Source organism: Oryctolagus cuniculus, chromosome 3 (genome assembly GCF_051225735.1).
Source record: "Oryctolagus cuniculus isolate XC-2025 breed Fujian yellow rabbit chromosome 3, ASM5122573v1, whole genome shotgun sequence".
Lineage (NCBI taxonomy): Eukaryota > Metazoa > Chordata > Mammalia > Lagomorpha > Leporidae > Oryctolagus > Oryctolagus cuniculus.
In genome coordinates, this window is record NC_142869.1 from 44,181,412 (window position 1) to 45,334,844 (window position 1,153,433).

General features: G+C 38.6%; 2 protein-coding genes, 1 long non-coding RNA gene and 2 other non-coding genes across 11 annotated transcripts; 4 read left to right on the plus strand and 1 right to left on the minus strand.

The window, feature by feature from the left end:
• Window positions 1-33,271: 33,271 nt before the first annotated feature.
• On the plus strand, window positions 33,272-417,826 carry DNAH7 (dynein axonemal heavy chain 7). 2 transcript variants are annotated; one of them, XM_089330144.1, is made up of 65 exons: window positions 33,272-35,906; window positions 55,995-56,057; window positions 60,193-60,255; window positions 63,635-63,743; window positions 64,901-65,048; window positions 74,139-74,226; window positions 75,184-75,364; window positions 77,235-77,310; window positions 79,048-79,173; window positions 88,057-88,176; window positions 118,899-119,082; window positions 119,932-120,111; window positions 123,964-124,236; window positions 124,916-125,043; window positions 126,722-126,800; window positions 147,380-147,604; window positions 150,048-150,194; window positions 155,206-155,891; window positions 158,423-158,609; window positions 170,421-170,614; window positions 172,914-173,112; window positions 176,458-176,598; window positions 180,685-180,897; window positions 182,360-182,469; window positions 191,563-191,731; window positions 194,450-194,552; window positions 194,672-194,799; window positions 198,433-198,645; window positions 203,831-203,929; window positions 208,497-208,745; window positions 220,150-220,299; window positions 222,569-222,751; window positions 223,098-223,274; window positions 229,097-229,228; window positions 231,868-232,092; window positions 235,768-235,965; window positions 239,641-239,796; window positions 240,556-240,724; window positions 241,554-241,680; window positions 242,753-242,972; window positions 263,466-264,338; window positions 266,411-266,640; window positions 270,366-270,696; window positions 275,844-276,190; window positions 279,474-279,654; window positions 281,938-282,123; window positions 300,757-300,920; window positions 314,226-314,380; window positions 321,065-321,255; window positions 330,673-330,806; window positions 331,533-331,868; window positions 354,150-354,276; window positions 355,383-355,577; window positions 356,244-356,336; window positions 365,993-366,169; window positions 368,775-368,936; window positions 371,907-372,107; window positions 376,477-376,638; window positions 384,479-384,664; window positions 387,194-387,331; window positions 390,976-391,206; window positions 405,784-405,936; window positions 409,059-409,236; window positions 414,798-414,901; window positions 416,593-417,826. In XM_089330144.1, exons 1-65 carry the CDS (start codon window positions 35,892-35,894, stop codon window positions 416,797-416,799), a joined length of 12,075 nt encoding a protein of 4,024 aa, XP_089186270.1. In that variant the 5' UTR covers window positions 33,272-35,891; the 3' UTR covers window positions 416,800-417,826. The 2 variants fall into 2 exon arrangements, with proteins under 2 accessions (XP_089186270.1, XP_089186271.1); XM_089330145.1 differs by lacking the exon at window positions 60,193-60,255.
• Window positions 405,275-405,382, plus strand: LOC149127328 (U6 spliceosomal RNA). The gene has a single exon (XR_016232042.1). It is a non-coding gene; the product is annotated as a U6 spliceosomal RNA (small nuclear RNA).
• On the minus strand, window positions 416,995-681,598 carry SLC39A10 (solute carrier family 39 member 10). Of its 6 annotated transcripts, XM_008258853.5 has the most exons (13): window positions 681,471-681,598; window positions 647,963-648,074; window positions 565,200-565,350; window positions 531,056-531,152; window positions 462,574-463,595; window positions 460,176-460,383; window positions 446,832-447,001; window positions 443,801-443,989; window positions 438,710-438,830; window positions 437,046-437,414; window positions 435,549-435,629; window positions 425,185-425,375; window positions 416,995-419,791 (listed from the first exon to the last, which is right to left on the minus strand). In XM_008258853.5, the coding sequence occupies exons 5-13, from the start codon at window positions 463,582-463,584 to the stop codon at window positions 419,633-419,635; spliced, it is 2,499 nt and encodes an 832-aa protein (XP_008257075.1). In that variant the 5' UTR covers window positions 463,585-463,595; window positions 531,056-531,152; window positions 565,200-565,350; window positions 647,963-648,074; window positions 681,471-681,598; the 3' UTR covers window positions 416,995-419,632. The 6 variants fall into 6 exon arrangements, with proteins under 6 accessions (XP_008257075.1, XP_017198483.1, XP_089186272.1 ...); XM_017342994.4 differs by lacking the exons at window positions 565,200-565,350; window positions 647,963-648,074; window positions 681,471-681,598 and adding an exon at window positions 558,087-558,206; XM_089330146.1 differs by lacking the exons at window positions 565,200-565,350; window positions 647,963-648,074; window positions 681,471-681,598 and adding an exon at window positions 535,484-535,609.
• LOC149127329 (U6 spliceosomal RNA) lies at window positions 476,009-476,112 on the plus strand. Its single transcript, XR_016232044.1, has one exon. It is a non-coding gene; the product is annotated as a U6 spliceosomal RNA (small nuclear RNA).
• Window positions 681,599-1,075,319: 393,721 nt separating the features above from the next.
• LOC127491581 (uncharacterized) lies at window positions 1,075,320-1,111,607 on the plus strand. Its single transcript, XR_016231179.1, has 3 exons — window positions 1,075,320-1,075,582; window positions 1,095,040-1,095,153; window positions 1,111,504-1,111,607. It is a non-coding gene; the product is annotated as an uncharacterized LOC127491581 (long non-coding RNA).
• The last annotated feature ends 41,826 nt before the right edge of the window (window positions 1,111,608-1,153,433 follow it).

Sequence of the window (1,153,433 nt, forward strand, 5' to 3'; positions counted from 1 at the left end):
CTGATACAAGACACTCTGGATCTGATGAACCCTCAGTATCTTTCTTAAGAGATTTATTTATTTGTTTACTTGAAAGACAGAACATCAGACAGAGGGGGAGAGACAAAGAGACATAGATCTTCCATCCGCTGGTTCACTCCCTAAATGGCTGTGATAGCCAAGGCTGGGCCAGGTCAAAGCCTGGAGCCAGGAACTCCATCCAGTTCTCTTACATGGGTTGCAAGGGCACAAGCACCTGTGCCATTGTCTGCTGCCTTCTAAGGCACATTAGCAGGAGGCTGGATCAGAAGCAGAGTCATCCAGGCCTGGAACCCGCTTGCCCACATGGGATACTGGTGTTGCAAGCCTCAGCTTAACTTGCTGCAGCACCACACCAGCTTCTCAAACTCTTAGCTGTTTCCTTGATATAATGCAATTCTCATGGTCTTCAACCGGAGACCCTCAGCTCAGCCATTCTTGGGCTTCCAGAACCAGAAAACCGGTCTCACTGCTTCTTTCTCTGTCAACTTACCCCTTTTGTAATATTTTCTAGACCTGAAAGCATAGGCCTTTCCATATCTTCTAACTTTGTTTATCAGAACTTTCCTGTGAGCATAAATAAGTTACATAAATCCCCCATATTATTTTCATACACATAAAAACACACACAACATTTCCTATCTTCTAATATAGAAGTGTAAGTTTCTCCTCCTAGTAAATGAATCCATCTTCCAGCTGATTGAAATACATAAGTCCTTCCCCTGAAAATTACAAAAGAAATAGCTCAATAATGTCTCCAGTGGACAAGGTGGGTGCACGTTTTGTCAGACTCAAGTGAATTATCTCTCACGTTTCGGTCTTATGCCAACCCTTATGCTGTGGTCAATTCTCAGAATAAGCAGAAAAGGGATTATTTTATAATTAGTTGTGAGGATTCCACCCTCTGTGGTTCACCACTGGAATTTAAATTTAGTGATCATAATACCCCTTTGAAAGGCCAAAGAAAAGATATATGCTAATTATACTGATATTTCCAGCCAGACTATGAAACGCAACTGGGTCACCAATTACAGCCACCCTTGTAAGCATACAATCAGTCTAGTTAGGCTGAATAACAAAGAAATGAGTGCAAAATGTACATGGGGAAAATTATGAGATGGCGTTAGTGATGAAATAAACGTAACAAATTTTCATGTCCTCTAATGTGTATCACAGCCCTTGCTTACCCCCTAAATCAATAATCATGGTCTTCCCTGGTTTCAGCCCATATCATTTTATATCTAAATTGTATCATTGAATTAACTATGCATATAGTCATAAAAAGTCAAATTTTATGGATTTAATATTGTAGTTTTTCTTCCTTTGAAATCATTTGTTAACCCAATTTAAAAGAATGTGATTGGATTATAAATTAGGTGTTGTACAAAAAGACCTCTGAAATAAATGAATATTTAATCACAGACTAAGACTATTAAAAACAAGTTTAAAGAAAGAAAAAGAAATTGATCATTTATTTAAAGTCCTTTTTGGCTGCTTTAACCTGTGTGAATATCAAGTACCTCTTTTACAAAACTGCAGTGATCAACAGCTTCTTTGATTAGTTCTAGTCCTAATACACTTAATACTGATGATTAAGCATGGGATACTACAAATATCCCCATCTCCCTTCTTCTCAGAATAGAATAAGTACAATGACTAATGGCTAGGGCCTTTAAAATTACTAAATTTGTTAGATATTTAATTACTTTGAGTTTGCTGCAGTACTTTTGAGCAACATGACAAAAATCCTATTCTATTATTTCTAAGTAGCCAGTTTAATTTTGGTTGCTATGGTATGTATTTCTGTAAAATGGGTATTTGTGTGTCTACCTAAAAAAAAATTGTTTGTGGATATGCCTGTATCCTGAGATATAGAATATATACTTAAAGGAGAAAGCATAAAATTTGCCATGAGTCTACTATAAATTAGGAATTATATTTGATTCTTTAGTTATGCTACTTTTATTTAAACTGCAATAACCCTGCAAATCTGAGTCTCAGAGAGGTGAGGTTAGGTAACATTTCAAAGTTACCTAATTACCATCAGCTAGGATTTGAGCTCAAATTCACCTGATTGCCAATGCCTTTGCACTTCCTAATATACCAAATATGTGTTAAATTATCCAAGATTATTCAAAAACTAGAAGAAAGAAATTGGAATCTGTATCATAAAATTTAGATTAAATGTTTAATTTACTTGGATTTGATTAAAAACTGAAGGTGTATCACAAAATTAATTCAATTTAGAATAGAATACCCTGAATTGCAATATTTGTTGCACTACAGAATGTAGTATTGCTAAACAGAAGAAAGAAACAGGAACAATTCACTAAAATATTTCTTGGTCAACCATTTGTATTATACAAATAGACACTCTACAGATTTCTTACATTGATAAACAACTTGCTATATGAAGACTAGAAATTGGTAAAGATGAGTCTCCCATGATTCTCTATCTATAATGTCTGAAGAACACCTTGCAAACATAGCATTCATTGGAAGGGCTCCTCCAGCCAGAAGAGATAGCATTGGCTCTGAGGCAGGAAGTGCTGACTCCATTTAAGGAACTAAATAGTCTTCAGGAAGAGATGAGACTAGAGGTTGGAGAAACAGACAGGACCATGTTAATAAGATTGGCCCTATACCTTAAGGTCATGGGTGCATTAATAAAGAGTTTTCAGGTAGAGTTCAACATAATCATGTTTTTGTGTTTTAGAAGGATCATGGTTTGGGTGCCATGTGGGGAATGGGTTGAAAGGGGATAAGTCTGAAGGCAAAGGTGCCATTTTTAGGAGGATCATTTCAGTGGTTTTGGCAAGAGGATGGTGGTGTCTGAGGAAGCTGGAAAAATAGATGGATACAAGTGTGATCTGAAAGGTAGAACTTATAGAGTTCCCAATTATTTGGATGTGCAATATGAGGGATCATAGAAAGGATCATTTTCATGATTTTCTTCTTCTTTTTAAGATGTATTTATTTTATTTTAAGGCAAGGTTTTACAGAAAGAGAGAGAGAGAGAGAGATCTTTCATCTTCTGGTTCACTCTCCAGATGGCCACAAATGCCAAAGCTGGACCAGTCATACAAAGCCAGGAGCTAAGATCTTCCAGGTTTCCCACATGTGTGCAGGACTTGGGCTGTCTTCCAGTGTTTTCCCAGGCACATTAGCAGGGAGCCAGATCATAAGTGGAGCAGCTAGGACTCGAACCGGCACCCATATGGGATGCTTGGATCATAGGTGGCGGCTTTACCCATTATGCCACAACACTGGCCCCCATAATGTTCTTTTGGTCAACAATTTCAGTGGTTATCTATATAGTCATTCAGGGGACACTGAAGAAGGAACATATTCATATGGAAGTTGGGTTCCATTACGGTTGTGTTGATTGTGATGCTGGTTTTGTTTATACAGCTTTGAACTCAGAGGTTTGGCTAGCCAAGGAGATATGAATATAGGTGTTGTCATTGCATAGCTGATTGAATGAAGTGACTCTCCAGTTCAGAGTAGAGCAGTGAAATGGGGCAATGTGCTATAATCTCTCCCACTATTCAAGTCTTCATATTAAAGAGTTTTAGTGACTTGCTTGGAAACCAAGTCTTCCTTACAGAAAAGTAAAGTGGTAGATAGGATGGGCTGAGGTGACTGGATGAACTGTAGGGGAAATTCCAAAGCTTTTTTGTTGGAAACCTGGCATTCTTATCAACAGAGAGAAACAATTACTTCAATGGGTAGAAGACTGAGCACTCACATGTTTATGGGTAGTGCAGGAGTAGAGGTAGCTAAAATAGGTCTCTAAGTACCTCATTTCATTCTTTTATTATGCTCTTTCCAATTCCTTTAAAGCTTTGTGTTTTGGTCCTCTACATACCATAAGATTCTCCTCTCAGGGCCAGTGCCACGGCTCACTAGGCTAATCCTCCACCTTGCAGCACCGGCACACTGGGTTCTAATCCCAGTCAGGGCACCGGATTCTGTCCCGGTTGCCCCTCTTCCAGGCCAGCTCTCTGCTATGGCCAGGGAGTGCAGTGGAGGATGGCCCAAGTACTTGGGCCCTGTACCCCCATGGGAGACCAGGATAAGTACCTGGCTCCTGCCATTGGATCAGCGCGGTGCGCTGGCCACAGCGCGCCAGCTACGGCGGCCATTGGAGGGTGAACCAACGGCAAAGGAAGACCTTTATCTCTGTCTCTCTCTCTCACTGTCCACTCTGCCTGTCAGAAAAAGATTCTCCTCTCATGAAGGATCTGAAGTATATTCATATAAAAGAGAAAATGACTAATACAAACTTAGTTTTCTCCAATAGCAGATTATATTTCTAAAAACTGACACAGAAATATGATCACTCCTGCTCTTCCACAACCTTGCACTTCCTCTCTCCATCCCCATTTGACTGAACAAATACTCAAGAGGATATTTGTAGGCTGTCAAAATGCTTGTGAAAAGTTAAACAAAGAATTGCCAGCTAAATCAAATCAGCCAGGCGTCATTTATTTTTAGAAAGGTTAGAAATGGAAATAGCCTCACCCTGTGGGATTTATAGAGTTGTTGTCAAGATTTTTTGTCAAATGTGTGACCTCTACATGTAAACATGAGCATTCCCTATCTAATAAAAGGTGGCAAATTAGATTAATTTTTCTCAAAAGTAACTTTCTAGTTTCACCCAGGAAGCATAGTCTAAACTCTGATCTTAAAACAATAGGCATTTTGATTAAACCAACTGAAAACCTCACAGAAAACTTCAGAAATTTTCTTTTATGAATATAAGATCACATCAAACATGTAATCTCTGGCTAGTTTTTGTCACAGTATGAATTTCCATGCATTTTCTAAGTATCTTCAAATAAAGAAATTTGTTACTAAATAGTGTTTTGCAGTTAGGAAAACTATATTGGCAGAATGTGGTGTGTCAATTTTTGGTATCCTTGAAATTATGGAAAATAAGCCAATGTCTGAACATTTTCCACAGTGTACTAAGACTTCTTAACTTTTTAAGTAATTGCTTCATTGAGATATAACCCATCTGCCATACAATGCATTCATTTATAGATTTATAGTATATAACATAATGATTTTTAGTAGATTCAACAGGTTGTGCAACCAATAGGAATATCTAATTCTGGAAAAATTTGATCTCAAAAAGAGACACTGTATCTGTTTAGCCACTTCTCATTGCCTCTCAATTTTCTATCTCTATGGAATTGCCTATTCTAGATATCTAATATACATCAAATTATAACACTTTCACTTACCATAATGTTTTCAAGGTTCATGCGTGTTGTAGTGTGTGTCAATACTACTTTCCTTTTTCTTACTGAGTAATATTCCATCATATGGATATATCATATTTGCTTATTCATTCATTAGTAGATAGACATTTGGGTTATTTCCACTTTTTGTTGTTAAGAATATTATATCACTATAAACATTCCTGTATAAATTCATGTGTGGATATATAATTTAAAATTTAATTTCTTTGGGGGGTATTTTTGTGAGAGTGGAATTGTTGGGTCATTTGGTTAATATGTTTAACTTTTTCAGGAACCATCACACTATTTTCCAAAGTAGCTGCATCATTTTACATTCTCATTAGCAGTACGTGAGGGCTCCAATTTCTCCACATTCTTCCCCATATGTGTTATTATCTGTTTATGCCATCCTACTAGGTGTGAAGTGGTTTCTTTTTGTGCTTTTGCTTTGCTTTCCCCTGATAACTAGTGATGCTGAATATATTTTCATGTGTTTGTTGGTTATTTGCATACGTTCTTTAGAGAAATTTCAAATCATTTGCCAATTTTAAAATTGGGGGATTTGTCTTTTGATTATTGAACTGCTGGGTTGTTTAAATATTATAGATACAGATGAGTCTCCTTAAGTTTTGAGGAACTGCATCAAAGAAATACTAGATAAAACATCTAGTATCAACACCCAAAATTGACATATGCACACATACACACAGAAAAGTAAGGTAAAATTTCTTCATGTTTTAGTATACAATGTTCCTCATAATTGTGATAAAAAAACATTCAAAGAGTGTAAAATGTGCAAAAGACAGGAAATAGTTAAGTAAACAATGGCATATTCATGGGATGAAACTTTATGCACACTTCAGTGCTAATCTCTCCACTTCCGTACACATACAGTATAATTTCAACTAGGTCTAGCCTGCTGGGCTCTCAGTGGAAAAGTGGACAACCATAGGTGATATTTTTTCCATGCAGTTTCCTTTGTAATGTGGCATTTGGGTGGGCAGGGAGGAGTATAAAACTGTTACCAGCAACACAAAAATTGTAAAACTAAAGTAACAGATTGTCTTCAAGGAAATGTGGTGGTTTGGGGAGTGCATGGTATTTCATGGCACTGTACTTCTATATTTTTGAATAATACCAGAAAGTTAGTCATTTTACCTGCAACATCCCACAGCCATTTATCTTGGGCTAAGTTTTCCAAGTGTCTAAGTTCTTGGAGGGTAACTTGGCATACTGACATATACTTCCTTGTTCAGAAATAACACTTAATGATATTAATTCACCCGTCTCCTATGTAATATCTATGAAATCCTGATCCAGGACAAGTTTTCTTTGCTTCGTTTTAGTGTACTTGCTCACTCCATCTATTATTGAGAGAGAGAGAGGTCATACAGTTTTGAGAAACATATTCCATGCCACAATAACTCTATGCAGTTTGTTTTTCTAAGAGGCCGGGGATATTCCCATGATATAGGCAAGCAGTGGATTTCTGGCCACAGTTCTCGCAACTGCTATCATTTCAAGACAAACCACTAATTGCTGAGGAATTCACTGGGAGCTAAAAGAGAGCTTTTCTTCATAGCATACTCATTGGGATCTCTTGCAGATTGCTCTTGTTTTCTGGAGCAGAGTTCTCATTATCCAGTGGAGCTTTCATTCCCTACTCTCCACATGAATATATTTTAAGGAAAAACTACTTCTGAAAAACAAAATGTTCTGGAGGATTCAGATCCACAGTGATATGGTGATTTGGCACAGAAATGTGGACACACATCCAGAACTGCTGTGTGTCAATGTGATAGCAATTTTACCAAAAATAAAGACTTTCTTTGCAATTTACAGAAGTATGGATACAGGGGAAACTGTACTTGTCCTTTACTCCTCAAACGCCCTTTCATTTCCTGCTGTGTGCTGATGTTTCAAAGCCTCTACAGAAATTAAGGTTCCAATGAGATTTGCCACAGCGGTTTCTTGGGAATGTCCATAAATAATTTTTTTTTTGCTTTGGTTTTTGTTTTCAGCAGAAAGTGTTGTTTGCGGTTATCCGTTTTAAAACTGTATCTTTTTTTAAGATCTGAAAAATGAACTTTTGTATTTTTCAGGAAGCAAACAACTTTTTTTTTTTTTTTTACCTCCTTGCCCTGCACAGAATATGGAATTAGAGTTTTTGATTACTGATTCTACTTGAGGTAACAGTGGATTCACTAACACTTCCTCCTTTTAAATACACTTGTCCTATGCTTTTTTTCTGGGGGTGGACATTGATTTAGCAGGCTAATTTATTGCTAAAGTCGTGACTGTTCCCTGTGTTCTATGCAATGAGTAATTCAGGTCGTTCCTTGTGCTCAGATAACCCATCGTGGGGCTTCAGCAATATTTACCAATTTGTTCAGAGATTTTCATCCATCCAGGGACTTAAACATTTGGTAACATTTGAATAACTTTAAAGGATAAGAAAGAACAGTGCAATTCAAAATGGATCCCCTGAAGCATAATCCCTGCTGGGCTCTCAGTAGAAAAGCAGTAAATATATTTCCCAAGGCTCTGCGTGGACAGTGTCTGTTTCTTCTGCTCTGTTTTTTTTTTTTTTTAAATGAAAAGATTCCACTAAGGCAAGCACACACATGCACACACACAAACACTTACTCATTCACATAATCACATACAGACAAAAATAAAATAGGAATGCAAGAGTATTTCCGAGTTCAACTCCTTTTCGTGGCTTGTATTTTTCTATTTCCTGGACAGTGACAGGAACATGGAGGAACATGGGAGGCTGTTGACCTATCTTAGCATCCCTTCCTCAGGTTTTCTACATAGGACTGAGCAGGTTTCAAATGTATTGGCCATGTGATCAATGTATTGATGGTCATAGCAGCTAAAGTTTATTGAATATTTATTTGCCAGGTACTATAAATTCTAATCTATCACTCCTTTTCTTATTTAAATCTCATAACAAATGGTAAGGTAAATATGATGACCATCTTGGCTTTACTGCACTACAATCAGCCAAGGTTACACAGCTGTCTTAGCCTGAGCTGCTATAACAAAATACAACAAACCAGGCAGCTTAAACAGCAGGCATTTATTTTTCACAATTCTGGAGGTTAGAAATCCAAGATCAAGGTGCAATTCCACTCAGTTCATGATCTGTAGACAATTGTCTTCCTGCTACATTCTTACATGGGGGAGAAATTTCTCTACTATCTTTTCTCAAAAGTGCACGAATTCCATTTTTTAGGGTTCTACCCTGATGATCTAATTATCTACCAAAGGACCTACCTCCAAATGTTATCACACATGTGTTCTGGGAGAGGCACAAATATTGAGTCCATGCCAATAGTCAATGAAGAGCAGAGACAGGAAGTTGATGCTGGCTACCTTGGATGTCAGAGAGTGCTTTCTACCTCTATCATGTTGGACCAACTACAATAGTACTTGCACATGTCAGCACTTCCACTTGCCCCCCATGGACTGGAGTGCAAGTTTGAAATCTTGGCTGTCCTCTGAAACAGTGTACAATCACCTCGTCTATTATAAAAAATTGTCTGGGGCCGGTGCTGTGGCATAGAGTGTAAAGCTACTGCCTGCAGTGCCGGTATCCCATATGGGCGCCAGTTCTAGTCCCAGCTGTTCCACTTCTGATCCAGCTCTCTGCTATGGTCTGGGAAAGCAGTAGAAGATAGCCCAATTCCTTGGGTCCCTGCATGGGAGACCCAGAAGAAGCTCCTGGCTCCTGGCTTCAGATCGGTACAGCTCTGGCCGTTGCGGTCAAGTGGGGAGTGAACCAGCGAATGGAAGACCTCTCTCTCTCTGCCTCTCCTTTTCTCTCTGTAACTCTGATTTCAAGTAAAATAAATATATTTTTAAAAAATTAAGATTTCTTTTTTTTTCCTGGAATCTCCTCCCTTTATTTAGAAACCAAAGCAATAGACTTTTGCAGTTGGAAGATACTTCGATGTCTGACTTCATCTAGACATGCATGGCCTTGGTCAGATTGGTGGACTTTTCTGCTATGAACAAACATGAACATGGTGGGCACTCACTAAATGAACATTTGAAGAAATGTGCGAGTGAATGATTCATATGACCCAAAACAGACCTTTTTTTGACCTTATTCAAAGCTAAGATGCTCAGTCACCAGGTCATTTGTGGCTACAAAAATATTGCTGGCAGGTAATCTGGGGCTATCAAATTCATTTCCATCTGTGATTAAAGTAGAGACCCACATTCTTTTCTCCCAGGAGATTGGTGTACCAAATCCTGCCTTTGACATTGGATAGTATTAAACAGATTTCAGCCAATGAACAAAGTTTCTATTTACGGAAAATGTCAAGGGTGATAAGCATGAAAAATAGTAATATCATATTTTCAATCTAACTAACAATAACTGAACATGAGCAGTGCAAAAATTTCTGCCAAACAAACAACAAATATTCTGAGAAGCTGGAGTAAGGTTCATGGAATCTCCAAAACAAACATTGCAGATATGGGCTATTATAGGTAGAAAGTCCCATAGAAACATGCATCTGTTTCAATCAAAAAGAAAAGACCCATTCCTGAATGGCCAATACAAATGCTAGCTTTTTTCCCCTGTTTGTGGTTAATATATTTTCCAGAATTTGAAAGTTGTCATTTGCAATAGGAATATCTACTTCACCGCTCCTCTCCTATTCCTCTGTGTGTGTATACATGAAATATATAGACACACACACATACACACAACACACACACTCCAATAGCCATTTGCATGTTCATCCACTGTTAGTCACCCGAAGTATGAAAGACTATATATCTAGCCTTCAATATTGAGTCTGTCATGGAGCAGGGATTCAGCAAATGTAAATGTGAATGGTGGAACAGATGTACTACACCAGATTGTACTTACACCAGAGTAAAGCTTCAGGCTGGCGCTGTCGTCCCTGCCTGCTGGATGAGGAGACTGAGGCTGACAGAGTTGATGCTTATTCAAGCTTAGAGTTAGTGACCTAACCAAGACCTGAACTCAAGTCTCCTATTCCTGGAGTTATGCTCTTTCAACCATACAAGATTACTAGTGCATGCATTTTGAATATTCGATATCATAAAAGTAGATTTTAATAATTGTAATTGTATTTTTTTAGTATTTATTTTTCAAAGTCAGAGTTACACAGAGAAAGGGAGAAATAGAGATCTTCCATCCATTGGTTCAGTCCCCAAATGGTCACAATGGCTGGGTCTGGGCCAGGCTGAAAACAGAAACCAGGAGCTTCATTCAGGTCTCCCAGGTGGACGCAGGGGCCCAAGGACTTGGGCCATCTTCTTCTGCTTTTCCAGGTACATTAGCGGGGAGCTGGATCAGAAGTGGAACAGCCGGGACTTGAACCAGTGTCCATATAGTGTCACAGGCAGTGGCGTAACCCATTACTTCACAACGCCAGCCCCGGGTTGTTTTTCAATCTATATTCATTTATAACTTGTTTTACCTGCCAAATAATTCAGAGCCACATATGACTATACAATGAAGTAGAGAAAGGAAGTTCAGGGGATAGAGACTGAGAGAGCGTAAGACCAAGAACTGTGAAGCTGCACACTAAAATTACGATAGCTAACAAATAATGAGCACTATGTGTCAAGCCTTATTCTAAGTGCTTTCTCTAGATGAACTCATTTAAAAGACACAGTGGCTCTGAGGTGGGTTCATAGCCATAGGCACTAAAACAGAGAATGCCAGTTATTTTCCCAGGTCACAAAGCTAATAGCTGGGGAAGCAAGGAAGCAAACCTCAGTGGTTATGGCTCCAGAACTCATACCCAAAGCACATTACTTCTCATATTCTGCCTCCTGGATATCCTTGGAATCAGTACTTCTCCAACTTGTATTCCCAGATCCTCAACCTAGGAAACCACCCCCCAAAAATCACACATGGCTCTAAGAACCAAACCCTAGGCTCCCCTCTCAGATTTACTTCACTTCCACTATGGTGATGGATGTGTTTATTGAGATCAGCATTGGGTAACATTTTTTTGGTTTTTCTTTTCAGGAGATTTTATCCATATTAACAGCCCAAATTTAGAGCTCTCTTATTTACTAATTGAATGATCTAGGGCAGGGCAGGATCTTCTGTGTGCTCCAGTTTTATCCTTTGTCAAATTTCGATAATGTCAGTTTACTGACATTACTGTTTACTATATGCATATATATGTTTACTATGTTTACTATAAGCATTAAATTCCACATGCACAAGGAGTACTTAGCACAGTACCTGACATATAGTAATATTAATTAATTAATTATTAAATCAATATTAGCTATTATACTTACTATGAGAAAATATAATACTTTGTTATTGTTACATTCAGGGTCCAGTATGGTCAGATTCTCAGAGAAGAATCTGAATCATCAAAACTAAGAAAACAAAATCAGTCCCAGATAATGTAACAACAATGTAGTGTTAATTAAACTCTAGTTTTTGGTTCAATTATCTAACCTAATTTAGTAAATCTAACTCATCCAAATCCAGGTATAACATATCTTTGAATATTTAAAATCTTTACATTTTCTAGATCATTTTATTTTATTTTTGTAAAGATTTATTTATTTATTTGAAAGGCAGAGTTGCAGAGAGACTGAGGGAGGAAAGGTGGAACAGAGAGAGAGAGAGAGAGAGAGAGAGAGAAAGAGAAGAGAGCTTCCATCTTCTGCTTTACTTCCCAAATGAACACAATGCGACTACAACTGGAGCTGGGCTAGGCCAAAGCCAGGAACTCCATCTAGGTGTCCCACATAGGTGTCAAGGGCCCAAACACTTGGGCCATCTTCCACTACTTTCCCAGGGATCTGGAATAGAAGTGAAGCATCCAGGACTCAAACTGGTATTCATATAAGATGCTGGTGTTGTGGGCAGCAGCTCAATCCACTGTGCCACAACAATGGCCTCTATTCCACATATTAAAAGTATAATGTTATCATATTAATTTAGAAATCATAGACTTAAAAGGAAAATATCACTGCAAGATTTGTACATTCTGTGAAATTGGTTACCAAATGCCTTTGACAATTTTTTCAAGATTTATTTATTTATCTGAGAGGTAGAGTTACAGAGAGAAGGAGAAACAGAGAAACAAAGGTCCTCCATCTACTTCACTCCCCAAATGGCCACAACGGACAGAGCTCGGCTGATGGGCCAAAGCCAGAAACCAGGAGCTTCTTCCAGGTCTCCGACGTGGGTGCAGGGGCCCAAACACTTGGGCCATCTTCTACTGCCCTCCCAGAACATTAGCAAGGAGCTGGATTAGAAATGGATTGGCAAAGACTTGAACTGGCACCCATATGGGAGTCTGGTGCCACAGGAAGAGGCTTAACTTATTATGCCACAGTGCTGGCCCCTACCTTTGACAAATTAAAACCCCACCAGTGTGTGTCACATAAGTATTAATTTAAAATCCAATTATTCAGTGGAAATTGTACATCCAGAAATGCTTAACAAGAATACAGCAGTCTGGGGAAACTAAATGCAAAAAAAGAAGCACATTGACAATTATCATTGAACTATTTTAATTCATTCCATTTGGGAAATAGTTGAAACAAGAGCAGTTTTGGATACAAAGTTGTGAAAAGAAGAAAATCTGTATCACTACTATTTTCCTTCTGCTGTATCAAATATCTATTTGGAATTATCCAGATAAATGACTAATATTTTTTATTTTCTTTTTTTTATTTTCCTTTATAGATATTTAATCTGTTTAAATAGAGCTAGAATTAAAATAGTATATTGCCATGATGAAAATTGTTTTGATTTAGGGATTTTTGTGTTTTGTGCTTTGTATTTTATCATGAATTAGCTACCTATTTGGGTTTCAGGACTTCGTGTTCTTGAAGGCATTCCTTTGTTTACTTTATTCTTGTAATCTACAATGTTCTGTCTTCAAATAACTATCTGCTCTGAAATCTGTGTCCACACTGATTCAGACGAGGAATGTTAAAAAATTACCTTTGTTCACTTGGTATAGAAACTCCAAATGTTTATAGATTGTTTAGAAACATCTTGCTCTCTCCTGGGGTGCTAAGCAACATAAGCATAATGATGCCAGTATTTTGGTTCCTTCCTCTCTATATTTGTAAGCATTGACAAAACCATTGGTTCTATTATATCTAAATACAATAGCAGTAAGATGGATAAATAGTGATTAAAAAAGTCTAACAGCCAAAACACACTTTAGACCCCTAAGTCTAAAATAATTGTAGCAAAGATTCCATACACATTTTTGAAAGAAGACATTAGTTCAGAGAAAGGTCAAAATACTTCTACAAACATAAAAACCATTAAAAATGTTGGTCCTCAGCTTGGCAAAGTTGAGTGATCTTGATTCCAAATAACTCCTTGAAGTTTCACATTTTTCCTCTAGCTAATGAGTTTTCAACCACAATTTATAAAGTTTAGCTTTATATTGGTTTCTTTCCCACAGACACACTTTTCATTTTGTCCCATATTTTTGTCTACCTTTCAGTTTAGCTTTCAATGCTGCTATGCTGTTTAATTTTACATCAGAAAGAATTTTTTAAAGTATAATGTAAAATCCTTCTGCAGTTTATATCCTACTTCAGGCACTTATTTCCTAAATTCTTTTTCTTCCTTTTAGAACACAGTTAGAGAGATACCCCTTGCTGTTGCTTAACCTTTCCAAGTATGAATTTATGGACTAGTAAAGGTTTTCCTCTCTAGTCTCTATGCTTTAGTTTCTTCATCTATAAAATGTTGATAAAAAATAGTACCAGTTCATACAGCTACAATTAAATGAGTTATGTAAAATCCTTTGTATAATGACTCGCACAAAGATAATGCTACATAGGGGCTAGTATTGTATAAAGATATTTTTAAAAATGTATTTAAAATGGAGAGAAACATGGGGGAGAGGGAGGGAAGGGTAAAGAGAGAGAGAGACTGAGAGAGAGGATGAGAATGAGGATCTTCGTCCCGCGAGTCACTTCCTATCTGCCCACAACAGCCTGGGCTGGACCAGGCCAAGGCTAGAAGCCTAGAACTCAATCTTGGTCTTCTATGTGGGTGACAGGGACACAGATACTTGAACTATCACTTGTTGCCTCTTGGGGTGCACATTCACTGGAACTGAAAGTGGAGCCAGGATTTAAATCCAGGAATAGCTGTATGGAATGCAGGTATCCCGACTGGCATCTTAACCACTGCACCAAACACCTGTCCTGAGCATTAGTATTTTAAATTTTATTCAATATAATATAAATGTCTGTGTCTCATGAAATTTCCAACAGATTCTAAATACCTTCCCAGACTGTTGAGAATTAACCAGTAAGAAAACAATTTGATTAGAGGCAGAAAGTAACAAAGGTCTTACTTTGAAGAAAGAAAAATATGAAAAAAAAAATGCGTTTCCTTCATCAGAATATTTTGAGCAGAGTACCCATTATAGACGTTTGCACACTTCACCTAGTAGACAATCCTACTTTATCTTGGAAGGTTTTCTCTTTGATAAGGTTGACTGACTTTCAAAGGATACTTGAGGACAGTGTGCAGACACTGCTGTTATCACTGTGTATTACATACCATCCTCCTCTCCTAGTTTTCCTTATTAACAAAAACCACGAATTAAGCTACCAAGGCTTCTGTTGCCCCAGGGAGTGTATCTGAATTCCGGTTCCCTCCTTCATGACTGGTTTAGAACTGGCCAAATGTTTCAATCCAACTAGTGAACAAGAGGTAAAGTCCACCTGAGAGATGTCTGGGAACATAGTATTCCCTGTGTTTAAAAAAGGACGCATGATAGAGGTGGTTTTCTCTTGCAACCTTTGGACATTAGTGTATAAAGGTAAAGTTCATGGAACCATGCAGTAAATTTTGACCATGAACCGGCCAGCCAGAGTGCTGAGGATGGCAGAGCAGCAATCTGGAAACAACCCTGATCTCTACGATGTCATCAAGCTGTTTCGTTTACCACCCTCAGGGTTACTCTGCTTTTCGCATGTGAGTAATAGATCTCTTAACTGTGGAAGACCTCCTGAACTGCAGCTTCTGTTACTTGCTGCAGAAATATCCAAATTAACACAGGGAGGCAGGGGGCTTGTCTCACTTGGTGATTCAGGTAGATTAGCTCCTGGTGCCAGTGTGCAAATTACCACAAACTTAGTGATTTAAAACAACACGGATGTGCTCTCTTACAGTTCCGAAGGTCAGAAGTCTGAGGATGACCTGTTGGCAGGGCCATCAACCTTTGGAGGCTGAAGGCAGATTCTGTTTCCTTCCCCTTTTCAGATCCTGGAAACTTCCTGGCTTCTGGCCTATCTCAGTATATCTGGGTGGCTACACCAAAATACTTTAAACCAGGTAATTCCTTTTAAAAAATGTATTTCTCACAGTTCTGGGGGCTGAGAAGTCCAAGATCAAGGTGCCAGCAAGACTCAGTGTCTGGTGAGGACTCTGTTTCGTAGGTGGTGCCTTCTGGATGAGTTCCCACATGGCAAAAGGGGCAAAGAGACCCTCTCAAGCCTCTTATAAGGTCACCGATCCACTCATAAGAGTGAGGCCCCACGACTTAATACTATCCCCAGGGGTGTTAGGTTGTAACGTATGAATTTGGGAGAGAACATCAATATTCAGGCCATAACATGACCCCTTCCTAGCATCACTCCAATCTTTTTTTAAAAAAAGATTTATTTATTCATTTGAAAGTCAGAGTGACAGTGAGAGAGGGAACAACAGGGAGATAGAGATCTTCCATCCACTGGTTCACTCCTTACATGGCAGCAATGGCCAGGGTTGGGGCTGGCCGAAGTCAGTAGCTTCATCTGTGTCTTTCACATGAGTGACAGGGACCCAAATGCTTGGGCCATCTTCTGCTGCCTTTCCCTAGTTGTATTGGAAGTGGAGCAGTAGGAATGTGAACCAGCACTCATAAGAATGCTGATGTCACACACAGCAGCTTTACTCACTAAACCACAACACTGGCCCCACATCACTCCAATCTAATGTGTCTATTACGGAATCTCCCACTCCATACCATGGTCCTTCTACAAGGGCCTTATACACCTACCTTGATAATGCAGGATAATCTCCCTATCTCAAGATCCCCAATGTAATTCCATTTGAAAAATCCTTTTTGTCATGCATGTGAATTGATATTCAGAGGTTGCAAGTATTAAGACATGGGAATCTTTGGGGAGGGTGATCATTATTCAACCCAGCACACCAGGTAAAGGCCACAAACCTGAAGAAAAAAAGGGATGAGAGTTCCGAGATCACCTGTGTGCTCCTGTGGAGGGAGTAAGCAAGGTGAGGAGGCACTGGTACACTTGTTGTCTCCTTGCTTTTGTTTTACTACAAGGTAGCCATGCCACCAGTCTCAGAAATAATCTTTTTCTTTGCAAGTGAGTGCCTTCTTGCCTCCTCTTCTCTATAATTATAACACTTACATTTGAATTGAGTCTTCCCTCTGTGCCCCGTGCTGTATTAAGAACTGTACCTGTACTACATTAATCACCAGGAAATTCTTCTGAAATTATTACTGCTGTTGCATCCAGTTACATTCAATGGCAACTTTCTCAGTTCAAACAATTTACTAAGAATGATTATGTTCTCTACTTATATAGAAGTTGATAACACCGCTGGCGCCGCAGCTCACTAGGCTAATCCTCCGCCTTGCGGTGCCGGCACACCGGGTTCTAGTCCCGGTCAGGGCGCCGGATTCTGTCCCGGTTGCCCCTCTTCCAGGCCAGCTCTCTGCTGTGGCCAGGGAGTGCAGTGGAGGATGGTCCAAGTGCTTGGGCCCTGCATCCCATGGGAGACCAGGAGAAGCACCTGGCTCCTGCCTTCAGATCAGCGCGGTGCGCCGGCCGCAGCGCACCGGCCGCGGCGGCCATTGGAGGGTGAACCAACGGCAAAAAGGAAGATCTGTCTCTCTCTCTCACTGTGCACTCTGTCAAAAAAAAAAAAAAAAAAAAGAAGAAGAAGAAGTTGATAGCATATAGCCTGCATCCTTCTTCAAGAAATATAAATTCAGCTTCCTACCACTGAGAACACTTAGGCTACTTTTAGCTGCAATTTTCACTATATCCAATGGGGTTTAAACCATTAGGAGTTTACTGTCTCTCCAAACAAGAACACCACAGGTTAAGTTATGCAGTGTTAATTCAGCAGCTAAGTCATGTCAAGGACTCATTAGGGAAGAAAGTCTCTTTGCAAAGCCCCTAAGCAGTGTTTCTATTTTGGCTTGAACCATTCACCACTCAAGAGCAAAGGGGAGCAGTCAATCATGACTCTTCTCTGGGCCTAAGTCTAACTTCCCATAAGGCATTTTGTTGCCTTATCCCTGAATAAAGCCAGGGATCTATTAGCAAAGGGATAAGGAAGGGAAAGAGGGAGGCCTGCCTTCTCCAGAACATGTACATCAACAGAATGTAGAACGTAAAATGAAAAAATAACCTTATAACTGATCTCAAGTGTTCCCTGCCATGTGTCACTAATAGGTTCTCTTGACTGCTGCAATGATTCAGAACAGCCTGCACCGTTGCTTCTCAGCCTCGAGTCTGCTGGTGGCATGCGAGGCAGGGTGCTTGCGGTGACTGAGCAGAGTTTTATTGTCATTGGTGTTTGATTCCCTCCCTTTCAGTGCAACTCAAAGGGTCCATGTAGTACAGTTTCAGATAACTTTGAAAACAATTTTTTTCAGAAGCAAAGAAAAATTTCTCATTGCAAGCCAAACGTGCATCTTTTCAGATAAGGACCTTGCATATTCACTGGGATTTTGTTTTAACGTTACCTTCTGTGCCTTTTTCCCAGTATAATCTATTTCACCAAGAATAAAGCACGTGACACCCAATTTATCTTCTGTGAGCAGAGCACAGCTGAGTCATTGACACGGGCCAATTCTCAGAGAGCCCAGTCCTCCCTCCCCTCCCACCACGTAGGTTTATATTGAAATAAAACTCTGAGTATCTGATTCATGTGTCATTCATAGATATGGCACAACAGTTCCTTTAAGAATATTCTTGTTGACATTTTATCATTTCCATGTTTATTTCTTAAGAAAAGTAGGATTGTTTAGCTTGGAGGCTTTGCACATGTTGAAAGCAAGTGTCCCCTCGTACTATCTGACTTTCCAAACAAAGAGCATCCTCCCTGCTCTCAGTCAATAACCATGTAAAGAGCTGCTTGTCCAGGAGGCATTCTCCTGCTTCAGGGACCTAACCCACACCTCTGGCACATCGAGTGAGGATGTGTGGGCAGGAAATAGTTTAGGTGTTAAAAATAATAAAGGACACAAGTTAATGGGCAACACATCTTGTTTTTGACTTAAGTTTGCACCATATTCATCCTTTTCCATTGCTATTTGTATTTTTCCTATGTAGATCAAAGCCTCTGGACTGATTACTCCTTGGTCAGCACCATGGTGCCCTTTGCATAGGTGGTGTCCTCCTTGAGGTTTGAGCCAAATGGTTTCTATGTGCAAATACAATATTGCTTGAGTCCAAGAGGTTTCTGATAACTCCTAAAAATGACCTTGTGGGTTGGCATAGTCAAGGACCAGGTTGAACGGCGAAGACTTAGTTTGTGCACTACTAAGAGCTTTTTACCCATTTAATCCCGCATGTGATATGGAGCAGTGACTGTGGTGTGTGCTGCACAACTTAGACTTGCCTCGGCTCTCTTGTCTCTTTTACTGGTCCCCACCAGGGCTTTCCCAAAACATACAGACACAGCAGCATCTAGGGATGTTCTTCTGCACACTGATCAGCCATGTGCAAAACTGAGAAAGGAGCTGGAGGAGCCAGTGCTGTGGTGCAGCAGGGAAAGCTGTTGCCTGTGGCGCTGGTATCCCACATGAGTGCCAATTTGAGTACTGGCTGCTCCACTTCTGATCCAGCTCCTGCTAGTGTGCCTGGGAAAAACAGCAAAAGATGGCCCAAGTGCTTGGGCCCTGGTACCCACATGGGACACTTGGATGAGATTCCTGGCTCCTAGTTTCAGATCAGCCCAGCTCTAAATGTTGGAACCATTTGGTGAGTGAACCAGTGGATGGAAGATCTCTCTCTCTCTCTCTCTCCCTCTCTCTCTTTCCCCCCTTCCCCCTCTCTGTAACTTTACCTTCAAAATAAATAAATAAATCTTTAAAAAAAAAGAAAAAAAGAAAGGAGTTGCAAATGGCCTATTTTTTTTCTCTTCCATCATGATTCTTGCAAGTATTGCTTTGCAGTTGTCCTCACTGCCATGTAAATCCCACTGACAAGTATAAGATAATTTCTCTAATTGAAAGGTGACTGCATTTGCTTATTTACTGTGAGTCACTCATATGCCTGAGAAATGAAGTCTTATGCTGTTACTGATACTGGAAGCTGCAGGGAAGGAATGAATCTCTGGAGTTTAGAACTCACATCATGAATCTCACACCAGTGGTACTGGGCGTTTTAGAAGGATAGAATAAGACTCAAGTCTCTAAAGTCAAGGCTATTGTGCAAAATTCCAATTTTAATAGAGAGGTATTTTGAATACATAGCATATTAAACTTTGATACTATGGACATGAAGGAAACATATTTTCTTTGTAGTAGGCAGCCTCTATTATGTTTTGGAGGAATTTTCCAGTAAATCATCTAACAGCTGCTTTACTGTACAGGCCTTGAAATTTTATCCTTTCATTGGTTACATACGCTTTTGCTTTGGGAAACTTCACATGCTTCTCTTTACCAGTAATATTTTGTTCCCAAAATATCAGCTCCTGGGGAGGATTTAATAAAGGCTGACCCAACAAGAAATGTTTTGAACAAACCTTCTGGATATCTTTGGCTAGGTACCATTTCCTATGTAAGTATATTTCATGTAAGCATATCACTAAAAAATCCAAAAAGGCAACTGATAGAGATTGTGTGACAAAAAAGAAAATGTTAGTCATCTCTTAACATAACGGCATTTTGTATCTCTGAGCCAGGAAACAGTGGTCATAGTGGGTGGTGGCACGCGGAATGTGTGTGTGTGTGTTGGAGGAGTGGCAAAGTTAAAAGTGGTGATGGGGGCTGGTGCTGTGGCATAGTGGGCTAAACCTCTGCCTGCAGTGCCGGAATCCCATATGGGTGCTGGTTCAAGTCCCAGCTGCTCCCCTTCTGATCCATTTCTCTGCTAATGTGCCTGGGAAAAGAGTAGAAGACAGCCCAAGTGCTTGGGCCCCTGGACCTGCGTGGAAGACCTGAAAGAAGCTCCTGGCTCCTGGCTTCGGATTGGCTAGCCTCTGGCCATTGTGGCCATGTGGGGAATGAACCAGCGGAGAGAAGACCTTCCTCTCTCTTTCTCCCTCTGCCTGTATTGCTACCCCTTAAATAAATAAAATCTTAAAAAAAAAAAAAAAAAAGTGGTGATGGAACCAGGCTTGGCCTATACATGGCTGGAGAAATTCTCTCCTTCAGATTATAGATTGAAGACTCTCTTAGGGAAAGGGCACTGAATTAACATCCTTAAGGGGATAGAAAGAGAATAGCTTGCTCAATGCCATGTTTTTGAAATGAGCCTGCAATTGTCAAAGTATGTTCCATGTGAGGGTTACCAGGAAGGTTCTTATTCTAGAAAGGAGTCATGATGTGTAGATTTCCAGAAAAGGCTCCTAGTCAATGAGGATAGAAAAACAGAAAGAAAATGGGAGTTGTAAACTCACTAACCATGACTTTGGTTCATGAGCAGAATAAAGGAAGGCAGGTGGCTGAAATTGCAGCTGAAGACACCAGCTGTAAGAATGTATGTTTCTGATTGGTGATGAATTCAGGGATTTCTATGACCTCCTTTCAGATTCCATGATTCACTAGAATGACTCAAAGAACTCAGAGAAGTTCTGTAATTATGACCACAGTTTTATTATAAATAATACAACTCAGGAACACCCATGCAATGGGCCAGGTATTAAGTGTAGGTGGGTGGTAGGCACAGAGCTTCCAAACTCTCTATCTGGGATACTGGTTTTGACATACTTTCTTGTGGAGTGAGGTGAATGAGGGAAAGTTCTAGAGGCTTCTAGTTTTCCCTGTTATAATGGTTCTTACTCCACAGACCAAGTACTCAGTGTTGTGTTTTGCTAACTTCTAGGTACGCCAATTCCAATTACACAGTAAGGGAAAATGAATCAGTCCTTAGAAATAGAATAATGGCAATGATAAAGTTAGTTAATGATATTTTAGGGCCACTATCATAAATATATTTAAGTATTTAAAGAAAAACATGAGGTGCTGGCGCTGTGGCGTACGGGGTAAAGCTGCCGCCTACAGTGCTGGCATCCCATATGGGCACTGGCTTGAGTCCTGGCTGCTCCACTTCTGATCCAGTTCCCTCCTGATGGCCTGGGAAAGCAGTAGAAGATGGCTCACGTGCTTGGGCCCCTGCACTCACCTGGGAGACCTGGAAGAAACTCCTGGCTTCTGATGGGCGCAGCTCTGGCCATTGAGGCCATCTGAAGAGATAACAAGCAGATGGACGATCTCTCTCTCTCTCTGCCTCTGCCTCTCTGTAACTCTGCCTTTCAAATAAATAAATAAATCTTTAAAAAAAAAAAAAAGAAAAACATGAACATATTGAGAGAAAAAACAATCTCAACAGAATCTTTAAAGTAGAATCTTTAAAAAAGAATTAAACAGGGCCGGCGCCGTGGCTCAATAGGCTCCACCTTGTAGCGCCGGCACACCGGGTTCTAGTCCCGGTCGGGGTGCCGGTTTCTGTCCTGGTTGCCCCTCTTTCAGGCCAGCTCTCTGCTGTGGCCAGGGAGTGCAGTGGAGGATGGCTCAAGTTCTTGGGCCCTGCACCCCATGGGAGACCAGGAGAAACACCTGGCTCCTGCCTTTGGATCAGCGCGGTGCGCCGGCTGCATCGCGCCAGCTGCGGCGGCGGTCATTGGAGGGTGAACCAACGGCAAAAGGAAGACCTTTCTCTCTGTCTCTCTCTCACTATCCACTCTGCCTGTCAAAAAAAAAAAAAAAAAAGAATTAAACAGAAATTCTAAAATGGAAACATATAACATATAAAACAAAAATACCACATTAGGTTTAACATTGCAGCAGCCAAATCTTGAAGATGGGCCACAAAATCCATCAGAACTAAACTAGAGACAGCAAAGTCTGAAAATAAAGTGAAAAGAGGCTTGGTGACTTTTGGAACACAGCATGCAGTTGGTATATATCATGTTGGATTATCAGGAATAGAATATATTGGAACAGAGATTTGAAAATATATAGATCAAATATTTTTCAATTTGATTGAAAAAATCTAACTCAAGAAAATTGATGAATATGAAGCAAATTAGACAAAAAACCCACATTTATACACTTCTTAACTGGGTAAAAGTGATTGAAAAAGAGAAAATGTTAAAAGCAACTAGAGAAGAGACATATTACACACACTTGAACAGTATTAGGAATAACTACTGCTTTCTCAGGAGCAATATGAGCCAGAATCAATGGGTAGTTTTGTTACAACACATGGATCACTTCCATTCATGTGCATCGATGCGGGGGCTGTGTGATACTACTTGTAACCAACCTCCACCCCCAAAATTGTGACTTAAAAAACCCAAATGATAAATCCAGGGACACGTCATATGTTATAGAAAATATGCATCAGTGTAAATACATTGATTTGTTGGATTATTTTAATAATGTATGCTGCTTTATATTAAAAACTTCTCTTGGCTAATGATGCAATATATTCAGAAAAGAAATGCTAGTGCTCCCCCAAAGAGAGTGAAGAATTTTTATATAGAAAGTCATAAAGTATTGTACATATCTCACTCTAAAATATCCTGAGAAAGAGATATCAATAACTCAGCTGTGAATACCATGAAGAAAATAATGATGTAGATTCAGACAGTAGTAATGAGCTTATTCAGGCTGCAGAAGTTATGACCAAGGGAAAAGTGAAGAATTTTACATTTAGATGGAGATGTTTACATCATGTGATCACTAAATATTTTGTTGTAGCAGAGTATTTACTGACAGGGGATATGAGTATGATACATAGTTAAACACACAAGTCACATCAATAATGGGTATGGTGTCCTCCAGTAATAGAAAGATAGATAAACAAACAGAAATACAAGCAGGTAGATGGAGCAATGGATAGTTTAGAAAGATACTAAAATATTGACAGTGATAGAGCTGTAGGCTTAAAGATAATTTTTATTTTTTCTTTTGCTTTTTTATATGGCATCCTAAATTTCCTATAATATTTAATATTAATAAAATTTCCTAAAATTCCTATAAACGTTACTATAAATTTCCAATAAGTGTTACTTTTTAGGTTTGTAAGTATATTCAAAAATTTTTTATTGAGCTTTATTTTTAGAGTCCTTTTAGGTTCACAGCAAAATTGATCAGAAGGTACAGAGATTTCTCATATAAACCTCCCCTTCACACCTTGCTAATATATGCACAGTCTGTTACATAATCAACATCATCCCCAAAGTGGCACATTTGTAACGGTCAGCATTGTGATGTAGGGGATAAAGCCACTGCCTGTGACACTGACATCCCGTATGGGTACTTGCTAGAGACATGGTTGCTCCACTTCTGATCCAGCTCCCTGCTAATGTACCTGGAAAGCAACAGAGTATGGCCCAAGTGCTTGGGTCCCTGCACCCACATGGGAGATTGGAAGATCTGTAAGATCTGGAAGAAGTCTCTGACTCCTGGCTTTAGTCTGGCCCAGCCTCAGCCTTTGCAGATTTTTGGAGAGCGAACCAGTAGATGGAAGATCTCTCTTTCCCTCTCTCGCTGTCTCTTTTCCTCTCCCTCTGTAACTCTGACTTTCAAATACATAAATAAATCTTTTTTTAAAAAGTGGCACATTTTTTACAACTGGAAAACCTACATAGTCACATAATTATGACCCAAGGTTCATTAAAATGTTATTTTTTTAATTAATATTCTTTATTTTTGAACAGTTTAAGGTTCACAGAAAAATTGAGTGTAAAGTTCAGGGAGTTCTAATATCACCTCAATTTCCTTCATCCAAGTTTCCATCATTAATAATATTAGTATTAGTGTGGAACGTTTGTTACAATAATTAGCAAATATTGATATATTATTATTAAGGTACATGGTTTACTGTACAACACCCTCCATGTTGTACATCCTATAGGTTGGATAACTGTATATTAACAAATACATATACTGCTGCAATAACAGCTCATTATTTTTGTAATTGGAGAAAAGTTTACATAAACAAAAATAATGGTTATTATATAAACTATAATGACAAGTATTTCATGTCTAACATGAAGAGTTATTGTTTAATTCCATTGATACTCTACTAACTCTGAGAGTTCATTCCATTTATTGCATCTACTAATAATACCCATGCCTCAACCTAGAAAAATATCATCTCTCCCTGTTAATTTATGTATTTATCCTTTGGGTCTGAGAAAGCAATTAATTTCATTGAGGTCATTCTTTTTCAAAATATAGAACAACTGGAAGATTTCAGCATCTATTCAATTACATGCATAAAAAACTATGCTAGGTACATCTTGGGGTCACAATTTAATCTTGGATGGTCAGAGAAAACTTTGTAGAGGAAGTGAACTTTGAACTGAGACTTAAAGAATAAATAAATATTGAACAAAATATAGAAGGAAAAGAAGAGAGTAGCATTTATGAAAACTACCGTGGTTAATAAATTGGAAGATGACACTGTGTGAATTGTGATTTAAAAAATATACCATTGTTGGATGTTTGAGCAAAAGCTTATTGATGGAGTCGGGTGAGTTGGGTTGGGATAAATTTAGACAAAAAAAAAAAAAAAAAAAAAAAACAGAGAAAAGTATACTCAGTCAAAATGTGGTAGAGTACACTGGAGCAGATGGGCAATATACAGACTTTGCTTAGAGAAGAGGACTGTGGGAGATATGGCTAGTTTGATAAGGAGGATAGAATTGATGGACAGTTTTCTTAGAGTTTGATGACACCAAATCAAAAATGAATCATTCTGGATCATATGAGTGTTTTCTTCCTTTAAGAATGTACATTGGATAGACTGAGTATAAAAGACAAAGAGAGGGAGAGAGAGAGGGAGAGGGAGAGAGAGAGAGAAAGAAAGAGAGAGAGAGAAAGAGGCAGAGAGAGAGGCAAAGCACCAATACAATTGCTTATCTAGGTATTCAGAACCTAGCTTTAAAAAGTGGTAGTAGTACCAGAAAGGAGGGAGGCTCTATAAGACACATCTCTGAAAAACTAGTAACAAGAATTAGTGACTGGATTTGAATTTGGAGAACATAGAGAAAATCAAGATAATCAAGATATTGAGCTTAGAAGACTGTGAGGCTGAAGGTAAAATGAAAAAAATTAAGAAGTTCAGCTTTTTCTCTGTCCATCTCTCTCTCTCTCTCTCTCTCTCTCAGCTATCCCCACCCCCACCCTCACTCCTATCACTATCTGCTGGGGAAGCAGATGAAACTTTGGCATGAGAACCGAGGGGAATGGGTACCAGCAGATTTTTTAGGAATATCAACAAATGAAAGGACGGAATGGAAGATAAGCCAGGAAAGGGAATGTGAGACAACTGGGGAAATCAGGCAGCCAGTCACCTAGGACAAAATATGAAATAATTTTAAGAAGCAGGTGATAGTGCATAAAATTCTGAATAGTAGTTAAGAAAAACAAGAAGTGTACCAATGTCATTAGTAATATTAAGGCTGTTCCAATGGACTGTGGAACCAGCAGCCAGATAGTAGAGGGTTTCCAAAAAAAGATCAGGTGATGAACAAATAGACTAAGTGGGTAAAGACCATCCATTTCAGGATTTGAGATTAAAAAAGGGAGAAAATGGTATAGAATTTAACAGTAAATGTTAACATTCTATTTTAGCAGCTTAGAAACTCTGAATGACTTTTTTTTTGTTTTTCCTTTAAAAAAAAAGATCTGTAGCCATTATCTGAATATTCTTTTAAAAATATATTACTATGCAATTATTTTGAAAATAACCTATCTTCAATTACTAGTATTTGAAAGTATGTCCATATATATATATATATATTTTGAAGAACATGGAACCTTGCCCAGGTGCTCCTTATAGGAAATGTGGGGCGGCCCTAAATCAGACTCATACTGAAAGTGGGTCACAGAACTGCTAACAGGCAATAAGGATTTAGCATTATTACTTCTTAATGTTATGATTTGACACTTGGGGAACAGATGATTCTTCTCATGTGTAATTCTTTATCCTTCATGACCTTGAAGGACATTCTAATTCCAGCTTCCGCACCCTTTTATTCTGCAGTCTGAATAACAAATAATAATAAGATGTCAGCTTCTGTTTCAGTCCTATTTATTGTAAAGATAGAGTACTATTGTATGTGTCAAGTTCTCATTCACAAGTTTTTTGATTTGACTTGTGTTATTATAAACATTCACATGTTTATAACATGATTTGACTAAGGAGTTTTAAAAAATTTGCTTACTGGTGATGAAAATGTTCATCACGCACTCTCCTTGCTACATTACCTGTGTAGGTGATGGCTGTTATATCATAGTAACTTTAATTCATTCTGATTGAAAGTGAATACTCAGAAAAAACCATGGCAGGAGTACCAGAGTAAACTGCACAAACAGAAGTCTCTTACCATGTATACTTTTTTGGTTCTTTCTTTTTAAGAATCTACAATTTAAAGGAAAAAGACAATTTTTCAAATGTTATCAAAATGATTCAAACTGTATTTGTACCCTTACCCTTGGTGAGTTCTATTACTAAAATGCATGAGACAAAGTAAACTGAAGGAAAACTGACATGAACAGTTATTCGTGAATGTGCAGAATGTCTACTTCATGTACAGCATTGTGATACGTACTAAAGTAATACACTATGTAACAGGGTGTGCTTGAGCCTGATAAGAAACTTCGTGGTTGGGGGAGACTAGTAAATGAAGTGGTTAAATAGGAATGCAAAGTGTGCATTGTCAGACAATTGATTTGGGTAAATGTTATAGGTGTTTGGAGAGGGAGTTCAGTCAGGCTGGGAACATCTCTTGGGGAAAGAAAGATTTGAATTGGACCTTTATAAGGGCTGGAAGTTGTAATTTACATTTGTGAAGGTAAAGGGAAAGCAATTCCTTTCAGGGAAAGCAATCCCTGCCCAACTTTCAGTTGCCTCCCTGTCTTCTCCTCACTCTCAAGCTTATATATAGCAGTGGCTCACCCTAGACCACACGGGACCTTGCTGCAGTGCTGTTTCTGGCCTAGTGGTGTACAGTACAAGGCAATACAACTCTGGTCACATTCTGTACTTCTACAAGCTCATCCTGGAAATTTGGCACAGGACACACTGTGTACTTATCATCAGTACTTGACAAATACTTCAGAGTACATAATTAATGAACTTACGATTTTTAGGGTCATTCTATAAAGCACTGCAGGTGGAATGAAAAACGAAGGTACAGGGAACTTGGAAACCTAATTTGTACTAGGAATTGAGCTAGATGTTTGAATATATTATCTAAATCAATCTAAAATGCTGTGGAACCAATTCAGAGAAGAGAAAATAAGTAGTAGTTTAAATCACAGAGTAACTTGCCCACCCTACCAACCAGTTGAGACAAAATCATGTTTTAAACTAGCTTTGATCCAGAAAATACTTCCTTTTCCTAAACTATATTCCTGCTCTCGATACAGAAAACTTATTCTTTTTTTTTTTTTTTTAGATACCAGAAATATTTCAGTGTTGAAATTACAGAGAAGAGAACTTGCCAAATTAGTTACAAGGTCAAATAAAACATTTGACAGACTAAAAATTTTTGGAGAGGTATTGTATTCAACCTTTGACCAGGAACAGAGAATGTCTTGCTGTATGTCCTTTGGAAAGATTATGAAAGCAAATAAAGAGAAAGTTTTCTAGTTGCCCCAAGCAATCATGAAAACACTACCTATCTACGTGATTACCTAGCAAAGTTGAAAAGCTTTATAGGGCAAATAAAAAGTTCAGAATCAACTCTGTGCCAATGACCTTTAAGCCACTTGTGAAATATGGAATGTCAAGTACAGCACATTTATGAAATCTATAGACAGAAGGTTGAGAGGCAAAGTTCTGACACTTTGGCTTATGAAGGACATATTCCAGAGCTTCCAGGGAATAAGATCTGATGTTTTTCCAAATAAAAATCAGTTTATTTATATATTGTTGCTTCCCCATGCACAAAAAATGACAAAGGTATTACCTGAAATATACTATATCTTTAGCATATATGAAATAATCTTTTGTTAAATCTACCTTAATAAAGAAGTCAGGTTACTTTCCAAACATGTAATTCTTTCCAGCTTTAATACATGACTATATTTCTTGATGGTTGCAAAAGTATAAAAATTTAAAACAGTCTAAGTCTGGTAAAATAGTTTTTCTTTCTGATTTGCAGGTGAATATATCTCCCTCTAGTGTTGAAAGAAACTAATACAAGTAGCTGTGTTTTTCTCCTCTGGTTGTGATTAGTAGAAGGTCAACGTGTGGTAATAAAGCAACATCGTTACCTGTTTTTATGGGAAGTGGTTCATATATAGCTCAATGTTTTCACAAATACCACATGCCTGAATTGTCAACCACATTTTGTAGTGTTCTTTTAGATCTAAGTTATCTATTGTAACTCTTTGTGCTTGCATAAATCTTGTTAAAGGGTTGATAAAATATATAATCTTTAAATTTCCAGTTTCCAGATAGAGAAAACAATAGCCCCAGAGCTTGGTCCTTAAACCTCTTTCTTCTTCCTTCCCTTTCTTTCTTTTCTTTCTCTTTCTTCTCTCCTTTCTTCCTTTCTTCTCTCCTTTCTCTTTTCTTTCCCTCCCCCTTTCTCTCCCCCTTTCTCTTTCCCTCCCTCCCTCCCTCCCTTCCTTCCTCCCTTCCTCCCTCCCTCCCTCCCTTCCTTCCTCCTCCCCTCCCTCCCTCTCATTTGATGACCTTAGCTAATCTTGTGGCTTCAATGACCATCTGGCTCTGGATGAATTCTATTCTAAATCCCAACTATAGCTACACCCAGAGTTGTAGAGCTTCCTGTCTCCTCAACATCTGACTTGGATTTTTTAATGGTTGTCTCATATTTAACATGTTTAAAGCTGAGTTTTTAATTTTCTTTCCCCTTCTAATATGCCCTCTCCTTGGCCTTCCCCTTTAAAAGGCATTACTATCTACCAAGTGTTTCAGCCAAAATAACTTGAAAGTCCTTTTCCCTTATGCTTATCCCTGGCATCAAGTCTACCCACAAGTCCCTTTAGGTTTTCTTCCAAAATGCATGCCTTCTCTCCATCAGCACTTATGCCCCTGGTTTAAATCACCAGTGTTACTCCCCTCACCTACTCCATTAACCTACTAATTGAGCTGCCTGCTTCCACTCTTGCCTCATTTCAGTCTATGGTTTCTAATTAAAACAAGATCTATCCTCACTATGTTCCTTCTCCAGGACAAACAATGAAAACGTGTGAATCTCATTCCCATATTCAGATCTTAGAACTTGCTCTCTTACTTCCTACTTCCTTGCTTCTCTTATTCCCCACACCTTTGAATGGCAGGCTCCTTTTTGTCATGCAGGTCTCAGCTCAAATGTTTCCTTGGAGCGATTTCCCTCCCATCACTGTTGCTCTTTTTCTCCTCATACTTTTTCACCAGCTGGAATTATTTTATTAATATCCTTCTTTCCTTGCTAATATTCCACTTCTTTTTCCTAGAGCAACAGGGAGGATCTTGACCTGTCTCCTATATCTCCTATGCCCAGAACAATGCCTAGCAGATGTTCAATAAATGTGTGACTGAGCAAGATGAACACAATAAGGATGTGTGTAGATTCACAAAGAGAAAAGTATGGGCAGAGACAAAAATACCAGCTCTTGGACTAATTTTTCTTAACCTCATGCATGCCCCCTATAATAATAAATAAAGATCTGTCACCTTACCTCAAAAGGTGAATGTATTACCAACACTTGCACTCCTTGTCCCCTTCCACATATACATTTTCAAATCAGGAGGCCAAAAATTAAGTAGGAACAAATAACTGCATAAGAAGTCAAAACTCAGCAGCTGTATAAGCTTACATAATGTATTTTTAAAGGAAAATGAAGTATCTTCTCATAAAATATTCCATTAGAATTAGCACAAATATGGGCATGAAATTCTTAACCAAGCATTTGGTTCATGTCTAACTGAATAATTTAACAACAACAACAACAACAAAAAACCCCACCCAAACCATGAGAAAAAAAGACAAGATTATAAATACAAGTGAACTTCATGCTCAGGGAACCAAAACATCAGCAAGTCAATTTCTCTTCTCTATTTGGTATTTCCTTTTTGCTTTAATAGGGGGGAAAAAACCAGCTTCTGCTCCCGGATACCTTCTCTTAAAATGGATTTCCACATTTCTAGATTAGTAAGTCAAAAGCATACAGATAGCTGTACTCAAAGTAAACTGGGCAAAGGGAGTATTTCAGGGAGACAAGTAGCGGCAGTCATAAAGTGCATTCCTATAATCTGAAAGATCTGGTGGCCCAATATCTTTAACCTAAAATTCATTACAAACATTTTGAGAAATATGGTGATTTCTGTGAACTGGACTTAACCTTAGCAGTGAGGACAGAGATTACTTTAATTGCTCTCATCTCAGTGCTCAGTCTTACTGTGGTATCACTGATTACTGTGAGAATTAGTATGGGAATTCAGTTCCAGGAGCCATATTCCTTTTGCTTGACAGAGATCATGATACTCAACAAATATAAAAGCATTGTTTCACCAGTTTTTATAAAACCGTTTTCCTTCCATCATTCTGGCAAAGTACTCTACTGAAGACAATTTTTTTTTAACTTTTATTTAATGCATATAAATTTCCAAAGTACAGCTTATGGATTACAATGGCTTCCCCCCCATAACGTCCCTCCCACCCGCAACCCTCCCCTTTCCCACTCCCTCTCCCCTTCCATTCACATCAAGATTCATTTTTGATTCTCTTTATATACAGAAGATCAGTTTAGCATACATAAGACAAATTTAAAGATTCTGCAAACAAGAAGGTGACACCAGGTCAAGCAGCAGCAAAGCAGAAATTCAGCAGAGCCGGATGTTTGTAAATTTCAATTAGACTTTTGAGGGTGGGATGAATGAAGAAAAAAAGTTTGTAGATGGGAAAGAGCAGGCGTTGAATGGCTGAGTCTTTTATGCACGTCTCTGTCCAGTCCTGTTTCTGAGAATCTATCTCTGTCTTGCGGCCCCTTCACGTGGACTATCATCCTCCGTGAAGTAATCCAGTTGAGAGTGGACTTCTGCCAAGGGCCTTAAAGTCCTTTGAAACACCTGGGACTTGATGGCACTGGTTCTGGCAGCCTGTTGGCAGAATACCTCTCTCACAGGTGGCATAAACCCAGAAGTATTTCTTTTTCCTTCTAGGGCTCTCGCATTCCAGGTGCTTTTTGTTCCCACACGGCTGACTCCTGGAGTTTGAGTCTTTTCCCTGTGTCCTCAGGCTGTGAAAAGAAAAACTGACCCTACATCTTCAACTCCTCAGGCTTCTCCCTTGACTAGGCCTTTACTGAAATTTGTCTTTCCCCTAAGCCTCAGTTTCAAAGTGGACTTTTCAATTCTTCCACTTTCCAGGTTTGGGAGATCAGATCTGCAATATTTATGCCATTTTCTAGTACAAATTCTTATAATTTAGGCTCATATCATCCTCCCTCCTTATCACTTGCTTCATCTGTTGAAGACTTTGACTTGCAGGTTTCTTCTCTACTCTCCAACTTCAGCAACCATGGGAACAGCCATGGCCTTATCACCTTAGTTCCTGATGCTCCATGGCCAAAACACTTCAGTCACCCACTTCCATGGCCACCAAAGGGGGACTGTCAACAACTGGAACTTCTCCACTTTGGAAACTGCAGTCTAAACCCTCACTCCTAAGCTTTCTGCTTTTAGAGTTTCTCTCAATCTGTCGCTCTTGATGAGACTCCCGCCCAAGCTGCTTAACACTCCCTTTCTCCCCATTAACAGCCCTCTTTCCTTCTGTATTAATTTCAGTGATTATCTCAACCCCACTACTACAAATTCTCCATTCTTTATTCTCCTGCTGTCCTTCTGTTGTATCAGCCTGGGAAAATCTCCATGTGCTGGTCTTCTCTGAACCTAAGCCTGTTCTGTAGAAGACCTTTGGAGAGTCTCACAGAGTCAGGTGGATTGCCATCACCATGAATTCGTAGGCTTCAACTGAGCCCTCTTCTAGTTCTTTGATCATTTGTATTCTCTCTTCTTTGTGCCAGGTAAATTTTCTGCATTTTCCTGAAATTTTTGACTCTCCTGGCTACCACCTTCCCACTTGTTTCTAGAAGATGATTTTGCTTTCCATATCACAAACAAAATCAAACTCATCTTTTGGGAAGACCCTGACTACCTGCCAGCAAACTTCTAAACACCAGCATCTCCACTCATTCTTCCTCTTCCTTTTACTAGATGTTCTTGCAACGTGAGTCTCACATAGAATTAATCCCCTCTCCTTTCACTTATCCCATTATTGTATCTTTTCCCTTGCTAATTGCATTTAAACACAAAATTCTTCTGTTTGAAAAAATACACTCTGTCTCCAGGAACTACTCCATTCCCCAGTCTCTCTCATTCATAGCCCAAATTTTTTGAAGTTGTGTATACTGGTGGTCTTCCTTAACTTCCTCTTCAGCCTCCGGCATCTGGTCTTACATCCTCTCACCTCATTATACTGAAATGTTTTTGTCACATTCACTAGTGACTTCTGCTTTGCACTATCCAATAACTATATTTAAATCCTTAGATTACCTACTTTCTGTGGGGAGCAACCCGGACTAGACTAAGTTACTGGAATTAAGACTTATTCTATGCATCTGCTCTCCCACAATATGGCGCTGGGAGAGGAGAAAATAGCTTCTACCCAGCTGCCTCCAGTTCAACCAATAAACAGCAGGACTTGCTCCTGATTGGAGGAGAGCAGCGTACTCGGCGTGTGGGCAGCTGAGTTGGGATTGGCAGAGGAGGACTATAAAGGAGGAGAGAGACGGCATGCACCAGGAACATCTAAGGGGAACATCTATCTGAAGGAACACCTGTGCAGCCCCCGAGAAGAGCCGGCCGGCCGGCGGTGTGCCGCTCCCCTGCGGAAGTGGGGAATGTGGCCAGGGGGAACTGCCCTTCCACGGAGGTGGAAGGGATGTAGCCAACCCGGGAAAAACCAGCAGCAAACCCGGGGAGGGCCGAGCAGACAAAAGAACAGCGCAGGGTCCTGTGTCGTTCCTCCACGAAGAGGGGGAGCGACATAATGGTGCCGTGACTCGGATATGAAGCCTAGGCAGGGCTTAGTGTCATTCCTCCACGAAGAGGGGGAGCGACAACTTTCAAAAGCTTTTGATGCTTTTGAATATATGATCCCTGAAATATTGTACCTCTTCCTTTCTGTGATTCTATACTTTGAGTTCCTCTACTCTGCATACTTTTTTTAGTCCCATTTGCTAGATATCCTTCTGTCCAACTCATAAATATTTGCAGTGCTAAGATTTTTAGTTAATATATTTCTTTCTCAATTCCCTTCTGTTCTTGTTCCTCATACTCTGAGCCATTTCATTTTGGCTCATAGATTCAAATATCATTTATACACGAGTCTCAAATCTATGTCTGCAGCTCAGAATTGATTTTTTGAGTTCTAATCAGTATGTATAATACCTACTGGCTATACAAGCACTTACATGTCCTATAGATGTCTCACAATCAACATGCTCCACACTGAATTAATCACTTTCTCTTTAAGAATTGTTTATCTTGTTTTCTCTACCTCAGTGAATGATATCACCACCAGCCAAATATCCAAAGCAGTAAAATGACCCTCAACCTACTTCTTCTCCCTTTTAAGTACCCACATCTTAACAGAACAAATATCCTGTAAATATCTTGTCTTGTCCACTTCAGTCTACTCCCATTGTCATTAGTCCAGGTTTATACACCCTTATCTCTCACTGAAATAAAAGCCTTCTAACAGGATTTATGCCTGCCTTTTCCTATGACTCCATCATACTGAAGGTAGGGTGATTTTTCTAAAATGCAAATATAATCCTGTCATTTCTTCTTTTTGGTTCAGATTTCCTCCTTTTAAGTATATGCAACCCAATTTTTAGTGTTGTAAAATGTTTGCAACATAAAATTTACCATTTTAACCATTGAGAAAACTATTTATTTGTTTAAAAGGGAGAGAGAGACATTGTCCATCCACAGGTTCATTCTACAAATGCCCACAACAGCCAGGGATGGGCCAGGGTGAAGCCAAGAGCCCAGAACTCCAGCTGGGACTCCCATGTGGAAAGCAGGGGCCCAAATACTTGGGCCATCACCTGCTTGCCTCCCAGAGTATATTAGCATGAAGCTGATTTGTAAACAGAGGCAGGACTCAAACCAAAGCACTTCAACAAAGGATACAGGTATCCCAAGAAGCATCTTAACTGCTTGACAAATGCCCAGCCCACATTCTAACCATTTTAAGTGTACAGCTCAACGGCATTTGGCATTAAATCCATTCACTTTGGTATGAATCCAATACCACCATCTATTTCTGAAACTGGTTTTTTGCCATGTTTTATAAGATCTTTAAGATACAATACTTGCTTACCACCTCAGGTCATTTAGACTTTTTTCTAACCCTCTTTATCCATATCTACCCCTCAACCTTTCTGAACCATGCTTGAGTTCTAGCAGTCACGTTCTCTTGTTTTAGTCCTCCATGATGTGCTTTCTGACTGGAACGTTCTCTGCATTGTCTTTCTTCAGACCTCAGCTTCCCCACCCCTTCCATGAGAAAACTGGTGCTTTACACTCTCCCCACTGCATAATGCTTGCTTGAACCTCCTCCTAGCTTCTACTGAGTGATTGTGTCTTGGTCATATGTGAATGTCTAGTTAGTGCCTAGCACAATACTTTTCATGTAGTAAACCATCTGTGAATGTTGGTTTAAACGAGTTTCTGACAGTTTTTTTTGAGTACTCTTCCAAGGCCTAGTTTTCTTGTTTGTGGGAAGTCAACCAGAAGAGTAGGAGTTGGAAGCAGGCAGACAAGAAAAGGTTCTTACTGGCTCCAGCTTTGCATGCATTTTTTTTCCCCTCTTCATTTCCTTCTTCCATAGCACCGTTCAAATTTGCAATCATTTTACTACACTAGTCTTCACAGACCTTCCAGGCGCAGATAAAGCTAACAGAGTTTTAAGGCAAATGGTCGGTTCCTGCACCCAGCTGTTAAGAGGCTGCAGAGTGTGAGTGAAGACAGCTGAAGTGATTACTAATCAAAGGGTATTCATTCCTCCTGGCAGGACACCGTCCTCAGCAGTTCAACGCGCACCTTGCCGCCCCAACACACTGCTGCCGAGACGCTAAGGAGTTCGTGGGAACCCTTCCTGCGTGGACCCACTGACGGCTTCCCGGGCCCAGTTCCGGGAGCAACCGGTGACCGGACGTGGAGCTGGCGCTGGCCTGTTGCCTAGCAACGGACGCTGTGGGGACGTTAGGCAACTCAGCGCCGCGGAGCGGAGGGAGCCGAGAGTGTGGGTCGTCGCCTGAGCGTCTCCTCTCTGGTCAGGAGGAGCGGAGTAGGAGCATCCAGGAGCTGCCGCTGCGGCAGCGCGTCCTCGCCGCCATGAGCAGCGAGCAGGTGAGAGGGCGGCTTCCCGCCAGGCTCGCCTCCGCTGCCGCTGCCGCTTCGGTCTGCCATTCGAAGGGGGTTTGAAGACCCTGAGCTTCCGACCCCTCAGCTGTGACCCGTGGTGCGCGGCTCCCTTATCCCCGGTGGCCACCTGGGTGGGGAGCGCTTTCCGCTAATGCCCTTCAAAGTTCTTTTCCCGGGCTTTTGCCCTTCGTGTCGTCATAACAACCAAGCGCGTCAGCCTCACGGGGGCGCCGCGGCTGAACCTGGCCCGGACGCTGCCCGGCGAGCTAATGGTGGCTCTGCTGGGGTGAGAGAAGCCTCCGCAGGAGTCGCGGTGGGGCTGGGCGCCGGAATGAGAATCCACACCTCTCCTGCACCTGTGACTTGGCCGCGTCGGTCGCTGCGTCTGAGGCTTCGTTCTCCCGCTTTTATGCAGACGGCAGAAGTCACAACACCTTTTCTAAGCTTATTGGGGAAGTCCCTTGCAATAATTATAATGCATGAAAGATCTTTAATCAGTGGCAGATGGCTCTTGTTAAGAAAATAGTCGCGAACGTAGTAAAAATACGTGTTGCAGTATCTACTTTAAAAAAAAAAATCTCTTGAACTTAAGAACACCTGTAACCAAAAGAAATACAGAACAATGATCAATTACCTTTAAAAAAATTTTAATTGTAAGAGGGAGAGAAATCGAGATGAAGATGGAGCTCTCATCCGCTGGTTCACTCCCTCAAATGCCCCTAGCAGCTGAAGCCGGGAATTCAGGGTGGCAGGGATCCAATTACATCAGGCATCCCAGCTGCATCCCAGGGTCTGCCAGGGTCCCTCTTAATGCAGGCGCAGAATGGAAAGGCCTTGCTCTTAATGTAGAGATGGGTTAGAGAAAGGGACATTGAAAACATCCCTCTTGAAAAAGTTGTTTTAAAGCCTGCCAAACTTGCTTGGCTTCTTTGTTTTGATACTGAACTATAATTATTTCTCATTGCTTCATAATGCTTTTTTGGTAGTATTAGAGTTTATTGTGGAAACTATGTTAAAAATAGTCCCCTGTGCATTGGATTGTAGATTACTAACAGAAAATGTCAAAACCCGAATTCATTAATTAATAAAATATGGAATATCTAAATTGTCAAGAAAATGTGGTTTCAGCATTTTCTGAATGAAATATAATAAGCCAAGAACTAAGAAACAGACCCTTCGATCTGTATACCACAGTTTAATAGGTAATAACTAGTAAAAGAACAAATGAGCAAGGAAAAGCAAAAAACAAAAATAAAAAAACATGCTAGAAAATGGAGCATTAGTTTATAGGCTTCACTAGTAATTTTTTCTATGTGATACTGTTGTAATCACATTCTATTAAAAATAACACACGATCACTATCCATATAGGTTAAGAAGCTTCTTTGCTTGATGTCCACTTCAGTCCTGATTGTGAACAGTATTGTGCATTGTTGGAATTTAAAACACACTGTTATCACATTTGTAGTGGCACTTCTGAATAGCTGTTATTTCACAATTCTCATAATTTTCTCATCTTTAACTAAAAAGTATTCACTAAAAACCTGCAAGTTAGTTTCTAAGTTTTCCATAATCATCACAAAAGTGATATTGGCAAATAACACTTGCAGTGTCGTCCTCTCCTTTCAAAAAAGTTTAATGTTTTAGTGAAGAGGCAATGGGACCTTGAATGAATGGATGTTAGCTCATTTAGGATTATTTTCACCTTCTACATACAATTTTTAAACAGCAGAGGGCCCTCTCCCACTGTTTTGTTTGATTGGTAATTTTAAACCTCATCTTGATACTTTAATTTATGCTAATTTAGAGTGCTATTTTCCTTTATCCTAAAGGATAAAAGTTTCTATATTTTAACCTAAAACAAACAGAATGGATTAAACTTTTGGAAGTGGCATTTTCATGTGACATTTACTTATGTATTCATTCAGTTTGAAGAAGTGTGCAGGTGGTAAAATCATATTTACTAAGGAGATTTTTAACAGACTCATCTCATTAGTGGAAGGTTGGGAGTGATGTGACATTTTATAGGAATAGACGACTGGGCTCTTAAGTTACATATTTAAAAGAAATATACAACCCTTTTTGATGTCTAATTTCATTTTTAAATTAATTAAAACTTAAAATAAGGCATTTAGAGTTTCAGTTGAAGAACTTTCAGAGGTTTAAAGGTACAACTATTCAGAGGTTTAAAGGTACAAAGACCAGGCAGCTCCCCACAAATTCACTAAAAATTATGAGCAGAGAAGGGAAAAAAGCTGTCAGCTTTTCCCCAGAACATATTCCCCTCCCCTCCCCTCCCCTCCCCTCTCTTCCCTTCCCTTCTTTTCTTTTCTTTTCTTTTTCCCTCCTTCCCTCCCTCTTGCTTTCTCTCTTTCTCTCTCTTTCTTTCTTTTATAAGATTTATTTATTTATTTGAAAGAGTTACACAGAGAAGGAGAGGCAGAGAGAGAAAGAGAGAGATCTTCCTTCTGCTGGTTCACTCCCCAAGTGGCCACAACGGCTAGAGCTGCACCCATCCAAAGCCAGGAGCAGGAGCTTCTTCCAGGTGCAGGGGTCCAAGGACTTAGGCCATCTTCCACTGCTTTCCCAGGCCATAGCAGAGAGCTGGATTGGAAGTGGAACATCTGGGACTCAAACTGATGCCCATATGGGATGCCGGCACTGCAGAGCAGGGCTTAACCCGCTTGCCACAGCGCTGGCCCCAGCACTTTTTCTAGTTACAAAATAAGTTTGCATTTATTTGATGCTCCTTCTCTGCTTTCCTTCCTCATATCTTTTATTGTCATTATGTTAAATAGAATTGAGAGAAAAAATAGTTATGAGGCCAAAAATATGGTATTGACTTTAACAACCATAACTCAATTTACATTGACCGTATTACATGTAGAAAGGTTATTGGTTATCTAACCAGACTTGTTTGTACATTCTGGTCATTTGATCATAATAGTAACACTTGGTTTATACCAGTGTTAAAATATCCATTCCAATAGACAAAGAGATGAAGGATAAGCAAGGTAAAAACTAAATGCAAAGGCAAGACTAAGGAAACTCTGTTCTCTTGTTTTTTAAAAATCATTTTAATTGGTTTTTAACATTCAATGTACTTTGTAAATATGATTCTAAGAACATAGTGATATCCCCTCCTTTCCTCCCTCCCTCCCCATCTCTTCCTCCCACTCTCCTTCCTTCTCCCTTTCTTTTTTTTTAGTTTTTGAGATACCATATTTTAAATTTACATTACAATAAAAAGGCTTCATACTTCACTGAGTAAGAAGTTTACTGTTGAATAACAGTGTTTTTTTCTTCTTACTATTTGTTGAAATTTTTTACTTAGTTTAGGGTTAATATTATGAGTATTAAAATAACCTGAAAGGGCCAGCGCAGTGGCTCACTAGGCTAATCCTCCGCCTTGCGGCGCCAGCACACCAGGTTCTAGTCCCAGTCGGGGCGCCGGATTCTGTCCCAGTTGCCCCTCTTCCAGGCCAGCTCTCCGCTGTGGCCAGGGAGTGCAGTGGAGGATGGCCCAAGTCCTTCGGCCCTGCACCCCATGGGAGACCAGGAGAAGCACCTGGCTCCTGCCATCGGATCAGCGCGGTGCGCTGGCCGCAGCGTGCCAACTGTGGCGGCCATTGGAGGGTGAACCAACCTTTCTCTCTGTCTCTCTCTCTCACTGTCCACTCTGCCTGTAAAAAAAAAAAAAAAAAAAAAAAAAAAAAAAAAAAAAAACCACCTGAAAGTAGATCATTTAAAAAAAGAAAGCTTGAAAAGTAAAAAGCAAAACTAGTTTAGTTTGAATATAAACAACAGCCATAAATAATAATTGAATGGAAAAATGACCATTTCACCCATATATAGTACAATTTAAAGTAACCACAGATCATTAAAACTATAGTATAAATGGGGCCGGCACAGTGGCACAGCGGGTTAAAGCCCTGGGCTGCAGTGCCGGCATCTCATTTGGGCATCGGTTCAAGCTGCCCCACTTCCAATCTAGCTCTCTGCTATGGCCTAGGAAAGCAGATGGCCCGTCTTTGGACCCCTGCACCTGCATGGGAGACCCGGACAAAGCTCCTGGCTTTGGATCAGCTCAGCTCTGGCTGTTGTGGCCATTTGGAGAGAGAAGCAGCAGGTGGAAGACATCTCTTTCTCTCTGGCTCTACTTCTCTTCAACCCTTTCAAATAAATAAAATAATCTTAAAACAAAACAAAACAAAACAAAACTATAGTATATCATTTTTAACTGTTGCTTTCCTAAAGGTATAAACCAGCATTTTACAAAACTATATTTGCAACAATACTGATACACAGAGACATTTCTTCTTTTCTTTTCCTTCCTTCCTTCCTTCCTTCCTTCCTTCCTTCCTTCCTTCCTTCCTTCCTTCCTTCCTTCCTTCCTTCCTTCCTTCCTTCCTTCTCCTCCTCCTCCTCCTTCTCCTCCTCCTCCTCCTTCTCCTCCTTCTCCTCCTTCTCCTCCTTCTTCTTTTTGAATTTTAGCTTCCACATGTACAAGAGAACACGTGGTATTTGTCTTTCTAGGTCCATTTTATTTCACTCAATACGCTGTCCTCCAGTTGCATCCATTTTGTTGCAAATGGTAGAATTTCATTATTTTTGTAGCTAAATAATATTCCATTGTGTATAAATGTCACATTTTCTGTATCCATTCATTTGATGATGGACACCTTGGTAGTTCGAAATTTTGGCTATTGTGAACAGTGCTGCTATGATCATGGTGGTGCAGGATCTCTTTGATATATTGTGTTTGATTCTTTTGGGTATATGCCTGTTAGTGGAATTCCTGGATAATATGACAAGTCTATTTCTAACTTTCAAAGAAATCTCCACATTGTTTTTTATAGTGGCTGTACTAATTTAAATTCCCACCAACAGTGTATAAGTGTTCCCCTTTCTCCCCTATCCTTGCCAACGTTTGTCATTCTCCATGTTTTGGATTTTAGCCATCTGACAGGGGTGAAGTGATATCTCATTGTGGTTTTCATTAGCATTTCCCTGATGACTAGTGATGTTGAGCATTTTTTTTTCATATATTTGTTGGCCATTAATATTTCTTCTTTGAAGAACTATTAAAGTCCTTTGTCGGGGCTGGTACCATGCGCACTAGGTTAATCCTCTGCCTGTGGCACCAGCATCCCGTATGGGCACTGGTTCTAGTCCTGATTGCTCCTCTTCCAGTCCTGCTTTCTGCTGTGGTCTGGGAAGGCAGTGGAGGATGGCGGAAGTTCTTGGGCCCCTGCACCTGCATGGGAGACCAGGAAGAAGCACCTGGCTCCTGGCTTTGGATCGGCATAGCTCCGGCTGTTGCGGCCATTTGGGAGTGAACCAGCAGAAGGAAGACCTTTCTTTTTGTCTCTCTCACTGCCTGTAACTCTACCTGTCAAATAAATAAAATCTTAAAAAAAAAATAGTCCTTTGTCCATTTCTCAACTGGATTGGTTATTATTTTGTTGAGTTTTTATAAGTTGCTGATATATTTGGGATATCAATCCTTGGTCAGGTGGTTTGCAGATATTTTTTTCCATTCTGTTGGATGCCTTTTCACTATTTCCTTTGTTATGCAAAAGCTTCTGAGTTTGATATAGTATGATTTATGTAATTTTGCTTTTGAACCTGTGCTTGGGTGGTCTTGTCCAAGAAGTCATCTCCTTTATTTATTTTTAAAGATTTTATATATCTGATAGGTAGAGTTACAGACAGAGATAAGGAGAGACAGAGAGAAGGTCCTTCATTTGCTGGTTCACTCCCCAAATGGCTGCAGCTGCTAGAGCTGCGCTGAACTGAAGCCAGGAGCCAGGAGCTTCTTCTGGGTCTCCCACGCGGGTGTAGGGACTGAAATACTTGGCTATCTTCTGCTGCTTTCCCAGGCCATAGGAGAGAGCTAGATCAGAAGGGCAGCAGCCGAGACTCAAATCGGCACCCATATGGGATGCTGGTGCTGCAGGTGGAAGCTTAGCCACAACAATGCACCAGGTCATCTACTACACTGATGTTTTGGAGTGTTTCCCCTATGTTTTCTTCCAGCAACTTCATAGTCTCAGGTTTTAAATTTAAGTTTTTGACCAATCTTGAGCTGATTTTTGTAAATGGTGATAGGTATGGATTAATTTCATTCTTCTACATATATTAGTCTAGTTTTGCAAGCACCATTTGTTGAAGAGACTAACCTTACTTCACTGTATGGTCTGAGCACTTTTGTCAAAATGAGTTAGGTGAATGTATGTGGACTAATTTCTGGGTTATCTATTTCTGTTCCATTGATCTATTTATTGGTTTTTATGCCAGTACTATGCTCCTTTAATTACCATAGCCTTGTAGTATGCTACAAGGAGGAGGGGAGGGGGAGGGGGAAGGAAGGGGAAGGGGAAGGGGAAGGGGAAGGGGAAGGGGAAGGGGAAGGGGAAGGGGAAGGGGAAGGGGAAGGGGAAGGGGAAGGGGAAGGAGTCTTCCATCCACTGGTTCACTCCTCAAATGGCTGCAATGGCTGGAGCTGGGCTGATTGAAGCCAGTAGCTTCCTCTGGGTCTCCCACGTGGGTGCAGGGGCCCAAGAACCTGGGCCATCTTCCACTGCTTTCCCAGGCCACAGCAGAGAGCTGGACAGGAAGTGAAGCAGCCAGGACTTGAACTGGTGCCCACATGGGATGCTGGCACTGCAGGTGGAGGCTCTACCTGCTATGCCACAGTGCTGGCCCCTATAGTATGCTTTGAAGTCAAGTATTGTGATGTTTCAAGCTTGATTTTTCTTGTTCAGGATCATTTTTGCTATTCTAGGTCTTTTGTGATTCTATATGAATTTTAAGATTGCTTTTTCTAGTTTGTTAAAGAATGTCATTGGTGTTTTCATAGAGTTTTCATTGACTCTATAGAATGCTTTAGGTAGTATAAACATTTTAGTGATATCGATTCTTCTGATCCATGAACAAGGAATATCTTCACTTTTTTGTGTCCTTGATGACTTCTTTAATCAATGTTTGATAATTTTTATTGTAGAGATTTTTCACTTCTTTGCTTGAATTTATTCCTAATTTTCTGTGGCTATTGTGAATGAGGATTTCTTTCTTGATTCCTCTTTCTGTGAGCTAATCATCAGTGTACCAAAAAAGGTATTGTTTTTTGTATGTTTATTTTGTAACATGCAACTTTACTGAATTGGTTTATTAGCTCTAATGGCTTTTTGGTGGAATGGTTAGGTTTTTCCATGTACAACATCATATGATCTGCAAACATGGATAATTTGACTTCTTCTTTTCCAATTTTGATGTCCTTTGTTTCTCCTCCATAATTGTTCTAATTGAAACTTCCAGTACTATATCAAATAAGAGTGGTGAAAGTGGACATCCTTGTCTTGTTCCAAGTCTGAGGGCAAATGCTTATAGCTTTTCCCCATTCAATATGATATTGGCTGTTTGTCATATGTAGCCTTCATAATTTTGAGGAATATTCCTTCTATACATAATTTTTGTAGGATTTTTATCATCAAGTTGTGTTGAATCTGATGATATGCTTTCTCTGCCTCTATTAAGATGACCATATGTTTTTTGTTTTTCATTCTATTGATGTAATTTATGATGTTTATTGATTTGCAAATGTTGAACCATACATGCATTTCTGGAATAAATCCCACTTGATCATGATATATGATCTTTTTGATGTGGTTTTGGATTCAATTTGCTAGTATTTTTTTGAGAATATTTGCACCTATGCTTGTTAAGCATATAGGTCTGTAGCTTTCATGTCATGTCTTTGTTTGGTTTTGGTATCAAAGTAATGGTGGCCTCATAAAAAGAGTTTGTCAGAGTTCCACCCTGTTCAATATTTTGGAATAGTTTGAAGAGTATTGGTGTTACTTACTCTTTGAATGTTTTGTAGAATTCAGTAGTAAAGCCATAAAGTCCCATACTTTTTCTTGGTTGAAGACTTTTGATTAATTGGTTCTAAGTGAGCCTAAGAGTATATATATAGTCTCTCAGTGATTTTTCTTTTTTTTTTTTTATTATTTATTTGACAGAGTTAGATAGTGAGAGAGACAGAGAGAGAGAAAGGTCTTCCTTCCGTTGGTTCACCCCTCAAATGGCCACTACCACTGGAGCTATGCCGATCTGAAGTCAGGAGCCAGGTGCTTCCTCCTGGTCTCCCATGTGGGTACAGGGGCCCAAGCACTTGGGTCATCCTCCACTATCTTCCCGGGCCACAACAGAGAGCTGGACTGGAAGAGGAGCAACCGAGACTAGAACCAGAGCCCATATTGGATGCTGGTGTCTCAGGTGGAGGATTAATCAAGTGAGCCACGGCGCCAGCCCAAGTGATTTTTCTTAATCATTATGAGTTTTGTCCATAAGTGACACAGTGGACTAGTCTGCTGCACTTCATAGCGATATAATTGTGGCTTTGTGATGAGTAAGGGTTTCCTTCAGTGTATATCTTTGGTCCACAGAGAGTTTGATGTCAGTCTCCCTGGTGAATGTGACAGTTAGGGCCTTGTTATTGGCACTGAGGGAGACAAAAGTGGCTGCCCCCTTGTCCTGCTGGCAAGACTGAGTGATGCAGGTCTGTGGCAACAACTGCTGTGGCTCTGGGATTGTGTGACATAGTTGGACCCTTCCTCAGGTCCTGCTAGGAGAATCCAACTGGTGCTGTGGCTTTAATACCAATAGCCCTAGGACTACAGGATGTGAAGTGAACCCTGTTCCAGTCCTACAGGGTGTCTACAAGGTATACAGATTTTAATTGTGTAGGGTATGAGTCCAGAGAGAGGGAATTCAGATAAATTCCTTCCTAGATCCACTGGGTAGATTCCAGTGGCACTGAAAAATTTAGAGCAAATTGTTATAGCTCTGGTGTTACAGGGTATAGTGGGGTCATTACCCAGATCTTCCAGAGTGGGAGTGGATTTTTTTTTATAGGCTGCTACTGGTGTAAGCCCCCAGCAGCTTAGGTGAATCCCCCAACTCACATAGAATGCACGAGTGTAGCTCTGGGGCTAATGTCCAGAAACTCCCACAGTTGCAGGATGCAGGGGATCCATCCTTTGCCCTATGTGTTGCCCTGACTCTGACTATAATGCTAGTAGAATAGAAGCACTCTGCATTGCTTTTTGATGCCAATTATGACACTCTGTGCAGGTTGGGGAGGGGAGGAAAGGAAAGCAATGTGGCTTTCCTGCTCCAAGCCTGGCAGTTGCTTAGACCCCAGTCAGTTCCTCAGGCTGAAGTAAAAGTCAGTGGGCTACTATGGAATTCCCTCTCAGCTATAACTGCGAGCAGCAGGGTACACAGCAATTTCTTCCTACCTTGAGGTGGTAAGATGGTGGCTCACAGGTAGAAGCTGGCTGTGCCATGTGGCTGACTGTGCTCTCTGTCTTCTCTTTGCCCACAGAGTCTTTTTTATTTTCTTCTTTGCTGAAAATTTCTGTCAGACTGCTGGAAATGTCATCCTTCCTTTGTTCTTTTCACATCCCAGAGCAGCTGAAGTTAGTGTGGCTACGCCCTATTCAGCCATCTTGGATCTCTCCTTCTATTCTCTTCATTCATTTTACTTGTAGAATGTGAACTTGCATCAGTCAGCATCCCAATAGAAAATAAATGGTATGATGGAAGGGACTTAGTTGAGGAAAATTTATACAAAGATAATTTGCAGAGGTATGGGCAAGATTAAGGGATCCAACAAGAACGGTGAAGCATTTAGGGATTAGTAGCAATTGGATACGATTATCACTCCTAGGCCTGACGGATGCACCATACTGATCAGCATTCTCACAATCTGGTGAGAGCTTGAAGATTAAAATGATAGTTTCCTGAGAGGAACTGAGCTCTCAAGAATTCATCCACTAGCGTAACTATCAAGACTAGGTAGTAAATGTCCTAAGTTCTTTCCTCTTGCTGCTCAGTCTCCTGTTGTTGCTTCTCATTGGTTAATCCCTGGAAGAAACCAGAGGGTAGAGGGCCCAGACGATGCCCATACATAGAATTCAACCTTTAGGGCTAGCACTGTGGCATAGCAGGTAAAGCCACTGCCTGTAGTGCTGGTATCCCATGTGGGTGCTGGTTTGAGTCCTGGCTGCTCCTCTTCTGATCAAGCTCCCTGCTAATGTGCCTGGGAAAACAGTTGAAGATGGCCTACATCCTTGGGCCCCTGAACCCATGTAGGAGGCCCAGATGAAGCTGCAGGCTCCTGGCTTCAGTCTGGCTTAACCATGGCCATTGTGACCATTTGGGAAGTGAACCACCGGATGGAAGATTCTCTGTTTCTGACTCTCTGTCTGTCTCTGCCTCTCCTTCTCTGTAACTGACTTTCAAATAAATAATTAAATCTTAAGAACAAAAGAAGATTCCAACCCTCCAGGTCAGGCATAGAGAAGAAATAAAAGGATAGTGATTTGATTTGGGGCAAACACAGCATAACCACCATAGAGATTACTGTAATTAGAAGCAGTCTTCATTTTCAACCAGTGGATAGGATATCTCTGTCTCTTTGCCTTTCAAATAAAATTTAAAAATTAAAGAATTTGTTTTACAACTGGGTTAGTAAGTACAATTAAAGTTTCCCTTGAAAAATAGGATTGATTATTTGACACGGTGATTAAGACAACACTTACAATGCCCACATCTTTTACCAGAATGCCCAAGTTTATCTCAGCTCTGCTTCCAATCCCAGCTTCCTGCTAATATGCATCTTTGGAGGCAGTGGGATATGGCTCAAATAATTGGGTCTCTGCCACCCATTGGGAGATTTGGATGGTGTTCCAGGCTTCTGGCTTTGGCCTGATCCAGACCTAGCTTTGTGGACATTTGAGGAGTGAACCAGTGGATGGAAGATTTCTGTCTCTCTGCCTTTCAAGTAAATAAATAAAACTTTAAAAAATTAATTCTTTACTTGAATGTTGATGAGGACGTTCCAGTATAAAAGGCATCACTAATTTAGGAGAGAAAAGGAATTACTAGAACACAGTGAAAGGAGATAAAGGAGATCAAGTGATTGGCCTCTGATAAAAGGTAAATTAGTGTCTTTACTGCTTGTAGATGCAGGATAGAAGAACAATATGGGTGCAAGCACATTTATAGGTTTGCTTACAGAAAAATGAAGACATTTTCAACAATTAAATGATGTATAAGAAATTTGGGGGATAATAGTTCAACTCAAAAAGTAGGAAAACAAACTTAAAAATGTTGAGGACATATGAGAGATTAGAAATTGTGAACTTAAGGGGCCGGCGCCGCAGCTCACTAGGCTAATCCTCTACCTGTGGTGCTGGCACTCTGGATTCTAGTCCCGGTTGGGGCACCAGTTCTGTCCCAGTTGCTCCTCTTCCAGTCTAGCTCTCTGCTGTGGACTGGGAAGGCAGTGGAGGATGGCCCAAGTGCTTGGGCCCTGCACCCGCATGGGAGACCAGGAGGAAGCACCTGCTCCTGGCTTTAGATTGGCGCAGTGCGCCAGCCGTAGCAGCCATCTGGGGGGGTGGTGAACCAACAGAAGGAAGACCTTGCTCTCTGTCTTTCGCTCTCACTAACTCTGCTTGTCAAAAAAAAAAAAAAAAAAAAAAAAAAAAAAAAAAAAAAATTGTGAACTTAAAGTGAGTCCAGTGGGGTTTGTGATGTGATTTTTCATCCAACATTATATACCTACTTACTTAGGTATAAGCATGGAGAAGGTGAATAGTTGAATTGCAGTGGGATTGCAGTTTTTGTCAAATGTGTGAGACACAGGAATCTGAGAGTATTTAATATGGTATAGTTATGATCACTGGCCATTGAATATATGCTAGGCAAAGAGGAAAAGGTAAGAGAAAGGGGGTAGATTTAGATTCTGAGTTCTCAATGAAAGCACAGAAATATAGCTTTGAGGAGGGTACCATATGATGCTTGCTGGAAGCAAAGGATATACTGATGACATAATCAAGTTTAAAATCAAGATTTCACAAGTGGTGCCATATCTAATAATCATCGAGAGGGACTGCCATGGGAGGTAGAATTACAGAGAGAGAGAGAGACAGAGATCTTTCATCCATTCCTCAAATGGCTGCAATGGTAAGGGCTGGGCCATTCCAAAGCCAGGAGCCAGGAGCTTCTTCCAGGTCTTCCACATGGGTGCAGGGACCCAAGGACTTGGGCAACCTTCTGCTCCTTTCCCAGGTGCATTAGGAAGGAGCTGGATTGAAGGTAGTCCAGCTGGGACTCAAACTGGTACTTATATGGGTACCCACAACACCACAATGCCAGATCCTCTAGTCCCTTTCTTTCCATCACCTTAGGCCAGGTTTGTAGTTATGATATTGTGAGAAGCCTGATTTCTTTCTTTCTTTCTTTCTTTTTTTTTTTTTTTTTTTTTTGACAGGCAGAGTGGACAGTGAGAGAGAGAGACAGAGAGAAAGGTCTTCCTTTTGCCGTTGGTTCACCCTCCAATGGCCGCCGTGGTCGGCGCACTGTGGCCAGTGCACCGCGCTGATCCGATGGCAGGAGCCAGGTGCTTATCCTGGTCTCCCATGGGATGCAGGGCCCAAGGACTTGGGCCATCCTCCACTGCACTCCCTGGCCACAGCAGAGAGCTGGCCTGGAAGAGGGGCAACCGGGACAGAATCCAGCGCCCTGACCGGGACTAGAACCCGGTGTGCCGGCGCTGCAAGGCGGAGGATTAGCCTAGTGAGCCACGGCGCCGGCGGGAGAAGCCTGATTTCTAAATACAGGTTGTAGGTAGGACTCCAAGGATTTGATGATGGATTAAATGTATGATGTGAGAAAAGTCATGAATAGCAACAGGGATTTTATATTGAACAATAGTGTTAATGTGATACCATTTTCTGAGTTCAGTGAAATATGAGGAAGTTATGGGTATGTAGGTGTTTATTAACCAAGTCATATTTTTAACATGTTAAGTTGGAGGTATCAGATTTCTGAATGGACATAACTAAATAAAAATCAGATCTATGTATCAGGAATTTAGGATAAACATTAATTCTGGAGAGAGAAATTTGGGAGATTTCAGTGTATGGATATTTGAAATATTTGGGCTGAATGGAGTCAATTAGGAAGGAAACATAACTGACAACAGAAGGATGCCTGTCATATGAGGATCAAAAGATGAGAAGGAACAGGAAGAATACATTAAAAAGATCTATTGTACACAATGTGGCTATAGTCAATAACAATGTATTATATATACTGAAAAAGTGTTATGACACAAGAGGACCTGGAATAGAGTCCTTTCTAGCTAAGGGTTATCTAGATCTTGAAAGAGGGGTCATGAGGGACAGTTTCAGGAGCTTGTGGAGCCACTATGGCAAAGGAAGACCAATGCAAGTTCCTAAAGGGAATTTGTTTTCCACAATCTCTTCTGGGTTCTAAAAATACTAACATTTACTGTTTTTATTTTCTTTAGATGAATACATATTTACAGCAGGATATTTCACACATTTAAGCATGCAAAAAAAGAGGATAACATTAACTGTTGCCCAAGAAATGTGTAAGAATGATAAAAACCCAAGAGTTTACATAAGGAAAAGGGGAGCCATGTAATGAGATACACAGGAACATTCAATTCTGTTGTTAACATTTTATTTCTAAGTATTTTGTACCGGTATATTTGTTATACTATTTACTTTAATACCTTATTTAGTATGTCTGAGAGCATTCATAATAAATGTTTTAAAGTGAAAAAAAAATTGATGAGAGTAGATTTTAAGCATTCTCACTACAAAAGAATAAGAAAAGAATTAGCACATGTTATTTAGCTTGACTTAGCATTCTGTATTATACAAATATCAAAATACCATGTGGTACACACATATAAAAATACCATAATTATATATGTATATTTTATTTGAAACTTTAAAAATATTTTTTATAGATTTCCAAAGTACAGCTTATGGATTACAGTGGCTTCCCCCCCCCATAACTCCCTCTCACCTGCACCCCTCCCATCTCCTGCTCCCTCTCCCATTCCATTCACATCAATTTCAATTCTGTTTATATAAGAAGATCAATTTAGTATATATTAAATAAAGATTTCAACAGTTTGCTCCCACACAGAAACATAAAGTGAAAAATACTGTTTGAGTACTAGTTATAGCATTAAATCACAATGTACAGCACATTAAGGACAGAGATCCTACATGAGGAGTTAGTGCACAGTGTCTCCTGTTGTTGACTTAACAAATTGACACTCTTGTTTATGGCGCCAGTAATCACCCTAGGCTCTAGTCATGAGTTGCCAAGGCTATGGAAGCCTTTTGAGTTCACCAACTCTGATCTTATTTAGACAATGTCATAGTCAAAGTGGAGGTTCTCTCCTCCCTTCAGAGAAAGGTACCTCCTTTTTTGATGACCCGTTCTTTCCACTGGGATCTCACTCACAGAGATCTTTCATTTAGGTCTTTTTTTCTTTTTTTTGTCAGAGTGTCTTGGCTTTCCATGCTTAAAATACTCTTATGGGCTCTTCAGCCAGATCCACATGCCTTAAGGGCTGATTCTGAGGCCAGAGTGCTATTTAGAACATCTGCCATTCTATGAGTCTGCTGTGTATCCCACTTCCCATGTTGGACTGTTCTCTTCCTTTTTAATTCTACCAGTTAGTATTAGCAGTCACTATTCTTGTTTATGTGATCCCTTTGACTCTTTTTTTTTTTTATTTTTGACAGGCAGAGTGGACAGTGAGAGAGAGAAAGACAGAGAGAAAGGTCTTCCTTTTTGCCGTTGATTCACCCTCCAATGGCTGCCATGGCCGGTGTGCTGGGGCTGGCACACCTCGCTGATCTGATGGCAGGAGCAAGGTGCTTATCCTGGTCTCCCATGGGGTGCAGGGCCCAAGGACTTGGGCCCCTCCACTGCACTCCCTGGCCACAGCAGAGAGCTGGCCTGGAAGAGGGGCAACTGGGACAGAATCTGGTGCCCCCACCGAGACTAGAACCCGGTGTGCCAGTGCTGCAAGGCGGAGGATTAGCCTAATGAGCTGTGGTACCGGCCCCCTTTGACTCTTAATCCTTTCATTATGATCAATTGTGAACTGAAATTGATCACTTGGACTAGTGAGATGGCATTGGTACATGCCACCTTGATGGGATTGAACTGGAATACCCTGGCACATATCTAACTCTGCCCTTTGGGCAAGTCCGATTGAGCATGTCCCAAATTGTACATCTCCTCCCTCTCTTATTCCTACTCTTATATTTAACAGAGATTGCTTTTCAGTTAAATTTAAACAGAATAATTGTGTGTTGATCACAGAGTTCAACCAATAGTATTAAGTAGAAAAAAAAATACTAAAAGTGATAAAGTATTAAGTTGTTCATCAACAGTCAGGACAAGAGCTGATCAATTCACTGTTTATCATAGTGTCCATTTCACTTCAACAGGTTTCCCCTTTGGTGCTCAGTTAGTTGTCACCAATCAGGGAGAACATATGATATTTGTCCCTTTGGGACTGGATTAATTCACTCAGCATGATGTTTTCCAAATTCCTCTATCTTGTTGCAAATGACCAGCTTTCATTTTTTTTACTGCTGTATAGTATTCTATAGAGTACATGTCCCATAATTTTCTTTATCCAGTCTACTGATGATGGGCATTTGGGTTGGTTCCAGGTCTTAGCTATTGTGAATTGAGGTGCAATAAACATTAATGTGCAGACAGCTTTTTTGTTTGCCAATTTCATTTCCTTTGGGTAAATTCCAAGGAGGGGGATGGCTGGGTTGAATGGTAGGGTTATATTCAGGTTTCTGAGGAATCTCCATACTGACTTCCATAGTGGCTTAACCAGTTTGCATTCCCACCAACAGTGGGTCAGTGTCCCTTTTTCCCCACATCCTCGCCAGCATCTGTTGTTGGTAGATTTCTGCATGTGAGCCATTCTAACCGGGGTGAGGTGAAACCTCATTGTGGTTTTGATTTGCATTTACCTGATGTCTAGTGATCCTGAACATTTTTTTATGTGTCTGTTGGCCATTTGGATTTCCTCTTTTGAAAAATGTCTATTGAGGTCCTTGGCCCATCTCTTAAGTGGGTTGTTTGTTTTGATGTTGTGGAGTTTCTTGATTTTCTTTGTAGATTCTGGTTATCAACCCTTTATCTGTTGCATAGTATGCAAATATTTTTTCCCATTCTGTCGGTTGCCTCTTCACTTTCCTGACTCTTTCTTATGCCATACAAAAACTTCTCAATACAAATAAATTTTAAAAAGAAGGAATTAGCAATGGAAATTTAGAAAAAATGTTCACTGTATTAGGAGTAGCAAAAAAAAATTCTTGAAATTGAGTGATGACAGTGCTCATGGAGATAATGATCAACTATGTCTTAACACTCCTAGGGGATTGAGTAAAATGAGACCCAAGAGTTCACCACCACATGACTTGGCATTATTGGGGTAATCAGAGCCTCCGTTGAGAGTGGTGTATTAGGAACGGAAACCTCATGGGAGAACATTCAGGAAAAACTGGGGCAGAAAAATGGAAATGTAGCTGGAAGGAATGTAGGATTGAGATTGTTTCAGGGGGCCAGCGTTTTGGCACAGCAGGTTAATCCTTGGCCTGCGATGCTGGCATCTCAAATGGGTGCCGGTTCTAGTCCTGGCTGCCCCTAATCCACTCCAGCTCTCTGCTATGGCCTGGGGAAGCAGTTAAGATGGCCCAGATGCTTGGGCCCTTGCTCCTGGCTCCTGGCTCCGGATTGGCACAGCTCCGGCTGTTGTGGCCATCTGGGGGGTGGGCCTACAGACCGAAGACTTTGCTCTCTGTCTTTCCCTCTCACTGTCTGTAACTCTACCTCTCAAATAAATAAATAAAATCTTTAAAAAAAAGATTGTTTCAGATGACAGTTACTGTAGCATACTTGCATGGCAGTGAAAAGAATTCACAGAGTAGGAAAAAATGATGCATGAGAGAAAGTTTCAAGTTGCAGGGGCAAAGACAATGTCCTTTAATAGATAAGTAAGAAGTTCATTAAATCCCAATCAACATAAGGACAGTAAATAGCACCTCAGCACATATGAGGTAAACAGAAAACAGAGAAAAAATACAGAAAAATTTAAAACTAAGAGAAAAGACAGATAAAGTATTAATGAGAGACATACTGAAAATAGCCTTCTCATTATTTTGGAGAAGAAAACTGGGGTGATAATGGAGAGACTGTGAAAAGTATTTATAAATATAGAATACTCTGATGCAAGTAATTTATCTTCATTTAATAGATTTTATTCATTTATTTATTTATTTATTTATTTTTGACAGGCAGAGTGGACAGTGAGAGAGAGAGACAGAGAGAAAGGTCTTCCTTTTTGCCGTTGGTTCACCCTCCAATGGCCACCACGGCCGGCGCGCTGCGGCCAGCGCACCGTGCTGATCCGATGGCAGGAGCAAGGTGCTTTTTCCTGGTCTCCCATGGGGTGCAGGGCCCAAGGACTTGGGCCATCCTCCACTGCACTTCCTGGCCACAGCAGAGAGCTGGCCTGGAAGAGGGGCAACCGGGACAGAATCTGGTGCCCCCACTGAGACTAGAACCCGGTGTGCCGGCGCTGCAAGGTGGAGGATTAGCCTAGTGAGCCATGGCGCCGGCCCATTTAATAGATTTAACATTAACTTGATTATTCTCTGTGTGGGAAAAAACACAACATAAATGAAGTCCTCATCTATATAATTGCACGAAAGTGGCACATCACTATTTCAGAGTTTTTAGGGTTTCACATCTCAACTCAAAACATACTAGTTTTCTTATATCTCAATTTTTTTTTGTTTTCAGATTTTCTATGCTTTTATTTTTCCCCAAAGAAACTGTTTATTTAATGAGTACACATTTCATAAGTACAACTTTAGTAATATTGTGATTCTTAGATGTAAATGTCTTAGAACAATGCTTAGCACACAATGCAATCAAAATGTACTGTACTCAGCATGAAGAATCATGAATGTTATTGGTTTAATTGCATCATCCTCCCTCCAAACTCATAATTTGAAGTCTTAATCCTCAGTGTATCTGAATGTGAATGTATTTGGAGATAGGGTTTCTAAGGGATATGATTCAATTAAACTGAGAAAATCATGGTTGACCATAATCCAGTGTGGCCAGTACCTTTATAACAAGAGGAGATTTGACAAGAGGAAGATGGTAGAAAACCCAGGGGAAAGATTGCCCTTTACAAGTCCAGGAGAAAGTAGAAACCAACCCAGCTAACACCTTGATCTCAAACTGTGAGAAATAGGTTTCTGTTGTTTAAGTCCTTCAGTCTGTAGTACTTGTAATGGCAGCCCTAGCAAACTAATATAATGCATTAATTTATAAGCTTTTTTTGGTTCTAAGTATTCAAAATCTGCTTTTAGACACATCTTACTTTAGATGAGCCACATTCCAAGTGGTCAACATCTGTGGGAGCTAGTGGATTGCTTTGGATAGTGCAGCTCTAAGAATAGAGGAGTAGCAGGTATAAGGAACAGCTACTTTCTGTAGGTATAAGGGAGTGTGCTCAAGGAGAAAACTTGAGAAAGCCATAGCTTGCCGACAGCTTAGTTGAGACCTCAGTGGAGATAGTATTGCTGTGGTCCACTGGGTGGCAGAGAGACTTTCTGGGGTGTTTCAGGCCTGGGCAGGGAGATGAAAACCATGGCCTGGGATGCTGAAAGTTTGAAAAGAAGTCTCCCTCTGTGGTGTCACTGGAACTGGTGGAAAGCTAGTTTCACAGGAATGCCAGTGAAACTTGGAGGGTATCTGCCATTAGGTGAGCCATGTACTATAGTGGGGGAAGGTGCCCATACAAGGATGCTGACTACTGGCAGCCACACCATGGGAGGAATGAAAAATGGCACTATAACCAGAAAGAAAACTGCTTCCTGTCATACTGTTCCTTCAGTATCCTTTGTAACATTATGCCAATTGGCATAGAGGAAATGTTTTAGAGTCTTGTCAAATATCTGAAAGAGGAGCAAAATGCATAGATTCAGAGCTGAGAGACAGTTGTTGGCAACTGCCCAAAAAAACAACTCACATTACGTACTTTGTAGATCAAAACATTGTTATCTTTAACAGAGGTGCTTCTTACCTAGGTGAAATTTCTTCCGAAGAATTATTCTCCACTGCAAAGGGAGTTGCAGTCCTTTTCTCTCAAAGATTCTGCTAAAAAGTACAAATAGTACCTATGGCAACTTAAATGTTAACTGTTAAACATTTTCATCTTAGGAAGTGGGTGATTCTGGGAAAAAATGCAATTTTAGCTATGGGGAAATGAAATGGGCTGAGTAAACTTTGGACACAAGTTAGATTCAAATAAATTCTCAGAAGGTTTAACTCATTCCTCGTTGACTTGTCTTGGCACGCTTGCCAAAGACAAAAAAATCAATTGCCCATAAATTTAGGGCAAAAAATCAATTGCCCTTCCTTTGATCTATATGTTTTTCCTTTTGTTAGTACCAAGAAGTCTTCATTACTTAATTTTTTAGTAACTCGTGAAATCTGAAAATGTGACTCTGCAAACTTTGTTCTTCTTTTGCAATAGTGTTTGGCTGTTTGGGTTCTGTATTTTTCCTTGTGGACTTTCTGGTTGATTTGTTAATTTCTACCAAAAAAAAAAAAGACAGCTGAAATTTTGATAGAAATTTTGGTAAATCCATAGGTAATTTTAGGAGAATATTGCATCTTAACAGTATTCATCTTTCAATCCAGGAACATGGAATGTTTTGTGGTTTTAAGGTATTCTTTGATTTCTTCCAATGATATGTTAAAGCTTTCATCATACAAGTCTTGCACTTAATTTGTTAAATTTATTTCTAAGTATTCCATTCCTTTTCCTGAGATTGTAAGTGGAATTGTTTATTAATTTCAACTTTGGGTTGTCCCTTCCTAGTGTCTAGAAATGCATACGGTTTTTGTGTCTTGATCTTGTATCCTGACACCTTGTTGGACTCATTCATTAGTTCCAATAACTTCTTGGTGAATTACCTAGGATTTTCTATATACAAGACCATATTATATAGAGTGTATGTTTTAGAATACTTTTAGATGATATATGTTTTACTTTACACTGTAGAATTTGTGAATAAATTTTAACATTAACAGGACAAACAGTTTTATCATATTTTTCATGCAGGATAAATCAGCCAGCAAAGAAAAATCCAAGGCACCAGTACGATTTGTACCACAGTCATCTAAGGTAATTTACCAATATGACATATCTTACTGCCTTTTATAATTATGTTGTTGACTGGTTTTAAAATCTTGAAAATGAGTAACTACATTTTTTTATTTTGAATTTTGTGCTCCATTTGATTCTTTTCTAGTGGAGAAAGTCTATGAGGTATGCATATTATGAAAAATTACTATATGGTTAAAAATTACTGTAAACTAGAATTGCCTAATATTTACAGAATATTTGATTATTCTGAATTAGGTAATTGTCAAGATGGCCTAGCAGAAGGAATATCAGTATGGGAGCCAGAAAATGAGTATGGATTTAAGTTTTGACAGATGGCCATGTGACTTTTGGGGAGTCATTTAACTTCTCTTGCCTCAAATTCTGAGTTTGAAAATCAGGAGAGTTAATATGATGATTTCTGAGGAGATGGCCCTTCCAATACTACAATGCCGTGCTATAAAAGATTTCATACATCTTATCATCCCTTTTCATTATTTTGACCATGAATTATTTCTTGTGGCCACAAATAGATATTTTGAGTTGATAAAGTGCTGGACAAGTTTGCATTTACTGTAATAAGATTTTCTCCCTAGTAATTATGTTGAGTTTAATTCCATTCACTGATATTATATCTGGAAGTTGAGTTTAAGCATAATTGCAATGCAAGCATAATTTGCCCTGAAATATATTTTAAAAGCTCAGAGTGAACTCTATAATGGAATTTCATTGCAGCATACTGAGACAATGCTCAATAATTTGAAATCAGAAATTCTGCTTAAAAAACCTGAATAAAATTTTTAGTGAATGTTCTTGAACATTTGAATGTATGTGTTTTAGTGGTGACCATATGGTGTGATAATATCAAGATTATTACATCAAATTCTATAAAATAGAATCACAGAATCATTTTCCGGCTTTTTAAATAACTACCGTAAGTTTTTCTAGTTAATAAATCAAATAAGTGAAATGAAATAGATATTTTTCTAGATTGTCATTTAAAGTATATAAATGTATTTACTGCATAAATATTCAGTGCCTGAGATGAATAATCCATTCCCACCAACAAAGGCATGTAGTTGTCTAAAATACTTTTATTGGCTGATTTAAAAGTATTCACTCAGTTCATATTCTGCTATATATTTCTGATTTTCTTCTGAATCCTTTAACTCTTACGTCTTTTAAGAGAAATCATATTTTAAAGAGATTTAAAAATAATTTATTGATTTAAGCATTTTCCTTTCTAAAAGGATCTATTTGTATATTTGAAAGATTTATTAAGGGAGGGAGGGAAGGAAGAAAGGATGAAGGAGGGATGGAGGGAGGGAGGAAGAGAGAGAGAGAGATCTTCCACTCACTGATTCACTCCCCAAATAGCCACAACAGCCAGGGCTGGGCCAGGCTGAAGCAAGGAGCCAGGAGCCAGGAAAATTATCTGGGTCTCCTATGTAGGCGGCAGGGGCCCAAGCACTTGGGCCCTCTTCCACTGCTTTTCCTGGGCCATTAGCAGGGATCTGGATCCAAAGTGGAGCAGACTGAACATGAACCTGGGTCCATATGGGATGCAGGCATCACATGCAGCAGCTTTACCCACTATGCCACACCAGCCCCTGATTTAAGTATTTTCGTTTGAAGATTAAAGTTTACATTTGGATGAAAGTTCTTTATGAGAAATTAAGACCTAGAGTGATTTTCTTTACAGACCCTTCTAGAGATGAGCCCTGTAGTTGCAATCAAGTTGATCCAGGACTGGTGGCTTCTAACCTCTGTGAGCTGGGGACCTGCTTTTTACCCCTTCTGCAAACCTCACTCAGCACTTCCATGAATCTTAATCCTTTATAGAACTAGATGAGACTGAAATAATGGAATGGCAGGTAGATGGATGGGAGAGCACTGATTTTTCATTTGTCTTAACTTGTTTTCCTGTGAAAAGAGAGCCTGAGAAAAGGATTTGTATATAGCTAGTTTATTTTGAAGGTGACCTGAGGAGACACAGTAAGGGGTTTGGGAGAATAAAGCTATGAAGAAAAACTCATACACGCATGGGCTCTTAAGTTGGTTGTTATAGAAGGTAACTAGGATAATCCTACCATGGCCTTATGAGCATATAGAATGCTACCTGTATTTGCTGCATGAGGCGGATTCAGGAATACCATTTATCATCTTTCATCTTGCATGCTCCTAGGGATTTTAACTCCCACACTCTCTGGCTGCTCATGTGCATGGGCAGAGTGAGCTATTCCTAGAGTCCTGTGCTATGGCAATGGAGGTGCTCCCCCACAGGAAGAAAAATGCATTTCCTTGAGGTATAACACTCATTGCTATATTAGGTGAAGCCAACACATAACTGCTCCTCTCTGTGATGTCTGGAATTAGAGGTGAGGCCAGGAGGATGTGATATGTGGTGAGCCATATAGTTAGCTACATGATATTTTGGTTTATATGTGACTACTCTTTTTGGTTAGTCAGAGAACCACTATTTGTAAAATAATCTACAAAATATAATATATTCTTCACTACTGCATAAGAAGGTAACATTAAGGTCCTTACCACCCTTCTCTACCAAAAGTGCTGATAAGACTGGGGGAAATCGTTCAGCAGGCATAATAGGCATCCTAAGAAGTTGGATAAGTAGGGAGTTTGTGGAGGAGGCTGAAGCTGAGTAGGCATTTTGGATATTTGTAGAGGACCCATTACAATACATCTCATTTGAATTACATCTGTATCTGGTATGAAAATTCTGGGACACTTGTATTGTACCTCCAAGAGCCTTTCCCTTAAGCATTTATAACTGTATTTTTATCAGGCCTTTGCTATACTCTCATTCTCCTCAAATGGAAGCCTTCAACTTTGAGAACACCTGTCCCATCTTTTAGCATGAAAAATGCTCATATTTCCCTGGCAGCAGGTAGTCCACTGGGAATTGTAGAACACAGAGCCATTTGGGCTATGTTATTGGCTATGTAGGAAACATTCACTAATTTGGTTCTGTGTCTTCAGAAGTACTTTGCAAAGTTGAGTTCCTTCCTTCCTTCCCTCACTTCTCTGTCCTCTTTCCCTTTCTCTCTTCCTTCTATCCCTCCCTCTCTGCTTTTCCTCTCTGCCTCCCTCCATCCCTCCAATCCTTCCCATCCTTCCTCCCCTTCCTTCCCCTCTGTGCTCCCCACTCTTCCCCCCTCCCTCCTTTCCTTCATTTTGTTGTATCTTTTTTAGAGATTGGCTCACCTTTTATTAATTCCCTAAGATGAAGTTAAAATTATTTTAATGTAAGTTTATCCAGCTTTGCAAGTCTGGATTAGTACATGGAGGTGAAAGGGGGTGAGGGGTAAGAAGAACAGAATAAGGTAGATGCACACATGGATTATATTTCAGAAAGAATTTAAATGTTAAATACTACATATATTCAAAGGAGATTACCTGCAGTTGGCATTAAGAAAGAAAATCTAAATTTTTTATCTGGCCTTGAAGAAATGCCCAGAAATTAACAGGAAGATAGAGGGGAATATTGTTGTTGACTCTGTTAGTTGAGGTAATTAATATTAGCAAGCATAAGAGACAGACCTCCAAATCTCAGAGATGTAGCCCAGCAAAGGTTACTCTTTGCTCCTGTGAAGTCTGATGTGGTCAGTAGTTCATCTTAGAGCTCTGCCTTTGGGAACACTGTCGACAGTGCTTCCTCTGACCTTGATAAAATTCTTCCTATGGAATTATTCTTTACTGCAAAGGAGGTAGCAGCACTTTTCTGTTAAAGGTGCTACTAAAAACTCTGGCTGTTAATTGAACTTGAGGGTGCATTAATCTGAATGCATTGTCACCTTAGGGAGTGGACCATTGTGATCTGTCAATATGGACAAAAATTATATTTTAGCAGTGGAGAGAAGCAGAGCTCAACGAAGTCCCAGTCACTAACTAGGCTGACATAAATTCTCAGAAGAAAGGGCCATAAATAAAATACTTTGCACACTTTTGAAAGCTTTCTGATAAGTACTTTATTTCCTTACTCTAAAGAAAACAATTTTAATATATGTAAGAATTTAAAAACAGTAGAGGATGAATATGCTTGCATGTGCTTTACTTTATAGTAGAAAATCTAAAATTTGCTGAGTGAATCAATTTTAGCATTAACAGAATAAAAAGGTTTTTACTTTTCATGCAGGGTAAATCATCCAGCAAAGAAAAATCCAAGGCACTAGCAAGAGCTTTACCACAGTTGTCTATGGTAATTTACCTATACATTCTATTGAAGATTTTTGCCTTTTTAAGAATGCTTATTATTAGTTTTCCAACTTGAAAATAAGTAAGTGCATTTCTGATTTTGAATTTTATGCTCTGTTTAATTATTTTCTTAAGGGAGAGTTAGAGAGGGAGAGAGAGAGATTTTCCATTCACTGATTCACTCCCCAAATGCTGCAAGGCTGGAGCTAGAGCAGGCCGAAGCCAGGAGCCAGGAGCTTCTTCCAGGTCTCCCACATGAGGGCAGGAGCCCAAGGATTTGGGCAATCTTTCCCAGGCACATTATTAGGGAGCTGGATCAGAAGTGGTGCAACTAGGACTTGAATCGTAGCCCATATGGGATGCTGCATTGCAGGTGAAGGCTTAACATGTCATGCCACAATGTTGGCTCTTATTGGATTCTTTTCTAATGGAAAAATTCTGTAAAGTGTATATTATGAAGCATGCCTTCTTATTAAAATAACTCCAAGCTATAATTGTTTAATATTTATGGGATATGAGTACTCTGAATGAAATAATTTTCAAGATGGACTAGCGGAAGGAATTTCAGTGTGGGATCCAGGAAATGAGAGTTTGGGTTTACGTTTTGTCACATGGTTCTGCATATGGAGTCATTTACTTCTCTGACCTTCAGATTCTGTGCTTGAAAATCAGAGAGTTAATTTGATGATTTCTGAGGAGATGGCTCTTCCAGTACTACTGTGCTGTGCTACAAAAGACTGGATACATCTTGTTACCCATTTTCAGTATTTTGACCATAACTTATTTTCCTGTGGCCATGAATAGGCATTTTCAGTTGAGGGTGATGGACAAGTTTTCATTTACTGTAATAAGATTTACTGTCTAGCAGTTATGATGAGTTTAATGCCATTGAGTTACACTCATGTGACTTCTGGAAGTTGAGCTTAAGTGGTATTGTAGTGCAAACACTGTGTTTTTTTTTTTTTAAATTGTGATTACCATTTTAAGTATATAGTTCAGTGCCACTTGGTACATTTGCACTGTTGTGTAACCATCATTACCACCCATCTCCAGAATCTTTTCATCTTCCCAAAATGACATTATGTATACATCAAATGGTAACTACTCAATTTTCTTCTCCTGATCCCTGGCCAAAAATAAACAAAATTCTACTTTTTATCTTTATGAAGTTGACTAATCTAGACACCTTCTATAAATGGAATCATAAACAATATTTGTCGTTTTTGTGTCTGGCTTATTTTAATTTTTTAAGGTTCATCTAAAGCATTATTTGTTTTGGAATATAATTTTAAAACTCAGAAAAAATTATATAATTGAAGTTATATAACTTTACACAGAGACAATTCTGATAATTTGAATTTAAGGACATTTTCATTTAGAAACTAGAATTAATATTCTTAGATAAGTTATCTTGAATGTTTAAAAATAAACATTTTAATTGAAAATATAGTTCTGTTATTAATGCCTTATCATATCACGTCTATAGAACTGAGCTGTAACATTTTCCCTAGTACTAAAATCTATGTTAAGCTTTCTAGTTTAGAAGACAAGATTTTGAGGTGGGTGTTGTCATGTAGCAGGTCAAGCTACTGTTTGGGCTGCCTACATCCCTTATAGGAGTAAGCTACCTCTGCTTCTCATCCAGCTTGCTGCTAATGTGTACCCTTTAAGGTGGCAGATAATAGCTCAAGAACTTGGTCCCTGCCACCCACCTGTGAAACCAGGATGAAGTTTCTGGCTTCTGGCTTCCAACTGGTCCAGTTCCAGATGTTGCAAGCATTTGGGGGAAATGACTCAGTGCATGGAAAATTTTTCTTTGAACCAAAACTCTCTTCTTGCTCTTTAAAAGAAATAAAAACAAGCAAATAAACTTTAAAACAAATAAAAGACAAACTCCTAAAATGGAATATTTTACTCTCTCTTTCAGCATTGAAAACATTTTAAATCTGAAAAATTGTCCTTACTTTGTTGTGTCTTATTAGTATGCAGATTTAGAAACATAAACTTAATTTAAATTTACTTATTGAATGTCTGTGGCTGAGATTAATAATAATCTTTTCATGTCAATGAAGCATATAATTGTTTCAAATGCTTTAGTTGGCTAATTTGAACCTTATTTTGTGTTCATATTTGTCCATATTATGCATTTTTTCCTTCAGCATTCTTGAGTTTTATGAATTTTAGCAGAAATTGGTATTTTAGAAAATAATCCATTGATTTTTCTTAAAAAAAAACTATTTTCATTTGAATATTGAGGTTTACAGTTGGAAAAGCATTCTCCAGCAGTAATTATAAGGCCTGGGATGGTTTTCATTTGTAGACCTTCTTGCTTCTAGAGGTGACCTCTGTAGCTGAAATCAAGTTGATAACTAACTGGTAGCTAGCTCCCAGCCTCTGATCTGAAGACCTGGTTCTGCACCTGTTCTGCATGCCTAACTTAGCTCTTTCACAAAGCCTAAATCTTTAATGGCACAAGATGAGAATGGGAAAATGGAAGGGCAAGTAGAACGATGGAAGAGCATTGACTTATAAATTGTCTTGGCCTGTTTTCCTATGAAAGAAGTTAATACTGAAACAAGGACTTACATGCAGGATGTTTATTTGGGAAGCAAGAATAAGGAATTAGAATAAAACCAACAAGAAGAATCCAGTACATACATGGACTATCAGGGTGGTCTGGTTCTCAAAGGAGGAAATAGACTAAATCATAAGAATTTTTAAAAATGCATAGATATTTCTTTTAAATCCACCTGATTGGGATTATTGAAGAACTTTAGACTCTAGCAATAGTGAGTCTGTGTTCTGGTATTGGAGTGATTTGACAGAGCCAATTAGTTGCTGCCCTTTTCTAAGATGTGGGTGCTCTCCTGTCTGCCATAGTTCCCATCACACAGTGTTGTTCCCTCAGCATGTACCCTGAGTATCAGTTACATATCATCAGTAGTCTTCTCAAGATGTATAAGCATTAAGAATCTGTGAATGCTTCCTAAGTGATGGAATCAATTCCAGGGCAGTTCAAAACTGTGAAAACAGGAAAGACCTCTTGGAGCTGGATGCAGAGGGAATTGATTAGCCCTGGAAACCAGTGAAGAGTGCTTCTTGTTAAAATAGAAAGCTTAGAGATAGGTACCAAAATCTGAGGGTGAAAAGATTCTCTGAAATGAATACCCTAGTTTTAGGTTTCTGAAACTAGCATCAAGGCTCTTAGTAATTTCTCCCAAATAGTGAACACCACATCCATTCACAGGTTGAAGAACATTGAGTGGTTTTGCCTTCTTTTCAGTTGTCTTGATTTTAGAAAATGTTTTTATTTATAACTATGTATACATATCATGGAAAAAGTTTTTTCTGACATTTTTTATTCATTTAAAATTATCCTTTAGGTGAGTACAAAGCCCCAGTGGCAGCAGGCAGCTCCATCATTCCATTTGAATGTAAAGCAGGATGAGGAGATTCCAGAACAATTTAGTGTTAAGAATGAGCAATCATATGGTAAGAACTTTAATATTCAATGCTAGGAAATATTAAGGAAAATTTTAAATTAAGGAAATTTTCTACAGAAAAAAGTATAACATGTAGTTCATAGAGTAATAAAATCATATAACCTAAATTACATTTATGTCAAGTAGAAAATTTTCTCCTAAACATTCATTCTCTCTCAGAAAACAATTGTTTCTAGTTCTTAGTTATTTCAGGCTCTTGGAACTGCTGTAAGAATCAAAATTTTAGGAACTGGGATGTTTAGCATAAAACTTTGATTTATTATAGTTTGAATTTACCTCTCACCAAAGACTCAATTTTTTAAAAAGATTTTTATTTATTGGAAAAAATTACAGAGAGCGAGAGATAGAGAGATCACTCTTCTGTCTGCTGGCTTACTCCCTAAATGGCTACAATGGCCAGAGCTGGGCCAGGCTGAAGCCAGGAGCCAGGAGCTTCTTCTGAGTCTCCCACAGGGGTGCAGGGGCCCAAGGACGTGGGCCATCCTCTACTGCTTTTCCAGTCTTATTAGCAGGGAGCTGGATGGGAAGTGGAGCAGCTGGGTCTCGCACTGGCTCCTATAAGGGATGTGGGCACTGCAGGTGGCATCTTTACCTGCTACACCACAGTGCTGGCCCCAAAGACTCAATTTTTTAAACAAGGATTTTAGTAAGTTGTAAGCATTATTTCCAAATTAGTTAATTTAATTTTTTTATTTTGACTTGTTAAAATAAAATTATATATAAATAAAATTAATTATAGTGCTCATCAGGCTGATTACATTAATGTTAACAGTTTTTCATTGTGATAGTTTAAATTATCTAGGATAGTTTTACATTCTATTTTATTATAATTTTTATCTTTTTCATATTAGATTCTGTGTAAATATAATTGACAAATTTATTTGTATATTAAAATGTATTTATTGATATATTAGTCATAATATAAATCAAGTGAATATTGTTGAAATAGAGGTTTCTATCATGATTACATAAAACATGAGAACTTTAATCCTGGTGGCAAAAGAAAGCAAATTATACTTAGGGTTACTTGAGAACTTATAGCATGTATTTTTTGTTGAAAGTTGCTTTAGTATTTTATTGTAAGTACTTAAATGTTCTACCTTGCTTTGTAAATTACTAATTTGTCTTTTCTTAAAAAAATTCAAGCTGAATACATGGAAAACTTTGGGAAAAAAGGCAAATTACTCGACCAAATTGATGATGGTGGTGTTGGACCGTCCATTTCCAAATCAAAAAGCAAATCTCCTCATAAAGAACGAGAAAACTTTAGAAGTACTCTTGTCAATGTCATTATGTAAGTTCCATAAGTTGACCAGTTTGTGTTACCCTAGTTAGAGCCGCATGGGAAAATTTTATCTAAAAATATAAGAATTTGATGCATCTCTAAGGATGCCTCAAAGACTTGTTGGATTGAGGTCAGAGTATAACTGAAAAATGAGAGATAGGGTTTAACCCTATTAAACATGTTCCATTTTTAAACAATCATGAATTGCAAAGGTACGGATGTTAATACTCACACTTAATGTCAACTGAGTCAGCAGAAATTCCGGTGTTCTGTTTGTAGCCGTGATCGCTGGGGGAAGATTTGGGGAGTTTTCCTGTTCTGTATTGTCTGCCTAGGTGATGTAGTAACTCCTCTGACATTTTGGATCTTTTACTGTAGACAAGGACTTGGTATGGAATGCTCAGCATTGGGACCAAGGCCTGGGCTTGGCTGCTCTGAATTTCAGAACTTTGTGGGGAGGGCGATTTAGAAGTGAGTTACTAGTTCCCCTTTGCCTCATTTTTATGCACAGCTTTGTGCCAGTTACTTAGTACCCTCTGAAGTTTCACCCTGACTCTGATCACACACTACCATTTGTGAAACAAATGGAGTTTCATAACCCAAAGGTGTAAGTAACTCATCCATAGCATCCTGTTCTGATTTCTCCATGTGACACTCTGTTCACTGAATGCCTGCATCAAAAAGAGTACAGTGGTATGGAGTGCTTACAAAGGGCAATGGGGAGTTTTGTGGGAATCCTGTGCAGGTGAGTAGAGTTCTGTAGTGGCTTTGAGCTTGTTTTTGCCTGGTGCCACGAAACTATTACCAGCTTGGCCCACTTTTATTGTGGCCTTGGATTAAACACTCTCAGATCACACAACAGTCTAAAACAAGCACTCACATCAACGGGAGGGTATGCCTCCCATTTAAAAATTCTTAGAAGAAATATTTTTTTCTTCTTGGAGCCCTGGCTTTCTTGGCACAACTTCCTGTGCTTATTATACCTGGTCCTCCATTTAAAATTATTTATTTATTTTAACTAATTTTTATTTAAAAATTTTGGCAGTCATGAATTTCACATATTTATGGCATCTATTTGATGTTTTCATACATGTATACATTGTATAATGTCTGTTCAAGATAAATTTACTTATCTCCTCAAATATTTACTTATTTATGATAAAAACACCCCAAATCTGATTTTCTATGCTTTTAATTGAGCACAGCGCTGATCTTGGTTTTAGCTTTATACATGATCTTGATTTGAAGTTCCCATATCACTTAGGCCTAAGGACTCATCTCTTCCTCACCTGGGCATGAAATTCAAGTGTCCTACCCAACAAGGGCAAACATAGCCTCAGGATTTTCCTGCCTTGCCATTTAATTTATTTTCCCCTCTTAAATATACCGTTTCTTTCTGGTGAGCTCAGCTTTGCATTTAAAGTATTTATGACTAGAGTTTTTTCCAGATAATCTTAGCTGCTGTGTTATAAAAAACAGAAGCCTGTTTTTAACCATTTTATGTCATTTTAGTTGCACCTTTCATACGTAGGATATAAATGGGCTTATTGAAATTCAATCTATAGTTTCTGTAGTCTTTTTACCCGAAAAACAGACACACATATATGCACACACAGAAATAGAAGGAGAGGGAGAGAGATCTTCATTCACTAGTTCCCCTCCCCAGTGGCCACAACAGTGGAGCTGGGCCAGGCTGGTGCCAGGAGCTTGGTACTCCATCAGTCTCCCATGTGGGTAGCAGGGGCCCATGGACTTGGACCATCTTCCACTGCTTTTTCCAGTTGCAATAGCAGGGAGATGGATGGGAAATGGAGTAGCCAGGACTTGAATTATAACTCATATGGGATGCTGGGATAACAGACAATGGCTTAACTATTGTGCCACGATGCCAGATCCTGAAATATAATTGTATTGATTTAGAGTTTATCTAGTGCTTTAAGCCACATAGTTTAAGTTATATTTTTTAAAGTTCAAAATTCATTTGGCCTGTCTTCTTCCTGAAGAGCTCACAAGGACCTCAGAATGATTTATGGATAGATAATTTTTTAAAAAAAGATTCACTTTGTTTATTTGAAAGGCAGAGTTACAGAGAGGGAGAGATAGAATGAGGTCTTTATCTGCAGGTTCATTCCGCAAATGGCTGCAACAGCTGGGGCTAAGCTAGGGCAAAGCCAGAAGCCAGGAGCCTCATCCAGGTCTCCCATGTGGGCACAGGGGCCAAAGCACTTCAGCCATCCCCAACTGCTTTCCTAGGCACATTAGCATGGAGCTGGTTCAAAGGTGGAGTAGCTGGGACTGGAACTGGTGCCCATATGGGATGCTGGCACTGTAGGCAACAGCTTAACCTGCTACCCCACAATGCCGGCCCTGGAGAGATAATTTAGACAGAATTAAATTCATCTGTGTTAATTATAAGATTTATAATCCTTTTAAAAATTTGTTTAAGTGAAAGGCAGAGTGACAGGAAAAAAAGAGACAGAGACAAAGAGACAGCACTAGAGCAAGAGAGAGAAGACAGAGATCTTTAGTACACTGGTTCACTCTCTAATCCTCAAAACATCCAGGGCTGGGCCAGGGTGAAGCTAGGAGTCAGGAAATCAGTCCAGGTCTCTCAACTTGGTAGCAGGAACCCAAGTACCTTGGCTGTTACTGTCTATCTTCCTAGATGCATTAGCAGGAAACTGGAGCAGAATAGGAGATGCTGGGACTTGAACCAGCCCTCTGATAGGGGATGTGGGCATCCCAAGAGGTAGCTTAACCTACTGCACCTGCTCCCATTAATTGTAAAAGTTAATGAATTTTAGTGAATTTCTGCAGTGTATAGCCTTCACCAAAATCTAGTTTTAGAATACATACCTACTGTCCTTTCATCATCCATAAAAGTTTCCTTATGCCCAACTCAATTAATCCTGTCTTCACTGGTTGTCCCAGGCAATCACTGGTCTGCTTTCTGTCTCTGTAGCTTTACCTTTTAAAAAATTTCATAGTCAAAATCCTGAAGCATTCCTTCAGAGAATTGGAATAAGAAATGAAACATAGCTTTACCAGCATAAGCCTGAAGACAAAGCACAATATAAACAATGCCTATAAGAGGTGGAAGTGATCCAGTACAAGCAAAAGAGGAAGGACTGAATCTACTAATGTGCACCCTAGAAGGCAGCACATGATGGGCAAAGCACTTGGGTTCTTGCTACCCATGTGGGAGACCCCAGTGGAGTTCCTAGCTCATGGCTTTGGTCTGCCCCAACCCTGTCTGTTGTGGGCATTTGGGGAGTGAACTAGTAGGTGGCAGATTTCTTTATGTCTCTCCCTGTCCCTTTGTCACTCTGCCTGTCAAATCTTTTTTTTTTTTTTTTTTTTGACAGGCAGAGTGGACAGTGAGAGAGAGAGAGACAGAGAGAAAGGTCTTCCTTTTGCCGTTGGTTCACCCTCCAATGGCTGCCGCGGCTGGCGCGCTGCGACTGGCGCACTGCGCTGATCCGAAGACAGGAGCCAGATGCTTTTCCTGGTCTCCCATGTGAGTGCAGGGCCCAAGCACTTGGGCCATCCCCCACTACACTCCCAGGCCATAGCAGAGAGCTGGCCTGGAAGAGGGGCAACCGGGACAGAATCCGGCGCCCTGACCGGGACTAGAACCCGGTGTGCCGGCGTCGCAAGGCGGAGGATTAGCCTATTGAGCCACAGCGCCGGCCCGACCTGTCAAATCTTTTAAAGGTTTTTTTTTTAAAGTACTGATTGAGTGTCAAGGTCATAAAAACTTTTTGGGGTCTGCTAAAAGCATTTTGTTGTTTAACTTTCTGGAGAACCAAAGTGATAATGTCTGCTCATTATAAATGTGTTTTGAGGGGGCAGTGCTGTGGTGTAGTGGGTAAGGCTGCTGTTTGTGGCACTAGCATCCCATATGGGCACTGGTTGGAGTCCTGGCCACCCACATGGAAGACCTGGAAGAAGCTCTTGGCTCCTGGCTTCAGACCAGCTCAGCCCCAGACATTGTGGCCATGTGAGGAGTGAACCAGTGGTTGGAAGATCTCTCTGTCTCTGTCTTTCCCTATTTCTCTCTCTCTGTGTAACTCTGCCTTTTGAGCCAATAAGTAAATCTTTAAAAACAAACAAAAAATGTGTTTTGAGGAAGCTAGCCAAAGCTCTAGCAAAAACAAAAAATGCCCAGGAAACTTCACCAGAGGGTCCTTCTCTACTTTGAGGATGTCCGTCTCATTTTTCTCACAAAAAGGGCAATTTTGGGGCCGGCGCTGTGGTGTAACTGGTAAAGCCGCCGCCTGCAGTGCCAGCATCCTGTATGAGTGCCGATTAGAGACCTGGCAGCTCCACTTCTGATCCAGCTCTCTGCTATGGCCTGGGAAAGCAGCGGAAGATGGCCCAAGTCCTTGGGCCCCTGCACCCATGTGGGAGACCTAGAAGAACCTTCTAGCTCTTGGCTTTGGATCAGCGCAGCTCTGGCTGTTGTGGCCATTTGAGGAATGAACTAGCAGATGGAAGACTCTCTCTGCCTCTCTGTAATTCTGCCTTTCAAGTAAATAAGTCTTTTTTTTTTTTTTTTTTTTTTTAAAAGGGCAGTCTGGTGAGAGTTTGGGTGGGGAAAAAATCAGACATTTATCTTACAATCCTGAGTTGGCTCCGTCTGACTTCTTTTTGTTTTCTAATCTTAAAAAAATCTCTAAAGGGCATCTTTTTTTTGAGATAATTTTGCAAAAAAGGTCTATATTTACATGGTTAAATTCTCAGGGCCCTCAAGTCTTTAGAGATGGATTAAATGTTTGGTATTATTGTTTTCAAAAGTGTGTTGAACTTGATGGAGCTTTCGTTGAGAAATTTACCTTTTTATTTTTATCTTTTAGTCCTATTTTCCTATCAACATTTTTGAATTTCTAATATATAAGGATCCATTTCTGTTTCATTGGTCTGTCTATCTTTATACTAACATCATGCTTGTCTTGATTACTCTAGCTTTATAATCAGTTTTGAAATCAGGTTTTTATATCCTCAAAATTTATTATTCATGTTTAAAATTGTATACTGTCTTCTAAATCTTCTGCATTTCCATGTACATTTTAAGATGATCTTGCCATTTTCTGCAAAAAAAAAAAAAAAAAGGAAAATTCTAGGATTTGGAAGGCATTGTATTGAGTCTTTAGATAATTTTGGGAGAATTATCATTTTAATAATATTGAATCTCCCAGTGCACGAACACATTGTTTCTCTCCATTTATTGATGTACCTTATTATTTAATTGTTCTCAGCATTATTTTGAATTTTTAGTGTACAATTCTTGCAAAGAGTTTAAAATATTTTTTCCTAAGTATTTTCCATTTTGATTTTATTGCACATGAAATTATGTGATTTCATTTTCTGATTGTTCTTTGCCAGTAGATAGAAAAGCCCATTGATTTTTGCTTATTGATCTTACATCTGAGGCCTTGTTAAACTTGCTTGCTTTTCTAGAACATTTCAATTTTCCTTAGAATTTCCTATATGCAAATGTCACAGTGCAAATAAAGATAATTTTACTTTTTTATTTTTCAATCTAGATGCTTTGCTTTTCCTTTCGTTTTTGCACTGGACATTGTTAAAAAGAATTGGTGAGATTAGAATTCCTACTCTTACCAAGAAAGTATTCAGTCTTTCACATTTTTGTACAATGTTAATTGTAAGTTCTAGGGTTTTTTTTTTTTTTTTCCATAAACACAAGTACTTCTTTACTGATGTTATTACTTGAAATGGAGAAGGAGGGAGGGAGAGATATCTTCCATTTGCTGCAACAAGGTCTAGGCCAGGCCAAAGCCATGAACCAGGAACTCCATCCTATTCTCCCAGGTGGTTGGGGCCCAAATACTTTGACCATTTCCTGCTACCTTTCCTGGGTACTTTAGCAGAATAGCCAGGACTGGAATGAGCACTTTGATTTGGGATTCTGGAATTGCAAGTGGCGGCTTAACCCACTGTACCACCATGCCAGCCCCCATCTTCTCTTTTCTGAGTTTGGGTAGAATTGTTATTATTTCTTCCTTCCTTGATAGAATTCATTAGTGAAGCCACCTGGACCTGAACTTTTCTTTGTGGGAAAATTATTAATTACTAATTCAATTAGTCTATTGTAGATTTGTTCAGATTTTCTGTTTCTTCTGAGATTATGTTTGGTGCTTTTATTTTATTTTATTTTGGCCTTGTGGGAATGTGTTCTTTCCACAAGCTAATTTAATGTCATGGAGCTGTTCAGATAACCTCAGCTTTCATGTGCATTCCCTCTTTTTGTAGCTGCTTACTCTGAGACCAGAGTCTTTCCTATGGGTCTCCAGATAGATTGCTTTCTTTGCTGGATGTCATGTGGGCTGTGGTGTTTTTAACAGTTTCCTCTGTCCTTTGTCTTCTTTTCATGTTTCAGAAATTTTTTTGAACTATGTCCTTGGCTGATGACTTTCCTTCTAGTTTCTTTACAATCATGGGTTAAAATTATTTTGTTACCATTTTCACATTTTAAGCAGAACAGCTTAAAAAAGTGATGTTAATGCCTGCATATTGAATCCAAATCCTCTATTAATTTTAGAAAAAGGGGAAATCAATATAATTGTTTTCCATTTCTAGAAACAAAGTACATCATATTTTTTCTTTGACCAGGCCAAGTGTCTCCTATGTTGTTTTGTTTCTGAATGAAATATTGTTCTATTAGAAAGAGCATGGCTGTTTGGAGGCACATGTTGATGAGCAAATCCTCCTTTTTGTACCTAATTAGCTGTCTGACAAAAGGGAATTTATTGTTAATATCTCTGCCATTCATTTTCTTCATCTGTGAAGTGGAGATAATTATGTCATTGTGACTTTTTTAACAATAGATGTGAGTATTAGATAATATCCCTGAAACTATTGAAGACTTTAGTAGGTGAACAATAAAAAGCTCTTGCTATTCTTATTTCCAGTGATCAAAATCTTTGCCCATAGCTCTAGAATTACAAAATATTAGGAGTTTTAGAGCTGAAGGGATCTTCACTATGACTGCAAGACCATCTGTAGCCACTCTGACCACTCCCAATCATCTTCCTCCTTAGCTACCACCCTGCCTTGCCACGTCCTTCTAGGCTGCCATTGTTCACACAGGTGATGAAGTTTATTTAATTCTCATGATTCAACAGGGTCAGCAAAACAAGCATTTATGCCATTAAAAAAAAAAAAAAACAGTTACTAAAGTCATACACTTTATAATGGCAGAACCTCAATCTAGATTTCCTGATTCCTGAAATGTATTACTATTGTGTTTGGTCTTCTTTTCTATGCAGTCAATAACTTGAGATTAAATTTATAGTTCAAATAATCAATCCTTCTCTATCCTACTACTGAATACCTTGAAGATCTCCCACTACTTTTGTTCTTGCATCCCTTCACTTGATAAACATATATTGAACATCTACTATGTATTGAATTAAACTGAAACATTACACAAAGTCTTGACTCTTTTTTCTCATTCATACATATGAAAAAAATAAGGGTGATATTTCCAAAATACTGGATTCCTAGATAAATAAATGTAAGTTAGAAGATCCTTTCAAGGTACCTAATATGATGTGATATCTCAGACAAATATTGTATAAACATCCAGTCTCCAGCCACCAGATAGTGAGAAAGGAATATTTAATTCATAGCACAATTGACCTGTGCTAATCCCAAATGAAGTTGGTGTCTAGAACACAATATTTTCAGTGATAAAGAGGCTGAAACTACTCTAGAAAACTTACTATTTTTTCCTGAAGTTGTGACCTATGCTTTTGCACAGTAGACCCCCAGAATAGGTTGCAAAATGTGACTCATAGATTTTTTAATTGAATTATGGTCACAATCATTACAGCATTGAATGAACATGTCCCTGGTAATAAATACATAGGGACGTATGAGTTTCCATGTCACTGGGTAACTTCATATCTGTAGAAATTGAAGGAAAGTCCTTCTGAAGGCATTTAAGTCCTTTCCATCAGTGTTCCTTTTTTTTTTTTTTTTTACACCTTGTCGCAGGCTTTTTATTTATTTATTTTTGACAGGCAGAGTGGACAGTGAGAGAGAGATACAGAGAGAGAGGTCTTTCTCTACTGTTGGTTCACCCCGCAATGGCCGTTGTGGCCGGCGCACTGCACAGATCCGAAGCCAGGAGCCAGGTACTTCTCCTGGTCTCCCATGGGGTGCAGGGCCCAAGCACTTGGGTCATCCTCCACTGCACTCCTGGGCCATAGCAGAGAGCTGGCCTGGAAGAGGGGCAACCGGGACAGAATCCCAGAATCCGGCGCCCTGACCGGGACTAGAACCCAGGGTGCTGGCACCAAAGGTGGAGGATTAGCCTGTTGAACCATGGCGCTGGCCCATCAGTGTTCCTTCTAAAATTCAAATTTAGGGGCTGGTGCTGTGGCTTAGTGGGTTAGTACCCTGGCCTGAAGCGCTGGCATCCCATATGGGTGCCAGTTGGAGACTTGGCTGCTCCGCTTCCTATCCAGCTCTCTGCTATGGCCTGGGATAACAGTAGAAGATGGCCCAAGTCTTTAGACCCCTACACCCATGTGGGAGACCCAGAAGAAGCTCCTGGCTCCTGGCTTTGGATCGGCACAGCTCCAGCTGTTGCAGCCAATTGGGGAGTGAACCAGCAGATGGAAGACCTCTCTCTCTCTCTCTCTCTCTCTCTGCCTCTCCTCTCTGTGTAACTTTGACTTTCAAGTAAATAAATAAATACATCTTTAAAAAATAAAATCCATATTTATAAATAACGATACATAGTTTAGAAGTAATCCATGAATATTCCTTTAGAAAATCGTGCTGAGAAAGCTTGATTTTGGAGTAATAACAAAGAATGAGTAAAGGCCATCAAGAAAGGTGTAGCCTCTGAATAAGGTATTGCAAATCATTCTAAATTTAACTGTCTCTCCATGGATATAAAGAGAAATTATTTGGGGTAAAATATGATACCAAACAAATGTGTACACTATCAACTGTTTAACAGTATTTTTCTTAGGATTTAGTAAAAAACTAAAACAGCTGGTTTTGTACCAAATTCCCTGTGTTCTTTCTTTTACATACTTTTGAATGGCATGCTTATCATTTTCTTAGGCAACAAGATGCAAGTTTAGATTCTGCTGAACCCGATGAAAGCACATTACCAAAAGCAACAACATCTGCAATAGAGAAAGACATCCTGGTAACAAGCTATTTCTTTTGTCAGTTTAATTGAACATCGAAGAAAGAGCTGAAGCTACTTTTATCCTTTGGGGATTATTCCGTGCTCCAATCCCTTGTGGAACTCTGAGGACATAGGAGTAAATACGGAGTTCCATTGAACTGCTATAGTAGAGCAATGGAAAAAATAATTCTTTGCTTTGCCATCTGAGAACACAATTAAAGAATCTCAAATCTACTTTTTCCCCATGTTAAAGCTATCCTCAGTGATATATAGCTTTTCCATGCCTTGATTATTTTATGAGAAATTGTCTTAATTATATAATGTACATTTTACAAAGCAAATTAACTTCTTTAGAAATAGTCATTCTTCAGTATTCCAATTATGTAAATTTAAAAAATGGAAATAACAAAGACAACATTGCTAATTTGAAAGTAGTTTGATATTAAAATTTTTTATATTGACATGTAAAAGCCTGTGAAATATATTGTAGCTAAATATTCACTTTTATAGAAATAATCCTAAATGAGTAGTTTATGCACATATACATAGCAATTATCAAATTATAGTATGGGATAGAAATCTCTTAACTTCTATTTTATAATATTATTGGGATTAATATATAAGGGCACTGATATGTTTATGCTTCAATATCTACTTTTGATTATCAGTAATACAAGAATAAAAAATAGCACATTTTCAAAAATTTCAAAAATATACTGTTATATACATCATATATTTGGTAAAATAGCATATATTACAGTATACGTATGAACTGAGCTAAGAGTTTAATTTTCATGAAGCATATCTTTAAGAGATCTTAAATAATGCCTACATGAATTATACAAAATGTATTTTTATAATTTTTTAATACTTCGTTCTTCTAAAACTTAAATTTTTCTCAGTATTTTTGATAGACATGCCTCTTTTATTATACTACTAAACCTGTCTACATTTTCCATCTCTTATTCTTTGTAGAGGTATTATTATTATATTCACCATGGAATTGATACAGACCATGTGGCCCCAATGGAAGATTCCTGGCTGAACCATGTACTAGATTTAATTCCACAACATCTGAAAGTCCTCACTGACAGTATAAATGTATTGTCTGATGAAATGAGAGAAGATTATCTTCTTAGTGTAAAGAAATCTATAGGTAAATTGGTATTATTCTTTTCTGAGTATGTGTTTCATTAAATATAGTTTTTTGGTGTTGAAAGCTAATACCTATACTTGGAACTACCTACTACATTAATTATGCCATTTCTTACACTGATGATATATTTGAAAATCTTACACAAATTTTATTAATGAAGTTCAACAAAAATTTTTAAAAATCACCTTAATGAATGGCAACACTGAATAAAATTATCAAGTATTTATTTAAGCCCCTCAAAATATTTGTGTGTTTAATTTATATAAGACATAGGCACTTAGGAGATAGTCTCTCTCTTTGAGATAGACACTTACTTCAGGGAACTTTTACTATAGATGTGAGAGGTAAGACATAAATACTTGAATAATTATCTAACAGTTTAAGTATTAATAATGAATGTTTTTATGATGTCATGAATTAGAATGTGATTAATTATAATTTGTTGCTGCTGACATGAAGTAGGCAAACTATAGGTCACGGGTCATATTTGGCTTCTGCTTGTTTTCATAAGTTTTGTTGGAACATAGCCACACTCATTTATTTGCTTATTGTCTGTGACTGCTTTTTAACTATAGGAACAGAGTTGGGTAGCTGTGACAGAATTCTTATGGCCCACAAAGATGGGTATAGTTACAATGTGACCATTTTTATAAAAAGTTTGTTGACCTATGATACAGAACAAGAGATCCTAAGGTTGACAGATCATAAGAATCATTTATAAAATAAAATACTGATTTCCAGCCCCAAGTGAATTAAAACCCCTGGAATAGGACATTGGATGTGCATATTAAACAAGATTCTCCAATTGGTTTTCTTGGTAAACCTGGTATAAAATGTTCAAAGTTGGGAAAATTAGAATGCTTTTTGAGTAATCTGGGGACCCTTCAAGGAGGAGGGCATTCATAGCATCTAAGACACTTATTGAGTATCCTAGTAAAATGAAAACAAAAAGTCAAATTTCTGACCCCAGACTGTTCATAGTGTAGTGAGAGAGATGGAGAAATTACTAAATTATAAAGCAGGGTGGCAAGTGCAATGAAAAGGGAAATAGAGGATATACTCTAAGGGAGATGAGGTAATCTCATACATCTCATACTTGTAAGGAAAGACCCTGGAGATCCTTGAACTGAGTCTTGAATGATGAACAGTTTACTGGGGAACGTCCTTGGCCTAGGAGATGGTGTGAATGATGGCACATGTACATGAAAGGCTATTCCAGACTTGCAAGCAGTTCTGATGGCAAAAGTGTAAGATGTACTTTGGGGAGTGGACAGAATCTGAAGGGCCCTGTATGCCTTTTATTCTTTTTTAAAAGCATTTGAAGGTAAAGGAGAGTCTCAGGTATTTTAAGAGGAAATTACACATTTACATTTTAGAGCATGTTTGAAATACAAGCAAGATAATTAGAATTAAATATGACAGACCAAAGGTAGCTTTGCTGACTTTGTTACTGACTTTGTAGCAAGATTGTCTTATGCTCTTACATAATTTGAGAGCAACCTGGTAATATGTGCCTTTCCTTAGTGGATGAAACCAATGACTTCTCTGTTTTGTTGACCTTCCATTCAAAATGAACACTTTGGTGGAGTAGCTATAAAAGAAAATATAATATTAAAAGCAATTATCATTTACAAATTAAATAACAGAGTCATATTGTTAAGAAAGGAAACATTCTCAAAGATACTGACATGAAAGATTTTTTCATAAAATTTTATTTTCTTTTTATGTATAAATACACAAGATGCTCATTATTTAAACAGTTTAACATAATTTAGATGCTTGATATTAATAGAATTAGTTTTATAGTTTCCTGGAGATACACTATAATTAATATAAGGTTATTTATCAGAAATTTTCAATTTTCTTTCAGTTGATTTTGTTTTAAAAGATCCTAGGGAAAAAGAAGATGATAAAAAGACAAGTGAACTTTTACCCCATCGTGCTGAGTAAGCAATCAGGTTTCTCTAAGAATACTGATTATGTGACTATTTCTTTATTTTGTTTATATATTTCTATACTGGTCATATTTTCTCATATACATGTTTATAATTTTGTATAAATATATTGATGCAGTATGATGCATTTGTATATGTTTCATATATCCAACTAGTTGTTATGATCTTTATGTACTTAAGCCCTAATAGGCTACATTTACCAGTTGATGGATAGATGAGTAGACAGACACATGGGCAAGTGGACAATTATATGGTTAAAACAGAAGAACTCTGAAGGACAGAAGTTGATGTAGTTCACTGTATTTTCACAACAGCTAGCACAGACTTCAGATATGAGGGGGACATAAAACTTGATGACAGTTTACCCAATGACAGGAGCATTATAGAATTTATGCATAATATATTTCAATTTATTACATGGATTATAATATAGAATAATGGAAAAAATATTTGCTATATATTTTCCCTAAAAATGACATTTAAGAATAAATCTCTTAAATAATTTGAAGAATGGAACTTATATTACTAAGTAACCAAATCAATTTCATTTCGTATGACACCATTTAAAAAAGCTCCAAATTGTTTTCCACTAGACGAAAAAAAGTACTGTTGTCAGTTCCTCTTATTTTCTATGGAAAACAGCTTTTTTTTTTTTTTCCTGGGGAAAGATAAAAATCACCCTTCATACTTGTAACGTTGATTGTAAGGCTACATGTGTGAAATTGAATCAAGCTGACTATGTAATAAAGCAAGATTAGGAGTTTAAAATCATTGAGAATTTAAAAATTATAGCTGTGCAGTGGAAGTGTTTAAATAATGCAGATGATTTTCAACTTAGAGTGAGATTGTCATCCAATAAACTCATTAAGTTGAAAGTATCTTAAGCCAAAACTGCATTTAATTCACCTAATCCACTGCATGTCATAGCTTAACCCCATAGTACACTTTAAAGTGTTAGTTTTTGCTTTCATGATTGTGTGACTGAGATCTGTGTTCACTGCTGCTGCCCAGCATACAAGAAAGTATCATATGCTTATCATTAACACAGGAGAAAATCAAAATTCAAACTTATAGTTTCTACTAAAGGTGAATTGATTTTGTAAAGTTGAGTCATTGTAAGTTGGAGCTCTCTACACTCTGAAAAGCTAAGATGGCATATCTTTCAATATACAAAAGATTATTCAAGTCATAGACATTACAGAATAAATGTATTTTCACAAAAGAACATTAGAGAGTGTTTGTGATTTGATTTGCAAATCACCTTTATACGTTAACAGAGGACAAAGTTCAAGGGTATTTCCACAGGCAGCCTGGATTGTATCCTTAAAGTATTTTTAAAATCAAGTGAAAATTTAAATGTTGTGTGTCCTGAAATAGAGAATCTTTGAGGATAGCTACAATAGATAGCTGGTTGCTGTTTCCGTTTGAGCATTGTAAGGTATTTGTGGAGTCAATAGGATTAGGTATTTAGAGACAAAAATGAGTTAACTTGCATGTTAAAAATCCAATTCTAATTTTACAATCATTTGTTATTATAATTAAATTATTCCAAACCCTGAAGAGTATGGTATTTTTATATTTTAAAACATAATTGCATGTTTTATTACCATGATTGATATATATTTTCTATTAAAATAAAATCATTATTCAAAAAGTACATTTGTCCTAAAGGTATTTTCTTTTGACTTTTTTAAAGAAGAAAATTAAATATTTTCTCTTTGTTTTTAGAATGGAAGTTCTGCCAAAACCATGGAGGAAATCTTTTTTAGCTGCAAAGAGTTATATTAAGGATCACTTGAATGCCATGAACCCTACAATGCTGGCTGTGCTAGCTCTGTGGCACAGCACTTATAAGTGAGTATTTATGGTCTTATTGAGGTTTTTAAAAGACATGAAAGTTATTTAATCAGATCTTAATTATTTCTTTTACAATTTTAACTGCAAATTAAAACACTAATTAAAAATTTAATGTAGGTATTAAAACAAGGTTTTAAATAAATAATGTAGATGAATATAAAATAAAAAGTGAACATTGCCTTTTGTCTCAAACCCAATTATGCCCTTCCTCTTCCCCATCCAGTTATCGCCCATACTCAAGATGATTACAGTTAAGGGGCTGAATTGTTGTACCTTTTTTAAAGTTGCAAGGTACATTAGCTGCTACAATTCTCTAAACAGTTTACACATCTAGTAGATTTTGCCCGAGTGAATGGTATGAAGTGAAATTCCTGCTGGGGGTCATGACCTGCCCTCCTAAGTGTTGTCTTGGGGGACCTTGCAGCCCTGTGTGGGAAGTGCTTGGCAGAGCTAGAGTTGAAGGCAGGTGGTGCTGCTGGAGAAAGAGAGCTTGGTTCCTGGGGTGGAGAAGAGATTGCCATGTGGAATTAGAGCTGTGATTTCATGCACCCTCCTTTGCCAGAGGCATCCTAGTAAAATGCTCACGTGGACTTGTGTTTCCATAAAACTTGCAAAAACTAGTACAGATTTACAGAATTTTTCTTAAAGAAGGTATCCTTTCACCTTTCTCGAAACCTAGAGGGGCCCATGCCCTTGTTAGGAGATGGCACTCTGATTTCCAAAGTTTAGGTTGAGAGGGTTGTTCTGGTCAGCCCTTACTCACTCACCCCAACCACAGCTTCTGCTGGGTCTCTCCAGGGTCTCCTGGTTTTCATTGCAGTTTTCCTGACTGTAGGAGGGCACAGTGAGCGCATGCATTGTTCTGTGTCCCAGACTGGCTAAAGGAAAACTGTTGCCTTTAAGATTGCGCTAAATGCTATGACTGTCTCTGCCCTTAGAACCTCCCAAACATATGCTAGCTTCCAACATCAGATTCCAGAGGACACTGAGTCCTAACCCTAACCCTACTCCTGGGTCCTGCTCCAGGAAATGAAGCCCTCTTGCTTGCCCCAGTTCTGCCACCATCTGTAATTTCTCCCCGGGTCTCAGTTTTCCCACACCAATCCCAATGATTGGTGACTGTGTGGTGTCTAAGGCTCCTTCATTCCTTTGTTCTTTTGTTCCTTTTGTTTAACAAATTTTTGTTAAATTTCTTGATGCATTAAACATGAAATGTTTATATAACTACATAAATGTGATCATACTTTTATGTGATCACACTTTGTTTTTCTTTTCTCTAATTGACTCCCACCCTTATGTTTTCCTCATGGTTATCCTACTTTCCATAAACCCAGCCAAATGACACATGATAACAATCTAGGTGGGTATCTCCCCATATTTTCTTTGTGTTCATATGGCCACATATATTTGTATACCCTCACACATAAATACATTTGTAGCATAAATTTATACATATATAATTTTTGTTCCTTAAAAATGACCATGCATACTATTTTATTTAATTTTCTCAAGAATATTTTGCAATAACCCCCATGAATGAGATATGTGAATGAAATTTATACTTTCTCAAAGGCCTACAATTTTTCACAGTATGGTTGAATCATTTTTTTTTCAGCTATACCTCCATTAAGGACATTCATTTTGCTTTCAGTTTCTGCTATTATGAATAATGTATCAGGGGCCACCGCCATGGCGCAGTAGGTTAATCCTCTGCCTGCAATGCCGGTATCCCATATGGGTGCCAGTTCTAGTCCCGGCTGCTCCTCTTCCAATCCAGCTCTTTGCTTGGCCTGAGAAAGCAGCAGAAGATGACTCAAATGCTTGGGTCTATGCACCTACATGGGAGACCAGGAAGAAGCTCCTGGCTCCTGGCTTCAGATAAGTGCAGCTGCAGCCATTGTGGCCATCTGGGGAGTGAACCAACGGAAGGAAGACCTTTCTCTCTGTCTCTCTCTCTCACTGTCTGTAGCTCTACCTCTCAAATAAATAAATAAATAAAATCTTTAAAAAAAATGAATAATGTATCAGGAAGTAAATGTGTATGTGTGTCCTTATTTCCTGGTGCTTGTGTTTTATTAGGGTAGGATCCCAAAAGTGGGACTCCTGGATCAAAGTATTGCTGTGTTTCATTTTGGTAGATATTACTAGATTTATTTCTAGAAATGTTTGATACTTTACATTTCACTAACAGTGCATGAGAACTTCTCCCAAAACTCTACCTGTATGTGTTATAGCATCTGTCCCATCAATGTGTAAAATGTTATCCTGTCATTACTTGCATTTGCATTTGCTGGACTGCTAGGAAACTTGAGTATCTTTTTTTATATTTGTTGCCTACTTGAATTTGATTTTGAATTCTCTTATGTATTTTGTCTATTTTCCTGTTGAGTTCTTTGTCTTATCAATTTTATGATCTCAGTATAATAGAAGTTTTAATTCTTTGCCTATAATCTAAAATACACAAATCAAGTATCCACAAAAACCCAGGTTTATAATTTTGTCACTGATTGAGTTTATAATCCTCTTAGTTGTACAGAAATTGAAAAATTTTTATATTGTTAATCTCTCTCTCTCTCTCTCATTTCTAATTGAATTCCCAGTCTTCATTAAGAAAGTCTCCTGTTCAGTAAATTGAATGTGGGATCTCCTTGGTTCCTTGAAAAACTTTTAAATTGTCTTTAGTTTTTTTTTTAAAGATTTATTTTATTTATTTGAAAGCTTGTATCTACTGATTCACTCTGCAAATGCCCACAATTCCTGGTCAAGACCCAGTCTGGACCCGAGCCAGGGGTCTGGAGCCAGAAATTCCATCCACGTCTCCCACATGGGTGGCAGGAACCCAACCATTTATTCCATCACTGCTGACCCCTACTCTCAGGTTCTGCATTAGCAGAAAGGTGGAATCAAGAACCAGATCCAGGACCAGAATCAGGAACCAAACTCAGGCAGTCCAGTGCGGACATCTTAACCTCTAGGCTCCTTTTTTTGGCTAGTTTTAAAAAATTTTATGTATGTATTTATTTTTATTTATGAGAGAGGAAGGGAGAGAAGGAGACAGAGAGAGAGAGGGAGAGAGAGAAAAAAGGAGAGGAAGGGGAAGGGGAAGAGGAGGAGGAAGAGGAAGGAAAGAAGGAAGGCAGGCAGGCAGGAAGGGAAAGCATCATGCTTCCATCTGCTGGTTTGCCCCCAGCATGCCCATAACAGTCAGTGTTGGGCCAGGCCAAAGCCAGGAGCCTAAAATTCCATCCAAGTCTCCCCTGTGAGTGGCAGGGATGCAAGTACTTGAGCCATTACCTGTTGCAGGGTGTGCTTTAGTAGGAAGCTGGATTGAAAGAAGAGCAGGACTTGAATTCAGACTCTCATATGGGACATGGGCATCCCAAGTGGTGTCTTAACAGCCATACCAAATGCCTGCTCCCTTTCATTTTTAAATGTTTTTTAAAATGTATTTGAAAGTCAGAGTTACACATAGAGAGAAGGAGAAGCAGAGAGAGAGTGGTCTTCCATCCGCTGGTTCACTCCCCAAATGGTTGCAAGGGCTGGAGCTGTGCCAATCCAAAGTCAGGAGCCAGGAGCTTCTGGGTCTCCCATGAAGGTGCAGGGGCCCAAGGACTTGGGCCATCTTCTACTGCTTTCCCAGGCCATAGCAGAGAGCTGGATCGGAAGAATAGCAGCTGGGGCTAGAACCGGCACCCATATGGGATGCCGGCACTGCAGGTCGTGGCTTTACCCACAATGCCTCAGCGCTGGCCCCTAAACTTTTTTTTTTTTTTTAATTTGAGAGGTATAGGAAGAAAAAAAGAGAGTGCCAGCTTCCACCTTCTGGCTTACTGCTCAGACAGTTGGGATTGGGCCGGGACTGAAGCCAGGTGGTGAGAACTCAATCCAGGTCTCCTCTGTGGGTGGCAGGAACCCAACTACTTTAGCCATCACTGCTGCCTCCCAAGATCTGCATTGGCAGAAAGCTGGTGTGGGGAGTTGGAATGTGAACCCAGACACTCTGATGTGAGACATGTACATCTGAAGCACTAGACCAAATACCCCCTCATTTTTCCTTATTAAATTTAGGGCTATTTTATCTAATTCAAAATATGGAAAGACAGAAAGAAAATATGCTTATATTCTTGTTGTAATATATTAAATTTTCATGTTAAGTTTGGAAAATAAGCATGTTTATTTAGTAAATTAATTAATTTTGATATTTGATCTTATGCTTGTGTTACAGCAAGAGTTTGTGATTTTATTTATATAGGTTTTCTGTTTACAGAATGCGCTGTAACTTCCCTTAGTACAGGATTGCTTTATAAATTTTGAGTGATTCTCTTTTGGGGAGAAGCTTGAGCAGGAAGTTTCATTCCAGTTCATTTTCAGGAAGTTCTACCGTCTATGTGTGAGTTAGCTATTCTAGTTTGTTGCTCCCTTCTATCTTCATTCCCAGTTGCATACCAGGAAGCTCTCTGGAGCCTTGGGGCCAATTTTGCTGGATGAACCATGGCCTGTAGAATGTGGTCATACTACACTGGGTTTCTAAAGCATTCCAGGCTTTTTTTCATACTTCAGATATCTATGGTGACTTCAGAGAAGGGCTAGGATTCTTAGAACTGGCTTGTGGTTGTCATATTGCATACTGCTAGGAAGTTCTTCCAATTTTTTGTTATTTGGTGTGAGTTTCTTGGTTTTAATTTGGCTTATAGTGAATATGAAGAGGCCATCTCATTGCCCCATGTTTTTCTCATTTATTTTGTTTGGGCTTTTGGGGCTCAAATACCTTCTCCTGACAAGGGCCATGCATGCAGTCATGTGTCATACAATATAGTAGGTCACTTTTACAAAGAATGTCTACATACATTAGCACATTTTATTTAAAAATAATTCTACAAGTTGCTTTCTTTTATATACATTAACAGATGGAATGCCCAAACACACTGAACTGGAGGGATGGGGCCCAGTGCAGTCCATAAGGGTATAGCCAATGCCAGGAGACAAGATACAAAAAAGAAAATGAAAGGAGACGGTAGGGGAGTAATAAAGCCAAGATAAGAAGCAGTGAATAGTGGTTGTGTCCAAAATTTAGGTTCTCTAGGGGCCAGCATGTGGTATAGTGAGTAAAGCTGCCCCCTCTGTCACTGGCATCCTATATGGATGCCGGTTGAAGTTTGGGCTGCTCCGTTTCCAATCCAGCTCCTTGCTAATGGCTTGGGAAAAGCAGTGGAATATGGCCCAAGTATTTGGACCCCACCACCCACATGGGAGACCCTGATGGAGCACCAGGCTTCAGCCTGGCCAAGCTCCATTGTTGTGGCCGTATGGGGAGTGATTCAATGGATGGAAGAGTTTTCTTTTTTCTTTTCTTTTCTTTTCTTTTTTTTTTTTTTTGACAGGCAGAGTGGATAGTGAGAGAGAGAGACAGAGAGAAAGGTCTTCCTTTGCCGTTGGTTCACCCTCCAGTGGCCGCCACGGCTGGCACGCTGTGGCCGGCGCACCTCGCTGATACGAAGGCAGGAGCCAGGTGCTTCTCCTGGTTTCCCATGGGGTGCAGGGCCCAAGCACTTGGGCCATCCTCCACTGCCTTCCCGGGCCACAGCAGAGAGCTGGCCTGGAAGAGGGGCAACCGGCACAGAATCTGGTGCCCCAACTGGGATTAGAACCTGGTGTGCCGGCACCGCTAGGTGGAGGATTAGCCTATTGAGCCGCGGCGCCAGCCGAAGAGTTTTCTTTCTCTCTGTCTTACCCTTTCTCTGTGTAGCTCTCACTTTCAAATAAATAAATGAATCTTAAACAAACAAACAATATTCAAGCTTCCTGTTTGTCATGGCAAAGATGTTGTCTTTTTCCAAGGATAATAAAGACAAATGAGAAAGAAGTTTTGGGATCTGTAGGTGAAGAGAGAACCCCACCAACCTTTGAAGGCTTATACTTTTGATACTCTCTATTTGAGTATTAAGAGTAGAGTGGACAGTCAGCAATGAATATGCATGTTATCCATGCCCTGGGTGGCAGTCATTTGCTTTGAATCTCAGCAGAACTTGAAAATATAGGGCATCTCTGTCTCTGTATGTGGTAGTGGATGGGGAAATATTAGTATCCAAAATCATTTGAATGATCTAAAATAAAGGGCATGGAAACTTGATGGGATGTTGTATCAATGCGAATGTGCACATTCCTGTCATTTGGTATTTACATGTACAGAAGTAGCTTAAGAAACAGCACTTGTCATGCAGTCACAATCTACATAGCACAATTTTTACTTTTGCTTGAAAAATACAGGAGGATCCCAACAAAATATAGAAATTTTAGTATAGATTATAATAATTGAATTTAAATGGGAGGTGTCTAAGAAAGGTAAGCTCATTTTAAAAGATAAAGTGGATTTTTAAAAATTCATGATTTGACTATGGTAAACCCAGGAAAATACTGTTAGAATAGAACATATGAATTCATTTATTTTATAAGTACAGCACTCAGGGTACAACTTAAATCAGTCAACACATTAAAAAGATGTTTAGCCTAACTCAACACAATACATGAAAAGAGATTGAAATAAAAACTATAGTGAAAAAATATTACTTCCTTCCTCCTCAGTTTGGTAAAATTTAGGCATTTTGGCATCTCATTTTTTTTGGTGAAACTTGGAAACTGGTTCCCTTTCAAAGGGAACACAGGCATACTAAGACTTTTACAAATTATGCTTGATGCTAGCAATCTCACTTTTGGGAAAGTAACCTACAGATGCACCTGAAAATGTATGAAATGCTATAGGTATCAAATTTTGTATCGTGGCATTTGTTTATCAGCAAAATACTGGAAACAACCAAGTATCTATCTATAGTGGATTGGTTGAATAAGCTATAGTACATTTACATAATGGAATATTATAGCTATAAAATATGGGTGAGAAAAATCTCAATGTGCTATATTTGGAAAGGTCTGCAGGATACATTTTTTATTAAGTAAAAACAGCAGGTGTAGACACTGCCTGTTTAGCGCTACTTTGAAAATAATAGAGTAGAATTGGTAAAAGCAAAACATATCTCCAAGAAAGGGAAAAATTAATGAGACAACTAAGAAATGGGATTGGAATGAGATTGATTAGTTTTGAGAACTGGAGAACAAAGTAATAAACTGACTTGATGTTGAGTCCAAGGTATTGGGCAAGAATTGCTCCTACCTGAAATCAGTGATGGAGCTAAGGATTGAAGTGGATTTCAGACTTAAATGGCAAAGGAGAGAGAATATGACTGACAGAGGATTTTATAGAAATTTACTTCCAATTCAATATGATACATAAAGGATAGGAAGAGTTAAGAGAAGATCCTAAGGTTCACAGTTGGAGAGATTTGGAGCTACATGATTCTACTATAGAAAATTGAAATGAAGATGTGATTTTGGTGGTTAGAAGAGTCATCATCGGCCAGCGCCGCGGCTCACTAGGCTAATCCTCCGCCTTGCGGTGCCGGCACACACCGGGTTCTAGTCCTGGTCAGGGCGCCGGATTCTATCCCGGTTGCCCCTCTTCCAGGCCAGCTCTCTGCTGTGGCCAGGGAGTGCAGTGGAGGATGGCCCAAGTGCTTGGGCCCTGCACCCCACGGGAGACCAGGATAAGTACCTGGTTCCTGCCATCGGATCAGCACGGTGCGCCAGCCGCAGCGCGCTAGCCGCGGCGGCCATTGGAGGGTGAACCAGCGTCAAAAGGAAGACCTTTCTCTCTGTCTCTCTTCTCTCACTGTCCACTCTGCCTGTCAAAAAAAAAAAAAAAAAAAAAAAAAAAGAGTCCTCATCATAAAACCTTTCAACAAGAAAATATTTTCTGTTTACTAACCAAATTCAAGCTAATGTACAGTAATACAAATATTCTTTTCCCAGACCTTTTCTGTTGTCTTAAACAATAGTTTAAATTGTTGCTCCACTGTTAAACCTTTATAGGAACCAACCTGAGAAAGTAAGAACAGTTTCTGATAATATTTCCCACCTTCTTAATAATTCAGCACCTTGACCAAATTGGAAATGCAATAAAAATTACTAAATTACATGGAAATTAAATAGCAGTTTCTCCAGTAGGGGGGAATCTGTAGCTGAATTAAATAACACAGTGATACAAGTGGTAACTAATATTGTTCTTTTAGTTTAGTTAATCTGCCATAGAGAAGTCTTAGATGAGTAAAGATATGTGTATATATATCTTTATAGATATTATCTATATATACATATATGTATATACATGTATATGTATATACACATATATATCTATATATGTGTATATACATATATACATATACATATATATGTATATATACATATATAAAAGATATATATACACATATATAAAGATATATATGTATATATGTGTATATATATGTATATATATATATATATGGAGAGAGACAGAGACAGAGAGAGAGAGAGACAGTCCTAATCTTGTGTTCAGAAAAAGGATAGTAAGTATTGAAAACTGCTAACTCAGATAATCTGTGAAATTGAAATATTTTGATGCATTATAGCTTAGTGTGAAAACTCCTCAATCCATTGTTCTGTTTTATTCAAGACTATTTTCTGAGAGTGTGCAATTTTTGTTTTAGTAGTGGTGAATCCTCCTAAGCATTAAAAAGTATATCTTTTCTCATTTTAAATTATTCCATTTTGAAAGCAATAACCAGTATACGCTATCAATGTCAGTTACTGCAGCCACCTTCTACTTCAGAGTGAAGTTTCATGATATATTTTGTTCCTACTAAATTTCATTAAAAATTATTCTTAAAATTATGCCATCTCATGTTACTAAATATCCAATTTTATGGAACACAGGTTTTTTTTACTAGTTTGCAAAAAATTAAATACCCAAAGTACCTCATATTTATTAATGTTCATTTTTATCTCTTGCAGAAATTTACGTTTAGTTGATATAGAAGACTTTCACAATCGCCAAGAAGCATTAGAGCTATCAGCTTTTCAAAGCATTATCATGAAACACATGGAATCTGCAAAAGAGACTCTACTTAAAACGTAAAATTTTTAAAATTTCATGTAGGAAAACATAAGTTTACAGACGTGATTGGTGGTGTATTGTATTTCCACACCAAAAAATTCCTTTTTGACAAATTTTGAATCATTTCTGTTTGAGAGTTAAATGTAATGTTTTAATTGCTTTGGTTTGTAATGTTTATCCAGATGCTCTACACAGGACAGATTGTGCAGGAATTGAAATAATATCCATGAGTGGTTATTTATTTTCTTTTTTTTTTGATTTTTTTATTTAATGAGCATAAATTTCCAAAGTACAGCTTATGGATTACAATAGCTTCCTCCCCCCCTATTTATTTTCTGTTTGGTTTCTGCCTTTGTTCTGAGAATGGCATTGGATACCATGTGGGAATAATCATAACTAATCATTCTCCAGATAGTTATTTGGTATCAACTATTAACACATGTAAAGCACTATGCCTCTTTATTTTTATTTTGGATGATGGATGCAGGAAAAGTTAAAAAATTATTAGCTGGTGAAAATATATTGTTTAAAAGAGGTTGTAGTCTCATTGGAGGTTAGAATTATCAAAAGATAATTAAGCATCTTCTTGGATTGGCCATTCATGAAGGAATAATCACAGATGATAATTATGTAACAGACAATATACTCTGAAATCATATAGAAAACTGTTTATATCATTAATCATTATTAAGTTGTTAAAATAAAAACATTAAAGTTAGATCAAATTTAAACAAATGGGACATGAATTAACTGGCAGAGCTTTATGATTTCTAAAAGTTACTTAGAAATGTATCTTTTAAAAATATTTATTTAAAAAGTATAGTTACAGATTGAGAGAGGGATAGAAGGAGAGAGAGAGGTTGTCTATCTAGTGGTTCACTCCCCAAATTGCCACAATGGTCGGAGCCAGGCTAAATCGAAGCCAGGAGCCAGGAGCTTCATCTGTATCTCCCTTTGATGCAGGGGCCTAAGCACTTGAGCCATCCTCTGCTTCTTTTCCAGCCATATTAGGGAGCTGGATTTGGAGTGGAGCAGTCAGGAGAGGAACCAGCACACATTTGGGATGCTGGCATTGCAGGTGGCAGCTTTTATCTGCTATACAACAATGCCAGCCACAGAATTCTATCTTTTTAAAAATTTTTTAAAAAAATTTTGTTTAACTTATACAGGTTTCATGTATTTCATATATACAGATTTAGGAACATAATGATACTTCCCACCTTACCTCCCCTCCTACTCATGCTCCAACCCTTCCTCCTCCCTCACCCATTCTCATTCTTAATTTTTACAAAGACCTGCTTTCAGTTTACTTAATGATATAAGATTAACCCTACACCTAATAAAAGAATTCAACAGATAGCATGGAAAAAAAAAGAAGACTGTTCCTCAAAGAAGACACAAGGACTGTAAAAAATCATTGTATCTCAAAATGGCCATTTCACTCCAATACATTACATTTTAGGTACTCCATTAGTTACTTCAGATCAGGAAAAACATATGGTCTCTATCTTTTTTATACTAGCTTATTTCACTAAGTATAATGATTTCCAAGTGGATCATTTTGTTTGAAAACTCAGGATTTCTTTTCTTTTTTGATATTTTTTTTCAACTTTTATTTAATAAATATAAATTTCCAAAGTACACCTTTTGAATTATATCAGCTTTTCCCTCCATAAGCTCCCTCCCACCTGCAAACATCCCATCTCCCACTCCCTCTCCCATCCCATTCCTCATCATGATTCATTTTTAATTATCTTTATATAAAGAAGATCAAAGACATACAAAGTATAGAGTACTGTTTGAGTAGTGGTTTTGCCATTAATTCTTATAGTACAACACATTAAGGGCAGAGGTACTACATGGGGAGCAGGTGCACAGTGACTCCCGTTGTTGATTTAACAATTGACACTCTTATTTATGACGTCAGTAATCACCTGAGGCTCTTGTCATGTGCTGCCTCTTGAATTCACCAACTCCGATCTTATTTAGACAAGGCCATATTCAAAGTGGAAGTTCTCTCCTCTTTAGCAAAAGGTATTGCCTTCTTTGATGGCCCTTTCTTTGGGCTGGGATCTCACTCACAGAGATCTTTCATTTAGATTTTTGTTTTTTTGTTTTTTTGTTTTTGCCACAGTGTCTTGGCTTTCAATGCCTGCGAAACTCTCATGAGCTTTTTAGTCAGATCCGAATGCCTTAAGGGCTGATTCTGAGGCCAGAGTGATTTAGGGCTTTTGCCATTCTATGAGAATGCTGTGTATCCTGCTTCCCATGGAGGATCATTCTCTCCTTTTTAATTCTATCAATTATTTGCAGACACTGGTCTTATTTATGTAATCCCTTTGACAATCCTATCTTTTTGATCAATTATGAACTTAAACTGATCACTTTAACAAGTAAGATGGCATTGGTACATGCCATCTTGATGGGATTGAATTAGAATCCCTGACATGTTTCTAGCTCTACCATTAGGGGTAAGTCTGAGTGAGCATGTGCTGGACTGTACAACTCCTCCCTCTCTTATTCCCACTCTTATATTTAACAGGGATCACTTTTCAGTTAATTTAAACACCTAAGAATAATTGTGTGTTAATTAAACAGTTCAACCAATGGTATTAAGTAGAACAACAACAACAACAAAAAACACTAAAAGGAATAAAATAGTAAGATGTTCCTCGACAGTCAGGACAAGGGCTGATCAAGTCATTGTTTCTCATAGTGTCCATTTCACTTCAATAGGTTTCCTTTTAAGTGCTCAGATAGTTGTCACTGATCAGCGAGAACATAAGATATTTGTCCCTTTGGGACTCGCTTAATTCACTCAGCATGATGTTTTCCAGATTCCTCCATTCTGTTGCAAATGACCGGATTTCATTTTTTTTACTGCTGTATAGTATTCTATAGAGTACATATCCCATAATTTCTTTATCCAGTCTACTGTTGATGGGCATTTAGGTTGATTCCAGGTCTTAGCTATTGTGAATTGAGCTGCAATAAACATTAAGGTGCAGACAGCTTTTTTGTTTGCCAATTTAATTTCCTTTGGGTAAATTCCAAGGAGGGGATGGCTGGGTTGAATGGTAGGGCTATATTCAGGTTTCTGAGCAATCTCCAGACTGACTTCTATTGTGGCTTTACCGGTTTGCATTCCCACCAACAGTAGGTTAGTGTCTCTTTTTCCCCACATCCTCTCTAGCATCTATTGTTGGTAGATTTCTGTATGTGAGCCATTCTAACCGGGGTGAGGTGAAACCTCATTGTGGTTTTGATTTGCATTTCCCCGATGTCTAGTGATCCTGAACATTTTTTTATGTGTCTGTTGGCCATTTGGCTTTCCTCTTTTGAAAAAATGTCTATTGAGGTCCTTGGCCCACCTCTTAAGTGGGTTGTTTGTTTTGTTGTTATGGAATTTCTTGATCTCTTTATAGATTCTGATTGTTAAACCTTTATTGTTTGCATAATTTGCAAATATTTTTCCCATTCTGTCGGTTGCCTCTTCACTTTCCTGACTCTTTCTTTTGCAGTACAGACACTTCTCAATTTGATGCAATCCCAAATGTTAATTTTGGCTTTGACTGCCTGTGCCTCCAGGGTCTTTTCCAAGAAGTCTTTGCCTATGCCTATATCTTGTAGGGTTTCTCCGATATTCTCTAATAATTTGATGTTGTTGGGTTGTAGATTTAGGTCTTTAATCCATGTTGCGCGGATTTTTGTGTGTAAGGTAGGGGTCTTGCTTCATGTTTCTGCATGTGGAGATCCAGTTTTCCCAGTACCATTTATTGAATGGACTGTCCTTGCTCCAGGAATTGGTTTTAAATCCTTGATTGAATATAAGTTGGCTATAGATGTTTGGATGGATTTCTGGTGTTTCTATTCTGTTCCATTGGTCTATCCATCTGTTTCTGTACCAGTCCCATGCTGTTTTGATAACAACTGCCCTGTAGTATGTCCTGAAATCTGATATTGTGATGCCTCAGGCTTTGTTTCTGTTGTACAAGATTGCTTTAGCTATTCGAGGTCTCCTGTGTCTCCATATGAATTTCAGCAATATTTTTTCCAGATCTGAGAAGAATGTCTTTGGTATTTTGATTGGTATCGCATTGAATCTATAAATTGCTTTTGGGGAATGGACATTTTGATGATATTGATTCTTCCAATCCATGAGCATGGAAGATTTTTCCATTTTTTTGGTATCCTCTTCTATTTCTTTAAGATTTTGTAATTCTCATTGTAGACATCTTTGACATCCTTGGTTAAGTTTATTCCAAAGTATTTGATTGTTTTTTGTGGCTATTGTGAATGGGATTGATCTTAGCAGTTCTTTCTCAGCCGTGGCATTCCCTGTGTATACAAAAGCTGTTGATTTTTGTGCATTGATTTTATATCTTGCCACTTTGCCAAACTCTTTATGAGTTCCAATAGTCTCTCAGTACAGTTCTTTGGATTCCCTAAATAAAGAATCATATCATCTGCAAAGAGGGATAGTTTGAATTCTTCCTTCCCAATTTGTATCCCTTTAATTTCTTTTTCTTGCCTAATGGCTCTAGCTAAAACTTCTAGTACTATATTGAATAACAGTGGTGAGAGTGGGCATCCCTGTCTGGTACCAGATCTCAGTGGAAATGCTTCCAACTTTTCTCCATTCAATAGGATATTGGCTGTGGGTTTTTCATAGATTGCTTTGATTGTATTGAGGAATGTTCCTTCCATACCCAATTTGCTTAGAGTTTTCATCATGAAAGGGTGTTGTATTTTATCAAATGCATTCTCTGCATCTATTGAGTTAATCATATGGTTTTTTCTTTTGCAGTTTGTTAATGTGGTTTATCATGTTGATTGATTTGCAAATGTTGAACCATCCCTGCATACCAGGGAAAAATCCCATTTGGTCTGGGTGGATGATCTTTCTGATGTGTTGTTGCATTCTATTGGCCAGAATTCTATTGAGGATTTTTGCATCTATGTTCATCAGGGATATTGGTCTGTAATTGTCTTTCAATGCTGCATCTTTTTCAGGTTTAAGAATTAAGGTGATGCTGGCTTCATAAAAAGAATTTGAGAGTATCCTCTCTCTTTCAATTGTTCTGAACAGTTTGAGAAGAATTGGAACTAGTTCTTTAAATGTCTGGTAGAATTCAGCAATGAATCCATCTGGTCCTGGGCTTTTCTTTGTTGGGAGGCCCTTTATAACTGATTCACTTTCTGACTCGGTTATTGGTCTGTTTAGGCTATCTATGTCTTCCTGGTTCAATTTTGGTAGGTTGCATGTGTCTAGGAATCTATCCATTTCTGATAATTTCCCTGTTTGCTGACATACAACTCTTTGTAGTAATTTCTGATGATTGTTTTTGCTTCTGTGGTATCTGTTGTTACATTCACTTTTTCATCACTGATTCTATTGATTTGGGTCTTTTCTTTTTTTAGTTAGTTGAGCCAGTGTTGTGTCAATTTTGTTTATTTTTTTTTTTCAAAAAAACAGCTCTTCATTTTGCTGATCTTTTATAATGTTCTTTTTTTTATTCAATCCTGTTGATTTCTTCTCTAATTTTAATTATTTCTCTTCTCCTACTAGTTTTGGGTCTGGTTTGCAGCTGTTTTTCTAGATCCTTGAGATGCATTGATAGCTCATTTGTTTGGTGCCTTTCCAATTTCTTGATGTAGGTACCTATTGCTATAAACTTTCTTCTTAATACTACTTTTGCTGTGTCCCATAAGATTTGATATGTTGTGTTGTTATTCTCATTTACTTCCAGAGAGTTTTTGGTATCTCTTTTGATATCTTCTATGATGCAGCATTCATTCAGGAACATGTTGTTCACTCTCTATGTGTTTGCATATGCTCTAGGGATGCCTGAGTTGCCAATTTCCAGCTTCATTCCTCTGTGGTCTGAGAAGCTGCAATGTATGTTTTCAATATTTTTGAATTTGCTGAGATTTGCTTTATGGCCTAGTATGTGGTCAGTGCTAGAGTAGGTTCCATGTACTTCTGAGAAGAATGTGTATTCTTTAAGTGTAGGATGAAAAAGTTCTGTAGATATCTGTTAGATCCATTTGGACTATAGTGTCGATGAAATCTGCTGTTTCCTTGTTGATCTTCTGTCTGGTTGATCTGTCTATTGTTGAAAGTGGTGTATTGAAGTCCCCCAATATTGTATTGGATTCTAAGTCTCCCTTTAAGTTCTTTAACATATCTTTTAAATAAACCGGTGCCCTGTAATTAGGTGCATATACATTTATAATAGTTACATCTTCCTGTTGAATTGATCCTCTTTGTCTCTCTTAACAGTTTTAGTGTTAAAGTTTATTTTGTCTGATATTAAGATGGCTATGCCAGCTCTTTTTTGATTTCTGTCGATATGGAATATCTTTTTCCAGCCTTTTACCTTCAGGCTGCATGCATCTTTGTTGGAAAGATGTATTTGTTGTAAGCAGCAAATAGATGGGTTTTGTTTTTTTATCCATTCAGCCAATCTGTGTCTTTTAACTGGAAAATTGAGGCCATTTATATTCAGTGTGACTATTGATAAGTAGTGACTTTGCCCTGCAATTTTCCCAAAGATATTTCTAATATATGCTTTGAGCTTCCTGTGATCTCTTATTGGGAGGTTTTCTTCCTTTAACTTCTTTCATATTGATGGCTATGTTTCTGTGTGTAACACATCTTTAAGCATCTTTTTCAGGGCTGGACGAGTGGCAACAAATTCTTTCAATTTCTGTTTGCTATGAAAGGTCTTTATTTCACCTTCATTCACAAATGACAGCTTTGCAGGATATGATTTTCTGGGTTGGCAGTTTTTTCCTCTTAGTACTTGGGCTATATCTCACCATTGCCTCCTAGCCTGTAGGGTTTCTGATGAGAAGTCAGCTGTGAGTCTGATTGGAGATCCTCTGAGAGTAATCTGACGTTTCTCTCTTGCACGTTTTAGAATCTTTTCTTTATGTTTCACTGTGGTTAGTTTGATTACAATGTGTTGTGGTGAGGATCTCTTTTGGTCATGTTTATTGGGGGTTCTGTGTGCTTCCTGTACTTGGATGTCTCTTTCCTTCTCCAAAACCTGGGAATTTTTCTGCTAGTATCTCACTAAAAAGGCCTTCTAATCCTTTCTCTCTCTCTACATGTTTTCAGGAACTCCTAGAACCCAAATTTTGGGTTTTTAATAGTATTCTGTAGATTCCCAAGAATATTTTTTAGATTTCTAATTTCCTCTTCTTTTCTTTGGTTTGATTGTATACTTTCCTGTGCTCTGTCTTCTAAGTCTGATATTTTCTCTTCTATCTCACTGATTCTCTTTTTAAGGCTCTCAAATGTGTTTTTCATTTGTTCTATTGAATTCTTCATTTCATTTTGATTTCTCTTCAATATCTCAATTTCATGTTCTACTAAATTCCACATTTCATTTTGATTCCTCCTTAAGATTTCATTTTCATGAGAGAGATTTTCTGTCCTGTCCTGCATGGATTTCAGTAGTTCATGCATTTGTTTTTGATAACTTCTAAATGTTCTTATCATAAATTTTTTGAGATCTGCTTCTTGCATTTCTTCTATCTCATCATCTTCATAATCTTGTATTGGAATGTCATGTTCATTTGGGAGCCTCATCATGTCTTCCTTGTTCTTGTTTCCTTGGTTTCTGCATTTGTTGTTTGGCATTGTGGAAATATTCTTTGGTTTCTTCTTTTTTTCCTCGCTGTGGTGGCTTTTCTCGTTATACTATGACTTTAGATTAAGTGGACTTTGCTTTTGGTGAATCTCTAGAGGCTTGTGGTGGGTGTGGCTAGAGAGCTTTGTTCAATTCTTCAGGGTTAAGGGTGTGCCAAATGACACACCCAGGTTTGGTGTGGTAAATTCTCTCTCTCTCTCTCTCTCTCTCTTTCTTTATTCAGAAGAGAAGTAATTCTGCTCAGCTTAGCTCTTCTCCTCAATGGCAATCAGTGCCTGAGCACTAGCCCCAGTGGGTATAATTTTGTCTGCTCTGTCCCAAGGACCATACAAAGGATCTGTGCAGTCCTCAGTGTAAGCTCAGATTCCCCTGCAATGTCTCTCACTGGGTAGCCAGGGCCACCCAAATTTGTGGCATCTTCCACTGAGACTACTCATATGTCAGCCACACCATGAGTTCTCCCACACACCCTCAGTTTATTTTTTTTCACAGTCCTGGTTCATAAGCTCCACACGTTCACTAGGTCTTAGTCTCCTGTTATTTCTCCCCACCAGAGTCAGAATTTTCTGCTTGGCTGAGGGCAGGCACAGCCCCGAGTTGGCGCAGCTGTTAAGTATATCCAAAATGGCACTTGTTCTATTGTCTCACTCACCTTTGTAAGGAGAGTGGAGAGAATCGTTTCCATACTGGTCCCTTTTATTTTTTTTTTCTCTCCTCTAGTTAGGCTGGTGTACTTTCCCCAATGGGGCTTCAAGTCTCGTTCCCTGTAGGCTCTTCCTTCCACTTTTCTGCCAGTTTCTCAGGCTACTGCAGTTTTGCTTTACCTCCCTTTCCAGCGTGGGAGCAGAGACTCTCTTGGCAGAAGGTCTCCCAAGCCGTGGGCACCTGTGCCCTCCACATAGGTCCACCATGTTCCTCTAATTCCGGAAGAGTTTCCTCTGCAGTTTTTTCCCTAACTCTTCATTGAGACTACAGTATTTCCACACCAGGATTTCCCTTCCCTTCCCTTCCCTTCCCTTCCCCTTCCCCTCCCCTCCCCCTCCCCCTCCCCCTCCCCCTCCCCTCCCCCTCCCCCTCCTCTCCTCTCCTCTCCTCTCCTCTCCTCTCCTCCCCTCCCCTCCCCTCTCCTCTCCTCTCTTCTCCTCTTTACAGCTGAGCAGTACTCCATATTGCATATATACCACAGTCTCCTTATCCAAGCAACTGTTGGTGGACATCTGGGTTGAATCTTAGCTATTGTGAATTGAGCTGCAATGAACATGGGGGTGCAGATAACTCTTTCATACGCTGAAGTCTTTAGATTTGGGTAAATTCCCAGGAGCGTGATGGCTGGATCATATGTTAAATCTGATTTAGATTTCTGAGGTATCTCCATACTGTGTTCCACAGTGGCTGCACCAGATTACATTCCCACCAAGTTTCACTACATTCTTACCAGCATTTGTTGTTTGTTGATTTCTGTAGGAGAGCCATTAGGGGAGAGCCTCATTGTGGCTTCGGTTTGCATTTCCCTGACGGCTAGTGATCCTGAGCATTTTTTTTTTAAGTTTTATTTATTTATTTGAAAGTCAGAGTTACACAGAGAGAGGAGATGCGGCGGGGGGGGGGGGTGTCTTCCATCCACTGGTTCACTCTCCAATTGGCTGCAATGGCTGGAGCTGTGCTGATCCAAAGCCAGGATTCAGAAGCTTTTTCCAGGTCTCCCATGTGGGTGCAGTTGCCCAAGGACTTGGGCCATCTTCTACTGTTTTCCCAGGCTATAGCAGAGACCTGGATTGGAAGTGGAGCAGCCAGGTCTCAAACTGGCACCCATATAGGATGCTGGCACTTCAGGCCAGGGTGTTAACACAGTGCGCCACAGTGCTGGCCCCGATCCTGAGCATTTTTTCAAGTGTCTGTTGGCCATTTGAATTTGCTTTCATGAAAAATGCCTGTTCATGTCCTTTGCCCATTTCTTAACTGGATTGTTTGTTTTGTTGTTGTTGAATTTCTTGAACTCTTTATAGATTTAAGGGAGACAACCCTTTATCAGTTGTGTGGTTTGCAAATATTTTCTCCCATTCTGTTGGTTGTCTCTTCACTTTTCTGAGTATTTCTTTTGCAGTGCAGAATCTTCTCAGCTTAAAATAATCCCATTTGTTAATTTTGACTTTGATTGCCTGTGCTTCTGGGGTCTTTTTTCAAGAAGTCTTTGCCTATAACAATGTCTTGCAGAGTTTCCCTAATGTTCTCTAGTAATTTGATGGTATCAGATCATAGATTTGGGTCTTTGATCCACTTTGAGTGAATTTTTGTGTAAGGTGTAAGGTAGGGGTCTAGTTTTATGCTCTTGCATGTGGAGATCCAGTTTTCCCAGCCCTATTTGATGAAGAGACATTCTTTTCTCCAGGGGTTGATTTTAGCTCCTTTGTCAAAGAAAAGTTGGTTGTACCTGCGAATACTGTTTTCTGGAGTTACTTTTCTGTTCCCTAGGTCTAAATGTATGTTTTTGCAACAGTAATAGGATGTTTTGATTATACCTGCTCTGTCACTGATATTCTGATTGGCATCACATTGAATCTGTAAATTGCTTTTGGTCATATGGACATTTTGATTATACTGATTCTTCAAATCCATGAACAAGGAAGAATTTTCTATTTGTTATGTCTTCTTCTACTTATTTCTTTAATGATTTGTAATTTTAATCATAGAGATATTTTGCTTCCTTGGTTAAAATTATTCCAAGATATTTATTTTTTTTGTAGCTATTGTGAATGGGATTGATCTTAGAAGTTCTTTGTCAGCCATGGCATTGTCTATGTATACAAAAGCTATTGACTTGTGTGTTGATTTTAAATCCTGCCAATTTACCAAACTCTTTTATGAGTTCCAGTAGTCTCTCAGTGGAGTCTTTTGTATCCCCTATTTATAGAGTCATACCATCTGCAAATAGGGATATTTTGAGTTCCTCCTTCCCAATTTATGTCCCTTTGATTTCTTTATTAATGTTTTTTTTTTTTTTTTTTTTTTTTTTTTTTTTTTTGCTTAATGGCTCTGGCTAAAATTTCCAGTATTCTACTAAATAGCAATGGTGAGAGTGGGTATCCTTGCCTAGCTCCTGTTCACAGTGGGCATGCTTCCAGCTCTTCCCTATTCAATAGGATGCTGGCCATGGATTTGTCAGAAATTGCCTTTATTGTGTTGAGGAATGTTCCTTCTATTCCCAGTTTGCTTAAGGTTTTCATCATGAATGAAATGAAAAAGGAAATGTCTAACTCTGCCTGTCAAAAAAAAATAAAAAAGGAAAAGGAAATATAACAACAGGTACCACAGAAATAAAAGGACTCCTCAGGAATTACAACAGAGACTTGTATGCCAACAAATTGGGAAACCTAAAATAAATGGATAGATTCTAGCACACATACAATCATCGAAATGTTTTGTGGTTTACAGTTTGACCACAATATGTTGTGGTGAATATCTTTCCTGGTTATGTCTAATAGGAGTTCTGTGTACTTCCTGTACTTCGATGTCCCTTTCTTCCTCCAAATTGGAGAAATTTTCTGTAATAATTTCACTAAGTAGGCCTTCTAGTCATTCTCTGTTTCCACACCTTCAGGAACTACTACAACTCGTGTTGAATCATTTGATAGTATCCCATTAGTTCTAATACTGTTTTTATATTTCCTAATTTCTTCTTCTTTTTTTTTTTTCTTTTTGGACTAACCTAAAGATTTCCAAAGACTTGTCTTCTAATTCAGATAATCTTTCTTCTGTCTCACCAAATCTGCTGTTAAGGCTTTCTACCACATTTTTATTTGCTCTATTGAATTCTTAATTTCTAATATTTATTTTGTTTTCTCTTTAAAATCAAAATTTCATGGGGAAAATTTTCATTCATGTCATCTATGGCTTTCTTTTATTCATGGACTTGCTTCTGAGTTATCCTATGATTAATCTTTTCAATTCCATTTCTGGCATTTCATCAGTCTCTTCATCTCCACATTCTAATATTGAAATGTTGATCTGTTCCATTGATGGGGGGAGTCATGATGTCTTCCTTCTTCTTGTTTCTTAATTTCTGCTTTCATTTTTAGGTATATGTGGAGTTACTTGTTAGTTTCTTCCTCTGATAGCCTTTATCTTTGAACTATGCCTCTGTGGTTTAATAGAATGCCTGCACTTTCTTTTCTTTTTCTTTTCTTTTCTTTTTTCTTTTCGTTCTTTCTTTTTTTTTTTCTTTGACAGGCAGAGTGGACAGTGAGAGAGAGAGAGACAGAGAGAAAGGTCTTCCTTTGCCGTTGGTTCACCCTCCAATGGCCGCTGCGGCTAGCGCACTGCGGCTGGCGCAGCGCGCTGATCCGATGGCAGGAGCCAGGTACTTATCCTGGTCTCCCATGCGGGTGCAGGGCCCAAGTACTTGGGCCATCCTCCACTGCACTCCCGGGCCATAGCAGAGAGCTGGCCTGGAAGAGGGGCAACCGGGACAGAATCCGGCGTCCCAATCGGGACTAGAACCTGGTGTGCTGGCACTACAAGGCAGAGGATTAGCCTAGTGAGCTGCGGTGCCGGCGGCCTGCACTTTCAATAAACACCAAGAAGTGTGTGATGGGAGTGGACAGAGAGCTCTAGTCAGTGCTCCAGGGGTGGGGTGAGTATTCCGGATAACACACAAATTGGGAGTGGTAGATGTCCTTTTGTTAATATAAGGGAAGGCATGGTCACCTCTGTTGGTTTGATCACTCCCTCACATCCTCTGCTCCAAGCTGAGCAATGTCCAGGTGTTACTCCCAGTGGGTTCAACATTCATCTGTGCCACCATATGAACCACAAAAAGAATCTGCACAGTCCTCACTTTGCCCTTGATTCTTGCTGCAATGACCCTCCCCAGGCAACCAATGAGCTCTGAGCATGTGGAGCCACATCCAGCGATTGCTTATAGACCCAGCTACACCCTGTACCCTCTCATGAAGCCACCAAGTCCCTACAGTTTCAGCACACAAGGCTCCCACAATTGCTTTGTTTGCAGAGGTTCCAGTCTGCCCAGTCAGCCTGTCCCATCCAAAGAGAGGCAGATGTTGCCCAAGCCAGCTCTGCTTAGGTGACATGAACTCACCAGCCTGTGTTATGTTGGGATGCTGGGAGTGCCTCACAATCCCACATGGGTACCCAGTCTCCTTTTAATCTGCCCAGCATGTTCAAAGTCAGTGAGGACTGCAGAATTTTCCCTCCACTAGAAATCTCTGGATCACGAGTATACACAAGAACCACTGGCCAAGTGTTGCCCTCTCCCTGCCACTGCTGCCAGTGCTGCCAAGGAAATGGCATCCTGTCTCAGCCAGTTGTTGTGCAAACACACAAAGGCTTCTGCAGATGCCGCCCAAACCCATAATGGTACCTGCCCTCTCTCAGTCTGGCAGCAGGCACCAGACTACATTGTAGGTAGTATGTGGTGAGAGAAACTTGCCCCTTTTACTTTCAGTTGGTCCACAAGTAACCATTAGTGTCTAGGGTTCCAGGCCTGACTCATGCCACACTCTCCCTTCAGCTGTATAACTGCAGGATGCTGTAGTATGGTCTCACCACCATCTCCAAGCTGCTGCCTGCTCGGTATCTCAGCTGCTGCAGTCAGTTATTGTATCCATGTTTGTGCGATGCATCCGCATCTTCCACACAGGTCCATGGCATTCCTCTCTTCTTTCCATAGAATTTGCACTGTGGTTTTCTCTTCAATTTTCCTCAAGAGTATAGTTCCTACACTTTTGTTTTTTTTACTATTTTCTCTAGCCTAGAGTAGTATGTTGTTCCCTATTCTACCATCTTGGAATCTGAATTATATGTTGATAATTTAAAGTTAAATCTTTCCTTTATATTTTCTTCTTCAGTGTATTAGAAACAAATTCTTCTTTAAAAATATTTATTTATTTGACAGGCAAAATGATGAAGAGAGAGAGAGAGAGAGAGAGAGAGAGAGCAAGCAAGCGCCTCCATCCACTGGTTTACTTCCCAGATGGCTGTTGGGGCTGGGCCAGGCTTAAGTCAGGTGCCTGGAACTCCCTCTAAGTTTCCCATGTATGTGACAGGGCTTGGGCCTTCCTTGCTGGATGGGAAGCATAGCAGCAGGGATTTGAACCAGTGCTCTGATATGGGATGCCAGCTTTTCAAGTGGTGGCTTAACCCACTGTGCCACAATGTCAGCCCTTCAATTTTTTCTGATATTACTTATAAGAACGTTAGATTTTTCTTTAATATATTTGGTTAACTTGAAAATATAGGAGAGGCAAGGAATGAAATCCTATAATTAAGTACAGAGAAGAAAATGACCCCTTAGGGACAGAATATGAATAAATTATCTTTATCTGTAACTTCAGCATTACATACCAGGAATACATTACTAGCTAAATTTTAGTGAAATGAATGTCAAGTACAGATTAGAGTGCAAGCCTTCATGGAATAATTTCTGCAGAGAAATATAGACTGATTAGCTGTATTTCTTGATGCTTTCTGCTTGGTTGTAAGGGAGGAACTCTGACCACACTTTAAGTAGAAAGCTTGAAACTGTTTCCTGTGGCTAAAAGGCAGAACATCAGCTCATATTTGATATGCAATGAACAAAGGATTAATTAAAATATACACATTAACATCAAATATCTTTTCTTTCCTTTATCTTCTATCCTGCTCAGCAGTTACCACGGTTTATCACCTAGTCTTCAGGAAACTTGTCTTTTGTGCTTCTCTGTTCCTTCTGTTCTTTGCTACCTCTCTCTAGTTTTACTTCTGCATACTATCCCCAAAAGTAGGTGCTCTCCAGGGCTGTGCTGGTATCTCTCTTTTTGGATATTCTCTTGATAATTTTGTGGTTTCACTTGTCTCTGTGTCTCAGTATCCTATTTGTATGCTGAACTTTATTATTACAGTATATTGAGTACCTTCAGAGGAACCCGAAGCCAGCATCTGAGTCTCATCATGACCATAACAGTGCTCATTCCCTTTCTTTCAAACCTGCTACCCTGCGTGTTCTGGATCCTTTCTAGGTCAAGTTGAAAACCTGGTGACTTTCTCTCTCTCTCTCTCTCTTTTTAAAGATTTATTTATTTATTTGAAATTCAGAATTACACAGAGAGAGGAGAGGAGGAGAGAGAGAGAAAGAGAGAGAGGTCTTCCATCCGCTGGTTCACTCCCCAATTGGCTGCAATGGCCATTCCAAAGCCAGGAGCCAGGAGATTCTTCCAGGTCTCCCTCACAGGTGCAGGGGCCCAAGGACTTGAACCATCTTCTACTGCTTTCCCAAGCCATAGCAGAGAGCTAGGTTGGAAATGGAGCAGCCAGGACTCAAACTGGTGCCCATATGGGATGCCGGCACTGCAGGTGGTGGCTTTACCCACTACGCCACAGTGCTGGCCGCTTGTCTCTTTAAAATTTTTATTTGAAGGGAAGAGAGAGATGGAGAAAAAGACGGAAAGAGCTCCCTGTGCTTGTTCAATCCACAGATGCCTGCATAGGCCTCTGCATGGCCAATGGCTAAAGCTGGGATTCCGTAGTCCAGTCCAGGTCTCCCACATAGGTAGGATGAACCCCGTTACTTGAGCCATTACTGCTGCCCACCCCCTCCAGGGTCTCATTTGCAGGAAGCTGGAGTCATATGACAGTGCCAGATATTGAATCCAAACACTTTGGTATGTAATGTAAACATTTTAACTGCTTGTCTTCCTTTTTGGCTCTCTTGCTTGTGCACCTTTACCACATCAATCTTTATCAAACCTGTCTGTGTACTGTTATTGGTTTTTCAAAATTGAGATATAATTCATTTATCATGAAAATCTACCACTTTAATGGGTACATTCAGTGGTTTATGCCATATCCACAATGTTATGCAACCATCACCACTTATTCCAAAACATTTTCCTTACCACCAAAAGAAATTCTATACTTGTTAGCAGTTACTTCCCATTCTTCCTCCCATAAGTATCTGAAAACCACTAATACATGTTTGATCCCTATGGATTTCTCTGTTGTAAGCATTTTATTTGAATCCATACAATTTATAGCATGTAGTAACACATCATTCCTTCTCGTTGCCATGCAATATTATATTGTAAGGGTAGAGCCAAGATGGTGGCTATATAAGAAACTCCAGGGACCATCTCCCTGATGAGATACCAATGTGAACAGTTATACACACACCACATCACCTTCCCAAAAGCTTTGGGGGCCAAATAAAAGACCACAATATCTAGTATTATTACCATAAGAAATGGTGCATTGAAGAATACAAGGAAGAAAGAATTGCCTTTGTCACCCTTCCCTCAGCTCCATAGAAAGATGCCTGCTGCTTGAGAGAGGGAGAGTGACCTGAATCCCAGTGCTAGTCCCACTGTGAAAAAAGTCAGCTGGGCTGGGCCTACTTGTCCCATTCCTTAGACCCTGAGCTGTGGAGTGAATATTTGGAGCTTCCACAGTATGCCAGCCTCTGCCACTCCTCCCCCAGCTGTCAGCATGGAGAGTTCATGAGAGGGAGCCTGGGACCATGGCTTGGAGTCTGTGGACAGAGTCTCTGGCAATATCAGGCAGAGAACTGAGCCCCAGTAAGAGAGACTTGTTTGGGAGTGTAGTGCCACCAGTTTCTCTCAGGCCTGGTGTGCACTTCCAAGATTATGCAGGCCTTGGTGACTTTGAGACTCAAGTGTGACCCACCTAGGACTTGCCTGTGTTGTTAAGGTTGCTGTCCCTATTACTCCTCCTACAACCGTGTTCAGACAGCAAGGTTGTTTTCGAATTCAGTGCCAGGCTAACAAAACTGAGCATTGATAAGATGATAATTAATGGTCCCTGTCCCAGACCAATGCCTGTGGACATGCTTCAGTTTCCAGGGGAGTCCATGGTCCTGGTTGAGCAGTCTTATACCCCAGTCAGAATTACTGGTGTCTGATAGGTTCAGCATTAGGCACTGAGTCCACCTCAGCAGCAGATAAACCCTAGCCTACCACAACAACAGAACAGACTGCTTAGGATTTCTGTAACAGCCACAACTAAAGCCAGACTACTATAACCCATTCTTCAATGTACAATGATGTTGTACTCCAACAAATATTAGAAAATACCAGGGAACCATGACCTCACCAAAAGATCAAATTTTTTTATTTTTTTATTTTTTGACAGGCAACGTGGACAGTGAGAGAGAGAGACAGAGAGAAAGGTCTTTCTTTTTGCCGTTGGTTCACCCTCCAATGGCCGCCGCAGCCCGTGCGCTGCGGCCGGCGCACCGCGCTGATCCGATGGCAGGAGCCAGGTACTTATCCTGGTCTCCCATGGGGTGCAGGGCCCAAGTACTTGGGCCATCCTCCTCTGCACTCCCGGGCCATAGCAGAGAGCTGGCCTGGAAGAGGGGCAACTGGGACAGAATCCGGTGCCCCGACCGGGACTAGAACCCAGTGTGCCGGCGCCGCAAGGCGGAGGATTAGCCTAGTGAGCCACAGCGCCGGCTCAAAAGATCAAATTAAGGTCCCAGAAGCCAATATCAAATTTCCAACTGCTTGGATGAATATTTCAAAATAGCTATTTTAAGGAAACTCAATTAAATTTGGGAGAATTCAGAGAAACAATTCAGTTATTCTAACCAAGATTTCATAAAGATATAACAATAATTAAACATAATCAAGCAGAAATATTTGAAAATACTCTCAAATACTAAAAAATACACTAAAGGAAATTTAAAATATGATGGAAGTCATCAGTAGCTGAATAACCAGAAAAAAAAGAATCAGTGAGCTCAAAAACAAAGTACTTGAAAAGACACAGTTGGAAGAGAAAAAAAAGAATAAAAGGACAATGAAATGAAGAGGTACTGGAGCAGTGCAGGTTAAGCTTCCATCTGCAGTGCCAGCATCCCATATGAGAGTCAGTTTTGAGTCCGGGCTGCTCTATTTGTGATCCAGCTACCTGCTAATGCACTTGGGAAAGCAGCAGAAGATGGCCCAAATGCTTGGGTCCCTGTGCCCATATGGGAGACCCGGAAGAAACTTCTGGCTCCTAGCTTCCGTCTGATCAAGCCCTGGCATTTGCAGCCATTTGTGGAGTGAATCAGTGGATGGAAGACTTCTCCCTCTGCCTGTGCCTCTCCCTTTCTGTAAATTTGCTTTTCCAATAAATAAATCTTAATGCTCACTCTCACCACTGCTATTCAATATAGTTCTGGAGGTTCTAGCCAGAGCTATTAGGCAAGAAAAAGAAATTAAAGGGATACAAATTGGGAAGGAAGAACTCAAACTATCCCTCTTTGCAGATGACATGATTCTTTATTTAGGGGACCCAAAGAACTCTACTAAGAGACTATTGGAACTCATAGAAGAGTTTGGCAAAGTAGCAGGGTATAAAATCAATGCACAAAAATCAACAGCCTTTGTATACACAGACAATGCCATGGCTGAGGAAGAACTTCTAAGATCAACCCCATTCACAATAGCTACAAAAACAATCAAATACCTTGGAATAAACTTAACCAAAGACGTTAAAGATCTCTACGATGAAAATTACAAAACCTTAAAGAAAGAAATAGAAGAGGATACCAAGAAATGGAAAAATCTTCCATGCTCATGGATTGGAAGAATCAATATCATCAAAATGTCCATTCTCCCAAAAGCAATTTACAGATTCAATGCAATACCAATCAAGATACCGAAGACCTTCTTCTCAGATCTGGAAAAAATGGTGCTGAAATTTATATGGAGGCACAAGAGACCTCGAATAGCTAAAGCAATCTTGTACAACAAAAACAAAGCCGGAGGCATCACAATACCAGATTTCAGGACATACTACAGGGCACTTGTAATTAAAACAGCATGGTACTGGTACAGAAACAGATGGATAGACCAATGGAACAGAATTGAAACACCAGAAACCAACCCAAACATCTACAGCCAACTTATATTTGATCAAGGATCTAAAACTAATTCCTGGAGCAAGGACAGTCTATTCAATAAATGGTGCTGGGAAAATTGGATTTCCACGTGCAGAATCATGAAGCAAGACCCCTACCTTACACCTTACACAAAAATCCACTCAACATGGATTAAAGACCTAAATCTACGACCTGACACCATCAAGTTACTAGAGAACATTGGAGAAACCCTTCAAGATATTGGCACAGGCAAAGAATTTCTGGGAAAGACCCGGGAGGCACAGGCAGTCAAAGCCAAAATCAACTATTGGGATTGCATCAAATTGAGAAGTTTCTGTACTGCAAAAGAAACAGTGAGGAGAGTGAAAAGACAACCGACAGAATGGGAAAAAATATTTGCAAACTATGCAACAGATAAAGGGTTAATAACCAGAATCTACAAAGAGATCAAGAAACTCCACAAAAACAAAACCAACAACCCACTTAAGTGATGGGCCAAGGACCTCAATAGACATTTTTCAAAAGAGGAAATCCAAATGGCCAACAGGCACATGAAAAAATGTTCAAGGTCACTAGCAATCAGGGAAATGCAAATCAAAACCACAATGAGGTTTCACCTCACCCCGGTTAGAATGGCTCACATGCAGAAATCTACCAACAACAGATGCTGGCGAGGATGTGGGGAAAAAGGGACACTAACCCACTGTTGGTGGGAATGCAAACTGGTCAAGCCACTATGGAAGTCAGTCTGGAGATTCCTCAGAAACCTGAAGATAACCCTACCGTTCGACCCAGCCATCCCACTCCTTGGAATTTACCCAAAGGAATTTAAATTGGCAAATAAAAAAGAGGTCTGCACCCTAATGTTTATTGCAGCTCAATTCACAATAGCTAAGACCTGGAACCAACCTAAATGCCCATCTACGATAGACTGGATAAAGAAATTATGGGATATGTACTCTTTAGAATACTATACTGCAGTAAGAAACAACGAAATCCAGTCATTTGCAACAAAATGGAGGAATCTGGAACACATCATGCTGAGTGAAATAAGCCAGTCCCAAAGGGACAAATACCATATGTTCTCCCTGATCGGTGACGACTGACTGAACACCAAGAGGGAAACCTGTTGGAGTGAGGTGGACACTATGGGAAATGGTGGCTTGATCAGCATAGCCCTGACTGTTAATGAACAACTTAATACATTATCCCTCTTAGTAGTTTTTTTTTATCTGTTCTACTTAATATGACTGGTTTAGATCTGTAATTGATGCACAGTTATTCTTAAGTGTTGAAAATTAACTGAAATGTGATCCCTGTTGAACATGGTGGTGGGAATGGGAGAGGGAAGAGATGTATAATTTGGGACATGCTCAGGCTGACTTGCCCCAAGTGGTGGAGTTGGAAGCATACCAGGGGATTCCAATTCAATCCCATCGAGGTGGCATGTACCAATGCCATCTCACTGTTCCAGGTGATCAATTTCAGTTCACAGTTGGTCATGGTGGAGGGACTGGGAGTCAAAGGGAGCACATAGACAAGTCTAGTACCTGCTAACGCTAACTGATGGAGTAAATAAAGGGGAGAGTGATCCAACATGGGAAGTGAGATACTCAGCAGACTCATAGAATGGCAGATGTCCTAAATAGCACTCTGGCCTCAGAATCAGCCCTAAAGGCATTCGGAGCTGGCTGAAAAGCTCATGAGAGTATTTCAGGCATGGAAAGCCAAGACACTCTGGCAAAAGATCTCTGCGAGTGAGATCCCAGTGGAAAGAACAGGTCATCAAAGAAGGAGGTACCTTTCTCTGAAGGGAGGAGAGAACCTCCACTTTGACTATGACCTTGTCTAAACAAGAGAAGAGTCGGAGAACTCAGAGGGCTTCCATAGCCTTGGAAACTCATGACTGGAGCATAGGGAGATTACTGATGCCATAGACAGGAGTGTCAATTGGTAAAGTCAACAACAGGAGTCACTGTGCACTTACTCCTCATGTAGGATCTCTATCCTTAATGTGCTGTACATTGAGATTTAATGCTATAACGAGTACTCAAACAATATATTTCACCTTGTGTTTCTATGGGGGTGCAAACTGTTGAAATCCTTACTTAATGCATACTAAACTGATCCTCTGTAAAAAAAAAAAAAAAAAGAAAAGAAATTATCAATTCCCAACTTGACTCTCACTGGGATTAAACATGACAATAGGTCTGCTCTGATTTCATCATCATTTAAAAAAAATCATCTATTATTTTTCACTTAATGTTTCTGTGTGGGAGCAAACTGTTGAAATCCATACTTAATGTATACTAAGCTGATCTTCTGTATATTAAGATAATCGAAAATGAATCTTGATGTGAATGGAAGGGGAGAGGGAGTGGGAAAGGGGAGGGTTGTGGGTGGGAGGGACGGTATGGGGGGGAAGCCATTGCAATCCATAAGTCGTACTTTGGAAAATTATATGCATTAAATAAAAGTTTAAAAAAAAAAGATGAAAAAAGTTTATGGAAAATATGGCATAGCATGAAAAGAGTGATATTTGAAGGGGCCCTTGTTATGTGACAGTGGTTAAATACCACCTGCAATGCTGGCATCCCACATGAACACTGGTTCTAGCCCAGGCTGCTCCACTTCTGATACAGCTCCCTGCTAATGCACTTGGTAAAGCATTGGAAGATGGTTTTGGGCAGATGGAAATGCATGGGCTCCTGTCCACAAGGGATACCTGGACAAATCTCTTGGCTCCTTGCTTAGACCTGGCCCAGCCCCAGGCATTGTGACCATTTGTGGAGTGAACCAAGTAGAAGATATGTCTCTCTCTCTCTTTCTCTCTCTCTCTCCATCCCTCTTTGTAACTCTGCCTTTCAAATAAATCCTCTTTTTTTAAAGAGCAAATATTTGAGTTATTGGGATGAAAGAGGGACTTAAGAATGCCAAAGGGATAGAAAGCATATTCAGAGATAATGACAGAAAATTTCCTAAACCTGTAGAAAGATACAATGATCCAAGTACAGGAAGGTCAAAAGTTACTAGTCAGATTCAACATAACCAAGTCTACCCCAAGAAGAATAATAATCAAATTCTCCAAGGTTAAAGATAAAGATAAACTCTCAAAGCTATAAGAGAAAAGCAAATAACACTGCGAGGGTCCCAGTTTGCCTAACTGCAGACTTCTCAACAAAAATCTCACAGATCAGGAGGGAACAGGATAAGACTTAAAATACTGAAGGTGGCCTCCCTCTAGCTGCCATCTTGTGTGCCATCTTGTGTTGCTTCATGTGTGTGTGTGTGCTTAATCTCAGCTGGTCTGCCCGAGACCCCTGAGCGACAACCCTAGTGCCCCGCGTGGCCACATTTCTGCTCAGACAAAATGAAATAAACTATTCTGAACCAGGAAAAACTCACCAAACTGCAGGCACAAGTGAGCATTGGTGGGAAAGCAACTGCTTGCAGAAAGAAGTTGGTTCGCAGAACAGCAATAGCAGATGATAAAAAAACTTCAGTTCTCCTTAAAGAAATAAGGGATAAACAATATCTCTGGTATTGAATACGTTTACAAACCAAAGAACAGTGATCCACTTTGACAACCCTAAAGTTCAGGCTTCTCTGGCAGCAAACACTTTCACTATTACAGGCCTCATTGGGACAAAGCAGCTGTTAGAAATGTTCTGCAGAATCTTGAACCAGCGTGGCACAGGCAGCCTGACTAGTTTAAGGATAACAATCAAAATACAAAGGATATTCATCTGAGATATAGAAAAAATCATGCTGAAATTCATATGGAAACACTGGAGACCCCAAATAGCTAAAGCAGGCTATACAACAAAAACAGAGCTGGAGATATCACAATAACAGATTTTAAGACATACTATAGGGCAGTTATAATCAAAACTACCTAGTTCTGGTACAAAAACAGATAGACCAGTGGAACAGAATAGAAACACCAAAAATCAATCCAAACATTTACAACCAACTTATATTTGACAAAGGAGCTAAAATCAGTCATTGGAGAAAGGACAGTCTCTTCAACAACTGATGCTGGGAAAACTGTATCTCCACATGCAAAAGTATGGAAATCGACCCCTCCCTTACACATTATACAAAAATCCACTGAAAATGGATCAGAGACCCAAATCTATAATCTGATACCATCAAATTACTAGAGAACATTAGGGAAATTCTGCAAGACATTGCCATAGGCAAAGACTTCTTGGAAAAGACCCCAGAAACATAAGAAATCAAAGCCAAAAGTTGACAAATGTGATTACATCAAGCTAAGTATCTTCTGCACTGCAAACGAAATACTCAGAAATGTGAAGAGACAACCAACAAAATGGTAGAGAAAATATTTGCAAACTACACAACTAATAAAGGGTTAATGTCCAGAATCTATAAAGTGCTCAAGAAATTCAATGACAGCAAAACAACTAGTCAAGAAATGGACAAAGGACTTGAACAGGCATTTTTCAAGAGCGCAAATTCAGATGGCCAGCAGACACTTGAAAAAAATGATCAGGTTCACTAGCTGTCAGGGAAATGCAAATCAAAACCAGAATGAGGTTTCATCTCACCCCAGTTATAATAGCTTTCATACAGAAATCAACAAACAACCAATGCTGGTAGGGATGTGGGGAAAAAGGTACCCTAATCCACTGTTGGTGGGAATGTAATCTAGTGCCACCACTGTGGAAGACAGTCTGGAGATATCTTAGAAATCTTAATATAGACCTTCCATATGACCCAGCCACCCTACTTCTTGGAATTTACCCAAGGAAAATTAAATAAGCATGTGAAAGAGTTATCTGCACCCCCATGTTCATTGCAGCTGTACTCACAGTAGCTAAAATATGGAATCAACTGAAATACCCATCGGCTGAAGACTGGATTAAGAAATTATGGGGCCGGCGCCGCGGCTCACTAGGCTAATCCTCCGCCTAGCGGCACCGGCACACCGGGTTCTAGTCCCGGTCGGGGCGCCGGATTCTGTCCCAGTTGCCCCTCTTCCAGGCCAGCTCTCTGCTGTGGCCAGGGAGTGCAGTGGAGGATGGCCCAGGTGCTTGGGCCCTGCACCCCATGGGAGACCAGGAGAAGCACCTGGCTCCTGCCATCGGATCAGCGCGGTGCGCCGGCCGCAGCGCGCCGGCCGCGGCGGCCATTGGAGGGTGAACCAACGGCAAAGGAAGACCTTTCTCTCTCTCTCTCACTGTCCACTCTGCCTGTCAAAAAAAAAAAAAAAAAAAAAAGAAATTATGGGACATGTATACATGGAATACTACACAACGGTAAAAAAAAAGTCCTGTTGTTTTGCAACATAATGGATGAAAGTGGAAAACATCATACTTAATTAAATAAGCCAGTACCTAAAGGAAAAATACCATATATTCTCCCTGATCTTTGAAAACTAATAGAGCACCTAAAACGTAATCTATAGAAGTGAAATTAACACTTCTTTTTTAAAGATTTCTCTCTTTATTTGAAAGTCAGAGTTACACAGAGAGAGGAGAGGGAGGGAGGGAGAGAGAGAGAGAGAGAGAGAGAGAGATCTTCCATCTGCTAGTTCACTCCCCAGATGGCCGCAATATCCCGGAGCTGCACCAATCCAAAGCCAGGAGTCAGGAGCTGCTTGCAGGTCTCCCACATGGGTGCAGGGGCCCAAGGACTTGGGCCATCTTCTAGTGCTATCCCAGGCCATAACAGAGAGCTGGATCAGAAGAGGAGCAGCCGGACTAGAATGGGCACCCATATGGGATGCCGGTGCTTCAGGCCAGGGCTTTAACCCACTGCACCACAGCGCCGGCCTCTGTGAAATAAACACTTCAAGATGCAATGACTTTGAACAGCCTTTGTCTTGGTTGTTGAGGAACAGTTTTTTTTTTTTTTCATACAATTTGTTGAACTCTTTACTTAGTATAGAGTTAATTGTATGTGTATAAAATTAATTGAAAATAGATCTTAGTTAAAAATAAGAATGGGAATAGTAGGGGGATGAGGAAGAGATGTGGGAGGGTGAGTAGAGTGGGAAGAACCACTATATTCCTAAAGTTGTATTTATGAAATGCATGAAGTTTGTATTCCTTAAATAAAAGGTTTCTGGGGATAAAACAAACAAAAACCCAGAGTATATATCCAGGAGAAATCACTCAGACACAATGAAAATTGAAATTTAGGGACTATAATTAAAATATAAAGCAAAATATCAAAATGACAGTAGTAAGTCCTTATCTATCAATAACTACCTTAAATGTTGATGGAATAAATTATCCAATTAAAAGACACAGGGAATGAATGGATTAAAAAACCAGGACCCAACTCTGTGTTGCTTACAAGAAACTCAATTCATACACATAGATAGAACATAAAGTGATAGAGCAGATATCCCATGAAAATGCAACCTGAAAAAAAAAGGAGTAGCCATATTTCTATCAGATAAAATATATTTTAAATCAGATGCAATACAAAGAGACCAGAAAGATCATTATAATGATAGAGTTCACTCCAGCAAGAAGGAATAACACACACAAACATACCCAATATTGGAATACCCAAATACAGAAAGAAAATATTAATACACTTCTTTCTCTATCTAGATATGTGGTCTTTCTATTTCTTGCCTAATTTCCCTTATTAAAGTCTTCAGTACAATGTTAAGCAGAAGTGGCAAGAGTGTGCATCCTTCTTTAGTTCTTTGAGAAGGAAAGCTTTCATTCTTGCACCTTTAAGTTAGCTATGTAGTTTATCAAACTGAGAAAGTTCCTTGAATTCTTAGTTTCTTGAGTGTTTTTTTAAATCATGAAGTAGTGTTAGATTTTGTCAAATTCTTTTTCTATATCTATTAAAATGATCATGTGATTGTCCCCCTTTATTCTATCTTTATGGTGTATTGCATTGATTTTGATTTTCATGTAGAGGCAACCTTCATTTCTGCTGTAAGTCTCACTTAGTCACGGAGTATAATATTTTGTATGTGCTACTGGATTTGGCTTACTAGTATTTTGTTCAGGGTGGTTTTTGTTTTTTGGTCTATACTTATAAGGTATATTATTATTTAGGTTTATTCCCTGTGATGCCTTTATCTGGTATTGGTAACTTGTAGAATGATATAGGAAGTGTTCCCTTTTCTTTTCCATTTTGGTCTGTGAAGAGTTGGTATTAATTTTTCTTTAAATGTATGGTAGGAGTTACCAATGGAGCCTCTGCTACTGGGTCCTGCTCTTTTTTTTTTTTTTTTTTAAGTTTTTTGATTATTATCTCAGTCTGTTTACTTGTTATATATCTGCTTGTATTGTTTCTTCCTGAGTCATTTGATCATTTGATAGTTTATGTCCTTCAAGAACTTGTCCTTTCAGGGCCGGTGCTGTGGCGCAGTGGGTTAAAGCCCTGACCTGAAGCACCAGCATCCCTTATGGGCTCTAGTTCAAGTACTGGCCTCTCTACTTCTGATCCAGATATCTGCTGTGGCCTGCGATAGCAGTAGCAGATGGCTCAAGTCCTTGGGCCCCTGCACCCACGTGGGAGACCTGGAAGAAGCTCCTGACTCCTGGCTTCAGATCGGCGCAGCTCCGGGCTGTTGCGGCCATCTGGGGAGTGAACTAGCAGATGGAAGACTCTCTCTCTCCCTCTACCTCTCTCTGTAACTCTGTCTTTCAAATAAATAAAATCTTTTTTTTTTAAAAAAAGAACTTGTCCTTTCTAGAATTTCAACTGTGTTGGCAGATAGTTTTTCAGGATATTCCCTCATAATTCTATTTATGTAAAGTCAAGTCCCATTTAATTCCTGGTTTTAACAATTTGAGTTTTCTCTCTTTTTTTTGGTCAGTTTAGCTATAGGTTTGTCCATTTGGTTAATTTTTCCGAAGAACCAACTTTGAGAACTGCTGATTTTCTCTATTGTTTTTCTATTCTTATTTATTCATTCCCATGTAAATCGTTATTCTCTCCCTTCTTATTTTGAGTTTAATTTGTTATTCTTTTTCTACCGTGTAGTGGAATTTTGCTTTATTGTTTTGAGATCTTATTTTTTAATGTAGCTGTTTGTGAAGGGCCATCAACACTAGGAGAAACGGTGATCAGCCCTCACCCTGACTGTTGATGAGCAACTTGATATGTTATCCCTCTTAGTATTTTGTTTGTTTGTTCTACTTAATACTTTTGGTTGAATACTGTAATCAATACACAATTCTTCTTAAGTGCTGAAACTTAACTGAAAAGTGATCGCTGTTAAATGTAAGAGTGGGAATAAGAGAGGGAAGAGATGTGCAATTTGGGACATGCTCAAGCTGACTTACCTCAAACGGTAGAGTTAGAAACATACCAGGGGATTCCAATTCAATCCCATCGAGGTGGCATGTACCAATGCCATCTCACTAGTCAAAGTGATCAATTTCTGTTCACAATTGATCGTAATGATAGGACTAAGAGCCAAAGGGATCACATAAACAAGAATAGTGTCTGCAAATACTAGCTGATAGAATCAAAAAGGGAGAGAATGATCCAACGTGGGAAGTGAGATACACAGCAGACCCATAGAATGGCAGATGTCCTAAACAGCACTCTGGCCTCAGAATCAGCCCTTAAGGCATGCGGATCTGGCTGAAATGCCCATGAGAGTATTTCAGGCATGGAAAGCCAAGACACTCTGGGGAAAAAAAAAAACCTAAATGAAAGATCTCTGCGAGTGAGATCCCAGTGGAAAGAATGGGTCATCAAAGAAGGAGGTACCTTTCTCTGAAGGGAGGAGAGAACTTCCACTTGGACCATGGCCTTGTCTAAATATGATCAGAGTCGGTGAACTCAGGGGGCTTCCATAGCCTTGGCAGCTCATGACAAGAGCCTAGGGTGATTACTGATGCCATAAACAAGAGTGTCAATTTGTTAAGTCAACAACAGGAGTCACTGTGCACTTACTCCTCATGTAGGATCTCTGTCCTTAGTGTGCTGTACATTGTGATTTAATGCTATAGCTAGTACTCAAACAGTATTTTTCACTTTATGTTTCTGTGTGGGAGCAAACTGTTGAAATCTTTACTTAATGTATGCTAAACTGATCTTCTGTACATAAAGAGAAACGAAAATGAATCTTGATGTGAATGGAAGGGGAGAGGGAGTGGGAAAGGGGAGGGTTGCGGGTGGGAGGGAAGTTATGAAGGAGGGGAAGCCATTGTAATCCATAAGCTGTACTTTGGAAATTTATATTCATTAAATAAAAGTTTGAAAGCAAAAAAAAAAAAAAAAAAGTTCATAGAAGGGCCAGTATTGTGGTATTGTGGGTAAAGCTGCTGCCTGTACTGTCAGCATCCTGTATGGGTGCAGGTTCGTGTCCTACTTCCTCACTTCTAATCCCAGCTCCATGCTACTTTGCTTGGGAAAAGCAGCAGAAGATAGCCCAAATTTTTGGCCTCCTGCCACCCAACATGGGAGACTGGATGAAACCCTTGGCTCCTGGCTTTGTTCTAGCCTAGCGCTGGCCATTGCAGCCATCTGGGGAATGTACTAGTGGATAGAAGATCTCGCTTTGCGTGTGTGTGTGTGTGTGTGTGTGTAACTTTGCCTTTCAAATAAATTAATTTTTTAAAAAATTCATAGAAAATATACATTATCTTTGAATTTTGTTTTTCCGTAGACTTTTTGAAGCACACTATATGGTTATAAGTTTCTATATGATCACTGATTTTGTTGCATTCTATGAATTTTTGGCACATTTCTCATAATTTTCTTTCTTATAAAATTATTTTCTAATTTTCCTTGTGTTTTTATTTATTTGATTTATTGCCTACGGGAGTGTGTTGTTTGATTTCCATATCTTTGTGATTTTTACAAGTGTTCTTCTGTTTCTGATTTCTAACTTTGTATGATTTGAATCCTTTTACATTTATTAAGACTTATTTTATGAGCACCAGCTACTTTCGACTTCCTCTCATAAGCGTTTTCCATGCTTACCCCTTGTTCCAATTATCTCTGGTACTCCCTTTGGCAGGCCCTTTTGTCCACCCCTGTTGACCATTGCAAAATATGAGTAAATGCTATATCCCTTTGTCTTTGGTATCTTACCCTTTCAAGCTTAGCCAGATGAATTTTAAAGTATTCTCCAATTTAGTGCCTCCATTTTGTTAACAAAATAATCCCATATTTCTTAACCTGCTTTTTACTATCTTCTGCAACATGAACAAAACTGTCATTTGCATCCTCACTTCTGAGATTTTCATCTTGGGCCATGGCTGTGGAAATGGTCCTGATAAATAAAACAGGAAGAACTCTGTGACTCGTTTGTAACCATGCCCTGTCACTGCTAAAAATTCACCTAAGGACCACATCTGATGCTCTTTTTCTCACTTTTAACCACTTATTGATTTTTAAAATAGTTACTTCTTGTATGTTTCTGTGAGATAAGAACTCTAGGAAACTTCAAAAGTTGTCCAATGACTTTTCTCTTAAACTCTGTGACTTTTAGCATTGTCATCTTTGCATAAATAATCATAATGATTCAATCAGAGGTTAAAGAAATAAGGACTTCTTGCACACCATCATCAAAATATTTATGCTTCGCAATATTTACAACGTTTCATGCAACTTGTTACTGGAAAAGCTTCTCTTCTGATCTTCAGTCCTGAGTCTAAATGATTCTTCTGTAAGATCCACACTGTTACATATCAAAAGTGATTTCTTTCTTCTGGTACTTTTTTGTCTTATAACTCCTTCCTTTTATGATAGTTTTCTATGCATGTTCCTTTACTAGTCTAGAAGCAGTTTTTACATGGAACATTCTGTACATAATAGGGAATTGTATAAATATTTTTGAGATAATGAATGAATGAATAATTTAAAAATGCACTTTACTTATCTTTTTTTCAAGTCTTCCAAACCCAAACCTATTTCATCTCTTGCCAGAACTGCTGGAAGAGTCTCCATTCCCTTATTTAAGCTAATACTATCCTTCTCTACCTATACCTGCTACTTGTCCTCTTTGCCTATTGCTATAACAGAGACATCCCAGTGCAGAAGCATCATCCATGACTTCTCCTTAGAGCCTCTGACACAAGTTCTTATTTTCAGCTTCGTGTTCTACACCCTGTTATTTCTTCCTGTTTTCTAGTCTGTCTCTATGATCTATTGTATCTTTTAAAGAGTGAAATGATCAGATGTATTAGCCCTACCTATCTCACTTCTTTTTATCTTACTTCCACTTTAGACCCATCTCTCAGAGTTTTCCTCGTTCTCATTTCTATTGGTCCTTTAGATTAATTGTCATCTTTACTATAAAACTCTTTCCCATTACTTATATGAAAAATTACATCTCTGTCATTTGCTTTAAGATTTGTTTTTCTTCTATACACATTACCTTCATTGTTATGACAGAAGTGATGATCATGATTTTGTATGTCTTCTGTGACACTGTTCCTAGCAGATAGTAGACATTCAATACAGGAATAATTAAATGTATTTAAAATTTAAATGTTCTCTCTTCAACATTCAGGCAACTCCCGATATTATGTTGACTATTTAAAAAATTCATTTCTCTTAGGAAAGAAGGTACCAGTATCCCATAATTCTGTAGTGAGGGGCAGTAGATTTGTAAGCTGAAAATTTCATTTGTTATCATCATGATATATCTATATATGAAACTTCAGTTATATTTTTATTACAAGGACACATACACATTTGAAATTGTGCTTTAGATCAGTTACTCTTTCAGGATTTCATATTAAGGGAAATGAAAAGAAATAAAATACATGATTTTGTATCTTGTTTTCAAATTATTGTGAAAAAGAGTAACATGAAATACCAGGTGCGTTTAACTTGATATAAACTCTCCCCTCATTTAATCTGTTCTTCGTACTTTAGCCTTAAACTAACAAATACATTTCTTGGAGAATATTTAGATCCTGGAGGGAAGTATCTTTGGATATCTATTAAAATTAGTTTTCATATTTCTTCAAAAAGAGTAGGAATCATAGTCCAGAAGTTAGATTTACATCTTTCCCACAGAATCACATCATTGATTCATTTCCTATTGACTGTGATTTTAAGTTTCTTTCCCTAGGAGAAATGAAATATTGTAGCACTTATATTTCAGAGAGTGGATAATGTCACTTAGCATTATACCTCTCTAGGAAGACCTTTGTATGTCCAGAAATTACTGTTAATGGTTAATGTAAAAGGAATAATTCACTGTAAGTATTGACTTTTAAAAGTCTTTTGTTCTTTCAAGGTGGATTCCAGAAGTGCAGAATATTTATTACCAAGGTAATAAAAAAAAGCAATTGCCAACTGGTGACAGCAGTACCAAATTGGAATCTTTTTTCAATTGTGCTGCTACACTTATGACTTTACAACTGCAGGACCTCGCATTAGTCTCCATGCAAGATTTCACAGACTTAATTGCACAACCCCCTGTAAGTACAGTTCAGTTATACCCTTATGTATTTATTATTTTTAAAATTCTTTCAGATAGGGATAAAATACATTTACCAGTGAGAGAACAGAAAGTTTACCATTTTTTTATGTGAAAGGCAGAGTGAGTGGTAGGGTGTTAGTGGTAGGGAGTGGATCTTCCATCTACTAGTTCATTCCCAAATGCCCTCAACAGTAGAGGCTAGGCCAGGCCAAAGCCAGGAACTCTATTCTGGTCTCTTACATGGGTGGTAGGAACCTAAGTACTTGGGCCGTCATCTGCTGTCTTCCAGGTGCATTAGCAGGAAGCTGGATTGGCAGTGGAGGAGTGGAGTTAGGACTTGATCCCAGGCATGCTGATATTGGGTGTGGGTATCCTAAGTAGCAGCTTAATCCACTGTGCAACACTGTCTGCCTCCAGAAAATAATCTTCAGAAATATTACACTTATCCATTAAAAAATGTCTACTTGCATATTAAGAATATATTATCATCACATTAGGTAAATATTAGGGATACTAAGTTAAAATTTCCATAGTTAGGAAACTTGGGTTATGCATGCTGGGGAAATTTTTCACAAGGAGTGTTTTCTCTCTCTAGAAATTGGTCATGGTACAGTGTGAGAAGAGTTTGGCTTTGAAATGTTCTTCTCTTATGCTGTTGCTTGTATGATTCTAAAACTCCACTGTTATTCATGCACATCCTCCTTTTTTTAGATTTTATAGTTGAGCTGTGGGATAAATGGATATTAGATACCAATATGTCTAGCTTGGAATCATTTTTGCATGTTTTAGTACAGTTCCTTGGCATATACAAGTGTATATTACATGTATGAACATTTTCCCCATACAGGATTCTGTTAGAGCTTTTGAACATCCAGGTTTCATCATGAGGCTGATCCTTGAAAATGATACCATTAAGTTTGAACCAGACTTTAATGACTATATAGATATCTTCCTAAATGTTTATAATATCATGATTAAGGCTGTCAGCTTTGTGCCAAGAGTTGAAACAAAATTGTATTCCAAGTGGGTAAGTAACAATGATATTCTGATTGCTTGAATTTACATAATAATAATCACTTCAATAGCTTCTGGAAAGTGTAGATAGGTATTCACTACTTCACAGAATATAAGTGGCCTAGTAATATTGGCATATCAGAAAACATTATTTCAAAAATACCATTTCCCATTAGCTACTCTTAAAATTACCTGCTTTCCTAGTGCAGTCTTCCATTATTGGGCTTCACTGAGAATATTTTGAGGGGAAAAAATGAAAGTTATTATTGGGTTTGAATGAATGTTTGCTGTCACTCTCATACCACTTGCTGTAGCACTAATAGAGCATTGTAGACGTCCATGATACTTTGTAAAACCATGCGTTGCTTGATTGTCCTCCTCATACACCCTCTTCCATTAATAGAGTTCCTGTCTCAGTCTCTTCAACTTATAGATGCTGTCTATGACAGCTGCAGTCTATATTAGAGAAGCATATCTGAAGATTCTTTAGCTTACAAGGTTTGCAAACTTTGTAAGTCCAATCAATAGTTTTTGTTTTCTAGTTTTCAAATAGTTCACTAATACTAAATTGTACGAGATTAATATTGAAAGGTTTAAACACTAATAAAGTTAATACCTGGGTAGCTATAGCCATCTGAGGAAATAAAATATTAGTAATATTCTAAACTCTCTTTACACCTTTCTACTCACACCCCATCCTTATACCTTTCAATAAGAGTCACTATCCTGAATATTGAGGTATTATTCTTAATTTCTAAAATACGGCTTACTACATGACCATATATCCATAACAATTTCTGTTTAGAATTTCCATCTCTTTATATAACTGGAATCATAAGTAATCTGTTACTTGTTTTATTTCATCTAACATTGTAAAATTCTCCATTTTGAGGATATTATTCTCATTCAACTTATGTATGTATTTAAGGGATTGGGGTGTCTCCTTGGAGGGGCTTCCTGAGCAAGGGGATCCCAGAGCATGGGGCCTGGATCCCCCCAAAGCCCCTGCCTGGGCCTCACATGAGTATACACTTTGTAAAAAAAAAAAAAAACCCTGGTTATTGTTGATAATATTTTGTGTTTATTTAGTGTGTCCATTAAACTTTTACCTTTTTAAACAACATATGAATTTTTAATATTATTCTGTGGTAAATAATGCTAATATCTGTAGTCTTTGTCATTATGATTTTGGTTTTGATAACTCCTGCTCCTAGTGGTTTATTTCTCTTGGTATTTTTCTTGATTTAATGGGTTTATGATATATGAGCTTCATACAGGGAAGTCTTTGAGGCCTTGGTTTAAGTTGATTCCTTTGGAAATTGCATATTTTCCTGACAGGTGCTGTGGAGGTCCCTACAGACCAGTGATCATTTTAAAACTAAATTCCTGCTTAACAATTCTGTGGGTAAGACAGGCAGTATGAATACTTACCCAAACCTGTACTAGGATAGGCTGATGGTTACAAATTCTTAAGGCCACCCCTTTTCCCTCCTCTACTGTGAAACAAAGCAAAACCAGGACATTTTCCTTGCATTTCTCCCACTCCCATCATTCAAAGGTTTGGCCACCTTTCATCATTCTGAAGTTTTGTCTCCTCAAATCCTCACTTTGAAGTATGTCATCTTGGAGTGTTCTTGATTTTATATTAGAAGCTTTGCTCAGGATTGAGGCCTTGTTCCCTGACATCCACTCCACTCTCTCAGCCCTGCTTCCGTATACCCACCTTGCTGGAGGCTCAAAAGCAAAACTTAGGCCATAATGATCAACAGAGTCTGCAAATTAGCTGTTCATTTCTGCACATAGCAACCTCTCCAATTTATACTTCCTCTGATTTTGGCCACTTAGACTTTCCCTTATGATTTTGCTCCTTTAGCTATGTACAATAAAAGATAAATGTAGCATTTTCCCCAGCATATTTATGTGTTTTGACCTAGGTATTTGGTTTCTGGATATCTGTTTCTCATATTGCCACAAGTAGAAATCTCTCAAGAGCTTACTGAACACTTTGTCCATTGTGTAATTCCAATTTATCTATTTGTTACTATTCTTTTTACCCAACATTCTTCAATAATAATTTGAGGTAGTTTAAGAGGCAAAAAATATAGCAAGTTATAAGAATTACTAGACAAAGCTCCAAGTGGAGAAAAGTGACTCTTAAAGTTATCTTTATGAAAATAGTTGCTGTGGTTTTATGGTTATAAAATATGTTTCTAAGCTTTCTGGTTTCTAAAGAGGAAAATATGACAAGATTTAATTAGGATTAAAATAATTAATGTAAACCCAGGGAATAGAATAGTTCTCCTGACAAAATTTTGAGAGCTAAGTCTACACAGGGCATTACACATGAGGTAGATTGTGATAACCTTATGTGTTAGAATTAACTGGTAACAGTTTAAATGTACAAATTCCAGGGAACATCAATACCACTCTCTTTTATCCCAAAGGTGCAGGTTCACAATGACAGAGTTGGTACTCAGAAATAAGCACTGATAAAATATGCCTAGATGATTCTGGCAATTGGTCAGTTTTTGAAAAAAATAATAACAGGGTAACTTGAGTAAGATAATTGAACACAATCTCAGTGATCTTTGACAGCAGCTGCAGAAGTGGAATTCACATAGCCATCTATTATATAACCTTTAATAGAAACTGAAAGTAAATCAAAACACACTTTCTTGGGGGAAGGCAAACCAGTAAGAATTGGCTTATTGTGAGTCCAAGCACACCACTATCTAATGATATAATTTATTATGTTTTCAAACATCTCAGGTGTCTCATGCAAAATATCACTCTTAACTTTATAGGAGGTAATTAGAATACATATTAAAATTTTGCTTTCTAATATAGTTCTGTTTAGAAAAATCTGTAGGCTTTAGAGATAAGGGGGCTGTTAATAAATTTTAAAAACATTCTATAATTAATACTAATAGACTTCACATGAGAACTAATAAGTTCACATTGCACCCAGCACATGAAATACACTGTATTAACCTAATATTTCTTTTTCAGAAAAGATTACACCAAACATCTTCTGAGCACAGGGGTGAAATGATGATGGTGTTAGTATTGGTGGTAGTAGGACTCACTAACATTCTCACAAGCATCTAGCTCTAAGCAAGAGGAAGTTTCAACTAGGGAGAATAGCATGCAAATGCCCCCTGAATAAACAAGCCAATTATTCTGTATTCTAAGTAATTCTTTGACATGACCAGCTTGAGTGTTTTAGAATATCCACTATGGACAATGATTTTTGCTGCTTAGAGTTAAAAATCCCTTCTGGATGATGTATGTGTGTGTATATGTGTGTAGAGTAATTTGATTCAGATAATAAATCACATAGAAACATTTTTCTTATTTGGGAAGATGAGACCTATTTGTTTGCTTATTTAAAGTTGTTGTCTGGTCCACTCTTGCCCACCATTATTCTAATTGGAATAGCAAAATACAAACTTAGTAACTAAGGGTTTTTTTAGTCTATTTTAGTTGTTGTTAGAAGAAAAAGTGAATGAGTTAACAATCTTTCTTTGCCCTAGATAGATTTTTCCTGAAGTGGAAAAAGTACAGTGATTAAAGGGTATGATGTATGACATTAAGCTTGGATTATTTTCTTTTAATGATATACAGTGCAAATACTACCTTATAAAGCTAGCATAATACACTTACACAAATGAAATGAGAATTTTTCTGTTTTTATTTTCTAAATCTGATTTTGTATATATATTCAAGAAACCATTCTTTCGGTTATACAGAAAAATGTAGCACGTCTTGGCAGCATTAAGGAAAACAAAAAATATGAAATCTATATTTTAAAACATTACTATGATTTAAAGTAACCTATTGTTTCTCCTCCTACCCCTTTGTTTAGGAAAGTAAGTCTAAACTAACAACCTTGAAGCCCATAATTGTGGATGAAATTGTAGATGCTCACAAAAAAAAGATTAAGGAAGTGATTATGAGAGAGAGCATGGCACCTATAGAGCACCTCAAGCTCTATGACAAGTATGATTTTTTAGTTACCAAAAAGGCTGAGGAAGATGTTGATAATTTCCTTGCAGAAAATCATCATTATGAGAACATAATAGAAGAAATTCGTAAATACCAAAAACTCATGAAAGAAATACAATACACATCTAGAAAGGTAAATCATTCCAGCTTGTACAAATGTTATCTGTGGCTAATGATCTTTTCCAAGTTTATTAGCTTGCATTTTTCAATAAAGTGAAAGACTATTACTATCAATAGGAAAATATTTATTGGTCTAATAATATATGCCAAGCAGTGTGGTAAACCTTGTATATAAGGAGGCAAACAAAACAGAGACAAGTCTTGTGCTCATGTAGTTGAGACTACTGAAATTCTGCCGTTTAAGTATTTTGTGTAATTTTTCTCCTCCACCAAATTTCAATTTTTATGAATTCTTTGGAAAATATGACAATTACACCAAAGTATAGCTACTTCTGTTTAGTAGGATACTAGTGTTAAAATTTTTCCCATTATTTACATTTTTCAGATTTGTGACCATGAATATATAATTTTTATGGAGAACAAATATAATGGTTGAAATAGACATTATGTATTTACTAACTCAATTCTCCCTTTTTAAATCATTATTATTGAATGGAATTGGCTTCTAAGACAATAAACTCTTCAAGGATATTTTCCCAAAAGATACTTGTAAAATTTTGAAGACTCTCCCTGCTTCACATAAGTTTTAAAAGCTAAATCTTGTTAGATCACATACGAAATGAATATTATAAGAATACTAAAATTCTGAGAATTTTTATTTTTATACTTATTAAACTTTTAATATATTACAGACTATTCGTTTAGGAATGTTTGAAATGCACTGTGAGGAATTAATCAGAGCTTTGGTGAAGCGAGCAGATGCACTTTGTGGGAAACTTATAGCTAAGATGTTCAAAGATCATCAGGAACTAAATACAAGGTATTTATGTGAGATTGGTGATATTTCTATCTTTTGGGAGGCTATGTGAAGTAGAATTAACTGTCACTCATTTAAAGTAATGAATTAGGGCATCCCATGTGGGCATTCTGTTATCAGTTACATGGGAAAAAATATATCGGATATCAGAGAAAAGATAGATCATTATAAAATCTTATTTTCAAGCTGTAAATAAGCCTAAAGGAAGCTTTATTCAAATACTATGTGTTGGACCAAGACTAGGCTCTAAATATTAATAAAATTAATGGAGGACATTACAAGGTAGAAGCAGAAATAGACATACAACCAGCACATTACAGTGGAGTGCAGTACATCCTGAGCCATGGGGTAGAATGGAGAAGGACAGGAATAATTTTCCTTTTCTGAAGGAAAATTATCTGAGTGAATGAAGAGTTCTTTAAAGCGAACAATGAGGGTGAAAGAGTTCCAGGTAGAGAAAATAATATGTAGAAGGCAGTGAGGTGTGAAAAATGACATGATGGATTCTAAGAACCAGAAGTGGTTTGTGTTGCTTTCACAGATATGTGAGGAAAGAGAGGTGAGGGGGAAGGCTGAAGATGGAGGCATTGTATGAAAGAGATCTACAATTGAGGAAAAATAATCATATTTTAGCCTAAAGTATCTTTTCCTCTGAAAGTATTGAAAAAATATGAAAATGACTTTTACTTCAACATTTCATTCGGGTGAAATATTTCAAGTTCATTACTACTTTCCCTGCCTCTTATGCCCTCTGAATGCTGCATTTTCTGGATGTACAGAGGGCATCTCAGAATTAGTATGGAACCAGTAGGTTTGAATGATCTCAACATCTTTCCCCTATGTGTCTTGACTCACCACTCCATGAAGCCATTCCTAACTGTTTCCCATACTGCAGAGGCAGGAGTCTGTTGCACTGTTCAGTGTGTGTGTCTCTACCAATGGGCTCAACCCCACTGTTTCCAGTCCCTCTGGCTCCACAGGTTAGCATGCCTGTATCCATTATTTTAACCATCTCCTGTGTTGATTCTGCCTCTGCCATTTACAAGCAAGGGTTTACAACAAGGATTCAAAACTCTTTTCCATCTATAAGTCCCCAACTTCAGTCTAATATCATCACCATGCTACTCCTTCCTCTCATATTACAGCAAGTCTTTCTGAAGGATTTTTCCATATTTTTTTCTGGACTTCCTTAGCTACTGCTACTCTCTTTTTCTACTCTAAGTTCATTATTTACATTGTCCACAACCCAAATTAATACCAGAAGTTTCTGATCACAGAGGCCCATTTTAACTATTCCCTCCAAGTAGAGTTAATCACTCCGTACCTTTGTGCTACTTTGTATCATCTCAACTAACTCTGCTCCAGTCCTTAAAACACCAACATGGAAATGACTGTTGATGGCCTTGTCTCCCATACTGGATTATGAGCTTCTTGGAAGCCATTATTACATTTTTAATTTCTATAACTGTCACTTGATATTGTAGTTGAGAATGTAATAGTCACTGAATATCTATTGAATAAGTAAATTAACACAAACTTGTTTTTAATTATCTAGATGTCATGTAGTCAAGGTACAATTTTTATTTTTCATGCAATGAAATTTTTAAATAATCACAGGAATATATTTGAGAATGAAATGTCCTTGTAAATGTGTTAAGATTGGCTTTGTCTGGTGTTTTAGATTATGTGATGAATTTGAGAAGATAGCTGAAAAAGCTCTGAGTACACCTCCAAATACAGCAGAGTTAATGGAAATGAAGGTATTGTTCATAAACTCTTTTATTTGTTATGTGTGTATCAGCTGACTATTGACACAATAATTCAGAACAAATCCCTGCTAAACTTGAGACAGTGTCTAAAAATGAGTATTAAGGGCCATTTAAATACTTACTGCATTAGTCTTCAGTTTGGTGATTTAGGCTAGACTCTCTTGGACAGTTTTTCTGGCCTCATTGGGGTCACTCAGTTGTGTCACTCAGCTCAGCCACCAGCTCTCAGTTGGGCTGACTAGTGTAATTATCCTCCAGCAATTTGACTCTGCTTCACTTGTCTCTTCAACTCCAGCAGAGGTTCACCTGGGCATGTTCTTCTGATAGAGCAGAGACACACGAGCCCAATTGTATAAGTAGTTTTCACATCTTTGCTTGTGTCACATTAGAAATGACTCATTGACCAAAATAAGTCAGAGTGAGAGTACACCACAAGGCTTGGGTACTGGAGGGGTGAAGTATTAGAGCAATTATGCAGTTGTCTACTGGGAATATTTTTAACAGCAATATTAATAATTATTATCAGATTAACAGGCAAAAATAAACCAGAACTATCCTGAGCAACCTGTTGTGTTTTTATGATCAACAAATATTTAATCCTTAAATATTATTTTTTGTATTCTGTATATTTTGTAATAGACTAAAATTTTCTATGATAATTGCCTGAAAGTATATTATGCTTTGAAAATAGAGTTTATGGCACTGAAAATTAGGCAAGTCATACTTTATTTTTCATATTACTTCTGTATTTGAAGTCTAATAAAATGATACAAATGAATTAATCATCATTTTATTCTCTTAATTCTTATAACTTTTTATAAGAATGAAAGTATTAAGTATTAAGCTTTGACAGAATTCTGTTTTTCATTTTCTAGTATTTACAAAATCCAAAGTATAGCCACTTTAATTTTTATACTTTAAAATATTTGTGAACCCATTAAAACGTGTACAATCACATGTTTTGTGGTACAAATTATAAAAGGAGCTCAAATGATTACATATATAAATTTTAAAAATCATTACTAGGGGTGAGTTTGTAGAGCAGCAGGTTCAGCTGCCACTTTAGATGCCTATATTAGGTGTCCACTTCTCATATCAGGGCACTTGAGATGGAGTCCCAACTTGTTTCCCATCCAGTTTCATGCTAATGCACCTCAGAGGCAGCAGGTGATGGCCCCAGTACTGGGGTTCCTGCTACTCAATTGGAGAGTTGTATGGAGTTCCTGGCTTTGGCCTGACCAGGCCAGGTTGTTGTAAGCATTTGGAGCGTGAATCAGCAGATGAAAGATTTTTCTCTATCCCTTCTTCTGTTTGTCATTCTGATTTTTAAATTAATAAACAAAGCTATTAAAATATAAAATTATTCACTTAAATGCAAGTTTGTTAAAATCTGTAGAGCTTACAACAAAAACAAAGCTGGAGGCATCAAAATACCAGAATTCAGTACATACTACAGGGCAGTTATTATCAAAACAGCATGGTATTGGTACAGAAACAGATGGATAGACCAATGGAACAGAATAGAAACACCAGAAATCAACCCAAACATCTACAGCCAACTTATATTTGATCAAGGATCCAAAACCAATCCCTGGAGTAAGGACAGTCTATTCAATAAATAGTGCAGGGAAAATTGGATTTCCATGTGCAGAAGCATGAAGCAAGACCCCTACCTTTCACCTTACGCAAAAATTCACTCAACATGGATTAAAGACTTAAATCTATGCCCCAACACCATCAAATTATTAGACAGCATTGGAGAAACCCTGCAAGATATAGGTACTGGCCAAGACTTCTTGGAAAATACCCCAGAAGCACAGGCAGTCAAAACCAAAATTAACATTTGGGATTGCATCAAATTGAGAAGTTTCTGTACTTCAAAAGAAACAGTAAGGAAAGTGAAGAGGCAACTGACAGAATGGGAAAAAATATTTGCAAACTATGCAACAGATAAAGGGTTGATAACCAGAATCTACAAAGAAATCAAGAAGCTCCACAGCATCAAAACAAACAACCCACTTAAGAGATGGGCCAAGGACCTCAACAGACATTTTTCAAAAGAGGAAATCCAAATGGCCAACAGACACATGAAAAAATGTTCAAGATCACTAGCAATCAGGTAAATGCAAATCAAAACCACAATGACCTTTCACCTCACCCCAGTTAGAATGGCTCACATTCAGAAATCTACCAACAATAGATGCTAGAGAGGATGTGGGGAAAAGGGGACACTAACCCACTGTTGGTGGGAATGCAAACTGGTTAAGCCACTAAGGAAGTCAGTCTGGAGATTCCTCAGACACCTGAATATAACCCTACCATTCAACCCAGCCATCCCACTCCTTGGAATTACCCAAAGGAAATGAAATTGGCAAACAAAAAAGCTGTCTGCACATTGATGTTTATTGCACCTCAATTCACAATAGCTAAGACCTGGAACCAACCCAAATGCCCATCATCAGTAGACTGGATAAAGAAAATTATGGGACATGTACTCTATAGAATACTATACAGCAGTAAAAAAAATGAAAGCTGGTCATTTGCAACAAGATAGAGGAATTTGGAAAACATCATGCTGAGTGAACTAAGCCAGTCCCAAAGGGACAAATATCATATGTTCTCCCTGATTGGTGACAACTAACTGAGCACCAAAGGGGAAACCTGTTGAAGCGAAATGGACACTATGAGAAACAGTGACTTGGTCTGCCCTTGTCCTGACTGTTGATGTATAATGTAATACTTTATCCATTTTAGTATTTTTTTTTGTTCTAGTACTATTGGTTGAACTCTGTGATTAACACACAATTATTCTTAGGTGTTTAAATTTAACTGAAAAGTGATCCCTGTTAAATATAAAAGTGAGAAAAAGTGAGGGAGGAGATGTACAATTTGGGACATACTCAATCGGACTTGCCCCAAATGGTGCAGTTAGAAACGTGCCAGGGGATTCCAATTCAATCCCATCAAGGTGACATGTACCAATGCCATCTCACTAGTCAAAGTGATCAATTTCTGTTCACAATCGATCACACAAACAAGACTAGTGTCTGATAATACTAACTGATAGAATCTTTAGAAAGAGAACGATCTATCATGGGAAGCGGGATACACAGCAGACTCATAGAATGGCAGATGTCCTAAACAGCACTCTGGCCTCAGAATCAGCCCTTAAGACACGCGGATCTGGCTGAAGAGCCCATAAGAGTATTTTAGGCATGGAAAGCTAAGACACTCTGAAAAAAAAAAAAAAAACTAAATGGAAAATCTCTGCAAGTGAGATCACAGTGGAAAGAATGGGGCCATCAAAGAAGGAGGTACCTTTCTCTGAAGGGAGGAGAGAACTTCCACTTTGACTATGACCCTGTCGGAATAAGATCGAATTCGGCAAACTCAAAAGGCTTCCATAGCCTTGGCAACTCAGGACAAGAGCCTAGAGAGATTACTGACGCCATAAACAAGAGTGTCAAATTGTTAAGTCAACAACAGGAATCACTGTGTACTTACTTCTTATGTGGGATCTGTCCTTAATATGTTGTCCAATGTGAAGTAATGCTATAACTAATACTGAAACAGTATTTTACACTTTGTGTTTCTGTGTGGGTGCTAACTGATGAAATCTTTACTTAATATATACTAAATCGATCTTCTGTATATAAAGCAAATTGAAAATGAATCTTGATGTGAATGGAATGGGAGAGGGAGCGGGAGATGGGAAGGGTGTGAGTGGGAGGGAAGTTATGGGGGGGGAAAGCCATTGTAATCCATAAACTGTACTTTGGAAATTTATATTTACTAAATAAAAGTTAAAAAAAATCTGTAGAGCCAATTTTTACATCTCAGCCTCTAATGAAAAGAGTGTTCCTACCTTCAAAGCATGAGGGTGTCTGGAAAATATGGAAATGAAATAAAAAGATATGTGTATTTTGGTAAAATTTTTTAAGTTCAGATATAGGCTTTTCATAATGCACATTTCTGTGAACTTTTAAAGACTTCTCATATTTTTACTTTCATTGGACTTCTTAATATGTGTTCTTAGTGTCCATGTGTATGTGTACAAAGCACACACATGGGGAAGGCATTGTGGCACAACAGATTAAGCTGCTGCTTGGGATGCCCACGTCTCATATTTGCATTCCGTTTCATGTCCCAACACCTCTGCTTCTTTTTATTTTTAATTTTTTAAACTTTTATTTAATGAATATAAATTTCCAAAGTACAGCTTATGGATTACATATGTCCTCCCTTTGGCTCTTAGTCCTATGGATTGCAATGGCTTCACCCCCATAACTTCCCTCCCACCCACAACCCTCCCATCTCCCACTCCCTCTCCCCTTCCATTCACATCAAGATTCATTTTTCAATTCTCTTGATATATAGAAGATCAGTTTAGCACATATTAAGTAAAGATTTCAACAGTTTGCACCCACATAGAAACACAAAGTGAAAAATACTGTTTGAGTACTAGTTATAGCATTAAATCTCAATGTACAGCACACTAAGGACAGAGATCCTACATGAGGAGTAAGTGCACAGTGACTCCTTGTTGTTGACTTAACAAATTGACACTCTTGTTTATGGCATCAGTAATCTCTCTAGGCTCTTGTCCTGAGTTGCCAAGACTATGGAAGCCTTTTGAATTCACCAACTTTGATCATATTTAGACAAGGTCGTAGTCAAAGTGGAAGTTCTCACTTCCCTTCAGAGAAAGGTACCTCCTTCTTTGATGGCCTGTTCTTTTCACTGGGATCTCACTCGCGGAGATCTTTCATTCAGGGTTTTTTTGTTTGTTTGTTTGTTTGCAAGAGTGTTTTGGCTTTCCATGCCTAAAATACTCTCATGGGCTCTTCAGCAAGATCCGCGTGCCTTAAGGGCTGATTCTGAGGCCAGAGTGCTGTTTAGGACATCTGCCATTCTATGGGTCTGCTGTGTATCTTGCTTCCCATGTTGGATCGTTCTCTCCCTTTTTTATTCTATCAGCTAGTATTTGCAGACACTAGTCTTGTTTATGTGCTCCCTTTGGCTCTTAGTCCTATCATTATGTTCAATTGTGAACAGAAATTGATCACTTTGACTAGTGAGATGGCATTGGTACATGCCACCTTGATGGGATTGAATTGGAATCCCCTGGTATGTTTCTAACTCTACCGTTTGAGGTAAGTCAGCTTGAGCATGTCCCGAATTGCACATCTCTTCCCTCTTTTATTCCCGCTCTTATATTTAACAGCGATCACTTTTCAGTTAAGTTTCAACACTTGAGAATAACTGTGTATTGATTACAGTATTCAACCAAAAGTATTAAGTAGAACAAACAAAAAAAATACTAAGAGGGATAATGTATTAAGTTGTTCATCAATAGTAAGGGCAAGGGCTGACCAAGTCACCATTTCTCATAGTGTTCATTTCACTTTAACAGGTTTCCTTTTTGGTGCTCAGTTAGTTGTCACCGATCAGGGAGAACATATGGTATTTGTCCCTTTGGGACTGGCTTATTTCACTCAGCATAATGCTTTCCAAATTCCTAACAGGGATCACTTTTCAGTTAAAATTTAAACACCTAAGAATAATTGTGTGTTAATCACAGAGTTCAACCAATAGTACTAGAACAAAAAAAAATACTAAAATGGATAAAGTATTACATTATACATCAACAGTCAGGACAAGGGCAGACCAAGTCACTGTTTCTCATAGTGTCCATTTCGCTTCAACAGGTTTCCCCTTTGGTGCTCAGTTAGTTGTCACCAATCAGGGAGAACATATGATATTTGTCCCTTTGGGACTGGCTTAGTTCACTCAGCATGATGTTTTCCAAATTCCTCTATCTTGTTGCAAATGACCAGCTTTCATTTTTTTTACTGCTGTATAGTATTCTATAGAGTACATGTCCCATAATTTTCTTTATCCAGTCTACTGATGATGGGCATTTGGGTTGGTTCCAGGTCTTAGCTATTGTGAATTGAGGTGCAATAAACATCAATGTGCAGACAGCTTTTTTGTTTGCCAATTTCATTTCCTTTGGGTAATTCCAAGGAGTGGGATGGCTGGGTTGAATGGTAGGGTTATATTCAGGTGTCTGAGGAATCTCCAGACTGACTTCCTTAGTGGCTTAACCAGTTTGCATTCCCACCAACAGTGGGTTAGTGTCCCCTTTTCCCCACATCCTCTCTAGCATCTATTGTTGGTAGATTTCTGAATGTGAGCCATTCTAACTGGGGTGAGGTGAAAGGTCATTGTGGTTTTGATTTGCATTTACCTGATTGCTAGTGATCTTGAACATTTTTTCATGTGTCTGTTGGCCATTTGGATTTCCTCTTTTGAAAAATGTCTGTTGAGGTCCTTGGCCCATCTCTTAAGTGGGTTGTTTGTTTTGATGCTGTGGAGCTTCTTGATTTCTTTGTAGATTCTGGTTATCAACCCTTTATCTGTTGCATAGTTTGCAAATATTTTTTCCCATTCTGTCAGTTGCCTCTTCACTTTCCTTACTGTTTCTTTTGAAGTACAGAAACTTCTCAATTTGATGCAATCCCAAATGTTAATTTTGGTTTTGACTGCCTGTGCTTCTGGGGTATTTTCCAAGAAGTCTTGGCCAGTACCTATATCTTGCAGGGTTTTAATTTTTTTTTGACAGATAGAGTTAGACAGTGAGAAAGAGAGACAGAGATAAAAGTCTTCCTTCTGCTGGTTCACCCCCCAAATGGCCGCTATGGTTGGAGCTACGCCAATCCATAGCCAGGAGCCAGGTGCTCTTTCCTGGTCTCCCACATGGGTGCAGGTGCCCAAGCACTTGGGCCATTCTCGAATGCCTTCCCAGGCCACAGCAGAGAGCTAGATTAGAAGAGAAGCAACTAGGACTAGAACCCGGCACCCATATGTGATGCCAGCGCTGCAGGCGGAGGATTAACTGAGTGAGCCACAGTGCCGGCCCCCCACCTTTGCTTCTAATCTGGCTTCCTGTTAATGCATCCTGGGAGGCAGCCAATGATGGCTCAAGTGCTTAGAGCCCTGCCACCCATGTGGGAGACCTGAATGGAGTTTGAGTTTCCTGGCTTTGGCAAAGATGTAAATTGCTAGAGAAAGAGAAATGAAAGAGGCAGACACAAAGATGGAATTAGAGACTAAAAAGAACTTTGCGTTTTTATTTTTAAAAAATATTAGTTTTATTTTTAACTTCATGGACAGGGAGCTGAGTACATAACAGAAGATATTAATATAGTAGTTAGACTTCATTTGCACTTTTCTCATTTCCTTGTGGATAGTAGGATTCTTTCGGAAATTTATGCTACTAAAATTACTAATAAATTCATATGTATTAAAATAGCTTTTGGGAGAGCCATATTTATATGTATGTGTACACAGAATGTATACCTGCATATATATAAATACAACATAAGCATAGATTTTTTTTCTTTTAAAATATCTTTTCCATGAAAAGGATGATTACAATTTACCTAATTTATTAGTTTAATTTTAATTTTTGTAAATTTTTACAATTTACCTAATTTATCAATTTAATTTTATATTTTTCTTATCATGTACATCATGATGTTTTAAAGTATTTATACCATGTGTAATAACTAAATCAAGGTAATTAATATATGAGTTGCTTCACATTCTTCATTTTTTCTAAATGGACTCTCAGCAACTTTCAAGAATATGAGTATAATATGTTGTAATTAACTATGGTTCCCATGTTGTACATGGATTTCTAGAACTTATTTCTCCTGTTTACCTGAAATGCCATGCATAGATTTGTATTCATAGAAACAGAATTATTATTCTTCTATAAACTACTTTATTCATTAAACAATAGACCTTCCATGTATTTCTACAAGTAGGTAATGAGTGTTCTTACTGTTCCTCAAAATCAATAACCATTTTATGCCACCTTATTTATTAAGCAATTTATCATTATAAATTTGCATTTATGTTCTAGAATCTCTCCTTAATGCTTTCCGTTATGTTCTATTCTCTTTTTCTGAAGGCAGCACAAGTATTTAACCTACTGCATCTATAAATTACTACATCTTTGGTGTTTACAGGAGTGGTCTCATAGTTTTCTTTTTCATGATTATCTTTCTTATTCTTGGATAGTTGCTATTTTGGTTTTAGAATTATATAGAGCTGGCATTGTGGTGCAGTAGGTCAAGCCACCACTTGCAACCCCTATCCCTTATGAGCACTGGTTCAAGTCTCAGTTGCTCCACATCCAATCCAGCTCCCTGCTAATGTGCCTGGGAAAGCATCAGAGGATGGCCCAAGTGCTTTGGCCCCTACCACACATGTGGGAGAGCTGTATGAAGCTCCTGGCTCCTGGTTTCAACCTGGCACAGCCATAAAAGTTGCAGCCATTTGGAGAGTGAATCAGTGGATGGAAGATCTGTCTCCCACACCCCACACCCCTGATGACACTGTCTTTCTTTTTTTTGTTTTATGCTTACACAAATATGAATTTTATTTTTCTCACATAAAATTTTCCCACATAACAAGAATGGAATCTATAGAACTGTTCAAAAACAAGGTTGGAAACCCAAGTTCTTTTTATATTTTCTCTTTGCCATTCTAAGCCTCCCTACTTTTGGTCACAAAGTAGCAGTTATTTGTTTTTAATAGAAAACTTTTATTTAATAAATACAAATTTCAAAATACAACTTTTGGATTATAGCGGTTCTTCCCCCATAACTACCCTCCCACCCACACACCATTCCATCTCCTAGTCCCTCTCCCATCCCATTCTTCATTAAGATTCATTTTTCATTATCTTTATACACAGAAGATCAACTCTATACCAAGTAAATATTTCAGCAGTTTGCACCCACACAGACACACAAAGTATAAAGAACTGTTTGAAGACAAGTTTTACCATTAATTCTCATAGTACAACTCATTAAGGACAGAGGTCCTACATGGGGAGCAAGTGCACAATGACTCCTGTTGTTGATTTAGCAATTGACACCCTTATTTATGACATCAGTAATCATAGCTCTTGTCATGAGATGCCAAGGCTATGGAAGCCTCTTAAGTCCACAAACTCTGACCTTATTTAGACAAGGCCATAATCGAACTGGAAGTTCTCCCTTCAGAGAAAGGTACCTCCTTCTTTGATGGCCCCTTCTTTCCTAGGATCTCACTCAACAGAGATATTTCATTTAGGTCATTTTTAAGCCACAGTGTCTTGGTTTTCCATGCCTGAAATACCCTCATGGGCTTTTAGCCAGATCCAAGATCCAAATGCCTGAAGGGCCAGAGTACTGTTTAGGGCATTTGTCATTCTATGAGTCTGATGTGTTTCCTGTGGGAAATGTTCTTTTTTTTTAACTTTTATTTAATATACATAAATTTCCAAAGTACAGCATATGGATTACAGTGGCTTTTTCCCCCCGATAACTCCCCTCCCACCTGCAACCCTCCCATCTCCCACTCCCTCTCCCATTCCATTCACATCGAGATTCATTTTCAATTCTCTTTATATACAGAAGATCAATTTAGTATATATTAAGTAAAGATTTCAACAGTTTACACCCACACAGAAATACAAATTATAAAGTACTGTTTGAGTACTAGTTATAGCATTGATTCACATTGTACAACACATTAAGGACAGATCCCACATGAGAAGTAAGTACACAGTGATTCCTGTTGTTGACTTAACAAATTGACACTCTTGTTTATGGCGTCAGTAATCACCCTAGGCTCTTGTCATGAGTTGCCAAGGCTATGGAAGCCTTTTGAGTTCACCAACTCCAATCTTATTTAGACAAGGTCATAGTCAAAGTGGAAGTTCACTCCTCCCTTCAGAGAAAGGTACCTTCTTCTTTGATGGCCCATTCTTTCCACTGGGATCTCACTCGCAAAGATCTTTCATTTAGATCATTTTTTTTTTTTTGCCAGAGTGTTGGCTTTCCATTCCTAAAATACTCTCATGGGCTCTTTGACAAAGGAGTTAAAATCTTTCAAATAAATGTATAAATCTTTTTTAAAAATTTTATTTGTTATTTGAGTTTCATGTACTTTATACATACAGATTTAGGAACATAGTGATACTTCCCTCCATAGTGATACTTCTATCCTCCATCACCCCCATGCACCAAACTTTCTTCCTCCTCACTCTCCCATTCCAACTCTTAATTGTTACAAAGATCTACTTTCAGTTTATTTAATGATCATAAGTTAATCTGACAATAAGTAAGAGTTTAACAAATAGTATGAAGAAAAAATAAAACACTGTTACTCAAAAGAAGAGACAATGGCTGTAAAAAATCATCAAATCTCAAAATGTCCATTTCAGTATAACACATTATATTTTAAATACTTTTATTATTTACGTCAGATCAAGGAAAACATATGGTATCTGTTTTTTTGGGGCTGGCTTATTTCACTAAGTATAATGGTTTCCAGTTGCTTCTATATTGTTGCAAAAAAAGGATTTCTTTCTTTTTTTTATAGTTGAGTAATACTCCATAGTGTGTGTGTGTGTATATATACCATAGTTTCCTAATCCAGTCAACAGTTGATGGACATCTGGGTTGATTCCATATCTTAGCTATTGTGAATTGAGCCTCAATGAACATAGGGGTACATTGAACACTTTTATGTGAGTATGTCTTTAGATTTGGGTAAATTCCCAGGAGTGGGATGGTTGGATCATATGATAGGTCTATATTCAGATTTCTGAGATACCTCCATACTGTCTTCCATGGTGGCTACACCAGATTACATCCCCACCAGCAGTAGATTAGGGTACATTTTTCTCAACATCCTTGCCAGCTTTTATTTTTTTTCTAATTTCTGTAAGAGAGCTATTCCACTGGATGAGGTGAAACCTCATTGTGTTTTTTTTTTTAAGATTTATTTATTTGAAAGTCAGAGTTAGAGAGAGAGAAGAAGAGACAGAGAGGGAGAAAAAGAGGTCTTCCATCCTTTGGTTCACTCCCCACTTGACCGCAATGGCTGGAGCTGTGCTAATCTGAAGCCAGGAGCCAGGGACCTCTTCCGGGTTTCCCACATACGTGCAGGGGCCCAAGGACTTGGGCCATCTTCTACTGCTATCCCAGGCCATAGCAGAGAGCTGGATTGGAAGTGGAGCAGCTGGGACTAGAACCGGTGGCCATATAGGATGCCGGTGTTTCAGGCCAGGGTGTTAACCTGCTGCAAAACAGTGCTGGCCCCATGCATTTTTTATTTGATCTATTTAATTCTTCATTTCCAATATAGCATTTCATTTGTGTTTCTCTTTAATATCTCAATTTCATGGGAAAAATTTTATTCATTTCATGTATGGATTTCCTTAATTTGTGGATTTGCTTCTGATGACTTCTAAGTAATTCTATGATCCATTTTTTGAATTCTGTCTCTGGCATTTCTTCAGTCTCTTCACCCTCACAGTCTTGTATTGAGGTATTGTGTTCTTTGGGGGCATCTTGTAGTCTTCCTTATTCTTGTTTTTTGAATGCTGCATCTATTTTTAGGTATTTGTAGAGATACTTGTTGGTTTTTTTTCTTCCCTGTGATGGCTTTTATCTTTGAATGATGCCTCTGTGGCTTGGTGGAGTGTCTGCTCTTTCAGTGAATACCCTGAGGCATGTGTGCTGGGTGTGGCTATGTAGCTCTGTTCAGTGCTCCAGAGTAAGGGGAGTATTCAAGGTGACAACCAAATTGAGTATGGTAAATATTTTTTATTTTTTAATTAGAGGAGAGGTTTAATCAGCTCTGTTGGTGTAGTCTCACACTCCCCTCCCCTTTTCAAAGGAGACCAATGCCTGGTCACTAGCCCCAATGTGTACAATATTTGTTTGTGCTGCCATGGGAACCACACAAAGGATTTGTGCAGTCCTTGGTCTGAGCATGGATCCTGCAGCAATGACCCTGAACAAGGATACAGGGAGCTCCGAATATGTGGAGCTGCACACAGTGACTACCCAAAGTCCCAGCCAGACTCTGCACCCTCACATGGAGCCATTGTTTTCACAGTCCCTGCATACAAGGCTCCCACAGTCACGAGCACCCAGCCCCCTGTCAATTCTCCCAGACTCAGGCATTTCGTGTCATCTGGTTGCTGGGCATGCAGCTGTTATATACGTGCAAAATGATGCCCTCCCCCTCTTAGCTAGTTACAGGGCACTGGTGCTGGGTGGTTGGGGAGAGAGAAACCTGCCCTCCTTTTTTTTTTCCTCTCTAGTTTGGCAGGTATACTGTCTTCCACAGGGCTCTAAGCTGGACTCACACCAGCCTCTTCCTGCAGCCTTATTGCCAGTGTCTTGGGCTGCTGCAATCTGGTCTCACCTCACTCTCCAATGCTGGATCTGAGGCTCTCAGCTGCTGGGGTCCTGAGTTGGGCACACTGCACCCTCCACATAGATCCAGTGTCTCTCTAATTTGCATGGAGTTTCCACAGCTATTTTCCCCTTAACTCTTCCCTGAGGTTGCACTCTTTCCATGTTGGAGATGCAGGCACCATTTTGGACATATGTAACAGCTATGCTAGCTCATGTCCACATGCCCAGCAACCAGCTAAGACCAAACACCTGAGTCTGGCTGGAGAATTGACAGAGGGCTGAGTGCTCATGACTGTAGAAGCCTTGTGTGGTGGGATTGTGAAAACACGGACTGTGTGTGAGGTCCCAGCATATGGCAAGGTCTTTGGGCCATCACTGAGGGTGGCTCAATATGCTCAGGGCTCTCTGATTCCTGGTGAATCATTGCTGCAGGGTCCGTGCTCAGACTGAAGACTCCACCTATTCGGCCATATTGGTTTCTCCTGTCTACTTTTTTTAATATTTTGTAATTTTTATCTTAGAGATATTTGACCTCCTTGTGCAGACTTATCCTGCAAGGCCTCACTGACAGGGAGAGCAGGTCAACAGTGTTCTTCCACAAGAAGCACCAGGGACAGGCTTCTGGATGTAACTAACTCAGGGGAACACTAACTCTATAGGACAGAAGTGACACTGGTGCCAATATGCCTCTCCAATCAGCTTGAAAGTCACATAGCTAGGGTAACTTTCCAGGTGGGCCTGGGCCACAACCAGGAGCAGTTTACCTGATTGGCAGAAGGCAAGAGTGGGGAGAAATGTGCCTGGGGCTCCCACCGCTTGCTAGCAGCTAAGCTGTGGGGTCTCTCCCTGGGGTGGGGGGAGCATGGTGCTCCATGCCCCCTCAACCTCCTGCATGGGCAGGACAAGCATCCTCACAGAATCACCCACATTCTTGGTTAAATTTATTCCAAGGTATTTAATTTTGGAGCTGTTGTGAATGGGATTGATCTTTGAAGTTCTTTCTCAGCCATGGCATTGTCTGTGTTTACAAAGGCTATTGATTTTTTGTGTTGATTTTCTATCCCAGAGCTTTAACAAACTCTTGTATGAGTTCCAATAGTCTCTCAGTGGAGTTTTTTCGATTCACTGTATACAGAATCATGCCTTCTGCAAATATAGTTTGACATCCTCCTTTCTAATTTGTATCCCTTTTATTTCTTCCTCTTGCCTAATGGATCTGGCTAGATATTCCAGGACAATATTAAATAGCAGTGGTGAGAGTTGGCATCCATGTCTGGTTACTTTTATAGGGGTAATGCTTTCAGCATTTTCCCATACAACAGGATGCCTGTTATGGGTTTGTCATAAATTGCCTTCACTGTGTTGAAATGTTCCTTCTATACCCAATTTGCTTAAGGTTGAAGGATGTTGTATTTTATCAAGTGATTTCTCTGCATCTATTGAGATAACCAAATGGTTCTTGATCTTTATTTTGTAAATGTGATGTATCACATTGATTAATTTGTGAATGTTGAACCATCCCTGTATTCCAGAGATAAATCCCACTTGTTCCGTGTGAATGATCTTTTTGATGTGTTATCGGATTCAAATAGCTAATATTTTCTTGAGGATTTTTGCATCCTATGTTCATTAGGAATATTGGTTTATAGTTCTACTTTTCTTTGTATCTTTTTCTAGTTTAGGAATTAAGGTGATTCTAGCTTCATAGGAGTCTGGGAGGATTCCCTCCCTTTCAATTGTTTTTTAATAGCTTCAGAAGAATTGGAATTAGTTCTTCTTTAAATGTCTGGTAGAATTCATCAGTGAAGCTATCTGGTTCTGGCCTTTTCTTTGTTGAAAAAGTCTTTATTCCTTATTCAATTTCTGTTTTGGTTATGGTTTTCTATGTCTTCATGACTCAAATTTGGTAGATTGTATGTGTATAGGAATCTATCCATTTCTTCCAGGTTCCCCAGTTTGTTGGCATACCGCTCTTTATAGTAATTCCTGATGATCCTTTTTATTTCAGTAGTATCTATTGTTACATTTCCTTTTCATCTCTGAATTTATTGATTGGGATCTTCTCTCTGGGCTTTTTTTTTTTTTTTTGGTTAGTTGGGCCAATGCTGTATCAATTTTTTTTTTTTCAAAAAAAAAAACAGTTATTCATTTTGCTGATCTTTTTTATTTTTTTTGTTTCAATTTTGTTTATATCTTCTCTAATTTTAATTATTTTTCCCTTCTATTAATTCAGGGTTCAATTTGCGGTTGTATTTCTAGGTCCTGGAGATGTATTGATAGCTCATTTCTTTTGTACCTTTCCCAATTCTTTTTTTTTTTTAATTTTTATTTTTTGACAGGCAGAGTGGACAGTGAGAGAGAGAGACAGAGAGAAAGGTCTTCCTTTGCCGTTGGTTCACCCTCCAATGGCCGCCGCGGCTGGCACGCTGCAGCCGGTGCACCATGCTGATCCGATGGCAGGAGCCAGGAGCCAGGTGCTTTTCCTGGTCTCCCATGGGGCGCAGGGCCCAAGTACTTGGGCCATCCTCCACTGCACTCCCTGGCCACAGCAGAGAGCTGGCCTGGAAGAGGGGCAACCAGGACAGAATCTGGCGCCCCGACCGGGACTAGAACCCGGTGTGCCTGCACCGCTAGGTGGAGGATTAGCCTAGTGAGCCGCGGCGCCGGCCCCCAATTCTTGATTTAGGACCAATTACTATAAACTTCCATCTTAACACTGCTTTTGCTATATCCTATACGTTTTGATATGATGTATTGTCATCTTCATTCATTTCCAGAAATTTTTTATTTCTCTTTTGATTTCTTCTATGACTCATTATTCATTCAGGAACATGTTGTTCAGTCTCTATGTGTTTGCATATGACCTAGAGATTCTTGAGTTGTTGATTTCCACCTTCATTCCACGGTGGTCAGAGAAGATGCATGGTATGTTTTCAATTTTTTTTTAATTTGCCTGTGGTCTATCCTAGAGAAAATTCCATGCACTGATAAGAAGAGTATTCTGCCACCGTAGTGAAAAGTTCTATAGATATCATTTAGGTCCATTTGGTCCATAATGTCAGTTTGCTCTGGTTTTTGTTTTTTTTTGTTTTTGTTAATTTTCTGTCTAGTTCATCTGTCCCTATGAAAGTGGGATATTGAGGTCCCCCATTACTATTGTTTTGGAGCCTGTGTCTCCCTTTAGATCCATTAACATTTCTTTTAAATAGCAAGGGCCCTGTAATTGGATCATATATGTTTATTATAATCACATCTTCTGGTTGATTTGGTCTCTTGATCATTACATAGTGCTCGTATTTGTCTCTTTTAACAATTTTTGTGTTAAAGTCTATTTGATCTGATATTAAGGTGGCAACAACTGCCCTTTTTTGCTTTTCACTAGCGAGGAATATCTTTCCATCTTTTCACATTCAATGCATGAATCTTTGTTGGTAAGATGTGTTTCTTGTAGGCAGAAAATAGATGAGTCTTGTTTTTAATCCATTTGGCCATTCTGTGTCTTTTAACTGGAGAGTTGAGACCATTTACATTTAAGGTAACCTTTGATAATTGATTACTTAGCCCTTCTGTTTTTCCATAAATATTGTTTACTTTGAATTTATTTTGTACTTCACTGGGAGATTTTCTGCCTTTACATTCTTTCATAATGAGGGCTGTCTTTCTGTGTTTCTATATGTGGCACATTCTTAAGCATCATTTGTAAGGCTGGATGAGTGGTGACAAATTTTTCAATTTCTGTTTGTTATGGAAGGTCTTTATTTCACTTTCATTCATAAATGAAAGTATTGCAGGGTACAACATTCTGAGTTGACAGGGTTTTTTTTCTCTTAAGACTTGGAGTGTATCTCAGCATTCTCGTCTAGGCTGTAAGTTTTCTGATTAGAAATCAGTTGTTAGAGAGTGTCAATTTGTTAAGTCAACAACAGTAGTCACTGTGCACTTACTCCTCATGTAGGATCTCTGTCCTTAATGTGCTGTACAGTGTGATTTAATGCTATAACTAGTACTCAAACAGTATTTTTCACTTTGTGTTTCTATGTGGGTGCAAACTGTTGAAATCTTTACTTAATGTATGCTAAACTGATCTTCTGTATATATATATATATATATATGACTTCCTTTTTGACCAATGGATTATTTTGTGCTTTAGTTTTCAATTATTTGAAGACTTTAATGTTATCTTTCTATTATTGATTTCTGGTTTGGTTCCATTGTTGTTGGAAAGCATATTTTGCATGGTTTAAAATATTTTAAATTTATCAGGCTATGTCATAGGCCTAAATATGCTCTATTTTGCTGTATGTCCTCTGGGCAATTGGAAAAGATGCATATTCTGTGGTTGGGCAGAGTGTTATATAAATATAAATTACAGTCTGTTGGTTGATAATGTTGAGCTCTTCTGTGTTCTTGCTAAGTTTCTGCATAGTTTTATATCAGTTGGTTGTCAGAGATGGGTGTTGAAGTGTCCAGTTATAGCTGTGGAATTGTCTATTTCTCATTAAATCTATCAGTTCTTGTGTTTTGCAGCTCTCCAGTTTGGTGCATATGTATTTAAGTTTCCGGTATCTTCTTCACAGATTGATACTTCTGTCATTATTTAATGTCTCTGATAATTTTCTTTGTCCTGTGGTATACTTTGTCTGAAATAAATTAACATTCTGCTACAAAAAAAAAGAAGTCAGTTGTTAGTCTAATTGGAGATCCTCTGAAAGTAATGTGGCATTTCTCTCACGCACATTTTAGAATATTTATGTTTTATTGTTGAGAGTTTGACTACAATGTGCCATTGTGAAAATCTTCCGGACATGTCTATTAAAATTTCTATGTGCTTTCTGTACTTGGATGTTCCTTTCTTTCTCTAAACTGGGGGACTTCTCCATAATTTTTTTACTAAATAGACCTTCTAGTCCATTCTCTCCATTCATACCTTCAGGAATTCCTAAGACCCATATGTTGGGTTATTTAATAATATCCATTATATCTCCAACACTGTTTTTAACTTTTCTAATTTCTTCTTGTATTTTTTTTATCTGATAGAAAGATTTCCAAAGGTTTGTATTCTAGTTTGGATATTCTTTCTTCTGCTTTACCAAATATGTTGTTAAGTGTGTCCACCAAATTTTTTTGATCTATTGAATTCTTCGGTTCTAATATTTCATTTTGATTTCTCTTTAAGTCTCAATTCTTGTGGAAAATTTTCATTCATGTTATGTATAGTTTTTTTTAGTTTGTGGATTAGCTTCTGATTACTTTCAAGTAATCCTTTGATTAATCTTTTGAATTCTGTTTTTGGCGTTTCATCATCTCTTCATCTTCACATTCTAATATTGAAATTCCTTGTCGGCTGGCTCTGTGGCGCAACAGGCTAATCCTCAGCCTTGCAGCGCCAGCACACTGGGTTCTAGTCCCGGTCGGGGCGCCGGATTCTGCCCCGGTTGCCCCTCTTCCAGGCCAGCTCTCTGCTATGGCCCGGGAGTGCAGTGGAGGATGGCCCAAGTGCTTGGGCCCTGCACCCGCATAGGAGACCAGGATAAGCACCTGGCTCCTGGCTTCGGATCAGCGTGGTGCACCGGCTGTGGCGGCCATTGGAGGGTGAACCAACAGCAAAAAGGAAGACCTTTCTCTCTGTCTCTCTCTCTCTCTCTCTCACTGTCCACTCTGCCTGTCAAAAAAAAAAAAAAAAAAGAAAAAGAAAAAGAAAAAGAAAAAGAAAAATTCCTTGTCATAGTGTCTTCTTTATTCATGTTTCTTGAGTTTCTGCATTTATTTTTGGGCATTTATGGAGTTACTTATTGTTTTTTTTTCCCTCTGATTGCTTTTATCTTTGAACTATGCCTCTGTGGTTTAGTGGAATGTCTGCACTTTCAGTGAATACTCAGAAGTGTGTGCTAGGTGTGGCTCTGGACAGTGCTCCAGGGTGGGGTAAGTATCCACAATAACACCCAATTTGGGCATGGTAGTTCTCTTGTTAACAGAAGTGGGGAATGGTCACCTCTGTTGGTGTGATCACCTCCTCCACTCCCCTCCTCCATGGTGAACAATGCCTGGGTACTAGCCCCCATTGGGTACAACACTCATTTGTGCTGCCATATGAACTGCATGAATGATCTGCACAGTCCTTAGCCTGAGGACAGTTCCCACTACCATGACCTTCCCTAGGCAACTCACGAGCTCCCAGCATGTGGAGCCCAACCCAGGGATTGGCCAGAGACCCCACTATATCCTGTACCCTCTTTTGTAGCTACCATGTCCCACAGTCTCAGCACACAAGGCTCCCACAGCTGCTCGGTGCAGAGGTTCTACTTTGCCCTGCCAACCTGTCCAGCCAACAGAGAGGCAGATATTCCCTGAGCCAGCTCTGCCTAGGCATCTTGAGCCCTGGAGCCTGTGGTATGTTGGGAGCTGGGGGTGCCGCACAGACCTATGTGGATGCCCAGCCACCTGTCAATGCCCCCAGCCAGCCTCAAAGTCATGGGGTACTGCAGATTTTTTCCTCCACTAGAATCCCTGGATCACATGTGTATATAAGAACCACTGGCCGTATGTTGCCCTCTCCCCACCACTGCTGCCAATACTACCAAGAAGATGGCTTCCTGTCTCAGCCATTTGCTATGCACATGCACAGTGTTTTTGCAGCTGCTTCCTAATCCCATAGTGGTACCCCCCTCAACCAGGCAGCATACATCATTGTGGCAAGGATAGGGTGAGATAGACATGCTTGTTTTACTTCCAGTGGATCCATGGGTAACCGTTAGTAACCACTCACTCCTAGGGCTCTAGTCCAGACTCATGCCAAGCGCTCCCTCCATTTATATAACTATGGTTTGCTGTAGTCTGGTCTCACCTCCGTCTCCAAGCTGTCGCCTGCTCCAGCTCTCAGCTTCTGCAGCAGTATGTTGTGTCTGTGTTCATGCTGTGCGTCTGCACCTTCCAGGCAGGTCCGAGGTGTTCCTCTTCCTGTTGTAGTATTTCCAGTATGGCTTTCTCTCTAAATCTCCTCTGAGAGTGCACTTCCTACACTTTAAAAAAAAAAAAAAACTATTTATCCCCAGCCTAGTGCAGTACGTCGTTCCCTAATCTATCATCTTGGAATCCCTAAATGAATAAACCGTTAAAAAAAAAATAATTATATCAAACTTAGTTTTTGAAAATTTCATTGAAATTTAGACTAAAATTGCATAGATTTTATAGACTGATTAAAGAATGTATATGTTTGCAATATTATGTCTTATGTTTTTCTATATTCAGATTTTTAAAATGTTCTTCAATAGAATATTATAGTTTTCTTCAAATAGATTTAACACATTTCTTGTTAACTTTGCCTATCATTGTTTTTTTAGTTTTTGATACTGTTAAGAATGATTGATGTTTTCCAATGTGGTTTCTCAAACTGAATAGTACTAATATTTAGGAAAACTATTAATTTTTTTTACATCTATTTTGTATCTGTTGTTCTGGACTCTTCCTACTTCTCTTGAATCTATGCCATGTGATCAGTTGAATGTTTGTTCTGTGCAGTTTTGTTAACCTTGTAGCATATATGCATTTAAAAAAAAAAACTATCTTGTTGACTAGGTCTCACATGACCCAGTGGTGTCTTGTGTGTATTGGAAAGGTCCCATCTCCTGATCTTCTGCTCTGTTTCAACTCTGCTGGCTGCCACATAGGCTCCCTCTTGTCATTAGGCTCATACAATGCCCCCTTCCCTCTCCTTCCATCCATCCCACATGGCTTCTTTTCCTCCACGTAATGTTCCTGCTCCCAGCTTGTGGGCAACTACCCTGTACCTCCAACTGCTTCAGGTCCTTATTATACTTCCAAATCAATGTGCCTTTCCTTTGCATCACCTGTCTCTCTGAGACTTTCAGTTTTACACTTTTTCTAGTGGTTATTTAATTAGTAGCTGCTTCCCTGATGAAACTAAAAACTGCATGAGGGCAAGACCCATATCTGTTTTTATCTTTCTTTTCATGCTGAATTAATAGCACCTGGCAGTGTCAGACATGCAACAGGTGCACCAAAAGTTACTCTAAAATAATAGATGATATCACTCAGACAGTGTATACTTCATATCTCCCAGGAGCCCACAGTGCTGGTTTTCCAAAGATTTTTTTATGTGTTTTAAGCATTTTCTACCTTTCTTCTGCCTTTTAGTGAACTGCTTGGGAGAGATGACAAGTAAACTGCTGCAGTCTCTTCTCTTAACCAAAATACATATCTATATTATGTATTTTCAAAGGTTATTTTTAAAACATAGGCTGCACATTAAAATGACATTTTGTAATTTTTGTTTTCCACCAGGCGTACATTCAGAAAGTGGAGGGAGTTGATATGCTTGAGCTGGAACAGAGATTAGTGGACTCCAAAAACTGCCTTGCCTTCCTCATTGAGCATGCTAACTTTTCTCCGACAGATATTAGGCTAAATAATAATGTTTTCCAGTGGTATGGAAGAATGGGAGAAATCTTTGATGAGCACAGGAAAATCGTTAAAGAAAAAACAGAACAATATCAAGAAGGTCTTAAGGTTAGTGTTACAGATATTTTAAATGATTTTTCACTTTCTGGAAATCTTTAAATTTTAACTTTTTTTTAACATTGTCAATGCCTTTATTTCATGGGATGTTTATGTTAGGTTTCTCATATTAAAATTTAGTAGAACATAGTACACTTATTGGATCTTTTATAATGCTTACTGGATGATTAATGAGTAATATATTGATTGATATAGGATCATTTCTTGATTGTCCAAGGAAATAGGAGGAAACTATTGGAATGTATTGCCCACTAGTGACCATTAGTAAAAATGGTATATATCTTCCCAGTTTACAATACTACTTACATTTTTTCTTTAACTGCATATCACAGCTCCCTTTGTGAAGTGTTCCTTCCTATCTCAAAATGGCTCAGAATCTCCTAAACCCTGTGGCCAGGATCATTGCTCTAACATTCAAGTACTCTAACATTTTTTATTGTTATTCATATAAGATGTTTTGTGACTTGCCCCTGTCTACCTGTTTAGCCTCATCTCCAACCCTTGCTCATGACTTTTTAAATAATGAACAACTTCTAGGTCTCTGCTCTCCTACATCTCTCACCTTTTGCACATTCTCTCCATCTACTCCAAAGCATACCTTGACCACACAGGGCTTGCCTGTCTGCGCTTAATGTGTCTCTTGAGGAGCCCTCTCAGTCAGACATCAGTGCTGCTTTAACATTTTTCAAACCAGGCTAGTGATCTGATCCTTATGCCATTATTGTCAGGTTTATCTCCCTATTAAATGGTCATTTCCTTGTTTATTTTTGTCTTTTGTTCATTTATATCCCTGTAGCTCACACAGCAGCTAAGATACAGAAATCCCATGAACACTTCATTGCTGCTGTCTGAATAAGTAGCTTAGTCTTGTCAGTCTCATTTCATAGAAGAAAAAAACCAAGATTCTCAAAGATTGAGAAACTTGTTTCAGGTCAGAAAGTCAAAATGATTTTTGACATAAAGCCCAGTTCTCCTATTGCACTACAACAAATACTGTTAATTGACAGTATAAGATATTTGGAGAATAATTCATAGACTTGAAAAACAAACCTTTGAATTTAAACTATAGTCTACATTTCCTTTTTTCATTAGGCCATTTCAGAATCCTTAACAACCTGTGGAAAACATAATAAAAAGTAAATATTAGGTGCTTAAGTTATAATATAATAGAAAAATTGCTAGGTCATTACAGTTATATACCCTTTCTTGAAAAGTATGCTATTCCATAAACTACACATTTTATTTTAATTTATTTTATCTTATTTGAAAATCAGCATTACACAGAGAAAGGAGAGGCAGAGAAAGAAAGAGAGAGAGAGAGAGAGAGAGAGAGAGAGAGAGAGAGGTCTTACATCCGATGGTTCATCTCCAGATGGCCGCAACGGCCAGAGCTGTGCTGATCCGAAGCCAAGAGCCAGGAGCCGCCTCCCAGCAGGGGCCCAAGGACTTGGGCCATCTTCCACTGCTTTCCCGGGCCATAGCAGAGAGCTGGACAGGAAGTGGAGCAGCCAGGTCTTGAACCGGCACCTATATGGGATGCCGGCGCTTTAGACCAGGGCATTAACCCCCTGCACCACAGAGCCTAAACTATGCATTTTTGATAAATTGTCTCTCTCATTCTCCTTTTCCCACTGAGCCAAAGCAATAAATTTGCCAGGAATCTAGATAAAAAGGGACAGAAATCAACCTAGATAATCTGTAAAATTGAAAAATCTATTTTTGAATAACCTAGATTTGACTTTTGAATATGTTATTAAGAGCTATTTTTGGAGCCATTTAATTTGGAATACCTTGCCAGTGAAAATAAACCATTCTTATTAACATACTCACATCTGCTTTATATTGGAACACTATAGTTTTCAAGCTTTTAAATCTGGATTTATTTGCCTTACACATTTATTGTGAAGTGAACTCATGGGGCAAGAGAAATTACCCTGAGGTATCTTCTTCTAGAATTGCTAATTGAAGTGATTTCTGATTATCAAAACACAAGGGAAATGCAGATTTTTTCCAGCTGCTTGTAATAATGCCACAGATATCTCTACATCCTTAAAAAATCTTAGTTTTCATTTAGCCCAATTTTTTATTATTATGGGATTTTTCAAATGTTTACAAATCATTTGTTAACATAAGTTCTTGAACATATTAAAGAATACTACCATTTAATGTGTTTTAATTTATCCTGTTAGAGCTTCTGACATAAATAAACACTGGATAAACTTTTCCTAATCTGTGAATTAGAGGAATTTTAACCCATTATTTTTAAATTTAAAAAGTTCGGCATATTTGAGATCTCCATCCTCTTCCCGGTCATGTCTTTCTTTATATTTTGCCAATGACAAAATATAGTAATAATAATTTTGATAATTTCTACAAACACTTAAAATTTCTTTTGATGCCGATGAATGGTAACAATGAATGTTATTTTTATTAGTTACGATGCGAACGATTTGTGGAGGAACTGGAGAGTTATGCTAAGCAAGCAGAAGAATTTTATTCATTTGGAGACCTTCAGGATGTACAGCGGTACCTGAAAAAGGCTCAGACACTGAATGCAAAGTTGGATTTAGCTGCAGACAAGGTATAATTTAGAAATTCATAAAGAGATTAATTTATTCAATTGCAAAATAATTGAATTTGTGTTTAATATTCATCTTTAAGAAATATAAAGGGATGATCATTGTGACTCAGCAGGTTTAAGCTACTCTTAGCACACCCTGATCTCATTGGAATACCTGGAATCAATTTCTGCCTTCACTTATGATCCAGTTTCCTGCTAATGTGCACACTGGGAGACAACTGATGATGACTCAAGGGCTTGTGTGAGATTTCCAGATGTCATTTCTGACTCTGAGCGTCAGTCTGGCTCTGTCCTGGCTATTGAAGAATTTAGGGCATGAGCCATCAGATGGAAGATGTCATTTTGTCTTTCTAACTCTCTTGTCATTCTGCCTTTCAAATAAATAAAAATAATAAACTTAAAAAATAGCCAACTAAAACAGTTTATATTTACTTAGAATATAATAGAAGTAACTCAAATTGATTTTACAGACATGCTTCAAGGAATAATATTGCTGGTTTCTTTTTTTTTAACTTTTATTTAATGAATATAAATTTCCAAAGTACAGCTTATGGATTACAATGGCTTCCTCCCCCATAACTTCCCTCCCACCCGCAGCCCTCCCCTTTCCCTCTCCCTCTCCCCTTCCATTCACATCAAGATTCATTTTCAATTCTCTTTATATACAGAAGATCAGTTTAGCATATATTAAGTAAAGATTTCAACAGTTTGCTCCCACACAGAAACACAAAGTGAAAAATACTGTTTGAGTACTAATTATAGCATTAAATCATACTGCACAGCACATTAAGGACAGAGATCCTACATGAGGAGTAAGTGCACAGTGACTCCTGTTGTTGACTTAACAAATTGACACTCTTGTTTATGGCATCAGTAATCGCCCTAGGCTCTTTAGAAAGCATTATGCTGAGTGAAATAAGCCAGTCCCAAAGGGACAAATACCATATGTTCTCCCTGATCGGTGACAACTAACTGAGCACCAAAAAGGAAACCTGTTAAAGTGAAATGAACACTATGAGAAGTGGTGACTTGGTCAGCCCTTGCCCTGACTGTTGATGAACAACTTAATACGTTATCCCTCTTAGTATTTTTTGTTTGTTTGTTCTACTTAATATTGCTGGTTTCTATTTGTAGTATCACTGTAATCTACCAATAGAAAACAGTGACCTTCATCTTTTATTTTAAAAATACAATTGTGGATTGGTCTGCTTAATTTTTGGCCGGCGCCGCGGCTCACTAGGCTAATCCTCCGCCTAGCGGCGCCGGCACACCGGGTTCTAGTCCCGGTCGGGGCGCCGGATTCTGTCCCGGTTGCCCCTCTTCCAGGCCAGCCCTCTGCTGTGGCCCGGGAGTGCAGTGGAGGATGGCCCAGGTGCTTGGGCCCTGCACCCCATGGGAGACCAGGAAAAGCACCTGGATCCTGGCTCCTGCCATCGGATCGGTGCGGTGCGCCGGCCGCAGCGCGCTGGCCGCGGCGGCCATTGGAGGGTGAACCAATGGCAAAAGGAAGACCTTTCTCTCTGTCTCTCTCTCTCACTGTCCACTCTGCCTGTCAAAAAATAAAAAAAAATAAAAAAAAAAAAATACAATTGTGGATTGGTCTGCTTAATTTTTACTTGGTGTCCTTTAATCAGTTACATCATAGTTCTATGATAGTTGAGAATCCATAGTTTTGAACAGAAGCAGGCAAATATCACCTAATTAGTATCCAGTTTTTCTAATTTATAGAGACCAACTTAGATTTGGCAGCTGTGCTTTAAAACTAAACTCATAATTTTCTCCCACCAAACTACGTTGTTCCCAATGCTGCTGTTTCAGAAATTGGTTTTCTTATTACAAGAAGCTAGAGGAGGGAAAGCCATACATCTTATCAGATAAGAGGTTTGAAAATTTTGATTGTTTATAAAAAGGAGAGATATGAAAACATTAATATTATAATAGCCTCCCATTTTTTCAAGTTAAAAGATTTTAATATTTTATCCATCTAGGTAATTAAATAGTTTATAATAATCCCAAGTTTGTCAATCTAAATTGGGAAAGAAAAGCTAGTTTTTTTTTTCAAACCAAAGGCACAGAAATTTTAAATAAACTGCTAATTGGTGTATCTAACTCACACTTTCCCATACCATAGATTTCTCCTCTGAGCTACTCACATCATAAAGGGAAATGAACTTTCCTTGCCTCTTCTTATCCTTCTTATCTTCAAGACTTAGCTTCAGCCGCATCTTCCCTGCAGAAGCACCTGTGACTATGCTTTCCTTGTACCACAGAGCATTAACATTTTTGACGTATACTGTTCATATTATAGGAAACAGGTACTGCTGTGTTCTCTTGCCGTATGGATTTATCAAATAAGTGCTGTTTATATTTCCACCTATGTATTGTTTGTCTCCAGAGCTGGATTACTAACTCACTGGAGTTGATACTTTGCAATATAATTTTTTTTCAATTTTCACCCATATTTAATAGAAAGCATGTTTATTGAAAGTACTCACATTCTTGTTAATGAATAAAGCTGTGTCCTCAGTATGTCTGGGAGGGCAACAAATTTTTATTTATGCAAATTTATTTGACTTTTAACTAACTTAATCAAGCATGTCTCTCTGAAAATTATAATCAGAAAGAAATAGGGAGATACTCTTCAATTTTAAGGAAAGAAAAGAAAAACCTATCACCTGGGACAACAGATGTTATACTAAGTGAAATAAGCCAGATATATAAGGATAAATATAGCATGATAATACTTACATATAGAAAAAAAATTTTAAAGATTTTAATTTGTTTATTTGAAAGGCGGAACCACAGACACACATACACAATCAGAGAGAGATAAAGAAAGAGACAGACATCTGCCATTCTGTCTCTAAACAGCACTCTGGCCTCAGAATCAGCCCTTAAGGCATGCGGATCCGGCTGAAAAGCCCATTAGAGTATTTAACAGCACTCTGGCCTCAGAATCAGCCCTTAAGGCATGCGAATCCGGCTGAAAAGCCGGAGAGAGTATTTCAGGCATGGAAAGCCAAGACACTCTGGGGAAAAAAAAAAAAAAAAAAAAAAAAAAAAAAAAACCTAAATGAAAGATCTCCGCAAGTGAGATCCCAGTGGAAAGAACGGGTCATCAAAGAAGGAGGTACCTTTCTCTGAAGGGAGGAGAGAACTTCCACTTGGACCATGGCCTTGTCTAAATATGATCAGAGTCAGTGAACTCAGGGGGCTTCCATAGCCTTGGCAGCTCATGACAAGAGCCTAGGGTGAATACTGAGGCCATAAACAAGAGTGTCAATTTGTTAAGTCAACAACAGGAGTCACTGTGCACTTACTCCTCATGTAGGATCTCTGTCCTTAGTGTGCTGTACATTGAGATTTAATGCTATAACTAGTACTCAAACAGTATTTTTCACTTTATGTTTCTATGTGGGAGCAAACTGTTGAAATCTTTACTTAATGTATGCTAAACTGATATTCTGTATATAAAGAGAATTGAAAATGAATCTTGATGTGAATGGAAGGGGAGAGGGAGAGGGAAAGGGGAGGGTTGCGGGTGGGAGGGACGTTATTGGGGGGAAGCCATTGTAATCCATAAGCTGTACTTTGGAAATTTATATTCATTAAATAAAAGTTAAAAAAAAAAAGAAATTCAATAAACATGTTTTGAGTGAAAAAATAAATGATGGACAAATAAAAAAAAAGAAATTGTAAGCAATGATTTTATCTAAATTATCTCCTGCTTATTTGTTGAATATATTGTTTGTATAATATTGTTATATTCATATTGCAACAATTTGTATGATTTTTAAAAATTCTGACCCAGATCTCATTGATTTTTTTGTTTTTGTTCCAATTTTGCTCATTAGTGCTACTCTTAATTAGTTTGAAAGGACCAGGATGTGTGTTGAACACAAATAAATAACTTAACAAATAAGCTTAAAAAAAAAGAAAGAGGCAGACAGACAGACATCTTCTACCAGATGGTTTATATTCCAAATTGCCACAACAAGCCAGATCTGAGCCAGGCCAAAACCAGGAGCCAAGAACTCCATCCAGGTCTCATGCATGGATGACGGGGGGCCCTACTCTGTGGGCCATCTTCTGTTGCCTACCCAGGCACATTAGCATGAAGCCTGATCAGAAGCAGAATAGCTGGGACTGAAACAAATAGTCTGATATCATATGATGTTGTCACATGCAGTGGCTTAACCCATTTTGCTACAATGCTGGCTCCATCATACAGAATCTTAAAACGTCAAGCTTGGGGACGGGGATTTGAAACAGCAGTTAAGATGCTGCTTGGGATGCCTACATCCCAAATCAGTGGACTGTAGGGTTTTGTTTCTGATCCAGCTTCCTGCTCATGTGCATCCTGGGAGGCAGCAGATGGCTCAAGTGCTTGAGTCCTAGCCACCCGTATGGGAGACTCAGGTGGAGTTCTTTGCTTCTGGCTATCGCAGGCATTTGGGAAATGAATACCAGTAGATGGAAGATCTCTTTTCATCTCTCTCCTTTTTTCTCTCCATTTCAAATAAAAATAAATCAAACTAGGCAGAGACTAGAATTACAGTTGCCAGGGACCAGAGGGCTTTTGGTAGGTGTTAACAGGGATTGGGGAAATGTTGGTCAAGGAATATAAAACTTTTGCTTAGGTGGTAGTAATAAGTTCAAGCAATCTATTTTACATCAGCAGAGACTATAATTAATAAATACGTATTATATACTTTAAAATTGCTAACAATTGATTTCAAGTGTTCTAATGACAAAAATGTTTTTGTAATACAAGTGTTGGCTTGATTTAGGCCTTCCCACAGTATATACATATATCAGCCTCATGTTATACATCACAAATGTAAACAATTTTATTTTCAATTAAAAATTGCTAGGGAACAGGTTATAAATGTAACTTTACTGTTTAGTGAGAGTTTTTGGAGTCACATTTGAAATACATACTTTTAAAAAACCTAATTTTCATTATTGTTGCTTTCAAAATAACGAAGATATTTTATGCCTGTATTTTCAGATTGAGCAGTTTAATGCTGAAGAGGAGGCATTTGGTTGGATAACGTCAACATATCCTCAACGTAAAAAAATCCAGGATGGTTTGAACCCTTATCTTCGTCTCTATGAAACTGCTGTCGAGTTTAGCAACAAGCACAGAATGTGGACAGAAGGACCATATCACAAGGTGAATCCAGACCAAGTGGAAACAGATGTTGGAAATTATTGGCGAGGACTATACAAGCTGGAGAAAATCTTCCATGATTCTCCAAATGCATTGGCAATGACAAAAAAAGTAAGAGCAAGGGTAGAAGATTTCAAACAACACATTCCTCTGATTCAAGTGATCTGCAATCCTGGTTTGCGCCCCAGGCATTGGGATGCCATGTCTGCCATTGTTGGCTACCCCCTACAGCCATCCGAGGACTCCACTGTGTTTTCTTTTTTAGAAATGAATTTGGAACCATACTTAGACAGATTTGAAGGCATTAGTGAAGCAGCTAGCAAAGAATACTCTCTTGAAAAGTCCCTGGAGAAGATGATTAATGAGTGGGATGGAATGGAATTTGTCATTCTTCCTTACAGAGAGAGTGGGACATATATTTTATCATCAGTTGATGAAATTCAGATGTTGTTGGATGATCATATTATTAAAACACAAACTATGCGAGGATCTCCTTTCATTAAGCCTTATGAAAAACAAATGAGGTAAAATGATATTTATTTCAGTGTTTTATGCTATATTATCAAAATTGCTTATAATATTTAATGTAAAGTTCTTCTGAGAGTTGATTCTAAATTTCATGCATGATATTTTAAGTAGTATATATATAAGTAGTTCATAACCTTCATTGTCTTTGCTACCATCTTAATAACCTTTTTGTTAATTTCTTTTTTAAAAAAATTATTTATTTGGAAGAGTTACACAGAGAGAGAAGGAGAGGCAGAGAGGTCTTTCATCCACTGGTTCACTCCCCAGTTGGCCACAATGGCTGGAGCTGCACCGATCCAAAGCCAGGAGCCAGGAGCTTTTTCCGGGTCTCCCACATGGGTGCAGGGGCCCAAGTACTTGTGCCATCTTCCACTGCTTTCCCAGGCCATAGCAGAGAGCCAGATCAGAAGTGGAGCAGCCAGGTCTCAAACTGGCACCCATATGGGATGCTGGCACTGCAGTGGTAGCTTAACCCACTATGCCACAGCACTGGCCCCTTTGTTAACTTCTATATTTATAACAAGAGCAGTAGAAATCAATGTTCAGATACTAATTTTTATTTCCCACGATATGATCTTATTTTTGGGCTTTAAAAATAATTTTATGCCTGTGAACATAGTTTAGAGAACATAAAAACTATGAAACTGAAAGTAATAATATCATTTAATAAATATAGTCATCTGTCACATGATGATATTTTGGTCCAAGATGGACTGTATGTATTTCACTTGTCCCATATGATTATATAACCGAGTGACATTGTAGACATCCTAGTTTCTGTGGGTGTTCTCTGTGATGTTTGCAAAACAACATTATTTGCTAACAACATATTTCCCAGGATGTATCCTTGGGGTAAAGCAGTGCATGACTGTATACTAATTAGTTGTCATAGATGATCCTTGTTTATCTATTGGAATTTCTACTCATATGCATGAAGATGGCTAATAAGTGCAAAGAATGAAAATAATGGTTTTAATCTGGAGTTTTAAGTATCAGACACAGCCAAATACATCAAAGTCTTTTCTTGTCTATCAGTGTTTCCAGTGTTTTATAATTTTTGCCAAGTGGTTTATATTTTATCTTAAAAACTAATAGAAACAAATCAGACTATAATTTTAATGTGAATTTGCATGGCAGGGGAAAGCTAAGTGCTTGGTATTATCTACTGCTGGTTACTAGTACATTATCATAAATAGGGGCATGCTCTCATTGGAGTTGGCTCATTCTCTGCTTCTTCTGCCTCCTGCCAGCTTGCTCCAATGTTCAAAATTCAATAGAAGAATTTTTAGCTACTCTAAAAGTCATATCTAGATGCATTTTTAGGGACTATGCATAATGTCATTAGCTAATGGAAAGTTTTCTGTATCAGATGGAGTAATAGGTAAGGAGGGAAGGATGGCAGAAGAAAGGACAGACATGCATGTTTTCTTGTGCATAGAGTTAAGCAAATTCACTTATAAACATTGAAAGTATTTTAAAAACGAATTTGAAAATTCCTGCCTGGTGACTTGGATAGCTCCTATTTACATTTGTTGCTTTTAATAATCTAAAATTATGGATCATCATTTACAAGAGTAATGTGTTAGTATGTACATAAAGTACATAAAGTGATGTCACTCTTATATTCTATTGCTATTGATGAGTCATTCTTTAAGGCTAGGTTATCTCTAATAGCAAAGTGATTCCAGCTGTCAAGGTTCAAATCTTGGCTCTCTTATTTATTAGCTGGGCCAACTTGAGCCTGGCATTTACCCTTGTGTGCTTTAGTATCCCCATCCATAAATAGATATTAAATGGAACCTACCTCAAAGGGTTGTTGTGAAGATGGAGTAAATACACACTGACACCTTAGAACTATGCATGTAATTTCCTGAGGAAATTAAGTCAGTATTTATGTTCTTCATATTTAGAAATAAACTAATAATCTATTAAAAATTGAAATATGTTGTCTTCTCCTGAGTGCCATACTAATATTTAGGAGTATGTAGGTTTTTCTTTGAATGCCAGTTACATCCTAGAAATTGAATTTTTTTTTCTAGAAATAAGTTGTTAAGGGTCTAAATTAAGGGGATTAAAAAGAATGTTAAAGGAAATGTGTTTTGGGTATATGTTACATTGGCTCAAAGTTCTGAGTATTCTTGCCCTGAGAATACCTTTATTATCTTCAAAATCTCATTTCTCAATTGGTACCCTCTAGCCATGGAACTGGGTCTTAGAAAAGTTTATTGTCATGACTTATACAGAAACCAGCCCATTTGTAGATAGGTGGGCTGTTAACATGTACAAGTATATCTGTATAAGCATAAATGTTGATGTTATTATTTTAATATAGATTTTGTAGGATAAATCTTGTGATTTATCATTGAATGAAACTAGATAAAAGGAAACTGGAATAATAACAACATTGTACAAAAGATTGACAATCTAGTTTTGGCTCTGAGTTTTGTCATCAGATGCATTGTTTGGTCTGCTGTTGAGGTGTTGTGTGTTGACTTTTTTTTTTTTTTTTTTTTTTTTTGCTTTTCAGAGAATGGGAGGGTAAGCTCCTGCTGCTTCAGGAGATTCTGGATGAGTGGCTCAAGGTCCAAGCCACGTGGCTGTATTTGGAGCCTATTTTCAGCTCTCCAGACATCATGTCTCAAATGCCTGAGGAAGGCAGACGATTTACAGCTGTGGATAAAACATGGAGAGATATAATGAAAAGTGTTATACAAGTAGGTAAAACTTTTCAAAAATATGATTATTTGGTTGACTTGCAAAAATCTGTATAACCAATTAGTGGTTTTGGTAAGTCATTATCTTTTTTTCTATGTTTTCTTTTCAGCTATTATTTTAGAATACTAGGAACAAGAAATATAATAAACAAAAGTAGATATTTTGTCCTGATTACTCCTTAAGGTCCAAACTGAATGTATGCTATTCAGTGACCTTTGGTTCTATTCGTGGTTCTTAGCAGAAGTACTGGTAGAAAGGTGCTGTACTCAGTGCATGCTGTCTCCATCTTTTTGTGACTTCCTGACTGTGGGCTACAGTGCTTCTGGTATAGTCTGCAGTAGGATTATGTCAGCATGTCAGCTACTCATTCAACAAGTTTCTCTGATAAGGACTTCAAAAAGATGAGTTGTCAAGACAAATAGATCTTTAGAGTCCGACAAATGCAGTGCATTTCAGTAAAGTAGTAAAAAATACATAAACTCTGTGGAGGAGACCTTGCAATTTAGGCTAAGTAGAAAATTTAATAAAACCATAACACTGAAAAACACAGATTTTCTTCAATTCAGAAGGTATTTGTTTACTACCTGTAGCACATAGTTTGTGTTATAAAATTAAGGTTAAAGTAGAAAAATAGGTATTATTTCATTAAATGATTATAATTTCTGCATTGATTTTTGATCAAATACAATAATATAAGATTGGAGTAGTAGTATATTATAATTTTCCTCCCCTAAGTAGAAATATGTAGATATTCATTTTTTAGGCTTTGAAAGTTGCCTAAGTACTGATAATACTGTATTGACATAAGCTATATTATTTGACAGGAAAATATCCAGACAGATAGATATGAATTTATTTAATTAGTTTCTATTTAAATATATACTTAAATCTCTATAAAACAGAGCTTTTATAAAATTACTCACACTTGAATTAATTTCAAATTTAAAGGATCTATTAGTGAGTCATTTTATAATATACTTACTTTTAATTAATTTATTTTCTGTTTGGTCTTTCATATAGTTTTCTTACTACAGTACAAAACAAACACTTATAACATGTACTATATTTGAAAGGGGATGAAGAAATTTTTTGTGGGCTTGAAAAGCAAAAAGTAAATGTTGTGTTTAGTGTCATTACTTTTTTAAACTTTTTTGAGATTTGATAAAAATATTCTTCAAAATTCCATGTAGCTCAAGAATTTTATAGATACTTCAGTGCCTAGAAAGGGGCAGCTATGCTGGGACTGACAAATAAAGGAGGCAGGTTTTTGTTCTTATAAAATTTCTGAGTTAAAAGCAAACAAAACATTATTTGCCCTCATTGCTAAGTAAGCAGAGATTTTTTGGGGGGGTGGCATTTTATTTTAATTTTTTTTTGTTTTTGCTGCAAGACAATTTTCTTCCTCAACTCTTTGCATTTCTCTTTCTCAATATATTAATATTCAAGGCATTTTTTGCTCATGTCCTCCGTAGGTTTGAAAATAAACATGAATCTGTATCCTCTCAGGAAGTCTAATGAGCCAATCTGGGTAGTGGAGGCCACTGGATTAATTGCTCAGTATAAAACGTTATCACTTTCATTCTTAGGGGTTTCTAATGAAGATTGTCTTACTTTGCAAAAAAAAAAAAGCTTCAAAGATTAAAAATAGAATGTAATTTCTATTGTTAATATAACTGGCTTGATTGAGACATCTTGGTTCCTTGAGGTATAAACCTGATATGATTTTCTGTTTTGGTATCTGCTACCAACTATGCTTGACCAAAGCCCCCTTTCTCACTGGAGGAGGCTCCCTTACTAGCCTTCCAGTGTAATCCAAAAATTTATATCACTTTTGCTTATTAATATAGTTTAGTCTGTGAAGACTTACTGTACTTGTTTCAGAATGTCAGTGTTCTATTCTGAGCTCTGCTTCTTCCACAATGCAGAGAAACCTGAGGCTCCAGTGTTGGGGAGACTTGGTTGGGTACTACTCTCCTGCACTCATTCTCTGCATCCTAAGTGCTCATCATTGGTGTTGGAACAAGGATAAGGTGAAGAGAAGGAGGGACAGATGGATGGGGAAGACACAGGAAGAGGGAGAGGAAAGGAAGGAAGGAAGGAAGGAAGGAAGGAAGGAAGGAAGGAAGGAAGGAAGGAAGGAAGGAAGGAAGGAAGGAAGGAAGGAAGGAAGGAAGGAAGGAAGAGAAGGAAGGTAGGAAGGAAGGAAGGAAGATCACAAAAGTGAAAACCCATTTCCTGATGTAACTGATGTTGCAAAATTGGCTGTTCTTCTTTGTAAGAGATCATAAAATGGATACCTTCCTGTTGTGGACATCCAGGCACTGTGCTTTTACTATTGGTCATCATAACTGGTCATGCATTTTGACCAGTTGTGGATAGATAAAAGGCACCCATTGGCTCAGTGTAGACAGGTGAAGAACCCAACAGGGCACCCATGTGGGTTTAGTCATCCTCCGTGAGATTTGGCAGCATCTTCAAACCTGCCTTTTGCCACTTGCTCTGATATATGTGTATTTTTGTTCCATGGTGTATCAGTATTTCACAAATCTGCACCTTAATTTCACCTGCCTTCCTTAGCCCAAAAGTGGAGTCTGAGAAAAGTAGAATTCATTACCTCTTAATAACCCTGAGCACCTGGTCCTCACCTGTGTTCATCTGGCTGTCCCATCACACCACATTCTCCTATGGTTCTTTTTCTGTTCTGGTAGCACTGGAGCTGGTCAGCACACCTGGCAGCTAAGCAGACTTCCAGCTGGGAAAGATGCTCTGTCTGTCTTTTCTGGCAGGTGAAAACTTTATGATGACTCTCAGGTGCCTTTCCCAAGGTTCAGGGGTAGGAATCAGTTAATTACCCACCAGATGGAGGTGAGAGAAATGGATAATCTCTGTTCATGTTTACTGCATTTCACCCCCAACTGTGAATTTTTGCTCAGCCAAATATTTTGTATTCCATCCAAGGCAGAAGACAGTCTTGAATTTCTCCTCAAACCCTTTTCTCTTCTAGTTCAATCCCTTGTCATACTCTGTGCTGCTCAGACAAAAACTTTGGGGTCATTCTTTTTTTTTTTTTTCTTTTTTTGTATAGTAAATATGACCACTTGGCACCAAGCACCTCACCTTTTTCTGATGAGCTGGAAAGCTAGAAATGACATTTCCCTGGCTGTTTAGCGTCTAAATTTCTGGAAATGAATTAGATTTTCCAAGTGGACATGCTCATTTGGGATATGGAAAACATAAGTAAAACCATGGCCCTCTTGCCATTTTAGATATTTCTATCAATCCTGATCATGGACACATAACTTCTTTACTTTTCCAGTAGGATTTCAGTGTCTACTCATCAGTTTTATGGGTATTGAGAGACTGGTGATAGCAGTCTCTTGATCCTACCTTGTGATCCTAAAATCACAGCCCCCCTTATAGTTTCTTGAACTCAGTAGTCCAGTGGTACTATCAGTTTGTCCTGTTGGAGGCAGAGGTAGTAAGCCCTAAAAGGCCAGTTCCATAGTGTTCTTTTTATTTTTATAATATTTATTTATTTATTTGAGAGGTAGAGTTACAGAGGGAGAGACAGAGACAGACAGAGAGAAAGGACTTCCATCTGCTGGTTCACTCCTAAATGGCCACAATGGCTGCAGGTGAGCCTATCCGAAGCCAGGAGACAGGAGCTTCTTCTGGGTCTCCATGTGTGTGCAGGGGCCTAAGCACTTAGGCCACCTTCCTCTGTTTTCCAGGCTACAAGCAGAGAGCTGGATTGGAAAAACAGAAGCCAGGATAAGATCCAGCATTCATATGGGATTCAGGTGCCACAGGCAGAGGCCTAGCCTACAGCGCCACAGCTACCAGCCCTCTATGCTGTTTTTGAAATCCCTCTAGGAAGCCCAGCCTGGAATGTATTCCTTATGGCTGTTCCAAGATTTTGTTATTCATTCCCTGTTAAATTCCTTTTTTTCTTAATATACCTAGAGAGAGTCCCTACTAAACTTGAATAAATTATCAGAACCTCAAGGATGGAAGCTAGAATTACTTAGTTGGGTTTAGGGTAATGATGTCATCCTTTGAAAAAAGGACACTTGTAGTACCTGGCATGCAGTACAAAAATTGATTATGTAAATTGATGCTCCTTGTCTTCTGGAACAGTCTGGTTCATAGGCAAGTCTTTGCTGGACCAAATGGTTAATGAAATACATAAATATGGTAGGAATTTGACATACAAGGGGTATGAGATAGGCTGAATTCATCCAAAAGCATTGATGAAATTAAAGAAATGGCATGATTCAAAGTTTCAAATTCTGTATAAAAGATATGGTCAGATAACTGAGGAACTTCTGTGGTTGTCCTCAAAGAACCTTTTATTTCTCATGGCTATAAGTTTGACATAGGCAAAAAAGAGTGATAGAGTCTAATGTTATGAGTTGCCAAATTGCAATTTAACTTAGTCCTTAACCTTCTTTCCAGATATTTTATGCGAAAGAGAGGTTACTCACTGGGGAAGAGTGTGATGGTGAGAACTGGAAATGGGGACAGTTGAGTGGATTTGATTGACTCTGGGTATGCTGACCCTCAAACTCTGCTTCCTTTGCCGTCTTTGCCAGATGCCTTGGTAGATGTCTGTAGAAATATGGGTGGAAGTGTATTGTGGTGGTGCTTGTTCAGGGAAGAAAGAAAATAAGTTAGATGTGGTCACATTTGTTGATGTGAGTTCACTTACCAGAGTCTGGTTTCAAAGTGCTTCCAAGAGAAGTGAGTTGTTCTGTTTTATTTGCTTTGTTGACTAAACTTGGCTTGTGATGGCCCATCTCAATGAGAGTGAAATGGTTAAAGATACTTGACGAAATTGAAGGAAATTAGAGACTGACTTTAAAATCTTTGTACAGAATAAGATTGTACTATTCAGAATTGGAACTTACAGCCCTATTTTAGAATGGTCTTAAAGAACAAGAGCAAGGAATCCTTCTAGTGGCACAACTTCAATGAGTGTTCTAGGTTTTTTGTTTTTAATCTTTCTTGGATCTACATTGATGATTGTCAGTAAAAAATAGTTCCACTGAATAATTAAGGACTTAAAAGAAACAAAATTGAAAGATCAGAAAAAGAATGTCTAAAGGAGAACAATTAAAGGGTTCACAGAATAGATTATAATGTGAGCATATTGGTGTTCCATGTGAATTCTTGAAAAAAGGTGCCATTGTAAAGGAAGGCATTTAATTATATGGTTGATCAGTTGACCTATTTTGTGAATGTCAACCAGCATATGTCAGTGTGTGTACAGTGAGCTGTGAAATAAGAGTCATGTAATATATTGTCCATACTGGAGAACCTTTGAGAGTTAAAATAAGTAGTAATATAGGAAATGAAGAATAAATCAGAATTCCCCTCATCAAACTAGGATAAATGGCCACTCTAGCTATAAACAGAGAAGTCATGATGGCATGGAGGGGAATTATGGGATTTGATTCATCATCACAAACTACTCCTCATCTACACTACTGCCAGTAACAGAAATTATTAGAAACATAATATTTCTGATACAGAGCCACACCTGGAGGGACCTAGTAACCATTTTTTAGGAGTTGACTTCAATGGTCCTGACTCAGTGGAGATGGGAGCAGTAATTTGTAACAGATGAATTTTTTTCCTCACCCCAAGCTCCAGCCAACACTATTGCTCACTTCCTGAGCGACTTATTCATTTTGTCATATTTCCACACAACATTGCTTCTACCAAGGAACTCAGATGGCAAGGAAGTGAGGCAATTGATTGATACACATGAGATTAATAGGTCCTGCTATGAACATTGAGTTTAGGAAAAGTGAAATGGCTCATATTGAAGACTCATTCACTGTATCTCAGGGAAGATAATAGTTTGTGAGTTTGAAGTGAAGTTCTTTTACATTTTTATTCTTAGTTTTTAACAGATTCAATATAGTTCTTAGATTTAATAATATATTTCTTTCCCTGCCTCCCTCCCTCTTTCTTTCTAAGATAATATATTTTTAATTTACTCTATAGTAGTTTCAACGATCTGAAACTAAAACTAAAAATGATCTGAAATTAAAATTTACTGTATATGGATGAAATGGTAATCTTTATATTCGATTATTTTTTATAGCCCTTGCCTATATTTCCTCTAAACTAGGGTCTTTTTGCTTTTTCCTTTTAAAGTTATTTGGGGTGCAGTTCTAGTATACATGCTGTATGTTCTCCACCAGCTCCAAATATATGATTTCTCCTGTCAGCAGGCTACATGGGTCTGGGAATTAAGGAGTGAAAGTTGGAATGACACTCTCACCAGTTCACTTGATAAGCTACCCGCAACAATTCGCTTCTCAGTATCTTTATTTATTGTTGCTGTTTTTTATTTTGCTTTACAAAGAAACCTTTTATTTAATGAGTATAAATTTCATAAGTACAACTTTAGGAAAATAGTGATTCTTCCCAGAATATCTGCCCTCCCACCCCTACTCCCACTCCACTTCCCTCTCCACTTCCCCTCTCCCAAGAGCTGCTTCTGAGTGGGGATGTTTCACTAGTTTCATTGAATAGGAAGTTCTTGATATGTTCCCTCCATCTTTTAACTTCTCTTTCCTTATAACTTTCCAGTTTGTTTACTCAATTCCAACTACATTGGTTTCCTTCTTCTCTTTCCTTTAATAGCACATACCAAACACACTGAACCCCAGGCCATTACATTGGTTGAATTTGCTGCCTGGAGCACTGTACCTCTGAATATCTGCAGAGTGAATGCTTTGCTGCCTTGAAATCTTTCTCAGATATCACCTTTATAAAGAGGTTCACATCAAGCAATCTATTTAAAATCAACCTGCTTTTGCCTTTCCTGGCACTTCTTATATATTTTCACTTTTTTTTACATCTGTCATTTCCTGACTTATATAATTTATGAATGGTTACACTTGCTATTTATTATCTGTCTCACCCATGGAGCCTGGGATTTTTGTCTGTTTTGACCACTGTTTTCACACAAACACTTAGCATAGTGACTGGCATGTAGCAGGACCTCAAAAATATTTCTTAAAAGAGTAAATTAATAATTGAGATTAATTCTTGAATTAGTAGTTCTGAAGATTCTGCAATTATTCTGAAAAACTTCCTGTGAAAATTTGGCATTAGGTAAGTTGACTTCTAGAAATATTAATCCTAGAATGATTCTAGGTCTTAAACGAAGGATTTCTATTCCTGATGAGGTCAAAGAATCTTTTTTTTTTAACTTTTATTTAATGAATATAAATTTCCAAAGTACAGCTTATGGATTATAATGGCTTCCCCCCCATAACGTCCCTCCCACCTGCAACCCTCCCCTTTCCCACTCCCTCTCCCCTTCCATTCACATCAAGATACATTTTCGATTTTCTTTATATACAGAAGATCAATGGTGGTTTCCGTAGTGTAGTGGTTATCACATTTGCCTAACACGCGAAAGGTTCCCGGTTCGAAACCTGGCAGAAACAAACTTGTTCTTTCTCCAAAAAGAAAACCATAGGACTCACACTTAAATGCTTGCCCCCAGAGGTCAAAGAATCTTAAAATTATAAGGGGGCTTAAAGTTTTACTCAGTTGACCCACATTTCTTTCCTTATTGAAAAGATTTAATAAGGTTCTTATCATTTTTTTCTTTTGTTTATCTTCATTCTATTTTTTAAAAGATTTATTTATTTATTTGAAAAAGTTACAGAGAGAGAAGGAGACACAGAGAAATAGAAAGATCTTACATTCACTAATTTATTCCCCAGATCGTTGCAACGGCTAGTGCTGGGCCCGGCGGAAGCCTGTAGCTTCTAATAGGTCTCCCACATGGATGGCAGGGGCCCAAACACCAGGGCCATTCTCCACTGCTCTTGCAAGCCATAAGTAGGGAGCTGGATCAGAAATGGAGCAGCCAGGACATGAACTGATGCCCATATGGAATGCTAGCTCTCAGGTGGTGACTTTACCTGCTGTGCCACAATGCTAGAACCATCAGTTTTCTTTTGTACAGGGATTTCTGTCCACGAAGTTTCGCTTCCAGAAACTTACTAAACAGACTTGAATTCAATTCCACTGAGTATACAGAACTGTTTTCCATGAACTTCCCTGGCAGCAGTAATTAGAAAGCTCTCTCTATGCACTCAAATGAGGTTTCAAGCCCTTGGTATCAGTCATTTAGTTTAGAAATGTCGACAACTGGCAAACTGTCATTTGAATTGATGAAATTAGTGATGCTTTTGAAGGAGAGAGAGAGAGAGAGAGAGAGAGCTAAAAGTTGTAAAATCTTTTGTTTAACTAGGAAATGTGTTGGGAATTCCTTTCTTCCCTTCTAGGAGACAGAAAGTATCAAGGAAGTCATACTTTTTCAAATTTCTAGTGGCTTCATGTTACAACATCTTATTGTTAAGTCCTTAGATTGTAGCTGAGTACCAGCCCTAGTTCAGCCTGAAGAGCTGTAGGTTCCCTGTGTAGCCACAGGATTGACTCATCCTGCATTCACTCAAGCATTCAACAATATTCATAGAACGCCTACTCTGTACCAGGAGTTTATGGCAAAGGATTTAAAGTTAGTTTTATATTTACTATGATAAATAATCTTGCTTGAAGGATGGTGGGTTATAAAATGTTCATTTTAACTCCATAAAACTGATAGAGTGATATAGATGTCACATTCTCTCCTCCCCCCAGAGTCAGTCAGTCTCTCTCTCTCTTTCTCTCCCTCTCTCTCTCTCCCCCAGATCAAGAGAAGATGAAAAGGGTAGTTTCAAGTGTATGTGTCTGAGGCACTATATCAGTCATTTCAAGTATGTTGTCTACTTTGATCTTCATGCCAGCTTTGAGAGAGGGCTCTTATCTCTGTTTTGAAGATAAGGAAAAGATTAAAAGATTCAGGTTAGGCATATGATCATGCAAAGTCACCAGTTCCCAAGGAGCAGGGTGTGGAATAGAAACTGATTTTAGGCTCTTTCCTTTATCTGAAGCAGTCTCTATTCTCATTTTCTTACTAGGAGAGAATGAATTATTTCATTTGCAGTCTTGATATGATAATTTTAATATATTTAAAGCCCATCTACAAAGGTACATAGATTATTTTTAATAAGATTTATTTATTTACTTGAAAGGCAGAGTTACAGAGAGGCAGAGGCTAAGAGAGAGAGAGAGAGGGCTTCCGTCCACTGGTTCACTCCCCAAATGGCCGCAACGGCTGAAGCTGGGCCAATCCAAAGCCAGGAGGCAGGAGCTTAAGCTTCTTCTGGGTCTCCTACATGGGTACAAGGGCCCAAGGACTTGGGCCATCTTCTACTGCTTTCCCAGGCCATAGCATAGAGCTGGATCTGAAATGAAGCAGCTGGGACTCAAACCTTGCCCATATGGAATAGCAGCACTGCGGGCAGCAGTTTTACCTGCTGTGCCACAGCGTCAGCCCCAGGTACATAGATTAATGCCTGTGTTCATTTAGGAGTAGCTTATTTGGTTCGGAGTCATTGAGCTACCTGGTTAAATGGGTTTGACCTCAGTAACTTAATGGTTGAAAATATTTTACTGGAATGCTATGTATTTCCAGAGGATTTTTTGTTTGTTGTTGTTCTTGTCTTGGTGATTTTAGTATGTGATGAAGGGAATGTGACCTTTTGTTTCAATAACTGTTTTTTAAGCTTTGAATCTTTTATATGGAACAATAACATTGAAATAAATTCTTTGGCTGAGAATAAAACAAATACTGTTAATTTGTGAAAGGAGTTTTTCTCATTTATTAGCAACAATTCAGCTTTTTTTTTTCTCCCAAAGAATAGCCTACTTTTCCAGAAGGTGGCACTCTAAGAACACTCTTTTGATTTTTGAATTTAAGCATGTAGGAGTTCTACTCTATCCTTATTTGGATGAATTGCCCACGTAAATTATGACTTGAGTCCTTGTCCTGCAGTGTGTGTGTTTAATGTCTATTTGAAACATAAAACTGTTAGGGAGGATAATAAAATGCCGTGTAAAATTTTTATACCCTTAAAGTTTATATAATCATACTGCATATTTTATATATTCCTATTTTATTGAGACAACTAGTATTAGTGATAATTATTTTTTATCAAGTTACTGTGTTTCCAAGACAAATTCAAAACAAAGAAGAAAAGTTATATCTTTCCTTTTTAGTCAGATTCCAAAGTACATTAACAAAAATACTTTTGAGACCTCTGCCCTGGAATAAAATTCCTGTGAAACAACTTAAGCTGACATGTATGGTTGAGCTCTCAGGTGTGATTCAATACCAAAAATAAGTTTGAATAGGTAATATAAAAATTCAGTTTAATTTTTAACTAGGAAAAATGCTATTTATTTAATTTCACTTAAATTTTATAAAATATCCTATGTATTAATAAATGTCTGGTTTGTACTCATGACATTTCTTATTTGGTATGATGACTGAAATCTCTGCAGTATTGTGTTTTAGCAACTCTTTTTAACATTTTTATGTTTATTTTGTGAAGAAATTTTCTTACTTTGTCAATGGTGAACATTGAGTTTGGAATTATAAGACCAAAAATAGGCCCAGCTAACAAGAACCACACAGTAAATAAAAAGAAAAATAATTTCATTTCAGCTATAGCTAGATTTTATATATATATATATATATATATACATACATATATATGTATACACATGTATTTTTAAAGATTTATTTATCTATTTATTTGGAAGTCAATTATAGGGAGAGAGAGAGAAAGCTCTTTCATCTGCTGTTTCACTCCACAGATGGCCATAACCCTGGCCCAAACCAGGAGCTTCATTTGGGTCTTCCTTGTGGGTAGAAGGACCTAACCACTTGGATCCTTTTCTACAGTCTTTCCTTGGCCAATAGCAGGGAACTATTAGTATTTCTAATGATTTTTATAAACTCAGTGTTTCCTGTATGGACATTTTATGAAATCAATAAGCTCCTTTTATTTTTTAAATAATATGAGTTCTTAAGCTCAGCTTTCGGTTGCAGTGCTTATTTTTAAATCCTGCAGCATAAAAGAAAGCTATTTTGAAAGTAGTTGATTGTATTTGAACTACTTTAAAGCAAACAGTTCACAGTGACATTTTCAGAATTCTAAACCTTAAAAGTGGAAAGTCTTAGGTTGTAGGGAGTTCAGAAAGAGCACATCTTGAACTATACCATGTATAGTTCCAAGAACAGTTATTTACAAAATAAAATCTTTATAGAAAACTTCTACCCTGGCTTCTTTTTTCATCTATAGTTATAAAACAGATATTATATTTTATTATTATTATTATTGATGAATAACTAGAGTACTCTGTCCTTAAAGAATGAAAGAAAAGGGGTCACATCTCATTCTTTTTGTTTCCCTGTCTTTTCTGTTAGTTTAGACTGTATTCTCTTTTTTTTCCCTTTTGTATGATATTTTTCTACTTCTTATACTTTCCAAGTTAGAAATTATGAATAAGATGTCTAAAGATCAAGGCAACATGACTTTTACATAATTAAAGAGGCCAGGTAGACATAAAATTTGCAAGACTACTTTTTGTTTATTTATTTTTTTTAACTTTTATTTAATGAATATAAATTTCCAAAGTACAGCTTATAGATTATAATGTCTTCCCTCCCTATAACTTCCCTCCCACCCGCAATCCTCTCCTTTCCCACTCCCTCTCCCCTTCCATTCATATTCAAGATTCATTTTCAATTCTCTTTATATACAGAAGATCAGTTTTTAAAAATAAATATTCACCTTAAAATTTGCATAATTCTTGTATGATCAAATGTATAACTCCAACTATAATTTGATATATGTTAATATCTAATAATCTTAAGGTTTTTTTTATTTTAGAATAAACATGTTTTGACAGTTGTAACTATTGAGAGAATTTTGGAAAGGCTGAAAAAATCTAATGAACTATTAGAACTCATTCTTAAAGGACTTAATGAATATTTGGAAAAGAAACGTCTCTTCTTTCCCAGATTCTTTTTCTTGTCAAATGATGAACTTCTTGAGATACTGTCTGAGACTAAAGATCCCACCAGGTAAGTCACTTACATGTGCTGTAACACATGGCTAAATTTATCTGCTTTAAATTTAACTTTTAGAATAAGGTAGAATATAACTACATATATGTAATCACATTTGTATGATAATTTTCTTTAATAATATTCTAAATATTGTCAAAAATTGATTTTGAATAAGTGTTAAAAGCATAACTGGTATTGGCCGGTGCCGCGGCTCACTAGGCTAATCCTCCGCCTAGCGGCGCCGGCACACCGGGTTCTAGTCCCGGTCGGGGTGCCGGATTCTGTCCCGGTTGCCCCTCTTCCAGGCCAGCCCTCTGCTGTGGCCAGGGAGTGCAGTGGAGGATGGCCCAGGTGCTTGGGCCCTGCACCTGCATGGGAGACCAGGAAAAGCACCTGGCTCCTGGCTCCTGCCATTGGATCAGCGCGGTGTGCCGGCCGCAGCGCGCCGGCCACGGCGGCCATTGGAGGGTGAACCAACGGCAAAGGAAGACCTTTCTCTCTGTCTCTCTCTCTCACTGTCCACTCTGCCTGTCAAAAAATAAAAATAAAAAAAAAAAAAAAAAAAAAGCATAACTGGTATCATTGATGGGTATTTTTCCCCAAATGTGATGACCTTAGGGAATGGATTTCTTATCTCCTATTTTATTACAAGATTCTCAAAGCACATCACTCCTTTACATCACAGTCAGAAGCTCTCACGATAGCTTGCAATGATACACACAGATGGTCCTCATTATCCTTTGTGTTCATCTGCTGTTAGTCATCTTCTTGTTCACTCTGTTACACTTCACCAGCTTGCTTCCAATTCCACCATAAAAAGGGCAGCCTCCTCCTTCAGTGTGCTGCGCTCTCTGCCTAGGATGCTCCTAGCCCAAATGCCTGTACGACTGCTTCCTTTACCTCCTGTAGGTCTTTGTGGAAATCTGCTCAAGCATCTGCTATCAAGGGGGCCTTCCTTGGTCATCATATTTAAAGTGGCAATGCCTCTAGCACTTTCTGGCCATCTTTCCTGAACTTGCCTTCCCTGTCTTATTTTCCTTTTGAATACTTGTTAACATCTGGTATACCCTACAATTTAATCAATTTAATTATTTGTTTACTGCTTTTCTTTCTCTAGCAGAAGGTAAGTTCTGTGATGACAAAGACTTTTTACTTTTTCTCCCCATAGCAATGATTCCCCAGTCTTTAGAGGAGCCTCTAATATATAGGAGGCAGTGAATAGATACTTGTTAATTCATTACTTTTGCATCTGTGCCTTCAAAGTAGGAAGCAAGTAATTCAGACAAAAAGATAAATTCACTCTCACATTTCTATTTGAGATTTTATACTCTACTTCTTTTTACCCACTTGAAAGATGAATGGCATTGGTTATTGGTAATGCACCAAAATAAGGGATTTAGTCAGTCCATCTATATTACGTTGAATAGACTAACAGTTGGGTAATGTCAAAGCAGTTGATTTAGTAAACTCTGAAGTACTCAAAGCACTAAACCTACCCCATAATTTTCAAGAAGCCTCTGAAGATCCCAGTTGAAATGACTACATTTCTGCATTCGAAGATTCTTCAGATTAGCATATTTATCTGTTGAAATGGATTTGCTCCTTATTTTACTTTTAGCAACTTTCAGATGATTGTGTTAAAAGTGAAGCCTTATACATGTTTCTTCTGTAACTCTTTTTTATTCTTTATTTTTTTAAAAGATCTATTTATTTGAAAGGCAGAGTCTATGGAGGGGAGGGAGATCCGGTATGAGGGGAGAAACAGAGAGAGAAAATCTTTCATCGACTGGTTCACTCACCAAATGACCACAATGGCCAGAGCTGGCCTTATCTGAAGCCAGGAGACAGGAGCTTCTTCCAGGTCCTCCATGTTGGTGGCAGGGGCCCAAACCTGTGGGCCATCTTTTGCTGGTTTCCCAGGCACATCATTAGGGAGCTGGATCAGAAGTGGAGCAGCCAGGACTCGAACCATATGGGGATGCCGATGTCTCTGGCTGTGGCTTTACCCACTATGCCATGATGCTGGCCCCTGTAGCTATTACTTTGATTGCAATTTTACATGTCCTTTGTAATTATTCAATTAATGCTGACCTTCCATTTGACTATATAATCCATGTAAGAAAGATTGTGTTTTTCTTTTGTATGTGTGTTTTTGGCTTATGCTTGGTACTTCATCCCTAGTAGCATCTAGCATGAGCCTAATACTTAGTACACATATATGAATTTTAAATGAAGATTGGTGCAAAAGAATACTGGCTTTTAGGAAATATTTTAATTTTATTGACTCTCTTAAAAATACTTTTTTTCCTAATAGGGTGCAACCTCACTTGAAGAAATGTTTTGAAGGAATTGCAAAGGTAGAATTTACAGAAACTTTAGACATTACTCACATGAAGAGTAGTGAAGGAGAAGTTGTGGAACTTGTAGAGACCATTTCAACAGCCAAAGCAAGAGGTCAAGTGGAGAAGTGGTTGGTTGAATTAGAAAGAATTATGATTAACTCCATCCACAAGGTAGCTGGTTATATTTGTTACTAATTTAAGAAAAAGATGATATATTTTTAATCTTATTATAAATGAGTCATTGATAAATGTACCGTTATTTAGACAGAAATTGGAATATGAATTACCAACTCAAATATAATAGATAATGTGACAGCAAAGGCATCTTATGATAGTAATTTTGTAGTGACATTTTAAAAGTGGGAAAAATACCATCTGCACCACAGAAAACTTGGTTTTGTAGTGCACATCTCATTTCTTGTGGCTACATGCTAATTCCTTCATCACTGATTAGAAACACTTTGATCTACCAGTCTATTTTTAGTCTTGCTTTAGAATTATCTCTGTACAGATTCACATGAATTTCCTTAACATGTATAAATCTTTTTGTTCTGTATGTATTTAAGATACATACCAAAATGCTATAAAATAATATATACTTCCTACAATTAATGGTTTCCACTTCATATAAAACATACTGTCATTTGAAATTATTTTTGTAATTAGAGAATTAAAAATTATGCTAACAAATACAGATTGAGTATTCAAGTTCATTTATGGAAAGGAAATTACCCTTTTTTCTATTTTAAAATTTACTGAAACTCAAAGAGAGATACAGAGGGACAGAGAGCTCCATCTTCTAGTTCACTTCTCAAACACCCACAATGTCCAGGATTAAGCTACACCAAAGTCCAGAGCTGGATATCCCTTGGATATGTGGAAGGAACTCAAAGATTACTGAGCCAAGTTCTGCATCCACAAGAAGCTGGAGTCAGGAACTGGAACAGGGCACCATGATATGGGGTATGGGCATCTTAATTGGTCTCTTAATTCTAGGCCAAATGTCTGCCTCCCCCACCCCACCCTCCTTTCTTTTTACTGAAATGTGGCCTCATTCATCAAGAATAAGATTCATGATTGAGCCAGGAAGCATGAGAGGAGTTTAATTAATTAGCTAATTACTTTTTTTGATTCTCCTACACATTTTTGGAAAGATTAATTGGAATATAGGTGTTTGATGTTTCTATGTGCCCTTATGTTTCTTTCTCCTCTTAAATATGGTTTTAATGCTTGCCTGCATAATATTTTCCAGTAAATGTAGGATCTTTTGGGCAGTTTTCATTTTCTTCCTTACTATGAATTATATTTAAATGAGTGTACTTATGCATATAGCTTGTTTCATTGATTGAACTATTTTCTTATGATAATTTCTCACGTATAGAAACACTGGGTCAGCAATGTTCAGTTTTCATAGGCCTTGTTACAAATAGTATTTGTGTTGCAAATGGTATTATAATTGATGTGGCAGTTAGCGATGAAATAACTTTCTCTTTGAGCACTAGTTAACAGCGTTGGCTTGAGTATATGGTTTGCTATCTGATGTAGTATACAGTGATAACTCATTATTTTCGGGGACACCTGATACTATTTTAACTATTCTTTTATTGTTTTTATCAACGCTTAAAGAAAATATTTTGGTTGCCATTTCAAAGCATTAAGATGCAGTGGCAAAAATTATGTGAGAAATAAATATCTTTCCAAAATGTTCACATATAAGGTTGTTGTCGGTAAAATATGCAAGCAAATGCAATATGAATATGACAGATAGGAAATATACGTATTTATGTGCTGTTTTGTTTTCTTAAAGAGCTATTGCATATATATGTGGATGTTTATATATAAGATACTACAGGGAGGCCGGCGCCGTGGCTCACTAGGCTAATCCTCCGCCTAGTGGCGCCGGCACACCGGGTTCTAGTTCCGGTTGGGGCGCCGGATTCTGTCCCGGTTGCCCCTCTTCCAGGCCAGCTCTCTGCTGTGGCCAGGGAGTGCAGTGGAGGATGGCCCAAGTGCTTGGGCCCTGCACCCCATGGGAGACCAGGAAAAAGCACCTGGCTCCTGGCTCCTGCCATTGGATCAGCGCGGTGCGCCGGCCGCAGCGCGCCGGCCACAGCGGCCATTGGAGGGTGAACTAACGGCAAAAGGAAGACCTTTCTCTCTGTCTCTCTCTCTCTCACTGTCCACTCTGCCTGTCAAAAAAAAAAAAAAAAAAAAAAAAAAAAAAGAAGAAAAAAAGATACTACAGGGAGATGATAATGGTGGTAGACTTTATATATAATATTGTGAAATCTTATATAATCATATTATTTCTTTCTATCTATCCATATAGAAATCCCTTTTATAATTTAGATTTTGATGTCTTCTTGTTTTTCCACAGTGTCCTTCTAGAACACATATTTACTCCATGTTCTTGACATATCTCTGCTGAGCCTTTCTATTCAGCCCACAGTTGGCTATTTTCACCTGCCCTTTCTGTGACTTCTTTGGCTTTAAAATTTTTCTTTTATTATCAATAGCCAGCACTCTGCCCTTTATCTTTGTCAGTTCTATAAATCTCCCAGGTAGACTCAAAATTTAGAATGGGGGCATCCTTATATATCTGTCAGAAAAATCTAATTTTGACAATCTCTTCTGAAATTCAAACATTGAAGTGTGTATCACCTCCTAGGTGACAGATTATTTTTAGCTGAATCATTTAATAGAGTGTTTCCCACTGATAGATGGTTAAAAAAAAAGTAGATATGTCAACCCACTGAACATATGTGGCAAAGTACATGGGCCAGACTTAAAACATGTAGCAAAGAACAAAAATTAGACTACCTGACTTTGCAGTCCTCCACTCTGTATGAATGAGTTACATATCTATCCCTGTCATCATTGCCTTGGGCATTGCACTATATGACTGAGAGGGAGTGAGTGCAACACACTGTAAGTGCAATACAGAAGGAACTTTGGAGGGATTGTGTAGTTTTCCTAAGTGCACATGTATTCTCATGTACATGTTGAGTGTGCGTATATACTCATGCATGTGGCTGTGTGTGTGTACATATATGCATGTGGCTGAGTGTAGATGTACATGCATGCCTATGGCTGAGTGGAGATCAGATTGAATTAAAAGGAAATCATTATCTATGAGTTATTTGATGTATCTAAGTGCAAAACTATTTGAATTTATGTTTTACCATAAAATTATTTATGCTTGTTTTTAATCCAAATGTATTTCAGGTATCTTTAGCTAAATATGATTAAATAAATAATTGTTATAATGTGATTCACACAAATTGATAATGTATCAGCAAAATAACATGTCATGTGATATATTTGTTTTGCTCCTAAGTATATGAATAAATTTGAATTTAAATATTTTAATCACATGTCTTAAGTGAGTCTTTGTAACTGGCTAAGAATGTTTTAAAATGATGAGTAATATGAATTAATATAGTTTAGGAGTTTAGCTATTTGTTATAGAGCTGATCCAAGAAACTGTTCATCTTTAGCAATTTCTTTTTCTTTTAGGTAATTGGAGAAGCCATTCTTGCCTATACAAAAAATGAACGAATTAACTGGGTAAGAGATTGGCCTGGACAGACTGTGCTCTGTGTATCGCAAACCTTTTGGACACTAGAAGTACAAACAGCGATTCCAGAGGGGCTAGAGGTAAGCTTTTGTTATCAGCTGGTTCACTTTCCCAGTGGCCACAACAGCCAAGTCTGGACCAGGCTGAAATCAGGAGCTGGGATTGTCTTTTCACTTTTAAGCTACCATTCACCACCCTCCCTGCACAGGGCAGTTGCTCCATCATCAAGGTAGTCTACCAGGACATAAATAGTCTCTTGGAATCTCTATTAGTGTTTTCTGGCCCCCAAACCATCACATCAACTTTATCACTTGTTAACATGTAGAGTGTAGACATAGTCTGGAGGAAATACACTGGCAAATTAGACAACTTTTTGTACATTTTCCAGATTCCTTCAGTTTAAACGTGGTATTTGTCAAACCCCTACCCACTCTGTCAAAATCTAGTTTTATACAAAGCAGACTAGAACAGAGAGGTTGAGGCAAAGCATTAAGACATAAATGATAGTCCCTTCCTGCTTTCACTAAACTTCCCAGAATGATTTGCATCTCAGGATACATGCAATGTAGATAATATTCATCTTAATGTGTCCTCTGCTCAAACTATCTACCTATAACTCTTACCACATTGCCTACAACCCCAATTTTTTGTTTTGTTTATGATAATACCCACCAATTTTAGGTTAGAGTGAGTTGCTTAAATCAGGCCTGCACATTTCTATTTTGCCTCCACAATATTAGAATGGTATAGGTGTGTAGACAATCACTGAGATTATCAAAATGAATGCCTGTGCTTTTCCCTTGAGTGGCTGCTACTATAACCTTAATATGGTGCTTTCATAGTTAAGGTTTGTGGCATGAAATACATATTTTTAGTATGTCCTCAAAATCAATTTCTTTCTTTCCATCTGCTTGTGATTTCCCTGTTTTGTTCTGACTTTCTCTACCTTGTTCCTGTTCCTTTTTCATACATATTCAGACCACCCAAATCTATAGTAGCTCAAGGGACTAGTCCCTATCTTAGTATTCTATAGCATTTGGTGAATTTTTTTTTTTTTTGACAGGCAGAGTGGACAGTGAGAGAGAGAGAGAGAGACAGAAAGGTCTTCCTTTGCCGTTGGTTCACCCTCCAATGGCCACTGCGGCTGGCGTGCTGCGGCCGGCGCACCGTGCTGATCCGATGGCAGGAGCCAGGTACTTATCCTGGTGTCCCATGGAGTGCAGGGCCCAAGTACTTGAGCCATCCTCCACTGCACTCCCTGGCCACAGCAGAGGGCTGGCCTGGAAGAGGGGCAACCGGGACAGAATCCGGTGCCCCGACCAGGTCTAGAACCCGGTGTGCCGGTGCCTCAAGGTGGAGGATTAGCCTAGTGAGCCGCGGCGCCGGCGCATTTGGTGAATTTTTAAAAATCCAATGTGTGGTTCTATCAAGGGAAGCTAGCAGATGTTTTAATACTCTATAATTCCCCCCTAATTAAGTAGATGGTTCATATTTGAAACTGATGAGTTTGCTTGAGCAACAGAAGACTCTTAGAGGTCTCACAGAAGACTGGGTGTTTCCAGTCCTTGCAAACCCCAAGCTGTCTTGGAGTTCAAAGCTATGATACCATCATGCTGTAAACTCACACTCCCAGAAGGCCTGTTCGCCTCAGGATCTGTGTTTTCACTTATTTATTCAGTGAGTATTCATTGTGAAACTAGTGTGTGTAAAGCATTATAGGATCTATAAAATAAATAATTACCACTGTTATAGAGGCTAGGATATTATAAAGATTAATGTGATTTTCAGTCAGTGTTTCATGGTGTATGTAGAATATATATATATATATATGCAATATAATACAAATATAATACAAATATTTGATTTCAGATAAGCCTTTTTGGGGGATTGAGTATAATAGTAGTTACTTCCAGATTCACTAGCTCATCATAAGAATGGTTAACAAATGTAACAAAAATGCTATCAATATCATGATTTTTTTTTCCAATTTAGCTCATCAAAATTTCATTGACTCATATAACCTAGTTCCTAAACTAAATCTCAGCTCTAAATCTACTTTTTTCATATAGGAAAATGTTTTTCTAGTATAAGTAGTAATTCTTATGCATAAAATTTGTCATGTCAGGTCCAATTGATAAGTTTTTATTCTGTGTCACTACTATTCTGTGTCAGAATATGAGAATTGGTAAGGTGCTTAGGGATCCTGAGTTTCGATGGTGAGGAAGCTGAGTTTTCCCAACAGGGAAAATTTCTGTTCCTAGGATAAAAACCATTTTACTAGTATATATAATCAGTCTCCAAAAATTCACTAACTGGCTCTAGGAATTAAAATAGTTATGTGATTAAACCTAGGTGAGACAGAGATTTATTTTTTTCCTTCTTGGGAAACAAAGTAATAGCAAATGAACCATGTGAATAATATAAACAAAATAGCATTTAACCATAAAACCATTGAAAAAAGAAAGGACTTTCTTAAGAATAACTAAAGGGCCAGCGCACGGCTCACTTTGCTAATCCTCTGCCTGTGGTGCTGACACCCCAGGTTCTAGTCCCGGTTGGGGCTGCTCCTCTTCCAGTCTGGCTCTCTGCTGTGGTCCAGGAGTGCAGTGGAGGATGGCCCAGGTCCTTGGGCCCTGCACCTGCATGGGAGACCAGGAGGAAGCACCTGGCTCCTGGCTTCAGATTAGTGTAGCGTGCCAGCTGCAGCGGCGCCAGCCGTAGCGGCCATTTTGGGGGGTGACCCAATGGAAAGGAAGACCTTTCTCTCTGTCTCTGTCTCTCTCACTGTCTAACTCTGCCTGTCAAAAAAAAAAAAAAAAAAGAATAACTAAAAAGATAAAATATTTTAAGGAACAAGAAAAATCTCCCTTAGAGAAACAATTTGTAGTCCCCAACTCTGTCTTTTAAATTTTTTCTCATTCTCAGAAATCTTCACCTTCTGTTTCATTGCTACTGCTTAGCAATGGCACTAAAAGAGTAAAATATTCTTTGGTATTTTGGTATACAACATTTATTAAATATTAATTTGGAGATTGCCACCATATTAGCCTCTTGAGCATATTGGTACTTCTCTTCATCACAGTGGTATTCACTGATTCTATTTTTATTTTCATCATCATGAACTGTTTTTCCTTTTTAAGCCTGTTCATTAGATTTATCTACCAGAGAAGAGATGACAAAGCAAGCTTGGCCCTCCAAACTGGCATTAGTTCACCATAAACTTAAATGTTCAATGCTTCGTTAGACTTAGAATCTTTACATTTCAAATGACCCAAATCCCATTCAGAAAGTTTACACATAAGGTGCAGGCATTTGGCATAGTAGTTAGGACACCACTTGGGATGCTTGCATCCTGAAACAGAGGCTTGAGTCTGAGTCTTAGCTCCACTTCCAGTTCCAAATTCCTGCTAATGCACACTGCGGGAGGCAACAGTGATGGCTCACAACTCAGGTTCCTGCCACCCATGTGTAAGACACAGACTGTTTCCAGCTCCAAGCTTTGGCCTAGCCCCAGCTCTGGCTGTTGCAGGCATTTGAGGAGTGGACCAGTGGGTGAAAGATCTCCCTCACCCTAACCCTCTCCCTCTCCTGTCTTTCTCTAATAGCTAAAATAAAATAAAAATTCTTTTAAAATGAAATTTCATGGAAGAGATTCATAGGACTCACTGGTTCAAAAGAAGAGCAGACAGAATCAGGACTCAGGGCTTTATCACTGCTCTCTATCATTGTCCCTTATCTCTACTAGTCCTTGGAAGGATTTATCCTGCAGAGATGGTGATACCTTGCAGAAGCTTCGAGTTGGCGTATTCACATATACCAAAGCCTAGTGAAAAGCACTTTGTTCTCTCAGTCTGTGTACCAGTCCCCAGGAAGAACTTTGATTGGCTGTGGTTGGTCCCATAGTCCTACTTTCATGTTGTCCTGGAGGTGGTCCAACCCAACCACACAGAGACTAGAAAAGGACTGTGAACATGTATTCACTATATCAGGTCAGATTGGGTCAGTTCACCCAACACTTTGTAGTAAGAAAACTTATCTCAAAATATATCATATGGAAAATTGTGATTAAAATGCAGAGAGTATTCTTTAAACTTTAGTTCAAACTATGTTTTTGTTCAAAATGACTGACCACTTTGAGCAAGATATCTTGCTTTATTTTCCTTCAGGTTCTTGAGACATACTTGGAGAAATGTAACAGACAAATTGATGATATTGTCACTTTGGTCCGTGGTAAATTGTCCAAACAGAATCGTGTTACCCTGGGAGCCCTTGTTGTACTGGATGTCCATGCTAGAGATGTCCTTTCAACACTTGTAAAGAAAAAAGTTAGTGATGACTCTGACTTTGAATGGTTGAGTCAGCTTAGGTACTACTGGCAAGTAAGTAATATTGAATGTTATTGCACAGCAATTTCAGCTCATAGCTTTTTAATTTGTGCTTGCTTGCTCACAAGGGAAATATTATCAGTAACAAAGGATTTTTTTTGCTTATAGCTGACTATACACAAGTGAACATTTCTCTAGGCTGAAGAGTGAGGAAGTCAACAGCTATCTCTCTACATCTATATAACCACCTTGCCTGTAGCCAAATGTATTTTTATATATATGTGTATATATAAAATACATATATATACAAAAATTATGACTAATTATCAAAAATTACTCACTTTTAATAAGGCATTATGCTTGTTGAGTATGCAAAAGGTTGGGACTGGCTAGTTAAAATTGTGTTTTTAGATTCTGGAGGCATCTGAGGAAGGTAGAAATAACTTTTTGGTCTGACTTAGTCGTTAAAGTTTCTCCTTGTTGATCAGTTGAAGGAGCTAGAAATGCAGTCTAGAAGGAAGGCGTTTATCAGGTCATCTGGATAGGTGGTGATGGTAATCATGATTGGTAAGTTAGCAGGAGAAGGAACAGTATGGTGGACAAGATTAAGCCTACTGAGTAGGGACAAAGAGAGCTGATGAAGATGAAGATTCAGAAGTTCTCATTGGATAGGATTTCATGAACATTTGCTGGGGAGGAGGAGAGAAGAGATAAGAAATAGCATCTTGGGGCCAGCACCACAGCTCAATAGGCTAATCCTCCGCCTATGGCGCTGGCACACTGTGTTCTAGTCCCAGTCAGGGTGCCAGATTCTGTCCCGGTTGCCCCTCTTCCAGGCCAGCTCTCTGCTGTGGCCCAGGAGTGCAGTGGAGGATGGCTCAAGTGCTTGTGCCCTGTACCCCCATGGGATACCAGGATAATTACCTGGCTCCTGGCTTTGGACCAGCACGGTGCGCCAGCCACAGCGTGCCAGCCGCAGCGGCCATTGGAGGGTGAACCAACAGTAAAGGAAGACCTTTCTCCCTGTCTCTCTCTCACACTGTCCGCTCTGCCTGTTGAAAAAAAAAAAAAAAAAAAAGAAGAAGAAGAAGAAGAAATAACATCTTGGGAAATCATTTGAGGGGCAGTGTGTATATATTGTGGTTAGGAGCTCAGATGATTGAATTAGTTTCTAATGCCAGAATTGTCATTCCTTAGCAGATATGTAACTTGAGCAAGTTACTTATTCCTGTAAGCATCAGTTTTCTTTTCTGTAAACTAATGAAAAATAGAAACTATTGAAAACATGGGAAAGATAAGGGAAAAATGCTAAAATATTTTTTGGAGAAAATTGAAGCCAGTGACTTCAATTACTTATCCATGGAAACTAGAAATTAGATTCTTCTACTGAATCAAATCGTACCTGAAAAATGAATTTTAAAGATACTATCTGTATTATAGTTGTTATTATTAAAGATGTTGAGATTTTATAACATTTAAAATTTTCTTTAACTTCATCTTATCTGACTTATCCTAGAACAATCATTTAGAAACAAAGATGATCAATGCTGGTTTGCGATATGGATATGAGTATCTGGGTAATTCCCCCAGGCTGGTTATTACCCCACTCACTGATCGATGCTACAGGTAAACCCATTAATTTAACGATTTATTGGATACAATGTTCACTCACTCCCCAGATCACTGATTCACTTAAAAATACAAAATCATCTTCCATACTATAAATTTATCTTTTGTTGTTTTTTCTCTCAACTCTCTCTTGTGTTATTATCCATTCAACTCTATTTCTGACTTCTTTTTATCTGACGGCTTCTTCCTCCCAGGCTCTTTGTCTTCTCAAATGTGGTAAAAATAAATACAATTTTATTTTACATTCTATTGTCCTTATGAAGAAAGTGCTTTTTGAAGCAGTTTTAGACTGACAGAAAAATTATGCAGGAAGTACAGGAAATTCTTAAATAATACCCCTTTCTGATGGTTCATTATTATTAATATCTTTCATAACTATAGTACTTTATTACCACTGATGAACTAATATTAACGTATTATTGACTAAAGTCCATAGTTTACAAGGTCCATTATGTTGTATAGCCTTATGGGTTTTGACAAATGCATCATCAAACATCCATCTTTGCAGTGTCACACAGAATAGTTTCACTGCACTATATGTTCATTCCTCCTGCCTTCCCCCTGAGCCCCTGACAGCTATCACTTTTTGTCACTATAGTTTTGTGTCTTCTAGAGTTTTATTACTTGGAATCACAAACTGTCTTCTTCCACCTAGTAATGTTCATTTAAGGTTCTTCCATGTCTTTTTGTAGCTCAATAGCACATTTCATTTTATTACTGAATAATGATGTTTTCTAAGGGCATACCACAGTTTTTCCATTCACCTATTGAAGGACACCTGGGTGGTTTCCAAGTATTGGTGATTATGAATCAAACTGATACATATATTTGTGTGCAGGTTTTTGTGTGGACAAAAGTTTTAACTTGTATAAATGCCCAAGTAACATGATTGCTAGATCATAGAGTAAATCTAACTTTGTGAGGAACTCCTAGCCTGCATCCAAAATTTCTGTAGTATTTTCATTCCTTCCAGCAATGAATGAGATTCCATTGCTCCACATCCTTGCCAGCATTTGGTATTACCAGTGTTTTGGATTTAGCCATTCTGGTAGATGTATAGTTAAATGTAAATTTGCTTTATTTTGGAATTTCCTAATGAATATGACGTTAAGCTTCTTTCCATGCTTGTTTCCCAAATAATATCTTCTTTGTTGAGGTTTTTGCCCATATGTTTTGCCTGATTTGTAATTGGTTTGTTTGTTTTCTTACATTGAGCTTTAAGAGTTCTTTGTATATTTTTGGATATATGCCTTTTATGTATAATATCTTCTTATGATCTATAGATTGCATTTTCAATCTGTTAATAGTGTCTTTCATGGAGTATAAGTTTTTTTATATTAATGAAGTCCAATTTTTAATTTTTATTTCATGGATCTTGCTTTTTGGTGTTGATCTAAAAAGTTTTCATCAAACCAAAATTTGCCTAGATTTTTCTTATGTTGTCTTCTAGAAGTTTTATAGTTTTGTATTTTAACATTTAATTCAGTGATCCATTTTGAGCTAATTTTTTTCCTTTTTTTAAACTTTTATTTAATGAATATAAATTTCCAAAGTACAGAATATGGATTACAATGGCTTCCCCCCCATAATGTCCCTCCCACCCGCAGCCCTCCCCTTTCCTTCTCCCTCTCCCCTTCCATTCACATCAAGATTCATTTTCGATTCTCTATATACAGAAGATCAGTTTAGCATACATTAAGTAAAGATTTCAACACTTTGCTCCCACACAGAAACATAAAGTGAAAAATACTGTTTGAGTACTCGTTATAGCATTAAATCTCAATGTACAGCACACTAAGGACAGAGATCCTACATGAGGAGTAAGTGCACAGTGACTCCTGTTGTTGACTTAACAAATTGACACTCTTGTTTATGGCCTCAGTATTCACCCTAGGCTCTTGTCATGAGCTGCCAAGGCTATGGAAGCCCCCTGAGTTCACTGACTCTGATCATATTTAGACAAGGCCATGGTCAAAGTGGAAGTTCTCTCTTCCCTTCAGAGAAAGGTACCTCCTTTTTTGATGACCCGTTCTTTCCACTGGGATCTCACTCATGGAGATCTGTCATTTAGTTTTTTTTTTTTTTTTCCCCCAGAGTGTCTTGGCTTTCCATGCCTGAAATACTCTCATGGGCATTTCAGCTGGATCCGCATGCTTTAAGGGCTGATTATGAGCCAGAGTGCTGTTAGGACATTTGCCATTCTATGGATCTGCTGTGTATCTCACTTCCCATGTTGGACATTCTCTCCCTTTTTGATTCTATCAGCTAGTATTTGCAGACACTATTCTTGTTTATTGATCCCTTTGGTTCTTAGTCCTATCATTACGATCAATTGTGAACAGAAATTGATCACTGGGACTAGTGAGATGGCATTGGTACATGCCACCTTGATGGGATTGAATTCGAATCCCCTGGTATGTTTCTAACTCTACTGTTTGAGGTAAGTCAGCTTGAGCATGTCCCGAATTGCACATCTCTTCCCTCTCTTATTCCCACTCTTATATTTAACAGTGATCACTTTTCAGTTAAGTTTCAGCACTTAAGAAGAATTGTGTATTGATTACAGTATTCAACCAAAAGTATTAAGTAGAACAAACAAAAAAATACTAACAGGGATAACATATTAAGCTGCTCATCAACAGTCAGGTTGAGGGCTGATTTTTTATGCATGTAGATATACAGTTTTACCAACACCATTTTATTTATATTTTATTAATTTATTTGGGATAGGGAGAGTTACAGACAGAGAGAGGGAGGGATAGAGAGAAAGGTCTTCCATCTACTGGTTCACTCCCCAAATGCCTGCAACGGCTGGAACTGGGCTGATCAGATGCCAGGAGCCAGGAGCTTCTTCCAGGTCTCTCACATGGGTGCAGGGGCCCAAGGAGTTGGGCTATCTTCAATGTACTGCTTTCCCAGGCCGTATCAGAGAGCCAGCTGGGACTTGAACCAGTGCCCATAAGGGATGCTGGTCCTGCAGGCTGCAGCTTTACCCAGTTCACCACAGCACCAGCACCCTAACACCATTTCTTGAAGAGAGTATCCTTCCTCCAGTGAATTGCTTTTGTTTATTTTTTTGCTTTTGTTTCTTTGTCAAAGATCTGATTTTATTTTAGAACTGTTCCTTAAATATGAGTTAGGGGTTTAGAGTTTATGTTTTTCTTCCATCCAGAGTATCCAAAAAGCTTAAGTCAATGGAAAGCAAAGCGTTAGTATATAAATAGGTGAGCAAGTATCTGATTATCAATTTAAAGCTCTTATGTACAATATTTATAGAAGAATATACCTAGCATAAAAACAATTAATTATTTTCTTCTCCTTAATGCTAAGCATACTTTCCATATGGGTGAAGAGCTGAATCCAAGAGAAAGAACAGTCACGTCAACTCACCCAATTTTAGATTAGGAGTGAGAATCATATAGTGACCCTGCTCGCTACTTCACAGGTTTCCGTTCAAGTCTGCATTTGACCTCCTAGGTGTGAGCTGACTGGACAGAAACTTGAAAATTTTGGTGGAAACTTTGTCCACGTGACTGATATATTTAACATGAGTGGAAGAATAGGAAGATTCCACCCAACACTGTTTTCTTCATGTTTGCTTGAATAGCTCTGACCTACTAGTTACTTAATAGCCCTCTACAATTTATTAAAAACAAACATAGCAGGCTAGCGCCGCAGCTCACTAGGCTAATCCTCAGCCTGCGGCACCGGCACTCGGGGTTCTAGTCCCAGTTGGGGCACCGGATTCTGTCCCAGTTGCCCCTCTTTCAGGTCAGCTCTCTGCTGTGGCCCAGGAGGGCAGTGGAGGATGGCCCAAGTGCTTGGGCCCCTGCACCGCATGGGAGACCAGGAGGAAGCACCTAGCTCCTGGCTTTGGATCGGCACAGCGCACCAGCCATAGCAGCCATTTGGGGGTGAACCAACAGAAGGAAGACCTTTCTCTCTGTCTCTTTCTCTCACTGTCTAACTCTGCCTGTCAAAAGAAACAAACAAAAAACCATAGCATATGAGGATGAATATAATCTGTCAATTGACAACTATAGTCCAATAATGCCAAACTCTTCCTTGTACATACCATTTTGCTTCTCAATTGAATTCCTTTGTACACATTATCTCATTTTCCAAGAAAATTCTTCATTTTTTCCTCAAGGAGGTATAATCCTTTAGGACATTACCAATTATTAAATAAGTAGCCTTTTCTGACATTCTCATCTATGTTAGATTTCAATATGACTGCCCTCACACTTGGTGTCTCCCTCTTGTTCTATTGTTCACCACAATGGATTATAAATATGTTTATTTTATATTTTTGTTTTGTTTGAAAGGTATACAGAGAGAAAAAAGAAAGATCCTATCTCCTAGTTCACTTCCCAAAATGTTTGATATATTTGATTGCAATCTTTTCCTGGACAAGGATTATATCTTATTTTTCTTGTAACCCAATATAACACATTTCCTGACATAAAGTAGGCATTTATTAAAATATATTTAATTCCCATAAACTGAACAGCAATTTTAAATTATATTGGTTCCTAGAAAGTGATTAGAATTGTAAATGGTTTTAGTGAATTGTAAGGCTATTCATGTGTTTTATTTAAAATGCTGATGTCTTTCTGATAGAAGATGGTGATTAATGCCTGTGTCTTCCTCATAGTCCTGGCAGGACTATTATTTATAGAATATGAAATGAATCGGGGAAAGTAGTTCAGGATTAAAGCTAAGAGCAGTGCAGTAGTACTGGAATATGTTTTGATATTCTGCCAGTTACATGACACAGGGACAGGCCCAGTCATTTGAAGAATCTACCTGAAATCTGACATTAGTACTATTGCTTATATACCCCATTCCCAGCTGTAGCCATTATTGGTTTTATAATATAGAAATTCTTTTACATTTAACATATATATATATGTGTCCACCATTTAGGTGTGATGGAAAAAAATTCTTAAATTTTACTTACTCATTTAAGAAGCATTAGCAATTAGCTATTATATACCATATGCTCTGGTAGTACTCTTAACAGAGAACAATAGAGTCTTTGTACTCAGATGTTTCTCAGTTAGATGGGAAAGGCAAATTAGAAAATGATTACTAAAGAGTGTACTGAGTGAAACAGTAGATGATACAGGTACATGTAACCCAGATGGGAATGAAAATTACTCGAGATATGGGTGGCAATTTTATATCAAAGGAGAAGGGGATTGAGCCACATGAAAATGCTAAGGGGTAATGTATCTTTTGACTAGAGAATTTAATCCATTTACATTTAATGTGATTAGTTGACTATTTGGACTTACCTAAATCATTGTATTTTGTGCTTTCTATTCTCAAAGCTTTCATTTTTATTTTCTATTGCTTTGTTTTCCTTCTGTCTTATCTTCTGTTAAGTGATATAATTATCTTTATTCATTTCTCTGATCTCAGATGGACGCAATATGGAATATGGCATGGGATTCTTTCTATTCTCTTGAGGTTACCTTACTCTTTTTTAAAGGTTTATTTGTTTATTTGAAATGTAGAGTTACAGAGAAAGAGAGGGAGAAAAAGAGATCTTCCGTCTGCTGGTTTACTCCCCAAATAGCTGCATTGCCAGAGCTGGGCCAATCCAAAGCCAGGAGCCAGGGGCTTCTTCTGGTCTCCCACATGAGTGCAGGGGTCCAAGCACTTGGGCCATCCTCTGCTGCTTTCCCAGGCACATTAGCAGGGAGCTGGATTGGAAGTGGAACAGCCAGGACTCAAACTGGCTCCAATACAGGATGCTAACATCTCAGGCAGGCTTTACCTCTTAAGCCACAATGCTGGCCCCCAAAGGTTACCTTACTCTTTAAAATTGCTTATTTCATTATGAAGTCTATAACCAATAAGTACCTCTGTCTTCTTTCTAAATAATGAAAGGACTTTCACTACTTTAACTCAAATTTCCTTTCTTCCATATTCCAAATTATTGTCAAATACTGAATTTAACTTTGTTTTTTAATTAATTTCTAAAAAAATTAAATAATTTATTGAACATACTTGTTTCAGGGCTCATGCAGAAAGCCATTTTGTTTTTTTATGTTAAAATTGTTCTATCAAATATTTTCCCATTTCCTAGACAAAATCTAGGATAGATTCCCTAGCTTTTCTTATCACTCTAAGATATTAATTTATAAGTCACATTTTTCAGATACTAAAAGTCCACTTAGGTTTAATACCAAAGTTAACATCTCTCATCCATCAAAACTTCCCTTTTCCCTCTGTTCAAGCCTGACTCAGGCTCAAAGCCTACATTTGAGCAGACATGATCAATCGTTTGTCCTTTTTCCCCTGTCTTTGGCATTCATTCCTCCCCAGCTCATGTTTTGGTGCCCCCAGGATTGGGGAATAAGGAGGGGAGAGAGAAGGGAAGAAAATGTACTTGTATATGTGACAACTATTTCTTACAAGTTTAGTGCTATAAGTGTTGGCATAAACCCAGATCTGCCAGATCTTATAAGGAGTGTTTGGGACATTGAGAGCCCCCCAGACACTGGGTTCTCCCACTTGTAGAATTATGCGTCTCTGGCTGGTTGCTGGTGACTTCACTTTAGCCTCTGGCTGACGTCGGTTACACAGGCCCTTTGTTTGGGGTCTTCTCATTCCAGCTGGACTTCCTGTATAGTATCTTATCCAGTGTGGCTAAATCTAGCTCCATTCTAGAGGAATATGGATCTGCCCAAATGATACGCATTTGCTTTGCTAGCAATAGGTGTACATCCATCATATTGTCCTCTTGTATCCCACTGTATTATTAGCATTTCCAAAAATTCTTTCTACTTTAAATATTTTAAGTTGTGAGTCAGCTCTCAGCTCTTGTGTTCCAAAAAATCCCCTGGGGTGTGCATGGCAAGCCAAACCTCTTCAAGTAATTGTCTAATGGCCCCTCAATTAGCTTAGGAAAGGAAGGAGTGCTGCTCTCTCTCTATCACTGAGATGCAAAATAGGTAACACTCCAATAGCTATTTCTAAAGAAATCCTCTCTTCTGGACTCTCATTTACAGTTTTTCTATTGACCATAAGATAGGATGATCTGACATTTCTTGTGCTCAGGACTTTAGTCAGAATTTTGAGACAGAAAATAAAGATTTGGTATAGTCCTACATATTTTTACAGCTAATATATATATATATATATATATATATATATATATATATTGGTTTGCCCTAGATTTTATCATCTTCTTTACTCCTTGTTGCTTCTTGTTTTATATTACTTCTGGTTTAATTTTCTCCTTACTAGGCAACTTCTTTTACTAATTCTCTCTGTGAGGCTCTGAAAATAATCAATTCTATCAGTCTTCATCTATATTATCTTTTTTTATTGGCCTAAGCTCAATTATTAAATGATAGATTAGCTAGGAATAGAATTGTAGATGAATAATAGTTTTCCCTCAGTCTTCCAAAGATAATACTCTCCTGGTATTCATTGCTATTACTATTTTTTTAAAAAAAATTATTTATTTATTTGAGAGGCATAATTACAGAGAGGTCTTCTGTCTGCTGATTCACCTCCCAAATAGCCACAAAGGCTGGAGCTGAGCCAATCCAAAGGCAGGAGTTAGGAACTTCCCCTGGGTCTCCCACGTGGCTGCAGGGGGCCCAAGACTTGGGCCATCCTCCACTGCTTTCCCAGGCCATCAGCAGGGAGCTGGATCAGAAGTGGAGCAGCCAGGACTTGAACCAGAACCCACATGGAATTACTGTGCTGCAGGCAGACACTTAACCTACTATGCTACAGCACCAGCTCCTCCACTTTCTTCTTTTTACTTTGTCTTTTCTTATATACAGTCCCTGCATCTATGAAACATTGTTTACCTTCCACTGTACAATATTGTTTCCTAATGTTTTCCTAATATGTACCCTATTCATTGAGTTTTCAGAAGTACTATGATTATATTTTTGTTACTAGCATTTCAAGTTGTCTCTTATAAAACTGACATCTCTCTCTCTCTCTCTCTCTCTCTCTCACACACACACACACACACACACACACATAATTTGCTGGTGTCATTTTTTTTTTCAGTTTAAAATCTCATTTAATAGACTACCAGGATCCAAAGAGGGCAGGATGCCATTTATGTTATAACACCTCCAGACTTTGTCCATCTGTTTTTGGCATTGCTAGTCTGACTCAACCTTTACCTCTGCCTGGTTTTAGCTTTGAAATTGTTTTAGTAGTGGTTGTTTACCCATGTAATCTTGTATGTTCCTAGTTGTTAAGGTGTCCTTTAGTAGGGAGTAGTTTCACTATTATCTCTGAAGAGAGCTATGTGATTGTCTCTGGTCCAGAAAAAAATTAATGCTAATTTGTTAGTCTGGGATCTTATGCTATGCTAATGGAAGTTTGAATCCCCTCCCTTAAATTAATTATGTAGCATCCCACCGGGTCCTGCATGAAGGATACACTGCCATGTCTCTTCTGTGATTGGAATTCTTCTTTGTCTACCTCCTTTAGGTTGCAGGAATAAATTTAGTTTCTATTTTGTGCCAAGGCAGCATTTTGTGGATTCTAGATTTATACAGATGGAGCCATTCCAGCTCCACACCTTGCTCAGTTCTGAGAACTTGTTTTCTGTTTCTATGAGGGCATAAATCCACTTCTGTTTATGTGTGGATACTAAAACAATATGGGTCTCTGCAGCCTGAGTATCTCATTACCTTGCAACTTTGCATTCCCTTCTTGTTGGTGATTTTCCTTTCATGCTTTAAGAAAAAATGGCTGTGTATTTTAAAGTTACTGTTTTGTTTTTGTTCATGCAACATTTCATGTGCTTGCAGTAAGGGGGGTTAGGTGGCTCAGGATCAGCTGAATTCTCCATATTTACCAGAAATCATCATTGAATTTCAAAAATGAATTTGTGCTAAATTTGTCATATAAACAGCTATTCAGAAGCAAAATACAACATCAAAGTAATATACTGTTGAAGATTTCCCAAAGTTAGTGGGAAGGAAGAAATTATTAAGGAGGAAGTGCAAAATTTTGGCTCTCAGTCTGAATGTTTGCTTTTCTTTGATATATATATATATTAAAAGCATACTATTATATAAAGACTATCTGTCTTTTCTATTTTAGAACCTTATTTGGAGCTCTTCACCTGCACCTTGGAGGAGCACCTGAGGGTCCAGCTGGCACTGGAAAGACTGAAACAACTAAGGACTTGGCAAAAGCTGTGGCCAAACAATGTGTTGTTTTCAACTGCTCTGATGGATTAGATTATTTGGCTTTAGGAAAATTCTTTAAGGTTTGAATTTATTCCTCATTTCCTTATACTAGAGTAATTGATCATAGAGGAAGATTATTTATAAAGAGAAACTGACTGCAAATTAAAAACTCTGTGGCTTAAATAGAGGTTAAAAACTAAAACCTTGTCTCAGTAATTCTCAAGGGAAGTGATGTTACATGAAAAACTTGTTTGGGGTGCAGCTCTAACTATCTCTCTAGTTCCTGCCATGATTGGTCATTATTACTGCTTAGAGTGAAGGGTGTCTTTAAAATACACTGGGACAGATAAAAGTTTCAGGACTTCTGCCTTACATAAAGGTTATAGGAATCTAAAGACATCTTTAACTTATAGATCTTAGTTTTCAAAAACGTATTATGTCCCAGTGATTCACTTTCTCTTAAAGACTTATTAATTTATTTGTTTGAAAGAGTGACAGAGAGGGAGAGATGAAAAGGGAAGAGGGGCGTTATCTTCCATTCTCTGGCGCACCCTCCAGATTCTCACAACAGGTGGGACTGGGCCAAGTCAAAGCCTTACTCCATCTTGGTCTCCCATGTGGGTTGCAGGGACTCAACCACTTGGGACTCAATCTCCTGCTGCCTCCCAGGCACATTAGCAGGAATCTGTATCAGAATTGGAGGTGAGACTTAATCTTGGGGACTCTGATATAGGATCTGGGCATGCTAAGTGGTAGCTTAATCCACTGCAACACAGTGCCCACCCCATGAGTAACTTACTTTTATAGACATATTCTAATTAATAATTTTCAGTGAACTTTAAATCTTGGTCTTGTTTTATGGGATTCTTTTTTCCTTATACTGAGTCAGATTTGCACTTTTATGGTTCTATAGGATTCCAAAAGTTGGCATGAAATCAGCAAAGTGCCTGCCTGTAAACCTATAAACATGTGGTCATTTTAGCAGCTTGTTTGCTAAAACCTGTTATTCCTGAAAATGTTAAGTGCTACAATTGAATGCAAAATGATCTATTTGAGATTAACTTTTTCTTTTTATTTATGTAATTTTTCTGTACTTTTCAAGATACATTTTAAATATTCTTAAATATGTTCTTTCCCAAATTTTCTTTGGAAAGGTTGGCATTTTAAAAAAACAAACACACTAACAAAAGGAACATATGACTCCTCCCCAATACAGTGAAATGTTTCCTGGTTGAATATAGCTTGGCCATTTTGTAGTAAATTTGGAGTTGTAGAAGACTATGTATTCATGATGTTTAAACAATTAGAGTGGGTTCAAAAGCCAAGTTGAAATGATAATGAATAAACTAGGAAGAAACATGTAAATGGCCAATTAACATTTTAATTTATCCTCTGAAATGACATACAGTCTTACTGTGGTGATTATTTAAGAAATAAATAGCAAATTTAAAAGAATCAACACATAGCTTAAATAGGTGCTATATTACTAAGTGTCTAAAGACGCATGAGGATGCAAAATTTAAAAATACATGATTATTCCTATCAAGAACCTCACAATCTCTACAGCTGTTTGAATATGTGACTTCATAAGCATTCTCTTCTCTGTGACTTCTATTCTTTGATTACATTGTTGATTAGAAGTTGAAGTCATGGACAGAATTTCTAAATATTGAGAAGGTACTGTTTCTTATGACATCATGAGCAGTACAGCCTGATTCAGTAGAATGAACTGTGTAAAAATCTAAAGTCAGCCACTATTTACTGTGTGGCAACACTTGTTCTAGCCTTTTTTTCTTGCAGAAAAGATATATACAGGGATGCATGTTTGGCTTAGCACTTGAAATGCCAGTTAGGATCCTGCATCCCACTTTGGAGTATTTGGGTGCAACACCTGCCTCTCCTTCCTGACTCCAGCTTCCTGCTAATGTAGACCCTGGGAGGCAATGATGATGGCTCAAATAATTAAATTCCTGCCACCTGCATTGGGGATCTATACTGAGTTGCTGAATCTGGACTTTGGCCTAGGCCCAGTCCTGGCCTTCATGCACATTTCGGGGAGTGAATCAATGGATGAGCACTTGCCCTTTCAGCCTCTTAAATAGGTAGATAGATACATACACTTGTATAGATATACATACATTTATACATGCATGCATATGTATATAGTGCCCAGCATCATGCCAGGCACATACCAAAATCTCACATACCAAAATCTATAAAACATGTTTTTAATAAATACTTGTTTAATTGTTGTACATTCTTAAAAAGTAAACCTGAATTTGGACAGAGCTTCTACTCCTGCTTGATTTTAAAGTTTTTCCTTATCGCCAGATGTCACAATGTTGCTGGGTAGCTGTGAGTTAGGATTGCAAATGGGGCCTTAAATTATATTAGTTGGCTGTTAAGCTGCTCAGACCACAAAGCAGTCTTGGTGGCAGCAAAAGTCGTCTTATATAGAGAACTTCTCTAACCCATTCTATTGAACTAATGTGAAAGAAGCAAGTATAATCAACTTGTAAATAAAAAATAAAAAGGTTTTCAAATTACACATGTACACCCAAATGCCAAGATATATAAGGAATGTAAAAAGTCAATGGGAAAAATTTTCAATTGAACAAACTCTTTACTCATAGAGAATAATGAATCAGTAATGAAAAATAAGCTGTCTTTAAAGATAAAGGTGAATAAGCAATTTCCTTGATAGGATATTAAATCCTTGAAAAAGATCAGGTGAAAATGCAACATTTCAATGAAATAATCAGATAAAGTTGAAAAATTTCATTACTCTTTTCTCACAGGGACTGTTATCTTGTGGAGCCTGGGCTTGCTTTGATGAGTTTAACAGAATTGATTTAGAAGTACTTTCTGTGGTTGCTCAACAAATCCTTACTATCCAAAGAGGTAATGAACTAGTCTGTCTTTGCGTTATGTGAAAATAGAAGAAATATGTGAGGCAATGAATGGTACAAGTCACATTTATATGTGTATTACTGAGTCATTTCATTCCTGACTACCCACAGGTATTAATGCAGGTGCTGAAATACTAGTATTTGAAGGAACTGAACTGAAACTTGACCCTACATGTGCTGTGTTCATAACCATGAACCCTGGGTATGCTGGGCGATCAGAACTGCCAGATAATCTGAAGGTATGAGGGAAATGATGATATCCTCTACTTCCTTTCTGTGATATACAAAGTTAATACATAAAAAGAAAGAATATGCTACCCTGGAATTTTGTGAAAATAGATGTCCTTAAGTATTATAATAATTTAGAAAATTATCCTAAGAGAGAATTTTTAAAACGAAGACAGCTGTGCTCATCACTTTTACACCAATGCCTCCCGTCAAAACTTTAAGTACCTGTAGAAAACAGACATGCACACCAGGTACAGTTTCCAAAATTTCTGGCTTTAAAATAATGCTAATTACAGAAAATTTTAAAATATGGAAAAATACTAAAATGGTACTCCATTGATTACTATATTGTAGTTTTCTTTCCTCCAATTTTAAAATAAATACTTAAAAATACAGTTGAAATAAGAAAATTGTGTTTACTTAGTTTTTTTTTTGTTTGTTTGTTTGTTTTTTTGTTTTTTTGTTTTTTTTTTTTTTTGGACAGGCAGAGTGGACAGTGAGAGAGAGAGACAGAGAGAAAGGTCTTCCTTTTCCATTGGTTCACCCCTCAATGGCCACTGCAGCCGGCGCACCTCGCTGATCTGCGCTGATCCGAAGCCCGGAGCCAGGTGCTTCTCCTGGTATCCCATGAGGGTGCAGGTCCCAAGTACTTGGGCCATCCTCCACTGTACTCCCGGGCCACAGCAGAGAGCTGGCCTGGAAGAGAGGCAACCAGGACAGAATCTGGTGCCCCGACGGGGACTAGAACCTGGTGTGCCGGCGCCACAGGAGGAGGATTAGCCTATTGAGCCGTGGTGCCGGCTTTTTTTCAAGTTAATATGGTAACATGAGCATTTCTCCATCATTATAAACATAATTTAAACTGTAAATAAATTTACATAACTCTCATTGTTGAACATTTAGGTGGTTTGTAGTTTTTCTGCATTGTAAATAATATCAAAATAGGCAGTTTTTTACTTGAGGTTTTTCTCTACTTTAAGATATTTCCTTAAGTAGAGTCATAGGACCAAGAATCATGTGGCTAACTTGCCCTCTAACACAGGTTGAAAGAATTTACATCATATATCAATTCTCATCAAGTCAGCACTAATTTTTTATTATAAGAAACTGAAACACTTTCATAGTTGAATATAGCATTTTCTCCATGTCTTTGTCAGCCACATTATGTCTTTTCTACTGAATTGCATTTATTTATTGCCTCTGCATGGAAAACCATGTTGAAGTTTAATGCAGTAATAACTGAAGATGAAAAAAAACCAATATTCTGAATAAATCCTATCTTCTTTCCACCATTCAATTCTTAGACTGACAGCTTCTCGGAGTAAATGAGCAGTTTTTCTTTCCTCCCAAGACTTTTCATATGACTAATTGTTGCCAAGTGCTTTTATATTTCCACACTATGCCCTTTTTGGTGATGGAACAGAGATTTTAGCACTTGTACCTTAGTGAAGACAGTTATGGCTAAAAAGTGAAAACTGGTAAATACTTTACCTAATAAGCATTTTGTGACTTTTTAATGCAGATTTAGTTTGGAAAGCTTTTTTTTGCAGCAATTTCTTTTACATTCACTTATGTTATTCAGTAGGATCAACCTTCGAATGCATAAATATTTATAAAGCAGGAAAAGCAAAATTCTCTGTGTAGCTAGGCATAGAAATCTGGGAGTCATTGGTTGAATCTGTTAATGCTGTCTGCAGACTTTTCCACAGTGTATATGTTGAAAAAAAATGTCAAAGCAAACATCTTGTGGTTCTTGGGGTAACATAGTTTCATTTTGCATTAAGTCAAAAGCTGTTCACAAATTCAGATAGCTTTGTTGTTGTTCTTTCTATTGCACAGTGTTCTTGATTAGAGTTTCTATGGAACATCTATTTTTTTTTTTTTTTAGTATATATGGAAATACCTAAAAGTCTGAAATACCGAGGAGTTTGTTTCATTGTATTCCCCAACCAATGAAACATTGCTAATGGTGTTGAAACAATGTGAATGGAAATTTACCTTAGGTGGTCAGAGGGAAACCTACAGCAATGTACAGATGTTGGCTCTAAACTGTTGTAATTTGTGCTATTGTAGAAAGACTGTATCACCCTAACCTTGAGGTTAACAACTGATTTGTTAATTCAGTCCTTACTTCTTCTATTCATTAAGAAAAAAGTAGTTGTTGGGAGCCTACACTGTAAAAGAGGTACCATGTGTATGGCAATTTTCTTGTATTCTTTGTTCTCATGGATGAAGTGATTGAGAATGCTTGTTTAAGCTTCTCTTCCAAGTTATTTGTGTAAGCTGTATTTTAAAACGTTATTCTTTCCATTCTTTAATGGTAACCTCATTAACAAGATTTCAGGGACTGGTGTTGTGTTGCAAGATTAAGCTGCTGCTTGAAATGCTGCCATCCCATATCAGACTGCCTGTTAGAGATTCCTAGCTACTCTGGTTCCAGTCCAATTCCCTGCTAACACTCTTGAGAAAGACTCAGAGGATGGCCCAAGTTCTTGAGCCCCTGCCACCCATGTGGCCTAACAGAAGGAGTTTCTGCCTCCTGGCTTGGGCCTGGCCAAGCCCTGGCCATTGAGGCCGTTTGGAGAGTGAATCGCAGATGAAGATCTCTTTCTCTCTGTGTCACTCTGCCTTTCAAATAAATAAAAGTAAATATTTAAAATAAATGAAAGACAAAACTGCAGGACCAAGGTCTGAGCTGAAAATTAATACATTGTAAAGGTCTTGCTTGATGCAAAATTTTATTTTTTCTCAGTGTGGAGAAAATATGTTGACTTAAGCAAGATGTTCTTATTTTCTATCTACCTATGTTTCTGGTAATTCAAGTAATTCCCAGAAGGCACTTACAAACTATCTGAATATGATTGTAATTCATCTGAGGTGATCCTTTGGTCCCCTACAATATTGTTAATTTTTCTCTTTAGTACAAGAATTTGATATTTTAATGCATGAGCATACTAATATTCCAAATTTAAATTTTCTTATTCTTTTTTAGTCTTCTCAGTTTTATGTTTACTTCTCATCACATGACATTTACTTGTCTAATGGTATTTAAAATACTATGAGAAAAAATTATCTTCACAACTTTGAAAATTCATTTGACTCCAGTAGCAATCATCCGTTATTTGTTCCCAGCTTTCTTTATTATACTTGAAGAAAGACTGAGATAATGGCTACAGACAAAAAAGTTTTAAGCAAATCTCAAAATATATCATTTATCTAATATAGTCTTTGTTATTATGGGTTATCTTTTTATCCCCAGATTATAAAATTAAATAGACCACTAGAAAGCCTTGCTTGAAGCCCAGTTGCCCCAAAACAGGCAGATGCTTTGTCAGCAGCCTAGATGAGAGGCTGGTGGAAATCCTGGCATAGTCTGAGGTTCATTTCCCTGTATTGTGTTGCTTCCCCAAAGAACGTAACCTAATTGGTACTTAACATTTAGATGGGAAAAAAGTGATGCAAAAGTTTAATGATATATTTTATATAACCATAGTAGGAACCTAATTTTTGAGTGTTTTTATCTGTATTACTTCAGCATTACAATTTGATGCTGCATTACAAAAAGCTATAACATGTTATGAAACAAAGTATAGGATTTTATTTATTATCATCTTTTTAACAGGACCTTTTCTTTGTACCCATAGGCTCTCTTTCGTACAGTAGCAATGATGGTGCCTGACTATGCCATGATTGCTGAAATAGTCCTGTACTCCTGTGGGTTTGTTACTGCTCGGCCACTGTCAGTGAAAATTGTGGCTACTTATCGGTTGTGTTCAGAGCAGTTATCATCTCAGCATCACTACGACTATGGAATGAGAGCTGTGAAGTCAGTGCTTACTGCTGCTGGGAATTTAAAGGTAGAGAACTAGAGGGTTTCTGATTCATAAACTGCTCATTTGTAAAGCCCAATACCTGGGCCAGCATTGTGGTGTTACAGGTTAAGCTGTAACTGGCAATGCCAGCATCCCATAGGAGTGCTGATTCAAGTCCTGGCTGCTCCACTTCTGATCCATCTCCCTGTTAATGTACCTAGAACAGCAGTGAAAGATGGCCCATAAGTCCTTGGGTCCTTGCACTCATGTGGAAGATCCAGATGAAGATCCTGGCTCCTGACTCCAGCCTGGCCCAGCCTCAGCCATTGTGACCACTTGGGGAGTGAACCAACAGTTCACTGGAAGTCTCAGTCTCTCTCTCTCTCTCTCTCCCTCCCTCCCTTCCTCCATCTCCCCCTTCCCTCCTTCCCTTCCTCCCTCTCTTTCTTTCTCTGTAACATTGCCTTTTAAATAAATAAAATAGATTTTTTAAAAAATAAAATAAAGCTCAATACTGTAGATCTTTACAAAATTTCAATTAGAAGTTGGCTTCATTAACTAAGTGAAAAAATAAGTTACTGTATAAAACAATTTATTATTTTGCACACCTGAAAAAAGAAATTTCATGATGATTTCTAAAACCTTATGCATGTAATTCTTGGTGATTTAAGTTCTGTCTCATAATTTTCAAAATATAAAACAATATTACTAAGCAACAAAATTGCTTGTTTCTGAAAAATATTTTGAAGGCTTTGATCCTATATAACTTGAATTAATTTAAAATAAATAATGTATAATTAATAAACATGCTCAAAAAGCCATAAACAACATCACTTAATATGATTAAATATAACTATAATGCAATTGCAGTTAGTTGTGGACTAGCAGTAAGTGATTTGCTGTGTATAATGTTTGCATTTAAAATGATCTAGGGATGGGTGTTTGGCAAAGTGGTTAAGATGCCAGTTAGGATACCTGCATTCCATATTAAAGTACTGGGCTCTGATGTCTAGCTCAGGTTCCTGACTCTAGCTTCCTGCTGATAAAGACACTGGGAGACAGTAGAGATGGCTCAAGTAATTAGGTTTCTGCCACCTACACGAGAGACCCAGATTGAATTCCCAGCTCCTGATTTGGGCCTGCTGTTGCAGGCATCTGGAGAGTGAACCAGTATATGGGAGTATGTGTTTATTTTCTCTTTCTATCTCTCTCCATTTCAAATAAATAAGTAAATAAATAAATTTTAAATTAAAAGATGAGTGAGTATTTGGTTTAGTGATTAGGATACTGCTTGAGATACCCACACCCCATTTCAGAGTGCTTAGGTTCAAGTCCTGGCACCACTACTGATTGTAGCTTCCTACCCTGGGAGGCAGCAAGTGATGGCTCAAGTACTTGATTACTACCACCCATATGGGAGACCCAGATTGAGTTCCTGGCTTTCAACTTCAGCCTGGCCCTCTAGCTTCAGCCTGGAGGGGTAAACCAGAAGATAGGAACCAATTTTCTCTCTCTCTCTTTCTCTCTTTCTCTCTTTCTCTTTCTCTCTCTCCCTTCCAAATAAATATTATTTTAAAAATGAAAAAAATTAAATGATCTAGATATTAAGTATATAAGAAGGATCTTCAGTTTGTAGAACTGCATATAATGAAAAAATTACATGAATCTCATTTTTTTGTACCAAAATAAACTTTTAAATCTTTTTTCCACAAACTTTTTTTTTGGGACAGGCAGAGTGGACAGTGAGAGAAAGAGACAGAGAGAAAGGTCTTCCTTTACCGTTGGTTCACCCTCCAATGGCCGCTGCGGTGGGCGAGCTGCGGCCAGCACACCGTGCTGATCTGAAGCCCAGAGCCAGGTGCTTCTCCTGGTCTCCCATGCGGGTGCAGGGCCCAAGCGCTTGGGTCATCCTCCACTGCCTTCCCGGGCCACAGCAGAGAGCTGGCCTGGAAGAGGGGCAACCGGGATAGAATCCGACGCCCCGACCGGGACTAGAAACCGGTGTGCCGGCGCCACAGGTGAGGATTAGCCTATTGAGCTGCAGCGCCGGCCTCCACAAACTTTTAGAAGCCCTCTCATATATGAAGAACTCAAATACTTTTAAGACATGGTTGGCTTTCCATTGGAAATATTCTGTGGAACCGTGAAATGTAACTACATTAGTCAGCTTCTTATGAAAGCAAGATAGGTGATACCTAACAGCAAAATCTAAAATATGACCTTGCAGAATGCAAAATTTTCACATTCATTATTTGTAGAAGATACAGGTTTTAAAATGTATCTACATGATTAAGAACAGTGACATACATTTTTATCTTCAGTACTAATGTTATCAAGAATTCTGATATATAGCAGTAATGTTCTATTTCACATTAGCCTAACATAGCTTCAAGTCATTGTATTTTGTAATAAACAAAAGTTAATAGAGGCAACAATTTGTATTAAACTGGCATGTCAGGATTCCAGTGTGGTCAGATAATGGGAAAGATAATACATTGTCCTAGTGTATGTCATCACTGAAATCTTCACCATGGAATTGAGCTATTAAAGTTACTGAGCAAATGAATCCTGCAAATGAATTCTATCATTCTTTGTCAAAAGCTAATTCAGAATTGTTGAATGTGTTGGCCTGAATATTTGAAAGTTTGTTTCTTTTAGGTCAAGAAATAATTTGCACATTTGCTTCAAAATAACAGCCTCTCAAATAACAAAGCTGACTTGTGACATTTTGTAATTTATGTGTAGTCAGATTGATCAAATAAAAAGTCCAGAGGAACAGGGCTCACTGGCACTGGGATATGGCTAAACCTGATAGCCAGCATTGTGCAATTATTGCAAGGCTAATCCAGTTAGGTGGAACATGGCGTTTATCAGGCAGAAATATTCTATAGAAAAGGGAGAGGGCTCTGGAAAATAAATGTGTGATAGTATGAGAAACTGGAGTGAGGTGGTGATAAAGTATTAAAGCTGGGAGAAGTAATTCTATACTTAAATTTCTCTTAATTTTATGTGAACACTCTTATGGACATGAGTAATGGGTTTAAAATTCAACCAGATTTCTAGTAAACTTCATTTATACCTCAGATGTTTTGGAAGTGAATATAGAGTTTTCTTTAACACCCCTTTAACATCTACTCAACTGACTTAGCTTGTAAGCCAGCCTATTCCATTCTCTGTTGTGCTCACTGACACACAGAATCTAGTGAGCACACAGCCAGTAGGCAGCACACTGCTCTGCTGTCCCACTCTGGCTTCCCTCAGGTGAGCAGATTCCTTACCAAAAACTAGTATGCTCATTCATGAATCATTTTAAAGCTGGCTGGATGTGGTACTGTTATTATGTCATCCAGTTACATGATGGGGAAACCAATGGTACTTAAACAAGAAAAGAAGGGTTTTGTTTCCATGAAAACTGAGTTCATTATTTAAGAAAAATTTAGTAAAGATGAAATGCTAAAATACTGACTTTGAATTAGATGTAGATGAGAAAAATATATAAAATGAAAAAAAATTTAAATTTATAAAACAATACATTTATGTCTTGATACCATCAAATTATTAGAAAATGTTAAAACTCTGCAAAACATTGGCATAGGAAAAGACTTCTTGGAAAAGACCCCAAAAGCACAGGCAATCAAAGCAAAAATAGACAAATGGGATCATACCAAGCTGAGAAGCTACTCTTCTGCAAAAGAAACACTCAGCAAAGTGAAGAGGCAACTGACAGAATGGGAGAAAATATTTGCAAACTATGCAACTGATAAAGGATTAATATCCAGAATCAATAAGGAGCTCAAGAAACTCAAAAACAACAAAACAACCAATCCAGTTAAGAAATGAGCAAATGACTTGAACAGGTATTTTTCAAGAAAGGAATTCCAAATTGCCAACAGACGCATGAAAAAATACTCAGGATCACTGCCATCAGGGAAATGCAAATCAAAACCACAATGAGATTTCACTTCACCCCAGTTAGAATGGCTCTCATATAGAAATCAATAAACAACAAAGGCTGGTGATGATGTGGGGAACAAGGTACCCTAATTCACCATTGATGGGAATGTAAACTGGTGCAGCCACCAGAAGACTATATGGAGATACCTCAGAAATCTGAATATAGACCTACCCTATGACCCAGCATTCCCCCTTCTGGGAATTTATCCAAATCTAAAGATATTAGCATATGAAAGAGTGATCTGTACCCCCATTTTTATTGCAGCTCAGTTCACAATAGCTAAAATATGGAATCAACCCCAATGTCCATCAACTGTTGACAGATAAAAAAAAAACATTATATTTGAAATAAGTCAGGCCCCAAAAGACAAATACCGTATGTTCTCCCTGTTCTCCCTGATCTGTGGTAACTAATAGAGTACCTAAAAGGTAATCTATAGGTGAAAAATGACACTTTGAGAGGTGATGATTTTGAACAGCCCTTGTTTCTTCTGTTGAGGAACAGAGTTTTTTGTTTCTTCATACTTTTTGTTGAACTCTTAGTGTAGGGTTACATAGTGTAGGGTTAAGCTTATGAGTATAAAATAAACTGAAAATAGATCTTTGTATAAAATAAGAATGGGAATAGGAGAGGGAGGAAGAAGAAGGGTGGGAGTGTCAGTTGGAGGAAGGCTAGAGTGGAAAGTATCACTGTGTCCCTGAATCTGTATATATGAATTACATTAAATTTACATGCTGTAATTAAATTAAAAAAATACACTTAAATTTCCTTAAAATTATCTTTTAAGAGGATAGATCCATTATTGATATAGTTTTTATGAGGAGAGAGAAAGGACGAAGAAACTTACACTCAGAGAGGAAGTCTTGACATCAACATAAGGAAATAAATGAATGTTTATATGTGTTACATGTAAATGTGTCTTTTCAAGATGATTGACCACTTGTAATGATTTCACTTACTCAACCCACTGCTGGTCTTGAATACATAGGACAAGCAAGTTTTATTCCAAGATATAAGCAATGGTAAACCATAATGAATTCATGGCCAAAAATGGCTTTTTTTTTTTTTCAGTGTAACAGTGAAAGGGTAATTAGTTGAACCTAGGTTTTTATTATAGACTAGTAAAAAAATTCAAAATGTCAGTGTTGGTGTCCAAAACTAATAGCAATCTAATAAAATGAAAATAAGAGCAACATTTTGTACACAAGTGTGTACACACTTGAGGTTGGTGCAGTCAGCAGTTACAGATAACATAATGAATATGTTTTCTTTTAGCTGAAATATCCAAATGAAAATGAAGAAATTTTGCTGTTTAGATCTATTATTGATGTAAATCTGCCAAAATTTTTATCCCATGATTTGCCACTCTTTGAGGTAAGGACATTTATTATTCCAGCGTTATCAAAACTCTTATGATGTATTTATCAAATTGTCCAAGTTTGCAAATTTATGAGGAACTTCCACTATAGAAAAAATGAAAAGGTTCCAAGCAACATGGATCATTCCATGTTTTATTTGAAGTGTAGTTAGCTGGCTTTTTTGCTTCAGATGATTTTAAACAGCTTGGGGTTTTTAAATAGTACATGTTTTTCCCTGCAGAATATAATCAATACACAAAATTATAAAGTGTTTCACTTATAAATTCTATCTGAATATAGACTCCATGAAGAAAAATAATTTGTCTAGTATACTATGACTGCAGGAATAAAATAAGGTTAATTTCCTTAAATGAATTTTATGAAATTATATAATTTAACATAAGAACCAGACTTAATCTTATTATATTTCAGATAGGATTATGAGTCCTTGCAAGCAAGTGTTAATATTAATTTCCCAGAGTATCATTTGATATCACTGTTGTCCTTTTCCCCAATACCAGGTAGATGACATCAGGAACTCAGTGGACTCCTCCTAGTCATTAGATGTTGTAGTAGTTGACACTGCCTTGTAGTACAGGCATTAGCTTTCAGCATGTAAAGACTGGACAGGTTGTGGCGGAGAAGGGGGAGAAGACAGAGCCATTAGTTTAGCCCAGTGTGATTAGCTATCCATAGCAGTCGTGTTTCATCATTCTGAAGGGAGCTTTCCTTATGATTTAGAGTGGGAAGTACAAATGTTTTATGGAATAAATCAACAACGGAAGAGTTCAGATTTTCTTTCTAAAGTTTTTCTCTGAGTTTCCTAGTGCACTGTACAGATATTCTAGGAGAAAAAGCTGGGTTGTTTTTTTTTTTTTTTTTGGAAAGGGGAAATGTACCTCACTAAATGTATTCTCATGCAGTTGTGTATTCATTTGGTGAACATTGATTGAACAGTGTTTCTCAAGTGGAACATGATTAGTTTTACAATTGGGACAATCTCTTTTTTTTTAACTTTTATTTAATGAATATAAATTTCCAAAGTATGGCTTATGGATTACAATGGCTTCCCCCCCATAACGTCCCTCCCACCCACAACCTTCCCCTTTCCCACTCCCTCTCCCCTTCCATTCACATGAGGATTCATTTTTGATTCTCTTTATATACAGAAGATCAGTTTAGCATACATTAAGTAAAGATTTCAACAGTTTGCTACCACACAGAAACATAAAGTGAAAAATAATAAATGATTTTATAAATGATGATGAAATCAGATCAGACCTATTGTCATGTTTAATCCCAGTGAGAGTCAAGTTGGGAATTGATAATTTCTTCTTCTTCTTCTTCTTTTTTTTTTTTTTTTTTACAGAAGATCAGTTTAGTATACATTAAGTAAAGCTTTCAACAGTTTGCACCCCCATAGAAACACAAAGTGAAATATACTGTTTGAGTACTCGTTATAGCATTAAGTCTCAATGTACAGCACATTAAGGACAGAGATCCTACATGAGGAGTAAGTGCACAGTGACTCCTGTTGTTGACTTTACAAATTAACACTCTTGTTTATGGCATCAGTAATCTCCCTATGCTCCAGTCATGAGTTTCCAAGGCTATGGAAGCCCCTTGAGTTCTCCGACTCTTATCTTGTTCAGACAAGGTCATAGTCAAAGTGGAGGTTCTCTCCTCCCTTCAGAGAAAGGTACCTCAATTGGGACAATCTCTTGTTATACATGGCTGTCTTATGGACAGCAGACCATTAAGCATTCTATGTTGCCCCTCCCTGCTGCCCTAGACCTTTCCCTTAACGACAGGCACATTTCACAATATGACAGATTTCAAACTTTCCACCTGGCAGGAGAGTGAGGGAATAAGGGATGGTAGTCTTGGGTGAGAACCTTTTTTTTTTTTTTTTTTTTTTTTTGACAGGTAGAGTTAGCCAGTGAGAGAGACAGAGAGAAAGGTCTTCCTTCTGTTGGTTCACCCCCCAGATGGCCACTATGGCCAGCGCACTGCACCGATCCAAAGCCAGGAGCCAGGTGCTTCCTCCTGGTCTCCCATGGGGTGCAGGTCCCAAGCACTTGGGCCATCCTCCACTGCACTTCCAGGCCACAGCAGAGAGCTGGACTGGAAGAGGAGCAACTGGGACAGAATCCAGCGCCCCAACCGGTATTAGAATCAGGGGTGCCAGCACCGCAGGCGGAGGATTAGCTTAGTGAGCTGTGGTGCCGGCCAGGGTGAGAACCTTGAATGACAGATATGTTTGGAGTTATCTGTTTCTTTCAGAGGTTTGCATAAGCAATTTGAATGATCTGAAAAGACGATGTTTATTTAGCAAACATTATGTCCCTAATGTGGAGCAGGTACTAATCTAAGTTTTATGTGAATAATAATTTATGTAATATTTGAAATGACCCAACTGAATAGGTGCTTTCATTATCCCTCTTTTACATATGGTGTAACTGAGCCACAGATATAAGTAACTTGTGTTTATGATCAGTACATGAAGGGACAGGGATTCTCACCACCCACGCAAGCTACCAAGTCCTCTTAGCCATACTGTATTTTTTCCTTTCTTTTGCCTCAAGAAAAATTATCACTTGGGTGAATTGGATGTCTTTTTCATAACAGCACTTAAAGGATTAAATGTCAGGATGGTTAAACCAATAACTCATAAATTCTAATGTATAGTTGAGTATGTCTTTTCACATTAAACACTTCTGAAATTTCTCTTTTGCCTTTAGAGTAAAAAAAGTAATCATATTTCTCACATAAGTTGTAGTAATACTGATAAGATAGCCTTACTGGTTTATAAAGGTAACTTTCTTAGAACTTGCAATTAACTTTATGAAATCATATACACTAAATATGAAGTTATAATTCTTTCTAAACACATATTCTATGATTGTATTGATTTTGGGGTTGCCATAACTAAGCACCACAAACTTTAGACTTAAAATAGCATGTATTCTCTTGCAATTCTAGAGGCTATCTCACAATCAAGTTTTGAGAAGTCATATGCCCTTTAAAGACTCTCAATCTTGTCTCATCCTAGCTTCTGAAATACTTAGTGTTCCCTGGCTTGTAACTGATTCACTTCAGTTTGTGCCTCCAGCATCACGTGGGCTTTTCCCCTGTGTCTCTCTGCATCTGCACCTGAATCTCTCTCTTTCCTTTTGCTTAAACAGACAGCAGTCATTGGATTTAGGGCCTACCTGAATCCAGTATGATGCCATCTTAACTAATTACATCTGGAAATGCCCTATTTCCCATAAACTCACATTCTGAGGTCCTTGGTAGACATGTAATGTGGGGGGACACAACTCAATCCACGACAATGTATCCATTGAAATATTTTGGCATAGCCAGTTGTCCTAGCACCATTTATTAAGAAGACTTTCAGTGAGTTGCCCTTGCATCCATGTTGGCAATCAGTTTTTTATATACTCATTATGTGTGGGCTTATTTATAGACTATTTATTCTGTTCCATTGATTACATATGTTATATTAATACCAATATGATGGTCTTTATAATAAGACTTGAAATGAGATAGTATTAGTTTTCTAACTTTTAACTTAAAAATATCATAAAATTAAATGTAAACCCAAGCTGTAATATTTCTAGTGGAAAACAGGAGAAAGCCTGTATAACTTTGAGTTAGGCAAAAATTGATTAATTAAAATACCAAAAGCATAAAGAACTTACACAATTATATTTAAAATATGTAAACAGCTGTCCAAGCTTACCAATAAATACATAGACTAAAAATGGGCAAAAGATTTGAAGAAGCTTCACCAAAGATAAATATATCACAAATAAACACAAAGAAATTAGTCATTGGGAAATATAGATTGAAACCTCAATAAAATATCACTACACAACATGGCTAAAATTTTTAAAAAATCATAAAATATTGGAACTCACACACACTGCTAGATGTAATATAAACAGTACAAGCATTTAGAAAACAGCTAGGAAGTTTCTTAAAATATTCAACACCCACTCATGCTATCCAGTTATTATATTCCTCAGTATTCACTCAAGGAAATGAAAGCATTTGTTCAAAGTCTTTACATAAACATTCCTGCAGCTTTATTTTTAATAGCTAAAAACTAGAAACAAATAATATGTCTATCAACAGGTGAGCGGATTTAGAACTGATGTACTTCAATGCAGTGGAATAAAAGCAATAAAAAGCAATGAACTACTGATACACACCAAAGAAAAAGTAGTACCCATACTGGACAATTTCATTGATACTGAATTGTGCAAAATGTAAATAAAAATAGTAACAAAAAGCAGACCAGTGGTCCTCTGAGGAAAAGCGTAGACAGCAGCAGGCAGAGGGGGAAAGGAGGATTAGCAAAGGTCAAAAGGAAATTTTGGGGCTGCTAGATGTTACCTTGGTTGTAACCTTGTGTTGTTGATCAAATCATACACTTTAAATATATGCAGTTTTGTGTATGTAAATGATAATTTATAAAGCTGTTAGAATGCTGTTGAATTAATGACTCCATCAGTATTAAATATATGTATTTAATGTAAATATATAAAATGTGAATCCTCCACTTCATTTCTCACCAGGGAATTACATCAGATTTGTTTCCTGGAGTAAAATTACCAAAACCAGATTACAATGATTTGCTGGCAGCTATCAAAGACAATTGTGTCTCCATGAATTTGCAAATGACTAAATTCTTTACTGAGAAGATTCTTCAAATATATGAAATGATGATTGTGCGTCATGGTTTTATGATTGTTGGAGAACCATTTGGAGGAAAAACAAGTGCATATCGTGTCTTAGCTGGAGCATTAAATGATATATGTGAAAAGGTAGGTATCTTCTTAATGGGTTTATTTATTTGTAGTCAATTTTGTGCAAAATAGAATGTAACAGTCATAATAAAATATATTTTGAAAGGGACAACAAAGATCATGAGAAAAATAGTCAAAGAGAAAATAAAATTTGTGAAGTAAAATGAAACAGGAAGTTAGTGTATAAAGGTTAGCCACAACTTTGCTTTTATATTAAATTAACCTTTTTTCACTTTTTAACTATTAATGTAATACATGTTAATTTAGAAAAAAAGTCTGAAACAAAAATCTCCAGGTTTTTCCTTTAATACTTCTAGGAGAATTTTTTTAAAATTTTCTGTGTAGTTAGATTTGTAATGCAAGCTTCTCATATTGTCTGCCAGTGATATTGAATTAGATTGTGTGTGTCTGCATGGATACACACATGTATGTGACTGCAATGACTATTATATTACTCAGAATTCTAATGCATATTACATTTTGATCTGCTTTGACATGCTGAAGGAATAGGACTGTTTTAAATTCTCCAACTCTGCATATCTGTTTACCTCTCCTTGGATTTTGAAATTTTTTCTTCATGTCTTTCAATGTGGATATCCTATATGAGATTTATGATCATTGTATATCTCCATTGTGGTGTATCATCTTCAATCAATATGAAATTATTTATTCTGTGTGCTTTGTGTTCCCATGGTCTAATTTCAGTATTGCTGCCTCTACTTGGCAGATATATTTGCCAATATCTTTAATTGTATCTTTGGATGACAGTGTGATTTACCTTTATAGAAAGTAAATAGTTTTGTCTCTTCTGTTGGGAAACAGTGTTTTTTTTTTTTTTTTCTTCATACTGTTTGTTGAACTCTTTTACTTACTATAGGGTTAACTATACAGTCATTAAATAAACTGGAAATAGATTTTTGTAAAATTAAGACTGGGAATGTGAGAGGGAGGAGCAAGAAGGGTTGGAGCTTGGGTGGGAGGGAGGATGGGGCTAGGAAGTATTGCTATGTTCTTAAATCTGTATATATGAAATACATGAAACTTGCATAGCTTAAATAATGTTTTAAAATATCTCCCCCAAATAAAGTAAATAGTTTGATTGATTTCTATTTTCTCCAGGCTCTATAGCCTTAATTCTTTCATAGGGGAACTTGAGTTTTTTTATATTTATTGTCATACAAACTGGTAAGCTACTTTTTCTGTCATCTGTTTCTTTTGCTCTTATCCTTCCATGTTACTTCCTTGCTTTTCTTCCTTTTCCCGTCTCTTTATGTCTTCACTTTTTCACCCTTCCAATTTGCTGCCTTTTTTCTTGTTTTGTTATATGTGTTTTTCCTGTTCTTTTTTGTTTTATTGTAAGATAGAGCAATTATCTTTGTTATAAAAATAGTCTCTAAAAAACTAAACATGGTGCTGCTCTGAATAAAATATGATGAAGATATGAAAATGTTTTACGTTTCACTTGTAAAATCCAAATTTTTCATTACTAGGAAATTCTAAGAGTGACATTGTGTGAAGGTGGCAGACTTCTTTAGCCACCACATATAACCTAGAGACTCACACTAGCCTTGCTGAATTTGGGATAAAAACTTTTCTTTTGTGGCAACAACTTTATCTTTTATAAGGAGATGATAAAGTTTTCTCATGTTTCCGAATTTATGATGGTCTGTTATTATCCTCTTCCTGGGCACAGAGAGAAAGAAATCAAAGACCTTAAACTTGTTTCATTGTTGAAGGGTATTTCCACATATTTTCATTAGTTTGGCAGGTTGTATCTAAGCTCTGGAAATGGCAGATGAAAAGGCAGTTTTGGAAGAGCTGAACGTACATTATTATACATAAAATTCAATGTATGAATAAGTAGAGCACAGGCGATTTTTAGGGCAGTGCACTATTCTGTTTGATGCTATACTGGTGGATACATGACACTATACGCTTGACAAAATTCATACAGCTGTATAATATGGAGTCAACTCTAAAAGGTAGATTTTAGAGAATTATAATGTATCATTTCAATTCACTAATCACAACACCATATCACACCAATACTGGATGTTAATAATAGGAGAAACTGTTGGGGGATCCATGGGAATATTTGAAAATTTCTGTATTTTCTCCTCAAGTTTTCTGTAAACTGAAATTACTCTAAAAATATAAAGTATAATAATTGTTTAAAAACCAACCTTATCCCCTAAAGGCATTAACCTCTATTCTAATAATGTCATAGACTAACATTTAGGGCTTTACCAAAATTAATAGTTACCAATATTTATTTGAAAGGCAGAGCAACAAAGAGAAGGGAGATATTTCTCCTGATAGTTCACCCTCCAAATACTCCAAGCTGAAGCCAGGAGCCAGGAATTTCATCTGGGTCTCCCATGTGGGTGGCAGGGGCTCAAGTACTTGGGCCATCTTCAGCTCCCTTCCCAGGTGCATTAGCAGGAAGCTGGATCAGAAGCAGAACTGCTGGTACTCAAACTGGCACTCTCATGGGAAAATATGGGATGCTGGTATTGCAAGTGTTAGCTTAACTCACTACTCCACAACGCTGGTCTCTATCAGTATTAACTTTTTCATTCCATGAAAAATACATATTTCTCTATATTTACATTTTTTTTTACTTTCTCTCTAATATAGATTACAAACCACGGGCCAAATTCAGTCCAAAGTCTATTTTAATAATGCCAATGAACTTGGAATGGTGATAACATTTATTTTTCCTTTTTTTTTCTTTAGTAAATATAAATTTCCAAAGTACAGTTTATGGATTACAATGGCTTCCCCCCCCCCCATAATATACCTCCCACTCACACCCCTCCCATCTCCTGCTCCTTCTCCCATTCCATTCACATCAAGATTCATTTTCAATTTTCTCTATATACAGAGGATCGATTTAGTATATATTAAGTAAAGATTTCATCAGTTTGCACCCACACAGAAACACAAAGTGTAAAATACTGTTTCAGTACTAGTTATAGCATTACTTCACATTAGACAACACATTAAGTACAGATCCTGTGAGAAGTAAGTACACAGTGACTCCTGTTGTTGACTTAACAATTTAACAGTCTTGTTTATGACATCAGTAAACTCCCTAGGCTCTAGTCATGAGTTGCTAAGGATATGGAAGCCATTTCAGTGTGCTGACTTCGATCTTATTCCGACAGGGTCATAGTCAAAGTGGAAGTTCTCTCCTCCCTTCATAGAAAGGTACCTCCTTCTTTGATGACCCCATTCTTTCCACTGGGATCTCACTCACAGAGATCTTTCATTTAGGTCCTCTTTTTTTTTTCCAATAGTGTCTTGGCTTTCCATGCCTAAAATACTCTCATGGGCTCTTCAGCCAGATATGAATGCGTTAAGGGCTGATTCTGAGGCCAGAGAGCTATTTAGGACATCTGCCATTCTATAAGTCTGCTGTGTATCCTGCTTCCCATGATGGATCATTCTCTCCCTTTTGGATTCTATCAGTTAGTCTTAGCAGACACTAGTCTTGTTTGTGTGATCCCTTTGATTCTTAGAACTATTATTGTGGTCAATTGTGAACAGAAATTGATCACTTGGACTAGTGAGATGGCATTGATACATGCCACCTTGATGGGATTGAATTGGAATCCCCTGGCATATTTCTAACTCCACCATTTGGGGCAAGTCCGATTGAGCATGTCCCAAACTGTACATCTCCTCCCTCTCTCTCTTATATTTAACAAGGTTCACTTTTCAGTTAAAATTTAAACACCTAAGAATAATTCTATGTTAATTATAGAGTTCAACCAATAGTACTAGAACAAAAAAATACTAAAAGGGATAAAATATTACATTGTACATCAACAGGACAAGGGCTGATCAAGTCACTGTTTCTCATAGTGTCCATTTCACTTCAACAGGTTTCCCCTTTGGTGCTCAGTTAATTGTTGCTGATCAGGGAGAACATGTGATATTTGTCCCTTTGGAACTGGCTTTATTCACTCAGCATAATGTTTTCCAGATTCCTCCATTTTGTTGCAAATGACCGGGTTTCATTATTTTTGACTGCTGTATAGTATTCTATAGAGTACATGTCCCATAATTTCTTTATCCAGTCTACTGTTGATGGGCATTTGGGTTGGTTCCAGGTCTTAGCTATTGTGAATTGAGCACAATCAACATTAATGTGCAGACAGCTTGTTTGTTTGCCAATTTCATTTCCTTTGGGTAAATTCCAAAGAGTGGGATGGCTGGGTTGTATGGTAGGGTTATATTGAGGTTTCTGAGGAATCTCCAGACTGACTTCCATAGTGGCTTAACCAATTTGAATTATCATCAACAGTGGGTTAGTGTCCCTTTTTCCCCACATCCTCACCAGCATCTATTGTTGGTAGATTTCTGAATGTGAGCTATTCTTACCGGGTTGAGGTGAAACCTCATTGTGGTTTTGATTTGCATTTCCCTGATTGCTAGTGATCTTGAACATTTTTTCATGTGTCTGTTGGCCATTTGGATTTCCTCTTTTGAAAAATGTCTGTTGAGGTCCTTGGCCCATCTCTTAAGTGGGTTGTTTGTTTTGATGATGTGGAGTTTCTTGATTTCTTTGTAGATTCTGGTTATCAACCCTTTATCTATTGCATAGTTTGCGAATATTTTTTCCCATTCTGTCAGTTGCCTCTTCACTTTCCTGGCTGTTTCTTTTGCAGTACAGAAACTTCTCAATTTGATGCAATCCCAAATGTTAATTTTGGCTTTGACTGCCTGTGCTTCTGGGGTCTTTTCCCAGAAGTCTTTGCCAGTACCTATATCTTGCAGGGTTTCTCCAATATTCTCTAATAATTTGATGGTGTCGGGTCGTAGATTTAAGTCTTTAATCCATGTTGAGTGAATTTTTGTGTAAGGTGAAAGGTAGGGGTCTTGCTTCATGGTTCTGCACATGGAAATCCAATTTTCCCAGCACCATTTATTGAATAGACTGTTCTTACTCCAGGGATTGGTTTTGGACCCTTGATCAAATATAAGTTGGCTGTAGATGTTTGATTTCTGGTGTTTCTATTCTGTTCCATTGGTCTATCCATCTGTTTCTGTACCAATACCATGCTGTTTTGATAATAACTGCCTTGTAGTATGTCCTGAAATCTGGTATTGTGATGCCTCCGGCTTTGTTTTTGTTGTACAAGATTGCTTTAGCTATTCGAGGTCTCCTGGGCCTCCATATGAATTTCAGCATCATTTTTTCTAGATCTGAGAAGAATGTCTTTGGTATTTTGATTGGTATCGCATTGAATCTATAAATTGCTTTTGGGGAATGGACATTTTGATGATATTGATTCTTCCAATCCATGAGCATGGAAGATTTTTCCATTTTTTGGTATCCTCTTCTATTTCTTTCTTTAAGGTTTTGTAATTTTCATCGTAGAGATCTTTAACGCCCTTGGTTGAGCTTATTCCAAGGTATTTGATTGTTTTGGTAGCTATTGTGAATGGGATTGATCTTAGAAGTTCTTCCTCAGCTGTGGCATTGCCTGTGTATACAAAGGCTGTTGATTCTTGTGCATTGATTTTATATCCTGCTACTTTGCCAAACTCTTCTATGAGTTCCAATAGTCTCTTAGTAGAGTTCTTTGGGTCCCCTAAATACAGAATCATATCGTCTGCAAAGAGGGATAGTTTGACTTCTTCCTTCTCAATTTGTATTCCTTTGATTTCTTTTTCTTGTCTGATGGCTCTGGCTAAAACTTCCAGAACTATGTTAAATAGAAATGGTGAGACTGGGCATCCCTGTCTGGTGCCAGATCTCAGTGGAAATGCTTCCAGCTTTTCCCCATTCAATAGGATGCTGGCTGTGGGTTTTTCATAGATTGCTTTGATTGTATTGAGGAATGTTCCTTCCATACCCAATTTGCTTAGAGTTTTCATCATGAAAGGGTGTTGAATCTTATCAAATGCTTTCTCTGCATCTATTGAGATAATCATATGGTTTTTCTTCTGCAGTCTGTTAATGTGGTGTATCACATTGATTGATTTGTGAATGTTGACACATCCCTGCATACCAGGGATAAATCCCACTTGGTCTGGGTGGATGATTTTCTTGATGTGTTGTTGTATTCTATTGGTGAGAATTTTATTGAGGATTTTTGCGTCTATGAATTTGGGAAGACTCCCTCTTTTTCAGTTGTTCTGAATAGGTTGAGAAGAATTGGAGTTAGTTCTTCTTTAAATGTCTGGTAAAATTCAGCAGTGAATCCATCTGGTCCTGGGCTTTTCTTTGTTGGGAGGGCCTTTATTACTGTTTCAATTTCTGTTTCAGTTATGGGTCTATTTAGGTTTTCGATGTCTTCATGGTTCAATTTAGGTAGGTTGCATGTGTCCAGGAATCTATCCATTTCTGATAGATATCCCTGTTTGCTGGCATACAAGTCCTTGTAGTAATTTCTGATGACTATTTTATTTCTGTGGTGTCTGTTGTTATGTTTCCTTTTTCATCTCTGATTTTATTGATTTGGGTCTTTTCTCTTCTTTTTTTAGTTAGTTGGGCCAATGGGGTGTCAATTTTGTTTATTTTTTCAAAAAACCAGCTCCTCATTTGGATGATTTTTTGTAATGTTTTTCTTGATTCAATCCTGTTGATTTCTTCTCTGATTTTAATTATTTCTCTTCTCCTACTAAATTTGGGTCTGGTGTGCTGCAGATTTTCTAGATCCTTGAGATGCATTGAAAGCTCATCTATTTGGTGCCTTTCCAATTTCTTGATGTAGGCACCTATTGATATAAACTTTCCTCTTAACACTGCTTTTGCTGTATCCCATAAGTTTTGGTATGTTGTGCTGTTATCCTCATTTACTTCCAGAAAGTTTTTGATTTCTCTTTTGATTTCTTCTATGACCCAGTGTTCACTCAGGAGCATGTTGTTCAATCTCCATGCGTTTGCATATGCTCTAGGGATTCCTGAGTTGCTAATTTCCAACTTTATTCTTTTATGGTCTGAGAAGCTGCATGGTATGATTCTAATTCTTTTTAATTTGATGAGACTTGCTTTATGGCCTAGTATGTGGTCAATCCTAGAGAAGGTTCCATGTAATGCTGAGAAGAATGTAAATGCTTTCTGTGTAGGATGAAAAGTTCTGTAGATATCTGTTAGATCCATTTGGGCTATAGTGTCATTTAAATCTACTATCTCCTTGTTGATCTTCTGTCCTGTTGATCTGTCTATTTCTATTTTTTTTTTTTGACAGAGTGGACAGTGAGAGAGAGAGAGAGAGACAGAGAGAAAGGTCTTGCTTTGCCATTGGTTCACCCTCCAATGGCCGCCGCGGCCATTGTGCTGCGGCCGGTGCACTGCGGCCGGCACACTGCCCTGATCTGATGGCAGCAGCCAGGTGCTTCTCCTGGTCTCCCATGGGGTGCAAGGCCCAAGGACTTGGGCCATCCTCCACTGCATTCCCGGGCCATAGCAGAGAGCTGGCCTGGAAGAGGGGCAACCGGGACAGAATCTGGCGCCCCGACTGGGACTAGAACCTGGTGTGCTGTCGCCGCTAGGCGGAGGATTAGCCTGTTGAGCCGCGGCACCGGCGATCTATTTCTGAGAGTGGAGTATTGAAGTCCCCCAGTACTATTGTATTGGGGTCTAAGTCTCCCTTTAAGTCCCTTAACAAATCTTTTAAATAAACCGGTGCCCTGTAATTAGGTCCATATACATTGATAATTGTTTTATCTTCCTGTTGAATTGATCCCTTAATCATTATATAGTGCCCCTCTTTGTCTCTCTTAACAGTTTTTGTGGTAAAGTTTATGTTGTCCGATATTAAGGTGGCTACGCCCACTCTTTTTTTTCATTTCTGTTGGCATGGTTTATCTTCTTCCAGCCTTTCACTTTCAGTCTGTATGGATCTTTGTTGGAAAGATGTGTTTCTTGTAAGCAGCAAATAGATGGGTTTTGTTCCTTAACCCAATCAGCCAATCGGTGTCTTTTAACTGGACAGTTCAGGCCATTAACGTTCAATGTGACTATTGATAAGTAGTAACGTTGCCCTGCCATTTGCCAAAGATATTTTCTAATATATGCTTTGAATTCCCTGTGATCTTTTGCTGTGAGGTTTCCTTCCTTTACCTTCTTTCATATTGATGACCGTGTTTCTGTGTTTCTGTGTGTAACACATCTTTAAGCATCTTTTGCAGGGCCGGACGAGTGGTGACAAATTCTTTCAATTTCTGTTTGCTATGAAAGGTCTTTATTTCACCTTCATTCACAAATGATAGCTTTGCAGGATATAATATTCTGGGCTGGCAGTTTTTCTCTCTTAATACCTGGGCTATATCTCGCCATTCCCTTCTAGCCTGTAGGGTTTCTGATGAGAAGTCTGCTGTGAGTCTAATTGGAGATCCTCTGAGAGTAATCTGACATTTCTCTCTTGCACATTTTAGGATCTTTTCTTTATGTTTCACTGTGGTGAGTTTGATTACAACATGTCGTGGTGAGGATCTCTTTTGGTCATGTTTATTGGGGGTTCTATGAGCTTCCTGTACTAGGATGTCTCTGTCCTTCTCCAAACCTGGGGAGTTCTCTGCTAGTATCTCACTAAAAAAGGCCTTCTAATCCTTTCTCTCTCTCCATGCCTTCAGGAACTCCTAGAACCCGAATGTTGGGTTTTTTAATAGTATCCTGTAGATTCCCAACAATATTTTTTAGATTTCTAATTTCCTCTTTTCTTTGGTTTGACTGTATACTTTCCTGTGCTCTGTCTTCTAAGTCCAATATTCTCTCTTCTGTTTCACTGACTCTGTTTTTAAGGCTCTCTAATGTGTTTGTCATTTGATCTATTGAGTTCTTCATTTCATTTTGATTTCTCTTCACTATCACACTTTCCTGTTCTACTAGTTTCTGTGTTTCATTTTGATTCCTCCTTAAGATTTCATTTTCTCAAAGGAGATTTTCTATCCTGTCCAGTAAGGAATTCTGTACATCAAGCATTTGTTTTTGAAAACTTCTAATTGTTCTTAGCATAAAGTTTTTGGAATCCATATCTTGCATTTCTTCCATCTCATCATTTTTATAATCTTGGCTTGGGGTGTCTTGTTCATTTGGGGGTATCATAATGTCTTCCTTGTTCTTGTGTCCTCAGTTTCTGCGTTTGTTGCTTGGCATCGTGGAGATATTCTTTGGATTCTTCTTCCCTCGCTGTGGTGTTTTTTCTTGTTATACTATTGAAGAACCAAAGTGACTCCATTTTTAAACAATAAAAAAAGCAGCCTCCATTTCCCATGGCAGATCCAGGTCCTTGTAAAAGCAGGCATTCAGGCATTCCAGAGATATCATAGCTTACCAGGGACAGCTAGTTCGGTAGACCAAGGACAGCACAGTAGAGATTGCTGAACAAAATAACTCCCTGCGCCCAAAGCTTCCGTGCTGTAAGCCCCCGCTGTAACTCACTGTACCCAAAGCTTCCATGCTGTATGTAACTCTTTTTTCCTGCTTATGTAGCCCTTTTTTCCTTTAAAAGTCTCCCAAACAAAGACCAGGTCTCACTCCTTCCTCTGCTGTGCCGGTTGGTTGGATGGGGTCCCTGTCGCGGCTTGTACTCCCAAATAAACCTTGCTTTTGCAGTTTGGTGTGATCTACTCTCTGAGGGTCTCTGCAGGGATCTAACTATCTGGGCACAACATATTTTTTGGTGCCCAACACTATGACTGTATTAAGTGGACTGTCTGCTTTGGATGGAGCCTTAGAGGCTTGAGATGGGTGTGGCCTGAGAGCTCTGCTTGGTTCCTCAGGGTTAAGGGTGTGCCAAAGGTGACACTCCCAGGTTAGACGTGGTAAATCTCTCTCTCTCTTTCTTTTTTTGATTCAAAAGGGAAGTAATTCCACACAGCTGAGCCAAATTGGAGGTAGTTAGCAGGCGAATGATATACCCACAGGAGCCAGAGATCGGAAGCTCTTTCCCAAGGACCACACAGGGAATCTGTTCTGCCCTCAGTGTGGGCTCAAATTCTCCTGCAGTCTCCCACTGGGTTTCCAAGGTTACCGAATTGTAGCATCTCTGGAGAGTACTCAGGTGAATTTTGTGAGTTCTCTCCCCCACCGTCTCTTTTTTCACATTCTCAGTTCATTAGCACCACACATTTACTAGGTCCTAATCTCCTATTATTTCACCCCCCACCCCCAGACTCAGGTTTTTCTGCTAGGCTGAGGGCTGGTGGAGACCTGAGGTCGCCCTGCTTATGACATATGTCCAAAATGGCACCTGCTCTTTGTCTTGCTCACCTTTGAGAGGTGAGTGGAGAGAAACTCCTGTCCGTATCGGTCGCTTTTTTTTCCTCTCTCTTCTACTTAGCCTGGTGAACTTTTCCCCATGGGGTTTCAAGCCTCGTTCCCTCTACTCTCCTCTTTCCACTTGCCCGCCAGTGTCTTGGGCTATTGAGGTTCGGCTCACCTCACGTTCCAGCACTGGTGTGTTCATTCTGCAGCTGGTGTCCCGAACTGTGGGCTCCCACGCTCTCCATGCAGGTCCACTGTGAATCACTCGTTCTGGAAGAGTTTCCTCTGCTGTTTCTTCCCCTACTCTTCCTTGAACCTGCAGTATCTCCACTTTTATTAAACTGTGTCTTCCCGGACTATCAGTGTGCTCCCTTCCTATTCTGCCATCTTGCTGCTCCCTGGTGATAACATTTTAAAAGATTTGTTAACAACAGGAGTCACTGTGCACTTGCTCCCCATGTAGGACCTCTGTCCTTAATGAGTTGTACGATGAGAGTTAACAGTAAAACTTGTCTTCAAACAGTGCTTTATACTTTGTGTGTCTGTGTGGGTGCAAACTGTTGAAATCTTTACTTAGTATAGAGTTGATCTTCTGTATATAAAAATAATTAAAAATGAATCAAATCTTAATGAAGAATGAGAGGGAGAGAGAGTTGGAGGTGGGATGCTTTAAGGGTGTGAGGGCAGGTTTGGGGGAATAACCACTATAATCCAAAAGTTGTACTTATGAAATTTACATTTATTAAATAAAAGCTTTCTAAAAAAATAAAGGATTTGTTAAAAAAGAAAGGAAGGAAGGAAGTTGGATATACTTAAAAAAGAGAAACAAAGAACATCAGTATGTAAGAGACAGTAGGAAACCTGTAAAGTCTGTAATATTTGTTGTATACCCCTAAAGAAAGTCAAATTCGATTTTTTAGTTTTAGATTCATAGATCTTGGATGATATTTGCTAATTTCTTCCTAAGTCTTTTGCTAGCTTTGAAATATAAATAATATTTAAAAACTCTAGTTTTGTTCATTGGTATTATATATGAAATACCATTTATTTTTATATATTGACATTGTATGCTGGCTCCTTATAAAATTCACTTTTTACTTCTGGTAGTTTGTAGAATCCTTGGGATTTTCAGTGTACACATGTTTTCTATGAACAAAGATAATATTCTTCAAAATAAATTATCTTTTTATTTTCATTAAGGGCCTAATGGAGGAAAACAAGGTTCAAATAACTGTTTTAAATCCTAAGTCTGTCACCATGGGTCAGCTGTATGGACAGTTTGATTTAGTGTCTCATGAGTGGTCTGATGGGATCCTTGCCGTCAGTTTTAGAGCATTTGCCTCTTCAGCGGTAAGAACTAATATTTTTATATGCATATTTTTAAATGTTATTGCCTTGTGATCAATTTCTGACTTTTTCAGACATTTTAAACAAACACTTATAGTGTATGAATATTACTTAGAAGACATAACTGGATAGTGTGGTAGCATTTCTGTGAAGGACAGTCTTAGCACTTACAGAAATGCCAAGGACCATGGCAGAAAGCACCTTTGGCCTGGGGCTCTACGAAAAGGGAGCAGGAAGCCAAAGGACAGGGCAGAATATTTCTGATTGCCTTCTCTCAAGCTAGATGGTTCAGGAGGGAGATTATCCAGGTAACTTGGCCCTTTTGCCTTTTCAGAGGTGTTCTTCCTTTTCCCACACTTTGAGCCACTACTGTTGTCATCCACACTGAGTGTTATATAACAATGCTTAGAGAAGAAATTGCACACCTTTATAAAATGCTATCTTGAAAATTCTGATCCTTGCCTTCCATTGTGCTAGGGAAAGAATGGCTGCCCTGTGGAAAGCCACAAAGTAAAGAATGTGTGAGCTGCTGGCTATTCTGAATGGGAGAAGAGGGGAGCACTTAACTACTGCTGGTTTATTCTGCAAGGTGGTTGTTGTCTCCTCTCACAGTAGAAAGGTTCTCAGGCCATTAGGTGTTAATTCAGTTGCCCTATTTCAATAAGTTCTCTGTAGTGTTACTACATGGGAGACAGTTTCCTAAGACTGGTAGTGTAGGAAGAGGGTGCATGCTAGAGGCATTTAGCTTATAACTATTAAGTCATTCTTTATATAGATGTCTTTTTTTAAAGATTTATTTATTTATTTGAAAGGCAGAGTTACAGAGAAGCAGAGGCAGAGAGAGAAAGAAAGGCCTTCCATCTGCTGGTTCACTACCCAGATGGCTGCAATAGCCAGTGCTGTGGTGATCCAAAGCCAGGAGTCAGGAGCTTCTTCTGGGCCTCCCATGGGGTGCAGGGGCCCAGGGACTTGAGCCTTATTCTACTGCTGTCCCAGGGCATAGCAGAGAGCTGGATTGGAAATCGAGCAGCCAGGACTTGAACCAGCACCCATATGGGATGCCAGCACTGAAGGTGTTGGCTTTACCCGCTATGCCACAGCACCATCCCCTATAGGTCTTTTCTTTATTCTGATTACTGTAATTCTAAATTTGGTGCTTTTTACCCAATTAAGACCCAGTAGACCATGACTTATGAGTCAATGGTGTAATAGAAATTTCAGCTCTGAACTTATGAGAAGACCTTGGACAATGAGTAACATAAGGATTGAATTTTATGGGTCAAACATCTTGCCCAGTATCAAGGTTTTCTGATAATTTTGAGGATAAAAATAATCATGAGGCAAAAATGAAGCTCTAGTACTATTGATGTTGTATCTTTTGTTCTCTCTTGCCACAATGGACACCTTCTAGCTCAGGATAACACGTGAAGTCTCTTACACAGAAGTAATTATGAGATATCTCTATAATCAATTATATAGCATGTATTAGATTTTCCAGGAAGTTATGTCCCATAAATACTTGATCAAAGGGAGATTAGTTTATCCAAAGTCACATAGCTTAGAATTAGTAAAGCAAAATGAAAAGGCAAGGTCCTTCAGACAGTGAAGTTCAGTATTATTTACTTAGCAGTGTTGCCTAAAGAGATGGTGAACAGGCATGGGGAAGTCCACAGCCCAGGGGCAAATTGGTCTTGAGGTAATTACCAAGGCGTAGGTTGACTTGAGCTAGAGACAGACCAACTGTCCCATAAATTAATGAGTCGGCTTTAACTATGACTTTCAAATTAATTAATTAATTAACCTTTTTAAAAAAGGATGATATTGTATTTCTGCCTCGTCCATGGCATAAATAGGCTTTTTCAAATTAAAAATACATGCACACAAACTGTTGAAAGCTTTACTTAGTATATGCTAAATTGATCTTCTGTATATAAAGATAATTGAAAATGAATCTTGATGTGAATAGAAGAGGGAGAGGGAGCGGGAGAGGGGAAGGTTGTGGGTGGGAGGGAAGTTACGGGGGGGGAGGGGGAAGCCATTTTAATCCATAAACTGTGCTTTGGAAATTTATATTCATTAAATAAAAGTTAAAAAAAGAAAAAAAAACACATGCACACACACACACACTCTTTATTCAAAGAGTGCCTTTACATTTTTATGGTGAAATCAATTATAGGGATATAGTTTCAAATTTTGAAATAGTATTATTGAACTGCTTTCTTAGATTATCATTATTACTTTTTGCCTTTTATTCACTATATGCATAAAATAGACTCCAGATAGGAAATGGTTAATTTTTGATGGGCCAGTTGATGCAGTATGGATTGAGAATATGAACACTGTGCTTGATGACAACAAAAAGCTATGTCTGATGAGTGGGGAGATTATTCAAATGTCACCACAAATGAATCTTATTTTTGAACCAATGGATTTAGAAGTTGCTTCTCCTGCCACTGTAAGTTCTCAAATTTGACATCTGCCTAAAAACTGCAAAATGTTTTAAATGTACTTACTCACTTAGTAGCTTTGACTCTGAAAAATATTAGTAGAATTCACTTTAAGAGCAATCTGTAATTCTCAAATAACAGATGTATCTGTTTGCTCAGTTAAATGGTTGGGGTATTTTCTTCTTTATCTGAGACCATTTGGTAAAGTCATACATGAAAATAGTGATCGTGAAATTATAGAAAATTGAGACTTTTCTCCCCAAGACTTTTCTGAAGGTTATTAAAAACAGATGTGCCCAGTTACATTATCCTTGTAAGCATCACCTTGATGGTATGGAACTGCTGTGTTTCCAGGTCTCCAGATGTGGTATGATTTACATGGAGCCTCACATGCTCGGCTGGAGACCACTGATGTTGTCTTGGATAAATCTTTTACCTTCTTCAGTCAGTGACATTCAGAAGGAATTTATAATAGGCTTATTTGACAGAATGGTCCCCATTTCTGTTGAATTTATTAGAAAGCATACAAAGGTAAGAGGAATGGGGATTTTTAACTTTAAAAAATGGGAAGCTCAAATTAACCAAATATAGCAATTTTAATGTATATTTTATTATCAACTAACAGATATTAAAGTATTTTGACTGCTTTGAGTTAAAACTACCGTCTGATTAAAATGAAAGGACTTTAATTCATATAATTATTCTCTAAAAAAATTTTAAATGTATCACTTTAGTGTTTGTGAAAATGTTATTGGTGCTAATCATTATTTTCTTACAGTAAAATCTCAAATGCCTACATAAACATGCCTTAGTAAACCTGCCCAAAAATATTATCTCTTATTTCTGATGGGATGTTGTATTTTAAATAATTTCCATCTTCATAGTTTGCTTTCTTTTCCAAAGTTCCTAAAATAAGCCAATTCATGGTGGAAGGATTACAAAGAAGTCCTAAAATAGGCACATCTGTCTTTCTTTCACTACACCTGGGGCATATTGGGGGAAAAACTAAAAGGGATAAAAGTGACTGCAGAAATCTCCTGCCTCTGATAGTTAGAGAGCACCAGTGAGGCTCTTTAGCCTGCCCCAGCTGGAAATGATAGGAAGAGTATGCTTAATTTCAGTTTTGTCAGATGTTGGCCAAAGGTCTTCTAGATGCATTTTGGCTTGGAAAAGTTATATATATAAAACAGAAGAACTTGGGGCAGAAGTTTGACTCAAGGTACAGTTTTGGAAAATGCAATTTAAAGTCATGTAAATGTAGATGACCTAAAAGGAAACCTCATAGAAATAAGGAAGAGAGCCAAGGATAGAATCTCAGGTGCACTTGTGGCTAGACAAGAGGGAAGGGAGAAGAACATTTTAAGGAAGTAGTCAGTATTAACAAGTACGAGTAGGAGCCTGGGTCAAGACAAGAAAGCACTGATACATGTCCCCAAGATGTGGCAATTGAGAAGATCATGAGGAACCTTGGCCTAAGCACTTCAGAGGGGAGAGATAAGTCACTGCTAGGAAGTTGGTTGTGGAATATTAGAGACACTAACAGGACAGTGGGTGTAGATTTCTCTTTCAAGAAACTTGGCTGATAGCTGAAATATGTTGTAGATATGAATGAATTGGGTTTTAAAAAACACTTTGGGGCCAGCACTGTGGCATAGAGGGTAAATCCACTGCCTGCAGTGCTGGCATCCCATTTGGGTACCAGTTCCAATCCCAGCTGCTCCACTTCTGATCCAGTTCTCTGCTGTGCCCTGAGAAAGCAGTAAAGGATGGCCTATATCCTTGACCCTCTGCACCCATGTGGGAGACCTGGAAGAAGCTCCTGGCTCCTGGATCCTGGCTCCGGATCGGCACAGTTCCGGCTGTTGCGGCCATCTGGGAAGTGAACCAGTGGATGGAAGACCTCTCTCTTTTTTTTTAACTTTTATTTAATGAATATAAATTTCCAAAGTACAGTTTATGGATTACAATGGCTTCCCCGCCCCATAACTTCCCTCCCACCCACAACCCTCCCATCTCCCGCTCCCTCCCCATTCCATTTGTATCAAAATTCATTTTCAATTATCTTTATATACAGAAGATCAATTTAGTATAAATTAAGTAAAGAATTCAACAGTTTACACCCACACTGAAACACAAAGTGTAAAATACTGTTTCAGTACTAGTTATAGCATTACTTCACATTAGACAACACATTAAGAACAGAGATCCCACATGAGGAGTAAGTGCATAGTGACTCCTGTTGTTGACTTAACAAATTGACACTCTTGTTTATGGCATCAGTAATCACCCTAGGCTCTTGTCATGAGCTGCCAAGGCTATGGAAGCATTTTGAGTTTGCTGACTCCGATCTTATTCCGACAGGGTCATAGTCAAAGTGGAAGTTCTCTTCTCCCTTCAGAGAAAGGTACCTCCTTCTTTGATGGCCCCGTTCTTTCCACTGGGATCTCACTCGCAGAGATCTTCCATTTAGGTTTTTTTTTTTTTTTTTTTTTGGTCAGAGTGTCTTGGCTTTCCATGCCTAAAATACTCTCATGGGCTTTTCAGCTGGATCCGAATCCCTTAAGGGCTGATTCTGAGGCCAGAGTGCTGTTTAGGACATCTGCCATTCTATGAGTCTGCTATGAATCCTGCTTTACATGTTGGATTGTTCTCTCCTTTTTTATTCTATCAGTTAGTTTTAGCAGACACTATTCTTGCTTATGTGATCCCTTTGACTCTTAGACCTATCTGTATGATCAATTGTGAACTGAAATTCATCACTTGGACTAGTGAGATGGCATTGGTACATGCCACCTTGATGGGATAGAATTGGAATCCCCTGGCACATTTCTAACTCCATCATTTGGGGCAAGTCCGATTGAGCATGTGCCGAACTGTACATCTCCTCCCTCGCTTATTCCCACTCTTATATAATTACTTTTCATTTAAATTTAAACACCTAAGAATAATAGTGTGTTAATTACAGAGTTCAACCAATAGTATTAAGTAGGACAAAAAAAATACTAAAAGGGATAAAGTATTAAGTTGTTCATCAACAGTCAGGACAAGGGCTGGTCAAGTCACTGTTTCTCGTAGTGTCCATTTCACTTCAACAGGTTTCCTTTTTGGTGCTCGGTCAGTTGTCACCGATAGGGAGAACATATGATATCTCTCTCTCTCCCTCTTTCTCTTTCAAATCTGCCTCTCTAAATGTAACTCTGCATTTCAAATAAATAAATAAATCTTTTAAAAAAACAGTTTATATAAACTGAGAGTCAAAAGAAAATGCACTATGAGATTTTAACCTCAATTCTCAAAGAATTTAGGTATAACAAATAATTGAATTTTCCATATAACTAGAACTTATCCTTTTTATAGCAAAACATAAAACTTGTTGTTCAAAGTTTCTAAAATATACACTTCTGTCCTCTCTTGAGGAAATTATGAATGCTTGCTACTATGTAACAGTAAATATCTGTATTATTTGTAGTAATAGCCATTTTTTTGACAGGCAGAGTTAGACAGTTGAGAGAGAGAGAGACAGAGAGAAAGGTCTTCCTTTTCCGTTGGTTCACCCCCCAATGGCACCACGCTGATCTGAAGCCAGGAGCCAGGTGCTTCTCCTGGTCTGCCATGTGGGTGCAGGGCCCAAGGACTTGGGCCATCCTCCACTGCACTCCTGGGCCACAGCAGAGAGCTGGACAGGAAGAGGACCGACCGGGACAGAATCTGGTGCCCTGACCGGTACTAGAATCCAGTGTGCCGGTGCCGCAGGTGGAGGATTAGCCTATTGAGCCGTGGTGCCGGCCATAGCAGCCATTTTTATTTTAGCATTGCATCAGTAAGAGTGCCATCCTTAGTCAGATACTCAGCTGTCATTTCAGTTATCTTCTGCTGGGGTAACTGCTCATCTCCAGAGTTAATCTTTACATATTAACCATGGAGCAGTGTGAATCACTTTTTTAAGAATTTATTTATTGAGACGTAGAGTTACATATAGAGAGGTCTTCCATCTGCTGGTTCACTCCACAAATGGCCTCAACAGTCAGGGCTTGGACATTCTGAAGCCAGTTGCCAGGAGCTTCTTCCAGGGTGCATATATGGGTGCAGGGGCCCAAGCACTTGGGCCATCTTCTGCTGCTTTCCCAGGTCATAAGAACAGAGTTGCATCGGAAGAAGAGCGTAAGGGACACAAACTGGCACCCGTGGGGGTTGCCAACTATACAAGCTGAGGCTTAGCTTACCATGCCACAGCACCAGCCCAGCAGCATGAATCTTAAGTGTTGGGAACATGCTATGTGCTGCAAGGTGCTAGGAGCTGTAAATGTTTCCTCATTTATTTTATGCATTGTCATGGTGAGATGCCAAAAAATAATATATCTATGATACGGCACTCTAACATTTCATTAAAAATGCCAACAGCAATTGCTATCCAAGTTTGACTTTCAAATTAAAAAAATAAACATATCTCACAAGTTTCAGAATCTACTACAGCACTTTTCATGCTGCATAAATGAAAGGTCATGCTGGTCACTACAGAAATCATAGTTGTGGTCCTTCAGAAAGGGTTGGGGAGGTCTGAAAAGAGACAGCTGGTATTTTGCATGTTGCTCTCTTCCTTCATGCAAGATTCAGAACAGTAACTGCCAGGACTGATATTCATTGTATCATTTTAAACATTCTTTGAGATAACGTTTTTAATTTCAATTGTAGTCAAAGACCTAATGTTCCACTGAATAGAGTTCAACAAAAAAAACTTCTGCAGAAATATAGCTATAAATAGTAAATAAAAAGATGTCAGTTAAACTCATATATACAACGAATTTTAAAAATAATCACAGATCATTAAAACCATTGTAGTGGGGCCAGTGCTGTAGCATAATGGGCTAAGCCTCTGCCTGTGGCACTGGTATTCTAATAGGCGCTGGAGCAAGTCCAGCTGCTCCACTTCCAATCCAGCTCTTTGCTATGGCCTGGGAAAGCAATAGAAGATGGTCCAAGTGCTTGGGCCCCTGCACCTGCATGGGGGACCCGGAAGAAGCTCCTCGCTCCTGGCTTCAGATTGGCTCAGCTCTGGCCATTGCAAACATTTGGGGAGTGAACTAGAAGGTAGAAAACTCTCTCTGCCTCTGCCTCTGCCTCTCTGTAGCTCTGCCTTTGAAACAAATAAATCATTGTAGTATGGCACTTTTTTTCAAAAAAAGATTTATTTATTTGGAAGTCAGTGTTACACAAAGAGAGGATAGGCAGCGGCGGGGGGAAGGGGGGACTTCCCTCCATTGGTTCACTCCCCAGTTGGCCACAACGGCCAGAGCTGTGCCAATCCGAAGCCAGGAGCCAGGAACTTCTTCTGGGTCTCCCACATGCATGCAGGGGCCCAAGGACTTGGTCCATCTTCTTCTACTTTCCCAGACCATAGCAGAGAGCTGGATCAGAAGTGGAGCAGCTGGGACTGGAACTGGCATCATATGGGACACCAGCACTGCAGGCGGAGGCTTTATGTGCTGCGCCACAGCACCGGCCCTGTAGTATGGTGTTTTTAACGAAGCTTGATACAAGTATATATGTAGCAGTACTGATACACAGAGGTATTTCCTTCTTTTTTCTTTTTGTTTTTGATTTTGATTTTTCTTTAAATGATAGATCCCATGTATAAGGGAGAACTTGTAATGTTTGTCTTTCTATGTCCAGCTTATTTCACTCAACATTGTGTCCCCCAGTTTCAACCATTTTGATGGCAAGGAAAATATTTCATTTTTTATAGCTGAATAATATTCCACTGTATGTATGTGTGTGTGTGTGTGTAGATGCATATATTTGCACTCCATTTTCTTTATCCATTCATCTGATTATAGACACCTGGCTTGATTCCAGATTCTGGCTCTTGTGAACCACAGCACTCCAACATTTTTATGAGCTCCTTGGAACTGCATCCCACAGAATTATGAGTAATTCCGTGGCTTAAAAATATGTCCTGAAATGGATTTTATTTATGAAGCGTTATAGTTGTGCAAATTAACTACATTCTCTTAAGACTTTTTTAATGGTTTGATTTATAAAATCAGCATAACATAGATCTATATCTTTGATTAAATTAACTGACAGTACATTTTTGGGAAATATGAGATTGGACATGAGAATTTGAAGTGTACACACTACTTAAATGTGAAGGCCGGCCCTGTGCTGCCATACTCTAGGAATGGAGTTCATGTGTGTTTCAGTAAACCAACTCCTCCATAAGATTAAAATTCCAGTGGTACCTTTTCATAGATATTATGACTGTTAATATTAACTGTGTTCAATAAAGATGAATTGACGCTATTTTAACCATTGCATAATTTAATTTGTTTTGTAAATGCTTTCTAACTTTTCAGGAATTATGTCCTACTTCAGATACAAACTTGGTCCGATCCTTAATGAATCTAATAGACTGTTTTATGGATGATTTTGCTGACGAAGGCAAAGTAAGAGAGAGAAATGATCGAGAAGCTTACTCTTTGCTTGAGGTAAGGTAATAGCCTTTTCTGTCTTGCAGTAGAAAGGCAGACATCTACTATGAAACTCATTTTACCTCTGAAAGTGGAGACTGGGGATCTGGAACTAGAGACTGGGAGTAAGCTGAAGAGCGAGGAAAGAGCCAGGCACAAAATACCCAGTGCTGGCGGCAAAGTATTTCAGCTGACACTTCTGCTGCATCATGAGATTGGATGGAGCCCAGTGATTACCTCAAATATGCTACTGAAATCTTGTGTGATTTCATAAGCATCAGATGTGAGCCATTCTCAAAATGCCTGTGAATGACTTTGTGATGATTTATCTCCTGTCCACACCATGACAATGTATTGCTGTTTTACCTTGCATTTTCTTTTTTATGAAATAGAAATTTAAAATACAAATACACACAATGGTACTTCAAAAAGTTCAGAGAAAAATGGCATTAAAATGTAAGTTTGTACCCTCAGAGAGGGTTAGGAAAGCATGAAACATAAAACTGTGATACTTTCCTCCACACCACAAGAAAATGTTCTTAGATTTTCTTAAAATTTTATTTAAGGTATATAAATTTAATGTATTTCATCCATACAGATTTAGGAACATAGTGATACTTCTCACTCAACCCTCCTTCTCACCCATGATCCCACCCTTCTTCCTCCTCCCTCTCCTATTCCCATTCTTAATTTTTACAAAGATCTATTTTCAGCTTACTTTATGCTCATAAGATTAAACCTACCCACTAAGTAAATAGTTCAACAAATATTATGAAAAAAAAAAAGCACTGTTCCTTAACAGTAGAGAAATTGCTATAAACAATAATCAGATCTCAGAATCTCAGCTCCACTCCTATACATTACCTTTTAGGTACTCTGGTAGTTACCACAGATCAGGGAGACCATATGGTATTTGTCTTTTTGGGACTGGTTTATTTCAATAAGTATAATGCTTTCTAGTTGCATATATTTTGTTAAAAAGAAAGGATTTCTTTTTTTATTTTCCACTGAGTAGTATTCCATAGTGTATATATACCATAATTATTTCTTTATGCAGTCGTCAGTGGATAGACATCTAGGTTGATTCCATATCTTAGCTATTATGAATTGAGCTGCAATAAATGTGGGGGTACAGATCACTTTTTGATATGTTGATGTCATTTTGTTTGGGTAAATTCCCAGGAGTGGGAGGGTTGAGAAATTTGGCAGATCTATTTTCAGCTTTCTGAGGTATCTCCCTACTGTCTTCCACAGTTGCTTCAAAAACATACATTCCCACCTACAGTAGATTCTGGAAACTTTTTCCCCACATCCTAGCCAGCAGCCCCCTGTCAGTCCTCCTCGCCACTATCAAAGTCAGTGGGGAACATGGATTTTTCCTTCCAGTAAAATCCTTGGGTCATATGCGTGCACCAGAGCTGCTGGCTGCAGCCTCTACTCATTTCACGTGGCACCTTCTCCCTGCCAATTGCAGGTGGTCACAAGAGCCTCTGCAGCTGGTACTGACATCAGAATGGCTCCTTCTCCCCATCCATTTCTGCCTTTGTGTACCTGAGCTGCTGCCACCACGACTGTTTTCAACATAGTGTCTTGTCCCCGCCAGCTGCTGGGTGCATGCACAAGGGCTGCCAGAGCTGCTGCTTATTTCCAAAATGGCATCCACCTTCTCTCGGCCAGCTGCCTGGTGCAGTTGTGGTGGGGATTGGGAGAGAGAAACGTGCCCCGCCTTTTTCCCACTAAATTAGCATGTACCATGTCCCCTTTAAGGCTCCAGACCAGACTCAAAGACAGTGTAGTTCACAGGCTCTTGCTCTTGCTCTGACTATAAAACCAGTGGCATGAGCTGCTGCATCTTGATCTCACCTTGCTCTCACAGCTCACTCTTTCTCTGGCTTTTGGATGCTGGGGTTGTTGTGTTGTGTGTTGTGTCTGTTCTCGTTGCTACGTGTCTGCACCTTCCACACAAATCCACAGTGTCCCTCTTCCTTCCATACAATTCCCACTGCTGCTTTCTCTAATTCTCCCCTGAGAATGTACTTCTACAAGTATAAGTGAGACTTTGTTGACTTTACATTTTAAAATGGATTTGATTTTAAAACAAGCAAGATGATTTTCTTCACTAATCTGTTGGCCTTGTCTTCTACCCTGTTCCCTCTGCCCTAGTCAGGTGAGAAGGAAGTTAGTATCTTTTGCTTGGATGACAATTCTCATTTATACAGTTGAAGCTCAGATATTGTTATAAATCAAAGATTTTAATTTATGCTGCTTAAAATAAACCTGACATATCAAGATTTAAACCTCAAAAGTATATAATGTAGGTTGTTTGCCTTATTATGGTGTGCTTAATACCTTAATAAAAAGTTGTATCAATTTTTTTAATACCAGTTTTCTGCTATGTATTTCAAATATTACATGATTTACTAGGTTAATCATTCTAAAGTTTCATTATGGCTAGAATTTATACTTTGTATTGTGTTATCATCTTTAAGATTTTATAGGACATTCAATTTGGTTTTAAGAAACTAATTATTATGAAATCATATTATCAGCTTATATATTTCCTTTCAGATATTAATCTGGCTGATCTGATTCAAGCTTCAAAGATAGATTAAAGTTATTCTTTAATTATACTTTATCTTCTTATCTCTCCAATGTAGGGCATTTTTCTGTTTTCATTGATCTGGTCCGTCGGTGCTTCTTGTACAGATGATGATCGTTTGAAATTTAATAAGATTCTTCGAGAACTAATGGAAGGTCCAATTTCAGATCTAACTCGAAACAGGTTTAAATTACAGAGTGGTACTGAACAAACCACCTCAAAGATACTAACTGTGGCATTTCCTGAGAAAGGAACAATTTATGATTATCAATTTGTCACTGAGGTAAGAGTTCTGAAGTAAGATTTGCAACTGCCACCCAGGCAAATTTCCCTCTGAGACACACAGCATGTAATGGCTTTTTGGCCTTTTATCCATCACTTTTTTTACTTTAAGAGACAGCATGGGCTAAAGAGAGGTACATCAGCTTTAAAGCCAAGACTCATCTGGTTTTAAGTCCCAGTAAAAGTCACTTTCTTTTTGTGTAGCCTTGGACTAGTTAATTTCCCTGAACATAGTTTTGGTGATTAAATGTGATAATAAAATACCTGATGGGCCAAATGTACTCATTAAATAGAATTACACTTTATGATATCTCGTCCAGCACCAGGCACATACTGTTCAAGGTTATTTCTTAGAGATTCATGATGCATGTTAGTACACCTTCAGGTGCTAATAGGTCCTGTAGGAACACAGCTGCTTTAAATTTAATTTAGTACTTCCCAAAAGGATGACAATAATTGGATGATGTTTGCTTGTTTATTTTTATGTAACAATTCTCACAAATATTATACCAAAAACAAAGTTCAAGAATAAATGTTTAAATACATTCAGAGTTAAATACAACTGGGATCACACTATATCTACAATGGAGAGTTTTGTGTTCTTTTTTACTTAATAAAGAGAACTCCTTTCTATTTCAATAGTGCTTCTTCAGTAAACTTAGGTCTTTTACACCTTCCTGTAGTCTACAATATGGATGAACCATGATCTATTCAGTTTCCTGCCCTTGGTCATTGGGCTATATTTGTAGTTTTCAGCTTTTCAATTTAATAAGTACTGCTTGGTGAATATTCTTGGGCACAAGTTTATGGTACATGAACCTGATTTCTCCTAAGATAGATTTCTTGGTAAGGCATTACTGTATTGATTTTTGAATTTTGTTGGCATTGGAGATGCATTGCCAAGCTCACCCCAACAGGGAATTTCCTCCTTACCCAACACAGATAATATCCTTCTATCTTTGCTAATTTTATTTCATTTCAAATTACTAATGACAAACCTAATTTTCAGAGTACTTCACAATTTATTAAACTTTCCAACGTTATTTCTGTTTTGTTTTCCAACACCTTGGTAAAATAGGGACAAAAGAATTATTTTGCAAATTTTATGATTTAGGGAATAGAGCTCAGAGAGCTTGGGTGATTGTCCCAGGATTACATGACTTCTGGATTTTCTTTATGAGTTCTAGCGATATTTCTTTGCAGTACAACTTTCATATTATGCAAAGTTAATGCCCTCAGAAAATATATTACCATTTGCATATATCTGTGTTGAAAGATACAGAAGTGAAAAAATTAAGAAAAAACATACAGTTCTATCTTCAGTGAGTTTATAATCTCTTTAGAAGACAGTCCTGTCACATCTGGGCCAAAGTAAGTCTTTGGGTCAAAGTCAAGGGGTCCTGGGAATGTGTGGAGCTGGTAGGCCTATCAGTGAAGCCTAGCAGTGGAATACATGAAGGAAAGAAATGTCTTAATTCTGATGAGTTTCTTTTTTTTAATTTTTAAATTTTATTTACTTATTTATTTTTTTATAGGCAGAGTGGACAGTGAGAGAGAGAGACAGAGAGAAAGGTCTTCCTTTTCTGTTGGTTCACCCCCCAGTGGCCGCGACGGCTGGTGCGCTGTGGCCTGTGCACTGCAGCCGGCGCACCGTGCCAATCTGAAGCCAGGAGCCAGCCCCCCCCCTCTGGTCTCCCATGTGGGCGCAGGGCCCAAGCACTTGGGCTATCCTCCACTGCACTCCTGAACCACAACAGAGAGCTGGACAGGAAGAGGAACAACCGGGACAGAATCTCGCGCCCCGACAGGGACTAGAACCCAGTGTGCCGGCACCACAGGCGGAGGATTAGCCTATTGAGCTGAGGCTCTGGCCCTGATGTGCTTCTAATGACCAGGAGTTTAAATTCTATTCTATAAGAGTGGAGACAGTAGTAGCATTTTTCCAAGGAGAGAGAGTTAACATGATATTTTTGAAATTTTTTGTATAAACACTTTCATAGTAAATTAAAATTTTAGTTCACAAACTATTTAGATGAAAAGATATAATGTTATGCTAATTAATAATAACAATTATTTAAAAAAATCTTACCCATTCTAGAACTGTTACAGAGCAGTGAGACTGTAGTTAAAACTACTTAATGGTACTCAATGGTTTCTAGGACAAACTGTATGTTTTCTTAAAAGAAATTTTTCCTGAAATGATGAGCTGATATTACAAAATAACATTGTAAAAGTCAAACAGTATGCAACTGATATAGGGAGAACAAAATTCTTTATTGGTTAGCATTATTGAATAGAATTCTTTATTCTTAACCCATTGATTAGTAGTTTTCTCAAAGCTGTTACAGAATCTAATGTTTGACTACAAAAATTAATTCTTGGAGTAGCATAAACTGTGGCTTCATGGCAGCACAAATGTCACAGTATTGTCATTGTATTTTTCTTCATCTAAAAACAGTTTCTCTTTTATTTCCTCATGAAATTTAATTTTCTTTTTTTTTTAAATATTTATTTATTTGTGAAGGCAGAATTACAGAGAACAGGGTGAGGAGAGACAGAGAGAGAGAGAGAGAGAGATGAGAGAGAGAGAGAGAATGAAAGAGAGAGATCTTCCATCCCCTGGTCCATTTTCCAAATGGCTGCAACAGCCAGGTCTGGGCCAGGCCAAAGCCAGGAGCCAGGAGCTTCTTCTGGGTCTACCACATGAGTGCAGAGGCCCAAGAACTTGGACCATCTTCTACCACTTTCCCAGGTATTTTAGCAGGGAGCTGGATCAGGAGTGGAGCAGCTGGTACATATAGGATGCTGGCACCACAGACAGCAGCTTTACCTACTACACCATAGCACTGGCCCTGAAATTTAATTTTCAAATTGTTAAATGTTTTAAAAGATAATACAAATATATAAATATTGGGGTTTGCTGATCTTGATCTTTTCTTTTTAAAATTTTTAATATAAAGACTACAGATTTCATGTATTTTATAGATACAGTTCTAAGCATATAACTGTACTTCCCGTCCTAAGTCTCCCCCTCCTTTAATTTTTTTCCTTTAACTTTGGCAATAATGTACTTTCAATTTACTATGTAATCACAGGCTTAGTTCACCATTAACCATAATGTTCAACAAGTAAATAGTAGAAATATCACTGTTCCACAGGAATATAAAGGGATATAAACAATAATCAAATCATGATGTCAGTTTCATTCTTATACATTGTGTTTTTTTGTATTCTATATTAACTATACTGCATATCATAAAAACATATTTATCTTTTTGAGATTGGTTCATTTTACTAACCATAATGGTGTCTAGTTGTATCCATTTTATCACAAAAGACAGGATTTTATTGTTTTTTATGGTTGAGTAGTATTCCTTCATGTGTTTATACCACATTTTCTTTCTGCAGTCATCAGTTGATAGACATCTGGGTTGATTTCATGTTACCTATTGTGAATTGAGTTGCTATAAGCATGGGGGGCAAATAACACTTTCATATGCTGATTTCATTTCCTTTGAGTAAGTTCTAGAAGTGGGATGGCTGGGTAGTAGATCTATTTGCAGATTTCTGAGGAATCTGCATACCTTTGTCTTGGTCTTTCTATTATGGCATGGCCTTATAGTTTGCAAATATTTTACCTTGTAACATTCATTATTGAATTTTTTGTTATAAACAGGGAATTGGCAGATGGGAACAATGGATAAAAAAATTGGAAAGAGCTCCTCCAATTCCTAGGGATATGCTGTTTAATGAAATCATTGTACCAACTTTGGACACAATTCGATACTCTGCATTAATGGAATTGCTGACCACCCATCAAAAACCTTCAATATTTGTAGGACCAACAGGAACTGGAAAGAGTGTTTATATTATTGTAAGTATTATAAAAATCTATGTATTAGAATGAGCATAATATTCCTGAAATATTATTTGTTTAAATAGTAGGCTTAAATAATATTTAATGTTCAAGTTTTGATATTTGAGCCACAGAAAGTTTTTTAGTAATTGTCTATTTTAGAAAAATTCACATATATCACATAATTATTATCCCATTTTTCTGATATTTTAATAAAAATAGTGTGTATAGGATGATAATTTCATATCCTTTGAATAGTATGTTAATTACACTTAATACTTGATTTTCTACATTAATTTATATCTGAAGAATGATTACTATGTAGTAATAAAACTGATTTTCCTTAATGATTTCTGAAGTCATACCCCATTATATGTTGGTTAAGATGATGCTAGCTGCTATAGTAGATAATATCCCAAATGGTAGGTTTATACAGGCTACAGAGGATAGTGAAGGACTTATCAGATGGCCTCTCCTCCATGTGGATTCTAAGTTAATTCATTAGAACTCATTTTGAAAGTCAAATTTTACGTATAAATGGGGCAGTGCTGTGCCACAGGGGATTCAGCTACTGCCTGCAGTGCTGGCATCCCATATGGGTACTGGCTTGAGTTCTGGCTAGTCTCATGTCTGATCGACGTCCCTGCTAATTTGCCTAGGAGGGCAGTGGAGGGTGTCTGCACTAACATCGGGGATCCCGATGAAGCTCCTGGCTCCATATTTCAGCCTGGCCTAGCCCTAGTCATTGTGGCCATTTAGGGAATGAACCAACAGATGGAAGATCGAACTTACCCCCTCCCCTGGCACCTGTAATTCTGACTTTCAAATAAATAAGTCAATCTTTAAAAAAAATTGTATGTGTAAATGACCCATTAACTTTGTTCCCTTCCCCAGTTACCAAGAAAGAGTGGGAAATTACTGCTTTATTCCTTATTCTGTTTCAGCACTTTCTGAGAAGATTGAGATTTTTTAAATCTCTATTTATTATTGTTAAATTATTTTTAATACTGTGCATCAAATTTTTCAGTTTTATATTGATTACACGTGGATTTTGTTTTTATAACTATGTTTGTGATAGATTTCATTATGCTTTTAAATGGTCTCAATATTCACTGCCAAACTTTTCATGCCAAAATTTATATGTGTGTTAAAAATTTATTTTTATTTTTGTTCCATTTAGTGTGCTCATTTATCTGTCTGGCCATGTATCCATCCATCCATCCAAAATGTATTGATTACTTGCTATATGACAGTTGTGTTCTTACCCTCATTTCTTAGTTTTCTCTCTGTCTTTACTGGAATATTATAGTTTCTCTCTCTCTCTTTTTTTTTTTTTTTTTTTTTTTTTGGACAGGCAGACTTAGGCAGTGAGAGAGAGAGACAGAGAGAAAGATCTTCCTTCCGTTAGTTCACCCCCCAAATGGCCATTATGGCCAGTGCACTGTGCCGATCCGAAGCCAGGAGCCAGGCACCTCCCCCCTGTCTCCCATGAGGGTGCGGGGCCCAAGCACTTGGGCCATCCTCCACTGCCCTCCCAGGCCACAGCAGAGAGCTGGACTGGAAGAGGAACAACCAGGACAGAACTGGCACCCTAACTGGGACTAGAACCCAGGGTACTGGTGCCACAGGCAGAGGACTAGCCAAGTGAGCCATGGTGCTGGCCTATAGTTTCTTTTTAAAATGTAGGCATTGCCTTGATAAATAAGTTAACATTTCAACATATACTTTCCAAATCTTTATTTACTTAATTATGGTAACATTATGTCATGAAAAAGGGACTATCTTCAGCTCTTTTGTCAATTTCATATTTTAGGTTAACAATCTATAACTTGGGGCAAACATTTAGTGCAATGGTTAAGACATTGTTTGGGATGTTCACATCCCATATCAGAGTGTCCAGATACAAGTCCCAGCGCCTTCACTTCTAACGCAACCTGGGAGGCAGTAGATGATTGACTTGAGTAGTTGTGTCACTGCCATCCATGTGGGAGACCTAAATTGAGTTCCTAGTTCTTGGCTTTGGTCTGGACCAGTCATGGCTGTTTCAGGCATTTGGGCAGTGAACCAGCAGATGGAAGGTCTCTCTGGCACACACTCTCTCATGCTCTCTCTTTCTTCCCTCCCCTCTTTCTGTCAGCCTTTCAGACATACTGAAAATTTTAAAATTAAAAAAATAATCTGGTATCTTATACACAATAAAGCTGAATGCACTTAATGCAAGTAAATGCACTTAATGCAAGTAAAGTTTGGAACAGGAAAACCAAAACCTCATCATTTGCGTGCCACTACCTATGTGATAGATTGTAGTGTTCACTAAGAAGATGTGACTTACTTAAGATTTTCTAACAAATGGAGTCTTACCTGAGGAGGGATTATACCTTATACAGGGCTCTTAAGAGGAATGAGGAGGCTGGCGCCGCATCTCAATAGGCTAATCCTCCGCCTTCGGTGCTGGCACACTGGGTTCTAGTCCTGGTTGGGGTACCAGATTCTGTCCTGGTTGCTCCTCTTCCAGTCCAGCTCTCTGCTATGACCCGAGAGTGCAGTGCAGGATGGCCCAAGTCCTTGGGCCCTGCACTCACATGGGAGACCAGGAAAAGCACCTGGCTCCTGGCTTCAGATCAGCACGGTGCACCGGCCACAGCGTGCTGGCCACAGCGGCCACTGGGGGGTGAACCAATGGAAAAGGAAGAGCTTTCTCTCTTTCTCTCTCTCTCTCTCTCACTGTCTAACTCTGCCTGTCAAAAAAAGAATGAGGAAAAGGAAAAGGATGGAGGAGGAGAGTTAAACTTGAAGAGCTCAGGAAATTCTGATATGCCCATTCCCGTAACAGATAAAGACTAAAAACAATTGCAATTCCAATTGATTTCTGGTGAATTCCATGCACAAAATACAATTATATTGTTTAAATTATTAGTAATAATAAAAAAGAACATTGTTCTAGAAATAAACAAATGGCAGCCTGAATTCTAGCCTATTTCTGAAATTGCAGGCAAGTCTCATAACCTCTGAGTCCCTGTGACTTTAATAAGAAGGAATGTGTGATGGGCCTGGCACTGTGGTGTAGTGGGTACAGCCTCTGCCTGCTGCACTGGCATCCCATATTGGTGCCGGTTCAAGCCCTGGTTGCCCCACTTACAATCCAGCTCTCTGCTAATACACCTGCAAAAGCAGTGGAAGATGGCTCAAGTCCACGAGCCACTGCACCATGAAGGAGACCCAGAAGAAGCTCCTGTCTCCTGGCATCAGACCAGCCCAGCTCTGGCCATTGCAGCCATTTGGGTTGTGAACCAGCGGGTGGAAGATCTCTCTTTCTCTGTGTCTCTTTTTCTCTCTCTCTCCCACCCCTCTCTCTCTCTCTCTCTCTCTCTCTCTCTCTCTCTCTATATATATATATATATATATATATATATTTAACTCTTTTGAATAAATCTTTAAAAAAGAAAAGGAGGAGAAGGAGAAGGAGGAGGAGGAATGTGTGCTCTTGATGGTTGTTTTTGAAAATCAGGGCCTGGATGGACAGACACACTCTATTGTCATAGCAACTGCTAACCTGTTGAGTTCATCTCTTTTTACATTGGTATGACACAGGAGGTTAAATTTAAGTATGTCAACAATGCTGCTCCGTGTTTATTTTGATATATCAAAACATAGTTCTAACTATGGTTTATTTTTTTATTTTCTTTTATATAGAATTTTCTTTTAAATCAACTTAGTAAAGATGTCTACAAACCTCTGCTGATTAACTTCTCTGCACAAACTACAGCAGCTCAAACTCAGAATATTATCATGTCAAAATTGGACAAAAGAAGAAAGGGAGTTTTTGGCCCTCCTTTGGGCAAGAGAATGGTAATGGCTTTGTCCTAACTCAGTCTAGTCCCAGTCTCATGCATGTCTACTATTGCAGTCAGAACAATGAAACCAGATTTATCTAGGATTGACATAGTCTTTTGATAGTTGTTTTCATAATCACATATTCTGTTTAAAAAGTTTTCCTAAAAGTGTCTTTCTACTTGTATGTACCCTAAACAACTTGAAGTTAAAAACCAGAATCTCTCTTTGAATTGAAAGTACAATATTTATTTGGAAAATTATCTACCTTAATTATTTCACTAACATTTTACTCAGCAGAGACTTTGCTGCTTACTTTCCTGAACCTTTAACAACAAAGGTATCAGTTGACTTATATATGTCTCTCTGCAAAAAACACCTTTTTCACCCTCTCACCAATCAAAAGTTAATAAAATCATCTAAAAATCACACCTTTATGATTTATTTTAATGAATTAGGTGTTGAAGAAGAAAACAGACCAGCTATATTGAGAACCAAATTCTCTAAGGGGATGACTAATTTTAGGTGATTAACCTATAAAGATTAGTGATGATAATGTCTCTGTATTTCTAGTCAAACAAGGAATACAGAAAATGTCTCACTATTCCTTAAAGGCTAGAAAACTAAGAATATTATTCTTGTCTGGAAAAGAAACCATCTCTTCCTACATATGTACTCTACAAGAAGATAATCTTAGCTATTATGCCTCAACATTGTTCACACAATTGGACATTATGTTAAGGTATTTTCTAATGCCTCTTCTCTTCTTATTCTCAGGTTGTCTTTGTAGATGATGTGAATATGCCTGCTCGGGAGGTTTATGGAGCTCAACCTCCCATTGAGTTACTTAGACAGTGGTTAGATCACTGGAATTGGTATGACCTAAAAGACTGTTCTATGATTAAACTTGTGGACATTCAGATCATGTGTGCTATGGGACCTCCAGGTACATTTGCTGAATTTGGAATTATTAAGATGGAAAGTCACTCTAGCTATATTTAAAGAGATAAATAAGTGAAGAAAGAAAAACCCAGTTGAACAATTTAAATTAACAGTGCTGTGTATATATTCTGTGTGTTTCTATCATGACCTAAAGTAGTATACATCACAGAGACTAGCCATTTCTTCACCAACTCTTCCAAATCTTTTTCTTCCCCTCTCACCCTCTGGGACTTTGTTGCCCATTTCCTGTCCTTGCATTCTGAGAACCCAGATCTCCCTGGATCATCTCCTTTCCCTTTGTTTACTTTCTTAATACTTCAACTGTATAGATTATTCTTTCTTCAGAGATAATCTTTCTTCTACCCCAACTAAGCCCTATTCAGTCTCTGGTTGTAGAGAGGCCACTAGGAAGAATTTAAGTAGGAAATTACAGAAAGAATGAACTCTTAAAGATCTTTTATATTTTCCAAAAGAAATTAGTAAACTCAAAAGAGCCAACCGTGCAACTCACATAGTAAGGATGGTAGCAGTTTTCTGCTTTGAGCTGTGAACTGTGGAGAACATATCTAGTGACTCTGTCTGGCCTTGGGTGACGTAGACTTAACCCAAGTTTATGTCTACATAATTTAACTCAGTGAGATAATTTAACTATAAAGGCAGTACCTTGAATTTGAGAAGGAAATGGTTTGATGTCAGAGTTATCCAAACAGTTGGTTACTGTCAGCTTCTTTTGGTGCTATGAATTTGTCCATCTCTTAAGTTATTTTAAATTGTAAAATATTGGAGAAAATATTGTAGTTGCATTATTAAGAGTTACCCTTTTAAATATTTAGGTGGTGGTCGAAATCCAATAACTCCTCGATACATGCGACATTTCAATATTGTAACAATCAATGAGTTCAGTGATAAATCCATGTTTACAATCTTCTCTAGAATTTTAACCTGGCATTTTAAAATATGGTAAGTTAATATTTGTTTTTTTCTTAAGAAGTATAAAATCTATTAGAAGTGTAATATAGGTAGTACTTATCAAACATTTCCATGAAAGCAATTCTAGGCAAGGAAAAGGTAACATGTACCTTGCCCCTACTGTTCCTCTTACCTTCCAGCACAAAAGAAAGGGGTTAGAGCATTCTACTGTATCATTTATCCATGTTTCAATGATTTGAATTCCTACCGCTAAATACAACTGATGCTGGAAAGAAATGCCAGGTAGATCCTGTGACTGTGATACTCTCTAGTAGAACTCTTGACTTCTACAAAGGTTATCCATATCCAAGTACGAGTATAGGTTTGGAACCTCTTCCCTGGGAACTGATAATCCTTGTTGAGGATTCTGTGCTCCTGCACAAGATGCATAGATATCCAAGAACCAAGGTGACTGAGCAGTAGAAGTCTTAGCTCCCTGAGATCCATTCTCAGGAAATTGTTACTCCTTGCCCTAAGTAGTGGTGTTGGAGGGGATACCTGCCTCCTATTAACAAGGATGATCTTTCCAAATGAATATTCTTGCTCCTTCTTCTTTCTACACTAATCACTCACTTTTCCCTTTTAATTCTGGTTCATTATTTGATTTTTATTCCCTCTGTATTCCTTATTTTTCATATATTTGTTATTTTTCATGTATTTTTATTTCTTTATTCTCTTATTATGAAAAATCTGTTTCACCAATTTTCATTATGGGTTTTATTTATATGTAGTTGAGAATGCTAAAGTTTGAAAGAGGTTAGAAAGCATTTGTCTGGTAGCAACTGGATTTAGGGTAACATTTGCATTTCTTGGCTGGCTCTTTTCTTTGCCTATTTGAATAGTTTTAAATACATTAAACTATTCCTGTTTATGTCATGGAGTTCTCTTGGATGGAATGGAAATCAGACTTAAAGAAATAAAATCTATTTTATTTTTATTATTATTATAAGATATGATAATTTATGGATGAAATTGATCAACTTAATTCATGCTATAGATCACTTATGTGTAATAGTTCTGTATTTTCTAATATTTTTCTTTGTTTTGTTTAAAATATGTAAAGCTATAAATTTCCAGAAGAATTTCTAGACCTGACTACACAGATTGTAAATGGCACTATGACTCTGTATAAAGAGGCAATGAAGAATCTCCTGCCTACTCCAGCTAAATCTCACTACTTATTCAACCTCCGTGATTTTTCACGTGTCATTCAAGGTATTTGTCTTTCAAGACCAGAAACAGCAGAAACTAAAGAAGTAATTAAACGCCTTTGGGTTCATGAGGTAAATCTCCATATTACTTAAATGTGCTTATGCAAGAAACATTTAACATGGCAACAACTGAATAAAAAATAAATATTCATTTATATTTCTGAAATTCATGCAGCTGATTGGTATTATAAAGGCCAGTGACCAAGATAATTTCTAAAAACATTTAACACTATGATATTTTATAACTTTACAATGCTTTATTTCACATATTTAAGGCACAGCTGTTGATTTATAGGATATTTCAAAGTAAGCATCTCTTTGAGTCTATGTCCTTTAAATAACTTAATTCTTGTTAGCTTGACTTCAAATGATTTTGAAATAAAACACTTTTACGATATTTTTATAAAAAGTGGATATATTTATTGACATTATTTATTTGTAATTTTTTAAAAGATTTATTCATTTATCTGAGAGGTAGAATTACAAAGAGGGAGAGACAAAGAAAGAGGTCTTCTATCCATTGGTTCACCCCAAATGGCAGCAATGACTGGAGCTGAGCTAATCCAAAGCTAGGAGCCAGGAGCTCCCTTGTAGGTGCAGGGGCCCAAGCATTTGGGCAAATCTTCCACTCCTTTCTCATGCCATAAGCAGAGAACTGGATTGGAAGAGGAGCAACCAAGACATGAACCAGTGCCCATATGGGCAAAGGCTTAGCCCACTATGCCACAGCGGCAGCCCCCTTATTTGTAATTAATAGATGCTCCTTCCCCCCAAAGAAAGAAAGTATGAAGCAAACTAGTTTGAGAATTCATAGGTTGAGAACATAGAAACTGTATAAAAATGTATTAATTATTTTGAGAATAGATATGTGCATGAATATTTTCTTCTAAAAACTGATGGAGGGAAGGAAAAGAGAGAGAGAGAAAGAATAAATACAAAAAAGTAATGCATCAGAAATAATAGGTCAGGGGCAGATGTTTAGTGCAGGACCACTTGAACTGCCCACATCACATATCAGAGTGTCTGGGTTCAAGTCCTGGCTCCATTCTTTATTCTAGCTTTCTTCTAATACACACCCTGGGAGGCAACTGATGGTTGCTCAAGTACTTGAGTCCCTGCCACCCACATGGGAGACCCAGATAGAGTTCCTGGCTTTGGCCTTGGACTGGCTCAGCCCCAGCTTTTGGCATTTTGGAGTAAACCAGCAGATGGAAGATCTGTCAGTCTGTTTCTTTTCTCAGTCTCTTTCAAATAAACAAAATTAACATTAAAAAATCTTTATAAACAATAGTTCAATATTTTCAAATGGACAAAGATTATGGGAAAATGGAAGGAAAGTGTTTTCCATTTTTCATTTTAAAAAAGTTTTAATGTAATTAAGAAAGCTAGAAAATGAAAATGGCTGTTAAGTTAAAATCATGGGCTATATATGTATAAATTTCAAAATTGTCTTTGAAAATCCAGTTTTGGGGGCTGGCATTGGGGCACAGTAATTTAAGCTACTGTCTGCAATATCAGCATCCCATGTGGGTGCTGGTTCAAGTCCCAGCTGCACTACTTTCCACCCAGCTCCCTGCTAATGTTCCTGGGAAAGCAGCAGAAGATGACCCAAGTGCTTGGGCCCCTGTACCCACATGGGAGACCAAGAAGAAGCTCCTGGAATCTGATTTTGGCATGGCCTTGCCCTGGCTGTTATAGCCATTTGAGGAGTAAACCAGCAGATGGAAGATTTCTCTCTGTCTTTCTCTTTCTTTTTCTTTCTGTAACTCTGTCTTTCAAATAAATAAATATTTTTTAAAAATCCAGTTTTAGTTTTTTATAAACATTTTATTGAAACACAGCATATGTATCAAAAAGTGTACTTAAGTATCCAGATAAATGAGTTTTTGTCCTCTGATCACACTAATAACCAACACCCAAATTAAGAACAAAACATTTTTAGCACCCCAAGAGTCCTCACTGTTCTCCCCTCTCCTTTCCTTTTTTTAAATATGAGAATGAACAGTATATTGGCAACTGCATGATATGATCCAGTGAAGAAATATTTATAACCATATACCAAATGATATGACATTCACATGATTTTTATATTCTCTCTATATACTAACTACTACAAATAAGAGAATACATGTGATATTTGTCTTTTTAGGCCTGGCTTGTTTATCTTTGCCTAATGATCTCCAGTTTTTTTTTTTTTTTTGAAAATGTCAGTATTTCATTCTTTTTTATGACTAGTATTCCATCCTATATAGAGAGATCACATTTTCTTTCTCAGATCATCAGTTATGGACATCTAGCTTGATTCAATATCTTAGCTGTTATAAATTGAGTTGCTCTAAACAGGAAAGTTCAGGTATTTCTTTCATATGTTGGTTTAATTTTCTTTGAATATATCCTTTGGAATGGGATATCTGGGCTGTATGGTAGATCTATTTTTGGTTTTCGGAAGAATCTCCATTCTGTTTTCCTTAATGGTTATGTCAGTTTGTGTTCCCACCAACAGTGTATTAGGGTTCCTTTTCTCCATAACCTCTGCAGCATTTGTTATGTTTTGATTTTTGGGTAATAGCCATGTAACTGGGGTTAGGTGATACTTCATTGCAGTTTTTATTTGCATTTTCCTGATGGCTATATGTCTGATGGCCACTTGTATTTCACCCTTTGAAAAATTCTTGTTCATATTCCTTTTCTTAACTGAAGTGTTTGTTTTGTTATTGTTGAATTTCTTGACCTCCTTATATATTCTATACAGCAAGTGTGTATAAATATGTATATATATATATTCATATCATTTGTAGGTATTCTCTCCCATTCTGTTAGTTGCCTCTTCACTTGTTAATTGTCTCCTTTGTTGTTCAGAAGCTTCTTAGCTTGATGGAATCCAATTTGTCTATTTTTGCTTTTATTGTCTGTGCTTCTGGAGTCTAACCTAAGAAGTCTTTGCTTAGATCAATGTCATGAAGCATTTTCCCTATGTTTTTCTTTAGTAATTTTGTGGTTTTGGGTCTTAAAGTTAGATCCTTGATGCAATTTGAGTTGATTTTTGTATAATTTTTAAGGTAGGGATCTTGTTTCAAGCTTCTGCCTGTGGAAAATCCAATTTTCCCAGCACCATTTATTGAAAAGACCATCCGTTGTCCAGGGAATGATTTTAGCTCATTTGTCAAAGACTAGTTGGTTGTAATTATGTGGATTAATCTTTTTTTTAAACTTTTATTTAATGAATATAAATTTCCAAAGTACGACTTATGGATTACAATGGCTTCCCCCCCATACCGTCCCTCCCACCCACAACCCTCCCCTTTCCCACTCCCTCTCCCCTTCCATTCACATCAAGATTCATTTTCGATTATCTTAATATACAGAAGATCAGCTTAGTATACATTAAGTAAGGATTTCAACAGTTTGCTCCCACACAGAAACATAAAGTGAAAAATAATAGACGATTTTTTTAAATGATGATGAAATCAGAGCAGACCTATTGTCATGTTTAATCCCAGTGAGAGTCAAGTTGGGAGTTGATAGTTTCTTTTTTTTTTTTTTTTTTACAGAGGATCAGTTTAGTATGCATTAAGTAAAGATTTCAACAGTTTGCACCCCCTTAGAAACACAAAGTGAATTATATTGTTTGAGTACTCATTATAGCATTAAATCTCAATGCACAGCACATTAAGGACAGAGATCCTACATGAGGAGTAAGTGCATGTGACTCCTGTTGTTGACTTTACCAATTGACACTCCTGTCTATGGCATCAGTAGTCTCCCTATGCTCCAGTCATGAGTTTCCAAGGCTATGGAAGCCCTCTGAGTTCTCCGACTCTTATCTTGTTTAGACAAGGTCATAGTCAAAGTGGAGGTTCTCGCCTCCCTTCAAAGAAAGGTACCTCATTCTTTGATGACCTGTTCTTTCCACTGGGATCTCACTCGCAGAGATCTTTTGCCAGAGTGTCTTGGCTTTCCATGCCTGAAATACTCTCATGGGCTTTTCAGCCAGATCCGAATGCCTTTAGGGCTGATTCTGAGGCCAGAGTGCTATTTAGGACATCTGCCATTCTATGAGTCTGCTGAGTATCTCACTTCCCATGTTGGATCACTCTCCCCTTTATTTATTCTCTCGGTTAGAGTTAGCAGGTACTAGACTTGTTTATGTGCTCCCTTTGACTCTTAGTCCTTTCATTATGATCAATTGTGAACTGAAATTGATCACTTGGACTAGTAAGATGGCATTGGCACATGCCACCTTGATGGGATTGAATTGGAGTCCCCTGGTATGTTTCTAACTCTAGCATTTGGGGCAAGTCAGCCTGAGCATGTCCCAAATTGTACATCTCTTCCCTCTCTTATTCCCACTCTTATGTTTAACAGGGATCACATTTCAGTTAAATTTCAACACTTAAGAATAACTGTGTATTAATTACAAAATTAAACCAGTCATATTAAGTAGAACAGACAAAAAAACTACTAAGAGGGATAATGTATTAAGTTGTTCATTAACAGTCAGGGCTATGCTGATCAAGTCACCGTTTCTCATAGTGTCCATTTCACTTCAACAGGTTTCCTTTTTGGTGTCAGTCAGTTGTCACCAATCAGGGAGAACATATGGTATTTGTCCCTTTGGGACTGGCTTATTTCACTCAGCATGATGTGTTCCAGATTCCTCCATTTTGTTGCAAATGACTGGATTTCGTTGTTTCTTACTGCGGTATAGTATTCTAAAGAGTACATATCCCATAATTTCTTTATCCAGTCTACCGTTGATGGGCATTTAGGTTGGTTCCAGGTCTTAGCTATTGTGAATTGTGCTGCAATAAACATTAGGGTGCAGACCTCTTTTTTGTTTGCCAATTTAAATTCCTTTGGGTAAATTCCAAGGAGTGGGATGGCTGGGTCGAACGGTAGGGTTATCTTCAGGTTTCTGAGGAATCTCCAGACTGACTTCCATAGTGGCTTGACCAGTTTGCATTCCCACCAACAGTGGGTTAGTGTCCCTTTTTCCCCACATCCTCGCCAGCATCTGTGGTTGGTAGATTTCTGCATGTGAGCCATTCTAACTGGGGTGAGGTGAAACCTCATTGTGGTTTTGATTTGCATTTCCCTGATTGCTAGTGACCTTGAACATTTTTTCATGTGCCTGTTGGCCATTTGGATTTCCTCTTTTGAAAAATGTCTATTGAGGTCCTTGGCCCATCTCTTAAGTGGGTTGTTGGTTTTGTTGTTGTGGAGTTTCTTGATCTCTTTGTAGATTCTGGTTATTAACCCTTTTTCTGTTGCATAGTTTGCAAATATTTTTTCCCATTCTGTCGGTTGCCTCTTCACTCTCCTGACTGTTTCTTTTGCAGAACAGAAACTTCTCAATTTGATGCAATCCCAATAGTTGATTTTGGCTTTGACTGCCTGTGCCTCCCGGGTCTTTTCCAGAAATTCTTTACCTGTGCCAATATCTTGAAGGGTTTCTCCAATGTTCTCTAATAACTTGATGGTGTCAGGTCGTAGATTTAGGTCTTTAATCCACGTTGAGTGGATTTTTGTGTAAGGTGTAAGGTAGGGGTCTTGCTTCATGCTTCTGCACGTGGAAATCCAGTTTTCCCAGCACCATTTATTGAATAGACTGTCCTTGCTCCAGGAATTGGTTTTAGATCCTTGATCAAATATAAGTTGGCTGTAGATGTTTGGGTTGATTTCTGGTGTTTCAATTCTGTTCCATTGGTCTATCCATCTGTTTCTGTACCAGTACCATGCTGTTTTGATTACAACTGCCCTGTAGTATGTCCTGAAATCTGGTATTGTGATGCCTCCGGCTTTGTTTTTGTTGTACAAGATTGCTTTAGCTATTCGAGGTCTCTTGTGCCTCCATATGAATTTCAGCACCATTTTTTCCAGATCTGAGAAGAAGGTCTTCGGTATCTTGATTGGTATTGCATTGAATCTATAAATTGCTTTTGGGAGAATGGACATTTTGATGATGTTGATTCTTCCAATCCATGGGCATGGAAGATTTTTCCATTTTTTGGTATCCTCTTCTATTTCTTTCTTTAAGATTTTGTAATTTTCATTGTAGAGATCTTTAACGTCCTTGGTGAAGTTTATTCCAAGGTATTTGATTGTTTTTGTAGCTATTGTGAATGGGATTGATCTTAGAAGTTCTTTCTCAGTCGTGGCATTGCTTGTGTATACAAAGGCTGTTGATTTTTGTGCATTGATTTTATATCCTGCCACTTTGCCAAACTCCTCTATGAGTTCCAATAGTCTCTTAGTAGAGTTCTTTGGATCCTCTAAGTAAAGAATCATATCGTCTGCAAAGAGGGATAGTTTGACTTCTTCCTTCTCAATTTGTATTCCTTTGATTTCTTTTTCTTGTCTGATGGCTCTGGCTAAAACTTCCAGAACTATGTTAAATAGAAGTGGTGAGACTGGGCATCCCTGTCTGGTGCCAGATCTCAGTGGAAATGCTTCCAACTTTTCCCCATTCAATAGGATGCTGGCTGTGGGCTTTTCATAAATTGCTTTGATTATATTGAGGAATGTTCCTTCCAAACCCAGTTTGCTTAGAGTTTTCATCATGAAAGGGTGTTGAATCTTATCGAATGCTTTCTCTGCATCTATTGAGATAATCATATGGTTTTTCTTCTGCAGTCTGTTAATGTGGTGAATCACCTTGATTGATTTGTGAATGTTGACACATCCCTGCATACCAGGGATAAATCCCACTTGGTCTGGGTGGAATATTTTCCTGATGTGTTGTTGTTTTCTATTGGCGAGAATTTTATTGAGGATTTTTGTGTCTATGTTCATCAGGGATATTGGTCTATAATTTTCTTTCAGTGCTGCATCTTTCTCTGGCTTAGGGATTAAGGTGATGCTGGCTTCATAGAAAGAATTTGGGAGGATTCCATCTTTTTCGATTGTTCTGAATAGTTTGAGAAGAAATGGAGTTAGTTCTTCTTTAAATGTCTGGTAGAATTCAGCAGTGAATCCATCTGGTCCTGGGCTTTTCTTTGTTGGGAGGGCCTTTATTACTGTTTCAATTTCTGTTTCAGTTATGGGTCTATTTAGGTTTTCTATGTCTTCATGTTTCAATTTAGGTAGATTAAATGTGTCCAGGAATCTATCCATTTCTGATAGATTTTCTTGTTTGCTGGCATACAAGTCCTTGCAGTAATTTCTGATGATTCTTTTTATTTCTGTGGTGTCTGTTGTCATGTTTCCTTTTTCATCTCTGATTTTATTGATTTGGGTCTTTTCTCTTCTTTTTTTAGTTAGTTGGGCCAATGGGGTGTCAATTTTTTCAAAAAACCAGCTCTTCGTTTGGATGATTTTTTGTAATTTTTTTTGGATTCAATCCTGTTGATTTCTTCTCTGATTTTAATTATTTCTCTTCTCCTACTAGATTTGGGTCTAGTTTGCTGCAAATTTTCTAGGTCCTTGAGATGCACTGAAAGCTCATTTATTTGGTGCCTTTCCAATTTCTTGATATAGGCCCCTATTGCTATAAACTTGCCTCTCAATACTGCTTTTGCCGTATCCCATAAGTTTTGGTATGTTGTGTTGTTATCCTCATTTACTTCCAGAAAGTTTCTGATTTCTCTTTTGATTTCTTGATGACCCAGTGTTCATTCAGGAGCATGTTGTTCAGTCTCCATGTGTTTGCATACTTTCTGGGGTTTCCTGAGTTGCTAATTTCCAGCTTCATTCCACTGTGGTCTGAGAAGCTGCATGGTATGATTCTAATTCTTTTAAATTTGCTCAGACTTGCTTTATGACCTAGTATGTGATCAATCCTAGAGAAGGTTCCATGCACTGCTGAGAAGAATGTGAAGTCTGTAGATGTAGGGTTGAAAGTTCTGTAGATATCTGTTAGATCCATTTGGGCAATAGTGTCGATTAAATCTGCTGTTTCCTTGTTGATCTTCTGTCTGGATGATCTATCCAATTCTAAGAGTGGAGTACTGAAGTCCCCCAGTACTATTGTATTGGAATCTAAGTCTCCCTTTAAGTCCCTTAACATATCTTTTAAATAGACCGGTGCCCTGTAATTAGGTGCATATACATTTATAATAGTTACATCTTCCTGTTGAATTGAACCCTTTATCATTATATAGTGTCCCTCTTTGTCTCTCTTAACAGTTTTTGTATTAAAGTTTATTTTGTCTGATATTAATATGGCTACACCTGCTTTTTTTTTGTTTTTGTTGGCATGGAATATCTTTTTCCAACCTTTCACTTTCAGTCTGCATGCATCTTTGTTAGAGAGATGTGTTTCTTGTAGGCAACAGATAGTTGGGTGCTGTTCCTTAAGCCAGTCAGCCAGTCTGTGTCTTTTAACTGGACAGTTCAGGCCATTCACGTTTAATGTGACTATTGATACATAGTGACTTTGCCCTGCCATTTTCCCGGAGATATTTTCTAGTATATGCTTTGAGCTTCCCATGCTCTTTTACTGGTGGGTGTTCTTCCTTTCCCTTCTTTCATATTGATGGCCGTGTTTCTGTGTTTCTGAGTGTAGCATATCTTTAAGTATCTTTTGCAGGGCCGGACGAGTGGCCACAAAGTCTTTCAATTTCTGTTTGCTATGAAAGGTCTTTATTTCACCTTCATTCACAAATGAGAGCTTAGCAGGATATAATATTCTGGGCTGGCAGTTTTTATCTCTTAGCACCTGTGCTATGTCTCGCCATTCCCTCCTAGCCTGTAGTGTTTCTGATGAGAAGTCTGCTGTGAGTCTGATTGGAGATCCTCTGAGAGTAATCTGACGTTTCTCTATTGCACATTTTAGGATCTTTTCTTTATGTTTCACTGTGGTGAGTTTAATTACAACGTGTCATGGTGAGGATCTATTTTGGTCATGTTTACTGGGGGTTCTGTGAGCTTCCTGTACTAGGATGTCTCTGTCCTTCTCCAAACCTGGGGAGTTCTCTGCTAGTATCTCACTAAAAAGGCCTTCCAATCCTTTCTCTCTCTCCATGCCTTCAGGAACTCCTAGAACCCGAATGTTGGTTTTTTTAATAGTATCCTGTAGATTCCCAACAATATTTTTTAGATTTCTAATTTCCTCTTCTTTTCTTTGGTTTGACTGTATCCTTTCCTGTTCTCTGTCTTCTAAGTCCGATATCCTCTCTTCTGCTTCACCCATTCTGTTTGTAAGGCTCTCTAATGTGTTTGTCATTTGATCTATTGAGCTCTTCATTTCATTTTGATTTCTCTTCACTATCACACTTTCCTGCTCTACTAGTTTCTGCGTTTCATTTTGATTCTTCCTTAAAATTTCATTTTCACGAGAGAGATTTTCAATCCTGTCCAATAAGGATTTCTGTAGTTCAAGGATTTGCTTTTGAAAACTTCTAAATGTTCTTATCATAAATTTTTTGAAATCCGTATCTTGCATTTCTTCTATCTCATCATCTTCATAATCTTGGCTTGGGGTGTTTTGTTTATTTGGAGGCATCATAATGTCATCGTTGGTCTTGTTCCCTCGATTTCTGTGTTTATTGCTTGGCATGGTTAATTCTGTTTCCCTCACTGTGAGGTTTTTTTATTATTATTATACTATGTCCGTGTTAAGTGGACTGCCTGCTGTTGGAGGAGCCTTGGAGGCTTGAGATGGGTGTGGCCTGAGAGCTCTGCTTGGTTCTTCAGTGTTACAGGTGTGCAAAGGTGACACCCTCAGGTTATGCGTGGTAAATCTCTCTATATTTATTTATTCATTGATTTATTTTATTTTATTTTTTGTTCAGGAGGTAAGTAATACTGCAAGGCTGAGCAGAATGGATGGTATTTAGGTTCCGCTGGCTTCTACCCAAAGAGTCTGTGCAGGCTCCGTTTCTCCTGCGGACTCCCACCGGGTTGCCTAGCCTACTGAATTGTAGGCTTAACTCTCCCCTTTTATTATGTATATCCCAGCTCTTTGTCTCTTGCTCCCCTTTGCAAGGTTGGTGGAGAGTGGAACTTGTCTGTACCAGTATGCCCCCACCTTTTTATTTATTTATTTATTTATTTTTCCTTCTCTCCTGTAGTCTGTTGGACTTTCCCGCTTCAAAACCCGCATCCCTCTAAAATTCTGTCTGCCGTTTCCCCGCCAATGTCTCCGGTTACTGAGCTCACCTCCACTTCCAGCGCCGATGTGTGGACTCGGAGCCCTTAGCGTCCCTCCTCTCCCCGCTGGTGTCTTTGTCACATAGACTCCCCTTCCCGCACTGGCGCTCAGACTCTGCGGCTCCCGCGGTTCGGCTCCGCGTGGTGGGCGACCCTGCTGTCCCAGTAGGTCCTTTGGGTCACAGCAAATAGCTCCGGAAGAGTTTCCTCTGCAATTTTTTCCTGATCCTTTCTCTGAGGCTACCGTAACTCCGCTTTTATTAAACTAAATTTTCCTGGACTATCGGTGCGCGCCCTCACTATTCCGCCATCTTGGCTCCGTGCCCAAAATCTGCCTCATTATAGAGATCTTTCTAATCCTTGGTTAAATTTATCCTAAGGTATTTAATTGTTTTTGTACCTATTGTGAATGGGACTGCTCTTTTGTTTGTTTGTTTGTTTGTTTTGACAAGCAGAGTGGACAGTGAGAGAGAGAGAGAGAGAAAGGTCTTCCTTTACCATTGGTTCACTCTCCAATGGCTGCTGTGGCCAGCGCACTGCGCTGATCTGAAGCCAGGAGCCAGGTGCTTCTCCTGGTCTCCCATGCAGGTGCAGGGCCCAAGGACCTGAGCCATCCTCCACTGCACTCCCGGGCCACAGCAGAGAGCTGGCCTGGAAGAGGGGCAACCAGGACAGAATCTGGCACCCCAACTGGGACTAGAACCCGGTGTGCCGGCACTGCAGGCGGAGGATTAGCTTATTGAGCCATGGCTCTGGCCGGAACTGCTCTTTCAAGTTCTTTCTTGGCAGAGCATTGTTGGTGTATACAAATGTTATTGATTTTTGTGTGTTGATTTTATACCCTGCAACTTTACTGAACTACCTTATGAGTTCTAATAGTCTCTTAGTAGAATCTTTTGGTTCTGCTACATAAAGGATCATGCTGTCTGCAAACAGGAAAAATTTGATGTTCTCCTTTCTCATTTGTATGCTTTTGATACCTTTTTCTTACCTAATACCTGGAGCTAAAACTTCCCGAAATATATTGAATAATTGTGGAGAGAGTGGGCATCTTTACCTGATTGTTCATCTTAGTAGAAGATTCAATATAATGCTGGCTATGTTTGTCATTTATTGCCTTAATTCTGTTGATGTATGTTCATTCTATACCCAGTTTGCTTAAGATTTTTTTATCATGAAAAGATGTTATATTTTATCAAATGCTTTCTCTGCATCTATTGAGATAATCAAATGTTTTTTAGCCTTCATTTTGTTGATGTGATATATCACATTAATTGATTTGCATATGTTAAACCATCTCTGCTTCCTTGGAATAAATATTACTTTCTGGATGAGTTTTTTTTTTATATTTATTCATTTGAAAGTCAGAGTTGCATAGAGAGAAGGAGAGGCAAAGAGTTAGAAAGAGAGAGAGAGAGAGAGAGAGAGAGAGAGATTGATTGATTGATTCCATGTGCTGGTTCACTTCCCCAAATGGCTGCAACAGCCAATGCTGGGCCAGGCCAAAGCCAGGAGCCAAGAGCTTTATCTGGGTCTCCCACAGGAGTGCAGGGGCCCAAGCACTTGGACCATTTTTCACTGCTTTCCCAGGCACAGTAACAGGAAGCTGGATCAGAAGTAGAGCAGCCAGGACTTAAACTTGTGCCCATGCGGGATGCCAGTGTTTCAGGTAGCAGCTTTACCTGCTATGCCATAACACCGCCCCTGGGTGGGATCTTTTGGATGTGTTGTTGGATTCAATTGCTGGTATTTTGTTGACAATTTTTGGATTTATGTTCATCAGGGATATTGGTCTGTGGTTCTCCTTTTTTGATTGGATTTTTCTCTGGTTTTGGAATTAAGTTATAGCTGCTCTCATAGAATAAGTTTGGGAAAGTTCCTTCCATTTCAATTTTTTGAATATTTTAAGAGGAATTGGTATTAGGTCTTCTTTATATGTCTGTTAGCATTCAGCAGTGATGCCAGCCAATCTTGGATATTTCTTTTTTTGGGAAGCTCTTTATTACTGATTCAATCTCAGCCTTGGTTATTGGTCTATTTCTTCATGCCTCAAATTTGGTAAATTAAATATGTGTCCAGAAATCTATCCATTTCTTCAAGATTTTCCAATTTATTGGCACATAGCTGTTTGTAATAATCCTAATGATTCTTTGTATTTCTTTTGTATTAGTTATAGCATCTCCTTTTTTCATCTCTGATTTTATTAATTTGGGTCTTTTTTTGGTTAGTTGGGCCAATTGTGTATCAATTTTATTTTTTTTTTTCAAAAAAAACACCAGCTTTTCATTTCATTGATCTTTTGTGTGTGTGTGTGTGTGTATGTGTGATTTATTTGTTTGAAAGTCAGACTAACAGAGAGAGAGGGAGAGACAGAGAGAGAAATCTTTCATCTGCTGGTTCACTTCTCAAATGGCTGCAATGGCCTGGGGCCGGGCCAGGCTGAAGCCAAGAGCCTGGAACTTCATTTGGGTCTCCTATGTAGGTGAAGGTACCCAAGTGCGTGGGCCATCTTCCGTTGCTTCTACAGGCACATCAGCAGGGAGCTAATCAGAAGTAGAGCAGCCAGGACTCAAATCAGTGGTTATATGGGATTTGGCTTTGCAGGCGGTAGTTTAACTCACTGTTCCACAATTCTGGCCTGTATTTTTTGATTTCTGATTTTTTGATTCTCTAATTTGTATTATTCCTTTACTTCTACTAATTTGGGATTTGGTTTGTTCTTATTTTTCTGGTATATGTTGTCAGACCATTTATTTGATACCTTTCCAATTTTTATGTAGGCAGTTATTGCCATAAACTTTCATCTTAACATTATTTTCTATATCCCATAAGTTTTCCATATTGTGTTTTAATTTTAATTGATTTCAAGGAATTTTTTATTTACCTTCCGATTTCCCCTATTCCCACTATTGGTTCAGGAGTATGTTTTTCAAACTACTTGTGTTTGTATATTATCTAGAGTTTCTTTTGTTGTTAATTTCCAGCTTCATTCCATTGTAGTCAGAAAGGATACATAGTATGATTTCAAATTTTTGAATTTATTGACTTGATTTATGGCCTAGTATGTGGTCTATCCTAGAAAATCTCCCATGCACTCAAGTATATTCTGCAGCTCTGGGATGAAATGTTCTGTAGATACCTATTAGTTTCTTTGGTCAGTAATGTAGATTAGCTCTGTTGTTTGTTGATTTTGTTTGGTTGATTTGTCCATTGAACACAGTAGCAATTTGAAGTCCCCCATTGTTATTATACTAGAGTTTATGTCTCCCTTTAGATCCATTAACGTGTTTAATAAAACCTGGTGCCCCCAGATTGGAAGCCTATGTATTTATGGTAGTTCCATCTTGTTGTTGAATTAAACCCTTAATCATTTCATATGACTTTCTTTGTGTCTTGTAATAGTTTTGTCAGATATGATCATAACTATTCCTGCTCACTTTTGATTTCCATTTACATGGAATGTCTTTTTCCAACTTCTGCCTCCCCATGCCTGTTAAGGCTTTCTGCTGTGATCTCCCTTCATGGAGCAATGTGGTCACCCAAACCCCAGTCTACTCCCCAAGCCAGACTCAAAGCCACTGGGGAGCATGGAATTCTCCTTCAGTCAAAGTTGCCAGTGATAGTGGCTACAGCAGCTTCCTCTCACCTTACCCTCACAAGATAGTGCTTCCCACTGGGTACCAGCCATGCAGATGCAGGAGTGGCTGCAACATGGCTGATGGCAGTGTGTCTGTCTGTATTGGCCAGAGAGTCTCTGTTCTGTTCTGTCTGTTCTTCACTGAAAATTTCTCTTAATCAGTGTCCAGGAAACATGGGCCTTCTTTTGTTTTTCTGATATCTTTCTTTGGCTGAAATCAGTGCAGCTTCTCACTTAGTTCAGCCTTTAATTAAGTCTTTTAGATAACAATTTGAATTTCTACACCTCCACATATTCCAGTATGTCCAAATGAAGATTCACTCCACTTAGAAATTTTCTTTCTTTCTCTCTTTCTCTCTTTCTCTCTCTCTTTCTCTCTCTCTTTCTCTCTCTCTTTCTCTCTCTCTCTCTTTCTCTCTCTCTCTTTCTCTCTCTCTCTCTTTCTCTCTCTTTCTCTCTCTTTCTCTCTCTCTCTCTCTCTTTCTCTCTCTCTTTCTTTCTTTCTTTCTTTCTTTCTTTCTTTCTTTCTTTCTTTCTTTCTTTCTTTCTTTCTTCAGGCAGAGTTAGATAGTGAGAGAGAGAGACATAGAGAAAGGTCTTCCTTTTTCCGTTTGTTCACCTCTCAAGTGGCTGCTATGGCCAGCATGGCACTGCGCCAATCCAAAGCCAGGAGCCAGGTGCTTCCTCCTGGTATCCCATGCGGGTGCAGGGCCCAAGCACTTGGGCCATCCTCCACTTCCTTCCCGGGCCACAGCAGAGAGCTGGACTGGAAGAGGAGCAACTGGGACAGAATCCAGCACCCCAACTGGGACTAGAACCCCGGGGTGCCGGTGCCACAGGTGGAGGATTAGCCTAGTGAGCCATGGCACTGGCCAGAAATTTTCACCATAGAAATTTCCCTAAAGGGGATTGTTTGGAAAAACATAATCTCTGGGATTCCTCTGGGACTCTAGTGCCTGAGTGGGACCCACATCTTGGTAGCCACATGGGTAGTAGAAATATACTGAGAGCCAGAGAGGAGGATGGCTATAGGGGAAGATGGCACTGAATTCATTGGGAAGTGTTCCCTGGTCTGCTCAAGCTGCTTTAACAAAGTAATACGTTGGATGACTTATTAACAGCAGCAGTTTATTTCTCACAGTCCTGAAGCCTGGAAAGTCCAAGTTAAAGGTATTGACAGACTTGGTGCCTGGGGATGGTATGCTTCACAGACTTCTCTCTGTCCACTCACATGGTAGATAGGATGAGAGAATCTAAGATCTCTTTATACTAATTCCATTCATGAGGGCTCTACCCCATGACCTAATCACCTCCCAAAGCTATACCTTCACCTTGGGCATGAGGATTACAGCATGGCAGTTAAGGGTGGGGGGCATAAACGTTCAGAAAATAGCAGAGCACATTGCCTAAGGCAGAATTTTGTCATGGGTCAATCTGGCTCCAGTGGCATCCTCCACCTCAGACACTTTGTGCCTGAGAAAACTTCTGTTTGGAAAACAGTTTCCCATTTTCCAGAATTCTTACTACCTACCTCGTTAAGATCCTTGCTAAAATAGACTCTTATCATGGAAGCTTGCCTTGGACCATCCCTATACCATGCCAGATCTTTTTGCCTTACCTTGCTTTATTCTTTTTCATAATGCTAAACATTCCGTGGCACTTTGTAAATTCTTGCTTACTACCTATTATCTTTACTCCACCAGAAGCTTTATGAGAGCATTAGTTTTTACTTAGCAACTGCTTTCCCCAGTACATGGAACATGGAAGCACTCAATAAATACTGGTGAATACATGTATAAAAGAAATCAGGCAGGCTTACTTGTCATAGAATGTGTTGTCACTTGAGGTTATTCCTGTCATTGCTTTCTTACAGTTATGGGAGTGGTTCACATGTGTTGTATATTTGTGGTATATATATTATAAAGTTTTTCAGATTCTGTACTGCTTGAGATGTCAAATTACTGAATTTCTTTTTTAAATATTTATTTATTTATTTATTTAGAAGGCAAAGTTATAGAGAGAGTGGCAGGGAGATCTTCCATCTACTGGTTTACTTCCCTTTGTCACAATGGACAAGGCTGGGCCAGACCAAAGCTAACAGCCTAGAAGTCCTTCTGGGTCTCTCACATGAGTAGCAGGGTTCCAAGCTCTTGGGCCATCATTTGCTGCTTTTTCAGGTGCCCTAGCAGGCAGCTGGATCAAAGGTAGAGCAGTCAGGACTTGAATCAGCACTCATATGAAATGCCAGCTTCTCAGGCAGTGGTGTAACCAACTGTGCCAAAATGCCATTCCCAAATGACTGAACTTTTGATAAAGAATGCTGAGTTCTTTGGGTACCCAATCAGGTTTGTAACCGTAGCTTACAATGTTTAATGGTTACTTCATATATGTATACACACACATGAGGAAACTTGAAAAAGATCATGTGAAAATGAAATTTATCAGTTTGGGTACAAAAACTTTGAAATTTATAAATCATTTATTTCACATTACACATTTCCCTTCACTTTAAAAAAAAGAGTTGTTTATTTGAAAAGCAGAGTTACAGAGAGGCAGAGGCAGAGAGAGAGAGGTCTTCCAACTTCTGATTCACTACCCAGATGGCCACCATGGCTGGAGCCACACCAATCTGAAGCCAGGAGCCAGCAGCTTCCTCCAGGTCTCCCACATAGGAGCAGGGGCCCAAGGACTTAGGCCATCTTCTGCTGCTTTCCCAGGCTATAACAGAGAGCTGGATTGGAAGTGGAGCAGCTTATACTCGAACTGGTGCCCTCATGGGATGCCGGTGCTGCAGGCGCTGGCTTTACCCACTGTGCCACAGTGCCAGCCCCTGCTTCACTTTTGAGGGTCCCTCACATATAATGAAAGCCTTGCACTTTACTTCATTCAGAGGAATTCAGAATAAAAAAAAGATGCAATGATTGGTAGGACATGATATGTGTACCTCCTCCCTCTTCTCCTTAGCTGTCTGCTGCTCTTACCATTTATCTACTGCTTATCAGCAGTGAAGGCCCTTGGGGACTGGAATGCTTCCTACAGATACTGATCCTTTGAGCCCGCTCCATCCCTATCTTTCATCAAATCTTGCCCTGCATTGACCACCCTATTTAGTAGAGCCCGGTACCTCCCTACTGTTGTAGCAGTTCCAGTCTTTCTTATTCTGTTCTCTTTTCTGCCTTTCCATTATTATCAAGTTGTAACATACTATGTAATTTATTTATTGCTTATTGTCTATATTCCTCAAATGGCATGTAAGCTCCATGAAGAATAGGTTTTTCCCTCCACTGATTTATCTGCAGTGTTGAGAACAGTATTTGGCACATCATTGTCAACATTTCAAAAAATATGGAGTGATTGAACTGAGCACTCTAATTTGTGCTTTATTTCTCTGTTTGCTCAAAAAAGTTTTCTTCAGGAACTCATATGTCAGAGACTACATTAGGTATCTTTTTCCTTCCTAGACATTGTTACCACTCTAGAGGACCTCATATAATTTCACTAGATGGTTTTCAAGGCATAAAACTTACTGTTTATAATTCCTTTTGACTTCTACATGGCTCTCAAACTTTAGTGAGCATATCACTTGGTTTTCTTGTTAAATATAGATATTCTGCAAAAACAACCTGAGAAAAATAGAAAATCATTCATGTTTCAGACGACATTGTCAAGAAAGTGAAAAGAGAATCCATAGGAGAAAATACTTGCGTATCTGGTATCCAGAATACATAAAGAACTATTAAATAAAGCAATAAGAAAACACCCCAACTAAAAAGTGGGCAAAGTAGTTGAATAGATATTTCTCCAAAGAAGATATCACAGTGGCCAATAAGCCATTTGGATGAGAATGTGGAAAAACTGGAACCCTGGTGGGCATTTAGCTTGACATTCAACAAAACATTAAACATAGTTGCCACACAACCTAGCAATTCTAATCTTAGATATATGACCCAAAGAATTCATGTATAGCCACATAAAAACTTATCCATGAATGTTCCTAGCAATATTATTCAAAATAACCAAAAAATGCAAACAACCCAAATATCCAACATTTGATAACTGGATAAAATATATATTCATACAATGGAGTTCTATTCAGATAAACCTATTCAGTTCTTTTTTTTCTTTTTTCTTTTATTTTATTTTTTGACAGGCAGAGTGGACAGTGAGAGAGAGAGAGACAGAGAGAAAGGTCTTCCTTTGCCGTTGGTTCACCCTCCAATGCCCGCCGCGGCTGGCGCACCACGCTGATCCGATGGCAGGAGCCAGGTGCTTCTCCTGGTCTCCCATAGGGTGCAGGGCCCAAGCACTTGGGCCATCCTCTACTGCACTCCCAGGCCACAGCAGAGAGGTGGACTGGAAGAGGAGCAACCGGGACAGAATCTGGCACCCCGACCAGGACTAGAACCCAGTGTGCCGGCGCCACAGGCGGAGGATTAGCCTATTGAACTGTGGCGCTGGCCAAACCTATTCAGTTCTATACACATAAACCTAAACAACATTATGCTAAGTAAAAGAAGGCAGACATATGATTTTATCTATAAGAGATGTCCAGAATAATAAAATTCATAGTGACTAGAAGTACGAATAGATTTGTGGTTGCCAGAGGATGGTGGGAAGAGGTAAAAAGCTGCTGCTAATGGTTACCAGGTTCCTTTTAGAGAAAATGAGAAAGTTCTAAAAGTAGATAGTGGTAGTTGTACAACTTTGCAAATGTTGTAAAAGAACATGAATGTATACATTAAAAGTACATTTTTATAGTATGTGAATTGTATCTTAATTTTTAAAATTTGCAATCAAGACTTTGATATAAATAAATTCAAAGCACAAATTACAATATAAGTAAATCAGAAATTGGATTTTTTGCAACTATTTGGATTAATAAGAAAGTTTTCCATGCCAGGTTTATAAAATGTGAAGAGTGGTGATAGAAAAATGGCTGTCTATAGGGATAGGGATTAGAGGGCAGGCTATTAGTGAGTATGAGGAAGCCTGCTAAGGTACAAGAAATGTTGTGTATCTTGATCTCAGTGGTATATAAATGCAAAAATATCTTTGGCTTTATGATTTTTGTTCCTTATATAAAGAAAATTAAAAATAAATGTGAGGGAGGAGGATGTTTCCAGATGCCATTGTCAAAGTTTTAAGTCAGCAGATCTAGTACGGGGCTCTGAAATCTGCATTTTAGCAAGTACATCAGATAATTGCAATATAGGTGTGTAGACCTTTGAGAACAGTGTCCTAGGTTTGAAATAAACTGCCAGATAGATATAATATACTTGATTCATGCTTAGGCATTTATCCTATATGTGAGGCTGGCTTAATTTAGTTCAATCCTCCCATGGGGATATTGTCAGAGGTCTTTAGGAACTCAATCCAAGGCAGTGATCATTGACACACATTGGGAAGTTACATTTTCCCATAAGGAAATAGCTTTTGAACTGCTTGGAGTATGTGCCTGTGCAGCCACTAGGATGTTATTAAATCATCAATTTGAAAATAGTGAAAACACTAAAACCATGATACACCATAAATTCCATTAGCCTAATGCCAAGGAATAATAATAATTAATATATTTCAATACTATTGTGTTTTCATATATGTTGCTATTTTGGTTTTTGACACAAATCTGTAAGATTTTGCAAGGTAAGTGTTACTCTTTCCATTTTAAAGAAGCTGATTTGGAGAGTTTAATTGATTTACCCAAAATGGCAGAGCAGTTAAGGACTCAAAGTTCTGCTGACGACATACATGTGACATATATCGTTTGTATATTAATTTGTAGGGCTTCTATATGAGAATACAACAGACTGAGAGGCTTAACAATTTGTTTTCTCAGTGTTCTCGAGGCCAACAGTCTAAGATCAAGGTGCCATCAGTGCTGGTTTCTAGTGAGGGCTTTCTTTCTGGCTTGTTGAAGACCACCTTCTCTCCAAGTCCCCACCTGGCCTACCCTCTATAAGTGTGTCAGGCTGGGGGAAGTGAGGGTCAGGGGAGGGCAGGGGAAAAGAAAGAGACAGAGAACAGAGGGGCATGCTTTGGTATTCTTTGCTATTTTTATAAGAACACTAGTCCTGTGGGATTATGGCTCTATCGTTACAACTTCATTTTACTTTAATTACCTACTTAAAGGCCATATCTCCAAATACAGTGACATAAGGGTTAGGGCTTTAACATATAAATTTGGGGAGGACATAACCCAATCCCCAGTCATGCCACTTTGAAGAAGCAGCTGTTTTGTATGGCAAACCTGATTATTTCTGGATTATTTCTGGAATTTCTATAGCATGGGTATATAAACAGAGATTTATGTCAGTAGAGTTCCCTCTGTAATGACTTAAAAATAATTAATAAATTTGTGAAACAGCTCCTCTAAGTACCCAAGACATTTCCTTTTCCTCTAGAAAAATGTGCTTTGAAAAGTATATTGATTTGCCTGTGAGTTCCAAAATGTTATCAATCCTTAAAGGGAGGGAGCAATCCTGGATACCGGGTACCAGCTCTGTTTTCCACCTGTGAGTGACAAGCAAAAGTAGTGCCTCACCTTCTCAAGACTTTCATTCTATTTGCCTCTCTACAATCTAAAATTACCTTTCATTTACTGAAAATTAAATGAAAATGTTTATTATTCTAGATACATGTGTTCAAAATTAGTATTTAAAATAGCATTATTGTGAATTGGTCTTGAGTATTTGGATGTGCTTTTAACAAAACCCACAGAAATTTTCCGAGAGTATTTTTTATATTACTTGTTTATTCTATGATATTTTGTATAACAGAATTAAAATGGAAAAAATGAACAGTCAGTGACTAAAGCTGCTTTTGCAAAACTTATCTTACAGGTCCTCAGAGTATATTATGATCGCCTTCTGGATAATGCAGACAGAAGTTGGCTTGTCAACTACATTCAAGAAACTTTGAGAAAATGTATGGGAGAAGATTTTCACGAGCTTTTTAAAAGTTTGGATTTTGATAATGATGGAGTAGTAGAAGAAGATGACTTACGCAGCTTAATGTTTTGTGATTTCCATGATCTTAAGAGAGAGGATACCAACTACAGGGAAGTCGCAGATGTGGATAACCTTCGAGTTATAGTAGAAGCTCACCTGGAAGAATACAACAATATGAGCAAAAAAACTATGAACTTGGTATTATTCCGATTTGCCATAGAACACATCAGCAGAATTTCCAGGATCCTGAAACAGCCTCGCAGTCATGCTCTCCTGGTTGGTGTTGGAGGGAGTGGAAGGCAGTCTGTTACCAAACTAGCTGCCCACATGGCTGATTTTTCAGTTTTTCAGGTTGAAATCTCCAAGGGCTATGGCACTACTGAGTGGCGTGAAGATTTAAAAGTGATCTTAAGGAAATGTGGTGAAAGTGAAGTGCAAGGTGTCTTCCTGTTTACAGATACTCAAATTAAAAGAGAGTCATTTCTTGAAGATGTCAACAATCTGCTCAATGCAGGGGAGGTTCCAAATCTCTTTGCACTAGATGAGAAGCAGGAGATATGTGAAAAGATGCGGCAGTTAGATCGCCAGCGTGATAAAACAAAACAAACAGATGGAAGCCCTATAGCTCTTTTCAACATGTTTATTGATCGATGTCGCAACCAACTGCATGTGGTCCTTGCCATGAGTCCCATTGGAGATGCGTTTCGGATTCGTCTTAGAAAGTTCCCTGCTCTTGTTAACTGCTGTACCATTGACTGGTTTCAGGTATTGTCATCTAAATTTTAAACAGACTTTTAAAAATATTGAATCTTTTAAGAATATTGACTTATTTTTATGGACTCCCCACAAAAAATGTTCTGCAGAATTTTGTGATCAATCATAGTGTATTTGTGAAAATATAAATGTGTGCATTGAGAGTATATGTAGTCATTAACCTCAATATGGTATGAAATGTGTTAGGATAAATGAGTGTCACTTAAAAACATAGGGCATACTTGAAGCTTTCATTGAGGAAAGCTTAATGAAGAGGGTTTTCTTGAAGGTGTAAGCAGGGTCAATGGAGCCAAAAAGGAATGTTGGAGCAACAGGAAGTGGTGGAGCAATAGCAGGAAGTTGTTGCTGCACCTGGGTATATAAGGGAAGATGGAGGAAAGAGTGTCACTGTAGCTCAGAGAGCTTGAGATCATGGAAGTAGGACTGCTTGACAGGAACACAGGAACAGAAACTAGAAACCTAGAACTCAGCTACAGTTAGACGTCAGGGAGGATATAAATACCTCCACCTATCTCTACTTCCACTCTGTAATCTCTCTATTAGCCAAACCCAGCAGAAGTCAAAGGAAAGGAAGTCAGAGTGATGTTTTTTGTGGTAAACTTCAATGTTAGGAAGCCCAGAGCTGAATGGACAAAGGTAGAGACGGGATGATGGTAGGGGAGGGAGAAGAGGTAGTAAAGTAAGAGTAGCTCAGTTCGAAAAGTGAGTTAATTCCCCCTTCTGACTTTCACAGTGTATCCTAATGCGCTCTCCATGTGTGTAGTAGGAAAACTGTAGGTCATGACTGGGGTCTATCCTGTGAGTAGAATCTTACACATAGACATTTATGACTTTGGAAAATGTATATAGCCACTCTGTACCACCAGTTCCTGGTAAAATTAATTATTTCATGCAAACCATATTTATTGAACCTTCTGGGGCTTTGTAGCAGATCTTATTCCTAAAGCTGGAGGTAAAGAAGTAATTGAAACAGATAAGACCTCTTCTTTCCTTGAGCTTACGTTTTAGAGACAAATTAGAAAGGAAAAAAAAATTCTATCATGTAGGGTAGCATGCAGAGAGCAGAAGGCTTCTTGAATAGGTGACCTTTAAGAGAAGCCTTGAAAGAAAAAAGTACCAGTCCTGAGAAGACATGGGCAGAGAGTAAAAACTTGTGAAGGCAAGGGGCTGGATGGAAGGAATGAGAGGGGTGAGAGAAAGTCGAGATGACATGAGCAAAGTAACTGAGGGTGAAGTGATAAAATTAAGGTCAGAAAGATCCAAATCAGTTAGACATTTGCAAGTTGGTTTGAATTTTATTTTAAGTATATTGGGAAATTTCACAAAAGCATATGTTGAGGAGTGTGATATGAGCTGGTTCACATTTTGAAAAGGTCACTCTTAACAACCATATAGAGAATGAAAGCAATTAATGAACTATTGGAAAATTCCAGGGAGATGATGACAGAGACTTCAGTGGGGATAGCTGAGGTATATATGAAAAGAAGGAAAAGTCATAGTGATGGCTACATGGATTGCTTGTGAGATGGATGTGGGGTTGAGGAAATGCAGAGAGATCAAGGATGTGTCTTACATTTTGGCTCAGGCACCTGGATGAATGGTGATGATGTTAATTTGGTTAGGCAAGACTGCACCTATGATAAGGGACATAGGAATCATGTTTTGGGCTTGTTGAGTTTGAGATGCCTGTAAACTATCCAAGAGAAATCAAGGAGGTAGTTATTTATGTGATTCTGGAGTTTGGAAGGAAAGGGTAATAGGATTAAAAATTAATACTAATGAAATGCACGTAAAAATAGATATTTCATGTTAGGTTCCTCTCCCCTTTCTTGCCTGTGCAATACTCACGAAGAATTTCTCTAATCCCAGGACAAGCCATAAAGAGTTAACACTCTAAGAATGCAAGCAATTGAGGGAAGCTCCTCATGAAAATGTTTCTCCCACCCCATCCCTTATCCTGTTCCTCTCCATCTCCAACATCCATAAATTTCAAAGGGCTTCGGTAGCAACAGAGTCATATTAATAACTTTGACAAAGTGCTAAAGCATTTATCTTAAATTTAGTCATGGCCTGAAGATGCACTGCAGGCAGTTGCCTCACGATTCTTGGAAGAAATTGAAATGTCAGAGGAAATACGAGATGGCTGTATCGACATGTGTAAAAGCTTCCACACATCTACTATCAATTTATCAACATCCTTCTACGTTGAACTCCAGAGATACAATTATGTGACACCTACCTCTTATCTTGAATTAATCTCTACCTTCAAATTGTTGTTAGAAAAGAAAAGAAGGTAAAAATGAAGCTTTACATTTCTAAGTTAGCAGTGATGGCTTAAAAATATTTGTGTATACAAAAATGACAGCAATGTTGGAATAGAGATTTTTCTTCATATACTGTGAGCTTTGTTAAATCTTTAAAGAATTTAATCCATAAACATTTTGAGGCCAGGGAGTAGGCTTTAATCTTTCACATAGATGCATTGCCTTCTACATGGTAAATTCATAATCATATTTGTTAAAAGAGCACAGGTATGCTATTCAGAACTATGGTAAAATTTCAGGGTAATTGAACAATGATACTAAATAAACACCACTAGAGAGTCGTTTCTTTTTTGGTGAGTAATTAGATGATAGATAAGCCCTCTTTTCAGATATTCAAAAGTTGAGACCCCTGAGATAGCCATTTAGTATTCATAGCCAACTTTCCTTCTCCAAGAAACTCTCATTTGAAAGTATCCATATAAATAATAACATACTGTAGAATGTGTCAGTGTGAGTTTCTATGATGTTCTTGTGGATGACTTTAACATGCAGAAAATTTTATTAAGAATTTTCTGTGTTTCTAAAATTTAAAACCCAGTATATATTTGTATTATAAAATATGAAAATGTTATTAAGCTAGAAAGATAGAAGTTTAGAAAATGTTAGTAGTCCCCTTTAAAGTTAGGTCTTCAGTTATGCTCAGTCACATTCAAAAGGTGTTTAAACAAAATTTTAATATTGCATTTATAATTTTAATGTTTATATTTATAAACAAATATATAAACTTAAAGTTATATATGTATATAATTCAGAATTACAAATTTATCAGCCTTAAGTTCCTTTAACTGTTTGAATATTATCTATAAAATTGTGAAATTTTTACTTAAAAATACAAATCTAATTCTAGTGCTCAATAAAATGATTTATATTTAAAGCTCAAGTGCAATCCTTAATCTAATAGACTAAATTCTTGTAAGTGGGGCCAGTGTTGTGGTGCAGCGGGTTAATCCTTTGCCTGAGACACAGGCATTTCATATCAGAGCAGTGTTTCAAGTTCTAGCTGCTTTGCTTCTGGCCAGCTCCTAGAAAATGCGCTTGGGAAGACAGTGTAAAATGGCCCAAGTGTTTGGGCCCAGATGGACTTTGGCTCCTGGCTTCAGCCTGGACAAGCCCTGGCCATTGTGGCTATTTGGGGAGTGAACCCAGCAGATGGAACATCTTTCTCTTATTGTCTCTTCTTCTCTCTATCACTCTGCCTTTCAAAAGAAATTTTTTTAGATATATTAATATATTACTATTAATATATGGTTATATAGCAAATTATGAATCTTCCTGTGGCTAGCTCACTGTGTCAGGTATTTTTATTATTATTATTTTTTTTTTTTTGACAGGCAGAGTGGATAGTGAGAGAGAGAGACAGAGAGAAAGGCCTTCCTTTTGCCGTTGGTTCACCCTCCAATGGCCGCCACGGCTGGCACACTGCGGCCGGCGCACCACGCTGATCCGAAGGCAGGAGCCAGGTGCTTCTCCTGGTCTCCCATGGGGTGCAGGGCCCAAGCACTTGGGCCATCCTCCACTGCACTCCTGGGCCACAGCAGAGAGCTGGCCTGGAAGAGGGGCAACCGGGACAGAATCCGGCGCCCCAACCGGGACTAGAACCCCGTGTGCCAGCGCTGCAAGGCAGAGGATTAGCCTATTGAGCTGTGGCGCCAGCCTTGTGTCAGGGATTTTGAAGTACCTTTGCCCATACCAGCTGACATGCTACCCATGGACACTGCTCTTTTTATAGTGACTGCTGCTCTGTCCTCCCGAGCTGGAGTGACCTGTTCACTGTAATCTACACCCCTATGTTTGAATCATACCATTAGTATTTTCTCCATAAACCTAGTGAAATCTGCAATTCCCACCCAAGACTGTTACATGATTGGCCTGGGTTTTATTATTTATTTGACTCTCAAGATAATTGTGCTTTTCAAGTAGATCTTATGACCTTTAATATAATGGAATCTTGCTTTGGAGAGTCTGATTAAATTTTGTGTATCAGTCATGGACTAAGCTTTGTGCTCTCACAATATTTAAGAACATCCTAAAGGAAAGAAAGCTTAAAATAATGAGATACCAACTTACAGGAAGATGAAAAGAGTCACTGTTTTCTTGGCTTTTTCAAATATTCTCATATTTCAAATTTTCCTCTTTCAATTTTTTTCTTCCAAATTTTCTTATAAATAATTTTTTAAAAAATTCTCCTTTACCTCAATAAAATTCCTTCCCTATGATTACTTTTCCCTTGCTAAAGCCCTCAGCTCTCTTAATAGGCAGATAGTACTGTAACCTGGCAGCAAGTTCTCAGGTCACCTGCCAGGAAATCAATGGTTAAACTAACAAAGAGTCACATGGGATGAGCCACAATACTGAAGCTGGCTCATGCTGGCAGGTACGAGACCTTTCCTGTGCTTGCTGCACAAGGTTTTGACTGAAACCAAACTCCCAGATAAAACGGTATTGTATGCCTAGTCCTCTCAGTTCCCATTACTGTCGGGAATTTGGCTCACCTAGAGGGAATTCAACATGTGACAAAATGTGGCATGCCCTCACTTCTAAGTGTATTTTTTTGATTTGTTTTTGTGACACAGCTGCCAGTATCCTCATAATTTCCTTTTCTAGATTGAACCAGTTTCCTCCCCAGCCTATTTTTTGAACACAATTTCTAAACTATGTCACCTTTTTTTTTACTTTGAAACATTATGGGATACCAAGTATTTTTAAACAAAACAAATGATGAAGTATTTTCTCTCTATGAAGAGGATATATATGAATGCAGATTAAAATTTGAAAGTACATTACGATATTAAATTTTAAAGTACATTAAAATATTACATTTTCTGATCAATTTGCTTTATAATTGCTTTGCATACAAAAAGTATTGAGCTTTATAATTTATATTATTTGTCCTTTTACCCTTAATGAAAAAGTCTCACTTTAAAGAGCCTAATACATCTTAAAAGTGTTTTTAACTTTTGAAAACATTCAAAATAAGATATTTGGGGCACTGAAATTGTGTTTAAAATATGTGATGAAGGGGCAGGTGTGATGGCACAGCAGATAAAGCCACCACTTGGGATATCTGCATCACATAATCAGAGTGCCTGGGATCTGGTCCTGCCTCTGCTTCTGATCCAGCTTCTTGCTGATGCACACCATTGGAGGCAGCACATGACGGCCCAAGTATTTCAGTATCTACCACCTACATGGGAGACCCAGTTGAGTTCCAGGCTCCTGGCTTCAGCCTGACACCAGCCCAAGCTGTTTTGCATATTTGGGTAGTACAGCAATGACTGGAAAATGTCTCTTTTTTTTTCTCTTTCTCCTTTATAAATAAATAAACTTAAAAAATTGATCATAAAAGGTTTTAAGAAACAATAGTGTTGTTGGAATCAGCTTAGCCAAGTACTAATTTTAGAAGTACGACATTCATTTTGATAGAGGAGTCTCCTTGCCTTATGTCAACAACGTACTCTTTGGAATTTATATTATTTGTCTAGATATTATCTGGTACTGAAAATACAAAAACAAGTAAGACATACTACCTGTTCTTAAGAGTGCATAATCCAGTGTTCTAGGGTTCATATTTTTACAAATTGTTAATATTATGGAAATCACTTAGATCACTGAAAAGGTCAACAATACTCAGCTTTTTCCTTGATATAGGATTCAGGTCCTCAGGACTAACCTTGTTTTACCTATTTGTTTTCAGTGAAGTAATGAAAATGAAAAAGAGATATGAAGTGGGTTTGGATAAACTGGATTCTGCTGCGTCTCAAGTAGCCACAATGCAAACTGAATTGGGGGCACTGCATCCTCAATTAAAAGTTGCTAGCAAAGAAGTTGATGAAATGATGGTAATGATTGAAAAGGAGTCTGTAGAGGTTGCTAAAACTGAAAAAATTGTGAAAGCTGATGAAACAATTGCAAATGAACAAGCCATGGCTGCTAAAGCCATCAAAGATGAATGTGATGCTGACCTGGCGGAGGCCTTGCCAATACTGGAGTCGGCGTTAACTGCACTTGATACTCTTACTGCACAGGTAAGAGCTTAGCCAAGCACTTTCTAGGAAATAAATAATCACAGTTAAAGAAAGTAGTTAGTATTGTGTGCTACAATCTAGTCTGTCTCTTCATGTTAGTGTTTACATGTAATGAAATTGAAAACATTTTGAAAGTAGCAAAAAGATCTCCAACTCCCCTGAAAAATAAAATGCATGTATATGATGAACAATTTTGGTAAGGAAAAAAGCCACTAGACATTACAACATACAGTAGTAAAATGACACTTATTTGAAGAACTTTGCCATTGTAACAGTGGCATGAGACCTAAACAGTTAATTTTATTTTAAAGTACACATTTTTCATATTTAGGCATTTTTTGTAATTCAGATAAGCTTTATAGTAGATATGGCTGTGTCAGTGTTGAACAGTGATTTTTTTAATGAAACATACAATAATAATGTGTTTTAAATGATTTACTTTATACTAGTGGTCAGATTTGGTGAAATGTGTCATTAAAATTGAGATGTGAAAGGGGACTTTTGAGTTTAGAAAGATAAAGCTGGATTTATAAAAATAAATACTCTGGGCCGGCGCCGTGACTCAATAGGCTAATCTTCCACCTAGCGGCGCCGGCACACCAGGTTCTAGTCTGGTTGGGTCGCCGGATTCTTTCCCGGTTGCCCCTCTTCCAGGCCAGCTCTCTGCTGTGGCCCAGGAGTGCAGTGGAGGATGGCCCAAGTGCTTGGGCCCTGCACCCCATGGGAGACCAGGATAAGCACCTGGCTCCTGCCTTCAGATCAGCGCAGTGTGCCAGCTGCAGCGCACCAGCTGTGGCGGCCATTGGAGGGTGAACCAACGGCAAAAGGAAGGCCTTTCTCTCTGTCTCTCTCTCTCACTGTCCACTCTGCCTATCAATAAATAAATAAATAAATAAATACTCTGTCAATCTTGACTAAGCAACCTCCTAAGTACGGTGATAGAGAAGGATGTGTGATCCTGTCTTTGCACCTTACTCTAAATAGGTTTCAAGTTGAAATTTGAATATACATAGATACATTATTATGAAAGAGCAGGAAGTATTGGTCAGATTTTTATAATTGTAGGATGGAGTAGGCCTTAGGATTTGCTAGGCATGAGAGATATTGTAGGGTTAAAAACCATTAAGCATACCTGTTTATAAAGTAGGAAGACTTCAGAAACTTTGTAGAAAATGGAATCCAAAAAGAAGTTTGTCTTGGTGCAAAAAATTTGGAAGTCCATGCATACTTTTTCCCATGGAAAAATCTTTGTAGACATATTCTGGAAAGTCTTGCATTTTCCATAAATGATAAGCATTTTTACATAATGGAGTTTTCTTTTTTGTTTGTTTTTTTGTGGTGTTGTTTTTTTTTTTTTTTTTTTTTTTTTTTTTGCCAGGCAGAGTTAGACAGTGAGAGAGAGAGACAGAGAGAGAGAGTTATAGACAGTGAGAGAGAGACATAGAGAAAGGTCTTCCTTCCGTTGGTTCACTCCCCTAATGGCCACCATGGCCAGTGCTGTGCAGATCCAAAGCCAGGAGCCAGGTGCTTCCTCCCGGCCTCCCATGCAGGTGCAGGAACCCAAGCACTTGGGCCATCCTCTGCTGCCCTCCCGGGCCACAGCAGAGAGCTGGCCTGGAAGAGGAGCAACCAGAACAGAACCCGGCGCCCCAACCAGGACTAGAATCCAGGGTGCTGGCGCTGCAGGCAGAGGATTAGCCTAGTGAGCCATGGCGCTGGCCCATAATGGAGTTTAATACCTAAAAATCAACACATTTTGTTTAACATAGACACTATGGACAGAATTTTAGAAAAGCTTGAGAAAAAAATGTTTGTGACACATGGCAAACAGAGGATCAATTTGCCTCTGTGTAAAAAAAAAGGTCTTGCAAAGTAAGAAAACTGGTAGCTCTAAGATAGAATGGTAATTATAGAAAGAGGTAATTTATAAGAGGAAATACAGTCAATAATATATAAAATATATCCTACTTCAAGCATATTTATAGATATACAGATTAAAATAGATTTTTTTGTCCACTAAAATACCTACCACATCTTCTAAGGATGTATTTAGGAAAACAGATACACTTACATTCTTTCTATAAGGTGGTTTGTCAAAAGCTTTAAAAACAAATGCTATAAAGCCTTTAATTCAATATGTCATTGTAATATTAAAGTCAAAATGGAAGGGGAAAAGCATTGGTAGAGTATTAGAATTATGATGCATATCCATACCTTGAATGCTACATAGGCATTACAAATTATGATAAAGGAGCAGGTGTTTGACCTACTAATTAAATACACTGGTTGGAATGCCTGCCTTCCATATTGGAGTGGCTGGGTTTGAGTGCTAGCTCCACTCCCTATTTCCTCTTCCATCTGATGTGTACCCTGGGAAATGATGGCTAAAGAAGTTGGGGCTTGACACCCATAGGGGAGACTAGGATTGAGTCCCCTGCTCTCAACTTTGGCCTGCCCAGCCTTAGTCATTGTGGCCATTTGGTGAGTGAATAGACAAGTGGGAACTCCCTGTCTCTCAAATAAACACAAATTAAAAAATAAAGAAATTGTTCACATCCCTCTGTTTAAAACTAAGGTGGTATAAATGTTTACTAGCATGGAAGAATGTCCACTATGTATATTGATATTGGAACAGAGAACTTTCAAAATAGCATGTCAGTGTTGTGACTTAGCAGGTTAAGCTGCTGCCTGTAATGCTAGCATTCATTATGGGCATGGGCTCAAGTCCTGACTGTTCCACTTCAGATCCAGCTCCCGGCTAATGGCCTGGAAAGCAGCACAAGATAGCCCAAGTTCTTGGGCCCCTGCACCCGCCTGGGAGATCTGGAAGAAGCTCCTGGCTCCTGGCTTCGACCTGGCTTAGTCACAGTTGTTGCAGCCATTTGAGGAGTAAACCAGTAGATGAAAGATCTTTCTTTCTCTCTCTCTAATTCTGATTTTCAAGTAAATAAATAAATATTTTTTTTAAAAAAATAGTATATGTGAGGGCCGGCACCGTGGCTCACTAGGCTAATCCTCCGCCTTGCAGCGCCGGCACACCAGGTTCTAGTCCCAGTCAGGGTGCCGGATTCTGTCCCGGTTGCCCCTCTTCCAGGCCAGCTCTCTGCTGTGGCCGGGAATGCAGTGGAGGATGGCCCAAGTACTTGGGCCCTGCACCCCATAAGTACCTGGCTCCTGCCATCGGATCAGCGTGGTGCGCTGGTCACAGCGCGCAGGCCGTGGCGGCCATTGGAGGGTGAACCAATGGCAAAGGAAGACCTTTCTCTCTGTCTCTCTCTCTCACTGTCCACTCTGCCTGTCAAAAAAAAAAAAAAAAATAGTATATGTGGGGCCGGCACAGGTAAAGCCACCACCTGCAGTGTCAGTATCCCATATGGGCCCAGGTTAGAGTCCCGGCTGCTCCACTTTCCATACCGCTCTCTGCTATGGCGTGGGAAAGCAGCAGAAGATGGCCCAAGTCCTTGGGCCCCTGCCCCTATGTGGGAGACCCAGAAGAAGCTCCTGGCTCCTGGCTTTGGATTGGCGCAGCTCTGGTGGTTGCGGTCAATTAGGGAGTGAACCAGCAGATGGAAGACCTTTCTTTCTCTGTATGCCTCTCCTTCTCTCTCTGTGTAACTCTGACTTTCAAATAAATAAAGAAATCTAAAAAAATAGCATATGTGTTATATATGCTATGATTCCATTAGCTATTCTATGGCATATTCACTACTTTGTAGCATATGCAAATGGAAGAAAGATATAAAAAAAAAGCAAAAGTATTTATAGAACTATATTTAGGCTGGCGCCACGGCTCACTAGGCTAATCCTCCGCCTAGCGGCGCCGGCACACCGGGTTCTAGTCCCGGTCGGGGCGCCGGATTCTGTCCCAGTTGCCCCTCTTCCAGGCCAGCTCTCTACTGTGGCCCGGGAGTGCAGTGGAGGATGGCCCAAGTGCTTGGGCCCTGCACCCTATGGGAGACCAGGATAAGTACCTGGCTCCTGCCATCGGATCAGCACGGTAAGCCGGCTACAGCGCGCCGGCCGCGGCGGCCATTGGAGGGTGAACCAACAGCAAAGGAAGACCTTTCTCTCTCTCTCTCTCTCTCTCTCTCACTGTCCACTCTGCCTGTCAAAAAAAAAAAAAAAAAAAAAACTATATTTAGTAGGATTATAGGAGACTATTTATAATCCTACTATATAGTTTCTCTGTATAATCCTACTATATATAGTATATACGTACATATATACTGTCGCTCCCCCTCTTTGTGGAGGAACGACACTAAACCCTGACTAGGCTTCATATCCGAGTCATGACACCATTATGTCGCTCCCCCTCTTCGTGGAGGAACGACACAGGACCCTGCGCTGTTCTTTTGTCTGCTCGGCCCTCCCCGGGTTTGCTGCTGGTTCTTCCGGGTTGGCTACCGACCCTTCCACCTCCGTGGAAGGGCGGTTCCCCCTGCCACTTTCCCCACACTGCCGGCCGGCTCTCTCGGGGGCTGCACAGGTGTTCCTCTTAGATGTTCCTTGTGCATGTTGTCTCTCTCCTCCTTTATAGTCCTCTTCCACCAATCCCAACTCTGCTACCCACACGCCGAGTACGCTGCTCTCCTCCAATCAGGAGCAGGTCCCACAGTTTATTGGTTGAACTGGAGGCAGCTGTGTAGAAGCTGTTTCTCCCTTCTCAGCGCCATATTGTGGGAGAGCAGATGCATAGAATAAGTCTTAATTCCAGTAACTCAGTCCAGTCCGGGTTGCTCCCCACAATATACTATACATACTATATATACTATATACTACTAAATATAAGCCTACTATGATTTCTCTGTATTTTCTAATATTTGCAACATGTATGTAGTATTTTTATAGATTTTAAGAAGCTAAAAAATTCTACTTTCTGACACTCAATTATCTCTTCGTGTGTTTTTGAAGTCGATTTCATGTCCTAAGTTTCTTTTATAGGGTATCTTCCAACTGTTCCTTTTTGACTTTTCCTTAAGACAAACTCCTCAGCATTTTGTGATACAGTTCTATTGTTGCCATCATTTCTACTCAGTGCACAAAGTAGGTTTCTGTATATTCAGGCTTAGTTTGAAAACAGGAACCAGGTATAATTAATTTATAAACAAACATTTCTTTTAAAAATAATTACATGTTGTTATTTCAAGGATATTACAGTGGTGAAATCTATGAAGAGCCCTCCTGCTGGTGTCAAGCTTGTTATGGAAGCCATATGCATCTTGAAAGGCATCAAAGCTGACAAAATCCCTGACCCAACAGGTTCAGGGAAAAAAATCGAGGATTTCTGGGGCCCAGCTAAGAGACTTCTTGGTGATATTAGGTTTCTACAGTCACTTCATGAATATGACAAGGACAATATTCCTGCAGCTTATATGAATATTATAAGGAAAAATTATATTCCAAATCCAGATTTTGTTCCAGAAAAAATCAGGAATGCTTCTACAGCTGCTGAAGGTCTGTGCAAATGGGTCATAGCAATGGATTCATATGATAAGTAAGTCCTGATCAAAAGAAAGCTAATTAGCATGCCGTGTTTTTATATTTGTTCATTTAAACAATATTAAACTTAGAAGCTACATGAAAGCCTTCTTGGAAAAGAATGTACGAATCTACTTATGGTTGCATGTTTATTAGAAGCAGGATTACATTAATCAAATAGTGTAATACAGTGGTTCTTAAACTTTTGAGACTCAGGAGTCCTTTATACATTTAAACATTATTGAAGACATACAGAGCGTTCACTTACCATGTTAAAAACTATAATGGGAAAATTTTAAAACTTATTAGTTCATTTAAATATCAATTAAAACATCATGTTAATAAAAATAACATTTTATTAGTTCATGTAAAATATCAATTAAAACATCATGTTAATAAAAATAACATTTTTAAAAGAAATCAGCATTTTTTCCCAAAGAAAAAGGTGAGCATTTGTGAGAAGAGTGGTGTTTTATTAGATTTTTTTCAAGTGTCTTTAATGTGAGACAACTGGACTCCCAAATTTGTTTCTTCACTCAGTCTGTTGCAATATGTTGCTTTGATCAAAGTGTGTAAAGAAAATTTAGCCTCCCAGAGATGCTTGGTTGGACAAGGGAGAGCATCATAAACTTCCCAAAGATGGCAGAGGTCTTCAGAATTCACAAGGGGTCCTCAGACTATGCCCTGAAAACGATTGGCATAGTATATATTCTTGTGAGATGAGGAGCCTTTTTTTAAAAAAATTATTTGTTTGAAAGGCAGAATTACAGAGAGAGACAGACAGACAGACAGAAATCTTCTACCTACTGGTTCACTCTCCAAACAATGGCTGGAACTGGATCAATACAAAGCCAGGAGCTAAGAGTTTCATCCAGGTTGCCCATGTGGGTTGCAGGGTTTCAAACACCCTGGGCCATCTTCTGCTATTTTTCTGGGCCATTAGCAGTGAGAAGGGTTGGAAGTGGAGCAGCCTGGACTTGAACTGGTGCCCATATGGGATGCCAGTGCCATAGGCAGCAGCTTTACCCATTTTGCCACAACTCTGGCTTCAAGAGGAGCCATTTTTGATGACTGTATGAGAACCATTTATATCACACTCAAAACAGAATAGGAGTTCTGAAAGCAACTCCTCAGGGTATCCTTCAAATTCATACCCAATTTGAATGATTATGCATTTATATTAATGCTATACAGGTTTCAGATTGTGATATACTAGGTTAATGAAAAAATTTAATGTTTGGTCATTTAGTTGGAAACACAACATGACTGATCCCGTTTTCCAGATACTGAGAGGAGTGTTTAGATCCATTTTCCCTATATAATCCCTTTTATTACTGAATATGTATTTTTATATAAAAGTAAAATCTTTATTTTGTTTGAGATGAAATTCATACAATCTACATTTTAAACATTTAAATTTTATAATTCAGTTGTTTTTGGTGCATTCATAATGTTGTATGACCTATACTTATTAACTTCCATGTTTTTTCATCATCCCATGTGTTGATTAATCTTAGATTTCAGATTAGATGGGCCACTACACCCAAATATTTGATTAAAAATTATTCTAGAGGCTAGCATCATGGCCTAGAGAAGTTAAACTGCCATCTGCAGTGCTGGTAACCCATATGGGTACAGGTTTAAGTCCTGGCCACTCCACTTCTAATCCCACTCCCTCCTAACAGCCTGGGAAAGCAGCACAAAATTGCCCAAGTTCTTGGGCCGTTATACCCATATGGAAGACCTGGAAGAAGCTCCTGGGTGCTGGCTTTGGTCTGGCTCAGCATGGGTGTTGCAGCCAACTGGGGAGTGAACCAATGGATGGATGATTCTCTCTCTCTCTCTCTCTCTCTCTGTCTGTGTGTGTGTATGTGTGTGTGTATGTGTCTACCTCTCTGTGTAACTCTGATTTTCAAAAAATAAATAAATCATAAATTTATTTTGGACCCTTCTGTGTGTGGGTTTTGGGTAATGTTAACATTTAATTGAGAAAGCAGATTGTCCTTCATAATGCAGGTGGATTTCATCTAATCAATTGAAAGCCTTAAAAGTACAAAAGACCCCTCCCCCCAAACAGGAGGGCATTCTAATAGTAGATAGCCTTTGGACCTGAGTTGGACATTAACCTTTCCCTACCTTTCAAACCTGCTGATTGACCCTGTGGATTTTGATTTCTGGCCCCCATAATTACTTGAGCCAGTTCTTTAAAATCAATGCCTTTCCCTGTGGCTACACATCCTATTTGTGGCAGAATAATTAATAATAATTAAGATTTATTTATTAATTTGAAAGAGTTAGAGACAGAAAGACAGAGACAGGTCTTCCATCTGCTAGTTCACTGCCCAAATGACCGTGAAGACCAGGGTTAGGCCAAGTAGAAGCCAGGAACCTCATCAGGGACCTCATGTGGCTGGCAAGGGCCCAAGAATTTGGGCCATCTTCCACTGCTTTCCCATGCCATTAGCAGGGAACTGGGCCAGAAGTGCAGCAGCCAGGACACGAACTGTTGCCCGTATGGGATGCCGGCATGGGAGTCTGGGGCTTAACCGGCTGTGCCACAGCGCGAGCCCACATGGTTGCTAGTTCAAATTCAAGTCCCGGCTGTTCACTGCACCTGGTAAAGCAATAGGGGATGTTCCAGATGCTTGGGCCCTGGCACACACGTGGAAGATCTGGAAGAAGCTCCTGGCCCCCAGACAAGCTTAGCTACCATTGCGGCCATTTGGGGAGTGAGCCAGTGGATGGAAGATCTCTCTCTCTCTCTTCCTCCCCCCATCCCGCCCCGTGTGTGTGTGTGTGTGTGTGTACCTCTGTGTAAACAAATAAATAAATAAATCTTTTTTAAAAAAAATGCTGGCCCCTTGCATACATATTTTATTATAACTGTTTTGCTTGGGGGTACTGTTCAGAATTTTTATAAAAAATAAAATGGCAAAGTTAAAATACTTTTTCCTCATCAGAATTAAACTCTAGCCAATTAAAGTACTTTTTTCTCACATTATACATTCTACATGAATATCCTATTCTCCTTTTGAAAAGTCACCAGAATTCATACCAGCAATATTTTATTTGGGATTAAAAATTATATATTTGAAAACTATACATAATTGACATGTGTTTTAATAGTATTTTCTTATGTGTGGGATCAAGTTTCATTCTTAGAAAAAATATGTAGTGCAGAAATAAGTAAAAATTGCATAAAGAAGTGTTTTGTGTCAAAGTAAGGATATTAAAAATAAACTTGGTAGTAGAAAATACATTGTTCTATTAAATGGATATTTAATTTTCCAACTTTGCAGAGTGGCAAAAATAGTAGCTCCCAAAAAGATAAAACTTGCTTCAGCTGAAGGGGAGCTTAAAATTGCCATGGATGGTCTTAGAAAAAAGCAGAGAGCCCTTCAGGAAGTTCAGGATAAGCTGAACAAGCTTCAAGACACACTTGAATCAAATAAACAGAAGAAGGCTGACTTGGAAAATCAAGTAGGTTCTGATACAGACAAACATGAGCAAGTTCTCAAGTACGGTAAATAAGAGTGATGTTTATACTAGCATATAACGTTCCAGTCCTGTATTCTTCATGGTTAGAAATTGGCAGGCTATAGCCCATAGGCCAAATATGCTCATTACCTGTTTTTGTATGGTCCATGAGCTCATAACAGTTTTGAAATTTTTAATGATTACATTTTAAATGTTTCTAAAAGTACATACTTGCAACATATCCTCGGTTTTGCCTCTTGATCCACAATGCTGAAAATATTTTCTTTTTGACTCTTTCAAAAATAATTTGCTGGGGCCAGCATTGTGCCATAGCAGGTTAAGCCTCTGCCCGTGACACTGGCATCCCATGTGTATGCCAGTTCATGTCCCAGCTACTCCATTTTTGATCCAACTGGGAAAAGCAGTGGAAGATGGTCCAAGTGTTTGGGCCTTTGCCACCCATGTGAGAGATCTGGATGAAGCTCCTGGCTCCAGGCTTCAGCCTGGCCCAGCCTTGGCAGTTGTGGCCATTGGAGGTATGAACCAGCACATGAAAGATCTCTCTCTCTCTCTCTCTCTCACTCTCTCTGATTCTCCCTCTCTCTATGTAACTCTTTAAATATAAATAAATAAATCTTCTTTTAAAAATTGCCAGGCTCTGCCTTACATTACTAGAATACTGAGCTAGATTATTTAAATCCTATCTCCTCTTAAAAAGAAGGAAATAGAGAATTAAAGTTTTAAGTGACTTAGGTTTGTGTGACAGTTAATGGCAGAGCTGAGGTTAGAACTCAATATGCAGAACTATCACAGTGTCCACTGAAGATGTTAAGACTAAAAAGTTTCCTTAATTTATATAGTGATATCATTTGTTAAAGTTAACTGCCGAAGTCTGATTATGTTCTAGAAAAAAAGCATCAAGTTATTTTATAAGAGTCAACATTTACTGAGTGTTTATTATGTACAAGGCACTGTTTCTCTAAGAACAGTATGTTTCATCTCATTTATTCTCAGAACATCCTACAGCGGGAGATCATTTTTTTGTACCATTTTGAGGAAATTAAAGCACAAAAAGATTAAGCAACTTGCCAATGGTCAATTCCACTCATGGTACTAGCTTTGCCTCCCTCTATAGGATTTATATTTGAGTGAATATAGGACATTGTGCTTACCTTTAGAAATGTGATTTATTATCCGACATGGTATTGGAATGGTCCGTTTTAGTTTAAATAGTATAACCAATATATTACTCTAACCATTTTCAACTCTGCTCTATGTTTGAAATGTTTTCCCAAAATAAAATGTTAGAAAATTATGATAAATGATATACATATATATATGGATGTATATGTACCAAAAAGCTCCTTATGAAGAAAAAGTTTTGGATTAAATATTTTATTTAGTAATTTCTTAAGCCAACTTTATCATACTCTAGTACAGGTCTTAGACTCAGTTTATTGTAAGCTTTGTTGATTGAAGTGTGGATGAGAAAAGAAACTTATAATATAGAAGATATTTTATGAGGGAAATTAAAAGAAAAAGTGTTTAAATACAGGAAGTATCAAAAATATTACCAGTTACATTCTCTTTCCTTTTCCAAAGGTATATTTAGATAAACTGATACAGTATTTTCTTTCTTTTAATCCAAAAAGCTTACTTAAAATAAATGTTAATATCTTTAGGAAAAAGTACGAGACAAAAATCTTATTCCAAAATATTGATTTTATTATTGAATTTCTCTTTTCATATAAATATTTTAATTTGAACCTCGAGATATACTTAATCTTATCTTCTTCCAATACTGATGTATATTTAATCTTATCTTCTTCCAATACGGATGAGGCTAAGTTACTTTAAAGTGAAAATAATTTAGGTATCTGTTGGAATATTGCTGCCTCCTCAAAAGAAATGGGTTTTTCTTAAATCTGCCACATTCATAATTATCCCCCTTTTCATCACATTATTTAATTACATATAATCAAATTTGGTTGACAGTCAAATGTATAAAATGTGCTCTCAGCTGTTGATTGATGTCCTTCCTAAATTAAGCTTAATTACAAGTGTTCTAAGTAGGTTTACACAATTTAACAACTTGAAAATTGTGGTTTGTAAATAAGCATTGACTTTTAAACATTTAACCTCTAAGAGCATTGTTAAATCAGCCATAAATTAAATGAGGGAAATATGTTCATAGACTATTTAAAAATAAGTGCATCTGGATTATTTTGCAGAGTTTTAAAATCATTCTTTTGTGGATGTTGATAAAATCCTGCTTTCATTTTTGAGGTTGACTTGTGCAGCAAAAAACTAGAACGAGCTGAGCAGTTGATTGGAGGTCTTGGAGGTGAAAAAACTCGATGGAGCCATTCAGCTCTGGAGCTGGGACAGCTGTATATCAACTTGACAGGTGATATCCTCATTTCTTCAGGAGTTGTTGCTTACCTGGGAGCCTTTACATCTAGCTATAGACAGGTGAGGAATGCTGTTTGATCTCTTTCTGACCCTACTTCCATCATAGCCAACATTAACCTCAAGGGTTTGTGTTTTGCTTTGCTTTTTTTTTTTTTCATGAATACAAGGAACAAAATATGTTTAAATGATTTCTAGTTGTGTATTTCAGTTAATTTATAAATTAGGTTGGTAGCCAAAGCATGCTATGCAAAATACTCTTCTAAAATCTAATCTATCTATGAGCAGGAAAAAATCTACTTTAAAATGTAATATAAATAAATGTAAGTATTATGTAGTATGAAATCACAGGCTCTAATGTTAAAATTTCAGTTCCTAAGCAAGTATAAAAAGTACTAGGCCTTTGTGATAAATGTGCTTAATCAACTACTCCCTGTGAGTCTCAATAATAAATCATTTCAAAATAACTTTAGAGACTGACAGTTGGGGGAGGAAAAGATGAGCCTGTCTGAAATTCTGTTGACAAGTGGCTTCTCTTTAAAAAACAAACCTGAAATCCCCTTCTTTACGTTCCCATTCCTTTGATTCTGCCTCAGTCTTCTCCCTGGCTCAACGACTAACTCTAGGGATTAATCCTAATTCTACTCCCTGTTGTTCTCTCTTTTAAATTCCTCCCCACGTGAAACCCAACCTACTCTTCAGCTTTGTTTAGAAAAATTGAACTGCAGGCCAGTGCTGTGGTATAGTAGGTTAAGCATCCACCTGCAGTGCTGGCATCCCATATGGGCACCAGTTTGTGTCCCTGCAGCTCCTCTTCTGATTCAGCCCTCTGCTAATGGCCTGGGAAAGCAGTGGAGGATGGCCCAAGTGCTTGTGCCCCTGCATCCACATAGACTCTGAAGAAGCTTGTAGCTTCCAGCTTTGGATCAGCCCAGCTCTGGCTGTCTGTAACTGCCTCTCAAATGAATCTATCATTCTTCTTGGGGCCAGCGCCATGGCTCACTTGGTTAATCCTCCGCCTGTTGTGCTGGCATCCCATATGGGCACTGGGTTCTAGTCCCGGTTGCTCCTCTTCCAGTCCAGCTCTCGCTGTGGCCTGGGAAGGCAGTGGAGGATGGCCCAAGTGCTTGGGCACCTGTACCCACATGGGAGACCAGGAGGAAATACCTGACTCCTGGCTTCGGATCGGCACAGCGCTGGCTGTAGCGGCCATTTAGGGGGTGAACCAGCAGAAGGAAGACTTTTCTGTCTCTCTCTCTCCCACTGTCTAACTCTCTCAAATAAATAAATAAATAATTTTAAAAATCTATCATTCTTAACAACAACAACAACAAAACGAACTTGAATCCAACATAGGACATGGGCCTATCAAAGCTGGAAGAAAACTGATCTTCTGTATATAAAGAGAAACGAAAATGAATCTTGATGTGACTGGAAGGGGAGAGGGAGTGGGAAAGGGGAGGGTTGCGGGTGGGAGGGACGTTATGGGGGGGGGGGAAGCCATTGTAATCCATAAGCTGTACTTTGGAAATTTATATTCATTGAATAAAAGTTTAAAAAAAAAGAAGAAAAAAAAAAGAAAAAAGATTCAGAGAGATTGAAAGGGAAAAAATAAAAATAAAGAGAAGAGAGAAATATAAAATATTTGGCAATAACTTACTGGTGTTAAGCAAATAAATTACATCATAGCTAACCGTTATGTAGGCTTTTTGGTTTTATGAAGCATTTACTTGCACTTAGCCTCAATAGAGCCTCACTTAGTTACATAACTTTCTCCTAAGCAAGGTTCATTCTACTATTATGATTTATTTGTTTTTTTTTTTTTAACAAAACTGATTTAAAGTGGTTCTCTGTGGTTAGTATTTTGAGTTCTGTTAGCCTTTGTACTGGTGCATGGCATTTATGTTCTTAGATTGGCCTATTTATTTCTATCTTTGAATGATTTATCCAGGGTTATGGCATTAATATCTTGCAGCACAAATGGTTAACATTTTTTGAGATTTAAAAGCAAGATTTGTTAAGAGTCAGAGACCTCCAGCCAAAGCAGAATGGAGGGGATCTCCAAGAGAGGCAAAACCCAAAGGGGCTGTTGGAAGTGGAGGAGCTTTTAAGTGCAATTTTGGAGAAAAAACTTGACAACCAGCTTGACATTCAGTTCCAAGGCAGGGACAAAATCCATCAAAAGAACTGATTTGCAATCTTTTACCCTGTCTGGCTTGATCATAAAAAAAAAAAAAGAAAAAAAAGGGGGGTAGGATACCTAATTTACTTTGCAATAAGCTGGGCACTCAGAAGGACTCTCCACTCCCTTGCTATTCTCCTGATAAGATTGGAAGCTTTCAAGGAGTGGGCAGGCAGTTTTCATCTTGCTATAGATAACCCTTGGAGGAAAGCAAGCACTCTGAACCCAAAATTTCCATTGGGACCACCCTGACTGCCTGTTAATCCATCTGACTCCTCACATTTCCTACCCCAGAAGAATAGACCCTAACTTCTGTTAGTGAAACTGGGTGATGACCTCTCTGGCTGCTTCATGCTGAAAAGGGGCATCATTGGGAACAGCAGTCAAGACAGGGTTCCAGCAGAAGGTGTCTTCTCAGCAGAAGGTGGCTTCTCCAGGGGACACTGTGCCAGCTTGCAGAAATTGTTTCCATCAAGGTTTCATGTGCATGGCCATCTAGAATTTCACTGGTTTAAGTCTGGAGAAAATGAATCTAATAAGCAGATTAAACTCTCAGGGTCTAAAACAAAGGACAGAGTCATTAGTAGAGGACCTAAGAAAGGAGCTGTCTAAACCATGAAGTTTTCCCATTGAGAGGTAAACAGAAACTGACAGGAGGGACCTGATAATAATCATGTGGGCTAAGACCTGGCCAGCGGTATATGAGGTCCAGACCTATCTCTTCACATGGGGTGCTGGAAGAGACAACATAAGGGAGGTGTGAACTTCCTTAGGGAAGACACCTGTTGACTTCCATTACCTAGCTGTCCTGGAAGGAGAGCTGGCCTAAATAGAAGTTATGTGGCATCTCTAAAAGGAAATTTTAGTTCTGCCTGCAATATTACTGACCCTACGTGGCCATCCTCTCAACAGTGGTAGTTACTTTGGAAGCTGGGTCGAGTGAAGAGCTTTTCAGCTTAGAGCCAACAAGGTCTGCAGCTCTGACCTGGAAGCCCTTCAACCCACAGAGCAGTTCCATTTCCAGAGACCCAACTCATGACTGGCAGAGCTACCGGGGTTCTCCAAAAACTGACTTCTGTGTCCCTCTGAAGCCCTGGCTTTCCACATTGAAAACCGTTGCCATTTGCAGTGGACTGTCCTATTGGGTCTCCTTGATGGCATATCATTATGTAAAGCATCCATTAATTGGTCTGCCACCTATCTTTACATTGCTACGTCTGCTGTTTTTTTTTTTTTTTAACAATCACAACAGATACATTAAGGAGCACAATAGATTACTTCAACAGATTACAAAATCTGTGTCTCTTTGGTCATCTCAGGGATCAGAAATAAAACCTTAAATATAAGAGTTAGCACATGCAATCATTCCATAACTTGGAACAATTTTAACAGAACTAGGGAAGAGAAAATAGCTTACTGGAGCTGGCTAGAAACTGACAGAGAGTCACCAATCAAAAACTATTAAAAGGAGATGCTGAAGTTTTTAAACAGATTTTTGAAAAAACAAAATAAGACAAAACTTATGACTTTAACAGAAGATCAGATTCTAATTCTACTGTCAAGTGGTATTGAACTATTTTCCTATGGACAATTTATGAAAACATACTTTAGCAAACACAAATAGTTTTGCCATAGAATATAAGATGCTAAGAGTACCAAAGTTTACATTTAGACACATTTATCTCATTTGCCTTTACCCAATTTGCATTTAGCAGTTACACCAGGATGACTGAGGATGCTGATATTATATCATACCTCTGTCTGAATTAAGGTCAAAATTACATTTATATGGAATTCCACTCCTTTTTAAAGAACTCTAGCTATAAATCAGTGACATTAAACCAGAGATTGCAAAATCCACCTTAGGGGACTATAATAAGCATTGATTATCCATTGCTATTTCATCAGAAACCTGTTGCAAACAAGTTCAGCAAGTTACAAAGCAATGTTTTTAAAGGCATTGATCTTCCTAGATTCAAGAGAGAAATTCCTTTAAACCCAATGTACAGTTACAGTTGAACCAAATTCTCATGTATGAGATTGCTATTTACCAAAGACATCTCTTTAGATTCTAATTGAATTTGAGTCTAGTTTTCCTTTTACTACTCTGCCTTCCCCACCCCCCCAAAATACCTTAGGCCAGCAATGCCTAGTCAGTAGTCAGCTACTTGGGACTGCCTCTGAAACAAAAGGTTCAGGCAGCTTCCATATGGGTGCCAAGGGTGATTGTGGGCTAGGAGCTGAAGAGCAGGGACAAGAAGTGCACTGAAGATTGTTCACCATTGTGCTAGGTTTAATGGGAGAGGGCATCCATCAGAGCAGATGGGCACCTCTCCAGAGATTCCTAAGGAGAATCTGATAGGAGGCAGAATAAAGGGCCATGGCCTACAAGGAGGCTTCTATAAGAGCTTACAAAGATGCAGAGTAGAGAGAAAACTGGAAGCCGTGCAAAGATACAATAACCTTATGCCCCAGACCAAAAACCAATACTGGAAGTGTCTAATTTTGGGGCTGTCAGTCAAACCAGGCTCAGGGATGAGGAGTCAGGTCAGGGGGTATCTCAAGTCCAAGACGTCATCATCTGGATTAATCCATATATATTCAATAGCATCTGAATTTGTTGGGCCTAGATTCTTGCCTAGAAACCCCTGGGCAAAAGTACAACAATGGGGGCAATGGTCACCTCATAACAACTCTCCTCCACTGGGGAGTAAAGGCCTCAACAATAATAAAATGTGATAACAGGGGAACCCTGATGGCTCACTAAATAGACCCAAGGACCCTGTGACACTCCGGAAAAGAAGTTAATGCATACGGGAGCATATGCAGGGAAACAGAGCCAAGAGGCAATTTAGGAGGCAGAGTTCTGAGATGAGGAGTCAGAGTAGAAGGGTTGGCACTTTTCACAACTCACTTAGGCTAACTTCTCTATCCTCTAGCTTGTAAGCAGACCAGATGGTGGTACAGAAAAAGATGAAGCATTTTTCTTTAAGCACAGGAGTCAAAGAAATCTCAAAGTAGATGGTTTGCCCCCTGGCTGGAATGAGAGGATAAAAATGGAAGCACACTTCAGGTCTTATCTTTCCTGGGTTTGAGACGTCTCTCAAAACTCTCTCACTGCCTGTGGCATCCAGATGTGCACTGAAGCCCACAGGGAAGGGAGGAAGGTGAGGTTGTGATTAGCACATATTACCCACACTTGCTCAACCTTCCACTCCTGTGGCCTAGGGTATATATTTGTCAGACTAGCACATGTAGGGAGTGATCAATTACTTTAATGGTGGTGTGCTAGAATGGGCCTCTGCCTGGTCAAATATATACTAATGCTTGGTTCTTATACATAATAGTTGTTCTATGCCTCTTAAACTTGAGTCTTTCTAATGGGCCTTATTTTGACAATGAGACTTCATGGTGAGAGCATTAGCAAACAATGCTGTTTTTAGCTAGAGTTTGGTGAGAGAGTGCCAGTCCTGGTTACCACATAGGTTGGTGACTAGGCAGGTAAAATCACAAAAAAAGCATTGTGAGGAAATAAAATTCTCCTAGTAAACCTTCTCTGAGGTATATACTACATAGAAAGGACCAGAAAGAAGTGGCCCAAAAGAGGAGACTCGAGAAAGAAAAAATAGGGGATACCACAGATATGCTGAGACTTTACACACAAGTTCAGGCCACATGGGGACTTAATGGGAGTCTAGATCCAAAAACTGCCTGTCTGCAAAAGGGATAATTAAACTTTAACCCGGAGCTAACAAGTGAAATTTCTAGGAAATACCTGCTAATGACAATTCGAGTTTATAGGAATTGAGGAGACCTGGTAAGTTATGGAAAGCATTTGAAGGACAGAGAGAGACATGATCTTTTTGGAACGTGGGGTAATGGAAAAGTTCATTCAGGCATGGAGCCTGGAGCCCATAGCCTCGCTCCAAGCTGCCCCAGTCTCTCCGACAAATTAATCTCCGAGGAAGGAAGAACAAAATGCAGTTTTTGGCTGACACTGTAACATGCTATTGGGGTCTGTTGACTGGTCAGGGAATCCTTGAAAAATGCCACAGTGGCCCTGGCCCATCTTCCAGTCCCACATAGTGGGCTAATCCCTGTGAAAGGAAGCTGAATTGTACCAAACCAACATTCCCAGAGCTGAGACAAGAAGTAAGAAGAGTGGAGCTTCTGACTTTATAGCTTGTGAGAACTTCAAAACAGCAGGGGGCTTTCTCCCTAAAGGAAACTGTGTTTCCTGGCACAAGCTATCAGGGTCCAGCTATCGGGGTCTGCTGCCCGGGCATGAGACTTTTTGGAAGCACTGGAGTGTTGCCCCAGCCAGGATCCATCAAGACCTTGTTTCAAGGTCTTCTTCCAGTCCCACACAAAGGGACAGTCCACACAAAAGGGAGGGGAAGTGTACCACAGCCCAGTGCCCACATAGGATTGTCAGGGACTGGATTCCGGCCAAGAGATTTTCAGAACACACCAGGGAGTGCCCCGGCTAAAGTCCTTCATTCATCTCAAGCCCCTTTCCCAGTTCTTTCAGGAAGGACTGATCCATACCAGAGAAGAGAGAGGTTAGAATAGGGTCTCAGCTCCAGGGGATTGCTCTGGCCTCAATCAGCAAGCCTTGCCCCTGAGTCTTAAGACTGGCAGCCACACTAATCGCTTTTAACTGGCTGACAGGGAACTGGTGTTTTTGAGAAAATGAGAATTGCTATGGATAGAGTGAAATTCCCAAAAAAAAAAAAGTGAAAGCTGTCCTCATGCTCATGAGTCCAGCAGGATGATCTGATGTTGGCTGGAGTTGAACTTGAGTGGGATCCATGCAATGGCACCAAAATGCTACAGGTGAAACAGCAATGGAGAAAATATTATTACCTTGTTTCTTTGTCTCACATGAAAGAATAATTTCAAAGTGGACAAGCAGAGTGATTTAAAAGCATGCTTTATAAGAGTCGGAGACCTCTAACTAGAGTGGCATGGAGGGAGGCTCCGAGAGATACAAACCCCCAAATAGTTAACATTTGATATAGCACTATTCATTTAGTGATGAGTTTACTTGACAGTTTAAGGGAATTGTTCAAACTGCAAAGCTGGTTAATAATAGAGTAGGAATGATACCCATGGTTTCCTGAAACCTAATTTAGCACTCTTCGTTACCTCCTACAGAGGTATTCTTACCCTTCTCTGATGGTTCAAAGCATACCACTGGGTGTCTATACTGGCCCCCAGTTTAGCATTATCTGCCATTCCTTGTAAGCCAACCCTCTCTAACAGACTCAGTCCAGGGAACTTCATCTTGTTTACTCTTCCATCATACTGCCTATGTCAGAATCGTGGACTCTCAGTCATACTACCACGCAAAGGAAGCATGAGCTCCAGAACAGAAACTAGAAATTTATGACAGTAGCAGAGTTACCCTTGAGCTAGACACCAGATAGAACCAAAACCCCGAACTTCTGTGAACTTTTGATCTCTATCTTAAACATTGATATGTTCATCCTGCCTAGTCTCATCTTTGTGAAATCTTTAATTATGCTTTCCTTGCTTCATTGGATCAACCTAGGATTTTATTTTGCTTAATGATTCTCTGAAGTCATGGTTTCTTCTTGTGATTTCATTCACTGAGTCCTACTGCATGATCTTTACTCTTTTATCTTTTTTTCTCAGGCCAAGACTGCTGGCAATTTGTACTCCATCAAAGCTTCTCATTCAATTCTGAGGTTGTAGTGGCAACTTAAGTACTCTGCCCAGACCCCCCTTGCCTTCTGTGTGCCTTCACATCTAATACCCAGCACCTGTGCTCCATGGAGTTCTCAGAACCCACTTTACCCAATGTTTGGAGAGGTGAAAGTACCTGGGAATTCACTTCCTTCTAGGCATCATTTTTTTTTTAAACTTTTATTTAATGCATATAATTTTCCAAAGTACAACTTATGGATTACAATGGCTTCCCCCCCATACCGTCCCTCCCACCCACAACCCTCCCCTTTCCCACTCCCTCTCCCCTTCCATTCACATCAAGATTCATTTTCGATTATCTTAATATACAGAAGATCAGCTTAGTATACATTAAGTATGGATTTCAACAGTTTGCTCCCACACAGAAACATAAAGTGAAAAATAATAGACGATTTTTTTAAATGATGATGAAATCAGAGCAGACCTATTGTCATGTTTAATCCCAGTGAGAGTCAAGTTGGGAATTGATAATTTCTTTTTTTTTTTTTCTTTTTTTTTTTTTTACAGAGGATCAGTTTAGTATGCATTAAGTAAGGATTTCAACAGTTTGCACCCCCATAGAAACACAAAGTGAAATATATTGTTTGAGTACTCGTTATAGCATTAAATCTCAATGTACAGCACATTAAGGATAGAGATCCTACATGAGGAGTAAGTGCACAGTGACTCCTGTTGTTGACTTTACCAATTGACACTCCTGTCTATGGCATCAGTAATCTCCCTATGCTCCAGTCATGAGTTTCCAAGGCTATGGAAGCCCTCTGAGTTCTCCGACTCTTATCTTGTTTAGACAAGGTCATAGTCAAAGTGGAGGTTCTCTCCTCCCTTCAGAGAAAGGTACCTCCTTCTTTGATGACCTGTTCTTTCCACTGGGATCTCACTCGCAGAGATCTTTTGCCAGAGTGTCTTGGCTTTCCATGCCTGAAATACTCTCATGAGCTTTTCAGCCAGCTCCGAATGCCGTTAGGGCTGATTCTGAGGCCAGAGTGCTATTTAGGACATCTGCCATTCTATGAGTCTGCTGAGTATCTCACTTCCCATGTTGGATCACTCTCCCCTTTATTTACTCCATCGGTTAGCGTTAGCAGGTACTAGACTTGTCTATGTGTTCCCTTTGACTCCCAGTCCCTTCACCATGACCAACTGTGAACTGAAACTGATCACCTGGAACAGTGAGATGGCATTGGTACATGCCACCTCGATGGGATTGAATTGGAATCCCCTGGTATGCTTCCAACTCCACCACTTGGGGCAAGTCAGCCTGAGCATGTCCCAAATTATACATCTCTTCCCTCTCCCATTCCCACCACCATGTTCAACAGGGATCACATTTCAGTTAATTTTCAACACTTAAGAATAACTGTGCATCAATTACAGATCTAAACCAGTCATATTAAGTAGAACAGATAAAAAAAACTACTAAGAGGGATAATGTATTAAGTTGTTCATTAACAGTCAGGGCTATGCTGATCAAGCCACCATTTCCCATAGTGTCCACCTCACTCCAACAGGTTTCCCTCTTGGTGTTCAGTCAGTCGTCACCGATCAGGGAGAACATATGGTATTTGTCCCTTTGGGACTGGCTTATTTCACTCAGCATGATGTGTTCCAGATTCCTCCATTTTGTTGCAAATGACTGGATTTCGTTGTTTCTTACTGCGGTATAGTATTCTAAAGAGTACATATCCCATAATTTCTTTATCCAGTCTACCGTTGATGGGCATTTAGGTTGGTTCCAGGTCTTAGCTATTGTGAATTGAGCTGCAATAAACATTAGGGTGCAGACCGCTTTTTTGTTTGCCAATTTAAATTCCTTTGGGTAAATTCCAAGGAGTGGGATGGCTGGGTCGAACGGTAGGGTTATCTTCAGGTTTCTGAGGAATCTCCAGACTAACTTCCATAGTGGCTTGACCAGCTTGCATTCCCACCAACAGTGGGTTAGTGTCCCTTTTTCCCCACATCCTCGCCAGCATCTGTTGTTGGTAGATTTCTGCATGTGAGCCATTCTAACCGGGGTGAGGTGAAACCTCATTGTGCTTTTGATTTGCATTTCCCTGATTGCTAATGACCTTGAACATTTTTTCATGTGCCTGTTGGCCATTTGGATTTCCTCTTTTGAAAAATGTCTATTGAGGTCCTTGGCCCATCTCTTAAGTGGGTTGTTGGTTTTGTTTTTGTGGAGTTTCTTGATCTCTTTGTAGATTCTGGTTATTAACCCTTTATCTGTTGCATAGTTTGCAAATATTTTTTCCCATTCTGTCGGTTGTCTCTTCACTCTCCTGACTGTTTCTTTTGCAGCACAGAAACTTCTCAATTTGATGCAATCCCAATAGTTGATTTTGGCTTTGACTGCCTGTGCCTCCCGGGTCTTTTCCAGAAATTCTTTGCCTGTGCCAATATCTTGAAGGGTTTCTCCAATGTTCTCTAGTAACTTGATGGTGTCAGGTCGTAGATTTAGGTCTTTAATCCATGTTGAGTGGATTTTTGTGTAAGGTGTAAGGTAGGGGTCTTGCTTCATGCTTCTGCACGTGGAAATCCAGTTTTCCCAGCACCATTTATTGAATAGACTGTCCTTGCTCCAGGAATTAGTTTTAGATCCTTGATCAAATATAAGTTGGCTGTATATGTTTGGGTTGGTTTCTGGTGTTTCAATTCTGTTCCATTGGTCTATCCATCTGTTTCTGTACCAGTACCATGCTGTTTTAATTACAACTGCCCTGTAGTATGTCCTGAAATCTGGTATTGTGATGCCTCCGGCTTTGTTTTTGTTGTACAAGATTGCTTTAGCTATTCAAGGTCTCTTGTGCCTCCATATAAATTTCAGCACCATTTTTCCAGATCTGAGAAGAAGGTCTTCGGTATCTTGATTGGTATTGCATTGAATCTGTAAATTGCTTTTGGGAGAATGGACATTTTGATGATATTGATTCTTCCAATCCATGAGCATGGAAGATTTTTCCATTTCTTGGTATCCTCTTCTATTTCTTTCTTTAAGGTTTTGTAATTTTCATCGTAGAGATCTTTAACGTCTTTGGTTAAGTTTATTCCAAGGTATTTGATTGTTTTTGTAGCTATTGTGAATGGGATTGATCTTAGAAGTTCTTCCTCAGCCATGGCATTGTCTGTGTATACAAAGGCTGTTGATTTTTGTGCATTGATTTTATACCCTGCTACTTTTCCAAACTCTTCTATGAGTTCCAATAGTCTCTTAGTAGAGTTCTTTGGGTCCCCTAAATACAGAATCATGTCATCTGCAAAGAGGGATAGTTTGAGTTCTTCCTTCCCAATTTGTATCCCTTTAATTACTTTTTCTTGCCTAATAGCTCTGGCTAGAACTTCCAGAACTATATTGAATAGCAGTGGTGAGAGTGGGCATCCCTGTCTGGTTCCAGATTTCAGTGGAAATGCTTCCAACTTTTCCCCATTCAATAGGATGTTGGCTGTGGGTTTTTCATAGATTGCTTTGATTGTATTGAGGAATGTTCCTTCCAAACCCAGTTTGCTTAGAGTTTTCATCATGAACGGGTGTTGTATTTTATCAAATGCTTTCTCGGCATCTATTGAGAGAATCATATGGTTTTTCTTCTGCAGTCTGTTAATGTGGTGTATCACATTGATTGTCTTGCGCACATTAAACCATCCCTGCATACCAGGGATAAATCCCACTTGGTCTGGGTGGATGATCTTTCTGATGTGTTGTTGCATTCTATTGGCCAGAATTTTATTGAGGATTTTTGCATCTATGTTCATCAGGGATATTGGTCTGTAATTCTCTTTCAGTGCTGCATCTTTCTCTGGCTTAGGAATTAAGGTGATGCTGGCTTCATAGAAAGAATTTGGGAGGATTCCCTCTTCTTCGATTGTTCTGAATAGTTTGAGAAGAATTGGAGTTAGTTCTTCTTTAAACGTCTGGTAGAATTCAGCAGTGAATCCATCTGGTCCTGGGCTTTTCTTTGTTGGGAGGGCCTTTATTACTGTTTCAATTTCTGTCTCAGTTATGGGTCTGTTTAGGTTTTCGATGTCTTCCTGGTTCAATTTAGGCAGGTTGCATGAGTCCAGGAATCTATCCATTTCTGATAGGTTTCCCTGTTTGCTGGCATACAAGTCCTTGTAGTAATTTCTGATGATTCTTTTTATTTCTGTGGTGTCTGTTGTTACATTTCCTTTTTCATCTCTGATTTTATTGATTTGGGTCTTTTCTCTTCTTTTTTTAGTTAGTTGGGCCAATGGGGTGTCAATTTTGTTTATTTTTTCAAAAAACCAGCTCTTCGTTTGGCTGATTTTTTGTAATGTTTTTCTTGATTCAATCCTGTTGATTTCTTCTCTGATTTTAATTATTTCTCTTCTCCTACTAGATTTGGGTCTGATTTGCTGTAGGTTTTCTAGATCCTTGAGGTGAATTGAAAGCTCATCTATTTGGTGTCTTTCCAATTTCTTGATGTAGGCACCTATTGATATAAACTTTCCTCTTAACACTGCTTTTGCTGTGTCCCATAAGTTTTGGTATGTTGTGCTGTTATCCTCATTTACTTCCAGAAAGTTTTTGATTTCTCTCTTGATTTCTTCTATGACCCATTGTTCATTCAGGAGCATGTTGTTCAATCTCCATGTGTTTGCGTATGCTCTAGGGATTCCTGAGTTACTAATTTCCAACTTCATTCCTTTATGGTCTGAGAAGCTGCATGGTATGATTCTAATTCTTTTGAATTTGCTCAGACTTGCTTTATGGCCTAGTATGTGGTCAATCCTAGAGAAGCTTCCATGTACTGCTGAGAAGAATGTAAAATCTTTAGCTGTAGGATTGAAAGTTCTGTATATATCTGTTAGATCCATTTGGGCTATAGTGTCGTTTAAATCTACTGTATCCTTGTTGATCTTCTGACCGGATGATCTGTCTATTTCTGAGAGTGGAGTATTGAAGTCCCCCAGTACTACTGTATTGGGGTCTAAGTCTCCCTTTAAGTCCGTTAATAAATCTTTTAGATAAACTGGTGCCCTGTAGTTAGGTGCATATACATTGATAATTGTTATATCTTCCTGTTGAATTGATCCCTTAATCATGATATAGTGTCCCTCTTTGTCTCTCTTAACAGTTTTTGTGGTAAAGTTTATGTTGTCCGATATTAAGATGGCTACGCCCGCTCTTTTTTCATTTCTGTTGGCATGGTATATCTTTTTCCAGCCTTTCACTTTCAGTCTGTATGGATCTTTGTTGGAAAGATGTGTTTCTTGTAAGCAGCATATAGATGGGTTTTGTTCCTTAACCCAATCAGCCAATTGGTGTCTTTTAACTGGACAGTTCAGGCCATTCACGTTCAAAGTGACTAATGATAAGTGGTAACTTTGCCCTGCCATTTGCCAAAGATAAGTTCTAATATATGCTTTGAATTCCCTGTGATCTTTTGCTGTGAGGTTTCCTTCCTTGGTTTCCTTCCTTTACCTTCTTTCATATTGATGACCGTGTTTCTGTGTTTCTGTGTGTAACACATCTTTAAGCATCTTTTGCAGGGCTGGACGAGTGGCAACAAATTCTTTCAATTTCTGTTTGCAATGAAAAGTCTTTATTTCACCTTCATTCACAAATGATAGCTTTGCAGGATATAATATTCTGGGCTGGCAGTTGTTCTCTCTTAGTACCTGGGCTATATCTCGCCATTCCCTCCTAGCTTTTAGAGTTTCTGATGAGAAGTCAGCTGTGAGTCTGATTGGAGATCCTCTGAGAGTAATCTGACGTTTCTCTCTTGCACATTTTAGGATCTTTTCTTTATGTTTCACTGTGGAGAGTTTAATTACAACGTGTCGTGGTGAGGATCTCTTTTGGTCGTGTTTATTAGGGGTTCTGTGGGCTTCCTGTACTAGGATTTCTCTGTCCTTCTCCAAACCTGGGAAATTTTCTGCTAATATCTCACTAAAAAGGCCTTCTAATCCTTTCTCCCTCTCCATGCCTTCAGGAACTCCTAGAACCCGAATGTTGGTTTTTTTAATAGTATCCTGAAGATTCCCGACAATATGTTTCAGATTTCTAATTTCCTCTTCTTTTCTTTGGTCTGACTGTATCCTTTCCTGTTCTCTGTCTTCTAAGTCCGATATTCTCTCTTCTGCTTCACCCATTCTGTTTGTAAGGCTCTCTATTGTGTTTTTCATTTGATCTATTGAATTCTTCACTTCAGTCACTATCACAGTTTCCTGTTGTACTAGTTGTTTCGTTTCATTTTGATTCCTCCTTAATATTTCATTTTCACGAGAGAGATTTTCTATCTTGTCCATTAAGGATTTCTGTAGTTCCAGAATTTGTTTTTGAGAACTTCTTAATGTTCTTATCAATTTTTTGAGATCTGCTTCTTGCATTTCTTCTATGTCATCATCTTCATAATCTTGAATTGGGGTGTCTTTTTCATTTGAGGGCGTCATGGTGACTTCCTTGTTTTTATTACCTCGGTTTTTGCGTTTGTTATTTGGCATATTGGAGATATTTGGTTTCTTCACTGTGGTGCTTTTTCTTGTTATACTATGACTCTAGATTAAGTGGACTATCTGTTTTTGATGGAGCCTTAGGGCTTGAGATGGGTGTGGCCTGAGAGCTCTGTTTGGTGTGCCAAAGGTGACACTCCCAGGTTAGGCGTGGTGAACCTCTCTCTCTCTCTCTCTTTCTTTTTTTTTTTTTTGATTCAAAAGGGAAGTTATTCTGCACAGCTGAACGAAGTTGGAGGTAGTTAGCAGGCAAATGATATACCCACAGGAGCCAGAGATCGGAAGCTCTTTCCCAAGATCCCCACAGGGAATCTGTTCGGCCCTCAGAGTGGGCTCAAATTCTCCTTCAGCCTCCCACTGGGTTGCCAAAGTTACGGAATTGTAGCGTCTCTGGAGAGTGCTCACGTGAATTCCGTGAGTTCTCTCCCCCACCGTCTCTTTTTTCACAGTCTCAGTTCAGTAGCACCACAAATTTACTAGCTCCTAATCTCCTGTTAATTCGCCCCGCCCAGAGTCGGGTTTTTCTGCTAGGCTCAGGGCCGGTGCAGACCTGAGGTCGCTCTGCTTATGACGTATGTCCAAGATGGCGCCTGCTCTTTGTCTTGCTCGCCCTTGAGAGGTGAGCGGAGAGAGAGAAACCCGTGTCCGTACTAGTCACCCTTTTTTTTTTTTCTCTCTCTCTCTCTCTCTTCCAGTTAGCCTTGTGAACTTCCCCCCCCCCCGGGGGGTCGTTCCCTCTAGTCTCCTCTCTCCGCTTGCCTGCCGGTGTCTCGGGCTATTGAGGTTCGGCTCACCTCGCGTTCCAGCGCTGGTGTGTTGAGTCTGCCGCTGATGTCCCAAACTGTGGGCTCCCACGCTGTCCACGCAGGTCCGCTGTGAGTCACACGTTCCGGAAGAGTTTCTTCTGCTGTTTCCTCCCCTACTCTTCCTTGAACCTGCAGTATCTCCACTTTTATTAAACTATCTCTCCCCAGACTATCAGTGTGCTCCCTTCCTATTCCGCCATCTTGCCGGGAGTCCCTTCCTTCTAGGCATCATTTAATGAATGATTGACAGAGGCAGAAGAATGATAGTCTGCTTCCCTTCGCTCCCATTGGGACAACTTGAGGAATAAGTGAAATTCCCAGGATTCCTTGTAGGATTACACTGGAGCGATCCCCTGCAGAACTGAGGCTTATTCCTCACCCTATGTTGATTCCACTCCTGCCTTATCCTGCTTTCCTTGATATTTCTTCCTTGATAAATCACCTCACATAAATCTTCATCTCACAGTCTGCTTCTGGAGAATCCAAACTCAGATGGAGGTCTTTCAACATTTGGTCCTTGTCTTACATCAAAGCATCCTGAATCTCTGCATACCAAAGGTTCTGAACAGACAGTTAGATTCCCCCCTCCCCCACAAGCTTGCATCTCAGTAGTTGTCAATCATGCTTCTTTGAAGTATCTCCAGGGCTTTTCATAAATAAAAAATAGAACACTCCAATACTCCCAGGATAATTATACTCTTAGTATTTCTATTTTCTATCTTACCACCTGATTATCAGCCAAAGCCCTTGGTTTGTGTTTTGAGATGCTTGTTTGAAGTCCCCAATGTTAGTTTCAGTTTTTCTCTGGGACTCCAACCGTATAGATATAAAACATTTTGTTTTGAGAATTGGCTTGAGTATTTCAGTTGAAATACCATGAGTATGGTTATCCTGGGAGAATTGGAGTGGCATTTAAATTGCTAATCCAACATACTAGACCTGTCAACTGTAAATAGCATTCCACAGCAGCTATTGCTTTTATACCCACAAGATCATTAAAAATACCCAATCCCCAGAAAGCCCATCACACATAGCTAAACCTAATCTGCCTACCATAATTAAGTGGCCTCTTTTTTTTTTTTTTTTTTTTTTTTTTTTTGACCGGCAGAGTTAGACAGTGAGAGAAAGAGAGAGAAAGGTCTTCCTTCTGTTGGTTCACCCGCCAAATGGCCACTATGGCTGGCGCGCTACGCCAATCAAAAGCCAGGAGCCAGGTACTTCCTCCTGGTCTCCCAGGCGGGTGTAGGGCCCAAGCACTTGGGCCATCCTCCACTGCCTTCCTGGGCCACAGCAGACAGCTAGACTGGAAGAGGAGCAACTGGGACAGAATCCGGCACCCCAACCGAGACTAGAACCTGGGGTGCTGGTGCCACAGGCAGAGTATTAGCCAAGTGAGCTGCGGTGCCGGCCTTACGTGACTTCTTATAGCTGAACTTTGCTGTTAGTCTGTCTCTGGCTCAACACCCCATGTAGCCCTAGGTGGCAGCCTTCTTTCATATGAAGCCACAAGTAACAGAGTTCTGCCTTTCATCCATGCAAATAACCAAAATCACACATAAGATCATATTATGAGACAGAAGCCTGGCAGGAAACACTTTACTCAAGTGATAAAAATCAGTGTAATCACAAACAAGACTAGTGTCTGCTAATACTAACTGACAGAATAAAAAAAGGAGAGAACGATCCAACATGGGAAGTGGGATACACAGCAGACTCATAGAATGGCAGATGTCCTAAACAGCACTCTGGCCTCAGAATCAGCCCTTAAGGCATTCAGATCTGGCTGAAGAGCCCATGAGAGTATTTTAGGCATGGAAAGACAAGATACTCTGACAAAAAAAAAAAAAAAAAAACAACTAAATTAAAGATCTCTGCAAGTGAGATCCCAGTAGAAAGAATGGGGCCATCAAAGAAGGAGGTACTTTTCTCTGAAGGGAGGAGAGAACTTCCACTTTGACTATGACCTTGTCTGAATAAGATCGAAGTCGGCAAACTCAAAAGGCTTCCATAGCCTTGGAAACTCATGACTAGAGCCTAGGGAGATTACTGATGCCATAAACAAGAGTGTCAAATTGTTAAGTCAACAACAGGAGTCACTGTGTACTTACTCCTCATGTGGGATCTCTGTCCTTAATGTGTTGTTCAATGTGAAGTAATGCTATAACTAGTACTGAAACAGTATTTTACACTTTATGTTCTGTGTGGGTGCAAACTGATGAAATCTTTACTTAATATATACTAAATTGATCTTCTGTATATAAAGATAATTGAAAATGAATCTTGATGTGAATGGAATGGGAGAGGGAGCGGGAGATGGGAGGGTTGCAGGTGGGAGGGAAGTTATGGGGGGGAAGCCATTATAATCCATAAACTGTACTTTTGAAATTTATATTTACTAAATAAAAGTTAAAAAAATAAAAAAAGAGAATAAGAAATGAAAAAAAAAACTAGTGTAATCAGTAAATGAACCATTTTGAAATTGTGTACCATCTAATGGGATGCAATGAGGAGAGCTCAATTCCATTTCTATGATATTCCTGTAAAAGGCACATAAATTGAATCATGAGGGAATGTCATACAGAACCAACTGTGGGGCATTCAACATAATATTAATCGGCTTATCAAGGTCATGAAAATGAAGTCTTTCCAAAATTATCAGGCCCTTTCATGTGCAAAACTAAAGGAATGTTGATCTAGTCAATTCAGCAAGAACTTGAGAGAGGTGGTTGTCTCCATCATGCTCTCTTAGCCAGTCCCACCTACATTCATACACAGTGTAGTCATCAACCCAAAGGCAGGAATCAATGTAACGTTTATCTACCTTCTCCTTTTGCTTCTTTCCCTTGGCTGTTATTGTAATCTTTTCTCTCTTCAGTCATGTCTTTCATTATTTCTGAAGCTTTTGATCTGTAATCTCAACTTGAATATTGACTTCTGACTTTCTGAGGGTGAACCTTGGCTGTTGTGGTACCTTCCTGATTCATAAGTACCCTAACAGGTTGTGCTCCAGGAGCGATAGCCAACACTCCAGTATGTACCCTAATCCTGGTTGGCATCTAATAGCCCTAACATGGTGCCTCCCCCAGGGAATATGGGAGCAGGAAATAAATGTTTTCTCTGTCCCCTACTGTTTCAAAATGTATTCACTTTGATACCATAACATTGTATTATGTTTTGCTGGATATTTGTAATTTAAAGAAGAATGTAGATAATGTGGTAGTCTGACTACTTTGTACAATGAAGCCATAAAATAATAATTGCTTATTATTTTTCCACATATAAAATTCTGACATATTAAGTGATTGCCTCATACTTTATGTTAGCATTGATATAATTTTCATAGCTGAGCCTCAAAATTATAATTTTATTTGAAAAATTTGATGAACACAAACCTTTTTTGAGATAGAGTTTCAACATGTTGGAATCAATGTAAAGTATAATCAAGGAGTTTACATAGTATTTATTTGGTAATCTCAAGCCTCTTTTCTATGTCTTTGTGTTTTAAAGAATCAAACCAAGGAGTGGACAGATTTGTGCAAAGAAAGAGATATCCCCTGCTCAGATGATTATTCTCTTATGAGTACCCTAGGAGAAGCTGTGACAATTCGAGCTTGGAATATTGCTGGATTACCTTCTGACTCATTTTCCATTGATAATGGGATCATCATAATGTAAGGAAAATATTCTTCTCACAAATGATCTTTATTGAGTTATTTTAATGTTATTTATCAGATCTATTAATTGGCTCACTTTTGAACAATTTAAGGTAGTAAACTTTTACAGGATTGGAAAAATTTACTTAATAATTCACTAAATTAAATGAATAATCTTTTCCTTTTCCTGTTAACATTGGAGTTGTTTAGTTTTAGAGATGATAATCAACAATTTGAATAACTCTACACTGGAGAATGTAGATTAAGTGGCAAGTGTGTGGGTTAGCTTGCTGCTGAAATAACAGATTTTTTGGTGCCTATTAAACACAGGATGGAAACTAGCTCACTGTTGAATTACTTACCATGTATCATGAAGACAATTTGTGTTGATTTTAAATAGTAAAATATACCTTACAGTGGCATATCTGGGAAATTTCTGAGATTCTAGAAGTCGCACTTTTGTCCCGCTAGATTAATCAACTTTAGCCTTTTCTGCTCGTGTTTTTGTTGTTGCTGTTGTATTCCTCTCAGAAGAGCTTTGACACTTATCAAACACTTATAAATGTAGCTGGTTATCCTGAGAGTAGCAGTTAGGACTTGTTTTGATTTACAGTTTATCTACTTTTGTTCCACTTAGCAGGGTGTCTGTAACCGTTATATCCACCAAAGCCAGACTGCATGTAGTTCTCTAGGAAATAAATATGACTTTTCTTTTGAGTCTAGTCAATTTCAACAAAAATAGAACTCAAATGAACATTTTTATTTTTAAGATTCTAAACCTGGGGCCAGCATTGTAGCATAGCAGGTAAAGCTGCTGTCTGCAGAGCTGGCATCCCATATGGGCACCAGTTCAAATCCCAGCTGCTGCACTTCCTATCCATTTCCCTGGTAACGTACCTGGGAAAGCAGTGGAAGATGGCCCAAGCTTCTTGTTTCCACCAGGCCCAGTCCCTACCATCGTGGCCATTTGGGGAGCGAACTAGTAGATGGTAGACATTTCTCTCTCTCTCTCTCTTTCCCTTCTTTCCTCCTTCCCTCCCCCCTTCTCCTTCTCTTTCTCTGTAACTGTGCCTTTCAAATAAAATAAAATAAAATAAATCTTTAAAAGAAGATTCCAAAGCTTTTAGTGATTATTATTCACGATGACACATGCACATCTTGGAGGTGATGAAGGTAGAAAATTATATAACCCAGGGACTGGCACCGTGGCTCACTTGGCTAATCCTCTGCCTGTGGTGCCAGCACCCCATATTGGCGCCGGGTTCTAGTCCCAGTTGCTCCTCTTCCAGTCCAGCTCTGCTGTGGCCTGGGAAGGCAGTGGAGGATGGCCCAAGTGCTTGGGCACCTACACCCACATGGGACACCAGGAGGAGGCACCTGGCTCCTGGCTTCAGATCAGCGTAGCTCTGGCCGTAGCAGCCATTTGGGGGATGAACCAACAGAAGGAAGACTTTTCTCTCTGTCTCTTTCTCTCATTGTCTAACTCTGTCAAAATTAAAGAAAATTATATAACCCCTAAATCTTTGCTGTTCCTTTGTAAAAATGATGGAATATTAGCAAAAAATTATGGTCACAACTAAGAAAAAAGTATTAACATTGTTCATTCCTGGTTTCTTTCACCAATGTATCTTGTCAATCTTAGAGCTTTCAGTAAATAAATTTAAGGTAATCACTTTGAAGTATCAGGTACATTTCATGTGTACTTTCATGATGCCTTCTTCCATTTCGCAAAGATCCTTGTTTGATGACACCTACTAATGAACACTTACCGAGGACCTAATCCTGTTCTAAGTTCTTGTCTTAGCTAAGTGAAGGATTGATTATTTAGGAAATCTGTAAGCACTGATAAAATTTGAACAAGTAAGAGTACAATTCACTTCTGGAGTTTATTGACACCTATGTTCTTGGCTAATAAGAATTTTTCAAGTTAGTAATAACTTTAAATGCAACTGGGTTGTATGTTACCATTTTACAACTTAAAGGATTGGGATTGTTCAACTGCCTAGTAAGAAGATCACATGTATATCAAATATAACTGATTGTTTTTTAAAAGGAAGTTCTCATTTTATAGGAGAGACACATTTTAGGTTAGTTTCAATATCATGCTTCCTTAGTTTTTATATATGTGTATAACTAGAGTTTATAAGTAGGAAAATAGCAAAACTCTGAAATGCATCACTATTATATATTCAAATTCTGTGTCTTTCTGTGAAGACTTCTGTGAACATGAATTATCAGTTAGAAAGTGTGTTTTTTTTTTTCCAAAAAACCCAAAGAGCACCAAATAACAGTCATCTCTAAATAGTAACAAAAGAAAAACACTGTAAAAACTTGGAAATTGAGTGCTATAAAAGTTCAATTTTGATTTGAGAACTACTGGTTTTAATGTGCCTGTGGATTCAAGAATGTTTGATGAAGGAAGAGAGAAAACTGTGTAGTGAGAAATAATTTCTTGTCAAAAATAATGTAAAATAATGGTATAGAAGAAGGAAGTGCATAGAGTGCTTGTTCATTTTGAATTCAGGATTTACATTTCTTGGGAATGAAGTTATTTAAACTAGTGTTTGTTATACATAGCTTGCCACATAATTGTTCATAAATATTTTTCCAAAAGCTAGTATTACCTTTTCCAACTTTCCTGAAGCATTAGCTCCTTTGAAATTTTATTCACCTAAGACATTATTCTATGAAAGCCTTCATTTAAAAATAAATAAATTTTATAAACTGAAGTCACAAACATTTTAATATCTTTGAATCAAAAAGACTGCTATATTGAGAGTATTGCATGGGGAAAATTAACTTGATACATTGTTAAGTGGATATAGAACAACATCTGTTTTGTTTCTGTACAGAGAAAGAGAGGGAGAGAGGGGGGAGAGGAAGAAGGAGGGCAGAAGAAAAGGAGAGAGTGAGAGAATGAATATGTCTATGTCCAATTTTCCAGTGTAATTTGTTGAAGATATTATCCTTTTTCAATAAAATTGCCTCTGCATCATTCTGAATATCAGTTGTCCATATACATGTGGGACTGTTTTTGAATTCTGTATTCTGTCCCTTTCATATTTTAAAAAAATGTTTATTTCTTTCATCTACATGAAAAGCAGAACAACAGAGAGAGAAGAGAGAAACATCTGGGTCTCCCATGTGGGTGGCCTGGGCCCAAGAACTTGAGCCATTGTCTGCTGCCTCCCAGGATCGCATTAACAGGAACTGAATTAGAAGTAGAGGTGCCAGAAATCCCCAAATTCTAAGATGGTGGAATTAGGGAGGGAGCTTGCTGCTCTAAGCTATGTGGAGATAGCTTAAAAAAATTGTAGTCTCAGGGAGGAGTTGGAAAGAAAGCTGCAGTGGAAACTACACAGAAGGAAGAGGGATGCTGTGACTCTACGTGGAGGATATGGATGTGCAGCATCTATACAACACAGGACCCCAGCAGCCAAGAGCACCAGTGCCAGCTTTGGAGAGTGAGGTAACACCAGACTGCAGCAGCTTAAGTTGCTGGTGATATAGCTGCAGGTAGAGTCCAGCATGAGTCTACCTGGAGTCCTATGAGGAACAGTATAACTGCCAACCTAGAAGAAAAAAAAATGGCACACTTCTCTCTCTCTCTCTCTGTGCCCCACCCCCTGACAACAGCACCCTACAACTGGCTGAGAGAGGGCAGGTACCATTTTGGACATAGATAACAGCTACACCAGCTTGTGTCCACGCACCCAGCAACCAGCCAAGAGGAGGTGCTTGAATCCAGCTGGGATGATTGACAGGGGACTAGGCACCCATATAGGACTGTGAGGTGCCCCGAGAATCCCAGTGCATCATAGGCTCTGGGACTGTGGCTGTTTTCTTGGAGTACCCACAGGCAGCTGGCTCTGGGAATGTCTCCACCTCTCTGAGGATGGGACAGACTGGCAGGGTGCACTGGATCCATGGCACCCTGAGACTGTGGGAGCCTTGTGTGCTGGGACTGTGAAACACTGTGGCTGCATTGAAGGGTGCAGGGTTTGGCTGGGTCTTTGTGCTGTCTGAACAACATGCTCCTGAATGAACAGTGGTTCATAGAAGAAATCAAAAAATTTCTGGAAATGAATGGAGAAAATACAACATATCAAAACTTATGAGATACAGAAAGGCAGTGTCAAGAGGGAAGTTTATAGCAATTGGTGCCTACATCAAGAACTTGGAAAGCCGCCAAATAAATAAGCTATGAGCATTTCAAGGACCAAGAAAAACAACAACAACCAAATCCAAAATTAGTAGGAGAAAAGAAATAATTAAAATTAGAGAAGAAATAAACAAAATTGAAACCAAAAAACAATAAAAAAGATCAATGAAATGAAGAGCTGGTTTGTTGAAAAAAATAGACAAAACTGGTACACCATTGGCCCAACCACTAAAAAAAAGAGGTGGGTGGAGAGCCAAATCAATAAAATCAGAGATGAAAAAGGAAATATAGCAACAGATACCACAGAAATAAAAAAAGGAATCAGCAGGAATTACTACAAAGAGCTGTATGCCAACAAATTGAGAAACCAAGAAGACATTGATAGTTTCCTAGACACATACAATCTACCATAATTGAGTCATGAAGATATGGAAAACCTAAACAGCACCATAATCAACACATAAATTTAATTATAAAGAGAGACCCTCCCAACAACAACAAAAAAGCCCAGGACAGCTTCACAGTTGAAATCTACCAGACATTTAAAGAAGAAATAATTCCAATTTTTCTAAAGATATTCAAAACAATTGAAAGGGAGGGAATCCTCCAAAATTCTTTCTATGAAGCCTGAATGTTATTCTTAAGCCAGAAAAATATACAACAGAGAAGGAGAACTATAGGCTGATTTCCCTGATGAACATAAATACAAAAATCCTAAACAAAATATTAGCTAATCAAATCCAACAACACTTCAGAAAGATCATTCACCCAAACAAAGTGGGATTTGTCCTTGATATGCAGGGATGGTTCAACATTTGCAAATCAATAAATGTAATATATCACATTAACAAAATGAAAAACAAAAACCATATGGTTATCTCAATAGATGCAGAGAAAGCATTTGATAAAGTATAGCATCCTTTCATGATGAAAATGCTAAGCAAATTGGGTATAGAAGGAACATCCCTCAACACAATCAAGGTAATTTATGACAATGCCACAGCCAGCATCCTATTGAATGGGGAAAGGCTGAAAGGTTTCCCCTAAGATCTGGAACCAAACAAGGGTGTCCACTCTCACTGTTGCTATTTACTAGGGTCCTGGAAGTTTTAGCCAATGCTATTAGGCAAGGAAAAGAAATCAAAGGGATACAAATTTGGAAGAAGGAAGTCAAACTATCCCTAATTGCAGATGACCTGATTCTATATATAGGGGATCCAAAAGACTCCACTAAGAGACTATTGGAACTCATAAAAGAGTTCGATAAAGTGTCAGGATATAAAATTAACATGGAAAAATCCATAGTCTTTGTATATACAAATAGTAACATGGCTAAGAAAGAACTTTTAAGATCAGTCCCATTCACAATAGCTCCAAAAAGTATTAAATACCTTTGAATAAATTTAACCAAGGATGTCAAAGATCTCTACTATGCAAATTATAAAACACTAAAGAAAGAAATTGAAAAAGACATTAAAAAATGGAAAAATCTTCCATGTTCATGGACTGGAAGAATCAACATCATCAAAATGTCCATACTACCAAAAGCAGTTATAGATTCAATGTGATCCCAATCAAAATACCAGTGACATTCTTCTCAGATCTAGAAAAAATGATGCTAAAATTCATATGGAAACACAAGAGGCCCCGAATAGCCAAAGCAATTTTATACAACAAAAACAAAGCCAGAGGCTTCATGATACCTGATTTCAAGATTACTACAGAGCAGGTATAATCAAACTGCCTGGGACTGGCACAAAAACAGACTTGTAGACCAATGGGACAAAATAGGAACTCCAGAAATAAAGCCACATATATACAACCAACTTAACTTTGACAAAGAAGCTAAAATCAATCCCTGGGGTAAGGACAGTCTCTTTAACAAATAGTGCTGGGGAAACTGGATTTCCACATGCAAAAGTATGAAACTAGATCCAAACCTTACCCCTGATACAAAAATCCACTCAAAATGGATCAAAGACCTAAATCTATGACCTGATACCATGAAATTACTAGAGAACACTGGGAAAACTCTGCAAGACATTTCCATAGGCAAAGATTTCTTGGAAAAGACCCCAGAAGCACAGGCAATCAAAGCCACCATGTAAACCAAATGGGTTTACATCAAACTGAGAAGCTTATGCACTGCAAAAGAGACACTCAGCCAAATGAAGAGGCAACTGACAGAATGGGAGAAAATATTTGCAAAATAACACAACTGATAAAAGGTTAATACCCAGAATCTATAAATAGCTCAAGAAATTCAAAAACAACAAAACAATCCAGTTAAGAAATGAGCAAAGGACTTAAAGGCATTTTTCAAGAGAGGAAATCCAAATGGCCAACAGACACTTGAGAAAATGCTCAGGATCACTAGCTGTTAGGGAAATGCAAGTCAAAACAACAATGAGGTTTCACCTTACTTCAGATAGAAGGGGTGTCATACAGAAATCAACAAATGACAAATGCTGGTGAGAATGTGGACCCCCGTCCACTGTTGGAGGGAATGTAAACTGGTACAACCACTGTGGAAGACAGTATGCGGATACCTCAGAAATCTGAATATAGACCTACCATATGATACAGCCATCCCACTCCTGGGAATTTACACAAATCAAAAGAAATCAATATATTAAAGAATTATCTCTTCTCCCATGTTCATTGCAGCACAATTCACAATAGCTAAGATACGAAATCAACTGAAATGTCCATCAACTATAGACTTGATAAAGAAACTATGATATATATACCGTATGGAGTACCACTCAGGTGTAAAAAAAAAGAAGCGAAATCCTGTCTTTTGCAACAAGATGAATGCCACTGGAAACAATCATACTTAGAGAAATCAACAGTCCCAAAAAGACAGATATATGTTTTTCCTGATCTGAGGTAACTAATAGAGTACCTGAACAGTAATGTATTGGAGTGAAGTAGACACTAGACACTTTGAGATTTGATGATTGTTCACCACCCCTTGTCTCTTCTTGTGAGGAACAGTGTTCTTTTTTTTCTCTTCATACTATCTGTTGAACTCTTTTACTTAGTATAGGGTTTACTATGAGATCATTAAGTAAACTAAAAATAGATATTTGCAAAGATTAAGAGTGGGAATATGAGAGGGAGGAGGAGGAAGTGTTGGAGCATGGGTGGGAGGCATGTCACTATGTTTCTAAATCTGTGTATATGAAATACATGAAACTTGTATAACTTAAATAAAATTTTAAAATATAAAAGATAAGAACTTTTGTATTTAATTTTTTAAATTTAGTTTCAGAAGTTTGGTTATGATGTGTCTGTGTGTGGATTTTTTTGTTTCTACTTTTTGAGGTTTTCTGAACTTCATGAAACTAAATATCTGTGTCCCAGTGAATTCCTAATTAACCATCTTTATTAAAATATGTTTTCTGTATCAATTGCTTTCTCTCTCCTACTGGAACCTCAGTGACATGAAAATTAAACATTTTCATATTGTCACATAGGTCCTGAGACTCTATTCATTTTTCCTCCAATGTTTATTCCCCATCATTGTTCCAATTGGACAATTTATTTTCATCTGTTTATGGATTCTTTCCTCTGCTACTGAGCCCATACAGTGAAATTTTTATATATATTACAGTTTTTTCAATGCTAAAATTTCCATTTAATTATTTACCTTTTCTGTTTCTCTACTGAGAATATTCCTATTTCCATTTGTTACCAAAATTTACCTTTATCTCATGGAGGATGGTTGTATCTATTTCAAAGATTTTTTTCTGGAAATTTCAACATCTTCCTTTTTCTTTGAGAATGATTCACATTTTTGTTCTTAATATTTCAAATTGGATCATATACTGAAAATTTTGTGGCTTTTTAAAGGTTATTTATGTATTTATTTGAAAGCAGAAATACAGAGAGAGAGGGAGAGACATAAATAAAGATCATTCATCTGCTGGTTCATTCTCCAAATGGCCACAGCTGCCAGGGCTAGGCCAGGTTGAAGCCAGGAGCCAAGAACTCCATCTGAGTTTCCTATGTGGGTGACGGGGCCCAAGCACTTTGGCCATCTCCCTTTGCTTTCCCAGATTTATTAGCATAGAGTTGGATCAGAAGTGGAGCAGCTAGGACCTGAACTGGCACTCATATGGGATGTCTATGTCACAGGTGACATCTTAACCTACTATGCCACAATACCAATCCCTGAAAATTTTGAATAACGGACTTTGTCCTGTTAAAGTCCTCTAGCTAAGATTGATTTTTGTTTTTACAGAAGATAGACCCAATTAAGTTTAGACCCCAATTTCTGAATTTCCTTCTTTGAGTGGTGTTCCGATCCATGTCAGTCCAGATTTGAAAGCCTTTGCTATACTGTTTGAATTTTCTAATCAGTACACATTGCTCTAGGGTTAGTCTGGGACTTGAGTTCATAGTTCAAAGCCTATGGTATGTTTCTTCAGATGTATTCCATGTGTGTACACAACTTAGATAGAGAGCCAAGGTTGGTGTCTGTTTATTCACCAAACTAGTGACTCCTGCCTTCAAGTCTTGTCTTTCCAGGATTTTCTCCACAATTTCCTTTTAGGCCCCTTTCCCTATACTTTTTTGGGCAAATGATGTTCTCTCAGTTTTATCTTCCCGGTAGGACAATTCCATGCTGTTACTTAGGGCAAACTGGCAAGGGAGAGAGAAATACCCCTCACCTTCTGTGCACAACAGAGTCTTCCTTTCTTGCTTTGTTCTGCTCAAGACAATGGAGTTTTGGTCAGTGATTTATGTAACTGCTTCACTACCACTTCTATTTTGGTAATACAGTCCTGTGACTAGATTCAACTTTGGGGTATGGAGTGAGAGAAAAAAGAGAGACATGGAAAAACACAAACTATGAGTTGTCCAAACACTGCCTGGCTCACATATGATCATGTTGATCAGTTCTCCAGTTTGAGTTTTTACAACCTGTGTGTGCTGCACAGTTCCCCCAGTAAGCCAAAAGATCAAAAATGACAACATGAAACTCATCACCTGCTTATTGGTCATTCCTCAAAGTTTTACTCCACAATCATTATTATTTACTATTATTTATTATTGCTTTTTATACTTTGTCTGAAATTTTTAGGTTAATCAATGGAAGAGATAGGCTGTAATAGGCTTAGCTCATCTTGGTCAGCCTCAGAAATCCTCTCCTCTGTGAAATAGTATTTTTATGCAAGGATAATCTTTTAGAGAATTTGAATTTTAAAGTGATTTATTGTTTGGTTTTTGCAAAGTTTTTGGTTTTTGTGAAATTATCAATGTACTCATTCAATCAAGGAAAAAAGAAGAAAGACAAATGAGCATGTACCTTTTCCAAAAGGGAATATAGAATTTAGCTGGGTGGTGCAGTTAAGGAATTATAGAATTACCATAATAGGATATTATCATTATATGAAAGTTCCATAAATTTAATAGGGACAAATTGCTAAAGAAGTTCAGAGACAAAGAGATCAGTGGAGGCTTTGTGGACTATACAGCTTTGAGCTGACCTTGAAACACGAGTAGGACTTCAAGATGAAAAGATGAAGAAGTATATTTTGGTCAAAGAAACAGCATGAACACAAGTATTGTGACTAAAAAATGTGGAAGCAACAGAAGAATGAGTCATTTGATTTCTTTAGGGAAGCATAAATGTTATTTAGCACTCCCACATAATTCTCCAAAATTAAAAGTATTTATTATGTGACAGAATGAGAAGTTGTACATATTTATAAATTTTTATTCCTTTCTAACTTACCTTCTCACCCTCTCCTTTTGTAGGCATACAATTCTTTTTTCATTAGTTGATTATATCTAATACCTTATACCAATGTTTTGGTCTGTTTTCCTCCTAAATATAATTAACAGAGTAGACTGGATTCTACCCTCCACTTGTATGTTAACCCCCAATTTGACTGTGTTTGAAAAGGGCCTTTGAAAGGTCATTAAGGCTAAATGAGGCCATACAGGTGCAGCCTCATCTGGCAGTAGTGTTCTTACAGGATGTGAGAGAGACACAAGGGGCTCTCAGACAGAGAAAAGGGTATTGAGGACACATGGAGAGGTTGCCTGTCTGCAAGACAAGGAGCGAGGCCTCTGTAGAAACTAAACCTGCTGACCTGGCAAGCTTGGATGTTCAAGCTCCAGAACTGTGAGAAAGTAAATTCCTATTATTGAACTCATGCTGTTTGTTCATATAAGGCTGATACTGGAAGAGAAGACTAATTTCTTTGCCATGTAAGCTACATGTTCTGTGTCAGGCTCTAACTTATGTGCTAAAAGAAATGATTACTTAAATTTGGGGACCAAATGATCCAATTACATTCTGAATTCATGCTATGGTAACAGTAAATGGGATATATTATCCTTTCCATCCCCACCTTTTTTTTTTTTTTTTTTTTTTTTTTTTTTTGCCTCAGTTGCCTCATATTTTTTCCTGTTTCCCTTCTGGTGTTATTCATGACTGCTCTTCTAGTTTTTGAAAATCATGACAGTTCATTTAAAAACTGGCCAGGACTGTGGTTTGTGCTCATCAAAACTTCTAAGAAAAAAGAAAATGGGATATATATATATATATATATATATACACACACAAAAGGAATCTTAGCTATAAAAAAGAATGAAGTCCTGTCATTTGCAGCAAAATGATTGGAACTGGTGAACATAATGTTGAGTGAAATAAGCAGGACACAGAAAGAAAAGAAGACAAATACTGTATGTTCCCCCTTATATGTGGGAACTAAAGAAAAAAAAACAGAAAGAAAAGGAAAGAAAGGAAGGAAAGGGAGAGGAAGGGAAGGGAAGGGAGAGGAAGGGAAGGGAAGGGAAGGGGAAGGGAGGGGAAGGGGAGGGGAGGGGAGAGAAGGGGAGGGGAGGGGAAGCAAGGGAAGGGCCCATACATATCAATCTTGCTGAAAAGAAGGGGAAGGGGAAGGGAAGGAAAGGGAAAGGGAAGGGGAAGGGGAAGGGGAAGGGAAGGGGAAGGGAAGGGAAGGGAGGAGAAGGGAGGGGAAGGGGAGGGGAGGGGAGGGAAGGGAAGGGAAGGGCCCATACATATCAATCTTGCTGAAAAGACAGGGTATTATCAAACTTTGTCTTAAATCTTTGTCCAACAATGATTATATATTATATACAACCTATTATATATATTATATACTACTATAGTATTAATGATTTTGTGACTATATTAAAATTTATATAAGTTGAACATCTTTTCATTTTATTATTTTTTTATATCCCTTGCCTATTTTCATGCTGGACTACTGTCTTTTTAGTTTATATTTGTTTATTTGTTGAACTCTTTATTTGGTAGAGCCGTTAAGCATTTGAATGTAATATATAAGATATGTTATCTCAAAAAATAGTGATCAACAAAAAAAAGAAAAAGAAAATGTAAAGTGGGGCTGGTGTTACAACACAGCATGTTAAGCTGCGGCTTTCAATGCCAACATCCTATGTTGGAGTGCTGACACAGTGTCCTGGCTGTGATGCTTCTGATCCAGCTTCCTGCTAATGTGTCAGAGAAGGCAGCAGAAGATAGGCCAAGGGCTTGGATCCTTGTCACCCACATGAGAGACCCTGATGGAGTTCCTGGCTCCTGGCTTCAGCCTGGTCCAGGCCTGGCTCTTGGAGCCCCAAGGAGGATAGCCAACAAATGGAAGATCTCCCTCTCCCTCCCCATTTCCCTCTCCCACCCAGTCTCTCTCTCACTCTGCCTTCAAAGTAAATACATCTTTGAAAAAGAAAAAGAAAAGGAATCTTAATTCTGATTACATTTCACACAATGCGGAAAGTGGTAGGGGTAGATATCATATGGTGATCAAAAATACTGGTTAAGCCTTCTGTAACTCCACAACAGCCTGGAAACTTGTTTCTTTGTGAGTTATTGCTCTTGTTTTTATCACCAAAGGAGGGATCTGAGTGAGAATAAAACATTAAGAATGAGAGTAAATTGGCCGGTGCCGTGGCTCACTACGCTAATCCTCTGCCTGCAGCTGTTCTAGTCCCAGTCGGGGCGCCGGATTCTGTCCCAGTTGCCCCTCTTCCAGTGCAGCTCTCTGCTGTGGCCCAGGAGAGCAGTAGATTATGTATTTCTGTTCACAAGTTCACAGTCGTTAGGCAGATATGGAACAAACTACATATATGACACAAAATTTATACATAGAAGTGCTTACAACCAATATTGGGTCAATAGATTGGTTTACACTCAAGTGTTTATAGCTACTTGCAAGGTTAGATTACACAAAATTGTGCTTTTTGCCTTTTATTTAGACAACTGTATCTTTAATGGTCCAGATTTAAAAGAGAAGATGATGTTCCAATCCTTTCTCTTTCCTTGCCTTATAAATGATAACTGGTAGAAGCTGAAGAGGTGAAGTGTCTTGATCAAGGTCACATGTTTAATGACCAGGCCTAGTGAAGAACTGGAGTTTTCCTGATTTCCAACCCATTCCTCTTAATGTTTCTTATTGTGACATAATTAGCAAAAGCAGCAAGTATTTTCAAAGGTGTAATTTAGCATTTAGGTTTTGTAATTTTCCAAAAAGGAATAAAAGGACCTGTGTTACTTTGTAAAAATGTATTTTTCTCTCTGTCTCTCTCTCTCATTGTCTGTAACTCTATCAAATTAAAAAAAATGGATTTTTGTACTTGCTTTTCTAAGTGTCTCACTCAATCTAAATGTATTTGTTGTAAGAACATAATTTCTCATAGTAGATTAAAAATTAAAATGTAACCCTAAAAGATAAAGTTTAAGAAAATCATATGAGGGACCAATGGTGTGGTGTGATGGGTTAAGCTGCCACCTGAAATGCTGGCATCCCATATGGGTGCAGGTTCAACTTCTGGCTTCTGATCCAGCTCCCTGCCAATGTGCCAGTGAAGGCAGCAGAAGATGGCCCAAGACCTTGGGCCCCTGCACCCACATGGGAAATCCAGATAAACTCCAGGCTCTTGGCTTCAGCCTGGCACAGCAGCAGTCATTGCATCCATTTGGGGGGTGACCCACTGGATGGAAGATCTGTCTGTCTCTTTGTCTCTGTAACTCTGTCTTTCAAATAAATAAATAAATAAAATCTTGAAAAAAAAAAAAAAGAAAGAAAGTGATGTGGACATACTTAAATAGTGTTAGAAACAAATCATGGCTTAACCAGCACTGTATTTTCCATCTTTTTCAGGAACGCAAGAAGGTGGCCTCTGATGATAGACCCCCAAGGTCAGGCTAATAAGTGGATCAAGAACATGGAAAAAGCCAATAGTCTTCATCTAATTAAATTAAGTGATCCTGACTATGTTAGGACTCTGGAAAACTGCATTCAGTTCGGTACTCCCGGTATGTAGTTCGGTAACAGCTGTATATTACAGAAAAAACTAGAGTGGGCACAAATATCTCAAAACTATGTAGATCATTTCTTTGTTAAAAAAAAGGTATCTGGGTCAGACTCATCATAAATGGTGACTTTGTTCAAGTCTTTGTTGATAATCCAATAAGATCTTCAGAGATTATAAACTTTGTAGAAGTTTAGGAGGTTTTCTTTGTCACCAGGATTCATTTGTTATGCTTCCTCTAATTTAGCTGTTTTAAGGTTTATTTGTTGTTTCCCTTTTTTTTTAGTTCTCATTACAATTCTACAATTTACATTTTAAAGGACCACTTAATATGCCAGTAGTATTTTAACACATTAGTCCGATTTTCTATTTATTCTACTCTCAACTTGTCCTACAAGTGGCAGAGGAGAGAGTACAGATTTTATACATGTGCCTATTGTCTATCCTTTCCAGTGGAGTGATTAGAAGCATGAAAGGGAGTGTTCAATAAAGTGCTTATGCAGATATCACATTTGTCAAAACAAAAACAGAATACTTGTGATTTTAGTAAATTAGAATTATTAGTACTGTTTTAAGTCATGTATGTAGCTATTTATATAACTATAAATGTAAACACTTATGAAGCTACAGCATATGTGTGGTTAGTCCCAGAAAAAGTACAAGTCTCACTACTATTAGGGCTAGTACAATATGGAAGAACCATAATAAATATACCTGGTAGTGTTACAGATATGTTATTTGTACATATTAATAATGAATTAGCCTTCACATATTAATTGCTATGTTAGGTTCTTGTTAGGGTAAACATGAAATGAAAAAAAAATCCAAGTCTACCTACAAAATTTTATGTTTATATACACACATGCATATAAGAGGGTTCTTCAAAAAGTTCATTGAGGATATCTGTCAAGTGTTTTTCAAATGGGTCACAGCTATCAGAGAGAATGCCAGGGTACTCGGTCATGACCAACATTGTGTTAATGAAATGCAGCAGGAAGGACTGGAACGTATTAAACTGCACGGTACAGAGTAAGAACAAGTATTATTTCAGGGAATTTTTGTTTAAGTTTTGTATTTATATGTGTGTACTAAGTCAAGATTTAAAATGTATTTCTTTGAATTGTAGCCACAAAATAAAAATTCCAATCAATTCCAGCCAGTTCATCTTATTAACAAGGCAAGTAAAGCATTAGAGAATGATAATTCTAATGGCTTAACCAAGACTGTATAGCCAATTAATGGGAGTGCTAAAAGTAGTCCACAAGCCTCAGTCCGGTGCTTACTGTGTCACATGACAAAACTTGCTTTCAGTTGATTTAATCTAATTTTTGGAATAAAATGCGAGTGTGCTTTTAAAATGTTTAATGACTATTTATAAATACTTTCTAACATTAATCATCAGAGAAGTGAAAAATTGTGTTCTCTTATAGAAAGAGAAAAGATGGAAGATTTTATAGCTATTTTTGTATTTTACCATCAAGTAAATGAACTGCTTGCCATTATAGCTGTAAAACATAGGCGGTTGAAGACTCTCCACTGAAGAGGTTATCTTTAGATACTGGCCTATTCAGGGACAGTGGCTTTTGATCTGTTGTCCTTCACAGGCAGCCTGGGTTGCAGAGGCAGAGGTTGTCACCTATATCACCTACCTGCCTCTACTTCAACAGGTCAGGCCTCCGTTTTTTATTTTTATTTTATTTTTTTTGTATTGAGTTTTAAAGTAAGATCCTCAGGGAGAAAAAAGTATCCTGCTTTAAAAAGAAAGGTTTGAAAGCCAGTATTCTAGAAAACAAAGATATAGGGGTGGGCATGTGACTGCTCAGGACACCAGCACCCTGTACTAGAATACCTGAGTTCAAGTCCTTGCCCCGCTCCCAGTCCACCTTCCTACATGCACACCCTGGGAGATAGCAGATTGATGGCTCAAGAACCTGGGTCCCTGCCACCAATGTGGTAGAACCAGATTGAGTTCCAGGCTTTTGACTTTGGCCAAGCTCAGCTCTGAGTGTTGTAGGCATTTGGGGAGTGAAACAGCAGATGAAAGATCTCTGTTGGTGGGTCTGTCTGTCTCACTCTGCATTTCAATAAATAAAATAAAATTTTAAAAAATAAAATAAAGGTACATCTATGAAAAAAAGATACTAGCTATACCAATGCATAAGGTATATATAGAATATTAGTCACATAAATTTTGCCAACAATTTGTAAACATCTTTGAATGACTCACCACTTAATCTGTGAAAACATCTGCACATCAATGCAGCATCTTTCGTATCTGCACCTTCTTTATTTATCTCCAAAAACTTTACTTTGTCTTCCCATTGTATATAACAAATCAAGAATATACAACTATTTCTAGCTTAATGTTTCTTGTATTTGCTTATTTATTTGTTCATTTATCTAAAGGACAACTCCTTTATACCTACCGTGTATCAGGTACTATTATAGACACAGAAAACACAGTACAAACAAGACGTACTTGGTCTCTGCTTTCATGGAGCTTATCCATTTGAAGAGGCCAACTGAGATTACAAGTGTAATCTAGATTAGAGATGGGAGTGCAGGGTATTTGGGAGCGGGCAACACTTACAACAACCTAGTTTTGTTTTACAAGTCTTAGTCTCTGGCTGCTCTCTTCTTTCCTTCTTGTGAATGCCTTTAAATTTCATCTTTTAAGATACAACACAAATACCTCTTTTTCTGTGACATCTTGACCACTCCAATGAAGTATCAACATAAGCTTTTACAAATGTCAACTAATGCCATTATTATTATGTAAGTGACTGCTTGTTTCCTACCTACAACCACTTAATAGATGCTCAGAAATTGTTGAGTATACTTTAAATATAATATGCTACAGTTGAACATAATAAGCAGAGAATTTTTTTATTAATTTGAAGTCTCACCTAGGGTAATAAAAATAATTCATAGCTAGAAACCTAAGAAAACTCTAGATGAATTAAAGAATAAAATATGAAATAAGAGAAGTTGTAAGTACCAAATAAAAAGTCCTTTGATGTGAAAGGATTTTCTAAGAATTTTCTAGCAGTTAAGATGCCTGCATCCACATTGGAGTACCTAGGTTTGACTGCTGATTCTGGCTCCTAACTCCAGCTTCTTGATAACACAGATCCTGGAACACGGTGGTGATAGCTGAAGAAACTGGGTTCCTGCTACTCACATGAGAGACTTGGATCTCATGTCTAGCTCTTGGCTTTGGCTCTGGCTCAGTGCTACCTGTTGCCAGTGTTAAACCATCACCTATGATGTGGGAATCCCATATTGGAGCCCTAGCTAAAGTCCTGGCTGCTCCACTACCAAGCTCTACTAATGTGCTTGGAAAAGCAGCAGAAGATGGTCTGAGTACTTGGGCCCCTGCCGCCCATGTGGGAAACCAGGATGGAGTTCTGGGCTCCTGGCTTCCTCCTGGTCCCACCCTGGCTGTTGCAGCCATTTGGTGAGTGAAATAGTAGATGGAAGATCCCTTTCTTTCTCTGTCACTCTGCCTTTCCATTAGCGTTCCCCAGGAACATTAGCAGGGACTGGATCAGAAATGGAGCAGCCAGGACTTGAAATGGTGCTCTGATATGAGATGCTACCATCACAGGCATGGCTTCACCACAATGCCAGCTCCTGCAAATGAAGTTTTATGATGTCTAGGATTTGTTTGTGAATACTACATGATGAGATGACTGTTTAATTTTTCAGGAGTTAAAGCCAAATAATTGGTACAGTAGGTTCATTGCAGTGTTTGTTTTTGAAAAAGGTTTGGAAATATCTATAACAAATGTTAAACCACATGAAGAAATGTAACAAAATTTTTCAAATAAACCCAAAACTGGAGGAAATATTTGCTACAATTTTAAAAATTAAAGTTCATAAACCTTATGAGTCTAAACTTGTTTTAGCAATGAGTTCTGATTTTCCCCTGACATCTGCTCACCATTTCATTAGCACCCTGTATAATGTGGGTACACTGCACTCAGAGTCCAGATCTGTATTTCTTAACCTCTGCTATGACTGTGTATAGTCACCTGATGATGGTTGAGTTTGGTCAGATGCCTGTATTATGTAAGTAGAAGTGCCATTTGTAACTACCATGAAATATACTTAAAAGACATTTCTGCTTTTTTTCTGTTTCTTCCTTCTTTCTGATGGCTAGAATATGAATGTGATTGAAAAGGCCATGTTGGTCAGTCAAAATCATATGTAGAGAATAGTAAAGTAGCAAGATGGTTTGTAACCTAGATCACTCACATATTGTCCTTAAAGGATTCCATCTTTACATGAGAAATAAATTCTGTGTTGACATCACTATTATTTGGGGGGTTCTTACACTTGCAACTGAGCCTAACATCCCCTATGATGTAAAAATGGGCAAATATATTAATATACAGTGTCTAGAAGAAAAAATAATTAATCAAAGAGCAGCTAAGCACCATAAGAACACCCTACTGTTAATAATAGCATTATTAACAACAGTGGAAAGAAATGGAAGCCAACTACATAATAGATAATGAGCATATTTAAAACATTGCGATATACTCAAATTTAACTGTGAAAAATAATCATTTTATACAAGCAGATACTGAAAATGAGTTAGTATTTGTGAAAATTAAAAGCATAGTATTTAAGGCTAACAACATCATATAAAAAATCATGTAAGGAGCCAAATGCCTAGTTCATGTCTTTTTTTTATTTACTAGCTGATTTAACTATAATTTTTATTTCTCTTGCCTCTGTATATTTGATCTGCAAAACTAGGGTAATAATAGTCCATGGTTTTTAAAGTTGTAGGAAGATGAGTAAATATAATGCTAGTATGATATCCAGCATTTGTAAGTACAGTGTTATTATGAGAAAATAAGATTAAAAGCAAACAACAAAATGAGTGTTCAATGTAACACTAGCTCTCTACAACTTGGAGGGAAAGTAATTAGGCAACATAAGTAGTTTATAAAATGTCCGTTACTGTTGACCATTAATTCTACTTCTAGGAATCCTGCCTGGTTATGTAATCAAAACTGACCACAAAGGTTTATTCAAAAAGATATTCACTGTATCATTACTAATAAGAGTGGGGAAATGGAGGCAACTTAAATAGTAGATTAGCATATTTAATGCTTTGTGTTACACTTATATTATTTAAACATGAAAAATAATTATGCAAGCAGAAAATAAAAATGAGTTTAAAAATCATCTGACATGACTTCTTTGGCTAAGATCTCCTCAGTGGAGGAAATTGGCCAGAAAACAATTTTAGGAATTCAGTCAGCCAAGAGTAACCTGTAGTAAGGAGGAATATGTTTGCACTTTCACTGCAATAGAGATCCAAATACCTGCCATCTCAGTGTCCTGCGGTCCTTCCTTCCCATCCAGATGGCACCTCCATATCCTCAAGGAACTCCTGCAAAGTACCCTGATCTAGGTTTGGCTACAATAGTACCTCAAACACCAAGATACAAAAATTTAACATTACAAATGTATTACGAGCCCTCACAATGTCACTCATCTTTAATCCAGGAATACCCCCTGTAGAATGCTGTCAGAAGAAAATATTCTAAAATTCAGAGTTTTATATATAGTGCTTGTATTCAAAACAGTAAATGTTCTATAATCTAATAATAAATCATTGGTTTAAAAAATGAGAAGCCGGCGCCGTGGTGCACTAGGCTAATCCTCCGCCTGCGGCGCCGACACACCGGGTTCTAGTCCCAGTTGGGGTGCCGGTTCTGTCCTGGTTGCTCCTCTTCCAGTCCAGCTCTCTGCTGTGGCCCAGGAAGGCAGTGGAGGATGGCCCAAGTGCTTGGGCCCTGCACCCGCATGGGAGACCAGGAGGAAGCACCTGGCTCCTGGCTTCAGAATGGCACAGCGCGCCGGCCGTAGCGGCCATTTGGGGGGTGAACCAATGGAAGGAAGACATTTCTCTCTGTCTCTCTCTCTCTCTAAAAAAAAAAAAAAAAAAAAAAGAGAGAGAGAACATTAATATGATAGTGTATTTTACAATAACTAAAAGCATTTATATTAAAGTTTTTAATAACATGGAAGAATATTTATGCTATAATGTCAACCAGAATAATAAAGATTCCAATTTTGATATATTGTTTAGATTCAACCACGTATGGGAAAAGATGAGTTAAACAATACTGAAGAGAAAAAAAATTATCATACCATACATAGTTTTCTGTCAACCTATACATAGCATGAGTCAATCATGTAAAATACTTAGAGGAGGGAAAGATTAAGAACATCTAATTAGAGGTAATTTTCTACTTTTAGATATTTTCCTGTATCTCCCACGTGTTGTACAATAATTATGTTTATAATTAAATGAAGTGTAATTTCATTTAGTAACCATTTGAATAACTACAAATGGAAATGCTTTTTCTCTGGTGAAGTGGATTAATTGATTCACTGCCATCATTGTGTAGTGAATCCCAGCCATGCAAGGAACACTGAACAGAACTATAGCTAAGGGATTTGGAAGCAGACAAGATGTGCATGTAGACCCACCTTCCCACAGGCATGCAATTATTTTTGAGGAAACATTTCTCTATACTTAGAAGATAAAAGTGATCTGATAGGTATCTGGTAACAAAAGCAATTTATGCAGTTGAAAGAACTTAGAAGGTTAAATGTTTGTAGTAGAATCTAAAATAACATTAAGTCTTTCTGGTTTTACCCCTAGTGTTGCTAGAAAATGTTGGAGAAGAACTAGATCCTATTTTGGAACCTCTTCTACTAAAACAAACCTTTAAGCAGGGTGGCAGCACATGTATTCGGCTTGGGGATTCCACAATTGAATATGCTCCTGACTTCCGCTTCTATATTACCACCAAGCTAAGAAATCCTCATTATCTTCCTGAAACATCAGTAAAGGCCAGTATCTAAATGAATTTTCCTTTATCAAATTTTATAATTATTTTATAATTAGTGACTGTATTTTCCTCCTGAATAGTAAAAACAAATCTTCCTAGGAAAAGTTGATTTTTTTCCTTTTTTAGCCATTTTCTGAAACTGCTGTAATAATTCCTATATGTTGCTATTGTGTGTGTATGTAAGTAATAAATGAACCTTCAATAGACAGTGAACAAAGACCATAAGAATTTAATTTTTATTTGATATTATACCTGGTTTTCATTGTTAAAAAGAGGTGACATATTCACTTACTTTCTTTGTCATAAATGATAATATGCTAATTATTACAACTGGAATTCAGAAACAGAGCTCCATTCTTCTTTCTCAAACAAAGGATACTGCTATCTGATTTTATGTAATTAAAGAACTGATTTTCAATCACCATTCTTTTAATTTACTAAGATTTCCTTTAAAGAGTAAAGTTTCAGTCAGTCACTAAAATTACTTTATACATTGATCTGCAACTGAACTCCTGGAAGTTTAGGGATCACACTGCCCCGTATTTTTATCCCTAGTTTTTAGACTTTGTTAACATTTAAAAATGTGGAATGAATAAATCACTAATTCAGGAAGGATCACTTTTTTCCCCAAAGAAACCTTTTGTTTAAGGAATACAAATTTCATAAGTACAACTTTAGGAATATCATTATTCTTCCCACCATATCTGCCCTCCCACACATACTCCCAACACCCCTCCTCCACATTCTTCCTTTCCCAGTCATATTCTCCATTAAGATTCATTTTCAATTAATTTTATACACAGAATCCCAACTCTATACCAAGTAAAGATTTCAAAAATTTTCATAACTCACACACACAAAACTATTTGAGAACAAGTTTTGCAGTTAACTTTGATAATACAACAGAGGTCTTGCATGGGAAGTTAGTGCTCAGTGACTCCTGTTGTTAATTTAACAATTAACACTCTTATGTATGACATCAGTGACCACTAAGGCTCTTGACACAATCTGACTAGGCTATGGAAGCCTTTTGAATCCAAAAACTCTGTCATTGTTTAGACAAGGCCATAAGCAAAGTGGAAGTTCTCTCCTCCCTTCAGCGAAAATACATCCTTCTTTGATGGCCCCTTCTCTACACTGGAGTATCTCTCACAGAGATCCTTCATATAGAACACTTTTTGTTACAGTGTCTTGGCTTTCCATACCTGAAACGCTCTCATGGGTTGTTCAGCCAGACCAGAATGCCTTCAGGGCTGATTCTGAGGTCAGAGTGCTACTTAAAGCAATTGTCATTCTATGAATGTGCTGTGTGGACTCCTTGCCATGTTGGAACATTCTCTCCTTTTTAATTCTATCTATTACTATTACCAGACACTTGATCCTATTTATATTATCACTTTAAAACTTAATCCCATCTATATGTTCACTTTAACACTTAAGATGATCACTTTAACGATTAAGATGTCATTTTTACCACCCAGCTTAAGGGGATAAGGGGTCCCATGGCAAGTTTTGAAAATGTATCCTTAAAAGTAAGTCCATAGGAATGTATGCAGAATTATACAGCTTTATAGTTACATTCTTCCTCCTCCTTCTCTTATGCCACTCTTATTTTTTACTAAGATCCACCGTCAATTGACTTTCTACACATATGGTTAACTCTAGGTTAAGTAAAGAGTTCAACAAATATTCTGAAGAAAAAAAAAGAAAAAAAAATTGTCCCTTGACAGTCAAGATAAGAGCTGTTCTAGTTATTATTTCTCCAAGTGTCAATTTCACTTCCACAGATTTCCTTTTAAGTGCTCTATTATCACAGATCAAGGAGAATAAATGGTATTTGTCCTTTGGAACTGGCTTATTTCACTAAGTATGATGTTTTCCAGATTCCTCCATTTTGTTAGAAATGACTGGATTTCATTTTTTTAAATTACTTTGTAGTATTCCATAGTGTACATATCCCATTATTTTTTATCCAGTCTTCAACTGATAGGCATTTAGGTTGATTCCATCTCTTAGCTATTGTGAATTGAGCTGCAATAAACATGGGATTAATCCCACTTTGTCTGGGCTGATGATCTTTCTGATTTTCACATCTACATTCATTAGGGAAGTTGATCTGTAGTTCTCTTAAGTGCATCATGTTCAGGTTTAGGAATTAAGGTGATGCTGGCCATTCTCTCCTAGCCTGTAGGGTTTCTGATGAGATGTCCACTGTTAGTCTATTAGGAGATCTTCTGAAGGTCATCTGGTGTTTTCTTGTGCACATTTTTTAGAATATTTTCTTTATGTTTTACTGTGAAGAGTTTGATTACAATGTGTCATGGTAAAGATCTTTTCTGGACATGTCTGTTAGGAGTTCTATGTGCTTCTTATACTTGTATATCCCTTTCTTTCTCCAATTTAGGGAAATGTTCCATTATTATTTCACTAAAAAGTCTTTCTAATCCTTCTGTCTTTCCATTTCTTCAGGAATTCCTAGAACCCGTATGTTGGGTCATTTGATAGTATCCTGTGGATTCCCAACAGTGTTTTTTGTTTTCTAATTTCTTCTTCTTATTTTTAGTCTGATTGTACAATTTCCTGTGCTTTGTCTTTAATTCAGATATTCTTCCTCTGCTTCATGGATTCTGTTGTTAAGGCTTTCCACTGCATTTTTATTTATTCTATTGAACTCTTCATTTCATTTTGATTTCTCTTTAAGATCTCAATTTCAAGGGAGAAATTTTCTTTCATGTCATGTATGGATTTCATTAGTTCAAGGATTTGCTTCTGATTACTTATGTAATTTTATGATCATTTTTTGAATTCCATTTCTGGCATTTCTTCAATCTCATCATGTTCACAATCTAATATTGAAGTGTTGTGTTCTTTTGGGGATGTCATGTTGTCTTCTTTATTCTTGTTTCTTGAATATGTGCATTTGTTATTTGGCATTTGTGGAGATACTCCTTGGTTCCTTCTTTGTTTTTTTCACTGTGGAAGCTTTTATTTTGGACAGTGTTTGTGATTGTTAGTGGAATGTCTACTTTTGGTCAGTACCTAGAGGTGTGTGGTGGATGTGGCCAGGGAGCTATGTTGAGTTCTCCAAGGTAAAGGGCATGTCTAAGGTGACACACAGGTTTGGCGTGGTAAATATCCTCTTTTTTTTAATAAGAGGGTAGGTTTATTCTATTCAGCTGAGCTCCTCTCCTCAAAGGAGACCAGTGCCTCAGCACTAGCCCCAGTGGGTCTAATATTCATCCATTCTGCTCCAAATTCCCCAGCAATGTCCCTCACCAGGTAACCAGGTAGCCCTGAGCATGTGGCGCCTTCCACGGTGACTGCCCAAAGTCCCAACCACACCCTGAGCCCTCCCACACATCCTCAGTTTTTTCACAGCCCCAGAACACAAACCTCCCACAGTCACAAGCTCAGCCCCCCTGTTAGTTCTCCCTACTAGAGTCAGGAGTCTCCATTCAGCGGGTTGCTGGGTGCGGACATGAGCTGGCACAGCTGTTATGTAAATCCAAAATGATGCCCGCTTTCTATCCACTTGTTACAGGATGCTGTTGCAGGATGATAGGGGAGAGAGAAATGTGCCCCTCCTTTTTTTCCTCCTCTAGTTTGGCAGGTACACTATCCTCCAGAGAGCTCCAAGCCAGATTCCCTCTGGGCTCTTCCTGCAGCTTTATCACCAGTGGCTTGGGCTGCTGCAGTCTGGTCTCACCTCACTCTCCAATGTGGGTACAGATGCTCTTGGCTGAAGGGTCCTGAGTTGTGGGCATCCACGCCCTTCAAGTAGGTCTACTCTGTCCCTCTAATTTGTGTAGACTTGTAGTTTCCTCTGCCATTTTCTCCCTATTGCTTCCCTGAGACTACACTCTCTCCACTGTTTTTAAACTGTCTTCTCCTAGACAAGAGCAGTAAGCTCCCTTCCTACTCTGCCATCTTGGAAGCTCCCCATCAATAATTGTAAGGATCACTTTCACTTACAGAAGCACACAGGGAAGAGCATTCAGAAATACTTATTCACACTTGGAAAGTTACGTGGAGAGAAAACATTGATCCTATGAATTCATATGCTTTCCTTTTTTAATTAACATAGGCATTTCTCTGCAGAGAGGTAGAGGAAGAATTAAAGTGGCATAATTCATAGCCTCCAAGATGAATAATCATGATCTCTGCTCTCATTATGTTGGCATTGTAACTATAGTAATGTGTGAGCAAAGTGAATAGGAAGATGTAGCAGAGCTACAATGCATACTGAAAGCTTAGAGTTAAGGACACATGGAGAAAAGGCATTCAGAATGCCAGGAAGATGGGTGGAAAGTTGGATTTACACTAGAATTTAATTTTCAAAATAGAATGTTAAAATATGTAAATTATTGGCCTTTGTTGTTAATGAATTAAAATACAATATGTTTTCTAAACACCTAAAAATATATTTATTGTTCTTACCTATTGGAAAAGGAAACATTCAGTAGTAGTTAACAGCATAGATTCAGGTGCCAGTGATTGGTTTGACTCCCAGCTGTATCATTTGCCAGATGTATGATTCTTAAGATATCATTTAACCATTCTGTGACTCAATTACTTCATTTGTAGAACAGGAATAATGAAAGTCTGTATGTCATAGAATGATGTGAAGACTAATCAAGTTAATCTATGTAAAATACTTGGAATCAGTTTCAGTGGATAGTGCCATATGAAATTGACTATTAGCATTATTATTTGACTTTTAAATGTTAGTCGAAAAGAATGGAAGCATAAGGGGAAATGGTAAAATTTCAAAGCTGTGATAGAAAAGAATTTAAATGACATGGAAAACCTTTTTTACTTTTCAGTAAAATATGTAAAAAAATCACAAATAACATAGGTGATTCTTATTTTACTAATAACTGGTTATAGTAGAACTCATAAAACGCTGTAGGGAGGAAACTGATCTATGATTCAGTATTGAAATCCTTAAGATCCCTAGAGTGTCTTATTGCTTCATTATTTTTAATTGCTGGGAGTGATTAAACAGGGATTAGAAAACATGGTGAGGCAATTCCTGGCTTTCATTTACAATTTAGAATACTTCCTCTTGAGCTTATTTTTAGGATCTTTTATGTACCTTTTTCTTTCAAATCACCCAATGGATGGTTTCATGCTGCTAATAATCCTTTTGAGTCTAAATGAAAATAAAATTATGAGACCATATTCACATGATTTTTAGTGTTTATTTGTGAATAAATAGCTAGATTTCCAAAGTCTTGATTTTGAAAGATCCAACATTAATGGAATTTGAGTAAGTACCTTCTGGTGGCTGAACACAATGAAGTGTAAATTATAAAACATGCAATTTGCTAACATTGAGCCTATGGGTTTTGGATTAAAAGAAATGTATACTTGATTTCTAATGCCAACAGAAAAAAAATGTCTTAAAACTTAAATTATAATTTTCCATGGATAAATGCCAACTGAGAATTATTCAATGGTTTTTGAGTTTTCTAAATTTCTCAATTTCAAGAATTGCCTATCATCTCATCTAAATTTATGATTATGTCCATCACTTCATTATTAGTGATTTCCAGGGTCCACCATGGAAAGTCTGCCTGGGTTTGTGGGGGAGAAAGGAACCATCTTCCTAATTGTACTTTGGTGATCTTTTGTATTTACCAAATTACAGATAGGAAATTTTCTTACAAACAACAAAACTACTCTGTCCATATAGAGGAAGTATTCTTTTACAAGGAAAGGCAGGGAAACATGATGTCTCTCACTCAATAACCAGGAAAAGAATACATACAGGAGAAGACCAAGACTGAAAATAGAGAAGAGCAGCAAAAGTAACTGATCATTACCTATTCCAGTTTGGAGCAAAGAAAATCTTTGTGTGTGCAATGCAAGCAATCTACAAATCCAACACAATCACCAAAGATGCAGAAGAATTCCTTGAGATCAGAAAAATATTATTTTTTGTCCTTCCTTTTTTTACCCTATTGTCCCTCCTTAGGATGAAGCATAGTGGCTACTTCCATGGCTGTGCAGTTTATACCTGCACAGAGATGGAGTTGAAAAAGGCTCAAATCTAATCCTGAGCTCTTTTGTAGGCATTGAGTCTGCAACTGGACAACATGTTTCTCTAATCCACACAAAGTGCTCTTCAGCTTTTTAGACCAGCTGTACGTTGTGAGAAATAAAACATAAAAAACAAGGACACTTGTGCTATGTAAACAATCCTTATCAATAACCTGTGTGTTATGTTTGTTGATTATAACCTGCTACATGTGGGTGGTTTGCCTATTGAACTTTTTGGTTTCTTCTCTACTAATTCTCCTGTTTCAAAGTTCTGGTTTAAAAAATGTCAGATGTAGGGATGGCAATTTTATAGCAATCTAGATAAACTGTGACATAAAAATATTTTAAACTTTTGAACACAATAGTCACTCACATATAGAGTTCAGTGCTATTACTTGGGTTTACAAGGGAGCTCTCCATTAAGGATTCTCCTTTCATTAAGGAAACAATGGAAATTGGAGCAAATAATATCACCTCTGATAGATTATGGTAGTAGCAGAAATTTTTGCAGTATTTTCAAGGTTAAGAAACTAGCATCTCTAATCTTGTTGCCAGTGAATATTGAGTTTTCAAATACACATGACAAAACATTCTCATCTACTATTGCCCATTATACATGAAGAATCCTCTTTGGGTTCTGCCTGCAAACTTTTCACTGATCTGCTAGAACCATGAATTTCCCATGTTGCCCTGAAGTGCCTTGCCTTTATCTTATTCTTTGTTGTTGTCTGCCCTGTTTCCTTCACCAGAAGTAATCATTCCCAACCCTGGCTACACATTAAAATCACCTGGAGAGACTTTAGACCTCCCCAATTCCCAGGCAACATTATAAATTGATTAAATAGATTCTTTGGAGATGGAACCCAGACACCACTGGCTTTTAGATTCCATAGGAGACTCCAGCAAGCCTCCAAAGTTGAAACCTTCCAGTTTATAATGTTGCCTTTTCTTTCTCATCAGTAACTACTAATCACCCTGTAAGTTTTAAGTCCTTCACTAGGAGGAATCCTCCTTGACCCTAGACCTGAGTTAGGAGCCTTCCTCTACACTTCTTCAGCACGTTATGCTTACCAGTGTCAGCCTAAATAACAAGACAGACAAGGAGAGAGCTTCATTCTGTAAAGAATAATGATTCTACTTGGGAATGGCAGAGCATTGCAATCGGAATATGCATGCATTAGCAAACCATGTGCAGCATATTCAAGGAGGTTGAGGTAAGGCAGGTTATTTAAAGGCAAAAATGAGGATTACATCAGATATTTTGAAACAGTACTCTTTACCCACAATACTATAACCAGGGTGATGCTAGTCTGGGGTTGAACAAGATAGTTGCTGGGCAGATGTTCTTGTAGAAAAGCTTTTTGTAAAAGGTTGTGGTGGCCTCTATATAATGCTGTGGTTCTGGCAGAGTTTTGTGATAGTTACTATCAGGTAATTTTACAAAAGAACCCTTTCCTCATAACCTGCTGGTTTTATTTATTTATTTTTGTTAGGGTTGACACAGGCAAGCCCATTTTGATTCTGACAACTTTCACATTCCTTTCACACTAATCAGAAACCTCCCATTGAATGCTGTTTGTACTGATTGCTCAATTAGACTAACATTCCATTCAGGCAGGGGTCAAACTGTATCCTATTCCTCTTTATTGCCTAGAGCAGGATTCATTGGTGCTGTTTATCCCCCCCCACCCCCCATATGCAATGCCTTAGGGAATAATCACAAAATGCCTGAAGTTTTAGGAAATAAAAAGCAGAAAGCATCTCCATGAGAAGAGAAAGAACACTGACATCCTGATTGTTCATTCAATAAGTGTGCAGGGAGCATTACTCTGTGCCAGTCAATAGAGCTAGCTGTGAGATCAAATAGAAACCAGTCCTGTGCAAAAGTTATTCTCACTCTAGATTATAAGTGAGATAAATAAACCCATGATTACTTACAATGTAATGTGTGCTGTGAGCAGTTAAGAAGTATAGGAAGTAGTAGCCTGGGTAGAGGTGGGGACAGAATACATTGTCTGGAAGTGACCAAGAGGTGGTAACACTTGATCTGCACGTTGATGACTGGATGGATTTAGTGGGTAGGAAGAGGAAGGATGTCCAAGTATAATAAACGTTCAGTCATGGAGAGGCATTTCATATGAGTTGCTGCCTATGAGATTCCTTGATCAGTTTCAAGTAGCTAAAAGGAAAGGCACATCAGGCAGGGCACTACAGGTTAAGTTGCAACCTGGGACTCTCTCAGGGCATTTGAGTCCCAATCTCCCAGCTTTGACTTCACCCAGACTTGGCTGTTGTGGGCATATGGGGAGTGTAACAGCAGCATAGGTGGAAGATCTCTCTCCCCCTTTCAAGTAAACAAAAATAAACATTAAAAAAACTACAATGGAAGGCAAATGAAGGGGAGCAGTGGGAGGTGTTGCTTAAGACATACATGAAGAAAATAGCTCAAGAAATAAGAGCAGGCAAACTGCAAAAGATTGAAAAACAGACAATCTAGTATTGCAAGTGAAACCCAGGACAAATACATATTTATTGGCTTCATTGATGACCAGAGCCAGAAAGTTTCTATGATTTACCATTGTGCGTATTGATAGGTACACAGAGGCAAGCAGTGGAGCAGAGGGTGGATGCAGAAAGCATATATAAGTAAATTTTCAATAAATGTAGTTTCAGTGCACAGAAAGAGATCATTCCATAGCTAGAAACTATTATGACAGCAATAGAATGATATATTTGTTTGTTTGTTGCTTTTTAATGAGAGACCCGAGTTTGTTTACATATTTATGAGAAAGAACAAAGAGAGGGGGAATTTTAAAATATGGGCAACAGAGAGGTCTGACCTGAAAGAAGCAGGCATTAGCAGACAACCTCTTGATGGACATCGTTAAAATGTAAATTCCTTAGTGCACAATAGTGGCTAATTATCATATTATAAAAATCCTTTACATCCATGACAACTAATTACAGTGTACTTATTCCTCTTAACCCATTTTGTAAGGCTTCCTTTGCCTTTGACATCCCTGGGATCCTTACAATGTAAATCAAGTAATCCAGCCAATGTGAAGGATGGCTTCCAAGCCTATTCTAATTGGTTTTGATATAACAGTTGTCTAAAATCAAGCCATATTGAAATGAGAATGTATTTATGACAAAACAAATCCTCTGAAGTATTACACTTCTGATTATGACAAACTTTAATACGTTTTTATCTGACAATCATGGTTGCCTGTGTCTTTGATGGTCATCTCTCCAGATTCCACTTTGACACATACTATAGTAAGTAGAATCTATTTTTATGGTCAGAACTTGAGGTATATAGTGAAAGGCTTCCCCAATAAAAATAATGATGCAGTTTTATATATTCTTTCACCTATAGGTAACATTATTAAACTTCATGATAACTTCAGAGGGAATGCAAGATCAGCTTCTGGGAATTGTGGTGGCACGAGAAAGGCCAGACCTTGAAGAAGAAAAGCAAGCTTTGATATTACAAGGAGCTGAAAACAAAAGGTTTCAAACATCATAAAACATAAAATTATTCTTATTTGTTCTGAGATGACTTAGAATAGATTTAATTACATTTTAATGATTTAGTTAGATTTAATAGGTACACTGAATGAGAAAATTTAAGAAGTCAATGTAAGAAATCATGATGCTTCTATGTTAATTTAGAAAATTAGATTACTGAGTAAATATTTAGATACAAGTTCACAGGCACTGGAGAAATAGAAGACCTGTCACAAATCAGTGCAATGTATTCTCAATTCTTCAGCAAGTTTTAGTGCAAAAGTTTCAGTATTCATTACGTAGCTGAAGCTACCTCTTTTCACTGGAGCATATTATGAAAGAATATGTTGTGTCCCACTCTGCTCATAATATCTGCATCATATGCAGAAAGGGTAAAGCTCTCTAAGTCATATAAAATTTCTGAAAGTAAATGGAGTGATACTGTCTGTTCACTCTAAGCTAAGATACTTGATGGTGTAGATTGGTTTGCCATATTTCTCTTTAGCTACCACATAAATGATTGTTAGAAAGGGAATTGGAGCAGAAAGGCCTGTCTTTGTGACATTTTGCAAGATAAGAAATTAATTATACAACATCACCATTATGGATATTTGTCACAATGTAATGCATTTTTTAAGGTTACAAGCTCTTTGTTTCCTGCAAAAGAACATATACATGAAGTGATTTTAAATTATTTCTTTTCTTCTGGGAAAATGTGTTTTATTCCAGGCAGTTAAAAGAAATAGAAGACAAAATTTTAGAAGTTCTTTCATCTTCAGAAGGCAATATATTAGAAGATGAAACTGCTATTAAGATATTATCTTCCTCCAAGGCTTTAGCTAATGAGATTTCTCAAAAGCAGGAAGTAGCTGAAGAGACAGAGAAGAAAATCGATGCCACCCGCATGGGCTATCGCCCTATTGCCGTCCATTCCTCCATCCTGTTTTTTTCTATTGCTGATTTAGCTAACATTGAACCCATGTACCAATATTCACTGACCTGGTTTATTAACCTCTTCATCCTGTCTATTGAAAATTCAGAAAAATCAGAAAATTTACCAAAAAGGTATGTAAAGAAAATACTAATTAATACTAAATATTGCCATTTGTGGATTTCATTGATGCTTCACAATGTTGTGAGCATTTTAGTCACTTATCTAACATAAGCTTGATTAATCATTATACCAGAAATAAACTTGAGAGTTACAGATTGAACTGATGTGTTCAAAATTTAGTCTGCTGAGAAATTATTTACAGAGATATAGGATTATGATTAATTCTAGAAAGAGGAAACATTTGCCTCCATTTATCATTTGTAAAATATATTAGTATTTGGAAGTATGGAAAGAGTATTTAATACCCCCCAAAAGATATGACTGCTACTTTTTATAAATCTGTATTCCAAAAGTTGCAAATTCACATTTCAGAACACACACACACACACACACGCACTCACACACATGAAATTTCTCTCAAGTATCAAAGTAAGAAACCCAAATTTGATCATGATTATTTGTGGTAAACAGATCTTTCTTGTGTGTTATTTACATAAAATACCTTATTTTACTGATGGTTTTTATAATAAGCAATGGAATTAAAACTTAATGGTAAACTGTGAGAGAATATTAATTTGATTTATTATCAGTGAGATAATTTTAGTTTGGTATTTAAATAAGTTTTTAATAGAGTCGAACATAAAATTAGTTTTCAAACAAAGATAATAGTTACAACCTTCAGCCTTTATAACCTTTTGATCAATACAAACCTAGATATGTCAGTCTCTTGACTGTTCATACCCAGTAAGGAAACTGAGTTTAAAACTTGTCACTCACAGTTAGGAATTATTTATTAGAAATCCAATATGCTCATTTCTCCTAAATGTGAACTGAATTCCTTTCATATATTTCAGTAAATTTCTAAAGTTTTAAATATGCTTAGGCATAACAATTTTGGGGGTTAATACTATTCATTACTTTACAGGCTTGATTATGAGACTAATACAGATTTAAAGCTATCACTTTGGGCTTGGTAAAAAATTTCAGGTATCTGCTCATGAGAGGGGGAAAAGAAGGGCTGTTCCTCAGGAAGAAATGCATGATGATAGAGTTTAAAGCTTTTTTCTGTATGATGAATTTCTTAAGAGATCATTATATCTTTCCCCTTATTTTCACATACAATAAAAATGCCAATAACAAAACATTGATTTCAAATTATCCTCCTTGAGAAATTGTTATCTTATATGATGGGAACATGGGTTTCTACTGTAAAATTCCTCCACAGTTTTACATAATTGAACATCAACATGATAAAATGTTTAAAGAAAAATCACTACCATTATATCACTACTATGTAAATTTTTTGCTCCTATTTCTGGGCATCTGCATGTTAGAGAAAAATAACCAGTATGAGCTCAAATCACTAGGTCAGGGGGCCCTCAGTAACCCTTTTTTGTTCCTGAGTACACCTTACTTTCCTGAGTGGTTATTCTTTGTTTCTCACAAAGAAACCTTTTATTTAATGAGTATAAATTTGTAAGTACAATTTTAGGAATATAGTGATTCTTCCCACCATACCTGCCTTCCCACAGCCACTTCCACTCCACCTCCTATTCTGTCTCCCATTCCCAGTCCCATTCTCAATTTACATTCATTTTCAATTAAATCTTTACACAGAAGCCCAACTCTATACCAAGTAAAGATTTCCGCAATTTGCACACACACACACACACACACACATGCATACAGATACAAATGAGAACAAGTTTTATAGTTAGTTCTCATTATAAAACTCATTAAAGACAGAAGTCCTGCATGGGAAATATACAGTTAGTCCTGTTGTTAATTTAATAATTAATACTCTTATATATGACATCAGTAATCATTCAAGGCACTTGACATGAGTAGAATAGGCTTTGGAAGCCTTTTGAATCCAAAAACTCTGTCATTGTTTAGACAAGGCCATAAGCAAAGTGGAAGTGCTCTCCTCCCTTCAGAGAAAAGTACATCCTTCTTTGATGTCCCATTCTCTACACTGGGGTATATCTCACAGAGACCCTTCATGTAGGATATTTTTTGTCACAGTGTCTTGATTTTCCATGCCTGAAATGCTCTCATGGGCTTTTCAGCCAGACCAGAATGCCTTAAGGGCTGATTCTGAGGTCAGAGTATGTCCTGAAATCTGGTATTATGATGCCTCTGGCTTTGTTTTTGTTGTACAAGATTGCTTTAGCTATTCGAGGTCTCTTGTGCCTCCATGTAAATTTCAGCACCATTTTTTCCAGATCTGAGAAGAAGGTCTTAGGTATCTTGATTGGAATTGCATTGAATCTATAAATTGCTTTTGGGAGAATGGACATTTTGATGATGTTGATTCTTCCAATCCATGAGCATGGAAGATTTTTCCATTTTTTGGTATCCTCTTCTATTTCTTTCTTTAAGATTTTGTAATTCTCATCGTAGAGATCTTTATCGTCCTTGGTTAAGTTTATTCCAAGGTATTTGATTGTTTTTGTAGCTATTGTGAATGGGATTGATCTTAGCAGTTCTTTCTCAGCCATGGCATTGCCTGTGTATACAAAGGCTGTTGATTTTTGTGCATTGATTTTATATCCTTCCACTTTGCCAAACTCCTCTATGAGTTCCAATAGTCTCTTAGTAGAGTTCTTTGGATCCTCTAAGTAAAGAATCATATCGTCTGCAAAGAGGGATAGTTTGACTTCTTCCTTCTCAATTTGTATCCCTTTAATTTCTTTTTCTTGCCAAATAGCTCTGGCTAGAACCTCCAGAACTATATTGAATAGCAGTGGTGAGAGTGGACATCCCTGTCTGGTACCAGATCTCAGTGGAAATGCTTCCAACTTTTCCCCATTCAATAGGATGCTGGCCGTGGGTTTTTCATAAATTGCTTTGATTATATTGAGGAATGGAACATTCTTTCCTTTTTAATTCTATCTATTACTATTACCAGACACTTGATCCTATTTATATGATCTCTTTAACACTTAATCCCATCTATATGTTCACTTTAACACTTAAGATGACCACTTTAATGATTAAGATGGCATTTTTACCATCCAGCTTAAGAGGATTAAGGATCCCATGGCAAGTTTTAAAAACTGTATCCTTAGAAGGGGCTGGCACTGTGGCATAGTAGGTTAATCCTCTGTCTGCAGTGCCAGCATCCCATATGGGCCCCGGCTCCAGTCCCAGCTGCTCCTCTTCCAATCCAGCTATCTGCTCTGGCCTGGGAAAGCAGTAGAGGATGGCCCAAGTCCTTGCCCTCTGCACCCGCATGGGAGACCAGAAAGAAGCCCCTGGCTCCTGGCTTTGGATTGACACAGCTCAGACCGTTGCGGTCACTGGGGAGTAAACCAACAGACAGAAGACCCTTCTCTGTTTCTCCCTCTCACTGTCTGTAACTCTTCTCAAATAAATAAATAAATAAATAAATCTTTTTTTTTAAAAAAAGAAGTAAGTCCATAGGAATGTATGCAGAATTATACAGCTTTACAGTTACAAACTTCCTCCCCCTTTCTTATTCCCACTCTTATTTTTTACTGACATCCATTCTCAATTGACTTTCTACACATATGATTAACTCTAGGTTAAGTAAAGAGTTCAACAAATAGTATGAAGGAAAAAAAGAAACCAAAAATGTTCCTTGAAAGTCAAGACAAAGGCTGTTCACATCATTGCTTCTCAAAGTGTCATTTTCACTTCTACAGATTTCCTTTTAGGTGCTCTATTAGTTATTAGTCATCACAGATCAGGGAGAACCTATGCTATTTGTCCCTTTGGAAATGGATTATTTACCAGATTCATCCATTTGTTTCCAATGACCAGATTTCATTTTTTTACCACCATGTAGTATTCCATAGTGTACATTTCCCATAATTTCTTTATCCAGTCTTTGGTTTACAGGCATTTAGGTTGATTCTATGTCTTAGCTATTGTGAATTGAGCTGCAGTAAACATGGGGGTGCAGATAACCCTTTTACTTGCTGATTTAATTTCCCTTGGGTAAATTCCCAGGAGTGCAACCGCTGAGTCATATGCTGGGTCTATATTCAGATTTCTGAGGCATCTCCAAACTGTCTTCCATAGTGGTTTTACCAGTTTACATTACCACTAACAGTGGATTAGGGTACCATTTTCACCACGACCTCACCAGCATTTGTTGTTGATTTCTGCATGAATGCCGTTCTAACTGGGGTGAGGTGAAACCTCATTGTGGTTTTGAATTGCAATTCACTGATGACTGGTGATCCTGAACATTTTTTCATGTGTCTATTAACCATTGGATTTCCTCTTTTGGAAAATATCTGTTTAAGTCCTCTGCCAATTTCCTAACTAGATTGTTTGTTTTGTTGTTGCAGAGTTTCTTGAGCTCTTATATATTCTGGTTATTATCTTTTATCAGTTACATACTTTGCAAATCATTTCTCCAAATCTGTCGGTTGCCTTTTCACTTTCTTGAATGTTTCTTTTGCAATACAGAAAGTTCTCAATTTGATGTAATCCCATTTCTTACTTTTGGCTTTGATTACCTGTGCCTCTGGTGTCTTTCCAAGAATACTTTGCCTATGTCAATGTCTTGCAGGGTTTCTCCAATGTTCTCTAATAATTTGATGGTATAGGGTCATAAACTTAGGTCTTTAATCCATTTTGAGTGGATTTTTGTATAAGGTGTAAGGTAGGGGACCTGCTTCATAGTTTTACATGTGGAAATCCAATTTTCCCACCACCATTTCTTTGTTTTATTTTTATAGAACTTTTTCTAAAATTTATTTGATAGACAGAGTTAGAAAGTGAGAGAGACAGAGAGAAAGGTCTTCCTTCTGTTGGTTCACCCCCCAAATGGCTGCTATGGCTGGAACTATGCCAATCTGAAGCCAGGAGCCAGGTGCTTCCTCCTGGTCTCCCATGCGGGTGCAGGGCCCAAGGACTTGGGCCATCCTCCACTGCCTTTCTGGGCCACAGCAGAGAGCTGGACTGGAAGAGAAGCAACCAGGACTAGAACCCGTGCCCATATGGGATGTTGGCGCCACAGGTGGAAGATTAACCAAGTGAGCTATGGTGCTGGCCCTGACAGCACCATTTCTTGAAGAGACTTAGTTTTAGCTCCTTGGTCAAATATAAGTTGATTGTGGATGCTTGTATTTATTTCTGTTGTTTCTATTCTGTTCCATTGTTCTATCCATCTGTTTTTGTACCAGTACCAGATGTTTTGATTATAACTGCCTTGTAGTGTGTCTTGAAATCTGGTATTTTTATGCCTCCTGCTTTAGTTTTGTTGTATAAGATTGCTTTAGAAATTGGAAGTCTCCTGTGTTTCCATTAAATTTAATTTTTCTATATCTGAGAAGAATGTCTTTGAGCCATCCCTGAATACCAAGGATAAATCTCACTTGGCCCTGATGATGATCTTTCTGATGTGTTGTTGGATTCAATTGGTGAGAATTTTGTTAAGAATTTTATGTCTAAGTTCATCTTGGAAATCAGTCTATAGTTCTCTTTTTTTGGTGCATCTTTTGCAGGTTTATGAAAGGTGATGCTGGCTTCATAGAATTTGGGAGAATTCTCTTCCTTCCAATTGTTGTGAATAACTTGAGAATAATTGGAGTTAGTTCTTCTTTAAATGTCTGGTAGAATTCGGCAGTGAAGCCATCTGGTCCTGGGCTTTTCTATTTTGGGAGGGTCTTTATTCCTGATTCAATTTCCATCTTGGTGATTGGTCTGTTTAGGTTTTCTATGTCTACATGGATCAATTTAGGTAATTTTTAATTCTCCAGGAATTTAACCATTTCTTCTAAGTTTTCAGTTTTTAGCTTATAGCTCTTTGTAGTAATTTGTGATGATTCTTTTTATTTCTGTGGTTTCTGAGTTACATTTACTTTTCATCTTTAATTTTATTGATTGGGTCTACTCTTTCCTGTTTTTGGTTAGCTGGGCCAATAGTATGTCAATTTTATTTATTTTATCAAAAAAACAGCTCTTCATTTTGCTGATCTATCACATTTTTGGTGTCAATTTTGTTGATTTCTTCACTAATTTTACTTATTTCTTTTCTCCTATTAGTTTTTTTTTTTTTAACTTTTATTTAATGAATATACGTTTCCAAAGTACGAATAATGGATTACTATGGCTTCCCCCCCATACTGTCCCTCCCACCCACAACCCTCCCCTTTCCCACTCCCTCTCCCCTTCCATTCACATCAAGATTCATTTTCGATTATCTTAATATACAGAAGATCAGCTTAGTATACATTAAGTAAGGATTTCAACAGTTTGCTCCCACACAGAAACATAAAGTGAAAAATAATAGATGATTTTTTTAAATGATGATGAAATCAGATCAGACCTATTGTCATGTTTAATCCCAGTGAGAGTCAAGTTGGGAGTTGATAGTTTCTTTTCTTTTCTTTTCTTTTCTTTTTTTTTTTTTTTTTTTACAGAGGATCAGTTTAGTATGCATTAAGTAAAGATTTCAACAGTTTGCACCCCCATAGAAACACAAAGTGAAATATATTGTTTGAGTACTCGTTATAACATTAAATCTCAATGCACAGCACATTAAGGACAGAGATCCTACATGAGGAGTAAGTGCACAGTGACTCCTGTTGTTGACTTTACCAATTGACACTCCTGTCTATGGCATCAGTAATCTCCCTATGCTCCAGTCATGAGTTTCCAAGGCTATGGAAGCCCCTTGAGTTCTCCGACTCTTATCTTGTTTAGACAAGGTCATAGTCAAAGTGGAGGTTCTCTCCTCCCTTCAGAGAAAGGTACCTCCTTCTTTGAAGACCTGTTCTTTCCACTGAGATCTCACTCACAGAGATCTTTTGCCAGAGTGTCTTGGCTTTCCATGCCTGAAATACTCTCATGGGCTTTTCAGCCAGATCCGAGTGCCTTTAGGGCTGATTCTGAGGCCAGAGTGCTATTTAGGGCATCTGCCATTCTATGAGTCTGCTGAGTATCTCACTTCCCATGTTGGATCACTCTCCCCTTTATTTATTCTATCGGTTAGTGTTAGCAGGTACTAGACTTGCTTATGTGCTCCCTTTGACTCTTAGTCCTTTCATTATGATCAATTGCGAACTGAAATTGATCACTTGGACTAGTGAGATGGCATTGGTACATGCCACCTTGATGGGATTAAATTGGAGTCCCCTGGTATGTTTCTAACTCTACCATTTGGGGCAAGTCAGCTTGAGCATGTCCCAAATTATATATCTCTTCCCTCTCTTATTCCTACTCTTATGTTTAACAGGGATCACATTTCAGTTAAATTTCAACACTTAAGAATAACTGTGTATTAATTACAGAATTAAATCAGTCATATTAAGTAGAACAGACAAAAAAACTACTAAGAGGGATAATGTATTAAGTTGTTCATTAACAGTCAGGGCTATGCTGATCAAGTCACCGTTTCCCATAGTGTCCCTTTCACTTCAACAAGTTTCCTTTTTGGTGTTCAGTCAGTTGTCACCGATCAGGGAGAACATATGGTATTTGTCCCTTTGGGACTGGCTTATTTCACTCAGCATGATGTGTTCCAGATTCCTCCATTTTGTTGCAAATGACTGGATTTCGTTGTTTCTTACTGCAGTATAGTATTCTAAAGAGTACATATCCCATAATTTCTTTATCCAGTCTACCGTTGATGGGCATTTAGGTTGGTTCCAGGTCTTAGCTATTGTGAATTGTGCTGCAATAAACATTAGGGTGCAGACCGCTTTTTTGTTTGCCAATTTAAATTCCTTTGGGTAAATTCCAAGGAGTGGGATGGCTGGGTCGAATGGTAGGGTTATCTTCAGGTTTCTGAGGAATCTCCAGACTGATTTCCATAGTGGCTTGACCAGTTTGCATTCCCACCAACAGTGGGTTAGTGTCCCTTTTTCCCCACATCCTCGCCAGCATCTGTTGTTGGTAGATTTCTGAATGTGAGCCATTCTAACCGGGGTGAGGTGGAACCTCATTGTGGTTTTGATTTGCATTTCTCTGATTGCTAATGACCTTGAACATTTTTTCATGTGCCTGTTGGCCATTTGGATTTCCTCTTTTGAAAAATGTCTATTGAGGTCCTTGGCCCATCTCTTAATTGGGTTTTTGGTTTTGTTTTTGTGGAGTTTCTTGATCTCTTTGTAGATTCTGGTTATTAACCCTTTATCTGTTGCATAGTTTGCAAATATTTTTTCCCATTCTGACGGTTGTCTCTTCACTCTCCTGACTGTTTCTTTTGCAGTACAGAAACTTCTCAATTTGATGCAATCCCAATAGTTAATTTTGGCTTTGACTGCCTGTGCCTCCCGGGTCTTTTCCAGAAACTCTTTGCCTGTGCCAATATCTTGAAGGGTTTCTCCAATGTTCTCTAGTAACTTGATGGTGTCAGGTCGTAGATTTAGGTCTTTAATCCACGTTGAGTGGATTTTTGTGTAAGGTGTAAGGTAGGGGTCTTGCTTCATGCTTCTGCACGTGGAAATCCAATTTTCCCAGCACCATTTATTGAATAGACTGTCCTTGCTCAAGGAATTAGTTTTAGATCCTTGATCAAATATAAGTTGGCTGTAGATGTTTGGGTTGATTTCTGGTATTTCAATTCTGTTCCATTGGTCTATCCTTCTGTTTCTGTACCAGTACCAAGCTGTTTTGATTACAACTGCCCTGTAGTATGTCCTGAAATCTGGTATTGTGATGCCTCCGGCTTTGTTTTTGTTGTACAAGATTGCTTTAGCTATTCGAGGTCTCTTGTGCCTCCATATAAATTTCAGCACCAATTTTTCCAGATCTGAGAAGAAGGTCTTCGGTATCTTGATTGGTATTGCATTGAATCTATAAATTGCTTTTGGGAGAATGGACATTTTGATGATATTGATTCTTCCAATCCATGAGCATGGAAGATTTTTCCATTTCTTGGTATCCTCTTCTATTTCTTTCTTTAAGGTTTTGTAATTTTCATCGTAGAGATCTTTAACGTCCTTGGTTAAGTTTATTCCAAGGTATTTGATTGTTTTTGTAGCTATTGTGAATGGGATTGATCTTAGAATTTCTTCCTCAGCCATGGCATTGTCTGTGTATACAAAGGCTGTTGATTTTTGTGCATTGATTTTATACCCTGCTACTTTGCCAAACTCTTCTATGAGTTCCAATAGTCTCTTGGTAGAGTTCTTTGGGTCCCCTAAATAAAGAATCATGTCATCTGCAAAGAGGGATAGTTTGAGTTCTTCCTTCCCAATTTGTATCCCTTTAATTTCTTTTTCTTGCCTAATAGCTCTGGCTAGAACCTCCAGAACTATATTGAATAGCAGTGGTGAGAGTGGGCATCCCTGTCTGGTCCCAGATCTCAGTGGAAATGCTTCCAACTTTTCCCCATTCAATAGGATGTTGGCTGTGGGTTTTTCATAGATTGCTTTGATTGTATTGAGGAATGTTCCTTCCAAACCCAGTTTGCTTAGAGTTTTCATCATGAACGGGTGTTGTATTTTATCAAATGCTTTCTCGGCATCTATTGAGAGAATCATATGGTTTTTCTTCTGCAGTCTGTTAATGTGGTGTATCACATTGATTGTCTTGCGCACATTAAACCATCCCTGCATACCAGGGATAAATCCCACTTGGTCTGGGTGGATGATCTTTCTGATGTGTTGTTGCATTCTATTGGCGAGAATTTTATTGAGGATTTTTGCATCTATGTTCATCAGGGATATTGGTCTGTAATTCTCTTTCAGTGCTGCATCTTTTCCCGGCTTAGGAATTAAGGTGATGCTGGCTTCATAGAAAGAATTTGGGAGGATTCCCTCTTCTTCGATTGTTCTGAATAGTTTGAGAAGAATTGGAGTTAGTTCTTCTTTAAATGTCTGGTAGAATTCAGCAGTGAATCCATCTGGTCCTGGGCTTTTCTTTGTTGGGAGGGCCTTTATTACTGTTTCAATTTCTGTCTCAGTTATGGGTCTGTTTAGGTTTTCAATGTCTTCCTGGTTCAATTTAGGTAGGTTGCATGTGTCCAGGAATCTATCCATTTCTGATAGGTTTCCCTGTTTGCTGGCATACAAGTCCTTGTAGTAATTTCTGATGATTCTTTTTATTTCTGTGGTGTCTGTTGTTACATTTCCTTTTTCATCTCTGATTTTATTGATTTGGGTCTTTTCTCTTCTTTTTTTAGTTAGTTGGGCCAATGGGGTGTCAATTTTGTTTATTTTTTCAAAAAACCAGCTCCTCGTTTCGCTGATTTTTTGTAATGTTTTTCTTGATTCAATCCTGTTGATTTCTTCTCTGATTTTAATTATTTCTCTTCTCCTACTAGATTTGGGTCTGGTTTGCTGTAGGTTTTCCAGATCCTTGAGGTGAATAGAAAGCTCATCTATTTGGTGCCTTTCCAATTTCTTGATGTAGGCACCTATTGATATAAACTTTCCTCTTAACACTGCTTTTGCTGTGTCCCATAAGTTTTGGTATGTTGTGCTGTTATCCTCATTTACTTCCAGAAAGTTTTTGATTTCTCTTTTGATTTCTTCTATGACCCATTGTTCATTCAGGAGCATGTTGTTCAATCTCCATGTGTTTGCGTATGCTCTAGGGATTCCTGAGTTACTAATTTCCAACTTCATTCCTTTATGGTCTGAGAAGCTGCATGGTATGATTCTAATTCTTTTGAATTTGCTGAGACTTGCTTTATGGCCTAGTATGTGGTCAATCCTAGAGAAGGTTCCATGTACTGCTGAGAAGAATGTATAATCTTTAGCTGTAGGATTGAAAGTTCTGTATATATCTGTTAGATCCATTTGGGCTATAGTGTCGTTTAAATCTACTGTATCCTTGTTGATCTTCTGTCCTATTGATCTGTCTATTTCTGAGAGTGGAGTATTGAAGTCCCCCAGTACTACTGTATTGGGGTCTAAGTCTCCCTTTAAGTCCGTTAACAAATCTTTTAGATAAACCGGTGCCCTGTAGTTAGGTGCATATACATTGATAATTGTTATATCTTCCTGTTGAATTGATCCCTTAATCATTATGTAGTGTCCCTCTTTGTCTCTCTTAATGGTTTTTGTGGTAAAGTTTATGGTGTCTGATATTAAGATGGCTACGCCTGCTCTTTTTTCATTTCTGTTGGCATGGTATATCTTTTTCCAGCCTTTCACTTTCAGTCTGTGTGGATCTTTGTTGGAAAGATGTGTTTCTTGTAAGCAGCAAATAGATGGGTTTTGTTTTTTAACCCAATCAGCCAAACGGTGTCTTTTAACTGGACAGTTCAGGCCATTCACGTTCAATGTGACTAATGATAAGTGGTAACTTTGCCCTGCCATTTGCCAAAGATAAGTTCTAATATATGCTTTGAATTCCCTGTGATCTTTTGCTGTGAGGTTTCCTTCCTTGGTTTCCTTCCTTTACCTTCTTTCATATTGATGACCGTGTTTCTTTGTTTCTGTGTGTAACACATCTTTAAGCATCTTTTGCAGGGCTGGACGAGTGGCAACAAATTCTTTCAATTTCTGTTTGTTATGAAAAGTCTTTATTTCACCTTCATTCACAAATGATAGCTTTGCAGGATATAATATTCTGGGCTGGCAGTTGTTCTCTCTTAGTACCTGGGCTATATCTTGCCATTCCCTCCTAGCTTGTAGAGTTTCTGATGAGAAGTCAGCTGTGAGTCTGATTGGAGATCCTCTGAGAGTAATCTGACGTTTCTCTCTTGCACATTTTAGGATTTTTTCTTTATGTTTCACTGTGGAGAGTTTAATTACAACGTGCCATGGTGAGGGTCTCTTTTGGTCGTGTTTATTAGGGGTTCTGTGAGCTTCCTGTACTAGGATTTCTCTGTCCTTCTCCAAACCTGGGAAATTTTCTGCTAATATCTCACTAAAAAGGCCTTCTAATCCTTTCTCCCTCTCCATGCCTTCAGGAACTCCTAGAACCCGAATGTTGGGTTTTTTAATAGTATCCTGAAGATTCCCGACAATATGTTTTAGATTCCTAATTTCCTCTTCTTTTCTTTGGTCTGACTGTATCCTTTCCTGTTCTCTGTCTTCTAAGTCCGATATTCTCTCTTCTGCTTCTCCCATTCTGTTTGTAAGGCTCTCTATTGTGTTTTTCATTTGATCTATTGAATTCTTCACTTCAGTCACTATCCCAGTTTCCTGTTGTACTAGTTGTTTCGTTTCATTTTGATTCCTCCTTAATATTTCATTTTCACGAGAGAGATTTTCTATCTTGTCCATTAAGGATTTCTGTAGTTCAAGAATTTGTTTTTGAGAACTTCTTAATGTTCTTATCAATTTTTTGAGATCTGCTTCTTGCATTTCTTCTATGTCATCATCCTCATAATCTTGAATTGGGGTGTCTTTTTCATTTGAGGGCTTCATGGTGACTTCCTTGTTTTTATTACCTTGGTTTTTGCGTTTGTTATTTGTCATATTGGAGATATTTGGTTTCTTCACTGTGGTGCTTTTTCTTGTTATACTATGACTCTAGATTAAGTGGACTATCTGTTTTTGATGGAGCCTTAGGGCTTGAGATGGGTGTGGCCTGAGAGCTCTGTTTGGTGTGCCAAAGGTGACACTCCCAGGTTAGGCGTGGTAAACCTCTCTCTCTCTCTCTCTCTCTCTCTTTTTTTTTGATTCAACAGGGAAGTTATTCTGCACAGCTGAACAAAGTTGGAGGTAGTTAGCAGGCAAATGATATACCCACAGGAGCCAGAGATCAGAAGCTCTTTCCCAAGGACCACACAGGGAATCTGTTCGGCCCTTAGAGTGGGCTCAAATTCTCCTTCAGTCTCCCACTGGGTTGCCAAAGTTACGGAATTGTAGCGTCTCTGGAGAGTGCTCACGTGAATTCCGTGAGTTCTCTCCCCCACCGTCTCTTTTTTCACAGTCTCAGTTCAGTAGCACCATAAATTTACTAAGTCCTAATCTCCTGTTAATTCGCCCCACCCAGAGTCAGGTTTTACTGCTAGGCTCAGGGCCGGTGCAGACCTGAGGTCGCTCTGCTTATGACGTATGTCCAAGATGGCGCCTGCTCTTTGTCTTGCTCGCCCTTGAGAGGTGAGCGGAGAGAGAGAAACCCGTGTCCATACCAGTCACCTTTTTTTTTTTTTTTTCCCTCTCTCTCTCTTCCAGTTAGCTTGGTGAAGTCCCCCCCGCCCCGGGGGTCGTTCCCTCTAGTCTCCTCTCTCCGCTTGCCTGCCGGTGTCTCGGGTTATTGAGGTTCGGCTCACCTCGCGTTCCAGCGCTGGTGTGTTGAGTCTGCCGCTGATGTCCCAAACTGTGGGCTCCCACGCTCTCCACGCAGGTCTGCTCCCCTTCCAGCGCCGATGTGTGGACTCGGAGCCCTGGACTTCCCAAGTCTCCCCGCTGTTGCACTCCCCTTCGAGCACTTGCGTGCAGACCCTGCAGCTTGCGCAGCTCAGTCCCGCGGCTCGGCTTCCGCGGCTCAGTCCCGCGGCTCGGTCCTGCGGTTCGGCTTTCGCGCGCGGTGGGCGACCTTGTTCTCCCAGTAGGTCCTCCGATTCACGCCCACTGGATCCAGAAGAGTTTTGTCTGCAATATTTTCCTGGTTCTTTTTTCTGAGGCTACCGTAACTCCCCTTTTATTAAACTAAATTTTCCCGGACTATCGGTGCGCGCCCTCACTATTCCGCCATCTTGGCTCCGCCCCCTCTCTCACATACCTTTTTTTTTTTTTTAACAGGCAGAGTGGACAGTGAGAGAGAGAGACAGAGAGAAAGGTCTTCCTTTGCCGTTGGTTCACCCTCCAATGGCCGCCGCGGCCGGCGCGCTGCGGCCGGCGCACCGTGCTGATCCAATGGCAGGAGCCAGGAGCCAGGTGCTTTTCCTGGTCTCCCATGGGGTGCAGGGCCCAAGCACCTGGGCCATCCTCCACTGCACTCCCTGGCCACAGCAGAGAGCTGGCCTGGAAGAGGGGCAACTGGGACAGAATCCGGCGCCCCGACCGGGACTAGAACCCGGTGTGCCGGCGCCGCTAGGTGGAGGATTAGCCTAGTGAGCCGCGGCGCCGGCCTCTCCTATTAGTTTTGATTTGCTTTGCTATTGTTTTCCTAGATCATTGAGATGCATTGATAGCTGATTTATTTGGTGCCTTTCCAATTTCTTGATGTAGTCTCCAATTGCTATGAACTTTTCTCTTAATATAGCTTTTGCTAAATCCTATAAGTTTTGATATGTTTTATTGTTGTCTTCATTTGTTTCCAGAAATTTTTTGATTTTTCTTTTGATTTCCTCTATGTCCACTGTTTTTCCAAGAGCATGTTGTTCAGTCTCCATGTGTTTGCATATGTTCTAGAGATTGCTGAGTTACTAATTTCCAGCTTCATTCCATTGTGGTCTACAAAGATGCAAGGTGTGATTTCAGTTTTTTTTTAATTTGCTGAGACTTGTTTTATGTGATCATTCCAAACAAAGTTCCATGCACTGGTGAGAACAATGTATATTCTGTAACTGTAAAATGAAAAGTTCTGTAGATATCTGTTAGGTCCATTTGGTTTATAGTGTTGATTAACTCTTCTGTTTCCTTGCTGATTTTCTGTCTGTTGATCTTCCATTGCTGAAAGTTTGGTATTGAAATCACCCATTACCAAAGTATTTGAGTCTATGTCTCCCTTTAGATCCCTTAACATTTCTTTTCAATAGCCTGGTACCCTGTAATTAGATGTACATTTGTTTATAATAGTTACATCTTCCTGTTGAATTGATCCCTTAATCATTGCATAGTGCCCTTCTGTGTCTTTTAACAGTTTTTGTATTAAATTCTATTTTGTCTGATATTAGGATGGCTACACCAGGTCTTTTTTGGTTTCTGTTAGCATGGACTATCTTTTTCCAACCTTTTCCTCTTTCAGTCTGCAAGCATCTTTGTTGGTGAGATGTGTTTCTTGTAGGCAGCAAATGATGGGTTTTGTTTTTAAACCATTCAGCCATTTTTTTTCAAAATGCCCTGCCATTTTTTCAAAAATATTCCTATTTTTTACTTTGGATTTCCTTTGTACTCTTACTGGGAGATTTCTTTTCTTTTTCCAACTTTCTAGTGATGGCCATATTGTTTCAGTGTTTCTGTGTGTAGCACATCCTAAGCATCTTTTGCAGAGATGGACAGGTGATAAAATTCAGGGTTTTTTTGTCATGGAAAATATCTATTTTACCTTCATTCATAAATGAGAGCTTTTCAGGGTGTAGTATTCTGGGTTTACAATTCTTTTCTCTTAAGACTTGGCCTATATCTCACTTTTGTCTCCTAGCCTGTAAGGTTTCTGATGAGAAGTCCGCTGTGAGTCTAACAGGAAATCCTCTGAAAAGCAACTGGCATTCCTCTTGTGCACATTTTAGAATCTTTATGTTTTACTGTGGAGAGTTTGATTACAATATGTCATGGTGAAGATCTTTTCTGGTCATGTCTACTAGGAGTTCCATGTGCTCCCTGTACTTGGATATTCCTTTCTTTATCCAACTTAAGGAAGTTTTCTGTTATTATTTTACTGAAAAGGCCTTCTAATACTTTATCTCTTTCCACTTTTTCAGGAACTCCTAGAACCCGTATGTTGGGTTGTTTGGTAGTATCCTATAGATTCTCAATAGTGTTTCAGTTTTCTTCTTCTTGTTTTTGTCTGACTGTATAATTTCCTGTGCTTTTCTTCTAAGTTGGATATTATTTTTTCTGCTTCACTGATTCTGTTGTAAAGACCTTCTATTGCATTTTTTCATTTATTCTATTTAATTCTTCATTTCCAAGATTTCACTTTGATCTCAACTTCATGGGAGAAGTTTTCTTTCATGTCATGTATGGATTTCATTAATTCATCATTTGCTTCTAATCAATTCTAAGTAATCCTATGATCATTTTTCTGAATTCTGTTTCTGGTATTTCTTCAATCTCATCATCTTCCAATCTAGCAATGAAGAGTTTTGTTCTTTTTGGGGATGTCATGTTGTCTTCCTTATTCTTGTTCCTTGAATATGTGCATTCGTTAATTGGCATTTGTGGAGATACTGGTTTGTTTCTTTGTGTTTTGTGTTTTTACTATGACATATTTTATCTTTGGACTATGTCTGTTGGATTAGTGGAATGTCTGTTTTCAAGGAATACCTAGAGGTGTGTAGTGTGTATGGCCTAGGAGCTCTCTTCAGTGCTCCAGGTTGAAGGTTGTGTCTGAGGTGACACACCCAGGTTTGCTGTGGTAAATCAATCTCTCTCTCACTCTCTCTCTCTCTCTCTCTTTAATCAGTTGAGAGGTTTGTTCTTGTCTGTTGGCATAGACTCACCTGAGCTCCTCTCCTCAAAGATGACCAGTGCCTGGACGCTAGCCCCAGTGGGTATAATATTTGTCTGTTCTGCCACAAGGACCACACAAAGGATCTGTGCAGTCCCCAGTGTAAGCTCAGATTCCCCAGCAGTGTCCCTCTCCAGGTAACCAGGGAGCCCTGATCATATAGAGCCTTCCACAGTGACTGCCCAATGTCCCACTATACCCTGAGTCTTCCAATGCAGCCTCAGTGTTTTCACAGTCCTGGCACACAAGCCTCACACAGTCACAAGCACCCAGCCCCCTGTCTGTTCTCCCCACCAGACTCAGGAGTCTCTTCTTGGCTGGTTGCTGGGAGCAAATAGGAGCTGGCTCAGCTGTTAACATATGCCTACAATGGTGCCCATTTTCTATCGGCTTGTTACAGGATGCTGCGGCAGGGTGATGAGAGAGACAGGAATGTGCCCCCTCTTTGTTTTCTCTCTTCTAGTTTGGCAGGTATACTATCCCCCACAGGGCTCCAGGCTGGATTCCCTCTAAGCTCTTCCTGCAGCTTTTTCTCCAGTGGCTTTGGCTGCTGCAATCTGGTCTCACCTTGCTTTCCAACGCTGTTGGTGCTGGGATCCTGAGTTGTGCATGTCCTCACCCTCCACCTAGGTCCTCTGTGTCCCTCCAATTTGCATAGAGTTTCCTCTGCTGCTTTCTCTCTAACTCATTCCTGAGACTGCACGCTTTTCAATTTTTTAAAACTATCTTTTCCTAGACTAGATAAGCAAGCTCCCTCCCTACTCTGCCATATTAATCCCCTCTGTATGATGATTTTTTTAAATGTCTGAGTTATTCCTGTGTTTTCTGAAATCTTCAGGATGATTACTGACATTTTAAAAAACAAAATTTTAAATGATCTTAGAAAGGTTCTAAGTCATTTGTATTTTAAGTTATTTAGTTAAACATTCATGTCTGGTTTTCTACACTAGGTTCCTTCCCTGAGGCAAGGACTTATAATCCAAATTTCTAGCACATATTACAGTTCTTATCACATTATATCCACACAATAAATAATGATCTCCTTTACTGCAGTTCTTAATTTCTACCTTGGTTAAAACAATAGCCGCAAGATTGATATTCTCTTAAGCAGTTAAAATCAAAGTACTTTCTGGAGTCTAGAGAAGAAAATTTCTTTAGTCTACCATTTAAAGAAATTTTTTGGATAAGATTTAAAAACTAGAGCCATTCTGTGCTTTAAAAATAATGATCTGTGCTTTATTTTCTTTCATTATATGCAATAGAACTCATCCAAGTTATGGTAGCTTTTTCTTCATAACTATGATTATAGCCCCTTACAATTTTTTAAAACTTGAATCCTTTTCATAGAAAATAAAATGTGACTTTTTCTTTTAGTTAAAACCCTTTACTTTAGTAAGCATAATAGTCATATAATGAAAATAGTAACCTTAAAAGTATAATTCTGGAACCAAAGAGTAAAATAGAAAAAATATATTTTAAACTTTTTATTGAAATTATTAATGTGCATATAGCAGTTTGAAGAACTCAGAAGTATTTTCCCAGTGAATTTTCTTAAGTGACTGCACCTATGTGGCTAGCACCTAACTCATGACACATATAGTATCAACAGCCCAGAAGCCTGGTGTCTCCATCTATTCACTAACTTCCCTCACCCAAGGTAACCACAGTCCAATCGTCCAACACCACAGATTAGTTGTGCCTGTTTTATAGTTTCCAATAAATGGAATCACACAGTGTGTGTTCTTTTTTTCTAGCATCTTGCACTAAACATTATGGTTGTGAAATTCCAGTATACCATCTTGTAGATGGCAGCATTTTGTTTACTTTCATTGTTAGTTTTCTATCTGTAGGGGAGGTATAATTAAGAACTAAATCTTTCTCTAACTCCAACCCCTAAATTCTCTCTTAAAGGTAATTGAGAAAACAGTTTTGTTATTGAATAAACATTAAACCAGAATGTGATGTGTATCACAGGCCTTCCTCACAGATGGAGAGGAATCTCCTCCCCTATAAAGTTGAATGAATACAACCCATTAAATCATGCTTAGTTTAGCCTAACTTTACCTGGCAATGGAGATGACCGTCTGCATTAGCAAACTAGCTTTATCAAGAGAAAAAACAAACGTTTCATATCCATACAACAGGAGGCGGTTTTGCACATTGTACCAAGGTGCTCTTGAAAGTTAGGTTCCTAACTGCACAGAAACTTGGAAATAAGGGTGGTATCTCCCTTGGTTTTTACATTTCAAAGAAAATACTCCTGGGTCTTTGAGAAAGACATTTGTGAGTCCTAAGGCAGAGAAAGGCCTGACAGGTTTGACAAAGTGTCTGAATACATTCCAAAGATAGGAGAAAGTACTTACAGTTTTAAGTTTTCCAAAGTAAATTACCTAAGAAAAAGGAGAGGAGTGGAATCTCTCCTTTTATTTTCCACAGAGAGAATTAAACTTTTTTTGGTTTTTATTTGTCACAACACTATACCACAACTTATCCATTCTGCTTTTGAGGGTGTTTATTTCCAGTTTGGGACTATTGTGAATTTTTGCAGCCTTGAACATTCCTGTACATGGCATTTGGTGCAGATGTGTTCACATCTCTGGTAGGTATATGGGAAGTATTCCAAAGTATTCCAAGTATTCATGGAAAATGTGGATTATGAAAAAACTACTCATGGATTTCAAAAAAATCTTTGCACCAAAATATATTTATCTTTTAATTCTACTTTTCCATGAACTATTGGAAGAACCTGCACATAACCAGGAATGGAATTGATGATCACAGAGCATGCATACTTGCCTCTTCATGAATAGAACCAAATAGCATTCCAAAGAGGCTACACCAAGAAAGGAACTTTTCTGAACTTAGAATAATGATTATGAGGGACTAGGAAAGGGGGTGGGGTATTGAGGAAGGTTAGGTGATAGATACCAAAACATAAAGAGAAGTAACAATTTCTGATGTTTCACAGTAGAGCTGGCTGACTTGTTGATACACCATCTTAAAGAACTGGAGGAGAGGAGCTGGTATGCTCTAACCATAAAGATAAGGAAATTAAAGCCTATCCCCAAAAATGCTCTGTAGTTTAAAAACAGCTTACTGCAGCCAGCACTATGATATAGCAGGTAAAGCTGCTTCCTGCAGTGCCTGTATCCCCTAGGGCGCCCATTCGAGTCCCGGCTGCTCCACTTCTGATCCAGCTCTCTGCTATGGCCTAGGAAAGCAGTAGAAGATGGGCCCCTGCACTCAATGTAGGAGACCCGGAAGAAGCTCCTGGCTTGTGGCTTTGGATAGGCCCAGTTCTGGCCATTGTGGCCAATAGGTGAATGAACCAGTAGATAGAAGGCTTCTCTCTCTCTCCTTGCCTCTCTGTAACTCTGCCTTTCAAATAAATAAGTTTAAAAAAAGGGGGCAGGGGGTCAGAAGAATTTTTTTTAAAAAAGCCCACCAACCTCTTAGTATGGTAGATTAATATACCATGCACTGACCTTTTAAAGGAAAAAACCTTTTAAAGCTCAGTCAACAGTAAAATGCATTTTTACTGGGGACTGGTGTTGCTAGGTAGTGGGTAAAGTCACCACCTACAGTGCTGCCAGCATACCATATGGGTGCCAGTTCAAGTCCCGGCTCCTCCACTTCCTGTCCATCTCCCTAGCAAAGGCCTGTGAAAGCAGAGATGATGGCCCAAGAGTTTGAGCCCATACCACCTACACATGGGAGACCTGGATGGAGCTTCTGCTCCTGGCTTTGGCCTGGCCCGAACCTGGCCGTTGAGGCCGTTTGGTGAATGAACCAGCAGATGGAATATCTGTTCTCCCTCTCTCTCTCAATAACTCTGCCTTTCAAATAAATAGATAAATCTTTTAAAAAATTATTTCCCCTGTGCTTTCTGAACATTATTTTAGTAGCTGCACAATATACCATTTTATGAACATACCATATGTTTTATATCATAGGATTTACAAGTAGTCTCTAGCTTTTGTGTTATAAATGATACTGCAGTGAGTATAAATGTTCACATTATTGATTCTTTCTTTAGACTAGAAGATGAAAATTAGGACAAAGGTATTCTTTTTCCAAGCTTCTCATGTAAATTTCTTTTCTAAAATGTTAATCAAATATACAACTCCATCATAGAAACTTGAATGATCATGTATCACTCAACTGCATTGAGAATAATTTTTATCGTATTTTAACTGTAATAAATGGTTAAAATATCATATTTCCTGAATTTTGTTGTTAGTGAGGTTGAACTTGTACTTCTAATATGATTGACCCTTATTACTATTCTTAGTATTCTCCCTTCAATCTTCCTATCTAAAAGTGGAAACGATGTAAAAATGTAGAAATTTTAATTTATTTTCAGAAAAAACAAATCTCAGTCACTTTGTATGAATTCTTCTCTTTGTGAGAAGACTTAAATGCCATGATGAAAAGACAGCTTATTAAAATTACAATAGAGCAGAAATTATATGATTATTTTAAGTCTTCTAAGCATTCAGTTGTATTCAACAACTATTTTCAAGGCCTTCTCTAAGAAACCTTTTTTCAGTGTTCTCAGCTAGAAATAAGATGTATCAATTTGTGAAAATTCTCTTCATGTGAATGATGTGTAATAAACTATTTAAAGGACTAGACAAGCGATGAAAAAGGGGGAAATAAAAATAGAGCAAGGGTGATTGACAGCCCAAGATATCAGTCTGAAAATGGCCAAGGTCTGCTCTTACTGGTGAATATTTTTTCAGACACATTAAAAAAAACTCCAGTATGATGTTTTTTAATCTTAATAAAATAGCTGCTTTTTCATTTGGATAAATCTATCTGCTTAGAATGTTTGGGCCACTAATCCATATCACACACATTAGTGCTCTACAGACATTTTCAGTCAACTGTTCACTTCTGTCATAACTATTATATTCTATGTAATAAAAGTATTTTTAACATTTTATTTCAATGATAATTTATTTCCTTATGTGATAATTAAGGGAAATACTTAAAGAAATATATTGATTTTAAGAATTATTATGAATACAGATCACATATATTAACATTTTACTAGAAAGTTAAATAGGTAGAAATATTGTAATTATTCATATTTCTATTTTTCCTCTGTGGCAAATAAACATATAGTTTATCAAGATTTCTCCAGGTCTTTCTGCCATCTTGGAGCCTCTGGAGACCTGCTGAGAACAGGACTTCTAGAAGGCAACTATGTCTGGAAGACTGTGGTGCAAGGCCATTTTTGCTGGCTATACGCAAGGTTTCCAGAAGCAAGGGGAGAATACGGTGCTTCTTAAAATTAAAAGTGTTTATGCTCAAGATGAAACAGTTCTGCTTGGGCAAGAGGTGTGCTTATGTATACAAAGCAAAGTACAACACAATGATTCCTGGTGGCAAACCAAACAAAACCAGAGTAATCTGGGGAAGGTAACTCGTGCTCATGGAAACAGTGGCTTAGTTCATGCAAAATTCTGAAGCAACCTTCCTGTGAAGGCCTATGGATGCACAATCCAAGTGATGCCATAGCCTTCAAAGATTTAAACTGTTGAAAAGTAAATAAAGAAAAATGGGAAAAAGAGTATCCAGAAAAATAAAACATTTATCTAGCTTTTTTTGGCTTTGTGAAGAGAGTAGCACAATACTAAATGTAATTTTTATTAAAGGAGTTATTAATTCCAGTCTGCTCATTTAACACATAGTGTAGAATATTTAGAAGTATTTATATTGTTAGGAAGTCTCATTTTATCCCCAGAAATGCTCTGTTAAAAAACAGCCCACCAATCTCTTAATGTAGTAGATTTATATACCATGCACCGACTTTTTTCCAAAAGGAAGATAAAGGTTTGAAAAGTTCAGTCAACAGTAAAATCCATTTCTACTGAAGTGTTTCTACATTGTACAGATCTCAAATTGCTGCACCCAGTTAATGAAGATCCTGGATTGTTTTGAGAGCAATTGACCAGAAAGTTTATTAGAAAACATATATCTAAATGGTTTCTAATGGGTTTTCTTAAGGCCTTTCCTTTAAAATACAAAACATTTTTTATTTATCTACTTTTCTCTCTGTCAATCCTTAGGCTTCAGATCCTCAGGGATCACTTTACATACTCTCTGTATGTCAATGTCTGCCGGTCACTATTTGAAAAGGATAAGCTGCTCTTCTCCTTCTGTCTCACTGTCAATCTACTGATACACGAGCGTGCGGTCAGTATTGTTTTCATTTGTAAGAAAAAAACACCGTAAAATTCACACTGACTCATTAATTTACCAGTTCTATAAAAATATATATGAAGGTTGTAAATAGTTCAAAATAATACTGATTGTTATTGTAGTTAACATGAGAAATTAGGAGACTGAATTTCACAGAAGATATATATACAGTAAGCACTGAGTTCCTAATGGTACTATTAATTAAACTTTTATCTGTTTCAGCTTAAAGTAAATCTGTTTTTATTATCATATAAACATGCATATAAATTTAGTAAATATATTTATATATTTGTACTAAGTAACAAAGTAAATGACAGCGTTTTTAAAAGCTTCTGCAAGTTAGTCAAATCTAATCTTTCCACTGAATGATATCCTCCATAAATTTTTACTATCTTTGAAATTTTTTCATTTAAAATGTTGAAAGCACTTTAAGAATGGAAGGGATATATCATGTAAAGTCATTATTTTATACATATATTTCCTTAATATTAATTTTGCATGGTGAATTCTGAAAGAGTAAAGGCCTTATTCTTACATTTCTTTTTTAATGGTAACATTTTAGTTTATGTAAAATAATTGAAAACATGACAGATTGATGACTTTCTCTCTGCAATTTCCAGGACCAACAGGACTCTAAACAATCATTTTGGAGAACATATGTTCAAGTAGAATGTATTCACATTTTATATGTTGACAGTGAAAATTCTGGGGGAAAATTATCAAAAGTGTCTATTTAAAATGGAACCATTTTATGTGAATGGAAGGGGAGAGGGAGTGGGAAAGGGGAGGGTTGCGGGTGGGAGGGACGTTATGGGGGGGGAAGCCATTGTAATCCATAAGCCGTACTTTGGAAATTTATATTCATTAAATAAAAGTTAAAAAAAAATAAAAATAAATAAAATGGAACCATTTTGAAAGCTGTTTACAACAGATACTTTGATTCTGTAGGAATAAATGCTTAGTTGTATCAGTAGCTATAAAGTCTCATAGGGACTATATCTTATATTTACAAATTAACACTCAGCTCCAAAAATGCTTGTAAATTTACTAATGTAAAATGAATTCATGTCTTATTCTCCATGCTACCTTGTTTTCCAAAGGTTAATAAAGCTGAGTGGAGGTTTCTGCTAACTGGCGGCATTGGACTGGATAACCCTCATGCCAACCCTTGTACATGGCTTCCTCAGAAGTCCTGGGATGAAATATGTCGATTAGATGATTTGCCAGCCTTCAAATCCATTCGTAAAGAGTTTATGCACTTAAAGGATGGATGGAAAAAGGTTTACGATAGTTTGGTATGTTCTAACCCATTTGCTTATTTCAGTTTTTTCAATGGAGAACATAATGTTAAATATCTTACTTTGCTTAAAAGCAAGATTTAAGTAAGTTTTAAACAATTAGCCAGGGCTGGCACTATGTCATGATGGGTAAAGCTACCACCTGTGACACTGGCATCCCGTATGAGTCTCGGCTGCTCTGCTTCTGATCCAGATCCCTGCTAATGTGCCTGGGAAAGCAGCAGAGGATGACCCAAGTGCTTGAGACCCTGCACCCATGTGGGAGACCAGGGAGAGACTCCTGGTTCCTGGCTTCAGATCAGCCCAATTCCGGCTGTTGTGGCCATTTGAGGAGTCAAGCAGTGGATGAAACATCTCTCTCTCTCTCTCTATCTCTCTCCCCCCCTCCCTCCCTCCCTCTCTGTAACTCTGCTTTTCAAATAAAATAAATAAATCTGAGAGAGAGAGAGAGAGAGAGAGAGAGAGAGAGAAATTCAAAGAAACTAGTCAAATGTTAAAACATGAGTTTATATTATCCCTCTTTCTGATTGAGTGCTTCTTTTTTGCATAAGGGGAGTGAACCAGCTGATGGGAGATCTCTCTCTGTTTCTCTGCCTTATCTCTTATGCCTTTTAAATAAATAAAAATTTATTATTTATAGAATTTTATGCATTGCAATTCTAGGAACCACACCATGAGGTTTTCCCTGAAGAGTGGGAAGAAAAAACAAATGAGTTTCAAAGGATGCTTGTCATTCGTTGCTTGAGGCCAGACAAGGTAAACGTGGGCTTTGACAGCAGCTCCACAATGCCAGTCCTTCCTCCCTGCACAGTTCAGCCGAACACGGGGGAGGAGCCCTGGAAAATAATCCTGCTTCCTTCTGATAAAACTATTTTTCAAAAAGTTTTATTAATCTATTAAAACCACTCTTAAACTAGTTATCAACCAGGTTCTATTTTAATTTTATGATTCTTTTAAATTTATGATTCCCCATTCTTCACAGTTGACTCCCTTTACATGCTGTGGTCTGGTTTTTATTTCAGTACTTTGGTGAAATTAATCAATGACATTTATATCATGCTTATACACTAAAATGCATGGATCATTAAAATGCTATCCTTATTTGTAGTTCTTTGTTGGCTTTTGGAAGGCAAGTGAAATATTGTTTTTTAAGGCATTCATCATTCTTGACAACAAGGAAATATCAATATTGCTACTTTTAGCTCCTTTAGTAATGAATTATATAACCAATGAACCCAGTGGACTTGTCATGACTGCAGATTTCAATATTCGTTGTCATCCCCATCTGTATTATATCCTATAGAAATCATCAGCACCAGTTCAGCTCTGGGATGGGTGTACACACGACGGATGGCAGCATTAGGGCAGGAGTGTATGAAGAGGGATAGACCACATCCCCAGGGAGGAAGCCAGAGATGCAGGAAGGGGTCAGGCTTGCTTCGCTCATAACAACTCTCATGAGACTCAGAGGGCCCTCAGTACCTGGCCTAGGGTAAACAGGGTTCACTAATTCACAACTATCATTTTACAGTTATCGCTATTGTTATTGCTATTAATTCGCACCACCAAAGTAGAAAGAGAAAAGAGGGGAAGAGGCCTTCTCCACAGCAAAACAGATCACTGAGCAGCTCAGGTATCTGTCTTCCCTACCAGCACCTCATTGCTAGGTGCAGGACAGTCCTTGCAGGATACTGAACCAAGCCTATGCTGGGGCAGGGGGAGGGGCTTCAGAGCGAGGGCCACACCCAGTTAGAGTAGGCTGCCTTGTGAGCCTTTCTCAGACATTTTTGGGGATTTCTGGAAATAAGCAGATTAAAATGTGATGCTAGAGGCACAGGGCCATCTGTGGGGACACAGATCTGGTGAAATTTCTGACTTTGTTGCCATATCTCCATTCAGAATGTAGGCTCGTGGAGCCTGAAAAGCCTTTCTCTATAAATAAAATTAAAGCACAAAAAATATATTCTATATAATATAGAAATTAGACATGCTGGGAAAAATTGAAAAAGTACCCTGTCTATAGTTACTACTCAAATACAAGTTTATGTATTTGTTTCAAAACGTACTGTAGTCACAGTTTAAGTTGTGAAGGAGTATAAGACAGTACCTCCATCGTAACAACAGAATATAAATGATGAAACAATGTATTAAAAAACTATTTTTAGGGGCGAGCACTGTGACATAGTGCATAAAGCAGCTGCTTGCAGTGCTGGTATCTCATATGGGCACCAGTTGGAGTCCCAGCTGCTCTACTTCTCATCCAGCTCTCTGCTGTGGCCTGGGAAAGCAGTGGAGTATGGCCCAAGTCTTTGGGCCCCTGCACCTGCAAGGGAGATCTGGAGGACGCTCCTAGCTCCTGGCTCCAGATCCATGCAGCTCCAGCCATTGCAGCCTTTTGGGAGGTGAACCAGCAGATGGAAGATCTCTCTCTCTCTCTCTCTCTCTCTCTCTAGCTCCCCCCCCCCTCTGCTTCTGCCTCTCTGTAACTCTACCTTTCAAATAAATAAATGAACAAATCTATAAAAAAAATACCAAACCCTACTTTTTTTTTTGACAGGCAGAGTTAGACAGTGAGAGAGAGAGAGAGAGAGAGAGAGAGAAAGGTCTTCCTTTTCCGTTGGTTCACCCCCCAGATGGCTGCTATGGCTGGCGCGCTGCACTGATCCAAAGCCAGGAGCCAGGTGCTTCCTCCTGGTCTCCCATGCAGGTGCAGGGCACAAGCACTTGGGCCATCCTCCACTGCCTTCCTGGGTCACAGCAGAGAGCTGGAGTGGAAGAGGAGCGACCAGGACAGAATCTGACACCCCAACCAGGACTAGAACCCGGGGTGCCTGTGCCACAGGCGGAGGATTAGCCTAGTGAGCCTCAGCGCCAGCCAACAAACCCTACTTTCAAAAACATCAATGATGATATAGGGTAAGACATTTTTTCTTCTCTAAGCCATAGTTCAGTGAGCACATGGAATTCTTGCTTGATGCAGTGGTGTGTTCTTAGCAGAGGCCCAGGTATCCTTTAGGCACAGCAATGCCAAAGGCCCATGATAGTTTTAGGGTTCCATGAATATATTTTAATTCCTTTAAAATTCAGAAGATAATCCAGCTGCATTGTATTTGTTTTATACCAAAACAACTGTAGAATATAATATTTAATATTTCTTATGGAGGAAGAGGTTCACAAAGGGCCTTGAGCTCCCCAAAGCCATGTTGCTTCTCTGCTGTGGGGTGCTGGAAGCACCTACAGTTGTTAACATTCTTTATGAACTGGGTGAAATATCCTCCCACTCGGTAGCTTTTTAAAAAAAATGAGCCTTCACTGAAATGTCTGTATTGAGCCTCAGAAATTTTCACTTCAGGTAAAATGGGAGAGACACATGCATGCAGCGCAGTGCTTAAGTCACTGCCTGGAACATTCATGACCCATAATGGAGTGCTTAGTTCAAGCCCCAGCTACTCTGCTCTTCAGATCCAGCTTCCTGAGATGTGCACCTTGGGGGGGGGGGGGCAGCAGACAATGACTCAAGTACGGGGTTCCCTGCCACCCACACAGGAGACCTGAACTGAGTTACAGGCACCTAGCTTTGACCTGGCCCAGCCCTGGCTGTTGTGTGTATTTGGGGAATAAACCAGTGGATGGAAGAGTCTCTCTCTCTCTCTCTCCCCGCCCCCAGCTTCTTTTCTCTCTATCTCTTTCTGCCTATCAAACAAAATGAAAATAAATGAAATTTTAAAAAATATACGAGAAACTGACACACTTCAAACTCTTGCTTAATATGGCTTCCTCCTTTAAAACCTTTTATTAAACTTTTCAGTTTGTTTTTCTAAGCTAGATAAAGATGGCTCTGCATGTGCCACTGAGTCCCATTATTTGAAAAACAGTCTTCTGTTTATATTAACTTTAATTTAAAATGATTAGTAAATCATTTCCTAATTTCAGCCATTTAATCTGCAAGTGTCTATGCCCCAGTTTTATGTTCTAAAAATTTTGACATTTTAATCTGAAAGTACATTGATCTATCAAACAGATCAAGTGCCACATTCCACACTCATTCTGTCTTTAAATTTTGTTTGAGGGATATGGGGGTCTACATTTCAAATTGAAAGGTTTTTGTTGTTGTTTGGGATGCTTTTTGGAGGGTATTGATTTGTATAGTTAAACTGATGATTTTGTACTTCTCTTGGCTACTCTGCCCAGTTCATTAGCAATTTCATATATTTTCATAAATACCCCTTAATGTTTTCCCATTTCCCATAGATAGGTGGACATGTGTGGAGACTGTGCTACTCAGCAGTATTTCTGGTTTTGCTCTCCTTCTGTGCACACTTGAAGAGTTGGGGTGGGGGAGGGGAATTGTGGTCATAGACCTTGCTTTGGCCAGTAAAGTGTGAGCAAAAGTGTCAGGACAGAAGCATTTACTTACTTCCCCATGTAAAATTCTCTAAGATACTTCCATCAAAGTTGTAGAATCTCGCGTTGATTCCTAAATGACATAGGCAGGCTGAGCTGCTGAGCCAACACATGGAGTTAGTTGCCTGCACACCCACAAGACTTGGTGGAGACAAGAAGTAAATTTTCACTGTGTTAAGCAACTGCCATTAGGAAGTTGTTCACTACTGCAGCTAAGCTGAATGTATCCCAAGTGACGCAGTAATAACTGGTTACCATTATCTATACCATCACATCCATATCCTTAGAGTAAAAGTAAGTTTTAGTATGCTGCTGTATTATCTGATAATTTCAAACCCTTTAATCTTACCAAGTCTTCTAATTTGTTGAAGTAAATTGATGATTTTGGAGTCTATATATTATAAAATGATATGTGGCTATTATGCTTTTGAAAGAATAATAATTTTCCAAAGTAGAATTGTATTAGCATACAGAGAAAAGATAAACATTACATATGGCTGATATTTTTTGGCCAACTTCAGATGAAGAGAAAAATCAGTAAATCTGCCAGGCAAATCAGCAATTGATTCATCTCTAGTTTATAGTAAATTTTGTCAGCATAATTTGTGAGCAGGGTCTCTTACACCTCTCTCCCCTTAAACCAATCTGGTGATAAGAGGCTATAAGTGCCAGGCTTTCCAATGCACTAGTTTGGAAAAATTTATAAGATTTTCATTAAATCTCCAGTAGATAAAATTAAATGGGCTTGCACTTTGCTTTATAATTAAATAGTTTATGTGTTTTATTGACAGAAGAAATGTACCAAATGGATAAATACTGAGGTGGGGAAATTTTTGAGTTCATTTACAAAATGAAGAGCTTCTGGCCATAGTTCTATCCTTCTGAACTGTAAACAAAAAGCAAAACTAATCAGCTTATAATAAGAAACATGTCACATATAAGTTAATATGTTTCTCTGACCTCCAATAAATCCTGTAAGAACTTGCAATAAATGGAAAAACACGTATAGAAAACAACAAACATCTTTCCTGCCTTTGGGAGAATGGTTGCCTAGATCCCTTCATAATTTTTGTTACTGACACATTTCATTTTATAAACATAATGCTAGCATAATCAGATTGCAGAAGTAAACTCAATTCTATTGCCTTGCAAACTGAATAGCTAGTGTGGCTTCTTTTACCTTGGGAGTCAACAGTTCAGTCTTGAGAGCAAGAACGTTTGTTCCATTTTAACATTAAAAGTGAAACACCAATTTGTCTCTGCTCAGGTTCAGATAAGTATCCCTAACTTCTCCCACATCACCAACAGGCAGAAGCATCATTTCAACACACCAACCCCCCTTGCCTGTGCACAGTAACTGACATCAGCATGAATCACTCACAAACTGGAGCCATTAATAACTCAAACTTAATACAAGTAAAAACATGTACAGTTCCATGTGCTTTTCATTTTGTTTGTAAAACTGTCATTTATTAAAATACTTAACCTTGGGCAGAAAGAGGTTATGATAAAAATGACTTTTTGTTGTTTATTTAATGTAGCAAGAAAAGACAAGCTATAGGAAAACAAAAATAGAGGGAAGGCCAAGGACAAGGTCTGGAACAGGTGATAATCCTTAGTTTTCCTGTGAATATCTCAATATCTGTGACCCTCCAAAATATTTGAAACATGAAATAACATACCTAGAAATTACACTTTATGTATATGGATGAATTTATTATTCTTTATTTTTGTTTAGAATTTCTGCAGATACAGATCTACTCTCACAAATGTTGGCATCCTGACTTTTTAAAAAATCCATTTGTTCATTCAGTGGATATTTATTGTGTGTGAACAATACCTAAGTTATCTTGTTAAGTAGATCCTTGGTATCTTGGAGCTTATAAATATGTTGTTACTCTTCTATATCTTTTCCATATTTGAATGAATCTAGAGGAGAATTAGAGAAGGATTCTTCCAGTAGTTCTCAGCTCCACACCATAACACCCTCAGTTACCACCCTCCAACAGACACACATACTTCAGGACTGACACTTGCTGAAAGGCATGGCATGCCAATGATTTGTTCTTACAAACCTGTGGAAATAGATGTTCCAGAGAGCACAGAAATGAAATGTGGAAACACTCAGAATTTTTGTCCAGAGAGGACTTTCTTTATGAGCTGCATGGCAGCTTAATTGCAGTTTGCTATCAGTTGAGAAAAGATTCCAGTTGGTGGAAATGCCAGCCTAATTTGGAGTGGGTTATATACAGTGTGCTATATACACACACAGTTCTCCTTCTGTGTCCAAGCCAGGGATGCAGATGCAGTGACTCTGAGGCCTTCAAAATATTCCATTACCATTTTTCCTGTTATATTATGTATCCTTCTAATACAGGTATGCTTTGATAGCCTTTTATCTATAGGATGTTTATTTTAAACTTGAAGATAGTACCACATTCTGTGAAGGAGGATCAGTTAACTTATAAGATCAAGAAATGGATAGCAAGTATATATAACTCAAACTATTATGCAAGTATATTTCAGGGAAGGAAAAAATAAATACATGTAGTAGTTACTACTTAGGAAACAAATTGAAGTAAGACAATTAAACGAATTATGTTCATAAGGTTGTCTACATACACATTTATAGCTGCTGTTTATTATCAAAGCAAATGTAAATTCCAATAAAGGCAAATGGATATGAGGAGAAAGATATTTATTACACTAAAGTAGCCATCTTAAAGAAGTTAATTTGATGCTTTAATACATTAATGTGATATTATTAATTCAGCTTGGTTGTTTTGTATGCAGAGAAGAAAATTCAATATACAGCAGAGCAAGAAAGGTTTAGAAATGCTTTCAGGAGATCAAGCGCCATATTAGTCAGATGCAGGAACTCTCTTCCAACTTTACTTTCCAAGGCTGCATCTACAATCCTTCTTATGAATTCAAGCCAGAGACAATGTTCATTCACTCCCATGTCCATTCTTCACTAACAGCAAGCAACTGTGTTTATGCCTTCACGAACTGTGGCAAAAAAATCTAAACAATGTTAGATAATTTACTCAGGAGCCAGCATTGTGATGTAGCAAGTTAAACCACCTCCTGAGACACTGACATCCAGCTCCCTGCTAATGTGCCTGGGAAAGCAGCAGAAGATGGCCCAAGTGCTTGGACCCTGCACTCATGTAGGAGACCTGGATGAAGCTTCTGGCTCTTGGCTTAAGCCTGGGCCAGCCTTGTTTGTTGCAGTCATTTGGGGAGTGAAGATGGAAGATCAATGAGGATTTATTAAATTTGATAATATTAAATAATATTATAAATTGAACAATATAAATTAAATAATATTAAAGGCAAAGATTTGTCTTTCAAATAAATAGGCATATCTTTAAAAAAAAAAAAACAGATAATTTAGGCTGGTGCTACGGCTCAATAGGCTAATCCTCCACCTAGCGGCGCTGGCACACCGGGTTCTAGTCCCGGTCGGGACGCTGGATTCTGTCCCGGTTGCCCCTCTTCCAGGCCAGCTCTCTGCTGTGGCCCGGGAAGGCAGTGGAGGATGACCCAAGTCCTTGGGCCCTGCACCCCATGGGAGACCAGGAGAAGCTCCTGGCTCCTGCCTTCGGATCAGCGCAGTGCGCCGGCCACAGCACGCCAGCCCCAGCGGCCATTGGAGGGTGAACCAACGGCAAAGGAAGACCTTTCCCTCTGTCTCTCTCTCTGTCCACTCTGCCTGAAAAAAAACCAGATAATTTATATGGCACAAGATTTAACTATTTTACTTTACCAGAAAAAGATCAGTCAGTACAATCAGTATCTCTGTTGTTTTCACCTATTAAAAATCAGTCTCAGTGAAAACTTCAGGTAAGCCTAGGGACAAGACCCAGGACAAAATATCAGGGAGAAGAATGATTTATGTCTTACTTAATTTTTTCTTCTTTTCTTTCTTCAAATCTATGCTTCCTTTTGCTGTTTTCTTTTTCCACATACAACAACTTTTTGTGCTGTCAGATAAATCTAGTGCTGAGCATATTTCAGTGTACTAAGCTCCTTTAGGAGGGAAATGGTAAAACAAAGCAAGAACCAGCAGAGCCATGACTAAGCTGTAGGAGGAAGGAGTTCGTATAGTTGGAGGGAGAAATGGCTGCATACTTTCTTAAGCCAGATTCAGGGACACCGGTTTATTAAACCTATCACTTGGTTGGGTCACTCCTGAGTCATGATTAGCTGAAACTATCACCCAGAGATATTGGGAGTGAACCTTCATCACAGACAAGGAATGATGTGTCTGAGGCTGTCTGTCAGTGATGCTGACAAATGGTTTGACTCCTGCATTAATGCGTAGAAGGGAACAATTAGCAGAGATCTCAAGCCACAGGGTTCAGCTTCCAGAAATTTCTCAGGCAAGCTACCAGAATTTCCATCCAACATGATTTTGCCTGTTTGTCAGATATGAGGCTTGTTTCTCCGTCATAGAGCTTTTCCTTCGCCTCCTCCTCCCCTTCTTCCCCTCTCTTCTAATTTTATTCTTTTTCCAGAGAAGTCAGTTCTTTCTTTGTGATGTGAGAAACTTTGCATAACACACACTGATATTTTTACTTTTGAGGTGTGAAATTTTATAATATAATTAGTATTTTACAATGTAAGTAAAATATTAAGGTTTCTTCTTCATCTACTATGTCCTGAGTAATCATTAAAAGAAAGAAAAAATTTCTTTGAATTCTGGTGTTAATTACCACACATCTTTTGTTATTTAAATAATCTACAGTTGTTTTCTAATAAACAGTAGTGTCTTTGACTTAGTACCATTAATGAATATCTAAGCCAACATAGCCAGAGTCATTGGTTTTGCAACAACTTTCATCTGAACTTTAAATTTTACAGTTTTAGTTCGATTGTGAATACCTTTCTTTTTTAACTTTTATTTAGTAAATATAAATTTCAAAAGTACAGTTTATGGATTACAATGGCTTCCCCCCCCATAACTTCCCTCCCACCTGCAACCCTCCCATCTCCTGCTCCCTCTCCCATTCCATTCACATCAAAATTCATTTTCAATTATCTGTATATACAGAAGATCGATTTAGTATATATTAAGTAAATATTTCATCAGTTTGCACCCACACAGAACATAAAGTGTAAAATACTGTTTCAGTACTAGTTATAGCATTAATTCACATTGAACAACACATTAAGAACAGAGATCCTACATGAGGAGTAAGTACACAGTGACTCTTGTTGTTGACTTGACAAATTGACACTCTTGGTTATGGTATCAGTAATCACCCTAGGCTCTTGTCATGAGTTGCCAAGGCTATGGAAGCCTTTTGAGTTCACCAACTCTGATCTTATTTAGACAGGGTCATAGTCCAAGTGGAAGTTCTCTCCTCCCTTCAGAGTAAGGTACCTCCTTCTTTGATGGCCCATTCTTTCTACTGGGTTCTCACTCACAGAGAGTTTTTTTTTTTTGCCAGAGTGTCTTGGCTTTCCATGCCTAAACTACTCTCGTGGGCTCTTCAGCCAGATCCGAAGATCCGAATGCCTTAAGGGCTGATTCTGAGGCCAGAGTGCTGTTTAGGACATCTGCCCTTCTATGAGTCTGCTGTGTATCCTGCTTCCCATGTTGGATCATTCTACTTAATACTATTGGTTGAACTCTGTAATTAACACACAATCATTCTTAGGTGTTTAAATTTAACTGAAAAGTGATCTCTGTTAAATATAAGAGTGGAAATAAGAGAGGGAGGAGATGTACAATTTGGGACATGCTCAAGCTGACTTGCCCCAAATGGTTGAGTTAGAAACATACCAGGGGATTCCAATACAATCCCAGCAAGGTGGCATGTACTAATGCCATCTCACTAGTCTAAGTGATCAATTTCAGTTCACAATTGATCATGCTGATAGGTCTAAGAGTCAAAGGGAGCACATAAACAAGACTAGTGTCTGCTAATACTAACTGATAGAATAAAAAAGGGAGAGAACGATTGTGAATACCTTTCAAATATATTCTTGTCTCTTTCTAGGTTATTCCAATGGTACAGGAATTTATAATCAATAAATTGGGACGTGCATTCATTGAGCCACCCCCCTTTGATTTATCCAAGGCATTTGGAGACAGTCATTGCTGTGCACCACTGATTTTTGTACTCTCACCTGGAGCAGATCCCATGGCTGCCCTTTTAAAATTTGCCGATGACCAGGTACCTTACAACAGATGAAGCTATTTGGAAAAAATGACTTGCTTATAACTGAAATCTTAAGGGGAGAGGGCAAGTTGCAAATGTGTCACTCAGCCCTCGAAAGCTTTGGGGGTCCAGAGGTTGACAGCTCCAAGAACATAACACTTAATGGCAGCACTGGCATTAAAAATATTTCCTTGTCCAAATTATAAAATCAGAATTTGTATTAGAGAAACATTTGCTTTTCTTTTGGGAGGACAGGAACTCTGTGACATCATTTGACCAATATATTATCTTGGATTGATGAAATGAATTCCAGTCTGGACAATGACCCTGGGACAAATCTCTAATTCTATCTTTTTCCCAGTCTGTAAATGGAGCTTTTATGTTCCCAAAAGAATTAGTCACTTTACCATTTAGAATATGTTCTACTATTACATTCTTGGACTTTAAACGTTATTCAAATTAATTTAATATAAATGTTCTTCCATCATACAGACTAGAACAAGAAAGTAACAATGAACAAGGGATTGGGCATGTCTAAAGTTTTTTCCCCCTTTTGGTATAATCAAAATAACTTTTTATGGTGATATTGCTGATATCTACAAAATCTTCATTCTCACTTTTATTGAGTGCTTAAATGTTGTTAACTTTGCTAGACTTTGTAAGATACATTTTCTCTTTTTAATTTTACAGCAGTTCTGTGAAATAGATGATAGCATATCCATTTTACAGATTGGGATACTAAAACAGAAAGAGGTTGTAGCTTCTCAAAGGCCACATAGCTAATAAGCTAAAATATTTGCTTTATAAGCCAGTTTATGTTTTAATAACCCCTGTTTCTTTGTTTCATTTTGTTTTTCATGGGTATAATTCTTATGTCCCAGAGGACTGATTGTTCAGCATGGCCCCTAGTAGTGGTTAGAGACATGTTGGGACATGGCCACCATGATTGGAGGAGGTGAGGTTTTAGGTTTGAGAGGGACCAGATCATGTAGTGTCTTTGTGAGCTACATTAAGGATTTTCAGTAAGTTGGAAGATATGGTAGGGTTTCAAGCCACAGAATGATAGGATCTTATATGTAATCTATAATGCTCATATTAGCAGTAGTGTGGAGGATTGTCTTCAGTGGAGCCAAGTGAAAGCAGACCACTAGTAAGGTGGACCATTGAGAGATCAGGAAGGGGAACCATGGGTAGGAGGAGAGGAGAGAGGTAAAGGTGGCTGAAAATATCTATTTTATGTGGGACTTACCTCTCCAGGACAACATGACCTTGATCTTTTAAGCTGTTGCTTTATGTCCCTCCCCCAGTGTTACGCAGCATGATTATTTCAGACCCCTGTGTGAGTCCTACTTGGTATTTTGTCTTCACTTGCTACTTCCACTTCTTCCAGTGATTCTTGTTTCTAGATCTATTTTGTTTTCTTCTGCTGCTATTTGCTAGTGATATGAGCATTAAGAGAAGGCCTGGACCCTACTGTTCAACTACTCTCATCACATCACCCAAGTTCTCTTCCAGAGAAGCAATGTGGTGGTAATTACCCCAGAAAGAAAAAATCCAGAAGCCACAGATGAATCAGGACACAATATCCTGCATTCCACGAAAACATTCCCATAGAATTTCTTTTTTTTAGTGTTGTCTTTTTTAAATTTTATTTAAGGAATACAAATTTTGTATATTTCATATGTACAGATTCAGGAACACGGTGACACATCCTAACCTCCCTCCTGCCCTAGCCGCCACCCTTCTTCCTCCTCTCCCTTCTATTCCCATTCTTAATTTTTACAAAGATCTATTTTCAGCTTATACTCATAAGATTAAACCTACACCAAGTAAAGAATTCAGCAAATAGTATGAAGAAAAAAACACTAATCCTCAACAGGCTAGACAAGGGCTGTAAACAATCATCAAACCTCAGAATGTCAATTTCATGCCTATATTTACCTTTTAGGTACTCTGTTAGTTACCACAGATTGGGGAAAAGATATGGTATTTGTCTTTTGGGGGCTGGCTTATTTAACTGATACAATGGTTTCCAGGTGCATTCATTTTGTTGCAAAAGATAGGATTTCATTTTTTTTTTTTACTGCTGAATAGTGTACCATAGTGTGTGTGATAATTTGTTTATCTAGTCGTCATTTTATGTACATCCCACAGAATTTCTTAATGAAACTTTTTTTATTCTCTTAATTTTTAATTTGCAGTAGCCAAATGAATGAAAATACAGTTATTCAAAGATCTGGAGAATATAGGACATATCCATTTGTCTAGTCATAGTTTTCTTTTCAGCTTTGGATTTTCAGAATTGCTATAGGACAACCAGTTCCTTTCATCTCCTTATGTTAAAAGCCCTCCTAAATTTTTTCTATCCTTTGTATTAACAACCAAAGAGCCTACAGATATTTGTTACCATGACTGTTTCCTATATTAATTGACTTGCTTTTATATGTTTATGGGACCCTTAGTCAATAAGTGTTTTTAGAATCATGTATGTTTAGACTTTTGAGGGGTGCTAACATATGTAAATCTTAATCTAGTTAATGTTATCTGTTCTTGAAATAACAATATTGATTTCTCTAGAAAAATATGACTTTTTAACTAACATCTTTGTTGTTGTACACAGGGGTATGGGGGATCCAAACTTAGCTCCTTATCCCTTGGTCAAGGCCAAGGGCCCATTGCTATGAAGATGTTAGAAAAAGCCATCAAGGAAGGGACATGGGTTGTTCTTCAGAACTGTCACCTTGCCACCTCTTGGATGCCAACCCTCGAGAAAGTGTGTGAGGTAAAAATGCAAGTTTCTGTTTACCAGATGGTATTCCCCCATCTCATGAGCGGTTCTTGTGTCAAGTAAGTAACTCCATTCCTGTCTTCCAGTTTGGGAGGTTTGCAGATTAGTGGCATGACTGGATTACAGGAGAGGTGGGCTCACACCGAGAACTCAGGAGAAACAGAGGAGAGCACACAGTCAGGCCATGGCAAATCCCTCTCAACAGGCCCAAGGGCTCATCCTGTGAGCTGGAAATGTCCTCAATCCAGAGAAGCAGACTCAAAGATGACAGTGAACCACAGAGGAGAAATAAATCAATTTGTCTTTTACAGCAATAGATCAAAAGCAATAAAAGAAACTATTCAAGGTGAAATCCAAGTGACCACGCTAAAACAAAGGGCTTCAGAATATAACTTTTCTTTAACTCATTTTTCACCCACTTGGCCAATTACCCTGACCCAGAAAATCAATCTGAAATGTAAAGAGTACTGCACTCATTCTCCTTGGGTTGGCTCAGAGAACTTTCCAATTTTGGTGTGTAGAAATTCCAGGAAGAAAACTCCATGTACCTCAACAGAGTACACAGAAAACCGAGCACTGGATTTCAGCACACAGTGAGAAAATGTGCCCACTGCTATTTCCTGTGATTCTACTGCACTCCTAACTCCCCTCTCAGAGTCCCCCAGGCTACTAAATAAGCAGTGAAAGAACATACATTGTCTGACCACGTAAGGAAACTTACAGGGAAGAGTTTTTTTTTTTTTTTTAATGACATGAATTACTACTTTGTTTTGCCTGCATCTCCCACTAGAATGTGAGTGCCGTTAAGACAACTACTTTATCTTTTTTTATTTTTTATGTTTTAATTTATGGTAAACAAATTTCATATATACAGATTTAAGAACATGGTGATACTTCCCACTCTAGTCTCCCTCCCACCCATGCTCCCACCCTTCCTGCTCCTTCTTCTTATTCCCTCAATTTTTACAATAATCTACTTTTAGTTTACTTTATATTCATAAGATTAACCCTACACTAAGTGAAGAGTTAAACAAATAAAGGAAAAAAAACACTGTGACTTTGTCTTTACCTGTTTTGTTCTCTGCCTATCTCTGGCACTTTGAATAATATTTGGCCATAGAAGATAACCTAGAAGTATTTATTGAATTAGTGAATAAATATTGCTTCACTGCTTAAAACCATTGCATGCAAGACAAAGTTAAAATGCTCAGTATGACTTCCAGCACCCTTTGCTTGCCTGATCAAGTCTCATCTCTTATCACATTCCATCTTGACATCTATGCCTCAGCCATTTGATCTTCATTCAGTTTCATTGGTAGAGCACACTTTCTCAAGAACATAGGCCATCAAAATAGGTATGATTAAACTATTCTTTCTATTTTTTCCCTTGCCAACATATCCTTATATTTCAGGCTTTACCTGAGAGGTTTTATAGCTGTGTCTGTCTCCTTATAGTTCCTCTGTCTCAAAGCCATTTTCACAACTTGTTGAAATGTGTCATACATAACCGTCTCAGACCTTTGTAACAGAGGAAAGCTAATGAACAGTGAACTTGGCTCAAAAATCTCATTAAATACGTTACCTAAGTCACTAGACAAAGGAAAGGTGGTAGGAGGAAAAAACCTGCTTCTCCCCACTATTGTTGTTGAGAAAGAGACATCTATGCATGCCTCCTGACTTACTCCCACCCTTCACCATATGAGTGCTCCAATTGTTGTTTTCTGATAAAGATTTATAATTTAAAGACAAATAGCCACCACTGACATGGTCAATTGTGGGAGGTAGCAATAGACAGAGGGACTGAAGAAGAGGAGGGAGAAAAGTCCATGATAATTGTTCCTAGCTCCTAAACAGCCTTATAAAATACTCATCAGGAGATCTAATACCCTCCATAGTCCAAACCTAGCTATCCCTTAAACAAACATATAAAACTCAGGATACATCAGTGAGATTATATCTATATCCATATCTATATCAATATCCATATCTATATCTGTATCTATCTATCTATATATATATATATATCACTCAGGATATACTGGTTCTCCTCATCCTTTAAAACAAACTCTCTCTCTCTCTCTCTCTCTCTCTCTTTCCCTCTCCCCTCCCCCAACCTTGGTCAGGATTTGCAGTGTAGTGGGTAAACCCACCAACTGTGATACTGGCATTTTTTAAATAAAAAATAAATCTGTTTTAAAACTCTCTCTTTTTCAATCCCTGTCTAGTTTAATACTTTTTTTTAAATTTATTTTGAAAGAGTTACAGAGAGAGGGAGAGACAGAGAGCTGCCATCTAGGAGTTCACTCCCTAGATGGCTACAACAGCCAATGTTGGGCCAGGCCAAAGCCAGGAGCCAGGAGATTCATCCGGGTCTCCCACATGGGTAGCAGGGGCCCAAATAGTTCAGCTGTCTTCTATTGCTTTTCCCAGGCCATTAGCAGGGAGCAATGAGGACAAAAACTGTGATCATATAGGATACCAGTGTTACAGGTGGCAGCTTTACCCATCTGCCAAATGCTGTCCCCAAGTTTAATATTTATTTATGTGAGTGTATTGCCTATTCTTATAGCTGATCTAAAGAGAGAAGAAAGAATTGGCCTTGATCTAGCTCTGGGGCACAGCATTATCTCTAAATGTTTCAGCAACATCAATGCAGATAGGAGAGTTTCTGAATGTCTTAGCATTTACTTTGGCCAACTCTGAATTATATAACATCTTTGTAAATTTTATAGTCCTATGTGTTTATTTTATCAAGGAGAATGACAACACTCTGAATTGTCTGAGCGAGGCATATTGTTTTAGGGGCAGAATCATATTTTAAGGCTTTTACTGAAATTGCAACAATTACATCTTCATTTTATAAAAGTTCTTCCTCCCCCTCCTAGCCCATCCCTTGCATATATGAATGTGAGATTTCTCTTTGGATATTATTTACCTTTCTTTATCTGACTTATTTTCTTGCAGGAGTTAAGCCCAGAATCAACACACCCAGACTTCCGACTTTGGCTGACAAGTTACCCATCTCCAAATTTCCCTGTGTCAGTACTGCAAAATGGAGTGAAAATGACCAATGAAGCGCCAAAAGGTTTACGGGCTAATATCATTCGATCATACCTCATGGACCCGATCTCTGACCCTGAGTTCTTTGGCAGCTGCAAAAAGCCTGTTAGTAATGGCTAAGTCTTGTTACCTCAGCCCTGTAAAGCAGTTCAAGTGGCCCCTGGTGATCACGGATATGTGCGTGGTGTAAAACTACAAATTAAATAGGCCTCCTACACTGCAGTGCAGTTGGTTTTGATTACTGATTATTGACTGTGCCGAAGTCAATTGTATTAATATTTTATTTTAATTTCACCACCAGCCTCATTCCTGCTCAGCTGAGATCTTATGGGGTGTCATTAATAATGTAGCTTTCTATTTAGAAAGTCAGCTGTAAGCCATTCTTGGCACAAATCTGCAAGGCTGGAGAATCTTGTTTCAGGATATTAACTGAGCCCTTTGCTATTTGGAACCATATCTCTAAATTAAAACATAAAAATATTTCCTCCATATAACTATAATGAGAGTGCAAATGATTTTCCTCCTTGATTGATGGGACTCATAGGGTCTTTTTTAGTGTCACCAGGCAAGCAGGGAAAACACCCACTGCTTTCATGATTAGAATTCTGTGTGTGAATGTCTGTGACCTAAAAATGCTTCACAGTGTTTTACCATAATTAAAAATGGAAGAGTTTCCTTTTAAGAGGGGTTATGAACCTTAGTATGTTTCTGCCATTAAAAAGCTCACACCCTTGATGTCTGAAAATGTTTTAAGTGCACATCAAAAGGAAACATTTAAAATAAAGAAGTACTTTCATTAAATAAAAGTTTAGCTGCTAAAAAAAAAAGTGCCTATATTTAAAACTAAGCTAAACCTTATCCTATGCTTCTAAAATTTGCTATATTATGTAGCTTTTGTGTCGATTAGGTCCAGAGAGAGTAGGTTACTCTCAAACAGGTGGTGAGGGCATTTCTGTGTATTGCAGACTAGCTAGAGCCCCTTTGCAAAAGTTGACTCTACCATCCCTTTCTTCAAGATCAGGTCTCTCCATTAGTTGTCACATATATTAGTAGTTCAGGCATTTATGAAACAGTCCAGGGGGCCGGCGCCGTGGCTCACTTGACTAATCCTCCGCCTGCGGCACCGGAATCCCATATGGGCTCCGGGTTCTAGTCCTGGTTGCTCCTCTTCCAGTCCAGCTCTCTGCTGTAGCCCAGGAGGACAGTGGAGGATGGCCCAAGTGCTTGGGTGCCTGCACCCCCCTGGGAGACCAGGAAGAAGCACCTGGTTTTGGATTGGCGTGGCTCCGGCCATAGCAGCCATTTGGGGGGTGAACCAACAGAAGCAAGACCTTTCTCTCTGTCTCTCCCTCTCACTGTCTGTAACTCTACCTGTCAAATAAATAAATAATAAATCTTAAAAAAAAAAAAAAAGAAAGAAACAGTCCAGTCCAAAAGCAAAATCTCATTAAGTGCCCAGGAACACATCATAATGTCTGTTTTATCTTTTTGCTTGGAAATAATTTTAAAACTCAGGAAAGTTTCAAGTGTAAAACTAGTATAAGAAATGGCCATAATGGTAGAGGGAGTAGGAGGTGGGATGGAAGTGGGGGTGGGAGGGCAGATATGGGGGGGGAATAACCACTACATTCCTAAACAATTTATTAAATAAAAGCTTGCTAAAAATAAATAAGTAAATAACTGAGGCAAAAAAAAAAAAAGAAAAGAAAAAGGAATGGCCTATACCCTTTGCCTATAGTCACCTCCTATTAATATTTTATTCCATTTGCTTTATCATTTATATTTCTTTTCTGTATCTCTTTGTCTTTCAATATATACCCAATATCAAGTTTATACACACACACACATACATACACACATTCACATGTATACATACATACATAATAGTCCTTTATCCTTAAATATTTTGGTGCATATTTCCTAAGAATAGGAACATTATCTCATCCTAGTCCAATTATTACTTTTAGTGAATTTAGCAAGGACACACTATTGTATGAAATCTACAATTTGTGCTCCTGTGTTGCCAGTTTGTGCAGTAATATCCTTCAGGTGTTTTCCTTGCCCATGACAGGGTTGGGCTCATGTTTAGTACTGTATTTTTTTCTGTGTCTCTTTTGCCTCATTTGGTATGGAACATTTCCCCAATCTTCCTCTGTTTCTTACGACACTGACATCTCTGAAGGATTCATATCCCTCCCTTGTTAAAAAGAAAGTACTTCTCATTTGGGGTTTGTTTTCTTGTGATTATATTTCTACTCATTCTCAAACTACTACATAATCAAAACAAACATAGATATTTTATAACCATGTAAATAAACTATTCCTCATCCACATCTATTATCCTTTGAGGATTCTTGCCTGATCTAGTTACCAAATCCAGCACTTTCTACATTTGATACTTGGTGCTCTCCAATAAACAACAATTCTGTCTTTTACCTTATTTGGGCATCCATTATTGGTATGAAATAAGGAGTTTCTGGGTTTTTCCTCCAATGACTTACAGTTCGTACTATGTTTAAGTTTTTTGGTGCTCAATTTGCTCCAGAATAGGAATTCCTTTGATCTAGTTCCTCTGCACTTATTATAGTTCCCATCTTTTAAAATTTTTGGTATTTCAGGTTCATTTTGTACCTGCCCCAGTCCTGAATGCAGCCATTTTTCTGAAAAGTCCTATTTCTTTTTAATGGAGAATGGTATTAGAGAGCATGATGTGGATGTTGGATGAGCTCATTGCTACTGCATTGTCTTTGGTTCTTGACCCTTTTCAGTGGAGATAACTCAGAAATAACACACACACACACACACACACACACACACACACACGTACAGCCAAGTTTATGTGTGCATATGCATTCAGAGCATAGCTCCAACTTCAGCTCCTCTCCTCAGGCTTCTCGCTTGCTTGCTTTTCCTCATGACATATTTGTCTCTTCTACAGTGAGAAACCTGGCCTCCAACAACATCAATGCATTCACTGATTTGTTTGATTCTCTAATAAATCCGGTTTAGTTCCAGAATTAGCCCAGCATTTTTACCTTTAATTTCTCCCATCTCTGTGGTTGAATTTATGTTACTTTTCTTTTGTCTTCCACTCACCCTTTCAAGTTTATTCTATGAGGGAAACCTTTCCTGTGCTCCTGGGAAAAACTTGGAGCATTCCCATGACTTTTCTAGTCACTGTTAGGTAATAAAATGTCCTAAACTGTCATTTAAAATTGCAAAGCCAGCCTGGATTCAGGAATTAGAAAGTCTAAAGCAATTTATTAATCATTATTTCAATTTTCATTCAAAATCTATGCTTCAACGTCCCAGTATCTCACTTCAGGTCTATAGTCAGTGAGCTTCATACGCTCAGGGGAAGAGGCTGGAGTTGGCATCTTTCTTCTTCTCACTCTTCCTGCACTTGATAGATGCTGATACTGACCCCTCAGTTCAGAGTGTGTGTAGGAAGGAGGCCGGGAGGAGCAGAAATTCCTCTTTGGAACTGGTATTGCTTGGAGCTCTCTGGACTTGAGAGTGGTTTCACCCTGACTTTCTCTTTTTAGTTTTTGATGGTTTCTCCTTATGTTCCCCTACTAGACTCCTCTAACTATAATCCTTTTCACTTGGCGTCACCTCACCTTCAGAAGGTGCTCCTGTTTCCCTCTCAGCTTCTATTTTCCTTTCACACTGGCTCTTAACTGTTGGGATTTCCTTAGTCCATGGCAGAAGCCTTCTTGACCATGGCACCTTCAAAACGACCCGTAGCTTCCATTCCTCGCCCAAGTTCCCTATCGGCTCCTTGAGAATCCCACCAGCTCGGCCTGTCATCAGAGAGGATGAGGGAAATGATTCCCTTTCATAGTTCTCTACTCTGCAGCTATAGACTCCTCTACTTTTCAGGCCTGAGTTTTGCACTTTTCCACCCTGTCCAGCTGCAGGAAATGTGTCAACTCTTAGAATAGCCCCATTAACTTCTTCTTGTGAACTGGAAATTAGAAGGTAAGTCCCATGCAATTTTCTCCCTTGAAGATGAAGAAGGCTCCAAGCTACTACCTCCAAGGAAATCCCAAATCCTCTCTCAAACTCCATTTTGACTATGTTTTCCTTTCCTTGTGAGTTTTAGAGCTGTCTAATTGGTTTGAATTATCTCCTTGGAACTATCTCCATTATAATCTAGGATCACACATTGGAGTTATGAATTCTGGTGAATTATGAATTTAGTCAAAATCTTAACAATCCTGTAAGGTCACATTGAATTAGATGATTTACTATACTTCCTAAAAGCCTGATGTTTATGGACAGCTATATGTGTTAATTGAACAGGCATATAAATAGGTGTGTTTTTACCTAAAGAGCGTATAGAAATGTATTTAATTCTGTTTCAGTTATACCTTGAGATGAATATATCCCTAAGTATTTATTTACATAAAACATGGTAAATATAATGTTAGGAGGGAAAATAATTATGTGTAATCATTTCTTCTCATTACAGGATGAATTCAAGAAGTTACTTTATGGTCTCTGTTTCTTTCATGCTTTGGTACAAGAAAGAAGGAAATTTGGACCTTTGGGATGGAATATTCCTTATGAGTTCAATGAGACAGATTTAAGAATCAGTGTACAGCAACTCCACATGTTCCTGAACCAGTATGAGGTATTGTAAAAATCACAGTGAAGACATTACCTATTTTGCTCTTTATTATGTGTTTTACAGGGAGCCGAGGCTTCTGATTAATTTATATTCCTATAAAATGAATGGCAGGGTAGTTCTCAATGGCTTACTAAGTAGTACTTTATTATAACTGCTATAGCATATAGTTGAGATGTCAGTTTCCCCATCAGGAAACTAAATTTTATCATTTATTTTGACATATAAACAATTATAGAGACCTGAACAGTGATCACATTGGACTTATTTGAATAAGACTTGAGAAGATCAAAAATCAACCAGTTTCCAAAATAGAACTAACAAATAAATATTCTTCTTTTCTGTAACATGTCTTTATTTTTAGAAAAATGTCATTATGCTTTTATTCCATTGTTTGGATCACTTGTCAGGAAAACCAAACCATTTATACCAGTGGTGTTAAGCTGGAGTATAGATCTTGAAAAAAGCCAAATAGCCTAATGTCACATACACATTTCAACCTCTGCAATCCTGTTGTACACACACACACACACACACACATACACACACACACAACACAGCAGTACCCTTTTTTCTTTTTAAAGATTTATTTTATTTGAAAGAGTTAGAGAGGGAAGGAAGGGGGGTGAATCTTCCATCTGCTGGTTTACTCCCAAAATGGTCACAGTGGCAGGGCTGGGACAGGCCTAAGCCAGGAGCCCATTGCTCCATCCTGGTCTCCCATGTGGGTGCAGGGATCTGAGCACTTGGGCTATCTTCCACTGCTTTCCCAGGTGCTGGATTGTAAGTGGAGCAGCTGGGACTTGAAGTGGCATCCATATGGGATGCCAATGTTGCAGGCAGAGGCTTAACACACTGTGCCACAGTGCTGGCTCCTACTCTTTTTCTATTTTTCTTTTTAAGATTTATTTATTTATTGGAAGGCAGATTACAGAGGCAGATAGAGAGAGACAGAAAGAAAGATCTTCAGTCTACTAGTTCACTCTCCAGATGGCCACAATGTCCAGAGCTTGGCCAATCTGAAGCCAGAAGCCAAGAGCTTCTTCCAGGTCTCCCATGTGGGTGCAGGAGCCTAAGGAGTTGGGTCATCTTTTACTGCTTTCCCAGGCCATAGCATAGAGCTGGACTGGTACTGGAGCAGACGGGACTCGAACTGGCACCCATTTGGGATGCCAACACTGCAGGCTGGGGTTTTAACTCACTCTGCCACAGTGCCAGCCCCACCTACCCTTTTTCTTATTGTTACTTGTTTACCAGTTCTATTTTTAACATGTGTGCAGCTTTGAAGAATGATTTGGAATCAACCCATGTGCTATAATGATGTGGAGCTTTTTGGAAAGTGAATCTTCTGAATTTTAGTAGAATTTTATTCAAATGTATTTGGAAATCTTTAATTCACTTAGTCATTGGAATATGAAAAACTTTGATTTGGGGTTGGGCACTTGTCACAGTGTTAAGCCACCACTCAGGATACCTACATCCCATATTGGAGTGCCTTGGTTTAAGTCTCAGCTCTGCTTCCAATTCCAGCTGCCTGCTAATGAGCACTTTTGGAGGCTGCAGGTGATAGCTCAAGTGTTTGTGTCCCTTCCATACATCTGGGAGACCTGGACTGAGTTCCAGGATCCTGGCTTTGACCTGGTATAATCTGAGCTATCGCAAACATCTGAGTGAACCACTACTACATGGAGCTTACTCTCTCTCTCTCTCTCTCAAACAAAAAATTTTGGACTTTGAAACTTTTAGTGCATTATATTTCTTTTTTAAAAGATTTGCAGGAGCCAATGTTGTGCCAATAGCAGGTGAGTCCCTGCCTACAATGCAGGCATCCCATATAGGCACCAATTCAAGCCCCCGCTGCTCTGCTTCCCATCCAACTCCTTGCTAATGTGCCTGGGAAAACCAGCAGAGGATGACTCAAGTCCTTGGGCCCCTGCGCTCATGTAGGACACCCTGATGAAGCTCCTGGCTCCTGGCTTTGGCCTGGTCCAGCTCTGGCCTTTGTGGCCATTTGGGGAGTGAACCTGCTGATGGTAGCTCTCTCTGTGTCTTTCTCTCTCTCTTTAACTCTGCCTTTCAAATAAATAAATAAATCTTTAAAAAAAAATTCACAAACAGGAAGACATTGAATTCTATTTCTATAAAAACAAAGAAATCATCAAAATAAATATTGAGAGCTCAAATGCCGTTATCTAAACTTATATGAAGAACCTTCCATTTGAATTTCTGTGTTTCATTAGACAGAGTCTTACTCTGTATTACATTTAATGAATTAAAAACGCTTTTAACTCTGCAGCATGTAGATTTGGCAAAACATTCAAAAGGATCATAAATTTAATGGGTTATTTCTTGTAAGTAACATTTGTCCAAAAAAGATAGTAACAGGACAGGAGAGAAACAATGATACAGTGCTCAAGAAAATAAATTTTTTTAATTTTTTTTAACTTTTATTTAATGAATATAAATTTCCAAAGTACGACTTATGGATTACAATGGCTTCCCCCCCATACCATCCCTCCCACCCACAACCCTCCCCTTTCCCACTCCCTCTCCCCTTCCATTCACATCAAGATTCATTTTCGATTATCTTAATATACAGAAGATCAGCTTAGTATACATTAAGTAAGGATTTCAACAGTTTGCTCCCACACAGAAACATAAAGTGAAAAATAATAGATGATTTTTTTAAATGATGATGAAATCAGATCAGACCTATTGTCATGTTTAATCTCAGTGAGAGTCAAGTTGGGAATTGATACTTTCTTTTTTTTTTTTTTACAGAAGATCAGTTTAGTATGCATTAAGTAAAGATTTCAACAGTTTGCACCCCCATAGAAACACAAAGTGAAATATATTGTTTGAGTACTCGTTATAGCATTAAATCTCAATGCACAGCACATTAAGGACAGAGATCCTAGCAGACTCATAGAATGGCAGATGTCCTAAATAGCACTCTGGCCTCAGAATCAGCCCTAAAGGCATTTGGATCTGGCTGAAAAGCCCATGAGAGTATTTCAGGCATGGAAAGCCAAGACACTCTGGGAAAAGATCTCTGTGAGTGAGATCCCAGTGGAAAGAACAGGTCATCAAAGAAGGAGGTACCTTTCTCTGAAGGGAGGAGAGAACCTCCACTTTGACTATGACCTTGTCTAAACAAGATAAGAGTCGGAGAACTCAGAGGGCTTCCATAGCCTTGGAAACTCATGACTGGAGCATAGGGAGATTACTGATGCCATAGACAGGAGTGTCAATTGGTAAAGTCAACAACAGGAGTCACTGTGCACTTACTCCTCAAGAAAATAATTTAGCTAACATAATTACATTTTTCAGCACCAAAAAATTGAAAAGCATGAAACTTCTTTCATTTATCAATATTTTTCTGGATGAATAATATTCTAATTTAAATTATTATAGTCTATACTGAAGAGTCAATTAAAAGTATGCAATTGTGCATGGTTGTTCAAGATTCAAAAATCAGTTAATATAATACATCACATCAATGGGCTAAAAAAGAAAAAATTAACATGATCATTATCAATAAATGCAGGAAAAGTATTTGCCAAATTGCAACAGCCAGGACAAGCATTATGGCGCAGTGGGTTAATCTACCACCTGTAATATGCCAGCAACCTGTATGAGTGTCAGTTTGAGTCTCATCTGCTCTGCTTCTGATCCAGCTCCCTGCTAATACACTTGGGAAAGCAGCAAAAAATGACCAAAGTACAGGGGCCCCTGCAACCCATGTGGGAGACCTGGAGGGAGTTCCTGGTTCCTGGTTTCAGCCTGGCCAACACCAGCTGTTGGGGCCTTTTAGGGAGTGAACCAGCTGATAGAAGACCTCTCTCTCTCTCCCTCTCTGTCTCTCCTTTCAACATCTATAATTCTGCAATTCAAATAAATAAAATCTAAAAAAAAAACTCAGCCATTCATGATTTTTAAGAAAAGTCAACCAGTAATTAAAGGAAACTTCCTCAACTTGATAAAGAATATGTACAAAAACTTACAGTTAACATCATACTTAAATAGTGAGAATCTAAAAGTTTTCCTAGGAAGGTCAGAAACAAATCAAGGATGTCTTGCATCACCATTTCTTTTCTTTTTTTCTTTTCAACTTTTATTTAGTAAACATTAATTTCCAAAGTACAGTTTATGGATTACAATGGCTTTTCCCCCATAACTTCCCTCTCACCTGCACCCCTCCCATCTCCCGCTCACTCTCCCATTCCATTCACATCAAGATTCATTTTCAATTATCTTTATATACAGAAGATCGATTTAGTATATATTAAGTAAAGATTTCATCAGTTTGTACCCACACAGAAACCCAAAGTGTAAAATACTGTTTCAGTACTAGTTATAGCATTACTTCACATTGGACAACACATTAGGGAAAGATCCCACATTAGAAGTACATACACAGTGACTCCTGTTGTTGACTTAACAATTTGACACTCTTGTTTATGGCGTCAGTAATCTCCCTAGACTCTAGTCATGAGTTGCCAAGGCTATGGAAGCCTTTTGAATTTGCCTCCAAGCAGCACCTGGCAGTCACTAATGCTCCGTAATTCTTTCCCTCTCCAGCTGTGTCTTACTTTCTACCACTCCCCACATCCCCTCTGTTTCATGCTTTGAACTGTACTACTACAATCTATTTGCTTATCTCTCAGTCTGATGTATTATTTCACATATCTGCTTTAGCATATATTTTCCTGCTATTCTGATGGCTCTTTCCAGTACTCAATCCTTGTCTACTTTTGGGACTCTTTTTTTTTTTACAGGCAGAGAGAGAGAGACAGAGAGAAAGGTCTTTCTTTTCTATTGGTTCACCCCCCAAATGGTTCACCCCCCAAATGGCTGCTACAGCCGGCATGCTGTGCCAATCCGAAGCCAGGAGCCAGGTGCCCAAGCACTTGGGCTATCTTCCACTGCCTTCCTGGGCCACAGCAGAGAGCTGGACTGGAAGAGGAGCAACCAGGACAGAATCTGGCGCCCCGACCAGGACTAGAACCCGGGGTGCTGGCACCGCAGGCAGAGGATTAGCCTAGTGAGCCGTGGCGCCGTGAGCCACAGCGCCGGCTGGGACTCTTTCTTGAATAATAGACTAGAAGCCAAATTTATCCTCCCTTTGCAGATTTCTTTTTTTTTTTATAAAGATATATTTATTTATTTGAAAGGCAGAGAGAGAGAGAGAGAGAGAGGTCTTCCATCTACTGGCTCACTCCCCAAATAGCTGCGACAGCTACAGCTGGGCCAATCCAAAGCCAGGAGCAAGCAGCTTCTTCCAGGTGTCCCACACGGGTGCAGGGGCCCAAGGAGTTGGGCCATTTTCCACCAATTTCCCAGGCCTTAGCAGAGAGCTAGATTGGAATTCGAGCAGCTAGGACTTGAACTGGCACCCATATGAGATGCCTACACTGCAGGCAGCGGCTTTACCTGCCACAGCGCTGGCCCGTGTTGTGTTGTTTTAAAAGAGCTGAGACCATGGGCAGGGAGACCCTGCCATTGCGCAGCTTGGGCCATTGCGACCAACTGTGGAGTGAACCAGCAGATGGAAGACCCCTCTCTCTCTCTCTCTCTGCCTCTCCTTCTCTCTCTGTGTAACTCTTTCAAATAAATAAATAAATCAAAAAAAAAAAAAAAAAAAAAAAAAAAAAAAAAAAACCAGGAAGCCACTACGTTTCTGTGAGATCTGCCAATTTACATGTCTTTTCCAGCCCCTGGAAAAAACACTCCCCAATGTGATAAACCCTGGTCCTGAGTGCACTGCTGAAATAACAGGTAGCATGTTGGCTAAGTTAAACCCTTTGACACCTAAATAAAACTCTCTCCCTTCCAGGTCTCATCCATGTGTCACAAAGCTCTCCCAGAGACTAGCTGCCCCAAGTGTTCCCTCAATCACATATACTGAATGTTAAATTAGCAAATGAGTTTTCTTATTATAGTTCATTTTTGGTATGGTGGGAGCCCAAGAAAGCAAGCCCAAGAAGTGTATACATCTAATCAAACTCAAACATTTGATTTGAAAGGACATAATTGTTTATGGGTCCTCCTTCCTGATTTTGTTTTCCACAAGTTCTTGGTCAATGACACATGTTCTCCTAAACTCACAGCCTTAAGTTATTCTACCAAATAAATGAATTTCATAATTTTCATCCCCTAATTCAATAAATTTCCCTTTTTAATTTCTAGTACCTACTCTTCCCTAGTGCTATGATTTCTGTAGAAGAAATCTCTCAAAGTAAGGAGGGAAAGTAAAGCAAAAAATGATGAAAAAAAATCCTCTAGTAAAAGATTACTCTGTATTAGTATCAAACATTTTTAAACATTGCTCTACACAAGATCCTCAAAAAGTTCATGGAAATGTGTATAACAAAAAACTGCATAGATTGCAAAAAGGTTTTCAGCAAAATACTCGCATATTACTTTTTAAAAATTGTTTCCTTGGGAAAAAAGTTAGTTTTCTTTTCAGGAACTTAGGTGAAAGGATCATTCAAAATTCTAAGAAATATAAAATTTAATAGAATATAACATTTTAGTTCACAATTGACCACACTGATAGGTCTAAGAGTCAAAGGGATCACACAAACAAGACTAGTGTCTGCTAATACTAACTGATAGAATCAAAAAGGAAGAGAATGATCCAACATGGGAAGCAGGATACACAGCAGACTCATAGAATGACAGATGTCCTAAATAGCACTCTGGCCTCAGAATCAGCCCTTAAGGGATTCGGATCTGGCTGAAGAGCCCATGAGAGTATTTTAGGCATGGAAAGCCAAGACACTCTGGCAAAAAAAAAAAAAAAAAAAACCTAAATGAAAGATCTCTATGAGTGAGATCCCAGTGGAGAGAATGGGGCCATCAAAGAAGGAGGTACCTTTCTCTGAAGGGAGGAGAGAACTTCCACTTTGACTATGACCCTGCCAGAATAAGATCGAAGTCGGCGAACTCAAAAGGCTTCCATAGCCTTGGCAACTCATGACTAGAGCCTAGGGAGATTACTGACGCCATAAACAAGAGTGTCAAATTGTTAAGTCAACAACAGGAGTCACTGTGTATGTACTTCTAATGTGGAATCTTTCCCTAATGTGTTGTCCAATGTGAAGTAATGCTATAACTAGTACTGAAACAGTATTTTACACTTTGGGTTTCTGTGTGGGTACAAACTGATGAAATCTTTACTTAATATATACTAAATCGATCTTCTGTATATAAAGATAATTGAAAATGAATCTTGATGTGAATGGAATGGGAGAGTGAGCGGGAGATGGGAGGGGTGCGAGTGGGAGGGAAGTTATGGGGGGGGAGCCATTGTAATCCATAAACTTTACTTTGGAAATTTATATTTACTAAATAAAAGTTAAAAAAAAAACTTAGGAGCAACTTAAATGCTCAATATTACATGATATTTATTAAAATAGTGTTTTCAAAGAATGAATATCTGTCTCTGTTGCTCTGCCTTTCAAATAAATAATAAAATAAAATTTCAGAAATCAAGAATACAATGCTATTAAACATACTAAGAGTATATTTAAAGAAAAGTATGATTATCTCTGAATTATATTGGATTTGATTTGGCACAAAGTGGGTGCTCAAATAATGTTGGTTGAATAGTTGTATGGTTGTATTCTCAGCACTTGATTGAATGAAATGAAAACCCACAAAAGGAAAGAAAGACCCTGGGAAAAAATTGCAACAATTAGCAGGGACATATATAAAGGGAAATTTTATTCAGGCAAACTTTTTGTAAAATGTTTAATAATAGGAGCCAACAAAAAACATGATTCCTTATAATGTGCTACTGGAAACACTTAATTAGCTGAGTGACTTGATCTCCCCATTTTAGGAACTGCCCTATGATGCTTTGCGATATATGACTGGCGAATGCAATTATGGAGGCAGGGTGACTGATGACTGGGACCGGCGCACACTGCGCAGCATTCTAAACAAATTCTTCAATGAAGAATTAGTTCAAAATCCAGACTATAAATTCGACTCGAGTGGCATCTATTTTGTCCCTCCTGCTGGTGATGTAAGTATGCCATTCAAGAAAACCAAAAACAGTAAACATGAATTTCCTCTGGTAGTGATGATATATTTAAAAAATAGTGATTTCCTCCTAGGCTCTGTTTTCTGTTCACATTTATCTGTGCTTTCTTTAGTCATATAGGAACAGAGCATACCCCATACTGAGATGGGTTACTGGTTGCCTGTTTGTTGTAATGTGAGAGTATTAGAAATGTTGCTCACCCAAGAATAGATTCCTCCATGACCTGAATTTCTCACTAATCCAGTCCTTTGAGTAAAAAGATACTGGTTTATAAATTATTAACATAATATTTATTTCACAGTTATTTGCAAGTCAGTTACAAGTGGTTATCTCACTATAGCTCCATGTTAACATTGATATTATTATTTAATCGCTTTTACAAATGAGAAAACAGGTTCATTAAGGCTAAATGACTGGAGTCAGCATTTAGCCTGGCAATTAAGATTCTCATGTCCTGTACTATAATGTGTGGGTTTGATTACCCAACTCCAGCTCCTGACTCCAGCTTCCTGCTTACACAGACCCTAAAATACAGAAGTGATGACTCAAGTAATTGGATTTCTGCCACTGCCACTAATGTGGGAGTCCTGGATTAGATTACCAGCTCTCATGTTTAGCACTGGCCCAGCCTCAACTGTCGAGGGCATTTGAGGAGTAAATTGGCAGTTGGAAGCTCTATCTCTTTCTGTCTCTCTCTCTCTCTCTCCCTCTCTCCTTCCCTCCCAAGTTAATGGATTATCTAATTAACCTTTTAAAATTATGTTGAGTGACTTGCTCAAAGTCATATAGGCAGAAAGTAGCAAAAAGACACAGAACACTTGGTCTCTTGCACAAGGACAAGGTTCTCTTTTGCTTTTGCGTTTCCTCTAGTCCTATCCACTGATTTCAGATTTTTTTAAGATTTATTTATTTATCTGAAAGTTAAAGTTGCACAGAGAGAGAAGGAGAAGCAGAGAGAGAGAGACAGAGGTCTTCCATCTGCTGGTTCACTCCCCAAACGGCTGCAAAGGCTGGAGCTGTGCTGACCTGAAGCCAGGAGCCAGGAGCTTCTTCCTGGTCTCCCACATGCATGCAGGGGCCCATCTTGGACCATCTTGTACTGCTTTCCCAGGTCATAACAGAGAGTTGTATCAGAAATGGAGCAGCTGGGACTCAAACTGGTGCCCATATGGAATACATGCACTGCACGTGGCATCTTTACCCACTACGCCACAGTGCCAACCCCTGATTTCAGATTTTTACACAATTGATTTCTAGGGACTTCCAGGACAACCAAATTGGTTTTCATTTTATCTCTAGAAGTCAAATTGAAAGTTAAGCCCATGACCACATGCAAAAGAGACACATACCATAACCCCTGACCCTAACCCCATCATCCACTAGGATTAATGCTAGATGAGGACAAGTGTTGATGTAGCTGAAAGGAAAAGTCAGTCCCAGAGCTTAAGTCACTGATTGGGTGGAGCAAGTGAACATGCAGAGCTGAGATAACAAGATCTCTAACAATGAATTGTCAAGTGAGGAGAGGGCAAGGTGAAGTAGGTGCATGTAATGATGTAGCTTGACCCATGAAGGAAAACCATCAATGGTTTATATGTAACCATAGGTGCCATATATGTATATGTGTGTCTGCATAGGGTTACATAAGTGTCAAGAAAGTTGTGGCATTTTGGTAAAAGTCTTGGAGATAAAATATATGTACATATGGATTAAAAGATGCCTGGTGTTAATGGTGGTTATCTCAAGATAATAAGATTTCAGATAGGGAGCCAGCACTGTGGCATAGCGGGTTAACCTGCCCTCTGTAGTACCGGCAACCCATATGGGCACTGGTTCCAGCTCCACTTGTGATCCAGTTCCCTGCTAATGTGCCTGGGAAAGCAGCAGATGATAGCCAAAGTCCTTGGGCCCCTGCACCCATGTGTGAGACCCAGAGGAAGCTCATGGCTCCTGGCTTCAGTCTGGCCCAGCCCTGACCATTGTGGCCCTTTGGGGAGTAAACCAACGGCTGGAAGCTCTCTCTCTCTCTCTCTCTCTCTCTCTCTGTCTCTCTCTGTCTCTCCCCCTCTCTCTGTAACTCTGACTTTCAAGTGAATAAGTAAAGCTTAAAAAAATATTTCAGATAACATTTACTTATTTGAATTGGTGAATTTTTTACACAATGAAAGTAAACCATAAACAGAGTAAGTAAAAATATTATTTTTTATTGTAAAAAATTAAGAATAGTCATCAGCAAGATGTGACACAGAAAGATTTCTCTGGAAGACTTTTCTAAATGAAGTTAGAATTTCCTTTCCTTCATTTAAAACTCATTTCAATTGAATGACACATTTTACTTTTTCTCTCAAAGTGTGTCAACATTGTTTTGTAAAATTTGGCTCAGGCTGAAAGACAGTGAAAGCATTCAACATCCATTCTTACAGGCTCCTCTCCTCAATAGCCGTGTATTGAAAATTACCTACAGTATAACTGATTTCTAACCTCCTGGCTTCTCACCCTTCACCTTTGCAGCACAAAAGCTACATCGAATACACAAAGGCTCTGCCACTGACCCCGGCACCGGAAATCTTTGGGATGAATGCCAATGCAGATATCACCAAAGATCAGTCAGAAACGCAACTGCTGTTCGATAACATTCTTCTTACACAGGTGAGTGGGCTGCGCAGGAACCAGCTTCTGAGACCTGTGGTGAATGTGCCAGAACAGTCGAAGCTTCCTTACATGGTTCTGTCAAAGTGGAGAAGCAGTTGAAGGAAAAGGGGAAATGCACATTTTTCCTAAATATGGACTTAAATGTGCAATGCAGAAACACGGAAACATATAGGTTTTCCCCTTCACAGTCTTCTGTTTCGGAAGCTAGATCTTTTCTTTGACTACAGTTCTGCTTCTAGGAGTAGCACTTGGGCTTTCTTGCAGAAGTCATGCCCGAATACATTATATATTATGCCCTTTCAATTTCTTAAAGCAAAAGAATTTCAAAGATATTTGGGAAGCAGTTTGATAACAGAATCTGTTGAGAATTTTAACTTTTCTTTTTCCACTCTCAGTCTCAGTCTCAGTCTCAGTTCAGCAGGAATTTTAGTGACTCATCTGTATAAACTATTCCAGAACATTTAGCCTGTTTTACATAGAAACAGTTTCTTTCACACTACCATTGTATTAGATTACATATTATTTAAATTGTATGACTGCAGTAGTAAGTATAGAGTGAATAAGTAGGTTTAAAGAAAGAATACAGCTGAATTTGGGTAAGCGTGAAGCACTTGGGAGCATTAGTGCACTGCCATGTAGCAGAGAAATCTTTTAAGGCATCAGAGGGAACTCAGCATGCCACGGACAGTCAGTACACTTGAATAAGAACATTTGTTGATCTTGCTTGTCCATTAAGAGATCTTCTCTAGAATTATTCTTTGTCTAGAAAATGTGCTCAGTTATTTGTTTCTTTTTTTAATTTTTGAAAGCAAATGAATTTAAATGGCAAGAATTCCCATGGTGATGAAATGAAATTTTAAAAATGAAGGGTGAATATCAGCCCAGCAAATTGTCTGACTAAATGAATTGTAACTGATATTTTTATTTTTATGGAATCATTGAGTAAAAATGATCATCATTAATATTGAAAGAGTGCTTATTGGGTGTCAGCACTGTTTTGAGGACTTTTTATATAATAATGTAATACTCATGACAATCCTGTGAGGTAGATGTTATTATTATTCCCATTTCATAGCTGCAAAACTGAGATGCAGAAAGACTTACAAGTTTGCCCAAAGTCACATCGGACAATTTCAAGCTGGGAATCAAAGCCAAGCAGTCCAGCTCCCAGTAGTTTGGCTGCAGAATCTGTGCCCTCAATTTTTATCCTATATTTTTTCTATATTCTAAAAATGAGACCAGCTCAGGAAGGTAGGTAACCAGAAATGCTGAAAAAGCTAAAACTTCAGAGAATAATATGGTATGCTATCCTTAACAGAAGAGTCCATGGTACTCTCATCTCTGGTCTATTCTATGCTAACATTTTTTGGATAAGGCAAAAGGAAAATGGATGTTTTTATGTCCATTTTGCACATTGATAGCGTTAAAATAAAACAGCTATTTCCTGGGCATAAAAGTATATGTGCAACATTAGTAAGTAGACCTTTAGGAGCATTTGATATGTGCAGTACACAATGGTCTGACAATAGGATGTTTTTTAGCTTTATTTAAACTTGATGGTGTGTGCCACATTACAGAATATATAAAACAGTGAATTCATTCCAATAGAAAATGACTCAGAACCAAACGAATAAGCTTAAATACACAAGGGGTATTTTCTCAGTATGTAATTAAACAACCTCTTTCAATATTCTTGAACTCAGATTGGTAAGTACTATTATAGATAATGGGTAAGCAGTAGTTCAGTGATTCTAGATTGAGTTTATCACCCTTCAGAGGTAAAGAGACCAGAACCATAGAAGTTGGAGAGCAAGTTAATGATGACAAAACTTTTACATTGTGTGTTTAATTAATACAACTTGGGAAAAATAAGAGAGGGTAATATTGGAGAAGAGATCATTTTCTTCAGCTTAACTTTTGAATAAGAAATTGTTTCAGCTTAAGATATTATAAAGCTAGATATGGTCTAGGATCCTTGAAAAGGTTAAGTTCTGTCTCATAAAAAGTGAATTTTATTTGTCTTGATTTGCTTAATTAAAGGATGATAGCTATTAATCAGAGGGCACTTCAAATATATCATGAGAAAATGAAATTATTCATTTTGGTGCAAAAATTTGTTGAAATCTAGTTTTTCATGATACATATTCTATATGAACTTTTGGAAGATCCTTTGTAGATTCCAAATGGCATTTATGAAAGCTCTAAGGAAGAGTATAAGAAGGAAAATGCTAAGATGAAAAATTGCAAATAAATAGCACCCAATAGCTCTTACTTTTCTATCAGTTGAATGTGACTTTTTCAACCTATCACCCCAATTATGCAAATCTGGTGTGTGAGAGATAAAGGGACTGTGTTATTAAAATGTTGTTGATGGGTCATAGACCTGGGATTTGAGCTTTTTAATTGCCTTTTTATTTTTTTTGTGTACAGGAGAATATAGCTCTAGTTAGAAAATATGAGTTTTAGTGCCTTCTGTATAGTCAAATAGAAATTGTATGCAAAAGACAAGTAGAAATCAGTGTGCAATTCTTCAATTGTATTGAACTTATCTATTTTGCTACTTTTAGCTAAATACTTACTATATTTTTGTTCACTATTATTTGTTTTATATATGTAGTTATAAGCCGAGTACTTTGGGATCATAATAAAGGATTATTGTATGGACATATATAATTTTTACTAGCACATAATTGAGGCTTGACAATATTTAATTATTTTATTGTTCGACTTGCAGGATCTTATGGTGGTATGTTATAGGTAGCATTAAAAAATCACAAGAGAAACCTAGGTAAAAAATCCTAGATAATATTTATAGAATATTAAATGTTACAGAATATAAATCAGGAAACAAAATCTGAGTGAAGAGTCAACACAATTTCATCATGCTCTTGGGAAAATATGAGATAAATTTGTTTATATTCTAATAATGCTATTCTCTCTCCATACTCACACACACACACACACACACACACACTCATTTGTTCTGAGGATTAAAGAGTTTTTCCTGAAAATATAGATTCATTTGCACAGTGCCACTAGAACATAAAAAACAAAAATTGAATTGAAATTCTCCTTCCTTGCTTCCAAGGTGAACCATGAAAGACTGCCTTTTCTCCATAACTCTTCCAACTGCTTAGAGTAGATGAGCTTATTTTCTTTGCCCTCCTGGTTCAAGGAGAAAACTATATCTCTGCTTTTGGCAACCAGTGGCACCAGAGTTATTAGCAAATATATTTTGAGGCCAGCTTTCTCAAAGCAAGATCAGATGTCCTGCGTCTAGGTGTTAATCCCCATCAGCACTGGCCTTTCCTCGAATGTAAAGGCATTTTCTCCTGTCGGTAGCATCTCTTCTTCCCACTCTATCCAGGCAACAAAGTGAACAACTGATTTGCTTTCTCCAAGATCCTCCCTTTTACCTCTAACACAACACACATCCTTCTTTCTCTTTCTCTTAGCAGTTGTTTTCTCTCAAAAATCCACCCTATGCCTGTTGTCTCTTTAATAACTTTTGTGTGGAGAAGATTATGAATGAAATAGCAGGGTGGTATTCACTCTTATAAAGATTTACCTTGGGATTTTTCCTATTCGGCTATTATTAGAACTTTATAAGGGTTTTTGAGTTATGGTTGGAATCTTGATAGTCTCGTTCAGCAGGTGCTGGTGCAAAATCATCAGATGAAGTAGTAAATGAGGTCGCCGGTGACATCTTGGGTAAACTTCCAAACAACTTTGACATTGAGGCTGCAATGAGGAGATTCCCAACAACTTACACTCAGAGCATGAACACTGTACTTGTCCAAGAGATGGGACGGTTTAATAAGTTATTGCAGACCATAAGAGAATCATGCATTAATATTCAAAAAGCAATCAAGGTAAGAAAAATACTATAAAAATCACTGAATTAAGCATAGTACCCATTTCTTAGTTCTTTTGACCTTGAGGAGCTTATAGAATTCAGGGAGTAATTGATAATAAGTAGGTAAATAAGTATAGAAGATACTAGATTGTGATAGTGTTTTAGAGATGATGTATGCCAAGGACACAAAGTGTTAAGAATCAAAATGATAAAAAGTCTCTATCTTTGAGGAGCTTACATTTTAGTGAGAGAGACAGTTAAAACACAAGCACATACGTACTTAAATTTTATAAATGATAAGTTTCAAGTAAAATATGATATAGAATAAGAGGGTAGAAAATGGTTGCGTGAGACACACTTGTAGCCAGGGTGGATCAGACCCCTCATTGGAGTTGACACTTGGACATCAGGGAGGCAAGCCATGGCATTTTTAAGGAAATAGCATTTCAGCTAGAGGGCGTAACAATTGAACAGCCATGAGAAAAGCAGGCTTTGTGGGCTGGTGCTGTAGTGCAGCAGGTTAAGCCCCTGTCTAAGTCCTAGCTGCTTCACTTAAGCAGCGGAGGATGGCCTGAGTCCTTGAGTCCCTGTACCCATGTGGAAGACCTGTGTGAAACTCTTGGCTCTGGCCTGCCCCAGCCCTGGCCATTGCAGCCATTTGGCAGGGTGAGCCAGCGGATGGAAGATCTCTCTCACTCTCTTTCTCTCTCTCTTCCTTCTTTTTGTAATTCTGAGTTTCACATAAATAAGTAAATCTTAAAAAAAAAAAAAAAAGGGGCGGGGGAGAGGAGCCCAAGATGGCAGTATAGCAACGGGAAGATCCAAGTCACACAGGGCAAAATAGATAGTTAAAAAGGAGAGAGGATACACGCCAGACATAGAGCCATGGGAAATTCACAATGGGAAGCCCAGGAGTCCAACAGACTGGCAGGTCTATGCTGAAGGAGCAAATAAGAAAAGGAAGTGGCGGAGGCACAGAGGAGGTGCTGCAGAATGGGGGGCTGGTGCCAGCCCCCAGCAGACCATGTTGGACAGGAAATAGATCCACAGAGCTGCAGACAGCAGTGGGAGGTGGATCATGGTGAACTGCATTTAAAGTTCTACGTGGGGAAAGAGAGACGGTATAGCGGAACAAACATAGAGGTCAGGCACTCTCCTGCCCATCTAAGTCTCCCCTCTCCCCAACCAGACATGCAGCTGTCTGCAAGAAGTCATATTGATAGTTTACATTTTTGAAGGTAAGCAGGGGCTACTGTCTTTCCTTGTATGCACACACCCATCAATTGCGGGGGCCACCTCACCATCTCCCCACCCAGGAACGAGAATTACAACATTTCAGATTAATTTCTTCCTCACCATGCAAGCTGTACAAGAAGTCCTGAATATTGAAAACTCTAGCTTGCTCCATGTACCAGTGAGAAGTGAGCCAGGCCCCAGTAGGTGGAGCTCAGTGCACCAGAGCTCATACCGCCCCCACCACAGTTGAGAAGTGAGCTGGGATCCAGGAGGTGGGAGTGCATGCTTCCAATTCCAACACACAGACACATAGCAGCTCATAGCAGAGGGAAACCTGTGGGGAGCAACTCGGACTAGACTGTTACTGGAATTAAGACTTATTCTATGCATCTGCTCTCCCACAATATGGTGCTGAGAAGGGAGTAACAACTTCTACGCAGCTGCCTCTCACCAACTTGAGTGATGACCTGCAGGAGCTGATCCTGCTCCTGATTGGAGGAGAGCAGCATACTCGGCATGTGGGTAGCAGAGTTGGGATTGGTGGAAGAGGACTATAAAGGAGGAGAGAGACAACATGCACCAGGAACATCTATCTGAAGGAACACCTGTGCAGCCCCCGAGAGAGCCGGCCGGCGGTGTGCCGCTCCCCCGCGGAAGTGGGGAAAGTGGCAGGGGGAACCGCCCTTCCACGGAGGTGGAAGGGACGGTAGCCAACCCGGAAAGAACCAGCAGCAAACCCAGGAAGGGCCGCGCAGACAAAAGAACAACGCAGGGTCCTGTGTCGTTCCTCCACGAAGAGGGGGAGTGACAAAACCTCACCACAAGCACAAAGACCCAAATTAAAGAGAAAAGCAAACAGACAAAAAAAAAAAGAAGAAGAAAAGAAAAATACACAAATTCCAAAAAAAAAAAAAAAAAAAGGAAAAATGCTACATAAGAATAAGTAAGATACTGTGAACCCCCCAAAGGAACACTGCAATTCTTCAGTAATAGGTGAAGAGATTGAAGATATGCCAGAAATGGAATACAGAAAATTAATCATCAGATTACTTAGAAGCAATAAGAAGCATATTCACAATCTAATTGAAAAGCCCTCTCAAGAAATTGAGAAATTAAAGAGAAGTCAGAATGAAATACTAGAAATGAAAAATTCAGTAGATCAAATTAAAAAATGCAATGGAAAGCCTTATCACAGAATAGGTGAGACAGAACAAAGAATATCAGAACTAGAAGAAAAATTTCTGGAAAATTAGAGTCAGACCAAATAAAAGAAGAAGAAATTAGAAAACTAAAAAACGTGATTGGAGATCTACAAGATTCTATCAAATGACCCAACATGTGGATCCTAGGAATTCCACAAAGTGTGGAAAGAGAGAAAGGATTAGAAGGCCTTCTTAATGAAATAATAACAGAAAACATCCCCAGTCTGCGGAAAGAAAGAGACAGCCAAGTATAGAAGTACACAGAACTCCCAGTAGATATGACCAGAAAAGATCTTCACAATGACACACTGTAGTAAAACTCTCCACAGTAAAACATAAAGAAAATGTTTTCAAATGTGCATGAGATAAATGCCAAATCACATTCAGAGGAAACTCAATTAGATTCACTGCAGACTTCTCATCAGAAACTCTACATGCAACAAGGGAATGGCAAATATATTTCAAGTCCTAAGGAAAAAGAAACTGTCAATCCAGAATGTTGTAACTGCAAAACTCTCATTTATGAATGAAGGAGAAATAAGGATCTTCCACAATGAACAGAAATTGAAAGAATTTTTATACTCACCCATCCCTACAAAAGATGCTCAAAGATTTGCTACACACAGAAACAAGAACATCACTACAAAAGAAGATGAAAGCAGCAAATGACCCAGGAAAAGTACAAAGGAAATCCAAAATATAAAAACAGGACTATTTGGGGAAACATGACAGGGCAAAGTTGGTACTTAACAATAGTCACCCTGAATGTAAATAGTCTCAACTCTCCAGTTAAAAATCACAGACTGGCTGAATGGATTAAAAAAAAAAAAAAAAAAAAACTAAACTCATCTATTTGCTGCCTACAAGACACATCTTATCAACATCTTATCAGCATGCAGACTGAAAGTGAAAGTTTAGAAAAAGATAATCCCTGGGGCTAGCACTGTGGTGCAGAGGGTTAATCCTCCACCTGCGATGCCAGCATACCATATGGGCACCGGTTCTAGCTCCTGAATGAAGAGTGAGACATAGAAGAAATCAAAAGAGAAATCAAAAAAATTATGGAAGCAAATGAAGAGGACAATTCACATACCAAAACTTATGAGATACAGCAAAAGCAGTGTTAGGAAAGTTTATAGCAGTTGGTACCTACATCAAGAAATTAAAAAGGCACCAAATAAATGAGCTATCAGTGCATCTCAAGGATCTAGAAAAACTGCAGCAAACCAAACCCAAAACTAGTATGAGAAAGAAATAATTAAAATTAGAGAGAAAATCAACAAAATTGAAACAAAAAAATACGAAAGCTCAGAAAACGAAAACGAAGAGCTTTTTTTTGAAAAAATTAATAAAATTGACACACCATTGGCACAACTAACCAAAAAAAGAGAAATAAGACTCAAATCAACAAAATTGGAGATGAAAAAGGAAATGTAAGGAGAGACACCACAGAAATAAAAAGAATAATCAGAAATTACTACAAAGAGTAGTGAAGAGCAACCTGGGAAACCTAGAAGAAATGGATGTATTCCTAGACACATACAACCTACCTAAATTGAGCCATGAAAACATACAACGTCTAAACAGATACATAACCAAGATGGAAATTGAGTCAGTAATAAAGACCCTCCCAACAAAGAAAAGCCCAGAACCAGATGGCTTCACTACTGAATTCTCCCAGACATTTAAAGAAGTAACTCCAATTCTTCTCAAGCTAGTCACAACATTTGAAAGGGAGGGAATCTTCTCAAATTCTTTTTATGAAGCTAGCATTATCTTAATGCCTAAACATGGAAAAGATACAACAGAGAAAGAGAACTAGAGACCAATTTCCCTGAACATAGACACAAAAATCCTCAACAAAATTCTTGCCAATTGAATCCAACAACACATCAGAAAGATCATTCACCTAAACCAAGTGGGATTTATCCCTGGTATGCAGGGATGGTTCAACATTTGCAAATCAATGAATGTGATACATCCTATCTATTAACAAACTGAAGAACAAAAGCTATATGATCAACTCAGTAGATCCAGAGAAAGCATTTGAGAAAATACAACACACTTTCATGATGAATACTCTAAGCAAATTGGGCTTAGAAGAAGCATTCCTCAACACAATCAAGGAAAATTATGACAAATTCATGCCAGCGGCCTTTGAATGGTACAAGGAAAACTGGATTTCCACTTGCAGAAGTATGAAGCAAGACCATTACCTTACATAAACACAAAAATCCATTCAAAATGAATTAAAGACCTAAATCTGTGACCCAATACTATCAAATTATTAGCATTGGGGATACCCTGCAAGACACTGACACAGGAAAGACTTCCTGGAAAAAACCCTAGAGGCACAGGCAATAAAAGCCAAAATTAAGAAATGGGATTACATGAAATTAAGAAGCTTCTGTATTGCCAAAAAAAAAAAAAAAAAACAACAACAACAACAACAACAACAACAAAAAAAAACTCAGGAAAGTGAATAGGCAACCAACAAATTGAGAGAAATTATTTGTAAACCATGCAACTAATAGAGGATTAATAACCAGAATGTATAAAGAGATCAAGAAACTCCATAACAACAAAACAAACAACTCAGTTAAAAAATAGGCAAACGACTTCCACATATTTCAAAAGCAGATCAGACGCATGAAAATATGAATATGAATATAACCCTACCATACAACCCAGCCATCCCACTCCTTGAATTTACCCAAAGGAAATTAATTTGGCAAATAAAAAAGCTGTCTGCACCTTAATGTTTATTGCAGCTCAATTGACAATAGCTAATACATGGAATCAACCTAAATGCCAATCAACAGTAGACTGGATAAAGAAATTATGGGATATGTACTCTATAGAAAACTATACAGCAATCAAAACACACACACACACACACACACACACACACACAGAATGAAATCTGGTCATTTGCAACAAAATGGAGGAATCTGGAAAACATCATGCTGAATGAAATAAGCCAGTCCAAGAGGGACAAATATCATATGTTCTCCCTGATGGGTGACAATTAACTGAGCACCAAAAAGGAAATCTGTTGAAGTGAAATGGACACTATGAGAAACAGTGACTTGATAAGCCCTTGTTCTGACTGTCGATGAACAACTTAATACTTTATTCCTTTTAGTATTTTTTTGTTCTACTTAATACTATTGGTTGAACTCTTTAATTTTTTTTCTTTTCTTTTTTTTTTTTTTTTTTTTTGGACAGACAGAGTTAGACAGTGAGAGAGAGAGAGACAGAGAGAAAGGTCTTCCTTTTTCTGTTGGTTCACCCCTCAGTGGCCGCTGTGGCCAGCGTGTTGTGGCCGGCACACTGCGCCGATCCAAAGCCAGGAGCCAGGTGCTTCCTCCTGGTCTCCCATGTGGATGCAGGGCCAAAGTACTGGGGCCATCCTCCACTGCCTTCCCGGGCTACAGCAGAGAGCTGGACTGGAAGAGGAGCAACTGGGACAGAATCTGGTGCCCCAACTGGGACTAGAACCCAGGGTACCAGCACTGCAGGCAGAGAATTAGCCTAGTGAGCCAAGACACCGGCCGAACTATTTCATTAATACACAACTATTCTTAGATGTTTAAATTTAACTGAAAAGCGATCCCTGTTAAATATAAGAGTGGGAATAAGAGAGGGAAGAGATGTGCAATTCGGGACATGCTCAATCGGACTTGCCCCAAATGGTAGAGTTAGAAACATGCCAGGGGTTTCCAATTCAATCCCATCAAGGTGGCATGTACCAATGCCATCTTACTAGTCCAAGTGATCAGTTTCAGTTCACAATTGATCCTAATGAAAGGATTAAGAGTCAAAGGGATCACATAAACAAGACTAGTGTCTGCTAATACTAACTGATAGAATTAAAAAGGAAAGAATGATCCAACATGGGAAGCGGGATACACAGCAGACTCATAGAATGGCAGATGTCCTAAACAGCACTCTGGCCTCAGAATCAGCCCTTAAGCATTCGGATCTGGCTGAAGAGCCCATGAGAGTATTTTAAGCGTAGAAAGCCAAGACACTCTGGCAAAACAAAACAAAAAAAAAAAAAAAAAAAGAAAAAGAAAAACCCTAAATGAAAGATCTCTGTGAGTGAGATCCCAGTGGAAATGAATGGGCCATCAAAGAAGGAGGTACCTTTCTCTGAAGGGAGGAGAGAACTTCCACTTTGACTATGGCCTTGTCTAAATAAGATTGGAGTTGGCAAACTCAAAAAGCTTCCATAGCCTTGGCAACTCATGACAAGAGCCTCGGGTGATTACTGATGCCATAAACAAGAGTGTCAGTTGTTAAGTCAACAACAGGAGTCACTGTGCACTTACTCCTCATGTAGGATCTCTGTCCTTAATGTGTTGTACAATGTAAATTAATGCTGTAACTAGTATTCAAACAGTACTTTATACTTTGTGTTTCTGTGTGGGTGCAAACTGTTGAAATCTCTACTTAATATATACTAAATTGATCTTCTGTATATAATAATTGAAAATGAATATTGATGTGAATTGAATGGGAGAGGGAGCGGGAGATGGGAGGTTGCGGGTGGGGAGAAGTTATGAGGGGGAAAAGCCACTGTAATCCAAAAGCTGCACTTTGGAAATTTATATTTATTAAATAAAAGTTTAAAAAAATGCTCAGGATCACTAGACATCAGGGAAATGCAAATCAAGACTACAATGAGGCCAGCGCCGCGGCTCAATAGGCTAATCCTCCGCCCTGTGGCGCCGGCACACTGGGTTCTAGTCCCGGTTAGGGCGCCGGATTCTGTCCCAGTTGCCCCTCTTCCAGGCCAGCTCTCTGCTGTGGCCAGGGAGTGCCTTGGAGGATGGCCCAAGTGCTTGGGCCCTGCACCCCATGGGAGACCAGGAGAAGCACCTGGCTCCTGCCTTCAGATCGGTGCGGTGTGCAGGCTGCAGTGCGCAGGCCACAGCGGCCATTGAATGGTGAACCAATGGCAAAAGGAAGATCTTTCTTTCTGTCTCTCTCTTTCACTGTCCACTCTGCCTGTTTAAAAACAAAAACAAACAAACAAACAAAAAGACCACAATGAGGCCGACACTGTGCTCAATAGGCTAATCCTCCGCCTGCGGCGCCGGCACCCTGGGTTCTAGTCCCGGTCGGGGCACTGGATTCTGTCCCGGTTGCCCCTCTTCCAGGCCAGCTCTCTGCTGTGGCCCAGGAAGGCAGTGGAGGATGGCCCAAGTGCTTGGGCCCTGCACCCTCATGGGAGACCAGGAGAAGCACCTGGCTCCTAGCTTCAGATCAGTGCGGTGCACCGGCCGCAGTGCACAGGCCACAGCAGCCATTGAGGGGTGAACCAATGGCAAAAGGAAGATCTTTCTCTCTGTCTCTCTCTTTCACTGTCCACTCTGCCTGTCAAAAAAAAAAAAAAAAAAAAAAAAAAAAAAAAAAGACCACAATGAGGTTTCACCTCACCCAAGTTAGAATGGCTTTCATACAGAAATCAACAAACAACAAATGCTGGTTAGCATGTTGGGAAAACCACTATGGAAGACAGTACCTCAGAAATCTGAATATAGTCCTACCATATGGCCCAGTCATCCCACTCCGTGGAATTTACACAAGAGAAATGAAACCAGTAAATGAAAGTGTTATCTGCACCCCCATGTTTATTGCAGCTCAATTCACAATAGCTAAGACATGGAATCACCTAAATGCCCATCAAGCAAAGACTGGATAAAGAAATTATGGGATATATTCATCTTGGAATACTACACAGCACTAAAAAATGAAATCTGGGTATTTGCAACAAAATGGATGAATCTGGAAAACATCGTATTTAGTGAAATAAGCCAGCCCCAAAGGGACAAATACCATATGTTCTTCCTGATCTGTGATAACTAACAGATCACCTAAAAGGAAACTTGTAGCAGTGAAAAATTTTTTAGATCTTATTTATTTATTTATTTATTTGAGAGGTAGAGTTACAGACAGTGAGAGGGAGAGACAGAGAGAAAGGTCTTCCTTCCGTTGGTTCACTCTCCAAATGGCCGCAATGGCTGGAGCTGCACTGATCCAAAGCCAGGAGCTAGGTGCTTCTTTCTGGTCTCCCATGCGGGTTCAGGGGCCCAAGGACTTGGGCCATCCTCTGCTGCTTTCCCAGGCCACAGCAGAGAGCTGGATTGGAAGAGAAGCAACTGGGACTAGAACCAGTGCCATTATGGGATGCTGGCAACACAGGTGAAGGATTAGCTTATTGCATCACAGCTGGCCCAAGGAGTGAAATTGACACTGTGAGAAGCAATGACTTGAACAGCCCTAGCTTGACTATCGAGGAACAGGTGTTTTTTTTTCCTTCTTAATACCATTGGTTGAACTCTTTACTTAACATAGAATTAATCACATTTGTATAAAGTCAATAAAATATAGATCCCAGTAAAAAAATAAGAGTGGGAATAAGTGAGGGAGGAGTTGTATAGTTCTGCATACATTGCTATGGATGTATTTCTAAGGGTAAAGCTATGAACTGGCCATGGGACTCCAAATGCCATTAAACTGGGTGATAGTGATGCCATCTTAAGTGTTAAAAATGATCATATTAGTGTTTAATTGATCATAGAGATAGGATTAAGTCTTAAAGGGGTCATATAAATAAGATCAAGTGTCTGGTAATAACAATAGATAGAATTAAAAAGGAGAGAATGTTCCAACATGGGAAGCAGTCCACACAGCAGACTCATAGAATGACAAATGCTTTAAACAGCACTCTGACCTCAAAATCGGCCCTGAAGGCATTCTGGTCTGGCTGAAAAGCCCATAAGAGCATTTCAGGTATGAAAAGCCAAGACACTATGGGGAAACAAAAAAAATATCCTACATGAAGGATCTCTGTGAATGAGACTAGGAAAAGAAGGGTTTATCAAAGAAGGAGGTACTTTTCTCTGAAGGGAAGAGAGAACTTCCACTTTTCTTATGGCCTTGTCTAAATACTGATGGAGTTTGTGGACTCAAAAGGCTTCCATAGCCTAGGCAGCTCATGTCAGGAGCCTTGGGTGATCACTAACATCATACATAAGAGTGTTAATTGTTAAATCAACAACAGGAGTCACTGTGCACTTACTCTGCATGTAGAACTTCTGTCCTTAATGAGTTGTACTATGAGAATTAACTGTAACACTTGTTCTCAGTTTTTTAATATTTTTTGTGTGAGGGTGAGTACATATTGTTGAAATCTTTACTTAGTATAGAGTTGATCTTCTATGTATAAAGTTAATTAAAAACAAATCTTAATTGAGTCGGGATGGGAGGGAGGAGGTGGTGAGATGGGAATGAGGGTGGCAGGGCAGGTATAGGGTCAAGAACCACTATATTTCTAAAGTTGTACTTATGAAATTTGTACTCATTAAATAAAATATTTCTTTGGAAAAAAAGGAGCAAGCTTTGGCATAGTGCAGGAACTCAAGAGAGAAAGCAATTGTGGTTAAAGTGGAGTGAGCATAATAGAGAAGGGAGGTCCAGAGGGAAGAAGCCAAAAACTAGATCCTGACGGCATTGTCATCCATGGTTAAGATCTTGAATTTTTTAAAGTACAAAGGTAAAGGGAAGCCTCCAGTGAGGTTTAAGCATGAAGTGAAGTGATCCGTTTCACATTTCTAAGAAAAGATGTACTTATTTGAATGACAGAGTTTATAAAGAGAGGGAGAGAGAGTCAGAGACAGGGAGAGAGAGAGCGAAGATGGAGAGAGACAGACACACACAGAAGAGAGAGAGAGATGCATTAGCTAGAAGCTGGATCAGGAGCAGAGCAGCCAAGACTCGAACTGACACTTCCTTAGCTTAATCCACTGTACCATAGTGCTGTCCCATCTACTTCACATTTTTTGAAGTTCATTCACACTACTGCAGAAAGGGTTGTAGAGGAACATGAGTGCAGACAGAAACCAATTACACAATTGAAATAGTCCAGCTAAGTTGGTCTCTTGCAGTCTCACTGGAGGTGAAAAGAAGTGGCTGCTTTTGAATGCTTACTGAAGGAGGAGTCTTATCTGGATGGCTGAAAATTAATCAGGGTTTGAGCAAGTAAGGAGTCAAGAACTCTTGAATGTTTTGCCCATGAAAGGAGAAGGTCTGGGGAAAGGAGCAGATTTTGAGACAGAAAATTAAGAATTTTGTTTTGGTCAGTTAATTTTTCAATGCCTGGTAGATGCAGAGAAGAGGTTGAGTTGCTTTTAGATAGGTGCACTAGGATTTCAGAGGGAAGTAAAAGCTAAAGTTAATTTCAGAGTTTGTAACCTATTGATGTTTAGAAATTAAATATGTAAATTATCTCAACTATGTTGTTGGCACAGATGAGCATAGATTACATTGAAACATCAAGTTCTCCCACCTAACTGCCCCAATTCATATGAACTACTTATAATTTCTTTCTCACAACATTTTTAAAATCATTCTCTTAAAATTTCTCTGCTTTGGAAAGAAAATGATTTAGATTTGAAAGACCTAACTTGAGATAAACTCTGACCATTGTAGTGAGGGAAGTCTATATGGTAGGCTCATCCCTTTTTCTCAGTACCTCGGTGAAATGATCCATCCATCTAACAGGTAAGTTTCTGAGTCACACTTTCTATATGATGTACTTTTTAAAATTATAACCATAAAATAGCAAACAGTTTGCAAACTATATAGAAGAAAACCTATTTCCTAGAGTACATAAACATTAAATTCCTACAATAAATTTAATGAAGAAAACAAGTTGAATCTACATTTTTTTTTAAATAGAAATTCTAAGAATCCTAAAAAAGAGGTAGATGAATGGGGATATCTTATTCTTGGAATGCCAAAGGTTGAATATTAGAAAAATATTAATTAAAGACATGCAAGTATAAAAGGACTCAAGTTTAATATCCTAGCAATAAATACCTAATAGTATTTTTTCTTTGTAACAGGATCACTCATCAGGATTTCTCATATATGTTAATGGGAATGTAAATTAGTTCAACTCTTTGGAGTACAATTTGGTGAATTCAGTCAAAAAGTGAAACCTCCTTTATCCTAAATATATATTTATTACATGCACATCTAGGCAAAGTTATGGGCTCAGGAATTGTTACCAGTGAATAATTTTAATATCAAGTTATTAAAATAAATCTAAATATTTACTATTAAATGGTTATTGTACCATACAAAATGAAATAAAGAGAATAAAGTAGATTTATAGATGCTGATGTGGAAAGATGCCAAGAAGGGTTGATAAATTTAAAAAGCTGTATAGTTTTATGTATTTTATGACTCAATTTATGATGTTTTAAAAATATGTACATGTTTAGTAAAGTTATATTCTCTTAAAGTTGCCACATTTACTTTATCATTCTCTATATATACCTCTATGTGTATATATGCATAACTATATATAATTTTTCTGAATTATTTGAGAAAAGTGCTTGCATTATACTGATTTGCCTCTTAATACTTCAAGATATACTTCTAAAGAACAATAATAACACCACAGTACAATTATCAAATTTAATAATAATATCCCCTACATAATATTTTATCTAATTAGTAATCAAAATCCCAATTTTTCAGTTGTTCTTATTATGTCATTTACAGCAACTTTTTTTTTCTGGGACAGCTTCCAGGCCAGGATCAAATGTTGCATTCAGTTGCCATGCCTTCTTAGTCGTTTTTACTCTGGAATAATTTCTCAGTTGTTCTTTATCTTCCATAACATTTTTAAAAGCAAATAATAAAAAAATGCTGTTACTTTTAAAATGAAAATTTTAGTTTACAGATTTTAAAATAAAATTTTACTTATTTGAGAAACCAAGAGGCCGGCGCCGTGGCTCAATAGACTAATCCTCTGCCTGCAGCGCCGGCACACCGGATTCTAGTCCCGGTCGGGGTGCCGGATTCTGTCCCGGTTGCCCCTCTTCCAGTCCAGCTCTCTGCTGTGGCCAGGGAGTGCAGTGGAGGATGGCCCAAGTGCTTGGGCCCTGCACCCCATGGGAGATCAGAATAAGTATCTGGCTTCTGCCTTCGGATCAGTGCAGTGTGCCGGCCGCAGCGCACTGGCCGCAGCAGCCATTGGGGGGTGAACCAACAGAAAAAGGAAGACCTTTCTCTCTCTCTCTCTCACTGTCTAACTCTGCCTGTCAAAAGGAAGGAAGGAAGGAAGGAAGGAAGGAAGGAAGGAAGGAAGGGAAGGGAAGGGAAGGGAAGGGAAGGGAAGGGAAGGGAAGGGAAGGGAAGGGAAGGGAAGGGAAGGGAAGGGAAGGGAAGGGAAGGGAAGGGAAGGGAAGGGAAGGGAAGGGAAGGGAAGGGAAGGGAAGGGAAGGGAAGGGAAGGGAAGGGAAGGGAAGGGAAGGGAAGGGAAGGGAAGGGAAGGGAAGGGAAGGGAAGGGAAGGGAAGGGAAGGGAAGGGAAGGGAAGGGAAGGGAAGGGAAGGGAAGGGAAGGGAAGGGAAGGGAAGGAAGGAAGGAAGGAAGGAAGGAAGGAAGGAAGGAAGGAAGGAAGGAAGGAAGGAAGGAAGGAAGGAAGAAGAGAGAGATCTCATCTGCTGCTTCACTGTTCAATGGGCCAGGCTAAAACCAGGATCTGGAAACTCAATCTGAGTCTCCCGTATAGATACCAGGAACCCAAGCATTTGAGCTGCTTCCCAGGGTACACTTCAGCGGGAAGTTGGATTTTAGAAGGTGAATAGAAGTGACCAAGAAATAGTGCCCACACCGAGGTGTAGCAGGTAAGACTGCCGTCTGCAACATCAGCATCCCATATGGGTGTTCTCCCAGCTACTCCACTTCTGATCCAGCTTCCTGCTAATGGCATGGGAAAGCAGCAGATGGCCCAAGTGCTCAGGCCCTTGCTACCCAAGTGGGAGACCTGGAGAAGGTCCTGACTCCTGGCTTAACCTTGGCCCAACTCTGGCCAGTGCAGCCATTTGGTGAATGAACCAGAGGGTGGAAGGAAGATCTCTCTCTGTGTCTCTCTCTTTTTCTCTGTAACTCTCATTTTCAGAAGAATAGATAACCACCCCCCAATAAAAGGGAAAAAAAAAAAAAACAAAAAATGAATATCAATAATAGAAAGGAGTTGATCATAATAAACATGATCTGAGGGGTCTGAAAATGATACTATGAAAAATTTATGCCAATAAACTTAAAAATGTAAATGAAATGGATAATTCTGGGAAACCGTGTTACTAAGTTAACACGAGAAAAAATTGAAAATCTAAGTAGTCTGTGTTTGAAATGGAATGCAATATTGAAAAATTCCTTATTAGCGTTAGAAACCTTTCTCAAGTGTCTGCTTCTATTTAACAATGGGGCATCATCGTGTGAGTGGACACCATAAGAAACCAGAGACTGATGGCTGACCGTGGTCTTCACTGTAGTGTAATCTGACTGGGTTTGACTAAAAAACATTACCATCATGTGTCTCTTTTTGACCTGGATTTTCTTATCTCCTTTCTGGCAGATAATGGACTGGAGTCTAGCATTTTGGGAGCTAAAAAGGAAACATGGCCTTAAGGATTTCAGTGTCTAATATCCACGCAGTCACTTTAACCCCCTGATTTCAGTGTGGTAACCCCCACTCTAGAGATTCCTACATGTTCCTTTCCAGATTACATTCAAGATTGGTGATGGGCAGTTTTGGTGAAGACTTAGAAATCTGTCTTCAGTGCTCGCTTCGGCAGCACATATGCTAAAACTGGTACGATACAGACAAAGATCAGCGTGGCCCCTGCACAAGGATAACATGCAAATTCGTAAAGTGTTCTATATTTAAAAAAAAAAAAATAAAGAAATCTTTCTTTAAACCAGGTTTCAGCAATCCCTTCCTTTTAACACCACTGTATTATTCCCACTTTAAGAAGTACTTAGAGTCGTTAATTCTCAGGATTTGAAGGTACTATGCAGTGCATAACTGATTGATTCTCCATTTTCCCCTCTGACTGTTTAGGATTTCTCTTAACTAGTCATCAACTACCAGCAATCCATATCCCCATGACATGCTTGTGGAAAAGAAAAACAAGTGTATTTACTTTCTTTTTTTTTTTTTTTTTTTGCTATATGACTCAACCTTAACTAATTGCAATTATAAATAAAAAATAATCATGAAGAAAGTATTTTAAAGGGGGTTGTTCATAATCTATACTATTATGTTAATCAAGGTAAAATATGTTTCAGGGGCTTGTAGTGATGTCTACAGAACTTGAAGAAGTAGTTAGCAGCATTTTGAATGTCAAAATTCCAGGAATGTGGATGGGTAAATCCTACCCGAGCCTTAAACCACTTGGCAGCTATGTGAATGACTTTCTTACAAGACTCAAATTCTTGCAGGTGAGTTCATACAAATAGTTGCATATTAAATTTCTTCCGATTTCATTTTCTTTACCAAGATGCATAATGTAATGAATATCATTCTCTGGTGTTTATGTGCATCCTGGGCACAGAAAATTACTACTTAATATTTTATATAATATATGTAACTATTACACTGACCTGTCTAAATACTAGTGTTGTGGGACTAGGACGGGGTGGGTGGCTGGGTTTGTTGCAGGTTCTCTCCTCCATAAGCGAGGGCACTCAAAGGTGGAGGCATAGAGATGTTCAGGAGAGCAAGTTTTATTTGGAGCAAAACAAAAGTACAAAGAACCAAGTTGTACATGCACCAAACAGCCCAAAATGCAGAAAGTCCCCAAAGAAAAGCCTCTCTTCAAGGAAGAACTTTCAGCACTGAAAAAGCCCTCTTCAAAGTAGAAAAACCCTAACAAACAAAAATGTCCCAAAGTGAGAAAAGCCCCATCAAGGTTAGACCTCCTTTATACCCTCCAGAGGCACTGGAGGTGATGCCAGAGCAGAACGCACTTGAATATTGAAAAGGGTGCAGTAATGGGTGGGGCTCAAATGCCACCCACTTCAGGAAATAGTGGAATGTCATGGTGTTAGGTGCATGATGGGAGTGAGTGTGCCAACCATGGTAATGTTAACTTTAGTGTAGTAACATTATAAAGACCTAAATGTCATGGGGGGTTACACATCATGCAGCCATGTTATTTCCAGCTGGCGGTGCAAGTCCTCAATGTTGGGAACTTGCAGTTTCCACTACTTGGAAAGTGATGGGGACTTGCTGGTGAACAAAAAGGGAGGCCTGGCCTGTGCAGAATAAGGTAAGGGAACCTAGATGGTGCACAGAAGGAGGACCTCTCTTGTGGGCTAGGCTAGGCTGTCACATGGGTTGGCTGCAGTTGTCCCATGGAGGGTCAGCTGTGGCTGTCAAAAATGTGAATCACATGGAGCTGTCAATCAAGGACCTCTGCAGATCCACAAGGAGGGCTGTCCACAGCAGCTTGGCTGGAGATGTCAGTTACAGACACCATGTGGTAGTTCTGCTGGAGCCATCAGATCCCAGGTCAGGCCCCTGTCAAACTCCAGTTCAGCTGGAGCTGTCAGTTATGGCACCCATACTGTCGGCTGCATCTGCAACTGTCACACCTTAGCTCCTTCCCCTAACTATCCAGATTCCCACAACACAAGTACTGAAAATAGAACCTCTTGAGAGTGTCTTTAGGTGTAGGTGTCCATGTTCAGCGATGTCATACATTCAAGTCAACGAAATTGAAAGGGAGAAAACTTATGGCATGTTGATTTTTTCCCTTAAATATTTAGCAATAAAATAGATCCCTATGTCCGGCTAAAAAGCCCATGAGAGTATTTCAGGCATGGAAAGCCAAGACACTCTGGCAAAAAAAAAAAAAAAAAAAAAAAAAACCTAAATGAAAGATCTCTGTAAGTGAGATCCCAGTGGAAAGAAAGGGCCATCAGAGAAGGAGGTACCTTTCTCTGAAGGGAGGAGAGAACTTCCACTTTGACTATGGCCTTGTCTAAATAAGATTGGAGTTGGCAAACTCAAAAGGCTTCCATAGCTTTGGCAACCCATGACAAGAGCCTCAGGTGATTACTGATGCCGTAAATAAGAGTGTCAATTGTTAAATCAACAACCGTAGTCACTGTGCACTTACTCCCCATGTAGGATCTCTGTCCTTAATGTGTTGTACAATGTAAATTAATGCTATAACTAGTACTCAAACAGTACTTAACACTTCGTGTTTCAGAGTGGGTGCAAACTGTTGAAATCTTTACTTAATATATATTAAATTGATCTTCTGTATATAAAGATAATTGAAAATGAATCTTCATGTGAATGAGATGGGAGAGGGAGCAGGAGATGGGATGGTTGCGGGTAGGAGGGAGGTTATGGGGGGGGAAAGCCACTGTAATCCAAAAGCTGTACTTTGGAAATTTATATTTATTAAATAAAAGTTAAAAAAGAAATTATAAATAAATCTAAAATGAATTTGAAAAAAATAGATCTGTATGGCAGAGCAAAACAGGCAAGCTACTAGTGAACAGTATTTCTTCATTGCTCAGTGGTCTTCTAGGTCAAATAATCACTAGATTGATGGTTCAGCCCCAAATATTGGTGATCTCAATGGCTAGTTATCTTGGAAGTTCTGAGTAGGCAGAAGTCTACCTCCTAATAGTCTGGTAATGTTGGCTTTTAACTATGTTCTTATTAACAATTATATCTATTAGGGGTATCAATTCATTTCCTAGATGCTATGAATAATGCATAGTAAACCTGAGGCCATTTCTACAGGGATACAATGAGAAAACTCCCTTTTCATAAAACAGATACTTTATTGTACTAGAATAGATACTCAATACCAAGCAATTAATATTGTACTTGAAAAATGAGGATGTATTTTGGTTTCTTATAGGGAGAAGATTTTCCAATTAATTTCCTTAGACTGGCTTCTATAATTTACTATTAAATTACTATGAAAGTCAGTATCCAACTAGCTCACCATTATAACCTATGATATGAACAAGAATTAAGGTGTCTTGATATTTCTGAACTTAAGGTGTCATTTACCCTCCTTCTCACAAGAGTTCCTTGTACAATGTTGTATTCCCATATGTTGTATTTCACTGGATTTTAGTGCGATAGGAAGAAAGACTTCCAAAATGAATGTTTTCCTGAGTACCAGTGACTAATTAGAGAGAAAAAAGTGAGAAACCATTATGTCTGACCAGCTAGTACAGGGATCTCTTCTATTCAATTATATAACATTATATATTATGCAAAATGTATATGAGGTATAACTATGGTAATATTTTCTTGACGAAACCACTGGACATGTATAAAAAGGTCATTTATATCTGTACCCATGAACATTTGTGATTCTCAAGCAGGCATGATGGACATTAAATCAAATTCAGAATAAATACTCAATATGCTACCTATTTTTTAAAATCTTGAGTATGGTTTTTCATTCTTCAGAGTTCATTTATTTACCTGAGAGCTGATGATAGTATCTTTGGGCAAATTTTGTTAAGAAGTGTTGTATTCAAAGGTTGAAAGGCTCTGTTGTCAGGCCTCTTGTGTTTTGACACCATAGCAATGGTACGAGGTCGGCCCTCCTCCAGTCTTCTGGCTTTCTGGTTTCTTCTTCACACAAGCCTTCCTGACCGGTGCCCAGCAGAACTATGCACGGAAATACACAATTCCCATTGATTTGCTTGGGTTTGACTATGAAGTGATGGAAGACAAAGAATATAAGCATGCGCCCGAAGATGGTAAGTGCAGTGATAGAATGTATTGGCTCGTATCTGGGCATGGAAGAAAAAATATAACATTCTTGCTTACCGTCCTAAGCTGTTTCAAAAGAATTCTGTACACAATTTAAACTCAAATGGTTGAGAGAAAATTTAGATGACATTCCAATAGAGGATGCAGATGGACCAAGTAGGGGCTTAACCTGCTGTGCCACAATGTCTCTTTGTTTTATAACCAATTTTTGTTTTTTCAATACTTTCTGGCTACTCTGATATTTTAAATTCAATGGACAGGACTACTAATTTAAGCAAGTATTCTTTTTTAAAAAACGCTATGCATTCCTAAATTTTACCAAAATGGTGCTTTCAGTAAATGACACTAATCTCTAAATGACTGTTAGTGTGTATTGCTTTAAGTAACATGCCAAAGACAGCTCTACTTTCTTATTCATTACTGAATGCTGTATTTTTAGTTGACTCTGTTATGCATCGGAGATGCCAATATTGAACAATTTAGAATCTTGTTTTCTCAACTAATTCATAGTCTAGTGGGAGATACTAACAAGTAGAAATTAATTACCATCAAGTATGATAGTCACATTACTATGCCAGGTGGTTTTACTTAAAGTTTATTGTCACAAATCACAGGGGGAGTTGTAATACTATGGAGTAATACAACCAGTATTCCCTGGGAAACTTGCTTGCTCACTCCCAAACTATCGTTTTTGGACTTTTTGCCCTCTCCTCTGTCCCATTTCACTTCATCCTTTATTAAAAAAGAAAACAAGCCATCAGAAGAAAGCTTTAATAACCACCAAATCCATAAATAAATTTACTGATATCTGATCCCTCTGGGAATCCAGATCCCGCTTTCCTCCTCCTTCTCAGGGGCTTTACTCCTTTAATTGTACAAACTTTCCCCAGAATCAGCAGTCACTTCCTGAGCACCTGATCATTCCAACCAGCGTACGTATTCTAGAATCCTTCACCTTAAAACAAATCACAAACAATCCAGTTGACTTAAGATCCAGATGTCGGAGTCAGCATTGTAACATAGGAAGTAAAAGCTGCCACCTGCTACTCTGGCATCCCATGTGAGCACTGGTTCAAGTCCCGACTGCACTACTTTTCTCCAGCTTCCTGCTAATGGCCTAACAAAAGCATTGGTAGATGGCCCAAGTGTTTGGGGTCTCGCTGCCAATGTGGGAGACCCAGATGAAGCTCCTGGCTCCCGGCTTCAGTATGGCTCAGCTCTGGCCATTTTGGCCACTTGAGAAGTAAACCAGCAGATGGAAAATTCTCTCTCTCGCTCTCGCTCTCATGCTGACTTTCAAATAAATAAATAGATCTTTAAAAAAACAACAATCTAGATGTCCTCAGCTACTGTCCCTAAACCTCTGCCCCCCTTTATAACAACATTTCTCAGAAGAATTGTCTTTACATGCTATCTCCAGGTTCTCTTTTCCTATTTCCTACTTACCTTTCATTGTCTTCAATCAACTATTGCTGTTCTTTTCAGAGTCACTAATGACTTCCATGCTAACAACTTCCATGAATTCTCTTCTGTCGTCAACTCAGACTCTTAATAGCTTCTATCATCTTTCTAGACATTCTTTTCTCATTTGTTTCCTTTTTTCACTAACTACACTCATGCCTCTTTGCTGGTTTGCGCTCCTATGTTGGAGATTCTAAGAACTCATTCCTGGGAATTTCTCTCTTCTAACTGCATCCTCCTCCCAATTGAACTCACCCATTTTTGTTGCTAATGCCCTCCAAACGTAAATATCCAATGTAGGTCTTTCTTCTAGGACCCAGACCTCGCCATTCAATTGCCAGCCTGACATATCCACTTTACTTACTACCTCCCGGATATGTGAAACTGATAATTAACTTCGGTATTCCCATCTAGCCTATACAAATTCATGAAATCTAGCCCAATCTCCCAGCTACATTTTATCCTAACCTTTAATACTTAAACAGTTTTATTGCAGAAACACACTTATGCACAATAAATGTGAGAAGAAGGTATTGGGACATCTGATATATCTTAGAACTAATCTTTTTTAGAAGATATATTTATTGATTTGCAGTGCAGATTTACAGAGGGAGGGAGGGAGGAAGGGAAAGAGAGAGAGCTTCCATCAACTGGTTCACTCCCCAAATGGCTGCAATGGTTGGAGCTCGACCAAGCCAAAGCCCTGAGCCTGGAACTCCACTCAGGTCTCCTACATGGGTGGTGGTGGGGGTGCAGGCACTTGGACCATCTTCCGTTGCTTTCCCAGGTGCATTACCAAAGAGCTGAATCAGAAGTTGAGCAGCTGAGACCTGAACCAGCACTCATATGGGATGCTAGTGTCACAGGAGGTGGCTTAGCATACTGTGCCACAAAGCTGGCCCCAGAACTAATCATTTTTAGTGTTTATTTAATTTCATCCACTTGTAAGGCAGAGTAGCAAGGTTGTGGGGAGAAGTCTTCCATCTGTTAGCTCATGCCCCAAATACCTGCTGCAGCCACGCTGAAGCCAGGAGCCTGGAATTCCATCTATGTCTCCCAAGTACTTGAGCCATCATCTGCTGCTTCCCAGGGCGCCCATTAGCAGAAAGTTGGATGGGAAACAAGAGTAGCTGGGATTCTAACTGGTTTCCGATATGGGATGTGGGCATCCGAGGCGGCAGCATAACCTGCTGTGCCACAGCTCCCAGCCCAGAACTAACCATTTTTTCCCCAGCCAGAGACACCTGGCTCATCATTAATCTGGCCATTTGTTCAGAATCCTTTTTTTTTTTTTTTTTTTTTACAGGCAGAGTGGACAGTGAGATAGTGAGAGAGAGAGAAAGGTCTTCTTTTTGCCGTTGGTTCACCCTCCAATGGCCGCCACGGCTGGCGCGATGTGGCCAGCGCACTGCTCTGATCCGAAGGCAGGAGCCAGGTGCTTATCCTGGTCTCCCATGGGGTGCAGGGCCCAAGCACCTGGGCCATCCTCCACTGCACTCCCTGGCCACAGCAGAGAGCTGGCCTGGAAGGGGGGCAACCAGGACAGAATCCGGCACCCCGACTGGGACTAGAACCCGGTGTGCCGGCGCCGCAAGGCAGAGGATTAGCCTATTGAGCCGCGGCGCCGGCCCAGAATCCCATTATTCTTAACACACTCATAACGGACACTTCTGAAGGAAATTTAACAACCCTCTACTGAGTCATTTAGTTATCTCCTTAATTCTGTGAGCTTTTTAAAAATTCTCTCTGTACCATATTAAATGTTGCAAAGATACTAATGAACAAAGTTTGAGTCCTTGCCCTCATCAAATTCAAAATATAGTTAGGTTTAGCAGCATACCAAGAAAGATGGCTAATTTGGTTACAGCTATTTAGAAAAGGGGAAAGGAGTGCCAACCCTGGGTCAAGGCAAATCAAAGGAAAAGTGTTTACACTGCCCATGGAGTTGCTCTGTGCCACGGCTGGGTCCCAGATGCTGCCCAGCCCTTTATTCTGAATCCTCCTTACATCCCTTACTGACCTTGAGAAAGAAAATGTATTTGAATAGGGGCCTGCGTTGTGGCACAGTAGGTTAAGCTGCCTCCCGCATCACGGGCATCCCATATGGGCACTGGTTCATGTCCAGGCTGCTCCACTTCCAAGCCAGCTCCCTGCTGATGTGCCTGGGATAGCCGCAGAGGATGGTCCAAATGCTCTAGGGCCCCTGTATCCACGTGGGAGACCTGGATGAAGCTCCTGGCTCCTGGCTTTGGCCTGGCCTAGCACTGGTCATTGCAGCCATCTGGGGGATGCACCAGCAGATGGAAGATTCTCTCTCTCCCCCTCTCTCCCTCTCTCTTTCCCTCCCTCTCTCTGTAACTCTGCCTTTCAAATAAATAAATAAACTTAAGAACACAAAAAGAAAGAAAATATACTTGAACATCCCCATGATGTTTGCTGTCAAATTGTTAGGAGGAAGGACCTGTTACCCCTATTGTGACATTTCTATGTGTTGAAGCCTTCTGTTTACAGTCTGATATTATCAGTCATTGCATGTGGGGAATATCATGCCAACTTAGAGGCAGAGATTTACTGGGCTCTGCTTACAATACAGTGAGACCATGGTAAACAGCCTGTGTAGGCTCTCCTTTTCTCCTGTTTCCACATAGTATTACGAAGCTCTCTACTTCCCCTGTTCCCAACTTTTTCTTTCCATCAGCTAAAACCCAGAGGGGAGAAATGGTATGTCTCCCCTCCAGCATCCATTTCTAAACTATTTATATGTGGTCATTTAAATGTAACTATAATTAAAAATGAGATAAAACTTAAAATTCAGTCCCTTGGTTATACTAGCCATATCCGTGTTTGATAGACATCCATAGCTAGTGGCTGCAATATTGGACAGCACAGAAACACATTTGCATCACTTCAGAAACTCCTACCTAACAGTACCACTCCTATGGATTTTCATATAATTCTCTAGAAAGCACATTCACCTCTGTGAGCCGATTTCACTACTCAAGCATTACTGCTTCCCGAATGTTTTTCCTTTTGTTCTCTAGATGACAAAACAGGTTCTGGAGTTAAATGGATTGCCTCAGTCTTTGTTTTCCTTTTCCATTGCCATCTGGGCAACAATTACAATGAATATTTTTATGTGCAGATACTTGCATTCAATTCATGAGGATTTACAGATATGGATAGCAATAGGTGACCTGGGTTTGATTTCTTAATTTTTGCTCTTCTTATTAGTTTATAAAATTACATTTTAGAGAAAGTTCCTCCATGTATCCATTCATCACACAACTAAGGGGAGAGGTCTTGGCAGTGAATGTAAGTTCTAAAAGGGGAGAAGAAATTTAACTCTCACAACTCTAGGGAACTATGGAAGGGAATTTTGTTCATATGCTGCTTAGGTTTTGGATCCTGTACTCACATAAATTGTTTCTTTCCTCTGGATATCATAGCTTCTGACAACACTTTATGATCACTGGCCAATTAAAAATACCCATCTGATAATGTTTAACACAGAGGATTTCCCATTGACTAGTTTAAAATTCCTTGCCCCCCCCCCCCTTTTAAAAAGGTTTATTTATTTCAGAGGCAGAGTTACAGACAGGGAGAGACAGAGAGAGGGGTCTTCCACCTGCTGGTTCACTCCCCAAATGGCTGGTACAGCCAGAGTTGGGCAGATCTGAAGCCAGGAGCCATGTGGGTGCAGGGGCACAAGCACTTGGGGAATCTTCCACTCCTTTCCCAGGCCATTAGCAGGGAGCTGGATTGAAGTGCAGCAGCTGGGACTTGAACCAGCGTCCATGTGGGATGCCGGCACTGTGGGCAGCAGCTTTACCTACTACACCACACCATCGGCCTCTTCTCTGCCTTTTTTGTCTTCCATACCTGATTTCACTGGTGCATAACTGTACTAGGCATATTCCTGAAATAATTAATGTTAAAACATTCAGGAGATTGCTTTCATTTTAGAACAAGCCTTAGACTGCTTGCTAATGTTGTATCACTTGTATAGTATTCACATGTAGTAACTGCAGGTTCAGAACTCAAATTGATATGCGTATTTATAGTGTTAACATATTCCCCTTATATATAGGTGTTTTCATTCATGGATTATTTCTGGATGGAGCTTCCTGGAATAGAAAGATTAAGAAACTTGCAGAATCACATCCCAAAATTCTTTATGATACATTGCCTGTGGTAAGTATATATATACATGGAGGGGTACTATCTTTATATGTATTTATATAAAAATGATTGTTTTATAAAACATTGAATATGTTTAATAGCTTCCACTCATATGAAGTTAATTCTTGCCATTCATGTTAATTATTGAATCAGTGAATTAGTGAATTGTGAACCACAGCTCCTAGGGTAAACACAGGCTTGACCTTCTGTAATCACAGCATTTTTGTTAGCGTATCCACACTCTATCTTGTTTTGTTTCCATTCAGAGAGAACTTATTTAATATTCTTGACTTCATTCAGTAACTCATGCCTGAAGGAGGCTCATGGCACTTTTCCCTCAAGGCTCATCACAGCATTCCTGCCTGTAGGAACACCCTAGACAGCACTGCCACACTGCACGAGGGAGTCATTTTTAACACTGAAATCACCAATACAGAGACCTAAAAATGTGAAAAACTTGGCACTGCATAGAACATGAAATGGAATGAAACCAGAAAGCCTTAGCTTTCTGTTAATACCCGTTAAGCCTTAGCTGGGGACATGTATGTCAAATGCAGATCAACTGAAATCTTTGTTGCTTGGCACCTATCTGCTGGTGACCACAAAAGTGGTGCCAGTGTTGATTTTAGAAACTGGACTAATAAGTTAAATTTACTGGAAATAAGTTTTGTGAGAAATTTGCAGATATGGACTTCATGAATAAGAAAAATGAACTGTATACATGCACACACGCACACATACAGATGCAGCATTTAAAAGCTTGTGGAAAACAGAATTAAAAGGTTAAGTTTATTTTGGTGAAAAGACTTCTGAAATCCAATTTTTTCATAATACATTTTCCATGAACTTTTTTCTTACATATACTTCTACCTAAAATGTGAAACTTGCAGATTAAAAGATTACTATATGAAAACCACCCTCATGCAAATCTAAGTTTTCTAGGCACTGATCTTCAGTATGAGCAAATTAAGCTATACAAATATAATTAAAGTTCTCATCTGCTACAGCATTAGAAGAAAATGGTTAGATTTCCACACAGTTTGAAGGGTAGGTCTGGCATGATATATTGAAATACAGGATGCATTGTTGGGACTCTGGGAGCAGCACAAAGATAGGCAGTCCTCAGAGCAGCTGCAACAGGTACTGTGAGGGGACAGCTAAAATGAACAGGTAATCTAGTTATACAGCCATTGATTTTTTTGTTGTTGTTTTCTTAATGGAGCATGGGACTGGGGATGGGAAGAGGAGGTGGTGGGGTGGGAGGGCCGGTATGATGGGAAGAATCACTATATTCCTAAAGTTGTTCTTAAGAAATTTGTACTCACTAAATGGTTTAAAAAAATCCCTTCAGAATGTTTTGAGACTGGCTTTCAATTACTAAGGCACATGATCCTGAGTATCAGTTGTGGCAATTCTCTCCTTAAGCACAAGTCACACCCAGGTAAGTATGGTGAAGAGGTGACTAATGTACTTTTTGATAGAGTAGGCAGAAAAATATTTTTTCTCATAGTTTCTAAAGTAGTTCTGAAGTTAATTATGAAAGTTCTAAAAAAAATGTCTTTAGCAATCACAACACTGCTAACAAAAATGAAATCTATTTAGGCCATAGATATTGGCAGACATAACTAACTTACTCTGAGACTAGAATTTTAAGCTCAGATATAAAATGTAACAATCTTGACTTTAGGTGTCATTTCTTCCAGATGTGGCTTAAACCTTGTAAGAGGGCAGAAATACCCAAACGACCAAGTTACGTTGCTCCATTGTATAAGACGAGTGAGCGGAGAGGAACCTTGTCCACCACTGGCCATTCTACAAATTTTGTGATTGCCATGACTCTTCCTTCAGACCAACCCAAGGAGCACTGGATTGGACGTGGTGTAGCACTGTTATGCCAACTTAATTCATAACCCAGAGATGTCATTTCCTAGCTTCTCTTTCTTGTTAGATGATTAGATGTCTAAACAACCTTATTTTGGCTTAAATAAATTTGACTAATACTTCATTAGGAATTTACTTATGTGCAAATGTAGTCTACATTTAAAATAATTCATACTTCAGTGGAAAAAATTCTGAAATTAAGACTAAAGAAAACACATTAGTGGTTTTGCTCTTTTTGAATAACTTTATTTTGGGAGAGTTCCGTAAGCATTAGGAACATACATAAAATGACACACCACTGTTGACAAAAGAAAAAAAACAGCATTTGATCATTTCCAGCTTTATAAATTTTTAAAAAATGATTCAGTTACAACAACAAAAAAGTTTAGATATTTTAGCAAGTATCACCTTGCAGGACCATAATCACATTTAAGCCACTGACTTACTGTTAATGGAAAAAATTCACACTGCATCTAGTTACTATAGTATTTCTAAGCATAATCACAGCTGATTGAATGCAATGTGATATACACCAAAATTCATACGGATGTCACACAGTGACAGCATTGTACAAGTAACATTAATGACCTCCAACAAACACTTGTTAAATTAGACTGGTCAAGCTAAATGGAATGTTGGAGCCAAACAGAAATGTAGTGGAATTCAGATTGTCGAGTAAGACTTGAAACTACACATTAGAATGATGTAAAACTAAATACTGGTGGAACCCTAACAAAATACTAGCAGCAACTATTACAGCCCTCTTAAAAGGTTAAAAAAATCTAGCAAATAAAGATAATACCACTTTCGAGAGGATATAAAAGTTTATATACTTCAGCATAACCCATTTGCTATAAATCAGGCATTTATTTTAAGACTGGGAGTATATTCCAGCTGTTGCTTTTCATAAAAGTTTTTAAATGAAGCAAATTTAATGCTGGAATGCAGAATCCTCCACAGGTATAAAAACCAAAAAAATGAACTATAAATATATCTTGGTTCAGAAAGCAAGTTGAATCACTTGAAGTTGGCAGTATGAAATAAAATATCAGCACCTTTTAGCTAGGTTGCTTGAAGGGCCCAGCAATGAGATGAGGACTGTCCTAATTCAGTGCCCAGTGCTGAAAGTAATCTATAAAACTCCTACTATTACAAGGAGGCCAGAGAGAGAGAGCCAGGAAAAAAAGTTTGCTTTTTTTTTTTTTTTCAAATTCAAGCACAAGTTAAGGAAATAACAACACACCTAAGCTCCCCTGCTCACTGCGTGAAGAAACGCTGACAACAACCTATGAATACATGGGTGCATGTGCTGCTCTGAACATTTCGCTTTTGTTTTAAAAAGTTCATAGAGTAAGAGGAATGGAATTGGGGAAAGGAAGAGGACTACACAAAAACATTTAAAATGGAATGGAAGGAGTTTGGCTCTCACATATTTGAACAATTATGATTTTTAAAGCAGCTACACTGGTTGCCAAGCAGATTAAAACAAAGCTAGCTGCACAGTTCCAATACAGTTTACCTGGCATAAATGAAGACCGTGTGGCACTGGCGTAAAAAGAAAGCTACATGCAGCCAACTACTACTATAAATTATTAAGCCAGAATTCAGGATAAACATGGCTTGCACTTCTCACAAATCAGTCACAATTAAGGTAGGAGAACATGGCACCTAAAAAAGAGACTGATCCCTATCAGGCACCGACAGCTTGTCTTGGCACAAAATGATCAAGTGATTTTAGCTGAACTGTTTTCCAAGTCACTTGGTACCATGACAGCCTCCATATCAATGGAGTATATCCTGGTAGCTGCTTTAATTGACACTTGGTGCAGACGTGGTCAACTCGGATTTTCTGCCTTTCAACTTTACCACCAGCCACAGCATGTGCTCATGGTTCCAATGGCAAACTGGTAATGTGAACATTCAGTACTTTTAATTTCCCAACTAACAAGTGAGTACTGTTAAAGTTGGAAAACTGAGTATTTCGACTATGTTTGGGTTCATTTCTTTTATATTTTCTAGAGGGATACAATTTTAAGGAATAAACATTTGACCACATGCTCTGAACCCCCTCCCCGCAAAGCCTAAAATAAAAAACAAAATTAAAAAACAAAAACAAACAAAAAAACAGAAAAATACCCCCAAACACCAAGTATTATAATACAAAGAACCATTATGAATCTTTTCATTAAACTGAAGCTCACACAAACATACAATCACAAATTTCAGTAGTTTAGGCTGCAAGTTTAAACACTATGCAAATATATACAAAAATAGTAACTCTAGATTCAAGAATAAGGGCTTTTCCCAATGCTAAATTCATACTCTAATGCAGCCTGAGCTTTCCTCTAGTTTCTATAGTCTACTTTATGCAGTTTCAAAGTTGTGTCAAGTTGATCCCTATTACCATATGAATATATGCAGTTGAATTAAAGGACACTACTATCCATTCTTAGCACACACAAAAACATTACCCAAAGTCCATTTAAAATATTTTTAAAGTTTAAATGATTTTTTGGTTCAATTCCTATTTCTGCATAGCCACAGAAGTTTCTACTAATAAAGAGACTACTTTAGTGTTTTATATGATTTTTTTTTTTAAGTCTTAATCAAACCTGTATCAACACTGGTTCATGGAGTCCCATTTTCTCCTCTCTTTATCACAAGCTTTATATTTTTAAAAGACCCCTTCACACAGGGGAAACAGTACTGAGCACCAGTCTTTTGTGGTTAGGCTCAAATCTAGGGAACTTGTAAGTAGTGCAAGCCACTGACTTTCCTTTGAGCAATGTGCATACAGTACAAGGGACAGATGCAAAGCTGCATGGTAACATTCTCGTAATCAATAGAGATGACTGGGAATGATCAAAACTGGATGTCAAACACAATTTTGTCTTCATAGAGGGCAATCACTAGCATGATGGCAAATCCAAATAGCAATCCCAGATTCTGAAGAATGAATTGCCCTACTGGACAAAAGCCATGTTCTTCATTGTCACCATCACCATGCAACATTTCTGGAAGCTGAAAAACAAACAGATTTTTTTAAAAAGCAATTATGACCTTTCTCTGTCTCTATCTCACTGTCTATAACTCTACCTGTCAAATAAATAAAAAAAGAAAGCAATTATGTATGATACTCCTGCTCAAAAAATTTTTGTCTGTAAGTAGAAATACCACTGTTCCTCAGGAATATAGACAAGGGCTATACTAAACAATAATCAAATCTCAGGATATCAATTTCACTCATACTTTTTTTTGTACTCTATATATTAGCTACAATAAGACGTAATTATAATACAACTCTTAAAGGTTAGAGGTTCTGCATGGGAAGTTAGTGCAGTGACTCCTGTTGTTAATTTAACAATTAACACTTTTAGGTATGTCAGTGATCACCTGAGGCCCTTGACATGAGCTGCCTAGGCCATGGAAGCCTTTTGAATTCACTCATTGTTGTATCTTTTTCTGGTTTTGGAATTAAGGTGATGCTGACCTCAAATTAAGAGTTTGGGAGGATTCTCTTTCAAATGTTTGGAACAGTTTAATAGTTAACTGTGATTAGCTGTTCTATAGAAGTTTGGCAGAATTCAGCAGTGAAGTCATCGATCCTGGGCTTTTCTTTGTTGATAGGGTCTTTATTACTGAATAAATCTGTGTCTTGGTTATTTTTCTATTTATTTCTCTATGTCTTTGTGCCTCAGTTTTGGTAAATTTTGTGTGTCCAGAAATCTATCCATTTCTTTTAGATTTTCCGATTCATTGGCATATAGCTGTCTGTAGTAATTTCTGATGGTTCTTTTTAATTCTGTGATATCCATTAAAAATCCCATTGTCATCTCTGATTTTATGATTTTGTTCGTTTAGTCGAGCCAATGATGTATCAATTTTGTTTATTTTCTTCAAAACATCAACTCTTTGTATAACTGACCTTTTGAATAGTTTATTTCAATTTTGTTTATTCTCTGATTTTTATTATTTCTTTCCTCCTACTAAAGTTGGGTTTTATGTGTTCTTGTTTTTCTAGGTCCTATAGATGCATTGTTAGGTATTTATTTGATGCCTTTCTGATTTCTTGATGCAGGCTCTAACTGCTATAAACTTTCTTTTTAACACCACTTTTGTTGTATCCCCTACGTTTTGATATGTTGTGTTGTTCTCTTCATTTGTTTCTAGGAATTTTTTTATTTCCTTTTGGATTTCTTCTATGACCCATTGTTCACTAAGGAGCATGTTGTCCAGTTTCCATATTTTCTAGACTTTCTTATGTTGTTAATTTCCAGCTTCACACCATTGTGGTCAGAATACACATGGCTAACAGACGCATGAAAAAAATGATCAGGATCACCAGCCATTAGGGAAAGGCAAATAAAAAACACAATGATGTTTCACATTTGTGGATTTTTTAAACTCATGTATCTGCTTCTCTATATTTTTGAGTAATCTTATGATCATTCTTTCGACTTCCTTTTCAGGCATATTGTCAACCTCCTCATCTTTACAATCTAACACTAAAGTACTGTTGTGTTCCATTTGGGGTAACATTGTCTTCCTTGTTCATGTGTCTTGTATTTTTACATTTGGTTTTATGCACCTGGGTAAACACTAATTGATATTTCCACCGAAGGCTCTTTTCTTTGAAATGTGCCTCTGTGGCTTCGTAGAACACCTTCTCCTTCAGCAGGTATCTAGAGGTGGGTGCCCAGTGGGGCCGGGGAGCTCCAGCCAGGGCTCAAGGGGACAACACTTGTGCTCAAAATGTCTTTTAAAACATTTTCTTACATAAGAAAGCTAATGACCAAAGTATAACTACCAACAATTGTTTTTTTTGAAGACAGTTACCCACATGATGTATTTTAGTCAAATACTGAAAAAAAAAAAATTCTATGCTTTGGCTATTTATCAGGCAAATACTGTGTTCCTTCTTTATTCCCCTCTCCTCCAGCCTACAATTACACTCTCAAAATGTATGCATTAGTTATCTTTGAAACAATTACTCTCTACTGACTTCATCAATCCTGACATTTTACTTGAGGTTAAAATGTAAAACAACGTATTATTGCCAAAAAAAACCTCTCAGAAAAGATCACCAAAATTCCCACAGGTAATGTACTGATGTATTTTAAGCCCACAGGGCTTCTTGGGGAAAAATTTGCTAAAAGAGGGAAGGAAAGCAGTGGGTTGAGTGATGAAGAGGAGATTCCATTCTGTCACTTGTGAAAAAGGCTCTTTCTTGTCTTGAAAAGCTGGGAGAAGGAGAGAGGAAAGAAGAGGAGAGAGGGAAAGAGAGAGAGAGGGGAGAGAGAAAGAGAGAAAGAGAGAAAGAGAGAGAGAGAGAGAGAGAGAGAGAGGATGAATACATCTCCCACCTATTGGATCATTCTCCAAATGCCTGCAACCGTAAGCCTGGACCAGGCCAAGGCTAAAGCTGAGAGCTGAGAACCCAATGCAGATCTCCCACATGGGTGGCAGGGACCAAACTATTTGAGCTGTTATCAGTGCCTCCCAGGATGAACGTTACTGGCCGGTGCTGGAATCGGCAGTGGAGCCAGGATGGGAACCCAGGCACCGTGATATGGACATGGATATCTCAAGTAATGTTTTAACCACAGGCCAAAGATTGCTCTTCCACCTTTTTAGGAAGGGAAAGTAATATAAGGTTTATATGCACATGGGAGAGATCCAGAAGAAGGGAAAATGATGCAAGAAAAAGAGGAAGGAATTTTGGAGAGTCGGCAAGAGGGGCTGAGTTCTAGGAAAGAGTTTGAAGGGGCTGGCCTAAGATAGGAACATGCACACTTCTTTGTGGTAACAGGACAGACAGTGAATGATCACAGATGCCACAAGGTGAGCAGAGGTGGTATTGAACTTGGGGGAAAGTATCTTTTTTTTTTTTTTTTTTTTGACAGGCAGAGTTGACAGTGAGAGAGAGAGACAGACAGAAAGGTCTTCCTTTGCCGTTGGTTCACCCTCCAATGGCCGCCACGGCCGGTGCGCTGCGGCCGGCGCACCGTGCTGATCCGATGGCAGGAGCCAGGAGCCAGGTGCTTTTCCTGGTCTCCCATGGGGTGCAGGGCCCAAGCACCTGGGCCATCCTCCACTGCACTCCCTGGCCACAGCAGAGAGCTGGCCTGGAAGAGGGGCAACTGGGACAGAATCCGGCGCCCTGACCGGGACTAGAACCCGGTGTGCCGGCGCCACTAGGCGGAGGATTAGCCTAGTGAGCCGCAGCGCCGGCCCGGGGGAAAGTATCTTGAAGGCTTTAGTGTTCCCCATGGAATAGAAGGCAAGGTTATCAGCTGAGGGTAAAGATAGGAAATGAGGGACGAGAGGTCTGAGAAGAGAGGAAGGAAATGGTTACCTCTCAGTAACAGAAAATAATCATTTCTTCTTTTTGTTTATATTTTTTAAACTTTACCAAATAAGGTATTAGTTCTGTGATTAAAAATTCAGGCTATGGGGCTGACTCGGTGGTCCTGGCATCCCATATCGACACTGGTTCAAGTCCCAGCTGCTCCTCTTCTGATCCAGCTCTCTGCTAACACCCTGAGAAAGCAACTGAAGATGGCCCAAGTGTTTGGGCCCCTGCACCCATGTGGGAGACCTAGAAGAAGCAGCTCCTGGCTCCTGGCTTTGGATCAGCTCAGCTCTGGCCATTGCAACTTTTTAGGGAGTGAACCAGCAGAGGGAAGACCTTTCTCTCTGCAACTCTATTCCTCAGATAAGTAAATAAAAATCTTTTAAAAAAATGCTATTAAAAAAAAAAGTTAGGCTATATAATTTAAAATGAGACTATGTGATAGGTCTTACCAGGCAGAAAAATAAATGTCATTACTGACTTTAAGAAGTATAAGAACTAACCAAATTGGTAGTTCTTGTTTCTTTTTTTTTTTTTAAGATTTTATTTATTTATTTGAGAGGTAGAGTTATAGGCAGTGAGAAAGACAGAGAGAAAGGTCTTCCATTCACTGGTTCACTTCCCAAATGGCTTCAACAGCGGAGCTGGGCCAATCTGTAGCCAGGAGCCAGGAGCTTCTTCCAGGGCTCCCATGCAGGTGCAGGGACCCAAGTGCTTGGGCCATCCTCTATGCTTTCCCAGGCCATAGCAGGCAGCTGGATCAGAAGAGCAGCCGGGACTAGAACCAGCACCCATATGGGATACTGGCACTGCAGGAAGAGGATTAACCTACTGCACCACAGCACTGGCCCCCAAATTGCTAGTTCTGTAAAAGCTCTATTAGGGAAATTAAAGTAAAATTGTTCATGTTTAGATCAATCTTAAGCTAAGTTAAAAATAAGAGAAATTACATAAATCTGTGGAATATGAAGGGTTTTCAGAAATGTCAAGGAAGGACCATCATTGGCACAGCTGGTTAAAATACCTCTCACGACACTGGCATCCCACATCACAGTTGGTTTGAGTCCTGGCTTTTCCATTTCCAATTCAGCTTCCTGGGAATACACCAGAAAAGGCAGCCAAATTGGCCCAAATGCCTCAGCCCCTGCCACCCATGTAGGCCTGCATGGAGTTCCCTACTCCTGGCTTCAGCCTAGCTCAGTCCTAGCCATTGTGGTCATTTGAGGATCGAACGAGTGGAAGGAAAATCTGTCTGTCTCTCCCTCTCTATCACTCTGCCTTTCAAATAAAGAAATAAATAAATAATGGAAAAAAGTATACAATGAGGGGCTGGTGCTGTGGGGTAGCAAGTAAAGCCGCTGCCTGCAGTGCAGGCATCCCATATAGGTACCGGTTCAAGTCCCGGCTGCTCCACTTCTGATCCAGCTCTCTGCTATGGCCTGGGAAAGCAGCAGAAGATGGACCAAATCTTTGGGCCCCTGCACCCACATGGGAGACACAAAAGAAGCTCCTGGCTCCTGCCTTCAGATGGGCTCAGATCCGGCCACTGCGGCCCTTTGGGGAGTGAACCAGGGGATGGAAGACTTCTCTCTCTCTCTCTCTCCTCTCTTTCTCTCTGTAACACTGCCTTTCAAATAAATTCTTAAAATAAAAAGGGTATAATGAAAATACCTTGCATAAATATCCTCTTGCATATACCATTTCCTGCAAAAGACTGGCTTACCTAATAGCTATATTATTTCTTTCTTGTTGGTCATAAAGCAAGCTGAAAAAAATCATTTTGTAACGATGATAAAACACTTTCACATCAAAATTACAAGGTGTTCAAAATACTACAGTAGCTCTGTAATTACACCCCTAAACCGTACTGATGATTACTTCAACAGTAAATCATTTGGTCAGACACTGTCAGTATGTCAACTGGTTTCTAAAAAAAGAATCTTCCTACTTAAATACCTTTTCCTAATATATTATTTGGTATATCACATGTTTTTACAATGAGTTATATCTTTAAAAATAGTCCATTTGCAGGTTTAGTACAACACAAAATAAAGCATCTTACCATGTCCACCAAGGCTACATAGAGGAACATGCCTGCAGTGATTGCAAAGATCCAAAGTGTGATGTTATTGGCGTACTGGCCGACAGCTGTGCCTATGAGCATGCCTATGTAAGCCATCATGGCAGAGAGGAGGTTGTATACAATTGCTTGCTTTACAGTCATGCCTGCTTTAAGAAGAACTGCAAAATCACCTACAATTAAAACATAACGGGAGAGCTTTAAAATAATAGAATTTCAGTGAAAAAATCAAAAATGAATAATATAAAAAGATATACTATTAGTACCTGATATTATATAAAATTTAATTTTGCTTACTAAAAGCTTATTTATTTAAAAATTTTTTAATATAAATAGAACATATTTCACATATTTGATAGGAACAGTTCTAAGAAGATACCATACTTCCCTCACTCCCTCTCCCTCCCGCAACCCCCCTCCTTCTTTCCTTTTTCTTTAATTTTTCAATACAGTCTATAATCACAAGCTTAATTCATCACTAAACATAATATCCAATGTGTAAAAAGTAGGAAGACTACAGTTCCACAGGAAGATAAACAAGAGCTAAAAACAATCATATCACAATATATCCATTTCATTCCTATTTTTTTTTTCCTGTACATTAATTGCCACATAACAGAGAAAACATGATATTTGTCTTCTAATGACTGGCTAATTTCACTAAGCATAATGGTTTCCAGTTGCATCCATTTTGTTGCAAAAGACAGGGCTTTATTCTTTTTTTTAACGGCTGAGTAGTATTCCATAGTGCATATACACCACATTTTCTTTATCCAGTCATCAGCTGATAGACATCTGAGTTGATCCTGTATCTTTACTACTGGGAATTAAGCTGCAATAAACATGAGGGTACAGATGATTCTTTTATATGCTCATTACATTTCCTTTGGGTGAATTCCCAGGAGTGGGATGGGTGGGTCATGTGGTAGATCTATTTTCAGATTTCTGAGACATCCCTACATTTATCTCCCATAATGGTTGTACTAGTTTACATTCCAACCATCAGTGTATTAGGGTAAGTTTTTCTCCACACTGTTGCCAGAATTTTTTTTTTTTTTTATTTGACAGGTAGAGTTATAGACAGTGAGAGAAACAAACAGAGAGAAAGGTCTTCCTTCCGTTGGTTCACCCCCCAAATGGCTGCTACGGCCGGCGCTGCGCCGATCTGAAGCCAGGAGCCAGGTGCTTCTTCCTGGCCTCCCATGCGGGTGCAGGGCCCAAACACTTGAGACATCCTCCACTGCCCTCCTGGGCCACAGCAGAGAGCTGGACTGGAAGAGGGGCAGCCAGGACTAGAACCCGGCGCCCATAAGGGATGCCGGCACCGCAGGTGGAGGATTAACCAAGTGAGCCAGGGTGCCGGCCCTTTTTTCTTTTCCTTGTTTAATATTAGCCATTCTAATTGGGGTGAGGTGAAACCTCATTGTGGTTTTTATTTGTATTTCCCTGAGAGTGATCCTGAGCACTTTTTTCAAGTGTCTGCTGGCCATCTGAATTTCATCCTTTGAAAAATGCCTGTTTATGTCCTTCGCACATTTTTTATCTGGATTGTTTGTTTTGTTGTTGTTGAGTTTCTTGAGCTCTTTATAGATCCTGGATTTTTTTATTTTTATTTTTTGACAGAGTTAGACATTGAGAGAGAGACAGAGAGAAAGGTCTTCCTTCCGTTGGCTCACTCCCCCAACTTCTGCCATGGCGAGCGCTGTGCCGATCCAAAGCCAGGAGCCAGGTGCTTCTCCTGGTCTCCCAGGCAGGTGCAGGGGCCCAAGCACTTGGGCCATCCTCCAGTGCCCTCCCGAGCCACAGCAGAGAGCTAGACTGGAAGAGGAGCAACCGGTACTAGTACCTGGTGCCCCAACCGGGACTAGAACCCAGGGTGCTGGCGCCGCAGGTGGAGGATTAGCCAAGTGAGCCATGGTGCCGGCCTAGATCAATCTTACATGACTTCAAATGAAAGAATCAAGAAAAACACAAGAACCAGTCACTGTTCTGCCTTTTTTTTTTTTAAAAAAAGATTTATTTATTTATTTGAAAGTCAAAGTTACACTAAGAGAGGTAGAGGGGGAGAGAGAGAGAGAGAGAGAGAGAGAGAGAGAGAGAGGTCTTCCATCCACTGGTTCACTCCCCAGATGGCTGCAACGGCTGGAGCTTCTCAGATCCGAAGCCAGGAGCCAGGAGTCTCCCCGGGGTCTCCCATGTCGGTGCAGGGGCCCAAGGACCTGGGCCATCCTCCACTGATCTCCCAGGCCACAGCAGAGAGCTGGATTGGAAGAGGAGCAGCCGGGTCTCAAACCAGTGCCCATATGGGATGCCAGCGCCTCAGACCAGGGCATTTACCTGCTGCGCCACAGCACCGGCCCCTGTTCTGCTTTCTTTGAAGGGAAACAGCCTAAAAAAAGAAGAGGTAGTGCCTGCATTGTGGCACAGCAGCAATGCCAGCATCCCATATGAATACTAGCTGGAGTCCCAGTTGTTCCACTTCTGATCCAGCTCCTTGCTAATGCATCCAGGAAAGTGCTTGGGATCATGCCACCCACTTGGAAGACCTGGATGGAGTTCCAGGCTCCTGGCTTTTGCCTGGCCCAGTCCTAGTCGCTGCAGCCTTTTGAGGAATGAACCAGTGGGTGGAAGATCTTTTTCTCTCTCTGTCTCTGCCCTTCTCTGTACTTTGCCTTTCAAATAAATAAATCTTTAGAGGTAAAAATAAAAATAAGGAAAGAAAATGAGAGGTAACAGCCAGCTTCTTTCAATCTATTTTATATTATGTTTACATTTATTTTCCCATGGAAAAAATTAAACCTGAATTCTGCAAATGCTAAAAATGTTAGGAGAGAGCTCTCTCCACAGTCTCCCTGTGCTGCTGTAACGGTGCCCAAGAATGCTTTGCTGTGCTTCGAAGAGCATCAGCGATGCTGAGAAGGGAGCAACCACCAGATTCTTTATGGGCTGTGCTCCAAACGAACATCCCATTTCTAACCGTGATGATGAAGCACAGTTGCACTGGCAACTCTGGAACAACCCATGGTCACTGAGCTGAGGAAAGACAAAATCACACAGGAGGGGAAAATCTTGCAGTTCTTTTCCTAGGGGCACGACACATACACACAAATCAAATGCCTCAATGGACAAAAAAGACGAAGGAGCAGGAGACTTTTCCATTCCAAAGTTTGAATATTAGGGATAGAAAAAAATTATTGCTCAGAAAGTGTCGCTCCCCATCTTCGTGGAGGAACGACACAGGACCCTGCGCTGTTCTTTTGTCTGCTCGGCCCTCCCCGGGTTTGCTGCTGGTTCTTCCCGGGTTGGCTACCGACCCTTCCACCTCCATGGAAGGGCGGTTCCCCCTGCCACTTTCCCCACTTCCGCGGGGGAGCGGCACACCACTGGCCGGCTCTCTCGGGGGCTCCTCAGATGTTCCTCAGGTGTTCCTGGTACATGTTGTCTCTCTCCTCCTTTATAGTCCTCTTCCACCAATCCCAACTCTGCTACCCACACGCCGAGTACGCTGCTCTCCTCCAATCAGGAGCAGGTCCTACAGTTTATTGGTTGAACTGGAGGCAGCTGTGTAGAAGCTGTTTCTCCCTTCTCAGCGCCATATTGTGGGAGAGCAGATGCATAGAATAAGTCTTAATTCCAGTAACTTAGTCTAGTCCGAGTTGCTCCCCACAAGAAAGATATAGAAGAGCAAAATTCTACTAACAGCTGAAAAGCAACAACTTTGGGGCCAGAGTTGTGGCACAGCAGGTTAAGTTGCCACCTGTGGTGCTGGAATCCTATATGAATGCTGGTTTGAGTCCCTGCTGCTCCACTTCTGATCCAGTTCCCTGCTAATGCACCTGGGAAAGCAACAGAAAATGGTCCAACTGCTTGGGCACCTGCACTCAACATGGGAGAGGCAGATGGAGTTCCAGGCTCCTGGAACTGGGCACAGCCCAGCAGTTGTGGCCATTTGGGGAGTGAATCAGTGGATTGAAGATATCTCTCTTTCTCTCCCCCTCTCTGTATAACTTGGCCTTTCAAATAAATAAAAATCTTTTTTGAAAAGTAAAATAACATTGACATTGTTAAAAAAGAGAGAGAGGAAGAAAACATGTATTTAGAGTGCTAGCAGAACACAGAATGGGTTTGTTTCTTTCCCTTACAAAAGAATCCTAAAATGTACATATTGAAACCTCATAATCTGCTTTCTAATAACTCTCATGGTTACAGGGTCCTAGTCTGTAACAAGTCAGTAGAAGGTATTAATAATAATAATAATTATTAAGTCTGACAAACTGTTACAAACTACATTATTTTGAAAGTTAAGATAAAGTAGCAAGATCATCTCTCAGTGACTTCTTCTAAATTGCCATTTTCCAGTTTCTATCTAACACTTGTTCCCCACATCATTTTGCTTCTGATCCTAAATACCTTAATTCTCCAGCTGAGACTTGGAATTCTCACTCCTGTGGTTTTGTTTAACTTCTTCTGGTCTTTCTTTCGCACCTTCTCTAAGGAAAGAACTCACTAACTTCTTCCTCCACATGTTTCCCTTCTGTTTTCCATAATTCTCCCACCAACAATGCAAAGGGGGCTATTCACTTGGCAGGATGTTAAGTAACACAAAATGAGACTATGGAAGTATCTTTTAGGGTATGAAATGCACTGCTTCCTTTTATAATTTCATAATGCAGTTTAAAAAGGAGCACTATTTAACACTGAATGAATAACAGTGTCATTGTCACAAAGTATATCAATCTGGTTGTCTTCCTTGATATTTCTGGATAGCAAGATGATTTATTTCACTCCTAAAAACCAAACAGCACAAATTCACTCATCAAGATTCAAAATGCTGTACATTTTAAAAGATTTATTTTTATTTATTTGAAAGATATTGTGACGCAGAGAGAGAGGGACAGATAGAGAGACAGAGATATTCCAAATCTGCTGGTTCACTTTCCAAATGCCTGCAACAGCCAGAGCTAGGCCAGGCTGAAGCCGGGTGCCCAAAACTTCAGTGGGACTCGTGTGGGTGGCAGGAATTCAAGACTTTGATCATCAAACACTGCTTCTTGGGGACATTAGCAAGAAGCTGGATAGTAAGCATGGAGTAGCAGGGATTCAAAACACAGTCCAATATGGGATGCTGGTGTCCCAAGCAGTGGCTTAACCCACTACAGCACAAGGCCCACTGCCCAACTACTTTCTAAAACTGAAATATAACTTACATACACAATTCTCTTTTTAGGGATACAGAGTTCTGTGAATTTAGACAAACACATGCCATATAACCATTACCAACTCTAGAACTGTTCCACTCGCCCCCTAAAATGAGGCCCCATATCCAAGGCAATCAATGAACTGCTTTCTGTTCCCAGCATTTTGTCTTCCCCAGAATGTCACATACACTCTGTATTCCTCTGAGTATAATGCATGTAAGAGTCATCTGTGTTACTATGAATTTAAGAAACTTTGGCCGGTGCCACAGCTCAATAGGCTAATCCTCCTCCTGCAGCACTGGCACCCCGGGTTCTAGTCCCGGTTGGGGCGCCGGATTCTGCCCCGGTCACGCCTCTTCCAGTCCAGCTCTCTGCTCTAGTGCAGAGGAGGATGGTCCAAGTCCTTAGGCCCTGCACCCGCATGGGAGACCAGGAGAAGTACCTGGCTCCTGTCTTCAGATCAGCACGGTGCACCGGCCACAGCGACCATTGGGGGGGTGAACCAACGGAAAAGGAAGACCTTTCTCTCTCTCTCTCACTGTCCACTCTGCCTGTAAAAAAAAAAGAAACTTGCTTTTTTATTGTTCAGTAGTTTTCCATGAAGGTACCATAATATATTCACCAGCTGAGGGACATCTAGGTTGCCTTCAGTTCTGGGAAAATTATGACACACTCATAAGCAGGCTTTTGTGTCAACATGAATTTTCAATTCTCTTGGTTATATATCTACGAATGGGATTGCTGGGCCATATAGTAAATGTATTTCTAACCTTTTCCTTTCTGATTGGCAATGTATCAGAGTTCTAATTATTCCACATCCTTGCCAATCCATAATGACAAATCCAACGCCTGAAAATATGTGGATGTCACCCGTATAACTTTTTTTTTATGTTTTTAAAGATTTATTTTATTTATATGAAAGGCAGAGTTACAGAGACAGAGAGGGAGAGACAGAGAGATCTTCCATGTGGTGGTTTACTCCCCAAATGGCTGCAATAGCCAGAGCTGGGCCAGGCTGGAGCCAGTAGCCAGGAGCTTCATTAGGGTCTCCCACATGGGTGACAGGGCCCCAAAGACTGGGGTCATCCTCTGCTGCTTTTCCAGCAGCACTAGCAGCGAGCTGAATTGAAGTGGGGCAGCCAGGACTCAAACAAGCACCCATATGGGATGCCAGCATCGCAGGCAGATTGATTTACCCGCTAAGCCACAATGCCAGCCCCTTGTATAACTTCTTTAGTGAAATGTCTATTCAAATCTTTTGCTCATATTAAAAAAATTTTTATTGGGTTGCTTCCCAATCAGCATATTAAATATAATATACTAAATATATATTATATAAATATTATATTAAATATTCTGGTCCTAGAAAGTCCTTCATATGTATTTTCTAAATTTTTTTTCCAGGTCATGGCTTGTCTTTTTATTCCCTTAACAGTGTCTTTTGTGAAAAGTTTTAATTTGGATGATGTCAGTTTACTACTTTTTCCCTTAATACATCATAGATTTAGTACATCTCAGAACAATTCACCTAATCCAAGGACACAAATCTTTATATTTTCTTCTACAAGTTTAATATTTTTAGATTCTCCATTCAAATCTAAAGACCTATTTTGAGTTAATGTTTGTGGTACAAGAAGTCAAAGGTTTTTTTTCTTTCTTTTTCCTTTTTGGCAGGTGGATGTCCAGTTGTTACAGTATCATTTGTTGAAAATACTACCCCTCCTACACAGAATTTTCTTCGTACTTTCTTTTGGAAAGCAAATAGCCATATATCTAAGGATACTAAGCTCTGTTCCACTGATTAATGTGTCTATTCTTTCACCAATTCCAACCATTTGATTACTGTGGCTTTATAGTATGTCTTGAAATCAACCTTGTCTCTTTCCAAAATTCTTCTGGCCATTCTAGATCCTTTCCCTTTCCATATAAACACTGGTAATCTCTGCCAAACGCCTGCTGGGTTTTTGCCTGGGAATGCACTGAATCTCTAGGAAGAACTTTAACATCTTAGCAGTATTGAGTCTTTTGGTCCCTGGGCCTGGTAAATCCCTGCATATAAGTCTCCTCTGATAACTTCTGTTGGTGATCTGTAGTTTCCCCCATACAATTCTATGCAGATATTGTTACAGTTAAGCTAATCAGTTCATATTTTTGGTATAATTTTAACAGTACTTTTCAAAAACTCCAATTTCCCATTGTTGATCACTGGCATATAGCAATACTAATGATTTTTGTATAGGGATCTTTGTCTTAAGTAAACTGTCATTTACAATGCATTTTGCTTTAATCTTATCTCAGGTTATACACTGTCAAAGGTATCTGCATATTATCTTCACCTCCCTTCTCAGTAAGAACCTGTATAAGCATTTAAAAATAAGTCAAAAGAATCTCTACAGCTGGGATTTATACTGAACATACAAATCTATTCTTTTGGTAAATCAATATTTTCCACTGACACAAGCTATCATTAGACAACAAATAAGGTATGTCTTCAACACTGTTCAATTAATACGACCCAAAGCTTTATTACATTAACATGTTAAATCAACTTTTAAGATTTTTAGGGAGGGGCCAGCACTGTGGCACAGCGGATAAAAGCTCTATCCTGCAGTGCCGGCATCCCATATGGGTGCTGGTTCAAATCCCAGCTGCTCCTCTTCCGATCCAGCTCTCTGCTGTGGCCTGGGAAAGCAGTAGAGGATGGCCCAAGTCCTTGGGTCCCTACACCTGTGTGGGAGACCCAGAGGAAGCTCCTGTCTCCTGGCTTTGAATCAGCTCAGCTCTGGCTGTTGCAGTCATTTGGGGAGTGAGCCAACGGAGTTGAAGACCTCTCTCTCTCTAGCTCAACCTCTCTGTAACTCTGTCTTTCATATAAATAAAATAAATTTTAAAAAAATAAAAGATTTTAAGGGAGACAGCACTGGGGCATAGTAGGCTAAGCCTCTGCCTTCAGCACTAGCATCTTGTGCAGGCACTGGTTTGGGTCCCGGCTGCTCCTCTTCCGAACCAGCTCTCTGCTATGGCCTGGGAAGGCAGTAGAAGATGGCCCAAGTACTTGGGCCCCTGTACCCATGTGGGAGACCAGGTGGAAGCTCCTGGCTCCTGGCTTCAGATCAACTCAACTCCAACCATTGTGGCTTTCGGGGAGTGAATCAGCAATGGAAGACTTCTCTGTCTCTCCCTCCCTCTGTTTTAACTTTACCTCTCAAATAAATAAAATCTTTTTTAAAATAAGATTTTTAAAAAACAAGTATATATTTTAAGGTTCTTTATTACTTTAAATGCCTGTATGTATGTTAAAAGTCTATAGAAATCTGTACAATGAGTATTCAATCTTCTGTGGATGATTTAGCACAGTATGAAAAATTATTTTTGGCGCAGCTGGTTAACAGCCTGGCTTGAAGCGCCAGCATTCCATAAGGGCACCAGTTCTAGTCCCAGCTGCTCCACTTCTGATCCAGCTCTCTGCTGTGGCCTGGGAAAGCAGTGGAAGAAGGCCCAAGTTCTTGGGCCCCTGCAACCACGTGGGAGACCTAGAGGAAGCTCCTGGCTCCTGGCTTCGGATAGGCGCAGCTCTGGCCGTTGTGGCCATCTGGGGAGTGAACCATCGGATGAAAGACCTCTCTCTTCTCTGCCTCTCCTCTCTCTGCTTAACTCCGACTTTCAAATAAAAATAAATAAATCTTAAAAAAAAAAGAAAGAAAAATTATTTTCAATTTCTATTTAACCCTTAATGCACCTGAGGGGAAAGGAAAGATGTACAACATTACACCTTCTCTTAGCTAATTCTTTTTTAAAATGTAATTTATTTTTAATTATTTGAAAGGCAGAGAAATAGAGACGAACAGACAGAAAGAGATCTTTCATCTGCTGCTTCACTCCCCAAATGTCTACGAACAGTCAGGGCTGGGCCAGGCTGAATCCAGGATCCAGGAACTCAATCCTAGTCTCCACACAGGTGGCAGGGACTCAATTTCTCAAGCAGTCACTTACTGTCTCCCAGGGTTTGCAATGGCAGGAGTTAGGGGAAGTGGAGCCAACAGCTAAGCCAAGCAGTTTGATATGGGATACAGGGAACCCAAGAGGTACCCTAACTGCTGTGCCGAACACCTGCTTCTATGCTGATTCTTAATAATATGGCTGCACTTATTTATCAAATTTTTATTTTGCTGTAGTTAAAACAAATTACTACGGGGCCGGCACTGTGGCGTAGTAGGTTAAGCATCCGCCTGCAGTGCCGACATCCCATATGAGCACAAATTTGAGTCCTGGCTACTCCACTTCTGATCCAGCTCCCTGCTGATGGCCTGGGAAAGCAGTGGAGGATGGCCCAAATCCTTGGGCCCCTGCCCTCATGTGGGAGATCTGGAAGAAGCTCCTGGCTTTGATCAGCTCAGCTCCGGCCGTTGTGGCCATTTGGGGAGTGATGGAACCAGTGACGGAAGACCTCTGACTCCACCTCTCTCTCTGTAATTCTTTCAGTTAAATATGGGCAGCAGGGACCAAGCCACTTAAGCCATCACCACTGCTTCCCAGGCTGTGCACTGGCAGAAAGCTAGAATCAGCAGTGGAGATAGGAACTGAAGCTAAGCATTCCGATGTCCTATGTGGGCATCCCAATTGATGGCTTAACTGCTGAGTCAAACACCCACTCCTAATTTCTTTAATAGCCATCAGTTTACTGTTTTGGACATCAATATTATCTTTCCACCAAAGAAAATACCACTTTCGGTACCTCCAGGACAATGTTCAATTATGTAGTCTGCAAACTTTACCAGTATTCTTTAAGAAACGTAGTTTACATGGTATAGGAAATAAAATCAAAGTGGGTTAACAGCAAAATCTGTTTTTTAAATTAAGAAATGAAATTCCTTTTTCAAAATTATATTCAGTGAACTGGTCATAATCAGTGACCCTTCATCATAATTATGTTACAGAATGTAAAGAAAAGCACACAGAAATTACCATTTCATCTAAGAAGCACACTTTTTTCATATTGTAAGATCAAGATATGTCTTACTACTAATGACTCTTTACATTTGCCATAAGCCATTCTTTATGTTCTAACACTTCTGAAACCAGGATGCATTTACAACTGAAAAAGTCTTAGATCTGCTGAAATCTGGTAAAATTGTTAAGGTTTATTACCTAATTCATGTGGCAGTTCATGACAGAAGACGGCTATAGAGGTACTGATTCCTCCTGTCAGTCCAGCACTGAAAGCTGCTCCTGAGAAGAATAAGAAAAAAAATGACACTTACTAAAATTCTGCTTTCCATTTTCATTAATGATGACAGATGTAGCCCCTTCTGCCTGTCTTCATAATATATTAGTGATTCATCTATCTTACACACTACTGGTTTTTTTTTTTTAACATCTAGTAGGGTAAAATATATGTGTGACAACCAGACAAAGCACTAGTCAATAAAAGCAATATTCTCTATTGAATTAAATTCTCTTTGCCTATAGCTTTCTAACTCATTAACAGCTCAGGTGGGGATAACAGTTTTTAGTGCCTGAATCTCTAAGTAGTAGTTTGATGCTCAATTTTAAGTCTTATAAGTGCATGGTTATACTTGCTCTTTCACATTTACATTTATAGATGTTTAAATGGCTACACCCTTAACCAAATTTTTCTGCACCATGAATAGAAATGGTACAAATAAGTGTTTGTTTTTCATCTGGAGGACTATGATCAGAGATGTAAATTCATGAATCTACTAGCAAATTCTTTTGTATTGACAGGTAGTGTGAATTCAAAAATACAGTCCTTGGTTTCTGAAAGAAACCAAACCCTGCTTCAGGTTCATTAACAGAGTCTATCTCGAAGGAAATCACATATTGATCATGTTTAATATTCATCTAAATAGGTAATATTGGTTTATATAATCAAGATTCTAATGTATCTTAGTTTGGAGCAATGTATTTTTAAAGTCGTTTTCCAGGTAATAAATAAATAAAATTTTTTATTTATTTGCCTGAGAAGTAGATAGACATTAAGAGAGAGACTGCTCCGTTCCACTGATTTACTCCCAAAATGCCCATAACAATTGTGATCGGAGAACAGGGAGAAGCCAGGAGCCAGGAACTGAATCCAGGTCTCCCATGTGGGTGGCAGGAACCCAATTACTTGAGTCACCATCATTGCCTTTCAGGGTCTGCATTAACTGGTAGCTGGAGTCAGAGCTGGAGCCAGGCATCAAACCCAGGAGTGGGACGTGGGCTTCTCAACTGGCATCTTAACCACTAGGCTAAACCCTGACTCCAGTGTAATGGATTTTAGTGTTGTATTTCTTCACCTTTTCAAACAAGTGAAAAATGTATTAAACCCAAGACTGAAATTAAAGTATTCTCTTTCAGGGATGTGTAAATGTATATGTAAGTATAATGTTAAGGTAGTTTTTCCAACATGATAAAAAAAAAAAAAACGCAGATATCATACCTTTATACCCCCAACACACCTATTAAACAAAGCCACAGCCTTTGTAGAAACCAAATTACAGGGGTATATCAGCACCTGTGCTAAGCTCCACACACATTTCAATCTTATAGATTATAGCTCCTAAGACTAATACAGAAATAGTGAAAAAAGAAGAACAGTCTTACAGGACTACAACTCACAATCTGAGTTCCAAGCCCACTTACCAATTGCCAGCCCGTCACTGAAGTTGTGGATGCCATCCCCCATGATTACCATCCACGCTATATTAGCTATTCCTGTTTCTTTCAGATCTGATCCCGAGTGGCAGGGACCGTGTGAATGATGAGAATGTTTGTGGTGCCACTGATGATTGTATTTCCTCAGCACAGTTTTATTCTCCTCGTGGTGGTTATGTGCAGTAGCATGGAGATCATGCTCATGAATGGTATGTAAGCCATCGCTGTGAGAATGGTCCATGATTTTCTCCTCTTCTACACACAGATAATTTTTAGGAGGGGATTCTTGTTGGCCTTCTAAATCTGTCAGTTCAGTTTCATTAAGTCGATCTTCAGAAACAACTGAGTCATCAGTTCCTACATTTATAGCAAAGGATATGTCTTACTATCAAGTAAAATACACGCATATTTCCTCATTTAAAACCAGGCACAATGGCAGTGTAATGAACATTTCTTATGTGACTGTCTTAATTAAACATATCTCTCTAAAATTATTTAGAAGCCATCCAGAACAATATTTTCCGGAGTCCATTAAAAAGTTAAAAATAAATAAAATAAAGCAAATGCACACAAGCGCACACAAAACAAACTACAGTTTGGGGGTTCTAAAGGTGTCGCAGATGAACAGATGAGAAGAAACTGAAATAGACAGCAGGTTAAGTGAGGAAATAAAAAGTGTGAAACTCGAGGAAAAGAGCATGGGAACAGCTGATGAAAATCAAAGGCTGGGATGTTATCACAGCATTTACAGAATGACAAAATGCAACCCCAAATTCCTCATTTACCTTCTCTAGGCTTCTCTTATTTAAGAAAACAAAAACAAAGAAAATTTAAACAACACCAAGCCATACCGTTAGTTAATGCCAAGTTTTTTACACTGCTCAATGTGCCATCTATTTGACAATACTACTCAGAAATCACTGCTAGAATGAATTGCAGGAATCCGTGATAATAACATCTGTTAAACATTTATTAAAAATCTGAGTTTTGTCTTTTACCTACTTTTCTGAAGCTATTTATCTCATGACGAAGATTCTAATGCCTCAAATTTTTATTTCAGGGCAGAGTGCTCCAATTAGAGCCTAGGCTGCCCCTTTCCTGCAGGAAATCATAGGTACATTCAGGGAAACATAGAATCAAACAGAAACTGAGAAAAATTTGGTTGCAAAATTATTTTTTTGATTCCCTGAAAATTGTAGGCTACCTCATTACATATATCAAGCAACAGAATAAATGGATGGATAAGCAGATATTTTCAATACAAATTCTCCTCCAAGTACTGAGGGCAATTCCCCTTTTCCCATATGAAACCAATAGCTTATAGAGAACGTAGAAATGTGGCCCCATCAACAACAACAAAAATACCAGCCACTAGAACACCACCTAAAAATTTTTTTGTTTCACTCATATTTTTTCCTATAAAATAGAAATGCAAAATGTTCCTTGCCTCCAAATATATTTGGTCCTTTATTCCAAAATACAAACTTTAAAAAATTAGAATTAAGACACACTCACATTTAAATAAAAATTCATTAGAAAATAGCATTAGCAAAGTCACAAATAAGAAATTTCAAACAATACAGACACAATTTAGAAACAATATTTCAATTTTTATGTTTTAAAGTTCCCTTGTAGTTAGAAGTGTTGTCTACCAGCAAGAGGCTTGAGTTGAAGCCAGTCGGCATCTGGTGTATTGTTTAACTTATGATCTGAAAGCTTCCTTCCAATGGTTGATTCTTCTGTGCTCTGCTTCATAAACCATTTCTGTTTTCCCTGCCGGGGTGGGGGGTAAGAAACATTTTATATTACCATAAAATCTGCAGCTACAATTAGCAATAATTCACTGAACCCAAGATTGAGCTGACTTATTTATTTTTTTAAAAGGTTTTTTTATTTTACTTACTTGAAAGGCAGAGTTACACCAGGGGGAAGGGGACACAAAGAGAGAGAGAGACAGAGAGAGAGAGAGAGAGAGAGGAGAGAGATCTTCCATCCACTAGTTCACTCCTGCAATGTCTGCAACTGCCAGGGCTGAGCTAGGCCAAAGCCCGGAGCCTAGAACTTCATCTAGTTTCTCATGTGGGTGGCAAGGGCCCAAATAATTGGGCCATCCTCCACTGCTTTCCCAGGAGCATTAGCAGGGAACTGGATTGGAAGTGAATCAGCCAGGACTCAAACTGGCACCTATATGGGATGCAGGTAAGGAATGCAGGCATTGCAGGCAGCACCTTAATCCACTGTACCATAATGGGGGCCCCAAGATGGACCTATGCTAACACTGACAAAAAAAAAAGTACAACTGCTGTTAAATGTACACATGAAGTTAAATCAAGGGTCAGATAAAAATCCGACTAAAATTTTTTAAAACACTTATGAGGTTCAATTCATCTACTTTTTTTCCTTATTTTATTACCTTAAGGGACAGAATACACATACTAATATGCAACCCAAATGAAAATAGTGAAATATATGTAATATCTCTTTTATTTAATACGGTAAGCTAACAGAGTTTCAAAAAAGGTAAAGCTTATTCCCTTGAATTTCTTTTTTTTTTTAAAAAAAAGACCAATTGATTGATTTGAAAGCAGAGTTACACAGACAGAAAAAGAGAGGCAGAGATTCCATCCACTGGTTCACTACCCAATTGGCCACAATAGCCAGAGCTGCGCTGATCCAAAGTCAGGAGCCAGGAACTTCTTCCAAGTCTCCCACATGAGTGCAGGGTTCCAAGGACTTGGGTCATCTTCTACTCTTCCCCAGGACATGGCAGAGAGCTGGATCGGAAGTGGAGCAGCCAGGATTTGAACTGGTGCCTATCTGAGCTTTACCCGCTACGCCACAGTGCTGGCCCCATCCCTTGAATTTCAATGCATATTTTAAGGCACTCTCTCATCTCCCTGAATATGACATAATGGAGAGAGTCAACCTTGAGTTACAATCCTAAATTTGTACTTTACTTCTGAGATCTGGGCAAGTTTGTTAAGTTTGAACCTAAGAATATTCTTCTATAAAATGAAAATAAGATTCTTACAAAGATTAAATGAGGTGACGGATGAAAAGGATCCCCCACAGGGGCCGGCGCTGTGGCTTAGTAGGCGAAGACTCCACCTGTGCCACCAGCATCCCATATGGACCCCAGTTCAAGTCCTGGCTGCTCCACTTCCAATCCAGCTCTCTGCTATCGCTTGGGAAAGCAGTGGAAGATGACCCAAGTCTTTGGGTCCCTGTACCAACATGGGAGACCTGGAAGAAGCTCTGGACCTCTTTCTCTGTCTCTCCCTTTCTCTGTCTGAAACTCTGCCTCTCAAATAAATAAATCTTAAAAAAAAAAAAAAAAAAAAAAAAAAAAAAAAAAAAAAAAGGATCTCCCGCAGCAACTAATTCTTAATAGCTTTGGAATAAACAAACATTCTTCCATTCTTCTTACCAGTTAGTAATCAGGCAGTGAACATAATTTAACCTGTCTTCAGTTACTTATAAATTCTCATTGTTGTATTTCATTGTTTAGGTTTTAATTTTCCCTATATAACATCTTACAAGGTCTTTTAACTGCTTTTCTTTTTTAATCAATCTCAATGGCATTAACAATTGTTACAACTTAAATTCCACTTTTAATCTGTTAATCTAAGAAAACTATTGATTGGCATGACACTTTCTTGTGGGTTTCACATGTCTAAGTCACCTAGCCACTGTGTAAATAAGCTTGAATGGCTAGCTGAGCACAGGTGGTCTTCAAAGCCAGCCACCAGCCATTTCCTTCCTCCCTGGTGAACTACACCCACAAGGAGGTGGAGTCGGTTCCATGCCCTAGAATTTAGCTGGCCCTCTGATTTATTTTGACCAGTAGAATGCAGCAAAAGCATTCCAAGACTGGTTTGAAAAGGACCTGGCAGCTTTTGTCCTTGCTCTGGGAAGCCAGACACTAACTTGGGAAGCAGCTTTGACTATGCAGAGACCATGCGGAGGTGCACCAAGATGCTGAAGTGGAGTAGAGCACTCCTGACTGTCCAGCCTGTCCCACCCAGGTCAGCCTGGCCCAGCAGCCGGCTAAATCTGAATACAGCAGAGGGAGTGAATCTAAGGAATGTCAAACAGCAGAAGCACTGCCTACACCTCCTGACACAGAATTGGAAGCAGTAGTACATTGTTGTTCACGTACATCATCAAGTTTTAGGCTGTGTTGTTTCATAATAATAGCTAAGAGGAACTGGGGAAATATAGAATATTTAAAATAAAATAATAACACAGAGATATTCTAAAGAAAGGAAAAGAAACAGCAGTATGAGTTAAAACAGTGGGGGGCTTGGACAACAAGAAGGATATAGAAATTAAAGAAAATGCAAGCATGAGCTGGGATTTTAATTTCTCTAGTTCTGATTCTCCATTTTCTGAGCAACTTGCTAGGTCATTATGCTCTAGGCTCTTAACTTCCTCCAACAACTTGGCATCTGCGGTATTATTTACCTTATGATCTGAAAGCTCCCTTCCAAAGGATAATGGATTCATCTGTGCAGACTGTCAGTGTCAGAATGTCTGTTCAATTCAAGCACCACTAATTCTATCTTCAAAAAAATGCCATACGCCTTTCACCTTAACTTACTTACTGTCCTATTTGTCATAAAGGAGATACACTGATTCATCTAGTCAGATCCCTTTCGTTGACAAACTTCAAGAATTCCTTACCACCAAATTTAGAGTACCCCCACCAAAGGTGTTCCTTTCAGTTCTTACTTCCCACATTCCAATTTACAAAAAAAAAAAAAAAAAAAAAAACTGCCATGTTGGGGTCCATTTTCTTACATAAATGTTATTACCTTCACCACTAAGTTTAGGTTCAAATGAGATACAAAAGATTAAAAACATTTACTTTAAACTATCCCTTGAAGGACCACATTTTATAGTTGTCTGTAAACTACACAATTCCTAATGTTTTATACCTAATGAATGCTTCAGTAATTGCTACTTCAGTAACAGCAGATGCACACAACTGAAGAAAACTAGGACTTCACAGTAATTCCAAAACTTCTTTATACACACTGGAAAATGTGATTTATTGTGGAATAATTTAATGTAGTAGACAAATACCAAAATCTATTTCTTTTATAAAAAATATTTATTTATTTATTATTTGAAAGAGAGAGTTAGAGAGAGGCAGAGACAGAGAGAGAGAGAGAGGTCTTCCATCTACTGGTTCACTCGCCAAATGGCTACACTGGTCGGAGCTGGGCCAATCCAAAGCCAGGGGCCAGGAGCTGCTTCTGAGTCTCCCACACAGGAGCAGGGGGCCCATGGACCCTTCACTACTGCCTTTCCAGGCCACAGTGAAGAGCTGGATCAAAAGTGGAGCAGCTGGGACCTGAACTGGCACTCATATGGGATCCCAGCACTGCAGGTGGGAGGCTTTACCCACTACGCCACAGCACCAGCCCCAAATATATATGACTTACATCTAATCAACTATCAGGTCCTCTTATTAATTCTCTCATCTAAATAATTCTCTTTCTTCTTTCCCAATCCTCATGTCATTTTGAAATCTATGTGGGGCCAACACTGTGGTATAATGGGTAAAGCCACTTTCTGCAGTGCTGGCATCCCCTACTGGCACCGGTTCAAGACCCGTCTGCTCCACTTCTCATTTAGCTCTCTGCTACGGCCTGGGAAAGCAGTAGGAGATGGCCCAAGTCCTTTAGCACCTGCACCCAAGTGGGAGATCCTAAAAAAGCTCCAGGCTCCTGGCTTTAGATCAGCTGAGCTCTGGCCATTGTGGTCATTTGGGGAGTGAACCAGCGGATGGAAGATATCTCTCTCTCTGCCTCTGCCTCTCTGTATCCACCATTCAAATAAATAAATAAATCTTTAAAAAAATGACATTTTTGTGTTTTAGTAATACATATTTTCCATAAACTTTTTGAATAATCCTCATATGCACAGATTTCAAAAACTTTTTATACCCAAGTAAGCTTATCTTTTAATTTCATTTTGCATAAACTTTCTGAAGATATTTAGTGTTAGTATCACAAACAGGTTAGTGATACACATTTAGGACAGGCAGATGTAAAACAACAGGAACAGGAGGGGTGTAAACTAAAACACAGTGAACTGCAGCAGGTTTGAACTTACTTTCTTGGAGATAAATTTCTTTATAGAGATTTGTCTTATTCTCATAAATGTATCATGGGACAAAGACAGTGACAATCCAGGTATTTAATCAGTAGTCCGAGCAGCATCTCCCAAGTGATATTTAACACTCTTGAAAAGAATCATAATTTCCATCTTTCCATTATATTTTTTCCTACAAAGACCCCTGACTTCTTACCATTACTACTTCTACCACTGGCAAGGTATTTCTGATAAAGAAATGTAGTGTGTAATAACATTTTCATTAAAATATATTACAATGAATGCAACTTATATTGAAAATGTTACCTAAGAAGACTGATGAGCCTAGCTTCTATTTACACATTTTAATATTACCTAACTGGCCAATAGCTTTTTCTTTGAGTCAATTAGGCATGATACAACACAAATTAATTGAAACTGAGATTGCTGTATTTTGATTATAAATGCCAAAATAAATATATTAACAAACATAGAAAAGATCAAAGTCAGCTTCTCCTCTGAAGATCAGCTATTAAAACATACAGATTTAATATATACCAACATCACAATTAAGAAAAGAAGATGGCCAAAAAAAATATTTGTTCTGTCTTATATTCCAGAAAATTAAACAACTAAACACTCACTCTTTGTTGCTTGTAGTGCTTAAACATTCTGATGCAGTGTTCAATGATAAATAGCAAGTAAATGCCTCCTAGAGCGACAAGTCCTTTCAATACAGCATCATATTCTTCCAAAAACTTCTTGGATTCATGTCCATGAGAATGTCCATGGCCATGTGCATGCTCATGACTGTGATCATGTCCACCCTGAGACTACGAATAAGAATAAAGAGAATTTCTAAACAAATTATTGAAATACTATCTCAAATTTTGAGATTATAATCTCCCAGAAGACAGAAAAAAATACCTTCTAATTTTTCAAGTGTTCCCTTAGATATTATCTGACTTAAAGATAACTGGACTTCCTCTTAATTTGCATTACTTAGTTGCCCAGAAAAGATTACATTTCCTGGAAGGTATTACATTTCATAAAACTCTAAATCAACTCTCATACAATTGAAATGCCCATTCATACTGTAATTAGAGAATCAAGCTATTAATAGTAATAAGAGTAATGGGTCCTTTATAAACTGAACTGAGTATGATCCACTTAAATGCCAAATTTTAGTAAAAATTAAAAGAACACACACAAACTAATTGGCCAGTGGGTTATCATTTGTGATTCCCTGTAATATAATGAATTTAAATATTAACTCCTTTTTTTAAAAGATTTATTTATTTATTTGAAAGGCAGAATTACAGAGTGGCAGAGGCTGAGAGAGAGAGAGAGGTCTTCCATCCCCTGGTTCACTCCCCAGATGGCCACAAACAGCTGGAGCTAGGCCGATCCAAAGCCAGGAGCCAGGAGCTTCTTTCAGGTCTCCTATGTGGATGCAGGGGCCCAAGGACTTGGGCCATCTTCTACTGCTTTCCCGGGCCACAGCAGGGAGTTGGATCGGAAGTGGAGCAGCCGAGACTCAAACCTGTGCCCATATGGGATGCTGGCACTTCTGGCCAGGGTGTTAACCTGCTGCACCACAGTGCCAGCCCCTTAACTCCTTCAACGCATTATATTTTTAGAAGATCTTCTCTTAAAAATTATTTCAAAGAATTAATAAAACTGCTACCTCTGCATATACTATGAAATATTATCAAAAGTGTATACTTGGCCGGCGCCGCGGCTCAATAGGCTAATCCTCCGCCTTGCGGTGCCGGCACACCGGGTTCTAGTCCCGGTCGGGGCGCCGGATTCTGTCCTGGTTGCCCCTCTTCCAGGCCAGCTCTCTGCTGTGGCCCAGGGGTGCAGGGGAGGATGGCCCAAGTGCTTGGGCCCTGCACCCCATGGGAGACCAGGAGAAGTACCTGGCTCCTGCCATCGGATCAGCGCGGTGCACCAGCCGCAGCGCGCTGGCCGCGGCTGCCATTGGAGGGTGAACCAACGGCAAAAGGAAGACCTTTCTCTCTGTCTCTCTCTCTCACTATCCACTCTGCCTGTCAAAAAAAAAAAAAAAAAAGTGTATACTTAACTATACATGTAATTTTCTGTATTTTAAAGCTTTAGCAAAGACAAATGTATGGGGGCTGGTGCTTTGGTGTAGCGGCTAAAGCTACTGTCTGCAACGCCATATTGCATGAGTGCCGGTTTGAGTCCTAGGTGCTCCACTTCCAATTCAGCTCCCTGCTAACATGCCTGGGAAAGTAGCAGAAAATGGCCCAAGTACTAAGGCCCCTGCAATTGCATGGGGGACCCAGAGGAAGCTCCTGGCTCCTGGCTTTGGATAGGCCCAGCTCCAGTCATGGTGGCCATTTAGGGAGTGAACCAACAAATGCAAGATCTCTATCTGTGTCTCTGTCTCTGTCTCTCTCTCTGTAACTCTTTCAACTAAATAAATCAATCTTAAAAAAAGTATGTACACTAAATTTATATTTCAATACTGTGAAATGTACAAGAAATACAATATTAACCTTAGATAAATAGACTTAACTATTTTATTTCATGTAATATTTATTTGTATTCTTTCCCTGTTAACTAGTGGTCAAAAGTTTTCCAAATGTCTCAAAGAAAGACCAATCAAAAAGGTAATAGCTGTCCTTACTTAACCCTTCCTGAGGAAAAAAAAACCAGCTAGACAGCACTTGAGTACTTTTCAATTGCTCTCATTATGCCCATTTTGAAATGGGCATTTTGTTTCTTGATGGCTGGGAGACCGGACAAGCTAGGATTGGGAACAAAGGGGGAAATAATGTATAATATATACTATAATAATTCATATTCATTGATTCATATATTAAAAAACATACAAAAAAAGGCAATGCATTATAATGTTCTAGACGTCAGATCTGGAATTCAACAGAGAATACAGAAGCGGAGAAGTACATACACAAAGAAAATTCTCTCAAACAACCCAGAAGGGAAATATTCAACATTGCAATTTTACATTTGGAAAAGAAAAATCCCCATTGTTCTCAGATTATGACGTAAAAACAGTTACACTGAAACACTCACAGCTGGTGACAGCCAGCTATCTATTTATTGATAGGTTACAGATAGCAAGCTTTACAGAGGTTGATAAGCACAACGCTAAGAGTATGTAATTGTGGCCAAATCATTAAAAGTATCCCCAAAAGGAAGAAAATAAATGGCATCCTGGGTGAAAAGGTTAAGTGTCCCCATGTATAAAGAGCTAAAAAACTAAAACAGTTAACAGAGTATGAATGTCTACTTCTGCTAAAATAAAGGTACCAGGAGCAAACTGGTCATATGTGCAATCATTCAACACCCCCTATACATTACTCCTAAAGCCTAAACTGATATACCAAACTTTATTTTCAGATGCTAACATGGAAAATTTTACCCAATGAGTATTTTTAAAAACTGAAGAAAGTAAAACTGACATTACTAGTATTTGTTGTTACTTAAAAAAAAAAAAAAAAAACTAATAGTTTGATTTATTTTAAAAATATTGCTATTAAAATTGGGGAAATAAAAAAAAGTTATCCCATAAGCAGACATAAAAGAAGACAAATACCAGTTTAGTATGCTATGGAGCCTGCCAATGAAGGAAATTTTTAACTTAAATAATTTCAATTTTTTAAGATTAGAATGGTTTCTTACGTGGGGCAGTAGATGAAGAAGGGCGTCTCCACTCATGGTTCCTACAGCTAGTGCAACAAGGAATGTGAGAAGGAATTTGAAGCATCCTTGGTTAATGATGGGAACCAAAATCACGCCTAGCAAGGAAAGCAGGCTAATGACAGTGATAGAAATGATACCACAAATCCATGCTGTAGGAAAGAAATTAACAGTCAATATTAGTGTGACAATATAAACTAAAAAAGCTCTAAAGAAGAATAAGCATAAGATAAACGAGTCATGGAAGATAGATTATCTTACCCAGACTATGCTTTTTAAGAAGCTTTATGGCACTGCTGTGCTTAAAAACAAAACAAAAACATGACATATAACCAACTTGAACAACACTTAAAGAATTAAGAAACTCAGATCAAGTTATAAATAGTCCCTTCAATGGCCCAGGACATTACAACAGTCATTTAAAATGACTTAAGGCTGTGATTCATCTTAATATCTAGACTGGAAATAAAAATCTTCTAAAGTTTAAAGGGAGAGACACAGTAATAAGACTTTATTTAAAGAATATAATTATGAAACTCTTCTATGACCATTGAAAGAACATCTACCTACTATATCTAAATCTTTATGAATCTTTCTAATGCCAAGTTTAAGAAACTTAACATATCAGCCCAGATGGAAATACATTCACATTAGAAGGTAACAAAAAAGTCTTATTACCAATAGTTGGTTTGTATTTTTATTGGGACAGAGGATAATTCAGTCCTATTTCCCAGGATTTTTTCTTCTCTTCTCTATACCTGGTTCCAAATTCCCTTTCCTTCAATTTTGCTTTCTGCATCATTTACTACATAAATGCCACTTCAAGGCATTACAAGGCAAAAATCCTATTCTAAAGAAAACTATATAGTCAAGTAAGGTTTAAAGATTGGCTCACTAATGATAACCAAGTTACTCTGTTCAGTGTTCAAAGAAAGGAAAAAAAAAAAACACATTAGTGAGAGATCCTGACAAAATAAGTGAGACAGGGGCCACAGGTGCAAGATCTTTAGACATGAAGTTTTGAAGCCAAGTTATTGAGCAACTATACCAACATGGGTTTGTCAAAACAACCACAGCCTTCTAGCGCCAATCATTTTAGTGGGGGGAAAAAAAGCAGATAAAAGGGACAGGGTACTTATAATACCCAAATGGGACAAACTGAGGATGATAGAAATTTAATTTCTATCATAAATATCTTAACAAAAACATTAACTTGAAGATCAAATATATCTCATTCAGTAATACATAACTCTCCCTTCCAAATATATTTTTCTTTAGTTTGGCAATAATCCAACCTGGAAGCAGTTATCTTCCAGCAACAACCTAAAAACAACTTCAAATAAGAAGTTAAAGGAAAAAAATGCACTTAAGTACTTGGAAAACCAATAATATATAGTCCAAAATACTCTGAAAGAAGAAAAAACACAAGGGGATCTTCAATAAGTTCTTGGAAAATGTGTATTATGAAAAGACTGATTTTTTTTTGCACCAAAGAAACATTTTAAAATTTTTTCCCATAAGCTTTTTGAAGTACTACAGTGTAACATAAATTGTTGGTCAACTTGAATATACTGCATCAGACTAATGGTGTTCTGTATGTATTAACATTTAGAAATTTATTTATTTATTTTTTTTTTTGACAGAGTGGACAGTGAGAGAGAGAGACAGAGAGAAAGGTCTTCCTTTGCCATTGGTTCACCCTCCAATGGCCGCCACGGCTGGCACGCTGCGTCCAGCGCACCGCGCTGATCCGATGGCAGGAGCCAGGTACTTCTCCTGGTCTCCCATGGGGTGCAGGGCCCAAGCACTTGGGCCATCCTCCACTGCACTCCCTGGCCACAGCAGAGAGCTGGCCTGGAAGAGGGGCAACCGGGACAGAATCCGGCACCCCGACCAGGACTAGAACTCGGTGTGCCGGCACCGCAAGGCGGAGGATTAGCCTAGTGAGCCGCGGCGCCGGCTTTAGAAATTTAATTTCTATCATAAATATCTTAATAGGTAAGTCCAGAAACAAATATCTATTTATCAGTGTGCAACGTAATATAACCCTAGAAAAAAGAATAAATTTTATTAACAAGATTTATTCAACCTGATTTTTACAAATTCAGGTTTTAAGTTAGTACCTTGAACTGGTTACATGAATTTCCTTGGGTACTGAGGCACAGGAATAAAACAAGAAAAACTTTCATTACATAATTTCAGAGGCTAATTCTAGTGTATTTTTATCCACCATAATTCTGACTAATAAACACTTCTAATAATTTTGAAGTTAACAACTTTGCTTATTTTGTAAAAACTGCTTTCAAAGGAATGTAAAGCTTATGGACAGACAGAATTAAAAGTATCAGTTTATTTTGGTGCAAAAATTTTTTTCCTGGTATGTGAAAAATACATATTATGAAAAACCTATGTATGGATGTTCAGAGATTTTGTACCAAAATAAACACTCAAATGCTTTTTGAAGTCTCCTTGTAAAACTACAAGTATATTTTAAAACATGAGCTTTTTACACTTTTAAACTTAAGACCATATTAAAAAATATTCTTATAATCATTTTTATAAAAATAAACTAAGTAAAGGCTTGAGAGAAGATGTGATTTTATTGCCTAATCATAAAACCAATATATGGAAATAAGACTTATTCTAACCAAGTATTTCCTTTCTAAAAATTCTCATAATATTAACTCCTGGTTAGGGGTACCCTGAATGTAAAAAAAAAAAGTACAAAAAAGATTTTATGAAGACAAAAACATTTTGCAGTATTCCAAGAAACTGATTCACAATCTCAAAAGTCATTTGGTCAATTATGCAAAAATCAATTTAAAAATTAACCGAAATTTAATTCAAGAAAAATCAATGTCAATACATCAGTGGATAAGTTTAACACAAATACATCATAAATGAAGGCCAATCACTGGCAGATTAACCTAGTCAACCAGTTCTACATGTATTTGGGGGAGGGGTGTCTGTATGAGTTCATGAGTGCACAAATCAGTGCATATGTACATATGTTATCAGTTGTGATAACTGATTCTTTCTCATCCACTTGAGAAAAGAAAATATGTGGAATAAGAAATGCCTTAAAAGAGAAAATCTCACTTTATGATTAAAAATCTTTTTCATTTGTGATTTTTTAACCTTAGAAATTTAGGAAATACAAGAAAATAGCAGAACTCACAAAGGAGAAGGTGTTACATAAATCAATCTAGGGTTGTAACAGCACCATCTTCAAGGGCACCATTTTCATTCTATCTGTTTGGAAATGCCACTTACTTAGAACACAATGTGAATGATACACCATGTAGGTATTTGATAAAATGGTGCTATACTGAATTTCTAAAGCTGCCCCTCCAAAATGACTTGATACAAACATGCATGCATACACACACGCATACATTTTTTACTAAAAAGTTTTTTTGAAAAGCAGGGAGAGAGAAACACAGAGTTCGCATTTGCTGATTCACTCCTCAAACGCCCACAACAGCTGGGGCTGGGCCAGGCTGAAGCTGGGAGACAGGAACTCCCATGCAGGTGGCAGGAACCCAACTACTTGCACCATGACTGCTGTCTCCAATGGTTCAGTTCTGGAGTCTGGATTTGGATCCAGGTATTAAGCTTAAGCACTCTGATATGTGACAAGGGTATCTTAAATGCTAGGCTAAACACTCTCCCATTCCCTCCCACAACATGTATTTGTTAAATAATAAATAAATAATAAAGATTTTTGGTTTCTTATTTATTTGGTAAAATGCTTGTCAACAAGTTGGTTACTGAGCAAAAACAAAATGCTAAAGATCAGAACACTGTTGTTAAAATCAAAATTAAAAATCTCTACATGTCTTTGAATGTTTACTCCTTAAAAGAAGTTTCCTATTTCCTCAACTAGGAAAAAAATACCTATAGTTTGCTTGCTATTTAAAATATTTCAAAGACTAGTGTCAGGAGATTTTTTATTTTATTTTTTTATTTTTGACAGGCAGAGTGGACAGTGAGAGAGAGAGAGACAGAGAGAAAGGTCTTCCTTTTGCCGTTGGTTCACCCCCCAATGGCCGCCACAGCAGGCGTACTACGGACGGCACATCGCGCTGATCCGAAGGCAGGAGCCAGGTGCTTTTCCTGGTCTCCCATGCAGGTGCAGGGCCCAAGCACTTGGGCCATCCTCCACTGCACTCCCAGGCCATAGCAGAGAGCTGGCCTGGAAGAGGGGCAACCGGGACAGAACCCGGCGCCCTGACCGGGACTAGAACCCGGTGTGCCAGCGCCGCAAGGCGGAGGATTAGCCTATTGAGCCACGGCACCGGCCAGTGTCAAGAGATTTTTAAATGATTAGAAGTCATATATTAAACACAGTCCAAGCAATCTTGAGCAAAATGAAGAAAACGCTAAGCAGTAGGCATTGTACTACCCAACTTCAAAATATACAACATTCTAAGCAAATTAGAATAGTACCATCATAAAACCAGAAACATAGATCAACAGAACAGAATACAGACTCTAGAAGTAAACCCACACAATCTATAACCAAATTCTCTTTGATGAAGGTGGTAAGAACATTTGCTAAGGAAATGAGTCTCTGCTGGGAAAATGGGACATCCACATGCAGAAGAATGAAACTAGAGCTCTCTCACCATATATTTAAAAAAAAAAAAAAAAAAACTCAAAATGTGTTAAAGACCTAAATTTAAAATCTGAAACCGCTAGAAGTAAACATAAGGGATGCATCAGGACCTTAGAATTGGAAAGGATTATTTCTGGATCACACTCCAAAAAAATAGGGAAACAAACATTAATAGACAAATGAGAGACTACATCAAACTAAAAATATTGCATAGCAAAGTAAGCAATTAAAAGTGAAGAAACAAACTACAGAATAGGACAAAACATTTGCTATAGAAGGGGTTAATATCCAGAATATATAAGAAACTAAATAAGTAATAGCAAAAACAGCAACAATAACTCACATAAAAAGAATTAAAATGGGCAGCAGATCAAAACAGATGTTTCTGAAAAGACAAACAAATGGCTAACAGGTATCTGAAAAAATGTTCAACTTCCCTAATCATCAGGGAAATAGCAATCAAAACTACAATGAGAACCTTACTCCACTTAGATCAGTTATCATCGAAAGATAAAACAGTGCTGGCACGAATGTGGAAAAATGAAAAGGACTCTTACACACTGTTGGTGGGAATGGGAATTAGCACAACCATTGTGGAAGCCAGTAGCTATATTTCTAAACAAACCACCATGTGATCCAGCAATCCCACTCCTGGGTATATATGCCAAGGAAAAGAAATGCTTGTCAAAAAGACATCTGCACCCTCATGTTTATTGCAGCAGTAATCACAAGGGCCAGTAAACGGGAACAACCTCTGTGTCCATCAATTGCTGAGCAGATAAAAAAATGTGGTATATACCACTGTTCAGTCAAAAAATGATGAAAACCTGTCATTTCTGATAACATGGGTGAAACTGAAGTAAAGACAAATACTACAAGAAGTCACTCATATGTAGAATGTAAAAAAGTTGCCTCACTGAAATTGAAAGTAGAGTTGTAGTTACCAGAAGCTGGAGAGGGCAACAGCAAGCGAGGTGTGGGGAAAGATGAGTTAATGGGTACTGTGTTACAATGACATAGGAGAAAGCTCCTGGCGTTCTCCACACTGAAGACGACTATTGATAAAAATAACGTACATTTCAAAGCGCTAAAAGGATTTTGAATGTTTTATAACAAGTGTGGAGACAGACATGCTTATACTCTCCCAATGGCCACAATGCCCAGGGGTGGGCAAGGCCGAAGCCAGGAGCCAGGAGCGTCTTTTGAGTCTCCCACATGAGAACAGGGGCCCCAGCATTTGGGCCATCTTCTGCTGCTTTACCAAGCACATTAGCAAGGAGCCAGATGGGAAGCAGAGCAGCTGAGTCTAACCATCGTCTATATGGAATGTTGGTGTCACAGGCAGTGGCTTTACCTGCTTTGCCCCAATGCCAGCCGCAATATGCTTATGCTGATTTCAACATTAGACAATGTATATACATGCCAAACATTACATGGTACCCCATAAACATGTACAATTTTTATGTGTCATTTTCAAAATATTTTTAACATTTAAAAAATAAATCCTAGTTGCTTTATAAATGATTTGTACCTAAAACATAAGGGCACAACTGGAATCATCATAACATAATTTACTCCTTCACATTTATACTGCCTTAATTCAAACTTGAAAATTATCAAAACATTTTCAAAGATGCTAATTATTCTGCCCCTTTAAAAGGAGAGTTTTTCTTAATTCCTTGCTTACCAGTAGCTACTTGAATTGGCAACATACTAGCTGTTGTCATACAGGAAGAAAGGACTTTATGCAGTATTTCTCTTGACTTACATGATCATGGAACCTATTATTGTATCTCAATGAGCCTGTATCCTACAGAAGGTGATTTGAAAATGCTAATGTTGGAGCCAGCATTGTGGTACAGTGGGTTAAACCACCACCTGCGATGCCAGCATCCCATATGAGAAAAGTGAAGTATAATTAAACATGAAAGTAAGAAGGAATACTAATTTTATTTATTCAAATAGCAATGTTTCAAATTTTGAGCAAACTAGGACACATAAAGAGTTCTACAAAACAAACAAGCAATCAACATAAAATTATCAGAAAGTGCTTATTGTTATTTCAATGTCACCAACATACACACAAGCAGTAAAGTTAACTATTTACTTCCTATCTAATGTAAACTGTCACTTATTCCCACTAGTTCCAAGGAGAAAGGAGTGAAAAGTAAAATGTCTTTTCAGATAAATAAGAAAATTTCCACACATTTTCCATAGATTGGAACTATTCCATAAGTGATTCATTAGCAAAACAGCCCAACTATTTCCTTAAGTATTCATTACTATAAACGTGTTATTCTCAATTATTTACTGTTAACATTTTTTGAAAGTTTCAGCTTTCTATCACTACAAGTGTGATGGTCCATGCTTCTAACAATTTACGTATCTTCTTCAAGGAAAATAACAATCCTTTTGGCCTATAAGAAAAAATGTGGGGGCTGGCATTGTGATATAGGGGGTTAAGTGCCACTTCAGATGTCAGCATCACATACTGAAGTGCCAGTTTGAGTCCTGCCTGCTCCACGTTGAATCCAATTTCCTCTGGGACGGCAGTGGAAGAGGGCCCAAGTGCTTAGGACCTTGTCACTCCTGCGTTAGCCCTGAATGGAATTCTGGACTCCTGGCTTCAGCCTGGCCCAGCCCTCGCTGTTGCAGCCATTTAGGAAGTGAACCAGAGACGGAACATTTCTCTCTCTCTCTCTCTCTCTCTCTCTCTCCCCCCCTCTCGTCTGTGTGTGTGTGTATGTGTCTGTCTCTCCTCTCCCTCTCAGTCACTCTGCCTTTCAAATAAATAAATCTTTTAAAAAGGGAAGCTGTTTTGCATGTACTAAATCTGAAATTCTTTTTGTTATCCATTTATTGAATTTACAACATTTACATTTAAGCTTACACAAACTCTATCCTAATTTTCTAGAAATAGAAAAAAGCAATGCAGGGAATAAACTGTTTTGACTTCTAACCAAATTGTGTGTTTTCAACCCGTTTATTTGGTATACAATAAAACAAAAAACAATACAAAGCATCTTTTAAAAAACTTCTGCCAAACTAACAATATGCAAGCTATTAAATACAACTAGCAAATGCCTTCTTTATTTGTACTCTAGACACCATATGCAATAAAAAGCGCTAAATGTCTGAAACAAGCTTCACTTATTCTGCAAATTAGGTCACTTAAAACGTTAAAGGTCTTCAAGCTTAGTTATCCACCAACTCCCTTTCTCATTATCTAAAGAGAAAATGCATTCTTTTAAAAAGAAGCGCTCATCTGTGGAAACTTTCTAATTAACTTGGTTTAAAGCATGTGCAAGATGGCAGTTTTCAACACTGTTTCAGCATTTTAATTGGCAGAAAATGCTTAGCAGCCTATTCACTACCCTCCTTGGTAATTAAGCTAGGGTCAACTCTACGACTAACTGAGCCAATCTTGTGAAACAAATGATTTCTACCATACACAGTATATAGCATATTTGGTTTACAGCAGTCTTTGGACAAAGTTAATGAGGTAGGAGCTATGTCACTATGGGAAGATTTATATAGAACAAGTTAACCTTTCTTAATGGTGCAGCAGTCATTAAAAATAATTACTAGCAGGGCATTCTCTCTAACAATTATTAACATCTATCAGGACATAATTAATTCAAGCTGTATTTCTGACAATGCTAATAACCACCTGCAAACAACTAATCAATATTCACTATTAGTAACGTATTTGTTTTCAAAGCAAGTACAATTTACTCTAAGGCTTTTCAGATGGAATAAGCTGTAACTTTCCATATTACTACAGTCAAACATCTGTCAACAGCTTTATTACAATATATGGATTATGGCAATATTACAACATAGACAACTCTAATTAATTAAAGTCATAATCCACAGTTGACATGAAAACAAAGAACTAGAAGTTTTAGAAGCCTTCAAAATAAAAAAGCTATTAGTTTTAACTTTAGATGAGACAATCTTGTCAGTCTGTTTTTCTCTATAAGGAATAAATATATTTAATCTCAGCTCCCTTTTTTCTGTTGCCATAGTGAAAATGCTTTGGCACCTGAGAGGGACTGTAACAAGCCTGAAGCCAAGAAAGAGGACAGATTGTATCAACTCCAAAATGAAAAAATCAAATCTAGTTCATAGACTCATTTTTTTCTACATCTTTTGATTTTATAAGACTGACCTCAGCTTATCCACTGAGAAGACCACACTTAGGGATTGTTTCTACCGTACTTAGAAATTCACACCGATACTTGCTCTCCATCACTCCCCTGTCTATGTTTACATTATCTACCAAAATGCCTCTAAATTAACTGTATGTAATTCTCATTTCTCTGCCACTTCCGTTCTATCAAAGCACTATCAAAAAGCCTTTCAGCAGGAAGCAGCAAAGCAGGAAGCACAGCAGTAGAGCACAGCGGTTACAAGTAGAAGCTTAGGCAGAGGGCGGCACTGTGGCATAGCAGGAAAAGCTGCCACCTGTGGTGTCAACATCCCATAAGGTTACCAGTTTGAGTCCCAGCTGCTCCACTTCTGATCTAGCTTCCTGCTAATGTGCCTGGGAAAGCAACAGAAGACGGCCCAAGTGCTTGGACCCCTGCACCTACAATGGGAGACCCAGAAGTTGTTCCTGGCTCCTGGCTACGGCCATTTGGGGACTGAACCAGTGGATGCAAGGTTGATTCTCTCCCTCTCTCTCTCTCTCTCTCTCTGTAACTCTGTCTTTCAAATAAATAAATAAATCTTAAAAAAAAAAAAAAAGGCAGCTTATGTGGAGAATACTATATAATCACATCATGAAATCTACCTGGCAGCTGTGTAACCTGGGACAACTTACTTAACTTCTTAAATTTTCCCTTTCCTCTAAAAGTGCCCATCTCACAGGTTTAACAAATTAAATGAAATACCTTGTAAAAGTGTTTAGTATAGCATATGGTAAAGCCCCAATACATACAGGCTATTATGATTAATTTATCTATTCTATTCCCTACTGTAAAGAAATTGGCCAGGAATACAAATATAGGCACCCAAGAAACTTACCTTGTTAAGTAATTTATTTGTACTCTTCCAAGCTTTATCTCAAATAAATTTTTATGTACTAGAACCTGACATTTTAAAACATGTCCTCTTTATTCCCACACTGTGGAATTTTACAAATTTCTATCCTTTTAATTCTTCATCATACCAAAAATAATTTTAGTCTGTATCTGTACCATTTTAGTTTTTCAATAACTCCCTCTAAGGTAATTGGGCATTTCAACTGGAACTACATTCGTTATTCTAAGTTCACAGTAATTCCATCACAGTTTTACACGTGTTAAAGAAGTTTATGAAATTTCACTCATTTTGAGAACGTTTACAATCAAAGTATACTGGGCTAACTGATGTATTCATATAAATATCTTCCAAAGATGCATTTTCAGTTAAGCGTTTTTTCTGGATTATAACTGAAAGCATACAGAATACTGTCAAACAATATACTACCCAAATCAACATGAATGCTTCCTTTTATACAAAGTTCTCTTTAATTAGGCATTAGGGATAAAGAGATGAAACAACAAAAAATAAGTTGATCCAACTATTAAAGACCTTCAGATCTGGACTTCGATGGTGATACCTGAGGTGTCAAGGAAGGGAACTTTGTCAAGCCTAGGATGGTCAGCAGGTTAGCCAGAGGAAAGCTTGAGAGGAATCTTCGAGGAGTTATAATAGATTTAGAACGTAAAAGAGAGAAATGAGAGAACAAAGGCATAACCTGTTTTCAGCAGTTCATGGCCAGAGCTGAGAAAAGCAGAGATTCAAATAATGGCGGGGCATAAAGTTGGAAAGGTAGGCAGGCAGGTGACATATCTGCAAAGCCTGTGGGCCACATAAAGGATGTTGATCTTTGAGACAATATAGCATAATGCAGTTCCCTACGATGTATGAGAAAAAGTAAAGCCAGCACATCACATCAAATCCATGCTCCCAGGGACATAAAGAAAATATTAGGGAAACAATGAAAATTATTAAATAGTATAAAGACACATGCCAAAATATGTAATCAATCAACCAAGGCACCCATCATCAGATGAACAGATACAGAAAATGTGGTAATGCATATACAATGGAATATTACTCAGCTATATAAAAAAAAAAGGATGAAATTCTATCATTTGCACCAAAATGGTTGGAACTGGACGACACCATATTGAGCAAAATAAACCAGAAACAAAAAGACAAATACTGCATGGTCTCTCTTTTATGTGGGAGCTAAAATTAAAAAAAAAGAAAAAAAAAAAAAGCTTGGATGTATCAGTTTTGTTGCAAATACACATTTTTGTCAACTTTGTTTCAAATTTTCACCAAACTTATAGAAATTATAAATAACTATAGTTTTAAACATTTTGTGAATATTTTATCTTTTCATTTGATTGTTGTTTATAGCCCTTATCTATTTTCCTGCTAGACTATTGTCTTTCCACTTATTATTTGTTGAACTCTTTATTTAGTAGAGCCATTAACCCTTTGACTAAAATGTAAACTTAAAAATTTTACCTCAAAAATAAATAAAATATTAAGTTGAAAACAAATTTTAAATGCATGCACATGTTTTTCATAGTAAACATTTTTCACATAAAAAAAGTGATACCAGAATTAACTAAATTTGGAAGCATATGGATTAGTTGCCCCAAGGTTTTATGAGACTCATCTTGGAGTTTGTGGGCTCTGTCATTATTAAGCCTGGGAATTGTGGGTAAGTTACTTTTCCATGCCTCAATTTCTTTATATATAAAAACAAAAATCATTCAAGGAAACTTCAAAGAGTTCATAGATGGGGTCAATGCTGTAGCATAGTAGGTTAAACCTCTGCCTGTGGTACTAGCATCTCATATGGGTGCCAGTTCATGTCCTGGCTGCTCCTCTTCTGATTCAGCTCTCTACTTGTGGCCTAGGAAAGCAGTGGAGACTGGCTTAGGCCCCTGAACCCACGTGGGAGACCGGGAAGAAGCTCCTGGCTCCTGATTTCAGATCGGCTCTGTTCTGATCATTGTGGCCATTTGGGGAGTGAACCAACAAATGGAACACTTCTCTCTGTAACTCTACCTCTCAAATAAATAAGTAAAATCTTAAAAAAAAAAAAAAACAGTTTATAGAAAAATGGAATTAAAAAGACTGTTTTGGTACAAAAATTTTGAAATCCTCACATAGTTATTTGACAATGTACATTTTCCATGAACTTTCTGAAGACTACCCACATGCCTCCCTTATTGGCCTATTGGTAATATTTGGTAAAAAGAACATAAACTATTAACACACAGATAACAAAATGGTTAAACTTGCTAGGCTTGAATTACAGCACTACCATGTACTAGCTCTGAGATCTTAGCAATGTTACCTGGAAGAGTAACATTACCCTTCTCATAAGACTGTTGTAAGGCCGGCGCCGCGGCTCAATAGGCTAATCCTCCACCTAGCAGTGCCAGCACACCGGGTTCTAGTCCCGGTCAGGGCGCTGGATTCTGTCCTGGTTGCCCCCGCTTCCAGGCCAGCTCTCTGCTATGGCCCGGGAGTGCAGTGGAGGATGGCCCAAGTGCTTGGGCCCTGCACCTGCATGGGAGACCAGGAGAAGCACCTGGCTCCTGGCTTCAGATCAGTGCGGTGCGCCGGCCACAGCGGCCATTGGAAGGTGAACCAACAGCAAAAAGGAAGACCTTTCTCTCTGTCTCTCTCTCACTGTTCACTCTGCCTGTCCAAAAAAAAAAAAAAAGACTGTTTTAAGGAGTAAATGAATTGAGTTTATATCAGTTGTTGCAATAATGTGTCTGTTAAGTGAGATAAAAATTATATGATAATTAAATCTTAGCTGTTACTATAAAGAAAAAACTTTTGGAGAATATCACTTTTATTTTAGAAAGGTAAATGAAAATATCTTTCTTGCAAGGGGCACAAGAACGCAAGCAAGGACCTAAGGATATGATGACACACTGTGTCTGGCGTTGGAAGACAGGTAAGTGTCGACTCAACTGGACTTCACAACAGATTACACAAAGAAAAAGGAGGAAAGTAATATAGCTCCAGATTTTATCAAAAGAATGAATTGTAATATCATTTGGGATTCAATAAAAGGACAAACTTTGTGTGGAGTAGACATTTTGAAATATTAAGTGAGAGATACCGGTGAACAAAGGTGAATATGGAGAAAAAAGAGCCTGGGAGGTTTAGAAATAATTTGTTTTATCTGACTTGAAGCTAAGGACCTAATGATGAAGTTCAAGTCCCAACCATTCAGCATTCCTGAGGCATTCCTAGAATTTAACCACTCTCGCTTCCCTTCTTACTTTGAAATTTTAATCATCTTTGCTTCTCACCAGAACCCCACAACCCCCTAAATTAAATCTTAAGTAATTATAACACCAAGTAACTTTAATTAGGGGTCCCCTGATTTATATGTGCTCATAAAAGAGGGTCCATTTATCACAAACTACCCTTTTAATCTCATTTTCCATAGCAAAACATTCCCCTGTAGACATTTCCCAGAAGAAATAAATAATACATATTGTATTTCCTGTCTTCACTGAATATTTTGTAACATGCATAGCTAAATTTCATTAATACATTTTTAAAGTCTGACATTAAAAGGAAGTCAACAATTTTGGAAGTACTTTCTAATTGAATTTTTTTTTTAAAAAGTACAGGCATACTATTTTAAAGAGAAAAAACTTAAATTTCTTTCTTACCTGATGCCCCAATATTTGCCTTATCTTCAGGAACCAGATTTTTATCCTTATTTAAATCTTCAACTAAAAGTTTGTCAAAATGCTCAATACAAAGTCTGCTGTCGATTTGATACAACAGTGCAGGGCAAAGATATGTAAAGAGATCAGGTGAGATGGGAGAGTTGGCACCATGACCATAGTATTTTAACAACTGAGTGACGTTCAAACACTGCAAGAAAATTGATAAAACAAATTAAGTAAGAGTATCTCTAAGAATATTATTCAGAAAAATAAATTAACCTATAATAAAAATATTCTAAATATTACTGGAAAATAATCTGTTAATACACAGGTATCTATTACAAATAAAATTTCATATAGGAATTTATGATAGAGACACATTCAACTAGATTACCTAATACTGTTTATGGATTTTAGTCATTTTCCCACTCTGTAAAAGATAATGACTCACAACTGTATCCTCAAGATTCTTAGGGGATAAGAAAAATCACTCTCTAACAAACTGCAATCATCAGTGACTCAAGTCTTGAGAAAATATTAACTATAGAGTACAACAGAAATTTTTACTGCTAAAAGAATATTACATTGGAAAATCCTGGAAAATGAATAAAGGGTAGCTTCATCCACCAGTACTTTAAAAACAAAACAGAATAGAAAATAAGTTTAGATCAATAAACCAGAAAAAATAATTATACAAATCTAAGGCAAGGGAGATGGCACAGTCCCTTTTCTCACATATAACCCCCCTGGATGCATACTCATTTACTGACTTGCTATTTCATTACAAGGTTTTGTCTATTGCACTCACAAAAAAATCTAAATCTACATACACACACAAATGATTCTGCTCAAATCCCAAATACCATGAGATACTATTCAATATGAAGAGCATTTTCAGAAATCCTGAGAAAATTTCCTGGATACATCAGACCTGTAAGAATACTGCTAACAAAGGCTGATTATGCAGACCTCATAGGTCTGATACAAAGAAGAAACATCAATAATAATAAGATCTATTTATTATCAACAAAAGATTCAAAGATATCTGTAGTAATAAAAGAATACTTTAAAAGCACACCAAATTTTAACATATATTCTTTCAAAACCACTGTTTATAACTGCTAAAAACCAAATACCTAATGATTTATGTTAAGAAACATAAATATACTTAATTACATACAAATACGTATCTCAATGATAGTAGCAGAAATAGCAAAAGGTAAAGTCATTTTTCATATTTGATGATGCTACTTTCTAAACATGAACAAACAAATTCAACAAATTTTTCTAAACATTAATTTGGGCTAAAAATCAGGATAAGCAGAGTGTTGGCTATACCTTTACTAAAACAAAAATAAATGTGCTTGCTTAAAGGGAACAGTTAAAAGTAATCAAGGGGCCTGCATTGTAGCATAGTAGTTAGAGCCACTGCCTGAGTGAGATGCCAGCATCCCATATGGCCACCAGTTTGAGTCCCAGCTGCTCCATAACCAAGCCAACTCCCTGCTATTGGCCTGGGAAAAGCAGTGGAACTGGCCAAAGTGTTTAGGTTCACCACCCACGTGGGATACCTGAAAGAAGATCCTGGCTTTGGCCTGATCATTCCAAACTATTGCAGCCATCTGGGGAGTGAACCAGCAGATGGGAATATTCTCTGTCTCTGTCTCTGTCTCTCTCTCAGTCTCTCTCCCTGTAACTCTGACTTTCAAGTAAATAAATAATAAATCTCTATTGAAAAAGTAATCAAAAAGAACCAGTCAAAGTCAAATGTGAAGGTATTAACAGCACAGAAATCAAGAAGGAAAAGAGAACTATCTCACTACTGTTGGAGTTTCTTACTATTACGCCTTTCTGCATTTTCTCCAAGTTTGTTAAAGGCCTGAGAAACAATCAATATCACAAGAAAACTTTACCAGAAAGTTAGCAAATATCTGACTTTAGAATTAGATCAATGACTTAATTGCTAATTGAATTATGAAAAAGTAATTGAACATTGCTTCCCGAGAGGATGGGGTTGAACATAAAAAGGTTTTCACCTTCAAAATATCTGGAAACCAACCAATGGTAACATAAAAAAGAAAATAACGTGGGAAGTCAAATAATTTATAATGAAGAATGAAATACAGATAATACCTTCTAACAACATTTAACAGTGAGATTTGAGGGATTCAAATTATAGAATATAAGAACAAACAATACAATGTGAAAACTCAGATTTTAAAAATATTTATATGGAATCTGATTCCTTGAAGTATTTTTTTTCAGGAATGTTAGCTGATATCTGACATGGAAATACGTTTAAATATATCTGTTAACCACGATTAATTTTACCTTCATCTAAAACATTCCACAATTATCTGAGTTATGATGCAACCACAGGACATCTTTTAATACTCACTTCATGTGGACGGTCATCTTCATTATGATCTTTGTGACTAGCAGCTGAATAAATTGCACTTTTTTTAACATGCGGTGCTTCTCGCTTTCGAGTATGCCGAGGCTCCCCTTCATTATCAGCATCAACATCTTGGTGTCCATGACCAGAATCATGACCACCATGCTCTGGAAGGTGTACGTGAGAATGACCCAAGTTTTGTACACGATCGGGTTTGTGGACCCGATTATGCTCTGACTGTTCACCCTGATCATGGATAGGGGGAAAACCTGGGGTAATCACTTCAGAATTTTCAGTATTTTTCTCTTTGTTCTTCTTCCTTCCTTTCAGCGGCCTAACATCAGACTGCGTCTGTGTTTTATTGGTCTCTGTTGAAGGTTCATGTCTAGGACCCCCACGCTCTCTGTGGGTAATGGAATCATTGTGAAAATGGCGGGTAATGTTATGGTCAAGGTGATGATGCAAACGATGGCGATGATGTAAGCGATGATTATGCTCACGCATGTGTTTGTCATCAGATTTTACAGATACTTCAATTGTCTCTTTCTCTGGGCCACATTTATGGTTTCTTTTTGTTGATACACTGGTCACAGTTTGATTTTCTGAATTTAAATGATTATGGGAATGCTGGTGGTTATGTGAGTGAAAATGCTTTCCCTCTTGAACTGCCAAAATATCTAAGTGAGAAACATGATCGTGGCCAAGATCCTCATGATTAATCTCAACTACTTTTATCTCCCCAAGGCCCAAGTTTGTTAAAAGTTTCTCCAGACCGAAAAAGGATAATCTTCCATTTTCACCATAACGGTCAAAAAGTTTTTCAATATAGTATTTTTTTTCATTTTCCGCATCCTGCACTGAAAATTTGCTTGGCTCCAATTCTGTCATCCCACGGTGGTGTCTGTGAAGCTCTTCAGGGCCATGGTCATGTTCTTCATGGCAATGGTTGCAATGATGGAAAATAAACGTCAGCAAACAAATGAGGCAAAATTTTGTGTGCATATGTACCTTCATTTCTATTTTCCCTAAATAGATTAAAAAAAGAGACAAGTATTAGAGCTAAGCAATACACCTAGGCATATTCAAAATAATTATGAATTCTCTAACCGTTGACCAATCCACTAAGAAAATGTTTTACCTCATTTCTTTCATTGCTATGAATCATTCTTCCCCTCTCCAATTTCCTATAAAAATGATCCCTTTTATTTAACCAAAACAGTGTAAAGCCCTTCAAGTTAATACACATGGCTTAAGATTCATTCTCAATAGTATTCTGAATCCCTTAAGCAAACCACTAAGGAGTCTATACATATATAGATGAATTGTTGGTTTCTTTCCTAGCTGATCCTTTACAAAAAGTTTGTTGAGCCCTGTCCTAGAGGTTCTGATCAATATAGTGAGAAAATAAGAAATAAAATGGTAAAATGTTTAAGAATCAGAAAAAAAAATTTAACATTATTCATGAATGGTAGAATTGAATATGCAGAAAATCAAATAGAGACTACTAGAATTAATATTAATTTAGTATAGCTGCTTAATATAAGGGAAATAACCAAAAATCAACTGTATTTTTATATGTCAACAATAACCAGAAAATGACTACAAAACAATACTACTTATAACAGATCAGAGCTATGACATACAAGACCCTTAAGTAGGAGCCACCAATGTAGCACAGCGGGTTAAGCCACAGCTTGTGATGCCAGCACCCCCTACAGATATTGATTGGTTCAAGTCCCCAGATGCTCCACTTCAGATCCAGCTCCATGTTAACATGCCTGGGAAGGCAGCGAATGGTGGAACAAGCACGTACTTGGGCTCCTGCCACCCATATGGGAGACTGGATGGAGTTCCAAGCTCCTGGCTTAGGCCTGGCTCATCCCCGAGTCTCTTAGCCATTTGGGGAGTGAACCAGCTGATGATCTTTGAAGATCTCTTTCTCTCTCTGTCTCTCCCTTTCTCTGCCTCTCTGCTTTCCAAGTAAGTAAATAAATCTTAAAAAAAAAAAAAAAAAAGACCTTTATTTAGAAAAGGATCACATTATTAGAAAAAATTAAAACCTAAAAAAAAAAAGAATGTATCATGTTTAAAACTCAATGGGCTATAGAACAATAAAATCACAATAAGAACTCCAGAAGTTATTATGTAAGAACTAATGAATTGGGGCTGGTGTTGTGGCGTAGTGGGTAAAGCCATCAACTGCAGTGCCGGCATCTCACATGGGCGCCAGTTCGCATCCCGGCTGCTCCACTTCTGATCCAGCTTTCTGCTATGGCCTAGCAGCTCCTGGCTCCTGGCTTCAGATTGGCCCAGCTCTAGCCATTGTGGCCATTTGAGGAGTGAACCAGTGGATGGAAGATTCCCCGCTCTTTCTTCCTGTCTCTGCCTCTCTGTAACTCTGCTTTTCAAATAGGTAAATAATTTTTTTTTTAAAATTTGATGAGTCATTTTTAATATTCATGAGAATAAAGCAAGCCAAGCATAGCCAAGACACTCTTAAGGAAAAAATAGAAGCACTTGCTCTACCAAGATATTAGACACATGGTATTTCATGTCAGAACAAACAAATAAACCATAGAAACAAAACAGAGTCTAAAAACAGAAGAGAACTTTTTTTTCTTGGTACTTGGTCAGTTAGAGTTCCATGTAGAAGAAAAAAACATGGGCCAGCATTGCGACACAGGTTAAGCCACTACCTGCAGTGCCAGCATCCCATAAGGGCACCAGTTCAAGTCCTAGCTGCTCCACTTCCAATCCAGCTCCATGCTAATGCACCTGGGAAAGCAGTGGAAGATGACCTGAGTACTTGGGTCCTTGCCACCTACATGGGAGACCCAGATGGAGTTCCTTGCTCTTGGCTTTGGCCTTCCCTAACCCCAGCCACTTTGGCCATCTGGGGAGTGAACCAGTGGACAGAAGATCTCTCTCTAGGTCTACCTTCCAAATAAATAAAATAAATCTAAAAGAATGAAAGAGAGATAGAGAGAGAGAAGGAAGGAAGGAAGGAAATGAAACTTGACCCCTACCTCACATCATACATAGGAACCAATTATAGGTGAATTATGAACCTAAATTGAGACAGAAAATGTTAAAACAATAAACTGTTCAGAACTGTGCTCTCCAATGGTAGCCACTAGCCATACATGAGCATTTAAATTCAAATTATTTAAAATTAAATTTAAAACTGAGCTTCTCAGTTACCTGAGTTACATTCTAAATGCTCAATAACTGCATGTAACTAATGGCTACCATCTTGTACAGCACAGATACAGAACATATCCATCATTAAAGAAAGCTCTACTGGACAATTTGTTTCTAGAATTTAGAAACAATCTGAGCCTATTACATGATTTTAAAATTTTCTAGAATAAACTGGTGAAACTAATTTCATACTATCTTCTAGTTATCTCATTAAATCCAAAAATGTAAATAATATAAAAATTATTAACTATTTTATACTCCATTTTATCGATAGCTTTGAAATCTGGAATGAAATTTAAATTTACAATACATCTTAATTCAGACTAACTGTATTTCAAGTGCTCAACAGCCACATGTAGCTACTGTATTGAAAAGTGCAGATCTAGGTTTACTTGGGAAACTAAAACTTTCAAGACAGGATATAAAAAAGTATTGATAATATAAAGTTAAGAAGATCTGGGAGGCTGGTATTATGGCGCAGCCGGTTATACTTCAGTTGGCAATGTGAGCATCCCAAATCAGAGCTCTGGTTGGAATCCCAGCTGCTCTGCCTTCCACCCAGCTCCCTGCCAATGCACTGGGGAAAGCAGCAAAAGATGATCCAAGTACTTGGGTCCCTGCACCCCCATGGAAGACTTGGGTGCAGTTCTGGGCTCCTGGCTTTGGACAGACCAGACCCACACAGTGAAGCAGAGGATAGAAGATCCTTCTCTCTGTTTTTTTTTCTCTCCTCTGTAACTTTGCCTTTCAAAAAAATAAAACAAATCTTTAAAAACTAATAAAATAAAATAAAGATCCGTTCATCAAGAAACATCATAAAGAACCCAAGGTAAGGCACAGGTTGAGAGAGGTCTACCACAATTAATAGTTAAGAATATATAAGGAACTCCTACAAATCAATACGAAAATTATGAAACAACCTAATGGAAAAATGTGTGGAAAACTTGAATACACACTTTAGAATAGCCAAATTTCTAAGAGGTGTCTGAAATGACCACATGCACTGAAAAAATATCAATGTAGGAGGGTAGTGTTGTGTTTTAGTGGATTAAGATGCTACATCGGATGCTGGTATCCAATACAGTAATTCCTGGTTCAAGTCGGGGCTACTGGGTGCTTGTGATCCAGCTTCCTGTTAAGTACTAGGGAAGCAGCAAATGATAGCCTCAGTTCTTGGGTCCCTGCTGACCACAGAGGAGACTGGATGGTGTTCCTGGCTTTGGTCTGGCCCAGTGACAGCTGTTGTGGGCATTTGGGGAGTGAACTAACAGATGGGAGACTTCTCTCTTTCAATCCTTTTCTCTGCATATAAATAAATAAATCTTAAAAAAAAAAAAAAAAAAAAAAAGATCAAGGTAGGGAAGGGTGTTTGGCACAGTACTTAAGACGCTGCTTGGGAGACCTGCAAGAGGTCTGCTTCCAATTCCAGCTAAACCAATGAACTGAAGATTCAATCTCTCGCTTGCTCTCTTTTTCTTTCAGTGTATTTATCTGTCCTTCTCCGTGTGTCTATCTGCCTTTCAAATACACACAAAAGTTTTTTTTTAAAAAAAGGTACCAAGGGGCCAGCATTGTAGTGAAGCAGATAAAGCCGCAGCCTGCAGCGCGAGTTCGAGCACTAGCTGCTCCACTTCTAACTAGCCTGGAAAAGCAGCAGAGAATGGCCCAAGTCCTTGGGTCCCTGCACCCACATGAGACCCAGAAGAAGCTCCTGGCTCCTGACTTCAGATTGGCCCAGCTCTGACCACTGCAGCCATTTGGGGAGTGAACCAGCAAATGGAAGTTCTGTCTCCTCTCTGGAACCCTGCCTTTCAAATAAGTAAATAAATAAATCTTTTTAAAAATATATTAAAAAGATGGGGCTGGTGCTGTGGCTCACTTGGTTAATCCTCCGCCTGTGGCGCTGGCATCCCATATGGGCACCGGGTTCTAGTCTGGGTTGTTCTTCTTCCAGTCCAGCTCTCTGCTGTGGCCCAGGAAGGCAGTGGAGGATGGCCCAACTACTTGGGCGCCCACACCTGTGTCAGAGATCAGGAAGAAGCACCTGGCTCCTGGCTTTGGATCAGCATAGCTCTGGCCATAGCGGCCATTTGGGGGGTGAACCAATGGAAGGAAGACCTTTCTTTCTGTTTCTCTCTCTCACTGTCTAACTCTATCTGTCAAATAAATAAAAAAAATAAATAAAAAGGTATCAATGTGAATATATCTTTACTCATCACAGCTCAAAAATGAAAAAAAAAAAGCCCAAATGTTTGTCAACATTAGGATGTATACACAAAAGAGAATAAGCTTACAATGGAATACCACAAAACTTCACTCACTAACACAGATAAATTTCACAAATACTAAGCAGAAGATGACAAACATCAAAGAAAACTGTACTATATAATTTTATTTAAAGTTTAAAATGAGTAAATTCAAACCATGATAATAATTAATTTTTGAAAGGAAATCAAGAATAGTAATTGGAAGATGACCAGAGTGGAGAGACTTCGAATAGGTAAAATTCTCTTTCCTGACCTGAGCAGATACATAAGCAAGCTTACCTTATAATAAGTTACAGCAATCACACTATGTACTCTCTTCACACATAATCTATTTCAATTAGATTGTTTAAATAACAAATTTTCTCCAGTGAAAACCAATTGGAAAAATGTAATCAAAACAAAAATTCTAGAAATAAGTAGAACAGACAAAAAAATGGGAGCCAGTGTTGTGGCACAGTGTTTATTAAGCCACTGCTTGGATGCCTACATCCTTTATCAATGTGTTGATTCAAGTCCTGGGCACTTTGCTTTCAGCTGATGTGTCTGGGAAGGCAGTGAATTATGGCCCAAACACTTGGGCCCCTGCCACTCAGCTGGGAGACCATGATGGAGTTCCTGGCTCCTGACTTCAGGCTGGCACAACCTAACCAATGTGACCATTTGGGAATGAAACAGAGCATGGAAAATCTCTGTCTCTCTACCTCCCACTCTGTTACTCTGCTTTTCAAATAAACCTTGAAAAAATGTACAACATTACTGAAAGAAAATAACTGCAAAAATGAGTGAGAAATACCATCTACATGAATGGCTAGATATACTACATAAAATATATAAAATTTTCCAAGTAGTTATACAAATTTAATTCAATTCCACTCAAAACCCTGGTAGCTGTTTTTGGTGAGACTTCACAACCACATCCAAAAATGCATTTGGAAGAGTAGAAATCCAGGAACAACCCAAAACAACTCAGAATACTAGCAAGGTAATAAAGAAGTCTTTTTATGAAGTTCCACTAACTAAAATAACACCAAACTGGCACAGGGACAGACAAATATGCCAGTGGAGCAGAACAGAGTTCAGAAAGAGAATCAATAATATTGATTGTGAAAATACTTCCTTCTCACACTTTACCTGAAAGTCAATTCCAAGAGGATTAAAGATCTCTATGTGATAAGAAAAATCCTTAACAACTTTTAGAATATAGGATATCTTTCTGACCAAGGTTAGAAAAAGATTTTCTAAAGTAGAAACAACACATATCACCAAGGAAATTTTTGATTAATTAAATTCTTTAAAAAGTATTCTAAGCTGCCCAAAAAAAAAAAAAAAAAAAAAGTATTCTAAGCTGCTACCTGCAATGCCAGCATCCCATATGGGCATCCACAGCTGCTCCACTTCTGATCCAGCTCTCTGCTAACGTGCCTGGGAAATCAGCGGAGGATGGCCCAAATGCTCCTGCCCCTAAATCCCATGGGAGACCTGGATGAAGCTCCTGGCTTCAGCCTGGCTATTGTGGCCATTTGGGGAGAAACAAACAGACAGGAAATCTTTCTCACTGTCTCTCTCTCTAACTCTGCATTGCAAGTAAAATAAAAGATATTTTTAAAAGTATCCTTGGGGAGGTGGCATGTGCCAATGCCATCTCACTATTCCAAGTGATCAATTTCAGTTCACAATTGATCATAATGAAAGGACTAAGAGTCAAAGGGAGCACATAAACAAGTCTAGTATCTGCTAACACTAACCGATAGAATAAATAAAGGGGAGAGTGATCCAACATGGGAAGTGAGATACTCAGCAGACTCATAGAATGGCGGATGTCCTAAATAGCACTCTGGCCTCAGAATCAGCCCTAAAGGCACTCGGATCTGGCTGAAAAGCCCATGAGAGTATTTCAGGCATGGAAAGCCAAGACACTCTGGCAAAAAGATCTCTGTGAGTGAGATCCCAGTGGAAAGAACAGGTCTTCAAAGAGGGAGGTGCCTTTCTCTGAAGGGAGGAGAGAACCTCCACTTTGACTAGGACCTTGTCTAAACAAGATAAGAATCGGAGAACTCAGAGGGCTTCCATAGCCTTGGAAACTCATGACTGGAGCATAGGGAGACTACTGATGCCATAGACAGGAGTGTCAATTGGTAAAGTCAACAAGAGGGTCACTGTGTACTTACTCCTCATGTGGGATCTCTGTCCTTAATGTGCTGTACACTGAGGCTTAATGCTATAACGAGTACTCAAACAGTATATTTCACTTTGTGTTTCTATGGGGGTGCAAACGATTGAAATCTTTACTTAATGTACACTAAACTGATCTTCTGTAAAAAAAAAAAAAAAGAGAGAAGAAATTATCAATTCCCAACTTGACTCTCACTGGGATTAAACATGACAATAGGTCTGATCTGATTTCATCATCATTTAAAAAAAATCATCTATTATTTTTCACTTTATGTTTCTGTGTGGGAGCAAACTGTTGAAATCCTTACTTAAGGTATACTAAGCTGATCTTCTGTATATTAAGATAATCGAAAATGAATCTTGATGTGAATGGAAGGGGAGAGGGAGTGGGAAAGGGGAGGGTTGTGGGTGGGAGGGACGGTATGGGGGGAAGCCATTGTAACCCATGAGTCGTACTTTGGAAATTTATATTCATTAAATAAAAGATAAAAAAAAAAAAAGAGAGAGTAGATCTCATGGGTTCTACCAATAATAATAATAATAATAATAATAAAAGGTCACAGTCTTTGGAAAAAAAAAAAAAGTATCCTTGGGGGCCAGTGCTATGGTGTAGTAGGATAAGCGTCCACCCAAAGTGCCAGCATCTCATATGGGCACCGGGCACCGGTTTGTGCCCAGCTGCTCCACTTCTTTTTTTTTTTTTAAGATTTATTTGTTTATTTGAAAGGTAGAGTTACAGAGAGGCAGAGGCAGAGGCAGAGAGGCAGAGAGGGAGAGAGGGAGAGAGGCAGAGAGGCAGAGAGACAGAGAGGGAGAGAGGGAGAGAGGGAGAGAGGGAGGGAGGGAGAAAGGGAGGGAGAGAGAGAGAGAAATCTTCCATCTGCTGGTTTACTCCCCAAATGGCCACAAAGGTTGGAGCTGGGTCGTGCTCCACTTCTGATCCAGCTCTCTGCCTATGGCCTGGTAAAGCAGTGGAAGACGGCCTAAGTGCTTGGGCCCCTGAACCCATATGGGAGACCTAGAAGAATCTCCTGCCACTTGGTTTTAGATGGGCCTGGTTCCCACCATTGTGGCCATTTGGGGAGTGACATTTCTCTCTGTCTCTCCCTCTCTCTGTCTGTAGCTCTACCTCTCAAATAAAAAAACAAATCTTTCTTAAAAAGTTATTCTTGCCATTAAGATTTATGACAAATAAAATCTTTAACAAGCTACACACTAAAGATATTTGCAATGTGTATACAAAAACAATGTAAATAAAAGATCAGTATTAGAATACATAAAATGTGTGTCAATAATGAAATAATTCCATGTTGCACAAATATGTAAATGACATAAAAGGAAAGTTAGTTGATATGATTATTAATAATCTAGACAATGCAAATCTGGATAATGCTCTAAAACATCAACTAAAAATTAGTATCTGACCATAGTAAATGTTAAGCAAAGATCTGATGTTGAGAAATAGAAATTATCTTATACTAGTAGTAGTGGAAGCACATGTCAGTGCAATCATTTTGGGAAGCAGTTTGACATATAATAAGGTTGAAAATGAACACACTCCGTAGCCCTCAAATTCCAATTCTATTTATCTACTCTTGAACTAGATACAAAAAGACAAATTCAAGAACTGTTAATATTATATTTTAGAATTTTTAAAGAATGTGAACTACCTTGTAATAAGCAGCTTTGTTTGCAAATAACAGAATACTCAATTCAAAGTGGCTAAAACAGAGGAAAGCTTTCAGATAAAAAGTAACGAGAAATGGGTGATTCCAGGCAAAGTCCCAAGATTGCTATTGCTACTGCTCAACCTGCCATTGCTACAATCATTCTATACTTCCAAAATCATATCCAAAGCTGGAAAATTTATCTTCACATCTCTTCTCAACCAGGCAGAAAAAACCTTCCCTCAAATCCCTTCCAGATTTTCCCTTACTCATCCTAGATGAGTACACCATGCCCATGCCAAAGCCAATCACGGGTAAAAGAACAACTGTTATGACTGGCTTAGATCACTCAGCATTCATTCCTCAGAGTAAGAAGCTACTTTTCCTAAATATGTAAATGGAAGAGGGGATATTCACAGAAGATGGGAGTGCTCAAGGAAAAAGGAGGTAATGAAGGAAGCAGTCAATTATATAACCATTAGTTTGCCTGTCACAACATAAATGCCTATCACTAGAATAACAGACAAAACAAATGCGGTAAACTTACATAATTAAAGATTGTACAATTGTTATCAATGACTGATAAACATATTAACATGCAAAAATCTAAAGAGCAAACTGCAAAAAGATGCATGTTATATCATGCATGGATAATTTTAAAGCATGTAAAATGCCTTTTTGTGTACACACACAAACCCACATACAAAGCAAGGGTATAACATGGGGATGATTACATTTCAGAAAGTGGTTATTTTCTCAGGAAGAGAATCAGTTGATGGAGGAGGTATACATATTTAACTGCATTTGCAGTATTTTCTCTCTTTTAAAAAGGGAAGGCAATCTGAAGCAACATGACAAAACATTTAATATTTGTTAAAGCATGAAAATGGAATGCAGGTGTTTGCTATTTTTTTCTGTAACTGTGAAGAGACATCGTATCACCTATGCCACTGATCAAAGTGTAGACATGGGGCAACAGCATCAGCATAATCTGGCAAATCTAACAAATTCTCACACCCTGCCCATACCTACTAATAAGGAACTCTTGGGAGTAGGGTCCAGCAGTGTTTTACCCAGCTTTCCTAGTGAGTCTGACACAAGTTAACTAAAAACTGAGACTCACTATTCTATCAGTTAAGTTACAAAAAACCTTCTACTCACTTAAAATAGTTTAATCAACTGAATGTTACGATTACCTGAATAAATACATGTTATGATTATCTGAATTATCATATGTGGCACATATGGGTAAGAATTCTTTACAAAGTAGTCTACACGGGACCGGCACTGTGGCACAGCAGGTTAAAGCCACGGCCTACAATGCGGGCATCCCATATGGCAACAGTTTCAGTCCCGACTGCCCCATTTCCAATCCATCTCTCTGTTAATGTGCCTAGGAAAGCAGCAGAGGATGGCCCAAGTCTTTGGGCCCCTGCACCCACGCAGAAGACCTGGAGAAGTTCCTGGCTCTAGCCTTTCCCAACCCTGGCTGTGCGGCCATTTGGGGAGTGAGCCACCAGATGGAATCTTTCTGTCTCCTTTTCTCTGTAACTCTGCCTTCCAAATAAATAAATATTTTTTTTAAAAAAGTCTACAAAATATATTCAATTCTAAAGCATTAAGTTTGAAATTTTTAACCCAAACTTTCATTCATATATAATTTCATGAACAAAGCCATCATTTAAGATACAGCAATTTTATTTGGACAATGATGAAGATGAAGATGAGTAAGGCCAGTCACTATTAAGCAAAGGAAGATACTATTTCTTCAGCTCCCTAGATGTTAAACTACCTACAATCACCTTGGTTTTTCACTATAAGATGGCATTCAAGGTGAGATTCTGAGTATTATCTATTCACCTGGTAGGTAAAAGCTCTAAGGTACATTATCTCACTGTCAGAATGAATCGGTACCAGTGGTGAAAATTACACATACATATGTATTGATCAAACAACATCAAGGGGCTGGCATTGTGGTGAAGCGGGTAAAGCCACTGTCTGCGGTGCTGGCATCCCATATAGACCCCAGTTCAAGTCCCAGCTGCTCCATTTCCAATCCAATTCCCAGCTAATGTGCCTGGGAAAGCAACAGAAGACAGCCCAAAAACTTAGGTCCCGGTACCCTAATGGGAGACCCAAAAGAAGTTCCTGGCTCCTGGCTTCAGACCTGCCCAGCTCCTGCCATGGGCCATTTGGAGAATAAATCAATGAATGGAAGATCTCTCCCTCTCCCCCTCTATGTAACTCTGCCTTTCAAATAAATAAATAAATAAAACGAATGACCATGAAATAGATGGTCTATATGAAATTTAAATTGTCATGTCTCTTTTTTCATTAATATATGGTATTTTATTTACTGTAAGGATTCTACATATCTTGAGTCCCCCTAGTCACTCACTCAAATAGAACACCATGGGAATGCAAGGACACAAGAAACAATACAAGGTTATTGTAAGTGGTTTATTTTGAAGAAAATTATTCATAAACTTAGCAACTTCAGCTTACAACTACTAGGAGGGTACCCCCCAAAAATGGAATTAAAAGGTAAGTTTATTTGTAAAAAGTTTTTAAGGTCCTTGCAGTTTTTTCATAATATACACTTTCTATGAACTGTCTGAAGTTCCCTTGTGCAGCAGTGTGTGCTTAATTAACAATCATCTGGATGAGGCACGCATTTGTTAGCACAGGCTACGCAGCTGTAGCAAAGAGTTGCTCCCAAAAAAGGCAGTGATTTAAGAATTGGAGCAAGTTTTGTTCCTGTCAAAGACAGTCCTGGGTGACTGCCCCAGGTCTGGGGACAGCTCCATTCCTTTGATTCAGACATGAATTTTGCTTGCACGGGTGCTACTCCACACAGTGGGGAAAAGATTCAGAAATGTCTTCTTCAGCAGCAAGGCAAGCAGAAGTTGCTTGTGTAATTTACTCTCACACTCCACTGGTAAGAAGTTAGATGGCCTGAGTTAGCTGGCAGGCTTAGGAAATACAATCTCACCTATAATTTACAAAGCTTTCCAGCATTTCATGGAAGTTCAGAATCCTCTTCCATCCACAGCACAAAGAGGTTCTTTTGGGTGGAGACAAGAATGGGGAAAAGTTGCCCAAGTCACATATCACTAAACCATAAATATTGGCCTTTATAGGAAAGCTTTGCTCTGGCCGAAACAGTGTCTCTTTCTTGTGTTTTGGAGTTTTCCAGGTTTTGTGCATCAAGAATGTTCCTTTATAACTAAGGATATTTTTTAAATTTGGTAAATGAGTCAGTAGGTGCTGTAGACATCATTGTATGATTATATTTATAAAATATGGGAGAATGGATTGTGGTAACTAATAATAGCCACCACAATGTATTTTCATCTTTTGCTGTTGATTCCCAGAACACCATCAAGGTTAAAAATTTAAGTATTCTATCACTGTATAATTTCTACATTACAGTGGGGTTAATTTACCATTAGGCAATTCAATCACTGTGTTAATTATAATAATTTTGAAGCAGATATTCTCTATCTTCACATGCAAAGAAAAAATGAAAATGAAGTTCCTTAATCTTTTCCTATATAAGTTAGTCCCAGAAATAAATATTTAGTAAGTAATTAAACTTTGTTCTCAGGAGCGACTGGGAGGAATCACTGCGTTGCTTAATGCCCTTCACCTGGGTGCTGGTTACACACATGCATTTCACTTCAGGAAAGCAACGGAGTTTTACACTTAACATCTGGGCACTTTTCTGTAGGTCTGTTATATTCCAGCCAAAATGTAACTTAATTCACGAAGAATATTTCAAGTTTCAAATAGTAAGATCAATAATATGAAACTTTTAGAAACATACCCAACACATACTTAATAATCCCCAAAGATGAATTTATTATTGTAACTTTTTATTTTTGAAATAATTTTTCAGAAGAAATTATAAAAGTGGCTCAGTATCCATGTATCCTTTGCCCAACTTTCTCCAACAACATTTTACAAAGTCATAGCACATCTTCAAAACCAATACAATAGTATTAAATAAACTAGAGATCTCATTCAAATTTCAGCAGCTTTTTACAGGCTCTCTTCAAAAATACCATAATATATTTTTTTACCCAAAAGATCTTGTGTAACAAAATAAATGGGCCTACAAACTAGATTCTTTTGCTCACTTCAGCAGCACATACACTACAGTTGAAATGATACGGAGATTAATATGATTCTTGTGCAAGGACAACAAACGAATCTGCAAAGTATTTCATATTTTTAAGTCTTCTCACCACAAAAAAAGGTATGTAAGATAATCCATATGTTTATTAGCTTGACTTAGTCATTCCACAATATCCATGTATTTCAAATTCCATGATTTATATAATATACACAATTTTTATTCATCAATCAAAAGTATAGAAAATTAGGGTTGATATTCTCCATTAGCTAGTTCTTCTATAAAGATTTATAATTTAATTACAGTCCTTTCATTGTAGTTTTTTGGTTTTTTTGTTTTTTTTGTTTTTTTTGTTTTTTTTGACAGGCAGAGTGGATAGTGAGAGAGACAGAGAGAAAGGTCTTCCTTTTGCCATTGGTTCAATGGCCTCCAATGGCCGCCACAGTTGGCGCACTGCAGCCGGCACACTGCAGCCGGCGCACCGCGCTAATCCGATGGCAGGAGCCAGGTGCTTCTCTTGGTCTCCCATGGGGTGCAGGGCCCAAGCACTTGGGCCATCCTCCACTGCCTTCCCAGGCCACAGCAGAGAGCTGGCCTGGAAGAGGGGCAACCGGGAAAGAATCCAGCGCCCAGACCAGGACTAGAACCCAGTGTGCCGGCGCCGCTAGGGTGGAGGATTAGCCTATTGAGCCGCGGCGCCGGCCTCATTGTAGTTTTACTGTATAAAATGCTGTTACAATTTTCAAATAAATAAAATCAAACATCTTAAGAACAAATTCAAGAATACACATTGTTAACATTATAAATACTCTTAAAAGGGTATATACCTAAAAGTCTTGGACACAATGAAATCAGAGATACCTGCACAATCATGCTTACAGCAGCACTGTTCACAATAGCCAAAAACTGGAATCAACCAAGGTGTCCTCCTCAGATGAACAGATAAAGAAAATGTGATATTAAAAAAAGAAAAAACTGTGCTATATATACACAATGGAATACTATTCAGCTATAAAAAAAGAATAAAATTCTACCATTTGCAGTAAAATGGACACAACTGGAGGACATCATCTTGAGTGAAATAAGCCAGTCCCAGAAAGACAAATACCACATGTTCTCCCTTATATGTGGAAACTAAAATTCAAAAACAAAAAAAGAAAAAAAGAAATATCTGTGTGTATCAGTACTGCTGCAAATATAGTTTTCTAAAACTGTTTTATACCTTTGTCAAACTAATGGTTAAGAATTCTATACTGCAATAGTTTGGAGGATCTGTTATTACTTTAAAATTTACTATATATGGGTGAAATAGTCATGTTTCCACTCAGTTATTGTGTAACAGCCATTATTTGATAACAAATTAAATACTGTTTAATAGCCACTGTCTATTCCCACTGATCTAAGGTTCTTTTGCTTTTTACTTATTAAACTTCTTATTCTGTGGGGTGGGGAAGAAATCCTCTTACAGATATTTCATTTCAAAGAGAGAGTTGTTATTTCACACAGATGAACAAAATGAATGTAAAAAGTTTTAAATGAAAATATCTTTATGTAATTTTAGGTAAATACTAGATTTTTACTAAGAAAGAAATCTAAGACTAGCCCAAAGGATACAACATGATTAAGGTGAGAGTTCAAGATTGTGCCATTCCCCCTTTTTTTTTTAATTAATTAATTAGTTTTTTTGACAGAGTTAGACACAGAAAGAGAGACAGAGAGAAAGGTTTTCCTTCTGTTGGGTCACCCCCCAAATGGCTGCTACGGCCGGCGCACTGCGACGATCCGAAGCCAGGAGCCAGGTGCCTCCTCCTGGTCTCCCATGCAGGTGCAGGGCCCAAGCACTTAGGCCATCCTCCACTGACTTCCCAGGCCACAGCAGAGAGCTGGCCTGGAAGAGGAGCAACCGTGACAGAATCCGGCGCCGCAACTGGGACTAGAACCTGGGGTGCCAGTACCACAGGTGGAGGATTAGCCAAGTGAGCTACAGCGCCGGCCCATTCCTCTATCTTTCAATTCAAGGGCTCTACTATACCATCTTTCTTGCATTACACTAAAACCAGAACACTGGTTTTAGTAACTTATTAATAATAAATAACTTATTAGGAAAAGACTTACTATAAAGAGGATATACTACAAAGACTTATTATAAAGAGAAAAGAAATTGTCTCCTACTGACTTAATTTAAAAAACAGATATTGTGCATACTACTAAATTATATGAAAAAATGATTGCCATAAAAAGGAAAAGAGCTGTAGTTACTAAAATAATCCTATTACCAACACTGAGTTCCTGTTACTGGAAAAATCAATCATCTCAGAACATACTTTCTGTGTATCTACTCATTTCATTAAAAAAAAAAAAAAGTTTTCACTCTAAAGTTGTTTTTGAAGGAAAATGAGCAAATAAAGCAACCTCCAGTTTATAAAAACCAAATAAAATAACAGATTTTTTAAAGTGGTAGAAGTTTGATATGGTGGTGTTTTACTATTTTTTTAATATTTAAATGCTATTTAAGTGCAAATTATTAATAGTAATATAACTTGGATTCCATCAATTCTGATACACTCACTAAATATGTTTTTTTTTATAAAGTCTTAGTGACCCAGATTCAGAAACTTTTGTAACTATTTCATCCCATCACTGCCAGCTTACTCCTTCTCTGCAAAACAGGGGCAACAGCACCTACATTTATCCACCAACTGAACTACCATACATAAAATCACTTTATAAAGCAATTATTTCAACCTATTATCATCACTAGATGTGGCATTATGTATCTTTCATTTAAATTATAGAAACTATAGAAGCAAGAAAAAAACTCCCTTTGTTGTGACTCCTTTAGGAGGATGTGGTCAAAATATTCCAAGAGCAAATGCAGCATTAATTAACACATCCAAGACCAGCTCTAGATTACAGGAGGCATCAAATTCACTAGTATTTGCATAAACGTTGGAAGACTCACCACAACAAACTAGCTTCATAATATTATAAAATTCTTCAACAGATGAAAGTATTGTATTAATGAGCTACAAGCAGGAACCACGAAATCCTCTTACAGTTTCATGGTTTGCTTTTTCATCCCTCAATTTCACCCAGTACCTAATCTACTAGAGCCATATTCACAGTTTGGAGTACCAACGCAACTCTTAAAAAAAAAAAAAGATTTTGTGATTTCTAATCTTCCCACTGAGATTCATTCATATAAAAACAGTACATGCATGCTAATTGATCTTGGGCATAATTTACTGCTTGTCCTGTTTTGCTAACTTTAAAAAAAGAGAATGTAAAAGTCTGTGCCTTGATTTTAAATACCAAATCAATCAACAATATATCAGGCCCATCTGTACTGTACATCAGGCATTCACGTGCAAACCTCATTATATGTCAAAACTGCCAGCCTTTCTGCATTTTTAACCTGGAACTACACTGTGAAAAGCTACCTATGATACTGCTGTCTGCTCTGCTACTTGTGACTACAAAGAACATCTGAGATAAGTAAATGCACTAGCTGGGATGCCTTTCTCAGCCAGTAAATAACAAGGTGCCTTTGGAAGCTATTAAAATGTTTCCAACTTTAGTCACTATTTCTGGAAATAGGCCTCAATCTCTTCATTCTATATGTATAATATGCAGACATGAAGAGAGTATGAAGAGTGCTAATCTGCTAATCCTAGAACCTGAGCCAGACACACATGCCATCTCCCTTCAATCTGCAGAGCTGGGTTCTCTTTTCACTCATCATCACTGGCAGTTCCTTTCATTCTAAGAACACCTACTGCCACTGCATCAAATCTTTATCACACCACCCACCTTCACTATTCCTTTCACGTCTTCCTTTTTCAGCACCATGGCACTCTTACACACTCCTGATTTTGCACCAGCTTGCCATTCCTAAGAACTGACAGTTAAAAGAATCTTTATGAGGTTGGGGGGAGAGGTCAAAAACAACATGATCACAGAATCTCCAGGGTAATCTTTTTATAACATTGACATTTTTTAATGCAGCTAATGATAGAGAGGCTACTTCTTCCTCAACAGGGAAGCTTTATGTCCGATTAGATTTAGCTGTCCTTAGAATTATTTTAAGCCACTAAGTTCTCTTAATTGTTGAACAAAGTGAGATGATTCAGTTCAGCCAACTTAGGAAGGCTCTTCCAAAAATACAATCCAAATGTCAAAGCTACTTAATTTTTACTAACAAACTACTAATTTCACTCTTTTTGATTACCCATCCAGTAACAGCTTTATTCTCAACAATGTCAAATATATAAATAAACAAAATAAATCCTTGAACATAAAATTCTGATCATATTCTCTTTCCTTATACAGTAAGACTCAAAAAACACAGAACTAGGGTATATTTAGATATATAGATACATAGAAAAAGAAGTAAGAAAATTACTAATGCCAGAAATTTTAATTGACGAATCAGTAAAGTCACATTATGTCACATGGGGTAGAAAATGAACTACTGTTGGTTTCAAGACTTTCACAAGTATTTATAGAATTTTAGTCACAATATGCAAACATTTTGATTCCAACTCATGCTTTACTTTTGGTTACTTGCCTGTAATTAATTCCAAGATGTGGAATTAATAACAATAACACTCCTTTCGGCTGGCTCTATGGCACAGCGGGTAAAGCTGCCGCCTTCAGCACTGGCATCCCATATGGGCACCAGTTCATTTCCTGACTGCTCTACTTCCAGTCCAGCTCCAAGCTCCCGTCCTTGGACCCCTAGACCCATGTGGGAGACTGCTCCTGGCTTCAGTCTGGCCCAGCCCTAGCAATTGCAGCCATGTGGGGGAATAAACTAGTGGATGGAAGATCGCTCTCTCTGTCTCTTCCTCTCTCTCTGTAACTCTGTCTTATAAATAAATCATTTTAGAAATAATGTTAACACTTCTCAGGTCTTGCTATTCATATGTACTTATTTCCAAATTGTCTCTAGAGAAATTAAGCTGGATTATGCTGCCACCAGCAGTTACGATCATGGCACTCTCATCAGCAATCTGTATTATTACTAGAATAGAAGATCTTGCCTTATTTTTATTTTGATTTATATTTTAAATGTTGATTATTAAATTATTTCTGAAGTTCCCTTTTTATTAAATTATATATTTTTATGTATATACAATGAAATCTATGAACTTTTGCAATTTCTTCTATGGGTTTCTACATTTAAAATTTTTCTTCCCATACTTGATATTGTCTTTCTTTCTAAAAAGAGCTATAATTAAAAATAACACAAGTCCTAAAAACTAAGGCCTGCAAAACTCATTTGCTATCTAGGAAAAATAAAAGCATCTATGGAATTAACATTTCCAAACTCTCCCATATTTATCAAGTAACTAAGAAACTTTTATGTTTTAAGTCTCAATGATATTTTCAAATACTTATGTTTAGGCAAAAATCTTCATAGGAAAAGCTTTAACAAATGATTTTATAACATATATTATATAAAATTATATTTATAGTTAATTTAAGAACATTTTTCTTAACATTCCTTGCAGTGATTTAATTTTAGCGTATCTTCCTTATTTTCAAATTTTTATAACTGCTAAGATTTTCTTAGAATAAACTTTGTATTTACACTGGTTACACATTTTCATTTTATTTGAAAAAGCTAGACTACTGTAAAACTAAAAGTGTATATTCCAAACACTGAAAAGTAATGAAGTTGGGTGAAATTCTACACTAAAAAAGTTCCATGAGAATAGATAACATCTCACTACTTTACATACTACATTTAATAGATAAACATTACTGATATAACTCAATACCAGCTCACAACTTACATGAGATGTATTTTCTAATTAGGACACTGTTTTATTAATCTTATTTATTTATTTATTTGAAAGGTAGAGAGACATAAAGAGCTTTCCCATCTACTTCTTCACTCCTCAAGGGATCACAACAACCAGGGCTGGGACATGCAGAAGCCCCTGCAGGTCTCCCACCTGGGTGGCAAAGACTCAAGTAGTTGAACTATTATTGCTCTCTCCCAGGAAGCTGAACTGGCTTAACCACTGTGTCCCAATCTCTATTTACAATGTATGTGGGGGACGCTGAATCAGGAGAGGCCTAGAGGAACTTCCTGAGCCTGCCTCGAATTTGAAAACCTGACTTTAAGTTTCAAATCCCTGGTAGCAAACACCCCAGTCCCAGGGCACTTCTGCCTAAGGATCATTAAGGTGGTATAATAGGAGTGGCTAAGACCCTTGTGCATCACAACACCCCTCCCCTCGCCCACATCCGCGCAACCGCTCTGTACCATAGGCTCTGGACCTCAGCTATATATACACCTCCCTTTTACAATAAAGTGAGACCCTGCTTCGACTGGGCTCCACACCACGCCTGACTGTCCCCCGGGTTTGGGGAAGGCTGAGTGGCGGGTGGCGCACTTTCCACTCCTTGGTCAAGGCAAGCTGCGGGCAGCCTGCCTAATTCTCCGGCAGTGGCGAGGAACAGTCACCGCAAATGTACTAATAGCAAATCATGTATTATTCCACTTACAGTGACAAGGTTTATATCTATCAGTCTTTCCATAGCTGCCTTCATCAAGAGGCTGTGTTTTTTTATGTACGAAGTATACTTTATCATATAAAGAGAATAATGCAAGGATTCTGTTCGGTAGAGCTGCACTGAGAGGTAATACACAAAGCATTTGCTCACAGGGCTATGAGCATGCAACCATGAATTGCTTTACAAAAGGAATGGGAGGAGAGGAGGAAATGAGAGGGAAAGGGAACAGAGGCAGTGAGATGACATTTTCTGCTCTGAAAGAATTACAAGACAGACATAACCAGCTTTTCAATTACAGAAGGTAAACTGTAGGAGATGCTACATAAACAGTTTGACAAAGTTAGGTGGAGGCTTAAGGTGAAGGCCAAGAGCTTCATATTCTTTTTCCAACTTCAAGAACAATAAAGGTGCTATTTCTCCTGTAGAGGGAAAATGGAAAAGTGAATAGATGAAAAGCTTCTACACCATTAAGGCGAAAAAAACCTCAGAACTCCTATTACCTGAAACAACTGTCTGAATGCTTCTCTACTACAGTATCTTACTCCTGTAGGTTCTGGGAGAGTATTAACTATTCTACATAAAAGCAACATACTGAATAATGCTGAAACATTAAGAACTAGATCTAGGGGTTTGCTGACTTCAAAGGGCCAGAAAGTAAACACGTTAGGGTTTGTGAGCTTTCAGTTACTATCACAACTGCTCTACTCTGCCATTATAGCACAGAAGCAGCTCCAGACAACACATAAACAAACAGGAAAACAATCTTCCAGGAATACTTTACAAAAGGAGTGGATTTAGCCCACAAGCCAGTTTGCAGATCCCTGACTTATTCTTTTTTTGGACAGGCAGAGTGGATAGTGAGAGAGACAGAGAGAAAGGTCTTCCTTTTGCCATTGGTTCACCCTCCAATGGCCGCCACAGCTGGCGTGCTGCAGCCGGCGCACCCTGCTGATCTGAAGGCAGGAGCCAGGTGCTTCCCCTGGACTCCCAGGCGGGTGCAGGGCCCAAGCACTTGGGCCATCCTCCACTGCACTCCCGGGCCACAGAAGAGAGCTGGCCTGGAAGAGGGGCAACCGGGACAGAATCCGGCACCCCGAGCGGGACTAGAACCCGGTGTGCCGGCGCCGCTAGGTGGAGGATTAGCCTCGTGAGCCGCCGCGCTGGCCAGATCCCTGACTTATTCTACATATTAAATAAAAAAAAAAATCATTTCAGCAGGCAACTGTATGGAAAAACACTATTTTCAAATTCAGAAATGTATACCTGCTGTGGAATAGCAGGTAAAGCCACTGCCTGCATCTCATATGACCACAGGTTCGAGTCCCAGCTGCTTCACTTCCAATCCAGCTCTCTGCTATGGCCTGGGAAAGCAGTAGAAAATGGCCCAAGAGCTTGGGCCCCTGCACCTGCATGGGAGACCTGGAAGAACCTCCTGGCTCCTGCCTTCATACCGGCAACAGCTCCGGCCAATGTAGCTGTCTTGGGAGTGAACCAGCAGATGGAAGACATATCTCTCTGTCTCTCTCTCTCTCTGCCTCTCTGTAATTCTGCCTTTCAAATAAATAAATAGAAATAAGTCTAAAAAGAAAAAAGAAATACAATAGGATCTATATCTTTGTGACCTTCTGACTATACTGAATGGATTCTGATTTTCTACTTCTCATAATGAATGAAAATAAATCTAAAACTTAGTGATCTCAAGACGATGAAAACTAATTTCTTCCATACTTCACAGTTCTTACAATATTACTTCTGGTGCTATGCAAGCACACAATTTTATCAGTAAGATAAGGTCACTCCCTACAACATTCTGATGCACTTTTCTGAATAGGATGTGTGGTCTCCAAAAGTAGAGAATATACTAAGGGTAAAAGTATACCCATCAGAAATGTTAATACAGCCATAAGTATCATCTGATACTTCCCTTTCTATCAATGAGTAATTTTAAAAGTAGATAATTATAAAATCATTTGTCACTTAGATTGCTTGAATACTGTTTAAACAAGGTCACAGATTTTATCCTATGCTTGTATAACCTGTAACCATCACAGTACCCAATTCTAATGACTTTTAAAAAATTATTTGAGAGGCAGAGAGGCCCCCATCTACTGGCTTACTCACTAAATGCCTGAGGCTGGGAGCCAAATTAAGTGAGCTATCACTGCAGCCTCCCAAGTTCTGTTGTTAGCTGGAAGCTGGAGGCTGGTATGAAACTCAGGTACTCTGATATGGGACAGGGGCATCCTACCAGGATCAGCTAAATACCTACCCTCTAACAACTTTCAAATATGAAAAACCTAACATTAAAAATCTGCTAGGGGCTGGCGCTGTGGCACAGCGGGTTAAAGCCTTGGCTTGAAGTGCTGGCATCCCATATGGGCACCGGTTCTAGTCCCAGCTGCTCTTCTTCCAATCCAGTTCTCTGTTATGGCCTGGGAAAGCAGTAGAAGATGACCCAAGTCCTTTGGCCCCCTGCACCCATGTGGGAGACTTGGAAGAAGCTCCTGGCTCCTGGCTTCGGATTGGCACAGCTCCAGCCGTTGTGGCCATCTGGGGAGTGAACCAGTGGATGGAAGACCTCCCTCTCTGTCTCTACCTCTCTAACTCTTTTAAAATAAATCTTTAAAAAAAAAATCTACTAGATCCTTGTATCTGGCTGTTTAGAAGATAGCATTTAACACTGATAGGACAATAAATTATTGGGTTCTGTTTTAACATGTCAGAACATTATGTGTGATGTCTTAAGTAGTCAATTTGAAAACAATTTCAAAAATGCCATTGTTATCTAAAACTTTACAATTTCAGTTCTCAACTGCAGTATTGCTATTGGAACACACATTTTAAATGTTCCAGCAAATTTCTGTTGAGGATATATTTGATTACTTTAGGAAAAACTTAGAAGTAAATGTTTGCTTCACCCACAGAAACTACAGATTAAAAAAAAATAGTCTGGAACACAGATAATTGGTTAATCTGAAATCTTACCTTAATGCTTACATTTTCAAACTTTATTTTCAGTACAGTCAAAACTACTAAATTCAGCCAGCAGGCAGAATTTTATATCGCTTTTCAAGACAAAGTTCAGATTAAATGAAATTGCTGTTATTCATACAAAAAGCTAACGACAAAGATTCACCTTTAATGTATTTCCTTCTTCCCATTCTGAAAAATATTCCATTATACCTTGGCTCGGGGATTTGATCACATTATTCTGTTCTTTCTCCACCCAAAATCCACTCCCTTTACTTGGAAAACTGGGGTCTAATAGCAATCAAAATTAACCAACTCAAAAGGACTATGTCCATCTTAATTAGTACCATTAGCTAGTTGGAGGATGTCTCAAGGAAGCCAGATGTATAACTTTAAGATGCTAACTGCAACAAACAGTACATTTCTTTAGCAAAATGTGGAAGTGAAGCTGCGTTTAAGAGCACTTAAACACTAGAGGGCAGCATCAAACTGTTGAGGCTTAGATTGGGCAGTCTTGTCTTCTACAGTATCCACACATTTTTAATGAGAAATACACTTATGAGATGATTTAAGATTTTAAAACATCCGTTATAAAGGGAAAAACTACCCTTCTGTTTTAATTATCTTAATTCCTCTTCCATTTCCTTCTGTGTGTTTACATCGTTGACTTGTGAGTTACCTGTTGAAAATAGACTTGTGCTAATATCTCTGATATAAAACAAAACTTATGTCATTTCCATTCCTGAGGTAGGCAGGGTCTGACGTTTCTCTCTCAAATACTTCCTTAAGTTAATGCTAAATTTAAATTTGTGTCACTCAACATTTTAAATTGTCATGAAGCACTATGCAACAAAATGCTGTGGAGTATGTTCCCAGCAAAGAATTTATTTTGGCAGAAAAAAAAAAACAAAATTTACATACGTAACTATAAATTAGAAAATGCAAGAGAGGCAGAAAAAATCCTATGGGTATTATATACAAATAACAGAAGAAAAACAATACAGTAACTGTAATCCCATGAAGGCCCAATAGAGGCCATCAAACCCAACTCTAGGGTAATCAAATATGAATGGAAAAGAAAGGTTAGTCCTTGTTTCTTTGATAAAAGAACTCAATGGACTGACTGTATGTAAAGAATGGTAGAATTAATTAAGTACCTGAAGCCTCTTGGTTCATTCTCATTTAATTGTCATGGTGAATTCCTGAGATAGCTTCTTTAGTATTTCAAGTTCACAGACAAAAGACTAAGATAAAGCAACCTGCTCAAGGTGACCAAACTAATTAACAGTAGATCAAGTTTTTGAACCTTTAATCTCATTCCAAAACCCTAAATTCTTTCCAATACACCAATACTGAGGGTGGAGGAGGGATAGAATATCATCAAGCTAAATTCTCTTTAATGAAAAGCAAATGATCACTCTGGCCACTGGATGACTATTCTTGCTATAATGCTTAAACAGGTATCTTATATAGCCCATAAATCACTTAAAAGAAAACAAACACACACTTTAGAGTACTTTCATACCAAACTTGAAACCTTCTCAAAGAACTTCAAATCAGATTCTCCAAAAAGGGGAAGAACTGTTAGCTGTTACCGGAAGATGAACTGCTAACAGGAAGACCCGTACAGGTTGCTCATCCCTAATCTAAAAGCATGAAACACTACAAAATCTTGAGTACTGACATGACAAATGGACAATTTCTCCCCGGACCTCATGTGACAGGCTACAGTCCAAACACAGGTGCACTATAACTGCTGTATAAAATTACCTTCAGGCCACGTGTGTATGGTGTGTATGAAACACAAAAGAATTTTATTTTTAGATTTGACTTCCATCTCCATATTTCATTATATATATAAGCAAATATTCCAAAATCCAAAACACTCTGGTCCCAAGCATTTTGAATATGGGATACTTCAACCTGTACAGATTATCCAACAACACATTATTGATGTCACTTCACAAGAGATCTTCCCTAATCACAGTGGCAGCAAAGTCAGTCTTGCAGAGAGGTTTTGAACCACGGGTCTGTGGATAGAATTCAGAAGGTTTGTGCATTTGGACAGGGGAAAAATAAAAACACATCTTAATTTTAACTTCTGAATTTAGGATCTCTTCAGTTATGAAATAATTTAATGATTAGAGCAATATGAAGTACTTGATAGAAATAATTTAAAATCTTAAAAGATCATTTGTAGTCCTCATTAGTTGCGAATTAGTCATTGTCAACCAGCCACTACCCTTGATATTTAGTGCTTTACTAAAGCATGGATTACTTCATCATAAATATTTAGTGTCTTGATAAACATTTCAATAAAATGGCTTTCTGTTGTAATTCTACACATTTTATATATTTAAAACCATCGTTCTGAGGCTCGTCACACAAAAAACTGGCAATAATTCCCTGCCAACACACCACTGTTTTATTTTCTTCTAACCCCTTATCACTGATATATATTGCTTCTCTCTCTCCCTACTGGAATATTCAGTGTACACAGGATGTGGGTTGTCTGGCATGCATCCCCAAGGTCTAGGAAAAAAAAAAAATGACTCATAGTAAGGTACTCAAGTATTTGCAGAATAGAGTCCTAAAATAAAACAGTACACAGGAATCTCGAGTTAAGGCTTTCGATCACATTACTAAAATTAAACTTTGTCTCCAGCTTTTACAATATATTACTGCTTGTTCTTAATTATATAGACTTTGGCTACGTCACCAAAAAGAACACACAAATGAAATGTAAAAGTCACATGCTAGTTTTGTTCCAAGAATGACTCAGTTCCAAATTAAAGCTACAGGACTTAACAGTGGGGGGGTGGGGGGAGAATGAAAGTAAAAGAAAAAAAAAAGGCAAAGCCTACCGCCTTTTTCTCCCCCCAAACTTATGTTTTATGTCACTTTATTAAAACGGGTACTTGGAGGCAACCATCCTGTACTAACGGCTGCTGGCTCTGCCACGGGAGCTTTTCCGTGTGCCCAGCTCCCTAAAGCCAACCCATGTGCACAGGTCCCACGTGAACGTTTCTTCCCTGAAGCCACAGGAAGACCTTCAACGTCATGTCCTCGTTAAGGCCCCCTTCTTCGCCGGGGCGTTCCGGGGGCTCCCAAGGGAGGGGCAAGGAGTTCAGCAGATTCCCAGGCCGGGAGGGGGGGGCTCCAAGAGTCCTCCACGCGGCCCCCCAGCCACACCCCACAGCGTTCGCCACCGGGGGGCTCTCAGAAACAAAGCCCGGGCGACCGCGCCACCGCCGGGGGCCACCTGGCCGCCCCCACCGACCCGGGCCAGGCTCCAGTGTTAACTCCCCCGCGCCCCGCCTCGGCTTTTCGGTTGGCCGGGGGAGGAAACAGGCCCCCCACGAGCCCGCCCGCGCTGAGAGTCCCGGCGCCGCCGTCCGTTAGCCTGCCGGGGCCGGAACAGCGGCGCCGACGCAGCATCCCGGGCTTTGCTCGGCCGACCCCATGATAGACCGGAGGGGGAGACGGGAGAGAGAGGAAGGATCTGGGACGTCCGTCGCCAAGTTCCCCCCACCGACGACCTGCCTCCAGATCCTCCCACCCTCGGGCCACAGGTCCCCATCTCCGACAGCGACGGCACCCTCGGTCCCCGGGCGGCCCGCGCGTGCAGCCCCCTAACCGCCGCCGCCCGCCCAGCGGTCACTCCCCCCACCTCCGGCGCGGCCCACGAGGCTCCCCCAGCCTCAGCCGGGGGCTGAGCGGGGCGCCGGGGTCCCGCACGCGGGACGGACGCTGCCGCGCAACCGACCCCGCGGCCCGCAGCAGCCTGGAGCGCACACGAGGAGCCGCGACACCCCACGCGCAGCCCACCGCGCGCTCCGCTGCGGCTCGCCGCCGCCGCCTGCAGCAGCTGCGGGAACCCCAGCACCCGGCTCCCGGGGGACCCAGCCCTGGTGCCCCGGTTCTGTTCTCCTTTTCTACCCCCACGCCGTCCCGGGACTCGCAGCCTCCGCCGCGCATGGGGCCGGTTCTGGGGGAGGGAATGTAAACAAATCGGGGTTTTATAGTTACCTCACACTCGAGTGCCGTGTGCATCTCCTCTCCGCTCGGTACCAAACCCCGGCTGCACCAAATCGTGTATTCACCAAAGCCGCCTGCGCTAACTGCGTCGCGGAGGCCCGCGCGTCAGACTCCTCGCTACGCCAGCGGCGTATAGGGCCCACTCAGGTCCCTGCGCAGCCGCACCCCGTCCGCCTATGGGTGCTACGCTCTGGGCGTACACGCACTACCCGGCCATTAACTTCGGGTAACGCCGGTTGCGTAGGAAATTGCACCACTGGCGGGTTCCTCGCGGGTTCCACACGGATAGTCGGAGCAATAGGAAATTCGAGTCTACGCAAATTGCGGAACTTCGGCTCCACGTTAGTTTTGTTCCAAGAAAGGACGCGGCGGGGGAGTTGGGGCGGCTTCTAACGCATGCGTGAAGCGCCCGTCGCTGCTCCCCTTTTCTCTGGGCTTTGCGCCGTGGTTGCAGCGGCCTTGGGCGGGCGGACGAGCTATGGGAGCCGAGCGGGAGGACGTTAGCCGGCCGGTTTCGCTGAGATAAATGAGGATGGTGAGCTGTACACGAGGGAAAGCGCTAGGTTGAATGAATCCCACCCCCTCTGTTAATCTTTTCAGCCTCTCAGGGCAACAAGAAACTTAACGTTTGGGGCTAAGTGCGAGGTGTTTCTCGCAGAGCTCCCTCTACACCTTCCTCTCCCGGAATTATTCCTGAGAGACTTCTGTGGGCCTTCTAACAAAAAGTTAGGTCCTGAGACGTGATCACGCATTTAGAGTAATTCTCGAGGCTTGTCAGCAACTTTCCATGGTCTTTCAACACCTCCTGTGTCTTAGTCAATCGATTATTTCTTAACACCCAAAGGCAGCAACTCCTGATCACGCCAAGCAATTCTGTGCCTAAGTCGTGCTCATTCTTGCTCCCATTCCGGGGCTCGCACCGCACCTCTCATCCAAATGGCCGCCTCCCCTCTCGTTAAGCAACCTACAAGCCTACGTTAAAGGACGCTTTCCCTTTGCTTCCTTACTCTGCTCCTTGGCCCTTAATCCACATGTCGAGGCTTATCTGAATTCTGCCAGGGGTGCACGGATTTATATCCAAACACCAGAATCTAGTTAGGAGTGAGAATTCTGTGGTGCAATATCGGTGTCTGAAGTGTGTCAGCTATTTTAAAAGTGCTTTTCACCTATATATTTAATATTCACAACACGACGATGTAGGAGCTAGTGTCCAGTAAACTGAGGCACAATAAGTGAAATAATCTGCCTAAGATGGCAGAGCAGCAGGGGAGGAGAGATGGGATCCAAAACCGTTCAGTGTAACTATAGTCTGACTATGTAGCAGTTATCAGCATCCTTAGAAAATACATAATATCATGAAAATATTAAGAAGGTGTAGTACCTGCATTCCTTATATTTAGAGCAACTCCACTGCTTTTTCATATCTGCATGGGAAATGTTCGAGTACACAAAGGTACACCTGAACCACTTCATCAAATATTGCAATACTTGCAGGCAAGTTGGTCAACAGCTGCAGTTCCTAGTGGGGTCCACCCCATCCTAGTCCTTAAAGATTCTTCAGACCTTCTCATATTTTTTTAAGATTTATTTTTATTTGTTGAAAGAGTTACAGAGAGAGAGAGAGAGAAAAGGGGGGGGGGGTGTCTTCCATCAGCTGGTTCACTTCCCAGATGACAATGGTCAGAGCTGATAGGATCTGAAGCTAGGAGCCAGGAACTTCTTCCAGGTCTCCCATGCAGGTGCAGGTGCAGGGGCTGAAGGACCTGGGCCATCTTCTACTGCTTTTCCAGGCCGTAACAGAGAGCTGGATCGGAATGGAGCAGTTGGGACTTAACCTGGCGCCCATAACGGATTGCTGGCACTGCAGGCTGGGGCTTTAACCTGCTACGCCACAGTGTTGGCCGGTAGACCTTCTCATTTTAAAAGGTTAATACCTGATTAAGATAGAGGCCTTAAGATCCAGGTGTTATTAGGGATTCCCATTCTAATTGGTTGCAGCCTATTCTTCACAATTGTTATATAATTTATCATCTCTACATAAAACTATATGATAAGCTACTTGAGAATAAAGACTAAGAGGAGGGCTTTAGGTTCAGCGGCATCCCACGCTGCTGGCAGTTTGTGTCCTGGCTGCTCCACTTCTGATGCAGCTCCCTGCTAATGGCCTGGGAAAGCAGTGGAATATGGCACAAGTTTGTGGGGCTCTGCACTCACAGGGGAGACCCAGAAGAAGCTCCTGGTTCCTGGCTTTGGCCTGGCCCAGCCTCAACTGTTGTGACCTTTGGGGGAGTACACCAACAGATGGAAGACCTCTCTCTCTCTTTCTCTCTCTTCTTCTCTATCTCTGCCTTTCAAATAAATATTTTTTAAAAAGAAAGAAAGAAAAAGAAAATGAGTCTAGTGCTGTGGTGCAGTGGGTTAAGCCTCTGTTTACAGTGCTGGCATCCCATATGGGCACAAGTTTCAGTCTAGTCCCAGCTGCTCCAATTCCAGTCCAGCTCACTGTTAATGTGCTTGAGAAAGCAGTGGAAGATGGTAAAAGTGCTTGGGCCCCTGCACCTATGTGGGAGACCTGGAAGAAGCTCCAGGCTCCTGGCCATAGCAGCCATTTGAGGAGTGAACCAGTAGATGGAAAATTTCTCTCTGTATATCTATATATAGATATAAATATAGAGAGAAATATATAGATATAGATAGAACAGATACAGATATCTTCCAAATAAATAAATATCTTCCAAATAAATAAATAAATCTTAAAAAAAGAAAAAGGAATCTCAAAAAATGACTTGCAGGCCTAAACGAAGTCTGACCTGTTGAGTTAAATAATTGGTAGTACAGCAAAGATACAACTATAATATGTTTCAAAAATTTTTTTTACCAGTTTTATATATCAGTAATATGTTAGGGTCAGAGATTTCTACTATGTTGGAATCATACTATTTTCTGAAAGGTTAAGACATTTTTTCCTAGCCATCTCCTTTGATTCATAAAGAAGTTCACATGAACTGTAAAAGCAGTAAATAATTTCCAGAATGGGAGGAAAGAGGGAGTATTGAATTATGTGTAAGTGCCTTACTGTCATTATCTTGTTTATTCCCACTGCTTCAGTCACAGTCTTATTTCACATATCAAATACTTTAAATGTGGAGTGGGCATTTGGCACAGTGGTTAGCAGTCCACTTGGGACACCTATATCCCACGTTGGAGTGTCTGGCTTTGAGTCCCAGCTCCAATGCCAGCTGGCTGCCAGTGCAGATTCTGGGAGGCAATATGTGAAACTGACATAGTTGGTCCCTGCCACACTCATGGGAGACCCAAGATCCCAGCCTGAATTTGTGGATGGGAGATCTCTCTCCCTCTTTATCTTTCTCTGCCTTTCACATAAGTAAATATAAATTTTAAAGTTTAAGTGTGAATACCCTGTCTTTGTGATACATGATGCAATAAATCTGATGACCTTTTTGCTCCTCAGAGAAAGGAAGGCATCAGGAATATGTAGAAAAAATAATCTCAACCTGGGCCTCAGAATTAGTAACCGCCTCTTCATTTTTAGAGACTATATCTTTCAGCATGGGCCTTGAAGCTCCAGCTCTGGTCCTGAAGCCAAAGAGAAGTAAAAGATACACCCCATTTCCATTCTTTAGGACCTGTGACACTGTATAACAAGTAAGAAGGTGGGGCTGGCACTATGGTGTAGTGGGTAAGGGCATCACCTGCAGTGCCGGCATCCCACATGGGCACCGGTTGGAGACCTGGCTGCTCCCCTTCCAATCCAGCTCTCCGCTATGGCCTGGGAAAGCAGTAGAAGGTGGCCCAAGTGCTTGGGCCCCTGCCCTCATGTGGGAGACCCAGAAGAAGCTCCTGGCTCCTGGTTCCTGGCTCCTAGCTTCTGGTCGGCACAACTCCAGCCATTGAGGCCATCTGGGGAGTCAACCAGCAGATGGAACACTCTCTCTCTCTCTCTGCCTTTCCTTCTCTCTGTGTGTAACTGACTTTCAAATAAATAAATCTCAAAAAAAAAAAAAGAAAAGAAAAGCCTACACCTAACTATTGCAGATAATACTAAAGGAAGAAAACTTTAAAAAAAAAGTAAGAAGGCAAGCCCATTGTCAAGATGGGAAGCAGGGTCCATGGGCAGTCTCTCTGATTCCTTGACAAAGTGTGGCTCTATCATCATCTACTTTTTTGCAGTCTCTGAAAACCTGCCATTCCTAAAATCAAGATAAGTGGGACTCTGAGAGGACAGCTGCCCTTATACCCTTTCCTAAAGGGCAAGACTTGGGATCAGAGAAGATTGTCCTCTTCCACCCACCCACCACTTTGATTTTTGTACACAAAGGCAGGAGAATCAAACTAATACAACCCTAGTGAGACACAGATTTGATTGATGTTCCTGTTAAGTAAGATCTTTCCGAACTGATAGGGTTATGCAATAAAGCTGAGTTTCGAGCTATCTGGAAAGACAAAAATAGATTGGAGAAATGAAACAACACAAAAATTTAAGCAACTCCTCACCAAGGGGAGAAAAATTTCACCGTATTGGTAATTTGCCTAGATGATGCTAACATTAGATCTCTCAGTTTTAAGCCATCGCACTATAAACAAAAGGCCTTTCAGCAGTAGGCGTCTCTACTGGAACAGAGACAACAGAAAGGCTTAAAGCTTCTGGTTCTCCATGGCAAGCTTTTCGTAAATAAACATGAGACCTGGCTCAAGAGAAAGAGAATGACCTGCTCAGAAGAATGAACAAAAGCAAAAAAAAAGCTCCAAGTGAGACTAACAGGCAGACCACGCATTTGTCCACGTGATGAGGACAGGAAGCCTTGTCTCCCCAACCTACTCTTACTGTGACTCACCCTTCTCTGAAATCCCACAGTTAACACTTCATTTGTGGGTCTTAGAACCCAAAGGACTTTGAGAGAAGTTACTACCATTTGATTACTTTTTTACACTGCTGTGGATGACTATTTTTTCAGGTCTTTTCTGAAGAGGAAGTTCTAAGAAAGGAGAAAGCATGCTTATCTAGATTCCTGAGGGTTTTGTGATAAAAACAGATAGAAGGAAAACTGTAGACAAATTGCAGACTTCTCAGCTCACTTCCAGCCGGTGCTGTACACTCATAGAATACTAAGAAGAAGAATCTAGGGGACCTGGATGCCAACAGCTTGCTATTGTACAGCTTCTGGAACTTGACTGGCAGAAATCAACTTTCCAAACCTTGATTCCTCGTACAAAGGAATTAGAAAAAGTGGCAGAAATATCCACATGAATGTAGCAAATTTAACAGCAAGAGTATTTAAAATGGCCATACTACACTTTAATTTTCAATATGGAAATAAATTAGCAATAAATTATGAAAATCTTTTTTTAAAAAGGGGTTTTTTGTTACACTGATTGAAATTAATAATCTATTTTTAGAGGTCTTCACAAAAGAACAAGTTTTCAAATCTTGCCTAGGGCTTCCAAGATCATTGATAAGAAGATCCATTTCACAACTAACGTTTGTGAAAACAACCAATTATATCTTTGAAAATCGAGACACACTTTAAGCAAATATTGCTTACCTTTGCTTATTTAAAAAATTTGACAGCAAGAAGGCAGCAAAATTCTAAATATTAGGGAAGGCAATAAATGAATTGTCAAAACAAGAGAGTCTTGCAGGATTTCTGAATATTTCTTGTAAGTAATATTTGAATCATATTTTATTTTTCATAGAATAAGCCACTTTTCTGATCTTCATGGAATTCCACAAATCTTATCTTCTCCCTAGCACACATCTTTGGAGAACTTTTAAAACTAATGTTCGTGAGGAATGCTGCTAACTAGCAATGCCCAGTAGGTAGGTGCTTACCACCTTTGCCTCGCTTTCTTTCTGGCTGATGATGTCACCCACAGCCTCAGATGAATTCACACCCAGGTTTCATTCTAATTACAATGACAGAGACTTTCTCTAGGCAGTGATATTTCACATTCTGTCTTCCTACCTGAAACAGTTGAAACTATATGCTTTAAAATGTGTCAGGCATCATTAAAATGCTTTAAATATAGTAACTCATTTAATTCCTACAACAACCCCGTGAGGTACAAATTATGTCCACTTCACAAGAAAACTAAGGTGGATACACGGCACACAGCAGAGCTGGGATCCCAACCCAGGCAGTCTGGCTCTGAAGGTCATGCTCTTGATCCTCAACATTCCCTTGCTTCCTAGACCAAGACTGTGTACAGGCCCTTATTTTTGTGAGGTTATCTACACCATTTTCTCTGAAAATGTTGGAAAAAAATTTTAAAGGAAAAAAAAAAGTAGGAGAACCAGAAAACAGTGGTTTCCTAATCTGTAAATGCTGCAGGCCAATGGGAGTTTTAAATGCAATGTTAAATGAGATAAAGAATAAACTAAAAACTCAACATATTTAGATATTTGCATTGTGAACATTTGTTCTTTTTTTGCTTTATCTTTCAGCTTGACTGGTTTAAATCAATTCCAAGGGCAATGTTTATTCCAGTCCTTTAAATTAGAATGTTAATTAGCCAATCTGGTTATATATTCATTTGAAATCTTTCTGCCTTTTTTGGTGGTTTTAATGTAGTTGTTCAAGTATTTATTTATACCAGTAAAGTTATATTAAAAATTAGACAGAATCAGGTGTATATTAACGACTTCCAGCCTAGTAATGTAAATATACATTACATCTTAATAATATAAATATGAGATAATTATGTGCAAATCAATGAAGAATTGTTTGGGTGAAGGAAAATATATCCCAGCAGAATTCAAGCAAAATTCATTTAGGGGATTAAAGGTACATTTCAGTCCTTGCTTTTATATGAAATTACATCCTCTACAAGTCCACCCTGGCAAAAATATTAAAGGAGGGGCATGTTTTCAAGCAAAAGCTTGTGCTTCTATTATATGTAAGCCATGATGTTAAGAAGCTGAGATATGACCAAGCCATTAAATGGCTTATAGTCTGGTTGCGAAGCTAATGATATAGATAATTATAGGACAGAGTGGCAAGTGCTGTTAGAGATATATATGGGTTGATATATCAGCAAAGGCCAAAAACTGAGATACACTCAGGTTCCAACAGGAAATGACATCTGAAGTAGAACTTAAGGCTGAATAGGAGAGTGCCAGGTGAAAGTGGACAGGGTGGAGAGTAGGGAGTGGCATGGGGTGCAGCAATGCAAGCAGATGAATGGCTTGAGTGCAGGCCTGATTTTCAATTTTGGAAATGCAAACAACACAGTCTTGTATTTTGGGCATGGGGGATTGAAAAAGATGAGACAGGATGGATAAGCAGGGCCAAAGCACACAACCTTCAGGAGTCTGCATGCTACTAGGAGGGCAGTCTGAGGCACCAGAGAATGTTAAGTAGGCCAGTGGCATGATCATAGGCAAGATAGAAAAATAACTAATAGGATTATCATGGTAGGCAGGATAATGCTTCTCCCGCCCCCAAAGACGTCTTAATCCTTGGAACCTGTGAATATGTTGGTTTACACAGGAAAGGGGAATAAAGGCTGCGGATAGAATTAAGGTTGCTAATCATCTGGCCTTGAGATGGATACATTAGCATAAATTATTCAGGTGGATCCCTGAAAAAAAGAAAGGGAAAGCAGAGAGTCAGAGGGTGATATATCTAGGAAGAAGGAATAATTGAGGGATGCAATATTGCTGGGGGAAAGGGAGTTACCAACAAATGTGGGCACCCTATAAATGTTGGGAAAGAAGGAAGTAGAGCCCCCAGAATCAAAAATCCAGCCTTGCTGATGTCTTGGTTTTGGCTTTATGAGATTCATGTTTGACCTCTGACCTACAGAAATGTAAAATAATAAATCTGTATTGTGGTAGTGTGTTACAGGAGCAATAGAAAACTAAAACAATTAGGAAACTGTTACAGAAGTAACTCATGGAGGAAATAATGGTAGATAAACATAAATGATTGAATTTGAGAGTTATCAAGGAGACAGAATCAATTTTGATCACCATCTTTACTAGCAACTTCCTGTGTTCTTAACTTCATCATTCAGCTCCATTTGTAACACTTGGAGGGGAAATATTTTGCAGGGTTTTATTTCTTTTAATCTTTTTTTTTCTAGCAAACTAAAAAATTAACATTAACTTTAAAATTTAAATTGGGACCAGGGTTGAGGCTTAATGGGTTAAGCCACCTAAGACACCAGGCATCCACTTCTAATCCAGCTCCCTGCTAAAGCAGTGTCTGGTAATTAGATAGAATGAAAAAGGAGTGAATGCTTCAAAATGGGAAGCAGCCCACACAGCTAACTCATAGAATGACAATTGCTTTAAGTAGCATTTGGACCTCAGAATCAGCCCTTAAGGCATTCTGGTCTGGCTGAAAAGTTCGCAAGAACATTTCAGGCACAGAAAGCCAAGATACTGTGGCAAAAAATGTTCTGCATAAAGGAATTGAGTGGGTGAGTCCCCAGTGAAAAGAAGTGGTCATCAAAGAAGGATGTACTTTTCTCTGACAGGAGGAGAGAACTTCCACTTTGCTTATGGCCTAGTCTAAATACTGACAGAGTTTGTGGATACAAAGGCTTCTGTAGCCTAGGCACCTCATGTCAAGAGCCTTGGGTGATCACTGACATTATATGTAAGAGTGTTAATTGTTAAATTAACAAGAGTCTCTGTGCACTAACTTCCCATGCAGGACCTCTGTCCTCAAAAAGTTGTATTATAATTATGTCTAAGTGCTTGCAAAAGATGTATCATTCTTGGTTGCTTCTTTTAAAATTAATTAAGTTTATAACAGAAAAGAAGTGAAATTAAAAAGAAAATAAAATGTTAAAAAAAAAAAAGTATAAGATGGTTGAAGTGCCTGGGCCCCTGAACCTGCCTGGGAGACCCAGAAGTTCCTGGCTGTGGCCTGGCACAGCCCCTGCTATTGCAGCCATGAGGGGAGTGAACCTGAAGATGGAAGATATCTCTCTGTCTCTGAAACTCGGCCTTTCAAATAAATTAAATAAATCTTAAAAAATTCAAAATGAGGGGTTGGCTTTTGGCCTAATGCTTACATTCCACATCAGAGTGCTTTGATTTGAGTCCCAGCTCCTTTCCTGGTTTCAACTTTCTGCTGGGGCCAGTGCTGTGGTGTAGCCAGTTGAGCTGACACCTGTGGTACTGGCATCCTATATGGGCACCGGTTTGAGTCCCGGGTGCTCCACTTCCTATCCAACTCTCTGCTGTGGTCTGAGATAGCAGTGGAGGATGGCCAGAGTTCTTGGGCTCCTGCATCCACATGGGAGACCCAGAAGAAGCTCCTGGCTCCTGGCTCCTGGCTCCTGGCTCCTGGCTCCTAGCTTCTGGTCGGCACAACTCCAGCCATTGAGGCCATCTGGGGAGTGAACCAACAGATGGATGACTTCTGTCTCACTCTGCCTCTGCCTCTCTGTAACTCTGCCTTTCAAATAAATAAATAAATTTGTAAAACAAACAGACCTCCTGGTAATTTGCACACTGGGAAGCAACAGTGATGTCTCAAGTGGTTGGGTTCCTGCTTCCCGCGTGGGAGACCTTGATTGAGTTTTTGGCTCCTGGCTTCAGCCTCGGCCCAGTCTTGCATATTGTGGCCCTTTAGGAGAATGAACCAGTGGGTGGAGGTTCTGCCTGTCTCTCTACCTTTCAAAAACAAATTAAGGGCCGGTGCCCCGGCTCAATAGGCTAACCCTCCACCTAGCGGCGCCGGCACACCGCGTTCTAGTCCCAGTCGGGGCTCCGGATTCTGTCCCGGTTGCCCCTCTTCCAGGCCAGCTCTCTGCTATGGCCCGGGTGTGCAGTGGAGGATGGCCCAGGTGCTTGGGCCCTGCACCCCATGGAAGACTAGGAGGAAGCACCTGGCTCCTGGCTTCGGATCAGTGCGGTGCGCCAGCCGCAGCACGCCGGCCGCGGTGGCCATTGGAGGGTGAACCAACGGCAAAAGGAAGACCTTTCTCTCTGTCTCTCTCTCTCACTGTCCACTCTGCCTGTCAAAAAAAAAAAGAAAAATTAAAATACATGTTACATCATGAATGAACCTTAGCAACAGTACACTAAGCAAAATGAGCCATACAAATATTGTATGACTTCACTTCTATGAGGTACCTAGAATAGGCAAATCCATAGAGACAGAAAGTGGAATAGTGGTTACCAGAGGCTGAGTGTTGAGGGTGGAAATAGAGAGGGTATGGAGAGTTAATATTTAATGGTAAAGAGTTTTTGTTTAGAGTGATGAAATATAATAAAAGTAAAAATAAAGCATAGCAATAAATGCAAATTAAATAAATATACTGCCTACTGTTTGTAATATTCAAATAATTAGACTATAATATATTAAAATAATTATAATTTTTTTATTGATCTAGAGTTTTGAAACATGATTTTGGAAATAAGGTTTCAGAAGTAGCTTGTAATTTTATTCCTATGTTCTAAATATGACTTTCAAATATAAATCAGTAGCTTTGTAGCAAGAACAGTTCTGACACAATCAAAATGTATAAGTGGTGAAATTAGCATGCTATTATTCTTATACACTTATTTTTTTTTTAAAGTAGTTATATTGGTCATGGTGTGGTAACTGTGCACACCTTAAATGTGAGGCAACTATGATTTTAAAATTGATTGTTCTAGGGGCCAGTGCTGTGGCACACTAGGTTAAAGCCCCGGCCTGCAATGCCAGTATCCCATATGGGTGCTGGTTCAAGTCCCAGCTGCTCCAGCCATTGCAGCCAACTGGGGAGTGAACCAGTGGATGGAAGACCTCTCTCTCTCTCTCTGTCTCTATCTCTGCCTCTGCCTCTCTGTAACTCTGCCTTTCAAATTAAAAAAAAAAAAAATCTTTCTAAAAAACAAAAAAAGATTTCAGTTTCTTCTTTCCCATCTCCCTCATTCAAGTTCAAACTACTGCACTTCTTTCAAAAAATCAGTAGTCATCCAGCTTTATCTACCCCAATAGTTAATAGAAGGGACATCATGAGTTTGAATGTACAAACATATTATTATTTTATAGGTATATTTTGTGAAACACAGTGAGAGATTCTATGGTTTACATTACTGAATCAACCCACACAATAAAATAAGCTGGGCAAACTCAGAAAAAGGGCATGCATCTCTTAGTATTTCCTAACTGAACATTCCTGTATGTATGCACTCTGCCTTCTCCTTCCTGCTTTTCATAGTCAAGATACTGAACAAGACTTTTCTAAACATTGACTTGACAGCCTTTGAAAACTCATCCATTGAAGTTGGGCTTCCACCCCTACGAACTCACTCAAATTGCCACCAATAACTTAGTTACTAAATCCAGTTGTCACTTTCAGCTGGCATTCTATTTGATGTCTCTGCTACTTTTGATTCAGTTAACTACTTCCTCCCTGAAATCCTCAGGGAATTTACGAGTTTGTTGGTGTAGTAAGAAGACACACCCAGGACAGGCACCTTGAACAGTAGCCAAAAGGGTAGTGCCATTTTCCCACGCTGACTATTCCACCAAGTAAGGTATCTGCTTAACTGTTGCACCTACAACTCTGATTCCCTTTTAGTAAGAACCTGGTACCCTCTCTATTTTAAGAGCAAACAACATTCTACTGGCTTCTCATGAACTTCTCCAGGCGTTCATTTCTTAGCTTCTTCAAGTTTTTGTTCTCTATACACAAAGGCAATCTCTTTTGAGTCCTCTTTGTTTGTTTGTTTTAAAGATGTGTTCATCTATTTTGAAAGTCAGAGAGAGATAGACAAAGAGAGAAAGAGATCTTCCATCCACTGGTTCATTCTCCAGAGTTGAAACCAGGAGCCCGGAGCTTCATCTGAGTCTCCCAGTGAGTGCAGGGGCCCAAGCACTTGGGCCATATTCCATTGCTACCCAAGGTGCATTATCAGGAAGCTGGATAGGAAGTGGAGCACCCAGGCTGGAACCAGGGCCTATATGAGATACTGTGAGAGGCCAGAGCCACGCCATGACAGGCTTCTCACAAGACAAAGGAACTGGCCAGGCCCAGGAGGCTTCCACTGTGATGAAACCTGACACCGGACAGTCCTTGGTCCGGTCTGGCAGGGCCAGGTGGGGGCAACCAATAAGGTGAGCCGGCCTTGGTCCAGCAGGGCCAGGGGAAAGAAGGAATATGAATATAATGCTTGTTTGCCCAGGGACTATAAAAACCCCAGAAACAAAGAGAAGGGGATCTTGGTCTCCCAGTACTGCGCTATACGTGAGGCCAGGCCCCAGCATGCTGGACCTACAAATAAAGTCCCTTTGTTCTTTGCATTTCGGTGAGTCTTGCTGGTTCTTTCTATCTGGGCACAACAATACCGGTGCTATAGGTGGCAGCTTTACCTGCTGTGCCACAAAGCCAACTCCTGTTTTGAGTCCTCTTACTTATCATTGTACACCAGTGTTCATAAATAAATGTCTTAAGGGCCACTTGCATTACAGTTTCTAGAGGTTTCCTCAAAAAGTGCAATTTCCAGCCTTCCCCCCAAACCCACTGAAGCTATACCTTAGAGATAAAAACCAAAAATCTACATTCTGAATCAACTCGTAGAAAATTCTAAAAATTCAATTTGCATAATTACCGTTTAACACATTCTTCCTGGGTAATGTGATCCAATCCCCTGGCTTCAGATATTGACTGTGATTTCTAATCTTGCTGTGTCAGATGAGAACATTGCATCTGAATGCTTCACAGACAACTCATCATTTAAAACATCCAAAACTGGATGTATTACATCTGAATCCTGTCAACTTTTTCTCTTATCCCCCCAGTTCTCAAAATGGTTATTCCCCAGGGGCATGAGTGGGGAAAGGGAAGTAGAAGTGCTCCTCAGTCGTTCTCACTTCCTCTCTCAGCACACAGTGAATCCCCGTAGGTCCTCTCTGCTCATGACTCGACTCCTACCAATCGCCACCACCAAGTCACTCCACCGAAGTTATTAACTATTGTCTAGAACTTCTTGGCCCCTGAACATCCCACACCCAATCCACTCTCCACTGTGGAAGTCAGATTCAACACGGATGTATCAGTTACTTGAATGTATAAGTCTTTCAAAACTTCCCAGTCCCTGACAAATCCTACCTGATGTAATCTGCGCCCATATTATCTCTGCAAATTCACCAGATCTTCATGTTAGTACTGTACTGTCCAATATGACAGCCCCGAGTCTCAGGTGACTACTGAGTGCTTGATACATGGGTCGACTAATTGACATGTGATGTACTTGTGTAAAACACACACTGGATTTCCAAACCCCAGTACAAAAATGTAAAAACATCTAATTAACAGCTTTCCATATTGACTGCATTCTGAGATACGGCTTTAAATATATTGAGTTAGACAAAAAATATATAAATGTCACTTGATTTCTTTTTGCTGTCTTAATATAAGTAGTATAATATTAAATATTGTAACAGTTCACATTGAAATCCTGTTAGGCGATGCACTCCAGCATTCTATGATCCAGCCACACTGAAGCATCTGTCACTTCCTCAGAAGTTGGGCTTTCCTTGCTTCCGTGTAAACTTCCTCCTTTCCTGTGCACCCTCTTCCCTTCCTGCTGCTTGTCCTTCAGGGACCACCAGGAGCTTCCTGACCCTTTCCTGCCCAGTCCAGCTCTGGGTAAGTGTCCTGCTGTACACTCGCACATGTCCGTCCTACCTAGTACACGCACTCCTGGTTTACTTATCTACTTTCCCCGAACCAGGACACCTGCTACATTCAGTATCCTCAGCATCTAGCACCTTCCTACTCAGCAGGTACTAAGTAAATGTTACTAGAATGGCGTCCCAGGACTCGAAGCATAAAATGTGGCTGGTAATAGTATATGTGGGAAGAATTATGAATTAATATTTTCTCTTCATTCTTAATCCTTCTATATACTGTCCAACAACACTCCCATCTCTCATTTTCTTTGCTCCCAGTAAAAATTTCAAAGTTCATTGGTTGATTTGATGGAGGAAATGATCACAGAACAAAATAAACATATTTCTCTTCTAGGCATTTTTAAATTGCTTTATGTTAGAAGAGATTCACTGTGAGAAAAATCACTTATTCATCGAAAAACATTTTTATAGCATTTCTGAAGATCAAGTCTTTGCAGGAATTTAATATCAAATAATTTTCTTTATAATCCTGTGTTGGCATTCACAGAAAAGTTTTGAGTACATAAAACAATCTGGCATACTCACATTATAATTAACACTTACCACACTATTCGCTGTTTAAAAAAATTATGTACACCCAATACTGAAGCACAAAGAACAGACAGTAACTATTTTCTTTCCTCTGTCTCATCAGGTATAAATTATCAGTGGCATTCCAGGTGTTCATCCAATTTGATTACTCTAGGGTTTTTAGTTGTGTGTGTGTGTATATATGTGTGTGTGTATGTGTGTGTGTGTGTGTGTATTTGAAAGGCAGAGTTATAGAGAGGCAAAGAGAGAGAGAGAGAGAGAGATCTTCCATCTGTTGGTTCACTTCCCAAAAAGTCACAGTGGCCAGGGTGGCCCAGTCCAAATCCAGGAGCCAGGAGCTTCTTCCAAGTCTCCCACATGGTATAGGGACCCAAGCACTTGGGCCATCTTCCACTGCTTTCCCAGGCACACCAACAGGGATGTGAATCAGAAGTGTAGCAGATGAGGCTCGAACTGGCATCCATATGGGACTCTGACATTCCAAAGCACTGGCCCCGCCTTTAGGGTTTGTTTTATTTATTTATTCATTCATTCATTCATTCATTCATTTATTGTTAATGGTTTGGGACTTTTCATGGCATAGCCAGAGTTTTCATATATTTGTGGTTTTTTTGAGATTAAAATGCATGAGAATTTATAAAGACAACCATAAAAAAAATCACTTTTTTTTTTTTTTTTTTGACAGGCAGAGTGGACAGTGAGAGAGAGAGACAGAGATAAAGGTCTTCCTTTTTCCGTTGGTTCACCCCCCCAAAGTGGCCACTACGACCGGCAAGGTGCGGCCAGCGCGCTGCGCTGATCCGAAGCCAGGAGCCAAGTGCTTCCTCCTGGTCTCCCATGCGGGTGCAAGGCCCAAGGACCTGGGCCATCCTCCACTGCACTCCTGGGCCACAAAAAAAAAATAATAATAATAAAATAAAATAAAAAATAATCACCTTTTTAAAGAAAGATGTATTCATTTATTTGAAAGGCAGAGTGACAAGGAGAGAAGGAGACACAGAAAGAAGTGAGAGATATCTTCTATGTACTTGCTCACTTCCAAATGGTTGCAACAGCTGGAGTTGGGCCAGGCTGAAGCCAGGAACCAAGAATTTCATCTGAGTCTCCTACATGGGTGGTAGGGAATCAAATAGTTGAGTCACCATCTGCTGCTTCCCAGGCACATTAAGCTAGATCAGAACCACAGTATCTGGGACTCAAACTGGTACTCCAATACAGAATATGGGAGTCCCAAGCAAGGGCTTAACCCCTCGGGGCCACAATGACCACCTCAAGCCTCACCTTGATATGGGTGCTACTTAATTATCTTTCTGCTTCCACTGTTCACCATTTATTTACTTCTCACCACACTGCCGTGTCTGTGTTCACCATTCTGTTGAAATAACTGGCTCAAAAATCATCACTGAGGCAAGCATTTAGCCTAGCACTTGAGATGGTTAAGATTCCCACATCCCATATTGGAGTCTCCAGGTCCAGTTTCCAGCTCTAGCTCCTAATTCCAGCTTCCTGTTACACAGACTCTGGGTGGCAGTGGTGACGGCTCTAGTAATTAGGTTTCTGTCACTCACGTGGGAGACCTGGATTGAGTTTTCTGGTTCCCTACTCCAGGCCCATAGGGAGTGAAACAGAGAATGGGAGCCCTGTCTATCTGTCCATCTCCCTTTCCTTTTTGCTTTTAAATAAAAACATTAAATTGATGAAAGAAATTGAAGACTTAAGTGGAAAGTAGAGCCTGTGTTATGGATCAGACAGATTAATATTTTTTTTTAAAAGTCAGTGTTAAGGGCTGGCACTGTGGTGTAGCAGGTAAAGTTGCTGCCTGCAGTGCCAGCATCCCATATGGGCGCCAGTTTGACACCTGGCTGCTCCACTTCTGATCCAGCTCTCTGCTATGGCCTGGGAAAGCAGTGGAAAATGCTCCAAGTCCTTGGGCCCCTGCATCTGCATGGGAGACCTGGAAGAATCTCCTGGCTTCGGATTGGCACAGCTCCAGCCGTTGTGGCCAATTGGGGAGTGAACCAGCAGATGGAAGACCTCTCTCCCTGCCTCTCCTTCTCTCTCTATGTAATTCTGATTTTCAAATAAATAAATAATATTTTGAGAAAATGAATAAGCTTTGAGCTTTAGTTAATAAAAGTATATCAGTATTGGCTCATAAGTGTAACAAATATCTCATGTAATATGGTGATAATGGAAACTGGATGTGAAGATATATAGGAACTCACTTTACTAACTGCAATTTTTCTATAAATCTTATTTATTATAAAGTTTTTTTAGTCATCACTAAGTTCATCATTACCAAATCTTACTGAATTTTCACCATCTCCTTCCGACACTGTCCTGCACTTCCAACACTGGGGAACACTTCCTACACTGCTCTCCTTTTGGCATCACCTTCTCTTTCTGTCTACTACTCCTGTCCAGTCTACAATACCAAATTTCATTTCTTCCCATCTCTTAAGTGATATTTTCTTACTTTCTAACTTTGAATTCTTTATCGTACCTCTTACATTATTGAGGGGAAGAAATCTCACTAACTCCTACAGTTTCAACTATGACCCTATGTTCAACATTCCAAATCTGTACTCTAAGCCCAATCTCTTTTTTAAGGGTCATATCATATTTCCAACTACCTAATGTACATCTCTACCTACATAGACATACCATCCAGGATAATAAATTCAACTGGCCAAAGGAGAAACCCCTAATCCTGTGGCTCTTATTATCGCCTCCTTCATGGACAACAGTGAGCACTACAATTTCCCCAGTCGCCCAATAGGATCCTTGCATAAACTCATGACTGCTTCCTTTACCACCATCATTCTCTCTGACCTGCTGTTCCCTTGATTGTACTGAATTGTCTTAAGTAATTACCAGTCCATTATTTGAAATAGTCTTGGTTGGCTTGTGGAGCCTGGAGATGAGCTCAAGTACAGCTGCAACCTACAGTCCTGACACAGGACACAGACATGGGAAGGCATCATTTTACATTCCCTGGGAAAGAAACAAAATAGCCTCAGCTCGGCGCAAAGACCACCTTTGCTGTTGGGGGCCAGACCAGAGACTTCAGCTCACAACTCAAACAACTGCACAAAGGATGCTGTGATTAAGATAAATAATTAAAGCACCTCCCCATGCACCACAAAAATGCTCAAAACAAAGGCTGGCATTATGGTGTAGCAGGTAAAGCCACTGCACGTGACACCAGCATCCCTGATGGGTGCCAGTTCAATTCCTGGTTGATGCAGCTCCCTGTTAATGGCATGGAAAAAGCAACAGAAGATGGCCCAAGAGTTTGGACCCCTACACCCACATGGGAGATCAGGATGAAGCTTCTGGCTCCTGGCTATGGCCTGCTCTGGCCCTGGCCATTGTGACCATCTAGGGAGTGAACCAGTAGATGGAAAATATCCCTCCCTTTCTTTCTCTCTCTCTGCCTCTCTCCCTCTCTTCTTCTCTCCCTCTCTTCCTTTCTCTCTAACTCTGACTTCAAATGTATAAATAAATCTTCAAAAAAAAAAAAAAAACACCCAGTCAAAACATGAAGCATCATATGAATGGCTGGCAGCGAAGAACACACAGATCATTCGCGCGTTTTAGTGCCATGGCTTTCATTTATGCTAAACCACTTGCAGAGCTATCGCCATTGCTGCTTCTGCACAGTTATAAGATGAAATGATGCTAATCCTACGTGAAAACTCCCTGAAAGGATCTCAGGAATCCCAAGTTCCATAAACCACTGCTGACTCCAATCAATGTGGTGTTCCAGTTAGTTCTGGAACAGAAAACCTGGCCAATAGGCCAAAGGGGCCTCTAGGAAAGGCTCTTTCTTTTAACAAGATCCGTGGAAGCAGAACGGTCTTTGTTCTGCCTCTGGACTTTCTTATCTCCAGGGGAAGCCTAGAAATAACCAGCCCAAGAAGACACACAGCACACTGAATTTCAGGAAATCTTAAGATGGAAAACATCTGAACAGACTGATGCCAGTGTTGAATCCCTGAGTTACTCAACCCTGCAACAGCTCTATCTCTTTCTCTAGAATTCTTGTTATGGAGGTAATTTTCCCCCTTGTTAAGTGATTTTCAGATGAGTTTCTGTTTCTTAAAGTTAAAAGCATCTTTACTTTTAGATATTCTTACACTTTCCTCAATCTATCACTATTCACAATATCCTAGGTGTCTTACCAGAGTTTGGTACAATCCAAGCTCCCTAAAATGAGCAGGAAAGATAAAAGGATAACGAGCCATTTAACAAGGTGCAATGCCCAGAAGGTGGAACACCGAGTTGAATAACTAGAACAGGTGGCTTACATGGAGGCAAATCTAATAAAAGAGACAAAATTAAATTTTAATAAAATTATAATGAGAACGCTTAAGGGATGAGAATATAACACCAAAAATTGGGGAACTAAAAATGTTATTCCTCAGTTATAGAGTAATCAGGATCAGAAAGTAACCAGGTGTTCAGGGGCAAAAGCCTTGGAATATATCTAAGTGTCAAGAAATCAAAGCCCAGATTATATTGTAGAGCAACAGAAAAGGATTCATTAGTCTGCACTAAGACAACTAATGGAGATGTGATCTCATCAGTAGGAGCAGTAACAAAGCATTTGTGAGTTGTCTGGTTACAGAAAGAGTAAAACAGGCCTTTTTATACTTACATGTGGGTTTGATGATGTCTAATGCAATTGTTTTTTAACCTTTAAATATGCTGTGAGATTCAGAAGAGAATATGCCTACTTCAAAGAAGTAGAAGAGAAAAAACTTGACTAGCAGATAGAAATTATGTTTTTTTTAAGGCCTCCTATGCACTTCCTCTCTGTGTATCTGTGGAGAAGCAGAAGTGGGTCACAGCTATTTGTGCTTTTTAAGATTCTGGTGCCTGTCTCTCGAAGGAGAATCCAGTTCTCTGTAGAGAGAACGGTTTTAGGGACATAACAATCTCTATCTGTAAAAGTCAACTTTCAGCTCCTCTAACCAATAATGATTCTAAAACTGAATGACAAAGACATGTTTTAAGCTCACACATCATCACTGGATCACTTACATATTTATGCTGTCCACGGACACAGCAGGAGAACATAAACAACCTTCTTGATAGTCTAATAGGTTTGAAGTGGAGTTGCAGGCTTTGGGTGCTGGCAGCCATTATGGGAGAAAAGAGAGTTATGAAAAGCAGAGAAAGTATGGGAGATTATGCCTGTGAGGAGCCTTTTCAGAGCTCTGGAATGAGCAAATGTTACCACATCAAAATTTATTGCTGTACAGGTTTCGAAATACAGAAGAGCTGTCTCTTTATCACAAGATGAAGAGATCAACTTCTCAGTTAGAAATGGGTCTAGATTGTAAGAGGAATGAGTGAAACCCTGAAGCTTAATTCATGTTTAGCAGATAGAGTACTACAATTATTTAAACGAAAGTGGAATGAGGGCTGGGGACCCACCATTCTTTGTGTGAGTATTTGATATTACTGCTCAAAATTCAAGTTCATGGAAAAAGCTTTGACAGAACTACAAAGCTGTAAACTTCTTTGGGAGTAGCTTCTCTCAGTTAAAAAATGTGATGAAATTCCTCTCCTTTAATATCAAAACAAATATAGATCTCGGAAAACTTTGAACAGAGAGCCTTGGCAATGAAGATTATGTTACCCAAATTAAGACTTACAGCCATGATATAATGGAGCAGCTCCAGTAATTGTGCTTTATAAAGATAAATAAATCATCTTTTATTAGTAGTAATGGTGCATTTATTGAAGTTTTCCATCCTGTGTCATAAATATAATCTAGTTGTTTTGTCCTTTATAGTTTTGTAACAATGATTGCTATAGCCATAAATGTTTATAATGCTTTCTGCCTTAGAATAGAGTCAAATTCATCTTGTGGTGATGGCAATACTTTCCCCACATCTCTGTTGCAAATGGACATAGATATTACACACTGGTAAATACTCTTAATCACAAATTGAGATTGCTGTCAGGGTCATTTTCTGGAAATAACTTCAAAGCCCCATCAAGAATTAATATACTTCCATTCAATAATGTGTTCTTTGAAATATTGTAAACAGAAAATAAGGTAGGTTATCACAAATTTAAGTAAATTGTGGTTAAATAAAATTTCATTTAATAATTTGGACTCATTTTTTAAAGCATTCTTTAAACCTTGAAGTAATGTATTTCAAATGTACTGGAAAACTTAAGGTTTTTCTTATTTATTTATTTATTTGAAAGGCAGAGTAACACTCTTCAAATGGCCCTAACTGCAATAGATGGTCAGGTCAATGCCAGAAGACATGAACTCCATGCAGGTCTCCTATGTGATTATAAGAACTCCCTCCGGTACTTGAGTTATCAGCTACTGCAGCCTCCTAGGGGCATTAGCAGGAAGTTGGAACTCAAACCAGACACTGTGGTATACCACAATGCTCACCCTGGGATACTTTTCTTTTTTTAAGTAGATACACAGCTTGGAGCTAAGGTATCTTTGGTGTTTTTAAATTAGCGAGTCAATCTGACTTTTTAAAAACAAAATTGCTCCTCCCTTATCATATTTTATTTATTTTTTATTTATTTGAGAGACAGAACTACAGTGAGAGAGAGAAAGAAAGACAAAACCAGAGAGTTACTATCTGCTTGTTCACTCACCAAATTCCTGTATTAGCCAGGCTGGGTGAGGCCAAAGCTCAAAGCAAGGAACCCAATCCAGCTCTATCACACGGGTGCCAGGAATCCAATTACATGAGTCATCACTGGCTACCTCCAAGAGTTCACATCAACAGGAACCTGGGCACTCTGGTATGAGACGTGGGCATCAAAGCAGTGTCTCATTTTCCCAGCCTAGATTTGACACTTTAAATATAAATAACAAGTGAATTGACTACTTCAATTCTTCCTGCAATATCATGGACATTTTTCTTCTTCAAATTATCTCTTATGCTTTGGTGCCAAAGGGAAAAATGAGCTTTGAGTTACTGATAGCCTTAATAGCCATTAGAAAAGGGATTTGTACAATTTGGGACATGCTCAATCGGACTTGCCCCAAATGGTGGAGTTAGAAATGTGCCAGGGGATTCCAACACAATCCCATCAAGGTTGCATGTACTCATGCCATCTCACTAGTCCAAGTGATCAATTTCAGTTCACAATTGATCACACTGATAGGTCTAACAGTCAAGGGGATCACACAAACAAGACTAGTGTCTGCTAATACTAACTGATAGAATCAAAAAGAGAGAGAACGATCCAACATGGGAAGCAGGATACACAGCAGACTCAGAATGGCAGATGTCCTAAACAGCACTCTGGCCTCAGAATCAGCCCTTAAGGCATTCAGATCTGGCTGAAGAGCCCATGAGAGTATTTTAGGCATGGAAAGCCAAGACACTCTGGCAAAAAAAAAAAAAAAAAAAAAAAAAAAAAGAAGAAGAAGAAGAAGAAGAAAGAAAAAAGAAAAAAAAGAAAAAAAACACCCTAAATGAAAGATCTCTGCGAGTGAGATCCCAGTAGAAAGAACGGGGCCATCAAAGAAGGAGGTACCTTTCTCTGAAGGGAGGAGAGAACTTCCACTTTGACTATGACCTTGTCTGAATAAGATCGGAGTCAGAGAACTCAAAAGGCTTCCATAGCCTTGGCAACTCATGACTAGAGCCTAGGGAGATTTCTGACGCCATAAACAAGAGTGTCAATTTGTTAAGTCAACAAGAGGGTCACTGTGTACTTACTCCTCATGTGGGATCTCTGTCCTTAATGTGTTGTCCAATGTGAATTAATGCTATAACTAGTACTGAAACAGTATTTTACACTTTATGTTCGGTGTGGGTGCAAACTGTTGAAATCTTTACTTAATATATGCTAAATCGATCTTCTGTATATAAAGATAATTGAAAATGAATCTTGATGTGAATGGAATGGGAGAGGGAGCAGGAGATGGAAAGGGTGCAGGTGGGAGGGAAGTTATGGGGGGGGAAAGCCATTGTAATCCATAAACTGTACTTTGGAAATTATATTTACTAAATAAAAGTTTTTAAAAAAGGGGGGATTTTACTGAGTCATTTGTAGTAGTGCAATAAACTTGCCATGGTACACATTGGGGTATGTTCAGTCTGTGGCTTGTAACTCTGGTTGTATTCATAGTTAATGAGTTTTTATTCTCTGGTGCTATTGCAGTAATCTTAGGGAAAGATGCTAGTGTAAAAGCAGTATTGAGCAGAACAGAAAAACTTGAAATATATTTTGAAGGTAGAATTGACAAGATGTGGCTAGAGGCTATATAAGAATGTTGTTTTAGATTATATGGATTGGGGGCCAGTGCTGTGACGCAGTGGGTTAAAGCCCTGGCCTGAAGCGCTGGCAACCCATATGGGTGCCAGTTCTAATCCTGGCTGCTCCTTTTCTGATTCAGCTCTCTGCTATGGCCTGGGATAGCAGTAGAAGATGGCCCAAGTGCTTGGGCCCCTGCACCCATATGGGAGACCCGGAAGAAGCTCCTGGCTCCTGGCTTCAGATCGGCGCAGCTCCAACCATGGCAGCCATCTGGGAAGTGAACCAGCAGATGGAAGACCTCTCTCTCTGTCTCTACCTCTTTCTCTGTAACTCTGTCTTTCAAATAAAATAAAAAAAAAAAAAAAGATTATATGGATGAGGTTTTACTAAAAGGGAGAACACTGGAGAAGGGGCACATCTTGAGATGGAGCTGGAAGATTAGATGGAATAGTTTGAAGAATTTCGAGTTTTAATTGCATAAGACACCTCAGTGGAGAGGCCAAGTAGGTAATGAAATATCCAGGTCAGGCACCCCAAAAAAGTTTGAGTTAGATAATAAATATTGAGGCTGTCAGCATAATATTTGAAATCACAGAACCAGATAAAATTGTCTAAGAATAATTGCATAGGAAGTACAGAAGGACCAGGGTCTCTGTCTAGAAACTTAATGATTTTTCTTACTTGGTTTTCACTAGGGTAATTGCTCTTACGTTTAGGTCTCTGCTTAATTTTTACTTTTGTCAAAAGAATTTTCCTGACCTCTTAATTTGAGTCCAGGAGTAGTTCCCACACTTCAAATTCTCATTCTTTTTCTTCAACATGCTTTTTCACAGTTTGCAATTAATTATTTGTGGTCATTTGTTTTATATTTGTCTTTCCACTAGAATTTCATGAGGGCAGAGACCTTTTATTACAATCTGTATCCTCAGTGCCAGCACAGTGCTAGGCACATAATAAATACCGAGTATTGAGTGATAAATTAAGTGTATGTGTACACTGGTTGATGTAACATGAGCCTACTAGGGTGATTACAGCAATTTAACAATTATTAATAAGTGTAACAGTTTAACATGTCAACCAGTTATCATTACACGGGAATTATATATAGCACAGGACTCAAGCATTTTAGTTTACCTTTTCACTCCATGGAGAGTCTGTGATGTATGAATGTCTGTGGAGAATTGTATTTGTTCAAAGTACAGACAATTCATTAACCTTACAAGTGTTCTGTGATGGGTGGAAGGGAGGGAAGGAGAGGGAGGGAAAGAGAAAGGGATTATCATTATTTTCTTAGAATTGTAACTATGATAAAAATTTTTAAAAATCAAAATTTTAAAAAACCAAATGCAAATTGAAATGACACTGAGGTAACATTTCACTCCCATCATGTTGCTAAATAAAAAAATTCAGCCTTATGAAACCAGAAAAAAAAAGTATTTTCTCATAAGCTCCCAATATCTCCTTCATGGTTCTCTTATGTACTATGAATAGTGCTGAATGTTTACTACTTCAATGTATTCTTTAATTATAATATTAAAACATTTACTTAGATGTTTCAATTTCAATTTTGACAAACCAGGTAGAAATGATATTGATTTTGATGAGCCTACTCAAAGTGCCTATCTGTATAAATGTATTCTAATGTCTCTTTGTAGAGATAATTGTTCCACAAAGGACTTCATAAATTATTCACACAGAAGTGTGAACCTGTTTGATATCAACAGAGATAAGCTCCCATATTTGGAACTCCTATGCTTTTCCAGTGGTTTTTTGTTGGCTATCAAATATTTAGAGATTCTCCAAGTGGCATCTGACCACTCAGTATACTATGTACATACATATATCTTCATCCCCTAAGATTCATCTGTCTTGTGTCCAGTTCCTCCCTAGTCTCATTTCCTTTTGTATAAGGAAATATCTAGCTGTGGGTTAACAAGAAATTATTCTAAGAAATATGCATAGCATGTTAGAACCAGTAGGTCATTAAAAGTTTCTCTTCTTCATTTTTCAGTTATTCAGCTAATTATATTATCATTTTGGTTATGTTAATTTGGGTCATATAATTGTCTTCATGGTGTATTGTTAATGGTGAGAAGCTGGTGCTGCTCAAATCACCTCATCAGCCCTCTGGTAGGCAGAGTGGTATAAATTTGACACTTAAATGAGCGTCTGTCTTCATAGTTTACTCTGTTTCAAAATGAAAAATGGGCAGCTATTAAGGTTGTAGTTGTTTCGCTTAAACAACTAAGGTATGAGTGAGTCACTGAAGGGGGTTGTTTTGTTTGAATCCAGATTTCTAGATCTACCGTTTCAAAATGTTTTGAGAGATGGTGCAGGACTAAACTTTTCAGACCAATCATGAAAAAATGGAATTTATACATGTCACTGGCTAAAAATTCTTGATCTAGATCATTTCTTGGGTAATAGTGATCCCTTCATTTAATAGAGAAAAGTTATGTATGATGAAAAGTAGTATTATAAAATATAACATTAAGGCAAATCTTTGAGCTATTGAAAATTTACTGGTGCATCACCATGAATATATTTTCTCCAAGAGTCACAGATTAATGCTTTGAGATTAAAAACAGCCAAGGGATATAGGAAGACATTTATGTGAAAGGAAAGAAACTGTTATCTCCAGGCTATGACTATTTATCAATTTTCTTGCTAATAAAACTTGCCAGCCAGTTTGTGGGTCTGGGACACATATAAGTAACTCTAGAAAAATCATATCTTTTGGGGAAATTTGCACAGGGAAATTATTAGCCATGGGTAATATTTTACCTGACATCCTCATCACTCTTGCCTGCACCTTGCAGAGTTTCTCCATTGGGCTCTAAGTATAGTCCATGCTCTGCCACAGGAATTCCTAAAGTCTCTCCTAAAATCTAGGGTTCCGGTTTGCTTTTTCAAAGAGAGCTTTTCTATTTTCATTTCCACAGAACTGTAGAAGTCCTGTTTGCTTGACTTTTAAAAACCATAGTATAGAGCCGGCGCCGTGGCTCAATAGGCTAATCCTCCACCTTGCGGCGCCAGCACACCGGGTTCTAGTCCCGGTTGGGGCGCCGGATTCTGTCCCGGTTGCCCCTCTTCCAGGCCAGCTCTCTGCTATGGCCAGGGAGTGCAGTGGAGGATGGCCCAGGTGCTTGGGCCCTGCACCCCATGGGAGACAAGGAAAAGCACCTGGCTCCTGGCTCCTGCCAGGATCAGCGCGGTGCGCCGGCTGCAGCGGCGGCCATTGGAGAGTGAACCAACGGCAAAAGGAAGACCTTTCTCTCTGTCTCTCTCTCTCACTGTCCACTCTGCCTGTCAAAAAAAAAAAAAAAAAAAAAAACCATAGTATATAGATTAATAATGCATATATTGCAACCATGAAAAAAAGTACCTGTATATTTTTCTTTTATTCTCTTATTTTGTAGATGAATATGGGGCATTACTCAAAGCTTTGAGAACAAAGCCATCAGGAAAGAAGAGGTAAATCAAAAAGTAGTCCCACCATACTGCTATAGTCACCACATCAAAATAGAATTGGGGCGGGGGAAGTAGTGCTGTGGCATAGCAGGCTATGCTTCCGCCTGTTCCACCAGCACCCCGTATGAGCACTGGTCTATTTCCTGGCTGCTTCTCTTCTGATCCAGCTCTCTGTGAATGGCCTGGGAATACAGTGGAAGATGGCCCAAGTGCTTGGGCCCCTGCACCCGTACGGAAAACCTTGAAAAAGCTCCTGGCTACTGGTTTTGGATCGGTCCAGCTCCGGCTGTAGCAGCCACTTGGAGAATGAACCAGTGGATGGAAGACCTCTCTCTCTCTCTCTCTCTCTCTCTCTCTCTCTCTCTCTCTCTCTCTGTCTCTCCCTCTCTCTCTGTAACTTTGACTCTCAAATAAATTAATTAATTAAAAGAAAAGAGAAAAGAATTGAGTTCATTGCTTCTGGGGCCCTGAACCTGAGTAAGACCTTATCTCAAGGGGAGTCTCACCAATTTGAAGGTTTCTGAGAGAGAGGACAGAACAGAAGAAAATCTTGAGCCTTTTAGTTTCTTCCAGATTAGGAAGGCAAGGGAGGACCTCATTTAGAAGGTCCTCAGGGGGCAGATGTTTGGAATAGCACTTGACACTGCTGGGGGGCTGGTGTTGTGGTGTAGTAGCTAAAGCCACTGCCTCCCATTTGGGTGCCAGTTCATGTCCTGGCTGTTCCGCTTTTGATCCTGCTCCCTGCTAATGTGCCTGAGAGGCAGATGATGGCCGAAGTACTTGGATTCCTGGCACCCTTGATAGAAACCTGAATGGAGTTCCTGACTCCTGGCTTCAGCTTGGCCCAGCCCTTGCTGTTGTGGGCATTTGGGGATTGAACCCGGAGGGTGGGAGGTCTCTCTTTCTGTCTCTTTTCTCTCTTTGTCACTCTGACTTTCAAATTAACAAACACAAATAAATATATACTAAAACTAAGGGGCCAGCACTATAGCATAGCCATTAAAACCACCGCCTGCAGCATCGGCATCCCATGTGGGGGCTGCAGCGAGTGCCGACTGCTCCACTTCTGATCCAGCTTTCTGCTATGGCCTGGGAAAGCAGTAGAAGACTGCACAAGCACCTGGGTGGGAGACCCCAAAGAAATCCCTGGCTCTTGGCTTTGGATTGGCCCAGCTCTGGCTGTTGTGGCCATTTGGGGAGTGAACCAGTGGATGGAAAGCCATCTCTCTCTATCTCTCTCTCTCTCTCTCTCTCTGCTTCTCTGAAACTCTGCCTTTCAAATAAATAAATAATTAAAAAAAACAACTAAATAAACAAATACAAGGTCATTAATGCAATTCTAAATTTGACCCTTAAAATGGAAGTATTAATATTTAAATATTATAAATTACACTTGGGAAATCATATTATTGACAGAATAACACTCAAATCAATCATTTTCTAATGATCAACCTAGGAAATATGCAAGGCGCTTTATGAATATTTACCTGTTAACTCTTCATAAATACCCTGTAAGTTAAGGAGAACTTCACAAATTAAAAATTGCTTTTCAAATAGTTAAGTAATTCCTCTACTTAGTAAATGCTGCTGCTGAGATTCAAACTCGATTTATCTGGTTGCAAATGTATTCCCTTTTCACTATAACCCATTCCTTCTTGCTATTGTGATCATCATTTACCTTGTTAGGAAATGAGTGATTTTTTAGAATTTACCCTTTTCGGTTCAAACATCCCTATATTCCCAGAAGTGTTTCTGGTGAAGCAGACCCACTGAAGTAAACATTTTTGGTCCGAGGCCAAGGATTACTAGCAGTTAAATGACAACACCAGCACTGTTAGTAGTCAGCCCTGCCTTCTAGGTGTAAGTAAAGGTATTTTTTTAAGGGCAGAGAGTTTCAAGAGAACTCAAGTAAATGTTCATAAAGCACTTAGCATATTTCCTAGGTTAATCATTGAAATTTTGATTTTAGCTGATTATTCAATTGGGGGAAAAAAAAAAAAAACACAGACTGGTGTTGTGGCACCTCTTCCGCTCTCCAAATCTCATCAATTCAGCCTTTAACATCTGTCTTTCCAGGAAAGAGACAGGTTTTCCAGAAGGTGGGCTATACTGCACTGAGCACGGTTGCTTGGTACCTGATTCAGAGCAATACTCAACACACTTTAATGGGATCAAGTCCTTTCTTCTGTTTTGCTAACCCCATATCCCTGGCACCTAAAATAATGTCTCAAACACAGTGTTTGAAAAGTATTTATTGAATTAATGAGTGGTTCTGGAATCGACAGTCACAGTGGAGATGATCTGTTAGAACAGGGATTCTGGGGCTGGCGCTGTGGCGCAGCGGGTTAACGCCCTGGCCTGAAGTGCTGGCATCCCATGTGAGCATCGGTTCGAGACCAGGCTGCTCCACTTCCTGTCCAGCTCTCTGCTAAGGCCTGGGAAAGCAGTAGAAGATGGCCCAAGTCCTTGGGCCCCTGCACCCATGTGGGAGACCTGGAAGAAGCTCCTGCCTCCTGGCTCCTGGCTTCGGATCGGCGCAGCTCTGGCCATTGAGGCCATCTGGGGAGTGAAGCATCAGATATGGAAGACCTCTCCCTCTCTCTCTCTGCCTCTCTTCTCTATGTGTTAACTCTGACTTTCAAATAAATAAATAAATCTTAAAAAAAAAAAAGGGGGATCTTAAAGCAGTGAGCAGTGTAAGATTTGTGGTGAGTTTTCGCTGCCATGGATCAGGAACTTCAATCTATAAGCAGAGAGCCGGCTGATGAGAAGGTTTTCTGTGTAGCTCTCCATACTTTAAAGATTCATAGACAGAAGGTTTCATAACCTCAGATACCCCACAGAATACCTGAACCCTGGCATTCTGGTAGAGGGTGTGGGCATCCCTAGCAGCCAGCATTTTAACTGCTGTGCCAAATGCCTGCCTCTCTCCAGGATTTTAATATCTAAAGCTGGAGTCCAAACTGGGACATAACAATGCTAGGACTGGCAGGTGGAGACTAATGGTAAATTATTATTGTAAGATGATCTCATGCTTCCTATGCCAGTTTTTGTAGACTTGCGTGAGCTTTTTTTTTCTTTTCTTTTTTTTAATTGCATGCTTTATATGTAAGTTCCTACTTTCCCACATGGCTTAAGCAGTCATCCTTTATATTAGGAATTCATGATTCCACTTGTCATTCTCTAGTTTCTGTATATAAAATTCTTTTTTATTAAGTACAGCATTCTGTGGACCAACACTAAATCTTCTCTTTATTTCTAAACACATCATAGTGTCATAGTAGTGCTAAGTAAATGATGCAATCCAAATATGGAATTGAGATCCAAAATCTAAAACCAAATTCATTCTCTCCATTGTCATCTCCTCATTTCCAAATTTGTTTCTATAGTAACCCATATCAAAATTATATTTATAATATATAAGAAACAATACAAATAAGAAAATTACCAACAATTTAATATTAAGAATGAGCAAAGAATTTGAAAACATTTTACATAGCACTTAAACATAATAAGAGATGTTTAATTTCACTTGTAGTAAAAGAAATCCAAATTAAAACTATAAGATATCTTTTCTTTTACCTAATAGATCTGAAGAACATTCAAAATGTTAATAACATGCTATTGAGCCTATAGGAAAAAAGGGCTCATATTTCTGGCAGTACTGTGCAATGATGCAATATTAGTGGAAGGCAATTTAGTAATATCTCTCAAAATTACAAATGGATATACTCATGACTTAGCAATTTATCTTCTGAAAAATTATCTTGCAGACAAATTTTCATATGTGGCAAATGTCTAAAGTATAAGATAACTCACTGTGGTATTGCTTGCAATATCAAAATATTGGAAGCACCCTAACTACTGGGGACATACCACCAGTGAACACATCCATATAGGAAAATAATTTGCAGCAAGCTTTAAAACAAAAATATTAATGAAAAATAAGGAAGGTCTTCAATGAATGACAAGAAATAAAACATGAATGGTTAAGGAGGAAAGTGCAGTTCAAAGGTGTTTAGTATGTATTTGCTTGAACGTGTTTAAGAAGACTCTGAAAGGGTATACGAGAAACTTAAAATTAACGTTGACACTTTTCTGGGGATCTGGATAGACTGAGGTTAGGAAATTTTTGAGTGAAAAAAATTTGTTTTAAAAATCATGCAAATGCAGTCCTAATTAAAAATTTTAGACAAGAAATAAGAAAATATTTTTAGTTTGTGTTTCCAAGGATTATAATATTTTCTAAGATTAATGCATAATTTTCAAAGTCAAATTGTAACCAGTCAATGCAATCAAATCTGCCAGTCTTAATTCCAAATGCTCTGACATATCAACCCTGCAGCTCCGGCTTCAATCGAATTTACTGGTATCACTATTTGATTTTGGAGTAAGGGGGTTCAGTCAGTGTCATTACTATTAACTGAGTTTATTCTACTTTCCAAGGTACTCTGAAACATCTTTCAACCTAAATCCCCTTGATTAAGCTCAGTCACAACACCCTTCCACTTCAGTGCCTGGCTCCTTCCCAACGCCGGCTTGTGCATTTAGCTTTCTCCCCCTGGGCTGACTCTCATCCTCCTTTCCCACATCCACCTAGAGCCAAGTGCATCAGATCTCAATCATTTCCTGAAAGAGATTCTCCTTCCCATCTGGAAAAGTTCAGGCGTCCTAATGTCATGGTCGAAACCTTCCACTCATTTTTGTGAACCCCTTGTGGATCCTGGGCTCCCTTGTCTGAACGTGAAGCCCCTCCAGGCAGGAAGAGAAGGCTGCCCCGCCTGACACAGGTACTCAACGGGAACCTCTCTGAATGCATGCAAAAGGCACTGAAGTGGGAAACCACCCGGGGAAGATGAAAGAGGTGACACAATCTTTGCCGTTAGGTACTTTATTCACCCCGGAGAGGATAGGATAAACACACATAATTATAAAGCAGAAGGTGGTCACTGCCCTAGGAGTTGCAAATGAAGTTGTTTAGGATTCAGAGCAAGGTGACTGCTAGGAGTTTATGCAAATATAAAATGTATTCTCTATCTGCAAATGCAACAGTAGTTGCAAAGGGGTTGTGGAAGACTACTGTGATCTCCTCAAGGAAGGGCAGGGGACTTACTTTAGAAAATCGCATAGGCAAGTGATGCATCTAACTGAAGGGACTGCTGCATAGAAACAGGTAAATGAGATCTAGAGGTTCTTAAACTTGACTGCACATGCTCCGTGGAGACTGGGAAATCCCCTGTGCTCGGCCAGTTCAAACAGAATCCTGGGAGGTGGACCAGAGTGGGGGTGGAACCTAAGCATCTGAACGTTTTACAAACTGCTCAGTTGATTCTGATGTGAACCCTCAGCATCCTTCTCTCCCAGAGACTTGTGAAGAACTCTGAGTTCCAGGCCCCTCTGGACCTGCCACGTTGCCGTGTCTCCAGTGATTCTTGCGTCTGCCACAAAGTTTGAGAAGTCCTTCTCTGGACAACATTATCTTCCTCATTACCCAGTGTCCAGTGTTTCCACAAGGGGATGCAGACCCTATGGTTGTGGATATCCTACTTTTTACATTGATACCACTGGCAACAACACGAACCACAGGAGACTGGTGCACGTCTTCCAAAGACTGAGGTCTGCCACTTTGATAGAGAAGGAGTGGTGAATTAGCTTAGATTGTTCCAACACACTTTTTTTTTTAACATGGATTTTTTTTTATATTTACTTAATAATTTCTTTTGTCAGTTAAAGCGTCCCTACTGACAATATTTTGTTTCAAAGTGCAGTACAGCCCACTGTCTCATTGAAGTTGGTAGGGATTGGAGCACTACTAGCTCAGCAACTGTTCCCCACAACTCTCTTACACAAAATTTACAGGGTATATTAGCCACAAAGCTATAAAGGTTTGGAAAGCTTGGTGTGCGAGCATAAAGTTGATGCTTAATTTTGGCAACATTAGATCACTCAATATTTTTCAAGCCACAGTTATCATTGCAATACAAACAAAAAAGAAAAAGTTGCTTCCTCATGATCTGATTGGAGATATAATTAGCATGAAGGAAACCACTGCAGACTCTTATCCAACAAATACTTATCAAGCTCCTACCATGTCTCAGACGCTATTCCAAGTCCTTTAACGTCATGTCTTGTGTTGTCGTGGACTTTATCTTTATCCCTGGCCTGCCAGCCTCCAGGAAAATTGATGTCATTGCTCACAGAATGAATGATCTCACAAGACAAAAGTGTGGATGACTCAGAGCATCATTCCCTCCAACTAGAGACACTCAGCAGAGAAGTAGCTTTGTGTTTGCATACAAGCACTGAGGTTGGGAACAGAACAAAGTAGGGAAGAAACAAGTGAAAACAGACCACACAACGGTCTACTTTCTCCCTCTCTCTTCTGCTAAGTTGGCAGATAGTTACAAAATTTAAAATGACAACACCAGGATGTGACTTTCAAGGCGTAATAAATACTAGCAATCATTTACTCTTGCATCCATAACCCCTTTATGATCATTTTTTTAAACTTATGCCCTTGTTTTGTTCTTTAAATTTCTGTACTAGGTAATAATTTTATCTACTCTTGCTGAAATATTATAAAATCACATCTGTGGATAAATACCACTTATTAATTGCAAATAAAAAAGTAATCTAAATATTTAATCTGTTGAATTTCCAAATCATTAAAGTATGCATAACTATTTATGAAAAACACCACATTTTTTTTAACAATCTATAACAGCAAAAACCAAAAACTTCACAAAAGGTGTTTCTTTAAGAAATTTGATGGTAGTTCTAAAAAGAAAATTCCAAACACTTTCAAAACTTTACATGATCTAGGACTATAACCCCAGAGAATAGCAATACAATTCCTTTGTGATTTTATAATCATGCACTTATTTGTTTTGCTACAAAGCTTACAGTTTTTTAAAGCATAGTAACAAAAGAAAAGAGAAATAATGTAGTGTATTTGACAGACAAGGTCCACAAACATGACAAAAAGAACAAGAATCCTTGTGAGTTAAACAGAAAGAAAAAATATCACTATCATCAAGGAGGAAGACAGGCACCCCTGAGCGCCGTGAGTTAGGGAGAAACGCGGGTGGGAGAAGAGGGTACCAGAGGGGACAATATTGCTTACGGCCCCAAGAAACAGAACTTCGATTTATAGAACAGATCAATCCACTTACAGGACGTGCTTAACTTCACCTGTTGGGAGGTAAGTTCAGTCTCTCTCCCCTTCTTTGAATGAATGGGAAGCCTTGAGGCTCACCCTCGGCCTCCCACCATAGGAATGTGTGCTATCTAGAGAGTTGTTTTGAAACCCACAGTACTTAAAGGAGCTGTATCAACAGGTTTTTCCTTCTCTCAACACAGAGCCAATTGTAAATGTTGAATGAGAACCTTGAACAAGTTAAACACCATCATGGGAATTCAAAACCAGCTCTAGCAAGGGTTGGTCTTTTTTTTCACCCCCAATAGAATCCCAACTTACATTTTTATCACCTTAACCTCTTTTGGGGCACAGGATCAAAGAGCTATTTCCTGAGAGTGTAATACAAAGTATGTGTTAGGGAAACCCTGCAAGTTGGCCTTGGGATTCCATCAGGATGGAGAACTCACATTTTTCCTAGATGGAGCCGCTAAAGTTTGTCAAAACCACTCAGGAGATAAAAAAAGGGGACCCGGCATTGTGGCATAGCCATATGGGCTTGGATTCAAGTCCTGGCTGCTCCACTTCTATTCCAGCTCCCTGCTAATATGCCTGGGAAAGCAGCAGAGGACAGCCCAAATGCTTGGGTTCCTGCACCCACATAGAAGACCTAGAAGAAGCTCCTGACTCTTGGCTTTAGGCTGGTCCAGCCCTGGCTGTTGTGGCCATTTTGGGAGTCAATCAGCAAATGCAAGACCTCCCTCTGTCTCTCCCTGTCTCTCTGTAACTTTGCCTATCAAATACATAAAATAATTCTGAAAAAAAAAAAGGAGACAAAAAATGTAATTTAAGCAATGTAATAAGCTCCAACCGACATATGTATATATATATATATATATATATATGTATATATATGTATATATATGTATGTATGTCGGTTGGAGTTTATTACATTATTTGAATATATATGTATATATATGTGCATTTCTATGGCCACCACCCTTCAACACAAATATTTATCTTTTGTTTCTCAACTTCAGAGTTTCCATTGTATTTCCCAGCATGCGGTTGATGAAGCAAAATACTCACCATAGAAACTTCACTCATCCAGCCCTAACTGCTGATGGAAAAGTCACAGACAAATTCTAATTATATTTTAATTCTAATTATATTTTAAACTTCTACTTTTAACTTCAAAAAGCTGGAAATTGAGAAGTAATTTCTATTTTTTTCTTAGATGAATTTTTCTTGGTTGAAGAGTTCATGTCCACAACACGGCTTGCCATGTTTGCACAGTGATTTCTCACTACTTTTATACCATTTGCAAATGGCTGCTTTTAAGAGGTTCTCTGGCTAGGGGCTGGCGCTGTGGCATAGTGGGTAAAGCTACTGCCTGCATTGCTGGCATCTCATATGGGTGCCAGTTCGAGTCCTGGCTGTTCCACTTCCGGATCCAGCTCTCTGCTATGGCCTGGGAAAGCAGTAGAAGATGGTTCAAGTCCTTGGGCCCCTGCACTCACTTGGGAGACCTGGAAAAAGCTCCTGGCTTCAGATTAGCACAGTTCCAGCCATTGTGGCCATCTGGGGAGTGAACCAGTGCATGGAAGACCTCTCTTTCTCTGTCTCTCTCTGTCTAAGCTTCTGCCTCTGTGTAACTCTGCCTTTCAAATAAATAAGTAAATCTTAAAAAAAAAAAAAAAAAGAGGTTCTCTGGCTTGACATAAATAAGACTAAAATAAAAATAAGCCAATGAACACAATAATCTTCATAATAGAAATTAAATTTCTATAATAAAAAATAAACTGTTGTGAGCAAATAACTTGCTAGTTATTATCACTGATAGTGTTCCAATTTACTTATGTATTTATTCAAGAAGGAGAGCACGAGAGAAGGAGAGAGAGAAAGAGAGAGCAAGCATGCTGGCTCACTCCCTAAATGGCTGCTGGTTCTCTCCTCAAATGCCAGCAATTCCCCAGGCCAGAAAGCAGGAACTCACCAAGGTTGGAGACAGGAACTCAATCCAGATCTCCCACATGAGTGGCAGTAACCATCACTACTGCCTCCCAGGGTCTGCATTAGCAGGCAGTGGAAACTAGGAGTGGGAGTCCAGTAATCAACACAAGCACTGTGATATGGGCCGAGTCTTAACTGCTAGGCCAGACAACTGCTCCACAATCATCAATTATTTTAATGAACCAGTTTCCTAGATGATCCATACATGAACACCATAAAAGTATAGGCATAAGTAAAAATTAATTTACTAATGTGGAAGATTTTAGAGTTTAGAGAAACAAACTTGAATGCCTAATGACTTTCTACATTTGAGAAAGCAAAATAAAGTAACAACAAAAAGCAAAAAAAGTTAGGGGAAGTGGAATAAGGAATCAACAACTAACAGTAACGGCAATGGTTTGTAACAGTGCATAAACCACAGCAAAAACTTAAAGATACCTTTTATTATTTTCCTCAGCCTCCCCCAGGAATTGTTCTTTAAAAAAAAAAGAAAGAAAACCCTTTTTTAGGAACACTTAGAGTTGACCAAACTGCCTTGTGAACTTGGCCCGGCACTTGACACTGTGATTTTACTCTTTCTTAAAGGAATATTACAAAGCTCTGTGAATAATTTCCAAAGGGCATGGAGTGCTTCCAAAAATGAAGTAAAGAAGTCTGTAATTATGTAAGCATTACTTATTTTGCCATTGCAAATTAAGATGATCAGATATCTCTATAAAATGGGAATTATAAGTTTAAGATTTTATGCTAACATGCCTATACATTTTCTTTCCCACCTTCCCTCCCTTTCCTTCTTCTTCTTTTTTTTTTTTTTAATGTTCCGTGTGACAAAGGGTTTTAATCTTTCTTTGAATTCTGGTGCCAAAATAATCAGGAGAACCAACATAGAGCAAAATGAGCTGTATATAAAACATTTGAGAATTCTATCCATCAGGAAGTCTACAAGGGGAGGGTGTGAAAAAAATTAAGAATCCATAGGGGAGATGTTAAAGACAGCTTTACTTAGAATAGTCAAATAGAGAACACAGCACAAACCTTTGTAAACAGAAGGAAATGTGGTGTATTCATGCCATAGAATGTGGCATGAATGTGGACTTAATTTTGATCAAAATACATCAAACATGAAAAAGAACATCATCTATGGCTCCACTTATTGAAGTTCAAAGTCAGGCAAAGCATTGACCAGGGTGGGGTTATTGATTGGGAAGGGGCATCAGAGATCGTCTGTGGGCTGCAAAGATCCTAGATCTGGATGTGAGTTATCAATTTGCAAAAATTCACTGACCTATTTGCTTAAGATCTGTGCACTTAACTGCATGCTTGTTATTCTGGAATTAAAATGGTTGATAATGCCGGCGCCATGACTCAATAGGCTAATCCTCCGCCTTGCGGAGCCGGCACACCTGGTTCTAGTCCCAGTCGGGGCGCCAGATTCTGTCCCGGTTGCCCCTCTTCCAGGCCAGCTCTCTGCTATGGCCCGGGAGTGCAGTGGAGGATGGCCCAAGTGCCTGGGCCCTGCACCCGCATGGGAGACCAGGAAAAGCACCTGGCTCCTGGCTTTGGATCAGCGCGATGCGCCAGCCGCAGCGGCCATTGGAGAGTGAACCAATGGCAAAAAGGAAGACCTTTCTCTCTGTCTCTCTCTTTCACTGTCCACTCTGCCTGTCAAAAAAAAAAAAAAAAAAAAAAAAGGTTGATAATGGATTTAAAAGGACATTCACACCTGAGGGGGGAAATGAGAATTAGAAAGTCACCACCAAAATGCCAATGGGTTCAATAAAATTGAAAAAATAGAAAAATAACCCCTTACTCTGATGCTCAAAGAATGACTAACCTGCTTTTGTTTCCTCTCTCATTAGGCATGGAACATGAGGAGAGGGGAGTAAAGAACTATAAAGACCTCCAAAAACTCTAGCTGGTTTGTAGGGACGCAGTTACATTGTGACTCTCTTAGAGATACCCTTTTGTCTCCTCCAAGGTTGCAGGGATTACTCTGATTCTGTTTTGAGGGAGATTATTTCAAACAGAATTCAAGTGTGGCCTCAGGTTTACTTTCCATATTGTTCAACAGGATGGGAAAGGAGGGAAGCCAGGGAGTAGAAGTACTGTCCAGGACTTTCCTGTGTTCTCTCTGGGAAAAACCAATGAATGGATCAGCTAGAATGGCAACAGAGGATGAGGAATCTCAGTATTTATTTCTAGTGAAACTCTTTTGATATAATTTATGTGTCTTTTTTCAAGACGTCTAGCAAAACAAATCTCAATCTTCTTAGCCACTCTTCTTTCTTTCCAGGCTTCTTAGGGACTCCATGAACTCCTTCCTCCTGTTCTCTCTCTGCATAGGCCCCAGATCCTGAGTGCTCCTGGGAGGTCATTTCCAACAACAACAGAGGCTGAGACTGTGATGAACATTTTGCAGAAGTTCGGTTTGGCCCTTGACATTCATGCTGTGGTATTCCCCCTACTTTGTGTCTGAATTTTAAGCCACTATTGCTGCCCCCTCACCATACTAAGTATGGCCAATCACAATCTGGCTGCATTTATGAAATAGATTTAGAAATCCTAGACCAAAATCAATGGATACAATTATGGAAAATCCTAAACCTGAGCATTTTATCTAAATAATGCATTAGGGGCCTGCGTTTTGCCACAACAGATTAAGCCATCCTTAACATTAGTATTCTATGCTGGAGTTCCAGTTAGAGTCTTGGCTTCTTTGCTTCCAATATAGTTTCTGTTAATGTGTGTGGGAAGGCAGCAGAATATGGCCCAGGTGCTTGGGTCCAGCCACCCATGTGGGAGACCAAGATGGAGTTCCTGGTTCCTAGCTTAGGCCTGGCCCATCCCAGCTGTTGCAGGCATTTGGGGAGTGAACCAACAGATGGAAGATTCTCTCTTCTCTCTCTGTCTCTCATTGTCACTCTGCCTTTCAAATAAATAGCTAAATCCTTAAAAAATAAAATAATGTATATGGGGCAAGAGCACTAAACATTTAGGATCTATCTGTTAGGTGTTTCATTTATGTCACCACACTTAACCCTCATAACATCTCTATGAGTTAGTTATAAATGAAAACTTAGCATCTTCAATTTATAACTGAAAATCTCAAATTTCAAGAAGCAAAAGTATTAAGTGTGCACCAAAAAGGTCCAAACTCAGGTCTATCTAAAACTCCAAAAACATTTTTCTCACTGTTGCTCAGGTGAAATGCTTACTCAACCCCTTCAGAGTTAAATTGCTTTTTGTCATAAGCAGAATATAAATGGTAAATTATATTAGCTAAAATAGATGGTGATCTCTTAAAGGACAAAAGCCAACACTCTACTTTTTGTGTGACATAGACTATGTTATGTGCATATATTGTATCTTAAGTGCACACTTTAAATAGATTGTGTAACTGGGAGGCATTTAGTGCAGTTGTTAAGGCACTGATGGGGTTTCGGGCTGCTTTCGATCAAGCTTTCTGCTAATGAGTGTAACCTAGGAGGTAGTAGATGATAGCTCAAGTACTTGGGCCACTGCCCGCTCTGGGAGACCCAGATTGGCTTCCTGGCTGTTGCAGGCATTTGGAGAGTGAACCAGCAGATGGAAGAATCCCTTCCTTCCTCCCTTCCTTCCTTCATTCTTTCCTTCCTCTTCTTCTTCTTTTTTAAAGATTTATTTATTTATTTGAGAGGCAGTTACAGAGAGAGGGAGAGGCAGAGAAGTCTTCCATCCACTTGGTTCACTTCCCAAATGGCCACAATGGCCAGAGCTGGGCTGATCTGAAGCCAGGAGCCAGGAGCTTCATCCTGGTCTCCCACATATGTTCAGTGGGCCATCTTCCACATCTTTCCTAGGATACCAGCAGGGAGCTGGATCAGAAGTATAGCAGCTGGGACTCGAACCTGCATTCATATGAGATGCTGGCACTGCAGGCAGAAGCTTAATTTACTATGCCACAGTGCCAGTCCCTCTCTGTCTTTCAAATACAATGAAAAGAAATAAATACAAAAAATGAATTTTTAAAAGAAAAATAGATGCACATGAGGTAAATGTTCATATTTTAATAAATTACACACAGCACAAAGTATGTGAGCATCTACTTATTACTGCAGAAAAAATTTAATCCTTCAATATAATATGGTAAAATGAAATGAGTGAAAAGGATGGTTAAAATGGCAAATGGTGATATAACTAAAAGAAAAAAAATGCTAGGTACCGATTTATATTTGGTTGTCTCTTTTTTTTTAAGATTTGTTTATTTATTTGAAAGGCAGAGTTACAGAGAGGCAGAGGCACACACACACACACACACACACAGAGAAAGAGAGAGAGAGAGAGAGAGAGAGAGAGGTCTTCCATCTGCTGGTTCACTCCCCAAATGGCACAACTGGCAGAGCTGGGCTGATCCAAAGCCAGGAGCCAGGAGCTTCTTCTGGTTCTCCCATGCAGATGCAGGGGCCCAAGGACTGGGGCCATCTTCTACTGCTTTCTCAGGCCATAGCAGAGAGCTGGATCAGAAGAGGAGCACCTGGGACTCAAACAGGCGCCCGGGATGTCAGCACTGGAGGCAGTTGCTTCACTAACTACGCCACAGTATCGGCCCTAGTATATTTGGTTATCTTTAACTTATAGACAAATTGGCCAGTATTTCTGTTATTCCATAAATAACAACAGCAATAGCAACAAGTATAAAGTCTTTCATGGCACAACTGACCCTAAATATGGAATCCCTTCAAAGAAAAGAACATGCAAATACAAGATGCTTTGCTTATACAAAGTGAAACCTAAATGAGCAGACTAAAATCCAACTAGGAGGGGCAGGCACTGTGCTGTAGCAGATAAAGCCACCACCTGCAGTGCTGGCATCCCTTATGGGCACCGGTTCTAGTCCCAGCTGCTCCTCTTCCAATCCAGCTCTCTGCTGTGGCCTGGGAAAGCAGTAGAAGATGGCCCAAGTGCTTGGGCCCCTGCACCAGCATGGGAGACCCAGAAAAAGCTCCAGGCTCATGGCTTCAAATCGGCTCAGCTCTGGCCATTGTGACCATTTGGGGAGTGAACCAGTGGATAGAATATCTCTCTGTCTTTATAACTCTGCCTTTCTAAATAAATAAGTAAATAAATCTTTAAAAAAAAAATCCAACTATGATAGTTGGATTACACTCTGATGATTAGTTATTTATACCAAAAGAATCCAAAAGCTGACTGAAGCTTTCCTGGGCTTCCTTCCTGTTTCAATCTAGCTTCTCTGTGGAAGAAAAGCTCAGAGAAAGATTTAAATTCTTAATGCCTTATTTTGTGATGTAAATGATAGCTTAATACTAGTTTATATACTTTTAAATGAAGCTGGAATTTGTTACTGAAAGAGTTGTATCTGGGCCTTGAGTTTCTGTATCACTAAGGCTTCTTCGCAGTTAAGCCAAGCAGAATTATGCTATTTTCTTCTTATTTTAAGATTGTGAATTTGCATCGCATTGGGTAATTCAGAATTTAAAGTTTTATCATTGAATAAAAGGGTGTCTGTCAATAGAAACTCATCAGCTTTCAGACAGAATTATTCAGGTTTTCAGGTTTGTAGTTGTATTTCTGCTTCAGAATTATCTAGGAAGAGTTTGCTTGTAACTCTAACCCCACTCCTAAGTAATCAGCTAATGCCCATTGACTATAATCATATCTAGTTATGTTCAAGTTTGAGGTTATGATAAAAAAAAATAGCATTTTTTTCTTACAATTTTTGTCTCCCTTTTTTTGTCCATGGCAGTTTGTACAGTAGGCAATCTTGAAATTTTATTAATGTGTACCTACTCACTGTACATTTTTTCCTTCATTATTCCAAAATGTTTACTCTTACTGTTTAGTTTTGTGATTCTCATTTCAAAATCTGTTAGAATGGCTATTTCCTACGTTGAAATGCCCACAATGGCTCATTTTGTGGAGGGCAAACATTTCTCCAATCACTTTGAGTCATTCTTTAGAACAATCTCCAGTTGACTCCCATACACAATCCCTGGTTCACGTCATAGGTTTTAACCAATCTGTTTTAGCACAAACATTTCCTTCCTGTTCCTGCTTCTCCACTATTAATGCTTCCCATGGTCTCAGCATTCCTTCAATTTTAATTCACCTTTTTTCATTCCTTTGTAGGAACTGACATTATGTCTTCTTTTTTGGTATCCACTTCATTCTAATTTAAGGTCTCTAAAGTTGTCACTTTGAATCCCCTAGTGATGCCAATTCATTAATACAAAAAAAAAAAAAAAAGGTTTTGAATGGCACACTCCCCAATGTGATATTTTGGGGAAGGGGTGTGTAGGGGGGCTCATTTCTAGCTTTCATTGCACTGATCCCTGTGTGATTGAAGAAACTGTTCTCCAAAAGTGAAATAGTAAAAGATCTTTGAGAAACAGCATATACTTAGCTAAGCAACTCTACCATTTACCAAATGTTAAATAAACAAAACTTACCCTTTAAAGAAGATTTCAGTAGATGATTTGGAAGTTTTACCTCTTTACTTCAGTTCAAACTCAGGTAACAAAGATTGAAGCTTCTTGGGTCCAGGGGCTGTGGAGACCAAGAGCAGAAGGATAAGGCAAGTCCCTACTACTAAATTTGCATTCCTTTAGGTCAGCTGAAGTGCTGGGCTTACAAACAGCCAGCTTTATATAAGGTGTTTTCTTTGAAGGGAGTGTAGTAACTGTTTTCCCCAGCCAGTGAGGATCTATGTCCCCTCCAACTCCCCACCCTCCCTTAAACCTTCAGGCTGTTCTCCAACTCTTCTTTTTGTTGGATAACCCTTGGGGGGTTTATATCCGACTTCCATATTTAATGCATTTTAATTCAGCCTTGTAATGATCTCCATATATGCATTCATGAGCTCATCTTCCCCTTAGGACTAACACAGGTAGCAGAGATTAAACTGGCATACTTTACTACTTCCTGGCAATTGCAAATCTGACTTCATGAATACCTTTATTTCTGCACTTGCATCCAGGAGTTTCAGACAATGTGATTACTTGATTAAATAAATAAAGCAAGGTCTTTTGGATTCACTAGCACACACGTATTCTGGCTTTTCTGCTTCTTTACATGGCCTACCTCCAGAAAATTTTTTTTCTTGTTGTGAGTGAGTCCTCTGAAATCTTGCAAGGTTTGCATCATTTCAGATAGCATGCACTATACCCCTACCCTGAGTACAGTATTTTCTGTATAGTTTGTCTACCTTATTGGTAGACATTTTGCATTCAAATAGAAAATAAAGTATTTTCCCATCCATTACTTTCTTTTGGCAAGAAAAGTGGGATGGGAGGGCAGGAGTTGTAATAGTTTAAGCCACTGTCTACAATGCTGACATCGCATATGAGTGCTGGTTCCCATCCCACCTGCTCCACTTCTGATCTAGCTCCCTGCTAATGAGCCTGGGAAAGCAACAGAAGATGGCTCAAATATTTGGGCACTTGCCACTCACGCAGGAGATCTAGATGAAGCTCCTGGCTCCTTGCTTCAGTCTGGGCCAGCCTGGGCTTTTGTGGCCATATGGGGAGTAAACCAGTGGACTGATGATTGAATTATCTCACTGCCTCTCCCTCTCTCTAGCTCTGCTTTTTAAATAAATAAAATACATCTTAAAAAAAAAAAAAGTGGGATAGAAGAGAATGAGTGGGAGAGAAGTAATGACCCAAACAGAAATCAGTAAAACCTGATGCCAACTTGTGCTGCCTTCAAGGTCTGGAGAGATTGTTCATTGAAATGTTAGTGGAGCCAGTGCTGTGGCAAAGCTGGTAAATCCGCCACCTACAATGCCAGTATCCTGTATGGGTGCTGGTTCGTGTCCTGGCTGCTCCACTTCTGATCCAGCTCTCTGCTATGGCCTGGGATAGCAGTAGAAGATGGCCCAAGTCCTTGGATCTCTGCATCCGCATGGGAGACCCAGAAAAAGCTCTTGGCTTCTGGCTTCTGATCTGCCCAGCTCCCGCCATTGCAGCCATTTGGGGAGTGAACCAGCAGATGGAATCTCTCTCTCTCTCTCTCTCTCTCTGACTCAGCCTCTCTATAACTCAGCCCTTCAAATAAATAAATAAATATTTTTTAAAAATAAATTTAATTCAATAGCAAGAAAACAAATAACCCAATGGAAAAAAATGGGCCAATGACATAAATAGACATTTCTCAAAGGAAGGCATACAAATGACCAACAGGTGCATGAAGCAATACTCATCATCACTAATTCTCAGGGAATTAAATGAAAACCACAATGATATTATCTGTTCATACCTGTTAGAAAGGCTATTATCAAAAAGACAAAAGATAAAAAGGGGCTGGGGCTGTGGCATAGCGGGTTAAGCTGCCGCCTGCAGTGCAGGCATACCATACAGGTGCCAGTCCCAGCGGCTGAATTTCCAATCCAGCTCTCTGCTATGGCCTGGGAAAGCAATAGAAAAAAAAAAAGGGTCCAAGTGCTTGGGCCCCTGCACCCATGTGGGAGACCTGGAAGAAGCTCCTGGCTCCTGGCTTCGGATCAGTGCAGCTCCGCCCATTGTGTCATTAGGGGAGTGAACCAATGGATGGAAGACTCTCTCTCTCTCTCTCCCCCCCTTCCCTCTCCCTCTTTGTAACTCTGCCTTTCAAATAAATAAATAAATCTTAGGAAAAAAAAAGATAGTGCGTGTTGGCCAGAGTATAGAATAAAGGGAACCCTCATACACTGATGACCAAAATATAAATTAGTATTGCCATTGAGAAAAAGAGTATAGACGTTGTTTCAACATCTAAAAATAGAACTACCATGATCCAGCAATTGCACTTCTGGGTACACATCCAGAGAAATTCAATCAGTCTGCTGAAGAGATGTTTGCCTCCTCATTTCACCATGCACGCAGCACAATAGCCAAGATATGCAATCAGCCTAAGTGTTCATCACCAGGTAAATGGATTCACAAAACATGGCGTATACTCATATATGCAATGGAATACCAGTCAGTCTTAAAAAGGAAACACTGTTAGTTATGAAAACATCAACGAGACTTGAGAACATTTTGCTAGGTGAAATAAGCCAGGCACAAAATGTCAAATACAGCATAATCTCACTCAAGAATGTCAAATTCATATGAAGTAGAAAAGTGGTTGCCAGGAGCTGAAGGAAAAAAAAAGTCTAGGGAAGGGGGGGGGGGACACCTAGCAAAGGGCTAAAGTTTCAGATGCTCCAGAGGAATAAACTGTAGTCATTTACTGCATGGAATAGTGGCTGACTATAATAAATAACAACACACTGTATACTTCAAAATTCATAAAATGATAGATTTTTAAATATTTTCACCACAAAAACCTAAGCATATGAGGTGATAGATTTGTTAACAGAATTTAATCATTTTACAATACACACAAAAATTAAAACATCACATTTTACTCCATAAATACATGTCAGTTAAAAATAAAGAAAAAAATGTTTTAAAAGATTCATTTATTTTTTTTGAGAGGAAGAGTTACCGACTGAGAGAGGGAGAGACAGAGAGAGAAAAAGAGAGGATATCATCCACTGGATCACTCCCCAAATGGCCACAATGGCTGGAGCTGAGCCCTTCTGAAGCCAGGAGCCAGGAGCCAGGAGCCTGGTCTCTCACGTAGGTACAGGGGCCCAGGGACCTCTTTGTCTCTCAATAAATACATATTTAAATATTTAAAATAAAAGAAAAAGCTATAATCCATTTTGGATAAATTGGAATGCTATATAATTACCATGATATTCTACCTACCAACTAATTAAATAGCCTAGATGTGTATGTAATTGGTTGTGAAAAAGCTTTTTTGATCATTTGGGATGAGAAAATTTAGTAAATATTTCTAATTGTATGTTCACAATGATTATCCTTTTTTTCTGGGACTTATCGACATTCCCAAACTGCCAATTGAGCCACCCCTACAGTAGTTTCAAAACCTAAAGGTCGAGGCTGGCACCGTGGGCTCACTTGGTTAATCCTCCACCTGCGGCGCCGGCATCCCATGTGGGCGCCGGGTTCTAGTCCAGTTTGCTCTTCTTCCAGTCCAGCTCTCTGCTGTGGCCCAGGAAGGCAGTGGTGGATAGCCCAAATGCTTGGGCCCTGCACCCACATGGGAGACCAGGAGGAGGCACCTGGCTCCTGGCTTTGGATCGGCGTAGCTCCAGCCATAGCGGCCATTTGGGGGGTGACCCAACAGAAGAAGTAAGATCTTTCTCTCTGTCTCTCACTGTCTAGCTCTATCTGTCAAATAAAAAACAAAAACAAACAAACAAAAAACCTAAAGGTAAAGAAAGTTGCCATTATAAGAGGTCATTAAAATCGGGGGGGGGTGGGTGGGGTGGGGTGTCACACCAGAGCTATCCTTGAGTTAAACTCTGAATTATAAAAAGCTCCCCTACTTGAAAGATTAATCTTTGTTCCTTTTGAGCTATTGAACCAGACCACCACATATACCTTGCTAAGAGTATGGAACAGCCTACATCTGGCCCAGGGCTGTGGTCACTATGCATTAAATTGCTCTCCGCCCTTTATGTGGGAGAGAGCACCACTAAAGGAAGCAAAATGAGATCATGGATATGGAAGCCAGAATTTACTGGATTAGGACATAGGTGGAGCTGCCAGTCCTCCACGGTTCAGGAAGAGCCGGTGTAGCTTGGACCATCAGAGCCAGGCTCAGCAAGTTTGTAATGGGCATTTGCATTTTGCATCTCTTGCCCCCTATCACTGTGTGGAAGGTGAAGGCAATATATCTTGGTTGAGAAAGCATTAATTGTGATCAGGCAGATCTGGCTTGAGTCCTAGCATTGCCATTTATTATGTCAGTTTACCTAACTACATACACCCCCATACCCTCCAAGTCTCAGTTTCCTTATTTGTAAAATAGGATGATAATTATACCTGTTTCATAGGTGCCTGTTGTGCAGGTTGGATGACATAATGGATGTCAACAAAGCACTTAGTACAGGTCCTGGCATTCTCAGTGGATGTGAGCTGAACTCAATGAAACATCACTGCACAGCCTCAACTGTCTGGAAAAAAGTGAGAGAGCTAAGGATGCCCATGTAGTCTGGAGCCCTCTGAAGTTGGGTTGCTGTGCTCTTCTGTCTTCTTGTGATTTCAGATCCCCATTCTATGATTCATCCTTGTCATGGCCAGAGGATGCCAAAGACATTTCTTCATTCAACAAGTGTTTAATAAGTGCCAACTCCACCAAGTAGTTAGCTGTGTTAGCACACAGCACACTTGGTATCACACAGAGAGAGTCGAAAAGATAGTCAATCAATAATCAACATACAAATACAGTAATTATAACTTGTCAGAATGAAAAAAACTGCAGTATTCCTGTCTAGATGAGTTGTGAGGGGGAAACATCTATGAGAAGGGGAAGCTTAAAATCAGACATCAAAGATAAGAAAGAGCAGATTCTCCCTCTAGTAATCACCAGCCTCATCTGCCCTGTGACCTCCCTGTCATTAGGGCTATCACTCTCCTGAGGGCCCATCAGGAGACATCCAGGATGGACTATTTCCTTGCATTGAGTGACCCAAGGGCCATGGTCATAGATGTAGTCATGAGGCAGCCCCATGTGCACTTGTGAAGGCTGTTACTACTTTAGTACCCCAGAAAAAGCAGGTGCCCTGGTGGGAGGCTGTACTGGGACCCTTCAAAGAGTCCAAGGAGGATGTAATTAAAAGATATGTTAGGGGCTGGTGCTGTGGCGTAGTTGTGCTAATCCTACACCTGTGGTGCCAGCATCCCATATGGACACTGGTTCATGTCCTGGCTGCTCCTCTTCCAATCTAGCTCTCTGCTATGGCCTAGGAAAGCAGTAGGAGATGGTCCAAGTGCTTGGGCCCCTGCACCCGAGTGGGAGATCTGGAAGAAGTTCCTGGCTCCTGGCTTCGGATCTGCCCATCTCTGGCCATTGTGGTCATTTAGAAAGTGAACCAGCGGATAGAAGACCTTTCTCTCTGTCTCTCCCTCTCTGTGTCTGTAGTTGTACCTCTTAAATAAGTAAACTTTAAAAATCTTTTAAAAAAATATATGTTAACACTTTTGGTGCAAAAAATGTTGAAATCCATGCATATATGGTGTCTTCAACAAGTTCATGAAAAATGTGTCTTATGAATCCATTATGCATGGATTTAAAAAAATTTTTTTGCAACAAAATAAACTCATAATTTTGGTGCGGGCATTTGGACCAGCACTTAAAACACCACTTGGGATGCCCACATCCCTTATGTGAGTGCTTGGTTTCAAGTTCTGGCTTGGCTGTTGATTCCAGCTTCTTTGTTAATGGGCACCCTGGAAGGCAGCCAGTGATGGCTCAAGTACTTGGGTCCCTGCCACCTACTTGGGAGACCTGGAGTTTCCAGCTCATGGCTCTGGCCAGACCCAGCTCTGACTGTTGTAAGCATCTGGGGTATGAACCAGCAGATGGGAGATCTTTCCCTCTGTGTCTCCCTAATAAATAAAATAAATAAGTGAAATTTTTTTTAAAAAACAAACTCATGTTTTTAATAGAATTTTCCATGAGCCTTTTAAACAAGGTACTCTATTTGATAGAAAGGGTGGGGAGGGGGGAGGGAGAGAGAAAGTACTCCTATCTGCTGGTTCATTCCCCAAATGCTGACAACGGCTGGTACTGGGCAAAGTAGAAACTGGGAGCCTGAAACTTAATCCAAGTCTCATGAATAGGTAGCAGGAAACCAACTACTTGTGTCATTACTGTTATCTCTTGTAGTCTGCATTAGCAGGAGGCTGGAATCAGGATCCAGAGCTGGGATTTGAACTCAGATATGCCAATGTAGGACATAGGCATCCTAACTGACATCTTCACCAGATAGCCCAAATGCTGGTCTTTCCCATGAACTTTTAAAAGCACCTTTGTATCCACCTTTTTGTGAGAATGTGGGCCTTTTTCTACTTCACATACATAGAATTGGACAGTAGCCCTGGGTCCTTCACAATCAAATCACACTCAGAAGCCAGTAAAATTGACCCCCCCTCCTTTATTTACTTTAACTAATTTACTTTCACTTTCATTGGAAGACATAAAGATTGAATGAAACAGAGACGGAACAAGATCTTCCATCCTCTGACTCATTCCCTAAAAGCCTGCAACAAGCAGAACTGGGCTAGGCCGAAGCCAGAAGCCTGGAACTCAATCCAGGTCTCCCACCCATGAAGACATCAGGGACCCAAGTACCTGAGACATCATTTTAGAATTGGAAGCAGAGCCCAGATTGAAACCATGTTGTCTGTGGGTGTCCCCAGCGGTGACTTAGATGCTGCACCAAACACTAGCCCCAGAGAAAGGCTTTCAAAAGGAGGCTGGAAGTCGGGACTCAATCAAGGTGGATTCCCAGAGCAGCCCAACTTAATTCCCAAGTATAAGCAATTTAAAGAACCTATAGTACGGTAAATCTGCCCCATGACTCACAACCCTCTTGGCATCTGAGCTGGCTGTCTAGCTGAGTGGAGCTGTGGGGGCCATCCCAGGCAAAGGAAGGCTAGCCTGGGTCCCAGTGGCCTAAGTCCTCACTTCTTCCAGCAAGTGGTCCTGTCTACCAGTCTCTGTCTGGCAGAAGTGGGCCCCTAAACTGTGACTAATGGTCCATTTCTCATATTCTCAAAACTAAACAGTTGTGGTTGGAGGCGGAATGATTTTCCTTCAGACCAGAGCAGAATTATTCTTTCTGATAATCTAAAACAAGGGTTAGGGGTGGACATTGTGGTGCAGTGAGTTCAGCCACTTCTTGGAGTGCCTGCATCCATATCTGAGTGCTTCCCTTCCTCCAATCCACCCTCCTGCTGATGCTCCTGGGAAGACAGTGGATGAAGGCCCAGAGATTTGTGTCTCTGCCACTCACATGAGAAACCTAGATGGAGTTCCTGGCTCCTGGCTTTCGCCTGGCCCATCCTGACTTTTTTTTTTTTTTTTTTTTTTTTTTTTTTTTTTTTAAGAGGAGAGAAGAAAGGCGTGTGAATCAGCAGGTGGAAAATCAGTCTCTCCCTCTCCCTCTTCATGTCATTTTGCCTTTCAAATAAGAAAATAAAAAAAGATTAAAAAACAGGGCACAAAAATCCATTTTGGGTTGCAATGACTTCTGGAGGTAATAAAAAAAGAAATATTCAGGGAAGAGATGTAGGAGACCATGAGCTAAGGACAAGAGAATGTCAAGTTAATGTTTGCATTCTTGGGGCAGTAACTAATTAAACTATTTCAGGGGGAGAGGAAAAGTTTTCATAGAGAATTGCATTGTTAGTTTCAGTCAGTTTAACCCAAGAAATCTCCACATAATTCTCTGTTGGTTAGCTTTCTTACATATTATAACCTAGAATTATGTAGATAAATTCTCAGGCTAAGACATGCTGGCCTAATTAAGAACAGCTCAGACTAGCAAGCAGGCCTCTATGATTTTAAAGATAGCACCTATACTTAGGGCAAGAACTAGCAAAACTGGCCAGACTTGATTTCTATCAAAGTTTTCTTGGAGGGAATTAAAAAACTAAAAGCAAAAGGTATTGGTCTCTTCAGAGAATTAAAATGGCATAAAGCTGAGCTTTATATCAGTAGCATGGAAATTTGATATGATTTCATTTCGATGCATTAAGAAAGAAAAACACACCCCCCTCCACATTTGGAGATTGCATAAATTTTAATTCTAATTCATAAATTGCACAAATCCAAATCAGTCACAGTTCCAATCCAGAAATCCTGGTTTTCCAGTATGTCAGTATGTCTATAGTAATTTCAAGGAGTGTTGTGGAAATCTCAAAATAAAATTTATATTGATTTGCCTGAATTTTAAAAAGAAATAAACATGAAATGTAAATTTCTGGGGTAACAGTGAGGCTGCTCTAAGAAAACTGATAATCTCTATTGCAAATACTACCATTTTTATTCCTGGTCTACCAACATGACTGATATCTCTTTTAAAAAAGAGTCATGCAAAGAAACAAAAGCTTTGTAAAGAGACCATAATAAAAATTTGCAATCAGTAAAGAATGCATTTATGACATAAAATTTTCACTGCTATAATCTTTCTTACTTCTGCTCCTACCCCCATTCTGAGCAGTCAACCATAAAACCAAATTTGTCTGATTCTTCATATATATTTAAGGTCTGTTTCTCTGAATATTTTTCTTTGGCTGTTTTCTTTCAGAACATTATTGAAAGGGAGCTATCTTTTGAACTTTAAACAAGTGGAACATAGGAACATGCAATAAACCATGCAAGGACAGATTTAGAAATGCAACCTACATGCCTTTCAATTTAATGCTCACATATGATTGTCTGGAAGCTAAGCTAGATTTGAGATTATCCATCCAACCAGCCCAATACCTAGAATTCTGGGTGAGGCTGAAAATGCATAGTTCATGTATTCATTCATTCATAGCATAGTTCATGTATTCATTCATTCACGCAAAAAATGTTTGTGAAGAACCAGCGGTACTCAGTACGTGGGATGCCAAGGTGAACATAAAATATCAAAGTGACCTGATTGACATACAGAGTACTCTATCTAGAAAGAGTAGAATTTCAGTGTACATGCAACATTCAAGAGGACACATCAGATTTTTGTACTGAAAATAAATCTCAATACATTTAAAATGATTGAAAATAAAATATGTCCTTGGCCATAGTGGAAGAAAATGATGGGCATCAGGGCATAACTCCAGATATGGCACCTTGGCATTTAAGGAAAGTGGAGAAACAGAAGATTTCTCTCGTTTCCTCTCACTCTTTCCCTGAAGCAAGTCTAAAGTGGGTCATAAGACCCTCATTCTAAGTAACTTTTCTTGCTAAGTTTCTTCCAGTTAGTAATTCTATCTCCAATTCTACTTCCTCAAGACTGTACACTGTTCACCAGATGAAGCATAAAAATATGCAGGGTTGGGACAGACATTCGGCCTGGCAGTTAAGATGCCTACATCCCATTTTGGAGTGCCTTGGTTCCATACTGTCCTCTGGGTCCTGACTCCAATTTCCTGCTAATGTCTACCCTGGGAGGAACAGATGATGGCTCAGGTAGTTGGATCCCTGACACTCGTAGGATTGTTTCCACCTCCTGGCTTAGGCCTAGTCCCACCCCTGGCTGTCAAGGGCAACTGGGGAGAGAAACAGAGGATGTGAGCTCTCTTTCTATCTGCCTACCTCTCTCTTTCTGTCTCCCTGCCTCTCGGATAAATAAAATAAAAAATTTTGAAAAATACACATATTTCTTTGAGTCTTTGTTTTCTTATAAAGTCTCTTGTATCATGAAAAATTTATATTTAATAAATTGTATGCTTTACTCTTGTTATTTTGTTTTTTGTTACAGGAGTCTCAGTCATGAATGTAACCATGGGTGAGGATAAGAAGTCTTCTGTCCCCTTTAGAAAAAAAAGTCAATAATTTTCTAAATACACAAAAAAGCCTGAACTATTTAGAATAAGCAGAATAAGCAGTATGCTTCTAAATAGCATATAATAAAAAGAAAAAAAATATTTTGAAATGAAAAGCAACTAGAAAAGTAAGTTAAACCCAAGGTAAATGAAATGAAGAAAAAAGGTAAATAGTAGAAATCAATGAAGAAGAAAATGAACAATACTAAAAGCTGAGGGACCAGCATTGTGGTAGAGCAGCTTAAGCCGCTTCCTGTGATGCTGCATTCCAAATGGACATCTGCTCACGACCTGGCTGCTCCACTTCTGATCCAGCTCCCTACTAATGTGTCTGGGAAAGCAGTGGAAGATGGCCTTAGCACTTGGGTCTCTGCACTCACGTGGAAAATTCGGGTGAAGCTCCTGGCTTCTGGCTTCAGCTTGGCCCTGCCCTGGCCAGTGTGGCCATTTGGAGAGTGAATCAGAGGATGGCAATCTCTTGCTCTCTCTCTCTCTCTCACTCGCTCTCTCTGTCTCTCTCTCCCCCTCTCTCTGTAACTCTGCCTTTCAAATAAATACAATAAATCTTTAAAAAAGGATAAAAGCTGAAATAAAATAAATGATAAACGAATGACAAAATATCCAGTCTAATCAAAGGTAAATTTTTTTCCTGACGTTGCCAAATTCTGATTGGTAAGGAAACCAATCAAATCCTAACCTTTCTTTTGGAAGAAGATGTTTGAAAGCATCGGCATACTCATATTTAGTTATTAAAGCATATTTAGTGACTACAGGAAATAAAACTGGAAAATCAAAGAAAAAAAGTGAAAAAATGTAATGGTTTTTTGATTAGCATTAAACATTTAAGGCAATAAGAAGAAAAAAATAAACCAAGAAAAAGGATGTTGTTCAAAAGTAAAAAAGGGAGACTTGTATAAATCAACAACAATAAAAATCTTTATTTCCTGACTAGGAAGCAAAAATAAAGAAAAACGATCCAACCAGATGGACAAAACTCCAGGGGCAGCCTTAGTGTTGGATTTGTGGTTGCCAAGTGGTTTCCAGAAATTAGGTTCCATTAAATGAATTGATTATTTAGAGATCTGACATTCACTACATCTTCGTTTTGTGCAACAAGCCTAACATTTAGAGCAAGCTCCTTAGCTGCTGGAGGAGCTGCCCTGCCGCCACCTTCACATTCCAGGGGCCTCTCCTCTGCTTCAGGATGACAGCTGCATTCCTCTTTCTGGCAGTTAGACCTTCAGCTCTGGGGAGTGAAGATACCCTGCAGATTTGCAACAATTATCCTAACTCACTTTGCACTACATTATTGCTGTCTGGCACTCCCCCGCTGATCCGCTGGCCAGTGCTGCCACTCAGGTCTGATGAAGCTATTACAAAAGACAGAAGAAATTTAAAAACCCAGTGTGCTGACTTAGGACATCTCACATTCTCCTTAAAAGCAGGTATCCTTTTAACCTAGATACTGTACCACAACTTCTTCTTCTGTTTCCTTAACTTGCTAAAAGAAGGTGCTACATACCAAATGTTTCACAGACCTAGTGATTTTGATGGATGCTTGTCCCTGAAGCACCTGCTGTCTTCAGTACTGAAGAGCAAAAGACTCTGAGAAGCCGTTCAAGGCTAATGAAAATGAGCACATTCTTAAAAATGCTGCAGAGTTTTATAGAGAAATAAATCACCCTGATGCAATGAAATCCTTTGCCCAGCAGGCTGTAAGGGCAGTGAGGTTTCTGAGAAACCTTGGCAGCTGGTGGGGAATTGCCTGTCAGGGAGTCCGATGAGACTGAACAGCCCACTGCACTGCTGGGCAATGGGTTCGAATGCAGTGATATGCACTAGAAATGGAGCCAAGTGTGGGGCAGTAAGAGATGATTGAAACTCAACCTCCTGAAGCCTCATGTCACAGAAATACCATGACACTGATGCTGATGCCATCAACTAACTCCACTGTTGCCAAGATTGCTGCCTGAAAAATGACTTACAGAGACAAAGGGCCAGGCTGCTCGATGCTTTGGCTGTTGCCTAACTGAAACGCATTCTAAGGCCATGGTACTCATTCACCAGAGGTGATGTGACTATGTATAAGAGAATGTACTGAATTCTCATGACTTAACAATGCCTCAGCATCTATTTTCAATGTAATTAGGGAGTTCTCAACCCAGAAGTAGTGCCTAGTCACCTTAGTCACCCATGGGTTCCACTTCTCTACCAATTTCTAATGCTTCAATGTGGCTGATCCAGTTAGCTATCATCCACAACAGCCTTTGGTGACCACAGAGACAGCTAGAGACAACCTACTTGACTCACTCTACTTATCCCTACACCCTGGAGGGACTGCACAGATATGCCCTAGGGACCACTTTTTAGTCACAGTGTTGTGTTTACTTGCTCCAAATACACTAATTAGATTCCCCCATGGGAGACTTCTTATGTAATACTCTGGACCCCAATACAGGCTTTGATCCTCGGTTCTCTGTTCTTTTTCTCTCTCTTCTTCTTTTTTTTTTTTTTTAAATTTATTTTGCCTTTTTTTTGGTGAATTAAAATTTTTTTATTATTTATAAAAAGGGAACAAATTTTATATATACAGTTGTAAGAGCATAATGATACTTCCCACCATTCCCTCTCTCCCCTAATCCACTGTTGGAATGAAAACTGGTAAAGCCACTGTGGAAGACAGTATGGAGATACCTCAGAAATCTGAATATAGACCTACCATATGAGCCAGCCATCCCATTCCTGGGAATTTACCCAAAGGAAATGAAATCAGCATATTAAAGCTGCAATACAGATAACCCTATGTGTATTGCAACTCAAATCACAATAGCTAAGACATGGAATCAACCCAAATGCCTGTCAAGTGAAGAATAAAGAAATTATGGTATATGTACACCATGGAATACTACAGAGCAGTAAAAAAAAATAAAGAAATCTGATCACTTGCAACAAAATGGATGAGTCTAGGAAACATCATAATTAATGAAATAAGCCAGTCCCAAAGGGACAAATACCATATGTTCTCCCTGACCTGTGATAACTAATAAAGCACCTAAAAGGCAACTGTAGATGTGAAATTGACATTTTGAGAAGCAATGACTTGAGGAACAGTTTTATTTTTTTCATACTATTTGTTGAACTCTTTCCTTACCATAACGTTAGTCATATATGTATAAACTCAGTTGAAAATAGATCTTTTTTTTTCTTTTTTTTCTTTTCTTTTTTTTTTTTTTTTTTTTTTTTTTTTGACAGGCAGAGTGGACAGTGAGAGAGAGAGAGAGAGAGAGAGAGAGAAAGGTTTTCCTTTTGCCGTTGGTTCACCCTCCAACGGCCGCCGTGCCCGGCGCGCTGCGGCCGGCGCACCGCACTGATCCGATGGCAGGAGCCAGGTGCTTATCCTGGTCTCCCATGGGGTGCAGGGCCCAAGCACTTGGGCCATCCTCCACTGCACTCCCTGGCCATAGCAGAGAGCTGGCCTGGAAGAGGGGCAACCGGGACAGAATCCAGTGCCCTGACCGGGACTAGAACCCGGTGTGCCGGCGCCTCAAGGCGGAGGATTAGCCTAGTGAGCCGCAGCGCCGGCCTGAAAATAGATCTTAGTAAAAAATAAGAGTGTGAATAAAAGAGAGAGTAGGAAAAGTGGTGGGAGTATGAGTGGGAGGGTGGGCACAGTTGGAAAAATCACCATGTTCCTAAAGTTGTAATTATGAAGTATATGAAGTTGGTAACTGTAAAGCAGTATAGCTCTGTATACAGTCCTATGGACTTACTTCCAAGAGTACAGTTTAAAAACTTGCCATGGGACCCTAAATCCCCTTAAGCTGGGTAGTAAAAATACCATTTTAACAGTTAAAGTGGTCATATGGATAGGATTAAGGGTCTGGTAATAATAATAATAGATAGAATTAAAAAGGAGTGAATGCTCCAACATGGGAAGCAGTCCACACAGCAGACTCATAGATGACAATTGCTTCAAGTAGCACTCTGACCTCAGAATCAGCCCTTAAGGCATTCTAGTCTAGCTGAAAAGCCCACGAGAGCATTTCAGGCATGAAAAGCCAAGATACTGTGGCAAAAAATGTCCTACATTAAGGACCTTGGTGAGGGAGATCCCAGTGGAAAGAAGTGGTCATCAAAGATGGAGGTACTTTTCTCTGAAGGAGAGAACTTCCACTTTGCTTACGGCCTTGTCTAAATACTGATGGATTTTGTGGATTCAAAAGGTTTCCACAGCGTAGCAGCTCATGTCAAGAGCCCTGGGTTATCACCAAGGTCAAACATAAGGATGTTAATTGTTAACAACAGGAGTCATTGTGCACTACCTATGTAGGATCACTTGGAAAAGATGTATCATTCTTGGGTGATTCTTTAAAGTTAATTAAGTTTCTAAAAGAAAAAAAAAAAGTGAAATTAAGTTCAAGATGCAATGACTGAACAACCCTTGTCTTGACTGTTGAGGAACAGGTTTTTGTTGTTGTTGTTGTTGTTTTGTTCAAATTATTGAACTCTTTATTTAGTATAGAGTTTGCTTTCTATGTACAAAGTTAATTGAAAATGGATCTTAGTGGAGAATAGGACTGGGAATGGGAGAGGGAAGTGGAAGTGGGGTGGGAGTCTGGGTAGGAGGGTGGATATGATGGGAAGAATCACTATATTGTTTTTGTGGTTTTTTTTTGTCTGATTTGCCTTTTTTTTAACTTTTATTTAATGAATATAAATTTCCAAAGTACAACTTATGGATTACAATGGCTCCCCCACCCCATAACTTCCCTCCTACCCGCAACCCTCCCCTTTCCCTCTACCTCTCCCCTTCCATTCACATCAAGATTCATTTTCAATTATCTTTATATACAGAAGATCAGTTTAGCATATATTAAGAAAAGATTTCAACAGTTTGCACCCACATAGAAACACAAAGTGAAAAATATTGTTTGAGTAACAGTTATAGCATTAAATCACAATGTACAGCACATTAAGAACAGAGATCCTACATGAGGAATAAGTGCACAGTGACTCTTGTTGTTGACTTAACAAATTGACACTCTTGTTTATGGCATCAGTAATCACCCTAGGCTCTAGTCATGAGTTGCCAAGGCTATGGAAGCCTTTTGAGTTCACCGACTCTGATCATATTTAGACAAGGTTGTAGTCAAAGTGGAAGTTCTCTCCTCCCTTCAGAGAAAGGTACCTCCTTCTTTGATGACCTATTCTTTCCACTGGGATCTCACTTGCGGAGATCTTTCATTTAGGGTGGTTTGTTTTTGTTTTTGTTTTTGTTTTTTTCCCCAGAGTGTCTTGGCTTTCCATGCCTGAAATACTCTCATGGGCTTTTCAGCTGGATCCGCATGCCTTAAGGGCTGATTCTGAGGCCAGAGTGCTGTTTAGGATATCCACCATTCTATGAGTCTGCTGAGAATCACTATATTCTTAAAGTTGTACTTATGAAATGCACGAAGTTTATATTCCTTAAATAAAAGTTTTCTTTGGGAAAAAAAGTGAATGATGATTCCCACTAAGGAATAATTGTACCTTCTATTTTTAATAAATTTCAAGGTTTACACAGGAAAAAAAGATTTTTTTTTGGTGAATTTTAAGTTTTTTTTTTAATTTATTAAAAAGGGAACAAATTTCACATACACAGTTGTAAGAGCATAATGCTACTTCCCACCATTCCCTCTCTCCTCATTCTTTTCTTATTTTCCTTTTAATTTGTATATTTTGTCTATTTGAAAGGCAGAGTTAGAGATAAGGGGAGACAGAGAAAGAGAGGGATATCTTTCATCTGCTGATTCACTCCCCAGATGACTGCAGTTCACTATCCAAATGGCCCAGTTAGAGCTGGGCCATACTGAAGCTAGGAGCCTGGAGCTTCTTCTAGGCCTCCTACGTGGGTACAGGGGACCCAGGACTTAGTCCATCTTTTGCTGCTTTCCCAGGTACATTAGCAGGGAGCTGGATGTTAAGTGCAGCAAGTGTTGTGCATATGGGATTCCAGCTTCACAGGTGGTGGCTTTACCTGCTAAGCCACAGCACCAGCCCCTGTTCTTTTCTCTTGCTCTCCACCTGCTAATTGAAGATGCATGTCCCCATGATTCACACTTTTTTTTCAGCTGTGTGAAGCATGCTGTGCCCCTCTCTGGCAGCTGTAAGTAATAAAGTGTCATTTAAAGTATTTCGTTGGTCCGGTGCTGTGGTGCAGTAGATTAAAGCCCCGACCTGCCATGCTGCCATCCCATATGGAATCCAGTTTGAGTCCTGGCTGCCCCACTTCTGATCCAGCTCTCTGCTATGGCCTGGGAAAGCAGTAGAAGATGGTCCAAGTCCCTGGGCCCCTGCACCCGTGTGGGAGACCCGGAAGAAGCTCCGGGCTCCTGGCTTCGAATAGGCACAGCTCTGGCTATTGCGGCCATTTGAGGAGTGAACCAGTGGATGGAAGACCTCTCTCTCTCTCTGTTTTTCCATCTGTCTGTAACTCTGTCATTTAAATAAATAAAATAAATCTTTTTAAAAAAAGTAAAGTATTCTGTTAGTACCCACTCCATATTTCACCTGACTGATACACCTGAACCTGATTTCTTTCCTTGCCAGGACTCTCTGAGAGAGCGGCTGTGGTTGAAGGAATAACAGGACACAGGTCAGACAAGATCCATAAAGGTGTCTGCCAGGATAAATGAGTTTCCTGTGAGAGGGAATCTTGGGCATTAGGGCAATGGTCAGGATAAAGTAGGTGTTTTGCACAGCGGGTTAAGCTGCTGTTTGGGACACCACATCCCATATAGGAGGAGTGCCTGGTTTAAGTGTTGGTTACTCTACACTTCAGATCCAGATTCCTGTTGGGAGGCAGTGGATGATGGCACAAATACTTGAGTTTCTCCACCTAACTGAGAGACCCAGATAGAATTTCTGACTCCTGGTTTCTGCCAAGCCTAGCTGAATGTTGTGGATGTCCAGAGAGTGAACCAGCAGATGGAAGATCTTTCTCTGCCTCTCCCTCTGTCACTCTGCTTTCAAACAAATCAATCTTTAGCACCAAAGAGCTCCATGAAAAGGATAGTGTAAATATCCACAACCATCTTCCCTGGAGCTCTATCAGGACTGAGGCTAGAATTTAAAGCCCTTCTCCTGAGACACATCAAAACCAAATGAGAGAAAAACACATCAGAGACATGCCAATTAATTTCTTGGTCACAAGTCCAAAAAAGTAGCATAAATGCACTGAATTTACTTAGGATATACATGAATGGATTCACTTTTCCCTGTATTCACTTGTGTTTACAAGCCTGTGTGTGAAAAAGAATGGTTTCATTGTAGCCAGGGGCCTTGGAATACTGCATAATCGTAGGCACACCCAAGCAGGAATTTACTCAATGTGAACATCACCTGGTATGTGCATCTCTAGAAAAACTGAGAAGCGCTCAGTGGTGCAATTGTAAATGCAATCTCTCTGTTTAAAATACATTTCCCTGGAACACAAGAAAAAAAAATACTGTACTAACTAGGCTTTAATAGGTCAGGAACTTGGCTAAATTAAAACCACAACTGGATTTTTAATTTAAAGGAAGACCTTTCCACTGCTTAAAGGAAGCTGGTTATCATTTGCCCAGAAGGACATTCTCATAGCTTTTTCACTTAATCCAAGATGAATGAAGTCTCAGGAGACACAGTTCTAAATGCTTCCTTCATTTTGTCATTTTCCCAGCACATTCAACCTCAGACAGTTTGACAAATAAGGTCAGAACTTGAACTTGTACGCACTGATCATTAATTCCTCTGAAAGAAAATAGCTAATTAAGTGGCATTGTCTTCACAGTTTCCACATGGTTGAAAATAGGCCATTTTGGTTTCTGATAAGGAAAGTGAAACCTAAGAGTATATATCTTTGAAAAGTTTTTCATTTTTTTTGCAAGGGATTACTTAGAACTCTCATAACATCTTTTTTGTTTTTTCTACTTTTAAAAAAAAAGTTTATTTTATTTATTTTAAAGGCAGAGTTACAAGGGGGGAGGGTTAGATGGAGAGAGAGAGAGAGAACAAGAGAGATTTTCCTTCTGCTGGTTCACTCCCCAAATGGCTGTAATGACCAGGACTGGGCCAGGCCAAAGCCAAGAGCCAGAAGCTTCATCTGAGTCTCTTCAAGTACTTGGGCCATTTCTGGCTGCTTTCCCAGGCACATTAGCAAGGAGTTGCATTGGAACTGGAACATACAAGATTCAAAATGGCACCCATTTGGCATACCAGCATTGCTGCTGTAGGTTTAACTCACTATGCCACAATGCTGGCCCCCATTTTCTCTGTTTTTCTAAAGGTTTATTTACTTGACAGTCCAAGCAACAGAGAGGGAGAGAAAAAGAGAGAAGGGAAAGAGAGTGAAAGATCTTCCATCTGTTGCTTCATTCTTTTTCCCTAACGGCCAGAATAGCCAGGCCTGGGCCAGGCTAAAGCCAGGAGCCAAGAACTCCGTCAGTCTCTCACATGGGTGGTAGGGGCCAAGTCCTTGGGACATCAACTGCTTTCCCAGGTATATGAGCAGGGGACTGTTTGGAAAGCATAGCAGCCTGGAGGTGAATTGCTGCAGTTGTTGGTATTGTGAGCAGTGACTTAACCAGCTGTACCACCACACTGACCCTTTGTTTTCTTTTTGTATCTTCTGTTCCTTTCTTGTTAATTCTGTCAAATTTGTTTCCTGTATTTTCAGGGTGCTATATTAGGACAAAGAACTAACATCAGAACAGCTTTCATTAGCGGATTACTAACAAAATTTGATTAATGTCTTCTTTTTGGGTAACTCAGGCTGTAACATGGCAATACTGGCAATCAGGATTTAGATCAGAGATCAGATAGCTTTTTCTGTAAAGGGCTTTTGCAGCTGGCCAAATGGTCTTTGTGGTATCTACTCAACTCTGCTCTCGTGGCTCTAAAGCAGTTTAAATGAATGAATGTAGCTGTGTCCCAATAAATATCTATGGTTAAATTCAAATATTGTATAATTTTCACATGTTGCCAAATATTCTTCCTTTGATTTTTTTTCCCAACCATTGAGAAGTTTAAAAAATATTCTGAGCTTGCAAGCTGTAGGAAAACAGGTACTGGACCAGATTTGGCAAGCAGGAAGTAATTCCTTGATCTTTGACCTAAGGGTTACACTCACCCAAGCTCTACTTCAAAATTGCTGTAGAAGAAAAGTCACAATGCCTTGGGGCTGGCGCTGTGGCGCAGTGGGTTAACGCCCTGGCCTGAAGCGCCCGGCATCCCATATGGGTGACGGTTGGAGACCCTGGCTGCTCCACTTCCTGTCCAGCCCTCTGCTATGGGCTGAGAAAGCAATAGAAGATGGCCCAACTCCTTGGGCCCCTGCACCCATGTGGGAGACCTGGAAGAAGCTCCTGGCTCCTGGCTTCTGATCGGCACAGCTCCAGCCATTGCCGCCATCTGGGGAGTGAACCATCGGATGGAAGACCTCTCTCTCTCTCTCTCCCCCTCTCTCTCTGCCTCTCCTCTCTATGTAACTCTTTCAAATACATAAATCTTAAAAAAAAAAAAAAAGTCACAATACCCTACACAATGCCCTAAATTAAGTAGTAGTTTGAGGCTACTTGCATATTGGATTGATTGGACTCAGGAATGCCTAACGTGTTGCTTTCATGGCTTTTCAAAGGTTTCCATAGAGTACTCATAATGAGAATCTCACGGAGGTCGGAAAGGGCCTAAGTGACATAGACTGCCCTGAAGGAAACAAAATTTCCTTCAAGTTCTGGATTTTGTGTTAGATGTTGTTGGGAATTTGACATGCTGATCCATAATGCTTCCCCGCAAACATTCTTGTAAAGCTGAAGCTCCCAGAAGGCATGCCTGTTTGTATATAATAAGCCTGTTCCTAAAAATATATGGTGCCCCAATCTGAAAAGCCAAATAGGCAAGCCTAAAAGATACCACCACACTCATAAAAAGTGAGAAAGAAATTTAGTTGCAGAATCCTATATAATTGACCTCTATGAAGAATAATTGTTCTGAAAGTAAACTGCTACAATCAGACCTTTAACATTGACGTTTTTCTTCCAAACATTAATGAAGTTATTAACACAGAGAAGCAATGACTTCAGAATAAAAGGACATTGGAAAACAGCAGAAATCCACTGAAATGAAATCTTCTGTAAGTAATAACTAGAAGGGGTGGGCATTTGGCATAGCTATTAAAATTCTGTGAGGGATAGGCCCTGCGCTGTGGCGCAGTGGGTTAATGCCCTGGCCTGAAGCGCCGGCATCCCATATGCACGCCGGTTATAGTTCCGGCTGCTCCTCTTCCAATCCAGCTCTCTGCTGTGGTCTGGGAAGGCAGTGGAGGACGGCCCAGGTCCTTGGGCCTCTGCACTCATGTTGGAGACCTGGAAGAAGCTCCTAGTTCCTGGCTTTGGATTGGCGCAACTCCAGCCATTGCAGCCAATTGGGGAGTGAACCATCGGATGGAAGACCTTTCTCTCTCTCTCTCTGCCTCTCCTCTCTCTCTGTAACTCTTTCAAATAAATAAATCTTAAAAAAATAATTCTGTGAGGGATTCCTGTATCCCATGTCAGAGTCTCTGGGCTTGAGTCTCCACTTGGCTTCTGATTTAGATTCCAGTTTTCTGTTAATGCACACCTTGAGTGACAGCTCAAGTCCTTGATTCCTTGCCACTCACTTGGGAGACTCAGAGGGACTCATTGGGTTCGAGGCTCCTAGCTTTGGCTTGGCCCAGCTCAGGCTGATGTGGGCATTTGGGGAGTGATTAGTGGATAGAAGATCTCCACCTCTCTGTCTCTGTCTCTCCGCCTTTCTAATAATAGTAATAATTTTAAAAAGTGATAACAAGTGGACAACAAAGAAACTAGTAACAGACAGCAATTTCTGTTAGTTTCAATTCTTACAAAAATGTCTGTATTTAAATGATAAAAAGCTCCACTTTTTTGACTTTCATTCTCTCTTTCAGCCTTGTTATCTGGTTAAGAGTCTGCCTGCAGGTTTAGCAAGATTTACCAGTTGACATATATCTGTTGTTTTTCTCCCAAGAAACCTACTCCTTCAAAAGTTCAAACTAAAATCTTAAATCAGTTTCGATTCATTTCCAAAAAATTCCTTTCATACTCTTTTAACGCAGGCACTTGATATCCTCTTTTAAGAATGTAACCCACAATTGAACCCTGAAGCTCACAACAGTCTTCTACCCTGGTGAGTTACCATAGCAACCCTCAGATTAGCTTCTGGAAAACAGTAACTAGGGTTTCTATCCTATCTCCATTGGGGTGTTACACAGACCCCTCATGCACACTGAGTCCTAACATGAGGACCATCAGTAATAATTTCTCTGCTTCAGTTTGCTTCTTGTCTCTGAAGAGGTGAGACTGCAGAAAGAAGTCACGCTCCCTCTCCTTGACGTGATTGCAATCAACGAAAGGAAGCCAAATCTTAAGTCAGCATTTTGCTTTACCGAGTAGTTTGATTTGGCCTTTGAATTTTCTGTACTTTTTCTTTTTAACGTGATGGATGGGAATGTTAAATCTAGAGTCAATATTGGGTGCCCTGTCTTCTCAGCACCAATGAAACAGCAGCTTATTTTGAAGGTTTGCTGTTTTAACTTGAGATGACTTTGGAGTCTGACTGGATGTGAGGCTTTCCCACATGCCTGTGGGGGCTAACGCAAGCCAGGCAAGGTGCAGCAGAAACAGGATAAAGACGGACCCTGCACAGCCAGAGAGCTGGTGGCTCTTTAGGTTCTGAATGCCGGCGCTTCCTGATTTAATCTTTCCACCCTCTTCAAGTGAAAGGTCCTTTCCTCAGAACAACTGTCTGGAAGACCCCGCCCAGCTTGAGTGTCTAGCAGGGGTGGGGAAAGACCCCAGAAAGCATTTGGTTTAGCCCTGTCAAGGCAACTGCAGGCGTGGCTCCAAATCACAAAATGCGTAGCAGGTTAATTTTCAGCCTGACAGTTTTGTATGACCCGTGAATGATGTTACAAACATCCAAATGCCCGACGGCAGAAAAAGGTTCCCCACTCCTGTTACACCCAGGAAGAACATGGAGAAAGAAAAAGAAAGGTTTGGCATGTGCCCGTGCCTCCTTTCACTCCCAACCTCTGCTCTTTCTGCACAACCTTGCCACCCAGGCTTCTGTCCCGGGCCTTCCCTGATACTTGAGAGGTCTTCCTTTACCTACATAACTTCAGAACATGTATAGATCTACTGGTTTCTTTTGATTCTATATGCACACAAGCAGATTTCTTGACAAAAGTAAAACACTGCCCTTCTCCCTTTCCCCCCACGTTAAATTCTTTGGTTAGTACACCTTGAAATATCTTTTTACAAATATTTTTTACGGTGCTATGGCATAGTAGGTTAAGCCTCCACCTGCGGCACCTGCATCTTACATGGGATCTGATTCCAACCTGGCTGCTCCACTTCCAATTCGGCTCCCTGCTAATGTGCCTGGGAGAGCAGTGAAGATGGCCCCAAAGCTTGGGCTCCTGCACATGCGTGGGAGACCTGGAAGAAGCTCCTGGCTCTTGGCTTTGGCCTGGCCCAGCTCCGGCTGTTGCCGTGATTTGGGGAGTGAACCAGCAGATGGAAGATCTCTGTCTCTCCTCGTTCTCTCTGTAAGTCTGCCTTTCAAATAAATAAAATAAAAATCTTTAAAATATATTTATTAAAAATTGGCTTGAAAGCCAGAGTGACACACAGAGAGGCAGAGACAGAAAGAAAGAGATCTTCTATCCACTGGTTCACTCCCCAGATGGCCACAATGGCCAGGGCTTGGTCAGGTCGAAGCTAGGATCTTAGAACTCCATCCTGGTAACAGGGGCCCAAGCACTTGGTCCATTTTTTTCTGCCCTCACAAGCACATTAGTAGGGAGCTGGATAAGAAGAGGAGCAGCTGGGCACAAACAGACACTCATATGGGCATCATGAGAGGTGGCTTAACCCAGTGTACCACAATGCCAGGTACCCTTAAAAATGTTTAAGTGGTCAATGCATTGGGCCAAAAGATGGTAAGTCAGAAATAGTTCAACCTCAATTTATTATTACCAGAAGAAAACTAAACTGGAATGAAATGTTAATTTTGGTTTTTTAGAAGGCTTTCAGAATCAACTACTAAATGCGATAAGGTCTGAGTGGCCTGTAGATATTCCACTTTAGAATTGTGTGGAGTAGTTGTTTAAAATTTAGGGACTCAAACTGCAGACTACCTCTTGGTCAGCAAGCACTGCAACTGCAATCAGGGACCTACTGACAGGAACCTGCGTGTTGCAGTCCATTGTTGTCTGTGGGTCACCTCTCACACTCCTACCTTTAGTCCTTGAAATCTCAATTGTTTCCCAGCACACAATGGGCTATTCACTTACAGCAAAATAATATGTCTACCCTAGGAATGCTCATGCACAGCTTTATCTCTAGATACAATTTCCTAAACTATGAATATCGCAGTGTTGGCCAAGAGAAGTGCTGCTGTTCACAGTAAATTACAAACAGGGAAATACGGGTTAGGAAGAGAAAAGTGTAACAAGCGGATGACACAAAAGTAAAGGAAGCTGAAAAGTAGAAATTCCAGGCCACTGAGGTGCATTTGCATGGGGCCCTAAGGAAACAGGTACCTAAGATTTGAGTGAAATAGACTAATGGCCTCAGTAGAGACATGCGGTTATCAAGAGGTTTAAACTACATCAGTATGGGTTTGGAAGAGGTTCAAGAAGTATTTTATTGGCTTTAGGGACTAAATAATGATAATCCAGAAAAACTTAATTTAAAAGAATTATTAAAATCATTGAACAACAAAACAGCTTGAGGATTGGGATCAAAGTTATGAAAGCAAACCATGACCACCCGTGTCAGTAGAGGAAAAACAAAACTCTTCAACATTCACATTATCTGGTGCAAGACAATCTCATTCTAGCACTGTAGAAATGAGACCTTTTTTTTTTTTTTTTGACAGGCAGAGTGGACAGTGAGAGAGGGAGAGACAGAGAGAAAGGTCTTCCTTTACTGTTAGTTCACCCTCCAATGGCCGTTGTGGCCAGTGCACTGTGGCTGGCGCACCGCACTGATCCGAAGCCAGGAGCCAGGTGCTTCTCCTGGTCTCCCATGTGGGTTCAGGGCCCAAGGACCTGGGTGATCCTCCACTGTACTCCCAGGCCACAGCTGAGAGCTGGCCTGGAAGAGGGGCAACCGGGACAGAATCCGGCACCCCAACCGGGACTAGAGCCCCATGTGCCAGCACCGCAGGTGGAGGATTAGCCTAGTGAGCTGCGGCGCCGGCCCGAAATGAGACCTTGAGTAGTTAGGAACACACAGTGCAGTACAGTAAGGAAAATTAGCCCTAAAAGCATTCATGACTATTGATGTAATTTGACTTAGTGTACTCACTTCATTGCTTCGTTCTGCTGAACAACAAAGTCATCATAACGTTTTCTAGAAGGCTATTCTGACCTTACTTCTTGGACACTGTTCCTTCTGAAGGTTTTAACCTTCTCAGTTGTACACTTTTAAAGAACGAAATTTTCAGAAATGTGAATTTGCAATGGCCCTCCCTCATCAGAAGCGGAGAGTGTTTCAAGTTGGATGAAGGTTGCAGGAAGAGTTAATTCACACTTCAGCCCTTCCTGGAGTTGGAGCTGCTTCTTCTAGATTCATTCATTTATTTCAAAGGCAGAGTTACAGAGAGGCAAAGGCAGAGAGAAAAATCCTCTACCCACTGGTTCACTCCCCAAATGGCTGTACTGGCTAGGGTGGGGCCAATCTGAAGCCAGGAGCCAGAAGTTTCTTCCGGTCTCTCACCTGGATGCAGAAGCCAAGGACTTGGGCCATCTTCCACTGCTTTCCCAGGCCATAGCTGAGAGCTAGATGGGAAGTAGAGCAGCCGAGACTAGAACCAGGGCCCATAGGGGATGCTGGCACTGAAGGTAGTGGCTTTACTATAGCTACACCCTGGTGGGTGCAAGGGCCCAAAGATTTGGGCCATCTTCTACTGCCTTCCCAGGCCTTAGCAGAGAGCTGGATAGGAAGTGGAGCGGCTGGACTCAAACGGGGGCCCTTATGGGATGCCGGCACTGCAGGCAGTGGCTTTACACAGTAGGCCACAGTGCTGGCCCCAATTTGGAGCTTCTTTCCCAGGGAGTGGACACCCTCTGCTCTACTTCACAGTTGGCATTGACTTGAAATACTTACTGATCTGTCTGGGCCTGTAAGTAATTTTCTTTTGTCTAAAATTGCACCCCTGCCACAGCAAATCTCAAGGTGCAACATACTAAAAAAACTTTAACAGCACAAAACAATTTCAGCAGAGAATACATAATATAAACCAGGTTTTGAGAAACTTTTGTCCATTTTCTGGGTTTAATATTGGTTCTCCAGGAAATATTAAATACTATTTAGTGACCATAGCTTTGTCTTTGTACTATACATTAACTTGTATTATCTTTGATTCTTCAACATGAAAATTGTACATGCTTTTATAGTATTTTAATATGCACACTTTTTCTTATGTAAAAGTTTATCATTACTTTCCTTTTACATTTACTTAGTATGTTATACATTTCAGCATTTGATAAAAGTTTTGCAATTCACATCAGTCCATCTAAATGATTCCATTAGAGTAAGACAAATTTTTGTGCCGTTTGTCCTTTGGTTTTTCTAAGTATATCCCCCCACTACATAATTCAAAATATTTAGAAAAACCAAAGGATTAATGATGAATTCCAAAAGATAAAGTCATGTATGTTTTTGTTATGATTTTATACATTTTACTGATTTAATAATTTACTCACTCAATTTCCTGACCAGCCTGAAAATCTTTGCTGATCATATAGCTTGTTTTCCAGCCAAATTATGCATAAGCCTCAGTTTATTGATCAAGCTGTTAACTTGAGAACTCTAGTGGATCTACTATGCAAATTGCTGTGATAGAAGCAATTAGTATACATGTGCACCACTCTCTGAACCTACAAAATTATGTATTGCACACATAGAAGTGAAACTCTTTTGTTTCTTTTCATCTGGATTGAAAAGTTTACCATGAAAATGAAAACATACACTTCTCAAGTTTTGCCTACTTCCTTATATAATGTTGCCAGAGAACTTTGTCATATATCCAACTTTTGATACCATCCTAGAGTCTATATTCTCACAACTGAAAAACCATTGGGAAGATAAAATCAAACCTGTGATCTCTGTCTTAGGTGATTCCTCATAATAATAATTACGTGAACTACTCTATTAGCTCCTAAAATGTTGGGTGAAAATTTAGGATTGCTTAGCGAGATGGCAAAGACCCGATCACCTCAGCTGGTTCTTCTTATATTGAATTGTTTTTAAAAACAGATAAAACGACTGGAATCTTCAAATGAACGATTTCCTGTGTAAGCAACAAACACCAACTATTCAATTGTCTATATGCTGAAACTCACATACTTCGCTAGATTTGGTAGTTCCTAGATTTGTTACTCTGCTAAAACCATGAGAAAGTGGCGGAGGTGGGGAGAGAAGAGGTCAAAGTACAAGAACCTCATGTCTGCAGAATTTCTGTTTGCAGAGCCAGTTTCTGTTCTGTAAAAAGTTTACATCTTCAACGTAATATCCCACAAATTCCCCAGAAGCATTTGGGCTTCCTTGACTCTTGGTCCCGTGCTACCACAAATGCCGAAATACGAGGCCGGCACTGTGGGTAAAGCCGCCGCCTACAGTGCCGACATTCCATACGGGTGTTGGTTTGAGTCCTGGCTGGTCCACCTCTGATCCAGCTCTCTGCTTCAGCCTGGGAAAGCAGTAGAAGAAGGCCCAAGTCCCTGGGCTCCAACACTTGCATGGGAGACCTGGAAGAAGCTCCTGGTTCCTGGTTTCAGATTGGCCCAGCTCTGACCATTGCGGCCATTTGGGGAGTGAACCAGTGGATGCCCCCCCCCCCGTAACTCCACCTTTTAAATCAATCAATCAATCTTAAAAAAAAAAAAAAAAGAAAAAAGAAAGAAAGAAAGAAAGAATAGGAAATACAAATCCACTCAAACAGGCAACTAATTCCCTTTACTTGGTCCCAGTAAGGGTGCGTGTTCTACATCTTAAGCCCTGGGTGTGTTGCATGTAAGAAGACTTACCCTAGTGGAAGCTTGTCAAGGTGCTCTGTGTCCAGAGGAAAAAGGTACAACTGTTTCCCTTAAATGAATTTCCTTCTGTCTTGGTAGGGAGAGAGACAGAGAGGGGCCAGAATGGTCCCAGTCTGCAGCCATTTAAAGTAATCCTGTGATAGTCTTTTGGGAGGGGTTTGCTGATCCTGATTAGCATCACAATTCAATTAGGATTGTCTATCGAATTCTAACTTACTGCATATTTCTGGCTTTTGTGATTTTTAGAGTCTATTAATTCTCTTTGTTTTCCTTCACACAGATAATTTGTTCCTGAACTTCCGCGCTTCACTTTATAATTTTGTCAAATTCTATAGGACTATAATTGATATAAACAACCTTATTAATTTACACCTTTGAAGTGATGATTCTCAGGACTTTGCTGTGTAGTTTCATTGGAAGCGAAAGAATGCCAGAGAAAACAGCTGACTTCGTGCGTTCTCTCTCTCTTTGGAGGTGGCTCCCATATTCAGGAATGGCATTTACTTGTTTCAAGTGTTCACAACTCCTTACTAAGAGCTACAGAGATGTGAAGATGTCAGCAACAGAGAGCAGAATTCTAATCTTTGACTTTGTGTAAATACCAAGTTCTCGGAGCAGGAAAGGTCAGGGGCTTACTTTTTAGTCACAGGTAAAAGTAGAACTTTCAAGAAATTTGGAACCATTGTGATTTGGGCATCAACTTCACTACCAGCATTATTGCTTGGACCAACATTACTGCAACTGGGACTTTATGGCATGCCTACTCTGTCCTAGAAGTTGCACTAAGCACTTCACATGCACTATCTTATTTAATTTTCGAAACAATAATGTGAAGGAGGGACTATTATTGTCTCCACTTAACAAAATAGAAAACTAACTTAATGGAGATGTTAATGAGATACTATCCTTGAATAACAATATCTGCCCCTCTAGTCCCTGCCCTTACCATCTAAAACTGGACTTTCTGAGCAACTGAACTTAGAAATATAAGTGATCTTAGATACTGAGTATGTCCTTGAATTTAGTGGATTATCATGGCCACATTATATTTCTTATTTATAAAACGTTTGTTAAAAAGTATTTTTTCTGTAATCACCTAAACCTGACTGATATTGATGAAACAATTATTTACTTGTGGGAAATACATATAAAAACAGAAATTAAGAGTTTGTGGCCAGCATTGTCGCACACTGTTTTAAATTTGCGTCCCGCATGGGAAGACCAGTTCCAGCTGCTCAGCTGCCAATCCAATTCCCTGCTAATGCAGCCTGGAAAGCAGTAAATGATCACTTGAGTACTTGAGTCTGCTGCCTACCGGATTGAGTTACTGGCCTGTGGCTTTGGACAAACCCAGCCTGGCTATTGCAGCCAGTTAAACAACAGATAGAAGGTCTCTCTCTCTCTACTCCACCCGCCTTTCTCTCTCTCTCTCTCTATCTCTCTCTCGACAAATAAATAAATAAGTCTAAAAAAAGAATTAAGGAAAGCACACATTAGTGGCCATTTTTAGAACAAAATTATTTTTAAAAAGTGTTTATTGTTTATGGAAAAAGGAGAAAAGATTAGTTTTTGACAATTACCCATTGTTTCAATTTTATAAATTTATAGAAATGTGTCACCAAAACTTAATCACTTTAGTTATTGAAAGCTTTTTACAATTAAAACTTATTTTTGCCGTAGAACTCATTCTGTTAAAAATTTATTTTTTGAATTATCTTTGGTTAGCTCAGCTCTCCCACTAATATCTTCTTTGTATCTGCTCGTGAAGTTGCAAAGATTTCCACAAAGGATTAGTGATTTTAACAACTTTGCTATTAGCTACACCAATAACATCCTTTGTGGATGTTTTTCTTATTTTCTACTCTAGAAATGGTTTATTGTTTTTTTATCCCTTGTTATAGGAAACAATCTAGACACTGCACCTAAAACATGTATTTTTTTATCTTTTGCAAAAGCCATACATAATCCATTAATAATAATAATAACTCCCTAAAGGATTTTACTTTCACTGTATTTATGCCAATTACTGAAATATTTTAGAGGAAACAACCATTTAAATCTTCCTCAAAGATTTATATTGACACACATAATTTAACTTATATACATACATATTTAATAGTATATGCATTTATATGTATTTTTATTTACTTGAAAGGTAAAGCAGCAGAGAGAGAGGAAGAGGCTGAGAGAAGGTCTTCCAACTGCTGGCTCATTCCCCAAACGCCTTCCATAGCTGAGGCTGGACCGGCTGAAATTAGAAGCCAAGAACTCCACCTGGTTCTTGCCTTCCAAGTGCATTAGCAACAAGTTGAATCAGCAGCAAACTCGCACACATTCCAACACTGGATGCAGGCATACCAAGCAGCAGCTTAACCCACTATGCCACAATACCAATCCCTGCATTTACATTTAAAGAAGATTTTATAAAATTTGGGAAACAAAGTCAACAAATTACTCTTCTATGGCATAGAAACACTACATAATTAACTTCAAGAATTGAAGGATAAATTCCAAGATAAGGTTTGTCTTTTCTTAAGACATTACATTGTGATTCTCACAATAGTAAAGAAAATAATTCTCAGAAAGTTGCTGAGTTTTTACCCCATGTTAAAATAATGTCCTCTTTCACATGTAGTACTTTTTATTTTTAAAGATTTATTTATTTGTTATTTGTTTGAAAGGCAGAAGTAGGGAGAAAGCAGGAGAGAAAGAGAGAGAGGGATCTTCCATCTGCTGGTTCACTCCCAAAATGGCTGCATCTGTTGGGGGTGGGCCAGGCTGAAACCAGGAGCCAGGATCTTCATCTGGGTCTCCCAGGTGGGTGCAGGCACCCAGCTATCTAGAATATCTCTGGTACTTTCCCAGGCTGTTAGCAGGGAGCTGGATCAGAAGTGGAGTAGCCAGGACTCGGTGGGATGCTGGCGCTTGTAGCAGCAGTTTAACCTACCATGGTCCTGACTTTTTTTTTTTTTTTTTTTAAATAAAAGTTGTGCTATAGAAGATTTTGATATGGCCTTCTAAAGTGTTTTTGTTACCTGTTTGGATATCATATTTCTTTCTTTAGCATTCCATTAATATGAATTTATTCTATAAAAACAATGATTATACTTTTTAAATATAGGTGGTATTGGATTTGCCTTGATAATAGATTTTGCTGATTTTCTGAAGCAACAGGTAGACTAATGATTAAATCTAGCAAGCAATTTCTTTCTCACTTTGAAGTAAAGATCTTCTCATTCTACTGTAATTTTTCCTGTCTTCCATCCTCTCTCCCTTCCTGCCTTCTTTCCCTGACTATTCTCTTTCTCTCCTTTTGGAAAAAACAGAAGCTTAGAAGAAGGCAGTCTCTGAATTCTAATCTGTTAAATTATGAGTTACTTTCAGTAACACATCGGAGACATTTAGAGAAAACATAGCTTTACATATAGGAGAGCACATAAAAAGTTCATAGAAAAATGGAGCTAAAAGATGTTTATTTTGGTGCAGATTTTTCTGAAATCCACCTACCATTTTTTTACAATGTATATTTTACTGGAATGTTTTAAGACTCCTTGTATGCGTGTATCTCAAATTTTTTTGCACCACAATAAACCTTTCTTTTATTTGAAAGGTAGAGAGAGAGAGAGAGAGAGAGAGCGCGCGCTGCCCCTGAGGGTGTGCATTAGCAGGGAGTTGGAATGGAGTTGGAGCTCAAACCCAGACACTCTGATGTAGGATGTGAGCACCCTAAGTCGTGTCGTTGCTACTGCACAAAATGCCTGCTTCAAACTTTTCTTTAATTTCCATTTTCTCAGGCTTTTTGAGTTACTCCTGTATTTGAGACTAGAACATTCAATACCAGGCTCACAACTAGGTAATTGTAAATTATCGAATATTTCAATCTCAGTTGGTTGACCACAGATCAATTTGTAGGACCTCAGGAGAACTAAGGGGTGGCAATAATCACTTTGAACACTGCACACATGGTAAGAGGGAATGTAACTACTTCTCACTGTGCAAAAAGGAGAAGTTTTTCTTGATAGCTTCACTATAGTTAGAGGTCAAAACAGGAAGTGCCATTGTTAATAGGCAGAAACATAAAAGTTTAGTTCTTAAAAACACCTTGAACTTTCTTCCCCATGACGATATTTTGCATGCAGGAACTTTGGGTGGGACCCCAATGGCTTCCTGCATTTTCTTCAAAGTGGTAAAATTTGTTTTTGTTTTAAAATACAGTTTAGCCATTTCAGAAAGAGAACAAACAGCTTTTAGGTTTTTATGAGCATCTGCGATTATCTGTCATATGTGGCTAAAAAGATGACCAGTACTGATGAAATGCCACTTTATATTTAGAGAAAAGTCTCAGTACATGTCCTCAAAATAATTCTTTTAAAAATATCTCCTTTCTGGGAAAGTTTAGTCCATGGCTAAATGTGGGTATATACACTTTCATGACAAAGACTGTCTTTTCACCCACATACACTGATGGTAAAAAGCCCAAGTGCTATGGTCTTGGAAACTGGTAAAGCAGAATTCTATAGCCCTGGTTCTTTGTGCGTAAACCCCAATAGGTCATTCTAATGACACGTGTTGGCTTGACTTAATATTTTAGACACAGAGAAAATGTCATAAATCTAGAAGACCAAGGGAAGGTTAGGAAAGAAATAATAATTTAGTTATTGACATAGCTTAAATGGGTATCTTGGTTTTGAAACTTTCATCTCCAACATTCCTAGTTTTCCAACAGCCTATGCATGATGGTAGACAAATAGTCTAGAAGGAAAGTATTTATTCAAACTAAAGATAGGCATATATTAGCTACAGATAGAATGAATCCAAGATACTTTTCCTCTTTTCTTAGTAAGAATATTTCATAAAGGGATATACTAATATATTGAGAGAACATTTTCAGACCAAATGATTAACTTGAATTTAATTTTTACTGGTAACAACATAAAAGACTAATTCTTCACATACAGGACCAGTAAACTAAGATAAAATACCTGTCTACACACAGCTAGATACAGTCAAGGACACCTGTTCATGTATCTTTCTTTGTGGCCTTAAATATACTTGAGTTTGTTGTTCTTTACAGAATGATTTCTTTATAGAATTTGTGGAAAAACAAAGTCATGTGACTTAAGAATTGTGTGTGACTATCTCTAATGAAAAATAAAAGGCATTTTGCAGAACTATTAAGCTGGTTAAAAATAGATAGTATTGTACTTAATCTCCTAATCTAGTAATCAACCAGAACCTTCTTTTGCCCTAATATCAGTGTGTAGAAGAGATGAAGTTCTGGAGCCAGAATGAAATGAAGCTCACTAGGGGTCTTTTCATCTCTTATGTGTTATTGGAGCAAAATTTCTTGAATTTACGTTTTTCATCTGTAGAAAGCAAAAAAAGAGGGTAGAACTAGCAGAGAAGTGGAGAGGATACTCACAGAGTGTTAACGTTTTAAAATTTGGTGTATTATGATAGCAGGGCATTGAGTTTAGCCTCTCATCTTTTCTCTCAAGATCTTGGTGCTTTTGTTCACTTTTTGTTTTTAAGGTGAATTGGAAACTTAATGCTTTTTAATAATGCAGTTGGAGTTTTGAAACAGAAGGGAAAATTTAAAAGGAGGATACACTTGATTGTAAGATCACAGTTCTATTAAAAATTGCTGGATTCTTAAAGGAAAACATTACTTAACAAAACTTATATTAAAAAAATTTTTTTGCAAAGCACTTTCATAGAAAATTATTTCTTTTGAACATAAAGTGAAGAATGTCCAGGATTACAGCACAGTTACTGGCAGAGCAAGACCATAAATCATGCATCTTGTTTCCTACCCTAAGAGTCTTTGCATTACATCCCTGTCTCTTTCCTTTTCCTTTCTGCTTCTCCCATGAGTGATTCCGATGTTTATTTTTGTGGATGCTTAACAATATAACAATATAGAAGACTAAAAGCTTTTTCAGGGCCAATTTGTGCCCTATTTATATTTATATCTCTAGTAGCAAATCCGAAGGAGGCATTTGGTTAATAGTTGTTGAACCATACATGAATGAAATAAATATCAAAAGATAAATTAAAACACAAACGTATTTCAGATATTAAATAAATAAATGAAAATAGATCAGAATTATAATTTTTAGATAATTATCCAGAGTATTGACTGAATTAGATGCTATCTATTTATCTCCCTAAATATCAATCAACTTACTTATCCATCTCTCTACATATCTGTTTATCTGCCATCTATTTTGTTAATATCATTCTAAATAATACAGTTTGTCATCCATTACTGTTTATAAATTTTCAGTCATTAGTCATAATTATAATTTAGAAAGACTTAATTCTATTTTATTGAAAACATAAAAATTAGAATTCATTCTTTAGAAGCCTAAGGTTTATTGAAATACAATTAAGAAAAATGGTCATAATTATCTGTCATGTTTAGCAGAATACAAGACTATGACCCCTACCTCTTATTCACATCAGTTTTGCTAATTTATGGCTATTATAGTTTGTTTACAAATGTACAGGTTATAAAAGCATTAGCTGACCATTTTTTATATTATTCCACCCACATAGCTTATCCATGACTAGATTTCAACTGGCCCTGCAAACTCTACAAGTAAACATTTGAATATGTCACTCAGGAGAAAATTTAGAGGAAGAACTAATTTACCGTTCTTTTAAGACTAAGAATTACTGGGTTCATGCACTAGGAAGATACACTGAGGAAAAACAAGCTCAAAGAATATACAAGTTTTGCAAAGCCAAACTCTTAAAACATCAAGATGGACTATCTAAGATCAGATTTAGATTCTTGAGGTCCTTACCAAAGAAGAAAGTACTGAAAAGTGGCCCAAGCTGTGACTTTGCCTAGTAAGTTACTGCTGTCAAAAAATGCGGCACAATGCCATCTAGTGACAAGGGGGTCAACACAAGATTAATCACAACAATGACAGGGTGAGGACAGAAACAATCCCTAGAATTTTATGCATCATGGGGGAAACTCCTTCTGAGAGAATTGAAATTGATAGAGATCAGTTTTATTTCTCCAGGTACACTTAGCCAGGACTACTTAGCCACAGCCTGGGGCTTTCAATTTTGAAACACTTTGTTGCCACCTACCTCCCAATCTGCACCACTACCTCCTTCTGTGGAGGCCCTTCACCATCCAGTCCGCAGTTCAACTCAGAACTGATGCGTGCTCTCCAAGCCAGGGCCCCAGTCTAATGACAGGTGGTGGAGGTGGAGCACTGTAGAAAACAGTCTCAACAAACTAAAAAAAAAAAAAAAACAACTTCAAAAAAGGGAACCAAGATGATCCTTGAAACAATCTGTGCCAAATAAAAAATAATAACAACAACAATAAATAAACTGTTGGAAGTTCAAAGAGTAAAACTAAAATAGGGACCAGAGGAAATCATCTTTGTTTTTCTCAACCAATGACTGAGCAGGTCTGATGCTTTCTTGTTCCTTGTGCCAAATCGTCATTAGAAATGCCAGAGACCTCCCTCTGATGGGCCATAGCAGTATGCCCTAAGAGAAACAATTTTCTTCAACATTTCTCATCCTTTGTAAACAGATGGCATAGATTTTTTTTAAAGACCAACAATCTGTCAACTGTGGAATTCATATATTCCAATAGTTTCCTTTTGGTTAATTTTTCACAGCTAGATTAGCCAGTGTTGCTGCTGTAGAGACTTTTAAGAAAATGAGACACTGGGCTGCATTCATATGTATCTGTTTCAACTCAGTAGGAACATTTTAGTTGTCTTAGAAAAATACCAAGTTAAAAAACTTTGTGAAGTGAAAAGAAAACCTTATCAAAATCTCCAGCTTCAAGTACGTTTAGTTGTTTTCTTTTTGTTGTTGCCTACATGCTGTGATAGGAGCACAATGTGTGGAAATTGCATAACCATTATTTCCATAAATCAAAGCTATTGAGACATGAGAAGGCCATGCAGAGTTGCTGTGTGAAATGTGGATTAAAAAAAAATTCCACCATGCCTTTCCATCTAAAGGCCTCCTTTCTTTAAAATATCAATCGTTTCTTCATTCTTCACCACTACTGGGATATACCTTGTTGTTAAACTAAAATCAGAATTAGCCGTAGATCAAGTAACTTTGAAAAGTGTTTTCTCTCTTTTTTAAAAAAACATTTTTGCTTATTTTGACTTTCTTGTTTTTAATATTTTTGGTTAGTGAGGCAAAAGGCTTTTAAATTCAAGTATTACAATTCAGTGGAGCTTCTATGCCACAGGAGCCTGCAGCCCCTTCCGTTCTCAGGTTCTTAGGGATGAAGGAGGGTCTTTTTGCTACTTACTTCACATTTAAAGTCATGCCCAGTCAGATGGGTATTTAGGTCAAAGACAGCCTGAAGGCATCGCAGGAGAGTTAAAGAATTATCCCAGGTTTCCTGGTTCCTCTTTTGGTGGGCCCAGCTTGGTTCCTTAGCACCACAGCTGCTGCTGAGTGTTCACCTTCCCCCTCTCCAGTGAACATATCTAGGGTGGCTGGGGATGGCATGACGACCTCTAACTTGGACATCAGAAGGTGAAAATAGGTAAAATGAAGCTTTCTTTTGAGAACGTCTACTGCAGTATTCTGTCAGTCGGTTTAATAGTTTAGAGTCATCCTGAGGAAGTGAAAGACTGCAAAAAAGTCGAAAAAAATGAGCTGTGCTTTGATGTTTTTCATCGCTTGGGTTGTGAGTGTAATAAGCATGATAAATGTCTTTTTAAGTTTCTAGATTTGTGATCAAAGATTGTTTTTTTTTTTCCTATAAAGTTTCTTCTCAAACAAATGGTTCAGTGTTGTATAAATTTCAGTGCTTATAAGGCTTACATAGCAATTACAGCATGAGTCTATGAAACAGACTAATTACATAGTCTAATTTTGAATCATGGTGGGAGCTTTTTTTTTTAATCTTTAAATTTGATGCCATTTTTTTTCTATCATTTTTCACCCGTGGGATTTTTCTGGTTAGAGATGTGTATAATGATCTTCCTGCCTACATTCCCTTCTAAAATAATCTGTTTCCCTGCTGACCAGATGGGCCTAGTGGTCCAAGATTATACATGTGACCCTACTCTTCTGGCTACTATGATTGTACCAGTATATGGAGATGGGCTCCCAGAACAACTTTAGAGGGTAGGCTAATCCAATTGGATGATACTGTTTGAGAATTTTTCATTAAGGCACAGGTGGACGATAATTGCAGGGTCACAGGTATTTGATGTGAGACCAAACAATCCCGAATGAGAGCTGTTCCATGGGAAAGCTCAGCTTAGTGTAAACCAAATTATGCAGAAACCCAAAGTAAATGCCTTGAATATGGTGCTAGCCTAAAAGAGTGACACCAATAGAGACGCAGAGGGAAGCGGTAACGTAATTTCTAGTTGACATTTGTGAAATCCCGTCTCACCATCCAGAATTCTTTTTCAAGTCTTCAAATAAATATTATGTTTTCCAGCATTGATTGGGTTGGACTGCCCGCCTCTAGAAATAATCACTGATTGTCTTAAATTAATCAGCAGTGTTGCATCATCTGTCCATGTGACTGGTTCAGGGTAGGTGTTTGAACCAATTGTGAACAATGAAGTTCAGGAGACAGTCGCTAGGATTTCTGGAAAAGAATCTCCTCTCCAATCCAGAGGAGTTGCTTTAAAGTCGTGCTTGGCTTTTGTAGATATGAACTGGGTGTCATGTAGTTCTGGAGGTAACTGAAGGTGAAAATAGCATCATGGAAGACAGAGTGCAGCCATGGAAGGAAAGTAGGTCTGTCGACACTATGGAGCCTGTGGGTTTTTTAAACTTGCTTTGTTTTTGGATTCTGGGTCATCTAGGCCAAAAATTCCTTAAACAAATTGCTTAAACTGCTTGGTTGAATTTTCTCTTACTTGTAACTGAAATCTTGAATTTAAGGGAGACTAATACTCTTCTAGGTCTCAGAGGAGTCCATGGAATCCCTAAGTAGAAATTGTGTTTGCCTGGTCCTGTATGAGCCCAGTGCCTGCACATACTGGTTGCATTATCATTATTCATAAAATAATAAATTCCTTCCTGACTCGCAATAATATCACCTGCATGCAATCTTATAAACAGTGGCTCTCAGGGAGGCATCTGATTTTCAGGTTGTATGAAGTGGCCTTGGAGAAGATTACAGGCAACTGTAAAATGGTTAAGGAAGAAACCAATCAACTTCATCAGGCCTGGGAAAAATCAAGTGAATGCTACATGAATAGACAGCATAACACACACTTCCTTATTACGTATTTTTTACAGTCACCTTTATTCCTATCTTGATAAGGCTTTGGCTTCTGCATTTGCAATGGAAGTAGACAGAAAAAAATGTTGTTTTCCCATAGTCAAAACTAAGGGTTGCATCTGGAACTCTGGAACATTGCCTCTCTTAACCCTGACAATCCTGTCTGGTGAGTATCATTGGTACCATCATAGAATGGAGACATTGAGGAAGAAAGTTATCCGAGTTACTAAGTGAACTGAGATCGGAATTGAAAGGACCACTATTACTTTATGATAATTAGCAAGTGTGATTAATTTATGACCTCTCTGGTTTTGCCAGATCTGAAATTCTTGCTTTAAGGGCATTAAAGCATACAGAGAATGTCTCTGGAAAAATTACAAGAAGTAACGATTCTCTCCAGGTTGTCGCTCCCCCTCTTCGTGGAGGAACGACACAGGACCCTGTGCTGTTCTTTTGTCTGCTCGACCCTCCCCGGGTTTGCTGCTGGTTCTTCCCGGGTTGGCTACTGTCCCTTCCACCTCCGTGGAAGGGCGGTTCCCCCTGCCACTTTTCCCCACTTCCGCAGGGGAGCTGCACACCGCTGGCCGGCTCTCTCGGGGGCTGCACAGGTGTCCCTTCAGATGTTCCCCTTAGATGTTCCTTGTGCATGCCGTCTCTCTCCTCCTTTATAGTCCTCCTCCGCCAATCCCAACTCGGCTGCGCACACGCCGAGTACGCTGCTCTCCTCCAATCAGGAGCAGGATCAGCTCCTGGAGGTCATCACTCAAGTTGGCAAGAGGCAGCTGGGTAGAAGCTGTTTTCTCCTCTCCCAGCGCCATATTGTGGGAGAGCAGATGCATAGAATAAGTCTTAATTCCAGTAACTCAGTCCAGTCCGAGTTGCTCCCCACACAGGTGGTGACTACGAGTGAGATACATTTATTTTTCACCATCCAGTGTTTTGTGGTGACTACGAGTGAGATACATTTATTTTTCACCATCCAGTGTTTTGTGCTTTTTGAAATTTGAATCATATTGTTACATTATTTTATAAAAAAGTGACACATTTAGGAAAAAAATCCTATCACGGAAATCCTTTTCTGATAAAATGATAGGCCTGTAATATATGTCTCAGAGATTCCATTTAGCTCTAAAATTATTTTATTGTGTGATTTAATGAAAGGCTTCCAGTTTTACAGAAGATAAAGAATTCTGTACTATGTGTTCTCCAAAGCCACTGAAATGGAATAAAAGGAATCTTAAAAAGGGGCACTTACGTATTTGGCAGTATCAATTGTCTTCTAAAACATCAGATGAATTAAATTACATTTTGGAAGTTAACCTTCAGACTCAGATCAGGCCAAATGTCTCTGGGGTCCAATCAAAACCTAAAGGGACCTGCCAGTATTTTCACTTGAAAGGATAACTCTGTTGTGATTAACATCAAACTACCTAAGGAGTGGAGAGAGCAGCAGAGAGAGCGCAGCAATTAATCACTCCAGATGTCTCCCATGGGTGTGGACAAGCTGAAGGGAAGCATGCTTTGCACATTTTATTTTCTCAGGGACACAGCAGGCATGTTGTAAAATCACTAGGATAGGCCCCATGACCCAAACAAAGGAGGATAAAGAAAATTCATGTACATAGGCATTGGCAATTTGCCTTCATTCTCTAATGACAAACCAACCCTACAGGAGACAGGAACCCCTTGGAGTCTGACCTTGCTGCTTCTTACTAAGACAGCTTCGCATATGCATGTGTGTGTTTAACTGCTTCACACTGATGAAACCTCTCATGTCAGAGACACCAATCATGTGTTACTGTGAGCTTTCTGGTCAAACATGGCACAGCTTTTCAGTACACTAACTCATGTTTTTGAGCAGGATGAAAAACTAAAAGTCAATAAAAGGACCTTTTAATTCACTGGCATTAACATGAATATATGGCATCTGTAAAGCTCTACTGTAGCATTGAAAGAGTCACATCAAATTTTACTGCTACAGAAAGTACATCAGTTCTGCTAACGAAAGCTCTGAGTACTTCGCACATTATTTTCCTGAATTCTTTCCTTCTATTTCAGTGTCTGTGAAATGGTAACAAGTTCTGTCCCAGCATTCTTTCTGGAAAGGTCTGGGAACTGTCTTTTGATCTCTGCCTGTAGCTTCCAAGTAACTCTTGGCTGAAGTTTTAAAGTAAGAGAAATGATTTTCTTTATGAAATTTTGTATTTTTTCTTTCTATTCACCATCCTGCGTTTCCTCCTCTGAGGCCGCAGAATTCTGTTACAAATTCTAACAGGAAGAGGCAGTGACCTTCTTTGCTGAGACTCAGAACTGCAGGAAGAGGATCCTGGAGTGGGATCCCTGCGTGAAAGGCACTTCTGCCTCTTGTGAAACCCCCGAAACTTAACTTTAATGAGAGAATAATAGAGATGCGACAGTGGAAAAATCCATTGTGTTGTTCTGTAAGGTGGCTATTTGATAAGCCTGTAGGAAATGTCACAGAGCTGTGTCTCTGTCTCTCTTTGACCACTTGGGCTTCTGTAGATAAGCTTCGCATCCATCTAAGAATTCCATTTTACCTGCACTAGATTTCACAACGGTGAAGCTGAAAGGAATGCGTAACTTGGTGTATCGTCAGATGTGGTCCTGCCAGTGTTTATCAGTGTTCACAAGGCAAGGTAACCTGGCCAGTCAAGCAGATTTTCTCCTATATCTTCCTTCTTGTCTATCAAATCTGACATAACATTTAGTTTATTCTTGTTTCCCATTCCAATTTGATCAAAAGTTGTGGGTATCTTATAGAGTTCTGTAGATTGGTTGTTTCATTTATATCACCATTGTGAAAGTCCCCTGAATCTTAAAAGTAATGTAAACCTTAATCTACAATGCTTTTTCTTCCTGATGTGTGGACTGACTTCTATTTCATTTATAATTGTTTAATGGAAGAAGGTAAAATCCTTTGAGAAAAATGGTTCACAACCTTCTTGTCTCACATGGAAATCTCTACCCCAGTTTACTTGTTCTACTTTTATAAAAGCATTGAGACTTTCTTTAATGAAGGGATTTCAGAAAGCCTTTGTCATGAACTTTGCTGAACTCACATCAGAAGGCCAGAATACATGAAACCTATTAATTCATGAACACTCTTAAGGGAGATCCTTAAAGTCTGTTTCTCAAGCTCAATGTTATTTTGAAATACAGAAGAAAATGCCTCTCTTAAAGCGATGCTTTATGATTAATGAGATAATATGTTAAATGTGTTTGAGTTCCTGGAGTGAAAGTCCCATATAAGGAAGCTATTATTATTTATTATTACCATCCAGATGCCAAGACTATATATTTCCTTAGGATAAAATGAAATATAGGACAGATGCAAAAATTCTAGATTATCAGCAAGCCCTAGGGAAGCTTGCATATGGTGGGCATCCTTTGATAAATATGCTAAATACATATTTATATGATAAACTGACTAGTGAAATTATAGAGAGCTGCCTCTGCGAGCTATCACTTGGAGTCAGTGAGTTCCCTGGTGTATTGATAAGTAGAGGAAAATTCTACAGGGGGTAGATGGGTTCTTGCCAGTATTCGGAATAGGCCCTTTCCTTTACTGTATTCTGCAAGCAATGATTAAGAAAGAAATCAGTGCTACTGAGGCTCTTTTATTCACTGTTAGTGGTAATGAAACATGGCAATGTAGTGGGAGGGTAATTTGGCCATATTTATCAAAATTGCAAATTCATTTACTCTTTGGTTTTCCCTATGGATGTACCTACATTGTATATAATAGCAACAATTAGAAACCACCAAAATATTTGTTAATAAGAGAATGATTACTTAATTTATACATATATTCAATTGTATATTGTGTAATTAAAAAATGAGGAAGATGTGTGTCTGCATATGTGGAAAGATCTCCAAGATGTGTTTTTCAACAGGGTACAAAGCAATGTGTATGGTATGACTGCATTTGTGTAAATAAGACACAGGGAAATGTGTATGAACCAGATACACATGTTTTCATATGTGTAGGCACCGAACAACTATTAATTGTATTTAGGAGAAGGGAAAGAGTATTATAATGAGAAGGAGAAATCATTTATTTTTTAATTTCATACTTAAAAGTTATTGCTTTAATTTAAAAAATTTTTTAAAGAAAGAAGAAATCCTCTTTTCTACTGCAAGTTAGAAGAGGTCACCTTAAAAGGCTGCTGCTTGGGGCCAACATTGTGTAGTAGCAGGTTAAATCGCGCCCTGCAATGCCTGCATCCCAAATGGGCACTGGTTGGAATCTTAGCTGCTCCACTTCTGATCCAGTTTTCTGTTAATGTGCCTGGGAAAACAGCAGAGGACAGCCCAAGTGCTTGGGCCCCAATACTCACTGGGAGACCCGAAAGAAGCTCCTGGCTCCTGGCTTCAGCCTGTCTTAGCCCTGGCTGTTGTGGCCATTTGGAGAGTGAATCAGTGGTTGGATGATCTCTCTGTCTCTCCATTTCTCTATAACTGAATTTCAAATAAATAAATCTTAAAAAAAAAAAAAAAGCTGTTGCTTTTAGGGAACTCACGCTGTGGTCAGTATTTCCTACACAGAAGCATCTCTGGACACCTAAAAGACTCTAGAAAAAAAAAATTTTTTTTTTGACAGGCAGAGTGGACAGTGAGAGAGAGAGACAGAGAGAAAGGTCTTCCTTTGCCGTTGGTTCACCCTCCAATGGCTGCCGCGGCAGCCGGTGCACCGCGCTGATCCGATGGCAGGAGCCAGGTACTTATCCTGGTCTCCCATGAGGTGCAGAGCCCAAGGACTTGGGCCATCCTCCACTGCACTCCCGGCCCACAGCAGAGAGCTGGCCTGAAAGAGGGGCAAGCGGGACAGAATCCGGCGCCCTGACCAGAACTAGAAACTGGTGTGCCGGCAAAGCAAGGGCAAGGCGGAGGATTAACCTATTGAGCCACGGCGCCCGCCTGGCTCTAGAAATTTTATTTTCATCCCAGAGTGACTGTATCAAAGCCACCAAATTTGCATCTAAAACACCTGTAAGTCCAAACCTCTTTTCTTCTCTAATCCAAGGTGAGGGTGTAAGGATGGAATGGTGTTTTTTTCCCCCAATCTCACTGCCTGCAATTTTGTTAAAAAAAAAAAAAAAAAAGTATTTGCCTGACACTTACCTAAATACACCTGTGACTATGTCAATGATGATCAGAATTCTTCATTTATAATTGTCATGAATTTATTATAGCCCATAAATGTTGTTACTCTCATAAAACACCTATTTTCATAAATCATTTTAGCATGAGAGTGTACATAAAAATCTAACAAGTGTCTCCTGTGAGAGACTTTCTTATCTGAAAATTGGCAAGCAATAGATATTTGTGTAAAACTGCTTAGCATATAAAAATTAGTGAAATATTCAATTATAGAAGAATCTCACACTTCAACTTGTTATCATAAATACATCACTCAAACGTTATTTCAGGTTTCTCATGTTGAAAGAATTTAAACTAGTTGCTAAGAAATCACAGCATAGTCATGTTGGACATACAATATGCAAGTATGTAATTATGAATAATAAAAGATAGATTATTTGTGAGCAGAATAAGTTGGTCTTTATCATTAACAATTATTTATCTATTTATTTTTATTTTTTTGACAGGCAGAGTTAGACAGAGAGAGAGACAGAGTGAAAAGTCTTCCTTTTTCCATTGGTTCACCCTGGAAGTGGCTGCCACGGCTGGTGCGTTGCGGCTGGCGTGCTGTGCCGATCTGAAGCCAGGAGCCAGGTGCTTCCTCCTGATCTCCCATGTGGGTGCAGGGCCCAAGGACCTGGACCATCCTCCACTGACACCCCCCCCCCCCCCCGGGCCACAGCAGAGAGCTGGCCTGGAAGAGGAGCAACCAGCACAGAATCTGGCACCCCGACTGGGACTAGAACCCGGGGTGCCGGCACCGCAGGCGGAGGATTAGCCTAGTGAGCCTCAGCGCCAGCCAACAATCTTAATTTTGAATTCTTACACAGTGACTCAAAGTTAGGGAGGAGATACAAATTTGAAATTATTTCTTATACATTCAAATTGAAACAACATACTTTGATATGGGCTGAACTTAGTATTGTTGCATTGTTATTTATTTTTAAAAAGTTTTATTTATTTGAAAGGTAGATTGACAGATGAAGAAGGCAAAGACACACACACACACACACACACACAGATCTTTCATCTGCTGGTTCACTCCCCAAATGCCTGCAATAGTTGGGGCTGGGCTGAAGCCTAGAGCCAGAAACTGCATCCTGGTCTCCTGCACAGGGGACAGGAAACTAAGCACTTGGGCCATCATCTGATGCATTAGCAGGAAGCTGGATCAGAAGCACAAGGGCCAGGACTTAGTCCCAGGAACTTTATATGGGATGTGGTCATCCTAAGTGGGGGCTCAACATCCACCCCACATGCGCTATTTAAAACCTCTCAGAGAAGTTTTAGAATAGATGTGTAAAATCACTGTGATATAACTGCAGTAACAAAAGATTTCTGGTCTCTACCTTGATCTACCTGGGCTAGCCTTGAGATCACACAGTGCAATTCCTGTCTAGTATCATTCTGTTACATGTAAAGCGGTGTGACACTTGTCACAGTTGATCACAATTGACTTTCATTTCTTTTTTATGGCTTTATAGATATATAATGAGTTTGACTATTTTTGACTATTTTCATGTTCCTGTGACAGGAGAGAAAAGTATTTTAATTGTGTGAAGCAGAAGAGCAATAGTTTTCAGCATGTGGTCCCTGAATCAGCAAAATTAGCATCACTTGGGAGCTTGTTAGAACTGATTCTCAGACTTCACTCCAAACCTACTGAGTCAGAAGCTGAGTGTGGGATGCAGTAATGCATATTTTAACCATCATTAAAGCTTGAGAACCATTTCTGTATAGGAAAACTTTTAGTGTGGGGCAAGTACCACAAAACATTTATTTACTTATTTATTCATTTGCATTTTATTTGAAGCTCACAGAGAGAGGGAGGTATGGAGGGAGAGAAGGAGTAGGAGAGCATGTGCAAGAAAGATCTTTCATTCAGTGGTTCACTCTCCAAATGCCTGCAACAGGTGAGATAGGGCCAGGCCCAAGCCAGTAGCCCAATCAATCCAGGTCTCCCACATGGGTGGCAGGGACCCAAGTACTTGACACATCACCTATCTGACGTCTCCTAGGGTGTACATTAGCATAAATCAGACACGGAGACTTCTTAAATGTTACACCAAATGCCTCCCACCTCCCACTCTGTGCAAACATATTACCCTTCTTTGTGATGTCGCAGACCCTGTAATGAAAGAATATCTACTTTCAATTTTTCTGTGTACTTCTTAGTGGTTATATTGGAAGGTCAGACACTCAGATGGCACGCATCAGAATCATAAAGATGATGTGATAAAACTCAGACTCCTGGACCTTTATAAACTTTGCTGGGCACTTGGAGCCTGAATCAGTGTATGGAAGGTCTCAGGCTGCCTATCTCTCCTTTTCTCTGTCTCTGCCTTTCGAATAAAAAATGAAAATAAATAAATAAGAAATCAAAATATCCGTGTGTGTGTGGACACATCTGTTCCTTGCTAATGTTTTCTCACCTTGCTTACTGGACACACATGTATACTTTCCACATCTCAATTCAGGATTATTTTATTCTCAAAATTATTTATGACAACTATCCTATGCAACCTCCACATGACACATAGATATTTACATTTTAGCAGCAATTGCTCTTATTTGCCTAAATGTTTTTGTCCCTTCCATAGTGTAATCTCTGAGATCAGGCGTTGTATGTTCTTATCTTTCTGGTCTCAGTGGCTTCAAATGGGATCCACAGTGAGCAGTGATTCTATAAATAAGTTAACCTTATTGAGCAAGTACCTGGTGACAATAAACTGGTCAAAGTTCAATGACATCCTATTAAAGCCCACATATACCCCTCCTTTATTATGGAGATGTTGGTAATTTAGTAATCCCCTTTAATCATTTTTAAAGCCCTGTTTCTCCGTCATAGTAAAAGAAAAACCTCACAAACAAGTACGTGCTACATTCTGGTTCCAAGAAGGGGAGAAGTTGGGGCAAACCACATCCTGCTCTCAGAGCAATCAGCAAAAACCGTGACTGCAGCATGAAGTAGGGAGCTGAGGCTGCTCACGTGGATCTGCACTGTGACAGTTCATCAGCAGTGAGCTGCTCCTGAAAAGGAGAAATTATCTGTATTTTTACACAACCAACTCAGGCAATTCTAGGCTCCCTTGTGGGAAAGGGACACAATAGAGCAGGAAATTGCTTTGATACTCCCAGTTTTAATTTCCTGGGGCTGCCATACCAAGGTCCTACATACCAGTGGCTTAAAAACAGCAATTTTTTTATTTCACAGTTCTGGAGGCTGGAGTCTGAAATCAGGGATGGGGGTGGGGTTGGTTTTGCTTGTGTGTGTGTGCGTGTGTGTGCGTGCGCGCGTGGTGTTGGGTGGGTGGGTAGGGGGCCCTGAGGGAGAAACACCTGTGCCTTTCTCCCAGCTTCTGGTGGTTGCTGGCAACCTTGGCTGATAGTTGTATACTTGTAATCTGCTTCCATCACCAAATGGCCTGCTTTCTGAAGCTGGATTTGCCTCTTTTCATAAGGATACCCAAATCCAGTATAACCTCGTATTAACCTTTTCCAAATAAGATCTCATTCATAGTTTCTAAAGGTTAAGATTTGAGCATTTCTTTTGAGGGGACACAATTCAATCTGCAACAGCCCCTCAAATCCCATTGGACCACAGTCCTAGCATCCAGGCTTTTCTATTTCTTTGTTGGGTGGGGTGGGGAGTATGTAAATAGGACCTGAGAATTCTGAGTTTTGATGGGACATGATGGCCCCATCTTCCCCCTTTAGGATGGATGAGGTCAAGAAGTATCATTTACTTACTTCTATAGTTTAAAAGTTTCTGAAATTGCATTTGAAGTAAACACATATTTTAAATTTCATAGTTAAAATATTCTAAAACATGTTTTTTTCTAAAGATTTGTTTTATTTATTTGAAATACAGAGTTATAGAGAGAGGTAGAGACAGAGAGAGAGGTCTCCCATCCGCTGGTTCACTCCCCAGATGGCCTCAACTGCCAGAGCTGCGCTGATCCGAAGCCAGGAGCCAGGAGTTCCTTCCGGTCTCCCACGTGGGTGCAGGGGCCCAAGGACTTGGGCCATCCTCTACTGCTACCCCAGGCCAGTGCAGAGAGCTGGATTGGAAGAGGAGCAGCCGGGACTAGAACCGGTACCCATATGGTATGCCGGTGCTTCTGGCCAGGGCGTTAACCCACTGCGCCACAGCGCCGGCCCCTAAAATATATGTTTTCTATAAAGTGTTAGAGTCAAGAGTTTCTTTTTCAGATTTTTGAAAAAGTTTTGTTTCATTTGTTTGGAAAGACAGAGTGAGAGAGAGAGAGGGAAAGGGGTCTCTCATCTGCCGGTTTACTCCTTAAGTGCCTGCAATGGCTGGGGGTGGGCCAGGCCGAAGCTAGGAGCTAAGAACTCCATCCTAGCTTCCTACGTGGTGACAGGGACCAAGTACTTAGGCCATGATCTGCTGCCTTCCCAGGTACTTTAGCAGGAAGCTGGATCAGAAGAGGAAAAGCTGAGACTTGAATTGGTGCCTCTTGTGGGATCCTGACATTGCAGGCAGCTGCCTAACTCGCCGCGCCAGGACATCGGTCCCTCTTTTTCAGACCTTTAAAGAACTGAAATGATCTCTGAAACGATTTAACCATTAGAAAATTAATGGGTCAAACAAGTTTCAACAAATAAGAAAGATAAAGAAGAACGTACAATAGATAAACTGAATAATTACATAATCACAGGGCTGGAAAGGCTTTTGAAACATTTTCTAGTTAGGTCAATTAATCCTGCCTTCTTCAATGATTAAACTGAGGCCTATTTAAATATATTTTTTTCCAAAGACTCAATTAGTTAATGAGCACAATTTAGACTATATTCACGTTTGTTAACATCTAGTTCATGTTTCTTCTGGTCTTCATTGTTAGATATTATGATGAATTATTTCAGGATCTAGTTTTAGCTTAGGGAAAATCAGTTTAAAAAAGAATCTAGGTTATGAATTTCCTAGTATGTGGTGTGGTCCATAGGTAGAGTTCAGAATATTTTTTTTCTCCCAAGCAAAACTTTTTGATAATAAAAGAGGGTGTTAATAATTATCAGGTCAACAAGTATAAATTGGAAAGGCTTTGGTTAAATGTTCATAGTGACAACCTATTCATAGGTGCTACCCTACATAAAGATGGTTCTGGGTTGTTCATATACTGTTTATTTCTAAATATTTTCAGTGCATATATTACTTTGATTATATTACAGAAGTTGATAATCCATAAAAAACTGTTTTCCTCTAGCTTTTGAAAATCTGTAGGTCATTTGAGAATGAACAGAGAGAGGGCCCCAAATCCCTAATTGAGAGTAGTTGATTAGTTTACTAAACAGATACTTACTGATTATTATGCACCAGGCATTGTTCTAAGAGCTGATTTATGGTAATGAAAGTATGCAAAAACCTCAGTGTTCTTGAGGTTTGCATTTAGTAATGAAACAAAGGACTTACTGACTGCAATTTTCGAGACTTGGGATTTACCTTGCCTTTTTCAGGAGTGGTGGTTAGAGGCATTATTTTGAAGCATCCCTATTCTTAGGCCACGTTCCTTGATGGTCTATGTGATCTATCATCAACCAGTGCATTGAGATGTGCTCAGAGATTTAACAGAGGTCAAAGGCAGTTTATTTATTTGAGAGAGAGAGAGAGAGAAAGCACTCACATTTATTAGTTTATTCTCTAAATGCCTGCAGTGGATCCAGGCTGGGGGCGGAAGCCAGTAGTCAGAAATTCAGTGCAGATATCCCAGTGGGTCACAAGAACCCTATTACATACATCACTGCTATCTCCCAGGGTCTGCATCAGCAGGAAGGTGGAGTCAGAAGGAGGGCCAGGCATCAAACCCAGCCATGTGATGTGGGATGTGGTATCTTAGCTGCTAGGCCAAATGCCTTCCCTGTAGCTTGGTTTTTGTGTGTGAAAGTATTTGGGGAATATAGAAACTCCTCTTGTGACCTTGAACTCTCTTGTCCTGTAGACTGATCCAGTAAACTCATTTGTCTAGCCCAAGGGAAACATTTTGCCAATTTTACAGTTGGATAGTTCCTTTTAAAGAAAATGCACAAGCAGTTATTTCAGTATTAAGATTTCCATAAATTAAATCTGTGTAGATTTCCAGCTGAGTTAGACTTTTACCAAAATGATAGAGCCCTACTAATTATTATGTTAAGTAAATCCTCATCCTCTCTGTAAATAAGGTAGTTGGTAATTTACCCTTCTGTAGATGTATAAATTAAGCCACTAGGAGGCTAAGTAATATGCTCACGGTCACAGTGTGTGGCAGGGTGGAAATCAAATCTAGCAGCTTTGATTCCTAAATTTTTATATCAAATCATCTCCCCACAATTAGTTGTATATAATAGCTAGTAGCTAGTCATAAAACCTTGATCTAGCAACTAAAGTCAATGTAAATAATTTACCTAACATTTCAGCTAGTTATCATGTCATCAGTATCAGTGTGGTATAAAGAGTGCTGTGGTTTATCCCAGAAGGAACTATTGAATAATTATTTTATCCTAATGATCTTCAAGAGCAGAAGACCTAAGGGAGATGGAAGAGTTTTAGGTCAAGAAACACTAACATTCCAAAATTTGTTCAGGCATCGGCAGTAGAGTGTCGGAAAAGATTTAATTGAATTTTTCTTATTAGGTTTTATTCTCCTCCTAGGCCTACTTTGGGCAAGAGAGGCCTGTGAGTAGCTTCTTAGTTGTAGAGAATGCCTTGTACTTTCTCACATTTGATGAGTTTCCAGAATTTCAGAGTTAGATATATAGGACAAGTTTTTACTTGTATATGTTTTATAGGATATGATCACTCCTGCTATGCTTTGGATATCAAATGTCCCCAAAACGACCATGTATTAAAGGCTTAGTCCCCAGTGTGGTGCTATTGAGAGGTGGTTGAACCTTTTGGGAGGTGAGGCCTAGTGAAAAGTCCTTAGGTCACTGGGTATGCCCTCATCTAATACCATATTACCATGACTTAAATATCATCCACATGTTGGTAGTTCCAAATTTATATCATCCACACAAACCTTTCATCTGAACTCTAAACTTCTATATCCCACTGGCAGCTCCATTTTGGTGCCAATTAACATGTCTTGGTATCCCCCACAGCTCACAATCTGCTCCACTTATAGTTCTTCTGACCTATGTAAAATACAATTGTCCTTCTAATTGCTTGAGTCATAAACTGTGGTTTCATTCTTGATTATTCTCTCACAGTCCACATTTAACCCATCAATAAATTCTGTGGGCTCTACTATCAACATATATCGAGAGTCTAGCCATTTTTCCCCTTTATCTCTTCCACCAGATACAAACAGCCATTCATTCTCTCCTGAATTAATGTAGTAGTTTTCCACTTGTCTCTGTGTCTTAGTGCTATTCTACCAAAGGCTCTTCTCAATATAGTACATAGAGTGATTTTTAAATTTTTTAAAATATTTTTTTGAAATGTAGAGTAAGAAAGAGAGAGTGAGAGAAAGAGAGAGATTTCCATTGGTTCACTCCCCAAATGGCTGTGATAACCAATACTAGGCTAATATGATGAAGCCCAGGATTAGGAACTCCATTGCTCTCTCCCACATGGGTGGCAGGAATCCAAGTACTTGGACCATTATCTGCTGTCAGGCACATTAGCAGGAAGCTGGGTTGGAAACAGAGAACTGAGACTCAAACTGGCATTCTGATATGCAATGTGGAAGTTCTAAGGCGAGACTTAACATTCTGCTCCAAAATGTTTACACTTGGTAGAACAATTCTTTTAAATGAAATGAAGATTGATCACGACACACTTTTGTTTTAAAGTCTTCAATGACTTCTATTTCACTGAGAGTAAAAGTAAAAATTCTGACAATGAGCTCCATATGCAACATTTGTCACCCAGTCCCTTCTCTGTCATAATGTACTTATTAAAACCTTCTTCACTGGGGCCTGCATTGTGGCATAACCAGTTAATCTGTCACCTGTAATGCTGGCATCCCATATGAATGACAGTTCAAGTCCTGTCTGGTCCACTTCTGATCTGGCTCCCTGTTAACGGCCTGGGAAAGGAGTAGAAGATGGCCCAAGTGCTTGGGCACCTGTCACCCATATGGGTGACCTGGAAGAAGCTCTTGGTTCTGGCCCTTGTGGCCGTCTGAGGAGTGAACCAGTGGATGGAAGATCTCTTTCTCTCTACCTCTGCCTCTCCCTCTTTGTATCTCTGCCTTTCAAATAAATAAATAAGTCTTTAAAAATAAAAACCTCTCTCTGTTTCTTCCTTTTTCTCTGTAACACTGACTGTAAAAAAATAAAATTTTCTTAAAAGATAAAACCCCCTTCACTTCTGCCTTATTGAATTCACTCCTGCCATATTGGTTTCTTTCTTTCTTCTTCTAGAATTTATTTATTTACTTATATGCTTATTTTTTTTTTACAGAATCCAGCAATATACCTGCCTCAGAGCTTTATCAATGGCTGTCCTTCCTTTACTTATGTGATACTATGTCTGTGAGTGCTCAACTTTCTTTATGCCCTTGTACATTATTTTTATGCTGCTATATTTTTTTCTTAGTGTTTAGTACCATCTGAACAATTATATATTTAAACTGAAAACTAGTTATTATCTGTCTCTCTCACTTGAATATAAATTCTCAAAGAAGAATCACAATTTTGTTTCTCCCATATTCTTAGCTCTTAGACTAGTGCTTGGATTATAGTTGACTTTCAATGAAAACTTAATGGAGAGGCTGGAGTTGTGATGCAGTGTGTTAAGCTACAACTTGCAATGCCAGCATCCCAGATTAGAGTGCAGTGAGTTCTGGCTGCCCTACTTCTGATCTGCTTCCTTGCTTTGTGCCCAAGAAAACAGCAAGTGATGGCCCCTACTACCTATGTTGGAAATCTAGATGTTCCAAGCTCCTGGCTTCAGCCTGACCCAGCCCTGTCTGTTGTGGTCACTTGGAGTGAATCTATGGATGGAAGATCTCTATTCTCCCTCTCTCTGTGTCACTCTGTCTTTCAAATAAATAAATATTTAAAAAATTTAATGGAAAATTGGATGGAAGTATGAATGCCTGAGTAAATGAATAAATATAATTGTGTTAATCAGAATTAGTTGCTGATAAATAATTACTCATTACTTCAAAAGTCAATTATGGGAAATAGGAATTGCTTTTCCTTCTACAGAGTTAAAAAATATGGATGTGATTTGAATCATAATGATTTATTCAGGGAATAAAAGAGTATAGCTTTCTGTTTGTTGAATTTATAGACTGTTCACTCTAGGAAAGAAAACTAGCAGCACTGGACAAGAAAAATGCTTCTACATTAAAACTTACAGAAATTATTTTACTGGTTGACGTCATCATCTTCTGATAATTACCTAATATGCTTGCAATTTGGGTAGTTGCTAAGATTTGAACAATTTCAGGTTTGATTACATTGGCTTAATAGCTTGACTTTCACAGGTGCAGAGATAAAAGGTAAGTAAAATAAAGCTCATAAGTAATTTTTAAAACTATTAGGAAAAATAAAGCAGAACGCAGTTATTTATCTACTAATTTATTACCATCATTTGCATGCTTCAAATCAAGTTTAGAAACCTAAATAAAAAGGTATAAAAACCCCTAAGCTTCAGTTTTTGTTTTTAAAGCTAATTTAAAAAAAAATTTTTTTTTGACAGGCAGAGTGGACAGTGAGAGAGAGAGACAGAGAGAAAGGTCTTCCTTTGCCATTGGTTCACCCTCCAATGGCTGCTGCGGCCAGCATGCTGCGGCTGGCGCACTGCGCTGGTCTGATGGCAGGAGCCAGGTACTTATCCTGGTCTCCCATGGGGTGCAGGGCCCAAGTTCTTGGGCCATCCTCCACTGCACTCCCTGGCCACAGCAGAGAGCTGGCCTGGAAGAGGGGCAACTGGGACAGAATCCGGCGCCCTGACCAGGACTAGAACCTGGTGTGCCGGCGCTGCAAGGCGGAGGATTAGCCTAGTGAGCCGTGGTGCCGGCAGCTTCAATTTTATGTACTGTCTCTCGTACTCATTTTTGGCTACATTTAGTCTTATTTTGTTGTTCTTCCAGTTAATGTATAATTTAGAGTTATTTTCTTTCCTTTGAGAGTGAAAGTTTTCAGAATATGAATCATTTCCTTCTTTGTACACCCTAAATTTATATGTTTACTGATTTTACTACCTTTTTTTGTCTTTAAAAATTGATCTGTTCTGAATTGTGACCTCTTTGGCAATATCTGAATCTAAACCTTTTTTTAAATCCCTAGTGCCCAGTATAGTGCTTTGTGCATGGTCGACACTACAAATGTTTGTTAAAATAAATCAGTTTGGCCTATTTATAACAGTAATAGCAGAAGTATAAACACATGCTCTTTTTCTTTGTTTCTAGCATGATATACATTAATCAGCTGTTGAATTGAGTTTTTCTAGGTAAATAGTTTCCCATGTAAAATAAGCATAGTAATAGTTCCTTACCTACAGAAGGATGATAAAGAATAAGTGGACATAAACCCTGTTGGCTCTAAGCTAAAAAAAGCCCTTCACTTGGCTCAGCTTCCAAAGTAGCCACTGTTGTTCAGGAGATGACTAGGGTCAGTAACATTGCAGGCAGAACTGTAAATTTCCTTTTAGAGATGCCACCTGCCTTCTATTCAGGCCAGCTCTTCTTCCAGGCCAGCTAGGTAATGGAAGTCAATGGGGTGCCTTCCCTAGGGAGGTTCACACTTCCCTTTTGATATCTCTTCCAGCACCCCATGTAAAGAGATGGATGGTCTGGGCCTCGCAACTGGCCAGGCCTTCAAGCCCACCTGATTATTATCAGGCCCCTTCTGCCAGTTTCTATTTGCTCCTTAATGAGAAAACTTCCTCATGGTTTAGACAGCTCCTTTGTTAGGTCCTCTAATAATGATTCTGTCCTTTGTTTCAGACCCTGTGGATTTGATCTGCTTGTAAGACTCATTTTCTCCAGCCTTGAAAAAGTGAATTTCTAGATGGCCATGGTCATAAGATCTTCAATGGAAGCAGTTTTTGCAATTGACACTGCATCCCCATTGAGAAATCACCTGCTGGAACCTGGTCTTGACTGCTGTTCCCTACTCTACCCCTTTTCAGCATGAAGCAGTCATCACCCAGTTCCCCTAACAGAAGTTAGTGTCTGTTCTTCTGGAGGAGGGAATCTGAGTAGTCAGATAGGTTAATAGGCACTCAGGGCCGTCACAATGGAAATTTAGGGTGCAAAATACTTGTTTTCCACAAAAGTTACCTTTAGCAAGATTAAAGTGCCTGTCCCATTCTTGAGGAGCTTCTAATATTATCATGAGAATAGCAACAGTGGTGACTCCTTCCTTCTGAGCTCCCAGTTTACTATAAAACAAATTAGGTATACCACCTTTCTGATAGCTCTTTTGTTTTATCATGAACAATCCAGATAGGATAAAAAGATTGCAAATCAAGTATTTGATTCACTTTGTCTCTGCCTTGTAAGTTTTATTTTATTTAAGCTTGTAAGTTTTATTCTTCCCCAAAATTGTGCTTAAAAGTTTCAGTACCATGAGTTCCTTTGGGTTTTGCCTCTATTTTTTTTTTATTTGACAGGCAGTTAGACAGTGTGAGAGAGAGAGAGACAGAGAGAAAGGTCTTCCTTTTTCCATTGGTTCACCCCCCAAATGGCCACCATGGCTGGCGTGCTGCGGCTGGCACGCTGCACCGATCCGAAGCCAGGAGCCAGGTGCTTGCTCTTGGTCTCCCATGCGGGTGCAGGGCCCAAGCACTTGGGCCATCCTCCACTACCTTCCTGGGCCACAGCAGAGAGCCAGACTGGAAGAGGAGCAACCGAGACAGAATCTGGTGCCCCAACTGGGACTAGAATCCGGGGTGCCAGCGCCACAGGCGGGGGATTAGCCAAGTGAGCCATGGTGCCGGCTGGGGTTTTGCCCCCTCCATGTCACTCTGGCTAGAAGTCTCTGAGTTAAATAAATCTTGCTTTTAAATCTTAAAAAAAAAAAAAAAAAAAAAAAAAAAGAGAATAAGTGGAATAACATACATAAAGTATTTTCTATAGAACATAGTAAACATTCAGTTTCTGGTTTGCTACTTTTGGTGTTGCAACTTTTTTTTATTATTGTTGTTATTAATTTTGGTTTGCATTAGATCAAATGCATAATTTATAATTAATTATTAATCCTTTTTTAATAAAATATTTATTTTTATTTATTTGAAAGAGTTGCAGAGACAGGTAGAGAGAGAGAAAGAGAGAGAGGTCTTCTATCCACTGATTCACTCCCCCGACAACGGCCAAAGCTGAGCCAATCTGTAGCCAGGAGCCAGGAGTTTCTTCCAGGTCTTCCACATGGGTGCAAGGGTCCAAGCACTTGGGCTATCTTCTGCTGCCTTCCCAGGTGCGTTAGCAGGGAGCTGATTTGGAAGTTGAGCAGCTGGGACTCAAACCAGCACCCAAATGGGATGCTGGTGCTGCAGGCTGGGGCTTTAACCCACTGTGCTTGTCCCCAGATTTAATTATTAATCTTTTTGAGTCCTAACTTCCTATGTTTTAATAGTAGGAGATGGGATCTTTGGGAATTCAGTCATGAGAGTGGAGTCCTCAAGAATGGGCTAAGTGCCCCTATAAGATGAAACGTGAGAGAGGTAACTTCTTACTTGAGTATGGAACAAGAAAATGGCACCCTAAAATTCAGAGTACAAGCCTTTCCCAGACATTGAATCTGCCAGCACGTTGATCTTGGATTTTCCAGCATCTAGAACTGTTTATTGTATAAGAACATGTTTACCATGTAAATTCATCTAGTTCATCTATTCTGTGATGCTTGAACTAAGCATCACTGGTTCATATTGGCTAATGGATATTATTATCAGTTATTGGTTTGAATTTTTTAGACTGAAGTCACTGGAATCAATTGTAAAATGATTTTGTGTTTGTATATCTTTCCTTTTTATTTTCAAAAATAGAAGTTACTCTTCTGCAAACCAGTCTTGGGATATGTAAATGTGTGTGTTTTGGATTTCCCTCTCTGTTCTGGCAAGACAGTGTTGGAAAACTGAGGGCAAAGATGGTGGCTAAGTAAGAAAATCTAATGACCACTTCCCCACAGAGACACTAATGTCAAACTAAGTCACCTTCACAAGGGCTATGGATGTCAGATTACCTTATACTCTAACAAGCATCAAGAACTTCCAGGGAACCATGACCTCATCTAAGGGACAAAATAACTTGCCAGAAACCAACAATTTAGAAATTGAAATTTCCAACTACCTAGAAGTTGAAATTAGATTAAGATGTCAAATTGGTTTATTTGAAGAAATTCAATGAAGTTCAAGAAAACACAGAGAAATTATTCAATATTCTCATGGAGAAATTTGATAAGTAAATGAAAGTGATTAAACAAAAATCAAGCAAAAATCCTTCAACTGAAAAAGACACCAAATGGAATTAAATAGAAGACATCAATAATAGAGTCAATCAAACTGAAGAAAGAATCTGGTTATTTGAAAATACACTGTTGAAGAAGAAAAAGGAAAAAAATCAAAAGGAATGAAGAAAGCTTATGGGAAATATGGGGTAGCATGAAAAGAGAAAATATTCAAGTTACTGGGATTCAAGAGAGACTTGAGAATGCCAAAGGGATAGAAAGCATATTCAAAAAGATAATTACAGAAAACTTCCCAAACTTACAAAAAATATACAATTATGCATGTATAGAAGGCTTAAAGATCACCTGTCTAATTCAACTCAACCAAGTCTACCCCAAGACATATTATAGTCAAACTCTTCAAGATTAATGACAGATTAATGACAGGATTCTCAAAGCTGCCAGAGAAAATAAACAAATAACACATAAAGGGACCCCAAGTCACCTGACTACATACGTCTCAACAAAAACCTTACAGGCCAGGAGGGAGTGAGATGAGACAATTGCCAGCCAAGAATTTTGTATCCAGCAAAGCTTTCCTTCAAATCTGTGGGAGAGCTAAACACATTCCCAGACAAATGAGAGTTGAGAGAAGTTAAAAGCAATATTAAGAGAAACTCTTCCAACTGAAAAAAAGGGATGCCAGCAAGTAAAAGAGAGTATCACAAAGTAGAAAACTTGCAGGTAAGAGGAGCTATACCAACTTATTCAGAATGCTCTGATATCATCAGCATGGTGTGTAAATCATTTACATCTTTACTGTGAAAATTAAAAATATGATCACTACACTAAAATATTGAGAGATAAGAATTATGGAAAGAGATCAAATTATGAAATCAGGAATTCAAGCCTTGGGGAGGAAGGAAGCAAAAATATAGAGTACTTCATTGGGAATTCTTATCTCTCTGGTTTTGTTTGTCCTATGTTGATAATAAATGTTAAGTTGTTATCACTTCAAGAAGGTTTAGTATAGTCAGGACTAATAGACCTAAAGGGAGAGAGGCTCCAACACAACAATTTCAGAAATGGGCAGATCATCTAGGCAGAAAATTAATAAAGAAACAGAAGAGTTAAATCACACCCTAAATCAATTGGACCTAACAGACATCTACAGAACATTTCATCTAATAGTTGCAGAATACATGATCTTTACAACAGCATATGAAACTCTTTCCAGGATAGATCATATGGTAGGTCACAAAAAAAGTCCTTAACAAATTTAAAAGAATAGAAAAATATGTTTAGTATCTTTTCTCACCACAGTGCAATAAAACTAGAAATCAACTAGAGAAAATTTTGTAAAGTACACAAATAGATAGAAATTAAACAACTTACTGCTGAACCATCAAAGAAGAAACCAACAAGGAAATTATTTTTATAAAATTTCTTGACATGAAAGAAAATGGAAGCACAATATACAAAAGCCTATGGGACAGAATAAAAGCACTACTCAGAGGGAAGTTTTTAGCCAACAATGAGTGCATCCAAAAAACAGATTTCAAATAAACAACTTATGACTGTATCTCAAGGAACTAGAAAAACAAGAACAAATAAAATCCAAAATTGGCAACAAATTCAATAATGTAGGAGAAATGGACAAGTTCTTGGACACTTAGATCAGTAATGGACATTAAGATCGAATCAATAATAAAAAAAATCTGGGGCCAGTGTTGTGGTTAAGACCCTGCCTGCAAGGCCAGTACATAATGTAGGCACCAGTTTGTGTCTTGGCTTCTCCACTTCCAATCCAGCTCCCTGTTAATGTGCTTGGGAAAGCAGCAGATGGCCCAAGTATCTGGGCCACTGCCACCCACAAGGGAGATTTGGTTGAAGTTCTAGGCTCCTGGCTTTGACCTGGCCTAGCCCTGGCTGTTGCAACACTTTGGGGATTGAACCAGCTTGTGGAAGATTCTCTCTCTCTCTTTCTCTCTCTCTCTTTGTTACTCTTTCAAATAAATAAATAAATCTTAAAATAATAATATAATAATAATAAACAACTCTCCCATCAAAGAAAAGCCCAGTATCAGATGGCTTCACTGCTAAATTATATCAAATATTTTAAAAAGAATTAACACCAACCCAAGTACTTGAGCCATCACCAGGTACCTCTCAAGATGTGTATTTGCAGGAAGCTGAATCAGAAGCAGAAGAGCAGGGACTTAAATCCCTGGTTGTGGGATATGGGCTTCCCAGTTGGTGACTGTATTACTGTCCCCTCATTGTAGTAAAATATGCATAACACAAATTATACCATCTTAAAATGTATGATTCAGTACCATTATATATATTCACTATGTTGTGCAACTACCATCACTGTCAATTTCCAGAACTTTTTCATCACCCCTAACAGAAAATTTATCCATCAAACAGTAACTTCTGTCTCTCTTCTCTCAGACCTTGGTAAGCTCTATTTTGTTTTCTCTTTGTCTATTTTATATGTCTCTATAAGTGGAAACATATAATGTTTTTGTTTTCATCTCTGGCTTATCTCACTTGGGATATTGTTTTAAGGTTCACTTATATAGCATGCATCAGAATTTCATTCCTTTCTAAGTCTGAATAGTATTCCATTGTGTGTATGAAGGCACTTCAAAGAGTTGTGGGAAGTGGAATTCTAAGTTTATTGTGATGGAAGAGTTCGAAATCCATACAGCAGATGAGAGGACTTCAAAACATTCAAGTGTTTTGAAAATGTGTATGAAAGAGCTATGTATAGATGTTAACTTTTTTTAAACATTTTTTTTAATGTGTTTGAAATGCTGAGTTACAGAGGGAGAGAGGGAGAGATAGACAGAGAGGTCTTCCATTCGCTGGTTCACTTACCAAATGGCTGCAACCAGGATTGGGCAAGGCCAGCAGCTTCATCTGGGTCTCCCACGTGAGTGCAGGGGCCCAAGGACTTGTGTTATCCTCTGCTGCTTTGCCACTAGCAGGGAGCTGGATTGGAAGTGGAGCAGCTGGGATTCAAACCGTCCCCCTCATGGGATACTGGCGCTGCAGGTGGTGGTGTAACCCATTATGCCACAACACCAGCTCCAGATGTTAACTTTTTTTTTTACATCAACAATAGACTTATCTTTTAATTCTATTTTCCATGAACTTTTTGAAGTTCCCTTAGATATACCATATTTTGTTTATCCTTTCATCTGTTAATGGACATTTGGACTATTTCTACCTTTTGGCTATTGTGAATAATTCTCCTACAAACAATGGCATACAAGTATTACAGTACCCTGTAATCTTCTTCTTTTTTTTTGTTATTTTATCTATACCTTGTTTGCTATTTTAGTGTTTACAATAGATTTGTAAACTTCTGTTTCTTTACCTTGTTGGAGTTTACCTTCCAGTGATCTTATACTACTTCAGGTATAGCATAAAAAACTTAGGACAGTGTTCTTGCTTTGCATTACCAGTCTTTATGCTATTTTCATTTTATATTTACATATGTTATAAACTCCATGGTATATTGCTATTGCTAATTAAACAGTCGAGTATTCTCTAGGAGGATAACCTTAACAACTAACAAAAGTATCTTATGTACTTATGCATGTGTATTATTTGGGGTTCTCCAAAGAACTAGACCCAGTAGGATATATTCAAATATATATTAGGAGGAATTGGCTCACCTGATTATGGACTGAGGAGTACCACAGTCTGCCCTGACCAAGTTGTAGACCCAGGAAAGCCAGCGGTATAATTCAGCCCAAGACAAAAGGCCTGAGAACAGGGGAGCTGATGATGTGAACCCTGCTCAAAGAGCAGAGAAGATAGGATGAGATGTCCTAGAATGGACTGGCAGGAAACACAACAGGTGATTTCCTCCTTCCTCCACGTTTTGTTTTGTTCAGGCCCTCAATAGATTGCCTGATGCTGATCCCATGGAGAAGGGCAATGTACTTCCTTAGTACAATGATTGAAACATTCACCTGATCCAGAAACACCCTCCCAGACTCACCCAGCAATGATGTTCAGTCTGGGAACCCCCGTTAGTCCAGTTGACACAAAAAGTGAATAATCACACCATGCTTTCCCATTGTTGGTGCTCCTCATTACTTGTGCAGATTAATATTTCCACCTGGGTCATTTTCTTTCAGCCTGAATGACTTGATCATTTCTTGTAGTGTGGTTTTGCTAGGGAGGAATTCTTCCTCTTGTTTATCTATAAATACCCTTATTTCACCTTCTTGAAAGACATTTTTGCTGGGTGTAGAATTCCAAATTGACAGATTTTTTTTTCTTTCAGTAGTTTAAAAATATTATTCCATTCTCTTCTGGATTGTATTATCACTGAAGAGAAATCTGGTGTCATTCTTGCTCTTGTTTTTTCATATGTAATTTATCCTTGCTCTTCCAGCTGACTTCTAGACTTTCTCTTTGTCACTAGTTTTCAGAAATTTGATTATGATGTGCCTTGGTGCAGTTTTTTTTTTGTGTGTGTGTGTTTCTTTGCAGTTTCTTTGCATTTGTTGTTTCATCAAATTAGAACCAATCAGCCATTGTTTTCTCTAATATTGTTTTCCTACACTCTTCTTTCAAGATATTAATTTTATATATATTGCGCTGGTTGAAGTCACACAGTTCATTGATTCTATTTTCATTTTTAAATATTCCTTTTTCTTTGTATGTTACATTTTAATAGTTTTGCTATACTTTCAAGTTCACTAATATTTTTGCTTGCAATATCTATTTTTTTAAAAAAGATTTATTTCTTTGAAAGGCAAAATGGCAGAGGGAAATAGACAGAGAGAGATAGAGAGAGATAGAGAGAGAGAAAGAGAGAGAGAGAAATACAGTCCATCTACTAGTTCACTCCCCAAATGGCTGGGCCAGGCTGAAGCACCCTGATATGTGTCGTTGTGTTGCAAGTGGCAGTTTAACTCTCTGTACCACAAAACCAGCCTCTCTTTTACAATGTCTACTCTGTCCTTAACCTCCTGTGTTTTTTCTTTTTTTAATTTCTGACTGAGTAGATTTTTTTCGAGAAACATTTGATTGGTTCCTCCCTTTTATATTGATTTATTTATTTGACAGAGGGGGGAGAGAGAGAGAGAGAGAGAGAGAGAATCTTTGATCCACTGGCTTATCTCCCAGTTGGCCACAATGACCAATGCTGGACCAGGCCAAAGCCAGGAACTTCATCCAAATCTCCCACTTGGATGCCCAAGCACTTGGACCATCTTCTGTTGGTTTCCTTGGCCATTAGCTGGGAGGTGGATGGGCAGTGGAGTAGCTGGTACTTAAACTGGCACTCTTATGGGATGCTGGCATCACAGGCAGCAACTTTACCTATCATAATACAACACTGGCCCACTTACCAAACATCTGCTCTTGAATGGCTCTTTTTTATATCTTCCATGCTTTTTAGTCAACTTTTTTAACATCTGGAAGAAAGTTATGTTAGTTCCAAGTTGGTGTTAATTTGTTGAATTTCTACTTATAGATTGCTCTTTCCTACTGTTTTGCTTGTCTGTTGCTCTGGATAATTGGATGTGGAACATCGTGAATTTTACCTTGTTGAATGCTGTGTATCTTGGTATTCCTTTAAATATTCTGTGCTTTGTTCTGGGAGGTTGTTAAATTACCTGGAAACAATTTCACTGCTTTAACTCTATTTTTAAAGGTTTGTTTGGTGATAACAGTACAGTTTTCATTTTAGGTTCAATTATTCCTAAGAGAAAGGTCTTCCATCTGCTGGTTCACTTCCCAAATGGCCACAATGGCCTGAGTTGGGCTGATCCGAAGCCAAGAGCCAGGAGCTTTCTCTAGGGATCTCACGTGAGTGCAGGAACCCAAGCACAGGGACCATTTCCTACTTCTTTCACAGGCCATATAAGAGAGCTAGATTGGAAGAGGAGCAGCTGGGACTAGAACCGGTGCCCATATAGAATGCTGGCACTGCAGGCAGAGGCTTAGCCCACAGTGCCACAGTGCTGGCTACCCACATTCATTCCTTTAATCCTCTTGGATGGTCCATTCTTGGCCACAGGTAATTTTCTCAAATGTCTCCTTTGAACAGTATTCTGAAAAATAGTTAAGGGGGAGCCCACACAAACCTGAGAGTTCTCTTTCTGCTCTGCTCTTTCCTTTCTGGCATTCTGCTTGGCAAATCCTAGCTGCCATTGGTCTCCTGGACTCTAAGCTCTGTAACCGTAACTCTGGTCTTTCTCTGTTTTCTGCCTGGATACTGTCTCTTTGTGCCACGGTCCAGAAACTTTCCCAAAGCAGTTAACTTGCAGCAACCATAGGACTCATATCGTTTGTTTATCTTCTCTCAGAGAGCACTTTAGTTTGTAGCCTGATGCTCAATGTCTTGAGAACTGTTGTTTTAAGATGTTTTAACTGTGTCTCTTGTTGCTTCAGCCAGGAGAGTGAGTTTGTTCCCTGTAAGTTTTTTCTCTATCTTTGCTGGAAGCAGAAGTCCCAAACTAGAACCTTACAAGTGTATTAAAGGGGGGCTGGTGTGTAAGCTCTCTACTTATGGCCGGGGAAAGCAGTAGAATATAGCCCAAATCCTTGGGCTCCTGCATTGATGTGGGCGACCTGGAAGAAACTCCTGGCTCCTGGCTTCTGCCTGGCTCAGCCCCGGCCATTGCAGCCATTTGAGGAGTGAACCAGCAGATGGAAGACCTCTCTCTCTGTGTCTCTCCCCTTCTCTCTCTGTGTCTCTCCCTCTCTCTCTCTGTAATGCTACCTTTCAAATAAATAAATCTAAAAAAAAATATTAATGGAAGAAGAGGCAGTAGTACTGACGGCTCTAGGATAACAGCTGCTTGTTGCTAGAATATAGTTGAATTATGACAGTATTTTTATCTACAGTACACAGACTCACAATGCAAAGTGAATATGAGCATTATAGTTGGTGGTTTGAATTCCAACTGTCAGAGACTAGCTACCTGACTCTGAACAACTTACTTATTTGGCACATTGTAGCTGCTAAACGGAAGTTTATTCCTTTCTTTGTTAGCCTCTCTCATTCCCCATTCGCCCTAATGCTTCTGCAAAATAATTGTGCCTGTTTTTTTTTTTTTTTTTTTTTGCCATGGTTTTACATAATCTATGAGAAGAGCAAAAGTCCTCATTATAAATTTTTTCAGGATATAGGGGATGGAGTTTTTGTTCCCTTTTTTAAAAATTTTTCTTCTGACATCAAACACCCACTATATAAAAGGGAATATGCTGCAAACTATGGAATAAAAATATGCATGATAGGATCCCTGCTCTCCAAGAGCTCACGGACCAACAAGTGAGATGGACAAGTAACCCACAATGTGATAAGATAGCAGCATAGAAACACCATGTCTGAAAAGGCAGAGTTGGAGGCTTGCTGGCTGACAGATAAAAGCACCATGTCTGTATCCAATCTGTCTTCAGCTTCTTTTGTTGTTTACTTCTTCAATATCTGATTTATTTCAAGGCTCAGGCTCTGATCCAGCTGACCCTGCTGCTGCAGAAACTATTTGATTCTTCCTACTTAGTGTGTTCAAAAGTCACTTTGTGGTAGACCGTATCCTTAATGAGCTGACAAAGCTGGGGCCAGAGTTCCTCGAGTCACCGAACCTCATCTGGGGGATTCGTTGCCTCTGGACACGAAGTGATTACCTAAGGCACTGACTTTAGGAAAAGATGAAAGGCATCTCTTTATAAGCCTTCCTTGATCCTGACACTGAGGGCCTAGATGGCATTCTCATCAAGCTTTTACTAACACATCACCAAGCAATCAATAGGAATTTGTCAGAGAGGAAGAAAGAAGGACATGATTCCTCTCCTAGAGGCAGAGAATTAAAACCAGCATTGTTAAAGAAGGGCATTCTATAGTGGAGAGAGCACGGGGCTGTGAGTGAGGACACCAAGCTTTCACTCTAATCCTTTTACATGAAATAGCACTAGACACTGGAGTTTTTAAATTCTAGGCTCTAACTATCCAAGCAATTAAACACTGTATTGCTATGCATATCAGTAAGAAAACCCAATCAAGATTTATTGTAATTTATATTATTTTAAAAGGTTTTAATTTTTGTGCTATAGTTTGAAATTTGCTTAATTCTGGCCTAAAAATGCACTTTTCATTTTGACCGAAGGACAGTATAAATAGTTTTTTTTTCATTTAAATATTGCTTTAGTAGAAATATAGGGGAAAGTGCTTATAAACCTGAGAGGATGTTATACCACATGGCCAGATGGATTGCCTTAGAGCAGCCTCATTTGAGTGACTTCTATTATGGATATGTCTTTTTTGGTCTCACATCTTACCAGAGGAAGTTATTGTACTGGCTGAAAACTCAGTGTTCATTTAACTCTTCTAGGGTGGATACAATGCTATTTAACCCTGTACATCTCTAAACAATGACTTTGGATCTGCAAGAACAAGAACTAGTGCATTGAATATATACATCTTTTTTAAAAAATATTTAATTGAAAGAGAGGAAGAAAGAGAGAGAGAGGAGAGAGAGAGAGAATTTGGGGTGGCCATGTGGTCAGATCTCCACTTGGGATACCTGGATCCTATACTGGAGTACTGGTTTAAGTAGTTCTGGCTGTTCTGCTTCCTTCTTCCTGCTAGTGTATCCTGGGAGGCAGCAGATGATGACTCAGGTGACTGGCTCCTGCCACCCACGTAGGAGACCTGGATTGAGTTCCAGGCTCCTGGCTTTGGCCTGTTGTGGGCATTGGGAGAATGAATCAGCAGAAGGAAAGAAGGAAGATTCTCTCTCTCTCTCTCTGTTCTGCTTTTCAAGTAGGTGAAAATAAACATTAAAAAAAGAGAAAGTCAATTTCCAGGGAGACATAGGTTATTACCTCGATTTTATGATATTTTTTCAAGATTACACAATTTGTAAGAGAGACAGTACTTGAACTAAGACTTCTTTAAAATAGTTTCTCTTTGAGTCTGTGACAACGCTTTGCATCTAAGAAGTAAACCAACAAACAGATACTTCATTTGATTTAATTCATCAAAATTCAACTGAAAATTGCTTATTGAGATGTTTCCTATGCACAGTCCTGTGCTAAAGTTCTAAGCAACTTAAAACATTCTTTAAATGGAGAATTAATACCTCTAAATTTTACATTGTGTTGTTTTAGGGAAAATTATAATTTACATTGCCCAAAGCTACTCTCTGGCAAATATCTGAAACTTAATAATTATTTTGTGGAGGTGGGAGATGGAAAGATAAAAACCAATTTATGCCCAAGAAAGACCTCCATGCACAAGATCACTGACTCTGTGTAGATAGCACAAAAAAGAACGTGAGATGTCTTGCATTTTATTAGGATAACACACTTAAGATGTAATATCAAATTCTGAGCCAAAACCAGATAGTGCAACTTTTAGAAATTCTTCTATCACTATGAAGTAATTCAGGACTAGAGCAGGGGTGGCTAAATACAGCCTGCAGGCCAGATTAAACCCACAGGGATATTTTGTCTGCACTCAGCTCCCACTGAGAACAAGCAGCAACACTCAGCTGTAGGTGGATGCTGACTCACAGACTCCACTGGTAATCAGAGCCCTGCCAGCATCAGTGCCAATGGCTGCAGAGAGGGGATAGACCAGGGCAAAGCTGGCCTCCGAGGCCTCTCTGGCTCTTATCCCCAGGAATGTGTGATTCAGTCCTGCCACAGAGGCTGGGTTGGTTAAGCACACCCATGGAGAGCCAGGGAAGGATGGAAAGGCAGCCATAGCAGAGAAGACAGAGTGGCAAGGGTGCCATAGAATATGCCTCCTACATGTTTTTGTAGGACTTCAATCCCTCTAGAATGACCCTTCAGTGTGTCCATAAGTCTCCAGAGAGGGATTCATGAGTGCTTGGCACCAGCTGATATCTACTGACTGCTGCCCTTTCAGTCACTCCCTGGGAGCTACTGTACTCCCTTGTAGCCAAGTCTGGTGCCAGCAACAGGCTACAGCTGTAAGTTGCTTTGTTACATGGTGGAGGAGAAGGTCTCTCTTCTATTTTGAGTTTCACTTAATTTTTTGCTTGTGGACTCTTTCCCCCCAAGTCTTAAACACAAAACCTTGGGAAGCTGGCCGTGATGCTAGACCCAGAAGCTTTGTGCCTGGTTCCCTGTTAGGATGAGCTCTTTCCTAAGGGGCTTGCGCTGCCTCAGGCAAATAGAGCTCTGGAGGACCTGGCTACCAGCTTGTCAGATGCATGTGTGTCTGTTTGAGCCTCAGTGATAGGTACAATTGGGTCACAAGGGAACCCTCATACACAGTCATTAATGAAATGTCAAATTCATCCTTTATGGTTCTTGAGTCAATGCAATACAAAAAATTAGAATTCTAAGACCTGCCCATAATCAGAGGACATTATTTTAGGGAAATCTCAAAACTCTTTGAATATTGCATGATATGGAGTCAAGAAAAGCCAAGGAAGAGAAAAAGATGGCATGGATAATCTGGAAAGAGTAGTAAACAGGAAGGAAAATATTGAAGGAATAGTAATTTTAATTCCATTTAAGGCTTAACAGAGGAGTTATATTTTTGTGGAATAGTCACAACTTGATGCACTTACATTTTGTAAATAAACTGTAACTTTAAATTTAGTTTTAGAAAGATTGCTGTGGACAATGAAGAACGTTGACATGTTAAACTAAAAAGAAAACCAACTGTGATATAGAATGGCAACTATACACTTAATTGTATCAGTCTCTTTTAACTTTCATTTTCAAGGTTATCACCCTTCAGTGAAGATAAACACTACTAAAAGCTTGTCAGCTGTTTTTGAGACAGGAAAAAGGATTTGTTTCTCTGCCTGTCTCAAGGAGATAGATGTGGACATCAGTGTCCTTCTACAAAGTAGTCGATGAGCCTAAACAAGATGAAGTGGCGGCATGTTGATGGAGTATATTCAGAGGTGACAAGCAGACTTGCAGACAGCGATGTTTTCTTCATTATTCTGCAAACAAGAATTTAGAGAGCTCTTACAAAAGGAAAAAGAAAAAAGAAGTGCCTGGCCAAGGTTAGAAGTTAGGAATGTATTGAGCCTTGAAGAGGACCAGCCAACAGATGAGGAAAAGGAGTTTTCTTTTGCCTGAAGGGCACTTTCTTTAAAAAGAAAATATGGAATAGCTTAAACATTTAGATCACTTAGAGAATGAGACAGACTTTACTTTTATTTAAGGTGAGAATCAGAGCATTCCTTCATAAGAAATGTTATAATTCTCTTGACAAAGGGTGACCTAGGAAGCCCTTTGAACATCTGAGATAGAGCTGTGGGGGTTTAAAATTTTTATCTAGCCCAATTGTATCTTTCGAAAGAAGAGGAAGTTGACACCCAGAGTGTATTAATGAACTTACTTGGAGTAATTGGGGTGCAGTATGGGCAGGACAAAGACTAGCACTAGCAATCTAGTTGTCTAAGTTTTATCTTATGCTATACTGAATATACTCTGTATCATGCAAAATTAAAGAACGTGTGTGTGTGTGTGTGTGTGTGTGTGTGTGACAGAAAGAGAGAGAAAGAGGCAGAGAGAGAGACAGAGACAGAGAAACTAATGATCAAGTCCCATAGACGACCCTGTCTTGGCTGCCATTTTTTTCCTTCTGCTCAGGCTCCCCCTGCTAGATAATACTTAGTTGGGGCATTCTCTGCTGAAAACACACTGCCACCACGAGTACTGCATTTCAGCCCTCATGCATGCAGGCCATGCAGTTCTTGGCTGAGGTGGGGGAAATTACCTCTACCTTGCTCCTACTTTTTGTCTTAAACTCTGAATGCTTAGTGGACAGACTGAAAACTTTTTTTAAAAAAATGTAAACTTTTTGGCCTAGGCTGTCATGAAGCATGAGACTGATTTCTATTCCTTTTACTTGTCTCTTACTATTATTTCCACTGCTCAGTGGCCTCTGGCATCTGAATATTGGACAATTGGCAAGAATTTGAGTGACATGTGGAATTGTTTGTTGCTTCCTGCTTGAATAACTTTTATTATTTCCAGTGGGCACAAAAGGAATCAAAGGGCTATAGCTGTACATCTTTTTTTTTTTTTTCTTGAGGAAACGTGAGCCTCTAGGGGCATCAAGAGTCTTGGCAAGAAATCTGTCTTGAATGGCCAGCAATCAATAGAGGAGTGTGTCGGGGAAAATCCCTTGCTATACTCTTCACTTCTTGGCTCCACTGCTTACTTGCCTTGTGATCCTGGGCAAACTACTTAATCCCTCAAAAATGCACTTTCCTCATTTGTGATATGGGGATAATAAGAGTACCTACTTCCAAAGTTTGTTTTGAATTAACAAAATAAGATACTTCCTTAAGACACAAATACTTTTTTTTCCAAAAGAAACCTTTTATTTAAGGAATAGAAACTTCATGCGTTTCATAAGTACAACTTTAGGAATATAGTGATTCTTCTCACCATACCTGCCCTCCTACTCACACTCTCACACCTCCTACTCTGCCTTCTCCCATTCCCAGTCCCATTCTCCACTAAGATCCATTTTCAATTAACTTTATACACAGAAAACCAACTCTATACCTAGTAAACAGTTCAACAATTTTCACGAAAAAACAAACAGAAAACAACTGTTCTTCAACAGTTGAGACAAAGGCTGTGTAAGGTCATTGCATCTTGAAGTTAATTTCACTTTTTTTTTTTAAACTTAACTTTAAAGAAGCACCCAAGAATGATACCTCTTTTGCAAACACTTAGACATATTTGTAATACAACTCTTTGAGGACAGAGGTCCTGCATGGGAAGTTAGTGCCCAGTGACTCCTGTTGTTAATTTAACATTCTTATATATGACATCAGTGATCACTCGAGGCTCTTGACATGAGCTACTTAGGCTATGGAAGCCTTTTGAATCCACAAAATCCATCAGTATTTAGACAAGGCCATGAGTAAAGTGGAAGTTCTCTCCTTCTTTCAGAGAAAAGTACCTCCTTTGATAATCACTTCTGTCTACTGGAGTCTCACTCACTCAGGTCCTTCATGTAGGACATTTTTTGCCACAGTGTCTTGGCTTTTAATGCCTAAAATGCTCTCGGGGTCAGCGCTGTTGAACAGTAGGTTAATCCTCCACCTGCATCCCATATAGATGCCTGTTCTAGTCCCAGCTGCTCCTCTTCCAATCCAGCTCTCTGTTGTGGCCTGGGAAAGCAGTAGAAGATGGCCCAAGTGCTTGAGCTCTTGCAAAAGCATGGGAGACCAGGAAGAAGCACCTGGCTCTTGGCTTTGGATTGACACAGCTCCAGCCGTTGTGGCCACTTGGGGAGTGAATCAATGGACAGAAGACCTTTCTCTCTGTTTCTCCCTCTCACTGTATGTAACTCTACATCTCAAATAAATAAATAAATTCTTAAAAAAATATAATGCTCTCATGGGCTTTTCAGCCAGACCAGAATGTCTTAAGGGCTGATTCTGAGGTCAGCGTGCTAGTTAAAGTGATTGAAATTCTGTAAGTCTGCTGTATGGACTGCTTTCCATGTTAGAGCATTCACTCCTCTTTAATTCTATCTATTATTACAAATACTTCTTTAAGATACCTAATATCACTCTGACTCAACAAACATTGCTATTAGTATTCTCTACTATTCCTTTCAGCAGGTGACAATAATTTGGGCATAAAGACTGGCAATGATTATGAATTGCAGGGAAAATATTTAAAAATAACACACATAAAGAACTGTTTACAGAATATAGAAATAACTTTCATAATTCAAAAATAGAGCAGATGTTGTGGTGCAGTTGGTTAAGCCACCACATGGAATGCCCAAGTCCCATCCTGGCATGCCTGAATTGAGTCTTCTCTTTCTGATAGAGCTTTCTGCTAAAGTACCTGGGAGGCAACAGATAGTGGTGTAAATACTTGGACCTCGCCAGCCATTTGGGAGACCTGACTGGAGTTTCTGGCTCTCGTTTTGGCCTGGCCTAGCGCTAGGTATGGTCGGCATTTGGGGAGAATAAACCAGTGAATAGATCTCTTTCTGTCTGATTGTCACTCTGCCTTTCAAGCAAATAAATAAATCTTCTAAAAAATGACCCAATTAAAAAAATGGACAAAGATGTCATCAAAGAAGGCATATAAAATCTTACAATGAAGTTAACTCTTTAATTAACACACAATTATTCTTAGGTGTTTAAATTTAACTGAAAAGTAATTCCCATTAAATATAAGAGTGGGAATAAGAGAAGGAGAAGATGTGCAGTTCGGCACATGCTCAATTGGACTTACCCCTAATGGTAGAGTTAGAAACGTGCCAGGGGACTCCAAATCAATCCCATCAAGGTGGCATGTACCAACGCCATCTCACTAGTCAAAGTGATCAGTTTCAGTTCACAATTGATCATAATGATAGGATTAAGAGTCAAAGGGATCACATAAACAAGACTAGTGTCTGCTAATACTGATAGAATTAAAAAGGAGAGAATGATCCAACATGGGAAGTGGGATACACAGCAGACTCACAGAATGGCAGATGTCCTGAACAGCTTTCTGGCCTCAGAATCAGTCCTTGAGACATTCGAATCTGCCTGAAAAGCCCATGAGAATATTTCAGTCATGGAAAGCCAAGACACTCTGGCGAACAACAACAACAACAACAACAACAAACCCTAAATGAAAGATCTCTGTGAGTGAGATCCCAGTGGAAAGAACGGGCATCAAAGAAGGAGGTGCCTTTCTCTGAAGGGAGGAGAGAACTTCCACTTTGACTATGGCCTTGTCTAAGTAAGTTCAGAGCTTGTGGACTCAAGAGGCTTCCATAGCCTTGGCAACTCATGACAAGAGCCTTGGGTGACTACTGATGCCATAAATAGGAATGTCAATTGTTAAATCAACAACAGGAATCACTGTGCACTTACTCCCCATGTAGAATCTCTGCCCTTAATGTGTTGTACGATGTGAATTATTGGTATAACTAGTGCTCAAACAGTACTTTATATTTTGTGTTTCTGTGTGGGTGCAAACTGTTGAAATCTTTACTTAGTATGTACTAAATTGATCTTCTGTATATAATGATAATTGAAAATTAATCTTGATGTGAATGGGATAGGAAAGGGAGTGGGAGATGGGAGGGTTGTGGGTGAGAGGGAGGTTATGGGGGGAAAAAGCCACTATAATCCAAAAGTTGTACTTTGGAAATTTATATTTATTAAATAAAAGTTAAAAAAATAAAATATATTCTAAAAAAAGGAAAAAAAGATGCTTATCAATCATTATGTTATGGCCTAGTTATCTGAATCTTTATTCCAGGTTCTTACATCCACAGAGATAACAATTCAAAGCAGAGGCAGATGTATAGTGCAAAAATGAGGAGAGGATTTATTTAAAAGAGAGAGCATGAACATACATGCACATTTAAGTGTGGGCCACCCTATGTGTGTCTGGGGAGATGTCTATCATCACTGGGCTGGAGAATTGCCTATGAAGAAAGAGAGGGGAAGGAGGAGACCCAAGAAGGATCCACAAGCATGACCAAGGGAAAACAAGGGCTCCTACCACATTATCAGTCTCTTTTATGAGACAGAGGATGAAGCCCTGCAGAATTTACTATACTTGAGGCTTCCTCCTTTTATTTTCTCTTCTTTTCTTTTTTCTTTCTTTAAGATTTATTTTTAAAAATTTGTTTAATTATGCAAGTTTCATATAGTTCATATATACAGATTCAAGAACATAGTGATACTTCCTAACCCATGTTCCAATCCTTCTTCATCCTCCCTCTCCTATTCCCACTCTTAATTTTTACAAAGATCTTTCTTCAGTTTAATTAATATTCATAAGGTTAACCCTACACTAAGTGAAGAGTTCAACAAATAGTATGAAGAAAAAACCCAATGTTCCTCAACAGAAGAGACAAGAACTGTAAATAATCATGAATCTCAAAATGTCCATTTCAGTCCAATACATTACATTTTAGATACTCTACTAGTTACCCTAGATCAGGGAAAGGATATGTTATCTCTCTTTTTGGATCTGGCTTATTTCGCTATGCATGAAACTGTCTGGGGTTTTTATAGCACCTCTCTGTGGAGTTTAAGTTTGACATGACCATCACGGTATCTCCTCTTTCCCAGGTAAGACACAGGTGCATCCTGGGAAAGTGGGTGTGCTGGACTGACAGGGATAGAGTTACAATGCAGGACTTTCAGAAATTCCAGCTCAATTATTTCCACCTAATCTTCCTGCCTGGCTCCCTATATCAATTGAGGAAATGCATATTTAAACATCGGGAGAACACATCACATACCAACCAGAGAGACAATAATGAAAAAGACATAACACTAAGTATTGCCAAGGATGCGGAAAAACTTGAAGTTTCATACGACACTGAATGAATGTAATACATAAGTTGGAAGACAGTTTGGGGAATAAAGAAAATCTCACTGACCCACTGGTCTACCATAGGTCCTATGCTTTTCCTTGAACCAATCACTATTTCTGGGGAAAAATGCCCCAAATTATTGGCCAGAGTAAATAATATGCCACATTGGCAAATTTACCAGAAATTGACCAACTTAGGTTTTCTTTCTTTGTGAGAATGATCAATCCTTTGTCATTTTGCCTGAAATAGTCACAAAGTATTGGATGTGGACATTTTAGACCTATGAGGACATTGGTAAGTCAAGGGGCTGGATTATAGTGAACACAGTCTTTGTTTCCAAATGTCTAACATCCATTCCAACTTTTGGTTCTGTCAAATTTTGTTTGAGGAATACCTTCTCTCCATTTTGAAAAATGGGAGGAGGGGATCATATGATTGTAATTAAGTTCATCAGATGCTTTGTTCTGTGAACCTGAAATGAGTAGAATACAGACAAGACTGAAGGTGGTTTGAACAAATTTATTTCATGACTCCTCAAGTTCCTTTAAGTCTAACTATTCAGACTTTATACCAATTATGTGAGCTATTGTAAATATTTCTTACAAATTATCTTTTTGCCTAAACAAGGCAGATTTAATGAACTAACAACAAACATTGTTAAAATAAGCTAGCAATTCTCTTATCAAAATATAAACAAAAAATAGATAACTGAGCTTTGGTTTTTGATTATCTACCACAATTGTGTTTGTTATTCATAAGCATATATGAGAACGTGTATCTGCCCGAGAATGCATTTATTATGGGTCAGGAGTATGAATTTGAAGATAGGAAAGGGTGACAGAATATCAGCAGGCAGTGTGAACATTTTATATGCTCTATATTCTGTGAGCCTAGAAATATGACTTAGAAAGTGAAGTTTGCAAGAATATGATTTGTAGAGCTGTGGGAACACAATAATAAAAATTCTTTCTTTGAAGAAAGAAAGAAGTTAGTCATGTGAGTCTTGATTTAAATAGAAAATCAGTTTTAATGATAGAGGAAATGTGAGGCAAATTGAATCTAAAAGTACTCTTTTGATTCAAGTACTATGTTGCTAATGTTTTTTTTTTTTTTTTTTCTTTCTGATGAGAAAGAAAACTACCACAAACAGAATATGAAAACCCATGGATCTAAAAAAAACTTGCCTTCTTACAGATCAGATTGAGAAAATCTCTCAAGTATAAGACTGCAACTTGGTTCTGTTCAACAGTAATTGGCAGATTCTTGGGATGTGTTTCACAGTCATTCATTGTCAAAAGAAACAGATTCTCTTGCTCTCATAATGTTTTGTTAGCCAACAAGGATATCAACCCTTCAGTTGTCAAAATTATGAAACATATTTGGATAATTATGAGAGGACAGAAAGCAAGACTGGCATAAAAGAGAAATGATAGTTCAGAAGTGGAACTTAGCTTTCTTTCAACATAATGAAACTTAAAATTAATTTAATCTAACTTTTTGGTTTTAGCATGGATAAAATTTGGAATGTATTTTCTAAAGATTATTCCTTTATTTCACTGTCTCCCTTTTGCTCAAGATGAAAACCAAACATAATTAAAACTGCCTCTGACTTTTACTAAATCTAAAATTGATTTGGGACTTTGTTTATACTTTTATAATGTACAATACCTATTCCTTTGTGGCAGAGGATGAGGCTATCTGGTAATTTTCTTCTTACCTGATGACAGGAGTTTGAAAATGGTCCTGAAACTGGGTTAGAAGGTGTACAGAAATAAAAAACTCATGATAGGCCAGTGTTCCTTAATAATAAAGCTCATTAATTTTTTTCTTATAAGGCAGATTAATTATAAAGTCATTTCTATCCTGTCAGTATTATTGGGGTTTTGAGTATAACAAATTTGCATGTGGAACTGCAAAAATCAGTGCAATACTGTAGCTGAAAGAGTAGGCTCATTTCCTATGACAGTTCTTAGTTAATAACCTATTGTTTGGAATGCCTATCATGTGATTATTTAAGGATGTTTAAAGACGTATCTGGAAGATTTGACTAGAATTGTATAATTATCAGTATCAGTACCTTAACTACTTTGTTTTCTAGACTAGCTTACTCCAATTACAAACAAAAAGAACCTGAAATAATTAAGTTCCCTTATTAAAATAGAGAGGTGAATAATTCTCATATGTGTTTCGTGATGAGGTGATATTCCTACTTGATTTGTGCCATCAATGTTAAGACAAGGGATAAATCTCTACAAAGCATAAAATCACTGGCTCCAAATCAAATTTCATCAAGAAGTTCCCATGTAATCAGCTGTCGTCCTTAGTAACAAGTAGGAGACAAAGCCTGGCTTTCACTTTATTCCAGCTTCAGAGTCTGGATAAGGCTCAAGGACATAATAGGGAGTCTAAGCTACATAAAATAAAGAGAATAAATTCCTGCTTTGTTTCCTCCCTCCTTCACCCACCACATCATTTAGCCCCCTTTCCTCTCTCATGGCTTCCCTTAGTGCGATATTCTACCTCATTCAGCCTTATTATCAGTCCATCATCATTAAATGAGTCATTCAGATTTATTATCTTAGAGAGAGAAATGAGTCTACATAGGCAGCTGTTGGGAATTTGGTTTAACCCATTATGGTTTTTAAAAAATTATGAGAGAGGCTGGCGCCGTGGCTCAATAGGCTAATCCTCTGTCTGCGGCACTGGCACTCTGGGTTCTAGTCCTGGTCGGGGCGCCGGATTCTGTCCCGGTTGCTCCTCTTCCAGTCCAGCTCTCTGCTGTGGCCCGGGAGTGCAGTGGAGAATGGCCCAAGTGCTTGGGCCCTGCACCCCATGGGAGACCAGGATAAGTACCTGGCTCCTGGCTTCGGATCAGCACAGCGGCCACTGGGGGGTGAACCAATGGAAAAAGGAAGACCTTTCTCTCTGTCTCTCTCTCACTGTCCACTCTGCTTGTCAAAAAAATAAATAAATAAATAAAATCATGAGAGAGAGAGAGAAAGAGAGAGAGAAAATAAAGAAAAAGAAAAAAAGAAAGAAAGAGGAAGGAAGGAAAGAAGGAAGGAAGGAAAAAAGGAATCTTTGCTGATTCACAGACAGAAGCCAGGAGCCTAGTAATCAATCCAAGTCTTCCATGTGTGTAGCAGGGACCCAAGTACTTCAACTATCACTTGCTGCCTACCAGGGTGAACATTAACGGGAAGCTGGGACCAAGAGCAGAGCTGGGACTTGAACCCAGGTATTCTGTGAAAGAGATTAATAATAGTGTACTATGGGTGGGAGAATGACCATGTTATATCTATAGATTAAATGGTCCTAATACATCATACATATTATGTACATATATGGATATTTTATAAAATAAGATTATATTTAAACTCACTAAATACCACTCTTATGAACATTTGAGATACTTAATTTAATTGAATTTTAGACATGTATTTCTTGAGTAGAGTTGAAAGAGACAGAAAAAGAAAGTTTCCATGTGTTGGTTCGTTCCATTGGCTGGTCACAACAAATGAATATTAGTCACTATCTCTGCAACTACAATGCTATGTAAATGATTATTTTTTTGTTTTTATATCATTGTTAGACAAGTTAACTTTTTCTTAATCATAATCTTGAGCAGGTAAATTAGTTTATCCTTTAAAAAACTGTGACACAAAAAAAGTTAGTAAATTTGGGTAAGACATATGAGGGGAGCATAGCATAAACATATATTTGGCATAAGCAAAATGCAAGCCATTATTCAAGGAGCCTTAAGGGCTGATTCTTTTTTTTTTTTTTTTTGAAAGGCAGAGTTAGTGAGAGAGAGAGACAGAGAGAAAGGTCTTCCTTTGCAGTTGGTTCACCCTCCAATGGCTGCTGCAGCCGGCGTAGCACACTGATCCGAAGGCAGGAGCCAGGTGCTTCTCCTTGTCTCCCATGGGTGCAGGGCCCAAGCACTTGGGCCATCCTCCACTGCACTCCCTGGCCATAGCAGAGAGCTGGCCTGGAAGAGGGGCAACCGGGACTAGAACCCAGTGTGCCGGTGCCGCTAGGTGGAGGATTAGCCTATTGAGCCGCGGTGCTGGCCAAGGGCTGATTCTTAGGTCAGAGTGTTATTTAAAGTGATTGTCATTATATTTAAGTCTTTTGTGTGGACTGCTTCTCATGTTAGAACTTTCTCTCCTTTTTAATTCTATCTATTATTATTACCAGACACTTGATCCTATTTATATGATCACTTTAATATTTAATCTTATCTATATGTTCAATTTAACACTTAATATGGTCACTTTAACAATTAAGATGGCATTTTTACCACCCAGCTTAATGGGATTTTGGGTCCATGACAAAATTTTAAATTGTACCCTTAGAAGTAAGTCCATAGGAATGTATGCAGAATTAAATAGCTTTACAGTTACAAACTTCCTCCTCCCTTTCTTATTTCCACTCTTATTTTTTTTGTTGATATCCATCCTCAATTCTGATTACTTATAAGTAACCCTATGATCAATTTTTTAAATTCCATTTCTGACATTTCTTCAATCTCTTCATCTTCACATTCTAATATTGAAACATTGCTGTTTTCTTTTGGGGGCATCATGTTGTTTTCCTTATTCTTGTTCTTGAATTGCTGCTTTATTATTAGACATTTGAGGAGATACTTGTTTTTGTTGTTGTTGTTTCCCCTGTGATGATTTTCATCTTTGAAGAATTCCTCTGTGGCTTAGTGGAGCATCTGCTTTTTCAGTGAATACCTATAGGCAAGTGATGGCTATATCCAGGGAGCTCTGGTTAGTGCTCCAGGGTGAGGGGAGTGTCCAAAGTGACATCCAAGTTAGGTGTGGTAATTTTTTTTTAATCAGAGAGGACGTTTGTTCAGCTCTGTTGGTGTAGTCTCATGCTCACCTCCTCTCCTCTAAATAGACCAGTGCCTAAATGCTAGCCCCAGTGGGTACAATGTTCATCCATGCTGCCTCAAGAACCACACAAGGGATCCATGCAGTCCTTGGCTTGGTCTGAGCACAGATCCCACAGCAATGACCCTCACCAGGGAAACAGGGAGCCCCATGAGTGTAGAGCTGCCCAGAGTGACTTCCCAAAGTCACAGCCACACCATTTGCCTTCCCATGCAGCCACAGTATGTTCACAGTCCTGGCACACAAGTCTCCTACAGTCACAAGCACCTAGTCTCCTGTCAATTCTCTCAGACTCAGGCATCTCTTCTCTGCTGGTTGTTGGGCATGCAGTCTCACCTCACTCCGGAGCTGGTGCTGAGGCTCTCAGCTACTGAGGTCTTGAGTTGTGCATGTCCACACCCTCCATATATGTCCACAGTGTCTTTCTAATTTGTGTAGAGTTTCCTCTGCAGTTTTCTCCCTAACTCTTTCCCGAGACTGCACTCTTTTCACTTTAACTATCTTTCCCTGGACTAGAGCAGTAAGCTCCCTGCCTATTCCACCATCTTGGAAACCTCTGTATCTTAAACTTCTGTGCCACAACATTGGTCCCTGGGAGGCTTACTTTCCATTCCCTGTATCTATCATTTCCTCTTAAACAAACAGAAACACAAGATCACAGTTTCTAGAAAGTGTACTCTAATAGAAATAAAATCAATATCTTATATTTAGATACACATTCATTATATAAACTCTGATCACGATAATTGTTTTTTTGTTTATGAAGAGAACAATATTCTTTGACATTATCTTCACTGAAGATTTAAAATAAATAAATAAGAACAGGAGATGTGGGCATAGTGGTTAACACATTTTTTGGGACACTTGCATCCTATATTCAAATGCTTGGGTTCGAATCCTGGCCATGCCACTTTCCTGATGATATGAACTCTAGGAGTCAGCAAGTGGTGGCTTAGGTGGTTGGGTCTCTGCTACTCACGTGGGAGACACAGATTAAGTTCCAGAATTCTGGCTTTGGCCTGGTCCGGCCCTGATTGTTGCAGGATTGAACCAGTACAAGAGATAACTCTCTTTCTTTTTACTTGTCTCTCTTTCTAAATCAGCAATGAAACACTTCAAAGAGATACCAATCAGAATACAGACTCATTTGATGGTTTTAACATAGTATGTTCTCAATGCATGTAACCAATTAGATAACTAGTCAACGTCCTTTTCATCTTTACAATGACATGAAAGATGTTATTTTCTGAATTTTTTTGTTTTTATTTTCTGAACTTAAACAAGAAAGAAAGGCATCCCACCCACCAAGCACTGCTTCAAAGAAGGGTTTCATCTGATTTTATCAGTCTCAGATAATTTAATTGTTCTGGTAGCTTAAAGTTTCAATCATGGAAACATCAAGGAGATAATTCCCTATATATTATTAAAAGACATTTGAGAAGTTGATAGGATAATAGAGGCCAAGAACTAATAGAAGGACAAAAAGTAAATGAAAAAGATACTGCAGGGAAAAAAGAGGCGGGTGGGGATTTACATGATATTTCCAGTTGACAGACACTGTGGTTTCAGAGATGTTTGTATTTCTCTAACATGGGCTTTTTGAGTCCTTATGAGTTCAGTGCAGGGGAATTTTTCTGATGACTATAGGTAAAATATAAGCATTGTTGTTATTCTGTCATTTTGGAGAGGAGGACAAATTTTCAATTACTCCATTTGTTAATGAATATCACACTTTGATTTAACATACAAACTTGAAAATTTTTTCTATCTTGCATGCCTCCTTTGGCAGTTACCATATTCTTCTCATTACTTGCTTGTTCTCATTCTTTCAAAACTTTACATCTTTCCTTATTATCTGTTGATTGCATTTTTGGAGTAAAATAAGATTTGTCTGAAGCAATTTAACTTCATGTTTAACTTTTGTGAGAATCTGGTGCTGAGTTTAACATTTAGATACATTTGGAAGAATCTTCCGGATGTCATTTTAAGAAGTATTAGTTACAGCTGGTTCCTCCTAAACCTCCTTCAGTGCCAAGACATTTTGCCTTGATTCGATTGCTGATGCCTGAAATTTTATCTTTGAATTTCTTTCCTTTGATATCAGAGTACAGATACTGCTGGGAAGACAGTCACTCGCATTTTATTGTAATGGTGGCTCATGATTGGTTTTTAAAATGTTTTCTAAAAAAGTATGTATTTATTTTCATCTACTTGGAAGGCAGACTGACAGAGAGAAAAAGAGAGGGAGGGGAAGTGAGAGAGGGAGAGGGAGAGGAAGAGGGAGAGGGAGACGAAGAGGGGGAGGGAAAGGGAGAGGGGAGAGAGGGAGAGAGAGAGAAAGAGAGAGAGAGAGAGAGAGAATGTCTCGCATTTGCTGGTTCACTTCCCAATTGCCCACAATAGCCCAAGCTGATCCAGGCCAAAAACAGGAGTCTAGAACTCCATCCAGGTCTCCCAGTTGGGTGGCAGGGACTCAAGTGCTTGAGCCATCACCAGCATGCATTAGCAGGAAGCTGGGCTGCAAGCAGAGCAGTCAGGACTTGAACAGCACTCTAACATGGGATGTAGCATCACAAGTGGCAGCTTAAGCTGCTATACCCTGATGCCTGCCCCAGGGCCCGGGTTTTGTTTGGGGGTAAGGATTAAGTGCAGGAGCATTTTAGCAACTGGTACAGATATTGCCATGGTGCAGGTGGAAACACTGCTGAATATATACTCTTGCTTACTACTCACCTGTAAGCTTGGAGTCACTTAACATCCTTGATGTATCATATATAAGATTTGGGTAAATAATGCTTGCTTGATTTATCTAATAGATATGACTAAAAACTGTGACATGCTATGCAAAGTAAAGATACTAGGGGGTGGGTGCCGCGGCTCACTAGGCTAATCCTCCACCTAGCGGCACCGGCACACCGGGTTCTGGTCCCGGTCGGGGTGCCGGATTCTGTCCCGGTTGCCCCTCTTCCAGGCCAGCTCTCTGCTGTGGCCCGGGAAGGCAGTGGAGGATGGCCCAAGTGCTTGGGCCCTGCACCCATGTGGGAGACCAGGAGAAGCACCTGGCTCCTGCCTTTGGATCAGCGCGGTGCGCCGGCCTTGGCGGCCATTGGATGATGAACCAACGGCAAAGGAAGACCTTTCTCTCTGTCTCTCTCTCTCACTGTCCACTCTGCCTGTCAAAAAAAAAAAAAAAAAAAAAAAATACTAGGGGAACAAACAAAGGGAAAGGAAATGTGGCCAGACCAACATCTACCTATGACATAAGGTGGATCCTGGACTCATTCCATCATCGTACTTAGGATTCTGACAATTGGGATGCCCATGATTCATATATTTCCTTCTATGTAAAATTGGGATAAAGTAAACAGATTTTCTTTTATGGCTCATGCTTTTCCCTCCCCTCCCCTCCCTCCTCCCCTCCCCTTCCCCCTCCCCTCCCCTCCCCTCCCTTCCCCTCCCTTCCCCTCCCCTCCCTTCCCTTCCCTTCCATTCCCCTCCCCTCCCCTCCCTTCCCTTCCTTTCCATTCCCCTCCCCTCCCCCCTCCCCTCCCCCCTCCCCTCCCCCCTCCCCTCCCCTCCTCTCCCCTCCCCTCCCCTCCCTTCCCTTCCCTTCAATTCCCCCCCTCCCCTCCCCTCCCCCCTCCCCTTCCCTCCCCTCCCCCCTCCCTTCCCCTCCCTTCCCCTCCCCTCCCCTCCCCTTTGTTTCCCTTCCCTTCCCATGTTAGTACATGCTAGTCTAGTTTCTACTCCTGAGTGGTAGCACAGAGATTGGCAGAGGCAGGAGCTGTATAAAGATTGGGCAGTATGGCTAAGCACAATTCAACACTGCAGGCTTACATTTGTCAAGGACCTAGTCTTCAGTAGCAGAGAATTATTTTGTTTTGTGGGAAGCAGTTATTTTCTAGGAATAATCTTTAAGATCAAAATAGGACTAGAAGTGGTCAAGTAATACAGTACAAGGAAAGTTGTTATATTTCAAATGGAGCTGTCCCTGTGTAGTAGGCGGAATAATGGACCCTAAACAGTGGACCTTGATTCTTGCAAATTGTGAACGTACTAGGTCATGTGGCAAAAAGGATTTTGTAAACATAGTTAGGATAGGAGATTATACCTGCGATCCTACTCTAATCATATGGCCCTTAAATGAAGAGATCTTCTTTGGCTGAAGGCAGAGAGATGATGTGGCAGGAGAAATCAGGGAGATTTTCAGTGTGAGAAGAACTTGATGTGTCACTGCTGGCTCAGAGATGCAAGAGAACCATCATTGAGGAAGAGTTATCAGCCTTTCAGAGCGGAAGGTTGCTCCTTGCTGACAGACAGCAAGGAAAAAGGAGCCTACAACCACGGGACCTGGATTCCACCAATAATTTGAAATATCTGGAAATGATGTCTTCCTAGAGCCTCTGAATAAAAAGCCCAGTTGGTTGACACCTTGATTGTGAACGAGAAACAGGCTGAGCTACCTAGGTCTGCTCAATAGAAGCAGAGAGAAGATATTTTTGTTGTTTAAAGCCACTATGTGTGTGGTAAGTTGTTATGATGGCAATAAAATATTAATAATACACTGTATGAGAGGCAGCTGGACAGCAAATCAATGTCTGTTGCCTCAAATAGCCACTCATAGTTTTCTATTTGGTTTTCATACTGGAATCACTCTTTCTGATTACGTCACATGAACAGGTAGCATACTCTTTACATCAGCAGGTACCTCAGTTTCAGGTGCTCTGCACTGGAGTGTGACTGCCTGTAAGTTATTGCCCTTGAGACTCCTCTAGGGGAATTTTGTGCACAGCTCTCTCTCTTTGCATATCTATAGATACATCTGTCTTTAAAAAATTAAGGTATAACATACATTCAGTGAAGTGGACTATTGTTAAATATGTAGCTTGGCCAAGCTTTCATATGTCAATACCTGTAATCACTGTTTAGATGAAAATACAAATGTTTTTAATCACTTCAGAGGGTGATACTACATTGCCAGTGCTCTTTAGAGAGAGAGAGGGAGGGGGAGTGGGAGAGGTACAAGAAGAGAGAGAGGGAAAAGGAGAGGGAGAGGGAGAGGGAGATAATCTTCCATAAGTGGGTTTACTTCCCAAATGCCTACAACAACAGGTGTCTGGTACTCAGTCTGGGTATCCTATATGGGTGGCAGGGACCCAAGCACTTGAGCCATCATCTGCTGTCCCCCAGGGTGTCTCTCAGCTGGAAACCGGAATTGGAAGCAGAGCTGGGATTCGAACCCAGAACTATGATACAAGATGGGGGAATCCCAAGTGGTACCTTATTTTTAAAATTATGCCTATTGCACAGTTCAGAACCTTTCAAAAATATTTTTAATTTATTTTTTAATTGAGAGAGAGAGAGAGAGAGAGAGAGAGAATCTCTTTCATCTGCTGCTTACTTCCCATATACGTGTGACAGCTAGGGCTGGGCCAGGTCAAAGCAAGGAGCTTAGAACTCCATCTGGGTCTACTATGTGAGTTACAGAAACCCAAGTACTTGAACTTTTACCCACTGTCTTCCCAGGTGCTTCAGCAGGGAGCTGGATCAGAAGCAAAGCCAAGACTGGACCCAGGTACACTAGTATGCTATTTTGCAGCGTTTTCTGCTCTACCCGACTTACTTAAGACCTATATTTCCCATCTCATGACTTTTCTTTCCCACAGAACATCGTTGTCAGCATGAGGAAGCACGGCAGGAGCATTCATGATTTCACCAATGCAGTCACTTTCTCTTCCTTGTCTCTGAGGGCTGAAGAATATTTATTTGTTTTGAAAGAGTTTTATAAGTGCTCTGGCCATAGAAAACAGGCAGGTCGCTTTTACATTCTGCAGTGTCAGCAGATCTCTGAATAGTCTCAGAGCACACTTCGTGGAAAACACCCGGGCAGCTGCTGGTAGGCACTGTGCAGTCACAGGACTGGTCGGCGGTTCTCCGTCCTGGTGATTGATGTAAGCTGCTCCCTGCAGGCCCTGAATTGCCTCCCAGGCCTAACCCCTACTGGGCTCTGGATCCTCCTTTCCCAGCATTCTTTGTGCCGCAAGAATTGGCTCTGTTCCTTTCTATGTGAGTCCAAGGTCCAGGTCACATCCTCTTGCTTCACACCTCTCAGCTAGCCTACTTATCGATAATTCTTCCATGATTGTAGATGGTCTGGACAATACTTCCATTAAACTTCCTATTGATTCTTTGGCAGCATCCAAGAATTAAAACACTGACTGTGCTTATGTTTCTCACGGCCATGTGAATGACTCTGCTGACTTAGGACATTGTGTGTGTGTGTGTGTGTGTGTGTGTGTGTGTGTGTGTAAGGGAAGGAAAACATAAAGATCGTTATTGCAATTCTGTCATGTGTCACAGTTCTTCAGTGAAGACTAACTCACAGTGTAAGAAGGGGCTTACGAGATTATCGAGGCTGGCGTGTCCGAAATCTGCACTGTGGGGCAGCAGGCTTGAGGCCTGAGAGAGCTGAGGTGCCATTCTGGGTACAAGACAGTCTGCTGGGATTGCCCTCTTGACTGTGGGGAATCATCTTTTTGTGTTCTTAGGTCTTCAGCTGATTGAATGAAGCCTGCCCACATTATGGAGGACAATTTGCTTTACTTAGAGTTTACCGATTTAAAAGATAACCTCTCCCAAAATAGCCTTTTAGCATAAAATGAACCAACACATGTCATTATACTCAAGATCTCCAGGACCACATCATGGCTAAATTGGTATCAACGTAGTGCGAGATTCCTCATGTTAGGGGAAAGACAACATGGATCTCAGTGATCCTTTCTTAACGCAGTGCCGTTTGGAAAGAGCATCAGCTTCAGTTGTCACAGAGTAGCACGTGTCAACTGGGGCCTGTTTGCTACCCCTCACCCCAACACCTCTCTCCTCCAACAACTGCCAGAAGACACTTGATAATTTCTGAAAACATTTTTGGTTGTTATGACCAGGGAGGGGTGGGAGGAGGTGCTGCTGGTATTTCTGTTGAGGAAAGCCCTGGAATACTGTTAACACTCCACCTTACACAGAGCAGCCCCTGTCCTGTCACTATGGAGAATCATCAGGCCCAAGATGCCACTAGTATTGAGGGTGTGAATCCTTGTAATTAGCGGCAAGAGTGCTAGGATACAATGAAGTTGGAGGGGAGTGGCAGATGGGAAAGTTAGGAGGCAAGATAACCCATAAAATTATGTTTACATTTCAGAAGTAAATTTGTGAGCACCTGATTTTGCAGTTTTTGCGAATTCTGAAATAAGATATTGCAAAGGTGACATTTTCAGTTGAGAAAGCATTATGGAAGGCTAACCTATGCTGGAAGGCAAGGAGAGCAGAGTCCAGGTTGGTAAGAACATGAACAGATACATAGATGTTTACTGACTTCACTAAAGTTTGAAGCCCTAGGATGGGATAGTGAAGGCGACATCACTGTGAGCACATGTCGCAGGTTAAATGGTGGTGGTGGAGGTTAAGAAACCCAAAAGAATCTTTTCATAAGAAGATGTAAAATGATAACTACAATATGACTTACCAAATGCCTTAAAGTAATAGATTACTATTTTGTTAGTTCATAATTTATTCTGGCAGTCTGTTTAACCATATGCACAGTCTCCTGAATACAATTTAAATGTTAAGTCCTAATTATGAAACTCTAATTCAAAACAATTTTAGGAAAGCCTGTTGCGAATTAATATAAATGCAAATCATAAAGTCATTCTTATTAAGGAAATGCATGTTAATTTTAATTTTAGTCCAGGTGTAAGCTTCTCTGAATCAATATCAAGCAGATCAACATTAAAAATAAAAACTAAAAAAGGCCAACAATTTAAAAAATTATATTCTGGCAACTTGAGTTCTCTAGGAATATGTAACAGCTATATAACTCTTGTTATAAATAATTTTGAGATAATTTAAAAATATACAGATTATTACTGCCTTCTAAACTTTTAGGACTGATTTTGCTGGCTTCATTAGCTCCTGTCTTGTTTCAACAGGCTTTCTTTGGACATATTGAATTATTGGAGTCAACCTACTTGGTCAGTGCTCTATGAGGGTCATCACACATGCCCTTTTGTTTAAATTAATCAGTCTCTGAAAAGAAGAAAGGCAATCCAATTCTACCAATTGAATCAAGGAGAAAAATGAATACATCATAGAAAGTGTGAAATTCTTTCCAGTTGGCATACACAGTGAATGTAGCTAATAATAGCCTCTTACAATTTCTGTAGAGCAGATCAATATATCTTTTTATCCATTATAGTCTATATTGTAACATTCATTCATTCATTCATTATTCATCCTCTTACCATCTATTGAAACCTTAGATTTGTGTTCGGTCACTGCACTGTGAATGGGAATTAAGAGACAACTATGAGCCTGCTCACAGTTTAGTAGGAAAGATGGACATAAATTATGATGCATTTTTATCTTGTATTCTGTGAGAAACATTCATGGAGGACAGTTGGAGGATATGAGCCCAGACAGGCAAATTGGGGTAAGAAGAGTAGGCCTGTTGACCTCTAAGGACCTTGAGATTTATGTAAACAGGTAACAGTTTCTTAGCTAGGGTGGCAGAAAGGTGGTGATGGGAAGTGGCCTTATTCTAGATATATTATAAAGTTAGGGCTAACAGACTTTGTGGCAAAGAATCAACGAGAACAATTCAAATTTACTAAAGTCTTAGAGCAACTAGGTTGGCATTGCTATTAACTAAGATTGAAGAGATTAGAGAAGGAGCAGGTATTGTCAGGAATTATGTTTTGTTTTGGACATGGTATGTGTGACATGACAATTAGATATCCATTAGATTGAAATGGTTAGCTGGGATAAATAAGCTCAGGGCAATTGTCTGAACTGGGAATTTACATTTGGGAATCTCAAGCATGCAGATGCTATCTAAAATCATAAAACTGGAATAATCCCCTAGACAGAAAGAGATGAACCTTTCAGCAAAGTACTGTGCAGAGAATGAGAAGATGAAGGGGAGCCAACAAGGAAGACTGAGACTGTGTTTTAACAAGGGAGTTGATGGACTTTGGCAAGTGTATCTGAAAAGTTTGGTAATATAAAGACTAAGAATCAACCACTGGGGCTGCTGTTGTGGTGCAGCAGGTTAAACCACAGTTTGTGTTGCTGGCATCCTGTATCAGAGTGCGGGTTCAAGTCCCTGCTATATTTATTATTATTGCTGGAATGCTCAGCTTCTTGCGGAGTGCTTTCTGATAACAGAAATATTGACATTGTGAAGCAGCTATAAATTTTATGTATTTAATTTATTTGAAAGGCAGAGAGACTGACAGGGAGACAGACACACATACATGTACTCATGCACAGAGATCTCACTCAGAGATCTCCAACCCCCAAATGCCTACAGCAGCCAAGGCTGGGCCAGGCTGAAACTGCGAGCTAGGAACTCAGGGTAGGCCTCCCATGTGGGTGTCAGAGACCCACAAATTTTAGCCATCACCTGCTGCCTCCCTGGGTGCACATTAATAAGAAATTGGAATTGGGATTAGAGCCAGTACCTGAACTCCAATGTAAGGTACAGGCATCCCAAGCAGTATCTTAATCTTAATTGCTATGCCAAATACATGCCCCATGCAGAAGTTTTAGATGATTTTTTTTCTTCATGTAAGTCAACCTACATTTTAAAAGCATAAAAATTTAAAATTATAAAGACAACTGGGAACATGGATCAGTGGACAAAAATAGAACGTTTGAAGCCTCTGTAAACATTCATGTTAATGAGCAAATTTTGAACAAGTTGACCCTTTGTACTGACACCAGCAGCAAGATGAGAACACCATGACAACCACAGCTAGAAAAACGCATAGAGAAACCAGATTCAAAGAGAGAAGGGTATGCTTAGGTGTTTCTTTAAAGCATGGAGCTTGTGATCAGGGAGATGTGAAAAGGTCTAAAGTGTGATGTCTTGCAGATTTACTGTTGCAATGACATTAAAAAAATATGCACATTTTAAAGGAAAAATCACAAGCAATCTTGCAGGTAAATAGACAATATAGCTAGAAGCAATGCCATGAAAAGCATAGTTCCCAAGCAAAGGAAGCCTTGACTGATGGTCCCTTGAATATCAGGTAAACTAGAGGCCCTATACAGTCTTCATCCTAGAAGAAAGGAGGAGGGAGGAAAAAGGCCTCATAGGAAGATATATTTCAAATTGACTGAATATTTACTTGAAAATGAACGTTTTAGGGGCTGCTGTTGTGGTACAGAGGGTTAAGCTGCTGCTTGCAATGCCAGCTGCTCTGTTTCTGATCCAGCTCCCTACTAATGCACTTAGGAAGTCAACAAAAGATGACTCAAGCATTTGGGCCCCTGTACCCACGTGAGAAACCAATATGGAGTTTGTCGCTCCTGTAGCTTTAGCCTGGCCCAGATGTGGCTGTTGTGGCCATTTGGAGAGTAAACCAGTAGATAGAATATCTCTCTCTATTACTCTTTCGAATAAATAAATAAACAAACACACAATTAAATATTTTAAGTGTATTTTAAGTAAGAGGGTGAGAATTAGCTTTAATTGGTAAATTTAAATGTACTGTTCTCTCTCCCCATGGTGGGGTGGGAGTCTTTCTCATAAGCTGGATTAATTCAATTATTGAAAACAAAGGAGCCGGTGCCGCGGCTCACTAGGCTAATCCTCCACCTAGCAGCACCGGCACCCTGGGTTCTAGTCCCGGTCAGGGCACCGGATTCTGTCCCAGTTGTCCCTCTTCCAGGCCAGCTCTCTGCTGTGGCCAGGGAGTGCAGTGGAGGATGGCCCAAGTGCTTGGGCCCTGCGCCCCATGGGAGACCAGGATAAGTACCTGGCTCCTGCCATCGGATCAGCGCGGTGCGCCGGCCGCGGTGGCCAATGGAGGGTGAACCAACAGCAAAGGAAGACCTTTCTCTCTGTCTCTCTCTCTCACTGTCCACTCTGCCTGTCAAAACAAAACAAAACAAAACAAAACAAAACAAAAAAAAAAGAAAGAAAACAAAGGAACCTGCCTTGTTTTATATTCTTCTGTGACTACTGTCTTTTTGTATTAAAATATTTTATTCAAAAACTAATTTTCAAAGTGAGTTTGGTGCATATTTTTTATTTGCTGAAAGTGACAATATTTCTGAAAATCAAGAATAGCAGCAGCCTTCTTTGTACACTGGAAAAGTGACTTAAGAAGCCTTTCTCTTGAAAGTAAGAGATATCATATCATTGACCATATAACATCAGAGATTTTACTTCCCAACAAATTGGTACCATGACCAAAATATCTGCCAAAGAGTACCTAAAATTATTTTTCACTCACCACCATCACTTTTGGCAATATTCTTCCAAGTCTTATTCTGACAGAGCTCATGAAGTATTGAAAAAAAGAAAAACTGTTGCCATTTGTACCCATATACTGATGTGAGTCTCAGTTCTCAAAATATTGTGACACTCAAACTCAGACGAGAAATCGACTGGGTGTCAAATCTGAAATGTGTGTCAGCAGTGTGGTGGCAGTCTCCTTCCACTGGATTTTCTCAAATTGCTGACAATTAATTTCTTTAGTGCTATCATGAATGCAATAGTTTCTAGTCTGTTAATCAATGAGGGAGGTAGGAAACTTTCTTAAAAATTTTTATTAAATTTTCTTAGTAGATACATAAAGTAATTTGTATTTGTGGCATACCATGTCTTGTTTTGATACATGTATAGATTGTGTATTGTCCAATGAAGTAAATATATTTACCCTTCAAACGTGTAGTATTTTTTTATAGTGAAAATATTCAAAATCTTATCTTCCAGGTTTTTAAAATACACAAATAGAAATAGGATACATTTGCTTTTTTATCTGTTGGCAAGACATCTAAAACTTTTATATATTAATAAATCTTTGGTTATATCACGTTGAAGATGGCATATTTCACATATATTTTGAAGATAAAAATGACACTGCAAATTAATTGCCAACTTCTCTAGCTTTAGGTCAAACTGTTGGATTTAGGAAATGCTCTCCAACCTTCACTGGGAGAGAACTTAGAGAAACGCTGATGTGGTGTATGGAAACCATATTTTCATCTTTACTCTAGTTGAGTTTTTGGCTGTGTCTAAGAATTAAATTGATCTAAAACAGATTAATAATAGGAAAAAATACAAATTTACATTAGGTTTACATGATGTGGGAGTCCTTACAAGGAGATGAGAACGCAAGAAATAACTTAATTGTTTATTTTATAGGTTGAAAAAAAAGAGAGGCAATTGTAGGAAAGGAACTGAATCATGTGGGAAGGCTAAAGAAAGATAAGAAATCTTTTAGCAAGTCTGTGTGTACAGTATCCTCTATGTCTCAATTTCTTGTCCTTGGTAAGAATGTTTGCTTTCCTTCTGCATGGGAATTGCATTTCCTGTTTGGAAGAGGAAGAAGGAAAGTCAGTGTGGTTTTCTTGCATTTGCTCTTCCTGAAGTGTCTTTAGCTCAAAATATTCCTTATGCCAAAGTGGCCTATTTTGGGATGGCGTATTCTGCCACCCTTAAATTTGCAAATGGATTCCAGGAGAAATTTTTAAACAGAGGAACAGTTATTTTTAGGAGTGTTACCTTGATGATCATATAGGCTGTGCTGTCAAATATAGTAGCCACTACTACATGTGGCTATTTAAATTAAAATTATTTAAGATAAAATGTAATTAAAAGTTATATTACTTAGTAGCTTAATAGCTGCATGTGGTTGCTTCTTTGGACAATACAGAGCACTTATCAGCTTAGGAATTCTATTGGGCGACAGTAACACAAAGGGTGAATTGGAGAAGGGAAAAGCTGTTAGCAGAAAAAACAGCTAAGAATTTATTAGGTAATGGAGTATTGACTCAGAAAATGAGTCAAATATTTATATGCCATAGATGATTTTGTGTGTAATAACTTTATCATTTTTTCTTTTAAATAATCCTCATTTGTGAAGAAAGAGAAAGATAAGAAAGCAATTTATTGAAATAAACTATGATCTAGAGTAAAAAATTTTTTTGTTAAAATCACAGGACTCCCATGTTAGGAATGACTTTTTGTTTTCTTATGTAACCATTCACTTGACTGAATCCATGTTACTTGGTCTTTCAGTTTGTGTGTGAACACCTCGGGGCTGCGAGCACTTCGGTAGACTGTCCTCCTGGAGCCTGTTCTGACATAGCCTTCTGGAAAGCTCAGGGCAAGTGGCTGGTATCAGTCAGTGTAGGGACTGAGCCTGCGTCCAAAGTCCACAGGATGCTAACATTTTGGTCTAAGCTCCATCTCTGAGAACACAAGCAATTTCTTTTCCTCTCTCTTTTTCTTCTTTTTATTTCTTTCAAATTGTATATTTATTTATTGAGAGACAGGGAGAGGGAGCGAGATTTCCTATTTGCTGGTTCACTCCCCAAATGCTGGCAACAGCTGGGTCTGGGCCAATCCGAAACCAGGAGCCAGGATCTCAATCCAGGTATCTCGTCTCCCGTGTGGGTGGCAGGGACCCAGACACTCAAACCATCACCTGCTGCCTCCCAGGGTGTGCTTTCACAGGAAGCTGAATTGGAAGTGGAGCTGGAACTAGACCCCAGGTACTCTGATACGGAATGTAGGCATCTTAACTTTTGTGCTGTACGGCCATCCAGACAAAAAAAAAAAAAAAAAAAAATTAGTTTTTGCTGGGAGTCACAGGATAAAATTATGTGGGTTAACAGACTTTGGGAAATCTAAGCGCTGTGCATGTAGAAGTTTCTGTTATTCCAGAGCCCTGGGGAATGTGGTGTCACGGAGTCCATGGAAGTTGGTTTTCTGGCAGAGAAACCCTCAGGGGTATTGTTTCAGCAGGTCTAGCTTACAAAAGAAACTCGCCCAAGAGTAAGATGTGGAACGCTATCAGAACATGCATAAATAAAGATGAGTATATTTCTGGTACAGGGACTCAGGAGAAGCCATCTTCTTAAATGTAATTCTATTATTGGCTCAGGTAAGAATTTAGAGATTCAGGTTTCTAAAGCAGTATGAAAAGTCTTCAGACAGGTAGCCTGAGAGAAATAAAGCACTGTTTAAAACAGAATCCTAGGGTTTTTATTCAGAGTGGCTTTATAGAAATAGAATAAGAATATAAAATGTCCTGATATTCCCCAAGAAAAATGTGTCAGTTTTAACATCTGGTCAGCTTCCATAAAGGGAAAACATCAGAAAGTTTATTTTCTGAAGTAAAGACCATGAAGAAATTGACACATTTTGGATTAACATTTTTTAGTTTATTAGTTTTTGTTTTATCTGAAAGGGTAGATTAGAGGGAAAGATCTTCCATCTGTTGGTTCACTCCCAATGTGCCCACAACAACTGAGATTGGATCAAGACAAAGCCAGGAGCCTGGAACTCAATCCAGGTCTCCCACCTGGGTGGCAGGGATCCAAGTGCTTGAGCCATCACCGCTGGCTTTCAGAGTGAACAGGAAGCTGCACGCAGAAGCAGAGCTGAGACTCAAACCCAGGCACTCACATATGGGATGTGGCCATCCCAAGTGGCATCTTAACTACTGTGCCAAAGCTCATACACAGAATATAATTTTAATTAATTAAAAACAGAGGTGTTGGGACTGGCACTGTGACGTAGTGGTTAGAGCCAATGCCTGCAGTGCCAGCATCCCATATGGGCTCTGATTCAAGTCCTGGCTGCTCCATTTCCGATCCAGCTCTGGGAAAGCAGTAGAAGATAGCCCAGGTCCTTGGGCCCTGTACCCAGTGGGAGACCTGGAAGAAGCTCCAGGACTCTGGCTGTTGTGGCCATTTGGGGAGTGAACCAGGGGATGGAAGACTTCTTACTCTTTCTCTCTGACTCTTCCTGTGTAACCTGTCTTTCAAATAAATAAATAAATCTTTTAAAAATTAAAAAAAAAAAACAGAGGTGCACAAAGAAACCACCACATAAGAAAATAAGGAAGCAAATGTCTCCACCTTCTGAACATTGCTCTCCTTTTGTTAAGTTGGTGGGAAGAAAGCTTTGGTGATTTTATAGCTGGGACTAAGGATGTGATACGAAAAATGTATGACGAAAAAATATGTTGTTAGAATTTGCCTATGTAGGCCGGCACAGTGGCTCACTTGGCTGGTTGTCCGCCTGCAGCGCCGGCACCCCAGGTTCTATTCCTGGTTGGGGTGCCAGATTCTGTCCCGGATCCGTGCAGCGCCGGCCGTGGCGGCCATTGGGGGAGTGAACCAATGGAAGGAAGACCTTTCTCTCTGTCTCTCTGTCTCTCTCTCTCTCACTAACTCTGCCTGGCAAAAAAAAAAAAAAAAAAAAAAAAAAAAAAAAAAAAAATTGCCTATGTAGTTTTCTCTGGTAATTGAATCAGTCCTCATTCATGAAAATACTGTATTGTGTGTAGTATTTCTTTTTTTTTTCTTTTTTCTTTTTTCTTTTCTTTCTTTTTTTTTTTTTTTTTTGACAGGCAGAGTGGACAGTGAGAGAGTGGACAGTGAGAGAGAGAGAGACAGAGAGAAAGGTCTTCCTTTGCCATTGGTTCACCCTCCAATGGCCGCTGCGGCCGGCGCACTGAATTGATCAGGAGCCAGGTGCTTCTCCTGGTCTCCAATGCGGCTGCAGGGCCCAAGCACTTGGGTCATCCTCCACTGCACTCCCTGGCCACAGCAGAGGGCTGGCCTGGAAGAGGGGCAGCCGGGATAGAATCCAGCTCCCTGACCGGGACTAGAACCTGGTGCCGGCGCCGAGAGGCGGAGGATTAACGGCGCCGGCCTGTGTGTAGTATTTCCTGAGTGCAGAGAAGAGATTAAAAAGAAGCAGGATAAGGGGTGATTCCTTCAAATGCTTAAAATCTTTCAATTGAGACAAATGAGATTGGCATTCCAGAGCATTTGCTCCTTATTGATGGGCTCCTCTCTGTCTACTCTTTCACTTTCCTTGACCTCAGATTTCTTAGCTATAAAATCCAGGAGTTGGCAGGTAAGCCCTGAAGTGTCATCGTGGCTTTATTTCACTTGAAGAGCAATAATTGTTCAATCCTTTTATAAGGCCCGTTGCTTACATATTTTATCACATTTAATTTTTACAAAATTCTGTCAGATATTATTACTACCGCATTTTACAGCCCTGAGAGGTGATGTCCCGTATCCTGTTTCATGGCTCCTGCAGGAGACACATCTGGAATTTGATTTTATAACACGAGGAACCACGTGCTTTACACAGTCTGAATCACTTCTGTGGCAGAACCTGTGATGAATCCTGTCTGTCCTGTTAGCCACCGCAGGAACATAACTGGAGGAAATACCATTGTTAGCGGCTTCCATTTCTTAAAGGGCAAAATGAGGTGAAATAAAGGAAATTCTCCGACTTCTGTGAATAATAGTAAAGATGTGACTAGCTCAGCGAGGCTTGTCTAAAAATCATTTGATCATTCAACTTTGTGTTCCATTAATCTACCTTCACTAAACAATGTTCTGGGGGTGAGTGTTTGGCCTAGCAGTAAAGATGCTGCTTGGGATGTTAGCCTCCCGTATCTGAGTGCCTGGGTTCAAGTCCTGTGCTCTGGGAAGCAGCGGATGGCTCATGTGTTTAGGTCCTTGCCACTCTGGCTTCAGCCTGGCCCCATCTGGGCTATGGCAGGCATTTGGGAAGTGAACCAACAGACAAGAGATCTCTGTTTGTCTGTCTGATCATCTCTCTGCCTCTCAAATAAGTAAAACACCTTTTAATTTTAAAGTAATTCTGAAGACACGTCTAGTTGTCAGCGATAATGCAGAGAAATCCCATTTACTTTTCACCCAGTGGTCCCCATAGAAATTCCTGCATTACTCTATTAAAATAGCATGACAGCACAAACCAGAGATTGGCATGGATACAATCTGTCAACCTGACTCAGATTTCATGCGTGTATTTTGTCCTATGCAGTTTTTCACATGAGGGGTTTCATATGACCACCATGATAATCAAGCACAGAAAAATTCTGTCACCAGGATCCCTTATGCTGTCCTTGCATGGCCAGAACAACCTGCATTCTCCGTCAATTTGCCCTATCAAGAATATCACACAAATGGAATCATATAGTTTGCAAATATTCGGGTTGGACTATTCTTCACTTAGTATAACTTTCTCAAAAGTTACTCAATTGCTGAGTAATATTTATTGTACGATAGACCAGTTTTTAAACTGCTCATAATGGAAAGTTTGTCTCCGGTTTTTTGTCTTATTGTGAATGAAGTTGCTCTGAACATTCATGTAGCAGTTTTTGTAGGAACATAAATTTTAATTTCTCTGTGATAAGTAGATGAGAATGCAATTTTTGGGTCATATGGAAGGCATGTGATTAGTGTTGTAAGAAACTGCCATATTCTTTTGCAGAGTGACCATACCACCTTTTTTTTTTTTTTTTTTTTTTTACAGGCAGAGTTAGACAGTGAGAGAGAGAGAGAGAAAGGTCTTCCTTCCGTTGGTTCACCCCCCGATTGGCTGCTATGGCTGGTGCCGATCCAAAGCCAGGAGCCAGGTGCTTCCTCCTGGTCTCCCGTCTCCCATGTGGGTGCAGGGCCCAAGCACTTGGGCCATCCTCCACTGCATTCCCGGGCCACAGCAGAGAGCTGGACTGGAAGAGGAGCAACCAGGACAGAATCCGGTGCCCCAACCGGGACTAGAACCTGGTGTGCCGGCACTGCAGGCAGTGGATTAGCCTAGTGAGCCGCAGCACTGGCCAATGGAAGCCTCTTGAGTCCACAAGCTCCGACCTTACTTAGATAAGGCCATAGTCAAAGTGGAAGTTCTCTCCTCCCTTCAGAGAAAGATACCTCCTTCGTTGATGGCTTGTTCTTTCCACTGGGATCTCACTCACAGAGATCTTTCATTTAGGTGATTTTTTGCCACAGTGCTTTGGCTTTCCATGCCTGAAATGCTCTCATGGGCTTTTTAGCCAGATCTGAGTGCCTTAAAGGCTGATTCTAAGGCCAGAGTGCTGTTTAGGGCATTTATCATTCTATGAGTCTGCTGTGTGGCCTGCTTTCCATAGTAACAGTGTTTCTTTGGGAATAGGTCTGCAGAGACCCCCCAAGCCAGGATTCTGATAGTAGAATCTACTACTCCTGAGTTTTAAGAATTCTTTATGTATTCTGTATTACAAATCTTTTGTCAGAGATATAGTTTCAAGTATTTTCTCCCAGTGTGTGGCTTGTCTTTTCATATTTTTCACAGAATGTGGGGTCCAATTTATTGTGTGTGTGTGTGTTTTTTTTTTTTCTTTTATAGACTGTGCTTTCACTGGCCAGTCTAAGAATTCCTTTTTTAGCCTGTGATCCTGATGATTTTTTTCTTGCTTTTTCCTAAGAGCTTTATAGCTTTACAGCTTTTTGAAAGGTCCAACTTCCTTGCTCAAGTTGGGACAATTCTATCTAATTATTTTTTAAGATTTATTTATCTGTTTGAAAGAATTACAGAGAAGGAGAGGCAAAGGAGGAGAAAGAAAGAGAGAGAGAAAGATATCTTCCACCCACTAGTTCACTCCCCAAATAGCCATTGTAGTCAGAGCTAGGCCAGGCTGAAGCCAGGAGCCAGGAGCTTCACCTGGGTCTCCCACGTGGGTGCAAGGGCCCAAGTGCTTGGGCCACCCTCTGCTATTTTCCCAGGCATGTTATCAGGGAGCTGGATCATAAGTAGAACAGCCAAGATTCCAACTGGCACCCATTTGGGATTCTGACACTGCAGGTGGTGGTTTTACCTGATAAGTCACAGAGCCAGCCCCTTAGCTTTATATTTAACATTTAAGTCTGTGATCGTCTGGAACTGATTTTTGTGTAAGGTTTGAGCATAGGGGTGAGGTTTTCTTTTTGCCTATGGATGTCTAATTGCTCTGGCACTCTTTGTTTAAAGAGCTCTCTTCCTCTACTGAATTGCTTTTGCACCTTTGACAAAAGTCAGTCAAACATACTGGCATGAATCTACTTCTGGGTTTTCTGTCCTGTTCTGCTGATCTGTCTCTATTCCTCCACTAACATCTCATTGTCTTGATTGCTGTTAACTATGGTATGCCTTCACATTGGGTATTGTGATTCCTTCCACTTTATTCTTTTGCAGAATTGTTTTAGTCATTATAATTCCTGCTTGTTTGAGTATAAATTTTAGAATAAGCTTGCCTATATCTAAAAAACACCTTGTTGGGGGGCCGGCGCCATGGCTCACTTGGTTAATCCTCCACCTGCGGTGCCAGCATCCCATATGGTCGTCATGTTCTAGTCCCGGTTGCTCCTCTTCCAGTCCAGCTCTCTGCTGTGGAGGGCAGTGGAGGATGGCCCAAGTGCTTGGGCCCCTGCACCTGCATGGGAGACCAGGAGGAAGCACCTGTCTCCTGGCTTCAGATCGGCGCAGCACTGGCTGTGGCGGCCATTTGGGGGGGTGTAAGGAAAACCTCTCTCTCACTGTCTAACTCTCTCTGTCAAATAAAACAAACAAACAAACAAACAAAACACCTTGTCGGGATTTTGTTAGGAATCACATTAAAGCAATAGATTAATTTGGGGAGAATGTACATCTTTACTATGTCAATCCACTTTTGAATTAGAGACACTCAATTCATTTCTGTTCCTTTTACAAATGTAAGTAAAGAACTGAAGCATTTTCTGTCTAATTTACATTAAAAACAAATGCATGTGAATTTACTCACCATTAAGTGAGAGTACACGTTTTCTCCTAACTTTGCGGATTGATTTGATTTTCTACACTATTGTTTATAAGCACAACTTTTGTTTCTATGCAGACAGAACCATGTATAACCACAGCAATTGGGACTCTACCTCCAGTCAAATTACAAATAAATGTTTAAGTTGTTGAGGAAAAGCAGAGTAGTTAGCCAAATGACTCATGGATTGTAGCCCCCCAGAGAGAACTGAGTGCACATTCAACCTTCCAGAGCTCATCAGGATGGGATAATGTGTTGCTAAAATAGGATTTTTACTATTCCCCCCTACCCCTTTAAATAAGGTTGAAATTGGAAAATGCTTATCTCAGTGTAGCTTTTCCATTTTGTCTTACTGGTTGTTATTACAGCTGGCTCTACTAGGTGAGTGACCCCACACAGAGAGAAGGGAAAATTGAGCTCCTCTGGCTGGCACTGTTATTTCCCACAGCTGAAAGCTGGGATGCACAACAGCATCTTTTCTGTAGTCACATTTGGGGGTCACAGGAACTGTGAGTAGTTATGTATGCAGTTGTCACAGTTATCAATTTTTTTGCCTGAAGAATAAAATCAAATCTTCAAATTGATCTTAATTTTTGCAGCTGCAGTTTTTTATTACAGTGTCTTTTTATATTAAAAACTTTTTAATAAGCCAGTAAAAATAGAAATTTTATTCATAAGGTTTTTTTTTTGTCTTTCCAGAACAATTTATGAACACTTATTTCTGCTGGAAATTGGAATAGAAGAAAAAGTGCAGATGATTAAAACTCAGACAGTAGACCCCTTGCTTTAAACTAGAGCCAAGAAGCTCGTTAACCATGTCTTTGTACTGCTTCCAGATTCAGAGTGGTGGTCGGTCCTCTTTACTGAAGGCAAATGAATGTGAAGAGTTCTATTCTTGTGTATTCAAATAACCATCTATATCATATCTCTGTGTTTGCTTTTCTTTTGCCATCATTTCTTAGCTGGTATACTTTGGCGGCATATAACAGATAATCCTGCTCAGTGTCCTGACTCAAGTACATGAATAATCAGAGAACAGACATACTGAATCAGGCCTAGCAATGTCGTTGGATCTCAGTTTCTTTGCATCTCTTTTTTCTGCCTTCAACTGTGCTGGCTAACTTTGTGGGTAGGCTTTCTCTCTGTGACTGACTGAATTTTCTTTTTCTGTTTAACTCTGTAACTAAGACTTCTCAGTCCTGTGATTAGTGCTAATTGTGTCCTGAGCTCATCCGAGAATCGATGACTGTGGGCAGGGCTAATTCATGCTCCAGTTAACCAACTGAGGGTCAGAGACCAGCTTCCTAAGCCAAGAGGAGTTTCAGCTCTGGATGAGGTAACATTCAGTGCTGTGCATATCTGGGGAGGACCTGAGGGTAACCAGGCAGGCAAAAGTCAGCAACTGACCACTATTCCGCATTGTGCATTAAAGAAACAATAGGCTCATTCAAAACAAATTTATGCCTATTAATTAACAATAAGGGGGGAGAGATGGTAAATAATGCCTTCTAAACAAAACCTGGTTTTTGAAGTTATTTTATAAAATCATAAGGGTTCATCACCAACTTCTCTCTAGGTCTTGATTTGCTCAAATATAAATTCAGGTGTTGATTAAGTAATTTCCTTGGTGTCTCAACTCTAATATTCTGCTATTGCGTGTTTGGCAATACTCACCCCTGCTGAGTGTAACATATCTCTCTAAGACTGAAAGGCTGAAAGGGCTGAAGGTGAAGGTGCTACACTCATGAATTCCAGCGGACATAATATTTCCCATTTGAGTCTTGTGCTTTAGAAGGCTACATAGATATGTAGTATTTGGAAAATATACAGAAGCAGGAAGAGTGCCACTATGGATAACATTTAGGGTTTCTGATTATAATCATGGCACAGGGTGATAAGAGGAAAGTTTTTATAAGTTGATTTTTAAAAATTTCTGGTTGTTAGTCTTGGGGACATCACAAATATTTCCAAGTTGAGGCTGACATTGTGGCACAGTGGGTTAAGCCTCCATTGGCAACATCAGTACCCTATATCTCAGTGTCAGTTCAAGTCCCAGCTATGCTGTTTCTGATCTAGTTCCCAGCTAATGCACCTGGGAAAGCAGCAGAAGATGGACCAAATACTGGGTCTTTGTCACCCACGTGTGAGACTGGGTTGAGACTCCTGGCTTCTGGCTTTGGTCTGGCTCATTCCTGGCTCTTAAACCCATTGGGGAAGTGAACCCATGGATGAAAGATCTCTCTCTAACTCACCCTCTGTCTCTGTCACTCCAGCTTTCAAATAAATAAATAAATACATAAATAAATCTTTAAAATGTTTTTTCGAAGTTGAAATCTACCAACTTTAGAATGTTTTGTACACTGAGTTAAAAGTTGTTGGAGACTTGGGGCCAGGGCTGTGGCTCACTTGGTTAATCTTCTGCCTGCAGGGCCGGCATCCCATATGGGTGCCGGGTTCTAGTTCTGGTTGCTCCTCTTCCAGTCCAGCTCTCTGCTGTGGCCCGGGGTGGGGGGGGCTGTGGGGGATGGCCCAAGTGCTTGGGCCCCTGTACTCGCATGGGAGACCAAGAAGAGGCACCTGGCTCCTGGATTCGGATCGGTGCAGCTCTGCCTGTGGCAGCCATTTGGGGGGTGAACCAACGGAAGGAAGACTTTTCTCTCTGTCTCTCTCTCTCTCACTGTCTATAACTCTACCTGTCAAATACAAAAAATTTAAAAAAATTGTTGGAAATCAACGCTGTACCCCTAATCCAGACCTGGGAACATTTTCCTGAGGAAAGTCATGAAAATATTAGGGATTAATAACACCTAATGAGTGATAAGATTAATTAAGGATTAAATAAGTTAATTAAGTGTGATTTGTTTTTAGACTAGAAACTCCAGCAATCAATCCATGTATCTACAACCAATCTTTGACAAAGGAGCTAAAATCAATCCATGGAGAAGTCAGTCTTTTCAAAAAATGGTGCTGGGAAAATTGGATATCTGCATGCAGAAATATGAAACAAGAACCCTACCTTACACCCTATACAAGAATCAACTCAAAATTGATCAAGGATATAAATCTATGACCTGATACCATCAAACTACTAGAGGAGAATATTGGGAAAACTCTGCAAGATATTGGCATAGGCAGACTTCATGGAAAAGACTCCCCAGAAGCACAGGCAATCAAAGCCAAAATAGACAAATGGGATTACATCAAGTTGAGAAGCTTCTGCACTCAGTAAAATGAAGAGGCAACCAACAGAATGGGGGAAAATATTTGCCAGCTATGAAGCCAATAAAGGATTAACATCCAGAATCTATGAAGGTGCAAGAAACTCAGTGACAGCAAAACAAAAACTGAGTTAAGAAATGGACAAAAGCATTTTCAAAAGAGGATATTCAACTGGCCAACGGACACATGAAAAAATGCACAGGATCACTTGCTGTCAGGGAAATGCAAATCAAAACCACAATGAGGTTTCACCTCACTTCAGAATGGCTTTCATACAAAATCAACAAGCAACAAATACTGACAAGGATGTGGGAAAAAGTTGCCCTAATCCACTGTTGATGGGAATGTAAACTAGTATAGCCAATGTGGAAGACAGTATAGAGATACCTCAGAAAGCTGAAAATACATCTACCATATGACCCAGCAATCCTACTCATGGGAATTTACCCAAGTGAAATGAAATCAGCATATGAAAGAATTATCTGCACCTCCATGTTTATTGCAGCTCAATTCACAATAGCCAAGAGATAGAATCAACTCAGATGTCTATCAACCAATGACTGGATAAAGAAATTATACTATATATAGATTATGAATACTACTCAGCTGTAAAAAAAGAATAAAATCCTTTTGAAAACAAATAGATGTAATTGGAAACCATTATACTTAGTGAAATAAGTGAATCCCCAAATGATAAATACCATGTGTTTTCCCTTATCTGTGGTAACTAATAGAGTACCAAAAATGTAATGTATAGAGGTGAAACTGACATTTTGAGATTCTTCCTTTACTGTTGAGGAATGGTGTTTTTCTCTCTTTACTATTTGTTGAACTCTTTTCTTAGTGTAGGGTTAATCTTATGAGTATAAAGCAAACTGAAAGTAGATCATTGTAAAAATTAAGAGAGGGAATAAGAAAGGAAGGAGGAGGGTGGGAGCTTGGGCAGGAGGGAAGGTAAGATGGGAAGTATCACTATGTCCCTAAATCTATACATACAAAATACATGAAATTTGTTGACCTTAAATAAAATATAAAAAAAGGATGCTTTGTTTTTGACAGAGAAAGCTGTAAGAATGACTCAACATTTAAGTTAAATCAAATTGATGTCTAAAAAAGTCTTCTTTCTTGAACTAAGTAATAGTTTACAAAAGTCAATTTAACATGGGAAATCATTTTATTAACCTTATGATTAAATATAAAGGCTTTATTTAGAGTATTAGTTTTCCATTGCTGTTACAACATACTGGAGGTTGGGTAATTAAAGTTTATTTAGCTCACAGTTTTGAGTTTAAGGGAATGTTGCTGGTATTGGCTTTGCTCTGGTGAAGACCTTATGGTGGATGACATCATGAAATAGGAGCATGTGTGAGAGAGATCACATGGCCAGATTGGAATCCAGAGAGAGAGAGAGAGAGAGATAGGAGTCACATAATACCCCTTCTGAGAGCATGTCTCCCAGAGGCCTACAGATCTCCCGGTAGGTTCCAAGTCTTGAAGTTCCTGCTACCTCTTAACTTTACTTCACTGAGGACCAACCTCCCAACCCATGAACATTCAAACTATATCCACACCACAGCTGTCAGTCTTTTTGATAATCTTTGTTGTCCTCAACTCGTGCAAGTAAATGAATATTGTATGATGCTACATTTGTTCAAAATTGAACATCATTCTATTGAGGGCTGTGTGAGCATATGTTCTCCAGTGTTCAATGCTTTTTAGCAATTTTACTTAGTCTCCCAAATGCTGTTTAGGTGATATCTGTTATGTTCTTGCAGTGCAATGCTTGTTATAGTAAATGTGTTGAATAGTTATATTTAAATGTGTTTCATTTGGGATAATAATTCAGTGGTAGGTTATGTCCTGTCATTTATCATCAGAGCTTTTTTTCTGGGAATAAATCTATTTATTAAAGCTAATTTATTTATTTTTTATTTAGTTGAAAGGCAGAGTGACAAGCGTGCATGAGAGAGAGAGAGAGAGAGAGAGAGAGAGAGAGAGAGAAAGAAGAGGGAGACCCTCCATCTTCTGATTCACTTCTCAAATACCTGCATCACGAATGGAATGGGAGAGGGAGCGGGAGATGGGAGGGTTGCGGGTGGGAGGGAAGTTATGGGGGGAAAAGCCATTGTAATCCATAAACTGTACTTTAGAAATTTATATTTATTAAATAAAAGTTAAAAAAAAAGTACAAAAAAATACCTGCATCAGGTAGGGCGGGGCCAAGCCAAAGCCAGGATCCAGGAACTCCATCCAGGTCCCCTATGTGGGTGGCGGGAATCCAAGTATTTAAGCAATCATGCGTTGCATCCCACAGTGCACATTAGCAGGAAGCTGGATTGAGAGTAGAGGCAGGACTGATCCCAGGTATTGTCATCTGGGATTGTAGGTATCCCAAGCTGTGACTTAACTCCCTGCACCACAAAGCCCACCCCTGGACAAAATCTTTCAAAATAACTCATGAGATTGTGATGCAACACTGAATCAAAACCTTGCTAAACACTCTACAATCTAAAAGATTTATCACTGTGATATGGAAAAAGAAATTCCTCAGTGGTACATAATAACATACTTTCAATTAAATCTTGGAGGTTGCTTAACCTTATGGTTCCTATAGGGATAAAAGTAGGCAGATGATATCAGTGTCTCCCCAGCTATAAAACAGTACAGTTGCTTGCTAAGTCTCCCAGGGAGATCCTGTCTTCCTCTTCAAAGCCAGTGAGGGGACTTCAAAATCCTATTTTACCCTTTTTCCTACATAAAGATCCACGTTAAGCAGGGACTGAGTGATATGTTTATTTTCGTGATTACCTGAGGGGAGAAAATGACTGGAGCTGGGTTTCAGACAACGAAACGCGAAAGCCTGGTGCCTTGACACACTGAGAGGCTTAGTTCCTTAGACAGAATCCAGGCCTCTTGCACCTTCCTTTGTTTCTCCCAGACCTTGCACAGGGAGAGGCTTTCTGCAGCTTGCTTATCCACCTGGCCAGATGCACCAAAAGAGGCACCCGGTTGCCTTCAGTTTTCTCCAGGACAATACCTTAGCTAGAGAAGACAAAACTCCTATTGCAGGCAGAGACCAAAGTGTGCCAACGTACTTGGACAGACTTTTGTCCCACACTGTTGTCCTCTATTTGGGTCTCACAGGGAATCATTTACAATCCCTGTTCTTTTCCTGTGGGCCCAGCTGACTTTGTCCCAGGCCATGGTAGGTTCCCAGCCCACTGAGTTCCACTAAATGTTCTTATTGACAGCCCCCATTCTTTCTGTTCCCCATGTAGAGAAAAGGGCATATGCGTTTCTCAATCACGTTGGTCTAGTGGGTAATCACACGCCTGTCATGTCCCTGGGCCATGATTTCCCCCTTTTGCACATTAATCAATTTGTATGTCTTTTCTCCTGCTTAATGTGTCTTTGTCAGTTTGTTCCAGTGAACCCTTAGAGAGTGGAGGGGATATTTCATTTTGCCCCTGTACTGGTGAAAAGAAAATAAGAGAATAAAATTCTAACCTTCAGTTTGGAGTTAGAATGTCTGTAAGTGTGACTGCACACTTTTCCTCTCTTACTCCTCTTTTTGTATCAGAAAACAGTGATTTTTGATTGTCAAATTTCTCTAATTAAAAAAAAATCCCATAAGGATGGACATAAGTAACCTAAAGTTAAAGGAGAAATATTGATATGAGGTCTAAAGTCTTCTGTCACTGAGAGAGGACAGAAATACTGTTCCCACATAAATGCCACTCCTTTACTTAGTTTCCCAGAAGAACATTTACAGAGACAGAGGAATTCTTTGATCTGTGCAGGGGACCTATCCTGTCTGCTTGTTTACTTATTTTGTAAGAACTGGTCTGGGCCAGGTATCAGAAGACTGACCTGTTGTGGAAATCATCCTGTGCAGTACACCAACCTAAAGAAAATTATTGGCTCACGTGTTTATGCACTATATAATGAAGAGGAAGATAACAGTCTCATTCCAGGGTTAAACCCAATTTGAACTTGACTTTTTCAGCTGCTTTATTGTTTGCATGTATTTATACTTCTTTTGCTTATTTTTACTTGTATAGTGTTTGAACAAAAGTTTAGTAACTCGAAAAATAGAACCAAATGTTCCAGACTCTTACAATCTATGTCATCATGGGAAAGGCATTCTTGTTTTGAAAATGAGTCTTGGTTTTGCCACTGCTTTCTGAGATGGACATAACATTAATCACCTGGGTTGGGTGTTTTGTAGTCTCTTTTCTCCCCTAATTTTAGTTTTTTTTTTTAATTTACAATTTTAGTTTTAAATAAAAAAATTCATTTATTTTCATTTTAGTTGAAAGGTGGAGACAGAAGGAAATGGGGGGTGTGGAAGAGAAAGAGAGAGAGAGAGAGAGAGACAGAGACAGAGAATCTTCCATTCATTCTTCAAATGCCTGCAGCAGTCAGGCGCTGGGCCAGGCTGTAGCCAGGAGCCTGGAATTCAATCTGGATCTCCTTAATGAGTGGCAGGGACCCAACTACTTGAGCCATTACCTGCTGCCTCCCAGAATGTGCGCAGCAGGAACTGGATCAGAAAGAGAAGGTGGAACTTTAAGCAGGCACTCTCAGAAGGGATGTGGGTGTCCCAAGTGATGTTTTATCTCTGTGCCACCCCTCAAGTTCAGTTTTTAAAAAGCTGATTGCAGAAAAATTTTTGCTGTACCTAATCTGTCCAAACTCTTTTCCTGGTAGTGTTAATTATGTTAAGTGCATTTAAAAAACCCAAACTTGTGCCTGGTGTTGTGGCACAGTATGTTAAGGCATTGCCTTGTGATGCTGACATCCCATATCAGAGCTGCCAATCGAGCCCTGGCTGTTCCACTCTCAATCCAGCTCCCTGCTAATGTGCTTGAGAAAGCAGCTGAAGACAGCCTAATCACTTGGGCCTTTGCCACCCATATGGGAGACCACAATGTAGTTCATGGCTCCTGACTCCTGGTCCTAGATCCAGTCTGGCCCAGTCTCGACCATTGCAACCATTTGGTGAATGACCAGGAGAGGGAAGATGTTTTTCCGTCTAAGTCACTCTGTATTCCAAGTAAATAAAATAAATATTTAAAAAACATATGAAAAGCTAGGGGTCGGCGCCATGGCTCACTTGGTTAATCCTCCGCCTGCGGTGCCGGTATCCCATATGGGCGCCGGGTTCTAGTCCTGGTTGCTCCTCTTCCAGTCCAGCTCTCTGCTGTGGCCTGGGGGGACTGTGGGGGATGGCCCAAGTGCTTGGGCACCTGCACCTGCATGGGAGGCCAGGAGAAGGCACCTGGCTCCTGGCTTCGGATCGGCGCAGTGCTGGCTGTGGTGGCCATTTAGGGAGTGAACCAACGGAAGGAAGACCTTTCTCTCTGTCTCTCTCTCTTACTGTCTGTAACTCTACCTCAAATAAAAAAATTTAAAAAAAGCATATAAAAAGCTCAAACTTATCCTTGCTTTTGTATTTTAGTACAACCTGGAATCTATTTTGAGAATGAGCAAGGAGAGGAAGAAGTCAAGACTTAGATGTCGTTAGAAGTAATATGATACCTTCATAATAGGAAGATTTTAAGTTACATAAGCCTGTGAGTATCAGAGAAAATTTTAGGATTGGAATATGTAGTTACTTTTACCCTAAAGGGGTCCTGTAACATAGTGTGTAGGGGCATGAATTTTAAAGACAGATCACCCTAGAATCCTTACTCCATTGCTTACCAACACTGTGAATACAGACAAGTTACTTAAACTCTCTAAAACTAGGCTAAACTAATAACAACCATGTAGTATTTTTGTAAGAATTAAAGAGTTTATGTACATACATAATTTACTGTTATCTCTGGAACATGGAATGTATTTGATAAATTATTTATTTCTAGCAACATGACAGTTTGGAATGATCCAATTATAGACAACCTCTAAAAAATCTTGCCCATAATATAGTTTTAAAATAATGTTGTATTTAAAATAATGTTGTATTCAGATTTTGTTCACTTGTGAAAATAAGTATTTATTCTTTCTTTGTTTTTAATATTATTAATGTGGTTACCAGCAATGTTTACGTTTTTAACATTAAATTTCAGATGATTTGTTATAATCTTGGTCTTAATTACTTGCTGTTTTATTTAGGAGAAACAAATATAAACTATATTACATAAAAGGCTTTATCTCTACTAATTTTATTTTTCCTACATTCCATTATATACCAAAAATGAGAAAAATCTAATAATAGATATATGGCATATTTCTATCTGAGCCTCATGAAGAACCATGTAAAACAAACATGCTTAAGAAACATTTATGGGGAGCAGGCATTGTAGCACAGTGGGACACCTGTGTTCTATAGCTAAGTGCTTCTGAGAGTCCTGGCTCCTCTTATACCAATCCAGCTTCCTATTAATGCATCCTGGGAGGCTGTCAAAGATGGATCAAGTGCGTGGACCCTGCCACACACATGGGAAACCTGGAAGGAATTCTGGGCTCCTGGATTTGACTTGGCTAGCCCTGACTGTTGGGAGTGAACCAGTAGGTGGAAGATCTCTTTCTCTTGCTGTTGCCTTGCCTTTAAAGTAAAACAAATAAACACTAAAAAGGAAGCATTTATGATAGAATTTCCATAATGTGAACTGTAAAGAAATAGGAATCACCCAGTGAAAATAAAACTTGGGTATTCCACCATTCTTACTGAAAGAAGCGCCTCCTGGTGGACTGATCACAGTTCATAGACTTACCTTCTCTCGCAGTTTCTCTTGGTTGTCTACTGCTGCCATTGTCCTGATCTCATGGTGCTGGGAGTTTGTGCTTCTCCTAAAACTCTAGCTCTATAACAAGTCTTCCCTTACTTGATTTCATAGCTGAGATGAAATTGGGTCACTCACGTAAAGTCTATAGAAGCATCATCATACTAAAACTTACGACATAAAAATGGGAAAGAAACAGTGTCACGAAACTTGTTGACCAGGCTTACAAATTAGGTGGATTTTAAGGACTCTTCAGCTCTCCTGAGATGGTGGGAAAACATCATCCCTTCTATGTTGCACGTTTTGCCATTGGCTCCTACCAGTGTGGATCCTTACATGGTTCTGCTCAGGCTAATGTGTGTACCTGTTGACGCAGACATACTAATTCCTGGTTGAAAGCTTGGAATTTTATTCACAGGGTTGGGCTGAGACTTTGAACACGAGGCTCAGAAAGTATGAATTTCATGCCCAAGATCATATAATAAGTAGTCAGTCAGATGTAAAGTGGATTTTTCTAATCTGCAGACCATGCTTCAGCTTGCAGTTTAGTTATAGAAAAGCATTTGGGAATAAACTTTGGTTCCCATAATCTAAAATTATATTGAAAGCAATTTCTATTTCTCTGTAAGCTCTCCTGACTTGATATTTTTTTTTTCTTTCCCCACTGTCTTGGAAATGACATCTAGAAGGCAAACTTTATAGAGACTTCAATGTTTTTATGATAAAGCACCCACTCATTTGCAGTATTACAGGATGTTACCAATACTTCTTCCTATTCAATGTACTATTTGTTTCATCCCCTTTCAGTTTAAAATAGAAACATGCATTCAAATATTTCTAATAAGAAGACATGGCAGTGTCTAAGCGTCTATAGATCTAAGATTCACATTATGCCAAAACATTGATAATGTGTTGCCTTGTGATAGGGCAGGTGCTTACATTTAGGGGAATCATTATATCCTTTTGCTGTTTAACAGTTTGGGTTACAATTTACTTAACTATCCCTAAAAATCTGTTTTCTCTCTGTTTTAGAATGCTACAGAATTCTTTAAAAATGAGATGAATTTTTCTCCTTTCAGTAACCACCATTATTTTGAACAAGTACCTTTGTGATGAACTTACTGTCTATCATGTGCTTAGCAAACTGACCTTTATATGATCTTTGTGCTCTTATTATTGTAGCTGTTGGCATCGAATTTTATATGGAAAATGTGAAAAGGGAATCTAAAAGAGGAATTTTTATTGAGGCACATACAGCTTCTGCAGCTGTTGTTACAAGGGTGTCATCGAATACCAACATTGACAAAAAGCCCATGGGGTCTATTTTCTAATTCAGTCTCAAAGGAAATTTACAATACAGAATGTCTATGGCAGTTGAGCTTGGCTAAGATTTAGACGACCCACTTCCCTTATCTAATGAATTCAGGCCCTGCAAACTTTGCAAAAGCTTTAAACTGACAGAGTACCAGGAGAGTTGGTGTGAAATTGAAAGACAGCTGGCATGGACAGAAAGCCTCCTGAGTTTAGCCCAAGAAGCTGCAAACTTGCACAGCTGCGAGACTGTCAAAATGAAGAGTCCAGTTTAAAGACAGTCATAATATTGTTTTTAGATGGAGAACTTAATGCCTGAAGCCTTGACTCTACAGAGATCTTCATTTTAAATAAAGAAAGCACACAACGTTTTATATTTATCTCCATTTTGCTAAGATAAAAGAAGTGAGAACGTTCCCATTTTCATCAACTTTGGTTTAAAGAGATCCAATTAAGTTTGAAGAGTATTTAAAACTTTTTAAAATAATCAAATTTTATTTCTGGAAATAAAACCAATTTGATGTAAAATTTCTTTTTCAAACTATATCTTTCTCAAGCTTTCTTGAGAAGACTTAAGGATAATTTAACACCTTGTTTTATTAGTGATGAGAAACTGCCAGGATTTTTTTGGACAAGAGCATGCCCAACAAATTATTAGATAGAGAAACAAAGCTTGTTAGGATTGATGTTTTCAGGCAATAAATGGTATCACCAATTATAATTTTTATGTCCCTCTTTAATTTTTTTGGTGTTACTTTTTTTTTTTTTTTAAATCTACTTGAAAGGCAGAGTGATGAGGAGAGGGGAAAGATACGGAGAGAGATGAGAAAGCTAGAGCCAGAGAAAAATCTTTCATCTGCTAGGTATTGTATTCTCAAATACCTTCAAAAACCAAAGCCGAACCAGACTGAAGTCAGGATCCAGGAAGTCTACACTGGTCTCCCGCCTGGGTGGTGGGGATCCAAGAATGTGAGATATATCCACTACTTTCCCAGGTGCATCAGGAAGAAGCTGGATTGGCAGTGGTGGACCAGGACTTGAACAGGCACTCTGATATGGGATGTGGATAGCCAAACTAGCTTCACCATAACACCTACCCTGACAACTCTCTTTTAAGCAAAGCAAAATCCAATTCAAATGGCATTTTTGGAACAGGTGGAGTTTTATTGATGGGAAAATACCTATTAAAAATATGGTTTGCTGAACAGTAATTACAAGGCTTTTCATATTGATTAGAACTTAAAATTTTGGGCACTTTTTCAGAATTTCCTAACCATGACCTTCCATATTGCCAACAAACAAAGCCATTTTTAGACCATTTAAATTGTATCATGGATTGGCTACTGTATTTGATAAATGGCATTAACTGCATGCTGATATAAAGTGAAATCCCATTGAACAGAATGATATGCGTAAAATGGAATATAAATGCAAAACTGAGAAACAAGGAATTAAAGTAATTTAAGATGTTACAATGGCAGTATGTTTGAAATGAAGAAAAATAAGTGTGCATAATTAAATCTTTTATTTTATTCTAGGGGTTGTAGATCTTATCAGACTATTACATTTTTTAAAGATTTATTTATGTATTTGAAAAGCAGAGTTATAGAGAAGAAGAGAAGCAGAGAGACAGAGAGAGAAAGAGGTCTTCCATTCATTGGTTCACTCCCCAAATGGCTACAACGGTCAGAGCTGGGCCAGTTTGGAGCCAGGAGCCAGGAGCATCTTCTGGATCTCCCATGTGGGTGCAGTGGCCCAAGCCCTTGGGCAATTTTCATCTGCTTTCTCAAGCACATTAGCAGGGAGCTGGATCAGAAGTGGAGCAGCAGGGACATGAACTGGTGCCCACATGGGATGCCAACATTGCAGGTGGTACCTTTACTGCTACGTCACAGCACCAGCCCCCAGATTATTAAATTTTTAAAAAGTCCCATTAAATCTTACTATGCTTAATGAGACTAAATTATAAACTATATTTAATTAATTTTAATTTACATCTAACTACTTGTCAGTACCTTCATTTAAAACAATTTTATTTTTCCTAATTTTATGAAGTTTTTGCTGTAATATAAAATGTCAAGTAAACCAATACATAAAAACAAAATCATTTGTAGACGGTGGACTCCTGCACATCAGTGAAGACTCAGGCCAAGAGCACATAATGCTTTCTGTGCATTGCCTGCCTGAACCAATCTCTTCTTTGTTTCTTTGAAGTACACTGAAATTTTGTGTATGTGCCTTCTTCCCTGTGAGGTAATGTGCCCCTCGGCTTCATGAACCAGGTCTCATTCTTCTCTTCAGCACTGGTTGATCCAGTAATTCAATGATGTCACCAAGGATTCTGGTTCTTTCCATGTTTTGCTCTGCCCTCCACTCTGTTGACCTCATTGTAAGTGTGATTCTTCTTGGAGTGATAGGATCATCACCCATTGCCTGTAGCATGAAAGCTGCATTTATTCTCACTGAAGCCCTCTGGCACAAAAGGGGAGAGTGCTTTCCTCCACTCAAACAGTGCTACTTCTCTTGGCCTGCTATAGTTGTTTAAACCACTAACTGTCACTAGCAGAATTCAAAGTGCTAACTGGCTGAGGTTAGGGTTCCTTAACCAATCTTGGGCAAAACAGACTAGATACTGTAATTGTTTATAATAATCAATGTTCTCCTTTGGAGAGGGAATTTGTTTCTCAAACTGTTATGAGATTTTAGTGGGGAGTTGGTAAAATAGAGGTCATTCAGTCACCTTGATGTCACGACACAGGTTTTTAGTGGATGGCATTTCTTAAGCTTATTTGACGAGGAGCTCTTTGTTCGTAGGACAAATAGTTTAGAAAACACTGATCCATAAGATCTCAAATTCCTTACAGCATGATCAGCTTTTAGGCTGTGACCCCTGGCTCTAGCTACTAGTTCTGTAGTCATGTCAAAGTTATGTTTTGCCATAAAAAATTTATTGCCTTTCCCGTGTGTCTCCATGTTTCTTAGTATTTCAAGGTCTTTATTATTTGTGTTCTCAGTTATCAAGTTTTCCCCAATCTGATTGCCTTCTCATCCTTCAAAGTTCAGATCAAGCTCCCATCTCCTCTGCAGTTTTCTCCCCTCTAGATTATTTCACATCTTACACATAATTCTTTTATTGCCTCTCCACATAACATTTTCATTATTTATAGCCAGATGTCTCAATTTGAGTGATTTGAAGGGAATGTCTATGTCCCATTCATCTTTGTGGCCTCAGAATTTGGCAGAAAATTGGTGTTAACTGCCTGTTCAATTGATTTGTTCACTTACTATATTTTTGAAAATGTAAGATCAATACTACATTTCCATAATTTTTTATGCTCAGAAGTACTAAATGTTTCAGTGGCTAATGGCCAAATCTTTATCTTACAGCTTTAATAGTAGTCCCTGAATCAATCTCGCAAGCTGAGCTGTAAAATTCTTCAAATTTATTTTTCTGATTCATGTTGTTTAACTTCAAAGTTTAAAATATTAACATTACATGTGGGTATTATTTTCAAATGATTAGCTAACAAACAGGCAGGATAGAGAATGAATTTTTATGAGGAATGTCTGCATTCTTAGAGTATACAAATATAAGTTTCCTTAGATAAAAAAATTTTCTAAGGAACAACTTAATATATTCATGCTAACTTGTAAATATAGAAGAACGTAAAGCTAACTTTTTTTTTTAGTGTGTCAAAAGCTTAAAATTACTTAGGTTAATTGCTGATGTAGTAAACATTTTTAAAATGTCACTAGGTTTTTAACATGAAAATTTTTTTTGCAAGCTAACCAATTTTAATGGGATCAATGACTGTACAATAAACTTTTATGTATGTTCACAAAGAAACACCTTGTAACCCTTCTGGGAATTATAGAAAGGAAGCAGTGGGGAACAGATCTTTGTGGAGATTCTCCAGCTGGAAATGGAGATCAGTATTTTTCTCTTAATTTCAACCCCACCAGCTTCCCTCTTCTTTCTCTCCTCAGTGATCGCATTGATTTCTTCCACTGGTTCCCAATTCCAGCTTTCTGCTCATATATTCCCTGGAAGGCAGCTGGTGATGCCTCAAGTAGTTGGGTCCCTGCCTTCTATGTGGGAGATCTGGACTGAATTCCCAGCTCCTAACTTCACCCTTACCTAGTGCCTGTTGTGGAGTGAATCGATGAAGGAAACTGTTTCTCTTTCTTTTTCTCTCTTCCACACTCTTTCATCTCTCTGCTTCTCAATAAAATAAGTAAATAAAAATATATTTTAAAAAATTGCCTGTTCCTTCTTGCTACCCAGCTTGCTGGAGATAGTCAGCCGTCTTTCAGGTTGCTTTATTACTTGAGTGTGCCATATTTTTCCTGTAAGTTCTCTTTCAGCTTATGTTCAGCAGGGTCAGTTTCTGTTGGTTATCAACAAAAAAGCCCCACTAACATGGTAGGGATTTATTTTCATCCATAGTTTCAAAATACATTTTGGTTATCTTTATACTCTTTTTACTTTGGATTTTACAATTTCTCATATAGGAAAAATGTCATGAATTAACTAAATGCAATTCTTTTCATTAGTTGCCAAATGAAGTCAGTTTTTAAAAGCTAAGTCTTGTCATGTTGAATCACTTTTCTTTAGCCTTCTCCACCTACAACAAACACAAGCTGCCTGTTAAGATGTGCTTCAGCCTTCTCTTTGCCAACCATGTAAATATTTTTGAAAAGGGAGTTTCATTCCTCATTGTTGAGATAATTTTTTCACAGTTTAGAGATGCTTTTGTAAGAATCAGATTTCCAGAAGTAGGTATCTATTTCTTGTGTTTCAGAAGAGCAACACAATAAAAGAAATATGCTTGCCTGATACATGCTCATTCTCTGAGAGATTTGCAATATTTCCTTACTGGTTTCTTCTAGAAAAACTTGTATCTGAAGAAAACATGAAGCTTCATTTTATTTCAGAGGTATAGACAAAGGTTTAAAACCCAAGAACAAAGAAAAAGAAGTACAATTTTCTATCTCCTACAACTTTCACAGTGTATTGCAAGGGCTTGAACTCTATCACAGTGAAAGATAAATGAACATTATTTAGATGAAGGTTAAAAGGTAGAAATGCTATTCTGAGTGAAATGTCTATAATAATTGAACCTTTGAGCCATGGGGGCAAGTCAGTACTTCACTGGGTACTCTCCAAAAGTCTTTTTGTAGGTTTTAAAATACGAATACCTTTAGAATGTCAAACTCTGTGCTTCTTCAAAGGAAAGAAAACCCTTCTAGAATATTAAATGGGCTTATAAAAGGAAGATTTTGGGCTAAAGGGAGATCAAATATTTTCTTTTATCAAAAGTCTGCAAGTGAAAAGATCATGGAATAGCTGCTTAAGATTACAAAAGAACTGTGATAGCTTTAGTTAATGATAGTGCACAGCCAATTTTGTCTTCTACCTTTGTGTTTGATTTATAAGAGGTCTCAGCATTGGTTTTCTATTGTACTTCTTTTTTTAGTAATTATAGAACTTAATTATTGTGGGTTTGAAAATTGTAGAGGTTTTTCCTGAGGTCTATCTAATTTTGTGAGGTAAGATAATCCATCAATGTTAAAAGGAGACAAACAAAACTTGCAAGATGATTTTTTTCCTTCTTGGGAAATGTTGAAAGAATAGGGAGAGGTCTGGGGGAAAATTTTTAGATAGAATGTATTAGTTCTCTGGAACTGCTATAACAAAACACTGCAATGAATGTCTTAAAAAAGACATTTTGTATCTCACAGTTCTGTAAGCTGCAGTTCTGAAGAGGTGTAGGCAGGGTTGGCTTCTTCTGAGAGCCCTGATGGGAGGATTATTCCAGCCCATCCCCGTGGCTTTTACATAGCCAAATTTTTCCCTTGTCTTCCCATCGGATTCTCCTGGTGTGTGTGACTGTCTCCAAATTTCTCCTTTTCATTAGGACATCAACCATATTGGATCAGAGCCATCCTGTTGACTTCATTTTAACTTGATTATTTCTGTAAAGACCCTGTCACCAAGTAAAGTCAGATTCTCCAATACTGGGGGTTGTGATTTCGACATTTGAATTTGGGGGCAACATGATTTAATCTATAACAAAGGGCAGATGGATGCTTGAAGGAAAGAACACATATACGATTTTAACTAGAGCAGAAAAGAAGGTGGTTTGGTTCTGCCTGCAAATTTTTATGAATACTGGCATTATGGGGCTTGTGGCTGAAATTTTTTTGTGTGTGGACCTTTAGAAAATGTGGGCCTATTTAAAATTAGGAAATTCCTCTCATCTGATGTCTGTAGCTGCTGCATTTACAGTAGGAAATGGACAGTGACTGACTAAGGAACGCTGAATTCACTGCAACGGCTGCTGGAAGAACAGGATGTTGACCCTGCCCCCACTCCTACTCCACTGCTCTGTGGCTGATAGTTCCCAGGTGATTGTGCACTGCTCCAGGGACACTGCTTTTGGTTTTATTTCAATCGCACAGGTCACCTGCTACAGTTCTAGCCAGCTAGAATCTTGACTAGATCACTGGCTTAATTTGTAGCCCTTAGGTTATTTGCATAATAAATAGTCCTTTTAAAAATTATTACATGGGGCCCACTTATTTTTAGGGTTATTTTTTAAATTATTTTTTAAATGTATTTATTTTTTGAAAGAATTACAAAGAGGGAGAAGCAGAGACAGAGAGAGAAAGAGAGAGAGAATTCTTCCAACAGCTATTTCACTCCACAAATTGCCCTAATGGCCAGGGCTGAGCCAGATCGAAGCCAGGATCCAGGAGCTTCATCTGGGTCTCCTATGTGGGTGCATGGGCCCAGGCACTTGGGTCGGGTCATCCTTTGTTGCTTTCCCCGGCGTGTTAGCAGGGAGCAGCTGCGATTGGAACTGTTGTCCATAGGGGATGCTAGTGCTGTAGGTGGCAGCTTTACACAGTGCCAGCCCCTTTAGGGTCGTTTTAATGCCCACAATTTCTGAGTATGTGCTGCATGCTAGACACGGTGGTAATAATGAACCGCATTGAAACACTGGATCTGTCTTTCAAGAAGCTCAGTTTACTGGGTGAGACAAATGCAAACACAGACAATCGTAGTAAAGTGTGATAAGGGATTTTTTTTTTTTTTTTTTTTTTTTAGAAAGACATGTACTGGAGTCCAAAGAGCAGAGTCCCCCATAAAGCCTTAATTGACAAGTTCTAAATTATGAATTCTTGTTTGAAGTGGGAGGAGCTTAAATGAGGGAAAGGCTTTCAAATGGTGAGATCAGAGTAGTCAAGGTCTAAAAACATGAAGACAAGCATGCTGCAGGAGGACAAGGACAGCAAGGCTGGGTACAGGAGCACACCACAGAAAGTGCAAGTCCGAGGGATTAGTCATGAAGAGCTCCCTATGTGCTGTCAGGTTTAGAGACGGAACACTTGAGTCACTACCCAGACTCTGCTTCTTAGTGGTGTAACCTTTGCTAAGCCACTGAAAGTCACCTGGTAATTAGTATTTTTTTTGTCACATATCTGCCTTTCCTCAGGTTGCTGCTCCTGACGTGAATGTATTTTTTTGCTCCTCTTTTTCAGTTGTCAGTCTTTTGCCTGATCTTTACCTAAGACATGATGCTCCCCAAAACACCATCACTGAGAGCTCAGGCCCGATTAGGCTGGCCTCTTCCTCTGGAGAACCATCTGATAGAGCATGAGCAGCAGTGGGGCAAGATTATGTTATTGATCGTTGTATTCTCAGTTGACTACAGCAATGCCTTGCTCATAGAAAGCATTTGATAAATGAATGTTGAAGTGAACTGACTGGGAGACCATGGGCACAGAAGGGACATCAGCACATGCACTTCCTTGAAAGGTTAGCACATCGTAGACGTGACATTGGGTCTGCCCTGAAGAGCTTCCAAGCATGGCTCTCCTTGTCACTTGAACAAGAACTTCAGAAGAGGTTTGCAGGGAAGCTGCACTGACCTGCAGGGACTGAAGAAACATTTCCAAAGCACAGAGTTAGGAAAGAGAGTGGAGGGCTACTCTACAGAGAGACGAGGGGGTAGCACTGCAGCTTGAAAAAGTAAGATAGAGTGTTTGTTCTGGAGTTTGCATTGGCTTTGCTTTGCTCTGCACACTTCTCTTGCTCCCCTAAACCTCATCTTGTCTTAGCCAAACCTAGGTCTACTGCATGCAGAAGGAACCATTTTTTGCAAAGGACCAGTTTTGACTATCATTCTTCTTCCAGAATAGTATTTACTCAAAGCATGGCCAGGGAAAAGATGTCAAGGGGCAACTTTATGTTTAGAGTATGATTTTTTAAATTAACCTGTATTTCATTACTGTATTCCTCCTCCCACCCTTTTCTTTTCCTGTAATTAAGCTCATAGTTTCCAGGTACCCATTATCTCAGGGGAGGGATGTGACAGGGCAAGTTGTGGAAATTACTGGGGAGTCTTTCTTGATGTCGTTTCAAAGAAACTAAGCTTTCCAGTGGGGGAGAAGATTCTCAGAATAAGCAAATTTTCTGAAGAGGTCTTATGTTTGCTTGAAGCACAGTGCTTCCCAGAGTGGAAAAAAATTCTGATGGAACTGGGGACAGAGAGCAAAGGAAAACAGGGATCGTACGGGGACTGAGATATAGGACCTTCACTCTGTCCTCCTGCCATGAGGCTAGGGAAGGGGAGTCAGCTAAGCAGGGATGCGGGTTCTGTGGTGGATAGGGCCAAAGGTAGCCAGCACAGAACTGAGTGTCCACACATGGCACAGAGGAGCAGAGGGATGCTACCCTGGATACTGTGTAGGCAAGGACAATCAGCAGCACAGTGACACCTCTCTGCACTAACAACTGAGAAAGTAGTGGATAGCTTCCGATACTTGGAATGGCCTCATAACCGGGTGACACAAGTTATGGAGAAGAGATACAAAGACAATATGAGATGAAATTTCCTCTTTTCTATGGCAGTCTCACAGAATAAAGGGTCCCACTGTCAAAAACTACATTTCATTATTAAAAAAAAAAGATCTATAACCCACCTCAGTGTCTCATGTTCTCCTGGAGAAGGTTGAAATTCCAGCGATGATGGACTTGAGCTGGCTCACATGGGCTCAGGAGAACTGACTGTTCAGTTTGCAGGTATTTTGTTAGCTGGTTGTAAAACATGACATTTATAAAAAATTAAGTATCAATTTATCATTTAGTACATTATAATAAAAGTAAACTAATAAACACTCCAAACAAATTTCTGTTTATTTCTCTACATTTAACTGCAATCTATACAGTTCACATGTCTATTGTGTATGATCAGTATGATGAAATCTTATTAAATGGTGTTTTACTACACATCTTCCCAAGTTTGTTTTCATTGATGTCACAGAAGTGACTTGAATTTGTCATGGCTGAAGTATTTACACTATGGAATTGGCAAATGCCACAAGAACTTTCTTTTTTTCTTCTTTTCCTTCTCTTCCTTGTCTTTCCTCTTTTCCTCCTCCACTCCCCTTCTTTCTCACTTTGAAGAGATTTTTTTTCAAACATTTTGTAGCATACCAATGAGCACAAGGAAAGAATAACAATAAAAAAGAGAACGATAAAGTATTGAGAGGTTGACAACAAGAAGAGAATAGGTTCAAGGAAATGATTGAGTCCAAAGACCCCAGCTTTCAGCCTGTGAATATCTTCTCCACATGATAGTGAGAGGATTTTGTGAAGGCAGAACTGCTGAATGGGACCATTGACATCCACCTACCTTCTCAAGTATTTATTTCAGACAATCCACAACATTAGAAACACATTTACTATGCAGATCAATTAAACAAGAATGATTTAATAGACTGTGAGGAAAGTCAGAGAACCCAGAAATGCATCCTGTGTCCAATGAGCATGTGTGCTTGTGGTCCTGTCCCCATGTCACCTTTCTGGTCTGAAGTTTTGCTGCCTCCTTAGCTTCCTTTCTTGTCTTGCCTTTTGTGCTGTGTCTCAATAGTTTCTTGCTGGGAGTTCACTATTGCTGCTACAAATTCTTACACTTTTGCTTTTGTGTTCTTCTCTTTCTTTGTTGTACTAGTTTTCTTGTTTCTGGTTGTTCTTTGACCATTCTCTGTACATATTCATCTAATACTCTCTACATTGGCACTCCATCTGTATTTACCATCTGTTGTCTTTACATACTTTGGATCCCTGCTCATAGGACTGTGTCCTTAGGTCTACTTCTTGGAGCTTCATTGTTCTCTTTTGAAAAATGGAAAGATTAGCTTCCTTCACAGACTTTTTGAAAGATTTCAATTATGTGATATATATAAAATACTTGGCACCCTCAGTGATCAGTAAATTCTTGGCATCCCCAATGATCAGTAGATGGTTCCTACTGTTCTAATAATATTAGTACAGACTGAATTTGTTACCTTTTTAGCATCTGCACTGAACATTTGGTTATAAACTCAAATGCATGTACTCATAGAGCCTACGCAGAGTACAATGTAGGAAACAGGCTAGGTTAGAAGTAGCAGACGTGTTATTAAATGGAAAAGTTTATAACACATCTGACTAATTATTATCATGTGGAAATATAAGTTCAAAACTGCCAGTTCTTTAAATTTGGATGAAAGAGTGAATATTGGTATTTTTATAAGCAGTTTAGTGATGTAAAACGAAGTGATATTCAATATTGGAAAACAGCATTTCAAAGAAAACAGGTCTTTTGGCTGTGTTTGACCTGTTGTCCACCAGTTTGAAACCTCTGCAGGAAATATCGAACTGTTTTTGAGTAGTTGGTTCCTTATTTACCATCAGGAAATCCTGTCTTTCACACATGATGTAGAGGATTTTCTAGTAAGAATGTATTTGGAAGAAATTCCTTTTTTCTTTGTATCATTGCCCCCAATAAATAATTAAAATCAGCTATGATGTGGTGGGGACCACACATAGAATATTAAGGGTAACACATGAACCTAACTGCTGCAAATGAATAACATAATCACAGTGAAGAAAGGAAAGATTAAAATTACCTAAGGAACTACCTAATTGACTTTGGCATATACTCTGACATCTGACAGAAGGAATTGTGTATAAATAATATAACACTATTGGTACATTTATTTCTCAGAAGATATGGAGGTCAGCAATTCTGAAACTATTTTATGTAAATACTAGGAGTGAACAAGTAAATAAATCATAGATAATGACAGTCAAATTTCTAATTGCCAGAGAAAGAAATTTCAAGTAGGGAAAGGGGGAAAACTTGAATGAACACTGGGTGTTAGATAAAAATCAAAGGCATACATACTGTGGCAGGCAGAATAATGCCCCTTCAAAGTTCATGGAAATGTACATTACTTGTTAATTCTATTTTCCATGAAATTTTAGGTTATGATTTTATACATATATGAATTTTCAGAACCAACAAATGTGTTTTGTGACTGTTACATGAATGGCAAGGAAATTAGGCTGCCAACTAGCTGATCTTAAAATAGGGGGACTGGGGAGTGTATTGTGATGCAACAGTTTAAGCTGCCTTTCGGGATGCCCATATTTCATATCAGAGTGCTGGTTTGAGTCCTAGTTACCTTGCTGCTATCCAGCTTCTTGATTATGTGCCTGGGAAGGCAGCAAATGACAACAAAGTACTTGGGTCCCTGTTACCTCTGTGGGAGACTTGTTCCTGGCTCCACGCTTCATCCTGGCCCAGCTCTGGCTGTTGTGAGCATTTAGGGGAATGAACCAGTGGATGAAAGATCTCTGTCTCTCTACCTTTCAAATACTAATGCTTTCAAATAATAATATACGTAATTTCAAATACAAATGCTTTCAAATGCTAATATACATAAACAAACTTTTTAAAAGTAGGGATTTTATCTTGGATTATCTCTGTGGTCCTAACACAATCATAAGTGAAAGGAGAGAAAGGAGAGCTGGATTCAGAGTGCTGCAAGATGATAAGGACTTAGCCAGCCATTGCTGGTTTTGAAGCCAGAAAGGGATTACAAACCAACATTTAGAAGATCCGAAATTGAAAGCCAGAGATAAAACAATGTTAGCAATAATGCAAATAATGACACTGATGAATTATAACTTATGAAATACTCATGACTCTATACTAATTTAAATAAATAAATGAAGGAGAATGACCAGCCCTTCTTATAGAAGAAACTCAGTTTATTAATGTGAAATAAGTGAGAGAAATAGAGCAACTATCATTGCGTAAACCCTACAGTGATAGTTGTTGCATCAACAGATGTTAAAATTCATGGAAAAAAGTATGCATGATAAGAAATAATATTCACATAATTTAAACTATTTTGAGTTATTTAATAATTATAAGATGAAAATAACAACTTTACCCTAAAGAAACTTTTCAGACACCACCTTAGCCAGGTATCCAGATTAATGTCACTCAAAATAAGATATTGGCATTAGGTTTGCTGGTCACTATTATCATGATGCACTAAGAAAGGTCTGACCTCACTTCTGTGGTCTTCAGGTCAAGAATGCATGACCTCAGTTGAATTGTGAGAAAAAGTCAGATAAACCCTAGTTGAGGGACATTCTACGATACAACCATTCAATACATTAAATAATTTAACACTTTAAAATAGCCAAGATATGGAATAATCAAAATGTCCATTATTAGATGAATGAATAAAGAAAATGCAGTATGTATGTATAATGGAATAGTATTCTTCCAAAAAAGAATGACATCCTGTCATTTGCAGCAAAATAGATGGAACAGGAGGACATGTTAAGTGAAACAAGCCAGACACAGAAAGACAAACATTGTGTGTTCTCTACATTTATGGGAGCTATAAAAGAAACTCAACATGAATACAGAACGTTGGTTGCTACAGGTTGAAAGAAGTGGGAATAATAGAAGAATTTTGGCTTAAAAAATAGGGAAAGCTGGGTGTGGTTCCTTAACTGTGACAAATATATCATACTATATAAAATGTTAATAATAGGGGAAGCTGGGTGCCAGGTACATTGGAACTCTTTGTATCACATAATTTTTGTCTCATAAATTTAGAAAAATTCTGAAATAAAAAGTTTATTTTAACTCCTCCCAACCGCCCAAATGTGTAAAGATCATGAGAAGTGATAAAAGGCTGAAGAAATATCATAAATTGGAGGCGTCTAAGGAGGTAGGGCCACTAGCAGCACTGTGCAATTCTGTATTGCCCTGGACCGGGACATGGACATTAGAGAAAAGCTGGTGAAATGAGGTTGCAAGTTTCTAATATGGTACCAATGTACATTTTCTTCTTATATCAGTATAAGATGTTAACAATAGGGAAAGGCTGGGCGAAGGGTATTCAAGAACTCTCTGTACTATTTTTGCAACATTTTTATAATTCTAAAATTATTTCAAATCAAAAAGTAAAGAGAAAAGTACAGGTTGAACATTTCTAATCTGAAAATCCAAAATGCTCTGAAATCTGAAATGGTCCATTATCTAATATTGTTTGGAGGCTGACATTTTGCCATAAGTGGAAAATTCTACTCCTGACCTCATGTGACAGGTCACAGTCAAAATGTAGCTGTATTTACTCATGTAAAATTACTTTCTGGTGATATGTATAAGATGTATATAAAACATGAGTGAAATCCATATTTCCACTTGAGTTCTAGCCCCAAGATATCTCATACATGTGTGCAAATAGTCCAAAATAAAAAATTTTGAAACACTGCTAGTTCTAAGCATTTGGGGCAAGGGATCCTAAGCCTGTACCATGACAGCAATGTAGGGGAAAGTGTTAGAGGGGTCCACAGAGGGGAGAATGCATTCAGCCAGACAGGCTGTATTAGTCTCCTTGGTCAGCCACAACAAAAAGCCATAGACTGAGTGGCTTAAATAACAGAAATTTATTTTTCACAATTCTGGAAGCTGAAAGTCCAAAGATCAAGATTGTAGCAGGTTTGGTTTCTTCTAAGGCTGCTGCCTTCTTGCTGTGCCCTCACGTGGCCTTTCCTCTTTGAACTCACACTCCTGGTGTCTCTTCCTTTTCTAATAAGGACGGTAGTTGTATTGGATTAGGGTACCACCCTTATAACCTGTCTCAGCCTTAACTGCCTCTTTCAAAGCTCTATCTTCTATTGCTGTCACATTGAGGGTCGGCTCTTCAACATACACGTTTGGGGAGAATAAAATTCAGTCCATAATAGAAGGCAGTGGTGAAGGCTTGTGAAGGATAGACATCAGCAACGTGAGATTGGGCCACATGTGGCAATGACTTAGGAGCTTACAAGAGGCTTGGTCTCACAGGCGTGTTGAGGGTCTGGGGAGGAGCCATGTTCCATAGGGAAAGTGGACCCCTCTTCCCAGGGTTTCAGATCCATCAGGCCGGTATAATAAGTTACTGAGACAGGGTAGGAGACTACAGTAATAGGTTAGGTGAAAAACAATGCAGACAGGAATGAAGGCAGTGATGCACAGCAAGAATAGTGAGAATGAGAAGGAGAGATTTGATTACAACAAGCACTACACAAAGACCTAACACTGAGTTTAGGAAATAGAGGGTTACTGGATAGTTCCTTTGTAGGATGTTTAGAGACATACTGAGTTGATGAGTTCCATCAGTGAAAGCTTTAGTAATGTAAATTTAGAGCCTGAGATGTTTATAATGTAAATTTAAAGATTGGAGAGAGATTGGAGTTAGACGGGTAGTGATGAGAGTCTTCAACATAGAAGTGCTAGTAGAAACAAAATATAGACAGTCAAGAGTGACTAAAGAGAAGGTTGGCTCCTTGGCATAGCAGGTGAAGCTGCTGCCTGTGGCGCCAACATCATATGTGGGTGCTGATTCCAGTTCTGGCTTCTTCACTTCCAAACCAGCTCTCTGCTAATGCACCTGCAAAAGCAATGGAGGGCTGGTGCTGTGGCACAGTAGGTTAATCCTACACCTGCTGGCATGGGTGCTGGCATCCCATATGGGCAACAGTTCTAGTCCTGGCTGCTCCTCTTCCAGTCCAGCTTTCTGCTATGGCCAGGGAAAGTAGTGGAAAATGGCCCAAGTGCACCCACATGGGAGACCTGAAAGAAGCTCCTGGCTCCTGGCTCCTGCCTCCTGCCTCCTGGCTTTGGATGGGTGCAGCTCTGGCCACTGTGGCCCTCTGGTGACTGAACCAATGGAAAGAAGACCTTTCTGACTCTCCCTCTCACTGTCTTTAACTCTACCTCTCAAATAAATAAATAAAATCTTAAAAAAAGAACAAAAACCAAAATTATAAAAAAAAAAAAACCAAAAGGAAAGCAATGGAAGATGGCCCAAGTGCTTGGCCCCTGCCACCAACGTGGGAGATTTGGATGCAGCTCCTGGCTCCTGGCTTCAGCCTGGCTGTTTATGGGCCATTTGGGAAGTGAACCAGCAGATGGAAGACCTCTTTCTCTCTCTCTCTCTTTGTAACTTTGACTTTCAAATAAAATAAAAAAAAATCTTAAAAAAAATAGTGACTAAAGAAATGTAGAAAAAGGCAGAAAGAGCCATCTAGGCATACCTGGTCAAATGCTTGAGTTATTTTAGGATAGGAAGCCATTTATGCTACAGAGATATTAAAGTAGATTGAGCGAAGATCACTGCATGCGGCGAATTTGCAGTTAGCAGTCATGAGTGACACTTGAACACGTTTTAAAAATAAGCATGGTTTAAAAAATGAAGAAAGCAAAGGTGTATCATGCTAACCCCAGCCTCCTCCACTCACAGCACACACACACACACACACACACAGGCGATGAATAACAAAGCAGAGTCCTGGATCCGTGTTAAATGCTGGCAGCATTCACAATGCGACTCTTCACTTGACGACGTTCAGCTATTTCATTTGAAACATAGGCACTGGCATTTTACAGTGGCCTATAGCAGCCCCTGAATACATCTGGGTCCTGTAGCTCATAAGATAATTGCCGAGAGAAATTGCTTTGAGCCACTCAGTTGTGGAAGAGCAGCATGTTTTATGACTTTTTCATCTCATGAAACAAGGCTATTTTTTTCCTTACATTTGAAAAAAGCTTTAGATGGGGGTAAACCTAACCTAAGGCTCCAAGTTTATAGGCCCAATTTATTCCTTCTGTAAATCCATGGGGCAGTTCTATGTGAATTCTCCCACAGGGTGTGAAATCTTATTTTAGTCAGATGTTCACGACTTTTCATGTAATTAAGCAATTATTTTCAAATGGATTAAAATTTTCAGAAGGCTTTGAAAAATGTAAGTAAAAATAGCACACTACTGTACTTATGCGGAATGTTAATCCCCATTGTTCAAAGAGTGTTTATCAGCTGAAGAGATGGCAAATATTAGCATTTCTACTTTGTAGGAAGAGAAATGATGTGATGTATTTGAAGTGGTACTAAAAGTAGAAATTGGCAGACTCTGGATTAGAGTTTCTATTAATTCTGCTTTCTTCCTTTTCCATTAACAGCATTTTTCTCTTTTTCATCTCTTCTACACAAATAAATCCATGTAAGTATTTTGGAGACGTAGTATTGAAAAAGTGGTGATTAAGCTCTTAATTATTTTTGAAAGTGCTGTTTGAGAGTAGCGATTGTTGCCATGGGTTACCAACTTGCTCTGTTATCAGCCAATTGCTAACTCTTTCTGTAATACATGCTGCATCTTGCAGCCACATTCTACCAACCATCTTAAAACTCTACCAAGCAGAAACATAATCTAAGTTAAAACTGTATTTTTGTGGCTCAGATAAAGCTGAAAGACAAGTCCAATCTCCCCTTACAAGGAGCCTCATATGTATTCTGCAGTCTCTACCAAGGGGACAGATTGCTCCTGGATGGCCCAAGTCACCAGGTGAAAACATAAAGGAGAACTCAAGTCATCCAGGAGCCTCCTAAGATTCACTGTCAAAGTCCAAGATAGATCCTGTGAGCATCTAAGTTTTTTTTAGTGCGGAGGCCATGGATCCCTTTCTTGTTGTTAAAATAGATTGAAATAGATGGGATGCACAAATTGGTTGTACAATGATGCTACAACCCCACTGTCAATAGAGAACAGTGTCCACAAATTTGTAAGGCATTTGACCAGGATGAGAGAGTCCATAGATTCAGAGCAGCGTGATTACTCCCATCTGAGAAACAATCTCATAGTCTTGGGCTCATATGAAGGAACTCAGATTGCATACGATAATCCACGAGTTCAATGCACAGAGAAAGGGAGATTTCTGGTGAGACAGGAAGAATTGCTTCAAAAAGAGCTAAACTGTAGATGGTGGTGGGACAGGCTAAACCTCGGGCACCCTTTGCCCCAACTCCAGCTATTGGTCACATATAAAAAGGAAAAAACTAGAAGGATATATAGCCTTGTCAAGATGAAATACACATGACCATGGCTCAGAAAGCAAACACAATTGCCAAGTGTTGAGCAATGTGGGGCTCGCAGGAGTTTCTGTCTGTTGAGTACAGGAAACCAGAACTGCACACAAGATGCAGTACTAGAGCCAGGGGTATCATTTGAAATCAGGGGCTGTTTGGCTCTGTCTTGTCAAGGAAGCTGTAAAGAGGGGCTAATGACAGTTGCCTAGGGCTATAGGAAACTTGGTGCTCAGAGAGGCAGGAAGATCTGGATTAGCCTAAAGGCAGGATCTGAGGAAAGCTGTGCATTCATTATCACCACAGGGCCAGAGCCCTAGCCTCTAATCAAAATTTCAAACTGTTTTCCCTAGGAGGCTGTGCAGTTGAATTCACTAAACTGTCAGATTGGAAAGACTGGGTAGATTAGAAAGGGAATTCTTCTTATTAAAAATGAATCTGTAAGCCAAAATTATAAAACATATCAAGACTCTACACGGAGCATGATTTGAAGAGGGGATTAATAAATTGGAAGATGATGAAGAATTTACCCAGAATGCTATATAGAAAAAAGAGAGATAAATAATTAAAAGCGTGGAAGAACAGTTTAGAGCAAGGAAGATTGGTTTGATATAATCTATTTTATGCCTAAAAGTTATCTAGGAGAATTGTAAAAAATTGGATTTGAAGAGGCAATTGATGAAAATTTTCTAGAATTAGGGAAAACTGCCCAAGCTGTTCTCACACTGTTCTAGCAGTGGAGCAGAGTGCTATTAATATAGTTAGACAGGAAAGAGCTGAGCTCTTAGAATAAAAATACATTTGTGGGGGTGGGCGTTAGGGTACAGCAGTTAAGCTGCCTCTTGCAATGCCTACATTTCATGCTAGATTGCCAGTTTGTGTCTTGGCTGTGCCACTTCCAATCCAGCTTCCTGCTAATGCATCCTGGCTAGGGTGGCTCAGGGGCTTGAGCCACCCACATGGGAGACCCAGGTGGAGTTCCAGGCTCCTGGCATTGGCCTGGATCAGCCCTGGATATGGAGGACACTTCAGAAGTGAATCAGCAGCTGTAAGATCTTCTCTCTTTCTCCCTTTCAAATAGATAAAAAAGTTTAAAAATTAGAGTTGTGTTATATTATACAAGTGAGTTTTCTTTAGGATTGGTTATTATTTAGGTACAATCATAAATTAACTATCAAAGAAAGCTCCCCACTATCTGCTAAATCAGAATATTTTTCAAAAAACTCCCAGAGCCTCCAATAGTGCCTCTTCCAACTCCAATAACTTCCTAATCTTGTAATGAATTGAGAAGATCCATTTAAAAGCAGCTTGTTTATAGATTATTGCTGCTATTGTATTCCAAGATTGTATGTTATGGATGTTAAATTAGCATTGAAATAGCTGAAAAATTAGACATAATTCAATTTTGGTGATCTCTATGAGTAGTTTATGGCTCTCAGTATTGAAAATAATTAAATTTGGCTTGAAAGTAAAAACACAAATGCACATACAACGTAACAGTGAAGGAGAGTGCAATTTCAAGAAAGAGCTGAAGTGTATTTCAAGTCTGGCGAAGTCTGCCAAGGTAGAGAAGTAGCAATTGATTGAGAGTTAAGTTAGGTCTATTGTACGAAGATCCAAACCAGCTTTAGGAGAATGGAAAAAAGGCATCAGCTCCAGGAAACGTGCTGTCAAGATATCAAAGCCTTCAGACAGCGAAGCTTCAGGATCAGACTGAAAGCAGCAAACATTTATTGAGCTCTTCCTATGGTCCATCACATGTATTAGGTATTGATGAAGAATTCAGAAACAAGTAAGGTAAAAATCCTTGGTCTATTGGGCCGGCACTGTGGCATAGCAGGTAAAGCCGCCGCCTGCAGTGCTGGCATCCCTTATAGGTGTTGGTTTGAGACCTGGTTGCTCCACTTCTGATCCAGCTCTGTGCTATGGCCTGGGAAAGTAGTAGAAGATAGTCTAATTCCTTGGGTCCCTGCACCTGCGTGGGAGACCCAGAAGAAGCTCCTGGCTCCTGGCTTCAGAACAGCCCAGCTCTGGCTGTTGTGGCCATCTGGGTAGCGAACCAGCGGATGGAAGACTTTCTCTGTCTCCCTTCTCTGTGTAACTCTGTGTTTCAAATAAATAAATAAATCTTAAAAAAAAAAAAAAAAACCATGGTCTCTAGAGACAGTCAAGTTAGCGGGGAGGCATATACAAATAATTTTACAAGATATGTTGACATTGTAGTTGAGAGAGGTACTAAGAGAATAGGAGAAAGGAGAATGAGATTCCAGTTAAGGTCAGTTAAGAACATTTTAGGTGCTTGGTTTAAATTGAATCTTGAAGAATGGATAAGCATTTTATATCAGGTGATTTTGGTGAGCAAAAACCCAAGTGACAGTTTTCCCAGATAGTCTTTCCTATTTACCTCTTTCCCAAGGCAAGAACTCCTGTTTGTGAAATCTTTACCATGTCTTTACTAAAGAACAAGTAGGTGCATCTACACAGAGGAGGAAGCGAAGTGACAAGTGGATTGAAGTTTCTGCAAGAAGGAACACAAGCAGAGAAACACACACACACACGTACATATATACTTGCATACATGTGCAAATAGTCATTAAATGACATCATGTTATGTATAAGCAACTTGCAACTTGTTTTTTCACTAAGCTTTATTTTTGTGAACTATACGGCTCCATATAGATCTAGTTCATTTACTTTTCTGCTTAGCTATGTTTCTATTGGTGGATCTTTGGATTCTATTCAATTTTTTCAACATTATAAATAAAAGAACTATAACAATCGTCCTGCTTGTCTCCTTCTGAACATGTGCAAAATCTCTCTAGAGAATACATATACAAAAGGAATGGCCAAATCATGATGTATTTGTGTTTGCAACTTACTAGGCATTCATCTCTACCTCTTTATTCTGCCTTCACCCAATGATATCTCTGCTGCCACTCACACAGTGGATACTTCAGAAATACTGATTACTTTTCAAAGTAGAGGGAAGAACAAAATGTGTTGGAAGATGAGGGTAATGATGGCCAAAGCCAACACAAGGAGAAAATGAAGAAGAAATTATACCTGGTTTCAGAGTTAATTCATAGTCATTTGGCAACTTGGAATGCTTGGTCTATCAGGAGGTGTTAGGAATGGAGAACTTTTCCTGGGGGCAGAGAGCTCTGCTTAGACTGCAGCAACACTCAGTGGAGCACGTATGCTAACATCCAAGAGCCCAAGTCAAGTGTGGCCTGTCCTCTCCTGAGTGTCACTGTGTCTCAACCTTATGAAATGATAAAAACAGCAATAATCGTAGTAATAATTATCCCTAGAGACTGTGAAGGTTAAACAGGGAAAATTAGTTGAAAGCATTCCAGGCATGTACTTATAGCTCCGTAAACACTTTCTTGCTCCTACTGTGTTCATTCCTTTTTCCAGCTGTTCAGTTTCAGTTCCTAAAAATGTCTCAGGGGTCTGGCTATCAGTCTTCTAAATAGAGTGCTTGCATTCCTCTGAGTACATTTTAAGTGTGGAACACAGACTGATCAATATACTCCAGGACTTGACTAACTGTGCAGAGTGGGTCAAAACCCCATTTTCCTGGTTTGGGACACTACACAGTAATTTTGCATTTTAATATCAGGCTATTTTGGCAGCCACTCCCAGCATTGATTTAGATTAGATTTTGCAAAATCATCTAAAATCCCCATGACTTTGATGCATCCTGTTATTAAGCTATACTGTAGATAGGTAATTTTATTTCCGAACCTCAATTCCACTCCTCTTCGTTTATCTCCATTAAACATCTTTTCTTAAAGATTAATTTTATTTATTTGAAAGGCAGAGTTATAAAGAGAGAGAGAGAGAGAGGTACTGAGAGATCTTCCATCTGCTGATTCATTCTCCAAATGGCCGTGACACCCACGCCTGGGCAGGCCAGGAGCCAGAGCTTCATCTGGGTCTCCTATGTGGATGCAGGGGCCTGAGCACTTGGGCCATCTTTTACTGGTTCCCAGGCCATTAGCAGGAAGCTGGATCTGAAGTGGAGCATGTGGGTCACAAGCTGGTGCTCATTTGGGATGCTGGCACTGCAGGTGGTGCCTTAATCTGCTTTACCACAGCACAGAGCCCTCCATTAAATATCTTACTCAGTTGGCCTTTCTTGAAATGTGATTCTGACTCTTCCCCTCAACAGGCACATTATTCTTCTTTTCTCAAACAAATTCCTTTGGTTCACTCTATTTTTTTTTTTTTTCCACTTAGAGACCAGCATTGGAGGAGATAATGGAAATACCTTCTTTCTTTGTAGCCACCTTAGAGCTTCCTTTTAACTCTTTCCTCTACTTGGGATGTTCCTCCCTCAATGTCTGCATAGCTAAGTCCCCACTGCTTTCAGCTGTCTGATCCTTGGTCATAGGCTGCTTCTCAATGATGAGGACTTGCCTGACCACCTTGTTTAACACTGCAACCCCCGTTCTCGGCCATCATTTCTCCCCACACCCCCAAGTTTATTCCAGGGCACTTAACAACATCTAACACACTGCATATTTTATTTTATGTGTTAATTATAATGACTATCTCTCTGCTACCATGTTCCAGATGGACAGGGGTTTTTCTTTTGTTTGCTGATAGATTCCAGGTTCCTAAAACAGTGCATTTTAGGCAATCAATAAGTATTAATTGAACAGAATTAATATGTTCCAGGCTGGTATTGATCATGATACATTAATGTAGAAATTTCTTAAGTCGCATTGATAGGCAGTTGCTTCTTGAATCCCACAATTGATTGATCACCAGTTTCAGTTTTTGATAATTCTTGTAATGTTCTTTTTTTTCTTTTTAAACAGACATTTTAATGAGAAGCAGAGAAAGGCTGAATGAGAGAATGTTAAGTGCCATTTTATATCAGATGTCTCAAGTAGCCCTTAAATGTGATAAATGTCCAAACAAGTCACTGATAATGATATTGATCAGAAGATGCTAAAGATAGATCCCTGAAGTGCAAATCCTGAAAACTCCCTCTGGTCATTTCTCACCTCTCTCATACATTCACTTACCTAGCTGGTATTCTGATGGAACCATCATTCATCCTATATTTATTTCTCTGTGTGAACCACAAAAATATCATGACTAAACCTGGAAAATATCCTACTGGATTCCAGACCAATAATAATAAGCAGCACTAATGTACACTGAGTGCTTCCTATTATTATACTGAATTTTATGTGATGGGTTTAGAACACTATTCTTCATTTTTATAAAGACTGAGATAATAAAGCTAGTAAGTGATCGAGTGAGAATTTGACCTTAGACAATCTGCCTCCAGAGTTTAATCACTGACTGTTTTATTGGCTTGCTGAGTGATATATTGTGTTGTGGATATCCCTGGCTTACCAACCTGATGATTGTGACATCAAATTTTTTTTGGAAAGTATGTTATATGCCAGGACATGTGCTAGGAATGAGGGAAAGAAATATGAATGTTATCTGAATTTTGCCTCTAAGGGCTGAAAAAGGAAATTTAGAGTCATAAAAAGCTCTACATGAATCAGACACCTATACTGCACAGTTATTTAAAACTTTTTCTTTGGGTGGGGGATCCAGGGATGTCTTTCACTGTATGCCAATGATACTTGGTTCCAAAAACCTGTTGGTGGCCGAGATCAGGATAAATAGAACTCTCTCCAGCCGTTTCTAAAGAGTAGAAACTGGGGACACTTTCTTGACCGAGCCTGCTTATTTATAGCTCCACATAAACGCCAATTGTTTGAACCTTGAGAGAAACTGTGCTTAAACAGATACCCCTGACCTGCTGCCAATGTGCTGTCTTTGATCTCCTGAGTCTTTTACTAAGTTCTCATGTGATCTCATCTCACTGCCCCTTAACTGAAAGCAATTTTCATGTTTTATATTTAATCCTTTTGAGGCACTAAGCCAGGTGGTGAATTAATTACTTTTGTAGGTTAAGAAAAATTCCCAACTTAGCTGTTACATTCAGCTAAAGTTAGAAAATTGTTTTGAAGCCTATGTGGCTACCATTTAAGTTTTTATTTCATTAAAAATATGCTTAAAAAGCAGAGCAGCAAGGTTTCATGGCTGATTCCTTTTAATTTTTTTGTTTATTTGAGAGAGAGGGTGAACTCCCTTCTATTGGTTCATTTCCCCAAATACCTGCAGTGGCTGGTTGGGCAATGCTTAAAGCTAGGAACTGGGAACTCAACTCAGGTCTCCTATGTGGGTGGGAGAAACCCAATTACTTGAGCTCTTACTGCTGACTTCCAGGGTCTGAAGTGATTGGGAGCTGGAATCTGGAACATTCAGATGCGGGACCACTAGGTTAAATATCTACCCCCTGATTTTTTTTTTTTTTTTAATTTTTGACAGGCAGACTGGACACTGAGAGAGAGAGACAGAGAGAAAGGTCTTCCTTTTGCCATTGGTTCACCCTCCAATGGCCGCCGCGGCTGGCGCACTGCGGCCGGCGCATTGCGCTGATCCGATGGCAGGAGCCAGGTACTTATCCTGGTCTCCCATGGGGTGCAGGGCCCAAGGACTTGGGCCATCCTCCACTGCACTCCCTGGCCACAGCAGAGAGCTGGCCTGGAAGAGGGGCAACCGGGACAGAATCCGGCACCCCGACCGGGACTAGAACTCGGTGTGCCGGCACCGCAAGGCGGAGGATTAGCCTATTGAGCCACGGCACCGGCTTACCCCCTGATTTTTAAATACTTCCGGATAAGGGCTGCATTTATCACTTCTAAAACAATGAAGAGTTATTTTTGTTTGGAAATTGATTTCTTTTTGAGTGAATGACAAACTTCCTTGGAGGTGACACGATTTTGAGGTCTTTGTGATAAGATGTAGAAGGGGAAAGTTTTTGACCTGTACCTCATTATTTGTAAAGAGACAGAGAACCCTGCCTTGTGAAAAATACCCTCCCTATGAATTCCTCTTCAATAGCAAGCAATACACTAATAAAAGGAAAGGCTTCTCTTAAATCAAGTTAAATACATCTTCTTACAATGACTGAATGCAAACCTTGACTATGTAAGCATTTTCAGAAGAAGGTTATAGTCCATGGAATTAATTTTCATTCTTGGCTCAACAATGCCTATTGGCAGTCAGAACTGGGTGAAAATCTCATCTATTTATTTAGGAACTGACCTGATTGATGGAGTAGGACTGATAGGAGTTAGAGGAGAAATCCATGTAGCTAGGAATAAATTATTTAACTGTCCTTTAGCCTTAGGAAGAAACAAAGCCTCTGTCTACATATGTAATACAAAGTAGAAAGTAAAACTTTTATATGACTACATAATAGATACTCAGTGAACTCAGTTAATTTTGTTAATTAGAAAAAACTCATTTTCTGTCTTGAATTATTGAGTTTTTTCTCACCTAATTCATATAGGTCCAGTGTACATTAGCTATTAAAATTGTTTTCTTACTCATCTGTTTTTTTACTCCATGTTCAATATTTACACTAGCCAAGAAGCTTTAGCCAAGACATGTTTTGTACATTTTTATTCTATAAATAGAATATGTATGCCATGAAGTTCAAATTTACATTTCCACACTATCTGTATTCTGGCCTGTGAGACTACTCCCTGTTATCTCAAGCCTACTCTCTCAGAATTGCTCGAGTGTATTTTGAATTTATTACTAGTCCACAGATAAATGTATTTTTTATTTTACGCTGCCAATATATTTAAAATATCTTTTATAAATTACTGTTAGAAAGTGATTCCAGGATGAAGAGCCTGTACTGAGAGAAAATTATGATGTGTAAATCCAGAAAAGCCTGGGTTTAGCTAAATCTGGAATGAAGGGAACCCATATTTTAAATAATAAACATTCCAAAATTTAAAAATAACCAAAAATTAAAACTATTAAAAATGTATAAAAATCTTGATTTGAAAGAAATCTACAATATATAAGATTGAAAATTTGAGTTTCATTGCCACTAAAATCTATGCGGCCACTGGAGTAAACTGCTGCATTTGGTCTTTTTTTTTTTTTTTTTTGTATCACATCTGTTTGATAAATTCTTTTTTTTTTTTTTATCTTTTATTTAATGAATATAAATTTCCAAAGTACGACTCATGTGTTACAATGGCTTCCCCCCCCATACCGTCCCTCCCACCCACAACCCTCCCCTTTCCCACTCCCTCTCCCCTTCCATTCACATCAAGATTCATTTTCGATTATCTTTGCATTTGGTCTTTTCCCTAAAATGTTTCAACATGATGTACTGAAAAATAATTGATAGAGGGGCCGGTACTTGGTGTAGCAGGTAAAGCTGCTGCCTGCAGTTTTGGCTCCCATATGGGCACCAGTTGGAGTCTCAGCTGTTCCACTTCCCATCCAGCTATCTGCTAATGTGCTTGGGAAAGCAGTGGAGGATGGCTCAAGTGCTTGGGACCCTGCACCCATGTGGGAGACCTGAAAGAAGCTCCTGGCTCCTGTTGCTGCCATTTGGGGAGTGAACCAGTGGATGGAAGAGATCTCTCTCTCTCTCTCTCTCTGTCTGTCTCTGACTCTTTGTAACTCTGCCTTTCAAATAAATAAATAAATCTTAAAAAAAGAAATAGAATTGATAGATACAGTAAGTATTTGATTAATAAATATATATTTGGGTCTTGTAAAAGTAAAGAATCATGCAAAGTATTTTGGAGAAAAATTAATGACAAAGGTTCTGTCTTGACAGGGGCTATCAGTTTAATAGAGATTAGATATGGAGATAACCTAAATAGGACGTAAAATGAGATAAGTATTCAAGTAAAGTGCTATTGATGATCATGGAGATGTGACATTTTTTTTTGTTATTATGGGGGAAAGGGAAGATTCAAGAACTTGATAGAAAAGTTGCTATTTTATGCTGATGCAAAAAATTAAGCAGTAGAGGAAAGTGATCATGTCTTATTGCCCAGTGTACTGTTCCCCTCCCCACCATGGATCATCACAATGAACTTTGCTCCTTTCCCTTGGAGGCCAAGCTTTCTTGTATTTCTCCAAACCTGCCATGCTCTACCATGGCCTGTGCCCTGGTTTCTTCTTTCTCTCTGTTGTTTCTTGTGAACTCCCGCTTCCTTCAAAACTATCTGAAAACTCAGTCTGCCTCCTCCTTCTGTAGTCCCTCAAAGTTGGTCACTCTTCCTCTATGCCTTTATACATCTGTGTATTTCTATTGTAATAGCCATTGGTCTCACACCAACCCATCCAAGTCTTTGGGCATCTCAAGAAGCATTTACATAAGCATTGCTTATCATAATACCTTGTTACTGAGAAAATAATACATGTAAGTTGAGCAAATGAATGAGAGAGTGAAGTGTCTTATGTGTATTATCTCATTGGATTGACTTTTTTAAAAAGATTTATTTATTTTTTACTTGAGAGTCAGAGTTACACAGAGAGAGGAGACACACACACACACACACACACACAGAGAGAGAGAGAGAGAGAGAGAGAGAGAGAGAGAAAGAGATAAGTCTTCCATCCACTGGTTCACTCCCCAGTTGGCTGCAATGGTCGGAGTTGCACCCATCTGAAGCCAGAAGCCAGGAGCTTCTTCTGGGTCTCCCATGGGGGTGCAGGGGCCCAAGGACTTGGACCATCTTCTACTGCTTTCCCATGCCATAGCAGAGAGCTGTTTCGGAAGTGGAGCAGCCGGGACTAGAACAGGCACCCATATGGAATGCCGGCGCTTCAGGCCAGGCGCCGGCCCCTGGATTGACTTTAAATATAGTAATTATATATATTTTAGGGACACAATGTGATGTGTCTATAGATGTATTAATTTGCATTTCCCTGATGACAAATGGCATTGAGATCTTTACATGTACTTATTTACATAACTTTTTTTAATGTGTCCATTATAACTTTCCCTATTTAAAAATGTTTAATTGAGTTGTATGGATTACTTTTATTTTATGATTTCTTGAGATTTTGATTTAGTTTTTATGATTGATTAGATTGCATTCATGTTCACTTCCTTACTTCCCATGGCAATGCATTTTAAAATCTGGCCAAAATTTTGTGCCATCCTGGGAGGTGACACTGTCATTCATTTAATCCAGAGAGAGATAGTATCTATTTCTCCACATTCTTGGATTTCAGTGGCCTTGTAATTTACTTTGGCCAGTGGAATGCAGTAAAAGTGACACTGCGTTAGGTTCCAGCTGAAGCATTCATAGACTGCTCATCTATAATTGCACTTTTTAAAAAAGTTTTTTATTTAATGAATGCATTTTTTCATAGATACAACTTTAGGAATATATTGGTTCTTTTTTTTTTTTTTTTTTGAACGGCAGAGTTAGTGAGAGACAGAGAGAAAGGTCTTCCTTTGCCATTGGTTCACCCCCCAAAAGGCCGTCGCTGCCAGCGCACTGCCTGGATCTGAAGCCAGGAGCCAGGTGCTTCCTCCTGGTCTCCTATGTGGGTGCAGGGCCCAAGCACTTAGGCCATCCTCCACTGCCTTCCCAGGCCACAGCAGAGAGCTGGACTGGAAGAGAAGCAACAGGGACAGAATCCAGCGCCCCAACCGGGACTAGAACTGGGGGTGCTGGCGCCGCAGGTGAAGGATTGGCCAAGTGAGCCGTGGCACCAGCCCATTGTGGTTCATTTTTATTTTGATTTTATACACAGAGGACCAACTCCATGTTAAGCACAGATTTCAACAGTTTGCACCCACACGTACACACAAGATATAGAGTCCAATTTGAGAAGAGGATTTACAGTCGATTCTCATATTACAACTCATTAAGGACAGAGGTCCTACATGGGGATTAAGTGTAACTGGACACTTTTGAATCCGGTTGCTATGTGAAGAAGTCAGCCCTGTGAGGAGACACAGCTCTGCTTCCCAGGAGGTTCAGAGAACATACACCCCACTGTAGCTGGGACCACCAGGGGACCCCCTCAGGCAACCCAGATTGGTGAGCAATTATAAGTGGTGGTTTTCAAAGTCACTGCAATTTTAGGTGGTTTGCCATACAGCTATGGATTATTGATATACAAGAACTGAAATATACTCAATTTTGTGTTTGCTGGACTGAGGTTGGGAAAAACTGCACTAAAACATCTGACTGTGGCATTGCACTTTTAAGTTCTCTGCTACATTAGTGAATTCACAGCTTGCACCATGTATAAACTGGTACAAAGAATGTAGTACTCATTGAAAAAGTCCCAAATTAGACTAAAACACAAAAAAGTGCTCATACTGATGTTAAATAAGTAAGAATTTTAAAGCTTGGAGTGTTCTGACATGTGTCAATCCACTTATGTGCAATCTAGAAAATTTAGTAGGTAGATTTGTTAAAACAGTATGCTATCCATGGGAGAAAAAAGTTTTGAGAGTGCTGTAGACACAGTAGACACCCAAACATTTCTATATTGAGTGAGCTGTTCCTTTCCTCTACCATCCCCCGTCATCTGAACTCCTTCACAGTTAAAATTGCATACATTAAAAAAAGAGAAATATTATTAAGAACATTTTTTGGCAAATATGCAGAATTCACAACCACTATATATTTAAAGTCTTTATCCAGGCAAATGGCCCCTTGTGAATTAGTGTCCAGATCATATAAATACTCCAAATAGCAGATGCAGAAATTCGTTTAGTACAAAATTATATTTTTCACCCACTAGACAATTGAACATAGTGCACGCAGGGAGGAGGAAGGTGGAAATTATCTATCAAGACTATCTCAAGGCAGTTGGCAAATGTCCAGGTTTTGGATGAACTTAGCAGCCTGTTCTAAGCATTGAAAAGTAATTTTCTTTCTGAAATTGAAAATTAATGTAACGTTCCTGAAGGGAAACATTTAATAATAATCAAATCAAGGCATAAGGCATTTGATTCCCTTCTGTGACCTCAGTCCTAATATATTGGTAACCCTGCAGCTCTGCTCTTAACTAAATTCTGGTTCAGAGACTGCATCACTAAACCACGAAGTTCTGATGCCCTACCTGCTCCCTTTACATACAACAATCAAGGCTGAGCTGATGAACATTGCTAACAAAGTATAATAAAACTTTTTGTTTCAAAATTTAAACCTAAGGTGTGATCTAATATTACTTCATACTAAAAGAAATTACTTTAATGAGTTATGTTAAGATGAAATTCTGGCTAATACAGTTCTGTATATTTAGTAGGTCACAGTTAAATATTTAAGACTAAGAGAATATATGTTAACATTTGATCAGAATATTATATTGATAGCAAAGGAAATATTCATAAATAAAAATATTAGATACCTACAAAATTAAATTCAATTATTCTAAAATCATTAAACACAACACTTAATAGCATATCATTACAAACTTCACAATTTTCTACTGTGAAAAAAACTCTACAGTCATCCCAAATGACCGTATAATATTTTGTAAAATTCTACCAAGAAATGAATATGTTTATGCAGGAGATACATCAACAAGTGTAGTTCTTTTCTTTTCTTTTCTTTTCTTTTCTTTTTTTGACAGGCAGAATTAGACAGTGAGAGAGACAGAGAGAAAGGTCTTCCTTTCGTTGGTTCTGCCCCCAAATGGCTGCTATGGCCGGTGCGCTGTGCCGATCTGAAGCCAGGAGCCAGGTGCTTCCTCCTGGTCTCCCATGGGGTGCAGGGGCCCAAGGACCTGGGCCATCCTCCACTGCACTCCCGGGCCACAGCAGAGAGCTGGACTGGAAAAGGAGCAACCGGGACAGAATCCGGCGCCCCGACCAGGACTAGAACCTGGTGTGCCAGCGCTGCAGGCGGAGGATTAGCCTAGTGAGCTGCGGCGCCGGCCTGTAGTTCTTTTCTTGAATTCATTTTATTTTGAGTTCTGGCTGTATGGAATTCCACACACTTAGCACAATTTTCCAAACTTCTACTTATGAAAGAGTCTCTTCCACAGCATTTCTGACAAGAAGTCTCCCAGCTGGAAATTATTTTCATAGAGAACCAAAAGAGGAATTAATTCTTTATAAGACAAGATCCTTCACTGTTTGGCAATTCAGATTTGTATCAAGTTTTCTCTAGATTTTCATTTATGTATTTATTGTATTTATTTAAAAGTCATTGGCCGGTGCTGCGGCTCACTAGGCTAATCCTCCGCCTGCGGAGCCGGCACCCCGGGTTCTAGTTCCGGTTGGGGCGCCGGATTCTGTCCCGGTTGCTCCTCTTCCAGTCCAGCTCTCTGCTGTGGCCCAGGAAGGCAGTGGAGGATGGCCCAAGTCCTTGGGCCCTGCACCCGCATGGGAGACCAGGAAGAAGCACCTGGCTCCTGGCTTCAGATCTGCGCAGTGCGCTGGCAGCAACGGCCTTTTAGGGGGTGAACCAATGGCAAAGGAAGACCTTTCTCTCTGTCTCTCTCTGTCTAACTCTGCCTATTAAAAAAAAAAAAAAAAAGTCATTGACCCAGAGAGAAAGAGAGAGAGAGAGAGAGAGAGAGAGAGAGAATGAATCATCTCCCTGCAGGTTCACTGCTCAAACGCCTCAACAGTTGGGACTGGGCCAGATTAAAGTCAAGAGCCAGAAACTCAAAGGGGTCTCCCATGTGGGTGGCAGGGACCCCAACTTCTGAGCCATCACTTGCTGTACCTCAAGGTGTATGTTAGCTGAAAGCTGGAATTGGGAATGAAGTGTTACTGGAATCTAGGCACTGTGATACAGGATATAAGCATCTCAAGCTTCAGCAAAATTCTGCCCCTGTACCATATATACCATATATATATCATATATATATAATATGTGCATAGTTTTAAAGATTTATTTATTTATTTGAAAGGCAGAGATAGACAGAGAAGGACAGAGAGAATCTTCCATGCACTGGTTCACTCCCCAAATAGCCACAAAGGCTGGGGCAGGGCCAGACAAAAGCCAGGAGCCAGGAGCTTCTTCTGGGCCTCCCACGTGCATGTAGGGACCCGAACACTGCTTTCCCAGGTGCAGTAGTAAGGAGCTGGACTGGAAGTAGAGCAGCTGGGACTCAAACAGGCGTACCTATGTACGGGATGCCAGCACTGCAGGCAGAGGCATCTACACCACAGCACCATCCCCAGTACCACATATTTTTGTTAAAACTTGGAATTCTGGTACTGCCTGACAGTAGATTCCTTTTCTCCAACATAGTCCTTGAAATATTTGTCAGTAATTGTGTGGCATGAGCAGATTTGCCTTTTAGAAAGATCACATTGGCTTCATGGTGGATTAAGTAGAAAGAGGAAAAAAGCTGAAGGGAGGTAGGAAAGGACTAGACAGATAAAATGTACAAAGAGGAAAAATAGCAACTTCTGACTTTGCATACTAGGATGTCCAGTTTATATGTGATTTAGATGATATTAAATTGGCTATTTGGGAATTAGTTTTAAAATTACATTCCTACTATATACAAAATACACTAAAATAAACTATGATGAATTAAAGATTCAAGAATAAATTTGAAGCCATTAAACAACTAGAAAAATCAACAGATAATTTTTCTTTCTTAGAGGGGGAGCTTTACATAAAAATAAAAAACCTAAGAAGATTGTTAAAGTTAATCATTTAGCACTTATGTTTGCAAACTCAAGTATAGAGGCAGTAAGACTTTATTTTCTTTAAATTAATCTAATTACAACCTTATTACAATTGATACTCTTTTCTGCCCCAAGATGGCAGTGCCGCTAGAGATGCTATTGTCGTAGCAGGAAGGTTAGGTGGGTTTGAGGGTGGAGCAGGGAAGGATGAGGCAAATGTCAGTGGCTTTGATTCTGGGGGATTTTCTCACATGGCCATTCTCAGTATCCGGTGCATAGAAGGTCCTGTGAGTGGGCAGCTCTCCTGTGGCTTCAGTGCCTCTTGGAGACAGAGTCTCTTCTGCCTGCAGGAATGATTGAAACCCACACCCCATCCTCTCTGGGATTGTGCCGTCTCCCCAGTGCCCTCCCAGAGGCAGCTCTGAAAGTGTCTTCTCTGTAGAGCTCTTTGCCATGACGGGGGAGACTCCGCACTACCTTCTGATTCTCTACTTCGTTTCTCTCCTATCTGTGCTTCCACTTTTCCTATTAAAAGGGGCGTTGGTAATGTATTTGAAAATACTCAAACTATTAAATATTTTTAAGATTTATTTATTTATTTGAAAGGCAGAGTTACAGAGAGGCAGAAGTAGAGGTGGGGGGGAGAGAGAGAGAGAGAGGTCTTCTATCCACTGGTTCACTCCCCAGTTGGCCGCCACAGCTGGAGCTGGACCAATCTGAAGCCAGGAACAGGAGCTTCTTCCGGTCTCCTATGTGGGTGCAGAGGCCCAAGGATTTGGACCATCTTCTACTGCTTTCTCAGGCCATAGCAGAAAGTTGGAGAGGCCAGGAATTGGACCGGTGTCCATATGGGATCCCAGAACTGCAGGTGGCGGCTTTACTCTCTAAACCACAGTGTCAGCCCCTCAAACTATTAAAGGTTGAAAAAATAGTTAACATTTTCTCAAGAGCAAGGAATCCTTGGTCTTTCAGCTCTCTTAGGAAAGAATATTTGAAGAATGAAGGAGAGCTAAAAGGTTAATTTTTTGTAATAATCAGTCTTGGCATTCAAATCATAACTACAAAAAATTTTCAAACTTCTATGTAGAAAAGAATCATGCCAAAAACATCTTGAAGGTTTAAAAAAAAACAGGTTGGGAAATTACTACAAACTGTATGATGAGTATAAAAAGAGTTTCTACAATTCAAAAAGCAGAAGACAGCATCCTATAGAAAGCTGGCAATGAGAGGTAGGTGGTTGGTGTAGCTGCTTGGGATGTCTGCATCCTTTAACCCATATTTGAGTTCTGGCTCTGTTTCTGATCCAGCTACCTGCTAATGCAAACCCCAGGAGGCAGCAGGTGATGGTGCAAGTACTTAGCTCCTTGCCATACCCACATGGGATTCTCAGATTATGTTCTGAGTTGCTGTTTTTCAATCTGCCTCAGTCCCTGCTTATTGTGGGCATGTGGGGAGTGAACCAGCAGATGACAGATATCTCTCAGTTTGCCTTTCTCAATAACTAAAGAAAAGTTGAGATAACACAAACAATTTAGAGGAGGGAATAGAAATTATCATTAAATGTGAAAAGTTGATCACCCTCATTAAAAATTAAAAAAATATGTGAAAGTAATCATTAACTATTATCATATCAGTCACATTGGCTTTTTCTTTGTTTTTGTTTTTTAGGGGTGTGGTCCAATATTCAGGGTTGAGACTAAGGGTGAGACAAATTACTTGCCTAAGGCATCAAATTTAATAAGGTCACTAAAACTCAGTAATAATGTTTTGATGCAAATTAATACAAGAAAGTCTATAGTGATCAAGCTATCAAAATTTCAAGCAGACAGGATCCAGCCCTGCATTTAAATGATATTAATCTTGCCCCTGCACATGTTGGTAAATTATCAAGAGAAATAAGCAGTCACATACACTGTGAATGGGTGCATAGCTTGGCAATATACAGTTACAGTCAAAATATACATAACCTTTACATAAAATTCCATTTTTGGTATTTAATGAAAATAATATGATAAATAAATAAGGGATTGCATATTAATGTTCATTTAAACATTATTTAAAGGAGTAAGACATTGAAAAGAATGGTAAACAATTGTTGAAATAAATTGTCATAGCCATTCACCAGAATGATATTGAGAAATTAAAAAAATAAAATAGCTATGTGTGCTTTACTTAGAAACTTAGAAGAGCTCAAATATAGTAACAAAAAAGTTTGTGTATTTTATTTCTCTTTCTCTCTCTCTGAAACCTACACACGAATCCCAAAATATAAACTGAAGGACTGGAATTCTGGGTCATGCTTTCTTTGTAACTTTCTGTATTGACATTTTTGTGATCCCTAAATTTACTTTCATCAAGTTAGGGGGAGAGTAAGAATTCAGTTGAGTGACCTCATCAAAGAAATAATTTTCATACCTAAGTCCTCAATCATGAATAAAAATGTAAAAGCTGTTCACTCATTTATTTCTTCCCTTAGAAAATGGCTTACTGGGGCCGGTGCTGTGGCATAGTGGGTAAGGCTGCCACCTGCAGTGCTGGCATCCCATAGGGATACCTGTTTGAGTCCCGGCTGCTCCACTTCTGATCCAGCTCTCTGCTATGGCCTGAGAAAGCACTAGAAGATGGCCCAACTCCTTGGAACCCTGCACCCATGTGGGAGACCCGGAAGAATCTCCTGGCTTCTAGCTTTCGATCAGCACAGCTTTGGCTGTTGTGGTCATCTAGGGAGTGAACCAGCAGATGGAAGACCTCTCTCTCTCTTTCTGCCTCTGCCTCTCTGTAACTCTGCCTTTCAGGAAATAATAAATCGAAAGAAAGAAAGAAAGAAAGAAAGAAAGAAAGAAAGAAAGAAAGAAAGAAAGAAAGAAAGGAAGGAAGAAAGAAAGAAAATGACATACAAAACAAAAGTCGAATGGGGACCTGTACCACTTGTAGTCTCTAAAATTTTTACTTTAAGACTCCTTCTTCCCTTTTGTTTTGAAAAAATCTGGATTTTACTTTCATTTACCCTAGAATTGTACAATTATGGGAGCCCAATTATTTAATCACACTTGTGATTAAAGTGTCTCATGTTTATAGTGATGCAGGCTCTCATCTGCTAATCCTTCAGTGGTATTTGAGATCAGGAAAAAAAAAAGACTGATACTGTGCCTTAGCCTTGGACAGAGTCCAGTGTCATGAAAGCCAGCGCAGAAAGTTTCAGGAAAATGCTGAGCAGTGCCAAATTCCACAAAGACGTAAAATATTGGGAGTCATCATGAAAGGTGCAAAGGCAAACAAAGCAATTAGGTAAGGATATCTTAAGAAATCTTGCAAAATATAATTTAAGTGAGTAGTGGTAGGAAGAGAAGGATTTATAAGATAGAAAAAGCTGTAAGCACTTAAAAAGCCAACAGAGAGGAGGGAATTGACATAGTGTGATGAAAGTCATGATAAAAAGAAAAATAGCTCTAGAGGATGTAGACTGAGTAGGACCGAAAATGAAATACGAATCTGTGTCCAAATCACCTTGGGATCTTCCAGATATCTAGATTTTGATTCTTACCTCAAGCAAGCATTTTGAGATTTTGCACTTGGAACAAACCCCCCCCCCCCCACCCCATGATGCTGTTTCTGCAATTTTGGGCCGTAATTGGAGAAGGGAAGGGCCCAGACAGTGAGAACTGAGCTCAGAAAGTAAAGGAAACACCTCTTTCCTTGAAACTAAATTAGGCAAAGAGATGTGATAGGTGTATAAACCCAGACTGGAAGAGAACAGATGAAGAAATGAGTGCTAACTGACTTTGAGCTCCTTCATAAAACAGGAGTGAGCTCATGTGTTGAGAATGAATGTGGAGAGCTGAGAGCCTGCAAACAGTGGGGAAGTTTTGGATGAACTGTTGTGGGACGCTTATTAGGAGATTAAGAAGAGATGAACTGCTTTTTTGGTGAGGTGCATTAATAACATAATTAAACGGTGGAATGAAGTGTAGGCTTTAGGAAAAGGAAGTAAAGATGACTTACTTTCTCCAATTAAAATTAATGAGATAAATTTCATCTTCTGTAGCCACAATGTACTTGCTAATGACTACCTTAAAAGGCTCAAGAATGCAGCTCACCCCAAATCCTACATATTTGAAGCAGTGTACCCCAAATTTAATTCAATTATCTAAACCTTTTCTAGTTACCCAATGTTCTACAAGGAATAACATAAAATATACAGCCTGTAGCTGTAATCAGGCTGCCCAGAAACAAAAACCATATGGAAAAACAAGAGATTCCAGATTGTTTAATAGATGAGCAAAAAGCAGTTTTCAATTTACCCAAGTTAATTTTTCCCCAAGCAATTATCCTAGTTGGCATCCACCCAGGACCTGAGGTTGCCATTAGTCCTTCTGCAGCAAATGGCCTGGGAATCCCTAGTGACCTGAAGTTCTCGCGGTGTCAGCTTGGCTCAGCTGTGCCTCATCTAAAAACCACTTCCCCTCTCATCACCGGCACAGCCCCTCCAATGCTAAATTGCAGGCTCTCAGATGTTGCCTTGGAGTTTGGTGTGAAAAGAACATTGTTAGAAAATGAACCTCCCCTATGTGTTATTCTGTTCATTAAAATAGGATAGTAAAAGGAGAAAATAAATTGCAGAAATTCATCAAAAGGAGTCCCCTAGCTGCCTTCAATCTTCATAACATTCATAGGGTTGCCTTTTGAAATGTGAAAGGCAAATGTGGAAGAGCTGAAAATGAGCAGACCTGAGCACAGGCTGAGAGCAGACTCAGAACCTCCAGATCTCTCCTGCCCTGATCCAGCCTGGCTGCAGCTTCTTGAGTCTGGCAATTTAGTATTACAATCACTCCCTCATTATCAGCAGTTTTAGCTTCATGAACTTCCTGCCTTCTTTATCTTCTGATTGTTTCTACTGGATTTATTCCCAAAACTCATCTGCTGTTTTCCTCACCAGGCTTTCTCTGAAGTTATTTTCCTCTTTACTCTTGGCCATTCATTTATTTTATGAGGTTATTTATTTATTTAAGTCATTCATTTATTTGAAAAGCAGAGTTAGAGAGAGAGCGAGAGCGAGAGCGAGAGAGATCTTTTATCTGCTGTTTAACTCCCCAAATGGCCATAACTACTGGGCCAGACTGAAGACAGCTTCTTCTGGGTCTCACATGTGAGTGCAGGGGTCCAAGCACTTGGGCTATCTTCTGCTGTTCTTCCAGGTGCATTAGCAGGGAGCTGGATCAGAAGTGGAGCAGCTGGGACACGAACTGTGCCCTTATGGGATGCTGGCATCGCAGGCAATGGCTTATCCCATTACCCCATAACTCCAGCAACACTGACTCCTCAGCCATTCATTTTTAAGTCACCTTTCATCTCTCTTTTATGGTGATCTTTAGCTGCTTGGGGCAGACATGTGCCATAGTGGTTAAGATGCCACATGGGCTGCATCCCATATTCGAATGTCTGCTTTTGAGTCTCTGATCTGCTCCTAATTCCAGCTTTCTGCTAAAGCACATGCTGGGAGGCAGCGGTAATGGTTCAAGTACTTGCATTCCAGTCACCTGCATGGGAGCAGACTGAATTCCTAGGTCCTTGCTTCAGCCTGGCCCAGCCAGGCAGTAGTCAGCAGATGGGAGTTTGCTTTCTGTCTGTCTGTGTCTGCCTCTCTGTATCTCTACTTTTTTTTTTTTTTTTTTAAGATTTTTAAAATTTATTTGAAAGAGTTACAGAGAGAGGTAGAGACAAAGAGAGAGAGAGAGGTCTTCCATCCGCTGGTTCACTCCCCAGATGGCCGCAATGGCTGGAGCTGTGCCCATCCGAAGTCAGGAGCCAAGAGCTAGGTGCTTCTTTCCAGTCTCCCACATGCGTGCAGGGGCCAAGGACTTGGGCCATCTTCTACTGCTTTCCCATGACACAGCAGAGAGCTGGATCAGAAGAGGAGCGGCTGGGACTAGAACCGGCGCCCATATGGGATGCCAGTGCTTCAGGCCAGGGCTGTTAACCCGCTGTGCCGGCCCCATCTCTGCCTTTCAAATAAATAAATTAAAAAAACCTCACAGTTCCTCAAAGCCAAAATTCATAACTTGTTCTGTGTCCTCCATAGCACATAATTTTATTTTTATGTTTTTATCTGTATGGTTGTTGTTTATAAAAAGAAATACAAGAAGAGATTGACATGGAGCTAAAATAAATGGTAATTATGAAAACATTTCCATTTCAATTCTGGAGCTCAGCAAGCACAATCAAAGACATCAAGTCCGTTTTCCCTGTATTCATCCACATCTTTGCTTCTAATTGCATGCAAAGTATGTGATATGATTCCAAAAGATCTTTGCAAGAAGGCTAATCAAGCCTTCACTTCACATAATACACTTTTGATGAGTTAGACTTCGTACCCATAAACCACAATGGAATGCATTAAACTTTCTAGCAACAATTTTCCCTATGTTTTCCAATTACAGAGACCAGAAAGAAGGTAAAAGTTATAAATTTAAGGATAATAAGAACATGTAAAAAGAACAATCGAGGGTTTTAAAGTACTTTCACTATTCAGCAAAAATATTCGATGCATTTCAACAAAAGTGATGAATATTATTTCGAATTTTACATTTATCATATGGAAAATTACTTTTTAAATGCAGAATTGACAGGACAATTTGGGGTTAGATAATACTAAATTAATTTTCCAAGAACTTTTAGAATAATTGATAATATGTTATCGGCAGGTTTCTGGTTTGGTGGATGCACTAAAGTTTTCCAAACAATTTCAGGCTTTTATCTCCTGTAAAGTATCACCTTACCACTCTCAGATGACAGGAGTGGTGTGTCATTCTTTCATCACAGTGCATACAACACTGGTGTTTAATCTCAAAAAATTTGCCTTATGCTTTATAAATTATTTATAACTTCTTGACAACAACCATGGTGTTTTATTCAGTGCACTAAGTTAAACTGAAATATAGAAGTTTAAAAAATATAATTGGACTGACATTTTCAAATTAGAACACACTAAAGAAAGTTTACAACACACATTTTTTAATATATGACATATTTCTCCTAAAATGTTCTTAAAATCACTTCTTTGGGAGATATAAAGGACGCCTTTGATAATTATTTGCTAAATGCTACAAATTAGGAAATTTGTGTTACACTATATGGAGAATAAAATCAGGTATGAATTACTTGTGAGATAGTAAATGCTGGCAACTGTAAAGTAACTTAAAAATATGTCTGTTTTCAACCAGAAAGACCAAAAGAATATTTACTGCTTTCTGATTCTTATGTGAAATTCTTTTGTAGTGTAAAAAATTTCTAAATTCAAATCAGGATATGTTCTTTGATTCATTGAAAGGTATAAAACACCTGAGGGGAGGAAAAAACTCAAATTATTCTAATTGCTGTAGTCACTACCTTCCTGTATTGTTTCTAATTGTTTAGTCAGTTAACTTGGTATGACAAGGGAAATTAGTTTAAGATTGTGATAGCAAAAATAAAAAAAAATCACTGAGTAAAATCTAATATCCTAATTATTACTTTAATAAAATCAACACATAAGTTTTTGAAAGTAATCTGGAATGGTAACCTGTATCAGAAGACACTGAGGGAATAGAATTTGTCCTTTTCAAGTTAGGTTCTGATCTGTAGTCTTGGAAACTTTGAAGTAAGCAGAAAGTAATGGAATCTGTCTTCATTAAAGGCATTGCATCAATCTTCCTCTATCTACATAGAGGAATCTTATGTTTGGGGACATTAAGAACACTATCAATAGGATCATTGTCTTGAAACAATGGGCAAACCTGATTTCCTCTGTAGCAACTGTAAACATCAACTTAAAATGCTATAAAACGGATCTAGATTTATTTTTCTTCCTTCAACCTCAACAATATCCGGGAATATTTTGAAATGGAAATCTTTCTATTTTTGTTTGCACAGCCTGCACAGGCATTTGCTACTATAGATGTTCTGTATTCATACAGGGAAAACAGAATGTCTGAAACCCAACCCACCATTTCAAAGTGATGATGATGTGAAACAAATTTCTCTTCTTCTCATAGGAGTTTTATTATATGGTTCCGGATATTCACCCTCTGTGGCCATTGGGAATATCTGTTCTAGAAGTTTCTTGTGTGGGTTGCCTCAAAAATTCTTTCACTCTCTTCCCCTCTTGCATAATGGTGGACTGCTTGGTGTCAGAAAAGTGCTAGCTATGTGAAATTAGTTTTCTGGCTAATCATTAAAGGAGCCTTGCTAATGATGATCTTAAAGAGGCTTAAGCATCAATTAAAAGGTAAATGTAATTATTTTACTCAGAGCTTGTATATCCAAAAATGATTGCTTCTTATGAAACAGGAATGTTCAGCCATGACAAAACTATTTATAACTACATATTTACTTCATTATTTATCACTTGTGGAGGAAAAAAGTTAATTGAAACACAAAAAATATTCAGTAAGGAGTTATAGTATACCAAATATTGTTGACTTCAGTTGCTTTTATAACCAGAATTTGCTGAAACACCTAGCAATAATTTATACATAGTAAAAAACTGTTGTGTTGGCTAATCAATAAAACATTACTTCTTCTAGAAGCATTTTTAAAATGCGAAGCAAAAACAAAAGTACTTGAACACAACTGCACTGAATTTTATTTTTCCTGATTATACAAATCCTATCAAGCATTTAACTTTAAGCTCCTATTGACTCTAACATTGTCATCAGAATCAACATAAACTCGGTGTTTCCTACATATGTGCTCTACAGAAGGGAAGACCCTTTTTCTTTGCCTGATGGTATTTGCCTGTCTTAAATAAACAGCTCAAACTGTACCTTGTTCATGAACACACTTACCAACTGAGCTGTAACTAAACAATGAATTTAAACTTTACTCTATAAACAACAACATGTAAGAGCACCTAAAGAGCAATTTAAATGCATGTTTCTGTAAAATGAATTTTTGAAAATTTGGTTTATTTTCTACATTGTGTTCACCTGATCCCCCATGTCCCCATTATCAAGATTTTATTTACTGCTACTTTCATGATTTGTGTTTCTCTAGTCTATCATTTTGTAAGAGGGAAAAAAACAGCATAAATGTTATTTTCCATTATGAAGATCACTATAAGAACTTTATAGACATGAATAAGATCGACAAAGAGAAAAATTCTCTACATGTCTGAATAGGATAGCTATAGTCTGTAAGAATAAAAAAAGCATGATAAAGGAACTCTATAAGATAATTGAAAAAAGCTTTGAAAAAATCAGGAGAGCAAAATTGTGGAAAGGGGAGTATGGGCTGGCTCTACATGAAGGAATGGAACTGGACTATCTGTAGAGTAATAAGTGTGCGGGGAAGGTGGAAAGGGGAAAGGGAGGAGGCAGATGTGAGAAGACAGCAGGGGGAGAAGAATAAAGACAATGTTTCCAGAGAGGACCCTCCCTTTCTAAAACTAGTGTAGAGGCAAGCAGGGCAGAAGCCCTTGCCCAAGCCATGAGGTCAGCGTTGGCCAAACAACCCATGCTGGTAAAAATGCATGTGCTTTGAAAGAGTCACAGATTTTCTGAGAATTTTAAGTCTATTTCTTACCCTTTTTCTCACTTTAACGATATCTATTTTAGGTTCCGAGTTTTTCAATGACAAGAAGTACATCTGTTATGCTTTCTTGGCATAAAATATAGCTCAGTAAATTAAGATGTTAAATAAATATTATTAGAAGAAGAGAAATTGTAAAAACAGTAAAGACTGGTTAATCTCATCTTTTGGTCTATTTGCTGATTCTGCTAAACCTCTCTTTTATGAGACTAAGTATAAAATACACCTTTATCTTATACAAATTCCTGAAACTCATTCGATATATAGGAAATATATAGGAATATTCTGCTTTTCTTTCTCCCTAAGTAGTGAGTGTTGTAATTGAAGGACAAATATTTTAAGTGAATTCCTTACCTTGTAGTTAATTAAAATTCCGAGTGACTTTGACAAGCTGAAAAAATAAATATACTGAAACTAACTCAGGATAAAAGAAGGATAATTTGCTTTGTAAAGGAAAAAGCTCTTTGAAAGAGAATGCAACAAAAGATAGCTGTACAGATACTCATTAACAATTATTGTTTCACAGATGAATAAAAAAAACCGTCTTGAGAAAACAAATGCTTTTAGTCCACTAACTACTATCAACAAAAAGCAAACCAAGATGAAGATAAGCTAGATAACTTATCTAACACAGAACAGCTGGTAAGTTGGAAAGTAGGGAGTAGGTACTAAGTCTCCTGATTCCAAAACCAGTATTTGCAAGAGATATGACAAAAATATTTTAACAGCGAATTATGGAACATGTCCAATTTGGATTTTACCAATCTTAAAAGAAATGAAAAAATGAAGAGAACTTGGCAAAAATCAGTCAGAGTAGCTGAATAAAGGTTTGGAAAATGGAATTTAAAAAGGGCATTTCAAGAATCACAGTTAGTAAACCTTCAGGGGAAATTTAATTCCTAACTTCAGTTATATATGATGTTATTATTCAGAGAATGATACCTAGATGCATTCTCTTCACCAGTCAAAAGTAGAGAAAAGAAAATTGGTGATACCTGCTATTTAAGTACGGAGTAGATACTTCCCTGTTTAATCGTTTGCAAATGAGATCATTTTGAGGATATAAAATTCTATGAAAATGTTGAACAAGAAAAAACCTAAAAATTGATGAAATGAGATCATTGGTAGAATCAAATTTTTTGAATTATTAATATTTGCCTGATGCTATTTTAAAAATAATTTAGATTAACATACCTGTGGTTTAATGTGAAATATGTTTCATCTTTGTCCCTGGTTTCTGACACAGAGATCCTAAATCCACCTAGGAGTGGCTTTTGTTTCAAGCCCTTTTGGTCACACCTGGGTTTATGCTAATGAGGCGACATAAGGTGGGGCCCCAAGAAAGCTTCTGGAAGGGACCAGTCATCAGAAAGACCACATTATCAAGGATTAGGTGGTTGGATCTTCCAGCTCCACCCACCAGCCTTCAGGAAGGGAAGCGTGGTTGGAGGTCAAGCTCCATAATTCTTGGACAAGATTTGAGGAGCTTCTGGAGAGCTGAACATGCGGAAGTCCCTGGGGGGCGCTGTTCCCAGGTGGGGCATGGGAGCTCCCCATGGCACCTTTTCCATCTGGCTGTCCATCCGTATTTTCTGGTAACACCATTTCTCGTAGACCAGTGCAACAGCAACAGTGAGTGTTGCTCTGTATTCTGTGAACTCGAAGGTGAGGATCTTGAGAACCATGGTTCACAGCCAGTCGGTCGGAACACAGACCACAGCTTTGCAATTGACAGCTGAAGACTAGGGTATTGCTGTGGGACTGAGTCTTCAATCTGTGGGCTTTGACACTGTCTCCAAGGCAGAACTGGGTTAAATTAGCTATTGTCTAACTGGAGAATCCATTACAGAATTGCTTGCTGCATATGTGTGTGTGTGAGGGAGGAGGAAGCAGAAATTTTATGTTGAAAAAAGAAGGAAAAGATGAAGAAAAAAATCATTCCATTAAGTGTATGAGTAGTGAGCAGAGGGTAGAAAAAAGCATCTCTGGTTTTTCTTCTATTTCTGTAATATCTAAAAATTACAGCAACTGAATGGTAGCATGTGTGGCTACTCCAAAATCTGCATAGGAAATGTATATTATGAAAAAAACTATGAATGGATTTCAAAAAATTTTTTACAACAAAATGAACTTATATTTTAAAATATTATTTTTATTAACATGTAATATTTATGCAGTTTCTGGTACACAGGCAATATTTCCACACATGCATATGGTATAAGCTGATATCTTTTTTGAATTTTGAGTATTTATTACCTCTTATAAAATTGTTGATTAGCAACAAGTAATACTTGTAAATTTAATCTGGTATAGTGTGATATTTCAACATATATATTCCACACAAACCAATTAAACCAGGCAACTAGCCTCTCCATTTCCTTATTTTTGTGACTGGAGCCCATGAGTTCTCCTCTTCAGTTCTTTCTACAATATATAATACACTGCTGTGAGCTATTGTCTCTCCACTCTGCTATGAAACTGGAACTTGTTACTTCCATCTGATCTTTTTTTGGTACCCATTATTCAATCTTCCTATATACCTTCCCAGTTATTTCCAAACTGTAGCAGTCACTATTCTCTCCTTTTTTATTTACTTCTTTTTTTATTTAATAAATGTAAATTTACAAAGTGCAACTTTTGCATTGTTGTGGCTTTTTCCCCCATAACCTCCCTCCCACCCGCAGCCCTCCCATCTCCCACTCCCTCTCCCATCCCACTCTTCATCAAGATTCGTTTTCAATTATCTTTATATACAAAAGATCAACCTGGTATATACTAAACAAAGATTTCAACAGACTGCACCCACACAACTGCACAAGATACAGAGTACTGTTCGACTAGTAGTTTTACCGTTAATTCTCATAGTAAAACACATTAAGGACAGAGAGCCTACGTGGGGAACAGGTGCACAGTGACTCCCATTGTTGATTTAACAATTGACACTTTTATTTATGACATCAGTAATCACCTGAGGCTCTTGCCATGAGCTGTCAAGGCTATGGAAGCCTCTTGAGTTCACCATGGAGCAGTGTGTTGAGCCACTGCCTGCAATACCAGCATCCCTTTTGGGTGCCAGTTTCGGACTGACAGCTCTACTTCTGATCCAGTTCCCTGCTGATGTGCCTGGGAAAGTAGCAGAGGATGTCACATGTCCTTGGGCTCCTGCCATTCATGTGGGAGATTTTAATGGAGTTCCAGTCTCCTGGTTTCAATATGGCCCAGTCCTGGGGGAATGAACCAGTACATGGAGGATCTCATATTCTCTCTCTCTCTCTAACTCTGCCATTCAAGTAAATAAATCTTCAAAAAAATTTTTATAAGCTTAGGTTTTAGCTTTAAACTGAAAAATGTTTAATGCTTTTCCACATTCACTTCATATGTAGACATTCTATGCATTCACACACATATGTACTATTTTTCCTTGGAAACAGAACCACAAAGTGAGGAATTCATGATGATAATCTTATACTAATTCTATGAGAACCCAGAATTGACTCATTACAATTGGCTGATGGTTGGGGTTGGCATTGTGGCATAGTGGGAAAAGCCGCCCTCTGCAATTCTGGCATTCTGTAAGGGCACCAGTTTGTGTACCAGCTGCTCCACTTTTGATCCAGCTCCCTACTAGTGGCCTGGGAAAAGCAGCAGAAGATGGCTTAATTGCTTGAGCCCCTGCCACCCACGTGGGAGACCCTGATGAAGCTTCTGGCTCCTGGCCTAGCCTAGCCTGTTGGTGCCATCTGAGGAGTGAACCAGTGGATGGAAGATCTCTCTCTGTGTCCCTCCCTCTATCTCTGTAACTATAACTTTCAGATAAATAGACTTAAAAAAGAATTGGTTGATGGTCAAGTATACAGTGGTCAAGGTGGTCTTTCCAAAAGCCAGCAGTCAAGATCCTATTTTTATTTTATTGCCTGGATACATGGAAGAATGAAATAGTGGGAAATGGGAACATTTCTTTTAAATTCTAACCCAAAGAAGAGGGGATTCAAGCAAATCAGATTTTCAGAATGTAGTGAGTATCCACTTTCAGGAGCAGTTTTTCCCATTTCCCATTTAACTCCCAAGAATGGACCTGTATATTTGGAGGATGAAAATGTGGAATATTAGGAAAATAATTAAAGTAAATGGCCTGGCCGGCACTGTGGCATAGCAGGTAAAGCCGCTGCCTGTATTGCCGGCATCCCATATGGGCACTGGTTCTAGTCTCAGCTACTCCACTTCCAATCCAGCTCTTTGCCATAGCCTGTGAAAGCAGTAGAAGATGGCCCAGGTCCTTGGGCCCCGGCACCCATGTGGGAGACTTGGAGGAAGCTCCTGGCTCCTGGCTTTGGATTGTCTCAGCTCTGGCCATTACAGCCATCTGGGGAGTGAACCAGCAGATGGAAGACCTCTCTCTCTCTGCCTCTCCTCTTTCTGTGTAACTCTGACTTTCAAATAAATAAATAAATCTTTTAATAAATAAATAAATAAATAAATAAGTAGCCTTAGTAATTTTTGAACTCTAAGCTAAGCCACAAGGCAGGTCTTCAGAAACCTTTTCAGAATTTAGTTTTACAAAGGGTGTCCTTTTACAACAATGAAGCATCTATAGCATCCAATTGCAGCTAATACAAGTGGTCTTCAAAAAGTTCATGACAAATATGTAATATGAAAAACCATCCATAGATTTCATTTTTTGGACCAAAGTACTTATTTTTAAATTCCATTTTCCATGAACTTTTTGATGTTTTCTTGTAAAAAGTCTACTGAGATACATACTTCAGTCTGATAAGCCCCTCCTCACTCACTTTCTTACTTACTTTTTTCTCCCATTTTTCTTCCCCAGTTAGTCTGTCTTTTTCTGAATCTTGCTGGTGTTGTACCACAGGAATTCTTCTCAGTATTTAGAATGTACTGTGAGATATGAGATTATACAGGGAATAGCTGTGATGGCTGATTTTATGTGTCAAGCTTACTGGGCCACAGGGTGTCCAAACAACTGTCTGAACCTTTCTCTTGGTATGTCTTTGAAGGTATTTTTGGATGACTAAGTAAAGTAGATTACTCTCCCCATTATGGGTGGGCCTCTCTCAATCAGCTGAAGTACTGCATAGATGGAAAGGGTTAAGTGAGTGAGAACTACTGCTGACCACCTGCTTGAGTTTGTGGTATTGGTCTTTTTTAGCTTTTGGACTTGGACAGAAACATTGGTCAAGTCTGTTGACATCTTCTTTTTAAATATATTTATTTATTTGAAAGACAGAGTCACAGAGAGATTGAGAGAGAGAGAGAGAGAGAGAGAGAGGTCTTCAATCCACTGGTTCACTATGCAGATGGCTGCAACGTCCAGGCTTAGGCCAGTCCAAAGCCAGGAGCTTGGAACTACGCCTGGGTCTCCCACATGTGTTCAGGGACTCAAGCACTTGGGTCATCTTCTGCTACTTCCTCAGCTGCATTAACAGGGAGCTAGATTGGAAGTGGAACATCTTGGATTTATGGGATGATAGCATCATAGGTGGTGGCTTACAATGCTGGCCCCTCCTGGTTTCTTGATTGGAGCTACACATCAAGTGTTTGGGTCTTTAGTGTGCCAACTGCAGATCTTGGGACTTCTCAGCAACTATATCGTGTGAGCCAATCCCTTATAAGTCTGTTTCTCTCTCCTTCTCTCTCTGCTACACTATATAAAGGTATATCTATTGATATCGATATAGATATCGATATATACACAGATAAGGTATCTTCAAAAATTTCATGGAAAATATGAGTCATGAAAAACTATGAATGAATTTCAAAAACTTTTTACAACAAAATAAACATCTTTTAATTTCATTTTCACGAACTTTTCAAAGTATCCTCATATCTCTGTAATACCCTATCATATGTATACTCTATGTATACATTTATATACTGTTAACACATACAATAAACATGTACAATATTTGTAAGTGTATATATATTTTTCCTATTATTTCTGTTTCTTTGGATAACTGTGACTAATACAAAACCCAAAACTAAAAAGACAAAATATTAAGTAATGGTAAGGATGTATAGCCAAGAATGTTAAACAATTTACACATGATTCAGCAACATGAATCTTTGGTATTTTACTCAAGTTAAATGAATATACATATCTATAAACATGTATAGACAAATATTTAAAGCAGATTTATTCATAAGAGCTGAAAATTAGAAACAACTCAAATATTTATCAACACATGGGTAAATGAACAAATTGTGATATATTTCTGTAAAGTAATACTACTTAGCAGTAAAAAGAAGCAAATTACACAGAAAAAAACCCAAATTTCCATCATATTGGCCAGGCACAGAGTACATAAATATGGGTTAAGAAGGATTGACTGAAAAGGGTGGTAGTTAAAAGGATGCATATATAGACAGCAGACTTTATGCTTAAAGATGTGTGGCATTTTCTTTTATGTATATTATATCTGAACACAGCTGTGTGAAGAAGAAAAATTCTCTAAAGGAAAAGTTGGATTTTGTAATATTATATCCATTTTCATCTTTGGTTTTTATTTTAGGAAAGGTTCATATTATCAATGCTGGAAATTAAATCCGAATTGTTACTTCTGCCTTTAGTAATGAGAAATTGTGCAGACTTGGTGTGTGGAAAAAGTCTTTTTTTTTTTTTTTTTTTTTTGACAGGCAGAGTGGACAGTGAGAGAGAGAGAAAGAGACAGAGAGAAAGGTCTTCCTTTACTGTTGGTTCACCCTCCAATGGCTGCTGCGGCCAGTGCACCACGCTGATCCGAAGCCAGGAGCCAGGTGCTTCTCCTGGTCTCCCATGTGGGTGCAGGGCCCAAGGACTTGGGCCATCCTCCACTGCACTCCCGGGCCACAGCAGAGAGCTGGACTGGAAGACGGGCAGCCAGGACAGAATCTGGTGCCCCGACCGGGACTAGAACCTGGTGTGCCGGCGCTGCAGGCGGAGGATTAGCCTATTGAGCCATGGTGCTGGCCTGGAAAAAATCTTAAATGCCTTTTTGTTTTACATGTCAAAGCAATGATATTTATTGTACCATAATTGAGGCTTTGATTATACCATATACGGAAATTCTTAGCTATATCAGCAATTCTGATAACAATTTAAATGTTTGTTGATACATAAAGACATTGTGAGCTATTCTCGTTGATGTAAATGCTAAACAGCAGTCAGGCCATGAATCATACATCAAATGTTTTAAATTAGTCTCATTTTCAAAGAATCACAATTTTAGGTTTATATAATTTAGTAAAAAAAGTCTCTAAGAAAATGTTTTGAGTTTTTCCAGAGCAAGACTGGACAATCAAAAGGAGTATAATTGTGTGAATAACAGCAATACTAAATTTTTAATTCTTGAAGAGGAGAAATGTGATAAAAATATTCAATTATAGAAGGAATAAAATTCTTGGTATCATAATGGACACATACTTTTCAGTCATTGTTTTTTTGAAAGGCAGAGTTACACACACACACACACACACACACACACACACACGGAGAAAGAGAGAGAGAGAGAGAGAGGGAGAGAGAGAGATCTTCCAGCTGCTGGTTCCCTCCCCAAACGGCCGCAGTGGCCAGAACTGGGCTGATCTGAAGCCAAGAGCCAGAAGCTTCCTCAGGGTCCCCCACATGGGTGCAGAAGCCCAAGCACTTGGGCCATCCTCTGCTGCTTTCCCAGGTGTATTAGCAGGGAGCTGGATCAAAATGGAGAAGCCAAGACTTGAACTGGTGCCCATATGGGGTGCTGGCGCTGCAAATGGTAGCTTAACCTGCTACACCAGAATGATTTTCCAAACCATATACTTAGCAAAAAATAGATCAATCTTGACACACTTGTAGTTGTTTGTGTAAATAAATATCCAGTTCATATATATGAACATATGTATAACTGAAACAAGCACCATGAATCAACATTTCTCTTTATTTAACACATTCTAACATTTCCAATTTCCCTACAGTGAAAATATTGGTTGGACTGAAGCTTGATAAACACTGCTCTAGTTTGTGAAAGATCATTTGAAATTTTTTCAGGAGGTGAATCAGATGAAATAGCAAAGAACTCAGGGAAAGAGGTGAGGATATTCTAGAACATAATAATAAATGGTGGACCCTGGAACTGATGGTCATGGAATGCTCCAAGCATGTTTAGAAGAATTATTGACAACTGTTTGCTGAAGATAGCTTTTGATTGTAGACTTATCAACAAACAGTAAATGGACCAGATAATCTGAGTTGCTTGAAGTTTCATAAATATTCTAGAACTTCTATTTACTTAGTGATTCATGATAGCTCTGCTTTTAAACTATTTCCTAATGATTGTATTGAAGTTGGTTTTGTTGTTGTTCCAGAATCTTATCTGCCTTTGAATTAGTTTTATCTTTGATGATATACTTAAAAGAAATTATCATTGTATAAATAGTCATGTTTAAAATAAAAGTTTTAAAACATACTCAGAGATTCCATTAAAGCATAAGGTCATTAATGTTAAAATTGAAAGGTTAAAAGAACATGGGATTCTTATTTGTATTATTAAATAGAATATTTTGTCCAATAAATGAAAATGTATTAAAAGATAGAATCTTTTAGATAAATTATTGACATTTAAGGATATTTTGACTGTATCTGACATTTGAGTCTCTTTACTTTCTTTTCTTTTTTTATGTTACAACAGTTAGTGTCCTTATTACCTTTGCCTATAAATCTATTAAAACTGTTTTAGAACATTGACAACCAATTTCATATTCTAAACCATACTTATGCCAAAACATTGTTTAATGAACGATTTATGACTTTTCCCAATAGTACATATTGTCCTTTGATATACAAAGTTTCAGAAGATAAATGTCCCTGACTTGCTACCTGTTTGGACATGAATTAGATATTAAAAAGTAATAGTCTTCTTGGTCCAATGCTAATAGTTGTTCAAATAATTTCATGAACCAGAGTGTGTGTAGTAAATTTGGCCTCTGTTTCACTTGGCCATAACATTGATCAAGATTAAATACAAGGACATTCAAAACAAGTGAGGATTCCTTTCATAAAACTAAAGTGACAAGCCAAAGAATAGCCTAGACCTTCAAATTAATCATGCAGAGTGAGATGGTGCTAATCATTGTGCCCTGTGAATGTTTCAGAGATGAAATTGGGACAATGGAAGGCACGTGGCAAATGTTCTAGGGCAGCCTGACAATGTGCACCATTGTTGCCCGGGCTCCTCTGCGAAAAATGTCAGTTCTATTTTCTCCTGCATGTTTAAAGGAAAGATTCATGTTCTAGTACATAGTTACTGACAGCTAACTTTATTTTCTAGAATAACCAAACTTTCACAATGAGAGAGAGGAAAGAATCTTTTCAAATAAAGGTAGGTTTGAGTTTATTGTGGTCTATTTAGAAATAACCCAGTGTATTTTATTTAACAGTCCATTAAAAGAGCAAATTTTGTTTCAGGGCTATTATTCTGCTCTTTGCAGGCATCTCTTCCATGAAGGATGCTCAGCAAGACCCCACTGTGGAGGGCCAGGAATGAGGACTGGCTCGTGTGCTGTTCTTAGTGCCCTCCCTCTTGATTTCTCTGTGGAGACACTTGGGTGCTGTGAGTTCGTGTCTTCTTAGGTGTTACTTGGCATTTTTTAAAATCCTATGGTAAGCTGCTGCTGACAGCCCTGACTGCTGCTACTAAGAGGACTCTGGTCTTGGAATTTCTGTTGCTGAAGTCCCCTTCTTCTGATCCCTAGTCTCAGATGGTCTGCTGTTCTCTCTGTGCCTCCTAGTCCTCATGGGCCTCCTCCATGGTATTTTCATGCAATGTGAACTCAAGGAAACAATTTTTTGCATGTTGACTGCATTCCTCTGAGTTTCTCCAGGAAGAATCAAGGGAAAAAGTGCATATTTAAAGAAAGAAAAAGAAAGAAAGGAAGAACAAAAGAAAGAGAAAGAAAAAGAGAGATAAAGAAAGATTCATTTTTAAGGAATTGTCTCAAGTGATGTGGGGGCTGGCAAGTCGGAAATCTTCAAGGCATGTTGGGAGGATAGACATTCAGGGAAGAGTTGATGAGGCTATTGCATGTCTAAGGGCTGTCTGAAGGCAGAATTCCTTCTCCTGCAAGAGATCCCATTCTTTCTTCCTAAGGCCTTCAACTGCTTGGATGGTGCCCACCCATATTATTATGGAAGGCAAGTTGCTCTCCTCAATCTAGTGGTTCAGAGGTTAATCACATCTGAAAAATACTTCCACAGAAATTTCTATACTGATATTTAACCAGACAACTGGGCACCATAGGTTGGCCAACTTGACACATAATATTAGCCATTCTATCTAGAATAGATATTTCCAACAGACCTTGTGGCCCTACCTCTGCCTTGCTGGGCTCTACAAGGTGAGTGAATACAGTTTAAGTAGGAGGCTGTATATACTGAAATGTTTATACTCTTCTATACTTTAGTTGTGGTCTTGGAGTGGACAGATTCCTCCAAGAATAGGATGAGGATATCCTTGACACTATTGCATCATCTCCAAGTCCTTTTCACTCCTACCACTTCAGAATGTTTCCTGTTTTCTTTTCATGGTGTAAATTTCCTTTAACTATATTTTTCATTAGTTCTACACCTTAACTTTTTGATCTGAGTCAGCCATGCTTGGCTCTTTTGAAATGTAGAAACTCTCTTTCTTTCTTAAAGTAATGGGAAGAGAATATTAGGCTTCGCTTTTTTTAAAAAAAATATTAACATAAAGAGAACAGAGTTCATGTCTTTCATAGATACAGACCTACATAATAACTATACTTCCCTACCTCCTCCTCCCTCAATTCCCCTCCTTCCTTTTGTTCTTTTTATCTTTAATTTGTGAAAAGACATAATTTCAATCCCTTCTATAATCACAGGCTTAATTCACCACTAATCATAATATTCAACAAGTAAAAGGTAAGAAGACCACAGTTCCACAGGAGTATAAACAAGGGCTAAAAACAACAATCATACCACAAGATATCCTTTTTTGTATTCCATATTTATTACCACATACCAGAGAAAACATATTATATTTGCCTTTTATGGATTGGCTTGTTTCACTAAGAATAATGGCTTCATTTTTTTACTTTGAGAGTCAAAAGCAGAGTTTTATTTATGTTATAAATGTTATGTTATAAAAATCTCAATTCTTCTTTGGACTTGGATTAAAAAAGAGAAGGATCATGTACGATGAAGTGAGAAAACATCCACATTCTGATCATTTTCCCTGCTATACACAATCATTTTCCCTGCTATACAAGAATTAGCATACTAGGTTCTAGAAGATTCCAAGAGACTTTTAGAATAGAAGAGTTGGTGAAATATTGTAAAAGGATATTCTCAGCAAAAAGAAATATAAACGGTAGTTCAGAGGAGGAAGCAATTAAAAACACATGCTATGTCCTGTCCTGTTAAAATGTGATATGAAACCGTGAGTGCTTTTTACTTCAGCTCTTTTCAATGAAGGAGGTTCAAGTGCATCTCCAAGATCTTCAGCTTTATTCAACTCCCCCATGACTTCCCTTTCACTATGTATGGGCTTACCTTGACCTGAAGGCTCATTTTTCCCACACAGTTTCCAGTTAATTTGCAGTTTGTCAGCACTGTTTTGTCTTGAGGTTCATCTTGCTTAGTTAGTCAATAGGAAAAAACTTCTTCCCTAGACTTACCAAAATGACCCTTTCACTTTGCCGTTAGGCTTCTGCATGCTGATCTTCTATGGACTGAGCCCTAAATACACAGCCTTTGGAAATTGACAGCCTTTGAAAGTCCAACAATGTGACATTGTACATCCATTTTAAACTAGAATAGTGACGCCGCGGCTCACTAGGCTAATCCTCTGCCTTGTGGCGCCAGCACACCGGGTTCTAGTCCTGCTCGGGGTGCCGGATTCTGTCTCGGTTACCCCTCTTCCAGGCCAGCTCTCTGCTGTGGCCAGGGAGTGCAGTGGAGGATGGCCCAAGTGCTTGGGCCCTGCACCCCATGGGAGACCAGGATAAGTACCTGGCTCCTGCCATCGGATCAGCGCGGTGCGCCGGCCGCGGCAGCCATTGGAGGGTGAACCAACGGCAAAAGGAAGACCTTTCTCTCTGTCTCTCTCTCTCTCACTGTCCACTCTTCCTGTCAAAAACAAACAAACAAAACAAAACAAGAATAGTAATTCTCTTAGGAGCCATTATTATTATTATTTTAAGATTTATTTATTTATTTGAGAAACAGAGTTACAGAGAGAGGGAGAGACAGAGAGAAAGATCTTCCATCTGCTGGTTCATTTCCCACATGGCCACATTGGCCAGAGCTGGGCCTTTTTGAAGCCAGGAGCCAGGAGCTTCTCCTGGGTCTCCTATGTGATTCAGGGGCCTAAGCACTTGAATTATCTTCCCTGCTTTCCAAGACCACCAGCAGGGAGCTGGATCAGAAGTGGAGCAGCCAGCATTTGAACTGGCACACATATGCGATGCCAGTGTCACAGACGGCTGCTGGTATGCCACAATGCTAGCCTCTCAAGACAACGCTCTGACATGAGCTGCTGGTGTTGCAGCTGGCAGCTTAGCTCACTGCACCACAAAACCAGTCTCAGTTTCACATTTATTTTCCTACTTCAATAATGTAAAAAAGGAAAGCAACCCAAATAATAAAATAATTAAATAAAAATTTTATATTGTTTCTCATTCTAATTCATGGTGTATAGCATGATATACATGTTATATTGACCTAATCATGATTTTTTTAAACTTAATTTTTAAAAAAAGATTTAATTGTTTACTTGAAAGAGCAAAAGAAAGAGAGGGAGAGAGAGAGGATGGAGAAGGAGATCTTCCATCTGGTTCACTCTGCAAGTGGTCACAACAGCCAGGTCTGGGCCAGGCCAACACCAGGTGTTAGGTACACCATCCTGGTCTCCCACACAGGGGTAGGAGACCAAGTACTAAATCTGTCACTTGGTGCCTTCCCAGGTGTATTAGCTGGAATGCTGGATTGAAATGGAGCAACTGGTACTTGGAACTTGCATTCTGCTATGAGATGTTGGCATTGCAAGTTTGGTTAACCCATTGTGCTACAATACTGGTCCCTGATTTCATGAATTATTAACTTGTAATCATGATTATGACATAATTTATTTACTTATAATTTATTAACTTATTGTTTATTAACAGAATCATGAATGCACTTTTTATAATGTAGGTATTATTATTCCTTCCTATGAATATATATACATATATATATATGTAAATATATATATATATATGTAAATAAGCCTGAAGATTCTATTGCTATTTTTCTTTGTCTTTCCCATAGTTTTGAGAATAGGTAGTCATGCAGTAGGTGTTCAATGAATCCTTTTTGGAAAGTATTGTCTAGGAAAAATATGTTACTTGGTATTGTGAGAAGGCTACATCTTCCTTTTTTGCCAGTGTTAAATCCTCTCAACATTGTTTATCCAGATGGACTAGTTTGTCAGGAATATGGATCGGGGGAGGGAGACTGTGAAAGCTGGAGTTTATAACAATTTCTGTGAAATAGGTGACAAAGTCTTTTTTTCATTTTTAAAAGTTGTGGATTAGGAATGGGTCATATGACCAGCAAATTGGGAGGACAATAAAATAAAATAATAGAAATAAAATTTAGTGTTGAAAAAAATAAATATATGAAACTTATCTAACATTTGTCTAATTTAAAGTAGCACTGAACTACTGAGATACACATTAACCAACTGTAAATAGTTAAAACTACTGCAGTGATATTTAAATAGCCAAGTTAAGCATTTCTGGGGCAAAGGGTAGAAAAAAGACCTGGAGGGAGGTGAGAGTGCCCTTTTGTCTTCTGTCTTGTACATTAAAAAAATTATTAATTTGAAAGAATGAGAGAAGAGAGAGAGAGAGATGGAGAGAGGCAGAGTTATCTTCTATCTGCTGGTTCACTACCCAAGTGGTGACAGCAGTAAGGGCTGGGCCAGGCTGAAGCCAGGGAGCAAGAACTCCATCCTGGTGGTCCTCCATGTGGATGGCAAGAACTCAAGTACTTGAGCCATCATTCACTGAATTCCAGGCACATCTGGAGGAAGCTAGATTGGAAGTGGAGCAGCCAGGACTTGAAGCAACACTCCAACTTGGGATACTGGTCTACTGCACCACAATGCTGGTCCCTGTCTTCTCCCCTGCTCTATCCAGGGACTTGATTATCTGTTAGCTCACTAGGTACTCAGATGAGTTCATGGTTTTCAGGATGTGAAGAGTAGCTCTCTTTCCACAAGGCCAGTGGCTTCCCTTCAATGAGTCTGTTAAAGTGTGGCCATTTCACGCATTCAGGAGGACCATAACCTTAGTCTGACTATTTAGATTCTTTCTTGCTATAGGAAATAGCATTTACCACCATATGAGTAATAAAGCTATAATAGTTGCACAACAAACTACATATTAGTGGAGATTACGCTGTTGGTTTCCTAATAATCTTTCAGTATGAATACTGCTGGGCTCCTCTCTGTGTCATGTTGATGTTGTGCTTGACCCGAAGCCTATCAATCATTCCATTGCTTGCTTTCTTTACTGAGGAATCCCATCGCTTGTTCTTATCACTGCATTTATATAAGACTTTTCTGAGAAATTATAAGGAAAGGGAGCTGCTGAAATTTATATCTTGATAGTATGAATTTCTTCCCCCTTCCGTGGTCATGTCAGGAAATATTGTGCATGTGGCCCATCCTAAGTAACTGCTCAGACACGGTGTGATTTCCGGGGAAATCATCCTCATCATCAACACCACCACCTGCCTTGTTGCTAAGCCCACAAAAGCAGAAAATGATGTTCTGGGGAAGCACGCCTCCATTCGGCTGATTTCTTGACGTCTGAACACTCTTTCAATTTCCAGAAGATCCTCTTTCATTAGAAGGGAGGATGATCAAAGATGCCACTCAGAAAATACAATTAATAATTTTCCTGCCTCAGCAGCTTTAAGGTAACACATTAGCCTGAACCTGTTTCCTCAGCATATCTTACATGCTTGCTGGCTATTCTTAACCAATCCATAATTTTACAGTGTTGGAATCTATACAATAGGCTAATCTTAAGTGGGTTTACTTAAGACAATCAGATTTTGTTTCTGATGCCTTCCTGGGGTGATCTCCTTATGGATACACATCTATCTTTTTTTTTTTTTTTTTATACTGTTAAACTTTCGTTGAAATTACAGCTTTCAGCTCAGAGCTTGAGGTTGGTTCTTATCAGAGCATTAAACTCCAAGAAAGAAAAGTGGAAAAAAAAAAAAAAGCCTAGAGCTCACAGATTTCCTTTCATATAAACATAATAGGACAAAATTACCTGCAGGGCCATTTTTATTCTGTGTTCTCCTACTGTGTCAAATGCACCTGTATTGGATATGGAAGGCTAAAGGTATGAAATGGTGACTATTTTTCTAAAAGCCATTTCTCTGGGCATCTCAGTGGTAGTCTCCAAGGCATACAGTAATCCTTTTCTGTTGAAAGGTCATTTCTCTTCCTTTTTTCATCTATTATTCTAACTGGCCGTTCATTTGACAATTGTAGAAGGCAGGGCTGCAAGTTCCATGTGCTCAGTTATATTAAGTGAAGAATACAGTCTTATTCTATATTTTATGTATATGTGCATATGCAAATACACAGATACACTTAAAATACCTGCATATATTAAAAACTTCAAAAATTCCTTTGCTTATATAATAATTTTTATATAATACACCAAAAAGGGGTAGGTATTGCAGACATTTTACACTTGCTTAAATTGAGGATCAATTTACTCAGAGTTGCAAAACTAGATTTTTTGGTATCTTGTTTAGTATATTTTTTCTTCAAAGAATTACTCCAATTTTCAGTATTAAGATAAATTTACCATTTTAAAAATAGAAGCTCTAAATGATAATTATGAATATTTATAATTGTACTTGGCATTGAGCTTACTACTAAAAATGAATATATTTTGAATATATTTGTCAATTATTCATGATCAGAGGAGAAAAGAATACGGAATACATTTTTTTTGGTAATTTCTAAAAAGATATTTATCTGAAAAGTGAGGGAGGAAGGCAGGCAGAGAGAGAGAGAGAGAGAGAGAGATCTTCTGTTTGTTATTCACTCTGAAAATTTTCACAGTGGCTAGGGTGGTGCCAAGGCCAAAGTCAGGAGCTAGGAACTCAATCCACATTCCCTGTGTGGGTGGCAGAAGCCCAGTCACTTGTGTCATCACCACTGGCTCCTATAATCTGCATTAGCAGGAAGTTGGAATTAGAGCTGGACCAGGAATTGAACCCAGGTACTCTGTAAGGGAAACACATGCCATGCCTTAGTTGGCATCTTATCTCCATTTTATTTTCATGATCACCTCCTTCAGTGAGAAGTAAGCCTTTAGAACAAGAAAATAGCAATGCTCATATTTACCTTTTACGAAATTGGAGGAGTACAAAAATCATTACATCAGATAAAACAAGAAACACATTTGGAATAAAAGTGGAGTATCTCTTAAAAAGGAAGACAAATATCCTTGGGTAGGCAAAAATATCCAAGTTAATTTAAAGAGTTTAAAATACATTTTCTAAGGCTGACATAGTGCTGCTGTAATTAGAAACAGGTGCATATAAATTGCAGGAGAGAGAAAACTAATTGTTACTAATGAACCTTTTAAAATAAAAAACGTACTTAATGAAATGCATAATTAAGCATTAATGACCAAAAGATGGGCAATCTTCTTTCATTTCACTTGAGGTAGATTTTGGCTTAAAGTAAGGCCTAATTTGTTACTAGTGCTAAAACTGTCACCACTTCTGTTTATAAAAGCAAGCAAAGCAACTGGCATGGTTTTAAAATGCTGATTTTAATATACATCCAGAAAAGTGGCAATTTTCTGATTTGACAGTTGTAAAGGAAAACATTGCAAGCACTACACTCAAGACACATGTTGGACAGGAATTGTGGGGATCCTATGAGCAAAGAAGACACCGCTATGTCCTACAGTGAAACAGATCTATTATTGCAAGACTCAAATCTTTTTGGGCAGGTCAAACATCAGCCATTGCAGGGATTTTTAACCTTGATTTCACATTAAATTACTTGGGAGATTTAAAAATTCTCATCTCAGGTTTTACCCCAGATTAATTACTCCAAGTGTGCATTGGTGGGAGTGAGGTAGTGCCCAGATTTGGGTAATTTTTAAGCCCCTTGGGGGAACTGAGTCCTAGGACAGGCCATATATAGTTTTCTAATGGTAATAGAGTATTCTTTTGCCCATCCTCCCCTTCAAAATATTTATCCTTCACAGCCCAACCAGCTGCCATTTAGTTAGGGAGCTTTCCCAAATATTAATCACTTGAACTCCTCCCCTGGACTGCCTCAACTTAGTTTATAAATATTTATTGTTGCCCCTAGCATGTTCTTTCAGAATTTGTAAATTATATATGCATTTTGTAAAGTCTTTAAAGATTTGTACATAAGTGGAAAAGTTAAATTCAGTGTTGTGTTCCTGTGGTCTGATATTCCCTAAGGGTGGCCCACAATAGATGCCCAATATATTTTGCTTAGTTGTTTGATGGGGCATCTTTGATGAATCACTTCTCAGTGGTAAGCTCATTTGCTATGTTCTTTTTTTTTTTTTTTTTTGACAGGCAGAGTTAGACAGTGAGAGAGAGAGAGACAGAGAGAAAAGTCTTCCTTCCGTTGGTTCACCCCCCAAATGGCTGCTACAGCCAGCGCTGCGCCAATCCGAAGCCAGGAGCCAGGTGCTTCCTCCTGGTCTCCCATGTGGGTGCAGGGCCCGAGCACCTGGACCATCTTCCACTGCACTCCCGGGCCACAGCAGAGAGCTGGACTGGAAGAAGAGTAACTGGGACAGAATCCGGCACCCCAACCAGGACTAGAACCCGGGGTGCCAGCACCACAGACAGAGGATTAGCCTAGTGAGCCACAGTGCTGGCCCCTCATTTGCTATGTTCTTGTGATACGCACACACATACACTTATACATAAAGTAAAATGAGAAAACTTAAGTTTTTCAAATCTGCAAAATGAAAAAAAAAAAACAAAAAACAAAACTCTTCTATACACAGGAAAAAATTCCCTCCCGCAGTGCAGCTTCTTCCAAACTCCCCCTTTCCAAAAAAAAAAAAAAAAAAAAAAAAAAAAAAAAAAAAAAAAAGTAAGTCAGATAGCAGCCCCCAAGATTTGGAAATTTTGTAGTATAAATTTTTTTTTTTCCGTGTAGTAGGCTGAATAGTGCATATGGCTTCATTCTGTTGATGACTCCTTATGTAAATGGCAGAAATGTTTTAAGAGGCAGTTATTGATGATCCAAGGAACTGTTGAATCAGTATGTGTTGCTAATCAATGGGTTTAGCACACCCTGATGACCCAGAAAGAGATAATATTACCTAAAAGGTTTTTGTGGCAGTGCAAGCATAGTAGTCCCCCTGCAGTTGGCTCCTTAGCTCCAGTGCTCCACTTCACCATGTCTAATTTATTTTGGAGGAGCATGGCTGAAATCAGCAGAAGGCCACAACTGTCTCGTATTTGTAGGAATGCCCACGCTATGGACATGCTGGTCTATTACCTTATTAGTAGTGGCTGCCTAGAGTTCATTTTTGAGAATTCATATTTATATTCAGTAAACATGATTTTTACTCTGAGTATAAAATGGTGTCAGTACATGTGATGTATTTTGCCTTCCATGGTTTATAGCTCTTTCTCTGCTTCCAGGTTCCTTCAGTAATTTCATGATCTCAGGAAAGCACATGAGATGTGTGACCGTGGATCTGTAGGCTGGATTTGCAAAGAGAAATGAAGACATAAATATAAAGAATTTAAAATGCCAATTCCAACATTGCCTTATTTACACTTTTTGTCCTCATGCTCCGTTAACCACTACACTTTTCAGAAGTTGTTTTGGTAGTGACTTGAAATTCTCTTTCATCTTAATTCTGTTTTCTTTCCTATATGTAAAATACTGATGCTGTTCATGCATACAACTTGTCATGGGAGAAGGAGTTGGGGGAGAATAAAACCAAATGGAAATCATAGGAATCAAAGAGGTCATTTTGGACTCACTGCAGTTGAGGCTTAATCTGATCTAAACCAAATAATGTTTATATGCACTCCTGAATGTGTGTAACGATTCTGTTATACAATTACCAAAGCTTGAAGGATGGATAACTCACACATAATCTTTAAAACAATCTGGTAAGAAGGATATCAGTACTCCTGCTTTCTACTTTACATGAGCAGAAATGGGGATTTGAGAGATTAAATGATTTTCTGAAGATTATACAGTTAACAAGGAGAGTTCCACTTTATCCCTGATTCCATGATTCTTCAACTATATCAACCTACTTGCATGACCACAGACACTGTGGGTTCTACTTTTTCCCTGGCAAATACTTACTATCTCTCTCCCTCATTTCAGTTTTCTAAGTAAATTAGTTTTTTAGATCCTTCAAAGATCTCTTATATAAGGTACTTTGTGAAATCTGTACTCAGCTAAAGATATTTTTTTTGATTGGCAGGTATTTTTCATGGACTATGAGTTTTCAGTAGCCCCAGCTTAAAAATTTGAGAGAGAGAAAGAGAGAGAGAGAGGGAGAAAGAGAGAGAAACACGAGTGTACTCCTATCCACTGATTCACCTCCCCAATGCCCACAATTACAGGGCTGGGCCAGGATGAAACTGGGAGCTGAGAGTATAATTCAGGTCTCTCACATGGGTGGTAGGGAGCCAGTTACCTGAAACATCATCATTGTCTCCCAGAGTCTGCATTAGCTGGAAACTATAGTAAGGAATTAGAGGTGGGTATTGAACCTGAACATTCACACGTGGGACCTGGGCACCCTAACCACTAGGTCAAATGTCCACCCCTCTCAATTTTAATTATGGGCGGGGTTTCTTTCTCAATTTAGATTCATTAATTTGATTTAAACTAAATCTTTTTTAAAAAACAAATAGGTTGGTACTTAAGTTTACACATTGTACCACGTAACTCAGAAATTCTATGTTTAAACACAGACTATTCAATATTTGTTCATCATTCTGCTGCTTCATAAAATTCATAATTTACATCATCTAGTATTTTAATTTTTTTAAGTATTAAAGGTGATTTTCCAAGTAACTTAAAATGTCAAGTGCAACACACTGGGGGAGGTGTTTGGTCTAATGGTTAAAACCCTGGCTAAGAAGCCCACAATTAAATTGCTGGCTCCTGGCTTTGCCCTTAACACAGGGCCATTGTGGGCATTTGTGGAGTGACCAGGGGATGGAGATTTCTACATGTATCTGTCTCTCTTTCCTCTCTCTGTTTTTGTGCTTCTCAAGTAAAAAGAAAAGTAATTTATTGACAGTTTTTCTTCCACCCTCCACTCTAGAAACAACACAGTTCTTTTCAGTTTATAGTTGAAATTATTTTGTAGGCGATAACTACTAGTTTACTTAATGAGAACAAAGTAATGAATTAGGAGGCAATAAAGAATGACTTTTTAAGTGATTGGCTCCCTTATAAACTTCCAACTCCCTTATAGCATAGGGCAGACAAATAAACTTCAATTTCTGAGTAAGCACTGCTTTGATCCAAGTGATTGTCCAAACCACTTGAAAAAGGCAGAAAGAAGTCAAGTGATTTCCTGGGGATACTTCATAAATAATGTAGTATCTAGATTGATATCTCAAAGTATAGACTACTAGGGCATTTGCAATTCATTTATAAAGTTAATCATAGTTGATTAAAGGGAAAAACAATAACATTAATGCCTTTTCAGAATTAGAAATGTCTGATATTTATTGTAGCTTGGTTTTAATATCCTTCTTAGGAGTGAGGTTATGAAGAAATTTGCCTAGGATTCAAGAAATCCAGCAAGGTGGGTTCTAAATATCCAATGATCTGCTTACTCACTAATTTGAATTTCCCTGATACCTAGATAATTTTTGTGGCTTCAAAAATTCTATTGCTTTATGACTAACTGTTTAGAAACCACAAGGCTCATTAATTTCATTTCTACTCTCAATTCTGTCACCTTATCTGCCATTTATTTTCTCCTGTGCTTGTAATTTTGCACTGCCCCGCCTTTCCTTTCCTGGTGAAGCCTCTTCCCACTGACTCCTTTTTAATCCTTTCCATGGCGACCTGCAGAACTCTATATCCTACTAAACAAATTTTTCTTGAATCTTGCTTATACATTTAAAAGGAATAAAATAATTTTTAAACCTTCTAAATCTTTTTAGGATCAGGCTTACAATAATAAGTTAGCCCAATAACTGTGATGATTCATTTCCTTTGCTTCTAGTAAATATTAAATATAAAATTTAACCTTTTAATGGCCTTTCATTAATAAAATAACTTCCTGTATTCAAAGTCTCAATGGGCTACATGGTAATTTCAACATTCCAAAATTCTCCCACTCTACAGGCACTGCACAGTAAAACCATTTCAGAGCAGTTGCTCTTCTGCAAAAAAGCCCTTTTCCAACATTGTGTTGGCTGCTTCTGTTCTCTTGCACTGGAGTGTCTACACCTTTTCTTACTTTTGAAATCCTAGCATTATTTAAGATACAGTGAACATTTCGCCTTCTACAAGAAGACTTTCCAGATGTGACCGATTTGAATCAGGCAGTCTTTCCATCGTTCTTTCATTGAACTTTGGGCTCTTGGGCACAGTCTCTCTTGTATTGTGTTTGAAATGTGCCTGTATTTATTTTCCACCTGGTTGAAAGGTTTTTGAGAGCAGGACTCTCCCTAAGTTGTCTTTGAACTCTGGGAATGATAGGTCACAGCTTGTATACCAGCAGGTGTCTTAGGCAAGGATATTTCCCTGGCAGGGAAGAGAGAAGCACTGAAAAGCACTCAACAAGAAGGTTATTGTAAGGACAGCCAGTGAAATGAACCAGAAATCTAAATACCGGCGCTGGAGTATGTATAAGACTCTTGGGAACTAGATCTGGGAAGACATTTGAAACAGAGAATGAGGTTTTTTATCTCTTTCTCTCCCTCAGGGGATACATGGCCTTTCTCATTTCTGTCTCATGTTTTCTCTGTCCGACGAATTTCCTCTAAATTTGATGGCACAATGCCCACACTGTTCTAGCACGGACTGTTCGTGACCTTTGGTTTTTCAGCTTTCATCACTTACCTATCAGCTTTCTCTGTAGTCACTTAGCTCAAAGTTTTCAAAAGGGAATCTTGTAGTGCTTATTTTTGAGCCAGGCCATAATTTAATGTAGGTGTTGGGAAAACTAAGAATCGGTTACCCTTGAACTGGGTGTATACCTGAGTCTAAACAATTATGCAAGGTCAGGAAAGGGGCCAGCACATGAGACAAAAACCACAACTATTAGTGTCGTAGGAACTGTTGAAGGGGCTAATTCTTCCAAAAACTCCAGAAAATGCTTATCATAGTAGGTCTTTTGTGAATATATTTCAAATTGCATTGATTTTAAACATAATGTGAGTAAAATTTGGCTCAACTCTCACCACAATAATTAGGATTCTTGTTTTCCTCAAAGAGTGTGCTTAGGATAAGATACTTGATTAAGTACTTATCCATCCAAAACTAATTGTACTATTTCATCATTTTCTATTTATAAAACCTGATTATTCACACACACTTTTGCAATCACATGTTAAATACATCCAGATTTGTGAAAAACAGTCCTTTAAAATGGGGCATAATTTGACATTTTATACTCCAAATTTTAAAAACATGTTAATTTTTATCTAGAATTTCTGGAAATCATTGTCAGGTTTTAAAAATCTGAACACAAAATGTCTTTCTAATGGTTCCTGTTATCTAAGTATTAAGGATTTCATTATTCTATGTGTAGATATAGAAAAATACCATGTAATTTCTACATCCAAGAAAGATTTGATGTCAAAACAATAGAATTAATAATCATGACAATAATAATAATAATAATAACTGTATTTCCAAAGCTGCTGGGAAATTTGAGACGTTTGCCTAGAACATAAGAAGCAGTCAACAAATGGAATTATTTCCAAACATATAACTATTAGATCATTTCCATGAACGATCACTGTCTTTGTTTCCCTCCTTTGAAGTCCTTTTCCTAATCTCATATTCTCTAATTGATCTCTAGCTAAATTCTCTGCTTAAGTTGCACCACCCTGTTTATTGGATCCTTCCAAGACATTTCAGTCTACTTGTGTGCCTTTTCTGATTGTTTCCTTCTCCTTTTTGGGATGCATTGTACTCTTCTCTTGATTTTGATAAATTCTATACTGATTTAAAATCCAGTTTAAATTCTATCATTTTCAGAAGAGATAGTCCAGCATAATGGAGTGAGTCTAGATTCTTACATCAGAGAACTTGGGTTTGAATCCTTACATATGGGTTATATGACAATCTCACTTTACTCATCTCTGAAGTGAGAATAAGAAACATGTTATTATAAAATATTTCACCTGTACTCTAGCTCACTGAGAACATTTTCCTGTCTTATTTTTTCCCCTTAGTACATATAATAGTATGTTACATTATATTTTTCTTTTTTAAATTAATGCTGGTCCTATCTCTTATGAAAGCTACAACTCTATATTTACATATACATATATATTTTTATTAACAATAATAATATTTTTGGGTCACAATGTGACATTTCAATATATATGTACAACTGTACCACATGTACTGGTCAAACCAGCATAATCGACATTTCCTCTTCCTTGTTACTGCTTTATGCTTTATGAATGGAACCCTGGAGCTTCTCTCTTCTACTTGCACATAAAATACATGAGAGATTATTGTGAACTATAGTCACCCACTATGTTGTGTAACACCAGGAACTTATTCTTTCAATCTAACTCTGATTTGCTGACTGTTGTACAAAGAAATAATTTTTAAAAGGAAAAAAGTCGCCTGTGTTCCATTAAGTCATAGTTTTGAGGGCTAACCATGTTCATAATGCATTAAGGAGGACAGAATTTTTAAAGAATCATTTATAGCTCTATATTTTTAAAGAACATTGGGATAAAGCTATTCTATTCTTTTAGGAGACTAGATTTTAAAAGTTGTAGTTATCCACAACTGGTGACTGTTGTTTAGCGGTTTGTGAGGCTTTATTATACTGCAGGACTTAAGAAATTGTTCCTACTCTGTGATCAAGTATCTTTAAGGTAGCCATGGTCTCCCCAGAGAGACATTATTCTGTTTCATGGTAGGTACACTTTGGATAACTGCCATGGTCTCTCTGAGTTCAGTTAGAAGAAAACACTGGGAGGAATGAGCAAAAGGACCTTTGCTCACACAGTTGTAGCATGAATTATTTGCCTGGATAATTAGGGACTAAGTGCTGTTATTATAAAGATTAAAGGCTGCTATAACTCTCCTAGTTTAGGCATCAGCTACCTCCAAGTGTTGTGAAGCAAGCTACTGAAGATAATGGTGTTGCAGGCTTCTAAGTGGTTTCCAAAAGAGGATAGGATAAGACTGATTTAAGTAACAGCAACTGAAATAAGAGACTATTTAGACTACAGGGAATGTCATAAAAGTGCATGTATTATTGTGGGTATAAAATCTTTATCGCAGTTGTGATTATTCTGTTACAGTTAATGGTTCTTTCATTGGGATAAACTTTTTTTTTTTCTATTTCTTATAGTTGACTTTGAGTAGGCTATTGATTTGAGTAGGCTATTGACTGCTCTGTATCTCATTTCCTTAGGAGATTCTAGCTTTTGATATAAGTGTTCATAAAGAGTTTGCCATCTACTAGTGACTTACTTATATTATAACCAGTTGTCTGAAAGGTCTGACTAAGCATTTATTATGTCACTTGCCTCCGGCTATGGTTCTTCTTTTGTTAACATTTATGAATGACAGAAGAGCACCATGATTAAGGGTATGAGCTCTTAGGTTAGCTCTCAACTGCGCCATATAGTATGTGCCTTGAACCTAATACATAAACTGTCTGTTTCTCAGTTTTCTATGCTGTAGTACTTCACAGTCTTACTAAGAGAATTAAGCATATTAATACATGAAGACTACATAGCAAAGTATCTATTAAATACAAACACTCAATCAATGTTTGCCTTTATATTATCATTACTATTGAATGCATATGACATCTGACTTTTAATACATATGAGAACTCACTGGGAAGTAGGCTGATCATAATTGAATAGATAAAGAATTTTTGTTTAGCAAGATTAAAAAGACACAAAGGAAAAGCAATAAATGGTAAAGGGAGAATTCAAATGCTAATCTGTGAAAAATGGTTTTTGAAGCACTGTGCTCTATTGTCTATGGTGTATTGACAAATATTTCTTGTTTATGTACTAGTGTTATATTTAGCTTTTATTAGTTACCACTATCACACTCACCCCAGCTAAGATGTAAGAAGTTCAATCTTCTGCATCTGTTTTTCACTGCATGTTTGTAGTAGTGCTGAGCATAAACTTGGCATTTGCTGATTCTTTTTTTTTTTAATTTTTTGACAGGCAGAGTGGACAGTGAGAGAGAGAGAGACAGAGAGAAAGGTCTTCCTTTGCCGTTGGTTCACCCTCCAATGGCCACCACGGCCAGCGCGCTGCGGCCCGCACACCCTGCTGATCCGATGGCAGGAGCCAGGTGCTTCTCCTGGTCTCCCATGGGGTGCAGGGCCCAAGCACTTGGGCCATCCTCCACTGCACTCCCGGGCCACAGCAGAGAGCTGGCCTAGAAGAGGGGCAACCAGGACAGAATCTGGCGCCTGGACCGGGACTAGAACCCGGTGTGCCGGCACCGCAAGGCGGAGGATTAGCCTAGTGAGCCGCGGCGCCGGCCTGCTGATTCTTTTTGATACACCTAAAGCCTTGGTGGCAGAGAGGTCACATCATACAGTCGCTGAATTCTTTGCCGATTTCTATCTATGTGTTTCCTTGATGATGGACAATGAGTAAAAGGGAAGAAAAACTGGCTCAGCAAGAAGTCAGGAACTTCTCTTGACCCTCTCTGTCATTGTGATTCTATGTCCAGATGTTATTTGGAGTACTTTCTTTCTTTCTTTCTCTCTCTCTCTCTTTCTCTCTCTCTTTCTTTCTTTCTTTCTTTCTTTCTTTCTTTCTTTCTTTCTTTCTTTCTTTCTTTCTTTCTTTCTTTCTTTCTTTCTTTCTTTCTTTCTTTTCCTTCCTTCCTTCCTTCCTTCCTTCCTTCCTTCCTTCTTTCTTTCTTTCTTTCTTTCTTTCTTTCTTTCTTTCTTTCTTTCTTTCTTTCTTTTCTTGCTTCCTCCCTCCATCTTCCTTCCTTCCTTCTTTCTTTCCTTCCATCTTCCTGATTTTTTTAAGTACTTGAAAGGCAGAGTTACAAAGAGAGAGAGAGAGAGAGAGAGAGAGAGATCTTCCTTCCATTAGTTCACTCCCAAAATGGCTGCAATGGCCAGAGGTGGGCTGATCTGAAGCTAGGAGCCAGGAGCTTCTTCCTGGTATACCATAGGGGAGCAGGGACCCAAGCACTTGGATCATCTTCTGCTACTTTCCGAGGAGCATTAGCAAGGCTCTGGATCAGAAGTGGAGCAGCCCATGCTCGAACAGGTACCCATACGGGATGGTGGTGCTGCAGATGGCTGTTTAATCCATTAAGCCACAGTGCAGGCCCTCAATTTCTTGTTTCTACCATCTCCTCACTCATCCCTCTGCATAGACTGCCAGAGCTGGTGGATAAAATGTAGAAAAGTCTATGTAATTATTCACACTTAAGATTTAGTTGAGTAGATGTGTAATCTCTCTATAGACTAGCATCTCTACATTTTGAACTCTAGACCATATAAAAACAGGAGGAAAACTGCAGATAAGTTAGTGTTATAGCCCTAGTGCACAACTAGGTATGAATACCCTTCATGCTGTGGCAGAAACACCAACATGTGCCACTGACCTTTAGAACAGTTGGGTGGCCAAGGCTGCTGTAGCTTTGGAGTTACTATCATATTTATGTACTGTAGGTCCACACCACTGAAAACCACTAAAAATGAAAATGAGGCAATATTTTACCTTTGTAAATATGGATTCCTAGATATCTTTTGAATGATAGACTCTTAGCTAAAAATTTTAAATGCTAATGATTTCATATTATCAGAGATGTATTATAAACAATAAATGAGAGAGAAAACTTAGAAAAATAAATTTCATAAAATTATGACAAATGATCTAGGCCAGAAAAGAATGTTTGGACTTTATAACTGACATATACATTTAAATGACTGGGACACATATTTTTTCCTGGTTTTAATTCATAAGTACATAGTCAAAATAACATCTGTTTGTGAGACAATCTTTGAATTTAAAATATAGAAGCCTTATCTTCTTTTCCTCCAAATTATAAAAAAAGTATAGAAAGTAGTTCAAATTTTAAGTGGTTAAAAATAAGACTTCAAATTAAAACAAAAGATGAAAAGGAAAACAAAAGGGGAGTTTGTTTCAAAGACACATTCTTCTATTTTGATACCTCTATTTTGATTCAGCAGTTCTATTGTTATGTAGGGTGATTCTGATACAGGTGGTTTGGGATTAATCTTTGAAACAACTGGATTGAGAGAACATATATGATTTAAAGTTACTTAATGATTATTTGGTTCATATTCTGAGTATTTATAGAGATATAATCTCTTACCTTAGTTACAATAAATGACATTAATAAATGATAATATTGAGGACCTCGTGTTTTCCAGGTCTTAGGGATATAGAAGTGAAGAAAATGACAAGTCCTTGCCCTCAAGGAATTTACATCCTAGACGAGAATGAGGGACAATAAAGAAGCAAATCAATATATAATATGCCAGAGGCTGATAGGGCTGTGTAGAAAAGTAAAGTGAATGTAAAAGGGACATTGTTTTATGATAATAAAGGGGAGTAGGGAGGAAAATTATATTTGTTGCATATATTTGTCAGGTGCTTTGGTTATTTTTCTTAATAATCCTCAAAACCAAGAGATGCAGTATCTTGCTCTCACAGAAGTCCAAACTAAGATCCCTAAAGGTTAAACAATTTGCCCATGGTCTCAGTGACAGAAATTTTTGAAGTCCGAATCAAATCCAGATTGTATTGACTAAGCTCTACCATGCAGTTCATGCCTTCCCTCTGACTAAGGTTTCTCGTGTATGACATTTTTATTAGCACTTTTCTATATACAAACTGCATTTCCTAGCACACTGCTATTTAGTCTTTATAATAATACAAATAGGTAGTATTGTCAAGCTGATTTCACAAAGGAGAAAACTCAAGGCTCAGAGATTTACCCAAATGAGAAAGGAGAATGTGCATAAGTGTCTGACTCCAAAGTCTTTGCCCTTTCTACAAACTGAGCTCAGCTTGAGGTGATACAATTTGGTGTTTGCAAGAATGGCCTGTCAAATTGAAAGGCTGACATTTGAATCCCAGTTTCCACCACTTAGCAGGTATTTGACTTTGAGATTTTAAATACTCTAAACCTTATTTTCCTCCTCTATAAAATGAGGGATAATAATAATATTTAACTTAATTATGAGGATTAAATGAGTCAACACATCTAAAGCTCTATGAACAGTTCCTGGTATATAGGCAATGCTATACAAAAGTTACATGTTAATATAACGTTGGGAAGGTGAAAGAAACCTGAAATTAAAAGCCATATGTGCTTCCATCTAATTAAATGTTAAATGATGTGGTTTTCACAATAATTACAGCAGAAGCTCAGAGAATAGAGATGACCTGAACACATGCATGATCTTTTAACTCCAAGAAATATATTGGAACTTTTCAAACCACCTATGGACATTTTCTTCCTCAGATTTTCCTTTTTGGGTAGCCTACTGCTTGTTCCATGTCAAGTTTTAAAAATGATTTTTTGATTTGACTAATACAAATTGTATGTATATGTGGAAAATAACATGATGATTTGAAATATATATATATACGTGTGTGTGTGTGTGTTGTGGCATGCTTAAATCAAATTATTATGTATATTATCTTACACACTTAAGTATGACAATACTTAAAATATACTCTCTTAATACTTTATTCCTTTTAGTATTTTTTTTGTTGTACTTAATACTATTGGTTGAACTCTGTAATTAACACACAATTATTCTTAGGTGTTTAAATTTAACTGAAAAGTGATCTCTGTTAAATATAAGAGTAGGAATAAGAGAGGGAGAAGATGTATAATTTGGGACAAGCTCAAGCTGACTTGCCCCCAATGGTAGAGTTAGAAACGTGCCTGGGGATTCCAATTCAATCCCATCAAGGTGGCATGTACCAATGCTATCTCACTAGCCCAAGTGATCAATTTCAGTTCACAATTGATCATAATGATAAGTCTAAGAGTCAAAGGGATCACATAAACAAGACTAGTGTCTGCTAGTACTCACTGATAGAATAAAAATGGGAGAGAACATATGGTATTTGTCCCTTTGGGACTGGCCTCTTTCACTCAGCATGATGTGTTCCAGATTCTTCCATTTTGTGGCAAATGACTGGATTTCGTTGTTTCTTACTGCGGTATAGTATTCTAAAGAGTACATGTCCCATAATTTCTTTATCCAGTCTACCGTTGATGGGCATTTAGGTTGGTTCCAGATCTTGGCTATTGTGAATTGTGCTGCAATAAACATTGGGGTGCAGACTGCTTTTTTGTTTGCCAGTTTAAATTCCTCTGGGTAAATTCCAAGGAGTGGGATGGCTGGGTCGAACGGTAGGGTTATCTTCAGGTTTCTGAGGAATCTCCAGACTGACTTCCATAGTGGCTTAACCAGTTTGCATTCCCACCAACAGTGGGTTAGTGTCCCTTTTTCCCCACATCCTCGCCAGCATCTGTTGTTGGTAGATTTCTGCATGTGAGCCATTCTAACCGGGGTGAGGTGAAACCTCATTGTGGTTTTGATTTGCATTTCCCTGATTGCTAGTGACCTTGAACATTTTTTCATGTGCCTGTTGGCCATTTGGATTTCCTCTTTTGAAAAATGTCTATTGAGGTCCTTGGCCCATCTCTTAAGTGGGTTGTTTGTTTTGTTTTTGTGGAGTTTCTTGATCTCTTTGTAGATTCTGGTTATTAACCCTTTGTCTGTTGCATAGTTTGCAAATATTTTTTCCCATTCTGTCGGTTGTCTCTTCACTCTCCTGACTGTTTCTTTTGCAGTACAGAAACTTCTCAATTTGATGCAATCCCAATAGTTGATTTTGGCTTTGACTGCCTGTGCCTCCTGGGTCTTTTCCAGAAATTCTTTGCCTGTGCCAATATCTTGAAGGGTTTCTCCAATGTTCTCTAGTAACTTGATGGTGTCAGGTCGTAGATTTAGGTCTTTAATCCATGTTGAGTGGATTTTTGTGTAAGGTGTAAGGTAGGAGTCTTGCTTCATGCTTCTGCACGTGGAAATCCAGTTTTCCCAGCACCATTTATTGAATAGACTGTCCTTGCTCCAGGAATTAGTTTTAAATCCTTGATCAAATATAAGTTGGCTGTAGATGTTTGGGTTGGTTTCTGGTGTTTCAATTCTGTTCCCAGTGGAAAGAACAGGTCTTCAAAGAAGGAGGTACCTTTCTCTGAAGGGAGGAGAGAACCTCTACTTTGATTATGACCTTGTCTAAACAAGATAAGAGTCGGAGAACTCAGAGGGCTTCCATAGCCTTGGAAACTCATGACTGGAGCATAGGGAGATTACTGATGCCATAGACAGGAGTGTCAATTGGTAAAGTCAGCAACAGGAGTCACGGTGCACTTACTCCTCATGTAGGATCTCTGTCCTTGGTGTGCTGTGCATTGAGATTTAATGCTATAACGAGTACTCAAACAATATATTTCACTTTGTGTTTCTGTGGGGGTGCAAACTGTTGAAATCTTTACTTAATGCATACTAAACTGATCTTCTGTAAAAAAAAAAAAAGAAATTATCAATTCCCAACTTGACTCTCACTGGGATTAAACATGACAATAGGTCTGATCTGATTTCATCATCATTTTAAAAAGATCATTTATTATTTTTCACTTCATGTTTCTGTGTGGGAGCAAACTGTTGAAATCCTTACTTAATGTATACTAAGCTGATCTTCTGTATATTAAGATAATCTAAAATGAATCTTGATGTGAATGGAAGGGGAGAGGGAGTGGGAAAGGGGAGGGTTGTGGGTGGGAGGGACGGTATGGGGGGGAAGCCATTGTAACCCATAAGTCGTACTTTGGAAATTTATATTCATTAAATAAAAGGTAAAAAAAAAAAGGGAGAGAACGATCCAACATGGAAAGAGGGATACACAGTAGACTCATAGAATGGCAGATGTCCTAAACAGCACTCTGGCCTCAGAATCAGCCCTTAAGGCATTTGGATCTGGCTGAAGAGCCCATGAGAGTAGTATAGGCATGGAAACTCTGGCAAAAAAAAAAAAAAAAAAGGCAAAAAGCTAAATGAAAGATCTCTGCAAGTGAGATTCCAGTGGAAAGAACAGGCCATCAAAGAAGGAGGTACCTTTCTCTGAAGGGAGGAGAGAACTTCCACTTTGACTATGGCCTTGTCTAAATATGATCAGAGTCAGTGAACTCAGGGGGTTTCCATAGCCTTGGCAACTCATGACAAGAGCCTAGGGAGATTACTGACACCATAAACAAGAATGTCAATTTGTTAAGTGAACAGGAGTCACTGTGCACTTACTCCTCATGTAGGATCTCTGTCCTTAATGTGTTGTTCAATGTGAATTAATGCTATAAGTAGTACTCAAATAGTACTTTACACTTTGTGCTTCTATGTGGGTGCAAACTGTTGAAATCTCTGCTTAATATATACTAAATTGATTTTCTATATATAAAGTAATTGAAAATGAATCTTGATGTGAATGGAATGTGAGAGGGAGCAGGAGATGGGAGGGTTGTGGGTGGGAGGGAAGTTATTGGGGGGGGAAGCCATTGTAATCCATAAGCTGTTCTTTGGAAATTTATATTTATTAAATAAAAGTGAAAAAATATACTCTCTTAGTAGTGTCAAGGTATAAAATACTATGGTTATTAATTTGTATAATAGATTCTTGAAGTTATTCCTCCTGACTCACTGAAATTCTATATTCTTTGACTGATATTTCTCCAATATTTACTCCACTCAAAGTCACCCATGGCCCCTAGTAACCACTATTAAACTCTCTGGTTCTATGAATTCATCTCTTAATGTTGCAAATTTATGTGAAAACATTTGTCATCCTCTGCCTGGCTTATTTCACTTAACATAATGTCTACCATGATAATCTATGTTGTTAAAAATGACATGATTTTTTCTTTTGTTGTGGCTTAATAGTATTCCTTTGTATGTATATGCTACATTTTTTTTATCTTTTATTTAATGAATATAAATTTCCAAAGTACGACTCATGGGTTACAATGGCTTCCCCCCCCATACCGTCCCTCCCACCCACAACCCTCCCCTTTCCCACTCCCTCTCCCCTTCCATTCACATAAAGATTCATTTTTGATTATCTTAATGTATATGCTACATTTTAAGGTACCCATGAGTTGATACATACACTGGCTAATTCCATCTCTGAGCTATTTTGTGTAATTCTACAATGAACATGGGAGTGCAGGTATCTCTTTGGCATACTAATATAATTTCCTTTAGATATATACTCTATAGTATGATTGCTGGAACATATGGTGGTTTCAGTTTTTTGAGGAACCAACATACACTTTTCCATAATGCGTATACTACTTTGCATTATCCCTGACAATGTTCATGGGTCCCTTTTTTTCTACGTGCTCTCTAAAACTTTTCTTCCTTTCTTCCTTCATTTTTGATAATAGCCATTGTAATATACAAGAGGTGATATCTCATTGTGTTGTTAAGGTTGGTCCTGACTTATCCAAGTGGGCCCTGGTTCCAGGCTTAACCCTGCCAGAACCAGGTGCCTGATCTTCCCATCTACAAGTCCAGAAAGATTTATGAATTGCCTGACAGAATTCAGAATAATCCTCTTAAAGAAGCTCAGTAAGCTACAAAAAAATAAATATAGACAACTGAACAAAATCAGGAAATCAATACATGAGCAAGAACAAGAAAACTACATAAGCAAAATGAGAATTTCAATAGAAAAGCACCAAACAGAAATCTTGGACCTAAAGAACACAATGACTGAAATGAAAATTTACATAGAGGTTTTCAACAGAGGACTTGATCTAGCCCAAGAATCAGTGATTTTGAAGACAATCCATTTAAAATTAGTCAGTCAGAGATACACAAATATGGAAGAATGCAAAAGGATGAAGAAAACCTAGGGGAATTATGGAACCCAATCAAGCCCCACTTCTTATCCAATAGTTCAGACAGTTGTGATGCTTCTGATTTTTCCAAATGTTTATTTATTTATTTCAAATTCAGTGTTACAGGAGGGAGGGAGAGAGAGAGAGAGAGAGAGAGAGATTGAAAAGATAGAGAACTGGTTCATTTCCCATATGGCCATAACAGCTGGGGTGGTCCAAACAGGAGCTAGGAGCCTGAAACTCCATCAGGTTTCCACATAAGTGGCAGATACCATCTCATTCTGCTTTCCCAGATGCATTAGCAGAGAGCTGGATTGGAATTAGAGCAGCCAGGACTTGAACCAGAGCTCATATGGGATGCTGACATTGCAGGTGATGGCTTATCTTGGTGTGCCACAAGGATGGCTTCAGCTTCCAACCAAGATGGTAGAATAGCAAGGGAGCTTACTGCTGTAGTCTAGGAGAAGACAGTTAAAAAATGTGGAGAGAGTCAAATCTCAGGGAAGAGTTAGGGAGAAAATGGCAGAGGAACTCCACACAAATTAGAGGGTCACTGTGGATCTACATGGAGGGTGTGGATGAGTACAACTTAACACCCTAGCAGCTGAGAGCCTCAGCACCAGGTTTGGAGAGTGAGGTGAGACCAGACTGCAGCAGTGCAAGCCACTGACAATAAAGCTGTGGGAAGACCCTGGCATGAGTATGGCTTAGAGCCCTGTGAGGGACAGTGTAACTGCCAACCTAGAGGAAAACAAAAAGGGTCACGTTTCTCTCTCCCCAACCACCTGGCACTGGTGTAACTAGCAGAGGGAGAGCAGGCAATATTTTGGAGTATATGTAATGGCTGCAAGAGCTTATCTGCATGCCCAGCAACCATTGGAGTGGAGACACTTGAGTCTGGCTGGGAGAATTAACAGGAGACTGGGTTCTTGTGACTGTGGGAGTCTTGTATGCTGGTACTGTGAAAACACTGTGACTGCATGCCAGAGGCAGGGGGTGGTTGAGTCTTTAGGTAGTCACTGTGGGCAGCTTCACATGTCTGGGGCTCCCTGATTCTCTGGTGAAAGTCATTGCTGTGGGATCCATGCTCAGATCAAGGACTGCAAAGATTCTGTGGTTCTTGTGGCAGTGCGAACACATATTATACCCACTGGGGCTAGCTCCCAAGCATTGGTCTCCTTGGAGGAGAGGGGGTAAGCATAAGACTATGCCAATAGAGTAGATAAATCTTCACCTCTGATAAAAAAACAAAAAGATTTACTATGCCCAATTTGGGTGTCACCTGGGACTGCCTCACCTTGGAGCACTGAACAGAGCTCCCTGGCCACACCTAGGACACGCCTCAAGGTGTTCACTGAAAGAGCAGACACCCCACTAATCCACAGAGGCATAGTCCAAAGATAGAAGGCATCATAAAGGAAAAAAACAAATATCTCCACAAATGCCCAAAAATAAATGCAGTAACTCAAGAAACAAGAATAAGGAAGACAACATGATGCCTCCAAAGGAACACAACAAACCTTTAATATTAGAATGTGAAAATGAAGAGATAGAAGAAATGCTAGAAATGGAATTAAAAAAATTATGGTATGATTACTTAGAAATAATCAAATACATATCCACGAATTAAAGAAATCCATGACATGAATGAACATTTTTTCCCATGAATTGGAGATTTTTAAAGAGAAAACAAAATGAAATACTGGAAATGAAGAATTCAATAGATCAAATACAAAATGCAGTGGAAAGACTCTGTGAGGAAGAAGAAAGAATATCCAAGTTAGAAGACAAATGTCTGGAAATTTTACAATCAGACCAAAAGAAATTTTACAATCAGACCAAAAGAAATTAGAAAACTAAAAAACAGTGTTGGAGATTTATGAGATACTATCAAACAACCCAACATATGGGTCTTCTGAGATCCTGAAGGCATGGAAAGAGAATGGATTAGAAGGCATTTTTAGTGAAATGATTACAGAAAACTTCCCTAATTTGGAGAAAGAAAGAGACATCCATGTACAGAATGTACATAGAACTAATAGACATGACCAGAAAAGATCATCACAACACATTGTAGTCAAACTCCCTACAGTAAAACATAAAGAAAAGATTCCTAAATGTGCATGGGAGACATGCCAGATTACTTTCAGAGGATCTCCAGACTCACAATTGACTTTTCATCAGAAACCCAATAGGCTGGGAGAGAATAGTGAGATATATTCAAGTTTAAGAGAAAAAAAACTGTCAACACAGAATAACATATCCTACAAAGCTCTCATTTATGAATGAAGGTGAAACAAAGACCTTCCATAACAAACAGAAATTGAATTTGTCACCACTCTTCCAGCCTTACAAAAGATACTTAAGGATGTGCTACACACAGAAACATGGTCATCACAATGAAAAATGGTGAAGGTAGAAAATCTCCCAACAATAGGAACATTTATGGAAAAATGTCAGGGAAATTGAACTTACTCTCATTGTTTTTCCTGCAATTCCTTAGATTTCAGAATATCCTGTTACTGGGAATTTAGTCACATATTAAGGCAATCTGTTTTTGAATCTTTTTAGAAGAATACATTGATTATATTGGACCATCTTTTTTTTTTTTTTCCCTTCTTTTACTGCATACCATTTGTGTGATTACAGTGTTAAGTCTTAATTCATATGTCTTTGGGCAGAAGAGTGTATCAGTTATTTTTAACAGAATTTTCCCTATCTTTAAGCTCAATACATAAGTGTGTTGTTGCCATAAAGCAAAATACTTCAGTTTGCATTGCTTGAATACTTTAAAACTGAAATTAATATGACATATTATGTAATGAAGTAGGTTTTTAGTTCTGCATAAAATTAGAAATGAAATAGATTTGAACTACTTAAAGGATGAAAATAATGATAGTGCTTTTAAGCACTGTGAGCTCTTTTGTGTTTGAGACATCCAAAATTCAAGTGCTTCTGATTATTTTTGACAAATGTACCTGGGGAAAGATTGTTTGCATAGATGAGCTGAGTCAGGTCAAATAAAGTCTGTAAGTGAGATCTTCCAGACCACCACTAGATGGCTAAATAATGCTCAATCTTTAAGTATAGGACTTTTTTTGTTTGTTTGTTTGTTTTTGTTTTAAGGATTGTATTCAGTGAGAGAAATGCACAGGAGAGTGAGGGCTTTATTTAGGGGAGAAAGAAAAGTCTAGAGGCTAAGTTGGGGTCCATACCAAGCAGAGAGCAGGCCAAGAACAAGCTATGTGTACCAAGTGTGCAGGCAGGAGAGCAGGGAGTGGGCAGCCTGAAGGCCATGTGTCCTGAAGGCACAGGCAGCAAGGACAGCAAAAAGGAGGGGGCACCATGTTCCAGGCCTTTTATCCACTTCCAAAGGGGAGTGGTTACATAGCCTGATTGGCAGGTGGTCATACAGGTGGGATCAGGTAGGGGCATGAGATCACACAGGTTGAGGGAATGGTCTTCCAGATCACATCTAATCGAATTTATCCTATCTGCCTCCCTACATCATTCCCCCTGCAGAGAGATTCCAGCCCTTAATCCTAAGGGCTGTTGAAGTGCATGGAATCATCACATCTTCTATAGCTGCTTCCTGCTTATGAGGAGTATAAGCAGGCCCTGCCTATCCTGGTTCTGGAAGTCTCTGCCTATCTCATTTAACAAATTTGCTTTATCAGCTGGAGCAATTTCAGTCACTGCCAATGGCTGTGTCTCTTGCATGGTCAGTTTCCAAAAAGTTGTTGAGTTCTGAAACATATAAGTTTGGTAATTAGCATAAGCAAAACTGGAACAAAGTCTTTCATGTTGTAGCATATGAAATTAATTACTATACATTGTTGACGAGTATCCCATTGTATGGGTATGATATATGGTACCTATCAAGACTCTCTTTGATGGATTTTTATGTTGTTTGTAGTTTTGGGCTGCTATGAATAACACTACTATGAACATTCATGTGCAAGTCTTTGAATGGGTGACGGTTGTTCTACTAGGTTGTTCAATAGAATTAACTTTCCTCAATGAATTGCCTTGACACCTTTTCTCAAAAAGAAATTGATCATATATAAATTCTGGACTCCTAATTTTGTCCCATTTATTTACATATGTCTATCCTATGTCTGTATTACACTGTCTTGATGACTGTAACTTTATAGTAAGTTTTGAAATTGAAAAATAAAATATTTTCAAATTTCTTCTTTTTCAAAATTGTACTAGCCTAGTTTTGTATTCTCATATAAATTTCAGGATCTTATTGTTAATTACTCTTAAAAGGACTGCTGATATTTTTATAGAGATATGACAAAATTCTATTAAATCTATAATCCATGTAGGGAGATTTTTAATCTTATTGGTAGTGAGGCTTCTAATCCACAAACATATTTATCTTTCTCAGAAAAGTTTTACAACTTTCTGTGTATAAGCATGTACTTCTATTGCCAAATTTATTCCAAAGTCCTTTATTCTTTTTGAACTATTGTGAATGAAATTGTATTCTTAATTGCACCTTCATATTGTTTACTGCTCATATATAGAGCTCAATAGATCTCATCTATTTTATGCCCACCAAAGAAATTTATTTGATGGCAAAGGCCTGGGTGATTTAAAGTGCAGCTATAAATTCTTCATGCTATTATAAATTGTCATGGATAATATAATATCTTTTCACCAATGTATATCTGAAACCCTTAGTATCGGTTTTATATGTGATGGGCACTCATCATATTATAATTGAATAAACACATGAATTTGGGAATATTATTTTTTCAATTTAAAACAGTAATCCATGTTAGTCAGTTGCCTTGATATAATGTTGATCTTTGCAAGTAATGTGAGTTAATAATTCACTGTGAGCTCTTATCAAGTAGGAGCTGAAGGTTTTCTTATTGATGAGAACAAAAGTTTAATGAAATTAAATTATGTATTATCATTGGGGATTTTGTGATAAATTTGCTTGTTTTAATGAAATAAACTTATAACTTTGATAGATGAGAATTGTTTGAGTATCTTTTCTAGTATAATAAATGTAAAAGTATTGCTTGAAGAAAATTTGATGTGCCAATTAGCACACCTAGGTAGTTATTTCCTAAGTACCTGCTACTGTCTTCACTTTTGTCTACTTCTATAATAAACAGAGGAATATTTATAAAATTTCAGAGTACTTATAAACTTCCAAGGGTGGTCTTGGAAGTTCAAAGTATATGGCCTCTGCATGTTTCTTTCTGTGTACAAAAGAGAGAAACATTATAACGTGGAGATTTAACAACATATATAGGATGCAAGAGGAAACTTTTCCTGTGGATTGAATATCACATACAATAGGGCCCATGTAAGAAAAGTGCCAGTCCCAGATTACATATGTAGTGCTAGTGTCCAGATTTTAAACTATTGCATTATAAGCATATGTATGTAAATAAGCTGGGATGGGTTTGTCCATTCTGTTTTATATTTTATCTTTTACCATAATGCTATGTATATATTTTTCTGTTGACCTGCATTCTCACCAATATGTATTGTAGTTAAACCTGAAATATAAGCAGTAATAGCTTGTCCCTTTTTGGATGTAGTGTATCTGACTTCTACCAGTTGAGGATAGCAGAGAGGGCCCTTGTTGATAAAATGGAATGCATCAAGATATGAAACAGGGACAGCACAATATTTTTAAAAATATTTTATTTATTTATTTGAAGGGCAGAGCTAAAGAGAAGCAGAGAGAGAGAGAGAGTGAGAAAGAGAGAGAGAGAGAGAGAGAATCTTCAGTCCGCTGGTTCACTCCCCAAATGGCTGCAACAGCTGGAGCTGAGCTGATTCAAATCCAGGAGTCAGGAGCTTCTTCTGGGTCTCCCACTCACGTGCAAGAGCTCAAGGACTTCTACTGCTTTCCCAGGCCACAGCAGAGAGCTAGATCAGAAGTGGAGCAGCCAGGTCTTGAACTGGTACCCATATGGGATGCTAGTGCCCATATGGGATGCTGGCACTGCATGTGGGGGCTTTACCCACTACGCCACAGTGCCAGCACCAGCACAATATTTTTTTTTATTTGACAGACAGAGTTAGACAGTGAGAGAGAGAGACAGAGAGAAAGGTCTTCCTTCCGTTGGTTCACCCCCGAATTGGCTGCTGCGCCATTTCGCTATTGGCACGCTGCGCCAATCTGAAGCCAGGAGCCAGGTGCTTCCTTCTGGTCTCCCATGCGGGTGCAAGGCCCAAGCACTTGGGCCATCCTCCACTGCACTCCTGGGCCACAGCAGAGAGCTGGACTGGAAGAGGAGCAGCTGGGACAGAACTGGCGCCCCAACCGGGACTAGAACCCAGGGTACCGGCGCCGCAGGCAGAGGATTAGCCTATTGAGCCGTGGCGCCGGCCAGTATTTTTGATCTCAAGTGGTGGTGGGAGGCAGAATCTCGAAGTATCAGGCAGTTGCACAATGGCCCATGTCACAGCTTATGAAAATCATGAAGTCATTACCACTCATTAGGGTCAGAGGGAATGGGGATTTTAACTAAGTTGTATTTGAAAAAAATGTATGCAGAATAGAGGTTCAACTGCCCTACCCTTGAAAATACTACAGAGATTGCTCTCCCTACAATGTCATTTACAGTATGTCACAAATCCAGACCTATTCTTATATTTTTGTATTTGATAAAGGTCTTTAATTTTTAATAACTTTCAAAAATCAAAAGTACAGTAAAAAGAAACTAAATGGTGACCTTCTGTTCCCAAGGGTAACTCTTACAAGATATGGACACAAGATATGAGAAGGCACTTTCAGTGTGATGTGAAAATCTGAAAGCAAAAAACTGAAGAAAAATGAGCAGATACCTCAAAATACAGCAATTCTTTGAGAAGATTATGTCTGAAAACCACATTTTAACAGGTGAGTCTACATAAAGTGTCTTCACATAACACTCTAGAAAGCATGACATTTTATTTGTATCAAAACCCTATTCTAAATTAGTTTTGCTCCATTTGATTCCATTTTCTCTTACAAGCTCTGCTAGCAGAATTTTGCAATCACTAAATGATGTCAATACTTTAATATCATGCCATCAGATAGAAAATTATTTATTTCTATAATGGCTTGATATTTTCACCCAACTCATGAAAGTTAAAAAAAAAACCTGAAAATTTGTTCTGTCAAAGCTGAGCCAACTGAGAGTACTATGAATGCTAATGTAAATTCAGTTGAAACATTCAACATTGTTGATAAAATATACCTAGTTTGCGTGGTAATACACATGCATATTTGGTGGAGCATTCAGTCATGATAAAAGCAATGTTCTTATTAAATTAAAACTCATATTCTGGAATGGTTGTTATGGAGTAATGTACACAAGAGAAAGTGTTATTCTACCAATCAAAGCAGAAGTTGTAGTAATGGAATTTACAAATATTTTAAATCATAAGCAGGGAACTATCAATTTTTGTCCTGAAACTAAATTCAAAATTAAAAAAAAATACTGTAGCCAGAAAGTTTTTATAATTATATTTTATTTTTATTGTTCATTATCATGCAGATTTTTGAATATTTAATTCTTTGGAGATTTTCTTTGTAAATCAACTTGAGTTTAAATCTAATAATAAAGGAATTTTACCTAAACGTGTACTAAATTATCATTGCATTTTTGCCAAAATAGGTTGACAATTTTAAACAATGTGCTTAATGAACATAATTTCTCCAACACAGCATGTCAAACTTTAAAAAAATTATGATTATTGCAAAATTTTATAGCATTGAAATTTTTCCAGTGACAGAACTTAACAGGCCGGCGCCGTGGCTCAATAGGCTAATCCTCCGCCTTGTGGCGCCGGCACACCGGGTTCTAGTCCTGGTCAGGGCGCCAGATTCTGTCCCGGTTGCCCCTCTTCTAGGCCAGCTCTCTGCTGTGGCCGGGAGTGCAGTGGAGGATGGCCCAAGTGCTTGGGCCCTGCACCCGCACGGGAGACCAGGAAAAGCACCTGGCTCTTGGCTTTGGATCAGCGTGGTGCACCGGCCGCAGCGGCCATTGGAGGGTGAACCAACGGCAAAAGGAAGACCTTTCTCTCTGTCTTTCTCTCTCTCACTGTCCACTCTGCCTGTCAAAAAAAATTAATTTATGATCTAAAACATAGTATAAAATTTAAATTTCAAATTATATCATTTCATATTTAAATAATGACTTGTTGGAAGAATATTTTGATGGAGCTTCTATTTTTAAACAAATAAATTTATGTTTTATGCCAGAATGGAATAAAACTGAGAGGTATTATGACTGTGCAGCATCCAAGTTAGGAAAAGTGTTAAGAAGAATCATGAAGAAAGATGATTTGTTTGATTTGTCTTATAAATATGTTTGTTAAAGAGAAGTACTTTGAAAAACATTTTTGAGGCAAAATGCAATACTTGTTAAAGTATTTGGGTTGAAATAATCACCCATTTCAGTACAAAACTTATTGATGATAATATCCCCTATTTATTAGGAATTATGCCCAGTTTAACAAATTAAAAATATGATGGTGTACAGAGAAGTATCTATTGTAGATGTTAATTATTTCATAATATCTCAGAATAATGCAGTCAGTTTTATGAAAACAATAAAAATAATATTATATAGAAAAATAAACTTTTCAGAAAAGTACCAAGACATGGTATTAGAGAGAAATACTGTTTTAAAAACTGATTACAGATTATTTTTCTGTTTTGATATTTATTAATATTCAGAATTCAATATAATTTTTAAACGTTTCACTTAGTGTATATAGATATATGTTATTTTTAGTTTCTTAGAAAGTTGTATTTTCAAAAATATTATTTGAGTGGCTGGCATGGTGGTGTAGCAGAGTAAGCCACCATTTGCAATATCAATATCCCGTATCTGGAGTGCCATTTGGTGTCCTAGCTATGATGCTTACAATATAGGTTCCTGCTGATGCACCTGGGAAAGCAGGGGAACATGGTTCAAGTACTTGGGCCCCTGCCACTCATGTGGGCTTCCCAGATAGAGTTCTGGGCTTCTGGTTTTGGTTTGGACCAGCCAGAGATATTATAGCCATTTAGGGAGTGAATCAAGTGATGGAAGAACCCTTTCTCTCCCTCTTTCTGTTACTCTGTTTTTCAAATAAATAAAATAAACCTTTTAGAAAAAGACTTCTTGAAAAATTGTATTTAAATGGTTCTATTTGAATGACTTAAAGAACTATTTAAATAGTTCAATAACATGATATGAATAATTTTTTGGCTAATAATATCTCAGAAAACTATGGAACTTTAATCAATTTTAATGCTTTGTTTTTCTTAAAGGGATTCTAGCTTGGATAATTAAATGTATGGTTGTTATACCAAATATAACCAAAAATAGCCAAAAATCTTCATTCTAAGATTTATTCTGGACAAACTGCTCCACAATCAAGGGCTTCTACAATTCCATCCCCTACCTGATGCATTTAGCTTGTTTGTGACTTGTTCCCGCCCTTCCTACCTTCCTTCATTTTTTTTTTTTTAAGATTTATGTATTTATTTGAAAGAGAGAAGGAGGGACACACAGAGAGATTTTCAATCCTCTGGTTCACTCTTCAGATGGTGGCAACAGCCAAGGCTAGGCAAGGCCAAAGCCAAGAGGAACCAGGATCCAGGAGCTTCTTCTGGGTCTCCCAGTGGGTAGCAAGGGTCCAAACATTTGGGCCATCTTCTGCTGCTTTTCTCAGACCATCAGTAGAGAGTTGGATGGAAATGGAGCAACCTGGAAATGAACTGGTGCCCAAGTGAGACACCAGCGTTGCAAGTGGTGGCTTTTCCTGCTAAGTCACAGTGCCGGCCACCCTTCCTTCATTCTGGACTTAGTCTTAGTAGTTCTAATTACTGCGGTCTCTCTTGGTTAATGGCTAGAAAAAGTAAGTAGTAAGAGTGCTTTGTTTTAATTTCATAATTCATTCTTGATAATTTATCCCTCAAAAGTCTCATTTAGTGCAGGGATTAGGATGCCACTTCAGACACTTGCATACCATACTGGAGTGCTTGGATTAGAGTCCTGCTTCTGCTTCTGATCCTGCTTCCTGCTAAAGAGCCCATAGGAGACAACAGTTGATGACTAAAGAACTTGGGTCCCTCCCACCCACGTGGGATACCTGCATTGAGTTCAAGTCTCCTGGCTTCCTGCTGGTCCACCCTGGTTGTTTCTGGCATTTGGGAAGTGAACCAGAACATAGAGGATATTTCTTAGTCAGTCTGTCTGTCTGTCTCTTTCCCCATGTCTCTCTGCCTTTCAAATAAAATGAAAAAAAAAAAAAAAAGTTCCATTGGCTTGGTCTGATGTTGAAGAGTACTTTCTGCATGGGTCTCGATTCTAGCTCTTTTAAGTTCTGTATTGGGTAGTGTTATTGGTTGTCTGTCTTTAGGTTTCATCATTATCACTGTTTACATTTGTTCATGTGCTGTTCTTTCCTCCAAGAGAATAGATTAGATATTTCAAAGATTTTCCCTTTAGTGACAACATTTAATTCACTGATTTCCCTTTTAATAATCTAAAATGGATCACCTCATATCTATATCAATGCCTACAAATGAGGCTACTTGTTTGTATTTTATTAATTATTTTAATCATGAAATTTCTCTTATTATTTGGCCATTCTAATCTCAGGAATAACTCTTTATATAAGCAATTATTTGTTGCATTCAGGCAGACCACAGTTGCACTAGGAAATCTAATTAAATAGAATTTGTCATCCTTGTGGAATAACAGGGAGGTTTCTGTCTATTAGGGCATTCTGCTAAAAATATTGCCTGCTGCAACTATGATAAGAATTATCCATGAAAATTAATTTATGTTTATGATTATTCCACAATTAATAACCTTATCTGTAAAATTTGTATTTTTCATGTTGATAATATTCAACTACTATATTTGTCAAAAAACAAGACAAAGTACAATGGCCAAAAATGTAAGATATATTCTTAGTGTTTTATCCACATGAATATAGTATTAATACTTTCTATAAAGATAATCTCTCTTCTATAATTCATGTAATGTAAAATACTGATGATGACATTATATCACAGAAAATCACAGCACTTTTTATCTTAATAAATTTACAAAGGAAAGTTTTTTTCACACTGCCTGATTAACTGTATTCTTTTCTGTTGTAACTTAAGATATGAAGAAATATACTGATAGAATTTAGAAAATTTTCAGTTGTGTCCGTGTCACTTGGTATATTCATACCATGGTAATGTTCCCTCACTTTGAAGGTCTTGGAGAGAGGACGGAGTGTACTATATGGGGAGTGTCTGTAGGCCATGTAGGGTTTTCATATTTCTGTAATGGTAATGTCTAAGATAAATTACTCTTCTCTCAGCTAGATGTTTGTTGACAAGCAAACCTCTCGGGAGAGGTTAAAGATGCTATTTTTGCTGCATAGAGCACAGGTTTAACCCTTGGTTTGAAGTTCCTGGACATAGCATTTGAAACTACCCTTACAATGGCACAAACAAAAAATGAAGCTATTCACTATATCAACACAACAAGGAAGCTTTGATGTGCAAAGGTGTTGGACAATATTATCATATTAGGTATTTTACTCACAAACTAAGTAACATTTATGAACTAGTTCACAAATCCTATTGCATTTGTATCCTGTGTGTAACTCAAGAACAAGTTGGATGTTTAAAGCAGCAAAACCCAGCCCATTGGATTTTGCACTTGTTTAGGGCTTGTCCAAATAAAAGATTGTAGATGCTCTGGAGACGTTTGTTATGTTGTGTCTAATTGTTGTCAAATGTATTATTTGTAAAAATGCTTATTTTTATTTATTTGAAAGGCAAAATGACAGAAAGAGATTAATCTTCCATCCTCCCAAATGTCCACAATAGCACAACAGACAGGGCTGTGCCAGGCCAAAGCCACGGGCTAGGAACTCCATAGGAGATCAAGAACTTCAGCCATCAGTTGCTGCCTCCCAGGGTGCACATTACCAGGAAACTGGACCAGAAACGGAGGCCCTCTGCTATGGAATGACTATTGCTCCGCAACACCCACCATAAATGTATTGTTGTTAATAGGGCCTTAAGTGCTCTTTAGCATTCATTATCCTGGAGGTTCATCTATTATAAAATTCTACATCAACAGGAAACTCAATTAACTGTAATAAGTACAGTAGAATTTTGTGAGAATGACAAACAAAAAATATAGTAGACTCTAAAAGCTGATAATTTTCTTATCTTTTGTTGGCTCATCTTTTTGCCTCAGGGTGAAGGGGCACCAAGAAGAGCTACCAGAAAGAAAATGTTTTATTCAGCTTACTGCAACACTTTTAAATTTTTTAAAAAGATTTACCTTATTTATTTGAAAATCAGAATTAAAGAGAGAGGGAGAGACAGAGATCTTCTATCTGCTGGTTTGTTTCCCAAATGGCCTCAATGGACAGGGCTGGGCCAGATGGAAACCAGGAGCTAAGAACTTCTTCCGTGTCTCCCATGTGGGTACTGGGGCCCACACACCTGGGCCATCTTCTACTGCTTTCCCAGGTGCATTAGCAGGGAGCTGGATTGGAAGTGGAGCAGCTGGGACTTGCTCAGCACGCATAAGGGGTACCAGTCACAGTTGGTGACTTTATCTGCTATGCCCCAACATTGACCCCAAGCAATAATTTTTTTTAAAGACAGAGTTATGAAAGCTGAATGTAAGGCTCTGTCACAGTTGATTCCAATTTATTGAAGCTGATAAATAACCAGAAACTTTGACTTTCCCCAGCACACCAGAACTCTCGCATATCTAAATAAAGATTATTTCCTGATGAATAAACAATGGAACTTTTCCTCCTCTACTAAAAATTTCATTTTGTTTGCAAAATGAGAACATAACATATCATAAAATTATCTTTGTGTGTACAAGGATATATCCATTTAAGAGTTTTAACTTTTCTGTAGATTTATGTAATCATCCCAATCAGAACACGGAACAATTCATCACTCCTCAAACTTTTGTCCCACTGGCCTTTTGTAGTGAAATACTTCCCTTACCCTTATCCTTTGGTGACCACTGATCTATTCTCTGTGTTTTGGCTTTCTCTAGGATGTTACACACTTGGAATCATTTGATCTATATATAGCCTTCAAAACTGGCTTCTTTCACTTAACACAACGTCTTTGAGATTCATTCATGTTGTTGTGCATGTCATAGTTTATATCTTAATTGCTCTAAAGTGAGTGGTTCATTGTACAACTGTAACATATTTGTTACATATTCATCTATTGAAAGAAATTTTTCTTCCCTCCTCTGCTTTTGAAGGTTATGAGTAAAACTGCTATAAATATTATTATGTCAAGTTTTTGTATGAAATAAGATTTTATTTCTTGTATTTATGAAATAAGTGAGATTATTGGATCATACAGTAGGTATATATTTAATTTGATAAGAAGCAGCTGAGCTGTTTTCCAAAAATATCTCTACTGTGTTACATCCTTGTGTTCCAGAAATGTCTAAAACTTCCATTTGGTATTCATTCTTGCTAGCACTCGTATTGTTAGTTTTTGCATTTTGGTTATGCTAATAGGTTTTCAGTGATATCCCAAAGTGGTTTCAATTTAAACACTAATGATTTTGAGCATATTATCAAGTGTTTATTTACCATCTATACATTTTCTTTAGTAAATTAGTAGTTTAAATCTTTTGTCTAATATCTAAAAATAGGGTTACTTTTTATTATTGATTTTTTGAGATTTTTTTTAACTTTTATTTAATGAATATAAATTTCCAAAGTACGATTTATGGATTACAATGGCTTCCCCCCCATACCGTCCCTCCCACCCACTACCCTCCCCTTTCCCACTCCCTCTCCCCTTCCATTCACATCCAGATTAATTTTCAATTATCTTAATATACAGAAGATCAGCTTAGTATACATTAAGTAAGGATTTCAACAGTTTGCTCCCACACAGAAACATAAAGTGAAAAATAATAGATAATTTTTTAAATGATGATGAAATCAGATCAGACCTATTGTCATGTTTAATCCCAGTGAGAGTCAAGTTGGGAGTTGATAATTTCTTTTTTTTTTTTTTTACAGAGGATCAGTTTAGTATGCATTAAGTAAAGATTTCAATAGTTTGCACCCCCATAGAAACACAAAGTGAAATATATTGTTTGAGTACTCATTATAGCATTAAATCTCAATGCACAGCACATTAAGGACAGAGATCCTACATGAGGAGTAAGTGCACAGTGACTCCTGTTGTTGACTTTACCAATTGACACTCCTGTCTATGGCATCAGTAATCTCCCTATGCTCCAGGCATGAGTTTCGAAGGCTATGGAAGCCCTCTGAGTTCTCCGACTCTTATCTTGTTTAGACAAGGTCATGGTCAAAGTGGAGGTTCTCTCCTCCCTTCAGAGAAAGGTACCTCCTTCTTTGAGGACCTGTTCTTTCCACTGGGATCTCACTCGCAGAGATCTTTTGCCAGAGTGTCTTGGCTTTCCATGCCTGAAATACTCTCATGGGCTTTTCAGCCAGATCCGAATGCCTTTAGGGCTGATTCTGAGGCCAGAGTGTTATTTAGGACATCTGCCATTCTATGAGTCTGCTGAGTATCTCGCTTCTCATGTTGGATCACTCTCCCCTTTATTTATTCCATCAGTTAGTGTTAGCAGGTACTAGACTTGTTTATGTGCTCCCTTTGACTCTTAGTCCTTTCATTATGATCAATTGTGAACTGAAATTGATCACTTGGAATAGTGAGATGGCATTGGTACATGCCACCCTGATGGGATTGAATTGGAATCCCCTGGTATGTTTTTAACTCTACCATTTGGGGCAAGTCAGCTTGAGCATGTCCCAAATTATACATCTCTTCCCTCTCTTATTCCCACTCTTATGTTTAACAGGGATCACATTTCAGTTAATTTTTAACACTTAAGAATAACTGTGTATTAATTACAGAATTAAACCAGTCATATTAAGTAGAACAGACAAAAAAACTACTAAGAGGGATAATGTATTAAGTTGTTCATTAACAGTCAGGGCTATGCTGATCAAGTCACCGTTTCCCATAGTGTCCATTTCACTTCAGGAGGTTTCCTTTTTGGTGTTCAGTCAGTTGTCACCGATCAGGGAGAACATATGGTATTTGTCCCTTTGGGACTGGCTTATTTCACTCAGCATGATGTGTTCCAGATTCCTCCATTTTGTTGCAAATGACTGGATTTCGTTGTTTCTTACTGTGGTATAGTATTCTAAAGAGTACATATCCCATAATTTCTTTATCCAGTCTACCGTTGATGGGCATTTAGGTTGGTTCCAGGTCTTAGCTATTATGAATTGAGCTGCAATGAACATTAGGGTGCAGACCGCTTTTTTGTTTGCCAATTTAAATTCCTTTGGGTAAATTCCAAGGAGTGGGATGGCTGGGTCGAACAGTAGGGTTATCTTCAGGTTTCTGAGGAATCTCCAGACTGACTTCCATATGGCTTGACCAGTTTGCATTCCCACCAACAGTGGGTTAGTGTCCCTTTTTCCCCACATCCTCGCCAGCATCTGTTGTTGGTAGATTTCTGAATGTGAGCCATTCTAACTGGGGTGAGGTGAAACCTCATTGTGGTTTTGATTTGCATTTCCCTGATTGCTAGTGACCTTGAACATTTTTTCATGTGTCTGTTGGCCATTTGGATTTCCTCTTTTGAAAAATGTCTATTGAGGTCCTTGGCCCATCTCTTAAGTGGGTTGTTGGTTTTGTTTTTGTGGAGTTTCTTGATCTCTTTGTAGATTCTGGTTATTAACCCTTTATCTGTTGCATAGTTTGCAAATATTTTTTCCCATTCTGTCGGTTGCCTCTTCACTCTCCTGACTGTTTCTTTTGCAGTACAGAAACTTCTCAATTTGATGCAATCCCAATAGTTGATTTTGGCTTTGACTGCCTGTGCCTCCCGGGCCTTTTCCAGAAACTCTTTGCCTGTGCCAATATCTTGAAGGGTTTCTCCAATGTTCTCTAGTAACTTGATGGTGTCAGGTCGTAGATTTAGGTCTTTAATCCATGTTGAGTGGATTTTTGTGTAAGGTGTAAGGTAGGGGTCTTGCTTCATGATTCTGCATGTGGAAATCCAGTTTTCCCAGCACCATTTATTGAATAGACTGTCCTTGCTCCAGGAATTGGTTTTAGATCCTTGATCAAATATAAGTTGGCTGTAGATGTTTGGGTTGAATTGTGGTGTTTCAATTCTGTTCCATTGGTCTATCCATCTGTTTCTGTACCAGTACCATGCTGTTTTGATTACAACTGCCCTGTAGTATGTCCTGAAATCTGGGATTGTGATGCCTCCGGCTTTGTTTTTGTTGTACAAGATTGCTTTAGCTATTCGAGGTCTCTTGTGCCTCCATATAAATTTCAGCACCATTTTTTCCAGATCCGAGAAGAAGGTCTTCGGTATCTTGATTGGTATTGCATTGAATTTATAAATTGCTTTTGGGAGAATGGACATTTTGATGATATTGATTCTTCCAATCCATGAGCATGGAAGATTTTTCCATTTCTTGGTATCCTCTTCTATTTCTTTCTTTAAGGTTTTGTAATTTTCATCATAGAGATCTTTAACGTCCTTGGTTAAGTTTATTCCAAGGTATTTGATTGTTTTTGTAGCTATTGTGAATGGGATTGATCTTAGAAGTTCTTCCTCAGCCATTGCATTGTCTGTGTATACAAAGGCTGTTGATTTTTGTGCATTGATTTTATACCCTGCTACTTTGCCAAACTCTTCTATGAGTTCCAATAGTCTCTTAGTAGAGTTCTTTGGGTCCCCTAAATATGAATCATGTCATCTGCAAAGAGGGATAGTTTGAGTTCTTCCTTCCCAATTTGTATCCCTTTAATTTCTTTTTCTTGCCTAATAGCTCTGGCTAGAACTTCCAGAACTATATGGAATAGCAGTGGTGAGAGTGGACATCCCTGTCTGGTCCCAGATCTCAGTGGAAATGCTTCCAACTTTTCCCCATTCAATAGGATGTTGGCTGTGGGTTTTTCATAGATTGCTTTGATTATATTGAGGAATGTTCCTTCCAAACCCAGTTTGCTTAGAGTTTTCATCATGAACGGGTGTTGTATTTTATTGAATGCTTTCTCTGCATCTATTGAGATAATCATAAGATTTTTCTTCTGCAGTCTGTTAATGTGGTGTATCACATTGATTGTCTTGCGCACATTAAACCATCCCTGCATACCAGGGATAAATCCCACTTGGTCTGGGTGGATGATCTTTCTGATGTGTTGTTGCATTCTATTGGCGAGAATTTTATTGAGGATTTTTGCATCTATGTTCATCAGGGATATTGGTCTGTAATTCTCTTTCAGTGCTGCATCTTTTTCCGGCTTAGGAATTAAGGTGATGCTGGCTTCATGGAAAGAATTTGGGAGGATTCCCTCTTCTTTGATTGTTCTGAATAGTTTGAGAAGAATTGGAGTTAGTTCTTCTTTAAATGTCTGGTAGAATTCAGCAGTGAATCCATCTGGTCCTGGGCTTTTCTTTGTTGGGAGGGCCTTTATTACTGTTTCAATTTCTGTCTCAGTTATGGGTCTGTTTAGGTTTTCTATGTCTTCCTGGTTCAATTTAGGTAGGTTGCATGTGTCCAGGAATCTATCCATTTTTGATAGGTTTCCCTGTTTGCTGGCATACAAGTCCTTGTAGTAATTTCTGATGATTCTTTTTATTTCTGTGGTGTCTGTTGTTACGTTTCCTTTTTCATCTCTGATTTTATTGATTTGGGTCTTTTCTCTTCTTTTTTTAGTTAGTTGGGCCAATGGGGTGTCAATTTTGTTTATTTTTTCAAAAAACCAGCTCCTCGTTTGGCTGATTTTTTGTAATGTTTTTCTTGATTCAATCCTGTTGATTTCTTCTCTGATTTTAATTATTTCTCTTCTCCTACTAGATTTGGGTCTGGTTTGCTGTAGGTTTTCTAGATCCTTGAGGTGAATTGAAAGCTCATCTCTTTGGTGCCTTTCCAATTTCTTGATGTAGGCACCTATTGATATAAACTTCCCTCTTAACACTGCTTTTGCTGCGTCCCATAAGTTTTGGTATGTTGTGCTGTTATCCTCATTTACTTCCAGAAAGTTTTTGATTTCTCTTTTGATTTCTTCTATGACCCATTGTTCATTCAGGAGCATGCTGTTCAATCTCCATGTGTTTGCGTATGCTCTAGGGATTCCTGAGTTGCTAATTTCCAACTTCATTCCTTTATGGTCTGAGAAGCTGCATGGTATGATTCTAATTCTTTTGAATTTGCTGAGACTTGCTTTATGGCCTAGTATGTGGTCAATCCTAGAGAAGGTTCCATGTACTGCTGAGAAGAATGTAAAATCTTTGGCTGTAGGGTTGAATGTTCTGTATATATCTGTTAGATCCATTTGGGCTATAGTGTCGTTTAAATCTACTGTATCCTTGTTGATCTTCTGTCCTATTGATCTGTCTATTTCTGAGAGTGGAGTATTGAAGTCCCCCAGTACTATTGTATTGGGGTCTAAGTCTCCCTTTAAGTCCGTTAACAAATCTTTTAGATAAACCGGTGCCCTGTAGTTGGGTGCATATACATTGATAATTGTTATATCTTCCTGTTGAATTGATCCCTTAATCATTATGTAGTGTCCCTCTTTGTCTCTCTTAACGGTTTTTGTGGTAAAGTTTATGGTGTCTGATATTAAGATGGCTATGCCCGCTCTTTTTTCATTTCTGTTGGCATGGTATATCTTTTTCCAGCCTTTCACTTTCAGTCTGTATGGATCTTTGTTGGAAAGATGTGTTTCTTGTAGGCAACAAATAGTTGGGTGTTGTTCCTTAGCCCAATCAGCCAGTCGGTGTCTTTTAACTGGACAGTTCAGGCCATTCACGTTCAATGTGACTAATGAAAAGTGGTAACTTTGCCCTGCCATTTGCCAAAGATAAGTTCTAATATATGCTTTGAATTCCCTGTGATCTTTTGCTGTGAGCTTTCCTTCCTTGGTTTCCTTCCTTTACCTTCTTTCATATTGATGACCGTGTTTCTGTGTTTCTGTGTGTAACACATCTTTAAGCATCTTTTGCAGGGCTGGACAAGTGGTGACAAATTCTTTCAATTTCTGTTTGCTATGAAAAGTCTTTATTTCACCTTCATTCACAAATGATAGCTTTGCAGGATATAATATTCTGGGCTGGCAGTTGTTCTCTCTTAGTACCTGGGCTATATCTCGCCATTCCCTCCTAGCTTGTAGAGTTTCTGATGAGAAGTCAGCTGTGAGTCTGATTGGAGATACTCTGAGAGTAATCTGACATTTCTCTCTTGCACATTTTAGGATCTTTTCTTTATGTTTCACTGTGGAGAGTTTAATTACAACGTGTCGTGGTGAGGGTCTCTTTTGGTCGTGTTCATTAGGGGTTCTGTGAGCTTCCTGTACTAGGATTTCTCTGTCCTTCTCCAAACCTGGGAAATTTTCTGCTAATATCTCACTAAAAAGGCCTTCTAATCCTTTCTCCCTCTCCATGCCTTCAGGAACTCCTAGAACCCGAATGTTGGGTTTTTTAATAGTATCCTGAAGATTCCCGACAATATGTTTTAGATTCCTAATTTCCTCTTCTTTTCTTTGGTCTGACTGTATCCTTTCCTGTTCTCTGTCTTCTAAGTCCGAAATTCTCTCTTCTGCTTCTCCCATTCTGTTTGTAAGGCTCTCTATTGTGTTTTTCATTTGATCTATTGAATTCTTCACTTCAGTCACTATCCCAGTTTCCTGTTGTACTAGTTGTTTCGTTTCATTTTGATTCCTCCTTAATATTTCATTTTCATGAGAGAGATTTTCTATCTTGTCCATTAAGGATTTCTGTAGTTCAAGAATTTGTTTTTGAGAACTTCTTAATGTTCTTATCAATTTTTTGAGATCTGCTTCTTGCATTTCTTCTATGTCATCATCCTCATAATCTTGAATTGGGGTGTCTTTTTCATTTGAGGGCGTCATGGTGACTTCCTTGTTTTTATTACCTTGGTTTTTGCATTTGTTATTTGGCATATTGGAGATATTTGGTTTCTTCACTGTGGTGCTTTTTCTTGTTATACTATGACTCTAGATTAAGTGGACTATCTGTTTTTGATGGAGCCTTAGGGCTTGAGATGGGTGTGGCCTGAGAGCTCTGTTTGGTGTGCCAAAGGTGACACACCCAGGTTAGGCGTGGTAAACCTCTCTCTCTCTCTTTCTTTTTTTTTTTGATTCAAAAGGGAAGTTATTCTGCACAGCTGAACGAGGTTGGAGGTAGTTAGCAGGCAAATGATATACCCACAGGAGCCAGAGATCAGAAGCTCTTTCCCAAGGACCCCACAGGGAATCTGTTCGGCCCTCAGAGTGGGCTCAAATTCTCCTTCAGTCTCCCACTGGGTTGCCAAAGTTACGGAATTGTAGCGTCTCTGGAGAGTGCTCACGTGAATTCCGTGAGTTCTGTCCCCCACCGTCTCTTTTTTCACAGTCTCAGTTAAGTAGCACCACAAATTTACTAGGTCCTAATCTCCTGTTAATTCGCCCCGCCCAGAATCAGGTTTTTCTGCTAGGCTCAGGGCTGGTGCAGACCTGAGGTCGCTCTGCTTACGACGTATGTCCAAGATGGCGCCTGCTCTTTGTCTTGCTCGCCCTTGAGAGGTGAGCGGAGAGAGAGAAACCCGTGTCCGTACCAGTCACCTTTTTTTTTTTTTCCTCTCTCTCTCTTCCAGTTAGCCTGGTGAAGTTCCCCCCCCCCCCGGGGTCGTTCCCTCTAGTCTCCTCTCTCCGCTTGCCTGCCGGTGTCTCGGGCTATTGAGGTTTGGCTCACCTCGCGTTCCTGCGCTGGTGTGTTGAGTCTGCCGCTGGTGTCCCGAACTGTGGGCTCCCACGCTCTCCACGCAGGTCCGTTCCCCTTCCAGCGCCGATGTGTGGACTCAGAGCCCTGGACGTCCCAAGTCTCCCCGCTGTTGTCTGTGTGGCACGCACTCCCCTTCGAGCACTGGTGCGCAGACCCTGCGGCTTCCGTGGCTCGGTCCCGCGGCTCGGGTTCCGCGTGGTGGGCGACCTTGTTCTCCCAGTAGGTCCTCCGATTCACGGCCACTCGATCCAGAAGAGTTTCCTCTGCAATATTTTCCTGGTTCTTTTTTCTGAGGCTACCGTAACTCCCCTTTTATTAAACTAAATTTTCCCAGACTATCGGTGCGCGCCCTCACTATTCCGCCATCTTGGCTCCGCCCCCTGAGATGTTTTAAAAATGTAAATTCTAAAAACAATTTTTGAGAATTGAGATTTAACAAACTATTTACAGATGATAAGTACTTATCTGATTCTATCTTGAAGGCTAATTTTTAACATTTGACTAGCATAAATTAAAATTTCTAACTTTTTCTATCAGTAAACTTAGTGAATTTCTTCTTCGTGTGTGTTCCCTTGTTTGGAAAGTCAATAGATTTTTGTTTAACAACAACGAAGAACCTACTGGTTTTTCTTTTTTATTCCTTGACAGTATAAAACCTGACCCGGTTACCGCCCAACTAAGTTCTGTTGAGTACACTATTTAATCTTTCAGTCTCAATATACCTTACTGTAAAATAAAGATGAATCTTAGAATTTTGTAAAGATTAAATAAGGCAATGTATGTAAAATCTCAACTAGTCTGGTACCTATTGGAAGTTCAATAAATCTCCCTCTCATATCAATAATATCAGCATTGCCCTTTTTCATATAATTTAAGTACATATTTAATCTCGAAAGTTAATGAATACATAGGAAAATTTTAGATAATTGACTAATCTGATAGTAAAATAATATTTTAACAGTGAAGGCATTTTAGACTTCTGGTATTCTCTGCCAGATGTTTTAGCTCTATGATTAGCTATTTAGGAAGTCAGGAAATTGGCCTGTCAATCTATGATGGACAACTGCATAATGTACTTCCTTAGTAAACTCAATTAGAGCTACAGCTATGCTTGGGAAGAGGCTAAAAAAGTGATTAGTGTTCAGAAAGGCATTAGCAGTCCAATAATTGTGTAATGAAGAGCAAGCAAGTGCTTCCACAAAACAGAAGAAATGCAAAGTGCTTAAATAATTTTTTGGTGTTAATCAAAGAGTATTTTTCTGGCAGGAGATTATTAGTCATGATTTTATTTATCTTCAGTAACTAAGTTACCATAGATTTTTTCTAATGTAACTACAAAGACTTTTAAGTGATAAATATTTATCCTTTAAAAGTATTATTTTTTAAATTTTTATTTATTTATTTATTTATTTTGATAGCCAGAGTTAGACAGTGAGAGAGAGAGACAGAGACAGAGAGAAAGGTCTTCCTTTTTCCGTTGGTTCACCCCCCAAGTGGCCTCTACGGCTGGTGCGTTGCGGCCGGTGCGCTGCGCTAATCCAAAGTCAGAAGCCAGGTGCTTCCTCCTGGTCTCCCATGCGTGTGCGAGGCTCAAGCACTTGGGCCATCCTCCACTGCCCTCCCAGGCCACAGCAGAGAGCTGGACTGGAAGAGGGGCAACCGGGACAGAATCTGGCACTCTGACCGGGACTAGAACCCGGTGTGCCAGCGCCGCAGGTGGAAGATTAGCCTATTGATCTGCGGCGCCAGGCTAAAAGTATTATTTTTAAAAATATCTTGCATATCACTTTGGAAGATAATGCACAGAAGGATAAACTTTAGAAAAATAGCTAATCCATGCAAGGAAAAAGTCTCCAGTAGGCCAATGATTTATTGGTGGAGGAAGGCATTTGAGACAAAGAGAGAGCAAGAGAGTGAGAGAGCAGGCATCAGGGAAACAGTTTATTTATTTATTTTTTAGTTTTTTGACAGGCAGAATGGACAGTGAGAGAGAGAGAGAGAGACAGAGATAAAGGTCTTCCTTTTACATTGATTCACCCCCAGATGGCTGCTGCAGCCGGCCCACCGCGCTGATCCGAAGCCAGGAGCCAGGTACTTCTCCTGTTCTCCCATGCGGGTGCAGGGCCCAAGGACTTGGGCCATCCTCCACTGCACTCCCGGGCCATAGCAGAGAGCTGGCCTGGAAGAGGAGTAGCCGGGTCAGAATCCGGCACCCCGACTGGGAATAGAACCTGGTGTGCCGGCGCTGCAGGTGGAGGATTAGCCTCTTGAGCCGTGGTGCCTGCCAAAGTTTATTGTTGATACAATAGCGATCTTCAATTTTACTGAACATTGGGGTTATCTGGGGGTTGGTGGGGGGAGAGATATTTAAAAGATGTTTGATACTGATGCCTGATTTCTGTCCACATACATTCAGATTTAATTGGCTTGAGGTTTGAGCTAGATTTTGGGAATTTAAAAGCCTCTCCTGGTGATTCTAATGTGCAGTAAAATTGGGATACTCTGGATTAGATATAAACGAAAAAAAAAAAAAGAAGTCTGGTTAAAGGTCACTTTTGACTGACAGCTCTGTGGAAAGAAAATATTGTCCCATAACAAGATTTTAATTAAAGTTCATGATATATTTGCTTAAGCATTTTGCCAGAAATGTTAATTTCTTCTACAAAGGGAGAAAAGGTTGGCTTCCATACCAGGTTTGAGACAGTTTTTCTTCTACAGGGAATTGTGTTGGAGTAGGAATTAAGAAATTTCATTCTTGACCTGTCTCTGGTTTTTACTACATTACTCACTAGCTGAGTTATATTGGAAACTTTTTAACTTCACCAGTCTTCAGTTTAGGAACTAGATAAATTTTATAATAGCTTTAATCTATAAAATTCTGCTTCTATAAAGTAATATGTTATCAGTATTACTATATTTATAGGACAAAAAGTAGAAATACCATAAAATTGTAAATTGTTTAAAAAATTTACCTTTCTATATGGAACCTGCATAAGCTGAATCACACTGGTGCTGGTAGGAGCATGGAGTTCTCTTTTAAATGCACATACCCACAATAATCTCATACATACATCACCAGTTTGCTGCTTAAATGCTGATCTTTTTTGTTTTAAATTTATTTTATTTATTATTTGAAAGACAAAGTAAGAGAGAGAGGTAGAGCCAGACAGAGAGAGAGAGAGAGAGAGGTCTTCCATCCACTGGTTCACTGCCCACATGACCACAACAGTCAGAACAGAGTTGATCCGAGACCAGGAGCCAAGAGCTTCTTTCAGGTCTCCCATGTGGGTACAGGAACCCAGAACTTTGGCCATCTTCTGCTTTCCCAGGCCATAGCAGAGAGCTGGATTGAAAGTGGAGATGCTGGAACTTGATCTAGCACCCATATGGGATGCTTGCACTGCAGGCCAGGGTTTTAACCCGCTGTACCACAGTGCTGGCCCCAAAAGCTTATCTTTATACCTAATATTTTATTTTGGTTGTTTAATTTCCTTTAATATACTTCCAGAACCATGTTGAAAAGAGATAATGAGAGATGTAAGCCTTGTCCATGCGTACTCGCAGGGAAAATTCTTTCAGTGTTCTTTGTCAATTGTGCTACTTGCTATTGGTTCATTGTAGACAATCAATCATAATAAGGGAAATGCTATCTTTTACTAACCAAATACACACCCAGACAATTATGCACACAGTCATTCATGCATACAATCACCTATACACAATCACGCACACCAACAGAACTCCAACTCTAGAACTCTATCGGTTCTGAGAAGACCAATGATGGACTCCCCTTCCTCCATAACATGCAGAGAGAGAGAGGTCTTCCATCTGCTGGTTCACTCTCCGATTGGTTGCAATGGCCGGAGCTATGCCAATCTGAAGCCAGGAGCAAGGAGCTTTTTCTGGGTCTCCCATGCGAGGACCCAAGGACTTTGGCCATCGTCTACTGCTTTCCCAGGCCATTGCAGAGAGCTGGATCGGGAGTGGAGCAGCTGGGACCTGAATCGGCACCCATAGTGGATGCCAGTACTGCATGCAGCAACCTCACCTGCTACGCCACAGCGCCAGGCCCAGGACTGTTTTCTTCTAAGATTGGCTCAGTTAAGCTTTTTCTGTCTAGTTTACTGGTACTAAATCTAGGTTCCAGGTTTGTAGGAGTCCCAAAAATCAATCAGAATTTCATTTCTGCTCACCTAGAAGGACAAGTTTATGGCAGAGAAGGTATATTGTGTTCATTGACTGTTTCTCTTCCTGGCTGCCTTGGGTCCACAGAGTTTTCCATATCATGGTCAAAATAAGTGAATATATTTCTACCCTTCCAAAGTTCTGGGCAGTCATGGACTGTTATGGATTTTGTCCCACAGCACAATGCATCCCGAAGAACCAGAAAATTAGTGCCTAGCTGGTAATTCTGTTTGTGAATCTTGCTATGTTAGAAGCAGATTAGTGTAACCTCTTAAGGTCCTACTAAGACTCAAGTTCTAAGCTGGCTTCAAGAAGGTCCCCTGAGAAGAAGCAATCACTTATTTCTATTCACTGGAATTATGATGTTTGGGAATCTGATATCAAGAGAGAGAATCACACCTATGTAGGATACTTTGGTTCCCCAGGGTCACCCTGCTGACTATTATGAAATAAAAATTGATCATCATTCTAAAGGATTGCCATGGTGGCTGCTTTCTCTTCTAACTCTTTCTTGTTATCATGGCTAAGAAACTATGATAATTCAAGTCAATGGCAATTCTGACCATTGATTCCTTTGACACTGATATCATTCAGTCGCTTGTTCTGTAGACTATCCAACACTATAATTGTACTGTTTGTTGCCTCATTATATGAACTTCTGACTAGGAAGATGCATCATTTGTTTGCTTCTAAGATGATTAGCATTGAGCAGCATATTAGCAAAACAGAGTCTATTTTTAGCTTCTCTAATTGGTACTAAAACAACAGTACCCCAAAAGTTGAGTATTGTAGAGAATGAGTTTTTAAAATTCTTTTTTAAAAGATTTATTTATTTATTTATTTGAAAGTCAGAGTTACACAGAGAGAGGAGAGGTAGAGAGAGAGAGAGAGGTCTTTCATCCATTGGTTCACTCCCCAATTGGCCTCAATGGACGGAGCTGTGCCGACCAAAGTCAGGAGCCAGGAGCTTCTTCTAGGACTCCCACATGGGTGCAAGGACCCAAGGACTTGGGCCATCTTCTACTGCTATCCCAGCCATAGCAGAGAGCTGGATTGGAAGTGGAGTGGCCAGGTCTCTAACCGGTACCCATGTGGGATGCTGGCGCTTCAGGCCAGGGTGTTAACCCGCTGAGCCACACTGCTGGCCCCGAGTTTTTAAAATTCTTTAAACTTCTATTAATATATTAAGAATGAGATCTGATGGGCTTCTATAAGCCAGAAATAAAGGGAATTTTCTGCTGTCTAAGAAGGAAGGATGGTCTTCCCCTTAAAAGCCTGATGAAATGAAGAGAGGGAAGGTAAGTAAAAGGTAGAGTGAGATGTTAGATTTTGGAGGAGAATGGATGTGACTAATAGCATCTGGGGCAAACTCCTTGGCAGACTTAGAGTTATGTGCAACATTGTGACGAAGGACTAGTGTCTCTTTCATGAGGAGTGGTGGGTATTTACTCGGGCCTATCAGGGCTCCTATCTTCCATGGCCTGTTGTGGTACGCTAGGTATCTTGCACCTATGTATCTTGGTGGGTGATGGAGAGAGAGTGGGATTTTCTGATGCTGAAAGAACTTTCGTGGGCCCATGGATGGACATAAGGATATGAATGGAGACAGGTGGCTGAGTCCATAAACCTCAGGCTGGAATCGACAGGTAGACCAGAGACATTTGACTGGTAATTGTGTAGTAGAGATCACTGGCAGATCAGAGGATGGGTTAGATCTGTTCTCAACATCACAAGGCCTCCATCAGCTTGAAGTCAAATAATCCTTAACCACAAAGCCAGATGCCATGCTGGGCAGAAGAGGGAAAAGGGGAGAGTTTCTGAAACACTGAGTATTTACTTACGTGTTGGATTGCTCCTAAAGAAATCAAAATCTGTTAGAGCCTGAAACATTGCACATTGGCATGATGTCCCTTCATGCCCTTTTCAGCTTTCCAGTCCTCAGTGGGAGCTTGTGAGAAGATCAAATCAATTTTGGAAAAATAACACAGCTATATTTACTTTGCTTGTTTAGTATTATGTGTACATTTTCATCCCTTTACATGAAATACTCTTTCTGTGCAACTAGATGATTGGCATGAAAACAAGGGTCTTTGTGTCTATAGTTCCTTACATAAGTCCTCATTTTTGGACCTTGAAATTTTCACTTAGACTCAAGCAATGTCAGTGATAAGAGTCTGTCATCGTAGTGTTTTGGTGGCATACGTTAAGTATTCAAACACAATCACTCATCAAATATTTTTTGATTATCAACAAGGTGTCAAAATATATCTCTGTTCTCAGGGAGCTTACTTTATAGGAATGAGAGACCCACAACCAATCAGAAAAAAAAAGGTTGTGATTATAATGTGTGTTAGACCTGTGTTTCTGACTTGTGGCAGTGTCTGGAGATAAGTAGCCTTTCTGGTTCCAGACATCCTGGGAAGCAACTTAGCCTCCAAGAGACCCAGTCCTAAATGGAGCAAGGGCTCTGAATCCATCCATTCTTCTGTATCATTGCTTTCCTCTTTTCTTTCAGAAAGGATTCTAAAACCGTAAGAAATTGAATGTCTGTGCAAATTGACTCTCAGCCTGGACTGTCACATGGGGATTTCGCCGACTTCTTCAATTTAGTGAACTCACGGAATGCCTGTAACCACATAAATCAGCAGCTCTGCAGCCCAGCTTCCTAGCATGGCTCAGTCCCAGGTGGCGATCTGCTTAAGCAGCAAATGATCTTTTCCACTTGGAAGGCAGGAACACAAAGACAGGCGTGTGCTTAGTTATTTCAGTATTTTGTCCCTGTTGTATATTAATATACTTACTTTTAACAGTTAAAAACAAATCTTTCTGTAATCTCAGTTTAGTCAGTCAAATCTTCATCTCTGGACAAGCACATTTTATCCCTCATATACTTGTATATGTGTTTATATGCATGTATGCAAAATAAGTGTACATTATATATGAGTATTTATATTAATTTAATTTACTTAACAAATTTGGAATGAAATCAGGTAGATACAATGAAATAAGGTCAGGTATATAAATTATTAAGAAAACAAAAAAAGCCTTATAATCTTAGCTAGGGAAGAACTGTTATTCTAATTCTGATAGAAGCAAATCCATCTAACACAAAGATTTCTTACTGCCTATAGATGTAGTTTTTTGAGCCCCTTTTTTTCCTACAGCACAATGTGGACACTTCCCTGTGCTTTTCTGAATGTTGGGATACTATAAATTATTAAAAATTTTTTCAAGGGGAAAAAGTATTTTTCCTAAAATTGGACTTTGAACTTGCAAGTCAAATGCCAAATTCCAAATGCCTACCACCAGCACTAGCCTTTTTTTTTAAAGATTTATTTATTTATTGAAAATCAAAAACAGAGAGAGAGGGAAAGAGAGCCTGCAACAGATTTTTAAAGAAGCAAAACATGCAATATATAGCCATGCATCAATATTTATGTGTTTGTCCTCAAATTAATTCTCCTTCTGAATCTTTTCTAAGTTATTCTCTATACCTAAATCATGTTTATAGTACTGTATGTGTTTTTGTACTTTTATTATACAGGTATGTAAATAAAAATAACACAAATGTAGTCTTGCAAATGAGAATTTATACAAATATTATCATATTATGGAATATTTTGCAAACCGCTCTTTTTTCCACTTATATTTTGGAATGTATCCACATTGATAAGTGTGCTTTTTCATATTCATAATTGTTATACAGTATTCCTATGAATGGCTGTATGATGAATTATTCATATATTATCTCAGTGATGAACATTTAAAATGTAGCTACAGGTGGATGTTTGATCTAGTGGTTATATGGTGCTTGGGATATGCACATCCCATTTGGAATATGCACATCCCATTTGGAATGCCTGGGTTTTAGTCCTGCTTCTGCTGTTAATTCCAGCTGTCTGCTAATATACACTCTGGAAGGCAGCAGATGATGGCGTAAGTACGAGGGTCTCTACCACCCACAAGGGAAACTTTGATTGAGTTCTTGGCTCCCAGTTTTGCCCTGGTCCAGCACTGGCTGGGGTAGGCATTTGGAGAAAGAACCAGCATATGTGAATTCTGTCTGTGTCCTTCTCATTCTTCTCTCAAATAAATAAAAATAAATAAATGTACCCTCTTTCTTATTTTGCACTTACAAATAGTGGGGCAGAGAACATTCTTGTGCATGTCTGTGTTATGTACATACATCTTCAGGTATTCCTCAAGCAAAAGTCTCTTGAAATAAGTTCTCTACCTACTTCTTGCCTGGACTCCAATATTCTCTCTTCCTTTATTACTTCCTGCTAGGGGGGATACTATCTCTGCCACCATCAGGACTAGGGTATTTTTGTCCCTTAGAGTTCCTTTATCTCCATAACTGTAAATAGTCTTTTTGAAAAAGGGGCTGAAATGGGGGAGACAGCCAAGATATAACCCCAGGCAAATAGGGATGCAAAGGGCCCAGGAGACACAAACCTGATGTGCAGGACACACCTGGAACAAAACACCTCCACTACTCAAAGACAAGATAGAGAAATTGAAAACAAAACAGGATGTGGTTACAGCTGGATCCATCCAGCTCCAGATATCGACTCCACATTAATGAGAAGGCCATCAGTGACTAAATGACAGGCTTACAAAACCCTGAATAAGTTTCTCATAGCCCAAAGAATATGAACCCCTAGACAACTTCCCTTTAGTGGCATCCCTGCTCTGGGACCCCTCCTACTGTAGGAGCATTCCCTTGCTTCAATAAATTGTGTTTTTTTTTTTTTGCTTGCTCTTCTTTATACATGCTCCTTATTCTTTGTGGCCATGGGGCATGAACCCAAATGTCTAGAACTACTAACTCCTGTATCATTTCTTGGGGTCTTGTCCAGGATCATCAGAAAGGTTAATGGAAAATGGATGACTTTTGCCTCTTTTCTGGAGATCTTGGCTCTCGTTGTAGTCCTCTATTGTTTAAAATCACTGGGCCTCTGTCAGCTAGTTAAAGGCAGCTAGCATAGCTGCTGATCTTGAAGACTCAGAGGTTAGATTTGCAGGGCAGACCTGATTAATTCTCCTCTGCCTTCTGGCACTGGGAGTGTTGATGTTGTTCTGGTCAGTTTCCTCTTGTAGAGATCTATCTGACGCATGAAAGTGGGGTAAAGTCTAGAAGCAACTGATGTTTTCAGGCTGGGGTGACACTCTGGCATTTCCTGAAGGCCCCTGGAGCTGACCCAGACTCTGAGTGCCCACCAGGGTTTTGGGATGGAGTCTGCATTCTATTCTGTGTTCATTCTTCCTGGCCCACCGTCTCAAGTTTTCTTTTCATCTCCACACCTTACTATTTTTATGCCTTTTAGCTGCTCTTTTCACCCTGTGACCTCTCCACTCTTCTCTGTCAAGTTCCCTTGACCCAGGTTCCTTCTCCTCTTAATCAGGCTCTCCTGGAGTTCCTTACTTACCCTAGCTGACCCTTAGGTGCCCACTCTGGAAGCTCAGATGACTGGTTCCTTCTAGTTGTCTCCTTAGACACCAGTCACCTGACTCCTCATTCCTACCCCTATCTGAGCAAGCATTCCTGTGGTCTCTCGTTTTGAGCGATGGTTAGTCAATGACGGGTAAGATCCCCTGGGGGACAATCTAAGACAGGCACAGCTGCATACGGAGACCACATGGAAATGGGGTCAACAATGGTATGGCCAAGAATCATGCCTCCCATTGCTCAAAAATAAACGAAAAGGGGGAAATGTGGTGGAATGAGAAGGCCATGCCAAGATGGCCGCTGGCAAGCGAGCGTCAATTACTCAGGAACGGCTTTGAAACCCACCTGGCAACGGAGCCTGCCTGGCAACAGGCTGTGATTGGATGGCTTCGGATACTGCCTGGCAACAGGCTGTGATTGGTTAGGGCATAAACCGCCCCTTGACTGGATTGGCTGTCTTGGCTATATAAGCTGAAATAAGGAGTCTGTGGGATGCTCGCCTCTGGCCTGCCGTCACCTGACTCCCGGGGTCTGTGTGGTGACTCTGCACCTCTTGCCCCACCACGCTCCTCCTCTCAGAAAGAAATCCACCACAACACTTACTTACCCTAGCTCATCCTTAGGTACCCACTCTGGAAGCTCAGATGACTGGTTCCTTCTAGTTGTCTCCTTAGACACCAGTCACCTGACCCCTCAGAGGTTTGGTGGACTGCACTTGCTCATACTCTTTATTGCCAGCTGCAAGGTGGCACTTGTCTGAGGACCTCTGATAGTGGACGCACTTCAGGCAGGATCTCTTTGTAGCTCACCTTCCAGGGGTGGTCTGTTGGGGCAAGTTTTTTTCTTTCCTGAGTCCCTCTTTCCACTAGTATCCTTGTCAAATGAACCTGGCACCAAGGAAGCTCTTTGCTGTCGGGGTCCTTGTTGAGAGGCTTTTTCAGGAGGCCAAGTTTCAGATCCCATATTTCCAGTCATGACAAACCATGAGGTGACCTAAGAAGGATGTTCACATCCCAGGGAACCAATGGAAGGCGCAGAGGCACGGGTTAGAGTGTCTACTTCTGCTCTTTGACCTCCCCCTGCAGTAGGCTTTATGATGGTATGCTCCCACAGTCAGCGACTTAAGGGATGCCTCAAGTGGGGAGTGGCAAATAATTAGAAAATAAGGGACACATTTGTTCCTTGTCTTCTCATTTTAGAAGGGCAACAGGCTATCTTCAGCAGGCACCCCTTTGGTGTATATCATCAGGAACTGGAATTATTCTGATCCTGAAACCTTGAAGAAAAATACCTTGTCTTTTTCTGCACCTCAATGTGACCAGGATACAAACTGGAGGCTGGAGAGACTTGGCCCCTAGGGGGAAGTATTAGCTATAACACTATTCACCATCTAGACCTCTTCAACTGCAAGGCAGGAGAATGGTTTGAGAACTCTTCTGTCCAAGCATTCTTTCCCCTGTGGGATAAGCCAGACCTTCACCAACTCTGTAAACTAGCCAAGCGCTTTTAGTAGGAACTACCCTCAGTATCTTAACTACCTCCCCTTCTCTGTCTGCTTTCCCTCCAGTTCTCCTGTCCCCCTCTATCTGGAAGTAGCTGTTAGCAAGCAGGACATCTGATGGCCAACTTCTATTTTATCCTTCCAGGAGATTTCCAGAGGTCTTGGTGTTTCCACATAGGTCCAGGTTCCTTTATTTTCTCTGCAGGACAGATAAAAGGAGACTTGGGCAGACTTTTAAGATGACCTTGATAAGCATATAGAGGCTTTCCAGTCTTTAAATGAAATGTATGGACTCTTCTCAAAAGATGTAATGTTCTCCTAAATCACGACTTAAAAGGGAATGGAAACAGACCCCCCTACAAGTTGCAGAAATATTTTTGAACTTTATATGGCCTTTACATTCTCAACTGCTCAGGGAGGCCCAGGGCTGCTATACGGAACAGGAAAATAGTTCCCCCTCAGGTGTACCTTTACCCTAAATGGAAACAAGCTAATCCTACAGATGACTGAAAGTGAAAGCATTTCATAGCTCGTATCCTGGAGGGATGGAGGAGAACCAAGACCAAGTCTTAAATTACTCCAAGCTATCTATGATAGAGCATGGATAATACAGAAACTTAGACCTAAATAAAATATTTTGGCCTTCTTAGAGAGATTGAGAGAGGATTTGGTCAAATGTACCTCCATATCTCCTGACTCAGTAGAAGGACAGGCAACCCTAAAGGGTATGTTTATTACTCAGTGAGTCTCAGATATTACAAGATAGCTTCAAAACCAGGCTACTGACCTGACAATACATTAGAAAATCTCCCACAGGTCACCACTTCAGTCTTTTATGGTCAGGACTAGGAGGAGACCTAACAAAGAAGGAGAAGGCATAAGGAAACAGTCACAACTTTGGTAGCAATCTTACAGCAACAGTGTTGTGAGGGTCCCCATGGGTCTCTAAAGTGCTATGGTTGTGGTCAGATGGGACACTTCTAGAAGGAGAATCCACATCACCATCCAGAAAATACCACCCCTCCTATCCTGTCCTATTTGCAATAAGGATTGTTGCAGGGATAACTGTCCCAGGAGACTAAGATCTCTGGGACTGGGCTCCCACCTTGAATGACCCAACAGGACTGAAGGGACCCAGGACTTCTCCTGTAGCCTCCTGCCATTCAGCTGATCAGCACTTAAGAGCCCTGTGTGTTCCTAACCATCAAAGGGAAGAAAGTTGATTTCCTCCTGGATAGTGGAGCCTCCTTTTCTGACCTTCCCTCAAATCTAGGCCAACTTTTTCCCTTATCCTGACTGTGAGAGTCAGGAGGAAAAAGAAAAGGAGAGGAAAGCCACTAGTTAGATATTTCACACAGCCCCTAGGATGTAACTAGGGGAGCTTGGTTTTCATGCATACCTTCTTGAGCATACAGGACAACCCAATTCCACTTCTAGGGAGACATGTCTTATCCTGAATGGAAACCCCCATCTTCACGGACACAGAGCAATCTTTATGCCTTCTCCTAATTGAGGCAGATATTAATCCAGGGGTTTGGGAAATTCAAGGAACAATTGGCCAAGCAATAACTGACCAAGTGTGGATTGATCTTAAAGATCCTCCCTTTTCCCTCATCAACAACAACACCCCTTAAATCCAGAGACCCAAAGAGTGTTGAAAACAATAATAGAAGCATGGATTCTTTTTCCTCAAAGAAACATTTTATTTAAGGAATACAAATTTCATACCTTTTATAAGTACAACTTTAAGAATATAGTGATTCTTTGCACCATACCCACCCTCCCACTCAGACTCCCACCTCTCCTTCTCACATTACCAGTACCATTCTCCACTAAGATCCATTTTCAATTAACTTTATACACAGAAAATAAACTGTACACTAAGTAAAGGGTTCAATAATTTGCACAAAAAACCCCCCTAAACAAAAAACCCTTCCTCAACAGTCAAGACAAGGACTGTCAAAGTCATTGCATATTGAAGATAATTTCACTTCTTCTTCTTTTTTTCTTTTAGAAACTTAATTAACTTTGAGAAGTGCCCAAGAATGATACATTTTTTGTGGAAACTTAGATATAACTATCTTATGAGACATAAGAATATCCTCTACTTAATGCATTAAAAGAAAGTAAGTCCTTGATAATGAGTTTTATCATTAATTAAGGAAGCAACGGAGTTGGACATTTAGGCATAATAAAACTTATGAGACATAAGAATATCCTCCACTTAATGCACTAAAACAAAATAAATCTTTGAGTACAAGTTTTACTGTTAACTCTCATAACACAACTCTTTGAGGACAGAGGTCCTGCATGGGAAGTGAATAGTGGCTCCTATTGTTAATCTAACAATTAATACTCTTATGTATGACATCAGTGATCACCAAAGGCTCTTGACATGAGCTGTCAAGGCTATGGGAGCCTTTTGAACCCACAAATTCCATCAGTATTTAGACAAAGCCATGAGAAAAGTGTAAGTTCTATTCTCCCTTCAGAGATAAATACCTCCTTCTTTGATGACCACTTCTTTCCAATTAGATCTCAGCCACAGAGATCCTTCATGTAGGACATTTTTTGCCTCAGTATCTTGGTTTTCTATGCCTGAATTGCTCTCTTGGGCTTTTCAGCCAGACCAGAATGCCTTAAGGGCTGATTCTAAGGTGAGAGTGTTATTTAAAGTGATTGTCATTCTATGAGTCTGCTGTGTGGACAGCTTCCCATGTTGGAGCATTAACTCCTTTTCAATTCTATCTATTATTATTACCAGACCCTTAATCCTATCCATATGATCACTCTAACACATGATGGTATTGTTACCACCCAGCTTAACGGGATTTGGGGCCCCTTGGCAAGTTTTAAAACTGTATCATTAGAAGTAAGTCCATAGGAATGTATACAGAAAAATACAGCTTTACAGTTACAAACTTCATACACTTCATAATTACAGCTTTAGGAACATGGTGATTCTTTCCACTATGCCCACCCTTCCACCCATACTCCTAATCTCTTTTCCTCCTTCCTCTCTATTTCCCACTCTTATTTTTTACTGAGATTTATTTTCAATTGACTTTATACATATATGATTTGCTCTATGTTAATTAAAGAGTTCAACAAGTAGTATAAAAAAACTATTCCTCAACAGTCAAGACAAGGGCTGTTCAAGTCATTGCTTCTCAAAGTTTCAATTTCATGTTTACAAATTGCCTTTTAGGCACTCTATTAGTTATCACAGGTCAGGGAAAGCATATGGTATTTGTCCCTCTGGGACTTTCTTATTTCACTAAGTATGATTTTTCCAGATTCATCCATTTTGTTGCAAATGACTGGATTGTTTTTTACTGCTGTGGGGTATCCCATGGTGCACATAGCCCATGATTTCTTTATCCAATCTACTGTTGACAGGGATTTGGGTTGATTCCATGACTTAGCTATTGTGAATTGAGCTGCAATAAACATGGGAGTACTGATAACTCTTTCATATGCTGATTTCATTTCTCCTGGGTAAATTCCCAGGAGTGGGATGTCTGGATCATATGGTAGGTCTATGTTAGGATTTCTGAATTAACTCCAAACTGTCTTCCATAGTGGCTTTACCAGTTTACATTCCCATCAACAGTGGGTTAGTGTCCCTTTTCCCCCACATCCTTGCCAGCATCTGTTGTTGGTTGATTTCTGTATGTGAGCCATTCTAACTGTGGTGAGGTGAAACCTCATTGTGGTTTTGATTTGCATTTCCCTGACGTCTAGTGATCCTGAACATTTTTTCATGTGTCTGTTGGCCATTTGGATTTCCTCTTTTGAAAAATGTCTATTGAGGTCCTTGGCCCATCTGTTAAGTGAGTTGTTTTTTTTGTTGTTGTGGAGTTTCTTGATCTCTTTGTAGATTCTGGTTATTAACCCTTTATCTGTTGCATAGTTTGCAAATATTTTTTCCCATTCTGTTAGTTGCCTCTTCACTTTCCTGACTGTTTCTTTTGCAGTACAGAAGCTTCTCAATTTGATGTAATCCCATTTGTTAATTTTAGCTTTGATTGCCTGTGTCTCTGAGATCTTTTCCAAGAATTCTTTGCCCATGCCTATGTCTTGCAGGGTTTCCCCAATGTTCTCTAATAATTTTATGGTATCAGGTCATAGATTTAGGTCTTTAATCCATTTTGAATGGATTTTTGTGTAAGGTGTAAGGTAGAGATCCTGCTTCATACTTATGCAAGCAGAAATCCAATTTTCCCAGCACCATATGTTGAAGAGACTATACTTGCCCTAGGGATTGATTTTAGCTCTTTTGTTGAAGATAAGTTCATTGTAGATGCTTGAATTTATTTCTTGTTTTTCTATTCTGTTCCATTGGTCTATCCATCTGTTTTTGTACCAGTACCAGGCTGTTTTGATTATGACTTCCCTATAGTATGTCTTGAAATTTGTTATTGTGATGTCTCCAGCTTTGTTTTTGTTGTATAGTATTGCTTTAGATATTTGGGGTCTCCTATGTTTCCATATGAATTTATGCATAATTTTTTTATATTTGAGAAGAATAGTGTTGTTATTTTGATTGGCATCTCATTGAGTCTGTAACATTTTTTATTATTTGAAAGGGAGGGAGGGAGGGAGAGAGGGAGGGAGGGAGGGGAGAGACGGGGTGGAGAGAGAGAGAGAGAGAGAGAGAGAGTTCTTCCATCCACTGGTTCACTTCTAAGTTTCTGCTACAGCCAGGGCTGGGCCATGCCAAGCCATAAGCCAGGAGGTTCATCTGGGTCTCCAAATTGGGTGCAGGGGTTCAAATACTTGGGCTATCTTCTGCTGTTTTAACAGTGCATTATTAGGGAATAGGATAGGAATTGGAGCAGCCATGACTTGTACTGGCACCCACATGGGATGTCAGCTCACAAGCAGTGACTCAACATGCAATGCCACAATGCTGGTTCCCACAAGAACTTTTTAAAGCCATGCAACTTTGTAATCCTGGGAGTCTGAAAGCCAAATGAAAGCAGATTAGTACAGGATCTTTATCTTATTGATGAAGCCATTATCCCCATTTACCTGGTGTTCCCTCCCATTCTTTGCTGTCCAAAATTCCTGAACTTTGACACCTCCAAGGAAGACATATACTCTTGTCAAGACACTAAAGAGCTTACACTTCTCTTTAAAAAAGATAAATGATTTTTGTTACAGACACTCTCAACCTCCTCCCTGCACCCCAACCTTTTATACTGCAATCCCATGATTAAGCTGCAGTCATTCTAGGAGTAGGTCTACTTGGTGTGCTAATTCTTTTTATCTTCTTGTTCAATTACTTACCTCTACTAACGGTACTGTGCCATGACTAGACTTTATTCTGCCTTAGTCTCTAATAACCCTCAGATGGCTCTTATCCTCTTACACTAGTTATCCATGCTTGCTCTCCATGTCACAGGAGACTCCCTCCTGGAGATCTAACTTCCTGGTTAAAACTCTCAGGGATAGCCTCGGGACAAAACTTTTCTAAGTGCTGGGTCTGTTTTCCCCAAATAACATCTTCCTCCCATGATCAAAACTAAAAACTATTCTAAAGTAACTATGAGTTAAAAGATGTTTTTCTCTTAATTCAGATGTGTTAGAGGACTATTCCAGGATATGAATTAAAGGACCCCGTATAGTGGGGAAAAACTGTGGAGAAAGCTGTAAGCATGAGAATGGATTTCCGATGAGAAAGATTAAGAAAAATAAAATGAGGAAAATGCATGTTGTTGAAAATTTGTGTAAGTTAAGAGCTCTGGGAGGTGAGCATGGATGAGAGTAGAAGGAAATTATTTTAAAGTTCAGCTCCTCTATCTAAAAAGTCCAGGAAAGAGGATTGCCTGGTTTCGCATGATTTTTTTTAAACTTTTATTTAATGAATATAAATTTCCAAAGTACAGCTTATGGATTACAATGGCTCCCTCCCCCCCCCAATAATGTCCCTCCCACCCGCAACCCTCCCCTTTCCCACTCCCTCTCCCCTTCCATTCACATCAAGATTCATTTTCGATTCTCTTTATATACAGAAGATCAGTTTAGTATACATTAAGTAAAGATTTCAACAGTTTGCTCCCACATAGAAACATAAAGTGAAAAATACTGTTTGAGTACTAGTTATAGCATTAAATCTCAATGTACAGCACACTAAGGACAGAGATCCTACATGAGGAGTAAGTGCACAGTGACTCCTGTTGTTGACTTAACAAATTGACACTCTTGTTTATGGCCTCAGTAATCACCCTAGGCTCTTGTCATGAGTTGCCAAGGCTATGGAAGCCCCCTGAGTTCACTGACTCTGATCATATTTAGACAAGGCCATGGTCAAAGTGGAAGTTCTCTCCTCCCTTCAGAGAAAGGTACCTCCTTCTTTGATGACCTGTTCTTTCCACTGGGATCTCACTCGTGGAGATCTTTCATTTAGGTTTTTTTTTTTTTTTTTTTTTTTTTTTTTTTTTTTTTTTTGACTGTCCTATGTTTTGTGCTCTGGAGTCAATGGGACAGGACTTCAGAGCGGACCCATCTCCATGGTTTTGTGTATGCCTTTAGAGCCACAGGCAGCTAAAGAAACAAAAAAGGCAATCTGTTACAAATTATACTTCCCCTTGACCCACAGGGAACAGTTTCTTTGACTGAGGGCCCTTAAAGACACCACTCTTCACTGCTCCTTGCCAGCATGAAGCAGCTAGAGCAGTCATCAGCCCTGTTTCCTAGTGACAGAGTAACCTTTTCAGAGGCAGGGTTGATAGAGACAGGAGACAGCCAAGATGTAACTCTAGCCAGACAGTCAGCGACACAGAGGGCCCAGGATACTCAAGGATGATGTACAAAGATGCCCAGAACAAAACACCCCCATTAATCAAAAACAAGATAGAGAAACTGAAAACAAAACAGGATGCAGTTACAGCTGGACCTGTTCAGCTCCAGATATGAAGTGTTTGGTTGTGAGAAGGTCACTGGTGACTAAATGGCATGTTTACAAAACCTTATATAATCTTCCTCATAGCCCCAGAAACATAAACCCCTAGACAACTTTGCCTTAATGGCATCCTACTCAGGGATCCCTCCTGCTGTGCTTCAATAAACTTTGCTTCTCTGCTTGCCCTTACTTATCCATGCCCCTCATTCTTTGTGGCCACAGGACATGAACACGAACTGTTGTGGGGCACACAGATTAAAAACACAGCGAGACCTTTTTTTACCTGTAATTTTTTTATTTAATAAATGTAAATTTACAAAGTGCAACTTTTGCGTTGCTGTGGCTCCCCCCCACCCCGCAACCTCCCTCCCACCCACAGCGATCCCATCTCCCGCTCCCTCTCCCATCCCACTCTTCATCAAGATTCATTTTCAATTATTTTTATATACAGAAGATCAACTTAGTATATACTAAGCAAAGATTTCAACAGACTGCACCCACACAACCGCACAAGATACAGAGTACTGTTCGACTAGTAGTTTTACTGTTAACTCTCATAGTAAAACACATTAAGGACAGAGATCCTACCTTGGGAGCACGTGCACAGTGACTCCCATTGTTGATTTAACAATTGACACTCTTGTTTATGACGTCAGTAATCACCCAAGGCTTTTGCCATGAGCTGTCAAGGCTATGGAAGCCCCTTGAGTTCACCAACTCTTAACTTATTTAGTCAAGGCACAGCGAGGCTTTTGAGATCAAATTTGGAGTCTTTATTAGCCAGCTGGCGACTGCCCTCTCACAGAGCAAGTCCGGAGAAGACAGTCCTAAGTTGCAGTGGCAGGGTGGGGGCGGGTTTTTAAAGGCAGAAACTACATTTTGGTGGCCTTGGCCATTATCAAGCAAGCAAGCAGAGGTAAAGAAGCCAGAAATATGCTGGTTACAGCAGCAGGAGCAGACTGACATCTATAACTTGTTTCTCTCAAAGGAACAGTCCCTGCTCTGAAGCAACCAAGATAACCTATAACCACTTGGGCAGGCTGTGTCCTGTGGGAAAACATTAAACTTAAAGCCATCCTTTCACACAATGGCTAGAATTACTGACTCCTGCCTCCCATACTGGATGTTGCTTCCAGGAAGATTTGCTTTTATTTCTGCCATGTGTTCAGCCTGGACAACTTTAGTTTATTTCTTCAATCAAGTGTTCTCTGGCCAGGTGGTAATGTGCATTTCAATTGCAAACTTAGGCCTAGCACAGACTTGGTATTATAAATTTTCAAAGGAGAAAATTTTCTACTCACAGCCTGTAAAAAACAAATTATATATAATATATACATATTGCTCAATGTTGATGGGTGGGTCTATTTTTATTCCAATCTTTCACTGAAAGTATAAGTTTCTAACTTGCAAGCACCAAATGACTCTGTATGCATGGGTGTGGGTGTGTGTGAAGGTGTTGACCAGTCATTGCGGTGTGTGGCAGTTTGGAGGGGGGTATGAATATTTCATTTCTGACTTGCAACTGTTCTACTCCTCTGTGTTCATGGAGATTCAAATCATTTTTTACAGGAATAACAGAACTTCCACACTCTTGAATGACAGCTTGTATAAAACAAATCTATTTTTCAGTTCTCTTTTTCTTTTTGCCCCCAAGAGATTTGCTTTATTTGCTTATGAATGTGTTTATGCTTTTCAAAAGATATTTGTTATGCCATAGTGAGTGTTTCTAGCTGTTTTTAAAGCTATTTTTCTGGTTATTGTATATGTGCATATTGAATTTTACTAAGTATTGCCAAAATTCTTCTCCAAATATAAGTAGCAATCTGTACTCCGATTACCACTACCTGTTGTTTTATGTCTTCACCAACATTTATTTAGTAATGAACAAGTAGAATTAATAAACACAACCATAAAATATTGTGAAATATAAAAAACTTTGTTAAATTAATTAGTATTACAATAAATAATGTCTCATTGCTTGTTTTTTTTTTTTATTTATTTTTTGACAGGCAGAGTGGGCATTGAGAAAGAGAGACAGAGAGAAAGGTCTTCCTTTGCCGTTGGTTCACCCTCCAATGGCCGCTGTGGCCGGCGCGCTGCGGCCGGTGCACCACGCTGATCCAATGGCAGGAGCCAGGTACTTATCCTGGTCTCCCATGGGGTGCAGGGCCCAAGCACTTGGGCCATCCTCCACTGCCTTCCCGGGCCACAGCAGAGAGCTGGCCTGGAAGAGGGGCAACCGGGACAGAGTCTGGCGCCCGACCGGGACTAGAACCTGGTGTGCCGGCGCCGCAAGGCGGAGGATTAGCCTAGTGAGCCGTGGCACTGGCCTTCATTGCATGTTAATACTAATATCTCTGATTATATGTGATCGTGACAATGCTTATATATATTTTAGTGTCATATTGATTGAATTATTTCTCATATTCTCTATTCCTGCTCCCTCCCTATTGAGTTTTAGTGTCTTCATTTGATGATTTTTGTATTTTGTTCATCCTTTTTTTCTTCAGACGTCTTAAACTCCTCATGATTAAGTACTTAAAAAGCACTTTTAAATTTGCCCAGAAATTTTTGCCCTGATTTTTATTATTAAGATATGATATTAACCAGGATTTTGTACTGATAATAATCCTAAACAATACAATCTTAGATGCTAAACTCCCCCAACATAAAAATTTTTAAAGTTGGAAATTTTGATAGTCACAACCCAGGAAGAATTAAAATCTGAATTTTGAACTCTTGAGAGGTAAAATCCAGAAAACTGCAAGAGTTGGCTTTACCCACTACGCCACAGAACCAACCCCTTTGAATATTTATTTATGAATGTAGTTTATGTGCTCAGAACTGATACATCTGCCTTATTGTCATTACCATACCTAAATGTTTATGCTTGAAAAATTGCTACCAATTCTTATTTTACTGTGTAAAGTAGCCTAAGAAATGTTTTGTCATATTTATCAAAAAAATTTCTCCTTACACCATAAATAAAAAAATTTAAAGATATCTATATATTTATACATATTTATGATGATTTAAAGAGTTGATTCTATGGTATTGTTATTAGTTCTTTTTAGTCTTTGAAAATGCATTTCATCTCAATTATATAGTAGGTTTGACAGATACTGATAGCTGCTTTCAAAATTCCTTTTTACACAGTATTGGACTCTTAATCCATAGCTGATCAAAGGGCTGTGTGAGATAAAGACTCATTTTCCAGGTCCTTTGCACTTAGTGATGTGACAAAAAATTATTTGGATATAAATGCAATGTATTTGTGCCAGTTTTATGGGATGTACTTAAAGTGAGGGAGGCTAAATTACTTGTCCCATTCTCCTTTCTATGAGATTGTTCAGAAACAGTGACTGGAACTGGAGTTGTTTTCTTGGGCTGTAGGATGCCACTATATGTTGAGGATGACATAGAAGAAGAAAAGGAAAATCCCAGGTCCTTAAGTACTATGAAGCTATTTTATTTTTTTAAATTTAAGGTATACATATTTCATGCATTTCACATACACAGATTCAGGAATATAGTGATATTTTCCACCCTACACTCCCTTCCACCCACATTTCCACCTTTCTTCTTCCTCCCTCTCCTATTCCTGTTCTTATTTTTAAAAAAGATATATTTTTAGTTAACTTAATACTTAATAAATATATGTCAAAAACTCTCAACAAGTTAAGACAGAAGAATTGTACCTCAACACAATAAAGAACTTGTATGACAAACCAATAGCTAACATCATTTTTAAAGGTGAGAAAAGTTGAGAGCTTTTCCCCTAAGAGCATGTAGAAGACAAGGTTGTCTCCTCTCACCACTTTTGTTCAATACAATACTAGAGATAACTGCTAGAGAAGCTTAGAGAAAGAACTAAAAGGTATACAGATATGGAAGAAAGTATGGAAGTCATCACTGTTTGCTGACAACACAATCATACATATACACAAACTTCAAAGATTTCCCCAAAAAACAGTTAGAACTAATATATTAACTCAGTAAAGTTGTACGATATAAAAATGAACACACAAAACCAGAAGCATACTAACACACTAACAGCCAAATCTAAAAAAGGAAGAAATCAAATCCCATTAAGTTGGCAGGTACTAATGCCATTTAGAATGGCTATTATGAAAAGGACAAAGAATAAAAAATATTGATGGTAGAACAGATAAAAAAACTACTAAGAGGGATAATGTATTAAGTTGTTCATTAACAGTCAGGGCTATGCTGATCAAGCCACTGTTTCCCATAGTGTCCACCTCACTCCAACAGGTTTCCCTCTTGGTGTTCAGTCAGTTGTCACCGATCAGGGAGAACATATGGTATTTGTCCCTTTGGGACTGGCTTATTTCACTCAGCATGATGTGTTCCAGATTCCTCCATTTTGTTGCAAATGACTGGATTTCGTTGTTTCTTACTGCGGTATAGTATTCTAAAGAGTACATATCCCATAATTTCTTTATCCAGTCTATCGTTGATGGGCATTTAGGTTGGTTCCAGGTCTTAGCTATTGTGAATTGAGCTGCAATAAACATTAGGGTGCAGACCTCTTTTTTGTTTGCCAATTTAAATTCCTTTGGGTAAATTCCAAGGAGTGGGATGGCTGGGTCGAACGGTAGGGTTATCTTCAGGTTTCTGAGGAATCTCCAGACTGACTTCCATAGTGGCTTGACCAGTTTGCATTCCCACCAACAGAGGGTTAGTGTCCCTTTTTCCCCACATCCTCGCCAGCATCTGTTGTTGGTAGATTTCTGCATGTGAGCCATTCTAACCGGGGTGAGGTGAAACCTCATTGTGGTTTTGATTTGCATTTCCCTGATTGCTAATGACCTTGAACATTTTTTCATGTGCCTGTTGGCCATTTGGATTTCCTCTTTTGAAAAATGTCTATTGAGGTCCTTGGCCCATCTCTTAAGTGGGTTGTTGGTTTTGTTTTTGTGGAGTTTCTTGATCTCTTTGTAGATTCTGGTTATTAACCCTTTATCTGTTGCATAGTTTGCAAATATCTTTTCCCATTTTGTCGGTTGCCTCTTCACTCTCCTGACTGTTTCTTTTGCAGTACAGAAACTTCTCAATTTGATGCAATCCCAATAGTTGATTTTGGCTTTGACTGCCTGTGCCTCCCGGGTCTTTTCCAGAAATTCTTTGCCTGTGCCAATATCTTGAAGGGTTTCTCCAATGTTCTCTAGTAACTTGATGGTGTCAGGTCGTAGATTTAGGTCTTTAATCCATGTTGAGTGGATTTTTGTATAAGGTGTAAGGTAGGGGTCTTGCTTCATGATTCTGCACGTGGAAATCCAATTTTCCCAGCACCATTTATTGAATAGGCTGTCCTTGCTCCAGGAATTAGTTTTAGATCCTTGATCAAATATAAGTTGGCTGTAGATGTTTGGGTTGAATTCTGGTGTTTCAATTCTGTTCCATTGGTCTATCCATCTGTTTCTGTACCAGTACCATGCTGTTTTGATTACAACTGCCCTGTAGTATCTCCTGAAATCTGGTATTGTGATGCCTCTGGCTTTGTTTTTGTTGTACAAGATTGCTTTAGCTATTCGAGGTCTCTTGTGCCTCCATATAAATTTCAGCACCATTTTTTCCAGATCTGAGAAGAAGGTCTTCGGTATCTTGATTGGTATTGCATTGAATCTGTAAATTGCTTTTGGGAGAATGGACATTTTGATGATATTGATTCTTCCAATCCATGAGCATGGAAGATTTTATATGACTGGTTTAGTTCTGTAATTGATGCACAGTTATTCTTAAGTGTTGAAAATTAACTGAAATGTGATCCCTGTTGAACATGGGAGTGGGAATGGGAGAGGGAAGAGATGTATAATTTGGGACATGCTCAGGCTGACTTGCCCCAAGTGGTGGAGTTGGAAGCATACCAGGGGATTCCAATTCAATCCCATCGAGGTGGCATGTACCAATGCCATCTCACTGTTCCAGGTGATCAATTTCAGTTCACAGTTGGTCATGGTGGAGGGACTGGGAGTCAAAGGGAGAACATAGACAAGTCTAGTACCTGCTAACGCTAACCGATGGAGTAAATAAAGGGGAGAGTGATCCAACATGGGAAGTGAGATACTCAGCAGACTCATAGAATGGCAGATGTCCTAAATAGCACTCTGGCCTCAGAATCAGCCCTAAAGGCATTTGGATCTGGCTGAAAAGCCCATGAGAGTATTTCAGGCATGGAAAGCCAAGACACTCTGGCAAAAAGATCTCTGTGAGTGAGATCCCAGTGGAAAGAACAGGTCTTCAAAGAAGGAGGTACCTTTCTCTGAAGGGAGGAGAGAACCTCCACTTTGACTATGACCTTGTCTAAACAAGATAAGAGTCGGAGAACTCAGAGGGCTTCCATAGCCTTGGAAACTCATGACTGGAGCATAGGGAGATTACTGATGCCATAGACAGGAGTGTCAATTGGTAAAGTCAACAACAGGAGTCACTGTGCACTTACTCCTCATGTAGGATCTCTGTCCTTAATGTGCTGTACATTGAGATTTAATGCTATAACGAGTACTCAAACAATATATTTCACTTTGTGTTTCTATGGGGGTGCAAACTGTTGAAATCCTTACTTAATGCATACTAAACTGATCCTCTGTAAAAAAAAAAAAGAAATTATCAATTCCCAACTTGACTCTCACTGGGATTAAACATGACAATAGGTCTGATCTGATTTCATCATCATTTAAAAAAAATCATCGATTATTTTTCACTTTATGTTTCTGTATGGGAGCAAACTGTTGAAATACTTACTTAAGGTATACTAAGCTGATCTTCTGTATATTAAGATAATCGAAAATGAATCTTGATGTGAATGGAAGGGGAGAGGGAGTGGGAAAGGGGAGGGTTGTGGGTGGGAGGGACGGTATGGGGGGGGAAGCCATTGTAATCCATATTCTGTACTTTGGAAATTTATATTCATTAAATAAAAGATAAAAAAATAAAAACTAAACAGCAAAAAAAAAAAGAATAAATCAATGGCTTCTCAGGTTGGTTATAGTCATGAAAATACAATCAATCACTAGAAGGCACGTCATAGAATTATTTAACCTTGGAGTTACAAGAAGTCTTACAGGAGAGCTTGTCAGAAACCCATTCAATTTAGGAATACCTTCCACAACCAAAAAGACCTAGTCATCCACATCTCACTTCAAAACTCTCCATGTGCAGGAAATGAAATCAGTATATAAGAGTTCTCTACTCCTTCATGTTTATTGCAGCTCAATTCACAACAGCTAAGACATGGAATAAAACCAGATGTCCACCAATTTAAGACTAGATAAAGAAATCAGTATATGTATATACACACACACACACACACTGTGGAATACTGCACAGTGTTAAGAAAAAAAATGAAGTCCTGTCTTTTGCAACAAGATAGGTTCAACTGAAAACCATTATATTTAGGCCGGCGCCGCGGCTCACTAGGCTAATCCTCCACCTTGCGGCGCCGGCACACCGGGTTCTAGTCCTGGTCGGGGCGCCGGATTCTGTCCCAGTTGCCCCTCTTCCAGGCCAGCTTTCTGCTGTGGCCAGGGAGTGCAGTGGAGGATGGCCTAAGTCCTTGGGCCCTGCACCCCATGGGAGACTAGGATAAGTACCTGGCTCCTGCCATCGGATCAGCGCCGTGCGCTGGCCGCGGCGGCCATTGGAGGGTGAACCAACGGCAAAAGGAAGACCTTTCTCTCTGTCTCTCTCTGTCGCTATCCACTCTGCCTGTCAAAAAATAAAAAATAAATTAAAAAAAAAGAAAACCATTATATTTAGTGAAATAAGCCAGTCCCAAAAAGACAAATATTGTATGTTCTCCCTTATCTTTGGTAACTAATGGAGTACTTAAAAGGTAATCTTTAGAAGTGAAACTGACACTCTGAGATGTGATGATTTTGAAGAGCCCTTTCTCGACAGTGGAGGAAAAGTTATATATATATATATATATATATATATATATATAATTTGTTGAATTCTTAAGTGCAGTTAATCTTATGTGTATAAAGTTAATTGAAATGAAATCTTTATGGAAAGAATGGGACTAGGAGAGGGTACAGGAAGGAGGGTGGGAGAGGAGGCAGGAGGGAGTTAGGGTGGGAAGAATTACTATGCTCCTAAATTTGTGTATATTAAATACATGAAATTTGTATATCTTAAATAAAAGGTTTCTAGGTAAAAAAAAAAAAAGAAATCCATACTTAATGTATACTAAGCTGATCTTCTGTATATTAAGATAATCGAAAATGAATCTTGATGTGAATGGAAGGGGAGAGGGAGTGGGAAAGTGGAGGGTTGTGGGTGGGAGGGACGGTATGTGGGGGAAGCCATTGTAATCATAAATTGTACTTTGGAAATTTATATTCATTAAATAAAAGTTTAAAAAAATATTGATGGTGATTTGGATAGAAATGAACACTTGCATGCCATTGGCAGTAATATAAAGTAGTGTAGACATTGAGGAAAAGTGTATGGAGTTCCCTCAAAAAATTTAAGATGGAACTAGCAGCAATCCCACTACTGGGTAAATAATCCAAAACAAATTAAATCAGTATGACAAAGAGTTGCCTTTATTCCTGTGTTCATTGCAGCATTATTTACAATAGCCAGGTTATGATACAACATAAGGATCTTTTAATTGTTAATTAAGTAAAGAAAATACTACATTTAAAATATATTTATATAAAAATACAATTGAGTCATATTAAAGCTTTTAAAAAGAACAAATTCTGTTGTTTGTGTCAATATGGATAAATCAGAAGACATTATACTAGGTGGAATAAACCAGGCACAGAAAGGAAAAATGTACTCACTTCTATGTAGAATCCAAAACAATAAAATTCCCAAGAGTAGACAGTAAAATGGTGGTTACCAGAGGCCATGGGGTGGGGTTGGGGGATTAGGAAGATGTTGGTTAAGGGTAGAAAGTTGTAGGTAGGAGAATGAATGGTAAGTCATTAAGGTGGCAGATATGTTATTTATCTTGCTTCAATAATTCCATAATGTATACATATATCATAGCATCAATATGCATTATAATTTATTATAAAAAGAGAAAGAAACAAGAATTCTGTTTAGTGAAGCCTGCTCAGTCCTTTTTGAGGAGTCTGGGAACCTCTTCATACCTCCCGTACCATATGAACCAGTAGAAAACAGATTTCATAGACTGCAGCTTGCCAAGCAGGGCATGTTCCTGACATATTGATGTATGATGTTCTTGATGTATGTTTTTGAGCAGGGTATGTGTGTCTCAGATATGGTCTTGCAGGGAAAATGAAGTAAGCATCCCTTAGCAGGCAACTTTAGAGACCACCAGGGACAGTGCATAAGGAAGCAGGAATATTTTCTCAGAGAACAGAACCAAGTACTTTCAGGTGGGGTAATCAATGAACTTGTTACATTGCCAGATAAGTGATAGAAGCTTTTCAAGTTCTTGCTTTTGGTTAAGAGTTTGTGGCATTAGATGGGGAATAAACTTAGAAACCTCTGAGTTGAGTACTTTCAGTTGGGAAAACATCTGACACTAAATCCATTACTGAAATGTATTCCATGCTCTGCAAAGGATGCGGTTACATAGCTGCATGTTTAAAATGATGAAATTCAGACTACCATGACACTATTTTGCTTCCTTACTTCTATCTTTCAGGTTTTTTGGTGATTGAGATAGCTATTGATAAGTCTCTTTCAGCTTCATCCTATCTAAATTTATTTGTAAATATTGCCTATTTAAATCTCAATATATAGTTTACTGCCTTTACTTAAAAGTATGCATGTACCACTTTCTCTGTTTCATGCAATCCTTTCTGCAGAATAAAATATATTTCATGCACTCTGTAAATTCTAGTGTGTGTATTCATTTTATCCCAACACAAGACTCTAAGCTCTTGGAGCACAGAGATGTTTGCATTGGTGATTTGATCAATAGCTTTAAGATAAAAAAGCAGACACATCTTCAAACATTGAAAGTCTGTTGGGGAGCTCCAAGATGGTGGAATAGGGAGGGAGTGCACTGATAGTCTGGGAAAAGATAGTTTAATAAAAGTGGAGCTACTGTAGTCTCAGGGAAGAATAAGGGAAAAAACTGTAAAGGAACTCTTCTGGAACTAGTGGGACATGGTGGACTTATGTGGAGAGCACGGGCGCCCACGGCTTGGGATGCCAGCTGCCGAGTCTTCACACCAGTGCTGGAAAGGGAGGTGAGGTGAAACTGCAGTAGCCTGAGACACTGGCAGAAAGAGCCTAGAGGGAAAGAGGCTTGAAGCTCTGTGGGGGAAAGTACACCAGCATAACTAGAGGAGAAAAAAAAAAATAAAAGGAACCAGTATGGACACGATTCTCTCTCTCCACTCACCATACAAAGGCGAGCAAGACAAAGAGCAGGTGCCATTTTGGACATACGTAACAGCTGCGCCAGCTCAAGGCTGTGCCCGTGCTCAGCCAAACAGAAAAAACAGACTCTGGTGGGGAGAAATAACAGGAGGTTAAGAACTAGTGAATGTGTGGAGCTTATGAATTGGGACTGTGAAAAAAAAATGAGGGTGTGTGAGAGAGCTCACAGAGTGCCTGAGACATGAGTACTCTCAGTAGATGCCACAAACTCGGTAACCTTGGCAACCTGGTGGGAGACATTGCAAGGGAATCTGAGCTTATACTGAGGACTGCACAGATCCTTTGTGTGGTCCTTGGGACAGAGCAGATGAATATTATACCCACTGGGGCTAGCACTCAGGCACTGATAGCCTTCAAGGATAATAGCTCAGCTGTGCGGAATTACTTCCCTTCTGAAGAGAGAGAGAGAGAGAGAGAGAGAGAGAGAGAGATATTTACCATGACAAACCTGGGTGTGTCACCTTTGGCACACCCTTAACCCTGAAGAACTGAACAGAGCTCTCTGACCAAACCTACCACAAGCATCTAGAGGGTCACCAAAAGCAGACAGTCCACTTAATCTAGAGTCATAGTATAATGAGAAAAGCCACCACAGCAAGGAAAAAAAAAAAAAGAAGAAACCAAAGAATATCTCCACAATGCCAAACAACAAACGCAGAAACCAAGAACAAGGAAGACATTATGACACCCCCAATTGAACATGACACTCCTATTCAAGATTATGAAGATGATGAGATAGAAGAAATGCAAGATATGGATTTCAAAAAATTTATGATAAGAACATTTAGAAGTTTTTAAAAACAAATTCTTACTGGACAAGACAGAAAATCTCTCTTGTGAAAATGAAATCTTAAGGAGGAATCAAAATGAAATGAGGAATCTAGAAGAACATGAAATTGTGATATTGAAGAGAAGTCAAAATGAAATGAAGAATTCAATGGAACAAATGACAAGCACATTTGAGAGCCTTAAAAACAGAATCAATGAGATAGAAGAGAGAATATTGGACTTAGAAGACCGAGCACAGGAAAGTATACAGTCAAACCAAAGAAAAGAAGAGGAAATTATAAATCTAAAAAATGTTGTCGGGAATCTACAGGATACTATTAAAAAACCCAACATTCGGGTTCTAAGAGCTCCTGAAGGCATGGAGAGGCAGAAAGGATTAGAAGGCCTTTTTAGTGAGATACTAGCAGAAAATTTCCCGGGTTTGGAGAAGGACAGAGACATCCAAGTACAGGAAGCTCATAGAACCCCTAGTAAACATGACCTAAAGAGATCCTCACCACGACACGTTGTAATAAAACTCCCCACAGTGAAACATAAAGAAAAGATTCTAAAATGGGCAAGAGAGAAACGTCAGATTACTCTCAGAGGATCTCCAATTAGACTCACAGCGGACTTCTCATCAGAAACCCTACAGGCTAGAAGGGAATGGTGAGAACTAGCCCAGGTACTAAGAGAGAAAAACTGCCAGCCTGGAAAATTATATCCTGCAAAGCTCTCATTTGTGAATGAAGGTGAAAAAAAGAACTTTCACAGCAAACAGAAATTGAAAGAATTTGTCACCACTCATCCAGCCCTGCAAAAGATGCTTAAAGATATGTTATACACAGAAACATGGGCATCAATATGAAAGACGGTAAAGGAAGAAAACTTCCCAGTAAAAGATCACAGGAAGTTCAAAGCATATATTAGAAAATATCTTTGGAAAAATGGCAGGGCAAAGTTACTACTTATCAATAGTCACATTGAATGTTAATGCCCTCAACTCTCCAGTTAAAAGACATAGACTGGCTGAATGGATTAGAAAAGCCCATCTATTTGCTGCTTACAAGAAACACATCTTTCCAACAAAGATTCATGAAGACTGAAAGTGAAAGGTTGGAAAAAGATATTCCATGTCAACAGAAAGCAAGAATGAGCTTGCATAGCCATCTTAATATCAGACAAAATAAACTTTAACACAAAAACTGTTAAGAGAGACAAAGAGGGGCACTATATAACGATTAAGGGATCAATTCAACTGGAAGATGTTAACTATTATAAATGTATATGCACCTAATTACAGGGCACTGGTTTATTTAAAAGATATGGTAAGGGACTTAAAGAGAGACTTAGACTCCAATACAATAGTATTGGGGGACTTCAATATCCACTTTCAGCAATAGGCAGATCAACCAGACAGAAGATCAACAAGGATACAGTAGAGTTAAACGACACTATAGCCCAAATGGATCTAACAGATATATACAGAACTTTCAATCCTACAGCTAAAGATTTTACATTCTTCTCAGCAGTACATGGAACCTTCTCTAGGATTGACCACATACTAGGCCATAAAGCAAGTCTCAGCAAATTCAAAGGAATTTGAATCATACCATCAGATTCTCAGACCACAGGGGATTGAAGCTGGAAATTAGCAACTCAAAATCCTTAGAGCATATGAAAACACATGGAGACTGAACCACATGCTCCTGAATGAACAATGGGTCATAGAAGAAATCAAAAGAGAAATCAAAAACTTTCTGGAAGTAAATGAGGATAACAATACAACATATCAAAACTTATGGGATACAGCAAAAGCAGTGTTAAGAGGAAAGTTTATATCAATAGGAGCCTACATCAAGAAATTGGAAAGGCACCAAATAAATGAGCTTTCAATGAAGCTCAAGGGTCTAGAAAAACTGCAGCAAACCAGACACAATACTAGTAGAGAAGAGAAATAATTAAAATCAGAGAAGAAATCAACAGAATTGAATATAAAAGAATTACAAAAGATCAGCCAAACGAGGAGCTGGTTTTTTGAAAAAATAAACAAAATTGACACACTATTGGCCCAACTAATTAAAAAAGGATGAGAAAAGACCTAAATCAATAAAATTAGAGATGAAAAAGGGAATGTAACAACCGACTCCACAGAAATAAAAAGATTCATCAGAAATTACTACAAAGAGTTGTATGCCAGCAAATGGGGAAATGTCTCAGAAATAGATTCCCAGACACATGCAACCTACCTAAATTGAACCATTAAGACATAGAAAACCTAAACTGAGACAGAAATAGAATCAGTAATAAAGTCCCTCCCAACAAAGAAAATCCCAGGGCCAGATGGATTCACTAATGAATTCTACCAGACATTTAAAGAAGAACTAACTCCAATTCTTCTCAAACTATTCAGAACAATTGAAAAAGAGGGAATCCTCCCATATTCTTTCAATGAAGCCAGCATCACCTTAATCCCTAATCTGGAAAAAGATGCAGCATTGAAAGAAAATTACAGACCAATATCCCTGATGAACATAGATGCAAAAATCCTCAATAAAATTCTGGCCAGTAGAATGGAACAACACCTCAGAAAAATCATCCACCAGACCAAGTGGGATTTATCCCTGGTATGCAGGGATGGTTCAACATTCACAAATCAATCAATGTGATACACCACATTAACAGACTACAGAAGAAAAACCATATGATTATCTCAATAGAGGCAGAGAAAGCATTCAATAAAATACAACACCCTGTCATGATGAAAACTCTAGGCAAACGGGATATAGAAGGAACATTACTCACTACAATCAAAACAATTTATGAAAAACCCATGGCCAGCATCCTATTGAATGGGGGAAAAGTTGACAGCATTTCCACTGAGATCTGGTACCAGACAGGAATGCCCACTCTCACCACTGCTATTCAATATAGTTCTGGAAGTTTTAGCTACAGCCATTAGGCAAGAAAAAGGAAATTTAAGGGATACAAATTGGGAAGGAAGAGGTCAAACTATCCCTCTTTGCAGAAAATAAGACTCTTCATTTAGGGGATCCAAAGAACTCTACTAAGAGACTATTGGAACTCAGAAGAGTTGGGCAAAGTAGCAGGGTATAAAATCAATGCACAAAAATCAACAGCTTTTAATGCCACAGCTGAGAAAGAACTTCTAAGATCAAGAACTGCTAAGATCAATCCCATTCACAATAGCCACAAAAACAAACATCTTGGAATAAACTTAACCAAGGATATTAAAGATCTCTTAGATGAGAATTACAAAATCTTAAAGAAAGAAATAGAAGAGGACACCAAAAAATGGAAAAATCTTCCATGTTCATGGATTGGAAGAATCAATATCATCAAAATGTCCATTCTCCCAAAAGCAATTTATAGATTCAATGCAATACCAATCAAAATACCAAAGACATTTTTCTCAGATCTGGAAAAAATTATGCTGAAATTCATATGGAGACAGAGAAGACCTTGAATAGCTAAAGCAATCTTTTACAACAAAAACAAAGCTGGAGGCATCACAATACCAGATTTCAGGACATACTACAAGGCAGTTGTAATCAAAACAACATGGTACTGGTACAGAAACAGATGGATAGACCTTCCTTTACCTTCTTTCATATTGATAACCATGTTTCTGTGTTTCTGTGTGTAACACATCTTTTTTTTAACATCTATTTAACAAATATAATTTTCCAAAGTACAGTTTATGGATTACAATGGCTTTTCCCCCCCCTATAACTTCCCTCCCACCTGTAACCCTCCCATCTCCCACTCCCTCTCCCATTCCATTCACATCAAAATTCATTTTCAATTATCTTTATATAGATATAGAGAGGATAGATCTAGTATATATTAAGTAAAAATTTCATCAGTTTGCACTCATACAGAACATAAAGTGTAAAATACTGTTTAAGTACTAGTTATAGCATTAATTCACATTGGACAACACATTAAGGACAGAGATCCCACATGAGGAGTAAGTACACAGTGACTCCTGTTGTTGACTTAACAACTGGACACTCTTGTTTATGGCATCAGAAATCTCCCTAGGCTCTAGTCATGAGTTTCCAAGGCTATGGAAGCCTCTTGAATTCACTGACTTCAATCTTATTTAGACAAGGTCATAGTCAAAGTGGAAGTTCTCTCCTCCCTTCAGAGAAAGATAACTCCTTCTTTGATGGCCTGTTCTTTCTACTGGGATCTCACTCGCAGAGACCTTTCATTTAGGTCCTCTTTTTTTTTTGGCAAGAATGTCTTGGCTTTCCATGCCTGAAATACTCTCATGGGCTTTTCAGCCAGAACCGAGATCCTTAAGGGCTGATTCTGAGGCCAGAGTGCTGTTTAGGACATCTGCCATTCTATGAGTCTGCTGTGTATCCCACTTCCCATGTTGGATCGTTCTCTCCCTTTTTGATTCTATCAGTTAGTATTAGCAGACACTAGTCTTGTTTGTGTGATCCCTTTGACTCTTAGACCTATCAGTGTGATCAATTGTGAATTGAAATTGATCACTTGGACTAGTGAGATGGCGTTGGTACATGCAATCTTGATGAGATTGTATTGGAATCCCCTGGCACATTTCTAACTCCACCTGTTGGGGCAAGTATCTTTGCAGGGCTGGATGAGTGGTGACAAATTCTTTCAATTTCTGTTTGCTGTGAAAGTTCTTTTTTTCACCTTCATTCACAAATGAGAGCTTTGCAGGATATAATTTTCCAGGCTGGCAGTTTTTCTCTCTTAGTACCTGGGCTAGTTCTCACCATTCCCTTCTAGCCTGTAGGGTTTCTGATGAGAAGTCCGCTGTGAGTCTAATTGGAGATCCTCTGAGAGTAATCTGACGTTTCTCTCTTGCCCATTTTAGAATCTTTTCTTTATGTTTCACTGTGGGGAGTTTTATTACAACGTGTCGTGGTGAGGATCTCTTTAGGTCATGTTTACTAGGGGTTCTATGAGCTTCCTGTACTTGGATGTCTCTGTCCTTCTCCAAACCCGGGAAATTTTCTGCTAGTATCTCACTAAAAAGGCCTTCTAATCCTTTCTGCCTCTCCATGCCTTCAGGAGCTCTTAGAACCCGAATGTTGGGTTTTTTAATAGTATCCTGTAGATTCCCGACAACATTTTTTAGATTTATAATTTCCTCTTCTTTTCTTTGGGTTGATTGTATATTTTCTGTGCTCTGTCTTCCACGTCTGATATTCTCTCTTTTGCTTCACCCATTTTGTTTTTAAGGCTCTCAAATGTGCTTGTCATTTGTTCCATTGAGTTCTTCATTTTATTTTGCTTTCTCTTCACTATCACACTTTCCTGTTCTTCTAGTTTCTGCATTTCATTTGATTGCTTCTTAAGATTTCTTTTTCATGAGAGAGATTTTCTATCCTGTCCAGTAAGGATTTCTGTTGCTCAAGCATTTTTTTTATGGATTTTTTTTAATCTTTAATATATATTTTTTTAACTTTTATTTAATGAATATAAATTTCCAAAGTACTATTTATGGATTACAATGGCTTCCCCCACATACCGTCCCTCCCACCCACAACCCTCCCCTTTCCCACTCCCTCTCCCCTTCCATTCACATCAAGATTCATTTTAGATTATCTTAATATACAGAAGATCAGCTTAGTATACATTAAGTAAGGATTTCAACAGTTTGCTCTCACACAGAAACATAAAGTGAAAAATAATAGATGATTTTTTTTAAGTGATGATGAAATCAGATCAGACCTATTGTCATGTTTAATCCCAGTGAGAGTCAAGTTGGGAGTTGATAATTTCTCTTTTTTTTTTTTTTACAGAGGATCAGTTTAGTATACATTAAGTAAAGATTTCAACAGTTTGCACCCCCATAGAAACACAAAGTGAAATATATTGTTTGAGTACTCGTTATAGCATTAAATCTCAATACACAGCACATTAAGGACAGAGATCCTACATGAGGAGTAAGTGCACAGTGACTCCTGTTGTTGACTTTACCAATTGACACTCCTGTCTATGGCATCAGTAATCTCCCTATGCTCCAGTCATGAGTTTCCAAGGCTATGGAAGCCCTCTGAGTTCTCCGATTCTTATCTTGTTTAGACAAGGTCATAGTCAAAGTGGAGGTTCTCTCCTCCCTTCAGAGAAAGGTACCTCCTTCTTTGAAGACCTGTTCTTTCCACTGGGATCTCACTCACAGAGATCTTTTTGCCAGAGTGTCTTGGCTTTCCATGCCTGAAATACTCTCATGGGCTTTTCAGCCAGATCCAAATGCCTTTAGGGCTGATTCTGAGGCCAGAGTGCTAGTTAGGACATCTGCCATTCTATGAGTCTGCTGAGTATCTCACTTCCCATGTTGGATCACTCTCCCCTTTATTTATTCCATCGGTTAGTGTTAGCAGGTACTAGACTTGTTTATGTGCTCCCTTTGACTCTTAGTCCTTTCATTATGATCAATTGTGAACTGAAATTTAAAAAAAAAAAAACTTTTAAATGTTCTTATAAATTTTTTGAAATCCGTTTCTTGCATTTCTTCTATCTCATCATCTTCATAATCTTGGCTTGGGGTGTCTTGTTCACTTGGAGCCCTCATAATGTCTTCCTTGTTCTTGTTTTCTCGGTTTCTGCAGTTGTTGTTTGGCATTGTGTAGATATTCTTTGGATTCTTCTTCCCTCGTTGTGGTATTTTTTTCTTGTTATACTATGACTATATTAAGTGGACTGTCTGCTTTTGATGGAACCTTAGAGGCTTGAGATGGGTGTGGCCAGAGAACTCAGTTTGGTTCCTCAGAGTTAAGGGTGTGCCATAGGTGACACTCCCAGGTTCGGCACGGTAAATCTCCCTTCCTCTCTCTCTCTCTCTCTCTCTCTCTCTTTTTTTTTTTTTTTTTTGATTCAGAAGGAAAGTAATTCTGCACAGCTGAGCGGAATTGAATGAAGGTAGTGAGCTTCTGATCTCTGGCTCCTGTGGGTATATCATTTGCCTGCTCTCCCAAGGACCACACAGGGAATCTGTGCTGCCCTCCGTGTGGGCTCAAATTCTCCTGCAGTCTCCCACTGGGTTGCCAAGGTTACTGAATTGTAGCATCTTTGGAGAGTACTCACATGAACTCCGTGAGTTCTCTCACCCACAGTCTCTTTTTTCACAGTCTCAGTTCATTAGTACCACACATTCTCTAGGTCCTAATCTCCTGTTATTTCACCCTCCCAGAGTCAAGTTTTTCTGCTTGGCTGAGGGTGGGTGCAGCCCTGAGGTAGCGCCGCTTTTACCTATGTCCAAAATGGTGCCTGCTCTTTGTCTTGCTTGCCTTTGAGAGGTTATTGGAGAGAGAGAAACTCATGTCCATACTGGTCACTTTTTTTTTTCCCTCTCTCTTCTAGTTATCTTGGTGAACTTTCCCCAACGAGGCTTCAAGCCTCGTTCCCTCTAGTCTCTTCCTTCCACTTTCCCGCTGGTGTCTCGGGCTATTGAGGTTCGGCTTACCTGGTGTTCCAGCGATGGTGTGTTGATTCTGCTGCTGGTGTCCTGAGCAGTGGGCTCCCATGTCCTCCACGCATTTCCACCATGAATCACCCCTTCTAATCAAAATATCTTAACATGAAGGTGTTCAATTTTTTCCAGCAACTTAATCTGAATAAATAAGGACATATTAATGCATGCTCAATGAGTCCTAAATACATTTGACTTCATATTGAATCCTATTCAAGAGGTGGATCATTTTCTATAGAAAACCTTGAGTTCCTAGGCTTTGTATAATGATTCAATTGGGCACTAGAATAAAGTGAAATAATGTTCTTGAAAATTTTATTAAGAAATTAATTTAAAATTTTAAAATGTTTTCATAACTGAGAGTACTGGAATTTGTAGAATGTCTTTCTCAATTCAGTATTTAATAGTTTTTTTTAAAGTTTTATTTATTTATTTGAAAGTCAGAGTTACACAGAGGGAGGAGAAGCAGAGAGAGAGAGAGAGGTCTTCCATCTGCTGGTTCACTCCCCACTTGGCTGCAATGGCTGAGGCTGCACCAATCCAAAGCCAGGAGCCAGGAGTTTCTTCCGGGTCTCCCATGCAGGTGCAGGGGCCCAAGGACTTGGGGCATTTTCTACTTCTTTCCCAGGCCATAGCAGAGAGCTGGATTGGAACTAGAACAGTAGGGACTGGAACCGGTGCCCATTTGGGATGCTGGCACTGTAGGTGGCGGCTTTACCCATTATGCTACAGCACCAGCCCCAATGGTTATTTTTAATAACTCTAAACTACACCTGAAAAAGATTTCTCTGGGCCTTAGAGATATTTTCCAAAAATTCCACTTAGCTCCAGTAACATTTGGAAATGTAAAACTTCTACTCCTTTTAATATTGACATTGGAAAATTGCCTCCTTATCATTAAAAAAAGACCGTCTTGTAATTTTGTACAGGCAAACAGTGTTAGGTTCATATACTACAACATCTTCCTTTGTTATGAGAAGGTGTACTCACAATTTTGGGGTTATCTCCCTGGTAGAGACTGGATAAGGCCAGTACAGAATTCTCTCATTTCCAAAAGACAGTACTAGACATGGATCTTATTTGTTAGATGCAGATAAGCTGTAGAAACTCAAACATATTGTCATAAAAGCTTTCACAGCTCCATGTATTCCCTAGAGATACAAGAAGGGTTGACAACAAACTGTAACACTCAAATTCTATAATAAAAAATAGCTTTGGGGTCGGCGTTGTGACGTGGTGGGTTAATGCCCTGGCCTGAAGCACCAGCATCCTATATGGGTGCCGGTTCTAGTCCCAGCTGCTCTTCTTCCAATCCAGCTCTCTGCTGTGGCCTGGAAAAGAAGTAGAAAATGGCCCAAGTCCTTGGGCCCCTGCACCTGCACCTGTCAAATAAATAAATAAAAATCTTAAAAAAATAAAAAACCACTATCTACAGGTATTAGGTGAAGCAGAATGTATGTTGTTCTTTTACTTAATTCTCAAAATTGGAAGCAATTCTGATTCGTTCTCTGGGTAAGAACTTTATCACATTTATCAGGAAGAATCTGGCAATGCATTTTTCAGGTTATTATTGATTCTCCTATCCCCACAAAGTACCACCAGTAGAAAACATAATGCCATTGAATGAATGAACCAGTACTTGAAGCACTATTTTTAAAGCTATCAGCATGATGATTGGGGGATTCTACCTTGCCTTGACTAAGTTATCTTACTGAAGGCTCCATATGCCTTTTTTTTTGATTTATTTATTTATTTGAAAGGCAGAGCTACAGAGAGGCAGAGGCAAAGAGAGAGAGAAGAGAGAGGTTTTTCATCCACTGTTTCACTCCCCAAGTGGCCACAACCGCCAGAGCTACGCCGATCTGAAGCCAGGAGCCAGGCGATTCCTCCTGGGTGCAGGGGCCCAAGCACTGCATAGGACCTGATGCATTTTAGGTATATAACTAATGTTTGATGAAATAGAATGGCCAGAGCTTAGCTGACCAAAGCCAGGGGCCAAGAGCTTCTTCTGGGTTTCCTACACAGGTGCAGGGGCCCGAGGACTTGGGCCATCTTTAACTCTTTCCCAGGCCACAGCAGAGAGCGGGATCAGAAGTAGAGCTGCCAAGACTCGAACTGGCACCCATCTGGGATGCCAGCACTGCAGGCCGTGGCTTTACTTGCTACACCACAGTGCCAGCCACCCATATGCTTTTTTTATGTGACTTATTCTCTAAGAGCTTTAGGTTATATTGACCTTGTCTAATGTTTGTGACCCAGAAAAACATTTCTGAAGAAAGTTCTTGAGCACATATCTTCATCATTCCAATGTAAATACTGAGTGCTCTTTGTGATACAAAAGGAGACCATGCTACTATTTGCATAGAAATTCTACAATAGTCCTCTGACTTCATATTACATGTACTGCAAAGCCCATTCATTGCATAGCCCTGCTTATCTTTGATGCCACCATTCTTACCCGCCCCCCCCCCCAGCTTTCCTTCACACATGCAAGGCTGAAATGGAGAAAATAAGTGATCACTTTCTAAAATGCTATAAATACTTTATCAGAATATCTGAAAAGTACTCAGTGCAGTGCCTAGAATGTAGTAAGAACAGACTATAAAATTAGAACACACACATATACACACAAATATAATAACAATAAAAATCTATTCTTGTTGTCATATGTAGTTATCCACTCCTTCCTTTACATTCTAGTAGCACCATTGCATACCTCTATCTTAAGGCTTACTTAATTGCATTGCTATTGATGGTTTGTGAATCTACTTAACAACATAGGACCTGATACATTTTAAGCATATAACTAATGTTTGATGAAATACAAAACCACTGATTCAGAATTTTCAAGAAGGATAAGTTTTTGCCCAGATATGTATTTTCTCTCACAAGTTTAGACCCTCAAATATTTTTTCAGTTACTGACTGCCTGAATGCTTCCCTTGTTAGCGGCTCCAAGAATGGGTGAGAATTATGAATGCAGTTCACAGAGTTGCCAAGTGGCTCATAGATGATTCAAAACTGAAACTTAACTTTCTATGATCCCCTCCATGGAATTAATCTCTAATTCTATCCCACACTACCATAGAAAACTTTAAAGACTAGAAAGGCATTATAATAGTTCTTCCTTAGAACTGTAGTGAAATTCAGTTGCTGGAACCTATTTCATGGAAAAGGGATAAACTATCAAGGGAAATCTGTTTCGATTTTTCTCTTTTAACGGGGCCAATAGTAAAAGTAGGTCAGCACTGAATGTGGTTTCCAGGGGCTGATATTAGAAGTTTCTGTGGCATAACTATTAGTTTTACCTCTATGAAAATAGTCCTGTCAGAGGATGATTAGTTATTTACACTGAATTTTTGAAGCACGGCCTAGCAAATAATAATAATGTATTGTCTTCAGCTCAGTTGGCTACGAGCAAATTTGTGAGTGTCCATCTGACTGATCCCTCTGGGAGCCTGGTGCTTCCATGGTGTTCTAGAACAAATTTCTAAATACACTTGCATTATATCCAATTTTTTTTTTTCAATCTGGTGAAAGGCTGGGGCTCAAGAGTTCATGTTATAACATTCATTCATTATTCAGTGTGTATTGAATTCCGTCTACATGCTGGGCAATTCAATCGGTAAAGCCAAAAATTTAGAGTGGGACTTTCAGGTGTTGTGACAAAGGGAAAGGTGAACTCTGGGGGACAAAGTGGCTTTAGCTGGTACACCTTACATTTCAGCACAGGACCACAGCTCACACCATTCACTGAGAGCAGCACAAGCCCTGCTGTTCCTCAGTTCCTTCCCTCCCTCCCTCCCTCTCTATCTTCAGCCCTTCCTCCCTTCCTTCCTCCCTCCCTCCCTCCCTCCCTCCCTTCCTTCCTTCCTTCCTCCCTCCCTCTCTCCCTCCCTCCCCCTCTCTCTCCCTCCCTACTCCCCTTCATTTCCCCTCTTCTTCCTTTCCTTCCTTCACACCTTCCCTCTCTCCTGCCTTTGCTTCTTTCCTCTTCATTTTATCCTTGCTAGGCAGAAATTGCATATTAATGTTATCCCCCCAAAAAAGATGCTCTGGTCCTAGAGGTACAGCTAGAAGCAGGTTGTTTTTTTTTCTTCCAGCTGAATGTGTTTTTACATTAAGGCACAGACCTGTAACAAAGATAAGAATCAGTCCAACAAAAATGGGAGTTAGTGGATGGCTAAAGTTGACTATTCAGGCTTTGCTTGGCACATGCTGATGATGCGTAGGGGAAGATGAGCATGTTCTAAGAAGCCACAGATCCTCAAAAATATGAGGGTGCTTCAGAAAGTCTTGGAAAATGAATTAAAACCCAATTTACTTTGGTTCAAAATATTTTCAAAACCCAGTCACAATTTTTTTTATAATAAGCATTTTCCATAAACTTTTTGAAGACTCTCATACTGGTTAACCTTGTTTTGTTAGAAGAAAAATAAACCAGATGGGTCCATGGTTGTTCCATGGACCTGGCTGGGTATAATCCTGGCATTTATTGTGAATTGTCAGGCAGTTAAGTGCCAGGACATCTGGGCTACCACAGCTGAGAATCTGAGCTGTGTGATCACAGTGAAGGTCTTCCAGAGGCCAGTCTGCTCAGTAAAAGAAGACCGTTAATTTTTAAAAATACTAAGTTTAAATCTAAACACATCCTGGAATGTCAAATATGGCATTGGCATCTGAATGTACTCTGCTGTCATAATCAAAGTTGCAGCAGTCTGTTTTGTTTTGTTTACATAAAATGTAGCCAGCAACCATTTGAAGGGAAGAGCCTGACAAAAGCATGTCTTATTTGAAAGGGGGCATTTCCTTTGGTAGTTTTTAGACTTCTCAAAGGAGAGTATATTAAGGACCCTCCTATCAAGACAAAATTTACTAAGTAGCTACTGAAGGCATGTGTGCATGCATGAGTGAATGTAGTTATGCATAGGGATTGATTTAAAAGTCAGAGAACTGCTTCTAGTCCTACAGTCACCCCAATTAGCTGTGTGATATCTGTCAGTTTCATAAACTGTAAGATATAGCAATAACTTCTGCCACATAAGCTTCATTTTTAAAGGGAATACATAAAGTTCTGATGATGACATTTAAAACTTATGAGTTGATATAGGGGAAAAAATCGAAGAAACTTTTGAAATAGTCCTTTCCTTTAATTAAGAGATTATTTTTACTTGTTGGTTTATTGTTTGAGGGAGAGGGAAGAGAAGAATCCCTGGAAAGAACTGTTAGCTAATTATTTATGCTGGACCTCTCATAAAGTTAATCAAATGTTTATTTCTATATTTTCCTCATATATTATGATGCAAAAATAGATAAAATGCCTCTTAAAAGCATATAATAAGATAAATTTCTAGAAAAGATTCAAACACTTCATAATTCCTTATGGTTTTTCTAGATATGATTAGATAGCTATGAAAATTTGTTTACAAAAAGCTATGATGAAAATGGAAAGATAGGGATCCAAACTCTTTTCATAAATCTATTGCAGGGGATGCATTGCTAGAAATTGCATTAGAAATTAGAAGTTAGTCATCTTCTAATCTCCATATGCATCTTTTTTAAATTAATTTTTTGGTGGGCATATGGACACATGGGCACATGGAATAAAGATCACATTTCTTGGCATTCCTTCAAGTGATATCCAGAATGCAGATGTGATTGTTACCACTGGAACAGCCCTGTACTGAGATCCTGAGTGCCCGCCATGGCGTCTTATACTAGGCTTGGACAAGAGAAATAAATTTTATTTTGCATTTCTGACATTCATAACAAAATTCAGTTTTAAAAGATACTTCTCATATTGTGCATGTTAATGTATAATGAAAAACAATGCTTTGTAACCAGTAGGGAAATACAAAGACTTTACTGTCATTTCTATGACATTGCTACCTTAATGAAACAAATAGGTATACTTGTATTGTAGAGGACCAGTGTTTTGAATAGACAATCCAGAATTAAACAAAATATTTTAATTTAAGTAGTTCCCAAACTCTCTTTCTAGCCATGCCTTCTCTTGAGTGCTGGGCTTTAGCTAGATCTGCAGGGTCTAATCTGGATGTTGGACTTGTGTTGGTTTGGTCCTCAGATGGTAATGAGTGGGGGGAACTGAAAGCTGTCAGTGAGCGAGTGAGAAGGTGGAATTAAAATGGAAAATCAGGTGGATTGGCAGAAGAGACAAGATGAAGATTTAAGCAGGCAGATAAAATCCAATTACAAGGCAATCAGTGGGAATAGGGAAGAACAGCTCAAAGCATAAAGAGTTTGAGGGAGATGGGAGAAGGAGCCTATAGCCTGACTCTGACCACTGGAATGCAGTCAGCACAGCTTTGTTAATACAACCATGCTTACAATCAATCATAAACTAGTTTGGACTGGAGAATAGGCTGGGGTCTTTTGAAGAGACACTGAAGAAATAAGATTGCCATTTTATGATGATCAAAGGAACATCATTGGTTATTGATTAAATCTTCTCAGAGCTGAATCTGTGGAGAAGCAATCTGTGATGCTTGATATAGACAGTGTGGGACTCAATGATCAGGGATGACGGGAGAGCAGACTGATGTAATCCCGAAGGGGATGCATTTACAATAAAAATTATGCACTGCTTAAGCACTGATCAGATCAATGCTTCAGAGGGGAAAGAAGGTAAAAGAAAGTGGGGTGTCGGACCTTACCCGGCTGGCTCAAGATCAGGATGGCATTCCAGTTCCAGAAAGCAACTGAGATACTAGGAAGGGATGATGAACAGCTTTACAATGTCTTGGAGATGAGCAACCTTTATATCAGGATGAATCTAGGGAGGCTCAACTAAAGGTTCTACTCTCAAGTGGAGCCAGGGCTACAGAATCTTAGTCCACCTCAGGCTGGAACCTAGCCTGGCACAGAAGGGGCCCACTGTGTCTGCTGTGATGGCTGGAGGACGAGGATGGCAGGACTCTCAGAGCAGGGAGCAGAGTCTGCACTCATATACTTTCTCACGCAAGGGTGACCATTACTGGGTCAGAGGCAGAATGGCAGTAGTCGGACGACAACACACCGTATAGACTGTCTGTTGGGATGCAGAAATGATTTTCTAAAATGGTGCTTAGTTTGTGAAAAAAATTATCTGCATTTCAAATATGCCAAATAATTTACTTTGGATTATCTAAGACAAAGAAATACAATTAGACTTTTATTACAAATTTGTCCACAGGCTGTGAAGAAGCTGCCACCCACGACTGTAAGCAATGATGATTCATTCCCCAAACATTAGTCACACACATTTGATGGTTTCTACAAACAGAAGCTTGCTTTATTATTTTTTTAATCTTACTTTCTTGGAATGCTTAAGGCTTTCTCCAGCAATTAAAAATAAAGCATAAAAGCAATCTTAACCTAACAATTTTTATAAAAGAAAAATGAGCTAAGAGGCTCAACTATATTATACAAAGGATAATAGTAGCAAATATTCATCTGAAGTGCAGTGGAAAAAACACATTCAGAATTTTCATTAAGTCATGTGTACTTGACAATAACTTTAACTTTTGTCTTCAGAGATTAAAAAAGAATCAGAAAAAATATCAGTCCTTTTTGTCCTGTGCCAAAACATATCTTGGAATCTCAGGAGGCCAAACTAGTTAAATAAAATGAAAAGATCAAAGGCAAGGTTTAGAATTTTGGAAAGAAACACACAGAGGAAATTTAAATAATATCCAAAATAAACAAGCAGGAATTATTGTATAGGACATAACAGCATAGTCAGTAACTATCAAACACGGCTGGAGCTTTGTGTAACCAAATATTCAAGGATAAATGACCCAATTTTTTTTTTTTTTTTGAACAGGCAGAGTTAGACAGTGAGAGAGAGAGAGAGAGACAGAGAGAAAGGTCTTCCTTTCATTGGTTCACCCCTGAAATGGCTGCCAAGGCTGGTGCGCTGAGCCGATCTGAAGCCAGGAACCAGGTACTTCCTCCTGGTCTCCCATGCGGTTGCAGGGCCCAAGCACTTGGACCATCCTCCACTGCCTTCCCGGGCCACAGCAGAGAGCTGGACTGGAAGAGGAGCAACCGGGACAGAATCCAGTGCCCCAACCGGGACTAGAACCCGGAGTGCTGGCACCACAGAAGGAGGATTAGCCAAGTGAGCTGTGGCGTTGGTCAAAATGATCTAATTTATACTCAAACATTCATGTGGTTAAGTGTGATCATTTATACTTGAATATACACACTACTGGGACTATGTGTAGCCCAAAACTCAAGGATAAGTGACATCAGAAATATTCCCATGGGTATGTCTGTATCTATGAGCATCTGCAACAATTGTTTTTTCTGTTTTCACAGGGACTTCAATGAAAAATGTCAATATGTTGGAATACTTGGAGTCAAGTACTTGGCTAGAAATTCAAGTGACACTGTACCATGCCACCCATGCCACCACTGACATAGGAAAACGAGATTGGGGACAGTGGGAGCTATCAGTCATGTTCAGACATGTTCAGTCCAAGGATACCATTTTTCTCTAGTGCTCAATAGCATACTTCTATCTTCTTTTGGGTTAGGTGCATATCCTGACTGAACAAGGTACCTATTGATTGAGGTTTAATTATTATATATAATAGTTATCTGTCAACATTAAATCATTTTCTAAGAATGTTGGGCATGTTTGGTAAGTTGTTTATCTGAACTCTCAAAAATTACCAGTAGTGAATGTGTATTTCTGTCATAGCAATCCTTATTATTAAATGTATGACATTCCATTGTTCATGTATACTGCATCTTAAACCAGATACAAAACTAATTGGAGATGACAGATACATAATTCATATTTCTGTTCTCCGTGGTTGGCAGCATCATTTCTTCAGCTTTCCCAGGCCCCCAAAGTGGGAGCTGCATAGGTCGGCTTTCAAGTAGGGGTTACAGAGGTTGGGCTGGGTACAAGAAGTGAAGAAACCTATTGTCTGGAATAAGAGAAGAGATGTAGCCTGGGAGAAAAATGAGGATCATATCCAAGAAAAGGACCTAAATCTTTTCCTATCTGTCATCAGATTTAAACGCAATGAATGTGAGACCACAGTCAAGAGCTGAAGCAAGAGCTTTGGGGCTGATGATAAGGTCAAGAACACCATGTGAGTGGGCCAAGGCTGATGATTAATATTGAGATCAAAGCAATGATACCAGGACTCATAATTATCAAATGTGGAGGGAAAGGAGCCAACGTATCAACTTAAAGGTGCGGGGTTACACCAGCCAAGGACAGTTAGTTTCTTATGGTAGATATCTAATGAAATAAAGCAGTTCATTGTGTATTCCACCAAGAGTAGTGACACAGAATGGTCCAATGGAAGTTTATGTGTGCTTCTCATTAGAAGGGGAACTTTTTTGAATAGCATTCAACCTAGACATTATTCACAACATATTCAAAATCAAATTAATAGAAATTCTCCATGCAGAAAAAAAGTGTTTGGCAAGAGCAGCTTTGCTGAAAGTATTTAATGAAAGATGTATGGCCTAGAAGCCACCTCTTCTGAAATTATCCATATTTGCACATATGAAGGACTATTTTTTCCAAGGATGGCCTCTGCAATATATTTTTTCGCCAAGGCAATTTCCATGCTGTGAGATTGACAATTCTCTCAGCAATTTGAAGCGTCTATATTCCCTCCCTTCGAACTGAGAAGTCCTTACTAGTGGATAGATCTAGAATATAGCATAGCTGAGGGATGCTTATGTGGCTGTACAGGCCAGTTGCAGGAATGACTTGCACATTCATGTTGTACTTCTGGCACATTCATGCTCAGAAGTCCACCATCAAGCTATTAGGAAGTTAAGCGTCCACATAAAGGACCACATTTAGGTGCCCTGGCCATTAGCTACAATTATAGTTCTATCTATCCAACAGCCTTAATCAACTTCTGGATGTTGAGTGAGCAAGCCTTCAGATGATTCCAGCTCTGATCAAGTCATTCCCATGCTCTTGCACCAACATAAATGTAGCTACTGATTCCTGATCCCATTTCCTAGTTGAGAGCAAAACACACTACTTCTGTTGTTTTAGGTTACCAAATTTGAAGTGGCTTGTTACTCAGTAATAGACTGTGAGAAGAAATCACAAATCAAAACAGGCATGATTTACATTACAGAAATATCTACTGATAAAGACATTTTTGCCCAAGGCCACTTTCATGAACCTGCTCTAATTTTTTATCTATACTCTTGTAAAGGGGAAAATTGACCACATGAGTGTAATACTTTTTCATATCTGGTAAATGTTGTTTTCAAAATTTAGAAAAATGATTAGCAATATGCTTATTCGTATAATGCCACATGCATTTTTAAATTAATTACTAAGTATTAAAAAGTTTTATCTTCTGAAGATCATGGAACATATTGTATTGGTGATAGAACAAACAAACAAAATCTTAGGTAGATTTTTTAAAATATTTTACATGGACAATAACAAAATGCCTTCCCAAGACACTGCTTTTTCTCAGAAATACAATTTGCTAAAATAGAAATGTCAGAACCAAATGATTATTAGAAATGACAGCTTATAATTCAATGTGGCACTAATATGAATATGTTTTAAAACTTAATTTACTCATTCAAAGGAAGGCTCTAGTTTCCTGTGAATGTCTTCTATATCAAGGAAAGTGCACATTTTCATGATACTATCTGGGTTAAGAGAAGCAAGCATTTAACATTTATGTTTTAATTAGGTTAAGTGCCTGAACCTTCAGTGATATTGCTTGCAATTTTACAGGGAAAATATAAATACCTCAAATGAAAGACATGCTAATAAGATTTGCTTGAAATATTACTGAAAGAATTATATGTTGTTGTGCAATTGAAAAATTATTCTTTAAAAATATAAAAGATCATCCATTTCAATTTTACTAAAATGGCAACTGAAAATGATTGTAAGTTTCTGAAAAGGCACATTATAATCAAAACGACACTTGAGTAAGATGATTAATGGTACTGTATGTCTGAAACAGAGGAGCTGTGATTTCCAAGAGAGTAGGGTTATAAGGGATGGGTGCAGGACATTCATAGACTTATTGCTCCTGGGAGAATTAGAAGCACTTTTCCCACTGGCTCCTTTGGTAATTCCCTAACCTCCAAAGGAGAATCAATGGAACAGTGGGAAATGCTGGGAACTCTGAATAGGGATGGGCCAGGTTGTGGGAAGAGAAACTGAAAGACAGAACAAAGAAATATGTATTATGAAAAAAGGTTTGGCAGAATGTATTTCTTATTTGGATGTGATGAATAGAATGAGGATTTAGGTTAAGAGCTCTAAAGAGATAGTGATACAAAGAAAATGGGCTATAAAAAAGAGAGAAGAAGAAAAAATATGAGCCACTTATGTTAAAAAGATAACCTTTTGTTTTTTTCAAAAGAGGAAATCCAAATGGCCAACAGACACATGAAAAAAAATGTTCAGGATCACTAGGAATCAGGGAAATGCAAATCAAAACCACAATGAGGTTTCACCTTACTCCGGTTAGAATGGCTCACATTCAGAAATCCACCAACAATAGATGCTGGGAAGAATGTGGAGAAAAAGGGACACTAACCCACTGATGGTGGGAATGCAAACTGGTCAAGCCACTATGGAAGTCAGTCTGGAGATTCCTCAGAAACCTGAATATAACCCTACCATACAACCCAGCCATCCTACTCCTTGGAATTTACCCAAAGGAAATTAATTTGGCAAATAAAAGAGCTGTCTGCACCTCAATGTTTATTGCAGCTCAATTCACAATAGCTAAGACCTGGAATTAACCTAAATGACCATCAACTGTAGACTGGATAAAGAAATTATGGGACATGTACTGTATAGAGTTCTATACAGCAGTAAAAAAAAAAAATGAAATCCGTTCATTTGCAATAAAATGGAGGAATCTGGAAAACATCATGCTGATTGAAATAAGCCAGTTCCAAAGGGACAAATATCATATGTTCTCCCTGCTCAGTGACAACTAACTGAGCACCAAAAAGGAAACCTGTTGAAGTGAAATGGACACTATGAGAAACAATGACTTGAGCAGCCCTTGTCCTGACAGTTGAGGAACAGTTTAATACTTTATCCCTTTTAGTATTGTTTTGTTATTGTTCTACTTAATACTATTGGTTGAACTCTTTAATTAGCACACAATTATTCTTAGGTGTTTAAAGTTAACTGAAAAGTGATCCCTGTTAAATATAAGAGTGGGAATAAGAGAGGGAGGAGATGTAAAGTTCGGAACATGCTCATTTGGACTTATTCCTAGTGGTAGAGTTAGAAACGTGCCAGGGGATTCCAATTCATTCCCATCAAGGTGGCACTTACTCCCCATGTAAGATCTCTGTCCTTAATGTGTTGTACAATGTAAATTAATCTATAACTAGTACTCAAGCAGTGCTTTATACTTTGTGTTTCTGTGTGGGTGCAAACTGTTGATATCTTTACTTAGTATATACTAAATTGAACTTCTGTATATAAAGATAATTGAAAATGAATCTTGATGAAGAATGGGATGGGAGAGGGAGTGGGAGATGGGATGGTTGTGGGTGGGAGGGTGGTTATGGGGGGAAAAAGCCGCTATAATCCAAAAGTTGTACTTTGGAAATTTATATTTATTAAATAAAAGTTTAAAAAATTAAAAAAGATAACCTTTTGTATTTGAGCAATGAATTGTGTAGGTTTCAAGGATTGATTCTGTGAATAGCAGTTGACATTTTTGTGTTGATGAAACCTGATTCATCATCATACACTATGAAGTTCAATATAATTTCCACACAATTTTTATGTTAAGTATAAGTTCAATATAATTTCTACACTATTTTTATGCTATTTAAATGTGGTCAAAATGAATCACATTCCATTGAAATAAAAATGTTAGTATGGAACACAAGAAATAATATTTTGAATGTTGCTAATATATTCATGGGCATGTTCTTTTTACATCAGTATGTTCATCAGTTTTTTTAAAAATAGAAATGCTAATAGCTTCTAGATGGTGCTATGAACTTCTTTTGATAAGATATTTTTCTGAGGAATATAACTATTATATATTTTTCTATCTATCTATCTATCTACATTGATTTGCTCTAGGACCTCTTTTGCTACCCTTCCTGTCTTAGACTTCTCAGCTTGTAGCAGGATCCGTATATTGATAAAAGACATCAATGCCTGTTAACAGGAAGTAGTCTTTTATTATGTCGGAATAAAGCCAAGGTGGAATTTCTTATCCGAAATCCTGAGCCCTGAGCAAAGAAGGGTTTTCCCTTATGCATGGTTTTAGTCTTTGTCTCCCTTATGTGGTTACTTGCATATATTTTATTGGATATTCTAATGTTACATGGCAGCCACAGGATTGATATATACTGTGCATGTGAATGTAGTCCCCCCCCCCCCCACATACTGAAGTATAAACTGTCTGCCAAGGGTTAACATCATTGCTCTGTACTAACAAGCAGAACCTGAAATGGTTACATATGGGCAGATAGGGACTACAGTTGAAGGATTCATAGGCAAGCAGATAACAACCACATTTCATTTCCAGGACAGATGCCTCCCTTTTTCTTCTTCTAACCTTGGGAAGGCCTCTACCACAACTTTAATCATTCATGTCAATTAGAAGCAAGTTCAATTATAAGACAGAGGCCCCTGCCACAGGGTCTTCCGGATTTTTATCCCTTCACTCATAAGTGATCTGGCATATCCCCTCATCTTTCTCTTTACCTTTTCAATCGATACTTGTATAGACAAAATCCCTGTAACTGACCAAACCACACCAAGAAACCTTGGGTAAATGTTGTAGGTAATACTGCTGGTATGAAATCTCCTTCTGTTAACTGCTGTTGGAAATGTTTCTAATTCAAAACCAAGATTGAAGTTGATAATTACCCTTCACAGCCTGGATAAAGTGGGCATGTTTGGGACACTGCAACAGGTCACAGACTGCTTTATGCAGCTCAGTTGGATCCCCGCTTTACGGCATGGAGTGTTTTACAACCCAATATTCACAGAGGGGTACTATATGGTTAGACTCTATCTCTACCAATCAATGTTTCAGACTTAGGAAGTCTATCCCCTAAAGAAGTGCTGAGTCTCTAAATGTCAAAACATTCTCCTTTTTGAAAGCACAGTTTCTTTTGTGTGCAAAAGGTCTTCCTCCGACTCACTCAGTGTGTTCTCCTTAGCATTAAAAAATAAACAGAAGCGACACATCCCTAAAATAACTATGTGAACTCGAGTCACCTGTGCTTCGCTGAAGCTCTCTAAATGAATGAACTGTCAAACATCACACAGAGGTGGGAATTAAAACTGCTGAACTTCAGGTGTGAGAGACAGTCCAGGGCTTCTTCAGGGCAGCATGCCTGCCAGAGTTCACGCAGCTGCTGCGTGGCCACGTTTCTCTCGGTGTATTAAAACATTCCCTTTGAATAACACAGGCTCTATGCTACATTACTTAACCTCCAGGAAATTCAAAACCTCCAAACCATTTTCCAATTAGAGCTGACACTCTTCTACTTAGCTACTGTATGTAGAGGAAGAATCAGTACAAAGAGGAATTTAAGAAAAAGACATATTGCTTCTATTGGACAAATAAACAAAGATTAATCATGACTTTGTGGGATTGTGAGCATTTACAAATGGAGTGTTTTAGCTCAATGCAGTGTTCATTTATTAACTGCTTAAAGTTTGTTTCCAACTATTTATTTAACTTACTTTAGTAGAGATTTGATGTCCCCCATTCCTACCCCATTTCCTTCAAATTACAACCTTTAATAAACCCTGGTGGCAATTAAAAACTTACTCTTGCTTTCTTCTTATAAATATCTCTTTCATGAACTCCAGGGTTACAACCAGTAATGACTATCCTCACTGAATCTCTTCTTTCCTGCCAGTCTCAGAACCAATGCCGTGAACACCCATCCTTCTATCCCTTCTTCACACCAATATTCTAGGTCTAGAGTTTACCTCTGAAGGACTTGACAATAGCAGTTGATTATTTAACTCATTTGGACTTTTCTTTTACACTGAGTCGTCAAGAGATTCTGCACAAATCTGTCTCTTGAGAATCCTTTGTCTTATCACAGAAATAGGACTTCAGTTTTAAGTAAGACATTGAATGAAAGCTGATGGCCATCTCTTTGCCGTCTCACAGGCTCCAGGGACACAATGGGCTTCATTTCATCAAAAAGATGGAGGTGGCTTATTTACTCCCTGTGTACACTTCCTATATCCCTATTAGTGTCCACGTTTGGTGATTTAATTAAATAAGCACACCTCTACAAAGGTAGCTTTTTGCTTGTTCATTTGTCTATTTTTGGGCAATGTAGCCTGTCTAAAATACAGCTAAATTTCCCCTCCTCTAGCTGTAGGGTCTGTTAGGGACAATGGGCCCATTTCACTGGTCTCTGGGCTCTTTCTGGCTCTAATACATGGGGATAACGCATGACAGTAAAACACTTTTAATGAATGTCATCTTCATTGCCCAGAGAAGGTCTCCTGGGCTGACTAAATTCTTCTGGTTGAGAATCTTGTGGGGAGCAACTGGGAGCAACTCGGACTAGACTATGTTACTCGAATTAGGACTTATTCTATGCATCTGCTCTCCCACAATATGGCACTGGGAGAGGAGTAAAAACAGCTTGTACCCAGCTGCCTCTCACCAACTTGACAAGCTGCAGGACCTGCTCCTGATTGGAGGAGAGCAGCGTACTCGGCGTGTGGGTAGCAGAGTTGGGATTGGTGGAAGAGGACTATAAAGGAGGAGAGAGACAGCATGCACCAGGAACATCTAAGAGGAACACCTGAGGAACATCTGAGCAGCCCCCGAGAGAGCCGGCCGGCGGTGTGCTGCTCCCCTGCGGAAGTGGGGAAAGTGGCTAGGGGGAACCACCCTTCCACGGAGGTGGAAGGGTCGGTAGCCAACCCGGGAAGAACCAGCAGCAAACCCGGGAAGGGCCGAGCAGACGAAAGAACAACGCAGGGTCCTGTGTCGTTCCTCCACGAAGAGGGGGAGCGACATAATGGTGCCGTGACTCGGATATGAAGCCTAGGCAGGATCCTGTGTCGTTCCTCCATGAAGAGGGGGAGCGACAAATCTGACAAGAGAGAAAAGGAAATGTTTCATTATTTCATTTGCTGCAATCATCTCCTATGTTACTTGAATTCTCGGTTTCTACTCTGATGATGGATATTTGGATACTTTGGATGATAAATACTCATTGTCTCTGGAACATACCCAGTTTCCATCTTTAAAATCTGCACTCACTTTTACCACTAGCCAGTTTTCTATATCCGTATCAGTCACAGATAGGTTTGCTCCTCTTTAGAGCTCTCTTCCCCTTCATTCTTATCATGGTCTCATTCTCCTGTTGATTACAACTCAGGCAAGTTGTCTAACTAGCACTATATTGTGCTAATTTTGTGGCATTCACTTTCTGTTAGTCTTCTCGGAATATTGCAGAATATGTGGCTTAAACAGTAGAGATGCGTTGGACCAAAACTCATTAGTGTTGAGGTTCTAGTGAGTCTGCTTTTTCTGTTTTGCAGGCCTTCTTGTTGTGTCCTCCACAGCCCTTTCTCTGAGTACGCACAGAAAGGTGGAGAGAGACAGCCTCAAGTCTTTGCTGACTCTTCTTGTAAGAACACTACTCTTATGGGATAAGAGTTCCATCTTTATGAGCTCTGGTAAACATTAATTGCTTCCTTAAAGACCCCATCTCCAAATCAGCCACATTAGGGTAACAGCTTCAACACATGGATTTTGGAAGGACTCACACATTCAGTTCATAACACATTTCATTTACTTTTTTATTTAAACTCTGTGTGAGTGTATTTTTTTTTTTTTGACAGGCAGAGTGGACAGTGAGAGAGAGAGACAGAGAGAGAAAGGTCTTCCTTTGCCGTTGGTTCACCCTCCAATGGCCGCCGCTGCAGCCGGCGCACCGCGCTGATCCGATGGCAGGAGCCAGGAGCCAGGTGCTTTTCCTGGTCTCCCATGGGGTGCAGGGCCCAAGCACCTGGGCCATCCTCCACTGCACTCCCTGGCCATAGCAGAGAGCTGGCCTGGAAGAGGGGCAACCGGGACAGAATCCGGCGCCCCAACCGGGACTAGAACCCGGTGTGCCGGCGCCGCAAGGTGGAGGATTAGCCTATTGAGCCACGGGGCCGGCCCGTGAGTGTATTTTTTTATTGTAAGCTTTTGAAAATGTGTCTGACACATTTTTATATTTGTCATTTGTTGGTACTAAATCCATGTTCCCTGATTGACAAAATATATTCAGATATCTACTTTCAATTTCTAGTTTACATTATTCAATGAAAAAATTCACTTTCAAGTCTGTCTTAAAATCCTAGAAGATTTATTTAGAAAAAATTGTTGGACAGTCTGTCTAACAGTGAGGACCATATAAACATAATGTAAATTCTCGGTTTAATCTTTCATACTGCAAAGCTTTTGGAACTTCTGGTTAAGTTCTCAAATGTGTGACTGATCATTTAAAAGGCTTGGAAATATCAAGAGTCTACTCTTTTTCAAAGAAAATCTTTTTGTTCACATTCCTTATTTGAGCAACTTAAAGACATGATCATTTCTGTTAGCTTTTACTATTATTTTTCTTTAAAATTCCTTGTTTCAGCATCTTTAGCAGAAAAATACTTATCTAATATTTTGTTGTCATTTTTTTAACAAAGATTTATTTACTTACCCGAAAGTCAGAGTTACACAGAAAGGAGAGGCAGAGAGAGAGAGAGAGAGAGGTCTTCCATCCCCTGGTTCACTCCCCAATTGGCCACAATGGCTGGAACTGCGTTGATCTGAAGCCAGGAGCCAGGAGCTTCTTCTGGGTCTCCCACGTGGGTGCAGGGGCCCAACGACTTGGGCCACCTTCTAATGCTTTCTCAGGCCATAGCAGAGAGCTGGACCAGAAGTGGAGCAGCTGGGACTCAAACCAGCGCCCATATGGGATGCCGGTGCTTCAGGCCAGGGCATTAACCTGCTGCGCTGCAGTGCTGACCCCAGTGTTGTCATTATTATACACTAGATCATATGCTTAATTTTTATTTTATTCTACATCTTGTAATTGTTTTTGTAGTTTGAGAGGGAGAGCAAGAGTGAGAGCGAGAGAGAGTGAGAGTGAGAGTGAGTGTGTGTGTGTGTGGGGGGGGGGAGGGGCAGACCCCTCCCATTCATTGGCTTTCTATCCAAATGCCTGCAGTGCTCTTCCCTGGGGCTAAAGCTGAGAGCCAGGAACCCAGGTCTCCCATGTGGGAGAAAGGAACACAGCCACAGGAACCATCACTGCTGCCTCCCAGGGTCTGCATTAACAGGAAGCTGGAATCAGGAACAGAGTCGGGTATTGAACCATGTCACTCCGATTTGGGACAATTCAGGTATCTAAACTGCCAGGCCAAAAGCCTACTCTAACATCTCATAATCTTTGAATCTGTCAATACAACAGATTTTGGAAGAGTGAAAACATATTTAATGGAAGATATAATACAGTGTTTATATTTGCACGAGAACACATAAGTGCATTAAATTCATATCATAGACCATGTCAAAAGACATTGTTCTAAGATACTTTTCAAATGCTTCTCGTTTTTTAGTCATGAATTTTACTCCCGAATTTTCATGTAGCATCTAGTTCTTCTGAAAGCAGTTTCTCTTGAATTCACATAAGTTTTCTTGCAATATAAGTAAATATATTTCATCTAAAATTTTTATTTTGAAAAGAAAAATCATTAAAATAACCTGGACATTTCATATAAATACACCATCTGTAAATACTACTGAAAATTATGTAAGCAAAAGAATAATAGATGTAGATAATTGCTGTTTAAACTGTTTTAAAAATATTTTATTTGTTTAATTTTTTGAAATAGAGTGCCAGAGAAAAAGATAGACAGAGAAAGATCTTCATTCTCCAGATACCTGTGATAGCTGGAGCTGTTCCAGGCCCAACCCATAAGAAACTGCATCTGGGCCTCCCATAGAGTTGTCCAGAACCCAAGTACTTGGGGCACCATCTGCTGCCTCCCAGGTGCATTAGCAAGAAGCTGGATTTGAAATGGAGCAGAGCTGGATCCCAGGCACTTCCGGAGGGGATTTGGGCATCCCAAGCTGTGGCTTAACACACTGCACCACAATACCTGCTGTTATTTACTCTTATTTCAGTTTAAGTCTAGATTAGGGAAATATTTAATATATTTTAATATAGTTAAACATATTAAGCCAAGCCTAAATTGATGGAATTATTTAGCTAAAAGAATTCTTAGCTTAAGCAATGTTTCCATGACTCCTTTTCATTTTTTTTTTTTAAATTTGTGTTGTGTCTCTGTGGGAAAAAAAACTCTGTGGAATTTCTAGAATGTAGCTGAACAGACTAAATTGTTTGCCATTATACATTTTTGGGTTCCTAACCTTTTAGAGGAACTACATTTCAGAAGAATGCATGAATCTACTGGGGGAATTAACATTAACAATTCAGTGAATCCCTGTTTGTTTCAAGAGAGATGCAATTGTGTAATTGCTATTTCTATCTGTCAAGAACCATTAACATTGAATTTATATTTCGCTATATGAAGAAAGTTGAGAGTCAATGGACATATATATTTATGACAGAAATGTCAGGATATGAGGATTAGTTTTTCATTAGTGGATATGTCTTTAATATATTTTGTGGTTTTGTGCATGTTATTGATAGTGATTTTTTTTGAAAAATAGCTACAATTATGAACTATTCAGTGTTTAAAGAGTCAGGATAAAAAAGACTGATGTAAATGTAATGATGACTATGAGATATTAAGTATGGAGTTCCAATTACTAGATCTGATGGAAGAAAACTGATGGAGTAAAAATGTAATTACTATAAAACTGTTGCTAGTGTAGGTAAATGACGTGTCCTTAAAATGAAAAAGTCAAACCTAGTTAATTATAACTTAGCTAATAAAAACTGAAGTGATAAGGTTTATAGATTGGTGAAAAATTAATGAAGTCTTTAATGAATTTTCTGGTAAATTATAGAAATGAGTAGTAATTTAATAAGGAGTCTGAAAATGTTTAGAAGAGATTAGATTTACTGAGATATAAAATAATGAAAATCCATTTTCTGTTTAAGAGAACTTTAAAATTAAATCTGTCTTGTTGGGTTGTAACTTATTGTCTAAAATAGTCTAGCATAAGATAGCATTTAATAAATACTTGTTGTATAAATTAATATTAAATTTAGAAACTGTATAATAGCAAAGATTGTTTATATGTTTGTGCTAACTCTGAAGTTACCAACTATATTGGTGACATTTCAAAGTGGCCAAATATTACTTTCTATACCTTTGTAGTTATTTTTCTTTGTCTTTAATCAAGACATTGATGCTGCCATTTAGCAGCTCAAAGCACAAATCTTCAAAGTGTTCACACTTAAGCACCTCTAAAGGTTCAGTTTTTTCCTTCTAGAAATATCTCAATTCCAACTTAAATTTCTGTTCTTCTTTTCTACCCCCTTTAAAATATGTATCACTGAAGCTGAATTCCCCAACTAGGTGGTTTTCTGGCTATAATTCACAATAAGATCTATTTTAACTCCTCTAGTATGTTTCCATATTTGGGGACTGAATATGGGAGAGGATGGTTACCTTAATTCGTGTTTAGCACCTGAAGTTTTCCCAGCACCTAGATATGCTCATGGTGTAGGAATTTAATCAGCAAACTTCTTCTCACTATCTAGTTGTCATCCTTTGTTCTCCTTTTATTGAAATAAAATTGTTAGGAAAATGAAAGTGTCAGCTGAACTTATTTATTCTTATGTATTAGAGGCTATGCTTTTTTCAGTCATTGTGTTTATTGGTGATTATAGGGACGTACAAACATTTAGTTTTTGCAAATGAAACTTTAACATATTTCATTGTGCAATCATAAATACTGAACCCACCTCTGAAGGCTGTGGAAAGTGGTATTATAAGTGAGGTTCTGGCAGAGTTAAACAAGTAAAGAGTAGGAGTGAAAAGCGGCAATCACAGGGAGTGGGCCAGTTCTTCAAAAGAGAATGATTTGAATATCAAAGAATTAAGAGAGGCCCTTTGGGAAAATGGATGAATCCTTGAGTAGTTCTGCAAGAAAACAATCTTCTTGTACAATCCTGCTGTGCAAGTGAAGTTTGAGGTAAAAACACATCATATAATTTTGTTTGAAAAATTTAAAAAATCCCAATTAAGGTAACTTCATTTTCTCTGTAAATTCTGAATATTGGTAAGGGGTTACCAATATTAACTCTATTTCTTCACATTGAAGATTAATTTACAATTTTAGTTTTATTTTTCAAAGTAAAGCCCAATTTTACATTTTGTTTAACTAAATAAAAATTCTGCACTGGTTCTAAGTAGCCTACATTAAGTGTTTTTCCCGGGATTAATGAATAATGAGAATCTCATTTATTCATTTTTAAATGTTTATTTGAAAGAGCAACAGAGAGAGAGAGAGAGAGAGCGGTATCTTAAATCTGCTGGTTTACTCCCAAAGTGCCTGTAATAGCTGGGGCTGGGCTGGGCTGGGCTGAAGCCAGGAATTGGAACTCTATCTGGGTCTCCCTTGGGTGGCAGGAACAGAAGTACTTGAATCTGCTGCTTCACAGGTTTATCAGGAAGATGAATTGGAAGCAGAGGGGTGGGTATTCAAACTGGTACTGAGATACTGGATATGAGTTTCCCAAGCGCCAACATAACCTGTTGGGCCACAATGCTCACCCACGAATCTATCTATCTATCTATCTATCTATCTATCTATCTATCTATCTATCTATTTATCTATCTATTTATCTATCTATCTAAATGTGTATGGTGTGTGCATGTGCATGCATTAATTAAAATGCTTAGAGACTATTTTTGATTTAGAATATTATGAAAAAAATAAAAGAATGCTAAACATGAGTAATACAGCTTCAATAATCTAAACAATATATATTTAAAAGCTGTATAGATTCTAGAGGATACACAATAAATTTGGAAACTTACTTGCAATTTGTCTCAATATTTGGTCCAGTTTTTCTAATGTGAATTGAGTATCTTTCTTTTTCTAGAAATTTTGCTCTGATTTCAGTTTAACTGTGTCAAAAATATTTTTTATATTATTAAAAATTATTTCTCTATTTACTATGTGTTTTGAGTGGTTAGAAAATGTAGCCTAGGCTGGCGCCGTGGCTCACTAGGCTAATCCTCCACCTAGCGGTGCCAGCACACCGGGTTCTAGTCCCGGTCGGGGCGCCGGGTTCTGTCCCGGTTGCCCTCTTCCAGGCCAGCTCTCTGCTGTGGCCCGGGAAGGCAGTGGAGGATGGCCCAAGTGCTTGGGCCCTGCACCCCATGGGAGACCAGGAGAAGCACCTGGCTCCTACCATCGGATCAGCGCGGTGTGCCGGCTGCAGCGCGCTGGCCGCAGCGGCCATTGGAGGGTGAACCAACAGCAAAGGAAGACCTTTCTCTCTGTCTCTCTCTCTCTCACTATCCACTCTGCCTGTCAAAAAAAAAAAAAAAAAAAAAAAAAAAAAGTAGCCTAAACTCACAGGGGAGAGGAGTAATTTCTTCACCTTGTTTTTTGTTACTAAAGAACAAGAAAATCAATCTCAGACTCTAATTCTGAGTTGACCTTGGAAGAAGATGGGAGTGTGTGTGTGTGTGTGTGTGTGTGCATGTCTTCCTAGCTTCCCCAGTATCTTTCATGCTGCCATATTTAAATAAAATGATTTATTTGCTTAAAGTAAAAAGAACTAAATGTAATTTTAATAAGTGATGTGGTCTGTTTTATACTTGTGCCATATTATTTTTTAATTAATTCTTTATTCTCCCTCAGTTTTACTGTTTTAAATAGAACTCTGTATGAACATCAATGTGTAGAAACATCTTCATCTGGGCTAGACTACTAGAAATTGCAACTAGAAGAGGTAGGATATATCTACTATCAGAAAATTTGATATGGAGGAAAATTAAGACAACAAAAATCATGTTAAATAGGTTCAGCTACACAAAGGCATTATTATTGTTTTTTACGCTACATATTGGTAAAACGAGACCATGATGTACAAATATTTTGTCTTACATCTCTCTAACAGATATAATGAGGGTTTTCTGATATTTCTTGAAAATTTGATTATAAAGGTTAAGTAATATTTTACTGAATTGATTTGTAAAAATTTAGTTTCCAGTGCCAGTGCTGTGGCACAATCGGTTAAAGTTCTGGCCAGCAACAACAGCATCTTATGTGGGTGTTGGTTCCAGTTCTGGATGCTCCACTTTCGATCCAGCTCCCTGTTAAGGAACCTAGGAAAGCTGAGGAGGATGGCCCAAGTCCTTAGGCCTAGGTACCCATGTGGGAGACCTGGAAGAAACTCCTGGCTCCTGGCCTCGGATTGGCTCAGCTCAAGCTGTTGCGGCCACGTGTGGAGTGAACCAGTGGATAAAAGACCTCTTTGTCTGTCTCTAACTCTGTAATTCTGTCCTTCAAATAAGTAAAACAAATCTTTTTAAAAATTTTAGTTTTCGATTATTGTAAATATTCAGATTATTTAAATATTTCTGGAATTATTATGCTGCATTGAACATCCATGAAGATACACTTTTCACGTTTATATCTGAATCCTTTTCTTTAAGTTGAATTTCAAGAAATGTATTTCTTGAGTCAAAGTTACTAGCAATTTGCTAAATTGTTTTCTGAAAGTTTGTGCCAATTTTTCAGTTTTAGCAGCAATTATAAGATGTTCTTTATATCCCGCTGTTCTTTATATCCCACTCATCACTGAGAATTAACATAAAAAATTTGTTGTTTTATAAGGAAAACTGCTATAATTTTAATTTTAATTTCTTTGATTATTAATGAGGTTGAACTTTTCATTTAATGTTTACTAGACATTTGTATTTCCCCTTGTGTGCTCTCTGTTCTTCCTTTTTTGCTCAATTAGGTATCTGATGTATTTGCATTTTAAAAGAGGAACTCGTTTACCCAAATCTCTGATGAATCTCTTTAGGATATATTTCTAAGCAGAGTAGAAATCTTCCTATTCTTTGTAATAATGTTTCATAAAAAGTGTTGAGCATTGACTGTATAAGGAACTGTCCACTACAGGAAACAAAATTTTAAAAAAGTGTCTGACTTTCAAGGAGGAAGCTATTGTGTAGCTTGTGTAAAATAATAGAACTTACAGCTTCTAAAGGTTCACTGATTTCTGATTAAACAATTTTAAAAGCTAATTGAAGTATGTTATAGAAACATTGACAATAGCAAAAACAAGGGAATAACTATTCATAATTTTGTTACTTTAATTTATCAGCTTTATAAATACATGCCTTTCATTTTCTATGCATTTGAACATAGTTGTAATTTCACCCTACATACTACTTTGCAACTTGTAATTTTTTTTTTTTGACAGGCAGAGTGGACAGTGAGAGAGAGACAGAAAGGTCTTCCTTTACCGTTGGTTCATCCCCCAATGGCCACTGCGGCCAGCGCGCTGAGGCTGGCGCACCTCGATGATCTGAAGCCAGGAGCCAGGTGCTTCCTCCTGGTCTCCCATGTGGGTGCAGGCCCAAGCACTTGGGCCATTCTCCACTGCACTCCTGGGCCACAGCAGAGAGCTGGACTGGAAGAGGAGCCACCAGGACAGAATTTGGCGCCCTGACTGGGACCACAGGTGGAGGACTAGCCTATTGAGCCGCTGCGCCGGCCGCAACTTGTAGTTTTTGTGTAAGGTATAGGTTAACTTAGTTTTTTGTTAGCAGAAATAGTTATGTTAGTGGCTGAATCTCCCTACAAACTATTTAATCATACTTGTATTTTGGGGCATTGAAAACATTTTTTTTCAGTTGGTTCTGTATTTCTTGGTAACTTTTTTTTTTTTTAATTTGGCAGCTTATTGTTGCATTTGAAATATACAAGCTAATTAGAAAAAGCTAATTGGAAGAATTTAAGAAGCGATAATGAGTGATTTGGGGAAACTATGTCATTTTTGTGAGTAGTAATTTTAGGGGTGGTTTCCTGTACACTCCAGATCAGAGCACATTAGTTCCCATTTGTTCTTCATTGGAAAGAGCACTTGACTCAAAACAGAAGTCCTGTCTCATATTTCTCTGTTTTATCTTGTGCAAATTACACTTTTAGAATTTCTGTATCTCATTTATAAAGTATGACTTTTGAAAATTACATCATATGATATTGCATTGAAGATTAAATAAAATAGGATACAATGCCCACTGAAGTCTAGTCTCTAGATTGGTTCAAGCTAATGTTAGTCTTCTCTCTTCCCTTAATTTCTAGCTTTCCTCCTGGCTATAGGGAGGAAACTTGTTTGAGTTGATTTGAGGACTGGACTTCTCATTTTTTCTCCTTCACATTCTTGTAGGGATAGGTTCTAAATCATGGTTGTACCTAAAGCATTCTTGAATTCTTTAAAAATACAATCACTGATTGTTCTGTGAGGTTACTCTAAAACAGTATATGAATATAATTTTTAAAGATTTATTTACTTATTTATTTGAAAGGCAGAGTTACAAAGATGCAGAAGCAGAGAGAGAGAGAGAGGTCTTCCATCTGCTGGCCCACTCCCCAGATGGCTGTAATGGTCATAGCTGTGCCGATCCAGGAGCCAGGAGCTTCCTCCAGGTCTCCCACATGGGTGCAGGGGCCCAAGGATTTGGGCCATCTCCTACTGCTTTCCCAGGTGATAGCAGAGAGCTGGATCGGAAGTAGAGCAGCCAGGCCTTGAACTGGTGCCCATATGGGATGCAGGCACTGCAGGAGGCGGCTTTACCTGCTACACCACAGTGCCAGGCCCATAAATATAATTGTGATGCAGAGGAATTTTCTTGTGCACCTTCATGTTGGACATCCGGAGCACGGTATTAGTATAGCAGCCAAATTGATTAAGACAGAGTGGAAAATGAGATTCTAAAAATGTATCTGCCTACCATGCCTTTAAATTCTCATGAAAGAAATGACACCTGTGCCTTTCTTATCAAATTCCTACAGGCAGTGATGACATATGATGGGAATTCACTGTTCTGAAAGAACTACTTTTTGTTTTAGCACCCAAAGTTAAAGGGAAACAGCATTTTTCTTTTAACTGTTGTTCCTGTACCCTTTGCTCTGTAACATGCACTTTACTGGCACAAACTGTATCACAATGCCCACAGTCTGCCCATGAGCAGAATGAGGCATTATCATACACTCACACTGAAAAAGAAAAGTCATGGCTCTGAGACTGCTTTGTATAAGTAGAAAATGCAAACTGTATGTGTTATCTGGTAGTTATATTGTTATATATATGTTATATTGTTATATATGTTAGAATGTGTTGGTATTATATGACATTGGACAAAGAAGTAAATTAGCAAATTTACTGCTGTATTGTCCAGATTGAAGATAAGGGTAAAGGAATCGGAACAGAGCAAAGCCTGGATTGCGCTCCAGAGTTGGGCCTACCTCACTTCAAATCCTATCTCTAGCCTCATCTACTTGTTTAATATTGGGTAAACTGCATACATTCTGTAAGTCTCAGCCTCCTTAGCTGGGGATAATGGTAGTATCTTCTATATGAAATACTGTTTTGTTTTGTTTTGTTTTGTTTTGACTGGCAGAGTGGACAGTGAGAGAGAGAGAGATAGAAAGAAAGGTCTTCCTTTTGCGTTGGTTCACCCCCTAATTGTCGCTGCGACTGGTGCTTCTTCTGGTCTCCCATGCGGGTGCAGGGCCCAAGGACTTGGGCCATCCTCCACTGCACTCCTGGGCCACAGCAGAGAGCTGGCCTGGAAGAGGAGCAACCAGGACAGGACCGGCGCCCCAGCCTGGACTAGAACACGGGTTGCCGGCGCCACAGGCAGAGGATTAGCCTATTGAGCCGCGGCGCCGGCTTGAAATACTGTTATTGTGAAGATGAAATTACTTTGGTAGGGTGACATGCTGTGTATGTTCTTGTAGTGTAAAATTGTATGATTTATTAAGAAATTCTAAAATCTCAAATTTCACCAGAAAGAAATTTCATTAAGACTTGGGATGGCTTGTTGCTTGATAGTTCTGGAACTTTAAAACAATAGTGAATTTCTGGGATATATTAAAAAGTTTGTCCCAAATTATCCATTGTATTCATGTTACAGGGTGGGACAAAGTACATTAAATAATCTAGCTACTGCATATGAAAGCAGTGACAGTAGCAAAAAATTCTGAAAAAAAGTTGTTTATATGCTCTGTAGAGTTTCCATATTTTTCAGTGCCTGCTATTTTAAAGTGCCAGTTTTCAGAGAAGAATACTGAATGCTTTGTTACTGAGGACATTAGTACAAATTACGTTTACCAGTTCCATTTTCTTCTTCAGCAGAAAAGGACCTCATGAAGCCATTTAGGGGAAGAAATGAATAAAATGAAGGCAAGGAGAAGTTGGAAAAGAAGGCAGAAATTAATGAAGTAAGATTTGTTATGTAAGCTACATAGTTCCTAATTTTACTGAGATTAGCCATGTGCAAAATAAACATTTTATTTGTTATCTGTCTATGATTTCTTGAAAAATATCAAATAAATTGCTTGGGCAAACTTTAAAAATTATACATTCAAAACCATCATGCAATGATAAATAAAAATTATTCTTGGGCATAGTATGTGCATGAATTAGCTATCCAAACTCACTTTTTTCATAGGTAAGCTTTTTATTTTAGAATAAAGTTATTTATTGCCTTTCTTTAAATATTTCAAATAACACAGAAGAGTATAAAGATGACTTCAGACATAGATTTAACAGTTTTCTCATTTTGCCATATTTGCTTCACACGTAAATATTATATGTACAAAAATACATAGTATTTTAAAAATTCAGTAATGGACATGCAGCAAGTCATAATGTGGTATTCAATGCAAAGATTATTAACTGAGATTAACTGAGGGAAAAAGTATATATTATAATGCAAGGGATACAATAGAATAAATTTAATTTAGAGAAATGTTGTAAAGACACTAGACACTACATAATTTTTGCTCACCTCCCCCTAATGTTAACATCTTACTTAACCATGGTACACTTGTCAAAACTAAGGAATTAGCATTGGTCTGATACTGCTAACTAAATTCTAGACCTTATTTTAATTTCAACAGGCTTTTTAGTAATGTCTTTTTTTAGTTCCAAGATTCAATCCAGTACGTCAGATTGCATTTAGTCTTCTCTGTTCTGTGATAGTTTGATAGTCTTTAGTAGTGGCTTAAAACAGTGAAAATTTATTACTTTATTGTTCTGGATGTCAGAAGTCAGAAAATGGAGCTCAGTGGGCTAAAATCAAAGTGTCTTCAGGGCTGTGTTCCTTTCTTGTGTCTGTTGGGAATAATCCATTTTCTTTCTCTTTCCAAGTTCCAGAGACTGTTGGCAGTGCTTTGACTTTTGTCTCTTTTATCTTCAAAGTCAGCAGCAACTGGCCAAGTCCTCACAATGCCATCTCTCTGATTCTGACCCTTCTGCTTTCCTTTTTTTTTTTTTTTCTATTTAAAGATCCATGTGATTATGTTTCAATTATCATGATAATCCAGGATAATCTCCTTATTTTAAAGTCACCTGAACGGCAAGTTTAATTCCATCTGTAAACTTGTCTAGCCATTGCATTGTGATGTAGTACATTTATAGGTTTAAGAGATTAAGATATGGATGTATTTGGAGGGCTATTATTCTGCCTACTATAGTCCTCCCTCTGACTCTCAAAGATTCATATCTGTTCCACATGCAACATAAATTCACCCACTCTCTAGATCCTTAAAAGTTCAAGAAAAAAAATCTCATTAAAATCTCAGTAGGGGAAGCAGAGCAAGATGGCAGCTCAGTAAGACACTAGGACAAACATCTCCCCACAGAGACACCAATTTGAATAGGTATGCACCCAGTCACCTCCACAGGAGGCTTGAGTACCAGGTTCTTGGTCCCAGTCTTGGTTTTAGTATAACAGTAAGAAAAAAATGCATTTAAAAGAAAAGCAGGAAGGAAAGAGTTGCCCATGTTACCACTTCCCTATCTCCAAGCAGCATAATGTGGAGAGAGAAATTTCACCTCTTGCTTGGGAAAGGAAGAGTAAATTAATTCCACACCTTATTCTAGAAATCCAGTGCCAGGCTCAGGATGATAAAAACTAGTGCTCCTCAGGGCCCTGTAGCCCCTGCCTTTAGGCCAATAACTGCAGATTGAGACTTTATATCTTCTTAAGCCAGGTGGCCAAGATACTGCCTCCACCACCCTTCCCCTAACTTTTGGCAGACTACAGAGCTAGACTTAAGCTACTGAGAAGTAGTGCAAGAAAGAGAACATAAATCCCTGCTTGAAATTCAGTGCTGGTCCACTCCTGTGAGACCCAATGCTTTATAAAAAGCAAAGGCCACTGCCTCCAATCCAGTGCTTGTAGACAGTTGCCCCAGCATCAGAGATCTGTGCCCCACTGAGATAGATGTGTTATGACCTGTAGTACTGCAGCCTCACATGAGCCTGGCATGGACCTCTGAGATTACACAGGGTCTGGTTACTGTGAGACTCAGATATGATCCTGCTTAGTGTCAGCCTAAGTGGACAAACGTGGCTGTATCTCCCTAGGATTCTGTTTTGGGACTCAGCAAGGAACCAAAGGATTCTCTGTTGTAAGTTATTGCCAGGTTGGTAAAATCTAACATTGGGAAGATCTGAGCGAGCAGTCCATGTCCCCAGGCCAGTACCTGTGAGGGAAATTTCTAAACCTGTTCCAATGCCAAGTGGAGTCCTGTGGCTTTAGTTGAATGGACTTAAATTCCAGGCAACATTATGTGTGGCTGGTTGCAGTAACCTTGGTCTGTAAGTGGATCTCAACAGGAGACAGCAGTGTGAGTTTGGTGTTTATCTCCATGTTGTACTGTCCTCAGTAGGTTGTGGGCTCTACATGCGATTTAACATTGTAGTGTTGGTGACCACAGAATTGGGTGCCTGGGTCTGCTCTGGTGCCATGATGAGGCTTTAAAGATGGTACACTTCAGTAGTTCATTCTGAACAGCTGCAAATTTGGAACAAATATAAGCTCAGGGCATCCTCTGGGATGGAGGCAATAATGGAACATTTTCAGTGGATTTGCAGAAAACCTCAGTTTAGGGCCACATCTAATGCTGAAGTTATGTAAGTGTTCACAGGTTCAGAGAAAATAAATGGACTGCTTAGAATTTCTAAGGGATAGCATAAACAAAGACAGATACTGAAGACTGGAAAAAATAAGTAATCCTTCAATATGCAGAGGATGATGCACCAAATCATGTGTCAAGAACTCTGAGAGAACCATGATCTCAACTAATAAACAAAATCAGGTGCCAGAAACAAATCATCCTAGAGGCAGACATTTTAAAATGCTCAGGTGAAGAACTTAAAATGGTTGTTTTAAGGAAACACAACGAATTTTAAGAGAAATATAAGAGATACAATATAGAAATCTAGAGATATAATTTAATACTCCAACAGAGGGCTTGTCAGAGAAATGCAAGTAACTTTCAATCAAATAGACATCTTCCAACTGAAAAGTACACTAAATGAAATGAAAAATGGAATAGAAGAATATTAGAATAAATCTAACAGGAGAATCAATGAGTTCAATGACAGCTTATTTGAAAATACACAGTCAGTGGAGAAAAAAAAGAATCAAGAAGAATGAAGAAAGCTTGTAAGAACATTGTGACAGCATGAAAAGAGCAAATCTGCAAAGAACTGAGGTTCAAGAGGAACTTGAGGAAGACAAATGGGTGGAAAGTACATTCAAAGAGATAATAGTAGAAAATTTCTCAAGCCTAGAAAAGAACATAACTGTCCAGGTGCAGAAAGGTAGGAAGTTACCAGTCACATTCAACTCAGCTAAATCCATGACAGGACATATTATAAATATGTTCTCTAAGGTTAAAGACAAAACTTCATGACCTCAATGCCATAAAAATAGAAATTGTTAACAAAAAACACTGGAAACCATATGAATGCACGTAAATTAAATAATTCACCCTTGAATAACTCATGGATCAAGGAAGAAATTAACAAAGAAGTTAAATTTCTGTAAATGAATGAAAAGGGAAACATGGTACTAAGAAGGAAGTTTTTTTTTTATTATTTTTTGACAGGCAGAGTGGACAGTGAGAGAGAGAGAGACAGAGAGAAAAGTCTTCCTTTTGCTGTTGGTTCACCCTCCAATGGCCGCCGTGGCCGGCGTGCTGTGGCCGGCGCATTGTGCTGATCTGAAGGCAGGAGCCAGGTGCTTTTCCTGGTCTCCCATGCTGTTGCAGGGCCCAAGTACTTGGGCCATCCTCCACTGTACTCCTGGGCCATAGCAGAGAGCTGGCCTGAAAGAGGGGTAACCGGGACAGAATCTGGCGCCCCGACCGGGACTAGAACCTGGTGTGCCAGTGCCGCAAGGTAGAGGATTAGCCTATTGAGCTGTGGCACTGGCCCTAAGAAGGAAGTTTCTAACAATCAATGCCTACATCAAATAGCAGACAGGTATATCAAATAAACAACTCATTTTTGTATCCCAAGAAACTAGAATACAAGAACCCCACTCAAAATTAATAGAAGGAAAGAAATAATAAAATTCAGGAAATAAATAAATGAAATAGAGACTAAAAAAGTACAAAAACCTTAGTCAAACTGAGGAAAGAGTGTCGCTCCCCCTCTTCATGGGGGAACGACACTGAACCCTGCCTAGGCTTCCTATCCGAGTCACGGCACCATTATGTCGCTCCCCCTCTTCATGGAGGAACGACACAGGACCCTGCGCTGTTCTTTTATCTGCTCGGCCCTTCCCGGGTTTGCTGCTGGTTCTTCCCGGGTTGGCTACCATCCCTTCCACCTCCGTGGAAGGGCGGTTCCCCCTGCTACTTTCCCCACTTCCGTGGGGGAGCGGCACACCGCCGGCCGGCTCTCTCGGGGGCTGCTCAGGTGTTCCCCTTAGATGTTCCCGGTGCATGTTGTCTCTCTCCTCCTTTATAGTCCTCTTCCACCAATCCCAACTCTGCTACCCACACGCTGAGTATGCTGCTCTCCTCCAATCAGGAGTAGGTCCTATAGTTTATTGGTTGAACTGGAGGCAGCTGTGTAGAAGCTGTTTCCTCCTCTCCCAGCGCCATATTGTGGGAGAGCAGATGCATAGAATAAGTCTTAACTCCAGTAACTTAGTCTAGTCCGAGTTGCTCCCAGTTGCTCCCCACAAAAGAGAATATTCAAATACTTAAAATCAAAGATCAAAATCAAGACATGAATAATAACACATAAACACAAAGGATAATTAAAGTTTACTACGAACAGTTCTATGGTGACAAATTTGATACCAACCCAGAAGAAGCAGAAAAATTCCTGGCCACATATAATTGATTAAGATTGCCTCATGAATAAATAGAAAACTTAAAACAAGGAACAAAGTTGAATCAATAATAAAAAATTTCCCACCAAAGAAAAGCCCAGTTCCAGGAATTCATTGCTGAATTCTACCCAACATATAAAGAAGGATTAACACCAATTATTATTATTTCACAAAAGAGGAGGGAATTCTTTCAAACTCATTCTGTGAGGCAGCATTACATTTATACCAAAACAAGACAAAAACACAACAATAACAAAAACAAAAACATAGCTACATTATAATATCCTTGATGAAAAAGATGCGAAACTCTCAACAAAATACTAAAAATTAGAATTCATCAGGAGCTGAAAAGATAATTCAGTATATCAACCGAGATTCATGCGAGGGATACAAAGATGATGCAACATATGCAAAGTTCAGCACATGCAAATCCATTTTTGGGAATACTTTCCTCTTTCCTAAAGGTAGAATATCTTTGCAGCTAAGTAGTTTTTTCCAGTGTTTATTGCCTATAGAATTTTAGGGGGTCTGAGTTTTATTTCATTTTGTCTCCCATCTTTTAGTACAAACTTGTAGTATTTCTGTGGATAGAAAATTCTCATGAATCGAGCGACATCTTGATTTTGGCTCAATGAGACCTAAGTAAGATATATAATCTATAGGGCTGTAAGAACACATTTGTGTTGTAAGTAATTTATTATAGCAGCAACAGAAAACTATTGGAATTGTAATTAAAACAGATGCCATTGGGATTAATGGTAAAAGCTATTTCAGGAAAATGACAAAAAAAATGATATAAAAGTGATTGAAGGAAGAAGGGACAAGAACAATAGGAGAACATACGTGAAGCACACGAGTTTTAAACACACATTTGTCCTTTATCTCTTGACCTGAGCTCATTGCCTTTCTTGACTAGCTGTCCTTTCTGCTATCCCAATGCCACTCTATTCTTTTGGTTAATTCTCGTCTTTAACTAGTCCCTGATTGTTAACCAGTATTGTCTCTTTCTCATTTGGGTTACTATCACTTGAATATTTATTACATTGTACGATGTAAAGCTTTCTCCTCCATTAAACTCCCTTGTATGCTCAGTACTTGGCACAGGGCTTAACCATAATAAGTCCCAATAAATGTTTATTGAGTTGACAATTATTTGGGAGGTCCTTGTACAGTGGCAAATTAAGTTATTATGAAGTTTGTATATACCCTATTATGCTATGAAGTTTAATTACTCCTATTCTTTAGGTAATGTTCAGTAGTCAGACATCTATTCAAATATTTGGTAAGATAAGCAGAAAGATTAACCAACAAAACAAATATCCATCAAATTTCAGTCAAATTAGAGCTTCAGCACATGAAATGTATTTACTTAGGTGAAGCTCTTTCTCAGGGAAATATTTGTAGATCATTATCTTAAGTTTCAAAAGTAAATTTCCAAGTAAGTCCTAAGTTACACCTTTCTATGAAAAGACTAAAAACATATTTATAAGATCAAATATAAAACTATTTGAATTTCAGGAGAGAGGATGCTCGGAAATGCTATAAACATTTGAGAGCTTAAATGCACCTGCACTGAAAGCTTAAACACACAGACATAGGAACTAGAAATTTAAACCCATTATGACAAATAGGAAGCAAAACTTAACAAAGTAAACACAACGAATGATTTAAGTATTAAGGTGGCATGGAATTTTACTTTCTTGAGTGTGATTTAAACTTTCTTATTCTCCATCGATTTCCTCAGCTTCTTCTCAGCAATCCACTACCTCAATAGACAAAATTGCCTGTGGCTTCAGAAATCACACTGTTCAGTTAATTTTTTTTTTTGTCTCTCACCATGTACCAATTCCCAACCTTTGTTTTTCCTTTTATTATCTGATAGGCACTGAAATTTACTCTGAGGAAGCAGCACTGTCTTACATAACTTGATGTCTTTCATCTTGCAACTACACCCACCTGAAAAATCTGGAACCAGGAAGAAAACAACTGTTTCTAAGCAGCCAGGAGATTCAAAAAGACTACACTCTGCAACTCCCAGGATTTCCTCTTGAGAGTTCCTTAGGTGCTCACTCAAAGTCTGCTTACTTAGACACCACCCAGTACCTCCTGAGGACTCCAATTTTGATTCACATAATAATAACTAATGTCCACAATAAGTTGATCTCAAGTAAAAATACAAGTTCACTAATTTTCTGTAAATTAGAATAAATTAGAACAAGAAGAGGACAGTTCATTGCTGCATGAGTTCCATCCAAATCAGATGAACTTTTTAAAAGTTTGGACAGATAATAAGTGAACCTAATTAATTTATACAATACATTTCTGTTGAGTATGTCATTTCCTATTAATGAAGAACGTATTTTTTAATTTACCTCCCAGTGGCATCTTGTGGTTTTAAGTTTACTTTACTTTAAAATTTAAAAGTGTTTGTAAAATAGCTTGGAGATGATTACAGAAGCCCCAGGATATCCCAAAACCTCTGGGGAACCACTTGCCTCAAGACCTATAGGAAGTCTGGCTGATGAATCACAGCTCACTGGCTCTGAATGTGAAAGCCCAGGTTCAAATCATTTCTTGGCAACTGATGAGTTGTGTGCTCTTTGTCACACTCTGTAACAATTCTCTACCCCAGTTTCCTCATTTGTGAAAAAGAGATAATAAACCTAGTCACTTTTTAGAGTGAGGTAGAGGAAAGCACAGAGAAACTTACTTGCAGCCGTCTCTGTGTATTCAGTTTTATCAATGACAAAAACATTTCTTCCATGGACGGAGAGAAATCAGACAGAATTACAAATCTTAGCATTGGAAGGAAACTTAAAAAATGTGATGTGAACTTAGAAACCACCTCATCCAACTACCACCGAATTCCCTGATAGTCGTTTAGTGTCTCCCTGGGAAATTCTTGGGGAGGAGAGTGGGGAGCAGGGCCCATCTCCCGCAACATGGCGGGGCGCCCGGGAGGCAAATAAGTACTGAGACTATGGACAAATAAGTACTGAAACTACTGAGACTGGATTAGACCACTGAGATGATTGAGACTAACTCTATGCACCTGATCTCCCATCATATGGTGCTGAGAGAGAGTAAACAAATCTTACACAGCTGCTTTGTTAATTAGCTGATTCCTGGCCCAACCCCTTAAAAGGGGGAGAGAGACAACATGCGGGGGGCGCCCCCCTGAGAGAGATGGTCAGAGAGCTCGCAGGTGCCGCTGCTCCGTGGAGGCGGGGGAGCGGCAGCAAACCCGGGAAGGGCGGGGGAAAGAGAACAGCGCAGGGTCCGGTGTCGTTCCTCCACGAGTGGGGGAGCGACAGAGGAGTTAACTATTTTAGGAGTCTCTGACTACTTATACATTATCATAGGTTCTGCCTAATTCATCTTTTCATCCTAAATGTACATGTGACGCTAGTAATAATTTTAATAATCTGTAGAATTGATATGCCACCAGCCTTTTATTTATATAAGCTTCATGCATTTCATAAATACAACTTTAGGAAAATAGTGATTCTTCCCATCTGCACTCCTACCCTTCTTCTTCCTCCTTTTCCTATTCCCATTCTTATTTTTCACTAAGATCTACTTTCAATTACCTTTATTTACATAAGATTAACTCCATACTAAGAGTTCAAAAAATAATATGAAAAAAAAACTTTTCTTCAACAGTTGAGACAAGCTCTATTTTAGAAAAAAAAAATTGAGGCCAGAAGGCCAAAGATCTCTGAAGCCACACAGTTAATATGACTAAATATAATGAAGTATTCTTATCTGTAAAGGCAGCTTATAATATTTTAAAATGTCTTAATATTCTGTAGGCTCTCTTAAATGATACAAAGACTTTCTTATATGTCACTGTTTCATGAATATTTAAAAATTTTGAAATATTGCTCTCAGTATGGCACCCAGGGATGAATACTCTCTCAGATAACTATTGTTAACTCTGATTGATATATTACTTGTAATACAGCTTTTTTTTTTTTTTTTTTTTTTTTTTTGCAGCTGTATTACAATGTTGGCTAATGCTCAACTAGAGATAGACTAAAGCCTATAGTTACTCCTCCCACCCCATTAAGAATGCTATCATGCCTGGTCTACCCACCTTGTATAGATACAGGGTATGTGTTTGTGCATTTGTTGCCGTTTTAACCATAGCATGACTTTTGATTTAATTTTACGGGTTTCACCTCAGTGTTCTGCCTTGTCAAGATCATTTTGAATCTTAATCTTGTCAGCCAACATATTAGCTCTGCCTTTCAACTTAGCATTATTTGTAAATCTGATAACCAAGATTTCTGTGCCTTCATCCAGGCTGCTTTTGAAAATATGAAAAGGAAAGGGCAAAGACACAATCTAGCAGCCAGCTACCAAAGACATTTTAGTTAATAATGCTCTGCCTGAATAATGGCTCAGCAATAAAAAGAAGGCATCTTTGTTTGTATAATATTTAATAGTTTCAAAGCTTTATCTTTATCATTTAATACATGATAGTCCCACCAAATCCTGTTTCTGGGTAGGTGGAGAAATTAGATTCCAAGGGGAGCAGTGAGTGCCCGCTGTGTTCTGCAATTATGAAAGCTCTATAAAGACTATGTCCTCCTTCCCACATTCTTCCTCACTTAATTCATTGTCATGATGGATGTAAAGAAACTTCCCCTGACTTAAGATAGTTTTGTGTACTTTAAAAACAATGTACAGTTTGTTTCACATACATTTTTTACTTATTATCAAGTTGATGGTCTGTATTACTAGAATGTGAGCTCCGTAAGACTTTTTTTTTTCTATTATGTTCACTGTTATTACCTAGCACTGGTACACACAGGTCCACAAACCTGTGTAAATAAATGAAAAACTTTAAGGCTTATACCTCTGTCAAATTTTGTGTTGAGAATGCATTTAAATTTCTGCAGGGCAAGTTTTGATAAATTCAATTTCCTCAAGGCAGTGAATGATTTGAGCCAAAATAACCAGTAGCTATCTGTTCCTGTCCTTTCCCTAACTCTTTCTCTTCTATGTCACCCCCTCATTAATCAGATCTAGGAGGTAGAGGGGTGTGCTTCCCACCATGTTCTCCAAGTTTCCAATAATTTCCCCATGTGGCTCAGGTTTGAGGGCGGTGCTTCACTCCAGACCCAATTCAAGTTTTTATTCCTATGATCATTCTATTCATATAACTTTGCTCACATGAAAACACCTTGCCTTGTGGCAGAAGTAACAGATGCTGAATGTCCACCTTCAGTTCCTGTTAAAGCTAATTTGATTGTTTGTTGCTTAGAGTCCTTATTAGGGACTCACACCTTTCACTTACTTCTTGCCTAAAGCTTTGTTGCAGATGCTCTAAGTTCTCAGGTCAAAATAAAGTGCCTGGGTCAGCTGGGTCTTGTCCACCTCATTATCAGCCTTATCCTATATTCTTCTGTGCTAACCCAAAGGCAATACAGACAGAGAAAGAGGGGGAAGGAATATGAGATTACTGAGAGCTGGAAGATGAGATACCTAAGAAGAAACCAGTTGCTAATCAATTTTGCACAGAAGGCTCTGACTTATATTTTTACTGACAGAGTTTATATGTATATCTCATCATACATAGTTAGATAAGATTAGGGAATAAAATACATGCAAAACACTGAAGGAAGTTTTTTCTGTTTTATGCTGCTAAAGGGGTGACCTAATTATTGTTTTTATCTACATGACGGATGTGTCCATCTGTTTTTCCTTCTCTACCAGGAATAGAACTAGAGGAAACAGGCTTAATCTGTAGCCTGAGCTTTGTAGTCTAAACATAAAGGAGAATTTCCTGACAGTGAGTAGTGGATTACGGAATTTGTTTCTTATGAGATTTAGATTTCCATCTGGCTGGGGTATGTTTGGTGTAGTTGTCTCTGAAGGTGGTGGAAGTGGGTGTGTGTATGTAGGTTAAACAACTTCCTAAAGATTCTGATTCCTAAGAAATTATTGTTCACTTTCTTAAAAAAAGAATTACAGTGGCTTCATGAATGTATGATAACACAGAATTTTAATTTATTGGAGGAGTACACTCAAAAATAATTCCAAAAATGAGTATTTAGCCACAGCTGTAATGTGGGAGGACAGATATTTCACTTTGGGAAAGATTGGATAAAGCTTACTGAAATGTTTTTTTGGGCTTGCCCTAGATGAAGCAATTTAGTTAGTTATGTTTTATACTTCTAAAATTGAGTTTGGATTTGGAAAAGTTTGTTGTGTGAATCAATTTGGGGTTAGACAATATTAATGATAACAAACTTTTGCCCATCATCTTTGCCCACCTGTAGAAAGAAAAGCTTTATACACTTAGTAATTACTGTTCCTCAACCAGTCGAATAAAAGATAATGGCAATTGAAGTAAAACAACCCAGTACCTAAAGCTTATAATTATATAAAACACATGATAGATAATAATTGAAGTAGAAACAATTAAGAAAGTGCCAAGGCACTCTGGCAAAAAACAAAACAAAACAAAAACAAAACAAAACAAAACAAAAAAAACCCTAAATGAAAGATCTCTGTGAGTGAGATCCCAGTGGAAAGAACAGGTCTTCAAAGAGGGAGGTACCTTTCTCTGAAGGGAGGAGAGAACCTCCACTTTGAATATGACCTTGTCTAAACAAGATAAGAGTCAGTGAACTCAAAAGGCTTCCATAGCCTTGGAAACTCATGACTGGTGCATAGGGAGATTACTGATGCCATAGACAGGAGTGTCAATTTGTAAAGTCAACAACAGGAGTCACTGTGCACTTACTCCTCATGTAGGATCTCTGTCCTTAATGTGCTGTACATTGAGATTTAATGCTATAACTTGTACTCAAACAGTATATTTCACTTTGTGTTTCTATGGGGGTGCAAACTGTTGAAATCTTTACTTAATGTATACTAAACTGATCTTCTGTTAAAAAAAAAAAAGAAGAAGAAATTATCAATTCCCAACTTGACTCTCACTGGGATTAAACATGACAATAGGTCTGATCTGATTTCATCATCATTTAAAAAATCATCTATTATTTTTCACTTTATGTTTCTGTGTGGGAGCAAACTGTTGAAATCTTTACTTAATGTATGCTAAACTGATCTTCTGTATATAAAGAGAATCGAAAATGAATCCTCATGTGAATGGAAGGGGAGAGGGAGTAGGAAAGGGGAGGGTTGCGGGTGGGAGAGACGATATGGGGGAGAAGCCATTGTAATCCACAAGCCGTACTTTGGAAATTTATATTCATTAAATAAAAGTTAAAAAAAAGTAAAAAAAAAAAAAGAAAACCATGTAAAAACATGAAAGTATTGATTCTGTTAAACCCATATGTGGCACCTGCATGGAAATACTTCTCAAAAACAAGTGAAAAGTGTTAAGTTTGTGAACTTCTGAAACTTGAAATGTTAAATGCTAAAGACTGATAATTAAATAAGACTTTTTGATAGTAGATTGAATACTAATGACCACATTAAAATTGCAAGTATTCTGTGTGTCTTTCAAGACAGAAGGTGCTGTTATATTTACTTTCTTGATTCTATTTGAAATCGATTTGTACAAATGTAAAAAGAGTGATTTAATTGTAGCAGCAACAGGTTTCATGATTTAATTAAAATAATTTGAATGCTAAAATTATACTGAAAGTGCTATATTAAGTGCTGATATCTATACCATAATTAAACATATGAATTAATCTTCAAGTTATAAAGTTCTTTCCTAAATATACAAATGGAAACAGGTTCTTTAGACATATCCAAAACTGGTACAAAGTTAGATATTTTACTGGAGTGATATTTCTTCTTGTTGCTAGCTCTGTTTTAGAAACTGAAATGACTCAGGAATTTCCTTTGGGGCATGTAAAATAAACCAGTGTCTTCCTTAAAAGTAAAAGTTAAAACTTGAGGAATCACTACGTATCATATGGTATAAAAATCATTCTGTAGGACTTTCCTAAATCCAGGCAGCATTGGAGAGTTGCAGGTAGAATTCACAATTCATATTTGTCTGAAATTCATGTCACTATGCAAAATTTTCTTCTCTTTTTCTTATAATCTTCCACTCATTTATGGAGTCTCCCTCTCAGTCATTCCTTAGGTCCAAATGTAATTGTATCTAGCCTTTCTATACAACAGGGCTTTACTCCATAACTTGGGTCAGTTTAAACATCCCCACTATACCTCTAATTTTCAGTACAAATTGAGAGGATGAGGCATATATGAGTGCATTTCCAAAAGTCCATGGAAAATGTGTATAATATATATATATATTATATATAAAATACAAGGAGTCTCTGCCTATACAACACCAGCAATAGGCACTCAATGATTCTCAAGAATCCTTACCATCATTACTATAAAATTAATGTCTTTATCCACCAAAATAAAATTAGCTTTTGATACCACTTCCCCACAAACATTTAGAAATTCCTTTGTACTTTTAAATGAGAAAAATTCTGGATTTTTGTGAGATTAGAATGTTTTAGGGATAAAATTGTAGAGGATATTATCTCCTGTATTTAAGAAGGTCACTATAAAGTAATATTTAAATATGCTAACAAACGTAGACTTTAGCAAAAAATGAAACCTCTTAATAAGGAAGGATTTTTGAGAATGAATGTACTTGTTTATTTTTTTAAGCTGTGGAAGAAAATGAATGGATTGAAATATAAACCCACGTCCTCTCTTCTATTAAACTCCTGCATCACAGCTTAGGGTTGAACTAGAGGCTTTGCAATTAGAGAAATCCAGCTGAAAATCCAGTCTTGTGCTTTCTTCTTTCCTTTCCATTTCCACATCTGTAAATGACCAAGACAACGCCTCACTAGGGGATGTTGGGAGGATGAAATGAGATCATCTGACAGGTTGATGCATTCGAAATTCCCAGTGCTCTACTCTTTTTGACCAATTCTTGGAAGAGGAAGGTAGCTGTCCTCAGTGGAAGTAGGCTCCTTGTAGCTGGGCAAACCATGCAGATGCTGGAAGGCTGCTGGCATGAGGAGCTCACAGACTGTGCGGACTCTTGTAGGTGATGCAGGTAAGGACTGGGAGCAGTCTCTGGTTGCACTCTTGTGTTGCTGCTGCTGTCTCCCTTGGGCCCGTGCTCATTCCTCCAGCTGTGATGTGATACTGGCCACACTTCCAAATGGGAGCTGTGCTGGGTCACCGTGGCATGGTGGTTTCCAAGGGTCGCCATCTTTGTGCTCTCAGACTAAATGTCCTTCTTAGAATCTTGGAGGCCTGAGACCACAGAGCTAGCACCGTTGGTTTTTTGCAGCAAGCTCTCTTCCTGGCTTGCAGATGGCTACCATTCAAAGTGGTCATTATCTAAACTCTTTCTTTTTTTTTTTTTTTTTTTTTTTTTTTTTGACAGGCAGAGTTAGATAGTGAGAGAGAGAGAGAGAGACAGAGAGAAAGGTCTTCCTTTTTCCGTTGGTTCATCCCCCAAGTGGCCGCTACAGTCGGCGCACTGTGGCCGGCGCACTGTGCCGAACTGAAGCCAGGAGCCAGGTGCTTCTCCTGGTCTCCCATGGGGTGCAGGGCCCAAGGACTTGGGCCATCCTCCACTGCACTCCCGGGCCACAGCAGAGAGCTGGACTGGAAGAGGAGCAGCCGGGACAGAATCCGGTGCCCCAACCGGAACTAGAACCCTGGAGCCGGCACCGCAGGCGGAGGATTAGCCTAGTGAGCCTCGGTGCTGGCTATCGGCCCTATCTAAACTCTTAAAGCTAACAAAAGCTGTGGAATTTTAATACTTATTGGCATACGGCTAGTTGTCCACCTTCCAAAATCTCATTTCCTGGATACATGGTCACACCAACTAGAGATCACATTGCCCAGCCTCCTTTGCTCCAAGTGCCGTGTGACAAAGTCCTTAGCCAGGAAAGGAGTGGGACAAGTGAAGTGTGCAATTTTGTCTTCACCTACTTCTGGGCTTATCCTCTTTCCACAGCTTGGGAACTGTAACCTGGGACATACTGACGATCCAGTCTTACCATAGAATGAGAACTATGCCCTAGAGTATAGTAGAGCATCAGGGTATAACTCTTGATTAACTGAAGGATATGGAGCCACCCTACCAAGGGGGCCACGCTTCCTGGACGGGGTGAGCGATACATGCCTACTTTTTTTTTTTTTTTAACCCATTATATTTAAGAGTTCCTTTAAAAAAGTTTACCTGTATTATAACCTATCATGCCTTATATAAAATATTTCAAATCAAGAAAAAATATTAGGGGGAGATATTAATTTTGATAATTTGACAATAACAATGGATCTAAGTTATACTCATGCTTCTGTTTTTATCTCTCTACCCTTTATCTTTTTGGATCCACTCTTCTCTCTCTGTTTACTCAATCTAGGGAAACTGGACAATATGCACTATGGAAAGACACTATTGCCTTCTGGTTTATGGTTGGGTTTGGCCAAGAAAGACTCATAATAAATGAATCAAAGTGTTTACTTTCCTGGCTTCCTCCATGTAAGGAAGCTTTAGACTATTTTTATTACTCTAATGGAAGATAACTTTTTTCAAAGTAGCCGCCCATGCATGATTTTCTCCTTTATACAGTAACTGCTCCCTACCCTTATTCCTTTGATGTTAATAAATTGGGTTAGAGCACCATCCTTTGTGATTCTTCTTACTCTGTTGGCACCTTTCTAAATAAACCTTTGTAATTTTCTTGAATGTTAAGAAAACTCTCCCTTAATGATCTTGAGCGATCCTTCTGTTCTCTGTGGGAACCTGACTGAAACATTATTTGTGTATCATTCTTTTTTTTTTTGACAGGCAGAGTGGACAGTGAGAGAGAGAGACAGACAGAAAGGTCTTCCTTTGCTGTTGGTTCACCCTCCAATGGCCGCCGCGGCTGGCGCGCTGCGGCCAGCGCACCGCGCTGATCCGATGGCAGGAGCCAGGAGCCAGGTGCTTTTCCTGGTCTCCCATGGGGTGCAGGGCCCAAGCACCTGGGCCATCCTCCACTGTACTCCCTGGCCACAGCAGAGGGCTGGCCTGGAAGAGGGGCAACCGGGACAGAATCCGGCGCCCCGACCGGGACTAGAACCCGGTGTGCCGGCGCCGCTAGGCGGAGGATTAGCCTAGTGAGCCGTGGCGCCGGCCTGTGTATCATTCTTTTAAGCATAGTGTTATTTGAATGGTAGAAAATTTATATGGGTGGAATTGTGGTGTAGCTTATTAATGGGATGTGCACATTTCCATATCAGAGTGTTGGTTCAAGTCCTGGCTACTCTATTTCCTATTCAGCTTCCTAATTTGCTACCCACATGGGAGACCTGGGTGGAGTTCTGGGCTTCTGACTCATGGCTGCTGTGGTTATTTGGGGAGTGAACCAGCATATGGAAAGTCTCTCCTTTTCTCTCTTGCTTGCCTTTCAGGTAGATGAAAGTTAACTTTTAAAAATATTTATGGTCTGAGCTGGCGCTGTGGCACAGTGGGTTAACGCCCTGGCATCCTGTATGGGATGTTCTAGTCCTGGCTGCTCCACTTCCAATCCAGTTCTCTGCTATGACCTGCGTAAGCAATAGAAGATGGCCCAAGTCCTTGTGCCCCTGCTTATGTAACTAAGAAGTCTAGGGCATCATGGGCGAGATCCCCTCAATATAATGACATTCGTTTGTTCTGTACATTGACTTTATTCTCAGGCTTTCCCCCTCTATATTAGGATAGAAACCTGCCAAATGTACTAAATGTACATTTATAGCATGATCATATGGGACTAGAAGCCTTATAAAAATTTGAGATTCAGGTGAAGGAGTGATATTGATAATTAAAAAGATAAGAGTCTGAAAATTCGCAAGCTAAGTAGCTCTTTCAGAATTAGGAATAGAATAGTAAGAATGACTAAGACAGGCAAAATAACAGAAATTGATAAAATAGAAACCAAATGTAAGTTGATTCCTTACAAACATTAATAAAAGTGATGTAATAATCTTTTGTCTGCAAATGACACTCATGTTCTTCCTCCTCAGAAAACTTGTATTTTTAAGTTAACTTTTTTGTCACTTTTAGTATTGTTCCCATAAAAAATCACAACTCCTTTTAAGTGTTGTGGAGATTCTGCTTCAACTACAAAGGTGCTAATTCTGAACTCAGACTTACTATATAGCTATGAAATTAAATTCATTATATATTTGAAATCATTTAAATATATACAAAAATGCATACTCATGCAAATGTGAATGTACTGCACAGATTAATAATGGATGATTCACACAAAGTAAAAGCAGGTTACTATTACAAGTGTTTCATGCATTGCAAAACCTATCAAAGTCTCCTGCACAGATCTCTTGTTTTGTACTGACCAAAGGATAAGATGAAGATCAAAAGCTGTAATATAGAGTAAATGTTTTAAAAAATGAATATTGCATCAGGTGCTTTCTAGAATGCTACTCCTGAGAACAGTGATGAGGAAGGGCATTTTAGAAAAATTGCCTTCACATGTTCCTTTGTTATTTGACAAAGGAAAGGATTCAAGATGATCCATACTCCAAATTCCACTTAATAGAAAATTATGCCACAGAAAAAGACTGCTGTAGGATGTTAGGACTTGCAAGTTTTTCACTAAACCAGTCTAGCTATTGAGGTTTTAAAAACTGATTTATTTCATGGCCCCAACAGGGTACTTACAGTAATTATAATTTTGTATGCTTAAGGTAAAGGAAGGGTGGAACAAATTAAAAACTGAAACCTTTGGCTCTCCTCTGTAGTTACTATTGAAAGCACAGGTGAACTTTTAAAGGAACACCTCTTTCCTAGTTTCGAATTCAGTGAAATCAAAAAATTAATTTACCTTATTAATTTTGTAATCTTAAAAAATTATGTCATTGGTTTCCTCCCATCCTCCAATATGCAGAATTCCACTAAATAAGAATCTAAAATTTCAAAAAAGTAAGAAGCTTTGTGCCAAAGACAAACTGCTTAAATTTGCCTTTCTTTGATTTTTCGAACATCAACAAATTTGGCATAAGATGTCTCATCACACCAAACACCCGGTGGTTTACTTGTTAAGAATAGGTTTAAGAATCTTGAACTTACTGATTAGTTATCTGTTTCAACGAGAATTAAAAAAGGAGTTAAACTATTTTTTAACTTTTATTTAATGAATATAAATTTCCAAAGTACAGAATATGGATTACAATGGCTTCCCCCCCATAACGTCCCTCCCACCCGCAACCTTCCCCTTGCCCACTCCCTCTCCCCTTCCATTCACATCAAGATTCATTTTCTATTCTCTTTATAAAATTGTATTTTCTACTTGAACTGTCTGAAAAACACTATTTCAAACTTTTCTGCAGTTTAAATTAAGGGGGTGGCTTAGCATTTCTGATCTATGGGGACAATCACACGTGTGGGCATATTTCTAGCACATTTCTGGAGGAAAAGCTGTGGAACATAAATGAGTCTGACGGATAACCCAGAAATAAAGCAGAAGATGTGAAAATGGAACTGTGTACAAACTCCTATTTTTACTGAATATGAAAACTAGGCACATCTGGAAACTACTTTTAAAGAGATTAATAGAATAGAGCAGCTAACTTTGAGTTGCCCAGAGACGGACAGGGAGAGATGGTTACTGTTTTAATCAAAGAAAACAGATTCATAAGCAACATATTAAGTGTAATTGAAAATAAAGTGGATGATTAAAAATATTAGCTGGTGGAATTTTTTTTTTTTTTGGGGAATGTTTGGCAAATATCTAAAAAGTCTTCTCCAAGCTTGTATAAATTTGAAGAGAGAGAAAAAGACAGTGGTGAGAGTAGTTGCGCTGGCAGGGGAGGAAAAAAATGCAGGGTTTGACCCTGTGAGCACCCAAAGTTTAGGTAACTGCCATGAATTATTTTGGAGATTTCCTGTTAGGAAACAAATTCAAGAAGCATCAGTGACCATTATTTCACAATTGTTTTGGCTCTCTGGGGGAGGCAGATCAGGAGTTCTGATAAATCGTTTTAAATAAATTGGGAGAACTTTGAAATTTCCACTGCTTTACATGTTTCCTGGCTTAATTGATCTCATTTTATTTCTTGGATTCAAAAAGGAAAAAACATGATTAGCACAAGAATAGATGGCCATTTTTCTATTTGGAAGTTATTTGTTCATAGAAATAAAGAGAAAAGGAGTCTTTAAAAAATCTCTAATGAAAAATTCAGATGATGTTTTTTCAAGAAAAGGTCATGTCTTACTATGTTACACAAATATTATAATGATTTCCTCACAGGATGACCCCAGGATTTAACAACAAGTATGCCTCTTTGACACATAAATTTACTTTGTGTACTGCTTGAGTAATAAGAACTGTGTGGAAGGTCATTTGAAGAACCCTACCTAGGGTTGTTATTTGAGTTATTTTTACTTCATTCCCTCAAGTTTCAGAGTGTGGATGAGGAGTGGAGAATTCCTCAAATTGAATGAAGGTGCCTTTTCTTAAATAGTTAAAATTGGTAAATTATTTATAAAAATTAAATGAAGCTTTGTGTCCCTATACTTAGAAATATTTAGGCGTAGGATTTAAGAAGGTCTAATACATTCATTCTGTCATTATATTCTCTTCTGAGGAACAGTCTTATACTGACTATAGAGTTATGTGGAATTTATCAAGTCCTAAAGCCTAACTTTTCTTTTGAAAAAAGAGTGTGTTTCACACCAGAACAGAGTTCAGTTTGGATGCTAAGAACTTGTGTTTGAATAAATGAAATCAAATTATTCATAATGTCTCTGCTCAGTTGAACATCACACATTATAACTTCAGTTTCTTTTTCCCCCATTTCTGGTGTAGTTGTGTATTTTATCACATTAAATAAATTGAAAAGAAGTAAAACTATACATCTTCTTCATTCCCTGACTCTGTCCTTGATAGTTAAGGCTTCCCATGGTTAAATATTGATTAGGGATTAGGGAATAGAATTAATGTAGGCAGGTTTTATTCTCCAACCAGCTTTACCATAAATCACAGAAGATGAATGCCCAGCCATCAGCAACTAAAAATGTTACTTTACACAGGAGTTTTTGCCCCTGTTTTTTTTTCACATATATTGCCAAGGATCACCTTTTCCTCTTCCGTATCCACGTTAGCTCCATCTCTTAACCCCAACCCTGGCGTGAAGAGTTTTTATTGTAGTCTTCCATGCCAGCTTGGGAGCGCCTCTTGGTAGATGGTTCTGCTGACTACTAAGAAGGGCTAGGAACTGAGGAAAGGATCACAAAGATTGACTTTCTGTTCTTCAGTAGATCATTGACAGTGATCGTTACTCATGTGCTGACTTTATTTACCTGAGCTAATCAGAGTTTCACTGGTGGTGGTTTTGTGGAGTGGGATCTTATTCTTCCATCCCTTTTGAATCTTTTTTTTTTTGACAGGCAGAGTGTCAAACCCAGTTCCACACTTCCATAGACAAGGATATTCTTTAACAGCATTTCTGAAGGTTCTTCATATCTCCTCAGACTTTTATCTTTAAAATGTCTTAATATTTTTACAGTCCAATCAAGATATTGGTAAATAATTGACAAATCAAAATGGTAATGTTTTATAAAATAAAACAGCTTATATTTTGATCTAAAGGGGATGACAGTTTGTGAATTTGAGGTTTGGGTCAGACTCGTTTGACATTTTTGAATGAAATTATAGGTAATCAGGTCATATTCATTTCCTTCCTTCCTTCCTTCCTTCCTTCCTTCCTTCCTTCCTTCCTTCCTTCCTTCCTTCCTTCCTTCCTTCCTTCCTTCCTTTCAGGAAGAGTGGACAGTGAGAGAGAGACAGAGAGAAAGGTCTTCCTTTTTCCATGGTTCACTCTCCAATGGTTGCCGCGGCTGGCGTGCTGCAGCCGTGCACCGCGCTGATCCGAAGCCAGGAGCCAGGTGCTTCTCCTGGTCTCCCATGGGGTGCAGGGCCCAAGGACCTGGGCCATCCTCCACTGCACTCCCGGGCCACAGCAGAGAGCTGTCCTGGAAGGGGGGCAACCGAGGCAGAATCTGGCGCCCTGACTGGGACTAGAACCCAGTGTGCTGGCGCTGCAGGTGGAGGATTAGCTTATTGAGCCATGGCACCGGCCATATTCATTTTCAAATGAATAAATGGACATAAATGTCCCAAGAATCACTCACGAAGTACCTGAAGTGCTTTACCCCTTTGTTTTCCATAAAATATGAAAAATGTGACTAAAAGAAGTTTATTCTGGCACATAAATTTTTGAAATTCATGCATAGATTTTTTCCATAACAAGCATTTTTTCATGAACTTTTGAGACCATTCATGTGCATAAACTCCAATTTTTTTACACAAAATAAACATATTTTTAATTCCATTTCTTCAAGCTTTTTGAAATCCCATCATATTTGAGCCTTCAAAACCTTTGCATGTTGTGATTAGTGTTTTGGGTGGCGTTCCTTGGAAAAAATTTTCCTTGCATTTTGAATGTGTCAATGATATTGAACAATTATCTTGAGGGCTTAAATGTAATATTTCATAGTTAAAACTTAATTTTGGAACTAAACCAGATTATGATGAGTAGCTTTTTATTTTATTTTATTTTATTAAAATTTTGATTAACATGTAACATACATTTTTATGGGGGTATCATAAAATATGCTAACACAAATATGCAACATAAGCTGCTCAAATTGGGCAATTGGCATTTACATTTTTTTTTACCTGTTCTTTATACTTTCAAGCCTATTAACTCTTCTCTTCCAGTTCTTTACACAGAATAAAACACATACTTGTGAACTCATTGCCACACTGTGTTGTGGAACACTACAGCATATCATTATTTTTTTAATCTGAGTTTTGGTGCCCCTTATCCTTCCTGCTATATCCTTCGCTTCCCACCATTCCCAGTTTCTAGTTATCACTATTTTAGTTCATACTGATTTTAAAAAAAACTTCTACATATGTGAGAGGATATGCAGTATTTGTGTTTCTATGTGTGGCTTATTCACTTAGCACAAATGATCTCAGGTCCCATCTGTTTTGCTACAAGTGTCAGAATTTCATTCATTTTTCATGTCTGAACTATATTCCATTGTGTACGGATCACATTTTCTTCATCCATTCATCAGCTGGTGGGTACTTAGATTGAGTCCATCTATTGGCTATTGTGAGTGGTACTGCAATGAACATGGGAATGCAGGAATATCTTTGATCTGCTGAATTCATTGTCTGCAGATACATACCCAGAAGTAAGATAGCTAGGTCCCATGGTAGATATAATTTTCTATAGTGTCTCCACTAATTTACATTCCCACCAACAATTTAAAAGTGTTTGCTTTTCTCCACATTCCTGGCAAGACTTGTTATCTTTTGTCTTTTTGTTAGCAGCTGTTTAAACTAGGATGAGTTGATATTTTATTGCAGTTTTCACCTGAATTTCTAGGGAATAGTGTTAGTCAAATAGTTTTTAGTTCTTCAGTTGTAACTTTAGATAGGTTTTTCCTACTTAAGACTATGAATAGTCAGAAATTTAAATTTACTTAACTTGGCAATCCTTGTCATGTTTAAGAGGCACTTAAAGCATATTACTTGAGCGAGAGACTAATTTCTGAGCCTAGTTTTTAGCTTGCAGTTTAAAGAACAATTGTAGCTACTATGAGAATAATCTAGAGCTTCACAATGATTTCATCATTGTGAGCACTATTAACTTGAAAGTTACTTTATTATCCTTTTTGACCTTAGAACTACATCTAGATTCACAATAGAGCAAGAGTTAAGTGATTTTTAACCTTTAGGAATACAAATAAGTAAAATTATTTTATTAGCATAAACTTTACGTTGTATTAATTTCCCACATGGGCACTCATAATACACAAAGGTATTTCTGACGTCAAAGGGATTGTGTTTGCAATGCTCCACACATGAAAAAGGAAACTCTGAACACTGTTACTCACATGCTTTGTGATTTAATTTTTTTTGCCATAATGCAGTGAATGAAATTCAGCTGTCACTTATGGGAGTCCGTAGCCTGAGGCGGAGGACATTCCTGATATTTAGGAAGCAGAAAAACTACACTAAAAACATGGTGTATGAATAATGAAACAGATCTCCCTGTGGTGAAATAGAAATAAATACTGAACACCTTTCCAAATATTTGTTTATTTGTCCATTTTACTCATTTCTGTCCAGAGGATTAAGCTTATTTCCCCTCTCTTTTTAAATGGAAATGAGTAGAAAGTGTTCCCAGTTGAGAAAAATATTTTTAGAAATACTAAGTTTTTTTAATTCCACTTGTAAGGAATATTGCTGTTTATGTATATCTTATAAATAAGAAATAAATAATACATGGTAAAGATTACTGATGATGATCAAACATCTGAATTCAGGAACATTCTAAGTTGAATCTTCCATTCCTATTCAGAAAGTGACCTAGAAATGGCTGTCAGTGCCTTAGGGTATTTGGCCTTGCCTGCCTTAGGGAGGGTTGAGTGGAGCAAGTTGTCTCTGAAGTTTGTCTTTATGTTCTATTAACAAGTCCCAACCTGGAGGCTGTCTGATTTATGGGCTTGACTTGGTTCCACCTCTCACAGAGGTATACTGGGGAAGCAAAAGCAGCAGCTAAGCCATTAGATACCCAAAAGTTCACAGTAACCAACTGATCGAGACTCCTTTCCTTGCTGTGTTTCCTGAATTGTCTTCTATTACTATGACTCTGGTGGCCACATTATCTGAAAAGGCAAACTACCTGATATTCTTTCTATTTCATTTTCAGCTTGCACTGCACCTTGTAGGATGGTTAGCATGTCTGGTAATGTTTAATTTCAAATTCAGCTTATTTTGTAATTCTGTGATTTGTCTATATGAATATGCTAGGAATAAAAGCTTTTGGAACAGTTTTCTTAAAATTGAGGATAGGGGATGAAATCAGATACTGAATTTCTCTTTCAGGTTTATTTATTATTCTTGACAAATAGGTAGCTACTTGAGAATGGCTTTAAGCCAGAGCACTTAATGCTTTTCTTACCTTTTTGAAGCTGGAATCCAAAGCCTTTGAAAGGGTCAGTTGAAAGGCTGATGCTACACATTCTATCACTGGACAGTGGAGGAAATGGTTTCTAACTAGTCTGGGCTTAATAGTTTAGTATCATTTCATTTATAATTCCTGCAGCTTAGCCACACTCAAATATATGGTACTATTGCGTATGTGCCAAGTGAGTAATGAGTGCATTACTTTATTTAACTGTAAGAAATTCCTATTGTTCCTCTTTTTATGTGTGGGAGTTCTTCAGTTCATAAAGGTTTATTGACCTATCCAAAGGTCACATAACTTGTAAGAAGTACAGCTCATAATTGATCTCAAGTTCACTGACTCTACAGTGGTTGTTTTAACTACCGTGGCAATTAATGACAGCACTCAAAGATGGAAGTAAATGAATGAAACCATTGTTATAAATTTTTCCTTAATTCGTCCTAGCTTTATCACACAATGACTAATTTAGAATCTTCGCAGGAAATACGAGCGTTCTAAAATGCCCTTTTCACAGATTAAGACCTCTTAATTAGAATGCATATAGTAATCATTGCTGTTTTACAATTATTAACCACCAGACTGCAACTGTGTCATGTTCATCATTGTCTTAACCAATTTATTTTGGTATTTCCTTCTAACGTATGTAACAGAGTTACATATTTAAGGAAATTCATGTTGAAATAAGATTAAAAGAGATTAAACATAAAAAGGTTTTAAATGATGGGAAAGCTGACTTGTCACACAATTTGTCCTTGTCTTACAAGGCATCAAACAATGTATTTAACAGCTGTTCAGATCTGGTAAAGTGTAATATGTATTATGTCCAGTGACTGGAAAACTTACTGATATTAAAAAAGAAGCACCGGTACTACCAGTACTACTGCTCTCTTTGTGCCTACTAAGGCATAGATTTCTTGCAAATTGTACCATCTTTGTACCTTGACATCATCCAGTGTTGTACTATTCAAGTGACTGATGCTGAATAAGTCTATGTTGGATTGAATGTGTAATGAGACTGGCTTTCATATATAGTTCCTGTAAAGCTAGAGTTCCAGAAATATTTTGACCAATGTCAGCGTCACTCTAATTCTTGTCAAACCTCCTGTGATGGTGACCTTCCTGGAATTAGCATAGTAACTTTAATGTATTTACCAGAGGGAGCATTGGCCTCCTAGAAAGAGTACAGTTTGGAAATCAGGAGATTCTAATTTTAATTTTAATCTTGCCACAGCCATCTTTCTGACATCTTAGATAAGTTATTTAACCAGGCCATGAGCCATATATAAAAATAATAACAAACAATTCTTACAGCTATTGTTCATGGTCAGAGTCATTGTAATTCTAAATGACATGATAAATGCAAAATTATCAGAAAAGTTTCTTAGAAAAATCACAAATATAGTATTATAAAAAATAAAATTTCATAAATTTAAGGAGTTTGAGGTTTTCAGCAGAGCCCACCAGAACCAGGGACATCTGCTTGTGATGAACATTAGAACAGGCACTGTCCTACTCATTTTCTTCTCAGCACTGTTTGTGGCAGGGTAGATGCTCAGTGTTTAATGAACACAGAAGGAAAGCTGATACTACCAAAGATTTAGGGGACCATCCTTGGATTTTATTCTCAAAATTTCCCACAATCCTTTGAAAAGGGAGATTGAGTAATAGGAGTACCTAATTTCTCAATGTGGAGCTAGAGAACAAAATTGTTAGGATTGATTACATAGTACCTAAAAACCTTGATGCTTTGCCCTTGATTTGATATGCATCATGTATCTGGACAGAAATAACATTTTACCTAAGAAAACCTTCTTCCTGTGACTTTTAAAATGTCTATACCAATAGTCACCATCAGCCAGTAAGTTTTGGAAACTGGATTCTTACTAATATTTCTTTTTACAAATGTCATTAGCTGCAGATAGAATTTTCATGTTTAAAAATTTATTATGGTAAATTTGCTGAATAATCTAACAAGGTGTATTTTTTAAAGTGAGATAAACTCACAAACTGGAAACATGTTTAAGTCATATAAAGAAGCCTGGCTCTCTTTTAAAGAATGTTACTTACTTTCATTAATTTGAAAGGTGGGCTGGGGGTGAGAGAGAGGGAGAGGGAGAGAGGGAGTGGGAGATTTCCCATCTGCTGCTTCACCCTCCAAATGCTGACAGTAACCAGGGCAGACAGTCGATGTGGGTCTCTTACGTAGGTGGCAGACTCAAGCACTTGAGTCATCATTGCTGCCTTCCTGGATGTGCATCAGCAGTAAGCTGGTGTTGGAAGTGGAGCAGAGACTTGAACCTAGGCACTCAAGAATGGGGTGCAGGCATCCCAAGAGGTGTCATAACCACTGCACTAAATGCCCACCCCAAGCTGGTGTCTTTTAAGAGTGTGAGTACAATTAACAAATTGACAAAAATAAAGTAGATTTTTTTTTAAAAGGAAAATAGATCTCGGAATATGATATCCAACCACTTGGTGGCACTCTTTACTTATTTAAAGCAGCCCCGATGCCAAGAGACAAAACGTGTTTGTAATAAAGGAAAGTGACAGTCCGGGGAGAATTTCAATAGTCTAATTTTAGACGCAGCGTTCAGGTGTTTTGGTATTCTGATAGCCTGGATCAGGTGATTTCTGTAGCTTGCTAGTGCACTGGAGGGCTAAGGAATGGCACTCAGGATATGAAATGCACCAGGTTTGCATATAATGACAATTTTACTCTGCAAAATTTGGAATATTATATCTAACTCTTTGATTTTCTTTTGTATCCATTCTGGAGGACCTTATTTTTAAACCTTGCCCTGCATATATGCAGTAAATATATAATGAATGATATTCCAAATGAATACTGCCCTCTGAAAAAGTCACTTGGATCTGGAAAATTCAGCAAATTAATCTATGACAACCTTTTGGTTATTGGATAGCTGCGACTTGGTGACAAATAAGATTTGGAGAAAGACCATCGGGCAATAGCTGTCACGATCCAGTTCATGCATTAAAGAACACCTCTTTTTAGGAAGTACAAATTGGGGTAAACTCACACTTGTATAGCAGAATGGAATGCAGTAGATTAGGCCTTCAGAATGCAAACTGTTAATAATGGCATCCTGGCCAACTGTCACTCTTTCACATGATCAGCCACCATTCTAAAGGTTTAATTTGACATCAATCATTTTAATAGAACATTAGAAAGGAAATTTTATTAGAATATTGTCCCTGGGATATATGAGGGTAGAATTTCCTGCTCAGTCAATCTTGTTCTTGCTATGTATAAAAATACCCAGTGCTAACCATTTTTCAGATTTTGGAGTGGGGGATGGAAAACACTAAAGACCCATGCCTATCTTCATTACAATCACAGTGTCTGGGCAGCATTCCCAGCCTCCAGCATAAAGAACCTCCCAGAGCGCGGCACATTAGTGAGTACAGTTCAGCTTTATCGGCTGTGCCATCAATCACATTCACAATAGTTACATCAGGTCCCCACCCAAGCCACTCAATCATGATGGGCTGTCCAATGCAGAGCTAGTGTGCCACTGCACTTGAAATCCACTCAAAAAGTGTCACTGATGCTCAGACACCATGTTTCCTATTTTCATCAATGAAGTTCTTTGTGAAGCAGCCACGTATTGTGGGACATGGTTTCTCCAAGTATAGCCCGAGAATTCATGTGTTTTCAAAACACCCAGCTGAGGGTAAAGATGCAAGTAAGTGTTCGTATAAAATATCAATATTAGAAACTCTCTGAATGATTCTTAGGCTCACTAAAGTTTGAAAAGTTCTGTTTTGTGATGAACAACTCCTGTAACTATTTGAACATCAAACATAATTTCTGTGGTTTGTAGTACATATTTGCCACTGTTCATCTTAATAGCAAGCAACTTTTTTACTTTCAATTATTCTCTAGAGTATTTTGGAACTAAGGGCTGGGATTTAGAAATATGACATACATAAAAAAAACCCCACAGAACCATAATAGCTTACAACCAAAATATAGAGAACATTCTGCTTAAATTTTTGATCTGTGAGAAATATACTGTTTTTACAAATATTCCTTATTTTTTGTCTATATAATATCCAAGGACAATATTTAGACATGGTTACTTTCCCAGGGCAGCTAATGTCGCTCCCCCTCTTCATGGAGGAACGACACTAAGCCCTGCCTAGGCTTCATATCCGAGTCACGGCACCATTATGTCGCTCCCCCTCTTCGTGGAGGAACGACACAGGACCCTGCGCTGTTCTTTCGTCTGCTCGGCCCTCCCCGGGTTTGCTGCTGGTTCTTCCCGGGTTGGCTACTATCCCTTCCACCTCCGTGGAAGGGCAGTTCCCCCTGGCCACATTCCCCACTTCCGCAGGGGAGCGGCACACCGCCGGCCGGCTTTCTCGGGGGCTGCACGGGTTCCCTTAGATGTTCCCCATAGATGTTCCCCATAGATGTTCCCGGTGAATGCCGTCTCTCTCCTCCTTTATAGTCCTCCTCCGCCAATCCTAACTCGGCTGCCCACACGCCGAGCACGCCGCTCTCCTCCAATCAGGAGCAGCTCCTGCAGCTTGTCAAGTTGGTGAGAGGCAGCTGGGTAGAAGCTGTTTACTTCTCTCCCAGCGCCATATTGTGGGAGAGCAGATGCATAGAATAAGTCTTAATTCCAGTAACTTAGTCCAGTCCGGATTGCTCCCCACAGCTAACTTTTATTAGCCATCTACTTTGCATTGGTTAGTTTATATTGTATTATATGATTAATCCAATATTGTCATATTCAATCCCTTACTCCTCTATGATATCGAATGATATGAACACATCATCACTGGAGTCTGATAAAGATTGATAGGGATGTTTTGTTCACTGTTATTTGGGTTCTCTCAGAAACATTTGAAATATTTTTGTTAAGATACACTTTGAAGACTGGTAAGAATCTTTGCATGATTTTTAATTATCTTCTCTGATTTTGAAAATCTTGGGTATTTTTAGACACTTTCACAGGCTGTGTTCTTATCTTTCATATTGTGAGCTCACAACACACGGCCTTGATGCAAAAAGTTTAATCACAGACTTCTCCTTTAGTTTCCAATATATTTCTTTAGTTAGTGCAGAAGTTCTGTCACTTAATAGGCATGCTTTGTGTGCTAAATATGCTCAAATTGTCAAAAGAGACACATTATTAGGATTAACAGAACCCAATTTGAATATTTTTAATCCAATATTCTAGGAGGATAACCTATTGTGATGTGGAATTTAACAAGAATAATTATCACTTCAACTTCTTGATTGCCATGAGAGTCCATGGTAATGCTCCTGGTTCCCCAAAAGACAGCCAGAAAGTCTTGAATTGACTTAAAAGCTCTGTTTCCTTTCTAATGCCATGAGCACCACTGTGGAATGTGAGTGGAGAGAGCATTTCCAGGGTCATCAGCATTCTGTTGTGTACTCTCAGTCTACTGATATGGAAATCGTACATCTAATGATTGAGGCTGTTTGCTTCTATCATCTTCCTTTAAGGCTTGCATACTGATGGTAGTTGGGAAAATACAGTTTCTGTTATTTCAACTCTTGTTTGCTAATGAGTGTCTAAAAGTGGTTTGAGAGTTATTTGAATAACATACCTCAAAATTGTGCACTCTCATGGCTATTGCAAATAGTAAATATAGCTGATTAATTGTTGAAGTTTAGAATTGAAATGTGCTGTAGAAATATTGTTGCTCTAACCCCTCATTTTACAGGAAAGGAAAGAGATTTAAGGAAACCCATTTTATTTTCATTGTAAAACCAAATTTACAGCTTTGCATAATAAAACGCTAATAATATAAAGCACATAGGAATGAATAAAACTTGAATATTCTGGTTTTCACATGATGATTGAAAACTCTTAAGCTGCTTTTCATTTTCTTTTATTGCCTTTTGACTTCTTTCTATAATTATTTATACTTAATCTACATTTATCAAAGTGAAATGTTGGTAAAAGTCCTACTTTTCTTCAGCTGTTTTTATGTCAGGAATTTTTTTTGACAATATACATTTATTTTGACAATCATAAAGGGAATTACTGAATGGTATCTACCACACTTCATAATCATGATACAGATTTTCTTCTGATCTATCCTTTTTCTTCCTTTGGACTAGGAGAATGTGACTTTGAAGAGGGGGTTGTATATGCAGTTACCTGTTCATGGAAATCTGGCCGCGCTCTTGGTGCTTCTGACAGCCTCTGAGAGATAAGGCAGAGAATTTAACTCATAAAGAGCGACTCTGCAGTGATTCCTACTATGGCTGCTATGGGTCACACCCTCCAAGTGATGAGCTGGGTGGGTGATAAAATAGGACACATGGGATGTGTGGTGGGTACTTGGCAGGTTGGAATTCTTCTACTTTACCCTAAGATGTGTGACATACTATGTCAAGCTAAAAATCCATTTTTCTCCTTTGTCTTATCACATCTGGTCTTTCACATGCCATTCTTTGTTCACTATTTCTTTTGCATTTGTGTCTGTTCAATAACTATTTTACTTTGACAAAATATTAGAGATCATCCTGCTGAATCACATATCCAAGAATTGTTTCAAAATCATTGTTGATAGGTGTTCCTTCAATTTATCCTTGAATGGTTCTAGTATCCCAAAACACATTAATTTTCCATGAATTTTATTTGATTATTGAACAACTTTGATTGTTTCTTTCATAGTACAAGGAAATTGTTTCCTCTGCAATTTTTAGCCTTTTGGCTTAATTTTCAGAAATTATTCACTATAAGTATAATCCCTGTTTCACACAGTATTTCATCATCAAACATTTAGTCAGCTGATATATTGCAACAAACGCCCTATTCCAAACTGACACTACACACATGTTTCTCTTCTTCAGGCCAGCCATTCCCAAACTATTCAGGTGACACCGTGTTTTACAGACTACTAGACAACCTGTTTACTTCTTATGCCTGTATCACAATATATCACAATATAAAACCAATATATGCAGAACTGAACATAGTAATTTTTGGTTTTCCTGGATTCAGAGATTCTATTTCAGTTGAAATCCTGGACTAAGATTGCCTTTGTTTGCTTGTTTCAGTGGCAGAGGCATGCTCTTAGCTCATTTTGGTCTTAGAGTCAACCACATCTCTACCTATACCCTCTTCATATAACTTCTGAATCCACATTTCTTGGTTGTACAGTTTTGCAATTAACTTACTGTCGCTCCCCGTCTTCGTGGAGGAACGACACAGGACCCTGCGCTGTTCTTTTCTCTGCTCGGCCCTCCCCGGGTTTGCTGCTGGTTCTTCCCGGGTTGGCTACCGACCCTTCCACCTCCGTGGAAGGGCGGTTCCCCCTGGCCACTTTCCCCACTTCCGCAGGGGAGCGGCACACTGCCGGCCGGCTCTCTCAGGGGCTGCACAGGTGTTCCTTCAGATAGATATTCCCCTTAGATGTTCCTGGTGCATGTTGTCTCTCTCCTCCTTTATAGTCCTCCTCCGCCAATCCCAACTTGGCTGCCCACACGCCGAGCACGCTGCTCTCCTCCAATCAGGAGCAGGATAAGCTCCTGGAGGTCATCACTCAAGTTGGCAAGAGGCAGCTGCGTAGAAGCTGTTTTCTCCTCTCCCAGCGCCATATTGTGGGAGAGCAGATGCATAGAATAAGTCTTAATTCCAGTAACTTAGTCCAGTCCGGGTTGCTCCCCACAACTTACTGAATGTTATATTCATAATTTTTAAAATTTTATTGTTTTTGGTCTTTCACTTTTTGAAAAAAAATCTGAATTGATTTTGATGATGAGAATAGTCATTTATCCCAGCTTTGTACAATGTGAAATGCTAAAGCAGAACTAGGGAAGGAAAACCTGTGCTACAACACAGTGAACTCAGTCTAGGTTGACCAACCACCAAGTCACACAGCTGTATTGCCAACAGATCCATAAGTAATGTCACAAAGACTTGTCAAATCTCATATTATAACACTCTACTCGTGTTGGGAAGTTAGACTAATGTAAACACCCCTGGGTCCCTTATTAGAATATCTGGATTTTATGTCTGACTCTGCTCCTGACTCCAACTTTCCACTAATGCAAGTCGTGAGAGGCTGTGGTGATATTTCAAGTGATTGGATTCCTGCCATCCACATGGGAGACCTGGTTGGTGTTCCCAGCACCTGACTATTGTCTGATCCAGTCCTGGCCATTGCAGACATTTGGGGAGTGAACCAGTGGATGAGAGCTCTCTTTCAAATAAATGAATAAAAGTTTAAAAATGTTTCACCTTTTTATTTAATTAAGAATTCATTGTGGTTGTTAGTAATTAATGCAAATTGCACCATGGCAGCTTCATCATTTAATAACTGAGGAAGCTTTCTTCATTATTTTAAAATATTTTAATCTTTGTCGGATTCACACATAGAGTAAAAGGTCAGAGAAAAAAATTTTAAATGTTGAAGGTTATAGACAAGAAAACATTTTACCCATAAACTTATATATAATGTACATATATATATAATAAAGATTTAATTATTTATTTATTTGAAAGGCAGAGGTACGGAGAGAGAGGGAGAGACACATGCACAGAGAGAAAGAAGATTTCCATCCTCTGGGTCACTCCTCAGATGGCTGCAATGGCCAGAGTTGAGCCAAGCTGAAGCCAGGAGCCAGGAGTTAGAAGCTTCATCTGGGTTTTCCATGTGGTTGGTAGGTGCTCAAGCACTTAGAACATCTTCCACTTCATTTTCCACACCATTAGCAGGGAGCTGTAACAAAAGTGGAGCAGCCAGGACACAAACTATTGCCCATATGGGATGCTGGTACCGCAGGCAGTGGCTTTATTCACTACGCAACATTGGCCCAACTTGTTCTTTTCTTCCTGCCTTCCTGCCTTCCTGCCTTCCTGCCTTCCTTCCTTTCTTTTTTTTTTTTTTTAGTAAAATTAAAGTGATTTTGCTATACTCCTTTTCCCCCTAGCCTTTTCACTTAGCATAATACTGAAAACATTAGCTCATGTTATTAATTATGTTTCTTTCCTGAATATACTATTGTTTATTTAGTCTATCATCTGTTTTGGGTACAATTAAGTTGATTTTAAATTTTAGGAGGTTACGCTTAGGTTTGTTTCTTTTGCATTTGTTATTCTTTAATTGCTATTGAAAAATTCAGGAGTTTGACAGGTGGTGGTAAACAGGAAGTCTGATAAATGTGATAATCAACATCTGCATCAAAACTCCCGGATTTTTTTTGGGTAGACTTTTAAAATTGGAATGTTTTGGGGCCAGAGCCTTGGTGCAGTAGGTTAATTCTCCGCCTGTGGTGCTGGCATCCCATATAGGCACTGGTTCTAGTCCTGGCTGCTCCTCTTCCGATCCAGCTCTCTGCTGTGGCCTGGAGAAGCAGTAGAAGAATGCCCAAGTGCTTGGGCCCCTGCACCTGCATGGGGGACCAGGAAGAAGCACCTGGCTCCTGGCTTCAGATCAGTGCAGCTCTGGCCCTTGCGGCCATTTGGGGAGTGAACCAGCAGATGGAAGACCTTTCTCTGTCTCTCCCTCTCACTGTCTGTAACTCTACCTCTCAAATAAATAAATAAAATCTTTAACAAAAAAAATTGGAATGTTTTACCTTGAATTAAAGAAATATGATATGAAGACAAGTGAAAACTAGAATGAATTGTTTCAAAAAGTAAACATTTTATACGCTTAAATCTTTAAAAATATTATAATAGTATTTTGTCAGTGAAAGTCTCATCTGCTCAAAATGAATGAGCTGGCTAGTCAAAATGATCCTAGTTTTTCCTTGTAGTTTCAGTATTGCAGAGCTGTTTATTTTATTTTTTGTATGTATGTGCTTTATTTAGTAAATGCTGCTTGAGAAACCAAAGGAAAAAAGAACAAACAAAATTACAAGATACATCAGGGATTGGAAGTGCATTGTGAGAAATTTTTCTGGTAGGCATTGTCTGTTTTGAAGAAAGACATATTGATAAAAGCTATTAAAAGCTGGAATTAATGCATATTTTATGAACTCTACAGCATTGGGGGGAAGATTAAACTTAGAGGTGGACATTTCAGGCTTTACACTGCACTTTGTAATTTTATTTTCATACCTTCATGTAACGTGGGTGTAATGCCAGCAGACCAATTATGTTCCAAAGATGAAATAACCATCTTCAGCAGCTTGGCAATCAAAGATGTATTGTCTAAAACTCTTCCTGATGTTTATAATGTAAAAGCATTGAGGAATCTTCTCTTTAATTCTGGCAGAATTCAGATGGTTCACAATGTCCACAGGCCCACATATCATCTCTGACCTTCCCTCTAAGTGCTCAAAAGACTTTTTATACTGACTTGCAGTGTGCTGTTTCCCATAAAGGAAGTTATGGCCATGAATAAAGGTAAAGGAACTGTGAATATAATTATATGAGTGAATTAATCTGTGCACTGATTTATACTACAGGAAAATAAAAATGGCAATGTTTCCCCACATAATGTGAACATAATTTTGTTTCTTTTTAATGCATTTAGACACCAGTCACATCTTTCAGCATTTATAGGATGCAATTCTTGGAAAATAACTTCTTGTACTTATAAATCACTCTTGCAAAAACTTTCTTCAAGGATGCAACCTAGTAAGAAATTGTACAAAATAGAGGATTGGAGATCAAAGAACAAAGACAAAATAGGGTAATTTGGCTATGAAGAATAATGAAATTGTATATTTTGGATTTTGTTTGTAATCTCAGTTCAAGAGGCTGTTTTAATAAAGTGGCCATCATGACACCAAGAACATACACAGTAGATACAATTGGGAATGAACTGGATAGGCACTTCAGAGGTGGATTGAGGTGGGTTTTAGTGAATAGTCATCTGATAAGTTAATGAAATATTTCATTCGATTTGTGCTACTCAATTTAAAAAAGATACAGATAATGGTAATTGCAACTTACCAAAACTTTCATATCATATCTGATCACATATTTGATATCACATCTTTTCAAAAAGGGTGCAATGTGCTATTATTGTTAAAAAATAAAACAAACTAAAAACTGAGGCTTGCAGCGGAAATGGGTGGGGGCGCTAAGTGGTTGCTGCTATCTGAACAGGCATCTTTAGTTCTGAAGACTGTGTTCCACCCAGCACACTAAGTAATGATTGGGCAAATACATTTCCACTACTGCTGGGACTGGAGGGGCTCTGCAGGCTGTAGTCTACATCTGATAGCTACTATTTTTTTGGATTGACTTTCCATCTGTAGTGTAAGCTCTTAATCAACCACAACACATTCTACTCTCTCCTGATTAACTTGGCATGCTTGATTATGAAAGGTTCTTCCTAGTGTACAGCTTTGGCATTGTTCATTGGATGTCAAAACTCTGGCAAACAGCAAAGGATGCCCAGGGGGTAATCTGTGGTTTGTGAAACACCCTGTAGTAAAAATTCTGCAGACTACATCTTAGAGAGAATAGTCATTTTGGTAGGGTCTCTTTTATATTGTATATTCTAGGATTCTCCCTAGAACTATAAGTCATCATTAAATACGTGGCTTCCTACTATCAGAACATGCTTTGTGGACTTGTCTCTATAAGAAACAAGTTCAATACAATCAATGCTTATAAAATTATATATGGAAAAGGATAGAGATATAGAGAGTTGAGGAGAGAGATAGAGAGACTGACTTCAGATTTGGAGGTCATTTTCAGTCACTGTTTGTCCCTCCTGAATGCAATTATGTAAGCCTTTTAAGCCCCAGCTAGACTTTCTCCAGAAGATTTCAGTCAGCTGTCTGGATGGGCCTCCCTGGGGTCTTCTAATGTGAATTTTATATATTATCCAGTGTGAACATTTCAGGTCTGACTCTCCCAAATATTTTCTCTGAATTTGGTAAAATTCCCCTGAGCCATTGTCATGTGGTGTGTAAAAAATATTAAATTTGATTTTTATTTTATTTAAGCAGATCCTAACTCTTGTTAAATTGGTTCCTTTTTACCCGTGGCATCCTAATCTAGGAAATGGGAAAAATAATAGAATACATCTCACTAGAATATTTGAGGATGAAAGTATATAATATGATTCATACAGATGCTTTTCTAATTCTTAGCCATATTGAATACTCATTATTAATGTTAGCTAATTTTAGTCCATGGAAACATGAGGTCCATCTACTCCCTTTATCATTTAATTAGGTATAGATTATGTCACAGTACAGTGCTAGTAAGGAAAAGAGGAAGTCTGAGGGTAAAGGCTAAACTAGAAAGGGAAAAAGGCAGTTTAGTACAAGAAGAGTGTCTTAGCCCATTTTTTGTTGCTGTAACAAAATACTTGAGGCTGAGTACTTTATAAAGATAAGAGATTATTTGGCTCATAGTTATAGAAACAGAAAGTCCGGGATCTGAAAGCTATATTTGTTTGGTCTCTATTGAGGGTCCCTGGCTAGGCCACAACATGACAGGGAAATGGAAATGGAAATAGCCACACACAGGGAGAGGATTCATGGGCAGTGCCAGGCTCCCACATAACCCGTTCTTGCCCAAACTAGCCTGGACCAGCAAGAATAGACTAATCTTTTCCAAAACACGATACTCCCAATGATCTAGTCCCCTCTGAAAGTTCTTTTGTCTCTTAAAATTGCCACACTGGAGACCAAGCTTTCAACACATGAACCTTAGGCAGACAAGTTCAAACCATATTTAAACCATAGAAAAGAACAAGGATAGATAGAACTGAGGGAGAGAGAGCAGAGGAGAGGCGAGAAAAGGAAGACAGGAAAGAGCTAAGTAGAAGGGAGAGGAGGAATGGGTGCACCTGGGATAGAGAAAGAGATGGATGCAAGTTTCAAGCTTTGTGATCAAGCAGATGGGAAGGTAGGAACTTTGGTTCCTTTTAATTTCTCATCTCTGTGGGTCAAAGATATGCTAATGACTCTAGAAGTTCAGTGCACACAACTTGTCCCCTGTCTAACCCTACTCATATTCTATTCACTTCTCCAGTCCAAGTTATTTTTTAATTTTTAGAGGTAGAAAGTTATAATATTTGATTTTAGGAAAATTAGGATATTTTCTGTGGGTCAGTAAAATAGCGAAATCATTGACTTGTGATTTAGCAAGTGAGAAGATTTCTGAAAAAAGAAACATCTTTGATTGGTTTTTAAAATTAAAGATAAAGATTATATCATGGGTAGAGCTTAAAGAAATTATTTATTGTGCTGACTTATGAAAAAATTGGTTGAAACTAAACCATAAAAGTCCTATAATTATAGGTTGTCTGCCAGAATCCAGAGATCTTCAAAATCCAGAACTTTATCTGTCCTGAACTGTTGCTGGGAAGATTTGATATTTTTACAACCTATACTGATCTATTTATTTTAACTGATTACACTGGACTACTTAAGTCCCAGTGGATTACATCCCATAAAATGGTATATAATCAGTTTGATGAGGCATAACCAGCATGTCACTGTATAATAGGTTACATCTTACATATTGAAAGCTGGACCACTAAAAATAAATTTCAGGCTTGCAGGCTTCTATAGTCATCTCTTTTTGTGAGTCAACATGCTGCAAAAATCCCTGTATACTCTGTTAAATCCTTATGTAACTCTGCAAATCTATAGTTAGATCTTTGTCAGTTTAGTAAACATTTAATCTGTTTTTACAATAAAAGCACTTATTTAGGAGATAAGAGTTACCAGTTAAGAAAATTGTTTGCTTTGTTTTTTATTTTTAATTTAAGGTTCTAAGGTTATATTTGCAATTTCTTAAATTCAAATATAGGACACCTCCGAGTTCGTCTATCTAGTCATCTGATCAAAGGCCGATTTGTGGTGACCTTGCCATGTGGGATTTTTTTTTCTTGAATCCAGATTTATCCTTTGTTTCCAGGATCTCTGCAAAATGACATTTACATGCAATTAAGTCTCATCATCTGCAAAATGTTGTCACAGTAGCTCCAGTTGAGGCTGACTAGAACAAACTGCTTTACAATATTACATGTGATCCTATGCCAAGAAGCCAGCTTAGAACATGACGCATAGAATTCCTCTCCACAAAAATTTTATTGCCAGTTCCAATAGTAATTGGTACACATGAAATTACAATTGGATAGTTACTATTCAATTTGAACTTCTATGTGCTCTCAAAAAAGTTGCTCATAAAAGCACAAAAATAGATAAATGTACCTTTTAGCTTGTGAGACAAGAAAAAATAATAAGAAATCAATTAATATCTGTAGTAGGCAAAGCCAGATTATGTTTAAAATCAGAGGCACAAGCACCCTTATTGATAATAGCTCATACAGTAGCTTTATTGTTTCCTGTCTTTGTATTTATAATTTTCCCCATGATTCTGAGAATGAGCTCAGCAGTGTTAGACTGTGCACACAATGCAATTAACAAACTTTACCCACATACTGAACATATATCAACATTGTGATTGTATTAATTGCATACTCATAAAGTGGTTTAATGCACAAATGTACAGCTTCTTACAGTCATCTTAGAACTTCCATTAAAGTCAATGGAGTTGTGATCTCATGTCAAATTTTCTTTTCTTTAAGCAGAATTACACAGTAAGAAGGTGAGACAGTGAGAGAGAGAGAGAGAGAGAGAGAGAGAGAGAGAATCTTCTATCTACTGATTCACTCCCCAAATGGCTGCAACAGCCAGAGCTGGTCCAGGTCAAAGCCAGGAGCCTGGAACTTCATTTTGGTCTCCCAACAGGGGTGGCAGGGGCCCAACTACTTGGGCCATCCTCAGCTGCTTTCCCAGGCTCATTAGCAGGGAGCTGGGTTGGAGGTAGAGCAGCAGGGACTTGAATCCTTCTCTTTTCTTTCTTTCCTTCTCTCCCCCCTTCCCCGTCCCCTCCCCTCCCCTCCCCTTCCTTCTGTGTTTGAGGGAAAGAGAGAACAAATGCAGGACAAGATAGGACAAGGGCCTAGGTCAGCAAGAGACAGACAAGGATTACCACACTATGTTGACAATGACAATGCAGAAGAGCAAAAGAAATTAGTTTTAAATACATAAGCATTAGTAGATGCAGAACATTAAATTTTGATTTCCCAGTGGTTTCTTAATAGGCCTAAGCTATGTGAACCACTGTGGAAATTTAATCTCTATGTAGAAATGATGGGAGTTAAAGAATCAATGGTAATAATAGCAGTTAACATTGTTTAGGGGTTAATCCAGAGACCAAAAAAAAAAAAAAACCAAAAAAAACAAAATAAACAAACAAAAAAACCTCTTGCATGTGTCTCTGAGTTTAATCTGCATAATAACACTAGGTGCTAAATTATTTTGTGCCAGTTTTACTGAGGAAAAAGCTGAGGCACCAGGAGGATCAATAACTTAGCTAACATCAAGCAAGCACTTCAGGTCAGACCTTGGTTTTCATCCCAGAAAGTCTGACTGCAAAACTCAGGTGGCTGACATTGCATTGACTGACTTTGTTCCTAGAAGACAGAGAGCAGAGCAGCATGTCTACTTTTCTCAGGCATTTTAAAGGTTAATCCCCGTACAGGTGCCAAGGCCAGGACTTTGCCAAATGACTACATCAGAGAAAGGATCCGTGTTGTCCATGTTCACCTTAGCATTGCCCTCTGTAAAGATTTTCACATTTATATCCTTGTCCATTTTAATCTTTTTACCTAGTTATTTATTCATTCATTTCACATATACAAATTTAGGAACACACTTTTCTTCCCACTTTACTCTCTCTCCTGCCTGCACTCTCACCCTTCTTCCTCCTTCCTCTCTTATTTCCATCCTTATTTTTTACAAAGAACTATATTTTCAATTAACTTTATACACACAAAGTTAACCCTATACTCAATAAAGAGTTCAAATTTTGTTTTTTAATCAAAAACTTGTTTTCTGGAATATGCATCTTATATGCTACCTAATTGGTCTCCCCTTGTACATTAATATTGATAATTGTAGTCAAAGAGAAGTAGAAAATTCTGGCAATGCTGTGAAATTTTTCAAGGGGGAAATTTCAAGAAGGATTAGATCTATTATTCAGGTAATTGCTTAAAAATTTAATGTTTCACTGGTTGAACTGAACTTTTTTAAACTTTTATTATGTATATGAAGTAGTCAGAATTACTGTAACTCTCAACATAACTCAGCCTATTGCTTTCTTTGTACTTATTTTTTATGCCCCTTGTCTGTATTCCTGCTGAACCATGGTCTTTCTACTTGTTACTTTTTAAACTCTTTATTTTGTGGAACATAAAGCCTGTGATTATAAAATAAATTAAAAATATGTTATCACAAAAATTAAAAAAAGAAAAAAGAAAGGAAAAAGGAGAGAATAAGGGAGGGAAATATCATATTCTCAAAACTGTATCTATGAGGTACTTGAAATCTGTTCTCTTTATATTAATAAAAATTAATAGAAGTCCTGCAGACACATGTCTCACTGGTTGTGACTGTTTTCTCATCTCAACTTTTTCACCTCATATTATTCATTCACTGACCTTTCTTGAGATTTATTCCTAAATACATTTATTCATTGTATAGAAAGAAACAATTATATATGCAGTCTGATAGAAAATCATTCATGCTTCCTATTTTATTTTTGAGGTGACTAATTGGTGATTATAGTCAAATTGGTAGCATCTTTTATAGATTTTAAGTAAAAGCCTTAGGTTTTTTATACAAAAACAACAGGGAAAATTTATTCACTAATAAATACTTAGGGTAGAAAGCATTAATGAGTTGGGGCCACTGAAGATAGAATTGTAGGGTTGAATTAAAATTCAAAGACAGAAGATACTTTTATCTTTAAAATCTTTAAAGAATTTTTATTATATAACATTTGTTTCAGAGATACAGACAATTTGAAATGCTAGGATAATGAACTTTTGAGAAATTCATAAGAGCACAGAGGAGAAAACAAGTCTTATGTGCTTCTCAATCTCAACATTAAAAAAAAAAAACACTGATATATTTTTGATGAATATTGTCCCAGCCTTTTATACGTATGTGTGTGTGTATTTGTAAAATCAGAAAAAAACTGTAAAAACAGATATTTTTCTTATTTTTTCTTATTTGAATATGTTAAAGTATTTTCCTATGTTGGCTATTCTATAGTAGGATTCTCAGCTTCAAACTGCTGCTGCAGCAGTTTGTTGAAGCCTGTTGTTACAGAGTTACGTCCTACTGTTGAAAAAGATATGTTGGAATTGTAACCCAGAGTACTTCTGCATGTGGTCTTATTTGGAGATAGAGACCTTCTAGTAATAATCAAGTTAAAATGAAGTAATTAGTGTTGATCCTAACCTCGAGGACCAGTGTCCTTATAAAAAGGAGGAAATTTGGAGACAGATATACTCCCAAAGATGCCATGTGAAAGTGCAAACAAATATTGGAGTAATGCTTCTGCAAGTCACAGAATGCAAAAGACTGCCAGGAAAACTGCCAGAAAGCCTCCTTGAGAATCCAGGGGAGAGGCATAGAACAGTTTTTCTTTCAGCATTCAGATAAAACCAACCTTGTGAAAACTTCACCTTGAACTTCATACCTCCAAAACCTTGATTTGAACTAACCTCTAGAATGGAGAGACAATAAATTTCTGGTGTTTAAGCCAGTTGGTGGTACTTTGTTTTGGTACTCTAGCAACCTATTCATTCATTGGGTAATCTTTTTTTCTTTTTTAAAGATTTATTTATTTATTTTAAAGACAGAGTTACACAGAGAGAGGAGAGGCAGAGAGAGAAAAGTGTCCTCCATCTGATGGTTCACTCCACAATTGGTTGCAACGGCCGGAGCTGTGCCGATCCGAAGCCAGGAGCCTCTTCCAGTCTCCCATGAGGGTGCAGCGGCCCAAGGACTTGGGCCATCTTCCACTGCTATCCCAGGCCATAGCAGAGAGCAGGATTGGAAGTGGAGCAGACGGGTCCCTATCCGGCGCCCGTATTGGATGCCGGTGCTTCAGGCTAGGGTGTTAACCCTCTGTACCACAGCACCGGCCCCTGGGTAATTTTTTAAACCTACAATAAATAACTAGTATTGAAAAATAAATGAACTACATTAAATATTATTATTAAAATACCATCAATATTTATTTTAAATATTTTGTGATACCCAAAAATTAGCATATTAACTATGACATATATCCAAGCAAGTCTAATAACTATCGTAATTTAATCAGTAGTGGCTTTATAACTTATCTTTGAAGGCTATAATGTAATATGAAAATACCTGTGATTTCTTATACTGACAATGTCACAAAGTGCAGCTAATTTTACTGTGGATTGCTTTTCCCATTTATAATTGAAATTTCAGTTAGGGTTTAGTGAAAATAAAGATATCAGGTTTTTTTTCATACAAACTAATTGCACCAAAGTAAAGAACCCCTGTTCTATGATATGATTTTTAAATGCTCCTATACTGTAACATAATTGATTGTTTTATCTATGGCCAGGAAATAATAGACACTCAGTGAAAAATAACATATTTCTTAATTTCAAATCTAAAATAATGGGTCAAAGGAATCAAATCCTGCATACTGTAAGACTTTTCACTGTAAAATGCATTAACTCAATCCAGATATACAAACCTTTAGATTGCTATATCTGCTTATTTGCTGAAAAATTTATCTTGGATGTTCCGGAGAAGCCTCAAACTCAACATGTAATCATCTTGTTATTTTATTTTCCAGTACTTGTGTTAGCCCATTTTTCCTAGTAAAAAGACTCCGAGGCATCAGTTCGCATGCTAACACTACACTGTGGGATGCAAGCCCAAAGCAGCCTTGGAGAGGAGAAGAAGGAAGCAAGTCAGGGAAAGACAGGGGATATGTACATGAGGATATTTTACCACGCTAACCTCAGGTTCACAAGCTCCAGACACTGCCCAATTTCACATGACATCTTTCAGGAGAAAGTATGAACCTCTTGGGGGGAAGGCAAAGAAGACTTCTCTTTTATATCTTGAATTTGGCATTTCTTCTAAGCTGTGTTACCAAGCTCCTGCAGGAAAACGTGCTCCACAGTGGCAGCAGTGATAGCACTTGTACCATAAAGTACTACATGAAAGGTCAGCCCCAGGGCACTGCCGCTCTCTTGCAGCCTGTAGCCCCGCAGATCCAGGTGGGTAAAGCTGTGCTGATCTTTGGAGCTGAGTGGGTGTGCGCTTCAGCCCCAGTGGTGAGAGAGAATCCCCTGGAGAGGAGGCGGAAAATATGTGTCGTGAGGCATGAGATGGAGTAAATTGGGTTGTGCCCCAGGGAGCTTGGGGACAAGAAGCAACTACTGCCTGGAACCTAAGTGGGTCTAGTAGGTTGAATACCTCAATGATCTATTTGGCCTTGATTACAAAGGCAGAGGTAAAGCCCAAAGAACTTTGTCCATTGATAATTAAAAGTTACCTTCTACTAAAATGTGATTGGGATAGGTAGTACTCTTTTTTTTTTTTCTGATGAAAGATTTCTATATTTTACATGACACAGAACAGAATTAACAATAGTTAACTGGTAGTAAGTTAGAAAGTAGTACTCTTGGAAGATCACAGTGGCACTGGGCAGGACCTAAGGGTGAGCAAATCTAGGGAAGTACATAAACTGAGTTGGGAGCACTATTACTTTCTACTTCATTGTTTTACACTTGTATTTTCTTTCAGATTCCTAATGTATCTGAGCTACGAAATACCTGAGGGACTACATAGTTCCTAAGCATATTCTTAATTATATCAGATGATTTGGTCAGATCAAGCACTCTTAACACAAAATACTTTGAAAAGGGAAAAATACTGTAAATGACAAAGGATCTGGCAGTAACTTCCCTTCACTCTTATCTCTCCTTTCTGCTTCCAAGGAAAGCTAACTTCTTGGAGCAATTTTTCTCTTGGGATAGATGAAGTAGTATGTTCTAGAACACACTGGATTGTCCTGCTCAATCTGTCCCACATTTTGGTTTATTTTTTATTTTTTTATTTTTGACAGATAGAGTTAGACAGTGAGAGAGAGAGAGAGAGAGAGAAAAGTCTTCTTTCCGTTGGTTCACCCCCCGCCCCCAACATCCGAAGACAAGAGCCAGGTGCTTCCTCCTAGTCTCCCACATGGGTGCAGGAGCCCAAGCACTAGGGCCATCCTCCACTGCCTTCCCGGGCCACAGCAGAGAGCGGGACTGGAAGAGGAGCAACCGGGACTAGAACCCGGCGCCCATATGAGATGCTGGCGCCACAGGCAGAGGACTAACCAAGTAAGCCACAGCACGGGCCCCACGTTTTGGTTTAGAAATAGTGTCAGAAAAAGCTGGAATGAGAAATCCTACCTTGATAGTTAACAATTGGCGAACTTCAGTAATTCATTTCCAGAGACCTAGATCCCCCTAGGGCTGTGGCATTGTTCATCTTTGAAGGACGAAAGATCCAAGGAAATGTCTGGGGCAGACTGAACCATTGTACATTGTATCAAAGGACAGAATTTTCCTCTTTCTAGTTCCATTTGAGCTTTCTTCTCTACTGTATTTGGTAAAAGTCTAAAAGCAAGATCAGAGGTTTTGTGCGCATGTTCCCACCTACATGCACACCATACAAATTACCTCAGAAACAATAAAAGGCTTAATACATATTTTAAAGTATTCTTTGATGTTTTCTGATATCTCATTCTCTACAATATATCAATGATTATTTTTAAAGGGCATTAAATATAAACAATATGAAATACACCTTTGAAAGAAAACCTTTCTTTTTGACATTTGGCAGATTCCTGGAACACTAGAAGCTGCCTTCAAAATCAATGGGATGTCCTGAATACCAGAGAAATTTGCACAAGATTGAAGAAGAATTTGTGTTAAAAGAGAAATGTTCACTAAAATCTCAAAAGTTATTTTTTGAGATAGATTTGCCTATAGTCTATTAAATGCTGCAGACGTCAAAACAATCAAAGATCTAATGACCATTTTCAATAGTTTCATAAGTTAATTTGATTTACAGAACTTTATATCTCAGCTGACAAACTGAGTAGGAACCACAAATGAGGTAAATATTGTTGATATTGTTGATCCTGATTCCTCATTAGTAATTGTGGGGGAGTTTAGTTTTAAAAAGGTGAAGATTTATATATATATATGTATATATATATCTATACATATGAAACTTTAAACGAATCCTGTCACGTTAGAATTACTTAATCATCCTTGCATAAAACTTTTTGGTTGAGTAGTAGATCTGTTCATAGAGAATGTATTTCCTGATTTTATTATTGGACTATGTATTTTCTTGTCTGCATATTGTGGGCAACCTTAGTCATTTTTATGTGCTTTCTTGAGAAAATCGTCAACACATATAAAGAGTGACTCCATGTTCTATTTTTGCCCTCAGGAATGTATATATTCTCTTATCTGGTCTAATGTCTGTGTGGTTAATGTCTACAATGTACTGAAACATAAATTTTATAATCTCTTGGACAATTGAGTGTTTTATCTTCCGATATACCAGGATTAAACTCTGTGTGTTATCTTATCCAGTAAAAAGCCCTCTTGCTATTCTGTGATACAAACATGAAGCAAGTATATTGATCTTACCTGACAAGTTTAGATGTTGGCTCAGATACTAACAGATGTGAATATAATCCTTTTCTACAAGGGCTTACTCTTTCTACATATAAAACAATGTGTTCACTAGAATATTATGGAGGTGTTGTTTAGTTTTTAAAACACTGCTTCACTTTGCTGTGCGGTAATAATTTGTGGCAGACTATGGTTGATAACCAGGAATAAAAATCTGTGCTTGTGTATGTTTAATTCATGGAATTTTAAGTCATTGATTCTGTATATTTTAGTCAGAATTAAGCCATATTTTTTGTAGGAGGAATCATAAAGTGGTATCTAAGGTGGATTAAAATACTTCCACATTATCATACAGTTTAATTTCTGCCTTGTTTTCAGGGTAAGAGTGGCAGGACACACAGCACAGGAACAATTTTATTAGTGTTAGGGAACATGGAATATGGAATACAATGTTTGCTGTATTAGGTGAGGAGAGTTGTTCAGTGTCTGTAGACAAATGAGGTAATGCTGGTTTAATACTTAGAACATCATAACTTCATAGAGATTTATGAGTCAATCAAGTCTGGACTCATGACATCATGTGAACCTAGTGAATATGTGCATGCATGAATGGTGAAATTTTCACATTAAGAGAATATTTCTTCTGCAACCAAAATGCTCTCACCTCAGGAGTAGAATGATGTGACGAGTGCCTTCCTAGCTCCAGCAAGACAGCACAGCAGTGTGTAGCAGGAACCAAAGGGTATAATAAACAAATAATGCAAATTATCACAAACCAAATAAATTCTTCCGTTGCCCATGATTAGTAAAGGATTCAGTTCAGTTTGCAGAAGGCTCTGTAGATTAAATCCAACTCAGAAATGTAGAGCTTGATCAGTAAAGTTTGTAAATGACTTTACAGATGAGGAATGCGATTCAATAGTGAAGATGCACTTCAATTGCTGGAGCATTTAAAAAACTCCACAGCTGAGATGTGCTGCAGCCCAGAAGCAGGTGCCAGGATCTGTTTCAAGTTAAATGGAATCAGCAGGGTATTCATATTCACCAAGAATATAGTCTAAAAGAGTAGTAAATTTTATATAGTGAATGTCTTAATTATTAAATTCTGCAAGTAAACTAGCAAAATAGGCAATTAACTATCTAACAGGTATGATGTGCGTCTTAATGGAGAAGTTTTAGCTTTGTCAGAAGTAATGATGACTTGGGACATCCAGTGTACTTAGAATTTGCCATAGACCACAGTCACTCTTTCATGGGGATGTATTCACAAGGAAAAGGACATACAGGAAGAAAGCAGCACTTTATTGTTGGTTGGTCTTTGGTTTTCACCCATAGCACAGAGAACAAGTGAATGACCTAGGGCTACGTTTTTCTTCAGTAGGGTAGGTTTTACAGCTAAAAATGGAAACAGGCTGTGGGTGGGTAAGACCTGCTTTCTTAAAAATCCTTCAAAACAAATTTTCAAATTTCTTCCCTAAGCTGTGTATAGAATAAAATACAATGGATAGTGGTGGAGGTGAGGAAACTGGGTCATCAAGAGGCAGGAGGCAGGGAAAGGGAGAGAACGTAATGAAAACAGAGGAGGAAGAAGGAAGATGTAGAGGGGGAGGAAATGAAGAGGAGAACCAAAAGTGGGGGAGGCAGGCAAGGTGGGGAGAGAAAGAGGGTGGGAGATGGAGGTTGTCACGGCTCCAGGTTTTCCCAATTCAGTTCAGCTTCTCCTTTATGGCTCTAATTTTCACTGAACAAAGGGCAGAAGGAAGCTGCTGGAATAGTCAGCATACTTATTCAGTTGCAGAAAGTCACCCACAAGTGCAACCTTTCCAATTCACAGCCTCCCCACTCTGTCACAAACTTTTTTCAGTGTGTGTCTGGAGAGACACAAGTAGATGTTGACTACCAGTGTTAGCCACTCCTCTGAACTGCTGATCTGCATCTCAGAATCTATCTACCAGTATCTGCACTTGGGGATGTCGTCAGTTCTTAAATATAACAATTGCCTTTTGTTTTGGCATTTCCCTCTAACTGTATGTTCATCCCTTTCACACGATACTCAGCCCCAAAGTTCTTCTTTTGGTAGTTTATCCCCATCATCTCAGTTATGTAAGTGAGACATAGAAGTACCATCGTTGCTTTCTATCTTGCCTACAGACCTCAATTCCAATCTAACAATTCAGCGTACCAATTCTTCCTCCAGTGTGGCATTCTTTTTTTTATTAAGCTTTCTTATTATCTCTTTGTGTCTTATCCATTTGGACCATTATAGCTAAAGTATCATAGATTGTATAGGTTAAAACAACAGAACTTTAATTCTTGCAGTTCTTGAGGCTGGGCAGTACAAGGTCAAGGCACCATGTTGTGTGGTGTCTCATGAGAACTCTCTCTGGTATTCTGCCAGGCTGAGAATTACATCAACTCCATGTGGCAAACTCCTGCTTACCTTGCTCTTTTTCCATCTTGCTCACTGTGCTCCTGATCCGAGGATCAGAAACTTTGCCTTCCTTTCTTCCTTCCCACTCTTCCCCTTGCATCTCCCATGATGTATTCAGCTGAATGTTTCTGGTCTTGGTTGACGCATTACCTTTTCAGAGAAGTCAATCATGACTACTCTATGTGAAGTAGGTCATCAACTCTCATTCTCACTTTATTTTCTTAGCAACTTATTTGTTTTCCTTTTCATAGCACAACTAATAATTTTTTAATTTACTATTAAAAATTATTTTCTGGGCTGGTGCCGCAGCTCACTTGGCTAATCCTCCACCTGCGGCGCTGGCACCCCGGGTTCTAGTCCCGGTTGGGGTGCTGGATTCTGTCCTGGTTGCTCCTCTTCCAGTCATGCTCTCTGCTGTGGCCCAGGAGTGCAGTGGAGGATGGCCAGGTGCTTGGGCCCTGCACCCACATGGAATACCAGGAGGAAGCACCTGGCTCCTGGCTTTGGATCAGCACAGTGCGTGGGCCATAGCGGCCATTTGAGGGGAGGGTGAACCAACGGAAGGAAGATCTTTCTCTCTGTCTCTCTCTCTCTCACTGTCTAACTCTGCTTGTCAAAAAAAATATTTTTTCTGGTAATAAATCATATTGAGTTATTTGTGTGACTTGAACTCAGTTAAAGGAATGATGTCCTCTTAATGCTGATGCTTTCCTCAACAACTTTGTAGAAATCATACAGTAAGTCTATCTTTTGATAGTCCATTTTTGTGGGATTGTCCAGTATCAATCTCTCCATTTTCCATCTACCAACACAGATTCTAAACTGTCCGTCTGAATATTAAATAAGGTGATAAAGTTTTGTTATTTAATAATCTAGTTTAAAAGGAATGTGATTAGAGAATCAGTGTCAATTAGAAGCCTTCTTGTCATACAAGTGAATGGTTTATGTTGCCATTGGAAGTAAATAAAGTAAATAAATAAAGTAAATAAAGATTAAATGACTAAGAAACCTATTATGAATTAAAGTATATTTTGTACATGTTGAGGAATAATGTTTCTTATCTAAGATTTTCCTGGAAAGCAATCTATTATTGTGTTCAATGTATTAGAGTAGCTGGATTTTCCATAAGTAGTTATTACTACCTCCGTGTATAACAACACACACTGAAAGACTGAAGTCACTGACTGTTTTCACACAAAGAATTTTAAGACGAGATAATATAACTGAAGACAATAGATACAACCAGAGTAAAAATATGGGAATCTTAAAATCACACATCTATTTTGAAAGTTCATGTGATTTTCCCTCCTTTCCTTCCCACATTCCTCGTTCTTTTCCTTCTTTCCTCTTTTTTTTTTTTTTTTTGGTTTTGGAGCAATCATAGTTTTTGAAATGGTTTTCAATGTTCTTTTTTGCTGTTGTTTTGATGTATGTGTTGATATTTATCATGACTAAAGTTATGATATTTTGTAGATTTTGGTATTGATATATTACCTTATTGGAGTTGTAAGTATAATAAAAATCTGTAGTAAAAAGCAATTAATTATAGGTGACTTGAAGCCTCATGATAAAACAGTTTGAGGCAAATTTAATTCCAAAAACCAGATATGAAAGTCAATATCTGTGTTTAATTCAAAATAAATAAATTCCATATTAGAGTTCTAGGTCTGATTTTTGGGATCCAGTTTCTAGCTCCATCTTCCTGTTAAAGCATGTCTTGGGAGCAGTGATGATGTCTCAAGTTGTTGGGTTTCCTCTGCCTATGTGGATTTCTAGATTGAATTCCCAGTTCCTGATTACAGCCTCTTCCAACTCTGTTGGAATTGAACTGGAGGGTGAGAGTGAGCTCTTTCTTTCTCTGCCTTTCAAATAAATAAATATTTTATTCATGTTTTTCTTTCTTTGTTTATGCAAAAATAATTATTAAACAACTTCAGAGTGCCAGACACTGCATTGAAATGCAGTGGAGGATGGCCCAAGTCCTTGGGCCCTGCACCCCATGGGAGACCAGGATAAGCACCTGGCTCCTGCCTTCGGATTGGCGTGGTGCGCCGGCCATGGCAGCCATTGGAGGGTGAACCAACGGCAAAAGGAAGACCTTTCTCTCTGTCTCTCTCTCACTGTCCACTCTGCCTGTCAAAAATAAAAAAAAAAGAAAATATGTAAGACAAAGAGTTTTGATATAACTACAATATATGAGAAATCACTGAAAGTTTTGAGGACAATTATTACATTTTATATATTAAATGATCTACCCATAAGAATTCTGTGCATATACATATATTTTCCATTATAGATAGGGACATTACTACAAATTTGCTAGAGCCAAAAATTTTAAACATATGCCTTAAAAAAACTTCAGAAGAATTCAATCAATGGTACATTATTATAAGTTACAAGGAGTGAGTTTTGGCGCTCTATGGCACAGTGGTGTGAGTACAATTAATAATAATGTATTTTACACCTCAAAATAGCTAAGAAAATGGATTTTGAATATACTAATTATAAAGAAGTAAAAAAAGTTTTAGGTTATAGATATACTAACTCGTCTCAGTTGATCATTAACCAATATATATGTGAGCAAAACAATCATATTTTATCTCATAGATATCTATAAGTATTTTGTATCAATAAAAATAAAAAGGTAAACTAAATCAACTTTAAATAGACAGTTTATTATTTATTAGTGATCAATTTTCCTAAAACTTTCAGATCATATGTGTTATTTGATAACTTATGTGTACATTGTACATGTGCCAAAACAGAGGAAGAAGATATTCAAATGACCATTCTCTTAAGATGGTCTTTATTTTTATTATAATGATAGAATTGATTTTCTGATTCAAGTAGAATGAGATTTAGAAAAATATTCTGGTAAGTAGATTTTTTAAAAGATTTATTTATTTGGCTGGTGCCACAGCTCAATAGGCTAATCCTCTGCCTGCGGCGCCAGCACACCAGGTTCTAGTCCTGGTTGGGGCAACGGATTCTGCCCCGGTTGCCCCTCTTCCAGGCCAGCTCTCTGCTATGGCCCGGGAGTGCAGTGGAGGATGGCCCAAGTGCTTGGGCCCTGCACCCCATGGGAGACCAGGAGAAGCACCTGGCTCCTGGCTTTGGATCAGTGCGGTGCGCTGGCCGCAGCGCGCCAGCTGCAGTGGCCATTGGAGGATGAAACAACAGAAAAGGAAGACCTTTCTCTCTGTCTCTCTTTCTCTCACTGTCCACTCTGTCTGTCAAAAAAAAAAAAAGGAAAAAAAAGAAAAAAAAGATTTATTTATTTATTTGAAAGTCAGAGTTACACAGAGAGAGGAGAGGCAGCTTCCTCTACTGCTATCCCAAGCCATAGCAGAGAGCTGGATAGGAAGTGGAGCAGCCGGGACTTGAACTAGCACCCATATGGGATGCCAGTGCTTCAGGTCAGGGCGTTAACCCTCTGCACCACAGTGCTGGCCCCTGGTAAGTAGATTAATTTGTGGATGAACTGAATATAAAAACTTTTTTTTATACTTTAGAAGGTATATAAGATATTATTGGTGAAATATATTTTTGACCAGAATGGCTTTAATTTTTTCATCATGCACCTCCTTTTCATTTTTTTTTTGACAGGCAGAGTGGACAGTGAGAGAGAGAGAGACAGAGAAAAAGGTCTTCTTTTGCCGTTGGTTCACCCTCCAATGGCTGCCGCAGCCGGCATGCTGCGGCCGGCACACCATGCTGTTCCGATGGCAGGAGCCAGGTGCTTATCCTGGTCTCCCATGCGGTGCAGGGCCCAAGCACTTGGGCCATCCTCCACTGTACTCCCTGGCCACAGTAGAGAGCTGGCCTGGAAGAGGGGCAACCGGGACAGAATCTGGCGCCCCGACCGGGACTAGAACCTGGTGTGCCGGTGCCGCTAGGCGGAGGATTAGCCTAGTGAGCTGCAGCGTCGGCCCCATAATGCACCTCTTAGGTATTTGACAAAATGGTCAAAACTGAAAATTACTTTACATTGCACATTAAAAACTGTAAGGTTTATTGAACTTACATCCTTGATTGTTGACCATTGTCAATGATTCTTTATTCTGAAAGCATTTCTTTTTATTATTTTTAAATGATGTGTTTCCCCTACAAAAATCATTTCTTATTTATTTGTGAAAAGAATTCCACTTTAGCTGGGACCTTATGTTAATCCACAACTGACTTAGCAATAGGAGAAAACGGTAAGGGAAGTCAAGGTAGTTTTGATGGTTTTGCCTTTGAAATACTGTAATAAATTCAAGACTTAGGATTGGAAGTGGCAAACAGAAAATATGTGGATTCTTTTAAGCAGATTTATATTATGCATACATACTCCAAAGACTAGGAAGTAGAGAAAATTCACAATGACTAATTTCTGCTGCACCAGTTTTTAATATCCACACTATTTTGAGAACTTGATATATCCCAGCTCTCAAGGGTATACCCATAATTATGCTTTTGAGGTGTTCAAGTGTTTTATCACCAAGAGACACTTGAACTCCAATGAGAGAAGGTTAATTATCTAGAATATCCTTGAAAAACATTCTGTGGTATGAGTGGATTACATGAAGATACCTTGAAGTAACTACTGAAGTCCCAAGAAAGATAAATGTAAAAATCAATGATTTGTCTATGCAGAGTCTCAGAGGACTGCTTTAGAATATTAATGATATTAAGTACTAATCCTGTGTTCAGAAACTCTTTAAAAATGTTATTTCTGCCTCTAACAATATAACCCTCTAGAGGATAGTGCTTAAATTGAGTTAAGATTTTGAATTTCCTGACCTTTATTATAGGATTAATCCATAAAAATTAATTTAGTTATGAATAAACAAGGTATGCTTAAAATATGTGTCTCTCTGTGGTCCTTAATGAATGATTCCATAATGATAAGCCTTTAAAATAATTATAAGGAGGCATTATTATTCTTTTTTTAAAAGATTTATTTATTTATTTGAAAGTCAGAGTTACACAGAGAGAAAAGGAGAGGCAGAGAGAGAGAGAGAGGTTCTCCATCCACTGGTTCACTCCCCAATTGGCCGCAATGGTCGGAGCTGGGCTGATCCGAGTCCAGGAGCCAGGAGCCTCCTCCGGGTCTCCCACATGGGTGCAGTAGCCCAAGGACCTGGGCCATCTTCTACTGCTTTCCCATGCCATAGCAGAGAGCTGGATCAGAAGTGGAGCAGCCAGGTTTCGAATGGGCGCCCATATGGGATGCTGGAACTGCAAGGGGCAGCGTTACCTGCTACACCACAGCACTGAACCCGGCATTGTTATTTTGAAATAGAATCATTCTTGGATGTGGACTATCATCCACATTTGCAAGTATAATAAGAGAAAAAAATTAGATAATTTTACAACCATAAACTGGGAGGAAGAAATTTTAAGTTTTCATATTCTGCTTCCTTGCTCACATCTTAGATGTACAACAAATATTTATGGTTGTTCTAAGGCTGTAGAAATTCATTATTAAATATTTATTTACATTTTCCTCCTTAATTGGAAGATTTCTTTCTCCATTAGATATGAAAAATTTCCCCTAAACTACAAAATTAGCATTTGCTTTAATTGAAGACTGTTATTCTCCCTTCATTTACCTAGGTTTGAATTCTTTGTCTTCAATATTATAAATGGTCCAAACAACAGTGTTCCACTCTTACTTCTCAGCTGCCTTCTCCAGTGATTCCTGGTTCTTCCTAGGGTCATCAGTTTGGCAGCACTTGCAACTCACAATGGAACTTGACTCAGCATAGCTAGCAGATTGCATGACCCACCTTAGTCGTTTAGTACTTTACATATTATATTAAATTTTTGAGCTCTGATAGGTTAAAAAGGGAAAATTTATTAGAAAAATACTGACATATCTCACAGAATCTTGAGACTATTTGAGCAACCAGGTGTCGGGGAACGGGACAGCCTGGCCAGCTGTGCCCCTCCCGACATGTACAAGCACAAGAAGTTCAGTGCTGGGCTTTTTCCACCCTGCCCGTTGCTAATTGCAAGATCCTGTTTTGACTTTAAGCATCCTGTTATTGCATGTTTCCCACACTTACTCTTGCTGAGTTGGTAACATGTTTTCCGTGAATCATATATAAATAGGTGGACGGTGGGCGGGAGTTATGAATGAACGCTGGTAAAAGGCGGAGTTGTGAATGAACGCCGGTAACAGGCGGGAGCTGTGAATGAACGCCAGTAATAAGCGGGAGTGGTGAATGAAGGAGTTGTGAATGAATGCCGGTAACAGGGCGGGATATATAAGAGGGTTGGAGGAGGCGAAGACGGCGGGCATTCGCGACATGTAACGCGAGTCTGCTGAAAAATAAAGTGGAAGCTGAAAAGCCGATAAACGCGTCTGGTGTCTCCGAGGTCTCGCCGGCGTTAACCTATCCGGATGGTGTACGCCTGCAACCAGGGAGGCTTTGGGGATCTCTGCAATAGAATTTGTGGATCTTCCATTTACTGTATTGATATTAATATGATCTTGTTGGTAAAAACTACATATCACTGGGAAACAGAATTTGATTGGCTGGCTTAGAGTCTTTTGGTCATCCTTAGTCAATTATCTGTGACTACACATGAATACTTTAATAGACAGTAAGAGACTCACCTTGGCAGAGCAGGTACATTTTCTTGAGAAAGGGAAATGATACTCAATCAGGCAGAGAGCTTTGGAGAGTCTCCTACATCCTCTCATAAGTCACCTCTGCCCTTGATAAAAAGTGTACAACATCTCAGCCATGAAGTCTCTTTCTTTCTTTTTTTTTTTTTTTTTTTTTTTGACAGGCAGAGTGGATAGTGAGAGAGAGATAGAAAGAAAGGTCTTCCTTTTGCTGTTGGTTCACCCTCCAATGGCCGCCACAGCTGGCGCGCTGCGGCTAGCGCACTGTGCTGATCCGAAGGCAGGAGCCAAGTGCTTCTCCTGGTCTCCCATGGGGTGCAGGGCCCAAGCACTTGGGCCATCCTCCACTGCCTTCCCGGGCCACAGCAGAGAGCAGCCGTGAATTTTCATTCATGGTAGGGGCATCCAGTGTATTTCACAGTGGATGCTATCCTAAAGTAGATAGATGCCTTACTATCCTTTTTAGTAATCAATCAAGAGTCAGATCAGGGAGTCAAATCTGGGCGCTCTGTGGGACATGCCACAATTTTGTTGATTTAATATTTCTTCTTTATGGATCTTTACAAGGGATATCAAAGGCTAATTAATTGCAAGTAGTACTTTCCATTTTACCCAGGTTTAATGTATATTATCTTACCTATTGCTTTGAAATATATAGACTGCATATTGTTATTCTTATGTAGAAAAATAAACTGAATCTCTGGGTAGTTAAAGTGCTGTATTTGGGTTTTCACTCATAGTAAGTGGCAGACCAGAACTCAAGTACCTGACAATGGATCCAGTAATAATTTCATGTTGCAGGTTATGACTTTTGCTATTATATCCCTCTACCATTGAAATCTCCTCTAGCTTTAGCTACTTTTATGATACAGGAATATAAAATGAAAGATGACAGTACATTTTTACTAAGTGTATTTTACACCTACAAGTCTAAAAACCCATCTCAAAACAATTTAGAAAATAGATAACAGGGGATCAATCATTTGGATGTATAATATTGTCTTAGCCTAACAAAAAACCTTTAGGTTTAACTTTGCCAAATATGAAGAAAAAAAGTAATTGAATGCTTTCAAATTTCATTCTAAATTTTCTGACTGTTGAATAGTCTCTAAACTTGTTTAGAGTTGCATTAATAGATATAAAACCACTTTTCTGTGAAACCAAAGACAATTTTTACAATGCAAATTTATGCAAAATGATTTTTTACAATGTAAACCATTAATTACACCAATTAACATGTTATTATTACATCATTGGATTCCATGAATAGTTGTACCAAGTAACAAGATATTACATCATTGGATTCCACAAAATATTTAGGCTCTAAGCATGATTATTGAATCATATGCTATTTAGTTTAAAGAAGACTGTACCTGTAAACATAAAAAGTAATTTTTTTCCACCAAACTATTAAGATGGTTATTATTATGAAGGATGACAGAAAGTTTACAAATAACATCCAATTCTGTCCCTCTGTAAATGTTAGCAAATGTTACTTGATTCAGCAATATTCATTAAATATCTGCTATGTGACTTACATGATATCACATAATTGGATTTTACAAAAAAATATAAGTTAAGCAAGAATAAAATGTCATAAAGTTCCCTTTAAGAACTTTGGTAATTTGATATGATGGACAGTGAATTGAAAGGCTTATCTATGTTTTTAAGAATTTTGTTAGAAAATTCTGCCTGTGATGTGAAATACATCAGCCACTTTTATAATTTAAGAATAGTTGTGCAGGAATTCAAGATGGCTTAACACTAACCTCAGCCACAAGGAGACACCAGAAAAAAAAAAGGAAAGACCACATTGCCAGAGGACTGATTGAAAAAAATTCTTAGTGGCGTATGGACAGAATCAAACAGATTTCATGGAGGAGTGAGGACAGAAGACAGACATGTTGCTGTCAGGCACTCCTATATCTATATGGCCAGCTACTGGTTGGGAAGCACCATCTTCCCTGGGAAAGGTGAAAAGAGGCTGTCAAAGCCCCAACCACTAGAGACTTAGACTGACGGAAAATTCCAGTCTCTGCTGGCTTTGAGTCTCTCCTGGAGAGCTTGTGGGGTGGTGATAAGTCACTACTTTGCTCCATGAAGAAGGTCACGTTGCCTCCCTCCGGCCACCAAAGCTCCAGACTCAATTTGCTGAAGTGGAACTGAAGCTGGACTTTTTCCTCACTCAGGGAACAGAAGATGGATTCTGCCAGGCTCTGGGTATCTCACAAAGGCAGAGAGCAGATCTCCTGTTCCCTGTAACTGAGGGATTTCTGGGCACAGGCTGTGGAGCTGGGAGATCATACATGACAAATTCATTCCTGTGCACTCACCCAGTTTGGCTACAGAAACTGGATACAGATCTAGTGGAGGACTTGGGGGACACAATGCAGAGTGGGTCACTGCTCTGTATGGTATGTGTCCTGAGTGAGTGGGGTTCATAGGCACTATGAACTCACTTAAGGATGCAAATCGGTTAGCTTACCCTGACACAAAGTAGGACTGAAATTCCACACATTAGCCAGCTCCAACATTACCTCCTCCTATTGACTGGAGCCAGAGGTGTCACACTGGACCCTTGCCCCCCAAACAACAAGTGGCCAGAGGTCCATGGCCCCACAAAGCACATACTGGTAGAACTTAAGAGTAGCCATGGACACTCCACCAAGCCACAGAGGCACATTACCAGGAATAAAGTCTGCAATCAAAAATTAAAAAACTCATCCCTCAGGGGAGATAGAAACAAGTGATCCCCCAGATACATAAAAAGCAATCTAAAAGCATAAGGAACTTGAAAAAAGGAGGGTAATATGAATTCTCCAAACAAACACAATATGCATTAACACTGGAATGTGAGGAGGGGGTGTTGACTAAATGTGTGAAAAGGAATTCAAAAAAATTATTCTAAGATTACTAAAAAAACCAAAAAAACCTGACAAACAGTCAGATGAAATAAAGAAATCCATACAAGTCATGGATGAGAATTTGGTAAAAAGATAGAGATATCGAAGAAAAACTAAATAGAAATATTAGAAATGAAGTATCAATAAGTCAAATAAAAAGAGTGGAAGGCCTTAACACAGACTTGGTGAGGTGGAAAAAAAGACTTGTTGATCTGCAAGACAAGTCTTTTGAAATATCTCTGCCAGATAAAAGAGGAAGAAGGAGAAGAAGAAATTACAAAGACAGTGTTTGAAGTCTAAGGGATACCATAAAGTGAGCAAATATGTGAGTCTTAGGAGTTCCTGAAGGAATGGAAAAAGCAATGGCTTAGAAAACCTACTCAATGAAATAATGGCAAAAAATGTCCCCAATTTGGAGAAGGATGTGGACATCTGATACAAGAAACACATAGAGCTCTGAATTGGCCTGGTTAGAAAAGCTCTCCATGGCACATTCTAGTCAAACATACAAAAGTAAAAGCTAAGGAAAATATTCCATATGTCAGGTCACCTTTAAAGGACCTCCCAACAGATCAACAGATTTCTCACCACAAATCCTACAGTCCAAGAGAGAATGGAGATTGTCAGTTCAAGTCCTAAAAGAAAACACTGCCAATCCAGAATATTTTACTATGTGAAGTTGTCACTTGTAAATGAGGGTGAAATAAGGATCATTCAAGACAAGTAAAAATTGGAAGATTTTGTCACTACCCCACCAGCATTACAAATGATACTTAAGGATGTAATACATACAGAATCAGAGAAAGATAATCAGCACCATTAAAAGATATGCAGGGAGACAACTTCCTAGTAAAAGAACAAAGGAGGAGGCCGGCGCTGTGGCACACTAGGTTAATCCTCCGCCTGCCTAGCTGGCATCCCATATGGGCACTGGTTCTAGTCCTGGTTGTTCTTCTTCCAATCCAGCTCTCTGCTATGGCCTGGGAAAGCAGTAGAAGATGGCCCAAGTGCTTGGGCCCCTGCACCTGCATAGGAGACTAGGAAGAAGCACCTGGATCCTGGCTTCCGATCGGCTCAGCTCCGGCCGATGTGGCCAATTGGGGAGTGAACCAACAGAAGGAAGACCTTTTTCTCTGTCTCTCTCTCTTTCACTGTCTGTAATTCTACCTGCCAAATAAATAAATAAAATCTTAAAAAAAAAAAAAACAAAAACAAAGGAGGGCCGGCGCCGTGGCTCACTAGGCTAATCCTCCGCCTAGCGGCGCCGGCACACCAGGTTCTAGTCCCGGTCAGGGCGCCGGATTCTGTCCCGGTTGCCCCTCTTCCAGGCCAGCTCTCTGCTGTGGCCAGGGAGTGCAGTGGAGGATGGCCCAAGTGTTTGGGCCCTGCACCCCATGGGAGACCAGGAAAAGCACCTGGCTCCTGGCTCCTGCCATCGGATCAGTGCGGTGCGCCGGCCGCAGCGCGCTGGCCGCGGCGGCCATTGGAGGGTGAACCAACGGCAAAGGAAGACCTTTCTCTCTGTCTCTCTCTCTCACTGTCCACTCTGCCTGTCTAAAAACAAACAAACAAACAAACAAACAAAAAAAAGGAGAACAATAGGAGAATTTATGGAAAATGGCAAAACCAAGTCATTATTTACCAATAATAATCTTTATTGTAAGTGGATTAAACTATCTGATTAAAAGATAAAGACTGACTGAATGGATATAAAACAAGAGCCATCTGCATCCTCCTATAAGAAACACACTTTACCAATAAAGATATACACAGGCTGAATGTGAAAGGATAGTCTATGCAAGTGGGAATCTAAAGCTTGCAGTAGTAGCTATTATATCAGACAAAATACACAATAAGAAAAAAACTGTTAAAAAAGACAAAGAAGGCCATCAGATAATGATTAAGGAACCATTTCAATAAGAAGATGTGGGTATAATAAATATATATGAACCTAATGCTAGGTTATCCAGTTTTGTAAAACTAATGTTAGTGGATCTAAAGGGAGAGATAAGGTTCAATACAATAATAATGGGGGAACCTCAACACCCAACTTTCATCAATGGACAGATTAATCACTGAAGCACATGAAATTAAAGCAAAAATAAACAAATGGCATTACATCAAATTAAGAAACTATTGCACATATCAATAGTTCATATATCAGAAAATATTTGCAAACTATGGATCTGTATAAAGGATTTATATCCAGAGTATATAAGTAACTCAAAAACTCAACAACAACAACCAAACAATTAAGAAATGGGCAATGGACGTGAACAGCATCGTTCAAAGGATGAAATTACAATGCCTAGCACAACAACTACTCAGCATCAGTAGCCATCAGGTAAATGGAAATCAAAACCACACTATGGTGTCATTTCACTCCAGTTAAAATGTCTATCAACAAAAAATAAAAAAATACTAGGTGCGGTTGAGGATGCAGAGAAAAGTGTACCTCATATACTGTTGGTGATGATGTAACTTGGTACAATCACTATGGAAGACAGTTTGGAATTTCCTTGGGAAACTAGAAAGAGATCTACTATATGACCCAGTCATCACATCCCTGGGAATATATGCAAAAGAGATGAAAGCAACATATGGAAGGGTTACTTGTACTCGTACAAGTAACTTGTACTCCCATATTTATAATAGCTCAATTCACAATAGCTAAGATATGAAATTAACATAGATGTCCATCAACTGATACTAAATAAAGTGTAAATACACATGAGGGAATATTACTCATCATAAAAAAGAATGAAATCCTAAAATCTGCAGCAAATGGATGCAACTGGAGACCATTATTCTTAGTAAAGTAAACAAGATACCAAAAGACAAATATCATTTTTCTCTTATTTGTGGTAGTTAACATATAAAGAGAATATAAACAATTGTGTAGATATCCTATCATTGAATATTTAGTTGTAAATATTACTTCATTGAATCAACCATGAAGCTAACAACATACTCTTAGTTCATATGGAAAGAAAAAGGAATCAGAGGAGAATAGAGAGGATTCAGGGTACTAATAATGCTTTTTTCTTAATTTGGGTGTTGGCTATGAGTGTGATCAGATGACAAAAAAACTCATTTATCTGTTCATGCCCCAAATGGTAGAATTAGAAACATACCAGGGAACTCCAATTTAATCCCATCAAGGTGGCATGTACCAATGCCATCTCACTATTCCAAGTGATCAATTTCAGTTCACAATGGATCATAATGAAAGGACTAAGAGTCAAAGGGAGCACATAAACAAGTCTAGTACCTGCTAATACTAACCGATAGAATAAATAAAGGGGAGAGTGATCCAACATGGGAAGCGAGATACTCAGCAGACTCATAGAATGGCAGATGTCCTAAACAGCACTCTGGCCTCAGAATGAGCCCTAAAAGGCATTCCGATCTGGCTGAAAAGCCCATGAGAGTATTTCAGGCATGGAAAGCCAAGACACTCTGGCAAAAAAACAAAACAAAACAAAACAAAACAAAAAAAACCTAAATGAAAGATCTCTGTGAGTGAGATCCCAGTGGAAAGAACAGGTCTTCAAAGAAGGAGGTACCTTTCTCTGAAGGGAGGAGAGAACCTCCACTTTGAATATGACCTTGTCTAAACAAGATAAGAGTCGGTGAACTCAAAAGGCTTCCATAGCCTTGGAAACTCATGACTGGAGCATAGTGAGATTACTGATGCCATAAACAGGAGTGTCAATTTGTAAAGTCAACAACAGGAGTCACTGTGCACTTACTCCTCATGTAGGATCTCTGTCCTTAATGTGCTGTACATTGAGGCTTAATGCTATAACGAGTACTCAAACAGTATATTTCACTTTGTGTTTCTATGTGGGTGCAAACTGTTGAAATCTTTACTTAATGTATACTAAACTGATCTTCTGTTAAAAAAAAAAAAAGAAGAAATTAGCAATTCCCAACTTGACTCTCACTGGGATTAAACATGACAATAGGTCTGATCTGATTTCATCATCATTTAAAAAATCATCTATTATTTTTCACTTTATGTTTCTGTGTGGGAGCAAACTGTTGAAATCCTTACTTAATGTATGCTAATCTGATCTTCTGTATATAAAGAGAATCGAAAATGAATCCTCATGTGAATGGAAGGGGAGAGGGAATGGGAAAGGGGAGGGTTACGGGTTGGAGGGACGTTATGGGGGGGAAGCCATTGTAATCCATAAGCCGTACTTTGGAAATTTATATTCATTAAATAAAAGTTAAAAAAAAAAACAAAAAAACCCAAAAAACTCATTTATCTGTTCATATATGTGCATTTGTTTGTATGTATACTATGTTTTAACAAATGTTATAAAAAGAACTGTGGAAAACATCCCTGGATTATCTCTCAAAAACTTATTGTTGACTCTACAATGTGAAAACATCAAGGACTTTCTGGAAACTATAAAACGTAACACCAAATATCTCCATGCCACGGACTTTCTCTTCTTTCCCTGCTCTTCCCATAAGCTTCTGCCCTGCATAGCCACTTTCAGTCCTCATCTGTATTTCTACATTTCAGGAATTAGCAACTTGGAGACAATCAAAATACATTAATTAATTAATTCATTCAAACTCATATTTTGTTTTTGATATTTAAAACATCTATTTTTAACTCTTCCATTTGGGGCAAGTCAACTTGAGCATGTCCCAAATTGTACATATCCTCCCTCTCTTATTGCCACTCTTATATTTAACAGAATATGCTCAAGCTGACTTGCACCAAATGGTATAGTTAGAAATGTGCCAGGGGATTCCAATACAATCCCATCAAGGTGGCATGTACCAATGCCATCTCACTAGTCCCAGTGATCAATTTCTGTTCACAATTGAGCATAATGAAAGGACTAAGAACCAAAGGGATCACATAAATAAGACTAGTGGCTGTGAATACTAACTTATAGAATAAAAAAGGGAGAGAATGATCCAACATGGGAAGTGGGATACACAGCAGACCCATAGAATGGCAAATGTCCTAAACAGCACTCTGGCCTCAGAATTCGCCCTTAAGGCACTTGGATCTGGCTGAAAAGCCCATGAGACTATTTCAGGCATGGAAAGCCAAGACACTCTGGAAAAAAAAAAAAAATCTCTGCGAATGAGATCCCAGTAGAAAGAATGGGCCATCAAAGAAGGAGGTACCTTTCTCTGAAGGGAGGCGTGAACTTGCACTTTGACTATGACCTTGTCTAAATAAGATCAAAGTTGGCGAACTCAAAAGGCTTCCATAGCCTTGGCAACTCATGACTAGCGCCTAGGGAGATCTCTGATGCCATAAACAAGAGTGTCCAATTGTTAATTCAACAACAGGAGTCACTGTGTACTTTTTAAAATTTTTTTTTATTTTTTTTATTTTTTGACAGGCAGAGTGGACAGTGAGAGAGAGAGACAGAGAGAGAGGTCTTCCTTGCCATTGGTTCACCCTCCAATGGCTGCCACAGCTGGCGTGCTGCGGCTGGCGCACAGCCCTGATCCGATGGCAGGAACCAGGTACTTATCCTGGTCTCCCATGGGGTGAAGGGCCCAAGCACTTGGGCCATCCTCCACTGCACTCCTGGGCCACAGAAGAGAGCTGGCCTGGAAGAAGGGCAACTGGGACAGAATCCGGTGTGCTGGTGCCGCAAGGTGGAGCATTAGCCTGGTGAGCCGCGATGCCAGCCTCACTGTGTACTTCCTCCTCATGTGGGATCTCTGTCCTTAATGTGTTGTCCAATGTGAATTAATGCTATAACTAGTACTCAAACAGTATTTTATACTTTATGTTCTGTGTGAGTGCAAACTGTTGAAATATTTACTTAATATATACTAAATCAATCTTCTGTATATAAAGAGAATTGAAAATGAATCTTGATGTGAATGGAATGGGAGAGGGAGTGGGAGATGGGAGGGTTGCGGGTTGGAGGGAAGTTATGGAGGGGAAAGCCATTGTAATCCATAAACTATATTTTGGAAATTTATATTTACTAAATGAAAGTTTAAAAAAATAAAAATACAAATATACACTAAATTTTCATTATCTATAATTCCCCTACTGTGCAACAAACACAAGAACCTGCTCCTATCTTACTGCAATTTAATTCCCATCAATCTACATTTCCCCACCCATTCTTCTCCTCTACTCTTCTAGTCTGATAACCATTATCTTACTGTTAATTTCTATGAGATCCACTTTTTTAGATTTCTCATTTGAATGAGATCACGTTGATCATGTCTGGTTGTGTTTGGATTATTTCCTTTAATACAGTTAACTCTACTTTCATCAGTATTGCTGTGAATTGTAAGATTTCACTCTTTCTTTTTGTGGCTGAACTGTTTGTCACTGTGCATTTGTAAACTAATATTATTAAGAATCCACTGTGTTCCAGACATCGTCTTCAGTGAGGGTGTGGTAGTCGTAAAAGGTAGAGAAGCTCATGAGATTTTATAAGCTCCTGGCAGTAAGAATGGGGAAAAGTGGAAGGCACTGAGCTATTTGGGAGACATAAATATGCTTTCTTAGTGATTGATGTGATATCTTTCTTTCAGTGCTTGGTCAGTGAACTGAATGTATTAGCTCCTTACTCCACGTTTAATGAAAGCATTAAAAAATTGTGTTAGTATTTGTGTTCCAATCTGCCTTACAAAGGTAAACATTTCTGAGATGCAGTCAGTTTTCCTGGTGTTTATTTTTGCATCATTATGAGATTTATACAAAATATATTCAACATAAATCTTTAAAACACACTTACAAGAAGGCAAAACAGATTTGTCAACACCTAAATAGACTGCCAAAATGAATCTGTACAATGTCAGATAAAAGTAACAAGTGTTGAATAAAAAATTGAAGTGTGTGTTTCAAGGTTTTACTTTCAAAAAACCTGAAACAAATGTCTTCTCAAAATGTTTTTCTACCAATATATGAGATTACCAAGGAATTATGATAATTGCACTACTCTCTAGTTTAGTAAAGTCCTCAGCACCACAGATGTTCCCCAGACAAAATGATGTGGACATGTCATGGATGATTTTCCCTCTTCCAAGGAGCAAGTGTCAATCTGGAGATTTGAAATTCTGACATTTAGCAACAGGTAAAACACTTGATTTGAATCTCAATTCCAGTGGCTATTAGAGCATTCACTATAAGACAAGATGATGTTTCATAGTACTGTAGATAGAAGTATGTACACTTGTCTCATTTTATCCTTTCCCATAAAAAGGCTGCATCTTTGACTTGTATGTGTGTGTGCATGCATATTTGAAATATCAAAGTGTCTAGAGAAGTACTATTATTGTCACAGTAAGTTAAGTTGCCAAATGGATGCCAGCATACCACATTGGATCACCAGTTTGAGTCCAAGCTTCTCGGCCCCCAATCTATCTTCTTGCTAATGTGTTTGGGAAGGCAGTGGAAGATGGCCCAGGTACTTGGGTCCTTCCCATCCATCACTAGATGCGGTCCTGTTTGCTGGCCTTATCTGTCCGAGCCCTGGCCATTGTGGTCATTTGGGTAGCGAACCAGCAGATGGAATCTCTCTCTCTCACTCTCTCTCTCTCTCTCCCTCTCCTTTTCTCTCTCCCTGCATCCCTCCCACAATGACAATGAAGGAATCCTTAAGAAAGCAGCATCTTCATTAAGAAAACTGGCTACACATGGTACTGGTACAGAAACAGATGGATAGACCAATGGAATAGAATTGAAACACCAGAAATCAATCCAAACATCTACAGCCAACTCATATTTTATCAAGGGTCCAAAACCAATCCCTGGAGTAAGGACAGTCTATTCAATAAATGGTGCTGGGAAAATTGGATTTCCACGTGCAGAATCATGAAGCAAGATCCCTACCTTTCACCTTACACAAAAATTCACTCAACATGGATTAAAGACTTAAATCTACGACCTGACACCATCAAATTATTAGAGAGCATTGGAAAAACCCTGCAAGATATAGGTACCGGCAATGACTTCTTGGAAAACACCCCAGAAGCACAGGCAGTCAAAGCCAAAATTAACTATTGGGATTGCATCAAATTGAGAAGTTTCTGTACTGCAAAAGAAACAGTCAGGAAAGTGAAGAGACAACTGACAGAATGGGAAAACATATTTGCAAACTATGCACCTGATAAAGGGTTGATAACCAGAATCCACAAAGAAATCAAGAAACTTCACAACATCAAAACAAACAACCCACTTAAGAGATGGGCCAAGGACCTCAATAGACATTTTACAAAAGAGGAAATCCAAATGGCCAACAGACACATGAAAAAATGTTCAAGATCACTAGCAATCAGGGAAATGCAAATCAAAACCACAATGAGGTTTCACCTCACCCCAGTTAGAATGGCTCACATTCAGAAATCTACCAACAATAGATGCTGAGAAGGATGTGGGGGAAAAGGGACACTAACCCACTGTTGGTGGGAATGCAAACTGGTTAAGCCACTATGGAAGTCAGTCTGGAGATTCCTCAGAAACCTGAATATAACCCTACCATTCAACCCAGTTAAACCAAAGGAAATTAAATTGGCAAACAAACAAGCTGTCTGCACATTAACGTTTATTGCAGCTCAATTCACAATAGCTAAGACCTGGAACCAACCTAAATGATCATCAACAGTAGACTGGATAAAGAAATTATGGGACATGTACTCTATATAATACTATAAAGCAGTCAAAAACAATGAAATCCGGTCATTTGCAACAAGATGGAGAAATTTGGAAAACCTCATGCTGAGTGAATTAAGCCAGTCCCAAAGGGACAAATATCATATGTTCTCCCTGATCGGTGACAACTAACTGAGCACCAAAGGGGAAACTTGTTGAAATGAAATGGACACTCTGAGAAACAGTGACTTGATCAGCTCTTGTCCTGACGGTTGATGTACAATGTAATACTTTATCCATTTTAGTACTTTTTTTTGTTCTAGTACCGTTGGTTGAACTCTGTAATTAACACTCAATTATTCTTAGGTGTTTAAAATTTTTTTTAACTTTTATTTAATGAATATAAATTTCCAAAGTACGATTTATGGATTACAATGGCTTCCCCCCCCATAACGTCCCTCCCACCCACTACCCTCCCCTTTCCCACTCCCTCTCCCCTTCCATTCACATCAAGATTCATTTTCGATTATCTTAATATACAGAAGATCAGCTTAGTATACATTAAGTAAGGATTTCAACAGTTTGCTCCCACACAGAAACATAAAGTGAAAAATAATAGATGATTTTTTAAATGATGATGAAATCAGATCAGACCTATTGTCATGTTTAATCCCAGTGAGAGTCAAGTTGGGAGTTGATAATTTATTTTTTTTTTTTCTTTTACAGAGGATCAGTTTAGTATACATTAAGTAAAGATTTCAACAGTTTGCACCCACATAGAAACACAAAGTGAAATATACTGTTTGAGTACTCGTTATAGCATTAAGCCTCAATGTACAGCACATTAAGGACAGAGATCCTACATGAGGAGTAAGTGCACAGTGACTCCTGTTGTTGACTTTACCAATTGACACTCCTGTCTATGGCATCAGTAGTCTCCCTATGCTCCAGTCATGAGTTTCCAAGGCTATGGAAGCCCTCTGAGTTCTCCGACTCTTATCTTGTTTAGACAAGGTCATAGTCAAAGTGGAGGTTCTCTCCTCCCTTCAGAGAAAGGTACCTCCTTCTTTGAAGACCTGTTCTTTCCACTGGGATCTCACTCGCAGAGATCTTTTGCCAGAGTGTCTTGGGTTTCCATGCCTGAAATACTCTCATGGGTGACTTGATCAGCATAGCCCTGACTGTTAATGAACAACTTAATACATTATCCCTCTTAGTAGTTTTTTTGTCTGTTCTACTTAATATGACTGGTTTAATTCTGTAATTAATACACAGTTATTCTTAAGTGTTAAAAATTAACTGAAATGTGATCCCTGTTAAACATAAGAGAGGGAATAAGAGAGGGAAGAGATGTATAATTTGGGACATGCTCAAGCTGACTTGCCCCAAATGGTAGAGTTAAAAACATACCAGGGGATTCCAATTCAATCCCATCAAGGTGGCATGTACCAATGCCATCTCACTATTCCAAGTGATCAATTTCAGTTCACAATTGATCATAATGAAAGGACTAAGAGTCAAAGGGAGCACATAAAAAGTCTAGTACCTGCTAACACTAACCGATGGAATAAACAAAGGGGAGAGTGATCCAACATGGGAAGTGAGATACTCAGCAGACTCATAGAATGGCAGATGTCCTAAATAGCACTCTGGCCTCAGAATCAGCCCTAAAGGTGTTTAAATTTTAACTGAAAAGTGATCCCTGTTAGGAATTTGGAAAACATTATGCTGAGTGAAATAAGCCAATCCCAAAGGGACAAATACCACTTGTTCTCATTGATAGGTGACCACTAACTGAGCACCAAAAAGGAAACCTGTGAAAGTGAAATGAACACTATGAGAAACCGTGACTTGATCAGCCCTCACCCTCACCTCAGCTCATCAACTGACTGTTGATGAGCAACTTAATATGTTATCCCTCTTAGTATTTTTTTTGTTTGTTCTACTTAATACTTTTGGTTGAATACTGTAATCAATACACAAATTCTTCTTAAGTGCTGAAACTTAACTGAAAAGTGATCTCTGTTAAATATAAGAGTGGGAATAAGAGAGGGAAGAGATGTGCAATTTGGGACATGCTCAAGCTGACTTACCTCAAACGGTAGAGTTAGAAACATACCAGGGGATTCCAATTCAATCCCATCAAGGTGGCATGTACCAATGCCATCTCACTAGTCCCAGTGATCAATTTCAGTTCACAATTGATCATAATGATAGGACTAAGAACCAAAGGGATCACAGAAACAAGAATAGTGTCTGCAAATACTAGCTGATAGAATAAAAAAGGGAGAGAATGATCCAACATGGGAAGTGAGATACACAGCAGACCCATAGAATGGCAGATGTTCTAAACAGCACTCTGGCCTCAGAATCAGCCCTTAAGGCACGCAGATCCGGCTGAAAAGCCCATGGGAGTATTTCAGGCATGGAAAGCCAAGACACTCTGGGGAAAAAAAAAAAAAACACCGAAATGAAAGATCTCCATGAGTGAGATCCCAGTGCAAAGAACGGGTCATCAAAGAAGGAGGTACCTTTCTCTGAAGGGAGGAGAGAACTTCCACTTTGACCATGGCCTTGTCTAAATATGATCAGAGTCAGTGAACTCAGGGGGCTTCCATAGCCTTGGCAGCTCATGACAAGAGCCTAGGGTGATTACTGAGGCCATAAACAAGAATGTCAATTTGTTAAGTCAACAGCAGGAGTCACTGTGCACTTACTCTTCATGTAGGATTTCTGTCCTTAGTGTGCTGTACATTGAGATTTAATGCTATAACTAGTACTCAAACAGTATTTTTCACTTTATGTTTCTGTGTGGGAGCAAACTGTTGAAATCCTTACTTAATGTATGCTAATCTGATCTTCTGTATATAAAGAGAAACGAAAATGAATCTTGATGTGAATGGAAGGGGAGAGGGAGTGGGAAAGGGGAGGGTTTCGGGTGGGAGGGACGTTATGGGGGGGAAGCCATTGTAATCCATAAGCTGTACTTTGGAAATTTATATTCATTAAATAAAAGTTTAAAAAAAAAAGAAAGAAAACTGGCTACAACCCTGACATGTTAACATTCAGTTGGAGTGGTGACAAGGAACTGGATTGGAATTGGAGCAGCTGTGACCAGAGCCCATATGGCATGCCCACACTGTAGGTGGTGGCTTTACCTGGTATCCCACAGGGCCAGCCCCCAAATTAATACTGTTAATGGAAATAACTTGACCAAAAATCTGTCACAGAAATTTGAGATCCACTAAATCAAGTTAATAAGAAAAGAAAAATATTATCTTCTATACACACAAGCCAAGAAATATTTTAAAGAGATCTATTATACTACTTACTGTTATTCTAAAATTGTGATATATATGCTTAACAAAGTTTTTAAAATATTATATGTTTATATAATCAGTAATTTTGTATATATATACAAAATATATTTGTGTGTGATACATAAAAGGCCAACATCCCTAATATATAAAACACGGGAGTATATTTGAATTAGTAGTTATAGAATCAGAATGTTTCATTATTTTGTTGGTTATTAATTCTCAAATAATATTTTAATTAAAATAGAAAATTGAAGCATTATTATTAGTCATAAAATTGGCCCTTGCATAGGTTCTCAAATTATTCCGAGATATCTTAATATATATTCTAAAATCCTATGTCTGTTCTTTTTTTTGTGTATCCAATATACAGCTGAATGCTGTTGTTTTTCTTTCATTACAGTTATTGGAATTTCCTCATTATTTCTTTTTCTTACTGCTATTATGTTAACTACAACTATGCTCCTTTCTGGTTTGGACAATAACCATTCCTCTAGCATCCCATTTCTTTCCAATTCTTCTTTTCCCTGGCTCCAAACTAATCTTCTCAGTCAATTGGTTTTATCTTCATAGTTGCCATGTTTAAATCCAGGTTACTGAAAATTGTATCATTTTCCTTGTCTAGGTTTTTTGTTTTTGCTTTTGTTTTGTTTTGTTTTGCTATACTAGATTCAAGACATATTTTCTGAATAAGATTAAAATAATAATTAGATGCAATTAATTAGAGTTTTGAATTGTTATATAAGTTAACTACATTTATGTCCTTTCCAATTAAAAAGAGAAATTCTTCAAGGTCCATAGGATCCTGAACCTGTTTAGTTGAAGCTGAAGTGTGTCTAAGTTAAAGGAACTACACAGTCTCGCTATACTTTCAACATGTAAATTACTCCATTAGACTAAAACTAGGCCTAACATGGTTGAACAGATTGGGAGCCAAAAGACCAATACTAATTTGCTGAAAAGTTGTCCTTCTTTAATTTCATATATATTTTAAAGAGCTAGTTTTTCAATAAACAATTGAAAAGAGAGACATAATTTACAAGTTAGATATGGCTTTTGATATATGTTAAAGGCAATAAAAGTAGGATAAATTAAAAATTACTTCTTCCTTTTTGCTGCAATGTTCTTCAAATGCTTAGTTGACATATTTTACCATAATTTCTGACCATCCACTCACTCTTTTCTTCTAAAAACTGATTTTTCTCTTTTGTTATCCTCATGAAGTTTCTCTGTTGTCACCAATGAAAAAAACTGGCACATTTAAATTTTTCCCTTTTGTTTGTATCTGTCTTGACTTTCTGGAAAAAAATAAACATTGTGAAAATGTGCACCTTTTTTACTCTGACTACAGCTCTACGTGCACCTTTTTGAGTACACACACACATACACACCCACATACACACAAAAGTGAATATATTTTATAACTTCCTTACTCCTTTCACCCTTAAATGTAAGCACTAAACAAGATGAATCTCAGTCTATTGACCTTTTTATACTTGCTTTTCTTCAACGTCGTCCCTCATCCTCACATCTTCCATTTGCCTCCATCCTCTGTCCTTAACTTTAGGGTATCTTGGGCTGTGTTAGAACTAGTGGTCTGGCTGAAAAGCCCATGAGAGTATTTCAGGCATGGAAAGCCAAGACACTCTGGCAAAAGATCTCTGTGAGTGAGATCCCAGTGGAAAGAACAGGTCTTCAAAGAAGGAGGTACCTTTCTCTGAAGGGAGGAGAGAACCTCCACTTTGACTATGACCTTGTCTAAACAAGATAAGAGTCGGAGAACTCAGAGGGCTTCCATAGCCTTGGAAACTCATGACTGGAGCATAGGGAGATTACTGATGCCATAAACAGGAGTGTCAATTGGTAAAGTCAACAACAGGAGTCACTGTGCACTTACTCCTCATGTAGGATCTCTGTCCTTAATGTGCTGTGTATTGAGATTTAATGCTATAACTTGTACTCAAACAATATATTTCACTTTGTGCTTCTATGTGGGTGCAAACTGTTGAAATCTTTACTTAATGCATACTAAACTGATCTTCTGTTAAAAAAAAAAAAAGAAATTATCAATTCCCAACTTGACTCTCACTGGGATTAAACATGACAATAGGTCTGATCTGATTTCATCATCATTTAAAAAATCATCTATTATTTTTCACTTTATGTTTCTGTGTGGGAGCAAACTGTTGAAATCCTTACTTAATGTATACTAAGCTGATCTTCTGTATATTAAGATAATCGAAAATGAATCTTGATGTGATTGGAAGGGGAGAGGGAGTGGGAAAGGGGAGGGTAGTGGGTGGGAGGGACGGTATGGGGGGAAGCCATTGTAATCCATAAGCTGTACTTTGGAAATTTATATTCATTAAATAAAAGTTAAAAAAAAATATTTTGCTACCAAAATAAATTTATCTTTTAATTCGGCAAAAAAAAAAAAAAGGAAGTAGTGGACTGAATATTGCCTACAGCTGTTGAGATCTGTCTATTTGTAGATTTTTAAATGTTCCATTACAGGAAAACCTAAGAAAATTGCTAGGTAGACAATTTTCTGGAATATAGCAGCAAGAACTCGCAAGGGTGGATGAAATGAAGCTGTAGACTTCATGCAGTCTCAGTACAGGAGCCTCTTAATTTTCTGCAAGTTCTTCAACTTTGCATGATGACCAGTGAGGAAAAGTGATTTGCATAAAAGTCTGAAAAATCCCCTGAGTGAATCTAGACGTACCAAATGAAAGTAATTACCTTTTTTTTTCTGTATTTCTTTTTTATTTTGACTCTCTCAGCAGTTTTTCTTTACTTTTTTCTCCCAGCTCTCTTCAAGTACCAACTGTGGATAGCTTTGCTTGATCTTGTTGCTACAGTAGGCTTTTAGAAGACAGTGAATAGTTTTGTTTTGAAGCCTCAGGCTCTAAGAATAATATCTTGGAATGCTGTCTCTTCATTCTTTCATCATGTGTCTAAACTGAGAAAGCAACAAAAAGAAAACGTGGGGGTGGATAATTAGGCTGTAAAGTAAGTGAGTCACATAATTGTTTAAGCTTAGGATTTTTGTTTAGTGAAACTATTGTGTTTGTGTAGAAGCTCAAGGATCTGTGGCCAAATTTAACTACCAACATTAAGTACAATTGGAGAGAAGAAATTTGGGGAAAGAAACTACAACCAAGAATGCAGTTGAGTGACTAACAGAGCAGACTTGTAATCTACTGGTTGGGTTGGATGTGTATGTGTCACTGTTAGAAAGAAAGCAGGCAGATGACCTAATCTAATCTCCTTATGACAACTCTATAGACAGACAGACATCCTGGCAACTAAGCTGATAGTTACCCAATTAGTAACTACCATATTAGTAACTATCCAATTAGTAACTTCACAAGACAGAAAAGCTAGTAGGAACTCCTTATCTGTGAAATGCTTTATCTGAATATAGCTAATTGCCTCGGATTATTTATAGTAAATAAACCTTTAGATTTATTTAAATAATTTCCTCAAACTGTCATGCAAATTATGTAACTATCTGATACAATTTGTTGTGCATGAGGCTTCCATTATTTTGTATGCTCTTCATTAAAACAACAATTTTTTTTCAAAATTGAAACTAACATAACTTTTCAGATAGGGCTGATGTTTTAATGTCTTTTTTTGTTCTTAAGTGAAAATGATTTTCTTTTCTATTTTTTTCACTGTAAAAGGGATGATTTAATTGTTTAGAATAAATTTCATTTTTAAAACATTCTAAATACAGGATCTGTTGTTAATATATTGTATTTACATAATCTTTTAGAACTAGAAGGCTCTACATAAGCCTTATAATCTTGGGTATACCAGAAAAAATCACACCCATCAGAGAAAAACGATGGCATCCTCAACAGAGCACATTACAGTTACTCAGTCTATAATACACAGAATTATAATCATTATGTGACTTGAAAGGCAACTAATGACGGAGATTTCTTTCTAAATTTCACCTGCCAGGTTGGTTGTTACTATGGTGTTCTGCTTATTTATTATTTATTTATTTATTTATTACTAGTTTTAAATCAGTGCAGATGTAAGATTTTGATCAGTTGAGTAATATTGAAAATGATGGTGTTTGTTGGAGCAAAGGTCAAAGTAACTTGGCAATTTTTATATTCTTTACACCTAAAATTTTCTGTGTATTCTAACTTTTGCTTCTTTTAGAATAATTACACACACACACACTCTCTCTCTCTCTCTCTCTTTTTTTTTTTGACAGGCAGAGTTAGCCAGTGAGAGAGAGAGAGAGACAGAGAGAAAGGTCTTCCTTTCTGTTGGTTCACTCCCCAGATGGCTGCTATGGCCCGTGCACTGCGCTGATCCTAAGCCAGGAGCCCAGGTGCTTCTTCCTGGTCTCCCAAGTGGGTGCAGGGCCCAAGCACTTGGGCCATCCTCCACTGACCTCCCGGGCCACAGCAGAGAGTTAGACTGGAAGAGGAGCAATTGGGACAGAATCCAGCGCCCCAACTGGGACTAGAACCTGGGGTGCTGGCGCCGCAGATGGAGGATTAGCCAAGTGAGCCGTGGCGCTGGCCTCTCTCTTTATTAAAGTGCTAGAAATCCTAAACTTCACAACCCAGAAATAATTATTGTGTTAAACTTAAGTAATTATAATTTCAGATCCTCTGTGCATTACAATGAAAGGCTAGATAGAAATATTATTTCATAAAAATAAGCTAATGTGCAAATGCCATTTAAAAATAAAATGCATTCATTTTAATTTCATTTAAATTTAGAAGAAGAGAAAAACATGTAAGCTGAAAGAAGCAATTTCTCAATGAGTTTTTAAAATTAAGGAAGTATGTAGTTTTAAGACTGTAATATTATATTCGCAAGTTTTACATTATTGATAAGCTTTTGAAATATAATTCACTTGCTTGTTTAGTTTAAGTACTATATTCATATACATTCAATGTTAATTTCTTGAATTCCTTTTTTTAAGATTTATTTATTTATTTGAAAGCAGAGTTACAGAGAGATAGAAGCAGAGAGAGAGAGAGGTCTTCCATCTACTGGTTCACTCCCCAGATGGCTGCAATGGCCAGAGCTGTGCATATCTGAAGCCAGGAGCCAGGAGCTTCTTCCAGGTCTCCCACTCAGATGCAGGGGTCCAAGTACTTGGGCCATCTTCCACTGCTTTCCCAGGCCATAGCAGAGAGCTGGATCTCAGACATTGGTAAACATTGTTGCATTACATTTTAGCATTGCTATTATTTATAGTATTTTTAACTCAGTTTAATATTTATTGTCTTTTAAGTCAATACTTTTTCTGCTATCTCAATATATCAGGAAATATTTCTGGTCCTGCATATTTAGTGTAACTTGAAAAAAATAACTACCAATTTCTCTGTATTAATTTTCCCTAAAATGTGCTGCTATACATTTCTATAATCAGATTCAAATTTTCTTTATTTAAGCAAATTTTTCTTTTAGTATATACAGAATTCCTTATTATGCTTCAGTTGGGGTCAATATTGCAGGAAGGCTAAATACTTTTTATTGTGGCATCATCACTGGTTCATCCTACCTAGCTGATGATCTTTTCTCTAGCTGCTCTCACCTAGGTGGTTTTCTTCTGCATTGTGAATAAAGAATCTCAATTTTACTTTATGTTACTTTTTTTGACAGGCAGAGTGGACAGTGAGAGAGAGAGAGACAGAGAGAAAGGTCTTCCTTTGCCGTTGGTTTACCCTCCAATGGCCGCCGTGGCTGGCGTGCTGCAGCTGGTGCACCGCGCTGATCCGAAGCCAGGAACCAGGTGCTTCTCCTGGTCTCCCATGGGGTGCAGGGCCCAAGCACTTGGGCCATCCTCCACTGCCTTCCTGGGCCACAGCAGAGAGCTGGCCTGGAAGAGGGGCAACCGGGACAGAATCCGGCGCCCCGACCAGGACTAGAACCTGGTGTGCCGGCGCCGCAAGGCGGAGGATTAGCCTAGTGAGCCGTGGCGCCGGCTTACTTTATGTTACTTTCTTAACTGAATTCTATTCAAACAACCTGCCAGATTACCTGCTATATTATATATATTTGGTTTGCTTATCAGTTGTTTTGAAGTAGTTGCTTCTCATTTGGAATTATCAATGATGACAATAATCCTGAGTATATAATCTGTAGACTCACACTAGAAAAAATAACAATGAGCCTACATCAATATTCTGGCAAGTAAAGGTACATTTGTATGATTTAAACAAAGACATTTTAATAAGTGTATATAATAAGCTCTTTCTGCTCTCTTGAACAACACAGGATTCACTTGCCTGTATTCTTAATGCATTTATTTTTTAGTTCAATTTATGTTGATGAAATTCCTCCATGTTCCTGAATGCAAGTAGTGTTTTTTTGTTTGTTTTATAGAATAACACAAACTCACATTTTATTTGTGCACTAGCTTCTTGTTTTCTCGCCATGTTTGCTTTCTGTATTCCTTTCAGTTCCCCTAAGCCACAGTTTATTGCTGCTGTAGTGATGATGTCATTTCTCTCTCCCCATCTGCTGTCCATCTAGCCTGGAGATACCAAAGTGAAGGTGTTTAACTGTTTATCTTGCTGTACTGAGAAAATGTGGTGGGCTTTCTTCATAGTAAAACCTCATCTTTAATTTGCTTTTTTCCAATGGATATAAAGAAGAGGGGGTATAATTCTCAAGATTTTGTTGGTTCATGTGATTGTTTTTAATCATTGCAAATCATATTTATTATTATGTTTTTAAATGTTGAATGTAAGAGGCAGTGGCCATATTTACTTTTTTACTTATTGATTTTTATATTTCATAATTAAAGCTTTAGGAACATGGTTACTCTTCCCACCATACCCACCTTCCCACCCACACTCCCAACCCTCTTCCTCCTCCCTCTGATATTCTCATTCTTAATTTTTACTAAGATCTATTTTCAATTAACTTTATACAAATATGATTAACTCTATGTTAAGTAATGAGTTCAACAAATAGTAAGAAAAAAAAAAAACTGTTCCTCAACAGTTGAGACAAGAGCTGTTCAAAGTAATTGCTTCTTAAATTTTCAATTTCAGTTCTGTAGATTGCCTTTCCTTACTAAAATGCTTTAGGATTGTAGGATGAAAGAAGATTAAGAGTGGATGAAGTATATCACCAATATTCAAATCTGTATAATGCAGTTTGTCCATATTTTTGATTTGTTGCTGCTGGTACCTTATATTTGTTGAATTTTCACTTTATTTGACAGGTAGAGTTAGATAGTGAGAGAGAGAGAGACAGAAAGAAAGGTCTTCTTTTTTCCATTGGTTCACCCCCCAAAATGGCCACCATGGCTGGAGCTATGCCTATTCGAAGCCAGGAGCCAGATGCTTCCTCCCGGTCTCCCATGCGGGTTCAGGGGCCAAGCACTTGGGCCATCCTCCACTGCCCTGCCGGGCCACGGCAGAGAGCTGGACTGGAAGAGGAGCAACCGGGACTAGAACCGGTGCCCACATGGGATGCCGGTGCTGCGGGCAGAGGATTAACCAAGTGAGCCATGGCGCTGGCCCCTGAATATTCACTTCTTTTTTTTTTTTTTTGAAAACTTTTATTTAATGAATATAAATTTCCAAAGTACAGCTTATGGATTACAATGGCTTCCCCCCCATAACGTCCCTCCCACCCGAAACCCTCCCCTTTCCCACTCCCTCTCCCCTTCCATTCACATCAAGATTCATTTTCGTTTCTCTTTATATACAGAAGATCAGTTTAGCATACATTAAGTAAAGATTTCAACAGTTTGCTCCCACACAGAAACATAAAGTGAAAAATACTGTTTGAGTACTAGTTATAGCATTAAATCTCAATGTACAGCACACTAAGGACAAAGATCCTACATAAGGAGTAAGTGCACAGTGACTCCTGTTGTTGACTTAACAAATTGACATTCTTGTTTATGGCCTCAGCAATCACCCTAGGCTCTTGTCATGAGCTGCCAAGGCTACGGAAGCCCCTTGAGTTCACTGACTCTGATCATATTTAGACAAGGCCATGGTCAAAGTGGAAGTTCTCTCCTCCCTTCAGAGAAAGGTACCTCCTTCTTTGATGACCCATTCTTTCCACTGGGATCTCACTCACAGAGATCTTTCATTTAGTTTTTTTTTGCCAGAGTGTCTTGGCTTTCCATGCCTGAAATAGTCTCATGGGCTTTTCAGCCAGATCCGCATGCCTTAAGGGCTGATTCTGAGGCCAGAGTGCTGTTTAGGACATCTGCCATTCTATGGGTCTGCTGTGTATCTCACTTCCCATGTTGGATCATTCTCTCCCTTTTTTATTCTATCAGCTAGTATTTGCAGACACTATTCTTGTTTCTGTGATCCCTTTGGTTCTTAGTCCTATCATTATGATCAATTGTGAACAGAAATTGATCACTGGGACTAGTGAGATGGCATTGGTACATGCCACCTTGATGGGATTGAATTGGAATCCCCTGGTATGTTTCTAACTCTACCGTTTGAGGTAAGTCAACTTGAGCATGTCCCGAATTGCACATCTCTTCCCTCTCTTATTCCCACTCTTACATTTAACAGCAATCACTTTTCAGAAACTTAACTGAATTTTCACTTTTTTAAGTGAATAATAAGCTTTATTAAATTTTGAGATAAAGATATTGTGAAGCCAGTTTTATTTTGCCTGTTTAAGAAAATATTTTCCCTTGAGTGTCTTTTTATGAGACAAATCTCTGATTATCCTTGTTGCTTTTTATATATTTGTAATTCATATCTTTTTTATATAATGAAAACATTACTGTAAATATCAAATAATTAGCCATAGCATAAAAGAGCTATGATTATATAATCTTTTAATTAAGTAAATATCCTTGAAACTTCAAGTGAAAATTTTCAGCATATCTATTAACCTTAATTTAGGATTCATGCTCCATGTAAATGCTTTGTGATTAGAACTCATAACAGTAATCACCCAGTGCTTGCTAAGTGTCTGAAAATATCCTTTGTAGTTTATATTACTCATGTTATTTAATTCATGTACAAACTCAAAGAGATAGCCTGTAACATAAAGCTTAGAAAACTGAAATTTGAAGAGGAGAGAAGTAACCCCCCGAATTCATACCTTGCTTGAAATTGGGTCTGACTCTTTAATCTGGGTTCCTAATGACTCTTTTGGCTTTAACCTATTAAGTCCCAAGTTTTCAATTATGCAAATTTTTCAATGACATAGTATTTTTTCAGTGTTACTATAAATGATGTATTTATTGTTCCAATCATGATACATGTTTTATAAAAAGGAAGATGGCAAAGAATGGAAACTTCAATGGTTATTGACCTTTCTTCATACAGTATGCTTCATAAAACCCTGGAGAAAGAGCAAATAAGTATGATTCTTGTACAAGTCAAGTAGTAAAACTCTAGTATTTTAGAGTTAAGAAGTTTCATCCTTACTTGAGATTTTCTTCATGCTATATTAAGAAGTAAATGGCCCAGATTGTGCCTTCGCTGATGCATATACAATAGTCATTTCCTAAGATGTGGAGATGTTGAGTCACTTTCCTTGGCTGAGATCCAGCTCTGTATCTGATCCTGGCTTTCCCTCTGTCTTTTCAAATCAGCAGAGACTATTCTCTAAGTGTTTTCTTCTGCTAAGTGTCCTCTACTTTACTTCTGTTTCTATTTTCCAAAGGCTCCATTCTCTAAATGGTCGGTCTTTAAGTCAATTCAGTTTGTGACCATATAGAGAAATTTTCTTTCTTAGAAAATGTATGTTTCCTTTTCTCTCTACTTCCAGATCAGTAATGACCTTTAACCAGTTTCTTGTTTTGTGCCATATTGATCTTCTCTAAGAACAGATGTGTCATAACATTTACATTTCTTGCTATCTCTTTCTCTGTTTTTATTGCCATCACTGGGACTGTTTGAATCTTAGATCTGATTCTTAAAGATTAGGCAAAATTGACTCAATTGTATCATGATTGTATAGTAAGATTCACCCATGTCTTTGCTTGAATTCCATGGTGCATACTTAATTTTCCCATATGTTATATATTCATCTATTTCCACACTTTAGAATTCAGTATTTAATAGCCTCCTACTTTGATTTCTAGTATTTGTTGATTGATTTATTTGAGAGACAGAGATGAGAGAGACTGAGAATGAGAGAAAACACCCTCATTCACTGGTTCAATTCCCAGATGACCAACAATCCCTGCTGGGGCCAAACCTGGGAGCCTAGAACTGAATCTGGATCTCCCACATGGGTGGCAGAAACACAGTCACTTGAGCCATGCCACTGCCTCTTAGACTACATTAGCAGGAGGCTGGAGCTCCGAACAGAGCTGGGGATCTAATTCAGTCACTTGGACATGGGGCATGAGCATGCTAACCAGCATCTTAACTGTTAGACCAAATACTGGCACAAATCTCCTACTTTTAAATACATAGCTTGGTGAATTTAGATAGTAAAACTCTGACTAAATTAAGAAAAAATGAGTTGATTGAAGACTGTGTAACTCACAGAATCTCCAGATGGGCTTGATTCACATTATACTGATCTCACAAAGACACTACTGCTGCCACATCCACAGGATAGCCGTGTTCTCTCTGGAAACTGGATCTGGTTACCCAACCTCTTTTGCTCCCATTAACAGAATAAATTCTGAATGCTCTTAGCTTTTGCAGGCTAGACAAAATTACAATTCGGGTGTTCTAATGGGTTTTGTCCCTACCCTCTGATTGATTGTTAGCTATTATTATGCTCCCCCAAATTGTGTTCAAAAGATCATATTCTGGCAAGTTTTTCGGGGCTTCTTTTCTTGGATCCCTCCCTCCTGATGTTGCAGCAGGAGGTTTCTGACTTGAATAAATTTTGCGCTGCTCACTCAAACACATATACAAAGGCTAGGGTGACTATATTTGGAAAGCAAATGTTCTAACATGCTACTTCTCAAAACAGGTCTGTTCTCCTTAATACATATATCTTATTAAAGTGAGAACCAAAAGACAAAACTACATTAGCGTTATTTCAGGTATTGGTCTATAAGGTGTCATTAGCATTAAGAAGATGCAGCAAACAGATGACTTCAAAATGCTTGCTTTTTAAATCCCCTGCTACCATCAATATTTCTTCTCACCATGTTGTGGCAATAAGCATGAAAATTAAAACTTTCCCATAGGAGCAGAGGTATGTGTACTGGAGTCCATTTAACATGAATACAAATTCGATTTTCTTTCAAAATGGAAGCCTAAAAGGAAGCATTAGTCAAATTGAACATTAGAATACCAATCATTTTTTGCTTGTTGCACAACTTGAATATTTAGCACCACTTTAGGAATGGATGATGCTATTCAACTTCTTTTTATTCAGTTCCCTCAAGTCCCAATTTATCTTCCAGGATCCACAGCTTCCATCAAATGCTATACTTGACTATTAAACCAGGAATTTGTGCATGCTAATTTATCTGTATCTGTCACATCTTTAATCAAAACTGAAATTTCTAGTTCCCTACTCTCCCTTATCCCTTCCCAGATACCCTATGTTGTTTTACACTAATCACTTAAGTGGCTTTAGATAGCTCCAAAGGCTACCATCTAGTAACATTTCCAGTTAAAAGAAAATGAAAAGCAGATTTGATGACATCCTTGCTCCTAATGGTTTGGATAAGCCAGAATCCTTCATTCATGTGTCGTAATCATTTTAGTAACACATTTCATAGGGGGTCACACAACAAATCTATGTAGCTTCACTAATTTGTACTTTGAGTCATGCTTTTAGTTTTGAATATTTTATATTATTGAATATATTTGAATAACTTAGCCATATTGTTCTTCACTTTTTTTTTAGTGAGTCCAGGTATACTAGTATACCTGTGTCTAAAAACTGTACACCAGTCTGTAAAAATTAGGAGAAATTACTTTATTACCCTTCTAGTTTTTTACATACTGATGCAAATTATCCAGGCTTCTGTTTTGGACTGAATGGTTGTGTTCTCCCTGAACCCATGTGTTGAAATCCTTCCCTCTAGTGTGATAATACTTAGAGGTGTGGGCCTTTGGGAAAAAATTAAATTTAGATCAAGTCATGGGAATGGGGGCCCCCACATATTGAATTAATATCTTTTTAGGAAGAAGGAAAAAGGCAAGAGTGTTTTTTTCTGCCTTTCTCTCTCCCAAGTGAGGACAGCAAGAAGGCAGTCATGTGCAGGACGAGAGTTCACACGAGGGATCTGACTGGATCAGCACCCCGATCTTGGTCTTCTGGCTTCCAGAGCTGTGGGAAATAAATGTCTAGGTTACCTGGTCGGTGGCATTTTTGTTTTAGGTAAACTGAGCTAAGATAAACTTTGGTATGAAGAATTGGGTTGCTACTCTGAGAAGTAGCTACAAATGTGGAAGTAGCTTTAGAACCTGGTAATGGTTAGTAGTAATGGTTTCAGGTGCACTGACGCAAAAACAAAAAACAAAAGCCCAAGACTGTGGTGATGGACTATTACAGCTATTTCTGGTGAGGGCTCCAAAAGAAAAGCAGAGAGCTATATAGAAAACTTCCATCCACTCAGAGAATACATAAATGATCATGAATAGAAAGTTGGTTAAAATATGGATAGTAAGGGCTGTTTTGGTGAGATTTCAAGTGGAGGTTGAAACATGTTATTGGAATGTGCTTTTCTTTCTTTTTTTTTTAAGATTTATTTGTTAATTTGAAAGTCAGAGTTACACAGAGCAAGAAGGAGACAGACAAAGAGAGAGGTCTTCCTTTGGCTGGTTCACTTCCCAGTTGGCTTTAATGGCTGGAGCTGTGCTGATCTGAAGCCAGGAGCCAGGAGCCTCCTCAGGGTCTCCCACTTAGGTGCAGGGCCCAAGGCCTTGGGCCATCTTCTACTGCTTTCCCAGGCCATAGCAGAGAGCTGGATTGGAAGTAGAGTAGCCAGGACTTGAACCAGCATAAATATGGGATGCTGGCACTGTAGGCGACAGCTTTACGTGCCATGCCACAGCGCCAGCCCCCAAATGTACTTCTTATAAAGTGGAATAGTACTTGACTGAATTTTGTTTGTGTTCTGCTGTTTTGTAAAAGGGTTGCACATGATGAAATTGGGTATTTAACTGAAGACATTTTTAAGAAAAGTGTTGGAGTGGCTTGATTCCTCCTCCTGATTGCTTACAGTAAAATATGAGAAAACAGAGATGAATTGAAGAAGAGACTCTTAAGCCAAAATAAACTAGAAATGAAAGATTTGAAAGATTCTAAACCTGTCCATGTTGCAAAAAACAAGAAAACATTTTTCAGAGAAGAACAACAGTGTTACTATCACTAGTGGAGAGATTATGAAATTGTATGAATGTAAACTTGGTCAGCTTGAATTGAAGGGAACAGGAGGGTTGAAATGAAGGAAGGCTGTCGTATTATTTAGATTCTGCAAGACTGGACAATAAGGTATTTGATTGTGAATATGCATTGTCTTTCAAGAGAAGGAGGGTTGACCCTGATGATGATTCAGAGATCAGTAGGACAACTTTCTCAATTTCAACAGGCCAGGTAGTGTATGACTAGTACCATGGAGTGGTGCCCCTTGGAGCAAAGGGATTTTACCACCTGGAAGAGCCTTCAAGGTGGGGGCCTTTTCCTGGCAAAACCCTGGGTCTTAATAGACCTGTGGAATATGACCATAATCCCAGTGGGTCAGCAGAGCATCAAACCAAAGATTATTACTCTTGAGCCTTGGGATCAAATGATATTTAGTTTGCTGGGCTTTGGACTTTTGTAGTACCCATCATCCCTTTTGCTTTCTGACTTCTCCCTTTTGGCATGAGAATGCCTATCTTATGCCTGTCCCTTCATTGTGTTTTGGGAGCATATAACTAATCTGGTTTCAGAGTTCACAGGTGAAGAATTTCGTCTCAGGATGAATCATACTTCATCTCACTCAGATATATCTGAGTTAGATGACATTTAGATGAGTACTTTAGAGTTTAGAATTGATGCTGGAATTAGTTAAGACTTTGAGGGTTATTGAGATAGGTTGAGTGTATTTTGTGTATGACAATGACTTGAATTTTGGGAAACCATAAGTAGAATATTATTGATTGAATGTTTGTACTCCCCAAATACATATATTGAAGCATATATATATATATATATATATGAGGCTTTTGGGAGATAATTAGGTAGAGATGAGGTTGTGAGAGTAGAGACTCTGTGATTGGGTTATTAATACCATTATAAGGAAAGAAACAGAGACCAGAACATTTCTCTCTCTCTCCCTCCCTCCCTCCCTCCCTCCCCTTCCTCCTTCCCTCCCTTCCCCTCTCCCTCTCCCCCTTTCTCTCTCCCCAGAGAATCATATTTTCCAGCACTTTCATTTTGTTTTTCTAGCCTCCATAACTGTGAGAAATAAATGTGCATTGAGTCACCTAGTCTATGGTATTTTGTTATTGCAGCCTGCGCTGACTATGGTTGTTTGCCTGCTGGGAATTGCATCAATGTCTCTGGATATTTTACCATTCAGAATAATCCTCTTTTTCTAACTCTTGCTCTTTTAAACACACTGCTTTGGGAGACACTGCAGATTCTGCTTTTATGTCATCATTAGATTTTAAAAACTCATCAAGAGCAGGATAAATGGAGGGGTTAGTAAAGCAGTCTGATCACATAATCTCTTATAGTAATGGATTAAAATTTTAGTAGCTACTTCATCTATCTTCTCCCTTTCTGTACCCTTTTAGAGTAATCATGTGAATACATTCCACCCAGCTTAAATGTCTTGAATGGTTTGGGTTTTTTCAGCTGTTCATTCCTTTCTTTTGAGTAATCCTAATCTTTTCTATCATTCAACCCTTGTCATGGCATTTGAGCCAGGAAGTCAATAGCAGCTTCCCCTACATAATTCTTCTTTGTCAGTGGAGTAACCTGGTAGCCCAACATTTGGAAACTAAATTACAACATCATCACTTGAGTCAAAGGCATAAAAATAGTGGAGTTAATTAAGACTTTACATATAACCAATCCAAAACTGCTGGTATTTTCAACATTTCTTGAGCTTCAGAAGGGTTAATTCAGGAATGGTTTATATACCTTGCTCTTAACCACCTCTGTAGTTTGGGAGATAGATAGACCTTCTAACCATATCTGTAAAAAAATCGCAGCAAACTTAGGATTTTCCCAAAAAAGCTCAATAAATGCTTGCAATTTGCATATCTAATGTAAGGAGAATGCTTCCTTGGATTCGAATGCATAAAATAATTTTTAAAAGTTTTACCAATAAGCTGTTTATATCATTCCACAAATGACTGAACTCTTTGAGTAATAGTTTTGTGTTTCGTCAATCTCTGATTCCCTTCTCCTACAACCTATATCATCTATTTAGTGATCCTCATTCAGCATTTTAATTAAAAAATGCTTAAAATATTTTTATTTTATTTATTTAAAAGGGAAAGAGGGAGAGGGGTAGAGAGAGAGAGAGAGAGAGAGAGAGAGAGAAAGAAACTCCCATTGACTTGTTTACTGACTCAAATGCCTACAGTAGCTGGGAACTGGACACTCAGTCCAGTATCCCAAATAGTTGGCAGGCATCCAGCTACTTGAACATCACCTGATGCCTTCCAGGGTGCACATTTGCAGGAAGCTGGGATGAGAAACAGAGTTGGGACTTGAATTCAGGCTCTCTGAAATGTAATGTGCATGTTCCAAGCAGTGTCTTAACTGCTAAATCAAGTGCTGGCTCCTCATTTTTCAAAAATAGTCAGCACACCAGGTTCTAGTCCTGGTCGGGGCGCTGGATTCTGTCCCGGTTGCCCCTCTTCCAGGCCAGCTCTCTGCTGTGGCCCGGGAGTGCAGTGGAGGATGGCCCAAGTGCTTGGGCCCTGCACCCCATGGGAAACCAGGATAAGTACCTGGCTCCTGCCATCGGATCAGCTCGGTGCGCTGGCCGCAGCGCACCAGCCGCGGCGGCCATTGGAGGGTGAACCAATGGCAAAGGAAGACCTTTCTCTTGTCTCTCTCTCTCTCTCACTGTCCACTCTGCCTGTCAAAAAAAAAAAAATAGTCATATGATTCTTGTCATACTTCTCTTCTGTCAGAATTTCTTTTCCAATTCTTCTACCTATTTCCCTTGTTCAGAATATACTATCTTTAAGTTCCATTGATAAGGTTTTTCTGCCATAAGTGGTTGCAACACTTGCCTGATCTCAAAGCTGGAAACAAACCATATTTTTTTCCCTCAAAGTCTTAGCCATCCTTTAAAATTATAGAAGTCAAGGTCATTTTAATACTCTACTCATTGTGTCAGCTGCATCAATCACACAGATTGAGACAATTGAAATGACTCCACAGGGTATATTCAAATAAGGCTTTGATAAAAATAAAGGATTTGGTACAACTGGATAAAGAAAATATGGGTAAACGTTAGAGAGATTTGAGACTCTTAGACACAACCTCTGTGGTTCTTTCTCAACTTCACACTATGTGCTTGTCTTTGGACTGTGACTCACCAAGATATGTGTGAGGTACCTTGGTCTCAGGGCAACCAATCACAAGTTTCCTGAGGAATCTTTTATATACTACTGGTAACTAGCTAAAACTGGTCTGTCTGTGCAACTTATTAAACCATATGCAAATCAAAAACTTCCACTCTCAAAAAATAATGTAGATAGCTTCTTTTTCCCATTAATGTACTTCTGTTTATTTACTTTTTTGTTTTTTTAATTTTATTTAAGTTATACAATTTCATATATTGCATGTATATAGATTAGGAACATAGTGGGATAGAGGCAGCTTCTTATTGGATGTCACTAGGGAAGATTCAGAATTCATACTGTATATTTTCAATCTTTGGGTATTAGATTTAATTTCAGTTCTTGTGAAGAGTCAACATTATGGTTCTGGGAATCCCCAGAGATAAAGCACAGAGCTATAGTTGCTGAAACCAGCTGCAACTTCATCCTGTTTGTACACAATATTCCTTTGTTGTGGAAATTATAGCTTTCCATGGAGTTATTTGATCCTTTAAACTTTTTGTTGATTTCCTGTTACATCACTATGAATCCTCCTTTCATTATTCATTATTCTCTATTCCTCCTTCTCTTGCTCTCATATTCATTCAGTAGTTAAATATTGAGTTCATGCAAAATATTTAATCCTGTGTTTGGCCTAAAGATGTTAAGGTCAATTAAGAAAGATTAATATGAAAATAGATTGAGATTGAAAGTTGTCAGTGATATGAGAGAATGGTCTACATTGGAACACAAATATGAGGGTTTTCAATTAAACTGCTGATTTAGGAAAAATAAGAATTGATGCTTGAAGAGTTGGGATAGTCACAATGTATAGTAAATAGTAAGCACTGGAATGCTTTTAGTTGATAATAAAGTAGTCATATTTAGAAGAAAACTCTGAAAATGATGGGGTAATGGATTGGAGCTGGGTAAGATTGGAAACTAGGACCTGTATTGTGGTGCAGCTGGTTAAGATGATGCTCATGCTGTTGGAACGCCATATAAGGGCACTGGTTCCTGTCTCATCTGCTCTACCCCCAGTTCAGCTCCTTGCTATTGAACCTGGGAATGCCGTGGATGATTGTTCAAGTATTAACATGGGACACTGCGATGGATATGCAGACTCCTAGCTTCAGCCCTGCCCAAACCTGGTTGTGCTCATGAGGGGACTGAAGTAGCAGATGGAAGATCTCTCCTTTTCTAAATTTTTTCTTCTCTCTTTGTCACATGGTTATTTCAAGTAAACAAGCAAATAAATAAATATGCTTTTCAAAAACTGGAAGCAGCTGGGCCCAGCATTGTGACGTAGCAGGTAAAGCTGCTGCCTGGGAAGCTGGCATCCCATATGGGCACTGGTTTGAGTCTTGGCTGCTCCACTTCCGATCCAGCTCCCTATTTATGTGGCTGGGAAAGCAGAAAAATGTGGGCCAAGTCCTTGGGCCCCTGCACTCATGTGGGAGAACTGGAGGAAGCTCAGGTCTTCTGGATTCAGCCTGGCCCAGCCCTAGCCATTGCAATCATTTGGGGAGTGAACCAGTGGATGAAAGATCTGTCACTCTCTGTCGCCTCTCTCTGTAAACTCTGCCTTTCAAATAAATAAATATTTTTTAAACCAGAAAAAAAAAAAAACAAAAGCAGTAAGTTTGTTACAGTCCTTACCTCGACTTCTGCACCTTGTATGCACTCCATGCTTACTCTCAAATCATTAAATTACATCCATAAAGTCTCCTGATTCTCCTTGGCTGAAAACTCAGTGGTCTCTTTTCAGGACTCATCCTCTTTGACACAATAATACTATTTGCTCTTCGCTCTCTTTTGAAACTGTCTTATTTTGGATGATAGAATCCCATTTGCAGAGAGAAATATTTTCTGGATTCCTGGAGAGTTGGAAGCAGAAATAATGAGCAGGCATCTTTCAGCATTGACCACTTTCTTCAGTTCATGTTGATATGGCTTTTTCTGATGATGAATTTGGATCAAGACCCAGAAGTATCTGATGTTGAAAGTATTCTTTAAAAAAGAAGTGCAATTATATATGTAGTTTTTCCCTGGAAGTAACACAGCCAAAAATATCTCTAAATATTTCTAAAGTTTAATGTCAGGACACATAAAGAGGGTAAGGCAAGTAGCATTGGAGTGTGTTTATGGCATGTCTCGCAGATCTTAGTATTCTTGTTTAAATAAACCTGAAAAGTGCACATTTAGGTTTAGATCTTGGTGGAAATGGGGAATGGGTGGAAGTGGAGTTCTGAAATTGTTTCAAGATAATCTGTAACTCACCTGAAGAATGTCTGTCTCTCCTAGGTCTCCTCTTATTTGCCCATTTAGTGTGTCCTTTATGGCTGTGACTACTGTTGTAGACTCCACATCCAAGCGTTGCTCCAACACTTTCTTTTGAAACAGAAGTCTTGAACTCTCAACCACTTTTCTTTGACACATGTTATCATATCTTTCTCCCCTGAATAAAACCGTCTAATGATCTACTCCATTTATTTTTTAACAGGATCCATTTTTCTACTTTCTTTTTGGGGTAATGAAGCTACACTGGGAAGACCTGTTAAAGGCAGATCCAGAATACTAGTTTCTTATTCTGAAGGTCTGGTCAATTAATCCCCAAAATGATGTCAATTGATGCTGATTAACAGTTTGCCAATTACTTTATCTTTTGGGGTCCGTTCTTTACATTAGGGGCAATGATTTAGTGGGTCTCAAAGGGCTTCTCTGCTTGGATACAACTATTTTATTCAGCAAGAATATGTACAGAGTCTGAAATAAATTAAAGAAATAGTTGAGAAAAAAAATATATATTGGTAAACTTGAAATTACCATTACCCATCCTTTCTTAAAGGAAAGTGAAAACAACCTGCTAGGCAAAACCAACAGTTGACTTTCTTGTGAGATCCTTGCTGATATTAAGCTACATTCACTCTGCAGGAAAGTGTTTATGACCCATTATTCATTTAAGGCTTTGAAAATCGTGCACATCTAAGAAGAATCCTTAGTTTTTCTTTTTAGAATAGATGATTGTGATGATGATGACGACAATTGTTCAGATAATCACACAATACATGTATTGGCAATGGAAGATAAGGTGTTAGAAATACTGGTAATTTGGATTCAGAAATTAGCCACATATTCAAGAATGTCTCAAAGGTATCTTTACAGAAATCAAATAAATCTATGGCTCTTGAGATTAGAATCTAGTCATAGAGAAAGAGTTCTACCTTTTGAAATTATATTAGGATTCTGAACTTATATTTGGTAGGCTTCTAATAGAATATTGTAGCAATCTGATTGAATAAAATGGATGTTTATATATCATGGAGGGAGAATATGTACACAGGATTTATGGAAGCAATCAGAGTGCTAGAATTGGAAAGTACTAGGCCCTTTTTTGCTGAAGAGTTTTTTCTCAAGCTCATACTAGTTCATAGAGGACAGTTAATAACATTAAGAAAAACAGCAGTAACAACAAATAATTCAACAAAATATACAAGGGCATATGCTTTAAAAGGGTCTATATTATTTTGAAGATAGCCTATCTTATAAAGCCAGGAATTTAAGCTTTTGCTTCAATGCTTATTTGTATAAGGCCTTGAAAAATTAACTCTCAGACTCTGATTATTATAACTTTAAAATGGGTTATAATAATTACTATACCAACTTTCTGTAAGGGTTGATTGAAATTAGATGTATGTCAAAGCATTTTTTGAAACTGTTAAGCATGACATTAATTCTACTTTTTAATGCTGCTTTTAAATTTAGCATTAAGTATGGCATCATACTTACTATCATATCTAAACTTAACTACTGTAGTGATGAGAAGGAACTTTCTTAAACTGGTTAAAATGAAAAAGATCTGGGTTCTCAAGTTTTTCTCATTTCTCAGTTCTTTTCTTTGTGTTGATTTTATTCTTTGGAAGCTTTATTCTATTGTCAAGGATGAACTTAACAGCCTCAAAGAAAAAAGTAAAAGCTTCTCTTTTGTAATAGTTCTAGCCAGACTTCGGATCAACTTTTACTTTAGATTATGAAAGCAAGTAAAAACACAGCACTGTTGATTGCTCCCAGAATGGTCTTGTTGGGGCTGGTGCCAGTGACTTACTTGGTCAATCCCCCGCCTGCAGCGCCGGCATCATATGGGCACTTGGTTCTAGTCCCGGTTGCTCCTCTTCCAGTCCAGCTCTCTACTGTGGCCCTGGAGGGCAGTGGAGGATGGCCCAAGTGCCTGGGCCCCTGCAGCCACATGAGAGACCAGGAAGAAGCACCTGGCTCCCGGCTTCGGATGTGCGCAGTGCCGGGTGGCAGCCATCTGGGGAGTGAACCAACCGAAGGAAGACCTTTCTCTCTGTCTCTCTCTCTCACTGTCTAAAACTTTACCTGTCAAATTCAAAAAAAAAAAAAAAAAAAGAAAGAAAGAAAAGAAAGAAAAGTCTTGTTGAGTGGATCTTGGTCAAGTGCTCATCCTACAATTTGGGGGAAGAGTCTGTCCTATTTGCTCTATAAAGAAAAATTTAGCTGGGGCTGGCGCTGTGGCATACGGAGTAAAGCCTTTGCCTGCAGTGCTGGTATCCCAAATGGGCACTGGTTTGAGTCTCGGCTGCTCCACTTCCCATCCAGCTCTCTGCTGTGGCCTGGGAAAGCAGTAGAAGATGGCCCAAGTACTTGGGCCCCTGAACACATGTGGGAGATCCAGAAGAAGCTCCTGGCTCCTGGCTTTGGTTCAGCCCAGCTCTGGTCATTGCAGCCATCTAGGGAGTGAACCAGCAGATGGAAGACATCTCTCTCTCTCTCTGCCTCTCTGTAACTCTACCTTTAAAATAAATAAATAAATTTGTTTTAAAAAAGAAAAATTTAACAAGGGTAGGAGAACAGTGACTTATGTCATATCTGTATCGTATTCACCTCCCTAAAATAGTCACATTCAAATAGCAAAATAAACAAAGTTTTTCTCCCCAGGTTTTAGTGCTTTCTTGGATAATTTTCCCTAATAATTAACTAATTAATATTATTGAGGTTAATAATACTGTATTGTTTACTCAAAATTTTCTGAGAGGTTACACTTCCTGTTAAGTGTTTGGGGAGTGGACTAGTGGATGAAAGACAACCCCCCAACCCCTGTTGCTCTGTCTTTAAATAAATGAAAATAAAGAAGCATTTAAAAATAATAGATGTTTAGAATTCCTTTTTAGAAAAGAAATGAAGTAGGCAGGAGGAAACTTTTAGTATAATTTATAACAATGATCTCATGTGTATATACTTATTTCTAAACTCATCAATATATATATATGTATATATGTAGTTCCTTATATGTCAATCATTGCTCATTACTTTAAAGTGTTATTTGGGTTTACATGGGTCTTAAACACCAACGCCTACTTTCAAGTTCTGCTCTGATTCCAGTAGTTGAATACAGTTAATCCAGCACAGTAGATATTGGGGCAATGTTCTGCATCACAGTTCTGGAAATTTCTTTACATAATTCACAATTAGGGGAAAGAACTTTTTAACTTTAGTTTTTGGGTTTGAAATAAAATTTATAGTATGGAATGTATAGAACTTGAGTATAAAATTTGATGAGTGCTAGCCATTGTATGCACACTTATAACCAACATCCCAATAGACAATATCCAAACACAGTAAGTTTCCTCATAGTGCTCTTTAGTCAGTTCCACAGCCCTCCCCTATAGGCACCATTATTTTTGCTTCTATCACCATTAATATCATTCCTTATTACTGATATTTCTATAAATGCAATCATATAGTATGTTATTTGCTTTATTTCCTCAACAGAATGCCTTGAGATTAACATTTACATCAGTTGTTCATTGTATTACATTGCTGAAGAGTATTTCATTATATAATTGTATGATTTTACCTATTCTTTGTGGACATTTAGCTTGTTTCTAGTTTGGGGTGCTTATAAACAAAGCTATTGTAATTATTCATAATTCTTTTCTTTGCACTTTTTAATTTGTCTTGGATAAATGTTAGTGGTAGAGCCTGCATGAATTGGATTGGTGTCTTTACAAAAGAGATCACAGAGAGTGCTCTAGTTTCTCCTTGCCGTATGAGGTTACAGTGAGAATATAGTAGTCTGTAATCTAGAACAGGACTCTCACCAGAACCTGACCATGCCCTGTCTTGGACTTCCTACAACAGAACTATGAGAAATAAATTTTTCTTTTTTATAAATCAAAAAATTTATGGTACTTAATTACAGCAGCCTGGACTTATTAATACAGAAATTGTCTCTTGATGATCTGGCTTTGTGTTTTCCTGGCAGAATTGAGCTGATATCATGAATTTACTGTGATACATGCCAATTTCTATGCCTTGTAAACTGAATTATTTTGATTTTTGCTTCATGTGCTGAGGATTTTATTTCCTTAATCATTGGTGTATAAAGCCCCAAACCCCTATTACATGAGAATATATATTATCCTGAGCACGTCAGATGTATATTGATTACATTGGTGTATACTGTGTTGTTTACTATATATATAATGTGTTTAAAATAATCCATCCTTATTTCAATTCAGGGTTCAAATTTCTTTTAACCATGAATGTTTCAAAATGAGTCATTTTTTGCTTTAAAGATGATTAAAAATTGGCAAGCCCTACTTTGACAATCAGCCATAAAAAAGCTGCATCAGAGGGAACACATGTATACACACACACACATGCACACACTTATGTCTTACATATATACATTTGCAATTTGAGATGAAGCCATTTCAAAGAAAAAAAGAATTAAAATAATTTATCTATGCATTACTCTTTTGTAGACATGAGGAGACTCTGGGGTAAAAAATATATAGTTACATTTGTGAAAACTTACCAAAAATGAATAAAACCTAAATGACAGTTTAATTTGTTATTAGCAGACTTAACAATTTTAAACATTTTTAATATTGGGAAGAAAATTTTGGATGGCACAGGTGAAAGTACTAGATTGTATTTGTGACAACACCTTCAAATAACTGTGAACATGTATTATGGCAGAAGATAACAGGATGTCGCTCTGATTTAGTATTTTATGAGAAAATCAATTTGTTAACTGAGAGTCACAGCACCTCTTGCTTTAAAATGTTCATAATAAAATCTTGCAAGTAGAAAATTATAGCAAATATTGGGAATTTAAAGAGAGGGATCATGAACTTACAAAGCATGATGTTCTTCAGAATGGACTTTTGGAACATGGAACAAGACCCATAGCATTTTCACTGCTGAGAGAGCTTGAGATTACCCAGAAGGAGCCAATATAGAGTTTCCATAATGTAATCAGGGCCAGTCATATATAGTATTTGGGAGTTTCATTGAAATCCATACACTTAGTAGTCTTTTAAGAGCTATTTGTTGAATAAATGAATGGGGATTGTGGTGATAACAGGATGTGACTTCATAGAGGTGATTAAGATCAAGAAAATTATCAAAGGAAGCATAGGACTCAGGACCAAAGAGAATAGCGGCATGAGAAATGAGACACCAATGATGGCCATTTGTTAGAAAGGTCTCAAAGCCAGGATATCACACCAGCATAGAACAAGGATCAGGACTTACATATTTAGAGAATCTCCAGGAACAAAACAAGACCCCAGATGGAAAGATACAGCTCTACCAGTACAAAGTACCAGTACAAAGGCAGGCACCCCAGGGAATAAGAAGACTTAAACAAGGTTTATCTGATGGGGAATCTCTTACAACTGAAATGAGATGAAGTTTTCCCTATAGCCAGAATTACATTTGAACTTTCCAGATGGGCGGAATTACTGTTTCTGGTTGTAAGGAGAAATCATTATAGTACATGTATTAAATTCATATGTTTCATGGCAATTTGACTTTATACTCCCATGTAAGAAAACCACATGGAGAGGATAGCAGAAAGAAATTGAATTCCAAGTAAAAATGTTTTCAACTAAGAAATGCAGCTAAGTAAAACATGAGGCAGATTATTAATTTAACAACCCAACTCACAAAGCAACAAGCATCAGAAAAATGAAGCAGGCTTTCTTTATGCTGTGTTCTCTTTGCCCTTCCTTATTTATATTTCTCTTCTATATTGCTAGTGTCTCCTAGCCATTCAGAATTCTCCCATTTTCCCCCCTTGATCTCCTTTTTTTAATTTTTAATTTTTTTAAAGAGTTGCTCAAGTCTATTGCTATTAATAAATCTTTTTTTTTTTTTTTTTTTTGACAGGCAGAGTTAGACAGTGAGAGAGAGAGAGAGAGAGAGAGAGAAAGGTCTTCTTTTTTCTGTTGGTTCATCCCCCAAGTGGCTGCTATGGATGGTGCATTGCGGCCGGCGCGCTGTGCCGATCCGAAGCCAGGAGCCAGATGCCTCCTCCTGGTCTCCCATGTGGGTGCAGGGCCCAAGCACTTGGGCCATCCTCCACTGCACTCCCGGGCCACAGCAGAGAGCTGGACTGGAAGAGGGGCAACCGGGACAGAATCCGGCACCCCAACCGGGACTAGAACCCAGGGTGCAGGCCACACAGGCGGAGGATTAGCCTAGTGAGCTGCCGCGCAGGCCCGATCTCCTTTTAACCACCTCTCCCCCATTTTTTTTTCCTCCTGACTTTTTTGTCTTCTCCTTTCTCTGTTCCATTATCTCATCTACTGTTTCATCTACTGTTCCATCATCTCTGCTACTAATTTATTTCACTGACTCATTTTCTTAGATGAGTAGCTCAAGCCATGCTATGTATTCACAATCTTTTCTTTCGTCACTCAGAGAAGTGCTTCCTTCTATTAAAAGTTGTTCAAACTTCAGTAGCAGCAGCAGCAGCAGCAGTAGTAATAGCAGGAAATCGTGGCAGAAGATGGCAAAATAATCCTTAAAATGTTGTTATGATCTCACAAATTAACAACTATTTAAGGACTGCATAAAATGAGTGTCACAAACCTTAGGAAAAGGAAGTCTGTAGAAATGTGATAATCTTGAAAGGAGAAGGAAATGATCACTTGGCAAAGTTTGCTTTTGTTGAATTGTAGATATACTGGTTTCTGAAGAAGTAAACTAGAATTATTTTGAGTGCAAGACAATACAGCATCAAAGTGTTAGTCGGAGTTACAAGATGCTAGTCATTTTCAGTGCCTCCTGTCAGTCAAAATTGTTCCAGTGTGTATGTGTGTGTGTGTGCATGTGTGTGTGTATGTGTGTATGGTGGTAGTGGGGTTTTTTGACATGGTTGGGAGCTGCCAGTGAAAATGGAGAAAATGGGGAGAAAGGGTCTTGATTTCTTTTAGATTAGATTTTTTCTCATGTTTCCTTATGGATGAGAAGAAGTACAACTTAGGCATTTCGTATATTAATCTGGTTCCAATTTAGGGAGACTTCTTATGAACTCCACTTTGGAAATACTGAAATGAATAAAATGGAGCTCTCTTGCCATCAGACATGTGAGACTTCTTTTTTCTAACAAATCCCAAGAAGTGTCTATATATTTACTGGAGAATTCCCCTTCCTCTGTTTGACAAGCATAGAATGATGCAATTGGAATTTTGAGAAGAGTTCAAAGAAGTTTTGGTGCTAAATTGATGGCAATAATGAGCAACAGTTTCTTAGCAGCAAGCTGTAATAAGACACATTTGGTGAAACTAAAAGCATTAGTGATATGTAACTAGAAACCATTTTGGAAAAACTATTTTTACTCTGATTTCCAACCTCTTTCTAATCCAAGCCCATGGCATCCTGGGTATATTCAGTCTTTCACCCCTTCGTTTCCAGCCTTGGTCTTGAAGCCTGCAGTCAGGATGCTGTTGATGTCCAGAATGAACAAGATCACCCTTTTGTGAACATCTTTTTAAGAAGGGAATTATGGCAGCCAAGAAGGAAATCTATAAACCTAAGCACCTGGCCCTGCAGACAAGATGGAAAGCTATGTAATTTCTTGTCTCAAGGCTTGGAGAAGTGAAGGAATAGTTTGCTTGTAACCATTTCTTTTTTTTTTTTTTTTTTTTTTTTTTTGACAGGCAGAGTGGACAGTGAGAGAGAGACAGAGAGAGAAAGGTCTTCCTTTGCCGTTGGTTCACTCTCCAATGGCCGCCGCTGCAGCCGGCGCACCGCGCTGATCCGATAGCAGGAGCCAGGATCCAGGTGCTTTTCCTGGTCTCCCATGGGGTGCAGGGCCCAAGCACCTGGGCCATCCTCCACTGCACTCCTGGCCATAGCAGAGAGCTGGCCTGGAAGAGGGGCAACCGGGACAGAATCCGGCGCCCCAACCGGGACTAGAACCCGGTGTGCCGGCGCCGCAAGGTGGAGGATTAGCCTATTGAGCCATGGCGCCGGCTTGCTTGTAACCATTTCTATTGGTAGCTAACCAAGGAGGAGGTTCAGGATCTCTATGACGACCTCCACCTGTCCCCTGAGATCATGCTTGCCATCTTACATCCTCTCAAGATTAGCAGGGCTTGGCTCAAAGATCTAGAAGGCCAGTGACTTGCAAGACTTACAAGAGGGACCTTCCACAGAGAAACTCCCAGACAGGATGCCACTGCATATTAGTGTAGAGGCAGATTTTGTTGTCATGGTCAACCACTTCAGAAAAGGTAGAAGGGATTGTTTTGTGCCAACTAAACTTGTAGCCAGAAAAAAAAAACTCACAAAAACAAAAACAAAAAAAAAACACAAAAAACCAAAGCAAAGCCAAGAAAACAATCTTTCTCTCCTTTCCCTCATCTAAATACCAATGCACCTTTAAAAGAAGCACAAATTCCACCTCATCTACAAAGATTTTCTAAAGTGATTCGAAAGGCGTCTTTGGTCTCTGAATTCTAACTGTAGTTCCAATTTGCACTATATTCATGTGACAGTTATATAATAATAGTCTTGTGATTCCTCTTTCATTTGCTGTATTAACATGCCATTTGAAGTAAAATTATTTTTAAAAATGAGTTCACGTCTTGTCTCTAAGATTAGAATGTAAACTGTTTGAGGGGAAAAGAAGTTTTATAATTTTTGTTTTTTTCACAGCATACAATGCAATGCTTTGAAAATTGTGTGTTCCTTAAATCTTAATACATATGGATTCAAGTGAAGAGCTTAGAATGATAAGAGCAAATAATTACATTGTGTGACTTTGTAGACTGTACTGTTTAATCTGAATGCTTATTTCCATGCTGAGTTCTCAAAGACACCGATTTAATGAGGTAATTCTAATTGATTTAAAGTAAAATGAAAGTATTTGGAACGGAAAACTGTTGGCACTTTATAATAGCATGTAATAAGTTTATAGACTTTGAAGCAGTATTTTTAATCTTGGCATTTGTTTTAGAATGTGTTTTATTTCACACTACTTTTTTTTAACTACGTGTGAATATTGGATTATTGAACTGAAGAGTTCATAATACTCTCATCATTTGTCAGTAAAGTGTTTGGAAACCCTGGTATTAGATAGGACAAGTTGTGATTCATATTGCTGCTATTTAATCTTTCTTGCAACAGTCATCTGGAGACAGTGAAATGTAAGCAATAGCTCAAAATTAAGGCAAAGTGTGACACTTTATCCAGACAAATGAGCTAGATGGCACGCTATTAAACACTGTGCCTTGGGAGGCAAGCGTTTGGGTTAGGGATTAGTATGTCCAAATCCTACCTGGGTTCCATTTCCAGCTGTCTCCTGAACCAGTTTCCTGCTAAAGCTGACCTTGGGAGAAAGAAGTGGTAGCTCAAATAGTTCCTGTTGCTCATGTAGGAGACATGGGTTTAGTTCTCAAGCGACTCCTGGTTTTAGCCCCAGGCAGTGGCCTTTTGAACATTTGTGGAATTAACCGGCAGATTGGAGCTCTCTATCTCTCAAATAAATCAATTTTAAAAATACCGACTCTTGCTTTATTTCCATCTGTATGCATGACTATGTTCCTCACTATTCCAAATAAAAATTAAGATAATTACACTTTAGAAATGAATGTTAGGAGGCCGACGCCGCGGCTCACTAGGCTAATCCTCCGTCTAGCGGCGCCGGCACACCGGGTTCTAGTCCCGGTCGGGCGCCGGATTCTGTCCCGGTTGCCCCTCTTCCAGGCCAGCTCTCTGCTGTGGCCCGGGAGTGCAGTGGAGGATGGCCCAAGTGCTTGGGCCCTGCACCCCATGGGAGACCAGGAGAAGCACCTGGCTCCTGCCTTCGGATCAGCGTGGTGTGCCGGCCACAGCGCGCTGGCCGCGGAGGCCATTGAGGGGTGAACCAAGGGCAAAAGGAAGACCTTTCTCTCTGTCTCTCTCTCTCACTGTCCACTCTGCCTGTAAAAAAAAAATGAATATTAGGTAGAACTATATGAAATTGCCAATGTTATATATTTTTGACTTAACAAAATGTTAATATTGTATGTTTCAATCCACATAATTTTAGCTGTGTGTACACTCCTTGAAAAAAAAAAGGTCCTACGAATATCTTTTCGCTCTTATGAATCCATATTTAATTTTATTTAAAATGTGTATCTATGGTTGACTCTGGGCTAAGTGCTGAGTTTCATTTTTATTTTTTTCTCTTATAGTTGGAGTGATACAGGGAAGAATATTCACAAGAGATTTATAATGCTTTCCTTAAAGCATCTAATGTTCACATTTGGAATTTAGCATTTTTTAGCTTTCAGTTCTTTTAGCATCTGTCCTTACCACACTGCTAAGAAAACTCCCCAGTCTAGAACCAGGGACGTCAGAAATATTTTTTCTTTGCTTGGTTAGCCCAACGGAAGCAGCAACATCTATGATGTGAAAATGTGAGGGAAGAAGTCATTTGAATAAAGAAAGTTATGATTAAAGGATATCACAAAAAACATATTTATTTGATTAAAGATGAAATGAAATGATAATGTTGAGGGCTGATTTTAAGGTGTTTCATAAGGATCAGATGGCAGAGATTCAAATGACAGAAGTCTGGTGGAAACTTTTAGCTAAAAGCACAAGTAACAACATAATAGGAAATGTGACAGGTCTTAAGCAGTTTGCTGGAACAGTGAAGAATTTGCCCCAGACACTGTGCATATGAAGATTTAAAACAAAGAACTTTATCACATTCTCTGTGTACAAAGTGTGTGCATGGACCTATAACATCTGAGGTGGCCTGTGAAACCCATATGTTTGTTGGGTATTCTATCTGCAAGACTAAATTTACACCAGTGAGTGATTTTTTTATTATGTAAAGATATTTGCATTGGACAAAGTTAATATAAAGTGACTAAGTTAAAACAGCCAAACTGAGCTTCTGTTTCCAATTTGTCTCTGTGAGGAGATTAAAGTCTCTATTAAAGATTAAGAAACTACTACAGGCTATGCATACTACATTCTTAAATATCACCAATGTCTGACAATTCTAAATAAAAATTATTTCCCACAGATTTTGCAGGATATTTAATCAGTTGCTCAAATAAGCAAATATTTTCCATTTATTTCTGAGAAGTTAAAATTAATAGTAATACGTAATTTAAAATCTTAATTCACACCCCATGAGAGTAAATACTTCCATCAGACGTACATGCAGTTATTGCCCATTGTTTGACATCTAAAGAAACATGTTTTTTCAGATTTACTTTGATGCATATATAAAATGCATTGAGTTATGAAAGTAAAAGTATAAATATTCCAGTAAATGTGATACATATAGATATAAAACATTCTTTAGCTTAAAAACTTTTTTCTGTAGGCAAGAGTACTACATTTACCTTCTCCAATTATTATTTAGATCTACAAACTTAAAGAAGGACAAGGTAACCGCTACCTAATGTTGGAATAACAAGGGAATAGTCTAGATATACAGGAGGGAGAGTATGTACTGGAATCAGGCACTATGGCTTCAACACCTGACTCCTTTGGTTGAGTGCTTCTGCATCCTTGTACAGTTATTTAGTTTCTGCAAGAATCAGTGTTTTCTTTTGTAAAATGTAAATAACTTTGCCTCTCTCCTAGAATTTTTATGAAGATTAAATGAATTTAATAGATGAAAGCTCTTAAAAGAGTGCCTGTGTTGTCCACACCATTAGAAATTGTCAATAAATGCTAGCTGTTCTTATTACAGCCTACAATTCTCAGGAAAATGTACTTTTAAAGCTTAAGAATTTTGCTTAAAAGTTCAATAATTTAAAAACACTATTTTGTTGTCTTCAAATACAGACAGAAAAATAAGGACTAAAGAGATTTTTGAATTAGAAAAGAAGTGGTAGAATTATACCCATACCACTTACAAATACTTTGGGAGTGCTAAGTGACTGTGTTTGCAGATGGAAGCTTTGGGAAGTAGAGTTCTTTGGGGTATTGAGGGTGGGACCTCATAAGTGTCTTTGGAAGAAGAAGCCCTTATTGCTTTCTGTCTCTCTCTGCCGTGTAAGGACATAATGATAAGGTTGACATAAGGTGGAGAGAGACCCCACACCAGGAAGTGAATCAGCTGACACCTTGATCTTCTATTGCCCAGCCTCTAGAACTGGGACATGTAAATGTCTGTTCTGTAAACCACCTGGTCTATGGTCTTTTGTTAGAGCAATCTGAGCAGACTAATACAGGAGACAACCAGAACTTTAACCAGGATCATTTCATTTTATGCATGTTAATATAAAAGGAACAGATTTCATGTAGTCTTATACAATTTTTATAATTTCAAGAATCTAATTTTTCTCTCTCTCTTCTTTCTTCTTCCTTCCTTCCTTAATTTCTATTTTGAGATATTATATTTTTAATTTACATATAGTCAAAGGCTTAATGCTCCACTAAATAAACAGTTCAACAAGTGAAAAGTAAAAAGACCCTAGTTCAGTGAAAGTATAGATAAGGGCGATAAGCAATAATAAAATGAAAAGGTGTCAATTTTATTCATATACAGTAAATGTTAAAGTAATCACAGATCATTAAAGTTATAGTAGTAGATCATTCCTATAAAATAAAATAAAAATAATTTAAAAGAGAATGTTATGATTTCCTGCTTAATTCTCTCCATTATAATTGAATAAACTCATGTAATTGCAATTGTATTCTTTATTTCTTTTTTTTTATTTTTATTTTTATTTATTTATTTTTTTATTTTTTGACAGGCAGAGTGGACAGTAAGAGAGAGAGACAGAGAGAAAGGTCTTCCTTTGCCGTTGGTTCACTCTCCAATGGCCGCCGCGGCCGGCGCGCTGCGGCCGGCGCGCCGCACTGATCCGATGGCAGGAGCCAGGAGCCAGATGCTTTTTCCTGGTCTCCCATGGGGTGCAGGGCCCAAGCACCTGGGCCATCCTCCACTGCACTCCCTGGCCACAGCAGAGAGCTGGCCTGGAAGAGGGGCAACCGGGACAGAATCCGGCGCCCCAACCGGGACTAGAACCCGGTGTGCCGGCGCCGCTAGACGGAGGATTAGCCTAGTGAGCCGCGGCGCCGGCCATGTATTCTTTATTTCGAAACTACCATTGTCCTATGCTAATCATTTGTAAAACTTAAAGAACAAAACTCCAAAAACAAAAAAAAAAATGGTAACCACACACTTCAAAGTAATAAATTAGTGAGAATTCCAATGTTAATAGTATATCATTCTTAACAATTTGTTTGACAAAGATATAAAAATTCGATGAAACTATACTTGCAGCAATACTGATGTACACAGACATTTGTTTTTTGTTGTTTTTGGTTTTTGATTTTTTAAAAAAATTTAGCTCTAACATATATGGGAGAAATGCAGAATTTGTCTTTTTGTGTCTGGCTTACAGGCCTAACATTTTAAGTACTCTTGATAGTTACAGCGAAATTTTTTAATACTTTATTTTGATGGGGCTGGCACTGTGGTGCAGCAGTGAAAGCCCCAGCCTGCAGCACCAGCATCCTTTATGGGCGACAGTTCAAGTCCTTGTGGGGTTTTCAAATGAGAAGACAGAACATGGGCGCGTCCATTCTAAGAGTGCGTCTCTGGAGAAATATGTACTCCCACCTTTATTTAGAGGGTACCACCAAGTCTACAAGCCAGCAGGCATGTAGGCAAGGTTACACATCAACTTAAGGATCTGTGAAAAGGGATTCAGTCTGGGGGTCTAAGCTAGGGATTAGAGCTGTGTTGTAAATCTTCAGAGACAGGCCCATTTAGATGCTCTTACAAATTTACACATCCCCGAAAATATTACTGCTACCAATTCATGTCCATTAGTCCCTTGCTGCTCCCACTGCCACATTCCTTTGGGGTGGGTGTGCCCACGCCGGCCTGTTTTGGTGTGAGCAGAAACTGTGACTGTTTGTTTAATTTTGGGGCGGGGGTGTGCCCCGCTGAGAAGCACTTATGCAGCATCTCTACAAGTCCTGGCTGCTCCTCTTCTGAACCAGCTCTCTGCCATGGCCTGGGAAAGCAGTGGAAGATGGTTGAAATCCTTAGGGCCCTGCACCTGCATGGGAGACCTGGAAGAGGCTCCTGGCTCCCAGCTTTGGATCAGCCCAGTTCTGGCAGGTGCGGTCATTTGGGAGTGAACCAATAGAATGCAAGACTGACTGTTGCATAGGGAGATTACTGATGCCATAAACAGGAGTGTCAATTTGTAAAGTCAACAACAGGAGTCACTGTGCACTTACTCCTCATGTAGGATCTCTGTCCTTAATGTGCTGTACAATGAGGCTTAATGCTATAACGAGTACTCAAACAGTATATTTCACTTTGTGTTTCTATGGGGGTGCAAACGATTGAAATCTTTACTTAATGTACACTAAACTGATCTTCTGTAAAAAAAAAAAAAAAAAGAAATTATCAATTCCCAACTTGACTCTCACTGGGATTAAACATGACAAGAGGTCTGATCTGATTTCATCATCATTTAAAAAAAAATCATCTATTATTTTTCACTTTATGTTTCTGTGTGGGAGCAAACTGTTGAAATCCTTACTTAAGGTATACTAAGCTGATCTTCTGTATATTAAGATAATCGAAAATGAATCTTGATGTGAATGGAAGGGGAGAGGGAGTGGGAAAGGGGAGGGTTGTGGGTGGGAGGGACGGTATGGGGGGGGGAAGCCATTGTAACCCATGAGTCGTACTTTGGAAATTTATATTCATTAAATAAAAGATAAAAAAAAAAAAAGACTGACTGACTTCTGTCTCTGGCTCTACCTATCTCTGCAGCTGTTTCAAATAAATAAAATAAGTCTAAAAAAAAGTAAATTCCTTACCAAAAGATTGGCTTCATAGAAATGGTTTTTAAGGGGCAGGCATAGTGGCATAGAGAGGAAAGCTGCTGCAGCCCCGGCATCCCATTTGGACATTGGTTTGATCCGTGGCTGCTCCATGTCCAATCCAGCTCCCAGCTAATGTGCCTGAGAAAGCAGTGGATGATGGCCCAAGTGCTTGAGCCCCTCACCCATTTGGGAGACAGGCAGAAGCTACTGGCTCTTGGCTTCAGATCTGCCCAGCTCTGGCCATTGTGCCCATTTGCTGAGTGAACCAGAGGATGAACGATCTCTCTCTGTGTCTCTCCTTCTCTCTGTTTACTCTGTCTTTCAAATAAATAAATGAATCATTACAAAGAAACAAATGGTTTTTAAGATGAATTGGGGAGGATCAATAAAGGTAAAAAATTTGCTGATTCTGACTGCAAAAAGGCTATGCTAAATGTAGAGAAAATTTAGGTGATTACAAAAAGAAATATAGTAAATTATAAAAGTGAGGTAGAATGAAAAGTTAAGGACAAAGTTACACTAGTTAGCAGAACATCCTGAAATGCAATTAAAAATAAATGAGGGTCCGGCGCCGCAGCTCAATAGGCTAATGCTCCGCCTGCAGCGCTGGCACCCCAGGTTCTAGTCCTGGTCGGGGCGCCAGATTCTGTCCTGGTTGCTCCTCTTCCAGTCCAGCTCTCTGCTGTGGTCTGGGAGTGCAGTGGAGGATGGCCCAAGTGCTTGGGCCCTGCACCCCATGGGAGACCAGGAGAAGCACCTGGCTCTTGGCTTTGGATCAGAGCTGTGCGCTGGTCACAGCGGCCATGGGGGGGGGGGTGAACCAACGGCAAAGGAAGACCTTTCTCTCTGTCTCTCTCTCTCACTATCCACTCTGCTTGTCAAAAAAATGTTTAAAAAAATAAATGAGGAAGAAAATAATTGACACTATCAAATTGACTAAGAAAAAAAAAGCATGTGATAAAAGGAAAGAGGATTTTTGTTTTACCCAAAAATTTTTTATTTAAATATACAAACTTCATGCATTTCATAAATACAACTTTAGGAATATAGTGATTCTTTGCACACAGCCCACCCTCCCACTCACACTCCCACCCTTCTTCTTCCTCACTCTCCTATTTCCATTCTTAATTTTTTTTTTGACAGGCAGAGTGGATAGTGAGAGAGAGAGACAGAGAGAAAGGTCTTCCTTTTGCTGTTGGTTCACCCTCCAATGGCCACCGCGGCCGGCGCACCACGCTGATCCGAAGGCAGGAACCAGGTACTTCTCCTGGTTTCCCATGGGGTGCAGGGCCCAAGCACTTGGGCCATCCTCCACTGCACTCCCTGGCCACAGCAGAGAGCTGGCCTGGAAGAGGGGCAACCGGGACAGAATCTGGTGCCCCGACTGGGACTAGAACCCGGTGTGCCAGCGCCGCAAGGTGGAGGATTAGCCTATTGAGCCATGGCGCCAGCCATCCATTCTTAATTTTTACTAAGATCTGTTTTCAATTAACTTTATTTACAAAAGATTAACTCTATACTAAGTAAAGAGTTCAACAAATTCTATGGAAAAAAAAAACTCTTCCTTAACAGTAGAGACAAAGGCTGTTCAAAGCCATCACATCTCAAAGTGTCAATTTCATTTCTATAGATCACCTTTGAAATACTCTATGAGTTAGCACAGATCATAGAGAACATGTGATATTTGTCCTTTTGGGACTGGCTTACTTCACTAAGTATGATATTTTCTAGTTGCATCTATTTTGTTGCAAACAACAGGATTTCATTTTTTAATTGCTGTGTAGGATTTCATGGTGTACATATGCTATAATTTCTTTATCCAGTCTTCAGTTGACAGACATTTGGGTTAATTTCATATCATAGTTATTGTGAATTGAGCTGCAATAAACATGGGGTTACAGATAATTCTTTTATATGTTGATTCATTTCACTTGGGTAAAATCCCAAGCGTGAGATGGCTGGGTCATATGGTAGGTCTATATTCAGATTCCTGAGGTATCTTGATACTGTCTTCCACAGTGCCTGTACCAGTTTACATTCCCACCAACAGTGGATTAGGATAGTTTTTTCATACATCCTCACCAGCATTTGTTGTTTATTGATTCCTGTATGAGAGGCATTACAGCTGGGGGAGGAGGTGGAACCTCAGTTTGGTTTTGATTTGCATTTCCCACAGATAGTGATTCAGAACATTTTTTCATGTGTCTGAGCATTTTTTAATTGGTCATTCAGATATCTTTTAAAAAATGCCCATCAATTCCTTTGCCCATTTCTTAACTGGGTTTGTTTTGTTGTTGAGTTTCTTGAGATTCTAGATACTAATCTTTTATCAGTTGCATAGCTTGCAAATATTTTCTCCCATTCAGTCAGTCACCTCTTCACTATGCTGAGTGTTTCTTTTGCAGTGCAGAAGCCTTTCAATTTGATGCAATGCCATTTCTCAGTTTTGGCTTTGATTTCCTGTGCCTTTTCAGTCTTTATCAAGAACTCTTTGCTTATGCCAATGTCTTGCAGAGTTTCCCAAATGTTCACTATTAATTTGATGGTATTAGATAATAGATTTAAGTCTTTGATCAATTTTGAGTGGATTTTCGTGTAAGGAGTATTGGATTTGCTTCATACTTCTGCATGCAGTGATGCAGTTTTCCCAGCACCATGTGTTGAAGAGGCCGTCCTTGCTTTAAGGATTTATTTTAGCTCCTTTGTCAAAAGTAAGTTGGTTGTAGGTGCAGGGATTCTTTTCTGGAGTTTCTATTCTGTTTCATTGTTCCAAACTCTTTCATGAGTTCCAATAGCCTCTTAGTGTTGTCTTTGCATCTTCTCTATATAGGATCATGTCATCTGCAAATAGGGATAGTTTGCTACCTCCTTCCCAATTTGGATCCCTTTGATTTCTTTTTCTTGCCTAATGGCTCTGGCTAAAACTTCCACGACTATATTGAATAGCAATAGTGAGAATGGACATACTTGTCTGGTTCCAGATCTCAGTGGGAATGCTTCCAACTTTTCCCCATTCATTAAGATGCTGGCTGTAAACTTGTCATAAAGTATCTTGATTGTGTTGAGGAATGTTCCTTCTACACCCAATTTGCTTGGAGTTTTCATCCTGAAAGTATGTTGTATTTTATCAAATGATTTCTCTGTATCTATTGAAATAATCATATGGTTTTTGTTCTTCAATTTGTTAATGTGATACATCACATTGATTGATCTGTGAATGTTGTACCATCCCTGCATATGAGGAATAAATCCCATTTGTTCTAGGTGAATAATCTTTATGATGTTTTGTTGTGTTCAAATGGCTAATATTTTGTTGAGAATTTTTGCATCTGTGTTCATCAGGGAAATTGGTCTGTAGTTCTCTTTCTTTGCGGTATATTTTTCTGGTTTAGGAATTTCTGTGATGGTGGCTTCATAGAAAGAATTTGGGTGGATTCCCTCCCTTTCAAGTGTTTTTAATAGCTTGAGAAGAATTGCAGTTAATTCTTCCTTAATTGTCTGGTAGAATTCAGCAGAGAAGTCATCCAGTCTTGGGCTTTTGTTTGTTGAGAGATTTTTATTATTGATTCAATTTCCATCACGGTTATTTGTCTGTTTAAGTTTTCTATGTCTTTATGGCTCAATTTAGGTAGGTTGTATGTGTCTGGGAATCTATTTCTTCTAGGCTTCTCGATGTATTGGCATATTGCTCTTTATAGTAATTTCTGATGATTCTTTTATTTCTCAGGTGTCTATTGTTACATTTTCTTTTCCATGTCTAATTTTATTGATTTGGCTCTTACCCCTCCTTTTTTGGTTAGTTGGGTCAATGATGTGTCAATTTTATGTATTTTTTCAGAAAATCAGCTTTTTGTTTCACTGATTTTTTTGTATGCTTCTTTTTTTGGTTTCCATTTTGTTTATTTCTTCTCTAATTTTTATTATCTTTTCTCCTATGACTTTTGGGTTTGTTTTTCTGTTTTTCTTCTAGGTCCTTGAGATGCATTGACAGCTTATTTATTTGGTGCCTTTCAAATTTCTTGATGTATACACCAATTGGTATAAACTTTTTCTTAACATTGTTTTTGCTGTATCCCACAAGTTTTGATATATTGCATTGTCATCTTCATTCATTTCCAGAAATTTTTTTATTTCTCTTTTGGATTTCTTCTATGACCGACTTTATTTAGGAGCATGTTTTTCACTCTCCATATGTTTTCATATTCCTGAGTTTCTGATTTCCAGCTTCAGCTCATTGTGGTAAGAGAAGATGCATTACCATGCATTTTGATTTGTTGAATTTGCTGAGACTTGTTCTATGGCCTAGCATGTGGTCAATTCTAGAGAAAATTCAGTACACTGATGAGAAGAAGGTATATTCTGCAACTATAGGAATAAAAGTTCTGTAGATATTCATTAGGTTCATTTGGTCTATAGAGTCAATTAACTTGTTTTCTTGCTGATTTTCTGTCTTTTTGAGCTGTCTATTGCTGAAATTGGGATATTGAAATTTCCTGTTACTATTGTATTGGAGTTTATGTCTCCCTTTAGATCCATTAACAGTTCTTTTAAATAGCCAGCTTCCCTGTAATTAGGTGAATATTTGTTTATTATAGTCACATATGCCTGTCGAATTAATCCCTTAATCATTACACAGTGCCTTTCTTGTCTCTTAACAGTTTTTGTGTTAAAGTCTATTTTGTCTGATACTAAGATGTCTACACTGGCCATTTTTTGGTTTATGTTAACATGGAATATCTTTTTCTACCCTTTCATGTTCAGTCTGCATGTATATTTTTTGGTGTGATATTCTTCTCATAGGCTGCAAATGGGTGGGTGTTGATTTTTAATCCATTAGGCCAGTCTGTATCGTTGGAGAGTTGAGGCCATTTACATTCAAGGTGACTATTGATAAGTAACAACTTGGTTCTTCCATTGTTCCATAAATATTCCTATTGTTTACTTTGGATTTTTTTGTACTTTTACTGGATAATTTTGCACCCTCACCTTATTTTGTAGTGATGACCATGTTTCTGTGTTTCTGTGTATAGCTCATTCTTAAGCATCTTTTATAAGGTTGGACAAGTGTTGACAAATTTTCTCAATTTCTCTTTGTTATGGAAGGTCTTTATTTCACTGTCATTTGTAAATGAGAGCTTTGTAGGGAGCAGTGTTCTGGGCTGACAGTTTTTTTTTCTCTTAAGCCTTGGACTATGTCTAGCCATTCTCTCCTAGCCTGGAGACTTTCTGATGAGAAGTTGGCTGTGAGTCTAATTGGAGATAGGTCCTCTGACAATGATCTGGCATTTCTTTCATGCACATTTTAGAATCTTTTCTTTATGTTTCACTGTGGTGAGTTTAACTACAATGTGTCATGGTGAAAATTTTTCCTTGTTCTATGTGCTTCCTGTACTTCTTTCTCCTTGTTCTATGTGCTTCCTGTACTTCTTTCTCCAAATTGGGGAATTATTTCACTACAAAGGCCTTTTAATCCATTCTCTCTTTCCATGCCTTCAGCAACTGCTAGGACACATATATTAGGTTGTTTGATAGTACTCCTTGAATCCCCAACAGTAGTTTTTAGCATTCTAATTTCTTATTTTATTTCATCTTGAAATAACTGAACCTTTCTCTGTAACTTGTTACCTTATTTAGTAATGTACTTCTCATCAAGAACTTTGTGTTTATTATATCCAAGCTAAATCTCTCTTGCAATAGTTTAGGCTCATGTTTCTTATTTTTGTTCTTGGTAGAGTGTAACAACAACTATTAACAATTTACATAATATCCTAATATGTATTATTCTTCATACTCTACCATCTGCAAACTAGGATAGAACTATGATTTTTTAATTTTTATCTCATAAACCATCAGGGAAAAATTAAAACAACAATGTATTATATTCACATATCTCTTAGAAAATCCAGAGCAATGACAGCATAAATGCTGCAAGGATGTAGCACAACAGTCATTGCTGGTGGAAATGCAAAATAATGCAGCCACTTTCACAGATAGTTTGACCATTCTTATGAAACTAAGTAAACTCTTACCATTTGATCTAACAATTGTACTCCTTGATATTTGCCCAAAGGAGTTTAAAACTTAACATCCAAACTAAAATCTACACATGGATGCTTATAACAGTTTTATTTATCTATAATTTTCAAAACTTGGAAGCAACCAAGAAGTCCTATAGTAGATGGATAGGTAAATAACCTGTAATACATTCAGACAATGGAATATTAATCAGTGCCAAAAGGAATACATTATCAAGCCATGAAAAGCATTGAGGAAACTTAAATGTATATTACTAGATGAAACAAATCAATCTAAAAAGTCTGTGATACCAAGTATATGATGTCTGGAAAAATTAAAACCATGGAGCTAGTAAAAAGGAGTAGTGATTACTAGGAGTTGGGGGAGAGGGAAGAATGTGTAAGCAGGGCACAAGAATGTAAAGGGCAGTTCAGCTACTCTGTATGCTGCCACAGTGGTGGCTGTGTGTCCTTGTACATTTGTCCAGACCTACAGAATGTACAACATCAGAATAGAACACTAATGAGGGATAATGATGTATCATTGTATGCTGATCAGTCGTAACAAATGACCACTCTGGGGTTGGGGGCATTGATAATGCTTGAGGCTATGTGTTTGTGGGGACAGGGCCCACATGGGGAAATCTTTGTACCTTTCTTTCAATTTTGCTGTGAATCTAAAATTACTCTAAAAATAAAGCTTTAATAAAAAGATCCTTAATAAATGAAAGTTTGACTACTGGGAAAACTAACAACAAACATTGATGTTGAATTTACATTGGATAAAGATCCATCTTCAGTGTGAAAATCAAAATAGTTTATTTTGTGAAAAAAGATCACTTCAACAGCTTTGTAAAATTACTTTTTAAATAATATTTTTGTAATGTCATTTATGAAAAGTTATTAGAGATACATAGACAGTATTCAAATGTAATTATTTTCATTTATGTAAATGACACCTTAATGTTACTTTCAGAAAGGTGAAGGTTAAGTGCAGTAAATATCAGTTAGAGCAATATAGTTTGCAAGTGAAATTAGCAAGATTTTAATAAGTCTCTGAAGTGTGAACTAAAGATAAGAATAAAAATGTTCCAAACAAAAATTTCCTTAAAAGGTCAAGGTTTTAAAGTCATAGTACTGACAATCGTTTCTGCATGCAAGATGAGTACATATACATGTAAGAATAAAAGACATTAAAACACAGAGCACAGGATGTGGTAAAGTACTTTGATTGTGACAAATTCAGGTACCATTTCAAACTTTTTCACTCTGTACAAATATGCCATTGGTATGATTTGGGGAGAATCAAGCCCAATAACAAGTCTTAGAGAGTATGTTGTTGCCAGTGCCGTGGCTCAATAGGCTAATCCTCCGCCTTGGGGCACCGGCACACCGGGTTCTAGTCCCGGTCGGGGCACCGGATTCTGACCTGGTTGCTCCTCTTCCAGGCCAGCTCTCTGCTGTGGCCAGGGAGTGCAGTGGAGGATGGCCCAGGTCCTTGGGCCCTGCACCCCATGGGAGACCAGGAGAAGTACCTGGCTCCTGCCTTCAGATTGGCACGGTGCACAGGCCACAGCGTGCCGGCTGCGGAGGCCATTGGAGGGTGAACCAACGGAAAAGGAAGACCTTTCTCTCTGTCTCTCTCTCTCACTGTCCACTCTGCCTGTCAAAAAAAAAAAAAAAGTATGTTGTTTGGATTTAAGATTTGAAAGCTGCAAAACAGCACATGCAGTGTGATGACATTTATGTAAAAACACAAAGAATTCAGATTTTCCTGGAGCATGAGTGGAGATGATGTGGTTAACTCTGGAGAAGGCGAGAAGATACAGAATGGTGCATTTGTTGTGTTTTTAACTTGAAAAACAATATTCTGAATAAAAAATGATAAAATATTCACATCATTTAATCCTGTTGTATTAGTTTCCAAACCAGTCTGTGTGTTTGAACATTTTATTTTAAAGATTAAGTTTCAGGGGCCGGCACTGTGGCGCAATGGGTTAAAGCCCTGGCCTGAAGCGCCGGCATCCCATATGGGCGCTGGTTCTTGTCCCGACTACTCATCTTCTAATCCAGCTCTCTGCTATGGCCTGGGAAAGCAGTAGAAGATGGCCCAAGTCCTTGGGCCCCTGCACCTGCATGGGAGACCTGGAAGAAGCTCCTGGCTCCTGGCTTCAGATCGGCACAGCTCCAGCCATTGCGGCCATCTGGGGAGTGAACCATTGGATGAAGACCTCTCTCTCTGTCTCTACCTCTCTCTGTAACTCTGTTTTTCAAATAAATAAACAACTCTTTACAAAAAAGATTAAGTTTTAAATATGGAGTAAAAATTGCAAACCATAAACAGTGTGTACCATTGCTAATAATTTTACTAAACATTTTACTTATATTATTCATTAAATTTTCTCAACTACCATATGAGGAAGGCACTATTATAGGCAATGTTTTATGATGAAAATTTGGAAAGTTAGAGACATTCTCCATATTGTTAGTTACTATATTATTGAAATCTAGGAAAGTGTCCAGTTGCTGGGACACTGTTATGATTGAAATGAAATAAATATAAGACAAATATATATTTATATATGTATATATTTCTCTGTATATAGCAGTGGATGAAACAAATTGTGCTTTCTCAGAGCTTATTCTGGTTATAGAAACAGACAACAAAAAACATAAAATAGATTAATTGAGAGAAAGTTGGGGCAGGCATTTGTTGTAGCAGTTGAGATACTTATTCTGCTTTATTTCCACATTCTAATGTTGATGGACATTTGGGGTCTTTTCAGTTTTGAGCTATGATGAGTAATGATACATTCACATTAATATCTTTCCGAAAAACTTAATTTGTTTATCTGAGAGGTAGATAGATGCACGCACAAAAACAGATACAAGAAAGAGAGAGAGAGAGAGGGAGAGAGAGATCGTCTATCCATTGGTGTAGATGGAATTTAAAGCGGAGATTGGACTCTTGTAGGCTTCCCAAGTGGCATCTGAACTACTTTGGGTTTCTTCCCTCTTAGGTATCTTGTTGGATATGCCAACCTTCAAACTCCCAACGGCTAAATTATGTTTTAGGCTTCTTTCTCAAGCTGACTGATGAAGTAATGTCTCTCCTCTCCTTTTGAAAAAAGCAGACTGGCTTGCTTACTTATTGCTGTAAAAAGCAGTGGATCTGCCAAACACAGTTTTCCTGACTTGCAACACAAATCTATTGCTTGTATTGCACCCAGTGGGGTCTGGTGCATTGGCCTGGGGGACCTAGGGGCACGGAGAACCAATACAAATATGCTGATGCATAGTGCTGATGCTTAGGATGTTTTCTGGGCTGTGAGTAATAATGACATTTGTCACTGACCCAGGAATCTCATCTCTGTAACAGATTAATCAATCTGCTTCTAAGTAGGATAAAAATATTCCTGATGTGATAGTGTCAGTGAGGTGGGTACTTTGAATTCAAATCCAGGTCCTTCTGGTTACAGATCCTAGCTTTTAAACACTTTGAGCATTGTGCCTTATTCATATGCAATTAATTGTATTTAAATGCCAACTAATTTTAAAGATCCTTAACATTTCTATGCATTGTCAATGAATGATTTATTTAATTTATTTTAGATAAATTATTTCTTCTGTCATGGTATCATTGGCTATCAGATTTCTCAGGTATATTAATATTATTACTTTTTATTTGACAGGTGGAGTTATAGACAGTGAGAGAGAGATACAGAGAGAAAGGTCTTCCTTCTGCTGGTTCACTCCCCAAATGGCCGCTATGGCCGGTGCTGTGCCGATCCACAGCCAGCAGCCAGATGCTTCTCACTGGTATCCCATGTGGGTGCAGGAGCCCAAGCACTTGGGCCATCCTCCACTGCCTTCCCAGGCCACAGCAGAGAGCTGGACTGGAAGAGGAACAACCGGGACTAGAACCCGGTGCCATATGGGATGCTGGTGCCGCAGGCGGAGGATTAACCAAGTGAGCCACGGTGCTGCCCCTCAGGTATATTATTTTATATCTCATAAACAAGTCATAAATTTGGTGAGTATTCCCCATTATTGATACTCAATAACATCATATTTAAATTATAATAAAGTAAAAGCAAACTGTATTTCTCATTTTCATTCATTTATTCTTTCATATTTATATTACCCATTTGTTATATTCTTATTCTATATGATACTGGCAAGATTACAAATATTATGACACAATCTCTGTTGTTGAAATGCTTAATGTGATTTCTTCTTTTCTGTTCCTGGGTTTATTGGCTCATGAGCATGAAAAATATGCTCAGAACTGATGCTGATGGCCAAACTGTGACTTCATTGGCATTCATTTCCAAGTTTATTAGGGAGTTCTATTACCCAATAATGTGCAACAAAAGCAAGAATACATTATCAATGGGTCTTATCTGTATTGGTCTCTTATACTTTGTTGAGCTATAGTTTGAAACTTATGAACAGTTCCATTATAAGGCAAAGCAAATAATCTGTTTTCTTTTAAATATAAATCAGATTCATTCATTTTGCCTCAGATTTTCCTCTCTTTGTGGTACTGCCTACTCTTGTTTTATCTGTATTTTAGCTCAGTTATAGTTTCTGAACTGATCCTGATATAGTTGAAGTGGAAGTATGTTAATGGTCTTACTCCCCAGCTTAAAATAACCCATTAAATATGGGACGTGATGGCAGTCAGTATTAAAACTCAAGTTGATTTCCCTGAATCCTCTCTGAAACAAATAAAATCTGAGAATAAGATTTAGGAACCTAAAATTTCCTTGGAGTTACCTTAAACATTTCACCCTTTACATGCACAAATTGGCTTGTCTGCAGAATTGAACTTAAACTTTGGTCTTCTTAGTTCCACTTGGTTAATTCAGTCCCTTTAAAACCAGAGCTCATCCCTGAACCTTGATTTTAAGGAAGGAAGGGGATCTAACTTCTTGATGTCTATGGTTTACAAATATATTTAATTTTAAAACTTTTTTGTTAAAAACACAGAAGCTACTCATATTAACATGTTTCCAAATTGTTTTGAGGTAAAAAATCTTGAAATATACTTTGTATTTGTTTTTGTTTAAAGGTACATGTTATCATGCTCTAGTTTATCAGTTACACTATTACCTCTGATCCAAGGTATAAGGTTTTTTTTTTTTTTTTTTTTTTTGACAGGCAGAGTGGACAGTGAGAGAGAGAGAGAGAGACAGAGAGAAAGGTCTTCCTTTTCCGTTGGTTCACCCTCCAATGGCCTCCGCGGCCGGCACGCTGCGGCTGGTGCACCACGCTGATCCGAAGCCAGGAGCCAGGTGCTTCTCCTGGTCTCCCATGGGGTGCAGGGCCCAAGGACTTGGGCCATCCTCCACTGCTCTCCCAGGCCATAGCAGAGAGCTGGCCTGGAAGAGGGGCAACCTGGACAGAATCCGGTGCCCTGACCGGGACTAGAACCGGGGTGTGCCGGCGCCACTAGGCGGAGGATTAGCCTATTGAGCTGCTGCGTGGGTCCCAAGGTATAAGTTTTAAAAACACTGTTCGTTGTTAATTTGAATGGCAAGCAAGGTTTTACTTTATTTTCCAAACTAATATGACCATCTGTTTATCTATTTCCCATCTGTCTATCTACCTTCATATTTTGACGTTGTCTGTATTTGTGTTGGGCAAATCCATTTTAATTATTATCTTCTAAGTCCATGCATACAGAACCAAGAGGAAAGGGCAACAAATACTTTAATTACTCTCCTTATGTATTTTATATTAAGATGCAAAATTAGTTTATCTGAAATATGTATGCAATGTCAATCCCAAGTTATTTCAATTTAGAGTTAGCATTGGCATTCATAAAATAATCATATGTGTCTGTTGAGATTTATAGATTTATTTTGAACTATGTCTGACATTTAGCTTAGCTTGGGAAAAGTAAATAAAATAGTGTCTTATTAACAGAGGAAATCATGTTTTATGTAGCTTATAATTGTAAATGTTCACTAAAAGAGCTATAGTAATAAAATATTCAAAACTGAAAAATTAAACTTAGTGTTTAAGTAGAATGGCATATGTGATTAAAATATAACTATTTATAAAAAAGCCAACATAAAATCTATTTTTTACCACAGTGAAATTGAAGTAGTGTTGAATTAGAGAAAATTCACCTTGCATTTTCAATCCTTATAGATAAAAGTTGCACCCCTGCTTCATTCTGGGCTCCCAGGTTGAATAGAGTCTGTCCTCAAAACAGTGTCCTTATGGCTTTCAATGCTTTTACCCATTTCATTTTCTTCTATTCTCACTCATATGAATCCAACCATCTACTTCCTCCATGCCACTCCTTTACTTCACACAAATTGTGCATCACTATGGCCATAAACTTTGGAGTTTTCATACTCTCCTGCATCTCAGAACTGCTGGGAGGGGCTGGTGCTGTGGTGTAGCAGGTAAGGCTGCTGCCTGTAGTGCCGGCATCCCTTATGGGCACTGGTTGAGTCCTGGCTGCTCCACTTCCAATCCAGCTCTCTGCTATGGCCTGGGAAAACAGTAGAAGATGGCCCAAGTCCTTGGACCCCTGAACCCTCATGGGAGACCCAGAAGAAGTTCCTGGTTCCTGGCTTCAGATCAGTGCAGCTCCAGCCCTTGTGGCCATCTGGGGAATGAACCAGATAATGGAATACCTCTCTGTCTCTCTGCCTTTCTGTAACTCTGCCTTTCAAATAAATAAAATAAATCTTAAAAAAGAACTATTGGGAAATAATTTTTCTTTGACAATTTCCATAATAATCTATATACAACATTTTATTCTGATTCCTATTGTACTTTCAGCATCATCACATTCAACAGATTTTCATTTCACAGAGAGATTGATAGATTGATTATCAGGTGGGATTTCTTTTACTTTGCAGTCCTTCTTAAGACTTCTATAGTACTATTCATTCTTTCCTTATGTAGAGGTACCTTTATTTATTTATTTATTTATTTATTTATTTATTTTATCTCCAAAGGTATTTATTTCAGCTGCAACAGAAAGACTATATCCTGTTATCTCTCTGAAACCATGCTAGTGTTTTTCTCCAGGAATCTCTCCCCTCTACCCTGTAAATAAACTGAAATATTATTATCAACCTATATCTTCCTTTCCTTCAAGGCCCACCTCTGGCCTTCAATTTCTTCAATTTATCACCAAAAATCTATGACAATGAGGTCTGGGCTTACTTTTTCAAATTAATTCCCATCTATTCATGAGTTTCCCTTAACAAGCAATGGATGGTTAGTGCCTGAGGAAATGTCCTTTCTGCAGTCACCTTTTAATTGCCAATAAACTACTCTTTCAAATCTCATTTCACTGGTCCTTGTGTAGCACTTGACATTGTTAACCACCTTTTCCTTGAAGAATTTCTGCCATTCATTTCCAAATTATTCTTAAAATTTCTATCCACATCTGAAAGTTGCTTTTAAGTGTCCTTTAGTAGCTGATTCTCCTTTGCTTGTCCTTTAGATTTTTGGGTGTGCCAGGGCTTGATTCTTTAATTTTCTTTTTTGTTGCTCTAACATAATCACTGGCTAGCCTCAATCTTCCATGTCTTTAATTGCTGTCAAATTGCTGAGGTAGGCAATTGCAATTGCATTATCTTTAGCTTTATTTTTATATTATATTTTCTATTTCCATGCCAACCTATATGTCCTTAAACTAACTTCAAATAGATTATTTTAAAACAAATATATTATTTCCCTTCTTAGAGCTGATTACTTTTCTGGTATTTTCCATTTGAATGGATGTATCACAATCTACCTCATCTCTTGATCTGAAATCTTGGGGACATGACAGTATTATTTCTCCCTCTAGTTTTCTCCCTTCTTTCCTAACCTAGTTTAATGAGTCCTTAAATTCTAGCGATACCAGTTCTGAAAAGACACTGAATTTAGTTCCTCTTTCTCCTTTATGACACTGCCTTTGAGCTTTCATCATCTTTCCTTTGGTAAATTATAATAGTCAAATTATTTGGTTTCTCTGCATTTGATAAAATCCTCATTTAAATAATTCTTTACTCTGTTTCCGAAGCTACCAACTCTTTTTTTTAAAGGATTTCTATTTCTTATTTGAAAAACAGAATCACAGAGGAGAGAGAGAGAGAGAGAGAGAGAGAGAGAGAGAATCTTCCATCTCCTTGTTCGCTCCCCTAATGACTGCAATGGCCAGAGTTGGGCCAGTCCAAAGACAGGAGTCTGGAGCTCTATCTGGTCTCCCATGTGGGTGTCAGGAGCCCAGAAATTTAGACTATCTTCTGCTGCTTTCCCAGGAATATTAGCAGGGAGCTGGATTGGAAAAAAAGTGGAATAGAGAGAGGGGTGACAGAGAGTGCTCCTATCTGCTGATACACTCCCAAATGCCTGATGCACACAGTGGGCTGGGTTGAAGCCAGGAGTCTGGAAATCAATCTGAGTCTCTCACATGGGTGGCGGGGACCCAATTACTTTGTTCCATTACCTGTTATCTCCAGGGTGCAAATCAGCAGACACTGGAATCAGGAGCTGGAGATGGCCACCAATTGTATACTCCAAATGGGAGGCAAGTTTCTTAGCCACTTAACTGTTAGAATAAATGCCTAAATATTACATAGTAGTCACATAATGATCTATAATTACTTAATCTATTAGAAGTGAATGAGTAAATAATGTTATAAAGAGGGGAACAAGAGAATATGTTGATGTTATACTATGCTATGCCAAATATGTTGTAGTTTTGGGTTATCCCTTAGATTTCAGACATCATAAAGTTATAGAGCAATAACAAGACACATAAACCAAATTACAGAGTTTAATAACGTTTTGACTTTATTAGTAAATTGTAAGAATTGGAAAAGATTAAGAATATATTAGACAACTATTTTAATGGAAATTAAAAATATACTAAATACATCTTCAATTTGAAAGAAGTGAATTTAAAATATCACAGCTTCAGAAAGTCAAGGAAAAGAATGTCAGTTTACTATTAAAAATAATATAGATAGAGCTGCTAAATAATTTTGAGGACTCCTCTCTAGCAGATATGTGGAAATTGTCTGCACTGACTGGTTGCAGTTGATATTGTCAATTTGTTTATGGTATGGCTTCCAAGTACTGAGTACCTGAAACTCATGCTCAGCTGACAGAGAGGTATGCTTCCCCGAAGTGACACTGGAATACAAATAAATTGGATCCCACTTAGAGACCTGAAATGCCACTGTGAGATGAAAGACAAACCCCACTGAAAGTGACAGCAATATTTTCTTTTCTAGCTAGGGAAAATATATAGGAAGAAGATGAGAGACCCTTTTAATGGAATAAAGAAAAATGATAGTGCCTCTGTAACCCAAGCACCATGGTTCTTAATGTGATTCAGTAAATGCCTCAAAATAGAAGTACATTAAACTTCCAGGTCATCAGAACACAACTACTGGATATTTACCGTGTAGTTAAAGAAATGATATCCAAAGCAAGCAAAGGTACCTCTAGGAAATAAGAAACATCAAATATTTTAGACTCAAACAGTATCTATAAAGGTGTATATTGGGTGAAACCTGTTGTTATCCACTCTGAATGCTTTTTGGTGTGTTTCAAAATATACCTAATGATACATTTCTTTTGTTATTAAGTTTTAAATTAATTGATCCCAAGACACCGTTGTTCCATCAAATTTAAGAATCCTGACATTTAACATACATAAGTCACAGCCTGCTAAATAATCTCATAGAAATGCACACTTCACTTCTAAGCTAATCAAGCATGTCTTGCTCATTTCTCTACACATGTTGGCATATTAACTATCTGAAGGTTTAGTCATTATGTTTTTGAGACGTAAGAAGTAGAATAAATTTCATTTGAATTAATGAGAATGTGTGATTATAATTGTAAACATCAAATTATCACTTGGTTATTTCTATACATCCATTGTTTTGTTTTACATGAAGCTTATGTTTACTTATACACACAAGGCATACGTAATATGTATTATGCATAAATATTTTCATGTTTTTTAAATAAAATATATGCCATATTAATGTCTGTAGAATAATATCAAAATAATATTCATGTTTGACTATCTCCCCAATATTGGAAAAAGACTTCTGAAAATTTTCATGAGCATTTTTCAGAATGTGTTGTGTACTGATAATCAGCCAGGTTTTACAATTGCTAATGATACATCTGTTTTTCAATCATATTTTAAGCACTTTATCGTGATGTAGACACAAGAACGTGTTGAGTGAGTCTAACTCAGTGTATAAAATGTAATTTTTATAACTATAACAACATTTAAAATTTGTAAGCATAATTCTACCTACTAATGGCCAAACGAAGATGGACTACTATAAACAAATAGGTTTTTTTCAATGTAAAATTATAAGTAATACATTGACTATAGTTGACTAATTTCTTTGGGATGATATGTGCTTCTGGCAGTGTCTCAAACCCTTGTCTGGTAGCAAGGGAGTTTCCTAGACTTTTCAGATCACGGCCACTAGGCCAGCAGCTCATCACTGCATCTGCACCAGAGATCAGGTAACCATACTATATTCCTTAGCAAAAGGGCTAATATTCAGATTACTTCTTAGAAGTGTTTCAAAGCAATTTTTTTGCATTATTTTTCTTCAACCTCATTTCATTCTTCATTATAGCATATGAACAAAGAGCTCTGTAAAATATTAAGATCTTAGTCTTGAGATGACCACTGAATAGGGATTTGGTCTTGATAACTTCAAATTCCCAAATTTCATTATTTGCAAAGTAAGACCAGACTAGTCATCAATAAAACTTGCATAGTGTAGATTCATTGATTATATTAGGGTTTCCAGTAGAGAATAGTGCATTTATTTATAAATCTAACACAGAGTCTATGGAACAGAGAAGTGTAATGTGGAATACTCCCTACTCCTCTGTGTCTATTTCTTTGTTTATGCACATTTTCTCTCTCACACACATTCATAACAAACACACATTACAGAGGAAAACAGGAAATGCATATAGGTGTACGGGTGATGGTACTGTTTCATGCAAAGCTGGATTTTTATCATGCTTCCTCCTAACTACTACATGTAATTTATAATGAAACATGAACAAATGCTAAGTTAAATTTCGGAGCCCATGCAATTTTTATACTGTTTAATACGTCCTATCACATTTTATTCCAATTTGGATGAGCACACATGGGAAAAGTATTTGACATTTTAATACTGGATGTTTGATATTTGGAGAAAATCTAAATTATACTATAATTCCTTCCCTCTGTTTCCTATGTCTTGTCCCTGCCATACATTTGTCATTTTTTTTCAATTTTAGGATTTCTTCTACCTGTTCCATGCTTCCCCTTATTGTCTTTATTCAATTTCCTCTTGTGGAGATGGTGGGTGAAGGTGAGAAGAAAGAAACAAAGAGATAGAAGGAAAGCCAGTTTCAGAATGGGAGTAGAAATAGCCATGGGCTTCTCTCTCCAGTAAGGAAGAAAATAAATGAGTGAGTGCTCCTCTATGAGCTCTTACTAAGCTAAAGATGTCGATCTTCAGGATTGTGTCGCAGTAACACTAGGCTAGGAAGACTATATATGTTGGAAATGACAGCAACTAATTTCCATTGCAGTTGAAGACTCATACTATCTTGCAAAAATTGCCAAAATACCATGTTATATCATGTGATTCCTCCATCCAGGCTTTTAAGAGTTAGCTATTTGATAATGGTTCTATAGTGGACTCATCTTAGAATCTCCTTCACGATGTTTTTTAAAGAAGTAATTAGGATCCACCTCAGATCAGTGAAATAAGAATCTCCAGGGAGATGGCATTGTGGTATAGCAGGTTAAGCTACCGCCTGCAATGCCAGTATCCCATGAGAGCACTGATTAGAGTCCCAGTTGCTCCACTTCTGGTGCAGTTCCCTGTTAATGGGCCTAGAAAAGCAGTGGAGGATGGCTCAAATACTAGGGCCCCTGCTACCACATGAAAGATCTTGATGAAACTCCTGGATCCTGGCAATGGCCCAGCCCTTGCCCCAGCCATTGCAGCCATTTGGAGAGTGAACCAATAATGGTAGACCTCTCTGTCTCCTCCAATTCCATAACTCTGCCTTTCAAATAAATAAATAAATCTTTAAAAAAAATCTCCAGAAGGCATGGCTAATTTCTTCAGGTTTCATGATTTCCACAAGTGATTTTATATTGCAGCTGAGCTTGAAAACTACTGAACTACAAGAATAAGAAGAGAGAGGAAGAATCTCATTATAAACCTCTGCCAAATGTGTGGAACTAATTTTGTACACCACAGTACATTCTTAAAAATGAACGAATGCTATTGCATTGGAGTCTGATGGTTAGAACCTGATTTCCATCAACAGAAATCTGGGTACATTGTAATTTATTAACATCAAATCTTAGACTATTAGTTTTCCTAAACACATAAGGAAATACTTGATCCAGTGTACTTACTACACAGCAGAAGGAAGGAGACTCAAGAGAGCAAAAGGAAAACCAGAACACCTAACAAAATTTTCATACAGGGAGTTTTTTCTGGATACTGTGTTGTGTTGGAATGATGGTTCTTGCCAATTCTCTCAACCAGGTCAGTCACACTCCTCAGGTTGTGAAGATAATGGATGCAGTGGAGAGAGGAGGAAGTTTATTAGTTGAATACTGTTCACTCCTGGAATTTCAAATGGAAGTCCTTCAAATAAGGATGAGAATGAGGAAATGAAGTCTACATATTACCACATGCATTGGATTTTGACCAAAAATTACTATGCTGTGTCTCAACAGGCAGAATTAGATCTGACTGTCACATTCAATACCTTACAGCTTAAAATTTAATTTTAATTACATTACAACATTTTTCCAATTTTGCTTAGTAATTGTAAAATTTTCACAATATTTTTTAAGTACCAAGAAGGTTAAACTGCACACACACACACATATATATATATATATATATATATGTGCTGTGTGTATATATACACAGAAGAAGATGGTAAATTTATGTAAAATTGTATGTCTACACATAATACACATATATGCACAAACACATATAACATGTGTAACACATATAACATTAATAGTGGATGACTGAATTTTACTGATATTGTTGTCTTCTTAACATTCTCTATTATCCAGATTTTTCCAGAATAAACACAATCTAAAAAATTAATAAATGTTATTTTTAGTGCAAGCCCCTATATTATATTTGTTTCTATTTCACTAGATATTACTGAAACAAATATAATCCATCAAAGTTTATAACTTGGGCATTTAGAAAGTAATTTATTTTTAAAAGCTGGTGATGCACTGAGCAAGTATCACATGCTTAGAGGCTTAGGAAAGAGGCCAACCAGGAGAGACGATCTGGCCTTCGCAGACATTGATTTCTGCACAATCAATTGACTCGGATCATGCAGTTAATCCAACTCAGTAGTTAAGAAAATTGAAAAGACCAGCTGTGTGGTTTTAGGTCCAGTATTTTTTTTAACAAGAGACATTGAGAGTAATGTTATTTTGTTAGACTGGAGATTCTGAAAGGTGGAAAACAAAAAATAGCATGAGGTGCTTTTCCTCTTTCACTGCAAAATAATACAATCTAGAGGCAATAATAAAATATATATCACTAATTCTCAGGGGATTCTATGAAAGCAGACAGCAAAGCCAAATTAATAATATTAACTATGACCCATACTTATTAAAGTTTTATGAATATTTAGCAGAAAGAAAATAAATTTAAGTCAAATAGAGCAACCTCATTGGGTGAAGTATTTAAAAATCACTTTGTATATCTGAAATGAAAAATTAAGTTCTTCCTTAAATAAGAACAAACATAAACAAATTATACATTGAGTGTGAGTAAGTGCTATGATAATAAATCAAGTTTGTATGTCATTGATAACTATTACTTTATGAAGAACTACATTCAATAACAATACAGAAAAGAAAAAAATTAAACAATCACTTGTTCTGTTGGTCTTGTAAAACAGAAAATGACTTTATTAGGTTCTGTGCTATAGAGTACATACTAAATCCTTTCAGAGTTATAACTAGCTTCTTCTTTGTGAAATTAATCCTTTTTAAACCAGAAAATGAGACCTTTACTTCTTTCCACATTCTTATTAATTGCACAGTACTTCATAGGCTCTTGTTGAATTGGAGAAGGAAAATTAGTCAAGAAAAGGTCACTTTCTTTCCTTACCAGTTGCATGCTAATTAGTCAGGAACACAAGGAACAGCTTGTGAGGTGATAGAACATTTGAACTGTGGTAGGTATGAAATGATAAACACATATATGAAATGAGAAACATGGCAAGAACACGAGGCCCCATTATCACAGCTGAGAAGGCTTAGCTTCCCGTTGAAGTCTTGGCTTTCTCCTAATATATGTGGTAATTTGTGGTTCCAAAGCACCTCTCCTCTGTCCAGAGATATCTGTTACTTTGTTGTATTTCTTAAATTTATTCTCTCTGAGCTTTCTAAATTGTCCATTCTGGGGATGGGCATTTGGCCTAGTGGTAACGATGCCACTTGGTATGCACAGATCCAAGTGTTGTCCATGGGTTGGATACTTGATTCTGCTCCTGATCCTAGGCTCCTGCTAATATGCATCCTGACAGGCAGCAGGTGACGACTCGAATAGTTGGGTCCCTGAACCTGTGTGGGAGACCTGGATTGGGTTTCACTCTCTCTCTCTCTCTCTCTCTCTCTCTCTCTGATTCACTCTCTTGTCTCTTTCAAATAAATAAATTAAAAATAAATGCACAGTCCATTTATGATCATGCATTCCATGTATGGTCACTCAGTCTCTTTGCTTCTTAGGAGGGAACATCACTTCACTTTTTTTTTAAAGAATTATTTTATTTATTTGAAAGAGTGACAGAGAGAGGTAGAGACATTCCATTCCTCTGGTTCACTTCCAAAAGATCACAACGGCCAGAACTGAGCTGATCTGAAGCCAGGAGCCAGGAGCCAGGAGCCAGGAGCCAGGAGCCAGGAGCCAGGAGCCAGGAGCCAGGAGCCAGGAGCTTCTTCCAGGTCTCCCACGTGGGTGCAGGGGCCCAAGGACTTTGGCCATCCTCTACTGCTTTCCCAGGCCTTAGCAGAGAGCTGGATCAGAAGAGGAGCAGCCGGGACTCGAATCGATGCCCACTGGGATGCCAGCACTCCAGGTCAGGGCTTTAACCCACTGCACCACAGCGCCGGCCCAAGATCACTTCACTTTTATAAGACTAATCTTTCTACTTGGATTATTTCCCCTTTGATGTCATTAAAAACTTGAGTCTACAAAATATACCTTAGCTTTAGGATGACTGTATAATATATCTTTTCGGCTATAGCACTTTGGAGTTGTACTGCTCTGTTTGGTGCCCAGTATGTGACTAATTGAGTTTAAATTTAGTTTAAATAGAAATAATTGGTTAGGGCTGGCACTGTGGCGTAGCAGGTGAAGCTGCTGCCTGCAGTGCTGGCATCCCATGTGGGCACTGGTTCGGGTCCTGGCTGCTTCACTGCTGATCCAGCTCTCTGCCATGGCCCAAGAAAGCAGTGGAAAATGGACCAAGTCCTTGGGGCCCTGCACTCATGGGGAGACTCAGAAGCTCTAGGTTCCTGGCTTCAGATGTGTGCAGCTCCGGTCACTGCAGCCAATTAGGGAGTGAACCAAAGGATGGAAGACCTCTCTCTCTCTCTCTCTCTCTCTCTCTCTCTCTCTTTCTCTCTCTCTCTCTCTCTCTCTGTATGTGTAACTCTGACTTTCAAATAAATAAATAAATCTTAAAAAAATTGGTTACAAAAGCCACATTGACCAGTAGCTACCAACCATATTGGATATACTGGATAGATGCCATTTCCATTATTAAGGGAAATTCAGTTGTATAATGTCATGATGTAGAGCAAAACTGAGTATTATCAATACTAACAGCAGAGGAATAAGTATCAACTGGTGCTGTCACCAACAAATGGACATGCTGATCCTACTTTATCTTTAATAATTTTCTCTACCAACTTCTTTTCTATGTATTGACACAAACATTGTTCCTATATCAAAACATAATGAACATAACAACAACCACTACAGTATCACCTCTACACCAATCTTATTTGTGACACTAAATATTTATTAAATTAAATGAAAATAAACTTAGTGAAACTACTTTTTAGCAACTTAAAGAAAGCAATAACTTGTTTCAGTTTGTTTATATTTTATAACTTGCTGTTGTATGGCATTATATCTAACAATAGTCACCCTAACAGTATTTTTGATGTGATTTACATGGTGGCAAATTGTTCATATTTATTAACATATTATATTATTTTGTTTTCATAATAAGCAATAGGTGGATGTGTTTGGGCCAGTAATGGAGTTCTGAGGCATCAGGATGGAGGATTCTATTATGATTGCCTGGAGTGAGTGAGCAATTGGAATGTTTTTTGCCCAAGACAAAGATAAAACTTGAGCAATGACAGGGACTATGAGAAGCTAGGGGAACTCAATGCTGAAGCTAATATCAAAAAGAAGGAGCTGGATTTATAAACTAATAAGAGAGATGAAATCAAGGATCTGGTGGAGGATAAGCATGGGCTTAGGCAGGGAAAGTAGGAAAGATTATGAATAATTACTATGAAGACAGTTTCATACCTCTGACATTTATGGATCAGTGAGCATGGGACATGTGGATGTATCAGACTGTCATAGAAACATAGTATAGACAGGGGCAGAACCCATAAGATGACACCTGAATAACTGTATGGCCAATGCCTTTCAGCTCCTTGGATATTACTAAATCTGAACTGAACTCAAGTCTCCATTTATTTCTTGATATTGTCATTGGATTTTTTAGTTCACTTTACTTCAGTCTAGCCCAACTCTCCTTCACAGCTACAATTATGCACATAAATATGAGGCTGCTATTTCCTTCAGTGAATCAAAGCAAGCCTTTTGAAATTCATTCTTATCTTTATCATTTTAAGTAGTATCTCTGTCACACGTGGGATGTAATAAGACATTTCAAGTTTCCTTGAGAAGTTGGAATGTGATATATAAGCAAATGAAGATTAACATGTGAAAATCTATACCACATAATTGCATTTCAGAAAGTATCTGGCTTAGAAAACTTAAAAACCATATGTAAAATTCCTGGCAATGATGAAGTGTTTAAATGTTGAGTTCTGGATCAGACTGAAAATATAGGAAAAAAGAAACAACTCTAGATTATTTCCTTCCTTTAGATAAAAAAAGAAAAGAGTGTGATTTGATAGTTTAAAAGAATGGACTAATTATGCACAAGTGCTGTAGCATGAATCATTTGGTTTTGTACAATGAAATGTTTATGATTAAAGAAAATTGCAAAATCATACTTATTACAAAGCATGACAAATCTTTGAAGTTTTGTTTGTTAAAAAGGGCAAGAAATTGGACTTACCTTAAGGGCATAGTTAAAGATAAAGAAGAAAATAATGATTCTTTCTTTTCTTCATTATGCACTTAGGGCATTTCTTATATTCAACACACTGTATTTCAAAAACTTACATTAACTCTAATAAATATAGACCTGACATCTTACCATATATTAAAGATTTTTCAAATTTGAATGTGACATTATTCTCAGTTCATCTTAAGGCAAAGAAATGTGGGAGAGTTACCTGGATAATTTTGAAAAATAAGAGCAATGAGGGCAGACTCTCCTTATTTGATAGTAAAGCATATCATACATGCGCAATAGGAACAAGGTTAGGCAGACACATGGAACAAAATATCAAGTCCAGATGTAGACCCAAATAAACTAAGGCTAAGTGTGGCATCTCAATTAGCAGATAAAATTGAATTATCTAGGGTAGGCAATTTGGTGCAGTGGTTAAGATACCACTTGAGACACCTGCATCCTGTATTGGACTGACAGGCTTTGGGCTCAGCCCTGTTTCCAATCCCAGTTTCCTGTTAATGCACACTCTGGGAAGTACTGTGTGATGGTTCAAGTGGCTGAGTCCCTGCCACCCAAGAACTTGTGGGAAACCTAGACTGAGTTTTGGGCTTCTTTCTTTGGCCTTGTCCAGTTGCAGCTGTTGCAGGCATTTGAGGAGTCAATCAGTGTATGGATGATCTCTTTCTCCCTCTGTCTGTGTTTACTTCCCTGTCTTTCTGCCTTTCAGATAAATAAAAATTTAAATAGAGATCAATTACCTAATTGATGGTGTTGGAATAACTGGAAAGCCACTAGGGAGGAGAAAGTTCATTCTATATTCATTATATTCACATCTTACTTACAAATCAATTCCAGATATATTATGAGCATAAAAAGGAAATCATAGATGCAATGGAAAAGTAGATATATCCAAAAAATTTTGTAGGTAGATAATTACTCTGTAAATTTATTGTCAAAAAAGATTGATTCATTTAATTTCATAAAATTAAATAGCCATACATTTAAAAACAGGGTGAACCAAATTATATGATAAACCATAAACAGGGAAAATAATTTTGCTTTTACATATGACAAAGAACTGTAACTTAAATTTCAGGGAAATACTCTTTAAAATGAGAATCCAAGCTGAAAATCAATGGGTCAAACTTAATACTTTACCCTAACATTCACACCCAATCCATGAACAACTTCTACCAAGCTGTTTTGATTACAACTACCCTGTAGTAAGTCTGGAAAACTGGTATTGTGATGCCTCAGGCTTTGTTTTTGTTATACAGTATTGCTTTAGCTATTTGAGGTCTCCTGTGCATCCATATAAATTTCAGCAACAATTTTCCAGATCTAAGAAGAATGTCTTTGGTATTTTGATTGGTATCACATTGAATCTATAAATTGCTTTTGGGAGAATGGACTTTTTTTAAACTTTTATTTAATGAATATAAATTTCCAAAGTACAGCTTATGGATTACAATGGCTTCCCCCCCCATAACGTCCCTCCCACCCACAACCCTCCCCTTTCCCACTCCCTCTCCCCTTCCATTCACATCATGATTCATTTTCGATTCTCTTTATATACAGAAGATCAGTTTAGCATACATTAAGTAAAGATTTCAACAGTTTGCTCCCACACAGAAACATAAAGTGAAAAATACTATTTGAGTACTAGTTATAGCATTAAATCTCAATGTACAGCACACTAAGGACAGAGATCCTACATGAGGAGTAAGTGCACAGTGACTCCTGTTGTTGACTTAACAAATTGACACTCTTGTTTATGGCCTCAGTAATCACCCTAGGCTCTTGTCATGAGCTGCCAAGGCTATGGAAGCCCCCTGAGTTCACCGACTCTGATCATATTTAGACAAGGCCATGGTCAAAGTGGAAGTTCTCTCCTCCCTTCAGAGAAAGGTACCTCCTTCTTTGATGACCCGTTCTTTGAGAATGGACATTTTGATGATATTGATTCTTCCAATCTATGAGCATGGGAGATTTTTCCATTTTTTTGGTATCCTCTTCTATTTCTTTCTTTAAGGTTTTGTAATTCTCATCATAGAGATTTTGTCATCCTTGATTAAGTTTATTCCAAGGTTTTTGTAGCTATTGTGAATGGGATTGATCTTAGCAGTTCTTTTTCAGCCGTGGCATTGCCTGTGTATACAAAGGCTGTTGATTTTTGTGCATTGATTTTATATCCTGCTACTTTGCCAAAATCTTCTATGAGTTCCAACAGTCTCTTAGTAGAGTTCTTTGGATCCCCTAAATAAAAAAATCATGTCATCTGCAAAGAGGGATAGTTTGACTTCTTCCTTCCCAATTTGTATCCCTTTAATTTCTTTTTCTTGCCTAATGGCTCTGGCTAAAACTTCGAGTACTATGTTGAATAGCAGTGGTGTGAGTGGGCATCGCTGTCTGGTACCAGATCTCAGTGGAAATGCTTCCAACTTTCCCCATTCAATAGGATGCTGGTCGCGGGTTTTTCATAAATTGCCTTGATTTTGTTGAGGAATGTTCCTTCTATACCCAATTTGCTTAGAGTTTTCATCCTGAAAGTATATTGATTTTCTCAAATGCTTTTTCTACATCTATTGAGATAATCATATGGTTTTTCTTCTGGAGTTTGTTAATGTGGTGTATCACATTGATTATTTTGTGAACATTGATCCATCCCAGCTTACCAGGAATAAATCCCACTTGGTCTGGGTGGATGATCTTTCTGATGTGTTGTTGCATTCTATTGGCCAGAATTTTACTGAGGTTTTTTGTGTCTATGTTCATCAGGGAAATTGGTCTGTAATTCTCTTTCTCTGCTACATGTTTTTCAGGTTTATGAATAAAAGTGATACTGGCTTCATAGAAAATTTGGTAAGATTCCCTCTCTTTCAATTGTTCTGAATAGTTTGAGAAGAATTGGAGTTAGTTCTTCTTTAAACGTCTGGTAGAATTCAGCAGTGAATCCATTCGGTCCTGGGCTTTTCTTTGTTGGGAGGAACTTTATTACTGATTTAATTTCTGACTGGTTATGGGTCTGTTTAGATTTTCTGTCTTCCTGGTTCAATTTAGGTAGGTTGTATGTGTCCAGGAATCTATCCATTTCTGATAGATTTACCATGTTGCTGGCATATAACTGTTTGTAGTAATTTCTGATGATTCTTTTTATTTCTGTGGTGTCTGTTGTTACATTTCCTTTTTCATCTCTGGTTTTATTGATTTGGGTCTTTTCCCTCTTTTTTTTTTTAGTTAGTTGGGCCAATGGGGTATCAATTTTGTTTATTTTTTCAAAAAACCAGCTCTTCATTTTGCTGCTCTTTTGTAATTTTTTTATTCAATCCTGTTGATTTCTTCTCTAATTTTAATTATTTATCTTCTCCTACTAGTTTTGGGTCTGGTTTGCTGCAGTTTTTCTAGATCGTTGAGATGCATTGATAGCTCATTCATTAGGTCCCTTTACAACTTCTTGATGTAGGTACCTGTTGCTATAAAATTTCCCCTTAACACTGCTTTTGCTGTATCCCATAAGTTTTGATATGTTTTGTTGTTATCCTCATTTACTTCCAGAGAGTTTTTGATTTCTCTTTTGATTTCTTCTATGACCCAGTGTTCATTCAGGAGCATGTGGTTCAGTCTCCATGTGTTTGCATATGCTCTAGAGATTCCTGAGTTGCTACTTTCCAGGTTCATTCCACTGTGGTCAGAGAAGATGCCTGGTATGATTTTGATTCTTTTGAATTGCTGAGACTTACATTATGGCTTGTATGATGGTCAGTCCTAGAGAAGGTTCCATGCACTGCTTAGAAGAATGTCTGTTCTTCACGTGTAGGATTGAAAGTTCTGTAGTTATCTGTCAGATACATTTGGTCTATAGTGTCAATTAAATCTGCTGTTTCCTTGTTGATTTTCTGTCTGATTGATCTGTTTATTATAGGAAGTAGAGTACTGAAGTCCCCCAATACTATTGTATTGGAGTCTAAGTCTCCCTTTAAGTCTCTTAACATATTTTTTAAATAAACCAGTGCCCTGTAATTAGGTGCATATATGTTCATAATAGTAGTTAATTCTTCCTGTTGAATTGATGCGTTAATCATTATATCTTGCCCCTCTTTGTCTCTCTTAACAGTTTTTGTGTTAAAGTTTATTTTTTTGTCTGATATTAAGATGGCTACATCAGCTTTTTTTTTTGTTTTTGGTGGCATGGAATATCTTTTTCCAACCTTTCACTTTCAGTCTGCATGCATCTGTTGAAATTTGTGTTCCTTGTAAGCAGCAAATAGATAGGCTTTTTAAAAATCCATTCAGCCAGTCTGTGTCTTTTAACTGGAGAGTTGATGCCATTAACATTCAATGTGACTATTGATAAGTAGTAATTTTGCCCTGCCATTTTCCCAAAGATATTTCTAATATATGCTTTGAACTTCCTGTCATCTTTTACTGGGAAGTTTTCTTCCTTTACCTTCTTTGGTGTTGATGGCCGTGTTTTTGTGTGTAACACATCTTTAAGCATGTTTTGCAGGGCTGGACGAGTAGTGACAAATTCTTTCACATTCTGTTTGCTGTGAAAGGTCTTTATTTCTCCTTCATTCACAAATGAGAGCTTTTCAGGATATAATATTCTGGGCTGGCAGTTTTTTTCTCTTAGTACTTGGGCTATATCTTGCCATTCCCTCCTAGCCTGTAGGGTTTCTGATGAGAAGTCTGCTGTGAGTCTAATTGGAGATCCTCTGAGAGTAATCTGACGTTTCTCTCTTGCACATTTTAGGATCTTTTCTTTATGTTTCACTGTGGAGAGTTTGATTACAATGTGTCATGATTAGGATCTCTTCTGGTCATATTTATTGGGAGTTCTGTGTGCTTCCTGTACTTGGATGTCTGTTTCTTTCTCCAAACCTGGGATGTTTTCTGCTAATATCTCATTACAAAGGTCTTCTAATCTTTTCTCTCTCCATGCCTTCAGGAACTCCTAAAACCTGAATATTTTGTTTTTAATAGTATTCTGTAGATTCCCAGCAATATTTTTTAGATTTCTAATTTCCTCTTCTTTTCTTTGGTTTGACTGTATACTTTCCTGTGCTTTGTCTCCTAAGTCTGATTTTTATCTCTTATTCTCTCTTCTGCCTCACTAATTATGTTTTTAAGGCTCTCAACTCATTTTTTATTTGTTCTATTAAATTCTTCATTTCATTTTGATTTCTCTTCAATATCTCAATTTCATGTTTTATTAAATTCCTAATTTCATTTTGATTCCTCCTTAAAATTTCATTTTCAGAAGAGAGATTTTCTGTCATGTCCTGCATGGATTTCAATAGTTCATGCATTTGTTTTTGGTTACTTCTAAATATTCTTATCATAAATTTTTTGAGTTCCATTTCTTGCATTTCTCTTGTTTCATCATCTTCATAATCTTGTATTGATGTGTCACGTTCTTTTGGGAGCTTCATGTTGTCTTTCTTGTTCTTGTTTCCTCGGTTGTTGCATTTGTTGTTTGGCATTTGTAATTGGACTGTCTACTTTCAGTGACTCTCTAGAGGCTTGTGGTGGGTGTGGCCAGAGAGCTCTGTTCAGTTCTTCAGGATTAAGGGTGACACACCCAGGTCTGGTATGGTAAATCTCTCTCTCTGTCTCTCTCTTTTATAATCAGAGGGGAAGTAATTCTGCTCAGCTGAGCTCTTCTCCTCAATGGTGGTCAGTGCCTGAGCACTAGCCCCAGTGGATATAATATTTGTCTGCACTGTCCCAAGGACCACACAAAGGATCTGCGCAGTCCTCAGTGTAAGCTCAGATTCCCCTGCAGTGTCTCTCACCGGGTGGCCAGGGCCACCCTAGCTGGTGCCATCTCCCACCAAGACTACTCAAGTCTCAGCCACCCTGTGATCTCTCCCACACACCCTGTTTTTTTTTTTTTTTTCCTGTCTCAGTTTATAAGCTCCACACTTTCACTAGGTCTTGGTCTCCTGTTTTTACTCCCCACCAGAGGCAGGTTTCTCTGGCTGGTTTCTGGGTGCAGCCCTAAGCTGGTGCAGCTGTTACATATGTCCAAAATGGCACCTACTCTATCAGCCCCTGGCTTTTGTTAGGTGATTGGAGGGAGAGAATCATGTCAGTACTGTTCCTTTTATTTTTTTCTCCTCTAGTTAGGCTCGTGCACTTTTCCCCACGGGACTTCAAGCCTCGCTCTCTCTAGGCTCTTCCTGCCGCTTTTTCACCAGTGTCTCTTGCTACTGCGCTTTCGTCTCACCTCACCTTCCATCGCTGGTGTGGAGACTCTCTCGGCAGCTGGGGTCCTGAGCCGTGGGTGCCTGTGCCCTCTACGTAGATCCACAGTGTCCCTCTAATTACGGGAGAGTTTCCTCTGCCATTTTCTCCCTAATTCTTCCCTGGGACTACTATCTTCAGTTTTATTAATCTATCTTCTCCTAGACTATCAGTAAGCTCCCTCCCTATTCTGCTATCTTGGCTCCTCCCTCCCTTCTACTTAAATTCTTGGAATGGACTGCCCACCTAGTGTTTCCTTTCTGAAATTGATACCCTTTCACATTCAGAGTGACATTTTCAAAGTTTAACCCATTGTTCTCTAATTTAGAAATCTCAAAAGGTTTATCTTGCCTAATGAATAAAATACCAAACCCTTGCATATAGCTACCAGGCTTTACAGCCTAAGTTCTATGCAATGATTATTGCTGCTGCTTAGGATTCTCTCCCTCCAGACCTTCCCTTGATACCCCATTTTCATCATTCATATCTCAACCCACACACTTCCTCCTTGGGATCTTCAGTTGCCCTCTGAGCTAAAGCAGTTCATCCTCCAACTCTATAACATCAGGTACTTTACCATAGTAATTTTTATAGGAAGCCTTTATTAAATGAACACAAATTTTTAAGTAGAACTTTTGTATTCAGCAGTTCTTCCCTCCACACCCCCCTCCTACTTCCGAACTGTCCCAACCTCTACTCCCTCTCCCATCTCATTCTTCATTAAGCTTTATTTTTAATCATCTTTATATACAGAAAATCAACTCTATACTAAGTAAAGATTTCAACAGTTTGCACCCACACAGACACACAAAGGATAAAGTACTGTTTGAAGACAAGTTTTACAGTTAATTCTCATAGCACAACACATTAAGGAAAGAGGTCCTACATGGGGAGCAAGTGCACAGTGACTCCTATTGTTGATTTAACAGTTGACATTATATTTTATTTTATTTTATTATTTATTTGACAGGTAGAGTTATAGATGGTGAGAGAGAGAGACAGAGAGAAAGGTCTTCCTTCCATTGGTTCACTCCCCAAATGGCCACCATGGCTGGGACTGCACCGATCCGAAGCCAGGAGCCAGGTGCTTCCTCCTAGTCTCCCACATGGGTACAGGGGCACAAGCACTTGGGCCATCCTCCACTGTCCTCCCAGGCCACAGCAGAGAGCTGGACTGGAAGAGGAGCAACTGGGCCTAGAACATGACACCCATATGGAGGATTAACCAAGTGAGCCACGGCACTGGCCCCTGACACTCTTATTTATGATGTCAGTGATCACCTAAGGCTCTTTTCATGCACTGCTAAGGCTATGGAAGCCTCTTGAGTCCACAAATTCTGAAATTATTTAGACTAGGTCATAATCAAAATGTCAATTCTCTCCTCCCTTCAGAGAAAGGTACCTCCTTCTTTGATGGCCCCTTCTTTCCACCAGGATCTCCCTCACAGAGATCTTTCATGTAGGTCATTTGTTGCCACAGTGTCTTGGCTTTCCATTGCCTGAAATGCTCTCATGGGCTTTTTAGCCAGATATGAATACTTTAAGGGCTGATTCTGAGGCTAGAGTGCTGCTTAGGGCATTTGTCATTTGATGAGTCTGCTGTGTGTCCTGCTTCCCATGTTGGATCACTCTCATTTTTAATTCTATCAGTTATTATTAGCAGACACTTGATCTTATTTATGTAATCCCTTTAACATTTCATCCTATCCTTACTATCAGTTATGAACGTAAACTGATCACTTTAACTAGTAAGATGGCATTGGTACCTGCCAACTTAATGGGATTTGGGGTCCAATGGCAAATTTTTAGTAATGTTTACTTCTTATCACTGCCTAATTTCTTTACTTTTCTTTTCCTTTTTCCCAACAGAATGTTGCCTCTTGAGAGTTGGATTACTCTAGACCCATCTTACCAACAACAGTGTCTGGCATTACAAATTGATACTTGCCCAAAATATACTACAAAACATTATACATATAGCAATATGTTTAATAAGAGAAGGGTTATCAATAAATCAAGAAAGCATGATTTTGCTTGTAAAGGAAATAATCAATTGTACATGTGTATGAAACAAAGTTCTGAAATATTCACACTGAAGAGTTAAAATGGCAATCTTAGGATGATTAAAATGCTAATTTTTTTATTCCTTCTCTATTTTATTGAATTATTTTGACTAGAAACCAAATAGTGTTTAAAACAGTTTTGCTGCAGAAAGTGTAGCTTGTTATAAAAAGTAGAAAACAGGTCTTTGCTATCTACTTTTGAGCACTAGGCCATATGTCAAGAGAATGATTTTGAACTCTTAATGATTAAAAAATATGTATCTCTAGGGCCGGCTCCGTGGTGCACTAGATTGATCCTCTGCCTGCGGCGCTAGCATCCCATATGGGCGCTGGTTCTAGTCCTGGTTGCTCCTCTTCCAGTCCGGCTCTCTGCTGTGGCCTGGGATAGCAGTGGAAGATGGCCCAGGTGCTTGGGCCCCTGCACCCGCATGGGAGACAAGGGGGAGGCACCTGGCTCCTGTCTTAGGATTGGCGCAGCACCGGCCGTTGCGGCCATTTGGGGAGTGAGCCAACGGAAGGAAGACCTTTCTCTCTGTCTCTCTCACTGTCTATACCTCTGTCAGATAAATAAATAAAATCTTTAAAAGAAATGTATCTCCCAATGACACAATGTGGTACAGCCTAGAGTCCGAAAGAAAGTAAAACATTGTAGATTATTTGCCTCAAAAATAAAAAAAAAGATCTAATGTTATTCTCTGTATTATTCTATTTTTTCCCATGGGAGGCTATATAGAAAAGATTTCACACAGCTGGTCTGAGACTGCTTACAGCCTGGCCCTTGACAGTCATTTGGGAACCTGAATTTCCCACCGTTAACTGATAAGTGTGGATCATTCTGCCTGAATTGTTCTGCCTAACCCCAAACCAATGGCTTTTGTTAGGCAGCTTATTTCTTCGTGAGTGTCTGAAATTTTAGTATGTGTTAGTCTGAGGCTGCCCACATGCCCAATCTCTAGTAAACACCTGTGCCCTGGGTCTCTAATGAGCTTTCGTGGTTGGTGATATTTCATGTATATTGTACCAGCTCTGGGGATTAAAGGCATCCTATATTACTCCAATGGGAAAAAACACTTGGAAGCTTGTGACTTGTTTCCCCATAGACCTCACTTCATGTGCATATATTTGCTCATTCTGCTTTGTCTCCTTTGGTTGAAATAAATCATAGCCCAGAGAACTATATGCTAATTCCTGTGAGTCCTCTTAGTAAATCATGAAACCTGTGAGTGGTCTTGAGGACTTTCAGAGTAGAATTTCCAGCCTGTTTTAGATATAATTATTTTAGCTATATTATGATTAACATAGATGATATCTTGTCTAAAATACAATATAATGAATTTGCCACACATCTTCCTTCGTGATGCTGTTGTGGGCAACTGACTCATAGAAATGTTCTCCAAGTGTAATGTAACTCTAAATAAAATGCAGATTTCATTGAGTCTGACTGGGCTGAATTCCATCTTGGATTAAGAAAATAGATTCTGGTTTGGACAATTTAGGTATTAGGACAGCCTATGGGAAACTGTGCCTTCTATTTCCCTACATGGAATTTGTAGTTTCTTCTACCAAGTAGGAAGTGGACTAGGAACTGAGAATCATTATATGGAACACAATTGGGTGAATTATGATATCTGATTCACAAATCTCATCAGAAGATATTTTTCCCTTTTTGAAAATATTGCTTAGCTGAGTCATTCCAATGAATGCCTTTCTTTTCTTCTTAAAACTTTTTATGCCCCTTCTTTGAGATTTTCTACTAGTAGAAAACAAATTATTCTTTTTGTTTATTGAATCAAATACCTGATAGCTTGGCATGAATCCCTTAAGAATTTGTTGTTGCTCCGACCATATTATGTTTGGAGTAGCAAGCACAGAGAACTTGCTCATGGGCTTATGGCTTTGCTCTCTCACTAACTAGCAGTGTAATTCTGGCTAAGCTACTTAACTTATAAGACTCTATATCATTATTGAAAAAAACCATAATAACATTACCATGACTGTTGATAAGTTGATAATAAGTATAAAACAATTATGTGGCCATTACTAATGATTCCTTTTCCACACGAAGTGTACCTACAACTGAGATAGATATAATGAGGCATAAGGAAATAAGATGTCAGCTGCATTAGTGAGAAAGTTAATTGGAGACCATGACCTTAGATCCTTCGCCAAGAGCGTTTACAAATACTTTACCTTGGAATTAGACTTACAAACCCAGCCCCTGGCAAAACCAGATAACTACCTGCCTCCCCCAAAGGGGCTCTGCAGAGCACAGTGAAGTCCAAAAAGCACCCATTTGCTTTTCAAACTTACTCCCAGATCAGCCTCCATGGACTTCACCTGTTGAAAAAGACATTTCTATTCTTTGGCATGAGTTAATAATGCAAATAGCAATCAGAAAAAATGCACTACTCTGAAGTTCTTCCAGAGGAAAGGAAATTTTTCAAGAAACAGAGCTCTGTATTACACATGACAGAGGAGGTTTCTGCTGAGTGTTCACTCTTATTTTTAACCAAGATTGTTCTATGAAAGGCTAAAGACTTAGAGGTCATGGTTTTGCTTAGTTTACTTCTTACCTAAAATGGTATCTTGGCAATAAGTGAGAATACTAACCAGAACACTCCTAATTTGAGACTTTGTTCTGTAGTTTGAATACATACTGTGGTAAGAATAAGGAGACATGCTCTGGGAAAACCGCAATTCTATGTTTGACTCTAAGTATTTGAACTTGGGCAAGTCTTTTAACTTTCACTAAACTACGGTGCTAATAATACCCTTGTTACATGTTTTACCGGAATAAAACAAGTGAATGGATGTGAAAGTGTCTTGAAAAAAAAAAAAACCACACAACATAAACATAAGAAATGCATAGGTCTATATTTGCATTCAAAGGAAAAAAGAAAATCACAGCATATTTATATTCTTCGCAATGATTTTTGACTCCCCATAGAATATTTTCAAAATCTGAGCATGATTCATTTATACCTCTGCTAATCCATTATTTCCATGAACAAGAATATTCAAGCGGCCAGGTGGTAAACATAAGTTGCACTCAATTTTTCTTTCACATGGTTTTAAAACAGATTTATTTACTTATTCACGTGACAGGAAAAATGATGTAGGGCGAGAGAAACACCTTCCATCCGTCTTTTCACCTCCCTCAAATGGCCTTAACGGCCTAGGCTATCCTCGGCCAAACCCAGAAGCCTAGAACATCATCAGGGCCTTCCACGTGCATGGCAATAATTTGCTGCTTTCCCTGGTGCATTAGCTGGGAGCTGGATCAGAAGGAGAGCCCTGGGACTCAAACCTGCACTCTGGTATGTTATGCAGTCATCAAAAGCAGAGGCCTAATCCCAGGGACCAAACCCTTAGTGCCATAATGCTGGGCCCCCATCCTTCACAATCTTATCTCCTCTTATTCTTTTTATGGGTACCTAGCTTACTAAAAAATCAGTCCTCTTTTGTGTTGTTCAAATAAAAACAATTGAACAATGTTTACTTCTGTGTTTCTGTTTATCCTATTTCTTCCTTGGATGCTATTTCACTGTCTGGCTCATAGTATCTTATTCTCCAAGTTTTCTATTGAATCAATATTTTCACTATATTCTCTGATATACTCAACCATAGAATCCATCTTTTTCCATGGGCTGTCTATTTTTCTTTTTGTATGTGTCTTATTTTGCTCATTTCAGTTGTTATTGTGTTTGTTTTCATCACAGTGCCTAGTAATGTGCCTTCCTCTTAGTACTCATTTTCTAAAATGTTAATTGGGTTGAAAAAACTACAATAAAATAAATCACCCAATGATGCCTCTTTCCCAGGGTTTTATCCTAAAGCACCAAACTATTCCCTCAGGATAGCATAATCTAGAAAGATGAAAGCACCATACATTAGCCCAATAGTTTTTAAACCTTTAAAAACCAAGAAAATCTAATAATGAATGCATCAAAAAATTTGTTTTTCTATTTCATTATTTCTCTGTTCTTTGTATTACTGATTAACATGTAATCACCATGCTAATGAGGTCCCTTGTGGACTACTTCACATCTTTAATCTATGCCCATAAGGTGAGTTACAAATATACTCCTTAATCACAATTAGAATCTAATGATATACTTTAAATGTAGCAACCTGTTATTGCCCTCATTTCTGAAAAAAAAAAGTAAAACATCAAAATGGGAAAACACATTATTATATTTGCAAGAAAAAATACTGATTCGTGTAGGTTATTTGTGTGTTTAATAGGCATTAGATGACTCACCTGAATAGAATTATTGTCTATCTTGTAAATATGATTTGATATATAGCTAATATGAAAAGATTCTAAGGGCATAGGGGCCGGCACTGTGGCATAGTGGGTAAAGCTACCGCCTGCAGTGCTGGCATCCTATATGGGTGCCTGTTTGGGTCCCGGCCGCTCCACTTCTGATCCAGCTCTTTGCCACGGTCTGGGAAAGCAGCAGAGCATGGCCCAAGTCCTTGGGCCCCTGCACCTGCATGGAATACCCGGAAGAAGCTCCTGGCTCCTGGCTTCAGATCAGCCCAGCTCTGGCTATTGCAGCCATCTTAGGAGTGAACCAGCGGATAGGAGACCTCATTCTCTCTCTCTCTCTCTGCCTCTGCCTTTCTGTAACTCTGCCTTTCAAATAAATAAATAAATCTTTACAAAAAAGAAGAAAATGTATTATATACCTTTATTATTATTAAATAATTATTATTTTAAAATAATGAATAAAAAATCTTCAACAATGACTAATAGCCACATCTCACACACACATACACACACACACACACAGGAGAACAAATAATGATGCTTTGTATATAGTGGCAGGGTTAGGTTATTATCTAAGTGTGGGAATATTCAAATAATAAAACAATTCTCATCATGGTAAAACAACTGTACAAAAATCCTTTAAAATATCAAGCAGCTCTTTTCCTGTTTTTATATAACCCTTAAAATGAAAATTCTTCCCTAGTCAAAATTTCTCTTCAAGTGTATCTTTGCCATATTAAATTAGGTGGCACAGAAAAATATTCTCATAGCTATCTCCAGTCAGGCTGACTTAAGTTACCCCTGCCACCCATGTGGGAGACCCTGATGAAGCTCCTGGCTCCTGGCTTCAGCCTGGCCCAGCTATGGTCATTGCAATAATTTGGGGGAGTGAACCAACAAATGGAAGATCTCTTTCTTTCTCTCTAACTCTGCCTTTCAAATAATAAATAAATCTTTAAAAAAAAAAAAGCTTCAAAGGCAGTAAACACAAACGATCTAATTTGATGGGCTGATGATTGTCTTGTGGACTCAATGACATTAAGAATGTGAATAAGGTGCTAAGCATGATCAGACCTAAATCTTGACCACATCTGAGATTTTAGCGATGACCAGGTTCTGTTCTTTTTTTGAACCATTGTTAACACATCTCTTTCAAGAATGTGCCTTGATGTTACCTGGATACATATAATAAATATAATATAAATACATAAATATAATGAGCCTACTCTGTTCAGTCTTCTTTCAAAATCCTTGAAAATATTTGTATGGCCTGATTCCAAGAAATCTTATTTAAAAATAATGTAACACAGGGATTGACATATCTTTCTTTCAAAACTATAGTTGAGATGATGTAAAATATGTTTGTATTTTTTAAAGATTTATTTATTTATTTGAGAGGCACAGTTACAGAGAGAGAGAGAGAGAGAGAAAGAGAGAAAAAGAGAGAGAGAGAGGTCTTCCATCCAGTGGTTTACTCCCCAAATGGCCACAATTTCTGGAGCTGGGCCGATCTGAAGCCAGGAGCCAGGAGCCTTTTCTGGGTCTCCCACATGGGTACAGAGGCTCAAGCACTTGGGCCATCTTCTACTGCTTCCCCAGGCCATCAGCAGGAAGCTAGATTTGAAGTGGAACAGCTGGGACTCAAACTGGCATCCATATTAGATGCGGAGCTGCAGGCATAGGCTTAACCTACTAAGCCACATTGAGGTCTCACATGTTTGTATTTTTATTAATTTTAAAGAGTAGGGCTGGAGCTGTGGTGCAGTAGGTTAATCCTACACCTGCGATGCTGGCATCCCATATGGTGCCAGTTCGAGTCCCCTGGCTGCTCCTCTTCTGATCCCAGCTCTCTGCTGTGGCCTGGGAAAGCAGTAGAAGATGGCCCAAGTGCTTGGGTCCCTGCACCCCTGTGGGAGACCCAGAAGAAACTCCTGGCTTCTGACTTTGGATTGGCTCATCGCTGGCCATTGTGGCCATTTGGGGAGTGAACCAGAAAATGGAAGACCTTTGTCTCTGTCTCTCCCTCTCACTGTCTGTTAATCTACATTTCAAATAAAAAGTAAAATCTTTAAGAAAAAACATTAATATAAAATGACAATATAAAATTTAAAAGTTCTCATAGAAAATGATCATGGAACTTCAAAGAAAATGAAACCCAGTCCCTAGCAACTTCTGATACGCTTTCTGTCTCTATTGATTTCATATTCTGGATGTTTCATATAAGTGCGGCCCTTTGTGTCTGTGTTCTGTCACTTTGCATAATCCTTCTGAAGTTCATCTTTGTTGTAGATGCATCTATATTTGATTCCTTTTTATGGTTGGGTGATATTAAAATTTCTCCACATCACCAACAATTACTATTTTCTGTAAAGCTGGTATCACAGGATGTTTTGATTTGCATTTCCCTAAATGGTTGATGATTAATGATTTTGAACATATTTTCATGTGCTTCTTGGATATTTATATACCTTCTTTTTTAAAAAAAATGTTTATTTATTTGAAAGGCAGAGCATAAGGGGAGAAAGAGGGAGAGACACAGAGATTTTCCATCCATTGGTTCACTCCCTACATTGTTGAAATAGTAGGAGCTGGGCCTTTCTGAAGCCAGGAGCCAGGAGTTGCTTCCAGGTCTCCCATCTGGGTGTGGGGCCGAAGGACTTGGGCCATCTTCCACTGCTTTCCCGGACATATTAGCAGGGAGCTGGATGAGAACTGGATCAGCCAGAACTTGATTCACCACCCACGTGGGATGCCAGCGTTGCAGGTGGCAGCTTTACTGACTACATCAGAATGCCAGCCTCAAATTATATACCTTCTTTGGAGACATGTAAAACACAGTCCTTTGCTCATTTCTAATTGGGCTGCTTGTCCTTTTGTTATTGAGTTATAAGTAGATTTTTTTTTTAGAATTCTTGATACTACTTTGTTTTCAGATATATGGTTTGCAAATATTTTCTCCTATTCTGTGGATTGTCTTTTTGCATTGTTGATGATAATGTCCTTTGTTGCACACTTTTAAATTTTCTTGAAGTCCAATTCCTTTTCTTTTCTTTTCTTGCTTGTGTTTTTGGTGTTAAATACAAGAACCTACTGACAGGTCAAGGTAATGAAGATTTGCTCTTTATTGTTTTTTTAAGAGTTTTATAGTTTTAGCTCTTATGTTTAATTTTTGTGCATAATATTATTTAGGTATGCAACTTTACTCTTTTGCATGAGAAAGGGAGAGGGGGAGGGAAGGGGAGGAAGAAGGAGAGGGGAAGAGAGAGGGAGTTTGAGAGGAAGAGGGAAATTGTCATTGGTTCAGTCCTCAAATGACTGTGATGGCTGGGGTTGAGATGAGCCAAGGGCCAAAGCTAGAAGCTGGGAACTTAATCTGGGCACCCACATGGGTGGTAGAAGCCCTGTAACTTGAGTCAGTATGTGCATTAGTAGTCAGAGATTATACATGGTCATCGACCCTAGGAACTCCAGTGTGGGAAATGGACATCTCAACTGACATCTTTCTACAGACATTAATTAATTATTTGGTTAATTAGTTTACTTGAAAGACAAACTGAGAGAAAGTGACGAGAGAGAGAAAGAGAGAGAGAGAGAGAGAGAGAGAGAATCTTTCATTTACTGTTTCATTCTCTAAAGGGCTACAACAGCCAGGGCTGGGCCAGGTTGATGCCAGGAGTTTAGAACTCCATCTAGATTGACCACATAGGTGGAGGGTTCTAATATGTCAGCACTATCCTCTGTCTTCCCAGATACATTTGTGGGAAGCTAGATCAGAAGCAGAGGAGCTGAGACTTGAATCAGCACTCTGATATTGGATGCAGGCATCCCAAGTTGTAGCCTTATTTGCTGTGACTCAATGCCTGCCTGTTACCCGACATCATAACAGCCAGGCTAAGCACCTGCCCCAGACTTCTGTAGCATGTACTGCATACTTCTGTAGTGTGTAATAAATTTTAAAATTGGTATGCTCAACTCTGTTGTTCCTTTTCAGTATTTTGTTTATTCATGTTTCAGAAAATTTCATCCCACCAGATTTTCATTATTTCATTTTTAATGGTTAGACAACATTTTACATAGGATGGGGGGAAAGGGAAATAAGGATAAGAAGGGACTCAGCAAGAAAACAGAAAGAGGGCAGGTGGTAGGCAATACAATCCCCAAATGATTTTGTAAATATTCCTAGAGAAATAGAAAATAATAAAACAATAGTAGCTAATATAAAAAAGAGATTATTTTTAGAATCAGAAAGAACTCTTATATGTTAAAAATAGAGAACTGAGTTTAAAAAATTTAATAGATTGATACAAAGCTGAAATTGGCTCTATCAATTGGAGAAAAATAAAAGGACATGGAGATGGAAAATTTTCTAAAATATAACAAAATGAGAAGATTAAACTAAAGGGCCACATCTTTCAAATGAGAATTCTATAATGGAAAAACCATGAAAAAGTAGGCAAGCAAATTATGAACAAATGATGCAAGAATGTTTCCTACAACTTACAATGATTTTAGACCTTAAGAAGGTCTACCAAAAAAAAAAAAAAAAAAAACAAAACCCACAATAAACAACAAAAAAGAAATTCTACCAAATGCCTACCATAATGAATGGAAAATCCACACAAAGGTGTAACATTTTGGAATATCATTATAGGATTGATAAAGAAGATATCCTAAGTTTCCATAGTATTGAGAATCAGAGTATATTGGAAATCTGTATGTCACTGGACCTTGTTCTTGCACAGACTTCTGTAGCATGTACTCCATACTTCTGTAGTGTGTAATAAATTTTAAAACTGGTATGCTCAACTATGCTGTTTCTTTTCAGTATCTTGTTTATTCATGTTTCAGAAAATTTCACATATATGAAATTCTTCTATATATATGAGTATATATAGAAGCCAGAATACAAGAAAGTAAATGTATTCAAATATCTCAGTAAAATCAATTTTTATCCTAAAATTCTATACTCACTGCAGCTCACAAGCAAGTATGAAGGTGGAATAAAAATGGATTACTTGCTGCAGTTGGTATTGTTGATAAGACACATATTTCTGTGTGAAATTGTTACTAGATAAATAAAACCTGCAGAAAAAAGTGACTCGATTAGCTAAAAATTTAATACAAGGACTTGATCTGCCAAAAGCAGTAATTGTAATATAGTCAATAATACTTTTAATGAAAATAATAAGGACAGGGAAAATCTTGTTGTGAGTTTGGTGCTTGCTTTTGTAATATTTGTGATGGTTGTTGAGTGCAGAAAGTTTGGGAGTAGATTTTGAGGAAATGTTGAGGTTGAATAATTTTTTTTTTTTTTTTGACAGGCAGAGTGGACAGTGAGAGAGAGAGAGAGACAGAGAGAAAGGTCTTCCTTTGCCGTTGGTTCACCCTCCAATGGCCGCCGCGGCCGGCGCGCTGCGGCCGGCGCACCGCGCTGATCCGATGGCAGGAGCCAGGAGCCAGGTGCTTTTCCTGGTCTCCCATGGGGTGCAGGGCCCAAGCACCTGGGCCATCCTCCACTGCACTCCCTGGCCACAGCAGAGAGCTGGCCTGGAAGAGGGGCAACCAGGACAGAATCCGGTGCCCCAACCGGGACTAGAACCCAGTGTGCCGGCGCTGCTAGGCGGAGGATTAGCCTAGTGAGCCGCAGCGCGGGCCCGGAGGTTGAATAATTTTAAGGATGTACTTAAATATGAGTGGTTGGTTAAGGGGTTTCCTTTAATTTTGCTCAGCATGCAAACAGTTCTCTTTGGGTATATAAAAAATTAGACTTCCATTGTTAAAGTAATAGTAAGCTTATAGTTAACTATCACTGAAAGCAAGTTCAAGATTTTGGACTTGACTAAGAAACAAATTTTAAAACACTATGTAAAATCTTATTTAAAAACAAACAACTGCTTATGTCATACACTATTGTTAGGATTAGGGGTAAGTTGAGTCAAATATAAGCAAAATGGATGAAAGTAGATCAATCAATTGGTGTTTAGAGTTGAATACTGGGGAATCTTAACCATCTAGTCACCAGTGATGCTCGTTTTCTATTCTACAAGTGCTTAAGTCAGTCTTTTTTAAATTAAAGGAAGAGTTTGAAGATATGAAAAATTTATTTGTTTATTTATTTTGAGAATTCACAGGAGACAGGTAAGCAGAATTGATCCCAGAGAAACACTACATATTGGTGACTATATCACACCTATTTTCTAAAGAACAAACTCAATGAAACCTAAATAACTGTTCCTTTATTAATTCAGTTAGAATAAAAAAACTTGGATGACTCATTTTTTTCTTGTTAAAGGAAAATTAGAGAATCTTTAAAATATGGTTTACATTGATTTTATATTGAAAACATCATTTCTTTTAAATATATATGAATAATTAGTATTTTATGTTCTGCATACTTTGGAGGTGACTGAAAGGTGAATATATATGTATTTCTGTATTTATATATATACATATATAAATATATAAAAATTTTTAACAAAAAGGAGGTGATAACAAGGTGGGGGATAATTATCTGCTTTTTATTGCCAATATGAAATACACATATTTAATCTAGCAATAATTTTGAGACATGGAACAAAGGAGAAAAGTTCATTACACAAATAATTATAATTGAAGATAGTGTTAGAGAGGCACCACTGCCATACCTCAGTGAGCATACAGGTTCTGGGTCCCACTCACAGTTTTTCATTAAGTAAATCTTAAGGTGCAGCCCTAAAATTTGCATTGCCAACAAGATCTCCAAAGATGATGATGTTGCTGATTCAGGGACCATACTTTGAAACTGGGTGAAAGGTCAAATTTGCTTTCAGGGTCATACATATTTTTACTGAAGAGCTAATACTTGAGAAAGGCCTAATATCATTTAATGGTTAGTTTCTTGGGTTCAAGCTAGTGATCATGTTTCAGTTAATTTTCTAAAAAGTATTTATTTTACTGAAATAGGATAAAGTACAGAAATGAAGGAAATGTTGAAAAATCAACTTTCAAAAGGACAGGAATCAGAGTAATTTCCACATCCCTAAGAATCAGGAACTGATGACTCATGTCTTCATGGAGCGCTGATGTCCAGCAGATATTATTCCTGGTATAATTCTAGAAAGAGAATACTTCTCCAGCCTACCTTGGAACATGTATGTTTCCCCCAGCCACAACAAGGCAAGACAGAGATAATCAGTGCCATTAAGGCTCTGTCTAGGATGCCTGATGTAGTTCCTCAAAGTGCAGCTGGAGTACCAAAAGTGGACAGAAGTATAATGTATGCCAAATAGGCAAAAATGATGGATGTCATGAAAAACAGATTAGAGTTTAAGAGGCAAACCAGTGGAGAACATGCTATTTCCTTATATAGATAACTGCAAGCCTGAAGATGAATGAGAATAGAATGTTTGCCAAATATGACTAATCTATTATTTTGGATTATAAAGTAAAATCATATGAGTAGTGGAAGATAAGGTCAGAAAAGTTGGGTTGGAAATATTCATGAAGGATGTTGGATTCCAGGAAGAGAAAACTGTCCTATAAATAGAGCTGCATCTCTGAGAAAGTAAGTGATATGTTCAGAAAGCAACCCTGTAATTATTGCAGGCAGGAAATGGAAACCATGAACCAACTTGGAGAGTATTCTAATATTCAGAAATCAGGTGAAAGATCTTAATTTAGAGCACTGACAATTGAAAGGGGGGAAAAGGAACATATACACATTTAGGATAAAATCTAAGTGATAGATTGACTGTGGGGCTGAACAAAGAGGAGCAATTAAACCTAAAGTTTGCTTTAGAGAAAGGCATGTGTTTGAATCCTGAATAAGTGGTTTAGGGGCTTTTAAGTAATTTTTAACCCTGTCATTCTTCAGGCTGCTGTTTGTCATGTCTATGAGTGGAAATGCTGTTAATTATGGAGTTATTAAGAGGAAATACGAAGATACTTCAAAAATCAGTGGAAAATAACATAAAATACAATTTCCATTTTTTTCAAAAAGTTTTTAACATAATATGTGTCGCTCCCCCTCTTCGCGGAGGTACGACACAGGACCCTGCGCTGTTCTTTTTGTCTGCTTGGCCCTCCCCGGGTTTGCTGCTGGTTCTTCCCGGGTTGGCTACTGTCCCTTCCACCTCCGTGGAAGGGCGGTTCCCCCTGCCACTTTCCCCACACCGCCGGCCGGCTCTCTCGGGGGCTGCACAGGTGTTCCTTCAGATAGATGTTCCTGGTGCATGTTGTCTCTCTCCTCCTTTATAGTCCTCTTCCACCAATCCCAACTCTGCTACCCACACGCCGAGTATGCTGCTCTCCTCCAATCAGGAGCAGGTCCTGCTGTTTATTGGTTGAACTGGAGGCAGCTGTGTAGAAGCTGCTTCTCTCTTCTCAGCGCCATATTGTGGGAGAGCAGATGCATAGAATAAGTCTTAATTCCAGTAACTTAGTCTAGTCCGAGTTGCTCCCCACAATATGCATTTACCTTTGAAGTTCATGGAATTTCTTTGTGGACATATTTGAACTCAGACTATACCTAACATCTTGGCTAGTTTGCCAGAGGACAAATTTTGAGGTCAAAATGAAGACAAATTAAACAGACATTCCCAACTCTCTCTCAGATTCACCTGCAGGTCTGAAACTCAGGCACAACAACTACTATTTCTAGCACAGAAATGTCCAGGCTAGTAATATTTTATGTTCAACTATTTCATCACATCTCTTAACATTGATGTACTGATTTTGTTATTTGTAAACTAGTAATGAAAGTCTCCATAATTCTTGAAGAAATCAAAACAAAGACATAAGACATTTGTTAGTAATGAGATAGTATTTATTCATAATAACACAATAATTGAGGCCAAATCCTCTATCACAAGACCAGTCTCTGTGACACCAAATGTCAATTTAAAAAGTATTTAGCAGAATACTGCTATTGACATGCTTTATTTTTCCAGGAAAAACGACAAACAAATGAATGTTTTTGGAGTAGCCAGTTCTCATTTCTCAGTTACAAATGAAGGGCAATCTGTGCAGGGATGTGCAAAAATCCCAAGACGTTGGCACATAGAGTTCAACCAAGTCTTTGATGCTGTTTTTCTTTAAATCCCTGCAAAAGCCGTTTCATCTCATTATGATATTCTTTTAATTAATGCTAAATTGTGGTAAGTTTAGTTTACATTGGCTGTCCTACCTGCTCTCCACTGGGTTGTATTAAGCAAGGTGCCGGGAATGTTGTGGTTTGGACAAAAGCCTCGAGCAGACTGCCCGGATTCAAATCCCAGCTTGCCATTAACCAGCTGCTGTCTCTGCAAAGGATCCTTCACCTCTCGGTGCTTCAGTCTGGCTACTTATATTATGAGGATTATTTGTTTCATGGCTTGGTTGTGAAAAAAAGTAAAGAATTTATTATTACAGTGCTTAGAAAATAGTAATCAGTACATAAGAGTTTTGCACATAGAAATTGAAACCACCGGAAATGCACTCAAAATGTCTATATTCCAACTTTCTAATTCCTTGATTCATCCTACCATAATCCATAATAATAACTATACAGTGGCAATACTATACATTCATTATATAATTTAATTCTCAAACCAACCCTAGGGAGTACATATACATATCTCTTTTTCATAAACAAGTAACTGAAAAATGGAGAGACACTAAATATTTGCCCAAATTCTCCAAGCTAAATCATGATATTGGGTTTCAAATGTACATATCTAGAAATCGATCACTCAACTATTTTGCCAAGCAACCTCCCAACATAAGAAAAAGTACCAGGAAAATGAGTTGAGTTCTGCAGCAAAAGGCAATAGGCAAAATCAGTGAACAAATGGCAGGAACAGTTTCTGGGTGCTGCTATATTCTAAGTCTGTGCTCTTGGTCTCAAATCATTTTCTTTAACAGCTTCCAGAGGTAACAATACCTCTAATAGGAGGTGGTTATGAAATTACACTTGTAAGCATGAAATTATTTTAAAAATCCTTAATTTTCATTATCAGATGTAAAAAATTCAACCTGTCGAAATAACCACATAAAACCATTGGCTGCGAATAAGAAGGGAATGTACCAGTTCATTTTGATTCCACTGAAAAACGATATGATTTTCCCCAAAAGAATGGATTACATGTTACCTGAAAAATAGCTTAATTTCCCCTGCCCTAATGTCATTATTGGAATCTTATCTTTGGCTGCAACTTCAGGATCATGAGAAGACTTTGTGAAAGGGACTTCTATAAGTATGCTAGGAACAATAAATGAACTGCTTTTATCACCTTCAGCAGGGAACTAAATTAGACTTACACTAATGATCATTTCTATTCTAGGAAAAGTCTAAATGCCTACCTTACACTACTGTTTCTCAGAAATACAGCAAATTAAAACAATGAATTCAACACATTTGTGGAGCACAGAAAAGCAATTATGGAAAACCATTTCAAACTTTTCATTCTTTGAAATTTTAACCTAATTTCTCTCAATTTCTAGCCACCAATTTAATTTTTATTTATATCTCAAGAGTATTGTTTTATCTATTTCACCTTTTTAATTACATGGAATATATGTTGTTACATGCAATCAATTGGAAGTGGGAGGAAGTGGAAGGGATTAGACATGGTGGTAAATCTAAGGAAGGAATTGGAACTGGTAATTAGGAGATTGTCCTAAGTCAATTTATTCTGTATTTAGTTTTTGTGAACCAATCATGTAACAGAGGCAGGTGTTAGGGAAAAAAAGGTGAAAATGTGGTACCTGTTCTGGCAACAATAAACACAGCTATAAATAATTGAGTATAATGCAAATTGATAAGGTTCTTTTTTGGGGGAGGGGACTGAAATGAAGGATGAGAATACTTGCTTTGTGCCATTTAATGCTAGTCACTGGGCTAGGTTCTAATATACGTTATTCAGTTTATGAAGTTAGTCATGTCGTTAGTGATACCAGCTGTGATTAAAACTCTGATATCTCATCTTTCAAAGTATTTGCTTTTTATTTTAAAGGAGTGTTTACTATGATTGCGACAAATTAGCTGGGGAGTTTTTAAAAATACCTATGCATGGGGCAGGGGTTGGAGAATCTGGGTTTTTTACACATATCTATTAATTTTTTTCATTTTTTTATTAAACAAGCTGTAGAAGCTCTGAATATCAGTATGCTGTGTTCTGTGCTTACTATGAAGGGCAAAGAGATTATGCCTGGGTAGAGGAGGGAGGAATGTAAATGAGTGCTTTGTGGGAAAATATTTTTATATTTCCCTAAGTAGGAGTTTGGTAAGGGATGAAAGGAGAGTTTTGGACAACATCTTTATTCAGAGAAGTCTTTTATAGATTTTTAATGGTTAAGATAAATTAGATTTCCTGTCTTCCTATGTTGTCTGAACTCTAACTCACCATGATAACCATTGATGATAGATAGGTAGATAGATAGATAACTAGATAGACAGGTGATTGGTATTTATTTACACACACAAATACAGCATCATCTCTCATGATTAGCAGTGTGTCCACAGAGAAAGAGAGGCAGATTTTTCAAAGTCGTATCTGAAAATCCTATGCAATTCAGTGGTGTCTGCTTATCTATGGTTTCTTTTTCTGCAGTTTCAGTTATCCACAGTCAAGTGTGTTTCAAAAATATTAAAGGGAATATTCCAGAAATAAACAATTCATAAGTTTTAAGTAGCATTTCTTATATTTATGCCATCATAATTATTGCACTTTAATATTAATTATTGCTGAAACTCTTACTGTGGCAAATTTAAAATTCAAACTTTATGAAATGTATGTGCTCAGCACTATTCAAGGTTTCAGAGGGTCTTGGAAAGCGTTTCTAATGGATAAGGCGGAACTACTGTAGAACTTTAATAAAGTACTAAAAGGACATCTCACAGATGAATTAATATATGTATAGAAGTTTATTATGTTTTTGAGTTAAAATGATAAATGATTTTATAAAATACTTAAACATTGAGTATTCATATATGCATATTTGATCTATATTCCTACATATATATCTAACTCTATTCTCACCACCTTGATAGAACAATGGAATTTGAAGTATCTGTTATCATTCATATATGTACACATTTGCATAGTTTTTTGGTGTCTTCTTTAAAGGTGATTACTTTTATCTTTGTCAATTAAGAAACACAGAATCAAAGCAATCAAATAATGTGGTATCTTTGGTGTGAGAAACAGCCATTCTCTTTCACCAGTTTTCACATCATAAAGCCCGCTTCTCAGAGGCAAATGCTTTCAGATCTCTTAACATATTTTAACTTAAGATTTCCAAACCATATGCTCACGCTGTTGTGTTGGGTGCTAGGCTGTGCTGTGCAGACAGTCTTTCATTATGAAAGGGCTGATTTTCCAGAGAATGCGCTGACCTCCTTCAGTGTCATGAATTCTCTTACCACCACAATTGTGTCAAAGTAAAAATCAGCTAAAGAGCTTGAGAGGCTCTTCATTGGAGAGCTAGCTTTGAAATAACTGATGGGAGTCTGAGGAACAATTCTGAGGATTTGGGAAACACTCATAGTCAATGTGGTAATGAGAGATTCAAACACCAAGCACTCCAGGGGTTTAGGGTTTGTCAATTATGCCACAGTGGAGGTGATAGATGAAGCCATGAATGCAAGGTAACTCAAAGTGGATGTAAGAGTTGTGGAACCAAAGAGAACTATTTCAAGAGAATATTCTCAAAGCCAGCATGCCCATCTGATTGTGAAAATGGTCTGTCTTGGTGGCATTAAAGAAGACACTGAAGAATATCCCCTCATAAATAAGTTTGAACAGTAGAAGAAAATTGCAGTGATTGAGATAATGATGGATTGAGGCAGTGGCAAGAAGAGGGGCTTTGGTTTGTGAACTTTGATGACCATAACTCTGGATATGATTGTCATTCAGAAATTCCATACTGTGAATTGTCACAACTTGGGAGAAAGGGAGGCTTTGTTGAAGCAGGAGAGGGCTGGTACTTCATCCACCCCAAGATACTGACATGGTTCTGGAAACTTCCTTGTGGTCATCGAGGTGGTTTTGACGGCACTGACAGCTTGGGTTGTGGAAGAAATTTCAGTGGTCATGACAACCTTGATGGCGGCTGAGATTGTGGTTGATATGGTGTCCATGGGGTGGTTACAACGGATTTGGTAGTGATAGGAAATTTGGAAGCAACAGATTTGGCAATTACAACCATCTTCTAATTTTGGAGCTGTAAAGGAAGGAAACCTTGGAAACAGAAGCTCTGGCTCTTATGGTGGTGGTGGCCAATATTTTGCGAAACCACGAAATCAAGGTGACTACTGTTTCTGCAGTAGTAGTACCTATGGCAGTGTTAGAAGGTTTTATTAACTGCCAAGAAACAAATCTTACCAGGAGAGCCAGAGAAAGGACAGGGAAGCTGCAGGTTACAACAGATTTGTCAACTCAGCCAAGCACAATGGTGGCAGGGCCAACCACTACAAAGATATGTTTTAGACAATACTTATGTGTGTGGCAAAAAACCTTGAGGGTTGTATTTGTGACGAATTATATAACAGGTTATTTTAGTTTCTGTTTTGTGGAAAGTGTAAAGCATTCGAACAAAGGGGTTTAACATAGCTTTTTCTTTTCTGTCTTTCTTTTTTGCACCCCTGCTGTTCATTGCTAAATTTAGTAGTTTGGTCATGACGCTGAATAAATGTGTCATTAAAACAATTATACTGGCTTCACAGAATAACTTGGTAATATTTGTTTTTATTTTGAAGATTTTACATTAAATTAGTATTTTTCAGTTATTAAACAAAATTTTCCATTGAAATAATCTGAAACTAAAGTGCTTTTGTGGAAGTATTGATCATATTTGATTCCCTAATAGATACAGCACTATCAGATGTTTTTACTTTTTTGAAAAAAATATTTTATTTATTTAACTGAGAGAGTTACAGACAGAGAGAAGGAGAGACAGAGAGAAAGGTCTTCCATCCACTGTTTCACTCCCCAGATGATCACAATGGCTAGAGCTGAGACCATCCAAAGCTAGGAACCAGGAGCTTCTTCCAGGTCTCTCATGTGAGTGTAGGACCAAGCACTTGGGCCATCTTCCACTGCTTTCCCAGGCCATCACCAGGAAGCTGGATCAGAAGAGTAGCAGCTGAGACATGAACTTGTGCCCATATGAAATGGATGGGTGGAGGCTTAGCCTACTATGCCACAGTACTGGCCCCCAGATGTTTTTACTTTGTCTTTGGTTGGTTTTGGAAGGTTTTGTGTTTTCCGTAATTTTGTTTTATTTATCTACATTTTCTAATTTTTAGCTATTAACTTTAGTCTGTTAAATGATTTATTATGATTTTTTTTTATTGTTTCTTGGCCCTCATTCCTGCTATTCCTGCTTTCTCCCTTTTTTTCAGTTTTACTAGACGCTAATCACATTTATTATTCCTGTCAAATAACCACCTTTTGGCTTTTTATTTTTTCAATTGTGTTTGTTTCCTACTTTATTAAATTCTATTTTTATACTATACTATTTCTCTGCTTTAAATTTCTTAGCATCCAAATTTTTTTTTATTAAAGATTTTATTTATTTATTTGACAGATAGAGTTAGACAGTGTGAGAGAGAAACAGAGAGAAAGGACTTCCTTCCGTTGGTTCACCCCCCTAAATGGCTGCTACGGCTGGAGCTGTGCTGATCTGAAGCCAGGAGCCAGGTGCTTTCTCCCTGTCTCCCACGTGGGTGCAGGGGCCCAAGCACTTGGGCCATCCTCCACTGTACTCCCAGGCCACAGCAGAGAGCTGGACTGGAAGAGGAGCAGCTGGGACTAGAACCAGCGCCCATATGGGATGCTGGTGCAGCAGGTGGAGGATTAACCTAGTGTGCCACAGTGCCATCCCCAGCATCCAAATTTTTGAAAATTTAAACATATGAGAGTTCCTTCAACTTCAGGTTGGGTTGTCAAGAGTCGCAAGATTCTGTCACTCTAAGAATTTAATAAGCTAAACAATAAAATTATTTTTGAAATGTATTAGAGAGTTGAGAACTCAAACTTAACTGAATAGAATTCTGTAAAATGATCAGGACTGCATAGGAGAAGAGATCCACACTGCCCCCATTCCAAGTCCAATGACAGCTGGAGCAGAAATCTGCTATAGATAGGGCTAAAGGGTAACCAGCAACATTTTAAGATCATTGTTAAAGATGATGTGGTGCAGTGCACTAAGCTACAGCTTAGGGCTCCCATATTCCATATCAGAAGATCTGGGATTAAGTCTACCCTCTGTTTCTGATCCAGCTTTCTACTATGATAACCTTGGGAAGCAGCAGATGATGGTTGAATTATTTGATTTCTCACATGGTTAGATACAGATTGAGTTTCATGCTCCACACTTCTGTCTTCAGCCTGGCCTAGCCAAGGTTGTTGCAGACATTTGGGGAACGAATCAGTGGATGGAAAATCTCTCACTCCCTTCCTCCCTCCCTCTTCCTCTTGCTCTCCTGCGCTCCTGTTCTCTCTCTTTCTCCATTTCAAATTAAAACAAACAACAACAACAAAAAAAACTTTAATGGCCAAGGCAGGGGTCGGCGCTGTGGTGCAATAGATTAATCCCCCACCTGCAGCACAGGCTTCCTATATGGGCGCTGGTTCTAGTCCCAGCTGTTCCTCTTCCAGTCCAGCTCTCTGCTGTGGCCTGGGAAAACAGTAGAAGATGGCTCAAGTCCTTGGGCCCCTGCACTCATGTGGGAGACCAGAAGAAGTTCCTCGCTCCTTTGGATAGGCCCAGCTCCGGCCATTGCGGTCATTTGGGGAGTGAACCAGCAGTTACGCTGTCTGTAACTCTACCTCTCAAATAAATGATTTTTTTTTTTTTTAAAAAAAGGCCAAGGCATGTCCTATTATAACCTTATCTTTGGCATGTTCTACCATTGGTCTCATCTGCACATTAATTCTTACTGTCCCATAAGCCCACTCAAAACCCAAGAACAAAGTGCTCTTTGTTTTCAGTCATGCAGAGTTTCCCTGAGATCCAAGGTAGTTTTCCTCTCTGATGGAGGTCAAGAGAAATCTTGTGGCTGGCGCCGCAACTCACTAGGCTAATCCTCTGTCTGCAGCGCCGGCATCCCGGGTTCTAGTCCCGGCTGGGGCATTGGATTCTGTCCCAGTTGCTCCTCTTCCAGGCCAGCTCTCTGCTGTGGCCCAGGAAGGCAGTAGAGGATGGCCCAAGTGCTTGGGCCCTGCACCCACATGGGAGACCAGGAGGAAGCAGCTGGCTCCTGGCTTTGGATTGGCGCAGAGCGCCGGCCTTAGCGGCCATTTGGGGAGTGAACCAGCGGAAAAGGAAGACCTTTCTCTCTGTCTCTCTCTCGCTCACTGTCTAACTCTGCCTGTCAAAAAATAAATAAATAAAAAGAGAAATCTTGTGAAGTGTTCCAGAATTTCAGCTATAAGAGGCTGAAATTGAGAAAAGAGAAATGAGAGAATTCACACATGCATTTTTGGCTTTGATTGGAGGTACACCATTTACATTCATAAGGCTAGGAGCCGGCACCATTACAGAGCTGAAAAGTTTTAAGTCAAAGCATTGTAAGTCAGGGATCATACAGCCTAGTGTTTATGTGCAATTCCTTTGGCTTTCTTCTCAACAGACTCCTCCACTCATTTCCAAAGTTACTTAGATCGGCAGCTTTTCTCTCTTATCTCCTTCAGGGAATTCATATTTGTAATACTTTAAGTCTTCTGCCATAGTTTTGATTATTTTTGTGATAAGGCAAAATAAAGCTATTTAGAGAGTATATTTTTGCAAAGAGTAGTCAAATTTTGAACAGCTTCACATGAACCACTTAAAACGAAATGAGGGTTATTGTGTCCATTTCCTGTTTACTCTATATTTTGTGTCATTGATGTTCATTTAATGTGTTTATTGTCATTTGTGCTATTTTAGTACTAAAATACTGAATCAAGCAAGCAAACATTCAAAAGCATTAAATAAAAAATATATAAATTGTATCTTCTAAATTTGTCCTTTAATACAATATGATGATTCAGCAATACTAAAGTTTAAGCTTGCTAGCAAGAAGACAGCATGTGATAGAAAAAAAAAAATCCTTGGAAATTGACCCTGTAAAATTAACCTTTAATTCTCCCAGGTTTACAGTAACCATGAGATATGTCCTGGCAGTGCTCCCCTCTGAGTTGTCTCTGCAACAGTGAGGAGAACTGGATTCTCAGTATCTGAGTGCTTTGATGGAGGATTTTTAAAAAAGTATCTCATTTTTTTAAACAAAATTTTGATTGACTGTGATAGTTGCACAGTTTTATGGGATACACTGCAATATTTTAACACGTATCCACAGTGTAAATCAATCAAACCAGAAAACTAGCTTTTCAGTTCCTCATCCTTTGTATGTGGAGCCTACCAGTTCCTCTCTTCTAGTTCTCTGTACAGTATATGATACTTTGTTGTGAATTACACTTACTCCACTGTGTTATAGAATACTGGAACTTGCTACTTCCATCTGATTTGTGTTTTGTAATCATCATCCAATTTCTCTCTGTCCCCCGAGTGGGCTCTTGAGAGTGAGGAAGCTTATTGTTGTACCTGGCAGTGCTACTGAGTATCCAGCTTTGGTGACTTTCTGTGTATTGTAGACTTATCTTTCACTGGCATTAATAACTCATTTCTTTCTTTACTTTGTCTGATATTATTTCTCTTAATCTCATCACTGTCAGGTTCTAATAACAGCCACAGATTTTATTATGTGGTTTCAATTGTAACCTTTCATTTTTTAAAAAACATTTCTCCTATGTTTTCAGAGTTACTCTTTAGACTTTTTATATTTCAGTCATAGCTTATTTTCATCTGTAATCTCACTCTTTCTATGCATGTAACCATGGAAACCATCACAAAATGCCTGTGTTTTACAAATCGTGGTATAAATTACAGGTCATTACAGTTGTTACATTCCTGTTCTCATAAGGGGCTGCATTTTTACCTATGACAAGGGTTATGGCTGCTTTTAATTCCAAGAGGATGGGTGGTAGCTTGTTGTAGTAGGTCAGTAATGCTCTGGTCTTCTGGTGTCATGAGGAGATAAGTTATTACTGAATGGCTTTTTTTTTTTTTTTTTTTTTTTTTTTTTTTGACAGGCAGAGTGGACAGTGAGAGAGAGAGACAGAGAGAAAGGTCTTCCTTTGCCGTTGGTTCACCCTCCAATGGCCGCCGCTGCAGCCGGCGCACCGCACTGATCTGATGGCAGGAGCCAGGATCCAGGTGCTTTTCCTGGTCTCCCATGGGGTGCAGGGCCCAAGCACCTGGGCCATCCTCCACTGCACTCCCTGGCCATAGCAGAGAGCTGGCCTGGAAGAGGGGCAACCGGGACAGAATCCGGCGCCCTGACCGGGACTAGAACCCGGTGTGCCAGCGCCGCAAGGTGGAGGATTAGCCTAGTGAGCCACAGCGCCGGCCCCTGAATGGCTTTTAATAGCTGTTTGTAAATTTACTGTGAATGACTACATTCCTAATTTAGGTTCTTGATTTTGATCTAATTTTTATTAAATATTAAACTTCAAAAAAACATCAGAAATGGCATTCCACATATTTGTGAAACACTAACTTTGTGGTCAGCATTGTTTCAGGTGATCTAGGCAATACTCTCAAAAACTAATGGAGAAAATAAATTAAGTATACATATCAGTATAACAGAGAAGATCATAGAGGGCTCCTTAGTCAAGAAGCAATGAGGAAAACAAAGTACTCAATATGTCTAAGACAGAGGGAATTTAATGCATAGAACTGATTATAATCAATACTCAGAAGCTACCCAGGGCACAATGAAGCAATTCAGAGATCAACAAGAACAAAAAACTATTACCAGTTCTTGGGAGGAGGGACAGATCCAAGAGACAGTGTTACTGCAGCATATGGTGCAAGTCCGTCACTGGGTCATTGGAAGAAAGATGGCGCTGTGGAGATGCCATTACACTTTGGATTTTGTTTTTAGTTTTTGTGACTATTCTTTAGTTTCTGGACACAGCTTTAGATGCACTCCATGCAATTATCCTGGAAGAAAATAGTAGCTTCTATGAAATCACTATTGTTTGCTAGCGCAGCTGTATATTTTAATATTTTATCTGTTTAAACCAGAAAACATTAAGTAATCAACATGAATTTATATTAACTCACATATTTAGCATCTTTAACGTGCTGCTTTTCTCTTCTGGGTTCAATCTTGAATTATTTTCCTTATAGCTGAGGAAGATCCTTTAACAATCCTTATCTGGGAAGTTTACTAGAGATGAATTCTTCCGGTCTTTGTTTGCCTGAATTTTTAAAAATTTATTTTAAAATCTTATCTTCATCCTTGAATGATATTTTCATTGGTTTTCTATTTCTTGGCTAAAGATTTTGCTCCAACATTTTGAAAATACTATTTTATTTCCTTCAGTTTTTGTTGGGAAGCAGCTGTCAATCAAGTTGTTGATCTTTGGTAGCCATCTTTTGTCTCTGGCTGCTTATTTCCTATTTCTGTTTACATTGGAGGCACTCATATGCAAACTCAATTGCTTATTTCAGCTGATTTTTGTTAAGTGAATTTAGAATCTTTGTATAACTAGCAATTACTCAATTTGGGGTATTAAATTGCGTGCACTTATAAAGATAAAATGAATGACATTATTTAAAGATTTTTGAGTTCAAATTATTTCATTAGCATACTTGAATAATATTTACATTAAAGGATGTGGTGATAACCATTGAAACACTGATTTATTTACACCTATCATGTTAGTATTCATTTTCTACTCATATTTTTTGTTTGTTCCATTTCATGTATACACTTATTCTTTGTCTACCACTCTCAAGTATCAGGAGTCCTGCCAGTCCTTGCATATCAGGAGATTCTTTCCCTCCAAGTGATGAAAATTCCAAAGCAGTCGTCTGCCATTTCACTGCTGAGGTGGACAATCTGGTTTTTCAGAAGTGATATTTGTGTGGTAACTTCCAACGGTACCTGTCTGGTATCACCAGCATAGACAATCAAATCAAACACAGCCTTACTTGTTCCTTTGACGAACGATTCCTGTTTCCTAATAATAGGAAAATGAAAAGTCTGGGAAGATTATATCATATGAGAGTCAAGAAAATCAGTTGGACACAGGTGGTAGGATAACGATACTGAATAGATAGATGCAAGACAATCAAAGGATGCCTGTGAATTAAAGGATCAGTCAGGGTTACAGAAGTGATGCAGAGGATCAGAAGACATGGGAATTGTGAATCTTTTCACAGGCAACAGTGTGAGAACAGACAAAATTGGGGCAGAGCTGGCAATCAGTATCAGCAGATTAAAAAAAAAGTGATCTGAATGTAGCAACTTATATAGCTCCTGATACACCATAGATTATAATTATAGAACTGTTTGTTCTAAACAACTATTTGTATTCTTGGTACTTGAAATGTGTGGTTCTTCAATCTTCTCTGTAACTTGAATTGTGATCGACAGTTTTTTTAAGTCTCTCTTGCGCTCTAAAACTTTACCATTCCTTAGAACTCTACTTAATTCTTGATTTTTAAATTTTCTGTTATGAAAATATTTCTCTATAGTTCACATACACAGAAACACACATTGCATATTCTCAGCTGGGAACTTCTTATCTTGACATTATCTTGTTATATTTTACTTCTTTCTATTCTCTAGAATAAGAGATAGCCTTCAGGCCGGTGCTGCGGCTCACCAGGCTAATCCTCCACCTTGCGGCGCCGGCACACCCGGTTCTAGTCCCTGCCGGGGCGCCGGATTCTGTGCCGGTTGCCCCTCTTCCAGGCCAGCTCTCTGCTGTGGCCAGGGAGTGCAGTGGAGGATGGCCCAAGTGCTTGGGCCCTGCACCCCATGGGAGACCAGGATAAGTACCTGGCTCCTACCATCTTATCGGATCAGAGCAGTGCGCCGGCCACAGCGGCCATTGGAGGGTGAACCAACGGCAAAGAAAGGCCTTTCTCTCTGTTTCTCTCTCTCACTGTCCACTCTGCAAAAGAGATAGCGTTCATTGTATATATCCCATTCTCATTTTTTTTTTCAAGAAAAACTGTATTTATTTGACAGGAAGAGAGAGATAGAGATAGAGAGAGAGAGAGAGAGAGTTTCTATCTGCTGGTTCACTCTCCAAATGGCCCTGTTTGCTGGTGCTGGGCCAAGCCAAGGCCAGGAGCCAGAAAGTCCATCTGAGTCTCCCATGTAGGTGGCAGAGGCCCAAGTACTTGGGCCACCCTTTGTTGCTTTCCCAGGTACATTATGAAGGAGCTGGATCAGATGCAGAGCAGCTGGGACCCAAACAGATGCTCTGATATGGGATGCTGGCATCACAAGCAGAAGCTTAACCCATTTTTCTTCAGCAATGATTCCCCTATTCTCATGTTTAACATCCTTCTCTAACAGAGTGATCCACTAATTGACTATTTCTTCTCTCCTTTATTGTCCGCAGTTCTCTTTACATTTACTTCTCATTGTTCTATAAATATGGTCAAATATCACTCATACTAAAAAATGAGAAATTCTTCAACCTAATCTAGGATTTTAGTTATCATGTTTTCTTTCATTTCTTCTTCTGCCAATCTGCTTGAAAAGATATACTTTGTTTTTCGTCATCTATATGTCAGCTTACATCTATGTATTCATCTAATTTGTCACTAATTGCTCCACTGAATCATGTTCTGTCAAAAGTGAGTTAAATCTTGTCTGTGACTTTAACCAGCACATCAATTTCATGGCAATACAATCAAGATCTTGAATGAAGCATCAACTGTCTTGCACACCTCTTCATTCTAGCCTATTTTCTTTCATTATACAATATTTTTGGTACCAAAAATTCACATGATTTTGGGGTTTTCCTATAACAGTGCTTAGGTATATGGCTATTGGATTGGTAAAAAAAAAAAAAGTTGATCTCTAGAGAAGACACAAGGAAAGTTAAGGCACTTATGAAAAATTAGTTAACCTCATCAGCCATGAGATTAAAATTGCTGGGGAGTGGGAGGCACTGAACAAATTGAAGAAAATAGTTTGTGTGGAGAGAGATGGAATAGTAACTAATATAGACATGTTCAACAAATGTCCATAAGTGGAAATGGATTAACATAGATTATAGTAAAGATGCAGGATGGTATAACTTTTATGTTCACCATGAAGCACTTTTGGGTAAAGAAAAATTATAGACTTAAGTCATTAGGGGTTCTCCTGAAGAAGATTAGGTGATGAGTCTGAAATATTTAGAAATGTGAGACTGGCTGGCGCCGCGGCTCACTAGGCTAATCCTCTGCCTGCAGCGCTGGCACACTGGGTTCTAGTCCCGGTCGGGGCGCCGGATTCTGTCCAGGTTGCCCCTCTTCCAGGCCAGCTCTCTGCTATGGCCCGGGAGTGCAGTGGAGGATGGCCCAAGTGCTTGGGCCCTGCACCCCATGGGAGACCAGGAGGAAGCACCTGGCTCCTGCCATTGGATCAGCGCTGTGCGCCGGTCACAGCGCGCAGGCCGTGGCGGCCATTGGAGGGTGAACCAATGGCAAAAGGAAGACCTTTCTCTCTGTCTCTTTCCCTCACTGTTCACTCTGCCTGTCAAAAAAAAAAAAAAAAAAAAGTGAGACTATATGCTTGTGTGTTGAGTGGAGAGAATATGAAAGCTTTAACAATCTCGGGAACTCCATGGTCTTTGGTGATAAGAGAAACAAGGGTAAGAGGAATTGATCAACCTTAAAGCCTGTCAACACTAGACAAGAGGAAAATTTGACAAGAGTTGAAGGATTCATTATGAACCTTTTTATTTTCACCAACTCACGATAATCTCTCCATTCCTAGATTCCTTCTTTACTTACTATTATGACTATCTGATTCTTTTATACAGTCCAGCTAGCAGCTGTGCACGGCACTCTTAGTTGCTCTTTCTTTCCTGCATGCTTTATTATTTCATCTAAAAGATGGAAATGAATATTTCCTGTGGGTGGGAATTTTGTAAAATCTAAGTATGTGCCCAGAGTAGTATCTTGGTCACTGTGTCTCTCTTTAAGTATTTGTTGATAGTTGAAGGGCATATTATAAACATTTAATACACCAGAGAAGCTTAAATTGGCCTTTTCTCTGAGTAATACTTTCTTTACTATTTTTTTTTTTTTTTTTGACAGGCAGAGTGGACAGTGAGAGAGAGAGAGACAGAGAGAAAGGTCTTCCTTCTATTGGTTCAACCCCGCAATGGCCGCTGAGGCCTGCGCACTGCGGCCGGCACAAGGTGCTGATCCGAAGCCAGGAGCCAGGTGCTTCTCCTGGTCTCCCATGGGGTGCAGGGCCCAAGCACTTGGGCCATCCTCCACTGCCTGCCCGGGCCACAGCAGAGAGCTGGCCTGGAAGAGGAGCAACCGGGACAGAATCCAGCGCCTGACTGGGATTAGAACCCGGTGTGCCGGCGCTGCAGGCAGAGGATTAGCCTATTGAGCCATAGCTCCGACCACTTTCTTGACTATTTAGAAAATATATTTGTGATGAAGTGCTTTACTTAAGAGTGTTGATACCTCTTCTGTCTAGCAAATTTGAATGACTTTTAACAGTAGTGCAAATTAAACAAATCATTAATTGATGCATATTGAAGAATTAAAATAATTGAGAAAAAGTATTAAGTCTCACAATCATAAATTTTATTGGAATTGCTATGGAAAGTTTTAAATGTATAATATGTAAAATATAAAAAATTTCCAAATATTAAAAGAATAATATTGGAGGAGGGCTATGATAATCATGGACTTTTGAGACACCTGGAAAAGTTTAAAATATGGAGAGTTTAAGAGGCTATTCTGTTTCTCTCTTAGACAAAAGAGAGAGAATTCTGTGAGTTCAGCAGGAGGAAGTTGTTTGGCAACTTGATAATAGGCTTTGATTTTCTTATTTATTTGGTTTGTTTTTATTTGGGAAGCCACTGAAAGGCTACACTAGAGGAAACTGTAGAACCAAGGAAAGTTATGTTAGTACCAGGTGCAAGGACATTGCCAATCGAGCAAAATATACACATACACAGGAAATTCTAGCTACTTGGGTTCTCCTTGGATTTTTCATTGTAGGAAGCTCTGGAAAGAAAACAAATCATACTCTTATAACATATTCCATTTAACCCTGAACAAAAAATCAATCAAGCTTAGAAAGAAAAATTTTAAGTCTATATACAGTATTCTTTTTCTATTCAGCAATTAAATATATAAATTGCGCAAGTATAGACTTCTATAAGCCCACTTTCTGTACTAGCTATATTTCCATTTCATTTTTAAGTGCTTTGTTTTGAGTATGTGAAAAATCAAGACTGATTTTTAAATTCTTAGGGAGAAAATTGTTTCAGAAAGCCCATTCCATTCTTCAAGCCCATTATTACAGACCAAAACATTAAAATGCCAGAGAGCTGGAGGAACAATAAGGTAAAGGTCAACCGGCATGATACTAACTTAGTCAAAGAAAGTACTTTCTAGGTAAAAGCGTTTCTGCTTTTTCTAACAAATGAAAATGGTAAGAAAACAATTTATTCACATGAGGTTCTTTTGATTTTTCTCTGGAAAATGTATTTTACCTTTGCTGCCTGGGCTAAGAAGCCTGGAAAAAATCACTCTGAACTGCTATTTGCATTTCACAGGCTGACTGATTGATTCACTAATAGCTATGTTTTACACTGTAGGGGGGAGAAGAAGGGAAAAAAAGGAAAATGTAAATGTGCCTCTATGTGTGTATGTGTGTGTGTGTTTGCATGTTTGTGTATGTGCAGGCATGTGAATACGTAATCTGTAGCCTTCATTATTAAAAGATTAAAATAAATAGCTTTGCCAAAGCAAAAAAATAGACTCTGTTAATGAGAGATTATGAGCTTATCTATGACATTTTCCTACTGCTTTTTAAATTATTTAACAATAAAATATTTTTGTGTGTGTCTGGAGCACAAAATTGCAGTTGTTATACACAAGACATGATTTTTTAGGAATTCAGTCCCAAGGCGAGGAAAATTTCTCAAAATTATTTGACTATGTCAAGATGAGTAAATACTGCATCTTAATGAAAACATGACGTAACTTTTCACATAATCATGCTACACATACTCATTAAGCAACAGTTCTGTGCTTTGTAAGATACTTAGTGCAGAAGACAGATAGGGAGAAGCCAGCTAAGGTGGTGGGGGTGGCTGGAGGGTGTGGTAGGGCTAGGAAGATGAACAGAGAGAACATGGGGGATTCTTGGATATATGGGAAGAGATTTGCTGGCCAAAGCAGGAATTCATATAACCTTCATTTCTGCCCCCTTTTCAAAACCTCTTTGCCTTTGCTTCTCTCCAAACAGTACATTTATTTGTAACGTTCAACCACATGACATCTAACAACAGAAATGTGAAGTACAAAAAATTCCAATTAAGAGGTTTGCAATTGAATCTGACAGTATCAAAATAATACATTAAATACATATGCTTCAGAAACACATTTTAAATTGGCTATTTCTTTTGGTGTCTGAGGACTGTCTGCAGTTCAGTTGTTTGTTTTGTGAGATGAAATTACCTTGGAATTCATACAGTTTAAGAGGCAGACATATTTGATTCATGCCTTATCAAAACAGTACTGCTCCATGTTCATTGCTCATCTCTTTAGACAGTATGTATTTACTTATTTATATGTATTATTTTATTTGCATATTTTACACTTATTGCCATATGATTGCACTTTGATAAAAACTTTGTAAACAAATGTATTACTTGTCTTTAGCTTTTGAGCTTCTAGCAGGCTATGCCTAATCATAGTTCATGCTCCTCTCAGGAATTTTCTTGTGTTGGAGTGCATGTGTGAATGTACACATATGTGTTTTGTTTTTCACTTTCATTTTTCCTCCAAATTCTTTTTTCCCCTTGAAAAACTCTGTCTGAAAGCCATACTAATAGAGAAATTTTAAAAATCAAGCATTAAGTTATATTGCTGGATAGTGGGGCATATTTTTTTCTGTACTTCACGGCTTGATTTCCCAAGCAGTATAACTGTAGGGAAATCGGAAAGAAAACACCCAGATTCAATATAGTGAATGATCTATGTCTCTGCAGATGATGTTCATATCATCTTTCTTCTCATCTCTTTCTGAGAGAAAAAAGAGAAAGAAAACATCACCATGCCTGCTGCATTGCCAGCAGTAGTGCTAGGAGCAAGTAGGCTCTCAACATATGTTTGCTGAATTAAACTGCATTTTAAACCTTACTAAATCTGCATGATAGATAGATCTAGAGGTTGGCACATGGCAAAGTGGACACCTTTTTTCCTGAGATGCCTCATCTCATAGCAAAGTATCTGGGATCGAGTCTGACCTTTGCTTTCTATCCAGCTTTCTGGTTATGCTCACCTTGGGAGGCAGCAGGTGATGGCTAAAGTTCTTGGGTCTTTGACACCCACTTAAGAGTTACTGGCTTCTGGCTTTGCCTGACACAGCTATTGTGGGCCTCTTGGGGGAATGAGGCAGTAGATGGAAGTCTCCCTTCCTCTATTCCTCTGCCTTTCAAATTAATTAATTAATTAAAAGAGACCTAACATTAAAAACATTTCCCTTTGAATAGAGGCAAGTACATGGTTTGTGACCATATAATGATGATTTTGATATTGCTGATAGATCTTTTCCATGACTTGTGGCAATGTATTGTCCATGAAATGAATGCCAGATGACTTTATATACTGATGTTGCTTTTCTTTTGTCAGAGATAAAATGAGCCTATATAAAAATATCAGTGGACTTATTTGCTATATTAATATTTATACCCCAGACTACATACATAATGCTGCTGTACACAAATTACATTTGAAATAAAATGGCTTTATTCTTTTTTTTTTTTTTAGCAACAATTGAAGAAGAAAACTACAAGTTAAATCAGTGAAAACAAATACTGGATGTCCATTTACTATATGTTAGACTCCGCTGAACACCGTGGACCCAATATTTGGAGATGACAAGTAGGCAGCTAGATGAACAAGCCCAGGGATTGGTTCCTTGAGAGGTTCTGGTTAGAGACAAAAATTTTGGAGATATTACTTATAGTGATGTTTAAAACCTTGAGACCTGATGGACTCACCAAAGGAGAAAGCCAGACCAAAGTCTAGGCCTGGGCTCTGGAGGGCTGCAGCCTCCAGATGTCAGTATTCAAGTATCTGTAGTGGTTTACCGGATGAAAGTTCCTGCTGATGTCCGTGTGAAATCTCAAGGTGCTCTAATTAATTTGGAAGTACATGTCTTTAAGTTAATTTAAAGTGCTGTGGCAGAAACAAAGTAAATATGCATCTGTCATATAGTTTTGATCTAACAGTATGGCAGTTAGCTGCTCTTGATCAATCGTGGTCAGGAATGTACACTTTAGGTGTACCCTATGGCTTATGATGTGCCCTATGGCTTTCTGACAAACCAGAGTGATTTTTTTAATGAAATAAAGATTTGTGAATTTTGTAGAAAAATACAAACATTTTTAGTATTCACAAGTTGGATGAAATAGTCTAATGAGTCCAATAGCCTATATCTTTCAATGTACCCTAGGTGTGACATTTTTCATCTGACCTGTGCCATGGCTTTTGTTATCTGACACTTGGTTATTAATATAGTTGGATCTTGCTGCTAGAGTTGCTGCTAGAACTATTTTAAATAAAATTTCATGTTGATATTTTTCAGCGCACTTTAAAGAACAGGGAGCTGAGACTTCATCCAGTTATAAATAGGTTGTATAATATTTTGTGTTTACTTGGTCAGAAATATTTGTAAAATGACACAAGTAACATATTGGCTTCCATAAGGTACTGGCTTTCATTATGGTGTATTACCTGGTTGCAAGGTATATGTGTGTGTATGCCCTCAACTACTTTTAGGCATCAGAAACTAATTGGTAACTATCAACAGACCTAATAATTACAATAACAATAGAAATATATGATGGTGGTAGGTTAGTTTGTAACATTATATTACTTGAATATGGAATAGGATAGAGTGATTCAAAGTGAAAAGGATATAATACATCCAAAATATAGATGGTAAATGTTTTTTGGGAAATATAATTGAAAATGAAATTTCCTTAACCCCATATGCTCCCTCTCAAAGTTAGTGGAGAAAGAAAATGCATTAAAAAATAATGAGGGCTGGCACTGTGGCACAACAGCTTAAGCTGCTGTGTGCAACGCTGGTGTCCCATATAGGTGCCAGTCTGAGTCCTGGGTGCTCTGCTTCCGATCCACCTCTTGGCTAATGGCCTGGGAAAGCAGTGGAAGATGTTCCTTGGGTCCCTGTACACACATAGGAGGCCTGAGAAAAGCTCCTAGCTCCTGACTCTGGCTTGGCCCAGCCTGGCCATTGCAGCCATTTGGGGAGTGAATCAGCAGATGGAAGTTCTCACTCTGTTTCTCCTCTCTCTCTGTAACTCTGACTTTCAAATTAATAAACCTTAAAAAAATGAAACTTCACTAAGAAAGACACACTTTGTTATTACATAACTAGTAACGCAAAAATGTGATGTGTCATGGATGATGGGCTATACTGCAAAGATGGAAACGAATCCTATCTTTTCATTCAGTTCAAGCAGATGCAATGTTTTATGGATCTCTTTTCAAGATAATTAGTAGCCGGTCTTCAAACAGGAGAATTTCATAGCGGTTTGTCACTCATGGTTATCCTAACCTAACCTGGTAACTGGGGGTAATCACCTATGTTAGCAAATTTGGCTCTATTAAGAGGAAATGCAGACTTAAGTCCTTCGGACAGGAGGTGATATCGCTACTTGGAGGAAAGTGCCCACTTCAGTTAGGCTCCTATGCGTCTACAGAAACTGGAAGGCAGAGGCGCTATCTCCCTTGATGTTTACGTTTCAAAGAGATAGCTCCCAGGCCCTAGAGATCCAGGTCACAAAGCTGCCAAAAACCATTTAGCCCTAAAGAGGATTTATATGCATATCAAAGAGAAGAGGAAAGTACTTAAAATTACAAGTTTTCCAATTTAGACCCCCCCACACACCAAAAAAAAAAAAAAAAAAAAAAAAAAAGAGAGAGAGAGAGAGAGAGAAATTCTTCCCTCTTTTTCAATAGAGGGAATTAAACCTCTTATTTTAAATTTGTATTTGTCCTTACAACAGCAAGAGATAAGCTTTATGAAAAGAAGTTAAATACTACGTATTTCACAATAAGGCCAATGGGAGTAGATGAATGTGAAGAAATAAAATATGGTTAGGATTTAGAAGTGTGTACATTAGAGTAAGGCCTTTCAGGGATAATGACAATAATTGATCTTGTTTTCCTACTGATAGAAGCTGATGCGTTTGGACCAGGTGGCTCAGGTTTCTTTGTTCTTACATGATGCTGGGCCACCTGAGTGAAGAGATTCATTTCAGTCCTAAAACTTTGGGGAAGTGTTAGGAAGTTAAGTTAGAAAAATCTTAGAGCAGAAAACCTCAGCAAAGCATCAGAAGCTAAGCAGGTATGGAGCTATGTGAAAGATAGCAGCAGAGAGCTGAATGTGGGGCTACATAAACAACAGCTAAGGACTTAGAGGCAGGTTTGTTTGAAGATGCGGAGATGGGGGTGGGTCTAGGCTTGGATTAATGGTTAAGTTGTTTGGGTGACCCACATGCCATATCAGAGTTCCTGGATTACAGTCCTGTCTCCACTCTGATTCCAGCTCCCCTCTGCTGTGCATCCTGGGAGGCAGCAGGGGATTGTAGGTGGATCCATGTAGGTGGGTCCATGTTACTCAAGTGATACACCTGTATTGAATTCCTGGAAAAAGTGTCAGCCTGGCCTAGTCTTAGCTGTCACTGGTGTTTGGGAACCACTAATTGAGTGATCCGTATCTGCCTCTGTCCTTCAAATAAATAACAAAAAATAAATAAGGAAGTAAAAATGTAAAAAATTTTTTCGAAGATGCTGAGACAGGACAGGTACCAAGCGTGCTTGTAATCAAAACATAACCATGAATTTTATGAGACCAACAAAATAAGTTGAGTTGGAATGTGATATTATGTGGGGCTTATGAAAAGAGAAACTTGTTTGCCCTGACTCACTCTAGAAATACTTTTAAAAATGGTTACAAGAAGTGAACAAATAAAAATTAAAGATAATAAAGGGCACAATAGAAAAATAAATGGAAATGGGAAAAATGACAAGAAAAAAGAATATAAATATCTATAGCATAGAGAAAATTGTAATCAATATTACTCAGCCACAGGTTGTCTAAACTACATGGCAGCCATAGAAATAATCAAGGATAATCAATTGTATAATTCTTCTATTAAAAACAAGGAAAACTTACCAGATGAACTCATACTTTAACACAAATACTTAAACAATTGTTTACATATACTTTGTAAAAACGATTTAATTATTTATTTGAAAGTCAGAGTTACACAGAAAGAAAAAGAGAGAGAGAGAGAGAGAGCAAGGTCTTCCATCTGCTGGTTCACTCCTCAGATGGCTGCAATGGCTGGAGCTGAGCTAATTTAAAGCCAGGAGCTAGGAGCTTCTTCTGGGTCTTCCACGTGGGTACAGGGACCCAAGGACTTAGGCCATCTTCAGCTGCTTTCCCAGGCCATAACAGAGAGCTGGATCAGAAGTGGAGCAGCCAGGACTCGAACTGGTGCCCATATGGGATGCTGCCACTGCAGGGGTGGCTTTACCTGCAATGCCACAGCGCTGACCCCTACTTATACTGTTATGAATGAGGGGCTCTTCAAAGAGTTCACCAGAGATGCATATTATGAAAACTTTGCATAGGCTTAAACATATTTTGCACCAAAATAAGCCTGCCTTTTAGTTCCATTTCCATGAACTTTTTGAATTATCCTCATAAGAGAGCTGAATAATGTCCTCAACAATATTCAGAAGCTAAGTCAGTGAAAAGCAGTTCAGTAACTACTGTTGGTAGTTTGAGATGAAGTGTGCATAAACTGAAGAGATTGGAAAGATAGATTATGGTTTGATCACAGAGGGCTATGATTAACAGGCTAAGTAAGGTATTTGAACCTTAGTTAATTGACAATAGGAATCTATAAAAAGTCTTTGAGTAGAGCAAATGAGTTGACTTCATGGCTAGGAAGATAGATGAGGCAATTGTGTTCAAGACAGATTAGAAAGAGAAAGAGACTGACGGCAAGGCCTACTTAAGGATGTTGCTATAATCCTGATGCGATATAATAAGATTCTAAGAGTGTATATTGGGGGTTATAAATGGGGGAGATAAGGGAACATACGTAAGATAAATTGTTGAGGAAGAATCTGTAGAACTTGACTGTATCTCCAATATAGTGAACAAGTAGTTATAAAATAAACCCATTTTTTAATAAGGAGGGTAAATAATCATTCAAATAACAGAAGTGAGGACCACAGGAGTAGCACTGGTTTCGTGGAGGAAATCATAGGACATAACTGAGATGTCCATTGGTGACACTTAGATAGGGATATTCAGTGAGGACTTGAGGATGCAGAATTGAAGCTCAGGAGAGTTGGACGGACACACAACTGTACATGTAGTTGTCTAGGTGGACTTTAAATGGAAATCATCACTTTAGACTTAAGATATTATGTATGATTATCTGGAAATTTAAGGAGTATCAAGTTTAATAAGGAGGACATAAATTTGGTATATGGATAACACATTTGTCTTTCCTACAGAGGTCTCTATATAATTTATGATAAAACACAGCAGAAATAAATATAAGTATTTTTTTTAACTTTTATTTAATGAATATAAATTTCCAAAGTACGACTTATGGATTACAATGGCTTCCCCCCAATACCGTCCCTCCTACCCACAACCCTCCCCTTTCCCACTCACTCTCTCCTTCCATTCACATCGATTCATTTTCAATTATCTTAATATACAGAAGATCAGCTTAGTATACATTAAGTAAGGATTTCAACAGTTTGCTCCCACACAGAAACATAAAGTGAAAAATAATAGATGATTTTTTTAAATGATGATGAAATCAGATCAGACCTATTGTCATGTTTAATCCCAGTGAGAGTCAAGTTGGGAATTGATAATTTCTTTCTTTTTTTTTTTTTTTTTACAGAAGATCAGTTTAGTATGCATTAAGTAAAGATTTCAACAGTTTGCACCCCCATAGAAACACAAAGTGAAATATATTGTTTGAGTACTCGTTATAGCATTAAATCTCAATGCACAGCACATTAAGGATAGAGATCCTACATGAGGAGTAAGTGCACAGTGACTCCTGTTGTTGACTTTACCAATTGACACTCCTGTCTATGGCATCAGTAGTCTCCCTATGCTCCGGTCATGAGTTTCCAAGGCTATGGAAGCCCTCTGAGTTCTCCGACTCTTATCTTGTTTAGACAAGGTCATAGTCAAAGTGGAGGTTCTCTCCTCCCTTCAGAGAAAGGTACCTCCTTCTTTGAAGACCTGTTCTTTCCACTGGGATCTCACTCACAGAGATCTTTTGCCAGAGTGTCTTGGCTTTCCATGCCTGAAATACTCTCATGGGCTTTTCAGCCAGCTCCGAATGCCTTTAGGGCTGATTCTGAGGCCAGAGTGCTATTTAGGACATCTGCCATTCTATGAGTCTGCTGAGTATCTCACTTCCCATGTTGGATCACTCTCCCCTTTATTTATTCTATTGGTTAGTGTTAGCAGGTACTAGACTTGTTTATGTGCTCCCTTTGACTCTTAGTCCTTTCATTATGATCAATTGTGAACTGAAATTGATCACTTGGACTAGTGAGATGGCATTGGTACATGCCACCTTGATGGGATTGAATTGGAATCCCCTGCTATGTTTCTAACTCTACCATTTGGGGCAAGTCAGCTTGAGCATGTCCCAAATTATACATCTCTTCCCTCTCTTATTCCCACTCTTATGTTTAACAGGAATCACATTTCAGTTAATTTTCAACACTTAAGAATAACTGTGTATTAATTACAGAATTAAACCAGTCATATTAAGTAGAACAGACAAAAAAACTACTAAGAGGGATAATGTATTAAATTTTTCATTAACAGTCAGGGCTATGCTGGAACACATCATGCTGAGTGAAATAAGACAGTCCCAAAGGGACAAATACCATATGTTCTCCCTGATCGGTGACAACTGACTGAACACCAAAAAGGAAACCTGTTGAAGTGAAATGGACACTATGGGAAACGGTGACTTGATCAGCATAGCCCTGACTGTTAATATAAGTATTTTTGAAATTAGAAGTATGTATTGTCTTTTTAGTGGGAGGAAAAGTACTCATCATCTAGAAGTATAGAATATTCATATTTTTCTGGGCTGGTGCTGTGGCGTAGTGGGTAAAGCTGCTGCCTGCTATGCTGGCATCCCATAATGCATGCCAGTTTGAGTCCTGGCAGCTCCACTAACAATCCAGCTCTCTGCCATGGCCTGGGAAGCAGTAGAAAATAGCCCAAGTCCTTGGGTCCCTGCACCTGCATGGAAGACCCGAAAGAAGCTCCTGGCTCCTGGCTTCAAGTTGGTGCAGCTCCAGCTGTTGCAGCCAATTAGGAAGTAAACCATCAGATGGAAGACCTCTCTCTCTCTCTCTGTCTCTGCCTCTCCTTCTCTGTGTAAATCTGACTTTCAAACAAATAAATAAAACTTTATAATAAAGGAATATTCATATTTTTCTATGAAAACATGCTGACCCTTCTATGTGTCTCTAAAGTCTTTTCTCTATTGGTTTTGAGTATTAAAACAGGGGTACCTTCACAGGAGCTAATATTTAATGTTGTTATCAAGTAATACTATGACAAAAATATTTCTGTCCAATTGTGAATATATTTTTTGTTTGTATTCCAGATTGATAGTGATTCTTTCAGAAAAACATAGAATAAACATGACCATTCAAATCACTTAATTGTGTCAGAGAGATACTGATGCTGCAGAATAAAGCAAGTCATTATCAATTTGGACAGAGTTCAGAAGAATATGAACAGCTATTAATTTTAAGAGTTTATAGAAGGGAAAGGTTTTACTTAGTTGCTGAAGCCAAGATTTAAATCAAATTGTCTTATTAGTTACTCAGAGCAGAGCCTCAGAAGTCTTAAAGAGCTTTTCTTATGTGAAGGGAAGTCTCATGGAATCACTCATCTCTAAGTTGCCATTCTTGGTATCAGAGTGTTTGCCTGGGGCAAAGCTTTCTTTCTTGTTTTTGGCCTGGATTTTGGTCCTGCATATTTCCTTCAGACCAACTTCGTTCTCATCTTGCTTTCTCGTGTGTCTATTATCTTGATCCCACTTTCCTGATGCCCATTCTCCTTGCAGCAGTAGATACTCATTCATAGACTGATTTCTGGGTTATCCATTTGACCAAGATGGGTGCCTTTTCAAAACTGCAGTTTTATATACATTGCAACAATGGAAATGAAACCATCTTCATAAGGACTTGATAGATGTGGGACTGGGGAAGAAAGTTCCTGGAGGAGAAACTGTAGATGAAGAATGTGTTCAGAAAAGAAAGAGTCTTTATATATGTATGGATTATTATTTTTTAAATTATTTGACAGATAGAGTTAGACAGTGAGAGAGAGAGACAGAGAGAAAGGTCTTCCTTCTGTTGGTTCACCCCCCTCCCCAAAATGGCCGCTATGGCCAGGAGCCAGGTGTCTTCTCCTGGTCTTCCATGTGGGTCCAGGGGCCCAAGCACTTGGGCCATCCTCCACTGCACTCCCGGGCCACAGCAGAGAACTGGACTGGAAGAGGAGCAACCGGGACTAGAACCCAGTGCCCATATGGGATGCCAGCGCTGCAGCAAAGGATTAACAAAGTGAGCCACGGCGCTGGCCCCTATATGTATGTATTATACAACACACATTGCCCCATTTGTCTTAGTCTGGGCCAGACTACAACTTGTTGCTGAACCTCATGTAATATGAGTTCTCAAGTAAAAGGGAGTAACAGGAACAGATGGTAGCTGTCTCCAACTTCCTACTGGAAAGAGGAGTGGCTTTATGTGGGGAGACTGGGAAACAGATCTGTTTTGATATTATTTGTAGTCAGAGATCATGGCCTCTGTTAAACTATACATTAACTCAAGATAGTTGGGTGGTACTCAAGTCAGAGGCTAAACGAAGTTGTTATGGTACTTTCTGTATTTTTAATCATTTAAAAAAATGCTACCATGAGTATACAATAATGTGTGAAAATTTCTCATTAATTTATTATTTCATGATTCTTGAAAATAAAAACCTTCATCTTTTTAAAAACACATCATTGGAAACCATTTTAGATCTGAAAGTGCAGTAATATTTGGATTTGGTGGATATCTGACAATTATATTCAATACTGGAATTCCAGGAGTGGATGCAATCAGAGAAACTGGAGCACTTAGAAAACTCTCATAAATAAGTTATTCTGTTAGTGTGCACTTCAGGTTGTTATACTCACACACATTCAAATTCTCTTAATTGGTCTACTATTTTTGACTTTTCAGCTTTTTTTTTTTACTATTTTTATTAGGAATTCAGTAACTGGGTAAACTGTATTTGTCTCAAAAAATGATAGATATTGGGTATTTTCTACAAAAGGAAATTTAATTTTAACATCTGTTTAAGATACTTGCATTGGCTTCATTTTAATGATGAAGAAACTGAAGCTAAATGAGCACAACTCCCTCAAGTTAGGAAGTGGTACAAACTCAAGTCTTAGTCTGACTAATTTTTCCCTATGTTGCTTGCTAAAACTGAGGGTGATTTTTATGGCTTACATCCCTTAGCCTTGTATTCAGAATAGAGTGTTAGCTATTACTTTTATCTTGAACACTCAATAAATGTATTTTGCTACGCATTTAATCTTTGTTGTCATCTGATCTTGTTTCTGTCTAGCTTCATATCTGTTAAGATTTGAGTTTTTCAATTTGTCTGGTTTCAATTTCCAATTGTTCGACCATGTTAGTGGATATTAGCATATAAACCATCCTGACATCAAGTATACTTACATGTTTAATATGATGATATGAAAAGATATTTCATTATCTCTTCGTTTATTTTCCAGTGTTTTCCACCTGGGTAAGATGGCAGTGAAGAGTTCCTCAGGAATGCCAGAAAGATAGTTCAACCATACTTGCATGAATCCTGTGCCAAAGCAATTAATTAAAAAGCAAAAACGTCAATCATGCCTTTCTCTTTTCCTCAAAACCAGGTCCCCAAAGTAATTGGAATAACTTTTTAAATTAATCTATTTGTTGATTTTTCTTTGTATTGTAGTTCAATAGTCAAATATTATTTTCCTTTTCATATCACTTATTAATTAAAAATGATTTTCTTTTTGAAGCTAATATGTAGTTTGCTAGAAGCTGCATTCTTTCATTTTTCTAGATTCATAATTACCATGAAAAACAAAGCTGGCAGATGCAAATTACATTAATCCCTTGGAGTCTTAACAAGCACATCAGCATTTTTCATGTAAGGAAAAGCTTAGACTTAGAAAGAAGCCACAAAGATTTTGACTCACGTACTTAGGCAAATGTCTCACACGTTAAGGATTTTAGAAAGTAACAGAACTGCTTTTCTTTTAATTCTCATTAAGATAAATACTATTAATTCTATTTCTATCATATTTTTATTTTTCTTTTGGGTGAGGCCAAAAGAAAAATTGATTAAGTCTCAAGGAGGCACTTAACTTTGGTGGAACCTAATGCATGCTAGCATTTAACAACTAACAGTCCAATAAATATTTCTTCCAAAGACCTTTTAAATTAACTGGTATATGTGTTTATGTGTTTGCATGTGTGTGTGTGTGTATATTTAGTTTTGGTGTGGAAAATTTTTTAACCAAATCATAGAAAGAATAATTAATTCATATTTTCTTGCATTTTTTGGCCCTTTTGTTTGTCAACAGGTCACAGGCAAATGATGCTAGACATCAGGCTGATTTGAAATGAAATTTATACCTCTCTGATCTGGTATATGTTATTGTAAGTTTACCTTTTAATTTGATTAAGCCAGAGTAATATCAAGAGAATTTCAGAATTTTGAATTTTAAACTTATACATTTAAAAGGGTAATTTGAGTTTATAATACTAAGTCATAACTTGTGTTATAAAATGGCAGCAGAGTTGGTTTATTATAAATTGACTATAATAACTATTATAATAAATGTTCCTTGCAACTAAGGTAGTTTGATTTAAGTGAGAAATAATACAGAATTAACTCAACCAATTAGTGAAGTGTATATTATGATTCTGAGTAAAATATGTAAATGTGTACTACAATTCCACAGCTTTTTCAGCAACCAGAGACCATTTGTTAGGAATAACATATTTTATTTGATAATTGCATTTAGTTCACGTTATTAAGCAATACAAAATCTCCAATGAATTCAAAATGTAAAGATGAATTTAAATCATTAAGAATTAAGTTAAAAAGAATTATGGATGGGTTCAAAACATGATAAATATGTGTAATTAATCTGATCCTACCTTCTGTGAGCATCTAGAGGAGGAAAACGGTAAACAATTGGTTAATAAAGCGAGAATGGATATTAATTTCTATTCCATTTACACATTCTAGAGAGATTATATAATTCTCTGCTAGTTAAAGATGAGAAATTCATTTGATTGTGAACACTGATTGTGGCAAGCCACCATTTTTTGACATTCTCTTTATATTTTGTTATTTTCCCAAATGTGTCCCACTTTGTGAAAATGCACATTGTCATATGCCCTTGCTGTGATGGATGCAGGCAGGTGACTGCCTCTATACGTCAGATATGAAGTCGGAGATTAGCAAACTTCAGAAGTAGTCGTATATGGAGTTGGTGTTGTGATAAGCATGAGGGCAAAAATACGTAGGGTGGCAGCTTCGGAACTCAGTCCCAGATGTAAGAATTACTGAGTTACTTTGTCATAGGTAGAGATACTCTGCATGTGTACAGACTTCTTCTTAAAAATAAAAATGTTTATTTCTTTATTTGAAAGGCAGAGTTACAGAGAGACAGAGGAAGAAAGAGAAAGGAGAGAGAGAGAGAGAGAGAGAGAGAGAGAGAGATTAATCTTCGATCTGCTGGCTCACTCTGCAAATGGCCGCAAAGGCTGGAGCTAGGCTGATCTGAAGCCAGGATCCAGGAGACAGGACCCAGGAGCTTCCTCCAGGTCTCCCATTTGGGTGTGGGGGCCCAAACACTTGGGCCAGCATCCACTGCATTTACAGGCCATTAGCAAGGAGCTGGATAGGAAGTGGAGCAATTAGGACTCCAGTTGGTGCCCAGAGGGGATGCTGGCCCACTAAGCCACAGGGCTGGCCCTTGTTTCTTTGGGTATAATTTCACAAGTGTGTTTGCCAACCCTCTTAGGGATTCTGTGAGCTACAAAATTAAGCTTTTTGCTTCGAAAGAGGACATATTGGATTTTCTTGAGTGTATTTGCTACTCAGAATTGAATTAGAAACTGCCCTTTATCCCTTCCACTATCAATAGAACTTTCTCTGAAAGTTGATGAATTTAAGTTTTCACATGTCAACTCACTCAAATTTTACTTACACCAAAGCACTTTTTTTAAAGACTTTATTTATTTATTTGAGAGGTAGAATTACAGATAGTGAGAGGAAGAGACAGAGAGAAAGGTCTTCTTTCTAATGGTTCACTCCCCAAATGGCTGCAACGGCCGGAGCTGAGCCGATCTGAAGCCAGGAGTTTCTTTTGGGTCTCCCACGCAGGTGCAGGGGCCCAAGCACTTGGACCATCTTCTACTGCTCCCCCAGAGCATAACAGAGAGCTGGATTGGAAGAGGAGCAGCCAGGACTAGAATCGGTGCCCTTATGGGATGCCAGTGTCCCGGTGCCGGCCCCTCCGAAGCACGTTTTACATCAAGATTCCCAAGTATTAGACCATGAGATGGAGATGAGCATAAAAAATGGAAATCAGACTCTTCTTTATGAGATGGAGATGAAAAATACAGGATGCACTCTGGGGCGTGTTCTGGGGACTAGCATCAGTGGAAGAAAAAGGACAGCAAGATCCAACAGAGGGAGATCAGGGGCTTTGAAGATGTTTCAAGGAAGAGCAAAGTGAGACCCACAGATGTGAATCTTGAATGGCTCCCAGAATAGTCCTCCATGTAAAATGGACATGAACTGTGGGTAGCTCTGCAAAGGTGGCTGACCGGGAAAGATTTGTTTTTTTTTTTTCAATTTGGAGCAATTTTAGGGATCCACTCTATAGTTTGTATGCTGTTTTTGTTCGGTCTTTCCGCTTCTGTGGTTTAATAGGAATGAACACTCTCAATCTCATGTAAGAGTCTTATGTGGTTCTGGAGCCAAGATGCCTGCTTTTTAATCAGGGCTTTAGCATCTACTTGTTGTATGATCTTTGCAGAGGTATCATATCTTTTTCTCAACTTTCTCACACTTAAAATGGAGATAACAACTCCTCACTCATAGGACTATTGTGAGTTAATCTAAGTGAAGGGCATAAAGTGTGGTATAGCATAAACACTCAATAATGTTAGCTAAAATTAATTTTTAAATGCCTGGAATGTGAGAGAGTATGGCATGTATTATGCACTTGATTTTCATTTTATTAAGTGAACATGTTTTAGAAGTTGGACAGAGGAATGTAGAGTTTATGACGCATATGCAACATGATTTAAAGATGCTGATAGGCTTGCCTGTGTGAAAATATCTCTCCATTTAGGAGAGGTACTTGTTAAAATGAAAAGATTTACCAGAATTGAGGTGACTATATCAGGTCTCTACAATATCTCATTGTCTCAGCCAGAAGAAATTAACTATAATATATTCTCAGCTACTTGAGCTAAAGGACAATTTTAGTGGAGTAAGTAAAATTAAAAAAAAAGGAAAAATATATAGACCAAACTGCATGGTTCTAGGAGAGCCCTGGCATAACATACAGACATTTGACAGAGAATATCTAGTTTAAGAGGAGGAGGTATGTGTCAAAGACCTTCTGTTATTAGACTGGGAACTCACCAGGTGGTGGAAATTATATTTGGCATTTGCTGAGTTTTGTAGGAATGACCAACTCAAAGTTTTCTGGGGCTGGATTGGAAATGTTTTAGGAGTCCTCAGGTGTGCATCCTGTAAGCACTCATTGCTCCCTACTAAAATTACTTTTCTGGGCTCTCCATTAAAACCAAGAAGGTGGCCCCTTTTCTTTTTTAAGGTCATGAACCATCAGCCATTTCTATCTAACATCTTGTGAGGAGAAGATAGCAGTTGTCTCTGATAAGGTTCTCCATGAGATAACATTCACAGCTTTTGGCCTGTGTGTTTCTCTTTCAGACTTGGTGAAAAATGTGAGATATTTAGAATGCTCACAGGATGAACACATCTATGGCTCTAATTTGTGATTCTATCAAGCTTCTACAGAAGGAAATGTTCTTCTGGGATTTCTGGGCATTTTACTAGGACATAGGAAGTAGCAAAATGCTATGGTGACAACGAAGGAGGTGTTTTCTTTCCCACAGACCGTGTTCTCATGGTATTTTCCTCTCAGTTGAGAGTTTTTATCACTTTTAACAAAGGGAATAGAAACACTGAAGAAAACCAGCAGTTTTTTGTGGTTGAGCTTTTGATTCAGTGATCATTAAACACCTTCAGGGTCCCAGGACAGTGCAAGATGTGTCACTTGGGCCTCTCTTCAGGGATGTGAACAGTTTTTAAGATTAAAATAGCTAAGGAAAGTGTGAACAGTTCCAAGATGAAAAATATGAATTCATATTTGTTCAGCTCTTACAAGGAGTTTGAGTCTGGGGTGAATGCTTTACATACTATCTCACTTCACTCTCATAGCTACTTTTATGTCTTCATCCCATTAGAAGAAGAAATTGAGGCTCAGTTAAAGGAAAGTAACTGAAAGGAGTTGTTTGACTTTATTTGGTCTATGTCTCTCCTTATTTCAAAGTGTACTGTCTCACTGACTTGCTTGTTTGGAGAGGCCTAAGCACCATCTGTGTCTTACCTGGTGATTTAATATAAATAGTGTTTGGTTCTTTTAACTCGTGGTCAAACCACTGAGATATATATTTCTTTTTTTTTAAGATTTTATTTATTTACTTATTTATTTTTAAATTTTTTAAAAAAATTTATTTGACAGGCAGAGTTGGACAGTGAGAGAGAGAGAGAGACATAGAGAAAGGTCTTCCTTCTGTTGCTTCACTCCCCAAATGGCCACTACGACTGGTGCTGTGCCGATCTGAAGCCAGGAGCCAGGTGCTTCTCCTGGTCTCCCATGTGGGTGCAGGAGCCCAAGCACTTGGGCCATGCTCCAATGCATGCCCGGGCCACAGCAGAGAGCTGGACTGGAAGAGGAGCAGCTGGGACTAGAACCCGGCGCCCATATGGGATGCCAGCGCTGCAGGTGGAGGATTAACCAAGTGAGCCATGGTGCTGGCCCCAGATTTTATTTATTTATTTGAGAGGTAGAGTTACAGACAGAGAGAGAGATGGAGTGAAAGTTCTTCCAGCTGCTGGTTCACTCCCCAATGTCTGCAAGGGCCAGAGCTGAGCCAATCTGAATCTAGAAGCCAGGAGCTTGTTCCAGGTCTTTCATGAAGGTGCAGTGACCCAAGCACTTGTGCCATCTTCTGCTCCTTTTGCAAGCCGTAAGAAGAAGCTGGATGGGAAGAGGAGCATCTAGGACCTGAACTGGTGTCCATATGGAAGCTTAGTAGGAGGTTCAGCCTATTACACCACAGCGTCAGCTCCTAAGATATTTCCAATATTGATGTTTTAGAATGTGTTATAAGGAACCCTGGGTGGGAATTATCTGTGGTTCCTGTTTGTGGTTCTGGGTTTATAAAGAATTGTTAATACACATCCCGTATCAGAATCATGTGGCATGCTTATTTAAAACACAAAATTTTGGATTCCATCTCAGGCCTTCCAGTCAGGGTCTGTGGAACTGGAGGTAGAAATCTGACAAGTACCTCAGGTGTCTTTTAGGCCCTAATTTTGAGAAACTGTTTTGAACTTAGACCCTGAAGAGAGCTGGATCGCTAATTCCACAGTAATTTTAAGAAAAGAAAATCAGTGTGCTCTTTGATTAATGGCCCTGAGAAAGAGAAGAAGAAATGTATCTAAAAATACTACCTTAGAATTGGAAAGGTTGATGGGTGAGAACAATAAGTTATTAAAAACCAAGAATAATTTAAGAACTAATTTTACAGATAATTGATAATGAAATGATCTGATAATAGTGCAAGTAGAGTACATAGGGGTGAGTTTTGAAGAAGCTGTAATTAAGAGGATTAAGGTGACCGGCTGAAAAATAATTAAAGAAATCAAGATAAATGATAACAGAGCAGGAACAGGAAACTTCCTTCCTTGAGATAAGGCAAACTTAGGAAAGAGGCATTAAGTATTACATTTCTCTGAAAACTTGTAATGAAGACTAGAAGAAGTATCCCTTGGCCTTATAAAGAAACTTTCAGAGATGAAATCTTTCTGGAGAGTCTTGTGTGCTACATGAATTGATGGGTTGTCTTTTGCTTTGCCGAATATTAGCAAATATGTGTTTTCATGCTAGTAATTATGTTCCAATGTTTAACTGAAAATAGGATAGCACTTCTATTCAATATACCCAAACTGTAATTTCTTTTGCAAAAGCTTAATTTAAATATAATACGTAACTTTAAAAAATAGAGTTTTCTGGGGCCGGCGCTGTGGCTCAGTGGGTTAACGCCCTGGCCTGAAGCGCTGGTATCCCATATGGGCGTCGGTTCAAGTCCCAGCTGCTCCACTTCCCATCCAGCTCTCTGCTATGGCCTGGGAAAACAGTAGAAGATGGCCCAAGTCCTTGAACCCCTACACCCGTGTGAGAGACCCAGAAGAAGCTCCTGGCTCCTGGCTTTGGATTGGCACAGTTCCAGCCGTTGCGGCCAATTGGGGAGTGAACCATCAGATGGAAGACCTCTCTCTCTCTCTCTCTCTTTCTCTCTTTCTCTCTCCATCTCTTCTCTCTGTGTAACTCTGACTTTCGAATAAATAAATAAATCTTAAAAAAACAGAGTTTTCTTTAATGGGATACAGCAACCATTTTGCTTACTATTCATTGAATCATTGGTTACATTTAGTATGACAAATAATTGATAAAATATGATGATAATAACTTGCATGGCACTACATATTGCTTCCTAGAAGTCTGGAATACTCATCGTAGATGTAATCCAACAATATATGAGTTGGAAATATATATGAATATATATGAGTAATAACAAATAAGTGAATATATTTCTAAATTACATACTCTAGTGATTTATCTATTTTCATATCATTACCTACTGTTTATATTCACTGACTTTAAAGTAAAATATGCATCCTAATAATCTAAGTTTTCTTCTCTCATAAAGCTTGCTATTCTATTTTTTAATAAAAAATTTTGAGGTAATTGTAGATTCACAGGCATTTTCATGAAATAATACAGAAATATGTCTTGTATCATTTTCCCTAATGATAGCATTTATGCCAAATTTTAACATGATAGCACAATGAGCATATGGACAATATGGACAATAAACTGATCTTACTCAGATTTTCCTGGTTTTATTGCACTTATTTATGTGTATGTTTGTGTTTAGCTCCCATAATTTTTTATCACATGTTTATTTTCATGTTATCTCTACCATTGTGGAAATACTGAACAGTTTTCTCACTACAAGGATCCCTCATATAGATTTTTTATAAGCACACCTACATCTCCATTTTTATACACCTTTAAACAATGTTCTTAGGCATTTATACTTCTATATGATGTTAAAGATAATTTTGAGCAAATCCCAGCCTGTAACACACACAAAGTGAGTGAGGATTCTAACTGTAATCCTTTAATCATTAAAAAATCTTAGTTTTAGGTTAAGTAGTAAGTTTGTGCTGTTAATCTAACCATCTGGTGTGAGGGCCCACCAGACAAAGACCACCAAGGAAAACCTGCAGTTGAACAAGCTGCATTCACTGTCTTTGCAACAAAAGAGATGTGTGTTCTACATGTTATGGGGAAACATTAGGTATCTGAGAATGTTTAACAGGAGCCATTGTAGGATTTAAGTCTTAAGTGATTTTGGAAGAGGTTCAAGGAAGTTGTCTTTGGTCTGCATTGGATTCTGTAAGGGACATGTCTACACAGTAATGCCATATTATGGGCATCTAGAGGATGATAGGAGGAATGAAGTGAGGCTAAAGCTGTGATTGTGTTAGCCAGGATGAAGAATGTTGGGCCAACTGTGTTGTTTGTGCAATCTTTAAGTTTTGCCTATGTTCAGACAAGATTAGAGAATAGTCCCCCCCCCCCTTCTTGTATTCATCCATCTTCATGATGAAGTAGATTTGTCTGATGGTAGTATTCTGCAAAATTGTTTATCTGCGATAGGAGTGAGAGCTAAGCCAACTCCCAGTTATTAGGGAGAATGAATTTTCTTTTGTTCATAACTTGTTTTATTTCTTTTAATGACATTTTTTATAGTTTGTAAATATTGTTCTTTTCTGGTATATTGATTACTAAGTATGTTTTTGTAACAATATCGATAGAACATGATAACATTTTGCTAAGTGAAATAAATCTGTTATTGGAAGAAAAATATTGCATGATTTCACTTATATGAGTTATCTAACTTAATAAGATTCTTAGAATCAAGAAAATAATTGTTGTCACCAGGGTCAGGGAGGAGGGGGAGATGGAGAGTTACTAATCAATGGATACAAAGTTGCAGTTAACCAAGATGAAAAAAACTCTAGAAATCTACTGTACAATATTGCACTTGTAGTCTGTGGGGAGCAATCCGGACTAGACTGAGTTACTGGAATTAAGACTTATTCTATGCATCTGCTCTCCCACTGTGGGGAGCAAACCGGACTAGACTGAGTTACTGGAATTAAGACTTATTCTATGCATCTGCTCTCCCACAATATGGCGCTGGGAGAGAAGTAAACAGCTTCCGCACAGCTGCCTCCAGTTCAACCAATAAACTGTAGGACTTGCTACTGATTGGAGGAGAGCAGCGTATTCGGCGTGTGGGCAGCCGAGTTGGGATTGGCGGAGGAGGACTATAAAGGAGGAGAGAGACGGCATGCACGGGGAACATCTATGGGGAACATCTAAGGGAACCTGTGCAGCCCCCGAGAAAGCCGGCCGGCGGTGTGCCGCTCCCCTGCGGAAGTGGGGAATGCGGCCAGGGGGAACTGCCCTTCCACGGAGGTGGAAGGGATAGTAGCCAACCCGGGAAGAACCAGCAGCAAACCCGGGGAGGGCCGAGCAGACGAAAGAACAGCGCAGGGTTCAGTGTTGCTCCTCCACGAAGAGGGGGAGCGACATAATGGTGCCGTGACTCGGATATGAAGCCTAGGCAGGGTTTAGTGTCGTTCCCCCATGAAGACGGGGAGCGACATAATGGTGCCGTGACTCGGATAGGAAACCTAGGAGGGAAAGACCGGGAAGAAGTGGGTTGGTTGGAGAGTGCGTTGGAGAGTTCGCGGGGAAGTTCGTTACTTCGTTCTTTCTCATTTCTCTCTACTCATTCTTGCTTTGGGAGTTTGCTGTTTACTTATTCTTACTTTACTATAGAAAGGACTTGTAAAAAAAGGGAACAACAAGCGCCCGGTCCGGTGCGGCTCCTCCGCGTGCGGAGGAGCAGCAAGTGGTGCCGTGACTCGGATAGGAAACCTAGCTCGGATAGGAAACTTAGGACGGATATGAAACTTAGGAGGGAAGAAACGGGAAGAACTAGGGAAAATATCGGAGAGAGAGACTAGCAAACAGCCTAGGGAAAAGCCGGACGAAAAAGGTGCCGGAAGAAGCTATTGAAAGCCTAGGCATAGATTCGGATACGGACTACGGACTACGGGGGGAAGCTGGGAGGAATCTCTAAGGTCGAAAGCGAAAGTGAAAGCTAGAACAAACAGACTCGGACGCGGACTGTGGGGAGAGGCCAGGAGAAATGAGGGAGGAATATTGTTGGAAGAAAGCTTGGGGAAACATACCGGGTAGAGAAAACTGTTAGGGAAATTGAAGCCGCGGGGGGCAGGCCAAGGCGGAAACGAAAGCCACTTTGGGGTTCTCAGGTTAGCCCGGGAATAGGGGGCGAAAAGTTGAAGCCAGAAGCTGAGACGCAAGCCAGATTGGGATCCGTCTGATTAGCCCGGGGAGCAAAGGACGGGAAGCCAAATCGTGAGGCGGAGACGTACGCTGGGTTGAATTCGCCAGACTAGCCCGGGGAACTTAGATTGAATCCTAGTGGTGGAGACGCAAGCTACGCTGTGTTACTCGCGGAAGCCGCCGCGTGCAGAGAGAGCACGGGGCGTGAGTAGATAGGGAACGGGGCTGGCGTAGGCCGTGGTTCAGACGCGAAAGGGTTAAGCGTGGAGACCGCGGACCGCGCAAAGCCGGGAAGCCGCGCAGATGAGGCGAGGGCTGAAGCGGCTCAGAGCCGGCGAGGCGCGGAGAAGCAGCCTCGGGGCGGAGCCCGCTGGCGGGGCGAGGCGCCGGGAAGCTGCGCGGAGCCGTGAAGCTGCCGGCAGGGCGAGGCGCCGGGAAGCCGCGGGGATAAGAGAAAACAGAAGTTTAGAAATGGAATGAGAGCGGGAAGCTGCGGGGATAAGAGAAACAGAAGTTTGGAAGTGAAGTAAAAGAGAAATGGGAATGCTGGAAGATAGAAGTGAAATGGGAGAGGTAGGAATGCCCGGAGATAGAGAAATAGAGAAAAATAAGGCCTCCCCTCAACATGCCAATTAGAAGGCTTGGATTCGGTCTGCCTAATCAAGTGAGGCGATGAGCACCTGCGGGCAGCTAGCAGCTTATGCGCCGCAGGTCACCGAAGACAGGCACGAATTAACATCAGTAAGGCTTCCCCACAATACAACAATATTAAGCTTGGATTCGGTCTGCCTGATTTAAGGCGGTAAGCGCCAGCAAAGCTCGACCAGAGTATGAGCTGCAGGTCACCGAAGATAGGCACGAACCAACACTAATAAGTCTCCCCCACAATACGGCAATGAGAAGGCTTGGATTCGGTTTGCCTGATAGGTTTTGTAAACACCTGCAGGCAGTTCTAGCAGAGTAGAGCATGCGCTGCAGGGCACCGAACACAGGCATGCATCAGCGCCTAAAAACCTCCTCACAATGGCGAAGAGAGGACCCGGATTCGGTTTTCCTGATTGATAGGACTTGTAAGAGCCTGTGGCAACTCTAGCAAGTAGAGCAGAGTGTGTTCCGCGGGACACCGAAGACAGGCGCGCATCAACGCCAAAAATAAAAAGAAAGGGGGATCTGTGGGGAGCAATCCGGACTAGACTGAGTTACTGGAATTAAGACTTATTCTATGCATCTGCTCTCCCACTGTGGGGAGCAAACCGGACTAGACTGAGTTACTGGAATTAAGACTTATTCTATGCATCTGCTCTCCCACAATATGGCGCTGGGAGAGAAGTAAACAGCTTCCGCACAGCTGCCTCCAGTTCAACCAATAAACTGTAGGACTTGCTACTGATTGGAGGAGAGCAGCGTATTCGGCGTGTGGGCAGCCGAGTTGGGATTGGCGGAGGAGGACTATAAAGGAGGAGAGAGACGGCATGCACGGGGAACATCTATGGGGAACATCTAAGGGAACCTGTGCAGCCCCCGAGAAAGCCGGCCGGCGGTGTGCCGCTCCCCTGCGGAAGTGGGGAATGCGGCCAGGGGGAACTGCCCTTCCACGGAGGTGGAAGGGATAGTAGCCAACCCGGGAAGAACCAGCAGCAAACCCGGGGAGGGCCGAGCAGACGAAAGAACAGCGCAGGGTTCAGTGTTGCTCCTCCACGAAGAGGGGGAGCGACATAATGGTGCCGTGACTCGGATATGAAGCCTAGGCAGGGTTTAGTGTCGTTCCCCCATGAAGACGGGGAGCGACAGTAGTCAACTATAATTTTTGTATGTTTTAAACTTTAAGAGGATGTGTCAAGGGGCCAGCGTTGTGACATAGAAGGTTAAGCCTCTGTCTGTGGTATTGGCAGCACCATGGGCACTGGTTCCTGTCCTGGTTGTTCCACTTACGATTCAGTTCTCTGCTTATGGCCTCTGCCCTGGGTGAAGATGGCTCAAGTGTTTAAGCCCCTGTACTCTTGTGGGAGACGTGGAAGAAGCTTCTGGCTCTTGGCTTTGGATCAGCCCTGGTCTGGCCTTTGTGGTCATTTGGGGAGTGAACCAAAGGATGGAAGACCTTTCTCTCTATCTCTCCCTCTCTCTTTCTGTAACTCTGCACTTCAAATAAATAAACAAATTTTTTTTTTTTTAAATAAGATAGAACTGGCCGGCACTGCGGCTCACTAGGCTAATCCTCTGCCTGCAGTGCAGGCACCCCGGGGTTCTAGTCCTGATTGGGGCGCCGGATTCTGTCCCAGTTGCTCCTCTTCCAGTCCATCTCTCTGCTGTGGCCCGGGAGTGCAGTGGAGGATGGCCCAAGTGCTTGGGCCCTGCACCCGCATGGGAGACCAGGAGAAGCACTTGGCTCCTGGCTTCGGATCAGCACAGCGCGCCGGCCGCAACGTGCCAACCGTAGCGGCCACTTGGGGGGGTGAATCAACGGAAAAAGGAAGACCTTTCTCTCTGTCTCTGTCTCTCTCTCTCACTGTCTAACTCTGCCTGTCCAAAAAAAGAAAAAAAAAAGAAGAAATAACTAATTTTAAGTGTTCATACAACATCGATATTTAAAAAGAAAAACTCCACAAAAACTCAAACAAAACAATAACAGCAGCATCAAAAAGTAATGTCTAGAGGGTTTTGACCTAATTAGAATAATATGAATTAGAGAAAGTACTACTACTTAATGGCTGCTTTCCTTTTATAATATTTGGTATTTAAATTTCAAGAATTTAAATATCAAAATATCAAGAATTGTAATACTTTAAGATATAACGTAAGTTGTGTAATTCAATGTTTAAAAACAAATTTAGCTTCATTCAGTTTTCTATAAAAATGCGGAGTATATTTCAGTGTATCAACATGTATCTAAAATTGAAGATCAAATAAAGCAAGCAGAAATGATACTGTAAAATGTGCCTCTTATAATGATTTATTACAGTAGATGACATGCTAACAATGCAAAGGTGAGCTGTCAGAGGGACTCTTCTGCAATCCTATTTCTATCACAGCTGGAGGTGCATGGCTTTCTTGTTCTTACAAAGGAATTAACTGCAACATGGTGAGCTTCTGCAACAAAAGTTAAATATGAATCGATTTCCCTTCTTAAATATTAATAACTCAATCACTGCATAAAGAAATGTAGGAAATGTATAGTATAATCGAAGAGTCAGAACTTCTAATAGCTGAGATTTTCTTGGAGGTTTACTCAGATGATGTCTTTATGTGTTAACAGTCCTTGAGACAGTATTTATATTGACTGTGAAACTGAAAGCAAAATTAGTTTTTAAAACCTATATGATCTAAATTAGCTAATTGATTTATAAAATAAATTTTATATTTTGATGCAGCTGGTATTAGGGTTCCTCCCATTATTCCTTCTTCCTTCTCTTCCTTCCTTCCTTCCTTCCTTCCTTCCTTCCTTCCTTCCTTCCTCTCTCTCTCTCTCTCTCTCTTCCATTAAATGCCATATAGATATAGACTGCTTAAGAAAACTTCCTAATGTTGAGAAAATCCAGTAATACATTTGGAGGGGAAGAAGAGGTAGGTTTACACAGTAACTGTAAATATTAAATGTTGTCTATCACTATTGAGCAGTCTTTATCAACTAGGATTCTACTATAATAAAGAGCAGCTTCGAACTGTTTTTGTTAGAGGCAGGCAATTGGCCTCATGATTAAGACTCTCAGGTTCCATGTAAAAATTTCTGGGTTTGATATCTGGCTTTGCTTCTGACTCCAACTTCCTGATAATGCAGACTCTGGGAGTAACAGTGATGACCCAAGTAATTCAGCTCCTTCCACCCATGTGAAAGATCTGGATGATTTCCTGGATCCTGGTTTTGCTCTCTCCACACTTTTCAACCCAAACTGTTGCAGGCATTTGGGGAGTGAGCAAGGGAGGGCATAGGGGCTCTCTACCTATTGCACTTTCTCTGTCTTTTTGCCTGCCAAATAAATAACTGAAGAAATAAGCAAAAGAAAAAACAAGAAAACATCCTATTTCTGTAAATTGGTTCCTGACCATTTCAGTGGGATCTGCTATAACCCAGGGAGTGAGGTAGGGAGTTAGGTTCTTTTAAGAAAGGCATGAGAAGGAAAATAGAAAGTACAGGGGGAAAAATAATTATTTTTTGATGCAGTCCTTTTTTAAAAAAATTTTGTTTATTTGAGACAGAGAGACTGATAAAGAGAGGGGGGATGAAAGAGAAAGAGAGAGAGAGAGAGAGAGAGAGAGAGAGAGAGAGAGGTATTTTCCATCCGCTGGTTCACTCCCCAGTTGACCAAAATGGTTGGAGCTGCGCCCCGATCCAAAGCCAGGAGCCAGGAGCTTCTTCTGGGTCTCCCATGTGGGTGCAGGGGTCCAAGAACTTGGGCCATCTTCTACTGCTTTCTCAGGCCATAGTAGAGAGCTGGATCAGAAGTGGAACAACTGGGATTCAAACTGGCACCCATATGGGATGAATTTCTTTTAAGAGGGAGCAAGAAACTATTGTTAACCAAAAGTATTAATTCTAAGTGAAAGAATGTGGTAAGAAATTGCAACAGCAATAGACGTGTAAGAGATTAAGGTGATGCTATCGTTTGAATGTGATTTGTCTTCCAAACGTTCATGTGCATGAGACTTGGTCCTCAGTACAGCAGAGCTGAGGTGATGGAACTTTTAAGAAATGGTGCCTATTGGTTGATAGTTAAGTCATGGGGCAGTTCCCTTGGAAAGGATTAGTGTGGGTTTCTTGGCCTGAATTACCCATCACAAGAACAGGTTGCTATAAGGTGGGTCCTTCCCATGCAACTGACTCCTTTTTGTTGGGGTCATTCATTTTCCTCTAACTTCTCTACCATTTTAGGGTGCAGCCAATGGAGCATTTACCAGATGCTAAACAGGTGGGGCTACTTGATCCTAGACTTTCAGCCTCTAAAACTTTGAGCTAAGTTCACCTCTTTTCTACATAAATATCTAGTTCCAGGTATTTTGTTTTAGCAACAGAAATGGACTAAGAATGCATACTGGGGGCTGGCGCTGTGGCGGAGCCGGCATCCCATATGGACGCCGGTTCGAGTCCCAGCTGCTCCACTTCTGATCCAGCTCTCTGTTATGGCCTCAGAAATCAGTAGATGATGACCCAAGTCCTTGGGCCCCTGCACCCACATGGGAGACCCAGAAGAAGATCCTGGCTCCTGGCTTCAGATCGGAGCAGCTCTAGCCATTGCAGCCAATTGAGGAGTGAACCAGTGGATGGAAGGCCTCTCTCTCTTCCTCTCCTTCTCTCTCTGTGTAACTCTGACTTTCAAATAAATACATAAATTTTTTTTTAAAGAATGCATATTGAATAAGTTTTTTTAAGACACAAGATTGCTGCTTGGGCTATGAGGGAATACAACTTTTGTAGAATTATACAGTAGAAAGAAGGCTTTGTGCCTATTTTCTTGAGCCAATTTTTTTAACCAACCAAAGGGATTTGTTCCTGGACCCCCAAAAATACCAATTTTTTTCCCTGAATATTTTCAGTTGTGATTGATTGAATACATAGATGCAGAATCCCTGGATATGGAGGGCTGGTTGCAATTATTGCTTGTGTAGATCATTTTTTTTTACTTTAAACAGAGTAAACTGTTTTATGTCTTTTCTAAACATATGCTCTCACTCTAGCTCAATATATTTTAGCAAATAGCATATTTCCCATTGAAAATTTTGCTGAGTTGAAATATACAGTAACTTATAGTTTCTTCATTATAAAAAAGTAAATAGAAGTTTCTTTAATATAAAATTAACAAATATTTTGCTTAATTTTTATCATTTTATTCCTTTTTAAAATCTTCATTTATCTGAAGGGGCAAGATAGATAGAGAGAAAGAAAGACAGAGGACTTTCACTTGCTGTTTCACTCCTCAAATGCCTGCTACAGCTGGGACTGGGCCAGGCTGACACAAGAACTAGACATCATTATGGATATCCCATATTGTGTGTGCTTGTGTGGATATGTAAGGATCCAACTAGCTGAACCATCACCTGCTGCCTACCAGGTTGGGATGGAGCTGGGGCTCAAACTCTGGCACTCCACTATGGGATTTGAGTGTCCGAAGCGATGTCTTAACCACTGTGTCAAATACCTGCCCCTTATTTAGTAGTTAATGAAAATGGAAGCTACATTAAGCTCTTTCCATAGCTATATATAATCCTATAGAGTTTGAGTATATATTTCAGTATTACATTTGACAATATATGATTATTTTAAGCATTCTATAAAACTGAATAGTGGGACGAGCATGGTGGCCTAGCGGGTAAAGCCTCTGCCTGCAGTGCCAGCATCCCATTTGGGTGCCAGTTCCAGTCCTGGCTTCCCCACTTCCAATCCAGCTCCCTGCCATGGCCTGGGAAAGCAGTCGGAGGTGGCTCAAGTCCTTGGGTCCCTGCCCCCGCATGGGAGACCTGAAGAAACTCCTGGCTTTGGATCAGCACAGCTCCAGCCATTGAAGTCAATTGGGGAGTGAACCAGTGGATGGAAGACCTCTCTCTCTCTGCCTCTCTTCTCTCTGTGTAACTCTGACTTTCAAGTAAATAAATAAATCTTAACAAAAATGAATGGAGATGTAAAAACTGGCATCATCATCATTCTTAACAACTGGTGGTTTTCAGGGCATGGTCCCATTCTAAAGTAGCCTTGACTTGTACAAAGAGGTGGAAACTATAATTCTCTTGTGAAGATATAATATATAGATGATATATATGTATATGTAAGTGTACACTCAAGTGAATATATATAGAATATTGTTAAAATATTTACTTATTTATTTTTTAAACTTTTATTTAGTAAATATAATTTTTGAAAGTACAGTTTATGGATTACAATGGCTTTTTCCCCCCATAACTTCCCTCCCACCCGCAACCCTCCCATCTCCCGCTCCCTCTCCCATTCCATTCACATCAAAATTCATTTTCAATTATCTTTATATACAGAATATCGATTTAGTGTATGTTAAGTGAAGATTTCATCAGTTTGCACCTACACAGAACATAAAGTGTAAAATACTGTTTGAGTACTAGTTATAGCATTAATTCACATTGGACAACACATTAAGGACAACACATGAGGAGTAAGTATACAATGACTCCTGTTGTTGACTTAACAATTTGACACTCTTATTTATGGCGTCAGAAATCTCCCTAGGTTCTAGTCATGAGTTGCCAAGGCTATGGAAGCCTTTTGAGTTCGCTGACTTTGATCTTATTTAGACAAAGTCATAGTCGAAGTGGAAGTTCTCTTCTCCCTTCAGAGAAAGTTACCTCCTTCTTTGATGGCCCATTCTTTTCTATTGGGATCTCACTCGCAGAAATCTTTCATTTAGGTTTTTTTTTTTTTTTGCCAGATGTCTTGGCTTTCCATGCCTGAAATACTCTCATGGGCTCTTCAGCCATATCCGAATGCCTTAAGGGCTGATTCTGAGGCCAGAGTGCTGTTTAGGACATCTGCCATTCTATGAGTCTGCTGTGTATCCCACTTCCCATGTTGAACTTATTTTTTTTTTAATTTATTTTTTTGACAGGCAGAGTGGACAGTGAGAGAGAGAGAGACAGAGAGAAAGGTCTTCCTTTGCCATTGGTTTACCCTCCAATGGCTGCTGTGGCTGGCGCACTGCGTTGATCCGATGGCAGGAGCCAGGTACTTATCCTGATCTCCCATGAGGTGCAGGGCCCAAGCACTTGGGCCATCCTCCACTGCACTCCCTGGCCACAGCAGAGAGCTGGCCTGGAAGAGGGGCAACTGGGACAGAATCCGGTGTGCTGGCGCCACAAGGCCGAGGATTAGCCTAGTGAGCCGTGGCGCCGGCCAGAACTTATTTATTTTAAGATTTATTTTATTTCTTTGAAAGACAGAGTTACAGAGAGAGGTAGAGACGGAGAGAGAGGTCTTCTATTCCACTGGTTCACTCCTCAGATGGTCACAACTGCCAGAACTGTGCCAATCCAAAGCCAGGAGCCAGGAGCTTCTTCCAGGTCTCCTACGTGGGTGCAGGGGCCCAAGGACTTGAGCCATCTTCCACTGCTTTCCCAGGCCATAGCAGAGAGCTGGATCAGAAGAGGAGCAGCTGGGACTAGAACCAGCGCCCATATGGGATGGGCGTTAACCCACTGCGCCACTGAGCCAGCCCCTATATAAAATATTTAAATGTACTTTAGAACATATGAAAGCAAATGCAGATGTTTAACTTTGTTTAAACATTACATTATATTTAAAATCATAATTAATTTTTATCTTTTTAGTAATTGATTAAAAAAGAAGTAACTGATATTTATTTGGAACAATTGGAAAATGAAGAGATGTATAAGATGCCAATGACCATTAACTCATGATCAAATATTTTGGTCTGCTTTCAGTGCAGATACTTGCCTGATTTGACCATAATTGGGCATAAGAGAAAACTCTTAAACTTTTCGTTTTCATTTTTTCCTGTAACTTAAACTTTAGAATTTTAAATTTGCCCTTTTTCATTCCTCATCTCTTACACCCAAATAAATATGACTCATATATTCTTAAAGTTATTCTCTGTTGAATTTTTACTTATTAAAGATGAATGCAGCATTCGCAAACCTAACCTTTATACATAAAGAGTGAAAGATCCAAAATCAGGTCTCTGGTCTCTGGTTTGATGCTCACTAATGTGCTCCAAGTAACATGGGAGAGCTTTTATGATTTGTAAATATGTCAAGGTTACTCCCACTTCAGTGTTTAGAAAAGCAGTTCTTCTACAGCAGATGTATAGTAGGCACTCGATAAATATGAATTGACTGAATTCTTTGTTGGGTTATTGATAGAGTGATTGTTGATGTGTTTTCTAGGCTGTGAATTTATTACCAGTTGGTGTAACTATAGACTGTGTAATTCAGATCAGCTGGGTGTGTAATATTGCAGTGGCAATGCCGTTTTGTGAAATTCTTTATGACAATTATTTCTGACCACTATGTGGTCTGTTACACTGTTAACACTTTGTCAAAAGTCAGAAAAGAATACATCTATGGAGATTTTTCCCTTGGAATGTGTAAGCATCTGTGTGACTACAAACTATTTCTTTCGGTTAGTGTGACACTGAACTGTAGAAGTTCCTAGAGTAAAATAAAGTGGCTCTTAGACAGACATTAATACCCTGAGGCATTCTTCTTATTTAAATAACGTGTTATTCAGCAAAGGTTGCTCCATCAACAATTAGTGTCTTCGTCACATCTCCTAAATTATTCATTAATGCAAATCCAAAATCTTATCACTTTATTCTCTAGCAAAGTTGAAAAAAGGGACATTATAGAACTTTTGGTCTTAATATGTTTGAATAACAATTAATATAACGTTGACATGTAAAGTTTCTGCAGCAATTTAGTTTTACAATAACAAAGGAAAGATGAAGGCGGAATTTTCCTGGTTTCTTTAATTCTCAGAATCCTAAGTGATAAATAGCAGCTTCTGCTACATGAATTTCTCTTTGCAAGCAGCAAAAACTCTACAAGTTTCATAGCCATTACATACTTGTACACGGAACAGTTTCTATATATCCTTAAACTGCATTTCCCTGCCTTTCTTTCCACAGAGCTTCATAAATAGAATGATAATAGGGCCAGTTTTCACTTGTCAGATGTGAAATCATTACTGCCATTTTGCTGCACCTCCTCCAAGATTACTTCCTAGCTAACCTCACATTTTTGTGTTTATGGTTCCCCTAAGTGGGAAATACCAGTCAGGTGCTGAGCAGGGCTTTAATTAAAGCAATAATCTATTTAAGAGGATAACTGAAATGTGTTTTTCTTCCTTTTTTAAAAAAAGATTTATTTTATTTATTTGAAAGTCAGAGTTGCACACAGAAAGAAGGAGAGGCAGAGAGAGAGGTCTTCCATCTGCTGGTTCACTCCCCAGTTGTCTGCAATAGCTGGAGCTGCACCAATCCGAAGCCAGGAGCCAGGAGCTTCTTCTGGGTCTCCCATGTGGGTGCAGGGGCCCAAGCACTTGGGCCATCTTCTACTGCTTTCCCAGGCCATAGCAGAGAGCTGGATTGGAAGTGGAGCAGTTGGAACTTGAACCGGCGCCCAAATGGGATGCCAGCACTGCGGGTGGTGGCTTTACCTGCTATGCCACGGTGCAGGCCCCACTGAAAGGTATGTTTCTAAGTCACAGTAGCTTTCTATTTCTCACACACTAGTTACACTAGTTGTGGTGGTGTATGTATAGTTCATGTGCTCCTTGGTCCTCTTGGTCTGAAGTTCAAAAGTATATTTATGGTATTTATTAATTGTATACAATTAGTATTGTTTATGACAGTTACTACGATTATTCTCTCTTTTTTTTTTTTTTTTTTTTTGACAGACAGAGTGGATAGTGAGAGAGAGAGACAGAGAGAAAGGTCTTCCTTTTCCATTGGTTCACCCCCCAATGGCCACTGTGGCTGGCATGCTGCAGCCGGCGCGCCGTGCTGATCTGAAGCCAGGAGCCAGGTGCTTTTCCTGGTCTCTCATGTGGGTGCAGGGCCCAAGCACTTGGGCCATTCTCCACTGCACTCCCTGGCCACAGCAGAGAGCTGTCCTGGAAGAGGAGCAACCAGGACAGAATCCAGCGCCCCAACCGGGACCAGAACCCAAGGTACTGTCACCGCAGGCAGAGGATTAGCCTATTGAGCCACAGCGCCGGCCCAATTGTTCTCTTTAAAGATCCTATTTCTGTTGTCTTTTTGTCTTATGGCTCTTGCTTTTTGTTTTTTAAACTGTGATGCTCACCCTTATTTAGTTTCGTCTTGCTGTGTAAAACCATGTTGGAAATTCTAATGAGATGATGTGGAGTATAAAAGCATATGTCCATACAGAACCTCACACTTTTGTACATGTTGTATTCCTCTGCCATGTTGGTTGAATTACAGCTTGTGGGGCCAACCTGTAATTGCTAAACTTGACAGTAGGACATTGTGAGTTGAAAGTAAGACAAAATATTCACCTTTGCTATCACATGCAGGGAATGTATTAGTCAGATGTCGCTGAGAACATCTAAAGGTTAAATAACATAGATAGTGACTAACAAGACAGCTTCTTGATATTTAGTCATCTGTATAAAGTCAAAGTGAGAAAGTATTTGTATGTTAAACTTACAAATAAAAGATGTTAGTGTGACTATAACTATTGCATGTTATTCCTGGTCATTGGTTCAGGCCTTAGCCAATCTGAAAATTACATTTCACCTGCTCCAATGCCTGGCTTAGGAATAGGTACACCTAGAACCAATGAAAAACAATCACAATAAGATATCCACTAATGATGAAGACCTAGCAGATATATAAGATGAGCAATGAAATCTTTGTCCAGAGATTTAAGCCATAAGCATTTACTGAGTTACTGACCTTTTGAAGTATATGTATCAATTTGAAAAATGTAGATGAACTTTCAACAATTTCCTTATAGAAATAGCATTGAATTTTGGGGAATTTGGCAATAAAGACAATTTTAATAGTCAATTGTAGTTAAAAATAGATTTATGTTAAAACAATGTCATTGACCAATTCAGGGTCTAAAAAATACATTAAGCTTTTAATTGCACGGCATTTGTCAGTGAAGGGTTGAGGCATAATTGTTAGTGAGCCTTCAGAAGTGTTTCTTGGAGATAATGTTTGAATAATCTATTGCCTGAATTTGAATAATTTATGCATGAACCAGTGTAGAGTTATAATTGCAATTACAATATTCAGTTCAGTGGCGGTGGGTTGCATTTGAAGTTGGATGCCGATTACACTATGTAGCTTAGTCTCTGCTTTTCATTTCATTTTTAACAAAGAATTTTGAGTAAAGGGAGATGGCTCAGTGCTTGACAAAGTTCCCAAGTGAAGTTTTAAAGAGTTTCTTTCTAAAGATTTTTATTTCATTTTATTATTTTTTTATATTCAGTCTGAAATCCAATCTTGCATGCTTCTGTGCCATAGAGATAAAGCAAGGAACTGAAAACGCCCCTGGTCGGACAGAAAGAACTTCCTTACTTTTCTTCTGAAGGAGCTGCTTCTCTCATCAATAATTTCCTGAAGCAATAGTCCTGGAGTGTAAACAATATTTTATACAGGCGACACTGGAGCAGAATAAATTATTGCTGAGATTTGTGCTCTTCACTGTGAATAATGGATTAACCCTTTGTAACACAGAATCAAATTCATTGTGTTTTCTGAATTAAATGAAAGGGTTAAGAATTTTTAAATGAAAGCGTTTCTAACAAAGAAACAATACAATGATTATGCTTCGCAACATGAAATGCTCATATTACAGCATGTTCTAAGCAATTAATAACATTGATCTTAAAAGTGCTTTGTTAATCAATTAAAATGAATTTTATATTGTGACACTGAAATTCTGCTCTTCTGAAATTTTCGAAATTACTAAAGTGTTAATTTTAGAAGGCAATTTTTCTTTTTTGTACTCAAAAGATGTCATAGCAGTAATTTTATTATTTTTAATCTTCTGAACCTAATCAACAAGCATTTATAAAGACTTCAATTTGATCAAAATTAAAACCATTTTAATTATAATATCTCTAGAGTTCAAATGCTTTCATTTAAACCATTTGTTGCTAGAAATGTTGAGATTTATTTTGATTCATTACAATGAAGTCTCCATGTCATTTTTCCCAAACTTGTTTAAGAATATTCCTTGGCCGGCGCCGTGGCTCACTAGGCTAATCCTCCGCCTGTGGCACCGGAACCCCGGGTTCTGATCCCGGTGGGGGCGCCGAATTCTACCCTGGTTGCTCCTCTTCCAGTCCAGCTCTCTGCTGTGGCCCGGGAGTGCAGTGGAGGATGGCCCAGGTCCTTGGGCCCTACACCCACATGGGAGACCAGGAGGGGCACCTGGCTCCTGGCTTTGGGTTGGCGCAGCGCGCTGGCCACAATATGCTGGTCATGGCGGCCGCTTAGGGGGTGAACCAACAGAAGGAAGCCCTTTCTCTCTGTCTCTCTCTCACTATCTAACTCTACCTGTCAAAAAATAATAAAAAGCATATTCCTTAACTTTACCATGCACATTGAAGGTATTTGCAAATAGACTACTGGCTAGGGAACTATGAAATAGAAAATGAACCATAAAAGCTGATTGTATAACTCTTCCAGCACGAACATACATTAAGTTTTAGACTCATGCACTTAGAACTTGGAAAAAAGAAAAACATGAGCTCATTTAGTTCTTTCCTCTTCTTTTAAGCAAAATAAAATAGTATAGAAACATTGTAGCCATGTTTTCGCCAAAATCTTAAAATCAGATATTATGCGCCTTTAAAATTACTTAATTTTTTATATACCATATGCTCAGGAATAGAATTTCTGCCATAATTTAGACCACATTTGTTAGTTTTTAATTTCTAAGTTTAGTATTGACACCATCATAATAATATTAAAGATGAGAGGTAAGCATTGTGGCACAGCAAGTTAAGACACTGCCTGAATTTCATATTTGAGTACTGATTCATGTTCCAGCTAATTCGCTTCAGTTCCAGTTTCCTGCTGATGTACTTTGGAAAGTAGCAGATGATAGCCCAGGTATGTGAGTCTCTGCTGCCCATGTGGGAGACCCAGACAGAGTTCCAGCTTCCTGTCTTCCACCTGACCCAGCCCCAGCTATTGCAGACATTCTAAGAGTGAATCAGTGGATGGAAGATTTCTCTCTCTCTCTCTCTCTCTCTCTCTCTCTCATTCTCTTTTAGTCTCTCTCCTTCCCCCCATCTCTACCACTCTGCCTCTCAAACAAGTACATTTTTAGAAAAAGAATATTAATAATAGCTAATCATCAGCCATCTTCCAGTAGGGTTATTGAGAAATGTAAAAAACAAGCATGTAACTGAATTTATTCTATTTTATCTTATTTTTTTTCACAGTGAGAAATAGGATATCCAGGGCTTTATTTTGTAATGCAGAGGTCACACCGTGAATTTATTTTATTTTAAATCTTGTTGAATTAAAGTAAGTTTTTGTTTATTAGACATATTCCAAAGACATTGAGTATTATATTCCCACTAATTAATACTATCTTTTCAAATCTGAAATTAAAAATAGAGTTGGTTACCACAACTGTAACAAGTTTCAGAACTCATGTACATTTTGAACCATAGGTTATTATTATTCTTTAATCAAAATACACATTGCAAAGAGAACAAAGATGGGGGCACCACAATATCTGACCTCAAGACACAGCACTATAGGAACCAGGATAGCAGAGCACTGGTATAAAAATCAACATGTAGATCAATTGAACAGAATAGAGATCCCAGAAATCAATCCATGCATATAAAACCAATTAATTTTTGATAAAAACACTAAAAACATATATTGGCATAAGTTTAACCATTTCAATAAATGATTGTGGGAAAACTGGATATATGTAGGCAAAAGAACAAAACTTGATTCCTGTCTCTCACTTCATACAAAATCACCTCAAAATGGATCAAAGATCTAAATCTGACAGTTTGAAGCTTATAGAAGAGAACAGGGAAACCACTTGAAGACATTGATATTGGCAATGATTTTGTTTTTGGATAAGCCCCCAAATCTTGGGGCAACCAAAGAAAAAATAGAAAAATAGGGTGGCATCAATTTAGAAGCTTCTGCACACTAAATGGAGTGAAGAGAAAATCTATAAAATGGGAGAAAATATTTTCAAACTATCAATTTGACAAAAGGTTAATATCTGTAACACACAAGGAACTAAAAAACTCAACAATAATAAATATAAATAATCTAAAATGAGTAAAGGATCTGAATAGGTATTTCTCACAAGAAAAAATAAAAATGTTAAAAAATCCATAACATTATTAACCATCAAGGAAATGCAAATCAAAACCATAATGATATATCATCTCACCATAGTCAAAATGACAATTATCAAACAATAACAAATGCTAGTAAGCATGTAGAGGAAAGGGAACAATTGTATACTATTGGTGAGAATGTAAATCAGTATAGCCTTTCTAAAGAAAGTTATCCCACTTCTGTATATATTTGAAAAGGAAATTAAATTAGCATTTAAAAATTTAAAATTTACAGTGCTATTCACAATAGCCAGGTCATTAAAATCAACCAGGATCTCCATCAATGGATTCACGAACAAAGAAAATGTGGTATATATGCAAAGTGGAATATTGTTCAGTTATAAAAGAAAGAACTATCAAACTCCTATCATTTGCAGGAACATGGATAAAAGTAGGAGGCATTCTGTTAAGTCAAATAAGCCAAATGTCAATCTGAAGATATCATAGTGTTTACTGGAAGCTGGGAACAGTGGAAGGGAGGATAGAGAGAAGTTGAGTAGTGAGTTTTGAAACACTGAAAGGATGATGGATTCTATTGTTCTACAATACAATAAGGGTGATTACAGTTCACTATTACTTATTAGATATTTAATAAGGAACTAGAAGAGAAGAACTTGAAGCCTCCAAACATAAAGGAATAATAGGAGACTGAAAATGACAGTAACCCTGATTTGATCAGTAGATGTGCACTGAAATAGTTTACCAAATAACTATGTACAATTCTTACATTTTATTTCTTTTTTTAAAGATTTATTTATTTATTTGAAAGTCAAAGTTATACAGAGAGAAGGAGAGGCAGAGAGAGAGAGAGGTCTTCCATCTGCTGGTTCACTCCCCCGTTGGTCACAACAGCCAGAGTGCACCAATCCGAAGCCAGGAGATAAGAGCTGCTTCTGGGTCTCCCACGCGGGTGCAGAGGCACAAGATTTGGGCCATCTTCTACTGCTTTCCCAGGCCATAGCAGAGAGCTGGATCAGAAGTGTATCAGCCTATACTTGAACCTGAGCCCATATGGGATGCTGGCACTGCAGGTGTTGGCTTTACCCACTATACAATACCACTGCCTCCACATGTTATTTCAAAAAGAAAAGGAAGTTAAAATGTATCACAAAATCCAAATTCAATTTATGAAACTCATTTTCAATATTTGCCTCTTGTTAAAAATGATCAACAGAAATGAAGCTATTTGTACTACAGTAATTTGCAATTGACTAATTACAGGTGACACAGGGTATGCTTCATAAGAAGAATTTTGAGTAAGCAGCATAATTAGTATAATAAATAAAGTCAACATTGCATTATATGTTTACTTATTTAAAAGAAAAATGGTTTTTACCTTTTTTATGGGGTGTAGTTGACAGGAGCATGACCCCTGCAGTCACACTGCCTTGTCTTTATCCCTGTTCTGATCTCCTGTCTGTCTCTCTGCTTTTCAAATAAAAAAATAGTAAAATTAAAAAGAAAGCACTTTTTTAATCAGGTACTGTGTATATTGAACATATTAATTTTTTTTCATTTACCCATTAGTTATGATTTGTGATCCATAATGATATATTGTGATATGAATGTATATTTAATATGTTAAATTCCAAGTTAGGTTAAGTGTATACAGTATTATGTAATTAAATATATCTATGTTTTATAATTTATATTATATATTTAATTAAAAATTCCCTATCCAAAATACACTCTTTTCTCCAAAATATCATATTGTCCTCAAGATAAAAAATTTAGGCCAGAGGTACATGTTATAATTAAGGATAACTTACATACTGTGTGGCAGGATCAAAATGCAAAAATATTAGAGTTGATTTTATGTTAAATGACTCAAGTATCAACATAAAAATAACAAGTTCAACAAATAACAATGGATATTATTCTTTCTATTTAATCAAGTACTGTGAGGTTATAAGTTTTCTGAGTCAGTTTGTTACCAATTATACAGTTTAAATCCATATTATTTTAAATCCACATATTGAACACAATGAATCATTTAAGAATGATTGGATGATACTTTAACAAGTGTCTGGGGGAGAAGAAATGGGCATAACATGCACTATTTGTTTTTAATGAACAGTTTATTAATGTGTTTGCAATTTGGTGGCTTAAAATAAAATTTTCACCTAAATTATTTCTAAAATATGATGCCATGCCTTAAAATATGTTTCTATCTCTACTTCAAGGACTTTCAGAGGCTCTTAATGGTGAACTGGTAGGCTTATGTTTAATAGTAGATATTCTACACATTGTTTTCCTTTTTTCAACTTTTATTTAATAAATATAAATTTCCAAAGTATAACTTTTGAATTATAACAGCTTTTCCCCAACCTCACTCCAACCCACAACTATCCCATCTCCTACTCCCTCTCCCATCCCATTCTTCATCATGATTCATTTCAATTATCTTTATATACAGATGATCAACTTAGTATATACTAAGTAAAGATTTCAACAGACTGCACCCACAAAGACACACAAAGTATACAGTACTGTTTGAGTAGTAGTTTTACTGTTGATTCTCATAGTACAACACATGAAGGGCAGAGGTCCTACATGGGGAACAGGTACACAGTGACTCCCATTGTTGATTAACAACTGATACTCTCATTTATGATGTCAGTAATCACCTGATGTGCTTGCCATGAGCTGCCAAGGCTATGGAAGCCTTTTGAGTTCACCAACTCCGATCTTATTTAGACAAGGCCATATTCAAAGTGGAAGTTCTCTCCTCCCTTCAGAGGAAGGTCCTGACTTCTTTGATGGCCCGTTCTTTCCTCTGGGATCTCACTCACAGAGATCTTTCCTTTAGGTCATTTTTTTTTTTTTTTTTTTGCCACAGTGTCTTGGCTTTCCATGCCTGCAGAACTCTCATGGCCTCTTCAGCCAGATCCGAATGTCTTAAGGGTTGATTCTGAGGCCAGAGTGCTGTTTAGGGCTTTTTCCATTCTATGAGTCTACTGTGTATCTTGCTTTTCATGTAGGATCATTCTCTCCTTTTTAGTTCTATCAATTATTTGCATATACTGGTCTTATTTATGTAATCCCTTTGACACTTAATCCTATCTTTTTGGTCAATTATGAACTTAAACTGATCACTTTAACAAGTAAGATGGCATTGGTACATGCCACCTTGATGGGACTGAATTGGAATCCCCTGGTGCATTTCTAGCTCTACCATTAGGGTTGAGTCCGAGTGAGCATGTGTCGAACTGTACATCTCCTCCCTCTCTTATTCCCACTCTTATATTTAACAGGGATCACTTTTCAGTTAAATTTAAACAACTAAGAATAATTGCTACACATTGTTTTCAAAGTCTCTCTCTTTTTTTTTTTTTTTTTTTTTGACAGGCAGAGTGGACAGTGAGAGAGAGACAGAGAGAGAAAGGTCTTCCTTTTGCCGTTGGTTCACCCTCCAATGGCCGCCGCTGCAGCCGGCGCACCGCGCTGATCCTGGCAGGAGCCAGGAGCCAGGTGCTTTTCCTGGTCTCCCATGGGGTGCAGGGCCCAAGCACCTGGGCCATCCTCCACTGCACTCCCTGGCCATAGCAGAGAGCTGGCCTGGAAGAGGGGCAACCGGGACAGAATCCGGCGCCCCAACCGGGACTAGAACCCGGTGTGCCGGCGCCGCAAGGTGGAGGATTAGCCTATTGAGCCACGGCGCCGGCTTCAAAGTCTCTCTTAAGCAACTTTTTTCTAAGATGTTCAAATCAACAAAATTTCTTTAAAAAATCGAAAGAGAATAGAAAGGACTCAACCTTTGTGTCTCTTAGTATTTACTCAAACATAGGGTTCCATTAAGATTTTCTGTTACATGTATTTAAAATTCAATTTAAAGATGTTGTACATATTAATTGAGAAATATCTTGACAAAAATATTCAGCAAATAATAGTAGTAATTATGAAGGATATTTTTATATTAATATATTTATTTTCCTGAAATAAAACAATATGTATTGTGATTTTAAATGTTTTTTTGGATTATGGACTGTTACTTCTGAAAGATGTAATAGGTTTACAAAAATTTATGTTTTCTATCTTTGAAGAAACTTTACGCATGTATCTTGTTTGATATAGGTTAGCAATCAACTGCTATTACAAGAGTGGAGGAAATCTGCATTACGACTAAAAACATAGGATTTTGGGTTAGTGTCTTTCTAGTTCCATAATCTTGGTTAAGTGATACAGTCTTTTAGTAACTAGATGTCAAATATTTCAATAAATAGTATATTTTATTAATAAAATTATGGGTAATATGTATTCATCTATCACGGGAGGAAAGAGAGGTAACTAATGTCTAGCTCTTAATTCGAATATTTCTGTTACTGATCACATAAACAAACCATAAAAATAGCAAGAAAGTTTTAATGTGAGAGCTTCAGTAGAAAATTATATATTAAAAGGAAAACCTCACAAAAGCTGTTTCTTTGCAACCATGTATAATATTTATGTAGTCCCCCCAGGGGTATCAAACTGCATATCCATAGGATTATTAGGGTTTCAATGCAGAACATCTAAAAAGATTTTAGCAACAGGTGCAAAACAGCTGCAGTTCCATTTCAATAATGACAATGAAAGGATTTATTCTCTGTGAGCTCTCTTTTATGTTTTCTAAGCTGACACTAACATTTAGGACACAAAGGAAATTAAATAACAAAAGCATCATATTTTTGTGGATGAAGACAACTATGATGTTGAGAAGATTTGTATTAGGCATATGCAGTAGTATTTAACTACAAAACTTACTTTATTTATTAAATTCATCCTAAATTACAACATCAGCATCAGCACTGAACAGTAACACAGATATCTGCAAAAATTTATATATCAGTTCCTTTAATTACAAAAAATTGCTTTGCGGCAGTTTGATTTATATACTATGTTAGCATTTTTAAATTTCAGACAGATTTAAGAGGATGGATAGTTTACATATAGATGATGTTGACAACCTTTGTCATTTTCTAACTTTTAAAAAATTATTTCCTCATCCTTAAATATACTCCAAATCTGGAATGTGTTTAGCCTGCCTTAATATGAGGTATAATTGGTGTCACTTGCCAAAGTACGTATAATGGAGTGGCCATTGTGGTACAATGTGTTAAGTTGCTGCTGGAGGCACAGAAATCCTTTATTGGAGGGACTGGAATCAAGTCCCACTTCAAAGTCCAATCCAGATTTCCAGAGAACACACCTGGGAGGCAGCAGTGAGGGCTGAAATACTTGAGAGCTTGCCACCTATGGGAGAGACCCAGACTGAATTCCTGCATCTACACTGTGGCCTGGCACAGCTCTTCCTGCTGAAGCATTTGGGGAGTGAAATAGTAAATGGAAGAGTGTTCTCTCTCTCTCTCTCTCTCTCTCTCTCTCTCTCTGCCTTTCAGATAAAGATGAATAAATAGAAAGTTAAAAAATATTTGTATGCTGCTGTAGAATAAAGGAGGTGCTAAAAAAATGAAAGATTTTCCCCAAAGGCTTTTCAACATAATTAAAACCATGGCATGACTTAAACAACTGTAGGTGGCAAACCTTGTGGATTTTTAATATATCTTTAAGGAGTATAACATGAAATAGGGAGAACATGTGATAATTGTCTTACTGGGTTCAGATTTCCACATTTCCTTTATATACTCATTTGATGATGGATACCTTGCTTGGCTCCACAGTTTGGCTACTGTGAGAAGTGCTGTTTAAACATGGTGGTGTAGATATCCCTTTGATACAATGTGTTCAGGTCTTTAGGTAGATACTCAGTAGCAGGGTTGCTGGATCCTTAGCAAGTTGGTTTCTAGCTTGTTAAGAGTCTTCACAATGTTTTCCACAGTGGCTGCTCTAATTTACATTTCCACCAATAGTGTTTAAATAAAGAGGGATTTTAACAAAGAAATGGAGCCACTGATGACAAGAACACTTTTGTAATTTTTCCTTCATTGGGAATTCCCAATGTGTGACTCTAGGGCGTATTTTTATATACAAATTCTAACACAATTTTTGACAAATATCAATAAAAATTAGTGTTTCCATGCTCTATGTGTTTTTTTTTAAAGATTTATTTATTTATTTGAGAGGTAGAGTTACAGACACAGAGAAGGGTAGACACATCCATTAGTTCACTCTCCAAATGACTGCAATGGCCGGAGCTGAGCCTATCCAAAGCCAGGATCCAGAAGGTGTTCTGGGTCTCCCACATGGGTGCAGGGGTATAAGCACTTGGGCTATCTTCCACTGCTTTCCCAGGCCATAAGCAGAGAGCTAGGTTGGAAGTGGAGCCGCCAGGACAATAGGGGTTGCAAGGGCCACAGGCGCTATGCTACAGCACTGGCCTATTTATTCATTCATTCATTCATTCATTAACTGTGCTTTAGTTTTAATCCACACTGATCAATCATGTAATCTTGTCCAGTAAATCCGTAATATATTTTCAAGTAACTGTAAGATTAGATTTTTTTTTAACTTTTATTTAATGAATATAAATTTCCAAAGTACAGCTTATGGATTACAATGACTTCCCCCCCATAACATCCCTCCAACCCGCAACCCTCCCCTTATCCACTCCCTCTCCCCTTCCATTCACATCAAGATTCATTTTCAATTCTCTTTATCTACAGAAGATCAGTTTAGCATACATTAAGTAAAGATTTCAACACTTTGCTCCCACACAGAAGCATAAAGTGAAAAATACTGTTTGAGTACTAGTTATAGCATTAAATCTCAATGTACAGCACACTAAGGACAAAGATCCTACATGAGGAGTAAGTGCACAGTGACTCCTGTTGTTGACTTACCAAATTGACACTCTTGTTTATGGCCTCAGTAATCACCCTAGGCTCTTGTCATGAGCTGCCAAGGCTATGGAAGCCCCCTGAGTTCACTGCCTCTGATCATATTTAGACAAGGCCATGGTCAAAGTGGAAGTTCTCTCCTCCCTTCAGAGAAAGGTACCTCCTTCTTTAATGGCCCGTTCTTTCCACTGGGATCTCACCCATGGAGATCTTTCATTTAGGTTTTTTTTTTTCCCCCAGAGTGTCTTGGCTTTCCATGCCTGAAATACTCTCATGGGCATTTCAGCCGGATCCGCATGCCTTAAGGGCTGATTCTGAGGTCAGAGTGCTGTTAGGACATTTGCCATTCTATGGGTCTGCTGTGTATCTCACTTCCCATGTTGGATCGTTCTCTCCCTTTTTGATTCTATCAGCTAGTATTTGCAGACACTATTCTTGTTTCTGTGATCCCTTTGGTTCTTAGTCCTATCATAATGATCAATTGTGAACAGAAATTGATCACTGGGACTAGTGAGATGGCATTGGTACATGCCACCTTGATGGGATTGAATTCGATTCCCCTGGTATGTTTCTAACTCTACCGTTTGAGGTAAGTCAGCTTGAGCATGTCCCGAATTGCGCATCTCTTCCCTCTCTTATTCCCACTCTTATATTTAACAGCAATCACTTTTCAGTTAAGTTTCAGTGCTTAATAAGAATTTTGTATTGATTACAGATTAGATTTTTAAAAACTTTTGGATAATTTATTTTTGCTGTCTAATTGAGAAGCAAAAGAAATTTCATCTTCTGGAGTATTAGAAAAATTAGAGTATTAAGAGTGGTATCTTTCATGCCTGAAATGCTCTCATGGGCTAAAAAAAAAGAGTGGTATCTGGGGCTAGTGTTATGGCATATTCAGTAAAAACACCACCTGTGAAGCTGGCATCCCATATGGGCTCTGGTTCCAGTCCTGGCTGTTCCACTTCTGATCCATCTCCCTGCTAATGTGCTTGGAAAGGCAGCAGAAGATGGACCAAGTCCTTGGGCCCCTGAAACCCACATGGGAGACCCAAATGAAGTTTCTGGCTTTGGCCCAGCCCTGGCCATTGCAGCCATTTGGTGAGTGAACCAGCAGAAGGAAGATCCTTTCTCTCTCGCTCGCTCGCTCTCTGTAACCCTCTTTGTTATTCCGCCTTTCAAATAAATAAATCTTTTAAAAAAAGACTGGGATACATGCTGGTGTCAATCATAATTGATTTCATGTAATAAATGTCTATTAATGAAAGCAATTTTGAGGGCTGAGCCTTGTAGTGCAGCAAGTTACGTAACCACTTGGGATGCCTGAATCCTATACTAGCGTGACAGTTTAAGTCCTAGCTATTCTACTTCCAATTCAGTTTCCTGCTAATGCATCCCAGGAGGCAGCAGATGATGGGTCAAGTGCTCTGCTTCTTGCCACCCATGTGGGAGATTCAGATGGTGCTCTGGGTTCCTGGCTTCCACCTGGCCCTGATTGGCTGTTGTGGAAATATAAAGTGAACTAGGTAATGGAAACACCTTTCCCTGCCCTCCTACCCCTACTTTGTATGTGTGTGTTGCTCTACTTTTCAAATCGATTTAAGAAACCAATAGTTATTGATCTGAATGTCACAGTTTTACAGGGAAATGAATTAAAAATTATCTTCTAGCTTTTTGTAGAAGGATGTGTGTATACAGTAAACTGATATATTTCTTATTTCTAATTTTGGGTATAGCTTAATCACAATCTGCATCTCATATTGAATTGTCAACTTCTAAATTATCATAGAACATTTGAAAAGATGCCCTGCTATATTCTAAGCTACTTTCTAAATTTAGATATTACATCTTCTTTTAAAATTACTTGAAATATTAACATTTAATTTATTTAGTATTGAGTTCTTTTTAAGACTTGAGACAAATGATACTTTTAAAATTATACATGTATGCCTGGGGCTTTGGGCCTTGAAATCTAATGAAACATTTAATGTTAAATAATTTAAAACAAAAATCATCCATAGATTAATTAGATACTCAAGCTAATTATTCAGTACATTTTATTATTCCTACCAGACAAATTGCTACTGAGCTAGCCTGTTGTAGCTAAAGAGCTATTGTAGATGCTCACAGTCTGGGTTTTTATAATGGAGATGTTAAATGCACTTATAATAGTATTTCTGCTTTGTTAGTCAGTGAAGCTGTGATAATTCCAAGTCATCAACTCATTTTTGGGAACTCCCACTGCATGGAAACAACAAAGGTCATCAAGGAATGAAAGGAAATTATATGCTGTTTTAGATGTTTAAAACATTTGACTTGGTGCATTTCTGTGTTTGGTATTTGATAGACAACATTCAGTTAAGGAGACATTTTTAAGAAATATTTTTATTTATTTATTTGAAGGGCAGAGTGGCAGAGAAGGGGAGAAACAGAAAGAGGAGGAGACAGAGAGAGAAAGAGAGAGACAGAGATCCTTTAACCACTGGTTCACTCCCCAGATGGCCACAATGGTCAGGGCTGGGCTAGGAGCCTGGAGCTCCACCTGTTTTCCTGTTTGGATGGTAGGGCCTCAGGTACTTAGGCCATATTCGGCTACTTTTCTAGGCATTAGCAAGGAGCTGGATCAGAAATGGAGCAGGCGGAATTCCAATTGGCACTCATATGGGATGCCGGCATTGAAGGTGGCAGTTTAACCTGCTGTGCTACAATGATGGCTCTGAGGAGAGATCTTTAATTTTAAATCTGATCCAACTGTTAGTTGAAAGCCAGTTGTAGCAACAATTTGACAGCAGGAATAAGAGTTAGTTGTAACAAAGAGATCAATTTCCTGGGAGGCAGAGATGGACTGTGGGCAACCCCATCAGAGATCTTAGGCAAAGCCCTTCAACAACAGGAGAAAGGATGGGAAAGAAAAGAAGGAAGGGAGGGAGGGAAGGAGGGCAGGGCTCTTGCTTTCTCTTGTATTTGAAATGCCTTTTGTCTCCTTGCCTGTTTGGAAAACTCCTTATCCTTCAAGGCTCAGCTCAAATCACTGAATTTCACTTTCTGTCCTGACTTTTCAAGCAGAAATAGCTAATTTGTCTTTGGCATTTCCATTTTACTTGCAACAGACTACATTTATAACTTTGCTGGAACTTCTTACAGTTATTAGTTTCTTTAGTCAAGACTTCCTTTCATAACAAAGGTGTATCATTTAATTTTGCATTTATCTGAAAAATACTAGATACATAGTTTTTTTTTAATAACACTTGCTTGTATTTACCCAAAAAAGAGAATAAGTGTATTTTGAAATTTCTAAGTGGTTCTTTGAATAGTTGTAAGATTTTGAAAATAATTTTTTAAATTTATTTGAAAGAGCAAGAGCAAGAGAGAGATTTTCCCTCTGTTGGCTCATTTCCTGAGTACCTGCTGACAGCTGGGTAAAGCCAATAGACTGGAATTTGGTTTGAATCTTCTACGTGGGTGACAGGGACCCGACTGAGGCATCATCTGCTGCCTCCCAGGATCTGCATCAAAAGGAAGCTGTTGTCAGCAGCTGAATCTGGGACTAGAAACTAAATGTTCAAAAATGGGATGCATTTATCTTAAGCAGTCTTAACCTCAGTGCTGACTTGCACCTTCTACTGCTTTCCCAGGCCATAGCAGAGAGCTAGCTCAGAAGTAGAGCAGCCAGGTCTCCATTTGGGATGCCAACACTACAGGTGGCAGCCTTACCCACTATGCCACAGCACTGGCCCCAGTGTGCCATTTTCTAAGGGAAGATATAAATGAGTGACCAGCTTCTACAGGTAGTGGCCCCACCGGCTATGCCACAGTGCTGGCCCCTCATTTAGTCTTAATTGGTGGTATGCTCATACTTCTTAATGAATTCAAAACACTGTATATTTTCCAGCATGTTTTGTTTTTATGTATGTTTACATAAGCTACAATACTTATTATCTCAGATTAGTTATTGTTTCACAATCTGTAGCACTATGAGATGGAAAATGATCTCTTTTATAAATTTCTGGATGCATTCCAAGAAAACGCTTAGAAAATTACAGCAGACAAATTAACAAGCTCATAATGGGATGTAATTCTGATCATCTTCATCATATTCCTCTTGATCACAACAGAATGAAAATGAATACCTACAGCACTGAAAACAGACAGCTTTGGGAGATTGCCACCTTAAGTTAATTAGAAGAGTTTACTTCTTCAGCATACCATGTTGACCAGAAGAAGTCATACCTTGCTTTTGAATGCAGAGAAACATTAGTGAGGGGCTGCAATCAGCACCCCAGTTTGAAACCACATCTCAGATTCTTCACCTGAAAGGCTTAGGTAAGTGGTTTAGAATTCAAAGCAGATCTGCTGACGCTGTAGCAAATGTACTTGTTAAAAGACAAAATTTTGCAGATTGTACTTGGCTTTAATTGCAGTTCTAGAATTATACAGCAGATCCAGACTGAAAATGGTTTAGAACATTCCACATCATCACAATTGTAGATTATATTGATAACCATGAAAAGGAAGTGGCATACAGAAAAATCCTGATGTGCTGCACTTGGCATCTGCTTTATATCATTGGATTATGAAAACTTTCAGCCTCTGCTTGGCTGGAAGTTTAGCTACCAAGATTGGCAGAGACTCACTTGCTTGATTGCAAGGATATGCTGTTAGGATGAGTTTTAGTTTGTTCACATATTGAGCTAGGTTACAGTTCACTGTGTATGGGGCTTCCTTTGGCCAATCACCTAAGTTTGGAGGTGCGTTTAGGTCAAATGTCATTTAACACACCTAAGTCTATATTATTCTGCCTTCTGTTTCACAATTGAATAAAATATAATTTCACTTTTTCATTATTTTTTTAAAAAAACTTCATTTATTTGAAAGAGTCACAGACAGAGAGGGAGAGAGAGAGAGATTTCTTCCACTCTTCCAAACACTGATTCATACTCCAAATGCATGTGACAGCTGGGGCTTGGCCAGGCCAAAGTCAGAAGATAGGAACTCCATTTAAGTCTCCCACATAGATGGCAGGAACCTGTGGACTTGCATCATCACATCATCAACTCCTGCCTTCCAGGTGCAATAACAAGAAGCTGTATCAGAAATGAGGTGGGATTCCACTGTAGCCATTCTGATATGGGATATGGGTATCCCAAATGGTGGCTTAACCTGAGACACACAGTCTGTTACTTCTTTCCAATATTCTGTGCATTCCAACCTATCATATCTAATTTGGGGGGGGGGGAGAAAGGGAAGATAGAGATAGAGATAGAGATAGAGATAGAGATAGAGATAGAGATAGAGACAGACACATAGAGAGCTCCCATGCTTGATTCACTCCCCAAATGCTAGCCCAGGCTCAGGGACAGAAGCCAGGAGCTGAGAACTCAATCCAGTGGTATCAGATGAAGTGATTAGTTTTATTTGCATTAAAATATTTGAAAAAATTGTTTAAAATGCATAGATGATGCATTAATATTGTTACATTAGGACAAATTGTTCTCTAAATGTTGTTAGGTAGCATAGTGTCATCAGTAATTACTGTTAATCGTTGTTTTTTTTTTTTTTTTTTTTTTTTGACAGGCAGAGTGGACAGTGAGAGAGAGAGAGACAGAGAGAAAGGTCTTCCTTTTGCCATTGGTTCACCCTCCAATGGCTGCCGCGGCCGCCGCGGCCGGTGCGCTGCGGCAGGTGCGCTGCGGCAGGCGCACTGCGCTGATCCGAAGCCAGGAGCCAGGTGCTTCTCCTGGTCTCCCATGGGGTGCAGGGCCCAAGGACTTGGGCCATCCTCCACTGCACTTCCCTGGCCACAGCAGAGAGCTGGCCTGGAAGAGGGGCAATCGGGACAGAATCCGGCGCCCCGACCGGGACTAGAACCCGGTATGCCGGCACCGCAAGGCGGAGGATTAGCCTAGTGAGCCACTTCACTGGCCAGTAATTACTGTTATTTTATTGCTATAATTCTTTTTTTTAAGAAATTATGTTGCACATATTTACAGTATACCTCATGTTATACATGTTTTAAGATACATACCGGATTTATTTTTTACCAAACTGTTTGCATATAACTCCAAACTTTCAGAAAAGTTTCAAGGATACTACAAAATTCCCATATACTCTTCATCAATATTCACAAATTCTTAATTTTCTCACCTTTGTTGTAATCCGATATACTTATGTGTAATTTTCAAAAATCTTAGTTCTTTACTCCTGACTAACTAAGGGTATGATAGAAACATGCATAGAAAAGAAATCTGATATCCAGGAATAAAAATCAAACTTTAGCAAATAAGGGGTTCCTATCAGTGACCAGGAAGACTAGTGGTTACATAACCTAATAGTATTAATTTCAATCTGGAAATCATTGTCTCTATCTTCTTGGGTGTATTCCAACATCCAGTCTTTATTGATTTTATCCTTCAATGACAAGGCAGAACTTTAGTCACCATTCTGATGGGCTTATTCCTTAGATTTTCATCTTGGAAAATTGCTTTAATGCTTAACCAATACATTTTTTTTCTGATAACACCAAACACAATATTACATTTTTCTTCCTACCGCCCACTATTTAGTTCTATGGCTAATTGTTACTGACCTATCTCAACAATCATTCTTCATTGTCTTTCTGTTTCACCAACAGAGTAAAAGCACTAAACTAGTCAAGCTTAATCATCCATTGTCTTTGTACTCAATCTTATGTTCTGGGTCAATCTTATGTTCAAAGGTCATTGCTACTATGAATTCATGATATTCAACTTCTACTAGATTCTCCTCAATGCCAGGCAAACCTAGTTAGAACTTTGCTTTTCTTCACTGTGGCTGGTTAAACTTTGTTGTCTTACTGGCTCATATACATATACACATTAAGTGATCATCTACACTAGCACGAGGGAAGTGGTTGGGTGGACTCAAGAGTCACAAATGCATTTATTCAGATATCCCCAGTCATTTTTACAGGACTCATTTTATCCTTAATAGATCCTTGATTATAGTGTAGGAATATTGCCAGGGCTGAGAATTCAAACTTTTCTGGTCTTGAGTCTGTTTTTCATTGCAATCAACTCTAACTACAGATGGCAAGACCTTATTTAAAACCTAGCAGAAAAGTTCTCTGGCTTTCATATTTTGCTTTGAATTAGTGTCTGATTGTTCTGAGTTTATTTTCTCTCTTCAAAGCATTCCCGACACTCAGCAACAGCCATCCAATTCTACAGTCCTTACAAGTGCTATCTCCCTTGTACCTCTCAGATGTCAGAAATACTGTATACACCAGTGCAACCCCTTCAACATGTGTCCTGTTCCATTCACCCCAGGTGAAATTGTGAGCAATTACACTCCTGTAGCACATCAGAGATTATCAATTTTATATCCTTCATTAGAGATGTGTGGAAAATCCAGGCTGGAATCTCCCATATTCAGCTTCCTAGGATCATTCTCACTACCAATTTTATGAGGCTGATGCAACCTGAGAGGCAGAATTGCACACAATGGTTTGATTTTAAATAATTTCCTGGGGCAATGTGTTTCTTAAGAAAACAGTACAATGGTTAAAGAAGGAAAAAGGCTGAGCGAGAATAAAGACTAGCCTCAACAATTCATGGTGAGAATCACATCACAGAGTTGTTTTGAACTTGAGGCAAACGACTGGCCTATTGTGCCCTACACCAGTAAATATTGGTGCCAGATTGCCACATTTATGAGATGTTATCAGCCAAGTACAATTCTCTAGAGATGGGAAAAGTAGGCAAGCAATAGCCTGCTGAACTTCAAAAGCATGATATTGAGAATGGGGAGAAAAAGAAAACAACATAATCAGTATGATTCCTCACTGGATGATTCCATTGATGTGAAGATCAGGGGTAGGTAAAAACAACTGATGATGATAAAAGTTAGAATGATACTTCAGGAAGAATAAAATAGGATTAAGGTAGCTTTTGGTAGTAATGGAAGTGCTTTTGATTTTGACCTCTGTGGTATTCTGTCACCACATATGGGATGTGGACCAGTGTTCCAGAATATTGGATACTAGCTCAAATGCTGTCAAAGATTTATGTGCAGGGTATAAAGGGGGAACTCCGTGAGTAATGGAAGGCCATTTTAACCACTGACTCCACCTACACTGGGAGAGACGTCTTTCATGTTTCCCCCAGAGCATGTTAGTTCATCCCAGAGATGTGGAGCTCTTCTTTTCTATTTTTCTTTAATATTTGTTTTTGTTTACTTCTATATTTTTTATTCTTCTGTTTTCCTAGGTTATAATTCAGAAAATTTTCTCTGGCTCAGGTTTGGTGCCAACTGCTTTCTAACACTCTGTGTTGTCTTGTATAAAATATGACCACTCTAAGTAAGCCCAATTGGAGTTGCTCTTTATAAAATAAATTCATGTGGTTGTACATACATCACTTAAGTTTAAGCACCCATCTTAAACAGCCCATCTGCTCTCCTGGGACTCACAACTCACCCAGAGTCATATGCATCAGAGTCTTTGAATCAAAAATGTACAGCATATGAAAGTGTCTCCCTCCACAACCTTTATGTATTCCTCAAACTATTTTAGTATCGGTTGAGTAAATGAGTGCCACAAACTTATCTTTTTACAAAAACATTTGTTTCAGTCATTTCATACATTCATAGCATTAGTATCAAAATATGAGTTATGCTGTTTTCAGAAAAATTACAAACTTGTGATGAAAAAGGGAATAATGCAGACTTCACCCATTATTACACTGTGTGAAAAATGACACAGCCGTGTACAACAGGAAAATAGATTATCTTCAAGCTCACTGGTTGCTTTTCATAATCTTTTTTTACATCTTTGAAGAAATATGATACAAAGATCTGAATCAGTAATCATAAAGTATGAAGAAATTATTAAAGTAACTCAAAGTTACTTTTACTATTTTTAGTAAAAGTGCATAAATTTTAACTGAGGAAAAACTTGTGAGATATTCTGAAAGAACATAACAAAAAGAGCTTTTTATAGTATTAACAATTATGTTGATTTCTGGCAGCTATCAATTCTAACTGATGTCCACTATAATTCTGATTGACATTTAATGTCAATCATTTCCCTTTATTTTGGTTTAACAAAGGAAAAGTTCTTATGGAAATGTATTTACTTGGTTGACAACCTCTTTTGCATTTTAGATCTATTTTTGGCCTATCTTTGTATCTTTTGATGTTTTCATTATAAGATACTGATCTCTGTTCTCCCTCTTTTTTCAGTCTTCACCACAACTTCCTCTTGTAAACTACACAGAGAAAACTTGACATGTTGGCCCAAGAGAAATAGAAAATTTCCTATCTACAAATAGATGACATTGTGAACACACACACACACACACAATTCAAATGAAAGCTTTGGATACTTAAGTACTTTCATTTTTTAAAAAATGTTTTTTTCCAAGGTTAAGGACAGCTTTTAGTGCTACCAGAGGCTTTTATCATCAGGACATGGTTCTGACTGTAGTGCCTTCTTCAGACTGCAAATGGAGCTCTGGATCCAGATGCTATTAAGAGGAGAAAAGGCAGGTTGGGGAGACAGGAAGAGTAACTTTTATCAAGAAAATCCCAATACATAACATAAAACTACGGTATTGAATTTAGTTATTAAATGTTACAGACTCAAATCATAGAGCTGCCCAACATCTAGACAATCTTTCCTACTGATTATAAACTAATGGAAACATACCAGTTAAAAAACTTAATTTTAGTTGTTACATGTTTCTTTGGTGATCACCTTGATGTATTAACTTTACCATAAATTCTTTCATATACAAATGTCAAAAATACTTTTAACAAATCTATGAGTGTCCTATTATGTGCCACTTTAAAAAGCATCATTTTGAGATAAAATAAAAACAACAATTTTTGCTTTCAAACAATAGAAACTGATAGATAGCCGAAGCAGTATTGTGAGCAATTTTTCTATTACCGCTTCTGCTTCATATAAGACAATTCCATAGTACCTTTCATTTGTATATAAAAATACATATGCATATGACTGCCTATCTAGAGAGAGGTAGTAAGAAAAGAGATTGCAAGGAGATAGGTAGGAAATAAATCTTGTTTTTGCTTTTTAATTTTAAGAGATACCATTAAGTATTTTTATATGATTGCTAATTGATAGCAGCTGTAATACTAAAATATTATACTAAATTATTATACTAAATAATACTAATATATTTGCCTAGGTAGCATAGGTAGACCATAAAGTGTTGGCCATCTATGACAACTCATATTTTGTTTGACATTACTAATACTCTCACATGTATGTCAGTCCCAAATAATTATTATCAGCTACCCTGATGAAGAAACATTATCAAAGAACTCCTTTATTTTATTTTATTATTTAAGATATTTATTTATTTAATTTGAAAGAGTTACAGAGAGAGATCGTCCATCCTCTGGTTCACTCCACCAGATGGTTGTAACCGCCCGGGCTGGCCGAAGCAAAGAGCTAGAAGCTTCATCGGAATCTCCCATGTGGGTGCAGGGGCCCAAGGACTTGTGTCAATCTGCTGCTTTTCCCAGGTCATTAATAGGGAGCTGAATGGACATGGAGCAGCCAAGATATGAAACAGTACCTATATGGGATGCCAACATTGTAGGTGGCGGCTTTATCCACTATGCCACTACACTGACCCCAAGAACTCTTTCATTAAAGCTCAAATAACCTAGTGGTTTGGATGCATCTGAAGTCTTCTGTCTTGATGTGGTACAAGGAAGGGGATTATTGGGACTGTTTGGAATATTCATTGTGACATGGGTAAAAGATGAAGTCTCTTTCCTCTGTGTGATAAAGGTTGTCTAACATTGGGAGAAAGGGGTCATGACTTTATACCTTGACATTTAGCTGTTATTGGATGTATGATTTCCTTGGAGAAGAAAAAGAAATGTGACCAAGCAGCCCTCTTCTGCTGAGAGAAATTCTCAGAGAACAACTCAGCAGAGAGCTGTCACAACTCTGAGGGAGGAGTCCTGGTGGCATACCACAGCCTCTATGATGACAGTCCTCTTACACTTTTCAGATAGTCTCCAAAGAACTTATGCCTTTTAAACCTGCCATTACAGGGAGCTCTCCTTGTCCAATACCCAGTGACATAACTTTAACTTAATGAGAAAGGTGGCTGGGAAAGGAAAAAGCACACACATATATATTTATTGAATATTAATAATCTCTGACATACTGTGCAATTGAGATGATCACTTTTGGTACCTGAAAGAACTTGTTCTCACCTAAAAACATGTTTATTGTGCAGGTGGACATTACAAAGCATTGTCTATATAGGGACTGAATCAACTTTTGGGGTTTGATCTATTCTTGGGTTGCTCCATTGTATAGGTAACAGGTGTTTTGCACATGATTTCTCTATTATATTTTAGGAGGAATGCTTTATACTGTCTGGAATCACAGAGGGAAGAAATAGTTCCCTTTCTGAAATTACCATTCATGACAACTACATGTCACCAATATCCTACAGTGGTTTATTTAAACAATGTGTTAGCAATTTTGTTAGTGTACAGACTCATTTGAGAGGTGGAAGTTTATTTTACTCTCACATAACAGTCCCTAGGTAGAAGATGTAGGTGAGACACTTTTCTCCAAGAGGTCCAGAGATCCAGGCTCCTTCTGATTGTTGCTCGTCAGTCCTTAATATGCTACCTTTGTCTGCATGTCCCAATATGGATCCCCACCATGTTCAAGTTTAAAGGAACAATTTAGAAGAAGGAGGAGGAACAAGTCATTCCTCCTCCCTTTATGGAAATATGTGGAAGTTGCTTATATTATTTTTTTCACATTCTGTTGGGGAGAATTAATCATAAAAGTACACCTGGCTGAAAACTGTAGTTTTTATTCTAAGTGACCATGATTGCAAGAAGGTGGGAGGTGCTGGGAAAACTGGATCTCCATGTGCAGAAATATAGAGCAAGATCCCAATCTACACCTTACACAAAAATCAACTCAAAATGGATCAAAGGCCTAAATATATGACCCGATATTATCAAATTCCTAGAGAACATTAGGGAAACTCTGCAAGACATTGGCATAGGCAAAAACTTCTTAGAAAAGACCCCAGAAGCACAGGCAGTCAATGCCAAAATTAACAAATGAGATTGTATCAGGCTGAGAAGTTTCTGCACTGAAAAGAAAACCCTCAGTAAAGCAAAAAGGCAACTGACAGAATGGAAGAAAATATTTGCAAACTAGGCAACTGATAAGGGATTAATAATCAGAATCCAGAACACAGAGCTCAAGAAATTCAGCAGGCCGGCGCCGCGGCTCACTAGGCTAATCCTCCGCCTTGCGGCGCCAGCACACTGGGTTCTAGTCCCGGTCGGGGCACCGGATTCTGTCCCGGCTACCCCTCTTCCAGGTCAGCTCTCTGCTGTGGCCAGGGAGTGCAGTGGAGGATGGCCCAAGTGCTTGGGCCCTGCACCCGCATGGGAGACCAGGAGACGCACCTGGCTCCTGGTTTCAAATCAGCGTGGTGCGCTGGCCGCGGTGGCCATTGGAGGGTGAACCAATGGCAAAAGGAAGACCTCGCTCTCTCTCTCACTGTCCACTCTGCCTGTCGAAAAAAAAAAAAAAAAGAAATTCAGCAACAACAAAACAAACAATGCAGTTGAAAAATGGGTAGAGGACTTAACCAAGCATTTTTCAAGAGAAAAAAATGAGAAAATGATAAAGATCACTAGCCATCAAGAAAATGCAAATCAAAACCACAAGAAGGTTTCATCTCACTCGTTAGACTGGTTCTCATATATAGAAATCAACAAATGACAAATGCTGGGGAGGATGGAGGGGAAGAAGTACCTTAATCCGCTGTTGGTGGGAATGTAAACTGGTGCAGCCACTTTGGAAGATAGTATAGAGATAGTTTAGAAATCTAAATGTAGACCAGTATGTATGATCCAGTAATCTCACTCCTGAGAATTTACCCAAAGGAAAATAAATCAGCATATGAAAGGCTTATTTGTACCCCCATGTTCATTGCAGCTCAATTCACAATAGCTAAGGCATGGAATCAATCCAGATGTCCACCAACTCTTGACTGGATAAAGATATTATTGTATTATATATATGTACATTATGGGGTACTACTCAGCTGTAAAATAAAATAAAATGTTTTCTTTTGCAACAAAATGGATACAACTGAAAACAATTATACTTAGTGAAATAAGCCAGTACCACAAAGACAGATGTCATATATTTTCCCTTATCTGGGGTAACTAATAGAGTACCTACAATGTAATGTATTGGAGTGAAACGGACATTTTGAGATTTAACCATTGCTTATAGCCCTTGTCTATACTGTACTTGCCTGTACTGTTGAGGAACAGTATTTTTTTCTTCTTCCTGTTTGTTGAACTTTTTACTTAGTGTGGGTTAACCTTATGAGTATAAAGTATACTGAAAATAGTTCCTTGTAAAAATTAAGAGTAGGAATAAGAGAAGGAGGAGAAAGAAGGGTTGGAATGTGGGTGGGTGAGAAGTATCACTGTGTTCCTAAATTTGTACATACATGAAACTTTTATACCTTAAATAAAATTTTAAAAAGAAGATTTGGAAGGAAAGTGTGAGATAATTGTTCTTGTCAGTGCCAGTGGCCTGGAACCTATCCATTAATACCAGGTTAGGGACTTCGTTATGCTTGTATCTCTCTCTTTTTGGGGTAAAAAAGCAAACTATCTACTTATTTGTAATGGAGTATGATCAGTTTCCAGACCGCAGGGTGTAAAGCTGTGATCATTAGAGCATAAAATAAGCTTTTTGTATTTTTGTTCCAAGTTAAAAATAGAGGGTTAATTCAAATGCATTTAGAATGTAATTACTTTTCATGAGAATTTTTTATACTTTCATAGTAGCACAAAATGCATATTATCTTTAATTTAAATTGACATCCACTGTGTGATTTCTAGAACAGTGTGACGATGATCCTATGTCCCTCCAGGGAGCTGGAGAGTCAGTCAGAATGCCTCTGGTGATGCATTGATTTCATTTGGGTATGTGAACCAAATGCCTTCCACAACAAAGACTAAACAAATCTTACATGTATTTTCTTCAACATGTCAAAAATTGTGGCATTAGTTTAAGGTTACGTTATTTAATGTAGTATTAAGAACATTTTGACTTTCCATTACAGATAAATATAATTTACTGGTATTGGTATAGTCAAAATTGATTCCAAACTTAAAGAAATAAATTAGTAATTTTTAAGTTCTGAAATGTACAGCTTGTAAATGCTACCTAATAGAACTCTAGCATTCAAATATAATCTATTTTTCTTAAAGATAACATTTTATAGATAAATTATAATTTGACAAGACAAAAATTTCTTTCAGGGCATTAAAATTTTGAAGATGAAACTTTTAAAGTCCTTGACATTGAACAGAAAAAAAATTTAAATTTATTGGAGAGCCAGAGACACAGACATGTAGACAGAAAGAGTGTCCATCTGCTAATTCACTTCCCAAATGCCTGCAGCTGCACTAAAACCAGAATCTGGGAACTCAGTCCAGAGTTTATCAGGTGGGTATTAGGAACCAAATTACTTGAGCAGCATGCTGCCTCTCAGGGTATGCACTAGCAGGAACCAGAGATGGGCACTGAACTTAAGTACTTTGATGCAGATTTTGAGAATCCTAATTGCAGTCTGAATCATTAGGCCAAGAAACTTTCTGAAGCAGCTTCTGTGTTGTCTTTGGTCATTTCTCAACAGGATTCATCATGAGTTCCAGCCCTGGGGAACCTGTGGGGACTCACCCTGCCACGTACTTAGTGATATCTCTTGGCTTCTTTTGGCTACAGTTCTTTCCAAAAAGAACAAGTGCTGCCCATGCTTCAGGAAACTGTTGAGCCTCATATTTGAGGAAAACTTTCTGGAGTCAAGATTTCATGCCTCAATTACCTACCATCTTCAGTCATTGCCCCAAATATCAGCCATTTCGGCAACCAATGCTCCATACTTTAAAACATGTTCTTTTCTGGGGCTGGCGCTGTGGCACAGCAGGTTAACACCCTGGCTTGAAGCGCCAGCATCCCGTATGGGTGCCGGTTCAAGACCTGTCTGCTCCACTTCCAATCCAGCTCTCTGCTATGGCCTGGGAAAACAGTAGAGGATGGCCCAAGTCCTTGGGTCCCTGCACCCACATGGGAGACCTGGAGGAAGCTCCTGGCTCCTGTTTTTAGATCAGCACAGCTCTGTCTATTGCAGCCAATTGGAGAGTGAACCATAGGATGGAAGATCTCTTCCTGCCTCTCTTCTCTCTGTGTAACTCTTTCAAATAATAAATAAAAAAATCTTTAAAAAAAAAAACCAAAAATTCTTTTCTTTTGAATTAACTTCCACAGGTCCCCTTTCTCTAAAACCCTTCCATTTGCCTTTTGAAATCTTCACTCTGTGTGGCAAAATTCCCAGATTTTTCTCTACATCACTCTGCTTAGCTCTTGCAAATTACAACAGTTTTAAATATCTATACTTCATTTCTTACCACCCTGCCTTCAAAAGGACATATTTTATGTCCATAATTTTCTCTTCACATTCTCTCTCTGGTAAATGATTTTTCCTACTATTCAAAGCAAGAGCGAATTCCATTCATTAAATAAACTCAGATTCATCAATAACCAGCCCTGTCCCCCACCGACATCTCTAAGGTTTTCTCTATGTTAGACTCTTTATACTATGCCAGAAATATACTCAAACAGCTTTTACTCACAAAGCCTTCTCTACTTCATGCCCAGTCCCATGTGTGTTGTAAATCTTTTCTGTCAGGTAAGACCTTGAATCTGCCTTTATTCCATTTTTTTTTATTTTTTAACTTTCCAAATGGAAATTATTTCTCTATTTTCATTTCGATCATGTTTTCAACTCCTTCACTCAAACTGTATAGTTTAATCATGCTATGCAAACTCTTCCTTTTGTCCATTGGCCATTGTATGTCCTTTCCCTCTGCTTGGAACACTTCCCTTTACCCCTTTGTCTTCTGTACATCTCAGTGGTTTCTAGCATCTCCAACAAGAGTTTTGCAACTGCCTTTTGTTCTGATGGAGTGTGGTGCTGATTTATGATGACATCATCTCCCTCTACTGTAGTTGTAGCTACTTGCCCATCTCTTGAACTTCCTGTATCTGGTAGGAATGATATTCCTCATTTTGTCACTAGCTCCCAGGAAAGTGCCTGAGAGATGTTCAGTATGTACTATTGAATGAATTGGTTCGTGATAATCCTTAATCATATCTGACTAGATGAAATGAAATGTCTTTGTTTCTTTATGCAGAAAGTAAGTTTTAATAACATTGCTGCTGATGATGTGAATTACATGGTGGTACAGAATATGTCTTTGATAAAGTCTTATTTGCCATTCTGGCTATCATAAGCTATCATTCTTTGTCAAAGAAAATAAAACCTATATTGTTTTTCATCCTCCTCTTGTGAACTCCGCTGTTATCATAGGTGCTACTGCCATTTCAGTAACTCAGGCTCATCTCTCCTAAAATCCTTTCACCATCTTTTCCAATAATGTCTTCAAAAGCTAATTCTTTGGTCCTTTGAGCTGTTGTGCTTGCCATTTCTTTTTCTTTCCCTTTTTAAAAAAGATTTTTATAAAAATTTATTTGAAAGGCAGAGTTACAGAGAGAGAAAATAAAAGGGACAAAGAGAGTGAGAAAGAGAGAGGAGAGAATCTTTCCTTTGCTGGTTCACCCACTAGATGGTTACACCAGCCAGGGATGGGCCAGGTCGAAGCCAGGAGCCAAGAGCTTCATCCGGGTTTCCCAGAGGGAACAGAGGCCCAAGCACTTGGGCCAGCACTTGGGCCATCTTCCATTGTTTTTTCAGGTGTATTAACATAGAGCTGGATTGGAAGTGGAGCTGCCGGACTGGATTCAGATCACATATGGGATATTAGTGTTACAGGTGGCGGCTTAATGTGTTATACCACAATGCTGGCCCTTGACTTTTGCCATTTTTCATGTCTAATATTTCAGGCTTCTCCTCTGACTGCATATCTTTAGGTCTGTCTGCTATCAATCCTTGATTTTACTGTGTTCTTATGGACCCAGACTTCTCCCTATATCTCTCCACTAAGACTTATTTTTGAGTAGTCTTGTTAATGGCCTGGGAATCTGAGAACTTGCTTCCTCTGCTCCTTGAAGCACTGGATGATATTTGAGTCGACTGTGGTTTCATTCTTCCTTTTTTCCTTAACTGAGGCACATGCTGAATAAACAAGTTGATTGCTAAGCCTCAGAAAACCCAGTACTGTCATTTCACTGGAAAATGAAGGGAAATTTTTCCATCTCCTCTTGGGCCATAGTTTATCATAATAAGTCCTTCAGAGATGAATGCTTTTAACATTCCTAGAGTTTTTTGAGAAAATTAAATACGTATTCACTTAACTGTTTTCAAGTTTGTGTACAATGAATATTTATTAAGAATAATTCACAATCACTACTGAATTGTTGTGAATTTAATAATATATATTGTAAAGACAGAGTTGAAACACACAGAACTTCAATACATTTATTAAATATTTCTCTAAATGTTTTAAAATTTTAATATTCATAGGAAAATAATTGAGATACCCTGATTGCTCTTACTAATGATCTTATAATTATTGAGTGAGTTTGATTGTAATTACGTATTTTGCTATCAGGAGTTAAGTTATGACTTTGAAAGCTAATGTGAAACAATATATGGAGTCACCCAAAACAAAGGAGAAGAAAAAAGTTTGTTTCAGAAGGATATTTTCTACTTAAAGGAAAATACAAATCACACTTTTTCAGAATAGTGTTGTCTATCTGTGACAGTCATTACACTGAAGGGATTTTCCTTCAATATCTCTTTTCTTTCCAGTTAAAATTATCAAGAAACTTGGTACATTATGCACCTCAAAATGTGATTAGTCCCACTATAGGTATTTACAAATTTCTCGTGTAACCCAGTCCCATCTATTGAATCTAAAATTCAATTCCGCAGATTAATAATCTCTTCTTATAAATAGGTAAACGAGGTAAATAAGTGTGAAATTTGCCATAAGACTTTCTCTCATTAGCTTCATTGAATAAATCTTAGCATTGCTGACATACTCATTTTGAGGACAGATTTAGTGAAATATTTTAATTCCCAATACTATGAATTTCACACAATTTTTAATATGAATTTTCCAATTTCTGGTTAATGTTGAGTATTATACAACATATTGATTAAAAATAAAAAGAGACAACTTACTTAAGGAAGACAACTTAAAAGAAATGAAAAGCTGAAGGAGAAAAATTATTGCCTGTGATTTCACCACCTAAGTTTCGCTATCTATTTTTTGTATTCTTTCTTCTAGCGTCTATCACACAGATTCATAACTATAAATTTGCTGCATGACACTCAGAGTCAGAAGAAACTTGAATCTAAATTTCTTTTAATTTAATTTCTTTTTCGCCTTCCAAGAATTAGTGGGAAACCCAATCTCCATCTCTTATCCAATGTACTTTCATATAATACTCATATATTCCTTTTTTTGCTGCTAATCATGACTACCTTTTTTCATACTGGTTACACTTGGATATATATAGAAACTTTCAGCTACTATACCTCTTTTCTCTACATTCTTTTATCTTACTTGCAATATCAAGCTATGTTATTTCCAGGCTTTTAAAAAAAAATGTCTTTAGCATTAGACCAAATAAAATAAAAAATAAATGTGTCTGCTGTTTTGGGGTAATGGACTATAACTCTGAAGTTCAACTTAGAAGATTAAGAAAAAAAATCTGAATTCTAATTGTGACAAGATTTATCATTTTTGTTAAGAAAACTACTTATAAAGTATGAAGTTTAAGTCTTTTGCATGGAATTTTTTTGTTCATAGTGCTGCTATCCATATACATCTCTCATCAAAACACAGCCTCTTCATTTCTAATTTTGGCCCAAGGAAACAGAAAAGTTTCTATGTCCATAATAGTATTATGTGTGAATGGTGATACTTGTCCCTTTGTCGTTCTTGTATTATTATGCTGATTTAGGTCCCTAATAGAATGTGGAATAATATATGTGACAAGATTTTTTTAGGGGTACAGGTTAATATATGACTTATATTAAACAACTTAAAAAACGTTAAAAGCATAAATTGTAGATAAAATGAAAAAATAAGCGTTATGACTTAGTAAACTCAACATGTGAAGAGCTTCTTCCATTTGAATTAATGTATATTTGTGAAATATCTTTCTCATCTTTGGTTGCGGCTTTACAATACAATATAACTAATTGAGTTTTTTATTTTGATCTCTCAAAATTTTTGGTGGAAACTTTGCAGTGAACAGTTTTTTTTTTTTTTTAATTTGAAAGTTGGAGTTATAAAGAGAAAGTCACATATATAGAGAAAGATCTTCCATCCATTTGTTCATTCCCCAAATGTCGGCAACTTTCAAGCAGGGTCGGGCCAAAGCCAGGAGCCAGGAGCTTCATCTGGGTCTCCCACGTGAGTGAAGGGGCCCAAACACTAGGACCATCTTCAGCTACTTTCCCAGGATTAGATGGATGGGAGATGGAGCAGCCAGGACATACACAGGCACCACATGGGATGCTGCCATTTAGGCGGCTGTTTAACTGGCTGCACCACAAAGCTGGCCCCATAAACACATGTTCAGAACTTTTCCTAGGGCCAACGCTGTGTCACAGCTGAGTAAGCCACCACCTGCAGCACCAGCAGCCCATATCTTCAGCGGTTTGAATCAGAGCTGCTGCACTTTTTATCCTGTTCCTTGCTAATGTGCCTGGGAAATCAGGGGAGGATGGCAAAAGTCCTTGGGCCTCTGCCACTCACATGGGAGATGCAGGCGAAGCTCCTGGCTCCTGGCTTTGGCCTGGCCCAGTCTATTCTATTTGCCCATCTGGGGAATGAAACAGTAGGTAGAAGATCTCTCTTTCTCTCTCTCTCTTTCGCTTTTGCTCTCACTCTCCTTCTCTCTCTCTCTCTCTGTAATTCTGCTTTCCTAATAAATATTTTTTTAAAAAGAACTTTTTTCCTAAGAGCAAGATGGGAATGGAAGTGAATGACTCAAAGTCAGGAGCCAGGAGCTTCTTCCAGGTATTCCATGTGGGTGCAGGGGCCCAAGGACTTGGGCCATCTTCTACTGCTTTCCCAGGCCATAGCAGAAGACTGGATCAGAAGTGGAGCAACTGGAACTCGGACCAGGTCCCATACAGGATGCCGGCTCCACAGGCTGCCCCATACCCCACTATGCCATGGCGCTAACCCCTACATGCTATTTTTAACTGATGCACAATAATTGGGTGTGTGTATATATATACATATATATATGTATTTGAGGTATAGTATGATATGATATTATATTTTACTACTTAAATACAATGTGTAATGATCAAATCAGGATAATTAACATAGCCATCATCTTGAACCTTTATGATTTCTTTGCCTTGGGAATACTCAAAATTTTTTCTCCTGTCAATTTTGAAAGACACAATACATTATTGTTAACTATAGTTACCCTATTGCACTGTAGAACACTGGAAGTTTTTCCTCCTGTTCACCTGGCTTCTCATCACTGATGACCTACCTCTTCCTTTTTTTCCTCTTCTCTCTTCTATTCTCAATCTCTGTAACCACTATTCTACCTCTATTTCTATACGATTAAATTATTTAGCTTCCATATATAATTGAGAACATATGATATTTATCTTTCAGTGCCAAGCTTATTTAGCTTTACATAATGTCCCCCAGGCCCACCTATGTGGCCACAAATGATAGAATATTAATGCAATTTTATGGCTGAATAATGTTGCATAGGTATATGTAGCACATTTTCTTTATCCATTTATGAATTGATGGGTATCTAGGTTGACACATGTCACTATTGTTAATACCGCTGCAATAAACATGAAATGGAGATTTCTCTTTAGCATAATTGTTTCCTTTCATTTGGCTGTATATACAGTAGCTAGATCACTATATCATATAATAGTTCTAGTTTTACTTTCTTGAGCAATTTCCATAGTATTTTCCATAATGGCTTTAGTGTATAATAACTCTCTTTCATTCTTGATAGCATTTGTTAAATTTAGTCTTTTTGATTACAGACATTCTAGCTGGGCTGAGATGGAAGCTCATTGTGGTTTTCATTTGCTTTTCTGTAATAATTATAGATGTTGAGCAGTTTTTCATGTATTTGCTGGCCATTTTTATGTCTTCTTTTGATAAATGTCTACTTAGATCAAAAATCCATTTTAAAATGAGATTATTCGGTTTTCTGGTATTTTTTTAGTTCCTTGTAGATTGTGGGTGTTAATACCTTGTTGAATGCATAGTTTGTATGCATTTTCTTCCAGTCTACAGACTGTCTCTTCAAAAACAACATGCAGTTTTAAAACTCAGGCTCTGGACTGGCAATGCACATATAATTGAAAGAAAAGATCAAGGGGCTTGCATTGTGGTATGGCATGTTATGCAGCCACCTGCAGTGCCTATATCCCAAAGGGGCACCAGTTCATGTAATGGCAGCTCCATTTTCAATCCAGCTCCCAGCTAATTTGCCTGGAAAAGCAATGGAGGACAAACCAAGTGCTTGGGCCCCTGAACCCACATGGCAGAACCGAATGAAGCACCTTGCTTTCATATGGTCCAACTGCAGCCATTGTTGCTACTTGGGGAGTGAACCAGTGCATGAAGGTTTCTCTGTCTCTCCCTTTCCCCCTGTAACTCTGCCTTTCAAAAAAATAACTCTTAAAAAAAGAAAGAAAAGATCAAGAGGATGACCCAGGACTACTTACCTTGGGGGTTTGGCGAAAACAATTAAAGGTTTGTGATTAAGCCACAGGGTGAGAAAGAAAAGGCTCTCTGATGCTTATACTTCCTCACATACAGAGCACAGGAGATTGTTGGTGTTTACCTCTGTTGATAGGTCACAGCCAACTCAGCTAGGTTGAGGTGATCCAGGCATACACATGGACTTGCAATTCACCCACACAAAGATGTCAAGCAGATAGTTGAATACATGGGCCAGGAGTTAAGAGGAGATTCAGGGTACAAGATACTTATTTGTTGGTTATGACATTTTAGAAGATAATTATAGTTTAAGGAGGCATGAGTTGTCTAATGAAATAGGAGAATGAGAAGATAAAAGAACCTCATATCCAATCTTGGATCTAGAGTTCAGGCATGTGATAATGGAGACTGGGGTGAAATAACCAGAGGTGACAAAAAATGTAAGATGTTATTGACACAAAGAAAATAGTGTTTGATAGTGAGGGATGGGTGAGCCGTATTATGCTGCCAAGAAGACAAATTAAATGAAAATGGAGTGATTGATATGGAGGTCGCAGGTGGATTACTAAGAGTTGACATCACATGGTGTGGCATGAGAAGTGAGTGGGTATTCAGGAAGAAGATAAAGTAAGTACTTTTTAGGTAAAAGTGTTTGGATTGAAAAAGTGTAGCCTCAAGTGGAAAGGAGGTTTTAGACAATCTTTTTTATTCGATTTACCATGCCAATTTTCAACGGTTTGGTAAGGGTTGTAAAAGCTGATTATAGAATGTGTGGGCCCAGTTTATGAGTTGAATGTACTGATAGAGGATTGGTTATTCATGTGAATGTGTTGGTTGTTCTTAGGGAAGCTATTCCATATTCTTATTAAATATCTGACAGTATCAATCTGAATGAAAGCTATATGGTGAATGATCTAAAATACAATGTGATTAATCTTCCTTAAAGACCAAAGGTTTCTTTCAATGTATACGTTAGTTGGTGAAAAGAATCAAAATTATAGAGAGATTAATGGAATGCTGCTTTTATTCACACATGAATAGGAAGGTTAATTCTTATTTTCTGACAACTACCAATATTCTCATTTTTCATTCTCATTTTCTCTTGCTATCTCAAGAAACAATATACCTAAGGAAAATACTTGTCTCCCACTCCATTTCTACATCAAAGCTATTCATAGCTCATACAAGACATGCGACTTCCTACACAGGATATAAGAGAACTTCAGGTTGAATAGCAATAAATAATTTTCAGTTAGGAGCTGCAGAAATAGTGAACTGTCCAAATGCTACAAGAATTCTTTGGAACAGAGATAAGCAGTCAACCAGAGATACTAATGTCATGCAGCAATAGAATGAAGTAATCAGTGGGAGAAAATTCAGGTTCCCTTCTTTCTATTTAGATTTGGAATAAATGGGAAGACTTATTTCAGAGAAATGATGTAACCGCTCTCACTCCTACCCCAACAATCTGTTGGTACTCTCATGTTGGTGATATGAAGAAATAAATGTAGAATTATTAAGTCCCCAAAGATTGATAGATTTCACTTAGCAACTGTTCTGAGATTACACATAATTATATCCAATGCTCAAAATACCCTTGCTATATCTGGATTATGGAATAAAATGAGATAAAAATAACTGGCATCAAGTTATGACTACTAGAAATTTGGACTGGAAGTGAAGATGGGGCAAACACACAATACACACACACACACACACACACATGAAGTTGAACTGGGGAGGAACAATAAGTTAAATGTTACAAAATATTTCAGTTGTCTGGAAATTGGTTGGAAAATTAATCCATTGGCTGTTATCTCTAGTACTTCAGTAAAACAATGGAATTGTCTTTATAATAATGCCATTAACTTGAAAGTATTATTTCTAAATCACCAAAACTACATTAACAACCAACCCAATTGAATATGTATCTCACATACATCTTTTCACTGTAAAAAGAGATTCCATTTCTTAATTTGTAAATGGCAAACACTGCCGCTCCCCAAAGTTGATTGAATGATAAATAGATACCAATAAGCATATAGTATGCTATTGTGAAGTTTTATTGATTGAAGATGATACAGAATAAAAGACATTCGTAAAAAATATCAATAAGTGAGTAATGGCATTACATAGATCTATGAGTACTCAGGTCCTCCTGAATTGCATGTGGAAACAATTGCTAATATGATATTAATGAAGAGTGTGGATCTTACCAGAAAGTTTTGCTTGGATTTTCAAAGGGGATTATACCATCCTCTAGCACCCTCTATGCCAACTGAGCCACTGTATTCTTGTAGTGTTCCAACTCTGTCTACTATCTTGCCAGACACAAGGAATTATTGAAAACTTCTGATGAAAACTGCAGGATGAAGAGATGTCATTTTCCAGAAACTTCTCATTTTAGATTTCTATGAGCTCATTTCTCTAAGACAAGCAAAAACACCAAATAATTAATAGTTTTTTGAATTTATTACCAAATTAATTTTTATTTGCATATGATTCATATTTTATTTTAACTTTTATTTAATAAATATAAATTTCCAAAGTACAGCTTTTGGATTACAGTGGCTTTTTCCCCCCATAACTTCCCTCCTACCTGCAACCCACGCATCTCTTGTTCCCTCTCCCATTCCATTCACATATACAGAAGATTAATTTAGTGCATATATATATTTTTTGACAAGCAAGTTAGACAGTGAGAGAGAGACAGAAACATAGGTCTTCCTTTTCTGTTGGTTCACCCCCCAAATGGCTGCCACAGCCAGCGTGCTGCGGCCAGCACACTGTGGCAGGTGCGCTGTGCTGATCTGAAGCCAGGAGCCAGGTGCTTCCTCCTGGTCTCCCACGCGGGTGCAGGGCCCAAGCACTTGGGCCATCCTCCACTGCCTTCCCAGGTTATAGCAGAGAGCTGGACTGAAAGAGGAGCAACCAGGACAGAATCCGGCATCACAACTGGGACTAGAACTTGGGGTCCCGGCGCCGCAGGTGGAGGATTAGCCAAGTGAGCCACGGCTCTGGCAATTTAGTATAGATTAAGTAAAGATTTCAACAGTTTGCACCCACACTGAAACACAAAGTGTAAAATACTGTTTGAGTACTAGTTATAGCATTAATTCACAATGTACAATAAATTAAGGATGGAGATCCTACATGGGGAGTAAGTACACAGTGACTCCTGTTGTTGACTAAACAATTGACACTCTTGTTTATGGCATCAGTAATCACCCTAGGCTCTTGTTATGAGCTGCCAAAGCTATGGAAGCCTTTTGAGTTCACAAACTCCGATCTTATTTTGACAAGGTCATAGTCAAAGTGGAAGTTCTCTCTTCCCTTCAGAGAACGATACCTCCTTCTTTGATGGCCCGTTCTTTCCACTGGGATCTCACTCACTGAGATGCTTCATTTAGATCTTTTTTTTGCCACAGAGTCTTGGCTTTCCATGCCTAAAATACTCTCATGGGCTTTTTAGCTGGATCCGAATGCCTTAAGGGTTGATTCTGAGGCCAGAGTGCTGTTTAGGACATCTGCCATTCTGAGTCTGCTGTGTATCCCACTTCCCATGTTGGATCGTTCTCTCCTTTTTAATTCTCTCAGTTAGTATTAGCAGACATTAGTCCTGTTTATGTGATCCCTTTGACTCTTATTCCTTCCATTATGATCAATTGTGAACTGAAACTGATCACTTTTGACTAGTGAGATGGCATTGGTACATGCCACCTTGATGGGATTGAATTGGAATCCCCTGGCACATTTCTAACTCTACCATTTGGGGCAAGTCCTATTGAGTATGTTCCAAATTGTACATTTCCTCCCTCTCTTATTTCCACTCTTATATTTAACAGGGATCAGGTTTCAGTTAAATTTAAACACCTAAGAATAATTATGTGTTAATTAAAGGGTTCAACCAGTAGTATTAAGTAGAACAAAAAAATACTAAAAGGGATAAAGTATTAAGTTGTTCATCAATAGTCAGTACACGGACTGATCAAGTCACCATTTCTCATAGTATCCATTTCACTTCAACAGGTTTCCTTTTTTGTGCTTGGTTAGTTATTACCAATTGGGGAGAACATATGATATTTGTCCCTTTGGAACTGGCTTATTTCACTCAGCATGATTTTCCAGATTCCTCCATTTTGTTGCAAATGACCGGATTTCATTGTTTTTGACTGCTGTATAGTATTCTATAGAGTACATGTCCCATACTTTCTTTATCCAGTCTACTGTTGATGGGCATTTATGTTGATTCCAGGTCTTAGCTATTGTGAATTGAGCCGCAATAAACATTAAGGTTCAGACAGCTCTTTTGTTTGCCAATTTAATTTCCTTTGGGTAAATTCCAAGGAGTGGGATGGCTGGGTTGAATGGTAGGGTTATATTCAGGTTTCTGAGGAATCTCCAGACTGACTTCCATAGTGGCTTAACAAGTTTTCATTGCCACCAACAGTGGGTTATTGTCCCTTTTTCCCAACATCCTTGCCAGCATCTGTTGTTGGTGGATTTCTTTTCTGATTTTAATTATTTCTCTTCTCCTACTAGTTTTGGTCTTTTTGCTGCAGTTTTTCTAGATCCTTGAGATGCATTGAAAGCTCATTTGTTTGGTGCCTTTCCAATTTCTTGATGGAGGCACCTATTGGTATAAACTTTCCTCTTAACACTGCTTTTGCTGTATCCCATAAGTTTTGATCTGTTGTGTTGTTATCCTCATTTACTTCCAGAAAGGTTTTGATTTCTCTTTTGATTTCTTCTATGACCCAGTGTTCTTTCAGGAGCATGTTGTTCAGTCTCCATGTGTTTTCATATGCTCTAGGGATTCCTGAGTTGCTAATTTCCAGCTTCAATCCACTGTGGTCTGAGAATCTGATGGTATGATTCTAATTCCTTTGAATTTGCTGAGACTTGCTTTATGGCTTAGTACGGTGGTAAAAGTCCTAGAGTAGGTTCCATGTACTGCTGAGAAGAATGTAAATTCTTTAACTGCAGGATTAAAGGTTCTGTAGATATCTGTTTGATCCATTTGTGCTATAGTGTTGATTAAATCTGATGTTTCCTTGTTGAACTTCTGTCTGGTTGATCTGTCTATTTCTGATAGTGGAGTATTGAAGTCCCCCAACACTATTGTATTGGAGTCTAAGTCTCCCTTTAAGTCTTTTAAAATACCTTTTAAATAAACTGGTGCCCTTAATTAGGTGCATATATGTTCATAATAGTAGTTACATCTTCCTGTTGAATTGATCCCTTAATCATTATATAGTGCCCCTCTCTGTCTCTCCTAACTGTTTTTGTGTTAAAGTTTATTTTGTCTGATATTAAGATGGCTATGCCAGCTCTTTTTTGGTTTCTGTTGGCAGGGAATGTCTTTTTCCAACCTTTCACTGTCAGTCTGCACGCATCTTTGTTGGAAATATGTGTTTCTTGTAAGCAGCAAATAGATGGGCTTTTTTAAAATCCATTCAGCCAGTCCGTGTCTTTTAACTGGAGAGTTGATGCCATTAACATTCAATGTGACTATTGATAAGTAGTAATTTTGCCCTGCCATTTTCCCAAAGATATTTCTAATATATGCTTTGAACTTCCTGTGATCTTTTACTGGGAGATTTTCTTCCTTTACCTTCTTTCGTATTGATGGCCGTCTCTCATTGAGTACTCACGTCTTAGGCACTCCATGAGTTCTCTCACATACTCTAGTTTTTTTTCACAGTCTCAGTTCATAAGCTCCACATATTCACTAGGTCTTAACCTCCTGTTATTTCTCCCCACCAGAATCAGGTTTTTTTGCTTGGCTGAGGGTGAGCACAGTCCTGAGGTGGCGCAGCTTTTATGTATGTCCAAAATGGCGCCTGCTCTTTGTCTTGCTCACCTTTGTAAGGTGAGTGCAGAGAGAGAATCATGTCCGTACAAGTCCCATTTATTTATATATATATATATATTTATTTATTTGTTTTTCTCTCCTCTAGTTAGCCTGGTGAACTTTCCCCTACGAGGCTTCAAGCCTCGTTCCCTCTAGGCTCTTCCTGCCGCTTTCCCGCAAGTGTCTTGGGCTACTGAGGTTTCTCCTCACTTCCCTTTCCAGCCTTGGTGTGTAGACTCGGTGGCTCATGTCCAGAGCCGTGGGTGCCTGTGCCCTCCATGTAGGTCCACTGTGTCCCACTACTTCCAAAAGAGTTTCCTCTGCTGTTTTTTCCTTAACTCTTTCCTGAAACTACAGTATCTCCTCTTTTATTAAACTGTCTTTTCCCAGACTATCAGTGTGCTCCCTCCCTATTCTGCCATCTTGGAGGACTCCAATAATTAATTAAGTACAATATTTATTGTGTATTTATCTATCATTAAAATAATGGAGAAAATGAATAAATATTGTGTATAATTTTCTATAATTGTTCCTAATATTTTTGTCATAATTAATATTTAACATTAATGTATTTGATAGAATATCTTATTTTCGGCCAGCACTGTGGCTCACTAGGCTAATCCTCCTCCTGTGGCGCCTGCACACCTGGTTCTAGTCCTGGTTGGGGTGCCGGATTCTGTCCCGGTTGCTCCTCTTCCAGTCCAGCTCTCTGTTGTGGCCCGGGAGTGCAGTGGAGGATGGCCCAGGTCCTCGGGCCCTGCACCCGCATAGGAGACCAGGAAGAAGCACCTGGCTCCTGACTTCAGATTGGCACAGTGCACTGGCCACAACGCACCGGCTGTAGTGGCCACTTGGGGGGTGAACCAATGGAAAAAAGGAAGACCTTTGTCTCTGTCTCTCTCTCTCCATCTAACTCTGCCTGTCAAAAAAAATATCTTATTTTCAATGTAGATAACTAATTTGCTCATATGGCTAATAGTAAAAAGTAAAAAAAAAATGAATCTTTTTATTTAACTTTAAAATATTTATTTTATGTAATTATTTGAAAGGCTGTGACAGAGTAGGAAATGCAGAGAGAGAGAGAGAGATCGTCCATACACTCGTTTATTTCCCAAGGGGCAGTAATAGCCAGAGCTGGGCCAGGCTAAAGCCAGAAGCCTGGAATTCCATCAGTGTCTTAAATGTGGAGGGCAGAGATCCAAGCACTTCGCTTATTTTCAGTTGTTTTCTCAGGCGCATTAGCAGGCAGCTGCACTGGAAGTGGAACAGCCAGGGCTTGTACCACTGCTCCGGTATGGGGATCCTGTGTCACAGTTGGCAGGTTAATCACCTGTGCCACAACATCAGTCCATAATTGTTTTCTTTAAGTGTTGGAAGCAACTCAAAACCACTGAAGGCAGTTGTTTTGGGCTCTGCAACTCCATATTTAGCATATGGTTTTCTTTGATATAGAGAGACTGGGAAGCCCCAAAGTGTATTTTCTAGGCTCATTTGTGGCTAGGACTCTAGATTTTATTTTATGGAAAGTTAATATACATGCAAGAAGTTTAGTAGGTAGAAACCAACTTCTGCTGCTGTTGCAGACAGGAAGCAGTCTAGAAACATTAATATTAATAAGTAATTGCTAAGGTTTACATTTTATATCTTTTCCAAGTGTAATGCATTCATACCAGGCTTAAAATTTATCTGAAAGAATTAATTCCTTGAATCTTCTATCTTTTCTCTCAGGGTAACAACATTCCAAATTTATGTTTAAAAAATTTTGCCTTTTTTGTGCTAGGAGCACTCTTTGCTTTACTGTTTGTTTTAATGCCACCGATTATTTTTTGGTCCCTTTCACTAGGATTTGGAGAGGAAAGACTTGTAATCCCATTTTTGTCTTCTTGCTAGGCTGTCCTATCTGCTGGGTGCATTCAACCATTACTGGTGGTGATGAGTACCAGGGAAACTAATGCATACAACCCAGCAATTACAGTCCTTACCTCTCAGGTTCATTAAAGGAACCACCACAACTGCAGAATGAGCTATGTCATCTGACAGTTCCTTTTCCCCCAAATCAGTTACTGGCAATAAGAGAGGCAACATGACTATCAAATGATTTATCTACATTGATTGCATTGAGGGAGACCAAAAAACTGAGTTACTCAAGTGTTCTCTAAATTATCTTGCTTGTAAAATCCTTCAATATTCACAGACATCTGTCCCCCCTTCATTACATTTTTGTTCATTGAATAACTTCTTTTCCCAGTCCTTCCTCTAAACGAGTTAAAGTATGGATTTCATTAACCACTTCTGAATTACTTTACTTTCACATAAAATCTGATTATTATATGATTGAAATGGGCATGGACTTTTGGGGAGTGTGAAGTATAACTAGTAATTGTGGCTATTAAGTTCTGTCTCAACCAGGGGCTTTTCTCTACTTGACTGAAACTTATACATTTGTGATTCATCCCACCTGTATAATAATAGTGGCTTAGAGGCTGCAGTTTGGTTTCCTTGTTTCATTTTACTGTTTAAAAATGTTTCCCCAAGTTTACTAATTTAATATCTGCAATTTTTTTATCTATAAATATTTTGTTTCCTTTTTATCAGTGTTCTCCAAAGGATTTATATTTTTCCACTGATTTTTTTCTAACCTAGAAACTTTTTTAGGTATACAAACTCTGTGCATTTCATATATACAAATATAGGGACATAGTGATTCTTCCCACCCTAACCTCCCTTCCACCCAAACTCCCACCTTTCTTCTTCCTCCTCCTCTTTTTTTTTTTTTTTTTGACAGGCAGAGTGGACAGTGAGAGAGAGAGACAGAGAGAAAGGTCTTCCTTTGCCGTTGGTTCACCCTCCAATGGCCGCCGCGGCTGGCGTGCTGCGGCCAGCGCACCGCGCTGATCCGATGGCAGGAGCCAGGAGCCAGGTGCTTTTCCTGGTCTCCCATGGGGTGCAGGGCCCAAGCACTTGGGCCATCCTCCACTGCACTCCCTGGCCACAGCAGAGGGCTGGCCTGGAAGAGGGGCAACCGGGACAGAATCCGGCGCCCCGACCGGGACTAGAACCCGGTGTGCCGGCGCCGCTAGGCGGAGGATTAGCCTAGTGAGCCGCGGCGCCGGCTCCTCCTCCTCTTATTATCATTCTTATTTTTACTAAGATCTATTTTCAATTATCTTTATACATATATGATAAACTCTATGATAAGTAAAGAGTTCAACAATTGAGAAAAAACTGCTTCTCAACAGTAGAGACAAAGGCTGTTTAAAGTTATTGCTTCTTAAAGTGTCAATTTCACCACTATAAATTACCTTTTAGGTGCTCTATTACCACAATATCTGCAATATTTTTAAGTCATTAGTCCAAATATATCATTAGTTTGTAAAAATAAACACTAAATAGTGTGTTTACTTTTTACTAGTGTTGAAAAATGTGAAAATAAGAATTGCTTTTTATTTCCTGGTAATCATGAATTTAAATTTTTCTTACTGAATTATTTTTATCACCTGCTTAAATCATCATACATTATAACATATAAGGTAATTGGGTAGACTTAGGTTAATACTCATGAGATGCAGAATTGAAAAAGATTAAAGAGCACACAGCATTTGTAGTTCTCGAGTGCATCACCAAGCAATCTGATAAAGTTACTTTTTTCTTATAAGATGGACTACTGCAGAGGGAATTCTTGAATTAATGGGAGGAAGCTCATGAATAATGGTAAAGACGGGCTCCGTGATGCAGAGCAAAGCCGTGAAGCGTGGTGGCCTTGAATATAAAATCTTCTTTTTAAAAGTTTTATTTTTTCAGTGTCAGTCCTCAGAATTGAGAAGCATTTCGAGTTCCCTGTGTGGGGATCAGATATTTCATGAACTCAAGGACCTGACTAATCACTTGTGAATACTAAGAACCTTGTAAAAATAATAGAAATAAATTCTCATGGAGGAGCAAAGAACATAGATCTAAGTATGGGATTTTTTTAAGAACAAAGACTGAAATATTTCATTACATTTTGAAAGAATTGTTGCTTCAAATTTCATATTAAGATGTGTTCATTCAGATGCCAAGAGCAATACCGTGATGGATTGCAGTACAAAGGGGAAAAAAGAGAGGAAGGTACAGTACTACATATGTTGCTAAACTCATTTCACCTGTAAAGGGAAGAATATTGATTTCATTCATCTCACTTAGTTGGGAGTCTGACTTAAGAAAAATTCAAGTCCATTGACATCAACTCTGAAGATGACAGGCTTGTACTGAGAACAGAAAGAAAGGGGAGAAGGAAGATGATAAATGTAACTTCATTAAGAAAATTTAAAAACACTATTTTTCTTCATGTGAAGGCAGCACAGGAGCCACAGATTCTAGCTTAGTCTTTAATCTATGGCGACCTTTATGACATTTGTGATTTATGGCCTTTAAATTTGTGTGTGTGTGTGTGTATGTGAAGAACAACCAGGAGAAAGCTATGTGTTGTGTGTCTATGGGTGTTTATCTCTGTATGTATACTTTAAAAATCACAAGTTTTATTAAAAGAATTCCATGAATACAGCTTTTGCTTTCAAATTTTAAAATTAACATTGTACTTTTTTCAGCTACTGAATCTTGCTTTACTACTGTTTTTATCATATTTTTTTTTATCCTACGAGGTTATCACCATTGTTGCCTCTGGTGCTAAAAAACTACTGTGATCCTGTGACTCTAATGTCTCCACCTCCTAATTTGGCAAATATTCATTGTCTTCTATGTGTAAACTATTGTATTAGATGCTATGGGAGACACAAAAGTGACGAAACCTAGAAGGTATCTTTAGGGAGATTATAGAATATTGATTCCCTCAATACTTGATAAATTGCACTTTCTGGCAAGTGTTTTTCCTAATATTGTATGGTGAGCCCTCTCCTTGGAAAGTGGGAACTACTGTTCTTGGTGTTCAGGGGAAGGAAATTATGTGATGCAGAGCATGAGTGCACAATCTACTACTTGAGTGAGAGCAGGGTTCATTCTCAAGAGCAGAAAAGGCCATCTAGATATCTAGGAGCCTTCTTGAATGTAGGACTATCACAATGCTGTGCAATCTACTGGGAAGATGGGAAGCTCTCAAATACAAATGACTGCCTTGACCTCACCTGTCAATCAACATACATATTTGCATATTGTGCGAGAGTGGGGCCGAATTGTCACCACCAGAAAAAGATTAAAGGAGGCAGAGAGTTGATGGATATATGAGAGAGGATTAATGAAATTTGGGAACAGGGGGAAGCTACTTGAAAAACCAATTAAGAATGCATTATTTATTTCCTGTAGCCTATAAACAATCCTGAAAAGAAAATATTTTAGAGTAGTTTAAATTCTCTAGGTAGATTTTAAAAAATCTGATAAATTAGGCAAAGTAACATACTTCATAATTTTATTTAAATTCTTCTGAACTATTTTGTAAAATGATACTTGTAAAAAGATAAAGACAAAACTCTCTTAAGTGGCTAAGGATGGCAGGGTTCATTAAGTTATTATCTTAGCAGTTTGTACAAAGTAATTAGTAAAGGCTATGAGCAATGAACTCTAAATGAGGAAGGTGTGAACGAGTAGAAGGTGGCTATGGGAATAAATGTCTTCCTAATGACAAGCAATGTGTAATGCCTCTGGTTGCCTTCTGTCTGGTATGGTAGGAGGTCTGTGAAGGAGAGAAGCAGTTACCCTCATCAAAAGGATAAATAAGCCTGACAAGAGTACACATAAGCATCTTTAGATAAGCCTCAATCAACAGGGCAATTAGAGAGAGCAAGTAATTAAAATAGAATGTCGAGGTGTTAAGATTTTCCACGCAGTCACTTTTTGAGTTGAAGTGCTATGGCAGAAAGAGTAAACTCTGAAATATTTGAGCCTAGCTAGAGATTTGGGGTAAACTTGCATTTCAGATCACACTATCAGATCTAAATTAAGCAGTGACAGATAGTAGTTGAATTTAATGAAAAGCATAATGTTTAACAACAGTGTAAATTTGTGGTTTCTCCCTTTTGTCATTTTTTTCTCAAAATTATTATTTAATTACTGTTACATCATGGATGGTTTGGTTATTTCTGATATTTTATTTTTCATCAACAGAAAACATCAACCGAGTCTGTACTGAACTATCTGAAATACTGTAGCTTTTAGCAATGGGGCAGAAATCAGGAAGATAGAACAATTTCCAGGAAAATATTCAAAGGAGAGATAAGGTAAACAACACCAGTTAACTGCAAAATTCAAAAGGCAGCAGCTATGTTTACCAAGTTTGTGGTTGTTGTTTTCAAAGGGACACAATATCCCAGGACATCTTATGGAATAGCAACTAACCTGATGCTGGTTATATGAGATACTTGCTGCTTTGCTTGAATGATATTGCATTTGAGATTTCATGTTGAGAATCAAACTGGTGACTCCATATTGGTCTCTTTTGTGTTAACTGAGTCACTGCATTTGTTCCCCTGGTCATGCCTAGAGAAATACACAAAAAATTTACCTAACTAAATTGGGTGCCCCTTGTTTTCTTCAAGCACATTAATGCATAAAACCCAGGGAGAAGATGCTGTATTAGAAAGTAACATCGTGTGAAAATTTGAATTCCCAAAAAACAGCAGAAACTACGATGTGCTAAATGAAAAGCAAAACTGTGTAAAGCTTCACCCTTACCTCAATTACCTCCGCTGTCATCCTTCATTCTACACAGCAACTTGAATAAGGCTATACTCTGGTGTCCTTCAAACTAGGACGTGTTTTGTAATACGGTGTCAATATCAATATATTTTTGAGTACTCCAAGACTGTTTATTTGTTCTCATTCACATTTTCCTGCGACTATGTCTTCATATTCTTTTCCTTGGGATGCTTGTGCTCTCATGGTTTTAATATAAAGAACTTCTGTGGTTTCATTTTTTTTTTTTACATTTCCATTTCTTTTTCAAATTGTAGTTGCTAAAAGCTTTGTTGCAGCCTATAAAACTAATTCCAAAGAGCTGACAGAGATTTCACACATAAAGCGGCTGAGAGCTTAACAATTTTATTCCAGGAAAAAATAACTCCTTTAGGTAGTGGTTTGATTATTTACACCTTTAGAGAAAACTCTGTCTCATTTTCAAACTAACTTTAAGAAAAATCTGTATTTCTTTGAAGGTCATTCTGGGGGCTATGTGAAAATTCATCTGAGTTCATACAATATTCTCTCATTTTCTTCTTATTTAGCATTAAAGGTGATTTCTTTAAGAATTTTTCTATGTACACTTTTTCTTTTCTAAGATCTCAGCAAATAAGACTTTTTAGTATAGAGTGGCAAGTGAGATTCACAGGCCAGTACAATCTGCAAGACGAGTTACAATGCATTTATTCTCAAATGAAGTTGGAGGTAAATGTGGACTCTCAAACACCATCTTCCATACCTTCATAAAGAATGGTGGGGAGTATACTTGGCCTCACATGAGAAAACAGGGGAGAGAAGATATCACACTATTTTAGAAGTGAAGATACTTTCAGTGAATTCAAATGTTCTTTCATTTCCAGTCTGCTTTATGAAGGGCAGGACAGTTCAAGTCACACAGAATTTGCTAGCAATGGTTTGTGATTTTAAGTTAGATTTACATAAAATTCAAGATGGTTAAGATTGTTCACAGCATTGTGATTTTGCAATTCATGGTTGTTGTGATCAGTAAGAGTAAAGGATTGCATTTTTTGAAAGGGACAACAGGCATCAATTACTTCATTTTTTTTTCTTTTGGCAGAAAGTTGATTAGAAAGGGGAGTGGATGGTGAAAGCAAGCAATTGGTAATGAACAGAAATGTATAAAAATTCTCAGCTGAGAATTTGGGTATCTCCCATCTTTTATTAACATGTTTTATAGGTATGCATGCATTATGGGCATAGTCTGAGTTTTAGACAGTGACTAAGTACAATATCTCGGGCACATGGAGGTATACACAATTTTTTTTCTTCTTTTTTAAAAGATTTACTTATTTATTTGAAAGGCAAAATGAAACATACCCCAACAGAGTAAAAGAGAGACAGAAGCAGAGACAGAGATATGGAGATCTCCCATCTACTTATTCACCCATAGAAATGGCTGCAAAGACCAGAGCTGGACCAAGCAAAAGCCAGGAGCCTAGAATTCTATCTGGATCTCCCACTTGGATGGCACGTGCCTATATATTTGGGCCCTCATCTACTGCTTTGCAAGGCAAATAGCAGGCAGCTGGATTAGAAGTGTAACAACTGGGGCTCGGAATAGCACTTTAATATTAGATGTCAGGGTCCCAAGTATCAACTTAACCCATTATACCAAAACAAGTCTTAATATTTAAGACTACTGGTAGGTACAAAAATTATGAAAAATTTCCTAATTAGTTCTTCCTTCTTTACCTCTTTATGACAATAAAATATTGAGCTTTTTCTTGTTATATCTTATAATTGAACCATATTAATTATGTCTTTAAAGGACACAATGCTAATCTAGTTGAGAGCATTACTGGTATTTGTAATATTGAATGTAACTACAAGATCATATATAATTTGTTAAATAGATGAGAACAGGGGTGGACGTTTGGTGTAGCTGATAGGATGTCACTTGTAGCACTCTCACCTCAAATTCGAGTGTCTGCATTTCAGTTCCAGCTCTGCTCCTGATTCCAGCTTCTTGCCAAGCATACCCTGGGAGATACATGATGGTTGAAGTAGTCAGGTCCCAGCCACCCATATGAGAGACTATGAGTTCCTGTCTCCAGGGATCAGCCTAGCCCAATCCTGGCAATTGTGGGCATTTGGGGCATGAAGCAGCAGATGGGAGATCTCTTTGTCTCTTACTGTCTCTTTTTCAAATTAAATAAATTAATAGATGAAAATTGAACTTGCCAGCCTTAAAGTGCCTATTTGATGTAGTTTATGTATGAAACCCAATATAACATTTATTCCAATATGTAAAATTACTAATTTTTATAAAAATGTTTTAATAAAATTAAAATGTACAGTTTTAAGCTTTATTTTACTACACATTTTAATTTTAAAACAAAATTTTAAGGTGTCATGCAATTTTCTCAAGGTAATTCTTTATATGAAATTTTATCAGCTAATCACAAACAATGTATGCTGAGACAGTGTTGGCAGAGTTACTACTACTTACTATTGAAAATATTGTAGATATTTGGAGATAATCACTTGTAGTCATTGCCAAGAAAAATAAAGTCAAGTTGACGCTATACTTTATATATCCAACATCCAAACATTGTCTATAACATCTTCAGTAACAGAAAGCATACTGTAAGAACTATTTATTCAACCAAATTCTTGTTCAAAGCTAAATCAGCAAACAAACATTTCCAAACATGTGAGAATTTAGAAACTATAGCAACACAAATCCATCATGGAAAAACAAAACAAAAGAAATCTAGCTTACATGAATTGAAAAAAGGGAAGAAAGAGACTGGTAACAAAGATTAAATCATTTAAATATATAACAGCTGTGGAAATTACAGTTATAATAGATAATGTAAATATTTTAAATCTTAATAATATGGTAATAATAATATGTTTAACAAAATGGGAAGTGAAAGTGGGAATGCAGTTAAATTTTTGAAATTAAACTGTCATATTTAAACATGTAATGCAAAACATTAGAAGAATAGATCATCCTTTCCAGATGCCTATAAAAAATGGAAACAAAAAGATCACAAATTGTATCACCTGAAAGACAAAACAGTAGGGAAGCCTGAAAGTATGAAAACAAGATGATGGAACTAATATTAAACACCTGTCATATCAAAAATATACCTTATTAAAATGTAATTCTAATTATTTTAATAGCAATGACATTTATTTAACTGCTGTATATATGAGATGCACGAGAAAAAACTGGGAAGTGTTTTTTATCTGGAGTAAGTGTGTGGTGCAGTGGTTAAAGCACAGCTTGGGATGCCTGCATCCCATATCTAGAAGCCCTGTTTGAGTCCCAGTTGCTCTGTTTGAAATCCAGCTTCCTGATAATGTACACCTTCTGGAGCAGCAGGTGATGATACAAGTACTTGACCCCTCCCACACATGTGGGAGACCTGGATGGAGGTCCAGGTTCCTGGCTTCAGCCTGGCCCAAGCCTGGCTGTTGTGGGCATTTATGGAGTGAACCAGCAGAAAGATTTTCTCTCTCTCTCCCTCTCCCTCTCGTTCTCCCTCTCCCTCTTCTTCTCCTCTCCCTTTCTTTTCCCTCTATCCCCCTTCCTCCTCTCCCCTTTTCAAATATAATAGAAATAACATAAAAAGAAAGTAAAAGGATGCAATCTGTGGATCTATATGTATCAGATAACATACCATCAATATTCATCAAACAAAACATGGGAAATATAAAATAATAGCACTCTAATTCTAAAAGAACACATGAACATACCCCTTTCATATTTGAGGAATTAAATCTTAAAATACATAAAATACATGTTTACAGGGCAACTTAATATAATTAGGTGGGTTTAAATAATATACTCTAATATTCTAGGCTGGAGAGAGAGAGAGAGAGAGAGAGAGAGAGAGAGAGAGAGAGATGGAAAGAAACATTGAGGACAGATATATACAATTGACCATATATGAAGAGCAGTGAATGAAGAAATGATACCAAACACATTTTCTGAACTAAAAATGAATAAAACTACAAATTAATACCATAAGACAAGGATGGAAACAAAAACCCATCATTATGAAAAATTTAGAAGAACAATTCTCCTTTTAAAAACTCTTAGATAAAAATGTAAGGTATCAATGGAAGATAATAAAGGTGATAAAAATAATTAAAACTCAAACTTTATGCATTAAACCTAAAGCACACAGCTAACATAGGGCTCAGAGAGCTAGTCATTTATTTGCTTAATGGGAAACATTACTCATGCTATACAAATATGAACTTGGTATATTCTTTGAATAAAAAATATAAGTCAAAAGCTAATAAGAGGAAAAAGATAAAGGTAAAATATACTAGTTAATTAATTAAAACACAGGAAAGCAAAAGAAATAATAAATTTCAAGCTAGAGTTTGGACTTCTGAAAGGAAAACAAACTATTGACTCATCAAATTGAGATACCAGAAGAAATGTTAAAGAACAAAATTTTAGAAATGAGAATGGGAAAACGAACAAGTGGTCAATTAATATTAGTTAACTGGATAAGTAAATGAGTAAAGGATAATTTCCATAGATCCTTGTCTTGCATTTATTTAAGTATAGATAACCTATGTTAAATTTGACTTAATTTGAACTGTATCTATAACTGAGTTTTCCATTTATTTTCTATCTTGATTCATGATTATTTTATGAATTTTATTTATATGGCACTACATACATAATAAGATTAAATTCAATTATAATGTTATCATTGTTTTCTTCAAAACCTACCTTGAGGGGCTGACGCTGTCGCGTAGTGGGTAAAGCAGTCGCCTGCAGTGCCAGCGTCCCATATGGGCACCAGTTTGAGTCCTGGTTGTTCCACTTCTGATCCAGCTCTCTGCTATGGCCTGGGAAAGCAGTAGAAGATGGCTCAAGTGCTTGGGTCCCTGCACCCAAATGGGAGACCCAGAAGAAGCTCCTGGCTCCTGGCTTCAGATCATCGCAGCTCCTGTGACCTTTGCTACTATCTGGGGAGTGAACCAGTGGATGGAAGAGCTCTCTCTTTCTCTCCTTCTCTCTCTGTAACTCTGACTTTAAAATAAATACATAAATATTTTTTTAAAAAAACCTATCTTGAACTGATCAACTAATTCTACTCATATGATCATCAATCTAAGATGCATTGACTTCCAGAGTTATTTTATGTCTACAAAATACAGCACCTGTACTGATTTTTCTTTCCATAAAATGGTTCTGGTCTCCATGTCTAATCTCTGTTCTTTTCCCTCTACCAAAATTTAGTGGATTAAAACAACAGGAATTTGTTATTTCTCACAAATCAATGGGTTGAATGGCCTCATCTTTTGGTCTGGAATCAATTTGACTTACTTTGTCTGCATTTTTGTACATCTCTCAGAGCTGGCTGAAGGAGGCTAATCTGGGATGGTATTTACTTGGATCAATCTGCATCCATTCTTGTGTCTCTCACATCTCATTAGCAAGATAGCCCTGAACATTGTCCTGGTGGCATTGGGGTCTAAGATGGAACAGACACAAAGAAACAGTTTCTTAAATGCTCTGCTTGCATTAAATTTGCTAATAAACTTTTGACCAAAGACAATAAAATAGTCCAACTTAGAGACAGCATGGAAAGCACTTAATAGAATTTGGATCCTTTGGACACAGGGATTTGTGAAAAGTCAGGATTATTAATACAACCGATTCAATACAGATAGCTTGTTAGGGTGTGAGGAGAGAGATCTATTATATCTGGAGAATTTCAATAGGAATAGGACCTATGAAAATTCTGAGTATCTGTCTCTATGTTAAGAGTAATTAAATTTTTATATCAGAGTGTCAGAAGGAAGTGAGATATTCTTGGACACACTATGGACATAAAGTATTTAAAGTATAGATTAAAATTTTAAAATTGATATGAGTGATGGAAAATCCATTTCAAACATTAAGTTGGCACAATGGAAGTAATAAAAATATGTATTTTATAGGTAAACAGTCTAGACTGGAGACTGTAAAGGTGGCAAGGTGGGTGCCACATTTAATTTGAGAGAAAATGAGTTCTGGGATAAAGCAAATAAGGCAAAAATGAAACTAGTCTTGTTCACTTATGATTTTTATTCAGTATTTGTGGTTTAAACCATGATGAAATGAAATATTTACATTTTGCCCCCATATGTCTTTCATTCGGATCTGGCCATCAAAGGCAGGATTTGTTGGAAAACAAAATAATACCTACTAATGATTTACAGAGAGTAAAATTTAAGATTCCAAAAAATACCATCTCCAGTAATTTTTACATTTTTGTTTTTTTTATACAGGCTTCCTAGATGATGATAATCCTCTGGGATTTGTCCAACAGGTTGAGGGTTGTGTGGCTTTCCTTAAATGCTTAAATGGCTTTTCCTTAAACCTCCACAGAGGTTGTGTCTTCTGTAGTAAACTATGTTTCTTTTTGTATCCTACTACTAATTATATAGTCCTGAACTTCAAGGATATAAAATATGTATGATATACATAGAATTTAGGATTTATGCCAAAAATATCAACTCCCTTAACCACATGATGTAAAGACAGATTATGCACATGCTTTAAAAAATAACATAAAGATGAGTACGTGTCAACTTTGAAAATATTTTTAAAGAAATTTTGCTATTTTATTATAAACTATAAAGGTACTAATTGCTTCTGGAATATAGTTCTATGATGGTATATTATTTTAATCTTCTAGAATAGTATATTATTTTTTTAAATTTTATTTAATGAATATAAATTTCCAAAGTACGACTTATGGATTACAATGGCTTCCTCCCCATACCGTCCCTCCCACCCACAACCCTCCCCTTTCCCACTCCCTCTCCCCTTCCATTCACATCAAGATTCATTTTCGATTATCTTAATATACAGAAGATCAGCTTAGTATACATTAAGTAAGGATTTCAACATTTTGCTCCCACACAGAAACATAAAGTGAAAAATAATAGATGATTTATTTTTAAATGATGATGAAATTAGATCAGACCTATTGTCATGTTTAATCCCAGTGAGAGTCAAGTTGGGAATTGATAATTTCTTTTTTTTTTTTTTTACAGAGGATCAGTTTAGTATACATTAAGTAAAGATTTCAACAGTTTGCACCCCCATAGAAACACAAAGTGAAATATAGTGTTTGAGTACTCGTTATAGCATTAAGCCTCAATGTACAGCACATTAAGGACAGAGATCCTACATGAGGAGTAAGTGCACAGTGACTCCTTTTGTGGACTTAACAAATTGACACTCCTGTTTATGGCATCAGTAATCTCCCTATGCACCAGTCATGAGTTTCCAAGGCTATGGAAGCCCCTTGAGTTCTCCGACTCTTATCTTGTTTAGACAAGGTCATAGTCAAAGTGGAGGTTCTCTCCTCCCTTCAGAGAAAGGTACCTCCTTCTTTGAAGACCTGTTCTTTCCACTGGGATCTCACTCACAGAGATCTTTTTGCCAGAGTGTCTTGGCTTTCCATGCCTGAAATATAGAATAGTACATTATTTTAATAGCATATTATTTTAATCTAGAATATATTTCTCTTATGATTGTATATTATTTTAGTCTTGGCTATGAAATAGTCATAGAGGTCAGAAAAATTCCTTGGAGAAATGACAAGAATGATATTGTTATGTATATTATTTTTATATCACCTCTTCATCTTGCAGGCTTCCCAGGAAGCATATTTATATATTATAATAGAAAAAAACCTGATAATTGAAACAGGTCACATTAGAATGACTACATATTCACTTTGTCTGATCCAATTATATAAGTCTCACTTAGAATATCGTTCAAAACTTAAAAGAAAAATCCATCTTGTTTATATTCCATTAGTACAACTCAATTTTTCTTTATGTCCCTTTCACTGTTGATATTGCATCACTTAAAATTTTTCATACATTTCAAAAGGTAAATAGACATGCTTGGATAGTAACTCTTTGTCAGTTTATAGGTTGAGATTGAAAATTTAAATCTTCCTTTTCATTAAACTTCATGGACAATTTCACGGTTTTAACTTTGGGATATGCTCAATAAATGATCTGCGGGGTAATGAAAGGATAGTTTTAAAGACACAAGTTTACAATGTATACATATTTTTGTTTCTAAACGTAGATCCTGACTGGGTGACTAAAGAAGAAAATAAAGGCACAACTTTGTTTCAGAAAGTTACCAGATAATTCTGGGTGTTTTGCCTAGTGGTTTAGAAGACACCAGGCACCCCATTTCAGAGTGCCTGGATTTGAATCTCAGCTCCACTCCTGATTCTAGGATTCTGCTAATGTACGTCCTGGGAGGCAGCAGGAGATGGGTCAGATGCTTGAATCCCTGCTACCTACATAGGGATTGGATTATGTGCTGACTCCTTGACTGTTGCATTGTTGCATGCATTTGGGGAAGTGAGCCAGTGGGTAGAAATTCTCTCTCTACCCCCCCCCCCCCTCATTTTTAGTGAGTGGACCTTTCAATTAAAATTGAAATAAGTAATCTTAAGTACAGTCAGGTCAAAAGAGTCAGATTACCTATAAAACAAAGTATTTTATATAATCCTATATACATAAATAATGCTCTTTTCCTCTGTCTCTCTGTATTTCAAATAAATAAAAAGGATCAATTATAATAGCTACAATTTTATAATAATCTCTTTATCTTTCTTTGAAAATAGGCAAGGGAAGACTATTTCACAAACCATTAACTAGTTGAGTGAATAACACATCAGACTCATATGCCAAGTTGGAATGAGAACTACCAAAATAATAAAATCATAATTTGTTTGATGTAGTATTACACTGTTTTAATTAATTTCCTCACTCATTCATTAAAAATAATCTTTGGCCCTAGGATTTAACAAAATTATTATAGAATATCATGTTACATACATTTTTATAGTTCATTTAAACTCATATAATGTGTCATTGAGTGCTTTATTTATTTATATTGAAATTGCTTACAAAATAGTTAACAGTGTAACTATTTTATAATAACTGTAAAAGTGCTTTGCTCTTTTAAAGCTTCGTGGATATTAGTACACATTGAGATTGAAAACAAGGAAAAATACAAGGGGACATTTTTATTTCAATGCATATTCTTTTCCTAAAATTTTTGAAAACTGAAAGTTATTAAATTATATACTTTGGAGTAAATAAAAGACTAAAGAAAAAAATTTATTTATTTCAGTCTAGACTTTTCTACCTCAAAGATAATTTATATAGGATATATCTGAGAAACATTTGTGTCTCCCTGTCCTCAGATAAAATTAATATTTCCATAAATTGAAGATAAATAATATGGTAAGATACAAAGCATTTTCTATATTGAAGATAGATAATTTAGTACAATATAGAACACAGAGGCAAATTTATATTATCTTATAGAAGTAATCATTTTGATGGCATCAGGGAAATCAATTAGGTAGCATATTAAATCTGCTGTTGATTATTTTTCTTGAATTTATTGAATCACCACTGATTATTTGAAATTATGTCAAAAATATTTAATACAATCCATTACAGCTTCCAGATTTTTTGAGAAATGGAAGTGATCTTTGCAAAAGCAACTATTTATTGCTGTTGTATTGCACAATGATTATTGCACTTCACTCTGTAACAGGATCACAGGCAGGATTTGTTAAAACAAGCTGGCCCACAGTTCCATTTTGAGAATCACTGGTCTAGAGCAGTTGTAGTTTTCATAATCATCACTTGGGGAGTTTTTAAGATGTTAATTCACTCCTAGAGATTCTGGTTCAGTGTGGATAAACCAAGCAGATGTTCACCTGATTATTCCAATGTTCCTGGATAACATAAGGAGAAATCTCTGATTTCATAGAGATTAAGTTTAGTGAAAGTATTGTGCCACATGATCAAAGATAGAGAATAAAGAGATGCTGGACTAATTCAATAGATTTGAACACTCCAAATGTTCTATATCAGTGATTGTCGAAGTATAGCTCTGGGCCAGTTTGTTTTAATAAATCTTCCATGTGATTCTGTTCCACACGGAAGTTTGATAATCATTGCTCTATACTGTGGGAAGTTATAATATTATATGATGTTGAATTATCAACCCAGAATATTGTACCTTTAAAGCTCTCACTTATGAATGAAAGTGAAATAAAGACTTTCCATTGGGGTTGGTGCTGTGGTGCAGCAGGTTAACGCCCTGGCCTGGGGCACCACCATCCCATATGGGCACCAGTTCTAGTCCTGGCTGCTCCTATTCTGATCCAGCTCTCTGCTGTGGCCTGGGATAGCAATGGAGAATGGGCCAAGTCCTTGGGCCCCTGCACCCATGTGGGAGACCCAGAAGACGCTCCTGGCTCCTGGCTTCAGATTGCCACAGCTCTGGCCGTTGCAGCCATCTGGAGAATGAACTAGTGGATGGAAGACCTCTCTGTCTATCTCTCTCTGCAACTCTGTCTTTGAAATAAATAAAATAAATCTTAAAAAATACTTTCCACAGCAAAAAAAAAAAAAAAAAAAAATTGAAAGAATTTTTCAACACTCCTCCAGCCTTACAAAAAGATGCTTAAAGATTTGCTACACATAGAAACATAGAAATATATTCATCATTATGAAAGAATGTGAAGGCAGAAAATCTCACAGTAAAACTACAAAAGAAATCCAAAAATAAACAATAGGAATATTTATGGAAAAATGGCAGGGCTAAGTAGTAATTTATTAATAGTTACTCTGAATATAAAAGTCCTAAATTCTCCAGGTAAAAGATACAGATTGGACAATGAGATTAAAAAGCATTATCTACCAATTTGCTGCCTACAAGAAACACATCTCACCAGAAAGATACATGCAGACTGAAAGTGAATGAATGGAAAAAGATATTCCATGCTAAGGGAAAGCAGAAAAGGGCAGGTGTTGCCATCTTAATGACAGACAAAATAGGCTTTAAAACAAAAACTGTTAAAAGAGATGAAGAAGGGACACTATGTAGTTATTAAGGGATCAATTTAACAGGAAGATGTAACCATAAAAAATGTTTATACATCCAGTTATAGGGCACCTGGCTATTTAAAAGAAATGTAAATTGATCTAAAAGGAGACATAGACTTCAATACAATAGTAACAGGGGACTTCAACACTCTACTTTCATCAACGGAGAGATCAATTGGACAGGAAATCAGCAAAGAAACAAGTTAATAAACACTATGGGCCAAATAGACTTAATGGAAATCTACAGAACTTTTCACCCCACAGTTGCAGAATACACATTTTTATCACAGTGTGGAACTTTATGTAAGATTGACCATACTAGGCCATAAAGAAAGTTTTAAAAATTAAAAAAAAATTGAAATAATACCATGCATATTCTCTGACAATTTGTGGGATATAGCAAAAGCAGTATTAAGAGGGAAGTTTATAGGTATTGGTATATACATGAAGAAATTGGAAAGATACCAAATAAATGATCTATGAATACATCTCAAGGACCTGGAAAAACAACAGCGAGCCAAACCCAAAATTAGTAGGAGGAAAGAAATAATTCAAAATAGAAGAGAAATAAACAAAATTGAACCAAAAATTACAAAATATTAGTGAAATGAACTTTTTTCTGAAAAAATAAACAAAATCGATACACCATTGGTTGAACTAACCAAAAAAAAAAAAGTGGGAGAAGACTCTAATCAATAAAGTCAGAGATGAAAAAGGAAATGTAACAATATATGCCATACAAATAAAATGAATCATTAGGAATTAAAACAAAGAGCTGTATGCCAAAAATTGGGAAACCTAGAAATCAAAGATAGATTAGCGGATGCATAAAAACCTACCAAAAGTGAGCCATGAAGACATAGAAAATCTAAACAGACCAATAGCCAAGATGGAAATATAATCAGTAATAAATACCCTCCCCAAATTACAAGACATTAACGAAAGAAATGGAAGAAGATACCGAAAGATAGGAAAATCTTCTTGGTTAATGGATTGGAAGAATAAATACCATCGAAATGTCCAGACCACTGAAAACAATATACAGATCCAATGTGGTCCCAATTAAAATACCAATGATATTATTCTCAGAGCTAGAAAAAATGTTAAAATTCATATGGAAACACAAGAAACTCCACATAGCTAAAGAAATTTTATACAACAAAAACAAACTCGGAGACATCACAGTACCAGACTACAAAACATACTAAAGGGAAGTTGTAATCAAAACAGCCCCATAACTGAGACAGAAATTGAAAAAGTAATAAAGGCCCTCCCAACAAAGAAAAGCCCAGGACCAGATGGATTCACTGCTGAATTCTACCAGACATTTAAAGAAGAAGTAACTCCAATTCTTCTCAAACTATTCAGAACAATCGAAGAAGAGGGAATCCTCCCAAATTCTTTCTATGAAGCCAGCATCACCTTAATTCCTAAGCCGGAAAAAGATGCAGCACTGAAAGAGAATTACAGACCAATATCCCTGATGAACACTTTTTTAAAGATTTATATATTTACTTGAAAGGCAGAATTACAGATAGGCAGAGAGAGAGAGAGAGAGAGACAGATCGGTCTTCCATCCACTGATTCATTCCCCAGATGGTCACAATGGCCGGAGCTGCGCTCATCCGGAGCCAAGAGCCAGGAGCCCCTTCCAGATCTCCCATGCTGGTGTAGGGGCCCAAGGACTTGAGCCATCTTCCATTGCTTTCCCAGGCCATAGCAGAGAACTGGATCAAAAGTGGTGCAGCTAGGACTAGAACTGGCGCCCATGTGGGATACCGGCACTGCATGTGGCAGCTTCACCTGCTATACCACAGCACCGGCTCCCCAACAATAAATTTTATGAGTGATTCTTTAGGGAGAAGGACAAAGATATAGGTAAAAGCTTTGAACCTGTAAAGAGAAAGGACAACAATTAGAGAAGGAATAAATGAAGGCAAATAGAATCCTCTCTTTTTCTTATTCTTAATCTAAAATATGTGTTTGGCTAAAGCAACAATGTATTTGGAACTGATGTCATGTGCACATATGAAGTGAATTACAGCAGTGTCATATGGGACAGCAGGAGAAAATTGGGAATATTCTGTTATAAAATCTTTATAGTTCATGTGAATAATGTAGTACCATTTGAATGTGGATTTATATTAGTTAAATATAAATATTAGAAACTCTAGAAACACTTGTTCTAGAGATCTAGAACTTTCAAATTTTAAGAGATCTAAAAAATTTTGAAAGAAGTGAAATGTATTGGTTATTATATAATGTATAATATTTTGTTTTTAGCATATTCATTTCAGTAAAACCAAATATCATCAGCAATTGATATCATTAATCTCTTGCTATATAGAAACTGGATTGTAAGCTAATTTCAGCACCAACAAGAATAATTTTAAGAGAAAGTAGTGATTCTGTACAGTATTTATGAAAGATATCAATGCCAGAGTGTTATTATATTCTAAAAGGATCATTTTCTTGAGATTCGCTTAATATTCTTGATCGTGCTTATGATCCTGCATTTGGTCTAAGTAAAACCATCTCAAATCTATTTCTCCGCAATAACAATAAATAAGCAGAAAGAACATATGTAAACAGTGATGTACGTAATTCTTCTTGTGATAGTTTAGGCTATAGTTTCTAGTTCTTTGCTTCATTCTTTAATAGAATTATATGTATGAATATATAATACTTCAAAAATTGTTGGGAAATGGAATTAAAGGAGAAGTTTATTTTGTGCAGTTTTTTGAAATCTGTACATACTAGCAGTCTATCATGCATTTGGGAAATATGCATAGTATAAAAATTATGTATGGACTTTGAAAGTGTTTGAATCAAAATAAATTTATCTTTTAATTTTATTTTCCATGAATGCTTTTAAGTACTCTCATATACCTTTTCACATGTGGCTCCATAATGCCTATAAACATAGCCAGAGCATACTTACCTGCTATATTGGTCATGTGGTTTGGTTGACCATAAACTTTGCTTGGTTAGTGGAATGTAGATAGTAGCAATGATATTTTGGATTTTAGTTGAGATATGATCAGGTATCAATTGTCTTTATACACGTTCTTAGCTTCTGCGATTGCTATGAACATTACATGCTCTGTATAATTGCTATATCATCAATTAGTCTGAGCTTCAGGATGTGAACTATGTTGGACAGACCTGAATCAATCAAAATCCTGTAGCCTGCCTGTCTCAGTTGATATCAGCCTAGATATTGAAATCTCTGATAACTTGCAAAATTCGTAAGCATAGAAACAGATGTTAGGGTATGCCACTGAGAAAACTAAGTTCCTTGTTTTTTCATAGAATCAACTAATGTACACTTCTTTCTTCTAAATTTGCTTTAAATCTAGAAAAGACATTAATAAAATAGTTTGTATGTTTGTCACAAATTTAGCCACCAAGCTTTAAAATTTTTTACCCAAAGAGGGACAAAAGGCTTGATTTATTTCTTACTTAGTCTGATTTTTCACTGATATACTCACTATAGAACAAATCTGGCATACAAATATGATATGTTTTTTTAAATATGGTTTGGTTAGACTGTCCTCACCCACAAACTCCATGAAAAACAGTGAAACTAGTCCAACAAGTTTAACTAGTCAACTGTGCGACTGATTATATTCAATCAAAGTATCACTAGTCTTAACACGGATCATTTTCTCACATTATAATTTATTGCTTTTTCCATACTAGGCTTTTGAATAAAATTGATGTATTTAGCTGCATAATTTAGTATTTCTATATATGAAGAAATTTATGTTATTTAGAGATTCTATTTATTCTTTCCACTGTATTTCCTCTTTTTGCAAAAACTCCGATTCTTAATGGTTTCCTATTCAGTATTTTTCCTCCTTTCTTGTACTCTTCATGTTCTTTCTGTATTCTTCATGCTTAAAATTCTTTATTCTTTGATAACCTCTTCTTTAATGTATATTTTTGTGTGATTTTACTATGTCATATACAAGAACATTTCAAAATATTCATGAAAAATGAATTTAAAATATACGATTGTTGTCAGAATTGTGGTGCAGAAGGATAAGCCAGTGCTTGAAACTCTGGTACCCCATATTAGAGCTAAATCAAGCCCTGGCTGCTCCTCTTCTGACTCAGCTCCCTGCTAATGCACCTGGAAAACCAGGGGAAGATGGGCCAAGAACTTGTGCCCCTGCCTCCTACATGGGACACCCAAATGGAGTTCTAGGCTCCTGGCTTCTCTCCAGCTCAGCCCTGTCTGTTGCAGCTATTTGGGGAGTGAACCTGGAGCATCTCTTTCTCTCCATAATTTCCTTTCAAATAAATGAAATAAGTCTTTTTTAAAAAGTTTATTGGAGGGGCTTCTGCTGTGGTATGGTAGGGTAAGCCTCTACCTACAGTGCTGGGATCCCATATTGAGTCCTGGCGGCTCCTTTTTATCCAGTTCCTTGTTAATGTGCCTGGAAAACAGTGGAAGATGGGCCAAGTACTTTGGCCCCTGCACCCACTCGGAAGACCCTGAAGAAGCTCCTGGCTCCTGGCTTCGGATCAACCCAGCTCTGGTTGTTGTGACCATCTGGGGAGTAAACCAGTGGATAGAAGATTTCTCTCTTTGTCTGTAAATCTGCTTTTCAAATAAACAAATAAATCTTTTAAAAAAGTTTATTGCAGTGGAATATTTTATTTGAAATCTATGCATAGTTTTCAAAAAAATTCACTTTCCATAAATTTTTTGAAGACCCTTAGTATGAATTTAGATAAGTACATTCAATTTAAATAAAATATGTCTGATATTAAGAAATGTAAGATCCTAAAATAAAATTCTCTTTTAATTATAAAAGTCTAAAATGATATTGTCCAGACAGATTGTTGAGACATTATCTTGTTTTATTCTTAAAAATTTTGAATTAAGGCCGACACAGCAGCTCACTTGGCTAATGCTTCGCCTGTGGCGCCGGCACCCCTGGTTCTAGTCCTGATCAGAGCGCCGGATTCTGTCCCGGTTGCTCCTCTTCCAGTCCAGCTCTCTGCTGTGGCCCAGGAGTGCAGTGGAGGATGGCCCAAGTCCTTTGACCTTGTACCCACATGGGAGACCAGGGGGAAGCACCCAGCTCCTGGCTCCTGGCAGTGCGCCAGCTGTAGCAGCCATTTGCAGGGTGAACCAGCAGAAAAGGAAGACCTTTCTCTCTCTCACTGTCTAACTCTGCCTGTCAAAAAAAATTTTTTTAATTAAAAATAAATAGAAAAATGATTTAAAGACTAAATTATGCATGGTTAATAGTCCATCAATCACTAGATATCCATAAATGTATGGGGCTTGGCATTTAAGTAATTATAGAGAGCCAAAAGCTCTTTAGTGTAGTTATTGAATGATTCCTGATCAGAGTTCGAGGAGCTTAATTCCAGTTGATCTTGTAAAATTTTGGACTGGAAAGTGAGGTTCGCTCATGTGCCTTGTGACATTAGCAGGGACAACTGTATCAGCATCCCAGAATAATGTAAAAATATAGCCTCAATGAAATTCTCTATTCTAGATGGGATTTCTTCTCTCCAGGATGCTTTTGGTGCTTTATTCTTTATTCAGTGTGGGGAGCAACTGAGACTAGACTAAGTTACTGGAATTAAGACTTATTCTATGCATCTGCTCTCCCACAATATGGCGTTGGGGAGGAGTAAACTTCTACGCAGCTGCTTCTTGCCAACTTGACTGATAAGCTGCAGGAGCTAATCCTGCTCCTGATTGGAGGAGAACAGGGTGCTCGGCGTGTGGGTAGCAGAGTTGGGATTGGTGGAAGAGGACTATAAAGGAGGAGCGAGACAACCTGCACCAGGAACATCTGAGAGCAACATCTGAGGAGCCCCCGAGAGAGCCGGCCGGCAGTGTGCCGCTCCTCCACGGAAGCGGGGAAAGCGGCGGGGGGGTGCCGCCCCTCCATGGAGGTGGAGGGGCCGGCAGCTAACCCGGGACGGTGTCGTTCCTCTGCAAGTGAGGGACAGGCAGCTAACCCCGGAAGAGCCGAGCAGACAAAAGAACAGCGCAGGGTCCTGTGTCGTTCCTCCACGAATGGGGGAGCGACAATTCAGGTCTTATTTCTCCCAAGAATGGAACCAGTGATTGTTTCTGTCTATATACTATCTTAATTATTCCGCTGCTTATTAAATCAATAGCACATAGGTAGTTCTTTTCAATTTTCGTAGTTTTTCTTGACACTTTTAAGATTGCATAGCCAAGTGAGAGAACAAAGATAAAATCATAAAATCTTTGTGAGAATTAGGGGATAAAATGTTACCCAATAGGTTTCAATTATTCATTCATGGTTCTAACTTTTGCAAATCATTTTTGAGTACTTAGGTTTCTTTAGGCTTCAAAAATGTGACAATTAACAGTGTATGAAAAAACTAATGATGAAGTGACTGAGAAAGTGAGGCCAAAGTATATAACATCTTTAGTTTTGTTCAAAAGCTGAATTTTCCTTCTATTTCTTATTGTCACATATTTTTTCCATTATTTTTTTAAATCTTTTGACATTGATATGTTACAAGGAAATACCATTATGCAGAATCACTGTCTTATATTTCAATAGCTGAGCTTAAAGGCAAATGCTGCTTTGAAATTAATTCAAGTCTGATGTGTTTCACTCAAATATATTTACCATCTGAAATTAATTAACTGATTATACATTAGAAAATAATTTATTGTTAACTACATGATATTTATTGGAAGCTATTAGAAAAGCTTTTAGTGAATTATGTCATTGGTGTCTTTTATATTCTCTTATAACTCACACAGAATAACTTATACTCTGCCCTATAAAATAAGCACATGTTAAAGAAAGACTTACCGAATCTCAAAAGTTGAGAATCAGAAACCCTAGGGAATATTCTTACTCATATAATTTGTGCTAATTTAACAGCTGAGAAATCTCTGATTAACACAGCAGGGACATGGTGATTTTGATACTTCTTATTCAAAAATTAGTCATTATTTCATATAGTCTCAACTATAATGAAATTGTCTTCCAAAATCTTCAAAAGAGAGAAATGGATATTGGTGATCTTCAAAGTAAAATTTTTTTGATTTGAAGAAATGCTACACAGAGAATGGCAATGAATGTTTTCTGTCATTATTTTAAGTAGCCATTAAGTCTTTGCATGGAGATAATCCCTTCCTCCGGACTTTATCTCATTTGCATAATGTCCTCTCCTTACAGGCAGAATTTGTTTTTTTTTTTTTTTTCCTAAGCGATGGAGTATGGCGGAAGTGATGAAATATCATTTCTTTAATTGGGAAAACATATAATATTTGCTTTTTTGGGGACTGGTTTATTTCACTAAGTATAATGAGTTTCAGTTGCATCCATTTTGTTCCAAAAGACAGGATTTCATTCTTTTTATGGCTGAGTAGTATTCCATAGTGTGTATGTGTGTGTGTGTGTGTGTGTGTTTGTATCACATTTTCTTTATCCAGTCATCAACTGATGCACATCTGGGTTGATTTCATATCTTAGCTAATTGTGAATTGAGCTGCAATAAACATGGGGGTACAGATAACTCTTTCATAAATTGACTTTATTTCATTTTGGTAAATTTCCCAGGAGTGGGGTGGCTAGGTCATATGGTAGATCTATTTTCAGATTTCTGAGGAATTTCAAGACTGTCTTCCTCCATGGATGTACTAGCTTACATTCCAACCAACAGTGGATTACCGTATCTTTTTCCTCACATCATCATCAGCATTTATTGCCTTTTTGATTTTTGGATGACAGCTATTCTTATGGGGGTGATCTGAAACCTCATTATAGTTTTTATTTGCATATCCCTAATGGATAGAGATCTTGAGTTTTTTTTCATGTGTCTGTTGGCCAATTGAATTTCACTTTTTGAAAAATGCCTGTTCAAGTCCTTTGCCAGTTCCTTAACTGGATTGTTAGTTTTGTTGTTGAGTTTCTCGTGCTTTTTATTGATCCTGGGTATTAATTCTTTATAAGTTGCATATTTTGCAATTTTTTTCCTATTCTGTCATTTGCCTCTTATCTTTTTGTGTGTTTCATATGCAGTGCAGATGTTTCTTACCTTGATGTTATCCCATTTCTCTATTTTGGGTTTTACTACCTATGCTTCAGTGATCTTTTCCAAGAAGTCTTTACCTATGCTGAGGTCTTGCAGTGTTTTCCTGATGTTTTTGTTTAGTGATTTACTGTATCAGGTTATAGATTATATCCTTGATCCACTTAGAGTTAATATTTATGTGAGGTGTAAGGTAGGGGTCTTGTTTCAAACTTCTGCATTCAGAGATCCAATTTACCCAGCACCATTTGTTGAAGAGACGGTCCTTGCTCCAGGGATTGATTTTAGTTCCTTTGTCAAAAACTAGTTATTGTAGATGCATGGATTGATTTCTGGAGTTTCTAGTCTTTTCCATTGGCTTATGTGTCTATTTATGTTTCAATACCAAATTATTTTGATTATGCCTGTCCTGTAGTATGTCTTAAGTCTATACTTTCAGGGATAATTTTTAGTTTGCTGTAGTATGTCTTGAAATCTGATACTGTGATGCCTTGGGCTTTGCTTTTATTGCCTAAAATTGCTTTAGCTATTCAAGGGTCTCATGTTTCCACATGAATTTTAGCACCATTTTTCTAGATCTGAGAAGAATGTAATTGGTGTTTTGATGGGGGGTCACATTGAATCTGTAATTTGGGCATTTTGATGATATTAATTCTTTCATATCATGAACATGGAAATTTTTACATCTTTTTGTGTCTTCTATTTCTTTTTTTAATGTCTTGTCATGCAATTTTTATTGTAGAGATCTTTCATATCCCTTGTTAAATTTATTCCAATGTATTTATATTTTTTGTAGCTACTGTGAATGGTACTGATTTTACAAGTCCTTTGTAAGGCATGCCATTGTCTGTATATATAATGGCTATTGATTTTTGTATGTTAATTTTATATCTTGCAACTTTGCTAAACTCTTTTAGTGGAGTCTTTTGGTTTACCTATCTTTAGAATTGTGTCATCTGCAAACAGGGATAATTTGACTTCCTGCTTTGCAATTTACATCCCTTCAATTTCTTTTTCTTGCCTAACGGCCCTGGCTAAAACTTTCAGGACTATATTGAATAGTGATGGTGAGAGTGGTATCCTTGTCTGGTCCTGGATCTTAGAGGAAATGCTTCTAACTTTTCACCATTCAATATGATGTAGATTCATCATATATCACCTTGCTTGTGTTAAGGAATATTACTTTTATACTCCATTTGCTTGCTGTTTTTATCAAGAAATGATGTTATATATTACCAAACACTTTTTTGCATCTATTGAGATAATCATATGGTTTTTATTCTTCAGTTTGTTAATGTTATGCATCACATTTATTGATTTGCATATGTTGAACCAGTCTGGCCTACCAGGGATAATTCCCACTAGGTCCAGGTGAGTATTTCTGATGTGTTTTTAAATTTGTTTAGCTGGTATTTGGAGGAAGATTTTTGCATCTATGTTCATCAGTGATATTAGTCTATAGTTCTCTTTCTTTCTTGTATCTTTTTTGGTTTTGGAATTAAGATGATGCTGGCCTCATAAAAGTTTGGAAGGATTCCCTCAAATTATTTGAATAGTTTGAGAAGAATTGGAATTATTTCTTTAAAAGTTTGGTAGAATTTGGGTTCTTTTTTGGCAGGGTCTTTTCTTTAATATTTATTTATTTATTTTTTTTGAAAGGTGGAGTTACAGAGAGGCTGAGGCAGAGAGAGAGAGAGAGAGAGAGAGAGAGGTCTTCCATCCACTGGTTCACTGCCCAAATGGCTGCAATGACCAGAGCTGTGCAGATCCAAAGCCAGGAGCCAGGAGTTTCTTCCGGATCTCCCATGAGGGTATAGGGACCAAGAATTGGGCCATCTTCTACTGCTTTCCCAGGCCACAGCAGAGAGCTGGATTGGAAGTGGAGCAACTGGGACTTGAACCAGCGCCCAATGGGATGCTGGCACTGCAGCCAGCGGCTTTACCCACTACCACTATGCCACAGTGTTGGCCCCTGGGAGGGTCTTTGTTAATATATCAACCTCTGTCTTGGTTATCAGTATATTTATGTTTTCTATGTCTTCATGACTCAATTTTGGTAGATTATATATGTCCAGAAATCTATTTTCCTTCTTGATTTCCCAATAGCTGTTTATAGTAGTTCCTGATGATCCTTTCTATTTCTGTGGAATCCATTGGATAATCCATGGATAAATGTTGTATTCTATGAATTAAAAACCTTTACCCTTCTGGCTCTTATATATATATCTTTCACTCACGCATATTTTAGTTTTTTACATAATGCATCAGTTGTTTGTAAAATACTGGTTCACTTAATGAACCACATTGCGCAATATTAAAAAAAAAACTACATATGTTGATATCAACAATGATCTCATCAGAAGAGATTTTATGCTGTGTGAAGCATTCATGTTCATATTAGTAGATGTAAATTTTATAAAATCTTATTTTTTGCTTGGAAAATTTAAATTTTTGTTGATAAATATCTGCTGTTTGCCTTGAAGTAACAGGTTCACTTCAATTATTTTCAGGAAAATGTCTGCCAAATGCTTAAGATGCAGAAAAATTCATATGCTTTTCTTATTTTTATTTTGAAGTAATATTTTTTAAATAAGCAAAAACAAATTACTGGTTAGACTGTCATTTAATTGAATTACTTATTATACATTATCCTGCTCTGAATTCTAAAAAATATGACTTAAATTAGAATGTAGAGATATTAATTTATTGATAGGATTTCTATCTCAATGTGGCATTTATTCTTTCATTTGTAGTACTTTTTTTGCTGTGAAAAGCATTTTTTCTTTTAGAAAAGCAAATCGTCAAGGTTATTGTACAAAGACAACACTTCATTTACTTTAAGAAGATTTACTTCAAATGTGTTTTCTGTTGTTTCATATTATGTTAGAAGTATTTTAAATTAGTTATTTGTCTAAAAATCTGTAAATAGTGAGTCTAGCATTTCAATCTGTGTTTAATCAATATAAATATAGTGAACCATATGTGGGCAACCATTCTCTCTGTGCTTATGTGGAAATTTTCTGATTAATTCTAATTAATGACGTGCCACTGTTCATTTAAAATGAATGATGGAAATGATCATTCAACCCTGATATTGAAATTACTCAGCAACTTGGCACCAAATCTCTGTGTCAAGAGGCAATGCTAGGCTCATGAGAACTCTGTGTTATTTCCACTTTCTGCTACAGTAAACTCAAATTAAATGAAGTTTGTTTTGGGGTAGACTAGGCCTCTAAAGACATGATGGATGATTTAGCTTCCTTTCATAATTTCTGTTTGATTTATTTATAAATGGCTTTGGGTGGTAAATTAGGCAAACTGCATAGCCTCAAAATAGCGAAGGCTGACTTCCTTAACAAAAGACTCAGAAATACAGACCTTTCATGAACAGGATTTTTTTTTTCTGTTTCTTACCATTTTGTTGCATGTTCATGCCTTCAAGGATTCTGTTAACTCAATGCTAGGGTTCTCAGAAAAGAATTTTTTCTGCCTAGAATTTCTAATGTCTTTTTCCCTTATAATTATATTTTGGTAACAATTTGGTTAATTATGTAGACAAATGACTTAACAATTTCAAAAATATGTATATGTTGTAAATTTTAAAGGAACATGGTATTGTTGGGTCAAAGATGACCTGTTTTACCAAATCCTACTTTTTATATTTAAAGCTAATATCTTTTAAAATATTAGTGATAGACACATAACAAATAAGTAAACAGAAAAGAAATCAAAGAATTAATTTGTTTAAAGTCCAATAAAAATCACCAGTAAACCCTAGGTCAAAAATTCTGTATCTACTGGAGGATTAAACTTGTGATTATAAAGTAAGTTGAAAACATATGGTTGCAAAAATTAAAAGAAAAATATGAAATGAGGGGCCGGTGCCATGGCTCACTTGGTTAATCCTCCACCTGTGACACCGGCATCCCATATGGGTGCCGGGTTCTAGTCCCAATTGCTCCTCTTCCAGTCCTCCCTGCTGTGGCCCGGGAAGGAGTGGAGGATGGTCCAAGTACCCGTGTGGGAGACTGAGAGGAGGCTCCTGGCTCCTGACTTCGGATCAGAGTAGCTTCAGCCGTAACGGCCATTTAGGGAGTGAACCAACAGAAGGAAGATCTTTCTCTCTGTCTCTCTATCTCACTGTCTCTCACTCTAACTGTCAAAAAATATAAAAAAAATATGAAATGAAAGAGGAGAGAGGTAGGGTTGGAAGAATCATTACGTTCTTAAAGCTATGTATATGAAATAGATGAAATCTGTTCCTTTTATACAAATAAATAAATTAAAGCAAGCTGGGTTTATTCATAGTTTTTCTGGCAAGAGAGAATGCCCTTAGGAACAATGTTTAGCAATGCCTTTTGCAAAGGTAAGTTAGAGAAGCATTGGTTTAAAGCTAGCCCCAAGGTTATGTTAGAACTTAAGTGATTTGGCAGAAAACTTTATAACCAGCAAGCTGATTTAAGGATAAGATAAAATGGTCAAGAAGCAATACTTTTAATTAGCTAGGGGTCTTCTTTATTTTTTTCAACTTTTATTTAATAAATATAAATTTCCAAAGTACAACTCTTGGATTATAGCAGCTTTCCCCTCCCATAACCTCCCTCAAAACCACAACCATCCCATCTCTCACTCCCTCTCCCATCCCATTCTGCATGAAGATTCATTTTCAATTATCTTTATATACAGAAGATCAACTTAGTATATACTAAGTAAAGGTTTCAACTGACTGCACCACACAGACACACAAAGTACAGAGTACTGTTTGAGTACTAGTTTTACCATTAATTCACATAGTACAACACATTAAGGACAGAGATCTCACATAAGGAGTAAGTACACAGTGACTCCCGTTGTTCTTTTAACTATTGATACTCTTAATTATGACATCAGTAGTCACCTGAGGTGCTTGTCATGAGCTGCCAAGGCTATGGAAGCCTCCTGGGTTCACAAACTCCGATCTTATTTCGACAAGGTCATAGTCAAAGTGGAAGTTTTCTCCTCCCTTCAGAGAAAGGTACCTCCTTCTTTGATGGCCCGTTCTTTCTACTGGGATCTCACTCGCAGAGACCTTTCATTTAGGTGTTGTTTTGTTTTTTTTTTTTTTTTTTGCCAGAGTGTCTTGGAATTCCTTGCCTAAAATACTCTCATGGGCTCTTCAGCCAGATCCGAGTGCCTTAAGGGCTGATTCTGAGGCCAGAGTGCTGTTTAGGACATCTGCCATTCTATGAGTCTGCTGTGTATCCTGCTGCCCATGTTGGATCATTCTCTCCCTTTTTTTTTTAATTATATCGGTTAGTATTTTCAGACACTAGTCTTGTTTATGTCATCCCTTTGACTCTTAGACCTATCATAATGATCAATTGTGAACTGAAATTGATCACTTGGACTAGTGAGATGGCATTGGTACATGCAATCTTGATGGGATTGAATTGGAATCCCCTGGTACATTTCTAACTCTACCATTTGGGGCAAGTCCAATTGAGCATGTCCCAAATTGTACATCTCCTCCCTCTCTTATTCCCACTCTTATATTTAACAGGGATCACGTTTCAGTTAAATTTAAACACCTAAGAATAATTGTGTGTTAATTACAGAGTTCAACTAATAGTGTTAAGTAGAACAAAAAAAATACTAAAAGGGATAAAGTATTAAGTTGTTCATCAACACTCAGGACAAGAGCTGATCAAGTCACCGTTTCTCATAGTGTCCATTTCACTTCAAAAGATTTCCTTTTTGGTGCTCAGTTAGTTGTCACAGATCAGGGAGAACATATGATATTTGTCCCTTTGGGACTGGCTTATTTCACTCAGCATGATGTTTTCCAGATTCCTCCTTTTTGTTTCAAATGACCGGATTTCATTGTTTTTGACTGCTGTATAGTATTCTATAGAGTACATGTCGCATACTTTCTTTATCCAGTCTACTGTTGATGGGCATTTGGGTTGGTTCCAGGTCTTAGGTATTGTGAATTGAGCTGCAATCAACATTAATGTGCAGACAGCTTGTTTGTTTGCCAATTTAATTTCCTTTGGGTAAATTCCAAGGAGTGGGATGGCTGGGTTGAATGGTAGGGTTATCTTCAGGTTTCTGAGGAATCTCCAGACTGACTTCCATAGTGGCTTAACCAGTTTGCATTCCCACCAACAGTGGGTTAGTGTCCCTTTTTTCCCACATCCTAGCCAGCATCTGTTGTTGGTAGATTTCTGTATGTGAGCCATTCTGACCAGGGTGAGGGGAAACCTCATTGTGGTTTTGATTTGCATTTCCCTGATGGCTAGTGATCCTAAACATTTTTTCATGTGTCTGTTGGCCATTTGGATTTCCTCTTTTGAAAAATGTCTATTGAGGTCCTTGGCCCATCTGTTAAGTGAGTTGTTTCTTTTGTTGTTGTGGAGTTTCTTGATCTCTTTGTAGATTCTGGTTATTAACCCTTTATCTGTTGCATAGTTTGCAAATATTTTTTCCCATTCTGTCGGTTGTCTCTTCACTTTCCCGACTGTTTCTTTTGAAGAACAGAATTTTCTGAATTTTTTGTAATCTCAATTGTTAATTTTGGCTTTGACTGCCTGTGCCTCTGGGGTCTTTACCAAGAAGTCTTTGCCTGTGCCTATATCTTGTTGGGTTTCTCTGATGTCTTCTTTATTGAAATTTCATATTTCTCCTTTTCACAGCAGTGTAAAAGGGGCTGAATTTTTGATATTTGGTCTCGATAAATTTAATTTGTTAGGTTTTTAAATTATATTTTTATTTCTCATATTCTCTTTTTGTAAAAAATATATATTTATTTTTTTGAAAGGCAGAGTTACAGAGGGGCAGAGGTAGAGAGAGAGAGACAGAGAGGTCATCCATCTGCTGGTTCACTCCCCAGATGGCTGCAACTGCCTGAGCTGTGTTGATCTGAAGCCAGGTGCCAGGAACTTCTTACTGGTCTCCTATAAGGGTGCAGCAGCCAAAGAACTTTGACCATCTTCTACCGCTTTCCCAGGCCATAGCAGAGAGCTTGATCAGTAGTGGAGCAGCCAGGACTTGAACTAGTGCCCATATGGAATGCCAGCACTGCAGTCTGCAGCTTTACCCACTAATCCACTGCACTGGCCCCTCTCATACCCTCTTTAGTCATCCTTCTGTTTCAGGAATCTGTATTCTTGGCCTTTTGAGTTCATGTTTATTGAGCAAAAGGGGAAAGGAAAGTATTATTAGAGCAAATGAAACCTCCAACATTGAGGGGTTTCTGAGCAGGAATACGTTCAGAAATGTTGCCCAGGTGTTTATATACTTTGGGTTAGAGGAGGGCTGTGTGGGGTTTTGCAAACATATCAGTTAGTCACTGATGACCTTCTTGTTGCTGGAGAATAGGTTTCTGGAGCTGGACTGGTCCAGCTCTAACTGAATCCTGTTTTGTTTTAAGTTTCTCTATCTTGTTTTTGAGTAGTGAGTTATTTTGTGCCAGACATGTCCTTCTGTGTCAGTCTTGAGGCTCACTCTGTGTATTAGGCTTCTGTCTCTTGGGTCATTGGCCTGGGCTATTACCTAGTATTCCATCTTGGCTGTTTCCCGTCTCTATCAATCTCCCCTCTGAAGAAGTAAGTCTAACTGCCATTTGGGAACAGGGTTGATGACTGCCCTAGCTACTTCATGCTTGCAAGGAGCAGTGAGGAGGGTTGGCAGTAAGAGAGAAGCATCAAAGTGGTGTATCTAATGGCCTTCTGCAGAATGAATTGCTTTCCTATGAATCAGGCTGAGGTATCATTTGTAGCTGGATTCTCTGTATGTGAGAGGAAACGAAATGGGTGAGCTGGTTGATTATGAGAGGCAGGACAAATGGTAGATGTATGAGGATGATGGCAAGTAGCCTAACAGAGGAAACGGCCTATACAGCCTAGGGAATACAGGAACCAGGAGATGTTGTTTATTTTTGGTTGATATTAAGTAACCACATCGCCTATTTATAGATCTCTCTGATGTTTGTTTCAAGCTTTCCTGAGTTGTTGAATCAGTGCAACAGGTTTTATTAATTACAGTACAAATGTCTGCCTGTTCTACCAGTGGATAGCTTAAAGCAAAATGATAGTCCATGACCTCTCCTATCAAAAAATCTGGCAAGCCAGAATAGCCCAACATCTCCAACACTTTGGAAAGTCTGTTCAGTGACTGGATCAAGGCATGAAGAGTCATCTTATGAAACGTGAATCCTCCCCATAAGGCAAGAACGGTAACAGCTACAATTTCTCTGGCTATGATTAGATCAGTGGGCTTCCAGGATCTGTGGTAGGAAGTGTTATTTTTCAAAATGACTACACCTCTTGGGGCTAACATTTCCAAAGTGTGATCTCCTCTCACAAAAGGTGTTATGTGTGAGAAAGCAAGTATCTCTCAGCATTGTTTGGTCCCAGTGCCTCCTCTAGGGGATATATTTTGGTGGCTTTTACATTCAGGGCTGAGGACTGATTTTATGAGCAGGGAGAGAGCTAGCAGTGTGGGCAGAGCAAGCACAACGCATATGTTTATTTATTATTTTGGAACCTTTGTCCCTGGCTATCTACCAAGGGTTACATCTTAGCAGTCTCTTGTCTATCACTTCAGCCAGGGTTACAAAGCTGACTTTCAAAATGCTCAATCCATATCTGTATTGTAGTGGAATTTGTCACAATCGATAAACATTTAGATTTCAACATGAGTTCCTGTTGGTTTTATTGAATTATTATTTTGCTATCTGCAGAAATCGTGTTATTTAAGATTATTTAGGACAGAATTTCAGGACTGGTCTAAAGACCAACGCTTAAAACAGATTGTGATATTAAATTGTCACTGTTTCTCATAGTGTCCCTTTCACTTCAACAGGTTTACTTTTTTGTGATTGGTTAGTTGTCACCGATCAATAAGAGAGGGAGGAGATGTACAATTTGGGACATGCTCAATTGGACTTGCCCCAAATGGTAGAGTTAGAAATGTACCAGGGGATTCCAATTCAATCCCATCAAGATTGCATGTACCAATGCCATCTCACTAGTCCAAGTGATCAATTTCAGTTCACAATTGATCATTATGATAGGTCTAAGAGTCAAAGGGATGACATAAACAAGACTAGTGTCTGTGAATACCAACTGATAGAATCAAAAAGGGAGAGAACGATCCAACATGGGCAGCAGGATACACAGCAGACTCATAGAATGGCAGATGTCCTAAACAGCACTCTGGCCTCAGAATCAGCCCTTAAGGCACTCGGATCTGGCTGAAGAGCCCATGAGAGTATTTTAGGCAAGGAATTCCAAGACACTCTGGCAAAAAAAAAAAAAAAAAAAAAAAAAAAAAAAAAAAAAAAACAACACCTAAATGAAAGGTCTCTGCGAGTGAGATCCCAGTAGAAAGAACGGGCCATCAAAGAAGGAGGTACCTTTCTCTGAAGGGAGGAGAAAACTTCCACTTTGACTATGACCTTGTCGAAATAAGATCGGAGTTTGTGAACCCAGGAGGCTTCCATAGCCTTGGCAGCTCATGACAAGCGCCTCGGGTGACTACTGATGTCATAATTAAGAGTATCAATAGTTAACAGAACAATGGGAGTCACTGTGTACTTACTCCTTATGTGAGATCTCTGTCCTTAATGTGTTGTACTATGTGAATTAATGCTATAACTAGTACTCAAATAGTATTTTACACTTTATTTTCTGTGTGGGTGCAAACTGATGAAATCTTTACTTAACATATACTAAATTGATCTTCTGTATATAAAGATAATTGAAAATGAATCTTTATGTGAATGGAATGGGAGAGGGAGCGGGAGATGGGAGGGGTGGGGGTGGGAGGGAAGTTATGGGGGGGGGAAGCCATTGGAATCCATAAACTGTACTTTCGAAAGTTATATTTACTAAATAAAAGTTAAAAAAATAAAAATAAAACAGATTTGGATAATCTTTTGTTCACCTCTAATCCAGGAGAAGAGTTAAACTAGAACAGGTTTCAATTCCAATTCTAATGCCTAGTAGAGCTAGATGTAGTGGTATTGACAAAATGCCTATTATCTGATATAGTTTCTCAAATTGTCTTAATTGCATTAGTAATCCCTGGTAGACTTGTAAGGATAATGAAGAAATATTTTCCCTGAAATAGCGTATACTCCAATTTTAGATGATTATATTGTGTCTACAAGTGCTGTGTTTTGAACCACAATTACTGGGTGAAGAGATATTTGCCTTAGTGGGATTATCTAACTCTCCTGCCATTCTGTAAACCATAGTAAATACATTTTTCCCTGCTTTTTTGCACCTCTTGGGGTGTATCAGATGAAGGCTTGAAAATAGAAAACAGATGCTCGGAATATCCACATCAGAGAATAAGATTTGGGTCTCAATCAAACTCAACCACTCCTCTTGAATCAAGTTCTTATAAAGACCTCGTTTGCTCAGGAGAAGAAATTGCTAATCCAATTGGAACCAAGGGTGGTATAAGGTATTATCTGAAAAGCAAGTATCTGTTTAGCAAGATTGCAAGAATCTCTTCAATTTGCACTTTCAACCAAATAGGCTTTGGGGATTAAAATAAACTACCACATATTGACAGCCACGAAATAATTATTTTTTAGTCAAAATATCCGTATCTGATTGTTCGTACTAAGTAGTTTTGGTGTTACTTGGTACAGTGTTCTGGAACCAAACAACAAATTAAATAGCAAAAGGCAGAGCTATACTAAAAGAATGTGAATGTAGGCCTATGTCCTGGGTCTCTTTACAGGGTTTATAAAAATGAGACAGTTTGACTTGCACACAATCCATTTCTTAACTCTACAGTTTCTTTGATGCTTTTTTAAAATAAATTCTGGCTCATATGAAATTCTCCAGGCTTGTTTTGACAGAGAGAGAAATTACTACTATTATGTATTAACAAGTTTCAGATTTTGTCTATCTAGTCTATGTTGCAGTTATCATTTAGTGGTTGAATACAAATACTTATGAAACCAACTGATTCTATAGATGTGACTGATACCAAAAGAAGCCAGAAAATTAGGAAAACATTTGACTTTTGATTTTATTGTATATTTAACTAAATAATAATGAAGCATAGCTTTGTAATGGATAAGGTTAATAAGAATACTAAGAGATATAAGCACATTAATAGAGCAATATTGAAGGGGCTACATGTAATTCAGCTATTCAGAATCTAAAAACAACAGAGAATAAAGAAAATAAACAGAAAGATCATGCACAGGAAAGCATGAATTTTTGTTTCTCATCATCCTACTTGTGTTACATGGAGTTTTGGTAAAGAATGTTGATATCAAGGAATCATTTGCTGGATCTAAAAGTCCCAGTGAAAGTAGTCTACTTTGTGTTGCCATCTGTTTTAAGAGAATATTTGGGGAACCTCACATTATCACCAAATTTAGATTGCAATATGAAATTGAACTTCTAAAATTATAGAACATGGACTGAAGTGTAAATTAATTGAAGTTTGACTACTGTGAATGTAGTCAATAGTACTTGATAAGACATTTTCCAACAAGATTCAAGAGTAGCCTTCCGTGTTCACTCTTTTGAAACACAAAACATTCATATTGAAGACTGTGTAATCACTGAGAAGATAAATATCCTGGAAAGACAGCTTTAACTTATGAATAGTAATATACTGAATTAGCCACCTTATACTATTTAAATCAGCTTAGAGAGGTTCTAAAACCAACACAGGTGGAGGTAGCACCAAGTGATTCACCATTTTTTAATAATTATGTTGATTATGATTCATGAACAAGTCACACCTTTACTCACTCCTGTTACTTTTTTCATAGTAACCAATTGTTTCCTTTACTGATGGGAATTTTCATGAGCATCTATTTGAAGCTATCAGTTCTAATAATCAGATGTTTTGGCATCACCAAATTTATTTTTATGGATTATTCAACCAGATAAATCACAATGTTTTTCTCAGGATTTAAGGCTAAATCATTAGTCAGTGTGGACTATGTAAGAATGTGTAGGTCTTACCCCTCAATGTCAAGGAGTCTTATTTGTAAAAGTGATCAGTCAGTGCTTTTCACTGTTTCATAGAACTTTGCTGTCCAGAAAAGTAGGTATTAGCCGTTAAGTTGCTATTGAACACTTGAATAGTGAACTGTGTGCAAGGCAAACTGTCTCCCTTTTATAAACTCTGTGAAGAGACTTGGTAGACAGGCCTACATTCACATTTGTCCCAAGGGATTTTTAAAAGGAAGACATTCTTGTGAGGATCCTTGTAGAAGATCAGTCTTGTAGAGGCTGAAGAAGAGCTAGAAGGACAAGATGGGGGCAGGGGTGGACAGAACCAACTAAATTGAAAGAAAGAGTCTATGGAAAGCCATAAAACCAAGATTGACAATTTCACACAAATACATGTAAGAATGCAAATTTAAACTCTATATTTCCTTTAAGGATGTTTATATATCAATTGGAAATTATTATTGACTATTTAGTATCATATTTTCATGTTCATCTCAAATACAATACGATGTTAGACCTATCAAATGTTCCACAAAAATAGTTGTTACCATTTCAAATTGTCTCTTTAAATAATGCATGCCATTTAGAGGGGTAGGTGTATGAGGCTGAAATGTAAGCATAAATAAAATCCTGCAGATATTATAGGGAAAGTTTGCATGCATTATTATACAAACCAGGAGGAACAAATATGATTATGGTTGATTAACAGGATATAGTTATAATAGCCCATGTGTTAGATCCTCCACCACATCTTGATGTCAGAATACTTTGATACCAACTAACTAGTGGTCTCTGACAGGCTGAATTTATGTAAAACTAATCTCTCCAAGAGTAAGTTCCTCAAACAATAGACAAGATGTAGATGGGTTATTACATACCTTCCAACGGTGACCCAAGACAAAGTTTATTGTAGAAAGGATAATATTTTATGAAACTCTTTTAATTATTAGTTATTAGGGCAATTTCAGGGAGAATAGATTTAATGTGGACTATTCCTATCTCCTATGAGCTTTCTTACATAAATACAAAACTTGGGGACTGGTGTCATGTTAGGCCAGGTTAAGTTTCCACCTATAATGCCAGTTCCATATGAGCACTGGTTTGAGTCCTGGCTGCTTTACTTCTGAACCATCTCCCTAAAAATGTACCTCAGAAAGCATTGGAAGATGGTCGAAATGCTTGGGCCCCTGCCATCCATGTAAGAGACCCTGGTGGAATTCCTAGCCTCCTGGCTTAGGCCTGGTCCACTGTCAGCTGTTGTGACCATTTGGAGAGTGACCTAGCAGATGGGAGACCTCTCTCTCTAAATCTCAGTTTCTCTCTGTAAGTCTGTTCTAGTAAACAAATAAACCTTTAAAATATATAACACAGCATAACATTCTTTAGTTATGAAACATTAGGAGGCAAACATATAATTAGTTTTCACCATGGGGAAATTTATTTAATTTTATTACATCATAAAATATTCCTAAAGTTCCAATTCCTAGGATAAAGATTAGCACAGAAGGGCATTAACTGTGTAAATATCAGAACTTCTATCTCTTTTTGGAATTTTCAGTATAGCAGCCTGGGACTTGGTCCTGGATAAAGTGGGTCAAGGGGTCCTTGGTAGTATTAGTCCCAAAACAAAGGGTCTTGTGTCATTTAAGGGAGGAATCTTAGAGAGAGCACTATGGAATCTCATGAAATTGAAAATATTCCTACAGAAGTCACCAGGAAATCCATTATCAAAAAAAGGTTTTTTTTTTTTAATAATCTTGCACACCAATAAGTAGAAAGACTTGGAAAAGGCAATTATAAAAGAATTTTTACTGGATTGAAGTTGCCACACATATGATTTGGGGGTAGGTTTCTAAGGCAGGGACTGAGAAGGGACTGGACAAATTGAGCAAACTGAAGTCACTTCTAATCTGGAGGGTACAGAGCAGGGATTTTAAGCAAGCCGTCTGCTAAAACTTTATGTTCTTATCTTCCCAGAACAGTTGCAGCCATGGTATTGATTCATACTTACTTTGCAGTTGTGGTAAATTTCCATTTCTTAGGTTGTTCAATTTTTATTACTCAAATTGAATTGTAAGGTTACCTCTTATTGCATAGACATTTATAAGAATTTCTTCAGTCATTTTCAGTCACTCAGTTCTTCCCAAGTCAAATTAATTGAGATATAACATTATAGTGTAGTCAAAGAATTTTGAATATAGTTTATAGCTAAACACTGTAGAGCCCCAGGAAATAAATTGATAAAAATCTTATTAACATGTCAGGTGAGCAAACAGATGAAGATGTTGTAGAAGATTAATACATAAAGACATAACACCAAATGTTTTTGCTGTGTTGAAAGATATTCTTAGCCTAGCTTCACAATTCTGAGTGACATTGAGGTACTCAAGGTAAAAATTCTGGTTAGGTAATTATACTCTGAAACATTAAGTAAACTAGCAAAGATAGATTTGGGGACTTCCTTGTGTACCTAATAAGATTATTGAGAACTTGTCTAAATTTGAATTAGTAATTCCAGAGGTGCCCGGATGTCAATTCTTCTTTCCACTGTAATTTTTATTTGTTTATTTGAAAGGTAGTGATACACACATACATGCACACACAGAGAGACAGATAAACAGAGATCGAAATCCTCTTAACTGCTGCCTCACTCTTCCAAATAATCCTAGCATTCAGGGTTGGTTCAGGTCAAAGCTGGGTGATAGGGATTCCATAGAGGTCCCCCTTATAGGTGGTAGGGCATCACTTGCTTCCTTCCAGGTTTTACAATAGTGGGAATCTGGAATCAGATGCAGAACTGGGATGCAAATCCAGGCATCCTATGTGGCATTTTTGCCCCTTTGCCAAATCCTTGCCCTAAAGTTTATTTACTGCAAACCAGAAAGGAATTCTCATAAAGTTTTATGAACAAGTTTAGAAGCTTCCAACTCATGTCAGACACTTGAAGTAAAAGAAAAATGAATACAAAATAATCAGTGCTGTTCAATTCATAAATCTACAATTACAACTCTATATTTTTGGTAAGCATTGTAATACTTTTATTGGCATAGATCATTATATTTCACAAAAATTGATTTTCACTTTTCTCTAAGAAGTAAATTCTATTCTTTTTTGTACATAGTCAAAGATGTATAGGAGGATAAAATGACATACCCAAAATCATATGGCTGATTAAGCACTAATGCCTTTGAGCTGTCAATTTAATTCTTTTTATACTAAATTGTAGTAAATGTTGTGTTGGAAATTTTTCCTTTTGTCAACACATTTTTTATTAACATGTAATCATCTTTTATTTTTGAGAGAGAGACAGGGAGATCTCCCTTTTTCAGGTTCAATCCCCAAATGCCTGTAACAGCTGGGGCTGGGACAGGACAAAGCCAAGAGCTGCAAACTCAATAGAGATCTACCATGTGGGTGGCAGATTTCCAAGCAGTTGAGTCATAACCAGCAGCCTATTGGAATGCATACTAGGAGGACTCTAGAATTGGAAATAGGGCTGGGGACTTGAATCCAGGCACTCTGATGTGGGAAACAGGCATTCAAGTTGTGTGTTTGCACTGTACCACATATCCATTTTTAAGGTTTAAGGCAGAAAATACTTCATTTCAGAAGGGACAAAATGGTGGGTGAAGAAATAAAAGGCTTAGCCCGCCAGACAGTGGGTAGGGAGTTTGAAGTCAGATTTCATCCTGCCCTGGCAGCAGGTAGTCATCCTCCTTTTTTGATGAGTTAGGTATTTATTTGAAAGGCAGAGTTACTGAAAGAGAAAGGGAGAAACAGAGAGAGAACTCTTCCATCTGCTGGTTCACTCCCCAAATGGCCGCAATGGCCAGATCTGGAATGATCCAAAGCCAGGATCCAGGAACTTGTTCTGGATCTCCCACATGCGTGCAGGGGCCCATGTACTAGGGACATCATCCTCCACTGCTTTCACAGGTACACTAGCAGGGCATTGGATTGGAAGTGGAGCAATGGAGTCTTGAACAGGCATCTATATGGGATGCTGGTGTCCAAGGTGGCCACTTTACCCACTTCACCACAATGCCAGGCCCTAGTAATCCCTTTTTATCTGCTTGTTGGGAGAGGACATGTGGTTGTGCAGAGTGCCACATTGATACTGATAAGGTGAGTGGGGATATATAGAAAGGTCTGCTGGCAAAGCTACTTATTTACAATGTATTATCTTGGCAGTTTGGAATGTCCCAGGGGAGGGACTTATAAAAGTCGGTGGCATGACAACTGAATGTAATGAAATGAAAATTCTACTAGCCTTTAGATTATCTAGTAGTGTCCAGTTTCCTCAGGTTTGGGATTAATAATTTGTGCCTCAGAATCCTAACAGATCCTAAACATATACAGCATTTTAATATATGCAGAGAGAGGAATAAACATTTGGTGTTACATAGAAAATGGTCCTAGGGGAGGGGGAACCAGGGAAAAGGGAAGGATGCTGAAGTCTTCATGGCTGCTATCTGCTGATAAGGGGTATAGTTAAGGAAGTGTTCAAGCATGGAAAGCCAAGACTCTGGCAAAGAAAAAAAAAAAGACCTAAATGAAAGATTTCTGCGAGTGAGATCCCAGTAGGAAGAACGGGCCATCAAAGAAGGAGGTACCTTTCTCTGATGGGAGGAGAGAACTTCCACTTTGACTATGACCTTGTCTAAATAAGATCAGAGTCAGAGAACTCAAGAGGCTTCCATAGCCTTGGCAACTCATGACAAGAGCCTAGGGTGATTACTGAGGCCATAAACAAGAGTGTCAATTTGCTAAATCAACAACAGGAGTCACTGTGCACTTACTCCTCATGTAGGATCTTTGTCCTTAATGTGTTATACAATGTGAATTAATGTTATAACTAGTACTCAAACAGTATTTTACACTTTTTGTTTTGGTGTGGGTGCAAACTGTTGAAATATTTTCTTAATTTATACTAAATTGATCTTCTGTATATAAAGAGAATTGAAAATGAATCTTGATGTGAATGGAATGGGAGAGGGAGTGGGAGATGTGAGTGTTGTGTGTGGGAGGGAAGTTATGGGGGGGAAAAGCCATTGTAATCCATAAATTGTACTTTGGAATTTTATATTGATTAAATAAAAGTTAAAAAAATAAAAAGAGAAGTGTTTCTTATTTCTCCCAGTTATGGGACTGAGGACTGGTCAGTGGCTGGTACTGGATGCCTCTCAGCAAAACAAACAACCAAACAAAACAAAACATTGTGGACATGGATTTGAGTGAGGTTTTGGATCACCGAATGAATGAATTATCTTAGTAGCTTAAGGATGCATTGTCCATTTTTTTTTGGTTGGCTCTGTCAAATATATTATTGTGGTTGGCTGAAGCAGAGATTCTTGTATTTGTGCAAGAAAGATGTTAGCTGTGAGATAGAGAGTAGCAGTAAGCAAACTAGCAAGGTTTAACAGGGTAGGGCATCTGTCAGAGTGGATGGACACTTCTCCAGGTAGAGCTTAAGAGAGAGAAAGAGAGAATGTCCAGTCATTCAAACTGGAATAAACAAGGTTACCCAGTTTAATGGAAAGAATCCATGTGACAGGCCAGCAGACATCTTTGTGAAGAACTGAGAGTGGCGACAGCTCAGATCAGCACCAACCACCTCAAGGAGGGTAAGAAGGGGATGAGTATTGGGGAATGAGAAGCTGGGGGTGGTCATTGAGAATGTGAATGAGTTATGGAGGGTGAGAAGGGGGAGGGGACTCTGAAGGAGGCTCTGAGAGTGAGGAGGATTTTTCAGCTGGGTGCCAAGGTAGTGTAAGGAAAGAGGAAGAGGTAGACTTGCATGACTGGCGGGATCAAAGTCAACTTTGAGTTGACAGACTTCAGAGGCTTAGTGATTAGAAGTCTGACTTTTTCCCTGAAGTGGGGAATCTGACAGAAGATAGAATGAAGGGTGATTATGAATAAAGAGAAATGCCTGTATATAGGGAATCTTGGACGATTTTCCATTGTGATAGACGAAACTGTTGAGTCTTGGAGAATCTGGCGATACCTCAGCCACACTGAATTACAGAAAAAGATGAAGGTAAACTTTCAACATGGAAAGCAGAGGGAGAAAGCAAGTCTCAAAGAGTCAAATAGACATGTGGGGAAGGGAGAGGGTCAGGTACCTTCAAATATCTGAGTTCACATGAAAACAGTGAGACCATGTCGTTACTCCATGTGTCCCTGGAAAGAGGGAGGCTGGGCTGGGGACAGATGTTCCTAGCCAGAGGATGGATCTCAACATAGCACTAAGATTTTTGGTGCAGGAGGAAAAAAAGAGTAGCAAGGCCCTTGTGGAGGAAGCTCAAAAAAGGACTCACCTCATTTTCCAGAGTTGTGATCTGTATAGATGTCAAAGGAGTAAGGGAGAGGCAGAGATTCTACATGAACTTGTGCCTCAGAATCACCTTCCTGAGTTTCAGCATCAATGTTAGGTTTTAGGATTTTAGGGTTTGAAGGAGGTGGGGAGACAACCAGTTAAGGTAGAAAAGATTTTTATTTTAAACAGGAAAGCAGAATGAAGGTTGAGGTAGTAGATTATAGCCTTTCCAGACAGCGTGTGATGAGGCTGAAGTAAAGTTACAGTCCACCAGACAGCAAGCAATGGGCTTGTTTATGCTGCTTGTTGGGAGGGAGCCATGTAGATGTGAAGAATGTCGCATTGACTGTATTAAGTTGGGTAGTCACTGTACAGAAAGGCTCATTGGTAAAGTCATTTATTTGCAATGTATTATCTTAGCAGTTTGGAATGTCTCAGGTGAGGGGCTTATAAAAGCTGATGCCAGGGAGCCAAAACAAAAGCTGAACAATAAAAATTCCACTAGGTTTTGGATTATGTGTGCCTGATTTCATCAGGTTTGGGATTACCTAACTATTCCTCATCAGATTGACAGGTCTACTTCCTGTAAGAATTGTGTATATTTAGGGGATTCTAAAGACAGCATTTGAAGTACAAGAGGACTTTAAAAGTGCATGAAAAATATGTATAAAAAATAATGTGCATTAACATGAACCTAATACATATTTTCATTATCCATTTGATGGACACCTTGGTTGATTCTTTATCTTAGCTATTGTGAATATGCTGCAATAAACATGGTGGTACAGGTTATCTTGATATAGTGATTTAATTTCCTTTGATATATACCTGTAATAAGACTATTGAATGAAATTAAAGGATATCTTGTTTTCATAGTGACTCTACTAATGTGTATTTCTACCAACAGCTAAGCCATCACATAGTTGAAGATGTGCTTTCTTTTGAAGAATTAGCTTGTCCTTCTAACTTCTATTAACAATTGTTCCCCTAATAGTCTTAATATATTTCTTCACCAAGTCTTCAATTGTTATTAAGATAGAAAAAATGTATTTGTCAGTATATTTTAGAGACAATGTAATGCATTTGACATTAAGTCACCAAGTGGTATCATATTCATGTCATTTTGGTATGTTTATCAAACAGAATATTAGCAATTTAAAAAAAGAACAGATTGTCAATCAAGCAGAAACATTGATAAATCTCAGGGACATTATGCTAAACTAAAGAAAGCAAGAACAGAGTAATGTGTACTGTATGGATCTATTTTTATAACCTAGAACAAATAAAGCAATCTATTGTGAAAAAGCAAGCAGAAAAATGTTTACCCAGAGTCAGTGATATTGAAAAGGGAATACTCTTGGATACTGAAATTATCTATATTTTAAAAAGAGTGTGGGTTATTTGGGTGTCTGCATACATAAAATAATTAAGTTGTACACTAAAATTTATTAATTTTTAATTCAAACTGACTTTAAAAACCCAGTGGTATGGGTTAACAATTCTAAAAAAACTACTTTTTCTTTCTTTAAGCATAAGTAAATGGATAAATCTGTCTAGTAGTGTACAACTTAATTATTTTATGTATGCAGACCATGGGGTGCAGGGCCCAAAGACTTGGGCCATCCTCCACTGCACTCTCGGGCCACAGCAGAGAGCTGGCCTGGAGAGGGGCAACCAGGACAGAATCTGGTGCCCGACTGGGACTAGAACCCGGTGTGCCAGTGCCGCAGGCAGAGGATTAGCCTATTGAGCCATGGCGCCGGCCTCATTTTTGTTTGAAAGGCAAAGAGACAGAAGCAGATGGAGAGAGAGCTCGTATCTACTGGTTCACTCCTCAAATGCCCAGAAGAGAGAGGTTGGGCCAGGCCAGAACCTTAAGTACAGATCTCAGTCTGGATCCCCCACACAGGTGGCAGGGACTCAAGTACTTAAGCTCTCATCTGTTGCTTCCCAAGGTGTTCATTAGCAGGACATTGAGTCAGAAGTGTTAGAGCCAGGACTTGAACCAGGGATGTGGACAACTTAAGTGTTGTGCCAAATACCCACCCCACAAGATCCTTCTTGAAGTAGAACACTGGCTAATATATGTAGAAGGAACAATGGATCTAGACAATTACTAAATGATTTGGGATCACAGATCCAAGATGGCTGAATAGAAAAACACAACACTTGCCTCTGTCATAGGGAAGAACCAGGACAACAAAGAAACACAATGTTTCTAGGAGACTGACTGAGGGAAAACTTCAGCGAAGAACTGATGGGATTGAAAAAAAGCATGAGATTCAGAAAGCCAGCATGGACAGAGGATGGAAGCACACTGCAACTCCTACCCCAGATCCTGGGCTTGAAGGAACTCCACATTGTCAGGAAAAGGTAAAAGCAGGAAAGTTCAGTGATCTCCATCATTGCTGCAGACTGACAGTGTAAATATAGGAGAGTTTCACAGTCCTCACAGGCTTTAAATACAGTCCGGAAAGTTGACTGCATTCCCAAGCAACTATTTGTTCCCAAAGCAAAGGAACCCACATTGCCTCTCCCTCTAGGCCCCAGAACCCAAGCAGCTATAGCATAGACACTGCTAGCTTCCATTTATTCTTTCTTTTGCTGTTGTTAAAGATGTATTTTTTTAATTTATTTGAAAGGAAGAGTTACAGAGAGAGGAGGAGGACGAGACAGAGGAGGAGGAGAGAGATATCTTCCATCCGCTGGTTCACTCCCTCAAATGGCTTCTATGTCTGAGGATGGGCCAGGATGAACCCAGAAGCCCAGAGTTTCTTCTGGGTTTTCCACATGGGGGCAGGGGCCCAAGCACTTGGGCCATCTTTCACTGATTTCCCAGGCACATTATCAGGGAACTGGATCAGTAGAGCAGCTGGTCTTGAACTGATGCCCACATGGGATGTTGATGTTGGAAGTGGAAGCTTAACATGCTGCACCACAATACTACCCCCCTCCATTTAGTCTTAGGGGCCAGTAGCCATTCCTGGTTACCTTCAGAAACCCCAAAATCACTGTACTTCACAGGGCAGAGGATAGACCCCTGCACACCATAGCTATGGAACTGCCATTCCCAATCTCTGGAGTGATGCTTGTTTGTTCCATGCAGTCTTGAGGAGTTCTGTCTTGGGGCTCAGAAATGGCAGTAGCTATCAACAGATGAATGCATAAAGAAAATATAATATGTACATGCATGTGCACACACAAGACAGAATATCATTCAGCCATAAAATAAATGAAATCCTGCCATTTGCACCGAAATGAGTTAGACATAAAGATTTTCTCATACATGGAACATATTAATACAAGTATAGAATAATAGCTATTAGAGGCTGGTAAAGGGTGTGGATAAAAAGGAGTCTTTTTAAAAGTTTTATTTATTTGAAAGGCAGAATTAGAGAGAGAGAGGGAGAGACACAGAAACTGTCTATCTGCTGATTCACTCCCCAAATGGCCATAATGGCTGGGGCTGGGCCAGGGGGAAGCCAGGTGCCTGGAGCTCCATTTGGGTTTCCCATGTGGGTGGCAGGAGTCCAGGTACTTGGGCCATCTTTCTCTGCTTTTCCAGGAGCATTAGCAATGAGCTGAATGGAAAGTGGGTTAGCCAGGGCTCAAACCAATGTTCGTATTGGATGCAGCTTCCAAATAGGGCTTTATTGGCTGTGCCACAATGCTAGCACCAGAAAGAGGTTTGATAATGGGTAACAAATGATAGAAGAAATGAGCTCCTTGCATTACATAGCTCAGTGGAGAAACTGTAGCTCATAACAATCTATCATATATTTTTCGAGCAAATAGAGTAATGGAGCTTCGGGGCTCTAATCAGAGTCATGAGAAGAGTGGAGCATTGGTTGTTCTGATTCCATCAGTATACATTGTATACAGATATTGAAATGTCACACTATGGTCCATAAATATGTATGGTTTTTCAGAAGATTTTTTTTTCTTTAACATGTTTTTTAGAGTATGGTAAGTGAAAATATTTTTAACAATTACATTGATTTAAAATTAGTGAGTAAAATTTGATTAGGAACAGGATTTCAAAAGTGTTTCACAGTATCTCATCTAACATTATTTATTAATTACAAAATGAAAGATGCAAATTTTACAGTGCATAAACCATGAGAACGTAATGCAATCAATTGGTGGAAGTTGTCATTAACAATTTTGGGGCAGCCAACATCACATATTACTGGATTCCTGGTGTGGTGCACTCAAAAGAAATAATTTCCCTAGAAAAATGTATAACTTCAATTTTATCAGGAAGGAACATTATACAATACAGACTGAGGGCTCTATTAATGAATAACTGGCACTTCAACTTTTCAAAAAAGTTAAGGTCAAGAAAGACAATGAAAGGTTGAAAAGCTATTCCAAACTAAAGAAGAATTGAAGTCATGACATCTAAATGTAATATAATATCCTGGATGCATGCTGGCCATATAAAACATAATAGCTATAAAGCACATTATTGGGTAAATGAGTGAAATTTTATTATACAGACTAAATCGTGTTATTGTATCAGTCTCTCTTACTTATTTAACTGTGGTTATTTAGGAGAATGCTCTTGAGCTGGTGTTGTGGTACCGTGAGCTAAGCTCTCACCTGAAATGCTGCATCCCATGTTAGAGTGCCAGTTGTAGTCCCTACTGCTGCTCTACTTTTGATCCAGCTTGCTGGTAATATGCTTTGGAAAGCAACAGAGCATTCTTAGTAATTGTATTCCTGCCACCTGCATGGGAAATGTGGATGAAGCTCCAGGCTCCTGGCTTTGGTGTGGGCCAAACATGGCTGTTGCAGCTATTTGGGGAATGAACCAGTATATGGAAAATCTCTCTCTCTCTCTCTCTCTCCTTCCCCTCTCTCTGCCTCCTTCCCTCCCTTCTTCTTCTTCTCCCTCCTACTCCCTCTCCCTCCTTCTCCATCTCCCTCTCTTTCTCCCTCCTTCACATTGAAGGATTTAAAAGTAAAGGGGAATGATGTCTCCAGTTTATTCTCAAAAACCCAGATTAATAATATGTGTATTTGTACATATACCTGTGCAGCCAGGTTGGGTGGGGAGAGATAAAGTAAGAAAAAGTCATTTTAGGGAAAGAAGAAGGAGAGGCAGAGTGATAAAGCAACTTGACAAAAATGTAAAAGAAAGTATACAAGGGGTTCTTGTACCTTTTCTCTCTGCATAAAATTGTACCAACAAAAAGTGATACACAAACAATAAAATTATAGAAAGTAATTAAAAGAAATTCAAAGTTAAAATCCAATACCTGTGTTTCCAGATGTTTATTCTATCTCTTCTCTATTCACAGATGTTTCTTCTCTTTGTATTCTCGATTTCATCAGGTTTAAGGATCATACAATCTTTTCCTTTGTCAGTTTATCCCAAATGCTTTCAGTTTTTGTTAAATTGAAATAGAGAAATGGTGCTTTCCATATTCAAATTCAGACAGAAGATAACTTTGAATGCAAGAACAGATCAGCAGAAATGGATGAGAGTATATCCACTTACATACAAACCATTTCATTCAGATCAGTGTGTATTTACTATACCTCCAAAGCTAGAAGAATTGCAAATAATAAAAGTTAACATATATGTTTCCTTAAAGAATAGATGTAGGAATAAAAAAAAATACTTTGTCTTAAAAAACACTGTTGAACAAATTAGGTGGAAATTTTAAGCTGAAAGATACATTTCTAGAAGCACCTTATCTTATACCTTTAATGAATAATTTCACTTACCCTTTTATAGTAAATTATGCTCTTTATTTAAAGCAGCCAGCTTTCTACACAAGTGCAAAAGAAAATTTTCAGGCTTCCCTTTCCTCTAGGGAGTTAATCAAACATAGAAATCTTTTTGCCTAGAGCCTTTAACATTAGATGAACAAAAATATAGCTGAAATGATAGATATGTCTATCATTTTTGTGATCTGATAGAATATATTAAGTTTTTTAACTTTGGAAATGATAATGAATAAGATTTATAACTAAAAATCTGGAATCTGATCTTAAAAAGTTTGAGGATTATGTTGGCCAAAACTTGAAAAATCTTGTTGTTGATGATATACATTATAACATAAGGTCTTACTTTAGCTCTGACATGTGTCACTGTATGGAGGGCAATAGGATCATAAGATGTTGATGGAGATGGAAAATTCTTACTAATTGTTTCAGGAGTCTGTGGTTATTACAGTTCCTTTTCCTCTGCTGTGTTCATTTTTTCTGTACACAAAGAATGAAGAGCATGGACAAGAAGAACGTGTGAAGCAGAAGTAGTGTTGAAAGAAAGCAGAGGAAGCAAAAGTGAAAGAAAAAACCCCCAGCAGTGTCAAGAGAGGTCTTTGAAGAAGGGAGTTGCTGAGAGCGGATTGTGTAATAATTTTCATTGCCTGTAAAAGTGAAAATTTTCATTTTTGGTCCAGGAGAGGGATGATTTTGTTTGGTTAATTGGGCAAAAGTTCCAATGGGGACTCAGTTGAGACAAGAAAAAACACATGAAACTTTCCCCATGTGGCATGAAATTCTCATTACCTATATCAGTTACAACAGCACAGAAAAATCTTGATTACAAAGACTAGTGTATGACCAACATCCTTCAAAGAAGCTGGCTGTGTGAGTTTTCTCAGGTCTTCCACTACTCATCTCCCAATTATAGGGTAAGGGTCCCTAGTCATGTCTACCTAGCTGAGATTTTATCAATCCTCCCTGTGAAGAAGTAACCTCTAACTGGCATAAGAGAGAATGGACAATAACCACTCCAGCTACTACATGTGGGAGAATGGCAATGTTGGAGACAGCACTCAGGGTTCCTCCTTCAGAATTCTGTCCAGGGTTCCCTGGTAGAAATCCCGCAACTGTGGTTTTAGCTGCAAGACCATCTGGAGTTTGATAGCCTCTGGATAAGAAGAGACAAGCTATACAGTAAGGTAAGAGGCAGGTGTCATGGGCATGTCCCCTCTCTCCCAAATAAAGGGGATGATTATAAATCCTCACTGTGTTGCATACAGTCAACAGGGTTAAAGCCGAGTAATTTGAGCCATGGTACCATACTATGAGTTAGTGAACAAAAAGATGAAAAGAACTAGTATCCAAGTACAGGGCGGCTATTCCCAAAATAATTGCAGCTTGATGATGGAATTGAGGGTGAAGGAATCGAGGGAAGAAGGCTGAAGAGAAATGTGCAGAACAGGTTTACTTATCCTTTGTGAAGTGGAGTTTGACTCCTTTGCTCATTTGGAAGAGTATCCATCTTCCTTGGAGGTGTTAAAGTTGTCCTTTGGGATCAAATCTGAAGTTTATTTGGGAACTCAGGCTTTCATATGCGAACAGTAGATCCAGACATGTAATCTGTATACTTTTATCACAGTGGGAGTAGAAAGAAAAACTGTATAGGGCCACTCTCAACCTTCCTTTAAAGAGAGACAGTGTTTTGGAAGAGGCTTAACTAACAGTGTTTCTCTTGAAGTATACTTAGGGCTTCCTGATTCCCCAGTTGTCTCTTAGAGATATCAAATGTCCTACTGGATTTTGGCAGGTGCTGTGATGGATCTGATCATGTATGGGGTCTCATTGTGCATTAGGACATCATGTTAAATATTTACCCTTTTATCATTGCCTGGCAGGAGGGCTCTTGTCAGAGATACCAGGTCTGTCATTTGAGCAGTCATTGCAGGAAGAAGAGATTTCTTGGTGGTCTCATTTATGGTGACTATGGTATATCCTGCCTGGTGAACTCCTTGTTCAACAAATGAAGTACCGTCTGTAAAGAACCCAGTCCAGATTCTCGAAAGGAGTCTACTTGGTGTCCTCTCTGGCAGCATAGGTCTACATATTCACAATCAGTTCTGGGCTCTCTATCTCTGGGAGAAAAGTAACAAAATTAAGACAGAAACAAGCTTTCAGCTGGATTTAAGGGCTAACAGAAGTATTTCCTGATATTTTAAAAGGTGATTGTTGGCTGGCACCACCGCTCAATAGGCTATTCCTCCGCCTGCGGTGCTGGCACCCGGAGTTCTAGTCCCAGTCAGGGCACCGGATTCTGTCCTGGTTGCTTCTCTTCCAGTCCAGCTCTCTGCTGTGGCTAGGGAAGGCAGAGGAGGATGGCCCAAGTCCTTGGGCCCTGCACCTGCATGGGAGACCAGAAGAAGCAACTGGCTCCTGGCTTCGAATCAGTGTGGTGTGCTGGCTGCAACACGCTGGCCGCAGCGGCCACTGTGGGGTGAACCAACGGAAAAAAGGAAGACCTTTCTCTCTGTTTCTCTCTCTCTCACTGTCCACTCTGCCTGTCAAAAAAAAAATTAAAAAAAAAGTGATTGTTAATTAGAGGCTCTCTTTTGAAGCTAAGAGCCCTGTCACATTATGGGTGTATACACTATTAGATTTTGTCCCCAGTTCAGTTGCGGTTTCAGGGATTAGGAGGGTGCTGGATGCCACCACTCAGAGCAGGTTGTCCACCCATTGGCTGTTAGGTCAAATTCTTTGCTTAGACACTCCACAAGATGAGCTGGTCCCTTAACCTAAGTTAACACCCCTAAAGCCATCTCTTCTCTTGGTTGTATATAGATTGATGACTTTAATCATTGGGAGGTTTAAAGCCAAGGGCTTGAGTAAGGCCTGTTTAATATGTATAAAGCCTGTTGGATCTCTGGGCCCCATGTCAAAACACAGGCTTTGTCATCTGGTGTCATTTATCAGTCAGTACAAAGGACTGGCTATTTCCCCATACCCAGAGATCCAGAGTCAACAGAATCCTGTGCTTTAGTTGGGCTTTAGACTTTAAGACTTCATGGTCTCTTCTTCCCAGGAATTTGAAAAGGGCCTTACTGCTCTCTTTGGAAGCCTCTGCTGAATGCAAAGGAGAATATCATCCGCATGTTATAGAACAGTGGTCTGTGGATGAGAAAGGGAGACTCAGATCTGACAAAAGGACAGAAAAGGTAGCTCCACTATATATGAGAAAGTCAACTTCCTTCCTTCCTGAGTGCTGATACTTGGGAGATGGGAGCCTGTCAGTGAAGCCTCAGACCTCTTCAGTCTTGATGTATCAGCTGAGGATGGGAACTTGATGCCAGAGGCCTTGATCTCTGGTGGCAGTCAATCTTCCAGTGACCTCAATTGCAAATAGGATATATGCGTGAGGATTTTCTCTGATTATGGGAATATGGTCATTCCTTTTGAAGTACCCCATATGACCACAGCTATAATACTTTGGAGACTCCTGGAGGCACTCACATTAGTATGGCTGGAAGGCTGCTATCAGAGCTGAGATCTTTTTCTTATCCCTTTTCTCTCATTTGTTGTTGGGGCTCCTCATGGTCCTGATTGTACAAAACTGCAGTAGAAACCTTCAGGAGGTTTTTAAAAAATATTCTTAGGCCAATAGACAGTGTTTGAAGCTTTGTATTAATATCTGAAGATGATTGAGTAATGAAGTTTTCCTTAGAGATTGCCTGTCCTATCAAGCCAGGAGATAGAAAAGAATGCTTAACTAATGCCTCCCTTAATCTTTCTAGGAAGGCAGAGGGAGTTTCCTCTGCGCCTTGGTATATCATGTACAGCTTGCAGTACTTTAGGGGCATGGTCCTGGTCCTACTCAATCCTTCCAGGATATGAACAATGAAATAGTTTCATTTCCATTTATCTACAGGGTCATCTATTATCCATTTAGGGTGAGGTTCTTTCTGAGGAATAGCCTGCGGGATATTATTGTCCTTGGCCTCCATGACCAGACAAGGATGTAAATGACATATAAAATTCATCCCCTCCATTCTGTAGCTTGAAGACCAGCCTGTTTCTCAGTTCCTGTTAGGGTCTGATATAGGAGTAACATTACACTTTTCCAGGTGAGATAATAGACCTGGAACAAACTTTTGAAGGTCTCAATATATCTTTCAGAGCCATCTGAAAATCTTCCCAAGTCCATTTTTTTTATGTCAAAGATCCTGCAGGAAAAAGGAGACCAGGAGTCAAGTAGGGATGCTGAACCTTTTGGTTATCTTCTGGAATGGTAAAATAGAAGTTGGCAATCAGATGTTCTGCTTGATATTAAATAGTATCAGATGGAGTAGCCTGGGGGAAAAGGAGCAGTAGTCAGAGGGATCTATGTAGACTGTATGGTAGGCTCTGTGGTGGGCAGAGGGAGATGGGCAGCTGGGGTCTTGAGATAACCACTGCTAAACACACTGGGTCTACCTTATAGAGTTGACGAAGGCCTGGCTTAATCTGCAAGGCAAAAAATGTGTGGACAAAAGGAATATCAGAGCATTTCCCTGATCTGCAATAAAAGAGTATAGTTAGAAGATGGTGTTATAGTTAATTTTCTCTCTGGGGGGCTAAGTATTCCCATCCTCCAACTTGTATCCTGGTCATGCCATGGTGAAAAACAAGACTAGATCTTCTTTCTTCAAGTTTTGTGGATCAAAGGAAACCCAGTGCATCAATGCATTTCAAAGGAGTGAATGCCAAAATTGTTCATTACTCATCTGAAATAAGAGGACAAGAAGCAAAGGTTCCCCAAAGTTTCTGCCTATATCCACTTGAGGCATGCCTTGAGTCCCTAGGCTGTGGAAGCTTAGTGGAGAAGTTGGAGAATAGGAATATGTGATCTTTGCTGAAACTATACCTCTGTTCTTGATTTCCTGGGGCCATTGATCCTATAGATCATGGATTTGTGTGTGGCATAGGGATCACAATAAAGGAAGGTTAAACCAAGAGGAGTAGTCACCCTTACCTTTGCCTAACTTTGATTCCATTTGCCTCCTTGTCTTTGCTCTAAGTCTTGCTGAAGACATCCATCCTGTGTCCAGCCAGCATATGCCCATATCCAAAAGCAGGCTTCCTAGAGGGTCTGGTAGATTATACACATCAGGATTATATTATGTAGACTTGACTTAAATGTCTTGCACCATATACTTTAGCCTAATTACTCTATGAGCCTCATGGATCCAAATTTCTCAGTGTCCTGATAGTCTGGACCTCCCTTTTTGATTTATTAGTTTGTATGTGTCATTGTCAGTCACCCTTTAAAGAATCTTGTCTGCAAACTGAGCCTACTGTCTTTGACAGGAATAAAGTCTGTTTGCCCTTTTTTGATCTCTTTAGCCAGTTGTGGCCATGCAGCTGGAATGATGTGCATATATACCTATCTCATGTCTGGTGAGCTAATCCTTGTCCCTGATGTGGATTCCCTACTCAGTGGTAGAGACTCCTCATGGGTGCATTGTCTTGACATCTACACTGACAGTGACATCATTTATCCACCCTCCCTCCAGGGTTTTAAACCTTAGCACCAGCACACATAAAGTAGGGAGGGCTGTGAGTAAGGCTGGGAATGCAGGAAGGAAGGCAGTCACTTCCTGTTCTGGAACTGATGGTGCCCCGTTTGGACAGTGAGGTCAAGGGAGAGAGCATACATTCTGACTTCTCCCCATAATCATGCAACCAACATAACATTCAGGACAAGACAACTGGTAAAGGGCCTCAGGTGATGGGTCTGTTCTGAAATCAGATCTTATTGACTTTGGCGTGAAAAGTATCAGATCTTTATATAAGTACAACATAAGTTTGGCATCATTTTAGATTAACTCAAACTCATAATCTCTCCCAATTGAGAGCCTTCTTTTGAGAGTTCCAGGGATCCATCTGGAAGTCTAAAGGTTAAGGTACTCAGTTTAGAGCTTTACATATAAATTATCAGAGGTTTGGCATTTGGCCAAAGTAAAAGTTGTAATAATCCATTTAACCTGAATATTTTAATGAAAGCAGTTGGCCAGATCCAATCAGAGTTATGGTAATCACGCCAATAACTAAACATAGGCAGACAATGCTAACTCCTTCAAGACTCAATTCTTCCAAGCTATAGAGAATAATATAATTATGTCATCAAGAGCTGAAGAAAAAGAGCCATCAACAAAATATAAACTGCAGAGAAGGGAGAATACAAATCTATCAGGTTGCAAAAGATGAATGGATAAAGACCTTTCTGTTTTTACCTTAAGTGGAGAAATCTGTCTGGCCTCTTTGGCCTCTTTGCTTTCTGAGGAGGTATAGGTGAGGTGAAGAGAGAGAGAGAGAGAGAGAGAGAGAGAGAGAAAGAGAGAGGGACAGACGGAAGTGCAGATTTTAGTCAAACATGCTAATATGCTCTGAAGAGTCTGTATCTGATTAGGGAGAGTTCAGGCAGCACCAGGGAGCTACTTGGCCAGAAACCTTTAATTATTCCAAGAGCTTACTCTAGTTTCACACATTGGATGAATTTATGCTAAAGGAAACTGAGGCAAAGCAAGATCAGCATCCCTAATGCCAAAAGATGGAGGTAGATTAGTCAGGTCTACCACAGGAAGCATGTCCTCTGAGCCTTTGAGATAGGCAGTTGTGCTAATTGCTTTAAACTGGCTGACAGAGACCTGGGGGTTTTCATTGACAGTAGACCATGGTGTAGAACAGGGTCTACAGAAAAAGAAGCAGAAGCAGTTGGTCTTTACTTCTCCTTCTGATGACCCTGGATGAGCCACCAAACAATATTGCAGTAGTTTGTAGTTATTATAATTCTTTACCCCAACCCCCAGGGTTGTTTTTTTTTTTTTTTTTTTCAAACACACAAAGAATGAAGAGCACAGGAAAGGATGATTGTATAAAGCAAAGTAGTTTATTGAAAGAAAGCAGAGAAACAAAAGATGAAAAAATATCTCCCAGCAGCACCAAGAAGGGTCCCTGAAGAATGGAGCTGCCAAGGGCTGATTTTCTAGGGGATTTTATAGGCTATAAAAGAGGAAATTTTCATGATTGTTCTGGGACAGGGACAGTTTTGATTGGTTAATTGGGTGGGAGCTCCAATGCAGACTTAGTAGAGACAACAGAAGACACATAAATCTTTCCTCTAAAATGCATGGATTTCTTGTTACCTAGATCAGTTACAACAGCACAGAAAAAACCTTGATTTCAAGGACTAGAACGTGATAGCAGCATCCTACAGAGAAGCCGGATGCCTGGCTTTTCTCAGGTCCTCCAACACTCGTCTCCTGATGGCTGGGAAGGACCCCCAGTTCCTGTCTGTCAAGCTACAAGTCAAGATCATAGTTTCTTCGTAAGGCTTGTATAGTTATCATTATTTTAGAATGTTCTCCTACTTAAGAAAAAAGCTTACTTATAAACAGTATGTGGTGCTTCTTTGGCAGCAATTTCATACACCTCATGTTTACTCCATCTCTTGATTTTATCAAAAGGTCAGGTTAAGTGATGTATGCCTCCTAAGTTTGTGTAAGATAATGTCTACACAAAGATGAAAGTATAGCAAGGCACTTCATAAACTTATTCCCACCAAGATGAGCAATTGTCATAATGAATTGAAGCTGATGAAATGATGGATATATCTTCAGTTGACTCTGCCTATACTTTCTAGGAACACAAATGTGTTAATAGGGATGACTGACTAGTTGTGTTTCTCAAGTAAGAGGAATTATTCTTTTGGACATCATGTAAAGATTTTTTTTTCCAGATGAAAACACATGAAGAGTTGTAAATAAAATATTTGCCAATAAAAGTTAACAATAACATTGTTACTAAAAATAGAGCTACAAAACTAATGCTGTGGTGCTACTTCAACACCAGGAAGCCCAATTCACTTTAAAAAAAATCTCATAATGCTATGAGAATATCAAAAGTTACAACAGTTAAATATTGACTTGCAATCAGCACTAAATTAGAAATTCTATGCTGGTTATGTCAGAGGATTTCATAGCACTAAATAGAAGAGTTTCCTCAGAAACCTCTGGTCAAATATAATTACTTGCTTAATATGGTGACTAAATTTATGTATAATACTTACTTAATGTCATCAAGGAAATTCATTACCATTAAGTTTATTTGAAATCTGGTCTTGATCCTACAGAATTTAGTGGATAGCAAATATCCTCTATGTAGTTTCAAGCTTGAGAGTATCATTACGATATTTCCTGGAAAATTAAGAATGAAATAAATTTGTGGGCTTCCAAATGCCATCTTTCCAGTGGTTCCTAAACACAGACTAGAAATGTGAGCCAACATAAGTTTCTTTTTTCTTTGTAGCATACAGTCTATGGTATTGTGTTATTAGTAATAGAAAAACAGAGATTAGCAAACAACACTAAAATCACAGAGGCTTTTATCACATATTTTTTTGCTTGATCGTTTTACATGTTGCTTGCAAATTGGAGGTGGCTTGCCTCCCAAGTCTGTCATTCTGATATCCAGGCACAAAGAGATGCTGGTAAGTGCATCATCATTCTCTTGGCAGATGAAAAATAACCAAGGTGGGGTGGTTTGATGGCTTTTACAATTTCTGAGTGGGTCCAGCTCAATAAGGAAAGAGGGTATCTTAATTTACTAGGCTAAATACCCATCCTTGAAAATGAATATTTCTATTAAGCATTTTCCTAAACATTTAAATACAAGGGACCTTCAAAAATTTAATGGAAATGTATATCATGAAAAAATTATGCATGTCTTCTACATTTTTGCATCAGAAAAAAATTATTTTTAAATTTCATTTTATGAGCTTTTCTGAGTCCTCTCATATTACCTTTTTTAAGATTTATTTATTTATTTGAAAGTCAGAGTTACACAGAGAGAGGAGAGGCAGAGAGAGAGAGAGAAAGAGAGAGAGACATCTTCCATCCAATCGTTCACTCCCCAGTTGGCCGCAGCTGCTGGAGCTGCACCGATCTGAAGCTAGGAGCCAGGAGCTTCTTCCAGGTCTCCCACGCGGGTGCAAGGGCCCAAGGACTTGAGCCATCTTCTACTGCTTTCCCAGGCCATAGAAGAGAGCTGGATTGGAAGTGGAGCAGCCAGTTCTTGAACTGGCGCCCATATGGGGTGCCGGCACTTCAGGCCAGGGCATCAACCCACTGTGCCACAGTGCCGACCCCCCTCATACTACTGACATGACTAGTAAAACACAAATTATTTGAAATTAAATTATATTTAATATTTTAACTATTGATTAAGAAATAAATTGCATTTTCCTAAGTAATTAAAAGCAGTAACATTTCCAAAATGTTACGGCAGCCACATTAAAGATTTTATGAATATGGTGATTATGGTTTTGTACCAAATTATTATTTAAAAATATAGATATCATGGCCTGAAATTTCTCTTCCTCCATTGATATTTTTCTATATTGCTATGGAGTAATCTCATGAGACCCCAAAAAAGGAGAATATATTTTTGCCACTTCAAAAACTGCAATTCTGGGTTATTAAGCAATTGATTCCTAGCCAAAAAATAGAAACTGCTTGTGATTACCAAAGTCAGCATTCTTTGGGCTGAAGTTTTTTTTTTTTCCCCATAATCAGTTCTTTTTGCTATGTGTGTAAAATTTTCCATGCCCAAGCCATTTCTTATAACTTGTCGCTTATCCTCTTTGGTCCTCTGCTTATGGAGCCTATCCAAAGGAAATTATGCTTCAATGTATTCCACTATGGCTTATAATATCTGCTTTTATTTGTGGGGTCACCCAAGTATTTCATCTTTCAAAAGATGTTACAGTGTGTCTACAATATCAGGTGTCTACAAAGCCGACTTTTTTAAAATTATGTTTAAAGATAATAAGTTTGGAAGGCACAGCTGAACCGTTTTCCTAACTAGTTATTGTGTAAGACAATTAGTGTTGGCCAGTGCCGTGGCTCACTAGGCTAATCCTCCGCCTGCGATTCTACACCCCAGGTTCTAGTCCCGGTTGGGGTGCTGGATTGGATTCTGTCCCGGTTGCTCTTCTTCCAGTCCAGCTCTCTGCTGTGGCCTGGAAAGGCAGTGGAGGATGGTCCAAGTGCTTGGGCCCTGCACCCACATGTGAGACCAGGAAGAAGCACCCGGCTCCTGGCTTTGGATCAACGTAGCAGCGACCACAGGGCGCCAGCTGTAGCGGCCATTTCGGGGGTGAACCAAAGGTAAAGAAAGACCTTTCTCTCTGTCTCTCTCTCTCACTGTCTAACTCTGCCTGTCAAAAAAAAAAAAAAAAAAAAAAGATAATTAGCGTTGAAAAGAGTCCTTTTTGTGGTACAATGCCACAGGGAATGATTTTCTCTAGTGTTTTATGACTCTCTGCTCTGGTCATATTCAGAGTCAGGCACTGCAAGAACTTATTGGAAGTTTTCTGTTGTGAAAAGAAACTTGTGAACTGGTGTGCTTCACAGTGTTGGCTCTTTCAGTTAGGAGCTCCCAAATAAAATATCTGTGTCTTTGCAGAAGATTTTTCCCCCTCCTGCCTGTGAAAGTATAAATGTAGCCTCCAGCACTGTAGGAAAGTGCTGGGCCCAGGAAAGAGTGTCAGTGTGTACTGTGCAAGCATTTACTCATTTTGCTTGACTTGAGAATGGCATCCAATGCCACCCTCTGCTACGTCTCAGAAACTCAGTTCAGATCATCTCTCCTTCACTGCAAAAGGAAACCTTTCATCTTCCACCAGTGTCAGCTGGTAGTGGGTGGGAGGGCATTCTGGGAGTACAACTGCTCATTAAACAGGATTTTCAATAATGTTTCTGTACTTTGCTCTATCTTACATCCTGTACCTCATGCATCTTAGTATGAAAGACAGCTCACCTTCCATATCCCTCTATTATACCTTGTAGGCAGTTACAGCTTAGTTTTCTACAGTCAATTTTGATTATATATTCTCTAGAATCAGCCACTCTGTCTAAACTTTACTATATGTCACTATAAGTTCTCTATAAGCCTTTATTTCAACTCTATCCTCAAGTATATTACACACATATGTTTCATTTATGACATAGCAAAGACTGTCTTGAAATTGTAGATGTTTTATGAGATCTTGTAATTAATCATATATGTTGTTTTTCTTTTTCATTTTTATCTTCTTTCTTCCTAATATTTTTGAGAACAGAATATTTAATTATGATGTACTTACTCCTAAACCTCTGATTCTTTTGAGAAATAGTCATATTTTGAAAATTAAAATTATCCTATATCAGTGTGGCCCATATGTTGGGCAATGAATTTTTCTGAAGAGGTTGGTGGTTCACGGACATTTATTAAGTGATACAAGAAGGGCCATTGTGGGGTTGGCGCCATGGCTCACTTGGCTAATCCTCCGCCTGCGCTGCCGGCATCCCATATGGGCACCGGGTTCTAGTCCTGGATGCTCCTCTTCCAGTCCAGCTCTCTGCTGTGGCCTGGGAAGGCAGTGGAGAATGGCCCAAGTGCTTGGGCCCTGCACCCACGTGGGAGACCAGGAAGAAGCACCTGGCTCCTGGCTTCGGATCGGCGCAGCGCACGGGCCGCCGGCTGTAGCAGCCATCTGGGGAGTGAACCAATGGAAGGAAGATCTTTCTCTCTGTCTCTCTCTGTCACTGTCTAACTCTGTCAAATTTAAAAAAAAAAGGCCATTGTAATGGATGAGAAAGGGAAAATTTGTAGTGTATACCACAATACGATTTTATTTGGGCAGGATTGTTTTGTTATTTCTTATTACTCCAACAATAAATATCTAAGGAGAATCACATTGTGACAGGGAAGCCATGTAGTATATCATATCTGCAGAGTCAAATACTTTTTTTAAAAATAGCCAAGGGTGGGAATCGGGGCACAATGGGCTAAGCCACCACTTGGGAAGCTCACATCCCTATTGGAGTGTTCATGTTCCTGCTTATCTACTCCCAATCCAGCTTCCTCCTCATGCATATTGAGTGGCAGCAAAGAAGGCTCAAGTGCTTGGGCCCTTCGCTCAAGAGGAGACCTTGTTGAAGTTCCAGGCTCCTGACTTCTGTCTGGTTCAGCCCTGTCTACTGCAGGCCTTTGGGGAGTGAACAAGTGGATGGAATCTCTCTCTCTCTCTCTCTCTCTTTCTCTGTTGCTTTTTCTCTCTGGCTCTTTCTTCCTCTCTGCCTTTCAAGTAGATGAAAATAAATAAAAATAAACATTAAATAAGCATTTCATATTTTGTAAAGTACAATGGAGATAAAAAGCATTAATGAAATAATTTGATAAAGTTTATATGTGAAATGAGTGTCAGCAAATAAAATAAATGACTTCTGCAAATAGTCTAAGGAAACAACCACTGTTAGAATAAATGAAGTGTTGTAAGAACAATATCATTCTAAAAAGGGTATTCCCCAGACTCTGGGATAAGGGGAATCCAGGGTGAATCATAATGCATGCTAAAATTCCCCATTAGTTCATTGTTGAAAAGGAACTAGATGTATGTGTGCACACACATAAGCATACATACATTCACTGACAACACATATTACAGCTCAGTGTATGTCCATGTGGGGACATATACTTTTATGTGTTATTTTTTATACCAGAGTGCTTCAAGACATAACTGAAAATAAAATTAGTTATTTTTTCGGTAAAAAGTTTTCAATGCATATTCTTCATAATTTGCATTTTCTGTGAACTTTCTGAAAATCACACCATTTGTATGCATTTAGCATTTTTTTCACTAAAATAGACTTATCTCTTAATTTTGTGCTGCAGGAACTTTTTGAAATACCCTGGTACAATTCTTTTCTGGATTGCGATCTCAGTCATTCTCAACAAATCCTTTTGGTGTCCTCCTAAATCCTGAGGTAAAGCTGCCTCCTTTCAGGCATTGTCATCCTTGAGTAATCTATGTCACTATCACCATACAGGTGTTTCTCCGAATGCACTTCACATTATATCAGCATCAAAGATATATTTCTTATATAAATCATAAGTGCCAGTATGCCTGCTAAGCCTAAAGTCCTTGTCCCTGTCAAGTCTCCAAAACTGAGATTATTTACTCCCATCTGTCAGCTCACCTCGGCCTATCTCCATCTGAGAAATCCATCTCTCTTCTGGTCCAGCTGAAGCTGAGTCTGAGAAGCATGAATTTTACAGCTGGTCTGAGAGTGGCTTCGTTGTTTTTAGGTAAGTTCTGATTTATTTTACCAGTGTGGTGCAAAAAATATAATTAAACAGATATTTTGTCTGTAAATTTGTTCTTCCAGTGCAGGCAATAGCAACAGGTACATAATAACTTCCGAAAGTCGTAGGATAATGAGAATTTCTAATCAATAAAGTTTTATGTTGTGGGTGCCCCATGCTTTGGCACAAAATTACATAACAACCAGGAGGCCTTTGCTGTTGAATCCCTAGCTGATAACATGAATGTTCGGAAATATTATTAAAACAATTTTACCAGCATTGCAAAATTGTTCAAGTAATAAATAGTGTATCCATATATGGCTTTTTGGGAGCTTGTTAGGGGTAGGTGTGTTCTGAGCACAATAGCAGCTACAAGATTTGAGATTGCTTTTTAATTGGACACTTCAATCTATCTAATACCATGTGTCACTTTGAAATGCTAAAGCCACCATTCAGAACAAACTACACATGGTTTAGAAACCTGCATCAGCCTTTGTTTTCTATTAACCTTGGTTAGAGACAAGGCTATTTTCTGATATTTCCCTGAATGCCACTTGTTAAAAGCACACTCTAGGAATGTATCTTTATTTATTTTATTTTATTAAATTGACCGCTGGTGGAATCTACCACCTTACCCAAGATGATCATTCCTATTGTATGTTGGTATGATTTTACTTTTAGGCTTGTCCTTGTTGCCAGCTTTACCATCTTTAAAGCATCCATTTTTCAGGATGATTTTCTTTCTTTCTTTTTTCAAAGATTTGTTTTATTTATTTGAAAGGCAGAGTGACTATAGAGAGGGAAAGTCAAAGCAAACAAGTCTTCATGTGCTGGTTCACTCCCCAAGTGGCCATGATGGTCAAGGCTGGGCCAGACCAAAGCTGGGAGCCAGGAATTCCACCCAGGCCTCCCATGTGGGTAGCAAGGGTCCAAGTACTGGGGACATTTGCTGCTACCTTCCAAGGCACTTTAACAGGACCCTAGACTGGAATCGGAGGAGCTGGGATTGAACCAATGCTCCTCCATGGGATACTGGCATCACAGGTCTTGGCTTAACCCACTGACAGAGCGCTGGCCCCCAGGATGCTTTTCTAATTGATTACAACTGATCATTTCTGTTATCAAATCTAGTAAGAGGTATAATTAATCCTCTGTTCATTTAGATTCTTAGTTATGTCAATTTATAATGATTTTTCAATTTTTTTATGTGTATGGACATCTCTAACTTATTACAACATCTTTGCTATCACACCTTTCAATTGAATGACATTAAGAGAAAATATCTGATGATTAAAGTAAAGTTAGATGGTAGGTAAAATAAAATAAAATATAAACACAGACTTAATGTGTGAATTCTGAGACTCATTGCTTCACCTTTTGGATTTGATGTCTAATAATCTGATATTTTTGAAAAGGTTTTATTTATTTGAAAGGCCAAGTAACAGAGAGAGAAGGGGAGGCAGAGACAGACAAGTGCTCTTGCATCTGGTGGTTTACTCTCCAAACTGTTACAAAGTTATATTTGGTCCATACTGAAGCCAAGAGCCAGGAACTCCATCTGGGCTTCCCATGTGGGATTCAGGGATCAAAATACTTGGGCCATCTTCAGCTACTTTCCCAGGAACATTAGAAGGAAGCTGGATCAGAAGCAGAGTGGCCAGGAATCCAAACAATACTCTGGTGTAGGATGCTGGCATTACAGGTGATAGCTTAACCCATTGTACCATGCTGAGCTAAAGTCAGGTAATATAGGTAGAGTGCAAAGTATGCCTCTTGTTTTCTCAGATAAGAGTATCCCAGATTTCCAATTTTTCAAGTGTGATAACTAACAGATTTTAAAATAAAACAGAAGGTGTCTATAAATTGAGAACAATGAAAAATATAACAGATATTAACTTTAACTCTTAGGCAGCACAGCAAAAATTCAGTAGGAAATATACACTTCTGTGTTTAGTAATCACATTTTTATGAATAGACATCACTTTGTATCATATTTTTTAGCGTAAGGACCTTTTAGTAAAAGCTTATTGCAGTTGACTACCCTTGAGAATCTGTAGGCAGAATTAATTCCATAGAAAAATACTTTAAAAGAAAATATCTTTTTTTTTAGACAAAGAATGAAGAAAATGTTAAACAGGATATACAGTAGAAATACAACATTTTTCTACCTATTGCACTATGAGTTATCAAAAAAAATTATTTGCTTGCAACTTCAAATGCTATTCTATAATATTTTGAATATAAAAATGATACCAACAGTTCACAATTATCAAGCATTTGTATATGTTATATATTTAGTACTTTATATACATTATTTTCTTTCACACACACAATAGTTAGAATTTTATTATACCCATTTTACTGATGATTGAATAAATTGCCCATATCACAAAACTAAGAAGCAGGATAATTCAGTATTGTATCATTTTTATCTGACCTGCATCTAATGACTTTTTACCGTGATAAAATATTGTCTTATAATTTCATTAACATTTCAAGATATCATATTTACTCCACAAATCTTAAGGGAGTTTCCGGAAGTTTGAAGGACAGATTTCACATAATGAGTTCAAAATTATTTCTATGCCAGCTCTACTTTAATGGTAGGTAGATTTCATTTTAGAAATAGCATAAAAAGAGTTATTCTAAGCAGAATTTTGATACATACAATTTTGATACACACTGATTTTATGAACAGCTAAAGTGGGCTACTGCCTTATAAAAAATTTTTTTTTTTAAGATATGAGTGTGCAAATAAGTATGTGTGTGCAGGCAAGTATGTGTGACTGGTTTGGAACTGTGCTTAGTTTGTGATGACGACAATTTAGTATTCACTTCCATGATTTTTTTAAATTTTTTTTTAAATTTTTTTAATTTTTTTAGAAACCAATCCTACAGACAACTTGCTCTAAGAATTTTCCTCAAGTTAGTTAGTTTTTATTATGCAGAAATTTAACAAGAGAAGACAATAACAAATAAAAATGACTTTCATTAAAAATCTTAAATCCAGTTATTTGCCCAATTGTGTCACTTTTTCCTCCAACCATGTGTGTTAAGTTTTAGTTTAAATTAATTCTTCTTTAACTTTTTTTTAAACTTTTATTTAATGAATATAAATTTCCAAAGTACAGCTTATGGATTACAATAGCTTCCCCCCCATAACGTCCCTCCCACCTGCAACCCTCCCCTTTCCTACTCCCTCTCCCCTTCCATTCACATCAAGATTCATTTTCGTTTCTCTTTATATACAGAAGATCAGTTTAGCCTACATTAAGTAAAGATTTCAACAGTTTGCTCCCACACAGAAACATAAAGTGAAAAATACTATTTGAGTACTAGTTATAGCATTAAATCTCAATGTACAGCACACTAAGGACAAAGATCCTACATGAGGAGTAAGTGCACAGTGACTCCTGTTGTTGACTTAACAAATTGACACTCTTGTTTATGGCCTCAGTAATCACCCTAGGCTCTTGTCATGAGCTGCCAAGGCTATGGAAGCCCCCTGAGTTCAACGACTCTGATCATATTTAGACAAGGCCATGGTCACAGTGGAAGTTCTCTCCTCCCTTCAGAGAAAGGTACCTCCTTCTTTGATGACCTGTTCTTTTCACTGGGATCTCACTCTCAGAGATCTTTCATGTAGGGTGTTTTTTTTTTTTTTTTTTTTTTTTTTTTTTTTTTTTTTTTTGCCAGAGTGTCTTGGCTTTCCATGCCTGTAATACTCTCATGGGCTTTTCAGCCAGATCCGCATGCCGTAAGGGCTGATTCTGAGGCCAGAGTGCTGTTTAGGACATCTGCCATTCTATGGGTCTGCTGAGTATCTCACTTCCCATGTTGGATCATTCTCTCCCTTTTTTATTCTATCAGCTAGTATTTTCAGACACCATTCTTGTTTATGTGATCCCTTTGGTTCTTAGTCCTATCATTATGATCAATTGTGAACAGAAATTGATCACTGGGACTAGTGAGATGGCATTGGTACATGCCACCTTGATGGGATTGAATTGGAATCCCCTGGTATGTTTCTAACTCTACCATTTGAGGTAAGTCAGCTTGAGCATGTCCCGAATTGCACATCTCTTCCCTCTCTTATTCCCACTCTTATATTTAACAGCGATCACTTTTCAGAATAGGCTAATCCCTTCCAAGATTTCTAAATCTGGAATAAAACACAGAATGTTTGGTGAAATGGCTTAACATTTTTTTTTGCTGCAATTAAAAAGTAATTACATTCTTTACAGAAAAGAATTAGCCTAAACATAATTATTAGGTCATTGCATTTCACTGTGTATTTCTGTTTTTTGATTATGCTTTGACATTTTCACATTTTTAAACGAGGTTATTTTTATAAAATTTTTTGAAGATTTATTTATTTATTTGAAAAGGCAGAGTTACAGACAGAGAGAGGGAGAGACAGAAGGAGAGGTCTTTCAACCACTGGTTCACTCCTGCAGTGGTCATAAATTCCGGAGTTGGGCAGATCCGAAGCCAGGAGCCAGGAGCTTCTTTTGGGTCTCCCACATGGGAAGCAGGGTCCCAAACACATGGGCTGTCTTCAACTGCTTTCCCAGGCCCTTAGCTGAGAGCTGGCTCTGAAGTGGAGCAACCAGGCCTTGAACTCATGCCCTTATGGGATGTTGGCCAAGCAGGAGGAGGCTTAACCTAATATGCCACAGTGCTGGCCCTTTGAAATTTTTGATTAACATAAGAGGCTTTCATGTTTTTATGGGATATTGTGCAATCTTTCAACACATATACACAGTGTAAACCAATCATATCAGGTAATTCACTTTTCCATTTCTTTGCCTTTCTATTTGGAGCTTTGCAGTTCTTTGTTCAGGATGTAGTGTGTTATTGTAAACTATAGTCACTGCACTGTGCTGTGGACACTAGAACTCATCATTTTTAACTAACTGAGTTGTGATGGGCAGATATCCATAATCCAACCTCTTTCCCTTACCCAGCCCTTGTGTTTTCCAGCCTCTTGTAATCGCTATTATCTAGTTCACATGGGCTGTGCTTTTAACTTGCACATGGGAGAGAGAACATGAATAAAAGAGGTTAGTAAGGACACTACAGAGCACATTGCACATGTTAATTCAGCTCATGACTCTCATCACTGGTCTATGGTACTGTTAAAGCCCCAGTGACAACTCTGAAATAAGAGTTTTGTGTCACAAGAAGTTTAGCACATAGAATTCTATACATGGATTCTGGAAAATTCTACCTGGGTGTTCTTGCCATCCACGTTCCAATGCATCAGCTGTTTAACCCTATGTTAATATTTTTCTCTGTGGCCCAGTTTCCTTAGTGAAATAAAGTAGCAATACCTGCCTAGTACGATGGTTGTGAAGTTTTACACTTTAAACTATTAAAACTTAGAAGAATGTCTACCATGAAGCTAGGATCAGTAAATGCTAACTATTATCTTTATATAATGATTATTGCTCTTGTTACTATTACCACATACTGTGGGAGTTTTGGAAGTGCAAAATATGATAGATATATTGATAAGCTAAAACTCATAGTTTCCTTTGATACAAACCTTTGTGTTGACAATAACTGATTGGACAATGATTATGTTCTCATTTATCCATTATTTGTTTACCATAATGTAAATAAATACAATATTATGTACTAAATACTCTGCAAAGCATTTTGTGTAAAAAAATCTAATATCAATTCCTTTTTTTTTTTATTTTATTTTGACAGGCAGAGTTAGACAGTGAAAGAGAGAGACAGAGAGAAAGGTCTTCCTTCTGTTGGTTCACCCCCCAAATGGCAGCCACGGCCGGCGCGCTGCACGGATCCAAAGCCAGGAACCAGGTGCTTCCTCCTGGTCTCCCATGAGGGGGCAGGGCCCAAGCACTTGGGTCATCCTCCACTGCCTTCCTGGGCCACAGCAGAGAGCTGGACTGGAAGAAGAGCAAAGGGGAATAGAACCCGGCGCCCATATGGGATTCCAGCACCGCAGGTGGAGAATTAACCAAGTAAGCCATGGCGCCGGCCTAATATCATATTCTTAACAAATCTAAGAAAGTGTACCATTTAAAAAAAATTCTCAGCTGGCGCCTTGGCTCACTAGGCTAATCATCAGCCTGCGGCGCCGGCACCCCTGGTTCTAGTTCCAGTTGGGGCTCCGGATTCTGTCCCGGTTGCCCCTCTTCCTGTCTAGCTCTCTGCTGTGGCCCGGGAAGTCACTGGAGGATGGCCCAAGTGCTTGGGCTCTGCACCTGCATGTTGACCTTTCTCTCTCTCTCTGTCTCTGTCTCTCTCTCTCTCTCTCTCTCTCTCTATCTCTGTCTAACTCTGCCTGTAAAAAAAAAAAAAGAAAAAAAAATTCATGAAGAAGCAAAGCTTCAATCAAAAAACTCTTAGAACTCCTCTAGAATTGTAGTAGCATGACTGTAGAAAGGTGTTTATAGTTGAGGACTTTCGGTAGCAAAGCCCAGGCTTGTAACCAGGTTTTGATTAGGAAGTTGCAACTCTCCCGTTCCAAGATTATACTTTCATAACAAATTTAGCTTTATATCCTTTTCCCCTGTGGAATACAGATAAACCCTGACAGAATTTTTCTAACAAATTTATTCAATATTTGCAGCAAGAAGAAAACATGTGACAGTACTTTTATATTATTTGTGACAACTGACTATATGCTTTCCCCCAATACTGTGTAATTTTGAATTCTTCCACCCCAAAAAAGTAACACATAGGTATTTATTTATTGCATAGGCCAAGGAAGTAGAAATAAGTGACTTTCAACCTCCTTTGTTACATCATATTTCCTTTTTGTACATTGACATTCAGCAACATTTTGGGACTTTAAAAGCCTTTACATTTGTAGCTTCCAGAACTGCATTTTTTTATTTTCTTATTCTTATTGATAACTTGCAAATAAATTCACCACTTCTCATTTTGGATGTATTTTCTACTTCTTTTATCAATAATCTCTTGGCTTTTTTGTACTCCTCTCTTCACTTTTAAGAGTTTTGATCAGACTACTTATTATAGTCAGTAGATCTTGAGAAGTGGATTCGGTTGCATATGTTGTGGCCAAATGGAGTGGAATTTTTTTCTGATACTTTTGCACATAAAGATAAATTAGGAAATTAGAAAAGATTATCACAGATTTCCTTGGTTCTGAAATTTTCTTTGCCAAGGAAAACTAATAGGAATTACTGCAACTCTCAGCCTTGGCAGATGAGATATGAGCACATTTAAGAAGGAAAACATGTCCTGCTTCTGCTTTCTTGGTTAAATTTCAGTGTAATGGGGATGAGGAATTCCTTTCTAAAGTGTGAGTTTTCTTTTCTCTCTTTCCATTGTTTCTCAGATAATAAAGAAATAAGCTAGTTGGTGGACTTCCATTGGCTCCAAATCAAAACAAGCCTGACACCAAATGATTTCAGAGGTTTGACCTCCTTTGTTTATTTGAAATTCTTTACTTCAAAACCAATAAATGCTTCAATAACCTGACTGAAGAAAATACTTAATGGAAATTTTGATTTTCATCTTCTGATCAGATTCATTTCGCAGTAAGGTGTGGGCTTAATATAGGAACTTTTTCTTTTGTTCGTGACATTTTCACACCTACAGATATTTGCAAGCACAGGGAGGGACTGCATGCAGCTGATTGTTTCTGAAATTAGCTCAGTACAGACACAGAGCAGTTCCTGAGAATAACTTGTGCTTAAAAAGTGAAAATTCTGAAAGCTAAGACAGTTTATAAATAAAAGCTCTATAATCTGATTTAATGCATTTTCATTTTTGTGTTTGTGAAATAGAACTGTTTGCTAAATTAGTGTTTAGATTTAAATTCTTCAATTATGGGGCAGTATTGTGGCATAGCAGGTAAAGCCGCTGATGGTGAGGCCAGCATCCCTTATGGGCACTGGTTTGAGTCCTGGCTGCTTCACTTCCAGTCCAGCACCCGGCTAATGTGCCTGAGAAAGCAGAAGATAGTCCAAGTCCTGAACCCTCGTTGAAGATGTGGTTAAAGTTCCTGGCTCCTATCTTATGTCTGACCCAACCATGACTGTTGTGGCCATTTAGGAAGTGAACCAGTGATTCCAGAAGATCTCTCTTTGTCTTTCCTTCTCTCTCTGCAATGACTCTCAAATAAAGAAATAAATATTTTTTTTAAAGTCTTTAAGAAAGCAATGTGAATCTTGGTCAAAAATAAGCCATGACAAGTAGGTTTAGAGAAGTTATAATTTTGAAATATATGTAATATATACTTCATAAAAAGGTAACATCTTTCTTTTAAGAAAAACATAATTATGCCATTACACATTTGTTTTGCATTTAATCAGTGTGAAATATGATGGTAGATTCTGGGCTCTCAACAAGAATAGGGCATGATTTGTTTACCAGAAAGATTTTATAGCCATGGGAGCTGTTTTTAATTTACCTTGTAAAATAATATCTAGAAGTCTAGAGAGGCGTATCCTCCTAAACATATTCAATAAGAAGTTTATTTCTCAGGGGCAGCACTGTAAAACTGCCTCCTGCAGTGCCAGCATCCCATATAGGTGCTGGTTTGAGTCCCGGCTGCTCCACTTCTGATCTCTACTGTGGCCTGGGAGAGCAGTAGAAGATGGACCAAGTCCTTGGGCCCCTGCACCCACGTGAGAGAATGGGAGACCCAGAAGAAGTTCCTGGCTCCTGGCTTCAGATTAATGCAACTCCGGCCTTTGCAGCCATCTGGGGAGTGAACCAGCGGATGGAAGACCTCTCTCTCTTTCTCTCTCTCTCTCTCTGCCTCTCTGTAACTCTGCCCTGCAAATAAATGAATCTTAAAAAAAGTGTATTTATCCTAAATGAAATTTATACTACAGAAATATTTATCTGTGATTTTAATTCCAAATTTATATTATCATTTAATTTCAAATTTACTTTTTTAGATTATTTGAGAGTCAGAGTTACAGAAAAGGAGACACACAGAGAGAGAGAGAGAGAGAGAGAGAGACGGAGAGAGAGAGAGAGAGAAAGAGAGCGAGAAAGAGCGAGAGAGTGAGTTCTTCCATCTGCTAATTCACTCCCCAGAGGGTTGCAATGGCCAGAGCTGAATCAGGCTGAAACCAGGAGCTTTATCCAGGTCTTCCAGCTGAGTGGCAGGGGCCCAAGCTCTTCGGCCATCTTCTGCTGCTTTTCCCAGGCCATTAGCAGGGAACTGGATTGGTAGTGGAGCAGCTGGGACATGAACCTGCTGCCCATATTGGATGCTGGCTTCGCAGCAGCAGCTTTATCCACTATGCCATGATACTTACCCTGTCAAATTTATGATTTTTTTAGCATAGCCATTTGTATTGCCTTGAGGGGAAGTATGTGGAATAGCTAAGTACCCTTATGATGGATTGTCTGTAGGTCATATAAAATAAGCTCGTGTTCTTTCCCACCATGTTATAGTCTAAATGTAAATAGCCAATTAAATATTGAAGGTCAACATGTGCTTTAGATATGCATGTGTGTGTAATATGTATGTTAGTTGTAATCTATTATACACAAATCATTTGATTATTATGAGGATTTAATGTATAGAAAGCACATATACTCCAGACGATGTTTAATTGATCAGAAATTTACTTTTGTTATCAGTTGACATTTGTGACAATAATGAATTTTATTTATTGCTCAATCTTCCAAATAGTTTATGTCATTTTCCTTTCAAGCTTAAAAGATATTTTTCCTTAAACTGGACTGCTTAATTTTCACACTGTGTTTAGCAATTATATATCTTCTCAGAACAGAGATCATTATAAAATTTGACCTGCCCATTTAAGTCTTAAGATGTAATTCTGAATACTTAATTTTATATAAAATGCTTTAGATGGTTTTGATTGTGCAGCAATTAAGAGTAACATTTGAAAAAATGGAGGTAGGCCCTTTTCTTCCTACCCTATCCAGATGGCAGTTGGAAGTTGAATTTATGCCTTCAACAGCTTTTCTTGTCTCACCTTTATTTTTGGTTTGTTAGTTTCCTGAAAGTATGGGATGAAATCTGTAAATGGCCATGGTGACAGAGATTTTGAAGAATTCTACCAGCCCTTTAATGGTGCAGGATATGCTGGTACTTCGCCTGTGTGTTATCTTGTATTATCTCAATTGACTCTAGATGAACTCTGATGTGCACTCACAGGGGTCTTCTTTGTTTGCTACATCTGGCATGAAATTTCAGTGAGGAAAAAAGCAAATCAATATCCCATGGGGGTAAAATCAATTTCTCTTTTGAATAATGAGGTCTTCTAGATTTTCTCCTCTTGCTTGCTTCTATCCCATGTGATGTTTTTGTCAGGTGAGGCTATGTGATGTTTTGTAAGCATGGAAGGATATAAATATGTCAGTATTCATATCTACAAGATGTTGCCTGGTTTTCTGGCCCCCCAATCTCTGCAGTGATGACCTTGGCCTTTCAGGTGGTTAAGGCAGCTCCTGCCTGTTGAGTCATTTCTCAAGTTGGCCACAGGTCCATCCTGCTGACATGGCTCCACCTCAGTATCCTCTGAGATCAAGCTGTAAGTTGCATTTGATCCCTGAAGTTTTTTACCATGCAGACTTAGATAAATGATCTATTATTTTTCATTGCAGTGTTCACTCTCCACAAGACCCTATGCTTTTCATGCCAAGATCTATGTCTGATGAGACCTATCCGGGAAGAGGTCAGGATCTCATCTCTTTAACCCTGTGGCTAGGTTTGGGAGCACCAGAAACTAGCTTCCCCTGTAGATTCAAGTGGAAAATGGGACAGCGAGAAATTCTATATTCAGTGGCTTTCTTCTCAGCCTACATAACACGGTCCTCTTTGTACAGCTTCATTGCTAACAGGAGTTTTCTGCCTTCTTATTTCTTCTCCATCCCACAATCACTATGAATGAAGGGTTGAATCTTCCCCACCTATTTTATCTATTCAGAAAAATCATATACATCATACTTATCAAGGAGGCATCTATAATTTCCTCGGTTCAATGATGTCAATGGTTTACCTGTTCTGCTTGAGTTAGTTAGACTCTGGGTCCAAATGAGCATCTGCCATGCTTAGAGAGCCATTCAAGAGATCATCTTTTCTGGCTCTTCCTAATGAAATGAAAATTATCTTTTTAGGTTCTCCTAAGATTTTCTTAGAAAATATAGAAGTTACAGAAGGAAACTTTATTATATCTGAGCAACTCATAGCATGTGGCTATTAGAATCTTAGTTTGATTTTCCTTTAAGCTATTCTATTTTTCTGCCTGGGAATGACTTTTAGCATAGACCTCGGTCTAATTTAACCACTTTAATTTCAGAGACTATATCTGTGCTTCTCTTCTCTGTTTTATCTCGTGGGAGCAAGGGTTTCCAGGCTAACTGAGATCAAAGTCAGAGATAAAGGCATGTGGACAGTAGGTTACAAGCTCTAGTTCCTTAGAATTTCATTGGACCTCTGCTGAAAAAGATTTTATTCCCTAGTAATGATGTTCTGTCTTGAAAGCATGATTTTGAGGTAATAGAACCTTCTTGACTCAATCAATCCACCCCCTTTCTCTCCACCCAAAGCCTTCTCATCCCAGTTGTTCTTGTTCATGACTTCCTATGGAACCCTGGGAATTAGGGATTGGAACACTTTTCTCACATTTTATGGGATAATGTTTCAGGGGCTGTAGAAGCCTTTTTGGAGAGATTTTCCAGTAGAATGTTCCCTAAGCTCCTCACACAGGAAGCAAATCTGGGATTACTATGCCTCTCTCCTTCTGCTAAAATGGGACTTGGTAAAATATAAATTTTGTGTTCTCCTCCCAGGAAAATCTTATCTGTATATGATTGGATGGAACAGACTCTGCATGGAAACAAGGCTTGCTCCCTGAGGTCTGTAGCTCACTGTAAGGCAGAGATAAATACTACAGCTTGCGAGATGAAAGGATTTCCATATCCTCCCACATTTAGTTTCTAGAAGCTGACGAAATGGGCACCATAATGGAGTTACAGGGTAGAGGAAGAATTTGCGCGGAATTGTGCCAGAAAATTGTGCTGAATGGCATGACTTCCCCAACATGTGGAGAGGGACAGCTTCCCTACTGACACTGTGAGCTTGAACAATAGTGACTAGGAGGGCACTCAAACACCTACCCTCTGATCAAGCACTGAAGTACCTGGGCAGCTTTCATGTGGACTGGTTAGGTGACTGGGAAAGCAATCAGGAGGTAGCATGTACAGAAAAGCCCACAGCAAATATTTTAACTCAGAGCCAGCACTGTGTGAATCTAAGAGAAGTTAAGTCCTAGCCCAAATCATTCAAAAGGATAGTGTCATTGCCACACTGGTCTCCTTTGCATTGAATTGAGACCAGTGCTGTCTAGTTAGCATTCTCTTTTCAATTAAATGGCAGGACATTTGAGGGATGGTTCTCCGATGGGGAATGGCATTATGTGCTAATTGGTATGGCATGGAAACCTTGGATACGTGTATGTAAAGCAAAAGGATCCCTTATTAGTTTCCTAGGGCTGCTTTAAATACCACAAACTGTGCGCTTATATTAGTAGAAATGTGTTTGCTCAGCTTTCTGAGAGCTAGAATTCTAATATGTCAGCACACCCATGCTTTTCTGAAGGTTCTAGGGAAGTATCCCTTGCGAATGCTTAGCTGTGGTCCTGCCTGTCATTCCTTGGCTTGCAGATGCATTTCTCCAATCTTTGCTTCTGTTGCCTCTTTGCTTCTTGTTTTTAATTTTGTTTAAGAAATACAACTTCAAGAATTTAATGTATACAGATTTGGGTACATGATGATTCTTCCTCCCTTCCTCCTTCCCACCCATAATTCCTGCCTTCCTACTCCTCCCTCTTTCTTTTGCATTCTTATTTTTTACAGAGATCAATTTTCAGTTAATTTTTATACTCATAAGATTAACTCTACGCTAAATAGAGAGTACATTGATTAGTATGAAGGAAAACAAAAAAAGAAGAAAAGAACAAAACCAAACCACCAAACAAGAATAACATGGTTCCTTGACAGTCAAGGCAAGGGCTGTTCAAAATCATCCATCTCAAGGTGTCAGTTTTACTCCTATAGATTACATTTTAAATGCCCTATTAGTTACCACAGGTGAGAGACCATATGTATGGTATTTCTCTTTTTATGACTGGCTTATTTCACTAAGCATAATGCTGTCCAGTTGCATCCATTTTGTTGCAAATGACACGATTTAATTTTTTACTGCTGTGTACTATTCCTTAGTGTATATGATATCATCCTGCTTATTAATAATTTTCAATATTAGTAATCTTGTGGGTTCTTGACACATATTCAGAGAATTCTGAAACAGGCTCAAGTAGACTAGACAACATGGTAAGTTTTTAAGCTTTTTATTCAGTGAGAGAAATGTGCAGAAAAGTGAAAGTTTCATTTAAGGAAGAAAGAGAGGTCTTGATGCTAAGTTGCCTCCATATCAGGCAGAGAGCAGGCCAAGAGTGAGCCATGTAGCAAGCATGTGGTTATGAGCAGCTATAGGTAGCTTAGCGCAGCAGCAAAGCAAAGGCAGTGAGCGATTTTTATATGCTTTCTTTTTCTTCTTCTTCTTCTTCTTCTTTTTTTTTTTTTTTTTTTTTTGACAGGCAGAGTGGACAATGAGAGAGAGAGAGACAGAGAGAAAGGTCTTCCTTTACTGTTGGTTCACCCCCCAATAGCCATCGAGGGGGAGTGGTTACATAGCCTGATGGGCAGGTGGGCATTCAGGTGATATCAGGTAGGGGTATAAGATCACACAGGGGGTGTAGTGGAGGGCATGGTCTCCAGCTTACAAATTGAATCAATTTTATCCTATCTGCCTGCTTATATCATATATACCATAATTTCTTTACCCAGTGTTCAGCTGAGGTGTTGTTTCATTGTCACACTGCTCACTCCATTAGTGCCTTCAGGTTTCTGCACAGATATCTCCTTTAAGAGACTTCCCTTGATCTACCAAGATGAAATAGCACCTGCCCCTATCAAACTATCACCCTCCATCCTTTTTTCTCCGTAGTTCTTATAACATCTGAAATACTCTATTTTCATTTCTAAAAATATTTCTTCCTAGCTACACCTTTACCACAGGTGGTGCCTCATTCTCAAACTGAGACAAACTAGAGGTATTCTTAGCCAAATTAAAGTGTTCACTTTAATTTGCAATGCCTGAGATGGAGTTTCTGTCACTGTTTCTTGAAAGTTTCACAGCACATTTTTTTCTTCCAAAGATTTTTTTCTGATGCAAATAAATACGACTTTTACAAGTGAGGGAGTTTTCCATAAGCTACGCAAAAAGAAAAACAGAATCAGTAGGAGCAGAAAATGAAACATTATTTTGAATACTGACTTTGTGAACTTATGAATGATGTAAGCATAAAATCTTTGTTGCTTTAGTACTTTCAGGCCTTTTAAAAACTTTTTTTGAAGACAGAAGATAATGCAAACTTTGTAGGGTCATTTTGAGGGTGATGATTAATTGGAATCATTTTTTATTAGAGTTAGTTTGCTATATCATGGAGCTAATTTTATCAATGTCAGAGTCAAAAAAATTCACATATAGTTATTAGGGACACAGAAAAGCAAATATGGGCCACCCTGTAATGCCAACTTTAATGTCTTCAGAAGAATATAGAAAGTCTATTGTCATTTCTTCAAAAGTAATTTTAAGATGCAAATACAAGTGCTAAAAGATTCTCGTCTCCATAAGATTGTCAATTTTCTTGCCCCACACTCATTTATTTTTGATATAGAATGAAATATGGGCCCATATTATTTGTTGACAGTTACCACAACTAACTCAGCCTCAACTCTGACCTAAATTCTTCTCACTTAGAAGCTGTGAAGTAGAAAATAATGAGAGCTGAGTTATTTCTGAAATGTAAAGCTTGAAATTGCCAGAATTTATTCAAGTTCTTTGAAGGTAGAGAATTCAGACTTTCTTTTTTTCTGATGAACTATTTCCCAACAAAGTTGATGCATGGCCCTTTAGTTTTTTAACTTTAACAATTAAATCCAAGGCTGTTCCTACTGACCATTAAATTGAATTGTATATTCCAAATTTTTGTCTTAGTTTTTACTTTCAGTATAATTTTAAAAGTTCAGCTGCACAATATCTACTTTTATCCCTTAGTTTAACATAGAAATTAAAAAATGTGGAATGCTAAGAGCTTGGTTTCAATAATGCTCTATGTCTAACCCAATTTATTGATTTACTGAAAAAATTCTAGGCATAATTGCTAATGCAAATGCTATTGACAATAATCAAAATGATTGGAAAAAAGTTTGATAGATAACTCACGTAATGATTTTATTTTTAACTTAACTGTTGATGATTCACTCTTGAAAGAGCTGCTATGATACTACAGATTAAAATAATATTTTAGCGAGCTGGTGCTGTGGCGTAGCAGGTAAAGCCACTATCTGCAGTGCTGGCATCCCATCTGGGTGTTGGTTCAAGTCCCAGCTGCTCCACTTCTGATCCAGCTCTCTTCTATGCCCTGGGAAAGCAGCAGAACATGGCCCAAGTCCTTGAGCCCCTACACCCGTGTGGGAGACCCAAAAGAAGCTCCTGGCTCCTGGCTTCGGATTGGTGCAGCTCCAGCCATTGCAGCCAATTGGGGAGTGAACCAGCAGAAGGAAGACGTCTCTCTCTCTCTCCCTCTCTCTCTCTCTCTACCTCTCCTTCTCTCTCTGTGTAACTTTGACTTTCAAATAAATAAATAATATTTAAAAATTATATTTAGAACAATTTTGCTTATTACCATTTTTTTTTTTTTTGACAGGCAGAGTGGACAGTGAGAGAGAGAGACAGAGAGAAAGGTCTTCCTTTGCCGTTAGTTCACCCTCCAATGGCCGCCGCAGCCAGCGCTGATCCAAAGGCAGGAGCCAGGTACTTATCCTGGCCTCCCATGGGGTGCAGGGCCCATGGACCTGGGCCATCCTCCACTGCACTCCCTGGCCACAGCAGAGAGCTGGCCTGGAAGAGGGGCAACTGGGACAGAATCTGGCGCCCCAACCAGGACTAGAACCCGGTGTGCTGGCGCCACAAGGCAAAGGATTAGCCTAGTGAGCTGTGGCGCTGGCCGTTTATAACCATTCTTAATGTATCCTTTTTTTTGGATAGAGTTGAAAGGCTCCTACTTAACTTGAGAGGAAATATCAATACTAGAATTATATATATATATATATATAATATGTATATATACATATATATAAGCACATACTTTTATATCATATGTATAATAGTCATCCTTCTATTCTAAATAATTTATTATTAATTTGGCACATTTCAAATTAGACTTCTAGCAAGAGGGTTGTCCAAGAAGTAGACAAAGTTTGAATTTAGGTTTGTAACTCCTCATTCCCTTTTCCTAGACTTGGAGTCACATGGCCATACTTCTTTCTAAAACTGTGGCACCCCTCCATGGCACTCCTCCACGCTTCAAAATGCACACACGTTTGGAATCCTAGGTACTGTGTTTTTTGCTTTATCACTTTTCCTTGTTCCAACCCAACAGTATTTTCTGAGAAGTAGCTTGAATCTCAGTGTGACTAAGGTGTGTGTCATCTTTGGCCAAATTCTACCATGGGTCCAAGAGAAGGGAAGGAGGCAGTATTTGAGAATATTGTAAAAATCCCCTAAAATGCTTGGGGAGTAGGCATTCTGATTCCTTTCCGTGGTATTTCAAAATTCAAGTTGACATGTGAAAATTGCTGAAAGTGAGACAAAAAACTTGTTTCATTTTGTTTTACAGTTAAACAAGCCAATTCTTTTGCTAAAGGGAACATCAATCTGGCTGTATCTATTCCAATCCCTGAATAGATATTTCACTTTATAACAGCCTAAGATGGGCTAACTTATCAAGAAAGAAAAAACAAATTATACTTCTAAAATCCCAGCATACAGATAGCCTTCTGTCCTTCATATGTAGAAAATAACTCCTGTAAATTCTAAGTAAAGCTCTCAGGAACTCATGCTTTGGTGTGAAATTTTTCCTTAAGGATGTGTGCATCTGTTATAGACAAGTATGTCATTAGAGACGTGATTGGGGACAGATCATAGAGAAACATATAAGGAGGTTAAGATGTATCCCATCCATATTAGGAAGCCACCTGAAGCTTTTAAAGGAGACTATACATGAGGAAATCTATGTGACGAAGATACTTGGGCTAGCAGAGAAGAGAAGGAGAGAGAGGTAGAATGTGAGTTAGACAGCCAATTTTAAGGTTGTTAATATAATCCAGTGGGACAATTGTTGTTCTAAATTGGAATCATGACTATGGAAAGGATTGAAGAAACAAATTAGAGGAAGATTTGACATGAAAAATAGGGAAAAGTAATGTGTCATGAAGATTCAATTTTCTCATTTTGTTTGATGATACTGATGTTGTTAACTGTAACATAAAGGAGAAGAGGTGATTGGGCAGACAAAGCGGCAAGGGTAAGGAGTATGATTTTCTTTACATAAGTAACGAGGACAAGCTGTTTAAATAAAGCCACACTTGCTAGAATTTCCTAAATGTGGAAGGGGCAGGGTGATAATCTGGAAGATTCTCTAAAATACTCTAAATTTTGCACTGCCCATTTAATATTCATTTCCTTCTTGCCTCTGTGCCTTCCTTGTTGACTGTCTAGTGACCATTTTTTGACATTTTCAATGATTTTGCCTCACAGGACTTGTGTTTACCTGTCAAACATTTTCTGGCAATCACTATGAGTGAAAGGTCAGAACAAAATGATTTAAAGCAAAAAACTTACAGAAATCCTGCTGTAACATTAGTCCATAAATAAAAATAATCAGACTATTTATGCCACTAAAATTACACCATGTCTTTCCAAAAATATTTGATGTTTTAAGATTAAAATCATCAAAGAGCAAATGTGTAATTCTTGCTAAAAAAGGTAATTGTTATTTAAACAGTTAAGTGTCTGTTTATGTGACTGCTACCCCAAGATAGAGCTAATCAGTTAATACACTTACAATCAATATAGGTAGAGTAGAGCAGAGGATGCTTATTTGTTACAATGTGAAGAATTAAACAAAGGCTCAACTGGCTGGCATATGAGGGGGGCCTTCTTGCTGCATTAAACCCAGTTTCACGATAATGTGATAATGGCATTAATCCATTCATGATGATGGAACCTTTTGCTTTATTGCCTCTTAAAGCTCTCACCTCTTCATACTATACAATGGCAGAGAAATTTCAACATGAGTTTTGGAGGGGACAAATACCCAAACCACAGTAGGTGGTAAAAAATAATATGGCAGGTGGGAGAAGTAAAATTACTCCCTGTCCCAACATAAATATACAGGCTTTTGAAATTTATTTTTGAAAGACTTATTTATTTGAAAGTCAGAGAGAGAATCTTCCATCTGCTGGTTCATTCCCCAAATAGCCACAATGACAGGAGCTGGGCTGATCCAAAGTCAGGAACCAGGAGCTTCTTACAGGTCTCCTACATGGATGCAGGGGCCAAAGCATACCAAGATGGCCCAACATCTTCCATTGCTTTCCCACGCACATTAGCAGGGAGCTGTATAGGAAGAGGAGCAGCTGGGACTTGAATCAGCACCCAAATGGGATGCTGGGTGCGGCTTTTCATGTATACCATGGCGCTGAGTTCTAGCACTAGCTCTATCAAGGACTTTGAGACCTTGAAATGCTTAATTATTTATTGAAGTCCATTTCCTTCATTAAAAAAATGGTCTGATAACAGCTACATTGCTTTTTTCACAAGTTTATTTACAAACATCAACTGAGAATATAGAGAAAAAGATCTGATTTAAAGGGATTAGCTCATGTACAGGATTAAATTGATTGACTCAAAGAGCAGAAGTTGTCCATTAGAAGGGAAATATGTCATTTTAAATAGGATCTGACAATTACATATTAATTCAAAAAAGTTTAAGAGATTATCTAGCAAGGTCTATGAATAATTTATAAGGGAAACACATAATGAAAGCATTTGGCTTATGGGAGGAAGCAAAGCGTTTTAGAGTTGAGATCAAGTGACCTGGTATAGAATGGAGGTAACCAAACCAGGCTTTTCCTACAACTTCATAGAGGGCTAGTCCTGTTAAAAGGAATACACATTTAAAATCTATAATTTTGAGTTGTGATCAAAGGCTGGATTAATATATTTGACTGTAAGTAAGTATGAAATAACTAGTACTAAACATTCAGAGAGTATCAAAAGAAAATTTAATGCTGTTTCATAAGTAGATCTTAGAATATTCTCCCTTCATTGTCTCCACTACCTCCCTCAAGCACACACAGCACTCAAACATGTACACACGTACTCATCATGTCTGTATTTCATGCTGTTTTCCCTTTTCTGGAGTACACTTTGCTTTTCTAAATATATCACTTAAAGAGTCGATGGTGCTTCAAGACTCAGTTCAGGTATCATTCCCACTTTTCCAGACTTCGAATTTGGGTGAGTAAATCTTTTTTCTCCCCACAGACACTCTGCATAACTTTATCGCAATACTAGTATTAACTCTCATTATATAGATCTTTATAACATTATATATACCACATGCACAAATAGTGTGTTTTTAAATGTTTGCCTGCTCCTGAGGACTGAAATATACAAAGAAAATTTCATAGAAAGTTTTTAAAGGGTGTTTGTTGGAGTCATAGGAATGGCAGGCAGTAGTAGAAAAGACAGTATTAGTATTGTGCAAAAGATTAGAAGCAAATATGACATCCTCAAATTTTAGGCTGATAGTTCTTTCTCATTTATCTATTTTAAAAGTCTCAATCCATTCCATTCATTTTTGCTTACTTAACCAAACTGACACTTGTCATGTTCCATACACTGGAGGTGGGATGTGGTATGTGTGGCTGTGATGTAGGACAGGATTTCAAGACCCTTAAGATTAACAGGATGAAATAGTAGATACACAGCTAAATGCAAGATACAAAGGAAAAACAGCTCAGTAGGGCGTAGCAGAATGACATGAGTGCAGAGTGCAAACTCTCAGTGCAGATTTTCCACATTTTATTCTTTACGTCTACCACTTGTTAACATTCAAGCATGCAACCTTTTTTTTTTAATAGAAAGCTTTTACTTAATAAATATAAATTTCATAAGTACAACTTTTAGATTACTGTTCTTTCCCTACACCAGCCCTCCAACTGCCAAATCATCCCACCTCCTACTCCCTCTCTCATCCCATTCTTAATTAAGATTCATTTTTAATTACCTTTATATACAGAAGATCAACTCTATACTAAGTGAAGATTTTAACAGTTTGCACCCACACAGACATACAAAGTATAAAGTACTGTTTGAAGATTAGTTTTACCGTTAATTCCTATAGAACAACACATTAAGGACAGAGAGATTCCTGTTGTTGATTTAACAATTGACACTCTTATTTATGACTTCAGTGATCACCTGAGGCTCTTGTCATGAGCTGCCAAAGCTATGGAAGCCTCTTGAGTTCACAAACTCAAGGGCATAATCAAAGTGGAAGTTCTCTCCACCCTTTAGAGAAAGGTACCTCCTTCTTTGATGGCCCCTTCTTTCTACCACGATCTCACTCGCAGAGATCTTTCAAAGAACGTTTTTACTTATTTAAAAGGGAAATTGAGATAGAAAGATAGATAGATATACAGATAGATAGATATGAATTCGCATTCATGTTGGGATTGTGGCAAGGCAGGAAGTGGCTTAAACCATTGTGTCATAGTGCCAGTCCCCATGGCATGCAAATTTAAGAAAGTTGCATAACCTCTCTATACCTCAGTTTGCTCATCTGAGAAATGAAGATTATTGTACTACATGCACTATTATTTTCTTGTGAACCTTATGTGAGTTAGTCTCCAATACAATTATTTCTAGTCTTTGCTATTTGGGAAACTTTAAATTAATAGTACATGCAGCAGTGGGACTATTGTGCCAATAAACACATTTTTAGGCTTTTTGTATTACTATATCATTTTTTTGACAGGCAGAGTGGACAGTGAGAGAGAGAGACAGAGAGAAAGGTCTTTCTTTGCCATTAGTTCACCCTCCAATGGCTGCCACGGCCGGCGCGATGCAGCCGGCACACCGCGCTGATCTGATGGCAGGAGCCAGGTACTTATCCTGGTCTCCCATGGGGTGCAGGGCCCAAGCACTTGGGCCATCCTCCTCTGCACTCCCTGGCCACAGCAGAGAGCTGGCCTGGAAGAGGAGCAACCGGGACAGAATCCGGCGCCCCGATCAGGACTAGAACCCGATGTGCTGGTGCCGCAAGGCGGAGGATTAGCCTATTGAGCCGCGGCGCTGGCCTCATTTTTTTTTTTTTTTTTTTGGACAGGCAGAGTTAAACAGTGAGAGAGAGAGAGAGACAGAGAGAAAGGTCTTCCTTTTTCCGTTGGCTCACCTCTCAAATGGCTGCTAGGGCTGGTGTGCTGCCGCTGGTGCGCTGCGCCAATCCGAAGCCAGGATCCAGGTGCTTCCTCCTGGTCTCCCATGCAGGTGCAGGGCCCAAGCACTTGGGCCATCCTCCACTGCCTTCCCAGGCCACAGCAGAGAGCTGGACTGGAAGAGGAGCAACCGGGACAGAATCCAATCCAGCGCCCCAACCAGGACTAGAACCCGGGATGCCGGAGCTGCAGGTGGAGGATTAGCCATGTGAGCCGTGGCGCGGGCCTACTATATCATTTTTTAAAGTTATTTTAGGGGGATGGTGTTGTGGCATAGCAGGTAAGGCTGCCGCCTGTAGTGCTAGCATCCTACCTGGACACTGGTTCAAGTCCCGGATGCTCCTCTGCTAATCCGTCTTTCTGCTATGGCTTGGGAAAGCAGTAGAAGATGGCCCAAGTGCTTGGGCCTCTGCACCGTATGGGAAACCTAGAAGAGGTTCCCTGCTCCTGGCTTCAGATAAGTGCAGCTCCAGCGATTGTGGCCATCTGGGGAGTGAACCAGAGGATGGAAGACCTCTTTCTCTCTCTCTCTGCCTTTCCAATTAATAAATAAATCTTTTTAAAAAAATAAAGTTATTATACCAATTTTGTTAACAAAAACTGATTTTGTTAGCTTTCTTGCAGTTTTGCCAATATTTGCAATTTGCTAATTCAGATGTAAAATAAAATTTCAGAGTTTAAAATAATTGCATAGACATAGTTGATGTGCATAAATATCCTTATAATTCGGCTCTATGTGTGTTCCTCTTTTTGTGAAAGAGGGGTTTATGGCATTGTGTTTCCTTTGCCAGACTATGGGCTGAACATAAAGAGATGATTCCAGAAATCTTTTTCTTATTCCATAATAGGCTTTAAACATTTTCCTCATCCAAAAGAATTTCTTCCAATGGTTTTCAATACTACAAATACTCATGTATTTCTCATTCCTCTCTTGGCTGTGCCTTTGAGCTTCCTTGGCTGGCTATCTTGTGTTTGTCATTTAAATATTGATGCTCTACCTTCTCCTGACAGGTGAGCAAACATGCTCACATACTGTGCATATGCTAGTGACTTTCATGTTTATATTTCCAGTCCAGACTTCTGTTACAGTGGGTTTGCTTACTTCACATCTTGGAGGTCACAAAGATAAGTCTCAGTGTCTTAACATCGATTCTTGCTCTCTGCCATTCGTTTTGTTATTTTATAATGTTTAAAATCTCAAATGAATAATATCACCACTAGTTATGTTGCACAAAACTAAAAATTCAAGGTTATTCTGACATCTCCCTCATTGAAAACAATCACTGTCTTTACAATTGTTCCTTCTCTGTCAAATTTTGTCTTCTATTCTCATCTACATTCTCTTCTCTGACATCATCCAAGTTTAAGAGACTATTCTTGATTGAACTACTGCAGTTGATTTATGAGAGATCTCCCAGTGCCACACACAGTAATCACAGCAGTGCCTCTATCCTCAAGTATTGCATGCAAAGTTTTACTACTGAAATGTATTCCTGACATCCTCCTGGCATTAGAATGAAGAAAACAATCTTGAATATAGTCTACAAAGCTCTGTTTTATCTACCCTGCCTTTTCACCACTCACATAAAGCACCTATTCCAATTGCTCTCAATTCTACCATGTGACTGTCTTGCCTTTCCAACCTTGTGGAGTCAGCACACGATGTTTCCTACACACTATTTCTCTTCAACTAGATAATCCTTACCCCTTTACATGTTGGCTTGGAAGTCATTTACATAAAGGAACCTTCCTTGAAGTCATGACCATGTCTTGCTAGCTACACTTACTACAACCTAAACTTCCCCTTCATAATAATTATCACACTCAAAATTGATTAAGCAATTAAATGGCTGACTTCTCCAATAAACTATGGACATAATAAGGGCAAGACTGGTACAGAGAAGAAACCAATAAATATTGATGATTAAAATTATATATATATATATGATGAGTTATCTAGTATTTTTTCTTAATCCCTTTTTCTTAAAATGAACTTAAAAATATTTGTTTATTTGAGAGGTAAAGAGAAAGACACACACACACACAGACACACACACGCACACACAGAAAGAGAGAAAGAGAGAGTGTGCGCAAGTGAGTTCTCATCCTCTGGTTTATTTCCTAAATGCCTGCAAAGGTCCCACACCAGGGCTGAAGTCTGTAGCCTGAAATTCAATCCAAGTCTCCCATGTAGGCAACAGGAACTCAACTATTTGAGTCATTACCTCATTACCTGTTTTTTCCCAGGGTGAGTGTAGCCAGGACTTGAACCCTGGAATTCTGATGTGGGATGTGGGCTTGCAACAGTCATCTTAACTGCTAGGTCAACCTCCTGTCCCAGTTAAGCACTTTAATGTCATATTTTTAACATTTAAAACGTATACTCCTGTTCTGAGTGCCTCATGTGGTTACTGTAAAGATTGTATGTGACAATATACATGAAATCATTTGAGAACTTGACAGCAAGATATAAATACTTCTCCAAGTTTATTTAAATAGACTATTTCTACTTGACATCTCTGTGGGATCTGAAACATTTACATGAATGTTTGCAGGTAGGAGCTCGACCTGAAGTGAGCTGTATGTGTGCCCAACTTGCACAAGAGTGCTTGTTAGATATGCCCTCTCTCCCATTTTCTGTCAAGCATCTGATATTGTGTCATCTTTAGTCAACTCACCTTGATTTGTGCTGAATTTCCCAAGAGCCTTCTTCTACAATAAAAGGAAGGTAATGTGACAACCAAAGAGAGGGTTTGAATGCCTGCTGTCTTGAGTCTGGTTATCAGTACATGATTTAGAGAAGTGATATGATAAAGAAAATGATTCTATGAATTCATATTTCATATATAATATTGATATAACTTAAATTTCCCGATATATGGGAATTTCAGAGGTACCTGGTCTGACCATAAAATGTAAAGGAAGCTTCTCAAAAGAAACAATAGTCTTTCATTCTACCTATTTTGTTCTGCCCCATAAGGGAAACAGATGAACATAGTATTTGGAAGAGGAGGAAGTGAGAAGCCACTGTAAGTTTGCTTTGTTGGTTCATCCAGATCTTACAAACTAACTCAAGTTAATTATGAATTAGTTAGCCCAGTGATTTATGTATCTACCAATAAATCCTGGAACCCTAATAGATCATGCACATTTGGGAGTGGGATGGTGTTACATATCAGCATCAGCATTATCTGAAGGGGATAGGTTATAAATCATGAGGGAAAGGATGCACTTATATTAAATATTAATCTAAAGAAAGATTAGAAATATGTCAAAGAAGTAAAATAATGAATGAATATAAAGGAGTTCAAAGGAAAAATTTAATGCACATTTTTAAAGTCAATTCAGTTATTTAATGTGTATTGAGTTCTCAGTACTTTCTGATTAGGGCTGATTACAATTATACATGAATAAAACAAAATTTGGCAGAAATATTTTTAATTATATATTAATCATATGTAGTAAAATACATACAAGTGAAAATGATTATTTTCATTGGTATTGAATACAGATCTATCTTTAAATATCTTGGGAGTTCTCTTTATATGAGTGTGTATATGTGTGTATTCCTTCTATTATCTATATTTTTCTTTTTTAAATTTTTATTTAATAAATATAAATTTCCAAAGTACAACTTTTGGATTATAGTGGCTTCCCCCCCCCATAACCTCCCTCCCACCCACAGCCATCCCATCTCCCACTCCCTCTCCCATCTCATTCTTCATCAAGTTTCATTTTCAATTATCTTTATATACAGAAGATCAATTTAGTATACACTAAGTAAAGATTTCAACAGTTTGCACTCACACAGAAACACAAAGTAGGAAGTACTGTTTGAGTACTAGTTATAGCATTAAATCACAATGTACAGCACATTAAGGACAGAGATCCTACATGAAGAGTAAGTGCACAGTGACTCCTGTTGTTGACTTAACAAATTGACACTCTTGTTTATGGCCTCAGTAATCACCCAAGGCTCTAGTCATGAGCTTCCAAGGCTATGGAAGCCTCTTGAGTTCACAAACTCCGATCTTATTTCGACAAGGTCATAGTCGAAGTGGAAGTTCTCTCCTCCCTTCAGAGAAAGATACCGCCTTCTTTGATGGCCCATTCTTTTCGCTGGGATCTCACTCACAGAGATCTTTCATTTAGGTCATTTTTTTTTTCCCCAGAGTGTCTTGGCTTTCCACGCCTAAAATATTCGCATGGGCTTTTTAGCCAGATCTAAATGTCTTAAGGGCTGATTCTGAGATCAGAGTGCTGTTTAGGACACTGCCATTCTATGAGTCTGCTGTGTATCCCACTTCCCATAGAGGATCATTCTCTCCTTTTTAATTCTCTCAGTTAGTATTAGCAGACATTAGTCTTGTTTATGTGTTCCCTTTGACTCATAGACCTATCATTATGATCAATTGTGAACTGAAACTGATCACTTTCGACTAGTGAGATGGCATTGGTACATGCCACCTTGATGGGATTGAATTGGAATCCCCTGGCATGTTTCTAACTCTACCATTAGGGGTAAGTCTGATTGAGCATGTGCCGAACTATACATCTCTCCCTCTCTTATTCCCACTATTATATTTACCAGGGATCACTTTTCAGTTAAATTTAAACATCTAAGAATAATTGTGTGTTAATTAAAGAGTTCAACCAATGGTATTAAGTGGAAAAAAATACTAAAAGGAATAAAATTGTAAGTTGTTCCTTGACAGTCAAGGCAGAGGCTGATCAAGTCACTGTTTCTCATAGTGTCCATTTTACTTCAACAGGTTTCCTTTTAGGTGCTCAGTTAGTTGTCACCAATCAGGGAGAACATATGATATCTATATTTATCTATAGTATCTTCAAGCATAACATATTTTCAGAAATTATTATAATTTAGAAAGTTTTTAATTAATTTACCATGTAGAGATAAAATTAATTAAATGTTTGAGGACATGCTAATGACATAGAATAGCTTGAGAGGGAAGTAGTATCAATTGATTTAAAAATTTTAACTCCTCATTATTTTGAACCAATTTCAAGATTTGTACCAACAATTCTCAAAAAACTGAATTAAAAAGGGAATATTTGGGGCTGGCACTGTGGTGTAGTGGGTAAAGCTGCCACCTGCAGTGCCAGCATCCCATATGAGCACCTGTTTGAGTTCCGTCTGCTCTACCTCTGATCCAGCTCTCTGCTATGGCCTGGGAAAGCAATAGAGGATGGCCCAAGTCCTCAGGCCCTTGTACTCATGTGGAAGACCCAGAAGAAGCTCCTGACTCCTGGCTTTGGATTGGTGCAGCTCTGACCATTGCAGCCATCTGGGGGGTGAACCAGCAGATGCAAGATCTCTGCTTCTGCCTCTTTGTAACTCTGCCTTTCAAATAAATAAATCTTTTTTTAAGGAATGTTTGTGCAGAGACACAAATATTTGTGCAGTGACTCTATGCATGTTCCATGTAAGAGTACATGAATTTGGGTCCTAGTTCTGTCTTCTGATTCCAGTTTCCTGCTAATACAGACCTTAGGAGGCAGTTGTGATTGCTCAATTGGGTCCCTGCCTTTTATACATGAGACCTCGGTTGCTTTCTCAGCTCCCAAATTCACCCTCAGCCCAGCTGAGCTGATGATAGGCAATTGTGGTATAAACTAGCAGTTGTGAGCTCTCTTTTCTGTCTGTCTCACAAATAAATGAAAAAACAAATAAATAAATAAAAAGTTACCCTTTTATGATAGGAGTTTTAAGCCTGAGCTTTTTATGTTTTTGAATAAGTTTATGAGACATGAATATAATGTATTTTGCCACAATAAAGTATTTAACATTTTGTGCCAAATACTATGCTTATTTTAAATTTAGTTTATTTTAATTTAAAAAAAATTAGCTAAAATGAAAAATGAAATGCCCAACAATACTTAATTAGGCTCTTTTTATGTAACATAAGGATTTCTTTGTACAGAGAGCAAGAGGATAAATGGATTATGACACCAACATTTATTGATAATCCTTAAGTGACAATTCTGATAAATTTTCATTGGGTATTTTTAAATTTTTTTTAAGATTTATTTGTTTATTTTAAAGTCAGAGTTAAAAGTAGAGAGAGAGAGAGAGAGAGAGAGATCCTCCATCCGCTGGTTCACTCCTCAATTGGCTGCAATAGTCGGAGCTGGGCCAATCCAAAGCCAGGAGCCAGGAGTCTCTTCTGGTCTTGGGCCATCTTCTAATCTTCTACTGCTTTCCCAGGCCATAGCAGAGAGCTGGATTGAAAGTGGAGCAGCCGGGACTCAATCTGCAAGCAGTGGCTTTACCTGCTATACCACAGTGCTGACTCCTTCATGTTTATTTCCTGTTTGACGAATTTTATGGCTCAATTTAACTAGATAATTAAAAATTCTCAAGTTTTTGCTGGATCAATGTGAATACCCCAAAGCATTTTTCAAATGGATATTTTTCTAGTATGTTTTATTGATATATTTCCATATATATTTTGACTTTTGACATTTCATGTGATCCTATAATTCTTTTCTTTTTCATTATGAGCAATGCTGAGTGGCTGGTTCACTTTTTGAATGACACACCATTTTAGAAGCATAATTAATTAATTCAATGAATTGCATTTGACCTTTTCTTTTTTTTTTTTAAAAAGATTTATTTTATTTATTTAAAAGACAGAGTTACAGAGAGAGGTAGAAACAGAGAGAGAGAGAGAGCTTCCATCCAATGGTTCACTCTGCAGTTGGCCGCAACGGCCGGAGCTGTGCCGATCCGAAGCCAGGAGACAGGAGCTTCCTCAGGGTCTCCTACATGGGCGCAGGGGCCCAAGGACTTGGGCCATCTTCCACTGCTTTCCCAGGCCATAGCAGAGAGCTATGGCCTCTTGGAAGAGGAGCAGCCAGGACTAGAACCAGCGCCCATATGAGATGCGGGTGCTTCAGGCCAGGGCTTTAACCCGCTGTGCCACAGCGCCAGCCCCTTGAGTTTTTCTTAATCAGTTACACATTCTATAATCATCACATGGTGATCTCACTTATACTGTATACATATATACATATGAGATATTCAGTGTCCTATTATTCACTTGTTTTACACTGTAATTGGGAACTAACATTTATATTATTCAATCTATTGTCAAAAGCCATAGGAATATAGAGTTGGAATGTAGTATGTCTAATCTAACTATAAAGCTCACTCATAATTTTTAATTTAAAAACTCTGATTAGTTATCATGAAACATGCTTTGCCTTACTGGTATTTAATAATTCAACCATAGTTCAATAAATGCAAACCTTCTCTTTTATTCTTAAAATTTGGAATTTTGCTTTCTTTTCTTTTTCTACAACATAGTAGTGAAGACATTTGATCTTTTTTAATTTGGAAGTTTCCTAACTTTTTGCTGGGTTTTTGGTGATGTTCTGTCAATTTTTTCCCCTGTTTCTTGCAGCAGTGGATACATTGCCCCTAGATACACAGTAATTGCTTACAAAAAGCAGGACAATGCTGGGAGTCAGAATACAGAACTGAAAAAAAATAAAATGACAAGAGTTAAAAATAGCTATGCACCACAGGGAACAGAGCTTGAGATAAAAACGGGTTCCACACTCTTGATGAAATTTAAACCCCAATTAAGAAAAGGTTGGAATGAGTGGATTATTTAGCACATCTTTATTGAGTATTTATGTATCAATCCCAAGACCGTTCTGGAGGTTTTAAAGAATTGCCAGATTTCTCATGTTGCAGTGTTGTGGAGTATATCAAATTCTCTGGGAGTTCAGTTAATTACATAGACTTGAGTACCTATTTTCCTGATCCAGTGTCTTGAATTTTTAGCAGCAATTTTGAAAGTGCTAAATCTCAAGGGGTTAGTTTATGTATTCTAAGATTCTAGGAAGGCTCAATGAACAATAAAATCACAGTTGCCATTGAAACTCACATAAAAATCAGCTTCACTTTATATAAGGGGCAATCTTTTTATTTAAAATATTGAATTCAATCAAAATCAGATAGAAAATTTATCTTTAACATATACTGAGTCTGTGGATTGTGTGATCTTTCTTCAAGGGTTTCCTTTTATATTTAGAAAACTTCCCTTTAACCTCAATCGCTTCTCTGTATCATCATTGATTATGTTTCTTGTGTCAAATGTGTATATATACAAGCCCTGGAATTTTAATTTACTAAACTTTTGTTTATTTGAGAGGTGGGAGGAGTGGGAGAGGGAGAAGGAGAGGGAGGGAGGGAGGGAGAGAAGGAGAAAGGGAGGAAGGGGAGAGGGAGAGAGAGAGAAAAAGAGAGAAGGACAGGAAGGGAGTAAGGGAGGAGAGAGAGAGGGAAAAAGAGAGAGAGGGAGGGAGAGGGAGAGAGAGAGAGGGAGGGAGAGGGAGAGAGAGAGGGAGAGGGAGAGAGAGAGGGAGAGGGAGAAAGAGAGGGAGAGAGAGAGAGGGAGGGAGAGGGAGAGAGGGAGAGGGAGGGAGAGGGAGAGAGAGAGAGAGGGAGGGAGAGGGAGGGAGAGAGAGAAATTTCCATTTCACTGATTCACTCTCCAAATGCCCTGGAAGGCTGGTGTGGGGTTGGAACCAGAGTCCAACCCTGGAACTGGGACTCAGTGCAGGGCTGCTACATGAGTGGCCAGAGTCCAGCTAGTTGAGCCATCACCATGGCTTCCCAGGGTCCACATTAGCAGGAAGACAGAGTTAATATTGCATGTAGGCATCAAACCCAGGTACTCTGCTGTGAGATGGTAGCATCCTAATCAGTGTCTTAAATGCCTTTCATACCCAAGTCTTTTTTAATTTTAGTTTTTGATTCTAACATTGTTTCAGTTCGGCATTATACAAAGAATGAAAAAAAAAAAGACTTTTTAATTTCAAGACACATTTTTTGTATTTTAGTATTTCAGAAATCATAACACATCACTTTCATAGCACTCATTCACTACTCATGAAAATCTTATTATGTAGACCACATTAATATCCGCCTTTTGCAAATGAGGACAAGGAAGCACAGAGACGTTTAGTGACTTGATGAAGGTCACACAGCACACATGCATGAGGCATCTGTTTACTGACTGGACTATAAGCTTCACAATGGCAGGCTAGCACTGATTTTTCTGTTTTCGTTAATGTCTTTCAGGTGTCTGGAGCTGTATTTGGTATACTCAGATGTTTAAAAAACAGTTTTTGAAATAAAGAAGGAAAGAAGGAAGAAGGAAGGGAGGGAGGGGAGAAGGAGCAATATTTCATTAATATTTTTAAAAATAAAATTATTTACCTTTTTAATTTTATTTGGAAAGCAGAGGGACAGAGAGAGAGACAATAGCCAGTTTTTTTTTTTTGCATGTGTTTGGGGAATAACCAGCAGATAGAATATTTAATTTTTTAAACAAAATATATGCATGAAGTTCAACAATTCTGGTGAGGTAGGGAATGTTTTACTTCAATTTTAAGTAACTGAATAATGAAAAATAAATTGCCAGTCTCAGAAAAGTTTACAACTTTTGATTGGAAAAAACCTTTAACTCCAAACTTTTAGTTCCACTTTGAGTTTGTAATTATATGGCGAATATTTCAAGTTTACTCCTGTAAACTTGTGGCTCTTTACTGAATGGTTCTTAGACTTTCCACTGTGTGTACTTTCACACTTACACAGATAACTCTTATAAATAAAGAAACTTTAAAACTGTATCAAATCTTTTACCACAGAATTTCAAGGAAAGGAGATTTTATTTTAAATCTTCCTACACTGGCAACAGCCCACACTGCTTACTCTTAATGTAAATGCTAAAGAGCTGTTACCAAATGTTACATCTACAAACAGAAAATGAAATTTGTATGCATGTTTTCTTAAGCGTGTGTTGTAAAATATAAAAGATGAATATTTCATATTTTAATTGTGGATGAAAGCTATTACCCTGTTTGTAAGTATAAGTTATACTTGGAACCACTAGCATAATAAAGTAGTTTGACCAAGAAATGAGACATACATATTTCATGCACATATATACATGGGATACTCAGAAAGTTCACTGTAAATGCATATTATGCAAAACTGCATAGATTTTAAAAACTTTTTGCACCCATAACAAACTTAGCTTTTGATTGAGTTTTCCATAAACTGAAGTACTCCTGTGTGTGTGTATGTATTTGTGCGTGTGTACGTGTGTGTGAGAATACAAAACACTTGCAAGAATAAAGTCTGTTGACATTTTACAGGATTAAATCCCCTCCTCTCTCTCTCCTCTAAAAGCAGGTAAGGGACATTTGTGTTTGGTAATGCCTGCAGCCCTCAGAGGCAGAAGTCTTATTCAAACATTCCCTGGCCGGAGGAAGATGCAGGCCTGGGTAGAGCTGAGGGAACACAGAGGCCTGATGACTGCCTTCCAGATTGCCTGCGAGCTATTTGGTCCTTTTATTAGCTCCTTCTTGCAGCACCATCCAGTCTCCTCCCTTCCTGCTCCACCTGTGCTTTGGAAGGCAGAACTGGGGAGTCTGTGGCACTTGGAGAGCAGTCGAAATCAGAACTGAGTGAGTGACTGTGTGGTTCACATGTGGTGCCGTTTGCTTGGCTGCACATCCGATATTCAAGTGTGTGTCTCTCAGCACTGCCAGATGGGTGTGAATCTGGGCTCCCAGTATCCGAGGTCTTAAATTGATCAAGACACATTGTGAAAATAGTAGCTACTTTTGATTGAGCTATCTGTTCACTTGGAACACTGCTGCTAGTCCCTGAGATATATATATATATATATATACACACACACACACACACACACACACACACAGAGACATTGAGACTTTTGATTTAATTCTTATTTAGGGGAGATTTGGGGGAGAGGGTCTAAAATAACTGCTTTGGGAGTTAGTGGTTGGTACATGGGAAAATATATAAAATGTGACCTAATAAGAGAAAAAGTCCTTTTAGCCAGAACAAAATCTGTTCCAGAATTAGACTTTGTAGTAATTAAAATCCATGTTTACTTTCAGAAGCCATGCAAAACATCTACTTTTATTTAAATGGAGTTTGTGTGTGATATTGGTATTTATTAATTACTGTCCCTGGACTTGCTCTGGCACACGAGATATGATGTAAACAGTCATTGAAAACCCACAGATTTGAAAGAATGCACACTTGTGAGTTACTCATGGGTTTATCGTATGCCCCAGCATACAGGCACCATCAATTGGTTTACTGCCTCTTGTTCCTCCCGAGTTTTTGACTGCTTCTAAAAGCCCCAAAAGGACTCATTAGGCTTGCTTCCTTTCCTTTTTGAAATCCCAGTCTTACAGACTTTGGTAAATAATGATTTGAACACGGGTGAAAGTTTCTGGAACATTCAGAGGATCAAACTAATCATCTAATATCTCACATTTCCAATGACTGGACCTTGATAAAATCTCTCTCTAAAATATTCATTACAAATTTGTGAAGATGGTGTGTGGTAATTACATCCCAGATACTATGTCCAAATGAAACAATTTAGAATAGGGAATATAAGTTTCTTGGTGTTGATGTGTATGTGCAGGTTTGTGGGACATGAGTGGGAGTGGGTGGAAAAGCAGCAAAGAAAGAACTATCAAAATAATTAACATTGTATCTATTTATACCTCTTTTACAAATAAATCGCCACTTGAAATACAATTCATTGACCAGTAGTAATAATATTATGATTAGAATAAACCTTAGGGCCAGTGCCACCTGGTTAATCTTCCGACTGTGGCACCGGCATTCCATATGGGCACTGGGTTCTAGTCCCGGTTGCTCCTCTTCCAGTCTAGCTCTCTGCTGTGGCCCAAGTCCTTGGGCCCCTGCACTGCAGGGGAGACCAGGAAGAGGCACCTGGCTCCTGGCTTCAGATCAGCGCAGTTCCGGCCGTTTCGACCATTTGGGGAGTGAACCAACAAAAGGAAGACCTTTCTCTCTGTCTCTCTCACTCACTGTCTATAACTCTACCTGTCAAATAAAATTTAAAAAAAAGAATAAACCTTCATATTCTAATGTGTTAAATATATGCAAATATTACATTTCATACCCAGCAGACAGGGTCACCCCATGCTTTGGGGAGTACGTACTTGGAGATAGAGGGTACATATCTGGGCAGAAGACCAGTTGTGAAGGCCATTACTGAGTTTTAAAAATGAGTTTGAATGTCTTCGGAGAAGCAATTCTTCCAGTTTCCAGCTAAATGGTACTCATTATTGAATCATGCTTTTTATTGAATTACACAGCCAGCTTCATTCAGATGTGCTATATTTATCCTTAGCTCTGAGGTTTTTGAGGTTTTGGACTCTTTAGATAATAGCACTTCTGATTAACTTCTTTCTAATGCGATACTTACTCTTGGAAATTATCTAAACACTATATACATTTACTTTCTACAAAACACATAGTTATTATTTTTGTGTTTAACTGTATATTCGTTAATACTCAGCAATATGACTTGTATGGAACTTCTCTTACGGTACAAAAATAAATTTAAATCAATGCTAGGTCTCTCGTTTGGCACTAGGGAGTATTTCATGATCACTTGTTCATCTTTCAGCTTCATTTCTATCATGCATATGTCATACACATACACAATATGTATAACAGTGTAGGGATGTGCATGATACACACATCACTCTATTCAGGGTCAAGTCTTGTAAGTACTATTGATGTAGGCAGGCATACAGGTTAAAACTGAAGGCTTGGAAGACACGCCTTCACCACGCCCCTGTGTGACCCATGCCCCTACCTGGCCACACCTGAGCACCCACCAGCCAATCAGGTTAATTAACCACTCCCCTTTGAAAGTGGATTAAAAGCCTGGGACACGATTTGTCCACCCCTTCCATTTCTTGGCCTCTTGCCAGTACAGGGCTTACTGGGGCCCTGGGCCTCCAGGGTTCATGGCCTTTGGGCCACCTACCCCATGCTTCCTGGATTGGATGCTCTTCCACATGGCTGGTTCCTGGTACTCTGTAAGAACCCAGAGCTACCTCTGTACTATAGACAAGGCCCTCATTCTCCTATGCATCTTTTGCGCTGAATAAAAGCTTAAAATGTACCATGCTGCCTTGTTCATTTATGCTGGTATTCAAAATTCTTCTTTGAATATTAGGCAAGAACCAACATGGGCTTATTAATACTAGGAATTTATTAATAAGCACACAGTGATATCATATGGCACACCAAATTCTGGTCTCTCTATGGTACGTGAAGTATAATGTCAGTAGTTGTTGAAAACCTACAGATTTGAAATAATGCATACTTGTGTATTACTCAAAAATCATAGGTGTATTGTATGCTGCAGCTCACAGAAAGTAAAGACAATTTTGACTTATAATTTTGTGCATGCTGTTTGATAAGAAAATGCTTTTATCACATTTTTATTCTTTTGTTTAATTTATTACAGCTAATTTTCCTTCACTTTATTTATAGGATATCACTTTAATTTTCCTCCTAATTAATTTTACTTTCCATGCTCATGAAAATAAAACATGGCATAACTAAACTCATGCAAAATTCCTGAATTTCTGCACACACACAAAAATCACATATGGTGTTTTCTTTCCTGGAATATTCCTTTTCTTCTTTGAAGAAAAGGCACTTTGAAGGCACAGGAAGAGGAAGGAGCTTTTGTATGTGAGTTAATCATTTCCTTGTTAACCTTTTGCTGTCAGCCACAATGAGATTCATTCTTCATATCACAGTAGACCTCATCAGCAGGAATATGCTTTTATCTTTGCCGCCTGGTTTTACAGGACTGGAGGGAATTGGCACCACTGGGGAATCATTAAACAGATAATGGACAAATTATTTTCTCATATCTTCATTCAGACTTCTTTCCCACTAGTGCCTTCAGTCCTTGGTAAGCATCAATCGGAATTATTCATTAACAACTGAGGGATAAAAGAGTGTCCTGAGGGAGAAGGGGGAGGCAGTTAATACTAACTTGGAAGCAAGGAGGACTCAGTTTCAATATGTAGAAAAGAAATTTTGGGATTACATTCTGTGTGCGTGTATTCAAGTCAGAGGATGGAACTGTACAGAGGAGTTTTATGCATCTCCAAGCTATTAAAATATAGGTGGCTTGCAATCTTCTCTGAAAGTTCCTGCCATAGCTAGGACATTTTCATTTTGTCGACTAAATTTTTTTTTAAAGAAAAGAAAAAAGAAAGGAAAAACCTGTTCTTGAAATGAAGGGCTAGTTGCTAATAATAAAGTTGGAGCATCTGTTTCACTCTTGAGAAAAAACTGAGTGGTATTACAGAGAAACTGCACTGGACTGGTTAAACCAGCAAGAAAAAATTTATTCAAGACTTCTGCAGTAGGGGAAAAAGATTGACCTGAAGGTGCGGATGTCTTAAAAGCTGGCTTGAGATAATGGGAAACTTCCAGAGACTGCTCATTTGAATAGGTTATCTGAGTCTGCTAATTGACACCTTAAAGTTAGACTCTACTCCCACACAGATTGGGAGATGGACTAGCCATCTTCTTCACTTTTTTCCTTTTTAAACGTTTATTTTATTTATTTGAAAGTCAGAGTTACAGAGAGAGGTAAAGACAGAAAGAGGTCTTACATCTACTGGTTCACTCCCCAGATGGCTGCAACGGCTGGAGCTGTGCTGATCCAAAGCCAGGAGTCAGGAGCTTCCTCAGAGTCTCCCACATGGGTGCAGGGGCCCAAGGACTTGGGCCATCCTCCACTGCTATCCCAGGCCACAGCAGAGAGCTGGATTGGAATAGGAGCAGCCAGGACTAGAACCAGCGCCCACATGGGATGTCAACGCTTTAGGCCAGGGCTTTATCCCGCTGTGACACAGTGCTGGCCCCCATCTCCTTCATTTTAATGGAACTTTTCTAGGTCCTTGAGAGAGATCTTCCTTGGTTATGAGATCAGCAAGAGGCTGGGTGACAATTTACATCTGAAAGGAGAAGAGGGCCTGTGACACTGTGGCATAGCAGGTAAAGCATAAGCCTGTAATGCTAGCATCCCATATGGAAGTAGGTTTCTGTGCAGCTGCTCCACTTCCAATCCCGCTTCCTGCTAATGGCCTGGGAAAAGCAGTGGAAGATGGTCCAGGGGTGTACCCCTGCTACCCATGTGGGAGACCTGAAAGAAGCTCCTAGCTCCTGGTTTCAGCCTGACCCATCCCTGGCTGTTGCTGCCATCTTGAGAGTGAACCAGTAGATGGAAGATCTCTCTATCTCTCTCTGTCTCTGTCTCTCTCCCTCTCGCTCTCTCTAACTCTCACAAATAAATAAATTTTTCTAAAACAGAAAAGAAAGGCGAAGAGAAAGAATTTCAATAGAAAGTATCCCCAAACTAAATTTTCTAAGAAAAGCAAAGTCAGAGCCTGAGGATCAGGAAACTTATCTGTCTAACGGTGAGTCAAACTGAGGCAGTGTTACGGCCATCTTGCTCAGTGGTTGATACGCCCCTGTACTTACCGGAGGACTTTTCCTCTTTCCACAGCTGGAGGCTGGACCACAAGGCTAAAGCTGTGATCAGATGGCCTTACCCAGACCATGATGTCTCAGAGGCTGGTTCAGATTGCCTTAATTAGAAAAAGTTACTAATTAGAAAAAAAGTTACTTAATTAGAAAAAGTTGGAGGAATTACTTCATGGAAAACCTGTTTAGAGAAACAAAGCCTATGAATTTTTATTTATTTAAAACATTTTTAATTAAAATTTCATTAACATGTAATACAAATGCGTGGGGTGCAATACTTGAACACATATGCACAGAGTAAACCAATCAAAGCAGACAAGAAGCCTTTCCATTTCTAGATATTTCTGTTCTGTTTGGAGCCTACTAGCTCCTCTCTTCCAGTTCCTCACATAGTGTATAACAAATTATTGTGGGTGATAGGCGTTCCCCTCTGCTGTAAAACACCATCCCTTATTGCTTCTGACTGTGTTTTACTGCCCATTTTCTCCCTGTACTCTATCTCCTCCCCCATCCCCTTCCTGACCTCCAGTAATCACTAGGCTAAATTCAGATCAACTTTATTTTTTTTTTAAATTAACATAGAATAAAGAACATACTGTATTTTTTCCTGTGTCTTATTTATTTCACTTAACATAATTATCTCTGTTTCTTTCTTTGCTGCAAATCTCAGGATTTCATTGGTTTTTGTGGTTGAATGATATTCCAATTGTGTGTGTGTGTGTGTGTGTGTGTGTGTGTAAACTTACTGGAAATATTCTTTTTGTTTAATTTTGATTTTCCATACTAAAGCAAGTTGTGTAATTCTGTATGTTTCTACCCGGAATAACACTGTAAATTCCATGGACAATGAATAGAAAAATTACAAATTCTGTTTGCAGTTTTAATGTAGCCGATTTGGGGAACTTTCTCATCTTTTGCTGTTCCAAATTTAGCAGGTGGATGCACTGATTTTAACTTAAAATTGTTGTAGGCTACTTTATAAAACATGAGCCAACCAGGCTATGAATTGGATTTGAGTCTGTCATATTAAAATATGAAGAGGAAAAGTTATGGCATCACTAATGGCCCAGCCTAACTAGGTTATAAATAAACTGCTCACTGTTCTCATGCATTTTTAGTAAAGAGATTTGGGAATAGTGCAACTAATCCCCAATGCCCAATTAAAGTCTCTTAACTAATTTAATACACTCATTGTAAATGTGTAGCTAGAGATACTTTAAATAAACATACATTGCACGAAGGAAGTTTAATAGCTAAACAAATGGAAAAGCAGTTCAAATGTTTTAGCTTTCTCAATTGCTCCTCGTAAAATAATTATGAGGAAAAAAGTCAAACACAATTAAAAGGCTAAAGATCAACAGGGAATTTACTTTAGGTGCTGATGTTCTGCAATATTTGCTGTTTAAGAAAGTCTTAAGCTAATTTAATCAGACATTTAAAGACTATTGGTAATTATTTTAAATCACCGAACCTTCTGTTTGTTCTATTTATGATTCTATTAAACATGACTTTTTTTCATAGATACGGATGGTAGATCCATGGATATAGAGATTAATAAGAGGCTGTTTTGAGGCACTCAAACAGATTACAGTTGACTGAAAAATGACCCACACAGGGATGTAGGATCCGTAGGCAGTGTGTCCTTTCTCTTTGGCAGCATTTTCTGCAGAGGCTGCCAGTTAAATGAAGCCTGTGATTTTCTGGGAGGATGTTCCTCAATTTCTCTTGCACAGATTTGGTCCTAGTGGAGCTCTGCCAAAGTGTGCAAACTGCACTTCAATTAAAGAAGTCTGTAGGGCACACGGAGCAGATGAACACCAAGTGCACTGAGAATTCTTTTGACAAGACTTTGGCAAGTGGGAGGCCCACAGGAAAATATGGCATTTGTAGATACTATATGAAAGCAAATATGTAACCTACCAGGGGACTGAGAAGTAAGGTTACTTTCACAACATTTTCCTCATTTTCTTGGACTCTCAGAAAGAAGTCCTTGTGATTGCAAATAATATAAAGAATTCAACACTTTCATAGTTTGCAATTGCAAAATGCAAACTTTATACATTTTGAAAGCTGTCAAAAGGAAAAGCAGGGATTATTAACTAACTAGTGCCATTACTTTCTAAACTGAAATAGTGATTGCATTCATTTTGGTTGGGAATGTCATTTGGAAGGGTTAAAAATTCCCAATTGATCATAATGATAGGACTAAGAGTCAAAGGGATCACATAAACAAGACTAGTGTCTGAAAATACTAACCGATATAATTAAAAAAAGGGAGAGAACGATCCAACATGGGAAGCGGGATACACAGCAGACTCATATAATGGTGGATGTCCTAAACAGCATTCTGGCCTCAGAATCAGCCCTTAAGGCATTTAGATCTTGCTAAAAAGCCCATGAGAGTATTTCAGGTGTGGAAAGCCAAGACACTGGAAAAAAAATGACCTAAATGAAAGATCTCTGTGAGTGAGATCCCAGTGGAAAGAACGGGTCATCAAAGAAGGAGGTACCTTTGTCTGAAGGGAGGAGAGAACTTCCACTTTGACTATGACCTTGTCGAAATAAGATCGGAGTTTGTGAACTCAAGAGGCTTCCATAGCCTTGGAAGCTCATGACAAGAGCCTTGGGTGATTACTGATGCCATAAACAAGAGTGTCAATTTGTTAAGTCAACAACAGGAGTCACTGTGCACTTACTCTTCATGTAGGATCTCTGTCCTTAATGTGCTGTACATTGTGATTTAATGCTATAACTAGTACTCAAACAGTATTTTACACTTTGTGTATGTGTGTGGGTGGAAACTGTTGAAATCTTTACTTACTATATACTAAGTTGATCTTCTATATATAAAGATAATTGAAAATGAATCTTGATGTGAATTGAAGGGGAGAAGGAAGTTATGAGGGGAGTAAGCCATTGTAATCCATAAACTGTACTTTGGAAATTTATATTCATTAAATAAAAGTTAAAAAAATTCAAACTGCTCTTAGGTAAAGCAGTGAATTTCAAATAAATAATTCCTGCACATCTAAAAAAATTTCCCGAGTCTGTCTCTCATTTTTGTAAGTGCAGATGATTTTCTGTTGACTATTGCTTAGTTTCAGAGGACTCTTGTGTCACTGTACAAAAGACAGGGCATTACAATAGTCAGAAGGGAACTGCTTTTTTTTGTACTTTTGTGCTTCTTTTCCTGACCTCTTTCATTTGCTGCACTCCGCAATACTCTGGATTTGGGATAGAAGTCTAAAGCATTTTGATGGATACTTTGACTGCTTTATCAGCTAAAAGCAAAATAATTGAGTGGTATCGCCCATTTAGTTGAGGCCTTCACTTCTTTGAACTATACATTCACAATGAAGCCTATCTTCTATGCTTTTAATTAGAATTACAGTTATGTGTAGCTATAATATGTGATGAATGGTCAGCGTTAAATCAGCTTGTGAATATCAGTATCTACTCTTTCTGTAATCTACTTGATGACTCGAATTCCAAGCATCACTTCAATTTATCTCAGAGCACACAGAAAACCTAAACAGGAACCAATATAAACCCTGAAAGAATCTGAAGTTATGAACACCAAGAGTCAAAATGAGCCCCTGGTGCATGTTGATTTGTTCTGAAACCTTCTAGGGCGCAAGGTCACTTCAGCATGTTGGATAGGTTGAAGGCAACTAACAGGAAGAAGATCTGGTTTCTAAGACTTGGCCTACCATTAATCAACTGTGCCCATTGCACAAGTTCTTTATCTGCCTTAGGATCAATTTTATCATGTCTAAAATGTAGCTGCTATGTAGCTGTATTGATGTAAATTATATCAAGAATGCAATAGGCTATATACATTTCAGAGATTTTTATTTTGAATCTAACTATGAGTATAATAACTACCTAAGAATCAAGTTGGATATAATAAATGTGGTAAATTAATGAATATAAAAAACTCACCAAGAATGTTAGCTCTGCTAATTTAAAAGGAAAGCTGATTAATGTTCATTAAAGCCCTTTAAATAGACAAATTAAGTAAAAATTTATTTTCCTGGCATTTGAGCTATATTTTCATTTGCTTAATACCAATGACTTCAAAAGAGTTCTTTGCTTAAATCATCTTTAAATAAGTTCAAAAGCAATTATTAAATGACCTTTGGAATACCAAACAATTCATAGTAGTGATGGTCTTCGAAGGTGTCTTACATGAATGAAACCTTTGGGAGATGAGAGGATAGATCTTACAGACAGCCATTCGCAGGACCAGGAGTAGCGCCAGCTCTCCTGCCACTTCCCAATGTTGTGTTTATGGCTCTCACTTCTTCTCACTCAGCATAATTTTGACCCTATGCAAAAGGGCATGGAACATGAAGCCTCTTTGTAGGCTGTCTTCATTGTTTTGTGGACAGTACACTTTCTCCAGTTGAATTTTCCTCTAGAACAGTAGCACCCTTGCCATTGGAATCTGAAGCAGCACTTAATTCAGGTTCTGTTACTGTCCTTCTAACGCTGTGGTTTCTTCAATTTGAAGCCACAAAGAAGACTGGGACAATCAGACTTTACAGGCATGGCACTCCATGCCATTGCAAACAAGAGCATACAGAAAAAGCTTAATATTATTCATCCACTTAGATATGTATGAATTAACTAAATACACATCTATTAAAAGTTGATAGGCATTGTTATAGATACATGGTTTGGAGATATGAAAACAGTCAAAACTTGTGTGGGCAGTGGGATGTCTTTTTAAAAATATTTATGCATTTTATTTAATTGAAAGACAAACAGATGACAGAGAGAGAGAGAGAGAGAGAGAGAGAGAGAGGGAATTATCTTCTATTTGCTGATTCATTTCCCAAATGTTAAAAACAGCCAGGGCTGGGCCAAGGAAAAAGCCAGAACCAGGGGAGCTGGGACCAGAAGCAGAGGTGTGATTTAACCCCAGGAACTCATAAATGGAATGAGGTGTCCTAAGCTGCATATTAACCTCCGTGACAAATGCTTACCCGAAAGCGACATCTTTACACTGCCCTGCAGTAATTACTATGAGGGAAGAGATTTAAGGGTATTTACCAAATGCCTGGGAGATCAAAGAGAAAGCAGCAATCAGTGCTGAGTGAAAGGCATGTTTTCCTAAAAATAGTTCAATATGAGCATATAGAGGATGGGCCATTGCATCCTGAAAAGTGAATTGAGATAGGGACTCTTATTCATGGTTGGTGGGGAAAAAATGGTGCAGTGACTTTGGACACTTTGTTTGTTTCTTACAAAATTAGCCATATTCTTACCATATGTTCCAGCAATAACATCCTTTATATTTTACTCAGGTTAAATGAAAAATTATGTCCTCACAAAAACTTGCATGTGAAAATTTATGACAGCTTAATTCAAAATTGAAAAAACCTGAAAAGAACCAAGATATCTTTCAATAGGTGAAATGATAAACAAACTGCGATGTATCCTTGCAATGGAGTATTACTTGGCAATAAGAAAAAATAAGCTAAAAAGTCACGAAAATAAAAAACTCAAATGTGTATTACTAAGTAAGGGGAGTCAGTCTGAAAATATTGCATATTGGGGCCAACTCTGTGGCATGGTGGGTTAAAGCCCTGGCCTGAAATGCTGGCATCCCATATGGGCGCTGTTTCTAGTCCTGGATGTTCCTCTTCCAATTCAGCTCTCTGCTGTGGTCTGGGATAGCAGTGGAAGATGGCCCAAGTCCTTGGGCCACTGCACCAGTGTGGGAGACCTGGAGAAGCTCCTGGCTCCTGGCTTCGAATTGGCACAGCTCCCGCTGTTGCGGCCAATTGGGGAGTGAACCATCGGATGGGAGACCTCTCTCTCTCTCTCTCTCTGCATCTCTCTGTAACTCTTTCAAGTAAATAAAATAAATATTTAAAAAACAAAAAAGAAAATATTGCATATTATATGATTCTAACCATAGGATTTATGCCATTTCAAAACTATGGAGACAGTAAAAAAATTGACAGAGGGGATTTTTTTTAACTTTTATTTAATGAATATAAATTTCCAAAGTACAGCTTATGGATTACAATGGCTTCCCCCCCATAACGTCTCTCCCACCCGCAACCCTCCCCTTTCCCACTCCCTCTCCCCTTCCATTCACATCAAGCTTCATTTTCGATTCTCTTTATATACAGAAGATCAGTTTAGAAGATTTATTTATTTGAAAGGCAGAATTGTAGAGATTCAGAGTGAGAGACAGAAAAAGAGAGAGAGATCTTCTATCATCTGGTTCACTCTCCAAATGGTTGCAGTGGCTGTAGCTGGTCTGATCTGAAGCTATGCAAATAAGGCCAACAAATATGACAGGTGTTTGGCTGGAAACATACATATGGTAGAGTGTGCAGCAGTGGTAGTTTTAACCATTTGAAGATGATATTCAAAGCCTTCCCAGGGTTGTTGAACATGGAGCCAGGTCTTTACATCTTTTTTTTTTTTTTTTTTTTTTGACAGGCAGAGTGGACAGTGAGAGAGAGAGAGACAGAGAGAAAGGTCTTCCTTTGCCGTTGGTTCACCCTGCAATGGCCACTGTGGCTGGCGGAAGAGGGGCAACCGGGACAGAATCTGGAGCCCCGACCGGGACTAGAACCCGGTGTGCCGGCACTGCAAGGTGGAAGATTAGCCTAGTGAGCCGTGGAGCCGGCCAGGTCTTTATATCTTAATAAAGAAGACAGTGGTAAGTTGGTAGTTGAAATCATGTACCATGGATTCTGTGCTTTCTTTACAAGAAATAAAATTAAGACATCTGAAAACTGATCATATAAAAGAAATTGGAGTGATCGAAGGTCTACGCAGCCACGATAGAGTTGAAGTATTCAAATATTGGTGGTTAATGGACATGAAACATGGAAAGATGATGGTTAGGGGTTTATAGATTGAATTTGTAGAGCCTAAGAGTAGAGTAGGTCAATTCAAAAGAAACAGCTCTTTAAAGATTATGCTCACTTTGTATGCAGTTTTGCATTGGATTCCTTGCATGTGTTACCTTATCAGCCTGAGATATCTATGAAATTTATTACTATAATCATCACAAATTCTGACCTACATTTTCAGTGCTGTACATCAGCCTGTCCATTCTGTGATAATGCCAAGGAGAGCCACAGGAAAAACTTTACTCCACGAGGAATGAGAGTAAAGTTTGTTGGAATTAAAGAGGTCAATGACATGTGAGATTAGGTTATAACCTTGGGGGCAGGGAAGAAATGAAGCTAATGAGACAGTGACTCAAACTCTGGGCAGATATGGCAGGGTCATCATGAGGTCAGAAGAGAATTGCAAAAGAGCAGAGACAAGAATGTAGGCAATTATCATCACTTTAAGTTTATTATTATCATTAATATCATCCTATTACTACTTGCTCAGTTTTGTACAAATATCAAGAACTAATGGTTGGAAAGCTTATGGAATTTCAGTGTATTCCCAGATATTAGAGAATGGGAAGGTTCAAGCAAGAATATTGGAGAAGGGTTGACTTTCACTTACAGCAAGGAGATAGAAGGAATTACCTGGCTACAACTTCTTCTTTTTTTTTTAAGATTTATTTATTAATTTGAAAGTCAGAATAACACACAGAAAGAAGGAGAGGCAGAAAGAGAGACAGAGGTCTTCCATCTGCTGGTTCACTCTCCAATTGGGTGAAATGGCCGGAGCTGTGGTCTCCCAGGTGGGTGCAGGGGCCCAAGGACTTGGGCCATCTTTTACTGCTTTCCCAGGCCATTGCAGAGAGCTGGATTGGAAGTGGAGCAGCTGGGACTTGAACCAGCGACCGTGTGGAATGCCAGCACTGCATGTGGTGGCTTTATCTGCTATGCCACAGTGCCGACCCCTGCAACTTCTTTTTACAATATATTTTATTCTGAGTTTAATCTGAACAGTTGAAATAACAGGCTAAATATAAAAACCTGTAAACTAATGGTAGATCCTGAAAAGACTATAGACTGCAGGGCTCACAATTTTGTCCCAACAGGGAAATTATATAAATAAGAGGTATGGGAACTGATAGTATTTGATTCCTGTAAGAAATTTCTTTTTTGACCAAATTTATTCTAACTCTGCATTTTTAAAATTACTTTCATGTATTTGGGAGGGAAAGGGAGGGAGGGAGGGAGGGCAGAAGAGGGAGAGAAAAATGAAGAATAGCCCATCTGTAGGTTCACTCCCCAAGTGCCCTCAAAAGCCAAGACCAGGGACTAGGAACTCATTGTACATCTCCCACATCCACATGGGTGTCAGGAACTCAATTATTTAAGCCATCACCATTGCCTCTTAGGGTCAGTTTCGGCAGGAGGCTGGAGGTAGGAGCTGGGGCTGGAAATTAAGCCTAAGGTACTCTGATGTGGGACATGGACATCTGCAACGAAATGACCACACACATAGATCCTAATTCTTTTTTTTTTTTTTTTTAATTTGGCAGGTAGAGTTACAGAAGTGAGAGAGAGAGACAGAGAGAAAGGTCTTCCTTCCGTTGGTTCACTCCCCAAAGGGCCGCCATGGCTGGCGCTGTGCTGATCCAAAGCCAGGAGCCAGGTGCTTCCTCCTGGTCTCCCATGCAGGTGCAGGGCCCAAGCACTTGGGCCATCCTCCACTGCCTTCCCGGGCCACAGCAGAGAGCTGCACTGGAAGAGGAGCAGCCGGGACTAGAACCCGGCACCCATATGGGATGTCGGTGCCGCAGGCGGAGGATTAACCTAGTGAGCCATGGCGCTGGCCCGATCCTAATTCTTGATAGAGCATTAGAAGTCTCCAGTATAAAGCCTCAAATGTACATGAAGTATAGGAAAAGTATCACAGTTGATCACCTTTCTCTCTAGATAGAAAAGATTTTCCTTTATTTTTCTTGGAGACCTGAGCTGTTTTTTTACATGTCAATTTAGCAGTCGGAGGTAATTAAGATTCTCATAGCTTTGCAAAGAAAACTTGTCACAAATTTGTCTTCACAAATGAACTCTTCTACTGAAGCTGGCCTTGAGGGGTACAAGCTGACATTGGTGAACCTCCAGGGCCTGGATACTGAATAAGGCCTTGTCAGTTTGAGAGCTGACACATGTGGGAGGGAGATTACATAGGAACTGAGGGAGGAAACAGCCAGAGATATCCTAGATAGGAAATAAAGAGAAAACAGTGAGGATTGAGTGGGAGACAAGAGTTAAGGTTAACTTCAAAGGGGCCATCAGGGAATTTTCTTGGATTTTCATACGTAACTCTGGGGAGAAAAACATTTTAGACTTAAATTAGAGAAACAGAAATTTAGTATTCAAATGTCTAATGAAAGATTATTTTCACATTGTCGAGACAATAGAAATTTATTTATAGAAATTGAACTGGACAACAAAGTGTCACTGCAGAAAAACACACACAAGTGTACTTCTTACACTTAAAAACTCTGGGGGTGTATGCAATTTTCTTTTGGAAGTAGTATCTGTCCAGAAGTAGTTTTCTTAGTGAAAAGAATATTCTATTAAGAGAGCATGGATTTCATAGGAACAACCAGATCAAAAAGGCAAATTATGAAGGATTACTAACTATGCTTTAAAGAAAAATCCGGGAATGACAGCTGAAGTATAAGAATATCCTTGTCACATAGTGTGGGCAAATAGATCTGGTTGCTCCAGACAAAGAGACAGGGAGGCTTAAGGGACATGACTCCATGACTCATGATCACTCTGAGTCAGAACTGTTTGTCATCCACACTTATAAAAAGACCCAAAGGAGCCAAGGATTCTGGGTTCCTAAACATACTATTATGTAATAGACACCCACACGGCCTACCCACTGAGTTACTTAGACTATTTCCTTAAGCTACTGGGACTTTAGTGTCTTGGACTACAGCCTACTCCACAGAGTTATTGGGGGAATAAATCACACGATTCTTAGTAGAGAGTATCTGAAATCGCATAGTACTCAGCAGAGTGTCTCAAATCATCTGAAACATAAGGAAGGCCTTCAAAAAATAAGTTATTTTAAAAGACCAGACTCTGTAAAGGAAAATGACCAATGTTAAAGTTTACTGGAGTTCTCATTCATAGCATGGAACTATTAAGAGCCAGTGCCTCTTAAGTCAATATAATATCTGTTAAGCATTTTGAAGAGTCCTGATTCAGAAAAAGCAATTCATAGCTGCTACTTCCTATTCTTATTCTATTCTACCTTCTCAAGCTTGCTTCTTACTGCTTAGATTGCTAGTTTCTAAATTGGAGGTTGAAAATGGCAGCACCCATGTCAGATATAGCTCTCACTATATTTTGTTTTACCCACTACTTTATACACAATGAATTTGGTATGAATATAACATGTACTTTCTAGGGTCTCACAGTACTTGCAACTTTGTTGTCTTGTACCTGGCACAATAGATAAACTAGGCCACTTTTTTTTTTAACTTTTATTTAATGGATATAAATTTCCAAAGTACGGCTTATGGATTACAATGGCTTCCCCCCCATAACGTCCCTCCCACCCACAACCCTCCCCTTTCCCACTCCCTCTCCCCTTCTATTCACATGAGGATTCATTTTCAATTCTCTTTATATACAGAAGATCAGTTTAGCATACATTAAGTAAAGATTTCAACAGTTTGCTCCCACACAGAAACATAAAGTAAAAAATAATAGATGATTTTTTAAATGATGATGAGATCAGATCAGACCTATTGTCATGTTTAATCCCAGTGAGAGTCAAGTTGGGAGTTGATAATTTCTTCTTTTTTTTTTTTTTAACAGAAGATCAGTTTAATATACATTAAGTAAAGATTTCAACAGTTTGCACCCACATAGAAACAAAAAGTGAAATATACTGTTTGAGTACTCGTTATAGCATTAAGTCTCAATGTACAGCACATTAAGGACAGAGATCCTACATGAGGAGTAAGTGCACAGTGACTCCTGTTGTTGACTTTACAAATTGACACTCCTGTTTATGGCATCAGTAGTCTCCCTATGCACCAGTCATGAGTTTCCAAGGCTATGGAAGCCCCTTGAGTTCTCCGACTCTTATCTTGTTTAGACAAGGTCATAGTCAAAGTGGAGGTTCTCTCCTCCCTTCAGAGAAAGGTACCGCCTTCTTTGAAGACCTGTTCTTTCCACTGGGATCTCACTCACAGAGATCTTTCATTTAGGTGTGTGTGTTTTTTTTTTTTTTTTTTTTTTTTTTTTTTTTTTTTGCCAGAGTGTCTTGGCTTTCCATGCCTGAAATACTCTCATGGGCTTTTCAGCCAGATTGGAATGCCACTTTCTTGATGCCTTCAAACTATTTATTCTGCAACACTTGTCTATGGTATTTTGCTTTGCTCTTTATTTTCTCTTATTCTCATTTAAAAAATCCACCACTTCTCTTCAAGATCTATTCATAGATGTAGAATAAAATAGTTTATGCTTTTGTAGGAACCCTGACAATAGTACTATATTATCTTGCAATAAGAAAAATGGATGCTGGGTCAATATGCCATCTCCAAAATCGCTCTAAAGAGAATTCATTAATTGCCTTTAGCTGTTTTTTCCTCAGTGTAACACAAATGAAAATGAATATTATAGATTTTCATTTCCTCATTTTTCTTTGCTTTATGAGATATTTTATTCTTGAATTCTGTATTGTTAGTCATTCACAAAAGGTATTTTAAATTTCTCTTTCACAGAGTAGCAAAGATAAGATTAATATGAAAACTCAAAATAATATTAATATATTAAATGAATGTAAAGTAATAGAAGCATCCTCAGGTCAAAAGTGACTTTACAGAGAAACATTATTTTTTATTTCACAGGAGATGATACAGAGTGGGCTTTTTTCATACTAAGTGGATTGGTAGAATCTATGGTAATGACAAAGACCCCTTAGTGGCAAATCTAATTTTTTGAATTCAAAAGAATGCTCTTGAGATCTGACCATAACAATAAAACATTTCTCAAGGGTAATCTATGATTGCTAGTGGGATTGAAAGGTATAAAAAATAGTAAAGGCCTACATGCCTGTGTCTAAAGTGTTGCAGGGCCACAAATTCAACAGCTGATATATTTTCATTTGACTGCTACTGATTTAGCTGCTCTTTGGCCAGCTGGCATAATATATGTTGGACCACTAATAATCAATCTTTTCTATTTATCCTGTATGACTTTAGTGTATTCTATATATTAAGAATTTTAGATTTTCAACTGTTTTTAAATCTCTTACCATTATCTGCGTGTTCAGGTTTTCACAGTTCTGTGATAAAAATATTTCCTGCTCAAACATAATGTTATATAAGATATCTAAGAGATTCACAGTCTGAAATATATTGAAGATATTGATAATTTCCACATTTTAAAAATATCTGCTTGATTTTCTTCAGTTCAGTCTCTCATGTTGTCTTTTTAAATTAGACTCATTGTTCAGTAGGGAGAACCAGATTAATGGAAACTGTGCTGTTGAAGGCCTTATATCATTGTATTATTTTAATGTCTTATTCTTTTTTTTTAACTTTGCCTTAGAGTGTTACTATTAACCTTGTCTCAAATTTCTCCATTTCGTATCCTTGTAGTTTTAGAACCTATTGCTAATTGATTTCATTTTTTCTTGCTTATTTGTTTTCCATTTGGTTTTAGTTAGTTCCCATTCCCGAGAAAGGGGTGTCAGCTTCCAGCTTTGGTGGAGTAGAGTGTGGTAGGCCAACGATACCTCTGAGAAAAACCTTGCAAAGTTAGAGGAAAAATATATGCTTAAAAATAAATTTAAAAATAATGGATGGTCTTTGCAGCAACTAGGTTTCGAGGGGAAAATATCCTGATAGAGAAGATTTTGAGCAGAGGAGAGGCTATTCTGTAACCATTATTTCCCCCCCTCAAGGCATGTTTGATTCTCAGGTTCATATATAAGTTGACATTATTCAGAAACAGAGAAATTGGTAGAAGTTTTGATAGTCTCCTAGAGGCTAGAAAGACAAAATTTGAAAGTTAAGGAGCCAGAAATCCCTATAATAAGAGAGAGCTAAGGGCTGGGTGTAACATTGTTCTGAGAGAATAAAACTTAGGGAAGAGATTTTTGCAGTGTCACAGTGGTTAACACTCAAGGATCAGCATTCACTGGGGAAGTCTTGTGGACACTGCTGGCATCTCAGCCTAAGAAGGAGTATGTCCTGAGACATACTTGTCTCAACCAACGAAGGAGTATGTCCTGAGAATCTAACAGAGCAGAGGTTGACTACCAAACTGCAACACAGCCTCACAAGAGCTCAGTCCCTGGTTGGAAGAAGGTGATCAACCTCCATTCTATCTGCCTGTTGAAGAAAAGAATTAACTTTCTTTGGCTGAAGATAGCACCACAGCCTCAACATTTTTCATACACAAAATTGTTCAGCATTCAATCAAAAAACCAAGAGGAAAAAAGACAGACAATTTGTGGAAATACATTCAAATAATTCAGATACTGAAATTATTATACAAGGATTCTAAAAAAGCAATAATTCATATGCTCAAGAAAATGAGAGCTGTATTTTTTCACCATTCAAGGTTTATATGGTGATTTATTTCTGATGACAACTGGATAGTTGATTATGTGGTTTACATGTATATTTTTTGTTATATGGCTACTGATATATAGAATACTCAAAATTATAGATACGCAATATTGGATTTATAATTGGAACTGATTAGGCAAAAAAGTTGGACTGTGCATGCTTGGTGAAGGAATCAGAAATTATATAACACATATTTGATTCAAAGGGCAACTGAGCTGTCCAACATTGGCAGTGGTACATTAGAGGTGGTGGAGTTATTTCATGCTAAAACAATTTAAGATAACGTAAGTACCATCCAGCATCAGGGTATAGCTATAGGAATTTACAAACTATTCTTATTTCTAACTTTAGGAAATGGATGCTCTTTCCAGGCCATCATAATATTAATGTTTTAGTCACAGTTCATATAAAAAGCACAAAACACACCATTCAACTAAAGTTCTGTAATAGCCTGGACAACGAAGTGATACAATATCAGGAAACTTTAAAATTTTAGCTGATTTGGCTGCTGCAATGTGCATCTGCACTCCATACATGGGCTTCTTCCTCAGCAGTGTCACCTTCACAATATCTGAGATTCTTTTCCATCTCAAGGTGCAAAGCACACTAATGAAAAAATCAGCCTTTATTCCAGAGAGACTACTAATCATCATGGAAATCAGATGAGTTCACTGAGGATTACTTATTTTCCTTTCGCCAAATCTACCACAGAGTCCAGGAGCCCAGCCTTTCAGTTTGATTACCTCATAAGCACTGGTAGCCATCTGTTTCCACCGTTCCTTATCTGCCTCAGTGTCCAAATTCGAGTGCAGATTTTCTTTAAAGATTTATTTTATGTATTTTAAAAGCAGAGTTATATATATATAGAAAGGGAGAGACAGGGAGGGGAAGAGAGAGAGATAGAGAAAGAGAGAGAAAGAGGGAGAAGGAGGAGAGAGACAGAGAGAGAGAGAGAGAGAGACAGAGACAGAGACAGAGACAGAGAATGAGAATGAATTGATCTTCCATGTGCTTATTCATTTCCCAAATGGTCAGATGGAAGCCAGAAGCCAGGAGCTTCAACTGGGTCTCACACATGGGTGCAGGCCCAAGAACTTGAGCCATCTTTTGCTGATTTCCAAGGCACATTAGCAGGGAGCTGGATGAGAAGTGGTAAAGCCAGTGAGGTGCCCATATGGGATGCTGGCATCACAGGAGGCGACTTTAACCCCTAAGCCACAGCACTGGCCTCTGGGTGCAGATTCTTTAGGGAGACACCTGCACCCATCACTCTATTCCATACATGTATGCTTGAATCTTCAAGGACCCACAAATGACAGCTCAATGAGTAAAAATATCATGGTTATTTATCATGTTCGTGTTGAAATTCTGTCATACTATTCATTTCAAATACACAATTTTTCATTTATATTTTCTTGCTTTGTATATGAAGTCACTTTGTATGCTTAACCTTAACTCATGCACAAATTTTCTAGACGTGCTGTTTGGTTACTGGTGTTTCCTTCTTACATCATTCTCTCTTTCTTTGTTAATTGACCAGCATTGTTTGCTGACACCTACAAAAAGAATGAAACTCCAGATTGAGTGATTATTCCTACCATGGACGTGAGTATAATATTTGTACACAGATGGGATCAGCCTAAGCATCATATCTGTCTGGACACTATTCATTGCACTGCATTCACATTAAAGCACTAGAAGAATAAAGGACATTTGCACATTTGTGGTCGAAGCTTTGGTTTAAGTAGTTCTGGATTTCTTCCCTTCCTTGATTTTCGTTATGGGGCTGGAGACCACTGACAATGCTTGTGGCTGACTTCCAGCTGTCCATCAAAAGGGCCTTTAGCTATGCACAGTAGAGGATGTTAAGATAGTGGTATTCTCCATATCTCATTTTCTCATTTATCTTTATTTCTTGATCTCTCCTGGATAGATACATCAACCTAGTCTTTTTCTGAAAAATATGTATGCTATTCATTTCAATTCACATTTTTTCATTACTGTCATCCTTTTCTACCTTTTTTCTTAGACTGTGATACATCATCGGGATCGGGAGCCTATTCACATTTTGTTCATTCATCATCAGAAAAATCTTTCTTTAGAATAATAATTCTTTGTGATATGGCATATTCCTGAATGTCTACAATACCTTTTTTTCTATAATGTTCACTGGTAATTACACATGACATTCGATTTTTAGTTTTCTGGTTAAGTATATAGGCTTTATAGTTAAAATTGTAATGTAAGTGTCACTTCTATCTAAACCCACATTATACTTTGTGTTGTCTTGGTGGTGAGTGAATGTTTATTCTACAACTGAGTGTTGTACTGTATCTTTGGTGAAATGGCCATTCTCATGGGCTTAAATATCCCAGTCAGCCCAAAAAATTGTACTAAATGAACTTGGTCACATGATAGAGATTGACTTGTTTATACTTTGACTATATGAAATGCATCAATATATTTCATCACAAATTATATTGCTGATCATTTTGCAACAAAATACACTTCGGAAGATCTAATTTTACTATTCCCTCAGGTTCTGTTCAAAAACTTCAAGTGGCAAGCGAATAGCATATAAAAGTTTTACTGTCCTTATTTTCTTATGGTTTACCCATAATTCCCCTTTTTTCTAACTTAAACCCATTAATTTGAATTGATGATCTAAAACTATTTGAATATATTAATAGTGCAAGATCAATGGAAATGTCTAATAATCAATGCAGAATAAATGCAATATGCTGCTTTTGTGAGTACCTTGTTAGTTACCACAATAGTCAAGTCAACTTCCCAGTACAGTGTTTTATAAGTAATAATAAAAGAGTTAGATTTATTTCAGATTTGTGACATTTTCTAGGTTCTCAATGTTGAAAACATAGAGAATAATCAGTTAATTGGTTCACTCTTTCCTGTGATGAAATACCACACTTTAGATAACACTGGCCCAGTGGTTTTTTTTTTTTTCCTCTACTTGTCTTTGATCTTTCAAGCAAATGGAACTCTGTGTGACACCATGAAATCTTCCAAAAAAATAGTCTTTGATAATAACCTAAGAGCATATTCTGTTATCATTTAGGTGTATCCTTCTTGTGTATCACATTATGGAGTAGATGAAGTTTGAAGGGATATTGCAAGTTCTACTTTACCTAATTCTGTGTTGTCATAAACTTTAATAGGATGACATCAACAAAGAAGTGATCCAGAACTGGCTTGCTCCCTGTCTCCTAAGATACTTTGCAGGGCAATACTTAGGTTAAGTGACTCACTGAAGCCATATAATCATGATGAGTCAGGACTGATATCGAATTATTGATTAATTCCTCCATAATGTATGCCTCTAGACCTACACCTTGTGCTCTATAAGGTGCTCCTGTTTGCATTCCTTACTTCTCTGGTTGTAGTTTTTGTAGCTAAGAAACACTATTGCTACTGGTGGAGGTTGGGGAATCACTCGGTGGTACACATATTGGAAGTAAATGCAATTTCTTCTCTCAACACATTTCTTTTATCAACTTTTTATTAGCCTTATAAATTAAGAATTTTCTCCAGTAATAAAGGAATAACATCCATTTGTTTCTCTATATATGAAAAAGCAACGTGTATACTGATTAAAGTATTTTGAAATCATTTGAAATAGTTTTGTCAAATTCCTGTCCTATATGACTTAATTTAGTCATCTAAGAAATATGCATACTGGATTATGTTCAAAGAACGAAGCATAAATAATTAAATTTTGTTATGCAGATAACACATTTTGAGTATTTCCATTGAAAATTATAAAATAAATTTGTTTAAAACATGTTTGTGTTTGCACATGGAAATAGAAACTATAATGTCATAAATTAATTACTATAATTGAAAAATCTTACATTGTAAATTATTAAAAGAATGTAATTTAATTACATCAATAATGTGTAGGAAATATAGCTCTTTACTGTCTATCAGTACTAACTTCTCTTTGTTTTATTTGCCGTGAGCCATGACTTGAGTGGAGGTTGAGAAATACTTAATGATATAAATACTTATATACATGAAGAAGGTGATGGGAAGAGATATTCTTTTTAAGTATTTCCTTCTGAAGTACCTCAATGTATCATCTGCTCTTTTTTGTTCCTTTAAACTCTTTGTTAACTATTTAGGATACTGGAATAATTTTTCTAGGCCAAAATCATAGTGAAATAGCACCAAGAAGGGAAATGATAGACCTCTCCTACTTTTGAATTTAGATACAAAATTTTAACTATATAATATGCAACTGAATCCAGAATTAACACAAAATAAACATATTTTCATATATCATGACTAAGAAGCATTCATATAGAAAAGCAAAAGTTGCTTAATATTAATAAATACTATACAAATGTTACTCAGTTCCAACAAATAAAAACAGGATGAGTCATATGATGATTTTAATAGAAAAATAAAGTATACAACTGATTCATTAGGCATTATTCATCAGAGAATAAAAGATCAACTATTCAATAAATGGTAATGGGACAATTAGATGTCCATACAACAAAAGTGAAGTTAGAATATGACATTCCATATATAAAATATCAACTACAGGTGGTTTAAGGATTTTAATATTAAAAGTAACTTTAAACCATTTAGAAAACATGAACAAATGTAATTAATTCTAGGTGGAAATGAATTTCTTCAAGGCACAAAGAAGAAGTCATATGGCAAATGAGTTGTAAAACTGATTACATCAAAATTAAGACTTTGTAGAACAAAACATACCACAGACATAAAGCATATTGGGAAAAATAGCTGCAATTCATACAATATTCACATGTAGAATATATACATATACTTATTAATCAATACAAATAATATGAAGGTATATGAACAAATATATGTTACAAATAGGAAATTCATAGACAAGACCATCAAGTTAACCTATATATATATATATGAAACAGTGTTCAACTTCATATGATATAGGAGACAAACAAAATAATATAGGAAGCCAACATCTTGCCCAGTTGTTTTGGCTTTTGTGAGCTGCACTTTGGCAGTTCCTTCAGCTGCTATGGCTCTGCTTTTTCTCAATGCATTTCTTTTTATATTATCAGATCTTTTGATTTATATAAATGGAATAAATTTCATGTATTTCATATAAGTTTTAAGATCATGATGATATTTCTCCCCCTACCCTCCCTCCTCCTTCTTTTCTAATTTTTCCTTTAATTTTTACAATGACTTACTTTGAATTCACTTTATAACCATAAGCTTAAGTATCTACTAAATGAGGAATTTGACAAATAGAAAGTAGAAAAACCATTGCTCCTCAAGAGTATAGGCAAGGGCTATAAATAGTAATTAACTCTCAAAGTGTAAATTTCACTCATATGTATTACATGGATTCTGTATATTAGCTACCACAAATCAGGGAAAAAGTATGATATTTGTCTTTTGGGACAGGTTTATTCCACGAAGCACAATGTTCTCCAGTTGCATCCATTTTGTCGTGAAAGGCTGGATTTCATTCTTTTTTATGGCTGAGTACCATTCTCATTCTATCATGTATATATACCATGATTTCTTTATCCAATCATCAGTTCATGAACATCTAGATTGATTCCATATCCTAGCCATGTGAGATGAGCTGCCATAAGCATGCAGATACAGATAATTTTTTCATATGATGTTTTTATTTCTTTTGGTAAATTCCCAGGAGTGGGATGGCTGAGTCATATGGTAGCTCCATTTTCAGATTTCTGAGGAATTTCCATACTGTCCTCTCTAATGTACTAGTTTACATTCCCACTACAGTGTATTAGGGTACTTTTCCCCCACATCTTCACCATCATTTGTTATTTTTTTATTTCTGGATGATAGCCACTCTGAGGTGAGTTGAAACCTCAATGTGATTTTGATGGCTAGTCATTCTGAACATCTTTTCATGTGTCTGTTGCCCACTTGTATTTCATCCTTTGAAAAAGGCTTGTTTATATCCTTAGCACATCTCTTAACTGGAGTGTTTGTTTTGCTGTTGAGTTTCTTGATCTCCGTATATATTCTGGATATTAATCCTTTATCAGATGCATAATTTGGAAATATTTTCTCCCGTTTTGTCTGTGGTCTCTTTTTTAAGATTTATTTATTTATTTTTAAATATTTATTTTATTTACTTGAAAGAGTTACAGAGAGATGCAGAGAGAAAGAGGTCTTCCATCTGTTGGTTCACTCCCCAGATGGCCGCAAAGGCCGGAGATGAGCTGATCCGAAGCCAGGAGCCAGGAGCTTCTTCCAGGTCTTCCACGTGGGTTCAGGGGCCCAAGGACTTGGGCCATCTTCTACTGCTATTCCAGGCCATAGCAGAGAGCTGGTTTGGAAGAGGAGCTGTTGGGACTAGAACTGGCGCCCATATGGGATGCCAGAGCTTCAGGCCAGGGCTTTAACCCAATGTGCCGCAGTGTTGGCCCCTATTTATTTATTTGAAAGGTAGAGTTACAGACAGGCAGAGGCAGAGGTGGAGAGAGACATAAAGGAAGAGATCTTTCATTCATTGGTTCACTCCCCAGATGGCTGCAACAATCAGAGCTAAGCTGATCCAAAGCCAGGAACCAGAAGCCTAGTCTGGGTCACTCATGTGGGTGTAGAGGCACAAGTGCTTGGGCCATCCTCCACTGCTTTCTGAGGCCATAGATGAGAGCTAGATCAGAAGTGTAGCTGCCAGGTCTTGAACTGCCGGCCAAATGGGATGCTAGCACTGCAGGCAGCAGCTTTACCTACTACGCTACAGTACCAGCCCCTGTCTGTTGACTCTTTACCTAGTTGAGTGTTTCCTTTCCTTTGCTGTACAGAAGATTCTTAGCTTTATGCAATCCTATTTGTCTATTTTTGCATTTATTGACTGCTTCTGGGTTTTTATCCAAGAGGTGTTTGCCTATGCTAATATCTTGCAGTGTTTCCTCTATGTTTTCCTCTAGTAATCTAATGGTTTCAGGTCTTAGGTTTAGATCTCTGATCCATTGTTGTGAATTGATATTTGTATAGGGTGTAAGGTAGGGGTCTTGTTTCATACTTCTGCATGCAGGAATTCAAATTTGCCAACACAATTTGTTGAACCACTGCCCTTTCTCCAAGTAGTGATTTTATCTCATGTGTTAAAGATTGGTAGCTTGTAGATATGTAGATCAATTTCCCATGTTTCTAATCTGTCCTATTCTTGGGCCAGTACCAAGTTGTTTTGATTGTAACTGCCCTGTGATATGTCTTGATATCTGGTATTTTGATGCCTCCAGCTTTATTTTTATTATTTAGGATTGCTTTAGCTATTCAGCATATCTTGTGATTCCATAGGAACTGAAAGTTGTTCTTTTCTTTATCTGAGAAGAACATCTATGTTATTTTAGTTGGGCTAACATTGAATCTGTAAATTGCTTTGAGGAGTATGGACATTTTGATGATGTCAACGCTTCCAATCCATTAACATGGAAGTTTGGCTGGTTTAATGTATATCATGTTGAATGTGGCTTTTATCTTCTCTGAGGACCATCGACCTTTCAGATAATGTTTCATGAAAGCATGTTTTCGTATTTCCAAGATCATACACTTCCTTCTAGCAAAGCATACACTATCCCTGATATCTTTTTGGTGGTTGGCAGCAAGAAGTAGGGAGCGAAGACGTTTACCCAGTTTCTCTACTTTATTTTATATATAATCCTTCCTTAAATAGCTTACTTCCTTTCTGTACCCATAACCCATAGAAGAGGAAATGTTTAGGTTGAACTAAAGAAGAGGTAGAGAAAAGGAGGAATAATAGCCAAGGGTAAAAGAACTAACAAATGGATTATGCAATGAAGTGTGGTGGAATGAGAAGGCCATGCCAAGATGGTCGCTGGCAAGAGAGCGTCAGTTATTCAGGAATGGCTTTGAATCCCACCTGGCAACGGAGCCTGCCTGGCAAAAAGCTGTGATTGGATGGCTTTGAATCCCACCTGGCAACGGAGCCTGCCTGGCAACAGGCTGTGATTGGAT

What these genes read in the sequence shown, in the direction of transcription:
- DNAH7 (XM_089330144.1), top strand. An exon ending in TAGTGTAAAGAAATCTATAG is followed by an intron (nt 75,365 to 77,234) that starts GTAAATTGGTAT and finishes ATTTTCTTTCAG; the next exon opens with TTGATTTTGTTTTAAAAGAT. An exon ending in GTGTGCTATGGGACCTCCAG is followed by an intron (nt 240,725 to 241,553) that starts GTACATTTGCTG and finishes TTAAATATTTAG; the next exon opens with GTGGTGGTCGAAATCCAATA.
- SLC39A10 (XM_008258853.5), bottom strand. Translation starts at nt 463,584, where the DNA reads ATGAAGGTACATATGCACACAAAATTTTGCCTCATTTGTTTGCTGACG. An exon ending in AGCACTACAAGCAACAAAGA is followed by an intron (nt 438,831 to 443,800) that starts GTGAGTGTTTAG and finishes CCACCCCGGCAG; the next exon opens with GGAAAACAGAAATGGTTTAT. An exon ending in CAGTGACGGGCTGGCAATTG is followed by an intron (nt 435,630 to 437,045) that starts GTAAGTGGGCTT and finishes TATTCTTCTCAG; the next exon opens with GAGCAGCTTTCAGTGCTGGA.